Raw genomic sequence first — 1,153,433 nt, forward strand, 5'->3', positions numbered from 1 at the left:
GATATTTTGAAAAACATTTTTCGCAAATTTTTTAATTTTTGCAGTAGCCATTTCCGGCGTTCTAGTAGATGGATTTTTACGATCTGTGATTCATATGATCCGGATCGTCGAAAAACTAAAATATCGCGGGGTACCAGCACACTCAAAACGATATTGTAAATACTGTACCCAAAAAATAGGTTTTTTAGAAAAAATATCGCACTAAATTTTGGACTTTGGCAGTAGATTACTCTGCTGCTGTGTGGGCTACATACTTAATATACATATCAGATTATGCGAAATCGCGAGTTCTTTAGTCCTCTAATTGGTTTTTCGAAATATCCGAATGCGCGTCCCAGTTACATAAAAAATACAAAAAACACCTGAAATCCGGCTTCAAAATGTCAGCATCCATAAAAGGTGGATGCAGTGGAAATTTTGGAAAGTGATACATTAGAAGTGTAATCTTCATTTTGTATTCTCCAACTTTTACTTTGGACAGATGTCCGTCATTTGAATGGTTTAATCAGAAATCGAATAGCAATGTAAAAAACCTGTTTAGATTCAACGTGTTTTTACCTATGGTTTTTCCTTTACGCGGTCGTAACTACCACGTAAATTATTTTTTTTTGCTAAATTTTTGAGCTTTGTACAAAAACATCTAAATTAATCCACAAATAGTCATAGTTACTGGCAAACTACAATAGTTCGCGTATTATAATAGTGCAAACCTTGGCTTCATGGAAACTAAAAAATTTTGACTTTTCCTCATTTACACTTTGATACGACCAAAAATGTGCCTCATCGAAATAATGGTTTTAGACCCCAAGTATGTTTGTACGATATCCGTTTCAGACAATTTTGAGTAGATCTAGCAATGTCCGTCCGTCTGTCTGTCTGTCCGTCTGTCTGGCTGGCTGGTGCGCACGATAACAATCGAACGGATCAATCGATTCGGTTCAAATTTTGGGTATCGAAATATTTTGTCCAGATTCGATTTAAGTTCGAAGATGGGCAATATAGGTCCACTCCTTCAGGTACCTCCCCCACAAATGTTCAAAAATTGTCGCAAAATTTGTGCGCACGATAACTCTCGAACGGAGTAACTGATTTGGTCCATACTTTGCACATCGTGAAATTTCTACCAGACTTAGATGAGGTTTCGATATGGACTCAATCGGCCCATTCCTTCGGGTACCTCCCACACAAAATTTCGGATAAGTTCAGTTTAGGACCTGCTCTCGAATCGCTTTGATTTTTGTTGCAGCAACTTGTATTCACTTCCACCCATACGACGGTACAAGTTTCATCAGGGGCAAGTCTATACTTGCTGAGAAAATGGCCGGAATCGTACAAAAAGCCCCTATGACACTTTGGCCTTCGTAATATTTTATCAAAACATATTTTAAATTCGAAGATGGGCTATATCGGTCCACTCCTTCAGGTATCTCCCCCCCCCACAAAACTTTAAAAATGTTCGGAAAAATTTTGCGCACGATAACTCTTGAAGGGAGTGGGCGATGAAATCCATACTTTGCACATCCTAATATATCTACCAGATATAGATCAGGTTCGAATATGGACTATATTTGTCTACTCCTTCTGGTACCTCTCACACAAAATTTCGGATAAGTTCACTTTAAGACCTGTTCTCGAATCACTTTGATTTTTGTTGAAGCGATTTGAATTCGCTACATCCATTACGACGGTAAAAGTTTTTTCAGGGGCAAGTCCATATTTCAGGAAAACAGCCCGAAAGGTGTAAAAAACCCCTATGTCACCATAGGGCCATTACCGGTCCACAACTTTCGATACTTCTCCCCAATATTTAAAAATTGCCACCGAAATGCTAGGACGATATCACTTGAATGGGGCAACCAATTTGGTCCAAACTTTGGATCTCCTAATATTTTAGTTTAACTACTAAAATGGCCCATATCGGTCCTCCCTAAAGGTACCTGCCCTACAAAAGTTCAACATTTGTGCAGTTAATTCCTACTCCACATCTTTGTCGGCAAGTTCAAATGTCCAAAAAGGACCACAAAATTCTAAAGAGACCTTAAATACATTCGATCTGTCCGGAGGTGAAAGTTTCGCTTCACATTGGCTGAGGGTACATATCTGTCGGCAAAGCCGACTGACACTTTTTTACTTGTTTTTTTTTTTTTCTAATATTTTCTCAAAAAGTTAAATGTTCATTTTTTCAGCATTTCCCATACGCCCCTGAAAATTCCTGAAATATGTCTTGAGACTTTACCTCTGAAATGTGCTAAATTATGCTAAGGGACAGCAAATTCACCTGAAAATCTCTAACTTGTCTCTGTTTTAAGGCAGTTATGGACGATTTCTCAATGTATTTAAACTTTTTATGAATTAAAAAAGTAGTTTTTATTATCAGAAAAAAAGTTGTATCCCTAACGTACTTTACACAGACAAACCTAGAATGTAGCTCAAAGTAAACATATATTTACAAACATATAGCAAATCAAACTGATTAAATTTATATATTTTTGTGGTTAAGGTAATATATAAAAAATGCTTGACGTTTACAGATTAAATATAAATATTGCCAGCAAAATATTTTCGCAATTATTTGCAAGTCGATTCTAGCACGAAGAGCAATGTATAAAATAATTTTGTTATCAGTAGCATGCATTTTAGTGCAGGTAAGCATTTCATTTCATTAAAAACAGAGAACAATATATTAATTGTTCTATTATATAATAGGTTTATGCTGCCCGCAACGATTGGTATCCCACGAATGCCTATAGTATCTTACAAAATTGCAAAGAGCAATATAAGTTACCGGAAGCTGTTATTGATGACATTGATCATGGTCGAATTGTAGATAGTCCAACATTCCGAGGTCTCATTCTTTGTGCATCGAAAGGTTTTAATGTTTATTCCAGTGAGAATGGTTACAATTCGGATCGTTTAGCTTATGCTTTATATCGTATCGGTTTGAATCGTACATGTCGTCGTCAGCTGGTTGGTGAATGTGTTGCAAAGTTTAATGATGTAAAGCCTGAGGATGAAATGGCATTTAACATTATTAAATGTATTTTGGAGAAGGAAGTTAGTCCGGAAGTGGTTGAACAAGATGGTCATCCACAGCAGTGGAAGGGTTGTGATATAAGTGCCTAATTTATAAATTTAATAAATTTTAATGAGTGTTTGAAGAGTCAATGTGATGTATGTAAATCTCATTTAACACAAATGCTGTAATTATACCCTCAGTCTTTAGGGTAAAGAGAGTATATACACTTTCATACAGGCAAAATGGGTCTCATCGAAATAATGGTTTTAGACAACAAGTACTATGTTTGGACGAAATCCGTTTCAGAAAATTTGGGGTTGATTTAGCCATGTCCGTCTGTCTGGCTGGTGCGAACCATAACTTTCGAAAAAAGCAACCGATCGGGACCAAACTTTGGCATTCGTAATATTTTGTTTAACTTAGTTTAAGTTCGAAGATTGGCCATATCGGCCGATGCCTTCCGGTACCTCCCCCACAAAACTTAAAAAATTGTCGCTAAAATAGTGTGCACGATAACTCTCGAAGGAGTACCCGAACTAGTCATAACTTTGCATATGGTAATATTACTTCCAGGTATATATCGGGTTCGTATATATCGGTCCACTCCTTCCGGTACCTCCCACACAAAATTCGCAAAACATGAATTTTAAGAGCTCCACTCGGATCGACGGTGTATTTTATTTCGGTACAATTTTATTTCGGGGGCAGGTCCTAACTTCCTGAGATTCTGTCCTAAAAGCTCCAAGAATCATTGACACCACCAACTAAACTGGGTAGTACGTAAGATAGGCCTCGAAGGGAGAAACCGATTTGGTTGTACATGATATTACATTTTACGGCCTCGAATTATTTCAGAATATTGACTACACTGTGGTGAAATGGTATGCACACCCGCCTTGCACTGAAGGTCTGCGGTTCGATTCCTTGGCCACACAACATCAAATTTTCAATGGGGGCAAAATACCCCACAGTAATGTTGGCGAAATTTCCGGAGTATTTCAGCCATGTAAAACTTCTCTACAAGTGTTGTCTTAAGACACGCCGTTCGGACTCGGCGATAAACAGTAGGTCCCATATCATTAAGCTCAATATGAATCGGGGTGCACTCATTGATATGAGAGAAGTCTCCCTTGTCCGGTATGAGATGTTTGTGGAACAATTATATTATTGACTACATCGGAGCATCCTTTTATTTATTTGGAAAGTGTGCAGTTTAAGGACTCACCTGAGATCCTTTTACATTTTTGGCAATAGGTTGTGTATGCGGCCGCAGTTAACACAGTACAATTTTTTTTTCTGTGGCAAATCCATACTTCCTAAGAAATTGGCCCAAAAACTCAAATAACTCCTACAGACGTCAAAAGTATTGCGTATGCTTCTTTTCTTTAGGTCCGAGGCCAAGGGTATATCTTTGTTGGCACAGCTGACTGATGCTTTCTTACTTGTGGAGCTTTAGTTTATTCCGATGTACACCTTGACGAACCGAACATCAATAAATTGTCACTGTTTATATCCACTAGCCTATGGGCATTGAAAAGATATGTACTGTCGTTCACAATGCCTCATCGAAATCTACATAAATCCGTTTCAGCATGAACAAATAAAACAAGTGTCAGTCGGCTTTGCCGACAGAGATATACCCTCAGCCTATGTGAATTGAAACTTTCATCTAGATTCAGATCGAATTTTAACTTGCCGACAAAAATGTGGATTAGGATTAACGTTCAAAAGTGTTGCGGCGCAGGTTCTTAAAGGAATGGACCGAAGTAGTCCATTCTGGAAGTGGATCTTATTTTGAGAGTCATATCTTTTCGATAGAAATCGCGTTCACTAGTCATTTCAGTGGGTCATCGTTTAACAGTATGCTAGGAAGCATCGAACAGTATGGCAGGAAGCATGGACTTGTCCACGGAAAACATAATATCGCTGTAAACAGGACCACAACGAATAGGTATACATTTCGAAAGGATCTTAGAACAGACACTAAACTGCACATAGACACAAATGTCCCTTAGGGGTGGTACCCTAAGGAGAGGACCGATATGGACCATTTTTGAAGTTAAACTAAATTTAGACAAAATATTAGGAGATCCATAGTTTGGACCAAATTGGTTGCCCCGTTCAAGCGACATCGTGCATACAATTTTAATGAAATTTTAAATACAGGGGGGGGGGGGAAGTACCCAATGTTGTGGACCGGCATTTGCCATCTTCGAACTGAAAGTAAGTTTGGACAAAGTATGACGAAATTTTGGACCGAATCGGCTAATCAGTTCGAGAGTTGTCTTGCTCTCCAACCACTAAATATGGCGCCATAGGAGGGTTTTACATCTTTCGGGAAGTTTTCTCGAGAAGAGTGGACTTGCCCATGAAAAACCTTTTACTGTCGTAATTGAGGCAGCGAATACAAGTTGCTACAACAAAAATCGAAACAATTCGAGAGCAGGTCCTACACTGAACTTTTCCGTAATTTTGTGTGGGAGGTACCCGAAGCAGTGGACTGATTGAGTCCATATTGGAACCTCATCTAAGTCTGGTAGAAATTTCACGATGTGCAAAGTATGGACCAAATCGATCACTCCCTTCAAGTGATATCGCGCGCACAAATTTCCCGAACATTTTCGAACATTGTGGGGGAGACACCGGAAGAAGTGGACCGATATAACCCATCTTCGAACTTAATCTAAGTTTGAACAAAATATTACGAAAGCCAAATTTTGTACTGAATTTTCCATCACTGGGCCAGGTATGTATTTTATGCTGAAATATCTTTTTGTATCACAATTTATAATAGGGTCGCCAAGTGTGTTGTTTAATTTATTTCAGCGATGAGTTGGGCAATTAATTTCATTGAGAAACTGTTGTTAATTATAATTTGTTTTATTCCTTTCATATTGTCATTGTCACTTATGCGTAACACTTTATTGATAAAACTTTTTGCTATGTTTATTATTTGGGATTTTGGTTGCGTAGTGTAGTAATTCATTATTCTACCATTGCCATTGTTTTCTTATACCAGTCAAATTGTTGTTGGCTTCCATTTCGAATGTAAACCATAGCCGACCAAGAAGAGCGAGCGCATAAATTGTTTATGTGTGGGTAAAATTACACTGACAGAACAGAACAGGGTGATGATTTTCATATTGAGTACGAAATGAAAAACACAGGAAAAAAGTTGTCACGACGTGTTAGCGTTCAGAGCCAAACATAGTGGTGGGTGTGTGGGTTCGAATCGTCGGCTTTCCTTTTTCATTTGCATTATAGATCATAAAAAAGCTCGATTAATAAATTAAAAAAATTAATACTAAAAATGATCTTCGCCTAAAAAGGCAAAATTTTCAAATAAAAAAATATTTTGTTGGCGCGTTCGCTTTGTATGACTAAAATTAAAAATAATATACAGTGAATCAAAGTCAAAAGTATCCACTTCAGTTTCTTTTATTAAAACTGCGATTGCTAAAAGTTAATTAATGATAGCGATTTCGTTCTTTTTTATATTTTTACATTAGGGTCTTAACTTAAATATAATAAATTATAAAATATATAAATATAAAATCTTTTCAGTGTACCCAAAAAAAAAAAAAAACAAATAAAGCGGCATAAACCTGCTTGCATGACATTCAGTACAAGACTGAAGTAAACAAATCAAAACATTTGCTCTCTTACTTTGCGTTCGGGTCGCGTGTGTGTGATTTGCCGAAAAACTTCGTAACCATATCAATACCAACGAACGGGTTTGATGTAAACTGATATTGTTGGTTATAATTATTAAATGCGGCAAATATTTCATTTAAATCTTGTAATTTTATTAACGTAAGGGTGTCGTCCACATATTTCGTTATATATTTAATGGATATTAATTCATTGGAATTCCACAGATTTGATGATTTATTTCATTATTGTAATTAAAATAGTTGTTATCTTTGAGACAGAAGTTTAATATTTGTAGAAATTTTGTAATTTTTGAACAAATTTTAAATATTTAAAAAAAATTTTCAGTTCTGTTTATTAGTGTTTAACCTTTTTAATAGATTGAACATATATAACAAGTAAAGGCTATAGTCGGACGGGTCCGACCATGTGATACCCTACACCACTACCCCTGGGAATTAGCTTTCAGCAAATCAGAATTTCTTTATGGAACAAATAAACTTATTGTAAGAAATGCATTTTTGGATTCTGCCACCTCATTACATCAGGGGAATCGAACCCACGACCTTCAGCGTGCATGGCGGGTGTGCATACCGTTGCATCACCAATAAATAATGGTACCATGGAAATTTAAGGAAGTTGAAATATAGTTCCACAATATGGAGTAATATTAGAAACGGATATACGTTATCATTTTCTACCCCGTAAAACAACTAATAACACTGTGCGACAACAAAAAAATGACATGGAAAATTGAGTAGATTATGAAAGTAGAGCTAAAAATATGAGACACGTGTATCGGCGTTTTTAAAGTTTACGTCGGAAAGTAACCAAAATAAGCGGGGCAAGTTCCGCCAATTTTTAAATTATTCGAAATATTCGAGTTTAGATATCTTGGAATCCTTGCTTTTCAGGTATATAGTGTCTTTGGCAACTTTACTTAGAAGGGTTTGGGAAATATGTTTGTTAAAAATTTTAACCCTCATGCGGTTCATCAAAGGGGTCTTTTTTGTCCTTTTTGCGAAAATCTTTCAAAAACTCATTAAAAATGTGATCGTATCAAATCCGAATATTCTAAAAAATTGTTCGCCATAAAATTTTACTATAGGTCTCAGAATACACCAAATCTGTAACTCTTGTCTAATCGCCAGGAATCTCTAAAAATTAAAAACACGTTTTATGGTTAAAGTCGGACTTCATCTGAGTTTATTCAAAATTGTCCCACAAAACATAATTTTAGATAGATGATGTCAGAGACAAAAATATTCTTCGTCAAATTTCACTATAGGTCACCAAAGAAATGAAATGTCTATTTACATTCTATAGCATGAAAATATCAGTATCAATTTTGCTGTAAAAACATGAAAGTATTTCCCAACATTTTTGATGAAAATTTTTCCTTCTTTTTTCTAGTTGGAAGTAATATAAAACTTGGTTATAGGTGAAAAGTGTCAAAAGATGAAAAATTCTACACAAAATTTCATTATGAGTTTCAAAATAAACCATAAATCTGTGTACACTATTTCCCTAAAAAATTAGATTACAAATTTATATGTATTAGGATGAAATTATATGTTTTAATTGTGGACTCTTAATTTTACATAATTCCATACTGGATCAAAATCTAGCAAAATCCTTTACATTTTGGGAATATTGTTAAAGAAAGAAATGTTCCAAATGAAATTTCATTATGAGTCTCTGAATAAAAGAAATCTGTAACCAAACATATAACATTCTTAGCAGCACTTGTTTTTGAGATATAGGTTTTGGAGCCATACTTTCCAATTTTCATACAGATTGTCGTTGTGATTGAAAAATGCAAATATCTTATTGATGGTTTTTCGTTATAAATTCATACAGAAGATGTTGTGCGTTCAATTTAAACAGCTTTAAAAACATTTGTGGTAGATATTTTTTTGAAAAATATAAAAAAAACCCAGATCGGACCTGCAAAATTGCGTATTTTTAATTCTTTCAACTTAAATTCCGTAGTTAGGATAAGCCATTGGTTACTTATATTGCATGCGAAAATACATTAAGGGTCTTCGGCTATGGTCCAGTGAAAATATAGGTGTCATATGGGCTCTCACATGCACAATTTGGTGTGGTCCAAAAAACTACAATGATGGGACTCACTCCTACTTTGGTGGCATGTACGGAATAAACCTTAGAAATTGACATAAATTACTATATCCTAACTGGGTTCGTTATGGACATTCATGATACAGCTATTTATGTCAATTGCTAGGGTTAATTCCGTAAATGCCACCAAAGAAGGAGTGAGTCCCATCATTGTAGTTTTTTTGGACCACACCAAATTGTGCATGTGAGAGCCCATATGACACCTATATTTGCACTGGACCATAGCCGTAGACCTCTAATCTATTTTCGCATGCAATATAAGTAACCAATGGCTTATCCTAACTACGGAATTTAAGTTGAACGTGTTAAAAATACGCAATTTTGGCAGGTCCGATCTGGGTTTTTTTATATTTTTCAAATAAATATTCACCACAAATGTTTTTAAAGCTGTTTAAATTGAACGCACAACATCTTCTGTATGAATTTATAACGAAAAACCATCAATAAGATATTTGCATTTTTCAATCACAACGACAATCTGTATGAAAATTGGAAAGTATGGATCTAAAACCTATATCTCAAAAACAAGTGCTGCTAAGATTGTTATATGTTATGGTTACAGATTTCTTTTATTCAGATATTCATAATGAAATTTCATTTGGAACATTTCTTTCTTTAACAATATTCCCAAACAGTAAAGGATTTTGCTAGATTTTGATCCAGTATGGAATTATGTAAAATTAACAGTCCAAAATTAAAACATATAATTTCATCCTAATACATATAAATTTGTAATCTAATTTTTTTAGGGAAATAGTGTACATAGATTTATGGTTTATTTTGAAACTCATAGTGAAATTTTGTGTAGAATTTTTCATCTTTTGACACTTTTCACCTATAACCAAGTTTTATATTACTTCCATGTATCAACTAGAAAAAAGAAGGAAAAAATTTTAATCAAAAAGTTGGGAAATACTTTTATGTTTTTCAGCAAAATTGATGCTGATATTTTCATGCTATAGAATGTAAATAGACATTTCATTTCTTTGGTGAAATTTGACGAAGAATATTTTTGTCTCTGACATCATCTCTCTAAAATTATGTTTTGTGGGACAATTTTGTATAAATTCAGATGAAGTCCGACTTTAACCCTAAAACGTGTTTTTAATTTTTACAGATTCCTGGCGACTAGACAAGAGTTACAGATTTGGTGTATTCTGAGACCTATAGTAAAATTTTATGGCAAACAATTTTGTAGAATATTCGGATTTGATACGATCACATTTTTAATGAGTTTTTGAAAGATTTTCGAAAAAAGGACAAAAAAGACCCCTTTGATGAACCGCATGAGGGTTTCAATTTTTAACAAAAATATTTCCCAAACCCTCCTAATTATAGTTGCCAAAGACACCATATACCTGAAAAGCAAGGATTCCAAGATATCTAAACTCGAATATTTCGAAAAATTTAAAAATGGGCGCCTATTTTGGTTACTTTCCGACGTAAACTTTAAAAACGCCGATACACGTGTCTCATATTTTTAGCTCTACTTTCATAATCTACTCGGTTTTTCCCATCATTTTGAAAAAAATTGAATTTTGTTGCACAGTGTAATGAATAGAAATCCCAAAATTAATCATATTGAATTATACGCTAAGAGGACTAATAATAGCGACACCGAGTTTCCTGTCTTTTAAAGACGTTATTGCAGACTCTACCTCTTGCTTGGTAATTGAGGTTCCTGTGAGTGGTGGGGAAATAGATTCGTAAGTGGATCGGCTGTCGTCTGTGAATAACTGTTTTATGTATTTAATCCATATCAGCTTCTTCTCTTCAGTACTAAACACAACTTCATTATTGCTGTTATATAAGATTTTGGAATTTGTTTTCCGGTATACTCCCGATACTTCTTTTAGTTTTTTTATGGAGATTGAAGTCGTCATGCAGATTTTGTAGTCTTTCTATCTCCTTGCATTGATGATTTTTTTTTTTTTGCTGCACGTACTGCTATTCGTATTTCTTTGTTCAATTCCCAATACCTTTCATAATTTTTGTTTTTATATTTACGACGTTCATTTATTAGTTGTAGTATTTCATCTGACATCCATTCTTTCTGTTTTTGTGGTCGATTGCAGCTTCCTAGACCATTGTCCGCTATAGATATTAAAGTTACCTTAATGGAGTTCCACATATTTTCAACATCCTCTGCGTTGATCCTACTTAACTCCGAATTGACACGCTCTTTTATATTTGTCATAGTATTTTCATATTTTAGTTTTTCAATATTTAGTTTCCTTCTTGGTGTTTTATTTTTTGTTGTTCTAAGTTTGGTACATAGACTCGTCATCAGGAGGTTGTGGTCTGATGGTACATCTGCCCCTGGATATGTTGAAGTTTTTGTAATGGCTGTGCTGTACCTCTTGTTTATAAGAATATAATCTATTTGATTTCTGAATATATTTCCCTCTCTGTCCTGGGGGGATTTCCAGGTATAAAGCCTTCTTTTAGGTAGGCAAAACATCGTGTTTGTTACCAGCATTTTATATTCTGGGCATAAATTAATTAGCCGATCGCCTCTATCGTTCCTTTCATTCACCACTTTATTTTTCATTACCCACTTTGGCATTGAAATCGCCCTGTATTATCGTGATTTCATGGTGTTTTGTCATTTTCATTAAGTCTTCAATTTCTGTATAGAAGGCTTCGATATCTTCATTACTTTTATCTGCTGTGGGTGCATAAACTTGGATGATATTGATGTTTATTGGCTTGGCTTCTATTTTTAATAGCATTGTTCTGTCAGATTTCGGGACAAAACCACTTATACACTTCTCTACACAAAACCCATTATATATTAGGCAGTAGGCCCGTTATCTAACAGACACGTTATTGCAATTTGCATCAGGGGAAAGGTCAGTAGTTCTTTTTCCATATCTAGGCTACTTTGCCGGCATATGCCCTCCAGAAATTAAAACATGGACCAACATTTAATTTTTTTATATTTTTCATACAAAAGTAATGGTCCATTTCACCTGTTAAATAATATCAGATCATCATCCAAAATTGTAGGCATCTTCTTCGACCTAAACTCTTACCTCGGGCAAAATTTCGTGACTATGTGTACTTATGATTACACAACAAACAAATAACTGGATATATTAGGCCGTAACACTGTTATCTGACCACGTAAATGAAGATAATTAACATCAATGGAAAGGTCATGAGTTGGCTTTCCAAATATTATTTACATGGGCGGTTGTGGCCCATTCAACCCTCTAAATATTTTTTTTGCCATATACTCTTACCTTATTTAAAATTTCCAGGAGATCGGACTATTATTGCGACCTACAAAGCATCGACAAAATCGCTTAAAAATTTTGTTTTTGGTCCATTTCACACGCTAAATATTTCACGATCATCACCAAAAACAATAGGGGCCTATTCTAGTCTGAACCCAACTTCCATGCAAAATTTCGTGACGATCGGTCCATAATTGCGGCCTGGAGTTTGATTACAATTTATAATGGGCAGACGGACGTACGGACTCACATCTCAAAATCGGTTTATCTCGTCGAGATATGAAGATTGGAGGTCTAGGACACATATTTTTCGCCTTGTTACATGAATTTTTATCAAAACAAACTTATAATACCCTTTTCACATAGTGGTGTAGGGTATAAAAATTCAGCATATGAAAAAACTCAACATTTTAACTTTGACCTTTAATTCCTCTGCAATTACTAGACCGAATTTGATCGTTTTTGATGCATCTGAAATCTATTTGTGTTATCTGTCGAACAAAAATAAAGTTTATGAAAACATTTTTATCCATTCAAAAGTTACAGAGTTTTGACCAGGAAAAAGACAATTTTGCGTCGCACAGTGGTCGAAATCGCTGATCCAGCTAGGCTAAATTAATAACTTCCAAACTAATGAATGTATATTGTTGAAATATAAACAGTGTGTAGGTAATATGGGTCCGACAGTAGACAATATTGGATCAAGTTCAGCTATAGCGCACATATAACGGTATTACTCGATTTCAACTAATTTTGGGGTCTTGGCTACATTTCCGCTTCTCAAGGAATAGAAAACCTTCTCCCAAAAATGTAACCGTACCTCCTAATTAAGGTTATTCTAAATATTTTGACCAACCGACATGACTGTAATTTTGCGTTCCGTGCTCTCACTTCTTACAAAAAATTTTCAATTTGGTTCGGTAGTAGAGCCCCTCTTATAAAAAATTGTCCACATAGGTCAATATTGTCATAGAGCTCCTATACAAATACATACATAGCTAAATGCTTACTAAGTACAAGCAATACTCCATCGTTTAAAAATGCATTTATCAAAAGATTTGCAAATATTTGCAGACATAATGTGGTTATTCCGTAGTCAAGGAGTGTAATTCAATTCATTAATAAATAATGGAACCCTTATTCGGCCAATTTTATATGATGTAAGCACTACAAAAATCGTATTTTTTTAAACAATAGCTACATAACTATATGATAATTTTTTCGGATTTTAACCTGTCCCCTAACTACTAAAAAGATTTGTATGGCTCAGTAAAGTCTAGCTCATGAAATTTCGAGTCTAGTTTATGGATGTATCCATTTTTGTATATATTGTGGTAAATATAATTACATTTTTTCAGCAAAAAAAAAATCATGTTACTTCTAAATCACAATTTATTCAATTTTCTTACAATTTTCTTCCCTGCCATCGAGAATACATTGCATTATGGCAAAAATCATGGCATCATCTGGTTCAACATCTTTAGATTTATTTCCACAACCTTCAATAAAGTCCAATTTACAATCCAACTTAGAACGCTTTTGCATTACAAACTGAAGGCGATCCGCTTTAAAGCCCATTTCAGAACGAAAAACGTTCTTGTTGTGGGCTAGGCAAAGTAAAAATGCACGAATTTCAGGAGTGTCATCCACTTCGTAGGCCATAATTTTCTTCATAGTTTCAGGGGTTATGGAAGCATCCTGTCGACATGTTTCTTCTATTTCCAATTCATTTTTAGGATACCAATCAGGAAGTTCAGCAAAGATCTAAACAATATATACGATCAATAGGGCAATTGTGAATTGGATCAGAATTAAGATTTCTTACCGTTGCGAAACAGCAAATCAATAAGACAAACCTCAATTTATTCATTTTTGCTTGTAAGTAATACGGAGATTCAAAGGAAACTGCAAACTCACACGAACTTGTATTTCCTTTTTATAGACAACTGTTATCATGTCAGTAAATAAAAGAAAACGTCAGTTTACATGTGTTCCAGTCCAACCCAAAGTTAATTGAGCCGTTTAGTGCATTGTCTTAGGGTAATAAAATTTCCTATCACATATTATTCGATTGTTACAAATAAAACTGATAAACTTTGGACATCTATACATACAAAGAAACAGCTGTCGTCTTTGTTGTTTCAAACATGTCTTTGTTTCCTATCTACTATAAGTAACACGTTTCATTTTACTGATGAATGACGGAGATATTGCCTGATAGAAATCGCAATATTGGTCATTTTCTTAAATCAAAATGGACAAAATTAGGGTTTTGATATGTGATATAAATTTTCTTTGTATATTTTTGATATCTCTTATGATATGGCCTAGCCAACGCAATTGTTGCTTCACGATACACTAATGTCGTTGAATACAGATACAGCTTGTGGTTCATATGACGTCTATATTCACCGTCAACGCAGATTGGTCCGTAGATCTTTCGAAGGATTTTTGCTTGTGCAGGTACTCAGGCTTCGGAACCATACATTAGCACGAGTAGTTTCAGTGTTTTGTAAAGCGTTGTTTTTGTTTGACGGGATGTGGCTTTGTTTTTAAACTGCTTACTTAAGCCAAAGTAGCATCTGTTGGCCAAAACAATTGTCCTTTCAATTTCACAACTGATGTTTTTTGTTGTGTTTATGGCGGTGCGGAGGTAGACGAAGTCGTTTACTACCTTAAAATTATAAGAACCAACTTCAACATCGTCGACACCATCAACTTTGCATTTCGCCGTTTACCGCCAGACCCAATTTTTCTGATTCTCCTTCGACCTCGTAAAGGTATCAGTTACTTCCTTTACTGATCGTTCCATGATGTCAATGTCATCGGCATAAGCAAGTAAAATGTGGCTGTTGCTGTATATTGTGCCATTTCTTTTTACATTTGCATCTACTTTAACTGAGGACCTAGTAGCAGTTAAAGTCATCTTAAAAAGCCGAGTGAGCTTTGCGGGGATACCAAATTCAGACATGGCTTGGAATACTTTTGGGCGTTGGGGGCTGCCGAATGCTGCCTTATAACCGACAAAAACGTGATATGTGTCTATCTGCATCTCTTGTGTCTTCTGCAGGATTTGCCGCAGAGTAAATATCTGGTCAATGGTAGACTTGCCAGGTCTAAAGCCGCATTGGTATGGTCCAATTATTTCATTGACCATAGGCTTTAGTCGTTCGCATAATATCCCTGACACTATCTTGTAGGCAATAAGGGGGATGACTTATAGTTAGAACATACAGTCGTATCCCCTTTCTTGCGAACGGGACACAGGTACACTGAAAGAAAAAGCTTTATAATATAAACGAAATCTTACGTTCCATTAATAAAATTGTCATTGATTATGAATCAACATAGAGCTTCATAAACGAAAAAGTTTCATTGAAGTAAAATTAATGAATTTGTTCATTAATGCAATGAAACTTCTTCACTGATGCAATGGAACTTCTTCATTGATGCAATGAAACCTCCTCATTAATGCAATGAAATACTTTCATTAAGACAATGAAATACTTTCATTAATGCATTGAAATATTTTCATTAGTGTAATGAAATACTTTCATTAATGTAATGAAATACTTTTGTTAAAGCAATGAAGCCTTACGTTGGTTGAAAATCAATGATACATTTCATTGATGTAAGGTAAGATTCTATTTATGTTATTATATATTTACATTCATACACAGAAAAAAAGCCACCCTGAAAAGTTTGATTAAAAGCTTTATCACCATATTTTTGTCGAATGGTGATAAAATATTACGAATATATAGGGAAAATGTTTATCAAACATGAAAATGTTACTAGAAAGCGATCGATAAACGATTTCAAACAAAAAATTTATTGAAATTTGTTTATGGTTATTAATGAATTTCTGTTGTTAAAATGGGTTTCAACATTTGTCGCATGTTCTCGCTCTCATGAGCGAGAGAAAAAAACTTTTTTACGGCATAGAGAGAGAGAGCGCGCTACAACAATGTGCTGTTTTTTTCATGAGATGTGAGTGTCGTTGCTATGTTTAGGGTCATTTTTGCGGAATGGAGGAATGATGCGTTTGTTTGGCATTTGGTTTGTTTATCTATTTGTGCTCGGGTGAAAGCTTGTATGTATACAATAAGTTTCTTACTGTTTTTTATGAACCTAACAAACGAAGAGGGAAGGAAAGAATGGTACGAGTTCTCATGTTTTGTTCTGTTTGGTGGTTAAATTAGGCAGATAATATTTTTTAACCGTCAGTTTGGTTAATTTTGGCAGTCTCTTTAAAGCAGTAGTTGTGTGTGGATCGGTAGCGCAGAAATAAATCAGTGGTTCTGTGTTTTCTTAAAGCAAAGGTGTCTTTCAAGTAAATTAAATTTCTGAAAAAGGAGAATAAGAATATTTTATTGGGCAAAGAAGCAACCGCATGTGATATTGGTAATAACGTCAATACATTTTATATATTTCAAATATGTATGTAATATATTTGTAATTACAGATATCCATTTTTCCGCTGATGATTTTCAATGTGGCCGAAGAATGTGTTTTATTTCACAACTAACGAGAAGCGTTCAACGATGTTCCCTGTATTTTATATTTAAAAGTGATTTTTATACCCTCCACCATAGGATGGGGGTATATTAAGTTTGTCACTACGTTTGTAACTACTCGAAATAATAATTGTAGACCCCACAAACTATATATATTCTTGATCAGCGTGCAATTCTACATCGATATAGCCATGTCCGTCCGTCTGTCCGTCTGTCCGTCTGTGGAAATCACTCTAGCGTCCGAACGGATTGACGTAGGTGGATGAAATTTTGGGAAAATCTATTATTTGTACGTAGGACTTTTGGTATTGAAAGTGGGCTATGTAGGTCCACGCTTTCGTATAGCCCCCATACAAAAGGACGCGTGACGCGTCGTCGTTTTAAGGAATTTTTAAGATATTTGTCCCATTTTACTACCGAATTGGTTGTAATTTGGTATTTTGTTTCTCCAGAGGCCGAAAAACATTCCTACCAAAGTTGGTTTATATAGGTCCACGTTTTGGTATAGCCCCCATTTAACGCCCCATAAAAAGTACGCGTCATTTTAATATATTTTGAATGTATTAGTCCCATTTGACAACAGAATCAGTTTCAACTTTTTATTTTGTGTTTCCAGAGGCTAAGAAACATTTCTACCATAAAATGTTTATATAGGTCCACGTTTTGATATAGCCCCCATAGGACGATATCTCCCGATTTTCGGTATTTTGAAGCTTTTGGCCTCATTATCACACCGAGATGGCTGAAATTTGGTATTTAGTCTTCGTTGGGGATATAAAACTTCCCCCCCCCCCAGAAATTCGTAGGTATAGGTCCGCGCCATCATATAGCCCCCATAGAACGGTAACTTCCGATTTTCGGTATTTTGAAGGTTGTGGCCACATTAATCCACCGAAATGGCTGAAATTTGTGGTGGAGGGTATAAAAAATTCGGCCCGACCGAACTTAACGCTTTTCCCACTTGTTTTGTTTTCTTTTATTAAAATTGAAGTGTGGCACCAAATAATTATTTACGTCTGTTATTTATTATTCCATTCCGTTTTTCTTTCTTTCATCTGTTATTTCTTGTATGTATCTGTTATTTTTATGTACCTATGTGTGTGCTGTTGCTTTTTGTTTGGCATTTTTAATTAAATAAATAACCACATTTATAAATGTGTGTATTAGGCCGGGGCGATTTGTATGGAAGGAAAAAAGTGTTATCGGGCGCCTGGAGTTTCTGATTCTTGGGATTGTACTGAGCAAAAAAGTCAACTAGACCATATGTCTACGGTGAAAATCGAGCCCCCGGATTTTGACTTGAAGTTTTTTTTCAAGGATTTTCGGATATTTTGGCATATAACAACCAAACCGCTGATATTTTCGATCCAACACAAAGACAACAATTGTAGCCAAGACAATAATAAAGAACTCTCTAGTACATCGCAAAAGCATTGGAACGCTGCTTCAGGCAGTTATGGCCTCGAAAGGTGCACATTTTTCGGAAAATATCGATACATGACACTGTGCTACAAAATGGGACGCAAATTCAGTGGATGGAAAATCCCTTTTGGAGATGAAAGCCCTTGGTGAGTGTTCTAAGAACCCAAAAGGAAATTTTCACCATAGGTCAAGTTTCCGAGATATCGCGTGATTAATGGTTTAATTTTGGCCCCTTAATTTGCGAGAAAATAGCTTTATATCTCTGTTAAGCGTTATTGTAGCTTCATTTTGAGATTACATGTCTTCAGTCAAATCGAGTGGTGAATCTTTTTGTAGAATATTTTATCCCTCTAACTCCATTCCTTTTATGTCCTTTTCGTCCTTTATTTTTTGAACCGTAGTAAAAGTACCACAAGATGAGCTTTTACAGCAACCAAATATTCTACAAAAATGTTGTTCAGATGATTATAGGTACGGTTCTCATTGATGACCAATCGATATTTCCCCGTTTTCATGGTCCTTTTTGACATTTGCCCGTATTTTGTTGAGAAAACTGTGTTTTGTTTTTATGTATATTCGTTATTGGTCTGTGGTGCATCTGAAATACTTACCATAAATAGCTCTTGTAATGACGAACACGTTAATAACAAATTTTATTGAAGGATAGATCCGGGTATCTAAATTTTTGAACCGGATATTCTGATATCAAAACCGATTTTAAGTAACCGATTAATCGTATATGTATATCATTGGAAAGCTAATAAAATGGTCAATCAAATGACAGCAAGTAGCTGATTACATGATTACAACTTTGATGGTTCCGAAGCTAGAACAAAAAAAACCGATTTTGATGGGAGTAGTTATTCCAATATGGAGTATTATTCTTGTATAATTTGGTTTTTTTTTTGTTAGGAGTAGTTCTCTCCTGGGAGTTATTTTCCATATATTACTTTTTAGTCTTAATTTAGATTATTAATTTAGATTTTTCATATATAATTATACCAATACAACTGTATATTTTCAAAGCTATGCATATTGTAATAAGTTATTGGCCCTCAGGCTTATCATTACAAAATGAAGAAATAAAATAAATAAATAAATAAAATATCACTGGGTTGAAAAATTATTTTTGTGCGATGAAAGTCGATTAAGATATTTTATAAATCTGGAAAGACAGTTATGCCATAGGCCAAACTTCTGAGTTGTTGTGAGATGAATTTGTGTTATGTTGTTTTGTTATCATGCACTTAAAGTTCATCAAGAATGAATTAATTTCGCCATAACTCAGAAGTTTGAACCACGTCAACCCAGTGATATTTTGCATCAAAATCGGTTTAAGAATGCGGTTTTTTGTTCTAGCATCGGAACCAAGAAAGTTGTAATCAGCTACTTGCTGTCATTTGATTGACCACTTTATTAGCTTTCCAATGATATACATATACGATTAATCGGTTACTTAAAACCGGTTCCAAAATCGGTTTTGATATCAGAATATCCGGTTCAAAAATTTAGATAACCGGATCTATCCTTCAATAAAATTTGTTATTAACGTGTTCGTCATTACAAGAGCTATTTATGGTAAGTATTTCAGATGCACCACAGACCAATAACGAATATACATAAAAACAAAACATAGTTTTCTCAACAAAATACGGTTAAATGTCAAAAAGGACCATGAAAACGGGGAAATATCGATTGGTCATCAATGAGAACCGTACCTATAATCTTCTGAACAACATTTTTGTAGAATATTTGGTTGCTGTAAAAGCTCATCTTGTGGTACTTTTACTACGGTTCAAAAAATAAAGGACGAAAAGGACATAAAAGAAATGGAATTAGAGGGATAAAATATTCTACAAAAAGATTCACCACTCGATTTGACTGAAGACATGTAATCTCAAAATGAAGCTACAATAACGCTTAACAGAGATATAAAGCTATTTTCTCGCAAATTAAGGGGCCAAAATTAAACCATTAATCACGCGATATCTCGGAAACTTGACCTATGGTGAAAATGTCCTTTTGGGTTCTTAGTACTCTCACCAAGGGCTTTCATCTCCAAAAGGGATTTTCCACCCACTGAATTTTAGTCCCATTTTGTAGCAGAGTGTCATTTATCGATATTTTCCGAAAAATTTGCACCTTCTCGAGGCCATAACTGCCTGAAGGAGCGTTCCAATGCTTTTGCGATGTACTAGAGAGTTTTTTTAATAATTGTCTTGGCTACAATTGTTGTCTGTGTGTTGGATCGAAAAAATCAGTGGTTTGGTTGTTATATGCCAAAATATACAAAAATCCTTGAAAAAAAAAACTTTAAGTCAAAATCCGGGGGCTCGATTTTCACAGTAGACATATGGTCTAGGCGCCCGTGATGGTGTTGAAATCGCCCCACTCTAGTGTGTATGTATCTTTTTTGTGGATTTTGGGTTTGTATTTAACAACAAAAAAATCGATTGAAAAAAATGCATTCAACAATTTTTTTAATCAAGAAAATATTTTGTTTTTATCAAGCAAAATGTGGAATATTTTGATAAATATTTTTGTAAATACAGTCTGTCGCAAAAGTTAGTATACACCGTTGAAACCAAAATGTATTAGGGATAAATATCACTATAACTTATAGAAAACAACAAACAATTAGTTTTATTTGATAGATAAGAAGGTTGTCTTCCGTAATAACAATTAAAAGTGCGCAATATTTGCATACATTTGCAAATGTACGGTTCGAATCCCAAAAAGACCAAAATTTATGTCGCAAAAGTTAGTATACAACGGAGAATCCTCGTGGAACTGTGTAAAAAATTCTTGATATTTTTGAACAAAATGAAATTAAATCTGTACTTAAGATCATAAAGAGTATATTAATTGGTTCTAATGGCAGTTATAGTACTTATAGTGACAAGTCCAACGTACACTGGATCGTAAAATCCACAAAAACTGGTCATCTACATATACAACAACTGTAGCGACAAAATTCCGAGTGTTATGTCCTGTTTATGAATTCTATAGCCATGAAATGCTCAGAAAAGCTCTAAAGTTTCAATATGGGGTGATTTTGATCGAGTTTCGACTTGTACTGTTTGAAAAAACGGGAATTTTTCGAAGGAAACCCATACTTTTGAGGCCATTGTCCTTTTGAGACATGTAATAATCCTTAATCCTTACACATAAGGACTTTCCTTTTGAGTTAATTTTCTCAAAAATGTTGCCACTTTTCATATTCTCACCAAAAGAAAATAGTAGGAGAACCTCAAGGTCGTTGTAAGCCCTACAGTTATACTGTCCTACCGGCCTTTCAGCAGTATCGGACATTCTTCTCGTGTCCCTAGTGTCTAATGTACTACTAATGTCTACTGAACTACTTCTAACTGATCCATTTAGTTGTATTTTAGTCATAAGTGAAGCGAACACAGCTTTTCAGAACGTTTTTGCACAATCCATGCGTTATAATAGCAGAGAAAGCTCTGTATTAAAATTTTAAATTAGCTATCATATCCTTCTGTGGTGGTGGAGTATCACTGTAGGGCTTACACCAGAACTTGAGGTTCTCCTACTATTTATTATTGGTGGGAAAGTGAAAAGGGACATAATTTGTAAGAAAATTTACTGAAAAGGAAGGTCCTTATGTGTAAGGATTAAGGATTATTACATGTTTCAAAAGGACAACGGCCTCGAAAGTATGGGTTTCCTTCAAGAAATTCCCGTTTTTTCAAAAAGGACAAGTCGAAACTCGATCAAGATCACCCCATATTGAAACTTTAGAGCTTTTCTGAGCATTTCATGGCTTTAAAATTAATAAACAGGACATAACACCCGGAATTTTGTCGCTACAATTGTTGTATTTGTAAATGACCAATTTTTGTGGATTTTACGATCCAGTGTACGTTGGACTTGTCACTATAAGTACTATAACTGCCATTAAAACCAATTAATATACTCTTTATGATCTTAAGTACAGATTTAGTTTCATTTTGTTCAAAAATATCAAGAATTTTTTAAACAGTTTCACGGGGAGTCTCCGTTGTATACTAACTTTTGCGACATAAATGTTGGTCTTTTTGGAATTCGAACCGTACATTTGCTAATGTATGCAAATATTGCGCACTTTAAATTGTTATTGCGGAGGACAACCTTCTTATCTATCAAATAAAACTAATTGTTTGTTGTTTTCAATAAGTTATAGTGATATTTATCCCTAATAAATTTTGGTTTCAACGGTGTATACTAACTTTTGCGACAGACTGTATGTGAAATATTTTATCAGTTCAAGATAAACAAATTCGACAAATATTTTAGTCAATATTACAATTTTGTTTTATCAAACTGTATTTTTACTTTGTGATCAAATAATTTTATCGAATTTTGTCAATATGACAATTTTTTTTATTGCCGGAAAATCGATAAATTTTTGGTTGAATCTTTGAATTACTTTATCAAATGGCAACAATTTTTTTTCTGTGTATCATCTAACGCACTACAGCCTCACGACCTGCGTGTTCATCATTGGTATCATCACTGTGTTATGCTTGGTTATTCGAAGACTCCATTATTTGTCCAGCCGCTACCTGCCTGTAGCCATCGCATCTCCTCGACGTTAGGTAGGGTATTTCTAAGGTATATAGATAAATCGATATCGAGCATATGAATTACCATATATAAGACATATTGTTCTTAATTATTTTGATTTGGAAATGAGTACTAGCGTTTATGAACTTATAAGGTAGTCAGTACTTATATAATTTAGTGATAAAAAAGAAATTTTAAAAAAGTAATCGGTCTCAGTTGTTAAATGGTTAGAATATTCAAAGGTCGGGAGTATGTTCAGTTTTGTAGAAACTGCACTTGATGTATCGTCACATTAATAGTTTGTATGTTGAATTTACTACTTTCAATTCTTATCTTGTCTTATTTTCCTTTGACCGAAGACTGCAAATTAGCCAAATTCGTGGGTTTTTTGTAGACAGTACTTATATAATTTAGTGATAAAAAAGAAATTTTAAAAAAGTGATCGTCGTAGACCGCCAATGTTATATACCATTTTTCATATCTCGACGAGATAAAGCTATATAGCGATGTGTGTCCGTCTGTCCGTCCGTGTGTCCGTCTGTCCATTATAAATTGTAATCAAACTCCAGGCCGGAATTATGGACCGATCGTCACGAAATTTAGTATGGAGGTCGGTTTCACATCAGAATAAATCGCTATTGTTATTAGTGATGATCGTGAAATATTTAGGAGGAAATAAACTTGAAACTCAACATGAATATAGCGGTTAGATAACTGAACTACTGTCTAACATATAAGTTGTTCTTTTATTGTTGTGATTTTCGTGCATAGAACTAAATTCCATGTTACAAAATGTCGCATTCATGATAGAAAAGTTTTCAAATCATGAAAGATGTATTCACAGGTTTATAAATTGTTACAAATTACAATGCTGTACGCAGTCTTGAAGTTTTTGTGATACCTTTGGTAAAAATTAATGTCTTTTTTCATTGATCGGTTTAATAAAAATCACCGAAAACTATTTCCAAAATTATTTTAATATTTGTTTATGCCCTCAAATTATCGAAATAATGATTTTAGACCCCTAATATGTTTGGACGAAATCCATTTCAGACAATTTGAAGTCGATTTACCCAAATGATCTTCGAACAGACCCTAAACTGCACTTGAACAAAAATGTTGAAGTTTTACGGACAAAATAAATTTGAACAAAATATTAGAAGATCCAAAGTTTGGACCAAATTGGTTAGCCTGTTCACAAAGTGCACCGTGCATACCTTTTTAGTGAATTTTTAAATTTTTGGAGGAATTACTGGAAGTTGTGGACCGGTATTAACCTTTATCGAACTGAAACTAAGTTCGGACAAAATATGACGAAGGCCAAATTTTGGACCAAATCCGTTGACCAGTTCGAGTGATATAGTGTGCTCCAGCTACTACACATGGTGCCATAGGGATTTTTACAACTCGGGCTATTTTCTCAGAAAGTATTTACTTGCCCCTAAAAAAACTTGTACCATCGTAAAGGGGGTCATTGAAAGCAAGTTGCAGGTCTTAAAGTTAACTTATCCGAAATGTTGTGGAGTATAAATGCTGAGGATTTAAAAACATACCCGATTCCTAAAGCAGAGTAGCATCAGCACAAGCGGGCCGAGCCGAGTATTGTTCACGACACTGCATCAAACCGACTATTGCAGGTGAGCGTCATCAATTCTACTCCAATCAAAATTACTGCGGGCCGACTGCTATCCCTGTGCCAACTTCAGACGATCCCGCCAAAGCCACCGATGACTGTAACCATACGAAGCCACCCTGCCGAAACGAATAGTCGTACCAAACAAATAATAATAATAATAAATTGTGCTCACAGTAACTCTGAGGGTAGTGATCGATTTGGTCCATACTTTTCACATATATCTACCAGATATAGATCAGGTTTGCATATGGACAATATTTGTCCACTCCTTTGGGTACCTCCACAAAAAATTTGGGACAAGTTCACTTTACGACCTGCTCTCGAATCACTTTGATTTTTGTTGAAGCAACTTGCATTCGATGCCTCAATTACGACGGTAAAAGTTTGTTCAGGGGTAAGTCCATACTTCTTGAGAAAGGTCTAAAAAGTCCCATATTTAGTGGATGGAGAGCCCAATAACACTCGACCTGATCAACCGATTTGGTGCAAAATTTGGCCTTCGTTATATGTTGTCCAAACATAGTTTAAGTTCGAAGATGGGCAATACCGGTCCAGAGCATCCGGTACTTCCCCCCAATATTTAAAAAATATCACTAAAATGGTATGAACTACATCTCTTGAACGGGGCAACCAATTTGGTCCAAACTTAATAATAATTGTTCCACAAACATCCCAGACGGGACAGGGGAGACTTCTCTCATATCAATGAGTGCACCCCGATTCATATTAGCTCAATGATATGGGACCTACTGTTTATCGCCGTGTCCGAACGGCGTGTCTTACGACACCACTTTATAGAGAAGTTTTACATGGCTGAAATACTCAGGAAATGTCGCCAACATTACTGAGGGGTATTTTGCCACCGTTGAAAATTTTGATGTTGCCTGGCCGGGGAATCGAACCCGCTTTGGTCCAAACTTTAGATCTCCTAATATTTGTCCAACTTTAGTTTAACCTCTAAAATGGCCCATATAGGTCCTCTCCTTAGAGTACCTCCTCCCCAAAAGTTCAACATTTGTGTCCAAGTGCAGTTGGGGGTCTGTTCGAAAATCCTTTGAAAATGTATACCAATGCTGCTCGTTTTTTATCCTGTTTACTGTGATATTGTGTTTTTCGTGGACAAAGTCTACGCTTCCTGGCATACAGGTTCAAAAGTTATACGATGACCCACCGAAATGACTGTGGGCGCGATATCAATTGAAAAGATAGGCTGAGGGTATATCACTGATACTTTTTTATTTATTTATCTATTTGTTTTTGTGATTAAATTAATAATAATTAATATTTGTTATTAAAATTTTTATTATAAGAATTAATAAGAATACACATAAACCGCAAAAATTCAGAAAAAGATAAAATTTACAAATCAAAATAAATCAAATCATTCGGTATTTGTACATTTACCAGGTGCTCCTTGGAAAATGCATTCTAAACTTAAATACATATGATCTTCATGATTGCCATTGACACCGTGGCCCTTATGATTTTCCACACAATAACGTACCAAATCCAATTCACATTCCAAATGTAAACTTCTGTACAAACTATAGGCCATGCGTTCCGGTTCAAGATCACCATCCGGCGAATAAACATTTTGGCCATTGGCTACACACAGTAAAAGTGATTTCATATTGGGATCTTCGTTAAGTTTAAAGTTGCGTATATCGGACTTGGCTTCATCGCTTATCGGATACTGTTGCATGCATTCCTTTTCGATTTCGGTGGGATTTTCAGGATACCAATCGGGTCTATTGGCGAGGACCTATAATGAAACGACTTAGTTGTATAAAAAATTAAACGTAATACACATTTACAGTACCCCAGTGGAAAAGAAACACATGAAAACCAGAAATTTATTCATTGCTAAGCAAACGGATGAATGTTTTGTCGTTAGGTTTATGGTTATTTTAGTTATTTGTTATTTGTTTTCTTTGACTAACTAACTGACAATTGATGTGCTTTAGCTTTGACATTATGTTTTATTTGAAATATTTTCGCCGGTTTTATAGTCAGCGAGAATGTTTAAACATTTAATTGATTTAAATATTATTGTAATTATGTATAAACAAAAAATATTAACGCTTGAGTTAATAAAATGTGATTGTTAAACAACTGTCGGATTGATGTCTAATTGTTACAGTTCTAAAAAGAAGCGTCAAATGTTACGAACAACGGAAAATATTTAAAATTGGTAATTAACATAACAAAAAAAAGCAAAAAAAAAAAACAAAAAAGGTAAAAACTATCAATTGGTGTTGCCTATACTAATCTGACAGAAAAAATAATAAAAAAGGAAAATGCTATAACGATGCACAGTGGAAATAGTTCTAATCGAGTTAACGCCTCGAAATTTTAAACATAGTTTTATAACGAGCCAAAAAGGGAGAAAAACAAATTTAATGGATGTAGGTCCACATTTGGGTGTAGCCCCCATATAAAGGTACCCCCCAAATTTTTATATTTTGACGATTTTAGCCAAATTTTCCAAACTAAAATGGTATGAACTACATTTCTTGAACGGGGCAACCAATTTGGTCCTAACTTTAGATCTCCTAATATTTTGTCCAAATTTAGTTTAACCTCTAAATGACCCATATAGGTCCTTTCCTTAGAGTACCTCCTTCACAAAAGTTCAACATTTGTGTCCAAGTGCAGTTTGGGGTCTGTTCGAAAAAGTCGATTTGGCTGTAATTTTGCATTCTGTTTTCTGAGGGAACAACATACCACCTTGCAAGAAATGTTTAATATAGGACCACGTTTAGGTATAGCTCCCATATAAACGTACCTCCCTATATTTGGTATTTTGACGATTTTAGCCAGATTTCCAAACCGAGTTGGCTGTAATTTTGTATTTTGACTTCGGAGGGAAGATCATACGTCCGTGCAAAAAATTTTCAATATAGGTCCAAGTTTATGTATAGCTCCCATATAAACGTACCTCCCGATATTCGGTATTTTAACGATTTTAGCCATATTTTCCAACCTATTTGGCTGTAATTTTGCATTTTAAACTCTGAGGGAACAGCATACCTCCTTGCAAAAAATGTTCAATATGAGTCCACGTTTCGGTATAGCTCCCATATAAACGTACTTCCCGATTTTCGGAATTTTGGCGATTTTACAGGCGTGATATAAGGGGAACAACTTACAGGGTGACAGATGGTGGCAGCTGGATTTCTTTTTATCGTAAACTAGAGACTTTCCCTTGCCCTTACGGTGCCAACATTAGAAAAACAAAATATAAATTTATAGCAATGATATTAAAAATAACACAAAAAGTAATTTACAAAGAATTTATTTTTAAGGAACTTAGAAAACGAATTTTGAATTTGTTTTTTCGTAAGAATATTGTCAATGCCATCAACTATAAATTGTATGAAATTGTACATTTACCTCTTAATTTTTTTTATAATTTCACTCATAAGCTACGAGTGCTTTGCGGATCTTTTTTTCGTTTTTAAGGTACCACATACAAATCTCAACTTCTTCGACTTAACTTGGCATATTACCGCAGTAAATTGGCAAAAATAATACTGGATAATAAAAAAAATAATGTGTTTCGAAAATATTTATTTCAATCGCAATCAAATTTGTCGACATAATTTTTTCGATTTTTGTCCACGGGCGGAACCACAGTGCGATGTAACAAAGACCATAAAGACTACTAAAACTTTAGTGTGGGAGTGTACTTGCTGTAAACTGTACAAAATGGAATAACTTCAGTAAATTTTTCAAAATTTCAAAAATTTTTACCCAAAAGTGTTGTCCGATATAGACCTTCCTAGTCATAGACAAGTTTCGGCCAAATCGTATACTCAATTCGTAAGTTGTACGAATTATTATATGTTTGTAAGTTCGTTTTTATACCCTCCACTATAGTATGGAGGCAGGGTGGAGGCTTGGGGACCCAATTTCTGCTCCGATCGACTTAAATTTATTGCGGCATACTCTTTCCTACCTGTACTTCAAAATAAGCCAATATTTTTTCGATTTTTAAAAGTTACATGTAGAGGTAACCCCTTAAGTATTTTTTTATTTTTGGAGATTTCAAATGAGAACTTATATAGTTCTGAAGTTACTGTACTGAATTTAAAAAAGATTAAAAGAACTATTTTGCTTTTTATACCCTAAAGGCCAGAACAGAATCAATCGTCGCTTGCTTTGTTTGCTTCCCATATGTCAAATTATAAAGGAATGCCAGAGCCTCCTAAAGGAGAACGCAGGCGGCATTCTGGCATTCCTTTATAATTTGACATTTGGGGAAGCAAGCAAACCAAGCGACCATTGATTCTGTTCTGACCTTCAGCCTTTACGCTAGAAAGGGTATATACACTTTGATACGACCAAAAATGTACCTCATGTACCCCAAGTATGTGTGGACTAAATTCGTTTCAGACAATTTGGAGTCGATTTAGCCATGTCCGTTCGTCTTTTGTCTGTCCGTCTGGTGCGCACGATAACTCTCGAGCGGATCAACTGATTCGAACCAAATTTTGGGTATCGTAATATGACAAAACTTAGTTTCGATTTGGTCCAAACTTTGCACATCGTATTATTCCTTCTAGATATAGATCGGGTTAGAATATGGAGTATATTGTTCCACTCCTTCGGGTAACTCCAACACAAAATTCGGTTAAAGTGAAGTTTAAGAGCTCCTCTCGGATCGTTTTGAAATTTGTTTCAGTAAGTTGCGGCTCCCTTTACGATGGTACATTTTTTTCTTGTGCTAGTCCATACTTCCTGAGTAGGCCGGGGCGATTTGTATGGAAGGAAAAAAGTGTTATCGGGCGCCTGGAGTTTCTGATTTTTGGGATTGTACTGAGCAAAAAAGTCAACTAGACCATATGTCTACGGTGAAAATCGAGCCCCACGGATTTTGACTTGAAGTTTTTTCAAGGATTTTTGGATATTTTGGCACATAACAACCAAACCACTGAGATTTTCGATCCAACACAAAGAAAACAATTGTAGCCAAGACAATAATAAAGAACTCTCTAGTACATCGCAAAAGCATTGGAACGCTCCTTCAGGTAGTTATGGCCTCGGGAAGGTGCACATTTTTCGGAAAATTTCGATAAATGACACTGTGCTACAAAATGGGACTCAAAGTCAGTGGGTGGAAAATTTCTTTTGGAGATGAAAGTCCTTGGTGAGTGTACTAAGAACCGAAAAAGGAAATTTTCACCATAGGTCAAGTTTCCGAGATATTGCGTGATTAATAGTTTAATTTTGGTCCCTTAATTTGTGATAAAAGAAGATTTAAGGTACGGTTCTCATTGTTGACTAATCGATATTTCCACGTTTTTATGGTCCTTTTTGACATTTACCCGGTTTTTTTGTTTAGAAAACTATGGGCCTGTTTATGTATGTCGATAAGAAAACGAATGCGGAAGAAAAACTACCAAATTTGAGTGTGTATTTCAAATTTGTTTTTTGTTTTGAAGAAAAAGCAAATGAAATAATATTTCAAAAACTAAAGTTTGGGTGTTCCAAGAAACCCTAACGGAACCAACCAAAATGGCAAATCCGCAAGTAATTCTCGCAAGGAGTTTCTGATTGGTGCTGACTATGCACATCATATTATTTCATCCAGTCATGTATCAGGTTGGAATATGGACTATATCGGTCCCTACTTCGGTTACCTCCTTCACAAAATTCGGATAAAGTGAAGTTTAAGAGCTCCTCTCGGATCGTCTTGAATTTTCTTTCAGCAAGTTGTCCTTGCGACTCCCATTATTACGGTACAATTTTTTCTTGCGCAAGTCCATATTTCCTGAGATATTGGCCTTAATGTTCCAAGAAACCCTGACGGCACCAACCAAAATGGCAAATCAGCAAGAGAATTCTCGCAAGAGTTTCTGATTGGTGCAGACTTTGCACATCATATTATTTTATCCAGTCATGTATCAGGTTGGAATATGGTCCACTGCTTTGTGTACCTACCGCACAAAATTCGAAAAAAGTGAAGTTTAAGAGCTCCTCTCGCATAGTTTTGATTTTTTCAGTAGGTTGTTCTAGCAGCCTCATTTTCAACGGTACAATCTTTTTCTGGAGTAAGTCAATACTTTTTGAGATAATGGTCCATGAACCAAAACCCTCCCGGCACATATTAAAATGGCTATTGTACAAGATAAATTTAAAACTTTTTCAAAAATTTCTTTCAAACTTAGTTTAACGTAATTTAATATTTCGAGTCATTTATGAAGAATTTTGGTTACTAAAAATGTTTGGTATATGTCAATGATTTGGTATAGGCCCACATTACGGTACATACAGATTTTAAAGCAAACTCGTGATGCAAAATCAATATATTTTATATACGGCATAATCATTGTGTTTGGTTTAGTTTTTTTTTGTTTGTCAGTGGCTGAGAGTATATCTCCGTCAGCATAGCTGACTGATACTTCCTTACTTGTTTTAGTTTAAATTCAGTGAGCACGGTGCTCTTGAAACAAATTTAAAGTGAAGGTGCTTACACCTCGGAAGTTTTTGCGGATTCTGAAACTACAATGTTAATAGATGAGAAAAATCAAAAAACTAAAAAAATCGCCGGAGCGCTTTTTAAATAAATCGCGATTCAAGTTGGCATTTTTATGGGTTGTTTAGGTTTTCACGATTTTGCTTGGAAACCGCAGATCCTATTGAAATCGGACTAAAGAAGATGGTGTAGCAGTGAAAATTTCCTACAAGATTGACCTTTCTGACATTTTCGTAGGTTTTACCGTTATTGAGATATATAAGTTCAAATTGGGTAAATACATTGACTCTATCGCTTCCTTATAAAACAATGTCATACATGGTGCGCCTTAACTAACTTTAAGTGAAAACCGCATACATCTGGGAAGTTTTTGCTGATTTTGAAACAGCAATGTTCATAGATGAGAAAAGTCCAAAAACAAGAAAAAATCGTTGGAGAAATTTTTAAATAAATCGCGATCAAAATTCAAATTTTTAGGGTTTTTTTAGGTTTTCGCGATTTTGCTTGGAAACCGCAAGTCCTATCGAAATGGGGCTAAAGAAAATGTTGTAGCAGTGAAAATTTTCCTAGGTTTTACCACTTTTGAGATATAGAGGTTCAGATCAAACTTTCCGATTTTTTTCTTAGGTCTTCAGGATTTAGCTTGAAAACTGCAAATGCTATCAAAATGGGAATAAAGATAATATTGTAGCAGAGAAAATTCTCTACAAGATTGGCTTTTGTAATTTTTTCCTAGGCTGTACCATGTTCGACATATATAAGTTTAATATGAGAATTTGCCGTCATTACATTGTTTTATAAGGAGGCGATACAGTCAATACATTGTCCCAATTTGAACATACATATCTCAATATCGGTAAAATCTACGAAAATTCCATAAAGGTCAATCTTGTAGAGAATTTGCATAGCTACAACATCTGTCTTAGTTCAATTTAGAAAGGATTTGCGGTTTTCAAGCAAAATCGTTAAACCCAAAACAACCCTTAAAAATTCCATATTGCATCGCGATTTATATAAAAAGCGCTCCGGCGATTTTTTTAGTTTTTGATTTTTCTCATCTATGAACATTGTAGTTTCAGAATCCGCAAATACTTCCGATGTGTAAGCACCTTCCATTTAAATTTGCTTCAAGAGCACCGTGTGAGAGTTAGGTATTGTCTAAATGGAAGCGAATAAAATGATATGTCTATTGGAAAAATGTACCCATATCAAAGGTTTTTCCGTGGTCTACACTCACAACAACCGTAAACGCAATTAATACTTAAACATTGGATATAGTGTATAAAAATCTGCTGGGATTTGTAATGTATAATGTGTATAATTGATTTTTACTTGACCCGTCAAGGCGGTCCGTATTTAAACGCTTTTTTAGCGGGTTCATCATCACTCATTTTTATGACATGGCCTAGCCATCGCACATTGGGGTAAAATCCATAGAAACGGAGGTTAATTCAGGGAATTATTTGGGGGTTCAAAGCTTTATATTTTTCGAATCGCGTGGTCACACTAAACTGAAAAAATAATTTCTAAGCTCAACTCAAAGTTAAACAAGTGAGCCAAGGCTATAGTCGGGTCGGGGCCGACTATGTGATACCCTACACGACTACCCCTGTTCATAACCTTTTGACTAATAAAATTCAAAATATTAAAATTGGGATAGCTTAGCGCCTTTGCTCTGAATGTCTTCATTAACACAGGTCAATTTTTTTGAAACGCATTTAACTGCATCGACAGTACAACCCAAATAAAAAATGGAAAAGTGGGATGTATGCCAACCATCAATAGGCTTCTTTCTCTGTTAGACCCCCATCAACCCCCAAAATTTCGTGAGGATCCGATCAAAATTTCGTGGTATGATTGCACAAAAATGGAAAAAGGGATGCATTACCGACTATTGCGATATCTCTGTTGTTTGACCACCTATGACAACCTACTTCACATCGTTGTAAAGGTGATATTTTCTACTTTCCTTGCCAGGTTTTGCTTTCGATATACTTCTTACAGAAGAGAGATATTCATTTTTTTTCCAAAAAAGTGGAAAAATGGGATGTATTATCGACTATTGCGATATCTCCGTTATTTGGATACCTACGCCAACCTGCTTTACATCATGGGATTTTTTACTTTCATTGTCAGACTTTGCTTTTGAAAGGTCACGAACAAAAGCTTTGATATTCGTCATTATTATTAAAATCGCAAAAATGAAAAGTTGTGTTATATGTGGCTTTTGCGATATCGTTGTTTGACCACCTACGACAACCTACGTAACATCGTTGCAAAGGTGATATTTTATACTTTCATTAGCTGGTTTTGCTTTTGATATACCCCTTTTAGCAGCGGAGATATTCGCTTTGAAATAAAACGTTGACTTTTTCTCCAAATAAGTTTTTTGCCCATCCGAACCCTGAATATTATCCGACCATCACCAAAATCAATAGGCTTCTTTCTCTGTAGGATCCCCATTAGCCCCCAAATTTCGTGACGATCCGATCAAAATTGCGACCTGTAGCGTGATTACAAAAAAATGAAAATTGGGATGTATTGCCGACTATTGTGATATCCCCGTTATGTGGCCACCTACGCCAACCTACTTTGCATCACTGTAAAGATGGGATTTTCTACTTTCATAGTCAGACTTTGTTTTTGAAAGATCCCCAACCGAAGCTGTGATATTCGTCATTATTATTAAAATCGCAAAAATAAAAAGTTGGGTTCTATTAGCGGCTATTGCGATATCTTCGTTGTTTGATCACCTACGAGAACCCACTTTACATCATTAGAAAGGCGATATTTTCTACTTTCATGGCCAGGTTCTGCTTTTGGTATACCCCATATTGAAGCTAAGATATTCGCTTAGGAAAAAAACGGTGTCTTTTTCTCCAAATAAGTTTTTTGCCCATTACGACAACTAAATATTATCCGACCATCACCAATATCAATAGGCTTCTTCATCTGTGTGACCCCCATTAACCCTCAAAATTTCGTGACGATCCGATCAAAATTGCGACCTGTAGCGTGATTACAAGGTTTAGATGGACAGACGGACGGACGGACTGACGGACGGACACACATAGCCAGATCGACTCAGCTCGTCGAGACATTCATTTTTGTATATATAAGTATGGGTCTACGACCATTATTTCGATGCGTTACAAACTTTTTGGCGAAAACCAACTTATAGTGGTGTAGGGTATAAAAATTGTATACATTAGGGCTATAACCAAAAAAATACCACCACATAGCCGTGTAGAGCATGGAAAACTATTATGAAATACGGCGTCAATTTTGCTCTATCGCGAAAAAAGTTTCCGCACCAAATGCATGGAAGTTCAGAAATGCATTTTTTAATTTTATCTGTTATAAAAACATATTTGCTTTTCATTAAAATTTTTATTTTTTTGTAATCTAATTTAAAATCATTATCAAAGCGTTCTGGACCAATTTGTTCTCAAATCGCGCCATTTCGAAGCATTTTATGAATTTTTGACACCATTGCAGTTTTTGCTTTTTCTTTATAAACTCGTGAATTTTATGTTTATATTTTTTGTACCTACCGGACAAAAGAATATGGGGTCATTTGCAACGAAGTCGCGAAAGTTACAGGCTGTTTTTGTTGACTTTGCCTGTGAGAATCGTATATGTTTTTTACAAAAATACAACACCAGTACCACGTGGGGAATTTTGTCCTAATAATGAAAACGCGTTTCTAAGATCGATTCGGTGAAAAAAGTTTCCGCGCCGACTGTAATTACTAAAACCCTTTTGATATTTTTTCTACTTATAATTTTAAATTTGCTTTGTTTGAATAAATATTCATAGACAAAAATACAATTCTCACAGGCAAAGTCATTAAAAACTGTCTGTAACTTTCGCGAATTTGTTGCAAATGACACCATATTCTCTTGTCCGATAGGTACAATAAATATTAACATAAAATTCACGAGTTTATAAAGAAAAAGCAAAAACTGCAATAGTGTCAAAATTCATAAAATGCTCCGAAATAGCGCGATTTGAGAACAAATTGGTCCAGGAAGCGTTGATAATGATTTTAAATTAGATTACAAAAAAATAAAAATTTTAATTAAAAGCAAATATGTTGTCGTAACAGCTAAAATTAAAAAATGCATTACTGAACTTCAATGCATTTGGTGCGGAAACTTTTTTCGCGATAGAAAAAAAATTACACCTTTTTTCATAATAGTTTTTCATGCTCTACACGGCTATGTGGTGGTATTTTTGATATTTGCAAAAAAGTGCAAAAAGTTATATCCCTAGTATACATGTTTAATTATTCATGGTTCACAAAAATTAAGAGTACGTTTTCACAATTTCCCTGTGTGCTAGCACACATGCGAGCTCAGACTGGTGTGGATGTTATAACATAACATAACATTTATACTGAACTTCAATACATTTGGTGCGGAAACTTTTTTCGCGATAATGAAAAAATTACACCTTATTTCATAATTGTTTTTCATGCTCTACACGGCTATGTGGTGGTATTTTTGATATTTGCAAAAAAGTGCAAAAAGTTATATCCCTAATGTGCATAGGTCCATGTTTTGGTATAGTCTCCATATAACGGTACCTCCCGATTTTCGGTATTTTGAGTATTTTATCTAAAATGTTTAACCGAACAAGCTGTAATTTGACATTTGAGGTTCTCAGTGGCCATGAAACTTCTCCACCAAACATCGTCAACATTTGACATTAAAAGTTCTCAACGATCACGAAACTTCTCCACCAAAAATCGTTAACAGAGGTCCATGTTTTCGTATAGCCCAGGGACGTAGCCAGGATTTCATTTCGGGGGGGGGGCCCAACTGACCAAAATTTTCAAACTTCATGTTAGCGAAAATGTCTTATTTAGCAAAGACGTAAAGCTTATTTTAGACTTATTCTACTGATGAAATAATTTTCATTGCTATTTTTTAATTCAAATGCTATTTTTAATAAGACCTCTTGGCCAATTTTATCTTGTTTTTTGACAATATGTCACAGTTAATATATGGTCAAAAGAATGAATATATTAATAATCCCATACATTTTTGGGCGTATCATCTGTCAAATAATTCACTACAACAGTGAACGTTATGAAATTCAGTGATATCACTTCGGTAAGACCAAAAGAAAGCGAATACAACGGAAAACCTTAGAAATATCATGACATTTAATTTTCAAATATCTCAACACTATAATTTTCAAAAATATGCAAAAATCCGATGTCTACTTATCACAAAGAATTTCTGAATGCCGAGAACTAATGCTGAGCAATAGTTAGTCTATCCATCAAGAAATTCTAGCACCAAATCGCGGTTATGTAAATGACAAATTCTGTCGCCATATCGTGCATCTGTCTATAGACTAATTTTGGCGTCCAATCGTCGGAATTCACTTATAGAAATTCTGGATCTTCTCATAAATTGATCAGGAACAAGGGAAACTCTGAAATCCAGTCTTAACTTCTTTTAAAATAAAATTATGTCGCCCAATCCACGGTCTATACATATAGACATTCTTTTAGCAAAAATCCATAAACACAAAATTTCCAATCTACATTTTTTATACTCTTAGCCTTTAGCCAAAATGTGCTTCATCGAAATAATGGCTTTAGGGCCAGAAAACTTGGAGTCGACTTAGCTATGTCCGTTCGTCTGGGTAGCCGCCTGGAGAGCACGATAATTCTCAGACAGATCAACCAATTCGGTCCAAGATTTGGCCTTCGTGATATTTTGATCAACTTCGAAGATGGGCCATATCGATCTACTCCTTCGGCAAACTTCCGCAGAGTATTTCAAAAATTTTCAGCGAAGTCCAGTTTAAGACCTCTCTGGATAAGCTGTGTAAGCTTAAGACCTCAATGGTCATGGCTTCACTTCCTTTATGCTAATAATTAAGTTATAAATAAAAATATGAAATAATCGGGGTCCATATTACTACCGTACAAGTTTTTCAGAGGCAAGTCTATACTTCCAGAGAAAATGGCCCGAAGTCTGTAAAGAACACCTAAGGCAATTATGTGTAGTGGCTAGTGCGCACGACAACTTTCGAACCGGATACTGCGTTGGTCCAAACGTTGTTTATCGCAATATTTCAGCGAGCCTTATATATACAAAATTCGGTTTACTTTTTCTGGTATTTTCCCCCCAAATTTCAAGAATTTTAGCTAAAGTGGTATGCGCGAGTTTTCTTGAACGGAGCTACAGATTTGGTCCAAACTTTGGATTTAGTAATATTTTTTCCAAACTTTGTTTTTGCTCGAAAATGGGCCATACTGGGGTACCTCCCTCCCAAACCTTCAAAATAGTTGTTTAAGTGCAGTTTAAGGTCTATTTGGGGATCTTTAGAATATTTTACTGAAGGTATTCCTTGTGTTTAGAACGGTATTATGTTTTTCGTGGCCAAGTCCATATGTCCTGGCATAAGAGTCAAAAGGTGAAAATTACACTGTGACGAACTGAAATGACTGGTGGGCGCAATATCTTTGAAAAATGACTCCCAAAATAAGATCTATTCCCAAAATGAACTATATCGGTCCGGTCCATACCTCCATACCTCCTCCGCAACACTTGTGATCAATGTTTCAAATCCATATTCTGTTTGCAAGTTCATACTTCCGAAAATGACTACAAATTTCTGAAAATCTCCTAATGCATAGTTTTTGGGTTTAAGGATTTTGGTTGTGTAGCCGCTATTCGATCTGTCTATAGATGAAAGTTGCAATTCACACAGGCTCTGTATATATTCCTATCTGCAAAGTCGAGTGGTACTTGTTAAGATTTTGACGAAGAAGAACCTGTTTCCATCAGTTCTTAGATTTCGTTTGTCGTCACAAGGTCCTTTACCGAAGGAGGAAAAATTAACATTTCTAGAAATGTCCATCCATTGAAAGTACCTCCCAAAATACTATTGCTGTGAGTTTCTATGACGTTTTCTTCTGGTTTTATTCAAAGAGTAATCGACAGAAAAATCCATGAAGATGAAATTCATTGTAATTTTGAAATATTGGAAATAATATGTAATAAATAGGGTGGGGCGATTTGTGTGGAAGGAAAAAACCTTAATGAGCCCTTCGCGTTTCTGATTCCTGGGATTGAACTGAGCAAAAAAATCCACTGGACCATATATCTACCGTGAAAATCGAGCCTCCCGATTTTGACTTTAAGTTTTTTATTGACGTTTTTTGGATATTTTGGCATATAACAGCCAAACCATTGAGATTTTCGATCCAACACAAAGACAAACATTGTAGCCAAGACAGTAATTGAAAACTCTCTAATACATCGCAAAAGCATTGGAACGCTCCTTCAGACAGTTTTGTCCTTAAGAATGTGCAAACTTTTCGGAAAATGTCGATAAATGACATTGTGCTACAAAATTTGACCCGAAAAATATTCAAGTGTTCTGATGCAAAATTATATCGTGTTGGGATCCATGGACAACGACAATGCCTTTATTTCGTTTGGGTCACTTCGTTTTATTTTTTTATAACGGTAAAAGTAGTGAAAATCTGGGTTTCTTACATTTTCAAATTTAAACGGGCATATTTTATTTTTTACACAACTGATTTCTTTTGATCCTTCTTCCTTTTAAATGGGTGAATAATGTCTTTTGAATAAGCTATTATTGTTTTAAATCGGTTAACAAATGGCTAAGTTATAGTGGTTTATGTCTGAAAACCCCCACAAAAAACCTATAAAGGAATTTCTCATCATTTTCAAAATAAATATTGAACAAAACAAAAAAACATTATATTTTTGAAAATTATGAGAAATTCCTTTATAGGTTTTTTGTGGGGGTTTTCAGACATAAACCACTATAACTTAGAAATTTGTTAACCGATTTAAAACAATAATAGCTTATTCAAAAGACATTATTCACCCATTTAAAAGGAAGAAGGATCAAAAGAAATCCGTTGTGGAAAAAATAAGATATGCCCGTTTAAATTTGAAAATGTAAGAAACCCAGATTTTCACTACTTTTACCGTTATAAAAAAATAAAACGAAGTGACCCAAACGAAATAAAGGCATTGTCGTTGTCCATGGATCCCAACACGATATAATTTTGCATCAGAACACTTGAATATTTTTCTGGTCAAATTTTGTAGCACAATGTCATTTATCGACATTTTCCGAAAAGTTTGCACATTCTTAAGGAAAAAACTGTCTGAAGGAGCGTTCCAATGCTTTTGCGATGTATTAGAGAGTTTTCAATTACTGTCTTGGCTACAATGTTTGTCTTTGGGTTGGATCGAAAATCTCAATGGTTTGGCTGTTATATGCCAAAATATCCAAAAAACGTCAATAAAAAAACTTAAAGTCAAAATCGGGAGGCTCGATTTTCACGGTAGATATATGGTCCAGTAGACTTTTTTGCTCAGTTCAACCCCAGGAATCAGAAACGCGAAGGACCCATTAAGGTTTTCAAATCGCCCCGGCCTAGTAATAAATCAATATATATAAAGTAGAAAAATGTTTGTACGTTTGTTTGTTTGAAGTTTATGGACTCAAAAACCGCTGAACCGATCTTCCTGAAATTTTCAGAGTATATCACTACCTGGCCTAAAAGTAACATAGGCTATAAAAATTTCTAAAATTCCGTGTTGATCCGGAGATATAGCTTCAGAATCGGAGGTACGTCCAACAAATTTAGGTTTTTATGCAAATATCTATAGAATGGTAACAGATAATGCTTCCAAATTTTGGATGTGTGAAGGAATTTGGTCTAGAAATAAATTTGCCAACTTACATCGAAATCGGTTGAGATTTGGATATACATAGCTCCCAAATATATTTTCGGCCGATTTCATGTATTTTATGCATTAAACACGCAATGTATGTCCAATTTCAATGAAATGTTGAATGTGTGACGGAATTGGGTCTAGAAATAAATTTTTGAAATTATATTGAAATCGGTTCAGATTTGGATATACCTCCCATATATATTTTCGTCCGATTTCATGTATATAAGCACGACGAAAATTGGCCTACAAATAAATTTGCCAAAATATATTTTACCTTATTTGGGATAGCGAAGCGCACCCGGTTCAGCTAGTAAAATATAAACATTAACATCATGCTCAAAAATCTTAACTTTATTAACATTCGAAAGGTCGAACAAAATGTAAAAATTCGACAGAAAAATCCTTTTGTCCAATAGACATTTACGACACTGCGGTGGAGTAGAAATTATATCATAAAAAAATGGTTGATATGCATATTTTTTTTTGGCAAATCTCAAAAATAATAAAGAATTTGTAATTGTTGTGAATTTCAAAATAGTTCATTATAAAAACGTGTTAGAAAAAATATACAAACACATAAAACCACAAAGATTAAGCAACGGCTTTACCTTTTATTGTTGAATTGCTCTTATAGAAAAATTAAAAAAAAAAAACAAAAATATCACAAAAATGTTTTTTCTGGATGCTGTTTATAAGCCAAAGTATTGGGCGTAATATGTTACAAACGTTCAATAAATACAAATAAACGTATTGTTCTGAACTCAGTAACACTTACAGTCAGCCTAAAATTCCGATTAAACGCTTAAACAAAACCTTCATTATTTTTATATTTTCAAATATCTTGGACAATTAGTACACCAATGTAGTTAAATAATTCTCTGTAATGCTTCCAACTACTTTACAAATTTCTTGAACAATTTAAAACAGTTTAAAATTTTACTCAAAAATTAAAAAATGTGTAACATAAGCTAATATCCTATGGGAAATAAAATCATTCCGGGCCCCCCCCCCCCCCCTGGCTACGTCGGTGGTATAGCCCCCATATAACGGTACCTCCCGAGTTTCGGTATTTAGAGATCTTTAGCTACAGTTTTTGATCGAACTAACTGTAATTTGACATTTGAGATTCTCAGTGGCCCCGAAACTTTACCACCAAAAATCGTCTATATATGTAGGTTCGTGTTTTGTTATAACAGAAAAAATAGAGATAGAGAAAAATTTACACCGTATTTCATAATAGTATTCCATGCTCTACACGGCTATGTGGTGGTATTTTTTTGGTTATAGCCCTAATGCACATGTCCTTTATTCCAAAGTTTGTTGATCGCTATGAACACTAATGCCTTGTTCAGACTGGCGGTAATTCGCTCTCTATTCGTTGTTCGTCCCCAAATTACGATACAATTACTTCATTTCCCATACAAAATTTTGAGAACGAACAACGATTAGTGTACATTGTTATACCCTCAGCCTTTAGGCTAAAGAGGGTATTTACACTATGATACGGCCAAAAATGGTTTTAGACCGCAAGTATGTTTGTACGATATCCGTTTCAGACAATTTTGAGTCGATCTAGCAATGTCCGTCCGTCTGTCTGTCTGTCTGGCTTGCTGGTGCGCACGATAACTCTCGAACGGATCAATAGATTCGGTTCAAATTTTGGGTATCGAAATATTTTGTCCAGATTTGATTTAAATTCGAAGATGGGCCATATCGGTCCACTCCTTCAGGTACCTCCCCCACAAAAGTTCAAAAATGTTCGGAAAAATTGTCCGCACGATAACTCTTGAAGGGAGTAACCGAATTAGTCCATACTTTGCACATCGTGACATTTCTACCAGACATAGATGAGGTGGTGATATGGACCCTATTGGTTCACTCTTTCGGGTACCTCTCACACAAAATTTTGCTTAAGTGCAGTTTAAGGCCTGCTCTCGAATCGCTTTGATTTTTGTTGCAGCCACTTGTATTCACTACCCCCATTACGACGATATAATGTTTTTCAGGAGCAAGTCCATATATCCTCAGAAATCAGCACGAAAACTGCAAACATCCCATATAATACCATGTGTCGTAGTTGGAGTGCACGATAACTCTCGAACGGATCAACATATTTGGTTAAAATTTTGGGTCTTTCAATATTTTTTCCAAACTTAGTTTAAATTCGAAGATAGACCATATCGGTCCACTCTTTTTTTTATTTTATTAATAAATGATAGATATACATTGTATGATGATTTACATTATTACATGTGAAATTCAATTGTATCTTACATACAGTGGCTCCAAGCGAAAGTCGTACACCTAATGAAATTTTTTTAATTGACTTATATCTCCGATACAGAAAGGGATATGAAGAAAGTATTTACGCAGCTTTATAGTGCATTTAGTCGACAATTTAGAAACACGATATAATAAAATAATCAACCCGTTTACATTGTTATAAAATTAAAATATTGAAAATACTAAGAATTTTAGCACCAAGCGAAAGTCGTACAGCAATTATAAAGACAAAATATTTATTAATATAAATCGCCCTTCGGGATATTTCTGGTTTCAATTGAATTCTGCAATCGCTTTAGAATATTTTTGACCAGTTTTGAACAGCTGAGGTTTAAAATATGTCGATGTTTGTTTTGAAAATCTCTCCTATAAGGATGTCTGGGAGTATAAGTCATCTGGAGACATTTTCCATTTATAGAACCACTATATACGATTTATTGTTCAACCTTGGACTACAGTCCAGCCAACCCATGTTATTGCAACAATTATATAATACCAAATAATAAGCTTTTATGCTTGAAGTCAGAGTTTTGGCAGAAAGAACAACGCTTACCTTGACCAATACATTATTCGCCAGGTAGTGAGAACTCATTTTAATTATAAAATCTCACAGATTGATTCCCAATGACTTCAAAAAAATTATAAAACAAAGATTCAAATCTGAAAGATAAGCCCCACACACTCACAAATACACTGATGCGTTATGTTCTATTATTCGTGTATTAGACATGAAGCAATTTGTGGGATTTTTCACAATGTAATGTCAGGTTTCGCACAGAACTTGTTGGATCTATGAAAATTACACTCTTTTAAGAAAATTTATGCATTCATCGCTATTGTTTTGATACTCTAAACATCGCTCTTGGAAAAATTTATGTATAGCTTTTTTTACGCCTTTTTTATCACCAATTGACAAGGTACAGTTGAATCTCGATTATCCGTGAATCGATTATCCGGGAACCTCCATTATCCGTGATAGAAAAGAAATGTTGAGCTTTGTTCCATTTCCTCTGTTTTTCGTTATATACTTCATTACCCGGCATTAAAAGAACACTTTCCAATTAATTTAATTAAGCAAACAAAAGGTAAACAAACGAAAACTGGAAATTATCCCGTATTACACAATTTGTGTATTTATGGTATCACAAAAACCATGGGACAAAGTCAATTCAGATGAATCTGATGATGATATTAAGTATCTTATAAAATTTTGGGGGATTGCCGTAACAAACTTAAAAAAAATTTTAGATTTTCATATTATTGTACGATACTATGCCATTTTTACTACAAAATATGTTAAAAAACTGAATAAAAGCATTGCCTCCATTATCCGGGAAAATCGATTATCCGTAATGCCTCCGGTCCCGACCATTACGGATAATCGATGTCCGACTGTATTTATGTTGTAAAAATTTGACTGCACATTGGAAAAATAAGCTTCCAAATACTTTTCTCAATCGATTAGAGTGTCGGGACACTAAAAATCAACTCATTTTGCACTTCGTGTATTAAAGTATCCAAAAGAAAATATTATTTTTTTAATGTTTGAGTTATTTTAAATATTTCATATGTGTTTTTTTCTTATTAGTAGATATTAAGGTATTGAATAGCTTTGCAGTTTTAATTTTCGATATCTGCTGAATCTAAAAAAAAATGATTTTGTAAAGTTGAATAAATCATTTTCTCATGTTGTTTCATAAAAATAATTTTTGTTTCATTTCTACGCTTCTTTCCCATTTAAACTTATACAAGTTTCCAGAATTGACCCTCTCAATTGTAAAGAAGCACAGATGTTACACTAAATCGATCGTAGGATATAACAAAAAACAGGATTATGTACTAGAGTTTATTATATTAACAAATACGTTGTCTTTATAATTGCTGTACGACTTTCGCTTGGTGCTAAAATTCTTAGTATTTTAGCTAATTTAATTTTTCAACAATGTAAACGGGTTGATTATTTTATTATATCGTGTTTCTAAATTGTCGACTAAATGCATTAAAAGGCTGCGTAAATACTTTCTTCAAATCCCTTTTTGTGCCGGAGATATAAGTCAATTAAAAAAATTTCATTAGGTGTACGACTTTCGCTTGGAGCCACTGTATATTTTTGGCATAGCTTTTTAGCTGTTAGCCATAGTGTGAATATACTATTAATTTTATACAATATTAGAATCAACAGTTTAAAAACTATATTCGTTAATTAAAAGTTTCCTGTATTTAATACAAGCCATTATATATTTGTATAAAGATTCAAAGTTTGTACCATTTAAAGCATCCAATACTTCATATTCTTCCAATATATATTTTCCAAAAAATTGAAATCTGCATACAGAGAAGATGGGGCATACTCCAAGAAAGTGATGTGTGTTTTCAGGTTCGTTCAGGTTACAAATTGTGCAGAGGGCATTTGAATTGTTGTTTCGTGTAAATAGCTTCGAGTTTAAATCAAGTAACCCATCTCTGGCTTTGATAATCCAGCTTGTTGCATATGCTGATAAATCTTTGGTGAGAGATGGTATATTATTGAAAACTAATTGAGAGTACAGATCATGTGATTGTGAGTTACATGCACTATTGTAAAAATCGTTATGTTCTTTAGTAATTAATGTATCAATGATCTCCTTGCAATATCTGCTTATTGGGACATTGTTATTGGGAGGAGAAGATATTGGACCATTCTCTTGCCCAGTAAATGTTGTTTTGCAAGATACTCTCTGCGAGAATACGTGGTAGTCTTTGGGGATCTAATCGCAAGACTCTATTTATATAACAAAAATGCGTTTTTAAAGTATGAGAGTATAGAGTAGGTAGACCAGTTTCTAGGTGAAGCATATAGTTCGGGGTATTACTTGGAAGGTATAACATTCTTTTAATAAAAAATCTTAACAACTTTTCAACGCTCTCGTATTTCTCAAAACCCCATATCTGTGCACCATAAAACATTACCGATCGTGAACAAGCATTAAAAATTTTCAGCTTATTATTCTTGGTTATTGTTGGATGTCTTATATATTTAGACCATGTTGAGTTTATAGCCATTTTAGAAGTAGTAAGTTTTGACTGTAAATGTTTACTGAAAGATAAGTTGTATGTTAAATTCATCCCAAGGTAATTATATCTGTTAACGATTTCTACTTCCTGTTCAGCATAGTGCCATTTTAAATTTGACGATATTGTACTTCCTTTACGGAAAACAAGAATTTTTGATTTTATTAAATTAACTTTCAGACGCCATTTAAGACAATATATTTCGAGCGCATTTATCATCTGTTGTAAACCGCATGGTGAGTCTGAAAGGATGACAATGTCATCTGCGTAAAGTAAAACTTTAACGTTTGTATCGGCCACATTGATGCCTCCTGGTAATGAATCCGGTAAATCGTTAAGATATAAAGAGAAAAGAGTTGGGCTAAGTAGGCAACCCTGCTTCACGCCAGAGTTTACAGCAAATGATTTGGAGTAACAATTACCATCCCAGATTCTCGTTGTTGTGTTTTCATATAGGCCCTGTAATACTCTTATAATTTTCGACGATAGACCCATACTAGAAAGTTTAAAAAATAAACTGTTTCTAGGAATTAGATCAAACGCGGTAGAAAAGTCAACGAAGAATGCATATGTGGGTTTATTTACGTGTCTTTGAAGAAATTCTATGTTTACAAGATTACAAATATTGTCAACCGTTGAATAGTTTTTCCGGAAGCCTGCCTGGAATTCATTGAGAACTTGATTTCGTGTAAACCAGCATGTAATGCGATTTAATAAAATATTATTGAATATTTTGGATACGGTATCTATGAGCAACAATCCCCTATAATTTGTAGTACAATTAGGATCTCCTTTTTTGAATAGCGGAACTAATATTGATTGTCTAAAACTCGTAGGAATTTCCTCATGTAAAAAAATCTTATTAAAAACCAGTAAAACCTCTTTTAAAAAGCTATCAGGAGCAAATTTGTAATACTCGTAAGGTATGCCATCTTGTCCAGGCGATTTGTTGGGTTTTAAAGATTTTAAAATATGCTTTAATTCAAAAAACTCAAACGGAGAATCTAAGAAGGGATCTACAAAATATGGGAGGCACCAGCTTATAGATTGGTCATTCATATTATTTTGAAGAATATTTTCGAAATGACTTTTAAATTGGTCAGCCGTAAGGTTTCCTCTAGGGAACTGTACCTTGTTTTTTAGAGTTTTAGATAATGCCCACCAATCTTTACTACATTGGACTGAATCCAGTTTTTATACCCTACACCACTATGTGGGGAGGGTATTATAAGTTGGTTTTGGCCAAAAAGTTTGTAACGCATCGAAATAATGGTCGTAGACCCATACTTATATATACCAAAGTGAATGTCTCGACGAGCTGAGTCGATCTGGCTATGTGTGTCCGTCCGTCCGTCCGTCTGTCTGTCTGTCCATCTAAACCTTGTAATCACGCTACAGGTCGCAATTTTGATCGGATCGTCACCAAATTTTGGATGTTGATGAGGGTCCCGGAGGGGAAGAAGCCTATTGATTTTGGTGATGGTCGGATAATATTCAGAGGTCGGAATAGGCAAAAAACTTATTTGCGGAAAAAGTCAACGTTTTATTTCAAAGCGAATATCTCCGTATCTATAAGGGGTATATTAAAGGCAAAGCCTGTTAATGAAAGCAGAAAATATCACCTTTACAGCGATGTATAGTAGGTTGTCGTAGGTGGTCAAACAACGAAGATATCGCAATAGTCGCTTATAGAACCCAACTTTTCACTTATTGGATTTTAATTCTAATTACGAATAACACAGCTTTTGTTGGATACTTTCCAAAACCAAAACCTGGCTATGAAAGTAGAAAATCCTGTCTTTACAATGATGCAAAGTAGGTTAGCGTAGGTGGCCAAATAACAGAGATATCACAATAGTCGGTAATACATCCCATTTTTCCACTTTTAAAGAAATCACGCTACAGGTCGTACTTTTGATCGGATCGTCACCAAATTTTGGGTGTGAAGGGGGTTCCCGCAGAGGCAGAAGCCTATTTATTTTGGTGATGGTCGGAAAATATTTAGGGGGTCGGAAGGGCAAAATACTTTTTTGGAGAAAAAGACAATGTTTTTTTCCAAACCGAATATCTCAGCTTCTATAGGGGGTATGCCAAAAGCAAAACCGGCTGATGAAAGTAGAAAATATCACCTTTGCAACGATGTAACGTATGTTGTCGTAGGTGGTAAAACAATGAAGATATCGCAATAGCCGCTATTAAAACACAACTTCTCATTTTTGCGATTTTAATAATAATGACGAATAGCACAGCATTGGTTGGGGACCTTCCAAAAGCAAAGTCCGACTATGAAAGTAGAAAATCCCATCTTTACAATGATGTAAAGCATGTTGGCGTATGTGGCCAAATAACGGAGATATAGCAATAGTCGGTAATACGTCCTATTTTCTAATTTTTTGTAATCACGCTACACGTCGTAATTTTGATTGGATCGTCACGAAATTTTGGGTGTTAATGGGGGTCCCACAGAGGAATAAACCTATTGGTTTTGGTTATGGTCGGATATTATTCAGGGGTCGGAATGCGATGGTTGGCCACTTCTCCATTTTTTTATTTAAGTTATTCTGACGATGCACTTAAACGTGTTTCAATAAAATTGACCTGTATTAATGAAGACATTCAGAGCAAAGGCGCTAAGCTATCCCAATTTTAATATTTTGAATTTTACCAGTCAAAAGCTAATGCACAGGGGAAGTGGTGTAGGGTATCACATAGTCGGCCCCGACCCGACTATAGCCTTGGCTCACTTGTTTAAGATTATTGTTGTAAAAGGCCCGTTTCTTTTCAGCACATAACAATCTAAATTTTTGTCTCGACAAAAAATAACTGTTTCTATTTGTAATGGTATGCGATCTGCGATATTTTTTTAAACTTCTTTTCATATTCTTCTATTCTGGAGGTAAGTTGTTGCACCATATAATCTGCTGAGGCGCCAGACGAGTAGCATGAGTTTTCTGACCGTGAAATCATGTTATTCTTGTACTGAAGAATATTTTTATCCCTCCAAAAGAGTTTTTCCATCGGTTTAGGGTTATTTTCAATATTACCTCTCCTATGAGCTTGAATTTTTACTTCTAAGATTAATGGCATATGATCTGAGAAGACTTTAGCATCCACTTCTAGATTCGAAACAAATTGTAAGAAATTGGGAGAACAAATGTAATAATCAATAACTGAGCTTCCCATTACTCCGCAAAACGTGAAATTGCCTTCAGTATCCCCCGAGTTCTACCGTTCAATACTATACCTCCAATGTCTTCAATAATTGTTAACAATTTTCTACCATTTGTATTGACACATTTATCCTTAGATTGACGACATTCATTAATATTTGAGTAATTTTCTATAATACTGCCTTCTAGAATCTGCTCTTCACCAATTCTTGCGTTTAGATCACCTACAATACAAAAGTTTTCAGGCATGAAATCTTTTAATAAGTTTTCAAACCGTTCTGCATCTCTTTTCCAATTTGTACAATTCAAATATGTAGGTAAAAAATAAAAAATACATCCATCGAAGTTAGCTGATAAAACCGCAAAACCATTTACATCAATAAACTCTAGTTTGAGCTTGTTTTTGATATCCTTCTTAAAACCATAAAGACAACCACCACTTGCCCTACCAGCTCTGTTTACTCTAGTTGCCTCTACCCAATGTATATAAAAAATTTTAAATAACGGTGAGAAATGTGACATTTTATTTCCTTCAACATGAGTTTCAAAAAAGAAGAAGATATCAAATTTATTGACATAGTTAAGAAAATTTCCAAAGTTAAGAGCTTTTTGCAAATTAGAAACATTGTATGCAAGTAAATGGTACGATTCGTAATGCTATTGTTGTTTTGGTGTGTAAGAACTATTAGATTTATAAAAACGTTCTTTAGATATTACTTCAAACGAGTTATTGCCTAGGATTTCAGTTAAAAATATGGCATCATTAGGTGTGTACGATAACCCAATAATTTGTACAAATTCGTACAAATTTTTGCTGAATGCTGTTCAATAACAAAATTATCCAGCAAAAGAGAGCGAGTTTGGAGAGATTTTTGGAGAGTTTTGTGACTGAGAACTTGCAAATTTTTGCTGGGAAAATTTGTCCCGCAAAAATTTGCAAGTCTGATCAGCTGACTTTTAATCACCTGTTCAATGTAAACAACTCGAAATGTTAACATTTTTGCCCAAGAAAATTTCACAATTGCACATTTTTTTAGATTCTAAAGCGTTGTGGATAGGATTAAAGCATTAAATAAGTAAACTGCAATTTTAACATTTATGTTTTTGTTCCATTTGGTTTAAAATATCAAACGAAACCAAAACAAATTTCAAACATTTTCGGAAACAGCTGACTTTCTTGCAAGTTTTTGCAGAATGCTGTTCGATAACTTTCTGCAATTTTTCTTGCTTGAGAGAGAAAAATTCACTGAGAGAGGTTGCTGGAACTGACTGAGTAATTATTGCTGGGAAAGTTATCGTACACACCTATTATCAGTTGGCGCTATTATTTTTCCTTGGTCCGAATAAAATCGCTTATCGTTTATGAAGATGGAGAATTCAGCTAAATTAACTTTAATATCGCTCCTCTTTTTTGTGATTTCATTTTTTATTTTACGCATATTGAATCTGACGCTTTGTTCGCTCTCTGTGTAATCACGTTGAATATATATGTTCTTTTTATGTAGGCATCTTTTTGAGGACAAAACTTTTTGTGCTTGCGTGCATGTACCCAGGCTAAATACGTAAAGTTTTCCTGATGCTACCATACGTGTGCTAATAATTTCAACATCAATTTTTAATTCATTCAAGCATAATTTAACGAATTCATTTCTTGCTACTGCGGATGTAGTACAAGGTAAGCCACTAACAACTACGTTTGATAGTCGGGATCTCCTATCCACTGTTTCCAAGCGGGCAGTTAACTTCTTTACATCTTCTCTAAGTTTTAAATTTTCCTGTTTCAACTCACTTATTTCAGCTTTCATTGCTAATAAATCTTCTTTTTTTGCTACATCTTGCAGCTTCTCATCCAGCAGTTCCCTTAACTTGTTCCACGAAAAAACATCTTGGGTATTTTGAGTCATCTTGTTGACTGGTTGTCTTTTTTTTGCAGAGTTGACTGTTATTTCGGGCGATGTCGATAACAGTGTTCGCTTAGTACTCATTTGGTTTTACAAGCCAGTGTTGTAAAGTGGAACACACATTCATCGATAACACACTTTTATCGTCAGCTGTTTGCACGTTATCGTTGTGGGTTCGAAAGAAGAGCACCACTGTTTGTTATACCCTCCACCATAGGATGGGGGTATATTAAGTTTGTCACTACGTTTGTAACTACTCGAAATAATCATTGTAGACCCCACAAAGTATATATATTCTTGATCAGCGTGCAATTCTACATCGATATAGCCATGTCCGTCCGTCTGTCTGTCCGTCTGTGGAAATCACTCTAGCGTCCGAACGGATTGACGTAGGTTGATGAAATTTTGGGAAAATATGTTATATTTACGTTGGACTTTTGGTATTGAAAGCGGGCTATGTAGGTCCACGCTTTCGTATAGCCCCCATACAAAATGACGCGTGACGCGTCGTCGTTTTAAGGAATTTTTAAGATATTTGGCCCATTCTACCACCGAATTGGTTGTAATTTGGTACTTTGTGTCTCCAGAGGCCAAAAAATATTCCTACCAAAGTTGGGTTATATAGGTCCACGTTTTGGTATAGCCCCCATATAAGGCCCCATATAAAGTACGCGTCATTTTAATATATTTTGAATGTATTAGACCCATTTGACCACAGAGTTGGTTGTAATTTGGTATTTTGTATCTTCAGAGGCCAGAAAACATTCCTACCAAAGTTGGGTTATATAGGTCCACGTTTTGGTATAGTCCCCACATAAGACCCCTTATAAAGTACGCGTCATTTTAATATATTTTGAATGTATTAGACCCATTTGAGGTGACGTAGGGGATGGAAGATACCAAGGAACGGTCCTGACCGGTTTTAACATGGCAAAGCCCAGGATTTATCTTGGTCCCTCTTTCATCCCAAGTGGACACTGACCTCCCCGTGGTGTCACCTGGGGAACTGCCTTTAACACCCGTTAAAGGTAGTGAGCTAACATGGGCCGCGCGTTCACCCATAAGAACGTTAAAAACTTGGGTTTGGGCGTCGGGTTAGTAACCCTCCCCTAGAAAAAAGAGCCTACTATGAAAAAACGAAAGAAAAGAAAAACAAACCCCTCTAAAGTTGACGAACCCCGCAAACGTTTTAAGGACCATGATCTGCGAATCTGCACCTGGAATGTTCGCACTCTTTATAGAGAAGGTGCAGTCTTCGCATTGGCAGACGTACTTGAAAAGTACAAGACCGATATTACTGCCATACAGGAAATACGATGGATTGGGAAAGGCGTCACAACAACACCTAAAGGTGACGCACTGTATTATAGCTGCCATGACGTAAAGCATGAGTTTGGTTGTGGATTCGTAGTTAGTCGGAGACTAAAACATCTTGTATCCAGCTTCACTCCAGTGAATGAAAGACTTGCTGTAATTCGAATAAAAGCTAAATTCTTCAACATCAGCTTTATTTGCGCTCATGCTCCCACTGAAGAAAAGGACGAACAGACCAAAGATATATTTTACGAGCGCTTAGAAGAAACATATGACCGTTGCCCTGCCCATGACATTAAAATCATTCTAGGCGATTTTAATGCCAAAATTGGAAAGGAGAATATCTTTGGCCCAACAGTCGGGAAATTCAGTCTCCACAGTGAAACATCTGACAATGGTATGAGACTGATAGACTTTGCAGCTGCAAAAAACATGGTAGTTAGCAGTACCAGATTTAATCATCTCGATATTCATAAGGGCACCTGGCTGTCTCCAGATCAGAAAACAAGAAACCAAATTGATCATGTTGTGATAGATGGAAGACATTCATCGAGCGTGTTGGATGTACGATCGTTCCGAGGCGCAAACATTGATTCGGACCACTACCTTGTTGCAGCAAAGGTACGCACCCGCTTAAACGTAGCAAACAAAGTACGAACAGACACAACACGAAAGTTAGACATCGGTAAGCTGCAATCACAACAGATAGCCACAGCATATTCCACTCAACTAGCCCAATTGCTTAATCAAAGCCCTCCTCATCCCGATAACATATCAGCGCAATGGCAAAGCATTGCCCACTCCATGCAAACAGCCGCAAAATCCATACTTGGATACCAGAGACCTCCACCAAGGAATCCATGGTATGATGAGGAGTGTCGTGCTGCCACCGAAGAGAAAAATGCGGCATATAAGGCTACTTTACAATCCGTAGCAACGCGTAGCGCACGAGAGAGATACAGGGAGAAAAGGAGAGAGGAGAAACGTCTTTTCCGCAGGAAAAAGAGAGAGATGGAAAAGCGGGAGTGTGAAAAAATCGAGATGTACAGGAGCCAGAATGAAGTCCGAAAATTCTACCAAAGAGTCAAGCATCAAACTGATGGCTTTGGTACAGGCACATCCTCCTGTAGAGACCAGCAAGGTAATTTGGTAACTGATACAGATAGTGTACTCAGGATATGGAAAGAACATTTTTCAAATCTGTTGGTATCCAATAGCAGCGAAGACGACAAAGATACCACAGACCCAATCCCAGAAGATGGTATTGAATGTATACCGCCCAGCCAAGATGAGGTAAAGACAGCAATAAATCGGCTGAAGAATAATAAGGCAGCAGGAGCCGATGTTCAAAACCGTTGATAAGGTGTATTCATCAGCTAGTTAGCACCATCTGGCAGGAAGAACGAGTACCCAACGATTGGAACCTGAGTATCCTGTGCCCCGTCCACAAGAAGGGAGATAAGACTGTATGCTCTAACTATAGGGGCATAAGTCTACTCCCTATTGCCTACAAGATCGTGTCAGGGATATTGTGCGAACGACTAAAGCCAATGGTCAACGAGATTATTGGACCATACCAATGCGGCTTTAGACCTGGCAAGTCCACCATTGACCAGATATTTACCCTGCGGCAAATCCTGGAGAAGACCCAAGAGATGCAGATCGACACCTACCACCTTTTTGTCGATTATAAAGCAGCCTTCGACAGTCCGCTGCGTTCAAAGGTATTCCAAGCCATGTCTGAATTTGGTATTCCCGCAAAGCTCATCCGGCTTTGTAAAATGACTTTAACTGACACGAGGTCCTCAGTTAAAATAGGAAAGAACCTCTCCGAAGAGTTTGGTACCAAAAGAGGTTTCAGACAAGGAGACAGCCTTTCGTGTGACCTCTTCAACATCCTGCTAGAAAAGGTTATACGAGAGGCAAACGTCAAAAGAAGTGGCACAATCTACACCAATAGTCACATGTTACTTGCTTATGCTGATGATATAGACATCATGGGTCGATCAGTAAAAGAAGTAACTGATACCTTTATAAAGGTCGAAGGAGAATCTGCTAAAGTGGGTCTGGCGGTAAACGGTGAGAAGACCAAGTTGATGGTGTCGACGCGCAATGCGTCCATTGAGCTCGGACCGACTGTGGAAGTTGGTTCCTATAATATTGAGGTAGTAAAAGACTTCGTCTACCTCGGCACCTCCGTCAACACAACAAACGACATCAGTTGTGAAATAAAAAGAAGAGTTGTATTGGCCAACAGATGCTACTTTGGATTAAGTAAGCAGTTTAAAAACAAAGCCACATCTCGTCAAACAAAAATAACGCTCTACAAAACACTGATACTACCCGTGCTGATGTATGGCTCCGAAGCCTGGGTACTTGCGCAAGCAGATAAGGCAGTGCTTGGTGTGTTTGAGAGGAAAATTCTTCGAAAGATCTACGGACCAATCTGCGTTGACGGTGAATATCGACGTCGCATGAACCACGAGCTGTATCTGCTATACAACGACATCAATATTGTTAAACGTATCGAGGTGCAGCGATTGCGTTGGCTAGGCCATATCATAAGAATGAGCGATGATGAACCCGCTAAAAAGGCGTATGAATACATGCCAAATGGCGGTGCACGCAGAATTGGCAGGCCAAGGAATAGATGGCGCAAACAAGTGGATGATGAGATGAAAAGGCGCGGTATTCCAGAGTGCAAAGCAACAAATAGAGAGGAATGGAGATCTCTTCTTAGTTCGGCCTATAGAACAAATGTTCTGTAATGGGCCAGCTAAGTAAGTAAGTAGACCCATTTGACCAAAGAATCGGTTGTAACTATGTATTTTGTGTTTCCAGAGGCTAAGAAACATTTCTACCATAAAATGTTTATATAGGTCCACGTGTTGATATAGCCCCCATAATACAATATCTCCCGATTTTCGATATTTTGAACGTTTTAGCCTCATTATCACACCGATATGGCTGAATTTTGGTATTTAGTCTTCTTTAGGCGTATAAAACTTTCCCCCAGAAATTTGTAGGTATAGGTCCACGCCATCATATAGCCCCCATAGAACGGTACCTTCCGAATTTCGGTATTTTGAAGGTTGTGGCCACATTAATCCACCGAAATGGCTGAAATTTGTGGTGGAGGGTATAAAAAGTTCGGCCCGACCGAACTTAACGCTTTTCTTACTTGTTTTTTGTTTTGATATTCACCAGTGGTAGCGGCAATTTTGTTTTCCAGTGGAATTCTTAAAATTTTTTGTTGAACATTTGTGGAAAAAACACAGATTTTAATGTTTTATGAAATTGTGTTGCTTGTGCCCGTATAACTATAAATGCAATAGTGGATTTCCTGTCTTCCGGAAGTAGTTTCAAGATGCTTAATGGTGCAAGGAGTTTTAACTGGTAGTAAACACACGGAGCTTAAAGAAAACACGTCTGACTTTGGCAAGTATTGTGTTGGCTTTTAGGTTCAAAATTTTTCGCCAATATTGTGAGCATGATAACTCTCGGAGGGAATAACCGAATTGAGCCAAACTTTGCTATTGGTAATATTACCTTCAGGCATAGATCGAGTTCTAATATGTACTATATCGGTCCACTCATTTGAGTACCTCCCACACAATATTTGGAAAAAGTATAGTTTAACAACTCCTCTCTGATCTTATTAATTTGTGACGCAGCAGGTTGCACTTGCGGCCCCTGTTACGACGTTGTAGTTTTTTTTTTTGTGGGAAAGTCCATACTTCCTGAGATAATGACCCAAAAAGGTCCAGAAAATCCTACCGGCACCACCTAAACTGGCTAATGTGTAAAATAACCCTTTATGAGAGAAATCGATTTAGCTCAAACTTTGTAAATTGAAAAATAAAATTGTAATATATTTAAATTCAGAAAATGAAGTACAACATATTTAATTATATAGTCTGTAAGGAAAATATCCATAGACTAATAAAGAAAAAAAATATTTCCTACAGATTTGTATTAGGTCCGAATATGTACTCCTATGGGTACACCCTACCCAAAGTTTGGAAAAAAATGCACTCGTCTTGGATCATTCTGAATTTTGTTGCAACATGTAGTTTTTTGCGGCCCTTTCTATCCTGGAAATTTTTCCCAACAGCTAAAAAACCTACAGAAGTATTGTGTTAACTTTTTTTCTTCGGGTACGTGGTGAAGGGTATATCTCTGTCGGCTCAGCTGACTGATACTTTCTTACATGTTCTATTTAAATTACTCTCAGAACGACAATAAAATATGTCCCATCTCTAACAAATGAGAGAATTTATCGAAATAAATTAATTATGACAGAAAAAATATAAAATTTAAAATACATTAAAAACCCAAACATTTTTAGAAAAACTGCAAAACATGAATAAAAAGTAAACGGTTTAACGACTAGTATACATTCAAATCATAGCAAATTTTCTCTTTCCTTTTATTGCAGTTGCATTTTTTGCCCATCGTTTCAAATTCGCGTACAAATTTAGAAACAAAATTTTTTTATTTTTTATTTATTATTATATTAACTTGTAGTAAATACAATGTTAATAAGACATAGCATTGGCTACAATGGCCATCAGCTAAATTAAAAAAGATTATTACACAAAAACTAAAATAACTACATGACCATATTTTGCAACCAGCTAGCCAGATATCAGTGCTAAATTTCTGTGCAAGATTAAGCATGATTTGGGTTGTTTTTGTGCTTCATAAACTCAAAAAACTGTTGTGTTGAATTTTGCGAAGCTCGTAGTAAATGAGCTGTAACTCGTTAAGTTTTAGAGATATCAGCATGAAAATTTGACACAAGATAAAGTAGAACAAGTAAAAAAGCATTAAGTTCGGCCGGGCCGAACTTTTCATACCCTCCACCATAAAATATTCATTCCTGTCCCCAACTTTAAGTGAGTACGTTAAAATGTCAGATAATGTACATAAAATGCTTCATTCGGGAGTCCCTTTTTTATGGTGCCTATATCTAACTTTTGACAATTTTTGGTGGGCTAGAAATTGGGAGGTACTGTTATATAGGGGTTATAATAAAACATGGGCCTATGTTGACAGTTTTTGATGGGAGCCTTTAATGTCAAATAACTCTTAATTCGGTTAAAAAATTTAGCTAATATCTTCAAAATATCGAAAATCGGTACATAACGTGGGAACTTCAAATATGATTAACAGCTAGTTCGGAGGTATCTGGGCTATACGAAAATATGAACTTAAATGAACAATTTTTGTTGACTTTTAAATTTCAAATTACAGAAAGTTCGTCCAAAAAATAAAGCTAAGGTAAGGAAAATCAGGAGGTTTGTTTTGGGGCTATACAAAAACATGGACCTACGTTCGGTTAAACATTTTAAGTAAAATCCTCAAAGTACCGAAAATCGGGAAGTATCGTTATATTGGGGCTATGTTGAAAATTGTTGATGCAGATGTGTGGTGACCACTACAACCTTCAAATTTCAAATTACAGTTAGTTCTGTTAAAAATTGTAGCTAAAATTGCCAAATTACTTAAAATTGGGAGGTACCGTTACATGGGAGCTATATCCGAACATGGACCTATGTTGACAATTTTTGGTGGAGAGGTGTTGTGACCACTAAGAACTTCAAATGTCAAATTACTGCTAGTTCGGTTTAATATTGTAGCTAAAATCATCAAATTACTGAAAATCGGGAGGTACCGTTATATGGGGACTTTCTTGACAATTTTTGGTGGAGAGGTGTGGTGACCACTAAGAATTTCAAATGTCAAATGTTCAAATTACAGATAATTCGGTTAAAACTTGTTGGTAAAATTCTCAAAATACCTGAAATCGGGGGTACCGTTATATGGGGGCTATACCAAAACGTGAACCTAGGTCCACAACTTTTGTTATATAAGTTTAGTTACACTTAAGAACCCTAAATGTCAAATTATAGCTATATCGGTCTGAAAATGTAGCTAAAAACGTCAAAATACCGTAAATCGGGTGGTACCGTTATATGGGGGCTATACCAAAACGTGGACCTATGTCCACAAGTTTTGTTGTATAAGTTTATTGATACTTAAGAACCCTAAATGTCAAATTATAGCTAAATCGGTCTGAAAATGTATCTAAAAACGTCAAAATTCCGTAAATCGGGGGCTACCGTTATATGGGGGCTATACCAAAAGGTGGACCTATGTCCACAAATTTTGTTATATAAGTTTATTGAGACTTAAGAACCCTAAATGTCAAATTATAGCTAAATCGGTCTGAAAATGTAGCTACAAACGTCAAAATACCGCAAATCGGGGGTACCGTTATATGGGGGCTATACCAAAACGTGGACCTATGTCCAAAAGTTTTGTTATATATGTTTATTGACACTTAGGAACCCTAAATGTCAAATTATAGCCAAATCGGTCTGAAAATGTAGCTAAAACCGTCAAAATACCGTACATCGGGGGGTACCGTTATATGGGGGCTATACCAAAACGTGGACCTATGTCCACAACTTTTGTTATATAAGTTTATTGACATTTAGGAACCCTAAATGTCAAATTATAGCTAAATCGGTCTAAAAATGTAGCTTAAAGCGTCAAAATACCGCAAATCGGGGGGTACCGTTATATGGGGGCTATACCAAAACGTGAACCTATGTCCACAACTTTTGTTATATAAGTTTATTGATACTTAAGAACCCTAAATGTCAAATTATAGCTAAATCAGTCTAAAAATGTAGCTTAAAGCGTCAAAATACCGCAAATCGGGGGGTACCGTTATATGGGGGCTATACCAAAACGTGGACCGATATAGCCCATCATCGAACTTGACCTGCCTGCAAACAAAAGACGCATTTTCCCAAAATTTCAGCGTCCTATCTCCATTTTTGTGGATGCTAGAGTGATTACCACAGACGGACGGACGGACGGACGGACGTGCTCAGATCGACATAAAATTTTACCCTGATCAAGAATATATATACTTTATAGGGTCGCAAATGAGTATTTCAATGCGTTACAAACGGAAAAACAAACTTAATATACCCTCCATACTATGGTGGAGGGTATAAAAAATAGAAATTGCTAACTCAGAAAACGCATTTTTTGAGTTATGCCACTCTTTGAGTAAATGAGCGATATATGTATACTTTATAGGGTCGCAAATTAAAATTTAATGCGTTACAAACGAAAAAACAAGCGTAATATACCCTCCATACTATGGTGGAGGGTATAACAAAATGAAAATAAAATAAAATAAAACAAAATAAAAAATAAAATAATATAATAAATGTTCTTTTCAACTCACAGAATTCGAAGAATTCTTAGTTGATACGTGCTGACATGTTGCAAAATATTTTGATTTTGGTGTTTCTTTGGAAAAGCTGAAAAGTGAGTGTGATTCTCATTCATATGGGAATACTAGACACTTAAAGAGATCGGTTTTTCGCTAAAAAGGCATCATTTCAAAAACTGAGAGGCCAATTGATAATTCCCTTCGCCGGGATGAAATCATGATATTGGTAGCGATCAGTAAAAATTTTGCAACACTGTCAGTTCGTTTTGAAAAACATTACTCTCTGTAATAGAGAGTAATGATGAATTTTAAGCCATTGGGGGTAACACTCCAGACTTAAAAACAATCAAATGAGATTGAAACTTCAACCAAAAACAAAACAAACAATAAAATAAAATAAAAATAAATGTATAAATAAAATAAATTAAAACAAGTAAACAAGTATCCGTCGGCTTTGCCGACTGAGATGTACCCTCAGCCTATCCTAATTTAAACCATCATCTACGGACAAATCGAATGTATTTATGGCCTTTTCAGTATTTTGTGGCCCTTTTTGGACATTTGAACTTGCCGACAAAAATGTGGATTAGGATAAAATCAAAATTGTTGCGGAGGAGGTACTTAAAGGAATGGACCGACATAGTCGATTACGAAAGTTTATCTTATTTCTGATAGATATCGCGCCCACTAGTCATTTCAGTGGACCAGAAATACATTTTTGACCAGAAAATCGATATCGGTCATTTTGGAAGTTAAACTAAATTTGGACAACATATTAGGAGATCCAAAGTTTTGAACAAATTGGTTTCCCCGTTCAAGAGACATTGTGCATTCCATTTTGCATTTTTAGTGAAATGTTTTAAATATTGAGGGGGAAGTACCGGAAGTTGTTGCCCATCTTCGAACTGAGACTAAGTTTGGACAAAATATGACGAAAGCTAATATGACCAAATCGGTTGATCAGTTCGAGAGTTATAGTGCTCTCCAGCGACAACATATGGTGCTATGGGGTTTTTACACCTTTCGTACAGTTTTATCAAGAAGAATGGACTTGCCCCTGAAAAAGCTTCTACCGTCGTAATTGAGGCAGCGAATGCATGTTGCTTCAACAGAAATAAAAGAGATTCGAAAGCAGGTTTTAAAGTGAACTTATCCGAAATTTTGTGTGGGAGGTACACAAAGGAGTGGACAAATATAATCCATATTCGAAACTGATATACATCTGGTAGATATATTAGGGTGTGTAATGTATGGACCACATCGGTCACTCCCTTCAAGACTTATCATGCGCACAATTTTTCCCAACATTTTTGAACTTTTGTGGGGGAGGTACCTGAAGGAGTGTACCGATATGGCTTATCTTCGAACTTAAGCTAAGTTTGGACGAAGCTCAAATTTTGGACCAAATTGGCAAAACCGTTCGAGAGTTATCATGCGCTCCTTTCTCAGGAAGTATGGACTTGCGCCAGATAAAACGTGTACCGTCGTATGGGGGCGGTGAATACAAGATGCTACAGCAAAAACCGAAGCGATTCGAGAGCTGGTCCTAAACTGAACTTTTCCGAAATTTTGTGTGCGAAGTACCGGAAGGAGTGGACCGATATAACTCATCTTCGAACTTAAACTAAGTATGGACAAAATATTACGAAAACCAAATTTTGGACCCAATCGGCTCATCCGTTCGAGAGTTATCGTGCACACCAGCCAGCCAGACAGACGGACGGACGTTGCTAAATCGACTTTAAATTGTTTGAAAACCCCATTATTTCGATGAGGCACATTTTGTCCGTATGAAAGTGTATATACCCCAGTTAGCATAAATGCTGAGGGTATAAAAAATTAAAAATAAATAAAATAAACATAAAATAAAAAAATAAATTCACTTTGGCAGTTTTGTTGAGATGTGTGTTTTACTTACTATTTGTATGTAAGTCGAGCTTAATCTCATATTTGTTGTTTTCAAATTTAAAAACAACAAGTTTAAAGTGGGATGTAGTTAAAGTTGATTACACACTCACACTTATTCTTGAGCTCGAGTCGTCATAAAATTGGGGAAGGGTTCTTTGTTTCAATACAAAGATCTAAGAGAACTGATGAGTCCAAGTGGCCTTGGACGAAACTAGTCTTCTCTGCCATCCCCTAAAGTAATCAATTTTAACTACATCCCACTTTAAACTTGTTGTTTTTAAATTTGAAAACAACAAATATGAGATTAAGCTTGACTTATGTACATACAAATAGTAAATAAAAAAATAAAAATATAATAAAAGAAGTAAGAAAGTATCAGTCAGCTGCAACAAATATGAGACGATTGGACGATTGGTTGTTGTTATTTTTCGACACCTATCAAAATAGTTATGTGACTAGCTCCGGAAAAAATTGTACCGTTGTAAATGAGGCAGCTAGAACAACCTACAACATGCCACAAGTTTAAAAAATAATTTGTGTCAATTGTGTGTTTTGTGCCGCTCACTTTATAATACGTATGTTAGGTACAAAGTTTAACGGTGATATTTTCAATATGTTCATAATAAGGGGCATAAGTGACATACATAACACTCATCTAATTTGCTCAATTTTGCATTACACTAGAACAGATGTAAGTTCAAGCCTTTAAATGAAAGCGATGATAAGAAGTTTCTATAAAAAGGTAATCGATTTTGTCACAGAAATCAGTTTTCATTCAATCTTCCTTGTTAGTGAGTGCAACAATAACAAAACGACATGAATAAAATAAGTTTTGTAATACTAATTTGCTGTTTCGCAATCGTAAGTCTTTACGGAATGTAACAACCGCAACTAGCACGTTGTTGTCGAAGGTCCTTGGTATAGAGGCTGTAATCCTCCTGGAGCTCCTGGAGGGATAACTCAAACGAGAATCTTAGTGCAAAACAAACAGCTTATCTACCATAATAAAATAAAATTAACTAAACTATTTTTTAGATCTTTGCTGATCTACCCGACTTGTTCCTCCAAAATCAATCTGAAATCGAAGCAAAATGTAAGGAGGAAAGTTCCATTAGCCCAGAATCTTTTGACAACATTTGGACTAAACAAGTTGAGGACACTACCGAAGTTCGTTCATTTTTACTCTGCCTAGCTGAAAACAACGATATATTCAGCACTGAAATGGGCTACACATCTGACGGGATACAGCTCGCACTAAAGAAAAGATCAAAACTGGATTGTGACATTGAATTTCTTGAAGGTTGTATCAATAAATCGAAGAATATTAAGCTGTTTGATATTATGACCCGGGAAATAATCAGATGCATTTTCATTGGGGCTAAGGAACATTGTAAGAAAGTTGAATGATTGATTAATTTAACATTTTATTACTGTGTTATATTAATCATTAATGCCAAATAAAATCGGATATAATGTAGAGAACAATAATGTAGAAATTTCCTTACTTAATAAAATTATAGAATTAGTACAAAGACTACTAAAACATTAGTGCGAGGGATGCTTGAAGGAGTGACCCTAAATATTGGGACATTTCACGACATATGTCGGGAAGTACTGTCTTTCCCTAGTAGTATAACGTTGTAGCCATGATCAAAACAAATAATTGATTTTAGAACTTCTACACGATCAAAGTGCAGCGGAACTGGATTAGAGCACAGAGATGTTGGTTTGAGTGGCAAATTATAGTTGATTCTTTGTATATTTTGGCTAAAACCATCGAAATTCTTAAAATCTGAACATACCGTTATATGTCACAATTTTTATAGTGTTCACTTATGGTACATGGAGAACTTTTCATCACAAATAATACCCATGGAATCCGAAGTTACTGCTATGTTTTAAGCTATACCATAATGTGAACCGATTATCAAACTTAATCTATGTTTGGTAGATATATTACATACATATGTACATATGTTTCCAAAACATCCCTAGTTAATGAACGTCATGCCGAAGTAATGCGAAAGCGGTCCCGGGGTGGCGGTTCCTGTGTAAGACAACTATAGATATTTTACAACCATTAACTCCCATCCATAATGATATATTGATAGTGACCCATCGTTATTACATTCATTAAAAAACAAAACAACAACATCCCCGAAAGGATACCGGAGACCTCTCTCATAACAATGAGAGCACGTCGATTCATATTGGCTTAATGATATGTGACCTCCTTTTTACAGCCGAGTCCAAACGGCGTGTCTTTCATAGCTGAAATACTTAGGAAATGTAAGCCAACATTACGCTGAGGGTAAATCCCCCCCGAATAATTTTTTTTTGCACACATGGGATCGATGGGGACTTTTAGGACGTTGCTTTTAATGGCAAACCCTAGCTCTCCACCAAAATTCAGCTCTGTGGGAATTTTTGCTATTTCAATGTCTATTTTGACCGGACTAATTTGCCACCGCAGAAAATGTTAACGGTCTAGTCTGGGTTTGGATGGAAGACCTTCTAAGTGCAAGGCGGACGTGCTTTCCACTGCACTAAGTGGCTCACTTGGTAGAAATATTATGCTGTGCGAATTTTGGTTCAATCGGCTACTCCTTTTGAGAAATATTGTGTTCACCAGCTAGTCAGACGATCTAAAAAATCCACGACTCTGTTACTGGTTGCAAAAATATTCTTTAAAAAATACACGACTCTGTTACTGGTTGCAAAAATATTCTTTAAAAAATACACGACTCTGTTACTGGTTGCAAAAATATTCTTTAAAAAATACACGACTCTGTTACTGGTTGCAAAAATATTCTTTAAAAAATACACGACTCTGTTACTGGTTGCAAAAATATTCTTTAAAAAATCCACGACTCTACTACTGCTTGGAAAATATTCTTTAAAAAATCCACGACTCTGTTACTGCTTAGAAAAATATTCTTTAAAAAATCCACGACTCATTTACTGCTTAGAAAAATATTCTTTAAAAAATCCACGACTCATTTACTGCTTAGAAAAATATTCTTTAAAAAATCCACGACTCATTTACTGCTTAGAAAAATATTCTTTAAAAAATCCACGACTCATTTACTGCTTAGAAAAATATTCTTTAAAAAATCCACGACTCATTTACTGCTTAGAAAAATATTCTTTAAAACATCCACGACTCTGTTACTGTTTGAAAAAAATATTCTTTAAAAAATCCACGACTCTGTTACTAGTTGAAATAATATTATTTAAAAAACCCACAACTCTGTTTCTTTTTGAAAAAATATTCCTTAAAAAATCCACGACTCTGTTACTGCTTAGAAAAATATGCTTTAAAAAATCCACGACCCTGTTACTGTTTGAAAAAATATTCTTTAACAGATCCACGACTCTGTTACTGCTTAGAAAAATATTCTTTAAAAAATCCACGACTCTGTTACTGTTTGAAAAAATATTCTTTAAAAAATGCACGACCCTTTTACTGTTTGAAAAAATATTCTTTAAAAAATCCACGACTCTGTTACTGCTTAGAAAAATATTCTCTAAAAAATCCACGACTCTGTAACTGTTTGAAAAATTATTCTTTAAAAAAATCCACGACGCTGTTACTGCTTTAAAAAATATTCTTTAAAAAATCCACGACTCTGTTACTGTTTGAAAAAATATTCTTTAAAAAATCCACGACTCTGTTACTGCTTAGAAAAATATTCTTTAAAAAATCCACGACTCTGTTACTAGTTGAAATAATATTATTTAAAAAATCGACGACTCTGTTACTGTTTGAAAATATATTCTTTAAAAAACCCACGACTCTGTTACTGCTTAGAAAAATATTCTCTAAAAAATCCACGACTCTGTTACTGCTTAGAAAAATATTCTTTAAAAAATCCACGACTATGATACTGCTTAGAAAATTATTCTTTAAAAAATCCACGACTGTGTTACTGCTTAGAAAAATATTCTTTAAAAAATCCACGACTCTGTTACTGCTTAGAAAAATATTCTTTAAAAAATCCACGACTCTGTTACTGCTTAGAAAAATATTCTTTAAAAAATCCACGACTCTGTTACTGCTTGAAAATATATTCTTTAAAAAATGCACGACCCTTTTACTGTTTGAAAAAATATTCTTTAACTAATCCACGACTCTGTTACTGCTTAGAAAAATATTCTTTAAAAAATCCACGACTCTGTTACTGCCTAGAAAAATATTCTTTAAAAAATCCACGACTCTGTTACAGCTTAGAAAAATATTCTTTAAAAAATCCACGACTCTGTTACTGCTTAGAAAAATATTCTTTAAAAAATCCACGACTCTGTTACTCGTTGAAATAATATTATTTAAAAAATCGACGACTCTGTTACTGTTTGAAAAAATATTCTTTAAAAAATCCACGACTCTGTTACTGCTTAGAAAAATATTCTTTAAAAAATCCACGACTCTGTTACTGTTTGAAAAAATATTCTTTAAAAAATCCACGACTCTGTTACTGTTTGAAAAAATATTCTTTAAAAAATCCACGACTCTGTTACTGCTTAGAAAAATATTCTTTAAAAAATCCACGACTCTGTTACTGTTTGAAAAAATATTCTTTAAAAAATCCACGACTCTGTTACTGTTTGAAAAAATATTCTTTAAAAAATCCACGACTCTGTTACTGTTTGAAAAAATATTCTTTAAAAAATCCACGTCTCTGTTACTGTTTGAAAAAATATTCTTTAAAAAATCCACGACTCTGTTACTGTTTGAAAAAATATTCTTTAAAAAATCCACGACTCTGTTACTGTTTGAAAATATATTTTTTAAAAAATCCACGACTCTGTTACTGTTTGAAAAAATATTCTTTAAAAAATCCACGACTCTGTTACTGTTTGAAAAAATATTCTTTAAAAAATGCACGACCCTTTTACTGTTTGAAAAAATATTCTTTAACTAATCCACGACTCTGTTACTGCTTAGAAAAATATTCTTTAAAAAATCCACGACTCTGTTACTGCTTAGAAAAATATTCTTTAAAAAATCCACGACTCTGTTACTGCCTAGAAAAATATTCTTTAAAAAATCCACGACTCTGTTACAGCTTAGAAAAATATTATTTAAAAAATCGACGACTCTGTTACTGTTTGAAAATATATTTTTTAAAAAATCCACGACTCTGTTACTGCTTAGAAAAATATTCTCTAAAAAATCCATGGCCCTGTTACTGTTTGAAAAAATATTCTTTACAAAATCCACGACTCTGTTACTGCTTAGAAAAATATTCTTTAAAAAATCCACGACTCTGTTACTGCTTAGAAAAATATTCTTTAAAAAATCCACGACTCTGTTACTGCTTAGAAAAATATTCTTTAAAAAATCCACGACTCTTTTACTGCTTAGAAAAATATTCTTTAAAAAATCCACGACTCTGTTACTGCTTAGAAAAATATTCTTTAAAAAATCCACGACTCTGTTACTGCTTAGAAAAATATTCTTTAAAAAATCCACGACTCTGTTACTGCTTAGAAAAATATTCTTTAAAAAATCGACGACTCTGTTACTAGTTGAAATAATATTATTTAAAAAATCGACGACTCTGTTACTGTTTGAAAACTATTCTTTAAAAAATCCACGACGCTGTTACTGCTTGAAAAAATCCAAAAAAAATCCACGACTCTGTTACTGTTTGAAAAAATATTCTTTAAAAAATCCACGACTCTGTAACTGTTTAGAAAAATATTCTTTAAAAAATCAACGACTCTGTTACTAGTTGAAATAATATTATTTAAAAAATCCACGACTCTTTTACTGCTTAGAAAAATATTCTTTAAAAAATCCACGACTATGTTACTGCTTAGAAAAATATTCTTTAAAAAATCCACGACTCTGTTACTGCTTAGAAAAATATTCTTTAAAAAATCCACGACTCTTTTACTGCTTAGAAAAATATTATTTAAAAAATCCACTACTATGTTACTGCTTAGAAAAATATTCTTTAAAAAATCCACGACTCTTTTACTGCTTAGAAAAATATTCTTTAAAAAATCCACTACTATGTTACTGCTTAGAAAAATATTCTTTAAAAAATCCACGACTCTGTTACTGCTTAGAAAAATATTCTTTAAAAAATCCACGACTCTGTTACTGCTAAGAAAAATATTCTTTAAAAAATCCACGACTCTGTTACTGCTTAGAAAAATATTCTTTAAAAAATCTCCGACTCTGTTACTGCTTAGAAAAATATTCTTTAAAAAATCCACGACTCTGTTACTGTTTGAAAAAATATTCTTGAAAAAATCCACGACTCTGTTACTGTTTGAAAATATATTTTTTAAAAAATCCACGACTCTGTTACTGTTTGAAAAAATATTCTTTAAAAAATCCACGACTCTGTTACTGTTTGAAAATATATTTTTTAAAAAATCCACGACTCTGTTACTGTTTGAAAAAATATTCTTTAAAAAATCCACGACTCTGTTACTGTTTGAAAAAATATTCTTTAAAAAATGCACGACCCTTTTACTGCTTGAAAAAATATTCTTTAACTAATCCACGACTCTGTTACTGCCTAGAAAAATATTCTTTAAGAAATCCACGACTCTGTTACAGCTTAGAAAAATATTCTTTAAAAAATCCACGACTCTGTTACTGCTTAGAAAAATATTCTCTAAAAAATCCACGACCCTGTTACTGTTTGAAAAAATATTCTTTACAAAATCCACGACCCTGTTACTGTTTGAAAAAATATTCTTTACAAAATCCACGACTCTGTTACTGCTTAGAAAAATATTCTTTAAAAAATCCACGACTCTGTTACTGCTTAGAAATATATTCTTTAAAAAATCCACGACTCTGTTACTGCTTAGAAAAATATTCTTTAAAAAATCCACGACTCTGTTACTGCTTAGAAATATATTCTTTAAAAAATCCACGACTCTGTTACTCGTTGAAATAATATTATTTAAAAAATCGACGACTCTGTTACTGTTTGAAAATATATTCTTTAAAAAATCCACGACTCTGTTACTGCTTAGAAAAATATTCTCTAAAAAATCCACGACCCTGTTACTGTTTGAAAAAATATTCTTTAAAAAATCCACGACTCTGTTACTGTTTGAAAAAATATTCTTTAAAAAATCCACGTCTCTGTTACTGCTTAGAAAAATATTCTTTAAAAAATCCACGACTCTTTTACTGCTTAGAAAAATATTCTTTAAAAAATCCACGACTATGTTACTGCTTAGAAAAATATTCTTTAAAAAATCCACGACTCTGTTACAGCTTAGAAAAATATTCTTTAAAAAATCCACGACTCTGTTACTGCTTAGAAAAATATTCTTTAAAAAATCCACGACTATGTTACTGCTTAGAAAAATATTCTTTAAAAAATCCACGACTCTGTTACTGCTTAGAAAAATATTCTTTAAAAAATCCACGACTCTGTTACTGCTTAGAAAAATATTCTTTAAAAAATCCACGACTCTGTTACTGCTTAGAAAAATGTTCTTTAAAAAATCCACGACTATGTTACTGCTTAGAAAAATATTCTCTAAAAAATCCACGACTCTGTTACAGCTTAGAAAAATATTCTTTAAAAAATCCACGACTCTGTTACTGCTTAGAAAAATATTCTTTAAAAAATCCACGACTCTGTTACTGCTTAGAAAAATATTCTTTAAAAAATCTCCGACTCTGTTACTGCTTAGAAAAATATTCTTTAAAAAATCCACGACTCTGTCACTGCTTAGAAAAATATTCTTTACAAAATCCACGACTCTGTTACTGCTTAGAAAAATATTGTTTAAAAAATCCACGACTCTGTTACTGCTTATAAAAATATTCTTTAAAAATCGACGACTCTGTTACTGTTTGAAAATATATTCTTTAAAAAATCCACGACTCTGTTACTGTTTGAAAATATATTCTTTAAAAAATCCACGACTCTGTTACTGTTTGAAAAAATATTCTTTAAAAAATCCACGACTCTGTTACTGTTTGAAAATATATTGTTAAAAAAATCCACGACTCTGTTACTGTTTGAAAAAATATTCTTTAAAAAATCCAAGACTCTGTTACTGTTGGAAATAATAATCTTTAAAAGATCCACGACTATGTTACTGTTTGAAAATATATTCTTTAAAAAATCCACGACTCTGCTACTGTTTGAAAAATTGATGAAAAAATTTAATCATGCGATAAAAATTTAATCATAAATGTTACATTCATATAAATTCAGGGATTTGTTAGGAATGTAGTAGGTACATATTTGGAGCCAAAATACCGGACCAGACCCACTGCATTGGGCTGAAAATAAATTTTCGCGGCAACGGTGGTTGCGCCCACGAGCAATAAAAACGAAATATTTACAAATTTCCTTTAAAAGTGAGGTTCAACGTTCCATCAGTCATGAAAAACTAAAACATATAAGTCTCAATAATCGGCAGAATTCGACTTAACCATTTTTTTAACGTTTATAATTAAATCGCTTTAGAGTAAAGACTGGGCGAAAAATCCGACAAAGTCCGTAAGAGAAAAGGAAGATTACAGACAAAATATGTTGAAAAATTTAAAATCCTCCTCGGTTTGACAATGGACCGAAGAAGTGAGGTAGAAAATATCTATTTTTGAATTGTCAAGCATAAAGTCCATAAAAAGTTGTCATTAAAACTCATTACGACGGGCCAGCAAAGCGGACCGGGATCTGCTAGTTTTCAAATAAAAAAAAATTAAAAAAAATAACGAGAAATTAATTGAATTAACATTAAAAATTATATTCGCCCTAATAGGGAAATTTTTTAAAATAAACAAGTAAGAACGGCGCACAGTGTGTCCAAATTCAATATTTTGTGCCAAAAATGCAAAAAACCAATTGTTGAAAATTCCAAAAAATTGTACATGAAGGGATAGAAAACATGCTAGCTAAGAGAGAAAAAAAATGTTCGTTGGTTGTACCGTTATTATTGAAGTAACGGTACCTATAACATGACATTATTTTCGTTAAAACAAATACTACAAATCGCAAGGAAATTCGTCGATTTTGTGTGAACCATATTATCACGAGCTATTGGAATTTTTAATGGTTCTTTTTGTTATCCGATAGTACGAAATCTGACGTATTAAACTGTGCTTAGAAGTAAATGTATTTGCGTTCCTGTTCTGTAGAATAACCTGATTTGTTTTGAACATTTTTACGTGTATATTTTTAATTAGTTCTTTTTTAATAGGATATAACTAATGTAATGGTACTCAAATATAGAGGAGCTCTCGAACTATCAATTTCTCAATTGATTAATTTCGATCAAGTGCGACGCCGGGAAATAGCCCCCCTATAACGGTACCACCCGATATTATGTATTTTCAGGATTTTACCTACAATAACACTATGCAACACTGAAAATGCAAACAACTTCTACCGTGCATTTTTTGAAAATACATATTTACACTACAAAAACCCTAGTAGGGTTTTGTCCTGTCAGATCCAGTTCGGATTTTATGACCTCATCTAAGTCAGGCTAAATCTACACTTTTTTGCATTTATCAGGCCTTTATCTCAGAAACGAATAGGAATTTGGCCTTACTGTCTTTAGCAATATTGTAGCCCTAAACTAGTAGAACTTATCTTTTGAAAAAAACACATAAGAAAAATTCCATGTAAAGCATCAAAATCTATAAAATATAGAAAATTTTACATAATTGCGGATATTCTGGTCAGCATCGGCTAAACTATTGGGAGTTGAACCAAGTAACCTTTTGCAAAAATCTTCCAAATAAAGTTCTCAACAATTCTTTAGATCATTCTGAAACTCTAAAATGCTTACTTCATGTTGTTTCAGCGGAATTTTGCACCATATATTTTACAACACGTATTTCAAACACAGTTCACACCAACAGTTTAATCTCGCATTTTGGATTTCACTACATTATTGACATTTTTATTAAATCGTCGTTGAAAAATGTACTGAAAACAACAGCATAGTGTCATTTTACAACAATGACATGTTCTGAAGAGTTGTGTATTACATTCCAGGGAATATTTTTCCAAAAGCAAATATTCAGAAAAAATTAACGGTTTTGGAGATACGGTGCGAAATGTATAAAAATTGTGGAATTTTTGCATATATTTTGAAATTTGAGGCAATAAATGTAGTTTTTCGAGTTCATTATTTCTCCAGATATTTTATTCTTGTCTTTATCTACAAATTTGCTTCAGAGGTCAGAAGAAGATTCGCATTGGTTTCAGAGATATAGCCCCGAATTTCTTTAAAAACTCCATATTTAACCATGTTTAGATGGGGCCATAAAATCCGAGCTGGATCTGACACAACAAAACCCAACTAGGGTTTCTTGTCGTTTGGGTCTGTACTTTCAAAAAATCCTAAGTTCGCGTGTTTTAAAAGAGTAAACCTTGGCTTCAGCTATGTTAAATTTTCAAAAATATTGGTGATATATAGATCCACGTTTTAATGTAGCCCCATATAACGGTACCGCCCGATTTCAGGTAATTTAGAGTTTTTAAATACATTTTCGAAAGGAAGTTGCTACAATTCTGCATTTAGGGTCCTGGTGGTCAAAAAAAACTTGCACACAAAAAATTGTGGGCATAGGTCCACTTTTTGATAGAACTCTCATACTCGTATAACGGTACCCCCGATTTTAGGTCCATATCTCAATCCTCCACTCCAACAGTAATTTAAATTCCAAATTTCAGAATTCCACCTCTATTCATTCAGCCAAATCCAAATTGTACCAAATTTTGTAGCATTTAGTACTTTTCGTATACATAAGTACGAAATTAAAAGAACTATCTAATGCCTCCACTTTAACTGAAATCTTAATTCTAAATTTCAGGATTCCAGCTCTATCCATTCACCCAAATCCCAATTCTACCAAGTTTAGTATCAATTAGTACTTTTCGTACGCATGTAGTACCAATTTCCAAAACTACTTCAATCCTATTCTTCAAAGGTAAACTTATTTCCAAATTTCAGTTTTCCATCCCTATCCGTTCAATCAAATCCAAATAGTACAAAATGTTGTACCATTTAGTACTTTTCGTGCACATGAGTACGAATTTCCAACTCTACCAACATATCTCCATCCTACCCTCCAGAAGTAATCTTAATTCTAACTTTTAGGTTTCCGGCTCTATCCATTCACCCAAATCCAAATTGTACTAAATTTAGTACCATTAACCACTTATCGTACAGGAAAGTGTGAATTTTCAAAACTACATCGATATTTCTATCCTATGCTACAACAGTAGTCTTAATTCCAAGTTTCATGATTTCAGCTCCATCCATTCACCCAAGGCCCAGTTGTACTAAATTTAGTACCACTTAGTACCTTTCGTACACACAAGTACGAATTTCCAAAACCATTTCCTTATACCATAGCCACTTTCCAACCTTGATTACCATCCCAAAATTCAAGATTCCAGTTATATCCCTGCAAAATATGCAATTAATACCAAATTTAGTAACTTTTAGTACTTTTTCATACACTTGTAGTTCGAATTTCCAAAAATTCTTTGGTACATCTTTCTAACTATCCATCCATCAGTGACCCTTATTCCAAATTTCAGAATTCTAGCTCTTCCCGTTTGCCTAATACAAAAGGTTCCCTATTTAGTTTTTAGTACTATTTGTAACCTTCTAGTTCGAATTTCCAAAATACCAGCCTTATCTCACCCCTACACACCAACAACACTCAAAATATAAACCTTTAGCGTGGACGACGATCTGTCAGTAACTCAGTCTTCACTAAGCTCTTTTAGATAAATTCACATTAGTTTCTGACAATTTTGAGTCGATTTTGGTCCATCCTTTGCAATATTTCTCTCAAACCTAAATTAAGTTCTAAAATGAACTACGTGTACCGGAGAACCTCTTCGGGTATCACCCTGTCAAAGTTCAGAATTTTCTCTCCTTGTGGTATTGATGGTGTTATTTTCTCTTCACACAGTTTAATATCCAAACGTTTCTGTATTTATCGATGGTTTTGAAGTTTGATTTTTCTGTTTTGTATATTATGTATTTCCTTCGGTCGGCGAAAGGTCATCAGCGTCCACTGATGGATGTTAAAATATTTGAAAAATAATGTGATGTTCCTAATCGTTCATCCAGCTGTGTGAATCTTCAAGTCTGAGATGGTCATAAACCAACAAACAAAAACATAACACAATTTTAAAAAATAGTTTGCGTCAATTGTGTGTTGTGTGCCGCTCACTTTATAATCCATCTGTTAGGTCCAAAGTTGAACGGTGATAATTTCAATATGTTCATAATAACTGACATAAGTGGCATACAAAACACTCATCTAATTAGCTCAATTAAATTTGCATTACACTAGAACAGATGTAAGTTCATGCCTTCAAATGTAAGCGATGATAAGAAGTTTCTATAAAAAGGTAATCGTTTTTGTCACAGAAATCAGTTTTCATTTAATCTTCCTTGCACTCACTACAACAATAACAAAACGAAATGAATAAATTAAGCTTGGTAATATTAATTTGCTGTTTCGCAATGGTAAGTCTTTACGGAATGTAACGACCGCAACTAGCACGTTGTTGTCGAAGGTCCTTGGTATAGAGGCTGTAATCCTCCTGTAGCTCCTGGAGAGGATAACTCAAACGACAATCTTAATGCAAAACAAACGGCTTATCTACGATAATAAAATAAAATTAACTAAACTATTTTTTTAGATCTTTGCTGATCTTCCCGACTGGTTCCCCCAAAATCAATCTGAAATCGAAGCAAAATGTAAGGAGGAAAGTTCCATTAGCCCAGAATCTTTAGAAAAAATTTGGACTAAAGATATTGAGGACACTACCGAAGTTCGTTCATTTTTACTCTGCCTAGCTCAAAATAAAAATGTATTCAGCACTGAAATGGGCTACAAAGCTGATCGGCTACAGCTCGTAATGAAGGAAAGAGGAAAACTGGATTGTGACATGGAATTTGTTGAAGGTTGTGTCAATAAATCAAAAGATGTGAAGCCAGATGATGTCATGACCTTTGACATAACCAAATGCATGATTGATGGGGTTGAGGAACATTGTAAGAAAGTTGAATGATTGATTTAACACAGTAATGAAGAATACGAAATAAAAATGGATATAATGTAGAGAACAACAATTTAGAAATTTTTCTTCTGCTTGTTTGATGTGTTCGAGTCTGAAACATCGTTTTTATCACCCAAATTAGGAAAGCTTTTTCAAAACATTCAGCAATATGAGAAGTAAACGGTGCTCTTGAAGCAACTTTAAATGTAAGGTGCTTACACCTGGGTTTTTGCGAATTCTGAAACTACAATGTTCATAGATGGGAAGAATAAAAAAAAACAAAAAAATCGCCGGAGCGCTTTTTAAATAAATCGCGATTCACGTTGGCATTTTTAAGGGTTTTTTAGGTTTTCACGATTTTGCATGGAAACCGCTAGTCTTATCGAAATGGAACAAAAGAAAATGTTATAGCTATGAAAATTTTCTACAAGATTGATCTTTAGGGTATTCTCGTAGGTTTTACAATTTTTGAGCTCAAATTGGGACAATGCACTGACTGTATCGCCCCCTTATAAAACGATGTCATGTGCGGTGTGCTTTAACTAACTTTAAATAAAAGTCGCTTACACCTGAGAAGTTTTTGCGTGTTCTGAAACAGCATTGTTCACATTCACTCAGAGAAAAAAGACCCCATACGTTGTCAAACTGACCAGATCCTTAATCAATAGTGTATCAATACCGTTCGTAGTCGAAATGAGCACGCCGTTGCCAATTTGACAACGAAATAGTGTCAACGGTTTCGGGAATTGCCAAGGTATCGTTGTCAAAAACATAACAATTGTGCACATATTGGCACCGTTAGTGGTAAATTCGTAGGTGACAAATGAAGCTTCCCAGCAAACCAAATGTCGGATGTCCGACATATCGGAACAATTTCAGAAGCAAAATCGTTCAGATTTCGTATCGATTTCTATACGATTTTTCGGAGGGGAATTCGTTCAGATTTCGTTCCGATTTCGGAGAAAATGTCGGAAGTAAATTTCCCTTCGAATTTGCTAATGTTTTTCTTCCGATTTCGTTACGAATTCGGATCGATATGTCGGAAACAAATTTCCCTTCGCACAACAACCACCTTTTGTATATATCTAACAAGCAACATTTTAGTTTGTTGTCGAAAAACAAAATGGTTAACTTTGTAGACCCTTCTGCCCTATCCAACAATATACTCAGCAACATTTTATGAAAGTGGTTCCATGAGATGTCATAACTGCACTGGATCTTTTTCATTGGTTGAACTGAATTCGTGAAAGATCCGATAATTTCTTTAGCATAACAACAAAATCCATGAATGCTATTCCTATACTACCGAATCTTTTCGTCAACATTGGAACCAATTTTATGAATGCAATCTACTTCCGATGGAATGACGACTTGGACGTCGTCATGGTAGCACCTGAAGTCCTTAGGTCCTTTCATCACAACGTGATGGTTAAGTTGATTCCGATAATAATATGCCAGGAGAAACTGTACAGTCTGCAACTCATAATGTTAACTGATTGAAAATAGTATTCCATGGAATTAGTCAAGATGTCATATCAAAACGTTGGTGTAGATGCCATCCCAAAGGATTGGTAAATATGTATGTCATACCACAAGGTTAGCATCTGAAAATTATTTGGATCTTTTGAGGGTCATTCTCTTCTAAAAAGAATGGGTGAAGATACTAAAAACATGGAATGCCAAATCACTTGCACTCATGCTTAAATTGAATCTTTGGCATCGAACATTTTGCTGGGCATCTACTATTTGTCAAAATATTTGTTTATGTTGTTGGAAAATTACAACAATAATAATTTTACAACAAAGGGGTTTAACATTATGATATTCGAACAGCCTTTGTATAAATATGATTATATGAACATTTTTGAAATTGCAAGGTTTTACAAAATGTAAAGCAATGCCGGTTGAAATTATTCTATAGTTTGAAGTCAATAGCGAAAATTTTGAACTTTTCTGAGGGACGAGCCAAAGGCAGAGACGTACGCAGGTACCTCCACACAAAAATTCAAATGCCCGAAACTTTGAACATCTTAAAATTACCTCCAGAAGTACATAAATTAAGTACCAAGATGGTCTATATGGGACAACAACTTCGGATACCTCACTCACAAAAGTTCAGCATAAATACAATTTATGGGCTGTTCGAAGATCCATTAGATATTTTGACCAATGGTGCACCTTGCGGTCTTGATATAATGGTTCAAAAGCTCTAAATCTTACGGTAACCAAATGACGTCTTGCACGTTAATTATCAAAAGGAATGAATTCCGAAATTAGGCTCACTTCCAAAATGGACTATATCGGTGCATTTTTTCAGGTTCTTCTCCGCAAAAGCGTTTTTATCGAAGTCAAATTTATGAGCACAACATAAGCATTTATTCGCGACGCCCACAATCGTCCAAAAAGGCCACAAAATGTTTTATTACTTGTTTTTCAGAACAGGGTTTCGGAGCCGAGGTATTTTTGGCTCCAGGCCGAGTCGACTCCGAGGGTGAATTCCTATACCACTAAAAACGAATAAAATGTGGATAAGTGTTTAACTTTTTCCTATATTTGGGCCCATATATGCTAATCTGTTTGTTTTTCCTAACATATTTTTTATAATGTTCATTAATACTACAGATCATAAATATGAAGTAACATTCATATTTATATTATTTCTACTGTATCTTATATTGAAAAATAGCAACAAAATACAACTTAGAAATTTGTCAGTTTTACCTTTTTCCCGAGTATATTCTGGAAGGAACTTTTCCCCGTGCGAAATTCTTTACGCCTTCAAACTATGTGAAAATAAAAGGGCAATACAAATCAAAAAACTGCATGCCGCAAAAATAATAAGCACTTCATGACGACGTTTTAAAATGCCTGTAAGCCAAAATTTTACTCTGCTTCTAGAGCATTAATGATGAGTCTATAAAGACTCCCTTCCGCTCGTCTATAGAGACTTCCTTCCGCTCGTCTATACCGACAAATTTCAGGTGAAAAGTTTTATACCCCCCAGGAAGACTTAATACCAAATTTCAGCCATTTAGGTGGGATATTCAGGTCACAAATCCTTGCATATGGTTTTGTATATGCTAATTTTATGCAAATAAGTCAAAATATGCACGATATGCAAAAATGTCTGGGGCTAATTCATTTAATTTTGTGTTAAAACGAGTTTCTGTCACATAAACATACGGATTTTTTGAGAAAGGAACGGGTAAAACTGGTAAAAGACAATGAAAACGTGACAATATAGATTTTTTGGAACCTACATAAAATTCTCGGAGGAACATTTTTGTAGAATTTTTTCATGTAGAAAATCTGAGCTATATAATATATATATATATATATATATATATATATATATATATATATATATATATATATATATAATTGTTCCACAAACATCCCATAAGGGACAAGGGAGACTTCTCTCATATCAATGAGTGCACCCCGATTCATATTAGCTCAATGATATGGAACCTACAGTTTATCGCCAAGTCGAACGGCGTATCTAAGACACCACTTCTGTAGAGAAGTTTTACATGGCTGAAATACTCAGGAAATGTCGTCAATATTACTGAGGGGTATTTTGCCACCGTTGAAAAGTGTTTTGATGTTGCCTGTCCGGGGAATCGAACCCACGACCTTATGTGTGCAAGGCGGGTGTGCATACCATTGCACCACGGTGGCACCCGAGCTATAACTACAAAATATTCTACAAAAATATTCCTCATTCTATTTAACTGAAAACATGTCTCAAAATGATGAAACAATATCGCCAAACAAAGCTATAAAGCATTTTTTTCAGGCGTTGTTGGGGTTACTGGGATCTTTTGGGTTACTTAATATACTCAATATTGGCTTTCATTCTCATAGGGAATTTTTTTCACTCCTAGACCATTTGATGTCACATTGTAAGCAGTAGGATATCCGAAGAGAACACAATGTCTTTCGGCGGAGTTTAACAGATCCTTTAATAGAAGACAAGGATAATTTCTCACAAAAGACAAGATGAAAAAACCAGTACACCTTTGTGAGAAGACCAGTAGGTCTTCTGACAAGAGACTTGTAGGGCTTATATAGAAGACGTAAAATGTTCAATTATAACTCGATTGTTATAGAACCTTACTTTTGCTTGCAAAAAATTAAAGGACCAATTGGACCAACAAATATTTTCCACATGAATTTTGTAAACAAAATAGAGTTGAAAAAGTCTAGACTTCAAAGGATAGTAAATATCCTGTGAATCGTCCTCTAAATACCGTTCGCTTATATGTTTTCTTATAGATTTCTTTCAAATAAATAATGTTTTTTGAAAAAAATTGGTGTGCCGAATTTAGTGTTTTATTTCTACAATCTAGAAAAAAATTGCCCGGAGTCGGAGTCGAGTTATTTTTTTCGACTCAGACTCCGACTCCAGCAAAATTGCTAGACTCCGACTCCGAAACCCTGTTTCAGAAAAGAAAAATTATGAATTTTCATAAGTTTGCATCCGCTGTGCCGACAAAATTGATTAACCTTCGGGCATAGTCCTTTAATGTCATCGAGTCCATAAACATCTACTCCTACCATTAAGATAGAAATAAGCCGGAACAACAACCAATGGGGTATCAGATGGAGTTTTTGCGATTTAACATGTTTTCTCAGGACTTTGCTAAAATTGTGCTAAATTTTTTTTTGCGAATCTCAAATATGGATTTCGTAGTCTTAGTAGGAGGGTTCGGAGTCTATGAGTCGTAGTTTGTATTTCCCTTAATGTCATTTTCTGATTTTTTAGTTGGCTTTACGGACTCTGTCACTTCTGGTACAATGGTAAAGTTTTGGTGTTTTTATATTTTTCTTAAAATAGGTGGATAGACAATCAATTTGGAAGAAAAGGCGCCGTAGAGAATTTTTGATTGGAAATATTAGATCCAAGTCTAATCTGCACTCGCAGATTTGAGTTATTCTTCTTTTTGGATTTATTTATTTTTATTAATGGTACAAATAATCATTAAAAGGTTTTTGAGATAGATCTTTTTATCAGAATCAGCCCTCGTGGCAAAAATGTGTTCAATTGAAAACTTAGTAAGGCAAAAATAATACAAAACTTGTTTAATGGGACATAAGTTAGTGTGTGATATCTGGATATGTACTTTAAAGAAGAAGAAAAGACGTTATGTTCGGACCGATCTGTTTATATCCTCCGCCACATTAAAACATTGTCTCTATCTCTATTCGACATATTCGCGAATGCAATCCCTGTGTTCAAACGCGGATATATTTTAACAACTTTCTGCATGGAGGTTCTCCCACCAAAAGGATTTCAAATATCCATATTACAGACAGATTGAACTTTTTAAAAGTTAGGATAATAGCTTCGAAATATCGAAAAGTTTTAGATAGCGAAAACGTACACCTATATTGGCAATTCTCTGGGGGAATTAGAACCCAAATTGCCAAATAAGAGCTAATAGGGTGGAAATTTATGGGATATACCAAAGAGTAAACCGGTATGGGTAATATTCATTTGAAAGATTTTTTAATTATTGCGTCAATGCTGTTGGAGAATTTGGTTTACATCTTAAAAATACCGAACGTTAATTGATATGGTTCATTTCCAATTCTAAACATCAAACGACTAACATAGTATACTCTGTTCCAAATTTCAAACTTGTATCTAAAATATTGTACACTCTCTCTGTATTGAATTTATATAATTTATGTCAATATTGCATATAAAATTACCTAAAAACATTTTTAATAGCTTTTCATAACGCTACACAACGTTTTTAAATTTTAGGATTTTTAGTCAATTTTCTGTTTTTCAAAATTGTTTATTGACAATTTGAAAATAAACACAATTCACCCAATCTTGACCTCGAAACAATTGATTACTGAACCAGTGATCAGCCCATGAGCAAGGGATGAATGAACAGATTTTACGAAACTTTTACGGGTTACTGGTTTCAGTATAAATTCATATTGCATATGTTTGAGATCTGCTTAAACATAACAAAAGGGAACTCACTCCACTCAGCGAAGTGGCGGAAGACACGATTGAGGTGGAAGAGAAATTGCATGTTGTCTCTCCAGCCGTCTGTTGCGTAATCTAAGTTTTACCATTGCTGAAGACCGTTATAACTGCTGTTTTCTTTCCTGCACAAAGAAGTACTTGATGTTTAGAGATTTACTTATTTACTGATTTACGATCAATGGAGTTCATCGTCCTTGACAACGCGAAGAATGCGATACAGCACATTGTGCTGGCAATTGATGAACTTTATCATCGAACATTTGCTGCAGTCGAACGACAACCCCTGCTTTTTTGCGGTATTCATGGTCGAACTCATCTAACACATTCTGGACATTGTTTGAGCTTTTCCATTTTTCGATTTGAGCGCAGCCAATTTAATTTCTTCAGATTTATTCATGAGGCTAGGCCTGATATTTAAATTTCGTAAGGTGTTTGTAGTCAAATGCAAGCTTCACTTCTCCAGATAAAGCGTGCTTACCAAGTACTCCTTTATCCGAGCAGTTTTCTTGTAGGTAGCCGTGTGGATTCTTGTTTGACATGAGGTTGGAATTTCAATGTCTATGATGGAAAGGTTTGAGATTATAAGGCGTGTAGCAATGCCTATTGGCGTATGCTCCCTTTTGATCGTTTATGCTGCATAGTCATCCTCCCAAGGACTATCTGTACTGCTGTCGTATGAGTTCGTGCTACTTTTGGGACAATCATGTACCGCTGAGCTGGTGAGGGTGAACATTGTCACGTCCCTTGTTCTCGTTTGTTCTCTAAAAACTCTTAGTTGAAAGAAAACATTTTGTTCCAAAGGTGTTACGTGTCCGAAATTGCATATGCGTTATATAACTAAAATTTGATATTGAATACGTTTGACGCAATTGGTAAATAAAAAACATGTATAGTAGACCGTGAACTTTAATACCTATACCACAACTAATAATAACATTTTTTGATAAGAACTTCTATAAAAACACAACAAAATATTTCCCAAAATGCAGTGAGCAGTTTCAAGAGCATTCTTCAAGATGTTTAAATTTTTAACATTTATTTGTATGATTTCCTTGGTAAGAATAAATTAATTAATTAAATTCCAAAATCAAAAACCACGTTTTATTACAGGTCCTGTCGGAACGCCCCGATTGGTATCCAGAAAATCCCAATGCAATTGAAGCCGAATGTACAAATAAATATTCGATTAGTGCTGAAACTGTTGAAAAGATACGTGCATATCAAATTGAAGATACACCGGCAATACGTTCCGCTTTGCTTTGTAGTGCTGTTGGTAAAAATATCTATAGACCAGAGTTTGGTTTTGAACCGGAACGTTATGTAATTGGCATAAAGTATGGCCTGAATGTTGATTGTAAGGTAGAATATATAAGCGGCTGTGCCCAGAAGTATATGGACATTGAATCTCAGGAGGAAAAATACTTTAAATTCTTTAAATGTGTTATTGAAAATAGAAAAGATAATTGTAAAAAGATTGAGTAAAATATGTTAATTAAAAAAAAAATGAATAAATAATTTCTAAATATAAAACATTATGATTCCTCTTCATTTAATGAGAAAATAACACCAATTGTTTATCAGCATCTGCAGTTCATAAAAACAAGTTCACACCTTTGCTGATAACAAATTTGAATTAGCTGTTTAATAAACAAAATATTTCTCGAATGCCTAGTCTGTGTTTAAAATTGATAACGATTGGATTTCTTTATTCTTTGAAGCCATGCTTAAGATCCTCAGTATTGCCTTGCTTTGTGTAACCGCGGTAAGTTACTCATAACATCAATATCTGGATGAACTTTCTTAATTTCAAAACGTATTTTTTTCTATTTAGATATTTGTTCAAGATGTACCATGGTATCCCAAAAATTACAAAGAAATTGAAGCAAAATGTCGAGAACAATATCCCATTGGTGCGGATATGCTTGTGAATGAAAATGGAAAATTTAGAGTGAAACAGCATCCAATATTACGTTCCTACTTTTTCTGCACTGGCCTCAATAAGAATCTCTATAATCCGGATTTGGGATTTATTGGTGAACGTATTTCTTATGACATCCAAAAGACCTTTAAATATAAATGTCCCCTGGACTTGATCCAAGACTGCATTGATAATAGTTATGAAGATTCTTATCAGGAAGATGTTATTTATTTCAATATTATGAAATGTATTCTGGAGAATGCTTTCTATGAATGTGAACGTGTATGATTTATATGTATGACTACAGTGAAAATTGAAAATAAATAATAATTGATAACACCATAAACCAGATGTGTTTTAATATTAATATACTAAGATTCCATTTTACGATTACCAACGTTTGAGCACAATCGGAATATGCTAACACGTGCCGCTGCAGCCTCGAAGTTTGCCTAGTAATTTGTATGGGAGCAAAGCCAAATTTTCACGAAATCGCTCTAAAGGCCACATTGTCCAATCGAAGAGAAAATTTTACCAGTTTATTGTTGTGGCTAAATAACTTATCCTAGAAAAAATTTTGAAATTCAGCTCGGATTTTAATATTACTTACTTACTTAGTTGGCCCATTACAGAACATTTGTTCCATAGACCACCGAACTAAGAAAAGATCTCCATTCCTCTCTGTTTTTCGCTTGACTTTTTGGAATACCGCGCCTTTTCATTTCTTCATCCACTTGTATGCTCCATCGAAGCTTAGGCCTGCCGATTCTGCATGCACCGCCATGTGGATGTATTCATACGCCTTTTTAGCGGGTTCATCATCGCTCATTCTCATGATATGGCCTAGCCAACGCAATCGTTGCATCTCGATACGTTTAACTATATTCATGTCTTTGTATAGCTTATATAGCTCGTGGTTCATACGACGTCGATATTCACCGTCAACGCAAATCGGCCCGTAGATCTTTCGAAGAATTTTCCTCTCAAACACACAAAGCACTGCCTTATCTGCTTGCGCAAGTACCCATGCTTCGGAGCCATACATTAGCACGGGTAGTATCAGCGTTTTGTATAGTGTTATTTTTGTTTGACGAGATGTGGCTTTGTTTTTAAATTGCTTACTTAGACCATAGTAGCATCTGTTGGCCAATACAATTCTTCTTCTTATTTCACAACTGATGTTGTTTGTTGTGTTTATGGCAGTGCCGAGGTAGACGAAGTCTTTAACTACCTCAAAATTGTAGGTACCAACTTCCACAGTTGGTCCGAGCTCTATGGACGCTTTGCGCGTCGACACCATCAATTTGGTCTTTTCGCCGTTTACCGCCAGACCCACTTTCGCAGATTCTGCTTCGACCTTCCTAAAGGTATCAGTTACTTCCTTTGGAGACCAGATATTTTAGTCTCCGACTAACTACAAATCCGCAACCCAACTCATGCTTTACGTCATGGCAGCTATAATACAGTGCGTCACCTTTAGGTGTTGTTGTGACGCCTTTCCCAATCCATCGTATTTCCTGTATGGCAGTAATATCGGCCTTGTACTTTTCAAGTACGTCTGCCAATGCGAAGACTGCACCTTCTCTATAAAGAGTGCGAACATTCCAGGTGCAGATTCGCAGATCATGGTCCTTAAAACGTTTGCGGGGTTCGTCAACTTTAGAGGGGTTTGTTTTTCTTTTCGCGTCCCCACCGGCGGATAGGGGAGGCGGATTGTCGTACCACTCTGTCCAACACTTGTTGCATGGCGAGTCTGGGGCAGAGTGGTGGGATAATCCACCTCTGGAAGCCTAGAGTTTCCCGCGGACAAAAACTGACTACGGGCGTGTTCCCCTAAAACAAAAAGCAACCATGGAAGGAGGAAAAATGAATGAAAAATTTACGGTGCAGTGCCTAATAAACCCAGTACCGGCGGGGACTTGTGATCTGCCTACGAGTCACACCTCGTCGATATCATGCGATCGTGAGCAAACATCTCCCACAGATGTGGGTGCCTTGGCATCTGTGGTCGAAGGTAATGCGACAAGCACACAACAACAACAACCTCGAGTTACAACGGAGGAAGATAAAGGGCAGCACAGGGAGAGATTAAACGTGACCCAACCATCTGAGGATGGTAGCGACCCTGGATCCGAATCCGGCAGCTGCGGCAAAACAATCATCACCGTTGTGGAAAATCCCATCAAAGAGGATGTCCACAAGATGGTGGAGGAAGTCAGCGAGAGCAGCGCGAAGCTGACTACAAAGAGAATACAGTGGTCAGGGGCCCAAAGACGCAAGTATAAGAGGAACCAGGCGAGAATAAAAAGATAGCAGCAGCGGGATGCTTCACAAGGCACCACAGACACTCCCTTCACTTCTTCGAAAGCGGCGAAGAGGATAAGGTCACCTACGGAGCAGAACACCGTAAAAACCAGTAAGAAGAAAAAGTGCTTCCCACCTTCAAGTGCCCAGGACAAACACCATCTGGACCCAAGCAGAGGAGACTGCCAAAAGTATCCTTCAACGGAGACTGGTGAGGTGAGATCGGACACGAAGAGGGTGAGCGCGACGTCGGAACCTTCTGGAATGGCCGGGGACTCAACAAGGAAGTCTAAGACCGCCCAAAATGAGACCTTGGAAGTGAAGAGGTGGGAGGGCTTCCACAGGGAGGAGAAAGAAGACGGCACTCTCCTTGTGGTGGGGATCGACGACCTCTCACTTGCTGGGCTCGCCAAGACGAAAGGCAAGGCGTATTTCGTCTCGAACTCAGTGTACTTCAAGATTTGAAAGGCAAGAGTGGGCGACGAAGAGAATGCCAAGACTACCACCCAGGAGGTCAAACCTACCAACGATACCCAGGAGGGAGGAACAGAAGAGCAAATAAGCGCCTCCCCGGAAGCCAACCTACTGGAGGGGGATTGAGGTCATCCAGGTCAACCTCCATCGGAGCGAGACGGCAACACTAGCCCTGATGGAAAAAATAACTAAAGGTAATATACATATTGATTTAATCCAAGAACCTTGGACCATAAAAAACAAGGTTTCTGGACTAAACCATATTAATTATCAACTTTTTTACGCAAATACGGGATCCCGCCCGAGGACCTGCATTATATGCCACAAAAACTTATGCTTTCTTTTTTCTCCAGAGTTGTCAACGTCGGCATCACTATACCTGCCGTTCGACTCCCCGACCCCACCTTCGTCGGAATTGCAGAAACTGATGAGAAGGATCAAGCAAACAGGTAACGAAGTACCAGTAGGTAGCGATGCTAACTCTCACCACATCTCGTGGGGTAGTACTAACACTAACAAAAGGGGTCAAGCCATTATAGACTACTTAAATACTAACGACCTGATTACACTTAAAACAGGAAATACACAAACCTATGTTAATAGAGTTAGGGAGGAAGTATTAGACATAACGATATGTTCAGAAAAAATAAACGAGGTACATGAGTGGAGGGTTTTGAGGAATACTCCTTCTCAGACCATAGGTATATTAGATTTAAAATAGCGGGCCACCGCCAAATCCGATAACCTTCCGAAACAAATCAAAAACAAACTGGACTAAGTTCGGAAAACGAGTAAAAGAAAGACTAGGACAAGCAGATGAGGAATGCCTAAGTAAGGAGTACATAGATAGGAAAGTCCTAAAGTTAACTGAGGAACTAGTAAAGTCTTTCGAGGAAAGTTGTCCCCTTCGAGAGAGGAAATCCGCCTACGAAAAACCCTGGATGACAGGGGAAATTCGGAATAAAGGCAAGGAGGTCCGCAGACATTATAAAAGGCAAAACGTAAAAAAGCAGCTGTATTCTGGGACAACTACCAGGCAAAATTGAAGGAATACAACAAAATTACAAGGAACGCCAAACGTAACTCCTGGAAGCTATTCTGCGAACAGGTGGATAGCGTTAACGACGTTTCGAATATTAAGAAGTTTATGTCCAAAACCCATACACAGACCGAGCAAATGGTCGATGGAAATGGGAAAAGGACGGAAACAACAGAAGAAACTCTAGGCCTTCTGATGAAAACTCACTTTCCGTCGAATACCACGGCCAGCACCGAGGCATCGATTGAGTCGGTTTACTCATCAGGAGATGCACCAAAAATTGACAGCTAGATGGTCAAACAATCCATCACGAGCTTTTCACCATACAAAGCAGCGGGACCAGAACAGATCTTTCCGGCCCTATTACAGCGGGAAGTCGACCTTATTGCGTCCAAACTGGTCGGGATCTTCAACGCTTGTCTAAAATTTGCTTACACCCCGCTAGCCTGGCAAGAGGCAAGGGTAGTTTTTATCCCTAAACCTGGCAATTCAAGCTACGCAATACCAAAATCTTATCGCCCGATAAGTGTAACTTCATTCTTACTCAAGACAATGGAACGGAGGTCGACACCATGATAACGAGTAGAATCCCTAACGATATGCTCAAATTCAAACAACACGCATACGTTAAAGGCGGATCAGTGGAAACCGCGTTGCACGAGGTAGTACACCATATAAAGAGAACCTTTGAAATGAAGATGTATACACTTGCTGTATGCATTGACATCGAAGGCGCTTTTAACAACGTCAGCACCGAAACGCTGATCCACTCTTTAGACGAGTTTCAGGTAGACAGGACCTTAAGGAACTGGATCAACCATATGCTAAGGAACAGATGGATAAGCTGCGGGCTATATGACGTCAAAATAAGAGACAAAGTCGGACAAGGAACGCCACAGGGAGGGATACTATCACCTCTTTTGTGGGTTACTACCATAAACAGTCTCTAAAGGACCTTAACCGAAGAAGGATTTGACCCAATCTACTACGCAGACGACGTTATAATACTTCTAAGGGGAACGAATCCGAATATACTTTGCAGAAGAGCAGAAACGGCACTCAAAATTGCGTACAACTGGGCCAGACCGAGAGTTCTGAACGTTAACCCGAAAAAACGGAAATATGAGGAAAACGAAAGTGGGTAACCTCGAGGAACCAGTTTTCCTAAACATCCTTACGGACAGCAAAGCAGCCATCACGGCTATAACGGCCAAGACAGTAAAATCTAGAATTGTCTTGGAATGCATACAGTCTATTAAAGGCGACGCGCATAGAGCTAAAGGCATGGGCAAAACATGCACATACATCCCTCTGGAATAGAGAAGACAAGGGAAAACACACAAAAATCCTATGGGGGAACCCAGACGAGGACAAAACAAAGGGACTACTTTTGCTAAGTAAAAAAGACATTAGTAGACTGACGGGTATCCTTACAGGACACCTGGGTCTACAAGCGCACCTGCACAAAATAGGCTGTGCAGGAAGGAGTGAATGCAGAGCATGCAGAGAGGACGACGAAACTTTGGAACACTACCTCTGTCACTGCCAGGCTACTAGGGAGCGACATAATACAAGGACTCGATCACATCAGGACAATCGAGCTCAAAACATTAAGAGACTATGTCAACATGACAGAAATCTTAGACTAACGTCAATAGAATAATCAGGAATTTTAACTAATTCATACACAAAGTTTACAACCTCATCCTGACCGCAAATTAGGGCGCACAACAGGCCTAATTTATGGATCACCACTTCTTTTCAACCTAACCTAACCTAACCTATTATAAATATAAAAAAGTTATGACAATATCAAGAGCTTTGACACTTAAATTTAAGATGTTTGAAAAGTAGAGTTAATCGATGTGTTCACTGAGCGGCTCAAATAATTGATTTAACACATTTTATTACTCTCATATCTTCTTTTTAAATCTTTCCGCTACGACTTGCTGCTATCAATTTATTTCCGTTCGCTTAGAATTTTTGTGATATATTTTCCAAGCCAGATGGATCTGCATTAAAAACCACACTACTTAATGTAACGTTCTAACGATTTTAGCGGTCTAAACGATGTTTGAATATGTTTTGATAAAAGCCAACTATTAAGAAAAGGTAATAATTTCCAAAGTGCGGAGAATACATAAAAACAATGGTTAGGTAGGGCACCTTATGGGTAGCCTGTCATTTCGTTTATTGCACTCCCATCCATTCGTATATACATAGGTAATATTTTAATTTCTTTGAAGTAATACATTTTTACTGTTTTACGTGTGGTTCGATCATTGCACAGATATTCAAAAACAAAAAACCAAAACGTATAGGAGACTTATTTATTCTGTTGTAGCAGGCCAATCTTTAGCGATTTGGGAAACACTGTTTCTTTCACAAAACACGTAGTAGTTGTATTTCAAGTTTTACTTTGGTTTTTTTTTTTCTGTTCACAAATAAACAACTGCTAAAGCCATGTGAATTGAGTGCTTTAAAACACCATGACAACTGCGCGTAAGCATTAGTCCACATTTGTATGCCGTAAAGATCAAACTTCAACCTCCTACCAACAAACAACATGAAAAAGTGCGCAATGTTAATTTTCTGTTTTGCTATGCTTGCCGTCGCATGCCAAATGGTGAATGCCGAGATTTTAGATCTTGGTAAAAGACCTAAATGGTATCCCAGTGATAGTCCTGACATTGAAGCTGAATGCATGGAAGATTATTCAATAAGTGCCGAGACTGTAGCAGACATTAAAAATCTTCAAATAAAAAATACTCCCGATGTTCGTGAATATCTTTTGTGTTTCCTCACGGAAACAAATGTCTATCGTCCAGAAAAGGGACCAGAAATTAAACGTATTGCTTGGTCTTTGAAAGAAATGTTCAAATTGAATAAATGTGATTTGGACATGATTCGTGATTGTGTTGAGGAGCACCAGGCCGATGAGCTAAAAGACTACGCCTATTTCAAAATCATCAAATGTGCCTATGAAAAAGCTCCGGCCAGATGTTTGCAGAAAATTGAGAAGTAATTTTAAATACCATTTAAGATATTACTATTATGTGTGTGTATATTTATTTAAGTATATGTGTTTATTTTGACTGTATCAGTCATTATTTCGATAACCGGAATTGAATGAAAAATTAGAAATAAGTAAATAAAGTTATAAATGCATTTTAAACTTAATAAAAAAAACAACGGCATATATTTTTGTGGACCAACACAGTGGGGAGAAGACCAGTAAAATCGAATGGCATTGTAAAGCTAGTTGTAAGAGTAAATCGATATTGGCAAATTACAACAATGTAACTTAATTAGACCAGTCAAAATATACGGTGCTCTTGAACCAAATTTAAATGAAATGAGCTTACACCTGGGAAGTTTTTGCGGATTCTGAAACTACAAGGTTCATAGATGAGAAAAATAAAAAAAAAAAAAAAATCGATGGAGCGATGGATAAATCGCGGTCAAAGTTCACATTTTTGGGGTCTTTTTAGGTTTTTTACGATTTTGCTGGGAAACCGCTAGCCCTATCAATATGGAACTAAAGAAAATGTTGTAGCAGTGAAAATTCTGTACAAGTTTATCTTTAATTATATGTTCGTAGGTTTTACCATTTTTGAGATATAGAAGTTCAAATTGGGACAATTCACAGACTGTATCGTCTCCTTATAAAACAATGTCAATCATGACGGCAATTTCCCAACTTAAAATTATATATCTCAAAAATGGTACAACCTAAGAAAAAATTACGAAAGCCAAGCTTGTAGATAATTTTCACAGCCATTACATTTTCTCTAGTCCCATTTCGACAAGACCTACCGCTTTCAAGCAAATCGTGAAAACCTAACAAAAACAAGTAAAAAAGTATCAGTCGGCTTTGCCGACAGAGATATACCCTCAGCCTGTGCAAAATGAAACACTTTTTTCCCCAAAAAAAACGTATGTATTTAAGGGGTTTTCAAAATGATGGGCGTATGAACCGACAAAAATGTGGATTAGGATTAAAGTATAGACAGTGTTGCGAAGGTGGATCTTATTTTGGGAGTCATATCTTTTCGACAGATATCGAGCCCACTAATCATTTCAGTTTGGACCAGTATGCCAGCATAATATCGCTGTAAACAGGACCACAACGAACAGCATCCGTAAACATTTCAAAAGGATCTTCGAACAGACCCTAAACTGCGCTTAGACACAAATGTTGAACTTTTGTGGGGGAAGTGCCCTAAGGAGAGGACCGATATGGGCCATTTTAGAAATTAAACTAAATTTGAACAAAATATTAGGAGATTCACCGTGGTGCAATGGTATGCACGCCCGCCTTGCACGCAGAAGGTCGGTGGTTCGATTCCCCGGCCAGGCAACACCAAACATTTTTCAACGGTGGCAAAATACCCCTCAGTAATGTTGGCGACATTTCCTGAGTATTTCAGCCTTGAAAAACTTTTCTATAAGTGGTGTCTTAGGACACGCCGTTCGGACTCGGCGATAAACAGTAGGTCCCATATCATTGAGCTAAATATGAATCGGGGTGCATTCATTGATATGAGAGAAGTCTCCCTTGTCCCGTATGGGATGTTGTGGAATAATGTTTTTTTGTTATTAGGAGATCCAAAGTTTGGTCCAAAATGGTTGCCCCGTTCAAGAGATATCGTGCATACCATTTTAGTGATTTTTTTCTAAATACTGGGGGAAGTACCGGAAGTTGGGAACCGGTATTGCTCATTTTCAAACTGAAACTGAGTTTCGACAAAATATGACGAAAGCCAATCGGTTGATCAGTTCGAGAGTTTTCGTACTCTCCAGCCACTACATTTGGTGACATAGGGGGTTTCTACACCTTTCGGGTTGTTTTCTGAAGAAGTATGGGCTTGTCCCTGAGAAAACTTTTACCGTCGCAGTTGAAGCAGCGAATGCAAGTTGCTTCAACAAAAATCAAAGTGATCCGAGAACAGGTCTTCAAATGAACTTATCCGAAATTTTGTGTGGGAGTTACCCGAAGGAGTGGACAAATATAGTCCATATTCGAATCTGATCTATATCTGGTAGAAATATAAGGATAGGTAAAGTGTGGACCAAATCGGTCAATCTCTTCAAGAGTTATCATGCGACAATTTTTCTGAATATTTTTGAACTTTTGTGGGGGAAGTTCCTGAAGGAGTGGACCGATATGGCACATCTTCGAGCTTAAACTAAGCTTGGACAAAATATTACGAAGGCCAAATTTTGGACCAAATCGGTTCATCCGTTCGAGAGTTATGTTGCGCTCCAACCACTACACATGGTGTCATAGCGTTTTTTGCAACTTTCAGGCTATTTTCTCAGGAAGTATGGACTTGCCCCTGATGAAACTTATACCGTTGTGTGTTGCTACAACAAAAATCAAAGCGATTCGAGAGCAGTCCCAAACTGAACTTTTCCGAAATTTTGTGTGGGAGGTTTCCGAAGAAGTGGACCGATTGAGTCCATATTGGAAGCTCATCTAAGTCTGGTAGAAATTTTACGATGTGCAAAGAATGGACCAAATCAGTTACTTCCTTCATGAGTTGTCGTGCGCACAAGTTTTCGGAACATTTTCGAACGTTTGTGGGGGAGGTACCTGAAGGAGTAGACCGATATGGCGCGTCTTCGAACTTAAACTAAGCTTGGACAAAATATTACGAAGGCCAAATTTTGGACCAAATCGGTTCATACGTTCGAGAGTTCTCGTGCGCACTAGCCAGCCAGACAGACAGACGGACCTTGCTAAATCGACTCCAAATTGTATGAAACGGATTTCGTCCAAACATACTTGGGGTCTAAAACCATTATTTCGATAAGGCACATTTTACCCGTATGAAAGTATATATACCCCCGTTAGCATAGTCCCAATTTGCATTAGGCGAGTTTACTTGCGGCAATTGTCAGTTTGTGGGTGAGAGAGGGTGTTGAGAGGCAAAGGGTTACCATATACCTCACCTCTCTCTCCATCAAACTGACAATTGCCGCAAGTAAACTCGCCTAATGTAAATTGGGACATAAATGCTGAGGGTATAAAAAAAACATACGAATGTGGCCTGAACTTCAATATCTCAAAAATGGTAAAACCTGGGAACAAATCATAACGGTCAATACTCCAGAGAATTTTCACAGCTACAACATTTTCTTTAGTCCTATTTCGATAGGACTTGCTGTTTCAAAGCAAAATCGCGAAAACCTATAAAAATCTAAAAATGTGAACTTTGACCGCAATTTATTTAAAAATCCCTCCGGGGATTTTGTTCTTGTTTTTGGATTTTTGTCATCTATGAACATTTCCCAGGTGTAAGCGGTTTTCATAAAAAGTTAGTTAAGGCGCACCGTGCATGACATTGTTTTATAAGGATTCAGTGACATTGTCCTAATTTGAACTTCTATATCTCAAAAAGAGAGAATTACAGCCAATATATTTTCTCTGATCCCATTTCGGTAGGACTTGCGGTTTCCAAGCAAAATTGTGAAAACCTAAAAAAACGTTAAAAATGTAAACTTTAATCTCGATTTCTTTAAAAAGGCGCTCCGGCGATTTTGTTGTTGTTTGATATTACTCATTTATGAACATTTTAGTTTCAGAATCCGAAAAAACTTCCCATAAAAATTCCTGCCATTTAAAGTTGGTTCAAGAGCACCGTGAATAAACATTGAAATAGCAAAAATTCCCACAAAGGCGAATTTTGGTGGAGAGCTATAGTTGGTCATCAGAAGCAATCTCCTAAAAGTCCCCAATCGACCCCGTGAGTACAAAAAAGTTATTCGGGGTCAAAGGTAAAATTTTGGGACTTTTTGGTTTTTTTGATAATATCTCAAAAACGATCATAAGTATCTTTGCGAGAATAGAGAGAAACTTGTCGACTACAATATTTTCTATGAGATTGGTATTTAAATGATCGGCCTAGGACATACAGACCCTGAGATATGAGTCGCGCAATATAGAAAATGCAAAAAAAAAAAAAATTTGTCAACTGTGCGGTACCTCAGAGGTGGCGTGGAAATATTATGCATTGCTTGACTCATAAGAATGGTATGCTTGAGAGAGAGAAACTGTTTAGAAATGTTTATGGCCTATAAACTTTTCGTTAATTACTTTTGAATAGAACTTACAGGTTTTGAAACAAATGTAAAATAATCACGTCATGTTAATTTCCTCTTAGGTGGCGCGGTAATGACTACATATTGTGTATTGTTTAATTCGTATCATAAGAATGTTAACTCTTTAGCGGATGCAGTAAAGAGCAATCTTATAGGAAATTTAGCAATCTACAAATTTTTCTTCAGACACTTTTTGGTGGTAAATACGAGCTTCGAAATAAGCGTAAAAGAATTGCAACATGTAAACTATCGCACAGTTGGCTACATTTTTTGCATTTTCTATATTGCGCGACTCATATCTCAGGGATTGTAGGGCGATTATTTAAAGACCAGCCTCGTAAAAAATGTTGGGGTCTACAAGTTTCTCTTTAATCTCGCAAAGATAGTTATCAACGTTTTTGAGATATGATCAAAAATCCAAAAACGTTACAACATTTGACTTGTGACCACTTATAACTTTTTGCACACACGAAATCCATGGGGACTTTTAGGACGTTGCTTCTAATGACCAATCCTATTGCTATCTCCCACTTATACTCATGTCTCTTTTACCTGGGCTAAACCTTAAGCTCAACTAGTCAGAACATCATTAATACCCTATTCTAATTTCCCAAAAATCTTTGTCATTCTATTCAAAACTGTGTTAAACAACTCAATCACTAATCTAAAATTTTTGTTTAAGACTTACGATTTCTGAATTTCAGTCGGAATTTCTAAACTTTTATACTCTGTGGTGTTCAATGAAATAATAAGTGGTGAATTTTTGGACTATCTTATGCCACTATCTTATGACTATCTTATGTCAATGAAATAATAAGTGGTGAATTTTTTGGACTATCTTATGCCAAGTTTACACTTGCGCTCCAAATCCACTGGATTTTACGAAATCCTGAAATACACCCCGGTGTTTACACTTATTTTTTGTTGATTTCAAACATATCACAATGATCAAGGTAGATGCATATGCGCAGCTGATTGAACATGAATTTTCAAAACAAGTTGTTGTAAATTGAATTAAACATCAAAAATATACGACAATATAGAACTTTACAACTTTATTTAAAAAATGATCGTAAAATTATCTATATATCATACCAATTGTGTATAGTACCAAAAAATAAAAAAAATAAATAATGATTTTATCGTTGAGACATCATAATAATAAATTTTGATAGATAAAAGTTGTGCTCAGAACCTTCAAAATATTAGTACTTGCAGTAGTTTTCCCGTTTAGTACTAAAAATGCGTTCCCGTACTCCGAAATCTAGCAAGACTTGCACTTCTCTTTAAACAAAAATAGCGCCGAATAACACCCTCTTCTCCTGTTTTCTGGCATACAATTTTGGCCTAGTAGAAACTAGCAGCATGTTCATTAGCCTCTAAATATGATTGCTGATACGTTGATTTTGACATTTCTGCTGGAGTTTTTGCAATTTCCTTCATTTTTCCGTTCCCGTATTTTTCACGAAATTTGTATGGGGAAGCAATTTTTGACAATTCGGTATATTTTCTAACATTTCCATTACAAAAGTACGGGAACACAATGAAAAATAGCATTGTAACAATGTAATTTAATATTTTTTCACATTGTTTACAAATTTTGATATTAACATTTTTTGTTCCAGCAATTCGCACATCTACCTTGTTTATTGTGATACGTGAAAAGTGTTGCAACTTTTAGTACTTTTTTAGGCAAAAGCAAGGTTGTATATCATGTGTACTGTGATTTCGATGTTGGTTTCGCTGAAATCACGAAATGAGATGATTTCATTTTTGTATGCGAAATCATGATAAATTTTGGTTGATTCCGCGCGAAATCACGAAACGCCTTCGAAATCACGAAACGACGCCGAATGTAAACCAAAATAAACAGGCATCGCGCTAGAACCAAAAAAATCTCCAATTTTTATGCGAATTGGTCTATAAATGTGACCTGTACTCTGTTTTCAAAAATACATGGCCAGATGGATAAGTGCGAATCTATGCAGATCATCAAAGAAACTGTGGGTCTATTTCGTTTCCTTTTGCATGTTGCAAACTCATTCACTAAGACATAATACCCTTAGGGTATTAAAATATGGTTATCAGTGCAATCATGAATAAAAATTCCGTGCAGAATTTGTTTTCTTTCCCCAATTTCACAATTTTTTATTTCCATATTTATGCCCAAAAAGGGAATATTTTGACGATTCGACTAGAGTATGCCATAATGAAGCTAATCAAGTAGTTTTCATCTTTTAATAAATATTGATTTTAAAAGAATTTCACTTTCTAAAATTATTTCCCGTGCGGAAAATTCACAGGGAAATATTAATGATTGCCCTGTATATGTTTTTATATGTTCTATGTTTTTAGTAAAATATGAAAGATTTCTTAGTCTTAATTTCTAGTTCATTTGTTATTCTGTCAGACAATTTTGGCCGAGCAGAAACTATCAACACATTTGGATACGTTCATTTTGACATTTCTGATTAAGTTTTTGAACAAATTTGTATTAGAAAGCAACTTATGTTGTAATAAGAAGGCTGGATTATAGGAAATTTTCTAAGTCTTCTAGTCCAGATTTATTGCAGTGGCGGAATAATAATTAATAACATAATAATCTGCTAAGATATCGACGTTTAACGACAATAAACTTAATTTAGAACACTTTTTGATGACTTTCCAAATTTAATTTGACGATTTTCGTCAAAAAAAACAGTTGCATATTTTGCATATTTTGCATATTTTTTGCATATTTTGCATATTTTGCATATTTTTTGCATATTTTGTGCATATGCAAATATGCAAAAAAATAAAAAATATGAGCCTGTCATTACATTCAGTTTTCTTCAAAACGAATTTTGGTCCAATCAGAATTTTCGTATCTTTATTAATAAAAAATATGCAAATATGCAAAATCCGATGTCTAATCATCATATAAACAAATTCAACAAAATGAAACAAAACAAAATGCAATTGAGTGAGATGTCTGCGTAGTTTTCGTTTGGGCGACCCCTAAAAAAAACAAGCACACTACAATTTCTCTGTCTATTCTTTTATTTGTCTCTTTTATACTCTGTGGTGTTCAATGAAATAATAAGTGGTGAATTTTTGGACTATCTTAGCTAACTCTATGTGTGAGGCTATAAAAATAAAGGTTGTTGTCTTTGCTTTGTGATCTGTTTTCCTGTCATCTATATGTCACAATTTTAAGCATATAGTGGTTATGTCTACAATAGACAACTATATTTTTCGCGATGCCAACTAAACATAATTGCTTTTTCGTTATTTTGTTTTGGACGTTATTATTGGACCAGTAATATTAAAAAGCCGGGTCACTAATAACGGAATTTAATATAAACATTAACACATGTAACATAGCCAGTGACATAATGAAAAGAAGCAAACCCAGTATGGGTTTTATTTTCCAAAAAAAGCCTTAAGTCTCAACGTTTGAACTTTTGTGGGGGAGATACGGGAAGAAATGGACTGAAATAGTGCATCTTCAAAATTTACGTAAGTTTGGAAAATCCACTAATAATAGTACTCCACAAATATCGCAGAAGAGACAAGGGAGACTTCATTCATATTAGCTCAATGATATAGGATTTCTTTAAAAATTGTATGGGGGAATTTTCAAAAAATCACTCTACAGACCACATTTATTGTCCAATCGATGAAAACAGTTTACCAGTTCTTTGTAGTGGCTGAACAAGTAATCCTAAAAAAAATTTTGAAAATCGGGTTAGATTTTAATATTAGCTATATAAAGGGCCCATGGAAACTTTGAGGTCCCAGTGTCACGTGTTAGCATATTCCGATTGAGCTCACACTTTGGTAATCTTAATTTTTAACAAAACTAAACATTTTAGGAGGGTACCGCATAAAAAATTTTCGATTATTTAAAACCACTCTAATATATTAATATATAAAGGACCATTCCATAGGAATATGAACAACTGGTTTAATGAATTCAATCGTGGGCGGCTGTTCCGCCGTACGTGAACAGATAATGCGATATCGCCGAGTTATATACCGTGAGATAGAGCCATCTTTGGGCATTTCCTCCATCAACAAATATTTGATATTGCATAAACACCTGGCCGCAGAAATGCATTTTTCTCATTAGATCCAACAAAATTGGCAAATAGCTCAAAAAAGGCTCTTGTGGATTGTTTCAAAGAAATTGTGCATAAAATTGATCGCGGTGCTTCGAAATACGTTTATAAGATCGTCACAGACGACGAATCTAGGATCCATGCTTAGGAGCCCGAAACAAAGCAGGAACCGGCCGTTTGGGTCTTCGAAAACGAGCCGAATCCAAGCATGTAAGAAGCACTTCGAAGCAAAAAGTCGCCTGTTTCTTCGGCTAAACTGACCGTGTGGCGACTATACGGCTTGAGGAATGTAGAACGGTGATTTCCGAGTCTTTCACTACAATTTGTTTGCCTGAAGTCTCTTTAGAAATTCGAAAAATGAACAAGAGAAGACGAATCGTTCTGCATCATAACAATGCGAGCTATCACACATCGATTCGAACCAGCGCTTGTTTGACCGGACAAAACGTGAAATTGATGGGTCATCCGCCATACAACCCTGACTGGGGATCCAATTACTTCATTTGATTCCAGCACACCAAGAAAAAAGGCGGGGTCAACGATGTTTATCGCCTGCTGTAAAAGCGTTCAAAAAACATGTTTTGGGAGTGTCTCAATCCGAGTGGAAAAAGTGCTTCGCCGATAAGTTTGAGCGCACGAAAAAGTGTATAAATCATGCTGGAGACTACTTACGAAAACAATAAAACCGGGTTTAATGGTAAATATTCACGTTTTCATCGTTATATAATCGTAGCCACCATTTAAGTTTTTTTATGATTTTAGTTTTTCTACCGAATTGGTCCCGGAAGATAAAAAAACCTACTCGCAAACGAACTGTCCGTATATGTATATCCAGGTTTAAGTCTAGCCGGTATTGCCCAATTTTATGTCGAGCGTTTTTTCAGATCTTCAAACCGAGATTGCCTTAATTTATATTGTGTGTTGCCAGATGATTCAAAAGCTCAATACGGAAAATTGCAACTATTAACCAACAATGTCGTCACATGATGACTCTTTTAAAGGGAGTATTTATTATCAGTAGACAGCGGAATTTTATGCAACCCCTATTTTTGGTCCGATTCATGTCAATTTTGGGACTGGGCATATTTTTGGCTTCTGATTAAAATGCAATTGAAACATATGACATATGCAAAATTATGTAAAATGCATAAATGTTGCATATGCAAAATTCAATAATAATAGGTACAAAAATGTTTGTGTGTACAATTTTTCTGTTTAATTCTCTTCATACAAGTCAATAAAATAGATAAATATATAACCGGAGCCACAACCTTCAAAATACCGGAAATCGGGAGGTAACGTTCTATGTGGGCTATATGAAGACGTAGACCTATACCGACAAATTTCAGTTGGATTGTTTTATACCCTCAAGGAAGACTTAGTAACAAATTTCAGCCATTTCGGAGTGATATTGAGGCCTCAACCTTCAAAATACCGAAAATCGGGGGTACCGTTCTATCGGGGCTAAATGAAGACGTGGACCTATAGCGATTGTTTTATACCCCCAAGGAAGACTTAATACCAAATTTCAGCTATATCGGAGGGATATTGAGGCCACAACCATCAAAATACCGGAAATCGGGAGGTACCGTTGTATGGGGGCTATAAGAACACGTAGACCTATACCGAAAAATTTCAGATGGATTGTTTTATACCCTCAAGGAAGACTAAGCACCAAATTTCAGCCATTTCGGAGGGATATTGAGGCAACAGCCATAAAAATACCGGTAATCGGGAGGTACCATTGTATCGACAAATTTCAACTGGAAGGTTTTATAGCCCCATTGAAGACTTAATACCAAATTTCAGCCATTTCGGAGTGATATTGAGGCCACAACCTTCAAAATACCGAAAATTGGGTGGTACCGTTCTATGGGGGTATATGAAGACGTGGACCTACACCGACAAATTTCAACTAGAAGGTTTTATACCCCCATCGAAGACTTAATACTAAATTTCAGACATTTCGGAGGGATAGTGAGGCCACAACCATCAAAATACCGGAAATCGGGAGGTACCGTCGTATGGGGGCTGTAGGAAGACGTGTACCTATACCGACAAATTTCAGGTCGAAAGTTTTATACCCTCAAGGAAGACTAAATATCGAATTTCTTTCATTTAGGTGTGATATTAAGGACACAACCTTCAAAATACCGAAAATCGTGGACCTGTACCCACAAATTTCAGGTGGAAGGCTGTATACCCCCAACGAAGACTTAATGCCAAATATCAGACATTTCGGTGGGATACTGAGGCCACATGTCTTTGAATACGAATTTGCATATGCTCATTTTATGCAAATGTGTCAAAATATGTCAAAATATGCAAGATATGTAAAATATGCAAAAATTTCTGGGCCTAGTTCGTTTTTTTATACCCTCAGCATTTATGCTACCGAAGGTATATACACTTTCATACGGGCTAAATGTGCCTCATCGAAATAATGGTTTTAGACCCCAAGTATGTTTGGACGAAATGTGTTTCAGACAATTTGGAGTCGATTGAGCAATGTCCGTCCGTCTGTCTGTCTGTCCGGCTGGCTGGAGCGCATGATAACTCTCGAACGGATGAACCGATTCGGTTCAAATTTTGGCTTTCGTAATATTTTGCCCAAACTTAGTTAAAGTTCGAAGATGGGCTATATCGGTCCACTCCTTCCGGTACCTCCCCCACAAAAGTTCGAAAATGTTCGGAAAATTTGTGCGCACGATAACTCTTGAAGGGAGTAACCGATTTGGTCCATACTTTGCCCATCGTAAAATGTGTACCAGACTTAGATAATGTTTCAATATAGACTCAATCGGCCCACTACTTCGGGTACCTCCCTCACAAAATTTCGGAAAAGTTCAGTTTAGGACCATCTCTCGAATCGCTCTGCTCTTTGCTTTAGCAACTTGTATTAACTGCACTACATACGACGGTACAAGTTTCATTAGGCGCAAGTCCATACTTCCTGAGAAAATAGCCTGAAAGTTGCAAAAAAACCCCTATGACACCATGTGTGGTGGTTGGAGCGCAAGATAACTCTAGAACGGATCTGCCGATTCGATCCAAAATTTGGCCTTCGTAATATTTTGTCCAAACTTAGTTTAAGTTTGAAGATAAGCCATATCGGTCCACTCCTTCAGGTACCTCCCCCACAAAAGTTCAAAAATGTTCGGAAATTTTCTCATACGGTAACTCATAGTGGCCGAATTGGTCCATACTTTATACATCCTAATATATCTACCAGATATAGATCAGGTTCAAATATGGACTATATTTGTCCACTCTATCCGGTACCTCCCACACAAAATTTCGGATAAGTTCACTTTAAGACCTGCTATCGAATCACTTTGATTTTTGTTGAAGCAACTTGCATTCGCTGCCTCAATTACGATGGTAAACGTTTTTTCAGGGGCAAGTCCATACTTCTTGAGCAAACATCCCGAAGGGTGTAAAAACCCCCTATGGCACCATATGTAGTGGCTGGAGATCCACTTCCATAATGGTCAATGTAGATCCATTCCTTTTATTATCTCCTCCGCAAAACTTTTGATCTCTAATCCTAATGAACATTTTTGTCGTTTCAAATTCCCAACATTTTTAAAAACCCCTAAATACGTACGTTTTTTGGGAAAAAAATGTTTCAATATATACAGGCTGAGGGTATATCTCTGTGGGCAAAGCCGACTGATACTTTGTTGCTTGTTTTGTGATAAAACGAGTTTCTGTCTAATTAGATTTTCTCTGCGACCATCCTAACCATATATGCATTTGCATAGGATTCCGCTGTCTAATTATCAGTTAAGATATTTTGCTCCTTTCCTTTCATAAACGACAGGAAACTACCCAGCAAAAAGTTTGCCTCCAAAGATGCAGTTAAATCATATGTACAAGTGATTTGGAAGTGCATCAAATTATGCATTTTCACTCATGATTCTTACCACCGAATTTTAACTAATTCTTTTACACGGCATTTTAATTATCACTTTGGAATCACATTTTAACTAACCATTTAGAGGAAAATCTAATTTGCATCCACAGTACGCGTTATCAAAGATTCAATAAAAATGCAAGCCATTGCAAAATATGCCAGAATAAATAAAAAAAAATATTTTTTGTGTAAATCACAAATTGTACAAACTTTATTACATTAACACAAATTATGAAATTTCTTAATTAAATTCAATCGCAACTGAGTCTGTTTCGTCCGCTCTCCATTTAATCCAAGCTGAAATGTTTTGCTTCATCTTCTAAAGGGGTTCTTATATTGTCTTCCCATCACCAGTTGAGATTTCGACAAGTACTCCAACGGCACTTCTTTAGGAAATTTTCTTCTCGTGAGTTACTGTAAAAATGTTCTCAACTTTTGCTTGTAATTTTTATTTTATATCATAATTTTAGAAACTGATATATTTTTTATCTTTGGAAAAACTCTTTAGTTGTTTGTAGGTATCTACAAATTGGCAACTGCTTGTAAAATGTATCGAACGGAGTGCCTTTTTCATGACTTCGATTGAACTGCATCCAGATGCTGTTGAAATCTGAGGAAAGAATGTAATTCGTTGGATCTCATCCAAATGCGGTTAAAATGTAGGGAATGAAGAGCATTTTTCACGACTCCGTTTGAAGTGCATTAAAACATGACGTAAAAGAACTAGTCTACATTGCGCTACTTCCAATTTAGTTTGCTGGGTAATTGTCCCTATTTACTTTAATACACTTCGTGGTGGAGGGTATAAAAAGTTCGGCTGATACCGCAATCCTTCGCCCTAAAAAAACTGGAAAATATTAGACGCGTCTGGCTTCCCATAAAGTTTTAGCCTCAACGATGTTTCCCAGCACAACTTTCTTTTCACGACAACAGTGACGTGTTTAACTTCAAATCCTTTTACAAAGCGCTCGTCCTTCGTTATCTTTCTAGATGAGTAGAATACCCAAAGTGAAATATTATACAGTGTCATCAAAATACCTCCCTTTACTACAGAAACTCATAGATTAAGTGGATCGATTAGTAACACCTGTAAACTAATAAAACAATCTGTATAACACAGTATCGATTATTGATATCCGTATCAATTGGGAGTACCTTTCAATAAGGAAAGAAGGAAGAAAATAAATAAACGTACCTTAGGTACATGGATACTCGGAAGAAAGGAATTTCCATCCAATGATAAAACTCATATTACAAAGGACAAGGACATGTGCCTTGTTCTGGCTTGTAAATAAATACGACATTTTATCATATTAATCTAGAGGCAAAATGTTATAACATGTAGCTTGTGCGTACAAGCTATATCATTCAATGAAAAGATGTCATCTTGTCCCCTTAAAGAAATATGAAACCCAAATAAGGAGCTAAATATTAAAAAAACAAAAACAACAAAACACAAATCTGTAACAAAAGCAAATAACAATACTTTGTAAAAAATACGTAACAAGGGTAATTAAGAGACATTGGCAATGTGAGCGAGTGAGTAATCATAATCTAAATAACACTATTAACAAAATAACAATGCAGCAGCAACAACTACAACATTGTGACCAAATGTGCCACTTCATCAGCAGCAACAAAAACAACCTTTTTCAAGAGGGGTGTTTGGTGAAAATCTTTTGCACAACATTTCCTGCCATCCGATGCAGAAACTTGACTACAAAATTGCCAAATAACAGTTTCCGATTACAGTCAATGCTAAGCGACCCGGACACTCGTGTTGCAATTGAGATGCTAATCACAGAGAGCCGCCATTGTGTAAGACCGAGTATAAACATTGTTTCCGATACCATCGGCAATGAAGTAAGGATACATTCCTTCCTTATGTAAAAAGCGCATAATAAACAATGTTAACATTTCGCTTGTGAACCCTCGACATTTCACACCAATTTTGACACAATGACTGTTTATTGTTGTTGTTGGGTTGTAAGAGTGTGTTATGATACGTTTATAGAAAAACATCTGAAGAGGGTTCTCCATTATGGTTATTGTTATTAAATATAATTAAATTATTAATAATGGGGTATAATTACAAATTAGGGCAAACTGACAAAGTTGTGATGTTCGAAAAGCAGAGCACAAGACACAGTGTTTAACTACGTATACGGGATTTATAAAATATACGAGTTATGTTGAAAGGGTTATTCAGCAAACATCAGCATTCACTTAGTACTGGCTTTCCCGTAAAAAAAACTATGTCGTAGTCATAACAATAACGACTACCCGCAATAAAATTACAACACGATCTGTTACGTGACCTTAAATTGGAGTAAATCACAAGCAAACACCGAAATAGTCTATTTGGAACAGGATCTAATTGTAAGAGTTGGTAGCCGTATGTTGTTTAGAACTTTATTTATTTCAGGAAACTTACTTACTTACTTAGTTGGCCCATTACAGAACATTTGTTCAATAGACCGAACTAAGAAAAGATTTCCAATTCTCTCTGTTTACTGCTTCGCTTTCTGGAATACCGCCTCTTTCATCTCTTCATCCACTTGTTTGCTCCATCTAAGCTTAGGCCTGCCAATTCTGCGTGCACCGCCATGTGGCACGTATTGATACGCCTTTATAGCGGGTTCATCATCGCTCATTCTTATGATATCTAGCCAACGCAATCGTTGCATCTCGATACGTTTATCTATTCTGATGTCGTTATATAGCAGATACAGCTCGTGGTTCATACGACGTCGATATTCACCGTCAACGCAGATTGGTTCTTAGATCTTTCGAAGAATTTTTCTCTCAAACACACCAAGCACTGGATTGTCTGTTTGCGCAAGTACCCAGGCTTCGGAACCATACATCAGCACGGGTAGTATCAGTGTTTGTAAAGCGTAGTTTTTGTTTGACGAGATGTGGCTTTATTCCTTAACTGCTTAATCAGACCGAAGTAGCATCTGTTGGCCAACACTATTCTTCTTCGTATTTCACAACTGATGTTGCTGGTTGTGTTTACGGCGGTGCCGAGGTAGACGAAGTCCTTTACTACCTCAAAATTATAGGAACCAACGTCAACAGTTGGCCCGATCTCGATGGACGCATTGCGCGTCGACACCATCAACTTGGTATTCTCGCCGTTTACCGCCAGAGCCACTTAAGAAGATTCCCTTTCGACTTTTGTAAAGGTGTCAGTTACTTCCTTTACCGATCGACCCATGATGTTGATGTCGTCGGCATAAGCAAGTAACATATGGCTGTTCGTTTATATTGTTCCACTTCTTTTGACCTTCGCGTCTCGCATGACCTTCTCCAGTTAGATGTTGAAAAGATCACACGACAGGCCGTCTCCTTGTCTGAAACCTCTTTTGGTAATAAACTCTTCGGAGAGGTTCTTTCCTATTTTAACCGAGGACCGAGTATCAGTTAATGTCATTCTACAAAGCCGAATGAGCTTTGCAGGAATACCAAAATCAGACATGCCTTGGAACACCTTTGAACGTATAGGGCCGTCGAAGACTGCTTTATAATCGACGAAAAGATGGAAGTTATCGATCTGCATTTCTAGGGTCTTTTCCAGGATTTGTCTCAAGGTAAATATCTGATCATTGGTGGATTTTTTAAGTCTTTTCTTATCAAGTCAACCTAGTGTCCTGTCTAGAATCATTTCTCAATACATGCACATGTAAAATAGTTCATTTCTGCAATAATGCAATAATGTTTGTACAAATACAAGTTATCAACTCAGCCCTTGTCTTTTAGCCATTCACAACCCATATGCCTGATGAGCTGAATTAAACCACCAGCCAAACGATCGTAGCATATTGGTTGGATGTGTGGTACTTCGCTAGAATTCACTTTTTCAATACAAAACTCCTTAACATTTTTTTTCTTTTGGCGCAACTTCAACTATTTTTGGTACATGTGTTAAGAAAAATTCCTCTGTACGAATCCCCTCGCGAGCAATTTTTTTGTTCTTGCGGACAGAAGTTATCGTGGTTTTATTTCTGATTTTAAGAAAAAAATATTATAACAAGCAAAAAAGTATCAGTCGGATTTGCCGACAGATATATACGTTCAGCCTGTGTATATTGAAACAAATTTTTCCCAAAACAAGTAAAAACGTATCAGTCGGCTTTGCCGACAGAGATATACCCTCAGCCTGTGTATATTGAAACAATTTTTTTCCAAAAAACGCATGTATTTAGGGAGTTTTAAAAATTTTGGGCGTTTGAACTGACAAAAATGTTGATTAGGATTTAATATCAAAAGTTTTGTGGAGGAGATACTAAAAAGAATGGATCTCCAGCCACTACATATGGTACCATAGGGGTTTTTTAGAACTTCAGGGATGTTTGCTCAAGAAGTATGAACTTGCCCCTGAAACAACTTTTACCATCGCAATTGAGGCAGCAATGCAAGTTGCTTCAACAAAAATCAAAGTGATTCGAAAGCAGGTCTTAAAGTGAACATGTATCCCAAATTTTGAGTGGGAGGTACCGGATGGAGTGGACAAATATAGTCCATATTTGAACCTGATCTATATCTGGTAGATATATTAGGATGTGTAAAGTATGGACCAATTCGGCCACTCTCTTCAAGAGTTATCGTACGCACAATTTTTCCGAACATTTTTGAACTTTTGTGGGGGAGGTACCTGAAGGAGTGGACCGATATGGCTTATCTTCGAACTTAAACTATGTTTGGACAAAATATTACTAAGGCCAAACTTTGGACCGAATCGGCAGACCTGATCGAGAGTTATTTTGCCCTCCAACCTCCTCACACGGTGTCATAGGGGTTTTTTGCAACTTTCAGGCTATTTTCTCAGGAAGTATGGACTTGCCCCTGTTGAAACTTATACCGTCGCATGGAGGGAAGTGAATACAAGTTGCTAAAGCAAAAATCAAAGCGATTCGAGAGATGTTCCTAAACTGAACTTTTCCAAAATTTTGTGTGGGAGGTACCCGACGAAGCGGACCGATTGAGTCCATATTAAAACCTGATCTAAGTCTGGTACACGCTCCACGATGGGCAAAGTATGGACCAAATCGGTTACACCCTTCAAGAGTTATCGTGCGTACAAATTTTCCGAACATTTTCGAACTTTTGTGGGGGAGGTACCGGAAGGAGTGGACCGATATAGCTCATCTTCGAACTTAAACTAAGTTTGGACAAAATATTACGAAAGCCAAAATTTGAACCGAATCGGTTCATCCCTTCGAGAGTTATCGTGCGCTCCAGCCAGCCAGACAGACAGACAGACGGACGGACGGACGGACATTGCTCAATCGACTCCAAATTGTCTGAAACACATTTCGTCCAAACATACTTGGGGTCTAAAACCATTATTTCGATGAGGCACATTTTGCCCGTATGAAAGTGTATATACCCTTCATAGCCTAAAGGCTGAGGGTATAAAAACGTATGTATTTAGGGGGTTTTAAAAATTTTGGGCGTTTGAACCGATGAAAATGTTGATTAGGATTAAAGATCAAAAGTTTTGCGGAGGAGATACTAAAAGGAATGGATCGACATTGACCGTTCTAGAAGTGGATCTCCAGCCGCAACATATGGTGCCCCAGGGGGTTTTTACACTCTTCGGGCTGTTTGCTCAAGAAGTATGGACTTGCCCCTAAAAAAAACTTTTAACATCGTAAATGAGGCAGCGAATGCAAGTTGCTTGAACAAAAATCAAAGTGATTCGATATCAGGTCTTAAAGTGAACTTATCCGAAATTTTGTGTGGGAGGTAACGGATGGAGTAGACAAATATAGCCCATATTTCAACCTGATCTATATCTGGTAGATATATTAGGATATGTAAAGTATAGACCAATTCGGCCACTCCCTTCAATAGTTACCGTACGAACAATTTTTCCGAACATGTTTGAAATTTTGTGGTGGAGGTAACTGAAGGAGTGGAGTGATATGAGTTATGTTCAAACTTAAACTATGTTTGGACAAAATATTACTAAGGACATATTTTGGACCGAATCGGCAGATCCGTTCGAGAGTTATCTTGCGCTCCAACCACCTCTCACGGTGTCACAGGGTTTTTTTGTGCAAGTTTGGGGCTATTTTCTCAGGAAGTGTGGACTTGCCCTTGGTGAAACTTGTACCGTCGTATAGGGGGCAGTGAATACAAGTTGCTAAAACAAAAATCAAAGCGATTCGAGAGCAGGTGCTAAACTGAACATATCCCAAATTTTGTGTGAGAGGTACGCGAAGGAATGGACCGATTGAGTCCATATTGGAAACTCATCTAAGTCTGGTAGACATTTCACGATTTGCAAAGTATGGACCAAATCGGTTATTCGCTTCAAGAGTTATCGTACGTACAAATTTTCCGAACATTTTCGAACTTTTGTGGAGGAGGTACCGGAAGGAGTGGACCGATATAACCCATCTTCGAACTTAAACTAAGTTTGGATAAAATATTATGAAAGCCAAATTTCGGATCGAATCGATTGATCCCTCGTTAGCATAAATGCTGAGCGTATAAAAATGTGTAGATTCTTGTAGGTTCTGGAACAGGCATTTAGAACAGAAAACATGTTTATCAGGAGTCGGTCGATACCAACTACGATTCATATACTCCGAATTCTACACGCAGTACTTTTTGAGACTACGAAACCCACATTCGGGTTCGGCAAAATTTTAGCTAAGTCCTGCCAAAATCGGTTAAGTCGAAGAAACTCCATATGATATCCCAATGGTTGTTCCGCCTTATTTCTACCAAGGACTATGACCAAAGATTATGCACATCTGTCGCCACCAACTTATGAAAATTCATAACTATTGTTTACTCGAAAACAAGTGAAAAAGCATCAGTCGGGTTTGCCGACATATACATATATACCCTCAGCCTGTTTGAGTTGAGACTTTTATCTATAGACAGATAGAATACGGGCTTCATAACCAATATCTCTGTCCTAAAAATTGTGTAGTCAGGGAGTTTCAGAATTTCGTTGTATTTTTAGGACGTATACACTTTCCGACAAAAATATCGAAACATTTGGGTATGAAACTTCACGATTGTGAGCGTAGCGAATAAATGTTTATGTTGTGGTCATAAATTTGACATCGATTCGATATGAGAAAAAGAAGTAATTCAGATTTCACTGGAAGTTTTCTCAAAAAGAGTATTCAAACACAAACATTTTAAATGTTTCTTAGACAACTTGTTTATAAAGTAGATTTTCAGTACATGACATTCAGAACAATCTAATTTCTCATTTGAAAATTCCAAAAATTAAAATTATTTTAGTGAAAAAACGTAATAATTTCTTAAAGTAGTCCCTGTACGAAACACTGTTTTTAATAAAGTAGTTTGCGTTGCCCACTGTAGCTTGAAAACGAATAACCGATCAACATACATATGTTTTTGTGGGATCATTGAGAACCCAATAATCTTGTCCTTAAGCGAAACGGAATTAAAAATATAAATTTTTAAGAAAATGGTAAACTGTCAAAGTCAAAATTTCGATTTCGTATATATTTTTTTAAAGATCGCTCGCTGCAGGACAAGCTTTGCATGTGTATAATAATCCCACAAAAACATATGAAGATCGGATCATCCGTTTTCTAGCTACAGTGGGCACCATTTTCAAAAATGTCATTTCGAGCAAAAACGCTTTTAAAACTTCTCTGTTACGTACAAATCACAATGAATTTTTCTTTTTTAACGCTCATATATCACCCAATTTTTGTCCAATCGACTCGAAATTTTTGGCAACATATTCTATTCTACCTGTATTTTAAAATGAGTCAATAACGATTTTTTTGATTTTGAAAAATTTGCAAGTGGTCATAACACATTCAGATAAATTGTTTGCGAACATTTGCTGCAACAAGATAGTGATATGCGGCAATGTTTGCCCGTCAAATCGATCACACGTCCTTCCATCTTTAACACAATGATCAATTTTATTGACTTCTAGTTGATCTACTCACCTGTCAGTTGGGCCACAGTTGATGTCATTTTCAATATTGGCATTTGAATCGCTTATGACATTTGTTCTTTCTTGACCCTCGTAAAATGTATCGTTGTTCTGTACAACTTTGTGCTTTGTTGGGATATTGGCAAAGGTATGATTGATATTTAAAAGTTTCCTTTTTTAAAGACAGCAAGACGTCTATGGTGAAATTGACTAAGAATTTTATACTAACCACGGCTTCTATTGGGGTTTTATAAGAGGTTATAAAAATCCATAGTTCAAGCCCTTAACAATACAAATTTTATAATTGATGATCAGATGGATTATTGTCATTACCGCCCAAACTACTTTACTTTCTACGTACATACACATATTTACTTATTGTTTAAACCTACTTTATAATCATTAATATACATCCTATCCATACCCATGTAATTATCTGCATTTAATAACAAGTTACCACCCGTTATTAATTCCATATGACAAAATAACACGCAACAGAGCAGACAAATAAGTTAACAACTGTAAGATATACCAACTTCCATAATCTCATTCATAAATACAAATAGAATACACGAACTATACATACATATGTATGTATGATCTGTGTCACAGTAATAACACAAAAACCTGACCTTTTAATGGCTCAAGGGATAAAGAAGAAAAAAGTGGCAATGGCAACAACAAACGACAACTGTTGTAATTATTTTGATGAAATAAAAAAAAACTTTTTCCTTTTGGAAACCATTTTCCAGCTGTGAATTTTATTTGATTTTTATTAGACTTTCTGTTGCAAATTTTAGGGGTTGTCAATGTCAGCGGGGGTTGTGGGGTTTTGTTTGTAATAAAGAAGACAGTTAAAAAATGAAAATTTCATAATATAATTTTTTAATTAAATGAAGCCTCGAAATGTTTTTGGTGGATGTAAAAAAGTATCATGATTCGATTTATTAAAATTTGGATTTTATAAAATCAATTACAGTGTATCACAAAATCAAGACCAAGGTCCTTTTAGGAAGAACCGAAAAAGACAACAAAACAAGGGTATCAAACCCTAGGGTGTTGACAATGAAAGCATGGCAATCTCGACTCCTTGTCTTTGAGAAACCTACCTATTATTTGGAAGAATATTCCGATGTCAAACAATATAATCTTGAATTGTTTTTTATGGTTCAAGAAAAAAGGACGAAAAGCACATTGAAGGATGTGACTTAGAAGGAGGAAATGTTTTACAAAAGTATTCGATTTGCAGCAATTACGCATTATAGGGTAACAATCAAAAATTTCTTTGGGTTCTTAATATTCCTTTTAAAAAGTTATTTTCCACCCTCAAATCTTGTTGCACATTTTTATTTGGCTTCCGTAAAAACGTTGATAATAAAATACTTGCAGTTTTTTTCCAGCTATTTTCATAGAGACATCTTCATTTACCATAGGATCTCACTAAATGTTTAGGGTTAAAATAGACAATAATATTTGATATCCTCATTTAGTCTTTGAATAAATAAATAAAGTCAAATCACAAATCATCATTTCCCACGGTTGCTAAAATACAAACAGAACCAGAAAGAAAAATCCCTCATAGCTGTGAAAACAACACCAGCAACTAATAAAACAACAATATTAATTTAAAGATGCCAATCGTACAAAGAAAAATAGCAACACAATATACCGAAAAAAATAACATTAAAAAAGCAAACATAGCCAAGGATGTTAATGTTGTTATCCTTATTCTCATGGTTACAAAACGTAATCAAACATTCAAAAGCATCACTGCTTCTTTTTTTGAATCCTTCTTCTCTTCGACGACTACAAAGCAAAGCAAATAAATAAACTGGCAAATAAGCAGCAGGTGTAACAATGATGATGGTGGTGGCTGGCTGGATGGCTGTCAGACGAACTGGTTGTTGAATGCCACAAAGAAACAAACATACCTTTACGCGAATTGAGAAACACAATCTATGCCCAGTTTTTGGGTTGTTAATTTGATGAACATGCCCAAGTGGAATGAGTTCAGAGTTCATTTGATATTTATCTTTGAACCGCAGAAAGAAAAACAAACATTTCATTTCAGAATAAAACAAAGACACAAAAGAAACAAACAGTGGAAAGATGCCAAAGGAATCAACGCAAATTGTTGGCTGGCGGACGGCTCGTTACAGACTCAAACGCTACCGCCTTGCAATCAAAACCACACTGCAAATACTTTGTTGTATTTTGGCCTGGCAGTTTATTTGAAATAACTACCATTCGACATTTTTCCTAACAAGGCTGCCAATTTTTCCATCAAATCATGATCCACTCTCTCTTTCCCTTTCAACCTGTCAACAAATGTTTTCTTTGTAGAACTCCTCCTGACAGAAAAGGATTTACAATTCCATTAACTAAACACAAAACCACACAATGTAAACGCCAAGTGTGGAAAAGTATCAATTACGCTTTTGCCAATGAATGCTGCCGTCATTCAAGGGGATTTAATTTCTCCATTCAAAATCATGAGAATTTTTGCAAGACAATGCAGTGAGAAAATGTTGCAATTGCAGGAATTATGACGCAATAACATCATTATAGAATATTAACCAAATAGTCAAGTGGTTTTTTCAATGCCTTCAGTGCAAAGTATTCCCACAATCCTTTGTTGTTGGTTTGGAAAATTGCTGTAACTTAAACTTCAGGTGTAAAGGGTAATGGATATCCATCAAAGATCGTAACAAAGCGAATAACAAATTGTAAAGAACTAAAGCCGCAATCGTTACTGCTATTTACATATCTATTTTATAAACACAAATGAAGATGTCGGAAAATTCAGTATTGTTTTCTTCAAATACCAATTTGAATGCAAATCGAAATATTGGAATTAAAAAAAGACTCAATAACATGTTTTTTATTCTACACATTTTAGCAGAGCTCCGAAATACTCGATCGAATTCTACTGGCGAGTGAAACTCGCTCGTATTCGAGCGGGAGTACTCGCGCGAGTAGAAAAAATAAATCGAATATACTCTATTTTTTACAAGTAAAAAAGTATCAGTCATCTTTGAACTTGCCGACAAAAATATGGATTGGGTTTAAAGTTTAAAATCGTTGCGGAGGAGGTGCTTAAGGGGTTATGGCCACTTATAGAGCACGAAAAATTAAATTTTTCATGAATTTTTTACAAGAAATCTACCAAATTTGTTCAGAAGATTTTGTTTTCATCTGATAGATCACACCTTGAGCTACTTTAGAATTTTTTTTTTTTTTTGAAAAATATTGCACCGTTTTCCGACGAGTGGCCGCCTACGAAATACTGGTGCCCACTGTAGGTCGAAAACGAATAAACCGATCAGCATATGTTTTTGTAGGATCATTAAGAACCTAACAATCGTGTACTTAAGCAAAACGGAATTAAAAATATCAATTTTTAAAAAAAATTGTAAACTGTCAAAGTCAAAATTTTTATTTTAACTTAAAAAATTGATAGTTTTTTTCGCCAAAAATCCGTAAAGTTTGTTAAGTCCCTTGCTTAAGTACAAGCTTTTTATATGTTTAATGCCATTTTGAGAAAACCGTGTTTCAAACTTCGATGTTTTTCTAAGGCTTATATCTCATCTAATTTCTGTGGGATCGACTCGAAATTTTTGTAACATATTCTATTCCACCTGTACTTTAAAATGAGCCAATAAAAATTTACGATTTTGTAAAATCCCTTATAGGAATCCACTATGGAAGTGGATCTTCTTTCAGAGTCATATCTTTTTGATAGAAAACAAGTTGTTACAACAAAAACCAAATCTATTCGAGGGAAGGTACTAAACTGAACTTTTCTAAAATTCTGTGTGGGAGGCACCCGAAGGGTTGGACCGATTGAGTCCATATTGGAACCTCATCTAACTCTCGTAGAAATTTGTCGATGTCCAAAGTATGGACCAAATCGGTTGCTCGAAATTAAACTAAGTTGGAACAAAATATTACGAAAGCAAAATTTTGGACCGAATCGGTTGATCCGTTCGAGAGATATCGTGTGCTCCAGCCAGACAGACAGACGCACAGTGGTGGCACTTACATGGGAAGGTGTGACAAAAATACTTCTAAAGAAATTGTTATCAATGGGTCATAGTGGCCTAAAAACACTCTAAGTAAAATATTGGGGTCCTAGGTCCAAAATTTCGCGTGTTTGCCATGTAATGAATTATTCTGAATTGAAGTATTTTACTGTTACCAACACATTTTTAAACCGAATTTGCTGTAATCCGGTACCAAGAGTTTTTAATGCATAGTAAACCTCCCTGCGAAAAATTGTCAGTATTGGTCCATTATTTGGTATACTCCCTATATGATTTTTATGTCGATTTATTTAGGCAGATTTCAACCAAATATTATAAGCGAATATGTTCTTATAATGAACTCAGACTTCAGAACACCATCTTATAAAGAAATGTCATATCGGTCCACTTTTGACCACAGCCTCCATATAGGGTTACCATTCTTTTCTTGCTACTTTATAAGATTTAACCACATTTGTCTGCAGAATTAATTGTAATAATGTATTTTTGGTTCTCAGTTCAGTTTGGTTCCAACATTAGGGTGCCCCAAAAATAAGTTATTTGTTAATGTGAATACCCCCAAATCTTTTTTCTTTGGCGAGTTTTCATTACAGATCTAAGTTACCATGACCACAGAAATCGCTAATAGGATAAAAACATTATATTGAAACAAAATGTAAGAAAGGATAATAAAATTACTTAAAAATATTCCAAGAACTATAAATTCAGCAACTAAAAAAGCGAGCTAAACATTTGGGCATAACTGCCAAAATCGCAAATTTCCGCAAAAAGTCTATACAGTTTTGAAATTTACCTAGCGCCTGTAAATTCAATTTGGTACTAGTGGCAATTCTTTCGAATTAAGGAAATCCATACATCTATATTAAATATTTTCATTTTGACCGATATTATAAGCAAAATATATGGCACTTTTGCAATTTAGAGGAATTTTCATAACTAGAAAAATGAAGCTAAGGCAATTTACTAAATGATTAAACTTAAGTTAAGGCGTTAATAATAGTCCTTTGTTTCATAAGTTCGCTTAGAATATAACCATTTTTTCTCATTTATATACCCTCAGCCTTTAGGCTAATGAGGGTACATACACTTTGATACGATGAAAATGTACCTCACCGAAATAATGGTTTTAGACCCCAAGTATGTCTGGACGAAATGTGTTTCACACAATTTGGAGTCGAACTAGCCATGTCCGTCCGTCTGTCTGTCTGTCCTGCTGGCTGGAGCGCACGATAACTCGCGAACGGGTAAACCGATTCGGTTCAAATTTTGGCTTTCGTAATATTCTGCCCAAACTTAGTTTAAGTTCGAAGATGAGCTACATCGGTCCACTCCTTCCGGTACCTCCCCCACAAAAGATCGAAAATTTTCGGAAAGTTTGTGCGCACGATAACTCTTGAAGGGATTGACCGATTTGGTTCATACTTTGTATAGCGTAAACTTTCTACCAGAGTAATATGAGGTTCAAATATGGACTCAATCGGTCCAACCCTTCGGGTACCTCCCACACAAAATTTCGGAAAAGTTCAGTTTAGGACTTGCTCTCGAATCGCTTTGATTTTTGTTGTAGCAACTTGTATTCACTGCCCCCCATATGACGGTACAAGTTTCATCAGGGGCAAGTCCACACTTCCTGAGAAACTAGCCTTAAAGGTGCAAAATTTTCGGAAAAATTGTGCGCACGATAACTCTGGATGGGAGTGAGCGATTTGGTCCATACTTTACACATCCTAATATATTTACCAGATATAGATCAGGTTCGAATATGGACTATATTTGTTTTGTTCAGTCGTTCGGGTACCTCCCACACAAAATTTTGGATAAATTCACTTTAAAATCTGTTCTCGAATCATTTTGATTTTTGTTGACGTATCTTGTATTCTCTGTCTAAATTACGACAGTAAACGTTTTTTCAGGGGCAAGTCCATACTTCTTGAGAAAAAAGCCCGAAAGTTGTAAAAAAAAACCCCTATGGCACCATACGTAGTGGCTGTAGAGCTCGAACCGAATACTGCGTTCGTCCACACTTTGGATATCGTAATAGTTCTTCGAATGTTAGATGAAATTCGATGGTAGTGCTTATAGGTCCACTGCTTCCGGTAATGATAAGCGCAATATCTCACAAACGTAGCAACCGATTTGGTCCAAATTTTCGATCTCGAAATTTTTTGTCCAAGCTTAGTTTATGTTTAAATTTGGGCCGTATCGATCCAACACTTGGGGTACCACTCATACATATGTTCTTCTTCTTCTTTATTGCATATTCGATATTCGAATGTTAGCGACCATATAACATTTCATGTATAATTTTCTTTATATATTATTGATAAAATATGAATATAAATCTCTGTTTCTTGCGACACTTATTAAATTTTCTGCATTTCGAAATTCCGTCCATTGTTGAATATTTTGAAGCCAGGACATCTCTTGTCTTCCTCTGCTGCGTTTACCTTCTATTTTGGCTTGTAGAATTCTTTGCAGGATGCGGTATTTTGGGTTTCGCATTATGTGTCCGAGATATGAAATTTTTCTCCTTTTTATGTGATCGAAGAGTTCTCTTGTTTTATTCAATCTTCGTAGAACTTCGTCATTTGATACGTGAGCTATCCACGGTATTTTAAGAATTCTTCGATATATCCACATTTCGAAGGCTTCTAAGCGCTTGACATCTATTGCTTTTAAAGTCCATACTTCCACAGAATATAACAAAACTGGCCATATGTAGGCCTTTATGAACCTTGTCTTTGTTGCAATGTTAATATCATGGCTTGTTAATACTCTTTTGTATTTGTGAAAGGTGTCTCTTGCCATTTCTATCCGGCATTTAATTTCTTTGGAGTTATCCCACTGATCATTTATTGAAAACCCGAGATATTTGAAGCTCGACACTCTCTCGAGTGGAGTGTTATGAATTGTTATATTCATGTTTTCAAAATTATTTTTCTTGCTTATTATCATATATTTTGTTTTATTGGTGTTTAATCTTAACCCATATGTTTCACTACACGCAGTTAGTCTTGTGACAAGGTTTTGTAGACCCGATAAGCTGTCTGCTATTAGGGTAGTATCGTCAGCGTATCTGATATTGTTTACGTATTCATTATTTATTAGGACTCCTTCTTGGACGTTGTTAACTGATTCCTTGAATATTTTTTCGGAATAAATATTAAACAATAGTGGGGACAGTGCACAGCCCTGTCTTACTCCTTTGGATATAGATATTTCTTCCGTAATTTCTCCATCGATATTAACATGTGCACTTTGATGCCAATACAGACTTTTAATGCATCTAATTTCTTTCTCGCTTATTCCAATTGACGCCAGAATATCCATGAGCTTGTCATGCTGTACGGTGTCAAATGCTTTCTCGTAGTCTATAAAGCACATAAATATATCCTTATTGACATCTCTACATTTTTGAACCAACACTTGAACGCAGAATAGTGCTTCACGCGTTCCTTTTGCTTCTTTGAAGCCAAATTGTGTTTCACCCATTTCCCTTTCGCATTTTTCATATATCCGTTTATGTATAATTTTAAGGAAGATTTTTAGGGCATGGCTCATTAGGCTGATAAGTCGGTAGTCGTTGCGTCTTTTCGGGTGAGATTTTTTTGGGATGGTTATAAATGTGGACTTCAGCCAATCCTGGGGGTATTGTCCTGTGTCATATATGTGGTTAAATAGTTTTGTTAGCAGGTCAACATTGTCACCATTTATCATTTTTAGTATTTCGGCAGGTATTTCGTCAGGACCCGTGGCTTTTCGTTCTCGGAGGGATTTTAATGCATCTTCAACTTCATTGTTTGTGATTGCCTCGCCTGTCATTTGCTGTGATATCCGGTTGTCATAATCCGATCTGGTAGAGTCTCTGAATAAGTTTTGTATGTATTCTTTCCAGATATCTTTCTTCTCAGCAGTTTCAAAAACGGGTTCATTATTATTGTTGTAAAGGACTGATGAATTGGTATTTCTGTAAATGCCGGCTGCTTCTTTCATTTTTTTGTGTAACTGGAAGTCGTCGTGCAGTGTCATCAGTCGTTCAATTTCTTGGCATTGACTGTTCAGGTGGTTATTTTTGGCTATACGCACTTCCCTTTGAATTTCCCTGTTGATTTCCCAATACATCTCGTAGTTACTATTTTTGTATTTTCTACGCTCATCCATCAGTTGAAGTATCTCTTCAGTCATCCAACTTTTACTCTTTGGTTTTGTGTAGTTTCCAAGCGTGTTACGTGCAATTGAATTGATTGTGGTCTTCACACTGTTCCATATATTTTCCACGTCATTCCTGTTGATATTGATTAATTCTGTGTTGACTTGAGAAGAAACGTCAGACCTTCGAGTTTTCCGATGTCAATTTTTCGATTTCGTGCTTTATTTGACTGGCGTGCTAATTTTATGTGAATTTTTGCCATCAGGAGATTGTGGTCAGATGGTACATCTGCGCTAGGGTATGTTGTGACCTTTCTTACAGACGAGCAGTGTCGCCTGTTTATAAGTATGAAATCCATTTGGTTCCTTATCACATTGCCGACTCTATCTTGGGGGGATTTCCAAGTATATAACCTTCTTGGCGGCAGGGTGAACAGAGTATTGGTAATTTTCATTTTAAATTCCTGGCAAAATTCGACGAGTCTGTCACCTCTTTCATTTCTATCTCCTAGGCCATATATTCCTTTTACTCCTGCAACTATATCGCTTCCTACCTTTGCATTGAAATCGCCTTGGATTATGGTTATTTCATGCGGCTTTGTTATTTTAATGAGTTCTTCGACTTCAATGTAAAACGCTTCAATCTCGTCATTACTTTTATCTGCTGTAGGTGCATAGACTTGAATTATATTAATGTTGACTGGTTTTGCTGATATTTTTATTATCATAGTTCGATCAGATTTTGGAATGAATCCGATGACACTTTTGGCTATATGTTCCTTCACTATAATGCCAACTCCATTCCGATGATTTCTATTCGAGTTACCTGAAAAGTATATTTTGGCATTTTGGGATACAAAATCTCCAGTGTTTGGCCACCAAGTTTCACACACTCCCAGTATGTCCACATTGAGTCTATCCATTTCAGCTATGGTATTGTTGAGTTTTCCTGCTTCATATAAACTTCGAATATTCCATGTACCAATATTCAGTGTCTTTTTGGTTTTACCTCCGGGGATTCTTAGCACCCTCGAGTTACCGGAGATTGAGGGCCGTGTGTTTTGTTCTGCATTCATTGTTATATGGTTTTCAAGGGATAAATACATCAGTGATTTCCCCTTATCTTCTGATGGGTTTTAAGTTTACCGTCTTGATTTCAGCCGCTCTTCCTAGAGTACAGACGCTGTTTGCAGCCGCCCACTGTGGAAACAGACACCGCTACCTGTTGGTCCGCGAGAGGTATTTGATTTCCCTCCTACCACCCATATCTGGGAAGCATTCCCCTATCCGCCACCTGGGGACGCGTCCTCTAGGGGTTACAGGCTCCCCCGAGGAATACATATGTTCAACACATTTTTGTAGTTGAGGGTATTTTCGAGGAACCTTTGGACATTTTTACCGAAGGTTTCCCTAGTGGTCCGATGTTATGCTTTTCGTAGGCTAGTATGGTATACCCTATCTATCGATATCCCCCGCAAATTTTTGAGCTTTAATCCAATCCATATTTCTGTCGGTTCATACGCCAATACATTTCTTTTTTTGGAAAAAAAGTATTTTAATCCACACAGGCTGAGGGTATATCTCTGTCTACAAAGCCGACCGATACTTTTTTACTTGTTAAATACAATGTTGCTTCAAAATTAGTCATGTTTGTGAAGCTTTTTCTTCTTAAGAACCGCGAAAAATGGAACAAAAATAATGGTTTAAGACCCCTTTTCAGACAATTTGCAGTCGATTTAGCCATGTCCGCCCTCCTGTCTGTCTCACTGGAGCGCACAATAACCCTAGAACGAATCAACCAATTCGGCCAAAAATTTGGTTTTCGCAATAGTTTGTCCAAACTTAGTTTTAGTCGATGACTGGCAATATCGGTCCACTCCTTTCGGTACCTCCCCAGCAAAAGTTAAAAACCTTTCGCTAAAATGGTGGAAGCGATAACTCTTGAAAGCAGTAACCTATTTTGTTCATACTTTGCACATTGTAATATTTCTTCAAGGCATAAATCAGTCCACTTCGAGTACCTCCCACACAAAATTTGGGAAAAGTATAGTTTAAGACATACTTTCAAATCGCTTTGATGTTTTGCAACAAATTTAATTCGCTGCCCCCGTTACGACATGGCGAGTTTTTTAGGGGGCAAAACCATACTTCCTGAACAAATGGTCCGAAAGCTGTAAAAATAAACCTGTCAGCGTGCTGAGAACCATAACATACGAAATGAATGAGATCGATACTATATATGTACATTGTAAAATGTCTTCCAAATGTACGTCAATCTTTACGGTACTTCCATGACAAAAACTCAACATTTCGCTTAGGTGCAGTAATAGGGCTGTCAAAACATAGTTTTGAAATTTTTACCGAAGATACATCTGGTGATTTAAACGATTGGGGTGGGTAGAGATATCTTTGGTCCCACCGTCGGCAAGTTAAAGCGTAATGATGTAGCATCCGGCAACGGAATGAGACTGCTGAATTTTGCAACAATAAAAAAATAAATAAAAACATGATAGTGAGCAGCACCAGGTTCTAACACCTCGACATACACAAGGTCACGTGGATGTCACAGATGGGAAAACCAGAAACCAGATCGATCATGTTGTGATAGACGAAAGTCTCTCTTCCAGTGTGTTAGATATCCAACAGATACTCCGCTCAAATGATCCACATGCTGGAAGACGACACTCCAAAGAATAGCCATCTCTCTTCAAACTGCCTCAAAATCCGTACTTGTATACCAAAAACCCATCACCTAAAAATCCATGGTACGATCAGGAGTGTTGTGAGTGTTGGGAGAACAGGAGAAGCGTATTTTCAGAAGGGAAAAGAAAAAGCAGGGATTCAGAATGAAGTCCGAAAATTTTACCAGAGTGTAAAACACCCGACTGAAGGGTATGGTGCAGGCACATTCTCTTGCGAAGATAATGAAGGTAGTCTGGAAACTGAGCATGGGTGGTGTGTTCGAGAGCAAAATTCTTCGAAAGATCCATGGCCCAATCCGCATTGATGGTGAATATCGACGTCATATGAACCACGAGTTGCAATGATTGCATTGGCTAGGCCATGTCTTGAAAATGAGCGATGATAACCCCACTAAAAAGGCGTATACATACGGCCCCATGGCGATACGCTCAGAACTGTTTTATAATCGCTATATTTGCTAAGCTTATGAGTGCGTCGGCTCGGTTGCGCCCCCGATCAAGAAAAACGATATATTTAAAAATGACGATATATTGAAAGTACATATTTAGACTAGAAAACCGTAGTAGTAGGGTTTTATCCTGTCAGATACATTTCGGATTTTATGGCCTCATCTAAACCAGGCTAAATCTACCCTTTTTGCATTTATCAGGACTTTATCCGAGAAACGAATAGGAATTTGGCCTTGCTGTCTTTAGCAATATTGTAGCCCTAAACTAGTAGAACTTATCTTTTGAAATACCACATAAAAAAAACTCCATCTAGGGCATCAAAATCTATAAAACATACAAAATTTTACATAATTGCTGAAATTCTGGTCAGTATCGGCTAAACTATTGGGAGTTGAACCAAGTAACCTTTTGCAAAAAGCAATTCTTCAGAACATTCTGAAACTCTAAAATGTTTATTTCATGTTGTTTCAGCGGTATTTTGTATCATATCTTTTACAACACCTATTTCAAACACAGTTAACACCAACAGTTTATTCTCGCATTTCGGATTTCACTACATTATTGACATTTTTATTAAATCGTCGTTGAAAAATGTACTGAAAACAACGGCATAGAGGCATTTTACAACAATGACATGTTCTGAAGAATTGTGTATTACATTCCAGGGAATATTTTTCCAAAAGTAGATATTCAGAAAAAATTAACGGTTTTGGAGATACGGTGTGAAATGTATAAAAATTGTGGAATTTTTGCATATATTTTGAAATTTGAGGCAATAAATGTAGTTTTTCGAGTTCATTATTTCTCCAAATATTTTATTCATGTACTTACCTACAAATTTGCTTCAGAGGTCAGAAGAAGATTCGCATTGGTTTCAGAGATATTGCCCTGAATTTCTTTAAAAACTCAATATTTTTATCCATCTTTTGATGGGGCCATAAAATCAGAGCTGGATCTGACAGAAGAAACCCCAACTAGGGTTTCTTTTCGTTTGGGTCTGTACTTTCACAAAAATCCTAAGTTCGAATTGTTTGCACAAGATTACCTTAAAAATGTTGCACAGTGTAATTAAATCGCTTTAGGGGACATGGACGATAATAAATCCTAAACAGCATCAATGGGCAAAAAAATCCGACAGTCCGTAAGAGAAAAGACAAAATCTGTTCGTAAATTTAAAATACTCCTCAGTTTGACAAAAGACCGAAGAAGTGAGGTAGAAAATACCTATTTTTAAATTATCAAGCATAAAGTCCATAAAAAGTTGTCATTAAAACTCATAACTGGCGCACAAAAAATTTCAATATAGGTCCACGTTTTGATATAGCCTTCATATATATAACAGCACCGCCCGATTTTAGGCATTTTGTAAATTTTATATACATTTTCCGACCGAATTAGCTATAATTTGGTATTTAATTTTTGGCCATAGGTCGACGTTTTGGTATAGGCGCCATATAATGGCACAGGTTTATTTAGATAGTTGGTATAATATGCCAGCCAGTGTTCAAAAGGTTTTACTTCATGGAATGTCCGTCTGTCTGACTGGTGCATACGATAACTCTCGAACAGATTAACCGATTTAGTCAACCAGACCTTATCTCGAATACTTTTGAATTTTTTTATTTTTAATATTATTGTTTATTTTATTATTATTTTTGTTTTTGTAAAAGCTTGTCTTTGCTGCCCATAATACGATACGGCCAGCATGTGTAGTGGCTGGTGCGCAGGATAACTCTCGAAGCGAATACTGCTTTGGTTAACACTTTGCATATCGTAATATTTCTTCGAATATTAGATGAAATTCGAAGATGGGTGGACCTATAACCACCCCTTACGGTACCTCCCCACAAAAGTTCGGAAATATTCCCTAAAATGGTAAGCGCAATATCTCATAAACGGATCAACAGGTTTGGTCCATATGTTGGATCTCGAAATATTTTGTGCAAAAATTACTTCATGCTCAAAAGTGGGCCCTATCGTTCCATTCCTTAGAGTACTACCCACACAGATAATCAACATTTTTGTTTAAGTGCGGTTAGGGGTTTGTGCGAGAATCCTTTGGACATTTTTACCAAAAGTACTCCTAGTAGCCCTGTTTACAGCGATATGATGTTTTTCGTGGGCAAGTCCATGTTTCCTGATATAATGGTCGTATCGAGAGGAATAACTTTAGGTAACTCCACATGAAAAACTTTAGAGATTTTATCATAATCCATATCTGTGTACATACGTTTTTTGGGAAAAAGATGTTTAAATTCACACAGGCTGACGGTATACCTCTGTTGGCCTACTGATACATTTTTAATTGTTTTCTTCTTCGACGACTTCGCCGAGTTCTGTTCTTCGGAAGATCTTAGGACTAATTTTGAACGATATATAAAGGTTAACAAATCTTTCAGATTAGCTCTTCATGGGTCTTCTGATAAAACAATTATTCAATATTCTAATATTGGTGTTGATATTTTCTTTCTGATCATAACCTTTTACACATGTGGCACAAAGAATAATATTCAAAACTATATTATTTTTCTAAAAGTTGCACGTGAAAAAAGACGGAGGAGCACGAAGGAATTTCCTCATTTCAAATGTTTTCAAAACTAAATTGACATATTCATCTTTGTTTACACAAATGCCCAACCGACAGTCAATAAGTCATTTTTCCGGCCATACATCTGTGTGTTGGATTGGGAATTGGGGAAATTTCGGCTTCCTTTACTTTGTAATTAATTGGCATTCCACCATTCCCTCTTTCAGAGAGTCGACTTTGACATCGTCATCGATGGTGGTCGTCGTCATCTCATCATTATAAGAATAACACATAAAATTTGAGTGACAAACACTGCACAACGAACCACTTAAGATATGAAAAAGAAAACACAAAAAAAACAACATGTCACTTCGAAGGCGGCAGCTTGTATTGAAAACCAAACCAAATAACTATGCACTTCAATAAACAAAACCTCAATATTGGTTGGAATGGTGGAAGTAGCCTCTGCTACTGCTGACTGCTGCAACATGGTAGCATTTTATGCAAATTAGTTGAAGTGACAATTATGAGATGTTGTTGTGGTTTCTTTCTTTAAATGCACTTGGTTTGGATTTCAAGTGCAGTGGGTGTTCACTTCAAATTGTTAAATATAATAAATTACCATTGTAGATACAGTACTGAACTCATGGTATATCCTTTGTAGGGCACTATTATTTTAAAAAAGTTTACAGATTTCACAAACGATTACTTCTGTGTATAGTAAAACCATATAAAAGCTATCCGAATTCTTGGATAAAAATTATTGAAAAAAAAAATAATTTTTTTAACGTTTTTTTAAATTTGTCACAAAAACTTACTGGCATATTAAAATATCTCTTACTCAAAGCAATATTCAATTTATTTATATGTGAACAACAAGTATTTCATAAAAACTACAATACACAATACAAATAACAATACACCATATAGGTCTTTCTGAATGGAAATCAAGTATCAGACTTTAAAATTTTTGTTGTTTTGTTTGTTAAATACTGTTCAATAAAACGAATAAACGACAAACTTCCCCTTCCGAAAAAAGACATCCATTAAAGAGGTACTACTGAATGCCAAGATCATGAAACACGAAATGTTAACAAGCAAGTGACATTGTCGTATGGTCTGACAACTGTTTGACCACAGATATACCTCATAAATACGTAATTTAAATTTAATAAAAAAAAATATTAAAACAACAATGGGATTAAGCCAGACTATTTTTAACAAGTGAGCAAAGCCTACAGTCGGAACGGGCCGACTACCACTACCCTTTGCATTAGCTTTTCACTCGTAAACATTTCTTTTAAGAATATACTAAAAAAATTATATTTAATTTAATTTTTGATTACTGTCGACATCTATTTGGTACTGATTGAACGCTTTGCTGCTCTTCTTTATTAGCATTAATTAATACACCAAATGGAAGCAGAGGTATTTGTCATTAATGTATAAACTTCAAAATATTAAAATTGTGATAGCATGGAGTGTTTTGCAATTACTCTGATATTTTACCATAAATTCCACATTTTGAATTAATTTAAAGCTCAGACGGTTTAGATTCATTATCAAACTCCCTCCTTGGAATATGCAAACAGAATCACAAATATCTGACATGGAATTAAATTCTATAAATTGGAAATTGGGATATCCCAGCGCCTTTTTCAATATTACAGGCATTTCACATGTTAAAGCTCAGAACGTGTTCATTGTTGAAACGCATCTAACCAAAAGTGAGATACTCGTCAGAACAATTCAAATAAAAAATGGGAAAGTGGGGAAATATTTTGTATCATAATAAAGGATATATTTTTCTCATCCATTGACAGGCTTTCCTTTGGAATATGACTACTAAAAGCGGAGATATTCGCATAAGAATAAAACTTGGAATTTTTGTCCACATAAGTTTTTTGCCCATTCCGACTCTTGAATATTATCCGACCATGGACAAACTCAAATCTTCTTCTCTGGGAGCCATATTAACCACCAAATTTTCATGACGATCCTGTTAAAATTGCGACCTGTAGCGTGATTACAAAAAATGGAAAAATGGGATGCAATACCGACTTTTGCGATATATCCGTTATTTGACCACCTACGCCAACCTACTTTGCAATAATGTAAAGGAAATCTTATCTTTTCCATTGACGGGCTTTGTAATCGGTGTTCGGCTGTAGATGATCGGGAAGACGATGAATTCGGTGTTCGGCTACAGATGATCGGGATGACGATGTATTCGGTGTTCGGCTGTAGATGATTGGGAAACGATGAATTCGGTGTTCGGCTATAGATGATCGAGAAGACGCTGAATTCGGTGTTCTGCTGCAGATGCACGGGGACACAATGGGTTCAGTTGCTGATGCCCGGGGACACGACGGCTTCGGGTATTAGTCTAGTTAGTCTTATTTCTACCATGCGCTACTGGTTTCTAACTACGGAACAGTTGACCCGAAGGCCCTGTGGAACAGCTGACCCGAAAGACCAGTGGAACAACTGACCCGAAGGTCCTGTGGAACTGCTGACCCGAAAGCCCAGTGGAACAGCTGACCCGAAGGCCCTGTGGAACTGCTGACCCGAAGGCCCAGTGGAACAGCTGACCCGAAGGCCCTGTGGAACAGCTAGCACGAATGCCCTGTAGAACAGCTGGCACGAAGGCCCTGTGGATCAGCTTGCACGAATGCCCTATGGAACAACTGACCCGAAGGCCCTGTGAAATGCATCAACCACCACAACTTAATTTGTTGGCTTCCAAAATAATTTCCAACACTGTTACACCAAGTGTAAGTTGGCGGATTTAGAACAGTCTCTTGTTCCAACCCGTGTAGCAAACTCCCTGCAGTAGTAGGCTCCCCATTCTCAACCACTTATGAAATACTTCAGTGACCTAAAGTATGAAGTAAATGAGAATTATTAGTCGTAAGCACTGACGGAGGTCGTTGTAAAGTTACACCGGAATGCACTTATCATTTGCATAACTGGTTATCTCCGAAGCGGATGGGTAGTAATGATGTAGTGTATGTTGCATATTGGATGGCTGGTTCGGTATGGTAAAGGTAGTAGTTGTTGAATTATGTACGTGAACATTTTGTCACGTTACAATACCGTGTCCGCAATAAAGATAGGTTCAAATGCAATTTTCCACTTTATTCATAATTCAGACGACTTTTATTGCAATTTAAAATTTTGTGTTATGGAGTTGGGACTCCCCATGATCGTATTATTTAACCTGAATTTTTATTATGCGCCCAATTGATGAAACTTTTTAACAAACATCGTCACGGCGATGAGAAATTTGCAGAAGGTGAAGGGTTTCCACAATCCTTAATTAGACAATATTATGCGGCCAGGTGTTCACGCAATATCAAACGATAGTTGGTTCATGCACGGCTTTTCTCGAACATCGGCCGTTTTTGAGCGACCTCACGACTTTAATTTTTTAGCGACTGTCAGCCACGATTGAAGTCAGTGAACCTGTTTTCGACAGTGCTATAGGATGATGCTTCATCGCCTTCCCAAGACTTAATTTGATCGATGCACTCTTGCCGAGATAATCCACGTCGAAAATTTGCAAATGATCGCACGAAAATGTTCACAAGTAAATTCCATTTTTTTCACAATTTGATTGTTTTTTTTTTTTTTTTTTTTTTTTTGAAGTCACTGTAAACAACGCAACATATATACGTAAGTCAAACTGTACTGAGTATATTTATGTTAAAACATATGTTTTTTTGATTTTAACAAGTAAGAAAAGCGTTAAGTTCGGTCGGGCCGAACTTTTTATACCCTCCACCACAAATTTCCGCCATTTCGGTGGATTAATGTGGCCACAACCTTCAAAATACCGAAATTCGGAAGGTACCGTTCTATGGGGGCTATATGATGGCGTGGACCTATACCTACAAATTTCTGGGGGAAAGTTTTATACGCCTAAAGAAGACTAAATACCAAATTTCAGCCATATCGGTGTGATAATGAGGCTAAAACGTTCAAAATATCGAAAATCGGGAGATATTGTATTATGGGGGCTATATCAACACGTGGGCCTATATAAACATTTTATGGTAGAAATGTTTCTTAGCCTCTGGAACCGCAAAATATAAAGTTACAACCGATTCTTTGGTCAAATGGGTCTAATACATTCAAAATATATTAAAATGACGCGTACTTTATAAGGGGTCTTATGTGGGGACTATACCAAAACGTGGACCTATATAACCCAACTTTGGTAGGAATATTTTCTGGCCTCTGAAGACACAAAATACCAAATTACAACCAATTCGGTGGTAAAATGGGCAAATATCTTAAAAATTCCTTAAAACGACGACGCGTCACGCGTCATTTTGTATGGGGGCTATACGAAAGCGTGGACCTACATAGCCCGCTTTCAATACCAAAAGTCCTACGTAAATATAACATATTTTCCCAAAATTTCATCAACCTACGTCAATCCGTTCGGACGCTAGAGTGATTTCCACAGACGGACAGACAGACGGACGGACATGGCTATATCGATGTAGAATTGCACGCTGATCAAGAATATATATACTTTGTGGGGTCTACAACGATTATTTCGGGTAGTTACAAACGTAGTGACAAACTTAATATACCCCCATCCTATGGTGGAGGGTATAAAAACAAAAGATTGAAACAGCTTCTCCTTTTGCAATGAATTTTTAGCGACCTTAAACTTATTGCAAGAATTCTACTTCCTGCGAGAAATTATGCATTTAGTGGAATGATATGGAAACATTCTAATTGAAAATCTAACGAGTTTTTATTCATGTTTTCCAAAATATTCAATCAAATGTGAAAAACAAAATATTAGTTTTTTAAATTCCAATAATTTATAGACATTTCCTCATTATGTTTACATATACAGGTGACACTAACATTACACACAAAAACAAATTACTATGTGTTTGTTGTTGAGTTGTATTTGTTGTAGTACTTAATTTACCTGGTTTGTTCTACCATGGATGCTCTTATAGAAGACCCAAGCACTTCTCATTCAATGTCAACACGAAATCTGGACTATAAAAGATCAGGACGCAGAATTTGTCTAAAAAACACAAAGTATGGTCGTTCTCGGACAAAGTCTATAAAAAGTCCTATGGCCAATTGGGTGGCATTATTGCCCTTAAATTCAGTTTAGGCGCAAAAGTATTGAACTTATGTGGATGAAGTTCCTGAAGGATTGGTTTGACATTGTCCATCTTGAAATTTGATCTAATATTGGGAGTTGCAACCATTTTAGTTGGTCACCGAAAGATTTCTTAGAATTTCCAGGCATTTCGCCAGGAAGCATGGATTTGTTCACAATAAACCGTATATCGGTGTTGACAGACTACAAGCACCTTCGGAAAACTTTTCAAAACTTTCCTCCACCACCTTTAGTCGTACTGTATTCGACACAACTTTTAAACTTACTCTGAGTTCCAACGGCGTGTCGATCATCGGTCTGTACTCTTAGGAATGATTTCATGTGCCCTCTCTGTTTTTCGATGTTGCTGTTTGATAATATTCTATTCGTGTTCATCAAGACTTACCTGTGATTATTCAACAGCAATCTCTTGACCGTTTCCTACCAATAAGCCAAGTGGAAGATATGTCATCGGAAAATATACATCAACACTTTAGCGATTGCTACTTTTGCCTCTTTTGTTTCATCAGTCAACAGTGGACGTCGTTTTTGTTTATTTTACGAGAGATGCCACCAACTTGAAGACATCAAATGATCATCGATTACTTGTAAACGTCTTTTTTTTTCGACAATGTTCAGTCTCCTGCCATTGCTGTAGGCCATTGTGACATCAGTTTCAAACAAAGTCAGAAAATTCCGTTTTAACTGAAATCTGAAAACACCAGGCAAAAAAGAAATATTATTTAACTACAGAAGCAGTAACCGTTTTAAGTTAAAATGTTAACAAATATTTGTTGTTCATTCATTCGCTGGCCACGACAGTGGCAGTGAGTGAAGGAATGGCTACAACAACGACAAACAGTAATGCTTGTTTTTTATTTCTTTTGATTAATTTTGGAATTTTTTAAATGTTTGAATATGTTTTGTTGTACAAGTAGCCAAAACCTTTTTTGAATATATTTTTTAAGTGTATTTGTTTTACAATTTTTGTTTTTCTTTGGAAATAAATTGATTCACCACATGAGTGCTACCGGTTTGTTTTATTGCTTTTAATTTTGTAAAAAACGGAAGCTATTCGATTACAACAGTAATTTTGTTAAGTTATTTGGTAATCAATAAGGCAATTGGTATCATTACTTAAGGCAGGGACTTTTTTTGGGGACAAATTTTCAAAGGGACGGATCTTTGAAATATGTTGACAACTTATGGCAAATATTTTGTTTATAATCTTCATCCAAAGAGATAAAGAATACAGAACATAACAAAATCGTTTATATTTATATTATCTTTTAGTACACAACTGAAGGCGAGGGCTGAAAATGGATAATTGTTTTCTATGACCGCCTTTGAAGCTATTATCGATATAGTGCTCATTTTTAGGAAGGTATTATTCTGGATCTTGGGAAACAGTTAAAATACTGTAGCGCACATTGTTTTCGCTAAAATGGTGGGCACGATAACTGTCGAGTAACAGAATTGGTCTTAACTTTGCATATTGTAATAGATCAGGTTTGAATATGGGCTGAATCGGTATATACTAAGGTAATTGCACAAAAGCTCCAAAAAAGCCTGCCAGCACCAACTAAACAGGGTAGTACGTATGATAACCCTCGAAAAGAGAAACCAATTTGGTCCAAACGCTTTACATCGTATTATTTGTTACAGACTCGGATTATGTCCGAATATTGACTACATCGGACCATTCTTTCGGGTACATCCCACACAAAGTTTGGAAAGAGTACAGTGTAAGGACTTGTCTGGGATCGTTTTTGGCAACATTTTGAGTATGCGGATCAACTTACGACAGTAGAATTTTTTCCAGGCAAGTCCATACTTCATGATAATTTGGCCCAAAAAAACACAAAAAATCCCGATAGACGTCAGCAGTATTGTGTTTACTTCTTTTCTTTAAGTCCTAGGTTGAGGGTATATCTCTGTCGGCATAGCTGACTAAAACTTTGAAATGTTTTGATATAACCACCATCGCGGTGCTCTTGAACCAACTTTAATTGAAAGGAGCTTAAGCCCGAGAAGTTTTTGCGGATTTTGAAACAGCAATTTTCATAGGGGAGAAAAATCCAAAAACAAGAAAAAATCGCTGGAGGGATTTTTAAAAAAATCGCGGTCAAAATACACAGTTTTAAGTTTTCGCGATTTTGCTTGGAAACCACAAGTCCTATCGAATTGGGACTAAAGAAATTGTTGTAGCTGTGAAAATTCTCTAAAGGATTGACCGTTTTGATTTGTTCCTAGGTTTCGCAATTTTTGAGATATAGAAGTTCAGGTCACATTTTTAAGTTTTTTCCTTAGGTTTTCACGATTTACTTGAAAACGGTAAGTCCTATCAAAATGGGACTAGAGAAAATCTTATAGCAGTGAAAATTCGAAACACGATTGGCTTTCGTAATGTTATCCTAGGTTATACCAACCACCATAATATGGAGGTTATAATTAAATGTGTCATTCCATTTGTAACACATCGAAATATTAATCGGAGACCCTATAATATATATGTATATCTATATTCTTGATCAGGGTAAAATTCTAAGTCGATATAACCATGTCCGTCTGCCCGTCTGTTGAAATCAAGATACAACTCACAATTTTTAAGGTAGAGCTTTGTAATTTGATCTACGCGTTTCTATTACTCCTAGGATATTTGTATTGCAAATGGGCTATATCGGTCCACGTTTTGATATAATCCCCATAGAACGGAACCACCCGATTTTCGGTATTTTGAAGGTTTTAACCTCATTATCACACCGAAATGGCTGACATTTGGTACTAAGTCTTCGTTGGGGTTATAAAACTTTCCCCCAGAAATTTTTCGGTATAGGTCCACACCTTCATATAGCCCCCATAAAACGTTACTTCCCGATTTTCGGTATTTGGAAGGTTGTGGTCACAATAATCCACCGAAATGGCTGAAATTTAGTATTTGGTCTTCATTTGGGGTATTAAACGTTCCATATGAAATTTGTCGTATAGGTTCACGCCTTAGTATAGCCCCCATAGAACGGTACCTCCCTATTCCCGGTATTTTGAAGGTTATGATCTCAATATTCCACAGAAATGACTTAAATTTGGTATTTAGTTTTCTTTGGGGGTATACAACTTTCCCCCAGCAACTTGACGGTACAGGTCCACGCCTTAGTATAGCCCACATAGAACGGTACCTCCCTATTTCCGGTATTTTGAAGTTTGTGACATCAATATTCCACCAAAATGGCTGAAATTTGGTACTTGGTCTTCATTTGGGGTATTAAACGTTCCATATGAAATTTGTCGGTATAGGTCCACGCCTTGGTATAGCCCACATAGAACGGTACCTCCCTATTTCCGGTATTTTGAAGGTTGTGACCTCAATATTCCACCGAAATTGCTGAAATTTGGTATTTAGTCTTCGTTGGGGTATACAACTTTCCCCCAGAAACTTGTCAGTAAAGGTCCACGCCTAAGTATAACCCCCATAGAACAGTACCTCCCTTTTTCCGGTATTTTGAAATGGCTAAAATTTGGTACTTAGTCCTCGTTTGGTGGTATAAAACTGTCTCCCAGAAATGTTTCGGTATAGGTCCACGCCTTAGTGTAGACCCCATAGAACGGTACCTCCCTATTTCCGGTATTTTGAAGGTTGTGGCCTCAATATTCCACCGAAATGGCTGAAATTTGGTATTTGGTCTTCATTTATCGGGGTAGGTCCACGCCTTAGTATAGCCACCATAGAACGGTACCTCCCTATTTCCAGTATTTTGAAGGTTGTAGCCTCAATATTCCACCGAAATAGCTAAACTTTGATAGTAAACGTTTCATATGAAATTTGTTGGTTTAGGTCCACGGCTTCATATAGACCTCCCGATTTTATGTATTTTGAATGTTTTGGCCACAGCAATCCACCGAACTGACTGAAATTTGATATTTAGTCTTTTTTGGAGGCAAAAGTCTGTCTGACTGAAATTCATCGGTATAGGTTCACGTTTCGATATAGCCCCCATATAATGGTACCAACCGATTTTCGTAATTCTGAAAGTTGTGACGTAAATACCCCACCGAAAGACTGAAATTTGTATTTAGTCTTCCATGGGGTTATAAAATAGTCCAAAAGACAATTATGAGTATAGGTCAGCGGTTTCCTATATCCCCCATAGAAGCGTACCTCTTGATTTTCGGTATTTTAAAGATTTTACCGAAATATCGGAAATTTGGTATTTAGTCTTCTTTAAGTCTTAAAACTTTCCGCCAGAAATTTGCAGGTATATCTCGACGTTTTGATATAGCCCTCATGGAACGGTACCTCCCGAATATACCAGACACCCCCGCAGTCTCAACATGTTGTAGTTTATGTATCGGAGAAGTATCATCGTTCAAAGTTCACGGCGTTACTATGGTTACAATGTATTGCGGGAGGATTGCACAAAAGCGGAGAAAGAGGATTTTACTCTGGCCGCAGTACTTCTGTGAACCGTGGAAAAGCAGAGAGTTGAAATAATTTACCAATGTTCGCTTCAGAGTGCTGCCCTTCAGTAGCTGAGAGTTTTTTTTAGTAGATCATCACAACTGCAGTCGCTCGCTACATACCTACTGGTCGAATACCCAAAATAAATCGAATTTCCAAGCTGAGGCGACAATTGAGCGTCATGACTAAGCGGAAAAAGTGGCTAGGCCACATGAAGCAATGCAACATTGATACAGGATTGCATAAATAGTGGGAACGGTTAATTCATTCTTTAATTCAGGAAAGAAGGATGATACAACGGATGTTACTTTCAACGGCATGACCTTGACAAATCCGAAGAGATGCGAGTTTTATATTAACGGGATATTGAAAGAGCGAAGAGAAGTTTGCTACACAGTATAAAAACGTTCTCAGCCGAGAAGGTACCGCCGCAATTTTCGATGAACGATGTTGTAGATGTTATCCGAAACATAAAATCATCCAAAGCATTTAGAGCCACATGCAATTTCAACGGTAATGCCAAACAACTGGATGAATCCGAAGTTGAGTATTTGACAAGTGACCTCAATTTATCGTTAGCCACCCATATTGTACCAGAAGCTTGAAAAGTTGGCAGGCAATACTCCTCCCCCCACGAAGAGAATCTGTGCCCCGCAGCTAAATTCATCGCAACACTGTTCATCACTTGGACGGCAGAAATGGAGCTCCCACTGAACACACTGTTCGATGGTGTACTGATTCCGACCACTAACTACCGCAAAATATTGGGTGTGAACGTTCGATAGCATGTTTAAGTCATCAGCGCAAGCCACAGCTATTTGCGATAAGATCAGTAGAAACAAGGTTCTCCTACAAAGCAATAGGCCGGTCTGTGGTAAGCTATGCGTTGTATGCAAATTTTAACGCCATGCCGTAAAGGAATATGCAAACATACTAGAATACCGCCCTGAGGACTGCAACAAGGTGCCCCATCATGACACCAGTGGACCATATTCATGAGGAGACAAAGGTTTTACCGGTGCATCAACACATAGGATGTTGTAGATGCAGTAACTGTTTGGGTGTTATCGCAGTGAGCATCCCTGTCACGATTTAATGAAAAGGCTTCTCCTACCCAGGCACGTCAGGAGAGATCTTCCTGATGAAGACGCGGTCACGCAGACAGTACAGAGATACAGTGTGAATGCCATCGCAGCAGAAGAACGTCATCTGCCAAGGCAAACACGAGGGTTTTTAGCCCAGCTAAGATTCGGACGGTGCAGCCGCATCAGTTCGTATTGGGCCCGGCATGTAGATTGGGACCACACAACACGCTGCATTTTTTAGATGCCCAACTAACCCCACCCATCTGTCTCCCGATTATTTATGGACGCAATCAGTCCAAGCTGCAGAATCCTTGAGAATCCTGGATGCATAGGAACCAGAAACTGAAATAATACACGATCGTACCTATTTGCGTTGCTACAACTACAACGGAAAGGTAAGCCAAATTGTGGAGTTTATGAGCCAGAGAAACATCAGGGTTACCGCGATACCTGAAACAAAACTCGTCGTCACCTTTACAAAGTTTTGTGGAAAGATCGTAGAAGAATCATTGCAGGAGGACTCGACTCTGAGAGAACTGCTTTTGTGAACCATTAAGAAGCTGATTGGCAAGGGTTCACGGAATTTACCAAACGACCGTTTCACAGATATCTCCAGTGACTCACATCCTTGGGGATCTAATATAATTTTCGGGACATTATCACAGCTGCAGCTGTTCGAATAATCGAAATCAGAATTCCTACCAGATACAGCGAGACTACCAAATGATAGTGTTGAGCTTCATCGGACGAGTCCGAGAAGGGAACTTACTTTTAAAGTGAAATGAAGTTCTGATTCCGATTACTAACTACCCAAGATATTGCTTTTATAAGGCAATAGGCAAGACTGTGGTAAGCTTTGCGAGGCCCGTGTTGCATGTAAATGGTAACGCTTACTCAGTGGAAAAATATTTAAACCGCCAAAATTCCACATTGTAGATGGTAAGAGGGTGATTCCTCACGACACCAATTGGTCATGTTCATGAACAGCCGAAGATTTAAACGGTGCATCAGCCCAATAATATGTTATCGATGCAGTATCGGCTTTATTGTCACGGCCGCGAGCTTCCCTGCAACAATATTAGTGGACATGCTTACCCCACTCAGAAACGCCAGGAGAGATCTTCATGATCTGGAGTGTTAGGTCAAAAGGTACAAGCGACGTCTAGATCAACGAGCATATTAGGCGAGCTTGAATAGAATTCACTCTGATGCAGTTGCGCAGACAGTACAGTGTGGATGCCGTACTCGAGACATTTCCCAACCACGTCAGCTGCTAAGGCAAACATGAGTGGTTTTAGGCCAATAACGATGCGCACGATGCAGCCACTTCAATTTGTATTGAACCCGAATTGATAACACGCTACCCAGCACAATAAATATCTCTTATTTACTAAAAAATCGATTTTGCAAAAACAAAAATCTATTTAAGTTGACTATTCAATTTTGACTTTCCAATCTCAACATACTTTTTTTCTGTTACTCCTCTTGGGAGTACAGGGCTTCCACAAAGCATCGTCATCTTACACGTTGTTTTTGCATTTTCACATGTCGCCAGGTGTTTCATGGTCAACCTCGATTTTGTGATCGCCAATCTGGCTATGAACATTTTTTCTTAAGGCGTGGCCAATACATCTCCTATATCCTTTATATGATCCTGAGGCATTTATTTACGGATACCCTGCAAGCAAAAACTATCGCGGAAGTGACTTAGGTGTGTCGCCCAGGGCGATGAAAACAGTCGCTGCGATAGTCGCAGAAATCACCCTGAAGTGACCACCGTTGTGAAGAAATGAACCACGCCGGCGTGTCGTCTTGGAAGTCACTCCAGCGACACTTCTAGAAGATCATTTCCGCGATAGTTCTAGAAATTTAAAAAAAAATATTTTTTATATTTATTTTTATTTATTTATTTATTTATTATTTTTTTTATTTATTTTTTTTTCTCTTTTAGAAAAATCATTTTAAAAATGTGATGTTTGCCTGATTGGGAATGTGATGTGATTGTTGCCTGACTTGGGAAGCGAACCCGGACCTTCAGAGTGGAAAGCGAGTATGCTTACCACTGCACCACCGCCTCATATAATCATCAGATAGAAAATGATGTTGAATCATTAAATAAATAAAACAATCGCCTTGGAAGTCACTCCGAAGTGTCGGCATACGCGATAAAACGTAATCACAACAAGGCTGTAGAAATTGTTTGTGTAATTCACCAACGATCTTCACTGGCGTGTCTCCGGAGTGACCTCTTAGGCGAGGGAGTGCCAAACTCACTTCCAATTGCTGGCAGGTATACCTGTAGCTTTTACGTGATAGTGTTTGATATCACTACCATATAGCTGGATCTATTTTATACATGCTTACCCTGCAAGCAAAAACTATCTCGGAAGTGACTTAGGCGTGTCGCCCAGGGCGATGAAAACAGTCGCGGCGATAGTCGCGGAAGTCACCCTGAAGTGACTTCCGTTGTGAAGAAATGAACCACGCCGGCGTGTCGTGTTGGAAGTCACTCCAGCGACACTTCTGGAAGATCATTTCCGCGATAGTTCTTGGAATTAAAAAAAATATTTTTTATTTTTTTTTTTTCTATTTATTTTTATTTTAATTTTTTATTTATTTATTTATTTTTAATTTTTTTTTTGAAGTACGCTCTCTTAGAGAACTTATTATTTTGAATTTCCGCCTACATTAATTTTGTTATTTTAAAAATGTGATGTTTTGTTGCCAGACTTGGGAAGCGAACCCGGACCTTCAGAGTGCAAAGCGAGTATGCTTACCACTGCACCACCGTTTCATATAATCATCAGATAGAAAAATGTCCCATATTAGTTCAAATGTGTTGAATCATTAAATAAATGTAAACAATCGCCATGGAAGTCACTCCAAAGTGTCGGCATACGCGATAAAAGGTAATCACAATAAGGCTATACAAATTATTTGTGTAATACACCAACGATCTTCCTTGGCGTGTTTCCGGAGTGACTTCCTAGGCGAGGGAGTGAGAAACGCACTTCCAAATGCTGGCAGGGTAGCATATTTTATGTTTGGTTTTCCTGTATGTATGTGAGCGTCTGCATACAGCTTGCATTCCTCCGATTCCTCCTATTGATACGTCCGTTTCTGTGCCACTATTTGTTGTTAGTGTGCTTCCTAGAAAGTAGAAATAATCGACATACTCATTTGATTGGCCTGGTTGCATGATGTTTTTTGAGTTGTTAATTCTCATGGCCTTAATTTTATTGATGTTAATCACAAGTCCCTCCAAGTCTTATAGTTTTGACGTCATGTTGGATATTTTATAGAAATATCATCCGCATTACCTATGTTATCGTAAGAAACTCCATGTTTTGACTCTTTCCATGTTATGACTCGGTTTATGTACCCGTTATGAAAAACTGAGTGTTCCGTATCCTCGTACATCCTTCTTATCACTCGGATTATTTTCTGGTGTATTCCCTTTTTGGTCAATGCTTTCCATATGGCAGATCGTCTGAGTAGATACTTAGAGGTGCGCCATTCCATATATTGTTCTGTTGTTGACTTGGTCTACACAACTTCTATTTGGTCTTAAGCCAGCTTGATCATCTCTCAGAATGTGATATATTTGCCCTTAAACAAAACTTTTGCCAGATTTCAAGGAAATGCGTTGTAACTTGACAAGTTCTCAGGACATAAACATAAAATTTTGACACACTGTTATGTAGGATATGCAGAGAAAATATAAATTGTTAAAATGTATTTTTTAAGTTACGACATTCTTTGAGTAAATGAGCGATATGAATGACACTTCAATACACAGATGATATCGGTATAATGTGGCGAATATTGTGAGGGTTAACTTCCATCTATGAAAAAATTGAAGCTAACCGTGAAGCCGCTTATTGTAGGAAAGTTGTTTTGCCTATGTAGCACAGTCTAATACACGGCCACAATTAAAACGGTGAGCATGCAGAAGGCCAGAGGAAACTTCTATAAGATGATAACAACATGGAACACGTTCTGAAATGGAAGAATAATAAAGACACAATTTGAGAAAATAAACGAAATGAGTTCTGTGTTTGGCAAAAGCTTTAAATCGAAATATATTTTTCCATTCGCGGATAATCTTAAAGTCCGCGGGTCCGATTTTTGCAGCTTTAAACACTCAACAAGTTGTAAACCCAATTACAAAACGTTATGTTATTTTTATTGTATCTATACTGATAGCACACTCTTCTCCCTCCATTTATGTTAATTCGTGCTTGTCGCACAGAAAAAATGTGTCACAAACATACATCAATAGTCCTCAACATAATCTAAAGCCAAAAATGTATATTTTAATTTAATTTGAAGTGCGAAAACGCCAACACGCCAAAAACACACATTATTTTCCCACAATTTGTTAGCCTTCTCTTGAAGTGTGGTGGTGTATACGCCACGCATTTACAAAACAAGTTGTTAATTGAACCCAAAAAAGGACCGCTGTCAGATTAATTTTGTGAGAATCTTTATTTTGAGAATCTTCATAATAATATTTTACAAACATACACAAATTTAAGATACTATGACTATGTTTCTTAAGCTCAAGGCAAACCACTGCCATCCTCAAGAAGAACAATACAAAATTTCAACGGATATTGTTTTATTTCCGCTGGAATATTAAACAAAACATCTTCACTACCAATACCAACCCACATTTACCATAAAATACCAAAAGTTACCAGCAAACTTACACCACCAGCCCGCCAAACATTTTATTATAGCGAAATCAGGAGAATACTCAAGATGAGGCAATGAATGAGTATGGGTCTATGCAAAACAAGGGGCGGACAAATATTTCTTCTATTCCTTCAATCGTTGTCACCATGGTCTGACAAGTCTGCTTCTAACTGAACTCTGTTACGACTTTATATGCTACTACGGTCGTCTCTCATTGCCCGACCGACGACCATATGTCTTCTTATCGGTCTTCTTTTGTTGAAATTCTCTTGAAATTATACAAAAAGATTCTTTGCCAAGATTCCAATGTTCTTTTGTCCCTTTGTTTTCCCATTTGAATTCGAACACTGGCACGGTGTGTTGACAATGACGGTCGCCGATATACATATTTACGTACATACATACCAAAGGTTGGGAGTGAATAGATTTGCCATTGCGGGCGAGGAGTTAAATAACAAAGACAATGCAAGAATTTGCATGTTTTACAAGTAACTAAAATGTATATCCTTGTGGGCACACAACGCTCAGTCACTCTTCCAGAAATGTAAAATATGAATTTCCTTAGCATTCGTTGGCTTTTCTGTTCTAATCACGGTGCTCTTGAACCAACTTTAAATGGAAGGTGCTTTCACTAGGGAAGTTTTTGCGGATGCTGAAACTACAATGTACATAGATGAGGAAAATACAAAAAAAAAAAAAAAAAACAAAAAAGTCGCCGGAACGCTCTTAATATAAATAGTCTGGGCTTTAAAACTATCATTAAAAATCCACGTTTACAGACCATAGTCTGGGCTTTAAAACTATCTTTAAAAATCCACGTTTACAGACCATAGTCTGGGCTTTAGAACTATCTTTAAAAATCCACGTTTACAGACCATAGTCTGGGCTTTAAAACTATCTTTAAAAATCCACGTTTACAGACCATAGTCTGGGCTTTAAAACTATCTTTAAAAATCCCCGTTTACAGACCATAGTCTGGCCTTTAATATTGTCTTTAAAAATCCACGTTTATGGACCATGGTGAAAATTCTCTACAAGATTGGCTTTTGTAGTTTTTTCCTCGGTTGTACCATTTTTGAGATATATAAGCACGGTGCTCTTGAACCAAGTTTAAATAAAAGGAACTTACACCTGGAAAGTTTTTGCGGATTCGGAAACTACAATGTTCAGAGATGAGAAATTCTCTACAAGATTGGGTTTCGTAATTTTTTCAAAGGTTGTACCATTTTTGAAATATATAAGTTTAAGTTGGGAAATTGCAGTCATGAATTTGTTTAATAACGAGACGATACAGTCAGTTAATTGTCCCGATTTGAACGCCTAATCTCAAAAATGGTAAAACCTACGAAAATATCTTAGAGGACTATCTTATAGAGAATTTTCACTCATATACAATTTTTTTAGTTTCATTTTGATAGGGCCTGCGATTTCCCAGAAAAATTGTGAGAACCTAAAAACCCGTAAAAATGTGAACTTTAACCGCGATTTATTTAAAAAGCGCTTCGGCTATTTTTTTTTGTTTTTTGAGTTTTCATCTATGAACATTGTAGTTTCAGAGTCCGCAAAAACTTCCCAGGTGTAAGCTCCTTTTAAAGACAATTTTAAAGCCCAGACTATGGTCCATAAACGTTGAATTTGAAAGAAAATTTTAAAGCTTAGACTATGGTTCACAAGCGGGGATTTTTAAAGACAATTTTTAAAGAGTATTTTAAAGCCCAGACTATGGTCCACAAACGAGGATTTTTTAAGACTATTTTAAAGGTCAGACTATGTTCCAGAAACGTGGATTTTTAAAGACAATTTTTAGACCAGACTATGGTCCATAAACGTGGAATTTGAAAGACAATTTTTAGGCCTAGACTAGGGTCCAAAAACGTGGATTTTTAAAGAAAATTGTTAAGCCCAGACTATGGTCCATAAATGTGGAATTTGAAAGACAATTTTAAAGCCTAGACTAAAGTCCATAAACGTGGATTTTTAAATAAAATTTTAAAGCCCAGACTATGGACCATAAACGTGGATTTTTAAAGCAAATTTTTAAACCCAGACTATGGTCCACAAACTTGGATTTTTAAAGCAAATTTTTAAGCCCAGACTATTGTCCATAAACGTGGATTTTTAAAGAGTATTTTAAAGCCCAGGCTATGGTCCATAAAACTGGATTTTTAAAAAGTATTATAAAGACCAGACTATGGTCCACGAATATGAATTTTAAAAACAATTTTAAAGCCCATACTATAGTCCACAAACGTGGATTTTTAAAGACAATTTTTAAGCCCAGTCCATAATCGTGGAGTTTTAAAGAGTATTATAAAGCCCAAACTATGGTCCATAAACATGGATTTTTAAAGACAAATTTTAAGCCCAGACTATGGTCCACAAACTTGGATTTTTAAAGAAAATATTTAAGCCCAGACTATGGTCCATAAACTTGGATTTTTTAAAGAGTATTTTAATGCCCAGACTATGGTCCATAAACGTGGATTTTTAAAGAAAATTTTTAAGCCCAGACTATGGTCCATAAACTTGGATTTTTAAAGAAAATATTTAAGCCCAGACTATGGTCCATAAACTTGGATTTTTTAAAGAGTATTTTAAAGCCCAGACTATGGTCCATAAACGTGGATTTTGAAAGAGTATTTTAAAGCCCTATGGTTCATAAACGTGGATCTTTAAAGAGTATTTTAAAGCTCAGACTATGGTCCATAAACGTGGATTTTTAAAGAGTATTTTAAAGCCCAGACTATGGTTCGTAAACGTGGATTTTTAAAGACAATTTCAAAGCCCAGACTATGGTCCACAAACATGGATTTTTAAAGAAAATTTTTAAGCCCAGATTATGGTCTACAAACGTGGATTTTTAAAGACAATTTTTAAGCCAAGACTATGGTCCACAAACGTGATTTTTAAAGGCAATTTTTAAGCACAGACTATGGTCCACAAACGTGGATTTTTAGAGACAATTTTTAAGCCCAGACTACGGTCCATAAGCGTGGATTTTTTAAAGACAATTTTAAAGCCGAGACTATGTTCCAGAAACGTGGATTTTTAAAGACAATTTTTAAGCCCAGACTATGGTCAATAAACGTGGAATTTGAAAGACAATTTTAAAGCCTGGACCATGGCCCACAAACGCCGATTTTTAAAGACAATTTTTAAGCCCAGACTATGGTCAATAAACGTGGAATTTGAAAGACAATTTTAAAGCCTGGACCATGGCCCACAAACGCCGATTTTTAAAGACAATTTTTAAGCCCAGACTATGGTCAATAAACGTGGAATTTGAAAGACAATTTTAAAGCCTGGACCATGGCCCACAAACGCCGATTTTTAAAGACAATTTTTAAGCCCAGGCTATGGTCAATAAACGTGGAATTTGAAAGACAATTTGAAAGCCTGGACGATGGTCCACAAACGCCGATTTTTAAAGACAAGTTTCAACGTGGATTTTTAAAAACAATTTTTAAGCCCAGACTATGGTCCATAAACGTGGAATTTGAGAGACAATTTTTAAGCCTAGACTATGGTCCACAAACATGGATTTTTAAAGACAAGTTTCAAGTCTATGAACGTGGATTTTTTGAAGACAATTTTTAGGTCCAGGCTATGGTCCATAAACGTGGAATTTGAGAGACAATTTTAAAGCCTAGACTTTGAGCCACAAACATGGATTTTTAAAGACAAGTTTCAAGTATATGAACGTGGATTTTTTGAAGACAATTTTTAAGTACATATTCTGCTCTAATAGCGTGAATTTCTAAAGCCAATTTTTAAGCCCAGACTATGGTCCATAAACGTAGATTTTTAAAAACATTTTTTAAGCCCAAACTGTGCTCCATAAATGTGTTTTTTTAAAAACAATGTTTAAGCCCGTACGCTGCTCTATAAACGTGCATTTTTACTCTGCTCTATAAACGTGGATTTTTAAAGACAATTTTCAAACTCATACTCTGCTCCATTAACGTGGATTTTTAAAGCCAACTATCAAGCACATAATCAAAATTCGTGAAAAAAAATAATAGAAAACCTAAGAAAGTGACCTGAACTTCTATATCTCAAAACATAGGAACAAATCATAAAGGTCAATCCTCTAGAGAATTTTCAGATCTACATCATTTTCTCTAGCCTTAAGCAAAATCGTGAAAACAAAAAAAAAATAAAATTTGGGAATTTTGATCGCGATATATTTTAAAAATACCTTCAGCAATTTTGCTGTTTCAGAATCCGCAAGAACTTCCCTAAAGTACGCTGTTTTCATTTAAAGTTAGTTACGGTGCACCGTGCATAACATTGTAATATAAGGAGGCGATACAGTCAGTCCATTGTCCTAATTTGAACTTCTATATCTCAATAACAGTAAAATTTACGAAAATACAAAGGTCAATCTTGTAGAAAATTTTCATAGCTACAAATTTTTTTCGTTCACTTTAGTCTTATTTCGATAGGTCGTGCGATTTACAAGTAAATTCCTAAAAATGTCAACTTGAATAAAAAGCTATCCGGCGACGTTTTTTTGTTCTTTCTCATCTATGAACATTGTAGATTCAGAATCCGCAAAAACTTCCCAGGTGTAACAATCTTCCATTTCAAGTTGGTTCAAGAGCACCGTGTAATGTCTGTTATAATTTTGTATACTATTTTTCTTGTTTTCCTAGATACAAAAGTAGAAAATTAAAATGACTTTTTTTATTATGTTTAAGTTTAAGTAAGGCATTACTATCAAAAAAACTGAATTACTTCAATGGCAAATCTCTTCTTTATTTCCACATTTGTTTTACGTTGTATACTTATTTCTTAAAACTATTACTAATACTTTGTATTCTATGTAGTTTTTATAGATATGTATATATGTATGTGTGCAAACGTAGCTACCCAGCAAACCAAAATCGGAAGAAATATCACAGTTCGGACCGAATTCGGTCCGAAAGTCGGATGAAACGTCCGAGTTCGGATCCGAATTCGGTCCTAACTCTGACCGAAAGTCATATGGCGTGGTTGACGTGTTCTCTGACCGAAATTCGGATGAAAATCGGATGTTTTAGCCGACTTTCGGTCCGAAGTCTGATAAACTATCGTATAAATTTCTGATTTATTTACCGACTTTCGGACAGATATCGGTACGAATTCGGAAGTAAAATCTTATGACATTCGAAAGTGTTTGCCGACTTTGGGATCGAATTTGGTCCAAGTCAGATGAACTATCGTATGAACTTCTGATTTATTTACCAGCATTCGACCAGAATTTGTTTTTATTATTAAAATATGTTGAAAATACACAGTTAGTTCATGAAATATCCAAATCCTATAAAAGTTTATCTACAATAAATATACTTACTATTTGTTGTAGTCAAGCTTAATCTCATATTTGTTGTTTTCAAATTTAAAAAACAACAAGTTTAATGTGGGGTGTAGTTAAAATTGATTACTTTTGGGGATGGCAGAGAATACTAGTTTCGTCCAACGCCACTTGGACTCATCAGTTCTCTTAGTTCTTTGTATTGAAACAAAGAACCCTTCCCCAATTTTATGACGACTCGAGCTCAAGAATAAATGTGACTGATGATTTCGTTTCAATGCGAATTCAACCGAAAACACCTAAAAACTCTCGTAGCCGCATATGTAAACCAAATTAACTACTCCCACTGTCATGTGTCTCCACATTGCAGAGAATGCACATAACTATTTTGATAGTTGTCGAAAAATAACAACAACCAATCGTCCACGGTGCTCTGTGTCTATTTTTAGATTCACTTTGGCAGTTTTGTTGAGATGTTGTTGTTGAGATGTTTAGGTGTTTTCGGTTGAATTCGCATTGAAACGAATTCATCAGTCACATTTATTCTTGAGCTCGAGTCGTCATAAAATTGGGGAAGGGTTCTTTGTTTCAATACAAAGAACTAAGAGAACTGATGAGTCCAAGTGGCGTTGGACGAAACTAGTATTCTCTGCCATCCCCAAAAGTAATCAATTTAACTACACCCCACATTAAACTTGTTGTTTTTTTAAATTTGAAAACAACAAATATGAGATTAAGCTTGACTACAACAAATAGTAAGTAAAACATACATCTCAACATCTACTATAAATATATTAAAGGTTTTAATATCACATTATGCTGTGTTAAATGCGCGAAAAAAACAAACTGTGGAGAATATGTAAAACAATTGTTATTAATATATGAAAAAATACATGTCTTCACATGCAAAAAAATTTTGATACACATAAAAGTGTTAAGAAACTTTGGCCATATAAAAATATAAAACATATGACTTTCCACGGAATAGTGTTGAAGTTTGACGAAGAAAATCTTTACTTTCATTAACTTCATAAAAATAAAGAAATACATATGTATGCAACCGGTCACTATGAATAACATCAACACGCATAACAAAAATAAACCAAATTTGTTCTTCGATACAGAAATTAAAACCCGAGCACTCAATTGTTCGTTCGTACTGCATCCACATCGGCACATCAACAATTACACATTTACAATGTGCGAGCGAAATACATATGTACAATTATTTTCTCTATGCTTAATTACACTTAATTTTTCAAAAGCAGCACAAGAGAAAATAGGAAAAAGTTCGTCAGACTAGTCGGACCGAAGTCGTTCAGACTTCCGATTTTGACCAGACGCGTCGGACGTCCGACATTGTGTTTGCTGGGTATGTAGTATAATAATACATTTATCTGACAAATGTTATGTCGCGTTGTGTATTCCGTTGTTGTCTTCAACAAAGCGTGAAATTATATTTTAAATTGTATTTCGTTTCGTATTTCTTCTTCACAGTTTTGTACAATCTTACAACTTTGCCAAAAGAAGTTGTTTCTATAAACGTTTTGTTGTTGTTTTTAATTTTATTTTAGTTGGTACTAGCAAAATGCCCGCTACTTCGTATGCGGAAAGGGAATAATATACAAATAAACAATATTTCATATGAAAATGGTGGACACTGAAAATTTTGATGTACTAATACCTATTTTAATTGATATTTAATTTCTTTTAAGTATTGTTCATATATCTTTAGTTTGAATTTCCAAAAAATACCCATTTTAAATTCCAGTCCATATTTTATTAGAACGGTAGGGATAGTTTAAAGATTTTATTCACATTTTCTAACCGAAGTATCTGCAATTTCGGCATTTGTGATATCAACATGTAGAAAACCTTTATTCAAACAATGTTACTTAATGCGCATGCTTTGTTTGACATGGCCCCTATATAACAGTTATTTTTTACACATTTTAATTTAGACTTTTTTGTTAGACTATAAAAACCTTATTGCAAAACAATAGTTGTATTTTCTAAAATGTCCAGAATAAAAAAACAATTTCAGTGGAAAATTTAGAAACCACCTTTGCGTTAACATTAAAGCATTAGCACACTATTCGATACAATTTTATAACTCCATGGTATTACATGCAGAAACATTGCATACATTTTAATTTTTATAGACATTCTCAATACCAGTGTTTCAATATTTAGTACTATTTAATACTTCTAGTACACTTATTGTACTAACACCTCCAAAAAGTAAAACTGAAAACTTCTCCTTAGCCCAATATAAAATTTATTGCACTTTCGTATTCTGCGCACACTAACTATAAAATTCCAGCACCACCCAACACCAAATTGCGTACGATTTTGTATTTTCAAAACTAACTCAATAATTCAGTCCTTAGCAACCTCCATACCTAATTTCAGAATTTGTATGCATTTCAAAAACTCCTTATCTGAACACCAACAAACCAACAAACAACCAAATTTAGTATGTACTTATAATAGGTTTCGTTTCCAAAATAACATCGCGATATCTAAAATTATATCCCAATCGCGATACTTATTTACAATTTAATCTGAATATTTTAACCAAATTCTGTGGCGTTTAGTAATTTTGGTTCACTTATCTCAACCCTACACATCAACAGCGACTATAATACCAAATTTCAGAATTCCACCGTCATTCGTATAACATTTAATACTTTACGAAAGTTCGAATTTCAATAACTATTTCAATCCTCCACTCAAAACAGTACCATATTGTACCCATATCCAAATGGTACCAAATTTAGTACCATTCGAATATTCGTACTTATGTGTATAAAAAGTATTTTGTACACATAAGAACGAATTTCCGAAATCTGCCTCAATCCTACACACAAAAGTAATCATAATTCCAAATTTCACGATACTTTTCGTACACATAAGTTCGAAGTTCCAAACCTACCTCAATCCTGTACTCCAACAGTAATTATTATTACAAATTCTAGGTTCCCAGCTCTATCCGTTCGCCCGAATCCAAATTATACCAAATTTATTACCATTTAATACTTTTCGTACACATAAGTACAATTTTCCAAAGCTATTTCCATGACTCAATCCTACCCTACAACAGTAATCGTAGTTCCAAATTTCTGGTTTGCAGCTCTATCCGTTCACCCAAATCCAAATTGTACCAAATTTATAACAGCTTAGTACTTTTTGTACCCATAAGTACGAATTTCCATAACTACCACAATCCTATACTCCAACAGTAATCACTACTCCTAATTTTAGGATTCCGCCTCTATCCATTTATCCAAATCTAAATTGTACCAAATTTAGTACCATTTAGTACTTTTCGTACACATAAGTACGAATTTCCAAAGCTACCTCAATAATACACATTTCAGGTTTGCAGCTCTATCTTTTTACCCAACTCCAAGTTGTACCAAATTTAGACTATTTAGTACTTTTCGTGGACATAGGTACGAATTTACAAAACTACACCCATATCTCATTCTTACACTTTAACAATAATCAAAGTTCCAAATTTCTGGTTTCCAGCTCTATCCGTTCACCCAAATCCAAATTGTACTAAATTTAGTACCAATTAGAACTTTACGTGCACATGAGTACGAATTTCCAAAACCATTTCCTTCTATTAACACCACTTCCCAACCTTGATTTCTATACCTAGTTCCAGGATTCTAGATATATCAGTGGAAAATATACAACTGGTACTAAATTTAGTAACTTTTAGTACACTTATAGGTCGAATTTGCAAAAACCCTTTGGTACATATTTCCAACTCTCCATCAGTGATCCACATTCCAAATTTCAGAATTTCCGCTCTATCCGTTCACCCAAATCCAAATTGTACTAAATTTAGTACCATTTAGAACTTTTCGTACACATGAGTACTAATTTCCAAAACAATTTCCTTTTATAAACACCACTTTCCAACCTTGATTTCCATACCAAATTCCAAGTTTCTAGCTAAATCCCTTCAAAATGTACAATTCGTACAAAATTTAGTTCTTTTCGTACACTTAGAGGTCGAGTTTCCAAAAACCCTTTGGTACATCTTTCTAACTCTCCATCAGTTACCTTCATTCCAAATTTCAAAATTCTAGCTCTTCCCGTTTGCCTAATACAAAGGGTTACATATTTAGTACATTTTAGTACTTTTCGTACCTTCTAGGTCGAATTTCCAAAAACCCAGCCTTATCTCACCCCTACACACCGACAGCAACCCACAGTCAAAATTTCAGCTTTCTAGCTTCAGCGGTTTCGTCTGGGCGATGATATACATGTCACTCACTCACTCACTTATCACTAAGCTCTTTTATATATATAGATATTTTATATTATATATTTTATATTTGTTATAATTTATATTTTGTATTATATATTTTATAGATTTTATATTTCATAAGTATGAAATTCACATATCCATATCAATCCTACACTCCAAAAGTAATCTTATTTCTGAATTTCAGGATCCTAGCTCTGTCCGTTCACTCAAAACAAAATTGTACCAAATTAATACAATTAAGTACTTTTCCTACGCAATAAGTATGAAGTATGAAAAATGTTCAATCCTATACTCCAACAGTAGTCTTATTTTTCAAATTTCAGAATTCCATCTCTATCTGTTCAATCAAATACCAATAGTACTAAATTTAGTACCTTTTAAGTACGTATTTCTAAAGCTACTTCCATATCTCAATCGTACACGTCAACAGTAATCCTTATTCCAAATTTCAGGTTTCCAGCTCTATCCGTTCACCCATATCCAAATTGTACCAAATTTAGTACCATTTAATATTTTTCGTACACATAAGTACGATTTTCCAAAACGACCCTAATTTCGTATTCAACAGTAATCTGAATTCCAAATTTCAGGTTTCCAGCTCTTTCCGTTCAACCAAATACAAATTGTACTAAATTTAGTACAATTTAGTACTTTTCGTACGAGTGCGTATTCCCCAAGCCATTTCCGTTTTTAAACAACACTTTCCAACCTTGTTTTCCATACCAAATTCCAAGATTCTAGCTATATCCGATCAAATTATACAATTGGTACTAAATTTGGTAACTTTTAGTACACTTAGACGTCGAATTTCCAAAAACCCTTTGGTACATCTTTCTAACTTTCCATTAGTGATCCTCATGTAAAATTTCAGAATTCTAGCTCTTCCCGTTTGTCTAATACAAAGTGTACCATATTAAGTACCTTTTAGTACTTTTCGTAACCTTCTAGTTCGAATTTGGAAAAACCCGGCCTTATCGCACCCCTACACGTCAGCAGCAACACACCCTCAAAATTTCAGGTTTCTAGCATCAGCGGTTTCGTCTGGGCGATGATCTGTCAGTCACTCAGTCATCACTAAGCTCTTTTATATGTATAGATCATGTTACTCTCTACCGTGCTACATATGTACACTAGGGTTATGACTTTTTTACAAACTCATATACCTGTATGATATTCGGATTAGTTTTTACCTAAGATTACATAAAATCTTAATTATAAAGTGATACGATAAAGAAGCCTCCGCAGAAAAACCATTTAAAGTTTTTATTTTTCAGAACTTTTTTTGAAGTCACTGGAAGCAGAGACTTAACTGAAACTAGGTATAGGGGCAGACGACATAACCAAAATGACATAACCGTTAGTTTCTTCCTAATTTTATCATTATTATTACACATACCTATATAATTTTATAATATATATAAATTTATCCCATATATCATAAAAATTAAAAGTGGTTTTTAGCGAGACATTTTTCAATATTTACATGGAATAAAAGTTATTTTAGACATTAATAGGCAAAAGGTCATTCTTGCATGCAACAGAATATAATTTTTGTGAAAAATGTCAAAAAGTCATTAGTAAAATGTGTGGAATGAACGTGTGAGAATGTCTACAAAAATACCGCCATTCATTTCATTACGCCTAGCATTAGTAATAGGCTGAAAATAGTGGGTTATTTTTAGAGTTTTTTTTTTTTTTGTTAATAATTGGTTGTTAATTGACCTTTTTTGGTTTTCAGGCGATATAGTTAGTGCATTATCCCAATTTGAACTTCTATATCTCAAAAATGGTAAAACCTACGAAAATATCATAAATGGCAATCTTGTAGAGAATTTTCACAGCTACAATATTTTCTCTAACCCCATTTCAAATGAGCTTGTGCTCCGGCGATTTTTTTGTTTTTTGATTTTTCTCATCTATGAACATTGTAGTTTCAGAATCCGCAAAAACTTCCCAGGTGTAAGCTCCATTCATTTAAAGTTGGTTCAAGAGCGCCGTGTACTTTTATTCATGGTGTGGTCAAAAAACTAATTTGAGGAGGATTTTATACCCTCCGCAAATTAGTCTTGTTATTTATTTTTCCTGTTTAATGAGGTAACCTAACACTTCTGGAATTGGCTTTACCGTTTTCGTGTGTACGGACTTGCACTACAAACAATCCTTGCCCAATATGCGACTGTAACACACCACAACATTATTGAGCTATTACTACTCTGGTTTGTCAAGATAAGGAACGTTTTCCAAATGTGGCAATAAATAAATATAAGCCAAACTGTTTTTATAAAAAAATCAAAAACCAGCAAATAAATAAATAAATATTCATAATATATTTGGACCCAGCAAAATAATTTGGATATCGGGTAATTCACGGCATGTTTGGATACAGTTCATACGATATCTTGAAAAAGGCAATATATTCCTCACATTTAACCAGCATTCGGATGACATCCATTTCTCATATATTAATAACATCCGGATGACGTTCCACGGAGTCTTGAAGAGGGTACTCTATTCGTTACATTTTCTTAGTAGTTGTTTATAGATCTCTACGAGCGAGTCAGTTTGTAGATCCCAAAAAGCAGGGACATCAACCAAAAAGCTTGTAAATAATTCCAAAATGATTCTATAAATTAAATTAATATAATGAAATAAGATAATTTGCGAACGTTGCATATATGTATGTCGAAATCTGAACTGGTGATGGAAGACAAAATAAAAACCCCTATAGTATATGAAGCAAGAACAGTTCAAATGGACAATGGATGAAGCAAACTCAGTTGCGATTTAAAAGAATTACCAATATTCTTGTTTTACAGAAATAATAATTTAATTTTTTAACCTTCACCACAATTTGGAGAGAAAAAGCGATTTTGAGATAAAATTGTAATCAAACTTTATGCAGCAATTATGGACCAACCGTCACGTCTGGAGGTCAGGTTCGGATCCTAAAATATTTAGTTGTCAGTGAGAACCGTACCTAAAATTTTCTGAGCGACATTTTTGCAGAACATTTCGAAACTGAAAAACGTCATCTTGTGGTACTTTTATAGCGGTTCTTAAAATAAAACACAAAAAGGACATTGAAGGAAGCGAGTTAGAAGGTCGAAGTGCTCTACGAAAATAATCCTCTTTCGATTTGACTGAAGACATGCCATCTCATAAATAAGCTAAAACAACAGTTAACAAAGATATAACGCTAATTCCTGATGGCTTACATGGTCTCTAGCAAAAACTTCATCACGCCATAATGCGGAAATTCGACTCACGGCGGATCTGTGCTTCGGGATTCTTAATATACTCACCAAGGGCTTTCATCCCCAAAAGCAATTATCTCTGCCCCAAAATTTGTGTTCCGAGTGTAATCAATAACGTAACGTGCCGCAATCATATAAAATAAATTCCGTAGAAAACTAATTCCCAGAGGAAGTGGTGTAGGGTATCACATGGTCGGTTTTTTCGGAATGTAGCCCTCTCTTACTTGTTTTTGTTTGACGAGATGTGGCATTGTTTTTAAACTGCTTACTTAAGCTAGAGTAGCATCGGTTTGTCAATACAATTTTTGTTCTTATTTCATAACCAATGGTGTTTGTAGACGAATGCTTTTAGTAGGTGCCACAAAATTATAGGTGCCATTTTCCACGGTTGGTCCGAGTTCTGTGGACGAAATTCGCGTCTATACCTCAGATTGGTGTTGTCGCCGTCTATAGCCACACCCACTTTAGCTGATTCCCCTTGAAGGTATCAGTTACTTCTTTTGCTGATCGACCCATGATGTCACTGTCGTCAGCATAAGCACGAAACGTGTGAATATTGTTGTATGTTTTGTAATTCATTTTAAGGTATAACCTTTTCCAGCAGAATGTTGAAGAGATGGCAGGAAAGGATGTCTCCTTGTCTGAAACCTCTTTTGGTACTGAACTGTTTGGAGAGGTTCTTTACTATTTTAACTGTGAGCCGTGTACAGGTTATTGTCACCGTTGAGCTTTGCGGAAATACAATGTTCAGACATGGCTTGGAATATATTTGAATGTATAGGGCTGTCGAAGGCTGCTTTATAGTCAATAAAAATATGGTATGTACTGATCTGGATCTCTTGGGTATTTACCGGGATTTGCCGTAAGGCAAATATCTAGTCAATGGTGTATTGCTAAGTCTAGTCGCATTGATATGTCCCAATTATTTCGTTGACCGTCGTTGGGTACGCCTTCTTCCTGCCAGATGGTGCTAAGTAGCTGGTGGATTCACCTTATCAGATTGTCGCCTCCTCTTTTGAACAGCTCGACTGGTAAGCTATTGGCCCCTGCTGCCTTATTATTCTTCAAACGGTTTGTTGCTGTATTTACCAAAACTTGGCCGGGCGGTATGCATCCAATACCATATTCTGGGATTGGATCTGTGTTTTCTTCGTCGTCTTCGCTAGAAATGGATACCAACAGTTTGGAAAAATGCTCTTTCCATATCCTGAGCACACTATATGCATCAGTTTTCAAATTAGCTTGCTAGTCCTCACAGTAGGATGAGCCTGTAGCAAAGCCATCGGTTTGATGTTACGGACTTCAATCTGGATCCTGTACATCGCGATTTTCTATTTCCTGTCTCCTTTTCTCTCGATACCGGGTACGTACCTTTGATTCAACAAGGTGGTGATTCGGGTATATGTATGCTCCTCGGCACAAACGTACATCCAACACGCTGGATAAAATGTATTCCATCTATCACAACGTGATCAATTTGATCTGGAGACAGCCAGTTGTGGATATTGAACTTCCCGACTGTTGCCCCAAATATATTGTCCTTTCTAATTTTGGCATTAAAATCGCCTAGAATAATTTTAATGCTATGGGTGCGAACTATTTTTTTCTAAGCGTTCGACATATAATTGGTTTGCTCGTATTTGTCTCCAGTGGGAGCATGAGCGCACATAAAACTGATTTCGCTTTTGTCCTAAGTGCAGCAAGTCTTTCATTCATCGAGGTGAAGCTGGAGACCAGTAGTGGAATTCTGTAAATCATTTTTTGAGTTACCGACAAAAATCCGTAAAACTCAAACGCAAAATTATGAATGAAAAATATAAATAAAAGTTGACAACACTGTTGCTATCGGTAGGACTAAGCGACAGCTTCATTTTGGTTCTTAACTTACCGAAAATATTCGGTAATTACCGAAATTATTACTTACTTACTTACAGGTCCCCAGTTGACATCACGTGAAACGAAAGAGGGACCAAGATAAGTCCTGTGCTTTTCAATGTTAAAGCCGGTCAGGGGCGTTGCTTGGTATCTTTCATTCCCAACGTATAATAAATATTACACCTTGATATGAATGATATCATTTGATCAAAAAGGTATATGTCTCATCGCAATAAAAGTTTCGGACCCCAAGTATGTTTGAACGAAATTCGTTTTAGCCAATATGAAGTCCATGTAGTTCGTCCATCAGTCTGATGTTTCGATAGTTCTGCAACCGATTTTCTCTAACGTTTACACCACACAATATTTTATCGACACTCCTTATTTCTTATAATGGCTCCAAAGTTCAAATAAATTTAGCCAGCACCGACTAAAATGACAGATGAGAACTAACTTTGGTCGAAACGTTGTACATCGCACATCAAGTTTCAAGCAGTTTCATCGGACAAAAACTTCAGGTAGGTACGTTCTTCAAAATAAAAAATCGAAAACTTTCGTTAAAGTACTTTCGTTAAAGGATGTTCGTGGACTGTTTTAGAATTTTTACCTTGTAGTTGCAATGGTTCCTGACAGGGGCGTAGTCAGAAATGCATCTCGACACAAAATGTTCAACAAAATCCTATGATGACATTCTAATATACCTGGTTGACACGATAACTATTAAAAGGGTTGATTCCGATTATTGGCTAAAGTTGAGAAAATATACTGCGCTGACTTTTAAATGTGGTAGCCTTTGCTATATGTATATGTAACATTTTAGGAAATAGACGATAGAAAAACATATTCAGTTGAAGGGGTAAAGAAGTGAAAAATATAAGTCGTGGTCATTGTCATGTTAAAACCATTTAATACCACTTCTAGCTATATAATACCCAAAAAATCAACTCTGATTCAAAGTTCGTACGTGATGCATGTAGTAGACTTTGATCCAAGGATTATCGTTTGGCTCAAGGTCAGAGAAAAATAAAGACAATTTGTGTACCCTCAGCATTTATGCTAACTAGGGTATATACACTTTCATACGGCAAAATGTGATTCATCGAAATAATGGTTTTAGACCCCAAGTACGTTGTCTGTCTGGCTGGCTGGAGCGCACGATAACTCTCGAACGGATCAACCGATTCGGTCCCAAATTTGGCTTTCGTAATATTTTGTCCAAACTTAGTTTACGTTCGAAGATGGGTTATATACACTCCTTCCGGTACCTCTCCCCTCTCCCAAATTTGGAAAATGTTCGGAAAATGTTTGCGCAAGATAACTCTTGAAGGGAGTTACCAATTTGGACCATACTTTAAAATTTCTACCGGACTTAGATAAGGTTTCAATATGGACTCAATCGATCCACTACTTCGGGTATTTCCCATACAAAATTTCGAAAAGTTTAGATTAGGACCTGCTCCCAAATCGCTTTGATTTTTGTTGTAACAACTTGTACAAGTTTCATCAGGGGCAAGTCCATACTTCCAGAGAGAATAGCCTGAAAGGTGCAAAAATCCTTATAACACCGTGTGTAGTGGTTGGAGCGCAAGATAACTCTCGAACGGATCTGCCGATTCGGTCCAAAATTTGGCCTTGGTCCAATCCTTCAGGTACCTCTCCCACAAAAGTTCAAAAATGTTCGGAAAAAATTGTGCGTACGACAACTCTTGAAGAGAGTGACCGATTTTGTCCATACTTTACACATCCTAATATATCGACATGATATGGATCAGGTTCGAATATGGACTATATATGTCAACATCTTCGGGTACCTCCCACAAAATTTCGGAAAAGTTCACTTTAATATCTGCTCTCGAATCACTTTGATTTTTGTTGAAACAACTTGCATTCGCTGCAAGTGGCAGGTCCATACTTTTTGATAGAACTGCCCGAAAGGTGTAAAAAATTCCTATGACACCATATGTAGTGGCTAGAGAGCACGATAACCCTCGAACTGTTCAACCGATTTGGTCCAAAATTTGGCCTTGGTCATATTTTGTTCAAACTTAGATTCAGTTCGAAGATGGGCAATGCCGGTCCACAACATCCGGTACTTCCCCCAAATATTTATAAAATGTCACTAAAAATGCTTTCTGGCATACTGGTCCAAAGGTATACGTTGACCCACTGAAATACTAGTGGGCGCGATATCTATCGAAAGGATATGATTCCTAAAATAAGATCCACTTCCATAATGGATTATATCGGTCAATTCCTTTAAGTACCTCAATACCATAAATACATTCAATATGTCCGTAGATGAAAGTTTCAATTCACATAGGCTGAGGGTATATCTCTGTCGACAAAGCCGACTGATACTTTTTTACTTGTTTTTTTTTTAATTTTAAGAATTTATTTTTCCGATATTTCATATATTTTGAGTTTTTTTTTCAAAATTCAAAATTCAACAGTAAGTAAAAAAATCGACAACTTTATTTTGTTTTTTCTCTAACCTCGAACCAAGAAAATTTATAAAAAGATAAAGAAAAAAGTCCAACAATCAACAATAATTATTACAAGTTGCTTCCAAAATGTTGTTTGCTTTAGCAAAAATTTCCAATAAACCATGTTTATTATTTCAAAGAGAAAAAATTCACACGCTCCTTAGTTTTGTAATAACCATTCAAAAGAAAATAAATAAAAGCTCCCTTAAGTATTACGAATACTTATAAATAAGTTATATTTTCAAATAGTTTTCATGTTATTGTTGCCTGCTGGGCACTGTTGGCCAACCCGTGTGGGAAATAAAATTGCACAAATTTGGAATTGTGAAAAGAGAAGAAATATTAACATATAACATAACAAATACAACAATAAAAAGCTTACAAATAAAGCAATCTCCCTGCTACTCCAAAACACCCATTTACTCCTTGACATAACGTATCGTATATAATATCCAGTTTTGTAGTTGTAATTGGGTGTAATAGGTTGATTGAAATGAGAATAAGAGTAAGATGGGGGTATATACAACGAACGACGTAACAGTTGCCATTTCTGTGCGACAAAATGTTACAACCACGAATGGAGAAAAGGCATGAATAAAGGAGTATCAGCAGGAGTAGGCAGCAAGCAAAAAAAAAACAAATTGCTAACTCATCATGCGCCATGGAAACCGCTCTCATAACTGTGCAAATCCCGATTGCAAAAGGAGAGCAATGCCGACTAGATGAGTAAATCACACAATGAATGAATAATTTGTAACTATGTTTCCCAACTGCTCGGCTTCTCTGCCTCTGCCAAGAGTTCCTTAGGCTCCACCCTCTTTACCAAATATGCTGGCAATGAGACACTAGGGCGGAGTTTTTCATTTTCTGTGGTAGTATTGGTAGTGGAGTAGGCAGCATACAATTTTAAACAAAGTATATGTTTTGTTGTTTTTTTTCTCGTCTTTTCTTCTTTGGTTTTGTTCAAAAGTAGTGGTAACAATTTATACAATATAACACAGCAGCACATAAATACGAGAGTGTGCGCTCAACTGTGTCGATGAATGAATGCATGAGTGAATCAGTATGTGTGTGCGCGTATTTGAAGTTTCCTTTTTTTCAAGGATACACATAATATGTTTCAAATCATCATAGTTGAAACTTATTTCCTCAGCTCTGCAACTGGGAGGGTTGGTTTTCCATTATTCAAGTAGCAACCCATCGAGAACTTAAACCCAAGACTACCGCTGAGCAGTAACTGACATTAAATTTGGAAATGTAGAAATAATAAAACGAAAGAAATTAAAACTCAATTGATCACAATTGTGGTACTTTATATAACTGCGGGGGGTATTAACCGATTTATCCAAAAATATTGTTTTTGTTCTTTTTTTAATTGAAATGGGTTCTATAGAATTTCCAAAAAATTGCCTTTCAGTTCCTAGAAACTCTTTGTGAAAAAAATATAAACCCACTTCATGTTGGTTATTTCTATGTTAATTGAATAATTTTGCAAAAAAAACTTTAACGGTTTAATTTAAAATGAGTGTTTTGGATTTCCATAAAAACTGAATAGTAAATTAATAATAACTGTTGCAATTTCCATGCAATGTAAAAAATTGCTGCTCTAATAAAAAGAGAAATGCAGTTGCTCTCTAATAGTTTTTAGACTTGCGCTTTTTAATGCAACATCATAAAGATTTAGTTCGATTGGATTGACTACGGTATTTTTATTTCATACGATATACCTACGTAGATTATTCGATGTAGTTATAAATATAACAAATGTTATAACTGTTCATTACGTTATAATTTCAAAATAAGAAATATGTTCAAATATTGAAGAAAAAATCTTTTGGATTTCACACAAATTATTTGTAAAGTTTAAGGTATGGTTTTTAGGTAGTATTGATATCTCTCTATGTAATAAAAGATAAAAAAGAATGCATGTTCTTCGCCTTTTTCCGAAAGCAATACAAAGATTTGACACATTGATGTCAAAAGGAATCATTTTGTTAGACTCATATCTACAAACTGTTTTGAATTTTGATCTACTCTCTAAGGCAAAGTGTAGCTCTTATCAAAGGTAGATTATCTACGGACCAGAGCCTAAAAAGGGATGTAAAAAGTATTTTTTTAAGTTTGTTTCTATGTTGGCCATCAAGAACGGTTCGCTTAATCTTGAAATTTGTTTACTGAGATCTTTAAACACGACGAGACATTGATCTTCTTATTTTGTCGTATATCACGCTGCGGTATAAGGTTAAGTTTTTTACTGTTAACAGTGTAACTGAAGAAGTTCACATATTAAACGTTCAATTAGTCCAATCAAAATAGACCTTGAAATACGAGGGGTACTAAAAAACCTTCTGGCCTAGGCAACTCGGAGGTGTCATTTGACATTTTTTTTTTTTAAGTTTGACAGTTTTTAGCCTAAGCGTACTCAGGTCAGTTTGACATATGATCATGTGTTGGGTTCTTTACAGTGGCTTGATTGAGACACCTCCAAATCATGGTTTTTGAACGCTTTTACAACATCATCTAGCGACGAAAATCGTTGACCACGCCTTTTTTCTTGATTTGCTGGAATCAAATGAAGTCAGTAATCCCCAGTCAGGGCTGTACGGCGTTTGACCGATCAATTCCACGTTTTGTCCGGTCAAACAGGCGCTGGTTTAAATCGATGTGTGAGAGCTCGCATTGTCTTCTTTTGTTCGTTTTTCGAATTTCTCAGGAGACTTCAGGCAAACAAATTGTAGTGTAATGCTCAGAATTAACCGTCCTTTATTTCTCAAGCCGTAGAGTCGCCACACGGTCAGTATTGCCGAAGAGACAGGCGAACATTTGCATCGAAGGTCTATTTCTACGAACAACTCTGGTTGGATTTGGCTCGCTTTCGGAGACCCAAACGGCCGATTCCTGTTTTATTTCGGGCTTTAAGCATAGATCCAAGATTCGTCATCTGTGATGATCTTATAAATGCCGCTTGAATCACCGCGATTGTTTTTATGCACAATTTCTTTGCACTAATCCACGAGATCTTTTTTTTTTGAGCAATTGAACAATTTTGCTGAATCTAGGGAGAAAAATCATGCAATATCGAATGTTAGTTGGTGGAATAAATACCCAAGGATGTCTCTATCTGACGTTATTTAACATGGCGATCTTGGATTATCCGTTCACGCACGGCTTAATTTTTTTCTGGTTCAACGACCCTTTTTGGACGACCTTAAAGCCCTTCGTTTTTTAGCGAGTGTCCGCCACGATTGAATTCATTGAACCAGTTTTTTATAATCCTATGGGATGGTCCTTTATCGACATACAAAGATTTAGTTTGATCGATGCACTCTTGCCGTGATTATCCACGTCGAAAGTAAAGTAAATTCTATTTTTTCGCAAAGTAATTTTTTCAAGTCACTGTAAAGAACCCAACTCATGGTCATATGTCAAACTGACCTGAGTACGCTAAGGATAAAAACTATCAAACTTTCCAAAAAATGTCAAATGACACCTGGCGACACTGCGAGTTGCCTAGGCCAGAAGGTTTTTAGTGCCCCTCGTAGCAAAAATTCCCACAAAGCTAAATTTTTTTGGAGAGCCAGGGTTTGTCGTAAGAAGCAATATCCTAAAAGTCCCTATCGATCCATTGAAAATTTAATACAGTGAATTTTGTAAATAGAGAAATTCTCTACAAGTTTGGTCTTAACGATTTTTTCCAACAGCGAACCGTGCTTGAGATAAAGCGGTTCTAAAAGATACATCACACATATTCAGGAGAACCGGCTAAAGTAACCGGGGTAAACAACTCTGTTACCCAACAAAATATATGTTCCCGTTAATAGGGTGATACCTATCTTAACAAGTAAAAACGTATCAGTCGACTTTGCCGACAGAGATATATACTCTGCCTATGAGAGTTGAAACTTTCATCTACGGACAGATCGAATGTATTTAGGGACTTTTCAGAATTTTGTGCCCCTTTTTGAACATTTCAACTTGACGACAAAAATGTGGATTAGGATTAAAGTTCAAAAGTGTTCCGGAGTAGGTTCCTGGAAGAATGAACCGACATAGTCCATTACGGAAGTGGATCTAATTTTGGGAGTCATATCTTTTCGTTATATATCGCGCCCACTAGTCATTACAGTGGGCCATCGTATAACTTTTAGACCAGACGCCATGAAGCATGGACTTGTCCACGGAAAGCATAATGTCGCTGTAAACGGGACCACAACGAACAGCATCGGTATACATTTCCAAAGGATCTTCGAAAAGACACTAAACTGCACTTAGATACAAATGATGAACTTTTGTAGGGGAGGTACCCAAAAGAGAGGACCAATATGAGCCATTTTAGAAGTTAAACTTAAAATTGCACAAACTATTAGGAGATCCAAAGTTTGGACTAAATTGGTTGCCCCGTTCAAGAGATATCGTGCATACCATTTTAGTGAAATTTTTTCAATATTGCGGGGAAGTACCGATGTTTGTGGACCGGTATTGTCCATCTTCGAACTGAAACAAAGTATGGACCAAACATGATGAAGGCCAAATTTTGGACCAAGTCAGTTGATCAGTTCAAGTGTTATCGTGCTCTCCAGACACTATATATGTTGCCATAAAGGTTTTTTACACCTTTCAGGCTGTTTACTCAAGAGTATGGAGGTGCCCCTCAAAAAAATGTTAGCGTCGTAATGGAGGCAGCTATTACAAGTTACTTTAACAAAAATCAAAGTGATTCGAGAGGAGGTCTTAAAGCGAACTTGTGTGGGAGCTAGGCGAAGGCGTGAACAAATATAGTCCATATTCGAACCTGATCTACATCTGGTAGAAATATTAGGATGTGTAAAGTATGGACCAAATCGGTCTCTCCCTTCAAGAGTTATTGTGCGCACAATTTTTCCGAATTTTTCTTCGAAGTTAATCTAAATTCGGACAAAATATTACGAAATCCAACTTTTGGACCGAATCGGCAGATTCATTTAAGAGTTATCTTGCGCTCCAACCACTTGTTTCGCTTTTCGCATCTTTCGGGCTATTTCCTCAGGAAATATGGACTTGCCCCTGACGAAACTTGTACCGTCGTATGGGGGTAAGTGAATACAAGTTCTTAGAACAAAAATCAAAGCGATTCGAGAGCAGATACAGATACAGATACTACTGAACTTTTCCAAAATTTTGTGTGAAAGGTACCCGAAGGAGTAGACCAATTGAGTCCATATATAAACCTTATCTACGTCTGGTAGAAATTTCACGATGTGCTAAGTAAGGACCAAATAGGTTGCTCCCTTCAAGAATTATCGTGGGCACAAATTTTACGGAAGCTACCGGAAGGAGTGGACCAATATAACCCTATCTTAGAACTTAAACTATGTTTGGACAAACTATTACTAAAGACGGACGGACATGGCTAAATCAAATTGTCAGAAACGGATTTCGTCCAAACATACTTGGGGCCTAAGACCATTATTTCGATGGGGCACATTTTGCCTGTATAAAAGTTTATATATCCTCGTTAGCATAAATGCTGAGGGTATAATTATTTACAGTTAGACAACAAATGTATTGCACAGACCAACATTGTAAAAATGTCATATTAATTGTTCGTTTATGGTATATGGTAATATTCAAAAATGTTTTACAATCGTTGAAGTTGAGGTTCACCATTTAATAAGTCGCGAACTGTCAATATATAAAACTGTCAAAATGAAACATAACAAATAATTTATGTGGAAGCTGTGTTGGTAGTAATATCAAAAAATGGGTAAAAATGTGCTGAAGTTTACAAGTTTTTTTTGTGTTCTTTCTTGATTTCTGGTCAAACCACGGAAAATTTAGACCTGAGCTCAAAGAAAGAATTGAAGAATACCCATTGAATAACATGGTTCTAATGTATGACTTTTCGATATATACACTGCATCCCCCTAAAATCGATGCTGACATTTTGAAATCTGAGTTTTTTGAATATTTCTTATAATTGGAGGGCGCAACCAGATAATGACCTAAAACATTTATTGGATTGTAGAACTCGTGATTCCACGTCGTTTGATGTATATCTCATGAGTGTGCTCCGTACAGCACCCTAGTTATAGGAGTCTAAAGTCCAATTTTTGGTGCGTAAATTTTCTTTAAAAACCTATTTTTTGGCTTCAAAATTTACAACTGTGACTCAGGTACCTTTGAACCCCGCGTGATTTTAGTTTTTTTACGCGCAGGATCTAATGAACCATTCCGCTTTCAAATCCATCCACTAAAACGGCGGTTATAGATACCTTGAAAGTAGGAAATTCTGCAAAATTATACTTTGATGATTCCGCGCATTGAACCGCGATTTTCTTTGGTTATTTTTACATAAATGGAATCCTTTATACGCGATGATATTATTTTCCAAAACCGTGTGGCATAAATTACCGAGATTCGGGAGTAGATTTCGTATTTAACCAAAAATAGAATCAGTGACCGCCTATAAAAAATACGTCATTATAACAAAGATAGGATTTATAAATGTCATATTACAGCAACAACAAAAAACGAAAACTTATTGTTGGAATATTATTTCAAAAATATATTTTATGTTCAATAAGAAAAATAGAAAAAACATTTTTGGGAGTTATTCTACTACTTCGCTAAATTTCGATGCAAGGACTGACGGACTTTGCTGAAACTTCTTCAGGGAAAATCAGATGACAAACCCGAAAGTGGATTTGCTTACTTTGATAAACAATAGGATTATGGTATAGAAAGTAATATTGAAATTACAGCCTAAGAAAAAACATAAAAGTTAAAAAAACGTATAATTCGCGAATTCGTTAAAATCAGTTAAGGCGCATGCGCTTTTCAGATACAGCGAGTGCATCTCTATCATATGTAGCGTTTTTTCCACTTTTCATTCAGCGGCCAAAGTGTGCCGTCAGCTGCATCTTACTGTTCAAAAAACGTTTATGTGGGTAAAAATTGCGCGATGTACATAAGATTATAAGGCGCATCCGATTTCAGTGACCGCCTATAAAAAATACGTCATTATAACAAGCACATAACGGTAGCACATCCGCGGTTCTTGACGAATTTGTTTAAAATTTGTTATAATGACGTATTTTTTATAGGCGGTCACTGATTCTATTTTTGGTTAAATACGAAATCTACTCCCGAATCTCGGTAATTTATGCCACACGGTTTTGGAAAATAATATCATCGCGTATAAAGGATTCCATTTATGTAAAAATAACCAAAGAAAATCGCGGTTCAATGCGCGGAATCATCAAAGTATAATTTTGCAGAATTTCCTTCTTTCAAGGTATCTATAACCGCCGTTTTAGTGGATGGATTTGAAAGCGGAATGGTTCATTAGATCCTGCGCGTAAAAAAACTAAAATCACGCGGGGTTCAAAGGTACCTGAGTCACAGTTGTAAATTTTGAAGCCAAAAAATAGGATTTTAAAGAAAATTTACGCACCAAAAATTCGACTTTAGACTCCTATAACTAGGGTGCTGTACGGAGCACACTCATGAGATATACATCAAACGACGTGGAATCACGAGTTCTACAATCCAATAAATGTAGCGAAGTAGTAGAATAACTCCCAAAAATGTTTTTTCTATTTTTCGTATTGAACATAAAATATATTTTTGAAATAATATTCCAACAATAAGTTTTCGTTTTTTGTTGTTGCTGTAATATGACATTTATAAATCCTATCTTTAAAATTTTGGTCTCATATTTTTCTACGCGTTGTCTAGAATCTGTACGTATTTTTAAATAATTTTGTCAAGTTTTATTTGGACTCTAAATTAGAATAAATTAAATATACTCCAAGATTTTTTCAGTATTTCTTGATTTTACGCGAAAATAGAAATACATTTAGTAAATATTTAGGCATCCACGGATAGATATTAAATGCTGTTAACGCTTTATATACACATATTCTTATTACAGCAAAAATGGAATTTTTAAATATTTTTTTTATAAGGGAATAAAACCCCCCATAACTTTGGAGCGCAGCATCCAATTTTGTGAACGCGAACAGATTTGAAACTACGACTTTTTTTCTTAATATATGTTCCAAAAATTGCGGATGTGCTCGCAAAAAATTTTTTTAACATTTCTTCCAATGGAATTGCAAACGAAATTTGAAATTTACCATATACAAAGGTGTTTGCCTTTATAACAAATACGGAATAAAATAAGAATTATCGACTATTTGCACAAAAAACCGTATAGTTTTTTTACATAATTTGTTGCCACAAACGAACAATTATTATGAATTTTTTTACAATTTTGGTCTTTGCAATACATTGTTGTTGCCTGATAGCTTAACCTGCATTTTGTTTTCATCTATGGTTATGGTATCACTAACCGGCATAAGTTCCTATGTTTATGTCTATGGTATGGCTATGGCGTTATGGCTATATCATGTCTAATTCTACCTTTAGATTAGATTACTTCTTTATAAGTTGTTGTTTTTTGTTCTATTTCATTATATACCTAAATCGTAGAACAAAACAACACTCCTAAGTGGAGTATCTAGTTTACATTATTTGGTGCTACTATTTTCAATGGGTTTTGAAGACTCACAGAAGTATTGAATATTTAATTGAAAGTAATTTGTCCAATTTACATGACAGAAGTCAGGTAAACTTCAGACAGCTCTGTCGTACCTTATTATTATGATGCCATGGTACATGTTCATTTCCGTTATTATATCGAAATATTAAACGACAATGAGAAATGATTTCGATTTTTACACCTTTGAACTTTGGAATATGTGCAGGTACGAGTATATATTCTAACTTACGTTATCTACGGCAAATTTAAACTTTAGATTTCTTCTTTCAAAATATGCAAACACAGACTGCTAAATTAAACGAGAGTAAAAATAGGTATGATGTAAAAATTAAACTATTTACATTTCTATACATCTGATTATGATCCCCAAATAGGGCCCGATCTTTTAAATTAGACGGACGCACAGTGTTGCCGCGGGGACAAAAATCAAAAAATGTGATGTTAACTTTTACATATGTTTATGTTTTTTTCTTACAGTAAACACATCCGATACAAGGTATCTGAAAGAATTTTGTCGATATGTGCATCCAAAATGAAGTTATAGCTCTTTAAATATGAAAAATATTTCCCAGGTAATCTAAAGCGATAATCATATGAAAATAAAGCGACATTTAAAATAACATTTTCTGAAAAATTTGTTGATAATACTAAAAGTTTTGGATGGGGATTTGATGAGTGGGCTATAAATATAACGTTTTAGTACAAAAAGTTGACATTAACTGCACATGGGCAATGTACCGTTTTCAAGAAATCAAAATTTAAATTTGATAAAAAAAATTCAAAATTCTTAATATTTAGTGGAGCAGATCTTTTGATTGCCACCTATTGCCATCTTGGCTCCTGTTTTCCGTTAATTGGACATATCTTCCAAATCAAAATGTGTAAAAACATTCTGCCCATCCTGCAACCTTCTGAGATATATCGGTTCAGATTTTATATAGCCCCCATATATATCTTTTCGCAATTTTGCTACAACTCGTTCAATTTTGATCGAATAGCCTTTAAATTTAGTATGTGTTATTTTCATAGGCTCCTGAGTAGTTTTACCGATTTTAGCAAAAATCGGTTCAGATTTGGATATAGCCCCTATATATATCTTTCCCCGATTTTGCTATAATTCGCTCAATTTTTGATGACTAGCCTTCAAATTTAACATGTAATATTTTCTTAGGCCCCTGAGTAGCTATACCGATTTTCAAAGAAATCGGTTCAGATTTGGATATAGCCCCCATATATATCTTTCCCCGATTTTGCTATAACTCCGTCAATTTTAATCGAATAGCCTTCAAATTTGATATGTGGTATTTTCTTAGGTCCCTGAATAGGTTGACCGATTTTCATAAAAATCGGTTCAGATTTGGCTATTCGATCAAAATTTACCAAGAAAATCGGTAGAGCTACTCAGGGGCCTAAAAAAATATTACATATTAAATTTGAAGGCTATTCGATCAAAATTGACCGAGTTATAGCAAAATCGGAGAAAGATATATATGGGGGCTATATCCAAATCTGAACCGATATGGACCAAAGTTGAAATTTTTCATTCCTATGCCCTTACAAGTACTTGTGCAAAAATTCATCAACCTAGGTCAACTCCTTCTATTTTTGTCCACTTTTGTATGGAAGCGGCAACACTGTGAGACGTAGCTCTTGAGAAAAAAAAATATAAAAACATACATATCTCTGCTATTTTATGAGCTTCAGTGACAAGTCTTACATCAGTGTAATTGTGGGACGTTCTTCTTTCAAAATATTTTAAATGTCTTTTAACCTAGTATATTGGTATGGTAAAAGGCGGATCTAGAGCCAAAATTACACAATAAATGGCACTATGGCGTTATATTTTGGCATTTGCAATCTTTTCTAATAAAAGTTCTGTTTGATAAATGTAACGGTTATTCAGGAGTAAAAAAATATTGTATCCTGCAAGCAACATTTTAAAAACATTTTGTACGCACATACATACGTACATATGTATGTATACGTATGTATATATGTACATATGTACATACAGACTGCACAAACTTATAACTCTTTGAAAAAAGAACTGTAACGGTTGTAGCAACTCTCCAATGTTAGAATGTTGTATTTGTATGAAGGTTTCCATACATTTCTGCTACACATTTATACATTAAAATACTCTCACATTTTACGAACGTTTCAAACGAAAGAAAGTATCCACCTCCCATTTCTGTACAAATTTCAAGTAAACCAAAAGTAAAGAAAGAAATCCAATAAAAAAGAAGATATTTTGTATAAAAAATCACACTCAATGTTGGTACTATATATACAAATGCAACAACAAAAAGAAATATTCAAAACCGCCATAATAAACAACACGGGCATATCACGCAACAAAAAAGACGACAGATGGCACAAGAAACGTTTTTGGTTGGTTGGTTGGTTACGACGAAACGCTCATACTCAATGGTGTACTTGGCATTATGGTACAATGAATGAATGGCCCACAAAAACATATACGACGCACACTTATGCCCATGCCCATTGCCTTGGCAAAAGAAACATGGAAACAATGAATGCGATACTAAGGCACACACAGCTACACGCGCACATACAAATACACACATCTTAAAAGAATGGCAACAGAAACACCAGCAAGTAACGACCAACTTGGGGGCCATCTCAAGTATACATATATCCGCAGCAGTGGATATTGTGTGTATGAAGATGTTGGTGACAGTGGTAGTAACACGAGCGAATGTTTCGTTCCCATTTTTGTCATTGTAGGCAAATGAAGAGACTGACTTAGGCTCCATTATTATTTGGCCAGTAGATGCCAAGTGGAAAAAACACAATCTTTATGGAGAAAGAAACAAAAAACCCAAACCGAAGTAAAGGCAACAGCAACAATAAGATTTTTAAACAAAAGAGTTCGGCAAGCAACTGACACTGAATAGAGAGGAAGAGCGAATCCACACAAACGGGTGAAATAACAACTACGACGGCGACGCAAAATGAAACCACATGATAGGCACTTCCTTCGAACTTTAAACTGTTAAGAGTGGAATGAGCTCACGAGCTTTGTTCTTCAATGGATGGGAGGATGTACGACTGGTTATACTAAATGGTTGGTTGGCCACGATTTGTGAATTGTATACAAATTGAAATTGTATGTGTAAATATTAAGGTTTCAGTTTTTTTTTTATTATTGCTGCTACAGACAGAGTTGTTGTTGCTGTTTCTTTTGGAGAAATACGTTTCAGTTGTATTTGGAAATTATGTTTTATACAGTATAGGTAAATTAAAGAGCATACATGGATTGTTTTATAAGTATGCATTTTCAGAGGGCATGATACCATTTCCATATTACATGAAACTTGTTTCATTAAAACGTTTTTGAATTAAAAAGAAGGAAGGAACCCTAGCTTCACCAAAAATAATGAAAACTGAAAATGGTGTGTAGTGTTACGTGAAGCTTTTTTAAGGTTTTGTTGTGGATTTTATATGAAATATTGACACAAAGTATATAAATTCAGTAGAGTAAGCTCACAATATTTAGGATACAATTTTAACTTTTTACACAGTATAAAATATAAGTCCTCGGATATTTAGAATTGAAAATAAACCATAGCGGACCACGTTTGGTATAGCCAAAGTATTTTGGACCTATATGATTAAAAAATACAGGTCCACGTTATGGTATATCCCAGTCTTGATATCGCAAGACTTTCAGTATTTCAATAGTGGTTTCTGTCTGAAAACCCCCACAAAAAAACTATAACTGAATTTCTCACAATTTTCAAAATAAATATTGAACAAAACAAAAAAAAAACATTATATTTTTGAAAATTATGAGAAATTCAGTTATAGTTTTTTTGTGGGGGTTTCAGACAGAAACCACTATAACATAGCCATTTGTGAACCGATTAAAAAAATAATAACTTGTTCGAAAGATATTATTCACCCCTTTAAAAGGAAGATGGATCAAGAGAAATCCGTTGTAAAAAAATAAGATATGCCCGTTTAAATTTGAAAATGTAAGAAAGCCAGATTTTCACTACTTTTACCGTTATAAAAAAACAAAACGAAGTGACCCAAACGAACTAAAGGCACTTACGTTGTCCATGGATCCCAACACGATACAATTTTGCATTAGAACGCTTGAATATTTTTCTGGTCAACTTTTGTAGCACAATGTCATTCATCGATATTTTCCGAATAGTTTGCACCTTCTCAAGGCCAAAACTGCCTGAAGGAGCGTTCCAATGCTTTTGCGATGTATTAGAGAGTTCTAAATCACTGTCTTGGCTACAATTTTTGCTTTTATATTGGATCGAAAATCTCAATGGTTTGGCCGTTATATGCTAAAATGTCCAAAAAACGTGGATAAAAAACTTAAAGTCAAAATCGGGAGGCTCGATTTTCGCGGTAGATCTATGGTCTAGTGGACCTTTGTGCTCAGTTCAATCCCAGGAATCAGAAACAGGAAGGGCCCATTAAGGTTTGTTTCCTTCCATACAAATCGCCCCGCCCTAGTATAGGGGTATAGTTCGACCCGAACATAACGCCTCATTTTTTTAATTACCCAGAAAAATTTTAAGAAAGGGGTTCCATCCCAGCAAAATTTGAAGGAAGGGGTTCCATGCGATGACGTGATTTCATGGCATCTTTTGCATTGGTTCAAACGAAGTCGTGAAAGATCCGATATTTTCATTAGCATTTGAACCAATGCAAAGGAAGTCGTGAAAGATCCGATCTTTTCATCAGCATTTGAACCCATGCAAAGGAAGTCGTGAAAGATCCGATCTTTTCATCAGCATTTGAACCCATTCCATCGATCGAATAGAGATCAATTTTGGGTTTTTATACACATTTTTCTAGATATATAAGATTAAATATTTACAATAGGCTTGATATTGTCGGAGACTCGAAATCACAACCAATGTTGTAAAAACTCTCGTCGTAATGAAAATGTCATTGCAAAGAGTTGGTGAAAATGACATGCCAAAGCATTGGTGAAAATGACATGTCAAAGCATTTGTGTAAATGACATGCTTTGGATACAAAAATTCATAGCATCTTTTGGGGACCACGCTCATATAAAATTCATCGATAAAGATGCTAAAAAGATGACATGCCAGATCACTTGCACCCATGATTGAATGGCATCTTTGGCATTGAACATTTTGCTGGGAAGATACAGCTCGCAATTTTTAAGATTGAGCATTGTAATTTGATATAGAAGTTCATATTACTCCCAGGATGGCTGAAAGGCTGAAAGGCTGCCAGGGTCGGCCTAAGGTCCCACAAACCTTAAGTAAAACACGAGTGTTTGCAAGTTTAATCTTTATTGTTAACTATTGGTGTTTGATGAACGAATAATATATGTGTGTGGAGAGTGGATGCAATATTAGTTATTATTATCGGCAGTGGCTCGGTAATCGTTCGGCTCGGCTCTACAAGACTCGGGTTGCTGTCGGCTCGGGGCAATCGGGTGGCTTTCGGCTCGGCAGTTGTCGGATGTGGCTCGGCTCTACAAGACTCGGGTTGCTGTCGGCTCTGGGCAATCGGTAACTTTCGGTTCGGCGGTGGTGGACTCGGTTCTACAAGACTCGGGTTGCTGTCGGCTCGGGGCAATCGGTAACTTTCGGCTTGGCAGTGGTGGACTCGGCTCTACAAAACTCGGGTTGCAGTCGGCTCGGGGCAATCGGCACCGTTCGGCTCGGCAATGGTTGACTCGGCTCTACACGACTCGGCTCTGGGCAATCGGGCGGCTGTCAGCTCGGCAGTTGTCGGTTGTGGTTCGGTAATGCTTTCGGGTGGTTGTCGGCTCGGCGGTCGTCGGGTGTATGACTCGACTCGATGGCATTCGGGTTGCTGTGGGGGAAAGAGGTCGGTAAATATTTAGGAGCTGGCTATGAGCATTGAGCTGGCTATGAGCGTTGAGCTTGCTAAGAGCTTGGAGCTTGCTAAGAGCGTTGAGCTTGTTAAGAGCTTGGAGCTTGCTAAGAGTCTGGAGCTTGCTAAGAGATTGGAGCTTACTAAGAGCTTGGAGCTTGCTAAGAGTCTGGAGCTTGCTAAGAGCTTGGAGCTTACTAAGAGCTTGGAGCTTGCTAAGAGCTTGGAGCTTGCTAAGAGACTGGAGCTTGCTAAGAGACTTGGAGCTTGCTTAGAGACTGGAGCTTGCTAAGAGACTTGGAGCTTACTAGGAGCGTGTTCGAATCGTAGCTAACGAGTAACGAGACTGCGGACGAGCCACACGTCTAGTCGTACTTTGTCGGCTGGTGATCGACGACTTCGGTGAATAAACCCAGAATACATATTCGGGTAGTTACACGAAGTGAATGAGAATTATTATAAACGGTGGTTATCGTTAATTACCCCCAAGTTAAATTTGTACACTATACTGACTGTGAAGTGGTGGTTGATGGTAATGGATGCATGTATAAATACATATATGAAACGGTCACGTTACAATAGGTCCACGCCATCATGTTTTGTTTTGAAGGTGTTGGCCTTAATATTCCTCAGATATGGCTGGAATTTGGTATTTAGTCTTCGTTGGGTGTGTAAAACATTTCCCCAGAAATTTGTGGGCACTCGCCTTCATACACCCCCATAGAACGGTACCTCCCGATTTTCTGAATTTTGAAGGTGGAAAGTAGACACAATAATCTACCGAAATGGTCTTCATTTGGGGTATTAAACGTTCCATATGAAATTTGTCGGTATAGGTCTACGCCTTAGTATAGCCCGCATAGAACGGTACCTCTCTATTTCCGGTACTTTGAAGGTTGTGGCCTCAACTGGCTGAAGTTTGGTATTTGGTGTTCATTTGGGGTATTAAACGTTCCATATAAAATTTGTCGGTATAGGTCCACATTTCGATATAGCCCCCACAGAACAGTACCCCTCGATTTTAGTAATTCTGAAGGTTGTGAAGTCAATATCCCACCGAAAGACTGAAATTTGTTATTTAGTATTCCACGGGGTTATAAAATATTCAAGAAGAGAATTATCAGTATAAGTTAACGGGTTCCTATATCCTCCATAGAAGCGTACCTCTTGATGTTCGGTATTTTGATAGTTTTACCGAAATATCAGGAATTTGGTATTTAGTCTTCTTTGAGTCTAAAAACTTTGCGCCAGACATGTTGATATAGCCCCCATGGAACAGTACGAATTTCGGTATTTTTAAGGTTAACCACATTGTTTTACCTAAATATCTGAAATTTGGTAGTAAGTCTTCTTCATAAACGAAAATTGTAATTGTTCCATTTCCATTCCATTCAATATAACTCGTGGTGGAGGGTATAACAAGATCGGTCTGGCCGAACATAAAGCCGTTCTTACTTATTATTGTATATCGTTGACAGTAGCTACTTCATTTGAGTCAAAGTTAGAAAATGTTACAGTTATCTGAAAACAAAAAATCTACATGCATCAGCTGTTGCAACGGAAAGAACTTCAAAAATATTTTTCTCGTTTATGTCACCATTTTTTACCCTCAGCATTTATCCTAACGAGAGTATATACACTTTCATATGTGCAAAATGTGCCTCATCGAAATAATGGTTTGTATGTATGTTTGGACGAAATGTGTTTCAGACAATTTGGAGTTGATTTAGCAATGTCCGTCCGTCTGTCTGGCTGGAGCTCACGATAACTCTCGAACGGATAAACCGATTCGGTCCAAAATTTGCCTTTCTAAATAATTTTTCCAAACTTAGTAGAAGGGAGTAACCGATTTGGTCCATAATTTGCACATCGTGAAATTTGTACCAGACTTAAATGGGGTCCCAATATGGACTCAATCGGTCCACTCCTTCGGGTACCTCCCACACAAAATTTTAAAAAGTTCAGTTTAGGACCTGCTCTCGAATCATTTCGATTTTTGTTGTAACAACTTGTATTCACTGCCCCCCATACGGCAATACAAGTTTCATCAGGGGCAAGTCCATACTTCCTGATAAAATAGCCTGAAAGTTGCAAAACAAAAACCCTATGACACCGTGTATAGTGGATGGAGCGCAAGATAACTCTCGAACATATCTGCCGATTCGGTCCAAAATTTGGCCTTCGTAATATTTTGTCCAAACATAGTTTTAATTCGAAGATAAGCCATATCGGTCCATTCCTTCAGGTACCTCCCCCACAAAAGTTCGAAAATGTTCGGAAAATTTGTGCGCACTACAACTCTTGAAGGGAGTAACCGATTTGGTCCATACTTTGTTTAAGTTCGAAGATGGGTTATATCGGTCCACTCATTCAGGTACCTCCCCCACAAAAGTTAAAAAATGTTCGGAAAAATTGTGCGCATGATACCAGATGTAGATCAGGTTCGAATATGGACTATATTTGTCCACTTCTTCGGGTACCTCCCACACAAATTTCAGATATATTCACTTTAAGGCCTGCTTTCGAATCATTTTGATTTCTGTTGAAGCAACTTGCATTCGCTGCCTCAATTACGACAGTAAAAGTTATTTCGGGGGCAAGTCCATACTTCTTGAGTAAACAGTCTGAAAGTTGTAAAAAAAAAACCCTATGGCACCGTATGTAGTTGCTGGAGAGCTCGAACCGAATATTGCGTTCGTCCTCACTTTGGGTATCGTAATATTTCTTCAAATATTAGGTGAATATTTGAAGCTGGTGCTTATAGGTCCACTCCTTTCGGTACCTCTCCCAGAATAGTTAGAAAATATTCGCTACAATGGTACACGCGATATCTCATTAACGGAGGAAACTATTTGGTCCAAACTTTTGATCCCCAAATGTAGGCCCTATCGGTACAATCCTTGGTACCAATGTTCAACATTTTTGTGTGGTTAAAGGTCTTTTCGAGGAACCTTTGGAAATTTTTACAGATGGTTTTCCTAGTGGCCCTTTTAACAACGATATTATGTTTTTCTTAGGCAAGTATGGTACAAATGTCCTATCTATAGATATCCTCCGAAAATTTGTGAGTTTTAATCCAATCCATATTTTTGTCGGTTAATACGCCCAAAATTTTGAAAAGCCCCTAAATGCATAAGTTTTTATTGGAAAAAAAAAAACTGTTTCAATCCACATATACTGAGGGTATAGCTGTGTTGGCAAAGCCGACTGATACTTTTTTACTTGTCTTCAAGATAGTCCAACATATCGGATTCATTCAATCTTAAATTTAAAGCAAGCCTAGGTAACCACTTGTTAAAATAATGGGTTTGTAAATGGTTTTGTAATGTGTATTTTTGCTGAGGTCCGCAGCAATTAATAAATTACCGAAAAACGTCGTCGCCAACGTGAATAGTCTGTCTGTGCGTATGCACATATATAGTATCCTTTGTTCATACATCTTTTAGTAATGCTATTTGCATAAACACTAATGTATGCGTTAACCAACTACATTTATATACAGTACACAAAAATAATATACAAAATGAATTTGAAAAGTTTTTCAATTGCGTGCGTGACAGCCAAGCAGTCAGTCAGAGAGCATCAATGATCATCGGCAAGTCTGGCTGACATCGAGTCATACGACTTGCCTTATTGTCTGGTAAATGCAAAACATTTATCCATTTCTATGCTTTGTTCGGTCGTTCATTCATATGTATATCCATTTATACATTGCTGCTGCCAGCTCCATGTTACCCTCACTTCCATATTTAAATTGTTTTTATATGGACGTATTCTTCTCAATGATATTCTTCATATTTTAACAAGAGCCTGAGTATGAGTTAGTTGCACACGCACACACGTGCACCACATACACTTAAGTAGTTCACATGTATAACAATTTTTTTATATACATGGATTGTTACTTTACTCTACAATGGCAACAACAACAACAGAACTAACGAAACAGCCAAACAGCAATGAGGACAATAAAACAGGAGCATAATCCTGGTTGTATTATTCGTATGGTTGGTTCATTTAGCCCTCCCCTCTAGCTATGCGGAGCTGTTGACTCTGCTGCTGCTACTGCAGCATTATTGACGGTCGTTAACAACGTTGGCAGCAGCTAAGACAAGGCCAGAAGAGCAAATCGTAATCAACCCCCATTTTATGGCTGCTGTTGATGACGGTGGTGTTTTGATGATTTTGTGGCTGTCGATGTTGTTGTTGGTATATGAGAATTGTTACTCTGAGTTTTTGGTAGGGCCCTGAGGATGCTGATGATGGTTGGTTGGTTGTTGTAGTCTTTAGTTTTTTTTTTGGTGTGTTTGGGATTTGTTTGTAACCAACATCAACATTTAAGAAATTTGAATCAGTTGCAAACGAGTTCTCAGTGCGTTACGACGGCGACCGAAAATAATTGCGGTATTAAAAAAGAAAACAAAGAAAATCAAATAAATTGTAACAACATTTTTTTTAAATTGTTACAAATTAATACAAAACTAACTGAAGAAAAAAAACATTAACTACTGTGGCGGATTATAACTTGAGGAATAAAATTAAAAATTATAAACCAATAAAAATTTGTGACAATAGCAATTTTGGATTATTATAACAAAAATAAAAGTGAAGCAATTGTTTTATTGTGAAAAAATATATAATCAGTTAATAAACAAAATAGTAATGCTTCTCTCAATTAATAATAAAGAAATTTCGTAATTTATTTTAAACTTTTAACAAAAAATTATAAAAATAAAATTCCTTGTTAAGTGATATCCCCTTGGAATTATGAGTTTGCCCAGCGGCGTTGATATGCAAAATCTCATGTCTCAACATCCGGTCTTAGGTGCTTTGCCACCTGCATTTTTTCTGCGTGCTGCCTCCGAACGCTATCAGCGTACACCGAAATGTGCCCGTTGCCGTAATCATGGAGTGGTTAGTATAGCATTTTGTATAAGGAAATATTACTAATTATTTTAGCTGAAGACCTACGGAAAAACTCCCAACAATAAATGTAATTTTTTCTTATGGGAATGGAATGACACAATTTATTAATACAAAATAGTAATAATACGAGGACTTGTCTTCTGTTATTGAGATCGATAATATTCTCATCGTGCTTTTCTAAGGTCTAGAAAACAAACACTATATTTATAACCATATTAAAGCTTAAATAGAACAAACGGAAAGAATATGATATCAAAAAAGTAGTAAAAAAAAATGATTGATGAGAGGTAAACAGCAAAATTGTGAACATTTCCAAGTTTTGCGTATTTTAGGAATTTTAGATGCATTTCATTTCTATCAAATCGCCTGTAACATTTATAGGATCAATAGAAGAAAATTAGAGAAATTATGTACGGCTTACATGTCTTATATGCCGCAAGAGGAAAGGTATGTGTATAATATGGGAGAAGGATAAATTGATCCCAACTGTGTTAAAAAAGTAGTGATATATGTACTAGAAATACATAAAGACACGCTGCTATCATAATTTTTAAATTTTTTGCATTTTATTTCCATGGCCGATATCTCCACTTCTGTTGGAAGTATTTCAAGTAAACTTCTCATAATGAAAGTAGACCGTCGGAGCTTTAACTCAATACTAAATGTGTTGGTTCGATGGTCAAATATAAGAGTTATGACAATCAATACATACAAAGGGAAGTTTGTTTCCGACATATCGATCCGAATTCGTAACGAAATCGGAAGAACAACACTAGCATATTCGAAGGGAAATTTACTTCCGACATTTTCTCCGAAATCGGAACGAAATCTGAACTAATTACCCTACGAAAAATCGTATAGAAATCAAAACGAAATCTGAACGATTTTGCTTCCGAAATTGTTCCGGTATGTCGAACATCCGACATTTGGTTTTCTGGGTAGTTAGTGTTCGACCAGCCGTTGGTACTCTCAGATAGGAAGGAATATCCGTATCACTTAAATTTATATGCAAGAAGTTTCCCTAGTCCCTTCAGTATTTTCTGAGAAGTAGTTTATTTTGATCGGCTCATCAGAGGATATATGAAGCAACTTTCGAGGTCAAGAATGTGACATTTGTAGAAACAGGTTAATCCTCAAAATGTTCAAAATTCTAACCGCCGACCAAGGACAAATATTCCGTATTTAGTAATTAACAAACAGAAATAATACAGGGCACTCGTGGCTGATAGACAGTCTTGCAATTTCAGCTAATAAGAAGTTGACATCTGCTGATTAATATTTCATTAGAACTGCAGTCTGCAGGGATATTAACGTCAGAATCTTGTGTGTCGTAAACAAAAAGAGAACATGTTCGTGTCTACTCGTCATTGCACATAAGAAAATATCGTGCGAATGAATAAAGTAGGGAATTAGGCCTGGGAACTGTAACATAGATCTTCGCTGGACAACAAATTCTGGAAATGTCCGTGTAAAACATAGCGACACTTACATACTCGACGACTACAACGCGGCGATCCAGGGTGTTCAAAGCTATATCTGAGTTTGAGGTTCAAAATAAATACGACGTAATATTAGATTAAGTGATACAAGAGCAGCTTTTAAACTAGGAATGAACCTTTGCGAGCATTTCAATAACAATGGACATTTCTGAAAGTATGTCATGTGTACGAAGTGTTGGAAGTATTCATACGATGTGCATATGTGATTAAATGCACCATATACAAAACAACATACAGTTAGTCAACAAATGTATTACAAAAACCAAAAATGTAGAAAATTTCATATTAATTGTTAGTTTATGGCAACAAATTATTTAAAAACTATACGGTTTTTTGTACAAATCTCTTGTTATTGGTCCTCAAAATAATATTCCGTCAAAATACGTAAACTTTATTTGCGATTTATAATAAATACGGTCAAAAACAAGACAATAAATTACCAAAGGTGTGTTCCTGAATGAGTTCTCTATTCACTTTGGACATTCACTGGAGCTTTAGTTAACCCAAAATTAAGGCTCGGCATGTTACACTTTAAGGGTACTGGTTACCAAATTTTTGGTATATCTTTCGTTGGGGGATATTATCCGAGTTTTTTTTCTTAAAATTGACCTAAAAATTTTAAAAGGCGTTGATATTAGTTTTTGTTATACTCGTATTACATGAGCAATTTATAAAAATAATACTATTAATATGTCATGATCTGTCTTTTGGAATGGTGGTAGTTGAACTTGTTTGAGCATACTGGATGATTTTACTGACTTTCAGATTAATGACTATTGAATATTTCCTAACGGCGTCAGTAGGGATGTCTCCCTAAGCATTGTTATGTCCGTAAACCTGATTTCGCATACTATTTTGCATGGTAATGAATATAGAACTCAAAAATTCGGTATTCCTGTTTTTCGAGTATGGGTTTAATGGATTTGGATTTGGTAGAATATAATATCTATCCATTTTGTAAAAATGAAGTACAGTCGAAATCGCTTATCTTCTGAGTAAATAAATAGGTTTGTCTTCGTACTTACTAAATGTTGCTGAAACACTTTTTTCAGCAACTTTTCCATTGAACAACTGTCAATTTTAGAAACATTAGTAATAATTATTACAAATTATCGAGTACGCAGACAGGCATATTGTTTGAAGAGTTTCTAGAGCTAGACACGCCTCTGACCCTGACGGCATTTGAAATGCTGTCTCTGTAGTATCATCAATTTCTTCGTTAGACTTGCCAACATTATGTCATCGTCATTATATATGGCAGATGTGAAAACTTTGTCATCGATGGCAACTAATTAATCAATATCTTCTACTGTTGGGAGAAATTAGAATGAAGATAAATGTCTTCAGAATCATTCAAAGGGCCATTAACAATCATGTATGATGAAAACAATTACCAATGACATGACAGACATTACATTTTTCAATGATTCATCTAACAATAACACGGCATCCAACACATTTAATTTCATACTTTGATCCTTTTCTATTCTTGCCAGTATAGTGGATATTTGCCGATCCGGCAATGCGATTTTAATGATTTTATTCCACCTTGATCCAAGGGTTGGAGCCAAAAATTCAAGCTTAATTGACTTGAGACCGCCATCTCCGAACATGTTGTGCATTCATTATTGAGAGAAAATTTCCTTCTTCGAAAAATTCCAATATCTCACAAAAATCCGACGTTACAACCGATATGACCTTATAAGCGATATTTATTTGTGTGGAATATAAAGGGCAGAAATTCGGGACTTTTGGATTTCGTCGATATAAGCGATATGACATTATAAACGACGACGTTATAAGCGATTTCGACTGACTTCTAATACTATTGAGAGAGCTAGTAGTGATCTGTTGTAGGTCGTTTCAAAATACTGCACTGAGGGACTAATTTTTCCCTATACTTTCTAGAGGTATTTTAATGTTTTCAAAGGGAAAACCAGACTGTTTAACATTGGTCCATTTTTCGACAATACATATTGAGTTAAATAGGAATTTTTTGCATACTTGTATATGGCCGATTCGTCATTGTTAATTGTTAATATGACCTGATGCGCTTTTTATCTGTCTGAAGACCCCCTGGCCCGTCATAAAAATGCATAATTACTTTATAGTACTGCTTTTCCGGTTGCAATACTTTTATTGACACCTCAAAGTATAAGGTAATTCTTATTTTTGTTTGTATTTATTATAAATCGCAAATAATCGTTGTATATTTTGACTGAATATTGTTTTGAGGACCAATAGAAAGAGCTTTGCATAAAAAACCGTATAGCTTTTATTTACGTTGTTGCCATAAACGAACAAACGAACATGATTTATTGCCACAAACTAAAAAACTTGACTAACTGTATATAAAGTATACTTTTGTACAAGTTTCTTCAGTTCAATGGCTATATCACATCATATGCTCTTTCACATGTATGTCATCAGCTGGTCTGTATATAAGTATACCCAAAGCTACAACATACATGTGAAAAAGCATTTGGTGTGATATAGCCATAATCCTTATTAAAATTACCCGCGGGTAAAAATGTGTGTTTCTCTTATCATTTTCCATGTTAATTATAGTTTTACACAATTTTTTTTTTTAAATCTGACCAAAGTGTATTTCTTAAACAAATTAAAAAAAAAAATGAAGAAAGTATATTTTTTTTTAATTTTTTTATTGTTTATGATTATTTGGTTTTATTCGAATAAATAAAACTAAAATGAAAACATGAAATTGACCTCCAGCTTGATTAAATCAATAATTTCTAAAATTGCAGTGTTTTATTTATAAATGCACATAAAACTAAAAAATAATGTTTCATAATGAAATCTCTCAAAAATACGCTTGCCGCTTGATATTGTCACAATTTTTAATTCAAATGCAAGCGTTTTATTTGAGAGATTTCATCATGAAACATTATTTTCTAGTTTTAAGTGCATTTATAAATAAAACACTGTAACTTAATTTTTTAATTATTTTTTATTTTTAATTTTTCAGTAATTAAATTTGTTGACCACTGAGCACCTCATAACAAAATTATAGCCAATTTAGGCCGAAAATGTAGGTAGAATCTTTAAAATGCCTGAAATCGTTTGTAACCGTTATATAAGGGCTATACCAAAACCTTGACCTATGTCCAACATTTTTGGTATGTCCAACATTTTCGGCCTAAAAATGAAAATAGAATTCTTAAAATAATTAAAATTGATTGGTACCTCTATATGGGGGTTAGAAAAAATTGAACCCATATTGGTTTTGGTTTCATATTCATGTATTGTCATCCAAATCTGACAAATGTACAAAGTTTTAGTTCGATTGGTCAACTGCAACGGTGTGGAAAATGAGTTACTAGATTTGAACTAAACGGACACCAAAGCAAGTTAAATAAACACTGTAAAAACACAAAACCAAAATTTAAACTTGTGAGAGTTAAGTATACCAGTACTTGGGCTTCTCGCTGTCTACTTCGGTACTTTAGAGGATGTTAGTGATAAATTGAACAAGTAAAAAAATCACTAGACTTTGGCGAGTAAAAGAGAGAAGGTAAAAAATTGAGAAAAAATAACATTAGTTAGTTAACATTTAGTTAACAGATTCGATGTCGCCGATTAAAATCCATCTTCCCTAAACAACACTGATGTCAATAATAGTTTTCGAGTCTTTAGAAACTTAACGAAACACTTTGAGAAAATGTGACGCAGTATGATGTTTTATTTACTTTTGCTTCTTTATCATTGCAACTATTTTTAAAGTATTCTTGGGGAAGACGTATTATGTTATAGACAAATGTAAAAACTTCTATAAACATAAAATGTCAAAAAATGTAAACTTTCTGTTGTTGTGCAGAATTTTCCCGATATTAAAATAATACAGTTATAATGTCGCTTAAGGATATAATATCGCTTACGGACTATCCGCAGTAAAAAAATCAAAACATTCTGAGACATGGCTTTAAACTGTAAATACTCAGAAAAAAACTTTCCGATTAACAACTTTATGAAAATTTGTATTCTGTAACTAACTAAAATGTAACTAACTTTTTGAAACGATGAAATAAAATTTATTATAATATCAATAAATAACTGAGTGAACAAAAAAATCATATACAAAAACTAAACATATTTGGGGAATTGTTGATAAACACGTTTGTAAATATGACAATTCGTTTATCGGCAAAAAAATCAATCAAAATTTAATTGAATATTTTTTGATAAACAAATCGTTATCGTTATCATTTCTTTTTCTGTGTAAGTGCAAAAATGTTGAACTTATGTGCGGAAGGCAAACATATTCTAAGAGCAACATAGCGTATTGTAAACATATTGACACAAAATATATGTTTGCCCCAGACATAATGACACAAAATATATGGTTCCTGTAACAATGCAGTACCCTATTTTTCTCTGAGAATTTGCTTTTAACAGAAACTACGTGAATAAAATCACAATTTGTTATTTTTACGCCAAAAAATTTATTTAAGTTGGTAACTCTGAGGTTTCGAGAAATTTTGAGACTATCTCGGAATTATGGGTTTTCCCAATAGAAAAAAATATGCTGTTGTTATTAAATTCACAAGGACTAACTGAGGGTATACTTAAATTTACTCATTTGAATAAGGTTGTAGTTTTCGTCTTCTCTCTTCGTAAAAATCTTGCGATGTATGTAGATTTTGATACCACGTCCACATAATGGTGTAGTACAGTGTTGTTTCCTTGTAAATTTGGACAAAAATAGAAGGAGTTAACCTAGGTTGATGAATTGGTGTGCAAGTACTTATGAGTGCATAGGAATGAAAAATTCCAACATTGCCCCACATCGGTTCAGATTTGGATATATCCGCCATATATATTTTCCCCCGATATTGTTATGACACTCGGTCAGTTTTAATTGATTAGTAAGAATTAGAATTAGTAGTGAAATTTAGTATGGGGTATTTTCTTAGACCCCTGATCAGTATTACCAATTTCGACAAAAATAGGTTCAGATTTCGATATAGCTCCCATATATTTTTTCGCCCCATTTAATGTATTTGATGCACGACGCACCCAATTAAATATTGATGCAATTTGGAAAATTTGACGGAATTCAAAAAACAAATTATTTATAAATTAAATAAATTTATAAGTTCTATAGAACTCGTTTTTCGGAACTTGATTATTTGGATGCTATAAGACGACTTGTTAATTGTGGATTGGAGCAATTGAATATGTGTACCGAAACCCCGAATTACTACATTTAATGACAACTTTGTATGGGGATGATCTTTTTGATATGGCAAAGGATAAACTCTTTCTTCTTTCATAATCTTTTAAATTAGATATTTACATTTTAGGTATAAAAAGTATGATCTATTATTAAATTGTATATTTTTTATTGTATATTTTCAGGTCAGTGCTTTAAAGGGTCACAAACGTTATTGCAGATGGCGTGATTGTCTGTGTGCCAAATGTACATTAATTGCGGAACGCCAACGTGTCATGGCAGCTCAGGTGAGTAAATATATATTTCATTTTGCTGGTACCAAAAAAGTTGTTATTCGTTTGTGGTAGTTATATGTTTCAGACAATTTAAAGTCGACTTTGAAGTGGTCAAAACTTAACACATCGTACATTTTGTCCATACATAGCTGAACTTCGAAGATGAGCTATATCGGTGCACTCCATCAGGTATCTCTCTATCGTTTAAGACTATAAGGAAGTTCTCGCGGCCTTCATTCATTACGATGGTATTATATTTTGGACTATGTCTGTTCATTCCTTGAGGTACCAACTGAAGTGCCAACACTTCCTGCGATGTGGGCCCCAAAATGTCCTAATATTTAGGTCAACTTCTTCATACACCATCCTTCCTAACGTTTTTAGTGGTCTTTGTCATTTATCATTTTGTTCTCCATACATCTCTCGGTCCGAACGCCATTGGAATAGATAAACCTGATGTTTATGACACCTAACCCACAAACGCCTTGAAGTTTACTGAAAACATCCACAACTTTTTGACATCAATAAAAATTTGGTTTATTTTCTATCGCCACCGTGGTGCAATGGTATGCACACCCGCCTTGCACTCAGAAGGTCTGCGGTTCGATTCCCAGGCATGCAACATCAGATTTTCAATGGTGGAAAAATACCCCTCTCGGTAATGTTGGCGACATTTCCTGAGTATTTCACGCCTTTCGGACTCGGCGATAAACAGTAGGCCGCATATTATTGAGCTAACATGAATCGGGATGAACTCATTGATATAAGATAAGACTCCCTTCTTGGATAATGTTTAAAATATTTCAACATTGCCACTGAAAATTCCATTTTTATGTGTTCTCCCATTTAAACTATTTGTCGACATTGTTATCAGTTCTACCCGTACCCGCATTGGATTACTTCATTTCAATTATCTTTATTTCATTTACCTTTATTATTTCGTAAAACTTTATTTTTGGACCGAAATTCTTTTTAAACAATTCCAGTATTTTTCAACGTCATATTTTCAGGTTGCATTGCGGCGTCAACAGGCGCAAGAGGAGAATGAGGCACGTGAATTGGGTCTACTGTATACGAATGTACCACCACGTGTACCATCACAAAATGCTGGTGATGGTACGGGGCCAACAACAACACCTGCATCACAACTAAGTCCACAGAATGCAACCGGCAATGGGGTGTTTCACACCGGCATTCCATCACCGCCAAGTGATGGTCTCGATTCAACATCAAGTGCCGCACATCATCACAGTAGAATGCAATTTCAGAGTAACGGCAGTTCTGGTGGCGGTGGTGGCGGCACCAATTCTGGTGATTCAGATTCCGAAATGCGTATACGAGCTGAAAGACTGTCAATGGGTTTCTCACCAGATCGTACCGAAGTTGAAAGTCCTGGTAAGTTAATGTTTCATATTATCGTTTTTTTTTTTTTTGTTTTTTGAGGGGTTTTTGTTGCTCATTTGTTAATGGCAACATTTTCGTTTCGTTTTTGCTTTACTTTACGCCAACAGCTTAGTAGTGTGGAGTTCAGGCAATCATAACAATAGCTTCGAACGAAATTCTCAAGTGTATGTGCAACACTTGAACGAGCGAGCTTAAGAAGTGTGTTGCTGTTACCTTTCTCCCTCTTTAGGTTTTCTGCAGTTCGTTTTTTGTCAAAGTGCTTGGGGTTTGCAAGTATGTAGTAAGGCGTCGTATGAATATATTTCGAATTTGCGTTATTCGACAAAAAAAGAAAAAAAAATATTGTGTCGGCTCTTGCATTGTTGTTGTTGTGTTGAAAGTGTTGCTGGCTATAAACATGTTGTTGTTGTTAACATCAACATTTTACTGTAATTTGTGTTAACCACGAGAGTTTGGCAAATTCAAGTACATCATGTCACAGTGGAGGGATTTGACTTTTGTGGCGTTCGCAAAACTAAGTTTTACAGTAGCTTATAATTTCGAAAATTTTTCTGTAATTTGCGTCCTTATTTAAGTAAAAGCTTTAATTCAGCAATTTGGTAACTCCAAAATAGTTACAGAATTCCCCTATTGCTCTGTTTAAAAATTGCAATATCTTTTACTTTTTTGTAATTTTTATCTGCCCCACAGTGCTTACTGCTTCCTCCAATTTGCTATAACAAAAGATTTTTCCGCCTTTGTTGTTCGTCAAAGGAAATTAAACGGTGTACATTTTTACGCTTCCGTAATTTGTTACGATCTTTGAATACGACAACATTGTACGTTATTTTCTGTAACCGACACCTTGTTCTTTGAAATCGTTAGTTGCTGAAAAAGAGAAAACAATTTGTTTAAGAAAATTAACGAAGCTGTAAAACGTTAGCAAAGTTAACGTAACAATTGTTATGTATAGGGTAGTTGTTGAAGGTACGAGATTGCAACAATCCTTTGGGTGAAATGTGTTATTATGTGTCAAAAAAATACAGGGACTTAAAGGGACCTTATATATGTATGCTGTCAAAAGGTTTAACACTTAACATGGTTAAACACAAATTAAAGCTTGCGTAAAGTATGTGGCAATTTAGGTTCAAGTGTTTTTAATGGGAGCAGCAAGTGTTACCAAGTGCCATTCGCAACTCTTAAAAAATATTAAAAATTTTATTTTTGCAATAGCAATTTGAAGTTGTTAGTCCTTTTTGAAATAATTATATTGAATATTTCAAATATTTTTAATAAATCTAAAATAATATATGAATTTGAAGAAATTTAGTTGTGCGAGTATTGTTATTTACTTTACAGTGTAATCTATAACAAATAGATTTTTTTGTTACTTTTTTGTATTTTGAATTTTTTTTTTTTTTATTTCCTTTATTATTCCACTTGGGAACATAGGGCTTCTACAAGAGTTTTATATAGAGGTTTATTGTGGCACAATGATTTTAAGTCATGGAATGATTTATTTTGTTTTTCAAGTTCCTTCATCGTTGTTCTTCGCCATGTATTGCTTGGACGGCCTGGACGTCGGCTGCCCTGTGGGTTCCATTCTAGGGCTATCCTTGGGATGCTGTGTTGAGGCTTGCGCAGAGTGTGGCCTATCCAACTCCATTTCTTTCTTAATAATTGCCGCAAAATAGGCTCTTCATTTGTCAAGGACCATAGCTCTGTATTTCTAATTGTGTTGGGCCAAAATATGCGGCATATTATTCGTAGGCATTTGTTGATGAATGATTGTAATAATTGAGCCGTTTGTTTCGTCGTCATCCAGGTTTCACTGCCATACAATAGGGTAGATTTCACACATGCATTAAATATTCTTAATTTAGTTGTCAGTGATAGTTGGGTTGACCGCCAGGTACTATATAGCCTTCCAAATGCTGAACGGGCTTTATTCAGTCTGTTTAATACATCCTTCCCAATATCGCCATCATTTGATATGATGGATCCAAGGTAACAGAAAGATTGCACATATGTTATTTCCTGGCCTTTTATTTTTATTTTGTTCGATGAAGTGTTGTTTATGCACATCGCATTTGTTTTTTGTATATTTATTTCTAGGCCCATTGACTCTGCTATATCCACCAAGTCATTTATTTTTGTTTGCATGTCGCTGAATTTGTGTGATATTAGGCAGATATCGTCCGCGAAGTCAAGGTCCTCTAGATGATCATGTAGCTTCCATACTATTCCTCTTTTCTTCTGGCATACTTTTGTCATGATTTCATCCAAAACAACAGCAAAAAGGAGGGGTGATAGAGGACATCCTTGTTTCACTCCAGCGTTTGTTGTAAACGTTTCGCTTTGCATCCCATTGTGTATAACATGTAGCGTGGATCCGTCGTACATTCGTTTGATTATATTTATTATTTTTAGTGGTACACCTCTAATGCGCAGGCACTCCCATATGGCGTTTCGTTTAATAGAATCAAATGCCTTTTGGAAGTCGATAAACACCAGGTATAATGGAGCTCGCCATTCAATTGACTGGTCAATTATGATTCGTAGTGTGTTGATCTGGTCGACGCAGCTGCGATGTGGTCGAAACCCTGCCTGTTCTTCTCTTAAAGTTTCCTCCACACATTCCAACCTTTTATTTATTAAAATTGCAATAGTTTTGTAGATAGTATTAAGGAGAGTTATCCCTCTCCAATTGTCACAAATGGTTGGATCGTTTTTTTTCGGTAATTTAATTACCGCGCCTTTTGTCCACGAATTTGGTATCTCTTCATTACACCAGGCGTGATGAATATATGGGTAGAGAATTTCTGCAGAGACTGCAGGATTTGCTTGAAGAATCTCAGGAGGTATACCGTCTTCTCCTGGTGCCTTGTTACGTTTTAGCTTCAGTATTGCCGAGGCGATTTCGTCAACAGTGGGAGGGTTTTCTGATGTTGGGCAACTGCATCTGGGAATAATATTTGAAAGCACAGTCGGATTTGGAATATTAGTGTGTTCATTGATATTACTTATTGTTTCGAAATGCTCCTTCCATCTGCGGGTTTGGTCTTCAGTGTTTGTAAGTAGCTGGCCATTTAAGTCTTTAATAACGGTGTTCCGTTTCGGATTTTTGTTGGAAATGCGGTTTATAAGATTATGCAGTTCTCTTACGTTGTGTGTTGCTGCGGCTACTTCTGCGTCTTTTGCCATATTCTCGAAGTATTTTCGTTTGTCTGCTCTAGCTGATTTCTTCACTGCTTTCGCCGTGTCCTCGTATCTCTCCTTGAGATTTGAATTTTCAAGTTTTTGCAGCTTTAAGGTATTTCTTTCCTGTATGAGGTTCCAGGTGTTGTCTGAAATCCATCGCTTCCTATCTGTTTTCTGTTTGTATCCGATTGCTTGGACAGCTATATTCTTAATTTGGGAACTTGTTCTTTCCCAAGGTGTTTCTGTCGTTGGAATGCATTCCCGTAGTAGTTCGCCAACTTCTTCTTTTTTTGACTGATCTCGCAGTTTAATGACATCCAGATGTTTTGCCTGGCGGCTGTTACTTTTCCTTTTAATACTTTTTAGTTTTATTTGTATCTCGGCGATTACTAGCTCGTGATCGCTGTGTATATCTGCACCTCTCTTCGTGCGCACGTCTAGCAGTGAGCTCCTCCACTTTCGGCGAATGCAGATGTGGTCTATTTGATTTCGGGAATGGCCATTGGGATGTGACCATGTGTATTTGTGTATTGCCTTATGTGGAAATATTGATCCTCCAATAACTAAGTCAAACGTTTGGCAGATTTCTATCAGTCTCTCTCCATTTTTATTCTTTCTTCCAAGTGCATTCCTACCCATTATATGTGACAATCCATTGTTTTCGCTTCCAATCGTCGCATTAAAGTCTCCAGTAAGCAGAAGGATATCACGAGAGGGTATATTTTTAAGAGTAGCAGTAAGTTGGCTGTAGAATTCGTCTTTTATTTCATCCTCCGAATCCTCAGTTGGAGCGTAACATTGCACAATCGTGATATGTTTCCTAATATTTGTCTGAAAACGTGCTGTTATGATTCGGTCGGAAATCGGCAACCATGATTTCAAAGTTTTTCTCAAAGATTTGGCTATTATAAATCCGACACCACTTTCCCTGTGCTTTTCCTTTCCGCTGAATATAATAGTGTTTCCATTACTGGATGTTTCTTCCCCTGTGCGACACCATCGCATTTCACTTATTGCCAGAATGCCCAGTTTATATTTAGCAAATTGTGATTCTAGTTGTGCCACTCTTGATGTTTCACTAAGAGTCCTTACGTTCCATTGTCCAATCCTAATCCTTTTCCGAGTTCCAATATTCGTCAACGTTGAAGGGGGTTCATTTTCTCTTACTCTTTTCGAAGTTTCAGTAATCATTTGATCTTCAGATATGTAGGCGATTACCCTACAGTATCCTAGAATGGTCCTGGGGCTGCCAGATCATAGACTCCATCCCGCCTAAAGTAAATCACATTTCTATAGCGAACCGCTTGCTGCAAGACCGATATCCGCTTTCGCTGTACAAACACCGTTTTAGTAGACTCTACCGCGCTGTTTGTTATCCAAAGACAACCATTCCTGTTGATTCAACATCTGCTTGCCTATGGTACTAGAGGACCAGCTGCCGTCCTCTAGGCTAGATTTTGGTCACCCCCAGGTATTTTATTTCCCTGGTGCCCTCCATATATTTTGAATACGACACGAAAAAATTATAAGTTTGTACGTTATCTATACTGATGCCTTTGTATAGCAGAAACAGCTTGTGTTTCATACGACGTCTACATTCACCATCAATGCATAGTGGCCGCAGATCTTTCGAAGAATTTTTCTCTCAAATACACCCATCACTGCCTTACTGCTTGCGCAAATACCCACGATTCGGAACCATACGTTAACACGGGTAGTATCAGTGATTTGTAGAGTGTTATTCATGTTAGACGAGGTGTGGCTTTTTTCTTATGCTCCTTCTTATTTCACAAATTATTGTTTTTGTAGTGCTACCAGACAGACGAAGTTTTAACTTGGTCTTGTCGCCGTTTACCGCCAGAGGTAAAGAGGTTCTACTTCAAATTTCTTAAAGGCATCAGTTACTTCCCTTACCGATCATGCCATGATGTCTATATCATCAGCATAAACAAGTAATATGTGGCTATCGGCTTAAATTGTAACATTTCTTTTAACATCTGCATCTCGTATAACCTTTCATCATAACATCCTACTGGAATGTTGAAAATATCACACGACAGGATTTCTCCTTGTCTAAAACCTCTTTGGTACTGACATGTTTGGAGAGGTTCTTTCCTATTTTAACTGGAGGCCTGGTATTAGAGTCATGCTATAAAGCCGAATACCAAATTCAGACATGACTTGGAATACCTTCGAACGTAAGGGGCTGGCTCATCCCCTCAATAGTCGACAAAAATGGTAAGTGCCGCAGGGTAAAGCCGCATTGATATGGCCCACTTATTTCATTGACCATATGCTTTAGTCGTTTGCACAATATCCCTTCTATAATTAGAAACATCAAACACAAAAGCAACAACAGACCTATAAAAATTCCAAATACAAGAAATAATGTCACACTTTTAGAAAGAAAAACAAATAAAATCTAATAATGTTAAAATATCGAAAGAAAATGATTGCGAAAGAAAAACACCTAAAATTTGGTTTTCATGGCAATATTGACTTTGTGTTTGCTTTAAAACAACTACAAAATTGTTGGTTTTGTATTGTTGGACTGCAAAATAATACAAAATTTAAAAATCATACACGAGTTTAGTTGCTTTTCTTTTCTTTCGTTTTCATTTTCGTTCGACATAGGGAAACAGGTTGATATAGAAACATACATACATATGTTCCCACAACATCCCTGAAGGGACAAGGGAGACTTCTCTCATATCAATGAGTGCACGCCGATTCATATTGGCTCAATGATATGGGACCTACTTTTTATTGCCGAATCCGAACGGCGTGTCTTACGACACCACTTGTAGAGAAGTTTTTCATGGCTTAAATACTCAGGAAATGTCGCCGGCATTACTGAGGGGGAATTTTGCCACCGTTGAAAATTTGATGTTGCTTGGCCTGGGATATGAACCGCAGACCTTCTGAGTGCAAGGCGGACGTGCTAACCATTGCACCACGGTGGCTCCCATGATATAGAAACATCCCAGCAAAAAATCCTTATTAAATAATGGGTTTTTATAGTACTTTTTTGTAGTCGTAACTACTTACAGAACCCCCTTCTAACCCATTATTTTAACAAGGGCATGTCGAACTGAATTACTAGTTATTGTGTGACCACTAGAATAACTAGTTATTCTATGACCACTGGAAGTTGAAAAATAACCTATAAGATAAAAAATTATATTTTAGAATAGTTGAGATGAAATTTGTTTTCAATTTCATCACACTTCATATTTTTATTTTATTTCGATCTTTGAACACACGAACTTCTGCTTTGTGGCCGAACACACTTCACATTATGCCACGAGTACGAACATTAAGCGTTGTTTCAACACTTACAAGTCGTCACCATAAATGCCGGAAGACGTAACCCACAAAAATAAAACTTTACAGGAGAAGCAAAAAACGTTATAAAATGAAAACGGTGTTAAAAATTATCGAAAATTTTTAGTATCGTGTTTTAAGACAGAGAAGAAATATATTTTTGGAAAAAAATTATTTTTTTTTCCAGAATGTTAGAAGCTGTGTGGGTTACGTCTTTTGGTATTGTATTTTTCTGAAATGCCAAACAACGTAACCCACAATTTATTGAGTATACATTTGAAGAAAGTAGTTTAAATGAAAAATTATAATTAAATTATAATTAGTTTATTGGCCTACGCGGCTAAGCGAACTTTAAACTAGCAATCTGACGGTGTTGGGTTCAATTCCCAGTCTTAAAGGTAACATTTCAATGGACCACAATTAGGTGAACATCACTATAATTATTTATAAGTTTAATTGTATTAGACTATATTTAAATCATCAGATCTAGAATATTATATTTATTGTTGTATTTATGTCAATTTATCGACAAAATGTAGTTAATATAAATTAAGTGATCTGTAATAATTTAAGTGAAACTTTTAATTCTCATAAGGAATTTTGTCATAAAAGTAGGATGGAGGATGCACTGCTTCAAAATTTGCGGAATTTCTCTATGGTAGAATCTGGTAGTCGTTTTTGATATCAGTTTTAAAACAGATTATACCACTAGGATCATAAGCCAATTCTCGCAGTTTATTGACTGCAGGAACTCCTGTCTTTTTGTCTAAGTAAACCAATACAGAAAATTTCTTTGTATTGGAAAGACGTGGATTTTGACCATATACACGTTTTCGTATCAACGTCTCAATATTCTCGTTACGTACGTTTTGCAGTCAGAAATTTTGAGTATTTCCGTTTGTTCTTTCTCTTGGAAAAATTTGCAATTTCGAAGCGACCTGCCTTTACAAAATGATGATGTACATCCGGGCTTCATTTGTCTTACATTGCCTACCAATAACCACTTCCTTTTGGCCGTTTAACATATTGTTTTCCATATATGCCGTTTTAGATGTTTATTTAAATCAGGGCACAGGTCTTCTGTCATACTCTTCAATTGTTTCAATTATGAATTTTTTTCTGTACGACATATTGAAAGCCATCTAAACTAAAAGTTGTTGATTTAAAAATTAACTACAATAATGGTGTTTGTGATTTTTGAAAGTAGCCACCATTTTTGAGATATCGTCACCTTAGAGTCAAATTAAACATATGGAGAAATAAGCCGATTAAGAGCCAAAACTGTTAAAGTAACCCACCATTTGATCGGTATTTCCATAAGCTTTTTTGTAGTAATCGGTTTAGTAGAACCGGGTCTAACCCAGTTTTTGAATCTGGACTTTCGGGTCAAATAACCGGATAAGCGGATCCGCTCAGCCCAATAAACCCTACTTGTGGCATAATAACTTCTGGAAAAATCAGAGAATACATTGAACACTAGTGATGTTTCATTTTAAAATAGTGAGGGTTACGCCTTTTGTGTTTTATGAAAATTATAGTATGTTGTTACGTCTTTTGGCATTTCTTGTATAGGATCGTGATTTTTAAATGTAGATGCTTGAAATTTTGCCAGAGCATGTATTTTAGCTTTATGTATCTGATTCCACCAAAAAACGAATTTCGATTTTCATGTCGGTTACGTCTTCCGGCATTTTTGGTGACGATGTGCACCATGTGTTGTTAACAAAAAGTAAGGAGTAATATAAATAGCTATTATTGTATACATTACTTTGTAATGTAGTGACTAACGGATCTGAATTTTTGCTGGGTTTGTTGAACACTTCTCGTTAGTTGTTAAATAAAACACATTCTTCTCAAAATTTAAATCATCAACGGGAAACCGGTATCTGGAATGAAATGATTATATCGACACCTCCAAATAATAGTATGCTAAGTCTAAAAAGTGAGTTTTGCAGGAGAAGTTCTCAAAGTTTGGAAATTTTTTTGAACTTCAGTACTATGCTAAGTCAATATTTGTTTATAACTTCTGTTCGGATTGACCGATCATTACCAAAATTAGACAGAATTTAAGTTAAAGGACGTTCGACACCTCCAAATAATAGTTTGCTAATTCTGAAAAGCGAGTTTTGCAGGACAAGCTCTAAAAGTTTGGAAATTTCTTTGACCTTCAGTACTATGCTAAGTAAATATTTGTTTATAACTTCTGTTCGGATTGTCCGATCATTACCAAAATTTGACAGAATTTAAGTTAAAGGACGTTAAATATAAAAATGTAAAGAACTTGAAAACATGCTAAGTCGACTTAGCATACTATTGTTTGGAGGCGTCGATATAATCTACAAAATAGGTACATCCATATTTCAAATATATGTATGTATAGGAAAAATGTATTAATGTTAATACCAATATTAAATGCGATTTCTTCCTTATCCAATCAAATATTTCCATTCACATTTTTGATACAATTATACAATTTCCAATTATAAAATGTATTGGGCATTTAATTTACTAAGAAGCACAATTTCTTTAAGAAACCACAAAACACTGGTTTATTCCCTCACATTACCGTCTTTACTCACCGATTGTCTTGAGAAAACTGCTCTCCGCCTTCCTCGCAAAAAGAACAAAAAGAATTCATAACATTTTGTCCTTTTCCTCTTCGCTTGCTAGGTTGGTTAACTGTGAGTTACAGCAAAAAACTACCTGATTGTGGAAGAATAATCGGAACAACAACAAAGAACGAAACACAAGCGTTTGGCCGCATACCTTATACACACCACAAAGCAAATCCAAAATGTTCACCCTCCCGTCGTCGCTTCAGCGTCTTCTATAGCAATACCCATAGTTCTTTATTATAAAATAAGCAAGAGCCCTGTTGTTACACTCCTTGACAAAAATCATCTCTCCATCCAAAACAATTTGTTCTAACATAAACAAGTAAAAAAGTGTTAAGTTCGGCCGGGCCGAACTTTTTATACCCTCCACCATAAAACATTCTGAACTAAAACGGAATAATTATTTTCTATCCTGTCCACAATTTGAGGCGGAGATATTCTGTGACCACTGATACCTAAATAAGGTAAAAATACATATAGAAATGTCTTCACTCGGCTGGCAACCTTATATGGGGTTAAATCAAAGTGTGGACGTATGTTGATAATTGTTGGAGGGGATGTTTTGTTACCACTGTCAAATTACAGCTAGTTAGGTTAAAAATTTTAGCTAAAATTCTCAAAATATCGAAAATCGGGAGGTACCGCTATATGGGGGCTATAGCAAAACATGGACCTATGTGACGATTTTTGGTAGAGAAATTTCATGGCCATTTAGAACCTCAAATGTCAAATTACAGGTAATTTGGTTAAAACTTGTAGCTAAAATTCTCAAAATACCAAAAATCGGGGATACCGTTATATGGGGGCTATACCAAAACATGGACCTATGTTGATGACTTTTGGTGGAGAAGTTTTATGACCATTGATTGATAACCTCAAATGTCAAATTACAGCTAGTTAGGTTAAAAGTTGTAGCTAAAATTCTCAAAGTACCAAAATCGGTAGGTACCGTTATATGGGGGCTGTACCAAAACATGGACCTATGTTGACGACTTTTTGAGGAGAAGTTTCATGACCGCTGAGAACCTTAAATGTCAAATTACGGCTATTAATAATAATAATTGTTCCACAAACATCCCAGATGGGACAAGGGAGACTTCTCTCATAATAATGAGTGCACGCCGATTCATATTGGCTCAATGATATGGGACCTACATTTTATTGTTTTCATGGCTTAAATACTCAGGAAATGTCGCCAGCATTACTGAGGGGGAATTTTGCCACCGTTGATAATTTGGATGTTGCTTGGCCTGGGATTCGAACCGCAAACCTTCTGAGTGCAAGGCGGACGTGCTAACCGTTGCACCACGGTGGCCCCAATTACAGCTAGTTCGGTTAAAAATTTTAGGTAGGTTTGAAAATGTGACTAAAAACGTAGAAATACCTGAAATCGGGCGGTACCAAAAGTGGACCGATATAGCCCAGCATCGAACTTGACCTGCCTGCAAACAAAAGACGCATCTTTTCAAAATTTCAGCGTCCTATCTCCATTTTTGCGGATGCTAGAGTTATTACCACAGACGGACGGACGGAGGGACATGCATAGATCGACTCAGAATTTTACGCTGATCAAGAATATATGTATGTATGTATATACTTTCAATGCGTTACAAACGGAAAAACAAACTTACTATACCCTCCATACTATGGTGGAGGGTAGAAACATATTTTGGCGCCCAAACAAATAAGTCCCAGTCCCTAACATATATTTGTTTATATCCAAAAATATTTCTAACAAATATTTTTCTGCTTTTACACCCAACACTCAATGAAAGTCTCCCATCTATCACAACGTTATCAATTTTATTTCCTGTTTTTTTTTTTTTTTTTTTGCCCTAGACACATCCAGATTTGCTTGTGAATGTCGAAATGCTTAAATCTGGTACTGCTAACTACCATGTTTTTGCAGAAGTCTATCAACCTCATTCCGTTGTTTCACTATGGAGACGGACTTTCTGGACCAAAGATATTCTCCTTTCCAATATTGTATTAAAACCAACTAGAATAATCGCTCATTTACTCAATAGGTGACACATCTCAAAAAATCCAGTTTCGAGAAAAGGCAATTTAAGTTGTCAATTGAAATTTGACAGCTAAACAGCTATTCAGATATTTCTGTGCAAGTTCAATCATGTTTTGATGTGTTTTAGTGCTTCATAAATTCAAAAACCTTTTTTGATGATTTATGACAAACTTCTAGAAAATAAGCTGTATCTCGTTGAGTTTTAGAGCGACTGATATTGAAGAATTACGCAAATACGCAACGGTATTAGTGATATATCGTGCAAGCTATAATACAGAGCGCCTCCTTTATGTGTTGTTGTGACGCCTTTCCCAATCCATCATATTTTCTGTCCTGGAAGTAATATCGGTCTGGTACTTTGCAAGTACATCCGCCAGTGCGTAACGTACACCTTCTCAATAAAGAGGCCGTACAAATTGAAAGATCACGGTCCTTTAGAGGGGTTTGTTTTGGAAGAAAACTTCCTCGAGAAAAATGTTCGACGTACATTAAACTTAGATCCTCGTTTAAGCAAAGTCGATACATGTGATTCCCTAACTTTTGCTAGATGTTATGGCTCTTTCGTAGGATTTGGTATGCAAAAGTACTTAATGAATCTGTATTTGAGCGTATACCTTTACCTTTACCCTCCAAATTGTTTAAAAATACACATTGTTTCGGAATACACGCTGCTAATACCGACATTGCGCTTCTATATTATAGACTTTATGGAAACATTTCCTTTCGTAAATTCCATGACAATGCCAAACAAAAAATATTAATCAAATTCGACCATTTATTTGCAACGCAGTATCTCTTTTTGCAGAAATACTTAATAACAACAACAAAAAACAGAGTAAAATAAACAACATAATAAAGTATCAAATTTTATTTAATCTTGTCTTTTTGTGTGTGCGTTGTCCCTGTTTGGCTGCACAGGTCGCGATATTGGTTACCTGATGGAATCCAAGTTTGTTTTTTTCGCGTAACTTGGTAACTAAATCAAAAAACAGTGGCAGTAGCATTGGTAGTAGTGATGAACATGATGGTGGCGTTTAAACATTCCAGTCATTCGATATCTTCTTCGTTTCTAAATGTTTTATTTGTTATTTGGTTTGTCTTGTCGATTCGCTTGTTTGAGTTTTTTGTTTTGTTGTCTGTTTTTGATTTGTGTGAAGCACTTTTTTTCGAAATTTAATTAAGTTGTGATTCATTCCCATGAGAGGATAGACAGACGGGCAATCAAGCAGGCAAACATTTGCAAGGTGAAGGGAAACTGCTTATTGAGTTTTTTTGTTTTTGTTTACTTTCTTTATTCGCTTCATGTTCATAACATCTTGACATTCCTTTACAAACACCATCATGAGGAGGATGTATGATGTTTGGTTTTTTGTTTAAATAATATTTCGTTATTGTATTTTCAAAATTTATCGACTTCTCTTAAAATATAATTATCAGAAACCATTTCAAAAACTCTCCAATGTGTACCAAGTACAACTAAATATTATTTGTATTTGTTTAAAAATCAATCACTTGTGGTTGGCAAGGTGATTTTTATGGAATGCCATTAGAAAGGAGATTTATTTATATTTAAGTTAAGACTGATGGACATATTTCTAATTTCACGAAAATGTTCCCACAATTATTTGCAAGTGTTGTGTAGTTCACGAATGTTCAATTCAATTTTACGATTCCTTGAACGGAGCGACTGAACTAGTTCAGCCACACTAATTATTTTTAGTTTATTTAAGGACAGTTTTGAAATTGTCAGTTAGAAAGGAGGAGAAAATGATTTTGTTAAGGCAGATTTCCAGTTTTTTTAATTCATTCGCTAATGAACTAGTTCAAATGAACGATTCCATGAAAATAACGACTGAACCAGTTTTGCCAGTCTAGTTCCTTTTAGTTAATGTAAGGACAGTTTTGACTTCTTCACAATTTTAGAAGGTTTTTGAGGAATAAAAGTTTAGTCCAGCTTCTTCCAAAAACCATACCCATTACCGCCCAATACTTATAAACAATTTCCCCTCTTTTCCTTTCAGGTTCAAAACGTGCACGCCTCTCAAATGAAACCGATCAAGATACCGGCTCCGAATCTTCACCTAGCAGTCCTCGGGGAAAAACAGCAAATTATCACAATAACGGCAACTTGTCGCCAGCCCGTACCGGCCCACCCAGTTCACCTGAATCAGATCTCGATGTTGATTCGGCACCCGATGAGGCTACCCCGGAAAATCTTAGTTTGAAAAAAGAAGATTCCACATCACCACCACATACACCCTCTACAGATAGTATGCACATGTTGCGCAGCTTCAGCAATGGTAATCCTCAGGGATTTATGCCCTATCATCATACACAATTTTTAGCCGCTGCGGCAGCCAGTGCCCATTCACATGCTGTGGCCCAACATTCACCACATCATCATCATCAGGCGGCAGCGCAGCAGCAACAACAGCAATCACCAATGATGGGTCATCATCCAGGTGCCGCAGCAGCGGGTCAAGCAGGCCAACAACCTCATCAACGCTCCCCGGTCGATGTACTAATGCGTGTCTTTCCCAATCGACGACGCAGTGATGTGGAACAGCTGCTGCAACGTTATCGTGGTGATGTTTTACAAACCATGGAAGCCATGATTTCTGGAGAAGATTTAAATCACCTATTGCCCAGCTCGGCTCATTCACCACCCAATGTACCACCATCACCACCATTCCCCCTCAAGTCGGCATTTTCACCTTTGGTACCACCAGCCGCTGTATTTGGTTCACCCACTCACCGATATCCTCCCTTTATGCAGGCCCATGCTAAACGTTTCCTGGCGGCACCCTATGCCGGTACTGGTTATCTGCCTGGAGTCATCAATCCCGCCGACTGTGAACAATCTGAATCGAATGGTGGTACCTCGGTGGATCGCAACAGTAATGCAGGGGATTCACAAGATTGAGAAATCGATTTGGCCGGTGGTGGTGAAAACAACGGCCTTGTGTTTAGACCATTTGAGTAACGCTGGCGTAGAACTCAAGACCCTTATCAGCAAAGTAAACTAAATTCTAAATGTTAAATATCCACACACAAAAAATCATATGTAAATTTATTGAAAATTGTAATCGCGGCTTACAAGAGAATACCCCCTCAAATGTGTATTCATCTCCAGATTTGGTTAATGTTGGAACATTTACTTTTTCAAATTTTATTTAAAAACAGGGACTTCGTGATCGAAATATAGCTGGCCACCAAACCCCACATCGTTCCCTGTTATTTTGCTTTAGATTTTATAATGTTAACCCCGTTAGAGTAAAATTGTATACAAATTTGTTGCTTTATAAGATTTTTACTTGAGTAACGAAATGAAAACCAAAACCAAACAAAACTCAACCAAGTATAACTTCAAACATACGTATGAACGTGTAACCACATTACCAAGTGTATCCTGTGTATAATCGTTTGACACTCATCATAATCATCATTGATACTTCACCAATATCATCATTATCATCAAGGATTTGTATTATACTTTAGACAGCCTTAGTAATGACCCTTCCCCTTTAATCCACTAAAGAAATGTAAAGATATTTTTCTGTGCCCGCCCTCTCCCTCCCATTAGATACGTATTCAAAGAAGAGAACCTACATATTGCGATATTTAATCATAGTTATTGTTAAGCCTTACCTAAGTAGTAGATAAAAAATACTAAGAAGTAAGGAACAAAATATTATTATTTGTAAAATATTATTATATATAAAATAAATACTGTGTTAAATAAAATGAATATTAAAATAAAATTTGTTTTTATTTCATAATGAGGAGTTAAAAAGATTACCATAAGTTTTTAAACGTGTTATAGGGCCGTGGCGTTTTTTCTAATATTCAGGTAAAATATGAAAAAATATGTAATAAGTTACAACAAAAAATTCTCAAGAAAAATGGATCTTCACTCGGCCAGAGATTATCAACCCAGTGTGCTCGCAAAGACAAAAATGTTTCAAATTTTAGAAAAAACGTCATTTTTAAACTTTTCTGGAGAAAGAAATAACTATTTCTCGAATACTATGACAGATGTTGTGTTCATTGTTATACCCTACACCGCTATGTGGAAAGGGTATTATATGTTTGTTTTGGTAAAAATTTATGTAACACCGCGAAATATTCGTCGGAGACCCCCAATGTGGTATACCAATTTCCATATCTCGACGAAATAAAGCGATTTTGAGATGTGTGTCCGTCCGTCCCTCTGTCTGTCCATTATAAATTGTAAGCAAACTCCAGGCTGCAATTATGGACCGATCGGCACGAAAATTTGTATATAGGTCGGTTTCAGACCAGAATAGATCACTATTTTTATTGGTGATGATCGTGAAATATTTAGCGGGTGAAATGGAACAAAAACATAATTTTTATCCGATTTTGTAGCTGATCTGTCGCAATAATAGTCCGCTCGTCTCGAAATTTTTAATAAGGTAAGAGTATATGACAAAGAAGAAGCTTGCAATTTGAGATTTACTTACTTAGCTGGCCCATTACAGAATATTTGTTCCATAGACCGAACTAAGAAAACATCTCCAATTCTCTCTGTTTAGTGCTTTGCTTTCTGGAATACCGATCTATGCCACCTCTTCATCCACTTGTTTGCGCCATCTATTCTTTGGCCTGCCAATTCTGCGTGCACCGCCATGTGGCCCGATTTTATATGCCTTTTTAGCGGGTTCATCATCGCTCATTCTTATTAAATGACCTAGCCAACGCAATCGCTGCATCTCGATACGTTTAACTATATTGATGTCGTTGTATAGCAGATACAGCTCGTGGTTCACACGACGTCGATATTCACCGTCAACGCAGATCGGTCCGTAGATCTTTCGAAGAATTTTTCTCTTTATTTATTTCACAACTGATGTCGTTTGTTGCGTTTACGGCGGTGCCGAGGTATACGAAGTCTTTTACTACCTCAAAATTATAGGAACCAACTTTAACAGTTGGTCCGATCTCAATGGACGCATTGCGCGTCGACACCATCAACTTGGTCTTCTCGCGTTTACCGCCAGACCCACTTTAGAAGATTCTCCTTCGACCTTCATAAAGCTATCGGTTACTTCTTTTACTAATCGTCCCATGTTGTCTATATCATCAGCATAAGCAAGTAACATGTGGCTTTTGGTGTAGATTGTGGCACTTCTTTTGACGTTTGCCTCTCGTATAACCTTTTCTAGCAGGATGTTGAAAAGAAAAGATCTCCTGAAACCTCTTTTGGTACAAAACTCTTCGGAGAGGTTCTCTCCTGTTTTTACTGAAGATCTTGTGTCAGTTAGAGTCATTTTACAAAGCCGAACGAGCTTTGCGGGGATACCAAATTCAGACATGGCTTGGAATACCTTTGAACGTAGCGGGCTGTCGAAGGCTGCTTTATAATCGACAAAAAGGTGGTAGGTGTCGATCTGCATCTCTTGGGTCTTCTCCAGGATTTGCCACAGGGTAAATATCTGGTCAATGGTGGACTTGCCAGGTCTAAACCGCATTGGCCCAGTTATCTCGTTGACCATAGGCTTTAGTCGTTCGCACAGTATCCCTGACACTATCTTGTAGGCGATAGTGAGAAGACTTATGCCCCTATAGTTCGAGCACAAAGTCTTATCTCCTTTCTTATGAACGGGACACAGGATACTCAGGTTCCAATCGTCGGGTACTCGTTCTTCCTGCCAGATGGTGCTAACTAGCTGATGAATATACCTTATCAGCATGTCGCCTCCGGTTTTGAACAGCTTCTGCTGCCTTATTATTCTTCAGCCGGTTTATTGCTGTCTTTACCTCATCTTGGCTGGGCGGTATACATTCAATACCATCTTGAAAATGCTCTTTCCATATCCTGAGCACACTATCTGTACCAGTTACCAAATGACTTTTCTGATCTCTACAGAAGGAGGTGCCTGTACCTGCTTGGCGTGTTTGAGAGAAAAATTCTTCGAACGTAGCGGGCTGTCGAAGGCTGTTTTATAATCGACAAAAAGGTGTCGATTTGCATCTCTTGGGTTTTCTCCAGGATTTGCCGCAGGGTAAATATCTGGTCAATGGTGGACTTGCCAGGTATAAAGCCGCATTGGTATGGTCCAATTATTTCGTTGACCATGGCCTTTAGTCGTTCGCACAATATCCTTGACACTATCTTGTAGGCGATAGGGAGAAGACTTATTCCCCTATAGTTGGAGAATAAAGTCTTATCTCATTTCTTATGGACGGGACACAGGATGCTCAGGTTCCAATCGTCGGGTACGCGTTCTTCCTGCCAAATGGAGCTAACTAGCTGATGTATACACCTTATCAGCGTGTCGCCTCCGGTTGTAAGCAGCTCGGTTGGTAGGCCATCAGCTCCTGCTGCCTTATTATTCTTCAGCCGGTTTATTGCTGTCTTTACCGGGTGGTATACATTCAATACCATCTTCTGGGATTTGATCTGTGGTATCTTCGTCGACTTCGCTACTACTGAATACCAACAGTTTGGAAAAATTCTCTTTCCATATCCTTAGCACACTATCTGTATCTGTTACCAGATTACCTTGCTGGTCTCTACAGGAGGATGTGCCAGTTCCAAAGCCATCAGTTTGATGTTTCACTCTTTGGTAGAATTTTCGCACTACATTCTGTCTCCTGTACATCTCGATTTGTTCACACTTCCGCTTTTCCATCTCTCTCTTTTTCCTGCGGAAAAGACGTTTCTCATCTCTCCTTTTCTACCGATACCTCTCTCGTGCGCTACGCGTTGCTACTGATTGTAAAACATTGATGCTCAAAATAAAAAAGAGAGTAAAGTAGTGAGAGAATCACAAAAAAGTTTGTATCAGCATTCAGTGCAATGGTGCACAAGAAGAGAATGCTATTTTGGGTTTTTGTATGGGAAAGAGAGTTGTAGTTAACTTTTTCGTAAAGACGCGTGCATGGCTGATTCAGTGGTTGTTAGAACTACGACCAGTAAACATGTGGCGGGTGTGTGAGGTTCAGTGTCCCCACAAAAATTATGCGAACATCCACGCATATGTTTACTTGTCGGCTGTTCAACGACGACTGATTGTTATTCTCATATACGTTAACGTATATAGATGATCTTGGCTGTTGTAAAGTAGCCCTATATGCCGCATTTTTCTCTTCGGTAGCAGCACGACACTCCTGGCCATACCAGGGAATTCTTGGTGGATGTCTCTGGTATCCAAGTACTGATTTTGCGGCTGTTTGCATGGAGTGGACAATGTTTTGCCATTGTCCTGATATGTTATCGGGACGAGGAGTGCTTTGATTAAGCAGTTGGGCCAGTTGAGTGGAATATGCTGTTGCTATCTGTTCTGATTGCAGCTTACCGATGTCCAACTTCCGTGTTGTGTCAGTTCGCACTTTGTTTGCTACGTTTAATCTGGTACGTACCTTTGCTGCAACAAGGTAGTGGTCCGAGTCTATGTTTGCACCTCGGAACGATCGTACATCCAACACGCTTGATGCATGTCTTCCATCTATCACAACGTGATGAATTTGATTTCATGTTCTTTGATCTGGCGACAGTCAGGTGCCCTCATGAATATCGAGATGCTTAAATCTGGATCTGTTAAAGGGGTGTTTACACTATCCATCAATGTCATATGTCCCGAAATAAAAACATACCATATCTGCCCACACAGACAATGTGGAGACGTAATTTCACTGCATTTTTGCTGGTGTGGACGCAAAAGGTAAATGGCGTAAGGAAAATTCCCAATATTGCACACATTAGCGACAGTATAACGATGGAAACTTTCTGGTCATATGACATTGATGGCTAGTGTAAACACCCCTTTAATACCATGTTTCTTGCAGCTGCAAAGTCTATCAGCCTCATACCATTGTAAGATGTTTCACTGTGGAGACTGAATTTCCCGACTGTTGGGCCAAAGGTGTTCTCCTTTCCAATTTTGACATTAAAATCGCCTAGTATAATTTTAATGTCATGGGCAGGGCAACGGTCATAAGTTTCTTCTAAGCGCTCGTAAAATATATCTTTGGTCTGTTCGTCCTTGTCTTCAGTGGGAGCATGAGCGCAAATAAAGCTGATGTTGAAGAATTTTGCGTTTAATCGAATTGCAGCGAGTCTTTCAGTCACTGGGGTGAAGCTGGAGACCAGATGTTTTAACCTTCGACCAACTAGAAATCCGCAACCAAACTCATGGTTTGTGTCATGGCAGCTATAATACAGTGCGTCACCTTTAGGTGTTGTTGTGACGCCTTTCCCAATCCATCGTATTTCCTGTATGGCAGTAATACCGGCCTTGTACTTTTCAAGTACGTCTGCCAATGCGAAGACTGCGCCTTCTCTATAAAGAGTGCGAATATTCCAGGTGCAGATTCGCAGATCATGGTCCTTAAAACGTTTGCGGAGTTCGTCAACTTTAGAGGGGTTTGTTTTTCTTTTCTTTCGCTTTTCATAGTAGGCTGTTTTTCTAGGGGAGGGTTACTAACCCGACGCCCAAACCCAAGTTTTTAACGTTCTTATGGGTGAACGCGCGGCACATGTTTAACAGGTGTTAAAGGCAGTTCCCCAGGTGACACCACGGGGAGGTCAGTGTCCACTTGAGATGAAAGAGGGAGCAAGATAAATCCTGGGCTTTGCCATGTTAAAACCGGTCAGGACCGTTCCTTGGTATCTTCCATCCCCTACGTCACCCACCATATGCGTTTCACATATGCGTTTTAACGGTACTTTTTACTCGCTTTATGAAAAAATGTCAAATTATTAAGAATTTACACAAATCCTTTGTCAGATGTGGTAAACTTTTACAAAAAGCTATTTATAATTATAAATAAAGGCCGTGAGTGTTGATTGTCAACAAAAAATGTGCAAAAAATGTATTAGGGTCTTGGAATTTGATGAAAATCGATGCTCAGAGCTCCAAAAAATATTCATATGAAGAAATCGGTAGAAACAATTTATAAAGTCAATATTTTATACTGAATTATGTTCAAAATATTCTAGACTACTATAAAATTACATTTATGAGTCCAAAACAGAGGAATTATGGTAAAGATAACTCAAATTTCTACCTTTCCATTCCAACAATTAATATTTTATCTCGGGAAAGTCAATGCAAATCGATGTGTTCCACCCAGTTTCGTTAGCTGTGGACATCTATAGGTCCAAAAAATAAAGAAAATCCCACCGCCGAACGTTCCATGTCACCATCAAGTCCTTGGAATTTCAAAAGGTTCTAAGACATTTAATGTGAAGAAACAACTTAGCGATAGGAGATGGCAGATATAACGGTATTTGTAGGAAAATTTTGGTTGGTTCTATTCAGATGAACCGGAGTGTATATCTAATTTTGGGGGTCATTCAATTCGTGCAAACCGTCCATTTTAGTTAGTCACCGTAGCAGCATCTAGGTTATTATGTCAGGAAGCATGGACTTGCCAACGAAATAATTATATATTCAAAAGGACTACAGAAAAATTCAAAACAATCGTCAAACAGTCCTTAAACCGCACCTAAGTGAACATTTTGAAGTTTTGTGAGGGAGAAACTGAAGATGTGCTATATTATCAAGTTTGAGAGACAGATTACGGTATGCATATGGTATGCGATAATTACACTGTGCAACAAAATTAATTTTTTTTTTCAAAATGTTGGGAAAACTCATTACATAAAATTAATATGTTCCTAAACCCTATATCAAAAACAAGGGCTGCTAAGAATATTATATTTGGAATTTTTTTTTTTGCAATATCCCCAAAAAGTGAAGGATTTTGTTAGATTTTGATCCTGTATTTAATTATGTGAAATTAACAGTCCAAAATTAAAACAAATAATTTCATTCTAATATATATAAACTTGTAACCTATTTTTTTTTTAAGAAAATAGTATACCTAGATATATGGTTTATTCTGAAACTCATAGTGAAATTTTGTGTAGAATTTTTCTTCTTTTGACACTTTTCACCTAGAACCAAATTTCATATTACTTTCACGTATCAACTCAGAAGAAAGAAGAAAAAAATCATAAACAAGTAAAAATGTCGGCTTTACCGATAAAGATATACCCTCAGCCTGTGTGAATTGAAATGACCATCTATTGACAATATCGAATCTACGGATTAGGGACTTTGTAGCCCTTTTTGAAATTTGCCGACAAAAATATATTTGGGTTGAAGCTCAAATGTGTTGCGGAGGATGTACTTGAAGGAATTGACGGATATAGTCCATTTAGGAAGTGGATCTTATTATGGATCTTATATGGATTCATTCCATTTGATAGATTTTATGCCGACCAGTCATTTCAGTTGGTCACGGTATAACTTAAAGGTTTTGGGCCACGATGTCAGGAAGCATGGACTTACGAATATTACGAAGACCAAATTTTGGACGGAATCGGCTGATCCGTTCGAAAGTTATCGTATGCATAGTACCATAGGGATTTTTACAGCTTTCGGGCTATTTTCTGAGGAAGTATGGACTTGCACGTGTCTCATATTTTTAGCCCTACTTTCACAAACTACTCAGTTTTCCTTGTCATTTTTTTGTTGTTGCATGCTATACTTTGGGGTTCAGATATTGGAGCATTGCCTTATATCCCAGTAAACAGGACAACAAAGAGTACCGGTGGTAATAAAACTTCCCCGCGAAGAGCTCTTAAACTGCACAAAATTAAATTTTTTTTAAAGGAGTTACCGAAAAGTTGGATCGGTATGGTCCAACTTCGAATTTTATCTAAATTTGGGCAAAATATTCTGATGATCACGGGCATGTCTAAATCGATTTCAAATTGTCTTAAACGAATTTCGTTCAAAAATACTTGGCGTCTAAAACCATTATTTCGATGAGGCACATTTTTGGTCGTATCAAATTGATGGTATACAAATCCTAATTTTGACCTCCAGAAAATTCACAACTTTAATATATACATTCCCTTTTATTTACAGGAAATCCATTTATTAAATCCCTCAGTTTATAAATTTTCAGTTCTCTTGCTCCCTTAATTTCGGTTGGAAAAACTTTTGGAAATTTCACACGACTATTTGCCCATGTTGACATATTAATAAGATAAAAATAATAACAAAACAATGAAATTGTGTGAAAGATATCAATGACAATTGAATGGACGACCAGTGATGGATCCAGCATCGAATAACGCTTGGCCGCCTGTACAAAACAAAAGCAGGACAGTGTTGTCAAAAAGGACACTAAAGCCAATAGAACTCTACCAACCATTGCCATTTGTCTAGGAATGAGAGCAAGCCCACCACCACCATCACAACATCATCGTTATTTGTAATTTTATAAATGAGTTGCCAAAATAATAATCCCAATAAATTTATAATTATTCCGAACACAAAGCCGTCTGTTTTGACCATCAACATAATAAAATCCATAAACACACTCCAAGGCAAACATTGAATGATGGTAGGACAATAGAGATTTGTGGGGATCGGTTATTGGTGCGACCGACTGACTACTGCTTTTGTAGCGCATTATGATGGCCACACAGGCCAAAAACACACACACAAACTCACTACAAATGCCTAGATGTTAGATGGTGGATGCTAATGGTGTAAACTATCTCCCAATTACAACAATGGCAAGTGTGAAAACCCTCTTACTTTCTTCTCCTCTTAACTTTAATAGTTTCCAGTGTGGCTCTGTTGGTCATGTTTATGGCTTGGCAAAGCAAGTCAAAAGAGAAACCCAACAATGAACAGAAACCAAATACAAATATTAATCCTCTAATAATTGCCGTGAATGATGAGGAGAAGAAGGATAATAATGATGCTGTTGAGAAACATAATTATTGGACATGGGATATCCCTGGCTATAGATTTTGAAATATAGAATGCATGTTGTTGTTGTAGTTTCTGTGTGGGGGAAAATGACCAGCATATCTGAAATGAATAGTCCAAGAATTGAATTCAAAGGTCGAGTTTTGAAACAATAGTGAAAAGATAAAACAAAAGGTAGCACACAATAGTATCATTTACAGGGAGGAAGAGAGAACTACTGTTTGTTCATGAATGAATGAAATGGCCAAGATAAAACCATAACAGCAACAACATTAACAATTGCAATGATATCTATTTGCCATTTATAGTAGTGATGGGAGGTTATATTTACAGATTAGGGATTAATCTCTTACCAATACAATTAAGTTGAAATTTAAAATTCTTGGAAAAATACTTTAACGAAATTGATGAAAGAGGAATTTTATTCCCAACGCCAAAATTTAGGGGCATATACATATAATAGCTTTCTGAGTCGATATATGCATGTCCGTCCGTCCGTTTTCAACGTACCTGGTCGCATTTATTGTTCGATTCAGCTGAAAATTGGGGAATATCATTTTTTTAGCCGTAGGAAGAACGCTATCGTTTTTGGTGAAAATCGATTCAGATTTGGATATAGCTTACTTACTTAGATGGCTTTTATACTAAACAGAACGTCTTGATCCATAAGCCGAATTAAGAATAGATTTGCAAACGCACCGATCTTTTGCTTTACTTCTCCAATTTTGGATGCCATGTTTTATGATATCGGGTGAAGGAGATGGAAGATACCAAGGAACGGTCCTGACCAGCTTTAACATGGCAAAGCCCAGAATTTCTCTTGGTCCCTCTTTCTTCTCAAGTGGACACTGACCTCCCCGTGGTGTCACCTGGGGAAATGCCTTTACCACCCGTTAAATGTAGTGAGCTAACATGTGCCGCGCGTTCACCCATAAGAACGTTAAAAGCTTGGGTTTGGGCGTCGGGTTAGTAATCCTCCCCTAGCAAAAGCAGCCTACTATGAAAAAACGAAAGAAAAGAAAAACAAACCCCTCTAATGTTGACGAACCCCGCAAACGTTTTAAGGACCATGATCAGCGAATCTGCACCTGGAATGTTCGCACTCTTTATGGAGAAAGTGCAGTTTACGCATTGGCAGATGTACTTGAAAAGTACAAGGCCGACATTGCTGCCATACAGGAAATACGATGCAACGGGAAAGGCGTCACAACAACACCTAAAGGTGACGCACGCGGATTTGTAGTTGGTCGGAGGTTAAAACATCTGGTCTGAATGAGCATCTGGTGAATGAAAGACTTGCTGCAATTCGAATAAAAGCTAAATTCTTCAACATCAGCTTTATTTGCGCTCATGCTCCCACTGAAGAAAAGGACGAATAGACCAAAGGTATATTTTACGAGCGTTTAGAAGAAACATATGACCGTTGCCCTGCCCATGACATTAAAATCATTCTAGGCGATTTTAATGCCAAAATTGGAAAGGAGAATATCTTTGGCCCAACAATCGGGAAATTCAGTCTCCACAGTGAAACATCTGACAATGGTATGAGGCTGATAGACTTTGCAGCTGCAAAAAACATTGTAGTTAGCAGTACCAAATTTAATCATCTCGATCAAAGAGAAAGAAATCAAATTGATCACGTTGTGATAGATGGAAGATATGCATCAAGCGTGTTGGATGTACGGTCGTTCCGAGGTGCAAACATAGACTCGGACCACTACCTTGTTGCAGCAAAGGTCCGTACAAGATTAAACGTAGCAACCAAAGTGCGAACAGACACAACACGAAAGTTGGACATCGGTAAGTTGCAATCACAACAGATAGCCACAGCATATTCCACTCAACTGTCCCAACTGCTTAATCAAAGCACTCCTCGTCCCGATAACATATCAGGACAATGGCAAAAAATTGTCCACTCCATGCAAACAGCAGCAAAATCAGTATTCGGATACAAGAGACCTCCACCAAGGAATCCATGATATAACTAGGAGTGTCGTGCTGCCACCGAAGAGAAAAATGCGGCATATAGGGCTACTTTACAATCCGTAGCAACGCGTAGCGCACGAGAGAGATACAGGGAGAAAAGGAGAGAGGAGAAACGTCTTTTCCGCAGGAAAAAGAGAGAGAGATGGGAAAGCGATAAGCGAGGTAATTTGGTAACTGATACAGATAGTGTACTCAGGATATGTAAAGAACAATTTTAAAACTGTTGGTATCCAATAGCAGCGAAGACGACGAAGATACCACAGTCCCAATCCCAGAAGATAGTATTGAATGTATACCGCCCAGCCAAGATGAGGTAAAGACAGCAATAAATCGGCTGAAGAATAATAATAAGGCAGCAGGAGCCGATGGCTTGCCAGCCGAGCTGTTCAAAACCGGAGGCGACTCGCTGATAAGGTGTATTCATCAGCTAGTAAGCACCATCTGGCAGGAAGAACGAGTACCCGACGATTGGAACCTGAGTATTCTGTGCCTCGTCCACAAGAAGGGAGATAAGACTGTATGCTCTAACTATAGGGGCATAAGTCTACTCCCTATTGCCTACAAGATCGTGTCAGGGATATTGTGCGAACGACTAAAGCCTATGGTCAACGAGATAATTGGACCAAGTCCACCATTGACCATATATTCACCCTGCGGCAAATCCTGGAGAAGACCCAAGAGATGCAAATCGACACCTACCACCTTTATGTCGATTATTAAGCAGCCTTCGACAGCGCACTACGTTCAAAGGTATTCCAAGCCATGTCTGAATTTGGTATCCCCGCAAAGCTCATTCGGCTTTGTAAAATGACTCTAACTGACACAAGATCTTCAGTTAAAATAGGAAAGAACCTCTCCGAAGAGTTTTGTACCAAAAGAGGTTTCAGGCAAGGAGACAGCCTTTCGTGTGATCTTTTCAACATCCTGCTAGAAAAGGATATACGAGAGGCAAACGTCAAAAGAAGTGGCACAATCTACACCAATAGCCACATGTAACTTGCTTATGCTGATGATATAGACATCATGGGACGATCAGTAAAAGAAGTAACCGATATATTTATGAAGGTCGAAGGAGAATCTGCTAAAGTGGGTCTGGCGGTAAACGGTGAGAAGACCAAGTTGAGGGTGTCGACGCGCAATGCGTCCATTGAGCACGGACCGACTGTGGAAGTTGGTTCCTATAATATTGAGGTAGTAAAAGACTTCGTGTACCTCGGCACCTCCGTAAACACAACAAACGACATCAGTTGTGAAATAAAAAGAAGAATTGTATTTGCAAACAGATGCTACTTTGGTTTATGTAAGCAGTTTAAAAACTAAGCCACATCTCGTCAAACAAAAATAACGCTCTACGAAACACTAATACTACACGTGCTGATGTATGGCTCCGAAGCCTGGGTACTTGCGCAAGCAGACATGGCAGTGCTTGGTATGTTTGAGAGAAAAATTCTTCGAAAGATCTACGGACCAATCTGCGTTGACGGTGAATATCGACGTCGCATGAACCACGAGCTGTATCTGCTGTACAACGACATCAATATTGTTAAACGTATCGAGATGCAGCGATTGCGTTGGCTAGGCCATATCATAAGAATGAGCGATGATGAACCCGCTAAAAAGGCGTATAAACACGGACCGCTTGGCGGTGCATGCAGAGTGGGCAGGCCAAAGAATAGATGGCGCAAACAAGTGGATGATGAGATGAAGAGGCGCGGTATTCCAGAGTGCGAAGCAACAAATAGAGAGAATTAGAGATCTTTTCTTAGTTCGACCTATGGAACAAATGTTCTGTAATAGGCCAGCTAAGTAAGTAAGTTTTATGATATCTTCTTCAACTTGGCCTTTCCATCGGAGTTTTGGCCTTCCCTTGGGGTGTATACCGTCTAGTGGCTCGTCGGTATTCACCGTCAACGCATATTGGTCCATAAATCTTTCGAAGAATTTTTCTCTCAAACACACGAAGTTCTGCCTCATCTGCTTTCGTAAGTACCGATGATTCAGATCCATACATAAGTACGGGTAGTATCAACGTCTGGTAGAGTGTAAGTTTGGTCTGACGAGAGGTGGTTTTGCTTTTGAACTGTTTACTTAGACCAAAATAGCATCTGTTGGCCAATATTATTCTTCTCTTGATTTTATAACTGATGTTGTTAGCTTTATTTATGGCGGTGCCGAGGTAAATAAAGTCATTTACTAACTCAAATTTGTAATTATCAACATCCACAGTTGGTCCGAGTCTACTGGGCAACTTGCGTGTCGATAGCATAAACTTCGTCTTATCGCCGTTGACTGCCAGACCCACTTTGGCAGACTGTTTTTCAATTATTGCAAAGGTGGCTTTTACGACTGCGTATGCAAGCAACATTACATCTTTATGGTATATCGTGCTGTTTTTGTCTCTGGCCATATATAGATTCGCATCTCGTATGACCTTTTCCAGTAAAATGTTAAATAGGTCACACGATAGACTGTCACCTTGTCTGAAACCACGTTTTGTGTTGAAAGGCTCGGAGAGGTTCTTTCCTATTTTAACTGCTGATCTTGTGTCAGCCAATGACATCCTGCATAGTCGAATTAGTTTTGCAGGGATGCCGAACTCAGACATGGCTTGAAACACACCTTTGTTCTAATTGGGCTGTCGAACGCGGCCTTATAGTCGACCAACAGGTGGTATGTGTCGATCCGTCTTTCGTGGGTCTTTTCTAATATTTGGCGCAGTGTGAAGATTTGGTCAATTGTCGACTTACCAGGTCTAAAACCGCATTGGTATGACCCGATTATTTCATTGGCCATGGGTTTTAAACGTTCACAGAGTATGCTCGACAGCACTTTGTATGCGATGGATAGGATACTTATGCATATGTAATTTGCACAAACCGTCTTGTCTCCTTGTCTTGTACGGGACATAGTAGGCTGAGGCTGCTTTTGCTTTCTTCCTGACAAATTTCGCATACCCCTTATCATCATTTCGACACCGGTCTTGAACAGATACGCTTCTCCTCTCTCCTTTTCTCCCGATAAGTTTCTTTCGCTCTTCGTGTTGATACTTTGTATGCCGCGTTCTTCTCTTCTGTAGCTTTACGACATTCCTGATAGTACCACAAATTTTAAGGTGGACGTTTTTGGTACCCAATTATCGATTTTGCGGCAGTCTGAAGGGAGTGGGCTATTCTTTGGCACTGCGCTTCTACATTATCGGGACAAGGAGTGCTGTCTTCCAGCATGCGGTTGAGTTGAGTGGAGTAAGCTTGTGCTGTCTGTTGTGTTTGCAGCTTCTCGACATCCAGCTTCCGTCCTGTGTTAGATCGCACTTTTGCCACAACATTAAGACGAGTGCGTACCTTGGCTGCTACAAGGAAATGGTCCGAATCGATGTTCGCACCTCGAATCGATCGGACATCTAACACGCTGGAAGAGTGTCATCCATCTATCACAACATGATCAATCTGATTTTTTGTTTTCCCATCTGGGGATATCCACGTAGCCTTGTGTATGTCGAGGTGTTGGGACCTGGTGCTGCTCACTACCATGTTCAGCTTTGTACTTATCAAGTATATCCAGCAGTGCGCAAACTACACCTATTCTGTAGACATTGCAGGTGCAGATTCGCAGATCATGGTCCTATATACGTCCGATTTTGACGATTTTGGCATGTGTGACTGAATCGGTCTAGAAATAAATGTGCCAAATTATATCGAAATCGATTCGGATTTGGATATAGCTCTCATATATATTTTCGGCCGATTTCACGTATTTGCTGCACCAGACACGCTGTATATGTCTGATTTCAATGAAATTTAAAAATTGTGACTGAATTCGGTCTAGAAATAAATGTGCCAAATTTCATCGAAATCGATTTCGCGTATCATTCTGAACCAAACAAGTTATATACATACGTCCGATTTTGATGAAATTTGAAGAGTGTGACTGAATTCGGTCTAGAAATAAGTCCAAATCGGTTTAGATTTGAATACAGATTTAGTTAGTCCCAATTTACATTAGGCGAGTTTACTTGCGGCAATTGTCAGTTTGTAGGTGAGAGAGGGGGCTGAGAGGCAAAGGGTTACCATATGCCTCACCTCTCTCTCCCTCAAACTGACAATTGCCGCAAGTAAACTCGCCTAATGTAAATTGGGACTTACATATTTACACAGTGGGGTAGGGTATGATATAGTCCGCCCCTCCCGACTTTGATCCTGTCCTTACTGGTTTATTTTCTTTCTTTTTTGTTTATTTTTTTTTTTGTCTTTTTAATAGCGATTTTCCGTTATTAAAGATATTTTTGTGGAAGAGAGAACCCTTAAGAATTTTATCTAGTAACTCTGAAACTATAGTATTCGAAACTAACCTATAAAAGTCAATAATTTTCCATTATTTCGTATTGGATTAAAGAAAAAAGTCATGTTCTCTTTTTGATCCATAATTCGAATTCAAATACAACAATGACTAGAAAAACATACATTGAAAATTTTAGGACATCCTATATCCACAAGCAGAAATGTACACATACACATGCCACCGGGACATGTGCCCATTTTGTGGTATGTGCCAATCACTACTAAGTACTGCAGCAATAGCCTTTAGATTTTGTTTTATTGTCCCACTGGATGGAGGGACATGGAGAACAATGAAAGGAGGCTATACAATGGTATCCGATTCCCTTGTTTGTTGATGCTACTTCTGTCTTTTTTGCTTTTGTTGCTGCTGCTGTTGCTATTGTCCATTGTGCTGGTAAGTCACAGCAACAATGACAACAAGAATGACCGACCGACCGACCACCAGTCCGTCCCCCACCATACACACAAAACAATTGCCCACACAAACACACCCGCAGCCAGCAATGGCAAATAACAACACAAAAGTATCACCAGCTGACCTCACTCGGTGACAATTGAATTATTGGTAAAGTTGTTAAAAAGATACGACATGCGAAAGGGAACTGCTATTAAAATGCTTTATTGTTGAAGTTGTCGATTTGTAGTTGTTGTTGCTGTTTGCTAGTAGTACGAGTTGAGGAATATTTGTAATAATGGCAATGGAAAAGATATTGGTTGCTTGCTTGTTTTGCCATGCATTTCCATAGAAAAGTTGCAATGGACCAGAAAATGATTGTGGATACATGAACTCATAAACATGGTATTGTGGTAAAACTGGGTTCATGTTAAATGCTGGGGTTGTAAGAATGAATGAAATGCTTTTTAATGATAACGGATATTTTTTGGGGGAAAAACAATAGACGGGGAGTAAATGACACAGAAAACTGCAATCATTATCTGTTGACAATTAAAACTTCTAGTCTAGAGGTGACAATCTTAGTCGGATCGCCAAGAGCTGACGCATTGAGTAAGATAATCTTTTGAATCAGCTTTCCTTGGAGCAGCGCTGTAGCCAGGTTGAAGACTCGGGGCCGATAGATGTCGCGCCCACTAGTCATTTAAGTGGATCATCGTATAACTTTTGGACCAGTATTCCGGGAAGCATGGACTTGTCCACGGAAAACATAACATCGTTTTAAACAGGACCACAACGAACAGCATCGGTATACATTTCCAAAGGAACTTCGAACAGACTCTAAACTGCACTTAGACACAAATGTTGAACTTTTGTGTGGGAGGTACCCTAAGGAGAGATTTTAGAAACAAGTAAAAAAGTATCAGTCGGCTTTGCCGACAGAGATATACTCTCAGCCTGTGTGGATTGAAATACTTTTTTCCAAAACAAAAAACATACATTTAGGGGGGGTTTCAAAATTTTGGGCGTATGAACCGACAAAAGTATGGATAGAATGAAAACTCAAAAATTTGCGGGGATAACGATAGATAGGGCTTTATTTATCACACTAGCTTACGAAAAACATATTATCGCTGTCCAAAGAATCCTCGAACAGACCCTTAACCACACAAAAATGTTGAACATTTGTGTGGATGGTACCACAAGGATTGGGCAGATAGGGTCCAAATTTGAACATAAAGTAAGTTCCGACAATATTTAGAGATCCAAAGTTTGGACCAAATCGGTTGCTACGTCTATGAGCAATCACACGTATCATTTTAGCGAATATTTTTGAACTTTTGAAGAGATGTACCGGAAGTAGTGGACCTATAAGCACCACCTTCGAATTTCATCTAATATTCGAAGAAATATTATAATATCCAAAGTGTGGACGAACGCAGTATTCGGTTCGAGCTCTCCAGCCACTACATATGGTGCCATAGGGGCTTTTTACAACTTTCGGGCTGTTTTCTCATGCAGTATGGACTTGCCCCTGAAAAAACGTTTACTGTCGTAATTCAACAAAAATCAAAGTGATTCGAGAGCAGGTCTTAAAATGAATTTATCCAAAATTTTGTGTGGGATGTACCCGAAGGATTGGACAAATATAGTCCATATTCGAACCTTATCTATATCTGGTAGATATATTAGGATGAGTAAAGTATGTACCAAATCGGTCACACCCATAAATATTTATCATGCGCACAATTTTTCCGAAATTTTTTTAGCATTTGTGGGGATGGTACCTTATGGGGTGGACCGATGTGGCTTATCTTCGAACAAAATATTACGAAGGCCACATTTTGGACCGAATCGGCAGATCCGTTCGAGAGTTATCTTGCGCTCCAACTACTACACACGGTGTCATAGGTGTTTTTTGTACCTTTCAGGCTATTTTCTCAGGAATTATGGATTTCGCTGATGAAACTTATAGCGTCGTATTGGGGACAATGAATACAAGCCGCTACAGCAAACATCAAAGCGATTCGAGAGCAGGTCCTAAGCTGAACATATCCGAAACTTTGTGTGGGAGGTACACGAAGGAATGGACCGATTGAGTCCATATTGGAACCTCATCTATGTCTGGTAGAAATTTCACGATGGGTGCCACCGTGGTACAATTGTATGCACACCCACCTCGCACACATGAGGTCGTTGGGTCGATCCCCCGGCCTGGCAAAATCAAAAATTTCAACGGTGGCAAAATACCCCTCAGTAATGTTGGCGACATTTCCTGAGTATTTCAGCCATGTAAAACTTCTCTACCAAAGTGGTGCCTTAGACACGCCGTTCGGACTCGGCGATAAACTGTAGGTCCCATATCATTGAGCTAATATGAATCGGGGTGCACTCATTGATATGAGAGAAGTCTCCCTTGTCCCTAATGGGATGTTTGTGGAACAATTATATAATTATTATAACTATGGACCAAATCGGTTACTTCCTTTACGAGTTATCGTGCGCACAAATTTTCCGAACATGTCCGAACTTTTGTGGGGTAGGTACAGGAAAGAGTAGACCGATGTAACCCATCTTCGAACTTAAACTAAGCTTGGACATAATAATACGAAAGCCAAATTTTGGACCGAATCGGTCGTGCGCTGCAGCCAGACAGACAGACAGACGGACTAACATGGCTAAATCAACTCCAAACGGATTTCGTCCAAACATACTTGGGGCCTAAAACCACTATTTCGATGAGGCACATGTTGCCCATAGGAAAGTATGTATACCCTCGTGAGCATAAATGCTGAGGGTATAAAAATTTTAGACAAAATATTAGGATATCCAAATTGGTTCCTCCGTTCAAGAGATATCGCGCATACCATTTTAGTGGCCTTTTTTAAAAAATGGGGGGAAGTTGTGAACCGGTATTGCCCATCTTCGAACTGAAACTAAGTTTGAACAAAATTTGATGAAGACCAAATATTGTCAACTCCAGCCCCTACATATGGTGCCATAGGTGTTTTTTACACATTTCGGGTTGTTTTCTCAAGAACCATAGACTTGCCCCTAAAACAAGCTTTTACCGTCGTAATTGAATCAGCGAATGCAAGTTGCTTCAACAAAAATCAAAGTAATTCATATCTATATCTGGAAGTTATATTAGGTTGTGTAAAATATGGACTTAATCGGTCATTCCCATCAAGAGTTATCGTGCGCACAATTTTTCCTAACATTTTTGAACTTTTGTGGGGGAGGTACCTGAAGGAGTGAACCGATATGGCTTGTCTTTGAACTTAAACTTTGTTTGGACAAAATATTACAAAGGCCAAATTTTAGACCCAATCGGCAGGTCCGTTCGGTGTCATAGGGGTTTTTTTGCAACTTTCAGGCTATTTTCTCAGGAAGTATGGACTTGCCCCAGATGACACTTGTACCGTCAAAGCGATTCGAGAACAGATCCTAAACATAGCTTTTACGATTTTTTAGTGTTGGAGGTAATCGAAGGAGTGGGCCGATTGATTCCATATTGGAACCTCACCTAAGTCTGGTAGACATTTCACGATGTGCAAAATACTTCGAAAGATCTACGACGTCGACGTCGTATGAATAACGAGCTGTATCTGTTATACAACGCCATCTGTTTAGTATCGAAATACAACGAAGGCGTTGGCTAGGTCATGTCATAAGAATGAGCGATGATAAACCCGCTAAAAAAGCTTATAAATACGGGCCGCAGAACTAAAAGGCTAAGGCTTCGATGGGGTAAACAAGTGGAAGAAGAGATCGAAGAGCGCTTTATTCCAAATTAGAGAAATAAAGCAACAAATAGGAAGGAATAGAAATCTTTTCTTAGTTCGGCCTAGAAGACAAATGTCTTGTCTCTATTTTGCATTATGTATGCTCTATATAGTGAACATATTTTTATATATTTGTGCAAACTAAATTTAAATAGTCAGAAAGCGGAAATTGCAGAAAATAATGGATGTTTTTGAGTTAAATTTTAATAATGACAGCACTGAAATAGCGATTCAAACATTTCCAATCTCAACTCAACTATGTTCCTAAGTATGTTTTTAAAATATCAAATACATTGTGGTCCTCTCTTTGGGTCTGAAACTTTTTAGCCTCTATTTTTATCCAAAAATACTGGTCGCCAAACGTATACCGTATGTATGCTCAGGTGAAGGATTTCATCCTTTCAATGCTGCTAACAATCTCACCGAGCTCGGCAGAGTTCTCATGCTGTCCTTAGTAGAAGATTAGTAGGTCCCCTTTAAGCTCTCTGCTGATAATTGCTATTGATCCACTACACTGTTGGATGTGGTCCAATAGTTTATTAGCTTAATGACGACGAGATGTGACTCGAAGGCATATCACTGGTCTCCGACGGTACTGGGGTTTGTAGGCCCTAAATATATTGATTTTATATCACGAGTTTGCTTTAAAATCTGTAGGGACCGTAACGTGGGCTTATACCAAATCATTGACATATACCAAACATTTTTGGCAATCAAACTTCCTCATAAAGCACTCAAAATATTAAATTATGTTAAAATAAGTTTGAAAGAAATTTTTGAAAAAGTTTAAGAGTTATCTTGCACAATATCCGACAGGGTTTTGAAGCTTTTGGGTCATTATCTTAGGAAGTATTGACTTACTCCGGAACAAAATGTACCATTGTAAATCAGGCCGCTCCAACAATCTACTGAAAAAGAGTCAAAACGATGCGAGAGGAGCTCTTAAACTTCACTTTATCCGAACTTTGTGTGGGAGGTACCCGAAGGAGTGGACCGATATAGTCTATATTTCAATCCCATACTGGACTGGATGAAATAATACGATGCGCAAAGCCTGCATCAATCAAAAACTCCCTGCGAGGATTATCTTGCGGATTTGCCATTTTGGTTGGTGCCGTCAGGGTTTCTTGGAGCTTTTAGGCCAATATCTCAGGAATTATTGAGTTACTCCGGGAACAAATTGTACCGTCGTAAAGCGAGCCAGAAAAAAAACTTACTGAAAAAAATTTCAAAACGATCCGTGAGGAGCTCTTAAACTTCACTTTATCCGAATTTTGTGTGGGAGGTACTCGAAGGAGTGGACCGATACAATCCATATTAAAACCTGATACATGACTGGATGAAATAATACGATGTGCAAAGCCTGCACCAATCATAAAGGGAGCCCCAAGGAAAACTTACTGAAAAAAAATGCAAAACCATCGGAGAGGAGCCCTTAAACTTCAGTTTATCCGAATTTTGTGTGGGAGGTACTCGAAGGTGTGGACAGATATAGTTTATATTCGAACCAGATCTCGAAATAGTAGGATGTGCAAAGTTTTGACCTAATTGATTGCTCCCTTCGAGAGTTATCGTTCAGACCATTTTACAGAAAAATTTTGAACTTTTGTGGGGCAGGTACCAGAAGGAGTGGACCGATATGGCCCATCTCCGAACTTAAACTAAGTTTGGACAAAATATTACGATACCCAAAATTTGGTTCGAATCGGTTGAACTGTTCGAGAGTTATCGTGCGCACAAGCCAGACAGACAGACATTTTTCGTATCAAAGTGTATATACCCTTCTAGCCTAAAGGCTGAGGGTATAAACACAAGATCAGATTTTCTTCATGGAAAAAATCTACAGAAATGTTCCTCCGAAAAATGTTGGTAAGGATATCAAAATCGATCGATTTTAGGGGTTATGGTCACTTACAATTTTTACAAAATCGAACGTTTTTGTAAAATTTGTTTTAAAGAACAGGTAGAAAAGAATATGTTTCAAAAATTTCGAGTCGATTGGACAAAAATTAGCTGAGATATGAGCGTTAAAAAGAGAAAATTCATTCTGATTTGTATGTATCATCGAAGTTTGAAACTCGGTTTTTTTCAAAATTACATTTTGGAATGTAGGGCCCACTGTAGCTCGAAAATGGATGATCCGATCTTTATATGTTTTTGTGGGATTATTATACATACATATTAAAAGTTTGCACTTAAGCGAGAGACTTTTTAAAAAAGGCGTAAAAACTATCCATTTTTTGAGTTAAAATCTAAATGTTGATTTTGACAGTTCACAATTTTTTTTTTTTTTTTAAAAGTGGATATTTTTTAATTCGGTTTCGCTTAAGTACAATTGGTTCTTAATGATCCCACAAAAAATATGCTGATCGGTTCATTTGTTTTCTAGCTACAGTGGGTACCGCAAACTGCTTTAGTAAAAACAGTATTTCGTAGGCGGCGATTTTTCAGGACACTGTGCAATATTTTTCAACAAAAAAAAATCCAAAAGTAGCTGATAGTGTGATCTATCAGTTAATAAGTGATCAATAAGTGGCCCTAACCCCTTATCTTTCAAATATTTTTTGTCCTTTTTATGACCAAAAACGTAATTTTATTAAAGCCAAAAATTGAAATGTTGTCATTTTCTGTCCACCATTTCCGCAAAATCTAATATTTTTTTACAATATCGATCGATGAATGACTAGATACTGATTATTAGTATTCGATCTAGAGTAGACACCGCAAAACGCTTTAAGGAAAACAGTTGAGTTGACATTAGAAAGACAACAGTCGCTCTTCTTCCATAAATAAATATCCCTGAGGATGATTGTCGAAGACAATTGAAATATTGGAAATAAAATTTAATCAACCAAAATAAAACAACAATCTTTTTAATGACCTTCAGCCAAACTATCGCCAAACAAAAGTAAAAACAGGGTTTCGTAGACGGCCGTTTGCACAAAACTTCTTAATATTTTCCACAAAATTTCAGAAAGCAGATTAAGTTATGCTCTTTCAGATGAAGAGAAAAATCATAAAAAAGGGTTCTTATATATTTTTTACCTTTAGGCTCTCGAAGAATTCTTATTTGTTGGCTTATATCTGTTTTAAAACCTGGTCATGAATTGCTTATAATTTTTACTGCATGTAATCCTTTTGATTTGTATTGTCTCTTCATGTTCACATAGGCTTGTGCCGGACTATGAACATTTTCATGAGAATGTTTGGAGCTTATGGAAGGGAGAAAGGGATCTCCTTCACCTTCCCTCTCTCCAAAAAGTTAACAATGTTAATGTTAAATTTTCAATGTCTGGCACTGTGCCAGTGGCACATGAGATATTTTCTCCCGAAGAAAAGTTCCTCGCAGAATATTCTCGTGCTTGTATTTTGTTGCTCTTTTCCATTGTAAGATTCAGTAGAAACAATATAGATATGGATTTTACTTCATATTTGTCTTCTGAAGTTAAGTATTATATTCGAATGGATGTCCTTTCTAAAGAATATGTTGGAAAAACCAATAGATTACCCTATATGGTCTCAAATATACGAAAAAGTTAAAATTTGTGCACATTTTAGTAGTTTTTAGCAGTACAGTAATTTACACTCGAAGTCGGAGTCGTGAACAAATTGGTCTGGAGTCGGAGTCGACCCAAAAATACCTCGACTCCGAAACCCTGATCTATTCATCACTCAATGGCTCCGACATTATTGATTATACTATTTACTGAGGCTTTGTAGATCTAAAAATTCGACAGAGATATAACACACGCACACACACACACTCAGCTACCAAAGATAAAACCAAAATTAATTGGTCTTAATTAAATACAAGCCCAACAATTCATCATTTATAACTCCGAACTATTATTGCACCTTTATTAAAACAATGTCATTACAAAGCACAACAATTTCCGTCTCACTCCATCCGACAATTCTAGCTTAGGAAACCCTAGGAAATGAAACAACTGGAAAAACCTCAAGATGTTTCATCAGCATCACCTAAGCCTTTATTAATCCTTTAAATAAATGCCACAAATCTTAAGAGTTTCTAACCACCCCTTCCACACAATTATGTTTTAAAATGGTTAATAAAAACAATTAACGTCATCATTACACACTCACCCAAGGATCGAAAAGAGAACAAATTGTGAATTTTATGTTGACGTCTTGTGGTAATTTATTACACCAACATATGAAACACATCCAAGCAGTTATCATTGCTTCCATTCATTGTTCAGACACTTGCAAAAAGAATTTAATAAATAATTAAGGAAAAAGGGCAAATGTTTATTTGCAAAGGGGGATGTTCGAATTGCAGCCGTTTAAAACACAATTACCAAGTCTATGGGGAGTTCAAGTGGAGAGAAGAGACTATTGCAAGACCCCACAGGCATAAATCGCTGTATAAATTGTTTCCTTGGTAAACAACAGAGGGAGGGGAACCCATAGACACACAGACAGACAGGCGACAGTGTTAAATGGTTTCTGGGGATAAACACTACCATCGAATAAACCAACCACCAACAAAAGGGTTTAACCATCAACCAGTTCAGCAAAAGGAGTTTGCCACATTTTCTGTTCTGTTTCCTTCCCTGCCCAAATGATTATGGAAAAGTTAAATGAAAATAAACATCAGCAACATCCATCCATCACACACTCATCATCATTACAACGTACTCGCACATCATGTCTCAGGGGTGGTCCTTGCATGCAGCATTCATCCCACCAACAACTCCACATATTTTACCCACAAACGAACAAATATTTTGTTTGATAACCACACTGCATCCATCCACCGTGTTTTGTTTTTGTTTGTGGGACGGAGTGTTCGTCGAGCGTACGGTAGCATTCATCATTTGCTGGTATTAATTTCTTCTGTTATTAGTTTGGTTATTTTTCTGTTATTGTTTTCTTTATTTCCCAATTGCCATGGCATTGGTTTCTCTGAAGACCCACCGACGACGACAAATAGACAAGATGCGCGGCGAATAGATCGATCGATTGCATATGCATTGCTTGACGCGTTGTTGGGTTTCCTTGGAGGTTTTTCCTCCTCAAGTCATTCATTCACAATATGATGCTATTAGTTTTGTTATTTTAAGCAACATTTTAAAAACAATGAACGAAAAGAAAATATTGGAGATGAAATCAAAGGAATTCCAGTACAGCAGCCGCTATAGGTGCAACAGATTCAAGCTAAAACAACTATGAATTCATTAACAACATCTATATTGAGTTACTCTTGAAAATACCATCCATGAATTATACTAATTTTAACACATTTCATATTAACGTAAAAAAGTACAAGTCGGTTTTGCCCTCAGCCTGTGTGAATATTGAAATTTTCATCTATGGACAGAAGAATACTTTTCCAGAGGAGGTACCTGACGGAATAGACCGACCAAGTCCATTTTGGAACTGGTTTTAATATTGGAAGTCATTCCTTTTGCTAGTTGCAGTGCCAATTAGCACCTTTTGATGGCCATAATAGGTTTTATTGGAGCTTATTATGTCAAAAAGCATGGATTTGCCCACGAATAAAATTATATCGCTGTACTCAGAACCACAAAGACTACCGTCGAAGACAATTTCAAAGAAATCCTCGAACAGCTCTTAAGCAAAATTTGAAACCATTGTCAGGGAGGTACCCGTAGAACCTGTACAGACCTTCTTGGAACATGATGTACGTTTGAAAATAATTTACGATGTGCAAAATTTAGACCAATGTCAGGTACTCCTTTCGGTTATAGTGGCCACCTGCCTTTTTAGTTGGACCATTATGTCTGCAAGCATGGACTTTTCCTCAGGCACGTAAAGGAACACAACTATTAGATTGCTGTAAGCAGGACCACAAGGTGTATCTTCGCTAACAATTTACAAACGTTACTCGAACAGCACTGAATTTCGGCGAAAATTTGGTACATCCAATGTAGACTTTCTTGAAACTTGATGTGTTTGGAAGAAATTTGTAAATAGTCGAAATCCTCAGTTGATTCAGCCCTATCAGTTTGTTTGCCTGTTGAAACCAAGAACCCTAATAGGACCGTGGTGCAGCCCCTATATAATGGTACCCCTAGAGTTAGAGTATTTTAAAAGAAGTGAACAAAGGCTGTAGTCGGGACGGGGCCGACTATGTGATAACTCTACACCGCTACCCCTTTGCATAAGCTTTGCACTTGTAAACATTTACTCAAGGGAATATTATCTGGCTACCACCAAACTCAATATGCTCATTCCTCTCTGGCCAACAAAGTTTAGTGACGACGTCAAAATTGCGACTTGTAGCGTGATTACAAAAAATGGAAAAAATTGGAAGCATTACAACTTAATTTGCATCAATGTGAAGGTGATATTTTCTTCTTCAATTGGCAGGCTTCACCATTGGAATACCCCTACTAGAAGCCAAGATATTCGCAACCGAATTTGAATTTTTCTCCACATGAGTTTTTTTGCCCATTCCGACCCCTGACTATTGTCCGACCATCACCAAACTCAATAGGTACGGTGCGCCTGAACTAACACTAAATGAAATGTGCTTACACCTGGGGAGTTTTTGCGGATTTTTTTTTTTCATAATTTTGCTTGGAAACCGCTAGTCAAATTCCTCTTTAATTTAACCCTACTTATCAACATTGATTCTCATTCCATGTACTGCCTGGTAATGCGGAGAGTAATGACCTCTTATTACTTGGTAATGCAGGAAGTAACGATATGTGCCTACCAATTTTTTGGTGGCCTTTTACCTTAACCCTTTACTGTGTTTTCATAAACGTAGGGTTCTTAGAAGTTGGGTATATATATTTTATCAGAAGCAACCCTAGAGTATGTCTAGATCCTTCTCAAGCAGAAGGATCTGCGGGTCATATGAAGCAGACTTAAAGTGCTTCAGACTGATCGGCAATACTTCAAGCATCAGTTTTGTTCGACGATGATGTGAACAACCCCTCTAGATACATGTTGTTCAGTCGCTTTTCGGCATTGTCAATGTCGTTTTCATCGTATCGCCCATTCTACTTTACACAATCCACAGGGTTGATCTTTACCTTCTTGTCGTTGACCAAGGCAACCATCAGGTTGTCCTTAAAGTTCTTACTTGGAAGTAAATAGGCGAATGTTGATATATGCCGAGTATGAATTTTGCCTTTTGGTACAATGCCTTCCGAACGTCGGACGGACTATTTATATCATCGACCATATAATAGAAGGTATTTTAAGTTTGTAATTTCGAAATAACCATTATTGATTCCAGAAAGTCTGTGAAAATCACACTAGCGTCCGAACGGATTGAAGAAAGTAGATAAAATGTTGATTAAATAAATTGTAGGTCCGTAGAATTTTGGTATTGAAAATGGGCTATATAGGTCCATGAGTTGGTATAGCAAACATACAACGCGGCGCTTCGCTTTAAAATTTTGTCAAGGTATTAGTCCCATTTACCCTCCGAATTGGTTGTAATTTGTTTATACGAGTATTGCTCGATAACTTTCTGACCTAACAATGAAAACGCGAATACTTACCATAAAAAATAGTTTTTATTTTTTTCTTAAGTAGTCTCCAGCAAGATTTATACACTTTTTCAAGCGCTGAAACAAATTGTTGAACAATTTTTTCCACTCTGATTGAGACACTTCCAAAACATGTTTTTTGAACGCTTTTACAGCATCTTCTGGCTAAGAAAATCGTCACATCTTTTTTACATGATGTGCGAAAAATTGGGTTCCAAGTCAGGACTGTACGGCGAATGACCCATCAAATCCCGTTAAAAGGCGCTGGTTGGAATCGATGTGGTAGCGCTCGCATTGTCATGGTGCACAATGATTCGTCTTCTCTTGTTCGTTTTTTTTTTTTTAATTTTTCAGGACACTTCAGGCAAACAAATTGTAGTGCACTACTCAGAATTAACCGTCCTATGTTCCTCAAGTCACGGGTCAGTTTAGCCGAAGAAACAGGCGACCATTTGCTTTGAAGTGCTTCCTTTATAAACAACGTTCGTTGGATTTGGCTCGCCTTCGAAGGCTCTCTGTTTTTTTTTTTCGGACTGCGACTATCTTACAAACGTCGTTCGACGCACCGCGATTGGTTTTACCCACAATTTCTTTGTACCAATCGACAAGAGTCTTTTTTGAGCGATTGTCAAATTGTGCTGGATCTAACGAGAAACCCCCATTTTTGCGGTCAGGTGTTCATGCAATATAAATGTTAGTTGGTGGAAGAAGTGCTCAAGTATTCCTCAATCCCACGGTATATAACATGGCAATCATTATTCGTTTACGCATGGCGTAATTTTTCTGGCACAATGACCGTTTTTGGACGACCCACACGACCTTCGCTTTTTAGTGAATGTCGGTGAATTCATTAAACCAGTATTTCATAGTGCAATATGATAGTCCTTTATCGACGTACACAGATTATTCACGTCGAAAGTTGTGAAAAATGATTGGACGAACATGTTCACAAATAAATTCTATTTTCTTGGTAAAGTTATTTTCTAAAGTCACTGTAAACAACACAAGACATGATCGAATGTCAAACTGTCCTGCGTACGTTTATGCTAAAATATGTCAAACTTTCTAATGGATATGACAAATGGCGTCTGACATGGCTTCCCTCATGCCTCCCTAATAACAACTCGTTTCCCTGACTCATTCTGTTGTTTTTGGGTTGTTCAGTTGCGACGGACCACTCGTCTATTGGAACATTCTTATTCATCTTTAGCAAAACTTTCGCATTCTATACTGGGCAACCAATCTCTGGCTCGAGGTCTCATTGTGATTTCTTGTGCAGGGATCTGCTTCAGGCTTATGACGTTCCAAGCATCGCTGAGTTTTACTATGTATTTTTCCAGAAACCCAATTGAGAACTCGTACATGAATTTGGTGACCCAGTAACTACGGTGTACCTCGAAATGGGGCACAGGAGAATCTTCATTTGTAAAAACACGTGGACATTAAAGGAAACTATTCCGTTCATATTAGTTCATAATTAAAAATTTCGTCCGGCCAAACTTAATTCTTTTTTACCCTGCAAACATTTTCTATCGCCAGCTTGACGGAAAGGTCACTTAAAAGCGAATGTGGTGTCTGCTGTGGCAGTCGCATTTTTTCCGAAAAGATACAAATGACTAAATAAACTGTTCCACTTTTGCGGCCCTAACTGGCTTGTCACTTCCGTAACAACTGGGAGTCTTAAAAGCGATTAAATTGGCATTGACGAAAAAAAGATATTTCTAAATAAGATATTTTATTTCTGTTTTTTGTTTATTGTTGACCTTTGATCTTTAATATTTCTTCTTGTGATTTTAGTTCGGCTGTAGGTCCTTGTAATAAAACAACGAAATTTTGTTTTATTTTTAATTATTTATTACCAATATTTCGGCCGTCTTCGACGGTCATCATCAGGGATCTTTTTGAAAAAACAAACATAAAACATTGATCACATAAATGTTTCAACAAAAATACTTAATAATAACATACTTTTGGTGTTATTTTAACAGGTAGCAGGTGTCAGTTCTCCATCACTGTCGCTGTTCCACTGAAGCTTTTCTTAATTTTTGATGTTTTTGTATGACATTTCGATATATTTGTGCACAGTGTTCTGTATCTTGTTTATAATTCATTCTTTTTTCTGTGGGGACATTTATTATGTGCAACATTTCTAACATATATCGCCGTTTGTAGTTATTCTCTTGAGCTAGTATTTTAACCTCTTTCAAATTCGGAGTATGACCTGTTGTAGAACAATGCGCCGCGAGGGCTGTCTTTTGTTCCAGCGGTTTATGTTTGGCTTTTTGGTCAGATTTATGTGCACTAACTCTAGTTTTTAGCCTGGTTTTTGTGGTACCCACATATAGCTTTTCGCATGTGTTCGACTCATTGCCATTGCATTGTATTTGATAGACTAGATTGGATTTATCATCGTTACAAATTTTTGATTTTGTACGACTGAAAAACTTATTGTTAGTATTTGTACTCTTTAGTGCGATTTGATACAGATCTTTATTGTAAAAGTTTGCACCGGAAAATCGTTCTGAGAACCCAGGAACATATGTGGATCTTTTATACGTTTTATCGACTCTTTCTCTCTGTTCTGTGTTTTTCGTTTTTACTTGTTTTAATAGATCATTAATTGTGTGTTTTGGAAAATCATTCATTTTAAGGATTTTCCGAATCTTCTCTTTATTTTTTGCGTGGAATTTTCGGTCACTAATGTTTAAAACTCGGTTTATAAAGTTGGTTGCCGTGTTTATTTTGATTTTTCTTGGATGCTTCGAATGAAAATTGATTATTCTACCAGAAGACGTAGGTTTTTGGTACCAATCTAAAAATAGACGATTACCATGTCTGTGTATTTCTGCATCTAGATATGATAATTTGTTATGCGATTCACATTCCATTGTGAATTTAATCTGTTTGTTGAATTTATTTAGTGCCAAAAGTGTGTTTTCCACTTCATCTCTCTTTATGACACAGAAAATATCATCCACATATTTGGTTAATATTCTTGGTACTACGTTTAAAGTTTTCATTGTTTCGTCGAGGAGGTGTTCCATAACAATGTCTGCTACAATTGGTGAAATAGGTGACCCCATTGGCATCCCTTTTTGTTGTTCATACACTTTGTCGTTGTATACAAAGTATCTTGAATCTTTGATACAAATCGTCAACATTTCAATGAATATGTTCATAGGAATGTTGCAGTGTTCTTTGATGTGCGTCCATTTATCTTTAATTATATTTATAGCTAAATTTACCGGTATACTTGGAAATAAAGATACCACATCAAAGGATATCAATATTTCATCGTCACCAATGTGCTGGTTTTTGATTCTTGCTTTCAATTCCACGGCATCTTTTACATTGTATTTTGAATCCTTAGTTAAAGTTCTTAAAATACTGGACATATATTTGGAGAGTCCATATGTTGGGGAATTAATGCTGGAGCAAATAGGACGTAGGGGAGTATCTTCCTTGTGAATTTTAGGTAGGCCATATATTCTAGGCGCTACCGAAGTTTTATTTATTAACCTGTTTTTGTCTGATTCATTGATTAAGTTTAAATCAAACAACTTCATAATTAATTTATTGTTTTTATCCTGTAGTACATTGGTTGGGTCCCTTCGTAATCTTTTGTATGTGCACATGTCCATTAGGATTTTATTCATTTTTAAGTCATACTCCGACTTTGACATAGCTACGGTTTTTCCACCTTTATCTGCATTTAAAATAAGTATGTGCTTATTTTCTTTCAAAAATTGTGTTGTCTGCCTCACTGAGTCTAAAATAAATTGATCTCTTCTTCCCAATTTTAAATTTTTCATGTGGTCGTTTATAAGAGTAACAAAATTTATCCTAGCATTTTCTTGCTGTTCTCTGTTTTGAATCGTCTGGATGCAGTCTTCTCCCTCTGCTATTACGTTAAACAGCGGAAAAGTTGTTGTTGTCGTCGGGAGAGAGAATTTTGGCCCTAGAGATAATAACCATTCCACATTGGTTGGTATTTCCGTATCTGTTTTGTTTATGAACCACTCTTTGTTATGCTGTAGGTTAAGATCATATTGTTGTTGTTGTTTTAAAGCATTTAGTTTTTTTACGTGTGTCATCTTGTGTTTTGTGCTTTGAGTTTTCCAAATATATGTCCAGTATTTTAAGAACTTTAACTAAGGATTCAAAATACAATGTAAAAGATGCCGTGGAATTGAAAGCAAGAGTCAAAAACCAGCACATTGGTGACGATGAAATATTGATATCCTTTGATGTGGTATCTTTATTTCCAAGTATACCGGTAAATTTAGCTATAAATATAATTAAAGATAAATGGACGCACATCAAAGAACACTGCAACATTCCTATGAACATATTCATTGAAATGTTGACGATTTGTATCAAAGATTCAAGATACTTTGTATACAACGACAAAGTGTATGAACAACAAAAAGGGATGCCAATGGGGTCACCTATTTCACCAATTGTAGCAGACATTGTTATGGAACACCTCCTCGACGAAACAATGAAAACTTTAAACGTAGTACCAAGAATATTAACCAAATATGTGGATGATATTTTCTGTGTCATAAAGAGAGATGAAGTGGAAAACACACTTTTGGCACTAAATAAATTCAACAAACAGATTAAATTCACAATGGAATGTGAATCGCATAACAAATTATCATATCTAGATGCAGAAATACACAGACATGGTAATCGTCTATTTTTAGATTGGTACCAAAAACCTACGTCTTCTGGTAGAATAATCAATTTTCATTCGAAGCATCCAAGAAAAATCAAAATAAACACGGCAACCAACTTTATAAACCGAGTTTTAAACATTAGTGACCGAAAATTCCACGCAAAAAATAAAGAGAAGATTCGGAAAATCCTTAAAATGAATGATTTTCCAAAACACACAATTAATGATCTATTAAAACAAGTAAAAACGAAAAACACAGAACAGAGAGAAAGAGTCGATAAAACGTATAAAAGATCCACATATGTTCCTGGGTTCTCAGAACGATTTTCCGGTGCAAACTTTTACAATAAAGATCTGTATCAAATCGCACTAAAGAGTACAAATACTAACAATAAGTTTTTCAGTCGTACAAAATCAAAAATTTGTAACGATGATAAATCCAATCTAGTCTATCAAATACAATGCAATGGCAATGAGTCGAACACATGCGAAAAGCTATATGTGGGTACCACAAAAACCAGGCTAAAAACTAGAGTTAGTGCACATAAATCTGACCAAAAAGCCAAACATAAACCGCTGGAACAAAAGACAGCCCTCGCGGCGCATTGTTCTACAACAGGTCATACTCCGAATTTGAAAGAGGTTAAAATACTAGCTCAAGAGAATAACTACAAACGGCGATATATGTTAGAAATGTTGCACATAATAAATGTCCCCACAGAAAAAAGAATGAATTATAAACAAGATACAGAACACTGTGCACAAATATATCGAAATGTCATACAAAAACATCAAAAATTAAGAAAAGCTTCAGTGGAACAGCGACAGTGATGGAGAACTGACACCTGCTACCTGTTGAAATAACACCAAAAGTATGTTATTATTAAGTATTTTTGTTGAAACATTTATGTGATCAATGTTTTATGTTTGTTTTTTCAAAAAGATCCCTGATGATGACCGTCGAAGACGGCCGAAATATTGGTAATAAATAATTAAAAATAAAACAAAATTTCGTTGTTTTATTACAAGGACCTACAGCCGAACTAAAATCACAAGAAGAAATATTTTATTTCTTTTTTATTTTTATTATTATTTTTTTAGTATTAATTTTTTATTTTTTTTGTTTAATTTTTTTTTTATGATCTATAATGCAAGTGAAAAAGGAAAGCCGACGATTCGAACCCACACATCCACCACCATGTGACATGCATGTTTCGCCTTCGGCAAAGGCTCGTCAGACATATCGGATGTGGAGCGGCTTCTCTGTCCTCGAACTTTTCTTCTTTCAAATGCATTTTTGTTATGTTTTTTACAACAACAATAAGGATTTTCCCATTTAGTTGTGCTTTCAAACGCCTAGCGCTGCCGTTTAAAGTTATGAGTTTGGTTCTGAACGCTAACACGCCGTGACAACACTTTTTTCCTGTGTTTTCCAAGGACGTAAGTTAAAACCCCAGCCTGGCTCAGCTGATTTTATTTATTTGGAAATTCAGCTGAGTGAATTGTCGTCAACATTAATTTTACCACTTTCAAAATCTGATGTCGCCTGGCCCGGGAATGCCAGCCGAGCATGCTATCCATTTCACCACCTTTCTATGTAATACTAAGATAGACTAATGGCCTTGATATATTCAAAGTTGAGCAAAATAAACAAATGAAAACAATCGCTTTTTTGATCTAAAGTAAGGTAGGCAAGGGATTCTACACAAGGTTTAAAATAAGTTAGAAGGAGACAATGAGCATGGTTCAATGAAATTGTTTTGTAAAAGTCAGTCTAATATATTCGATAGATATCGCGCTAACTAAATATTTCAGGGGGTCATAGTATAACTTTTGGACCACTATGTCAGAAAGCATGGACTTGTCCACGAAAACATAAACATAACATATTCGAACTGAAACTAAGTTTAAAAAAATATGACGAAGGCCAAATTTTGGACCAAATCGTTGATCAGTTAGAGAGTTATCGTGCTCTCCAACCACTACATATGGTGCCATAGAGGTTTTTACACCCATCGGGCTGTTTTCTCAAGAAGTATGGACTTCCCCTGACAAAACTTTTACTGTGGTAATTGAGGCACAGTAAAAGTCGTATAACCTTTTCTAGCAGGATGTTGAAGAGATCACACGAAAGGCTGTCTCCTTGTCTGAAACCTCTTTTGGTACGTAGCGGGCTGTCAAAGGGTGCATTTTAATCGACAAAAAGGTGGTAGGTGTCGATCGGCGTATCTTGGGTCTTCTTCAGGATTTGCCGCAGGGTAAATATCTGGTCAATGGTGGACTGGCCAGGTCTAAAGCCACATTGGTATGGTCCAATTATTTCGTTGACCATGGGCTTTAGTCGTTCGCACAACATCCCTGACACTATCTTGTAGGCGATAAGGAGAAGACTTATGCCCCCATAGTTGGAGCATAAAGTCTTATCTCCTTTCTAATGGACGGGACACAGGATGCTCAGGTTCCAATCGTCGGGTACGCGTTCTTCCTGCCAGATGGAGCTAACTAGCCGATGCATACACCATATCAGCCTGTCGCCTCCGGTTTTAAACCGCTCGGCTGGTAGGCCATCAGCTCCTGCTGCCTTGTTATTCTTCAGCCGGTTTATTGCTGTCTTTATCTCATCTTGACCGGGTGATATACATTCAATACCATCTTCGAGGATTGGATCTGTGGTATCTTCTTCGCCTTCGCTGCTATTGGAAACCAACAGTTTGGAAAAATGCTCTTTCCATATCCTTAGCACACTATCTGTATCAGTTACCAGATTACCTTGCTGGTCTCTACAGGAGGATGTGCCAGTTCCAAAGCCTTCAGTTTGATGTTTCACTCTTTGGTAGAAATTTCGGACTTCATTCTGTCTCCTGTACATCTCGATTTGTTCACACTCCCGCTTTTCCATCTCTCTCTTTTTCCTGCGGAAAAGACGTTTCTGCTCTCTCCTATTCTCCCGACACTTCTCTCGTGCGCTACGCGGTACTTCCGCCCAATATTTAACAAATGTCACTAAAATGGTATGCGTGATATCTCTTGAACCAATTTGGTCCAAACATTGAATCTCCTTATATTTTGTCCAAATTTAGTTTAATTTCTAAAATGGCCCATATCGGTCCTTTCCTTAGGGAACCTTCTACACAAGGGTCTGTTCCTTGGGGTCCTGACCCTTGTTGCGGTCCTGTTTATAGCGATATTACGTTCTCCGTGGGCAAGTCCATGCATACTGGTCCAAAAGTTATACGATGACCCACTGAAATGACTAGTGGGCGCGATATCTATCGAAAAGGTATGAATCCAAAAATAAGATCCACTTCCATAATGGACTATGTCGGCCCATTCCTTGAAGTACCTCCTCCACAACACTTTTAAACTTTAATCCTAATCCGCATTTTTGTCGGCAAGTTCAAATGTCCAAAAAGGGCCACAAAATTCTAAAAAGACTCTAAATACATTCGAACTGTCCCTAGATGAAAGTTTCAATTACCATAGACTGAGGGTATATCTTTTACTTGTTTTATTTATTTTTATTTACTTTAATGATAAATACCTCTGCTTCTATTTGATATATGCTTCATGTAAGCTTTCAATCAGTACCAAGTAGATGTCGGGGTAGATGTACAGGGGTAGTGGTATAGGCTATCACGTAGTCGACCCTGCCCCCACTATAGCCTTTGCTCACTTCTTTATCATGGTGTTGAGTAATTAAATGTATGGGCGTTTTCGTGTAAAAAGCTTGTTCTACATTGCAAAACGTTAACCTGATGCAGATTCCATTTTATAAAATCCCGAAAACACCTCAAGCCAAAATATGGTTACCTAAAATAAAGTGCGACAGTCCTAACGACAGTCCTAAGAGCGCTACTTACTATGAACGAGTAGTCAGTGAGCATCAGTAACAGAGCCTAAAAAACCCCAAAACATAATCCTGCTTCTCTCTGCTGTTTTCAATTCTTTTATTTCGGATGCTAAGTAGTACAAACAAAGATATTGTATTCACTGTCAGAAGAACATTGAAAGATGAGTGAGTGTATGAAATATCTTCTGAAAGTGGTAATAGTTTTTAATGGAAATTAACAAACAATATGAAAAAGTTAACCGGCCTTTTGAATTATTTTTTTTTTTTTTTTGAAAATTCGGTTCTTTTCAGACAAACAGTCTTGCGTTTGAAGGAGGTAAACATGTGCTGCTGCTATTGCTGTTCACCATAACAAAACAGTAGTCAATATTTTGTTTATAAATTCATTGTTTAACAAAGACACAAAAAATATTAATAAGCCTAATGAAAGGTAAGAAGCGCACAGTCACCACGTCTTCAAGAAGTTGGCAGCATCACATTTTCCTTCTTTACCGAATTCTATTAATAAAGATGCAGTTCCACAAAACAAACACATGTATCCATTCATAAACATATGCGGCGGCATCGATCACCAGCATGATCTAGGAGAGGTAACATCGGGTTAAAATGAAAAAGCGCCAATCATCGTTTTATCGGCAAAAATGTCTTTTGTTGTTTGTTTCACTTTATCTTCACATTTCACATTTTTTGTAGTTGTTTTTCTTTTTTTGTGGTTAATTGAATATTCGACGACGTTTCATTTCAGAGATACATTAAAAAGTGTCCAACGCACACATCTTCTTCTTCTGGTGGTCACTTACCCAGCCTATTTAGTCCTCAGTAGCACCAGAGGCACGAACACACAAATATACCTAAGTATGATGTGCTGCGTGAAGAGGAAAAATCGTCTCAGTTGAGTAATAAATAAATATGTATGAAGTGAGATTTTGTTTACAGAATTACAAACACATTTTTCTATTTGACAAGTCCATCGACAAAATCTTTTTATTGTACCGACAAATTATGAAACGGCTTCTGAAATGCGTTGATAATTAATGCTAGCTCAGTACCATCGTATATTTCTAATTTCAAGTGGATTTTTCAATTAATTTTTTGGAAGTTAGAAAAATTTGTTACTGAAATCATTACATGGGTCGTGTTGTAAATGTTGGAAAATAACTACTCTAAACACAGTTGTAAATTGGACATTTTACACAAAAGATAAAATGAAACCACAGTTTTTTATTTTTAGCTAAAATTCGGTTTTATGACTGAAAGCAGTGAAACACAATTAAAAAGAAACAAAAACTGCTTATAAAATACGAAAATTGTACAAAAGGTAACCAAAAAAACTAATAACAATTGAAACAGTTTTAAAAATGTGTTTGCATTATTCCACAAATATTGTTTAAGCTGCCACACTTGAGCATAAACATACATCTCGTAAATGTGCTACCGTTTTTTTGTCTCGCTGGAGGCTTTCATCAATATTGTTAGGCTTTTAACTTTGAGGCATCGTTAAGCCTCCACTTAACACTTTGTCCACAGTTTAATGAACTTTAAAGTGTAAAGCTTTGTTATAATGCCTTTTTAAGTTTTACGAATGTGGCTATTTGGAATATTGATGATATACATACGTATAAAACAGCATCCCTTTAATTGGACCTATTTCTGTTCGTATAATGGTACCGATCAAATAAGGCGACAAAATAACAAAAAAAGTCATAATTTTTAAGATTTGCATTAAACATTTTTTAAAATTTGTTTTGAAGCTACATGAACGGATTAAAATATATGTATTGAGAAAAACATCCCATTCTCGAATCTGCTCGAAATACAAATTTTGCAACTGTTCTCAAGAAAAAAATCGTTTAAAACCCTGCACATTATTTTTTATGACGGAACCAAGTAATAGGGATGGCAGCGGAGGAGCCAATGGCATTGCCAATTGTGGCGTCCTAAGATCTTCAGAAGATCCACTATCAACAAACAATTAACTAGAGGGTGGCTGACAGTCCCAGCACTAGGTGCTTATGCGGTGGTCCAATCAGACATCCATCTTAAAAAACCCCGATTATAGAAACATCAACAAGCAATATATGAACTGATAACCCTAAGATGACGTCTTATGGATTTAAAACCCGGTTTATGATTGGAGCATGGATTGTAAGAACTCTCTCTGAAACATCGAGACTCTACCAAGTTCAGAGCGAAATGTCGATTTACCGTTTAGACGTCTTTGGCCGAACTCAAGAACAATACAACTCAAAAATGGATATAACTTCATTTTCTCCGGGAATGCTATTAACAAAATAAATGGGGTCTGTATAATCCTATCACCAAAAGCAAACAAAGCGCTCCTGGAATTATAAAACCATATCCCAGCGTATCATCATGGTATAGCTTAACTTAAAGTTCCGCAACATATCTATCGTACAGTGCTATGCCCCAACGGAATCCGACGATGAAGAATCAAATGGTTTATTTTACTCGCAGCTTGACGCAGCTATAAACTCTCTATCGAAAGGAGACAGCAAGGTTATTACCGGTGATTTATGTGAATTGAAACTTTCATCTACGTGTCTTTTCAAAATGTTGTGGCCTTTATTGAACATTTGAACTTGCCGACAAAAATGTGGATTAGGATTAAAATTCAAAAGTGTTGCGGTGGAGGTACTTGAAGGAATGGACCGACATAGTCCATTATGGAAGTAGATCTTATTTTGGGGGTCATATCTTTTCGATAGATATCGCGATATCGCTTTCGATAGATTTCAGTGGATCATCGTATAACCTTTGGACCAATATGTCAAGAAGCATGGACTTGTCCACGGAAAACATAATATCGCTGTAAACAGGACCACAACGAACAGCATCGGTATACATTTCTAAAGGATCTTCGAACATACCCTAAACTGTACTTAGACACAAATGTTGACCTTTTTTGGAGGTACCCCAAGTAGAGGACCAATATGGGTTATTTGGGAAGTTAAATTAAATGTGGACAAACTATTAAGAGATCCAAAGTTTGGACCAAATTGGTTGCCCCGTTCAAGTTTGGACAGAATATGACGAAGGCCAAATTTGGACCAAATCGGTTGATCAGTGCGAGAGCAGGTCTTAAAATTAACTTATCCGAAATGTTGTGTGGGAAGTACCCAAAGAAGCGGACATATATAGTCCATATATTGTGGAGAGGCCGTATGGGGGGCAGTAAATACAAGCTGTTACAACAAAAATAAAAGCGGTTCGAAAGCAGGTCTTATACTGAAGTTTTCCGAGTCTGAGTCGAAAAAATAACTCGACTCCGACTCCGGGCAAAAATTTTTCCTAAATATTCGGTTTATTTTATTCTTATATGAAAAATATTTAAAAAAAATATATATTTTTGTCCGTTTATTCATATTATAAATAAAACACTGTAAAAAAACAATGAAAACATGTAGGCAAAAACTATATTATACTCAGTTAGAGGATGAGGCAGAGGATATTTACTATCATCTGAGTTCCACCATAATCAATTTATATGTCTATTTTGCTATGTCAGTATGTCTGTTGAATTCAGTGCAGAGTTTTACGTTATAGATTTTAAATTCATCACAGAATTTGTATCAAGCCGAATTGTTTTAATTTCACATATTATTCCATATTTAGGTCAACGTTTCTATAACCCCTTCAAGTTGACAATATTCAAAGCTTAAATATTTTCTCATAGGGAAGGGTGTCAGTGGAACATAACATCGGTTTTATTGAGCTTTCATTTTAATGGAATAAGTTCAGGATTTATATGTAAGTTTTGTAGTTGAGTATTATATTATAAAGACTGTTCTCTCAAGGAATATCTAATGAAAATCTAACAAAAAGGAAGAATTTTTAAACTTCATATTTTTGAGTTGAATTGAAAATGACCCTCGGAGTCGACTCCAGAGTCGGAGTCGAACTAAAAATTGCTCGACTCCGAAACCCTGGATGCTACATTCACGGTTCTTTATTGATCGCCTTGAAATAGATATATATCGATGTAGATTTTCATCGTGGACACTGAAATCGGATGCGGACAAAAATTGTATCCACTTTGCGAAAATTAACGATGTTTTATAGGTTTTTTAATGCCAAGTCCAACTTATATTTCGAAAAATATATACAACTTAATAGATATGGTCTTGCTGTACATGAAAATCACATGCAGACAAAATGATATTGATAATTACGCGATTTACACGTATTTTAAAATGCATATAAATTAAAATGGGTTATTTGACCTCTATTTCCATTTCAGAAGCTTCGAGATACATATATGAGCCGCTCAGTGCACACTTCGACTAACTCCACTTTTTGAAAAATTTGAGATTTTAGTGTCAAAGCCTTTGATATCGCCATATCTATTTATGATTATAATATCTTTCCTGAATAATAAAGATGAGCACCTTTAAATATCAAGTTTTTATTGACCACTGAATAATATGCAATTTTTTTCAGTGCACACATTCAAATGTAGCTCTGCTCGCAACGTGTACATGCAATATTCTTTCGGCTTTTGTTGAAACCATAGATGGCCTTTAGAAAATTATGACGTATATAACATACATTTTTGACGTATATTACATACGTCGAAAACGTCGTAAACCCAGCCATGAAGAATGACGCTAACATAAAGCTAACATGAATTAATTACAAATATTGTTTTATAACCGAACTGCCAACATTAATTTTTATGTGAAACCTGTAATATATGTGTATAAAACTAAGTTTTTCGTTAATAAAAAAATTCAAAACCTAACTTTATTACTTTTTTCAGTGCACACTTCGATTAACTCCACCATTACAACAACATTACTAACGATTGTTTGTTGAATATTGTTTTTATTTTATTTTATATACCATTAGATGAAAGCTATACCTGCTATTATGCATTCTACATTATATATTTGAATCCATATTATCAGGGGAAATTTTAAAAAACAATATACATTTCATCATTGCTTTTCTCAACTTTTTGTTTTATGGAGTTAGTCGAAGTGTGCTCTGAACGCTTCATATGGTAACATGGTACGCCTTCGCCACTGGGGCGGCTACGCCAGCGCCGATTTTTTCGCAAAATAAAAGTGCCACAAAAAATCCGTTAAAGGCAAAATTGTGAGTTTAATGAAGATCTATCATCTCCCAAAAGATGGCAGTTGTGTCATAGGTATGATAGCGGACGCACGCGGTTTTGTGTTTTCAGGGTATTGGAAAAAATAATTATGGTAGGTGTTTTTTGTGATATCTTCCTTATCTTTGTGATATCAAAAACACATTTTATACCATTAGAAGACAACTACTGAAGAATATAAATCCCAATAATTCGCATAAAAAAAGCAATTGCAAATGTCAATATTAGTCCGTTCAAAATAGACATTGAAATAACAAAAATTCCCACAATGCTGAATTTTGGTGGAGAGCTAGGGTTTGCCATTAGAAGCAACGTCCTAAAAGTCCCTATCGATCCCATGTGTGCAAAAAAAATTATTCGGGGTCAAAGGTCAAAATTTAAGGGTTTTTAGGTTTCCGGATTTATTTTTGGAAAACGGTTGATCTAATCAAAAAGTGACTAAAGCAAATATTGTAGACAGACAAAGGAACCATTCTTGAGATATAGCTGTTCTAAAAAACACATAATTTTTATGCACTTATAAGGGAAATATGCACATATTCAGAAGAACCGGCTAAACTAAGCGAAGTAATCGGGTCTCTCCCCCCAAAAAATATATATTTTCTTGAAGAGCGAAATTATAGCTATCTTCTAAAAAAATTCCAACAAAATCGGAGCGTGTTCAGTAGAGTTATTCAATGTTAGAGTCATTTTATGCAAAAATAGCCAATTTAATCCACATGTATAATCGAAAGCCCAACGGGAACGCCCCCAACGAAAACTCTCCGATTTTTTTCAAGTTTTGTCCGAAGGTAGGGATTGTTGCGCTGATTACGGAAATGTATAATTTTCAACGGTTGCGGATCCGGTTCGCCGGTTATTCGACCAGAAAGGCCAAATTTAAAAACCGGGTTAGACCCGGTTCTACTGAACCGATTACTGCAAAGTGGATATCGTTTGAAAGCTTACAAAAGTATCTAACACATAGTGTCGTTACTTTAACCGGTTCGCCTCACAATGTACTTACGCGGCTAATTTTTTATTTGACCTTCAGATCGCGATATCTCGAAAATTGTAAGTCTTTTTTAAGAATCATAAAGACCACTCTTGTAGACAATTATTGAATCTACTTTTACTTTAGCCGGCTTTTGCTAAGTCTTACCGTTTTTGAGAAAAATTAAAAAAACTGAATAATGCCTCAAAAAATGACCTTTGACCCCGAATAACTTGTTTTGCACACATGGGATCGATGGGGACTTTTAGGACGTTGCTTCTAATGGCCAACCCTAGCTCTCCACCAAAATTCAGCTTTGTGGGAATTTTTGCTATTTCCCCCTTATACGCATGTCTATTTTGACCGGACTATATATTAATATTATGAAATATGTAAGGTGTGGGGCGCCTACGCCATGAGAGGGCGTGGTGGGTTAATGTTAGAAATTTGTCATATTTAACATAAATTCTTTATACCATAGATATACCACACTATAATGTGAAAAATCAAATATTATCCTAAACGTATCTTGTTTTAGTTATATTATTATTTGTGTACCTAAATTCAATGTACCTACTTCAATTAACCGCTAGAATCGGTTACTTTTTGTAATTGTTATAAAAATGTTTGATTATTCAATAGAAAACATGTTTCTTTTTTGCATAATGTTGCTATTTAAGAAGAAGAAGAAGTATGGTAACTGACGGTTTTAGATTAATATTATGAAATATGTAAGGTGTGGGGCGCCTACGCCATGAGAGGGCGTGGTGGGTTAATGTTAGAAATTTGTCATATTGAACATAAATTCTTTATACCATAGATATACCACACTATAATGTGAAAAATCAAATATTATCCTAAACGTATCTTGTTTTAGTTATATTATTATTTGTGTACCTAAATTCAATGTACCTACTTCAATTAACCGCTAGAATCGGTTACTTTTTGTAAATGTTATAAAAATGTTTGATTATTCAATAGAAAACATGTTTCTTTTTTGCATAATGTTGCTATTTAAGAAGAAGAAGAAGTATGGTAACTGACGGTTTTAGAGTCCGTTGGAGAATTTTCAACATCGATGGCGAAGCTGCCCCATGGGTGGGGAGCTTCGCCACTTTTTAGACATTTTGTAAATTCTCAAAAAATAATACTTTAAAAACATAATTATAACCATTTATATATCCAAAGTTATAGGTAAGATATGCTAATATTTGTGTCAAAAATAATATTTGATAAAACTTTAACGGTGTCGGTATGAACACATTTTGAACAAAAACGTGGCGAAGGCAGATTTATTGGGAGATTTAAGCAAAATGAAGGAAGTATTACTACTACACAATGCATGTGAAAAAATATTTTTTCAAACAAAAATTATTTTTTTTTTGGCCAAAATATGTGCTTATTTTGGCTGTAACATCGAAACTATAACAGCAATCTGTATGATTGTAGTCTCATTTGATTCGCCGTGAATTTGATTTTTTATATAATTTTATGACCACTAAATTGGTCTTAATTTAAAAAAAAAAATATTTATTTTCAATAATTTATCAATTTTATGTACATTCCGCGAATTCTGTGTAACAGTTTGCAGATATTATGCAATCTACTCGCTGATGTCACTTCGAGAGAACTTTTTTTGTAACAATTGTGCTCATTAAAATAATTTGCGTTTTTATAATATTTCCTTTCTTAAAAAGCGAAAAAAAGCGCCATAACTCCGTCCGTAACAACCAAAAATTGGCTCGCGACCAGATTCGTACTGGGAATTTTAATTTTCGAATCTTAACCTACATATCAAAAATCGTTGATGTAGCGCAAAAAAATTTCCTTTTTTTCTGAAATGGAATATGAAATAATTGACCATATTCGTGATATACCCTCGTTAGCATAAATGCTGAGGGTATACAAATAGAAATAATATCGCAAAAATTTTGGCCATTGAGGTTACTATGATTCTGTGGGCTATGTTTAAAAATACCATACTGATCAAAACAACAAAAAACTAGCAAGGAAAGGATCAATGTCGTGCGGGACCACCTATATGATACCTTTACACCACCACAATTTCAATACAATTTAGAGAAATTGATGATAGACCCAATTTCGTGACATTTGCCAAGTTTCATCAAAATATCTGTCCAATTTTGTGTTTGGTGCGAAGTGTCGGCTGCCAGCAAAATGGCATGATGAGCGGAGTAGGCCCGTGCAATCTGCTGTGTTTGCAGGTTCACGACATCCAGTTTAACAGTCCCGTGTTAAATCACATATTGCCGCAAGATTAATACGTACCTCGATACTATCAGACATCTAACATGAAAAGCATTTGCTTTTCCAATTTAAGCATTGAAATATCTTGGGATACTCTTAATGTCAAGGCCAGTACAGAGGATATACATATGTTCTTTCTAGGAGGTTACAAAATATATGGAGCGCAGATGAGGCTGATGTAATTGTACATTGTGGATAGTGGCATTTCTTTCATTCACCGGAGTGAATCTGGATACCAAGTCTTTCCCAAAAATCCAACATGAAATTGTGTTTCGTTTCATGGCAGCTATAATACAGTGCGTAATTATGTATGATTTTTACGTCGCACAGTGGTCGAAATCACTGATTTTGCGGCGCGAAATTAATAACATGCTAACGAATAGAGATATTTTTTATTTTTGCCTTATTAAGGCGAAGGTCGTTTATAGTGATATTTAATGAATTCTCTTTCGAGTTGAGCTTATTAGACCTATTATATACATTGAAAAATTAGGAGTCTACCGAAGTCCCACGCATTCAACCATTACGCTACGTTTCACGGGTGGTTAAGCCGATCTTCAGGCGTATTGAATGTTGTTTTTGTGGCAGACGAAGGCAAAGCTTGGGAACTAGTATTTATATCGCACTTCACTAGATAAATGCATATGCGAAATTATGTCAGTTAATTGAAACTCCAAACTTTTCCTATAGTCCTGCTTGGTAATCACATTTTTCAATGTTCACAAATACTTTGGTAAGTTTTATTCCTACGTCATTAGTAATTGCTCTCCTATATCAGAAGATTTTTTTTTTTTGATCATCAATTACTGTCTAATAAATATTTACCATCAAAAATAGTTTTATTGTTTTCTTAAGTAGTCTCCAGCAAGATTTATACGCTTTTTCATGCGCTCAAACCAAAGTTAATGGTCAATGTAATTTGGTAACTGATATAGATAGTGTACTAAGGATATGGAAAGAACATTTTTCCAAACTGTTGGTATACAATAGTAGCGAAGTCGAAGAAGATACCACAGATCCAATCCCAGCCAAGATGAGGTAAAGACAGAAATAAATAGGCCGAAGAATAATAAGGCAGCAGGAGCTGATGGCCTACCAGCCGAGCTGTTTAAAACCGGAGGCGACAAGGTGTATGCATCAGCTAGTAAGCTCCATCTGGCAGGAAGAACGCGTACCCGACGATTGGAACCTGAGCATCCTGTGTCCTGTCCAAAAGAAATGAGATAAGACTTTATGCTCCAACTATAGGGGCATAAGTCTTCTCCCTATAGCCTACAAGATAGTGTCAGGGATATTGTGCGAACGACTAAAGCCCATGGTCAACGAAATAATTGGACCATACCAATGCGGCTTTAGACCTGGCAAGTCCACCATTGACCATATATTTACCCTGCGGCAAATCCTGGAGAAGACCCAAGAGATGCAGATCGACACCTACCACCTTTTTGTCGATTATAAAGCAGCCTTCGACAGCCCGCAAAGCTTATTCGGCTTTGTAAAATGACTCTAACTGACACAAGATCTTCAGATAAAATAGGAAAGAACCTCTCCGAAGAGTTTTGTACCAAAAGAGGTTTCAGGCAAGGAGACAGCCTTTCGTGTGATCTTTTCAACATCCTGCTAGTAAAGGTTATACGAGAGGCAAACGTCAAAAGAAGTGGCACAATATACACCAATAGCCACATGTTACTTGCTTATGCTGATGATATAGACATCATGGGACGATCAGTAAAAGAAGTAACCGAGGTCGAAGGAGAATCTGCTAAAGCCACATATCGTCAAACAAAAACAACGCTTTAGAAAACACTGATACTACCCGTGCTGATGTATGGTTTCGAAGCCTGGGTACTTGAGCAAGCAGACAAGGCAGTGCTTGGTGTGTTTGAGAGAAAATTTCATCGAAAGATCTACGGACCAATCTGCTGTATCTGCTATACAACGACATTAGTATAGATAAACGTATCGAGATGTAACGATTGCGTTGGCTAGGCCATTTCATAGGTTAGGTTAGGTTAAAGGACGCGTAACTGTCGACGTAATCGACGGTACTCCACTCGGAGACCTTATGGTCCATTGTGTTCATCCTGGGGGGGGGGGGTTGTTTGCTGAAAGGAGAGAATTAGAAAATGATGTAGAAAAAAGGGAAATATTTAGGAGGATACAATTGAAGTAGAAGTTCACCGGTCCATCGATGTCCCCGGTCCATCGATGTCCCCTCTGCTTGAAAAACGCTACCCTTTATTCAACTTAAAAGATAGTTGAAGGTTGAGAATGTCGCTGTATACGCCTGCCCCTGTTCCATTTTCATCTTAGATCCATCGGTATAGACCTCTATACCGTCTAGTGGTGGGGTGTTGTGGGTGCAGGCTTCTGTGTTGGGAATGTGCACAACTATTTGCTCGAAGTTCATTTGTGGTGATATGTAGTCACTTAAATGCTCCTTGCTCGTTGGCACATTCGTTCGGCTGAGAATCGCAGCGTGACCCTGTTGGGAGTTGCACCACTGGTTAAGCTCCTTGAGACTTAATGCGCTTTAAATGCATGCTCCTCTACAATGAGATCTAACGGAGTAAGATCCAACAGCACGTTGAGGGCAGCCTGTGGAGTGCTCCTAGCAGCACCAGTTATGAGCATTGATGCTGCTCTTTGGACTCTGTTTATTTCACGCAGATATGATTTCTTGCCTATAGCATTCCACCAAACTAGAGCTCCATAGGTGAGATTTGGACGTACGACTGTCATAAAAACCCAGTGTATGACTTGTTGTCTCAGTCCACAACTCTTACCAATGGAGTTCTTGCAAGTGTACAGTGCTGTTAGTCCTCTCTTGGCGCGTTCTTCGACATTTATTTTCCATGATAGCTGATGGTCCAGAATTATGCCTAGATACTTGGCTTCCAAAGAGAGCTCTAAAGTGACTCCATTTAGCGTTGGTAGAGTGAATGTATCAATTTTTCTCTTCCTTGTGAAAAGGAGCAGCTCTGTTTTAGAGGGATTTACCCCTAGTCCGTTTCGATGGGCCCAACCCGCTAACTTGATAAGGGCTGCTTGCATGACATCTGATATGGTCTGTGGGAATTTCCCACTGATCATCAAAACAACGTCATCGGCGTAAGCGTGGTTTTAATGCGAAGTTTGTCAAATTCTTGGAGCATTTCATTGATCACTAGGAGCCAAAGTAATGGAGACAGTACTCCTTCTTGAGGTGTGCCTCTGGTGACAGACTTCCTAATGGAATTATAGCCGATGCGCGAATTTATTATTCTACTAGTAAGCATATTGTCAATCCAACTGATTAGGGTAGGGGAGATGTCCAAGCCCACAAGTGAATTATGCATTGACTCCAAATTGACGTTATTAAAGGCTCCTTCTATATCTAGAAAGGCTGCTAACGTAAAATTTGAGTTGTCCATATTCCTTTCGATAAACCCGACAACATCATTTAGAGCAGTTTCTACCGATTTGCCCTTAGTGTAAGCATGCTGAGCAGAACTTATTGATGAAATTGGTAGTTTGCCTCTAATTTCAAGGTCCAATAGTCTTTCCAAAGTTTTTAGCAGAAAGGATGACAGACTGATCGGCCTATAGTCTCTTGGAAGTGTGTGACTAGGTTTTCCCGCTTTAGGAATGAATGTCACTGTGAATTCTCTCCGTAGAACCGGAATGTATGACAAAATCAAACACGCCTTGAAAATACTCTCCAGAGAAGGAATAAGCAGCTCAGATGCATTCTGCATCATCGCAGGTATGATGTCATCTGGTCCGGGAGATTTATAGGGTTTAAATGTGTTTAAAGCCCAAGCGATCTTTGGGCGGCTTATGATCTCCTCGATATCACTCCTGTCCACTGTGGCAGCGTTACGTATTATTGGATCACTCTGGGGATCGGATACGTCCGCACAGCTTGGGAAGTGAGTGGTAGCTAGAAGATCGAGGGTCTCTTGACCAGAGTTAGTCCATGTACCGTCTTCACGTTTTATGCTTTCAATGGATTTGAGGTCCTTCGAAAGCATTCGGCGGAATCCGGTAATGTCCTTCTCTGTCTCTATTGACTCAATAAAGCATACCCATGTCATTCAGTCCACCAACCCTATTCTTGTAAGGGTTCCTGGATTAGGGCGATGTCAACTTGGCGTTTTTTGAGGGTTAGGAGGAGTTCGGCCGCAGCAGCTTTGCAGTGATGCAGATTAATCTGCATGATGCAAAGCCGCTGCTGCTTGCGCCTACCTACTACCTTGGAGCGATGCGGCCATATCATAAGAATGAGCGATGATGAACCCGCTAAAAAGGTGTATAAATTCGGGCCGCATGGCGGTGCACGCAAAATTGGCAGGCCAAAGAAGAGATGGCGCAAACAAGTGGATGAAGAGATGACAAGGCGCGGTATTCCAGAAAGCGAAGCACTAAACAGAGAGAGTTGGAGATCTTTTCTTAGTTCTTCTTATGGAACAAATGTTGTAAACCAATTGTTGAGTCCCTTTTCCCACTACGATTTAGACACCTCCAAAACATGGTTTTTGAACGCTTTACAGCATCTTCTGGCGACGAAAATCGTTGACTACGCCTTTTTTATCAAATCAAATAAAGTCATTGGATCCCCAGTTAGGGCTGTACGGTGGAAGACCCATCAATTCCACTTTTTGTCCGGTCAAACAGGCGCTGGTTTGAATCGACGTGTCATGATGCAGAATGATTCGTCTTCTCTTGTTCGTTTTACGAATTTCTCAGGAGACTTCTTGCAAACAAATTGTAGTGTACCACTCAGAATTAACCGTCCTACATTTCTGAAGCCGTATAGTCGCCACACGGTCAGTTTTGCGGAAGAAACAGGGTTTCCGCTTCCGAGTGGTATTTTCAATGTCCAGAATTGTTGGATGCACTGCATCACTTCTAGTTAACGTTTAAAGAACAGATTGCAGTTGCGGGTTCTTTAATTGATTTAAAAATTTTTCTCTGGAAAACAATATTTCTTAGTACTCTTCCCAAGCTTCGCCTAAGGAAATATCTTCGGATCCCATACTTTCGCAGACAAATTTTGCGAATTTCAGAATTTGTTTATTATTATTAACATTTAACAGTATGGCGGAACTGATAAATAATATTTCTTCGAATCCATAAGAAGTAAATTGAGAAACCCTGGGACTCCAAAGGAGCAAATCTCGGGATTCGGGATTTGAGAAGTAGCGAATAGCATAACATCTTTCAATTCGAATATCCGCAAACTGTGAATTTTTATTTTCTATAAATTATTCACATTATAATAATGCCTCTGCGCCAAATGGCTTTTTTGAGGCTATTTTTTAATAGCCCAAAACAGTAGATTTACACAAAATAACCTCAGAATTACAATATCAAAATGTTTGTGTTGGCAAACATTTACTTGACCGACTGTATTGATAATTACGCATTTGATTAGCAAATTTTCTCAGGACATTTGTAGTTTATAACTGAAATTCCCAAAATGTTTGCCTTAACCCTTTCCCCTAATCGATCAGATCAAATTTCACTTTAATTCTCACAATGTTATCAACAAAGAACTCAAAAAAGTTTTTAAGTAGAATTTCGGAACGCTTCAAATGTTAAGAAAATCCCAAAAATTTACACCAATACAAAAAGCATTGTGGCAACTAGAAGGAACAATTGGAGTTTAAATCCTTTTTTATGTTGCCTTTGTTAATAACAAAAAGAAATAAGAAATAAATGCAAATAAACACATACACACGCCTAGGAAGCTCTTGCCAAAGAAAGACGATGAAATCAAAATACATCCATAGTACATCTTACTGAGCTTAACCCTTTTTCATAATGTATGTATTTATTTTATGTATAAAAAATAATAATAACGTGAATATAATAAAGCTTTGAAAAATTATAAGTGTTTTTATGTTCCCTTTTGTTGGCTTCTTATTGTTGTTGGTTTTGTTTTTTAAATGTGATTACATATACATTTGGTTTTTGTTATAATTATTATGAAATATGAATTTCTTTATCATTTGGGTTCGCTGGCGGACTGAACTGCTGAATGATGGCTGGTTTGATTCTTTTAAACAAACCGAAGAAAGCTTACTTTGTCGAAAGACTCAAACGTATTAGATGAGGGGGTACTGAAGGGGGTGTTTAAGGCAGTTGCGGCGGTGTTGGCTTGGTTGGTTAGAGGGTTGCAGTTTCAAGTTTTTCAAAGAAATTCTTTAAGGAGAACACAAAAAAGAACAACCAACGAATTACTAAGATTCGCTTTTTGTGGTGTTCTTTTCAAACAACAACAACATCCATCTTTGGCATAAGAAACATACTTGAAATCAACAACAAAAACAACAGCTACAACAACGCAAGCAGCCATAGCATAAAAAGAAATACTTAAAGTTTATTAAGAAACCGCTAAAAAGGTACGCGCCATTTCATTTCGTTTGAAATCGCCTTTTTTCTGTTTTCTTGCATTCAAAATGTGAAGAGTTTTTGCTTGCCATCAAGTGTTTCGAAGATTCCCATTGCAAAACAATTCCCCAAAAGAAAGAAGCTAAGAATAAGAATATTAAGTTTCATTAAAAGAAATACAACAACTTTGAGAACTATAGAATAGATCTAAAATAAAAGAAAAAATAATTAAACTTCGGAAAAATGGCTCATAAGAGGATAGATATATGAAGCAGTTTACAGATCTCAAAACGGAAACAAAGTGCCAAGTTAAACGTCCGATGGTTCTCAACATGTTATTCTTAACGGCTATCAAGGAAAGCCGTTACATACGAAATTATGGCTGGACCGAATCAGGTACGCTTTCTGTTTTTATTTTTAATTTTTTTATACAAATTTACATGTGTAATGCCATTTTCAGGAACATATTTAAAATTTAAGAAAAAAGGGTTGTTTCACACTCATTATAACGTTTTTAAACCTTTGCCCTTAAAAGTCCTTAAACAAAAGTCATTAACACAAAGAACTATTTGTTTCTTTAAGGAACCATTCTTTGTTCCCTTTCACAAGAAATTCATTCATTTTTGAAAAGTTTAACAAATTCCGGATACAAAGTTCTTAAAACGTTATTGAACGAGCAAATAAGGCGCAAATATGGCGCGTTTGCGCGCATGCTCACACACACTTTTCCTCTTGGCATTGTTTGGTTTTGCTTGCCATTCGAAATCAATTGAAATCATATTATATATTTTTTTAAATACAATGGTGAACACAAATGTAGAATAGATGGGTATTGTGTTACGCGGCAGAGCACTACTCAATGTCCCCATGAAACAATTAATGAAATAAATCATATAATTATATCTAGGAGTATTAAATGCATCCTCCGCAATTATTATTGTGTTGCCATTGTTTGACAACTTCCTTAAATGTAAGTAATATTTTTTTGTAAAAAGGAAACTAGACCTCAATTTTTGGCATCCACCCTCAAGCGATGTTTTGCTATTTATTCTATTTCTTTAGAATTGGGGGAGAGATTTATAATGAAATTAACGCTGCTTATTGGATTGTGGTTTCAATTTCAAATCGGGTGTTCTCTACAATATTTAAAATTTTGGGATGTACATCCTTGAACGAAAAATATGATCGAATTTTGACAACCGTTCTCGCCTGTGTCGGCGGTAAAAGTTCACATTTTAAGGGCTTTTTTAGGTTTTCACGATTTTGCTTCAAAACCGCAAGCCCTATCGAAATGAGATTAAAGAAAATCTTGTAGCAGTGAAAATTCCCTACAAAATTGACCTCAATGGTATTTTTGTAGGTTTTACCATTTTTGAGATATAGAAATTCAAATTGGGACAATGTACTTACTGACTGTATTAGGGATAGGTAAGTCGACTTTCGGTTAATCGATTAATTGACTTTTTGCAGTCAAAAATCTAAAAATCGTAGTCGACTTTTGTCTGGAGGGAAAATCGCATAATCGATTATCTTGTGATCGATTTTCGAGTTTGCCCATAGATTGTGGACTTGACGGTTTTACACTTTTGGCGGTTTCACAGTTTCAAAAGAAAACTCGAACATCGACAAATAGTCGATTATAATCGATTTTCTGCGGTTATGAAAAAGTCGAAAGTAGAGTTTTAAGACAACTGAAATAATCGCAAGACCGAAAAATCGCATATTTAGTTTTAGACCAAAATCGAAAAGTCGAAAAATCGATCATTGCTTTCCATTACCCTTCCCTAGACTGTATGGCACCCTATAAAACAATGTCATGCAGGGTGCACCTTAACTAACTTTGAATGAAAACCGCTTACACCTGGGAAGTTTTCGCGGATTCTGCAACAGCAATGTTCATAGATGAGAAAAATCCAAAAACAAACAAAAAAATCGCTGGAGGGATTTTTAAAAAAATTGCGGTCAAAGTTGGCATTTTTAGATTAATTTTAGATTTTCGCGATTTTCCTTGGAAACCGCAAGTTCTATCGAAATGGGGAAAATGTTGTAGCTGTGAAAAATCTTTAGAGGATTGACCATTATGATTTGTTCCTAGGTTTTACCATTTTTGAGATATAGAAGTTTAGGTCACGTTTGCAGGTTTTGTTGTTAGGTTTTCGAGATTTTGCTTTAAACCTACCGTACCAAAACGGCACTGGAGAATATCTTATAGCTGTGATTGGCTTTTGTAACTTTTTCCTAGGTTTAACCGTTTTTTGAGATATATAAGTTTAAGTTGGGAAATTACAGTCATGACATTGTTTTATAAGGAGGCGGTACAGTCAGTGCACTGTCCCAATTTGAACTTCTATATCTCGAAAATGGTAATACCTACAAAAACATCATAAAGGACAATCTTGTAGAGAATTTTCACTCCTACAACATTTTCTTTAATCCCATTTCGATAGGGCTTGCGGTTCCTAAGCAAAATCGGGAAAACTTAAAAAAGCCCTAAAAATGGGAAATTTGGCAGTGATTTATTTGAAAATCCCTCAAGCAATTTTTTTGTTTTTTTTTTTTTTTTTGATTTTTTCATCTATGAACATTTTAGTTTCAGAAATCGCAAAAACTCCCAGGTGTAAGCACCTTTGATTTAAATTTAGTTGAGGCGATGGGCCATATCGGTCCTTTCCTTCCGGTTATTAGTGCACACGATAACTTTTGAAGAGAGTAACAGATTTCGTCCATACTTCGCACATCGTGAATCTTCTACCAGACCTAGACGAGGCTCCAATATGGGCTCAATCGGTCCACTCCTTCGGGTACTTCACACACAAAATTTCGCCAAAGTTCAGGTTAGGACCAGCTCTCGAACCGCTTTGATTTTTGTTGAAATAACTTGAATTCACTGCTCCCCATACGACGGTAGAAATTTCTGCCCCCCATACGACGGTAGAAATTTCCTGACATGAAAGGTACAAAAAACCCCCATGGCACCGTGGGGCGCAAAATAACGCAAAATATTATGTCCAAACTTAGTTTAAGTTTCAATATAAGCCATATCGGTCCACTCCTTCAGGTACCTCCCCCACAAAAGTTCAAAAATGCTTGGAAAAATTGTGCGCACCATAACTCTTGAAGGGAGTGGCCGATTTGGTCTATACCTTACACAACCTAATATATCTATCTGGTAAATATCGGGTTCGAATATATATGTCCACTCCTTCGGGTACCTTTCACACAAAATTTCGGATAAGTTCACTTTAAGGTCTGCTCTCGAATCACTTTGATTTTTGTTGAAGCAACATGCATTCACTGACCCCCTCTTTACAATGGTACAAGTTTTTTTGAGGGGCAAGTAAATACTTCCTGAGAAAATAGCCCGAACGTTGTAAAAATCCCTATGATACCATGTGTAGTGGCTGGAGCGCACTATAGCACTAGAACTGATCAACCGATTTGGTGTGAAAGTTGGCCTTCGGCATATTTTGTCTAAACTTAGTTTCAGTTCGAAGATGGGCAATACCGGTCCACAACTTCCCCTCAAAATTTAAAGAATGTAACTTAAATGCAATTTAAAAAATGTCGTGCATACTAGACTGTTTTTAACTAAAAGGGAAAACATCGATGTCGGATTTTTTATGCGGCACCCTCCTTAAAAATTAAGTTTGCCAAAGTTTGAGCTCAATCGGAATATTTTAACACGTGCCACTGGGGCCTCAAAGTTTCCATGGGCCCTTTATATAGCTAATATTAAAATCTGACCCGATTTTCAAAATTTATTATAGGATTACTTGTTTAGCCACTACAAAGAACTGGTAAACAGTTTTCATCGATTGGACAATAAATGTGGCCTGTAGAGTGATTTTGTGAAATTTCGCCTTTGGCCCCATACAAATTTTAACGAAATCGAAATATTGAGGCCCCAGGGGCACGTGTTAACATGTTAACGTGTTAACTTTGGCAATCTTAATTTTCAACAAAACTAAACATTTTAGGAGGTTGCCGCATAAAAAAATCTGACATCGATTTTTTAAAACCACTCTAGTGCATATACTTTCTTGAACGGGGTAGTCAATTTGGTCCAATCTTTGGATCTTCTAATATTTTCTCCAAATTTAATTTAACTTCTAAAATGGCCCATATTCGTCCTCTCATTAAGGTACTTCACCCGCAAAAGTTCAACATACATATGGTAAATTTCAAATTTCCTTTACAATTACATAGAAAAAAAATAAAAAACTTGTTTGGCGAGCACATCCGCCATTTTTGGTACATGGGTTAAGAAAAAAATCGCAGTTTCAAATCTGTTCGCGTTCACAAAATTGGATGCTGCACTCAAAAGTTATATGCGGTTTTACTCTCTTGTAAAGAAAAAATATTTAAAAATTCCTATTGAGTTGTAATAAGAACATGTATATATGAATCGTTAGCAGAATGTGATATCGATCCGTAGATGCTAAAATAGTTGCTAAATTTATTTTCATTTTCGCGGTAAATCAAAAAATATTGAAGAAATCTTGGAATAAATTTTATTTATTCTAAATCAAAGTCCAAAAAATCTCTAAAAAAATAATTTAAAAATACGTACAGAATCTAGACAACGCCTAGAAAAATGTGAGACCAAAATTATAAAGATCGCGTTTATAACTTGCATATTACAGCAACAACAAACAACGGAAACTTATTGTTGGAAATTATTTCAAAAATATATTTTTGGTTAAATACGAAAAATTTGAAAAATAAATGTTGGGAGTTATTCTATTATTTCGCTAAATTTCGATCCAAATCCTGAAGTATTTTGCTTAAACTTCTACGAGAAAAGTAATTAGTCATCGTGAAAGTATATTTGCTTTCTGTGATAAGCTATAGAAATAAGAAGTAGAGAGTAATATTGAAATTACAACCAAAGAAAAAACACAAAAATTAATAGGCGTGTAATTCGCGAATCCGTTGAAATCAGTTGGGGTGCATGTGCTTTTCGGATACAGGGAGTCCATGTCTATCAATATGCATGGATTTTCCCATGTTTCATTCAGCGGCCAAAGTGTGCCACCAGTTGCATCTTACTATTCAAAAAACCTTCAAGTGGGCAAAAATTACGCGATGTGCATATGATTATAAGGTGCATCCGATTTCAATGGCCCCCTATTAAAAATACGTCAATATAAATTATTTTAGACAGATTCGTCAAGAACTGCGGATGTGCCACCACATTCTATTTTGGGATAAATAGGGATATTACTCTCAAATCTTTGTAATTTGTGACACACCTTTTTGGCAAATATAATAATCGCGTATAAAGGATTACATTTATGTAAAAATAATCAAAGAAAATCGCGGTTCAATTCGCGGAATTGTCAACATATATTTTTGCAGATTTTCCTACTTTCAAGGTATATCCGGCGTTTTAGTGGATGGATTTGACCGCGGAAGAGCTCATTAGATCCGGCACGTTAAAAAACTAAAATCACGCGGGGTTCAGGGGTACCTGTACGACAGTTGTAAATTTTAAAGCCAAAAAATAGTTTTTTTCAGAAAATTTACGGACCAAATTTTCGCCTTTGGACTTCTATTACTAGGAAGCTGTACGGAGCACACTCATGAGATATACATCGAACGACGTGGAATCGCGAGTTCTACAATCCTATAAACTAGTTTCGATTATTATCTAATTGCACCATCTAATTATATGAAAAATTCGAAAAACACTGAAATCAAAACTTCAAAATGTCAGCATCGATTTTAGGGGGATACAGTGTATATATCGAAAAGTCATACACTAGAACCATATTGCCTAAGGGGTATTATTTAGTTCTTTCTTTGAGCATAGGTTTGAATTTTCCGTGGTTTGGCCAGAAATCAAGAAAGAACACAAAAAAACTTGTAAACTTCAACACATTTTTCCCATTTTTTTATATTATCACCAGCGCAGCTTCCACGAAAATTATTTGTTATGGTCCATATTATGAGATCGTAGCTAAAACACTTCAATATATATAAATGTATTCATATTTTATAAAATATATTAACAGTTCGCGACTTATTAAATGGTGAATCTCAACTTCAACGATTGTAAAACTTTTTTGAATATTACCATATGTATGTGTTCTTTAGTGTCTGTTCGAAGATCCCTTGAAAATGTATACCGATGTTGTTCGTTGTGGTCCTGTTTACAGCGATATCATGCTTTCCGTAGACAAGTCCATGCTTCCTGACGTACTGGCCCAAAAGTTATACGATGGCCCACTGAAATGACTAGTGGGCGCGATATCTGTCGGAAAGATATGACTCCCAAACTAAGATCCACTTCCATAATGGATTATGTCTGTCCATTGCTTCAAGGACCTCCTCCGCAACACATTTGAGCTTTAATCCTAATCCACATTTTTGTCGGCAAGTTCAAATGTCCAAAACGGGCCAAAAAATTCTGAAAAGACCCTAAATACTTTCGATCTGTCTGTAGATGAAAGTCTCAATTCAGATAGGCTGAGGGTACATATCTGTCGGCAAAGCAGACTGATACTTTTTTCTTGTTCTTTCTAAAAGTGTGACACTATTTCTATACCCTCCACCATAGGATGGGGGTATATTAAGTTTGTCACTACGTTTGTAACTACTCGAAATAATCATTGTAGACCCCACAAAGTATATATATTCTTGATCAGCGTGCAATTCTACATCGATATAGCCATGTCTGTCCGTCTGTGGAAATCACTCTAGCGTCCGAACGGATTGACGTAGGTTGATGAAATTTTGAGAAAATATGTTATATTTACGTAGGACTTTTGGTATTGAAAGCGGGCTATGTAGGTCCACGCTTTCGTATAGCCCCCATACAAAATGACGCGTGACGCGTCGTCGTTTTAAGGAATTTTTAAGATATTTGGCCCATTTTACCACCGAATTGGTTGTAATTTGGTATTTTGTGTCTTTAGAGGAAAGAAAACATTCCTACCAAAGTTGGGTTATATAGGTCCACGTTTTGGTATAGCCCCCACATAAGGCCCCTTATAAAGTACGCGTCATTTTAATATATTTTGAATGTATTAGACCCATTGGACCAAAGAATCGGTTGTAACTTTGTATTTTGTGTTTCCAGAGGCTATGAAACATTTCTACCATAAAATGTTTATATAGGTCCACGTGTTGATATAGCCCCCATAATACAATATCTCTCGATTTTCGATATTTTGAACGTTTTAGCCTCATTATCACACCGAGATGGCTGAAATTTGGTATTTAATCTTCTTTAGGCGTATAAAACTTTCCCCCAGAAATTTGTAGGTATAGGTCCACGAATTTCGGTATTTTGAAGTTTGTGGCCACATTAATCCACCGAAATGGCTGAAATTTGTGGTGGAGGGCATAAAAAGTTCGGCCCGACCGAACTTAACGCTTTTCTTACTTGTTTGTATTTGAAATGTTGTATGTATCTACGTGTCTGTTGTTGATTATGTGCTTGGTATTTCTATACATTTTAATAAAAGAAAAACCACCACCATTTATAAATGTGAGTATGTTTTTATGGATTTTGGGTTTGTATTTATTTTTCATGTAAACAACTTTTTTTTTGCCCCCAAAAATATGTCATATTTGGGACTGTTGCAAGCATATATACGTTTGCTTCAAAATATGTTTGGGGCATATCTATGTTAGAGAGGCCATTTTTTCCTCCGTGTACATATTTATATTAACATCTCACATGATAGACTGTCACTTTGAGACCTCGTTTGGTATTAAAAGTCTCGGACAGCTTCTTTCCTATTTTAACTGCTGAAATCGTATCAGTCAATGTTATTCTGCATAATCCGATATGGCTTGGAATAGGTGGTATATATCGATCTGTTTTTCATGGGTCTAATCTAGGGTGAAGATTTGGTCTACTCGAATAACTGCTGTCATGACCTAACTTTGGATATGTGGTAAACACTCAATGCAGTCGTTTAATATTGGTACAGGAGGAGTAAACAGGTTCAACTGACGGAGCCAGAGCGGCGCTAAATTTTTAAACATTTGTTGTATATTTTGGTCTTGTATATATGGTCTCGAAATGATTTTCCGTCCCTTTTCATCTTTTCTCTTCACCCGATATTATGGAGCTTCGTGTTGCTATTGGCTGCCGCATTCCTCTCCTCTGTAGCCTTATGCACTCCCGATCATTTCATGAATTTTAATGTGGCGATTTAAAATAAGCGTCTCCTCTTTGCTCATCTCCCGATATTTTAGGATTTTTAGGTGCTGGTTTTTAGTACTCAAGTATAGATTTTGCAGCAATTTAAAGGGCCAAGGAGTGACTTCTTCCGAAATGCTATCTGCTGTGCTTGCAGCATTCTCGAGACCAACATTCTCTTCGGTTGGGGCAATAGTGGTACATAACGTTAAAGAATTTTATTTTTATACTGATTGTGACATTCCTTTCATCAACCGTAGTTAATCTGGAGCCCAGTTTTAAGCACCCGATTCAAAATAAATGCAACACCTACCTCACGTATCGTTTGATGACAGTTATAATACAGGGCATACTTGTTTGTGATCTTCACGTCTGCCGAAGTCCATCGCACCTTCTGTGAGAAATATGCAGCCCCATCATGAATATCAACTCTCCGTGAGTTTTCTTTTCTCACCTTCCCCCTTAAATTGAAACGACTCTCTCTTTCTGAAATTTTGCACAAAGTCAATATGTATCTGTGGGTAATTATGGACTAAATATGAACAACATAGGCAAATATTTTGGTATAGCCCCCATATAACGGTACCTCCTGATATTCGATATTTTGAGGATTTAAGCCACCTTTTCCTTCCAAATTAATTGTAATTTGGTACTTAGGGTTCCTAGTGATCACTAAACCTTTCCACCAAAAATTGTGGACATAGGTCCACGTTTGGGTATAGGCCCCTTTTAAGGTACCTCCCGACTTTCAGTAGTTTGGGTATTTAAAGCTACATTTTCCGACCAAATTAGGTGTAATATTGTATTTGGGGTTCCCATTGGACACAAAAATTCTCCACCAAAAATTGCGAACATAGGTCTACATTTTGATATAGCCCCCATATAACCGTACCGACAGATTTTGGGTATTTTGAGGATTTAAGCTATTTTTCAAGACCATTTATCAGCAATATTTGCAGCTAAATTTTGGTTATTCGGAATCTAGGAATCTCGGAATCCAATTTAATTATTAAAAAAAGAACTGGACCGAACCTCGGTGGACCTTTGTAGTTACGCTCCATCCAACAAAAGTATACTGCACTAAAACATACAAAAAATAATAATTTTTGAAAATTTATTGCTTTATAACTGTGTAACTTCAGGCCCCAAACATTTTATTTTAATTTAACTTAAACCCTCCCCTAACAATAAAAAATAAACTTTGTTTAGTTTTATTACGAATTTATTTAACAATTAAACAAATATGAGATCAGGTTTTTAGCAACAATTTTAATAAAATCTGACCCGTCAAAATTTCTTGCACTTGACACTGAATAACTGAGTGAATATTTACAACAACAAAAAAGTAAAAACAAAATCTTAGTCAGCAGAGTGTCTGTAATCTCAATTTTATACTTTAATTTTTTGACTTTCGCGCCGCTAGATCAATGATTTCGTCCTCTGTGCGCCGGTGCGCAAACTGCAAGAAGCCCGGTCATTCCAAGTGCTGATTCGCCGATCATGGCCCTTAAAGAGTTAAGAGGGGTTTGTTCTTCTTCTTTCTTTCCAGGCGCCATTTGACCTTTTCTTTGGGAAGAAAAGGACAGTTTGACATGTGACTATATGTTGTGTTGTTTACGTGAACATTTTCGTCCGATCATTTTTCTACATTTCGACGTGGATAATCACGGCAAGAGTGCATCGATAAAGGACCACCCTATAGTACTGTGAAAAACTGGTTTCATGAATTCAATCGTTGCCTACACGCTCTAAAACAAAGGTTCTGAGGGTCGTCCAAAAACGACCGTTGTGCCAGAACAAAATTAAATTGTGAGTGAACCACCAGTGAATCACCATGTTCTATACCGTGAAATGGAGGTATTTCTTCCACCAACTAACATTTGATTCCACCACAATCTGACAATCGTTAAAAAAAGGTTCTTGTCGGTGCAAAGAAATTGATCGTCAGAGACTACGATTCTTGGATCTATTCGTATGAGCTCGAAACAAAACAGTAATCGACCGTGTGGGTCTTCGAAGATGAGCCAAATCCAGCCAAAGTTGTTCATGGAAGAAGCACTTTGAAGCAAATTGCCGCATGTTTCTTCGGCAAAACTGGTCTTGTGCCGACTATACTCTTAAGCAACATAAAACGATTAATCCTGAGTGGTACACTACAAGTTGTTTGCCTGATGTCTGCTATGAAATTCGAAAAACGAACAAGAAGACGGATCATTGAAGGTGCCTGTTATATACCGTGAAATAGAGGTATTCTTGGGTATTTCTTCCACCAACTAACTAAATGGGGTTTCTCGTTAAATCCACCACAATTTGAGAATCGTTAAAAAAGGTTCTTGTCGGTGCAAAGAAATTGATCGTCACAAACTACGATTCTTGGATCTATTCGTATGAGCTGGAAACAAAACAGCAATCGACCGAGTGGGTCTTCCAAGACGAGCCAAATCCAGCGAAAGTTATGCATGGAAGAAGCACTTAGGAAAAGAATTCTCGCTTGTTTTTTCGGCAATACTGGTCATGTGCCTACTATACCCTTAAGCAACATAGACGATTAATCCTGGGTGGTACACTACAATTTGTTTGCCTGAAGTCTGCTAAGAAATTCGAAAAACGAACAAGAAGACGAATCATTGGAGGTGCCTCAATTGGTGTGGAAAAGGTGCTTCAACAATTGGTTTGCTGAAGACTACTTAAGAAAACAATAAAACTAATTTTGATGGTAAATATTCGCCTTTTCATTGTTAGGCCAGAAATTTGTTAACAAGTTTCGATAATCCAATGAAATAATCAAATAACCACTGATGTTCTTCGAATTACCCATGCCTACATCCCACTGGGTGATTTCCTGGTGCAATTTAGTACAGAATTTTGACAATATTTTAATTTCATCCATTGTTCGAATTTGACATTAGCAATGAAAACAAATAAACGAAAACATTGAGCTAAAGAATAAGTATGACAATAACTCTGTTGGTAAACAAAAATGCAAATAATAATAAAAATTTTAATAATAGAATTATTATAAAAAAAAATCCCAGCAACAATGGCTCTGATGGTGAAAGAGAAGGGATTACAAGAGATTTAGCGTGACCATAGTTTGTGTTATTTGACAAAACTAGCTTTTTCTCGTATTTAAAAAAAATACCCATAAAATCCCTTTAAATCACAGCTGATTACGATCTTGATGAGAAAACACACTTAACTTAGATGAGGCTTAGACCACAGCAACAACATAAACTGAATGAAATAGCAAAATAGCAGGAAAAGAATGCGATTAAATTTGTTTGGCCCGTCTGCAAGTGTGTTGACATGATTTACAATTAACACAATTAAACTGAAGCTCATGGAAATCTCACATCACCGCATACCCTTTCTTTGTCTGGTCTATTAAAATTGTCCTTTCTCAGACTACACAGACACACGCACACACATTAAGAAGGGAGAACAAAACTTACAATTCAATTGTTTTAAATCAAAATCAAATCTCGCAACGTAAAAACAATAAAAATTTTAAAATGCATTTAAATACAAACAATTCTTTGTTGTTTCTACTTTCTTTGTTAGCTTGGCATGCAGCAGTTTGGCGGCGGTGGGTGGGTGGTTGGAATGCTTGCTTGGTTTTAGAAAACACGAAAAGGCTTTTGTATTGCAACGTGTTTCTGCTGATGGTGGTGACAACTTTCGCGTTGTCAAATGCCTGGTTGGCCATCCGGCTGAATGTGTGCGCAAGCTGGTTGGATATTGTCAACCACAGAGCCACCAGCCTCACGTGACACGTTTTATTGTTGTCGCCACAATCAACCAGACCAAATCCTAAATCCCAACCACACATACCATTTTTACAGAACAACCAACAAGCCTGGGAAATAATTTTGTTCCTTTCTGATTATCGTTCGACGTTTCTACAATTGTTGATGTTTACAAATGTTTTGGTTCAACTATGCTCGTTGTCCTGATGATGGCCACCAAATGTTTAGCCTCATAAATTCATATGCAAATGTCAATCAATTCGTCCGTCCCTTTGCTGCTCTTTCGCTATGTTTGTTTGTGGTGACACGAAAACATCCCCTAATGAAGTGAAAATTGCTGTGAGATTTCCCGTAACGAGATTTAAATGATATGACAATTAACAGATCAATTTGTGTGCGTACGTTGGGGATTTATGCAGCTTATGGTCGCGGGTTTGACAAGTAGGTTGTAATTTTAAAGCATTGATGTGTTAAGGATATTGAGGACATTGTGTTTTTGAAATAAATTTATTTAAATTAAATTATTTTGTTTGTGTGTTGTTCTGATTTCCATATCCTTCTGTTGTTCATATTTACCACATTGTTGATACCACCCTCGTATTGCTGCAGTTTCTGTTTATCTATAGCTAATCTTTTTCGAAAAAAAAAAACATATCCTTAAGTGTTCCACTTTATTCTCATGTTTAAGTGACTAATAAACGTTCCTAAATGCCTGTCAATGAGTACCATCGGTTCCGTTCTTTGTTGTCATTGTTGACAATGACAAATAACATCTGCCCCTCATTTGTCTATTATGTAAGGCGTATGCAAGGATAACATCATCATTATGAAATGCAAATGTTTTCAAAACAAAAGCGTTATCTAATTGCAAGTGACCTTTCATAGTCAATACTTGTCCATTGTTTACAAAAGGCTCCATTTCCCAGGAACATACTGGAAGACATAAGTTGAGATCTTAATCGCAGATATTTTTGTATTTAAATAAAATATTTTCGACTGATATGCCACAGCAATTCCACCATTACCAGTTTCAAGCCCTGATGAGAAAATGGAAGGCGTTAGGCGATGAAAAAATCAAAGGAAAATAAGTCCCCAAAAACTCTAACCCCCGCAGGATCACGATCTGCGAATCTGAACCTAGAATGTTCAGGCTCTTTATAGAGAATGTGCTGTTTACGCACTGACCGATGTACTCGAAAGGTACACGGCCGATATTATTGCAACGCAGGAAATACGATGGAATCGGAAATGCGCTGTAACAAGACTTACTGTATTACAGCTTCCCTGACACAAAGTATGAGTTTGGTTGCGGATTTGAAGTTAGTCTGAGGTTAAGATATCTAGTATCCAGTTTCACGCCGGTGCACACTGGTCGAAACAACTGATCTAGCGGCGCGGAAGTCAACAAATCAAACTATACAATTGCGAAATATTTTCCATTGTATCGATTACAGACTGTACTGTTAAAAGATGGTATTTAGCTTGAAATTAGAAAAAAAAAAAATAGCTGTACATTTCTATGGGTGCTATATCAAAATATGGACTTATCTTGACAATTTTTTGCAAGGAGCAGTTCTACCCCAGAGACACTAAAATACCATATTATAGCTAAAACGTTTAATAAATATGGGAAAAAAGTAAAAATTCGACGAATTGGGGGGTTCCATAAAAGAGGGATACATCGAAACATAGATCCATATTGGCATTTTTTGAAAGAATAAAGCAAAACTACAGCCAGGTCGGTTGGAAAATGAAGTCATTATGGTCAAAATAACCTAAATCGGGAGGTACGGTTACATGGGGACAATGTCAAAACGTGGAACTACGTCCACAATTTTTGGTGGAAATGTTTTGTGACCACTAGGAACCCTAAGTACCAAATTGCAGCTAATTTGCTGCGAAAATGTGTCTTAAATCCTCAAAATCCCGAAAATCGGGAGGTACTGTTATATGTGGGTTATACCAAAACATTCGCCGATATTGTTTATATTCGGCCCATTATTATCACAGGCTGAGTTTGTGCACTGTGTGGTTGAATTGCCGAATTGCTACAATTCGGATCAAATGTAATGGCGTGTTTGACTAAGACAATTCAAATTCGTTCGTATTACTACCGGCCATAAATTTTTAACATCAGCTTTATATGATATAATTTATCATAATTTATAATTTACTAGCGCTTAGAAAAAATATATGACCTGTATCCTACCAATTACATTATTACATTAACATTATTCTATGCGATTTTAATGACAAAATTGGAATGGAGAATATATTCAGCCCAACAATTGGGAAATTCAGCTTCTACAGTGAAACATATCACAATGGAATGCGGCAGATACATTTCGCGGCTTTAACAACGTGGCCGTAAGAAGAACGAGATATAAGCATCTCGCCTTTCTGAAAAAAAAAACAAGAAATCAAATTGATCACGTTGTGATTGATGTAAGACATTCATCCAGTGTGTGGTACAACCAGTACCATTCTTGCGAGAAGCAAACATCGACTTGGATCTCTACCAAGTTGCAGCAAAGGTACGTACCCATCTAAACGTTGAAAATAAAGTACGAACAGATACAGCATCGGTAGGCTGCAAACACAATAGATAGCCACAGCATATTCCACTCAACTAGACCAATTGCTTAATGAAAGCACTCCGCGTCCCGACAGCATATCAACACAATGGCAAACTATTGGCAATCCATGCAAACAACCGCAAAATCCATACTTGGACACCAGAGACCCTCACCAAGGAACCCATGGTATGACCAGAAGTGTCGTGCTGCTACCGAAGAAAAAAATGCGGCATATAGGGCTACTTTACAATCAGTATCAAGGCGAAACCCAAGAGGGAGGTATCGACAGAAAATATGAGATAAGAAACGCATTTTCCATAGGAAAAAGAGAGAAATGGAAAAGCGAGTGAAACATCAAACTGAGGGATTTAGTACAGACTCATCTTCCTATAAGGATGAGCAAAGTAATCTGGTAACAGATACATACAGTGTGCTCAAGATATGGTTTTACAGACAATGAGCCTAAATTAGAGTTGGGCAATTGAACGATCTAGTTGAATGTCCTAGTTCAAAAACGTATGAGTAACATCATACAAACTAACGTTCAATTTGCACAACTCTAGCCTAAATATTCCACTGACAGATCAACTCAGCAGATCTACATTCGCACCGTTATCGAGGAGAGTATGGCTTTGTAACAGAGATTGCAAAGACTACCTGACGTAAAAACATGGAATAAACCATTGATGGCCAAAAACACACATTTGCAGATTATACATTGCGCTTGTTTGAGTATAAAAAATCCGAACGACCAACACTTGTATTACACTAACAAACCAACGTTCTTCTCATCACTGGTTTGCAAAATCTAAACAACACGCCAACCTAACGAAGCCACACGAAGATCTTTACTCTATACGTGTGAGTACGATCGCTTTGCCTATGCCCACGGGCATAGGAAATTTGTTGTTGCTGGCAGGAAGCAAAGACTTATCCACACGCAAAAATTATACCGTTGTAATCAGAAGAACAAGGACTTTCTCGACGGAACCTTAAAAATTATTATCGAACATGGTGAACATTGGACAACTACAACAATCAGGAACGCCCAGCCACGGCAATATTCGAAAAGTTAACAATAAACCAATCGTTATAGTTGCACACATAACGCTCAAAGTCAATTTTGAGCTTTATGTCCTTGGGTATTAAGTCTGGTCGCCTCAACATCTGCTAATGGAACCAATAAATATGAATGTGAATAAATGATGATGTCCTACATAAAATACCTTGAAAGCTAGCTGAAACTTTGTTGGGAATAAAGTATTCTTAAAATATGACAATCAGGGCTAAACTGGATCTACAACTAAACCCTGTAATCAGACTACAGGTCACAATTTTGATCGGATCATCACGAAATTTTAGATCTTGGTGGGGGTCACAGATAGGATTTCATTGTCAGATTGTCAGGGGGTCGGAATGGGCATAAAACTTATGTGGAGAAAGAGTAAAAGTTTTATTCTTATGCGAATATTTCCGATACTATTAGTGGTATTCCAAAAGAAAATGCTGATGATGAAAGTGACAAGTATAAAAGTATCAGTCGGCGTTGCCGACAGAGATATACCCTCAACCTATACGAATTGAAGGTTTTATCTACGGAGAGATCGAATGTATTTAGGACCTTTTCAGAATTTTGTGGCCCTTTTTGGAAATTTGAAGTTGCCGACAAAAATGTGGATTAGGATTAAAGTTCAAAAGTGTTGCGGAGGAGGAGTATGATTGTTCATTTACAAAGATTTGTAAAGAGATTGGCTTAAACAATGAGGATGACGTGGGGGATAAAGATACCAAGCAACGGCCCTGACCGGCTTTAGCATGTCAAAGCCTACGACTCATATGGACATCTCCAGTGAACACTGACCTCCCCGCGGTGTCACCTGGGGAGCTGCCTTTAACACCAGTTCGCAGTTCGCGCAGTTCACCCATAAGAACGTTAAAAACCGGGTCGGGCGTTCGTCTGGTAACCCATCCCTCCAAAAAGCAAAATACAACTAAACAATTAAAAAAGTATCTGTCGGCTCCGCCGACTTGCCAGGTCTAAAGCCGCATTGATATGGTCCAATTATTTCGTTGACCATGGGCTTTAGTCGTTCGCACAATATCCCTGACACTATCTTGTAGGCGATAGGGAGAAGATTTATGCCCCTATAGTTGGAGCATAAAGTCTTATCTCCTTTCAATCGTCAGGTACGCGTTCTTCCTGCCAGATGGAGCTAACTAGCTGAAGCATACACCTTATCAGCTAGACTGGTAGGCCATCAGCTCCTGCTGCCTTATTATTCTTCAGCCGGTTTATTGCTGTCTTTACCTCATCTTGGCCGGGTGGTATACATTCAATACCATCTTCTGGAATTGGATCTGTGGTAACTTCGTCCACTTCGCTACTATTGGATACCAACAGTTTGGAAAAATGCTCTTTCCATATCCTTAGCACACTATCTGTATTAGTTACCAGATTACCTTGCGGGTCTCTACAGGAGGATGAGCCAGTTCCATAGCCATCAGTTTGATGTTTCACTCTTTGGTAGAATTTTCGCACTTCATTCTGTCTCCTGTACATCTCGATTTTTTCACACTCCCGCTTTTCCATCTCTCTCTTTTTCCTGCCGAATAGACGTTTCTCCTCTCTCCTTTTCTCACGATACCTCTCTCGTGCGCTACACGTTGCTGCTGATTGTAAAGTAGTCCTATATGCCGCATTTTTCTCTTCGGTGGCAGCACGACACTCCTGATCATACCATGGATTCCTTGGTGGAGGTCTCTGGCATCCAAGTATGGATTTTGCGGTTGTTTGCATGGAGTGGGCAATGCTTTGCCATTGCGTTGATATGTTATCGAGATGAGGAGAGCTTTGATTAAGCAATTGGGCTAGTTGAGTGGAATATGCTGTGGCTATCTTTTGTGATTGCAGCTTACCGATGTCTAACTTTCGTGTTGTGTCTGTTCGTACTTTGTTTGCTACGTTTAAGCGGGTGCGTACCTTTGCTGCAACAAGGTAGTGGTCCGAATCAATATTTGCGCCTCGGAACGATCGTACATCCAACACGCTCGATGAATGTGATTTCTCGTTTTCTGATCTCGAGACAACCAGGTGCCCTTATGAATATCGAGATGATTAAATCTGGTACTGCTAACTACCATGTTTTTTGCAGCTGCAAAGTCTATCAGCCTCATACCATTGTCAGATGTTTCACTGTGGAGACTGAATTTCCCGACTGTTGGGCCAAAGATATTCTCCTTTCCAATTTTGGCATTAAAATCGCCTAGAATGATTTTAATGTCACGGGCAGGGCAACGGTCATATGTTTCTTCTAAGCGCTCGTAAAATATATCTTTGGTCTGTTCGTCCTTTTCTTCAGTGGGAGCATGAGCGCAAATAAAGCTAATGTTGAAGAATTATGCTTTTATTCGAATTGTAGCAAGTCTTTCATTCACTGGGGTGAAGCTGGATACCAGATGTTTTAGTCTCCGACTAACTACGAATCCGCAACCAAACTCATGCTTTACGTCATGGCAGCTATAATACAGTCACCTTTAGGTATGGCAGTAATATCGGTCTTGTACTTTTCAAGTACGTCTGCCAATGGGAAGACTGCACTTTCTCTATAAAGAGTGGGAACATTCCAGGTGCAGATTCGTCAACTTTAGAGGGGTTTGTTTTTCTTTTCGTTCGTTTTTTTCATAGTAGGCTGTTTTGTCTAGGGGAGGGTTACTAACCCGACATCCAAACCCAAGTTTTTAACGTTTTTATGGGAGAACGCGCGGCACATGTTAGCTCACTACCTTTAACGGGTGTTACAGGCAGTTCCCCAGGTGACACCACGGGGAGGTCAGTGTCCACTTGGGATGAAAGAGGGACCAAGATAAATCCTGGGCTTTGCCATGTTAAAACCGGTCAGGACCGTTGCTTGGTATCTTCCATCCCCTACGTCACCCAGGGTAAATAAATTAATGGAGAATTGAAAACATTCTGAGAGATGAACAAAACTTTGTAGATCAGGGCAACATAATAGCCCAATCTATGAAATGGCGCACCGCCTTGTGTCTGCTGTTCATAGATTTCAAGAAAGTCTTCGATTTCATCAGAGAAGTGACATATGGGAAATATCAAGCAAGAAAATAAAAATATTTCAGGATTTCTCAATGGAAATATAAACCAACCATATTACACATTAGCACAGGTAAAGCTTTACCTTTAAAGTAGGGCTAACATTCTTTTCACTAGTGTACTGAATTAAATACTGAGTAAGCTTCGTAGAAGAGGCACAACATGAAGTCTCTCACGACAACTTAAATATGAAAATGTGAAATATAAACTTTTAGAAAGGATAAAACTGTCAAATGAAAAAAAATTATAAAATATAAAATATTTTGTTGTTATTCAAACAATTGAATTGCAACAAAATATGGACTCGAGCTGAAATAAACACAAAGATGTAAAATTCTGCAGTCCAACAATAAAAAAACGCCAACATTATAAAGAAAATATTTTTCATTTCAAATTTTCATAGAACACGAATCCAGCCCCTGGAGAGACGGACCCGTTAGACTTGCAATAAACATCAAGAAAACTGTTTTATTATTTTACTTCACTCCAACACCAAGATATATGTTGTCCTCTTTCACGTGATTTTTCCATCGATGATTGTACCTTCCTTTCCATAAACATTAGGTGGGTTTACATACAACGAATGTTTTTGCAGGAAGGCAAACTTTTTCATTTGAAACATACATATATTCTAAAAATCGCATAAAACATATAAAAAGTGTTTTTTTTTGTTTTTTAATTATTTCCTCTGCATAGTCAAAATTCTGCAAAATCAAATTTTATGCGTTCAGGCACTCTTGGAGTAAGCGATACCATTACAGACAATTCAAATCCGTTTTTTATTATATTGTAATACGCATCCCGTGGCGTAAGGAATCCGTGATCGAAATTTCAACAACATTAGTTTCTTTCAATAACAAAAGAGTGGTGGTTTATGCGACTTTAAAGGGGTCAGGATTTACAATGCAAAAATTTTAGCATCAAAAACTTAAAATTGTTGTACAATCAAAAAAAAACTCACTCCTCCCCGCACTTAGTTTGCTCGAAGTGACTTATAACAAATGTCAAAGAAATCCACACACAAATCATCGTTCAGAAAAGTCCACAAACAATAGAGAAAAGATTTGAACATTTGTTGTTCAGTGGTGGTACGCCAAGTGGTAACCTGAGGGACGCACACACGCCAAACTACGCGGTACGCGTTAGCTGGTAGTTCCACTCGTTGTAACAGAAAAGGCAATAGCAACAACAAGACAAAATTACCAACTACCAACTGTCAGCCATAATGAAATGAAGAAACTTAAAAATGTTGTTTCAAAGATTACAAATTGAAGCGAGAAGCAAACGCAACGTAGTAAATTAAACAATGAACACTAAAGCACACACTCTGGCACACATACAGCGATTCTACCTCAAACTCTCTTCTGGAAATGTTAAACTTTTGTTTCAACCCTCTGCGCACCCTACCACCACCACAAGTCCGTACTCCATCCATAACTCCTCTATACATTTTTAGCCACACTCCCATTTTTAGTTTCTTTTTGTATTGTTGTTGCTTTGGTTTGCGTCGTTGTTGTTGCTGTTGTTGTTGTAGAAATAACTTTTATTTCCCATTGGTTGTTTCTTTGTTAAACAATAGAGAGCTTCACATTGAAAGCCACTTGAAATCGAATAGCAATATAAAAATGTACATTTGTAGTGGTATATATTCCCCACCTCTACTTCCATCCATCCGTTCAGACGCCACCCAAACTCATCGAATCGAATAATATTAACCACACGCACACGTTCCTCATTCGTAGTGAAGTGTGAGTTGTACTTGAATTTCAATGTTGTCAACTTTCAAGGAGAACAAATAACAAATGTATTTTTTCTTAATAACAAATTTATTTTTTCTTAATGATATTTGTGTTAATTCGAGTGAAGTCATCATTCGGAATACTTGTTTTGAATGTGTCGTTAACAATTAAATTTAAAGTTATATGTTGCCAATAAAGGTGGAAAAGTTTTGTAGTCCATTTTCGTAAGATAATGTGACAGAAAACCCTCAAAATAGTGAAAATAGGGTGGCACCGTTATATGGGAAGCTATATCAAAACGTGGACCCTATACCGACAAATTTCTGGAGCAACATTTTGTAGCCCCAAAGAAGACTATATACCAAATGTTACCCATTCCTGTAGGATAATGCTAAAAAAAGGAAAGGCTAAAATGTTGAAAATACCGAAAATCGGGAGGTGCCGATCTATGAGGCTGCATCAACACGAGGACCTAAATTTATTTCTTGGAGAAAGTTTTGTAGCGTCAAAGAAGACCAAATACCAATCAACAACCTTTTTGCTAAGATAACGTGGCTGAAACCTTCAAAATACCGATAATCGGGAGTTACCGTTCTACGGAGGCTATGTCGACACGTGGACCTATACTAACAAATTTCTGAGGGAATGTTTTGTAGCTTCAAGGAAGACTAAATACCAATTTTCAGATATTTCGGTAAGATAAAATGGCTAAAATTTTTAAAATACGGAAAATCGTGAGGTACCGCGGAATATATGGACCTTCGACATATACTGACAAATTTCTGGGGGAAAGTTTTGTAGCCCCAAAGAAGACTACATACCAAATTCCAGCTACTTTGGTTAGATAATTTGTCGGAAACCTTCAAAATACAGAAAATCAGAAGGTACCGTTCTATGGGGGCTATTTCAAAACGTGGAACTATACAGACAAATTTCGGTGCGAAAATTTTGTAGCCCCAAAATACCAAATTTCACACATTTTGGTAAGACCTAATTCAAATCCGGTTCTAAATATACTTCAGAATCAATTACACAGGGGAACTGAATTTTTACTAGCTAGTCGAAGTGTGGACAGGACAGGAATTTACCCCGGAATGTCTGTTCCAAGTTTTTTTGGTCCGTGCCGGGATAGAGATGAACCCCGGGTCAAGGATCTGTTCCATTTGCCAGATCCGTATCCACCACATGCAAGTATCGGTGAGAGGTAGTGGATTTAGGGCATGGGTGCACTTCCGAAGTTGCTCTCTCTGGCCTCAATCAAGCCCAGAGTTACTGCGATAGGATTTATGTTTCTTGATGTGCCATAACATAACCCAGCGTTTCTCCAATTTCGTCGTCGCCGGATTACGAGACACACCATTAACCTGCCCAACAGCAACAACACCATAAGTTGTGTTTCAGCGCCCCGAAAACGCGAAATTCCTGCTCAATAAGGTCAGCAAAATTGTGGATTTTATGAGTAGGAAAAACATTATGGTCGCCGAGATCGAGGAAACAAAGCTCAAGTTTACCTGTAGCTTTCAATGCTGCGATGGTTACAACGTTTGAGCAAGGATCGCACAGCCTTGCCTAGCTTGATTTTAGTGACCCATACATGAAATGTATTGAAAGTAGCAGTAAAGTGCCACTCTCGAGGTAGAGCTGCTTCATGTGTATATACCGTTGATGAATAGCTGTGCCCTGTATTATACACCCGATATTAGTTTGCTTTTAGAGGGCAATAAACTTCTGGTGCCCAATGCCCATCATGAGCTATGGTATTCCGTCTTAGGGAATGACCAGAGGGTACATCGATGGCCGAGCAAATTAATAGCTCAACGTTGTGCACGGTGAATGAAGATAAGATGAAATTGCCAAAGCTCGCCAGATTTCACAGATTTCATCACTGTAACGTGGTTTTGTCGTAGGCTGGGGTAGACTTAGTCGTGTCCAGGGTCGCCATAAGGGCCCACTAAACCTTACGACGTAGGGGATGAGAGATACCAAGGAACGGTCCTCACCGGCTTTAACATCGCAAAGTCCAGGATTTATCTTGGTCCCTCTCTCATCACAAGTGGACACTGACCTCCCCGTGGTGTCACCTGGGGAGCTGCATTTAACACCCGTTAAACGTAGTGAGCTAACATGTGCCGCGCGTTCACCCATAAGAACGTTAAAAACTTGGGTTTGGGCGCCATGTTAGTAACCCTCCCCTAGAAAAAGCAGCCTACTATGAAAAAACAAAAGAAAAGAAAAACAAATCCGTCTAAAGATGACGACCCCCGCAAACGCTGCGAATTTGCACCTGGAATGTTCGCATACTTTATAGAGAAGGTGCACTATACGCATTGGCAGATGTACTTGAAAAGTACAAGGCCGACATTACTGCAATACAGGAAATACGATGGAACGGGAAAGGCGTCACAACAACACCTAAAGGTGACGCACTGTATTATAGCTGCCATGACATAAAGCATGAGTTTGATGGCGGATTTGTAGTTGGTCGGAGGTTAAAACACCTGGTCTCCAGCTTCACACGCGTGAATGAAAGACTTGCTACTTGCTTCGAATAAAAGCAAAATTCTTCAACATCAGCTTTATTTGCGCTCATGCTCCCACTGAAGAAAAGGACGAACAGACCAAAGATATATTTTTTTTGAGCGCTTAGAAGAAACATATGACCGTTGTCCTGCCCATGACATTAAAATTATTCTAGGCGATTTTAATGCCAAAATTGGAAAGGAAAATATCTTTGGCCCAACAGTCGGAAAACTCAGTCTCCACAATGAAACATCTGACAATGGCATGAGGCTGATAGACTTCGCAGCGGCACAAAACATGGTAGTTAGCACCTGGTTGTCTCCAGATCAGAAAACAAGAAATCAAGTTGATCACGTTGTGATAGATGGAAGACATTCATCGAGCGTGTTGGATGTGTGCTCGTTCCGAGGAGCAAACATAGACTCGGACCAGTACCTAGTTGCAGCAAAGATACGCACCCGGTTAAACGTAGCAAACAAAGTACGAACAGACACAACACGAAAGTTAGACATCGGTAAGCTGCAATCACAACAGATAGCCACAGCATATTCCAATCAACTAGCCCAATTGCTTAAGCAAAGCAGTCCTCAACCCTATAATATATCAGCGCAATGCCAAAGTATTGCCCACTCCATGCAAACAGCCGCAAAATCCATACTTGGATACCAGAGACCTCCACCAAGGAATCCATGGTATGATCAGGAGTGTCGTTCTGCTACGGAAGAGAAAAATGCGGCAAATAGGGTTACTTTACAATCCGTAGCAACGCGTAGCGCATGAGAGAGATATCGGGAAAAAAGGAGGAGAAACGTCTTTTCCGCAGGAAAAAGAGAGAGATTGAAAAGAGGGAGTATGAAAAAATCGAGATGTACAGGAGCCAGAATGAAGTCAAAAATTCTACCAAAGAGTGAAGCATCAAACTGATGGCTTCGGCACAGGCACCTCCTCCTGTAGAGACCAGCAAGGTAATTTGGTAACTGATACATATAGTGTTGCTAAGGATCCAATCCCAGAAGATGGTATTGAATGTATACCGCCACGCCAATATGAGGTAAAGACAGCAATAAACCGGCTGAAGAATAATAAGGCAGCAGGAGCCAATGACTTACCAGCCGAGCTGTTCAAAACCGGAGGCGACACGCTGATATGGTGTATTCATCAGCTAATTAGCACCATCTGGCAGGAAAACGAGGACCCGACGATTGGAACCTGAGTATCCTGTGCCCCGTCCATAAAAAAGGAGATAAGACTGTATGCTCTAACTATAGGGGTATAAGTCTACTCCCGATTGCCTACAAGATCGTGTCAGGGATATTGTGCGAACGACTAAAGCCTATGGACAACGAGATAATTGGGCCATACCAATGAGGCTTTAGACCTGGCAAGTCCACCATTGACCAGATATTTACCCTGCGGCAAATCCTGGAGAAGACCCAAGAGATGCAGATCGACACCTACCACCTTTTTGTCGATTAAACGGCAGCCTTCGACAGCCTCCTATTCCATGCCATGTTTGAATTTAGTATCCCCGCAAAGCTCATTCGGCTTTGAAAGTTGACTTTAACTGATACTAGGCCCTCAGTTAAAATAGGAAAGAACATCTGCGAACAATTTAGTACCAAAAGAGGTTTCAGACAAGGAGACAGCCTTTCATGTGACCTGTTCAACATCCTGCTGGAAAAGGTTATACGGGATACAAATGTCAAAAGAAATGACACAATATACAACAACAGCCACATTGCTTATGCTAATTACATTGACATCATGATCAGTAAAGGAAGTAACTGATACCTTTAAGAAGATCGAAGGAGAATCAGCAAAAGTGGGTCTGGCAGTGAACGGCGAAAAGACAATTTGATGGTGTCGACGCGCAATGCGTCCATAGAGCTGGGACCAACAGTGGAAGTTGGTTCCTATAATTTTGAGGTAGTTAAAGACTTCGTCTACCTCGGCACCGCCGTAAACACAACATCAGTTGTGAAATAAAAAGAAGAATTGTATTAGCCAACAGATGCTACTTTGGATTAAGTAAGCACTCCAAAAACAACGCCGCAACTCGTCACACAAAAAAAATGCCTACAAAACATTGATACTACCCGTACTTGCGCAAGCATATAAGGCAGTGCTTGGCGTGTTTGAGAGAAAAATTCTTCGAAAGATCTACGGACCAATCTGCGTTGACGGTGAATGTCGACGTCGTTTGAACCACGAGCTGTATCTGCTATACAGCGACATCAATATAGTTAAACGTATCGAGATGAAGCGATTGCGTTGGCTAGGCCATATAATAAGAATGAGCGATGATGAACCCGCTAAAAAGGCGTATAAATACGGGCCACATGGCGGTGCACGCAGAATTGGCAGGCCAAAGAATAGATAACGCAAACAAGTGGATGGAGAGATGACAAGGCGCGGTATTCTAGAAAGCGAATCACTAAACAGAGAAAATTTCAGATCTTTTCTTAGTTCGGTCTATGGAACTTAGCTGGCCCGAATTTCATCGCTTCTGACGTATCGGAAAGCTGAATATGTTATCTGTCGAACAACAAAAAATGATGAAAATATCTACCTACATCCGTTCCAAAGTTACAGATTTTTGACCAGGAAAAAAACAATTCAATATATCACAACAAGGCGGATTTGGTTCCTTTTTTTAAACCCGGTGCTGCTAATTATCATGTTCCTTGCCACCGAGAAGTCTATCAGCCTGACTCAGTTTCACTGTGGATACTAAATTTGCCGACAGTTGGGCCAAGGATATTCTCCCTTTCAATTGAGTTTAATGTCATGGACAGGGCATCAATCATATCGTCACCATAAATGCCCAAAGTCGTAACCCTTTACAGGAGAAGCAAAAAACGTTATAAAATGAAAAAGGTGTTATAAATATCGTTAATTAGATATAGTTAATATAAATTAACTGATGTGTAGCAATGTAACTTTTAATTCTCTTAAGGTATGTTATCATAAAAGTAATGACTATCACATGGAATTAAGTGTTTTCTCAAGTCGCTCGCAACTCTTTCATAAGGAAGATCCCCTCCTGTCCTCTCTATTCCGGGATGTTTGTTTATATCCTCAGCCTTTAGGCTAAAGAGGGTATTTACACTTTGATACGACCAAAAATGTGCCTCATCGAAATAATGGTTTTAGACCCCAAGTATGTTTGTACGATATCCGTTTCAGACAATTTTGAGTAGATCTAGCCATGTCCGTCCGTCTGTCTGGCTGGTGCGCACGATAACTCTCGAACGGATCTATCGATTCGGTTCAAATTTTGAGTATCGAAATATTTTGTCCAGATTCGATTTAAGTTCGAAGATGTGCCATATAGGTCCACTCCTTCATGTACCTCCCCCACAAATGTTCAAAAATTGTCGCAAAACTTGTGCGCACGATAACTCTTGCAGGGAATAAAAGATTTGGTCCATACTTTGCACATCGTGTAATTTCTACCAAACTTAGATGAGGTTTCAATATGGACTCAATCGGTCCACTACCTCGTGTACCTCCCACACAAAATTTCGGAAAAGTTCAGTTTAGGACCTCGGTTTAATTTTTGTTTACGCCAGTTGCATTCGCTGTCCTCTATACGACGCTGTAAGTTTCATTAGGGGCAAGTCCATACTTCCTGAGAAAATAGCCTGAAAGTTACAAAAAATCCTATGACACCGTGTGTAGTGGTTGGAGAGCAAGATAACTCTCGAACGGATCTGCCGATTCGGTCCAAAATTTGGCTTTCGTAATATTTTGTCCAAACTTAGTTCAAGTTCAAAGATGGATTCGGTCTACTCCTTCCGGTACCTCCCCCACAAAAGTTCGAAAATGTTCGGAAAATTTGTGCGTACGATAACTCTTGAAGGAAGTAACCGATTTGGTCCATACTTTGCACATTATGAAATTTCTACCACACTTAGATGAGATTCCAATATGGACTCAATCGGTAAACTCCTTCGAACAAAATTTCGGAAAAGTTCAGTTTAGGACCTGCTCTCGAATCGCCTTGGTTACTGTTGTAACGTGTTGTATTCACTGTCCCCTATACGAAGGTACAAGTTTCCTCAGGGGCAAGTCCATACTTCCTGAAAAAATGGCCTGAAAGTTGAAAAACAAACCCTATGACACCATGTTGATGTGTGGAAGCGCAAGATAATTCTCGAACGGCCAAAATTTGGCCTTCGTAATATTGTTTCCAAACTTAGTTTAAGTTCGTAGATAAGCCATATCGGTCCACTCCTTCAGGTACCTACCCCACAAAATTTCAAAAATATTCGGAAAAATTGTGCGCACGATAACTCTTGATGGGAGTGACCGATTTGGTCCATACTTTACACATTCTCATAATATCTACCAGATATAGATCAGGTTCGAATATGGACTATATTTGTCCACTCCATCCCTTACCTCCCACACAACATTTTGGATAAGTTCTCTTTAAGACCTGCTATTGAATCACTTTGGTTTTTGTTGAAGCAACTTACATTCGCTGCCTCAATTACGATGGTAGATGTTGTTTCAGGGGCAAGTCCATACTTCTTGAGAAAACAGCCCGAATGGTGTAAAAACCCCCCATGGCACCTTCTCCGCAAAATGTTTGAACTTTAATCCTAATCAACATTTTTGTCGGTTCATACGACCAAAATTTTTAAACCCCCTAAATACATAAGTTTTTTGTGAAAAAATTGTTTCAATTTGCACAGGCTGAGGGTGTAATGTACCATCTGGACAGACATTAATATTGCTGTTGGTAAGATGTTGTTACCTAATGTTCTTTGTGAGAGAGGACTACGGGAGCCTTTGTAAAGCTAAGCTTCAGCCGGTGGGGGGTTCTCGTCCTTCTCCGCAGAACTAGATTTATTACAAAAAATATTTTAGACTCCCTTTTTATTGAAAAAGTGTACTAGTTAATAGCAGTAAAATATATTACTACAGGAACAAAACAAAAAAAAATAAACTATTGAGTTACCCCAAAACAACGGAAAGCATTCAACTCTTTAACATATTTTTATCTCTCTGATGTTTTCGAGAGATTGCGCATCTTGACCCACCCTTTCCATGGTCCTAATAGCGCTAGAAGTATTTAATAGAACCCCATAGCTTGACTTCAACCTAGCTTAACTCTACCACATCATTCGTATGAAAACACAATCTTGTTTATTTACCAATTTTTCATTTTGAAGGTTATTTATTCAAATAATTTTGTAAATATCCATACAGGAGAGAAAATGTATTTATTCTACTTATTAAAATCCTGACTAATAATTTCCTGATTTAATCATATTTGTAACATTATTGGATAGAAATTTCTATTTCTATTCACTATTAATTTCAAAATCGAACAAATATCATTTAAAGTATGCTTTTATGTTTATGCGTGAATAATTTCATGAGTTTGGATAGCAAATTTTATGCTTAACAATATTCTAAATTTCATAAATTGCAACAAATATCAACAATAGAATACACTCATTGGTAACCCTTATTATTCAAATGAGATATCCATAAAACAATAACAAATAGTGGAGATTAAAATAATAATTGCAAGCCCCAATCAACAAAAACAAAACATCGTGATATGCAAGAGATTAAACAATAATTACATAATGCTTATGCGTACTCACCAAACAGCAAAAACGTTGAAGGCCTCCAATGAATTGCAATGTGATGATGATGATGTTCGTAATGAAGGGTCGATGATAATGCGCTTGCAGTTATTGATATGTGATCATACTAATGATGTTCGATCAAACACTCAATATGATTTTTATGATCACTGTTAACGCTTAGGTATATCCAAAATTTTTTTTCGCTTAGCTATTAAATGTATGTATGTTTGTTCGAGATTATTGTTGCGATTTATGAATATTAGGGTGAATCTTAGAAAATGTGTATTAACATATGGAATTATACCTTAAATTAAAGAAATGTATATATTAATATAGCTTAATCATTAGAATGCATATACTTTTAAATAGATAATTTATGGGTTGAGGTTATACTTAATTGAATATAAAAATGGCTGACTTTTTCTCCTTATTGGGCAATTTTGCCATGATTTTCAAACTCTAAACATGTGCAATATCAGTGACTTTGTGTATTTTTTTTCCTTTTAGTGTCTTGGCAATGAAATAAACAGCAGTCCCAAAACCTTTGGCTTATGGAATTTCTGTACCAAATATTTAGATCCTGGGGAGGTTATGGAAATACTTGCTGTTGTAGGCTCTTGTGGTGCTAATTTGCAAATAGTGGCGGTTTGCCTTTGGGAATTTTCCATAAAAAGATCGTCAGTTTGAAGCAGCTTTAAGACTAGTTTCGGCGTATTGTAGTTTCTTAGGCAATATGATGCACGAAAGGTATTGGAGGCTATACACGTTTTCAGTTGCCCCGGCTTCCTCACGTGTTCTGACGACTTCTCTTCAACAATGTCGTTTAGCAAGGAAATTTACCGGGGTAGAGTGTATGCCAATATTTAACTATCAATGATTCACTTCACTAATTTATTGGATTATGTCAGATGTATGTAATAATTCCAGAATATTTCCTATAAAATTTAAACACCTTAATGAACACTGTATTTTTTTTTAACACACACTAATTAAATTACCTTGAGATTTTATGTGGATTTTTCTATTTTTATTTAAGCAAATTTTAAAGCTGGTGTAATTTATTACCGCAAATCTTAAAGTTTATTTTATTGTATTTAAGCAAATCTTAATACATGTGAATTTTGACTGCACTTTAAAAATAATTAAAAAGACAATTTTGAACAGACTACTATGAATTGAATTGTTGTCTGTACTAATTAGAACTTCTTTGCAGGTCGAATGTTGGAAGAAAAAGAAATTTGGCTTGTGCGTTTGTCTAGTCATAAGTTCTGGTTTTTTCCATAGCGGGAGTACAACAACATCACAATTGAGATCTCATTTGCATATCATTACATTGTTGTTTTTGGGTTGAATATCAATTGTAATAGATTTACCTCATATTAGTGGGTAACAGCAACAGGGTGATACAGGGTGGTACGAAAGCATGTAGTTTATTATGTATAGGCCGTTAAAATGCAATTGTTACAAACCAAGTAATATTGCGTAATTACATGCAATATTAATTGGAGACCATTTATGTTCGGATATCCTTTGCATGAAAGGTTCCGACTACTTTACCGTTCATGTCCTCCAAAACATAATAATTTTGACCAAGTTTTTCTTTAATTTTGGATTTTATAAAAAGAGGAGAAAGTTTTGCGTTGAAGGACTTCTCAGCACTACTTTGTGCGAAGTTCCTTCTGAATACTTCTTGGCCTACATCAAAACATATTGGCCTTGCTCTCAGATTGTATTGAGACTGATTTCGTTTGTACGCTTCAGATATATGTTTTCTAATGTTTGATCGTAGGAGCTTAAGGCTGTCATCTCGGGAAAGAATATTGTAAGGCTCGTCTAACATTTGCAGGTTTCGGAGAAGTTGATATGAGGTACCATGTGTGATCATATCGAAACCAAACAAACTATGATATGGGGAATACTTCGTGGCCTGGTGTACGGAATTTCTTAATGCACAACTTACAGAGCTTAAGTTCTCGTCCCACAGTCGATGGTCTCCTTTTAAAAATGACCTTATACCTGCTAAAATCGAGCGGTTTACGCGTTCAGACGCGTTCGACTGGGGAGAGTATAGAGCAGTATAAGTGTGGGCAATGCCAAGAGTCGTCAGAAAAGCGTTAAATTCATTACTCTTAAACTGTGAGCCATTGTCGCTTATTAATATTTCTGGTACCCCATACACATGAAATATCTGGGACAGTAAAAACTCTTGAATCGCAGACGAAGTAAATTTTCTTAACGGCCAAAGCCAGTGAAATTTCGAATGATGATCTAATACAATCAGTATACCGATATTGCCACGCCTACTCCTAGGGTAGGGGCCCAAAAGATCAACATATAAACGTTGAAATGGTCTGACCGAAGTTGCTGCTTTACCCATTTCAGGCTTAAGCACTTGATTCGGCGCTTTGGTTGTCTTGCAGGTTTCACACATACGAATAAAATCTCTAACGTCCCTTATCATGCCTGGCCAAAAGAAACTTCTTCTGATGAGATCCAGGGTTTTCAACATACCACCATGGCAAGCTGTTGGACTGTTGTGAAATCTGGCTATGACGTCATGGCGCATGTTTAATGGTATCCACAACTTCCACGTTGTTTCTTGTTGATCTGGGTCACCATTATAGTGCTCAGTTCGAATGTATATGAAATTGTCTATCACTTTCACGTCTGGATATTTCGATTGATTCGATAGTACTTTTTCTTTGAGTGAGGTGTAATCGGGATCAAGAAAATGTGCAGACGATAAATCTATTTCCGGCTCATAGGAGTCTATGGCTGAGACTTCACCACAGTGGATACGAGATAAAGCGTCAGGTACTATGTTGTCCTTTCCTTTCCGGTGACTGAAGGTAAATTTGTAGCCTTGGAGCTTAAATACCCATCTCGCAAGTCTACCGGTCAGGTCTTGTTGTTTCATTAACCAGACTAAGCTGGAATGATCTGTAATTATTTCAAATGGCTGAAGTTCAACATAGCACCTGAACTTCTTTATAGCCTCTACAGCCGCCAAGCACTCTCTTTCTGTCACACTATAATTCCGCTGTGCGGAATTAAGCTTCTTTGACATATATGCTACTGGCTTTTCATCACCGTTCTCATCCATCTGCACCAAGACAGCTCCAATTCCATAATCACTTGCATCGCAGTGAATGTAAAATTTTTTGGAGAAGTCTGGATTTATCAGAATGGGTGCTGAGGTCAAAAGTTTTTTGACGGTGTTGAAGGCTTCATCAGCTTCTTTTGTCCAAACAAATTTTCTTTTTGTGGACAGAAGTTCAGTTATGGGATAGACTACAGAAGAGAAGTTCTCTATGAAGCGTCTATACCATCCGGAAAGACCTAAAAAGCCACGCACCTGCTTGAGGTTCTTTGGAATTGGCCACGAAAGAATGCAGTCTACCTTATCCGGGTCGGTCTTTAGGCCTCCGTGTCCAATTATAAACCCTAAATACTTGGCTTCAGTCACACAAAAGTGGCTTTTGGACACATTAATAGTTAAATTAGCGGTCCTAAATTGTTCGGCTATCCTCATTAGTACCATTAAATGGGATTGAAAATCCTCGGAGACAATAATTAGGTCATCGAGGTAACCAAAAACACATCTCCGTAAATCGGCAGGTATCAACTCGTCCATCAATCGGCACATGGTCTGAGGAGCGTTACACAGTCCGAATGGCATGACCACGAACTGGTATAGTGGTCTACCAGGGACTGTGAACGCTGTCAGAGGTTTTGCTTGGTCGGTTAGGCCGATTTGCCAAAAGGCATCTTTTAAATCGATCTTGGAGATCAAATTGGCTTTGGGCAGACGGGCGAATATCCCCTCAATATTTGGAAGGGGGTATGCATCTTTGATGGTGACGGAATTTAACTTCCGTGCATCAAGACACAAACGGACTTTATTGGGTTTAAGGACCAGCCTCATTGGACTACTCCAGGGTGACACGGATGGTTCTATAACTCCTAAATCCAACATTCTGTCAATCTCTTTATAAATCAAGTCTTCGACAGCCGGAGAAACTGGGTAGAACCTTTGCTTGACAGGCTTGGCGTCGCCAACGTCAATGTCATGCTTGATCAAGCTGGTTCTACCTAGTCCTTGCTTTTCGAAATTGGGGAATAATGATTTGACGGTTTCTAATTGCTGAAGTTGGATAGGAGTTAAAGGATAGGAATTAGGATCTGATGTACCAGATTGTTTGGTTTCAGATTTGAAAACAGACATATCCGACAATAGAGCAGACATTTTAGAATCGGAAGGACCAGACACCATTACCGACTCGAAAATATCGGGAGCAAGTTGAAACTTCTTCCAAAAGTCTAAGCCTAGTATAAGACGCTGGTTTAATGATGGAACGATTAATATCCTGAGATTTTGTGTTTGATTTCGGAAAGAAACATCTACGTCGAGGAACCCTGTAACCTTCTGTCGTTTGCCATCGGCAGTTTTTACATTAGACTTGAAGTCGCGAAATTCTTTAAAGCATGAAAAATCGTTCTGGGCTAATTCTGAACCTAGACAACTGACATTCGCGCCAGTGTCTAGTAGTCCAAGTTCCTTGAAATGTAAAAATGAAACTTTTGCGTAAAGTCTTTGGTCCTGTGGTCCATTGACGATACTCGAAATAATGTATTTGGAACCAATTTTTCTTTCTCTAAAGAACTTACGAAGCCTAACAGTAGATCGTTTTGGTTTTCGTTGGGTTTCTAAAAATATGGCTGAACTTTCAAAAATTTCGTCTCTTTTCTTTAAATATTCTGACCATCTTTGATGGTAGGGTCGAATTGGAAAATCATATGTTTTTAAAGGAGATTGAGATTTGAAATTTGTTCTCTTTAAAATGGTTATGGTGGGGTCTAAAGTAGATCTAGCCGGGTCTTGATTGTTATTTGTACTATCAGGGTGTTTGTCATGATTTTGGTTCTGAATTAGTTTGTTGGATGCTGTTGTTGGTTGGAGTTTTTTGTACCAAAAATTCGTTTTGTTGTACATTTCAAGCAATTTGGCTTGTACGTGTTTTCAGCACCGCAGCCATAGCAAAAAACATTTCTTTCTTTTAGGCAATCTTCCCAAAAGTGGCCTGGTTCTTTACAATTCCAGCATTTGAGGGCTGAAGAACCAACATTGATGGCATCTACAGATACGTCATTTTGTATTTGAGAATCCATTAAAGGATCATGAAAGTATTCTACTTCTGAGACATGTTTGTGGGGGTATGTATTACCAGTTATTGGCCTACCAGAAAGTTGACGTCGGGAGTTCTCATCCTTTAACAGATTTTCACGCATCTGTACCAATTTTCGCAGATGAGCTATAGAAAATATGGGAACATACAGTAGCTCGTGACGTATGTCTGTACGCAAGTTGCGCTTAACAATTTCGACCAATTCGCTTTCTTCGATTGGAGTTGATAACCGATCTAGAATAGCAGAGAAAGAGTCATAGAAACTCTCAAAAGTTTCTCCGGGTTTCTGCTTCCTGGCTCTAAGCTCTTCTCGAATGTCCGAATCAGATTTAAAATCCTTGTATTGGTAACGTATTGCGTTGCAAAAATCTTCCCATACTATATTCTGAACCTGTTTTCTATAACGCCAGAACCATTCTCGCGCTTTCCCGGTTAATAAAATATTCAAATGTTTGCAGATTACCGAATAATCTTCGTCAAAGTTATCTGCTGTAAGGGATTTAACCCTATATAAAAACTCTTCTACATTTAGACCTTGGATAGATCCATCAAAATGCAGATTCCAATTTTTAATAATGGAAGCTATTTTATCACTTCCTAAGACGTAATTGATTGGACCATTCAATGAGTTATTGTGAGAATTTGACCTGGCCTCGTTATGATTGCTGTTGTTAGCTATCGGCGGAGCGGGTGGGGGAACATTTTGGTTTTGAGAACTAGAATTATTTTGATTTGAATTTAAGTTCAAATTTTGAAGCATTTTTGTGACACTTGCTTCTATCATTCTGTTGATTCTTGCATAGTCAACGAAATTGTGAGTATTATTACTCTTACTGGTTTTGTTTTGATTTTGTGGATTATTTTGATTATGCTTATTGCTTCCTTGTGGCTTAGGTGTTAAAACTTCTTCACCCGTGGCAGACATATTGTCTAGATTGTCCAATACTAATGATGCGTTATTGTCGGGAAATAAATGTTTATGGCTTCGAGTGTTGTAGTGTTTTGAAAGAGCACCACGACCTCTATAACTGCTAGATTTATTGTATGGCTTTTGACCTTGGATAGGTTGAGTATTTTGTTCACTAGTTTCACTGGTGTTTTCTAATAATATTTGAGCTTGACCACTCGCAGAACGTAGATCGGATAGTTCACATGAAAGTTTGCATGTGGGACAAGTAGTAGATTTGGATAAGTGTTTTTCGATACACTCACGGTGAAAAGAATGTTCACATTGTGAAAGATAAAGACATTCATTTAAGTCTGTTAATGTTTCATTACATATAGTACAAGTTTCTTGTAAATCATTCAAACCTTGGGCAAATGGAGGAGGAGTCCGTGCCACCGCCATTGCACATGTGATTACGAATATAGATGATAATGTAGAGAAAAAAGTTTAGAAAATCTATTTAGAGACGTTTTCAAATGTTGTGTGTTTTCATACATAGATGTAGAGTGCTAGGGATTTTTAAAAGTAAAGAGTTGAAGACTAAAAAAAAACAAAACAGGTCTATTGAAGTGAAGGTGAAAATTGTAAGTTCATGCAATCGAGCCAAACCGAATGCAAATGTATTTCCTAGCTTCCTTGAAATAGTATTGGACATTGAGTGCAGACAGCAAGCAACAACGTATTCCAAATAATATTCAAGATTCGATAACTAAGTCTCAGATTCATAAAAACGTACTTTTTCACCAACAATTTAGATAAATAGGTTTGAAAAATGAATATTATTCTAAAACCAAAGAAAAGCTTAGAAGACAGTAGTCGGTCAATATACTCGAACCTTTTGACCTCAAGTAATTGAAAATCCTGATAACCTCTCCTAAGTATTCCCTAATATAAAGCCTAACTTCAAATTTCGGAAACTGTTTATCTACTTGAGCTTTAAAAAGTATCTAAAAGCAAACAGGCCGCAAAAGCACAATAAAATTGAACTTCTCGGGCCCCACGTTATGGGCGCCATTTTGTAATGTACCATCTGGACAGACATTAATATTGCTGTTGGTAAGATGTTGTTACCTAATGTTCTTTGTGAGAGAGGACTACGGGAGCCTTTGTAAAGCTAAGCTTCAGCCGGTGGGGGGTTCTCGTCCTTCTCCGCAGAACTAGATTTATTACAAAAAATATTTTAGACTCCCTTTTTATTGAAAAAGTGTACTAGTTAATAGCAGTAAAATATATTACTACAGGAACAAAACAAAAAAAAATAAACTATTGAGTTACCCCAAAACAACGGAAAGCATTCAACTCTTTAACATATTTTTATCTCTCTGATGTTTTCGAGAGATTGCGCATCTTGACCCACCCTTTCCATGGTCCTAATAGCGCTAGAAGTATTTAATAGAACCCCATAGCTTGACTTCAACCTAGCTTAACTCTACCACATCATTCGTATGAAAACACAATCTTGTTTATTTACCAATTTTTCATTTTGAAGGTTATTTATTCAAATAATTTTGTAAATATCCATACAGGAGAGAAAATGTATTTATTCTACTTATTAAAATCCTGACTAATAATTTCCTGATTTAATCATATTTGTAACATTATTGGATAGAAATTTCTATTTCTATTCACTATTAATTTCAAAATCGAACAAATATCATTTAAAGTATGCTTTTATGTTTATGCGTGAATAATTTCATGAGTTTGGATAGCAAATTTTATGCTTAACAATATTCTAAATTTCATAAATTGCAACAAATATCAACAATAGAATACACTCATTGGTAACCCTTATTATTCAAATGAGATATCCATAAAACAATAACAAATAGTGGAGATTAAAATAATAATTGCAAGCCCCAATCAACAAAAACAAAACATCGTGATATGCAAGAGATTAAACAATAATTACATAATGCTTATGCGTACTCACCAAACAGCAAAAACGTTGAAGGCCTCCAATGAATTGCAATGTGATGATGATGATGTTCGTAATGAAGGGTCGATGATAATGCGCTTGCAGTTATTGATATGTGATCATACTAATGATGTTCGATCAAACACTCAATATGATTTTTATGATCACTGTTAACGCTTAGGTATATCCAAAATTTTTTTTCGCTTAGCTATTAAATGTATGTATGTTTGTTCGAGATTATTGTTGCGATTTATGAATATTAGGGTGAATCTTAGAAAATGTGTATTAACATATGGAATTATACCTTAAATTAAAGAAATGTATATATTAATATAGCTTAATCATTAGAATGCATATACTTTTAAATAGATAATTTATGGGTTGAGGTTATACTTAATTGAATATAAAAATGGCTGACTTTTTCTCCTTATTGGGCAATTTTGCCATGATTTTCAAACTCTAAACATGTGCAATATCAGTGACTTTGTGTATTTTTTTTCCTTTTAGTGTCTTGGCAATGAAATAAACAGCAGTCCCAAAACCTTTGGCTTATGGAATTTCTGTACCAAATATTTAGATCCTGGGGAGGTTATGGAAATACTTGCTGTTGTAGGCTCTTGTGGTGCTAATTTGCAAATAGTGGCGGTTTGCCTTTGGGAATTTTCCATAAAAAGATCGTCAGTTTGAAGCAGCTTTAAGACTAGTTTCGGCGTATTGTAGTTTCTTAGGCAATATGATGCACGAAAGGTATTGGAGGCTATACACGTTTTCAGTTGCCCCGGCTTCCTCACGTGTTCTGACGACTTCTCTTCAACAATGTCGTTTAGCAAGGAAATTTACCGGGGTAGAGTGTATGCCAATATTTAACTATCAATGATTCACTTCACTAATTTATTGGATTATGTCAGATGTATGTAATAATTCCAGAATATTTCCTATAAAATTTAAACACCTTAATGAACACTGTATTTTTTTTTAACACACACTAATTAAATTACCTTGAGATTTTATGTGGATTTTTCTATTTTTATTTAAGCAAATTTTAAAGCTGGTGTAATTTATTACCGCAAATCTTAAAGTTTATTTTATTGTATTTAAGCAAATCTTAATACATGTGAATTTTGACTGCACTTTAAAAATAATTAAAAAGACAATTTTGAACAGACTACTATGAATTGAATTGTTGTCTGTACTAATTAGAACTTCTTTGCAGGTCGAATGTTGGAAGAAAAAGAAATTTGGCTTGTGCGTTTGTCTAGTCATAAGTTCTGGTTTTTTCCATAGCGGGAGTACAACAACATCACAATTGAGATCTCATTTGCATATCATTACATTGTTGTTTTTGGGTTGAATATCAATTGTAATAGATTTACCTCATATTAGTGGGTAACAGCAACAGGGTGATACAGGGTGGTACGAAAGCATGTAGTTTATTATGTATAGGCCGTTAAAATGCAATTGTTACAAGGGTATATCTCTGTCGGCAAAGCCGACTGATACTTTTTTACTTGTTAAAATCCTTTTTAGTTGCAAGAACGATTTAAATGCTAGCAACAGTAATAAACACAACAATAAATCACATAAAGTGCAATACGAGGGCAGTTCGGAAACTTCTTAGCCTAGCAAAAAAAGCGCGGTATAAACAGAAAAAAGTTAAGTGTTTTGGAAACTTCCATCTCTGTTATGAACACATGTTAAATTTTGTTTCGATCTGGCAACTCCTTCATATAGAAACAGGTGTCCAAAAAAGACGCATCCGCAATTTTTTTACAATGGAAAAATTAGAAATGCGTGCTGTCATTAAATATTTACATAACAAGTAAAAAAGTATCAGTCGGCTTTGCCGACAGAGATATACCCTCAGCTTGTGTATATTGAAACAAATTTTTCCCAAAATACGTCTGTATTTAGGGGGTTTTAAAAATGTTGGGCGTTTGAACCGACAAAAGCGTTGATTAGGATTAAAGATCAAAAGTTTTGCGGAGGAGATACTAAAAGGAATGGAAACACATTGACCGTTATGGAAGTGGATCTCCAGGCACAACATATGATGCAATAGGGGGTTTTTACACTCTTCGGGCTGTTTGCTCAAGAAGTATGGACTTGCCCCTAAAAAAACTTTTACCACCGTAATTGAGGCAGCGAAAGCAAATTGATTCAACAAAAATCAGAGTGATTCGGTAGTAGGTCTTAAAGTGAACTTATCCGAAATTTTGTGTGGGAGTTACCGGATGTAGTGGACAAATATAGTCCATATTTGAACCTGATCTATATCTGGTAAATATATTAAGATGTGTAAAGTGTAGACCAATTCGGCCACCCCCTTCAAGAGTTACCGTACGAACAAATTTTCCGAACATTTTTGAACTTTTGTGGGGGAGCTACCTGCAGGAGTGGACCGATCTGGCTTATCTTCAAACTTAAACTATGTTTGGACAAAATATTACTAAGGCCATATTTTGGACCGAATCGGCAGATCCGTTCGAGAGTTATCTTGCGCTCCAACCACCTCACACGGTGTCATAGGGGGTTTTTGCTACTTTCATGCTATTTTCTCAGGAAGTATGGACTTGCCCCTGATGAAACTTGTACCGTCGTATGGAGGGCAGTGAATACAAGTTCCTAAAACAAAAATCAAAGCGATACGAGAAATGGCCCTAAACTGAACTTTTCTGAAATTTTGTGTGGGAGGTACTCGAAGGAGTGGACCGATTGAGTCCATTTTGGAACCTCATCTAAGTTTAGTAGAAATTTCACGCTGTGCAAAGTATGGATCAAATCGGTCACTCCCTTCAAGAGTTATCGTGCGCACAAATTTTCCGAACATTTTCGAACTTTTGTGGGGGAGGTACCGGAAGGAGTGGACCGATGTAGCTCATCTTCGAACTTAAACTAAGTTTGGGCAAAATATTACGAAAGCCAAAATTTGAACCGAATCGGTTCATCCGTTCGAGAGTTATCGTGCGCTCCAGCCGTCAGGACAGACAGACAGACGGACGGACATGGCTAGATCGACTCCAAATTGTCTGAAACACATTTCGTCCAAACATACTTGGGGTCTAAAACCATTATTTCGATGAGGCACATATTCATCGTATCAAAGTGTATATCAAGCTTTTTGTAGAAAATTAACTTATGTTGAAACTGAGGTATGGGGTATTGTAACTCGCGATCAGTTTAACTATACCATAACTTTTGACCACATTTCGGCAAAATTAACTGTTTTAGCCCGATTCACCGAGGGGTTTCTTAAAATAATAATTTGAGCGGAAGCTGTGGTCGTACTAATGTAAAAAAATCGGAAAAAATCGTTGAAATAAACGAGTTTCATAATGTTATTTTCCAATTAGTGGTTTTACAGCACAATGTAGAGCTTAATGCTCAAAGGAAAAGTTAAAGAGCACACTTCAGAGTTGAAGTTCCTAATGTATGATTTTTTAATATATCCAGTGTATCTACCTCAAACGGATGCTGACATTTTGAAACCTGAAAAATGGGGTTTTTTGAATTTTTGCTCTAATCGGGACGCGCAGCTGGATTTCCCTAAAAGCTTATTATTGGATTGTAGTACTCGCGTTTTCGCATTTTTTAATGTATAACATGAGTGTGTAGCCTTCACAGGATCACAGTAATCTGCGCATAAACACGAAATTTTTGTGCGTAAACTTTTCTCAAAAACCTATTTTTTTGGTTTAAAATTTACAAACGTCATTCGATTTCCGTTGAAACCCGCGTAAATTTAGTTTTTTTACGTTCTGAATCTAACAAGCCACGACGCGTAAAAATCCACCCACTAGATCGGCGGATATGATACCCCTCAAATTTCGAAAATTTGCAAAAAATTATTTTGAAAATATCGCATATTAAAACGCGTTTTGGATGTGTCAGTTCTACTTAAATAAATAGATCGATACGCGTGTTTAAACTGCGCGAAAACAGATATTTAAAAACTCCCGTAAATCCAGAGATATAATAGATTTTTTCTAAAAATTGAGTGCAATGCTACATCCACGGTTCTTGATGGATCGCATTGAAGCGGCATAGAAGGATATATTTTTAATGGTGATTATTGAAATCGGATGCGCATAAAATGTAAATGAACTTCGCGGAAATTATGACCATTTTACTGTATTTTGCACCCTTAAATGCAGCAGATGCTACATCGTGGCCGCCAAATAGAATTTGACAAACTGTACATCAAATAAAAGGGATTGATTCGCTGTGTTGGAAAATCGGATGCGCATCATGTCATTTTCATAATTTCGCGGTTTATATGCGTCTCAAATGTTGTAATATTCAATATAACATTATTTTAACGTTATGCCACAATTGGAATTCCTTGTGATTTAATATAAGGTTCTAATAATATTATCCAATAGGAAAACTTTAAGCGAAAAATTTGTTACAACGGAATATCATTATTATTGCGTGAAATTTTGACGAAAATGCCGAAGAACTCAAACATTTTTTCTCCAACTTTTCCTATAAAACCATAAAAAAATAAAATTAGAATAATATGATTTTAATTTTTTCGTAATATTTTCTTCGTATTTTTGCAAATAACATGAATACTATAGCTCCAACCTTCACAACTTAGGTTTCATTTTATTCCTCAAAATGTCTGGATGCTGTTATAATTTTTTTTATATATTTTTCGTAACTATGAGCGCTATTGTTTCAAAAATATGTTTCTAAATACGTGAAATTATTTAACAAATTTGATTTTTCGCGAATCCATTGAGACTTCGCGATTATTTTTTGCATCATCGCAAAGGTTACGAATTCAGTTAGCGATAATAGGATATAACAGCTAACTATATTAAGCCGCGATTTTTTTAGAATTTTTTCTAATTATCATAATTAAAACGGTCATATCTTTTGCGCGCAACGAGCAAAGTTAGTAACGAAAATAGATTCGGAATGCTGATTTTTTTCTTAATCTATGTACCAAAAATAATTGATGTAGTATCAAAAATTTTTTTTGATTTTTTTGAAATGGAAAAGACAATTTTAGACATTTTTCCTGATATACCCTTCTTAGCCAAAAGGCTGAGGGTATAAAAAAGGTTTATCGGGACAAAAAATTCGTAATGATATGGTGAATGTGTTAGGTGAAAGTGCTCCTTCATATGCAACAGTAGAAAATTGGGTTGCTGAATTTAAACGTGGTCGTACAAGCATTGAAGATGAACCACGTAGTGGACGTCCAAAAACAGCAACAACAACAGAAATTGTAGCCAAAGTGCATGATATGGTATTAAATGATCGACGAATAAAAGTGCGTGAAATTGCTAATATCATGGGCATCTCAAATGATGGAGTCCATTTAATTTTGCCTGAAGAACTACAGATGATGCAAGATGGGTGCCGCATTTGTTAACAGTCGATCAAAAACGCTTAAGAATGAACATTTCTCAAGCTTGTTTGGATCGTTTTAAGCGAAATAAAATGGATTTTAAGCGTCGTTCCATAACTGTTGATGAGACATGGATCCACCACTATACTCTAGAGACAAAAGAACAATCCAAACAATGGACTGAAGCTGGAGGAAGTGCCCAAAGAAAGCAAAAACAATTCAATCGGCTGGTAAGGTTATGGCAACGGTTTTTTGGGACTTCAAAGGTATTTTACTGATTGACTATCTGCAAAAGGGTAAAACAATAACTTAGGAGTACTATTGCATCCTTTTGGATCAATTAAATGTACAAATTCGAGAAAAACGTCCTGGCTTACAACACAAAAAAATAATTTTTCATCAAGACAACGTACCAGCGCACAAGAGTGTTTTAACAATGGCTAAAATCAGCAAATTAAAGTACGAGTTGCTTGAACACTCACCTTATTCTCCTGATTTAGCTCCCAGTGACTTTTACTTGTTCCCAAATCTAAAAAAATCCTTGCTGGCAAGCGTTTTACCTCAAATGAAGATGCAATTACAGTTGTAAACCGCTATTTTGAAGACCTTGAGAAAAACTATTTTAATCAAGGGATAGAATTGCTAGAAATGCGTTGGACTAAGTGTATTGAAGATTCTGGGTACCTATTCTGTAACTTTTTAACAACTTTACTCATTGTTTATTTTACAACAATTTCATTTGTTTGTTTTGTAGTTGTTACAAAAACAAAAGAAATTTTAACGACTTTTCAATCGATAAAAGTTACAGAATAGGCCTACAGGAGATTATATTGAAAAATAAAAATATTTTTGAAAAACTAATTATTTTCTTTCATTGATAGGCTAAGAAGTTTCCGAACCGCCCTCGTACAACTCCAATATATTTGAGAGTGTATTTTAAATACATACATTGTGTAAATATCTGCACAAGTAACTCATCCGTATCCGCTTTGTGTCTTGTAAGTGTGTAGATAGCAAACTTACACCATTGCTATAAGTTAGTCGAAGTAAAAACAAACTACTCACACACCCATACATTTATATTTAAATTTATACAAGGATTGTGTGCCACAGCAAGTCCTTGATTGACATACAGAAACAATTGCTGCTTTGAAGCACAACTGCCAGTCATGTGAGGCATACAGCCAACTGCTGTTAAAAAATGCGCACACAACCCCTTCAGAGAAGAGTTGAACTATAATCATCATCATTGTACATATACATTCGTGAGTATATAAATAACATCAACAACAACAAGGACAATGCAAGTAGTGAATAACAACCCTGTCATACAATACGACAATACGATATAAAGGAACTCAACAACAACAGCAACAACAACGTTATACTATAACTACATTTTGATTAAATTTTTATTTATTTGTCATTGTCTTTCTTCTTTCGTCTGTTCTGCTGTTGTTCTGTTCAGGGATCCTTTTCTTGTTCTGCATGGTTTTGTTGTTACTGTTTTCGTTGCGATTGCTGCTGCTGCAACATGAACATGGATGGATGGCCTGGTGAATGATGATGTTTCTGGCATTTTGTAGCCATTGTTTGAATTTATATACATATACTCAAAGATACACACACAACAACATACATTTATATAAAAATGGAGAATTGTTTGAATGAACATCGAAACTATCCACGTATAGTGCAAAAGGAATTACTTAAAAAACAAAACAAAAAAGGATTATTTATTGGTGGGGGGAGGAATATGTGAGAGCAACAACAAATGAAGAGACACTCAACTCAACAATCGAAGAAACAATGCGCATTGATAAAAAAGACAATTCATTATTGAAAAGAAAGAATGAATGTTAAGAGGGAATCATTGAAATTAAAATAAATTAAAACAAAATAAAATTCTTCTTTTCATTATTTGTTGTCATCACACACACATAAACGGTGTGGAATATCCACTATACTTCAATCCACTATACTTCAATTGTCAGGATGTTATAGTGAAGAGTTCGATTGTTGTTTGTTATTGGCTTTTTTCGGCAACTATGTATATTTTCTTGCCACCATATGGTGGTCAGCAAACAACAATAGTGATGATAGTCATCAAAACAAATACATCTATGTTTAAATCAATTAATTGTTTAGAAGTTCAAATTAAGATACAAATTAAAGGGAACAGAGAAGAAGAATATGATGGGAAGCGCCGACATATCCAAAGTGGGAAAGAACAGACATAATAAGACTACACATACAGTGATGTGCGAAATAATAGAGCCACTGAAGTTACAACACATTAACCGTTTCTAAATCACTTCTGAAAAGTGTTTTATGGCCCAAATTGCATTTTTATAGTGGAACATTATCCCATAAATAAAATGCAGTCAACATTTGTCCAATTTGGGGGTTGACCTTGTATTAGGCAGGGTAGAGCCTGTAAAGAGGTGTGCGAAATAATAGAGCCACTTTAGGTAAATAAGACAATTTCTTAAGGAAATTTAAACTTGACCGTCAAAATCATAGGGAAAATTTTAGTTTTCCTTCCTAACATTATTTTCCTGAATGAATTTGTACCAAAAATTAAAATTATTATTCCCCTTCTAGAGTTAATGGGGCTGAAAACCCATATGGGCCCAGAATCAAAGATAATGCCCCATAAAGACCTCCAATATATTGCAAATATCATTAATATTTGTGTTTGTGAAGAAAATGTGCTAAACTACTTTCAAAAACAAGAAAACATAAAGAACCGATCGAAAAAAGTTAATATTTGTATGATTTTAGAGCAAAAATATGGGAGGTCCTGTACGGAATATTACACTTTGTAGCTCCTCTGCTCCAATAAACGAGTAAATAATGGATTATTATCAACTCTAACAGATCTTAGGTGTGATTTAAAAACAGACATAAACAATTTATGGGTACAGAAATCACGAATCTTAAACATAAAGACAGAGTATGTTGATAACAGTTCTCGAAGAATACCCATCTCTGGCTACCTCCTTTATTGCTGAGTATTTCAGGTCTCATAAAACATCGAGGTTAGCTTTATTAAATGCCCAGGCTACCAGTGGTGAATGAAAATGATATCCGAAGCTGTCCGTTCGAGTTAAATAAATGTTGTACCACCTGTCAAGGAAAATGTCAGCCATAGGCCAACCCACGCGTTCATCTACGATCACGTGTAAACATATTCTGTCTTTATGTTAAGGATTCGGGATTTCTGTACCCATAAATTGTTTTAGGCTGTTTTTAAATAACATCTTAGATCTGTTAGAGTTAATAGCAATCCATTATTTGCTCGTTTATTGGAGCGGAGGAGCTACAAAGGGTAATATTCCTTACAGGACCTCCCATTTTTTATCTAAAATCATAAAAATATTAACTTTTTTCGACGGGTTTTTAATGTTTTCTTATTTTTGATAGTAGTTTAGCACATTTTCTTCACAATCACAAATATTATTGCAATTTGCAATATATTGGAGGTCCTTATGGGCATTATCTTTGATTCTGGGTCCATATGGGTTTTCAGCCCCATTAACTCTAGAAGGGGAATTACAATTTTAATTTTTAGTGCAGGTTCATTCAGGAAAATAATGTTAGGAAGGAAAACTAAAGTTTTCCCTATGATTTTGACGGTCAAGTTTAAATTTCCTTAAGAAATTGTCTTATTTACCTAAAGTGGCCCTATTATTTCGCACAGCCCTTTACAGGCTCTGCACTGCCTAATACAAGGTCAACCCCCAAATTGGACAAATGTTGACTGAATTTTATTTATGGGATAATGTTCCTCTATAAAAATGCAATTTGCGCCATTAAACACTTTTCAGAAGTGATTTAGAAACGTTTAATGCGTTGTAACTTCAGTGGCTCTATTATTTCGCACATCACTGTATTTCATAATAAAACTGATATTTATTACAGAAACGATTTAATTAAACGAAAAAAAAATTTATTATTCAGATACATGCAATCAAATTCTTCCCACTGCTGCGTTGAGACTCAACGAACGCATAACCTTGGGAAGAATTTGGTTTGGTTTGCAAGTGAAGTTGTTCAAGTTTAGTTAGTGCCAAAAAAATTCTCAATCAGAGTGTTTCTTTGGACACGTATCTATTTGAGCGAACAATTGGTACTTGGGTATGAAACGTTTCTTGCTGAAAAACAAGAAACAAGGCAACTGATTAGGATATGTGGAGCTCCGAAACTATAGTCTTAACTGATTTACCCCTTGGTAAACATCGCCAATTTTTCGCACTAATAACTTAAAGTTGTTTTTATAAAATACTAAGACAACGACTGTGGGATTAAGCCTGACTATTTTGAAAAGCAACATTTTACTTTATTTATTTGTACGTTGGGTAAATTATTATATATATATATATATATATATATATATATATATATATATATATATATATATATAAATAAAATAATAGCACCACCTCCTACAAAACTGGTTTGGATGCATTCTTATTTACATGTGCAAATGTTGCTAACCGCTTCATGCGTTTTTAGAAATAATAGACTCTAAGGAATTTAAAAGTAACAAAAAAGACAATTATTTTCGACACTTTCAAAAAAATAAACCAATTTTTACAAAAATCCCCAAAATGTAAGCGAAAAAAATAATAGCACCACCATTAAAAATGTTCTTAAACTTATAGAAATTGGACAAAAGTTCACACTTTATTGCTCAAGAATAGTAGCACATCAAGAGAAACAAGTGCATACTCATTTATTGTTCGGTTGAATTCCATAGTAACGCATCGGGTTAGGCTTGGTATCTAACAAGCGGATTCTGGTATTTTTCTCAGGATTATTCTTAAAGGACCTCTAAATAACTATCCAAAATGTTTTTCTGGCCTTTGGTTTTGATGCTGTAGTTGTTTTATTGACCTTAGCTAACACTTTGTCGATTTGTCATAGACTAGGGACTACGCACAACCCTTTAATATGGCTTCAGAACTTCTATAAGACAATTCCTTTGACTTTCTTCCAGATTATAACCCAGTTTATTACTGTTCATATCATTTTGGAAGTACCAAACTAGTGCCATTTTATTTTCTAAATGAAATAGAGTCATATTTTCTAGGATTCCAACTACAATAAGTTACTTCTTCACGGTTTTGTTGCCATGTATAGAGCTTAGTCTCTAACGACAAAATCAGCTCTATAGTATTACGGTTAAACAGTCCTTTCATAATCACAAAAATATACAGCAAAAAGTATATTTTTGGTTCTATTCAGAGTTTTTTAGAGCATGTAACTGAGAAATGAAATTATTTTCCTCCAAACATAAATATTTAGAACCACAACTACATGAAATATTGCCCCACAGTTGGTCTTGCAAATGCAAGACCTGTAATCCGTTAAATTTATGACGTTTCCTGGAACTGTGTGCTTTTAAATGATCTTATCTGAGATATTTGCGAAGTTTCTGTACTGTTTCCGATACAATATATATATAATTGTTCCACAAACATCCCAGATGGGACAAGGGAGACTTCTCTCATATCAATGAGTGCACGCCGATTCATATTGGCTCAATGATATGGGACCTACTTCTTATTGCCGAGTCCGAACGGCGTGTCTTACGACACCACTTGTAGAGAAGTTTTTCATGGCTTAAATACTCAGGAAATGTCGCCAGCATTACTGAGGGGGAATTTTGCCACCGTTGAAAATTTGATGATGCTTGGCCTGGGATTCGAACCGCAGACCTTCTGAGTGCAAGGCGGACGTGCTAACCATTGCACCACGGTGGCCCCGATACAATATGGTCCTTTTATAGGCTACTAGGACCTTTGAAATCGTACCTTTTTGCATTTCAGATGAACATTTTGACCTGATGTTGTGTCGGGGATCAATTAATTCCACTACTTTCCGCATTTTCTTTACAGTTAATAGCGTGATGAATCATTTTCATCGATTTTCAAACAAATCTGCCAACTTATCTGTAAAACTTTGCTATCTACACGGGTGTTGTTCATTATTTTGGGCTTCTCTGCACTGTATGACCTTTTACGGTCTATTGTAATTTAAAACATTGTATTTGTTTGAAGGTAGAATGTCAAAAAATTGACATCAATGTTCAAATAAGTCAAACAAGTGTTTAAATGCAAGAAAATGTCTCAAAAGTAAAATATTTTCTATAGAATATGTAAGTGGTGCTATTATTTGTTCGCCTCTTTTTGGATAGTTTTTGGTTAAAGCTGCCAAAATCAAATATTTATAATAATGTGAATATATTTTTTTTTCTTTTTTATAGAAGGGGACACCTTAGGATATGCATCTAACAACAACATTAGTGAAAACAACAACAATCTTGTTCGAAATAATGGTCGTAGATCTATACATATACATTCCAAAAAGAATGTCTCCGCGAGCTGAGTCCATCTGGCTATGTGTGTCCGTCCGTCTGTCGTCTGTCCATCTAAATCTTGTAATCACGCTACACGTCGCAATTTTAATCGGATCGTCACTAAATTTTGGGTGTTGATGAAGGTCCCGGTCAAAAAAAAAACTCCGTATATTATCCAAATTTAGTACTTATATATCCCAAATTTAGTACTTTTCATACACCTGGGCATAACTTTAAAAAATTACCTTCTTATATCAACCATTTATAACAACCGCGAATCTCATTTCTAGCTCTGTCAGTTTTTTCAAATTCAATAATAGTAAAATACATATAAATACACAAGAATGAATTTCCGAAAACTCCTCCTAAAACTTCAAAAAATCCTGCTTACCCTTACACAATAACAAATTTTATCAAATTCTGTACCATTTAGTGTTTTTCATAGTATGCTTTTCAAAAACCATCTCCATATCTTAACTCCAAATACCAGAAATTACTCTAAGAAAACATTTTAGAATTACAGATCTGTTCCTTTCGTAAACTTGGGGGAAGTATTTCTTAAAACACGTCCATGTACCAACGTTACAAACCAATACTCACTCTAACTCCAATAATATTTCCCAATTTCAGAATTGCAGCTCTATTCGTTCACCCAAATCAAATTTTACCAAATTTAGTACTCCTCGTACCCATAAGTACGAAGTTTTAAACTTCTTCATTCCTACAGGCCAACAGTAATCATAATTTCAATTCATAATTTTATTTCAGGATTCCAGCGATATCCGTTCACCCAAATCCAAATTGTACGAAATTTTGTACTTTTTGTACCCATAAGTACGAATTTCCAAAACATGCTCAATCCTACACTCCAACAGTAATCTTAATTCCTAATTCCAGGATTGCAGCACTATCTGTTCACCCAAATCCAAAATGTACCAAATTTAGTACTTTTCGTACCATAGGTACCAATTTCCAAAAATTTCGTCAATCCTACACTCCAACAGTAATCGTAGTTCCATATTTCAGGGTTCCAGCTTTATCTGTCCAACCAAATCCAAATTGTACCAAATTTAGTACAATTCAGTACGTTTTGTGCTCATAAATACGAATTTTCCTTAATCCTACAGTCCAACAGTAATTTTAATTCCAAATTTCAGGATTTCAGCTTTACCCGTTCGCTCAAATCCAAATTGTACCAGATTACGACTGTCCAAAGCTACCTCCATATCGGAATCCTACAATACAACAGTAATCTTTATTCCAAATTTCAGGTTTCCAGCTCTATCCGTTCACCCAAATTCAACTTGTACCAAATTTAGTACTTTGCGTATACATAAGTACGAATTTCAAAAACCATTTTATAATATCAATACAACTTTCCAACTTTGATTTCTATACCAAACATCAAGATTCTAGCTATATCCGTTAAAATTACACAATTGATACAAAATTTAGTAACTTTTAGAACTTTTCGTACACTTGTAGTTCGAATTTCCAAAAAGCCTTTGGTACATCTTTCTAACTCACAATTAATGACCCTCATTCCAAATTTCAGAATTCTAGCTCTTCCCGTTTGGCTAATACAAAGGGTACCATACTTAGTATCTTTTAGTATCCTTCCAGTTCGAGTTTCCAAAAACTCAGCCTTATCTCACCCCTACACACCAACAGCAACCCACACTCAAAATTTCAAGCTTTCCGTTTCGTCTGGGCAGTCAGATCTGTCAGTCAGTCAGTCACTCACTCACTTATCACTAAGCTCTTTTATATAATAAGATACCCTAATAAAAATCATTTACATTTTAAAAACGGACGTTACTCATTGGGACTTATGTCCGCTAAGGGGGGGGTCGGACATTGCCCCCAAAATCGTTACGGCACCAAATATATGGCTACTCTGTTCACCACATGGATGGCAGAGGTGGGCACTGAGCTTAATGTCATGGTCTACGGTAGAAGAAATCCGACCACTAACTACCTCAATATCCTAGGAGTAACAACAGCACATTCAAGACGTCCGTGCGTTCCATATCTATTTGCGACCAGCTGTTATGTGGGAAAATGGACCTCAATCTCTAGCCGGTGGATTTTGCTATGAAGATAAAGAAATGTATAACACGACATATCGGTCTGTGGTAAGCTATGCGGAGCCAGTGTGATCCACAAATATAATAGCAACGCTATGTATTCAGTGTACAGCACACAGTGACATGCTCTCGTTGCAGTACTTGATCGGGTGTTACCGTGAGAGCCAAGCTAATCATCATACGGTGCATAGGACTCCAACCCAGGCATCTCGGGAGGTATCTTCATGATCTAAAAAGAGAAAACCTCTAGATCAGCAAGCCTATCAAGCAGCACGGTGCGCCTTAACTAATTTTAAATGGAAGGTGCTTACACCGGGGAAGTTTTTGCAGATTCTGAAACTACAATGCTCATAGATGAGAAATATCAAGAAACAAAAAAAATCTTTAATTAATTTCTCGTTAGAGACGAGCTTACTGACCAAGATGCTTTTTGAAAAAGGAAAGTCGACGATACGAACCCACACAACCACCTCTGTGTGACATGACATGTTTCGCCTTTGGTTTAGGAAGGCTCCTCAGACACATCGATTGGGGGGCGGCTTCGCCTTCATCTAACTTTTTTCCTCTTTCAAATGCAATTTGTTTTTTACAAAGTTGAATTTTTTGTTCAAATCTTTGTATGGCTTTCATGACAAACGCTTAGCGTAGCCTTTGAAAGTTGTGAGTTTGGTTCTGAACACTAACACGTGTTCGATGCCATTTCATCATGGCCATTTCATCATGGCCATTCAATCATGGGTGAAAGTGAGCTGGCATGTCATCTTTTTAGCATCTTCATCGATGAATTTTATATGAGCGTGGACCCCAAAAGATTCTACTCATTTTCGGATCCAAAGCATGTTCATTACACCAATGCTTTGACATGCCATTTTTACCAATGCTTTGGTATGTCCTTTTCACCAACCCTTTGCAATGACATTATAATTATGACGAGAGTTTCAACAACGTTGGTTGTGATTTCGAGTCTCCGACAACATCAAACCTATTGTAAATAATTAATCTTATATATTTACAAAAATTGCATAAATAAAACACAAAATTCATATTTATTGGATCGATGGAATGGGTTCAAATGCTGATGAAAAGATCGGATCTTTCACGACTTCTTTTGAACCAATGTAAAAGATGCCATGAAATCACGTCATCGCATGGAACCCCTTCCTTCAAATTTTGCTGGGACAATAATAAATGTTCGGCGTAATTTTTAAATAAATCACCTTTCAACTGCAGATCGTAAGTTTGAGTCAGAATGATGATTGTTACTGTTGGTAGAATTGTCGTCTCCCTAGGTCAAAGTCTTCTCTAGATACTAAACTGTACGGAAAGGCTCTGATCCCTCTGACACATTGGTAAACATGAATGCTTTCAGGTATTACCAGCGCGGCAATAGCTCGCTTCTATGTCAAGGCATTGCTTCAGAAAAAATCCTGACATTTTTGTAGATTTAGAAATTTGTATCGATTCACTTCCTATGGTCTATGACACATACATTTTGATGTAGTTTTTTTATCCAATAAGGAATTTCTTAAACCCATCACACAATGTGTGTGTTGATTATAACAATTAAACATATAACATTTTCCCATAAGTGTCCCATTAAAATATTTGCACATATTTCACAAAGTGTTTAACACAATCAAATTAAAGGGAACACCATTAGTCAAAGATAATCGCATTTACCCCAGCAGTCCAGTCAGCCAACAACAATGTATGTATGTACCACTTTATGGTACATACGGCATGTGTCAGCAGCATTGGAATGAAAGAACATTCAAAAGAACACACACACAGATAATGACCATAAAAAATATAACTTTATTCAATATAAATGCCCCCAATATACGTCACACATGCGTCACTAATAAAACAAATAAAAACGACAAAAATTACAGAAAATATGAGGTCCTTAAAATACCAGCACGTGTCACTTCATCGTGTTAAGACCACCAACAGCATTATTGTAGGAATGTTGGGTAGCGTGTTAACCGAAATTGTACCCAAAAATTGCAAAAAAAAACAGTACAAGGACTTTTGACTTTTGTAACGAAATAAATAAGTATGAAGGATAAGAAGTGAGGATGAGTGTGTGTGCATGATAGTGTTATTTAGTGTCACCCACATTCCAAGAGGCCAACATAGTGACAGTTTTTTGAAATACCAAAACGTAATCTATGACACATCATAACTTGTACCAATAATCATAAGCACATGTATACCCACACAAACTCAAAGCACTTGGAGTCAATAAAGAAACCATAACCAACAACAATAACAAATGTCCCCACCAAGATACATGAAATAACTCAAGGACTTGTATGTCACCCATCGTTGGTCATATATTCATAAATGTTGAATTTGTTGTTTTGCCCAAGAATGTCCCCTTTGTCCAGCAAGGCCATAGACAGACATCGTTTACACTTCAAGCAAATGAAATGTCGTTAAAAGCACTCGACAGTTTGTCACTGACCATAAAATATTTTCTTTATCGAAACGAAAGGATATTCCTTCTAAAATCGTTTGAAAGGACAGTAAATAAATTGAATGTAAATGTTTTTGAATTGCTACAAGAAAAATTGCTATTTCTATAAGATACAGCTAAGGAAAGTGCTCCCCCTTATTGAAATACCACAGACAACCCTTGCAAGGATAACAAAAAAAATGAGAGGAATGGATATCGTTAAAATACTATGAAATTTTTGAGGCAAAAAAGCTATTGAGAAATTATTCAAATAAATTGCATATCTCAAATGTAATCAGAAAGTGTTAATGTTATGGAGAAAAAATTGAAAAAAGGCAAACAATTCGAAAAGCAAATACAAATAATGTGGAAGACAGACAGTGGAGTCTCTAGACAATATATTTTGTAGATTTTTTACTTACTCTGATGATTTAAGGAAAGCTGATACAAATGGCCTAGAAGAAAGATAAAAACAGGCTTTGTTAAATAATTGTTGGATATATATTTATTAATAAGTAAATAAAAAAAATGACTGTGCAAAGTGGTTGAACTTATTTGAAAACAAGTAAAAAAATATCAGTCGGCTTTGCCGACAGAGTTATACCCTATGAGAATTGAAACGTTCATCTACGGACAGATCGATTTTATTTACTGTCTTTTTAGAATTTTGTGGCCCTCTTTGGACATTTGAACTTGCCGACAAAAATGTGGATTAAGATTAAAGTTCAACAGTGTTGCGGAGGAGGTACTTGAAGGAATGGACCGACATAGTCCATTATGGAAGTGGACCTTTTTAGGAGCCTTATATTTTCAATACATATCGCGCCCACTAGTCATTTCAACGAGTCATCGTTTAATTTTTACCAGTATACCAGGAAACATGGACTTTTCCACGGAAAACATAATATCGCTGTAAACAGGACCACGACGAACAGCATCGGTATACATTTCCAAACGACCTTCGAACAGACCCTAAACTGCACTTAGGCACAAATGTTGAACTTTTGTGGGGGAGGTACCCTAAGGAGGGAGCGAATTTGGGCCATTTTAAAAGTGAAGTTAAATTTGGACAAAATATTAGGAGACACAAAGTTTGGACCAAATTGGTTGCCCCGTTCAAGAGATGGCGTGCATACCATTTTAGTGACAATTTTAAATTTTGGGGAGAAGTACCGCAAGTTGTGGACCGGTATTGCTCATCTTCCAACTGGAACTAAGTTTGGACAAAATATGACGAAAGCCAAAATTTGGACCAAATCGGTTGATCAGTTCGAGAGTTATCGTGTTCATCAGCTACTGCATATGGTGAAATAGGGGTGTTTAACAACTTTCGGATTATTTTCTCAAGAATTGAGGCAGTGAATGCAAATTGCTTCAGAAACAAGTAAAAAAGTAGCAGTCGGCTTTGCCGATAGAGATATACCCTCAGCCTGTGTGGACTAAATACCTTTTTCCCAAAAAAAAAACTTATGTACTTAGGGGGGTTTTCAAAATTTTGGGCGTATGAACCGACAAAAGTAGGATAGAATTAAAGCTCAAAAATTTGCGGGGATATCAAGAGATAGAGCTTTTTTTATCACACTAAACTACGAAAACATAATATCGCAGTAAACAGGGCTTCCTACTGGCCTTCGGTAAAAATGTCCAAAGGATCCTCGAACAGACCCTTAACCACACAAAAATGTTGAACATTTGTGTGGGTGGTACCACAGGGATTGGACAGGTAGGGCCCAAATGTGAACATAAACTAAGTTTCGACAATATTTAGAGATCCAAAGTTTGGGTTACTACGTCTATGAGCAATCGCGGGTACCATTTTAGCGAATATTTTCGAACTTTTATGGGGGAGGTACCGGAAGGAGTGGACCTATAAGCACCACCTTCGAATTTAATCTAATATTCGAAGAAATATTACAGTATCCAAAGTGTGGACTAACGCAGTATTCGGTTCGAGCCCTCCGGCCACTACATATGGTGTCATAGGGGTTTTTTACAATTTTCGGGCTGTTTTCTCAAAAAGTATGGACTGAAAACACTTTTACTGTCGTAATTGAGGCAGAGAATGCAAGTTGCTTCAACAAAAACTAAAGTGATTCGAGAGCAGGTCTTAAAGTGAATTTATCCAAAATCCTCTAACACATTTTTCGAGTTACCGACAAAAATCGGTAAAATAAAAATGCTTATAATTAGGTAATTAACGATATATTTCGGTAAGTTAGCGACGAATAAAATGTAGTCGTAAAATTCTACCGATAGTAAGAGTGTTGTCAACTTTTATTTGAACGTTTCATTCATAATTTTGCGTTTTAATTTTAACGACTTTTGTCGTTAACTCAAAAAACGAGTTAGAGAATCGCACTCTGGTAGGTATATTAGGATGTGTAAAGTATGGACCAAATCGGTCACTCCCATCAAGAGTTATCGTGCGCACAATTTTTCCGAACATTTTTGAACTTTTGTGGGAGAGGTACCGGACGGATATATATATATCTTCGAACTTAAACTAAGTTTGCACAAAATATTACGAAGGCCACATTTTGGATCGAATCAGAGGATCCGTTCGAGAGTTATCTTGCGCTCCAACCACTACACACGGTGTCCTAGGGGTTTTTGTGTACCTTTCAGGCTATTTTCTTAGGGATTGTGGACTTGCCCCTGATGAAACTTATACCGTCGTATGGGTGGCAGTGAATACAAGTTGCTAAACAAAAATCAAAGCGATTCGAGAGCAGGTCCTAAACTGAACATTTTCGAAATTTTGTGCGGGAGGTATCTGAAGGAGTGGACCGATTAAGTCCATATTGGAACATCATCTAAGTCTGGTAGAAATTTCACGATGCGCAAAGTATTGACCAAATCGGTTACTCCCTGCAAGAGTTATCATGCGCTCCAGCCAGCCAGACAGACGGACGGACATGGCTAAATCAACTCCAAATTGTCTGAAACGGATTTCGTCCAAACATACTTGGGTTCTAAAACCATTATTTCGATAAGGCATATTTTGTCCGTATGAAAGTGTATAGCGTATAGTGTATATATAAATGCTGATGGTATAAAAACTGAATTTTTTAGGTGCCAAATTCAATCAACGTGGCCCAACCCATTATTTAAACAAATGCATTTCGCGTGAAATAAGTGGTTGCTTTTGGCCACTAAACAAATAGTTCTACGAGGGGCAATAAAAACCATCTGGCCTAGGAAACACGCAGTGTCGCCAGGCGTCATTTGACTTTTCTTTGGAAAGTTTAACAGTTTTTAGCCTAATCGTACTCAGGACAGTTTGACATACGACCATGTGTTGTTTACGGTGACTTGAAAAAATCACTTTGCAAAAAAAATTGAATTTTCATGTGAAAATTTTCGTCCGATAATTTTTCACAACTATTGACTAGGATAATCACGGCAAGAGTGCAACGATCAAATTAAATCTTTGTATGTCGATAAAGGGCCATCCTAAAAACACTCGCCAAAAAGAGCAGGTCGTGAGGTTCGCCCACAATCGGACGTTGTGCCAGAAAACAATAAAGCCGTACGTGAACGGATAATGCAAGATCGCCATGTCATATGTCGTGAGATAGAGGCACCCTTGGGCATTTCTTGCACCTACTAAATTTTGATTTTGCATGAACACCTGGCCAAATCCTTCAAAAAAGGATTTTGTGGATTGGTGCAAAGAAATTGTAAAAAACAATCGCGGTGCTTCAAACGCATTTATAAGATCGTCACAGACGGCGAATATTGGATCAATGCTTAGGAGCCCGAAACTAAACAGGTATCGACCGTTTGGGTCTTAGAAAACGAGTTGTTCATGGAAGAAGACCTTCAAAGCAAATTGTCGCCTGTTTCTTCGGCAAAACTAACCGTGCGGCGACTATACGGCTTGGGAAATGTAGGACGGTTAATTCTGAGTGTTACACTACAATTTGTTTGCCTGAAGCCTGCTGAGAATTTAGAAAAAGGAACAAGAGAAGATGAATCGTTCTGCATCATGATAATGCGAGCTCTCGCACATCGAGGTTACAATTTGTTACCAGTTTTAACCTGCAAAGCGTTCCTTAACCCCAAAAAGTGGTAAAACTGGAAGCCATTTTTTAAGACATGCTACCAGACAAATTTCTTCGAGTAAAAATTGGTAGAACTGATTTGTTTGTCAATTATTTGACAATGAAGAAAAAAAGAAAAGAAAAAAGAGAACGCTGACAAAACAAAATTAAAAACTGTGAAATAAAAGAAGAAAAGTGAATTTGTATGTTTCTTTTTGACATTGCTACCAGTTCTACCATTTCTTCGTTCCTTTACATTTCTGGTAAAACTGGTCATGAGAAAGCAACTTTGACAGTCACGGTGCGCTTTAACTAAATTTAAATGAAAGGTGCTTACACCTTGGAAGTTTTTGCGGTTTCTGAAACTACAATGTTCATAGATGAGAAAAATCAGAAAATAAAAAAATCGCCGGAGGGATTTTCAAATAAATCGCGGTGAAAGATCACATTTTTAGAGCTTTTTTAGGTTTTCACGATTCTGCTTGGAAACCGCAACCCTTATCGAAATGGGATTAAAGAAGGTGTTGTAGCAGTGAAAATTCTCTACAAGATTTTTCTTTATGATGTCCAAGGTCCAAGGTGTAGTGATGCGTACATATCTCATATGATAATATAAAGCCTCTCCTACATTAATGTCAACCTCCCCGACCAGTGGCGGACCCTGTTGTTTTGCAGAAGAGGCTCTGACGTCCGATTATTGGCGGAATAACCATAACATCTGTTTCTAAGAGGAAATGTTTAGAAATCGCATCATAATTATGGCAGGTTCGGAGGCCTGAAATTATAAACAACAAATCCAATTACAAGATAGCAGCCCTATCACCGAACTAGGTATCGTTGGTCTAATCTACCATCGACTGCCGAATAAATCTGGATTCGAGTATTTACAAAGAAGAAAAATAACGAACGGAACCATTTGATGACGAACAAAGGCTATGTTAAAAGGATAAGATTTGCACAATGGAATGTCAGAACGCTCTATCAATCTGGGAAATTTGCTGAACTGTCAAAAGAATGTGATCGATTGAATATCAGTGTATGTGGTCTCAGCGAAGTCAGATGGAATGGATGTGGCGAAGTACGCAATAGAAAAGGTGATATACTACTGTACTCCGGAATGCCGAACCAAGATGATAACCACATAAGAGGCGTAGGGATATTTTTGACAAGGTCATCTCAAAAAGCCCTCGTAGACTGGAAGGCAATATCGGAAAGGATTATTACTGCCAACTTAAGAACTAAGCGTAATATAATATATATAATATATATATATAAAACTGTAATACAGTGCTACGGTCCCACAGAAGAAAGCGATCTAACAGAAAAAGAGTCATTTTACAGTCAGTTGAGCAACCTACTTTCCCATATACCAAAGAAAAATGTTGTAATACTGCTCGGAGATTTTAATGCTCGAGTGGGATGTGACAATGATGGGTACGAGAGTGTCTTAGGAACACACACACTTGGAAATCGCAACACTAATGGCGAACTACTAATAGAACTGTGCTGTAACTTTGATCTGAAGATAGGTGGTTCGCTTTTCCCTCACAAGCGAAACCATAAAACTACGTGGAGAGCTCCCTCTGGCAATTATGAGAACCAAATTGACCATATTTGTATATCAAGAAAGTGGAGCAGTATGCTATGTGATGTACGCAACAAAAGAAGTGCAGAAATCGGAAGTGACCATTATCTCGTTGTAGCAGAGGTAAAACTAAAACTATCCCAGCAGAAAAAGAAGAATGTCGACTCACAAAGAAAAACCTTTGATATCGAGAAACTAAAAAACAGCACAACCAAAAATATGTTCATAAACAAAGTACGTAATATCAACATAAACTCCCTTGATACACTAGAAGAGAAATGGAAACGATTTAAGGACAGCGTAACGGAAATATGCACGACAATTTTAGGATTGAAGCGAAAACAACAAGATGCCGATTGGATAACGAGTGAAACATGGGAACTAATTGAAGAAAGGAAAATCGTCAAGGGCAAAATGCTTTCTGAAAATGCTGAAGACAAGTTGGAACTATTCAGAGAGAAGCACAAACAGTTATCCAAAGATATTAAAAAGCATGTAAAAAAGGACAAAAAGTCTTACTATGGTAAAATGGGGAATGAGGCTCAGACAGCTGCTAACAAGGGGAACTCAAAAGAACTCTATAAAATTATAAGAAAATTGAGTGGCAAGGATACACTCATAAGTAACACGCCTGTAGAAGATGAAACAGGGTCTCTCGTGACATCAAAGGACGAACAAACAAAAGTTTGGAAAAGACATTTTGAAAAAACGCTGAACATCAGCCAAAATCACCAAGCACAATTCCTTATCTCCAAAATACATCCCACAAATGCAGAGGTAAAAACAGAAAATCCTTCAATTGCTGAAATAGAAGAAGCGATTAATACCCTAAAACCCGGTAAAGCCCCAGGCAACGACGGTATTCCAGCAGAATGCTTTAAAGTCTGTAGCAATATAATGGCTGAAAAACTACACCCGTTATTCAAACAGATATGGGCGGAGGAAACTATCCCACAAGACTGGAAAGAATCAATTATAGTGAAACTTCCTAAAAAGGGAAACAGAACAAAATGTGGCAACTGGAGAGGCATATCCTTACTGCCATCAGCTCTACAAATTTTCAACAAAATAATTTTAAATAGAATAGCCGAACCATTAGAAAAATTGTTGCGAAAAAACCAAGCTGGTTTCCGAGCAAGGAATTCATGCATCGACCACATATGCACAACAAGAATCATCATTGAACAATCCGTAGAGTATAACGCAAGTTTATATCTAGCATTTGTGGACTATGAAAAAGCGTTCGATGCACTAAACAGAAAATACATATGGAGCTCACTTCTATCAAAAGGAATACCCAAGAAACTAGTGACACTTATAGAAAATAGCTATATTGGTACGACTTCCAGAGTGTTGCACGAAGGAGTCCTCAGCGAAGCGTTTTTTACAACCAGCGGAGTGCGACAAGGCTGCACATTATCACCGCTATTATTCGTCACAGTTCTTGACGCAGTGTTTGAAAATCTAGACTCAACACCATCTGGTCTAAATTGGAATTTGTTCAACAAACTTGGGGATCTGGAGTATGCAGACGATGCCGTTTTACTTACAGCAACATACTCAGATATGCAAAACAAATTACTCAACCTGTCAGAGGAATCACTAAAAGTTGGTCTGAAAATAAACTGCGGCAAAACAAGAACTATGAGGATAAATGCCAATAATAACAACCCGTTTACGATATATGGAGAAGCAATACAGAATGTGAACCGTTTTGAATATCTTGGTAGCATTTTATCAACAAAAGGAGGTACCACGGAGGACGTTGATAACCGTATTAGAAAAGCCCAAGGAACGTTTGCGTCGCTGAAAAACATTTGGTCATCTGAGACATTAAATATAAAAACAAAAATCAATATCTTCAATTCTTGCGTGAAATCTACGCTACTGTATGGATCCGAGACATGGCTTACCAATACCACAATAACCAATAAACTTCAAGTATTTATAAACAGATGTCTTCGCAACATATTAAAAATATGGTGGCCACAAACTATATCTAACGAACGTCTCTGGAATATAACAAATCAACAGGAAATAAAATCTGCAATCACTCAAAGGAAATATGGCTGGCTCGGCCACACTCTTAGAAAAAGCGAAACTGATATTTCCCACTCAGCTCTCCATTGGAATCCCCAAGGACGACGCAATAGAGGCAGGCCGAAAACAACATGGAGAAGAACACTAACAACAGAAACCAACTTATCAATCGATCAATTAAAATATATAGCAAATGATAGAAATGAATGGAGAATCTTTGTAAATAGACTAAGTTTATAATATGTTACACGTTTATAAACATGTCATAATAATAATGTTTTTGTAGGTATTACCATTTTTGAAATATAGAAGTTCAAACTTTGACAATTTACTGACTGTATAGTCTCCTTATGAAACAAGGACATGACTGCAATTTCCCAAGTTAAAGTTATATACCTCAAAAATGGTACAACCTAGGAAAAACACAAGTGAGAACGGCGTTAAGTTCGGCCTGACCGAACTTGTTATACCCTCCACCACAAGTTGTATTGAAGTAAAATGGAATAATTAGTTTCCTTTGGTGTATGAAGAAGACTTAATACAAAATTTCAGCAATTTCGGTAAAACAATGTGAGGCACCGTTCTATGGGGTCTATTTCAAAACGTCGATCTATACCGACAAATTTCTGACGGAAAGTTTTTAGAAAGTTTAGTTTCCTTTGGTGTATGAAGAAGACTTAATACTAAATTTCAGCAATTTTCGAATTTTACTCGGAAATGGGGCAATATGAAAGCGTGGACCTGTACAGACAAATTTCTGACGAAGTTTTATATCACATTGAGGACTAAATACCAAATTTCAGCCATTTTGGTGGAATATTGAAGCCACAACCTTCAAAATACAGAAAATCGGGAGGTACCATTCCATTGGGGCTATATGAAGGCGTGGACATATACCGACAAATTTAAAGGGGAAGTTTGAGTTTGAGAAATATTAAAGCAGAGCTCCGATTTACTCGCGAGTGAAAAAAAGGGCGATGGTGGTAAGCATTTTTGGCGGGGGTGGGGCAAGTTTATTTGCAGGTGGGGTAAGTTTTTGTTTGGTGGGTGTGGGATGTCAAGTTGCCAACCCTAAACTTGCTCAAATTCGAAAAGTGTGTTCGAGCGAGTATTCGGAGCTCTGTTTTAAAGAGATCATTAAAATTTACTACAGTAAAAATTTGAACTTAAAAGCACGTTGTTCAGAGATGTGTTTAAGGGGGTGTCCCTCAAAATTTAACAATTTCGGATCCTCTATCTCGAGAAATAACAAGGTTAGCCTGGTATTAACATGTCATCATGATACGAGATGTAGTCTCAAAAGGGTTTTAGACGCAAAAGTCTTGAATTTCAGTGGAAGTATTGGAAGTCAATACTTTCTATATTCATAATGCATACCAGTAATTTAAGGTGGTAGTCGTCAGGAAGTATGAACATTTTAAATCCCTGTAAACAGGGTACATTTCCTTTTGTATCAGAAGATTTGATCATCAATATTTGTCATCACCCATGTTCGAAAACGAGCCAAGGCGACGGTAATTTAATATTAATATTTGAATTAATTATCTTTCTAGTTGAGCTGTTATCACCTATATATTTTTATTTTTCTTTTCCTTTGTTCTTCATAGTATGATGTTTTTATAGGGTTGGGTCACCATGTCCACTCTTAACCCAAGTCTTATCGTTCTTATGTTGAACATGTTAGCTCACTATATTTAAGGTCTTTGCCATGTGAAAGCCCGTCGGGACTGTAGCTTGGTAGCTTACATCCCCTACCTCACACACCCGTTTTAAGGAAATTTTTTAGTCTATCTGCACCTCGACTGTCCCGATTTTTCTGTGAAAATGTGCGCTTTACACACCGGTGGATGTACCCGCAAAGTACTGACATACATAAAATGCGATGGATATACGGACAAAATGAAGGTACACCCAAAACCTCCACTGTGCCGACACCCAGAGCGCTAAAAGCCACCTTAATAAGGCAGCGAACCTTAAAAAGGAAGACAATAGATTTATGTATATTCCCTCAGCCATGTATAACAATTACATGGGGACCTTCAGTATCAAATATGGCGACACTTTTAATATGCAAATGAAAACGGTAAAACTATGGAGATACCAAACCCATATTTTCTTTCCTGGGCAACTACAATTCCACAGCCAGACACAAATATTTAATGATTGACTCCACTGTTCAATTAATATATTTACAACAAATAACTATAACTCGATTTTTATTGCATTTGAATAAAAAGATTGTTACTTGCAGATATTGGTGGCACATTATCATAATCGAAGGGTTCGTTTAATGTATATTCGGATAAATACCATTTAACATATTTTTTGCATTTATGTTTCCAAATGGAACATTTTTGCAATTGTGAAAAAAAACAACAAAAAAACACTTAATAATAAAAACACCACAAAAAAGTGGGCAAAATACCAGCATTCCCAGAAATATATGCCACCATGGATATATAGATAATCAAGCAACCAAACAACCCATAACTATTCTTTCAATAAAACAAAATAAGAATAAAAGAAATTTATTAACAGTATGTATGTCGAAATATTTCATGCGGAAAATTACACATTTATATCCATCTCACTCTCGCTACGATGTTTCTCCCTTTTTTGTGTGGGGGGAAAGGCATGCATCCATCCATCTATCATCGACAGCAGTTAGCAAATGAAACAAATCATTTTCATGGCAAAAACCACAATGATATATCTTGGCCTATTACACACTTCGACCCTTCAATGCGGAGGATGACGGCAATGACACACGTTCGTTTAGCCGACGACCCACTTATTGACAATAAAGCAAAATACAACGCCAAAAACATCATACCATCACCGTCATTATTGACATCGCTCGTTCGTTGGTGATGACAACAAGCTAGGTATGCCGCTGCTTCCCATTCCTTGTTTCTTGTTTTAACCAGACATATCAAAAAAATCAACGAATCTTCACAAAAATAATAGACAATCTCGATATCCTTGTGGCGTATCGTTTCACTCTCTCTCAATCTCTTCTTTCGCCTTGTATTCTTCAATTCCAATTTGAATTTGTTAATAACAAACCCACACATCCGCCTACCTACTTCCACCGAGCACTCACACTCTATTCATTGTCGAACAAGTGACTAAACGATTAACCAAGAAGAACACCCCAACAACGTTGACATTTTTCTGTTTCTGTTTTCTTTGGTATCATTTTGGGGATGGAACAGTGTTTCAAAAACAAATTACAGGAAAATGCCGATATTCAGCCATGTAGAAAGCAACATTTCAAGGAACAACTGTTCGTTAGGATGGGGACATAGGTTTCCGTGGGTTCACAACACCCATATATACATGTAAAACATCATCTGATAATCTGTAGAGTTGTGTAGTTCCGGAACGAACTAGTTCGAAGGAACTATTGGACCTATATCCAGCTCTTTCGTTTATGTAGTGCCTCTAGTTCATATAGTTCCTTTTGATCTTCTCGTTCCTTTAACGTTGCTGTTTATTGCTATGCCAAATTACCCATCAAATCATGAAAACATTTCGATCTCGGAACTATTTGAAAAGAAGGAAACAAAAAGAACGATAAAAGAAAAAGATTCGTGAACTATTTTGTTCTCGGAACTATTTGGAACGGAAAGAACGATGAAAGAGAAGGATTTGTTTAACTATATATATGTCTCGGAACTATTTGGAACTGTGGAACTATAATAAGGAACTATTTCCTTTTGGTAAAAGGAACTAGAAAGATCCATCCGCTCCGGGAACTAGATTGTCCAACACTAATGATCTACAGAGTCTTACCGCAAGGTTAGATATGATTGTGAAGACTACGGCTGAAAGTTTAAGCCGAAACTAATAGAAGCCATGATACTAGACAAGTTTTTGATTATTTTTAGTTTATACCTTCAGCCTTATGACTACATACATACTCTCTATATGCCAGTCTCCACATATGCATAGACAAAATCCGTCTCAGGCAATTTGATGTCGATTTAGCTATAGTTTAATTCTAGAACGGAATAATCGATTAGGTCTCAATTTGGTACATACATAATGTTACGGTTTTACTTAACTCCGAGTGGGCGTTGTTTTATTCCCCAATACGACCCGTACCAAATAAAACGAGGGTTGGTTTAGATTACGATTCTACAATGCTTTATTGTCTTTAGTTAAGTTATTCTTTATTTTACTGACGGTTTTAATTCGCAGTCAGAACTATAATTCACTTCAATCTAGGATGTTCTACAATGGTCAAGCAACATGCTGTTCGATGAATGACGTCCCAATGCAGCTAAATCGGATTATCAAAACAAATATGAGAGAGAATGAACGGAATATTATTTGATCAATGACATGGGACATATTTTTTATCGCTGAGTCCGAACTGCGTTTCTGAAGACACCTCGCAGAAAAATATATGTTAGAAATATGTTTGGATCCAAACAAATATTTGTTTGGGGCTGATTACAAACAAATATATGTTTGGATCCAAACATAATTTGTTTGTGTCCAAACAAATATATGTTTGCAACATATCTCAATTTTTTTTGTTTGGGTTCCAACATATTTTTTATGTTAGAACATATTTTTTATGGGTGGAGAGATGATTTTTGTCAAAGAGAGTAACAACAGGGCTCTCGCGTCTGTGGAATGCTGTTTTATAATAAAGAGCTGAGTGTATGGTGTAATAGGAGACGCAATAACCAACGTAGCAAGCGAAGAGGAAAAGAAAAAAATGATATTAATTATTCGTTTGGGTTTTGATATTAATTATGTTGTTCTTTTATCTTCAGTTTTTTTAAATACAATCGTTGCGTAAAGACGGTAAAGTGAGTGAATAAATCAGTGTTTTGTCTTTTCTTAAAGAAATGGTGCTTTTTAGTAAATTAAATGCCCAATACATTTTTTAATTGAATCAAATAGGTGAATGGGAATATTTTATTGGACAAGGAAGAAATCGCATTTAATATTGGTAATTACATCAATACATTTTTCATATACATACATATGTATATTTGAAATATGGATGTATCTATTTATTACATTATGTAATCATTTGATTCCAAACGCCGATTTCCTGCTGATGATTTCAACTTTGAGGAAGATGTGTTTTATTTCACAACTAAGGAGAAGCATTCAACGATGTTTCTATATAATTGTTTCTTTTCAAAAGTGTTACTTTTTATAAATTATTATTACTAATAACGAAGAATTCACAAATCCTATCCCAGAATATGGTATTCAGTATGTGACTGAAGAATAATAGGGCCACAGAAGTTGATGGTTTACCCACCGAGGAGGAAGCTCGTACGCAATAATTGGAACGTGAGCATTAGGGTTATGACTTGTTGACCTTTTTTCTCAAAAATGATTTCCTGAACTTTAGCCTATTAAGGGCAAAAATAACATTCATTCCATTTAATTATTAAAAAAGGTCACGCACAAACCACTTTGAAAAAACTTGATTTTTTGGAAAATCCTATGAAATGAAAAAAAATTCTCAAAAAAAATATTTCCTGTGGCATGGATGAATGACCTTTGACCTTTTAATAACTAAAATAACTTTTATTCCATTTAAATATAAAAAAATGTCACGCACAGACCACTTTCAATTTATATGATATATGGAATAAGTTTATAAATGATATAAAATTATATATATGGCAATAAAATTGGTGAGAAACAAAAGCTTATGCCATTTTGTTTATGTCGTGTGGTTTTAAAGCCTTTTTTGAGCCATATATGTGTTTAAAGGGATTCCATTTTTTTTCAAAAAAGCTCATATATGAAAACTTTGAAAGATTTTTGTGCGTAAGCTTTTTTTGTCAAATCAACTTATAATTAAAATTTTATCTAATCTTAGGTAAAAGTTCATCAAAATATGATACAGGTATATGAGTATGTAAATTTAATTTTTAATTTAATTTTTTGGGGCATAAGTGTCCTCCCTATTGCCTATAGGATAGTGTCCGGAATATTGTGTGAACGACTAACCTATGGTCACTGGAATAATTGAGTCCACCGTTGATGTGATGTGATGCGACCTCTAACATATGTTTGTCGATTAATAATCAGCCTGCGACAGACCTATACGTTCAAAGGTATTCCCGCAAAGTTCATTCGGCTATGTAAGGTAAAAATTAGCTTATACCAAGTCCTTAGTAAAAATAGAAAATACCATCTCCGAACAGTTTAGTACCAAACGATGTTCCAGATACGAAAACAGCCTGTCATGGAATCATTTCAACATCCAGCTGGAAAACGTCATACGAAATACATAAGAAATGCCACAATATACAGAAATAGCCACATGTTTCTCGATTATATCGAAGATATTGACATCATCGAGAAGAAGTAACGGATAGTCGAAAGTGAATCTGTTATGTTGGGTCTATCTAACATGCTAAAGTATGGTTCCGAAGCATGGGTACTTGCGCAAAAGATTAAACAGTACATGGTTATCTGCGGATCAATCTGCGTTCAAGGTGAATAAGGGCTAATATGAAGCACGAGCTGTACAGACTGTACGAGGGTTCCACGATAGGTTTATTGTTTTTAGCATTTATGCTAGGCAAAATGTGCCTCATCAAAATAATGGTTTTAGTATGTTTTGACGAAATCCGTTTCAGACAATTTGGATTTATTTAGCCATGTCCGTCCGTCCGTCTGTCTGTCTGCTGGAGCGCACGATAACTCTCGAACGGATCAACCGATTAGGTCCAAAATTCGGTCTTCGTAATATTTTGTTCAAAATTAGTTTAACTTCGAAGATGGGCTATATCGATCCACTCCTTCCGCTACCTCCCCCACAAAAGTTCAAAAAATTTCGGATGCGCACCATAACTCTGGAAGGGGGGAACCGATTTGATCTATGCTTTGCACATCGTGAAATTTCTACCAGAGTCGTTTTGATTTTTGTTGCAACAACTTGTATTCACTGCCCCCATACGGCGGTACAAGTTTTATCTGGGGCAAGTCCATACTTCCGTTCAAAATTAGGCCTTCGTAATATTTTGTCCAAACTTAGTATAAGTTCGAAGATAAGCCATATCGGTCCACACCTTCAGATACCTCCCCCAAAAAGGTTAAAAAATGTTCGGAAAAATTGTGCGCACGATAACTCTTGAAGGGAGTGTCCATACTTTACACATCCTAACACATCTGCCATATGTATATCAGGTTTGAATATGGACTATATTTGTCCACTCATTCGGCTACCTCCCACACAAAATTTTGGATAAATTCACTTTAAGACCTGCTCTCGAATCACTTTAATTTCTGTTGAAGCAACTTGCATTCTCTGCCTCAATTACGACGGTGTATGCTTTTTCAGGGGCAAGTCCATACTTCTTGAGAAAACAGCCCAAAAGTTTCAGTTCGAAGATTGGCAAAAACTTCCTGTACTTCCCTCAAATATTTACAAAATGTCACTAAAATTGTATGCACGATATCCTTTGAACGGGCCAACCAAATTTATCCAAACGTTGTATCTCCTAATATTTTGTCCAAATTCAGTTTATCTTCTAAAATGGCCAATATCCATCTTTTCTTTATGTTACCTCCCCAACAAAAGTTTAACAATTGTGTCCATCTGAAAGTTTTATTTCAAAAAAGGCTGAGGGTATATCTCTGTCGACAAGGCCGACTGATATTTATACCCTATACCACCATGTGGAAAAGGGTATTATAAGTTTGTTTTGGTACAAATTCATGTAACACCGCGAAATATTCGTCGGAGACCCCCAATGTGGTATACCAATCTTCATATCTGGACGAGATAAAGCGATTTTGAGATGTGTGTCCGTCTGTCCGTCCGTCTGTCCATTATAAATTGTAAACACGCTCCAGGCCGCAATTATGGACCGATCGTCACGAAATTTAGTATGAAGGTCAGGTTCAGATCAGAATAGATCCCTATTCTTATTGGTGATGATTGTGAAATATTAAGCGAGTGAAATGGACCAAAAACATAATATTTATCCAATTTTCTAGCGGCTCTGTAGGTGTCAATAATAGACCGATCAACGCGTAATTTTAAATAAGGTAAGAGTATATCACAAAGGAGAAGCTTGCAATTTGAGATGGCGATCGGATAATATTTAGAGGGTTAAATGGACCAAAACTTTTGTGTGAAAATTGTGAAATTTTTTAATATACGGCTTATATCTTAATTCCTGGGAGTGACATTCCGGACAAGTGAGATATACTTGAAAGTGGAACGCTTGACCTTTCAATTGATGCCAATTATGTTGGTGTGCATGATCAGATAACAGAGTTACAGCCTAATATATTCCGTTATTTGTTTGTAGTGTAATAATAAACTCGCTGGAAGTCGCAATTATACATCTATAGTCACGAAATTTTTCACCGGGTAAGAGTATAGGTCGAAAAAGATGCCTACAATTTTGAATAATGATCTGATATTCTTTAGCGGGTGAAATGGACCATTACTTTTGTATGAAAAATATAAAAATTTTATTTTTGGTCGATATTTTAATTACTTGAGGACATATATATTTCGCAAAGTAGCCTACATATGGCAAAAAACTACAGACCTTTCCTCTGATGTAAATTGCAATAAAGTGTTTGCTAGATAACGGGCTTACTGCCTAATATATAATGGGTTCTGTGTAGAGAACCACATTTTTATCCCATGCTACTTATTGTCTCTCCAAAAGTTTATGTAACACCACGAAATATTCTTCCTAGACCCCTTATTTGGTATGCCGAAATTCATATCTCGACGAGATAAAGCGATTTAGCGATGTGTGTCCGTCCATTAAAAATTGTAAACAAGCTTAAGGCCGCAATTATGGACCGATTGTAACGAATTTTTTAAGGAGGTTGGGTTCGGGCCAGAATAGAAATTATTACTTTTTGTTCCACGTGAACAAAATTTTCCTTTCCTGTTACAAAAATGTCTTTGTCATACTAGATAACTTTTTGGTTTTGGTCATAAGTATTATACATTACATCTCTGATATTTGATAATTAAATTTCCACTATCATGGAAAACAACTTCCGTGGAGAGCGATTGTCCAGGGATAGTGGTATAGGGTGTCCCATGGTCGGCTCCGTCCGACTATAGACTTTTCTTACTTGTTTTTACTTGTTTTGTTTTGCAAATTAATTTTTAAGTCACTGTAAACAACACAACATATGGTGTATGACAAACTATCCAGAATACGTTTAGGTTAAAAACTTTCAAACTTTCCCAAAAAAATCAAATGGCGCCTGGCAACACGCAGAGTTGCCTAGGCCAGAAACTTATCGTGCAGGCCCTGTACAACGACATTGGCATAGTTAAACGGTTGGAGTTATTAATATTGCTTTGCATAAGCCATGTTATCAGGTGGAGAAGAAGTGGAAAGCTATTCTTGTTTCGACTTACAGGACAAGTCTTCTATAAAGGGCCAAATGAGCAAGTAAAACTGTGTCAATTGGATCTGTCAGTACGATATTTAGTCGCACTGTTTGTGATACTTAGCCCACAAATGTCTAAAAATTGACACTGCAAAATCTCCAAACTTCTATTGTCAACTACGAAAATGTAATTTCTTTCTTAAAGTTGGGGATCTGATCTTAGGACATTTAGGTTAGAGCTGGCAAACCATCGATATTCCCAACATTAGATATTTTCGATATAATGTTTTAAAATATCGATTGCTATCGATATTATCGTTAAGTTGTCATCGCCATAAATTTGGAGATGAAAATGTCAATGATTTTCTAGAAATTATGCAAAAGTAGTTCACAGAAATGTAAAGGAGAATAACCAACTGCTCTTATTTTATAAAAAATGTAAAAAAATACAATACATACAATACTACGGACATACTTTCTTACATACACATAACCGAAAAGCTGCGAAATTTCTATTTATTTCAATGGAATTCAGGTTAGGGGCTTTTATTCCGATAATATAGATAGGCAAAACTATCTATCGATATTGAATTTTTAAATAATAATCGATATTATCGATAGTGCCATCGATTTTTTGCCAGCTCTAATTTAGGTACATCATGTGCTGACGGTATCTAATTGTCGACAAAGCCTTCATTGCGTTTTCGATAAAGTTGAAGTACTGTGCTTCCCCCTTTTTGGAATTTTTTCTCAGCACCTTCTACGCCAATAAAACAAGCTGCAACATTAGCGTATCATTGACTTTCTCCCCGCCAAAAACCTCACCGACGACACAAGGTTGAAGAACTCCAAAATATCCAACGTACGATTCAATGCGGGAAGAAGAAAGAAACGAATGAAATAAAGAAATCAAAAGGCACGTCACTCGAGCGTGCAAATGTCTGCGGGTGACATACCAAACACCAAACAAAATTTTATTTGCCGATTTTCACCACCCACACGCTTTTACTTTAAAACCCCAACCTCCGCCTGCTCTTCTAATCTGGCAAGAATTGAAAGAAATTGAAAATGTAAACGAATGAAAATGAGAAAGAAAGGTAAGTTAATAAATAACACAAGGCCAAAAACGGAGATACTGTAAACGACATTATTTACAAACGGAGGAATGGGGGAAGGATTTTCTTGGAGGGGTGAGTGAGTATGCCATGGATAGTCATTACAAATTTAGCGGGTGTGATAAATACTTTTTGATGACACAATGATGATGACGTTTTTAATATCAACAACGGCAACAACAACATCTTCAATATTATTGTGATATTTTTAATTTAAAATTCCTCAACCAACCTCCCCCCAAACACACACACACACACACTCACAAAATATTAAGAGTTACTTGCATTACACAAGGGGGAGTTCAAAGATGAGTCCTTATTCATTGTTATTAGTATCACACAAAGGGAGAGAGAGATAAGGACTGCTTGGTTTGTGGGTTTGGTTGGTTGACTGGCAATAAACTCTAAATGCTGTTCCATAATTAAATTAACAACAATAGCAATGCCATTGATCCATCACCAACTTCAACAATTGTATACAAATTTAATTGCCAAGAGCAACAACAACACCAACAACGAGAGCCACAACGACAAACCACGAACCAAAAACCACGAACAAGCAAGAAAAGGAGTATTGAATGGATTTCAGTTGTTTTTGTCTTTATTAAATTTATGTTAAATCGTAATAGTTTTTTGTTGTTTGTACGCCTTCTCAAAAAAACGACGGCAGATGTCTGGACCCAGACGGACACAATTTTAAATGTTTATCAGTCATCCGTGCAAAACAAGCAATCATTGGACATATGCATGTGCCATTGAAGGACATGAAATGAAGTTCGTTTTCGTTTTTTCGTTTCTTTTGAGAAATTCTTGCAGCAATCATCGTTTGGCGGGTTATTTTTAGTGTATGAAAAATTGTGTTCGGTTGTGTGTTTTGGAAGTTACCCTTTTAAGCATAACCACTGAATCAGTATGCGGTTGAGCAGCATGAGCTTAGATTGTGTGTTTGTATAATTTTTAAGGATCACTGTCAAAGAGTTCATCTTTTGTCTTTCGATTTGTTTGGCATTGTTGATGTATTTTGTGTTTTATTGAGAATCTAAGATTTTTTTGTGTCTTTTGAATGGGGGTGCAAATCTGAAGAGTTTGAATTTTTTTAAACAGGAAGTTATTTTAGTTATACATTTTGTAACGGTTGGATTTGAAATTTAAAAAATGGTGTTGAGGTTTCTGTGTTTGTATAACCTAAATTCGAGATGTTGTGCTGAATGCAACTGGGATGCAACCATAATTCGTCTCCTCGTGGTGCATTCTGGGTATAGCTAAATGCACTACAGCAATCGGAGGCCAAAACATTTAGTCATTCCTCTCGATAGGACCATTATATCAGGAAACATGCACTTGTCTACGAAAAACATAACTTTTGTGGGGGAGGTACCGAAAGGAGGGGACCTATAAACACCATTTTTGAATTTCATCTATCATTCGGAGGCCAAAACATTTATGTTGACTTCAACAAAAACTGAAATTAACCTCCTCACCAATACAAAAATACAGAGACAAAAAGAGAAATTGAAATTGCAAATTATCACATTAAAATAAACGCGTCTCCGATTCCCAAGATAAAATACTGATAAACAGAAAAGGATATACAAAGCCACAAATAAGCTAACCATGGTAAATTTTACAATAGAAATAGGATCATAGGTCCCTGTGTAACAACTCAATATCGACGGATTAAGAAAATCTAAGTCTGAATATTTGTCCAGGTATTGCCTACTGCGGCGATTCAGCAGTCAGAAAATCATGGTTTCCATCTTTTGTTCGATGCCAAGGACCCTGGCAGCTTTTGATCTGCCAGATCAACCTATGCTTTGTTTCTGGTTTTAACGACAACCCTCTTCCTGCTTCAAGGCGCATACTGACTCACTTGGTGGAACTTTCGCAATGCTGACTGGTCCAAATTCACCGCTAAACTCGACGGGAACGTCAGATTTATACCCCTAAGTTTAACAATTTCGAACGGTTCTCTGGAGGCTTCCGCAAATACTATATCCTATGATGGAATGAGTGAAAGATTTCTCGATGAATTCAATGCAAACCAAAGTCCAGAAGTAGTAGATGAGAACATAACAAGTAATGGTTATAGTTTGGATTTACCGAAGAGATTTATAGCTTTCCGGTTAACTTAAAGTTAAAAGTGATGCTTTAATTTCAAGGAGGAGCTTCGTGGAATTATCTTTCAATATAAAAATTATATTTTTAATGCCTCAAAATTATTATTTCAAATCCATCAGATAGTAAAAGAACACATGCAATAATGGCCCTCAGTTGACTTTGCCGACAGAGGTATACTCTCAGCCTGTATGATTTAAAAAACCTATTTCCTAAAAAACGTGTGTATTTAGGGGGCTTCAGAATTTTGGGTGTATGAACTTGACGAAAAAGATGTGGATAAGGTTAAAATCTCAAAAGTTTTGCGAGGTAGGTACCTAAAACGACATAGTCCATTTTGGAATTGTGTCTTATTTTGGAATGCCTCCTCTCGATAGGACCAATATATCAGGAAACATGCGCTTGTCTACGAAAAACATCATATCGCGGTAAACAGGACTACTAGTTGTACCTTTGGTAAAAGTTCCCAAAGGATTTACCGCACATAAACAAAAACGTGTTCATTTGTTTGGGTGGTACCCTAAGGAATGGACCGATAGGGCCCACAATCAAACATAATCTAAGTTTGGACAAAATATTTCGAGATCCAAAGTTTGGACCAAATTGGTTGCTCCGTTTTTGAGATGTTGCGCTTACCAGTTTTGCGGATATTTTCGAACTTTTGTGGGGGAGGTACCGAAAGGAGTGCACCCATAAGCTCCATCTTCGAATTTCATCTAATATTCGAAGAAAAATTACGATATGCAAAGTGTGGACCACCGCAGTATTCAGTTCGCAAGTTGTCGTACGCACCAGCCACTACACATGCTGGCCGTAGGAGGTTTTTACAGTTTTCGGTCATTTTCTCAAAAAGTATCACTGAAAAAAAACTTATAACATGGTAATAGGGGCCTTGAGTGCAACCTGTTACAAGAAAAATCAAAACGATTCGAGAGGAGGTCTTAACCTGCACTGTTCCAAAATTTGGTATGGGAGGTATCCTTAGTAGTTCATATTTTAACCTGATCTACACCTTTTCCAGATGTAATTCGAATTATTCCATTTGTAATTCGAATGAATGCATGTGTAATTTCAAATAAAATAATTCGAATTACAAATGGAATAATTCGAACTACAAATGGAATAATTCGAATTACAAATGGAATAATTCGAATTACAAATATAATAATTCGAATTACAAATGGAATATTTCGAATTACAAATGAAATGTTACGAATTACAAATAGAATTCTCGAATTACAAATGAAATGTTACGAATTACAACTAAAATGTTTCGAATTACATCTGAAAAAGGTGTATGTCTCGTAGAAATATTAAGATGTACAAAGTACGGACCAAATCGGTTACTGCCTTCGAGAGTTATAGTGCGCACCATTTTAGCGAAAAGTTTTGAACTATTGTGGGGGAGGTATCCAAAGCAGTGGACCGAAAGGCCCATCTTAGAACTTGATTTAACTTTGGGCAAAATAATACGATTGCCAAATTTTGGATAGAATCGGTTATCCGTTCAAAAGTTACAGCGCGCTCCATCCACAACAAATGGTGCCATAGCAGGTTTTTATAACTTTCAGGTCATTTTCTCATGAAGTATGGACTTGCCACTAAAAAAAGTTGTACCATTGTAATAGGGACCTTGAGTGCAACCTGTTCCAAGAAAAACCAAAACTATTCGAGAGTAGGTCCTAATCTGCACTTTTCCGAAATTTGGTGTGGGAGGTATCCGAAGCAGTTGACATATATCGTCCATATTCTAACCTGATCTATGTGTTGTAGAAATATTACGGTGCTCAAAGTATGTACCAATCGGTTACTGCCTTCGAGAGTTATCGTGCGAACCATTATAGGGAAAAGTTTTGAAATTTTTTGGCGGGAGGTACCAAAAGGAGTGGACCGATAACTTCCATCTTAGAACTTGATTTAACTTCAAATAACTTAATATTAAAATATTACGATTGCCAAATATTGGATCGAATCGGTTTATCCGTTCGAGAGGTACCGCAGCTCCATACAAAGCACATGGTGCCATAGCGGGTTTTTACATCTTTCATACCATTTTTTCAGGAAGTATGGCCTTGTCCCTGAAAAGAGGGTCTTTAACTGCACTTTTCCGACATTTTGTGTGGGAGGTAACCGAAGGAGTGGACCGATATAGTCCATATTTGAAATTTATCTATGCCTGGAAGAAATATTATGATGTGTGAACTTTTGTGGGAAAGGTACCCTAGGGAGTGGGCCGATATTGCACATCTTTGAACTTAACCTAGGTTTGGACAAAATATTACGAAATTTTTCGTGCGCACCAGCCACCATGACTCCAAATTGTCTGAAACGGATTTCGTCCAAACATACTTGGAGTCTAAAACCATTATTTCGATGAGGCTTATTTTGCCCGTATAAAAGTGTATATGCCCTCGTTAGCATAAATGCTGAGGGTATAAAAATTCTAGAGAGAAAATCTGAGCGGGCAAAATCCATGTCTAAAATTATATTGAAATACTCCAGTCGTAAATACTGCAAACTTCTTCGCAAGCTTGGGGCTGGAAACCCTTCATTATCCACAAGTCCTAAAATGGATTTAAACATCATTGCTGTCCACATAGTCAATTAATAAATAAAGGTCCTACGTTAACACAAATATTAAATGACTCTTTCTCCGCACAAGGAAATGGCTCGCCAGACTCTACACTGATATATTTCACTCAGCCCAGCTGAAGCTTCGAGCTACCGACCGATTGCCTTCATCTTAGTGTGTCTAAAATTATTTGAAAGGCTTATACTGATCCGAGTAGATGAAGGAATAGAGAAGTATATCCATCCCACCTGAACAACCCAGATTTAGAAAAGGTAGGTCAAGTACTAGCTCTCACAAATTTCATAGAAAATAGTTTCGACCAGATGCAAAAAAACCTTGTCGTCGTCGATCTGCCGGCTGCCTACGACCCAGTATGGAAAAAGGAATCATGCTAAAATTTAATAAGATCATTCTGCTTAGTGGACTTTGCAATATTATATCAGCTATTCTCAGCGACCACCTCTTCACAGTTCACCTAAACAACAAACATAGCAGAACGAGAAAACTCTACAACGGCTTATGCAACAGGGTTCAGCGACCCTTTTGAGACTGTTTCCAGCAAGGAAATCTACGGACGAAGTTTCATAGTTTCGAAAAGGTTTTAGAGAGTTATCTATCATCGATTATCTCATCCTATTGCCGTAGATGGAAACTAAAACCCAGTCTATCGAAAACCGAGGTGTGTTGCTTCCACCTCACACATATTGATGCAGGCAAAAAAACTAACAATTTGCCTCAATAGGTCTGTTCTCTCCCACAACTTCAATCCAATACTGGCCATAAACTTAAACAGAACGCTTTCGTTTAAACAAGAACTAGATAAAAAAAGCCCAAAAACTCAAAGTTAGGAAGAACATCACCCAGAAACTCGCAGGAACGAACTGGGGTGCGTTGGCCAAATGACTTGTCTCTTGTACACTCAACAGCCTTATACGGAGCACCTGTGTGGTTTAACAGTCACCACGAAAAAAAGAATTATCAACCAGTTAAACTCCAACATGAGACTGAATACAGGGACACTAAAATTAACACCGACAGAACGACTTCCCATCTTCTTATTCTTCTTTATTTGCCGATCCGCATTCGGATTTTGATAAGGCTTTTTTCATCTGGTTGATTTGTGCATTCCAAAATGTTTTTATCCCAGGATATTTCTCTACTTTCTCTTGGCCTTTTTCCCTCAATTTTGCATTTAATTATGCTCTGGATGACAGAATACTTTTCGTTTCTCATTATGTATCCCATATAGGATATCTTCCTACTTTTTATACATCAAGAAGTTTTCGTTCAGTGTTCATTATTCTCAAGACCTCTTAATTTGGTACTCGTTCGGTCCAAAGAATGTTCAAAGTTCTGCGAAAGATCCACATTTCAAATGCGTTCAATGTTTGTTCGTCTATTGACTTTGTTGTCCATGTCTCGGCAGCATATAGCAGAGTCGACCATACACATTTTATGAAGTGCATTTTTGTTGTAATGTTTACGTCATGACTTGATAATATATTGCGATGATTAAAAAAGGATTGCCTGGCTACTCTTATTCGGCATTTTATCTCTCTCGAGGCACCCCATTGGTAATTTATAAAGACCCCAATATACATATTTAAAGTTTCTTATCCGTTCTATTTCGTCATTTTTTATTTTCAACGATGTGTTGTTTTGTTAATTTTTTCTTGGCTTACAATACTTTCGGATATTCAATCTCCAAACATAAGAAGACAACATGCTCTTCTACAGGAGTATAACAAAACCATAGAAAAAACTTGGAAGAAATCCTTACTTAGTTGGTCCATTACAGAACATTTGTTCCATGAGCCGAACTAAGATATAATCTCCAATTCTCTCTGTTTGTTGCTTCGCTTATTTTTATAATACCGCGTCTTTCGATCTCTTTTTCCATTTGTTTGCTCCATCGAAGCCTTGGCCTGTTAGTTCTGCGGGTACCGCCATGTGACTGTGTTGGCTGGCCATATCATTCTTATGATATGGCCAGCCAACACAGTCGTTGCATCTCGATACGTTTATCGATACTGATGTCGTTGATACAGGTCGTGGTTAATACGACGTCGATATTCACCGTCAACGCAGATTGGCCCGTAGGTCTTTGGAAAAATGTTCCTCTCAAAAACACCAAGCACTGCCTTATTTGCTTGCGCAAATACACAGGCTTCGGAACCATACATTAGCACAGGTAGTATCAGTGTTTTGTAAAGCGTTGTTTTTGTTTGACGAGATAAGGCTTTGTTTTTAAACTGCATACTTAAGCCAACGTAGTATTGGTTGGCCAACACAATTCTTCTCTTTATTTCACAACTGATGTTTTTTTGTTGCATTTATGACGGTGTCGAGGTAGACGAAGTCTTTTACTACCTCAAAATTATAGGAACCAACTTCCACTGTTGGTCCTAGCTCTATGGACGCGCGTCGACACCATCAACTTTGTCTTTTAGCCGTTTACTGCCAGACTCACTTTTGCTGAATCTCCTTCGATCTTCTTAAAGGTATCAGTTACATCCTTTAATGAGCATGATGTCAATGTAATTAGCATAAGCAAGTAATATGTGGCTGTTACTGTATATAGTGCCATTTCTTTTATCATTTGTATCCCGTATGACCTTTTCCAGCAGGATGTTGAACAGGTCACACGAAAGTATGTCTCCTTGTCTGAAACCTCGTTTGGTACTGAATTGTTCGGAAATGTTCTTTCCTCTTTTAACTGAGGACCTAGTATCAGTTAAAGTCATCTTACAAAGCCGAATGAGCTTTGCGGGGATACCAAATTCAGGCATGGCTTGGAATACCTTTGGGCGTAGGGGGCTGTCGAAGTCTGCCTTATAATCGACGAAAAGGTGGTAGGTGTCAATCTGCATCTCTTGTGTCTTCTCAAGGATTTGCCGCAAGGTAAATATCTGGTCAATGGTGGATTTTCCAGGTCTAAAGCTGCATTGGTATGGTCCAATTATTTTATTGACCATAGGCTTTAGTCGTTCGCGTAATATCCCTGACACTATCTTATAGGCAATAGGGAGAAGACTTATGCATCTATAGTTAGAGCAGACAGTCTTATCTCCTTTCATGTGGACGGGACAGGCTATTCAGGTTCCAATCGTCGGGTACGCGTTCTTCCTGCCAGATGGTGGTAACTAGTTGATGCATACACATTATCAGCGTGTCGCCTCCCGTTTTGAACAGCTCGGCTGGTAAGCCATATTTTATTGCTGACTTTACCTCATCTTGGCTGGGCGGTATACATTCAATACCATCTTCTGGGGGTTGGATCTGTGGTATCTTCGTCGTCTTCGCTACTATTGGACAGCGACAGTTTGTATCAGTTACCAAATTACCTTGCTGGTCTCTACAGGAGGATGTGCCTGTACCAAAGCCATCAGTTTGGTGTTTTACTCTTTGGTAGAACTTTCGGACTTCATTTTGGCTCCTGTACATCTCGATTTTTTTACACTATCGCTTTTCCATTTCTCTCTTTTTCCTGCAGAAAAGACGTTTCTCCTCTCTCCGTTTCTCCCTATACCCCTCTCCAGCGCTACGCGTTCCTACTGATCGTAGAGTAGCCCTATATGCCGCATTTTTCTCTTCGGTAGCAGCACGAATGTCTCCCATCTATAACAACGTGATCAATTTGATTTATTGTATTCTGATCCGGAGACAGCCATATGCCCTTATGAATGTCGAGATGTTTAAATCTGGTGCTGCTAACTACCATGTTTTTGCCGCAGCAAAGTCTATCAGCCTCATACCATTGTCAGATGTTTCACTGTGGAGACTGAAACTCCTGACTGTTGGGCCAAAGATATTCTCCTTTCCAATTTTGGCATTAAAATCGCCTAGAATAATTTGAATGTCATGGGCAGGGCAACGGTCATATGTTTCTTCTAAGCGCTCGTAAAATATATCTTTGGTCTGTTCGTCCTTTTCTTCAGTGGGAGCATGCGCGCAAATAAAGCTGATGTTGAAGAATTTAGCTTTTATTCGAATTGTAGCAAGTCATTCATTCACTGGGGTGAAGCTGGATACCAGATGTTTTAGTCTCCGACTAACTTTCACTTTTAGGTCACTTTTAGGTGTTGTTGTGACGCCTATCCCAATCCATCGTATTTCCTGTATGACAGTAATGTCGGCCTTGTACATCTGCCAATGCGTAAACTGCTCCTTCTCTATAAAGAGGGCGTGGATTTATTAAAGAATATTTTTACTTGGCCCTTTAAGGCGTGGATTTATTAAAGAAAATTTTTAATTGGCCCTTCAAGGCGTGGATTTATTAAAGAAAATTTTTAATTGGCCCTTCAAGGCATGGATTTATTAAAGAAAATTTTTAATTGGCCCTTCAAGGCGTGGATTTATTAAAGAAAATTTTTAATTGGCCCTTCAAGGCGTGGATTTATTAAAGAAAATTTTTAATTGGCCCTTCAAGGCGTGGATTTATTAAAGAAAATTTTTAATTGGCCCTTCAAGGCGTGGATTTATTAAAGAAAATTTTTAATTGACCCTTCAAGGCGTGGATTTATTAAAGAAAATTTTTAATTGGCCCTTCAAGGCGTGGATTTATTAACGAATATTTTTACTTTACCAGATCGAAAGGAAAAGACTTTTTACAAAACTTCTACAATGAAAGACACAATCAATCTGGACTTTGTGGGGTTAACAACTGTAAATATTGAAATGCGGGTGTCGCCTACATTACGGTGACTCATTATCAACAGTTTTATTATTTTGCATCAGAACGTATGTACACTAGTACCTCAATTTGCGTGATTGGTTCCGTCGCAATGCGAAAAAACGCAAATCGAAACACATGTTTCCACATGTTTTCAATAACCTATTCACAAAATTCAAAACCAGAAATAATAGTTTTTAATAAGTTGTTTAATAAGTTGCTTTTAAGTTGTTAGTGTATTAAATTAAGAGAGATGCGCTATTTGCTATTTTAAAGCCAATCATGGGCGTGTGCTGTTACATGTACCTCAAAATCTATTAAATTCACACTTCTTAAGTGGGCAACGTTTTTAAAGAAATTTTAAATTTTGAAATTACAATATTGTTGTATCTTATCGTCCATACTTTTAAGTGACTTCATTTGGAGTTTATCACAAATCAAATGCCTCTCATTCGAATTCTTATGGGCTTAGAATATACATTGAATCCCCTTCCCTTATATCCACATGTAATGAACTCATAATGAAGCAACCACTTGAACATCCCACAAAAACACCAACACCAAGTGCCAATTACATGGTTCATGCATTGTAATCACAGACAAAATTTGCAGGTTAAAATTGTAGCTGCTAAGGCAAATCTCCACCCCTAACACCACAAAATTACTGGCGTGTTAAATCAAGCAACAAAAATTAAGTGGGGATGTTGAAATGGGGTACATAGTAATGAATGAAAGAATTTACAAAGAAGTGGGGGGGCAAGAAGCGAATTTGTACCTGGAAGGCAGAGGAGGATTAATAATGTGTGATGAATATAACAATAAAATTTTGGCCAAATGCCTATGAGGTGTGAGAACGAATGTTTTGGCAAATTGTTGTGGGGCGAGACCAACAATCTAACGACACACTCCGCACCATATGTATGCTCGGTTGCATGCTTATCGAGTGTATTGCTCCGTGAAAGTATTGTGGCAAAACATGAAAGCCAGACTAGACCAATACAATAACACTTCACAAAGACTGCAAGGACAATGGCTTCGGTATCACATCTTTTATTGGGTCCATAACTACACTGTGGGGTATTGTTGTAATTTATACTGGCTCATACATTTAGGCTTATCACAAAACGATGATATTTCGTTGTGAACTCGTTTGGATTATTTGTTAACTTGGATTTTGGGTTGCTTGGCTTCGTCATTTGAGAGGGAGTGGAATGGACTTCCATTGTATACAAAAATGAAAAGGATTTCGTTTGTTGAATGTGAGTTGACGTAGTTTCACCAAAGAGTTATTGTTTCGAAAAGATTTATTTGAAATATCACATACACTGAATTAAAACAATTGTTTTGTAGATTACTATTGTATTAAAATATTTAGATCTTCATTAAAACTCCATTCGAAAATTTATTTTATTCGAAAAATAATAACACACAATCCTGATTACGTTCATCAATATTAAAAAAAGTATATTTTTCAAAAAGAATGCAATCAAAACTATATTCAATTATAAGTATGGAAAGCTTCAAACAATTGTTTGAAGGCCATTATTCCATTCAGTTCCCCCACTTCATGTTATGTAAAATTAATTAAAAATTATCCAACATTCTCGGTTGCAATGAAACTTTTTCTACAAGCACATATTATGCACCCGGGCCACTGCTAATGCTGCTGGTGCCTGTGTGTTTTTTTTTTAATTTTGTAATTTGCGCGTAATTAGGAAACTATTTTTCAAGTGAATGCGTTGCAACTGCGCCTGCATTTAAAAGCAAAACTTTGGTAATTTACTGCAACATAAAATACGCGACAGTTTGAAAAAGTTTTCTTCATTTTCCTTCCTTTCTTTGTTGCCAGTCAAAGTATTCGTGCAGCAGGGAGAGCATGATACAAAACACTGGGGTGGACAGTTTCAAAAATAAAAATCGTCACCATAAATGCCGGAAGACGTAAGCGACATGGAAATCGAAATTCGTTGTTTGATGGAATCTGATATATTAAGCTAAAATACATGTTCTGGCAAAATTTCAAGCTTCTACGTTTCAAAATAACGATCCTATTCAAGAAATGCCTATAGACGTAACAGCATACTGTAATTTTCATAGAACACAAAAGGCGTAACCCACATTATTTTAAAACTAAACAGCAGTACAAACAATGTATTCATTGGTTTTTGCAGAAATTTTAATGCCAGAGGGAGGGCTTATTGAGTTAAGGTATAATTTCCACGGGGGCGGATTCGGTTAACCGGTTATTTGACCCGAAAGTCCAGGTTCAAAACCGGGTTAGACCCGGTTCTATTGAACCGATTACTACAAAATGGGTAACGTATGAAAGCTTATGGAAATACCTATCACATGGAAATACCTCGGCTTATTTTTCCATATGTGTAATTTGACTCTTAGGTGACGATATTTCAAGAATGGTAGCTTTTTTCAAAAATCACAAAGACCATTCTTTTAGTCAATTTTTAAAGCAATAACTTTGACTTTAGACGGTTTTTACTGGTCTTACAGAAAAAAATCCATAATTGAAATAATTGAAGATGATGACAGAAGACCAATGCCCTGATTTAAATAAACATCTAAAACGCACATATGGAAAACAGTTTGTTTACCGGACAAAAGGAAGTTGTTATTAAGAAGGCAATGCTCGTCTCGATATTGTTCATTTTTTCCAAGAGAAAGATCGAACGGAGATATTCAAAATTTGAGGCATTGATATGAAAACGTGTAAATGCTCAAAATTCACGTCGTTCTAGTAAAAAGATGTATTCTTTAAAGACGGTTACGATTAGGCTGTAAGTTTGCAAAATATGGTCTTGTCAACCAACCCATGGTTTAATAGAGATCAACTGATTGTAGTTATCAAATAGGTCCAGAGAAAAACGCAAATTTTCTGTATTGGTTTACTTATACAGAAAGACAGGAGATCCTACAGTCACTGCGAGCATTGGCTTTTGATCCTAGCAGTATAATCTTTTTTAAAACTGATATCAAAGACGACTGCCAGATTCTACCATAGAGAAGTTCCGGAAATTTTGAGGCAGTGGATCCTGCTCAGATGTACACACACAGGCTAAACGTTTCAAAAAAGAAATTTCATCACCTGCAAGACTTAAAATGCTTAATTCCAAGTGATTGTCATTACTTTTATGACAACATTCCTTATGACAATTAAAAATTACATTTAAACTGTTACAGATCACTTAATTTATATGAACTATATTTTGTCCATAATTTTACTTAAATACAACAATAAATATAATATTCCAGATTTAATATTAATATTTAATAATAATGTTGGTTGGAATAGACAGTTCACCTAATTGTGGTCCATTGAAATATTAACGTCAAGACTGGGAATTGAACCCAACACCGTCAGATTGCCAGTTTAAAGTTCGCTTAGCCGCGTAGGCCAATCAACTAATTCTAATTTAATTATAATTTTTCATTTATACTACTTTCTTCAAATGTATACTCAATAAATTGTGGGTTACGTCGTTTGGCATTTCAGAAAAATACAATACCAAAAGACGTAACCCACACAGCTTCTAACATTCTGGAAAAAAATTTAATTTTTTTCTAAAAATATATTTCTTCCCTGTGTTAAAACACGACACTAAAAATTTTCGATATTTTATTAAACCGTTTTCATTTTATAACGTTTTTTGCTTCTCCTGTAAAGTTTTATTTTTGTGGGTTACGTCTTCCGGCATTTATGGTGACAAAATACATGATACATGATGAAATACATGAAGGACATCACATGGCAAGGAATTCCTGACCTTCTGGGACTGATTGCCTTTAACGGGAATTGTTTATCCTTATTTAATCGTAGGGCACATTGATCCCGTTATGAATTCTGAGGATTGGCCCCCCAAATGGTTTGGTCGACTACAATTTTTTGAGCTACTTTAAAAAATTATTACGTTTTTCCCCTAAAAAAAATTTTATTTTTGGAATTTTGAAAAGAAAACTTAGATTGTTCTGAAGGATATGTACTTTATGAACAAGTTGTCTAAGAAATATTTAAATTTTTTTGTTTGAATACACTTTTTGAGAAAAACTTCCAGTAAAATATGAATTACTTCTATATCTCATGTAATTTCATAATCAAATAATAAAAGCTCGAGGAATTCTGTAATGAATATAAAGGTCTTGAGGCTTTAAACTCATTCTGTATTCAAAAAATAAAGAGTTTAGTATTGCGCGGATTGGAAGTGCATGAAATAACTATTTACTTGACAAAATGTATGGTATATCAAGTGGTTTCCGTGGAGTATATCTCTAAGAGCAATTAAAAAATTGTTTTACTACCTTAATTTTTTTATTATTTATTTAATGGAGAAAAATTTATTATTGTGCTTCATAAAGTTCTAATATCTGCTAAAAGTAGCAGACCCACCAGAATTTTTTTCCTATCATTAACAAAGTTGTAGTTGAAAAGAAATTAATGCTCAAAAATGGGTTAAATTGCATTAAAATCTGCTGTAATTTCGACCTTTAGGCTAATGATAAAAATTTACCTCATCGAAATAATGGCCTTTGGCTTCTCATATGTTTCGACAAAAGCCGCTTCAAATAATTGGCGTCGATTTAGCCCAGTTCGGCGTCTGCCTGGCTCGAGCGCATGGGAACTCTCAAATGGATCAACCGAACTTTAAGTCATATCGGTCCACTCCTTTTTTCCCACAAGACTACAAAATGTTTCGCTAAAATGGTGCGTACAATAACTCTCGAAGGTCCAAATCGATTTCTTCGAGACATAGATTAGCTTCGGATGTGGATTATATCGGTTCACACCTTCAGGTACCTCCCATAGTAAATTTCAATATCCGATTTCACCGAAACTTTGAACATCCTAAAATTACTTCCGGACGTACATATGTATATCAAGTACCAAGATATGCGACAACATCTTCGGATACCTCCCTAACAAAATTTCAACATAAGTACAATGTAAGGGCTGTTCGAGAATCCATTGGACATTTTGACCATTGCTACTGCTTGCTGTCTTGTTTACAGCGATATTCTATTTTTCGTGAGTAAGTCCATGCTTCCTGACATAACGGTTTAAAAGCTCTAAATCTTACCCTGGCCAACTAAAATGACGGCTTCACACCATAACTATCAAAAGAAATGACTTCCAAAATTAGGTCCACTTCCAAAATGGACCATTATTTCAGGTATCTTCTCCACAAAAGTGCAAAACTTTTGCGCTCTTATTGAAGTCAAATTTATGAGCTCAACATAAGCATTTATTCGCAATACCCACAATCGTGAAGTTTTATACCCAAGTGTTTCGATATTTTTTTCGGAAAGTTCATACGTCCAAAAAAGGACATGAAATTCTGAAATTCCCTGACTACACAATTTTTAGGACAAAGATTTTGGTTATGAAACCCGTATTCGATCTGTCTATAGATTAAAGTCTCAACTCACACAGGCTGAGGTTATATCTATGTCGGCAAACCCGACTGATACTTTTTAACTTGTTTTCGAGAAAACAAAAGTTATGAATTTTCATAAGTTTGCCTCCGCTGTGTCGACATAAGTCATAGTCCTTGGAAAGTTTTAAATGTCATCGAATTCATAAACATCTAGTTGTACAATTAAGATAGAAATAAGGTGGAACAACAACCATTGGAATATCAGTTGATGGAGTTTTTCGACTATTTTGTCAGGACTTTTGCACAGACCTAATGTGAATTTCGTATTATCAAACAGTACTGCGAGTAGAATTCGGAGTCTATGAGTCGTAGTTGGTATCGCCCGACTCCTGATAAAAATATTTTTTTGTTTTTTTTCTAAATGTCTGTTCCAGAACTATTAAAAATGAATTTTTTAGTTGTCTTGCATGGACTCTATCACTTCTGGTAAAATAGTAAAGTTTTGGTGTTTTTATGACATGAAATGTGTTCAATTAATAACTTAATAAGGCAAAAATAAGACAAAACTTTTTTAATGGGACTGAAGTTAATCTGTTATATATGGATATGTAGTTTAAAGAAGAAGATATACTGAAAATCTTTGAAATATAATCGAAAATGCCAAATATGAGCTACTGTGGTTAAAAATTCTGGGATACATTAAAACGTAAACCTACATGGTTAATATTTATTTGGAAGATTTTTTAGTTATTGCGTCAATTCTGCAGGAAAACATCAAAATATCAGGCGGATTTTTTGTATGGGGACTATACTGAACGTGTTCTAATATGGTTCATTTCAATTCTAAACATCCAAAGACTAATTTATTATACTCTATTCCAAATTATATACTTTGTGTCAATATTTCATATAAAATCAAGTAAAAACCCTTTAAATAGCTTTATGCAACGCTACACAACATTTTTTAATTTCATAATTTTTGGTCAAGGTGTGTATTATGTTATGTATTTGAAACATATATTTTTGGATAATCGTATAAGAAAACTGGGTGATACCAAGGAACGGTCCTGACCGCCTTTAATATGCCAAAGCCCACGATTTATCTTGGTCCCTCTTTCATCTCAAGTGGACACTGACCTCCCGTGGTGTCACCTGAGGAGCTGCCTTTAACATCCGTCAAAGGTAGTGAGCTAACATGTGCCGCGCGTTCACCCATAAGAACGTTAAAAACTTGGGTTGGGCGTTGGGCTAGTAACTCACCCCGTCAAAACACCGCCTACTATGGAAAACAGAGAAAAAGTAGAAAAACGGATGTACTTGGCAAGCACAGAGCTGATATTATCGCCTTACAGGAAGTGCGATGGAACCGGGCAGACGTAAAAATAATGCCATGAATCGAAACATGAGCTAGGTGTTGGATTTATGGTAAATTTATGGTAGGCTTAAAAATCTCGTCTCCAGTTTCACTCCTGTTGACGAGAAAATTGCCACAATCCGTACAAAATCAAAGTTTTTATACCCTCAGCCTTTAGGCTATGAAGGGTATATACACTTTCTTACGGGCAAAATGTGCCTCATCGAAATAATGGTTTTAGACCCCAAGTATGTTTGGACAATTTGGAGTCGATTGAGCAATGTCCGTCCGTCTGTCTGTCTGTCTGGCTGGCTGGAGCGCACGATAACTCTCGAAGGGATGAACCGATTCGGTTCAAATTTTGGCTTTCGTAATATTTTGTCCAAACTTAGTTTAATTTCGAAGATGAGCTATATCGGTCCACTCCTTCCGGTACCTCCCCTACAAAAGTTCGAAAATGTTCGGAAAATGTGTACGCACGATAACTCTTGAAGGGTGTAACCGATTTGGTCCATACTTTGCCCATCGTGGAGCGTGTACCAGACTTAGATCAGGTTTTAATATGGACTCAATCGGTCCACTCCGTCGGGTACCTCCCACACAAAATTTTGGAACAGTTCAGTTTAGGAACATCTCTCGAATCGCTTTGATTTTTGCTTTAGCAACTTGTATTCACTGCCCTCCATACGACGGTATAAGTTTCATCAGGGGCAAGTCCATACTTCCTGAGAAAATAGCCTGAAAGTTGCAAAAAACCCCTATGACACCGTGTGAGGAGGTTGGAGGGCAAAATAACTCTCGAACAGGTCTGCCGATTCGGTCCAAAGTTTGGCCTTAGTAATATTTTGTCCAAACATAGTTTAAGTTCGAAGATAATCCATATCGGTCCACTCCTTCAGGTACCTCCCCCACAAAAGTTCAAAAATGTTCGGAAAAATTGTGCGTACGATAACTCTTGAAGAGAGTGGCCGAATTGGTCCATACTTTACATATCCTAATATATCTACCAGATATAGATCAGGTTCAAATATGGACTATATTTGTCCACTCCATCCGGTACCTCCCACTCAAAATTTCGGATACATGTTCACTTTAAGACCTGCTTTCGAATCACTTTGATTTTTGTTGAAGCAACTTGCATTGCTGCCTCAATTGCGATGGTAAAAGTTGTTTCAGGGGCAAGTTAATACTTCTTGAGCAAACAACCCTGAAGTTCTAAAAAACCCCTATGGTACCATATGTAGTGGCTGGAGATCCATTCTTATTGTATCTCCTCCGCAAAACTTTTGATATTAAATCCTAATCAACATTTTTGTCAGTTCAAACGCCCAAAATTTTTAAAACTCCCTAACTACATGCGTTTTTTGGAAAAAAATTGTTTCAATATACACAGGCTGAGGGTATATCTCTGTCGGCAAAGCCGACTGATACTTTTTTACTTGTTTTTAACATCAGTCTCATCTGCGCCCATGCCCCGACCGAAGAGAAAGATTAACAGACCAAGGATATATTCTACGGGCGCCTAGAGAGAGCATATGACCGCTGCCCTGGCCATGACATTAAGATTGTTCTAGGAGATTTTAATGCTAAAATTGGAGGAGAAAATATCTTTGGTTCCACAATCGGAAAGTTCAGCCTTCATGAGGTAACATCCGACAACGGAATGAGGCTGATCGATTTTGCAACGGCAAAAAAAACATGGTAGTGAGCAGTACCAGATTCCAACACCTCGACGTACACAAGGCCACGTGGATATCCCCAGATGGGAAAACAAGAAACCAGATTGATCATGTTGTGATAAACGGAGACACTCTCCGTGTGTTAGAGGAGCGAACATCGATTCGGACCATTTCCTTGTAGCAGCAAAGGTACGCACTCGCCTTAATGTTGCGGAAAAAGTGCGATCTAACACAGGACGGAAGCTGGATGTTAAGAAGTTGCAAACATAACAGATAGCACAAGCCTATTCCGCCCAACTGACTTACATGCTGGAAGACGGCACTGCTTGTCAAACTGCCGCAAAATCTGTGCTTGGGTACCAAAAACCACCACCTAAAAATCCATGGTACGATCAGGATTGCCGTAAGGCTACTGAAGAAAAGATCGGGGCATACAGAGCAACCCGGCATTCAGTAGCAACGCGTAGCAAGAAAAACGTGAGCGTGTAGAACTCGAGATATTCAGGAGTGTAAAACACCAGACTGAAGGGTATGGTGCAGGCACATTCTCCTGCAAAGATCATGAAGGGAATCTGGTAACTGATACAGATAGCGTACTGAGGATTTGAAAGGAGCATTTCATGAAGTTCTTAGTATCGAATATGGGCGGCGATGAAGTACACCAGAACCAATCGCACGACAACGTTGAATGCCTTCCACCTAGCCAAAGCGAGGTCATGACAGCAATTAGTCGGCTGAAAAACAATAAAGCAGCAGGAGCTGATGGGCTGCTCGTCGAGCTGTTGAAGACCGGTTGCGGAATGCTGATAAGGAGTATGCATCAGTTAATTACCGAAATTTGGCAGGAAGAGAGCATACCCAACGATTGGAATCTCAGCCTCCTATGCCCCGTACACAAGAAAGAAGACAAGACGGTGTGTACAAACTACAGAGGCATATGTCTACTCCCAATCGCATACAAAGTGCTGTCGAGTGTACTGTGTGAACGTTTAAAGCCCATGGGCAATAACATAATCGGGTCATACCAATGCGGTTTTAGACCTGGTAAATCGACAATTGACCAAATCTTCACACTGCCCCAAATACTGAAGAAGACTCACGAAAGACAAATCGACGATATAAGGCCGCCTTCGACAGCCCAATTCGATCAAAGGTGTTTTAAGCCATGTCTGAGTTTGGTATCCCTGCAAAACTTATAAGATTATGCAGAATGACATTGGCTAACACAAGATTAGCTGTTAAAGTAGGAAAGAACCTCTCGGAACCTTTTGAAACAAAACGAGATTTCAGGCAAGGTGACAGACTATCGTGTGACCTATTTACCATTCTATTGGAAAAGGTCATACTAGAAGCGAATGTATACACCGATAGTGATAAAAATAGCACTTTATACAATAAGGATATAATGTTACTGGCCTACGCAGACGATGTTGATATAATAGGTCGATCAACTCGATCCGTAACAGCCACCTTTGCGAAAATTGAAAAAGAGTCTCCAAAGTGGGTATGGCAGTCAACAGCAATAAGAAAAAGTTTATGGTATCAATACGCAAGACATCCAGTAGACTCGGAACAACTGTTGATGTTCAGAACTACAATTTTGAGGTAGTCAATGACTTTATTTCCCTCGGCACCGCCATAAATAAAACGAACAACATCAGTTCTGAAATCAAAAAAAGAATAATATGGGCAACAGATGCTACTTTGGTCTAAGTAAACAGTTTAATAGTAAACCCACCTCTCGTCAAACAAAACTTACACTCTACCAGACACTGATACTACCCGTACTTATGTATAGATCTGAAGCATGGGTACTGGCGAAAGCAAATGAGGCAGAACTTGGTGTGTTTGAGAGAAAAATTCTTCGAAAGATTGATGGACCAATATGCGTTGACGGTCAATACCGACGTCGTGTGACAACGAGCTATACCAGCCGACCGACATCAATATAGTAAAACGTATCGAACTACAACGATTGTGTTGGCTTGGCCATGTCAGCAGGATGGATAAAGATGCCCCTGCCTAAAAGGCATTTGAGTACGAGCCACTCGACGGTATACGCTCCAAGGGAAGGCCAAAACTCCGATGGAAAGACCAAGTTGAAGAAGATATCACAAAACATGGCATCCAAAATTGGAGAAGTAAAGCAAAAGATCGATGCGTTTGGAAATCTATTCTTAGTTCGGCTTATGGAACAAGACGTTCTGTTTAACATAAAAGCCATCTAAGTAGTAAGTATAAGAAAACTATTGGCCTGTTTCACAAAGACGATTCGAATACAAACTCGTTCGAACTACTATCAAACTTAAGTTTTTGGAAAACTATTTTATTCACTTTTGTTTTTAATCGAACAAACATTTTCTACAACAACAGGAGTTTGGTAGTAGCTCGATCGAATTTGAATTAGAATCGTCTTAGAGAAACAGGACATATATGTTTTAAACTAAACTTATTGCATCGTATAATGCAATCTAAGTTAGCCAACTTGTGATGCATCCTGGGTAAAGCGGAATGTACAACAGCGAATCCGCAGCCAAAAAAATTGTGTTGATTCCAACAAAAACTGAAATTAACCTCGCCCAGAGACAATGACGAAATCAAATTTCGATACAATAATAATTCAAATCGACGCGCCTAAGAAGGTAAGCCTGGTTAACTGCCCGGATTATCAAACAAGTAAAAAAGTAGCAGTCGATTTGACGACAGGGATATAACCTCAGCCTGTGACATAATAAAGAAAGCCACTACAGTTTGTTTTTCCAAAACGTTACTGTTGAATGAGTACTGTAAGAACTATACGGGCTTGCATTTTATCCGCGAACATGTCTGAGCCTGTTCTTAAGCCAAAATTTTTGAACTTTCGCGGCATTTAAGTGTGGTAGAAATGTCACGATGTGCAGAGTATGGACCAAATCGGTTACTCCCTTCAAGAGTTATCGTGTGCACAAATTTTCCGAACATTTTCGAACTTTTGTGGGGGAGGTACCGGAAGGAGTGACCCGACATAACCCATATTCGAACTTAGACTAAGTGTGGACAGAAAATTACGAAAATCAAATTTTGGACCGACTCGGTGGTTCGTTCGAGAGTTATCTTGCGCTCCAGCCTGACAGACAGACGGACGGACATGGTTAAATCAACTCCAAATTGTATGAAACGGATTTCGTCCAAACATACCCTCGTTAGCATAAATGTTGAGGTTATAAAAATTGTCGAAAGAACTACGGCCCAGCCTGCGTTAACGGAAATATCTTTGACAGGTTATTCTGGGTACCATGGTTCAATCTGAAGTCGCAATGATGTCGGGTTTAGCATATAAATTTTTGATACTAAGAGCTGATTTCTTCGAAGAAATGTGAAAATTATTTCATGTTTGTATTTTTGGACTATCTGTCTGTCTTATATATGGCCACCTCATTGTATGTTATTGGAATACCCTGCATAAGTTTCTTCCAAAGCATCCCACACATAGGGGTGCGGGGCTATTGCGAACAGAAACTTCTTACATATGTTGAGTGTTACAAAATGGAGGAAACTAAGTGAAATACTATAAATTTTCCAACAAAATGGAAAACTACGAAACACAACATCAAGTTTTCAAGTGTATAATGAGAATTGCAGTGAAGCTGGTTAAGAAAACTTTTTCCTTTGGAAATGACTGCAGCAACAAAAACAACAACAACAACAAGAATAAAGAAAAACTATTTTGCCAAGTTTTACACACAACTGTGCTGCTTGCTTTTCCCTCTTACATGTTGTTTGTTGTACCCAACACAGAGACTATTTGATTTCTGAGTATGCCTTCTTCGACTATAGTTTCTTCTTACGAATTTCTACATATTTTCTTGGCTTCAGTTCTGCCTCTTTTGGATTAATTTCTTGTTTGGAAGAAAATGAGTACAAAAAAGAAAACCCTAACTATTATGAAACGTTTACATAATTTCATTTCATGCCTGAATAAGTGGGACTGCAGACCGACTGTGGCGGACAAAACGAAACGAAACGTTTTATACGCCCTACAGTTGTTGCAAGAGAATACCAACCGCAGGAGTCAACGGAAGATTTTTTAATTAAACGCAATTAGGGCGCTTAATGCAAAATGCGCCAAGTACATTCCCTCTTGTGGCTTATGTCACGGTAGCAGCCAATGCTTAGGAAATGGCGCCCAACGGTGGCTACAACCACCACTTAAATATTGAGGAGGGATGAATCCTCCTAACTGCTGCTGCCAAAGCGGATATATAACATCATTATATAATGTATTTTCTATATAAAGTAAAATAGTAGCAAAAACAACAACAACTACCGCAAGTGCATCTAATTCTCTATGAAATTGGTAGGGGGAAGTAGAAAAAAAAACATCGTAAAAAACTTATAACGGCTATGAAAAGGAAAAATACAAAAATGGTAATTATAGCAAATACAGAAAATGAATAGAAATGAATTTGAGGGGAAGATGAATAGGTCATGGGAATATTCAGTTGAGGAAGTTAGAGCAAGAATAAGTGGGATGTTCTTCACAAAATTTTGGTTTAGCAAGTAGTCAGCGCCTTCACTACAACTGCTAGCTGGCCAGCCAAAATAACTTATTTTGTTTTCAAGACCCTTTGTACAACAAAATTAAACTTTTCTTTAAATTACAAGACCCCGAGCAGATTATGAAAGAGGGCCGAAAAATAGTAGACACGCGTATCGGGATTTTGAAAGTTTACGTCAGGAGGTAACCTAAATAGGGTGTCCAATATTCGCTTTGTGTACTGTTTTGAAAATATTGTCAGAAAACTGTGCAATATTTTCAACAAAAAAATTTAAATGTAGCTATAGGTGTGACCTTTTAGATGAAAACAAAATCTCCAAAAAAAGTTTGGCAGATTTCTTGTAAAATATTCATGAATAAGGGGCCATAACCCCACATGGAATACAAACTGAGCATCGTCTTGCATTAAAAAATATTCTATATTATTATTTTTCTGCTGTGTTCGAAATGAGTCGGAAATATATTCTTGGTTGGGTTTATGCGCTAAATGTTCTGTATCAGATCACCTATGTGAGTAAGTGTTCGGCATATTCGAATTTTCACCATAAATTTTACATCCAACCTCTTATTTACATTGAGATTAGCGTTGTGGGGTCAAGTTACCATTACCATAATTTCAAAGTGCATTAGCAACGCTAAATTAAAACAAAATGCCAAGTATTTTTACGCCCACTCGAAAATTCTTTGCATTTAAAACGGTTGGCTGTTCGTCGTTGGTGGTTTGTTTGTTAGCCAAATGACTAAAAAGCGACCAAACAGAAGAACAATCACACAAAACCATTAGAAGTTGACCAAAAGAAAATTGGTCAGTTAAATACAAATAAAACCGCATACCGTAAGTACTTCAATCCACTTCAAATCTAAAATCAACGGTACACGGTATTTAACCATTTCGGAAGATTGGCGAAGTTTTAAAGAAAAGAGAGAGAGAGGGCGAGTTTTTGCAATTAGTAAAGAAATTAGCTTTCTTTTCGGTAGATGCAAAATAAAAAGTATTATTTCCTTATTTGTTGTCATTCGAATATAATTATTAAAATATAGAAAACACTATTGGACCAAAATTTGTAATTTCAACAATTTCCTGAATTTTTTTTAACCTACGGTTTTTGTGAAATTATATCAGTGGCCTTATGCAATTAAGTGTAAATTCTTATTATCCTTCTTCATGGCATTATAATCGTAAGTTTCTAATTAAATCTTAAGATCTTACCTCTTGGAAATAATGAAGGGACCTGTAGACGGGGAGTCACTTTTATTTATTCTAACATTGGGCAACAATTTCTAAATGTTCGTAACACTTGATTTTTCTTGTTAAAAACATCCCAACTGCAAACATTCCAAGCACAAACTGTGTAAATATGGGAAGGGCCATTCAAACACTGGGAGAAATTTGAAATAACGCTTAAGAAAGCGATGCTTATAATTATAGTTACTCTGAATATATGTATGTATGTATAAATAATATGTATGCCTTATTGTACCCTAAAATCGCATACTGATTTTGGTACATATCGCTCAATTACTGAAAGAGTAAGACGTCTCCAAAAATCCAGTTTCGACTTTCCCAATTAAAAAAGATTATTTCACTAAACTGAAATAACTACTTGGACCATATTTTGTAAACTGCTAGTCAAATACTTACTTACTTTGTTCCATAAGCCGAACTAAGAAACAATCTCCAATTCTCCCTGTTTGTTGCTTCGCTTTTTGGAATACCACTTTTTCCATTTCTTTTTCCACTTGTTTGATCCATCGCAGCCTTGGCCTGGCAGTTCTGCGAGTACAGCCATGTGGCCCATATTTATACGCCTTTTTAGCGGGTTCATCATCGCTCATTCTAGTCGTTTCATCTCGATACGTTTATCTATACTGATGGCGTTGTATAGCAGATACAGTAGCATCTGTTGGCCAACACAATTCTTCTCTTTATCTCACAACTGATGTTGTTTGTTGTGTTTATGGCGGTGCCGAGGTAAATGAAGACTTTTACTATCTCAAAATTAGAGGAACAAACTTCCACTGTTGTTCCTAGCTCTACGGACGCATTGCGCGTCGACCCATCAACTTTGTCTTTTCACCGTTTACTGCCAGACCCACTTTTACTGATTCTCCTTCGACCTTTTTAAAGGTATCAGTTACGTCCTTTACTGATCGTTCCATGATGTCAATGTCATCAGTATAAGCAAGTAACATGTGGATGTTGCCGTATATTGTGCAATTTTTTTGACATTTGCATCTCGTACAACCTTTTCCAGCACAATGTTGAACAGATCACACGAAAGGCTGTCTCCTTGTCTATAACTTTTTTTGGTACTGAATTGTTTCTATTTTAACCGAGGACCTATTATTAGTTAAAGTCATCGTACAAAGCCGAATGAGCTTTGTGGGGATACCAAATTCAGACATGGCTTGGAATACGTTTGGGCGTAGAAGGCTGTCGAAGGCTAACAAAAAGGTGGTAGGTGTCGATCTGCATCTCTTTGGTCTTCTCCAGGATTTGTCGCAGGGTAAATATCTGGTCAATGGTGGACTTGCCAGGTCTAAAGCCACATTGATATGGTTCAATTATATTATTTATAGGCTTTAATCGTTCGCATAATATCCCTGACACTATCTTGTAGGCAATAGGGAGAAGACTCATGCCTCTATAGTTAGAGCATGTAGTCTTGTCTCCTTTCTTGTGGACGGGACACAGGATACTCAGGTTCCAATCGTCGGGTACGCGTTCTTCCTGACAGATGGTGGTAACGAGCTGATGCATACACCTTATCAGCGTGTCGCCTCTGGTTTTGAAAAGCTCGGCTGGTAAGCCTTCGTCCCCTGCTGTCTTCTTATTCCTTAGCCGGTTTATTGCTGTCTTTACCTCATCTTGCCCGGGTGGTATACATTCAATACCATATTCTGGGATTGGATCTGTGGTATCTTCGTCGTCTTCGGTACTATTGGATACCAACAATTTCAAAAAGTGTTCTTTCCATATCCTGGGCACACTTTCTGTATAAGTTACCAAATTACCTTGCTGGTCTCTACAGGAGGATGTGCCTGTACGAAAGCCATTACTTTGATGTTTTACTCTTTGGTAAAACTTTCGGACTTCATTCTGGCTCCTGTACATCTCGACTTTTTCACACTCTCGCTTTTTTATTTCTCTCTTTTTCCAGCGGAAAAGACGTTTGTGCTCTCTCCTTTTCTCCCGATACCTCGCTCGTGCGCCACGCGATGCTACTGTTTGTGTGAGTAGCCCTATATGCCGCATTTTTCTCTTCGGTAGCAGCACGACACTCCTGGTCATAGCATGGATTCCTCGGTGGAGGTCTCGGGTATCCAAGTATGGATTTTGCGGATGTTTGCATAGAATGGAAAATACTTTGACATTGCGCTGATATGTTATCGAGATGAGGAGCGCTTTGATTAAGCAATTGGGCCAGTTGAGTGGAATATGCTGTGGCTATCTGTTGCGATTGCAGCTTACCGATGCCTACCGGGTACGTAACTTTGCTGCAACAAGGTAGTGGTCCGAGTCTATGTTTGCTCATCGGAACGAACGTACATCCAACACGCTCGACGAATGCCTCCCATCTATCACAACGTGATCGATTTAATTTCTTGTTTTCTGATCCGGAGACAGCCAGGCTCCCTTATGAATGTCGAGATTCTTAAATCTGGTGCTGCTAACTATCATTTTTTTTTTTTGCCGCAGCAAAGTCTATCAGCCTCATTCCGTTGTCAGACGTTTCACTGTGGAGACTGAATTTCCCGACTGTTGGGCCAAAGATATTCTCCTTTCCAATTTTGGCTTTAAAATCGCCTAGAATAATTTTAATTTCATTTAACAACGGCGTTATGTTCGGCCGTGTCGAACTTTTTACAACCTCCACCAAAATAATTGAAACCAGATTTCATCACTTTCAATTGAATGATATGGTTGAAACTTTAATATTCTCAAAATTGGGAATTTCCGTTGTACGGGGGCTGTATAAAAGGTGGACCTTTACTGACAATTCTTTGCAGGAATGAATTTAAAGGAGAAATTGATGCCATTTCGGTTGGATAATAATACCCCCAACGAAGACTAAGTACCAAATTACAGCCATTTCGGTGGGATTTTGCGGCCACAACTATACCAAAACGTGGACCTATATAGCCAGTTTTCAATACCATAAATTCTATGGACCTTTTATAGACTTCACCAAAATTGTATCCACCCACTTCAATCCGTTCGGACGCTAGAGTGATTTAAACAGACGGACGGACATGGCTATATCAATGTAAAATTGTATGCTGATCAAGAATATATATGGGGATTTCTGAGTGAAATCGGACACTTCTTCAAAATGAGGTATTTGATTTCCTTTATTTTTTGCTGTGGTGATGCTTCTCATCAGCAAAAAATTCAGTATTTTTTCAAGCTTGAAAAAGTCGAATTCTGTAAAAACTATGTACAAAGAAATACTTAGAACTTCTTTAATATTGGCCCAATTTGATACAAAATAGAAAAAAATTGCGATTTAATATTTAAAATCAATTTTTAAAAAGGATTGACCCCTTCGATATTCTTGAAATTTTGTGTATTAAACTACGATCAATTACAAAAATTGTAAGTCCTATTTGGTAGTGGGATTCGAATTTTTACTATTTTTTCTTAATTTTGTAAAATGTGTCTATAAAATTTTTCCTTTATACTATTATGAAACATTTGTTACTTTACCAAAAAAATACAAAATTACATATTTTAGCATTTGTTTTGTTGTTTTATTTAGGAATTTATCTTAAACATCTTAAAAGCTGCTTTATGTTTCTTCGTTCAATTTGTTATCTTTTTAGTTACACCTGGCAAAACCTGTAGTGCTTGTCAACGCTCATAATATTATACGTGACAAATTTATGTGGAAAGTGTATACGAGATTTATATTCGATCAAATCAAAAATTTGAGTAACAGGTTTTCTGGGCTGATAATAGTTCTTGTAAAAATTCTAGATTATGATAGTTCCCACCATAGGTATTGTCAATAGTTTTTACAATATTGAGGAAGTTGAGGAAGCAAGTTGTTTTTGTTTTGTGTGTTTGGAGCAAACGATGGTATTTTTGGATTTGCAATTGCAATGCTTGAACAAAACAAATGAATTGTTGGAACAAAAATAGATATTGTTGTTCCAACAAAAGCGAAAAATATTTTTTCTACATAAGATTAGATAAAATCTTATCTAAAAGGTGATTCGATAAAAAAGCTCAAGCACAAAGTCATTTGAACAATTTTCTATACGAGCTTTTTTTGAAAAACGTTTAAGTCACCATAAGCAAATGTACATATAACTGAAAATAAGCTTTGTAGCCATACTACATAAACAAAATGGCATAACCTTTTGTGTCTCACTAAATTTATCATCATATAATTACATATATAGGCATTAGTTCGTGAAACAGGAAATCATTTTTTGAGCTTTTTTTTGCTTTTCAAAATAGTCAGACATAATCCCATAGTTGTTGTTTCAATATTTTATTAAAACAACTTTATTAGTGGGAGAAATTGGCGATGTTTACCAAGGGGTAAGGAAGGGAAGACTATAGTTTCGGATTTCGCCACAGACTTCTCTCGAAGTGACTTATGCGAGTAGATTGCATAATACATGTAAAATGAAGGCCCATTTAACGGTCATAAAATTACATAAAAATGTGTTGTGGATCAAAACTTCACGGCGAATCGAATGAGACTAAAATCATAAAGATTGATATTATAGTTATATTACAGCCAAAATAAACACAAATTTGCATTACAAAAATATTTTTGTTTGAAAAAATAATTTTTTACATGCATTATGTAGTAGAAAATATTGGAAAATCTATAGGAATACTTTCTTCATTTTGCTTAAATTTCCCAATAAAATAGACGGATTTTGATTTATTGGCATTCATATTAAAGCTTTCCCATTGAGGAAGATTATTGGGTTGCTGAGGATATATCTTAAGGCTTCTGAAATGGAAATACAAGTCAAATAATCCATTTTAATTTATATTCATTTTAAAATACTAGTAAATCGCGTAATTATCAAAATCGTTTTACTATCAAGTCAGCTGAGTGTCCCTGGTCTTCATAGAATCGAAGATTTTTTTCTTCATGAATTGTATTACCGTCCAGTTCGGAAGTTTGATAGATTGGCAGTGGCTTAAAACGCTAAGACCTCGACACCATTGTCTGCTTGTTGGAGAGGACCCAGGTCCAAACCTCAGCCGGGGCAGCCGGGCTCATGATATGAATTTTTATTTATATGTTGTCATACTACTGTGCGGAAACAAAAACTATCAATATGTTCATTGGTGTCCAAAATTAATAGTAACTGATGCTGGGTTTGAGGTACCTATTATCATTAGTTCATCTTCTTGTCGGTTTCTTGATGCGACGATAGTCCCATTTCTTATGTTCCTACACTGAGTCAAATCATCAGTTCTATGACTAAAGAGAATAGGTATATACTCTTTGATAGCGTCAAAAATCTGTCAATTCTAAATAATGTTTAGATATAACTAGGAAAAATTAGGTCTCAAAAGGAAGTATCCAATTCTGTCCAAACATTGCACATATCGTAATCTTTCTTTTAAACATACCTAAAGTTCAAGTTACCGGATCAAAATAAAGACACCATTATCTCCGAACAAAAATTCAAAATACCAAATTAGCACCAAAATGTGTATAGGCCATAACCGTCAGTTCCGTTTTACTCGCTGAATTCAACCTGACTTGTGTACCGTACTGCCCAACATTTTTTCGATGTCATATAACCTTGATTGCATCATGGTCTTTTACTAACATGACCACCAACCACCCACTTATGGAAACCCCAACATATGAAAGTTTGCACCCTAAAAAATAGCCAAGTTTATTTTCCTGCTGCTGACCACAAAACCCAAAACATAGCAATTGAATAGAGCAGAGTCCATCATCCTACACGAAAATCCTGATGCAGTTGGATGTGTGTTCGTGCGTGTGTTTGGCATATGCCATTCAAGCTTAAAAACCCAACAAGTGCTACTTGAAATAAATAAAACACAGTATTTTAAATAAAAATTAATTGGAGAGCATTGCACAAGCATGGCATCGCATCGCATCCAACTTTTGTGTTGGCATCAAAAATGTTCCGAGTGTGAGTGGGTGGATGGCGGAGGCCACAAGGCAGGCAACTATAATATTGTTAATATTATGTGGTAGCTATGTATGTTTGTTTGGTATGTGCTTGTTCGAGAGTACATGTAATGGGCATAATACTTGTTTGTTGTTGAGTACATGGAGGAGTGCAGCAACACGAACAACAACAACAGCATCGTGGTCAAATACTCGAAACAAAAACATAATATAAACACAGTATTTATTAAATGGACCTACTCATAGAATATGTACAAGGTTACCTTGGTGCAAAAAATGTTATATGGATAGCGGAGGAGAGCATAATGCAAATTAACGAGGGTCCACTGTGGAAGTTTGGGGAGGAAAATATTTGAGAATAATTCTAAACAAATGAAGATTGTAGTGATATTGTTGAGGTTTTATATTCATTTAAATGCAAGAGTTGCGGACAAGAGATGAGCCTCAACCAATACCGCATTCTTATTTCAAACCAATCCTACAATATTCCAAGGAGATTTTTATATTTTTGGTGGATTTAAAAGCGCAATGCCAATGGCATGAATAGTGTAATAAAGTTTCAATTTCCACCAGCTACTCTAAACTTTTCACTTCCCTCCTCGTGCCTCATTCAACCCCACTCAAATCATTTAAAATAAATATGTAAACTGTATGAATGCAACTTTGCAGGAGAAGCAAAAAAAAACAACATAAAAATGTTGAAATTATTACTTGAATTAAAAAGTACTTGAAACGAGAATGAAAACACTGACCACCAAGTTAAACCAGCCATTCATAATTCTCCCCGCATAACATGAGGTCAACATGGTAAATGTTTCGTGTAACGCACCCTCCTCCTCCTCAGCACCCACGTAGTTGGCCAACAACAAGAAAACATCATCAACATCATCATGCGAATCAACCGGAGTGATTCCTGTCCATTTTTTGGTAGGACTTCAGCAGTAAAAAAACGATGGCACGAGCCACAAAAAATAAAAACAATTAAATGAAATTTTGGGGCTGTAACAGTCATCATCATCCACAGGGGCTACTACTGATGCTGACCACTCGACTGCTTTTCAATTGCAACCAAAAAATTAATTTTAAATGCCCAAAAAAATACACTCAACAGCAACATGAGCGCCAGCATCTTCATCATCATGGTCAAGTTAGCAACTTGTAAAACCGGAAAAATACAACAATAAGAAAGTTGAACAAAAAACATTTTTATTCGCTTCACTTAATATTGACGGAATGTTTTCGTTATATTAAAACGGTAAGTATGTTCTTTTTTACAATGATTTCGGGATAAGAAAGTACACTTGACTCGGACCCCTAATTTTAAAAAGAAATCGCAATTTCGTAGGTGACAAAGAAGTCTTGGAAGATTCCAGCCTAATTTTTTGCGTGTGTGTGGGATAGATATCACAAACAGTGGGCCTAATTATCCACAGAACAACATTAAGTCAGGTTTTTGGAGGATTCTTAATTAGTAAAAAAGTATCAGTCGGCTTTGCCGACATAGATATACCCTCAGCCTGTGTGATTTGAGACGTCTACGGACAGATCGAATACACAACTACATAACCGAATCCAATTTAAGTAGTTAGGAAAAAGTTGTGTATTTAGGGTTCTCACACGCAGAAAAATATATGTTGGAAATATGTTTGGATCCAAACAAATATTTGTTTTGGACTGATTGCAAACAAATATATGTTTGGATCCAAACATAATTTGTTTGTGTCCAAACAAATATATGTTTGCAACATTTTTTAACATATCTCAATTTTATTTGTTTGGGTACCAACATACATATTTTTTTAGTATAGAACATATTGTTTATGGGTGGAGAGAGGATTTTTGTCAAAGAGAGTGACAACAGGGCTCCCGCGGCTGCGGAATGCTGTTTTATAATAAAGAGCTGTATGCATGGTGTAATAGGAGACGCAATAACCAACGTAGCAAGCAAAGAGGAAAGAAAAAAAATTTTGTTCTTTTTTCTTCAGTTCTCTAAATACAATCGTTGAGTAAAGACGGTAAAGTGAGTGAATAAATCAATGTTTTGTCTTTTCTTAAAGAAATTGTGATTTTTAGTAAATTAAATGTCCAATACATTTTATAATTGAATCAAAAAGGTGAATGGAAATATTTTATTGGACAAGGAAGAAATCGCATTTAATATTGGTAATTACATCAATACAGTTTTCATATACATACATACATATGTATATTTGAAATATGGATGTACTTATTTATTACATTATTTAATCATTTGATTCCAGATGCCGATTTCCCGCTGATGATTTCAACTTTGATGAAGATGTGTTTTATTTCACAACTAAGGAGAAGCGTTCAACGATGTTTCTATATATATATATATATATTTTTTTTTTCATTTTAAAAGTGCGACTTTTAATAAATTATTTCATTCAGTTTTTTTTTTTATTAAAGTATTGTTACAAAAAATCGTTCTTCTTAAGATTGTATGGAGGATCCAATAATTGCAATTCGCGAATACAAGAATTACACGACATGAAACAATGAAATTTTTAAACTCGCACGTAGAATTAGGTAGCAGCAAAGAGAGAATGGGTTATTTATATTTGTTCTTGTAACCAATATTCCACAACAATTATTGCTCTGTACCAAAAACATAGAGCATGTAAAACTGAAACTATGGAAGAGGAACGCATTGCAAGCCTGATCAACTGTTATCTCCGCCTCCTATTACAACAATGACACTTAAGGTGAGACAAACAAAAACAAAACCTTAATAGGAGAGAATGCAATAATAACGGAGGAATTTAACGCATCATTCCTCCGTTATTATTGCATTCTCTCCATTTTAACAATGGTTCGATTTGCGGAAAGAAAAAAATGTTTTTAAGAAAGACAATCAGTTGTGATTTTTGTCTTTCGATTGAAGAAGTTGACGCGCAGTTCCCAAAAACCAACTTGTAGCTTTTATAAGCAAAATAGCAAAGTGTTTTATCGAACTGAACAGTGGATCGCCGAGTCTTGTATCGCTTGCTAATTGTTATGTACCGAAGGTACCCTATTCAGCTACCGTCTCGCTCCACCGTCTTATAAGTGTTGTCGCCCGCTATTCACATCACACAACAACTTCCATTCTTAGGATTTGTATACGTCATCACCATTTAGTTATGAGCTGCTGCTTATGAGCTTCGTTTCTATGACTTTCAATAAACCACCACCATTTATAAATGTGTGTACATGTTTGAGATAGCCAGTGAGCGCTTACTGAGAGCAAGTGAGCATATATTTCAATGTGATTCACATTGAAATTTACGCTCCCTTGCTGTCAGAAAGCGCCCACTGGTGCATGTGTTGGTTTTTTGTGGCTTTTGGGTTTGTATTTGTCTGCACCATTGCTGTCCAAAATAAATGAGAGCGAATTGATGGGAGAGTAATGTCCCTTTGTTAAACAACGGCTGACATAGCTCTCATTTGAATTTGTTACTCTCTGTTGTTACGACAACGTACAGGCTTTGACATCAATAGTCTGCACCCAAACATATAATTTGTTTGCACCTAAACATATAATTTGTTTGCACACAAACATATAATTTATTTGGACCCAAACATATATTTTGTTGCAGGACACAGACATATGTTATGTTTGGGACTGATTGCAAACAAATATATGTTTGGTGCAAAATATGTCTGGGACATACGTTAGAGAGGCGTTTTTCCTCCATGCAGAGATTTGTGGTCTTTTTGTTGAACTTTTGCGAAATAACGGGTGTTTTTTTAAGCCCGATAGAACTTGAAATTGTAAAAAATATCACAAAAAATTAAATTGTAATCAAAATTTGTTTTTATTCGAAAGATCAATACGTGACATTAACATTTGAAAATGATTTCGGGCATATGGGCACCGCGGCTGTTCTTGACGAAGTGCATTCTGGACGTCCAATTTTTGGCCACTTTTTCGAGCACTGCTGGCCGTATGTCACGAATAACACGAACAATGCTGGCCTCCAATGCATCAATTGTTGCTGGTTTATCAGCATAAACCAGTGACTTCACGTAGCCCCACAGGAAATAATCGAGAGGTGTCAAATCGCACGACCTTAGAGGCCAATTGACAGGTCCACTTCTCGAAATCAACTTATCGCCAAATTTTGATTTCAATAAGTCGATGGTTGCGTTCGCCGTATGGCACGTAGCGCCATCCTGTTGAAACCACATCTCCTCCGGATCAATGTCATCCATATTTTCAAACAAAAAATCGTTGATCATGGTGCGGTAACGATCTCCATTGACCGTAACGCGAGCTCCGGCCTCATTTTTCAAGAAATAAGGTCCGATGATGCCACCAGCGTGAAAACCGCACCATACGGTGCATTTTTCTGTATGTAGGGTCTCCTGTGGATTGGTCTCACTCCATATGCGGCAAATTTGCTTATTAACAAACCCGTTAAGCCAAAAATGCGCCTCATCGCTGAACACAATTTTGCGATAAAACAACGCGCGAATCGACGACTGATTTTCAAAGTAAATTTGGATAATTTCGTAGCGTTGTTCAAACGTGAGTCTATTCATGATGATTTGTCAGAGTATACAGAAACAAATAAAAAAAAGTTTCATCAAAATTTAATTTTTTGTGTTACTTTTTACAATTTAAAGTTCTATCTAGCTTAAAAAACACCCTTTAGGTACCTGAAAAAATGGTCCAACATAGTCCAGTTTGAAAGTGGATCATACTTTCAGACTCATTCCCCTTTTATTTATCGCGTCCACAGAAATTTTAGTTTGATTTAGGTGTATTGTACCATTTAGAATCGAGCCATTTTTGTTCAGACTCCGACTCCAGTCCAATTTTTTTCACTACTCCGAATCCAACTCCGGAATCGACTCCGAAAATAAATTCCACCACTCAAAATATATTAAATATTAACTAATCATTTAGGTTTATCTCACTGTTATCTACTCAGTGATAATTTACCCACGTAATCCACGTTACTATATCGGTCCACGTTTTGGTATAGCCCCCATAAAACGGTTGTAGGTTGTGGCGTCAATATCCCACCGAAATAGCTCAAATTTGGGGGTATACAACTTTTCCCCTGAAATTTGCCGGTTTATGTCCACGTCTTCTTCTAGTACCCGTTGGAACGGTACCTTTCGATTTTCGGTATACTGAAGGTTGTGGCTTTAAAATCCCACCGAAGTGACTGAAATTTGGTAGTTATGCTTGCTTTATATTCTGCGTCGTTTCGTGATTTCGAAGGCGTTTCGTGATTTCGCGCGGAATCAAGCTAAATTTATCATGATTACGCATACAAAAATGAAATCATCTCATTTCGTAATTTCAGCGAAATCAACATCGAAATCACAGTACAAATGACATACAACCCTGTTTTTGCCTAAAAAAGTACCAAAAGTTGCAACACTTTTCACGTATTACAATAAACAAGGTAGATGGTCAATTGCTGCAACAACAATTTTTAGTATAAAAATTTGTAAACAATGTGAAAAAATATTAAATTACTTTGTTACAATGTTAAATTTCATTGCATACAGGTACTTTTTTAATCATAATGTTAGAAAAAAGGGCGAATTGTCAAAAATTGCTACCCATACAAATTTCTTAAAAAATACGGGAATGGAAAAAATGACAGAAGTTGCAAAAACTCCAGCAGAAATGTCAAAATCAACGTATCAGCTATTGTATTTAGTTGCCAAAAAACATGTTGCTAGTGTCAACTAGGCCAAAATTGTATGACAGAAAACAGGAGAAGAGCGTGTTATTCGGCGCTATTTTAGTGGAAGAGAAGTGCAAGTCTTGCTAGATTTCGGAGTACAAGAACGCATTTTTAATACTAAACGGGAAAACCACTGCAAGTAGTAATATTTTGCAGGTTCTGAACACAACTTGTATCTATCAAAATTTATTATTACGATGTCTCAACGATAAAATCAATTTTTATTTTTTCATTTGTTAGTACTATACACAATTAATACGATATACATATAGATAATTTTACGATAATTTTCGAAATAACGTTGTAAAGTTCTATATTGTCGTATATTTTTGATGACTAATTCAATTGACAACAATTTGTTTTGAAAATTCATGTTCGATCAGCTGCTCATATGCATCTACCTTGATTATTTTAATATGTTTGAAATCAACAAAAAATAAGTGTAAACACTGGGGTGTATTTCAGGATTTCGTGAAATTCAGTGGATTTTGGAGCGCAACTGTAAACTTGGTATTAGTCTTTTATGGGAATATAAAATAGTTGTTTAAGTCTGGTTGAATCGTGCTGTCAGCTTGTAAATATTTTGTTCTGGTGTATTTTTGGGAAAGCCAAAAAGTGAGCATAATTCTCATTAACATGAGAATACTTGAGATGTTTAAAGAGTTTAGGTTTTCACTGGAAAATCATCATTTCAAAAACTGAAAAGCCAATTGATTGTTCCCTTCGTGATATTTGTAGCGATCAGTAAATTTTGCAGGCTGGCTGACTTAAGCAATCATATGATTGAATCTGCAACAACAACAAAACAAAGGGAATATACAATATTCCAGAAGATAATTATCAGTACAGATCCACGACTTCATGCAGCCCCCATAGAACGGTTCGGAAGGTACCGTCGGTATTTTGAAGGTTGTGGCTTCAATATCCCCCCGATATGGCTGAAATTTGGTATTTAGTCTTCGTTGGGGGTATTCTACAGCACCCCTTAATTTGTCGGTATAGGTCGACAACTTCATATGAGGCGCTCAGCGCCAAAACGGCCTAACCCACATGCCCAAAAAAAATCAAACTGGCTATAAGATCAAACCGGAACCTTTTGAAATAACTATTAAAACAAGTAAAAAAGTATCAGCCGGCTTTGCCGGCAGACATATACCCTCAGCCTGTGTGGATTGAAATACTTTTTTTTTTCCAAAAAAACAACGTATGTATTTAGAGGGGGTTTCAAAATGTTGGGCGTATGCACCGACAAAAGTATGGATAGGATTAAAGTTCAAAAAATTGCGGGGATATCGATAGATAGGGCGTTTTTTATCACACTAGCCTACGAAAAACATAATATCGCTGAAAACAGGGCCACTAGGAAATCCTTCGAATGTCCAAAGGATCCTCGAACCACACAAAAATGTTGAACATTTGAGTGGGTGGTACCACAAGGATTGGACAGATACGTCCCAAATTTGAACATAAACTAAGTTTCGACAATATTTAGAGATCCAAAGTTTGGACCCAATCGGTTGCTACGTATATGAGAAATCGCGCGTACCATTTTAGCGAATATTTTCGAACTTTTGTGGTGGGGGTACCGAAAGGAGTGGACCTTTAAGCACCACCTTCGAATTTCATCTAATATTCGAAAAAATATTACAATATTCAAAGTGCGGACGAACGCAGTATTCGGTTCGAGCCCTCCAGTCACTACATATGGTGCCATAGGGGTTTTTTAAAACTTTCGGGCTGTTTTCTCAAGAAGTATGGAAAAACATTTACTGCCGCAATTGAGGCAACGAATGAAAGTTGCTTCAACAAAAATCAAAGTGATTCGAGAGCAGGTCTTAAAGTGAATTTATCTAAAATTTTGTGTGGGAGGTACCCGAAGGAGTGGATAAATATAGTCCATATTCGAACCTGATCTATATCTGGTAGATATTTTAGGATGTGTAAAGTATGGACCAAATCGGTCACTGCCATCAAAAGTTAACGTGCGCACTTTCGAACATTTTTGAACTTTTGTGGGTAGGTGGACTGATATGGCTTTTCTTCGAACTTAAACCAAGTTTGCACAAAATATTACGAAGACCAAATTGTGGACCGAATCGGCAGATCCATTCGTAAGGTATCTTGCGCTCCAACCACTACACACGGAGCCATAGGGCTTTGTTGTACCTTTCAGTCTATTTTCTCAGGAAGTATGGACTTGCCCCTTATCAAACTTATACCGTTATATGGGGGACAGTGAAAAACATTTACTGCCGCAATTGAGGCAACGAATGAAAGTTGCTTCAACAAAAATCAAAACGATTCGTGAACAGGTCCTAAACTAAACTTTTCCGAAATTTTGTGTGGGAGGTGCCCGAAGGAGTGGACCGATTGAGTCCATATTGGAACCTCATCTAAGTCTGGTAGAAATTTAACGATGTACAAAGTATGGACCAATCGGTTACATACTTCAAGAGTTATCGTGCGCACAAATTTTCCGAATATTTCCGAACTTTTGTGGTGGAGGTACCGGAAGGAGGGGACTGATATAACCCATCTTCGAACTTAAACTAAGTTTGGACAAAATATTACGAAAGCCAAATTTTGGACCGAATCGGTTGATCCGTTCGAGAGCTATCGTGCGCTCTAGCCAGCAAGACAGACGGACGGACATGGCTAAATCAACTCCAATTTTTTAAAGTATATTTCAAATACCAACTCGTGGAATTTTTAAAATATATTTTAAACCCCAACTCGTGAATTTTACCCTAACTCTTATAAGTTTTTAAAGTATATTTTAAACCACAACTCGGTGAATTTTTTATAGCATATTTTAAACCCCAACTCGCGGAATTTTTATACCCTTAGCATTTATGCTAACGAGGGTATATACACTTTCATACGGGCAAAATGTGCCTCAATGGTCTTAGACCCCAAATATATTTGGACGAAATCCGTTTCCGACAATTTGGAGTTTGTCTGTCTGTCTCTCTGGATGGCTGGAGAGCACGATAACTCTCGACCTGATCAACCGATTTGGTGCAAAATTTTGCCTTCCTCATATTTTTTTCCAAACGTAGTTTAAATTCGAAAAAGGGCAATACACAACTTCCGGTACTTCCCCAATATTTAAAAAACGTCACTAAAATGGTATGCACGATATCTCTTGAATGGGGCAACCAATTTGATCCAAAGTTTCGATCTCCTAATTTTTTGTACAAATTTAGTTTAAATTCTAAAATGGCCGATATCGATCTTCTCCTTATGGTACCTCCACAACAAAAGTTCATCATTTGGGTCTAAGTGCAGTTTAGGGTCTGTTCGAAGATCCTTTGGTAATGTATAACGATGCTGTTCGTTGTGGTCCTGTTTACAGCCATATTATGTTTTCCGTGGACAAGATCATGTTTCCTGGTATACTGGTCCAAAAGTTATACGAAGACCCACTGAAATGTCTAGTGGGCGCCATATCTATCAAGAAGATATGACTCCGAAATAATGAACCATAGTGGACAATGTTGGTCCATTCCTTTAAGTACCTCCTTCCCAACCCTTTTGAACTTTAAGCCCAGTCCACATTTTTGTCGGCAAGGTAAAATGTCCAAAAAGAACCACACAATTCTGAGAAGACCTTAAATACATTCGATCTGTCCGTAGATGAAAGTTTCAATTCACATAGGCTGCACATTCGCTCAATTGTCCGCTATTGTTAATTTAATTTGCAGATTTCTTATCAACACGTTCACTAGGACTCATCTAAGTTCCCCGAAGATTCGAATTATGATGGCGCTCCTAAATATGCGTATGAACACATTACCATATGAAGACTATTCAAACTACATTTCACCCAGACGGGGAAGACTAAACATCTGAATATCACAAAATGTGGTTCCACTTTGTATTGTCGAAGTAATCATCATATTCTTAACTGTGAATTGAATTCTGCAAGTGATTATACATATTGATTTTCAGGACAAATAATATTGTCCACAATTACAAAAACTATTGTTGTATTATCAGACCAACCTTTTTTTGTGTTAGGTGCAACTAGTAGGTCTAGTAGAGAAGTGCATCATATTTTCGGTACAGTCCAATTCTATGTAGATATTTTTTGTATGCTATGCAACACCATAGCATGTTGAACTCACTTGATGGTCATAGTATTCTGTCACTTTTTATTTCTGTAACGTGGCATGAAGGAATCAATTTGTAGTCCATGCGCAAAATTCAGTAGAAATTCCCCTAAACTTACCATCTCACTTCAATGGTTTTGCGAATGAAAATGCCAACAAAAAAGTAAATCAATTTGCAACTCATTGGTAACGGAACAGGGGGTTATCTGAAGCTTTTTTGTTTTAGTTGAAGTATTCTGCAAAAACTGCCAATTTGTAGACAATTCTCAGCTAAGGATGGAAAGAAGAATTTAGAAAAAAATTGTATTTTGGTTTCAAGTTTTTTTTTCCAACAGATTATGGCCTCTCTTCAAAATACTCAAAACTCTGCAAAAAACACTAAATATTAATCATTTGCAAACTCAATTAAGGGGAGAAGTGCACAAAAACTTAGATTGAGACAAATCCACAACAGTAGAATTACCCCTTTTTAGACCATTCCAGTAACGTTTAGTATTAAGTAAATGTTAAAACTTCTATTTTTCAGCCGAATGCAATAAACCATGACCAATGAAGAAACAAAAAAATCTCTTCTATTTTATCGTTGGTTTACACTTCATCTTCAACCAACGAAAAAAAAACAGCAGCCGCCACTCTACCCATAACATTTCTCACATTGCAGAATAATGGAAGTTGACTTAAAACCTGGTCTTTTGATTGGTTGACGATTACGGATGATTTAACTTTCGATGATGTGTTTGTGATTTTGTTGATATGTTTATGACACAAAAGTGCGATTGAATGTCGCCACTAAGGAGAAAAATGCGATGTGTGATGAATTATTGTTCGTTTCGATGTAGAAGTGGGCGGGAGAAAGGGGAGTTGAAAAAGTGGATTGGCGTAAACTGTTTTTTTGCAAATGTAATTTACCATAGACAAGGGATTGCTGCCTTTTGTTGTTGATTTAATACAAAAATATTTGTATTTGAAAAGGTTTGTGTCAAGTGTTACGTACATTTCAATATACACACGTTTCGTTCAATCGTTCGATTACAATATCGAACACACACCCTAATACATTGTTATTGTGATTTCTTTGTGCTGTGGCAGAACTTTGTGGTGACGCGGGTAAAACAAGTGATTTAATTGTTGGTAATTTGGTTTTTTCCTACACTCTACACTATTTTATATGTATAACCTAGGTTAAAAGGTATATTTAACAATACTCGTAAATAGAGAAGTTCTCCCGAAAGACTTTTCTAGTTTTCTTCACAATTGTCTAATCGAATTCTAAGTCGGCTTTGTCGACAGAGATCTTCGAACAGACCCTAAACTGCACTTAGACACAAATGTTGAACTCTTCTGGGAGCGATTATTCTTTTTTGTTGGAGGTACTTGAAGGAGTGGACAAGTATAGTCCATATTCGAACCTGATCTATATCTGGTAGATATGTATATAAGGATGTGTAGAGTATGAACCAAATCGAACATTACCTTTAAGAGTTATCGTGGGCACAATTTTTCCGAACATTTTTGAACTTTTGTGGGGGAGGTGCCTGAAGGAGTGGACCGATATGTCTGATATTCGAACTTAAACTAAATTTGGACAACATATTTCGAAGTCTAAATTTTGGACCGACTCGGCAGTTCCGATCGAGGGTTATCGTGCGCTCCAACAGCTACACACGGTGCCATAGGGTTTTTTTGCAACTTTCAAGATATTTTCTCAGAAAGTACGGACTTACCGCTGATGAAACTTGTACCGTCGAATACAAGTTACAACAATAAAAATCAAAGCGATTCTAGAGCAGGTCCTAAACTTAACTTTTCCGAAATATTGGAGTTATCGTGCGCTCCAGCCAGACAGACGGACGGACATGGCTATATCAACTCTAAATTGTCTGAAACGGATTTCGTCCAAACATACTTGGGGTCTAGAACCATTATTTCGATGAGGCACATTTTGCCCATATGAAAGTGTATATCAGCAAAAATGTCTAAAATCGTCTTTTCCATTTCAAAAAAATCAAAAAAAAATTTTGATACTAAATCTATGATTTTTGGTACATAGATTAAGAAAAAAATCGTCATTCCAAATCTGTTTTCGTTACCAACTTTGATTGTTGCGCGCAAAAGATATGACCGTTTTAATTATGCTAATTAGAAAAAATTCTAAAAAAAATCGCGGCTTAATATAGTAAGCTGTTATATCCAATTGTCGTTAACTGAATTCGCACCCTTTGAGAATATGCAAAAAAAAAATTCAAAAAGTTTCAATGGATTCGCGAAAAATTAAATTTGTTAAATAATTTCACGTATTTGCAAACATATTTTTGAAACAATAGCGCTTATACTTACAAAAAAATATATAAAAAAATTATAGCACCATCCAGACATTGTGAGGAATAAAATGAAACCTAAGTCGTGAAGTTTGGAGCTATAGTATTCGTGTTATTTGCAAAAATACAATGAAAATGTGACGAAAAAAAATACAAATTATGTTATTCTAATTTTATTTTTTTATGGTTTTATAGGAAATGTTGAAGAAAAATGATTGTGTTCTTCGTCATTTTCGTCCAAATTTCACGCAATAATGAAGATATTCCGTTGCAACAACTTTTTCACGTATAGTTTTCCTATTGGCGAATATTTTTAGGACATTATATTAAATCACAAGGAATTCCAATTGTGGCATAACATTAAAATAATGTTATATTGAATATTACAACATTTGAAACGCATAGAAACCGCGTAATAGTGGAAATCACAAGATGCGCATCCGATTTTCCAAAACAGCGAATCAATCCCTCTTATTTGATATACACTTTGTGAAATTCCATTTGACGACCACGATGTAGCATCAGTTGCATGTTAGGGTGCAAAAAACAGTAAAATGCCCATAATTTCCACGAAGTACATTTGCATTTTATGCGCATCCGATTTCAATGATCACCATTAAAAAATACATCATCCTATGTCATTTCAATGCGATCCATCAAGAACCGTGGATGTAGCATCGCACTCAGTTTTTAGAAAAAATCTATTATATCTCCAGATTCGCGAACGTTTTTCAATATCTGTTTTCGCACATTTTAAATATGCGTTTCGCTCTATTTATCTAAGTAGGAATAACACATTTAAAACGCGTCTAAATACGCGATATTTTCAAAAATATTTTTTGCATATTTTCGAAATTTGAGGGGTATCATATCCGCCGATCTAGTGGATGGATTTAGACGCGCAAAGGCTTGTTAGATTCAGAACGTAAAAAAACTAAATTCACGCGGGTTTCCACTGAAATCGAAAGGCATTTGTAAGTTTTGAATCCAAAAAACTGGTTTTTAAAAAATAATTACGCACAAAAATTTCGACTTTAAGCTGAGATTGTTGTGAACCTTTGAAGGCTACACGTCCGAGTTATACATCAAAAAATGCGTAATCGCAAGTACTACAATCTCATAAACAGTTTTTAAACGAGTACAGTTGCGCGTTCCGATTAGAGCAAAAATTCAAAAAACCCAATTTTTCAGTCTTCAAAATGTCAGCATCCGTTTGAGATTGATGCGGTGGTTATATTAAAAAATCATACATTAGAAACTTCATCTCTGAAGTGTATTCTTTAACTTCTTCTTTGAACATTATACTCTACATTGTATTGTAAAGCCACTAATTGAAAATTGACTTAAAAAAACTCGTTTCCTTCAACGATTTTTTCCTACTTTTTTACATTAATATGACCACAGCTTCCGCTCAAATTATAATTTTAAGAAATCCATCGGTGAATCGTGCTAAAACAGTTTATTTTACCTAAATGCGTTCAAAAGTTATGGTATATTACAACAATTCGCGAGATACAATACCCCATACCTCAGTTTCAACAGAAGTAAATTTTCTACAAAAAGGCCGATATATTCTCGTTAGCATAAATGCTGAGGGTATACAAATCAGATTTAGAAAAATAATTAGAAAACAAACAAAACCATGTTTGAAACGCTGACGATATTTAAGTCGACATTATGCTAAAAGATTAAAAATTGTTATGTTATTTAGTCTAAAACTCGAATCTCGAATAGTCTAATACGTTTACTACTTATTAATTTTATTGACAATGCTTCGCAAGAGCCTCTGTGACGATGGCGTAGGAAACCAAAATCAACCAAAAGTGTAGCCGATGTGCCAAGGCTCCGAATGGTCAACATCGAAATAGAAACCTTGGGGTCGGTGTGCCTATCCCTTTTATTAGGTAACTGAAGCACACATTATGACAACTGGCCCTCAAAACTCGACAATGACACCAGAGGAAAAACTTGATATGCAGGTCGATGGCTAGAATTGCAGTACCATAAAGTTTATGGCATAAACGAGTAATTTTACACACACATACATAAATGCAACATCCCAGCAAACACAATATCGGACGTCCGACGCGTCTGATCAATGTCGGAAGTTTTTTTCCGACGCGTCTGACCGACTTCGGTCCGAACTCTGTCCGACTAGTCTGACGAACTTTTTCCCGTCCTCTCTCTCTCCCTCTCTGAAGGGAATTATTCGATTTTCCCTTGTGCTGCTTTGGCAAAATTAAGTGTAAATAAGCAGAGGGAAAAGAATTGTAAATGCGTCGCTCGCACATTGTATATATGTAATTTTTGATGTGCCGATGTTGATGCAGTACGAACGAAAAATTGAGTGCTCGGGTTTTAATTTCTGTAGAACAAAATTGGTTTATTTTTGTTATGCGTGTTGATGCATGATAGTGTTTAAATGTTATTCATAGTGATCGGTTGCATACATATTTCTTTATTTTTATGAAGTTAATGAAAGTAAAGATTTTCTTCGTCAAACTTCAACACTATTCCGTGGAAAGTCATATGTTTTATATTTGTATATGGCCAAAGTTAAGTTTCTTAACACTTTTATGTGTATCAACATTTTTTGCATGTGACGGCATGTATTTTTTCATATATTAAAAACAATAGTTTTATATATTTCGCAGATCTTGTTGACGAATTTGTTGTTCTCCACAGTTTGTTTTTCCACCAAGTCGCGCATTTAACACAGCATAAGATGATATTAAAACCTTTAATATGTTTATAGTAGATAAACTTTTATAGGATTTGGATATTTCATGAATTAACTCTGTATTTTCAATATCTTTTAATACTAAAAACAAATTCTGGTCAAATGCTGGTAAATAAATCAGAAGTTCATACGATAGTTCATCTGACTTCGGACCAAATTCGGTCCGAAAGTCGGCAAACACATTCGAATTTCATAAGATTTTGCTTCCGAATTCGGACGGATATCTGTCCGAAAGTCGATCAAAAAATCAGAAATTTATACGATAGTTCATCAGAGTTCGCACCGAATTCGGTCCGAAAGTCTGCTAAAACATCCGATTTTCATCCGAATTTCGGTCAGAGAACACGTCAACCACACCATATGAAAGTAAAGAACGAATAAATTACAAGAAAGTTTAAGAGGGGAGGAATAGTTTTAGAGAAGGAAAAAGGATTTATTTTTATTGTTCAACAGAGAGTTCGTTCTTTTGACTGACAGAGACGGCCATATGGATCTTGCCACAATGCACCTAGGTTCATTATGCCACATTTCACTGGCTCTTTCGTCAGAGAACGTTTCAATTTTTTTAAAGAAATGACAAATGAGTGGTTTGATAGAGTCAGCGATAGCTAGATATGTAGACTGCGATCCTCGTCTAGCTAATTCGTCTGCTCTTTCATTACCCAGATAGTCGCGGTGTCCTGGTACCCAGCATAGCCGGAAGCCGTTAGTTAGCGTTCCCAAGGCTGATCTACACTTAAGGACGACATCGACCTGACAAATAATAAATCAGAATTCCACTTCTATTCCTTATCCCAATACCAAACTTATTGCAATTTTATATTTTTCACACCCTAATTATATAATTCCAGCTTCAATGCTACACCCAACGTCAAATTTAATACCATTTAGTACATTTCCTATTTCTCAATAAACCAACCAGGCCTCAGCCTAATTTCAGAATTTGTATGCATTTCAAAAAATCCTTATCTAAACACCAACACAAAACCTCTTACAACAATTCGAAATTCCATTTATATCCCTTCATGCAACACCAAACTGGTACCAAATTTAGAACTTATAATATGTATACGTTTCAAAAATTACTTCCTTATATCCAAAACTATATCCAAACCGCGATTTAGTATTTTTCGTATACATAATTTCCAAAACTTCCTCTCTATCTCCACTATAAACACTAACTGCTATACTAATAACGAATTTTAGCTCTACCCCTTTACACAACAACAATTTGAACCAAATTCTGTGCCAGTTTCATTTAATTGAATTAATTGAGTTATCATGACCATTTACTAATTTTCGTACACGTATTGTACCTATATCCACAGCTACATTCATATCTCAAGTTTACACACCAACAGTGGCTATAATACCAAATTTCCGAATTCCATCACTATTCATAATACAATTAATACTTTTCTTATGAAAGTACGAATTTCAATTACCATCTCCAACAGTAATTCCGAATTTTTAAGAATTCCACCTCTATCCGTTCATCCAAATCTAAATTGTACTAAATTTAGTATCATTTTGTACTTTTCGTAAACATAAGTACGAAATTCCAAAACTATTCCAGGTCTACACTCCAACAGTAATCTAAATTCCAAATTTCAGGATTCCAGCTATCTGCGTTCACCCAAATCCAAATTACACCATATTTAGTACCATTTAGAACTTTTCGCATACATAGGTACGAATTTCAGAAACCACCTCAAACCTACACTCCAACAGTAATCTTAATTTCAAATATTAGGATTCCAGCCGTATCCGTTCACCCAAATCCAAATTGTACCAAATTTAGTACCATTTAGTACTTTCTGTACCCATAAATACGAATTTCCAAAACTACCCTTATCGTGCACTCCAATAGTAAACTTAATTCCAAATTTCAGGATTCCAGCTCTATCTGTTCACCCAAATCCAAATTGTACCAAATTAAGTACTTTACGTACCCATAAGTACGAATTTTCAAAACTTCCTCCAACCTACACTCCAACAGTAATCTCAATTTCAAATATTAGGATTCCAGCTCAATCCGTTCACCCAAACTTTCAGTACACATAAGTATGAACTTCCAATGCTAACTCAATCCTACAGTCCAACAGTAATCTTAATTCCACTTTTCACCCAAATCTTAATTGTGCCAAATTTAGTACCATTTAGTACTTTCCGTACCCATAAGTACGAATTTTCCTACAATCCAAAAGTAATTTAATTCCAAATTTCAGGATTATTTATTATTTATTATAATTTCAGGATTCCAGCTCTATCTGTTCACCCAAATCCAAATTGTACTAAATTAAGTATCATTTAGTACTTTCCGTACCCATAAGTACGAATTTCCAAAACTTCATCAATCCCTAACTCCATCAGTAATCTTAAATCCAAATTTCAGGATTCCAGTTCTATTGGTTCACCAAATCCAAATTGTACCAAATTTAGTATCATTTAGTACTTTCCGTAACCATAAGTACGAATTTCCAAAACTTCCTCAATCCCTAAATCCATCAGTAATCTTTAATTCAAATTGCTGGATTCCAGCTCTATCCGTTCACCCGAATCCAATTTGTACCAAATTTAGTACCATTTAGTACTTTCCGTACCCATAAGTACGAATTTCCAAAACTTACCCACTCCCTAACTCCATCAGTAATCTTAAATCCAAATTTCAGGATTCCAGCTCTATCCGTTCAGCCAAATCCAATTTGTACCAAATTTAGTACTTTCCGTACTTACAACTACGAATTTCCAAAATTACCTCAATCCTATCCTTCAAAATTAAACTTAATTCCACATTTCAGGATTCTAGCTCTATCCGGTCACCCAAATCCAAATTGTACCAAATTTAGTATCATTTAGTACTTTTCGTACACATAAGTATGAATTTCCAAAACTACACCCATATCTCAATCCTACACTTCAACGGTAATCTAAATTCCAAATTTCAGAATTCCAGCTCTATACGTTCACCCAAATCCAATGTGTACCAAATTTAGTACCATTTAGTACTTTTCGTACATTACGAATTTCCAAAACTTACTCAATTTTCACTCCATCAGTAATCTTAATGCCAAAATTTCAGGTTTCTAGGTCTATCCGGTCACCCAAATCCAAATTGTACCAAATTTAGTACCATTTAGTACTTTTCGTACACATAAGTATGTATTTGCAAAACTACCCCCATATCTCAATCCTACACTTCAACGGTAATCTAAATTCCAAATTTCAGGTTTTCAGCCCTATCCGTTCACGCAAATCCAAGTTGTACCAAATTTAGTACCATTTATTACTTCTCGCACACATAAGTACGAACTTCCAAAACCATTTCCTTATAATAACACCACTTCCCAAACTTGATTCCCCTACCAAATTTCAAGATTCTAGCTATAACAGCCCAAAATATACAATTGGTACAAACTTTAGTAACTTTTAGTACACTTATAGGTCGATTTTCCAAAAACATCTTTCTAACTCTCTGTCAGTGACCTTCACTGAGCTCTTTTATATATAGATGAGCAATGATGAACCCGCTGAAAAGGTGTTTAAATACTGGCACGCCAAGGCTTCGATGGAGGGAACAAGTGGAAAAAGAGATGGAAAGACGGGGTATTCTAAAAAGCGAAGCAACAAACAGAGAGAATTGGATATCTTTTCTTAGTTCGGTTTATGGAACAAATGTTCTGTAATGGGCCAGCTAAGTAAGTAAGTTATCAGTTGGGATATATGTACTACTCCTGCAATAAAAGGAAGAGTTTAGTACTTTCATAAACGAAATGAAATGAATTGTTCCTATTGACTTCAATACACATCGTGGTGGAGAGTATAAAAAGTTCGACCCGGTCAAACTTAACGCCGTTCTTACATGTTATTTATTTGGCTTATCGCGATAGATTCGACATATGTGACATATTCAACGTCGTTTCAACTGGTAGCGACCTGCGTTTTTTGGTCTATGGTGGACTTCGAGTTCTATGAGAGCTGTGATATACTCCATATTACTATTACTCATTGACCACAAAGACGAAATGCTCGATAGAAGACTTATTGTACCTCTTCTTTTTATTTCTCCAGCCGACTTACCGGTAACTGACTTCAGATCATACAAACAACATTATCTTCTGAAATTTGTTCAAATTACTTACCTTTGGTCTTCTCTAGAATTTGGCGTAAAGTGAAGATTTGGTTGGTTACAAGATTTCATAGTTTTAAAACATTTGCGATTCATCATCTTCTTATTTTCTTTTTTTTTTAATTTTTCAAAGTATACTACTTTTTCCAGAACCAGTTGCCAATTACATTCTAGCTCGCTGCTCTTAACAAGTTCTAGCAGCGTCCATATAAGATATAGGAAATACCCAAACAATACTTGGTCTTTGTCATGTTAAAATCAATTATTTTCCACCATGTAGACCAAACATAATCTAAAATAACTAAGCGCAAATAAAAATATCTTCTCAAAATATTTTTTCTCAGTGTATGCTTAACTAATTATGTTTACAACACCTTCATAAAAATTAAACAAAAAAACAGTTCTATTCAAAACACCCATAGACGTTTTGCACCTTTGAGCACAAAAAAACTATGGAAACAAAGTGTAAAAGTGATCGATAATTAGCTTTGACAACTACGGCAGAAAATACTGTGTGAAAGAAGTCCTTAGAGCGCGAGGATTATTGTTAAACTTTGACTAAATGGCAGCAGTCGCAATGAAAGAAATACACAAATCGCACATAACTTACAAAGTAAAGCGTTGTATTCTTTTGTACCAAAATCGCTTGTGAGCGATAGCGATTAACCCACCAGTCAAAGTCGATGGAAGGAATATTATTTCCCCTTTACTATTGTGTGAGATTTTTTTCTCAACAAGAAATAAGTGGATTTAAAATGTTTTGATGCAATCATAAATGCCAACATGTGCAAAAGTATGATTATTATTTGTATTTTATAAAAAAAAATGTTTAAAAGAACGCTAGAAGCGTGGGTATTGCTTAAAAATAATAATAATAACCTGACAGGACCTTTGCCAAACGTGTGACATGCACAATTAATGACGCGAAAGCATGTGACAAAAAGCCTTGCTACGCGTTGCATGCATTGCACACTCTTGCACTTCCCATCCCATCCTTGTCAAGCACACACTTGCCACACATAGACCCGAGAGAAAGAAAAAACCCTGCCTTGCAATTGAAATCAGCTTCAATATTTTATTTTTATTGAACGACATCGAAAAATGCATTGGACCAAACATTTATAATTACAAAACGTTTTTCAATCGATTAGTGGTTGTTGGGAATGGGACACGATTGCGAGAAAAGGAGAGTATTTTAGGAGTGATAAACATTTTATTTGGTAGAAGATTTTTTGTTTTTGGAAATTTGATAAATATTAAAAGTATAGTGGCAAAATTCAATATATTCGATCAGTTAATAACGTGACAGATTTTCAGCAGTGGTTACTGCAAGTTCTGAGCCATACAAAATCACGGACAGAATGAAATTTTTCTGACCTAAGATTTTTGTTGCTATCAGCTCAATCGCAGAAATATAGCTGAGAATCACCGACGTAGCCAGGGGGGGGGCCCGGGGGGCCCGGGCCCCCCCCGAAATTATTTTCGTTCCCATAGGATATAAGCTTATTTTACACATTTTTTTAATTTTTGAGTAAAATTTTAAAATGTTTTAGATTTTTAAAGAAATATGTAAAGTATTTGGGTCAACTACATTGGTTTACTTATTGAAAGTATGAAATAATGAAGAAGTTAGGTTTTTTGAGCAATTTTCTGCATAGTTGTTGGTAAATTTTAAGATGTTGTTTAAGCGTTTAATAGTAATTTTAGGCTGACTCTAAGTGTTGTTGAGTTCAGAAAAAGATGTTTACTGGCTTGTAAACAATATCTAGAAAAAAACATTCTTGTGGTCCTTATTCTTTATTATGTTTCAAATTTGCAAAAAAGAACTATACCAACCATTTTTTATGATAAAACTTCTGTTCCACCTCTGTCTCGTTCGTTGAGATTATTAGAAACTGGTCTCTTGTTACAAATTAGTAAATGTCTATTGTACAAAAAAGGATTTTTCTGTCGTACTTTTATGTTTTGTTCTACCTTTCGAATGTTAATAAAACCAAGATTAATGAGCTTGAGGTCAATATTTATATTTTATTTATTGCATATTATTTCCAATATTTCGAAATTACATTGAATTTAAACTTCATGGATTTATTTCTGTCGATTACACTGTGCAACATTTTTAATGTGATCTTGTGCAAACAATTCGAACTGATGATTTTTTGAAATACAGACCGAAACGACAGGAAACCTTAGTTGGGTTTTGTTGTGCGAGATCCAGCTCGGATTTTATGACCCCATCTAAACATGGTTAAATATTGAGTTTTTAAAGATATTCGGCGCTATATCTCTGAAACCAATGCGAATCTTCTTCTGACCTCTGAAGCAAATTTGTAGATAAGGACAAGAATAATATATTTGGAGAAATAATGAACTCGAAAAACTGCATTTATTGCCTCAAATTTCAAAATATATACAAAAATTCCACAATTTTTATACATTTCGCACCGTATCTCCACAACCGTAAATTTTTTCTGAATATTTTCTTTTAGAAAAGTATTCCCTGGAATGTAATACACAACTCTTCAGAACATGTCATTGTTGTAAAATGCCTCTATGCTGTTGTTTTCAGTACATTTTTCAACGACGATTTAATAAAAATATCAAAAATGTAGTGAAATCCGAAATGCGAGAATAAACTGTTGGTGTGAACTGTGTTTATTTGGAAGATTTCTGCAAAAGGTTACTTGGTTCAACTCCCTATAGTTTAGCCCATACTGACCAGAATTTCAGCAGTTATGTAAAATTTTCTATATTTTATAAATTTTGATGCCGTAGATGGAGTTTTTCTTATGTGGGTTTTCCAGAAGATAAGTTCTACTAGTACAGGGCTACAATATTGCTAAAGACAGCAAGGCCGAATTCCTATTCGTTTCTGAGATAAAGGCCTGATAAATGCAAAAACGTGTAGATTTAGCCCGGTTTAGATGAGGCCTTAAAATCCGAACTGGATCTGACAGGACAAAACCCTACTAGGGTTTTTGTAGTCTAAATATGTATTTACAAAAAATTCATACTAGAAGTTGTTTGCATTTTCAGTGTTGCATAGTGTTACTCATTGAATTGTATTTTGGGAGTTATGGATGCACATTTGTAGAAATGTTCCTTTTTCCTGCTTTGACAAAGGACTTTGTGACGACAAATGAAATCACAAAAAAAAAAAAAAAAAAAAAAAAAACTGATCGGTAACAGTTTCTCTTCTTCGTCAAAACTCAACAAGAATCAGTCGGTTTTGCGGACAGGAATATACCCTGAGTCTGTGCGAACTCAAATTTTTATCTATGGACACAACCAAAATCCTTTAACCCAAAGCTATGTATTAGGAGATTTTCAGAATTGTGTAGCCATTTTTGGACGTATGAACTTGGCGACAAAATGTGGATTATATCATTGATCACAAGTGTTGCGGAGAAGGTACCTGAAGAAATGGACCGGACCGCCATAGTTCATTTTGGAAGTAGATTTTATTTTGAAAGTCATTCCTTTTAAAAGATTTTGCTCCCACCAGTCATTTCAGTTCGTCACAGAATATTTTTCAGTTTTTTTCAGGAAATATGGACTTGCCCACGAAAAACACAATACCGTTCTAAACGCAAGGAATACCTTCAGTGAACATTTCTAAGGATCCTCGAACAGACCTTAAACTGCATTTAACAACTATTTTGATGGTTTTTGAAGGATGAACCACAGTATAAGGTTCTTTACAGCTTTCGGGCCATTCCACTCCTGAAAATAGTTGCCCCGAGAACACTTGTTGCAAAAAAGGAAAGCGTTTTCAGAGAGTTCTTTTTATTTATTAATTTATTTATATCATATTTTTACTTATAACTAAATTATTAGCAAAAAGGAAGTGAAGCCATGACTACGTAGGTCTTCAGCTTACACTTATCCACTTATTTATTGTCGAGAGAGGTCTTAAACTGCACATCTCTGAACATTTTTGAAATACTCTGTGGAAGGTTACCGAAAGAATGGATTGATATGGTCCATCTTCGAAGTTGATCAAAATTTGGACAAAATAAAACGAAGGCCAAAATTCTGAAACAGATTTCTTCTAAACACACTTTGGCCCTAAAACCATTATTTCGATGAGGTTTATTTTGACTAAAGGCTGAGAGTATACAAAATGTAGATTGGGAAACAAACCAAAATAGTCTGTTTACATGCACGATTGGGCAATAGAATTCGTCATTTACATACCCGCGATTAGGGGCTAGAATTTCATGATTGATAGACCTACTATTGCTCAGAATACTTTTTTTTTTCAAGAACACCACTATCGGAAATAACGCTTAGGGAAATAACGATAGTTAGTTTCTTTATGACAATAAAAACGATTGGACACCTGAACTTCCGAAATTGAAAAATTGACCATACTCTGGAGTGGAAAATTGAAGCCTGAAAGAAGGGGAAATTGGCCAAGAAATCTTACGCCATTTTAATTAAAAAATAGTAATGAAAATTATTTCATCAGTAAAATAAGCCTAAAATAAAGTTTAAATCATTGCTAAATAATAAATTTTCGGTAACATTAACTTTAAAAAATTTTGGTCAGGTGGGCCCCCCCCGAAATGAAATCCTGGCTACGTCCCTGCTGAGAATGTGTTGCTTCAGCCAATATATGTATACTTTTGTTCATATCCCGACCCGCCTGTTTAAAATACTTTTTAATTTAATTAAAATTGGGATAAAATCGCATTTTTTATTTACTTACTTAAGTTAGGTTTATGGCTGCGCAGCCATCTAATAAAATAGTGTCCGCTTTACTCGGAGACCCTTGATCAATTGTGCTAATCCTCGATAAATTTGAAGATGGTGATGAGAATATTTCGTGGTAATGGCTTGTTGAATTGAGGATTAATATGATTAAGTTTCCGGAAAATTGCTGTGTTGTTAATCGGTTGTACTGGAACAGAGAGATAGATATAGAAAAAGAGTAAAAAAGAAGGTATTTGTTTTAACTAACCCATGACAAATTTTTGGCAATTTTAAAGCAGTAAGGAAAGGTATAAGTAAAATATATATGGTAGATATATAAAAATCTGATTTCGATATAAGTTTCCTCAAAATTGGACAGATATAGGGTGTTTTGTGTAACAAATACGTGAAATCGGGCGAATATATATATGGGAGCTATATCTAAATCTGCTCCGATTTCGAAAATATGTATGGGAGCTATATCCAAACGGATTTCGAAATAAATTGGCACATTTATTTTTAGACCGAATTCAGTCACAAATTCCAAATTTCATCAAAATCAGACCTATATAGCGTGTTTGGTTTAGCAAATACGCGAAATCGGGAGAAAATATATATGGGAGCCATATCCAAATCTGAACCGATTTTCAAACGGACACATACACGAGAAGTGGGCGATGAAGTGCGGAGATGACCATTTGGTTAATTTGTTTTTGATTTTTTTTTTATACCCTACACCACTATGTGGTAAGGGGTATTATGTGTTAGTGCATTTGTATGTAACATACAAAAGGAAGCGAGATAGACCCATAGTTCCTTCTAGAGATATACATAGAATCACTTTCTGAGTCGATTTATGCATGTCCGTCCGTACGTCCGTCCGTCCGTCCGTTCGCAACATACAGGTCGCATTTGTTGACCGATTTCGCTGAAAATTGGGGAATACCATTTTTTTAGCCGTCGGAAGATCAAGTTCGAAGATGGGATATATCGGTCCACGTTTTGGTATAGCCCCCATATAACGGTACCCCCGATTTACGGTATTTTGACGTTTTCAGCTACATTTTCAGACCGATTTGGCTATAATTTGACATTTAGGGTTCTTAAGTGTCAATAAACATATATAACAAAACTTGTGGACATAGGTCCACGTTTTGGTATAGCCCCCATATAACGGTACCCCCCGATTTGCGGTATTTTGACGTTTTTAGCTACATTTTCAGACCGATTTAGCTATAACTTGACATTTAGGGTTCTTAAGTATCAATAAACTTATATAACAAAAGTTGTGGACATAGGTCCACGTTTTGGTATAGCCCCCATATAACGGTACCCCCCAATTTTCGGTATTTTGACGTTTTTAGCTACATTTTCAGACCGATGTAGCTATAATTTGACATTTAGGGTTTTTAAATGTCAATAAACTTATATAACAAAAGTTGTGGACATAGGTCCACGTTTCGGTATAGCCCCCATATAACGGTACCCCCCGATTTACGGTATTTTGACAGTTTTAGCTACATTTTCAGACCGATTTAGCTATATTTTGACACTTAGGGTTCCTAAGTGTCAATAAACTTATATAACCAAACTTGTGGACATAGGTCCACGTTTTGGTATAGCCCCCATATAACGATACCCCCGATTTGCGGTGTTTTGACGTTTGTAGCTACATTTTCAGACCGATGTAGCTATAATTTGACATTTAAAGTTCTTAAATGTCAATAAACTTATATGACAAAACTTGTGGACATAGGTCCACGTTTTGGTATAGCCCCGATATAACGGTCCATTTAAGTTCATATTTTCGTATAGCCCAGATACCTCCGAACTAGCTGTTAATGACATTTGAAGTTCCCACGTTATGTACCGATTCTCGATATTTTGAAGATTCTAGCTAAATTTTTTAACCGAATTAGTAGTTATTTGACATTAAAGGCTCCCATCAAAAACTGTCAACATAGGTCAATGTTTTATTATAACTTCTATATAACAGTACCTCCCAATTTCTAGCCCACCAAAAATTGTCAACATACATAGTTAGATATAGGCAGCATAAAATGTACATAACATTATCTGACATTTTAACGTACCCACTTAAAGTTGGGGACAGGAATGAAAAGTAATTATTCCATTTTAGTTCAGAATATTTTATGGTGGAGGGTATGAAAAGTTCGGCCCGGCCGAACTTAATGCTTTTTTAATTGTTTTTTTTTGATTTAGTTCGATTTGCCTCTGAATTTGGAAATTTGTTTTGTTTTGTTACTAATAAAACTGTGGAGTTCACATATTGTTTGGGTTTACCATAGCGGGGGGGGTACAGTTGGGAACAAAAGATTATCTTAGTGAATAGGCAAAAGAGGTAAACAGGGTACCGTTGTAACGGCGACGATGGCCAGGGAGCCAGTCCAGGGGCAGCGGTGGATGCAGCGAATTACGTGGTGAGAGAGTGGTGGAGAGTGGTGTCGAGGAAAAAAAAACACAGTGAGCGGAGTCAATTGGAGTTTGGGTTGTGCCTGTTCCTGGTCGAGGCTAAACGTGAATACACAGGTTTAGACTATCTGTTTTATTTGTGAAACCTATCCCCTCCTAAGTGATTTTTGAATTTAGAGTAAATTTAGACCGGAATTACTTGATTTTCGTCAGTGACGGAGGGCCGATAGGTCTCCAATTGTGCCGGGAACGTGAGGTCTCACAGTTTTAGAGATTTTTGTTTGTGTTTATTAACGGGCCGACAGATCTCCCCTGCTTCCAATAACGTGAGGGCCGACTGGTCTCACAGTTCTAGAGATTTTCGTGTTAAACGGAGGGCCGAACGGTCTCCGACAGTGCCAATGAAGTGAGGGCCGACGGGTCTCACAGTTTCAGAGATTTTGGGTGCTTTACCGAGGGCCGACAGGTCTCCCCTTCTTCCAATAACGTGAGGGCCGACCGGTCTCACAGTTTCGGAGATTTTTGTGTTTCAATGGTGCCGGGAAGGTGAGGACCGACAGGTCTCGCAGTTTCAGATATTTTGGTGTTTTACCGAGGGCCGACAGGTCTCACCTACTTCCAGTAACGTGAGGGCCGGCAGGTCTCACCTACTTCCAGTGACGTGAGGGCCGACTGGTATCGCACTTTTAGAGATTTTCGTGTTTACCGGAGGGCCGAACGGCCTCCGACAGGGCCAATAACGTGAGGGCCGACTGGTCTCACAACTTCAGAGATCTTTGTGTTTCACAGAGGGCTTATAGGTCACCCCTACGTCCAATAACGTGAGGGCCGACGGGTCTCACAGTTGTAAGTGTATCCGAGGGCCGGAAGGTCTCAATCAAGTTACTGATTTTAGCTAGTGAGTTCGAGGACCGAGGGAGGTTAGGTCTCCAGAATTAGGGATTATTCCAGACTATTCGAGGATTTAAGGCTAGATAACAGGATGCCCGAAAGGTCTCGATCTAGTGCAGAACGTGTCTAGTGCATCAGAGGGCCGGAAGGTCTCAATTTAGTTGCTGAAGTTTGTTAGCGCATCCGAAGGCCGAAAGGTCGCGATTTAGTGGCTGAACCCAGTCAGTGCGTTCGAGGGCCGACAGGTCTCGTAATTCGGGTTTATCCTAGGGTGGCTGAGGGCCGAAGGGTCTCGATTTAGATTACTGTAACAAGAGTGCCGACAGGTCTCCTGCATAAGGTTGAAGTTTTAAACGAGGGCCGAAAAGTATTTTCCCTCTCAGTCACTGCAAAATATAAATTTCTGTGACGAATCCTGCCCCCCCTGAGTATACCCTAACCGTAGGCAAAAACAGGTCGTTACAATGTACACAGAAAAAAAATTACTGTATTATAGGAATAGTGCGCATAAAGTCTTGCCAAGGTTAAAATTTCTGCATTTGCCTTTCATAAAGCAAACAAATACTGGTTTCTTCTGAGAGATTGAAAAAAAAAACAACTTTGGAGGGCTGTTTTGTTTTTATTGACTAACAACCACCACACACAACACCATCACCAATCAAATCAGAGACAAATTTTGCTACTTTTTATTAATTATTTTATTTTGTATTATTTTAACTTTCCGGTTCTTCTAATGATTTTCATTGTAGTTGTTATCGTCTTGTGAGCATAGCAGAACAATATGAACTATATGTACATACATGTTGAGTCTATCAGCACTAGGTTGAGATATTAGACGTTGCCTTTATATTAAAGAAATTACAAAATTGTAGATGCGAACTATTTCGTACAGCCAATTACTTTGTTTTTTTCGACACCACCCAGCCAGCAATTGGGAGTGAGTGAGTCACTTCCTCTATCAAAAGTAATCGCTTTCTGAACTTCTATTCTAGAAAATAGCGATCCTTTATCATTTTACAATAACAATTGCATTGCTGTCCCTTTTTTAACTTCTTGAATAACTACCTAGTGTCAGAAAAGGAGATCGAAATTCTATTATTGCTTTTTTACACTAACAATGCTACTACTTACGACTATCGCATGGGCAGACACTTTCTCTGGTTAATGCAGACACTTCGATTCTTTACGTTCATCTTAAACTAATATAAGACTTTAGCCTATCTGGTGTTTATAAGGTACGGTGGTGCAGTGGTAAGCATGTTCGCTTTGCATTCTTAAGGTCAGGGGTTTGATTCCCAGGCCAGGCAACATAACATTTTTAAAAGTACAAAAATTAATGAAGATGGCAATTTCATCTAAGGATAGTGTTCTTTAAAAACGTATGTAATTTGAAGCATTAATTAGAATAGTAAAACAATTAAAATTAAAAGAATAACAACAGATAAAATGAAAAACGAATAAAAAAAAATGTTTCTTTTTTTCGTCACAACCAATTTTATCGCTAAAAGTACTTCTAGGAAGTCTCGAAAGCGGCATTCACAAGTAGTGTCGTGGACGTGGTTCATTTCTTCCCGAACGGTGTGCCTACTTCAATTAGAATGTGAGATCGCGGATGTGTATTTCTATCGCCTGGGAGTGACTGCTTCGGGTAATGGGCGATAATAAATGCTTGCTGGGGCAGACCCACTGTAGTTGTTTGGTTTATTAGTTGTGGTGGTAGTTAGGCGTAAAGCGTTTATTTGTATTTCAGTCGGGTTGTGTGTTGTTGTGGTTTGTGGTTGATGTTGATAGTGTCAATGTGGTGGTAAGACGATGAGACCATTCAAAAGAAGAAAATTGAGAGCATTTACCAAACAAGAGAGGAAATATGAGAGCAAAGTAGGGAAAAATAGGAAAGTGATTTTGCATCTCATGGAAATCTGACATACTTTTGAAAAAATAGTGGCCTTTGGATGGATATAAGAAACTGCACATGTATCTTATGTGAGGTACCTGCACAGTATGAAAACACTACATCACGAACGAAAACATGTAAAAATTCTTGAAATATTGTTTTCTGTGTATAAGTTTAAGTTGGGAAATTGCAGTCATGACATTGTTTTATAAGGAGACGATACAGTTAGTGAATTGTCCCAATTTGAACTTCTATATCTCAAAAATGGTAAAACCTACGAAAACATCATAAAGGGCAATCTTGTAGAGAATGCTACTACATTTTTTTTAGTTACAAAAACCTAAAAACCCTAAAAAATGTGAACTTTGGCCTCGATTTATTTAAAAGCGATCCGGCGATTTTTTTGTTTTTTGATTATTCTCATATATGAACATTGTAGTTTCCGCAAAAACTTTCCAGGTAAAAGTTCCTTTCATTTAAAGTTGGTTCAAGAGCACCGTGTCATTTTATTCATTAAATAATGAAATATGTAGCTTCTCTTATTATTTATATATTACACATTAAAAAAAAAAGATATTGCTATTTTGACATTAAATGACAACTATTTTAAAATGTGCGGTGGCAAAACTAATCACAAAAACATCCCTCGGTTGTCTATTTGCTGGGGTGAATGGTCAGCCAAGTTCTAAATATGAAGCGTAACTGTCGATTATGCCTAACAAAAAAAATATTAGGTGTAAAATACGAATAAGCAAAGCTGCGCATTACTAAATGAGCCTTCGTTTGCTAATTTAGCCCTGTGTGTCAATTTTGTGTAGCAGTTGATCTGTACTGTAAATGCTGGGTTTTAAACCCTGCTTGTAAATCAATTCTACATTCGGCTTCAAGAAAAAATATTCAGTTATGTTCATCTTATTAAAAATTTTTTTTTTATATATTTACAATGGGAAATTTTATAGGCTTTCTATTCTTTTGTCTGACCAATATCGCCACCAACAACACCCTATTGTTTAATTTCCAATAAATGTTGGTAGTGCGGATTAAGTTACAAACCTTGAATACATTTTGACGTCAACTTCCTTCCGTTCACAATAATGTCATTGAGGTGGCGGCGTTGGCCACCACAAGTCGACTCAATTATTATTGAAATGTTATCGTTTATTAATACTCATAATTGTGCAGCGCATTGTTCGGCAGCATGGATTTCCGGTAATTTACAATACAAGAGGAGATGCAATGCACCACGTTACTGGCCTTGGTGATTTTCTTAAAACAGAACGATTGCAATTTTTATTTATTTTTAATGATGAACAACAGCATTTTGAAATGAATTGTGGATATCGTATATTTTAATTGTTTGTTAATACAGGTTTTCCAAATTAATGTGCTTTATATTTCAGAAATTCCCATATTTATGCAAGGGACATTTTAATTTGTTGACAATTGCTTAATTACCAGTGGCAGCGAAACGATTTTTAAATGTTGTTAATAGTGTTTTAAGTAACACTCCAATTCAATTAAAACCAAATACCTTTACGGCAAATTTTTGCTTCTCTTATGATCCTCTGAAGATAACAACAATAATAAAATTGCATTGACAAATCAAACCCCAAACAATTATGTTTTCAATTAAACATTTGGTTCAATGTAAAGTTCTTGTAAAGGATATACGAGACAAAAGATAGCCAAACCTCTATTGAGACAGTTTGCTTGGATATTTTATTGCAGTGCATCAGCAGTATCGAATTGTTAACCGCAAAGATATCTATCAATGTTTACTTTTATTGTTCACATTGATTATAATGATGATGATGATAATAAAAATGATAATAACGATGTCGATATTGATACTCAACAATACCTCTTGTCATCTATCCTTTCATTCGTCGTCCATTGTTAGTCGACAATATAAAAATTCAAATAATTGGATCAAAATATGAATATGTGGCACTTGAATCTTACCTATCCATCCAGTGCATATTATAAGAGATATGTGAACAGATATGCCGTTTAGATTGTTACCCTCTTTTTTTTATTTTTTTAGTAAATTCTCAACTCCCATGACCAACAACAATAAACAATCGAAACTGGAAATAAGTCATTCATGAAAAGGGATAACAAGAACATCAGATTGTCTTTTTTTCCTTCTGTGATATCAGTAGAAAAGTATCAAGAAGGTGTGTATTTGTTTGTCTGGAACCCATACTGGGAGGCAGATATGGGATTTAAATAGAAGCGATTAACAATTGAAATTTAAGTGCATCATTTTTATCCTCTCAATTAAATAAACATTTATGTTAGTAATGTAATAGGACAATTTTCCATTGTTGACAATGCAATTGAATTAATATAATGAGGATTTTACAATCAAATAGCAATGATCACATATGAATAGATAGCAATTGAAAGACCAGCAAATCTTCAATTCAAAAAGCCTTGCAATGTTTGGCTGATATTTAAAAAGAAATCCCAACACGTAACAGGATGTGTTCAGGCAGGTGAAGTCGAAAAAAACATTTTTTTCAATAATTCCCTATAGTTCGAACCAAATTTTGGATAAACCAGGGCTTCGGAGTCGAGCCATATTTGATCAGAATCCGACTCCAGTCCAATTTTTTTTTCACGACTTCGAATCCAACTCCGGAGTCGACTCCGAAAATAAATTCCACAACTGAAAATGTTTTAAATATTTACTAATCAGTTAGGTTTGCCTCGCTGATATCTACCCAGTGATAATACAAAATCCAAATTACAGTCATTCCAGTGTGAAACCTTCAAGATACATTACATCGGGAGGTAACCAAAATTGGGACCTATATTGTTCGTTTTCTTCCTGGAGGGTTTGTACCCGTTGGGAATCTGGAATACAAAGTTACACCCACATCGGTATGAATTCATAGAAAACCCTTCAAAATATCTAAAATCGGACAGTATCTTTATTACCCAGCAAAAATCCTCATTATAAACCTCCTTTCCCACCCATTATTTTAACAAGAGCATGTCGCGCGAAATATCTGGTTTTTTTGTAACCACTGAAATAAGTAGTCAGAATCTACTCAGTATCTACTTATTTCAGTGGTTACAAAATAACCAGAAATTTCGCGCGGCATGCCCTTGTTAAAATAATGGGTGGGAAAGGAGGTTTGTAATGAGGATTTTTGCTGGATAGGTTTCTCTGCCAAAACAAAGACGTACGAGTATACAACTTTCAGAATTTGACTTATGTATGTACCCAATAAGACCCGAAATACCAAATTACCGTAATTGCTGTCCGATAACACTGTTTGTAATCAACCATAGTCTAACACCGCAGCTTGATAGAAGACCAAACAAGTAAAAAAGTATCATTCGGCTTTGTCGACAGAGATATACCCTCAGCTTGTGCAAATTAAAACACTTGTTTCCCAAACAAAACTTATGCAGTTAGGGGGTTTTCAAAATTTTGAACGTACGAACCGACAAAAATGTTGATTGGGGTTAAAGTTTGCGGAGGAGGTACTTAAAGGAATGGACCCACATAGACCATTATGGAAGTGGATCACCACCCACCAATAGGGGGTTTTTATAACCTACGGGCTGTTTTCTCAAGAAGTATGAACTTGCCCCCAGAAAAAAAACTTTTGAATGCAAGTTGCTTCATCAAAAATCAAAGTGATTCGATAGCAGGTCTTAATGTGAACTTTTGTGTGGGTGGTACCGGTAGGTGTAGACAAATATACATAGTCCATCCTGATCTGATCTACTATATATGGCAGACACATTAGGATGTGTAAAGTGTGGACCAAATCGGCCACTCCCTTCAAGAGTTATCGTGCGCACAATTTTTGCCAACATTTTTGAACTTTAGTTGGGGAGGTACCTGAAGGAGTGAACCCATATGGCATATCTTCGAACTTAAACTGAGTTTGGACACAATATTACGAAAGCCAAATTTTGGACGGAATCGGCATATTCGTTCGAGAATTATCTTGCGCTCCAACCACTACACACGGTGTCAATGGTTTTTATTTGCAACTTTCAGGCTATGTTCTCAGGAAGTATGGACTTGCCCCTGATGAAACTTGTACCGTCGTATGGGGGGACAGTAAATACAATTTGTTACAACAAATACCAAGGCGTTTCGAGAGCAGGTCATAAACTGAACTTTTCCGAAATTTTGTGTGGGAGGTACCCGAAGGAGTTTACCGATGGAGTCCATATTGGAACCTCATCTAAGTGTGGTAGATATTTTACGATGTGCAAAGTTCGGTTACTCGGTTACTCCCTTCAAGATTTATCGTGTGCACAAATTCTCCGAACATGTTCGAACTTTTGTGGGGGAGGTACCGGAAGAATTGGACCGATATAACCCATCTTCGAACTTAAACTAAGTTTGGACAAACTATTACGTAAGCCAAATTTTGGTTGATCCGTTCGAGAGTTATCGTGCGCTCCAACCAGACAGACAGACGGACATGGCTAAATCAAATCCAAATTGTCTGAAACGGATTTCGTCCAAACATACTTGGGGTCTACAATAATTATTTCGATGAGGCACATTTTGCCCGTATAAAAGTGTTTATACCCTCGTTAGCATAAATGCTGAGGGTATAAAAAGAAGACACGTGTCCCGGCGTATTTCCTCATCATATGCATTTAGCAGTCGCAGCAAATAAGCAACCGAGGGTTTTTGTGATTAGAGTTGCCATCGCAGTAATAAAAAAGGTGTCATTTAATGTCAAACTGCCTCCATAATAAGGTAGCACATAAAAACACTAATTATAATTGTTTAAAAATAACAAAAACAAATATTAAACGGCTTCACCAAAAATGCACATGTCCTTTGAACGAAAATTTCGAATTAATTATATCGTGATTTTTAATGCATTACACTGGTAACCCTGATCTCAAAAACAATTGTTTGCTGAAAACCTGGCTAAGCCGTTGAAACTTTGTTGCTTATTCTCTTTTCTGATATGTGTTGAACATGTGTGCTGCAAAATATGAGTATGCGTGCCCGATGCTCTTTTATTATAGCAACAATATCAAATAGCATCAGCATCGCTAGCAATATTTTTGTGAAATTTGTTGCTACATGTTGCCGTTGTTCATTGTTCGAAGACATTTTAGCAGGCAAAGCTGCAAATATTCGGTGCTTTTGCTAATATGGCGTTAGCATTTTAAACTCTGAAATAAACAAATACTTGTTTATTATTTCCGTCCATAGAAACTAAACCGTTCAAAATTCAAGAAAACAATGAACTACAAAAATGCTCCTAAGGTCTCAGTAAATAACTTTTTAGAATATCTGAACAGTCAAGAAACGATTTTTAAAGATCAAAACAGTACAACAACTTTACAAATCTGTCCTTTGTCTACCACCCCAAAAAGAATACAAGTAAAACCAACGGTAAATTCGGCTAGGCCGAACAGACAATCAGAAATGATTAAATATACATAGATATAAATATATCCACCATCCTATAGATGTAATGACCGTAATTTAACGTCGATTTGTTAACCTTTAGGTATTTTAATTATAACTCTATTATAAAACATGCATTTGCGACTTTCTCAGCATAAATTTATTGACAAATTTACACCACGCCCCTTATATGGGCATTACATTTAATCGGAAATTCATTTGATCTCTTCTCATCGAAGAGCAAGAAGATTCCTCATAGCATACGAGTATGACCTTTCATAGAGAGACAAAAGGTCAAATAGGTTTTCTTACAGATGACCACATGCTCTTCTGTAATAAACACAGACATCCTTATAAAAGTCACTTGGTTCTTCAAATAGGTTGTATTTTAAACAAATTTTCAGGACGATCAGCTTAAAAAATATTCTAACATTTCTCATACAAGTTCAGCAAGAAATCTAGTAGGATAAATCTCACGTCTATAAAAGTCCAGTTGATCTTCATTACGATATCTCTAAAAGTACCACAAGGTTTTTCTTAGAAGTCCAACAGGTCCTTTCACAGAACACATTAATGGCTTCTAACAGAAAACTAGAGAAGACCAGTGTGTCTTCTATGAGATTACCACTAAATCTTCTAGAAGATCTTCTCCAAGAATATGTGGGATATGAAACCATTATTGAAATATGTATTATAAACAATCAATTGACCCAGAAATGTTTCCGATATGCAATTTGTAATCAACATAGAGATTAAAAGGGTTGTATTTAAATTATGATCCTTTAACAGGTTTAAAGAATTTTTGATTTAACAATTTTTTGATAAATATAGAACAAATTATTGCCCGGAGTCGGAGTCGAGCTTTTTTCACGAATCCAGCTCTGATTCCAACAAAATTTGCTAAACTCCGACACCGTAACACTGGGAAAAACAATGGCTGAGAGGATAAATTTCCTGTCACATTATGATCGCTTGAAGTATAAGTTGACAGCTGTTGCTGGTAGGTTCAGAAGAGTCTTGCGGACTGACAAGGGTTTGAGCAAACGCGGTGTGTCGCCTGTGCAATATATGATGCACCTGTATGGTATGCCGCAGCAGAGTCTATTATGGGTCGTGTCAACGCGTAGTCTGGTTACAATATTTACCAGTGTGTCGGATGGTATCCACTGATGAATTGCTTGATTCAATTGTATCTACTGGAGTTGAGTAGGTTTGGCAGGGCAGTTGAAAAGGTGATGTGCCTCATGCTTGGCAGATGTTTTGCACGGTGTTATCGATCCTTGCCCTGTATAAAATCAGACGGCTGTACCATCTAGAGCGTAGTTGAGCCAAAACTACTCTCATTTGTCATGGTAGCTGACGCTTCTCCTTCGATAGATGGGAAATGTCCCTTGACGAGCGCATTAAAACGATAGTTGGTTAATGGCATCTGCGACTGCATCCGTGTGAATGCTATTTAAACCTGCTTGATAGGCTTATTGATCCAGGGTTTCTCTCGTGTAACGTTGAACCTCTCTTTCTAGATCATGAAGATCCCTCCTGACATGCCTGGGTGGGAGGGTCCTATCTACCATATGGTAATTACGATGGCTCTCACGGTAACACCCGAGCAAGTAATGCAACGAAAGCATGTCATTGTGTTGCAGTACCGGAAGAATCGTTTTCTCTATATGTAGATGGTCCACTGAAGCCATGAGGAGGCACCCTGTTGCATTCCTCAGGGCGGCATTCTGAAAGTTTTAAATATTTTTCCACTGCGTCATATGTCGTGAACGAAGGACTTGAGGACCTTGTTCATACATATCAGCTTGTGGCAGATAGCTGTGGCATGCGCGGACGACATGAACATGCTGTCGAATGTGACCCCTAGAATTTTGGCGTAGTTTGTTTTCGGAATTCTGCTACCATTGACCATGACATTCAACCCTGTTCTCACCTCTACCGTCCATGTGGTGAACAGAGTTGCCGTAGATTTAATGTCGGATGTTTGCATATTCCTCACGTGGAAAAAGGTGGTATGATCAGTCAAATATGAGTTCAGCCTTTCACAAGTGACATAAGGGAAGGTACTGACGCAAAGATCGTACAGACTTGTTCCTTAGACTTCTCTTTCTTGAATTCCACGTGAGACTGGCGACTACACACATAATTGATCCAATGTTTCAAAATTGGCCGGAGAGTTGTCTGATCGATGCCCTCAAATAGCGTGCTTAACAGTATCAAAGGCTTCTGATAAGTCGAGCACCATTATCAATCAGTCTTCTATCGCACGGCTTGCTCTGGTTGAGTCCTCGACTAATATGTGCGGATATGGCGTGCAGCGCTGCTGTCGTGCTGTGCTGCTTACGGAACCCATGCTGATGATCAGCAACTTTATTACTATTTCTAAAACTGGAGAGGACTAAAGCTTCAAGGGTCTTTCCTGCGGGCAACAAAAGCGAAATCGGTCTGTACGATTCACCTTTGCTGGTATCCTTGTCCGGCTTCAGTAACGGGACCACTTTGCCCATTTTCCAGACTTCGGGAAACATGTGGGTGGCTATCGACAGGTTGAAAACTTTAGTGAGATACTCGACTCCCGGCACATCTGTTTCAGCATTACCATGGATATTCCTAATGACATTCGCAACATCATCAATTGTGGGGGTTCATCCTCGGTAGGGAGGGATCTAATGCGACGTAATACTCTTTTCTTCGCCCTGTTACTCCCGGCGTGCTCGACAAACTGTACCTCTTCGGATCATTCAATGTGACGTCGCCAAACGTGACTTCCTGTCTTCATTCTTCCAAGGGTTCGAGAGTGACTTAACCGTGACTTAAATTTTGCAACTCTTCAGATGATTTAACCACTTGTTCCGCATATGTTCACCGACCAATCTCTTAACTTCCAGTGTAAGCTATCTTACTCTGAGGTTGGCACGACGAAACTCATCACGTTCATTTGCTAATCCCGTCGCCTCTGATTTCACTTCGGGTATTCGGCCAGCAGGTATATGACGAGCGGCTGCAGCAGTGATAATGTCTCGAAACATCCGTTCTGCTATCCGAACATCAGAAGTGTTGGGTAGATCTCTAAAGCGGTGATTCGTGAACTCTCTGAAGCTCGGCCAATTAGCTTACCCATGGTTGCCGAAAATGCGGCGTTCAGAGGTGATCAAATCGAACGGTCTGCTGATGAAGATAATTATGGAGATATGGTCTGAACCAAGAGAAATGACGGGTTGCCAGGTGATGTCATTTGTCAGACCAGGTAACACGATGTCTGACGAACTGACTTATTGACCGTGCAAAACGTAGAGCTATCTATCTGCTCAGCCAGCGCTATACCCACTGGGCCTTTTCGAGGACCAAATGCCACAACTTGTGATGAGCATAAAAGTCCGCCAAGAGCAGACGATTATGAACTTCCAAAACCGGGCTAATGTTGGGTCTATGACCTGGAGTACAGCTATTTATCGGCCGGATGTATACGTTCAGCAATTACACCTCGACAGTTCCGCACCTGACTGCTACCCCCACACATTCCATGTACGGGTCATTAGCGAGATAGGTCCGTAGTGAACAAACTGGTAACCATCACAACGCTGCAAGCTGCAGTTGTTGTTGAGCTTGGTTTCCTGCGCTGCCGCGACCGTGATATTCTTCCGACTCATGAAGGCCACCATTTCCTCGACCTTACCTCGAAGTCCATTACAATTAAATTGCAAAAAAGATTCATTTTCAGGGATTGGAACAGCAATGGTTGGTGTTCAGTGCTGTGTGTGCGCCTGTTGTTGGGGGGACTGCGGGGGAATCGCTTAATCTGAAGACGACATAGTCCCTGTCGTAGTACCTTGCATCGACATGTCCAGAACAACCCCTTAGGTGCACCCAATCCCGACATGTATTGCAACACAGCGAAGCTTAGTTTTGGGTGAAAATGCGGATGTAACAAAGCGAGCACAAATATATTGGTCCTGGGTTTTCCTCCGTCTCGGCACGGACGAAGAGAATCCGGAGCAGGCATTCCAGGATATGCTGCTCACAGAAAAACGATACAAATACTAACATATGTACACTGAGGTGGCAGCGAGGGAAGGCCGCCGCGGCTTCGCAGTATTCTGCTTTTCAGGAGATTTGATATGGGTGAAAATGCGGATGTAACAAACCAAGCACAAATATATTGGTCCTGGGGTTTCCTCCGTCCCGGCACGGACCAAAAGAATATGGAACAGGCATTCCAGGATATGCTGCTCCCAACACAGAAAAACGATACAAATGCTAACATGTGTACCCTGAGGTGGCAGCCGTGGGATGCCAGCCGCGGCTTCGCAGTGTTCTGCTTTTCAGGAGCTTTGATATTTTTCGCTGCGTCTGAAGCAGTAGATGGAGTGTTCTCATTCACCATCATGCTAATTAGCCTGTTGTTGAAGGCTTAGTGAGTTTTGCAATGATTTCTTAGTGGAGATTTCCACAACGTTTATGTCTATGTTAATATTACTAGCATTCAGAGTCCGAAATCCTACTTATGGAACTTATTTTGATCAATTGATACGATCCTAATCGATTTCATGGTGGTCCAAAGAATGTGGTGTGAAAAAAACTATAGCCATTTTGCAAACACTGAAATTCCTATCTCGTTTAATAAATAAATCAGTTCTCAAGTGGATTTACAATGAGAATATTTTTGTCTGCAATCAACCATAAAAACCGCACACGTTGCCGTAATCTGTAAAATGGTTAACAAGACTCAAATACTTATGAGGGAAAAATAGCAAATTTCAAATATAATTGCATTTATATTGTTATCAATTATATGATTTTCTTATAAACCTTTTTGATTTTTTTTATTGTGAAAAATCCCCAATAATGCCAACATTTTGCAACATCTAATAAATACCCTTAAATAAACCTTGTTTGTGAAAAAATAGATAAATATTTGCCAAAAATATTCAGCCAAGTGGAAAAAAATACCACACTCTTTGTTAGAGCAGCCACCCTTATGGGAAATGGCAGCAAAGCAAAAGGATCTCTTAAAAGATACATATTTATTCTGGGGAAGAATGTTAGAGTGTCAGACATGCAAGTGTACAAGAATGGATGATACTTACTTGGCAGAAATTGTTGTAAAAAGGTCAGATTATGACGCCACCTTAGGGAGAATACACCATGGGAATATGTCATAAGTAATACTGTGAAGGTTTCTTCGAATCTTTTTTCGATGTTGAAATAACCATAGACAAGTGACACATAATCAGCCATCTGTAATGCTCTGAGTTCATCTTTGGAAAATAAATATTTATTTAACCCATCTTGAGTTGTTTAAATTGACGGGGTCTGCATGGGAACTGCACTTATTTCATAGAGAATGTGAAAAGAAATGAGAAGGTCATCGTATACATATTTGTAGATCTTTTCTTTTAAGCAAATGCAAATTTATCGGAAATTTTATGGCAGATGTAATTCATGTTAATTCATGGATTATTAACCATTATATTTTGTCATAATTTAACTCTACAATCACAGTTTCCGTATGAGGCAGTCCCTCGGCTAGAACTTAAGATTGAACATCTATGAGGCTAATCGAATATCGAAAATACACAGAAAAAATAATTACTGCATTTCAGGAATAGTGTTCATAAAGTCTTGTCAAGGTTCAATTTTCTGCATTTCATGAACGCTTTTCATAAAGAAAAAAAATACTCGTTTTTTCTGAGAGATTGAAAAAAAAAATTTTGACGAGTGTTGTTGTTTTGGTTATTATTGGTCTAACAACCACCACACACCACCAACCAAACCAGAGACAAATTTCGCTACTTTTATTAATTCTTTTATTTTGTATTATTGTAACTTACCGTTTCTTCTAATGATTTTCACTGTAGTTGTTATCGTCTTGTGAACATCCCTGTAGGGACTGACGCTGATTTAAAGTTAACTTAAAACTAGATTTTTTGTAAACGTAAGTGACTTTTTATCGATTATTTTCCCTTATGCCAACTGACTACTTTTACAAGGCGAGAGCGCCTAAGCAGTCAGTATTGTCCATCGCTAGATTACTTTTCGACTGATTATAAACTAACTTTTTTTTTGCCAATTTGTAGTCAGTTTAAATAATAATGTGAAAAAAAAACAATTTTTGTTTTTGTGTGTGTGTTTTTTTTAACTTTGCCTTTTCATATTCTCTCTCCCTCTCTTTATCACTCTCTATTATGTTTTGTTAGAGAGAAGCAGAGGCAAATTTGTATATTTCCTTTGTGTTCCTTTTTTATACCAGAACAATATGAATAATATGTACGAATATGTTCAGTCCATCAACACTGTCTTCTATTATTGAATGCTGCATTTATACGATAAATATTAAGAAAAATCAAATGTGAATTATTTATACATTTGTGCCTTATTTTTTCGACAAACACAAATACTTTGCAGAAGGTACATGTTATTGTTTTCAGAGTGGTTGATCTCTAGATGACTTTTCAACCAATTTAAAGTTAGTTGAAAAGTAGTGCGCAGAAATGGACAATTGTCGAAACTTTTTGTGTTCAAAGTGGTTGATCTCCAGATGACTTTTCAACCACTTTATAATCAGTTTACAAATAACCGATTTATTATCAAACATTTTATCAACTGGTTGATAAAAGTCCGACAGGGATAGCAGAACAATATGAATCATATGTACATACATGTTGAGTCTATCAGCACTAGGCTGAGATATTAGATATTTCCTTTATATTGAAGAAATTAAAAATTTGTAGTTGCGAACTATACAGCCAAACACTTTGTTTTTTCGACACCAAACGCACTGTAGTTGTTTGGTTTGTCAAGTAACTCAACAACAAATTTGTTGCTACCTCGTTTAGGTATGTTGTTGAGATGTACATATATGTGTGTGGTGTGGTTTGTTGAAACCCTGTCGGACTTTTATCAACCAGTTGATAAAATGTTTGATAATAAATCGGTTATTTGTAGACTGATTATAAAGTGGTTGAAAAGTCATCTGGAGATCAACCACTTTGAACACAAAAAAATTTCGACAATTGTCCATTTCTGCATTACTTTTCAACTAACTTTAAATTGGTTGAAAATTCATCTAGAGATCAACCACTCTGAAAACAAAAACATGTACCTTCTGCAAAGTATTTGTGGTTGTCGAAAAAATAAGGCACAAATGTATACATAATTCACATTTGCATTTTCTTAATATTTTTCGTATAAATGCAGCATCCAATAATAGAAGACAGTGTTGATGGACTGAACATATTCGTACATATTATTCATATTGTTCTGGTATAAAAAGGGAACACAAAGGAAATATACAAATTTGCCTCTTCTTCTCTCTAACAAAACATAATAGAGAGTGATAAAGAGAGGGAGAGAGAGAGAGAGAACATGAAAAGGCAAAGTTAAAAAACACACACAAAAACAAAAAAAATATTTTATTATTTTTTTCACATTATTATTTTAACTGACTACAAATAGACAAAAAAAGTTAGTTTATAATCAGTCGAAAAGTAATCTAGCGATGGACAATACTGGCTGCTTGGGCGCTCATCGCCTTGTAAAAGTAGTCAGTTGGCATAAGGGAAAATAATCGATAAAAAGTCACTTATGTTCACAAAAAGCTAGTTTTAAGTTAACTCTACAGGGTATAGCATAAACTAATGTACGTATAGACTACAAATGTTTCTCAGCTCTTCTCTCCCAAAAATGTTAAAACAAGAGATGTCGCACACAGTTGTTTAGGGGTTAAGTGAAAGCAACTCCGTGCACTCAAACTAAAATGCATTAAAATATAAATATTTATGATGTTATTATTTACCAAAAAGGGTGTTTTAGTTAATTTGATTTGTAGAGCACATGCTGATGTCCAAAAATTTACAAAACAGCCGTCAAATTGTAGAAAAACGAATAAATTGTTTTAGAAGTTGAGCCTTTTTACTAGCCCCAGTTAGCTGTGAGTCAGTCGACTGACTAGCCCCAACATCACTTTGTGCGACATCTGTTAGGAACAGAAAATGAAAGCTTTTGGTGTCTATACGTTCATTAGTCTATGGATATAGTCTCAATGTGATGGTGAGACGATGGTGGGTGTTGTGTTGTGGTTTGTTAATACATTTTCAATATTATGGTGAGACGACGAGACCATTCAAAAAAAAACGAGAACAAAGTTGAGAGCATTTACCAACCAAGAGAGGAAATATGAGTTTAAATAGTGGAATATAGGGAAAAATAGGAAAGTGGCTTTCGGATGGAAATAAGAAACTACACATGTATCTTATGTGAGGTACCTGTACAGTAGGGATATAACTTTTTGCATTTTTTTGGAAATATCAAAAATATCACCACATAGCCGTGTAGAGCATGAAAAAATATTATGAAATAAGGTGTAATTTTTTCTCTATCGCGAAAAAAGTTTCCGCACCAAATGCATTGAAGTTCAGTAATGCATTTTTTAATTTTAGCTGTTATGACAACATATTTGCTTTTAAATAAATTTTTTATTTTTTTGTAATCTAATTTAAAATCATTATCAAACAGTTCTGGACCAATTTGTTCTCAAATCGCGCCATTTCGGAGCATATTAGGAACTTTTGACACTATTGCAATTTTTGGTTTTTCTTCATAAACTCGTGAATTTTATGTTTATATTTATTGTACCTATTGGACAAGAGAATATGGAGCCATTTGCACCAAATTCGCGAAAGTTACAGACCGTTTTAATGACTTTGCCTGTGAGAATTGTATTTATTTTCTATAAATATTTATTCAAACAAACCAAATTTAAAATTTTACGTAGAAAAAATATCAAAAGGGTTTTAGTAATCACGGTCGGTCCGGAAACTTTTTTCACCGAATCGATCTTAGAAACGCGTTTTCATTATTAGGACAAAATTCCCCACATGATACTGGTGTTGTATTTTTGTAAAAAACAAATACGATTCTCACAGGCAAAGTCAACAAAAACAACCTGTAACTTTCGCGAATTCGTTGCAAATGACCCCATATTCTCTTGACCGTTAGGTACAAAAAATATAAACATAAAATTCACGAGTTTATAAAGAAAAACCAAAAATTTCGATAATGTCAAATGTTCCTAATATGCTCCGAAATGGCGCGATTTGAGAACAAATTGGTCCAGAACGGTTTGATAATGATTTTAAATTAGATTACAAAAAAATAAAATTTTTAATGAAAAGCAAATATGTTGTTATAACGGATAAAATTAAAAAATGCATTACTGAACTTCAATGCATTTGGTGCGGAAACTTTTTTCGCGATAGAGAAAAATTGACACCGTATTTCATAATAGTTTTCCTTGCTCTATACGGCTATGTGGTGGTATTTTTTTGGTTATAGCCCTACTGTACAGTATGAAAAAACTACATCACCAACCAAAATATGTAACAACTAGCGGACCCGGCGAACTTCGTCTCGCTATTAAGGAATAAAATTTCATACAAAAACTCAATTTTCGATTTTTCCAACTTTCCGACTTTTCCAGAGGGATTTTCCAAAATTTTCTTCCGTAAAGACCTTCTCCTCGAAAATGCGAATAACTGACAAAAAATTTTACAGAAATCGGCCTAGCCGTTCTCATTTTATGAATTACTATACATTTTTACACCATTTTTATATATATAGATTCTTGAAACATTTTTTTCTGTGTACTTTCGTACACAAATTACACTGTGCAACAAAATGAAGGTGAAAGTTTGGGGCACGTAAAATTCCTCTTGGGGAAGAAAGGCCTTGGTGAGTATATTAAGAACCCCGAAAGACAGATCCGCCGTGAGTCGAACTTCCGCTTTATGGCGTACGGCTCTCATTGACAACTAATCGTTTTTGTCGCGTTTTTTTAAAATATATTTTAAACCCCAACTCATAAAATTTTTAAAGCATATTTTAAACCCCAACTCGTGCAATTTTAAACCCCAACTCGTGAAACTTTAAACCCCAACTCGTGGAATTTTAAACCCCAACCCTGGAAATTTTTAAAGAATATTTTAAACCCCAACTCGTAGAATTTTTTAAGGTACATTTAAAACCTCGTGGAATTGTTTAAAGTATATTTTGAACCCCAACTCGTGGAATATTTTAAAGAATATTTTAAACCCCAACTCGTGGAATCTTTTAAAACATATTTTAAACCCCAACTCGTGGAATTTTAAAACCAACTCGTGAAATGTTAAACCCTAAGTCGTGAAATTTTGAACCCCAACTCGTGGAATTTAGAACCCCAAGTCATGAAATATTAAACCCCATGTCGTGGAATTTTTTAAATTTTAAACTCCAACTCGTGGAATTTTAAACCCCAACTCGTGAAAATTAAAACCCCAAGTCGTGAAATTTTTAAAATTTTAAACCTCATCTCGTGGAATTTTAAAGTTTTTAAAGTATATTCTAAACCCCAACTCGTGAAAATTTAAACCCCAAGTCACGAAATTTTTTAAATTTTAAACCTCATCTCGTGGAATTCTAAACCCCAATTCGTGAAATTTTAAACCCCAAGTCGTGGAATTTTTTACATTTTAAATCCCAACTCGTGGAATTTTAAACCCCCACAAGTGAAATTTTAAACCACAAGTCAAGGAGTTTTTTAAAGTATATTTTAAACCCCAACTCGTGGAATATTTTAAAGAATATTTTAAAACCCAGCTCGTGAAATTTTTTAAAGTAAATTTTAAATCCCGGCTCGTGGAATTTTAAACCCCAGCTTGTGGAATTTTTTTTTAAATATATTTTAAACCCCATCTAGTGGAAAATTTGGCTTTCGTAATATTTGGTCCAAACTTAGTTTAAGTTCGAAGAAGGGTAATATCGGTCTACTCCTTCTGGTACCTCCCCCACAAAAGTTCGGAAATGTTGGCAAAATTTGTGCACACGAAACTCTTAAAGGAATTAACCGAGTTGGTACATACTTTGCACATCGTGAAAATTCTACTAGACTTAGATGTGGTTCCAATCTGGACTCAATCGGTCCACTCCTGCGGGTACCTCCCACACAAAATTTCGAATCGCTTTGATTTTTGTTGTAGCAAATTGTATTCGCTGTCCCCCATACGACGGTACAAGTTTCATAAGGGCCAAGTCCATACATCCTGAGAAAATAGCCTAAAAGATGCAAAAAAAACCCCCTATGACACCGTGTGTAGTGGTTGGAGCACAAGATAAATCTCGAACAGATCTGCCAATTTGGTCCAAAATTTGACCTTCGTAATATTTTGTTCAAACATAGTTTAAGTTCGAAGATAAACCATGTCGGTCCACTCTTTCAGGTACCTCCCTCACAAAAGTTCAAAAATGTTCGGATAAATTGTGCGCACGATAACTCTTGAAGGGAGTGACCGATGTAATCCATACTCTGCACATCCTATTATATCTACCAGACATAGATCAGGTTCACATATGGACCATATTTGTCTACTCCTTCTGGTACCTCCCACACAAAATTTCGGATAAGTTCACTTTAAGACCTGTTCTCGAATCACTTTGATTTTTTTTAAGCGATTTGCATTCGATATCTCCATTACGACGGTAAAAGTTATTTCAGAGGCAAGTGGGAAAACAGCCCGAAAGGTTTTTACACCTGTGCCACGATAACTCTCGAATTGTTCAACCGATTTGGTCCAACATTTGGTCTTCGTCATATTTAATCCAAACTTAGTTTAATGGGGCAATACCGGACCACAACTTCCGGTACTTCTCTCCCAATAAAATGTCGCTAAAATGCTAGGACGATATCACTTGAATTGGTCAACCAATGAAAGTTTCACTTCACATTGGCTGAGGTGAGGCAAAGCCGACTGACACTTTTTTACTTGTTATGTTAGAACATATTTTTTATGGTTGGAGAGGATTTTTGTCAAAGAGAGTAACAACAGGGCTCTCGCCCCTGCGGAATGCTGGTTTATAATAGAGAGCTGTGTGCATGGTGTAATAGGATACGCAGACGATTTGTGATGTGTATGCTTAAAACACGTGTGTTTCGGGCTTCGTTGTTGTTAACCAACGTAGCAAGCGAAGAGGAAAAGAAAAAAATGGCATTAATTATGTTGGTCTTTTTTCATCAGTGTTCTAGAGAACATCGTTGAGTAAAGACTGGAAAGTGAGTGAATAAATCAGTGTTTTGTCTTTTCTTAAAGAAATTGTGCTTTTTAGTAAATTAAATGTCCAATACATTTTATAATTGAATCAAAAAGGTGAATGGAAATATTTTATTGGACATGAAAGAAATCGCATTTAATATTGGTAATTACATCCATACATTTTTCATATACATACATATGTATATTTGAAATATTGATGTACCTGTAGGTGCATACTTTACAATGTTTGTACTTGTAAACTTACATCACCTTTTCTTTGAATTTTAAATTGACAGAAAAATATTTTTTTCTTTTTGAAATTATAATTTTCAGTTCTTGTATTTCATTCGAACCAAATATACGTTTTGTTACTTTTTATAAATGTGCCTTTGTTTCAATTAAAAAATACATAAACCGCGCACATTAATTGGTGACCCCGACGTGATATGAACACGCAACCTTCTGATAAGAACAGTTCAAATATATTTATCAACAAGGAATTGAATGTATGTTCCCATGTGTGGATAAGAAGTGATCATGTACTTAAACCTCTTGAGCAAAAATTTCATGGACCTTACAGAGTGATCAAAAGATTTCCAAAATATTTTACCCTTCAAATCGGAAGCAAGAAAGATAACATCACAATTGATCGACTTAAACCAGCATTTACAGAAATTGAACATTTAGAAATTGATTTATGTCAACAGATGACCCCTATTAAATCTAAAGAGAAATCTGTATCGTTTTCACTAGGAAGGGGGTAATGTAGGTGCATACTTTACAATGTTTGTACTTGTAAACTTACATCACCTTTTCTTTGAATTTTAAATTGACAGAAAAATACTTTTTTCTTTTTGAAATTATAATTTTCAGTTCTTGTATTTCATTCGAACCAAATATACGTTTTGTTACTTTTTATAAATGTGCCTTTGTTTCAATTAAAAAATACATAAACCGCGCACATACCTATTTATTACATTATATGATCATTTAATTCTAGATGCCGATTTCCCGCTGATGATTTCAACTTTGAAATAAATGGGTTTTATTTCACAACTAAGAAGAAGCGTTCAACGATGTTTCTATATCATTTTTTTCTTTTTAAAAGTGCGACTTTTTATAAGTTATTTCATTCAGTTATTCTTTTATTAAAGTGTGTTATGTATTTCTTTGGAATTTTGTATGTACCTATGTGTCTTTGTTGTTTTGCCTTTTTTTTCTATGCCACCATTAATAAATGTGTATATATGTTAGAAATATCCAGTGAGCGCTTGCTGAGAGCAAGTCAGCATACATTTCAATGTGTTTCACATTGACAGTAACGCTCCCTTGCTCTCAGAAAGCGTCCACTGGTATATGTGTTAGTCTTTTTTTTTTTTGTGGCTTTTGGGTTTGTATTTGTTGCACCCAAACATATAATTTGTTTACACCCAAACATATATTTGTTTGCAGGACCCAAACATATGTTATGTTTGAAACTGCTTGCAAACAAATATATATTTGCTGCAAAATATATTTGGAACATATGTTAGAGAGGCCATTTTTTCTGTGTGCACTTCTTTGGGCAGTTAAAAGACATCTCGCATTGTTTTGGAATGTTTGCAGCAAGTAGCACTCGCGTTTCATTTAACGACAGCATAATTTGTTCCAGAGTAAGTGAATAGCTTCATGAGAAAAATACACGAAAACTATCAACTAAAATGGTTAGTGGACAAGATAACTACTCTTGAAAGATGTCTTTGATATGATCCAAACTTTGCACATCGCAATAGTTTTTCCAAATTTATATCAAATTCGAAGGTGGACTATATAGATCTACTCTTTTCGGTACGTCCCCATAAAAGTATACGAAAAAGCCAAATACTTTCCAAAGATGTTTAATAACTATTGGTTTCAATTACAATACATAACCATTTTATGAAATTAAATTAAATCCCTTACCACAATTAAAAGTGCGGTAAAGGATTCCCGCATACTTATGTGTGTTGTGTACGTATTAATTATTCAAATTAAATACTAAAGGAAAAGGTGTAAGAAGACAACAACTTTTTAATTACATTTCAGTGTAAAACATGTTTAGAATTTCATTACAAGATGTCAAGCTGAAGCAGGATTTCTTAACACAGCTCCTTTACCATAAAATAAATGTATGAGGAGAAGATACAAAACGAAGAAGAAATAAATTCCTGTTTCAACACTTTTAGCAAATTTGCATATAATTTCTAGCATAAACCTTTCTCTAGTCATAGAGACAAGTTACGAACGAAAGGATAAAATTGTGGCATGTGTTTGAATCGATTTAATACCCCCATCTCCTCTTCCAATGGCATATTTATAAGTTGAACATGACTTTTAGTCTATAATGAAGTATGGTATCTATTTAGAGTTGAGGGAGAAATGTGTGTGTGAGTGGATATTCAACGATCCTTCTTAAAGGATAACATATTTTTCATATGTTCATTCAACTATTCACTTAACTTCTCTTCATGTCGTTGTGTTAATCCACCATGCCTTTTGTTAGAAACAACACAATAGAATTAAAAAAAAAAACACAAATTTCAAATTTTATTTAAATTTAAAAATTTGTTACTTATTAAAAAATAAAATCTTCAAATCTACCACAGCAGGCACGTGCCTATGACAATGGCCAATCCGCCAACAATCAACTAAACCCAGCATCTAAACAATTTTATGGTTCCCTTATTTTCAAAACTAAATCCTCTCACCCGCCCTCTTGTTATGACTTGTGATGATGATGAGGATGATGGCTGGTTGTTTTTGGTTACCACACAGAAACACAAATAAAAATTTTCCCTTTTTGGGAGAGCGTGAATTTTCAAACATGAATTTGGAAAATGACATCTCGAACTGTTATAATCCTGTTTTCAAAAGATTACTGTCACCAAAACATATTTTTTCGTAATTCAAAATTATTTATAATCAAATTTGACCTGGCAAATTGTCATTGTTACTTGGGTTACGATTGTCGATTGTCTTTGTTGGTGGTTTGCCATCAACCCATCCATCCACCTCTTACTTACTTTCCCTTTCTCCCTGTGTCCTTTTTGTATCCTTTTATGAATTTTATGGAAATGCAAAGGGTGCACAACAACTGGTCTTATGTGGGGGGTAAGTGTGCGTTTTTTGCTTTGTATTGAAAAGGATAAAAGGATGTTTTTAATGGTCAAAAACTTTTCTCTTCTCAATTCCAGAGGAATGGTTATCATAAATTATTGACTTGTAACTGTTTTTGAGAGAGTTATATTTCGGTGAAAGAGGAAAAAAGTTTATGTGTCAATAGGAAAATTTTCCGAACTTTAGTAATGGATTTTGAAGAAGAAGAAAGACATCAGTCTTTCTCGGCGACAACCAACCTGCCTCAGGTTGGGTAAGGAGGCTATATTCTATGTTTTAATTAGTTGCGACACATTATTAGCTATATTATCATACTTATTCATTCCTACAAGCCTGAAACGCCACTGCAACTGAATTGCTTTAGATCTCCAAAACCATATGTGGTAGGTAGTTTGAGGTTAGCTTTATGTAGCATTAGCCGGCACTAATGTACACACTTGTATAGAAATAATTTCCTTGCATATCTCGCTATATTGTCTTTGAATTAGTTGCCTAGTTTTAGAGATGAACAATTGAAATTTCTAATCTCTCAAACTCAGCTACAGTAGCCCACATACCAGCTACCAGGGCACCCATCACACAGGCCGTTCGCCTTTTGTTTGCTTCAGCTTGTGCAAAATCTATGTATGAAGTGAATTGCTGTTGCAAAAGTTAATTCATAGCATGGACAACAAACATGAATGCAATTGACAGCAAATAACTTCAGCAATTGAATGAATACAATTATCTGTTATTCGTTATTAAATTACCATAGTAATCAAAATCTGACTTAATTACCATACAACAACTACAAAACAATGTCTTTGTCAGAACATCTTCAGTGGAAAGAGGAGTAACATCAAAAAATCTGTACCGATATGCGGGTATGCCATTAGTCAGTCGTTCAGTAGAAACTCAAGTGGTTTCAATTCTTTGAAAATTGAAACTGTCTATTGTTATTGCGACTTGGATTATTTGGCTTTTGGTAGGGCGGCAATGGATAATTCGAAGAAGAAAATAAACACTAATAAATGTTTAAATATTTTAATTTATTAGTAATTCGAACGAATTTGTATTCGAATCGTCTTAGTGAAACAGGCCATTACAAATTTGCACTAAATAGTGGACACTGACCTCCCCGTGGTGTCACCTAGGGAGCTACCTTTAACACCCGTTAAAGGTAGTGAGCTAAAATGTGCCGCGCGTTCACCCATAAGAACGTTAAAAACATGGGTTTGGGCGCCGGGTTAGTAACCCTCCCCTAGAAAAAAGTAGCCTACTATGAAAAAACGAAAGAAAAGAAAAACAAATCCCAAGATTTGCTTTACCACCAATGAAACCAGGTAACGTAATTTGGTGACTATGTGGGTTCGAGTCCTTGGCTTTCCTTTTTCACTTGCAAATAATTTCCGATCATCAAGCTTAACTCTAAACGAGAAAATTAATAAAAAAAATCATTAAAAATGATCTTCGCCCTAACAGGCAAAATTTCAAAAAAATAAAAAACAGGCTGAGCACGGCTGGCATTTGAACCCACGTCCTTGAAAACATATCAAAAAATTTTGTCACGGCGTGTTAGCGTTCAAAGCCAAAACTCATAACTTCAAAGGCAGCGCAAAAAAAAGCGTTTGTCGTGGAGAAAATACATTTCTGTGGCCAAGTATCCGCGTAAATGTACAAAACACATTTGCATTTGAAAAACGATAAGTTCTTCGATACGTCCGAAGATTTGCTTTACCACCAATGAAACCAGGTAACGTAATTTGGTGACTATGTGGATTCGAGTCCTTGGCTTTCCCTTTTCACTTGCAAATAATTTCCGATCATCAAGCTTAACTCTAAACGAGAAAATTAACAAGTAAAAAGTATCAGTCAGCTTTACCGACAGAGATATACCCTCAGCCTGTGTATATTGCAACAATTTTTTTCCCAAAATACGTATGTATTTAGGGGGTTTTAAAAATTTTGGGCGTTTGAACCGAGAGAATGGAATGGATCGACATTGACCGTTATGGAAGTGGATCTCCAGCCACAACATATGGTGCCATAGGGGTTTTTTTACACTCTTCGGGCTGTTTGCTCAAGAAGTTTCCCCCTAAAAAAACTTTTACCATCGTAATTGAGGCAGCGAATGCAAGTTGCTTCAACAAAAATCAAAGTGAATCGATATCAGGTCTTAAAGTGAACTTATCCGAAATTTTGTGTGGGAGGTACCGGATGGAGTGGACAAATATAGTCCATCTTTAAACCTGAACTATATTTGGTAGATATATTAGGATGTGTAAAGTATAGACCAATTCGGCCACTCCCTTCAAGGGTTATAGTGCGCACAATTTTTCCGAACATTTTTGAACTTTTGTGGGGGATGTACCTGAAGGAGTGGACCGATATGGCTTATCTTCCAACTTAAACTATGTTTGGATAAAATATTACTAAGACCAAATTTTGTACCGAATCGGCAGATCCGTTCGAGAGTTATCTTGCGCTCCAACCACCTCACACGGTGTCATAGGGGTTTTTTGCAACTTTCAGGCAATTTTCTCAGGAAGTGTGGACTTGCCCCTGATGAAACTTGTACCGTCGTATGGAGGGCAGTGAATACAAGTTGCTAAAACAAAAATCAAAGCGATTCGAGAGATGGCCCTTAACTGAACTTTTCCGAAATTTTGTGTGGGAGGTACCCGAAGGAGTGGACCGATTGAGTCCATATTGAAACCTTATCTAAGTCGGGTACACATTTCAGGATGGGCAAAGTATGGACTAAATCGGTTACTCCCCTCTAGAGTTATAGTACTCACAAATTTTCCGAACATTTTCGAACTTTTGAGGGGGAGGTACCGGAAGGATAAAACCGATATAACCCATATTCGAACTTTAACTAAGTTTGGATAAAATATTACGAAAGCCAAATTTTGGACCAAATCGGCTTATCCGTTTGAGAATTATCGTGCGCACCAGCCAGCCATACAGACGGACGGGGATTGCTAAATCGACTCCAAATTGAAACACATTTGGTCCAAACGTACTTGGGATCTAAAACCCTTATTTCGATGAGGCACATTTTGCCTCGTTAGCATAAATGCTGAGGGTATAACAGCACAATGGCAAAATATTGCCCACTCCATGCAGCCGCAAAATCCCATACTTGGATACCAGAGACCTCCACCAAGGAATGCACGGTGTGACCAGGAGTGTCGTGCTGCTACCGAAGAGAAAAATGCGGCATATAGGGCTACTATACAATCCGTAGCAATGCGTAGCGCACGAGAGAGATATCGGGAGAAAAGGAGAGAAGAGAAACGTCTTTTCAGCAAGAAAAAGAGAGAAATGGAAAAGCGGGAGTGTGAAAAAATCGAGATGTACAGGAGCCAGAATGAAGTCCGAAAATTCTACCAAAGAGTCAAGCATCAAACTGATGGCTTTGGTACAGGCACCTTCTCCTGTAGAGACCAGCAAGGAGATTTGGTAACTGATACAGACAGTGTGCTCTGGATATGGAAAGAGCCTTTTTCAAACCTGTTGGTATCCAGCGAAGACGACGAAGATACCACAGATCCAATCCCAGAAGATGGTATCGAATGTATACCGCCCAACCAAGATGAGGTAAAGACAGCAATAAACCGGCTGTTTAAAACCGGAGGCGACGCGCTGATAAGGTGTATGCATCAGCTAGTTAGCTGCATCTGGCAGGAAGAACGCGTACCCGACGATGGGAACCTGAGCATCCTGTGTCTCGTCCACACGAAAGAAGACAAGACTGTATGCTCTAGTTATAGGGACATAAGTCTCTCCCTATTGCCTACAGGAACGAACGACTAAAGTCTATGGTCAATAAAATAATTGGACCATAGCAATGTGGCTTTAGACCTGGCAAGTCCACCATTGACCAGATATTTACCCTGCGGCAATTCCTGGAGAAGATCCAAGGGATGCAGATAGTCACCTACCACCTTTTTGTCGATTATAAGGCAGGCTTCGACCGTCACTTACGCCAAAAGGTATTCCAAGCCATGTTTGAATTTGGTACCCCAGCAAAGCCCATTCGGCTTTGTAAGATGACTTAACCTGATACTAGGTCCTCATTTAAAATAGGAAAGAACCTCTCTGAACAATTCAGTACCAAAAGAGGTTTCAGACAATGACTTTTATAAGTTCATGCTGGAAAAGGTTATACGAGATGCTAATGTCATAAGAAATGGCACAATATACCGCAACAGCCACATGTTACTTGCTTATGCTGATGACATTGACATCATGAGACGATCAGTAAAGGAAGTAACTGATACCTTTAAGAATGTCGAAGGAGAATCAGCAAAAGTGGGTCTGGCGGTAAACGGCAAAAAGACGAAGTTAATGTTGTCGACGTACAATGTGTCCATAGAGCTCGGAAGTTGGTTACAATAATTTTGGGGAAGTAAAAGATTTCGTCTACCTGGGCACCCACATAAACACAACAAACAACATCATATGAGAAATAAAGAAAAGAATTGTATTGGTCAACAGATGTAAAAACAAGGCTTAACAAAACACTGATACTGCCCGTGTTCAGAAGACTGGGTACTTGTGCAAGCAGATACGGCAGTGCTTGGTGTGTTTGAGAGAAAAATTCTTCGAAAGATCTAGGGACCAATCTGCGTTGACGGTGAATATAGACGTCGTATGAACCGCGTGCTGCATCAGCTATACAACGATTATGTTTTGTATGGTCCAGCTAAGTAGGTAAGTACAAATTTTCAAAACTGTCACAATCCTACACTGAGAGAAAAATGTTTGATTGATTTTGAAGCTACGCACATACGGGTAATATAGGCCAAAAGTTGATAAAAACTCAACATATAAAAATCGCGTTTTTAAAAACAAAGTATTGGTAAACAGTCACCTGACCCTTTCCCCCATTCGATTTGACCATCCGCAACTATCGGCGGTTAACCAATCCAAAGCAGCAGCCGATTGAACTCAGCTATAATGAAAGCAAAAAATTACATGTTCAAATATTATAAAATGAAGTGAACATTGAAATAAAAATATTTTCGCGAAAATTTATAATTTTCAAGGTTTTTTGGTTTTGTATATTCTCCGCTTATATAAGTTCCAAATTGTTTTTGCAGATTCACTCTCTTTAATAATGGTCGTACGTCTCTTCCTTCATGCATATTTTTTATAATAATTTTTAAAATTTCAAATTTCAAAAGTGAAAAAGTGCATGATGCGAACGTTTGCGTACCATAATTACTTTTGGTGATTTATGCACTGAAGTCTCCAACATTAGATCCTATCATAATATATTGCGCATATTTGCGCCGTTCTGAAAAAATCTCAGTTTTATCAACTAAAACCATTGAAATATTTAAATGTGGAAGTATTTAAGAAAAACATTTACAACATACAAAAATATTTTGGCAACGTTTGCCAACACTAATTTTTGATCTGTCTTATAGCCGGGTCTCTTATTTATCAGACTAAATCAAAACTTTTGATAAATGTTTGCGCCATTCGGAAAAATCACTGTTTTTTCTGAAGTAAAATTGGAATAATTTATGTAAAACGATTTAAAAAATTAACAATATATTTTGGCAACTTTTGCCAACACTAATTTTTGGTCTGTTTATAAGCGGGTCTCTTATATATCAGAATGTATCATAACTTTTGATATAAGTTTGCGCCATTCCGAAAAATCACTTTTTTTCTGAAGTAAAATTGGAATATTTTATGTAAAATAATATAAAAAAAATATTTTTGTAACGTTTGCCAAAACTATTTTTGGTCTACCTTATTAGCGGGGCTCTTATTTATTAGAATGTATCATAACTTTTGATATAAGTTTGCGCCATTCCGAAAAATCCCGGTTTTTTCATATAAAAGCGGAATAATTTAGAAATAATAATAGAAATAAAAAATCGAATGGATCGGTATCGGCCAAAACTAACCACTAAGAACCCTAAGTACCAAATTACAGCTAATATCCGAAATACCGAAGATCGGAAGGTACCGCTTTAAGAGGGCTATACCAAATCATTAGCCGATATTTTTCATATTCATCCAAAAATTATGCTACAGCATTCTCTGGTCAAATACTAAATCTCTTAGGTTTAAAAATTAGCCAAAGAACGAATTGCAAAAGAACGGTAGACGGCGGCTTATTCAGTCGACAACCAGCAAAAAACTTTCCCCCTCATGTTTTACAGCGTCTTTGCAATATTTAGGATTTAACGGTTGCCCATTTGGCCCAAGCCTTTTACCATCTGAATACTTTAAATTAAACATAGATTCATCGGAAAACAGTTCAAATGGGTCTTGGCGAATGCCAGCCTGGCTCCTTCATTTTAGTCGATATGAAAGGTTTTTTTTTTTTTGCTGGTCGTCGACTGAATAAGCCGGCGTCTATCGTTCTTCTGCAATTCGTTCTTTTGCTAATTTTTAAACGTTAGCGTATTGTATTTGACTAGTGGATGCTGTAGCATCATTTTTGGATGAATATGAACAATATCGGCTAATGTTTTGGTATAGCCCCCTTATAGCGGTACCTTCCGATCTTCGGTTTTTCGGATATTTAAGCCACATTTTCCTACTAATTTAGCTGTAATTTGGTACATAGGGTTCTTAGTGGTCACAAAACCTATCCACCAAAAATCGTGGACCTGGGTCCACGTTTGGGTATAGCCTCCATATAACGGTACCTTCCGATTTTCAGTATTTTGAGGATTTAAGCTAAATTTTCCGAAAACCGATTATTTCGCCTGCAATAATTAACAATTTAGTATCATTTATGCCTAAAAGATGTGATTGTGTCATCCAGAATAGAAGATAAGCAACGAAATATTGATTTCAATAGTTTTTGCTGTACCTCAAATGGGGGGTGCTTTAGTTTTGTCCGCTTATATTTGCGACCTAAAATGTTTTTTGAATTTTAACTTTTGTTTATTAAATTCTGATCTCATTATTTTTGTATTTTTCAATTATAAAGATATAATAAAATAAAAAGAAAAATATAAAAAATAAATTTATAATTTAGTTTTCATAAAAAATTATCATTTCAAAAAAATGTACTGAGTGGGTGCTTTAGTTTTGGCCGATAATGTAACTATATAAATCTGAAACGATTTGAACCAAAATTTACACACTTTTTCTGGTCTCGTTCTGGATGCATGTACCAATTTTTAGCTTGATCGGATATATATTGCGCTTTTAGTGCATTATTTACCTCATATTCGATGCTAATATATATGGGAGCTATATCCAAATCTGGACCGATTTTCATTATTTTCTACAAAAATAGTCCTTGGACCAAAGATATGATTTGTGCAAAATATTATATCAGTCGGATTATAAGTGAGGTTTTTAGGAGTTTTAATCAACTTTTAACATACATTACTCCTATGTGCAACGTAGAGTTTCATTGAATACATGAAAAGTTTCATTAAATAAAAATAAAGAGTTTCTTCATTAGGATTCCAGCTCTATCCGTTCACCCAAATCCAAATTGTACCAAATTTAGTACCATTTAGTCCTTTTCGTACACAATTGTATACTTTTCCAAAACCGCCTTTTCATGTCAACCGTTCTTTTTAACTTGAATCTCAAAATTTCAACCTTTAAGCTTTATCCGTTTACAAAATACGAATTGGCACCAAATTTAATACATCTTGGTACTTTTCGTACACTTATATTTCGAATATCCACACACCCTTCGGTACATTTATCTTACACTCGGAGAGTGTCATAGTTCGCCAGATATATCCATCGCATCAGCTCGTCTTACAAATGACGTCATCTGGCTATCAGTAGTTTCTTTTCAAATGACCGCCAAATTTCATCACCTCACTTATCACCGATTCAGAGATCCGCTCAACACTGCTGATGTTTGGGAAGCAGAAATTACGCCCCGAGACATTTTCACTGCTGCAGTCACTCGCTATATACATGCTGGTCAAATAACCGAAGTAAGACAAAATTACCCAGCAGAGCGAACGGGATTAGCAAATAAACGAGTTAAGCTTCGTCGAACAACCCCTATTTCCCCAGAGTCAGGGAGCTGACACTGGTAGTTAACAGATTGGTCGGTGAGCAAAACAAGTGACAAAATCATCTGAAGAGTTGTAACATTGGAGTAGGACTAAGTGAATTGTGTGTAACGGTTAAGTCACTCTCGAACCCTGGAAAGAAGAAAGATAGCAACTCCGTCACGTTTGGCGACGTTACGCTGACTGATCCGAAGAGGTGCACAAGTTATTTCAGTCGACACTCCCGAGCAAACCGGGAGTGACAGAAGCAAGGGAAGAGTAGTACTTCGCTTTAGATCTCTTCCTCCCGAAGAGGAACCACCACAATTTCCAATGGATGATGTTGGGAATGTCATCAGGAACGCTAAATCATTCAATGGGTGGGCCCTGATGGATTCTCCATGGTAATGTTTTAACAACTGGATGTGCTGGAAGTCGAGTATCTCACTAGAGTTGTCAATCTGTCGTTCCCATAGTCTGGAAAATTGACAGGGTGTTCCCGCTACCGAAGCTAGGCAAGGACGCCGTACATGCCCATTTCCCTCCTGTCGCCAGTAGCAAAGATTTTAGAGGCACTACTCTTCCCCATGATTAGAAGCATGTACCCAGTTGCCAAACATCAGCAAGGATTCCGAAAAATAATCAGTACTACAGCAGAATAACACGACATATTCACTTTGGCCGTGCGACCGAATAGTTACGGGGGATATTGACCTACCGTCTTCGTCCAGCAATGTTTGAATTGTTAGATATTCTACAAAGCACTAGTCGTTCGTAGAATTCAGACATAAGAATAAGTCCCAAGGCGTGGTGATAATTCCCGAACTGTTTAACCTCTACCTTTCTGAAATTCCAAGCCCTCCAGATGGCATAAAGATCGTAATGTATGCTCAAGATATTGAGGGTTACGCTCGACAGCATGTTTAAGTGGTAAGGTCTGTGGTAAGCTATGCGGCACCAGATTGGTATGCAAATATTCAGTCGGCCATCTTAATGAGGAGACGAAGATTTTACCGGCACATCAATACAACAGGATGTTGTCGATGCAGTACCTGCTTGTGTGTTACCGCCGTGAGCATCTCTGTCACGACCTAGTGGACGGGCTTCTCCACACGGGCACGTCAGGAGAGATCTTCATGATCTGGAAAGGGAGATCCAAAGATATAAGTGTTGAATAACATTCACACTGATGTAGTTGCGCAGGTAGTACAGAGATTCAGTGTGAATGCCGTACTTGGGGACCACCCCCTTCCGTCGCAGCAGAAGAACGCAAGTTACCAAGGCATACACGAGAGCTTTTAGCCCAGTTATGATCCGGACGATGCAGCCGACTCAATTCGTATTGGGCCCGAATTGATGCCACGATACCCAACACATGACCGCAATGTGGATTAGGACCACACGACACGCTGTATTTGTTTAGCTGCCAAGCTAACCCCATTCACCTGTCTTCTTACTCTTAATAGACACAGCCAGTCAAAAGTGCAGAATTGTTGAGTTTGGACGCAGAGGAACCAGAAGCAGATAACTTAATAAAATATACGAACAAGCACATTTGCGATGCAACAGCAACAACAACAACATCCGTGGGTTTTAAAAAAATATTTTTTTTTACATCCTACCCCTATTTAATAACAAAATGTTGTATTCCAACGTTCCATTATTGAAACCATTCCAAGCTATAGAACCCCAACAAACAAACACTTTTATTTCAGGAACGGTTTAAGTAACTAACGGATTATTTATTTTCTCTATTTCCAGTATTCTTACTTACACCCACTTAAACATTCCTTACACAAAAAACATTCCAGATTTTTTCCTCAATGGTCATGAAGGCTATCTTGCACAAGTTTCAAATTATGCTCCAAGAAACACTTGGCGCCACGATAAGCCCAAGTACATGCATCGCTTTTTTGGGTATTACGATCGGCACAAAAATCGATTTTTGTGTGCACTTCATCGCTGTGATCCACAGGCTGGTGGCCACCGGCCAATTGGTGATGTATCAGATAGGGATCGAAACCTTTAGTTTCATCGAAAAAGCCGAATTTCTCAAAAACACATTTCATATAGCAGCGGGTCATCTCATCATCGGGATAATCCCATGCCTTGTATTTTTCCATTTTATCGGCGGGAACATTTAACTTTTTACCGCATTCATCACGAAATCTGGCTAAATCTGCTTTGGTTTTAACCGTATAGTCGTGACCGTCGTGGTTTATGTGGTGACTGTGGTCGTCATGATGGTGTCCCTCGTGATCGTGCCCCTCGTGATCATGCCCTTCATGGCCTTCCTCGTGGTGGGCAAATACCTATGTTGAGGAGGAAAATAATTTGTCTGCTAAATGTTCGAGATCTCAGTAATATTTCCTTACCGTTGTTGCCGCTGCTAAGCACAAAATTCCAATGAATAGCTTCATTATACTGTCTGGATAGCTTACAATTGATCAGGGTTTTTATACCTTTCTCATTTTCTCTGTATTGATCGATGTGAGCGTTGAAGTCTGAGTAGAGCTTGTGTTATTCTGTTTTTTTTTTTTTCGTTTTGTTGAGAGTAGGAGGTTATCTCGCCACGAAATGCATCTGTTGTCTTCCTATTAACCTCTTAAGGGGAGACAATTGTTCATCTCTTCTGCTTAACGTTGTATAAAAAAAAAGTTCAATACACTTTAAAGGCTACACTGACCAGGGTTGCAAGAAATAAAATAAAAATAGAATTTGTGACTCAAAAAAATAATTGAAAAAATTCTTTGACAGGGTATTCATGTTCTAGAAACCCGTGCAGTAATGACAGATCAGTCCGACAAACGTTTTTCAGGCATCATTAAGATTACTTACTTACTTACTTACCTACCTACTTACTTAGCTGGCACATTACAGAACATTTGTTCCATTGGCCGAACTAAGAAAAGATCTCAATTTCTCTCTGTTTATTGTTTCGCTTTCTGGAATACCGCGCCTTTTCATCTCTTCAACATGTTTGCGCCATCTATTCCTTGGCCTGACAATTCTGCGTGCACCGCCAAGCGACCTGTATTTATACGCTTTTTTAGCGGGTTCATCATCGCTGATTTAACTATATTGATGTCGTTGTATAGCAGATACAGCTCGTGTTTCATGCAACGTCGATATTCACCGTCAACGCAGATTGGTCCGTAGATCTTTCGAAGAATTTTTCTCTCAAGCACACCAAGCACTGCCATGTCTGCTTGCGCAAGGACCCAGGCTTCGGAACCGTACATTAGCACTGGTAGTAGCAGTGTTTTTTAAAGCGTTATTTTTGTTTGACGAGATGTGGCTTTGTTTTTGAAGTGCTTACTTAAGCCAAAGTAGCATCTGTTGGCCAATACAATTCTTCTTTTTATTTCACAAGTGATGTTGTTTGTTGTGTTTACGGCGGTGCCGAGGTATAAGAAGTCTTTTACTACCTCAAAATTATAGGAACCAACTTTAACATCTGGTCCGAGCTCAATGGACGCATTGCGCGTCGACACCATCAGCTTGGTCTTCTCGCTGTTTACCGCCAGACCCACTTTAGCAGATTCTCCTTCGACCTTCATAAAGGTATCGGTTACTTCTTTTACTGATCGTCCCATGATGTCTATATCATCAGTAGACATCGGATTTTAGCATGTTTTTTATTTCTTATCCGATTGGACTCAAATTTTGGATCTAGGCGTTTTGAGGGTCAATTTTTCGATATTTTGGGTCATATCAAAAATATGCAAAAAATATGCAAAAAATATGCAAAAAATATGCAAAATATATGCAAAAAATATGCAAAATATATGCAAAAAATATGCAAAATATGCAAAAAATATGCTAAATATGCAAGTGTTTTTTTGACAAAAATCGTCAATTAAATTTGGAAATTGATCAAAAAAGCATTCTAAATTAAGTTTTTTCACGTTTAACATAGTTTTTTGCAGATTATTATGTTATTGAGACTCTCCAGATATTCCGCCACAGCAATAAGTCTAGACTAACAAGACTTAAATCAGTTTTCACAAGGTGAGAAAATGTAAAATAACCCAGCATTCCTATTACAACATAATTTGCTTCCTATACAAATGTTGATAGGTAATGGAAAAATTTCAAAAACTCAATCAGAAATGTCAAAATCAACATGTCCAAATATGATGACAGTTTCTAATCGGCCAAAATTGTCTAGCAGAAAAACAAAGGAGCTAGAGTTAGTCACCGCTATTTTTGTTTAGTAAAAGCGCAATTTTTTCTAGTTTTTGGAAAAAGGGTTAGTTTTTTAGCGGGAAAAAGTACTAAAGTACCATTTACGATTCCAGGTTCTGGAATATATCTATAATTAGAAATATACGTTTTGAATATCCACATATTAGATTTGAATATATTTTATAGTGTTTAGTCCTATATTTGTGGTCAAAAAGCTTCTTTGGAAAAATGCTCCTACTGCCGCTTTAATATTGATGACATGGTTTTAGTTTAATGCACTAAAAATGGCAAAACCACATGGCAAAACCACTCACATATTTCTGCTAGAAAAGCATTTGGAATGCTAAAAAATAAAGTTCTTTCATTCCTGCTACAGGAAAACAATTTTGATAACACAGTCGAAAAGAAATTATACAATTAATTAACTTATACCTCGATAATTTGAACTAATTATTACAAATGTTTCGAATTTGGACAGTTGTTTAATGGAGGAGTTGCTGTAAAAAAAATTGTCGAGTACAAGGATATAACACCTTTTATAACACATTAGTCCTGTTGTCTATGATATAAATAAATATATTAAGAAAAATATTCGCCGCAATATTGTCATTAAATTTGCCAAAGGCACTATACACCTAAAAGGCAAAGATTTCAAGGAATCTTATTTTAAAAAAAAAAAAATGAAATTTCACACCTTTCCCGTGTTTTGCTTACATCCCGATGTATACCTTAAAAACGTCATATTTCTAGCTCTACTTTCACAATCCGCTTGGCGTTTTCTGTAATTTTGGAAAATTGAGTCTTGTTGCATGGTAATTTGGTAAAAAGTAAGGAAAGGAACAAATACGGGCAATGCCAATAAAAATGTCCGGATTGTCGTATGGAAAAATCTCATTATTTTTAACACTTAGAGCACGAAGAGTATTATATAACTACCACGAGTTATTTAATCATAGAAAATAATTTATTTTCTTTACTATTCGTTAATCCGGAAAATTTGATAATACGGACACGGAATACCTGTGGTGTAGGGATTATCGAGATTATACTGTATATATGGGTGCAATATCCAAATCTGAATCGATTCTTACCAAAATAAACTGGGATCGCCCTAGGGCCAAAAAATCTTCAATTTTTATGCGAATTGGTCTATAAATGTGACCTGTACTTTGTTTTCAAAAAGACCTGGCCAGATGGATAAGTGCGAATCTATGCAGATAATCAAAAGGAACTGTGGGTCTATTTTGTTTCCTTTTGCATGTTGCAAACTCATTCACTAAGACATAATACCCTTAGGGTATTAATATATAGTTATCAGTGCAATCATGAATAAAAATTCCGTGCATAATTTGTTTCCTTTCCCAAATTTCACAATTTTTTTCCATGTTTATGCCCAAAAAAGGGAATATTTTTGTCGATTCGACTAGAATATGCCATCATGAAGCGAATCTAGTAGCTTTCAACTTTTAACAAATATTGATTTTAAAAGAGTTTCACTTTCTAAAATTATTTTCCGTGCGGAAAATTCGGAGGGAAATATGCATGATTGCCCTGTATATGTTTTATATGTTATATGTTTTTAGTAAAATATGAAAGATTTTATGTAATATTCAATATTGTCTTAGTCTTAATATCTAGCTCATTTGTTATTCTGTCAGACAATTTGGCCGAGCAGAAACTAATAACATATTTGGATACGTTCATTTTGATATTTCTGATTGAGTTTTTGAACAAATTTGTATTAGAAAGCAACTTATGTTGTAATAAGAAGGTTGGGTTATAGGAAATTTTCTAAGTCTTTTAGTCCAGATTTATTGCTGTGGCGGAATAATAATTAATAACATAATAATCTGCTAAGAAATCGACGTCTAACGATAATAAACTTAATTTAGAACACTTTTTGATGACATTCCAAATTTAATTTGACGATTTTCGTCAAAAAAAATTTGTTGCATATTTTGCATATTTTTTGCATATTTTGCATATTTTTTGCATATTTTGCATATTTTTTGCATATTTTGCATATTTTTGCATATTTTGCATATTTTTTGCATATTTTGCATATTTTTTGCATATTTTGTGCATATGCAAAATATGCAAATATGCAAAAAAATAAAAAATATGAGCCTGTCATTGCATTCAGTTTTCTTCAAAACGAATTTTGGTCCAATCAGAATTTTCGTATCTTTATTAATAAAAAATATGCAAATATGCAAAATCCGATGTCTAATCATCAGCATATGCAATTGACATGTGGCTATTGGTGTAGATTGTGCCACTTCTTTTGACGTTTGCCTCTCGTATAACCTTTTCCAGCAGGATGTTGAAGATATCACACGAAAGGCTGTCTCTTTGCCTGAAAGCTCTTTTGGTACAAAACTCTTTGAAGAGGTTCTTTCCTATTTTAAATGAGGATCTCGTGTCAGTTAAAGTCATTTTACAAAGCCAAACGAGCTTTCCGGGGTACCAAATTCAGACATGGCTTGGAATACCGTTGAACGTAGTGGGCTTTCTAAGGCCGCTTTATAATCTACAAAAAGGTGGTAGGCGTCGATCGGCATCTTTTGGGTCTACTCCGGGATTTACCGCAGGGTAAATATCTGGTCAATGGTGGACTTGCTAGGTCTAAAGCCACATTGGTATGGCCCAATTGTCTCGTTGACCATAGGCTTTACTCGTTCGCACAATATCCCTGACACGATCTTGTAGGCAATCGGGAGTAGACTTATGCCCCTATAGTTAGAGCATACACTCTTATCTCCTTTCTTATGGACGGGACACAGGTTGCTCAGGTTTCAATCGTCGGGTACGCGTTCTTCCTGCCAGATGGAGCTAACTAGCTGATGCATACACCTTATCAGCGTGTCGCCTCCGATTTTAAACAGCTCGGTTGGTAGGCCATCAGCTCCTGCTGCCTTATTATTCTTCAGTCGGTTTGTTGCTGTCTTTACCTCATCTTCGCTGGTTGGTATACATTCAATTCCATCTTCTGGGATTGGATCTGTGGTATCTTCGTCGTCTTCGCTGCTACTGGATACCAACAGGTTTGAAAAATGTTCTTTTCATATCCTGAGCACACTATCTGTATCAGTTACCAAATTACCTTGCTGGTCTCTACAGGAGGAGGTACCTGTACCAAAGCCATCAGTTTGATGCTTCACTCTTTGGTAGAATTTTCGGACTTCATTTTGGCTGCTGTACATCTCGATTTTTTCACACTCCCGCTTTTCCACCTCTCTCTCTTTTTCCTGCGGAAAAGACGTTCCTCCTCTCTCTTATTCTCCCGATACCTATCTCGTGCGCTACGCGTTGCTACTGATTGTAAAGTAACCCTATATGCCGCATTTTTCTCTTCGGTAGCAGTACGACAGTCCTGGTCATACCATGGATTCCTTGGTGGAGGTCTCTTGTTTCCAAGTACTGATTTTGCGGTTGTTTGCATAGAGTGGGCAATGTTTTGCCATTGTCCTGATATGTTATCGGGACGAGGAGAGTTTTGATTAAGTAATTGGGGCAGTTGAATGGAATATGCAGTGGCTATATGTTGTGATTGCAGCTTACCGATGTCCAACTTCCGTGTTGTGTCTGTTCGTACTTTATTGGCTATAGCTTTGTTTTTTTACCTTTTTAATGGTAAACGCGGGAAAAGAGAAAACTGTCAAATTTGCTCAAAATTGCTCTCTCATGAGCAGTTTTAGCAGAAAAGCAAAGGAACGAAAAAATGGTAGGTCTGGTAGCAATGTCAATAAAAATCATAAAAATTCACTTTCCTTTTTTATTTCACAGTTTTTAATTTTGTTTTGTCAGTGTTCGCTTTTTTTCTTCGGTTTTTGTTAATTTTTTCTTCATTGTCAAATAATCATCAAACAAGTGTCGAAAAACCAGTTCTACCATTTTTTACCTGAAGAAATTTGTCTGGTAGCCTGTGGTAGAAGAGAAAGGCATTTTTGCTTTCTCTCCTTCCACTCTCTCTCTTAAAAATTACTTCCAGTTTTACCACTTTTTGGGGTTAGGAACGCTTTGCAGGTTAAAAATGGTAACAATGTTAAAATTTGTAACCTCAGGTAAGTAAAGGAACACAACTTATATTTAAACGCGACACTGTGGAGACTGAATTTCCCACCTGTAGGGCCAAAGATATTGTCCATTCCAATTTGGTCCAGAATTATTTTGATGTCATGGGCAGGACAACGGTGATATGTTTCTTGTAAGCGCTGGTAAAACATATTTTTGGTCTGTTCGTCCTTGTCTTCAGTGGGAGCTGAGCGGGGTGAACCTGGAGACGAGATGTTTAAGCTCCGACCAACTACAAATCCCAATCCATCGTATTTCCTGTATGGCAGTAATGTCGGCCTTGTAGACTGCACCTTGTCTATAGATAGTGACCAAATTTCAGGCGCAGATTCGCAGATCATGGTCCTTAAAATAGAGCTGGCAAACTATCGATAGTCTGACTAAAGCTTTCTTCTTATTGGTTTCTAAAACAATTATTTTTTAAATAACTCGCGACAGATAACCCAAACGCTATGTTTTGGTGGCCGACATATTCTTTCTTTTACGATAGCAATCGATAGTTTGCCAGCTCTACCTTAAAACGTTTGCTGGTTTTTGGAGGGATGTGTTACTAGCCCAACTCAAGTTTTTAATGATCTTATATTAAAGGCAGCTCCCCAGATGACACCATGGGGTGGTCAGTGTCTACTTGAGATGAAGAAGGAACCAAGATAAATCATGGTCTAGCGAGAGAGATCCAGCCTTCGGTACAAGTCAATATTTTCCAAATGCACTCATCTAATATTTAGTGGGCAATATGCACCGCGTTTGTTTCCTATAAAAGGAAACTGAGTATATTGCAAGTGTCCAGTCCGCGAATTATGAAATTCATATGAGTCAAAGTGGTGTTTAATCTTCTATAGGGCCGCGTTAACCTAAGTAGTGTTTGAAACTCCTAAGGTCCCCCACGTCAACCTAAGAGTGTTCGCAACTCTTAGCCTCCCAGGATTTAACGGAAGTAATGTTCGTATCTTTTAGGCTTCCCCGCCTTAAACTAAATAGTTTTCGAAAGTCTTCGGTTCCACCGCCTTGGTCTTCGAAACTTTTAGGCTTCCCCGGGTAAACCTAAGTAGTGTTCGAAACGCTTAGGCTTCCCCCGCGTTAATCTAAGTAGTGTTCGAAACTTTTAGGCGTCCCCAGCCTTAACCTAAGTAGCGTTCGTAACTATTAGGCTCCGCGGTTAACCCTCTTACAACCATAAGACATGTGCTAACATAAATTGTGTCCAGAACTCTTAGGTCTCCCTTATCTAAACCTCTGGAAATTGCAGCTCCGTCGCAAACGCCTAAGTTGTATCCCCAAATTTTAGGTCTCTCTAATTTACCACTCTGGTGACCGCAGGAGCTTAACGATAAGCTTAAGTTGTTTAAGTAAATCTTAGGTCTTCCTTATTTAATCCTCTTGTTACTAGCTCCGCATCGATAAGCCTAAGTTATGTACGTAACTCTAATGTTTCCCTTCATTAACACTCGGTTGACTATAGGACCGTCCGTTGACCCTCAACAGTTCCCAACCCAAGTTTAACTATCGAAAACAGGATGGGAGTACTTAACAAGGCTCCCTGCGAAGCCATACCTTTGCAATAGAATGGATAAGTACTCTCATCTTATCTCCATCAGAACTCAGGAGAAGCATCTCAAGAAAGAGCACTTATGAAGGTATCTTTAGAAAAGCCAAGTTACCGGAGTACTTTCCAGGTCTCCTACGAAGACCAGGACCGACGAGGGAACAATCCTCTGTGTGTGCTTATCCAGGTCTTCTTGATAGTGCGGACTTAGCCAGAAATAAAGCCACAACTTGGTTAAAACCTAAAACACACAGTGTTATCTTTAATTAATTATCTTTCGAGTTGATAGTGCTGTAGTCCACCGAAGTCGCACACATTCAACCATTATGCTACGTTTCACGGGTGGTTAAATCCGATAATCAGGCATTTTAGAATGTTACTTCTAGTGGGTGGACTAAGGCTAAGCTTGGTAACGTAGTATTTATACCACAAATCATTCGAAAATTGTATATTCGAATTATTTATTTTATTTTAATGCCAGTTATTTAATTCCAAACTTTTCCTAGGGTCCGACTTATGGCAACCCTATTTTTCAATGCTTTTTATTACAATTATTTATGTGACGTGCTATCCAAATAACCGCACACTGGTCGAAACCATTGATCTAGCGGCGCGAAAGTCAAAAAATCAAAATATAAAATTGCGAAATGTTTTCCATTGTATCGATTACAGACACTCTGGTGACTAAAATGTTGTTTTTTTTACTTTTTTGTTGTTGTAAATATTCACTCAGTTATTCACTGTCAAGTGCAAGACATTTTGATACATCAGATTTTAACAAAATTGTTGCTAAAAACCTTGATGATTTCATATTTGTTTAATTGTTAAATAAATTCGTAATAAAACTAAACAAAGTTTATTTTTTATTGATAGGGGAGGCTGTAAGTTAAATTTAAAAAAAATGTTTGGAGCTTGAAGTTACACAGTTATATAGCAATAAATTTTCAAAAATTATTATTTTTTATGTTTTTAGTGCAATATACTTTTGTTGAATGGAGCGTAACTACAAAGGTCCTCTAAGGTCCAGTCCAATATTTGTTTTACTAATTAATTTGGACTTCCTAGATTCCGAATAACCACAATTTAGCTGCAAATAGCTGCAAATCTTGCTGATAAATGGTCTTGAAAAATAGCTTAAATCCCCAAAATACCCAAAATCTTTCGGTACAGTTTATGGGGGCTATATCAAAATGTAGACCTATGTTCACAATTTTTGGTGGAGAATGTTTGTGTCCACTGGGAACCCCAAATACCAAATTACACCTAATTTGGCCGGAAACTGTAGCATTAAACCCCCAAAATACTGAAAATAGGGAGGTACCTTAAAAGGGGTCTATACCCAAACGTGGACCTATGTCCACAATTTTTAGTGGAAAGGTTTAGTGATCATTAGAAACCCTAAGTACCAAATTACAACTAATTTGGAAGGAAAGGAATCCTCAAAATACCGAATATCAGGAAGTACCGTTATATGGGGGCTATACCAAAATATTAGCCGATGTTGTTCATATTTAGTACATTATTAACCACGGACACAGACTGAGTTCAGAAAGATATCTCCATTCGTTTCCAAGTTATTAATTTCGCGCCGCTAGATCAGTGATTTCGACCACTGTGAAGCGGAGGGAACTTGTGTCATTACTGAGTTTTCTGTTTGCAGGCAGGTCAAGTTCGATGATGGTCTATATTGGCCCACTCTTTAGTAAGCCCCCTTGTAATTGTTTCGGCCGATTTTTGATATGTACAGTTGTTATACCCTCAGCATTTATGCTAACGAGGGTATATATACATTCATACGGGCAAAATGTGCCTCATTGACATAATGGTTTTAGACCCCAAGTATGTTTGGAAGAAATCCGTTTTAGACAATTTGGAGTTGATTTAGCCATGTCCGTCCGTCTGTCTGTCTGGCTGGAGCGCACTATAACTCTCGAACGGATCAACCGTGTTGGTTCAAAATTTCGCTTTCATAATATTTTTTCCTAACTTAATTAAAGTTCGGAGATGGGCTTTATCGGTCCACTCCTTCGAGTACCTCCCACACAAAATGTCGGAAAAGTTCAGTTTAAGACCTGCTCTCGAATCGTCTTGGCATTTGTTATAACAACTTGTTTTTACTGTCCCCCCATACGGTATGGTACAAGTATGGTACAAGTTTCATCAGGGGCAAGTCCATACTTCCTGAGAAAATAGCCTGAAAGGTGCAAATAAAAACCATTGACACCGTGTGTAGTGGTTGGAGCGCAAGATAATTCTCGAACGAACATGCCGATTCCGTCCAAAATTTGGCTTTCGTAATATTGTGTCCAAACTTAGTTTAAGTTCGAAGATATGCCATAGGGGTCCACTCCTTCAGGTACCTCCCCCACAAAAGTTCGAAAATGTTCGGAAAATTTGTGCGCACGATAACTCTTGCAGGGAGTAACCGATTTGGTCCATACTTTGCACATCGTGAAGTTTCTACAAGACATAGAAGAGGTTCGAATATGTACTCTATCGATCCACTCCTAAGAGTACCACCCACACAAAAATTCGGAAAAGTTCAGTTTAGAACCAGCTCTCGAATCGCTTTGATTTTTGTTGTAACAACTTGTACTCACTGCTCCCCATACGATGGTAAAAGTTTCATCAGGGGCAAGTCCTTACTTACTGAGAAAATAGCCTGGAAGGTTAAAAAACCATATGACACCGTCTGTACTGGTTGGAGCCCAATATAACTATCGAACGGATCTGCCGATTCGGTAAAAAATTTGGCCTTCGTAATATTTTGTTCACACTTAGTTTAAGTTCGAAGATAATCCATATCGGTCCCCTCGTTCTGGTACCTCTCCCACGAAAGTTCAAAAATGTTCGGAAAATAACCCTTGAAGGGAGTGACGATAACCCTTGAAGAGGTGACCAATTTGTTCCATACTCTTCACATCCTAATATAGCTACAAGTTGTAGAGCAGGTTCGAATATGGACTTTATTTGTCCACTCTTTCGGGTACCTCGCACACAAAATATCGGATAAGTTTATTTTATCAGTTGAATTTTTACTTTGTGATCAAATAATTTTATCGAATTTTGTCAATATGACAATTTTTTACCGACGGAAAATCGATACATTTCTGATTGAATCTTTGAATTTTTTATCAAATGGCTAAAATTTTTTTCTGTAAGCGACAAGTCAATACTTCTTGAAAAAATAGCCCGAAAGTTGTAAAAAACCCCTACGGCACCATATTTAGTGGCTGGAGAGCATGATAACTCTCGAACTGATCAACCGATTTGGTCCAAAATATTTTGTCCAAACATAGTTTCAGTTCGAAGATGGGCAATACCGGTCCACAACTTCCCGTAGTTCCCCCCAATATTTAAAAAATGTCACTAGTATGGTATGGACGGGGCAACCAACCAATTTGGTACAAACTTTGGATCTCCTAATATTTGGTCCAAATTTAGTTTTACTTCTAAAATGGCCCATATCGGTCCTCTTCTTAGGTTACTTCCCCCACAAAAGTTTAACATTTGTATCTAAGTGCAGTTTAGGGTCTGTTTGAAGATCCTTTGGAAATGTATAACGAAGCTGTTCGTTGTGGTCCTGTTTAAATCGACTTTATGTTTTCCGTGGGCTAGTCCATGCTTCCTGATGACCCACTGAAATGACTATCGCGCCCACTAGTAATTTCAGTGGGTCATCAGGAAGCGAAAAGATATGACTCCCAAAATAATATCCACTTCCATAATGGACTATGTCGGTCCATCCCTTCAAGTACCTCCTTCACTTTTGAACTTTAACCCTAATCCACATTTTTGTCGACAAGATGAAATGTCAGAAAAGGGCCACACAATTCTGAATAGACCCTAAAAACATTCGATCTGTCCCTAGATGAAATTTTCAATTTACATAGGCTGATGGTATATATCTGTCGGCAAAGCCGACTGATACTTTTTTACTTGCTAGGCTAAATTTTTTTGACGAATTACCTGCAATTTGACATTTAGAGTTCTTAGTTATTAGATTATTATTTCGGGCCAAATTTGCAGTTCCCAGAAACAAACTGTGGACTTAGGGCCTAGTATTGGTATAGCCCCCACAGTACCGTCCGATTTTGGTAGTTTGGGTAAAATTTTCAACCGTATTAGTTGTAATATATATTTGGCTCAATCTTCAGAAATTAATAAAATTTCTTCACCAAAAATTTACCTACAGGTCTACATTTTGCATAGTCATATAGTAGAAAACATTCTTACCAAGAACTGTCAATATACATAGATACAATATAACGGTACCGCTTAGTTTTCAACCGAATTGTGATACCAGAGTGTAGAAAATATTATCGAATTCTCAAAGGAAAATACCTTCGGACTACAATTTGTCTTTATGGGCCCATGCTTTTAAATTACGATAAACTTCCCTAATAACCAAATGACTTATATAAAGTTTAAAGTTTTATTAAAGAGTCTGATTATATATTATAAGATTTCAGTTGTTCCTAAAGATACTAGAAACGAAATCTGGTGAGTTTGATTTGGTGATTGTAGTCACCCTATTGCCAATGTTCCTTTCGTAGCCTATATTTTGTTTTGTTCATTTAACGGAGCCTCACAATCATATTATTTATATAAAATACGGAAAATTAACAATCCAACTTAATCTCCACTTTTTCATGAAGATAACTAAATGGAAATTTCTTGAAGAAAATAAAATCATTACGGTTCTTATCGAATTAAAATTTGATGGATGAACAGTGTGAATGAATGTGCTCGCTCGCATGGAGATTATTGTTTGAGTTGTAGCTTTTGTTGTATTTTAATGTAATTTTCGCACAAACAATAATAATTGATAATATTCAAGCTGCTCAAGTATCAACAAAACACACACGAACAATCAGACACACAAACAGAGATAGTGAGTGGCAAACGCTTAAATCTTGAGAGTATGACCCGAAAGACCACAAACACCGCAAACACCAGTTGTGTGCGCTGATATGCCCTTCGAGATCAGACATAAAAATTTGTATTAAATACAATTAAAAAAGCTATTTATATTTGGTTGGGGCGATTAATTGATAACCTAAAGACTAATCACATTTCTATAAAAAACAATAATTAATTAATAAAGGTGTGGTAATGATTTCTATTTATGCACATATAAAACATTTTTAAATTTTTTTTTTTCATATATCATCTTGGGATAATAAGAAAATTGTAAAAATGTATTTAATTTGTTTATATATTAAATAAATAAAATAACGTTTACTTTACTTGGATGGCTTCTATACTAAACAGAACGTCTTGTTCCATTAGCCGAACTAAGAATAGATTTCCAAACGCACCGATCTTTTGCTTTACTTCTCCAATTTTGGATGCCATGTTTTGTGATATCTTTCTCAACTTGGTCTTTGCATCGGAGTTTTGGCTCGTATTCAAATGCCTTTCTGGCGGGGGCATATTTATCCATCCTGCTGACATGGCCAAGCCAACGCAATCGTTGTAGTTCGATACCTTTTACAATAACGATGTGGGCTGGTATAACTGGTGGTTCATACGACGTCGGTATTCACCGTCAACGCATATTGGTCCTTAAATCTTTCGAACAAGTTTTCTCTCAAACACACCAAGTTCTGCCTCATCTGCTTTCGCAAGTACCCATGCTTCAGATCCATACATCAATACGGGCAGTGTGTTGTAGAGTGTAAGTTTTGTTTGACGAGAATTGGTTTTGCTTTAGACGAAAGTAGCATCTGTTGGCCAATATTACTCTTCTCTTTATTTCGAATCTTATGTTTTTAGTTTTTATGTATGGCGGTGCCGAAGTATATAAAGTCATTTACTACCTCAAATTTGTAATTATCAACATGCACAGTTGGTCCGAGTCTACTGCTCAACTTGCGTGTTGATACCATAAACTTTGTCTTATTGCTGTTGACTGCCAGACCAACTTTGGCAGACTCTTTTCAAATTTTCGCAAAAGTGGCTGTTACGGATCGAGTTGATCGACCTATTATGTCTATGCCATCTGCGTATGCAAGCAACATTACATCTTTATTGTATATCGTGCTGTTTTTATCTCTGGCCGTATATAGATTCGCACCTCGTATGACCTTTTCCAGTAAGATGTTAAATAGGTCACACGATACACTGTCACCTTGTCTGAAACCTCGTTTTGTGTTGAAAAGCTCGGAGAGGTTCTTACCTATTATAACTGCTGATCTTGTGTCAGCCAATGTCATAGTCGAATTAGTTTTGCAGGGATGCCAAACTAAGACATGGCTTGAAACATTTTTGCTCTAATAGGGCTGTTGATCGCGGCCTTATAGTTGACGAACAGGTGGTATGTGTCGATCTGTCTTTCGTGGGTTTTTTCAAGTATTTGGCGCAGTGTGAAGATTTTGTCCATTGTCGACTTACCAGGTCTAAAACCAAATTGATATGACCCGATTATTTCATTGACCATGGGTTTTAAACGTTCTCACAGTATGCTCGGGGTGCCACCGTTGGGTATGCTTTCTTAGTGCCAAATTTCGCAAATTACCTGATTCATACTCCTAATTAGCATTTCGTCACCGGTCTTGAACAGTTCGGCGGGAAGCCCATCAGCTCCTGCTCCTAACCTCGCTTTGGCTAGGTTGTAGACATTCAACGTTGTAATTTACGATTGGTTCTGGTGTATCTTCATCGCCACCCATATTCGATACCAAGAGCTTCATAAAGTGCTCCTTCCAAATCCTGTATCTGTATCAGTTACCATATTCGCTTCGTCATCTTTGTAGGACAATGTGCCAGCACCATAACATTCAGCCTGGTGTTTTACTGTCTGTTAAAATTTTCGGACTTCATTCTGACTCCTGAACATCTCGAGTTTCTCACGCTCACGTTTTTCTTGCTCCTTCTTTTTTCTCCTGAAAATACGCTTTTCCTCTCTCTCCTCTTCTCCCGATAAGTTTTTTACGCGCATCGTGTTGCTACTGAATGCAGCCTTACGACACTCCTGCTCGTACCATACATTTTTAGGTGGAGGTTTTTGGTACACAAGTATAGATTTTGCGGCAGTCTGAGGGGAGTGGTCTATTCTTTGCCCCTGCGCTTCTACATTATCGGGACGGTGCGGAGTAGTCTTGTGCTGTCTGTTTTGTTTGCAGCTTCGCAACATCCAGCTTCCGTCCTGTGTTAGATCGCACTTTTTTTCCAACATTAAGACGAGTGCGTACCTTGGCTGCTACAAGGAAATGGTCCAACATGACACATGACTGGGTGAAATAATACGATGTGCAAAGTTTGCAACAACCAGAAAATTTCTGCCAGAATTATCTTGCGGATTTGCCATTTTGGTTGGTGCCGTCGGGGTTACTTGGAGTTTTTAGGCAAATATGTCAGGAAGAATGGCCTTGCGCATGAACAAAATTGTACCGTCGTAGAGGGAGCCGCAAGGAAAAATTCTTGAAAAAAATTCAAAACGATCCGAGAGAAGCTCTTAAACATCACTTTATCCGAATTTTGTGTGGGAGGTACCCGAAGGAGTGGACCGATACAGTCCATATTCCAACCTGATACATGAATGGATGAAATAATACGATGTGCAAAGTCTGCACCAATCAGAAACTTCCTGCGAGAATTATCTTGCGTATTTTCCATTTTGGTTGGTGCCGTTAGGGTTTCTTGGGGCTCTCAGAACAATATCTCAGGATGTGCGGACTTGCACAAGAAAACAATTATACCGTCGTAAAGGGAACCGCAAGGACAAGTTACTGAAAAAAAATTCAAAACGATTTGAGGGGGCTCTTAAACAGCACTTTTCGGTCGTATCAAGTGTATATACTACGGTTATGACTTTTTGATATTTTTCCTCAAAAATGATTTCCTGTATCAGGGATGAATGAACTTTTGCCTATTAATCACTATGCTATAGTTTATTCCATTGAAATATAAAAAAAGTTCACGCACAAATCGATTTTAAAAAAATAATTTTCTGAAAAAAATATATGAAATGGAAAAAATTTTTTTTCAAAAAATTATTTTTTGTTGCACGAATGAATAAATATAAGCCTAATAACTATAATAACGTTTATTTCATTCAAATATTAAAAAATTCGCAAAAAAGTCACTTTCAAAAAATTTAAAATTTTTTGTTTTTTGTTAAAAAATTATATTTTTGAATAAAAGCTTTTACCACATTTTTACGATTCTCAGAATTGAAGAAAATTAGTGAGAAATAAATTGTATGTCATTTTAATTATCTCATGTGGCTCTAAAGTTTATTTTCAATTATATATCTGTTTTCAGTGACTTCAAAAAATTGTCCATAATTTTGATAAATTCAAATTTTAAAATCATTTTGTGCGTGAGGTGTTTTCACCGAATCACCTTATAATTAAGATTTTATGTAATCTTATGGCAAAACTCATCACACTATGATACAGGGATATGAGGTTGTAAAAAAGTCATAACCCTAGTATATACCCTTTCTAACCTAAAGGCAGAGGGTATACAAAGGTAACCACTTTAAAAAAAAAACTTTTTTTTAAATACTATAAAATGATTTTTTTTTTTTTTAAATATTTTCTGCGCAAACCACTTTTTATTGATATGATATACGAAATAAAATTGTACATATTGTAGCATGCTAGTCATTACTCTTTACTCTTTAACATACTGTAAATATGTCTAGTCTCTAAGCACCTAGCAAGTAAGAAACCAGTTTAGTCGTTAATTCCTCACTCTCCTACGAGAGCAAGGGTGGGTGCGTTGTTGTGTGGGCGTTGATGGCTGCCTAACAACCATGACGGATTGAAAAGAGTTACTTCTAAACGAGACACACAACACCGCAGCCGCGCTTACGCTAAGAAATAAAGAACAAATAACCAAACAATTAAACCACTAAAGTGTTTTAAGAAATAAAGAAGAAAAAATAATCAAACAACTAAACCACCACAGTGTTTTGATCTGCAGAAACAGCGGGTATACCACAATCTCAGAAGTGGGCGTACGAATTTTTTTTGTGCCTACAAAAGAATTAATAATTAAGCGAATAAGTTGCTGCTGACAAGATTTTCCCTTCGGCCAATACATTAAAAATGGAAGGTCAAAAGCTACGTGTTGATGCAGAAATGACGACAACTACAGAAGGTGATGATAGAAATGCAGACAATGTAACGCTACGATCAAAAAAAATTATTGTGCCGTTGTTGGTGGACAGCGAGGAGGAACAAAGTGCGGCATTAGAAGTTCAGACAAAAGTAGAGTCCACGGTTGCGGTGCAAAAAGAAAAATTTGAAGAAGACAAGAAATTAGAAAAATCTACAGATGACGATATTCCAGAAAAAAGTGGCGAAAACACAACACAAAAAAATACCGATAGCCCTTCGACAAAAACAAATTTACAGTTACCGACAAAACAATGCACCCAAAAAGATGAAATGAAGGTCAAATCAAAAATTACAGACGGCGCGTTCGGCGACATAAATTTGCAGCTACCCAAAAAAAATACCGAACAAGACACAACAACAAAGATGAGAGAAAAAGAAATGGAGTTATTAAAACGAGAAAACGAGCTACTGAAAAAGGAAAAAGAAATGCTGGTAAGAGAAAACAACTTACTGAAGTTACTCTCCGGTAACAACAACGACAACGTGCAGACAACAGAGGGCAACGTTTCTTTGATGTTAGTGAGCAATTTTTTGCCTGAGTTTGATGGCACCACCGATGCAGAATTTTGGATAACCCAACTTAGAGACTTGCAACAGTCATACAAACTCTCCGATGAGATGTTGCGGGCGATCTTTGCAAAAAAATTAGTGGGCAGACCGCTAACCTGGCTACATACACGCCGCAACACATTTAAGGAAACGGTAGGAGAAATGTTTGAACAATTTTGTTTGATGTTTGGTTCAAACGAGAGTAAACTGGAGTTGAGAAAAAAATTTGAACGTCGCGTGTGGAAGACCGACGAAAATTTCACCGACTATTGTAATGACAAAATAAAGTTGGCGAGCAAATTAAAACTCGAAGAGGATGAACTACTGGAGTACGTGGTTGAGGGCATTCCAAACATTCAGCTGCGACGTCAGACGGTAATGCAGCAGTATAAGAGCGTTACTGATTTGTGCAAAGCCCTGGCTGCGATTACGCTGCCGAGAGTGAGTGATGCTGGCCGCGCTGCGCCTGCCGCCAAGTTGGATGTCAGATGCTACAACTGCAATAGTGAAGGCCATTATGCGGCCGACTGCAGCAAGCCTCGGCGACAACCGGGAACCTGCTACGCCTGCGGCGGCGACGACCACACGGTAGCTCGCTGCGAAAAGAACAAAAAGAAGAATGCAATGGAGAATATTTACGTAAGATATTTTAGTTATGCTTTTAATTCCAGACATAATTTTAAATTTTATTTAGAAAGCCTCATAGATACCGGTAGCTCAATAAGTTTGGTTAGAGAAGATGTGTTGCCACATGGAACTAAAATTTTCCCCTTACAAGATACAGCCTATTACGGCCTTAATTTTTCAAAATTAAAAACAATTGGATTCTGTATTTCTTTTTTAATATTAGAAAATAAATGTTTTGAACTTAAAATGATAGTGGTCAATAGTTCTTCAATGAAATATGCAGTATTGTTGGGTCGAGACTTTTTAGATATAACAAATAGCAAATTAATGCTATTTGGTTTAGAAACAAGTTCAGTAGACTGTCAAAACATTATGCCACAACAAAAATTACAGACTACTTTATGCTCCACCAATTTGTGTGAAGAACAAAATTTTATGAATCAGTTACTACAAATTGATGTTTCAAATAATTATGAAGATTTCGATTTGAAGATAGGTACAAACATTCCGCAGCAAGTTTCAGATAGGTTAAAGACGTTGTTCAAACAAAATTATGCAGATGTTAAACAGCCACATTTGCCAGAGATACGGTGTGAGATGAAGTTAGTTCTACAAAACCCAAAACCCTTCAATTGCCCCCCAAGACGACTTTCTTATGCGGAGAAGCAAGAGTTACAGAAATTGTTGGACGACTATTTGGACAAAGAGATAATCAGGCCTAGTGAATCAGAGTATGCTTCACCCATTGTGTTAGTTAGAAAAAAAACCGGAGACATGCGTATGTGTGTAGATTTCCGAAGTTTAAATAAAATTACAGCAAAGCACAATTATCCGATCCCTTTGATCGACGACCTTTTAGAAAGTTTAGCGAATAAAAAACTTTTCACAAAGTTAGACCTTAAAAATGGTTTCCATCATGTGTTTATGAGCGAAGACTCTATAAAATATACGGCGTTCATCACGCCCTTAGGACAATACGAATTTTTACGCATGCCGTTTGGACTGAAAAACGCTCCATCGGTATTTCAGATGTTTATAAACAATGTTTTTAAAGATTTAATAAAAAAGGGGATGTTGTGATATATTTAGACGACATTATGATTGCCACTGTGGATGTTGAGCGACATTTAGAAATTATTGGAGAGGTAATGCGTAGGTTAGTGAAAAACAAGTTGCAGTTACGATTAGACAAGTGCGAATTTTTACGCGACAATATAAAATATTTAGGTTATATAGTTGACTCACAAGGGGTACGAGCTGACGACAGAGGTTTAGAAGCTATAAGAAACTTCCCTATACCGAACAAAATACGGTCTGTGCAAAGCTTTTTGGGTTTGTGCTCGTATTTTAGACGCTTCATAAAAGATTTTTCGATTTTAGCTAAACCACTTTATGACTTAACGAGAAAGGATAGAGAATTTATTTTTGGAAAATTAGAGTTAGATACGTTTGAATTGTTGAAGACAAAACTTTTGGAATCACCTGTGTTAGCTTTGTATGATCCGTCCGCAGAAACTGAACTCCATTGCGACGCAAGCGCAATAGGTTTCGGTGCTATTTTAATGCAGAGACGGGATGATAAGAAGTGGCACCCAGTGTTTTATTTTTCGAAAAGAGCAACTGACGCTGAATCAAAATTTCACAGTTATGAACTAGAAACTTTAGCAATAGTTTATGCGCTCCGTAGATTTCGAGTATATTTATTCGGCAAAACGTTTAAAATAGTCACTGACTGTAATTCGTTAACCCTAACTCTCAATAAAAGGGAATTAAACCCTAGAATTGCCAGGTGGGCCTTAGAATTACAAAATTTCGATTATACAGTACAACACAGAGAGGGACGGCGAATGCAACATGTAGATGCACTAAGTCGCTCATTAGATATTATGATTGTAGAAACCAATACTTTCGAAGAAAATTTGATCAGTGCTCAAAATAAAGATCCCGACATTGTCGAAATAAAAAACAAGTTACAGACGTTCGACCATAAATATTATGAGATGAGAAATGGCGTGTTATACAGAAAACTCAAAACGGGAAAATTGCTTTTTGTAGTTCCTGCTCAAATGGAGACACATGTTTTGTTTAGGTACCATGATGAAATGGGACATATCGGCATTAACAAAGTTACAGAACTAATAAATAAAACTTACTGGTTTCCTCACATAAACAACAAGGTTAAAGACCACATTCAAAACTGTTTAAAATGCATAGCTTTTTCCCCTAAAAGTGGTCCTGTGGAGGGATTTTTACACAACATTCCGAAACCAACAAAACCTTTCGAAATGGTACATATAGATCACTACGGCCCAGTAGATAGAGACAGTTCTAAGAAACACATATTTGTAGTCATCGATTCTTGTTCCAAATTTGTGAAGTTATACCCCACAAAAACTACGGCAACCAAGGAAGTAATAAATGCGTTAAGTGAATATTTCAGGTATTACAGCCGACCGCGATACATCGTTTCCGACAGAGGGTCGTGTTTCACTTCGAACGATTTCAAAAAATTCTTAGAGGATAACGATATCCAACATATTAAAATAGCTACGTTTTCACCAGAAGCAAATGGTCAGGTAGAACGGGTTAACAGAAACCTAGGCCCAATGATCGCAAAACTCATAGATACAGAAACCAATATCACTTGGGTAAAAACGATAGAAACTGTAGAATTTGCGCTTAACAATTCTTGTCACAGGATGATCAATGAACATCCCAGTGTAATGCTGTTTGGTGTAAACCAACGAGGGAAAATTTCAGACCGAATTCGAGAAAATATCGAGTGCGAAGAAGTTAGAGATTTGAATTTAATTAGACAAAATGCAGATAGGAGACAACGTACCGCACAACAATACAATAAAAATTATACAGACCCTAGGAGAAAGCAACCGACACTGTACAAACAGGGTGATTATGTGGTGATAAAAAATATTGATGCTACGATAGGGACGTCTAAAAAATTTACGCCGAAATTTAAGGGCCCATTCGTTGTGACAGAAGTATTACCAAATGATCGTTATGTTTTACAAGACGTAGAAGGTTTTCAGCAAAGCAGAATACCTTACAAAGGTATTTGGGCGGCACATAATATGAAATATTGGCATAAAGGGCCCAGTCAGTTAAATGAACAGAATTCGCAAGACTCACAACAAAATGCAGAACCACTCACTACAAATAACAGTAACGTTCCATAGGGCAACCGTCGGAAAGAGTCAGGAGATCTTTATAGTCAGGATTGGCCGAATTGTAGCATGCTAGTCATTACTCTTTACTCTTTAACATACTGTAAATATGTCTAGTCTCTAAGCACCTAGCAAGTAAGAAACCAGTTTAGTCGTTAATTCCTCACTCTCCTACGAGAGCAAGGGTGGGTGCGTTGTTGTGTGGGCGTTGATGGCTGCCTAACAACCATGACGGATTGAAAAGAGTTAGTTCTAAACGAGACACACAACACCGCAGCCGCGCTTACGCTAAGAAATAAAGAACAAATAACCAAACAATTAAACCACTAAAGTGTTTTAAGAAATAAAGAAGAAAAAATAATCAAACAACTAAACCACCACAGTGTTTTGATCTGCAGAAACAGCGGGTATACCACAATATGTATATGCTATAAAATGATATACATTTAATGAAAAATGTCATTTTGGATATGTAGTGTGGCTCCAAAGCTTATTTTCTAGTCCGGTCAAAATAGACATTGAAATAGCAAAAATTCCCACAGAGCTGAATTTTGGTGGAGAGCTAAGGGTTTGTCATTAGAAACAATGTCCTAAAAGTCCCCATCGATCCCATTTGTGCAAAAAAATTATTCGGAGTCAAAGTTGAAATGTTAAAGGTTTTTAGGTTTTCGGATTTATTTTTTGAAAACGGTTGATCTAATCAAAAAGTGACTAAAGTAAATATTGTAGACAGAAAAATTATCTACAAGTTTGACCCTTATAATTTTTTTTCCTAGAAGGAACCATTCTGCAGATATAGCTGTTCTAAAAAACACATGATTTTTATGCACTTATAAGGGAAATATACACATATTCAGACGAACCGGCTAAAATGAGCGAAGTAATCGGGTCTGTCCCCCAAAAAAATATATATTTTCTTGAAGATCGAAATTATAGCTATCTTCTAAAAAAATCCCAACAAAATCGGAGCGTGTTTAGTAGAGTTATTCAATGTTAGAGTCATTTTATGCAAAAATAGCCCATTTAACCCACATGTATAATCGAAAGCCCAACGGGAACGACCCCAACGAAAACTCTCCGACTTTTTTCAAGTTTTGTCCGAAGGTAGGGATTGTTGCGCTGATTACGGAAATGTATAATTTTCAACGGTTGCGGATCCGGTTCGCCGGTTATTCGACCGGAAAGGCCAAATTTAAAAACCGGGTTAGACCCGGTTCTACTGAACCGATTACTGCAAAGTGGATATCGTTTGAAAGCTTACGGAAGTATCTAACACATAGTGTCGTTACTTTAACCGGTTCGCCTCACAATGTACTTACGCGGCTAATTTTTTATTTGACCTTTAGATCGCGATATCTCGAAAATGGTAAGTCTTTTTTAAGAATCATAAAGACCATTCTTGTAGACAATTATTGAATCTACAACTTTTACTTTAGCCGGCTTTTGCTAAGTCTTACCGTTTTTGAGAAAAATAAAAAAAAACTGAATAATGCCTCCAAAAATGACCTTTGACCCCGAATAACTTGTTTTCCACACATGGGATCGATGGGGACTTTTAGGACGTTGCTTGTAATGGCCAACCCTCTAGCTCTCCACCAAAATTCAGCTTTCTGGGAATTTTTGCTATTTCCCCCCTATACGCATGTCTAATTTGACCGGACTAATATGGTAAATTTCAAATTTCCATTACACTTTAATTGAAAAAAATCAAAATTTCTTTTGTTTGTGGGCACAATTTCTTCAAAGATTGTATTCTTCGATTTTCTTAAAATTTATTTGTATTAAACTACGATTAATTGCAAACATTTTAAGTCCTATTTGGTAGTGAAAATCGAATAATTACTATTTTTTCTTAATTTTTGTATAATATGTCAATACAATTCTTCCTTTATACCAATGTGAAACATGTGTTATTTTACCAAAAACTTAAAAAAATATTTTTTTAACATTTGTTTTGTTGTTTTAATTAGGAACCACTTTTGAAAATGTGTCCGATTTCACACAGAAATCCCCATACATTGTCTTTATTATTGGCCCTAAACAGTGGACATCACCTCACTAATGCGTTTAATTCCACATTGATTAGAACTTTTATCCAATAGACCAGCTTTTCGAACAAAATACGAGACCACTTACTTTCGTAGCACTAGGCAAATTATCTTATTACTAATTCATGTCTTCAATGAGATAAAATTACTCCAAAAATACAAAAATTTTAATTGCAAAAACATAAATGTTTTAGTTTAAGATGGAGGGAGATTAATTCACAAAAAATTAACTAACCATCCAGAGATTGTTGATGAAAATGTATAATTACAACCGAATCTGAACTCATGTATACTTATATTAAAGGGAACTAACTAACCGAATATTTACTGATTCATAAATAGTTATGTCGGTAATGTTTTAAATTCATTCCACAGTTTTGTAGCGTAGACACAACCCGTTATCGACATTAAGATATACGCTATTATCGACATTCTTCGTTAACTAACACCCTAAAGTATGCTCTACTTTTTTCAATAGTAAATTCAATTGAAACCCACTTGAGAACAAATCAGTGTTCCTTCTATTCTAGTTGGAAATATTGACAACAAGATTTTTTGTGGTGCTTTAGAATTACAAATGCAAGCCCACTAAACAATTTTTGCCAAATGCTCTGAGTTTAGACTCTTTTACGAGGTTTTCCAAAGTTTGGTCAGAAAATTTTCGGATTTCTCAAAATTTCTCTTAGAAATTGAACTGAATTCTGAAAGATTTCTTTTAAGAATTTCTGCACACTTTCCTCCGCTTGTTATCGAAAATGGTAAATTTTGATTCGTTCAACAAATATTCTAAATATAGTCCCGATATAATTTTAAAAATTATAGAGAAACCAAAAAGATTACATCTTAATAAATAAAAGATATGCTTCCTGTGTGAACAAATGTTCCACATATCCCGGCGCTGACGTTCCATCGGATCACATTCTTCTAGTTCGCAAAATACGTATAAAACTGGCAGTAACACGCAAGAAAAAATCGCAGAAGAAGTTAAATTTTGATAGACTTGATGATGAATTGACGAGACACTCGGTAAAAACCCGACTTAATGCCGAACTGAATAACATCGCTGAAGATAGCGAAAATATATGGGATGATGTTAAAGAATCCATCAGCAACATAACTAATAATATGTTAGGCACCACAACGTCTAATAGAGAAAAATCATGGGTGACCGATGAAATACGAGCTCTACGCCTCCTGAATGGTGCCAAGAATCGAAACCTATTTATAATGGAATAAAAAAAATAATTAAATTGTTAACAATGTAAAACATAATTGTATGATCGCTAACACCCGAATACGGGTTGGCAAATAAAGAAGAAGAATTATAGAGAAATTCGATTCATATCCGAACAAGTAAAAAAGTGTCAGTCGGCTTTGCCGACAGAGGTATACCCTCAGCCAATGTGAATTGAAACTTTAATCTACGGACAGATAGAATGTATTTTGCGTCTCTTCAGAATTTTGTGGCCCTTTTTCAACATTTGAACTTGCCGACAAAAGTGTGGATTAGGAATTAACACAAATGTTAAACTTTTGTGGGGGAGGTACCCTTAGGGAGGACCGATATGGGCTATTTTAGAAGTTAAACTAAATGTTGACAAAATATTAGGAGATCCAAAGTTTGGACCAAATTGGTTGCACTATTCAAGTGACATTTTTTAAATATTGGGGAGAAGTACCGGAAGTTGGGGACCGGTATTGCCCCATGAAACTAAGTTTGGATAAAATATGACGAAGACCAAATGTTGCACCGAATCGGTAGAACAGTTCGAGAGCCACATATGGTGACATAGGGCTTTTTACACTTTTCGGGATGTTTCCCAAGAAATATGGACCTGCTCCTGACAAAACTTTTACCGTCGTAATGAAGGTAGCGAATGCAAATCGCTTCAACAAAAATCTAAGTGATTCGAGAGCAGGTCTTAAAGTGAACTTATCCGAAATTTTGTGTGGGAGGTACCCAAAGGAGTGCACAAATATAGGCCATATTCGAACCTGATCTATATCTGGTAGATATATTAGGATGTGCAGAGTACGGATTACATCAGTCACTCTCTTCAAGAGTTATCGTGTGCATATTTTTTCCGAAGACTTTTGAATTTTTGGGAGGGAGGCACCTGAAGGAGTGGACCGACATGGTTTATCTTCGAACTTAAACTACGTTTGGACAAAATATTACGAAGGCCAAATTTTGGACCGAATTGGCACATCCGTTCGAGATTTATCTTGCGCTCCAACCACTACACACGGTGTCATAAGGGTTTTTTGCGCCTTTCAGGCTATTTTCTCAGGAAGTATAAACTTGCCCCTTATGAAACTTGTACCGTCGTATGGGGGACAGCGAATACAAGTTGCTACAACAAAAATCAAAGCGATTCGAGAGCAGGTCCTAAACTGAACTTTTCCGAATTTTCGTGTGGGAGGTACCCGAAGGAGTGGACCGATTGAGTCCATATTTAAACTTTATCTATGTATGGTAGAACTTTCACGATGTACAAAGTGTGGGCTAAATCGGTCACTCCCTAGAAGAGTTATCGTGCGCACAAATTTTCCGAATATTTTCGAACTTTTGTGGGGGAGGTACCGGAAGGAGTGGACCGATATAACCCATCTTCGAACTTAAACTAAGTTTGGGCAAAATATTACGAAAGCCAAATTTTGAACTGAATCGGTTGCTCCGTTCGAGAGTTATCGTGCGCACCAGCCAGCCAGACAGACAGACGGACGGACATGGCTAAATCAACTCCAAATTGTCTGAAACACATTTCGTCCAAACATACTTGGGGTCTAAAACCATTATTTCGATGAGGCACATTTTGCCCGTATGAAAGTGTATATACCCTCGTTAGCATAAATGCTGAGGGTATAAAAATCATTGAGAATTTCGGGAGAAAAAATTTAGAATATCTAATCAAACATCAGAATAGTTTCCGATTTTGGAATAGAACAATACGAATCTCGAAAGAAATCTCCGAAAAACATCTTTTTTCCGCAGGTTTTCTAATATTTCTTCAGAGTGTTGTCCGATATTGTTACGAAAATGAAAATTTCCCTCAGAAAATTTCTTTCGAATTCTAAACGAATTCGTGTGGAAACTCGAATATTCTCGAATTTCCCTCGACAAAACGTTCCGAATACTGCGACCCGCAAGTACATGTTTTGCATGCGAATACGGAAATCTGAAATGGAAACTTGTGCACAGATTTCGTCGAAATTCGGTACGAACTCGCCAAAAAATAGTTTAGTGGGAATGCAAGCTGCAAAACAAAAACAAATCAAAACATTTGCTCTCTTTTGTACGCTCTTTCTTTGGAATTAGGTTGTGTGTGTGTGTGTGAATTGTCTAAAAACTTCGTGACCAACGATAACCGTATGCTCGGCACTGCTTTATATGTTTGGATGGAGAGTCTTCCGAGAATTTCGTATAGTTTTCTCAGATGTCCTTTCCTCTACATTTATGTATATCACTTTATTGAAAAAACCGGAAGATATGATCTCAGTCACGTTTGGCGATGTTACGCTGACTGATCCGAAGAGGTGTGCATGTTACTTTAATCGACGATTTGTGGTAACTCCTGGAGCAACATTAGATTCCTTTCTGCCGAGGAAGAACCATCACAATTCACAAAGTTCTCAACCTGATGCTATCCACCCACATCGTTCTCGAAGTCTGAAAAATGTTCAGTGTGCTCCCGCTACTCAAGCTAGGCAAGGATGTCAGCAAAGCTGAACAGTATATAAATTGCATATTATAGCAACAACAAAAGACAAAAACTTATTGTTGGAAAATATTGTTACAAATATATTTTTTGGTTTGTTTTGTTTTAGTTGAAGATTCAATAATATGATTGTTTAAGTCTGGAGGTTCCCCCAATGGCTTAACTTCATCACTTTCCACTTTGCAGAGAAAAATGTTTACAAAACGCACTGACAGCTTGCAAAATTTACTGATCGCTACCAATATCATGATTTCATCCCGGCGAAGGGAATTATCAATTGGCTTTTCAGTTTTTGAAATGATGATTTTTTTAGTGAAAACCTGAACTCTTTAAACATCGAGTATTCTCATGTTAATGAGAATGATGCTCACTTTTCGGCTTTCCCAAAAAACACCAGAACAAAATATTTGCAAGCTGACAGCACGATTCAACTAAGAAATCATCGATTTCTGTTAAGTTGAAATAACATCAACACAGTTACCTGTGAGTATGTCGTTGGAATTTTATTTACAAAATTCCGAAGCTGGACTTCACATCAATATAGCAAAAACCAAATCAATGAGAATACATAGAGGAAACACCAACCACTTCCAAGTAATGAATCAGCCAATTGAAGATGTATCCTCATTCAATTATCTCGGCAGTATTATAACTACAAATGGCGGTAGCGACAAAGACATACAATGTAGACAAAACAAAGCTAAAAATGCATTTGGAATGCTTAATAAACTATAGAGAGATAGGACTATATCCTCGGGAATGTAATGCAATGTAAAAACTGTTATGTTATATGGCTGTGAAACCAAAGAACCTAATGCGCTCCATGCAAGCATTTACGAATAGGTGCCTGCGTCGCACAGTGGTTCAGAATCGTTTTTTCCTGGTCAAAATTCTGTAACTTTTGAACGGATAGATTTATATTCATAATTCTTTTTTTGTTAAACAGATAACACAATCAGCTTTCAGACGAATTATAAGCGGTCAAGTTCGGTCTGGTAGTTGCAGAGAAATTCAAGGTCAAAATTAAACTTTTGAGTTTTTTAACTGTTTTTCATCAAAATATGAGTGTTTTTGTGGTTTTTATATATTCCTATGTATTAAAGATGGTCAAACACCAACAAATAAACAAAATAATTACAAAAAAAGACTAAAAAGGAAATCGAAAAAATGTCGAAAAAAATTTTTTTTCAAAAATTTAAAAAAAAAAAAATTTACAAAAAAAAATTAAATTTTTTCAAAAATTAAAAAAATTCTCCTTGGTTTTAATAAAACTTATATAACTCGTATAAAAACTCATATACTCAAAAAAGTTGTAATTTGTGTCAAAAAACTGTAATTCATATGGAAACAGTATAGAAAAACACACATTTTTACCCTTGTAATTTCAATAAATTGAAAAAAGTGTTAAACGGACGGAACGGGACGGGTACAAAAGTATATATAGGCCGGAAGAGGAGACCTTCGGGCATCTTTCTGTGAAAACAGAACTAAATTTGGAATTTCGTAAAATTTAGTATCCGAGAAAAAATAAAATAGATCATGTTGTGTAAACGCTACGGTAATTTGCTAAAGCGATTTTTAAAGGCCACAATCCTACCTACCTTATAAAAAAACAATGAACACAATAGCTGTTACAGTTTCAGAGAAATAGCTTCGTCTTTCTCCAGAAATGTGCAAAAATGACGTATTTCCCAAAAATGGGGAAAATTCTCGTTTTTAGGGGCACGCCACGCCCACACCTTCCAATATTTGGGCCTAATTTTTTGGTTTCCGTAGTTTCAATATGTTTACTATCGAATCCCATATAGAAATTAAATATCTTTGACAAAACAAAATTTTGATTTTTGGCCTGGAAAATCGATTCCTGAACCATTGTGCGCCGTGTTAATCGATTAACCGAAAGTCGACTTACCTATCCCTATTCCAAAACCATTTCCTTATTTCAACGCCACTTCTCAAGAACAAATTGTAGAATATCAGCTTTACACCCGTGCACTCAAATCTGAATTGTATCTTTAAGTACCATTTGGTACATTTCGTACCCATAAGTACGAATTTCAAAAACTACCTCCATCTCAATCCTACACCCCAACAGTAGTCTGACGAAATTCCAGGATTCCAGCTCTATCCGTTCCCCCAAATCCAAATTGTACAAAAGTAAGTACCACTTAGTACACTCCAAAAGTAATATCAATTCCAAATTTCAGGATTCCAGCTCTATCCATTCACCCAAATCCAAACTGTACAAAATTTAGTACTTTTCGAACCCATAAGTACGAATTTCCAAAACTTCCACAATCCTAAACTCCACCAGTAATCTCAATTCCAAATTTCGAGATTCCAGCTCTATCCGTTCACCCAAATCCCCATTGTACAAAATTTAGTACACATAAGTACGAATTTCAAAAACCACCCTCATATCTCAATCCTACACTTCAACAGTAATCCTAATTCCAAATTTCAGGTTTCCAGCTCTATACGCTCACCCAAATCCAAATTGTACTTTTAGTACTCATAAATACGAATTTTCAAAACTAACTCAATCCTACACTCCACCGGTGATCTCAATTCCAAATTTCGAGGTTCTAGCTCTATCCGTTCACCCAAATCCCCATTGTACCAAATTAAGTACCATTTAGTACTTTTCATACACATGCATATGTACGAATTTCCAAACCTATCTCAATCCTACACTCCAACAGTAATCTTAATTCCAAATTTCAGGTATCGAACTCTATCCGTTAACCCAAATCCAAGTTGTACTAAATTTAGTACCATTTAGTACTTTTCGTACACATAAGTACGAATTTCCAAAACTACCCCCATATCTCAATCCTATACTCCGTCAGTAATCTTAGTTCCAAATTTCAGCTCTATCCTTTAACCCAAATCTAAATTGTACTAAATTTAGTACCATTTAGTACTTTTCGTTCACATGAGTACGAATTTCTCAAACCATTTCCTTTTATAAACACAACTTCCCAACCTTCATTTGCATACCAAATTCCAAGTTTCTTGCTAAATCCGTTCAAAAAAAACAACTGGTACAAAATTTTGTAACTTTTAGTACTTTTCGTACACTTAGAGGTCAATTTCCAAAAACCATTTGGTACATCTTTCTAGCTCTCCATCAGTTACCCTCATTCCAAATTTCAGAATTCTACCTCTTCCCGTTTGCTTAATACAAAGGGTACCATATTTAGGATCTTTTAGTACTTTTCGTACCCTTCTAGGTCGAATTTCCAAAAACCCAGCCTTATCTCACCCCTACACACCAACAGCAACCCACAGTCAAAGCTTCAGCGGTTTAGTCTGGGCGATGATATGCCAGTCAGTCACTCACTCACTCAGTCATCATTACATCATACATTCCCTGCCAACATTTACTATCTGTTTATTGTCCAATGAGTCACTTCAATTAGATTGCACAAACGAATGCGATAGTCGCATTCTTATCCAAAAAGATAAAGCTCTCGGGAAGAACTGTTCCACTCATTAGATACTTTTTTGAGTGTCTAATTGGACACTTCAGAAAGTTATTAAAACGTGAAACAGTTCTGCCTCTCAACTGGTACATTAAATGAAAAGGCCGAAGAGTTTAATTTTCAAATGAACACTTTTATTACTACTCTTAGCAAACTTATCTGATAGTTACTATGTAACGCGTTAGAATGGAGTTTGCTGAATGAGCGAATTCTTTAAATTTTCTTCCGCTTAGCTGCTCGGTATGAGAAGCGCGAAAGTCGTCTAGACATAGTTGTATTTTATTAATTAAGTTGTAATTCAATTCAGGGTTGTATTTCCTTAAACTAGGTTTACATTAATGTTTAAATTACTATATACGTTTACATATTAATTCATGAGTTTTAACTTTATATACTAAATAAAATATTTACAAAATATATACAGTGGACCGTTTCAGTCTCCCCCTCGGATGCTGAAGACGTCCCGACGAAGCATCCGTAATAGACTGGACTATCTGTCAGGAGGGAACGGCTGCTTCGGTTGGATCTCCCCCTGGAGAAAAAGTGGATACTGTAATACAATCTGCTTATGTTGGTTCTCCCCCTGAAGTGAAGGTAGATAACTAACAGCAGTGTCATCTTTATGGGTAACTCCAATGATGTGCGGCGGCACCGACTTATTCTTACGTGCCTCCCAAAAAACACCAGAACAAAATATTTGCAAGCTGACAGCACGATTCAACTAAGAAATCATCGATTTCTGTTAAGTTGAAATAACATCAACACAGTTACCTGTGAGTATGTCGTTGGAATTTTATTTACAAAATTCCGAAGCTGGACTTCACATCAATATAGCAAAAACCAAATCAATGAGAATACATAGAGGAAACACCAACCACTTCCAAGTAATGAATCAGCCAATTGAAGATGTATCCTCATTCAATTATCTCGGCAGTATTATAACTACAAATGGCGGTAGCGACAAAGACATACAATGTAGACAAAACAAAGCTAAAAATGCATTTGGAATGCTTAATAAACTATAGAGAGATAGGACTATATCCTCGGGAATGTAATGCAATGTAAAAACTGTTATGTTATATGGCTGTGAAACCAAAGAACCTAATGCGCTCCATGCAAGCATTTACGAATAGGTGCCTGCGTCGCACAGTGGTTCAGAATCGTTTTTTCCTGGTCAAAATTCTGTAACTTTTGAACGGATAGATTTATATTCATAATTCTTTTTTTGTTAAACAGATAACACAATCAGCTTTCAGACGAATTATAAGCGGTCAAGTTCGGTCTGGTAGTTGCAGAGAAATTCAAGGTCAAAATTAAACTTTTGAGTTTTTTAACTGTTTTTCATCAAAATATGAGTGTTTTTGTGGTTTTTATATATTCCTATGTATTAAAGATGGTCAAACACCAACAAATAAACAAAATAATTACAAAAAAAGACTAAAAAGGAAATCGAAAAAATGTCGAAAAAAAATTTTTTTCAAAAATTTAAAAAAAAAAAAATTTACAAAAAAAAATTAAATTTTTTCAAAAATTAAAAAAATTCTCCTTGGTTTTAATAAAACTTATATAACTCGTATAAAAACTCATATACTCAAAAAAGTTGTAATTTGTGTCAAAAAACTGTAATTCATATGGAAACAGTATAGAAAAACACACATTTTTACCCTTGTAATTTCAATAAATTGAAAAAAGTGTTAAACGGACGGAACGGGACGGGTACAAAAGTATATATAGGCCGGAAGAGGAGACCTTCGGGCATCTTTCTGTGAAAACAGAACTAAATTTGGAATTTCGTAAAATTTAGTATCCGAGAAAAAATAAAATAGATCATGTTGTGTAAACGCTACGGTAATTTGCTAAAGCGATTTTTAAAGGCCACAATCCTACCTACCTTATAAAAAAACAATGAACACAATAGCTGTTACAGTTTCAGAGAAATAGCTTCGTCTTTCTCCAGAAATGTGCAAAAATGACGTATTTCCCAAAAATGGGGAAAATTCTCGTTTTTAGGGGCACGCCACGCCCACACCTTCCAATATTTGGGCCTAATTTTTTGGTTTCCGTAGTTTCAATATGTTTACTATCGAATCCCATATAGAAATTAAATATCTTTGACAAAACAAAATTTTGATTTTTGGCCTGGAAAATCGATTCCTGAACCATTGTGCGCCGTGTTAATCGATTAACCGAAAGTCGACTTACCTATCCCTATTCCAAAACCATTTCCTTATTTCAACGCCACTTCTCAAGAACAAATTGTAGAATATCAGCTTTACACCCGTGCACTCAAATCTGAATTGTATCTTTAAGTACCATTTGGTACATTTCGTACCCATAAGTACGAATTTCAAAAACTACCTCCATCTCAATCCTACACCCCAACAGTAGTCTGACGAAATTCCAGGATTCCAGCTCTATCCGTTCCCCCAAATCCAAATTGTACAAAAGTAAGTACCACTTAGTACACTCCAAAAGTAATATCAATTCCAAATTTCAGGATTCCAGCTCTATCCATTCACCCAAATCCAAACTGTACAAAATTTAGTACTTTTCGAACCCATAAGTACGAATTTCCAAAACTTCCACAATCCTAAACTCCACCAGTAATCTCAATTCCAAATTTCGAGATTCCAGCTCTATCCGTTCACCCAAATCCCCATTGTACAAAATTTAGTACACATAAGTACGAATTTCAAAAACCACCCTCATATCTCAATCCTACACTTCAACAGTAATCCTAATTCCAAATTTCAGGTTTCCAGCTCTATACGCTCACCCAAATCCAAATTGTACTTTTAGTACTCATAAATACGAATTTTCAAAACTAACTCAATCCTACACTCCACCGGTGATCTCAATTCCAAATTTCGAGGTTCTAGCTCTATCCGTTCACCCAAATCCCCATTGTACCAAATTAAGTACCATTTAGTACTTTTCATACACATGCATATGTACGAATTTCCAAACCTATCTCAATCCTACACTCCAACAGTAATCTTAATTCCAAATTTCAGGTATCGAACTCTATCCGTTAACCCAAATCCAAGTTGTACTAAATTTAGTACCATTTAGTACTTTTCGTACACATAAGTACGAATTTCCAAAACTACCCCCATATCTCAATCCTATACTCCGTCAGTAATCTTAGTTCCAAATTTCAGCTCTATCCTTTAACCCAAATCTAAATTGTACTAAATTTAGTACCATTTAGTACTTTTCGTTCACATGAGTACGAATTTCTCAAACCATTTCCTTTTATAAACACAACTTCCCAACCTTCATTTGCATACCAAATTCCAAGTTTCTTGCTAAATCCGTTCAAAAAAAACAACTGGTACAAAATTTTGTAACTTTTAGTACTTTTCGTACACTTAGAGGTCAATTTCCAAAAACCATTTGGTACATCTTTCTAGCTCTCCATCAGTTACCCTCATTCCAAATTTCAGAATTCTACCTCTTCCCGTTTGCTTAATACAAAGGGTACCATATTTAGGATCTTTTAGTACTTTTCGTACCCTTCTAGGTCGAATTTCCAAAAACCCAGCCTTATCTCACCCCTACACACCAACAGCAACCCACAGTCAAAGCTTCAGCGGTTTAGTCTGGGCGATGATATGCCAGTCAGTCACTCACTCACTCAGTCATCATTACATCATACATTCCCTGCCAACATTTACTATCTGTTTATTGTCCAATGAGTCACTTCAATTAGATTGCACAAACGAATGCGATAGTCGCATTCTTATCCAAAAAGATAAAGCTCTCGGGAAGAACTGTTCCACTCATTAGATACTTTTTTGAGTGTCTAATTGGACACTTCAGAAAGTTATTAAAACGTGAAACAGTTCTGCCTCTCAACTGGTACATTAAATGAAAAGGCCGAAGAGTTTAATTTTCAAATGAACACTTTTATTACTACTCTTAGCAAACTTATCTGATAGTTACTATGTAACGCGTTAGAATGGAGTTTGCTGAATGAGCGAATTCTTTAAATTTTCTTCCGCTTAGCTGCTCGGTATGAGAAGCGCGAAAGTCGTCTAGACATAGTTGTATTTTATTAATTAAGTTGTAATTCAATTCAGGGTTGTATTTCCTTAAACTAGGTTTACATTAATGTTTAAATTACTATATACGTTTACATATTAATTCATGAGTTTTAACTTTATATACTAAATAAAATATTTACAAAATATATACAGTGGACCGTTTCAGTCTCCCCCTCGGATGCTGAAGACGTCCCGACGAAGCATCCGTAATAGACTGGACTATCTGTCAGGAGGGAACGGCTGCTTCGGTTGGATCTCCCCCTGGAGAAAAAGTGGATACTGTAATACAATCTGCTTATGTTGGTTCTCCCCCTGAAGTGAAGGTAGATAACTAACAGCAGTGTCATCTTTATGGGTAACTCCAATGATGTGCGGCGGCACCGACTTATTCTTACGTGCCTCCCCCTGGACTAAAGTTACCTTCGTTGCTTGAGGAATAGTTTTGATGGGTACTTCTGCTCTGACCTTCTTTTTCCAATTACCAGATCGGTATGAAGTGATTGTGTGGATACGAGAAACTTCCTTTGCGCGTTGTTCATTGGTTAAGGTTTTCTCCTTAACACTTAGCAATTGTAGAGTGTACAGTGGAATCGAAGTAATATCGTGAAGAGATTTGGTAACTGATGCTGGATGCGGAATATATTCGATATCCTCCACGACCTTAACAAACTTCGATACATATTCAGTTTTTGTTGGCTCTTCCTGGATACGGTCATCATCAGAAACGACGGGATTGGTGAAGGGACGCATGACGCTGTGGTCTTCTTTAAATTCCATAGCAATGGTGTTGAAAGAAAGCGATTGGGGACTATTTTTAATACTCTTGCTGCATGTTGTGCAATTTGCTCTAAAAACCCCTGGCACTCCACAACCATAGCAAGCAATAATGGGCTTTCTCTGTTGCTGCGTATTGCTCACATTTTGCGTTTGCTCTTGCTTCAGTTGAGTCTTCACATGTTCGTCTTGCTGCTGTTGTTGGCGTGCCCCTCGCTTTTCAATCTTCTTGCACACATCTTCGCTGTGTTTAGTTTCGCGGCAGAAGCGACAGCGCACAAACTCTGTCGCACACTTTGGTTTTCCCTTGTTGTGTGTTTCGAGCAGCGTCAACTCAGCTTCTCTGCAGGTAGACAGCAAATCCTCAAATGTTTTCACATTTTCTCTACGCACACGCTCTCTAATGTTTGTATTGAGCAATCCAAAAACAATGTTGAGTTGAACCTCTTCAGACACAGGAACGGCCAGCTGTGCAAACAACAACCGTTGCTTACACACAAAATAGTCTGTGGGTTCGTTTTGTTGTTGCTTCGTCTCAACAACGCTTGCGAAAATGCGCCAATCAGGTAGCGGTGGTGCAAATGTTTTCTTGATTAGTTGTATTGCTGCATCAAATGTGGTGATTGTGTGTTTCACACCAATCCACCAGTTGGCAGCATAACCCTCAAATAAAAGTTGTAACCCTTTGACAGCATCTGCATCTGTAATCGACTCAATTTCCTTGTACACACTTATCGCTGTCACAAATTCTTCAACAACGGCGGCGTCTCGCTCTCCCTTGAAGCGAGCAGTGCAATGCGCAAATGACCCAGCACGGCCAATTCTACGCATTGCCTGGATCAGTTGTTGGAATTGTGCATCGGTAAACTGCGCCATACTTTCGTCTCCAGACAGGTACTCGTCACTTTCGGCTTTTTGTTCTTCCTCGGCTTTAATGTCGTTGTCCGTGGCCACTGCGTTGGGCGTCAATGAAACCGTTCTGCCTCTCAACTGGTACATTAAATGAAAAGGCCGAAGAGTTTAATTTTCAAATGAACACTTTTATTACTACTCTTAGCAAACTTATCTGATAGTTACTATGTAACGCGTTAGAATGGAGTTTGCTGAATGAGCGAATTCTTTAAATTTTCTTCCGCTTAGCTGCTCGGTATGAGAAGCGCGAAAGTCGTCTAGACATAGTTGTATTTTATTAATTAAGTTGTAATTCAATTCAGGGTTGTATTTCCTTAAACTAGGTTTACATTAATGTTTAAATTACTATATACGTTTACATATTAATTCATGAGTTTTAACTTTATATACTAAATAAAATATTTACAAAATATATACAGTGGACCGTTTCAAACGATAATATCGGTGGAGCAGTGGTAAGCATGCTCGCTTTGCAATCTGAATGCCCGGGTTCGATTCCCAGGCCAGTCGACATTTTTTTAATGACAAATCTTTTTTTTTTTTAACTATAAAACATTAATATATCTAAAAACTTGATTAAAATAATAATAAATAAAAAAGAAGAAAATTTTATTTTGATTTTCTTTTTAACTTAATTTAATTCCTTTTTATTTTATGTTTTGTTTTATTATTGTTGTTGTTGTGTCGTTAATCCTTTGTTTGGGTTATTTTTAACTTTTTGGTTTTTTATTATTTAATTTAATTCATTATATTTTTATAATTGTTTCAGGAATTGTCGCTTATATTAATTTTGTCATTTGAAAAATGTGATGTCGCCTGACCTGGTAATCGAACCCCGGACATTCAGATTGCAAAGCGAGCATGCTTACCATTGCACCACCTGCGTATATAACCATCTGTGTACAAAAGTCTTATTTGTTCAACTTACAACAATTCTAAAAATAAATGTAAGCTGTCTAATTTGTATCCAAATAAAGGATGGAAAATAGATATGTCTATCTAATTTCCATCCTTCATTGGGATATAAATGAGATAGCTTACATTTATTTTTAGATACATATGTTATTGTTGTTATTTGTCTATCGTATTCTTTTCTAAATGGTGACTGGATACGATACAAATGGGATAACAATGCAATTGTTATTGTATATTAGACAAATGTCGCATTTTTACAGAAAATTAGACACCAAAAAGATCCTCATTTATAAAATTAGATAAAACTCACTTCCAATTGCTGGCAGGGATTTTATATGTATAGATAATCATCTGATTCCAGATGACGATTTCCCGCTGATGATTTGAACTTTGAAGAAAATGTGTTTTATTTCACAACTAAAGAGAAGCGTTCAACAACGTTTCTATGTAATTTTTTCTTTTTAAAAGTGCGACTTTTTATAAGTTATTTCTACCAGTTTTTTTTCTTTTATTAAAGTCTGTTTTGTCTTTCTTTGGAATTTTTTAAATACCTATGTATGTATGTGTCTGCTTTGTTTTTGTTTTTGTTCTATGTCTTTCAATAAAACACCATCATTTATATATGTGTGTATATGTTAGAGATATCCAGTGGCGTTTGCTGAGAGCAAGTGAGCATACATTTCAATGTGTTTCACATTGACATTTACGCTCACTTGCTCTGGTGTATGTGTTTTTTTTTTTTTGTGGCTTTTGGGTTTGTATTTGTTTGCACCCAAACATATATTTGTTTGCAGGACCCAAACATATGTTATGTTTGGAACTGCTTGCAAACAAATATATGTTTGCTGAAAAATATGTTTGGGACATATGTCAGAGAGGCCTTTCTGTGTGTGGATATTTACAACGTGCTTGATATGATAATCTGTTGAAAAGGTATAATTTGGCAGGGCATACATATTTACCCTTACCCCTATCATCTCGTAATTATGTTCTCCCTCCTGTATCGTTGTATTAAATTACATTGTGGTTTACAGTAGCATTGAGACGCCGTTTTTAGTTATTTTGCATTGTTGTTATTGTATCACATAACGTTTATTTAAAAAAATCAAGATAATGTGATGATTTATTTTGATATTTTCATGATTATAGCAGCATCCCGCCCCAAAAATTAGAATATACAAATTTACAAAATGTTGCAATAACAAGGCACGTCCAGTCACGTAGCCATAACAAAGTAAATCCCAATTATTTTAAAGGGTAAATATTGTGAAGATGATTACCGATGAAAAATGTTGCAGGTTTGTCTAAACGGCCATTGGGCATGAATTCAATTGAAATTAATGATTTGTTTTGCAAATTTTCCAATTTTTAATTATTGTTTATTACAGAATTTTTTTATTGTCTATGAAATTGATTGATTTATAATTGTGCCTTTTGCTAGGTATTCTTTGTTAGCTATTATTATCACATTATTTGAAGATTTATTAGATTATGACTAATTTAGATTATTTTCAGTTTAAGAAAGCGCAACTTTTATTTATTAGATATTGATGAATTATATGGAAATTGTGGTTTTATTGATATCTTCGGTGAAATTTTCAAATCGATTCTCGATAACCATATAACTGCAGTGTGATACAAAAACTTCTTGGAATATTATCTAAGTTTGGAAAAAATATTACTTACGACTTGTAAAGTTTGGTCGAAATCGGACTTGTACTTGTTATATTGTTGTAATCAAGACCACAAGGACTACTTTAGGTAAAAATCCTAATTTAAACAATTGAGTTTTGCGTCGGATATATCCGAATCAACATACCGATATTATGTGTGTTCGTTTACTCAAAATGTGTACGAGTTGTTACTGGAAGTTGTTCGTTTATATTTATACAAATTGTTGAGTAAACGAACACACCTATTGTTAATCTCCGAACCTAGGATAAGTTTGGAAGAAATATTACGATATTTATAGTTTGGACCAAATCGCTTAGTCCCATCGAGAGTGAAACAAACAAATATGAAATATTTAATATTTTAAGATTTACTGAAATAATAACATACATATATATGTATGTGTGTATGTGTCACAAAGATGCAAATATACATTTTTAGTTAATGAATCATTTTATGGGGGAAACCGGCAATAGGTACTTACCTTACGTTGAAATAAATCAGCTATTCAAATTTGTTGTTGATATTTTTAATTAGACCTTCTTTGAGAAGAAATTTTTGTAGATTTTGTTGGAAGTTAGTTAACCTGCAAGAAATCAGAAGAAAACAAAGAGATCATTTATTGAAAGACATTTGCAACGAAAGCAAAATTACAACATTAAATGGAAATGTGGGTGTGATTTCGTTTCGAGGTGACATTGACATAATAACGACAAAAAACGATGTAATTAGCAGATCATCGTCGGAGTTGTATGAGGTTGCCAAGGAAAAACTTCTCATTGAACTTTTTTCTTCGCTTACCTTTATACTTCGAGCTGACGATTGATGATTGGGTATAAAAAGTTTCTTGTTGAAGAAGTTATTGAAAAATAACTTCGGTGGAGAATATCCACAAACAAGAACAAGGGAACTGATGAGATCCAGTGGCGTGGATCGAAACTATAGTATTCCCTGCCTTACCCCTTGGTGAACAATGCCAAATCTTTTCCACTAATAAAATAGTTGTTTTAAAATATTAAAACAACAACAATGGGATTAAGCCAGACTATTTTGAAAAAACAAAATTGCAAACGCTATCCCAATAAAAAAAACGCCACAATGCGTCAATATTCGATTTAGTTAAGATGACTCTAAAGCTTATTATGAGCTCATTTCGTTCGTCGTACCAAGTAATTTCCCACCAAAAATTTAGGTGCAACATGAGCCAAATAAGCCATTACAAGGTAATATAAACAACCTACCTTCTGTCCTAAAAGTAATGATTACATGACGAAACCACTTTTTTTACTCATTACCAATTAGAAAAGGCGACAGAAATTTAGTGTGTCAGACTACAAAACCGAGAGATGTGAGTTCAAGGCCCACCTTCGGCAAAATATTTGTTTAGGAAATATACGAAGAGTTGTTGATGTAACAATCCCAATTCGGGGTAGCCCAATGTGTAGTGTGTTTACCTACAAATCACAATCTCGCATATTCAATGCAATGAATGGGCAAAATAAAAATATGGATGTGGTTAAATGGAACATAAATGCACCTCAAGATTTCTGATAATGATGAAAATATTAAAATATTGTTGAATTGTAAGTTGTTACACAAATAATTCCACGACGGCTGGTTCTATTATTGATTCTTATCTTCGAAAAAGGAACGCCAACTCAACAGTTATGCGTTTCGTTTTATTTTGTAATCACTAAAAATAACTTCCTCATCTTTTCACAAATACTTTCCAACTAAAGTTGTTGATGTTTTTCTAACAAGTTTCTGTAGATTTGCGCACAGTGGTCTGTGTCTGTCGTGTAATTCATCCCATTTTCTGTCGGAACATTTAGTATGTGGAGCATTTCTTGCATAATTCTTCGCTTGTAGTTATTTTCTTGCGTTAAAATGTCCACATTTTTGAAGTTAGGAGTGTGTCCTGTAAGACCACAATGGGCGGCAAGTGCAGTTTTTTGTTCCATAGGTCTGTTTTTTGCTTTCTGGTCCGACTTATGTGCACTTAACCTAGTTTTAAGCTTGGTTTTTGTTGTCCCTTATGGCATATGTCGGACCCGTCACCATTGCACTTCACTTTGTAAATGACGTTAGACTTGTCTCCTGGTGGAATTTTTGACTTCGTACGACTAAAAAAGTTGTTATGTATTTGATTTGTACTTTTTAGTGCCAACTGAAGGTGATCTTTGCTATAAAGATTAGAGTGAGAGAATCTTTCTGAAAAGCCTGGAACATATGTCGCGCGTTTATATATCTTAGGGGTTTTTGGTCTTCATTATCCTTTTTGAATCGAACTTTGTTGATAAGATCTTTCACTGTTTTATTGGGGAAATCGTTCATTTTTAAAATATTTCTGATTTTAGTTATATTTTTGGTATGAAGTTGTTTGTCGCTAATGTTTAATACTCTGTGGATAAAGTTGGTTGCAGTATTTATTCCAATTCCACGTGGATGTTTGGAATTGAAGTTGATTAATCTTCCCGACGATGTGGGTTTTTGATACCAGTCTAGTATTAGTTTATTACCTTGTCTGAGTACTAAAGAATCCAGGTATGGTAATTTGTTATTGAACTCACACTCCATGGTGAAACGCAACTGATTATTGCAACTGATTGTGTCGTCAAGTAGCTTCTCCATCACTATGTCGGCTATAATCGGAGAAATTGGAGAACCCATTAGCATCCCTTTCAATTGTTCGTAATAAGAGGAAATTGCCACAGCTGTCATTATTGTGATACCTGTAGGCCTATTCTGTAACTTTTATCGATTGAAAAGTTGTTAAAATTTCTTTTGTTTTTGTAACAACTACAAAACAAACAAATGAAATTGTTGTAAAATAAACAATGAGTAAAGTTGTTAAAAAGTTACAGAATAGGCCTACTGCAGGCCTATTCTGAAACTCTTATTGATTGAAAAGTTGTTAAAATTTCTTTTGTTTTTGTAACAACAACAAAATAAACAAATGAAATTGTTGTAAAATAAACAATGAGTAAAGTTGTTAAAAAGTTACAGAATCCGAAAGCCCAGATTTAAAACCGGGTTAGACCCGCTTCTACTGAACCGATTACTGTAAGGTGGGTGTCGTTTGAAAGCTTTTGGAAATACCTAACACATGGTGCTGTTATTTTAACCACTCCGTCTCATGATGTTCTTACGCGGCTTACTTCTTCACATGTGTAATTTGACACTTATATCATGATATCTCAAGAATTGTGACTCCTACTGAAAAGTCATAAAGGTCGTTCTTGTAGACACTTTTTACTCTACTCGATTTCCAAAAAGCTGAATAAGGCCTCAAAAAAATTACCTTTGACCCTGAATAACTTCGTTTGCACACATGGGATCGATGGGGACTTTTAGGACGTTAATTCTAATGGCAAACCCAAAACAAAATTTCATCTTTGTGGGAATTTTTGATATTTACCCAAACAAAATTCAGCTTTGTGGGAATTTTTGATACATATATACCCCTTATACGCATGTCTATTTTGACTGGACTAGTATGACCATGTCGTTTGGACCAGCTCGTTGTTTATACGGCGCACAGTGTTGCCGCAGTGGACAAAAATCGAAAAATGTGATGTTAACTTTTATATACACGCAGAAAAATAAATGTTAGAAATATGTTTGGATCCAAACAAATATTTGCTTGGGGCTGATTGCAAACAAATATATGTTTGGATTCAAACATAATTTGTTTGTGTCCAAACAAATATATGTTTGCAACATTTTGTAACATATCTCAATTTTATATGTTTGGGAACCAACATTTTTTTTATGGGTGGAGAGGATTTTTGTCAAAGAGAGTAACAACAAGGCTCTCGCTGCTGCGGAATGCTGGTTTATAATAAAGACCTGTGTGTATGGTGTAATAGGAGACGCAGAAACTTTGGTGGTGTCTTTACGGTAAAACACGTGTGTTTCGTGCTGTGTTGTTGTTAGCCAACGTAGCAAGCGAAGAGGAAAAGAAAAAAATGGTATTGATTATATTGTTCTTTGAATAAATCAGTATTTTGTCTATTCTTAAAGATATTGTGCTTTTTAGTAAATTAAATGTCCAATACATTTTATAATTGAATCAAAAAGGTGAATGGAAATATTTTATTGGACAAGGAAGAAATCTTATTGAGCATACATTTCAATGTGTTTCTCATTGACATTTGCGCTCCCTTGCTCTCAGAAAGCGCCCACGGGTGCATGTGTTTTTTTTTTTTGTGGCTTTGGGGTTTGTATTTGTTTGCACCCAAACATATAATTTGTTTGCATCCAAACATATAATTTGTTTGCATCCAAACATATAATTTGTTTGCACCCAAAAATATATTTGTTTGCATGACCCAAACATATATTTGTTTGCAAGACCCAAACATATGTTATGTTTGGGACTGCTTGCAAACAAATATATGTTTGCTGCAAAATATGTTTAGGATATATGTTAGACAGGCTTTTTCTGTGTAGGCAACAAGGGAGACTTCTCTCATATCAATGAGTGGATCCCGATTCATATTAGCTCAATGATATGGGACCTACAGTTTATCGCCGAGTCCGAACGGCGTGTCCTACGACACCACTTTTAGAGAAGTTTTACATGGCTGAAATACTCAGGAAATGTCGCCAACATTACTGAGGGGTATTTGCAATTTGGATATCCAACTAAAGCAATGCCGTTCTTTGGTATTGTTAAAGTTACGAAGTTTTTCGGCACACAAAAGAAAGCAAATGCAGCATGCGTGCATATAACCTTACTAACACACTGTCAACAGTTACAAATATTCAGAAGTTTGTGTGCCCTCTTCTTGGTCGGCAGTGAACTAAAGGCGAACGAACATTACTTAAATGCTCTCTGTAAGCGCTCACTTGCTATCTCAAACATATACACACATTTATAAATGGTGGTGGTTTATTGAAAGGCATAGAAAAAAAGCAAATGCAAAAAACAGGCACATAGGTACATAAAAATTCCGAAGAAATACATAACAGATTTTGATAAATGAAAAACTGAATGAAAAAAATTATAAAAAGTCGCACTTTTAAAAGGAAAAAAATATATACATAGAAACATCGTTGAACGCTTCCCCTTAGTTGTGAAATAAAACACATTTTCATCAGCGGGAAATCAGCATCAGGAATCAAATGATTATATAATGTAATAAATACAGTCGAAATCGCTTATAACGTCGTCGTTTATAACGTCATATCGGTTATAACTACGATATCCAAAAGTCCCAAATCTCTGGGGCCCTTTATAGCCCTATCACTTATAACGACATATCGGTTATAGCGACAAATTTCGTCGGTCCCTCGACCGACGTTATAAGCGATTTCGGCTGTAGGTACATCCACCCAGTAAACAATTTTTGCCGAGGGCTCTGATGTTAGATTCTTTTAAGAAGGTTTCCAAAGTTTGTTCAGAAAATGTACGGAATTCTGAAAATTTCCCTTAGAAATTGAAGTGATCTTCAGCAAGATTTCGTTTAAGAATTTCTGCACACTTTCGTGCGCTTGTTTTCGAAAATGTTGCGAGTAATCTGCACATACTCTAATGGGAAATTTTGATTCGTTTCTCTCTCTCTCTCTCTCGAGAACAAAATTGCCGAACGTTCGTCGAGAGTTGATTTAAAGGCAAGGGAGAGATGTTTTTGTCTTCACGATATTGCTTGTTTTTTTAGTTATTTTGCAGCTGTTAAATGAATAAGACTTAACGGAACAAGGTATTTTGTGATGAAATTGGCGCATGTTTTACAATAAATGAAAGTGTAAGATTGTATACAGATTTTCTAAAACGTTGTTTATAATATTATTTCTATTTTAGACAAATCAAATGATAAATTTGTTTGCAAGGACTGTGCTTTATGATTTTATAAATGTGCAATTCAGTGGGCAGCAGCGACGAATACTATTTCATCAACATTGTAATAATAAAAAGTTCAACAAATATTTTAAATAAAGTTCCAATTTAATCAATGAGAAATTCGAATCGTATCCTAATAAACATTGAGAATTTTGGGAGAAAGAATTCAAAATATCCAATCAAACATCAGAATAGTTTCCGATTTTCGGATTAAATATTTGGAATTTTTTTAGAATTTGTTCCGAAAAATTTCAGAGTCTCGAAACAAATTTCCGAAAAGAATCATTTTTCCTTCAGATTTTCGAATATTTCTTCAGAGTGTTATCCGAAAATCTTTCGAATTCTAAACGAATTCGTGTAGAAACTAGACTGTTCTTTCCGAATTTCCCTCGACTAAACGTTCCGATTTCTGCGAACCGCTTCACACAAATTCGGACATGTTTTGCATGCGATTACGGCATCAGAAATGGAAACTTGTGCAGAAAATACATCCGAATTCGGTACGATCTCGGCAAAAATTGTTTACTGGGCATATTTCAAATATACATATGTATGTATATGAAAACTGTATTGATTTAATAACCAATATTAACTGCGATTTTTTCCTTATCCAATAAAATATTTCCATTCACCTTTTTGATTCAATTATAAAATGTATATGGCATTTTATTTACTAAAAAGCACAATTTCTTTAAGAAAACACAAAACACTGATTTATTTACTCACTTTATCGTCTTTATTCAACGATTGTATTTAGAAAACTGAAGAAAAAAGGATTTTTTTCTTTTCCTCTTCGCTTGCTACGTTGGTTAACAACAACAAAGCACGAAACACACGTGTTTTACCGCATCCACACCACCAAAGCTTCTGCGTCACCTATTACACCATACACACAGCTCTTTATTATAAAACAGCATTCCGCAGCCGCGAGAGCCCTGTTGTTACGCTCTTTGACAAAAATCTTCTCTAACATAAAAAATATGTTGGTACCCAAACAAATAAAATCGAGATATGTTACAAAATGTTGCAAACAAATATTTGTTTCGCTCCAAACATATTTCTAACATATATTTTTCTGCGTGTAAGTCCATAAAGAATTACGAGACAGGTTGGGAAGCCAAAACAAATGCAGTGTGACGTGTGGACATAATCTAAATGCAAGGTTTTTGTTGGGTATCGTGCCATCGATTTGGGCCCAAAAAGGGTTGAAGTGGCTACATCGTCCGGAACTTAACTAAAACGACTGGTGTTCTTCTAATCATCATATAGATGATTATCCAACTTCTATATATCATCGAACAGCTTGACATGATTGACGGTATAGAAGACTTTCGATGGATCATGAGCCACTATAACTGTTCGATCGCACGGCCTGTTCTGCTTCAGTCCTAATATGATATTTGTGGATATGACGGGAAACTGCAAACGGCTTCTCATCATGGCGACAGGATGAAAATCGGCCTATAGAATTCGCCTGTGCTGGCATCAGTAGTGTGACCATACTGCTAACTCTGGTACAATATGGGTGGCTAACGATAGATTAAAGACACTTGGGTTCACTCACCCAGTTGCGTAAGCATTACCATTGATATTCCGTGTGGGCCCAAAGCTTTGGATGATTTCTCGTTCCTCTTTAGGTCAGTTACTGTCACTCGGTTTAAAGCAACAATCTTTCTATCATCCTTCTTTCCCGGATTCGAGAGTGATTTAACCGTTGCCTGCAATTTACTTATACCAATGTTGAATTGCTTCAGGTGGTCTAGCCACTTTTTCCGCTAATGCTCGCTTACTAGCCTCTCGATTTCAAGTGTAAGTTCTCTGACTCTTGGGTATTCAGGATTTGTATCATCACGCTAATTTGTTAAGATCAACGCCTATGCTGGGAAATTTGGCGAGCGGATGTAGGTGTAATGAAGTCCCCGAAAAATATCTCAGTTACCCGTGGATTTAGGGAATGAGCAGTTCTCTGCATCGATGATGGTTAAATTCTCCGGACACTTGCCTACAGTAGGCCTATTCTGTATCTTTTATCGATAGAAAAGTTGTTAAAATTTCTTTTGTTTTTGTAACAACTACAAAACAAACAAATGAAATTGTTGTAAAATAAACAATGAGTAAAGTTGTTAAAAAGTTACAGAATAGGCCTACTGCAGGCCTATTCTGAAACTCTTATTGATTGAAAAGTTGTTAAAATTTCTTTTGTTTTTGTAACAACAACAAAATAAACAAATGAAATTGTTGTAAAATAAACAATGAGTAAAGTTGTTAAAAAGTTACAGAATAATTCAATTCTGTAACTTTTTTACAACTTTACTCATTGTTTATTTTACAACAATTTCATTTGTTTGTTTTGTAGTTGTTACAAAAACAAAAGAAATTTTAACAACTTTTCTATCGATAAAAGATACAGAATAGGCCTACTGTAGGCAAGTGTCCGGAGAATTTAACCATCATCGATGCAGAGAACTGCTCATTCCCTAAATCCACGGGTAACTGAGATATTTTTCGGGGACTTCATTACACCTACATCCGCTCGCCAAATTTCCCAGCATAGGCGTTGATCTTAACAAATTAGCGTGATGATACAAATCCTGAATACCCAAGAGTCAGAGAACTTACACTTGAAATCGAGAGGCTAGTAAGCGAGCATTAGCGGAAAAAGTGGCTAGACCACCTGAAGCAATTCAACATTGGTATAAGTAAATTGCAGGCAACGGTTAAATCACTCTCGAATCCGGGAAAGAAGGATGATAGAAAGATTGTTGCTTTAAACCGAGTGACAGTAACTGACCTAAAGAGGAACGAGAAATCATCCAAAGCTTTGGGCCCACACGGAATATCAATGGTAATGCTTACGCAACTGGGTGAGTGAACCCAAGTGTCTTTAATCTATCGTTAGCCACCCATATTGTACCAGAGTTAGCAGTATGGTCACACTACTGATGCCAGCACAGGCGAATTCTATAGGCCGATTTTCATCCTGTCGCCATGATGAGAAGCCGTTTGCAGTTTCCCGTCATATCCACAAATATCATATTAGGACTGAAGCAGAACAGGCCGTGCGATCGAACAGTTATAGTGGCTCATGATCCATCGAAAGTCTTCTATACCGTCAATCATGTCAAGCTGTTCGATGATATATAGAAGTTGGATAATCATCTATATGATGATTAGAAGAACACCAGTCGTTTTAGTTAAGTTCCGGACGATGTAGCCACTTCAACCCTTTTTGGGCCCAAATCGATGGCACGATACCCAACAAAAACCTTGCATTTAGATTATGTCCACACGTCACACTGCATTTGTTTTGGCTTCCCAACCTGTCTCGTAATTCTTTATGGACTTACACGCAGAAAAATATATGTTAGAAATATGTTTGGAGCGAAACAAATATTTGTTTGCAACATTTTGTAACATATCTCGATTTTATTTGTTTGGGTACCAACATATTTTTTATGTTAGAGAAGATTTTTGTCAAAGAGCGTAACAACAGGGCTCTCGCGGCTGCGGAATACTGTTTTATAATAAAGAGCTGTGTGTATGGTGTAATAGGTGACGCAGAAGCTTTGGTGGTGTGGATGCGGTAAAACACGTGTGTTTCGTGCTTTGTTGTTGTTAACCAACGTAGCAAGCGAAGAGGAAAAGAAAAAAATCCTTTTTTCTTCAGTTTTCTAAATACAATCGTTGAATAAAGACGATAAAGTGAGTAAATAAATCAGTGTTTTGTGTTTTCTTAAAGAAATTGTGCTTTTTAGTAAATAAAATGCCATATACATTTTATAATTGAATCAAAAAGGTGAATGGAAATATTTTATTGGATAAGGAAAAAATCGCAGTTAATATTGGTTATTAAATCAATACAGTTTTCATATACATACATATGTATATTTGAAATATGCCCAGTAAACAATTTTTGCCGAGATCGTACCGAATTCGGATGTATTTTCTGCACAAGTTTCCATTTCTGATGCCGTAATCGCATGCAAAACATGTCCGAATTTGTGTGAAGCGGTTCGCAGAAATCGGAACGTTTAGTCGAGGGAAATTCGGAAAGAACAGTCTAGTTTCTACACGAATTCGTTTAGAATTCGAAAGATTTTCGGATAACACTCTGAAGAAATATTCGAAAATCTGAAGGAAAAATGATTCTTTTCGGAAATTTGTTTCGAGACTCTGAAATTTTTCGGAACAAATTCTAAAAAAATTCCAAATATTTAATCCGAAAATCGGAAACTATTCTGATGTTTGATTGGATATTTTGAATTCTTTCTCCCAAAATTCTCAATGTTTATTAGGATACGATTCGAATTTCTCATTGATTAAATTGGAACTTTATTTAAAATATTTGTTGAACTTTTTATTATTACAATGTTGATGAAATAGTATTCGTCGCTGCTGCCCACTGAATTGCACATTTATAAAATCATAAAGCACAGTCCTTGCAAACAAATTTATCATTTGATTTGTCTAAAATAGAAATAATATTATAAACAACGTTTTAGAAAATCTGTATACAATCTTACACTTTCATTTATTGTAAAACATGCGCCAATTTCATCACAAAATACCTTGTTCCGTTAAGTCTTATTCATTTAACAGCTGCAAAATAACTAAAAAAACAAGCAATATCGTGAAGACAAAAACATCTCTCCCTTGCCTTTAAATCAACTCTCGACGAACGTTCGGCAATTTTGTTCTCGAGAGAGAGAGAGAGAGAAACGAATCAAAATTTCCCATTAGAGTATGTGCAGATTACTCGCAACATTTTCGAAAACAAGCGCACGAAAGTGTGCAGAAATTCTTAAACGAAATCTTGCTGAAGATCACTTCAATTTCTAAGGGAAATTTTCAGAATTCCGTACATTTTCTGAACAAACTTTGGAAACCTTCTTAAAAGAATCTAACATCAGAGCCCTCGGCAAAAATTGTTTACTGGGTGGATGTACCTACAGCCGAAATCGCTTATAACGTCGGTCGAGGGACCGACGAAATTTGTCGCTATAACCGATATGTCGTTATAAGTGATAGGGCTATAAAGGGCCCCAGAGATTTGGGACTTTTGGATATCGTAGTTATAACCGATATGACGTTATAAACGACGACGTTATAAGCGATTTCGACTGTATTTATTACATTATATAATCATTTGATTCCTGATGCTGATTTCCCGCTGATGAAAATGTGTTTTATTTCACAACTAAGGGGAAGCGTTCAACGATGTTTCTATGTATATATTTTTTTCCTTTTAAAAGTGCGACTTTTTATAATTTTTTTCATTCAGTTTTTCATTTATCAAAATCTGTTATGTATTTCTTCGGAATTTTTATGTACCTATGTGCCTGTTTTTTGCATTTGCTTTTTTTCTATGCCTTTCAATAAACCACCACCATTTATAAATGTGTGTATATGTTTGAGATAGCAAGTGAGCGCTTACAGAGAGCATTTAAGTAATGTTCGTTCGCCTTTAGTTCACTGCCGACCAAGAAGAGGGCACACAAACTTCTGAATATTTGTAACTGTTGACAGTGTGTTAGTAAGGTTATATGCACGCATGCTGCATTTGCTTTCTTTTGTGTGCCGAAAAACTTCGTAACTTTAACAATACCAAAGAACGGCATTGCTTTAGTTGGATATCCAAATTGCAAATACCCCTCAGTAATGTTGGCGACATTTCCTGAGTATTTCAGCCATGTAAAACTTCTCTAAAAGTGGTGTCGTAGGACACGCCGTTCGGACTCGGCGATAAACTGTAGGTCCCATATCATTGAGCTAATATGAATCGGGATCCACTCATTGATATGAGAGAAGTCTCCCTTGTTGCCTACACAGAAAAAGCCTGTCTAACATATATCCTAAACATATTTTGCAGCAAACATATATTTGTTTGCAAGCAGTCCCAAACATAACATATGTTTGGGTCTTGCAAACAAATATATGTTTGGGTCATGCAAACAAATATATTTTTGGGTGCAAACAAATTATATGTTTGGATGCAAACAAATTATATGTTTGGATGCAAACAAATTATATGTTTGGGTGCAAACAAATACAAACCCCAAAGCCACAAAAAAAAAAAAACACATGCACCCGTGGGCGCTTTCTGAGAGCAAGGGAGCGCAAATGTCAATGAGAAACACATTGAAATGTATGCTCAATAAGATTTCTTCCTTGTCCAATAAAATATTTCCATTCACCTTTTTGATTCAATTATAAAATGTATTGGACATTTAATTTACTAAAAAGCACAATATCTTTAAGAATAGACAAAATACTGATTTATTCAAAGAACAATATAATCAATACCATTTTTTTCTTTTCCTCTTCGCTTGCTACGTTGGCTAACAACAACACAGCACGAAACACACGTGTTTTACCGTAAAGACACCACCAAAGTTTCTGCGTCTCCTATTACACCATACACACAGGTCTTTATTATAAACCAGCATTCCGCAGCAGCGAGAGCCTTGTTGTTACTCTCTTTGACAAAAATCCTCTCCACCCATAAAAAAAATGTTGGTTCCCAAACATATAAAATTGAGATATGTTACAAAATGTTGCAAACATATATTTGTTTGGACACAAACAAATTATGTTTGAATCCAAACATATATTTGTTTGCAATCAGCCCCAAGCAAATATTTGTTTGGATCCAAACATATTTCTAACATTTATTTTTCTGCGTGTATATAAAAGTTAACATCACATTTTTCGATTTTTGTCCACTGCGGCAACACTGTGCGCCGTATAAACAACGAGCTGGTCCAAACGACATGGTCATACTAGTCCAGTCAAAATAGACATGCGTATAAGGGGTATATATGTATCAAAAATTCCCACAAAGCTGAATTTTGTTTGGGTAAATATCAAAAATTCCCACAAAGATGAAATTTTGTTTTGGGTTTGCCATTAGAATTAACGTCCTAAAAGTCCCCATCGATCCCATGTGTGCAAACGAAGTTATTCAGGGTCAAAGGTAATTTTTTTGAGGCCTTATTCAGCTTTTTGGAAATCGAGTAGAGTAAAAAGTGTCTACAAGAACGACCTTTATGACTTTTCAGTAGGAGTCACAATTCTTGAGATATCATGATATAAGTGTCAAATTACACATGTGAAGAAGTAAGCCGCGTAAGAACATCATGAGACGGAGTGGTTAAAATAACAGCACCATGTGTTAGGTATTTCCAAAAGCTTTCAAACGACACCCACCTTACAGTAATCGGTTCAGTAGAAGCGGGTCTAACCCGGTTTTAAATCTGGGCTTTCGGATCCAATAACCGGCGAACCGGATCCGCCGCCCATGAAAATTATACATTTCCGTAATCAGTGCAACAATCCCTACCTTTTGACAAAAAGTCGTTGGGGTCGTTCCCCTTGGGCTTTCGATTACACATCTGGGTTACATGGGCTTTTCGTGTATAAAATTACTCTAACATGGAATAACTTTATTAAACACGCTCCGATTTTGTTGGAATTTTTTTTAAAATATATAATTTCGCTCTTCAAGGAAACATTATTTTTTGGGGGGACAGACCCGGTAACTCCCGTTATTTTAGCCGTTTCACATGAATATGTGCGTATTACCCTTATAAGTGCATATACATAACAGGTTTTTGAGGACCGCTATATCCCAAGGATGGTTCCTTCTATAAAAAAATATAAAGACCAAACTTGTAGAGAATTTTTCTGTATAGTCACTTTTTGATTAGACCTACCGTTTTCCAGAAAAAATTCGAAAATCTAAAAAATCCTAAATTTTGACTTTTGACCCCGAATAACCGTTTTTGCACACATGGGACTGATGAGGACTTTTAGGACATTGCTTCTAATGGCAAACCCTTGCTCTCCACCAAAATTCATCTTTGTGGGAATTTTTGCTATTTTAATGTCTATTTTGAGTGGACTATACGTAGTGTTGCAAAGATAAAGAGGGATTGGTCATGTGAGGATGATGGGTAACGACAAACCAATTAGAAAGGTATATGAGCGCAAACCTCTTAGCGGTATAATCAAAACAGAACCCAATGACATAACCAAGTTACTAGAGATCTCTCATCTAATGGTATACAAAATTTGAGAAATAATAATGGAAATTTTTGTTTTTAGTTCGACCTATGGAACAAGTGAGTATGTTATGTCTATTGAAGTCCGTAGAACCAGGCACATATCTGACCAAGGCATCATAAAACATGATCGTTTAAACATTCGCTCTAGTCCAGCGACGACCACAGAAATACAACCAAAGCGAAGACGTGTATGAACGTATGAGTGAAAAAAGCAACAACCACATTATATTTTTGTTTGTTTTCATTCATTTACACTGTACGTGAGAGAGGGAAGCAAATGCAAAAACAACTCAGTGGGCGCCCTCACTATACGATCTAAGCAAAGAAGCTCGTCCCTGCTCTAGTCATTAATAGCATGGGGTTGAAGCTTCCATCCGTGTAACGATTATTAAAGCTTTTAATCCTCGTTCTTCATAGTAACTAGTGTGTAGAGTATATCACATAACTGATCCTGCTACTTTCAATAACTTCAAAATCAATGTCAATAACACATTTTTCTTAAATCAAAAATTTTGGTAATTTTCAATAATTTTTCAATTTTCATCTTTCACGTCACGTCACATGCGGACGTGTTATTTTGTTTTATAAATTGAAACTCTCATTTTCATTGCTGGTTGTTTTTTTTCGGCAATTCAGCATGACTAAGATGTGAAACAAAAAAGCTAAACTTAATCATTTGGGCCACCTTCGCTGTTCAATCCATCATTATTATAAACAATAATAAATATCACACCACCACATCTCCCTCTCTCTCCCTATCTGTCAACATGCTCTAAGAAACATCATAAAATATTGACAAGACTAAGGCCGTCGTCGCGTTTCAATTTCTGCCATTAGAAAGTTCAATGGAAAATAATTGAGGTAATTTTCAATTTCTATTGATCGGAATCAGCGACGTGAGTGACAATGATATATGGTGTATCAAACAAAGAGGAAGAAAAAAACTTTAAAACTATCGACAAAATACAACATCATCACCGCTGCTGCTGCTGGCGACGACGACGGTTCATAGTGGAATGTTGCTAAGCTAATACGAGTATGTGATCAAATTTAGCCCAGCAGGAGATAACAATGGCTCGGTATTGTCTATTATCCAAATTCCCTTAAAAAATGTTTTAGCGCCAAAAACCACAAGTGTTTCTTTCATGCCTTGGGATGCTTTTAGGGAACTCTTCAAAAAAATCAAACATAAAAACATTATCAACAACATCATTATCTGCGGTAGCAACTACAACAATAACACCGAGATGTGACGTTGACTTGCAACTTAAGTAACAGTTTTTTTCTTTTGGTTCCGAAAATTATTATTCATACAAAAGTTCAACGGCGACAACAACAACACCAAATAAATTTTAAACCATAGCAGCTCCAGCTTATGGATGAAAAACAAACGTAAATATTTAGACGGAAAGAGGTTAACACCATTTGCTGCCCCGCTCGTTTCGTTGATGGTGTTTTCTGGAGATTTTTTCTTTCGTTTGACTGATGTCAAAAGAAAGTGAAATTTGTTTTGGTTTTTTCTAAGGTTGTCTTCTTGTTGTTGTTTGACTTTTAAATAACCATAATTTATGATGTTTTGATGTTGTAATGCAGATAAGAATGATGATGATCGCCATCATGATCGTGTTCATGATGCTGCTGCTGAAGATAATCTTTGTGGCTCGTGTGGGAGTTGAAAAAGAACGTGCATGGAGGGGGGTGTTTTAGAGACGGAGAGAATTAAATTTCGACTTAGTGTAGCATGCAGTGCATGAAAAAATAGTTTTTATCAAGATGCAGGGTAAACGAATGTTTTGAATGCTGCCATCAATCCTTGGCCAATTGGAAATGTGACGACCGCAGGATCCAAAACGCAATTGGGCAAAAACTACGCTGGTTTGTCAAGGTGGTTGACATCCTATAGGTGCGGTAGATGGGGATTAGTGTAGTCTGAATAGCATTTCCACAGATTCGGTTACTGATTCCACGATTCAGTATTACCAATGTGACCGAAGAAGACTCTTGATGTCTCTGACATCAAACTAGGTGATAGAGTTCTAACTACGTGGAGTGATTGTGTTTATGCCCTGATGTCCTCATTCTTTTCAAGGACGGAGCAAAAGGTACCTCCTCCACAGGAGGGGCTACCTGTTGCACCAGATCTGGAAAGATATGAGATCAATCAGGATGTAGCCTTAGTTCGCTGCAGGAAGTCGCCTGGGTTAGACGGTTTGACCGGAGAGATGTGTAAAAGCATCTGGAGGGCCATTCCGGATTTCCTAGAGGCTTTGCTGTGTGAGTATGGGTGTGTTTCCACGAGAGTGGAAATCTGCTAAAGTGATGGTCCTCTTGAAGTCGCCAGATAAGGTCAGGAGTAATCGTCGATCTTATCGCGGCATCAGTCTTTTTCCAGTGCTTGGCAAAGTACTGGAGATGATAATGGTGCATCGGCTTCAGGAGAGACTTACTGGCGCAGAGTCTGAATGGCAGTTTGGGTTTAAACCAGGTGGCATGTAAAGCTCTGTGTGTCTGAGTCTTTGAGTCGATATGTCTTGGGCATATTCGTCGACTTCAAGGGTGCTTTTGACTACCTTTGTTGGTCAAGAGTACTTGTTCGTCTACAGGAAGTAGGATGCCAGGAGATTAAGCTTTGGCAAAGCTATTTCTCAGATCGGGTGGCTTGCTCTGTTGGTGCAAAGAATAGAGTCTCCATTGATGTTGTTCGGGGTTGTCCGCAGGAGTCTATTTGTGGTCCATTTATATGGAACCTAATGATGGATCTACTACTGCAACAACTCAGCTCGCTTTGCAAGGTCTGTGCTTTTGCAGACGATGTGCTCATTCTGGTTGAGGCTCAATCTCGTTCTGAGATAGAACAGTTGGCCTCCAGAATGATGTCTATTGTTGGCACTTGGGGTACCAGGGTTGGTGTCCAAGTCGCTAGAGAGAAGAGTGTCACAATGCTACTCAAGGGTAGATTGTCTGGCAATCGACATCCGAGCGTCGTCTTCGATGGTCGAGGTCTCTCGTATAAGGCATCACAATGGGTGAGAGGATGAATTTCATCACTCACTTTGATCGGCTCAAAGCGATAATGTGCAACGTTGTAAGTCCTGTTCGTCGCATTTTGCGCTCGGATTGGGGTCTGAGTAGACGTGCGTTGCGGGTGGTGTATGGTGATCTGCTTGTTGCCTGTGCAACATACAGTGCCCCCATATGGCACACTGCAGTTACAGGGTATGGGTATCATAAGATACTGTCATGTCAGCGCATTATGATGCTGGCGTGTCTCCTTGTATGCAGCACAGTGTCTACTGAGGCTATACAGGTGTTGTTGGGTGTCCCTCCTCTTGACCTGGAAGTGTTACGTGCAAACGTGTCATTTTTAGCCAAGAGAGGTTTGCCGATTGTTCCCACTGATTGGGCATTAGAAGTTGTGGAGAGTTTGGATGCCTTGAATCGCAAGGCGCTGCTGCGTGAGCTCGTAACATCTAGATGGAACTAGTGCGAGAATGGGCGAGTAACATTTAGGTTTATCCCGGATGTTACTTTTGCCATGACGAACCCCGATTTTGGTTTCGGCCTTCATCTGGGATACTTGTTGACTGGGCATGGGTCTCTCAATGCATTTTTGCACAGTAGAAACCTTTCTGACACTTCATAGTGCTCCAGTCGAAGACTGGCTGCATGTGTTGTGTGAGTGTCCTCATTATGAGGACTTCAGGAACCTAGATTCCATGGGTATCACTAGAGTTGATGGTCAATGGGATGTGAGTCATGTGCTCTCTACTAGCTCTACTCGTGCTAGTCTTGGGGACTTTGCAAATAGGCCGTTCCGCCTTCGCAGAGCGTTAGTGCAGGTGTCGTCGTAGGTGTTGTTTCTATGTTGTTGTGTTGGGGCTTTATAGGCTTAACCGCGTATATTGCCACGGGGGGTTACCAGTCCCCTGGTCGCATGGGACCGAAACTGGAAGTAACTCTGGAAGTAACGAGATCTGACCAGAGGTCATTTTTCTGGTACCGCACGTGGTATGTAATAATGGGGAATCTCAACTCTCCACCATGCCATCACATATCTTTTAGATCTTGTCGGGGGCACTTTCAAACATAATCGGTTGCCGTTAGCCAGCTTCAGAGCGGAAGAGGTGAATGGGCCTCGCTCCTCGCAGTGAGAAAGCTACGTCCGTGCAAACGTGGGGATTAGACTGCTACATCAGTGTAACACTTGTGTCGCACTCTTCCCATTTCCCGATCGTGCCTAAACTCTCTCTCACTTTGGGTGACCAGCCCCGTGTTGTATGGAACAAAAACTAGTAGTAATTTCGACTACGAAGTCTGACTTTCTGGTAACGCGGGAGTCAGGAGCCCCTAGATCTGTTGATCTAGCCTGACTATGGAGAGGCACCCATTGGTTGCAACGCGGTGGTTGTGGTTTGGACCCTAATCGCGGGTATTGCTTCGGCTCGATGTGGAGTTGCATTATCAACCGGGTGCTGCGACCCATAGAGCAGCAGAGGTGTAAGATAGTCCTGAACCCCTTACCAAGAGGGAAGTGAAGCCCATAATTGTGGATCTTCGAATTGGTACCTGCGGGATAGACTTGGGGAATCCGTGGAGAGCTACCACTCACTACGAGTATTCTGGGTAATTCCAAAGGGGCGCTGGCCGACACATTGTATCGCGACCCCCGGTGCAATGGTGTACCATGGTTAGAGCCGTCAAGGCGAGAATCATGTAAAACCCCATCGACTTAATTCCCAATGTGAGCGACTGGTTATACCAAAGCTTTTTAATAAAACTGCGCCAATTTGGACCCACCAAATTGTTTAACGGCAAGCCATGTTTGTGGGTCCCTTAGATTTGAAATTTATACATCAATGTTTTCTCCCATCATAATTTTAACAAAAAAAAAAAAAAACAAAGAAAAACAACATTACAAATTCTAAAGAAAATAGACTCAATTGTCCCCCTCACACATTAACCTAATAAATTTGATACACTTACGGCACAACTTCAAAATAAAATGCATTTCATTTAAACAAAGTACCACTGCCGCTATGGCTGCGGCTACGGCTGCAGCAATCTTAATCGTTTAAATATGGACCATAATGATGGCAGTTATTTCCATTCAAAAAATGATTCAGAAGAAAGTAAATGCCGCCATAAATCAACGCTCAATGAAATGGAAACAATAACAAAAGAAGAGGAAGAAGAAAACAATTCCCCCAGCATTCGCTTTTCGAATGCCTTTATTGTTGTGGGCAGACAGAAAGAGAACTTTCAATCTCAAAGAAGAAGAAGAAGAAAAATAAAAAGAAATGTACTTTCTTTAGATACCTTCACAACAACTTGGAAAACCTCAACAATGGTCACATAAATACAGCAGCAAAAGCAAGCAATTGATTTCAATTTAATTCCTTTAAGATCGGCCTAAGCGACCTCAGACCACCGTGACAAACAAAAGCCGACCAAGCAACCGTTGAGCAAAAGGGAAACCATTTGAACGTTTTCAGATCTTGAAATGACTGCCGCTTCTTAGTAAAGCCACTCATCGCACATGCCACCGAAGCGCATGGTGGCGGTCGACAAACGAATAATTTAACCCAAATACTATTTTCTTTTATTATAAAAAAAACGAACAACAAAAACAATTACAAATGCGTTTACCTTCATTGCATAAAAATGGCCAGAGCAAAAGTAAGGCAGAATCCAAGTCACCAACAATGGTGGGCAACATTTTCTTTTTATTCAAAAAACACTTTGATGGTCCCTTTGCCTAACCAGGGCGAGAGTAAACGAAATGGAAAACCAGCCGACAACATACATACGAAAGCGATCTAACGGATCACAACTTGACCGGACAGACGACATATGAATTGGCGGATTTTACTACATTTTCCTATTTAAGGTGGATCGTTTGTTATCATTTATTCGTTACGAGGGACGCAATAAAATTTTAGGTATAAGGAATATATATTATCTAATATTATAAAAGAGTTCAGTAATGATGACTGACTGATAATCAACGCCCAGGATAAACGGCCAAAGCTAGAATCTTCAAATTTTGGCTTGGTACGAAGGTGTCAGATAAGGCTGGGTTTTTGGAAATTCGAACTAGAAGGGTACGAAAAGTCCTAAAAGGTACTAAATATGGTACCATTTGTATTTGGCGAACCGGTAGAGTTAGACTTCTGAAATTTGGAATGAGGGTCACTATTGGAATGTAAGATAAACGTACCGAACTGTTGTCAAAAATTCGAACTACAAGTGTACTAAAATGTACAAAATTTGGTACCATTTGGTATTATCTGAACGAATAGAGCTAGAAGCTTGAAATTTAGAATGAGAAACAAGGTTGAGAAGTTGTAGAGTCAATGTTTGTGTGTGGGGTTAGCATATGCAGATAGATGACTTTGTAAATACATACTATGAAAAGTACTAAATGTTACAGAATTTGGTACAATTTGTTTTTGTGTAAAGGGGTTTTTGGAAAGCCGTCCTAGAAAGGTACGAAAAATACTAAAGGGTACTAAATATTGAAGTTCGTAATTATGTGTACGAGAAGTACTAAATTTGGTACAATTTGGATTTGAGGGAATGAATAGAGCTGGAAACATGAAATTCGGTATTAAGATAATTTTTCGACTGCAGGATTGAGGAAGTTTTAGAAATTTTTACTTATGGGTAGGAGAAGTACTAAATGGTACTAAATTTGGTACCATTTGGATTTGGGTAAACGGAGATAGCTGGCATCCTGAAATTTGGAATTAGAATTACTTTTGAAGTGTAGGATTGATGTAGTGTGGGAAATTCGTAATTATTGATACGGAAAGCACTAAATGGTATTAAATTTGGTACAACTTGGATATGGGTGAACGAATAGAGCTTGAATTAAGATTACTGTATGGTTGTAGGCTTGAGGTAGTTTTGGAAATTAGTACTTATGGGTACGAAAAGTACTAAATAGTACTAAATTTGTTACAATTTGGATTTGGATGAACGGATAGAGCTAGAATCCTGAAATTTGGAATTAAGATTATTGTTGGACTGTAGAATTGAGGTAGTTTGGGAAATTCTTACTTATGGGTATGAACAGTACTAACTTTGGTACAATATGGATTTGAGTGAACAGATAAAGCTGGACTCCTGAAATTCGGAATTAAGTTTACTGTTGAAGTGTATGACTGAGGGAGTTGTGGAAATACATCTTCTTCTTTATTTACTCATCCGTTATCCGGATATAAGTGATAGTACAATTCATTTTGTTTTTTAATATTTATCGCATTATATTTATGTTATTGTATAGTGGTTGTCAGCTCTCTGTGTCTTGCAGCATTCAGCAGATCAGTTTCGTCGGTATAACCTGTCCAGTCCATGATGTTTTTGAGCCAAGATGTTTCTTTTCTTCCTCTAGCACGCCTTCCATCATTTTTTCCTTTTAAAATTGCTTGTAAAATGTTGTATTTGTTGTTCCTTAATACGTGTCCAAGATATGCTATTTTTCGCCTTTTTATTGTTTTTATTAACTGTCGGCTTACATTCATCCTTCTTAGTACTTCGTCATTAGAAATTGTCGCAGTCCATGGTATTTTCAGTACTCGCCGGTAAATCCACACTTCGAAGGCTTCCAATTGTCTTTCATCAGAGGACTTGAGCGTCCAAACTTCTGTTCCATATAGCAGCACCGACCAAACATAGCATTTTATAAAACGTACTTTCGTTGTTACGTTTATGTCATGGCTTTTCATAAGTTTGTTGTATTTACAAAAAGCATCTCGCGCCATCTCTATACGACTTTTAATCTCTTTCGAGGGATCCCATTGGTCGTTTATTAGTATCCCTAGATATTTAAAAGATCGCACTCTTTCAATTTCTGTACCTTGAACTTTTAAGGTCACATCTGCATGGGGATTTTTTCAGCTTATGACCATATATTTCGTCTTCTTCATGTTTATTTTGAGGCCATATTTCTCACTTACACGTGCAAGTTTCTCCACAAGTTTCTGGAGACCGGATATACTTCCAGCCAGTAACGTGGCATCGTCCGCATACCTTATGTTATTAATTATTTTCCCATGAATTTTTATTCCGACGTTTTCTCCTTCTAGCGTTTCTTGGAATATTTTCTCTGAATATACATTAAACAATAAGGGAGATAGAAGACAGCCCTGTCTAAGACCCCTTGAGATGCCAATTTATTTTGTTGGTTCTCCACTTACTTCAATTCTTGCCGACTGATTCCAATAGAGACTTTTTATGCACATAAGTTCATTGTCTTGCATTCCTATATCATGTAATATTTCCATTAATTTATCGTGTTTGACGGTATCGAAAGCTTTTTCGTAGTCAATAAAACACATGAATACATCCTTCTGGGCATCCCTACATTTTTGTGTTATAATTTGGATGCAGTATAGTGCTTCTCTTGTACCCATTCCTTCTTTAAACCCAAATTGGGTATTTCCCATGTGTGCTTCACATATTTTGTATATTCTACTATGAATAATCTTTAGAAATATCTTCAAGGCATGACTCATTAAGCTAATGAGTCTGAAGTCACTGCATTGTTTTGCATTATTTTTCTTGGGTATTGCGATGAAGGTTGATTTTAGCCATTCTTGTGGATAGTTTCCAGTGTTGTATATGTAATTAAAAAGGTTGACTAGTAGGTGTATATTGCTGGAATCAATAAGTTTCAGTAATTCTGATGGGATTTCGTCCGGTCCTGTAGCCTTTCTGTCTTTCAATGATTTTATAGCGCGTTCTACTTCGCCCTGCGTTATAGGCGTCCCTCTTCTTGGAATTTCCGAAACACCCTCATAAGATGATCGTTCGCTATCAGTAATAAGATTGGTAATATATTCCTCCCATATCTGCTTCCTTCCCTCCAAGTCAAATACAACTTCATTGTTTTTGTTAATTATAACTGGGGCTCAATTCTGTTTCTATGAAAATGTGAAATGAAAACTTTTATAAAGGAGAAAACTGTCAAATGAAAAAAATTATAAAGGAAATATTTTTCATTTCAAATTTTCATAGAACAAGAATCCAGCCCCTGGATTGGTTATTTTCTTCCCATATATTCCGGCGGCTTCCTTTAGCTTCTTGTGGAGGTTAAAATCATCGGAAATGCATACTTTGATACAATTTGGATTTTAGTAAACGGATAGATAGAGTTGGAATTAAGATTACTGTTGGAGTGTAGGATTGAGGAAGTTTTGGAAATTCGTGGGTAAGAGAAGAACTAAATGGTACTAAATATGGTGCTATATGGATTTGGGGTGAACGGATAGAGCTGGAATACTGCAATTTGAAATTATGATTATTGTAGGCCTGTTAGATTGAGGAAGGAATATTCGTACTTATGGGTACGAAAATTCTAAATTGTTCTTGGTACAATTTGGATTTGGTTTAACCGATAGGGCTGGAGTCCTGAAATTCGGAATTAAGTTTACTGTTAAAGTGAAGGATTGAGGTAGTTTTCGAAAATCTTACTTATGGGTACGAAGAATACGAACGGATACAGCTGGAATCTTGAGATTTGCAATTATATTTTTTTTGGATTTAGGGTGAGTATTGGTGGCAACGTTAGTCTCGCTGTTAATGTGTAAGGGTGATATGCGGCTGGTATTATTTTGATTATTATTATTTTAAAACAACTAATTTGTCTGTGGAAAAAATTTGGCATTGTTCGCCAAGGGGTAAGTCAGGGAAGACTAGTTTCGATCCACGCCACTGGATCTTATCACTTCCCTTGTTTCTTGTTTGTGGAAATTCTCCACCGAAGTTATTTTTCAATAACTTCTTTTGTACCCAAACATCAACTAGTCTTCCCTGCCTTACCCCTTGGCGAACAATGCCAAACTTTTTCCACTAATAAATTAGTTGTTTTAGAATATTAAAACAACAACAATGGGATTGAGCCAGACTATTTTGAAAAAACAAAATTGTATCAGCTATTCCAATAAAAAAAAACACCACCAATGTTCTATTTGAGAAACACTGGCACGGTTTGTATGGTTGGTTATGGCTGTGACAAGCTACCAACATCATTTTGTTATGATGCATTCGTTGATAATCAACGACACATAACAGTGGAAAAGGTTTCGTGCGTTTCGCAAACATTTTCGTCGGAGTTGTGTGAGGTTGCCAAAGAAAAACTTCTCATTGAAGTTATTTTTTTGTTCACCTTTATACTTCGAACTGACGCACAGAGGGGAAATTTGTGTTAAAATTTGATCAAAAGCCCTAGAAAGCTCATTTATAGCCGGATTGATATAAAATTTTGCACAAAGCATATCTTCTGTACAAGGATTAATCCTATAGAAAATAATGAAAATCGGTCCAGATTTGGATGCAGCTTCCATATATATTCGCATCTGATATGAGATAAAATGCACCAAAATCACTGAAATTTGACACATGCAACCTGAACCAGCCTAAAAAAGATTGAGCCAATTTTCAAACAAATTGGTACAGATGTATATATAGTCCAATATACATATATTTCATTCCAAATTTTATTTTTTGAAACTTAAATTAAATTTTTCTCAATTCAAATGAAAAAAGCCGTGAATATTTCTGAATAATGCAAACATATTTGATAGGTGTTGGTTTAGTCTGATAAATAAGAGCCCCGGTTATAAGGCGGAACAAAATTTAGTGCGAGTAAACCTTGCAATTCCATATAAAAATATTTCATATTTTACTTTCTTGTAATAATTATTGTTGACCTTTGGACTTTTATTATCTTTTTCTTAGTTTTTTGGCTCGAGGTCAGAGAGAAATAAAAACTATTTTTTTTTATATTTTTTTTTATTTTTAAGTTTTTTATTTTGCCAATATTTCGACCATAATCTATGGTCATCATCAGGGCGTTTTGACTTTAAAAGAAAAACAAAGATATAAATATATAAATATTTTAGCAAAAATATTTGTACACTTTAGAATAATTACATTTGTTGTTTTCTTTCTTGCACTACATTCTACGTCTCGATCTTGTTCGAGTTCAGAATACAACTAACTAACTTTTTGATGTTTTTCAATTATGCTTCTGTATATCTGCGCACAGTGTTCGGTGTCCGTTTTGTAATTGATGCGCTTTTTCGCAGGAATATTTATAATATGTAGCATTTCTAACATATATCTCCGCTTATAATTATTTTCCTGCGTTAAGATTTGAACTTCTTTAAAGTTGGGGGTGTGTCCAGTTAAGGAACAGTGAGCTGCTAAAGCAGTTTTTTGTTCCATGGGTTTATTTTTGGCTCTCTGGTCGGATTTATGGCCTCTTAGCCTAGTCTTTAGTTTGCTTTTTGTAGTACCAACATATGCCTTGTGGCATATGTTGGACTCGTCAAGAGGAATTTTTGATTTTGTCCGGCTGAAGAAATTGTTATTGGTGTTATTGGTTCATATTTTAATTGAGAAAACTTTGATTTTTTCGGAATGGCGCAAATATGCGCAATTTTTTATGATTGAATCTGATATTTGAGACTCAAGCGCATAAAACATTAGAAGAATCTATGGTCGGGAAATCTTAAAAATTATCATAAAAAATTTTCATAAAGAGGATATGTATCACCATTATTAAAGACCAAAGATGTAAAATCAATCTGAAAATTTTAAATGCTAATCTTGTTCGGAGACTGTACAAAAACAATAAATCTTGAAAAATATAAATTTTCGCGAAAATAATGTAATTTTAATGTTCACCTAATTTCTTATTTTTCGAAAATTTACATTTTGTTTTCAGTATGGCTGTGTTCAATCGACTGCTGCATCGGATTGGTTAATCTTTCAAAGTCGAGGATGGTTATAGCAAATGTAGAAAAGAGTCTGGTTGCCGTTTATCAACATTTTTTTCATAAAAAACCGATTTTCATATTTTGAGTTTTGAGCAACTTTAGGCCTATGTTTCCCCTCTGTGTGACGATTGATGTTTGGGTACAAAAGTTTTTTGTTGAAGAAATTATTGAAAAATAACTTCGGTGGAGAATATCCACAAACTACAGTTGGACAATCCAGTTAACTGAACGGTTTGATCTTTCTCGTTCCTTTTATCAAAAGGAACTAGTTCCTTAATATCGTTCCTTCGTTCCATATAGTTCCTTCCTTCGTTTGACATTTAACTCAAATATTCTTTTCGGTTAAATCGCTCCTTTTGATCAATCGTTCGTTCACATGTCATTTTGTGTAAAACTCTGCCGTTCTTTTAATGTTAAACGAATAAAACCATATTTTTATATTTTATAGAATTTAAGCGCGCTTTATTAAAGACCAGTAACAAATATTTCTACATGTTTGTAATTGATGAAAGCGAGTTTTTCGTCTCATTATTAAATTTTCTTATTTCTTTCCCATTTTACAAGCTTTGCATTTTTTTACAGGAACACATACTTTATTTTTATTGAAAATCTATTATACATATGTATTTTCCTACACATGTCGATATCGTTCCGATCGTTCCAGTCTCGGAATAGTTCCAATGAACTTGTTCGCTCCGGTACTACACAACTCTACCACAAACAAGAAACAAGGGAACTGATGAGATCCAGTGGCGTGGATCGAAACTAGTCTTCCCTGCCTTACCCCTTGGCGAACAATTTTATATTGTTGAAGATTCAATCTCATTTTCGATTGCTTGCGTGGAGTATTCCCCCATTGGCTCAACTTCATTTATTACCCTCTATTACAGAGAGTAATGTTTTTCAAAACGAACTGACAGTGTTGCAAAATTTTACTGATCGCTACCAATATCATGATTTCATCCCTCAGAACAATGCCAAACTTTTTCCACTAATAAATTAGTTGTTTTAAAATAATAAAACAATAACAATGGGATTAAGCCAGACTATTTTGAAAAATAAAATATAAAATAAACAAGTAGAAAAGTGTCAGTCGGGTTTGCCGACAGATATATACCCTCAGCCAATGTGAAACTTTCACCTCTTTTTGGACATTTGAATTTGCCGACAAAAATGTGGATTAGGAATTAACTGCAGGGCAAGTACCCTTAGGGAAGACCGATATGGGCCATTTTAGAAGTTAAACAAAATTTTGATAAAATATTAGAAGATCCGCAGTTTGGACCGAATTGGTTGCCCCATTCAAGTGATATCGTCCTAGCATTTTAGTGAATTTTTTTAAATATTGGGGATATGCACCGAAAGTTGTGGACCGGTATTGCCCATGAAACCAAGTTTGGAAATAATATGACGAAGACTAAATGTTGGACCAAATCGGTTGAACAATTGGAGAGTTATCGTGCTCTCTTTTCGGGCTGTTTTCCCAAGAAATATGGACTTGCCCCTGAAAAAACTTTTACCGTCGTAATGGTGGTAGCGAATGCAAATCGCTTTATCAAAAATCAAAGTGATTCGAGAGCAGGTCTTAAAGTGAACTTATCCGAAATTTTGTGTGGGAGGTACCAGAAGGAGTGGGCCGATTGGGGCCATATTGAAACCTGATTTAAGTCTGGTACACGTTTGACAATGGGCAAAGTATGGACCAAGTCGGTTACTCCCTTCAAGAGTTATCGTGCGCACAAATTTTCCGAACATTTTCGAAATTTTGTGCGGGAGGTACCGGAAGGAGTAGACAAATATAGTATAGTAGACAAATATAGTATATTCGAACGTGATCTATATCTGGTAGATATAGTAGGATGTGCAAAGTATAGATTACATCGGTCACTCCATTCAAGAGTTATCGTGCGCAAAATTTTTCCGAACGTTTTTGAAGTTTTGTGTGAGAGGTACCTGAAGGAGTGGACCGATATAGCCCACCTTCGAATTTAAACTATGATTTAATAAAATATTACGAAGACCAAATTTTGGACCGAATCGACAGATCCGTTCGAGAGTTATCTTGCGCTCCAAACACTACGCAAGGTGTCATAGAGGCTTTTTGCACCTTTCCGGCCATTTTCTATGGAAGTATGGACTTGCCCCTGATGAAACTTAAACTGTCGTATGGGGGAAAGTGAATACAAGTTGTTGCAACAAAAATCAAAGCGATTCGAGAGCAGGTCCTAAACTGAACTTATCCGAAATTTTGTGTGGGAGGTACCAGAAGGAGTGGGCCGATTGGGGCCATATTGAAACCTGATTTAAGTCTGGTACACGTTTGACGATGGGCAAAGTATGGACCAAATCGGTTACTCCCTTCAAGAGTTATCGTGCGCACAAATTTTCCGAACATTTTTGAACTTTTGTGGGGGAGGTACCGGAAGGAGTAGACTGATATGACCCATCTTCGAATTTAAACAAAATATTGTGAAAGCCAAATTTTGGACCAAAACGGTTCATTCGTTCTAGAAACTTGTTTGTTGAAATCTAAGGTACATTTTTGTAGTTGACTGTATCCTTAATTTTTGGTCGGTTGCGTATCTTTGAACCAGAGTCGGAGAAAAAAAGTATAAAAATTGGATATTTTCAAAAGATTTTTGCTATTTTTACCATTAAGAACCGTTCATAGACATTTCGCATATTCCAGAAAGTTGTTTATTGAAGCCTTTGCTACACTTTTGTGGTTGATTGTTTTCTTGAATTTTGAACAGTTTAATATCTATGGAGCAGAAGCCGATAAAAGAGCATAAAAATCGCAATTGTTTTGCTATTTTGACCATTAAGACCTGTTCCTTCAGAGTTCGTATATTCTAGAAAGATGTTTATTGAGATCAGAGGTATATTTTTTGTTGGTTGTTTGCTTCATATTTGATCGGTTTGGAAGCTGTATAAAAAATTTTAAAAAAAATTTTAAAAGAAATTTGACCATGGCGATTTTGACCTAGCAGATGAAGCTTGATGGATTATATGTGTTCACAATTTTTGTTCTTTAAGACAAGAGCTACAACTTTGCCTCCGAGATAAATTCAAATTTCCTAACGGGTTGGAAGATATAGTCCTGACTAAATTACTCTTTCTACATCAAAGCCACAAACCTTTGGAGGCCTATAACCGCGAAAGTTGATGAGATAGGGAAAAACGGCGAGACACGTGTCTTCTCATTTTTGGTGTTCTATCACACTGCGGTGTCAGAATATGGTTAATAATTTTCGTGTTGCACAGTGTTATAAATTATAAAATATAAAATATAACGTATAAAACATAAAATATAAAATACAATATATAAAATACAAAATATAACATTTAAAATGTCGTTCGCTGGTAATGGCATCAGTTGAGAACGGCTGGACCGATTTGGATAATTGTTTCTGTCAAATGTGCGCCATAACCCGACTTGGGTTTTTATGCAAAGAAAATTTGACACGCCCACTTTTTTCAATTTTCAATTTTGCTCATTTCTACAAAAACTACTGAACCGATTTTCCTGAAATTGCCAGGGAATGTACAGGGATGGCCCCCGATTAAATAGGCTACACATTTAGTCGAACTTCTTTAATAATGCTATATTTATAATAATTACCAATGTATCGGTTTGGAAATTAATTTGCGAGGCAATTGTGGTTGTGTCTACGATCCTACGTACTTATTTTGGACCCAAAGACTTGACAACGCGCACTTTGTAAAACATGTTTCATCTACATTTGCAATAATAACGAATGTATCGGTTTGAAAATTTACGAATTTATCTAGAATCTAGGTACTTCTTTAGGGCCTAAAGACCCGACCACGCTTACTTTTTTAAATATGTTATATCTCCATAAATACTGAACCGATTTCCATGAAATTTGCAGCAAATGCTCAAGGTTTGCCGACAATGTATACTCTATGAATATCAGAGGAGGTGGGGTACTTTCCCACGTCTTTCTTTTAAACGCTATATGTATATTTAGCATTAACTTTGGGAGACAGTGTGGTTGTGTACCTAACCTCAGGTACATATTTGGAGCCAAAATACCGGACCACGCCCACTTTTTTAAATGTGGTTTATCTTGAAAACTTATGACCACGACCACTCTTTTCAATAGATTGCTTTTCCAAAACTATCGAACGTAATTTAATGAAATTCTCAGAAATGTTCAGGAATGTCCCGTGGTCCAAAATGCTATATATTTGTTGCTATTGCTTTATAATTGCTATATTTGCTGAACTTGTGAATGCATCGGCTTGCGAATTAATTTTCGAGGCAAAGGTGGTTGCTCCCCGATCAAATGTTCTTTCTCGGTGCCCGAAGTCCCAACCACGGACAGTTTTTAAGTATGTTATATCTCGAAAACTATTTTGTGGAATGTGCCGTGGTACATGTAGCCGTGAATTTCGAAGAAAAACAATATATTTACAAATCTCCTTAAATGATGAAGTTCATCGGTCCATCAGCCATGAACAACTAACAACATATAATTCTCACAAGCGGTAGAATTCGACTTTACCATTTTTTCAACCTTTATAATTAGACCGTTTTAGGATAAAGATAGGGGACATGGGAGATAATAAATCCTAACCAGCATAAATGGGCGAACACATCCGAAAAAGTCCGTAAGAGAAAAGAAAGGTTACAGACAAAATCTGTTGATAAATTTAATATCATCAATGAATAACTTAGATAATGGACCCGAAGAAATTACACAGAAAATACCTATTTTTGAATCGTAAAGCATAAAGTCCATTAAAAGTTGTCATTAAAACTCAATACGACGGGCCAGCAACGCGGACCTGGGTCTGCTAGTATAAAATATACATTATAAAATATAAAACATAAAATATAATATAAATATATATATATATAATATAAAATATAAATTTTAATATAAACCTCGTATATTCAAGACTGCAAGTCTCTTCCATTACTGTAGGGTTAAACACCAACGTTGACGTTATTTAGCGAATCGCTTCACTTAAAATACCAAACTTGAAATGATTTCGTATAAAGATGTAATAACCTAAGTTGGCCTACTGCTTGCCTTCTATCTACAGTTCTCATGTTTTAATGCCGCTTTAACAACTTTACTGCAATGAATGCCCAGTTGGTGGTTTTGTAGTTTGTTCCGTGTGCAATCAAAATAGACAGACCCACGCGCGCACTTAGGAGGAACTATCAGTGAAGCAAGCAATTTGATTGTTGTTTTGGTTCAACGGCATGTTGAGGAAAAGCCCTCCACCTAAAAGCCAACGAGTTGAGTATGTACTCATACCATACCGCCTAACCCCCTATAACATACAAAGACACTCAGTAAATTTACTCCTTCTGAAAATCTGTCAGACAAACTGACAGTTAAGCTGATCTATGCTGTTCTTGCCCGTTGCTTGTTTGATGTTTGGGTTGTGAAATTGAATGGCATGTCACTTTCTTGATTTGGACAGTTTATGAGGGGAGTTGTGTTGTGTTGTGTTTTTTTTTTTTGTAGAATAAAATTTTAATGTTTTTCGAATTTGGGTTATTGGGTTTTTGGCCAAGAAAGATATAAAAAATAACTTTCGCATAAAATCATATCCTTGAGACATCTCTCGGTTAAATTCCGTTTTTTCTTTTATGTTGTACTTTTGTTTGACTCCAGGCAATGCTATTGTTTTTGATGTTTTCAATGTTCAACGAAACAGTTATAAATGTTCTATTGTCCAGTTAAATGCAGCACAGTGCAGCAAATTCTGAGAGGATGTGATTGCTATGTTTATGAAAGAATGAAGTCAACTCATTTCCACATCTAGGATATGAGTTAACTTCGTTTCTAAACATTCCAAAAAATTGTTTTTCCTAAAAATCTGAAAATATCTTTAAACAAGTGAGCAAAGGCTATAGTCGGGACAGGGCCGACTATGTGATACCCTACACCACTACCCATGTGAATAAGATTTTCATTGGTAAACATTTCTTTTAGGGAATATTTCCTGACTACCACCAAACTCTATATGTTTATTCCTCTCTGGTTGCCCCATTAGCCCCGATCACAATTGCAACCAATTTTTTCATTTTTTCTAATCACGCTACAGATTACAAGAAATGGAAAAATTTGATACCATTGTGATATCTCCCGTATTATCTTAAAATTTCGTGACGATCCGATCAAAATTGCGACCTGTAGCGTGATTACAAAAAAAAAAAAATGGGATGTATTACCGACTACTGCGATATCTCCGTTAGTTTGTAACCCACGCCAACATACTTTGCATCATTGTAAAGGTGTGATTTTCTACTTTCATAGCCAGGCATTGCATTTGGAAGGTCCCCAAACAAAGCTGTGATATTCGTCATTATTATAAAAATCGCAAAAATGAAAAGTTGTGTTCTATTAGCGGCCATTGCGATATTTTCGTTGTTTGGTCACCTACGACAACCTACGTTACATCGTTGCAGAGGTGATATTTTCTACTTGCATTAGCAGGTTTTGCTTTTGATATACCCCATATAGAAGCGGAGATATTCGCTTTGAAATAAAACATTGACTTTTTCTCCAAATAAGTTTTTTGCACATTCCGACCCCTGAGTATTATCCGACCATCACCAAAATCAATAGGCTTCCTCTCCTCCCGGACCCCCATTCTTCTTCTTTATTTGCCATTCCGTATTCGGGTTTTAGCGATCATACAATTACATAATGATAATTTGGTATATTTAACAAATCAGTTTATTAATTTATATATAGGTTTCTGTTTTTGGCGGCATTCAGAAGAGTTCTTTCATTATGGTGTCCAGTCCAGTCTTGAATGTTTTTGAGCCATGATGTTTCCCGTCGCCCTCTCGATCTTCTCCCATCGATTTTTGTTTGGATAACTGTTTGCAGAAGCTTATATTTTTCATGCCTCATAATGTGACCAAGATATGCGGTTTTTTGTGTTTTTATATTTTTTATTAATTGGCGTTCGACTTGCATGCGTTCTAACACTTCGTCGTTTGTAATGCGCTCGGTCCATGGGATCTTTAAAATTCGACGATATATCCATATTTCAAACGAGTTCAATCTTTTTTCATCTACAGCTTTCAAAGTCCATGTTTCCGCAGAGTACAATAAAACGGACCATATGTAACATTTTACAAATCGTATTTTTGTAGTAAGACTTATGTCGTGGCTAAGTAAAACTTTGTTATGTTTGAAAAAATTGTTTCTTGCCATTTCTATTCGGCATTTAATTTCTCTTGATATGTCCCATTTATCGTTGATTTGAATTCCGCCAAAATTTCGTGTCGATGCGATCAAAATTACGACCTGTAGCTTGATTTTCTAAAAAGTGGACAAATGGGATGTATTACCGACTATTGCGATATCTCCGTTACTTGTCCACATACGCCAACCTACTTTGCACTATTGTAAAGATGGGATTTTTTACTTTCATAGTCAGGCCTTGCTTTTGGAAAGTCCCCAACCAAAGCTGTGATATGCGTCATTATAACTAAAATTGCAAAAACAAAAAGTTGGGTTTAATTTGCGGCTATTGCGATATCTTCGTTGTTTGACCACCTATGACAACCTCCTTTACATCGTTAGAAAGGTGATATTTTCTACTTTCATTAGCAGATCTTGCTTTCGGTATACCCCTTATGGAAGCTGAGATATTTGCTTTCGAAAAAAACGTTGACTTTTTCTCCAAATAAGTTTTTTGCCCTTTCCGACCCCTAAATATTATCCGACCATCACCAAAATCAATAGGCTTCTTCCCCTATGGGACCCTCATCAACACCCAAAATTTAGTGACGATCCGATCAAAATTGCGACCTGTAGCGTGATTACAAGGTTTAGATGGACAGACGGACAGACGGACAGACGGACGGACGGACGGACTGACGGACGGACACACATAGCCAGATTGACTCAGCTCGTCGAGACAATCATTTTGGTATATATAAGTATGGGTCTACGACCATTATTTCGATGCGTTACAAACTTTTTGGGCAAAACCAACTTATAATACCCTCCCCACATAGTGGTGTAGGGTATAAAAATTGGTTTGGTTGTTTCTAAAAATCTCGATTGATGCACTGTAATTTAACTTCGTACGCCTTTCTTAAAAAATTAAGATAGAACTTCTAATATTATTCATTATATCATTCATATTCAAAATTTCACCCAAAATTAAAGATTAATCCCTTGTGGACTTGTTTCCTTCTTACTTGTTGCTAAATACTGTGCCCATCAAATTTTTTAAATCATTTTTATGACGTTTTGCTAGCTTTTTCTCACAATTCTATTGCACCATTTAAATTCTGATTGAAGTTTTGTACCAGTCAGTCGATTGGCCTTAAGACAGTAAAGTTCCACCTACTTCGTAAATGAAACTTTTGGATCTGTTACTATTCCATTCATCCAATCATTTATCGTCATTGCAGTGAATGATGGATGGTTGTGAGATAATATCATTCACAATAGTTAATTGTAGGATTTTGCAGATTTTTTTAGAATCTATTAATTATTTTTGTATTGACTGTTGTTATTGACCTCAGAAGCGGATGATTTTTGGTTGTGTAGGGAAATTGCGGCAAGAAAATAATAAAAAAATAAACAATTCAATTCAATAAAAAATCAACAACAAAAATTCCAGAAGTAGTTCAAGATGTGCTCTTTCAAGTACAAAAAATATATACCTAAAAATATTGGTAGTTTCTTTGGACCACGGGATATTCCTGAACATTTTCTGAAAATTTTATGAAATTAGTAGTAGTAGTTTTGAAAACATTGGACGTTGTCATCAGTTATATAACATATTTAAAAAAGTGGGCGTGGTCTGGTATTTGGCTCCAAATATACACATAACCCCATTGTCTCCCAAAATGTATGCTAAAACCGATATAATCATAAGTTTGGCTTATACATATAGCGTTTAAAAAAAGGCATGGGAAGGTACCCCATCTCCTCCGAAATGCATAAAATATACATAACAACGGCAAACCTTGAGCTTTTGCTTCAAATTTGATGAAAAAAAAACAGGCGTAATCGGTAACCGATACATGCCTAATTTTTGCAAATATAGCGTTTTTTTAAATATCGCATAGGGGAGCTACCCCGCCCCCTTTGGAATGGATGCCACCGTTGTGCAATGGTATGCACACCTGCCTTGCACGATAAGGGTCGTGGGTTCGATTCCCAGGCCAGACAATATCAAATTTTCAATGGTGGCAAAATACCTATCAGTGATGTTGGCGACATTTCCTGAGTATTTCAGCCATGTAAAACTTCTCTACAAGTGGCGGACTCGGCAATAAACAGTAGGTCCCATATCATTGAGCTAATATGAATCGGGGTGCACTCATTGATATGAGAGAAGTCTCCCTTGTCCCATCTGGGATGTTTGTGGAACAATTATTATATAGCCCGTTTTAGGGGCCATCACTGTACGTTCCCTGACAATTTTAGGAAAATCGGTTCAGTAGTTTTTCCAAAAAAAAACTTTAAATTGAAATGAAAATTGAAAAAGTGAAATTTTTAAAACATAGGGTATAGGGGAAGTTCCCCGCCCCCTCCGAAAAAAAATTTGTAGCCTATATTCACCGGAAGCCATTCCTGTACATTCTGCGACAATTTCGGGAAAATCTGTTCATTAGTTTTTGTAGAAAGGATTAAAATTGAAAATTGAAAAAAGTGGGCGTGGTCAAATTTTCTTTGCATAAAAAACATAAGTTGGGTTATGACGAACATTTCGAAAAAAAGCATTTACCGTCGTAATTGAGGCGGCAAATGCAAGTTGCTTCAACAGAAATCAAAGTGATTCTAGAGCGGGTCTTAAACTGAATTTATCCAAAATTTTGTGTGGGAGGTACCCGAATGAGTGGAAAACATAGTCCATATTCAAACCTGATATACATATGGCAGATGTATTAGGATATGTAAAGTATGGACCAAATCGATCACTCCCTTTTAACTTATTCTAAGTTTGGACAAATTTTGAACCGAGTCTGCAAATCCGTTCAAGAATTATCTTATCTTGCGCTCCAACCACTAAACACAGTGTCATAGGGGTTTGTGCACTTTTCACTATTTGCTCAGGAAGTATGGACATGCCCCAGATGAAACTTGTACCGTCATATGGGGGCGGTGAATACAAGTTGTCGTAAAAAAAATCAAAGCGATTCGAGAGCAGGTCCTAAACTTAGGCTGGTAGACTGCGCAGCGGTACCAGATTTAAGAATCTGGACATTCACAAGGTTACCTGGCTGTCTCCAGACAAACAAGAAATCAATTTGGTCACGTTGTGGTAGATGGAAGATATTCATCCGGACATGGAAATCATTCATGCGATCGATTGGAGGAGCAAACATAGATTTAGACCACCACTTTATTGCAGCAAATAGAGTTCGAACAGACTCAACGTTGAACATATAGCCACAGCAAATTCCACTAAACTTGCCCAATTGCGTAATCAAAGCACTTCTTGTTCCGATAACTTATCAGCACAGTGGCAAAGTATTGCTCATTCCATGGCAGTATTGTCCACTCCGGCATATAGGGCTACTCTACAATCAGTACCAAGGCGTAGCGGACGAGAGAGGTATCGGGAGAAGAGGAGAAAGAAGAAACGTATTTTCCGCAGGAAAAGGAGAGAAATGGAAAAGCGGGAGTCTGAAAAAATTTAGATGTACAGGAGCCAGAATGAAGTCCGCAAAATTCTACCAAAGAGTGAAACATCACATTGATGGCTTTGGTACAGGCACATCGTCCCGTAGAGACCACCGAGGTAATTTGGTTACTCATATTGTGCAAGATAGTGTAAGGGATATTGTGCAAACGGATTAAGCATATTATCAAGAAATAATTGGGTTATATCAATGCGACTTTCGACCTCAAGTCAGGATATAGGGAAGACCTTATTAACGGGTATCAATTTGAAATGATATCCAAGCCTGCATGATAGGCTCGTTGGTCTAGAGGTGCTCGTTTATACCTTTGGACCTCTCGCTCTAAATCATGAAGATCTCTCCTGACGCGCCTGGGTGGGGGAAGCCTTTCCATTAAATCGTGACAGGGGTGCTCATGGCGATAGCACCCAAGCAGATACTGCATTGGCAACATTCTGTTGTGCTGATGTACTGGGAAAACCTTCGTCTCCTCATGAAGATGGTCCACTGGTGGCTTAAGGATGTACTCTGTTGCAGTCCTCAAGGCGGCATTCTGGCAGGATGGAATATTCTTCCACTGCTCTAAAATTTGCATATCATACTGGCGCCGCACAGCTTTCCACAGACCGGTCTATAGCTTAATAAGATGTCAACAGGGTTTCTTTGTCAGCACCCTAAGTGCTGCTGGCCAACGACTTGATAACCTTGTTTCTACTTCTGATCTTTTCGCAAGTATCTGTGGCTTGCGCGGATGACTTAAAGACGCTGTCGAACGTTACACCTGTTGACCTTGACTAATATACATATATGGATATAACGTGTAATGATGTTGCGGTACTATGTATTTTTCGGAAACCATGTTGATTTTCGGCAAATTGGAAAACAAAATCCTCCTCATGATGAGAAAGTAATACCTCTGAACCTTCGCTACTGACCACAAAAGAGAAATCTGCCTGTACTATTCGTTTCTGCTGGCATATTTGCCTGGCTTACGTAGTGACAGGGGGTCTGCAACTTGTCAGGCTTGTGATACAATATGGGTGAATACCGATAAATTGATAAAACTACTCAACTCAGGGTTTATTCAGTTGTTTAACCAATCCCATTGAGATTCCATGTGGTTCCAACGCTTTGGATAATTTCTCGTTTCAGACGAAATCTGCAATCTGATGAGGCTTGCCGCCCAATCACTCTCGAGGTACTCATTAAATTTTCGATTAAGATAACATACTGGCCTCTTGGGATCATTCACTGTCACGACATTTAAAGTAACAGCCGCTCTATCAGCATTCTTTACCGCATTCAATAGTGATTTAAGCTTTGTTCACAATTTACTCAATCATTACATTACTTATGGTGGTCTAGCCACTTTTGTCGCCTAATGTTCGCCTACTAGCCCGTTGACTTTAACAGTATGTTCCCTAACTCTTTGGTATTCAGAATTTGTACGACGAACCTCATCACGATCATATGTTTGTCGCCCCTCCTGGGAAATTTGGTCTTACCTAGCAGCTGCCCCTGTGATGATGTCCCGCAAAATGTTTCTCAGCTAGCCGAGTATTTCGGGGACTGGGCAGATCTAAGGCGCTGATTGGTAAAAAGTAAGGTCGTCAGTAGTTATGAAGTCGTGTGATCTGTTAACGGATACTATTATAGAAAGGTAATCTAAGTCAAACAAAATGATGCGTTGTCAAAGCAAGTGATTTATCAGACCGGGTGCCACAATGGCGATGTCTGGCGAGCTGTGACAATTTTCTCTTATCCTCGTAGGATCTTCTTAGTCCACCATGCTAGATGTGGAGGTATCAATTTGCTCCGCCTGAACTGTAACTCTCTGATCATTACCTAGGACGGAATGCCAAAGCTCATGATGAGCACACTGGTATCAGACGGACCTCAAATGTGAACGGTATGTGCACATTAAGCAGCTCTACCTCTGCAGCTCCACACTTTACTGCTGCCTGCATATATTCCATGTATAGGTCACTAGAGTCAAGTTCAAGCGAGAGAGAACAGGCTGATGTATAATGAAAACAAGTCGCCACCTCCGATTGTTGTACAATCCTTCCGCAAAACGTTGTAAGCATAGAAACGTTTGATCTGCAGGTGATGGTGTGCTTTGTTTTCTGGATCGCGGCGACCATAATGTTTCTCTGACTCATAAAGTCCACAATCTTCGGGACGGTGGCAATTCAATTGCAGGATAGATACATTCGCTCAAAATGGGGCGAAAGGTTCTGCATTTGCTGCTGTTGAGGAGAATGCGGTGGTGAGTCGTATTGAATGACGAAAGTTAAAAAACACGCCCGGCACGGGCTTAAAGAGCTCGCAACGGCATTCCGGGATATATCGCCACTCCCAAGGTGAAACAAATGCACGAATACAAACAAATAATTGTTGAGGTGACGGCCCCTGGACGAAGTTTCTTCCAAGTTAATCCGGTGCACAGAACCTACCGCCGTATGAATTTTGTTCGTGTGGAGTGAATATGGAATAATTAGACTTACTATAAGACCTTACCCACGAACGCCAGTAAAAATTGTCAACATAGGTCTACGGTTTGGTATGGCCCCATACTGTCTGACGCACTATGACATTTATGCTTCCCAGTGGTTAAAAACAATCAAACATTGTGGACCCCACGTTGTTGTACCGTCAGATTTCAGTTATTTTCAAGTTAGCAAAAATTAGGTATTTGTTGACCACTGGGAAGGTCAACAAACATCTCCAAATAAATTGTGGTCAGAGAGAAAATAAATTATTCCATATAAGTTCAGAATATTTCATGGTGGAGGGTACTAAAAGTTCGGCCCGGCAAAAATATAAACATTTTGAATTATTTCGCAGACGATTTGAATCTAAATACCAGCTACTGTATCAAACAATGGATGAGGTGATAAAATCATCCCTCTAGTTTTCCTTGGACAACATTGTTCCACATGTTCCTTATTTTGTAACTTATCCTGTACTTGAGGTCCTGATCAATCGGAAATATATTTAAGGGTAGGATAAGTATGTCACATTATTGAAAGCATCTTCAATATCAATGCTTTGGAAATAATCGCCATAAAAATGTATTTTTCATTTTATAAGATAATCAGTTTTGGCGCCCAACGTGGAACCCAATATCACAAAATTGTAATTTATCAGATATTATGTCGGTCACTAAGGCATATGGATTATGTTATTAAATGATACATGAAATATTATGTTTTTATGTGTAGAAATTTGAATATTTCCAAATCCACAATAGCAAAATTCAACAGCAAATCACCGAAAAATTAAGCACAGTCATTGAAAATTTTTCACTTTTATGTGAAAGCACTCATATTTGTTAGCATAGAATCTTTGTTTTGCCTTGTAATGACGTTGTGAATAAAAGCGAAATTCAAAACACGCTCTAACAAGAGACGCAAGTAAGCTACCAGAAGTAAAAACACTTATTCTTTGTCATTTTAATCCTATTAAAGTGGTAACGAAAAAGTCGCGGACTTTTGTTGGCGCTTTCACACGAGTGGAAATGTTTCTTCATTGATTGACAAATAAAAGTAACAATTCTTTTAACAACGAAAATATACAATATGGAGAAGTAACTTCTTCAATGAATCGATGAAAAAGAAGAATTGAAGATGTGTTTCTTACGTTAATTGCTATAGAATTCAATTCTATGAATGAAAGTGATGATCAGAGAAATATGTGCATTTGTATGTAAAAAGCGTAGTATTTTTTGAGTTTTTTGTGTTAGAAGAATTTGTCAGCTGTTGGGAGAGTGTAATTAAATTGCGGTGAGTCAGTGATATTGATTGAAAAAGGATATCAATAAAGATCAAACTTCTATTAAAGCTAGTCTTATTTACAATCATCTTACACAAAACACAAAAATACAAAAAAAGGTTCGGAAATTAGTCCTGGGAAAATAAATAGTTTCAAACACTTCAAATGTTTATAATTTTAACTGCAAATCATAACTTTTCCTCAAATTCTATGCAAATTTTATTCTTCCAAATTTGTGTTAAAGCGCAATAAAATCTAAATTTGTATACCCCAAATTGATTGATAGATAGGCGGCGGCTGCCATGTAATTCTCTGTCCATAACAACGAATGAACACAACACCGCATTAACACAATGGGAATGCCTTAAATCACATCACGATATAACGACCATTTAATAGCTTACAGAGAGAATCCAACTAAGAGAATGGGAACAAAATATCATAAAGTAATAAAGTTTTCATCAGTTTTGTATCAGAAAAACAAAAGAGAATGGACAATAAATGCCACAGTAAACTTTGAAAAGCTAAAATCCGTTGTTTTCCTCTTAAGATGCCGTTACTGTGGAAAGTTGTATAAGTTAAAAATGTAAAATAAAAACAAATGATGTAATCTAACGAATTAATAACTCAAACGCCAGTGAATAGATGCGAGGACTACTATATATATTTCTGGCCTAGTATGAAAATGCTAGTATTTATCAATAAAAATAGTTTTATTGTTTTTCAAAGTATTCTCCAGCATGATTTACACACTTTTGCATGTCCTCAAACCAATTGTCGAAGATTGATCCAGGCACCTACCAGACATGGTTTTTCAACTCTTCGACGGCATCTTCTGGCTACGAAAATCGTTGACCACAAATTTTTTGAATTAATTCTCTTTTTTGTAGATGTGTCGAAATAAAAAGAAGTCATTGGGTTCGGTTAAAAAGGCGCTGGTTTGAGCCGATGTGTGAGAGTTCGCGTTGTCATGTTGCACAATAGTTCGTCTTTTCTTGTTCGTTTAACGAATTTCTCCGAAGATTTCAGCAAACAAATTGTGGTGTACCACTTAGAATTGACTTCCTACGTTGCTCAAGCAGAACAGTACCCACATGACCAGTTTTGTCGAAGGCCGTTTGCTTCGAAGTGCTTCTTCCATGAAGAACTTTCTTTGAATTAGACTCGTTTTCGAAGACCACACGGTCTATTAATGTTTTGTTTCGGGCTCATACGCATACATCCATAATTCGTCACCTGTGGCGATTATATAAACGTATTTTAAAGTTCCGCGATCGTGTTTTTATACCCTCAGCATATATGCTAACGAGGGTATATGCACTTTCATACGTGCAAAACTATGTTTGGATGAAGTCCGTTTCAGACAATTTGGAGTTGATTTAGCCATGTCCGTCCGTCTGTCTGGCTGGCTGAAGCGCACTATAACTCTTGAACGGATCAGCCGATTCGGTCCAAAATTTGGCTTACGTAATATTTTGTCTAAACTTAGTTTAAGTTCGAAGATGGGTTCTATCGGACCACTTCTTCCGGTACCTCCCCCACAAAAGTTCGAAAATGTTCGGAAAATTTGTGCGCGCGATAACTCTTGAAAAGAGTATCCGATTTGGTCCATACTTTGCATATCGTGAAATTTCTACCAGACTTAGATCAGGTTCTATCGGGACATTCCTTCGGGTACCTCCCACACATAATTTCGGAAAAGTTCAGATTAGGACCTGCTCTCGAATCGCTTTGGTTTTTGTTGCCGCACCTTCCCCCCATATAATGGTACAAGTTTCATAAGGGGAAAGTCCATACTTCCTGAGAAAATAGTCTGAAAGATGCAAAAAATCCCTATGACACCACGCGTAGTGGTTGGAGCTCAAGATAACTCTGGCACGGATCTGCCCATTCGCTCCAAAATGTGGCCTTCTTAATATTTTGTGCAAACTTAGTTTAAGTTGGAAGATAAGCCATATCGGCACACTCCTTCAGGTACCTCCCCCACAAAAGTTCAAAAATGTTCGGAAAAATTGTTCGCACGATAACTCTTGATGGGAGTGACAGATTTGGCCCTACTTTAAACATCCTAATACACCTACCAGATATAGATAAGGTTCGAATATGGACTATGTTTGTCCACTCCTTCGGGTAACTCCCACACAAAATTTTGGAAGGTTGTAAAAGACTCCTATGCCACCATATGTAGTGGCTGCAGAGCTCGAACCGAATACTGCGTTCGTCTACACTTTGGAAATCGTAATATTTCTTCGAACATTAGATGAAATTCTAAGGTGGTGCTTATAGGTCCACCCCTTCCGGTACCTCCCCATCTATCCCCGCACATCTTTGAGCTTTAATCCTATCCATATTTGTATCGGTTCATACGCCCAACATTTTGAATACCCCCCAAATACATACGTTTTTTTAGGAAAAGTGTATTTCAATCCACACAGGCTGAGGGTATATCGCCGTCGGCATAGCCGACTGATACTTTTTTACTTGTTTCATTATATTTTATTCCGCTGTCTGCTGGATTCGATCTTGCAAAATTCTGATTTGTAGCCGAACACACTACACACTAGGCCACGCGTACAAACATCAGAGTTGTTTAAACGCTAACAGGTGCTTGCATGTTCACCACCAACTGTTCTTTGCTTTGTTTAACAAAAAGTACCTGGCCGGCGGTAAGCGTTGAACATACAACCCTCAGATTTGTAGTCGGACACGCACGCCTCTGTGCCACCCTACTCATAACTTAGTAAGGAGTAACATAAGTAGTCATTTTTGTTTATATTACTTTATAATGGGTTACATAATGACTAACGGATCCGAATTTTTGCTGTGTAACATCCTGTTGTGTTGATGCACCGGTAAAACCTTCGTGTCCTCATGAAGCGGGTCCACTGGTGTCATGATGAGGCACCATGTCCTCAGCGTGGCATTCCACAGCGAAGGGGTAACATTTGCATATCACGCTGGCGCCGCATAGCTTACTATAGACAGGCCTATTGCTTTGTAAGAGGTCAACAAGGTTTCTTTGTCAGCACCCCAAGACCTTGTTCCTACTTCTGATCTTACCGCAAATACCTGTGACTTGCGCGGATGACTTAAACATGCTATGGAAGGTTACGCCTAATATAGTTAGTTAGTGATCGAAATCAGTACACCTTATGTTCAGTGGTAGCCTCATTTCAGCCGTCCGTGTAGGCTTTGCTACTGGCGAGATCAGGGACATCGGCCTGCACGATTCACATTTCCTGTCATCCTTACCAGACTTCAGTAAAGTGACCACCCTGCCAACTTTCCAGGCTTCTTGTTAAATACTCAACTTCGAGTACATAATATTATATAATATTCCGTGTGGACTCAAACGCTTTCGATGAATTCACGTTTCGGATGACGTCTGCAAAATCACCCATGGTAGATTGTGTTGGTACCTCCTAGGATGGGAGGGCTCTTCGCCCCATCACTCTCGGGGTGCTCTAAATTGCCGGTTAAAATAACAGGCGCATCTCTTTGGGTCAGTTTTTTTCACGCGGTTGAAAGTAACAACCTTTTTATTATCCTTCTTTACCAGATTCGATGGTGATTTAACCGTTGACCACAATTTACTTAATCCTGTTTCAGGTGGTCTAGCCACTTTTTCGCCTAATAGCCAGTTGACTTCAAGCGTAGTTTATCTAACTCTTGGGTCTTCAGGGTTCGTACGATCAAGCTCATCACGCTCACTTGCTAGTCCCGTCGCCTCTGCAGGGAAATTTGTTTTGATTTCGGGTATTCGACCAGCAGGTAGGTAGCGAGCGGCTGCTGCAATGATGATGTCCCGGAAATTTCTCTCAGCTGCCGAAGGATCCGATCGAATGTGCAGCTCTCTGAAGCGGTTATTGGTAAGTTCTCTAAACCCTTGTCAATGAACTTTCCCATTGTCCAGAAAAATACGACGATCAGAGGTTATGAAGTCGGGTAGTCTAGTTACGGAGACAATGATAGGAAGATGGCCTGAGCCAAGGGAAATTACGGGTTGTCAGACCTGGTGCCACCATTGTGTCAATCTCTTCTTATCCTCGTAAAAGCGTCTTCATTCACCGTACAAAACGTGGAGCTATCATTTGACTCGGCCAGCGCTGTACCCCTCGGGTCATTATGTAAGACGGAATGCCAATACACATGATGGGCATTGAAATTCGTCGTTTCGTACCCATGACGTTCCAATAGTAAGTCTTTTTTAAATTTATGGGTTATTGTGATCTATAGCAAAACCTACTTGTGGTAAAGGGAATCTTTTATGTGAATAAAACTTTTTTTGGTTTGGTTTTACCATAGGCTAAGGTTAGCTCTGTCGCTGCCAGGGTCGACTCAAAGAACCACACACCTTAAGTAAAGTGAGACACCATGAAACTGTGCTTCAGAGTTTTATTTATATAATTTCGTAAACATAAGTTTCAGATAGTATGGAGATTATCTGATGTTGTAGTATATGTTGGTAATGTTAGGGAAGAGCCTCGGGTGGAATCGCTTCGAATTGGTCGGTATCAGGTAGGCGGTAATCGGCTGATACCAGATGGGGTTGGTCGTTGTCAGTCAGTCGATAACACTCGGCTAGGCAATAATCAGATCGGCAATCCTCTAATCGGCAGTACTCGCTCGGTAACACTCGGATAGGCAATACCTGGGTCGATAGGTCCCGTTGTTGGGGGTATCGCACGGATCGGTGTTATTCGGATTGCTGTCGGATCGGTAGTTGTCGGATGTTGAGTTCGGTTCGGTAGTCTTCGGGTTTTGGGTTCGACTCGGTAGTCTTCAGGTGTTGGGTTCCGTTCGTTCATATTCGGATTGCTGTTCTGTATAGAAAAGAGTCGGGTAGTTAGACAACGGAGCGGGCGAATCGCAGAGAGCGAACGAGTCGCAAGAAGCGAACGAATCGGCAGGAGCGAACCAATCGACTGGAGCGAACGAATCGGCAGGGGCGAACAAATCGCAAGGGATCCTGTCAATTGGTTCGCTTCTGTCGATTCATTCGCTCCTTTTGATTCGTTCGCTTTTTCTACTCGTTCGCTCTCTGCGATTCGTTCTCTCCAGGAGCGAAGAAATCGCAAGGTCGATGGCTGATGTAGTCTTCGGTTGAATCAGATAGGACTGCGGACAATGCCACAAGTTTGTTGTTGTAACACTGTTTTATTATTATGTTTGTATGTTCGTTCTCCTGTTCAATCTGGCTCTGGGTCTATTGCTTGCCCATTTTCCAGACTTCAGGGAACAATAAGGGTGGGTAGCGACAGGTTGAGAACTTTAGTGAGATACTACACTCCCGGCTCATCCAGCTGTTTCAACATTACCATGGAAATTATATCAGGGCCCAACGCTTTGGATGATTTAGCGTTCCTGATGACATTCGCAACATCATCCATTGTAAACTGTGACATCATCATGTCACTCTCGGGGTGCTCGACAAACTGTCGATTGAAGTAACTTGCACACATCTTAGGCTCAGTCAAGGTAAAGTCACCAAACGTGACTGAGGTCCTGTCATCCCTCCTTCCGGGATTCGAGAGTGACTTAACCGTTGTCCACAATTTACTTATACCGGCTCCAATGTTGCAACTCTTCAGATGATTTAACCACTTGTTCCGCTTATGTTCGCCGACCAGCCTGTTAACATCCAGTGTCAGCTCCCTGACTCTGGGGTCGTCGGGGTTGGTTCGACGAAGCTCATCACGTTCATTTTCTAATTCCGTCGCATCTGCTGGGAAATTTGGTCTTACTGCGGGTATTCGACCAGCAGGTATGTGGCGAGCGGCTGCAGCATTGATGATGTCTCAGAACGTCCTTTCCGCTACCCGAACATCAGAAGGATTGGGTAATTCTCTGAAGCGGTGATTGGTGAACTCTCTGAAACTCGGCCAATCAGCTTTCCCATGATTGACGAATGTGCGGCGTTCAGAGGTGATGAAATCGGGTGGTCTGCTGATGTAGACAATTATGGGAAGATGGTCTCATTCAAGGGAAATGGCGGGTTGCCAGGTGACGTCATTTGTCAGACCAGGTGACACGATGGTTGTGTCTGGTGAACTGTGACACGCTCCTCTAATTCTGGTAGGGGCGTCCTCATTGACCGAGCAAAACGTAGAGCCACCAATCTGCTCAGCCAGCGCTAAACTCTCAGGTCGTTTCCGAGGGCCAAATGCCACATCTAATGATGCGCATTAAAGTCCCCCTGGACTAGACGATTAAGACTTTCCAAAAGTGGGCTAATGTCAGGCTTATAATCTGAGATACAGCTATTTCTCGGCGGGATGTATACGTTCAGCAAATCTATCTCGTCATTTCCAAACCTGACTGCTACCCCCATACATTCCATGTAAGGGTCGTTAGAGGCAGGCTCAAGCGAGATAGGTCTGTATTGAGTAGACTGGTGCAAAAAGAAAGCTAATCCCCCACCTCCACATCTGGTGCGATCCTTCCTTATTACGTTGTAACCATAACAACGTACTAAGCATCTGGTCCCTCTACTTGTCTGAAGTGATTGAGAATTACACCAGAAAATAGCACATAGAGTGTGCATTGATGTTAAAATGATGTATGCATGTGGTAAAAAAAATAGTTTTGTGCTGATGAGGGGTAATATTTAAGAGGCGGCTGTGCAATGTAGCTATCACGTTACAATACCCATACTCCTACTCCCTGAGACGCATATTTCAGCCAGTTCACGACACTAATTCACTCCCTCTTTCCACTTTTCAACGGAGCTTGGAAATATACAAGGCGATCAACCATTGTGTCTTGATGACACTCTTTGTATACCTTGACATTTATTAACCTCAGCCTAATGAGTGCAGATTGTCAGTCATGTCCGGATGGTTTGGTCCAAATTTTCGCTTAACTCTAGTTTAAGGGCTGTTCGAGGAAAGTTTTGAAATTTGTAACTTATGTAGTCTTTGCGATCCTGTTTAGAACGATGATATATCCATACATTTGGACTTAATGGTCCGATGGTTCTAACAAATTATACGGTTGGAGAAATGGAAAGTGGGCAGCATAAACAATGGATACAGGTGTTTTTCGGGCGGGGTACAACGTTTCAGTGCGAGAATTTGCCGTGTAAGGAACAATATTTTTGAACGAGAATTGTATGGTGTTCGAAAGAAAGATGGTGTACGACTCCTGTAATTTGGAAAATGGTCATTCAGAAGCTCAAATTGGTTATTACTTACTTACTTACTTACTTAGCTGGCCTTTTACAGAACATTTGTTCCATAAACCGAACTAAGAAAAAATCTCCAATCCTCTCTGTTTGCTGCTGTATTTTCCCAATCTGGGATATGTAGCTTTGTGATATCTCGTTTCACTTGTTCGCTCCAACGAAGCTTTGGCCTTCCAGATCTGCGAGAACCTCCATGCGGCCCGTATTTATACGCCTTTTTAGCGGGTTCATCATCACTCATTCTTATAACATGGCCTAGCCATCGCAATCGTTGTATCTCGATTCGTTCAACTATATTGATGTCATTGTATAGTTGATACAGCTCGATGTTCATACGACGCCGATATTCGCCGTCAACACAGATTGGCCCATAGATCTTTCGTAGAATTTTTCTCTCAAACACACAAAGCACTGCCTTATCTGCTTGAGCAAGTACCCATGCTTCGGAACCATACATTAGCACGGGTAGTATCAGTGTTTTGTACAGTGTTATTTTTGTTTGACGAGAGGTGGCTTTATTCCTAAACTGCTTACTCAGCCCAAAGTAGCATCTGTTAGCCAACACTATTCTTCTTCGTATTTCACAACTGATGTTATTTGTTGTGTTTATGGCGGTGCCGAGGTAGACGAAGTCCTTTACTACCTCAAAATTATAGGTACCAACATTCACAGATGGTGCGGTGTTTATGGACATATTACGCGTCGATACCATCAACTTGGTTTTTACGCCGTTTACTGCCAGACCAACTTTAGCAGATTCTCTTTCGACTTTTGCAAAGGTGTCAGTTACTTCCTTTACCGATCGACCCATGATGTCAATGTCGTCGGCATAAGCCAGTAACATGTGGCTGTTCGTGTATATTGTTCCATTTCTTTTGACCTTCGCGTCTCGTATGACCTTTTCCAGTAGGATGTTAAATAGATCACACGACAGGCCGTCTCCTTGTCTGAAACCTCTTTTGGTAGTAAACTCTTCGGAGACGTTCTTTCCAATTTTAACTGAGGATCTCGTCTCAGTTAATGTCATTCTACAAAGTCGAATGAGCTTTGCAGGAATACCAAAATCAGACATGGCTTGGAACACCTTTGAACGTATAGGGCTGTCGAATGCTGCTTTATAATCGACGAAAAGATGGAAGGTGTCGATCTGCATTTCTTGGGTCTTTTCCAGGATTTGTCTCAAGGTAAATATCTGGTCAATGGTGGATTTGCCAGGTCTAAAGCCGCTCTGATAGGGTCCAATAATTTCATTGACCATAGGCTTTAGTCTCTCACACAATATGCCAGATACTATCTTATATGCAATAGGGAGCAGACTTATGCCCCTATAATTGGAGCACACAGTCTTATCACCCTTCTTGTGGACTGGACATAGGATGCTCACGTTCCAATCGTCGGGTACGCGTTCTTCCTGCCAGATGGTGCTAACTAGCTGATGCATACACCTTATCAGCGTGTCGCCTCCGGTTTTGAACAGCTCGGCTGGTAGGCCATCTGCTCCAGCCGCCTTATTATTCTTCAGCCGGTTTATTGCTGTCCTTACCTCATCTTGGCTGGGCGGTATACATTCAATACCATCATCTGGGATTGGATCTGTGGTATCTTCGCCGTCTTCACTGCTATCGGATACCAACAGTTTGGAAAAATGTTCTTTCCATATCCTGAGCACACTATCTGTATCAGTTACCAAATTACCTTGTTGATCTCTACAGGAGGATATTCCTGTACCAAAGCCATCAGTTTGATGCTTCACTCTTTGGTAGAATTTTCGGACTTCGTTCTGTCTCCTGTACATCTCCATTTGTTCACACTCCCTCTTTTCCATTTCTCTCTTTTTCCTGCGGAAAAGACGTTTCTCCTCTCTCCTTTTCTCCCGATACCTCTCTCGTGCGCTACGCGTTGCTACTGATTGTAAAGTAGCCCTATATGCCGCATTTTTTTCTTCGGTAGCAGCACGGCACTCCTGGTCATACCACGGATTCTTTGGTGGAGGTCTCTGGTATCCAAGTACTGATTTTGCGGCTGTTTGCATGGAGTGGGCAATATTTTGCCATTGTGTTGATATGTTATCGGGACGAGAAGCGCTATCATTAAGCAATTGGGTCAGTTGAGTGGAATATGCTGTGGCTATCTGTTGTGTTTGCAGCTTGGCGATGTCCAACTTTCGTGTTGTGTCTGTCCGTGCTTTATTTGCAACGTTTAGACGGGTACGTACCTTTGCTGCAACGAGGTAATGGTCCGAATCTATGTTTGCTCCTCGGAACGATCGTACATCCAACACGCTCGATGAATGTCTTCCATCTATCACAACGTGATCAATTTGATTTATTGTTCTTTGGTCTGGAGACAGCCAAGTGCCCTTATGAATATCGAGATGCTTAAATCTGGTACTGCTAACTACCATGTTTTTTGCCGCTGCGAAGTCTATCAGCCTCATTCCATTGTCTGATGTTTCACTATGTAGACTGAATTTCCCAACTGTTTGTCCAAAGATATTCTCCTTTCCAATTTTGGCATTAAAATCGCCTAGAACAATTTTAATGTCATGGGCAGGACAACGGTCATATGTTTCTTCTAAGCTCTCGTAGAATATATCTTTGGTCTGTTCGTCCTTGTCTTCGGTTGGGGCATGAGCGCAGATAAAGCTGATGTTGAAGAATTTTGCTTTAAATCGAATTGTAGCAAGTCTTTCATTTACTGGGGTGAAGCTGGAGACCAGATGTTTTAACCTCCGACCAACTACAAAACCGCAGCCAAACTCATGCTTTGTGTCATGGCAGCTATAATACAGTGCGTCACCTTTAGGTGTTGTTGTGACATCTTTCCCAGTCCATCGTATTTCCTGTATGGCAGTAATATCGGCTTTGTACTTTCCAAGTACGTCTGCCAATGCGAAGACTGCACCTTCTCTATAAAGAGTGCGAACATTCCAGGTGCAGATTCGCAGATCATGGTCCTTAAAACGTTTGCGGGGTTCGTCAACTTTAGAGGGGTTTGTTTTTTCTTTTCTTTCGTTTTTTCATAGTAGGCTGTTTTTTCTAGGGGAGGGTTACTAACCCGACGCCCAAACCCAAGTTTTTAACGTTCTTATGGGTGAACGCGCGGCACATGTTAGCTCACTACCTTTAACGGGTGTTAAAGGCAGTTCCCCAGGTGACACCACGGGGAGGTCAGTGTCCACTTGAGATGAAAGAGGGACCAAGATAAATCCTGGGCTTTGCCATGTTAAAACCGGTCAGGACCGTTCCTTGGTATCTTCCATCCCCTACGTCACCCAATTGGTTATTAACGTAACAATACTTCACTATTAAAAAATTATTTTCTGTCCTTTTGCTTTTATATATTTTTTTGACTTATTCCACATTTAATTTCATTGAGTCGTATTGTAAATGTGTTCAACACTCATGCGCAAATGCGTGCTGGCTGGCTGGTTGCATTGTACTCTTTTATTGTTGCTTGGGCGGGAGGTTTCACAATGCAACCCAACTCAAAACAACAAACAAACAACTCAATAATCAGCTAGCGCAATATGCATGCCGCCCCACTACTCCCAGTGGTGCTGGTGGTATTGCTTGGTAAGAATAGCACCCAACATAGCCCCAACAACAACAAAAACAATGGATATCACAACAATAAAAATGAAAACTGTAAATAACAGCAATGTAAAACAAAACAAACAGCCACGACCAACATTGTTAGGAGCTACGCTCCACATTAACAGAGTCGCGAATTTCAAATAAGAAATGTTTGGGGTTTTCTGCAGCTGGTTGGTCGGTTGGTCATGTGCTGTGCAGCAACTAGCTCGGCGCGATGTTTTACAAGCATGCACGAAAGCAAAGAAGGTATAAAAAGGTTCGTACTCCCGTTAAGCGGTTCAAACGCTCACCAGATAGCAACAGCAGAGCATAGTGCACAAGCGCAAACTGTGAAAAAGTGAAGTGTAAAACGAGCGAACTTGAAAACTTGTAAAAAAACACAGATATAAGAGACGGAACGGAATTAAACAAATTGTGTTACAAATTTAAATGATAAATGTGTAACTCGCCATTGAAAACGAAATAAAAAACAAATAAAGTCAGAGACCAAATTTCAAAACTAAAGAAGCAATTTTTATGCAAAGACATCCTGTGAATTTTAAAATTAAAAATTTTGTGTAACTTTAAACGCAAAAAAAACAATCAATCCTTGAAAGTGTTATTGAAGTGCTCAACTTGAAATTAAACTATCAAAACACTCGCTCATCATTAACAAGGAATTAAACGTGCCGCTTTACACGGTGCATACCAAATAAAAGCCACCATTCAAAAGAAATAATGATCATCATGGATGCAAAAAAGGTGACTACAAAAAGTTTTCTACTACAAATTTCAGTTTCTTGTTGTCAAAGAAGACAGACTTCATTTTTATTCACTAGAATCAACCTGCATGCCATCATCACAATTCGTCGTGTTCCTGATAGTCGATCGGTCGGTCACTCAATTGTCAACGCTCTTAACATTGGCCATCAAAATGTGTGAATGCAACCAAACTAAGCTTGTTAATGGATAAGTAATGATGTTATCAGAGGATTTTATTGATGATCCGTTTGGAATATTAATTTCGAAACACTCAAAAAGAAACCTCGAATTATTCATAACTGTATCAGTGAATTGAAAATGCATTTGCTTGCCATGCACTTTAAAACCAAGAAGAAGAAGAAGAAGAAGAAGTGGAGTAGTAAAATTCGGTGAATTTAGAATTTATGTGTGGCATGTGACACCACCACTCGGCTGTTAAATTTGAATGTGAATAGAATGACAGGGTAAACCAAAATATTGTTTTCATACCCTCAGCCTTAAGGCTAAAGAGGGTATATACACTTTGATACGATGAAAATGTGCCTCATCGAAATAATAGTTTTAGACCCCAAGTATGTTTGGAGAAAATATGTTTCAGACAATTTGGAGTCGATCTAGCCATGTCGATAACTCTCGAACGGATTAACCGATTCGGTCCAAAATTTGGCATTCGTAATATTTTGTCCCCCACAAAAGGGAGTGAGGATTAACCGATTCGGTCCAAAATTTGGCATTCGTAATATTTTGTCCCCCACAAAAGGGAGTGACCGATTTTGTTCAAACTTTACAAATCCTAATATATCTACCAGATATAGATCAGGTTCGAATATGGACTATATTTGTCCACTCCTTCGGGTACCTCCAAAGCAAAATTTTGGATAAATTCACTTTAAGACCTGTTTTCGAATCACTTTGATTTTTGTTGAAGCAACTTGCATTCGCTGCCTCAATTACGACAGTAAAAGTTTTTTCGAGGGGGAAAGTCCATACTTCTTGAGAAAACAGACCGAAAGGTGCCTGGAGAGCTCGAACCAAATACTGCGTACGTCCACACTTTTGATATTGTACCACCCCCACAAAAGTTCAAAAATATTCGATAAAATGGTACGTGCGATATCTCATAGACGTAGCAACCGAATTGGTCCAAACTTTGGATCTCTAAGTATTTTGTCCAAACTTAGTTTATGTTCAAATTTGGGCCCTATTGGTCCAACCCTGGGGTACCACCCACAAAAATGTTCAACATTTTTGTGTGCTTAAGGGTCTGTTTGAGGATCCTTTGGCCATTTTTACCGAAGGTTTTCCTAGTGGACCTGTTTGCAGCGATATTATGTTTTTCGTAGGCTGGTATGGTACAAAAGCCCTATCTATCGATTTCCCCGCAAATGTTTGAACTTTAATCCAATCCATATTTTTGTCGGTTCATATGGCCAACATTTTGAAAACCTCCCTAAATGCATAAGTTTTCTTTGGAAAAAAGTGTTTAAAGCCTACTGATACTTTGAATACATAGGTAATCCAATGAAATCAGAGAACCATAGGCAGAAATTAAACAAAATATTTTAAATTATATCAGCGGTTTCAAATCATCAGTTTTTACAGTGCTATAGGATGTTGCTTCATCGGCATACAAAGATTGAATTTAATAGAAAACATCTACAAGTAAATTCCCTTTGTTGGCAAAAAGATTTTTCAAGTCGCTGTAAAAAGGCAACATATAGTGGCAATATTTGAGGACCAAGAGTGCCTGTCTTTATTTCGTCTCTAGTCGATTTGTTAATCTCTCAGAATCTTTTCTACTTGCTTTTTATACCCTCAGCATTTATGCTAACGAGGGTATATGATAAATTTCAAATTTCCTTTTCAAAACCATTGGAAAAAAAATTAAATTTGTTTTTGCGAGCACATCCGCGATTGTTGGTACTTAGGTTAAGAAAAAAATTGTGGATTTAAATATGTTCGCGTTCACAAAATTGGATGCTGCACCCAGAAATTATAGGGGGTTTTGTTCCCTTATAAAGAAAAAATATTTAAAAATTCCCTTTGGGTTTTAATAAGAAAATATATGGGGATTTCTGAGTGAAATCAGACACTTTTTCAAGATGAGGTTTTTGATTTCCTTTATTTTTTGCTGTGGCGATGCTGCTGATTAACAAAACATTTTAGTATATTTTCAAATTTTTTTTGACTAACGGTTCCAGATATATCGCGCCTTGAAAAAGTCAAATTCTGTAAAAACTACATCCAAACTCATAACTTCTTTAATATTGGTCCAAATGGGACCATCTTTTTTTTGATTTGTTTGTTTTTTTATCAGCTATCGAAAGAAATATTTAGAAGAAAAATGCACAGTGGGCTTCAATGCAATTTTCGGGATTTAATATTTAAAATCAATTTTTAAACATGATTGCACCCTTCGATTTTTTCAAAAAAAAAATATGTTAAAATACGTTCAATTACAAAAATTTTAAGCCCTATGTGGTAATGGGATTCGGACGATTACTATTTTTTCTGAATTTTTTAAAATTTGTCAATACAATTTTTCCTTTATACCTTCGTCCAAAAATTTATTATTTTATTAAAAAAATTAAAAGTTTCATTTATAAATATTTGTTTTGATTTTATATTTATGAATTTATCTCAAACATCTTAAAAACTGCGTCATTTTTCGATTTTGAAAATGCATCAACGAAAATTCCATTAAAGTGCACTGTGGATTTTTTTCTATTTTTTATGATAAATATATAATATATAATGATAAATATGTACTCTTAGCTTCAAAAATACAGGAAATACAAATTTTGGACAAAGGTATTAAGGAAAAATTGTATTGACAAATTTAAAAAAAAATTCAGAAAAATAGTAATCGTCCGAATCCCATTACCACATAGGGCTTAAAATTTTTGTAATTGAACGTAGTTTAACATAATTTTTTTTTTGAAAAAATCGAAGGATGCAATCATGTTTAAAAATTGATTTTAAATATTAAATCCCGAAAATTACATTGAAGCCCACTGTGCATTTTTCTTTTAAATATTTCTTTCGATAGCTGATAAAAAAACAAACAAATCAAAAAAAAGATGGTCCCATTTGGACCAATATTAAAGAAGTTATGAGTATTTATTTGAACATAGTTCTTTAAAAATGCGATAATTTCAGTAGGCGATATCTCTGTACCGTTGGTCAAAAAATAATTTTAAAATATACTAAAATGTTCTGTTGGCTAGGAGCATAAATTGAACCAAAAACAATTGAAATCAAAAATTACTTTTCTCCGAACTGTCCGATTTCATTTGGAATTCCCCATATGTATAAATCGGTAACAGAATGTTATATCTATCCGCTGATGTTAAAATATTTCTAAATTTGTTTTTAGTTTCGTGGAAAACCAAAAAATAATGAAAATGAAATGAATAATGAGTCCATGAAAATCTCTAAAATATAAACTGAAAATGCGTACAGAATCTAGACAATGTCCAGAAAAATGTGAGACCAAAATTTTATAGATTGGGTTTATAACCTGCATATTGCAGCAACAACAAAGACAAAAACTTATTGTTGGAATATTATTTCAAACATATATTTTTTGGTTTAATACGAATACAAGGAAAATAGTTTATCATCGTGAAAGTATATTTGCTTAGTGTGATAAACAATAGAGTTAAGAAGTACAGAGTAATATTGAAATCACAACCAAAGGAAAATCAAAGAATTTAAAAACCGTATAATTCGCGAATCCGTTTAAATTAGTTGAGGTGCATGTGCTTTTCGGATACAGGGAGTCCATGTCTATCAATATGTATGGATTTTCCCATGTTTCATTCAGCGGCCAAAGTGTGCCATCAGTTGCATCTTACTATTCAAAAAACCTTCAGGTGGGCAAAAATTACGCGATGTGCATATAATTATAAGGTGCATCCTATTTCAATGGCCGCCTATTAACTTCGGATGTGCCACCACATTCTATTTTGGGATAAATAGGGATATTACTCCCGAATATTTGTAATTTGTGACACACCTTTTTGGCAAATATTATAATCGCGATAAAGGATTTAATTTATGTATAAATTTTCAAAGAAAACCGCGGTTCAATGCGCGGATTTGCCAAAATATATTTTTGCAGATTTTCACATTTTCAAGGTATCTATATCCGGCGTTTTAGTGGATGGATTCGAACGCGGAAGGGCTTATTAGATCCGGCACGCAATAAAAAAACTAAAATCAGACGGGGTTCAGGGGTACCTGTACGACAGTTGTAAATTTTAAAGCCAAAAAATAGGTTTTTTCAGAAAATTTACGCACCAAATTTTTGCCTTTGGACTCCTATTACTAGGAAGCTGTACGGAGCATACTCATGAGACAGGGACGTAGCCAGGATTTCATTTCGGGGGGGGCCCACCAGACCAAAATTTTTAAAGTTAATGTTAGCGAAAATTTACTACTTATTTTACTGATGAAATAATTTTCATTACTATTTTTTAATTAAAATGGCGTAAGATTTCTTGGCCAATTTCCCCTTGTTTTAGGCTTCAATTTTCCACCCCAGAGTATGGTCAATTTTTGAATTTTGGAAGTTCAGGTGTCCAATCGTTTTTATTGTCATAAAGAAACTATCGTTATTTCCCTAAAGATATTTTGGTGTCCAATCGTAGATCTTATCACAAAGAATTTCTTAAGGCCGATAGTGGTTTTCTTGATAAAAAAATATTCTGAGCAATAATCTATCAATCATGAAATTCTAGCACCTAATCGCGGGTATGTAAATGACGAATTCTATTGCCCAATCGTGCATGTAAATAGACTGTTTTGGCGTTCAATCGTCGGACTTCTCTTATAGAAATTCTGGTTTCCGATCGTGGATCTTCTCATAAATTGATCAGGAACTAGGAAAACTCTGGCAACCAGTCTTGAATTCTTTTTAAATGAAATTCTGGCGTCCAATCCAATATCAGTACATGCATACATTCTTTTAGCAAAAATCTCCGAACAAAATGTTTCCCAATCTACATTTTTTATACTCTCAGACTTTAGTCAAAATAAACCTCATCGAAATAATGGTTTTAGGGCCAAAGTGTGTTTGGAAGAAATCTGTTTCAGAAAACTTGAAGTCGACTTAGCTATGTTCGTCCGTCTTGGCGGAGGACACGATGATTCTCGAACAGATCGGTCCAAAATTTGGCTTTCGTTTTATTTTGTCCAAATTTTGATCAACTTCGAAGATGGACCATATCAATCCATTCTTTCGGTAACCTTCCACAGAGTATTTCAAAAATGTTCAGAGATGTGCAGTTTAAGACCTCTCTCGCCAATAAATAAGTGGATAAGTGTAAGCTGAAGACCTAAGTAGTCATGGCTTCACTTCCTTTTTGCTAATAATTTAGTTATAAGTAAAATATGATATAAATAAATTAATAAATAAAAATACCTCTCTGGAAACGCTTTCCTTTTTTGCGACAAGTGTTCTCGGGGCCACTATTACTACAGTACAAGTTTTTCAGGGGCAAGTCCATACTTTCAGAGAAAATGGCCCGAAAGCTGTAAAGAACACCTACGGCCGTCATGTGTAGTGACTGGTGCGCACGACAACTTTCGAACCTTATACTGCGGTACATCAAAATAGTTGTTAAATGCAGTTTAAGGTCTATTCGAGGATCCTTAGAAATGTTTACTGAAGGTATTCCTTGTGTTTAGAACGGTATTGTGTTTTTCGTGGGCAAGTCCATATTTCCTGAAAAAAAAAACTGAAAAATATTCTGTGACGAACTGAAATGACTGGTGGGAACAAAATCTTTTAAAAGGAATGACTTCCAAAATAAAATCTACTTCCAAAGTAAACTATGTCGGTCCGGTCCATTTCTTTAGGTACCTTATCCGCAACACTTGTGATCAATGATATAATCCACATTTTGTCGCCAAGTTCATACGTCCGAAAATGGCTACACAATTCTGAAAATCTCCTAATACATAGCTTTAGGTTAAAGGATTTTGGTTGTGTGGCCCCTATTCGATCTGTCCATAGATGAAAAATTCAGTTCACACAGACTCAGGGTATATTCCTGTCCGCAAAGCCGACTGATTCTTGTTGAGATTTTGACGAAGAAGAGAATCTGTTTCCGATCAGCTTTTTTTTTTTTTTTTTTTTTGATTTCGTTTGACGTCACATAGTCCTTTGTCAAAGCAGGAAAAAGGAACATTTCTACAAATGTGCATCCATAATTCCCAAAATACAATTCAAAGAGTAACACTATGCAACACTGAAAATGCAAACAACTTCTAGTATGATTTTTTTGAAAATACATGTTTAGACTACAAAACCCCTAGTAGGGGTTTGTCCTGTCAGATCCAGTTCGGATTTTAAGGCGTCATCTAAATCGGGCTAAATCTACACGTTTTTGCATTTATCAGGCCTTTATCTCAGAAACGAATAGGAATTTGGTCTTGCAGTCTTTAGCAATATTGTAGCCCTGTACTAGTAGAACTTATCTTTTGAAAAACCCCTTCTACGGCATCAAAATCTATAAAATATAGAAAATTTTACATAACTGCTGACATTTTGGTCAGTATGGGCTAAACTATTGGGAGTTGAACCAAGTAACCTTTTGCAAAAATCTTCCAAATAAAGCTCTCAACAACTCTTTAGAACATTCTGAAACTCTAAAATGCTTACTTCATGTTGTTTCAGCAGTATTTTGCATCATATCTTTTACAACACGTATTTCACACACAGTTCACACCAACAGTTTATTCTCGCATTTCGGATTTCACTACATTATTGATATTTTTATTAAATCGTCGTTGAAAAATGTACTGAAAACAACAGCATAGAGGCATTTTACAACAATGACATGTTCTGAAGAGTTGTGTATTACATTCCAGGGAATATTTTTCATTTCATATATTTTTTTTATTCTCATAAAAAATTAACGGTTGTGGAGATACGGTGCGAAATGTATAAAAATTGTGGAATTTTTGCATATATTTTGAAATTTGAGGCAATAAATGCAGTTTTTCGAGTTCATTATTTCTCCAAATATTTTATTCTTGTCCTTATCTACAAATTTGCTTCAGAGGTCAGAAGAAGATTCGCATTGGTTTCAGAGATATAGCCCCGAATTTCTTTAAAAACTCAATATTTAACCATGTTTAGATGGGGCCATAAAATCCGAGCTGGATCTCGCACAACAAAACCCAACTAAGGTTTCTTGTCGTTTGGGTCTGTACTTTCAAAAGATCACATTAAAAATGTTGCACAGTGTAATCGACAGAAAAAAATCCCTGAAGTTGAAATTCAATGTAATTTCGAAATATTGGAAATAATATGCAATAAATAAATTATAAATATTGACCTCAAGCTCATTAATCTTGGTTTTATTAATATTCGAAAGGTAGAACAAAACATAAAAGTACGACAGAAAAATCATTTTTTGTACAATAGACATTTACTAATTTGTAACAAGAGACCAGTTTCTAATAATCTCAACGAACGAGACTGCGGTGGAACATAAGTTTTATCATAAAAAATGGTTGGTATAGTTATTTTTTTGCAAATTTGAAACATAATAAAGAATAAGGACCACAAGAATGTTTTTTCTAGATATTGTTTACAAGCCAGTAAACATCTTGTTCTGAACTCAACAACACTTAGAGTCAGCCTAAAATTACTATTAATCGCTTAAACAGCACCTTAAAACTTACCAACAACTATGCAGAAAATTGCTCAAAAAACCTTACCTCTTTATTATTTCATACTTTCAATAAGTAAACCAAGTATGTTTGGACGAAATGTGTTTCAGACTATTTGGAGTTGATTTAGCCATATCCGTCCATCCGTCTGTCTGTCTGGCTGGCTGGAGCGCACGATAACTCTCGAACGGATCAACCGATTCGGCCCAAAAATGGGCTTTCGTAATATTTTGTTCAACTTAGTTTAAGTTCGAAGATGGGTTATATCGGTCCACTCCTTCCGGTACCTTCTCCACAAAAGTTCAAAAATGTTCGGAAAATTTGTGCGCACGATAACTCTTGAAGGAATTAACCGATTTGATTCATACTTTGCACATCGTGAAATTCCCCCCAGTCTTAGATAGGGTCCCAATATAGACTCAATCGGTCCACTCCTTCGGGTACCTCCCACACAAAATTTGGAAAAACGTTCAGTTTGGGACCTGTTCTCGAATCGCTTTGATTTTTCGCATATGATGAGTTCGTGGTCAATGTAAATTTCAGCGCCTCTTTTATTTCTGACGTCTGATGAAGAGCTTTTGGTTGTAAGCTTCTTTTTATACAATTTCGAAAACCCCTTTGAAAGAATTTTCTTCCTCCTAAGAAATTGGAACCTGATGCCCCTCGGTTTGTAGTCTGACACACTATCTACTAGACTACGTCATCACCAAACTAAAATGTGTGTAAGCCTCGGACTGAAACCATTTTTCTTATCGATAGCTATTGCAGTAACATTAATGATTCTGTGAACTTACTCGACTGTATAATGTTGTTTCCGAAATCCGAAATGGTGTGTTGGTATTATTATTATTTTAAAACTACCATAGTCTATGTTTTCAACATAAATTCTATTGTGCATTCTCAATATCTAATTGAATAACAATATTAAAATAAACGTACATTCCTCTATCATAAACTACGAAAAACAATACAACATGTCCGTTAAACTATTCATCTTACAAGACAATGTAACATGGTCCAGTATCCGGTAAATAATATAAAGACTACCCCATTCCACAACAAAGCAATCAATGTAGTAAATTTGATAATGAATCAAAGCAAGTATTTAACATGGGCATTCTTCCGATTAAAAATAGACATTGGACATGGTTTAAATTGTTTAGCTTTTCCACCCGGTTTCCAGCTGAGGCAGCAGGCAACCAGCACACTTACAATCCCTAATTGCATTTTTCACAGATCATTTGACTGGCCATTCAATTTTCATGGCTAAGGTGTGCGCTCTTTGTTGCTGCTACGTTGTGTTGTTTGGTACAATGTTGCTAATACTAAGTGTTGTTTTTGCTGTTGTTGAAATTTTACACCATTAACAACAACGACAACCATAAAAACCTCGGACATATCTAAGAGGCGAACTTGAAAATTTTTGTTTGAAAAATTTAGGTCAACACTCGTCAAGTGGCTTACAAAAATAACAACAAGAGCAACAACAACATCTTTACGTACTTTTTACAACAACTGACATCTGTTTGTCTTCATTTGGGCGGTCGATTTTTGTGCGGTGCTTTAAGACGTTTAAAGGAAAATGAAAGTGTTTCGTTTTCTGTTTATTTGTCTGTTTCTTTGACTGGCTGACAGCGGTCCATCTCTTTATTTATATGTCAGTGTTTAAATGAAATAAGTTTGTTTTTCGTCTTCGAGTGGACAAGACGTACACAGACTGCTGCTGTCATTTAAGCTTTTAGCCAGTTTGATATTTAAGCTTAAAAGATTTAAGCCAAATCAAATCACTTTCATTATCTCCATGAAAGATGTAATTTACACAGAATGCTCACTACCGCGTTGGCAATCAATCGGACAGTTAGTTGTTGTCCATATGGAGATGTGCACAGCAAAATGTTCAGAAAAGGCAATTTTTATTTCCCCCCAATGAACACTATTTGCATTTGTTTATGGCTGTAATAAAGTGTTGGAATATTAGGTTGTTCCGCAAATTGTGCGAGTTGAGTAAAAGTGTGCTAATTGTCTCTTGTGAATTATTTATTTGAGATACAAGTTTTATTACGTGACGTTGCAACGTCATCTATAACGTCGTCTATAACAATTTAAAGTTTCTTATGGGCAAGTCCATGCTGTCTTACAAATTGGTCCATAAACGCTGAAAATCGTACGATGACCAATTGAAATGATTAGGAGTTACTGTCTTTGATCCAACCTTTGAAAATCGTAATATGTCTATCAAACTTAAATCAAAATTCAAAGATGGACAATATCGGACAAACCCTTTCGTGGTAAGTTCAGTCGCGTGGTCCATAATGACCCACAACTTAACCCATTTCGTACCGAGACAATTTTTTATTAAAAAAGAATAGTTTTTAGGGTAATTATGAACCACTGATGTCAAAAATCTACTCAAAAAAATCCGATGTTTCGTTTTCCCGAAAAATGGTGTTCGAAATTTCGAACACTGTTGCTTAACCCTTATGTATAGAAGTAAAAAAAATGATTTACTTCCTGTTTTATTGATTTATTGTATAATTTTTGAATGAAAATGTGGTTGAAGAGTGGTATAGGGTCTTCTTTGGGGCAACAAAATAATTACACGGAAATGTGTCAGTACTGGTCCATGTTTTGGATTACCACCCATAGAACGGTAACGCCCGATTTTCGGGTTTTTTTTCAGGGATTTAGCTGCATTATCCTACAGAAATGGTTTTAATTTAATACATATTTAGTCTTCTTTGGGGCTACTAAACTTGTGTAAACTTGACCTGTATAGTTTAACGCGGTCTGGACGCATGTCCACGATTCTTGACATAATGGTCAAAAAATTCTAAAAAATACTACGGTGATCAGCTAAAATGGCTGGTGACCACGATAGCTATCGAAATTAACGACTTCCAAAATTAGATCCAGTGCCAAGATTGACTATATGGGACAACCCTTTCTGATACCTCCCTCACAAAAGCTCAAAATGTACGCTCAAATACAGTTTAAGGGCTGTTCGAAATTATTTTGAAATATTCATTGAAGTCCTTGGGATTCATTGGTCCATGTTTCCTGGCATAGTGGTCCAAAAGTTGTAAACATCCTACAGAGACCACTCCCAAAATTAGATTAATTTTCAAGTCAGACTATTTCAGTTCATTCCTTTAAGTACCTCCTCCGCAAAAGTTCAACACTTATCTAAATCGTCTTAATCTGATGACAAGATGTTTTAAATGTTTTAGCATCCGTATGTAAGGATGTGGTCACCAGAGTCCATGATATTTAATGCTCTCATAGATAGATGAACGTGTTATCAAAAGGGTTCGAAAAACTGGAACCTTGGATGCAGGGGGGTTTTAAGCACATAAAAAATTATAACCAGCAATATGGTTGGTTTTAGTCATATTGTCCATCGATGATGTACACTTCGATACCACCTAATGGTTATTACACCATATGTTTTTCACATGTATGATATCAGCTGGTCTGTATATTAGTATACCCAAAGTGACAACATACATGTAAAAAAGCGTATAGTGTAATATAGCCATAACGAAAACTGTCTGATCTTGAATAATAAATATTTCAAAAAACATAAAAATTCATGAATTTTAGCAGTTTCCTTTTTGGGGTGCTATGCCAAAATATTCAATATTACACTGTGTAACAAAATTCTATTTTATTTTCAAAATTATAGGAAAAACCTAGTGGATTATTATACCGGCGTTTTTAAAGTTTACATCGGAAAGTAACCAAGTAACCAAGTTCCCCCTTTCTATTTTTTTTTTTTTTTTTTTTTTCAAAATATTCAAGTTAAGATATCTTGGAATCCATTCATTTTAGGTATATAGTGTCTATGCCAACTTTACTGAGGAGGATGTGTGGAATATGTTTGTTAGAAGTTTTAACGCTAATGAACTTTATCAAAGGGGTCTTTTTAGTACTTTTTCCGAAAAATTTTCAAAAACTCCTTTAAAATGTGATCATATCAAATCCAAATATTCTTTATTTTACTAAAGGCCTAAGAATACACCAAATATATAAATCTTATCTAATCGCCAGGAATCTCTTAACATGAAAAACACATTTTAGGGTTAAAGTCGGAGTTCACCTGACTTTATTTAAAATTGTTCCACACAACATAATTTCAGAGAGATGACGTCAAAAATATTCTACGTCAAGACAAAAATATTCTACATCGAATTTCACTATGGGCCACCAAAGAAATGAAATGTCTATTTACATTATATATCATGAAAATATAAGTATCAATTTTGCTGAAAATACATGAAAATATTTCCATATTTTTAATTCCTAGGCAACATTTATTTAACAATATTAAAACACATTCATATGTACATTTGAACATTGCATGTATAATTTTTTGTTAAAAATATGCCGTTCCTACAAGGTACATAGGGCGGAAACTAGTTCGTTCCAACGTTGTCCATCTTGGGCAATTGTTTGTATTTCTGGCCATGTGCCAAAGTTCTTGCTTTCTGCCTGAATTGTTTGTATCCATATCATCTTGGGACGTCCTCTGCGCCTTGTACCCTGGATTTCCATTCGAAGGCCATTTTATTTAGATCAGTGTCATCTTTTCTGTGTGTATGGCCTATCCATCTCCATTTTCCGCTTTTTATTTCCCTTTCTATAGGTTCTGATCACGTGAGTTGCAGAAGCTCTGCATTGGATATTGTGGTCGACCAGAAAATATTGCATATTCTTCCTAAGCATTTGTTTATAAATACCTGCAGAGCTTGATTAAAGGTTTTGGTCACCTTCCATGTTTCGCATCCGTAAAGTAGTATTGGTTTGATGCTTGTGTTGAATAGACGCAGCTTGGTACTTCTGTTGATGTTGCGGGATGACCATATTTTCCTCATGTTGTGGAAAGCAATTCTAGCTTTATTGATACGGCTTTGTACGTCAGAATCGGCGCCCCCGTCCTTCGTGATTATGCTCCCCAAATAACAGAAGCTGTCTACGACATCCACGACAGTGGGTGTGCTGTCCACCATTACATTTAAAGGAGAAGTGTTTTGCGTTTCTAGGCGCATGAGTTTGGTCTTCCTCATGTTAATGTTGAGACCGATCGTTTTTGCATTTTGTAATAGCTGTCCCAATTTAGCTCTGGTTCCTGCAATGGAATGACTCATGAAACAAATGTCATCAGCGTAATCAAGGTCGCTTAGCTTTTCATGTGGACGCCACTGTATGCCATCTTCGATTTCTGAGTTTGTTTTGCGCAGGACATTATCAAACTCAAGTATAAATAGAAGTGGGGATAAGACGCAGCCCTGGCGGACGCCGTTGCGAATGGTAAAGTTTGGGCTAGTTTCTTGTTTAAATCGCACGCTACATTCTGCATTTGTGTAGAGCTCGCGGATGATATCAATGATTTTATTAGGGAGCCCATATTCAGTTAGGGTATCCCATATTGCGTCTCTATTGAGATTATCGAATGCCCGTTCAAAGTCCACAAATAGTAGATATAAAGGTGACCTGAATTCTACGGACTGTTCCACAACGATTCGGAGTGTGTTTATATGGTCAGTACATTATCTCTGTGGTCGGAAACCGTTTTGTTCGCGCCTCAATTGTGGGTTTAATACTGGTGGGTTTCGGTCAAGTATTATAAAGGCTTGAACCTTTTGGATGGTGTTTGGGAGAGTGATTCCCCTTCAGTTTCCGCATGAGCTTAGATCTCCTTTTTTTTGGAATTGTGATAATGACACCTTCTTTCCATTTCGATGGTAGTGCTCCATGCTTCGCTAAGGATGAGTTTTAGTATGGGGGTTAAGACATCTACGGCGTATTTGAAAAGTTCCGGGGGTAGATTATCAGGTCCTGCGGCTTTATGACTTTTGAGTTTTGAAATTGCGCTGGATATTTCCTCATTCGTTGGTGGTGCTACATTTATGTTGTGCGGCGGGCTGTTTCGGGATTGTTCCGTTGGCTGGTATTGGACAGTACTGTTATCATCGGCGTCTTTATAAAATTCGGTCCAACGTGTAAGTTCATGTTCAATTGTTGTAAGAGGGAGTCCGTTCTTGTCCTTAAGGGGCGGTATGTTTGGCCTTTTGTTTGTGATTTGTTTTATTGCAGTATAAACTCCTCTCAGATTGTTACGTCGAGCAAAGATTTCAGCATCTGCTGCCACTCCGTTTATGAAGCGTATAATTAAAATTGTCATTCCGTTTGTAACACATCCAAATATTCATCGGAGACCCTATAAAGTATATATATTCTTAATCAGGGTCCCATAGAACGGTACTTCCCGATTTTCCGTATTTTGCAGGCTGTGGCCACAAAAACCCACTGAAATGCGTGAAACTTGCTATTTAGTCTTCATTTAGGGTATAAAAATTCCCACATGACATTTGTCGGTATAGGTCCACGCCTTCATATAGCCTCCATGGAACTGTACCTCCCGATTTCCGATATTTTGAAGTTTGTGGCATCAATATACCAACAAAATTGTTGAAATTTGGTATTCAGTCTTCGTTGGGGGTATGAAGCTTTCCCCCTGAATCTTTTCGTCTTTATATAGCCCCTATAGAACTATACCTCCCGATTTACGGTATTTTGAAGGTTGTGGCCTCAATATTCCTTCGAAATGGCGGAAATTTTGTACTTAATCTTCATTTGGAGTATAAAACTTTCCGTATAAAATTTGTCGATGTAGGTCCACGCCTTCATATAGCCCCAAAGAACGATACCTCCGGATTTCAGATATAGTAGTTTTGATATAGCACCCATAGAACGGTACCTCCCTCTGTAACCATAACATATAGCATTTTTATCAGCCCTTATTTTAGACATAGGGTTTAGGCCCATATTTTAAAATTTTTATCCAGATTGTCGTTGTGATTGGACACTATAAATATCTTATTGATGGTTTTTCGTTATGAATTCATATAAAAGATGTTGTGCGCTCCATTTAAACAGCTTTTGAAATATTTGTGGTGAATATATAATTGAAAGATATTGAAAAGCCAGATCGGACTTTGTAAAATTGCATATTTTTAGTACTTTTAATTTAAGTTGCGTAGTTAGGATAAGCCATTGTGGAAATACCTGAGAAATCTACGGCTATGGTCCAGTGGAAATATAGGTGTCATATGAGCTCTCACATACACGATTTGTAAACCGCATGAGGGTTAAAAATTTTAACAAAAATATGTATTCCCCACATCCTCAGTAATGTTGCCAAAGACACTATACACCTAAAATGGGCAGAACTTGACCCGCCTACTTCGGTTACTTTCCGATGTAAACTTTAACAAGTAAAAAAGTATCAGTCGGCTTTGCCGACAGAGATATACCCTCAGCCTGTGTGGATTGAAATACTTTTTTCCCAAAAAAAGCTTGTGTATTTTGGGGGGTTTTCAAATTGTTGAGGGTATGAACCGACAAAAGTATATCCAATCCATACTTTTGTCGGTTCATACCCCCAACATTTTAAAAACCCTCCAAAATACCCCCCAAAGCTCAAAAATTTGCGGAGGATATCGATAGATAGAGCTTTTGTACCATACTAGCCTACGAAAAAACATAATATCGCTGTAAACAGGGTCACTAGGAAACCCCCGGTAAAAATATCCAAAGGATTCTCGAACGGACCCTCACCAAAAAAATGTTGAACATTTGTGTGGTTGTTACCCCAAGGATTGGACCGATAGGGCCCAAATTTGAACATGAACTAAGTTTGGACAACATATTTCGATATCCAAAGTTTGGACCAAATCGGTTGCTCCGTTTGTGAGATATGGCGAATATTTTCGAACTTTTGTGGGGGAGGTACCGGAAGGAGTGGACCTATAAGCACCCCCTTCGAATTATATCAAATATTCGAAGTAATATTACGATATCCCAAGTTCAAGCCACTACATAGGGTGCCATAGGGGTTTTTACACCTTTCGGACTGATTTCTCAAGAAGTATGGACTTGCCCCACTTGCTTTTGCTTGCCCCACTTGCTTTTACTGTCGTAATTGAGGCAGCAAATGCAAGTTGCTTCAACAAAAATCAAAGTGATTCAAGAGCAGTTCTTAAAGTGAATTTATCCAAAAATTTTTTTGTGTGAGGTACCCGAAGAGGTGGACAAATATAGTTCATATTCGAACCTGATCTATATCTGGTAGATATATTAGGATATGTAAAGCACGGACCAAATCGGCCACTCAAGAGTTATCGTGCGTGCGCACAATTTTTCCGAACATTTTTGAACTTTTGTGGGGGAGGTACCTGAAGGGGTGGACTGATATGACCCATCTTCGAACATAAACTATGTTTGCATAAGATATTACGAAGGCCAAATTTTGGGCCGTTCCAACCATTACACACGGTCTCATAGAGGTTTTTTGCACCTTTCAGCCAGACAGACATACGGACGTACGTGGCTAAATCAACTCCAAATTGTCTGAAACACATTTCGTCCAAACATACTTGGGGTCTAAACCCATTATTTCGATGAGGCACATTTTGCCCGTATGAAAGTGTATATATATACCCTCGTTAGCATAAATGCTGAGGGTTTAAAAAGGCCAATACACGTGTCTCATATTTTAGCTCTACTTTCATAATCTACTCAGTTTTCCTTGTCATTTTTTATTTGTCCCATGGTGTTATTTGTGGGAGGTATCTTTCAATTTTTACGGATTTCTAGTTAGAAGGCAAAATCGGTCAAAATGTAAAGAAACAGCCCAAACTATGTAGATTCACCCAATTTGACATATAGTCATTGTTATCCTATATTACCACTGCACAGTGGATCCACTTGTATGGAGAAAGTGGCCAAAAATATTTAGAGTGTAAAAATCAATCCAATGCGCCGGTTACAGCTTTGTGCTGCTGCGAACAGTGTTTTAAGAAACCACGAGCGTAGCATTCCCCCCTCTTTCCCCTCTGGAGGGGGTATACGGTAAGAATTGTTTTATGCTGTTAATACAAAATGGCATTAACAAAGGCCCCGATTATTTTATGATGCAAAAACAGGCTTGGGGAAACAAAACAATCTCTAAAGCAACATAAAATCCAACAAATTTAGCGGATTAAAAAAATCAAAATTTTTGTCTGAAAAATGGTAAAGTTTTTAATATAGACCTTATAGCGTTCTTCCTGGAAGGCACGTACCGCCAACTTATGACACATTTGGAAGAAGATTTCTTCATCTTGCCACTGATGCCAATTATGTTAATATACGTGGTCAGATAACAGAGTTATACGCTAATATATCCATAGAAACCCTAATCTAGGCCAGCTTTAGTCAGCGACCCACCATTTATAGTCTGGCACTAGATGGCAGCTGATTTTAATACTGAATAATCTTAAATTCATGACCTACTTTGGAAAATTATTCCCGAGGTGGGCACTGGTGGGCATCATGACTAAAACTTTAGGTCAAATTTAAGTATATGATCGAATTGGCATTACAAAATACACTAAGAAAATGTGCAGTTAACTAGAATTCCACAACACGCTAAAACACTACTTTTTAATGAAAACTAAGCTATTACCTCCTCCTTCAAAATTCACTATAATATTTGGCTATACGTATTAGTTTCGCGATATTTTGAATATATTTACATGCACTTAAAATATATGTTATACTCACAACAAAAAATATTAGTCAAATGGTCCGACTTTTGAAGCTATTCTTAAGAAGATCGCGTTCGAATGAAACAAAAACTAATATATTTTTAAAAAGGTCCATGTCATAGCTGTCAGTGTTGCCAGATGTTGTACCAAAATTTTGACATTAATTTTTTTTATTTTTGGCCAATGGGTGGATCCACTGTGCACTGGGACCACTGTGCGCTGGAACAATTACAACGTTGTAAACTCCATTGAGATTTAAGAAGTCTCTGGATATGGGGTTTTACAGATGTTCCGGATGTGTCGATTAGCGGGTTTTCGGATTTGACAACTTCGCAGTCTCCCAATGGAAAATAAACAATTTAATTGCAATATCGTAGAGAGATTATGCATTTTTCTTATCTGGGAGTTTATTATTGCTTTGTCAGGTATCGTAAGCTTAAAATTTTAATATTTATAAACAAATCATCCAAATTCCATTTTTTATTCATATTAATCATCACATCACTAAAATGAGTTGCACTTATGACAAGAATTTGTCTCCTATGATTTGTAGAACCAGTTAATATATTGTTACCCTCAGCAACAACAACGACAACAAGAAAAAATGACAATTGAATTGGGTGCCGGCTTGTCATAACAACGACAGCAACAGCAGCATATCAACACTGCAGAGAGGGCAACTAAACAATGTTTATTACTTTTTTGTCTGACCCCACCTGATATGTGTTGCTTTACTAATGTGATGCATGGGTGTGTGCGTGGAACGGATTGAGAAAACAAAAACTCCAGCGTAATTTCAATTTTCAACGCGCACTTTGTCTTTGTTTGATGCGGATAATTTAGAACAAAAAATAAATAAAATATGTTTTTTCCAACAATAAAACAAAAAACACGAAACAAAGTTAGATATAAAACATAACTGAGTAGTGGAAAGAACAACAAAACCTGCTAACCTTTTGTCCGTCGAGAGTACATGGAGGGAGCTACATACAAACATTTGTATGCAGCATATGTTCGGTGTATAATCTAGAAAAATTATTGAATTGTTACAGTTTTACTTAATAGAATCCGTTTCATTGTACATATGTTCCCGCTGTTGTTAAGTTCTTGTTCTCTTTTGGCTTTCTGTTGTTCTTCTGTTCTGTTTTGATAAACAAATGTTTGTTAATTTAAATAGAATTAATATTTTTAAGCGGAACTGATCCAATTGAAAGTATTTATTATTAGAATAGTAGCAACGTAACAAAGACTTTTGTCTAAGAGCCGGAATGTTTATCCAACAAGTTGTGATAGCTTTTTACACCGGTTACGAGGGGAGTTATTAGATAAATTGCGAGACTCAGTACAAAGTATCAACTGCGGATGAAATGCAGCAAGTTTTTTTTCGTAAAAAATGATTTGATAAAATATTACACTGTGACACAAAATGGAACTCAAGAACTGGGCGGGAATCGGGAATTAAGAGCCTTGCTGAGTATATAAGGAACCGAAAAGGAAATTTTCGCCATAGATAAATTTTCCGAGTTACGGCGCGATTAATCTTTGGATTGCTTGAGAAAACAGTTTTAAACCCCTGTTTGGCGTTATTGTAGGATCGTTTCGAGATTTCTTAAGTCAAATCGAATGCCGAATCTCTTAGCAAAACATGTTATACTTCTAACACAATTCGTGCCAAGTCCTCTTCGTCATTTCTTTCTTAAACAGCATCACCCCAACAACATTTTCAACATCCCAAAAGTCTATAGAAATGTTGCTCAGAAGATTTTAGGGACCGTAAAGACAACTAATCGATAAATATATTCAGAAGCCACATGAGCTACATAACACATTACTAAGTAATGTAAACAAGCTACTTTCTACGTTACCAATAGGCTGAAAAATAATGGGATATTTCTTAAAAGCTTATCAATGTAAAACTATTTATTTTACTCCTTACTAACTAATGAGTGTGGTGGCACAGAGCGTGTGTGTTTTGTGTGTTCAAAGCTCATCGTCGGCACGCTAGTTTTTTGCTAACCAAATAACGAACAGTTGGTGGTGCTCATGCAAGCGTTTAAACAACCCTTAATGTTGGTACGGGTGGCATGGTGTGTAGTGTGTTTGGCTACAAATCAGAAGTTTGTAAGATCCAATCCAACAATGAGCAAAATAAAATAAAAATATTAAATGAAAAACAAATTCCATCTCAACTATTTTAAAAATAGAATACATGTTTTTTCAACTTTTTGTTGCCATAGAATAACTATTTATTCAGTGAGTCATGCCCTTGTTATACCCTCCACCATAGGATGAGGGTATATTAAGTTTGTCACTACGTTTGTAACTACTCGAAACAATCATTGTAGACCCCACAAAGTATATATATTCCTGATCAGCGTGCAATTCTAGATCGATATAGCCATGTCTGTCCGTCTGTGGAAATCACTCTAGCGTCCGAACGGATTGACGTAGGTTGATGAAATTTTGGGAAAATATGTTATATTTACGTAGGACTTTTGGTATTGAAAGCGGGCTATGTAGGTCCACGCTTTCGTATAGCCCCCATACAAAATGACGCGTGACGCGTCGTCGTTTTAAGGAATTTTTAAGATATTTGGCCCATTTTACCACCGAATTGGTTGTAATTTGGTACTTTGTGTCTCCAGAGGCCAAAAATATTCCTACCAAAGTTGGGTTATATAGGTCCACGTTTTGGTATAGCCCCCATATAAGGCCCCATATAAAGTACGCGTCATGAACGTAGGGGATGAATGATACCAAGCAATGGTCTTGACTGGCTTTAACATGGCAAAGCCCAGGATCTATCTTGGTCCCTCTTTCATCTCAAGTGGACACTGACCTCCCCGTGGTGTCACCTGGGGAACTGCCTTTAACACCCGTTAAAGGTAGTGAGCTAACATGTGCCGCGCGTTCACCCATAAGAACGTTAAAAACTTGGGTTTGGGCGTCGGGTTAGTAACCCTCCCCTAGAAAAAACATCCTACTATGAAAAAACGAAAGACAAGAAAAACAAACCCTCTAAAGTTGACGAACCCCGCAAACGTTTTAAGGACCATGATCTGCGAATCTGCACCTGGAATGTTCGCACTCTTTATAGAGAAGGTGCAGTCTTCGCATTGGCAGACGTACTTGAAAAGTACAAGGCCGATATTACTGCCATACAGGAAATACGATGGATTGGGAAAGGTGTCACAACAACACCTAAAGGTGACGCACTGTATTATAGCTGCCATGACGTAAAGCATGAATTTGGTTGCGGATTCGTAGTTAGTCGGAGACTAAAACATCTGGTATCCAGCTTCACCCCAGTGAATGAAAGACTTGCTGCAATTCGAATAAAAGCTAAATTCTTCAACATCAGCTTTATTTGTGCTCATGCTCCCACTGAAGAAAAGGACGAACAGACCAAAGATATATTTTACGAGCGCTTAGAAGAAACATATGACCGTTGCCCTGCCCATGACATTAAAATCATTCTAGGCGATTTTAATGCCAAAATTGGAAAGGAGAATATCTTTGGCCCAACAGTCGGGAAATTCAGTCTCCATAGTGAAACATCTGACAATGGTATGAGGCTGATAGACTTTGCAGCTGCAAAAAACATGGTAGTTAGCAGTACCAGATTTAATCATCTCGATATTCATAAGGGCACCTGGCTGTCTCCAGATCAAAGAACAAGTAATCAAATTGATCATGTTGTAATAGATGGAAGACATTCATCCAGCGTGTTGGATGTACGATCGTTCCGAGGCGCAAACACTGATTCGGACCACTACCTTGTTGCAGCAAAGGTACGTACCCGTCTAAACGTTGCAAATAAAGCACGAACAGACTCAACGCGGAAGTTGGACATCGATAAGCTGCAAACACAACAGATAGCCACAGCATATTCCACTCAACTAGCCCAATTGCTTAACGCGAGCACTCCTTGTCCCGATAACATAACAACACAATGGCAGCATATTGCCCACTCCATGCAAACAGCCGCAAAATCCACACTTGGATTCCAGAGACCTCCACAAAGGAATTCATGGTATGACCAGGAGTGTCGTGCTGCTACCGAAGAGAAAAATGCGGCATATAGAGCTACTTTACAATCAGTAGCAACGCGTAGCGCACGAGAGAGATATCGGGAGAAAAGGAGAGAAGAGAAACGGCTTTTCCGCAAGAAAAAGAGAGAAATGGATAAGCGGGAGTGTGAAAAAATCGAGATGTACAGGAGACAGAATGAAGTCCGAAAATTCTACCAAAGAGTGAAACATCAAACAGATGGCTTTGGTACAGGCACATCCTCCTGTAGAGACCAGCAAGGTAATCTGGTAACAGATACAGATAGCGTGCTCAGGATATGGAAGGATCATTTCTCCAATCTGCTGGTATCCAATAGTAGCGAAGACGATGATACCATAGATCCAATCCCAGAAGATGGTATAGAATGTATACCGCCCGGCCAAGATGAGGTAAAAACAGCAATCAACCGGCTGAAGAATAATAAAGCAGCAGGAGCCGATGGCTTACCAGCCGAGCTGTTTAAAACCGGAGGCGACGCGCTGATAAGGTGTATGCATCAGCTAGTTAGCACCATCTGGCAGGAAGAACGCGTACCCGATGATTGGAACCTGAGCATCCTATGTCCCGTCCACAAGAAAGGAGATAAGACTGTATGCTCAAACTATAAGGGCATAAGTCTTCTCCCTATTGCCTATAAGATAGTGTCAGGGATATTGTGCGAACGACTAAAGCCAATGGTCAACGAAATAATTGGACCATACCAATGTGGCTTTAGACCTGGCAAGTCCACCATTGACCAGATATTTACCCTGCGGCAAATCCTAGGTAAGACCCATGAGATGCAGATCGACATATTTCACCTTTTTGTCGATTATAAAGCAGCATTCGACAGTCCCCTCCGATCAAAGGTATTTCACGCAATGTCTGAATTTGGTATCCCCGCAAAGCTCATCCGGCTTTGTAAGATGACTTTAACTGATACTAGGTCCTCAGTTAAAATTGGAAAGAACCTCTCCGAAGAATTTTGTACCAAAAGAGGTTTCAGACAAGGAGACAGCCTTTCGTGTGACCTGTTCAACATTTTGCTGGAAAAGGTAATACGAGATGCAAATGTCAAAAGAAATGGCACAATTTACACCAATAGACACATGTTACTTGCCTATGCTGATGACATAGACATCATGGGACGATCAGTAAAGGAAGTAACTGATACCTTTAGGAAGGTCGAAGCAGAATCTGCGAAAGTGGGTCTGGCGGTAAACGGCTAAAAGACCAAATTGATGGTGTCGACGCGCAAAGCGTCCATAGAGCTCGGACCAACCGTAGAAGTTGGTACCTACAATTTTGAGGTAGTTAAAGACTTCGTCTACCTCGGCACAGCCATAAACACAACAAACAACATCAGTTGTGAAATAAGAAGAAGAATTGTATTGGCCAACAGATGCTACTATGGATTAAGTAAGCAATTTAAAAACAAAGCCACATCTCGTCAAACAAAAATAACACTATACAAAACGCTGATACTACCCGTGCTAATGTATGGCTCCGAAGCATGGGTACTTGCGCAAGCAGATAAGGCAGTGCTTGGTGTGTTTGAGAGGAAAATTCTTCGAAAGATCTACGGGCCGATTTGCGTTGACGGTGAATATCGACGTCGTATGAACCACGAGCTATATAAGCTATACAAAGACATGCATATAGTTAAACGTATCGAGATGCAACGATTGCGTTGGCTAGGCCATATCATGAGAATGAGCGATGATGAACCCGCTAAAAAGGCGTATGAATACATGCCACATGGCGGTGCACGCAGAATCGGCAGGCCTAAGCTTCGATGGAGCAAACAAGTGGATGAAGAAATGGAAAGGCGCGGTATTCCAAAAAGTCAAGCGAAAAACAGAGAGGAATGGAGATCTTTTCTTAGTTCGGTCTATAGAACAAATGTTCTGTAATGGGCCAACTAAGTAAGTAAGTCATTTTAATATATTTTGAATGTATTAAACCGATTTGACCACAGAGTTGGTTGTAATTTGGTATTTTGTGTCTTCAGAGGCCAGAAAACATTCCTACCAAAGTTGGGTTATATAGGTCCACGTTTTGGTATAGCCCCCACATAAGGCCCCTTATAAAGTACGCGTCATTTTAATATATTTTGAATGTATTAGACCCATTTGACCAAAGAATCGGTTGTAACTTTATATTTTGCGTTTCCAGAGGCCAAGAAACATTTCAACCATAAAATGTTTATATAGGTCCACGTGTTGATATAGCCCCCATAATACAATATCTCCCGATTTTCGATATTTTGAAAGTTTTAGCCTCATTATCACACCGAGATGGCTGAAATTTGGTATTTAGTCTTCTTCAGGCGTATAAAACTTTCCCCCAGAAATTTGTAGGTATAGGTCCACACCATCATATAGCCCCCATAGAACGGTACCTTCCGAATTTCGGTATTTTGAAGGTTGTGGCCACATTAATCCACCGAAATGGCTGAAATTTGTGGTGGAGGGTATAAAAAGTTCGGCCCGACCGAACTTAACGCTTTTCTTACTTGTTAAAATAATAGGTTAGTAGGGTATTTTTGTAAGCAGTTACGACTACCAAAAAATACTATAAAAACCCATTATTTGGTAACGGGTCGTTATGTCGAACACGTTAATAATCAATTTTCTTGGAAGATACATTTTTTTAACTGGTTGCGATCACCACCCAGTAAAATTGGGAGCCACATTAGCCAAATATCCCATTACAAAATAATAGAAACAATCTACCTTCTGTATTACCAGAAGGCAGAAAAATAATATCGCATGCTCGTATTAAAATTTTAAGGAGTAGGAGGAAATAGACCGATAAACTGGAACTGATTTTGGGTCATTTATTTCGATAGTTGGCATGCCAACCAAACCTTTTAGTTGATCGCCGTAGGATTTTTAAAGTTTTTTAGGTCGTTATGTCATAAGGGATGGACTTGTACATGAAAAAAAAAATAATTTTTGTAAAGAGAAGATTTCCTACGAATAGCTCTCAAAATGCATTTAAAGAAAAATGTTGGTGCAAAAATGGAGGAAGGTGTTATTCGAAGAAGTTGTCCGATATAGTATATTCCCGAACTTGAAAAAAATATTATATCGTTGTAATAAATAAATAAATAAATAAATAAATAAATAAATAATCAGAATAACGAGGCATTTCAAAACAATCCTCAAACGAAACAAGCCTCGAATACAAAATTCATATAGGACTGACGAAGGCTGCTTTATAATCGACAAACTATATTAATTGTCGATCTGTACCTCTTTGGTTTTTTCCAGGATTTGTCGCAAGTTAAAAATCTGGTCAATGGTGGATTTGCCAGGTCTAAAGCCACATTGGTATGACCCACCAATAGGCTTGAGTCGTTCACCCAATACCCCAGACACTTTTTATAGGGAACAGACTTATACCCTTATATTTGAACACACAGTCTTATCTCCTCTCTTGTGAACGGGGGGGACACTTTTCCAATTATCGGGTACACATTTTTCTTGCCAGATGGTAGTGTTGGGCAATCTCGTTCATTGAGCGGATCGATCTTTTTCATTCCGTTCACCAAAAAGATCCGGGTCGTTTAGTTCGTTCGTTGGCTCTTTTTCGTTCCACAATACATTTGACTGTGTTATTTTCTTTTGAAGTCGTTCGTTCTCTGCTGCATATGACTCCGTCGTTCTTTTCACCGAATCGTTCTTTTGAAAATGTTCGTTCACGAATGACACATTGTGTGCTAATGGGGGTGGTTTTGTTTCTGAACGTAGTGGTGGTGGTGGTTTTGATATGAAAGAACCAAATGAACGAATGATGCAAAAGAAAGATATGACCGAGATGTGCTGTTACTGAGCGAGAGTAGCTCTCTGAATCATTGTTTGTTTTGTGTGGAAAATTGTGCTGCATGTGCTAACGCAGCGTTTGTTTAGAGTTTGACTGCAAAACCAATGCATTTGTTTTTTTTTTGTTTTTTTTTTTGCTTGCTTGTGTGTATGCAAAGCTAATAGTGGTGGTTTTGTTTTGACAGCAATGACTCGTCCATCGGGGATCTAAATGAACGATATAAAAGAATGAGCTGGATACGGATCCGTTCGTTCTTTTCACGGAATCGTTCCTTTGAACCGGTTCGTTCGTGAACGACACAACTCTACCAGATGGAGCTAACTAGCTAATGCATTCTCCTTATCAGCGTGTCGCCTTCGGTTTTTAACAGCTCGGCTGGTAATCCATTGACTCCTGCTGCCTTATTATTCTTCAACCGGGTTATTTCTGCCTTTACCTCATCTTTGCCGGGCGGTATACATTTAATACTATCTCCTGGGTTTGATTCTGCGGTATCTTCGTCGCTTTCGGTAGTGTTGGATACCAACATATTGAAAAGAAATGTTATCTGTTACCAGATACCCTTGTTCGTCTCTACATAAAGATGTGCCTTTGCCGAAGCCATCACTTTGATGTTTCACTCTTTGGTAGAATTTTCGGACTTCATTTTGGGCCCGAACATTTAGATTTTTTTCACCCTGCCACTTATTATACCCTCAACATTTATGTTAACGAGGAAATATACACTTTCATAAGGGCAAATGTGTCTCATCGAAATAATGATTTTAGACCCCAAGTATGTTTGGACGAAATCCGTCCGTCTGTCTGTCTGGCTGGAGCGCACGATAACTCTCGAACGGATCAACCGATTCGATCCAAAATTTGGCTTTCGTAGTATTTTGTCCAAATATAGTTTAAGTTTGAAGATGGGTTATATCGGTCCACACCACGCGATAACTCTTGATGAGAGTACTCAATTTGGTCCAAACTTTGAACATCGTGAAATTTCTACTAGACTTAGATGAGGTTCCAATATGGAGTCAATCGGTCCACTCCTTCGAGTACCTCCCACACAAAATTCGGTAAAGTTCAGTTTAGGACCTGCACTCGAATCACTTTGACTTTTGTTGTAACAACTTGTATTCACTGCCCCCCATACGACGGTACAAGTTTCAGCAGGCGCAGTTCCATACTTCCTTAGAAAATAGCCTGAAAGGTGCAAAAAAACCTATGACACCGTGTGTAGTGGTTGGAGCGCAAGATTACTCTCGAACGCATCTGCCCATTCGGTCCAAACTTAGTTTAAGTTCGAAGATAAACCTTATCGGTCCACTCCTTCAGGAACCTCCCCCACAAAAGTTCAAAAATGTTAGGAAAAATTGTGCGCACGATAACTCTTGAAGGGAGTGACCGTTTTGGCCCATACTTTACACATCCCAATATATCTATCAGATATAGATCAGGTTCGAATATGGACTATATTTGTCCACTCCTGCGGGTACCTCACACACAAATTTTCGAATAAGTTCACTTTAAGGCCTGCTCTCGAATCACTTTGATTTTTGATGAAGCAACTTGCATTCGCTGCCTCCATTACGAGAGTAAACTTTTTTTCAGAGGCAAGTCCATATTTCTTGAGAAAACAGCCCGAAATGGGTAAAAACCCCCTATGGCACCATATGTAGTGGCTGGAGAGCAGGATAACTCTCGAAGTGATCAACCGATTTGGTCCAAAATTTGGCCTTCGTCATATTTTGTCCAAACTTTGTTAAAGTTCGAAGATGGGCAATACCGGTCCACAACTTCCGGTACTTCCCCCAATATTTAAAAAAATGTCCAAATATTTTGTTCAAATTTAGTTTAACTTCTAAAATGGCCCACATCGGTCCTCTCCTTAGGGTAACTCCCCCACAAAAGTTAAACATTTATGTCTGAGTGCAATTTAAGGTCTGATCGAAAATCATTTGGAAATATATACCGATAATGTTAGTTGTGGTTCTGTTTACAGCGATATTGTGTTTTCCGTAGACAAATCCATGCTTCCTGGCATACTGATCCAAAAGTTATACGATGACCCACTGAAATGACTAGTGGGCGTGATATCTATCGAATACATTAGATCTGGCCGTAGATGAAAGTTTCAATTCACATAGGCTGAGGGTATATCTCTGTCGGCAATACCGACTGATACTTTTTTACTTGTTCATTTTTCTTTTTTTCTAATGGAAAGTACGTTCCTCCTCTCTCTCTCCCTGTCTGCCGTTACCTCTTTCGTGCGCTACCCGTTGCTATTGATTGCAGATTACCAGCCTTATATGCCACATTATTCTCTTAGGAAGCAGCACGGCCTCAACCTTCAAAATACCAGAAATCCGAAGATACCGTTCTCTGGGGGCTATATGAAGACGTGGACCTATACCGACAAATTTCAGGTGGAAGGTTTTATACCCCCAATGAAGACTAAGTACCAAATTTCGGTGGGATATATAGACCACAAATCCTTGTATAGATTTTTGCATCATTTGCTCATTTTCTGCAAATATGTAAAAATATGTCAAAATATGCAAAATATGCAAAAATGTCTGGGCCTAATTCGTTTTATTTTGTGATAAAACGAATTTCTGTCTAATCGGATTTTCTCTACGGCCATCCTAACCATATATGCATTTGCATAGGATTCTGCTGTCTATTGATATAATATAACTATGTACCTCCAGGCCCCAAACAATTTTTTTCATAAAACTTACACCCTCCCCTATTAATAAAAAACAAGTAAAAAGTCGTTAAGTTCGGCCGGGCCGAACTTTTTATTCCCTCCACCATAAAATAGTCTTAATTAAAATGGAATAATTAGGGTCCTTTTACAATTTTGGGTGGAACAACTTTTCGACAATGGTTAGACTCCTACTGCCTTAAATTACACTGTGAACACAAATGTTGGGACAGAGATAATTCCTTTTGGAGATGAAAGCACTTGGGGTGTGTATATTAAAAACCCCGAAGGACAGATGCGCCGTGATTCGAACTTCCGCGTTATGACGTGACGAAGTTTTTGCAGGAGACCTGTAAACCATCATGAATTAGCATTATATCTTTGTTTGTTGTTGTTGTAGAGCACTTAAGCAACAGTGAACAAAGATATAACGCTAATTCCTGATGGCCCACAGGGTCTCTAACAAAAATTTCATAACGCCATAACGCGGAAGTTCGACTCACGGCGGATCTGTCCTTCGGGGTTCATAACATACTCACTCACCAAGGCCTTTCTTCCCCAAGAGGAATTTTCCTTGCCCCAGACTTTCACCTCCATTTTGTTGCACAGTGTTATCTGATCTAATCTAAAAAAAATGTGATCAGGTGAAAGGTACCACCTACGGGGTTATATCAAAGAGTCAACCTATCTTTAAATTTTTTGGCGGAAAAGTTTTATAGCTGCAGGGAACTTCAAGAGTCAAATTGAGGGTAGTTTCATCAAAACAATGTAGACCCTCAAAAATGGACACATGTTGACGAATTTTAGTGAAGAAATTTCGTGACCACTGAAAATTCCCGAAAATCGGGAGGTACAGTTATATGGGGGGATATACCAAAACATGGACCTATATTGACGATTATTTTTGAATAGACAAAATTGTAGCTAAAATTCCCAAAATACCAATCATTACAGCTAGTTCGGTTAAAAACTGCAGCCAAAATTCTCAAAATACCGAAAATCGGGAGATACCGTTATATGGGGGCTATATCAAAACATGGACCTATGTTGACGATGTTTCGTTGGAGATGTTTTATGACCACTGAGAACTTCAGATGTCAAATTACAGCTATTTCGGTTAAAAACTGTAGCTAAAATTCTCAAAATACCGAAAATTGGGAGGTACCGTTATATGGGGGCTATACCAAAACATGGACCTATGTTGACGATGTTTGGTGGAGATGTTTCATGACCACTGAGAACCTCAAATGTCAAATTGCTGATATTTCGGTTACATATTGTGGCTAAAATTCTCAAAATACCGAAAATCGGGAGGTACCGTTATACCAAAACATGGATCTATGTTGACGATGCTTGGTGGAGATATTTCATGACCACTGAGAACCTAACATGACAAATTACAGCTAGTTCGGTTAAACATTGTAGCTAAAATTCTCAAAATACCGAAAATCGGGAGGTACCGTTATATGGGGGCTATACCAAAACATGGACCTATGTTGACGATGTTTCGTGGAGATGTTTAATGACCACTGATAACTTAAAATGTCAAAATGCAGATAGTTCGGTTAAAAATTGTGGCTAAAATTCTCAAAATACCGAAAATCGGGAGGTACCGTTATATGGGGACTATACCAAAACATGGACCTATGCCCATATCCTTTGGGATATAAGTTTGTTGATCACTAGGAAGCCTAAGTGCCAAATTATAGCTAATTCGGTCTGCAAATGTGGCGAAGAACGTCAAAATACCTCAAATCCGGAGGTACCGTTATATGGGGGCTATACCAAAAAGTGCACCGATATAGCCCATCTTCGAACTTGACCTGCCTATGGAAAAAAGACCCTCGGGTGCAAAATTTCAGCACTCTATCTCAATTATTGCGGACGCTAGAGTGATTACAACAGACGGACAGACAGACGGACAGACGGACATGGCTAGATCGTCTTAGAATTTTATCCTGATCAAGAATATATATACTTTATAGGGTCGCAAGAGATTAGTTCGATGTGTTACAAACAGAATGACAAACTTAATATACTCTCCATACTATGGTGGAGGGTATAATAAACTTTGTTTAGTTTAACTAAGAATTTATTTAACAATTAAAAAAATATGAAGTTAGATATTTTGCAACAATTATCTTAACATCTGATGCAGCAAAGTTCCTTGAATTGGATAGTGAATAGCTTAAAGAATATTTACAGCAACAACAAACTAAAAACAAAATTTTAGTCGGCAGACTGACTGTAATCGAAAGTATGGAAAACATTTCGCAATTTTATAGTTTGATTTTTTTACTTTCGCGCCGTCTAATCAGTGATTTCGATCAGTGTGCAGCGTTTAGAGTTGAGACTTAAGTTTCAATTAGAAATTCATAAGTTTTAGGTCGTTCTAATTCTATTCAATGCTGCTAAGTCATAAACATATGTTCATATCTAACAATCTACATCTAATACTATTTCGATCGAAATCAAACATAAGACCAATCATTTCCAACGATCGATCATTTTTATTTCTTTTGTAGAACATGCAAACTCTGAAAGACACCCAAAAACCATACATTTGCTTGTCACCTTTGAAGTGTCAAACTATTTAAGTTTTACATGTCATTCAATCATAAAACTTGTGGGGTGGTTAACTTGAAACTGGAAACCTACACTAATTTAACCACTATAACCCATTCAAATCAGAATCAATTGAATTGATAAATAAAATCTTGCCATACCCATGTCTTACAATGGGCTTTTTGCTGCGCTAATAAGATTAGGTGGCAATTAATGTGATTAGTTTATAAATTGAAACTTCCGTCAAAATGACTGGTAGATATTGAATATTTTGTTGTTTTTTGCGTATGCATTGTTGGATTCTTTTCATTGCGATCGGTTGGTTATTGGTAGGTGTGTATGAATGAATGAATGAAACTCTTAAGAAATTATGGTCACACTAAAGCTGGAAAATAAATACTTGTTAAATGGGAATTTGATGGACATGAGGGACATTCCTAAGCAAATTCTAATGAATATATTATACACTCGAAAAAAACATGTGTGTTGAAGTATTGAAAATCATATTAGGATTATAGATGTGGAGAACAATGTTGAATTTTTGTGAGGAAGGTACCGAAAGAAGTTGTTGGATATAGGCAAGACCTTAGGATAATAATGTTACATACACTTTGATACAATCAAAACTTGTCTCATCGAAAAATGGTTCTGACGAAATTTGTTTCAGTCAATTTTGAGTCGGTCCTCTTAATATTTTTTCCAAACTCAGTTATGTTTCGAAAATGGTCAGCCCCTTCGGGTGCCTCCCCAACATAATTTCAAAATTATTCTCTAAAATGATGTGCGCAAAAACTCTCGAAGGAAGTAATTGATTTGTTTCACACTTTGCACATTGTAAGATTTCCTACAGAAATAGATGTTCGAATATGATCTACCACGGTTCACTCATTCGGACACCTCCCACACAAAAGTTCAAAATGTCTCAGATCGTTTAAATGTTTTTATTTTCTTTTTTTTGCAGCAGGTTATTCTATTACTATGGTAAAATTTGTTCGGGGACAAACTCAAAAATTCTAAAAAACCATTTCACACCTGCGATAACTTCCGAATTGAGTATCAGATTTGACTGAAACTTTGAACACCTTAATAATTGCTTCCAAACATAAATCAAATTCTAAGAAGGTATATATTGGAAAACACCTTCGTGTACCTCCCTCACAATTTTGCCGAAACTTTGGGCAATGTAAAACTTCTTCTGCCGGTACGGATGAAAAGTCAGGACCAGTATAGATGTTCTCGGTGTTTCACATCCGGATCTACAACACTCAAGCTTCGGCGAGACGCAATAGATGTCGTGTTTGGGTGCATCTCAGGGGTTGTTCCGGACTCGTATGGGTGTAGGAGTCAGGCGTGGAATTGCTGAGGTAGAGTTACTTACCACTTTTGGAAAGTCATAACTGACTGGTCTTGAGTCATGATGAATTGTGGCTTTCGGTCCTAGGTACTGTCCATTAAAGTCATTACTACACTTGGACCTAATGCATGGAGGGGAATTTATTGGTGGAGCCAGTCAGGTGTGGAACTACTGAGGTAGAGTTGGTGTAATAGATGTACTCCTGGTTATAGGACCGACCTAGATTAGCCCGTTTTGTGAGATCATAGCTGTCAGGTTTTATGGAATTTTAATGTACATCATGAGTTGTGACAGTCGGTCCTAGGTAATAACTGAGCAGTTTGATAGCTCAAATACAATTAGCAGAGAGTTCGCCAGACATAACCATCGTATCACCTGGTTTTTACAAACGACAAGTGACGTCGTTGTACTTGGGTCAGATCATCTCACTATAATTGTCTCAGCTGACCACCGCACTTCATCATCTCTGACATGACCACCCTTCTGATGTTCGGATAGCAGAAAGGACGTTCTGGAAAATCATCATTGCTGAATCATTCGGGTATTCAATCAGCTGGAGCATTGCAAAGTTCCTGCTAATCGAATACCAGAAGTGAGACGAAATTTCCTTGCTGATAAGACATGACTAGCAAATGAGTGTGATGAGCTGCGCGAGCGAATCTCAGTGATCCCAGCGTTTGATAGCTGACACTGGGAGTTAACTGGTTGGTCAGCGAGCACGAACGGAACAAGTGGCTAGATCGTCTGAAGAGTTAAGACGTTGGTACCGAAACATTGTCATTCTCGAATCCTAGGAAAGAGGAAAATAGGACTTCATTCACGTTCGGCAATGGGGTACGACATACCCTAGGAGCGACCGGCAAACGGAATAGACGAAGAGAAGACTACAAATTCGCATTAGATCTCTTCCCGCCGAGGAGGAACCACCACAATTGTAAATGGATGATTTGAAAATGTTGAAAGAAATTAACCCTGACGGAATCTCCATGGTAGTGCAGAAAAATTTGGATGAACCGGGAGTTGGGTAACCACTTATGTCATGCCTGATGTCTGGAAAATGGACAAGTGGTCCCTCTACTGAAGCCAGGCAAGATGTATCGTACCGACCGACCTATTTCGCTTTTGGTGCTCGTAGCAAAGACCATTGAAGCTTTTGCTCCTTCGCATAGTCAGAAATAGATATCTAGTTGCCGATCATCAGCATGGGTTCCGAATAGCAGAATAGCAGTACAACAGCGATGCACACCATCTCCACACATGTTAGTCGAGAACTAAACCAGATCAGTCGTGTTGGCGGCACTCGACATTTTTAAAGACTTTGATATTGTCAAACATTTTACGCTGCTGCATGATATCGAGCAGATTACCCTCCGGCCAAGTTTGAAACGTTGGATTATCAATTATATGTGTGAACGCCAGTCGTAAGTGGAATTAAGGAACAAGACATCGAAGTCCCGTAGACTCGGGAACTATTTAACCTCTACCTTTTCTGTATTCCACCTCTTCCAAATGACATTAACAACTTTACGTATGCGACGGGTACTTCCGAGTACCTTCCCTAATGTTATTTGTGAAAGGATGAACTCCTATCTGATTTTTTCATAGATTTTTTCGCGCGAGGAATATGCAATTATTCGCCACCAAGTCTACGGCCAATATGTTCACCACATGACTACGAAGATGAGCACAGAGCTGATTGTCCTGGTTGATGGTAACAGAAATCGGGCCGCTAACTACGTCGGGATTCTAGGGGTCAGATTCGACAGTAAGTTCACGTAGTCCGTGCATGCCACAGCTACCAGCTTCAGGCTGAGATGCAGGAACAAGGTCCTAAAGTCACTAGCCGGCAAAACTTGGTTTCAGACAAAGAAAACTTTTTGATCACATATGAAGCGATAAGTCCAAAGCAATTGAAGAATATTTAAACTTGCCACAATTCCGCCTGAGAACTCCAACAGGGTTCCTCCACATGGCTTTATAAGGAGATAAATCTACATACTGCAGGGTGTTACAAGGTTGTTGTTGTAACACCCTGCAGTATGTAGATTTATCTCCTTAAAAGTTCAACATTTTCGGTTAGAGTGCAGTTTAAAGGCTGTTCAAAGATCATTTAGAAAATTTTACCGAAGCTACTATTTGTTGCCCAGTTTATAGCGACATATTTTTTCATGGGCAAGTCCAAGCTTCCTGACATAATGACCCAAACTCTCTAAAAATCCTACAGGGACCAATGAAAATGGCTGGTTGGCACAATAACTATCTAAAAGTGAATCCATTTCAAGACATAGACTTCCACAATAGACACCAGCACCGGTACCTTCTCGCATATTGGAATCGTCCAGGGGAGGGGTACTTCGGTTCCAATGATCTCTATAACGACCTCGACGTCTTTAAATCTCAAGACCATAGTCGCAGGTTTCTCTCGAGAATGCACTTTAAAGTTTAATACTAACTCCCTTAGGATACAACCATGCACATCGATGCTGTAGCGCCTTTCATCAGCGCCTCTTTTGGTTCTGACGTCTGGCAGGGAAGTTCTCCATATTCCACACACGTATGTATATGTGATCTACGTGGTGCCGCTCGGCGATGCCCATTGGTATTTATAATCTTCTTGTGCGGGAAAATGGAGCCACCAATGACAAGCTGTTTGGCACAGTTCTATGAGTCGCTCTCCGTTATTGTTTTCAACTCCGCATCCATGCTTGAACGGTGTTAATGTTGTCGCTCCACTTTTTTGCATTGAATTAATTAAAATGTCTCGTTTTCGAATTTCATTAAGGCTAGATGTAAATTAGGGATACGCAGTGAAATGCAATAATCGGTTTTTCGATTATTCGGTTTTCGTGAAAAACTTAAAACTCAATTTTCGGTTAGTGGATTATTTCGCCGAAAACCGATTATAATCGAATATAATCGACCATTTTCGTTGATGCGATCCGTGATGGTTATATGTATAAAAAAGTACCCTCGATTACGCGGTTTTAACACACCCAATAGTCAACTACGACTAATAATCGACTACGATTAATAGTCGACTACGAATAATAATAGACTACGACTAATGGTTGACTACGAATAATAGTTGACTACGTCTTCCGTAAGTCGAACTGTTGTCTGTCAGGAAAAAATTAAATGCAGATCTTAATGCAAATGAACGCTGCCGTCTGTCTAGGGTATAAGACGACAATCTTATAGGTTGTCATTTGTAGTTCGAGTTGCGCTAGCCTCGATGTTTCACGAAGAGTTTGTAAATTTTGTGTGCCAAAGGTCATTATCATAAAATCCTGTATTAGCTTCGTAAATGGTTTTTATTCCAGCTAAGTATATGATTTATCTGCTGTAGCGTATCCTATGTGGTGAAACTGTCATCTATATTTGCCTAGAAAAAACGCAAACTTGTATTTGTGCAGTGGTTGATGTCCTTGCTTATTTATTGTAGCCATTTTCCTCTGGGTGGCGCTATTTTCGATTACGCGGATTTAGCACACCCAATAGTCAACTACGACTAGTAGTCGACCACGATTAATTGTCGACTACGAATAAGAATGGACTACGACTAATGGTTGACTACATATAATAGTTGACTCCGTCTTCCGAAAGTCGATTAAGAATAATCGATTATCCGGCTTTCGTCCAAGTGTCGTTCAAGTGTCGACTACGACTTTTATAAATTTTACGGCTAATAATCGATTAACCGAAATCGATTTCTGGTATCCCTAAATGTGAATTATGCGTAGAATCCATATTTCACTGTGTCTTCGGCATCTTAGCACTGTATACTATGTGAAGATATTGGTTACAATGTCTGAAACGACAGTTTAACGTCCTTCAACATTATGATCCCATCTTCGCTTTCGCCGCTATTTGGAAGTCCAGTCTGAACAACTTCGGAAGCGGCTTCCGAAAAAATCGTTCCGATTTTTAATCGATTTCCATAGAGGAGTTTTCACCCATTTATTTCAAAATTCGTTCCGAATTCGGAGAGAAAAGTCTTAAAAACTTTCTTTAAGATTTTGAATCCAAAATCGTACGTAGCATCCGAAATTCGTACCGATTTCAAAATGATTGGTTTGAGTGATAGTTTCCGTTTTCTGTGAGAAGTTCATCGCTTTTACTCCATCTCATTTCGCTTATACCTGAGAATTGGTCATTTACAGTTCGAGTTGTGCAAGCCTCCATGCTTCACGAAGAGTTCAATTGTCACTTCGCCATTACATCCTCCGTGGTTGTTGTTGTAAATTTGTACTTGCGTTAATTTGGTAAATCGCTATCTTTTTCAGCTAAGTAGATGATTGGATTGCTATAGCAACTCCTAGGTGATGCGACTGCCATCTATTACTCAGTGGTTGGAGTCTTTTCTTATTTATTGCTGCCATTTTCCTCTGTGAGGCGCTATTTTTCGTTTGAAACAGCTGGATGAGCCCGAAGTTGAGTACATTACGAAAATTCTCAACCTTTCTTTACGATTTTGAATCCGAAATAGAACGTAGCATCCGAAATTCGTACCGATTTCGAAATGATTGGTTTGCGTGGTAGTTGCCGTTTTCTGTGAGAAGTTCATCGCTTTTACTCTATCTTATTTCGCTTATACCTAAGACGTGGTCATTTACAGTTCGAGTTGTGCAAGCCTCGATGCTTCACGGAGAATTCAATTGCCACTTCGCCATTACATCCTCTTTTGTTGTTGTAAATTTTTACTTGCGTTAATTTGGTAAATCGCTATCTTTTTCAGCTAAGTAGATGATTGGATTGCTGTAGCATATCCTAAGTGATGGGGCTGCCATCTATTGCCGATCATAAGCATGGGTTTCGTAAGTAGCACTACAACAGCGCTACACGCCATCTCCACGATCTCACGAGGTCTAAAACAAGAAAAAGCATTGCAATGGGATAGTTTTTGTGGCGCTCGGCTTATTAAAAACCTTGTATACTGTCAAGCACTCCATGTTGTTTGAAGACATCCATCAGTCTACCCACGGGCCAAGATTGAAAAGTTGGATAATCAATTATATGTGTGGACTCCAGTCGTACGTGAAGGCAGGGAACTGTTTAACCTTTATCGTTACGCATGCGGATGATTGTATGATCTCGGCTTCTTATACATAATACCCTAGACAGACGGATGCGTTAATTTGCATTAACTGGTCTTAATACGAATTAATTCATCCACATTCTTAATGCACAAAATCAAACTGAATTTATACTGAATTTAGGTATTTCAATATGGCAATACCTAAAAGGGAACCCATATGCATGTAGGAGAGAGAACATATTCGAGCTCTAAACAACACAAACCTGCATTTGTGAAGTGGTTGTTGTCCTTGCTTATTTATTGTAGCCCTTTTCCTCTGGGTGGCGCTATTTCCTATTAAACATTTTTGTGCTATCCTATTGTGTTGATGCATATGCCGAAGTTGGTTTTTAGAATGCCAGGGGACATGGGGAGCCACCGTGGTGCACTGGTAAGCACGTCCGCTTTGCAGAAGGTCTGCTATTCAATCCCTGACCAGAATATCAACATTTTCGTCGGTGGCAAATCCTCTCAGTGTAATGTAGGCGACATTTCCTGCGAATTTCAGCCGTTAAAAACTTCTCTACAATTGGAGTCGTAAGACACACCGTTCGGCGGGTAGTCATTGATATGAGAGAAGTCTCTTCGGGGATGTTGTGGGAACAAATGTATGTCTGTTGAGGACTTTATGTGGATTTCATCTGGAGGGGAACGTGAGCCTCCGCAGCAAAAATGCCCATTACAAAACCCCCTACTAACCCATTATTTTTACATGTCGCGCGAAATAATTAGTTATTTTTTGGCCACTTAATGAAGTACTTAAATAAGTAGTCACCACTTTTAGAAACTAGTTATTTAACTACTTATTTAATAGGTTAGTAGGGGGTTTTATAATGAGTATTTTTGCTTGGTCTTTTTTTGAAAACAGTCGTAAATCATTTTGAAAAAAAAAATCCTCTTCCGTCGAGATTTGAACCAGGGCCTACCTTATTTTGTAATCTAACCCACTATCTACTGCACTACTTCACTTTGTACTTATTAACTATAATTTTTCCGCGAGTGCAACACTTTCCACTTCACCTAATGGAATGTTATGCAATCCAAGTGTTACATAGAATTATTCGAATTCTTGCAATAATGGAAAGGCAACAAACTCAAACACACACCCTTTTTATGAGAACCGACGAGCCGACGTCTGGTTGGATTAGCTAAGAACAACAAAACAAAACTCTTGTTTGTTGGTCAAAGCTGTTGCTGGTCAAGAGAATATTGAAAATATTAAAAAGAAACCAAAACCTGAAGGTCTCCTGTCAATGAGTAAAAATATGACAAGTAATGAATTACGTTTGGGAATTTATTAAGCAATTTTGCTGGAACGAATTACCCTAGAACAAGTAAGAAAGTATCAGTCAGCTGAGCCGACAGAGATATACCCTCAGCCACGTACCCGAAGAAAAAAAGTTAACACAATACTTCTGTAGGTTTTTTAGCTGTTGGGAAAATTTTCCAGGATGGAAAGGGCCGCAAAAAACTACATGTTGCAACAAAATTTAGAATGATCCAAGACGAGTGCATTTTTTCCAAACTTTGGGTGATCCGATGTAGTACATATTCGGACCTAATACAAATCTGTAGGAAATAATTTTTTTCTTCATAATTCTATGGATATTTTCCTTACAGACTATATAATTAAAAATGTTGTACTTAATTTTCTGAATTTAAATATATTACAATTTTACTTTTCACTTTACAAAGTTAGAGCTAAATCGATTTCTCTCTTAAAGGGTTATTTTACACAGTAGCCAGTTTAGGTGGTGCCGGTAGGATTTTCTGGACCTTTTTGGGTCATTATCTCAGGAAGTATGGACTTTCCCACGAAAAAATTACAACGTCGTAACAGGGGCCGCAAGTGCAACCTGCTGCGTCACAAATTAATAAGATCAGAGAGGAGTTGTTAAACTATACTTTTTCCAAATTTTGTGTGGGAGGTACTCAAATGAGTGGACCGATATAGTCCATATTAGAACTCGATCTATGCCTGAAAGAAATATTACCAATAGCAAAGTTTGGCTCAATTCGGTTATTCCCTCCTAGAGGCTTGGCGACAAATTTTGAACCTTTGTGGGGGAGGTATCGGAAGGAGTGGGCCGATATGGTCTATCTTAGAATTTAAACTAAGTTTGGACAAAATATTGAAAGACCCAAAATTTTAACCAAATATGTTGATCCGTTCGAGAGTTATCGTGCACTCCAACTACGACACATGGTATTATATGGGTTGTTTGCAGTTTTCGTGCTGATTTCTGAGGATATATGGACTTGCTCCTGAAAAAAATTATATCGTCGTAATGGGGGTAGTGAATACAAGTGGCTGCAATAAAAATCAAAGCGATTCGAGAGCAGGCCTTAAACTGCACTTAAGCAAAATTTTGTGTGGGAGCTACCCGAAAGAGTGAACCAATAGGGTCCATATTGGAACCTCATCCATGTCTGGTAGAAATGTCACGATGTGCAAAGTATGGACTAATTCGGTTACTCCCTTCAAGAGTTATCGCGCGGACAATTTTCCGAACATTTTTGAACTTTTGTGGGGGAGGTACCTGCAGGAGTGGACCGATATGGCCCATCTTCGAACTTAAATCAAATCTGGACAAAATATTTCGATACCCAAAATTTAAACCGAATCGATTGATCCGTTCGAGAGTTATCGTGCGCACCAGCCACCCAGACAGACAGACGGACAGACAGACAGACAGACGGACGGACTTTGCTAGATCGACTCAAAATTGTCTGAAAGGGATACCGTACAAACATACTTGGGGTCTAAAACCATTATTTCGATGGGCCACATTTTTGGCCGTATCAAAGTGTAAATACCCTCTTTAGCCTAAAGGCTGAGGGTATAAAAACACACCCAATGTAGACAATTATGTATATTTACCGAATACACAGTCTCAGAAAAATAAATTAATAAAAAATGTCCATTTATTTTTTACAGCTTTTATTATTTGTGACACTACTGGTGATCGTAACAACATCCTCCGGCCAAACAAAGACCGGCCTACGACGTAAACCGAAAATCTACAATGCCCTCATAACAACAGATGAAAACCTGGTACAAAGTAGAGCATATCCGGTGATACAACCAACCATTCATGAATCTGGAATTGCCCATTATGCCCCCTTTGGCCCATATGGTCCGTATACGAGTTACTATAATCCCCATGTGGTGAGATTCGGGCAACCTATAGCACCTCATTTAATGCCCAAGGAACAGGTTCGTATCAAGATAATTTAATTTTTTATCAAAGAGAATAATTAACAAATTTCATGTATCTTACAGTTACCCTATCCCCTGCCGGTACCACAATTTCCACCACAAATAATGGGACAACCATTGGGTCCCCAACCCCAACCATATCCGGGCTATCCCTTGCCGCCAAATGCCCCAGCACCAGAAACAAAGCCCGCCGAGGCCCAGACACCACCCACAGCAGCAGGTGCTGAGGCACCAGCACCCACGGTACAGCCACCCACCATGCTTATGGCAGCACCAGCCCCAAAGGACCCCAAATCAGGAGAGGATAAAATGCCCTCAGAACAATTACCCATACCCCTGAATCAATATGGTCTACCACCCTCACTAATACCACTTAGACAACCCGTTTATCCTCAACCACAGGCCGCAGCACAATCTCCTTACTTGCCACCCTATGCCTTCAATCAATATCCACCACTTTATTATAAATATCCCCCAGTTCTAAGACAACAATTTTTACCACCCTATGGCTATTTACCAACTGGTCCGCAATTCCCCCTAAGTAATGCCATACCCAAAGATGATTCTTATCCAACTCCAGCACCACAATTGCCACCAACTCCACCAGCACCCCAACCGCAACCAAGTACAGAAGCTGCAACACCACCACCACCGCCACCACCACCCACACCGGCAGACAACGACGAAGCACCTTCTGCCCCGGATTTTGAAGCCATTAAAAACGGTTCGAAAAGTGCAGATAGCAATGTACCCGATGTTCCACCACCACCAATACCATCTGGGGCCAAATCGAAACAAGCTTAAGAGCGATCGACAAACGCTTTGTAATTATTTAGGGAAATTTCTTTAATAAGTTATTATTTATTTAAAACTTTTTGTTTAATATTAACTCTCACTGAAAAGGGCGGGAAATTGTTTATCGATTTTCCGAAGAAAAGAAAGTATGAAGTTTGTATTTAAACATAAACTAGAATAGCGTTTTTTTATAAGAATTTAATTTAAATGCACTGCACTAACTACATACATACAGACAAATATATACAATCTTAAATTAGTTGCGGTTTTGAAATAAAAATAAATATTTTTTAAAGAAGTTGTTTTATTTTTTGGGTGTGATTGGAGAGACATTTTCGGGTAAAGATAAGGTCTTTTTCAAGGACCATGTTGCTAAAATAAAGTTAATTAATACCTTTCTTTCAAAAAGGGTCTACAGAAGCATCCTATCAGGCTTCTCAGCATCACTCTTTTGAGAAAATCCCAAACAGACGAAAGTGCTGAGCAAAGTTAATAAGAACAAGTGAGCAAAGGCTATAGTCGGGACGGAGCCGACCATGTGATACCCTACACCACTACCCCTGTGCATAAGCTTTTCACTGATAAACATTTCTTTTAGGGAATATAATCCGACTACCACCAAAAATAATATGCCTCTTTCTCTCTGGGACCCCCATAAGCAACCAAAATTACGTGACCATCCGATCAAAATTACGACCTGTAGCTTGATTGCAAAAAATGGAAGAATTGGATGCATTACCGACTATTGTGGTATCTCCCTTGTTTGACCACCTTCGCCAACCTGCTTTACACCAATGTAAAGGTAATATTTTCTTCTTCCATAGACAGGCTTTGCGGTTGGTATACCCCTACTAGAAGCCGATATATTCACAAAGAAAAAAACTGTGAATTTGTCTCCAAATGAGTTTTTCCCCATTCCGACCCCTAAATATTATCCGACTATCACCAAAATCAATAGGCTTCTTCCTCTGTGGGGCCCCCATCTACCCCCAAAAATTTTGTCACTATCCGATCAAAATTCCAACTTGTAGCGTGATTACAAAAAATGGAAATATTGGGTATATTACTGAATTTTGCAATATCTCGGTTTGCTCACTTACGCCAACATACTTTGCATCAATATAAACGAGATCTTTTCTTCTGCCATTGAGGGGTATTCCTTTTGGAATACTCCAACCAGAAGCGGAGATATTCGCATAAAAAAAACGTTGACATTTCTCCACATAAGCTTTTCGCTTAATCCGACTCCTGAATATTATCCGACCATCACCAAACTAAATAGGCTTCTTCCTCTGTGGGACCCGCATCAACTCCCAAAAAATTCGTGACGATCCGATGAAAATTGCGACCGATTACAAAAAAACCGTGATTACAAAAAAATTGGAAAATAGGACGCATTATCGACTATTGCCATATCTCTGCTATTTGACCACCTACGACAACCTGCTTTACATCCTTGTAAAGGTGATATTTTCTACTTTCCTTGCCAGGTTTTGCTTTAGATGTACCTCTTAAATGAACAGAGATATTGGCTTTGAAATAAAACGTTGACCTTTCTCCAAATAAGTGTTTGCCCATTCCGACCCCTGAATATTATCCGACCATCATCAAAATCAATAGGCTTCTTTCTCTTTGGGACCCCCATTAACCCCCAAAATTTCGTGACGATCCGATCAAAATTGCGACCTGTAGCGTGATTACAAGAAAATCGGAAAATGGGATGCATTATCGACTATTGCCATATCTCTGCTATTTGACCAATTACGACAACCAAATTTACATCGTTATAAAGGTGATATTTTCTACTTTCCTTGACAGGTTTTGCTTTTGATATACCTCTTAAAGAAACAGAGATATTGGTTTTAAAATAAAATGTTGACTTTTCTCCAAATAAGTGTTTGCCCATTCCGACCCCTAATTATTATCCGACCAACACCAAAATCAATAGGCTTCTTCATCTGTGAAACCCCCATTAACCCTTAAGTTTTCGTGACGATCCGATTAAAATTGCGACCTGTAGCGTGATTTCCAAAAAAATAGAAAAATGGGATGTATTACCGACTATTGCGATATCTCCGTTATTTGGTTACCTACGCCGACCTAGTTTGCATCATTGTAAAGACGGGATCTTCTACTTTCATAGTCAGACTTTGCTTTTGGAAAGTTTTCAACCAAAGCTGTGATATTCGTCAATATAATTAAAATCGCAAACATGAAAATTGGGGTTTTATTTGCTACTATTGTTATATCTTCGTTGTTTGATTACCTACGAGCACCTGCTTTACATCATTAGAAAGGTGATATTTTCTTCTTTCATTATCAGGTTTTGTTTTTGGTATACCCCGTATAGAAGCTGAGATATTCGCTTTGGAAAAAAACGTTGTCATTTTATCCACCTAAGTTTTTTGCCCTTTCCGACCCCTAAATATTATCCGACCATCACCAAAATCAATAGGCTTCTTCCCCTCCGGGACCCCTATCAACATGCAAAATTTCTTGACGATCCGATCAAAATTGCGACCTGTAGCGTGATTACAAGGTTTAGATGGACAGACGGACAGACGGACGGACAGACGGACGGACGGACACACATAGCCAGATCGACTCAGCTCGTCGAAACATTAATTTTGATATATATATGTATGGGTCTACGACCATTATTTCGATGCGTTACAAACTTGTTGGCCAAAACCAACTTATAATACCCTCCCCACATAGTGGTGTAGGGTATAATGACGAGAAGGTCTTCCACGGCAAACAATTAACATCCAACAATTCGGTTAGCCCTGATGTTTAAAACTGCTTAATATTCATATGTATCTGTGTCACTATACCATGAAAATCTCTCCTGAAATGATGGGCGAGATGATGATTTGGATGGTTTTGCCTAAAGCACCCAAGCAGATACTGCATCGAAAAGTTGTTCCGACGCACCTGCAAGATCTTAGCCTCCTCTTGCACTCTACAGGGATTGAACTTCTTGTTCCCGAATTCCACTTATGTATGGCATATAGTTTATGACCCAATGTTTCAAACAGGACTGGAGTGTAGTGCTTTCGACGTCTTCGGGCAGCTTAATATGACTGACCGTATCAAAGGCTTTATACCAATACTACAAATTCTGTTCTGTAACACGGTACTATGCTACTTTCGGAACACGTGGGGATGAGTGACACCTCAAGAATCTTCTCTTCTGATGGTGAAAGTCCTTGCCACACTGCTAATTTTCCAGGACTCGAGAACTATTAAAATGGCTTACGATTAATTTTCGGATCTGCAGTTTAACATGACCGAAGTCATTTTCTTAGAGTTCGATAACGCATTAACTAACCACTCTTTCCGCTTGTGTTCGTCGGCTACCCTATTGACTTCCAATGTCAGTTCCCTGATGAGTAGCAGCACCAATCCTCTCTGCTACACGAATATTAGAGAGATTGGTCAGTTATCTGAAGTGTTGGTAGTTGTTGTAGTATTTCAGTTATCTGGTTCTGGTTCCTCTGTATTCAGACTCTAAAATTCTCCAACATGGACTGGCTGCGTCCATAAGGAATAAGGAGACAGGGGATTTGAGTTACCTGGGCAGCTGAACAAAATGCAGCGTGTCATGCGGTCCCACTCCTACGTGCAAGGCATGTGTTCATCGTGCCATCAATTCGGGCCCAATATGTTTACTTTGGCAGCTGTCGTTCTTCTGCTGCGATGGATGAGGGATGGTCTCCGAGTACTAAAGGCACTTACATAAATACATTTCATAAAATTATTTTGGAAAAAGGAATCCATGAAATATAATTTATGGATACTAAAAAAATATGGAAAAATAAATTTATTCTTGATTCAATTGTTCGAAAATGCGGTCGTCGTTTTATTAAAAAGAATATAGATTCTTACAAAAGCAGCGGTGGGATCGCAGAAATCAATAGCCTGAAAAATTTTTAAGCTATTTTATTCAATCCTAATTGAGAAGAGAAAGCAGGATGCAGTCGAGAACTCAAAACCGAGGCAGAAACCAAATTGGATCTCGTGTTTCTGAAAATTCCGTTATAATTGCAGAAAATTCCGTGGGTGATACCAATGCGACAAGGGATGAATTGCATGCAAAGATTCAAGAACTGGAAAATTTGGTAAAATCATTGAGTGAAAGGCAACAAACTAGCAGCATAAATTCCAGTCCACAATGTATCCCAGAATTTGAGCCAGGAATGGCAAATTTGTCAGTCTCCGCATGGATTCGCAAAATCGAACAAATTGGTGAACTGTACGGTTGGAACAACAACTACGAAGATTATGTTATGCAGAGTCGATTAAAAGGATTAGCGAATCATTGGTTTGAGAATTTAAATAATTATTCGAAGACATGGGATGAATGGAAGGTCTTTTTAGTGTAGTCATTTCCGGAACATCATGATTACGCAGAAACTCTTAAGCGACTAGTTGACCGTAAAAAACTGCCGGATGAATCGATGGCAAGATACTACTATGATAAAAGGTGCTGATTGATGTATGCAAAATTACGGGGCGTGATTCTGTTTCTTGCATCATTGACGGACTACCGAATGTTAGCATTCAGATTGGAGCAAGGGCTGGACATTTTCTTACATGCGGAGATCTATTTGGTCATTATTTATCAACGTTCGCTGATGTGAGCGAACAACAAACAAAAATCAGAAAGATTGAAGGACGCTCTATAACATTCTTGAGAGAAACCAGAAACCAAGAAAAGGATATTGCTTGTTTTAACTGCAATAAGAAGGGTCATTATGCTAACCAATGCAAGGAAGCATCAAAGAGGTGTAGCAAATGTAAGCGATGGGGACATCAGACCCACGAATGTTCAAAGGTGGCAGGTGAGTCATCTGGAATAAATAAAGTGATGAATGTCAAATCTAGCAGCAATAACTCGTGCTATTTTATGAAATGTAGAGTTGGTGGTGTTACTTTTGATGCATTCATAGATACAGGAAGTTCAGTTATACTTATGAAACAGTCAAGCTGGAAACACATACAACGTTTGGGTAAAGTTTTGTGTCGTTTTGGCCGTTTTTACACTGTTGGGCATGACGCCGAAAAATTCAAATTCATTTGAAATATATGCCGACAAACAGATAAACGCTGGACTTTGGTGTCGTCGTCGCCCTGTTGTTGTTGTTGTTTTTTCTCGACGCCCAACGCAAAACTTTAATCAAACGTTGTATCTATTTTCAGCTTCAAGCGCCAATAAGGTTAAAGAACATCTTGACGCATGTTGTCTTCAGGTGAAAGGATATCGTCACCATAAATGCCGGAAGACGTAACCGACATGGAAATGGAAATTCGTTTTTTGATGGAATCTGATATATTAAGCTAAAATACATGCTCTGGCAAAATTTCAAGCTTCTACGTTTAAAAATAACGATCCTATTCAAGAAATGCCAATAGACGTAACAGCATACTGTAATTTTCATAGAACACAAACGGCGTAACCCACATTATATCAAAACTAAACAGCAGTACAAACAATGTATTCATTGATTTTTGCAGCAATTTTAATGCCAGAGGGAGGGCTTATTGAGTTAATGTATAATTTCCACGGGGGCGGATTCGGTTTACCGGTTATTTGACCCGAAAGTCCAGGTTCAAAACCGGGTTAGACCCGGTTCTATTGAACCGATTACTACAAAATGGGTAACGTATGAAAGCTTATGGAAATACCTATCACATGGAAATACCTCGGCTTATTTCTCCATATGTGTAATTTAACTCTTAGGTGACGATATCTCAAGAATGGTAGCCTTTTTCAAAAATCACAAAGACCATTCTTTTAGTTAATTTTTAAAGCAATAACTTTGACTTTAGACAGTCTTTACTGGTCTTACAGAAAAAATAATTGACGATGATGACAGAAGACCTATGCCCTGATTTAAATAAACATCTAAAACGCAAATATGGAAAACAGTATGTTAACCGGACAAAAGGAAGTTGTTCATTTTTCCAAGAGAAAGATCGAACGGAGATATTCAAAATTTGAGGCATTGATACGAAAACGTGTAAATGCTCAAAATTCACGTCGTTCTAGTAAAAAGATGTATTCTTTAAAGACGGATACGATTAGACTGTAAGTTTGCAAAAGATGGTCTTATCAACCAACCCATGGTTTAATAGAGATCAACTGATTGTAGTTATCAAATAGGTCCAGAGAAAAACGCAAATTTTCTGTATTGGTTTACTTATACAGAAAGACAGGAGATCCTACAGTCACTGCGAGCATTGGCTTTTGATCCTAGCAGTATAATCTTTTTTAAAACTGATATCAAAGACGACTGCCAGATTCTACCATAGAGAAGTTCCGGAAATTTCGAGGCAGTGGATCCTCCTCAGATGTACAAACACAGGCTAAAAGTTTCAAAAAAGAAATTTCAACACCTGCAAGACTTAAAATGCTTAATTCCAAGTGATTGTCATTACTTTTATGACAACATTCCTTATGACAATTAAAAGTTACATTTAAACTGTTACAGATCACTTAATTTATATGCACTATATTTTGTCCATAATTTGACTTAAATACAACAATATATATAATATTCCAGATTTAATATCGTCTAATACAATTGAAATTATAAGTCCATTGAAATATTAACGTCAAGACTGGGAATTGAACCCAACACCGTCAGATTGCCAGTTTAAAGTTCGCTTAGCCGCGTAGGCCAATAAACTAATTCTAATTTAATTATAATTTTTCATTTATACTACTTTGTTCAAATGTATACTCAATAAATTGTGGGTTACGTCGTTTGGCATTTCAGAAAAATACCATACCAAAAGACGTAACCCACACAGCTTCTAACATTCTGGAAAAAAATTTAATTTTTTTTTTCAAAAATATATTTCTTCCCTGTGTTAAAACACGACACTAAAAATTTTCGATATTTTATTAAACAGTTTTCATTTTAAAACGTTTTTTGCTTCTCCTGTAAAGTTTTATTTTTGTGGGTTACGTCTTCCGGCATTTATGGTGACGATATGGAGGGTCAGTCATACCTGTCATTCAAAAATTCTCTTCAGAATTAGAAGTAGATTCAGCTTCAGCAGTAGTTGATATTTATATTGTTCCTGATCATGTTCAGGACGTTGACGTATTGATTGGGAGACCATTTATAAATCATCCGAAGATTTTGATGATTGTTACAAATAACATTATTCGGATCATATCCAGGACACAAGATTTGTTTCCTGAATATGCTTGTGATAAAAAAGAAAGAATATCTTTATTCGTAAAAGGAATGGTTACAATCCCAAAAAATCATGCTAAGTTTATTGATGTGGAGACGGAACCCCATGAAGACGGAAGTTTTTACATTGTTGATATGTATGTTAACAAAACGAATGAAGAGTATCATGTTATGAGATGTATTCTAGGGAAGAAGGGATTTATATGTGTCTGTAATGAATCTGAAAATGATATTACGTTTAAAGACGGGGTGCGAATATGTAGAGTATATCCTTGCGAACCGGAAACAACTAGTTGTTGCGAGAACACGTTAGTTGATTCACGGAAATTAGAAAACTTTAGTATTTCAGACGTTATAGCTCAAATCCAGTGTTTGAATAAAGAACAAACGGAAACTTTGGTAGGGCTTTTAAACAAATATAGAATTTGTTTTGCTAATGACTTGTCCGAATTAGGGACCATAAAAGATGCTCAGATGAAAATAATATTAAAAGATGAGGTTCCAGTGTCGTATAAGCCATATCGAATGTCTTGGTCGGAGAGGGAAGTTGTTCGAGATTTTGTAGAAGAATTGAGAAATGCTGGTCTTATTCAGGACTCATCATCCTCGTACTCCAGCCCCATTCTTTTAGTTAAAAAGAAAGATGGGGGGTACAGAATGTGCATAGATTTCAGAGCTCTGAATAGGAAAACCGAGAAAGAGGGTTTTCCAATGCCGAGAATGGATGATGAAATTGATAGATTAAAAGACAGCAAATATTTCACTAGTCTAGATTGTGCAAGTGGATACTACCAAATCTCAATGGATAACGACTCGTCTCATAAGACTGCATTTATAACACCCGATGGTCATTATGAATTCTTGAGAATGCCATTTGGTTTAGTAAATGCGCCAGCTGTATTTCAAAGAACTATGAATAAAGTTCTTGGAAATTTAAGGTTTACTACGGCAATGGTTTATATGGACGATATATTAATCCCATCTGATACTGTTGAAAGTGGATTCGACAAACTTGAAATTGTATTAAAAAGATTAATTGATAATGGATTAACGCTTAAATTGAAAAAGTGTTTTTTCCTCCATAATTCTATTCAATATTTAGGTTTTGAAATAAGCTCAGAGGGTGTGAAAGCAGGAAAAGAAAAAATAAAGGCGGTGCTAGAATTTCCCGTGCCAAAAAATATACATGAGGTACGACAGTTTTTGGGATTAACAAGCTTTTTTAGGAAATTTATGAATCAGTATGCTTTAGTTGCAAGACCTATTCAAAATTTGGCAAAAAAAATGACTCCAAATTTATATGGGGGGATGAACAACATAAAGCATTTGTAGAATTAAAACAGCGTCTAACGGAACGTCCCCTATTAGCAATTTATGACAGAGAAGCATATACTGAGTTGCACACAGACGCAAGTAAATGGGGAGTAGGTGCAGTTTTACTTCAAAAACAAACAGATAATTTGTTAAAACCTGTGGCATATTTTAGTCATTCAACATCAAAAGAGGAACAACGATATCATTCGTATGAATTGGAAACATTGGCGGTTGTCTATTCATTAAAACGCTTTAGGGTGTATTCACTAGGAATAGAATTTAAAGTTGTCACGGACTGTGCAGCTTTGAGAACAGCCTTTACCAAAAGAGATTTAGTTCCAAGAATAGGTAGATGGTGGTTAACTTTACAAGAATATAATTTTGAGGTAGAGTATCGCAATTCAATAAAAATATCTGAAAAGTCAACAGCTGAAAATTTTCGAGTAGAAATTTCAGAAATGGATTGGGTATTAGCAATGCAGCTTAGTGACGCTAGATGTGCATATTTAATCGAAGTTCTTAAAAACATCCCGCAAAATAAAGAAGAGAGACGAATACATGATGAATACGCGTTGAAGCAGGAACGGTTGTACAAAAGAACTGAAAAAGGATTGAAATGGGTTGTTCCAAAGACAACCCATATAATCATCATGATAAGATAGGACACTTTTCTCTTGATAAAACTATATCTGCTATAAGTAATAAATATTGGTTTGCTAATATGAGACGTAATGTTAACCGATACATTGCATGTTGTTTGCCATGTTCTTACAACAAATCACCTTCGGGAAAGCAAGTTGGTGGGTTACATCCAATAGAAAAGGCAAAAGTTCCATTTGATACAGTTCACATTGACCATATGGGACCATTCACTCCAAGCAGAAGAAGAAATATGTATCTTATTGTAATGGTGGATGGATTTTCAAAATATGTACAGCTAAGAGCGGTGCCGACAACTTAAGTGGAGCATGTCATAAAATTTTTAGAAGACTTTATTAAGATTTTTGGTGTACCGAGAAGAATTGTTTGTGACAGAGCGAGCACGTTCACATGTCATAAGTTTGCGAACTTCATCAATGATTGTGGAATAAAAGTTATCCATAATGCAACTGCAACACCTCGTGCAAATGGTCAGGCGGAAAGGTATAACAGAACAATCCTATCTGCAATATGTGCATCCACTGAAGATGAAACTCAATGGGATGAATGAATAAGTAATTTGCAGTAATCACTATCAACAAATCAACTGGGAAAATTCCAAATGAGCTTTTATTTGGTTTCTTACCAACAGGAAAAGATGGTGCTTATTTGAGTAATGAAATTTCAGAAAATACCCTAACAAATGTTATTCTCAGTCGAGATCAAGCGAAAAGTTCGATAGACAAAATGCAAGAATACCAGAAACGAAAGTTTGATCAGAAGAGGAAAGAGGGTTTAACTTATAAGAAGGGTCAGTTAGTACTTGTTTAAAGGTCAAGAGTAACAGAAGGATGTCGAAAGCTTCTTCCTAAATTTTGTGGGCCATTTCAGATAGTTAAATATTTGGGAAATGATAGATATGTTGTAAGAGATAAGAGGATCGAAAAGATCTCGAAAGCCATACGAAGGTATTGTATCGGCAGACAAAATTAAGTTATATGAATTATTTAACGCAGAAGTCGAGGATTAACATTATTTATTTAATATGAAACTCCCATAATAATATACATTTATTTACAGATGCATCACGAGGACGTGTGCAGAGGAGCGTGGCCGAGCTAAAGTCATAAAATTATTTTGGAAAAAGGAATCCATGAAATATAATTTATGGATACTAAAAAGATATGGAAAAATAAATTTATTCTTGATTCAATTGTTCAACAATACGGTCGTCGTTTTATTAAAAAGAATATATGTAGATTCTTACAGTACGACATTCACGCTATATCTCCGTACTAGCTGCGCAATTGCATCAGTGTGAATACTATCCAAGCCTGTCTGATAGGTTCGTCGGTCTAGAGATTTTCGTTTGTACCTTTGGATCTCTCTCTCTAGATCATGAAGATCTCTCCTGACGTGCCTGGGGGTAGTCTCTCTACTAGATCGTAACAAAGACGCCCACTGCGATAAAACCCAAGCTGATGTGGCATCGACAGCATCCTATTGTTCTGATGCACCACTAAAACCTTTGTCTTCTCATGAAGATTGTCCACTGGTATCATTAGGGCAGTCCTTAGGGCGGAATTCTGGCAGATTTAAATATTCTTCCACTGCGTAACTCTAACATTTGCATACCATAACTTACCACAGACCAGTCTGTTGCTTTGTAAGAGGTCAACAAGGTTTCTTTGTCAGCACCCCAAGTATTGCGGTTAGGGACTTGTCGCAGATAGCTGTGGCATGCGCGAAAAAAATTAACGTGCTGTCGAATGTGGCGCCTAGAATTTTGAGTAGTTAATGTAGTGAACAGAGTTGTCATAGATTTAGTGGAGGATATTTGCATATTCATCGCGTGGAAAAAGGTGTTAAGTTCAGCCAGATGGGAGTTCAGCCTTTCAGGGAGATGGTGGAATAAAGGAGAGGTAGAGATTAAACGGTTCCGGTGAAACAGGGTGGAGTGCCTGACAGTATTAAAGGCTTTGATTAGTCGAGCGCCAACTTCACTATTCCATTACACGGCTTGATATGATTGAGTCCTCGACTAATATGTATGGAGATGGAGATCCAGACTTCGGAAACGATGTGGGTGGCTAGCGACAGTTTAAGAATTTTGGTGAGATGCTTGGCGAAATGGTCTATAGAAGCACATTTCCTTTCCGAAATGGTCTATAGAAGCACCCTTTCTTTCTTTCCGAGAAGGTATATAAAAGCACCTCTTCTTTCCTAATAAGGTCTATAGAAGCACCTCTTCTTTCCTAATAAGGTCTATAGAAGCACCTTTTCTTTCCGAAAAGGTCTATAGAAGCACATTTTCTTTCCGAAAAGGTCTATAAAAGCAACTTTTATTTCAGAAAGGCTCAGTAGAAACACCTTTTCTTTCCTCTTCTTTCCTAATAAGGTCTATAGAAGCACCTCTTCTTTCCTAATAAGGTCTATAGAAGCACCTCTTCTTTCCTAATAAGAAAGGTCTATCGAAGCACATTTTCTTTCCGAAAAGGTCTATAAAAGCAACTTTTATTTCAGAAATGCTCAGTAGAAACACCTTTTCTTTCCGAAAAGGTCTATAGAAACACCTTTTCTTTCCGAAAAGATCTATAGAAGCACCTTTTCTTTCCGAAAAGGTCTATAGAAGCACCTTTCCTTTCCGAAATGGTCTATAGAAGCACCTTTCCTTTCCGAAAAGGTCTATAGAAGGTCTATAGAGATGCTTGACTCCCGACTCACCCAGCTGTTTCAGCTTTACCATGGAGATTCAGTCCGGGCCCAACATTTTCGATTATTTACAGTTTCTGTTTCCCCCAGATGACATCCGCAACACCATCCATTGTGAATTGTGATGATTACTCCTCGGCAGGAAGAGGTATAATGCGGCGTAGTACTCTTTTCTTCAGCCTGTCACTCGCGGGGTTTTCTCCAACCTACCTATTGAAATAACTTACGCCCCTCTTAGGATCAGTCAGCGTAACGTCTCCAAAAGTGACTGAGGTCCCATCTCCCTTCTTTCCAGGGTTCCAGTGTGACTTAACCGTTGCTCACAAATCACTTATTCCGTCTCCAATATTGTAACTCTTCAGATGATTTAACTACTTATTCCTCTTATGCTCACCGACCAACCTGTTAACTTCCAGTGTTAGCTCCCTGACTCCCTGAGATTAACGCGACGAAGCTCACTACGCACATTTGCCAATCTTGTTGGCTCTGCTGGAAAGTTTGGTCTTACTTTGAGTATTCGACCAAAGATGGTATGATCCAAGAGAACCAAGGTTGCCAGGTGACGTCATTTGTCAGAGCAGCTAACACGATGGTTATGTCTGGCGAACTTTAATTCTCCCTGCCAATGATGACGCCCCATCATTGACCGTGCAAAACGTAGAGATATTTATCATCTCAGCCAGCGTGATACCCCTCTGGTCCTTTCCGACCGAATGCCATAACTCATGATGAGCATTAAAGTCCCACGTGACCGGACGGTTATGATATTCCAAAAGCGAGCTAATGTTGGGCATATAACCTGCAGTACAGCTACCTCGTCAGTTCCACACGAGTAACTGGGGCAATAGGAAAGCTACTCCACCACCTCCACTTCTGGCCCCGCTACAGTTGTTGTTGGCTTGGTTTTCTGCACCGCAGCGACCGTGATAATCTTCCGACTCAATAAGTCCACTATTTCCTCGATCTTGCTTCGGTGTCCATTGCAATTAAATAGCAAAAGGAATGCATTTTTAGGGATTGGAACAACAACGGCTGGTGTTAAGTGCTGCATGTGCGACGACTAAGTGGGGGCTATGTTCACGCAGCAAAATAGTCGCTCGCATGGGCAAGTGCATAGAAGCCTGGATTTGGGTGAAGATGCGGATGTGACGTACACAAATATATTGGTACTGGGTTTTCCCCCAAGCTGGCACGGACCAAAAGAATTCGGAGCAGAAATTCCGGGACATGCTGCTCCAAACACGATACATCTAGGTGACAGCAGCTGGCCGGAAAACGGTCCGGAAAACTGGAGTTGTTTGGTTCTAGGTCAATCCGGTGTCGTAGAACCCGCTTCCGTGGGATTGGAACATCCCTCATCCTAACGTTATACGATAAACCACTGAAATGGCTAGTGAGCACTATATCTGTCGAAAATATATGACTCCCAAAATAAGATCCACTTCCTCCGCAACACTTTTGAACTTTAATCCTAATCCACGTTTTTGTCGGCAAGTTCAAATGGCCCAAAAGGGCGACAAAATTCTGAAAATACCCTAAATGCGTTCGATCTTTCCGTAGATGAAAGGTTCAATTCACATAGGCTGAGGCTATATCTCTGTCGGCAAGGCCGACTGATATTTTTTTACTTGTTTCATATATTTTTCAAGAACATGGATCTTCAGATTCACCAATGATTTCTTGGGAATATTTAGGAGAACCATCGAATAAATTTGAACCGTTTCTAAAATATTTTTCATTTTATTTCCTTTGATTGATAGTTTGATAGTTATGTGTGTATAACACATGCCAAAAAATGCACATCACTCCTGTACCTCAACATTTTGAAACGTTTTTTTTTCGTCCAACAATATAAAAAGAAGTCAAAGAACCTTACAAAGTTCCCAAGGGATGGATGCATATGTGGTTCCGGCTCATAAGGCCAATGAAACACAACATGGATATTGCAAATACACTGCAATCAATCATTAACGCATGCAAATGGTGATAAAAAGAACATCAGTACTTTCGCTTTCATGTAGGCAGACTGGCAGGCAATTCATTTCATCGATTACAACAACAAGTCTATACACATGTCCCTCTGGGGAGGAACAGATGACAATAAATGAAATGCATCATCAACTATGGGGGTAAAGAGTACCCATCACGACATGCATATAAAAGGCTGGGATTAAAGAAATTAGCAATCAGTTCAATACAGAAATTCATTGAAAAATGAAATTTAAAAATCTCCTCATCGTGGTTATACTTTTGGCATGCGTGTTTGGTATGTATGCAAAATCTATCTTATATATATAAAAATGGTGTAAAAAATGTATAGTAATTCATAAAATGAGAACGGCTAGGCCGATTTCTGTAAAATTTTGTGTCAGTTATTCGTATTTTCGAGGAGAAGGTCTTTACGGAAGAAAATTTTGGAAAATCTCTCTGGAAAAGTCGGAAAATTGGAAAAATCGAAAATTGAGTTTTTGTATGAAATTTTATTCCTTAATAGCGAGACGAAGTTCGCCGGGCCCGCTAGTATATATATAAAAATGGTGTAAAAAATGTATAGTAATTCATAAAATGAGAACGGCTAGGCCGATTTCTGTAAAATTTTTTGTCAGTTATTCGTATTTTCGAGGAGAAGGTCTTTACGGAAGAAAATTTCGGAAAATCTCTCTGGAAAAGTCGGAAAATTGGAAAAATCGAAAATTGAGTTTTTGTACGAAATTTTATTCCTTAATAGCGAGACGAAGTTCGCCGGGTCCGCTAGTTAAATATATTTTTTCAAAATTTAATTTTTCAAATTTATTTTATTTTCAGTTTGCCATGCTGTAACCTTTAAACCCTTTGTACGAAGTCGCTACAGCTTACGTTGGCGCAAAACAACAGAAACTTCCAAGTTGTGGGAGTCGACAACTTCCTCACCTAAATTGGAAACCGTGGCGGCGCCAACAATGAACTCGGTGGAAAATGTTAAAAATTTGGTTGAAACTTCTACTACACCGTCGGCTGGTATTGTAAAAACTTCTTCTACTCATCCACCAGACTATGATTATTATGGAAATAATGAAATCGAAGATAATGATCATCCTCAAAATAGCAGTAATTAAGGAAAAAAAATGATGGAAAAATTATAAAGTATTTCAGAATATATGTATACGTTTTATAATCATGTTTTTTATAATAAATATTTACAATTTTTAATAAAACATCGATATTATTAATTATATTTTTTTTTTTTAATTTCTTGTAATCGAAAATAGGTATAACCGGCTCCATAAAGTGGCTACACTTTTCTGAGGCTTGAAATATCAGCAATTTGGCGTTAGTGGAACGAGCAGGTTGTTGTTGTAACAGTGTGTTTTTATTATATGTTTGTAAATTCATTCTTCTGCTTAATCTGGCTCTGGGTCTTCCCCAGTTCTAGGAATGCTGCTGCTTCGATGGGATGTAACCACAGATCAACTGGAGTTAGTTGAGTAAGTTTGGCAGGGCAGTTGAAAGGGTGCAGTGTGTGGTGCGGGCCTGTGCCGCATGCTAGGCAGATCCTTGCCCTATAGGAAATTAGACTGCTGCGTCATCCCGAGCTTAATTGAGCCAAAACTACTCTGGTTTGTCGTGCCAGCTGACGCTCATCAGCTGCGAAAGATGGGGGATGTACTCTGAGGACCGATTTCATATGTTAGTTCGTTACGACATCTGCGGCTGCATCCGCATAAATGCTATTCAAACCTACTTGATATGCGTGTTGCTTTAGGGGTTCTCTCTTATAACACTGGACCTATCTTTCTAGATCATGAAGATCCCTCTTGACCTGCTTGGGTGGGGACCCTATGGTGATTAGGATGACTTTCACAGTACTGCAACGAAAGCATGCCATTGTGTTGCTGTAATGTAGATGGTCCAAGTGGTGGTGGCAGTGTTGATAGCGGCGAATTAGGACTCGTCTATATTGTTAGCTCCGCTAAACCCCCACAGGTCTTGAGTTTATTGGTAGTATAGAGACACGTGGCGAGCAAAGAATCGATTCTCCAATTGTATAGTGACAGATTACTGCACCTTCGTTTTTAGACATCCAAATCATAAAGAGGTGGAATTGAATATATATACTTTGTAGGGTCGCAAATGATTTTTCCAATGCGTTACAAACGGAAAAATAAACCTAATATACCCTCCATACTATGGTGGAGGGTATAAAAACATTAACGAACATATACCTGGCCAAGGTGATGTCTTCAGCTGCAAACGGAATAGTTTCAATGGGTGTTCTAAACAGATAGCGAAAAGGGAATGGAATTTCTAAGAGATGCAAAATCGGTCCTCAGTGTTCATACGACGAAGCTCATCACTTCGATTTTCCCAATCCCACGACGGCCGGTTCTATGTACCGGATTGACCCGAGGAACCATCTTCTCGGCCAGGGGCCGTCACCTCAGCAACTACTTGTTCGTGTTCGTCTTTATTTTTATTTTGGGAGCGGCATGTCCCGGAATGCCTGCTCCGGATTCTTTTGGTCCGTGCCGGGATTAAGAGTAACCCCGGGCCATGGTTCTGCGCCGTTTGTCAACGTCTCATCCACCATAGGTCGGTGTCAATGAGATGCAACGGGTGCCAAGGATGGGTGCATTTCAGAAAATGTTCAGGCCTCACCTACCTGAGGGAGTATTACGACAGGGTTTTTGTTGCCTCGTGCTGCGCCAATATAAACCCCAGTGAGTCTTCATCATCAACATCATCGGATTATGAAACTCCCCCGCAATCTCCCAGACAGCAGTATCAGCAGCAGACGTTAACACCGCGTATTGCTGTCCCAGTTCCTGAGGATGTAACATTCTTGCAGTTTAACTGCGATGGTCTTCGAACCAAGATCAATGAGATCGTGGACTTTATGAGTCGGAGAAAGATTATGGTCGCGGCGATCCAGGAAACGAAGCTGAGCAACAACTGCTGTCTTCGGAGTTGTGATGGATACAACGTTCTTCGCCAGGATCGTACGAGAAGTGGGGGTGGAGGGCTTGCATTCCTACTGCACCAATCTGTCTAGTACAGACCTTTCTCGCCTGAGATAGACTCTAGTGACCCATACTTGGAGTGTATGGGGGTAGCGGTAAGGTGTGGATCCGCCGAGATAGAACTGCTGAATGTGTATATCCCGCCGGTCAATAGCTGTGCCCCGCGTTATTTGCCTAACATCAGGCCTCTGTTGCGAGGTGATAATCGGCAGGTCCTAGGGGATTTCAATGCACATCACGAGTTATGGCATTCAGCTCTAGGGAATGACCAGAGAGGTACAGATCTGGCTGAGCAAATAGATAGCTCCACATTCTGCACTGCGAACGAGGACGCACCCACCAGGATTAGAGGAGACTGCCACAGTTCGCCTGACATATCCATCGTGTCACATGGTCTGACGAATGACGTGACATGGCAACCCGTCATTTCCCTTGGGTCGGACCATCTCCTCATCTCCATAAACAGACCACCAGACTTCATAACCTCTGAACGCCGCACTTTCATTAATCATGGAAAAGCGGATTGGCAAGGTTTCAGAGAGTTCACTAATCAACGCTTCAGAGAACTGCCCAGTCCTTCTGATGTTCGGGTAGCAGAGAGGAAGTTCCTAGACATCATCACTGCTGCAGCCGCTCGCTTTATCCCTGCTGGTCGAATACCTGAAATAAGACCCAATTTCCCAGCAGAGGCGACGGGATTAGCTAATGAGCGTGATGAGCTTCGCCGTACGAACCCTAACGACCCCAGAATCAGGGAACTGACAATGGAAGTCAATAGATTAGTCAGTGAACACAAGCGGAAAAAGTGGCTAGAACATCCGAAGTGCTGCAACATTGGAGCCGGCTGTAATAAATTGTGGACAACGGTTAAGGCGCTATAGAACCCTGGTAGGAGAGAAGATCGGACATCTGTCACGTTTAACGGCGTGGCTGTGACAGATCCGAAGAGGTGCGCTGGCTATTTCTGCCGACAATTTATCGAGCAACCCGATAGCGACCGGGCGAAGAGAAGTGTTTTGCGTCGTTTGCGATCTCTTCCAGCCGAAGAAGAACCGCCAAAGCGCTTGGACCTGACGGAATTTCTATGGTGATGCTAAAACAGCTGGATGGCCCAGGAGTCGAGTATTTAAGTAAGGTCCTCAACTTATCGCTAGCCACCCTAATAGTTCCCGATGCCTGGAAGATGGGCAGGGTGGTCCCGCTGCTGAAACCTGGCAAAGCTGCCAGTAAAGGTGAGTCGTACAGGCCGATTTCACTTCTATCACCAGTAGCAAAGATACTCGAGGCATTACTCCTCCCCAGCATCAGAACGTGTTATCCAGTTGCAGATCATCAACACGGGTTCCGGAAGCAGCACAGTACCACAACAGCACTGCACGCCATTTCCACATATATTGGACGAGGGCTCAACCAGGACAAACCATGTCACAGAACAGTGATGGTAGCATTGGATCTGACCAAAGCGTTTGATACGGTCAGCCATGCTAGGCTGTTTGAGGATATCGAGAATACTACCCTCCGGCCTTGTCTGAAACGCTGGTTCATCAACTATTTGTGTGGTCGCCAGTCATACGTGGAATTCAGAGACAGGAAGACCAAACCCCGTAGAGTGAAGCAGGGAGTTCCCCAAGGAGGGGTGATATCTCCGGAACTGTTTAACCTCTACCTCTCTGCAATTCCACGCCCTCCCGACGGCATTGAGTTAATTACGTACGCGGATGATTGTACACTCATGGCGTCAGGTCCCAATATCGTTAACGTTTGTGAAAGGCTAAATGCCTATCTCATTGATCTTGTAGAGTTTTTCCACGCGAAGAATAAGAAAATATGCATCACTAAGTCAACAGCCACACTGTTCACCACATGGACGACGCAAATGAAACTCCCACTGAATGTGCAGGTCGACGGTGGCAACTATTCCGACCACAAACTACCCCAAAGTCCTAGGGGTCACATTCGATAGCATGTATAAGTCGTCCCAGCATACTACAGTTATCTGCGATAAGCTGAGAAACAGGAACAAGGTCCTCAAGTCCCTAGTCGGCAGCACTTGGGGTGCGGATAAAGAAACCTTGTTAACCACATACAACGCGATAGGCCGGTCTGTGGTAAGCTATGCGGCGCCAGCGTGGTTTGCTAACGTAAGTGATACGCAATGGGATAAACTACAAATCTGTCAAATCAGAACAGCTACAGGGTGTCACCTCATGTCTGCAGTGGACCATTTACATGAGGAGACAAAGATCCTTCCTGTGAGTCGTCACAACAGGATGAGAGAGGTCCAAAGATATAAAAGAGAACCTCTAAATCAACGTGCATACCAGGCAGGTTTAAGAGACATTCGTACTTATGCGGTTGCAGAGGCTCTGGCAGCCTACAGTGTGAATATAGTCCTCGGAGATCATCCACCACCCGTGGCAGCCGAAGAACAGCAGCTGCCAAGACAAACGAGAGTCGTGTTGGCGCAACTTAGATCTGGTTGGTGCATCCACCTTAATTCTTACTGGGCCAGGATTGATGGCACGCGGAATATCTGCCCAGCATGTGGCACCGGTCCGCATACTACGCAGCACCTGTTTAAGGCTCCAGATAAATATTTTTGACAGACAAAACATTGTTGTTGTGCCAAGAAACGTAGGATTGTGAAGAAATGGGTCCTTTGAAATCCACTAGGTCCCGCCAGAACATTTATGCCCGTAATTTCAACGTCTGGGTAAACGGTTATCTTTACCTACGCGTTTGGTAATTTCTATATGCCATTTACCGAGGCGTGTAAATTTTGAAATCATGTGGTAATATTCGTGATTTTCATTCATGATTTCGCAAAATCATTGCCAAATAGAAGTGTTTTACAACTTTTAACACATTGGCAACGATTAACCAGGTAAAATCCTTGGTGTAAGTAACACGGCCGTTTTTGACTCGGTAACGTTACCTACATATGCGTTGAAATTAAAAAATTTTGCTTACACGGGAGATATCTGTGAACTCATAGATAGCTACGTGTTGAAATTACGGGCATTAATAGTAAACCGTTAGGAATTCAAAGATTAGACGGTTTTTGTTTTTCTCATAATTCACTAACTTCTTGTCAGTTTTCACAGAAAATACTTCGTTAGCCTTGTTTTATCTTAATACTACGTTTACATTTACGAAAGCCACTCGATTTAATTTCTCAATCCCATTGCTCAAACGTCAAATGGAATCCAATGGATTTTAGATGAGTTTTCATTTGACATATACGCAAAGGAATTGACTGTTGAAATCGAGTAGATTTCGTTAATGTAAACGTAGTATAAGACCACCAGTAATTTATCTGTTAGAGGCTAGATTAAGAAGGCTATCAAATTATTTCCTGAGAAAAACAACTAATCTCTAACATTGGATGTACAATTCTTCAGGTCTTTAAAGTTGGTATAATTTCATATAAACTTCAAACATTCAAAAAAACCACCACCAATAACGGTAATATTTAATGTGAAATAACAACATTCGATATGGCATCTCCGACCAAGCAAAACAGCTGTTCCACATTAAAACAATAACAAACCAACTACTGTAGTAACCGGCTGGTTTGGTTTATTGGGAAGCTGGAAACACAAAAAACTATAAAATTAAAGACATTCTGATAATAAAAATGTTAAAAATATTCGAAAAACTAGTTCGAATACCAAATGTTATTAATTCAAAAGCAACAAATTCCTGTATCAATAGTCAAATGAGATGTATAACAACAGCTCTCTGTAGCCGGAATGAGTAAGTATGGTTTATGAGAGTGTATGCGTATAGCAGACCAGACAAGACACACCATCTCCACGAAAGAAGAAAAAAATTGAATACATAAAGCTTATGAATTGGATTTAACAACAATCTTTGATTTCAGTATTTCAAAGCCTGTGGAGAAGAGAGCAAGACTTGTTGCCACAACCAATAACTTGACGACAATAAGAAACAGTTCAACAACTGCTACAGTTCCCATACAGAAAAAGAAAAAAATGGTAAGTAGCAATATAGTAAATATGTGTACATTAGAAGGGATTGACAACTACCAATCAAATCCATGAAAAGTTGAAAACAAATAAACACTTGTTGACTCATTTGGGTACACAACATATCAACAATTTGTTTTACATGTTCGTTTGTTTGCAATTTGAAAGTTAGTCAAATTTTAAATCATTTTTAAACGTGGCCTTAAAGGTCAATCCAGTATTGATAAGAGACGAATTGGACATTCTGGAAATTTATTCAGATTTGATTTAATATAAGTTAAATAGCTCTGTATTAACAAGAATGTACGAAAATTCGTGTGTGTGCCGTGTTAGAGTATCTCAAACCAGTTTTTAATTATTACATTCTAATGCGGTCACAACTGCATGACTTTCGCTGTACTTCTTATTGAGAAGTATGTAATTACAACATGCATTTGATACTTCAAGGTTGATAAAGGGAAACTCCTACGATTTTACTATAATAAAGAATTGCTAATATATTCTGGTAGTATAATCGTAACTGCCTATTATTCTGTTATTATAGTAATTGCTTTTTATTACTATTATAGAAAAATATATTAATCAAACCTGAATAAATATTTTTGTTATGTATATTGTATTTTATTGCTTAAAGTACCACATTTGGTGTATTCCTTTACGTTATGAAATGGTAAAAGTAATGAAATGATCTCATAACACTTTTCGAGTAAAACCTGGAAGACTTTCGCACGTAGAGGAACAGAGCTATTAAAATTGCAAAATGGGATTCAAATGTCAAGTACCATAAATGTTCCAAAATGGACAGTTATGTTAAAAAAAATTTAAATAACTAAAGGTACTACTTCCGACTTCCAAAGTCCCGTATATTTTTTCTGCCTTAAAATCTAGAATATGATAGGTATTTTAAAATTAAGTATTCTTTATCCATGTCATAGGTTATAACCTCGGTATAAAAGCGGCTGACATTCTTGCTTAAGTCATTTCTTTCTTGGACTTACTCCGTTATATTCTGTATGTAAAACTTTAAAATAAAACTATCTTAGACATCTCTTTAAACTGCACATTTGCAATAAATTTTGAAATTTTGTGTGGGAGGTACCCGAAGGAGTGGAACGATATAGTCCATAATCGAACATATAGTCCATAATCGAACATGAACAATTTGTATGGCTGACCGACTAATAATCAACGCCCAGGCGAAACGGCTGAGGCTATAATCATGAAATTTTGGGTGAGGTTTAGTTCTGTCTGCGGCGAAGGTTGTATTGAAATATTTTGAAAATTCGAAAAGCGTACAAAATATAAAAAAAATAAAAATGGTACCATTTGTTTGGCTGACCGACAAATAATCAACGCCCAGGCTAAACGACTAAATCTAGAACTTTAAAATTTTGGAAGAGGGTCAGTCTTAGTCCGAAGGTGTTAATAATGGCCGGAATTTTGGAAATTCTTACTAGAACTGTACGAAAAATACTAAAAGGTACTAAATATTGTACTATTTGTATTTGTCGAACCGTTAGAGCTAGAATGGAATTTGGTATGTGAGTGACTCATGAAATGAAGGATAGATGTACCAAACGTTTTTTTCAGAAACTCGGACTATAAGTGTACGGAAGTACTAAAATGTACTATATTTGGTACCATTTGGTATTATGTGAATGGATAGAGCTAAAAGCTTGAAATTTGGAATAAGAATCAATGTTAAGAAGTAGGGTTGATATAAGGAGGTGGCTTTGGAAACGTGTACTCATGTGTACGAAATGTACTAAATGGTATATCACTTGGAATAAATTTGGGTTTGGACGAACCGACAGATTTGGTATCCTGAAATTTGGAAGTAAGATTGCAGTTGGAGTGTTGTTGTTGTAACAGTGTTTAATATTATGTTTGTATGTTCGTTCTTCTGTTCAATCTGGCTCTGGATCTATCTCCAGTTCAAGGAAAGTGGCTGCTTCGATGGGATGTAACCACAGATCCACTGGAATTAGATGAGTAGGTTTGGCGGGGCAGTTGAAAAGGTGTTTTGTGTCGTGCGGGCCCATGCTGCATACTGGGCAGATATCTTGCACGGCGCGGTGGATTTCGGTACAATAAGAATTTAGGCGACTGCAATATCCCGAGCGTAGTTGAGCCAAAACTACTCTAGTTGTTGTTGTTGTAAGAGTGTTTTATTATTATGTTTGTATGTTCGTTCTCCTGTTCAATCTGGCTCTGGGTTTATCTCCAGTTCCAGGAAGTTGGCTACTTCGATGGGATGTAACCACAGATCCACTGGAGTCAGATGAGTAGGTTGGCGGGGCAGTTGAATAGGTGCTTAGTATCGTGCGGGCCCATGCTGCATACTGGGCAGATGTCTTGCACGGTGCGATCGATTCCCGCCCAATAGGAATTTAGGCGACTGCCATATCCCCAGCGTAATTGAGCCAAAACTACTCTGGTTTGTCGTGGCAGCTGACGCTCTTCAGATGCGATAAATGGGGGATGTGCTCCGATGACTGCATTCACGCAATAATTGCTTATGGTCTTAGCAACTATGTCCGTGTGAATGCTGTTCAAACCTGTCTGATATGCCTGTTGATCTAGAGGTTCTCTCCTATATTGTTGGACCGTCGTCTCTAGAGCATGAATATCCTTCTTGATATGCCTGGGTGTATCGGTGGCCAGCAGATGGTGATTGGGATGGCTATCACGGTAACACCCAAGCAAGTACTGCAACGATAGCATCTCATTATGTTGTCGTACTGGAAGAATCTTTGCCTCCTCATGTAGATGGTCCACTGTAGATTCGAGGAGGCACCCTGTTGCTGTTCTCAGGGCGGCGTTCTGACAAATTTGAATCTTATACCACTGCGTGTCACATACATTCGGGGACCAAACTGGCGCCGCATAGCTTACCACAGACCGACCTATCGCTTTATATGTGGTCAACAAGGTTTCTTTATCTGCATCCAAGTGCTGCCGGCTAGGGACCTGTGGACCTTGTTCCTACTTTTCAGTTTGACGCAGATAGCTGTGGCATGCACGAACGACATGAAGATGCTGTCGAATGTGACCCCCAGAATTTTGGGGCAGTTTGTGGTCGGAGTTCTGCTACCATCGACCCTGATAGTCCCAATTTACATTGGGCGAGTTTACTTGCGGCAATTGTCATTTTGTAGGAGAGAGAGAGGTGAGGCATATGGTAACCCTTTGCCTCTCAGCACCCTCTCTAACCTACAAACTGACAATTGCCGCAAGTAAACTCGCTTAATGGAAATTGGGACATATTCAACTCTATTCTATACTGTCCCGTCCATGTGGTGAACAGAGTGGCCTTCGATTTAGTGGCGGATATCTGCATATTCCTCGCGTGGAAAAAGGTGGTAAGATCGGTTAAATAGGAGTTCTGCCTCTCACAGATGTCATCAGGTAAGGTACCTGACGCCAGGATCGTGCAATCGTCCGCTTACGTTACGATCTTGATGCCATCTGAATTCCACGTACGACTGGCGTCCACACATATAATTGACTATCCAATGTTCCAAGCTTGGCCGGAGGGTTGTCTGCTCAATGTCCTCATACAGCTTGGACTGTATCAAAGGCTTTTGATAAATCAAGTGCCACCATCACTGTTCTATCACACGGCCGCTCCTGGTTGAGTCCTCGACAAATATGTGTGGAGACGGCGTGTAGCGCTGTTGTCGTGCTGTGCTGCTTACGGAGTCCATGCTGATGATCGGCAACTTGATAGCTACTCCTAATACCGGGGAGGACTAAGGCCTCAAGGGTCATTGCTACGGGCGAAAAAAGCGAAATCGGCCTGTACAATTCACTTTTGCTGGCATCCTTGCCTGGATTCCGTAGCGGGACCACCCTGCCCATTTTGCAGACTTCGGGAACAATGAGGATGGCAAGCGACAAGTTGAGAACTTTAGTGAGATACTCCACTCCTGGCTCATCCAGCTGTTTCAACATTACCATGGAAATTCCATTAGGGCCCAACGCTTTGGATGATTTAGCGTTCCTGATGGCATTCGCAACATCATCCATTGTAAACTGTGGTGGTTCATCCTCGGCAGGAAGAGATCTGATGTGACGTAATACTCTTCTCTTCGCCCTGTCACTCTCGGTGTGCTCGACAAACTGTCGATTGAAATAACTTGCGCACCTCTTTGGGTCAGTTAACGTAACATCGCCAAACGTAACTGAGGTTCTATCTTCCATCCTTCCAGGTTTCGAGAGTGACATAACCGTTGCCCACAATTCACTTCACAATCCCACGGCAGCAGGTTCCTACGTACCGGATTGACCCGAAACCATAGTCACAGAATCAAACCTATGCTTCAACGTAGGTTTCGTGATGCTACAACAACAACAATTCACTTATACCGGCTCCAATGTTGCAACTCTTCAGATGATGACCACTGTTCCGCTTATGTTCGCCGACCAGCCTGATAACTTCCAGTGTCAGCTCCCTTACTATGGGCTCATTGGGGTTGGCTCGACGAAGCTCATCGCGCTCGTTTGCTAATCCCGTCGCCTCTGCTGGAAAATTTGGTCTTCCGGTATTCGTCCAGCAGGGATATGCGAGCGGCTGCAGCAGTGATGATGTCTCGGAACGTCCTTTCCGTTACCCGAACATCAGAAGGATAATTGGTGAACTCTCCGAAACTCGGCTAATCAACTTTCCTACGATTGACGAACGAGCGGCGTTCAGAGGTGATGAAATCGGGTGGTCTGCTAATGGAGACAATTATGGGAAGATGGTCTGATCCAAGGGAAATGACGGGTTGCCAGGTGACGTCATTTGTCAGACCAGGTGACACGATGGTTATGTCTGGCGAACTGTGACATTCTTCTCTAATTCTGGTAGGGGCGTCCTCATTGACCGTGCAAAACGTAGAGCTATCAATCTGCTCAGCCAGCGCTGTACCCCTCTAGTCGTTTCCGAGGGCCGAATGCCACACCTCATGATGCGCATTAAAGTCCCCCAGGACCACACGATTATGACCTTTCAAAAGCGGGCTAATGTCAGGCTCGTAATCTGAGATACAGCTATTTCTCGGCGGGATGTATACGTTCAGCAACTCTATCTCGGCAGTTTCACACCTGACTGCTACCTCCATACATTCCATGTACGGGTCAGGACCTAATTTCTCATTTTATTTAATTTGCTAGATGGCTTTATTGACCTGTTTATCGATACAGAGTCGGCGAAAAAGGGAACTGATGAAGTTGTTTGGTGACAACTGAAACTATAGTATTCCCTACCCTTCGCCCGCAACTAATCAATTTCATATCCACTTTAAAATATTTTGTTGTTATTCAAACAATTGAATTACAACAAAATATGGACTAAAGCTGAAATAAACACAAAGATGTAAAATTCTGCAGTCCAACAATAAAAAAACGCCAACAACAAATATTTTTTACGATAAAGTAAGATGGAATTCTCTTGTAGAAGCCACATGTTCCCAAGCGGAATAAATAAAGGAATAAAAAAATACCATTGCTATCGAAAACGATATCGTTTTCGAATGTTTCTCGATAGTTTTGCGATAATGGCGAAAAACATTTTAATCGATAAAAGTTACAGAATAGGTCTACAGTAGACCTATTCTGTAACTTTTATCGATAGAAAAGTTGTTAAAATTCCTTTTGTTTTTGTAACAACTACAAAACAAGCCTTTTGTTTTTGTAACAACTACAAAACAAGCAAATGAAATTGTTGTAAAATAAACAATGAGTAAGGTTAATAAGAAGTTACAGAATAGGGGGACTGGTATACTAAATCCAAACTTGTTTGATGAGCATTGTAGTTGAAAAAATATGAAGGCTTTCTACATATCTGTTTCTCTGTAGTTTTTTTCAGAGATCATGGTCTAGCATACATCAATTCTATTTTTGGTAATGAGGGGGAGACATGACATCTTTATCTCATTTCATTATATCCAGTACATAGAATCATTCAAGATATATGCACCTACATTTACAATAAGCAACAGTATCAACATTATCAATTCAATCGTAAAAATGTTTTATAACAATAATCTAATAACCATTTCAACAATTTCTCTATTAAAATGTGTATTTTCAGGCTAAACTTACCGAACAAGAACGCACTGAACAATTGCAACCTCTTCTGGATGCTGGTTGGTCTATGGTTAATGGACGTGATGCTATTTATCGTGAATATATTTTCCAAGATTTCAATCAATCATTTAGATTTATGACCGGTGTGGCATTGTTGGCTGAGAAAATGAATCATCATCCAGAATGGTTTAATGTTTACAATAAGCTTCAAGTTACAATGTCAACACATGATGTAGGCGGTCTGAGCGCCAAGGATATTCGTATGGCCAAATACATGGAAGAAGAATTTAAACGTTTTGTATAAATGTATTTGAACAATAAATGGTGCTTTTCTTGATTGGGTTGTTGAACGTTGAATTGTTTGCGTCTTTGTTTTATTTGAGAAAAACTGATTTGATTTTGTTGTTGATAATGGAAAGTTATTGAGTTTTGGTTTTCTATTTGAAAATGGATATTTGAGTCTTGCTTTATTTGTGGAATTTGTATGTTATAGTGTTGATTTGTTTATTCTTAACACAGCTTAACTATTAGTGTGATTTATGCGGCACTTTCGAATCTTATTTTATTTTAACTAACTTAATGAAATTTGAATGATTCAGTGTCTTCAAGTAAATTTTTTTCTGCCACTTTCAGCCTCGTCTTATTTTGCTATAACTTATGATTTATATGTTAACTTGTTTAGTAAACTTATTGTAACTCTTAACTTAGGTTGTAGTTTAATCACACACAGATTTACTTAGAATCTCATAGTCAGCCTTTTCCAAGACATCTGGTGAGGAATCATCCAGAACATAACCAATAGTTTTAAAGAACGCCCGAGCATTGTCATTATTTTTCAAAACTGTAAGCACTATTTTGTCCATTTTCCAGTGTTTGGCACAACGTTCCAAGGCCAACATCATATGTTTTCCCAAACCTTGGCGCTGTGCTGAGGGCTCTATTTGCATTTCGTAGCTGGAAATAAAAATACAATCAATCGATTATTGTAACATTTACATAAATTTATTCATATTTTACCAATATAAAACCGGATGACCATAATCCATATCGAAACGAAACATGGCATATGCAACAGGTGTCTTACTCTTATCAACTGCTACCAAATATCTTGCCCATCCCTTCATGAGATCATTTTGTTTGACTTTTGGTTGCCATCCCATACTGAGCTCTTTGTAAAAGGGTGCAACATTTTTCTCGGCCAGTTTAAATGCCCACTTCAATGTTTTACTATCCATGTCTCCTTTGGCACGACAATAAAGACTATATTCTGCTTCCTTGGGCGATTTATATGAGAAGACATCGGGAAATGTTTCCATAGGATTTTTTGATCTCGCAGCATTTTCAACATTACGTTGTTGTGTGGCAGCATTATTTGTATTATTATTCGTCATTTTTTATTATTTTATACTTTAGCTATTTTCTTTTTGTATGTTCACACGCGCAATTTTTTGTGTTTTCGCAAAAGAAAACATATGAAGGCGGCAAAGAAATGTTTACAACACAGAGTTGCTATTCTGCAATGTGGTTGAGTTGCCAATACGGAAAGGCAGCTGAATGGAGAGTTGCCAGAGAACGTAGTTGATGTCATATAACCCTGCGTTTACAAATGACAGACTGTCTCAAAATCCAACTCTGATCTACTAATGCCCGTAATTTCTAGACCTAGGTAACCGGGTAGGTAGCTATCTATTAGTTATCTTTAGCTATGCGTTTGGTAATTTCTACGTGCCATTTACCGAGGCGTGTAAATTTTGAAAACATGTTGTAACATTGGTGATTTTCATTCTTGATTTCATAAAAACATTGCCACATATAAGTGTTTTACTATTTTTAACACATTGGCAACGATCAATCCTTGGTGTAAGTAACACGACCGTTTTCGACCCGGTAACGTTACCTATGGATTGAAATTATGAAATTTTGCTTACACGGGGGATATCTATGAACTCATAGATAACTACGCGTACAAATTACGGGCATAATAAATACAAACATTTGGCTAGTTGTCTCGGCACTGTCTGGTAATTTTCGTAGACAGTAAACGTGGACATTTTTAAACAATTGAATACCAAACTATTTATTTATTTTATTTATTTCTTTCAGTGAATGCAATTTTAAGCCCTATCGCCGATTATAATTAAATTGCAAATTAAACTACTCCAAGTTACACATAAAAATATTGTTATCTTAAAAATAACTTATAATTATGATAAGTTACTGAGCGTTCGGCAAGTAAGTAACTACTCAAATAGAATGATTATCATGAGATAAATACAAATGATTGTTTTTTTAAATTTTAGTACATGTTTTCTCAATGATTGATTGGCAAGTAGAAAAAAACTACTCAAGTATAATAGTGTTGATGAGATAATAACAAATGTTTTAACGTTTTTAATAGATATTTTCTCAAAATATATAATTAAATTAAAAAAAGGTATAGTAAACCTTTGTCGATGGTCAGACTAGCACGATTTCAACATGGCGACGTCCAGTTTATAGGCGAGGGGTATGAAGTAGTGAAACCCATGTACATGGTTTTCTGTGTTTGTTGTGTTTGTTGTGTTGCCTCTTCTTGTTATTCGTTGCAAGATTTTTTTCTTCCATTTTCTTTCATTTTTATTTTCTGAAGCAACAAAACAAGCATAAAAAGATTTAATAAAAACAATTAATTAATGAAATAGTGAAAATTTAACTATTAATTTAATTATTAATATTAATTATTTTGTGTTGTTTTTAGTTTATTTATGTTTGTTTTGTTTTTATTGGTATGAGAAACACAACAAACGCGAATGGTAAAATAAAGAGGACATGCAAAAATCTTAAATTTCACGTTAACGTGTGTGGACACTAACGAAACTTGAAAAGAAACTTTAACGAAATTGGTTTCAAGAAACCTTGCTAGTCTGACCATCGACTATGCGTTGCTATAAATATAACATATATAGAAAAACTACTCAGGTTACGCATGTCCTCGGCACATACGGTCCGTTTAGTGACACGTTGGAACACGCGTTGTCCCAAAACAGTTAAATTATGTTTAACTTTAATGCGTCAGCCATATTGTTGTTTTTCAAAAAACTTGGCTTCACTTACACTTTTTTCATGTGGTTGTTGTAACGCAACGCACAACGCACCGTATGTGCCGAGCGCTTAACGTAAACATGACAAAATGCTCCAACAACGTGCGTTTTTGTGACACAAAAATCACATTTTTTCCTCTCTCTCTCTCTTCTTGTCTTGCAGAGGAAATAATCATTTGACATGTAAAACTGTGATTACACTGGTCAACAGGACTTTTGTTTCAACCGAAGTTGCAGTTGCTTCTACATGAAATCGGCGAGTTATTTTCAAATCCGGTCCCGGTTTTTCTCTATCAGCTCTTGTTTTTGAGATATAGCTCAAAATCGGTTTTTACGAGTTTAACCCAGACTTTCGTTATTTTCGGATGCAAACAAATATTTTTTTGTGGGTTTTTAGACATTAATATATTAAGGAGATGTTGTACGCTCGATACAAATCATTTTTGAAATAGTTATGGTGAGTATATATCAACAAAATATAGAAAGTATACGACGGACCTTGTAAAAATTGCTTATTTTGAGTACTTTAAGCTGTCATTACGTCATCGGTGGAAGTCATAGAATCTTCATATGGTACTCCGGATATGCTTAGGGTGTCTACTATACAATCCAGTATTCAAATGTATAATATAAAGTTCATTGCCCCCATGATTCGGCCATAACCTAAAAATCGCCGAAGGGCACTCATTGCTGCCTGTTCCTGCACTACTAGGTCCAGTGGGTGTAGATCTAGCAAGACTGTCCTCAACCAGTCCAATGTTTGGTGACTCTAGTCCGTCCCCTCCCGAAGATAATGTTCTGTCTGGTGTGGTCATATCATAGTCCATGGGCGTTGCGGTTTTGTCGGCATCTTTATTTTTTGGGGTTTTTGGTGGTTTTGTGTAAGTTTTAATTTTGTAATCCATGCGTCATTGAATTGATGGGGGAATGGAGGTCGACCATGGCATAGCCCTCCTGTACCATGGCAAGGACTTGTCAACTAAGCCTGTACTACATTGAGGCGCCCAGGTATCTCAATGAGGCTCCGTTCTACTACAGTAGGTACCCTTACTGCAAACCTTGAACACCGATAGGCACGGGTACGCTTAACACCCCGGCGTTAGGGGATCTCTGTTACGTAGGAGATCACTACGTGGGTAACCTTTGGTCGACCACAATCTCCTCGGCCCAGTTTCCAGAACTAGGTGGGGGAGATTGTGGCCTTAAGCCCTCGCATCGCGTCAAGATTGTTACCCCTGGATTGTTACTCCTTAATATATTAATGTCGAAAAACCCACAAAAAATATTTGTTTGTATCCGAAAATAACGAAAGTCTGGGTTAAACTCGTAAAAACCGATTTGGAGCTATATCTCAAAAACAAGAGCTGATTGAGAAAAACCGGGACCGGATTTGAAAATAACTCGCCGATTTCCTCTAGAAACAACTGCAATTTCGTCTGAAACATTCAACTTTTTCAATTTTGTTGAGCAGTGTTATCAATGGTCTGTTCCTTTACTTTTAAAAATGGCAACAGTGGCAGAAAATGGTAAAAGTGGTAAACTGCTATCATACAAATTGTATGCTATTAAACGTAAGGGAACACTTTACAGGTTAAAAATGGTAACCTCAGGCACGTAAAGGAACAGAGCACAAATGTATTTTTCAATTTTTCGTATGAAAAAAGCCATGCTTATGAGAACATGTATTGCCACTTATTGACAAATGGTAATAACTTATATAAACATCCGGCAACATTTGTATTCTGTCAAACATTTATGACGTTATACTGGAAACAGCTGTTAATTCCATTGTTTTTATCAGAAAAATTAACGCGACGACGTAGCATAAACAAATCAAACTAAAAATATGTTTAAAAAATCTAAAAATAAACATATAACACCACCAAGTCCACCGACATTAGACGAAATTCTCTCCGATATAGAAGTAGACATCGATTTACCAACAGTTGATAACGCTAATCACAAATCCGCAACAGAACCTGTGACGAATCTTGATTCATGGTGGCAAGTATTTGAACAGTTTATGAGTGATCTTAAGTGTTTGGAAATGGTACACAGTGAACTTGAGGGATGTAAGCTGAAATTGGAATCAGAGAAATTGGAAATTGAAACCGAAGCTAAGCTATTGAAAAATGATATAGATGAACAGAGAAACTTAATAAAAGAGGCTTTGGAATGAATGAAATGTGTGTATTGTATTGGTTTTTTGGAATATAAATATTTTGGTAAGACTCAAACCTGTGAAAGTGTCCACAAATGTATGTATTTGGTTGAATGTGCACTATAAATAACACTTTTTAAAGTAGGTATAATTGCGAAATAGGCATAAATGGAATACTCCCCACCTGGCGGAAAAATTGCCACAGGTAGATCTTGTTGTCCTGATCACAAATATATAAACTTTTCCGGGGGAAGTCCATACTTCCCGAGATATGGGCCTCTTAAGTTCCGAAAATTCCCTTGTTAAAGTAAGAAAAAATTTTAAATTAGAAAAATTTTGTTTTCGTGCCCTAAATTGGGCTCCTGTCCATAGGAGAAAGTCTTAAAGTCTTCGGACACATATCAGTCCGAATTCGGATGTAAAATCTTATGAAATTCGGAAGTTTTGGGCGACTTTCGGACCGAAGCCTGATTAACTATCGTATGAATTTCTGATTTATTTAGAGGTATTCGAACAGAATTTGTCTTTATTATTTAAACATGTTAAAACTACACCGTTAATTCATGAAAAATTAAAATCCTTGCATTTAAATGTTTGGCATGCGCTTTTGGCCCATTATCATAGGAAGTATTGACATGCCCACAAACAAAGTTATAGCGTCGTAATGGAGGTTTGGAAAAAACATGTGGCAAAAAAGATCCGAGACAAAAAAAACAAAACTTCATCATTTTTAAAAAGTGGCGTTTAGGACCATACGTTTTTAGAAATGATAAAATTTTGTGGAAGTAGATAGATGTAGTCCATATTCATGTTGCTTACTCCCTTCGAGAGTTATCGTGTACACCATTTTAGCGAAAAATGTTTTTTTTTTTTTGAGTTGCACGAAATATTGTAACGATATGGCCCACCCGCCTAATTGAAAAAAAAAAAACAAAATGTTATTGCTTTGCTTTCAAATGTATTTATTAATATTTCAAAAAAGCTTGATAACGTTTCACTTTTGTGTAGATTTCTTTTCAATTTAGGTTATTTTCATAAAATGCAATAATGAAACAAGCTTGTAAAATATAACGCCAAACATGAGCTACAACAATTCTTTATCATTTAAAAACAATTAAATTTTCATGTTTTTGTTGAAATATTTTTTTATTAATGTCTCCCATTTTTAAGTATGTAAGTTTGTATTGTTTGGAGGGAGGCAGAATATTAGCTGTTGTACAGCTATTTATTCCATTTTAACGGGAACATAAGTTAAAATGATAGTAGAGTATGGAGATACTTCCAATTCAGCGGTGACAATTTTGTTCCTACAACAAAAAAGAAAAATGGATTAGTGTTGTTGTAATGTGAGGCATGATACGCACGGAAACTCTCAATTTGTTCTCTCAACAAACTGAAAATTGCCTAGTGCGAAACAAAAGTAATGGGGTGTTATTGGTATACTTACTTGGCAGCAACATTGGTGACATTGTAATTGTCACTGATAGACACTACAGTCATTTTATCAGGCAAACTGCTGTTGTCGGTTACATTTGCAGCTTGAGTGACATCAGTGGGATTGAATAATACAAGGAAGCCAGGATTTCCAGACTTGATTCTATATGTGGGAAATGAATTGGATTAGTTGTCGTAATTATTGAGGGGTATTAAACACAAAAAAGCATGCATAGCGCGGCTAAAAGTATACCAGACACCAATTTATTTTTGGTCGTCTATACAAAAAAGTTACAAATTAAAATATGAAATATAAAGGTAACCCTTAGGTCACTATGTAAAATATATTTGTATGATATGTGTTATATTAGTACAAAAATATCCTCTCACCTTTGTCTAAAAATGTGTTATAAACCACAACCACAATTGATGAATAAAAAGTTAGCATTAGAAAATATGAGAAACATTTTTAGTTAGTCACAATTAGTTTTGTTAATAAGGGACAACACAACAAGTGAGACAAAATTAGGTTCTTAACAATACATTAGGCACTTTTACTTGCTCCAATTCACAGTTCATTGGAGTGAAATATCATCTCCCGCCGACAAACATAGTATTGTCAAAAGTAAAAACTATCCAATGTACATCAAGAGAAAGCAAAAAACAATTTAATTTACCTGGTATATCCAACCAATGGCTCAATGGGCAACATACTGAAATCACCATGCATGTACGATGGTGACATACGAGATGTTTCAATTTGTTTAGCAATGGCATCACTTAGGCCACTGCCATAAGCTCCAGTTCCAACAGGCACCACCGGTGTACCCGGCAACAGTGACAAGAACAAAATGACCGAAGAAGGTGGTACCTCGGATGTGGCATCAGCATCTCCAACATTCCATTGTAGCCAAGTGTGATCTCCACTTTCCCGTACAATATTTGTTAATTCACCACGCAAATCCTTGTCCTTAGGCGAACTTAAAGTCTTTACAAATTTGCCATATAAGGGAATATCAATACCCATATCACCCGAGGATGTGCGATAAACTTCTGGGCGTATAACATCATCGGCAACCGATAAGAAACCATCCTCGGTGGCATTTTTAACAACAGTCAAATAATCATACAACACATCACCCAAACCCTCTTGGAATGTTGTCTGTGTATGAGTCCAGAAACCGTATTGGGTTAAATCATATTTGGGATTTTCAGCTGGTACTTCATCCTTAATTTGCTTAGACAAAATAAAGAATTTGGTATTCTTCAAACGGATACCCTTTACTCCCAATTGGACAAGATGTTGTAGAACATGACTGAGCTCTTTCTTGACAATGGTATCGTTCATATGTAAATCGTATAGGCCATCGCCGAATTGAGACAGAACATAATTGCCAGGCATCACCTCAGCCCAAGCAGAACCATTAACCAATGATAACCAGTTGTTTGGTACCTCAGGTTTCTCAATCCACACAAATGCAGAACGTTTTGTTTCATCATCCATGGCATCCTTAACAAGGCGTGATGTTTTTGGCACATAATTTGGTGTTATATCGAATATAACTTGAGCCTCAGTATCCTTGTAGTGGTTCACAATGTTACGTATCTTTTCTTCGACATCAGCATCGCGAACATTGTAGGTAAGTTCGGCAGGCATTTCATAAATAACACCACTGGCTTTGATTTGTTTAACCAATTCGACATTTTCATTGCTCGATTCGAAATTGGAGAATTTGGCCAAAATACCACTCTTATACCAGGGCAAAGGTTCGGGAGCAGCACATTTGGGTGTCTCGACAATAATCAAGATGGCGCCAACCAACATACCCAACCATAGCAACCAAAAGGTAATGAAGAAAATCCAACGTAAACGAATCCAAAACGGGTCATTGGCATATTTCATTAATTCTTCCTTGGTCATTCCAGTAAAAGCCTAGATATGGGGAGGGAAAATTAATAAATAAGTTATAATATGAAAATAATCGATGTAAAATAGTATACAAAAATTAATAATGATAAAAGTTGGGAAATCATTTTTTACTTTGATGCCTTTGATTATAGTGAATAATGCTCTATCGCGAAAATAAATTTTAAAACTTTGAAATGCTTTTTTAGCGGCAAGCAATAAAATAATAATCTGAACGTTATGAAGAAACAGCGTTAAATAAAATTGTTGCTCGATATGATATAAAGTTCAATTCTAACCACCTGTTTTTTAAGGAAATCTAACCCGTTTGTCGTAATAATTTAGGCATCTATAATGACGTACATATTTAATCATTCGAAAACACGTTTCAATTACTCCAAGACAGTATTCATTATTTTATGTCTTCAATTCGTTTCGAACGAAAAAATCTTTTTACAAAAAGCTGGATGATGCGAAAGAATTTCTAACTTTCAAGTCAAAATCGAAAAGAAAATTTGTAGTTTTATACACTCAGCTTTTAGGCGAACGAGGGATGTACAGTGAATCGGAGTCAAAAGTATCCACTTCATTTTTTTTCATTAAAACTGCGATTGCTAAGAATTGGTTTACGATAGCTATTTCATTCCTTTTTATATTTTTACATTAGTGTCTTAACCCAATCACTGCGGTGGTTCCATATGGAACCACTTGTGTTATTTTACTTTTTGGAAGAAAAAATCCACATATTGAACATATTTATATTAATATTAGTATTTTCTAACAGTAAAGCATTACAGCTGTCTATTTGCCTTCTATATTTCGGTCATTCGGGTTCCAATTCTTGTCCTAAAAGCAAGATAAAGTGAAAAAGTATGAATTTTTCACAAAACCTTCGCAGGGATTGGGTTAACTTAAATATAATAAAGTAAAATTAACGAAATTCAGGTAAATTTAGATAAAAAATAATACATATGGACCAATTAAGGTATGTCATAGGGCAAATACCGCCTTGGCCCCCAAACACACAATTTCAAAAGTAAAGCACAGAGGAGACTCTGTTGTGGTATGGCGTTGTATGAGTGCTTCCGGTGTAGGAAATCGTGTCTTTATGCCATTTTGGTTTTGTGGCTCCAAAGCTTATTTTCAGTTATATATCTGCTTATAGTGACATCAAAAGCTCATATAAAAAAAATTCAAATGACTTTGTGCGTGAGATTTTTTATCGAATCACTTTATAATTAATGTTTTATCTAATCGTAGGTAAAAAAAAACCAACAAACAAACAACAAAGAGTTGTGTCGTTCCGGAACGAACTAGTTCAAAGGAACTACTCCACAAAAGGAACGACCGGTACAAGAGGTCCGACTATGCGGTTCAGCTAGTTCCTTTTGCTCCCTCGTTCGTTTTTTTCCATTCTTTTTGCTCTTCTCTTTCAGTTAGTTCCATCAGTTCATTTAACATCAGTTGTCTCTCTCTCCTCTCCCTGTCTTCTATTAGTGAATAACAAATCTCATAGTAGCTGTGTTCCTTTACTTACCTGAGGTTACCATTTTTCCCATTTGTTACCATTTTTAACCTGCAAAGCGTTCCTTAACCCCGAAAAGTGGCAAAACTGGAAGCAATTTTTAAGAGAGTGAGAGTGGAGAGAGAGCGAAAATGGCTTTCTCTTCTACCGCAGGCTACCAGCAAAATTTCTGCAGGTAAAAAATGGCAGAACTGATTTTTCGACTTTTGTTTGACGATTATTTCACAAATAGACGATAAACAGAAGAATAAGCCGAAAGCTGACAAAACTAAATTAAAAACTGTGAAATAAAAGACGAAAATTGATTTTTTTATGTTTCTTTTTGACATTGCTGCCAGATATACCATTTTTCCGTTCCTTTACTTTTCTGGTAAAAATGTTCATGAGAGAGCAATTTTGAGCAACTTTGACACTTTTCTCTTTTACCACCCTTACCATTAAAAAAGTAAAGGAACAAAGCTAGTGTCATTTCGTTTTTCATTTCTTCTAAACTGATCTTTGCCGAATTAAAAAAAGCAATTGAAGTATTTTTAATTAAAACGATTGTAAATTTGTTTTAAATATTTGTAAATTTTCTTTATGGTAGAAGAAAGCCGAAAAAAATTATTTTTCTTTTGTTTTGATGAAGAAGAAGCACGAACGATATGAACTGAGTGAACGAGTATGAGTGTGGGTATACATATAAAGGTTGGTACTAAAAGGAACTATGGAACTAACTGAACGATCTAGTTCCTTTTGCGGAACGGAACGGAAAAGATCGAACCGTAAAAGGAACGAGAGAGGAACTCTAGCCAATATGATCGAAATAAAATTTCTTCCAAACTTACATCAAGTTAATCAAGAAGCTTAAGGGCAGTTTACATGCTGTTCAATGATAGTTTAGAAATGTTTACACAAGGTACTATTTCGTGTGCCCTCTTTAGTGCAATATACCGCTTTTCTTGAGCAAATCCACGCGCTTCCTGACATAAACGTCAAAAAGCTCTACAAAGTGCTTCCGGTACTCCCTCACAAAAGTTCAAATTTTACGCTTGAGTGCAGTTTAAGGACAGCTTGAGGATTGTTCTGAAATTTTCATCGAAGCTGGTCCATGTCTTTTTGATTATAACGATATAATTTCTTTGTTGGCAGAATGACTCAAAAGTTTAAAAAATCCTACAGTGGTTGGCAGGATAACTATCGAAAGTAGTGAATGACTTTGGCCCAACCTTTGCACATCATAATCAGGGTAATCGTGAACATTTCGCTCGGAATTTTCCGCACTGAATATATTTTCAAAAAGTGAAATTCTTTTAAAATAAATTTTTTAATACATTGGACACTGCTAAAATCACTTAATTATGCAATATTCTCGCTGAATCGACAAAAATAATCTCTTTTTAGAGATAAATATGTAAATAAAAAATTCTGAAATTGGGGAAAGGGAAAAAATGCCGCACGGAATTTTTATTCGTAATTGCCCTGAATATCTCTGTCAAATTTAGATTAAGTTAGTTCTCTCTTGGACATTTATCCCCTGATCTTGAAGATCTGGCCTGCCATAAAATTCCCATTCGCAAACACCTACATAAAATGTAAAAAAATGAGCCCTACAGGACCGAGTTGTCAATATGTCTAATGGGGTTTAACGAAACAACAACAGGAATTTTACGCAGCATTCTAACACAAAAACCCGAACAAGAAAGGTTATGCGTGCTTTAGTTTGATGGTTTCAAACTGCACAATCATCGGACTGTAGTTCAAATGTTTCTATTAACTAGCCTTTGTTCCACAAATTTATAAAATCATTGCTTACTTCGACCCATGGTAGAACAAATATAAGGTAAAGTTAATACTACAACAAATACAACTCGAACAACAACCACAAAGGAATTTGTTTTTGTTTGTAACGTTACTGCCAGTTGTATTTATAAACAAAACAAGGAAACGTCTGTAAATTATTGCAATTTAAAAAACTAATTATTTTTCACATTTGGTTGAATATTTTGGAAAACATGAATGAAAATTCGTTAAATTTTCAATTTTTATGTTTCCACATCATTCCACTAAATGCATAAATTCTCGCAGAAAGTACAATTCTTGCAGAAAAGTTTGGGGTCGCTGGAAATTCATAGAAAAAGGAGAAGCTGTTTCAATGTTTTGTTTTAGAAATCAAAGAAGCACATGTTTATTAGGGCTTTATTTCTTTAAATTTTAACAAAATACCTCACATATTAACAAACGTTGTATCGCCTCTACAAGCGGTGATTTACTGCGCGGATTATCGTTTGAACTTGGAGGAGGTTACATATCATTGATATAAGTAAGTCTTTCTGGGAAATGGTTTTTTCCGAATGATATATTTTTTTTACAAAAAATATATGTCCCTAATGTACATCGAAATAGAAATAAATGTGTAAAACGTCATATGAAATTTGACACTAACGTTACAACCCAGTTCAGTCAGCTGTGTATTGCTGCTACCTTTTCTTATTCTACCATGACTTCGACCCATTATTATGGCAATGTAAAGGCCAATGCACAGGCAATACATATGATTTCACACGTGTATCTATGAAATAATACGAATAAATTTTAAATATCAGAGTTATTGGTAACTTACGATCAATAAATAGTAGCAACGATCCATCAATAAAAGCTAAGATAGAAAATATTTTACAAACAATACTTTTTATGCATCTGCTTTTCAACGAAAGACGGCATTTCTTTCAAGGAACAAGTAAAAAAAGTATCAGTCGGCTTTGCCGACAGAGATATACCCTCAGCCTGTGTATATTGAAACAATTTTTTCCAAAATAAGTATGTATTTAGGTCGTTTTAAACATTTTGGGCTTTTAAAACGATAAAAATGTTCATTAGGATTAAACATCAAAAGTTTTGCGGAGGAGATACTAAAAGGAATGGATCGACATTGACAGTTATGGAAGTGGATCTCCAGCCACAACATATGGTGCCAAAGGGGGGGGGGGGGGGGGGGGTTTTTTACACTAATCAGGCTCTTTGCTCAAGAAATATGGACATGCTCCTGAAAAAAACTTTTACTGTCGTATTGGAGGTAGCGAATGCAAATCGCTTCAACAAAAATCAAGTGATTCGAGAGCAGGCCTTAAAATGAACTTATCCGAAATTTTGTGTGGGAGGTACCCAAAGGAGTGCACAAATATAGTCCATATTCGAACTTGATCTATATCTGGTAGATATATTAGTATGTGCAGAGTATGGATTACATCAGTCACTCCCTTCAAGAGTTATCGTGCGCATATTTTTTCCGAAGATTTTTGAATTTTTGTGAGGGAGGTACCTGAAGGAGTAGACCGACATGGTTTATCTTCGAACTTAAACTATGTTTGGACAAAATATTACGAAGTCCAAATTTTGGACCGAATTGGCAAATCCGTTCAAGGTTTATCTTGCGCTCCAACCACTACACGCGGTGTCATAGCGGTTTTTTGCACCTTTCAGGCTTTTTTCTCAGTAAGTATGGACTTGCCCCTTATGAAACTTGTACCGTCGCACATAGGAGTAATGTATGTTAAAAGCTGATTAAAACTCCTAAAAACCTCATTTATAATCCGATTGATATAATATTTTGCAAAAATCACATCTTTGGTCCAAGGACTATTTTTGTAGAAAATAATGAAAATTGGTCCAGATTTGGATTTAGCTCCCATATATATTAGCATCGGATATGAGGTAAATAATGCACTAAAAGCGTAGTATAGGTCCGATCAAGCTGAAAATTGGTACAAACCCACCTACCTTATTTTTACACGGCTATGTGGTGGTATTTTTGATATTTGCAAAAAAGTGCAAAAATTTATAACCCTAGTGCGCACTTGTTGTCTTACCCATATTTTACTTCAGAAAAACCAGTGATTTTTCCGAATGGCGCAAACATTTATCAAAAGTTTTGATTTAGTCTGATAAATATGAGCCCCGGCTATAAGACAGATCAAAAATTAGTGTTGGCAAACGTTGCCAAAATATTTTTGTAATTTTTTTAAAATTGTTTTACATAAATTATTTAAATTTTATTTCAGAAAAACCAGTGATTTTTCCGAATGGCGCAAACATTTATCAAAAGTTTTGATTTAGTCTGAAATTAGTCAAAAATTAGTGTTGGCAAACGTTGCCAAAATATTTTTGTAATTTTTTTTAAATTGTTTTACATAAACGATATCAGATTAAATTACAAAACAGATACAGATAACTGCGCTCAAATGTACCGACACATTGTGAACAAATACAAACGCGACAAGTTTTAGTTGAAGAAAGTACTTGGCAGCAAACTTACCACAACTCTCTTTCAAGTAAATCAATAGTTTCATGTAAAATTTGTTAAGTTTTAATAATCATTTGTAGTTCCCTGAAGATGATTGGAGGTTCCAATCGAAATATTGGAAATAAAGAAATTTAAATCAGAACATCAGATTTTTTATTTAAAAAGCCTGCAGCCAAACAATCCTTAATCCGCAAAAGTTTTACATAAATTTTTTCAATTTAACAGCAGAAACAAATTTAAAGGTTTTCATGATTGCAGTGGAGAAAAATATGATTATTTCAGATTGGCGCAACTATGCGTAGCGTATTATCTTTGAATCAGCATAATCTGCAGAATCTTGCATAAAACATCAAAAGTAACTATGGTCCGCAAACGTTCGCATCATGTAGTATTTCACCATTAAAATTTGAGTTATCATAAAAGATATCTATGAATGACGGGATGTATCACAATAAACCAATAGTGAAGATGCAAAAACAATTATCTTTGGCGATTTTTATGAGCTCTAATACACATGAGTACAAATAAAATAAGTAGATTTGGCGAACGCTGGAACCAAAACGTATTTCTATTTTGTAAATGTTTTTCTTAAATACTTCCATATTTAAATATTTCAATGGTTTTAGTTGATAAAAATGAGATTTTTTCAGAATGGCGCAAATATGCGCAATATATTTCTGATTGGATCTAATGTTGGAGACTTCAGTGCATAAATCACCAAAAGTAATTATGGTCCGCAAACGTTCGCATCACGCACTTTTTCACTTATGAAATTTGAGGTATCTTAAAAATTTTCATAAGAAATATGCATGAAGGAATAGACATACCACCATTATTAAAGAGTGAAGCTGCAAAAACAAATTGGAACTTTTATAAGCTTATCTTGTACGGAGAATATACAAAAACAAAAAACCTTGAAAATTATAAATTTTCGCGAAAATATATTTATTTCAATGTTTACTTCATTTTATAATATTTGAGAATGTACTTTTTTGCTTTCATTATAGCTGAGTTCAGTCGGCTGCTGCTTTGGATTGGTTAACCGCAGATAGTTGCGAATGGGGAAAAGGGTCAGGTGAATGTTTACCAATAGTTTGTTTTTAAAAACGCGATTTTTATATGTTGAGTTTTGATCAACTGTTGGCCTATACTACTCCTATGTGCGTCGTATGGGGGACAGTGAATACAAGTTGCTACAACAAAAATCAAAGCGATTCGAGAGCAGGTCCTAAACTGAACTTTTCCGAAATTTTGTGTGGGAGGTACCCGAAGGAGTGGACCGATTGAGTCTATATTTAAACTTCATCTAAGTCTGGTAGAGCTTTCACGATGTACAAAGTGTGGGCCAAATCGGCTACTCCCTTCAAGAGTTATCGTGCGCACAAATTTTCCGAACATTTTCGAACTTTTGTGGGGGAGGTACCGGAAGGAGTGGACCGATATAACCCATCTTCGAACTTAAACTAAGTTTGGGCAAAATATTACGGAAGCCAAATTTTAAACCGAATCGGTTACTCCGTTCGAGAGTTATCGTTCGCACCAGCCAACCAGACAGACAGACGGACGGACATGGCTGAATCAACTCCAAATTGTCTAAAACACATTTCGTCCAAACATACTTGGGGTCTAATAAAACCATTATTTCGATGAGGCACATTTTGCCCGTATGAAAGTGTATATACCCTCGTTAGCATAAATGCTAAGGGTATAGCTCAACAGAACCGTGTTGTCAATATGTCTAATGGGTTTCAACGAAACAACAATAGGAATTTTACGCAGCATTTTTACACAAACCCGAACAAGAAAGGTTATGCGTGCTTTCGTTTGATTATTTCGGACTGCACAATGATAGGACTGAACTTCAAATCTTACTATTAACTAGCCTTTACGGCAATTGGAAAATTGTTATTGGTGTAAAACACGTGGAAAGTTTTAATAGAGACGAACTTACACAAATGCTGATCACAGAATACAATGCGGCAACAAATATGAATGCAAACGTGGTACAAAGGTATGTGCTGTCGCACCAACACATATGAAGTTGTTGCAGCCTGTAATTGATGGTGCAGAAGTTTATGAGGCCGTACCAGGTTACAGAATGCGATGGACATTCGATGTAATCCATTTGTTGCACAACTTTATAAAATCATTGCTTACTTCGACACTTTATTATGGCAATGAACTGGCAATACAGGGATGTGTAATCGGAGCATACCTATATCATCGTACATATGATTTCACACGTGTTTCTATGAAATATTACGAAATAAATAATAGAGTTATTGATAACTTACGCCTTAAGCCTTATAGGCTTTGTTACCGTTTAAAATAAATAAAATAAATAAATAGAGACAACAATCCATCAATAAACGCTATAATAGAAATTATTTTACAAACAATAGCTTTTATGCAGCTGCTGTTCAACGAAAGACGGCATTTCTTTCGAGGAAAAATAGTGGTTTTTAATCATTTCCTTACATTTTTGCAAGAATTATCCTTTGCAGGTGCTTTATAGGAACTAAGGAAAAAACCGGGTCCATATCACCTGAAAACAACTTTTTCGTTAGGTATTGACACAAGCGTTCTAATGATACCCACTTTATAGTAATCGGTTAATTAGAACCAGGTCTAACACGGGTTTTGTACCTGGGCTTCCGGATAAATAAATGGGTAACCGGGTCCATCCCTCTAGAAAATAATACATTCCCGTGATAAGCGCAACAATATCTACCTCTAAAAAATTTCAAAATCGAAGAGTTTTTACTAAACTAAAGCTGTTCCATATTTTGCTGTCCGCAAGCCAATTGACTCTTTTTATACCCTACACCACCTTGTGGTAAGGGGTATTATGTCTTTGTGCATTAGTTTGTAACATGCAAAAGGAAACGAGATAGACCCATAGTTCCTTTTAGGGATATACATAGAATCACTTTCTGAGTCGATTTTCGCATGTCCGTCTGTCTGTCCATGTATTTTTGTAAACAAAGTACAGGTCGCATTTATTGTCCGATACGCATGAAAATTGGGGAAGATAGTTTTTTTGGCCAAAGGACGAACGCTATCTATTTTGGTAAAGATCGGTTCAGATTTGGATATAGCCCCCATATATATTTTCGACCGATTTAAGGAATTTGGTGCAAGAAACACGCTATATATGTCCGATTTCAATGAAATTTGGAATGTGCGACGGTATTTAGTCTAGAAATAAGTATGCCAAATTATATAGAAATCAGTTTAAATTTGGGTATAGCTCCTGTATAAGTTAGATACTTTGTCCCTCAACTTCCCCTGCTCGATCAATCACGGATGCTGATTGGCGCACTGGCATCTCCTCTACAATTCCCTCTGCGGATACCGTAGTGTGCGGATCGCCGCTGGGCATCGGTTGTTGTCGGTTTGCTCGCCTTGTTACACTTTGCTCTCACTGGAATAATTGTATTTGTAGTAGTATATGACATGGGATCCTCTGCGATCACTTAGAACCTCTGCGTTCACTTGTCATTAGTCATTTGTCGAAGAATAACGTCTACGCGTTATTACTAAAAGGCCTCTGTCGCCACTATCACCGATTACAAAAGGTAATCTCTTTGTTGTTAGAAAAGAATTGAATCACAATAAACTTCCGGCATATTATTATATTTAAACTGATACTGCTTGTGTTTTTATTTCTTTGGTTCTTTTCTCCCTCCACTGCTCATCATTCGGTAACCGGAGCTTTCGTTCAACTATCGAAGAAACCTATGGATTTCCCCTCCCTCACCTAAACAGCTCCCATATATATTTTCGGCCGATTTTAGGTATTTGATGCACGAAACGGGCTATATATGTATGTCCGATTTTAATGAAATTTGGAATGTGCGACGGAATTTAGTCTAGAAATAAGTGTGCCAAATTATATAGAAATCGGTTCAGATTTAAATATAGCCACCATATATATTTTCGCCCGATTTAAGGAATTTGGTGCACGAAACACGCTATATATGTCCGATTTCAATAAAATTTGGAATGTGTGACGGTGTTTAGTCTAGAAATAACTGTGGCAAGTCACATCGAAATCGGTTCAGATTTGGATATAGCTCCCATATATATTTTCGACCGATTTGTGGTATTTGATGCAAGAAACACGCTATATATGTCCAATTTTGATGATATTTGGACTATGTGACGCAATTTGGTCTACAAATAAATTGGTTTATTTACTAATTTTTTTTGTTCATTTGGGTAAATATAAGAATTTAGAATTGGACTGACTAAATATGAAATGAATGTATATGAGTGGTTGTGATAGAATGAGATCATACTATCATGTAAGACTACCAACCTCTTCTTTATCCTTTATATGAGGAAGTTTTTAAGCGGTATTAGTATATATAAAAAGATAAACATTAAAAATGCGTCTATAAGAAGGAATACTATAATCCATATTCATACATTTTTATAACTAAGTGTGTGTATAGGTTTCTAGCCCTTTTACTTTGACTAAACATTGACTATATTTTAAAATTTGCAACTTACCTTTCCATTAACTACGCCAATATCAATTTTGGCATCACCATTCTGATGATCACCGCCCTTGATGAATTTAACTTCTTCACGTTTTTCGGCCAATTTGTCATTATCTTCGGCTCCCAACATTTGCTCATCGGCTCCATCGTTATTTATTTCTTCTTGTACCATTTTGGTATCTGTCGATGAATAATCGCTGCCTTTAGTGTTATCGACAATATTCTCTGTTGATGCTGTATTGGTAGACAGTGATGACGTCGAAGTTGTGTGTACGTCTTCTGTAAACGAAGAAAAAATAAAATTCATGAATGAAATGTAATACATATGATGAGATAAGGGTAAGATTAATTGAATTCATTATGTAACAGAACGAAGTAATGCATTTTTTCTTATTTCACAAAATAAGACGTAAGACTCAATGGAGACATAGAGAAGAATAATTGTTTTTAAATACATATGTATGTTGCAAAGTAAACAAACTTATACGTGCGAATAAATGAAAACAATTTGGCACGTACAAAAATTTTAGTTTTTAAAGTTGCTATGAATTAGCAAAAGAAATTGTAGAAGTCGAAATACTTTATATAGAAATTCATAAAATGTGACCTCGATTACGTGAAATTCACGGAAAATGTCATCTGAAACGTTTATTTACTTCATTAAATTGAAATAGTGTTATTCTTGATTAGTAGCATTAGAGAGTAAATGCTGATATTAACTCCAAAATTAAAACTTATAGTCCTCTCTGCGCATTGAGGTGTAGGGTAATGTTCATATATTTAAAGTTATCATCTGAACCACATCTACAGTGACCAGCACACCCAATAAAAACTTCCAGCTATCCCAACCCATGATAATGCATTTGAAGCTGTGTGGTCGCTTTTGCAAAACTATAACTAGGTATCTAATACAGATAAAAAACCTTCTCCTGATAGGTCGCTTTCGCAAAACTATAATTAGGTATCTAATACAGATAACAAAAACCTTCTCCCCTTCTTATGCTGCGATATGCCGGTTTGTTGTATGATATGCCAGCCAATATGAATGCCAGCGTGACTTAATGTATGAGTATTCAAATCTGTCAGAACGGCATTTACTGATGCTTTACTTTGTTGTTGCCTCAAAAATAGAACCCGATACTTGTGATCTTGCGGAAATAAATTGTACTTAGGTTTTTATACCCTCAGCATTTATTCTAACGAGGGTATATACACTTTCATACGGGCAAAATGTGCCTCATCGAAATAATGGTTTTAGACCCCAAGTATGTTTGGACGAAATGTGTTTCAGACAATTTGGAGTCGATTGAGCAGTGTCCGTCCGTCTGTCTGGCTGGCTGGAGCGCACGATAACTCTCGGGCGGATGAACCGATTCGGTTCAAATTTTGGCTTTCGTGATGTTTTGCCCAAACTTAGTTTAAGTTCGAAGATGGGCTATATCGGTCCACTCCTTCCGGTATCTCCCCCACAAAAGTTGGAAAATGTTCGGAAAATTTGTGCGCACGATAACTCTTGAAGGGAGCAACCGATTTGGTCAATACTTTGCCCATCGTGAAATGTGTACCAGACTTAGATAAGGTTTCGATATGGACTCAATCGGTCCACTCCTTCGGGTACCTCCCACACACAATTTCGGAAACGTTCAGTTTAGGGTCATCTCTCGAATCGCTTTGATTATTATTTATATAACTTGTATTTACTGCCCCCATACGACGGTACAAGTTTCAACAGGGGCAAGTACATACTTCCTGAGAAAATAGCCTGAAAGCCGTATGAGGTGGTTGGAGCGCAAGATAACTCTCCAACGGATCTGCCGATTCGATCCAAAACTTGGCCTTAGTAATATTTTGTCCAAACTTAGTTTAAGTTCGAAAATAAGCCATATATCGGTCCACTCCTTCCGGTACCTCTCCCACAAAAGTTAAAAAATGTTCGGAAATATTGTTCGTACGGTAAATCTTGAAGGGAGTCGCCGAATTGGTCCATACTTTACACATCCTAATATATCTACCAGATATAGATCAGGTTCAAATGTGGACTATATTTGTCGACTCCATCCGGTACCTCCCACACAAAATTTGGGATAAGTTCACTTTAAGACCTGATATGGAATCACTTTGATTTTTGTTGAAGCAACTTGCATTCGCTGCCTCAATTACGATGGTAAATGTTTTTTCAGGGGCAAGTCCATACTTCTTGAGCAAACAGCCCGAAGGGACCATATGTAGTGGCTGGAGATCCATTCTTTTTAGTATCTAACTAACTTTGGATCTTTAATCCTAATCAACATTTTTGTCGATTCTAACGCCCAAAATGTTCAATATACACAGGCTGAGGGTATATCTCTGTCGGCAAAGCCGACTGATACTTTTTTACTTGTTTTTTTTTTTAACAAAATGCTCAATTTGCAATTAATTCCCGACTTATCAACTAGTTAAAGCAACCTAACAATAACATTAATGCTGACTCTTTGAATTTTTTAATAATACAGACATGTTCGTATGAATAAATTTTTGCATAGGTAGGGGTGTATGGACTACGCCCATAAAAATCCTCTACACATTAACTGTTGTGCTTTGCTAAAAAGGCAATTCAAGCGGACTTGAAATACATACTTTTATCATAAAAAGTGTCATTTTTTCTGATTACAGTTTGCTAGAATATTCAATTGTGGCGAGACAGACTTAATAAGGGGAATGTCTTATGTCCCGAGTAATATGAATACACAAAGAAATACAGAATTTCTACACCGAACGACTAGCTGGAATTCAATTAATGGATTTTATTAATGTTACTTTATAACACTCGTATTTCCGCCCAGGTTATTGTATCTATTAATATGAATTAGTTGTGAATTGCTGACGCAACAAAGACACAAGTGCCTATCAGATTTTTGTATGGTTAGCAGGCAACATTAGGCTCGCAATAGATTTGTTAAAATTCCTCTTTTTCCCATTAGCATCCCTTAGGAAAATCTTTCAATGCCACGTGCAAGCATAAATTGCTAAGAAAATCTAAATTTTGAAACAAGTTGGCATTTATCCACACCACCGAACATTTGTTGTTGTATTATGCGAAATGTAGAACTTTTTATCATATGTCTGTATAACAGAATCCCCAACCATAAAATATGTAGATACATTTTATGTGAAACCACCACACACACACTTTTTGCAATATCTTTTAAGCAACCTTGCAACTTATTTATATCTCAAATTAATAATTTACTAAATTGAATACTTAAATTAGTTTATTAAGTTCAGCTTACCTTTACTTTCACTGTCCCTTTGAAGAACTACTGGTTTATCGTTGCTATCCTCCGATATAGATTTGAATACTTCAACTTCTTTTGTACGACTATCCGCCGCCTCAGCCGACTCTGTTGTGCTGACATTCACTTTTCTTTTATTCTTTGCTAATATCTTCATCATGATTTTTTCCTTTTCCTTTATTTCTCTTATTCACAAGGGTTGAGAATAGTGTTGCCAGATTGAATAACTATTTTTGGTCGCTCACAATCATAGACGCCAAAGTTATTTAACGGTCGTTTAAATGTTAACACAAGCTAAAAAATATAAATGTTTTAATGTTTGGTTTACATTTACGAAATCCACTCGATTTCAACTGTCAATTCCTTTGCGTATACGTCAAATGAAAACTCATCCGAAATCCATTGGATTTCATTTGACTTTTAAGCAATGGAATTGACAGTTAAAATCGAGTGGATTTCGTAAATGTAAACCAAGCATAAGAATATATTAATAAATTAGGTTTGTCCTCGTTTGTTGCTGAACTGTCAAAATTCAAAATATTTGTAATAATAGCTCTGTTCCTTTACATGCAAGAATCTTCAATTTTTACTACTTTTTACTCGAAAAGCGTTTCTTTACTTCAGACACAATACAATTCATATGAGATCAGTTTACAACTTTTGCCACTTTTGCCGGTTTTACCATTTTCATATTACAAATGATCGAGTAAACGGACAGGCATATTATTAATCAATAATTGCATAGTTTTAATATAATTAATTTGCTTCTTGTGTTTGTTTCTCAACAATGTCTTAAATGTTGGTTTAAAACGATATTCAAATTACGAAATTTTAATTGTTCTAGTCCTAAGATATCAGTTGTTGTTGTTGTAACAGTGTTTTATTGTTCTGTTTGTATGTTCGTTCTCCCGTTCAATCTGGCTCTGGGTCTATCTCCAGTTCCAGGAAAATGGCTGCTTCGATGGGATTTAGCCACAGATCCACTGGAGTTAGATGAGTAGGTTTGGCGGGACAGTTAAAAAGGTGTTTTGTGCCGTGTGGGGCCATGCTGCATACTGGACAGATGACTTGCACGGCGCGGTCGATTCCCGTCCAATAGGAATTTAGGCGACTGCAATATCCCTAGCGTAATTGAGCCAAAAATACTCTGGTTTGTAGTGGCAGCTGACGCTCTTCAGTTGCGATAGATGGGGGATGTACTCCGATGACTGCATTCACTCAATAATTGCTTATGGTTTTAGGAACTGTGTCCGTGTGAATGCTGTTCAAACCTGCCTGATATGCCTGTTGGTCTAATGATGAATATCCATCCTTCTTGATATGCCTGGGTGTTTCGGTGGTCAGCAGATGGTGATTGGGATGGCTCTCACGGTAACACCCGAGCAAGTACTGCGATAGCATCTCATTATGTTGTCGTACTAGAAGAATCATTGGAAGAATCAGTAGTGGAATTCTGTAACTCATTTTTCGAGTTACCGACAAAAATCGGTAATATTAAAATGCTTATAATTTCGGTAAGTCCCAATTTACATTAGGCGAGTTTACTTGCGGCAATTGTCAGTTTGATGGAGAGAGAGGTGAGGCATATGGTAACCCTTTGCCTCTCAGCCCCCTCTCTCACCTACAAACTGACAATTGCCGCAAGTAAACTCGCCGAATGTAAATTGGGACTAATTAAAGACATTTTTATTTAAGTTTAGTCCCAATTTACATTGGGCGAGTTTACTTGCGGCAATTGTCATTTTGTTGGAGAGAGAGGTGAGGCATATGGTAACCCTTTGCCTCTCAGCACCCTCTCTCACCTACAAACTGACAATTGCCGCAAGTAAACTCGCCTAATGTAAATTGGGACTTACAACCATGGCAGAACTACCAGGTAGTGGTATCACACCAGCTGATTGAATATGATTTTAATTTTTTTTTTAATTTAATTTATTCAATCCAAAAGTATCGTTTTATATATACATATATACAGACATTTTATGAGTTTTATCTTTAAGAATTACAACAAATGGTGCTTAGATCTACAAGGACTTAAAAATATTGGATTTTTAACAACGTTAATATATACTGTTTTGTAGGTAAAAATGGGGAAAAAACCTTAATAAAATGCCACTGTTAAACATCTGCTGACAAAGAATAAGTTATGGTATGTTTACATTTACGAAATCCACTCGATTTGTCAATTCCATTGCTTATACGTCAAATTAAATCCACTGAATTTTAGACGAGTTTTCAATTGACATTTACGTAAAGTTGAAAGCGATTGGATTTCGTAAATGTTAACGTACTATCAATTGGTCTGTTCCTTTACTTTATAAAATGGTAACAGTGGCAAAAAATGGTAAAAATGGTATACTCATATAAATTGTATGCTTTCTAAAGTAATGTTTGGTTTACATTCTGCGTCTTTTCGTGATTTCGAAGGCGTTTCGTGATTTCGCGCGAAATCAAGCAAAAATTATCATGATTTCGCATACAAAAATGAAATCATCTCATTTCGTGATTTCAGCGAAATCAACATCGAAATCACAGCACACATGATATACAACCCTGCTTTTGCCTGAAAAAGTACCAAAAGTTGCAAGACTTTTCACGTATCACAATAAACAAGGTAGATGGTCAGTTGCTGCAACAAAAAATTGTATTATCAAAATTTGTAAGCAATGTGAAAAAATATGAAATTACTTTGTTAAAATGCTGTTTTTGTTCCCGTACTTTTTAGTGGTTATGTTAGAAAAAAGAGCGAATTTTCATAAATTGCTTCCCCATACAAATTTCTTAAAAAAGACGGGAACGGAAAAATTACGGAAATTGCAAAAACTCCAGCAGAAATGTCAAAATCAACGTATCAGCTATCGTAGTTAGATGCCAACGAACATGATGCTAGTTTCTAATACCCTAGACAGACAGGCCAAAATTGTATGGCAGAAAATAGGAGAAGAGAGTGTTATTCGGCGCTGCTATTGTTTAAAGAGAAGTGCAAGTCTTGCTAGATTTCGGAGTACGGGAAATCATTTTTAGCACTGAACGGGCAAACTACTTCAAGTAATAATATTTTGCAGGTTCTGAGCACAAATGTTATCTATCAAAATTTATTATTATGACTTCTCAACGATAAAATATTTTTTTTATTTGATAGTACTATACACTATTAATACGATATATAGCTAATTTTACGGTAATTTTCGAAATAAAGTTGTAAAGTTCTATATTGTCGTATATTTTTGATGACTAATTAAATATACAACAACTCGTTTTGAAAATTCATGTTCGATCAGCTGCGCATATGCATCTACCTTGATAATTGTGATATGTTTGAAATCAACAAAAAAATAAGTATAAACACCGGGGTGTATTTCAGGATTTCGTAAAATCCAGTGGATTTTGGAGCGCAAGTGTAAACTTGGCATAAGCGTTCTTTTGCAGGTTAAAAATTATAAGAAATAGTATCCTCAGACACGTAAAGGAACAGAACAAATATGTATGTTTCTAAGACAATGTATTTATGTATTTGAACTGCTGTAGATTTGTCAAATGTTATTGTGCGAATTTACACATTTGGTTTTAAGTTAATTTACAAAGAAATGAAGGAAAGAGCGATAACAATAAATATTTGTATACGTTTCATGACAGAACTACCAGGTAGTGGTGTCACACCAGCTGATCGAATATGAAAAGTCAAATCCCTTTATAAAAAAATTATTTTTGTTGTAATTTCCCCCAACAACATAAAGAAAGTTTTGACATAACATATCCAAAATTGTACGATGCCACTACCTGGGTAATTGTGCCATGTTTACAACTAAAATAAAGTTGTTGCTAATTCCTACCGATAGCAACACTGTTGTCAACTTTTATTGATAGTCCCAATTTACATTAGGCGAGTTTAGTTGCGGCAATTGTCAGTTTGTAGGTGAGAGAGGGTGCTGAGAGGCAAAGGGTTACCATATGCCTCACCTCTCTCTCCTACAAAATGACAATTGCCGCAAGTAAACTCGCCTAATGTAAATTGGGACATATTTCTCATTCATTATAGCTCTGTTCCAGAACAAAAAAGTTTTTACAATTTTTACGACTTTTACACATTTTGCGTTCCCGTACACAACATTTATATGAAAATCGTTTACGACTTTTACAACTTTTACCACTTTATAAAGTACGGGAACAGGCCAAATGTTGCGTTTTAATTTTATCGATTTTTGTCGGTCTCAAATGCTAAGTTTACATTTACGAAATCCACTCGATTTCAACTGTCAATTCCATAGCTCAAACGTCAAATGAAATCTCATCTGGATTTCATTTGACGTTTAACTTATGGATTTGACAGTTGAAATCGAGTGGATTTCGTAAATGTAAACCAAGCAAAAGAATGCTTTACAAAATTCCACTACAGGGATATTGTCGTAAGCGGTAAGACTATGTAGCAAGGAGTAGCTCTGTTTCTTTCGTGCAAGAATCTTCAAGTTTTACCACTTTTTACTCGAAGAGCGTTCCTTCAGACACTATACAATTCATTGCTCTGTTCCAGAACTAAAAAGTTTTTACAATATTTACCACTTTTATACATTTTGCGTTCTCTTACATAACATTTATATGAAAATCGTTTGCCACTTTTACGACTTTTACCACTTTATAAAGTACGGGAACAGGCCACATATGGGAGCAGTTTAAAACTTTTACTACTTTTGCCGATTTTACCATTTATATCTTGCATCCATTGATTTACCACTACATTTCATCAATGTTTATAGGCATGCTTTGTGGATTGAACATAATAAGGAAAATAAGGTAATTCGAAAGGGATTTCAGTTAATATGATAACTGAAATAATACACGAACGAATCTATTTGCGTTGCTACAATAACACAAGTTCAATCTCAGGGCAACGGGTTCTTTCGTACTGAATTGACCCGCACCAAAAGTGCTTCGGCCAGCGGCTGCCAACCCAGCATTATATGCTGCTACAACAAAAGTTCAAAACTTTTCGCTACAATTGTGCTTTGCACGTCGTCAGATTTTTATCAGACAAATCCTCATTAAGGAGGGTGGCATAAGTTGAATATTTTCATTAAGCTCGGATCGGGACCAAATTTTCGTCACAGGTAGGTCTCGTCACCCTGATCACAAATATATATAACATTTATTGCGGAAGTCCATACTTCCCGAGATATGGGCCTCCGAAGTTCCGAAAATTACCTTGTTAAATGGCGGCTACTTAGAGAAAATTTTTAATTTAAAAGAAAATGTTGTTCCTGTTCCCTAGATTGGCTCCTGTCCATAGCAGAAAGTCTTAAACCCCGGCCGAAGGCCGCCTATATAGAAAAAATTATAATTTTATCCGAGCTTAATGCTTAAACTCAACTTGCTCCAGGAGGGTTAACCCTGCAAAAGGCTATAATGTAAACATGGCCTAAGGGACACACAATTCTGAAAATTCCCTAAATAAATAATAGTTGGAGAAAAGGATCTTGGTTGTGTAGCCGGTTCTCGATCTGTCCATAGATGAAAGTTTCAGTTTACACAGGCTGAGGCTATATATCTGTCGGCAAAGTCGACTGATACTTTCTTACTTATTTTTTATTTATTTTGAAGCAAAGAAAACCAAGTTATAATTCGAAAACTAAAGTTTCGATGTTTTTCCGCGAGATACATACATACATGTATGTGTACATAAACAGAATGTTAATTTCAGTAAATGACACAAAGAAACATTAAAGTTGTCGAGCTCCGGGAAAATCATCATGATAATTTTTGTCCACTAAATATCCAAACTAAAGACATGACTATTTTGGAATAAAAAAAACTACCATTTCATGCCAAATAAAAATTAAAACACTGTCACATTTTTGAACTGATTTTGAGAACGGACTGAATTGAGTTGCGATTATGTTAATTTCATTAGATAATGCATGTTTTTTAATTGTCCAGTGATTAAACGATAAATATCCAATACAAAAACGCAAAAACCATTTTTATTTATTTTTTTCTTAAAAATTGTCTTCACATATTTTGTAGAAAAACACCTGATGCAATATTTAACTCACTTTTGTAAAGAATTTTATTTTATTATATTTCTTAAAAATTGTCTTCACTCTTTTGTAGAAAAATATCTGATGCAATTTTTCAATTCACTTTCTTTTTTTAAGGACTATCAATCAAATTGCTACATACTAAACACAAACGAATCGATTTAATATGTTGTCAATACAACGTCCAACGCAACGGACAAACTACAACTAATGCTACGTATTGGCATGCATTGAAGTTTTAAAACGTGCTTGGAGAGCTCGAAGCTGAAAATTAAATTGCAGTTTGGAGTGCAGACTCAATATCAAGTTTTAAGAAATGTAAAGAAATTATAGGTAACAACCAGTGGACACAAAACCCACAGCACATACCTGAATGTGATGTGTACCACATACAGTGTTTAACAAAAGTTCGTATACATTTTACTAATCCATATGGCTTATAGTAAATTTACATTTACGAAATCGAGTGGATTTCAACTGTCAATTCCTTTGCGTATACGTCAAATGAAATCCAATGGATTTCAGATGGGATTTCATTTGATGTTTAAGCAATGAAATTGACAGTTGAAATCGAGTGGATTTCGTAAATATAAACCTAGCATTACACTATTTCATATGGCTTTGTTTTCAATTTTTGCATAGTCCCAATTTACATTGGGCGAGTTTACTTGCGGCAATTGTCATTTTGTTGGAGAGAGAGGTGAGGCATATGGTAACCCTTTGCCTCTCAGCACCCTCTCTCACCTACAAACTGACAATTGCCGCAAGTAAACTCGCCTAATGTAAATTGGGACATATGTATTTAATATAATTTATTTCCATAAGTAATATACTGTTTATATTAGAGCTTTTTGCAGGGTTAACCTTCTTTATAAGGATTTGTTTGAAATATAAGCAATAGAATTGACATTTAAAACCCAGTCAGTTTGTTAAATCCGGTTATATATAAACGGGGTATAAGAACCTATGCCATAAATCTTAAAAACTTACATATTTTTTTCCTTTATTTATTCCTCGAGGGAACATAGGACTTCTACAATGTTTTTCCAACTTATTCTATCATTACATATTACTTTTATTTCATTACATGATTTGTTGATCTTATTCAATTCGGCAAGCACTGTTCGTAGCTATGTGTTCTTTGGTCTTCCCGGTCTTCTTGATTATGTTAACATAACATAATCAGTATTCTAAAAATAACTTGGAATTAATTGGGGGGATAAACTATTTATTTTCACCAGGAAATTTCTCTCATATCAATAGTACAGTTCAATTATACATTGACCACTTGTAATGAATTTTATCATGGCTAGGATGCTTAGAAAATTTTAGATAACATTTCACTGTGGTATTTTACCACAGTCGATGTGATGTGATGTAGTATTGCCTAGGACATTCGATGTGCAAGTCGGCATGCTAAACATTTTACAAAGGTGGAGACACAGGGAGAGTCTTAAATAATTAATTATACAATTAGTATTAAAGTAGTTAACGATAGAATTAAATTTTTTACAAATTGAATAGCAAAATCTATATATATATATATATATATATATATATATATGGTGTAAAAAATGTATAGTAACTCATAAAATGAGAACGGCTAGGCCGTTCAGTTATTCGTATTTTCGAGGAGAAGGTCTTTACGGAAGAAAACTTTGAAAAATCTCTCTGGAAAAGTAGGAAAATTGGAAAAATCGAAAAATTGAGTTTTTGTATGAAATTTTATTCCTTAATAGCGAGACGAAGTTCGCCGGGTCCGCTAGTTATTTATAAATAACTTTTAACGATTGTGGAATTTACCAACAAAGTTGTAACATAATTCCTTTACAAAATTAATTTAAATACAAAGTAGCCAATAAATAATTCTGCATGTAGGTTTGCTAAAAAATTTCCGTATGCAAACTTCACAGCTCCACTGTAAGTGCATTGCCCCTGTGCGCCATACAACCACCACAACTAACGAGAATATCATAAGCAGTATCATGTGAAAAGAACTTGGGCAAGAGCTTCAAATTCCATTTATACATACATACGTAAATATGTGCTGGAATGCTCAATCGAGACATTTTTTGTGCTGATTTATGATTTCTTCTTCTTTGTATCAGAACATCTTTAATAAACGCGTTGGTATATCTCTTTTGGAAAAAAGTTAACAATGAGCAAAAAACGTTGTTATAGGTAGGTACATTTGGTAGTTTTGAAATTTCTTTTATGACATTAACATTGTGGTTTCAAAATGGTAGGTCTGTTGCAGCGAAGCGATTGTTAAGAAAATCACGAACGGCTATTCCAAAAATATATTAACTTTATAGCATTGGTACCTAAAGGAGAGGCCCGATACTGTCTATCTTCGAATTTGCTGTAAATTTGGAAAACCCGTTTTGATGTGCAAAGTTATGTTGTGCACTAGCGATTTTATTTGGTGGCCTTTTACCGTATAATAGGGACTGCGAAGCATAGCTGCTGTAAACCTTTCCAAACAATCAGAGATCTGCTCTTAAACAGCACTTTTGCAAACTTATTTTAAATTTTGTGTGGGAGATACCCGTAGTAGTGGACGCTATAGTCCATATTCGAACCTGAAGTATGTATATCTGGAAGAAACTTTTGAACCAATTTGGTTACTGCCTTCGAGACTTATCGTTCACACCAAATTAGCAAAAATTGTTGAATTTTTCGGAACTGGATCAAAGTATGGACAAAATAACTAATGAAAGGTATGGCATTAGTTATTGTGCCCAACATGTCAGAAAGCATGGACCTACCTGCAAAAACATTATATCAAAGTAAAAATGACCGCAAGGAGTATTTTGGTTGAATATTTCGAACAGCCCTTAAATTGTTCGCTTATATGCAGAAAATTTTGAATTTTTGAAAGGGTGGCACCTCTTTCGAAATAGGCCCTCTTGGAACTTAATATACGTTTTTTGAAAAAATTCTCGATCGGCTAATTGTACACTGAATTCGTGAGTTATCGTGCTCATCTCTCATTTTTGTTGGTGCCGGTAGGGTTATTTAGAGCAGGGTTATTTGAGACATTATTTCAGAAAGTATGAACTTGCGCCCGAAAAAATTTCACCGTTGCATAAAAGCGCCGCGAGCCCAACCTGCTGCAACAAATTTCATGACGATACGAGAATTGCCCCTAAACTGCACTTGTGCCAAAAAATTTTAAAATTTGTGTGGGAGGTACACGAAAAAGTGCACTGATATAGACCATATATAACATTACGATGTGCAAAATATGGACCAAATCGGTTACATCGAAATTTATAGTGCGTGAACCGATATAGTCCATATTCGAACCCGATCTATATGTGGAAGGAATAACAAATAGGACTTGTAAAGTTTGGACCAAATCGATAGCTCCCTTCAAGTGTTATCGTTCACACCAGTTTACAGAAGAATTTTGATCTTTTGTGGGGAAGGTACCCGTAGGAGTGGACCGATATGGCCCATCTTCGAACTTAAACGAAGTTTGGACAAAATATTACGATACCCAAAATTTGAACCGATACAACTCCAAATTGTCTGAAACGGATTTAATCCAATCATTCTTTGGTTAAAATAATTATTTTGATGAGGCACATTTTGGTCCTATGAAAATTTATATTAGGGTTATAACTTTTTTGATTTTTTTTTTTTTTCAAATATCAAAAATACCACCGCATAGCCGTGTAGAGCATGAAAAACTACTATGAAACACGGTGTCATTTTTTCTCTATCGCGAATCGTATTTGTTTTCTATAAATATGTATTCAAACAGTTCGGATTTTATGGCCTCATCTTAACCGGGCTAAATCTACACTTTGTTGCAATTATCAGGCCTTTATCTCAGAAACGAATAGGAATTTGGCCTTGCTGTCGTTAGCAATATTGTAGCCAAAGACATAGAACTGTAAAGACTGGAAAAGATGCATAATGCACAAATGTTTATGAAACAAAGTATATAAACATTTTACCAACAACAGGGGTATGTTAATGATAGAAACCCCATAAAAGCGCAATTCGGCTTATACAAATTGTAGGAAAACAAAAAGTTGGACTGAGGAGTAGTCACAGGAGCAACATTTGCGGTAAAGTTTTTGGGTGAGAGCGGGGACGAACCAGTAAATAGGGACTCTTTCCTCTCCACTCTCTTCCAAAAACTCAATTTTCTATACTGCAAATTTGAATAACTATAAAATATTGCGTTTTGACTTCGTGAAAATAATCTGCGCTGGTCAAAAAATACCACAGTCAAAGTTGATTTTTTTTTAGATCTCGAGTTATCGTCTAAGGGTTCTTCTAAGCCTTCGGGACCTTATCTTATATCAATGAGTGCACCCCGTTTCGTATTAGCTATCGCTGAGTCCAAACGGAGTGCCTTCAACACTACAATAGATAACCAACATTACGCTGAGGGTTATTTTTGCCACTGTTGAAACTTTGATGTTTTCTTGTCAGAGAATCGACCACCATACGTAAATGCATACTGTCAACATCCCTTATAACGACAAGGTACAATCGCAGCAAACCAAATGTCTGATGTCCGACACGTCTGAACAATTTCGGAAGCAAAGTCGTTCAGATTTCGTTCCGATTTCTAAACGATTTTTCGGAGAGGAAATAGTTCAGATTTTGTACCGATTTCGGAACAAATGTCGGAAAGAAATTTCCTTTCCGAATTTCCCAAGGATTTTCTTCAGATTTCGTTACGAAATCGGACCGAAATCGATCCGATGTCGCTCCGACATTTCGTTACGAAATTATGTCAACCATTTCATACAGATAGGATATCGTTACGATTTCGGATCAGATATCGGACGTATCGTCCTAATTTTGTTCCGATTTCATTACGATGTCGGTACGATTGGTTTGCTGGGAGCTGATTACAATTTTCTTTAAATTTTAAATTTAATGTGCGGCCATTGTCAAATTGATTTTGGCGGAATGCTTATGTATGTGTACACATGTATACCTACATTAGGGTTATGACTTTTTGACATTTTTGTTCTCAAAAATGATTTCCTGTAGCAGGGATGAATGCAATTTTGCATAATAATCACAACGCTATCGTTTATTCCATTGAAATATAAAAAAGTTCACGAACAAATCGATTTTAAAACAAGTAAAAAAGCGTTAAGTTCGGCCGGGCCGAACTTTTCATACCCTCCACCATAAAATATTCTGAACTAAAATGGAATAATTAGTTTTCATTCCAGTCCCCAACTTTAAGTGGGTACGTTAAAATTAAACACGTGCAATGGTATAACTGTTTATATCAACAAAACAGATATATCATATACATAACAGATATAATATGATATAAATGTGGGAATGAGTGTAACAGTTATGATATTGTTTGGGTTGTGTATACTCACAATAACATAACTGTTAGAAACAGTTCTGTGTTGTATATGAACGAGTGGGAACTTTATTTGTTTTTTCGTTCTCAAGTATCTGTTGTACAACAGATATTTTTCAAATACTACAGATACCAACAGATACTATAGGTGTAACAGGCTTGTGTGAATAACTTCTAAGGAAAATTTCATAAAAAATAACATTTTTCAAAATTTTTATTATTAAGGGGATAAATATTAAAGACATGGGCTGTTACAACTGAACGCACCAATTTGAATGTTTTTCTGGGTTCAGTGAGTGGAATGTACGAGGGCTACTAGAAAAGTTTCCGACCTAATAATGAAAACGCGAATATTTATCAAAAATAGGTTTATTATATTCCAAATATTTATTGCAAATAGTTTTGTTATATTGAAACGTTTTTTGTGGTTATTTCAAAACTAGGTTTGAGATACCTTCAAACCAATTTATTTCCCGCAGGCAAGTGTTAGCTTGTTACATTTGGTGTGGTACTGATCAAAAAGAGAGGGAGATAGAGAGAGTAACATATTTGCTTTTCTATGGTTAGTTTAAACAAATACTTACATCCCGGAAGGGAGAAGGCATACTTCTTCAATATCAATGAGGGCACAGCGATTCATATTGGCACAATGATATGGGACCTACTTTTATCGCCGAGTCCGAACGGAGTATCTTACGACACAACTTGTAAATAAGTTTTCATGGAAGGGAAAAGGGATACTTCTTCCATATCAAGTCCGAGCCCGAACGGAGTATCTTACGACACAACTTGTAAATAAGTTTTCATGGCTGAAATACTCAGGCCACCACCGCCGAAAATGGTGTTGTTCTGGTCGAGGATTGACCTTAAGAGAATAATACCTTCAAAAGCCCTTAAAACGACGCGTCACTTTGTAAGGTAGGGGTTGTTCCAAGCTGAATAGACCCACAATACATTTACCGAAGTATTATCCACCTACTTACTTCGGACAATAAAGTCATTTCCACAGAAGTACAGTCATGGGGCTATATCGGTGTAGATGCAGGCTGATAAAGAACATATACACTTTATATGATCTTAAATTATTATTTCTAGGAGTTACAAACAGAATGACAAACATAATATACCCTCCATAACAAATTAAACAATTTTGTTATTCCTAATGGTTTTCATAATGCAGAATTTGTTATTGGTCCATGGAATGATTCTGAAGAAATTCGAAATTCACATTTTTGATTTGGTTTGTAGTACTCGGTCCAGTAGCACCATGTCTAACCAGATTTTGTATCCTGACTTTCGGGTCAAATAAGTTATAGGTGCTTTATATGTACATATCATTATTATGTGACTTTTAGGAACGCGATATCTTATAGAGAATTTTACGGTCGTTGTCTTTTGCTTAGTCACTTTTTGGCAAAGCTCACAGTTTTTGAGATATATAAAAAAACCCAAAAATATGACCTATGACCATGAATAAGTTTCTTTGCACGCATGGGATCAACAGAGATTTTTAGGACCTCAGTTGTAATGACAAATCCTACATCTCCACCAAAATTCAGCTCTGTGGGAATTTTTCTATTTCAATTCCTATTTTGTTTGGGCTACATACAATAAGTACTTATTGTATCACACCAATATCCATTTATATCTGTTTGTACAAAGCAGATATAAACAAATATGTTCCTTTTTTTCTATTTATACCAACTCATATCATACCTGTTTGAAAAAGTATCAGTATCAACTTGTAACTGAAACTACATTCTACATATCCATACTCACTCAATGTTGAAAAATGTCGGAACTGATATATTCAGTTGTATCCATGCAGGTGTTTAGTTAAAATGTCAGATAATGTACATAAAATGCTTCATTCGGGAGGCCCTTTTTTATGGTCCCTATATCTAACTATGTATGTTGACAATTTTTGGTGGGCTAGAAATTGGGAGGTACCGTTATATAGGGGTTATAATAAAACATGGACCTATGTTGACAGTTTTTGATGGGAGCCTTTAATGTCAAATAACTCGTAATTCGGTTAAAAATTGCAGCTAGAATGCTCAAAATACCGAAAATCGGTACATAACGTGGGAACTTCAAATGTCATTAACAGCTAGTTCGGAGGTATGTGGGCTATACGAAAATATGAACATAAATGAAAAATTTTTGTTGCAGAATTTTTTTTGGCTTTTAAATTTCAAATTACAGAAAGTTCGTCCAAAAAATAAAGTTAAGGTAGGGAAAATCGGGAGGTTTGATTTAGGGCTATACCAAAACATGGACCTACGTTGGTTAATATTCTAAGTAAAATCCTCAAAGTACCGAAAATCGGGAAGTATCGTTATATTGGGGCTATGTTGAAAATTGTTGATGCAGATGTGTGGTGACCACTACAACCTTCAAATGTCAAATTATAGTTAGTTCGGTTAAAAATTGTAGCTAAAATTGCAAAATGACTGAAAATTGGGAGGTACCGTTATATGGGAGCTATATCCAAACATGGACCTATGTTGACAATTTTTGATGGAGAGGTGTTGTGACCACTAAGAACTTCAAATGTCAACTTACTGCTAGTTCGGTTTAATATTGTAGCTAAAATCATCAAATTACTGAAAATCGGGAGGTACCGTTATATGGGGGCTTTATCAATACATCGACCTTTCTTGACAATTTTTGATGGAGAGGTTTGGTGACCACTAGGAATTTCAAATGTTCAATTTACAGATAATTCGGTTAAAACTTGTAGGTAAAATTCTAAAAATACCGAAAATCGGGAGGTACCGTTATATGGGGCTATACCAAAACATGTACCTATATTCATAATTTTTTCGAATATAAGTTTTTTAGTCACTAAGAACCCTAGATATCAAATTATAGCTAATTCGGTCTAGAAATGTGACTTAAAATGTCAAAATACCGGTAACGTTATATGGGGGCTATTCCAAAGCATGGACCTATGTCCACAACTTTTGTTATATAAGTTTATTGACACTTAAGAACCCTAAATGTCAATTTACAGCTAAATCGGTCTGAAAATCTAGCTAAAAACGTCCAAATTCTTAAATCGGGGGTACCGTTATATGGGGGCTATACCAAAACGTGGACCTATGTCCACAAGTTTTCTTATATAAGTTTATTGGCACTTAAGAACCCTAAATGTCAGATTATAGCTACATCGGTCTGAAAATGTAGCTAAAAACGTCAAAATAACGTAAATCGGGGGGTACCGTTATATGGGGGCTATACCAAAACGTGGACCTATGTCCACAACTTTTGTTATGTAAGTTTATTGGCACTTAAGAACCCTAAATGTCAGATTATAGCTACATCGGTCTGAAAATGTAGCTAAAAACGTCAAAATAACGTAAATCGGGGGGTACCGTTATATGGGGGCTATACCAAAACGTGAACCTATGTCCACAACTTTTGTTATATAAGTTTATTGACACTAAATGTCAATTTAAAAACGTCAAAATACCGTAAACGTCAAAATACCGTAAATCGGGGGGTACCGTTATATGGGGGCTATACCAAAACGTGGACCTATATCCACAAGTTTTTTTATATAAGTTTATTGACACTTAAGAACCCTAAATGTCAAATTATAGCTAAATCGGTCTGAAAATATAGCTAAAAACGTCAAAATACCGTAAATCGGGGGTACCGTTATATGGGGGCTATACCAAAACGTGGACCGATATAGCCCATCATCGAACTTGACCTGCCTGCAAACAAAAGACGAATTTTCCCAAAATTTCAGCGTCCTATCTCCATTTTTGTGGATGCTAGAGTGATTACCACAGACGGACGGACTGACGGGCGGACGTGCACAGATCGACTCAGAATTTTACCCTGATCAAGAATATATATACCTTATAGGGTCGCAAATGAGTATTTCGATGCGTTACAAACGGAAAAACAAACTTAATATACCCTCCATACTATGGTGGAGGGTATAAAAATAATTTTTTTGATAAAATGTATGAAATGAAAAAAAAAATTGAAAAATTATTTTTTGTTGCACGAAAGAATAAAGTCCCAATTTACATTAGGCGAGTTTACTTGCGGCAATTGTCAGTTTGTGGGTGAGAGAGGGTGTTGAGAGGCAAAGGGTTACCATATACCTCACCTCTCCATCAAACTGACAATTGCCGCAAGTAAACTCGCCTAATGTAAATTGGGACTTTATTCATTCGTGCAACAAAAAATAATTTTTCAATTTTTTTTTTTCATTTCATACATTTTATCAAAAAAAATTATTTTTATACCCTCCACCATAGTATGGAGGGTATATTAAGTTTGTTTTTCCGTTTGTAACGCATCGAAATACTCATTTGCGACCCTATAAGGTATATATATTCTTGATCAGGGTAAAATTCTGAGTCGATCTGTGCACGTCCGCCCGTCAGTCCGTTCCCGCAGTTGGTGGTACTTTGCTGATGTTAATGGTAAATATCATACCAAACCTGCAAAGATTCGGCAAACGTTAAACTGTCTTGCGCATCTTAGAAGGGTTATTAGGTGAATAGAACTACAAGAAGTTTGTTGATGCCAAAGCATGAACAACAAATCGTTGATATGTTTGATTCCCACAAGAACTTCGGAAAACGGACAAAGATGACCACGTGCTGCAAGTTTTGGGGCTGCTCCATTGGTGTTATCAAGGACTTCGGTGAATGCACCAAAGAATTTAATTCCATAATAGAAATAAAAGCTGTGTTCCTTTACTTACCTGAGGTTATCATTTTTACCATTTTTAACCTGCAAAGCGTTCCTTAACCCCAAAAAGTGGTAAAACTGGCAACAATTTTTAAGAGAGTGAGAGAGGGCAGAAATGCCTTTCTGCTAAACCTAAATAACGACGGGACGTACACAAATATTTCACCAACCTACCAAAACAACGCTCTCTGAGCGCCCGTATTACCCAAATACGTTGAGTCCAAAAATCACATTTAAAACACAAAATCCGCGACCGAAACTTACTTAAATGTTTTCATTCGTAACACAAATAATTTTTTTTTAATTTAAGAATACATAGCTCTGTTCCAGAACTAAAAAGTTTTTACAATTTTTACCACTTTTACACATTTTGCGTTCCCGTACACAAAATTTATATGAAAATCGTTTACGACTTGTACAACTTTTACGACTTTTAGTCCCAATTTACATTGGGCGAGTTTACTTGCGGCAATTGTCAGTTTGTAGGTGAGAGAGGGTGCTGAGAGGCAAAGGGTTACCATATGCCTCACCTCTCTCTCCTACAAAATGACAATTGCCGCAAGTAAACTCGCCCAATGTAAATTGGGACTTACCACTTTATAAAGTACGGGAACAGGCCACATGTGTTCTACTTTTTTCACCACACACGCCCTGGGTATACGTCCGTATATACTATATAGGTATGGGCTTTCTCTTCTACCACAGGCTACCAGACAAATTTCTACAGGTAAAAAATGGAAGAACTGATTTTTTCACATTTGTTTGACGATTATTTCTTTTTTACCAATTTTACTATTAAAAAAGTAAAGGAACAAAGCATAAGTTGCATGTTCTTGCGGCTTTAAGTCAAAAGTCAAAGCACACATTCATATAATTATGCCGATAATGGTCGGCATTCCACAGGGATTTGAGGCTTTCTCCTAATAAGAAATACAAAATTTGGTTAGGCGTAGAAGAATCTGTTTTCCCTGTAAAGTACATTAAAACTCTAATGATTTAATTGGACCATACCAATTCTTGAAAAGGTGCAAAAATTTATTGATATTTAACAACTTCCAAAGTCTTATATGGTCAAAGGAGTTCCAGGTTCAACAAGTCCTATTTGTCAGGGTTTGAAAAAAGAAGACCATTCCTCTTATTCCATACTCAAAATACCATCATAATTGGTTTAAGAAAAAATCTTGGCAACCTTATCATATGTTTCGCCCCTAATAAATTCTCTATTTCTAGCGCACACACTCTCTGTTATCATTTAAGTAACAGAGAACTAGGGTTGCGAATCTCATCCCTCTCTCCGCTTGATAACACCTAATATGCTGGCAATTGACATTTATTAAAATTAATAGAACAAAATCAACGGGAACTGAGATAAATTGCGAACGTTCCGAACAAAAAATAAATTTTACTGTGGTGATTTGAGTACAAAGTAATAAAAAAAGTCTCATCTACGTTAACTGCGGGCCGGGTCAATATTGAAACAACAAATTCTATCACATATTAAATAATCAATAACAGAAAATGTTGCGTTTGGGAATATCGAATGTTCTTATGGTTAAGACACAAATCCAGCAACGGGCAATGTCTTCTTTGTTGTGCTCCAAAGGCTTAATTAATGGTAAATGGGTTTCCGCAAGTAGCGGCGAAACATTTGAGGTTAAAAATCCAGCTAATAACAAAGTTGTCGGAAGCGTTCCCAATATGAATGCTAAGGATGCTCAATTGGCTATAGATGCAGCAAAGAAGGCATTCTATTCAAATGAATGGGCTGGACTGTCAGCTAAGCAGAGATCCCAGTTGTTGAAGGTTTGTATAAAAGAGGGCACACTTAAAACTATTTTATTTTATGAACTATGCTTTGTCATTTAGAACTGGTATCATCTGATCGAAAAGAACACCCAAGAAATTGCCGAAATTATGACAGCAGAATCTGGCAAACCCATAAATGAATCCAAAGGAGAAGTAGCTTATGGCAACTCATTTATGGAATGGTTTGCTGAGGAAACCAGACGTATTTATGGTGAAATTGTTCCTGCCCCAGTACAGAACAGGGAAATAATAGTTATGAAGCAACCTTTGGGTGTTGCTGCTCTTATTACCCCCTGGAATTTTCCATTGGCAATGATTACACGTAAGGCAGGTGCCGCTCTAGCTGCAGGTGGGTCAAAACTCATGAATGTATCAGAACTATTATTAATTTCTTATTTTATAAACACATATAGGTTGTACGGTTGTCATTAAGCCAGCAGAAGATACACCTTTAACAGCTCTCGCCGTTGCAAAACTAGCACAAGATGCGGGCATACCCGATGGTGTCGTTAATGTTGTAACCACAAAGGAAGCAGCGCCAATTGGTGATTTGTTTTGCAAAAGTCCAGATGTCCATGGTATTTCTTTCACGGGATCTACAGAAGTTGGGAAAATACTTTTCCGCCAATCAGCTGATGGAGTAAAGAAAATATCTCTTGAATTAGGTGGTAATGCACCATTTATAGTCTTCGATTCTGCAAATCTGGATAAAGCCGTCGAAGGAGCTATGGCTTCGAAATTCCGTAATTGTGGCCAGACTTGTGTATCGGCAAATCGTTTCTTTGTCCAAGAAGGAATATACGATAAATTTGTTGCAGCTCTTAAGCAACGTGTGGAATCATTAAAAATTGGTAACGGAGATTGTGCAGATACTCAAATTGGACCTCTTATCAATACAATGCAATTCAATAAAGTCTCAGGCTTTGTTGAAGATGCTCGAAGCAAGAACTGCAAAATAATTACAGGCGGAAAGCCATTAAAGGATTTAGGTGAACTTTTCTATGCCCCAACCATTGTAACCGATGTTTCAAGCGAAGCAAAAATTTACACCGAAGAAGTTTTTGGTCCAATTGTTACAATTATTAAATTTAAAACTGAAGAGGAAGCTCTTAAAATTGCCAATGAATCACGAAGAGGTTTGGCCGGCTACTTCTTCAGTGAGAATATACAACAGATATTCCGTGTAGCTAAACGTTTGGAAGTTGGTATGGTTGGTGTTAATGAAGGTCTAATTTCTGCAGCTGAAGCTCCATTCGGTGGTGTCAAGGAATCGGGAATTGGTCGTGAGGGATGTCACCATGGCATTGATGAATATACCGAAATTAAATATATTTGTTTGGGCAATTTGAAATATTATTAAGTCGCGATTACAAAAATAACGAAAAGTATGTTTGTATGAAAATCCAGAATATTAGCAGCTTTAACATTCGTATTACCAAAGTCTTCCACACGCAATATCAGAATTGCAATTTTGTCGTTTCCTCATAGTTATTAATTTTGTTAAGCTATAGTTTCAGTTCTAAGCACATGCCAATAACAATAAAATGTATGTATGTTAATAAATGCAAATTCAAAAAAGAAACGATTTGTTGCTAAAGATTTCTTGGGTTTCACGAGCTTTTCGGAAGGGGTAAATGTATTCTCATTAATGGCTACATGGCATTTTGCTAAATGAAATGGTACTTCGACGACTTCTAACAAATTAGCGAACATAGTAGGACAACACTTCTACAATTTTTTACATAACGGAAATTTTTGAAAAATTTGGTTATAATTTTGCTGAATGATTAAAGGCCATAACCCAATCAATCTTTGCTTGCTTTGTCCGCTTTTTGAATCAAAATTTTGAAGAAGAATGGTGGCGGTATTGTAAAGAGGATCTGGCACTCTTTTATAATTTGACATTTTGGAAAGCGAACAAAGCAAGCTACGAGCTGATTGAGTTTGGGTCTTTATTTGCCACAGTCGAAAATGTGATGCTGTTTAGTCAAATAATCGATCACTTGTCCTTCTGAATATAAGCCTTTGTGGCCCTCAATGTTAAAAACTATAGTTTAGACTTGCGTTTAAATCGAAAACACAATCAAAGTTTAAGTAATGTTTTGCGTTAGATCTGGTAAAAGAATAATAGAACAAAGGTAACAAAATTCAAACTTTTCTTTATTCTTTTACATTGTAGAACAATATAAGATAACAGCAATACCCAACTGACTGAACTGGGATGTTATGTTATACTAAGTTTACATTTACGAAATCCACTCGATTTCAACTGTCAATTCCTTTGTGTATACGTCAAATGGAATCTCATCTGAAATCCATTGGATTTCATTTGACGTTTAATCAAGGGAATTTACAGTTTAAATCGATTGGATTTCGTAAATGTAAACTTAGTATTAGTGTCAAATTCCGTTTGGCATTTTATATATGCATTTGTTTCCATTTTCCATGTATATTAGGGTCATACATATATTTTTTTATTTATTTATTCGCAATCAATACATAGAAAGCCTACAAGGCATGCATGGTAGAATAAGAAAAGGTAGCAGCAATACACAGCTGACTGAACAGGGTTGTAACGTTAGTGTCAAATTTCATATGACATTTTATACGTTTATTTCTATTTCGATGTACATTAGAGACATATATTTTTTGAGAAAAAAAATATATCATTCGGAAAAAACCATTTCCCAGAAAGACTTCTTCATATCAATGATATGTAACCTCCTCCAAGTTCGAACGATAAGCCGCGCAGTAAATCCCCGCTTGTAGAGGCGATACTACGTTTGTTAATATGTGAGGTATTTTGTTAAAATTTAAAAAAATTAAGCCCTATAAACATGTGCTTCTTTGATTTCTAAAACAAAACATTGAAACAGCTTCTCCTTTTTCTATGAATTTCCAGCGACCCCAAAGTTGTCTGCAAGAATTCTACTTTCTGCGAGAATTTATGCATTTAGTGGAATGATGTGGAAACATAAAAATTGAAAATGTAACGAATTTTCATTCATGTTTTCCAAAATATTCAACCAAATGTGAAAAATTATTAGTTTTTTAAATTCCAATAATTTATAGACATTTCCTTGTTTTGTTTACAAATACAACTGGCAGTAACGTTACAAACAAAAACAAATTCCTTTGTGGTTGTTGTTCGAGTTGTATTTGTTGTAGTATTAACTTTACCTTGTATTTGTTCTACCATGCAAGGCATGGCACAATTACCCAGGTAGTGGCATCGTAAAATTTTGAATATGTTATGTCAAAACTTTCTTTATGTTGTTGGGGAAATTACAACAAAAATAATTTTTTTATAAAGGGATTTGTCTTTTCATATTCGATCAGCTGGTGTGATACCACTACCTGGTAGTTCTGCCATGCTACAAGGCCAATTATAAATGTATTGTGGGATTATAATTAAAATTTAGATTCCAAATGAATTCAATAATGTTAATATTAATTAATATTTTTTGAGAAAAAAATATATATCATTCCGAAAAAAAACTATTTCTCATACAGACTTCTTCATATCAAGGCATGTGCCCTCATCCATGGTACAAATACACAGGTAGCCGCATCGGCAATTGTTGGTAACATAAGATGTCAAAATTTGACATCAATTCAATGCAATTGACACATTTGGTCTGTTCCTTTACTTTTGAAAGTGGTAAAACCGGCAAAAGTAGCAAAAGTTGTAATCTGGTTCCATATGAATTGTATGGTGTCTGAAGTAAAGGAACGCTTTTCGAGTAAAAAGTTGTAAAACTTGAAGATTCTTGCACGTAAAGGAACAGAGCTATTATGTTACCATCAGCTGGCTTGATAATGCTACCTGTATTATTGTACCATGGTAATTACCATGGTACAAATACACAGGTAGCCGCATCGGCAATTGTTGGTAACATAAGGTGTCAAAATTTGACATTATTTCAATGCAGTTGACACATTAGCTCTGTTCCTTTACGTTAAAGAATCTTCAAGTTTTACCACTTTTTACTCGAAAAGCGTTCCTTTACTTCTGACACCACACAATTCATATGAGAGCAGTTTACAACTTTTACTATTTTTGCCGGTTTTACCATTTTCAAAAGTAAAGGAACAGACCAATTATGTTACCATCAGCTGGCATGATAATGCTACCTGTATTATTGTACCATGGTAATTACACAAGTTTACCTTTATAATAATAGCTTCGTTCCAGTTCTTTTTTAATGGTAAAAGTGTCAAAAGAGAAAACCGTCGAAAATGAGCTCCACATACACATTTTTCCCAAAATGTACGGGAACGGACAAATGACTGAAACGTGAAAAAACTGGAACAAATGTCAAAGTCGGCGTGTCAGCCAATCGGAAGCCGGCAAACATGTTACACATTTTTCTCGCTCAAATTTGTCGTGTAAAAAGTTTCTAAAGAGAGAGCCACTCAGCGCCATTTTTGTTCAAAGAGAAGTGAACATTTTGCAACTTTTTTGGTGTACGGGAACGCATTTTGGGTAAAAATGTGCAAAATGTGTAAAAACTTTTTAGTTCTGGAACGAAGCTAATGTCATGGGCTGCATTCCGGTTCTATGAAAATTTGAAATGAAAAATATTTTCTTTATATTTTTTTTCATTTGACAGCTTTCTCCTTTATAAAAGTTTTCATTTCACATTTTCATAGAAACAGAATTGAGCCCCAGGTCAAAGACATAAATACAACTAAGACTAGACAAAATGCATGCAACAAAAAAATGTTTACGAAACTTTGTATAGAAACATTAACCTTAACAGGTTGCAGTTAATTCAAAATCGCAACCAAGGAGGAACATTTCATGCAATGGTATCAGAATTATGAATTCAAGGATCTATTCAAGAATAATTCTATGTCAATTGGATCGGTAAATTCCATGGTAGAACAAGAAAAGGTAGCAGCAATACCCAGCTGACTGAACTGGGTTGTAGTGTTAGTGTCAAATTCCATTCGACATTTTATGTATTTATTTCTATGTTCGATGTATATTAGGGATATATATTTTTGAAGAACAAATTTATTCATCAGAAAAAAAACTATTTCCCATAAAGACGGCTTCATATCATTGACATGTAATCTCCTCCAGGTCCGAACGACATGCCGCACACTAAAACACCGCTTATAGAGGCGGTACAATATTTGTTAATATGTGTGGTATTTTCTTAAACTTGAAAAGAATGAAGCCCTAATAAACATGTGCTTTTTTGTTTTCAAAAGCAAATGATTGAAACATCTTCTCTTTTTTCAATGAATTACCAGCGACCCGAAATATTTTTGCAAGTATTCTACTTTCTGCGAGAAATTATGCATTTAGTGGAATGATATGGAAACATTCAAATTGAAAATCTAACGAGTTTTCATTCATGTTTTCCAAAATATTCAATCAAATGTGAAAAATTATTAGTTTTTTAAATTCCAATAATTTATAGACATTTCCTTGTTTTGTTTACATTTACGTTGACACTAAGGTTTACAAACAAAAACAAATTCCTTTGTGGTTGTTGTTCGAGTTGTATTTGTTGTAGTATTAACTTTACCTTGTATTTGTTCTACCATGGGTAAATTCGGTTAAATACGTAAAAATGTATAAATGAAAAAAATGTTATATCACCATATCGTGATATAACATTATGTTAAATTCAAAAGCCATTCACTGAAGAATGATAGCAAAAAAAATGTCTTATCTTGTTGTATTTATGTCTTTGCCCAGGTCGACAATAATAGTTGTGCTCCAGAACTAAAGGCCTGCGTACATAAGCTGCCTTGCCTGCTTACATTGTCCCGGTCCACACTAGCGTGAATTTCATTAAAAATTTCATGAAATTAGGTGTTCTTAAATCGAACTCCCCACTACACCAATTTTGTGATTTTACTCTACTATGGAAGTCGATCTAGAGACGCATAATTTCATATCAAAATTTCAGTGAAATTACTGTAGTGTGGCCCGGGACATTGCTTACTTCTGATAAAAGAATAAAAAAGAAAAGGGCAACCCAGGTCGAAATTTGCTCGGCCTTCTTTATTCTTTTATTTTTATTATGTCAGAAATGAAGCAGGAAAGCAAGGCAATCAGGCAAGGCAGAAATGACGCCAAACTTTACTGAAACGTTGTTTGTGTTTACGGCTAGAAACTGACATTTTTCATAATTTCTGCCGATCGTGTGTACTCCACCTAATGAAAATACAACTCGTTGCAACTCCAACCCTGTTCCTTTACGTTCAAGAATCTTCAAGTTTTACCACTTTTTACTCGAAAAGCGTTCCTTTACTTCAGATACAATGCAATTCATATGGGAGCAGTTTACAACTTTTACTACTTTTGCCGGTTTTGCCATTTTCCGAAGTAAAGGAACAGACCATCTAATTCAAAAGCAGGGATGAAAATTCCCGATGATCCAACAACACCAAACATTATTTAATGTGGCAACTATGCATCTTGTTGCAAATCGAATAATGCAAAAAAGGCGCTCATAAAAACAACAAAGCCACAACAAAGCTATCTGTCAAAGGAATCGAGACACATTTTAATTTCACAATTTTGGCGAGGAATACATTTTATAAATAAACAATGAACGATACATGTAAGTTGAAAAATAAATTTATAGTATGGAATTCTATGTTACATCAAAATTAGCCTTTATCTTGAAGCCAACTAAAAAAAGTTTTTTGAACAAGGAGCAGTCCGTGTGAACAATGTGTGAAATAGTTTTAAAACTGATAATTTTCTCTGTGTTTCTTCGGAGATGTTTAGCTCCAGTATAATAAGTTGTATGGCATAAGATGAATGTAGTGGCTGGACTCAGAAAGTTTTGAGATTTTGTCCACAGGTAGGTCTTGGAATGCTGATTACGCCAATATGTATATAATGCATGGGAATTCCATATATCCCGAGATATATGCCTCGAAAGTTCCGGAAAACCATATGATTTTTGACAAAAAAATAATATTGAACAAATTATGATCGCGTTAGCCCTTTTTAGCATCTGTCCATAGGAGAAAGTCTTAAATCCCGGCCGAAGGCCTGCTATTTTCGAAATAAATAATTTTAGAAAATTTTTTGTGGAAAAAAGTTTCAAATCCAGCCACTACATTCAACTTGCTCCGTTCCTTTGGTTCTTGCTTCACCCTTACTGTTGCTCCAAGTGACAGAAGTGGAAACGGAATTTGTTTTCTAATGTTTGTAAATGATTTAATTAAAATGCCCACGTTTTCTATTTCAGTTGGAGGAGATTTTAATGCCACTCAAACCAATGATGGTGCAGCTGGCGAGAAAAAGGCAGAAGGAATTGCTCCCGTTCTAATAAAACAAATTCTCAATTCACCTGAAGGAAATTTCCAAATGTTCGACATGAGTTTCAGTATGGTGTGCATCAAAGGTATCGTACGTAATATTGATACCTCATCAACAAAAATTACCTATACACTGGAGGACAGCACCGGTCGCATTGAGGCACATTACTGGCTTGAAGAAGGTGATACTTCCAAATCACCAAATGTTATGTTAAATAAATATGCAACAGTATACGGCAGTGTTAGATCACAGGGTGGTCAAAAGACATTGATGGTCTTTAAAATGTTGCCGGTCAACGATCCAAATGAAGTTGTTACCCACATCTTGGAAATGTTAACTGCTCGCTATAAATCTGAAGAATTTGCTACAAAAGGCAGCAATTTTGAGTTTAATGGCGGTTCAAAGGCAAGCAATGATGGTGGCAGTTTTGGCATGCAGGCAGCAAATGATTTGGGACTTGAGGGCAAAAATCTGGCAATTTTCAAGGCTATAAAAGAACACATTTCCAATGATGGTATCAGTCGCAATGAATTGAAACGAAAATTCACCCAAATGAAGGAAGCCGAATTAAAGTGAGTAATACTATTTTTGATAAACCGAATGTATTTTTAATAAATGTCTTTTTCAGTGGCATTCTGGACTTTTTGATTTCCGAGGGCCATATCTATTCCAGCATAGATACAGATCATTTCCTCAGCACGGAATAATAGCATTCCTGTTTTTATATATTTAAGGCATTTATATAATTTCTATTCTTCTTTTTATACACATACCCCAGAAATAAAATTTTCTTTTCATAAATTAAAGTTTAGAACTTCGATTTAAGATTGACATTTATTTTAATCGAAAATATTTAAATGGAAAATAATCTAAATACACAAGGGCATCCATGGCAATGATAAAAACTTGAAGTTCTTCAAACCACCACGGCAGTAGTATTCTAAAATCCTAATGATGTTCGGCATGTTCTTTGGCTTGTGATTCAGCCCAGGCTTTCTTGTTAGCAGGAGAGTTAGCTGCAATTAAAATCGTGCGTTAATATTACTTAACGTCATCACAGATTTATAGATATGATGGACAATTATATACTTACCCAACTTGCTAATCTTGTAGAAGACGGGAAGAGACAAACCGAAAGCAAGGAAGTAGTAGCGCCAGATCCATTGGTTCTTAATGTAATGCTTCAATGGGAATTGGGCAATTTTAGCCGAAAAGGTGTAAGGGAATTTCATGGGATTGCCAACGGGCTTTTCAACAACTTTGTCAGCCATTATTCGGATTTGCTACAAGTCTAAAAATGGAATGAAATCACAATTTAATGTTATTTAATTGATTTTTGTAGTCAAAAATTATGTAATCTTTGTATTTTTCACACAAAAATGCACTTCAATACCTCCTAAGTCAAGAAATTTGCAAAATGTCAATGTACAACACGAAGTTAGCTGTAGTGTTGCAAAGTATTGTACTCGTTTTGGTAACCACATGATAGGCGCAGTGTTGCCAGTGCTCTGAAGGATAGCTATAGAACACAATAGCTGTGTTCCAGAACGTCAACGCATTTTACACTTGCATTTAAAACAGGTGTTTTGGAAATTTACGTCATTTATTTAACAGATATTCTATGGAATTGACAACTTAAATGAGCACACAAAATCTGTCAAAGTATCGATATTTCATTTTCTTTAATCTATAGCTATCGATATTATCGTTAATTTGTCATCACCTTTAATTTGGTTATAAAAATGGCGGAAATATCTATAGCTTTGTTCCAGAACTAAAAAGTTTTTACAATTTTTACCACTTTTACACATTTTACCCGAAAAATCGTTCCCGTACACAAAAAAGTTGTAAAATGTTCACTTCTCTTTAAACAAAAATGGCGCTGAATGACGCTCTTTTTAAAAACTTTTTACTCGAAAAATTAGAGCGCGTAAAAAATAGTAAATTGGTTGCCGGCGTCAGCATATAGACTTTGACATTTGTTCCAGTTTTTTTACATATTTTCCATTTATCCGTTCCCGAACTATTTGAAAAAACTTTTATGTGAGAATATTTTTTTTACAGTTCTCTCTTTTACGAGTTTTACTATTATAAAGTACGGCAACGAAGCTTATGATTTTGTGATTTTGAACAAGTACTTCACAGAAATATAAGCTTGTTCCAGAACCAAAAAGTTTTTACAATTTTTACGACTTTTACGAACATAAACACGGACCTAAGAACCCCTATAGATTTGGAAAGTATTTTATGCAAGTTTCAGCGTGTGGCATAAGACTTGCTTTGCTTGCTTTCCAAATGTCAAATTATATGGGGGAATGCCGGAGGAATTGCGAAGAGGCTCTGGCATTCCTTTGTCCCGGTCCACACTAGCGTGAATTTCATTAAAAAATTTCATGAAATTAGGCGTTCTTACATCGAATTCCCCACTACAGCAATTCTATGATTTTACTCTACTATGTCCCGGTCCACACTAGAGTGAATTTCATTAAAAAATTTCATGAAACTTGGTGTTCTTAAATCGAATTCCCCACTACAGCAATTTTATGATTTTACTCTACTATGGACGTCGATCTAGAGACGCATAATTTCATATCAAAATTTCAGTGAAATTACTGTAGTGTGGCCCGGGACTATGAAAGTCGATCTAGAGACGCATAATTTCATGCAATTTTTTCAATGAAATCACTCTAGTGTGGACCGGGACTTTATATTTTGACATTTGGAAAGCAAGTAACGACCTGATTCTGTTTCTAACTTTAGCTATTCAAAAATATCGACAAACATCGTCGTTACTTTTTATTGTTTTTATTGTGAAAGGTGTCTAAAATTGTTTGAATATGTTATGTCAAAAATTTCTTTATGTTGTTGGGGAAATTACAAGAACGAATAAAGGCCTGGGGCTGGATTCTTGTTCTATACAAATTTGAAATGAAAAATATTTCCTTTATAATTTTTTTCATTTGACAGTTTTCCATGATGAAATTATAAGGTGGCGTAAAACGGCCAGCTGATTGGTTTCAATCTGTCAAATATTTTGTTATTGTGAATAAATTGTATGAAAACGTAAACAAACATTTTGACATATTGAAGAGTTTTCGGCCAAAATAGAGTTGTTGTTGTGCTACTTACGTGACCTGTTAAATAGATCTTGCAGTTTTCTCCTTTATAAAAGTTTTCATTTCACATTTTCATAGAAACAGGATTGAGCCCCTGGGTACATAAGCTACCTCGCCTGCTTGCCTTGCTTGGCTGCTTCATTTGACATAATAAAAATAAAAGAATAAAGAAGGCCGAGCAAATTTCGAACTGGGTTGCCCTTTACTTTTTTATTCTTTTATCAGAAGCAAGCAAGGCAAGCAGTAAGGCAGCTTATGTACCTAGGCCTTTAGATTTAATGTTCTTTGATTTTAATAACTCCATAACAAGGCATATTCATATAAGGTAAATGCATGAATTACAACAACTAACAAATTTACAAAAACATCATTGTTGTTATTGAAAATTAATTGTCAAATATAAATATTGAATAATCCAACAATTTGTTCAGGAAAAACATATGCTCTGTTCCAGAACCTGCAAGAAGCTACTATTTTTTACTACGATAAAATTTTTTCCTTTATGATATCGGAAAAAATAGTAAATATTAGTAGATTCTTGCAGTACTGGAACAGAGCAATAAATACATTTTGAAAATCCTCTTAAGTAGAAAAAATTTGAATCAAAATTGAATCAGAACTGCCGTAGGTCATTGTTATTACACGTTTACGGAGAAAAGAAGAACTTTATGGTAGCAAATTTCGAAGTTTCAAATTTCATGAGTAGACCCTATTACATTTTGAGAACTAAATTTACAAAAAAAGTAAGAATACAGCTGATTGTCACTTCTACCTTGTATAAATATGCCTTGCTCCATAATTGAAGAATAGACGTTGGGATCTGAAAAAGTATAATTTACTTTTGCTTTTGTTTACATTCTTAATTCTGAAAGCACCCCGTGGAATTGAGGACTTTAAGAAGTCAATCGATGAATTGATGTTGACATCAAAAACAAATGTTGGTGGGCACCAAGATGTTTTATGTTTTGGAGCTCTTTCATTGGCTTTGTTGTTATTGGGTTTATTTGATTTGCTGACAGGCTTGGAAATGTCAATGTCTGATAATGCACCTAAGATACCAAGTTTGTTTTGATCAATTGGTTTATAGTTTGATAGTTTCTCAGCAAGATCCGAGATATTCACATGAGCCGCCGAAATTGCGCTTTCAAGTCGTTGCCTCTTGCGCTCATTTTGTTTCACTGTTTGGGTTTTGTTTGTTCCGGTCCACTCTAGAGTGATTTCTTTAAAAAAATTGCATGAAATTATGCGTCTCTAGATCGACCTCCATGGTAGAGTAAAATCATAAAATTGCTGTAATGGGGAATTCAATTTAAGAACAACTAACCTCCTGTTTTTGTAAAAAAAAAAATATTATTCTCACACGAATTGTCAAATTTTGTAGATCGATTTACTCGCCTTAGGGCAAATATGGAACGCTGAATTTTCAACGAGGAATTCTTTACTATATACAGAACATGCCTACGAAGAACTAAGGCCTGGGTACATAAGCTGCTTTGCCTGGTTGCCTTGCTTTCCTGCCATGATGAAATAATAAGGTGGCGTAAAACGACCAGCTGATTGGTTTCAATCTGTCAATTTGTTTGTTATTGTGAATAAATTGTATGAAAACGTAAACAAACATTTTGACATATTGAAGAATTTTCAGCCAAAAAGAAGTTGTTGTTGTGCTACTTACGTGACCTGTTAAATAGATCTTGTTTCCTGCTTAATTTTTGACATAATAAAAATAAAAGAATAAAGGAGGCCGAGCAAATTTCGAACTGGGTTGCCCTTTTCTTTTTTTATTCTTTTATCAGAAGCAAGCAAGGCAACCAGGCGAGGCAGCTTATGTACGTAGGCCTTTAGGTCTGTATGTCATATAGGGGCTGAGCTATGGATGCTCAAATTATTACGAATTTAGACGAACGAACAAAAAATAGTTACAAAAACAGGGGGTAATTCCATGAAATTTTTTTAAGGAAATTCACGTTAGTGTGGACCGGGACTTTGTCTGCATATTTGTTTTGGTCGGTAACGCCGGTAAGTCCCGGTCAAAAGAGAAAACTGTCAAAAATGAGTTCAACGCACACATTTTTCCAAAATGTACAGGAACGGAAAAATGGCAGAAACGTCAAAAAATCTGGAACAAATGTCAAAGTCGGCGTGTCAGCCCATCAGAAGGCTGCTAACATGTTACACATTTTTGCACGCTCAAATTTGTCGTTTAAAAAGTTTCTAAAGAGAAAGCTATTCAGCGTCATTTTTGTTCAAAGAGTCGTGATCATTTTGCAACGCATTTCGGGTAAAAATGTGCAAAATGTTTAAAAACTTTTTAGTTCTCGAACGAAGCTGTTGTTTTGCTTTTAGGTGACCTTATGCTAGGTTTACATTTACGAAATCCACTCGATTTCAACTGGATCAATTGGATTTCATTTGACATTTAACAGTTTACAACTTTTACTAATTTTGCCGGTTTTACCATTTTGAAAAGGGGAAATCGACCTAAGAACGCCAAAATAATGGGAAAGTTTCGTATGAAAGTTTCAGCGTGTAACATAAGAGTAAAGGAACAGACCACTTGCAAATAGATCTCTGTCAGCTGTCACAATAAAAACAACAAAAAGTAACGGCGATGTTTGTCAATATTTTTGAATAGCTAACGGCGTCAACTAGCGTCTCGGCGCCAAAGAGTTTCATTTGAGAGACAGTTGTGGCGTTAGGCGTTTGTGGATTTTTTCGTACAACAGAAAGAAGCAAAAAGCACGCCAAACCTATTTTCGCGCGTTAATTTGCTAAAATAAATTAATTTACAATATATCTTTCATAATTACTATAGTGAAAAAGTGAAAAGTGGGTTTTGGCTAACACAACTAACTGTATATCAATGATTTTTACGTTAAAATAGTTACGAAAAATATAAGAATTTCCTTTGGTATTTTATGTTTTTCTTTGGTGTTTGGAAAATTTTAAGAGTTTTGAGACAGCTAACGACGTACAAGCACACTCACACCTTCGAGCCAAACTCTTCTTCTGTGTAGCAGCTTTTTTCACGCCACTTTGTGGGAAAAAGGCTGAACGACGAGATTGTTAAGTTTTACCAGTTAAAAATTTCCTGTTAAAATGCCGATTTGTAAACGAGATGGATTCTATAATGTCACTTCCAAGAAAAAGGACGAAACTTTTCACGATAATGAAGATGTTTTCTACTGTGAGGTGACCAAGGAAATATTCAAGGATTATGAGTAAGTAGTATGAGAAGGCCTCAGCGCGAGACTAGGCTGTGTAGAGAATGTGTCTAACTGATGTTTATTATAGGGATTATTTTCGTCATGTAATGGCCATAAACAGCACTGTATGGCAGTGCGAAGCCACCGGAAAAGACGATCTAACCTATGCAGAAGCATTAAAAAGCGAACGACGAGCTCGCAAGAAAATGGAAACATTTAAAGACTGTCTTAGAGCTCCGGTAATGTTGGTTATTGAACATGCTAAACAGAGCTCCTTGAATGTCCTAAATGCATTGACATTTCGCTTCCTACGCAAACGTTTCTTTCTCAACGAGGAAGTATACACGGGGAAGGGTCCCAATGCTATATATCGTGTAGAGAGTATTAGCTCACCCGATAATAAAGTCCCCGCCAACGGTGTCTACGAAGATACCGACAGTCTAATGTACAAATTAAAAGGATTGGGAAGCAAAAATTCAGTAACTACCCTACCTTTTGAGAAGATAAGGAGGAAGAAGTTTGAATTTACTGGCGAGAATCTGCAAATGTTCATCAAAAACAATGTCATTCGGGTGGATGGCATATTGCGACCAAAACCAGAATCATACCAAAAGTATGTAACAGATCCTAAAATCACATTTGAATCAATATTTATAGGAAAGATGCCTCACTTCACACCGGCGAAAATTAAGAAACCCGATGAGAACAAAAACAAACAGTCAACCTTGAATAACTATTTCGGCAAAAAAGAAAATGAAAAATCAAGTGGGTCGAAGAGTGAGAAGGGCGGCAAACAAGAAAAAGAAAAGGCGGATAAAGCAGAGGCTAAGGCGAAGGCACTGAAAGAAGAAATGGAACGAGTTAAGCGTGCTAAAGAAGAAACTCTCTTGGCTCAAATGCGCGAAAAGGCCGAAAAGCGAGCCAAGCTAATGGAAAAAATCGAAGAAGAGATTAATGGCTTGCTTACCAAAACGGATGATTTGGAACGCAGTGATCAACGCTTGTTGCCAGTCTACACACCCATTAAAACAGTAATACCCACAAAAATCTTGGGTGATGCCTTTATGTTGCGAGAATTCATGCATACCTACGCAGGCCTATTATCAGGCATTGAAGTCTTCAAAAATAATCTCAGTTTTTATGAAATGTCACGTTCCTTTACAGTACGCGAGGTGGCTGGTCCACTTTCTGACATTGTGCTCATACTTGTTGGTACCATTTTCGACTTGCAACGTGAGGAGGAAGAAGAAGTTTACATTTCCTACAAGAAATCCACACAGGATATACCCTTTTGGACACATAAATATGTGCAAAGGCATTTCTCGTTTCGTTTGCACGAATTGCCCCTGGATGCCTTGACAGTAAGTGAGGTACTGCGACTACATTTGTTAGCCTCTGGGGCCATTGTCAAAGAGAAACAAGCAGAGAAATGGCGCATAATGTATCGCAATGGCTACACTTCACAGGAAGATCCAGGATTAGAACTGAGAATGCGACACCCTCACATTTTGCGAGCTTTGAAAATGTACACGATCTATCAGCTGCCCTTCTTCGATATTATGCGTGTTTTAAAATGTCTAATGGCTCAAATTCTGACCTACTCTCCAACAATCAATCTCATTGAGGAACGTATGGAACAAATGGCCACAGCAAGACAAGAGCTTCGGACTCTTGTCATTGCAGAAAAGCAAAGAGAATCAGCCATACAAGCCCAAAAGAAAAATCTGACCAATGAGTTTAATATTCAATGTCTGGAGGACGATGTAAAAAATAATCCAGAAAAACGTAAATCTTTGGAAGATAAACTCAACAAAAAGATAGCTGAATTACTGGCTACATCGGAGCGAGAACGTCGCAAATTTGAGCAACAAATTGCAAATACCCATAGTTCTCTGTTCAACTTTTTGGTATACTTGGGTATGGATAGGGCATATCGTAAATATTATGTTCTGGAGTCAATGCCTGGCATCTTTATTGAACATCCCATTGAGTGCTCTGACAGATGTTTGGATAATCCACCCAAAAATAATGTGAATAATGGCATCACTTTAGACAAGGCCAATTTGCCAAAGAATCGTGCAAATCTTCGTGCACTTTTACTCAAAATGTACACGGAACAAGAGAAAAAAGGCAAATCGAATGATGTGGCTGCCCAAGAGGATAAAGAAAATCTTAATCAACAAAATGGTTCTGTTGTAAATGGTCTGTCCAATGGTCATGTTAATGGAGAAAAAATGGATGTCGACGATGTTAATGGTGTAGATGCTACAGTACAGCCTACAACACCTTCTCAATACCAATTGTTTATGTGTACAGGAAATCCTCGTGAATGTATTGTACATGATGAACGTAATGCAGATCGTCATCGATGGGCTTATCTATATAAAAAAGAAGATCTGGAGGCATTAATAGAATCTCTAAATCCCCTAGGCTATCGTGAATCAGAATTAAGAGAACAATTAACCACTCTTAAGGATCTAATTGTGGAACATATTAAAAACTGTCCCACAGATGTCTTAAACATCGATGCCAAAAACATATCGAAATTCAATAACAACATGATGAGTGAAACAATGCGCAAGTATAACAAATCTAACTTTGGTTTCCCCATTGATGGAGCTGATCTCAATGAAGTTATGTATGGTTCTTTGGTCGAGCGCATACTTCAGTTCGAGAGTGAAATTTATACTGGAGACCTGGGACGTCTTAAAGTTAAAGATATGCAAAAGTGGCGTGATGATCTACAAAATAGTTGCTACGATCCGCAAGTCAAGCTGCAATGGGGTCCACCCAAAAATGCACCGGGGGCTACGGCAACAGATGCATCAGAAGTCGATGGTGGTGAAAAGAAAGCCGATGATGATGAAAATGATGGTTCCGATAATGAAACTGAACAAGGTGAAAATGAAGAGAGAAATTATGCTGGTAAACCATATCGTGATCCTGGTGAAAGTCTCGGTGATACGTTGGAAATTGACTCGGAAGATTCAGCTGATGAAGGAATTTCATTACATGATTCCGATACATTACGTTCGTATGTTAACAAATTGGCTTCAGCCCTGTTACAAGTGGAACAAGGTGTCGAAAGACGGTTCCTTAAGGAACCATTCGGTGTAAATACTAACATTAAGGATAAAGATGTATTGGAACATAAACAAACCTTGGCAGCAAATCGTCTACGTCAATGGGAGGTGTCGTTAATGGAGAGTACAAGTTATTCACAGGTAAGTGGCAAATTTTATGTTGTCGTTTTCCATGACGGGTCAATTAATATGTTTCAATATAAAATAAAAAGATTTTCAAGATGCCAATGAGGTTTCTATATCTGTATTATGGCAGAGCAATTTTCTGAAAGACTATAGTGGGATAACATTCAAATATTGTTTCCATGTTCGATAAAGAGTGTTGTTGAAAAATATATCGCCGCGGTTGGGTTTAATATGGCCAACATCAGTGACCTCAGAGTCAGGGAGCTGACACTAGAAGAATTGATGTTCAATCCGTAGAGTGAAACAGGGTGTTCACCATGGTGGCGTGATATCTCCGGAAATGTTTAACCTCTAAATCTCATATTCCGCCCCCTCCTGACGGATTTGAGATAGTAACGTATGCGGATGGTTGATTTTACTATGTTGGCGTCAGGTAATTTTCCTGAAAAGGCAGATATCCTATTCAGAGCTCCGAATACTCGCTCTAATTCGCTGGAATTCCACTCGCTAGTGAAACTCTTCTTGAATTTGAGCAAGTTGAGGGGGCAAATTGCCCCCTTCCCCCACCCAAACAAAAACTTACCGCACGATCAAAAAAAATTTCCACACCCCCAACAAAAAATTTTACCCAAAAAAACTTACAACCTCCCCCCAAATTTTCACTCGCGAGTAAATCGGAGCACTGATCCTATTTGACTGATTTTAGCTCCTTTATCCACGGGAGGAATATGCAAAAATTCGCCACTAATACTACGGAGATAAGCACTGAGTTGAATGTCACGATCGATGGTAGCAGAATTTCGACCACTACCCCAAGATTCTAGGGGTCACCTACAACAGCAAGTGCTCGTCATCTGCGCAAGCCACAGCTATATGCGACAAGCTGAGATGTAGAAACAAGGTCCTAGTCACGTTGACCTCGATAGGTCGGTCTGTGGTTGCTATGTGGTGCCAGTTTGGTCTCCGAATATTCAAAATTCACGATTATTGAAAAAAATATTTTTTTAAAAATCCACGATTATTGAAAAAAAATTTTTTTTAAAAAATCCACGATTATTGAAAAAAATATTTTTCAAAAAATCCACGATTATTGAAAAAAATATTTTTTAAAAAATCCACGATTATTGAAAAAAATATTTTTTAAAAAATCCACGATTATTGAAAAAAATATTTTTTAAAAAATCCACGATTATTGAATAAAATATTTTTTAAAAAATCCATGATTATTGAAAGAACATATTTTTTAAAAAATCCAAGATTATTGAAAAATTATTTTTTAAAAAATCCACGATTATTGAAAAAATATGTATTAGATAAAAAATCTACGATTATTGAAAAAATATTTGTTAAAAAATCTACGATTATTGAAAAATATATTTTTTAAAAAATCCAAGATTATTAAAAAAATATTCTGTAAAAAATCCAAGATTATTAAAAAAATATTCTGTAAAAAATCCACGATTATTGAAAAATATGTATTAGATAAAAAATCTACGATTATTGAAAAAATATTTGTTAAAAAATTTACGATTATTGAAAAATATATTTTTTAAAATAATCTACGATTATTGAAAAAAAAATATTTTAAGAAATCCACGATTTTTGAAAAAAAATATTTTTCAAAAATCTACGATTGAAAAAAATATTTTTAAAAAATCCACAACTTTTGAAAAAATATTTTTTAAAAATCAACGAAATAATATTTTTTATAAATCAAGGATTATAGAAAAAAAATTATTTTTAAAATAAATTTGTTAAAAAAGACACCATTATTGAAAAAATATATTTTAAATAACCAAAAAAAAATATTTTTAAAAAAATCAACGATCAATAATTTGCCCAGCAATGCGGCACAGGCGCGCACTACACACTGCACTTTTTGAACTGCCCACCAAACCTACTTAACTAACTCCAGTAGCTTTATAGTTACTTAAATACAATTTTAACTATCCTACCTCAATCTTGGTGTAGTCTATTGAATTTGTATTTTTCCACCATTCCAGGTATTCCTTCACCTAAATCTGCTGTATGATTGCATAATGTGGGCCCGATCAACCAACAAATCCAATTGTGTTGTGTGTCGTCGCGGCAGTGATCCCGACAAAATGTTACTGTGTGACGAATGTAATGCCGGTACCCATATGTTCTGTATGAAACCCAAAATGAAGACTGTACCCGAAGGAAATTGGTATTGTAAACGTTGTGTCGACAAGTTGGGACTTCAAAATGAAAATGACAAGAAAAATAAAACGACACAACGGCGTAAGCGTAAATTTATTGTCGAGGAAGATAATAGTGATGTGGCGTCTGTATCATCGGAGCCAGTGGGCTCCAAAAATGGTCGAGCCGCCAATGATAAAGGACGTAATAAGCGTTTGCAGTCAAATGAAATTGAAGATGTACTGCAAGAGGAGGAAGATGATGATGATGAGGGTGGCGGCGACCATCACGAAACTGTGGATGATGATGATGCTGCTGCAGACATAAGTATGGAAGATGAAGATGGAGGGGAAGAGGTCGAAGAGGATGAAAAAGAACAATCCAATAATGATGGGTCTGAAGTGGATGAGTAAGTTTCAATGAAAAGAAAAATAATAATAATAAATAAACCCATTAAAATCTAAATAAATAAATAATTTTTGTTTAAAGGGATGAAAATGTTTGCAACGTATGTTCATACGATGGCAGTGAAATATCCTGTTCCACATGCAAAGACTCCTTCCATTTAGAATGTATAAAACTGAAACGTATGCCACGCTACAGCTTTGTGTGTAACAAATGCAAGGCCACTGAAAATACAAAGAAACGAAAGAGCAGAGCAAATGGTAAGTGTGGGTAGATGCATATATTAAATCCTAGGGGATTGGTATTTTAATTCATTTCTTGATTTTCTAGAATCAGATTCAGAAGATGAAAGCAGCGATGATGAACCCTTGGTTAAGCGGGGTCGTTCATCTCGACCTGGTTCACAGCGTAATTCGTTGGCAAACACCAAAACCGAACAAGACTCATCATCCAATACAAAGGCATCCAACAGCAGGCGTTCAATACGTCGCACTGCCGATAATTTACCCTTGAATAATTCCATTTTATATGAACTTTTGGAGAAAATTATGAAACATGAACATGCATGGCCATTTTTGAGACCTGTGTCACAATCTGAAGTACCAGATTATTATGATATTATCAAGAATCCCATGGATTTTGCCAAAATAAAATCGAAATTAAATATGGGTTCATATCAGATCAATGAAGAAGTGATGCGTGATATTGAACTTGTATTTGGCAATTGTGATGAATACAATGTTAAGGGCAATGAAATCTATGAGTAAGTTGAACAAATTCAGAACTTCTAACTTATCTTACATTTTATATAATTTCTCTATTCTAGGGCCGGCGCAACATTAGAGAAATACGTCATAGATATGTGTAAAGAACTAAATCTGCCGTATAAACCAAGCGACATGAATTCTGAAGCTTAGACTAATTATTTGGCAAATTGCATCACGCTATCACAAATGCGGATCATTTGTTTTTGTATTATATTTCGATAGTTTTTTTGTTCAGTTGTAACGAAATCATAACCTTCTGATGCAGTTTTAAAACAAATATGATGTATGTTTGTAATTAAGTTAACCGCGAAATTTAATTTGTATTTAGAATTATGAAATTTCAATTTATTTTCCCCCCATTATTTTTTGGCTTATAAATCCAAATCATTTGTTTATCGTTGGTTTATATTTTCGGAGTTTGTTATACTCCACCGTTTTCCCATTAATATTATTAATAATATATTTTTATGTGTGTGTTCTACCTACCTTTTTACAACTCCCTCAAGCAAAACAAAACAAACCGTCTTTATATTATAGTTATTTTTTAAACATCTATATTTTCTAATAAATCCCCCCAAAAATATTTTATTAATTATTTAAATATTTAATTTAAGCTAAAATATTGAGAACAATTTTTGTTTCAAATTATATGTGTAAGTCGTAGAACTTAAAAAAAAAGTATGTTAAGGTTTATAAAAACTAAATTAAGATTTATTCACATAAAATACGTAGAGAGAGAGAGAATAAAAAAGTTTTGAAAGAGAACAACAAAACGAAGAAAAAAGAAAGAAAGTACTAAACTGCACACACATGGCTACAAAATATAAATCATTGAATAAAGTTTGCATCAACCAAATATGAATGAGGTGTCTCTTTGTGTTACTGCTGTGGTAAGAAAGAAATTACGTTTATTATGGATATCTCTAGAAATTGCCAAATCTATTTTGCTTCTTTTGAAACACCCAATGGCGACATTTTCGAAATTTGGTACACTAAAAATAAAAACATCAAGGGGTGATTATCTATAGCAATTATGGTTGAGTGGATTTGTCAAAATTATTCTGCCATGGTATGCAGTTGGAAGTTTGTAACAAAACTATAACATTTTATTTATTTATTATTCATACATAGTAATGCAAAAAGTCTTTAAGACCAAAGCGCATTACAAATAAATACAAAATATCTTGCTGATTAATCCATGACTAAGATAACATTATACAAAAAACATGTAAATATGTAAACATGAAAGATATTTTACAAAGCCTACTTGACATATTTTGCATTCAAATGTAGTAGTGAACAATACAGTGAACAATATAAATAAATTACTCCAACACTTCCACTTTTATTTATGCTGTCCCTTCCTTAATGATTCAATTTTCCTTGATATCATTAAATCGCTGCTTTTTTAAAGGTTTTGTAAAAATATCCGCCAATTGTTCTGTTGTTGGTACATATAATAAATGAAAAAATTTGCTTTCATAGACTTCTCGTATATAATCATATTTCACTTCAATATGTTTGGTCTTCTTATGAAACTGGAGATTCTTTACTAGTTTTATGGCGCTTCGGTTATCTAAGGGGTCGATTATGGATGGCAACCCTACTCTAGTTGCGTTGCCGACAGCAAATTTAATAATAAAAAATTCCGTCTCTGCTTTGAAATTCATACTTTTTTACAATTAAACTAATGGCCGAATGCTCAAAACACTGATTTTGAATGAATCTGAAAAAAATCTGTCGTTTCACTCATTTTACTTCACTCTGGCAACGCAACTTTAGTTGAGTTGCCATCCATAATCGACCCCTAAATACATTTTCGGCACAGAAATTTCGTCTCTTGTAATAAGTTCATCCAAAAGCCTTTGTAACCCTTCCTTGACACCTTCACAAACAGCATGATACAATGATACAAGGTAACCTCACGCTCAGAGCTCACAAAGTTGTATTCGCTTTGCGTCCCTTCATTGCCAAACTCATTTTGACAAACTTTGTATGTATATGTAAAAACATACATACGTCAGGTTTATTTACTTTTCAAATCTGAAATCAATTTAATTTTAAATTTTTTAATTAAAATATTTCAGACCATTTGGAGTCGATTTTGTCTTGTCTGTCCGCCCGCCTGAAGGATAACTCTCAAACGGATCTGCTAATGCGTTTCAAATATCGGTCCTCGTCATATTTTTCAAAATTTTAATCAATTTCGAGAATGGGCCAGTCCACTTCTTCCGGTACATCCCACATAAAAGTTCAAAGATTTTCGCTAAAATGGTGCGTACGATAGCTCACGAACGGATCAACTTTCAAAAATTTTGTCAAAAATTAATCCTCGCAATATTTTTTCCAGATATAGATTAAGGATGGACTATATCTATCCAATCCTTCGAGTACCTCCACACAAAATGTCCGCTTAAGGGCTGTTCGAGAATCGTTTTTAAATTCCTTGTGGTCCTGTTTACAGTGAAATGATGTGTTTCGTGATCAAGTCCATGCTTCCGGACATATTTGACCAAAAAAATGTCCGGAAGCATGGACAATAATTGAAAAAGTGGCAGACATTGGTCCAACCTTAACAAATCGGAATATTCCTCTCAAACATGGGCAAGTCCTTGCTTCCTGAAAAAATGCTACGGTGACAAACTAAAATGGCTGTTTGGCAGGAGAACTATCGAAATGACTCCCCAAATCAGATAGTCATGATTAAAATGACAAAACATACACATAAAGACAAGACATACACAGATGTTTTCCTATGAAATATATGTATGCTTTTTATTCTTGTAAATCATAAAAAAAAATCATGAATTTTTTTATCTTTAAATAAAAGAATACAATATTCTCACAAAGTTAAAGGAATTTCAAAAGTTTACATCTTCTGGGGGTAGCTGTGGTATTCTTCTTTCTGACTTCAAAGGCCTTTTGTTGTTTTTCTTGACGATAGCTTGGCAATGGTACGCTTGTCAGCATTAGGAATCGACAAATCCCACGGCAGCGAGAAAGAGTTTCGCCCAGCAGCTGCCAAGGCACCTATACTGCCACAAAAATATCAGAATTCAACGTGATGAGTTGACAAACATTGGACAATGGATTCGACAGAATAGCTTCTTGCGTGGGTCACGCAGCAACTCTCTGTTTTCTTTAGATTTAAGAAGGCGAATGCAGATTCGATCCAGATGAGGAAACGCCATCATGGGCACCAGGGGTCAATTTCCACATACTAATCTTGTCAACACTCATACTTAGAATGCTTTTTGCATCGAATTTGCAATTGCTTTTTGACCAGAGCGGTTAGTACCACAACACAGACACGGGGGATAGGAACAACGCCTGTAACAAAAGGCACACATTCAGTATATGAATATAAACTCATTAATTTTCGCTGCAGCCCAATGACTTACTGGCCTGGTGGTACCACGCTTATTACAACGCCTGAATTGGTAGATGTTTTGTCATCAGGGCGAATGGGCGCTCTTTCATGATTTGCCATTATTTCCCAGTGGTCTTGCGTTGGCTAAACTCTGCAATAACAAGAATAACAAAAGTTATATTTCACATTGCAGAGAAACAGTTATTTTTGCGGGTTTTCACTGAATTTCCATATATCCACATAGACCGCGTTGTCTTCTTCATTTTTACTTACCGTTTTTCTTGGCCTTTTCTCAAAATAACGAATATTTTATTATGTTTCAATAAAATTGAAATCAAAAATCAATTTCTTGAAAACGTAAACAAACAGTATTTTGTTATTGTTGTCATTGCATACAATAACAAAAACAACTTTCATATCGTTTCATGCATGGTTGTATTTGACAGCTCAAGGACGGATTTTTCAAATGAGATTACCTTCTTATTCTGCCATGACAAACAGCAACATATTCTGCTTCCGTAGTTGAGAGAGCTACAATTGACTGCTTACGAGAAAACCATGAAATTGGACCTCCTGCAAATGTTACAACATATCCACTTGTTGAATGTCTATTCTCGCGATCTCCAGCATAATCAGAATCGGTATAACACTTGAGATAAATGTCGCTGTTATTCTCAAAAATAATGCCATCATTGATTGAAAATACGTTTCACTAATCCCAGCAAAATGATCGATGCCAAGGATGCTATTGAATCATGGGTGCAAGAGATCTGGCATGTTATCTTTTTAGCATTTTCACTCATGAATTTTATATGAGCATGACCACCATAAGATGACATTCATTGTCGGATCCTATGCATGTCATTTTGACCAATGCTTTGACATGTCATTTTCACCAACTCTTTGGCATGACATTTTCATGTCTTGTTTGGAAAATGGAAAATTCTGTATTGAAATATGATTTTCATGACAAACCAAACTCTTTATTAATTCAAACTTGGTCTGTTCCGGAACTGCAAGAATCTACTAATTTTTACTATTTTTTCCGATAACATAAAGGAAAAAATGCTATCGTAGTAAAAAATAGTAGCTTCTTGCAGGTTCTGGAACAGAGCAACTAATTCATGAAATAACTAGAACTAATTTATCAGCATAAAGTTTACACCGATAATTTCAATTTAATCTGTTCGTGAACCTACATTAAATTTGTAATTTTATAACAAAAATTTTGGAAATGTATACTCCATGGTATAAGTAAAGAGGTAGATTTAAATGAAAAAAATCTATAGAACCCTTGTTTTTCTTGAATTCCTAAAACTTCAAAATTAAGCAACAAGTGGGTTTGTTTACAACACCAATTTTGAGCATTTTATAAAAATCGCGAAAAATGAATGAAGGACCAATGTTTCTCCGCATAATCAAGTTGTGGATATGATAAAATGTTTGTTTCAATGATAACCTGACCCAGCGAAAAGTTTGCCTCTAAAGAGGCAGTTAAATGATATGTACAAGTGATTTGGAAGTGCATCAAATTATGCATTTTCACTCATGATTTTTACAAGGGAGTGACCCCGGAAAGAGGCACTCCATTGCACCGCATTTTAACTGACCCTTTGGCATTGCATTTTAACTGAACCTTTGGCACTGCATTTTAACTGACCCTTTGGCATTGCATTTTAACTGACCCTTTGGGGTAGAATAGGAGGCAGTCCAGAGCACGTGTTTTGAATAACAAAATAAAATGCATTTATTATTTGTGTAAAACAAAAATATTAATAACTTTATTAAATTAACACAAATTATGAAAATTCTCTCCTTCATTTATTCCAAGCTTAAGTGCTTTTGCTTCATCTGCTAAATGGGTTTGATATTGTCTTCCCATCACCAGTTAAGATTTCGACATGTACTCCAACAGCACTCCATTGGAAAATTTTCTTCTCGTGAGTTACCGGAAAAATGTTCACAAATTAAATATTATTTAGTTTGTATTAACAAATGTTTGGAAATGTTAACACGATTATCTCTTTTTGGAAATGTATTCCGCGGCCTGTAGAGATGTACAAACTGATTTATGTACATGTAGGGATCTCTAACAACTGCTAATAAAATGTAGTGAACGGAGTGCCTTTTTCACGACTCCGTTTGCACTGCATCCGGATGCTATTAAATTGTGAGGAATTGGAGTGCCTTTTTCACTACTCCGTTGAACTGCCTCCGGATGTTGTTAAAATGTGACAAATGGATGTGATTCTTTGGATTGCGTCCAAATGCGGTTAAAATGTGAGGAATGGAGTGCCTTTTTCACGACTCCGTTTGAACTGCATAAAAACATGCCGTGAAAGAACTAGTCTACATTGCACTACTTCCAATTTATTTTGCTGGGTGACGAATTATTTCCATACAAATGTTCCAAAAATAATTTTAAAAATCATTGAATTCGATTGTTTTTAAAATTGTTTGGCATTTTATTCAAACACCACACACACATACACAGTTTGTGTATATTGTTTTGAAGTTTTAGGAATACTCGAATGAAAAAATTTAAATTGACATAAAGCTTTGGCTAACCTTTCTTATTAAACCATGGTATACTCTTTTGTTTTGATGTCGCTACTTGTAGGGATGTACAAATCGGCTTGTTTGTATAGTGATATGTACAAATGATTCAAATCCTGATGAAAAGATCGGATCTTTAACGACTTCCTTTGCATGGTTTGAAATGCTAATGAAAATATCGGATCTTTCACGACTTGCTTTGAACCAATGCAAAATATGCCATGAAATCACGTCATCGCCTAGAACCCCTTCCTTCAAATTTTACTGGGATGTTACGTGTTCATCAGTATATGCATCTAGAAAACGACTTAAATAAGACACAGCAAAAGCTATATAAGGTCTCCTCACAACAGCTAAATACTATATCGCTTCTCGATAAGGGAACTTCATTACATTCTTCATTTGTCCTGGATTATAAGTGTCTTCTATTGGTGTACTTACTGGTTTTACATTTTACATGTTAAACTTTCGTAATAACTTCCGGGTATACGATGACTGTGATATATGAATTTTGTTATTTTCTTCATGTATTTCTATCCCCAAATAATAAAATGAATCAATTCTCTTGACTTCAAATTCACTTTGCGGATAGCTGAGGAATATAACCGCGATTTCTTTTGATTCTGCAGCTGTTATACCATCGTCAATATAAATGGCCAAAATAATGATTTTATTGTTAATTTCTCCTTTGAAAAACAGTAAAAACAGCTGTGCTAACTTCAAACTTGAACTTTATTAGCATCTCTTTGAAACGTTTATTCCCCCCTTTTGCAGCTTGCATACTTTTCCAAAACCATCTTCATATCCTGCTGGCTGCTGCATGTAGATATCTTCTTCAAGCTTGCCATGTAAAAACGCCGTCTTTATATCAACTTGTGTCAGGTGGTAATTATTCAAACTTGACAATGCCAAAATCATTCTAATTGACGTGAACTTAGCCACTGGGCGAAATGTTTCTTCGTAATCTTGTCCAAATTTTTGTATAAATCCACGAACTAATCGTGCTTTGAACCGTTTAATAGTATCATCCTTGGTCTTCTTTATTTTATACACCCATTTATTAGATATAGTACTTTTTCCTTTTGGTACAACTGCCAAGTTCCATTTTTAATTAGAGACTTGAACTCTTCATCCATAGCTTGCTTCCACTGCTAGGCTCATCGGTTTCATCAATGAATGCGTAAAACATTTCATCAATCTCATCAAATGTCCTCGAACGAAGATTATAATGATGGCTGTTGTTATTTATTGCGGATTGATGGTTTGACACTTCTGGAACAAGTTGCACAGAATCACTGACATCTTGCTGATTTGACCGAATAACGTCTTGAGAATTTTCATTACTGTTTATTTCAGAAACTGTATCAGTATCCTCAATGTGATCATGGTTTTCAGTAAATTTCAGCATAATTTTCTTTCTTTTGATCACTACTCGGTGTACAATGTGAGTCTTCTTCTTTTATGAAAACATCTCGAGATATCACGATTTGTTTCTCGTCTGGTATCCATATGCGATACCCTTTGCAATGTTTTTCATAACCCATGAAAATTCCTCTTTTAGATTTTGCATTCTTTTTCCGACGCTTTTCCTTTGGAACGTGTAAATTAGTAGATCCGAATATATGTCAGCCGCTAATATCAGGAGTACTGCCAAACCACAATTCATATGGAACATTGTCTTTATTGGGACATCGGCCAGTCCTATTTAGCGTATAAACGACATTGTTCACGGCTTCACCCCAATATTTCAAAGAAAGGCCTTTATTGTGGATCATTGATCTTCCAGCTTCAACAATAGTTCGCATATCCCTTTCCGCTCGACCGTTTTGTTCCGGAGTATATGGTGTTGTTCATTGATGCATAACTTTATAGGAACTCAATATTTCACATACCTTCTTGTTAACAAACTCAGACCCATTATCAGAACAAATAGTGCGAACTTTTCTTTCAGTTTCTGCTTTCACTTGATCCAAATACTTTTTCATGACCACCGGAACTTCAGATTTCACCTTAATACAGTACACGTGACGATAATTGGAATAATCGTCTCTGAACAATAACATATACCGGGATCCTCCCAAAGACAATTCTTGCATGGGACCGCAAAGACCTGTATGGATTAGATCACCAGGCTGACAAGCTCTCTTTTGACTTTCTTCAAATGGTTTTCGTTGTTGCTTGCCCATCAAACAACCTTCACAAAAGAAATCTTCTCCAGTACAGTCAATGTTAATCCTCTTTGATACGTTCTTTACGTGTGCTTTACTATTCACCTGCTCACCTGCATTTGCTTCAGCAATCGTTGGAATTTTCACCCTTATCATCAACTCGAAAAGTTTGGACTGTTTTTTTGTATTCTTTTAATACCACATTTCCAGTATATGCGAACACGCACTGATTTCCCTCTGCTTTCATAGTATATCCCATATCTAGACATGTATTTGACGAAAACAAATTGAGTTTTATATCTGGAACATATAAAACGCCATGTATCTGCGTTGGATTCCAAACCTTACCGTCAAAAACTTAAATCAAAATGTCACCTTTACCATAAGCCGGAATTACTGCACCATTACCGATTCGAATATTCTTTGGTGTTTGGAATTTTACATAGTTTTGGAACCACGACAAATTTTTGCTCATATGATCGATCCACTTACTCCTGAATCTATCAGGCATGTCACAGATTCCGAACGGAATGGTTTCAATTCCGTAATTTCATTTCGATCGTTTTTGTTTTAGCTTCTTCAGATTCCGATCAATTTTGTAAAATCGGAAAACCTCATTATTTACATATGTAGTTTAAATATGAAATTAAATAGCTCTGTTCCAGAACTAAAAAGTTTTTACAATTTTTACCACTGTTACACATTTTGCGTTCCCGTACACAAAATTTATATGAAAATCGTTTACGACTTTTACAACTTTCACGACTTTTACCACTTTATAAAGTACGGGAACAGGCCAAATGTAAATTTGTTAAACAAAACAAAATTTTTATTATTTCTGAGTGTTTTAAAGTGGCAAATCTAAACAAAAATAAAAACATAATTCCGTTTGCAAAATCAAAAGTGGTTTCATTCCGAAAAATTCTTCGTTTTTCGTTTTCTGAAGAAGCTAAATACGGAATTAGCTCGTTTCTGTGACATGCCTGTATGTACCACTTTTCGTTTTCATCAGCAGTCACGACAATTATTTCGTTCATAAAAGAGGTACCTTGATTCTGCTTCTTCTTGAAATTTTTCCTTTCCGGACAATCCCTTTTACAGTGTCCCGGTTTGCCACAATGGAGGAAACAGTTTTCTTTCTTGGTATTATTCTTAGTGTATTTGTTTCTAGTGTTATTTTTCTTATCATGCTTCGCACCAAACGCTTCTGATTTATCTGGTTTGATACCCAATCTGCATTCCTCCATACAAAGGCAACTTGACAAATTCTTTAAAGTCCGCTCCTTCTCCTCCGTTGCTTCCCAAGATGAAAAGAAATGGCGGTATTCATCCGGTAGTGTCATCAAAATCTTAGTTATGAGCATTTTGTCTGTTATCTGTTCACCTAAATCTCCCAATTGTTTTGCTACTCACAAATTTATTTTCAATTACTGGATAATTTTACTCGATAACGAATGTTGTCATACCAACAATATCGAAACAACTCGATATAGAATCACATAATTAGGCCCCTGGTCCGAATATGGACTATATCAGTTCGACTCACAAAGTTTCCTCAAACAAAAAATTCTAACATTTTCGCACAAGTTTAAGATCACCTCTCAGAATGTTAGAAAATTGTTGCAGAAAATTTTTCAGTGGCCACTTCATACATTGTGATATAAAGTCCCAAAAGATCTATAAGAACACTGCCAGTATTAACTAAAATGACTGATGTGCCCAATACCACGACAGCGGGTTCGCTCGTACCGGATTGGCCCGGAACCGCACAACATCCGTGTTCCGGCCAGCGGCTGCCACCTCAGTGTACATATGTTTACATTTGCCTGCTGGTCGAATACCCGAAGTGAGACCAAACTTCCCGTCGGTGGCAACGAGATTAGCAAATGAGCGTGATGAGCTTTGTCGAGCCAACCCCAGTGACCACAGAGTCAGGAGGCTGACATTGGAAGTTAATAAGCTGACACTGGAAGCTGTTACAACAACAAGAAGTTGGTTGGCGAGCATAAGCAGAATAAATGGTTAAATCATCAAAAGATTTGCAACATTGGAGCCGGAATAAGTGAATTGTGAACAACGGTTAAATCACTCTCGAACCCTGGAAAGAAGGAAGATAGGAACTCAGTCACGTTTGGCACAAATTATTTTATGTTTGAAACGTTGGATAATCAATTATATGTACATATGTGTGGACGCCAGTCGTTCGTTGAATTCCGTAGAGTGACACTGAGAGTTCCCCAAGGTGGGGTGATATCTTCCGAACTGTTTAACCTCTAAATCTCCTGTATTCCGCCACCTCTAGACGGCATTGAGATCGTAACGTACGAGGATGATTGTACTATTTTGGCGTTCCTTGATGTCGCTTGTGAAAGGCCGAATTCCTATTTGACTGATCTTGCCACCTTTTTCCACGTGAGGAATATGCATATATCCTGTACGGCCACTTTGTTCACCACATGGACGATAGAGGTGAGAACAGAGTTGAATGTCATGGTCGATAGTAGCAGAATTCAGGCAACAAAAATTTAAAAATTCGGTCTCGCTTAAATACGATATTTTTATACCCTCAGCATTTATGCTAATGAGGGTATATACACTTTCATACGGGCAAAATGTGCCTCATCGAAATAATGGTTTTAGACCAATGTCGTGCTTTGTTATTGTTAAAGTTACGAAGTTTTTCGGCAATTCATACACACACGAGCCGAACGCAATGAAAGAGCACACAAATGTTTTGATTTGTTTTTGTTTTGCAGCATGCGTGCATGCAAAGTTACTAACACACTAAAAGTTGCAAATATTGAGAATTTTGTGTGCCCTCTTCTTGGTCGGCTGTGTTTTAGACCCCAAGTATGTTTGGACGAAATGTGTTTCAGACAATTTGGAGTCGATTGAGCAATGTCCGTCCGTCTGTCTGGCTGGAGCGCACGATAACTCTCGAACGGATGAACCGATTCGGTTCAAATTTTGGCTTTCGTAATATTTTGCCCAAACTTAGTTTAAGTTCAAAGATGGGCTATGTCGGTCCACTCCTTCCGGTACCTCCCCCACAAAAGTTCGAAAATGTTCGGAAAATTTGTGCGCACGATAATTCTTGAATGGGAGTAACCGATTTGGTCCATACTTTGCCCATCGTAAAATGTGTATCAGACTTAAATAAAGTTTCAATATGGACTCAATCGGTCCACTCCTTCGGATACCTCCCACACAAAATTTCGGAAAAGTTCAGTTTAGGACCATCTTTCGAATCGCTTTGATTTTTTTAGCAACTTTTATTCACTGTCCCCCATACGACGGTACAAGTTTCATCAGGGGCAAGTCCATACTTCCTGAGAAAATAGCCTGAAAGTTGCGAAAACCCCCTATGACACCGTGTGAGGTGGTTGGAGCGCAAGATAACTCTCGAACGGTTTTGCCGATTCGGTCAAAAATTTGGCCTTAGCAATATTTTGTCCAAACATAGCTTAAGTTCGAAGATAAGCCATATCAGTCCACTCCTTCAGGTACCTCCCCCACAAAAGTTCAAAAATGTTCAGAAAATTTGTTCGTACGGTAACTCTTGAAGGGATTGGCCGAATTGGTTCATTCTTTTCACATCCTAATATATTAACTAGATACAGATCAGATTCGAATATGAACTATATTTGCCCACTCCTTCGGGTGGCTCCCACACAAAATTTCGGACAAGTTCACTTTAGGACCTGATCTCGAATCACTTTGATTTTTGTTGATGCAACTTACATTCGCTACCTCCATTACGATGGTAAAAGTTTTTTTAGGGTAAGTACATACTTCCTGAGAAAACAGCCCGAAAGGTGTAAAAACCCATATGGTGCAATGTGTAGCAACCGGAGAGCACGACATCTCTCGAACTGTTCAAGCGATTTGGACCAAAATTTGGCCTTCGTCATATTTTATCCAAACTTAGTTTTAGTTCGAAGATGTCCAATAGCGGTCAAAAACTTTCGGTACTTCCCCCCAATATTTTAAAAAAAAGTGACTAAAATGATATGCACGGTCCAAACTTTGGATCTAATATTTGTCCAAATTTAGTTTAACTTCTAAAATAGCCCATATTGCTCCTTTCCTTTCAACATTTGTGTCCAAGTGCAGTGTAGGGTCTGTTCGAAATTTAAAAATGTATACCGATTCTGTTCATTTTGAGTCCCAAAAAAAGATCCACTTCCTTAATGGGCTATGTCGGTCCATTCCTTCACTTTTGAACATCTTTGAACTTTAATCCTAATCCACATTTTTCGGCAAGGTCATATGTCCAAAAAGAGCCACAAAATTCTGAAAAGATTCAATTCACATTGGCTGAGGGTACATATATCTCATTCGGCAAAGCCGACTGACGCTGTTTTACTTGTTATGTATCAAAAAGCTCACCGAAATAAATGAAGATCAGTCCATTCGTTTTCAAGATATCGTTGGCACCGACTTCAAAAATGCCTTCATTTTGATGGTCATATCGACTTGGAATTTTTTGTGGCATACTCCATAATATTGCCTGTACTTCAAAATAAGCCAGTTATTTCTTTTAGATTTTTTAAGTAGGGGGTAACTCTTTAAGTTAAATTTGTTAATATAGCGCAATCAAGTGTTGCTACGTACGGCCTCGATGTTCTTAGCAGATAGAAACAGGACACAATAGATCAATATTTTCAGGAGGATCCTCTGTTCAGCAGTCCATGTGGTGAACATTGTGCAGTGCAGTATATTTAATGGCGCATATTTTCATATTTCTCAGCCGGATAAACTGCACTATGTTAGCTATGTTGACATTTAACCTATCATATAACCAGTATGATTGTATCGAAATTTCTTTTCGAATAAAAACACACTCGATTTCGAATACTCGAATTAGGCACCACAAATCCACTGGCAGTTCTACATTACCTTTGTATCGCACATTTGTTAATAATAAAACAACGCGTTGTATCTTATGATTTTATTTCAATTTATTCACATATAATGTATGTATGTATCTATTATTGAAGTATCCTAGCCAAAAAAAAAATGGATGATTCATGTTTTAAGAGAGATAATTTTGTGCACTATTATTATTAATGATATAAATAAGGTTGAAATATTCGAAATTATTAACAGATCAACAAAGGGCCAATGGAAAGAAAACGAGGAGAGGGACTTTTATTGTTTATGTTTTTATCCTGACATTAAAAAATTAAACTGCAATTTTTTCTGGGACACACTACTGTGCAAGTCTTATTTCTTTTAAGTCTCCTAGTGTTCTTTACGAATGCTATTTTACGGGAGTGATGGTGGTGGTGGTTGTACGTGGCTTAACTATGTATGTATGTGACAATTATGGAACTACAGATTTAATTTTTATTCACTTTCAGAATCATCAACAAATTGTTTGCGATAATTACGACGAACCCTGGCCAGCTTTTGTTCATAACGTGACAATTTTTGTTGATATCTTTGAATTTGTAATGTAACCACACCTTCATCCTCCTCATTGCCATCTGGACAGTTATCTTCCGGGTTGTTGTTGTTGTCTTCATTGTGGTGGAGGTTGTCTTCTTCTTCTAGGCAAGGTGATAGGCGATGAGCCATAAGAAAACGAGATGTTGAGGCAACTCCCCTCAACTCATTGTTGTTGTGTTCAATGGAACTGGGTGTGGTCAAGGAGTTATTTAAACTGACACCACTATCAGGTGTAAAGAGATAAGAGCTATTCATGTTACTGCTGTTGTTTAAAAATATTGACATATTATTGTTGCTGTTATTTAGGCTGTTGGTTGGTCTTTGAGGTGTTGTGTGTTGTTGAGACTGATGATAGTCTTCTAGCTCTTCTTCGGCATTGCCGTTTAGAAAATTATTCTCAACCAAACCAAAAATATCATTATTGTTTGTTTCATTGTTATTTTCTTCGACTTCTGTGAGATTATTGCTATTGCGCCTTACATGGATGTAATCATTAAGGGATATCTTGCGTTTCTTTAAAGGTGATGACGATGTAAAGTTGGATGTTGTTTCCTGAGCATTATAGTCACTATAATCAAAGTCTGGTTTTTGCAAGGTATACGAGGAAGATGATGCTGCCGACAAGGACAATGATGATGAAGATGTTGATGGCACTGCTGCTGCTGCTGCCATCATATGTGTAGTTGTTTGATCATCATCCTCACAGGGTCTTTTCTTGGGAGATTTGTGGCCACCGGAAATGGAGCTTTGCATTGTGTCATCATAGGGATTGCTATTGTTGTTTTCATTGTCTGTACCACCACCACCACTACTACTGCTACAACTATTAATACGACTATTGTTGTGATTTAGGCTTGAGCTTTGTGGTTCATCAAAATATTCATTAGTTGGAGAATTTGGTTGAGGTAGTATTGTTTCAGTTGCATTGATCACATTTAGTGCTGCCGATGTTTTAGGTTTTTGGGATTTGCGTAAAGGTTTCCATTTTTCCGAGTTGCCGTCATTTGCAGTTTTGTTGGCACCATTTACTTTCTTCTTATTGCTCTGTTGTTGTTGGTAGCCATCATCTTCATTTGATGTGGAAGCCGTAGTTTTAGGATTTTTGCAGTTCTGTTGATCAGAATCTTCTTCGGAGTCTGACATAAATATTTGACGAGTGAAGCGTAAAAACGCATCTGTAAAGAAAGAGGAGAAAGAGGGGAATATTTTAATAAAGATGAGTTAAAAGAATCAGTCGACAGGAAAATATCCTCAGCATATGACGGGACCTGCAAGTACTATGTACAGATCCTTATTTTAAAAGTAACAAGTAAACAAGTACCATTAGTCTTTGCCGACACAGATGTAACCTCAACCTGCGACATAATGAAAAGAAGCAAATCCGCGAACTTTGTGGGAGAGGTACCGGAAGATGAGGGCCGATATTTGGAATTTGATGTAAGTTTGGAAGAATGATTACAGTGTGCAAAGACCAATTGGACCAAATTTAGGACTCCCTTTAAGAGCCATTTGTGGCCGAAAGGTTTTACAGCTTTAGAGTAAATGTCTCAGTCAGTAAGGACTTACCCAATTATACTGTCGTAATATGAGCCGCGTGGACTACCGGATCCTAGAAATGTGTCTAAAAGCGGCACATTTTGAAAAATTTTGAAATTTTGTGTGGGAGTTACATGAAGGTTTGACGGAATATAGTTGATATTCGAAATTGATTTAAGTGATGTAAGATGGAAATATTATGATGTGCAAAGGTTGGGCCAATGCCAATCACTCCTTTCGATAGTTGTCGTTTCCATTAGACACATTTGTTGGTCATTGTAGGATCTTTTAGAGCTTTTCGGCCATTATGTTAGGAAGCATGGAATTGCGCACGAAAAGCATTATATCTCTTTAAACAGGACCGCAAAGAGTACATACGGTAAAAATTTGCAAACGTATCTCGAACAGCTCCTAAACTGGACTTTTATGAGGGAGTTATTCGAAGATTTATCCGATAATATAGATTTTCTTGGATGCACGTTTAGAAGAAATATTAAGATTTGAAAAGTTTCGGCAAAGCGGTTACTAAATTCATAAGTTTTCGTGATCATCAGTCATTTGAAAGAAAAGAAAATTGTAAGAGGCTGCGAGGACAACAAAAAATTTAAAAAAGATCCGATACTGCAATTTAGCTGTAATGTTTGAAATTTTTTTGGGGAGGTAACCCAAGTAGTAGACCAGAGAATGCATCCTTTTTCCAATTTAATTGCAATGGACTCCGAGGTAAGATCGAGGAAATATTATATTTCATGAGTCGGAAGAACATCAAGGTCGCTGCGGTGCAAGAAACCAAGCTCAACAACAAGTGTAGCTTACAACATTGTGATGGTTACAATGTGCTAAGGAAAGATCGCACCAGAAGTGGAGGTGGGGGATTAGCTTTCCTATTGCACCAGTCTGTTGAATACAGACCCATCTCGCTTGAGCCTCTCTCTAATGTCCCGTACATGGAATGTATGGGGTAGCAGTCAGGTGTGGAACTGCCGAGATAGAGTTGCTGAACGTATACATCCCGCCGAGAAATAGCTGTATCTCAGATTACGTGCCTAACATTAGCCCGCTTTTGGAAGGTCATAATCGTCTGGTCTTGGGGGAATTTAATGCGCATCATGAGATGTGGCATTCGGCCCTCGGAAACGACCAGAGAGGTACAGCGCTGGCTGAGCAGATTGACAGCTCTACGTTTTGCACGGTCAATGAGGACGCCCCTACCAGAATTAGAGGAGAGTGTCACAGCTCGCCAGACATAACCATCGTGTCACCTGGTCTGACAAATGACGTTACCATAATTGTCTCCATTAGCAGACCACCCGATTTCATTACCTCTGAACGCCGCACATTCGTCAATCATAAGAAAGCTGATTGGCCGGGTTTCAGAGATTTCACCAACCACCGCTTCAGAGAATTGCCCAATCCTTCTGATGTTCGGGTAGCGAAAAGGACGTTCCGAGACATCATCACTGCTGCAGCTGCTCGTCATATCCCTGCTGGTCGAATACCCTAAGTAAGACCAAACTTCCCAGCAGAGGCGACGGGATTAGCAAATGAGCGTGATGAGCTTCGCCGAACCAACCCCAATGACCCCAGAGTCAGGGACCTGACACTGGAAGCTAACAGGCTGGTCGGCGAGCATAAGCGGAACAAGTGGTTAAATCATCTGAAGAGTTGCAACATTGGAGCCGGTATAGGTGAATTGTGGGCAACGGTTAAGTAACTCTCGAACCCTGGAAGAAGGGAAGATAGGACCTCAGTCACGTTTGGCGGCGTTACGTTGACTGACCCGAAGAGGTGCGCAAGTTATTTCAATCGACAGTTTGTCGAGCACCCCGAGAGTGACAGGGCGAAGAGAAGAGTATTACGTCGCATCAGATCTCTTCCTGCCGAGGAGGAACCACCACAGTTTACAATGGATGATGTTGCCATCAGGAACGCTAAATCATCCAAAGCGTTGGGCCCTGATGGAATCTCCATGGTAATGCTGAAGCAGCTGGATGAGCCGGGAGTGGAGTATCTCACTAAAGTTCTCAACTTATCGCTATCCACCCTCATTGTTCCCGAAGTCTGGAAAATGGGCAGGGTGGTCCCACTACGGAAGCCCGGCAAGGATGCCAGCAAAAGTGAATCGTACAGGCCGATTTCGCTTTTGTCGCCCGTTACAAAGACCCTTGAGGCCTTAGTCATCCCCAGTATCAGAAATAGCTATCGAGTTGCCGATCATCAGCATGGATTCCGTAAGCAGCACAGCATGACAACTGCTCTGCACGCCATTACCACACATATTTGTCAAGGACTCAACCAGAGACGGCCGTGCGATAGAACAGTGATGGTAGCGCTTGACTTATCAAAAGCCTTTGATACAGTCAGGCACTCCACGCTGTTTGAGGACATTGAGCAGACAACCCTCCGGCCAAGCTTGAAACGTTGGATAGTCAATTATATGTGTGGACGTCTGTCGTATGTGGAATTCAGGAACAAGAAGTCCAAACCCCGTAGAGTGAAACAGGGAGTTTCCCAAGGTGGGTGATATCTCCGGAACTGTTTAACCTCGACCTCTCCTGTATTCCACCCCCTCCAGACGGCATTGAGATCGTGACGTATGCGGATGATTGCACGATCCTGGCGTCGGGTACCTATCCTGATGACATCTGTGAGAGACTGAACAACTATTTAACTGATCTTACCACCTTTTTCCATTCGAGGAATATGCAGATTTCCCCCACAAAATCTACAGCCACTCTGTTCAACACATGTGCAGCGCAGTTTGGAAGAGAATTGAATGTCGTGGTAGACGGTAGCAGAATTCCGACCACAAACTGCCCCAAAATTTAAGGGGTCACATTCGACACTACTTTCACGTCGTGCGCGTACGCCAAGGCTATCTGCGACAAACTAAAAAGTAGGAACAAGGTCCCTAGCCGGCAGCACTTGGGGTGCAGATAAAGAAACCTTGTTGACCACATACAATGCGATAGGTCGGTCTGTGGTAAGCTATGCGGCGCCAGTCTGGTCCCCGAGATTATGTGATACGAATTGGAAAAAGATTCAAACTTGCCAGAATGCCGCCCTGAGAACAGCGACAGCAACAAATCTTCAGTGGACCATCCACATGAGGAGGCAAAGATTATTCCAGTAAAGCAACACAATGAGATTCTTTCGTTGCAGTACCTGCTTGGATGTTACCGTGTGAGCCATCCCAATCACCATCTTGTGGATAGGCCCGGCACATACAGGCAGATCAGGAAGGATATACATGCTCTAGAGGTAGAGGTCCAACGATACAGGAGAGAACAACTAGATCAACAAGCGTATCGAGCAGGTTTAAATAGTATTCACAGGGATGCAGTTGCCAAGGCCTTAAGCAATTATAGTGTGAATAAAGTCCTCGAAATACATCCCCCATCTATTGCAGCTGAGGAGCGTCAGCTGCCACGACAAACTAGAGTAGTTTTGGCTCAACTACGCTCGGGATATTGCAGTCTCCTAAATTATTATTGGGCGGAAATCGACCGCGCCGTGCAAGACATCTGCCCAATATGCGGCCTAGGCCCGCACGACACAAAACACCTTTTCAACTGCCCCGCCAAACCTACCCATCTAACTCCAGTGGATCTGTGGTCACATCCCATCGAAGCAGCCACTTTCCTGGAACTGGAGATAGACCCAGAGCCAGATTGAACAGAAGAACGAACATACAAACATAATAACAAACACTGTTACAACAACAGCAACAACCGATATGAAGCATATTCGTACCTGTTCTATGTCTGGTAAAATATTACAGTGTGCACAGTATGGACCAAATCCGATACTACCTTCGAGAGTTATCGTGCGCTCCAGTCAGACAGACGGATGGACATGATGGACATACATAGCCATCCTCTACGGTATTCGGGAATTTTGATCACTATGTTAATATGGGTCAACGTTTTTAACATCAACCCTAGCTTCTTAAAACTTCACATTAAGAAAAAAAAAGCCGCGCGGTAGCTGCTTCTGATGCACTCAACCCTATTTTTAAAACAAATTTATTTTCAACCAACTCTCTCCAACTCCATTCGCTTTGCTCTCCAAGCTAATAAAGTGTTAAATAAAACGATAAAATAATAAACAATGTAAACAACTTGAATAACCACTATAAAATACTATAAATATTTGGCTGTAAACAACGAAAACACACGATGAAATGATGTTTATGAAGTGCAGTCACGACGGTGTTTGTGATACGAGTACACAAACTCTGATTGTGACCCGGTGATAAGTTGTTGCAATACGTGCACTATATACCCAGGCAGGACGAAGTTCAACAAACCAAAGTACATAGAGGACAGACAATAAAGCAAAACAAAATGGATATTTTTTTGTATATCATGCAAAATAACTGTAAGGAATGTCAAGTGTTCTATTATGGGATAATTAATAACAATAAATGTTGTCACAAAAGCGCAAACAAATAGAGTAGTTAATGAAATGACATGAAATCGAAAATGATGTTACAGTGGGACAATGAACATTTTCCGCAAAAATGAGAAACTTTATATTCCTAATGCTTTGTAGGTTTGCTTATACTGTACGTAGATATATATTGAAGATTTATAATTTAATGTGAAAGAATGTTAAGGATGCTAACCATTGTATTACAACGCGGTCTTGATTGTTTGAACAATATATATAAAAAAAATTTAAAACACCATTACCGTGGTTCAATGCTGCTACTCAATGCTCGTCTTTCAAACAGAAGTTAGCGATTTCAGTGGGGAGTAAATCTCAAGCGTAATGTTGCCAATCGACTGCCTAACCTAACTATTTAAACCAACTCCGACATCATTAAGCATAATCGTGATGCTCTCTATGAAGAGAAGTCATTGTTCCTTCTGCGGTGTTCATTTCTATATATGTATGTTTAAAGCCTAATTTCAATTCCACTTTTTTCAAAATGTTGACTAAAATATTCCTTCATTTCCACTGTTTTGCGCTAGCCCTTAAAATTCATATACAAAAGCGCCAACTTAGAGAGCTCCAAGTGCATGCAGTCATAAACATTGTTTACACGCCCCTTATAATTTTTCGCACTATTTAATACTATAATTTAAATGTATCAGCGAATTACAATGTATGAACAATAGGGTGCCTTAACATGTGCCAATGGTTTACACGGTGTGCCTTAACCAAATTTAAATGAAAGGAGCTTACACCTGGGAAGTTTTTGCTGATTCTGAAAGTACAATACTCATAGAAATATCAAGAAAAAAAAATCGCCGGAGGGATTTTCAAATAAATCGCGATTTAAGTTCATATTTTTAGGGGTTCCTTAGGTTTTCACGATTTTGCTTGGAAACCGCGAGTCCTATGTAAAATGTTGTAGCTGTGAAAATTCTCCACAAGATTGACCTCCCTGATATTTTCGTAGGTTTTACCGTTTTTGAGATATAGAAGTTCAAATTGAGACAATGCACTGACTGTATCTGCTGTAGGGATTTTTAAATAAATCGCGGTTAAAATCCACATTTTAAGGTTTTTTTATGTTTTCACGATTTTGCTTGGAAACCGCAGGTCCTATCGGAATGGGACTAAAGAAAATGTTGTAGCTGTGAAAATTCTCTACAATACTGACCTTTAGGTTTTTTCGTAGGTTTTTCCATTCCTGAGATATAGAGGTTCAGTTCAAATTTTTAGGTTTTTATCTTAAATCTTCAAGATTTTGCTTGAAAACCGCAAGTCATGATAAAATGGGACTAAAGAAAATTTTGTAGCTGCGAAAATTCTCTAGAAGATTGGCTGATTTATTTTTTCTTAGGTTGTACCATTTTAGATATATATAGGTTTAGTTGGGAAATTGCAGTCATAACATTGTTTTATAAGGAGACTTGTCCCCTACGAAAATATCATAAAGGTCAATCTTGTGGAGAATTTTCACAGCTGCAATATTTTTTTAGGCCCATTTACATAGGACTCGCGTTTTCCAAACAAAATCGTGAAAACATAAAGAACCCCTAAAAATGTGAACTTAAATCGCGATTTATTTGAAAATCCCTCCGGCGATTTTTTTTTGTTTCTTGATATTTCTCATCTATGAGCATTGTAGTTTTAGAATCTGCAAAAACTTCTCAGGTGTAAGCACCACAGATTTACTGGAGTTAATTGAGTAGGTTTGGCAGGACAGTTCAAATGGTGCAGTGTGTACTGTGCTGCAAGCTGGGCAGATGTTGTTGCATGGTGTCATCCTATAGGAATTCAGACGGCAGCACGATCCCAAGCGTAGTTGAGCCAAAACTTTTCTGGTTTGTTGTTGATGTAGCAGCTTCTACATGTAGGTGTATGTCTTAATTTTATTTATTTGGCTCTGCCTCCAGCAGTTAAAAAGGTGCGCCAGTTAAAAAGGTGCGGCATGCTGTGCAGATATTCTGCGTGCCATCAATCTTGGCCCAGTAAGAATTGAGGCGGCTGCACCAACGAGATTTTATTTGTACCAACACGACTCTCGTTTGCCTTGGTAGCTGTTGCTCTTCAGCTTGTTCGTGTTCGTCTTTCTAGTTTGTCGTGGCAGCTGACGTTCCTTAGCTGTGTTAGATGTTCTGCGAGGAACGCATTCAAGCGATAGTTGTTTGCGGCATCGGTGACTGCATCCGTGTTAATGCTATTTAAACCTGCTGAAGGGCACGACTAATCTAGAGGCTCTCCCTTGGACCTCTCTTTCTAGATCATGAAAATCCCTCCTGACATGCCCGGGTGGGGGTCCTATCCACCATATGTTTATTAGGATGGCTCTCACGGTAACACCCCTGCAGTACTGCAACGAATCTTGAAGAATTTTCTCTCCTCATGTAGATGGTTCAATGAAGACACCCTGTTGCAGTTCTCAGGGCGGCATTCTGGCAGGTTTAAATATTTTTCCATCGCGTTGCACTTATATTCAGGGGCCATACTGGCGCCGCAGAGCTTACCATAGTTCACGGTTTCTTTATTTGCACCCCAAGTGCTGTCGGCTATGGACTTGAGAACCTTATTCCTACATCTCAGTTTGTCGCAGATAGCTGTGGCATGCACGAACGACATGAAGATGCTGTCGAATGTTACCCATAGAATTTTGGGGTAGTTTGTGGTCGAAATTCTGCTACCATCGACAAAGACATTAAACTCTGCTCTCACCTCTGCCCCGTCCATGTGGTGGACAGAGTGGCCGTAAATTTAGTGGCGGATATTTGCATATTTCTCGCGGGGACAAAATGTGTAAAGATACGTCAAATATGAGTTCAGCCTTTTACAAATGACATCATGGAAGGTACCTGGCAACAAGATCGTACCGTGATCCGCTTATGTAACGATTTCAATGCCGTCTGAAGGGGGTGGAATACAGGAGAATACAGTTCCGGAGATATTACCCCACCGTGGGGAACTCCTTGTTTAACTCTACGAGGCTTGGACGCCTTGTTCCTGAATTCCACGTACAACTGGAGTCTACACATATGTATGATTGATTATCCAACGTTTCAAAATTGGCCGGAGGATTGCCTGCTCAATGTCCTCAAACAGCGGGGAGTGCCTGCCAATATCAAAGGCTTTTGATAAGTCAAACACCACCATCACTGTTTTATCACACGGCTTGCTATGGTGGCGTACATCGCTGTTGTACTGCTTGCGGAACCCATGTTGATAATCGGCAACAGGATAGCTACTTCTGACGCTGGATAGGAGTAATGCCTCAACAGTCTTTGCTACTGGCGACAGAAGCGAAATCGGTCTGTACAATTCGCCTTTGCTGGCATCCATGCCTTGGCTTCAGTAGCGGGACAACCCTGCCCACGGTTCGAGAATGATATGGGTGGCTGGCGACAGCTTGAAAACTTTAGTGAGATACTTGACTCTTGGCTCAGCCAACTGTTTCAGCATTATCATGGAGATTCCATCAGGGCCCAACGCTATGGATGCTTTAGCGTTCCTGATGACATTCGTAATATCATCCATTGTAAATTACGGTGGTTCATCCTCAGCAGGAAGAGATGTAATGGGACGTGGTACTCTTCTCTTGCTTGCCAATCTGTCAATTGAAATATCGTGCACACCTCTTTGTATCAGGCAGCGTAACGTCGCCAAACGTGACTGAGGTTCTACCTTCCTTCTTTCCAGGGTTCGAGAGTGACTTAACCGTTGCCAACAATTCACTCATTCCGCATTCAATGTTGCAACTCTTCTGATTATTTAACCACATGTTTCGTTTATACTCACCGACCAACCTTTTAACTTCTAGTGTCAAGCGGGGTCTCTTGTACCGGATTTACCCGGAACCACACAAAATCCCTGTTTTGGCCAGCGTCTGCCACCTTAGTGTACAAATGCTTTGGTGCCGCAATGGTGATGTGTGGCGAACTGATTCAATATCGCCTTACGCTCGTAGGATCATCTGAAGCGGTCATTGGTAAATTCTGTGAACTCTTGCCACTCATCATTCCCATGGTTCAGAAAAATACGGGGGTCGGAGTTTATGAACTCGGGTGGTCTGTTAAAGGAGACGATGATAGGAAGGTGATCAGAGCCAAGAGGGTGCCACAGTGGTGATGTCTGTCACAATCTCTTCTTATCCTCTTAACACCGTCTTCGTTCACTGTGGAAGTGTGGAGATCTACATTTGCTCGTCCAGCTCTGTACATCTCAGGCCCATGATGACCTTACCTCTAGCATCAGAGGGTTATTGTCGCCCCAAAGCGAGGCGCTGTATTTGCTGCTTTTGGAGAGACTTCGAGGACTTATCGTATTCCCTCCAGAATGTCGAGTGGCAACTTAAGGGCCGAGATACAACCACCATTGTCTATCGAATTAATTTTCAAATCTCACTCCGCCGAAATTCAACAAACTATACAGCTTATATTCACCAGGGGACCCATGTACATAATCTGAAAATTACATGAAATCGGCCCAGATGTTTTGAAGATATAACATATTTAAAAAAAGGCATGGGCGGGTCTTTAGGTCCAAAATGAGGACCTAGGGTACAAAATAATTTTCAAACCGATACATTCGCAAGATTTACAAAAATAGCGTTTTTCAAAAATAGGACCTAGGAGAGGTGCCCGACCCCTCCTCCTTCCTTTACAATCTCTGACATTTTCAGGAAAATCGGTTCAGTAGTTTCAGAGATATAAGTTATTAAAGAAGGCATGGTCGGGTATTTATGGCCTAAATAAGTACCTAGGGTCGTACTTTTAACCACCGTTGCCTCGCAAATTTATCTTCAAAACGATACTTTCGTAAGCTTTTCAAAAATTGCGTTTTAAAAAATAGGGCATAGGGGAGGTAGCCCCTCCGAAATTAAACAAAATATGTAGCTTTATTTCACCAGGGGTCATCCCAGTACATTCTCTGAAATTTTTAGGAAAAATGGTTCAGTGCATCTGGATCTCGTTTGATCATTGAAGAACCTCCCAGATGAAAGATGCCAGAACAGCATATGCATACGCAAACGAGTATAAATGCGAGAGCATAGCGGATGGGCGATTGCGTAGTAATTCAGACAGCGACTTAAACCCGTCAGTGTAATCTAAAGAGTAAATAAGTAAACTAAATAGAGTAAAGCTTTGTGCTTACTAGAGTTAAGCTGTGTGCTTAGTAACAAAATAATGTCTTGTATGAATAGCGTCAATAAAGCATTGTAGAATCGTAATCTAATACGAACCCTCGTTTTATTTGGTACATATGGTATCAGGGAATAAAATAACGCCTACAAGGGCTTAGTTACACCTTATTTCCGTAACAATATTTTTCCTTTGGAAACGACTTGATGATGAACGTTGTATTAAGCTTCGAAATGTAATAAACCATCGTAACTCCATCTGTAATTTTTAATAATTTAATTTCCCAACAAAAATCTCCTATTGCCTCCTTTAATGCTATATTTTCTAAACACAACTGTTGCTATTCTCATTTTGCATTTTTTTGCAATATGTATCCTCCACTCAATCAGAGTCAGTAATAGTAGTAAAGTGCCACTCATATGCTTAGTCAGTTTCGTGTTGTTACTAAAAGCGTTTAAGCAGAAAAGCGGATGTCTTTATTGTTCTAAATTCCGAAAATCTGTCGCTATGCCAAAGGGAGTTAACAATTACACAAAGACAATTCGACTTCTTTGCTTTATTATATTACTTTTAAATATTTCCATATTAACCCAAAGTCATGAGCTAACCTTGGAATTTATTGGAGAACGTTTAAGGGAGCCGCTAAAGTATATGCATCGTTTACAATTGAAAATACGCCAACAGCATGCCATGGAAGATCTTGAAAATCCTTACATCAAATGGTTTCTTCGTTATGCGGATATAACAAAAACCCTAAAAACCTATAATATACAGGCTACGAATTTGAGACCTTTAATACACAGAGATAATTATGTAATTTGCACAGATATGCGGACATTGAATTTAACAATTGATTTATTTGGTCGTGCTGTGGGAAGTTTCTTTTTTATTATGGATGGTGGTGGTGGTGATGGAGTGAATGTCAATAATTTGCTTCCCTACTTTCGTTCAACATTCTATGAACATTTAGTATTTCCCATATATTTATTGACCAAGGAGGATATCTTCATATTTGATCCTTTCGCTTTGGATGCTGTTAATAGAGGAGTGTATGGACAATTGATTCCATATAATGGTGAACGAGATCCACAACATCAACTATTTATGGATATGCGTGGTTATCCTTTGAAAGTTTTACTCTTTAAATCGGTATTTGTTCGTCCTATTTATGAAGAGGCAACGAAGAAGGTGAAGGGATACAGTGGTGTTGATGTCAACGTGGCATATCTATTGCAGGAACATTTAAATTTTACTCTGGTATTACAGGAGCCCATAGCTGATTCATATGGGTAAATATAAAAAAATTGTGATTTTTATATACTAATTTAGAGTAAGTTTAGATTGCTTAACGATTATTCCAAGGTGTCGTATTTATATTCGCGGACCATATTGGCGCATCATAGCTTATTACAAACTCTCGTTATATGTGGTCAACAAGGTGTCTTCATTTGCACCTCAACAAATGATGCCGACTAGGGACTTGAGAACATTGTTCCTACATCTGAGCTTGAGCGCGGATGAAGTTAACATACTGTCTAATGTGACCACCAGAATCTTGGGGTAGTTGGTGGTCAGAATTCTGTTACCATACGCCAGGACATTCAGTTCAGTTCGTGTGCTGAGGATTTATTGGCAGATATTTCCATATTCCTCGGGCGGATGATGGTGTTAAGATCGGTAAAAATAGAAGTCCAGTCTTTCACAAATACGTTAGGAAAGGTACCCAATGCCAAGATTGTACAATCATCCCCATTCATTCTCAATGACATCTGAATGGTTTGGAATACGACTGGCGTCAACGTTTTAAATTTGGTAGGAGGGTAGCAAGTCGAACGCTACCAATTTTGTCGTGGCATGGCTTGTTGTTCTGGTTGTGTCATCGACTAATATCTGCGGAGATTGCGTGCAGCGTGGTTACAGTGCTGTGCTGATTACGGAACTCATGGTGGCGGCAATATAGCAATATCTAAGGCCGGGGAGGAGTATAGTCACAAGAGTCTTTTTTCTACAGTCTATTCGGTTTACGATACACCTTTTGTCTGGATTCAGTAGCAGGGCCACCCTGCCAATTTTCCAGACTTCGTGAACTATGTGGGTGGCTAGCGACAGGTTGAGAACTGTGGTGAGATACAAAACTTCCGTCTCACACAGCTGTTTCAGCATTACAATGGATATTCCGTCAGGATCCAAGGCATTGGAAGATTTTGCTTTTCTAATGGCATTTATGTGCCACCGTAGTGCCCGGGTTCGATCCCCAGGCAGGGCAAAAACATCATACTTTCCAATGGTGGCAAAATACCCATTATAATTGCGGTGGTTCCCACGGAAGGAGGAGATTTTATGCGACATAGTACTCTTCTCTTAGCCCTATCACTCCACGGGTGCTCAACATAACGGGTGCTAACATAATTTTTTCCACGGTTAAAACGTGACTTAGCCGTTGGTCATTATTCACCTATTCCGACTCCAATGTTGCAACTCTTCAGATGATTTAGCCACTTGTCCCGTTTATGCTCACCGACTGACCTGTTAACGTCCAGTGTCAGCTCCCCGAATCTGGGGCCAATTGAGTTGCCTCGACAAAACTCAATTCGCCAATTTGCTATTCCCGTCGCCTCTTCCGGGAAATTTGGTCTCACTTCGGCTGCAGCAGTGATGATGTCCCCGAACGTCCTTTCTGCTAGCCAAAAATCAGAAAGGTTAGTTAGTCAAGCTAATTAAGTTTCCCGTGATTGATGGGATTCAGAGGTGATGAAGTCTTGCGGTCTGCAGATGGAGAGTCTGCAGATGGGGAGATGGTCTGACCATAGTTAAACGACGGTTTGCCAGGTGAAGCCATTTGTCAGTATGTGACACGCTGGTAATGTCTGGTGAAGGGAAGCCCTAATTGAACATTCAAAGCGTATAGCTATCTGCTTAGTCAGCGCTATAATGCTTTGGTCATTACCTGGGACCGAATATTGGCCTCTTTGGGGACTACTGAAATCTATAAATCTTTGGTGGCTGCTTCAGGGCCTGCTGAGATGTATAAAAACCCACGCCTATTGGCCTCTTTGGGGCCTGCTGAGATGTATAAAAACCCACGCCTATTGGCCTCTTTGGGGCCTGCTGAGATCTATAAAAACGCCCACGCTTATTGAGATCTTTAAAAAAGCCACGCCTTTGGCCTCCTTGGGGACTGCTTAGATTTATAAAAAAACCACGCCTTTGGTCTCCTTGGGGACTGCTGAGATTTATAAAAAAGCCACGCCTTTGGCCTCCTTGGGGACTGCTGAGATTTATAAAGAAGCCACGCCTTTGGCCTCCTTGGGGACTGCTGAGATCTTTAAAAAACCTACGCCCATTGGCCTCTTTGGACATTGCTGATATCTTTAAAAAAACCTTCGCCTCTTTGGGGACTGCAGAGGTATTTAAAAACCCACGCATATTGACCTCTTTGGGGACTGCTGAGATCTTTAAAAAAACGCCACGCCCATTGGCCTCTTTGGACATTGCTGATATCTTTAAACAAATCCACGCCTCTTTGGGGACTGCCGAGGTATTTAAAACCTCACGCCTATTGGCCTCTTTGGGAACAATTGCCTCTTTGGACATTGCTGATATCTTTAAAAAACCTACGCCTCTTTGGGGACTGCAGAGATCTTAAAAAACCTACGCCTCTTTGGGGATTGCAGAGATCTTAAAAAAACCTACGCCTTTTTGGGGACTGCAGAGGTATTTAAAAACCCACGCCTGTTGGCCTCTTTGGGGACTGCAGAGGTATTTAAAAACCCACGCCTGCTGGCCTCTTTGGGGACTGTTGAGGTTTTTTCAATCCCACGCCTATTGGCGTCTTTGGGGACGCTGAAGTATTTAAAAACCCACGCCTATTGGCCTCTTTGGTGGCTGCAGAGCTATCTAAAAACCCACGCCTATTGGTCTCTATGGGGACTGTTGAGGTATTTAAAAACCCACGCCCATTGGCCTCTTTGGGGACTGCTGAGATCTTTAAAAAAACCCACGCCTATTGGCCTCTTTGGGGACTGCTGAGATCTTTAAAAAAACCCACGCCTATTGGCCTCTTTGGGGACTGCTGAGATCTTTAAAAAAACCCACGCCTATTGGCCTCTTTGGGGACTGCTGAGATCTTTAAAAAAACCCACGCCTATTGGCCTCTTTGGGGACTGCTGAGATCTTTAAAAAAAACCCACGCCTATTGGCCTCTTTGGGGACTGCTGAGATCTTTAAAAAACCCACGCCTATTGGCCTCTTTGGGGACTGCTGAGATCTTTATAAAAACCCACGCCTATTGGCCTCTTTGGGGACTGCTGAGATCTTTAAAAAACCCACGCCTATTGGCCTCTTTGGGGACTGCGGAGGTATTTAAAAACCCACGCCTATTGGCCTCTTTGGGGACTGCTGAGGTATTTAAAAACCCACGACTATTGGCCTCTTTGGGACTGCTGAGGTATTTAAAAACCCACGCCTATTGGCCTCTTTGGGGACTGCTGAGACTTATAAATAAAAAAGCCACGCCTTTGGCCTCCTTGGGGACTGCTGAGATCTTTAAAAAACCCACGCCTATTGGCCTCTTTGGGGACTGCTGAGATCTTTAAAAAACCCACGTCTATTGGCCTCTTTGGGGACTGCTGAGATCTTTAAAAAACCCACGCCTATTGGCCTCTTTGGGGACTGCTGAGATCTTTAAAAAACCCACGACTATTGGCCTCTTTGGGGACTGCAGATGTATTTAAAAACCCACGCCTATTGGCCTCTTTGGGGAGTGCTGAGATCTTTAAAAACCCCACGCCTATTGGGCTTTTTGGGGACTTCTGAGATCTTTAAAAGACCCAAGCCTATAGCACTCAACGGGAATGGATAAAACGATTGAGCATATTCTCTGTTCCTGTCCTACATAAAAAGCAACGAAGATTTAAAGCTCTAGGACGACCTTCCTTTACGATCTCGCTGAGACAACCGAACTAGGTCTGAGAGACTTTCTGAAATTTCACGTTTGACCAAGCTGGATGTAATTTCCGATAATTTTTTAAACCAGATTTCATATTTTTTACACAAAAAATGCCTAACATTTTCCCTATCTTCCCTACAGAGGTCGTCTACCGAATGGTTCGTTTAATGGAGCTCTGGGCATGATACTTAACAAACAAACCGATATATGCTTCACCGGATTTTTCGTGAAAGATTATCAAACAACAGATATTGCATTCTCGGCGGCCATGTACGATGATCGCCTGTGTATTTATTCGAGAAAGGCGGAACGTGTGCCATATTATTTACTACCGATATGGGGTATCGATTATAATGTATGGATTGGTTTTATTGGATTGGCATTTTTGTCCTCCTTTGTGTGGATGGTGTTTCGAACATTGACAATTAAAATGAACATTTACGGAGGAGAATATCCAATCGATTCTTTGAAATGGCAATATTTGGTGATTCTTAAAGATACCTGGGTATTATGGGTACGGGTTGACCTAAATCATCTACCAAGCATAGAAACAGAAAAGGTGTTCGTTGGGGTGTTATGCTTTGTCAGTGTTATATTTGGCGCCATATTTGAATGTAGCTTAGCATCGGTTCACATAAAACCGTTGTATTTTAAAGACATACAAACCCTACAAGAATTCGACGAGAGTGGCATGCAGATTGTCATTCGTTACATATCAATGGCTGATGATTTATTTACACCGGATACCTCACCCCTATTTGCCCGGCTGCACAATAAAACAATTTTAAATGTCAATATGACATATGATTTAATGCAAGATATTCTGGATAATGGGAATTTAGCTGGTGTAAAACGCTGGCGTAGCCTTATGCTGGACAATCTCGAACTTGCTTTGACCAAACAAATATGGATGATACCGGATTGTCCGAAAGTCTATCACATTTCATATGTCTGGTTACGTTACGCTCCCTGGGAGGAGCGTATCAATTATTACCTTTTACAATATTTACAATTCGGGTTTATCCAGGGTTTTGAAAGTGCAATGCGGCATAGCATTTATTTGGAAATTATAAAGAAAGGTTTAAATGCGTCGAGGGAGGCGTTTAAAAAGTTGCGAATTAAAGATTTTCAATTGGCATTTTATGTGATAATTGTCGGCAATATTGTGAGTTGTATTGTATTTGTGTTGGAAAAATGTTGGGCCTTGAGACGACAGCGAGAATTACCAATAAGGATATGATGTTTAAAATTTGTTTTAAGAAAATAAAAAATGTTATTGTAAAATGTATTTTGGTTGTGTTTTTATTTGTTAGTGGATATAAAAAAGAGTCCAATCACGAGAGAGGGGAACAAACGAAACGTTCACAATTAAGATTACAAGGACTAGATCAACACGATCCGCAAACTGACCATAAACTACAGTTAAACACTACAATGTTGAACCTTTGTGGAGGAGTTACCTAGGAATGGACAGACATAGTTTTGGAATTTGTTCCAAGTTTGGGATCAGTCTCGGTATTAATAGTGCCCACCAACATTAGAGCTTTCGGGTCATTATGTCAGTAAGCATGTCCACAAAAAAAAAGTATTATTCGTGAAATTAAGATGACAAGTACTACCATCTGTGAAATTTTCGAACCACTTCTCGAACATGAGTTTTTGAATATATAGAACCTTAAAAACTTGGGTTTGTGCATCGGGTTAGTAACCCTCCCCTAGAAAAAACAGCCTACTATGAAAAAACGAGAGAAATGAAAAACAAACCCCTCTAAAGTTGAGGAACCCCGCAAACGTTTTAAGGACCATGATCTGCGAATCTGCACCTGGAATGTTCGCACTTTTTATAGAGAAGGTGCAGTTTACGCATTGGCAGATGTTCTTGAAAAGTACAAGGCCGACATTACTGCCATACAGGAAATACGATGGAACGGAAAAGGCGTCACAACAGCACCTAAAGGTGACGCACTGTATTATAACTGCCATGACACAAGGCATGAGTTTGGTTGCGGATTTGTAGTTGGTCGGAGGTTAAAACACCTGGTCTCCTGCTTCACCCCAGTGAATGAAAGACTCGCTGCAATTCGATTAAGAGCAAATTTCTTCAACATCAGATTTATTTGCGCTCATGCTCCCACTGAAGACAAGGACGAACAGACCAAAGGTATATTTTACGAGCGCTTAGAAGAAACTTATGACCGTTGCCCTGTCCATGACATTAAAATTATACTAAGAAATTTTAATGCCAAAATTGGAAAGGAGAATATCTTTGGCCCACCTGTCGGGAAATTCAGCCTGGCTGTCGCCAGATCAAAGAACAAAAAATCAAATTGATCACGTTGTGATAGATGGAAGACATGCCTCGAGCGTGCTGAATGTAAGATCGTTTCGAGGTGCAAACATAGACTCGGAACACTACCTTGTTGCAGCAAAGGTACGTACCCGTCTAAACGTTGCAAATAAAGCACGTACAGATACAACGCGGAAGTTGGACATCGGTAAGCTGAAAACACAAGAGATAGCCTCAGCATATTCCACTCAATTAGCCCATTTGCTTAATGAAAGCACTCCTCGTCCCGATAACATATCAGCACAATGGCAAAATATTGCCCACTCCATGCAAACAGCCGCAAAATCCATACATGGATACCAAAGACCTCCACCAAGGAATCCATGGTATGACCAGGAGTGTCGTACTGCTACCGAAGAGAAAAATGCGGCATATAGGGCTACTCTACAATCAGTAGCAACGCGTAGCGCACGAGAGAGGTATCGGGAGAAAAGGAGAGAGGAGAAACGTTTTTTACGCAGGAAAAAGAGAGAAATGGAAAAGCGGGAGTGTGAAAAAATCGAGATGTACAGGAGCCAAAATGAAGTCCGAAAGTTCTACCAAAGAGTGAAACATCAATCTGATGATTTTGGTACTGGAACATCCTCATGTAGAGACCAGCAAGATAATTTGGTAACTGATACATATAGTGTGCTCAGGATATGGAAGTTACATTTTTCCAAACTGTTGCTGCCCGATAGTAGCGAAGATACACAGATTCAATCCCAGAAGATGGTATTGATGTATACTGCCCAGCCAAGATGAGCTAAAGTCAACAATAAACCGTCTAAAGAATAAAAAGGTAGCGGTAGCCGATGGCTTACCAGACGAGTTGTTCAAAAAAAGCTGTTCAAGGCGACACGCTGATAAGGTGTATTCAGTTAGCACCATAAGACAGGAAGAACGAGTACCCGACGATTGGAACCAGAGCATCCTGTGCGCTGTCCACAAGAAAGGAAATAAGACTGTATGCTCTACTATAGGGGCATAAGGCTTCTCCCTATTGTCTACAAGATAGTGTCTGGGATACTGTGCAAACGACTAAAGCCTATGGTCAACCATATAGTTGGGCCATACCAATGCGGCTTTAGACCTGACAAATCCACCATTGACCAGATATTTACCCTGCAGCAAATCCTGGAGAAGACCCAAGGGATGCAGATCGACACCTACCACCTTTTTGTCAATTTTAAAGTAGCCTTCGACAGCCCCCTACGTTCAAAGGTATTCCAAGCCATCGCCAAATTTGGTATCCCCGCAAAGCTCATTCGGCTTTGTAACATGACTTCAACTGACACGAGATCCTCAGTTAAAATAGGAAACAACCTCTCCGAAGAGTTTAGTATCAAAACAGGTTTCAGACAAGGAGACGGCCTCTCGTGTGAATTATTCAACATTCTGCTGGAAAAGGTTATACGAGATGCGAAGGTCAAAAGAAATGGGACAATCTACAGCAACAGCCACATGTTACTTGTTTATGCTGATGACATTGACATCATGGGACGATCAGTAAAAGAAGTAACAGATACCTTTAAGAAGGTCGAAAGAGAATCACCAAAAGTGGGTCTGACGGTAAACGGTGAAAAGACAAAGTTGATGGTGTCGACGCGCAATGCGTCCATAGAGATCGGCCCATCAGTGGAAGTTGGTTCCTATAATGTTGAGGTAGTAAAATACATCGTCCATCTCGGTACCGCCATAAACACAACAAACAACATCAGTTGTGAAATAAAAAGTAGAATTATATTGGCCAACAGATGCTACTTTGGTTTAAGTAAGCAGTTTAAGAACAAAACTATATCTCGTCAAACAAAAATAACGCTTTACAAAACACTGATACTACCTGCGCTGATGTATGATTCCGAAGCCTGGATACTTGGGCAAGCAAAAAAGACTGTGCTTGGTGTGTTTGAGAGAAAAATTCTTTGAAAGATCTATGGACCAAACTGTGTTGACGGTGAATAGCGACGTCATATAAACCACGAGATGTATCTGCTATACAACGACATCAGTATAGATAAACGTATCGAGATGCAACGATTGCGTTGGCTAGCCCATACTATAGGAATGACCGATGATGAACCCGCTAAAAAGGCGTATACATATAGATAACATGGCGGTGCACGTAGAATTGGCAGGACAAGGCTTCGATGTAGCAAACAGGTGGAAAAAGAAATGGAAATACGTGGTATTCCAAAAAGCGAAGCAACAAACAGAGAAATGGATATATTTTCTTAGTTCGGCTTATGGAAAAAATTTTCTTTAATGGGCCAGTTAAGTATGCACTTATAATAATGGGGAATCAAATATTTATGAAAATCAGACTCCACTAAATCTTTTGAACTTTTGTGTTGGAGGTAGCCCAAGGAGTGTACCAATATGGTCCATCTCCAGACTTAAACTAGATTTGGAAGAAATATTACAATGTAAAGTTTGGACCATTGCATTTTGTCGAAAATCGACCCTCGAAACCTTTGATCAGACATTAAGTGCTTCATCTGTGAACACAACCAATACGGAACACAAATAACCGAAAGACAATTTTCTAAAAAATAGAGGTGTTTCAGAATTTGTGAACTCTTTCCGGGAAATATCAACATGCCGAAAAACAAGTAAAAAGAATCAGTCGGATTTGCCGACAGAGATATACCCTCAGCATATGTGAGTTGAAACTTTCATTTAGACACCAATGTTGAACTTTTGTGGAGGAGGTACCCTATGGTACCTTCATTTTAGAAGTAAAACTAAATTTGGACAAAATATTAGGAGATCCAAATTGTTCAAGAGATATCGTTTTCAAGAGATATCTTGCATAACATTTAAGTGGCATTTTTTAAATATTCGGGGGAACTACCGGAAGCGGTATTGCCTATCTTCGAACTAAACGTATGACAAAATATCAGGAAGGTCAAATTTTGGACCTAATTGGTTAGTTCGAGAGTTATCGTGCTTAGGGTTTTTTTACACCTTTCGGGCTGTTTTCTCAAGAAGTATGGACTTGCCATTAAAAAAACTTTTACCGTCGTTATTGAATTAGCGAATGCAAGTTGCTCCAAAAAATCAAAGTGATTCGAGAGCAGGTCTTAAAGTGAACTTATCAGTAATTTTGTCTGATTGGTACCCAAAGGGGGGACAAACATAGTCCATATTCGAACCTGATCTATATCTTGTAGATATATTAGGATGTGTAAAGTATGGACCAGATCGGTCACTCTCTTCAAGAGTTATCGTGCGAACAATTTTTCCGAACATTTTTGAAAAAAAATCGTTTTGCTTCTTTTTGACAAAAACTTGTATTCGCTGCCTCCATTACGACAGTACACGCTTTTTTTAAGGGAAAGTTTATACTTCCTGAGAAAATAGTCCGAAAGGTTTGAAATACCCCTATGGCACCATCATGTGTAGTGGCTTAAGCGCACGATAACTCTCGAACGGATCAGCCGAATCGGTCCAAAATGTGGACTTCGAATGCCTTTGGTTTTTATTGAAACAACTTGCATTCGCTTTCCCTATTGTGACAGTACATATTTTTCAGCGGCACGTCTTTACTTCTTGGGATAATGTTAGAAAAGCTCAAAACAGCCTGCTGGGACCAACTAAACTGGGTATTACGTAAGATAAACCTCGAAAGGATAAACCGATTTGGTCCAAACGTTGTTGTCGTATTATATAGACGTCAGAAGTATTGTTGTTGTTGTCGTGACAGTGTTTCAATCGTTTAACGATAATCTGGGATTCGCGGGGAAGATCAATTTAATCGGAAGAGCGCACCTAAATATCTTCGGCGAATCCCCAACATAAAGTAACTGTGTCTAGGAAGCGAATCCCGAGGAAGAATCGCAGATTAATCATCTGGAAGATCTTTAGAAGATTAAAATATAAAGTAAAAAGTAAAAAAGAATAGAATTATCTTTGGGTTTTGTTTTTTTTTTTTTCATTTGTTGTCTTTGAGTTTTATTACCTCCTTTTGTTTTCTTTTCTGCCTTGTTATGATGTTTAATTATTCCTTATGTTGTGGTGGTTAGTTATACTGCTTCCTAATGAAATTTGTTGTCCTGGACATGCTTTGTGTTTGTTTATATCAAAGTTCTTCAAAAAGTGTATATAAGGATTATATACAACCAAATCAAAAATGTCAGTGACAATCATCTGTTGCTCTTCCAGAATAGCATTCTGTTAATTTCTAGAGCGATCATTTGAAAAATCTAAGGAAAAAATGTAAACAATCGTCCAATGATCGCCGTTGGGAATCACAGAAGATTAATCTGAGCGAACAATCTTCCATAATTTTCAGGGTTTGTATGTCCGTTCTTCTGTTCAATCTGGCTCTGGGTCTATCTCCAGTTCCAGGAAAGTGGCTGCTTCGATGGGATGTAACCACAGATCCGCTGGAGATAGATGAGTAGGTCTGGCGGGGCAGTTGAAAAGGTGTTTTGTGTCGTGCGGGCCCATGCCGCATACTGGGCAGATGTCTTGCATGGCGCGGTCGATTTCCGGCCAATAAGAATTTAGGCGACTAAAATATCCCGAGCTTAGTTGAGCCAAAACTACTCTGGTTTGTCGTGGTAGCTGAAGCTCCTCAGCTGCGATAGATGGGGGATGTACTCCGAGGACTTTATTCACACTATATTTGCTTATGGTCTTAGCAACTGCATCCGTGTGAATACTATTTAAACCTGCTTGATATGCCTGTTGATCTAGGGGTTCTCTCCTATATTGTCCTCACTCTCAAGAGCATGAATATCCTTCCTGATATGCCTGAATGTGTCGGGCCTAGCCAGCAGATGGTGATTGGCATGGCTCTCACGGTAAAACCCAAGCAAGTACTGCAACGAAAGCTTCTCATTGCTTTACCGGAAGAGGAGGAGGCACCCTATTGCTGTCCTTAGGGCGGCATTCTGACAGGGTTAAAACTTTTTGCAATTTGTCTCACATAATCCCGGGGACCAAACTGGAGCCGCATAGCTTACCACAGACCAACCTATCGCGTTATATGTGATCAACACGGTTTCTTTATCTGTACCCCAAGTGCTGCCGGCTAGGGACTTGAGGACCTTGTTCCTACTTTTCAGTTTGTCGTAGATAGCTGTGGCGTACACGCACGGCTAGAAAGTAGTGTCGAATGTGACCCCTAAAATTTTGAGACAGTGTGTGGTCGGAATTCTGCTACCATCGACCACGACATTTAATTCTCTTCCAAACGGCACTGTCCATGTGGTGAACAGAGTGGCTGTAGATTTTGTGGCGGAAATCTACATATTCCTCGCCTGGAAAAAGGTGGTAAGATCGGTTAAATAGGAGTTCAGTCTCTCACAGATGTCAGAAGAGAAGGTACCTGACACCAAGATCGTGCAACCTCCGCATATGTTGCGATCACGATGCCGTCTGTAGGGGGCGGTATACAGGAGGGGCAGAGGTTAAACAGTTCCGGAGATATCACCCCACCCTGTTTCACTGTGCGGGGTTTGGACTTCTTGTTCCTGAATTCCACGTACGACTGGCGTTCACACATATAGTTGACTATCCAACATTTCAAACTTGGCCGGAGGGTTGTCTACTCAATGTCAAAGGCTTTTGATAAGTCAAGCGCCACCATCACTGTTCTATCACACGGCGGTCTCTGGTTGGAGATGGCCTGCAGCGCTATTGTCGTGCTGTGCTGCTGATCGGCAACTTGATAGCTAATCCTGATACAGGAGAGTACTAAGGCCTCAAGGATCTTTGCTACGGGCGACAAAAGCGAAATTGGACTTCGGGAACAATGAAGGTGGTTAGCGGCAAGATGAGAACTTTAGTGAGATACTCCACTCCCGGCTCATTCAGCTGCTTCAGCATTACCATGGAGATTCCACCAGGGCCCAACGCTTTGGATGATTAAGCGTTCCTGATGTCATTTGCAACATCATCAATTGTAAATTGCGGTGGTTCATCGTTGGCAGGAAGCGATCTGATGCGACGTAATACTCTCCTCTTCGTCACTCTCGGGGTGCTCGACAAATTGTCGATTGAAATAACTTACGCACCTCTTAGGGTCAGTCAACGTAACGTCGCCATCCTTCCAGCGTTCGAGAGTGACTTAACCGTTGTCCAAAATTCGCTTATTCCGGCTCCAATGTTGCAACTCTTCAGATGATTTAACCACTTGTTCCGCTTATGCTCGCCGACCAGCCTGTTAACTTCCAGTGTCAGCTCCCTGACTCTGGGGTCATTGGGGTTGGCTCGAAGCTCATCACGCTCATTTGCTAATCCCGTCGCCTTTGCTGGGAAGTTTGGACTTACTTCGGGTATTCGACCAGCAGGAATATGGCGAGCGGCTGCAGCAGTGATGATGTATCGGAAGTATTGTGTGCTACTTCTCTTCTTTAGATCCGAGGCTGAGGGTATATCTCTGTCGGCCAAGCCGACTGATACGTTTTTACTTATTATTATTAATATTTATTACTAGCGGACCCGGCGAACTTCGTCTCGCTATTAAGGAATAAAATTTCATACAAAAACTATATTTTCGATTTTTCCAATTTTCCGACTTTTCCAGAGAGATTTTCCAAAATTTTCTTCCGTAAAGACCTTCTCCTCGAAAATACGAATAACTGACAACAAATTTTACAGAAATCGGCCTTGCCGTTCTCATTTTATGAATTACTATACATTTTTTACACCATTTTTATATATTTAGATTTATTTATTTTATTTTATTTATTTCTTTCAGTGAATGCAATTTTAAGCCCTAGGGCCGATTATAATTAAATTGCAAATTAAACTACTCCAAGTTACATATAAAAATATTGTTATCTTAAAAAAAAGTTATAATTACGATAAGTTACTGAGCGTTCGGCAAGTAAATAACTACTCAAATAGAATGATTATCATGAGATAAATACAAATGATTTTTTTTTTAATTTTTAGTACATGTTTTCTCAATGATTGATTGGCAAGTAGAAAAAAACTACTCAAGTATAATAGTGTTGATGAGATAATAACAAATGTTTTAACGATTTTAAAAGATACTTTTTTTCAAAATGTATAATTAAATTTAAAAAAAGGTTAACTATGCGTTGCTATAAATATAACATATATAGAAAAACTACTCAGGTTACGCATGTAAATATGATTTTTTTTTTTATATAAAATTATTGTTCATGTACAATCAACATAAAACATGTATACATTTAACTTTATGTTATGGTTTGTGGAAAATTGGTGTATCATAGTCGAAGTGTGTTGCGATAATGCAAAACTAAATAGAAAAATAAATTGTTCTCATTAGAGATTTAAACTTCAAAAAGGAAAAATTAATGCCGATGCGGCTACCTGGGCATTTGTACCATGGTAGAACCAAAGTGGTTTATGATTTTAGACTTATAAGTTTTACTAGATAATGAAAATTGCTTAAGTGAAGGCGGAAGGCTGTTGAAAATTCTTGCAATTCGTATTTGGAATGACTTGTCCATGGGACCAGTAGCATTGGGAACAGTTAATTGATACGATCTTGTAGACGGACCAAAGAGAAATATATCTAGAAGAAACGTAGGAGTTTGATGTTTAACAACATTATAAAATAGCATAAAGGATCTGCAGTCTATAAACCGCCAGAAAGAACAACCTAAGAAATGTTTGACTTTAGTACTAACATGATCAAATCGTTTAAGAGAGTAGATGTAACGTACTACTCTGTGTATCGATAGCTTGATTTTTTTCATATTTACTTTAGTTGTACAGGAGAAGATTTCTATGCAGTACATTACATGTGACATTATTAGTGAATGCGCCAATTGCACTTTTATATTACGGGGTATAATTAAGTCTGTATTATATAGTTGCCGTAAGGTCAAATGTGTGTGTGTTACAACATTGTCAATATGGGCTTCAAATGACAGCTTATCATCAATGACAACACCGAGACATTTTATGCTATTGACAATATTTATTGCTTGTCCATCATAAGCCAGTGAGAAGTTATAACATGTGTTACTTGGGAAAATCAATGCATTCGTTTTAGAAGGATTAACAATTAATCGATTCGTGTCCATCCATTCATACAACTGTTTCATAACGTAGTGAAATTTTGCTAGCAGAACGTCCGGACTGTCTACAGGTGACTTAAAAAGAAGCTGAATATCGTCTGCATATGAATATGGGGAACACCAGAAACGGATATTCCCAAACAAATCATTTAAAAAAATTATGAAAAACAAGGGCCCCAGGATCGAACCTTGGGGGACCCCACTCTTTACAGGTAGTACATCCGAGAACATATCGTTCATTGCAACGCATTGACTTCTATCAGAGAGATATGAGTTTACCAATTTGCAGGCATTATGGCTGAAACCATAGAAACGTTTTAGTTTATATATTAAAATTGGGTAGTCAATTCTATCGAAAGCCTTTTCTAAATCTAACGATAGCAGTATTGACACATTTTGTTGGGAAATATTTTTTCGTATGGAGTCCGTTAGGCCCACCAACAACATCGATGTGCTACGGTGACTACGAAAACCACATTGACAATCGTCGAGCATGCTGTTGTTTACTAAATACTCCTCAAGTTGCTTTTTAAGTACATATTCTACGACCTTCGACAGCACTGGAAGTAAAGCTATTGGTCTATAACTATCCCCAGTAGTGTCCTTTTTCTTAATTGGGTTAATTTTCGCTGTTTTCCATCCTTTTGGGAAAGTGGATGTCATAATGATCGTGTTGACCAAGTGCAAAAAATACGACGAGATGAATGGAAAAATGATTTTAAAGAATCTTAGAGGAAGGCCATCAATTCCCGGAGCATTCGATTTAATGGATGAAAAAGCCATGTGAAGGTCATTAAGTGAAATGCATTGAAATGAAAATCCCACATCTTCAGGATATACAGGGAATAATTGTTCGAAACTATTGTGGCTATCTAGCTGATTACTTACAAATGAAGTATTTAAAGAATTGAGATCCGCTATTGATGGTGTATCTACCGTGGTACTATTAGAGCCAATTAACCCATTTCTCCGAATAACATTCCAGAGGGACTTGGGATTAGTGCAACCATTAAAAAGTGCAGCGTGGTGAGTTTTCTTAAATTTCCTCTTAATTGACTTCGTTCGGTTTCGTGCTTTGCAAAAAATTTGCCACCTTTGTGTACATTTATCTTGAATATATGCATTATATGCCAAGACGGCAACAGACTGATGATAACGTATTTCAGGGGAGTTTATCCATTTGTCGGTATTGATTGACTTTCTAAATATTTTCCTCGGGAAAACAGAATGAAGTTGATAGACTCCATGCATTAGCTCATCTAACTGAATATCAACATTCGAAGTACTTAAAATATTCGAAAAATCGATCAAGGAAGCTTCGTGTTGCAAATCGCTCACATTTACACCACTATAGTCAACATATTCGCATGCATCTTGGTACCTTCCCCATGTGACCACCCGTTTATCTTATCATTTAATCACATTATCGATTATAACGTGGTGATGACTCTAATAATCAGAATCTAATAATAAAGCTAAAATATAAATTTTTGAAGTTTGATAGTATGGGGTTACTTTCCCGCAATTGCCTAACCGCATTTATTGCTCGGGACACTTTCGATTGGTTTGAATATAACTTCTTACGAATTTAAAACCTTTGAACCTTAGATGATATTTAATATTAGCAACTCATTTTGACAAAATTTGGAGTCTGTATCTGTTACCATTCTAAAGATATTCGCACACAAAACCTACGGTTTTGGAGGTACCTATGATTCTGATGCTATATCTCAACGAGGAATTTCAAAAATTTGTATAGCCTATGTTACTTTCAGGCGGTGCTGTAATACACGGTTTTTGAGTTATTAAGGCACAAACAAACGGACGTACATTTTTCTGTTTTATACATAGATACAATTCGATGCCAAGACATGTCATTCCAACATCCGAGAGCCTGATGAGCTTTTCAACTTACATCGAACCAATCGCAAAATTATTAAAAAAATCTCCCTAATGGGCAAAAAATTAATAAATTGTTGAAGTTGTATGATGCATTGTCAGAGACTACATACTCTTAACGCTCGTACATACGAAATACAGACGGTTAAATGAAATTTATTTCATTGTGGCATCCTTTTTATCATGAACTTTTTTGTTAGCCCTGCCACACACAACCCAGTGGTGTTATTACCTCTGTTCCTTTATATGATTTGGCAAAAAAAATTACGAAATGTCGAACAATGACTTTTGATTATAAAATAAACATTTTTATAAAGGACAATTAGGTCTCAAAGGACACAAAACAATTGTTTGGATGGCTGTCTGCGAAAAAGTGAATAATTTGCGCAAAATATCTTAAAAAGGCAAACTAAGTAACAACAGTTTGTCATTGCATTTCTCAATAACAAAGTATACGGTTGTAAAGAAAGAATGCTGCGGAAATGTATTATAGCTTTTGCAATTATTACAATGGCCCGTTCAAAAAGTTTGGCACAAAATAAAAATGTTGATATTCCTGGAGATTCAATAGAAAAATGGTTGAGAACTTCTCTTAAGGAAGTTAAATCCTTAAATTTAATGCTACGCTCCAGCAAGTTTCAAGAAGATATGCAAAATCCATACATCCAATGGTTTATCAGACATTCTCAGATGCCGCATATGCTTCAAACTTATGGATCAGAGAGGAATGCGACAAATACAACAATCGACAGCAGCCATGTTATTGTAGGTGACATAGAGCGACTTAAAACAACAGCAGAACATTATGCTAAGCGTAGAGGATACAATTTCCTTGTTATCAGCGATGCCAAGGTGGATTTAAAAGAGTTACACAAAGTGGGCCACCTTCTATGGACCAAGTTAAGAATATTGAATGTGTTTTATTTAACAAATGATGGTGTTTATATTTACGATGCATTTAAATTGGATGACAATGGAAATTATGGTGAAATTGTTGTTTATAATGGAGACGTTTCTTTGGATACAATTTTGTTCCATAACATGCGTGGTTATCCTTTGAAAGTGCAAATTTTTCAATCAGTCTATTCACGACCTGTGCTAAACCCAATAACTGGAAAAATGGACTCTGCCCAAGGACTTGATGGTAGAGTGGCCCATAATGTGGAAAGGGTCATGAATTTTACCATGAAACTATTAGATCCAGATCCAAATTATTTTGGGTAAGTTATAATCTGTGGAATAATTTACCACGAAAAGATGTGGTATGAATTTTAAAAGCCTTTAAGGGTCTTCTATACATAGACGACCCTTTAAGGGTCTTCTTCTATATGTAGACGACCCTTTAAGGGCCTTCTTCTATATGTAGATGACCCTTTAAGGCTCTTCTTCTATATGTAGACGACCCCTTAAGGGTCTTCTATATGTAGATGAACCTTTAAGGGTCTTCTATATGTAGACTACTCTTAAAGGGCCTTCTATATGTAGATGACCTATTAAGGGTATTCTATATGTAGATGACCCTTTAAGGGTATTCTATACATAGAGGACTTTTTAAGGGTCTTCTATACATAGAGGACCCTTTAAGGGTCTTCTATACATAGACGACCTTTTAAGGGTCTTCTATACATAGACGACCCTTTAAGGGTCTTCTATACATAGAGGACCCTTTAAGGGTATTCTATACATAGAGGAACCATTAAAGGTCTTTTATACGTAGAGGACCCTTTAAGGGTCTTCTATACATAGGGACCCCTTAAGGGTCTTCTATACATAGACGACCCTTTAAGGGTCTTCTATACATAGAGGACCCTTTAAGGGTCTTCTATACATAGAGGACCCTTTAAGGGTCTTCTATACATAGAGGAACCATTAAAGGTCTTTTATACGTAAAGGACCCTTTAAGGGTCTTCTATACATAGGGACCCCTTAAGGGTCTTCTATACATAGATGACCCTTTTAGGGTCTTCTATACATATACGACCCTTTAAGGGTCTTCTATACATAGACGACCCTTTAAGGGTCTTCTATACATAGAGGACCCTTTAAGGGTCTTCTATACATAAGGACCCTTTAAGGGTCTTCTATACATAGAGGACCCTTAAAGGGTCTTCTATACATAGAGGACTTTTTAAGGGTCTTCTATACATAGAGGACCTTTTAAGGGTCTTCTATACATAGAGGACCCTTTAAGGGTCTTCTATACATAGAGGACCCTTTAAGGATCTTCTATACACAGACGACCCTTTAAGGGTCTTCTATACATAGACGACCCTTTAAGGGTCTTCTATACATAGAGGACCCTTTAAGGGTCTTCTATACATAGACGACCCTTTAAGGGTCTTCTATACATAGACGGCCCTTTAAGGGTCTTCTATACATAGACGACCCTTTAAGGGTGTTCTATACATAGACGACCCTTTAAGGGTGTTCTATACATAGACGGCCCTTTAAGGGTCTTCTATACATAGACGACCCTTGAAGGGTCTTCTATAGATAGACGACCCTTTAAGGGTCTTCTATACATAGACGACCCTTGAAGGGTCTTCTATAGATAGACGACCCTTTAAGGGTCTTCTATATATAGACGACCCTTTAAGGGTCTTCTATACATAGACGACCCTTTAAGGGTCTTCTATACATAGACGACCCTTTAAGGGTCTTCTATACATAGACGACCCTTTAAGGGTCTTCTATACATAGACGACCCTTTAAGGGTCTTCTATACATAGACGACCCTTTAAGGGTCTTCTATACATAGACGACCCTTTAAGGGTCTTCTATACATAGACGACCCTTTAAGGGTCTTCTATACATAGACGACCCTTTAAGGGTCTTCTATACATAGACGACCCTTTAAGGGTCTTCTATACATAGGCGACCCTTTGAGGATATTCTATACATAGACGACCCTTTAAGGGTCTTCTATAGATAGACGACCCTTTAAGGGTCTTCTATAGATAGACGACCCTTTAAGGGTCTTCTATAGATAGACGACCCTTTAAGGGTCTTCTATAGATAGACGACCCTTTAAGGGTCTTCTATAGATAGACGACCCTTTAAGGGTCTTCTATAGATAGACGACCCTTTAAGGGTCTTCTATAGATAGACGACCCTTTAAGGGTCTTCTATAGATAGACGACCCGTTAAGGGTCTTCTATAGATAGACGACCCTTTAAGGGTCTTCTATAGACAGACGACCCTTTAAGGGTCTTCTATACATAGACGACCCTTTAAGGGTCTTCTATACATAGGCGACCCTTTAAGGGTCTTCTATACATAGACGACCCTTTAAGGGTCTTCTATACATAGGCGACCCTTTAAGGGTCTTCTATACATAGACGACCCTTTAAGGGTCTTCTATACATAGACGACCCTTTGAGGATATTCTATACATAGACGACCCTTTAAGGGTCTTCGATACATAGTCGACCCTTTAAGGGTCTTCTATACATAGTCGATCCTTTAAGGGTCTTCTATACATAGACGACCCTTTGAGGATATTCTATACATAGACGACCTTTTAAGAGTATTCCATAAATAGACGACCTTTTAAGAGTATTCCATAAATAGACGACCCTTTAAGGGCCTTCTATGTGTAGACGACCCTTTAAGGGTCTTCTATATGTAGACGATCCTTTAAGGGTCTTCTATATGTAGACGACGCTTTAAGGGTCTTCTATGTGTAGACGACGCTTTAAGGGTCTTCTATATGTAGACGACCCTTTAAGGGTCTTCTATGTGTAGACGACGCTTTAAGGGTCTTCTATATGTAGACGACCCTTTAAGGGTATTCTATGTGTAGACGACCCTTTAAGGGTCTTCTATGTGTAGACGACCCTTTAAGGGTCTTCTATATGTAGACGACCCTTTAAGGGTCTTCTAATGTAGACGACCCTTTAAGGGTCTTCTAATGTAGACGACCCTTTAAGGGTCTTCTATATGTAGACGACCCTTTAAGGGTCTTCTATATGTAGACGATCCTTTAAGGGTCTTCTATATGTAGACGACCCTTTAAGGGTCTTCTATATGTAGATGACCCTTTAAAGGTCTTCTACATATAGACGACCCCTTAAAGGTCTTCTATATGTAGCAGACCCTTTAAGGGTCTTCTTTACCCTATAAGGGTCGTCTATGTAAAGAAGACTTTTAAAGGGTCGTCTATGCATAGAAGACTTTTCTATACTTGACGACCCCTTAAGGACCTTCTATACATACATGACGACCGTTTAAGGCTCTTCTATACATACATGACGACCCTTTAAGGGTCTTCTATACATACATGACGACCCTTAAAGGGTCTTCTATAAATAGACGACCCTTTAAGGGTCTTCTATAAATAGACGACCCTTTAAGGGTCTTCTATAAATAGACGACCCTTTAAGGGTCTTCTATAAATAGACGACCCTTTAAGGGTCTTCTATAAATAGACGACCCTTTAAGGGTCTTCTATAAATAGACGAACCTTTGAGGGCCTACTATTTGTAGACGACCCTTTAAGGGTCTTCTATTTGTAAGGGTCTTCCATTTGAAGACGACCCTTTAAGGGTTTTCTTTATGCAGACGACCCTTTAAGGTCCTTCTATTTGTAAGGGTCTTCTATTGAAGACGACCCTTTAAGGTCCTTCTATATGCAGACGACCCTTTAAGGATCTTCTATATGTAGACGAGCCTTTAAGGGTCTTCTATATCTAGACGAACCTTTAAGGGTCTTCTATATGTAGACGACCTTTAAGGATCTTCTATATGTAGACGACCCTTTAAGGGTCTTCTATTTGTAGACGACCTTTAAGGATCTTCTATATGTAGACGACCCTTTAAGGGTCTTCTATTTGTAGACGACCATTTAAGGGTCTTCTATATGTAGACGACCCTTTAAAGGTCTTCTATATGTAGACGACCCTTTAAGAATCTTCTATATATGACGACCCTTTAAGGTTCATCTGTAGATAAACTACCCTTTACGGCGCTTTTGTACACAGACGACCCTTTAAGGGTCTTCAATAAATAAACATCCCTTTAAAGGTCTTCTATATATAGACAACCCCTTAAGGGTCTTCTGTAGATAGACGGCCTTTTAAGGGTCTTCTATATGTAGACGACACTTTAAGGGTCTTCTACATGTAGACGACCCTTTAAGGGTCTTCTATATGTAGACGATCCTTAAGGGGTCGTCTATGTATAGAATACCCTTAAAGGGACAGCTATGTATAGAAGACCCTTAAACAATCCTCTATTTACAGAAGACCCTTAAAGGGTCGTCTACATATAGAAGACCCTTAACAGGTAGAAGATCCTTAAAGGGTCGTGTAGTTGTAGAATACCCTTAACGGGTCGTCTGGTTTTAATATTACGACGCGGTAAGATTTTTTATATATAAACCATCCTTTATAGGGTCTGTAAATGTCTCTAGATTTTATTTTCAGAAGATTCATTTTAAATTTTCTGTTCTTTCATTGCAGAGAGCGCCTACCGAACGGCTCATATAATGGTGCCATTGGCTCAATATTGGATCACACTGTAGACATATGCTTTACAGGATTCTTCATAAAGGATTATTTGACACAAGATATAACATTCTCGGTGGCAATGTACGATGATCAATTGTGTATATATACGCGTAAGGCGGAACGTGTGCCCGATTATTTGCTACCGATATTTGCCATAAAACCAAATGTATGGATAAGTTTCATTACTATAGGATTTTTGGCATCAGTTGTATGGGCAATACTACGAATTTCGACAATATATCTTAAAATCCACAAAAGAAAATCTTTTAACAAGGACTTGCATCATCCCCTACATCGGCAATATCTGTTAATTTTAAAAGATTCATGGGTACTTTGGGTACGACAGGGCATAAATCATTATCCCCAATTTGAATCGGAAAAAGTTTGGGTTGTAGCGCTGTGTTTGGTTAGCATGATATTTGGTGCCATAATTGAATCCAGTTTGGCCTCGAGTCACATTGAACCATTATATTTTCAAGATATAAATACCTTAGCTGGACTTGATGCGGCCGGCTTGGAAATTCTCTATCGCCATGCCTCGATGAAAGATGATTTATTTGTGGGTGGGGATAGTAACTCGGAACTATATGATCGTCTTAACAATAAAACTCTGTATATGCCCAATCGTAATGTAAGCATACTAAAGGAAGTAATTGATAAGGGAAAATTTGCCAGTGTCAATCGTTACAACAGCTTGAAGTTGGAATCAATGGATGTTTTGATCAAAAAACAAATATGGATTATACCCGAATTTCCTAAGCATTATAGCATTGCTTATGTATGGTTACGTGATGCACCGTGGGAAGAAACGGTCAATCGATTGCTTTTAATGTTCCAACAAGCTGGTATTATTTCTAAATTTGAACGAGACACAAAAAATGAAGCAGAACTTACGGCAATGAAGAAGCATTTGTATGAAGTTAATGTTGGCTTTAGAATATTAACAATTCGAGATTTTCAATTGGCTTTTTATGTGATAAGTTTGGGTAATTCGTTGGCAATGTTGTTGTGTCTGATAGAGTATCTAATATTTGTATTTAAATCTAAATCTAAGAATTATGCCAGACGAATAAATAGAATTGTATAGGCATTTAAAGTCTTCAATGAGAATTTGAAAATGTATCGCCAAACTTCATAAATCAATGGTAAGTAAAAACAAGGAATAAAATGTAAATTTGCTGGGGTCAACTATTTAACAGCTTGTCGTGCGAACAAACACAGGAAACTCTTTTTCCACCTTGGAAAAATAGTGTTAAGTTGACATTCCCAAAGGGACTTCTTCAGCTTTAATTACATATGTATTTGTAAAGCAATTGTTCTTTGATTGATAAACAAAACAATTGTCGACTTTGTTATTCCGTGTTATGACACACCTAGAAAGAAGTTTTAACCGTTCTTACGAGTAAGATGGGGAGACCAGACAATGTGTAGTGTAATAGGTGGAAACGAATTATAGGGCCACTATAATTCATTATTTAACCTACGGATGGACATGACATAATCAACTACAAATAGGCTGAAGCAATTTTCATCCTAACATATTTGATCTGAAACCATTAAAATGAGTCGCATCACTTGAAGTCCTAGTGGCTTCTTACGTTTTGTTTTCATATACATATCCACAATGTATCCGGAGCTTTTTCGTTTGAGACAATTTGGAGTCGAATTAGCCCTGTCCGTCTCGATAACTCTCCAACGGATCAACCGATTCGAACCAAATGTTGCACTTTGTAATATTTTGCCCAAACTTAGTTTAAGTTCGAAGATGGACCCTATTGGTGCACTCCATTTTCTGTTAAAAGGTGTGAGATATAATTTCGTAGCGTGCTTTACTATTTGATCGATTTGCCACATGTTACGCGCAAGGAAATTGCAAATATCTGACACTAAGTCTACGGGCACTCTGTTCACCACATGGATTGCGGAGATGGGCAATGAGTTGAATGTACTGATCAATGTTAGCATAATTCCGATCACTAACTACCCGAATATCCCAACCCCTGATAATTCAAGATCGTCATGTGGCATACCGTGAAATAGAGACATCCTTGAGCATTTCTTCCACCAGCATACATAAATGCGATATTGGATGCATTTGGCCGTACAAAGTTTTGTTCTCTTTGAAACCAGCACAAGTTGACAATCGCTAAAAAAAGGCTCAAATAGAGCTGGCAAACTATCGATAGGCTGAATATCGGTTTGATTGCTGTCGTAAAGCAAAGGTGGCACCTATTCCGCTTGAGCGACGTATGACGCTCAATTCTGAGTGGTACACCTCAATTTGTTTGGACAAGAGATGGCGAAGATGGCGAGACCGGCTCAAACCAGCGTCTGTTTGACCGCCTAAAACGTGAAATTGATTTGCACATCCGTCGTACAGCCCCGACTTGGCCACCAATCACTTGTTTTAATTACCGCACATGAAGAAAAAAATGAGTGATCACCTATTTTTATCACCAGAAGCGTTGAATAAAAATTAATTAAAAAAATTAATTAACAGTGTTTTATTTTTATTTTGTTCTCTTAGCCTCAATAAGTACATTCTTACTCATGATGGGATATCTCAAATAAAACGCTTGAAGTCCAATCAAAATAGACATAGAAATAGCAAAAATTCCCACAAAGCTGAATTTTGGTGGAGAACTAGGGTTTGCCATTATAAGAAATGTCCTAAAAGTCCGCATCAATCTCATGTGTGCAAAAACAGTTATTCGGGGTCAAAGGTCAAAATTTAGGGATTTTTTTAGGTTTTCGGATTTTTTTCTAGAAAACGGTGGGTCTAATCAAAAAGTGACTTGGGCAAATATTGCAGGCAGAAAAATTATCAACAACTTTGGTCTTTGTAATGTTTTCCTAGAAGGAACCATTCTTGAGTTATAGCGGTTCTAAAAAACACATCATTTATATACACTTATAAGGGAAATACGCATATATTAGGTTGAAACGGCTAAAATAACCGGGGTAACCGGGTTTGTGCACCCAAAACATACATGTTTCCTTGAAGAGTGAAACTATACCTATCTTTCAAAAAAAAAAAATCCAACAAAATCGGAGCGTGTATAGTAAAGTTATTCCATGTTAAAGAAATTTTATGCAAAAATAGCCCATTTAACCCAACGGGAACGACCCCAACGAAAACTCTACGATTTTTTTGAATTTTTGCCAAAAAGTAGGGTTTGTTGCGCTGATTACGGAAATGTATAATTTTCATGGGCGACAGATCCGGTTCGCCGGTTATTTGATCCGAAAGGCCAGATCTAAAACCGGGTTAGACCCAGTTCTACTGTACCGATTACTGCAGAGTGGGAATCGTATGAAAGCTTATAGAAATACCCAACACATTGCGTTGCTATTTTAAACGGACCTCATGATGTTCTTACGCGGCGTAATTCTTCACATGTGTAATTTGACACTTATATCACGACGTCTCAAGATCGGTGACTCCTATTGAAAAGTCAACAAGTAAAAAAGTATCAGTCGGCTTTGCCGACAGAGATATACACTCAGCCTGTGTGGATTGAAATACTTTTTGTCCCAAAAAAACTTCAGGGGGTTTTCAACAGTTTGGGCGTATGAACCGACAAAAGTATGGATAGGATTAAAGTTAAAAAATTTACGGGGATATCGACAGATAGGACTTTTTTATCACACTAGCCTACGAAAAACATAATATCGCTGTAAACAGATTCCCTTGGAAAACCTTCGATAAAAATGTCCAAAGGATCTGCGAACAGAACCTTAAGCACACACAAATGTTGGTACCACAAGGATTGGACAGATAGGGACCAAATTTGAACATAAACAAAGTTTCGGCAATATTTAGAGATCCAAAGTTTGGACCAAATCGGTTGCTACGTCTTGTAACGGCAAAAATCGGAGCCCTCAATTATGCCACCACCTTTGCTAATTTGAATTTGTTTTGTTTTGTTTATATCCAACCGAATTAATAAAGGGATTTATTTTAATTTAAAACCATCAGTCTCTGTCAATATCCCGTTAGCCTCACGTGAGTTTGACTCAGCCATTGGTTGAGATAAACAACAACTCCCATAAAGGGAGTTGCTGAGAGAGAGAGAGAGAGAGCTAAATTAGCAAGATCCCGTTATTCCTATGGGAAACACGTGGTCTACGACCATATAAAAGGCGGACGATTTTCAAATTGGGTCAGTCAGTGCGAGACCTTCAGTGCGTAAACATCGACCCGCGGCAACTTCGGCGAGGTGTAATCGAAAGTCTTGGTGTCCTGTATGCATCCATGTAAATCATAACATTCATATATTATCCTTTGATTGTATATATTATCCTTTGATTGTATCCTTGAAGTTGCCTTAAGACTCCGAAGTATCCTTGGATCCTTCGATCCTTGGGATATCCTTCGAGCATAGAAATATCCTTCGGGTAATCCTTGATCCTTGGGGTATCGTTAAGACTCCGAAGTATCCTTGGAATATCCTTCGATCCTTGAGATATCCTTCGATCCTAAAAATATCATTCGATTATATCTCGATCCTTGAATTTTCCGCTTGAGTACTTACTAAGATCTCTTGCAGTAGTATCCCCCAGTATCCTTGCTTGAGTACTTAATAAGGTCTCTCGCTGTAGTATTCCCTAGTATCCTTGCTTGAGTACTTACTAAGCTCTCTTGCAGTAGTATTCCCTAGTATCCTTGCTTGAGTACTTACTAAGGTCTCTTGCAGTAGTATTCCCTGGTATCCTTGCTTCAGTACTTACTAAGGTCTCTTGCAGTAGTATTCCCTGGTATCCTTGCTTGAGTATTTACTAAGGTCTCTTGCAGTAGTATTCCCTATTATCCTTGCTTGAGTACCTACTAAGGTCTCTTGCCGTAATCGTGGTTAATAGTAGTGCCTTTGCATTATCCCTCCTTCCATCAGGTCTCAGTAGACGTGACGTGGAGTACTTATCCAGGTCTCTCCCACGTATTTTAGAGTACTTATCCAGGTCTCTCCCACGTAGATAAGAGTACTTATCGAGGTCTCACAAGCCCACGGTCCCGTATCCTGTCACCCAACCCTAGTACTTATCCTACTCTCGGAGGAGCACTCCCAAACTGAGCGAAGATACCACGGTAGTTACGGACGGAGATCCTGCTCTTACCAAAAGCATGATCATTATAATTTTTATTATTAAAAATTTTATTATTAATTTTTAGCCTATGAAACTCTTCATCTTAGTCAATAAAGGAACTTGAAATATTCATCCAAAATCACACCTGCCTCTCTCTTTCTGTCTCTATACAATATAAATGTCTGTACGAACCTTGGCCCCGCGAGCTTACTCGAGCACAAGGGGGAAAATCCCGTCGCCCTGAGAAATCGCGCGTGCCATTTTTTAAATTTTGTGGGGAAGGTACCGGAGGGAGTGGACCTATAAGCACCGCCTTCGAATTTCATCTAATATTACAATATCCAAAGTGTGGACGAACGCAGTATTCGGTTCGTGCTCTGCAGCTATAGGGTTTTTTTTTTACAAATTTCGGGCTGTTTTCTCAAGAAGTATGGACTTGACCCTGAAAAACTTATACTGTCGTAATTGAGGCAGCGAATGCAAGTTGCTTCAACAAAAATCAAAGCGATTCGAGAGCAGGTCTTAAAGTGAATTTATCCAAAATTTTGTGTGGGAGGTACCCGAAGGAGTGGACAAATATAATCCATATTCCAACCTGATCTATATCTGGTAGATATATTAGGATGTGTAAAGTATGGACCAAATCGGACACTCCCATCAAGAGATATCGTGCGCACAATTTTCCGAACATTTTTGAACTTTTGTGGGGGAGGTACCTGAAGGAGGTACCTGGCCTTCGTAATATTTTGTGCAAACTTAGTTTAAGTTCGAAGATAAGCCATATCGGTATCTTCGAACTTAATCTAAGTTTGCACAAAATATTACGAAGGCCACATTTTGAACCGAATCGACTGATCCGTTCGAGAATTATCTTGCGCTCCAATCACTACACACAGTGTCATAGGGTTTTTTTTGTAACTTTCAGGCAGTTTTCTCAGGAAGCATGGACTCGCCCATGTTGGTACAACAAAAATCAAAGCGATTCGAGAGCAGGCCTTAAACTGAACTTTTCCGAAATTCTGTGTGGGAGGTACCCGAAGGAGTGGAGCGATTGAGTCCATATTGGAACCTCATCTAAGACTGATAGAAATTTCACGATCTGCAAAGTATGGAACAAATCGGTTACTTCCTTCAAGAGTTATCGTGCCCACAAATTTTCAGAACATTTCCGAACTTTTGTGGGGGAGATACCGGAAGGAGCGGACCGATATAACCCATTTTCGAACTTAAACTAAGTTTCGACAAAATATTTCGAAATCCAAATTTTGGACCGAATCTGTTGATCCGTTCGAGAGTTATCGTGCGCTCTAGCCAGCCAGACAGACAGACGGACGTACATTGCTCAATCGACTCCAAATTGTCTGAAACACATTTCGTCCAAACATACTTGGGGTCTAAAAACCGTTATTTTGATGAGGCACATTTTGTCCGTATGAAAGTGTATATACCCTCGTTAGCATAAATGCTGAGGGTATTAAAAAAACTGAATAAGGCCTCCAAAAATTACCTTTGATCCTGAATAACCTCGTTTGAACACATTGGATCGATGGGGACTTTTAGGACGTTATTTTTAATGGCAAACCCTAGCTTTCCACCAAAATTCAGCTTTGTGGTAATTTATAAGCATGTCTTGTCCTTATAAGCATGTCTATTTTGAGTAGACTATTACCATTTATTGTCATTTAATTTTGTCATCATTTTTAATTTAAATGCATGCGTTTCATTTGAGAGATCGCATCAAGAAGAATATACTTATTGAGACTAAGAGAATCATTTATTTTCTACTTTTTAGTGCATTTACAAATAAAACTCTGTAACTTCATTTTTTAAATTATTTTTTATTGTTAATTTTTTAGTAAATAGATTTTACTTTTCCGAACAATCTCCACGGAACTTCCGAATAAACTTCTCCGAACCTCCACCGAACTTTCGAACAACCTCCATCGAACTTCCGCACAACCTCCTCCGAACATCCCATTCCCAACATGTCCTTTCCACCTTCAACGGAACCCCATAACCAAATAACATCCAATTTAGACGGAATGTGAAGTCAAAAACTTCAAAATACCTGAAATCGGGTGTTACCGCTATGTGAGGGCTATACCAAAATCTGGACCTATGTTCACAATTTTTGGTAGGGAAGTTTCTGTACCATTGGGAACTCCAAATGCTAACACAGAAAAAAATTTTAGCCATTTGATAAATTTTCGATTTTCCGGCGATAAAAATGTCATATTGACAAAACTCGATAAAAGTATTTGATCACAAAGTAAACATTTGTCTAGTTAACAATTACGCACAAGGTACCAATCTTTTATAAAGGAAAAACCAAAAAGTTAAAACATTAAAGATGGCATAACTCACGCATTTTTCAACCGATTTCATTGGTTTTCCCCATTTTGTAAAGATAACAAATTTACCTCCTTGATAAAAGCAAATAATTACGCAGTTCGGTGTCTTCTACGCAGCCTGGAGCACGAATAAAAGCATTTTCTGTTTTTTTAATGCATTTTTGTCACACTTAAATCACTATAACTTAACCATTTGTTAACCGATTTTTAAAAATTATGCCTCGTTCGAAATACATCATTCTCACCTTTTAAATAAAAAGTAAGCTGTAAATGTCCGATGTGGTAAAAAGAAGTTATGTCCGTTTTAAGTTGAAAATCCAAGAAACACAAAAACGAAGTGACCCAAAGAAACCAAAGGTATTTTCGACTCCCACAATACCGAATTTATGCATCAGAACCCCTGCAAAAAAAATTTGTCCACTTTTGTAGCACAGTGTAATGGAACGAATGTCCCAAAAGACCCGCCCACGTGTTATTCTTGCAATATAAGAAGGATTATTGTTTATTTTTTGGTGTAGACTGTGTTGATCGGGCTTATCAATGAGTGGGCTTAGGCCCACTGTTTATGATACCTACCCCACAGATGGTTAAATGTACACCGGAAACTTTCAAAACTTATTAATCTATTATTAATTTAACTTATTTCGTAGGTGACAAAAATGCTATTTATTTTTAAATTTATGTAAAGTATTCCAGCCCCCCTATTCTGTAACTTTTTAACAACTTTACTCATTGTTTATTTTACAACAATTTCATTTGTTTGTTTTGTAGTTGTTACAAAACAAACAAATGAAATTGTTGTAAAATAAACAATGAGTAAAGTTGTTAAAAAGTTACTGAATAGGGGGGCTGTATGCCTATTCTGTAACTTTTAACAACTATCGATATTGTTAAAATTTCTTTTGTTTTTGTAACAACTACAAAACAAACAAATGAAATAGTTGTAAAATAAACAATGAGGAAAGTTGTTAAAAAGTTACTGAATAGGGGGGCTGTATGCCTATTCTGTAACTTTTAACAACTATCGATATTGTTAAAATTTCTTTTGTTTTTGTAACAACTACAAAACAAACAAATGAAATAGTTGTAAAATAAACAATGAGGAAAGTTGTTAAAAAGTTACAGAATAGGCCCCCTGCCCCCCTATTCAGTAACTTTTTAACAACTTTACTCATTGTTTATTTTACAACTATTTCATTTGTTTCTTTTGTAGTTGTTACAAAAACAAAAGAAATTTTAACAACATTTCAATCGATAAAAGTTACAGAATAGGCCTACTGGGCCTTGATTCTTGTTCTATGAAAGTTTGAAATGAAAAATATTTTCTTCATATTTTTTTCATTTGGCATTTATATTTATGTCCTTTATAAAATTGTTCATTTTTCATTTCATAGAAACAGAATTGAGCCCCTGGAATTTTTTATACAGGCTGAGGGTAATCAGCCTTCGGCAAAGCTGTCTGATTATATTTACTTGATGTATTAAAATTACGAACCACCCTAATCTTCACATTTAATATTAACAAAATCTAACAGGTAACGTAATTGTAACACCTGTAATAACATCGTTACAAAAAGGTGTCACAGGTCAAATAGGGGTTGGTCTGAGTCTCAATTACAAGAAATTACTACTTCGTAGAGTTAAAATACACCTTAGGGCTAAATAGAAGTGTAATTGAATATTATGATTTGCCATGATTTGACAAAAACCAACAATAACAAATACAATTGAAGAGGAATTTACTAAATGAATTCCCTCAATGGGGACTTTGCAAAATTTGTAAAACCTATAAAAGCCAAAGGATATGCTTTCGAAGGATTTAGTTGTTTCAGAACGTCTTAGACAAAGAAATGAATTTCCTAATATTAATTTTTCTCGTCGCTAACTTTATAGAAAATTCAAAATCCCTGAGTGATATTGTGCAAGTGCAACAAAACGGAAATATTTCCACAGAGCAACTAAACAAATGGCTCAATAAACCCATAAAGGACATACCATATTTACATGTGATGTTACGTGGAGAAGACTTTGCAAAAGAGGATGTGGATAACATTTACATTGAGTGGTTTCTGAAACAAACCCAAATATCGTTTACATTAAATACCTACAAAATAAATGATACTAGTACCTCCTACGGCCATGAAATAAAAAAACCAACCGAAAATAGTGTCGTTCATTATGTGATTGTAACAAATTTCAAGGATTTGCATCAAACATCCCTGTATTTTGCCCACCATGCTGGAATTTATTTCTTTATAATATTGGATGAATTCGAAATGCATTTGCTACGTGAAATCTCCCATATGCTCTGGACAAAATATCAAATATTTAAAATGTTCTTTTTGACAAACAGTGGTGTATTTGTATATGATGTTTTTGCTTGGAATAGCGAGAATGGCGAGTATGGTACAATAATTCCATATACAGGTGAAAAATCTTTGGAACGTACATTATTTCATAATATGCGTGGATATCCGCTGCGGGTACAACTTTTCAGATCGGTCTATTCGAAACCCATGTTAGATCCCATAACTAATAAAGTCGCATATGTCTATGGTGTTGATGGTAGAGTATCGGAAGTATTACAGCAGCACTTAAATTTTACAATGGATTTATTAGATCCTGATCCGGATTATTTTGGGTAAGAGCATATATCATATGTGAAGAATTAAAAAAAAATTAAATTAATTAGGTATAGCTAGGGATATAGTCGGATGGGACCGACCCTGATATTCTACATCTCTACAGATGGAAATTCAATCCTACGACGGCCGGTTCTACGAGGGCTAGCTAGCCAATTCCACGGCAGCGGGTTCTTTCGTACCAAAGCGTAGTGTTTCGGCCAGCGGCTTCCAACCCAGCATCAAACCTATTCTTCTACGTAGGTTTAAATGCTGCTACAACAACAATGAGGGTTAGTAGTTAAGTCTCTGGCCGAGACAATACCAAGTGTTGCTAGGCGCCATTTGACATTTCCATTTTGAAAGTTTTCCATATTTTACCGACTTGAAAAAAAAAAAACAATTTGCCAAAAAATGGAATTTTCTTGTGAACATTTTTGTCCGATCATTTTTCACAAGTTTTAATATGGGTTATCACGGAAAGAGTGCATCGATGAAATTAAATTCTTCCTATAGCACTGTGAAGAACTGTTTTAATGAATTCAATAGTGACCGACGCTTGCTCTAAAAGGAAGGTGTGAAGGTCGTACAAAAAAGGCCGTTATACCAGAAAACATTAATGCCGTGCCTGAAATTGTAATGCAAAATCGTCAGGTGACATGTCGTGAGATATTGCATGAACTCCTGTCCATAGAAAATGTTTGTTCCTGTTGGATCCAACACAAAATGACAATCGCTAAAAAAAGGCTCTTGTCGATTGGTGCAACGAAGTGTTGAAACAACAGGTGCTTCAAAGACGTTTATAAGATCATCACAGATAACGAATCGAAGATTAACCAAATCCAGCGAGTTATTTATGGAAGAACCACTTCGAATCAGGTTTAAAGCAATAGAAGTGTTGTCGCTGTTTGATATAACAAAAGATTTCCCAGCGTGTCCCCAACTTTGTCGTGAGATTTTATGTCGTCGTCGTAATAAGAAACAACAAAAACCGCAGCATCTTACAACGCCCCGGACATGCATCATCTCTACACTTAAATTGCAACGGCCATCGCCAATACATGAAATATATGGGATAAAGTGGGGGGTAGCCGAGGTAGAGATGGTTAATAGCTGTATTATTTTCTTGCATTGTATACCTGCCATTAGCTCCCTTTGGGAGCGCAATAACCGTGTGGCGTCATCGTGAGCTTTGGCATTCCGTTCTTAGCAATGATCAGAAGGCTATAACGCTGGCAGAGAAATCGATAGCTCCATATATTGCACGATGAACGAAGACGCTTCTACAATGAGATTGTCATAGCTCGCCAGACATCGTGGTATTGCAATCCCATGATAGCGGGTTCTCTAGTACTGGATTGATCAAGAATCACACAACATCCGTGTTATGGCCAGCGGCTGCCACCTCAGTGTACAGATGTTTGTATTTGTATCATTTATCTGTGTTGGAATGTCTGCTCCGTGTCGGGACGTAGGAAAACCCAGGACCAATATATTTGTGATCGGTTTTCACACCCGAATCTTCACCTAAACACAATCTTCGGTGAGATGCAATAGATGTCAGGAGTGGGCGCATCGAAGTGGTTGTTCTGGACTTGTCCATGCGATAGACTACGACAGGGACTAAGTTGCTGTTTGATGCGTGAACACAGCCCTCAGTGAGTAGTCGTCAGATCAAACGACTCTCCAGCAGTCCCCCCAACAGCACCCGCACACGCAGCATTTAACATCAGCCGTTGTTGTTCCAATCCCCGAAAATGCATCCCTTTTGCAATTTAATTCCAATGGACTCCGAGGTAAGATGAAAATAGTGGACTTCATGAGTCGAAAGAATATCACGGTCGCGGCGAGGCAGGAAACCAAACTCAACAGCAACTGCAGCTTACAGCGTTGTGATGGTTACAACGTCCAGAGAAAGGATCGCACCAGAAGCGGACGTGGGGGATTAGCTCTCTTATTTCACAAGTCTGTTCAATACAGACCCTATCTCGCTAGAGCCTGGCTTTAATGACCCGTACATGGAATGTAATGTGGTTAGCAGTCAGGTATGGAACTACCGAGGTAGAATTGCTGAAAGTATACATCCCGCCAATAAATAGCTGTACTCCAGGTTATAGGCCCAACATTAGCCTGCTTTCGGAAGGTCATAACCATCTAATCTTGGGGGAATTTAATGTTCATCATGAGAGGGGTATAGTGCTGGCTGAGTAGATAACTCTACGTTTTGCACGGTCAATGAGGACGCCCATACCAGAATTAGCGGAGAGGGTCACAGTTCCCCAGACATAACCATCGTGTCATCTTGTCCAACAAATAATGTCACCTGGCAACCCAACGTTTATCTTGGATCAGACCATCTTCACATAACACTGTGCAACAAAATTCAATTTTTTTCAAAATGATGGGAAAAATCGAGTAGATTATGAAAGTAGAGCTAAAAATGTGAGATACGTGTATCGGCGTTTTAAAAGTTTACGTCGGAAAGTAACCAAAATAGGCGGGGCAAGTTCCGCCCATTTTTAATTTTTTCGAAATATTCGAGTTAAGATATCTTTGAATCCTTGCATTTCAGGTATATAGTGTCTTTGGCAATTTTACAGAAGAGTATGTAGGCAATATTTTTGTTAAAAATTTTAACCCTCATGCGGTTCATCAAAGGGGTCTTTTTTGTCCTTTTTTCAAAAATCTTTCAAAAACTCCTTAAAAATGTGATTGTATCAAATCCAAATATTCTACTAATTGTTCGCCATAAAATTTTACTATAGGTCTCAGAACACACCAAATCTGTAACTCTTGTCTAATCGCCAGGAATCTCTAAAAATGAAAAACACGTTTTAGGGTTAAAGTCGGACTTCATCTGAGTTTATTTAAAATTGTCCCACAAAACATAATTTTAGAGAGATGATGTCAGAGACAAAAATATTCTTCGTCAAATTTCACTATGGGTCACCAAAGAAATGAAATGTCTATTTACATTTTATAGCATGAAAATATCAGTATCAATTTTGCTGAAAAAACATGAAAATATTTCCCAATTTTTTTGATGAAAAATTTTTCCTTCTTTTTTCGAGTTGATACATGGAAGTAATATAAAACTTGGTTATAGGTTAAAAGTGTCAAAAGATGAAAAATTCTACACAAAATGTCACTATGAGTTTCAAAATAAACCATAAATCTATGTACACTATTTCCTTAAAAAAATTAGATTACAAATTTATATATATTAGGATGAAATTATATGTTTTAATTTTGGACTGTTAATTTTACATAATTCCATACTGGATCAAATTCAAGAAAAATCCTTTACTTTTTGGGCTTTCACATGCACAATTTGGTGTGGCCCAAAATACTACAAGGATGGGACTAGGTCCTACTTTGGTGGCATTTACGGAATTAACACTAGCATTTGACATAAATAGCTGTATCATGAATGGCCATAACGAACCCAGTTACGATATAGTGATTTATGTCAATTTCTAAGGTTTATTCCGTAAATGTCACCAAAGTATGAATTAGTCCCATCATTGTAGTATTTTGGACCACACCAAATTGTGCATGTGAGAGCCCATATGACACCTATATTTTCACTTGACTTGTAGACCTCTAATGTATTTTCACTTACAATATAAGCAACCAATGGCTTATCCAAACTACGGAATTTAAGTTGAAAGTACTAAAAATACGCAATTTGGGCAGGTCCAATGTGGGTTTTTTATATTCCAAATATATATGCACCACAAAGCATTATGAGTGGAACGCAGAACATCTTCTTTATGAATTCACAACGAAAAACCATCAATATGATATTTACAGTATCCAATCACAACGACAATCTGTATGAAAATTGGGAAATATAGCCCTAAAACATATATATCAAAAACAAGTGCTGCTAAGAATGTTATATGCTATGGTTACAGATTTCTTTTATTCAGAGACCCATAATGAAATTTAATTTGGAACATTTCTTTCTTTAGCAATATTCCCAAAAAGTAAAGGATTTTTCTTGATTTTGATCCAGTATGGAATTATGTAAAATTAACAGTCCAAAATTAAAACATATAATTTCATCCTAATATATATAAATTTGTAATCTAATTTTTTTAAGGAAATAGTGTACATAGATTTATGGTTTATTTTGAAACTCATAGTGAAATTTTGTGTAGAATTTTTCATCCTTTGACACTTTTAACCTATAACCAAGTTTTATATTACTTCCATGTATCAACTCGAAAAAAGAAGGAAAATTTTTTCATCAAAAAAATTGGGAAATATTTTCATGTTTTTTCAGCAAAATTGATACTGATATTTTCATGCTATAAAATGTAAATAGACATTTCATTTCTTTGGTGACCCATAGTGAAATTTGACGAAGAATAGCTTTGTCTCTGACATCATCTCTCTAAAATTATGTTTTGTGGGACAATTTTAAATAAACTCAGATGAAGTCCGACTTTAACCCTAAAACGTGTTTTTCATTTTTAGAGATTCCTGGCGATTAGACAAGAGTTACAGATTTGGTGTATTCCGAGACCTATAGTAAAATTTTATGGCGAACAATTTTGTAGAATATTTGGATTTGATACAATCACATTTTTAAGGAGTTTTTGAAAGATTTTTGAAAAAAGGACAAAAAAGACCCCTTTGATGAACCGCATGAGGGTTAAAACTTTTAACAAAAATATTGCCCACATACTCTTCTGTAAAATTGCCAAAGACACTATATACCTGAAATGCAAGGATTCAAAGATATCTTAACTCGAATATTTCGAAAAAATTAAAAATGGGCGGAACTTGCCCCGCCTATTTTGGTTACTTTCCGACGTAAACTTTTAAAACGCCGATACACGTGTCTCATATTTTTAGCTCTACTTTCATAATCTACTCGATTTTCCTCGTCATTTTTTTTGGTGTCGCACAGTGTAATTGTTTCCATCAGCAGACCGCACGATTTCATCACCTCTGAACGCCGCACTCTTTCATCAATCATGGGAAGCTAACTGGCCCCGTTTTGGAGAGTTCACTAATCTCCGCTTCAAAGATCTGCCCAACCCTTTTAATGTTCGGGTAGCTAAAGAGAACGTTCCGAGACATCATCACTGCTGCAGCCGCTCCCCATATACCTTCTGGTCGAAGTGAGACCAAACTTCCCAGAAGAGGCGACGGGACTAGCGAATGAACGTAGTGACCCCAGAGTTCGGGAAGTTAACAGTTTGGTCGCTAAGCATAAACGGAACAACTTGTTAAATCATCTAAAGAGTTACAACATTGGAGTCGGATTAATGAATTGTGGGCAACGGTTAAGCCAATCACGTTTGGCGACGTTACGCTGACTGATCCGAAGAGGTGCGCAAGTTATTTTAATCAACAATTTGTCGAGCACCCAGGGAGTGACAGGGCGAAGAGAAGAGTACTACGTCGCATTAGATCTGTTCCTGCCGTGGATGAACCGCCACAACATACAATTGATGGAGTTTCGAATGTCATTGGGAACGCTAAATCATCCCAAGCGTTGGGCCCCTAATGGAACCTCCATGATAATGCTGAAGCAGCTGGATGTGCCAAGAGTCGAGTATCCCACTAAAGTTATCAACCTGTCGCTACCCACCCACATCGTTCCCGAAGTCTGAAAAATGGGCTGGGTGGTCTCGTTACTGTAGCCAAGGCAAGGATGCCAGCAAAGGTGAATCGTACAGGCCGATTTCGCTTTTGTCGCTCATAGCAAATACCCTTGATGCTTTAGTTCTCCCAGCGTCAGATATAGATATCCAGTTGTCGATCATCTACATGGATTCCGTAAGCAGCACAGCACGACAACAGCGATGCACGCCATCTCCACATTTATTAGTCGAGAACTCAACAAGAGCAAGCCGTGTGACAGATCAGTTGGCGGTTGACTTATCAAAAGCCTTTGATATCGTCAAGCACTCAACGCTGTTTGAGGACATTGAACGGACAACCCTCCGGCCACGTTTAAAACGTACGTAGAATTCAAGAAAAAGAAGCCCAAGCCCCGTAGATTGCAACATGGTTGGGTCATATCTCCGGAACTGTTTAACCTCTGCCTTTCCTGTTTTCCGCCCCAAGCGGCATTGAGATCGTAACGTATTCGGATGATTGATTGTACGATCTTGGCGTCAGGTACATTCCCTGATGACATTTATGAAAGGCTTAACTCCTATTCAACTGACCTTACCACCTTTTTCCAAGCGAGGAATATGCAAATATCCGACACAAAATCTATGGCCAATCTGTTCATCACATGAACGGCAGAGGTGAGAACAGAGTTGAATGTCATGGTCAATGGTTGCACAATTCCAACCACAAACTACCACAAAATTCTAGGGGTCACATTCGACATCAGGTTCACGTCGTCCGTGCATACCAGAGCTATCTGCGACAAGCTGAGATGTAGGGTGCAGATAAAGAAGCCTTGTTGACCACATATAACGCGACAGGTCGGTCTGTGATATTCAAACCTGTCAGAATGCAGCCCTGATCACGGCAACAGGATGCCATGCCTCGTGTCTTCAGTGGGGGAGACAAAAATTCTTCCAGCACAGCAACACAATGGCATGCTTTCGTTGCAGTAATTGCTCGGGTGTTACCGTGAGTACCATCTTAATCACCCTATGGTGGATGGGACCACCTCCCAGGGATGTCAGAAGGGATCTTCATGTTCTAACCAGAGAGAAAATCTAGATCAACAAGCCTATATCAAGCAGGTTTAAGTGGCATTCAAACGAATGCAGTTACAGATGCCATAAACAACTATAGTGTGAGTGCGGTCCTCGGAGAAGACCCCCCTCTATCGCAGCGAGTAGTTTTTGCTGAACTACGCTGGTTATGATGCAGCCGTCTGAATTACTATAGCGCAAGGGTCGATGACACCGTGCAAAGCATATGCCCATCATGTGGCACTGGCCCGCACGACACACTTCACCTTTTCAAGTGCCCTGCCAAACCTACTCAACTAACTCCAGTAGATCTGGGGTCTCATCCACATTCCTAGAGCTGGAGATAGGCACAGAGCCAGATTAAGCAGGAAAATAAACTCACAAACATATAATCCAAAACACCGTTACAACAACAAAGGTCTTACTTAGCTGGCCCATTACAGAACATTTGTTCCATAGACTGAACTAAGAAAAGATCTCAAATTCTCTCTGTTTAGTGCTTCGCTTTCTGGAATACCGCGCCTTGTCATCTCTTCCACTTCTTTGCGCCATCTATTCTTGGGCCAACAGCAAAGGTCATATACCTAAAAAAGACCTATTAAAGGTCTTCCAACTATGTAGGACATCGTAAAGATCTATTAAGACCTCGTAAAAGCCTTTCAAGAATAATAGGGTCTCATAAAGTTATTTTTTCTACAGAAGATATCATAACGGTCTTTAATGTATAAACGGCTTCCTAAAGATATTTCTATCTATAAAATAACCCATTAAGAATTTCCGTTTTCCTTTAAAGGACCTCCAAAAGACCTCAAAACAAGTCTTCTATCTATAAAACCCTTCATAACCAATTTTTCCTTCTTATCTTTTTTAGTGAAAGATCTCCCAATGGAACCTACAATGGTGCCATAGGATCAATAATCAAAAACGAATTGGATCTATGTCTAACGGGATTCTTCGTGAAAGACTATATGGTGCCGGAAATGGAATTTTCCGTAACGGTATATGATGACATGTTGTGTATCTATACACCCAAGGCAGAACAAATACCTGAATCAATATTACCCATATTATCGGTGGGTTATGATTTGTGGTTGGTTTTTATTTTTTCAGCCTTTGTTTGCGGATTTATATGGGTGGTACTGCGTTATTTTAATTTACGTTTAAAGTCCCAGCGTAGACAGTGGCAAAGAGAAAATGGAAAATTTCACAAACCCTACAAATGGCAAATGATACGGATATTCATTGACACCTGGGTGGTATGGGTACGGGTAAATATCAATCGTTATCCACCCTTTTCATCGGAAAAGGTCTTCATTGCTTCGTTGTGTTTGGTTAGCGTTATTTTTGGGGCCATTTTTGAATCGAGCTTGGCCACCGTCTACATCCACCCTCTGTATTATAGGGATATTCATACAATGGAGGAATTGGATAAAAGCGGCTTGCATGTCATCTACAAATACACCTCCATGGGTGATGATTTATTTTTTAGTGAAACCTCACCGCTCTTTGCCAATCTCAATAAAAAGTTGAGACATTTAAAAGATTTGGATGCTGATGTCCTGAAAGATGTTGTCGAAAATGGTGGAAAGGCTGGGGTGACACGCTATACCACTCTAATGTTGGAATATCTAAGCTATATAAGAGATAAAAAAGTGTGGGTTGTACCGGAATGTCCAAAATATTACACCATATCGTATGTGTGGCATAAAAATGCTCCATGGGAAGAGACAGTAAATCAGTTGCTGTTGAGAATGCAATCGGCAGGATTATTTGAAAAATTCATCGAAGAAATGCAAACAGATGTTGATATAAAACTTGCCAAACAGCTGAACGGCCAGAAAAAGGAAGGATTTAAAGTCTTAACTGTGGGAGATTTACAGCTGGCGTTTTATGTGGTTTTACTTGGTTCGCTAATGGGTTTAATTTCACTACTAGTCGAAAGAAGAAAAAGGAAACTTGCAATGGTTGAATATGGCAAACATTGATTGACAAGGAGGAAATAATAAAGTAGAACAAAAAAGTGGAAAAAGGAGGTGTTAACAAGTGTATGTTTCAACATGGATTAAAAGGTTAATGTTTATTGTTTGTTCCGTGGAGAGGGCGTCATGTTTAAGCAAATAAGAAATGTGTGTTATATTTAAAAATAAAATAAACAAAAATAAATCGAAGATCTTATCGTTATTTTGAACAGTGGTTTGAATGGCTATAGAATGTGTTTTAATTATCTGACTGTGGGTCTATCTCCAGCAGTTCAAGGAATGTGACTGTTTCGATAGGTTGTAGCTACAAAGATAATTGAGTAGGATTGGCAGGACAGTTGGAGAGGTGGAATGAATCGCATGGGTCTTTGCCGCATGCTGGGCAGATGTCTTGCACGGTGTCACCGCTCCTTGCCCTATAGGAATTAGCTGCTTCATCCAAAGCGTAGTTGTGCCAAAACTATTCTGGTTTGTCGCTGCAGCTCACGCTGGGGGATGTTCTCCGAGGACCGCATTCACACAATAGTTGTTTATGCCATCTGCGGCTGCAACTGTATAAATGCTATTTAAACCTGCTGATGTAGGGTTCCCTCTTGTAAAGTTGGATCTCTCTTTCTAGATATAGAAAATACCTCCTGACTTGACTGGGTTGAGAAGTCATATCCACCATACGGTGATTAGGATGACTCTCACGATAACATATGTGAAGTACTGCAACAGGATCATACCATCATACTAGTAGAATCTTCGTCTCCTCATGTAGATGGTCCACTAAAGACATAAGGAGGAACTAGAGTTGGCAAAAAATCGATGACACGATCGATAGTATCGATTATTTTTTTAAAAATTCAATATCGATAGATAGTTTTGTCTATCGATATTATCGGATTGAAAACCCCTAACCTAAAATCTCTTGAAATGAATAGAAATTATGCGGATTTTCTGTTTTTAAGATGTGGGAAAGTAAGTCCGTAGTCACACGTACAAATTTTTCGGAACAGTAAATTGAATTTTTGTGTATTTTTATTAAATAAAAGCAATTGCTTTTTTCTTCGTTAGATTTCTGGGAAGTACTCGTGCAAAATGCCAACAAAAATGTAGGCATTTCCGTCATTTTTATTTCCAAATTAGTGGTGGTGACAAATAAACGATAATATCGGAATCTCGGATCGGTCTGAAATGTTTACCATAGGTAGCCCTTGGGACCCTGAACACAACGATATATACCTTTCCCAGGGGGAAGTACATACTTCCCGACATATGAGTCTTGACTTTTTTACTTTTATCACCATTATTTCTAAAACTTTTTCTAAGTGTTCCTAAGTAGCCGGCTTCGACCAGGTGTAAAAATAGGTAAATTGCACAAAAGTACTCTCCATAAGCATTAAAACGATACCCATACTTCCCACGTTAGAATTGTAAAATGTCAAGACCCAATCTCGGGAAGTGTAGACTTCCCCCGGAAAATTGTATATAGTTGTATTTAGTGAGCCAAGGGCTATCTACTGTAAAAATTTCAGTCCTATCCGAGAGGTGTCCATAAACAAGCTACTGGTGTTAAAACGAAATTTCGGAAATGTCAAGACCCATAGCTCGGGAAATATGGACTTACCCCAGAAAATTATAGATCCTTGTATTCAGGGTGCCAAGGGCTATCTGCTGTAAAAATTTCAGCCCAATCCGAGAGGTGTGCCTAAACGACATTTATGCCGTCCCGTCAAGACCCAATCTCGGGAAGTGTGGACTTCCCCCAGAAAATTGTATATAGTTGTATTCAGTGAGCCAAGGGCTATCTGCTGTAAAAATTTCAGCCCAATCCGAGAGGTGCCCCTAAACGACCTTTAAGCCGGGACTTGAGAACTTTGTTTCTACATTTCAGCTTGCCGCAGATAGCCGTGATATGAGTGAACGACGTGAACATACCTTCGAATGTGACTCTTAGAATTTTGAGGTAGTTACCTTCAACATTCAACTCTATGCTAATCTTCGCAGTCTATGTGGTGAACAGAATTGCTGTAGCTTTAGTGATATATATTTGAATATTCCTCGCGAAGGAAAATTTTTTAAGATCGGTCAAATAGGCTATAAATCAGATACCCAACATATTGATTTTGCAAAATCATCCGCACGATCTCAATGCCGTCTAGAGGGACGGAATATAGGCGAGGTAGAGATTAAACAGTTCCGGAAATATCACCTTGGTGAAAACTCTTTTTCACTCTACGGGGTTTTGAATTCCTGAATTCCACGTACAACTGGTGTCTATACATATATGTAATTCATTATCCAACGTTTCAAACTGGGCCGAAGGGTAGTTTCCTCAATGTCCTCAAACATTGTGGATTGCTTGACATTATCAAAGGATCTTTATAAGTCGAGCACTACCAACACTGTGTTGTCGCCGCTTGTTCTGGTTAAGTCCTCCACTAATATGCGTGGAAATGACGTGTTGAATGCAGTCCTGCTTACGGAACCCCATGCTAATGATGTTCGCCAACTGGATAACTATTTCAGCCCCCCTATTCAGTAACTTTTTAACAACATTACTCATTGTTTATTTGTTTATTTTGTAGTTGTTACAAAAACAAAAGAAATTTTAACAACTTTTCAATCGATAAAAGTTACAGAATAGGCCTACTGAGACTGAAGAGAAGTAAAGACTCAAGAGTCTTTGCTACCGGCGACAAAGGTGAAATCTGTTTCCTGGCATCAGAATGGGGACCACTAATTTTCCAGACTTGGGATACGATGTGGGTGGCTAACGACAGGTTGGGAACTCCCGGCTCATCCACGTGTTTCAGCATTACCATGAAGATTCCGTCAGGGCTAAAGCTTTGGATACTTTTGCGATCCTAATGGCATTTGCAACACCATCCATTGTAAATTGTCGTGATTCCTCCTCGTCTAAAGTGATCTAATGCGACGTATAAATCTTGTGTATGCCCCGTGAATGGGTGATTGAAAGAAATCGCGCCACTCTTTGGATCAGTGCGCTTAACACCGCCAAACGTGACTGATGTCCTTTCTTTCTTCTTTCCCAGGTTCCAGAGTAATTTAACCATTGCCCACTATTCACTTATTCCGGCTCTAATGTTGCAACTCTTCAGATGGTTTAGCCACTTGAGCCGCTTATGATCACCTTCTGTTAATTTCCTGTGTCAGCTCCCTGACTTTGGAGACACTGGGGTTGATTCAACGAAGCTCATCACGCTCATTTGGTAATCCCGCCGCCTCTGCTGGGGAATTTCAAAATCAAACCCCAGATATAAAGCGAGCTGTTTCACCAATGATGTATCGGTCCTTTCCGCTGCCCGAACATCAGAAGGATTGGGCAGATCTCTGAAACGGTGATTAGAGAACTCTCTGAAACTCGGCAAATTAGCTTTCCCATGATCGAGGAGATGAAATCGGGCTGTCTGATGATGGAGACAAATATGTGGAGATTGTCTGACCCAAGAAAAACAACTGGTTGCCAAGTGACGTAATTTGTCACAGCTCGCCAGATATCACCATTGTGGCACCAGGTCTGATAAATGACGTATCCTGGCAATCCGTCATTTCCCTTAGTTCGGAACACCTCCCTATCATCGTCTCCGTAAACAGACCACCCGACTTCATAACCTCTGAACGTCGCACTTTCCTGAACCATGGGAAAGCTGATTTGCAAGGTTTCAGAGAATTTACCAATCACCGCTTCAGACAATTGCCCACCCCCTCAGATCCTCGGGTAGCTAAGAGAACTTTCCGATACATCATCACTAAAGCAGCCGCTCGCTACATACCTGCTTGTCGAATACCCGAAATGAGACCAAATTTCCCAGTAGAGGCGACGGGACTTGCAAATGAACGTGATGAGCTTCGTCGTACGAACCCCGAAGACCCAAGAGTTAGAGATCTTACTCTTGAAGTCAACAGGCTAGTAGGCGAACATAATCGGAAAAAGTGGTGAGACAATCTGAAGCAATGCAACATTGGTGCAGGAATAAGTAAATTGTGGGCAACGGTTAAATCACTCTGGAGTCCGGAAAAGAAGGATGACAGAACGGCTGTTACTTTCAACGGCGTGACAGTAACTGACCCTAAGAGGTGCGCGTGTTATTTTAACCGGCAGTTCATAAAGCACCCCTAGAGTGATAGGGCGAAGAGAAGTGTGCTGCGCCGTATAAGAAGAGCTCTTCCAGCCGAGGAGGTACCACCACAATTTACGATGAGCGATGTTGCAAATGCCATCCGAAACGCAAAATCATCCAAAGCTTTGGGTCCGCACCGAATATCGATGGTAATGCTTAAGCAGCTGGATGAACCTGGAGTTGAGTATTTAACAAGTGTTCTCAGCCTATCGTTAGCCACCCATGTTGTACCAGATGCCTGGAAAGTTGGCAGGGTGGTCCCGCTACTGAAGCCTGGCAAGGATGCCAGCAGAGGTGAATCGTACAGGCCGATTTCACTCCTGTCGCCAGTAGCAAAAATCCTAGAGGCGCTACTCCTCTCCACGATGAGAAGGTGTTTTCCAGTTGCTCAGCATCAACATGGATTTCGGAAAATGCATAGTACTACAACAGCATTAGACGCCATATCCACACATATCAGTAGAGGACTGAACCAGAAAAGGCCGTGCGACCGAACAGTCATGGTGGCTCTTGACCTATCGAAGGCCTTCGATACCCGTCACGATTTAATGGACAGGCTTCCTCCACCCAGGCACGTCAGGAGAGATCTTCATGATCTAGAGAGAGAGGTCCAGAGGTATAAAAGATAACCTCTAGACCAACGAGCTTATCAGGTAGGCTTGGGTAGCATTCACACTGACATGGTTGCGCAGACAGTACAGAGATACCCCCATCCATCGCAGCAGAAGAACGCCACCTGCCAAGGCAAACACGAGTGGTTTTAGCCCAGTTAAGATCCGGACGTTGCAGCCGCCTCAATTCGTATTGGGCCCGAATTGACGCCACGATACCCAATACCTGCCCAGCATGTGGATTGGGACCACACAACACACTGCATTTGTTTAGCTGCCCAACTAACCCCACTCACCTGTCTCCTTATTCTTTATGAACGCAACCAATCCAGGTTGCAGAATTCCACTATTTCCTCGATCTTACCTCGGATTCCATTGTATTTAAATTGCAAAAAGCATGAATTTTTAGGGATTGGAGCAACAACAACCTGTGTTAAATCGTTCGAGTACGGTTGCTGGTGGGGGATTGCGGAGGAGTCTCGCATTCTGATGACGACGACTCACTGTGGGCTGTGTTCACGCAGCCTCTGCAGCACAATAGTTCCTTTGGTAGTCTCTTACATGGACGAGTCCAGAGATAACTCTGAGACACATCCACTCCTGAATTCTGTTGCATTTAACTGAAGCTTGAGTGTGGTTGATGCGGATGTGAAAAACCGAGCACATTCCGTCGCGACACGGACTAAAAGAATCCATAGCAGGCATTTCGGGATATGATGTTCCCAACACAGAAAAACTATACAAATACGCACATATGAGTGCACCCCTATTCATATTAGCCAAGTCCCAAGGGCATGTCTTAAGACACCTCTTGTAGAGAAGTTTTACATGGCTAAAATATGCAGGAAATGTCACCAAGATTACTAAGGGGTATTTTGCCACCGTTGAAAATTTGATGTTGACTGGTCGAGAAATCGAACCCACGACCTTCAGTGTGCAAGGCGGTTGTGCATACCATTGCACCACGGTGTCACCAGGATACATCAGCAAAAAAGGCGTGCTCAACGATTTTCGTCGCCAAAAGATCCTGAAAATCATGTTTTGGAGGTGTCTCATTCAGAGTGAAAAATGTGCTTTAACAATTGGATTGAGCATCATTCTGGAGAATTCTTTGGAAAACAATAAAACTATTTTTGATGTTAAATATTCGCGTTTTCATTATTGGGCCAGAAACTTTTCTAGTAGCCCTCGTAGAGTAGGCCACTACCTAAGTAAGTAGTGTGCGTCTTCTATATACAACACTACGAATTCAAAAATATTCCCTTTATTTTTTTTGTATATCATCTTACCTTTCGTTTCGATCGTTTCGATGTGTTTTAAATTTTATTTGGCGTTGTGTCCTGATGCTAAGGCCCCAGCAGGTACCTGGTTTATCCTGCCAGTATTCTGTCACGCCGGTCCTACACAATTAGGCCTCTTCATCTATGTCAACGATTTGGCGTGAATATAATTAATGAATCAAAAATAAAAACCCTACTTCCAACCACTGTCCATTAAACAAGGATATTACATATGGGTGTCACTAGACAACTAGTCTATGGACAAACCAGGTAAATAAAACAAAACAAAAACAGACTACATCCATTTAGTGTTTGTACAAAAACAACACAAGTATGATAGAACCCAAAAATATTTATAAAAACCTGCATAGGCATCTGGCAGCCAAATAGTCAATCGAAGCTGGCATGACTGAAAGGATATTAATAAAACTTCTGTGCATATTATTATATACACACTTCGCAAGAACTTTCGATTTAAAAAGGATTCTAGAAATTGTAAACTCGCTGGATTGCCTGAAAATAATCATAGAACCGCCCATGGACGTGGATGCTAAATTCTATGAACAAATCTACAATACATTTCACATACCCTTAGAAAATAGTAACGGAATTATAACGGACACCACATGTCACCATAACATGTTACAAATCAACGATACGGAGTTGGTGTCAGTTACATTTGAAACTAAAGCAACAAGAGCAGGCTTTCTATTTATGTTAATTACCTCTGAAGTCAATGATTGGTCTACAATTTTAGCTGAGAGTAAATATTACTGGTCATGGCAAAGAATTTACAAAGTTATTTTTATTACACCGACACAACAGCGTTTCTTCCATCCTTTTGTAAAGGACAGCAATGGGAATTTTGGTGCCTTAGTTGATGTTGAAGACTACAATATGCAAAAGATATTTCACAATATGAATGGTTATCCACTGCAAGTTTATATATTTGATTCAGTATTCTCAAGCTTATTGGCTGATGGTGATAGGCAAAAGATAACCGGAGTTAAGGGGACTGATGGAAATATTGCCTATTTGTTGGCATCGTATTTAAACTTTTCAATGGAATTGCAATGGCCAGATGATGAGTTTTTTGGGTAATCACAAGGGGTATTCACATTTACATATTGAGAGAAGAAAACTTAAAATGTATTTTTACAGATCCCGCTTGGAAAATGGTTCATTTAATGGTGCCTTGGGACGTTTAATGCGCCAGGAAACAGATATCTGCCTTACAGGTTTCTTTGTCAAAGATTATTTGGCGAATGGCATAACATTCAGCACATCTGTGTATATGGATAAGTTATGTTGCTATGTGATGAAAGCCAAACACATACCCGCTTCAATACTCCCCCTATATGCTGTGGATGAGAGTATATGGTTGGTGTATATTATTGTGGGATGTCTCTCTTCATTTTTCTGGATGTTATTGCGACGAGCAAATCTAAAACTTAATCCCGAAGAAGTGAAAAACAACCATGGAATGAATTTTCATTGGCTTGACATATTCACCGACACATGGCTGTTATGGGTACGAAGGGTTATACTGCGTTTTCCGCCTTCTAATGCGGAGCGCATTTTTGCCATATCTTTGTGTTTGGTGAGTGTCATAATTGGTGCCGTTGTGGACTCAAGTTTGGCCACGGTTTTCATAAAGCCCCTATTTTATAAGGACATCAACACCCTCACGGAGCTGAACAATGCCAATTTGAGAATATTCTACAAACATGCCGCCATTAAAGATGATCTATTTACCGGCCACAGTTCCGAGATTTTTCAAAGTTTAGATAAACGCATGCTGTTGGTGGGAGAACCCGAAGAACGTCTAATCAGCATAATGGCAAAACGTGGAAAATTTGCAGCCGTAACTCGGGCATATTCCTTAGATTTGGTAGATATCTATTATTTTATAACGAATAAAGTTTTCATGATACCCGAATGTCCCAAAGTATATCACATATCATATCCAATGCAAAAGTATTCACCCTTCGAAGAGGAAATCAATGTAACTCTGCTGAAAATTCTAGCTGGCGGCTTGATAAATTATTGGATTGAAATGGAGAAATATGTGGCCCGAAGTCGCATACACCACTTTGAGGATTATGATGGCGGTGTGGAACATAAATGGAAGATATTAAATATTACCGATTTACAGTTGGCATTTTATGTTTTAGGTATTGGTTTAGTTGCCTCGTTCCTTGTATGTTTGGGCGAACAATTGTATTACAAATGTAAATTATCCAAAACGAATATAATAAGACAACAATAAAATGAAGGTTGAAAAACAAATTTGTGTTACTTACCTCGGAAATTTGATGTTATGCCAGTACTGGTGCTTGGAATATTTGCATTATTTGTGTTGTTATTTGTAGCTGTTGGAGATGTGTTTGCAGCAGCGTCAGCAACAGTGGCAGCAATAGCAGTGTTGGAGCGACTAGAACTGCTAAAAGCAAAATTGCCAGAATCTTCAGTCGATGAGCAATTTGCTGAATCTGTAAGGAAGAGAAAGAGAGAGAGAGAGAGATTTGAATTAGTTTTGATACAAAGTTATCCTAAGCTCTGAAAGATCGAATGAGGTATTAATTATTAAATTTGGGATTGACATCATTGATGGCAATGAAAGAATATCTGTCCATCTACTTTACGAAATATTAACGAGAACTTCCGGGCCGATGTATATTGCCGTGTTCTCCGACATTGGATTGATCAGGAACCACACAACAGCGGCTGCCACTTCCCAGCAAAATTTGACGGAAGGGGTTCTTTGCGATGACGTGATTTCATGTCATCTTTTGCATTGGTTCAAAGGAAGTCGTGAAAGATCCGATCTTTTCATTAGGATTTGAACCACTGCAAAGGAAGTCGTGAAAGATCCGATCTTTTCATCAGCATTTGTACCCATTCCATCGATCAAATAGAGATGATGTTTGTGTTTTTATTTACACACCTGTTTATTTTCATTTTGGTATGTTCCAGTACTGCAAAAATCGACTAATTTTCACTATTTTTTCCGATAACATAAAGGAAAAATTGTTATCGTAGTAAAAATAAGTAGATTCTTGCAGTTTCTGGAACAGACCAAAGTTGTTAGAACTGTCGTCGTGATGTTGTCTTACATTTCCTGCATATCAAACAACTAAAACTTCTAAACAATTGGTATTATATGAAGTCCCAACCACCGAGCTAAAAATAGAATCGGACTGCACACATTGCTATTTTAAAAGTTCCCTTGTCTGTTCTAAATCTGACATAGAATAAAATCAATCAAATCTCGCTTCTTGGAATTTGAAAAAAAAGTCCGAAACGAAAAGGAACAAGAATCTGAAAATAAAGAAGAAACTACTTTTGGAAAGAAACAATTAAAAATAAAATAATTAAGCATAAATGGTATTTTCCATAAAAAGTCTCTCCTCCCCGTTCGTTACATTTTGTTCTTAGAGATCCCTAAAGCAAGCCGGGTTGCAGATCCCTACATATTTCCGTCACTAAACAAAAGAGTATAAATTACCAAAATGTTGGTATAAAATAACAAAATTATAAAATAAAAGTAATTTACGAAATAAAAATACTTAAAGGAGTGCATTTGGAGTCCATGTTGAAATCTGAACTGGTGATGGGAAGATAATTGAAAAAACCTTTTGTAAGATGAAAGAATATCAGTTGCGGAGAAAGGAGGAAGTAATCTTTTGCGTTGCAGCGGTGGTGATTACATTGCAATTTTGGATGTAAACTTTTGAAAAACTATACTGATAAATTAATTGTAGCTATTTCATGAATTCGTTTGAATTAATAAAGAGTTTTGTTTTTCATGAAAACCATATTTCAATACAGCATTTCCATTTTCCAAACAATACATGAAAATTTCATGCCAAGGGGTTGGTGATGACATGCCAAAGCATTGGTTAAAATGACATGTCAAAGCATGGGTGAAAATGACGTGTCAAAGCATTGGTGAAAATGACATGTCAAATCATTGGTGGAAATTACATGCCAAAGCATTGGTGGAAATGACATGTCAACGCATTGGTTAAAATGACATGCTTAGGATCCAGAAAAGAACGTCATCTTTTGGGGTCCACGCTCATATAAAATTCATCGATGAAGATGCTAAAAAGATGACATGCTAGATCACTTGCACCCATGATTGAATGTCATCTTTGGCATCGAACATTTTGCTGGGTTAATTATACATACCCAGCAAAATTTGACGGAAGGGGTTCTTTGCGATGACGTGATTTCATGTCATCTTTTGCATTGGTTCAAAGGAAGTCGTGGAAGATCCGATCTTTTCATTCGGATTTGAACCAATGCAAAGGAAGTCGTGAAAGATCCGATCTTTTCATCAGCATTTGTACCCATTCCATCGATCCAATAGAGATGTGTTTTTATTTACACACCTGTTTATTTTAATTTTGGTATGTTCCAGTACTGCAAAAATCTACCAATTTTTACTATTTTTTCCGATAACATAAAGGAAAAATTGTTATCGTAGTAAAAATAAGTAGATTCTTGCAGTTTCTGGAACAGACCAAGATTGTTAGAACTGTCGTCGTGATGTTGTCTTACATTTCCTGCATATCAAACAACTAAAACTTCTAAACAATTGGTATTATATGAAGTCCCAACCATCAAGCTAAACATAGAATCGGACTGCACACATTGCTATTTTAAAAGTTCCCTTGTCTTTTCTAAATCTGACATAGAATGAAATCAATCAGATCTCTTTTCTTGGAATTTGAAAAAAAGTCCGAAACGAAAAGGAACAAGAATCTGAAAATAAAGAAGAAACTACTTTTGGAAAGAAACAATTGAAAATAAATTAATTAAGCATAAATGGTATTTTCCATAAAAAGTCTCTTCTCCCCGTTCGTTACATTTTGTTCTTAGAGATCCCTAAAGCAAGCCGGGTTGTAGATCCCTACATATTTCCGTCACAAAGATGTCAATATTATAAGATAGGAAAAGTCAATTGTGAAAAATTAACTGTAGAGGGAGTTAACCTCTGTTGCTACGACTTCATAGCAACATTCTGTTAAACGAAAACTGTTATTCATTGGAATATTGACAAGAAAAACATTAAAACTCAAGTTTGACGGCATTCACCTTTGATTTTTTTATTAAATAAACAATAAAAAAGTAAAGAAATAAATTTTAGCCACAAAACACAACGTTAATGTTTTCTGCCGCGAGAAATGGGAATCAAAAACGATTGGCATTGCTGTTATCAATTCCAGTGAGTTGTGTAGCCATCTGTAACCAAAATGTGGAACTATTATCACATGTTTTTGGAATATGCATTTGTTCGAGTCTTTATATCTATACGTCTTTGTCCGTCACTAAACAAAAGAGTATAAATTACCAAAATGTTGTTATAAAATAACAAAATTATAAAATAAAAGTAATTTACGAAATAAAAATACTTAAAGGAGTGCATTTGGAGTCCATGTCGAAATCTGAACTGGTGATGGGAAGATAATTGAAAAAACCTTTTGTAAGATGAAAGAATATCAGTTGCGGAGAACGGAGGAAGTAATCTTTTGCGTTGCAGCGGTGGTGATTACATTGCAATTTTGGATGTAAACTTTTGAAAAACTAAACTGATAAATTAATTGTAGCTATTTCATGAATTCGTTTGAATTAATAAAGAGTTTTGTTTTTCATGAAAACCATATTTCAATACAGCATTTCCATTTTCCAAACAAGACATGAAAATTTCATGCCAAGGGGTTGGTGAAAATGACATGCCAAAGCATTGGTTAAAATGACATGTCAAAGCATGGGTGAAAATGACGTGTCAAAGCATTGGTGAAAATGACATGTCAAATCATTGGTGGAAATGTCATGCCAAAGCATTGGTGGAAATGACATGTCAACGCATTGGTTAAAATGACATGCTTAGGATCCAGAAAAGAACGTCATCTTTTGGGGTCCACGCTCATATAAAATTCATCGATGAAGATGCTAAAAAGATGACATGCTAGATCACTTGCACCCATGATTGAATGTCATATTTGGCATCGAACATTTTGCTGGGATATGTTTGTATTGTTTTTCTGTGTTGGGAGCAGCATATCCCAGAATGCCTGCTCCGGATTCTCTTGGTCCGTGACGGGACCGAGGAAAACCCAGGACCAATATATTTGTGTTAGGTTTATCACATCCACATCTTCATCCAAATCCATGCTTCGATGGGATCCCAGCAAAATTTGACGGAAGGGGTTCTTTGCGATGACGTGATTTCATGTCATCTTTTGCATTGGTTGAAAGGAAGTCGTGGAAGATCCGATCTTCCATCGATCCAATAGAGATGATGTTTGTGTTTTTATTTACACACCTGTTTATTTTCATTTTGGTATGTTCCAGTACTGCAAAAATCTACTAATTTTTACTATTTTTTCCGATAACATAAAGGAAAAATTGTTACGTTGTAAAAATAAGTAGATTCTTGCAGTTTCTGGAACAGACCAAAGTTGTTAGAACTGTCGTCGTGATGTTGTCTTACATTTCCTGCATATCAAACAACTAAAATTTCTAAACAATTGGTATTATATGAAGTCCCAATCAACGAGCTAAAAATAGAATCGGACTGCACACATTGCTATTTTAAAAGTTCCCTTGTCTGTTCTAAATCTGACATAGAATGAAATCAATCAAATCTCGCTTCTTGGAATTTAAAAAAAAGTCCGAAACGAAAAGGAACAAGAATCTGAAAATAAAGAAGAAACTACTCTTGGAAAGAAACAATTAAAAATAAATTAATTAAGCATAAATGGTATTTTCCATAAAAAGTCTCTCCTCCCCGTTCGTTACATTTTGTTCTTAGAGATCCCTAAAGCAAGCCGGGTTGTAGATCCCTACATATTTCCGTCACTAAACAAAAGAGTATAAATTACCAAAATGTTGTTATAAAATAACAAAATTATAAAATAAAAGTAATTTACGAAATAAAAATACTTAAAGGAGTGCATTTGGATTCCATGTCGAAATCTGAACTGGTGATGGGAAGATAATTGAAAAAAAAATTTTGTAAGATGAAAGATAATCAGTTGCGGAGAACGGAGGAAGTAATCTTTTGCGTTGCAGCGGTGGTGATTACATTGCAATTTTGGATGTAAACTTTTGAAAAACTAAACTGATAAATTAATTGTAGCTATTTCATGAATTCGTTTGAATTAATAAAGAGTTTTGTTTTTCATGAAAACCATATTTCAATACAGCATTTCCATTTTCCAAACAAGACATGAAAATTTCATGCCAAGGGGTTGGTGAAAATGACATGCCAAAGCATTGGTTAAAATGACATGTCAAAGCATGGGTGAAAATGACATGTCAAATCATTGGTGGAAATGACATGCCAAAGCATTGGTGGAAATGACATGTCAACGCATTGGTTAAAATGACATGCTTAGGATCCAGAAAAGAACTTCATCTTTTGGGGTCCACTCTCATATAAAATTCATCGATGAAGATGCTAAAAAGATGACATGCTAGATCACTTGCACCCATGATTGAATGTCATCTTTGGCATCGAACATTTTGCTGGGATGCAATAGTCAGCCTACAACAGCCTATAAATAGCTGTACTACAGGTTATAGGCAAAACATTAGCCCGCTCTTGGAAGGTCATAACCGTCTGGATTTGGCGGACATGAGTTGCGTCAGTTGATCCTCGGAAACGACCAGAGGGGTATAGCGCTGGCTGAGCAAATTGATAGCTCTACGTTTTGTACGGTCAATGAGGACACCCCTACCAGAATTAGCGGAGAGTTTCACAGTTCGCCAGACATAACCTGTCCTTTCTCTTGGGTCAGATCATCTCCCTATAATCGTTAGAGTTGGGCAATCTCGTTCAATTGAACGATCCGGATCATTGTTCTCGTTCAAAGACGAATGAGTAACATCATAAAAACCAACGTGTGAAATTAAGTATACGCAGTTTGTCAAAGAAATTACCGGTGTCCATTGAACGAGTTAGTGATCCGGATCGTTCAATTGAACGAGATTGCCCAACTCTAATAATCGTCTCTATCAGCAGGCCGCCCCAATTCATCTCCTCTGCTCGCCGTACTTTCATCATTCAGGGAAAGCAAATCGCCTTACGTTCAGAGAGTTCACAAATTACCACTTCAGAGACCATCTCCCTATAATTGCCTCCATCAGCAGATCGCTCGACTTCATCAACTCTGAACGCGGCACTTTCATCAACCAATGGAAAGTCCAGTTTCAGAGAGTTCAACAAACACCGCTTCAGAGAACTTCATAGGATCGCACCAGAAGTGGAGGTTTGGATTAGCTTTCCTATTGCACCAGTCTGTTCAATACAGACCTATATCGCTTGAGCCTGGCTTAAATTACCGTACATGGAATGTATGGGGGTAGCAGTCAGGCGTAGAACTGTTGGAAAGTCATAACCGTCTGGTCTTGTGGGACTTTTATGTTCATCATGGGAAAGCCGATTGGCCTAGTTTCAGAGAGTTCATCAATCATCGCTTCAGAGAATTGCACAATCTTTTTGATGTACGGGTAGCGGAAAGCACGTTCCGAGACATTATCACTACTGCAGCCGCTCGCCATTTATCTGATGGTCGAATACCCGAAGTGAGACCACCACAGTGACCTCCGAGTCAGGGAGCTGATACTGCATGGTAACAGTTTGGTCTGTGATCATATGCGGAACAAGAGGTTTAATCATCTGAAGAGTTGCAATGTTGGAGCGGGAATAAGTGATTTGTAGGCAACAGTTAAATCACTGAAGAACCATGGAAAGATTGAAGATTGGACCTTAGTCACGTTTGGCGACGTTAGGCTGACTGATCCAAAGAGGTTCGCAAGTAATTTTAATTTGTCGATAATCCAAGTAGTGACCGGGTGAAGAGAAGAGTTCTACGTCGCATAAGATTTCTTCCTGTCGAGGAAAGCAACCACAATTCACAATAGATGACGTTGCGAATGCCATCAGGAACACTAAAACATCCAAAGCGTTAGGTCCTAATGAAATTTCCACGGAATTGCTGAAAGAGCTGGATTAGCCGCGAGTCAAGTATCTCACCAATGTTCTCAACCTGTCGCTAGCCAAAGTTCGAAAAAATGGGCAGGGTGGTCCCGCTACTGAAGCCAGAAAAGGTGAATCGCCAGGAAAGGTGAATCGTACAGACCAATTTCGCTTTTGTCACTTATAGCCACGACTCTTGAGGCTTTACTCCTCCCCATCGTCAGAAATAGCTATCAAGTTGCCGATTATCAGGATGGGTTTCATAAGCAGCACAGCACGAAAACTCCGTTGCACGCCATCTTCACACTTATTAGTCGAGGACTCAACCCGATCAAGCCGAGTAATAGAATAGTGATGGTGGCGCTTGACCGATCAAACCCCTTCGATACTTTCAAGCACTCCATGCTGTTTGAGCACATCGAGCAGACTATCCTCCAGCCAAATTTCAAACTATAATAAATTATATGTGTGACCAGGTGGACGTAGGTGGAATTCAGGAACAAAAAGTCGAAGCCCCGTAGAGTGAAACAGAGAGTTCATCAAGGTGATATATACCTTTTCTCCGTTATCGTTACGTTACGTACGCGGACGATTGTACAAACTTGACGTCGGGATCCTTCCCTAATGTCATTTGTGAAAGGCTGCACTCCCATTTCACTGATCGTACCACCTTTTCCATGCGAGGAATATGCAAATATCCGCCACTAAATCTACGGCCTCTCTGCTCACCACATGGACCGCAGAGTTGTCATGGTCGTTGGCAGAATTCCGACCACAAACAACCCCGAAATTCCAGGGGTCATGTTCATGTCGTCCATGCATGCCCCTGTATCTGCAATAAGCTAGATGTAGGAATAAGGTCCTCAAGTCCGTAGCCGACAGGACTTGGGGTGCAGATAAAGAACCTTTGTTGACCACATATAACGCCATAGATGGGTTGTGGTAAAGTATGTGGCGCCAGTGTGATCCTCGAATAAAGGTACAATACGATGGAAAAAATATTGAAACCTGTCAAAACGCCGCCCGGAGAACTGCGATAGTGTGTCTCCCCATGTTTTCAGTGGACAATCTACATGAGGAGACAAAGATTCTATGGCACTGCTCTCGTTACAGTACTTGCTCGGGTGTTAGTGTAAGAGCCATTCCAATCACCATATGATGGATAATACCCCCCCCTCCCCACCCCCCGATTTCGCTTTTGTCGCCCGTAGCAAAGACCCTTGAGGCCTTAGTCCTCCCCAGTATCAGAAATAGCTATCAAGCTGCCGATCATCAGCATGGATTCCGTAAGCAGCACAGCACGACAACTGCTCTGCACGCCATTACCACACATATTTGCCAAGGACTCAACAAGAGACGGCCGTGCGATAGAACAGTGATGGTGGCGCTTGATTTATCAAAATGCCTTTGATACAGTCAGGCACTCCACGCTGTTTGAGGACATTGAGCAGACAACCCTCCGGCCAAACTTAAAACGTTGGATAGTCAATTATGTATATGTGTGGATGCCAGTCGTTCGTGGAATTCAGGAACAAGAAGTGAAAAACCCGTAGAGTGAAACAGGGAGTAGTTCCCCAAGGTGGGGTGATATCTCCGGAACTGTTTAACCTCTACCTCTCCTGTATTCCGCCCGCTCCAGACCACAAACGGCCCCAAAATGTTAGGGGTCACATTCGACACTACTTTCACGTCGAGTCCGCACCCCACAGCTATCTGCGACAAACTGAAAAGTAGGAACAAGGTCCTCAAGTCCCTAGCCGGCAGCACTTGGGGTGCAGATAAAGAAACCGTGTTGAGCACATATAACGCGATAGGTCGGTCTGTGGTAAGCTATGCGGCGCCAGTCTGGTCCCCGAATGCTGCCCTGAGAACAGCAACGGGGTGCCTCCTCAAATCTTCAGTGGACCATCTACATGAGGAGGCAAAGATTCTTCCAGTAAAGCAACACAATGAGATGCTTTCGTTGCAGTACCTGCTTGGATGTTACCGTGTGATACATCCCAATCACCATCTTGTTGGCAGGCCTGGTACATAAAGGCAGATCAGGAAAGATATTCATGCTCTAGTGGGAGAGGTCCAACGATACAGGAGAGAACCCCTAGATCAACAAGCGTATCAAGCCTTAAGCAATAAAGTCCTCGAAATACATCCCCCATCTTTTGCAGCTGAGGGACGTCAGCTGCCACGACAAACTAGAGTAGTTTTGGCTCAACTACGCTCGGGATATTGCAGTCGCCTAAATTCTTATTGGGCGGAAATCGACTGCGCCATGCAAGACATCTGCCCAGTATGTGGCATGGGCCCGCACGACAAAAAACACCTTTTCGACTGCCCAGCCAAACCTACTCATCTAACTCCAGTGGATCTGTGGTTGCATCCCATCGAAGCAGCCACTTTCCTGGAACTGGAGCCAGAGCCAGATTGAACAAAAGAACGAACATACAAACAGAATAACAAACACTGTTACAACAACAACAACCATCTGAATGCCGTCCTCGGAATACATCTTCGCACGACATGACAGCACATCCCTCCGCTCCTTTTTAACTACACCTACTCAACTAAAGCCAGATTAAGCTGTTATAGCAACAACATTTTGATGAGTTTAATATCCAGAATTCTTTTAGAATGTGGAAACTATGTATAGTTTTATTGTGGTAGTCTACTGATTTTTAAAGAAAACTATAAAAAGAAACCACTTACCATGTTTCCTTATTGGTGATTTTTCCATTTGAATTTTACGATATCTCGAACTGGAGGCACCTGCTAATGCAGCAGCTGCCGCTCTAGACGTGGTTGGTTCTTCATTATTACTACAATTGGCATTATTTGTTGCCGAATTGGTGTTATCCGTTACACGTTTGGCAGGAAGACGATTATTATTTTGTTTCTTACGCCCATTTACCACCACAACCAATTTTCGTGGACGTCGACCATCCATGGTGGCACCTTTAATTGCCAAACGTCGCAAGGTATTACGTTTCTTTGAGATTAAATAGGCTATTCGATTTGCAGGTTTTTGTATTTGATTGATTTTTACTTTAGTTTTGCGGGGTTTTTTATTCTGTTTGCTGCGTGGCGATGAGCGTTGTTGATTTCTTAAGACGCTACGTTGTTTCAAGGATTGCCTACGTCTTGCTGCCCGCCTTAAACGTCTTATTTTTCGTACAGTTGCTGCATTATTTTCATTATCACTATCACTGTCTGCCGACGAAGAACTGCTGGATGAACTACTACTACTGCTGCTGCTGTTACTGCTTTGTGATGTTGTACTTGCCGATGATGAAGTGTTGTTAGAACTACTACTGCTCGATGTACTTTCACAACTGGAACGTGTAATGGATGTAATACTTCTTTCTTCTTCTGCCGCAGAATCTGAGGAACTACTGTCCGTATCCCAACCTTCGATTTCTTGTTGTATCAGAGAGTCGAAAAATGCCATCATACGTGGATCTTCATTGGTATTTTCACTGCTATAGTCGTGAGACAAATGATGCCAGTTTTCAGGTAGGGCCATGGTAAATAGATTATAGGGTGAATACAATTCACGGGGATTATCGGAGCAGGTTGCCTCCGTAGTTAAGGTGCCGCTCCAGTTGTGCTGGGCAAAGGGACTCCATATCTAAAAAATAGTTTAAATTTGTAAATGAGTCAAAATATATAAATTTAATTTATTTATTTCCATTACCTTAACAATTTTCTCCACACCCGATGAGGCCAGTAGACATTTCTGGCGATTATAGCGCACCTGATTGACAATTGAACGATGACCATATAAAACCATTTGTGTGGGTTCAACCCATTGTTCAATACCCTCCACTAGAATAGAGTTAAAAAAATATATTTCCGTTTCTAAATAGCAAAGTACATATCCCAACTTACAATCAATATCCGATAAACGCCATACATATAAATTAAAATCGTCTGATCCCGATATTACCAATTCATCATCTTCGCCAGCGAAGCTACAACTTTTCATGGTGCAAGAATTGTAATAAGTGCTATTGTAGAAAGTACAAATTCTGTCCGGAGAATTGACACTATATAAAATGGGTGTCAAACGTCTACGTAAACCCAAGATGAGATTGCCAGTGCGATTGAAGCGTACACTCATACAGCTGCAAACATTATCCAGATTTCCATATTGTATAACTGGTCTACAAGGAAGAAACGAACAAATTTTTAGAATTAACAAAAGCCAAGCCAAGTAACCCTAACTCCAAACCTACTTTTTCGGTTTACGTATATCATATAAAGCTGCTCCCTTCTTCGAATTTGCAGTGACCAAAAGATGACTCATACTGGGATGAAATTCGACAGCATGAAAAGACGAAGACAATGAGGCCACAACAAGTGGATCGGCGGGATCGGTACGTTGATCAAATAGCAAAACCACACCATTTTCAGATGCTGTGGCAAAAATGCTGTCATTTTGAGGATCAATGGAAAGGCCATAAACGGGTTCATCGTGTTTGAAAACATTGTCCAATTTGCCGCTATAATAGACAACACATAGTAACATTTCTATTAAACCTGCAACGTTACCATACTTACGTTTCAAAATCATGAGAAATAGCTAAGGCATCATTTCCACCGGAAATCAATTTACGATTTTTACTATCAAAACCCAAACAAAAGATGTTACTTGATTGTTCCGTGGCCAAGGCTCTGGGACCGGCAGTTCCAGCCAATGATTTTTCAATATCCCAAACTAAAACTCGTTTATCATCACCACCTGAAATGACAGAAACAATTTTAACTACAAGTTTCTGTAAAATCAATTAAAGTTCACAACTCACCTGATGCCAAATATTGACCACCATGTGAAAATTCAATGGCATTGACACAACCAAAATGACCCTTCAAATCGGTTTTGTAGAGATTTCGTGCAATTCTCAAACGTTCACGATATAAACGCGATCGGAAGGATTGTGAACTACCACGAAATTGCAGATTAGTTTCCCGCTGCAGCAGCTGGTGCCCCAGGTTACTTGTTGCATCAATTGTTTCAAACATTTTGCTTTATCAGTTTTCTTTATCTCTATTATTTGCTTTTAAATGCACTTAAAGAGTTCTTTTTTCTTTTACTTGTCACGTCTTAAAATTGTTCCATTTCATTTTACGCTCACATTCACATAAAAGAGGTTTAGCGTTTTTCCTTTATGGTATTTATAAACATTTTATTTGAATTTCTAGAGTTCCGAAAGGAAGAAAAAAAAAACAATATGTTTATTATATAGAAATCCAGTTAAGTAACCATCGTAAGAGGCAAAGTTAAGATTAACATACAGGATGTATATATCGAACATGGCATAAGCGATCTTTATACTCTGTACTACAGGACTACAGTAAGATTCTACTCGATGATCGCCAAATATTCAACAGATGGCATTAAGAACTAAACTGTGACGCTAGAAGAAATCATGAGCAATCCCACGGCGGCGGGTTCTTCGATATAGGATTGACCCGGAACCATACAACACCCTTTGCGAATATCGGCTTCCACCTCAGTGTACGCATGTGTGTTTTTGTATCGTTTTTCTGTGTTGGGAAGAGTATATCGGGGAATGCCTGTCCCGGTTTCGTTGGTCCGTACCGAGACGGTGAAAAACCAGGAACAAATTTGTGTTTGCTCAGATTGTCACATCAGCAACCACCACACTCAAACTTCAGTGATATCCAATAGATGCGAGTGACTACATCTGCATTCTGCGTGAACACAGCCCCCAGTGAATCGTCGTCAGACCACGAAAGTCCTATCGCACACGCAGCATTTAACATAAACCGTTGTTGTTCCAATCTCGGAAAATGCATCCCTTTTGCAATTTAATTCCATTGGATTTCGGGTAAGATAGAGGAAATTGTGGACTTCGTGAGTCGGAAGACTCTCGGCGGTGCAAGAAACAAAGCCCGACAAAAACTGCAGCTTACAGCGTTGTGATAATTACTAGAGTTGTGTCGTTCATGAACGCACCGGTTCAAAGGAACGATTCCGTGAAAAGAACGAACGGATCCGTATCCAGCTCATTCTTTTATATCGTTCATTTAGATCCCCGATGACCGAGTCATTGCTGCTTACAAAACAAAACCACCACCATTAGCTTTGCATACACACAAGCAAGCAAAAAAAAAACAAATGCATTGGTTTTGCAGTCAAGCAGCACAAATGTCCACACAAAACAAACAATGATTCAGAGAGCTACTCTCGCTCAGTAACAGCACATCTCGGTCATATCTTTCTTTTGCATCATTCGTTCATCTGGTTCTTTCATATCAAATCCAGAAACAAAACCACCCCCATTAGCACACAATGTGTCATTCGTGAACGAACATTTTCAAAAGAACGATTCGGTGAAAAGAACGACGGAGTCATATGCAGCAGAGAACGAACGACTTCAAAAGAAAATAACACAGTCAAATGTATTGTTGAACGAAAAAGAGCCAACGAACGAAGTGAAAGATCCGGATCTTTTTGGTGAAAGGAATGAAAAAGATCGATCCGCTTAATGAACGAGATTGCCCAACACTAATAATTACAACGTACTGAGGAAGGAGCACACCAGAAAAGGAGCTGGAGGATTAGCTTTCCTATTGCACCAGTCTGTTCCACACACAGACCTATCTCGCTTGAGCCTGGCTCTAATGACCCGTACATGGAATGTGTGTGGTTAGCAGTCAGGTGTGGAACTGCAAAGGTATAGTTGCTTAACGTATACATCCCGCCGATAAAAAGCTGCACTCCAGGTTATAGGACCAACATTAGCTAGCTTTTGAAAGGTCATAACCGTCTGGTGCTGGGGGACTTTAATACTCATCACGAATTGTGGCATTCGGTCCTCGAAAAGAGGACTGGTTGAGCAGAATGATAACTCTACGTTTTGCACGGTCAATGAGGACGACCCTGCCAGAATTAGCGGAGAGTCATAACCATAGTGTCACCTGGTCGGATAAATGACGTCACCTGGAAATCCGCCGATTCTCTTGGATCAGACCATCTCTCCATAATTGTTTCCGTTCCTCTAAACACCACACTTCCATCGATCATGGGAAAGGTAATTGGCCTAGTTTCATATAATTCACTAATCACCTCTTCAGATATCTGCCCAACTCCCTGCTGGTCGAATACCCGTAGTGAGACCAAATTTCACAACAGCATATCAGCGTGAAGAGCTTCGTCGTGTCAACCCCAGTGTTTCCAGAGTCAATGAGCTGACACTGGAAGTTAACAGGTTGGTTGGGGAACATAAGCGGAACAAATGGTTAAATCATTTGAAGATTTGCAACAATGGAGGGGGAATAAGTGAATTGTGGACAACGGCAACGAACCCTGGCAAGAAGGAAGATAGGACCTCAGTCACGTTTGGTGACGTTACGCTGACTGGTAGCAGAATTTCGTCGACACACGACCCCATAATTCTAAGGATCACACTCGGCGGCATGTTTACGTCCTCCGCGCATGCCACATCTATCTGCGACAAGTTGACAAGTAATTTCAATCGACAGTTTGTCGAGCATCCCGAGAGTGACAGGGCGAAGAGAAGAGTATTACGTCGCATCAGATCTCTTCCTGCCGAGGATGAACCACCACAGTTTACAATGGATGATGTTGCCAATGCCATCAGGAACGCTAAATCATCCAAAGCGTTGGGCCCTGATGGAATCTCCATGGTAATGTTGAAGCAGCTGGATGAGCCGGGAGTCGAGTATCTCACCAAAGTCTTCAACTTGTCGCTAGCCACCCTCGTTGTTCCCGAAGTCTGGAAAATGGGCAGGGTGGTCCCACTACGGAAGCCAGGAAAGGATGCCAGCAAAAGTGAATCGTACAGACCGATTTCGCTTTTGTCGCCCGTAGCAAAGACACTTGAGGCCTTGCTCCTCCCCAGTATCAGAAATAGCTATCAAGTTGCCGATCATCAACATGGATTCCGTAAGCAGCACAGCACGACAGCAGCGCTGCACGCCATTACCACATATATCTGTAAAGGACTAAACAAGAGACGGCCGTGCGATAGAACAGTTATGGTGGCGCTTGTCTTATCAAAAGCCTTTGATACAGTCAGGCACTCCACGCTGTTTGAGGACATTGAGCAGACAACCCTCCGGCCAAGCTTGAAACGTTGGATAGTCAACTATATGTGTGGACGCCAGTCGTACGTGGTATTCAGGAATAAGAAGTCCAAACCCCGTAGAGTGAAACAGGGAGTTCCTCAAGGTGGGGTGATATCTCCGGAACTGTTTAACCTCTACCTCTCCTGTATTCCACCCCCTCCAGACGGCATTGAGATCGTGACGTATGCGGATGATTGCACGATCCTGGCGTCGGGTACCTATCCCGATGACATCTGTGAGAGACTGAACAACTATTAGATCGGTTAAATACCACCTTTTTCCATTCGAGGAATATGCAGATTTCCCCCACATAATCTACAGCCACTCTGTTCACCACATGGACAGCGCAGTTTGGACGAGAGTTGAATGCCGTGGTCGACGGTAGCAGAATTCCGACCACAAACTGCCCTAAAATGTTAGGGGTCACATTTGACACTACATTCACGTCGTGCGCACACGCCACAGCTATCTGCGATAAGTTGAAAAGTAGGAACAAGGTCCTCAAGTCCCTGGCCGGCAGCACTTGGGGTGCAGATAAAGAAACCTTGTTGGCCACGTATAACGCGATAGGTCGGTCTGTGGTAAGCTATGCGGCTCCAGTCTGGTCCCCGAGATTGTGTGATTCGAACTGGAAAAAGATTCAAACTTGCCAGAATGCCGCCCTGAGAGCAGCGACAGGGTGCCTCCTCAAATCTTCAGTGGACCATCTACATGAGGAGGCAAAAATTCTTCCTGTAAAGCAACACAATGAGATGCTTTCGTTGCACTACCTGCTTGGATGTTATCGTGTGAGACATCTCAATCACCATCTTGTTGGCAGGCCTGGTACATACAGGCAGATCAGGAAGGATATCCATGCTCTAGAGGGAGAGGTCCAACGATACAGGAGAGAACCCCTAGATCAACAAGCATATCAAGCAGGATTGAATAGCATTCGCACGGACGTAGTTGCCAAGGCCTTAAGCAATTATAGTGTGAATAAAGTACTCGGAGTACATCCTCCATCTATCGCAGCTGAGGAGCGTCAGCTGCCACGACAAACCAGAGTCAATCCCACGGCAGCGGGTTCTTACGTACCGGATTGACCCGAAACCAAAAGTGTTTCGGCCAGCGGCTGCCAACCCAGCATTATATGCTGCTACAACAACAACAACAACAAACCAGAGTAGTTTTGGCTCAACTACGCTCGGGATATTGCAGTCGCCTAAATTCGTATTGGGCCGAAAACGATCGCGCCGTACAAGGCATATGCCCAGTATGCGGCATGGGCCCGCACGACACATAACACCTTTTTAACTGCCCCGCCAAACCTCCCATCCCATCGAAGCAGCCACTTTTCTGGAACTGAAGATAGACCCAGAGTCAGATTGAACAGAGGAACGAACAAATAAACATAACAAAAACACTGTTACAACAACAACAAGTTGAAATGCAGGATCAACAAGGTCCGACACAATAGCATTCTTTCGTTGCAGTGCTTACTCGGGTGCTTATGTAAGAGCCATCCTAATCACCATATTGTGGATAGGACCCCACTCTGGTATGTCAGCAGGGATCTTCATGATCTAGAAAGAGTGGTACAACGTTACAAGAGGGAACCCTTAGATCAACAAGCGAATCAAGCAGTACCTGCATGGTGTTATCGCTCACCACACAGAACAATCTTGTGAACAAGCTTCTCACACCCAGGTCCTTCAGAAAGATCTTTATGATCTAGAGAGAGAGAGGTCCAAAGGAAATAAAGGGAACCTCTAAATCAATGAACTTATCAGACACACATAGAAGCATTCATACTGATGCAGTTGCACAGGCATAGGAAGGGAGAAAGGAGGGCATAAATCAGGGTTTCGTGCGACCTACCGATTCTACGATGTTTACTACCGGTAGATCTCATTGAAGGCTTTCAATGTTTAAGAAATCTCGTAGCCGTCAAGTCTTAAATCACCGTCATAACGCCGATAATTGGGACAAACTTATAATTTGTACGAAAATTTAGTTCGTGTAGCCGATTTTTGCACCTGCCATAAGATAAAATCTTAAAACCAGCGGAAGACTGGCTAGTTGGGAAATATTACTATTTTTAAGAAAATTTTGGAGATGAGAGAGGGGAGGCATGTCCCTGCGATTTCTTTAATATTGGTTATTGTCCTGATAAATATATTTTTTATCTGGAGGTAGTCCATACTTCAGGAAATGTAAGGCGGACGTGCTAACCATTAGATTTGTGCCAAATGAATTATATGGAACTACCTAGTTCACTACGCAGTTCCAATGGCTTACATCATTTGTATGAACAAACTGCGTAAAAGCAATATCATACGTTAGTTTATATGACGTTACTTATACGTTTTGGAACTAGTACAATGAACTACACCTTTTTCACATGTAATTCGAAACATTCTAGTTGTAATTCGTAACATTTTATTTGTAATTCGAGAATTCTATTTGTAATTCGAATTATTCCATTTGTAATTCGAATTATTCCGTTTGTAATTCGAATTATTCTATTTGTAATTCGAATTATTCCATTTGTAATTCGAATTATTCCATTTTAAATTCGAATTATTCCATTTGTAATTCGCTCACTTTAATTTGTTTTCAGACAGACTTTCGCTTATTGATTATTTCCTTGTTTCTGATTCATCATTAGTTCTTCGAAAGGGCCAATTCTCTTTCCCAGGTCTGCATTCAAATCATGCTGCAATATTTATTTCATTCTCATGGAACAAGAGAGAAATGTCCACCACTATAAAAGTAAGAGATTATTCCAAAGTAAATTATGAGAATTGCTTGATGGATTTCAACGCTGCAGATTTCAGTTCAATATATCTTACATCGGATTCGGAACATAAAGTATCAATTTTTAATCGTATTTTTACTGATTTGTATCAAAAGCATGTTCCAATAAAAACAATACAGTCATCTACTTCGTTTGATTGGATGAAATCCCAAAATATTCAAAAAGCAACGGTTTTTAGAAACTTAGCTTATGAATAGACTGCGGAATCCTATGCAAATGCATATATGGTTAGGATGATCGTAGAGAAAATCTGATTAGACAGAAACTCGTTTTATTAAAAAATAAAACGAATTAGGCCCAGAAATTTTTGCATATTTTGCATATTCTGCATATCGTGCATATTTTGACATATTTGTACATATCTGCATAAAAAGAGCATATGCAAAACCATATGCAAAAATATATTCAAGGATTTGTGGTCTAAATATCCTACCAAAATGGCTGAAATTTGGTATTAAGTCTTCGTTAGGGGTATGCAACTTTACAACTGAAATCTGTCCGCATAGGTCCAAGTCTTCATATAGGCCCCATAGAACGGTACCTACCGATAATCGGTATTTTGAAAGTTGTAGCTTCAATATCCCACCGAAATGACTGAAAACTGGTATTTAGTCTTCGTTGGTGGTATAAAACACTCCACCTGAAATTTGTCCGCATAGGTCCACGTCTTCATATAGCCCCCATAGAATGGGACCTCCCGATTTTCGGTATTTTGAAGGTTGTGGCTTCAATATCCCATCGAAATGACTAAAATTTGGTATTTGGGTTTGCGTTGGGGGTATAAAACTTCCTACCAGAAATTTCTCGGTATAGGCCCACGTCTTCATATAGACCCCATAGAACGGTACCTACCGATATTCGGTATTTTGAAAATTGTATCCTTAATATCCCTCCGAAATGACTGAAAATTGGTATTTAGTCTTCGTTGTGGGTATAAAACTTTCCACCTGAAATTTGTCGGTATAGGTTCACGTCTTCACATAGCCCCCATAGAACGGTACCTCAGGATTTCTGGTATTTTGAAGGATGTGCGGTATTAAGTCTTCGTTGGGGGTATAAAACTTTCCAACTGAAATTTATCGGTATTGGTCTACGTCTTCATATAGCCCCCATAGAACAGTACCTCCCGATTTCTGGCATTTTGAAGGATGTGCCCTCAATATCCCTCCAAAAAGGCTGAAATTCGGTATTAAGTCTTCGTTGGGGGTATAAAACTTTCCACCTAAAATTTGTCGGCTTAGGTTCAGGCCTTCATATAGCCCCCATAGAACGATACCTCCCGATTTTCGGTATTTTGAAGGTTGTGGCTGTGGTTATACATTTCTCTATTTTATTGACTTGTCTGAAGAGAATTTTTAACAGAACAAGTAAAAAAGTATCCGTCGGCTTTGCCGACAGAGATATACCCTCAGCCTGTATATATTTTCCCAAAAAACGTATGTATTTAAGGGTTTTTAAAAATTTTGGGCATTTGAAACGACAAAAATGTTCCTTAGGATTAGAGATCAAACGTTTTGCGGAGGAGATACTAAAAGGAATGGATGTACATTGACCATTATGGAAGTGGATCTCCAGCCACTACATATGATGCCATAGGGGTTTTTTCGGGATGTTTGCTCAAGAAGAATGGACTTGCCTCTGAAAAATGTTTACCATCCCAATTGAGGCAGCGAATGCAAGTTGCTTCAATAAAAATCAAAGTGATTCGATAGCAGGTCTTAAAGTGAACTTATCCGAAATTTAGCGTGTGAGGTACAGAATAGAGTGGACAAATATAATCCATATTTGAACCTGATCTAAATCTAATAGATATATTAGGATGTGTAAAGTATGGACCAATTCGGCCACTCCCTTCAAGAGTTACCGTATGAACAACTTTTCCGAACATTTGTGAACTTTTGTGGGGGAGGTAACTGAAGAAGTGGACCGATATGGCTTATCTTCAAACATAAACTATGTTTGGGCCAAATATTAATAAGGCCAAATTTTGGACCGAATCGGCAGATCCGTTCGAGAGTTATCTTGCGCTCCAACCACCTCACATGGTGTCATGGGTTTTTTTTTGCAATTTTCAGGCTACTTTCTCAGGAAGTATGGACTTGCCCCTGAAAAAACTTGTACCGTCGTATGGAGGGCACTGAAGACAAGTTGCTAAAACAAAAATCAGAGCGATTCGAGAGATGGCCCTAAACTGAACTTTTCCGAAATTTTGTGTGGGAGGTACCCGAAGGAGTGGACCGATAGAGTCTATATTGAAACATTATCTAAGTCTGGTACACCTTTTGCGATGGGCAAAGTATGTACCAAATCGGTTACTCCCTTCAAGGGTTATCGTACGCACAAATTTCCGAACATTTTCAAACTTTTGCGGGGGAGGTACCGGAATGAGTGGACCAACATAATCCATCTTTGAAAATGAACTAAGTTTGGACAAAATATTACGAAAGCCAAATTTTGGACCGAATCGGTAGATTCGTTCGAGAGTTATCTTGCGCTCCAACCACTAACACGGTGTAATAGGGTTTTTTGTAACTTTCAGGCCCATTTTCTCAGAAAGTATGGACTTGCCCCTAATGAAACTTACAGCGTCGTATAAAAGAAAGCGAATACAACATGCGTAAACAAAAATCAAAGCGATTCGAGACCAGGTCCTAAACTGAACTTTTCCGAAATTTTGTGTGGGAGGAACCTGAAGGAGTGGACCGATTGAGTCCATATTGGAACCTCATCTAAGTTTGGTAGAAATTACACGATGTGAAAAGTATGGACCAAATCGGTTATTCCCTACAAGAGATATCGTGCGCACAAGTTTTGCGACAATATTTGAACATTTGTGGGGGAGGTACCTGAAGGAGTGGATCTATATGGCCCATCTTCGAACTTAAATCGAATCTGGACAAAATATTTCGATACCCAAAATTTGAACCGAATCGATTGATCCGTTCGAGAGTTATCGTGCGCACCAGCCAGACAGACAGACGGACGGACGGACATTGCTAGATCTACTCAAAATTGTCTGAAACGTATATCGTACAAACATACTTGGTGTCTAAAGCCATTATTTCGATGAGGCACGTTTTTGGTCGTATCAAAGTGTTAATACCCTCTTTAGCCTAAAGGCTGAGGGTATAAAAATTGTACACATAGACATTTTTGTACCTATTATTGAAATATTTGTTGCATAATTTTGCATATGTCATATGTTTCGATTGCAATGTAATCAGAAGCCAAAAATATGCCCAGTCCCAAAATTTGACATGAATCGGACCAAAAATAGGGGTTGCATAAAATTCCGCTGTCTACTTATGAAGCTTATATTGAAAATAGGACTAATGAGAGATGGAAAATATACACTAGATATCGCAATAAACTAAAATCTGTAATACGTAAAGAAGGAAATAGACATTTTAGTACTACATTTTCGAATGATTCCGCGAAAAGTGTATGGAAATCCTTAAGAAAAGAGGGAATAATTGGTGGTGATAGTTCAAATATCGATGTGAATGCTGAAGAGTGTAATGATTTTTTTATTGCTCCGCCTATCACAAATCCTCCTCAACTTGAATTTCATCAACAGGAGCAATATAGAGATAATGAGTTCTCCTTTTCTACAACTAATAGAATAGAAGTTTGGAAAGCAATTTGTGCAATTAAATCTGGTTCCATCGGCTCCGATGGCGTTTCTCTTAAGTTTCTAAAAATAGCTTTTAATTCTATTTCAGCACACATTGTCCACATTTTCAACTATATTATTATGACATCAAGATATCCCCTTTCCTGGAAAGCAGCAAAAGTTATTCCCATACCTAAAGTCAAAACTCCCCAATGTCTTTCTGATTTTCGTCCCATTAGTATACTCCCAGTATTTTCCAAAATTTTAGAAGTTATTCTCAAAAACCAAATTTTTGTTTATTTAACAAATCATAACAAATTGTGTTATTACCAGTCGGGCTTCGTTCGAGGACACAGTACCACAACGCTTATAGCCAAAATAACGGATGATATTAGAGCAAATATTGATCAAAAACGACCTACATTTCTAATGGCATTGGATTTCACGCACGCTTTTGATTCCATTTGTCATGAAACTCTTCTGAATAAACTTTTCGTAAACTTTACGTTCTCAAAGCAATCATGCAAATTATTGAAATCGTATCTTGAACAAAGGAAGCAATTTGTACAGAGAGGTGAATATAAATCCAGCATTAGAGACACACATAGGGGAGTTCCTCAAGGATCAATTTTAGGCCCTCTTATGTTTATCTTGTACATGGATGACATATTTAATGTAATTAATGGTGCTCAGGGGTACTTATACGCAGATGATCTACAACTAGTAGGATCGGATGATTCGGGAACTATGTGGAACATAATGAATAACAATCTTAACAATGTAAAATCATGGTGTGAAGCCAACTTTATATATCTCAATTCCTCTAAAACCAAAAGAATGGTTTTTGATGCTGGTGGACCGAGAGAATATCCCTTAACAGTCGGCGGGGAAGTGTTAAATTGTTGTTCTTATATTAAGACATTAGGATTTTACGTCGACTGCAAGCTTACATTTGAAAACCATATTAACAATGTCATTTCGAGAATATCCCAGCAAAATGTTCGATGCCAAAGATGACATTCAATCATGGGTGCAAGTGATCTAGCATGTCATCTTTTTAGCATCTTCATCGATGAATTTTATATGAGCGTGGACCCCAAAAGATGACGTTCTTTTCTGGATCCTAAGCATGTCATTTTAACCAATGCGTTGACATGTCATTTCCACCAATGCTTTGGCATGTCATTTCCACACCAATGATTTGACATGTCATTTTCACCAATGCTTTGACACGTCATTTTCACCCATGCTTTGACATGTCATTTTAACCAATGCTTTGGCATATCATTTTCACCAACCCCTTGGCATGAAATTTTCATGTCTTGTTTGGAAAATGGAAATGCTGTATTGAAATATGGTTTTCATGAAAAACAAAACTCTTTATTAATTCAAACGAATTCATGAAATAGCTACAATTAATTTATCAGTTTAGTTTTTCAAAAGTTTACATCCAAAATTGCAATGTAATCACCACCGCTGCAACGCAAAAGATTACTTCCTCCGTTCTCCGCAACTGATATTCTTTCATCTTACAAAAGGTTTTTTCAATTATCTTCCCATCACCAGTTCAGATTTCGACATGGACTCCAAATGCACTCCTTTAAGTATTTTTAATTCGTAAATTACTTTTATTTTATAATTTTGTTATTTTATAACAACATTTTGGTAATTTATACTCTTTTGTTTAGTGACGGAAATATGTAGGGATCTACAACCCGGCTTGCTTTAGGGATCTCTAGGAACAAAATGTAACGGACGGGGAGGAGAGACTTTTTATGGAAAATACCATTTATGCTAAATTAATTTATTTTTAATTGTTTCTTTCCAAAAGTAGTTTCTTCTTTATTTTCAGATTCTTGTTCCTTTTCGTTTCGGACTTTTTTTCAAATTCCAAGAAGCGAGATTTGATTGATTTCATTCTATGTCAGATTTAGAACAGACAAGGGAACTTTTAGAATAGCAATGTGTGCAGTCCGATTCTATTTTTAGCTCATATAATTCCAATTGCAGGAAATGTAAGACAACATCACGACGACAGTTCTAACAACTTTGGTCTGTTCCAGAAACTGCAAGAATCTACTTATTTTTACTACGATAACAATTTTTCCTTTATGTTATCTGAAAAAATAGTAAAAATTAGTAGATTTTTGCAGTACTGGAACATACCAAAATGAAAATAAACAGGTGTGTAAATAAAAACACAAACATCATCTCTATTGGATCGATGGAATGGGTACAAATGCTGATGAAAAGATCGGATCTTTCACGACTTCCTTTGCATTGGTTCAAATCCTAATGAAAAGATCGGATTAGGGATACGTAAAATCGATTTCGGTTAATCGATTAATCGATTATTAGCCGTAAAATTGCTAAAAATCGTAGTCGACTATTGACTGTGCGAAAACCGTATAATCGATTATTCTTAATCGACTTTCAGAAGACGGAGTGAACTATTATTCGTAGTCAACCATCAGTCGTAGTCTTTCATTATTCGTAGTCGACTATTAGTCGTGATCGACCATTAGTCGCAGTTGACTATTGGGTGTGCTAAAACCGCGTAATCAACGGTACTTTTTTGTATACATATAACCATCACTGATCACATCAACGAAAATGGTCGATTATATTCGATTATAATCGGTTTTCGGCGGTTAACGATTAATCGAAAGTCGACTTTTAGGACACTCTCAAATAATCGACTAACCGAAAATCGAGTTTTAAGTTTTTCACGAAAACCGAATAATCTAAAAACCGATTATTGCATTTCACTGCGTATCCCTAGATCGGATCTTCCACGACTTCCTTTGAACCAATGCAAAAGATGACATGAAATCACGTCATCGCAAAGAACCCCTTCCGTCAAATTTTGCTGGGGTTATTCTTATTTTTAATCGGATCATCCGATTTGTATATAATTTACGTTTGCACGATCATGTAACGTCGTATGTGGTAGATTTTCTAGGGTGTTCTTTTGAAGAGTTTGTTAAGGTCAGAACGTTATTGCTTTTCTATAAAAACGATTAAAAGTGGAATTCCACAGTATTTGTATTCCAGTTTTACATTTTTTAACTCGTCCCGATCGCATTCCTTAGTAAATCCTCTTTTCAACGGTCTCATAATGCGGAATTCTTTCATAGTCCGTGTTTGTCGTTTGTGGAATAATTTTATACCGTATAATGAAAGGAGATTTTCTTATTCTTTGGCTGCATTTAAGAAAATGGTTATTGAATACCTACAATAGATATCAGGATAATTTCGCAAAGACAGGATAAAATTGGTTGTCTATGCTAGTTTAACTTTATCTGCGATTGTTAATGCCATTAAGATTTTAGTTTTAGTACCTATTTAAAGAGTTAAGTTTTTTAAGAAAATGAATTTACTTATTAATATGTTATGTTGATTTTAATATTAATATGTTAGTCACGTGGTTGTCCAACAATGGACTCTCAATAAATACTAGTAAGACTAAGGCTATGTTTTTTGGCAACTTCCAAGAGAGTTCTATAAATGTTTCCATCTATAGGGAGTCTATAGATGTTGTAAGCTCGATGAAGTGTCTTGGTTTGTTGCTTGATAGTGGTTTGGAGTTTGATCTGCATGTTAATTGTTTAGTTTCCAAGGTAAACTTTATTTTAAGAAAGTTGTACTGTTTGGATATTGTCCTACCTAAGAAAATTAGGATACAGGTAGTACATGCATTGATAATGCCGCATTTTTTGTATTGTATTGAGGTTGTTGGTGGAAGTTGTGGCTATGCTTTACGTAAGCTTATTGTTTAATAGGGTCATGCGCTATGTTTTTGTGCTTAAACGTCGTGATCATATTTCTTCGTATGTAGAAGAATTTCTTGGTAGTTCGTTTGATGTTTTTCTGAATATTAGGTGCATGTTGTTTTTCTTTAAGGTGAAACAAATCCAAGCCCCTTCCTCTGTTTTAGAGTTATTTGTTTTTAGTAGATCGGAGAGGAATAAACAAATTCATATACCGCGTTTGACGCCTTTTTTGGAAAAATCCTTTTTGGTACGGGTTGCCCGTGTGTTCAATGCTTTACCGCAAGATCTTAAGACATTCAGTGGCTCCTTAATCCGTTATAAAATGAAGTTATTTGAACATTTTAATCGGAGTGATTTTGAAGATTAATAATTTTTCGACTAGTACAAATTTGTGTTATGATTGTTTATGTTCCTTATTTCTAATATTGCTTAGCTGATTACTAAACAGATCTTCATATTTTCTTTAATTACATCCTGTTAATGAATTTTAAGACTATCAAATTAAATTTATTGTTAGATTTAAGCTTTTGGAGTAGTGTATGTTTTGCAGCTTTTGGAACCGCTCTTGGCCCTATGGGCTAGGTTCCCATTTATGAAAATAAATTGAATTGAAAATTGAATTATGAATTGTAAATCGTGTCATATATTGGTACTCTGTAATCATTTTTGGCCTATATTGGCTTGTTGATTATTAATAAAGTTTGCAAATAAATAAATAAATATAGTAGCTTCAAAATATTAAGGACAGGATGTTAAACTAGTCCAAAGTAAACAAAATACTGTGCATAATTAATATTAAGTAAAAAGACTTCTAAATTGTACACCTCATTACAGAAACTCTTTTTAATTTTAAATTAATGAATTAAAACTACTCAAGGAAGGTGTGAGTGGGAGGGATATTAATATAATTGTTCCACAAACATCCCATAGAGACTTCTCTCATATCAATGAGTGCACCCCGATTCATATTAGCTCAATGATATGGGACCTACTGTTTATTGCCGAGTCCGAACGGCGTGTCCTAAGACACCACTTGTAGAGAAGTTTTACATGGCTGAAATACTCAGGAAACATTACTGAGGGGTATTTTGCCATCTTTGAAAGTTTTGATGTTGACTGGCCGGGGAATCGAACCCACGACCTTTAGCGTGCAAGGCGGGTGTGCATACCATTGCACCACGGTGGCACCCACCGGTATTAAACTACTCCAAATCAATGTCGTGCTTTGATATTGTTAAAGTTACGAAGTTTTTCGGCAATTCACACACACACGACCCGAACGCAACGAAAGAGCACACAAAAGTTTTGATTTGTTTTTGTTTTGCAGCATGCGTGCATACAACGTTACTAACACACTGTCAAAAGTTGCAAATATTGAGAATTTTGTGTGCCCTCTTCTTTGTCGGCCGTGCTCCAAATTCGTATTATTCCATATTTGCTTTGTTAAAATAACAACAACCACAAATATATAGTGCTGTACGAATACGCATACACTTAGCCTTAAATGACAGGATATTTTTTATTTTTATGGAATTAATAACGATTTTATTTAGTTAAAGATTAACTCTGACTGAAATTTCGAATAAGTTGCTCAGATTTGAGGATTTACAGAGGAAAAACACAGCTGTTGTTTAGTAAAAACCGATTGGTGAAAACGCGAGTAACCAGTTTCTTCCAATAAGAAAATACAGATTGGGAGGAGCAACAAGTTCTATTAATTTCTCGAATTTAATTGGTAATTTATTTTATGATCTTCATATGTCTCAACACCCACCCTAGTAAACATTATCATTATTTTTTTCCACGACTTTTTATACTTCCCCCACAATTATTACATCTCTTTCTATTCTTCTTTTCGTGTCGTGTGTAACGATTATTTTTACCACGACTGTATATCATATGTTTTTAGATAGTACACCAAATATATACAGCAATATGTACATATGTGACCACTCGCTTATATACACTGATACCTAAGCTTTGTTATGATTTGTTGTTAATAATTTGTATATATTTAATTAGAATAAATTTTATTTATCAAGACAACTGAGGCAGCGACATTCAATTTTAAAGTAATTCACTTAATTATGCACTCACTGCTACACATAAAACTTCACTTTTGATGCGTAATCTATTATCAATATTTAGCACTTTGTTTTATTTAAAATTCTTTTTTGTTTCTGATTTAATTTTTAACAATATTACGGCTAGTAAATAAAGCCAAAGCAATTGTTGATGGAAGATTATGATTTACTTGCAGCAGTTGGAAGATGATGGTATTTGCTGCTTTTGTTTTTTTTTTCTTATTTTTTGTTGCTGCTTTTGGTTGTCGTAGTCGTCGTTCTTGTATATAATGGTCTCGTCAGACTTCTCTTGTTGTTAGTTTTGTTGTTGCTTTGCTTACTAATAATACACTTTAGTTGACCAAGATTTACCATAGAACTTTGTTTTTAATTTATCATTTTGCACTTTCAAATTTATTGTTTAATCAGTTTTTATTACAATTGTTCACTTTTAAACTTAATAAAACTGGAGAGATGATTTTCTAAAAAAATGCAAAATGCTTAGCTTTACTTCGCTGTATTTGGTGTAATCAGTTTGAAGAGTGTGGACAATGTGACGTTTATTTTTAAACGCTAATTTATACGTGCACCCTACATTCTGCTTAGTAGAATTCCACACTAGAGTGATTTCATTATATAAATGTCATGTGAGTCAATGGTCAGACCGGCGCTGTTTCAACGACTTCAAGTTTTTAAACGAGGGGTCTGTCGTAAATATAAAATACGTAAATACAAATACTAGTATACTGTAAATTTCAATTAAAATCCACTTGTTTGTGAACTCTAAAGGCGAGAACACAATGGATTTTTGTTGCTTATTTTTTTCGCCTCGCTTCAAAGCGCAAAAGTGAAATTGTACTGTTTTCAATAAGACAGACTACAACGAAGCGAGGCTTCGGGCCACAAAGTTGAAAATTGTTGAACTTTTGAATTCTTCACCTGGGTTCATTTTTGACATTTCGTTTCGACATTCAACTTGATATAAACACGTGTTCAATCTGAAAAATAGAATTTGGCTATAATCTTTAGGGGTTATCATGAATGAAATTTCCCCGTGAGTTTTGTCTTTCCGCCGTTGCAACTTAAGGGAGAAAGTGAAAAAATTAACGGGGAATTGTCGTTCATGATAACCCAATTTATGTTCGGTCCCAGCAAAAAAAATTGGAAGTTGTGCAATTGGAGTTATGATTTCACAACATCTTTCGATGTAGTCCAACAGAGTTATGAAAAATGCACACCGTCCGATACATTTTATAAGCAGTTGTTTTAGAGATCCCTACAAAACAAAAACAGTTGGTTGATCCCTACCCGTCGCTACCGACATAATTTCTTCAAAAGAGAAACAAGTGTGAATATATTTCGAAGAATCTGTTATAAAATAAAAAATACAAACTAAAGTTGCGAACATTTTTGTGGTAATTTACGAGACGGAAATTTTTAATAGAGTTGAGTTGGAGTCGAAAGCTGAACTAGTCATGGGAAGGCAACATAAAAAAACCTTTAGAATGACGAAGCCAAATCAGTTGCGGAGAAAGTAAACTCAGATGTGATTGAATTTAATGGAAACTTTTTAATTTGTGTTTATTTATCTTTGTATTATTATTTTACATAAATATTAAATGCATTTTATTTATTTATTCTGGAATATTTCGCAATGGCTTGCATTTTATTGCATCTTTAGACTGACTAAAAATGCAATCCGAAGAGTGTCTTTAAATTCAATCCAAAACACTACATCAAAAGCTGTGATTTGGATCGAAAATGGAGTGCATTCCAGCTGTGTGCTGTGGAAGCAAAATGGAGAGGATCCTAGCTGCGCGCTCCCTTGTAAAACTTATAAGTCCACACTAAGAGTAATTTCACTGAAATTTTGACATGAAAGAAAAACAAAATGTAAAATAAAACGGTCTGTTTGCTTCATACGAATATTGCAACAAAGCGAAATTGCAGAACACATGAAACTTTGTACACTAGTGTCTTGAAATTATGCATTTTTCCCAATAAATGCAAAGTTTCATGTCAAAATTTCATTGAAATTACCCTAGTGTGAACCGGGACTAAGTGAATTCATACCCAGCAAAAAGTTTGCATCCGCGGATGCAGTTGAATCACTACAAGTGTACGGTACATTTGCCGTTGGAGTACATCTTTTCCTATGAATTCACTTATGAATTTTACAAGAGAGCGCACAGCTAGGATGCACTCCATTTTGCTTCCACAGCACTCCATTTTCGATCCAAATCACAGCTTTTTATGTAGTGTTTTGGATTGAATTTAAAGGCACTCTTCGGATTACATTTTCAATCAGTCCAATGATACAATTAAAATGCAAGCCATTGCAAAATATCCCAAAATAAAAAAAACGCATTTGTTATTTGTGTAAAACAAGAACACAAAGAACATTATTATACAAATTAGAAAAAAACAAATTAGAAAAAACACAAATTAGAAAAAAGTTTCCATTAAATGCAATCACATTTGAGCTTACTTCCTCCGTTCCCGATTTAATCCAAGCGCATCTGATTTTCTTTCATCATCCTAAAGTTGTTTTATGTTGCCTTCCCATCACTAGTACAGCTTTCGACATGGACTCCAACTCCACTCCATTTAAAATTTCCGTCTCGTGAATTACAGCAAAAATGTTCGCAACTTAGTTGTTATTTCTCTATTTTATAACAAATTCTTTAAAATGTATACACTCTTGTTTATCTTTTGAAGAAATGTGTAGGGATCAACCAACTGTTTTTTTCTGTATGGATCTCTACAGCAACTGCTTATATATGTATCGAACGGAGTGCATTTTTCATAACTCTGTTGGACTACATCGAAAGATGTTGTGAAATCATAACTCCAATTGCACAACTTCCAAAATTTTTTGCTGGGATACGTCAAATGAAAATTCATATGTCCCTGTTTATACAGTGAAAGTTGATGGGAAAGAAAATTGAGTTTATGGGCGAGGGAGTAGAGAGGAATAAGAGGGGGTACACACTCTTCTGTACTGGCAAATTCTGTTTTGTTTCGTTTTTCTTCGTATACAACCTGAAGTTGGCTGCAGATTTGTTTTTGCATTTTCTTTGGGCGAAACCTATAGCTCTGCGTGTTATGTGTGCGTTCAAAAATACAAAAACAAAATACAAGTTAACACACTACCGTCGCCCCAAACCACTGTGCCAAGCTATTTCTCTATTACACGTGCCGCATAATCAGCATTTACCATATATTGTGAAACTGCAATACGATATGTTCTCATGGACACTGAACCTGCATTCAGCACTTTCAATATATTGCGAATTTAGAATATGATACCTTCCCACAGACACTCAACCTCAACACGAGTCGCACCGTCAACATATTGCATTTATGGGAAACATATTTGGCAGCATAATTACGGCATCGCTGCCAACAACTGGAGGCTTGAAGCCAAGAACAGCACAAGGCAGAATTCAGTTGGAGTTCGGGAGTGAATCGTGATAGTGTTCCATTTAAACATAATCTACTTAAATTAGTGAAATAGTGTTAAATAAGTTTTAATTGAAATAAACTAGTGTAAAATCAGAAAATATCTTTTAGTGTCAATTATTACCGTCTGTTGACGGTGTGTTTTTTATTTTTTTAATTTACAAGGACGAGAGTCCTTAACTGGCGCCCGAGCAGCAGGGACCCGCTAAAAACAAGATTAGCGGTATCCTTATATAAAATTATTCACAAAATAAAAAAAAATTAAAAAGTTCAATTTTTATGACAGTGTGGAGTGTGGATAAAAAAATCGAAAATCAAAAAAGTGCGGTAAAAGAATATCAAATAAATTTAACCAAGTGAAGGTCCTTGAAAGGAAATAATATACAAATAAATCAATCAAATAAGAAGTGATTTAAATTAAAGAACGGAAGGAAATAAAAGAAAAAATTGGCTTAAAATTAAGACGAAAAAGAAAAATTAAAAGAAAATTATGAAACTTAATAAAAAATAATTAAAAATGGAAATTAACAAATTTTAAAGAAAAAAGGGAAAAAATGGCAAAGGAAAAATGATAAAAAATTATTAATTGAAAATAAAAAAGAGTTCAAGAATTTAAAAAAAATATGTTTTAAGAAAAGCATTAAAATGATTAACCAGTTAATTTTTGGAGATCACCTAGAAAAGGAAAGTTTTATCAAAAAAAAAAAAAGAAATATCCAAAAAAAGAGAAGAAAGAAAAATAAATTTTGCAGTTTAAATGATTATAATGAAGCGACAAAATTAAAAAAGAAACTGGGATAAGACAAAAAAGAGAAGTATAATTGCAATAGAAAGAAGTATCAAAATTAAGTTATTAAGAAAAATAAGTTTTATTCTTGTAAATAAATTGCTTGTGAAAAGGAATAAAAATAAAGTTCTTTTTGAAAAAAAAAATATCCTAGTGAAAAAATATAACGAACTTACAAAATTACTTGTGAGAAAAATAATAAAACTCATTTGAAAAGTGAAAACTTTCTTGTGAAGAAAGTAATAATAATAAAATTCCTTTGAAAAAAGGAAGAAAAAATATAGTAGTAACATTGATTGTGAAAGAAAACATAACTCCTTGATGATCCTCATGTAAGTTATTTGTTATTCCATTACTTGCATATTTATGGAAGAATTTAGGCCGGATTGATGTACAAGACGATAAAAATGAATGTGGTCACCGATGCACTCTCCCGTCCAAGAACGGAAGTGAACGCACTCACTGACCCATCGTCGCTCAATAATAATTGTAATAATTATTATAATACTAAGATATTGATATTTTAAAATAAAATATTTTTACTCACAACAGTAACATGTAGTGGTTCAATTCGCAATTTATTTCTGATCAGCCCTTGGGCTTAGAATTGCAATCTATGAAAAGAAATAAAGTAATTTAATACAGCATGTGGAATCACCGATAAATGTGTTCGAAAATAAAGCAATCCTTCAACATGGGGGTGAGTTTTGAGTATAGTGAAGAGCCGCATAAGGTCTAAAAGAGATTTTTCGTGACTTACTAATATGCTGAAGAAAATTTTAAATCCTAACGTCATAAATTGAATTCAGTTCCAGAGTTCTCTATTCCCACTTTACAAGATGTTTATATCAATAATTTGTACAGATTTTCGAGAATGTTACGTTAGCCGATAGAGTATTTAACTTTATAAAACGGGAACATAAAACTTGCCCATCGTAATGCTCGCGAGAATCATTAAGAAATATTATTTTTTAGCTACATATGCAAATTCGAGAATATATTAACCATTATGAGACGTTTAAAATAAATATGTACCAGAAACATCCCTCAAAATCACATATGCAGCCAACTCCAATTCCAAGTTATCCTTGTGAAATACTTCATATTGAACTATTTGATATAGATAAATTTAAATATCTAATTTCTATAGACAAATTTGCTTAACTTGCAATGTTATTGCCAATAAAAGTCAGACATCCAGATATTTAAAAATGAACTATTGCTGTTCATTATTTTACTGCTCCATGCGGTTCGGTTAGAAATAACGAGAGTGGAGTTTTAACCCTATAGATGAATTAAGAACAAACAAGTATAACCACTTATTCGTATTTTTTACTGGACCTTGTAACCATTTATATGGATTGTGTATTAATGCAATCCACAAATTTATTCTCCTTGAGAACACGAATATTTTAAATGTTTCGTTTCTCCAAATAAAGTTGCATATGTCAAATCGAATTTTTCCACTTAATAGACCTTCGCCATCTTGAAACGGAGTTTGAAACCTAGAACGATTTATCATATTCATAGCTATTGTCGACCGTTTGAACATAGCATTTCTACCTCTGGATGCATATGTTGCATTATGGGTAAGGCGAGTCAATCAAAAAAGGCCGCTAATGATATAAGTGAAGAAATTTTAAGGAGTTATTAATATCATATTTTCGCATCCGATGAATTGATTATCTCGGATTTTTAATCGTTTCATACCTACATTAAAGAATTAGAATGTTTATACAAATTTAAAGGGATGGAATTCACGAATAGAGGAAACAATCACAAACTAGATAAATCAAATTATGTGAAAAAGTACTTCAAAAATATTTTAAAATTCTCATGACAAATTATTAAAGTGAAACATATTGACAGATAGAGAGGTTGCATTCCACGTTAATCGAAATATATCGGTGTCTTTGTAAAGATCTCCCTAGATTGACACCTAAGGAGCGTGTAGCTATAACCGTGGATAGATACCATAATACCATACATTCTGTTACAAAACGAAAACCCGCTGATGTTTTCCTTAATAGAACTGCTAGAATAAATTACCAGGAGATGGCAAACTTTAGAGAACACACATTCGAAGATATTAAGGCTCTTTTACTACACGAACAAGAAATAAGAAACGCCCGAAATAACAAAACTCGCTCGCCCCCTCGCGATTTCACTAATGGAGATGAATTATTCATTTCCAACAAACAAATAAAAAGCAAAGAAAAACCCTTATATAAAAAAGAAACTGTTTCTCAAGATAGAAACGTCACTATTATTACACAAAGTGGAAAGAAATTCCACAAATCAGACATTAAAAATGTTTAAACCACAAAAGCGATTACTGGTCAAGAGGTAAGATGGCTCATGCATAGAAATCTAGCCCTGGCGGTCTGGGTGCAAATTGTCCAATATTTGTATTCGATCCATCGCATTGGTTCAATTCCAGTTAACTCGGTGGTCCGAGAGGTGGTATTCGAAGTGGTTCAACTCCACCGGGATTCTATGGCTTTAATTGACGGTGAAGGTACTCATGCCATGAGTAGGCTATAGCAATGGCTAAAGGCTATGGCTAAAAGGGATCAACATGGGCCTTCCTATGTCATCTGAGTTCACGCCTGCATTCCAAAAGTAATCGCCAAATATAAAATATTACAACTAAAAGGAACCCATTGGGTCAAAAATACAAAATATTAAAAATAAAAGGAACCCATTGGGTCAACAAATATAAAATATTAAAAATAAAAGGAACCCATTGGGTCAACAAATATAAAATATTAAAAATAAAAGGAACCCATTGGGTCAAAAATACAAAATATTACAAATAAAAGGAACCCATTGGGTCACAATACAAAATATTAAATATAAAAGGAACCCATTGGGTCAAAAATACAAAATAATACAAATAAAAGGAACCCATTGGGTCACAAATATAAAATATTAAAAATAAAAGGAACCCATTGGGTCAAAAATACAAAATATTACGAACAAAAGGAACCCATTGGGTCACAGATAAAAAAACTAAAAGGAACCCAAAGGGTCATAAAAAAAAAGAAAGCCCGTGCTAATCATTACTAATTAAAACAAATATCCCACTTCCCTGTTATTTGTTTCATCTAATGGAAACTACTCCGTCTCCCCGAACTCCTCTCACTCCATTAAACTAACACTCTACTACTAACCCATTAGAATAAGAAGATTTCGATAATTATCATTTACAATCTAAATTTGATAAAAATTAAGAAAGTGTAAAAAATTCGGCATTAACATTTGGCATTGTTATTGAATGTTTAGAATAAATAGTTTTAGCACTGCATAATTACATAACAGTAATAATTACTACATAATTATTCAATCACTTTCGAAATTTTAAATTATTTGTTACAATTTTGGTTCAATATCTATGAAATAAGAATTATTTTACATTTACATTTTTTATCATAAACAACTGCTATGTTTTAATACACTTGATAGACTTAAGCCACTAGACTATAATTGTTTCTTAGGTTGTGCCTCTGTGCATCTGCACAAGCATATGTTGTATTTAATCTGGACTCCCCAATCTTGACGATTCGTGATGACTATGGCTGGATGATCAATGGACACTTCAAATTAATTCACAATATCGACTTACAACGCTACGAGAACATATTGAATCGATTGAAGGATGAAAACAACATGATGAACGAAACCAGCGGTATCAAGGATGCTATTAAGTTTCAGCTGGAAAAAATTCAAATTCAACTCGACGAACTGAAGGGACCCAAAGTCGAGAGACGCAAACGCTCAATTAACTGGATTGGGTCAGCCTGGAAATGGTTAGCTGGCTCGCCTGATGCTTCAGATTGGGATGAGATTCTGCGAAGTCAGTCTACACTAATTTCTAATAACAATCAGCAATATAAGATAAACTCTGAAATTTCCACAAAAACTCAGGAGATCTTGCGAACTCTTAATGGAGCCGTTACTGCAACAAATGATATCCTGGGACACAACATTCAAGCAAAGTTTTCACAAGAGATACAACACAAGGTGATGATTCTAAAAGATGAAGTAGGTGAATTAGTCTTAGCGTGCCAAATGGCCAAGGCTAAAATTGTAAATAGTAACCTCTTGAACAAAGAAGAGATAAATAAATTAATAGGCGAAATAGAAGTCCTTCCATACAGCAATTTCATCGAAGCCATCGAATATAGCGAACCTTCTATTTACTCGAATGGCACCCGCCTGCTCTACATATTGTCGATGCCAAAGGTAGAGGAAACCAAATTCAATCACCTGATTGTACGAGCAGTTTTCAAAAAGGGTCAAAAAGTGGATTTGGGTTATAAAACGATACTTATGAACAAGGACGAAACATATGGTATCAAGGACAAATGCCTTCGTCTAAGCACTGCCATGGTATGTAAAAAGGACACGCTTGATCTGTTGTCAGAGGAAGATTGCCTGCCACGACTTTTGAAGGGTGGCCAAACAGCTTGCCGCTACATAACTAGTTCAGAATCGAAGGTTGAACTACTTAAGGAGGACACATTATTTTTGGACAACTTTAACGGTAGCATTTGGTCCAACAAGACGTCTCGCCACCTCGATGGCTCCTTCATTCTACAAATGGAAAACGAATCCTTGACGATCAACAATAAAATGTATTGGAGTATTACCAGTTCTGGAATGCAAGTTCTCCCACCTGTGTTAGCCACCATCACGAATAAAAGCTTGTCTGTAAACCTTAATCTCATTCACGAAATGGCTTCAACGAATATACGGCTTTTGGGTTACCTAAAGGAGAAAACGACATGGTTCATGACGACAGGATCATTGGGCCTGTTCCTACTAATGGGTCTAATTCTAATAATCTGGAGGAAATTGACATCAAAGAAAAAACTTCCTAAACTTAACCTGTCAATACTACAACAAAATACGCCCTCACATCCTGATCTGCGGGACGCAGATTTTTAGGGGGGGAAGAGTTAACACACTACCGTCGCCCCAAACCACTGTGCCAAGCTATTTCTCTATTACACGTGCCGCATAATCAGCATTTACCATATATTGTGAAACTGCAATACGATATGTTCTCATGGACACTGAACCTGCATTCAGCACTTTCAATATATTGCGAATTTAGAATATGATACCTTCCCACAGACACTCAACCTCAACACGAGTCGCACCGTCAACATATTGCATTTATGGGAAACATATTTGGCAGCATAATTACGGCATCGCTGCCAACAACTGGAGGCTTGAAGCCAAGAACAGCACAAGGCAGAATTCAGTTGGAGTTCGGGAGTGAATCGTGATAGTGTTCCATTTAAACATAATCTACTTAAATTAGTGAAATAGTGTTAAATAATTTTAATTGAAATAAACTAGTGTAAAATCAGAAAATATCTTTTAGTGTCAATTATTACCGTCTGTTGACGGTGTGTTTTTTATTTTTTTAATTTACAAGGACGAGAGTCCTTAACTTACATGTATTTCAAATTGAAAACAACAACAAATACATGTATTTTGTTTTTGTATTTTTGAACGCACACGCAACACGCAGAGCTATAGGTTTCGCCCAAAGAAAATGCAAAAACAAATCTGCAGCCAACTTCAGGTTGTATAGTCCCGGTTCACACTAGAGTGATTTCATTGAAAAAATTTCATGAAATTACGCGTCTCTAGATCGACTTCCACAGTAGAGTAAAATCATAAAATTGCAGTAGTGGGGAATTCGATTTAAGAATACCTAATTTCATGAAATTTCTTAATGAAATTCACGCTAGTGTGGACCGGGACATACGAAGAAAAACGAAACAAAACAGAATTTGCCAGTACAGAAGAGTGTGTACCCCCTCTTATTCCTCTCTACTCCCTCGCCCATAAACTCAATTTTCTTTCCCATCAACTTTCTCTGTATAAACAGGGACATATGAATTTTTCATTTGACGTATCCCAGCAAAAAATTTTGGAAGTTGTGCAATTGGAGTTATGATTTCACAACATCTTTCGATGTAGTCCAACAGAGTTATGAAAAATGCACTCCGTTCGATACATATATAAGCAGTTGCTGTAGAGATCCATACAGAAAAAAACAGTTGGTTGATCCCTACACATTTCTTCAAAAGATAAACAAGAGTGTATACATTTTAAAGAATTTGTTATAAAATAGAGAAATAACAACTAAGTTGCGAACATTTTTGCTGTAATTCACGAGACGGAAATTTTAAATGGAGTGGAGTTGGAGTCCATGTCGAAAGCTGTACTAGTGATGGGAAGGCAACATAAAACAACTTTAGGATGATGAAAGAAAATCAGATGCGCTTGGATTAAATCGGGAACGGAGGAAGTAAGCTCAAATGTGATTGCATTTAATGGAAACTTTTTTCTAATTTGTGTTTTTTCTAATTTGTTTTTTTCTAATTTGTATAATAATGTTCTTTGTGTTCTTGTTTTACACAAATAACAAATGCGTTTTATTTCGGGATATTTTGCAATGGCTTGCATTTTAATTGTATCATTGGACTGATTGAAAATGTAATCCGAAGAGTGCCTTTAAATTCAATCCAAAACACTACATCAAAAGCTGTGATTTGGATCGAAAATGGAGTGCTGTGGAAGCAAAATGGAGTGCATCCTAGCTGCGCGCTCTCTTGTAAAATTCATAAGTGAATTCATAGGAAAAGATGTACTCCAACGGCAAATGTACCGTACACTTGTAGTGATTCAACTGCATCCGCGGATGCAAACTTTTTGCTGGGTATGAATTCACTTAGTCCCGGTTCACACTAGGGTAATTTCAATGAAATTTTGACATGAAACTTTGCATTTATTGGGAAAAACGCATAATTTCAAGACACTAGTGTACAAAGTTTCATGTGTTCTGCAATTTCGCTTTGTTGCAATATTCGTATGAAACAAACAGACCGTTTTATTTTACATTTTCTTTTACTTTCATGTCAAAATTTCAGTGAAATTACTCTTAGTGTGGACTTATAAATTTTACAAGTCGATGGTCAGACTAGCACGATTTCAACATGGCGACGTCAAGTTTATAGGCGAGGGGTATGAAGTAGTGAAACCCATGTATATGGTTTTCTGTGTTTGTTGTGTTGCCTCTTCTTGTTGTTCGTTGCAAGATTTTTTCTTCCATTTTCTTTCATTTTTATTTTCTCAAGCAAACGTTAAGAACAAAGCAAGCATAAAAAGATTTAATAAAAACATTAAATTAATGAAATAGTGAAAATTTAACTATGTATTAATATTAATTTAATTATAAATGTTAATTATTTTGTGCTGTTTTTAGTTTATTTATGTTTGTTTTGTTTTTATTGGTATGAGAAACACAACAAACGCGAATGGTAAAATAAAGAGGACACGAAAAAATCTGAAATTTCACGTTAACGTGTGTGGACACTAACGAAACTTGAAAAGAAATTTTAACGAAATTGGTTTCAAGAAATCTTGCTAGTCTGACCATCGACCAAGGGAGCGCGCAGCTAGGATCCTCTCCATTTTGCACACAGCTGGAATGCACTCCATTTTCGATCCAAATCACAGCTTTTGATGTAGTGTTTTGGATTGAATTTAAAGACACTCTTCGGATTGCATTTTTAGTCAGTCTAAAGATGCAATAAAATGCAAGCCATTGCGAAATATTCCAGAATAAATAAATAAAATGCATTTAATATTTATGTAAAATAATAATACAAAGTACTTTATTATATAAACACAAATTAAAAAGTTTCCATTAAATTCAATCACATCTGAGTTTACTTTCTCCGCAACTGATTTGGCTTCGTCATTCTAAAGGTTTTTTTTATGTTGCCTTCCCATGACTAGTTCAGCTTTCGACTCCAACTCAACTCTATTAAAAATTTCCGTCTCGTAAATTACCACAAAAATGTTCGCAACTTTAGTTTGTATTTTTTATTTTATAACAGATTCTTCGAAATATATTCACACTTGTTTCTCTTTTGAAGAAATTATGTCGGTAGCGACGGGTAGGGATCAACCAACTGTTTTTGTTTTGTAGGGATCTCTAAAACAACTGCTTATAAAATGTATCGGACGGTGTGCATTTTTCATAACTCTGTTGGACTACATCGAAAGATGTTGTGAAATCATAACTCCAATTGCACAACTTCCAATTTTTTTTGCTGGGACCGAACATAAATTGGGTTATCATGAACGACAATTCCCCGTTAATTTTTTCACTTTCTCCCTTAAGTTGCAACGGCGGAAAGACAAAACTCACGGGGAAATTTCATTCATGATAACCCCCAAAGATTACAGCCAAATTCTATTTTTCAGATTGAACACGTGTTTATATCAAGTTGAATGTCGAAACGAAATGTCAAAAATGAACCCAGGTGAAGAATTCAAAAGTTCAACAATTGTCTTATTGAAAACAGTACAATTTCACTTGTGCGCTTTGAAGCGAGGCGAAAAAAATAAGCAACAAAAATCCATTGTGTTCTCGCCTTTAGAGTTCACAAACAAGTGGATTTTAATTGAAATTTACAGTATACTAGTATTTGTATTTACGTATTTTATATTTACGACAGACCCCTCGTTTAAAAACTTGAAGTCGTTGAAACAGCGCCGGTCTGACCATTGACTCATCACATGACATTTATTTAATGAAATCACTCTAGTGTGGAATTCGACTAAGCAGAATGTAGGGTGCGTGTGCGTTCAAAAATACAAAAACAAAATTCATGTATTTGTTGTTGTTTTCAATTTGAAATACATGTATTTTGTTTTTGTATTTTTGAACGCACACGCAACACGCAGAGCTATAGGTTTTGCCCTTTCTTTTTATTTTCTCTGTCGAGAAACAAGCAACAGCGGAGGAAAAACTATTTTTTTTAAGCAAAAACAATTCAATAAGTGGAAACATCAAAATTAAAATGCAATTCAAGGGTTCCTTTCATAATTAATTCCCAGCAAAAAGTTTGCATCCGCGGATGCAGTTGAATCACTACAAGTGTACAGTACATTCGCCGTTGGAGTACATCTTTTCCTATGAATTCACTTATGAATTTTACAAGATATTGCGAAATATCTCAGAATAAATAAAATGCATTTATTATTTGTGTAAAACAAGAATACAAAGAAATTTATTAAACACAAATTAAAAAAGTTTCCATTAAATTCAATCACATTTGAGTTTACTTTCTCCGTTCTCCAATTAATCCAAGCGTATCTGATTTTGCTTCATCATACTAAAGTTTTTTATGTTGACTTCCCATCACTAGTTCAGCTTTCGACATGGACTCCAACTGCACTTCACTCCATTAACAATTTCCGTCTCGTGAATTACAGCAAAAATGTTCGCAACTTCAGTTTTTATTTTTTTATTTTATAACAAACTCTCCGAAATGTATACACTCTTAGCTTCGTTCCCGTACTTTTTAATGGTAAAACTCGTAAAAGAGAGAACTGCAAAAAATTTGTTCTTACACACAAGTTTTCTGAAATAGTTCGGGAACGGAAAAATGGAAAATACGTCAAAAAAACTGGAACAAATGTCAAAGTCGGCGTATCAGCCAATCAGACGCCGGCAACCATGTTACTATTTTTTTACTCGCCCAAATTTGTCGTGTAAAAAGTTTTTAAAGAGAGCGTCATTCAGCGCCATTTTTGTTTAAAGAGAAGTGAACATTTTACAACTTTTTTGTGTACGGGAACGCTTTTTCGAGTAAAATGTGTAAAAGTCGTAAAAATTGTAAAAACTTTTTAGTTCTGGAACACAGCTTTTGCCTTGGCTTTGTTTTTGAAATGCGCAATGAGAAAATGAGTGTGAAGAAGAATAAGAAAAATTATAAAATTGACACAAACATGATTTCCGTGTCTAAACAACAAGGAAATTTTAAAAGAAATTGAGAAGAAAAATGTTCTTTCCAATTTGAATGTCTAAACACGGTCTATGAAATCCATTGGAGTTCATATCGAACCCGCGACCTTATGTGTGCAAGGCGGATGTGCATACCATTGCACCACGGTGGCAACCACTAAATGTATACAGAGTGAATTTTTCATAACTTCGTTGGACTGCATCGAAATATGTAGTGAAATCCTGAAGCTGAAAACACATCCAGCGTTTGATTAAAGTGTTGTGTCATTTCTGGTAGGTAAATAAAAAGCATGGTTTAATAAGAAAGATTAGCTAAAGCTTTCCCAGCAAAAAGTTTGCATCCGCGGATGCAGTTGAATCACTACAAGTGTACGGTACATTTGCCGTTGGAGTACATCTTTTCCTATGAATTCACTTATGAATTTTAAAAGAGAGCGCGCAGCTGGGAAACACTTCATTTTGCTACCAAAGTACACAGCTGGGATGCACTCCGTTTTCGATCCAAATCAAACTTTTATGTAGTATTTTGGATTGAATTTAAAGGCACTCTTCGGATTGTGTTTTTATTTTTAATCAATCCAAAGATGCAGTAAAAATTCAAGCTATTGCGAAATATCCCAGAATGAATAAAATGCATTTACACAAAAATGCATTTGTGTAAAACAAGAATACAAAAAAATTTATTAAATACAAATTAAAAAATGTTCCATTAAATTCAATCACATTTGATTGACTGCTTATAAAATGTATGAAAGACCCCCTGCAGACAGTGAAATTAATTTCATGAAATTATGAGCTCTTAGGTCGAGTTCCATATTAAAGTCACTTTATTATATTGCATATAGTGGGTAATTCGATCTAAAAACCCCTGCAAAATGTGAAAATTTTCACTGCCAGTTTCACAGTCTGGCATTAGTCTTACGGAGTGCATTTTTCATAACTCTGTTGGACTACATCGAAAGATGTTGTGAAATCATAACTCCAATTGCACAACTTCCAAAATTTTTTGCTGGGTTCTGTCAATTTAAATTTTTTCTTTTGACTGTTCCTAAAACGTCAAAACAATATAGGAATGTCTTTTTACTTGCTAAATGTTGCGGAAACATTTTTTTCAGCAACTTTTCCTTTATACAACTGTCAAAATCTGCAACATTAGTAATAATTATTACTAATTATTACGTAAACAGACACAGCTAATCTGTGTATGTGTGTGTGCTGTTTGTATAATATGCCAAACAATTTTAAAAACAATCAAATTCAATGATTTTTAAATTTGTTTTTAGAACATTTGTATGATTTTGTTGGTTTAGTTTGGCTTTTAGGTCAGGAATAAAAACAAGAGTTTTTGTTTTTATTTTGTTTGCTTTATTATCCAATATTTCGAACGTCCTCGACGTTCATCATCAGGGATTTTTCTTTTAAAGAATAAACAAATAATATATGTTATAACAATATATAAGCAAAGAATGATTATTTATTACAATTTCACTTAATTAGCTATCGGTTACAACATCTGCACTTCACAACTAATGTCCAACTGAACTGAAATTTTTGTGTTTTCCAATAATGTTTCTGTATATTTGGGCACAGTGTTCTGTGTCCATCTTATAATTCATACGTTGTTCCATTGGTACATTAATTATGTGCAACATTTCTAACATGTACCTACGTCTACTGTTGCTTTCTTGTGCTAAAACATCCACATCCTTGAAGTTTGGAGTGTGTCCAGTTTGACCACAGTGTGCCGCAAGAGCTGTTTTTTGTTCTAGTGGTTTGTTTTTCACTTTTTGGTCCGATTTGTGACCACTCAATCTTGAATTTTTGGCATGAGTTTGACGAGTCACCATTACATTTTATTTTGTAGATAACATTCGATTTGTCTTCGTTGTGTGTTTTAGATTTTGTCCGACTGAAGAAGCTGTTATTGGTATTGTTGCTCTTCATTGCTAATTTGTAGCGTTCTTTGTCGTATAAATTTGAACCTGAGAATCTTTCAGAAAAGCCTGGTATATATGTGAACCTTTTAAACATCTTCTCTTCTTTGTGTTCATTGTTGCTCAGGGGTATTAATGTTGCCTGTCTGATCAATTCATTGATCGTTTTGTATGGAAAATCGTTCATATTTAAGATATGTCGTATCTTCTTTATGTTTTTTGAATGGAAAACTCGGTCGCTGATGTTTAGGACTCTTCTCTTCTTCTGGGGTGTTTTGAATGGTAATTAATAAGCCTACCAGAAGATGTTGGCTTTTGATACCAATCCAGTAGCAACTTGTTGCCTTTTCTATGAATTATTGAGTCTAAGTATGGTAGTTGACTGTTGGTTTTTACACTCCATTGTGAACCGTATTTGTTTGTGGAACGCATTCAGAGTTGCAAGAGTTTGGTCAATTTGGTCTTTTTTAATTATACAAAATATGTCATCAACATATTTTGTTAACGTCTTTGGTTTGATGGGTAATTTTTCCATCGTTTCGTCAAGAAGTTTCTCCATAACTATGTCCGCGATGATTGGAGAAATAGGCGAGCCCATTGGCATTCCTTTTAGTTGTTCGTAAAACTTGTCATTGTAATGAAAGTATCTTGATTCCTTGATACACAAGCTTAAAATTTCTAAAAACAGATTTTGTGGAATATTTGTGTGTTCGTCGTAAATGTGTTGGTTACTGATTTCGGATTTGAACTCGATTGCGTCTTTAATATTGTATTTTGATCCAATTGTTAATACTTTCAAAATTGTTCCTATATATTTGGATAGAGCATATGTCGGTGAATTGACAAATGAACATATAGGACGCAAAGGGATTCCTTCCTTATGGATTTTAGGAAGTCCGTAAATCTTTGGAGGCATGGAAGTTCTGCTGATCAATTGACCTTTTTCTATTTCATTAATTATTTTTAAATCAAATAATTTTGTGACTAATTTATTGCACTTGTCCTGCAAACCATTAGTAGGATCTTTCCTCAGACGCTTATAGGTGCATAAGTCATTTATAATTTGTTGCATTTTGGTTTCATATTCTGTTTTTAACATGGCTACAGTCTTACCGCCCTTATCTGCATTGAGAATATAAATATGATTGTTTTCTTTAAGAAATTTTCTTGTTTGACCAACTGTTTCCAAAATAAACCGATCTCTTTGGTCTAGTGTTTTATTTCTCAGATGGTTGTTAATAAGAGTAATGTAACTTATTCTCGCATCTTCTTGCAATTCTCTGCTCTCCAATGTTTGGATGCAGTCCTCTCCCTCTGCTATAGCTTTAAATAAGGGAAAGGTAGACGTTGTTGATGGTAGTGAACATTTGGGCCCAAGTGAGAGCAGCCAATCAACGTTGGTAGGTATGTTGGTGGTTGTAGTATTGACGAACCAAGTTTTGTTGTGTTGCATGCCTAGTTTATGATGTTGTTGTTGTTTCAATGTGTTTAGCTTTTTGATATGTGTTGTTTTTTGTTTCAGAGCTTGTGTTTGGAGAATATTATTCTCACACTCAAAGAATGAGATTAGATCGTCTCTTTCTAAGTGATCAGTGAGTACGGTTTTGGAATTATTTAACGTCTCATTTGTAACGTTAAATTGTTTGTGCTTTTCCTGTATCAAGAGTTTAAGAACTTTCATGTGAAAATTGTAAATGAGTTTTTCTACTGTTGTCCTGGTATGTAATGGTATTGAGTTGTTAGTTTTAAATAAGTTTCGTATATTGATTGTAGTATTAGTGATACAATTGGGTATGATACCTGCTTCTTTGCATTTGATGAGAAATGTTGCTGTTGCTTTTAACCTTGCTGCTAGCCTGTTACTTTTGGAATACTGTTTAAGGATATTTCTAGTATTCTCGTTGTATTTTTGCTTAATATTCTTATACAGCTTCATGTTGATTTGTTTATTGAGTTTCTTCGGCGTGCCTTCCGTGTTTAAATTTGTCGAATGTAGTTTTTGTTGACCTTTGGACATGGCAGAATAATAAGGTAATCTCATTTGAAAAAACCGTCCTTGAGCTGCCAAATACAACACTGTATCGAAACAATATGAAAGTTGTTGTTGTTATTGTATTTCATTTACAACAAAAACAACACACTGTTTGTTTACGTTTGTGTTTAAAAATTGTTGGAACAGAAAAAAATATATTTTGGAATATTTTCGTAATTTTGGGAAAAATTGTCAACAAAAATGGTAAGCAGTGTGCGCAAATGAAACGGACACCGCGGTCAATGTGAAAACTTGTTAAAATATCTGTGTATTTATGTAGAAGCAGATCGAAATTGTGTTTTCTGTTTCTCGGAAGTAAACTTTAATATCTTTGTATTGTCATTGCAGATTTTAGACAAAGCCAGTGGTCTCCGTATAAAAGATAAGAAACCAGAAAACGACTCATGGGAAAGTGGAGAAACTAAAGATTTCTCCAACGATGAAGGAACAAAAGAAATAAAAAGGTATGTTATCGCTTCATAGTTCTTATAGTTTGACAAAAGGATGCAGTAAATATGCAAAAATTTCTTTTTTTACAGATTCAAGTCAGACCAATCAGCAAATATTGGTCTGTTCCTTTACTTTTGAAAGTGGTAAAACCGGCAAAAGTAGCAAAAGTTGTAAACTGCTCCCATATGAATTGTATGGTGTCTGAAGTAAAGGAACGCTTTTCGAGTAAAAAGTGGTAAAACTTGAAGATTCTTGCACGTAAAGGAACAGAGCTTATGTGTGTCAACGCCCGGAACATGTAGAAGAAAAATTAGTCGCGGTCCACATTAGAGTGATTTCATTGAAAAAATTGCATGAAATTATGCGTCTCTAGATCGACATCCATAGTAGAGTAAAATCATAAAATTGCTGTAGTGGGGAATTCGATTTAAGAACGCCTAATTTCATGAAATTTTTTAATGAAATTCACGCTAGTGTGAACCGGGACTTAGTGGCGACGGTCAATCCGTAACACAAATCGATCTCAATAATATACAAAAACCTCAGAGATTCAAGTCACTATTAGGAAATGGATTTTTGCTAAGAGCTAATTTCTGTCCCCCAAGGAAATGTTTAGTTACGAACCCTCTTCGGATAGTGAAGCCAATGAACAATTGTGTTCCGATGGAATATAGTAATTAAAATATGGGTTCCCATTAATGCTTAAAACGTATTTTTTATTAATTATTGTACTTTTCTACTATATAGAAAATTAAAATTACAATTATAATAGTACGTTTATATATAACCGGATTTAACAAACCCACTTGGTTTCAAATGTCAATTTCTTTGCGTATACGTCAAATAAATCCTCATTAAGAAGGTTAACCCTGCAAAAGGCTATAATATAAACATGGCCTTAGATATATATGTAACTATTTGGTGTTTTAAGAGTAAGAGGTTTATCCTTGTAATATGGATCGTTGTGATTGGGGTTGACTTCGCTGGGAATGCTCTTCCGTCGACTTCAAGGTTGTGTTATTTATTTGAGATGTGTAGTCTGCAAAATCTACTCTCAAATGCACAACAGCGACGTTATGGAATAGGATGCCTAAGAGATTTACAAAGCAACTGATGTTTCGGAAGTTAGCCATAGTCTTCCGCTTTTTATACCCTCAGTCTTTACGTGCCCATCGAAATATTGGTTTTAGACCCCATGTATGATTGGACGAAATCCGTTACAGAAAATTTGGAGTCTATTCTTAGTATAAGTTCAAAGATGGACAATATTGGTCCTCACCCAAAAGTTAAAAAATGTCACGAAAATGGTTCACGATATATCTCTTGAACGAAAAAAGCATACAATTTGATCCAAACTATGGATAATATTTTGAACAGAAAGAGTTTAACTTCTAGAATTATCCATATCGGGATTCAAGTTCAACTTTTTTGTTGAAGTGCAGTTTAGATAGGGTCTGTTCGGAGATCCTTTGGATATTTATACCGATGCTGTTCCTTGTGGAGCGATATTATGTTTTTCGTGTGTAAGTTCATGCTCTCTGACGTATTGGTCCAAAAGCTACGTTTACCAACTGAAAGTACTGGGCGCGATATCTATCGAAATTAAAATGGGACGTGTTGTTTTTCCCGGGGAAAAAATAATATAATGTTGTAGTCATAATTACAGTGGCTACGAACTATTAAATTTTCGAGACGCCATATTCCATCTTGGAGTCATTTCCTTGTAAGATTTTTTTTACCTTTTGGTCATTATGTCAGTAAGCAAGGACATGCACATATTTGAAAGAAATATTACGATGTGCAATATCAAATAAACTGCATTTAAGGAACAATTTTGTGTGGAGGTACTCTAAAGATTGAAAGGATATAGTCCATACCTGATCTAGGCCCGAAGGAAATGCCATTTTTGTTAGTTGATCCGTTCGCGAGTTATCGTGTGCACCACTTTAGCGAAAATGTTTGAGATTTTGTTGGGGAGGTACCGGAAGATGTGGGCCGATCTTCGAACCTAAACGATGTCAAAATTTTACGATTCCCAAAATTTGAACCAAATAGGTTGATCCGTTCGAGAGTTATCTTGCGCACCAGCTAGATAGACGGACGATCGTGGAAGGGTATACAGATTTAGCTTTTATGTGAATTGCTTTATGTCACGGCAGCTAATGTGAAATTGATCAATGCTTGGAAAAATATTTCGAGGACCAACATTTGGACCACATCGGTTGATCCGTTCGAGAGTTATTCTCCAGCCAGGTAGACGTACAGCGCTAAATTGACTCCCATCTGTCTGAAAATTTTAATTTAAAATTTTTTTTAAATTGGTGTGGAATTTAAAATGTAAATAAACCTGACATATGTGTGTATATTTTAACGTATACATACAAAGTTTGTCAAAACAATTTTGTCAATGAAGGGACGGCAAAGCGAATACAACTCTGTGAGCTCTGAGCGTGAGGTTACCTTGTATCATTGTATCATGACCTTTGGACTGTCTAATTTTGTTGGTTTAGTTTGGCTTTTAGGTCAGAAAGTCCCGGTCCACACTAGCGTGAAATTCATTACAAAATTTCATGAAATGATGCGTTCTTAAATCGAATTTCCCACTACAGCAATTTTATGATTTTACTTTACTATGGAAGTCGATATAGAGACGCATAATTTCATGCAATTTTTCAATGAAATCACTCTAGTGTGGACCGGGACAAACAGATCGAACTTGAACTGCTAAAATAAGCAATTGTAAATGAAATTCTGATACAAAACACTGCAAATGCTGACATTTTACGTGTACAACATTAACTTTATTTGTTTTTTTTTTTTTTTTTTTTTTTTTTGAGATACATCTACCTGTTTCTGTACAGTTTGATATTTCTATACCTCGCAGCGAATTCAAATGACAAATATGAATTGTGACAGCTTACTTACTTACTTATTCCGGACCTCTTTTACCTTGCAGTGTAGAGGTTTTTGCAAAGATTTCTCCATTTTACTCTGTCTTGAGCCGCAGCTTTGGCTGTTGTGGGTTCTATATTACGTTTGGTTAATATATTGTTAACTGTGTCCATCCAGGTTTTCCTTCGTCTTCCTCTACTTCTTGTCCCAAGTGGGTCTTGCTTCTAAAGCACGTTTTGGTAATCTTGTATCTGGCATTCTTGTCACATGGCCAAACCATCTTAGATTGTTTTTCTCGATTTTGTCGTTAAGGGGCTCGATTTCTGGGTTAGATCTGATTGTATCATTTCTAACCCTATCTCTCCTGGTTTTTCCTGCAACGCGGCGTAGGTACTTCATTTCTGATGTTTGGATTCTGTTCTGGTTTTTGGTTGTGAGTGCCCATGATTCACTTCCATACGTAAGTGTTGGAACGTAAGTTGATTTGAAAACTGCTAGTTTTGTTCCTTTTGTTACTTCTCTCTTACTGATGAAGTTTCGGTTGAGGCTATAGTAGAGATTTGCTGTTGCTGATATTCTACGGTTAAGATCTCTGTCGGCTTTCCCGTCTTCGCTTAGTATTGCACCAAGGTAGCAAAAATGTTTAACTTGTTTTAGGGGTTCAGTTCCGATGTGCAGTTGGTGTTCACATTTATTTCGGCTGATGACCATTGTTTCCGTTTTCTTGATATTAATGCGTAGACCCCGTCTTGTCATTTCGTTTACGAAAATGTTTATATTTTGTTGTAGGTTTTCTTGATTGTTGGCTAATATAGTCACATCGTCTGCATAAGCTAGCATTGATATTTTAACAGGTTGCATTTTCCAATTTCCCATATTCAATGTTCGAAATGACTCCTTACACGTCTTTATAATGTCGTCCATTAGAATTATAAATAAATATGGGCTCAATATGTCTCCTTGTCTTACACCTTGGTTCGTCAGAAATTCTTCCGAGGTAGAGTTTCCCGTTCTCACGTAATTTCGGCATATTTTATAAAAACTTTTTATTCTTCTTATCAAATTACCGTAGACATTTCTTTTGTCCAGCACATCCCATATTTCCTGCCATTTTACCGAGTCGAAGGCTTTTTCTAGATCGATAAAGCAACAATGTGTTTCCTTATTGTACTCTATGGTCTTTTCTGATATTTGTCTCATTGTGAATATCAGGTCTTGTGTACCTCGATTGGGTCTGAAACCGCACTGTTCTTCTTCGAGTTCGTCTTCGATTTCACTCCTAAGTCTGTTTGTTAGGATTCTAGAGTAGATTTTTCCTGCAACTGATAAAAGGGATATTCCTCGATGGTTCTGACAAAGTTGGTTATCGCCCTTTTTGAATATGGGGTTGATTATGGCTACCTGCCAGTCGCTGGGTATCGTGGCCGTCGTCCATGCAACATTTATCACTTTGAGAAGCATTTCTTCGCCTGTCGCACCCATGTATTTCAGCAGTTCTGGGGCTATACCATCGTGGCCTGCTGCTTTCCCCAGTTTCATTTTCTGTAGAGCTTGACTAAGTTCTTGCGTTGTTATATTTGTTACACCTTCATCTTCTTGAGTTATTGGTGTTTGTTCCGTAACGGGTGTGCTATCACCATTTAGTAGCTCGTTGAAATACTCTCTCCACCGTGCCATTATCTTTTGGTCGTCCCTCAGTAGCTCTCCTTCTTTACTTCGGATAAATTTAATGGGGCACTCTTTTGATCTTCTGAGGCTTTTTAAAGTTCTATAAAACAGTTTTTGGTTCTGATTGTAGTTTTCTTCCATATATTTTCCGAATTCCTCCCACGATTCAGATTTCGATTTGCGGACAATTTCCTTGACTCTTATTCGTTGTTCTTTGTAATGGTTGTAGTTTGATGGCGTTCTGTTGTTGAGGTATTGTTTCCATCTTGTTTTCTTTTCTCTAACTTCGCATTTAATAGTGTCGTTCCACCATTTGGTTGCTTTAACGTGTCGTCCTCCGCACTTCGCTTCGCCGCATACTTCTTTTGCTGCTTCTATCATTATGGTTTTAAAATTAGTCCATAAGATATCTACATTTTCATTTAGAGCCGATGTTCTAAGTTCATTTGCCTTTTCTGTTACCTTTCGAGCAAATTCTTCTTGGACCGCCCTGGATTTTAATTTTGAAATTTTAATCTTTGTTCGCAGATTTCTCTGTCTGGTTGCTTTTCGCGGGGTTTTTGTTATTGCTCTGCGCAAAACGACCAGAAAGTGGTCGCTGCCTATTTCCGGACCTCTTTTGACTCTGGCGTCCCGGCATCTAGGTACTTGGTTTTTCCTAATAATTATATAGTCTATAACCGATTTTTCATGTCGTGCGGGTTCCTCCCTCGTGTATCTATGAATGTGTTTATGAGGAAACATTGTGTTTGTAATTATTAGCTGATTGGCAATACAGAATTGCAACAATCGGGTACCGTTGTTGTTTATTTCTTCCTCCCCGTATTTCCCTACAACATTTTCATAATTTTCTGGGCTTCTTCCAACTCTTCCGTTGAAGTCCCCCATTAGGATCACATCTGTAGTAATGTCGTCAATAGTGTTTTGAAGATTGTCAAAAAAATGTATCTTTTTCTTCTGCAGATGCGTCTTCTGTTGGTGCATACGCAACAACTAATGTTGTATGTGAAGTGTCCTCTTTAACTTTTAAAGCCATTATTCTTTCATTTATGAATTTCCATTCGCAGATAGAGTCTTCCATTTCCTTATGGATTACGAAGCCTACGCCAGCTCGGGCTCTTTCCTTCTTCGGAACTCCAGAATATAATAGAATGAAACCGTCTTTTAATATTTCACAGCCGCACCCCTTCTTCTTTGTTTCGGTTATGGCTAGGTATTTAACATTTGTTCCCAATATTTCATCAACCAATTCGTTTTCTTTCCCATTTAAGCTTCTTATGTTCCATGTTCCGTACTCGATAGTCCTATTTCGTCGCCAGTTCGGTGATCTGTTTTTCGGATTGGTTTTTATATTTTCTCTTTGCGTGTTCGGTTTAATCAGTTAGCATTCGGAGAAGTGAGTGATTGGACCACTGCCTCCTATCCTGGTTGAGAGGGCTGCTCTCAATTAAGGTTCCCCAGGATTAACCTTTTGCCTAAGCACGAGCGTACACTTCTTGGAAGTCTGTGGGCGCCACCGTTGACCTATATAGGCTCATCCGCTGCCATCCTTACTGCCTTGTCCGCCGTAACAGCGCAGATACCTAGAGACCCTATTCCCCACCTATTTGGGTTGGCTCTCACAGGTATATTAGGGTTATACCGCCCATGGTCGGTAACGTGGGGTCCGCGGGGTCGTTACACCCGTCATCCCTTTTTAGGAATGCCCCTGCGGGCGAATTGTGACAGCACAAATCGAAATCATCTGATTTTGCTGGGGGGTCCTGTAATTGGGCCATGCAACTTCTATTTTTTTTTTTTTGCTTGGTCGTAAATTCTTAAACCACCTGTTTTATGTACAAGTGTAAAGTGCGTTTAGCAACTTGTACAACAACTGTCTGGTTACTTTCCCAGTAAGAACTTTCTCAGAGAGCAAGTACTTTTTATTCTCTTTTGCTAGAAAATTGTAACAAGTAAACTGGTGTCCCAGCCAGCGTTGCCAGTATTTTTTAGACTCTTTTCCCCAACTTGCCCAAAACTTTTCCCCAAAATTCCCCAGATTTTATTGAATTTCCTCAAAAAAATCCCCAAATTTTTTTTAACAAATAATTAAAAAAATCGAAAGTAGTTTTATTTTACTATTGAAATTCATATCATTAAACTTGAAAGTATTCTATACACTTATATATGAATTAAATTAACGATATTGAAAACTTCACTTTCAAGTGATTCAGAATCATTAGAGGGTCAAAATGTCTACAAAAAATGGACTTGTTAGAAAATTGATTATTTATTCTAGTAACTCGTACTGCATTTTAAGAATTACTTGTTGGAACGGAAAGCATATTTTGTCTCGGCCCACACTAAAGTAATTTCAATGAAATTTTGACATGAAACTTTGCATTTTTTGGGAAAAATGCATAATTTCAAGAAACTAGTGTACACGGTTTCATTTGTTCTGCAATTTTGCTTTGTTGCAATATTCGTATGAAACAAACAGACCGTTTTAATTTACATTTTCTTTTACTTTCATGTCAAAATTTCAGTGAAATTACTCTTAGTGTGGCCCGGGACTTAATACCATTTCCAATTTACGAATGATAACTTTCTCCATTGCGATTCTTAAACAATCGTGGAGATTTTTGTGTTGACAACTGAAAAGGTTCGTATAGAGCTAAAATTGTGTTAACCCTGTGAATTGCTGCAAATATTGGGGTAAAATTGCTTGTAAGGTTAATAATTGCATATTTGTAGGCATCGGTTACAGCATTTGCACTAACAGCGTTTAAGATATTCGGCACTGGTCTTTTTAACTTTAATAATTGTTTACTCAAAAAAAGTACAAGTCAAAATTAAAGCCTAGGTCCATGGCTCCTCATGGTAAATATGCCGAGTCGTTTTCGATCGATTCCACTATTTTTTCAATATCTTCTTAATTTTTTATAAATGGTTTCAATATTCGAGTGCACAGGGAAAATGCATATTTGCAGTGTGCATCGGTTTGAAAACTTAGATTAAGGCCCGTTCTTATATCTTTTCTTTAAAATCCCTTATTGTTATACCTTATTTTAAGAAAAATAAGGAATTAAGTTCGCATTACCAGGAATTTGTTATTACATCTTCCATTCCATTTCAAGCAAAACAGTCTGTATACATAAAATTTACTCAAATCGGATTGGTTGATTCGAATTTGCTCTCAAATTTTTCTTGTTTTTGGGCGCACTTTAAATTTTAAAAGGAACACAAACTTGCTTTCAATTTATCTGACACTTCTTATTAAAGCAAACTTGCAGGAATATAAAACGGGTTATCTGTCCGATATCGGCTAACATTTAACTACAAAAAAAGGATATAATAACGGGCCTAAGCATATTTATCTCTTTTATAATTGGAGCCATGAATGTTAAATAAAGTTTAATTTCATCATTGCCCACCAATCTAGAAACCATTTCTGCAGTTAAGTCCCCTTCAGCAGTAGAAATGATGGAAAATGTTATTTCAATTCAACCCACTGTTCTAGTACGCTGTCAGTCGTCGAACCGCATGATAACTTTTCAAATCTGTCATAAATTATTACAGCTGCGACCAGTTAGTATATGATGCATATCATTTGTGCGTCACGCGTGCGCTAATACTATTCACGTACTGAAATTAAAAAAGATCAGATAATCTGAAGTAATTAGTCAAAAAAGAAATTCCCCAAAAATCCCCAAAGATTTTTCAGATTTCCTCAACATTTTCCCAATTCCCCAAGTCGAAATTTTTTTCCCCATTTCAAATAAAAATTCCCCAATTTGGGGAAAAATCCCCAATACTGACAACGCTGGTCCCAGCAAAAACCAGCATGCAGTCAGCTGACTTGACGAAACAGAACAATTTGTCGACCAATACAGGAAGCAAAAATGTTGTATTTTATTAATAATTAGAAGGAAAATTACCTAAAAAGGATATTGTCGCACTCAAATTTGTTCTCCAAAAAAAAAAAAATACTATTTGCTATTTCCACATCAAAATTGTTTTTAATTTTCTCAAATATAAATCAATGGAATTTACATTTGAAACCCAGTGGGTTTGTTAATCCGGTTATATATAAACGTACTATTATTCTTGTATGGGAAATTTGGAAGATTATGGCCGGATTTAGCAAATAAATAAATCAAATGAAATCCAATGGATTTCAGATGAGATTTAATTTGACGTTTGAGCTATGGAATTGACAGTTGAAATCGAGTGGATTTCGTAAATGTAAACTTAGCATTACCATACAAAAATAAATGAAAATAGCTGCGTCATTTATTCTAAACAACACACGAAAACACCATACTATTATACGCAACCCTTCTTTTTTGTCATAAACTACCGAAAAATTCAACTGTTTTATGTTGTTGTTGTATGATAGAAAAAAACAAAAATACTTAAACAATAAGAAAAGTGAAAACATATAGTTAAAATAACTTGCAAAAATTGTGTTTTTTGTTTTTGAATAAGGTCAAATCCGTTGATAAACATTTGTGTTGTGAAATTCCAGTTTTTTCTAATTGAAATTATCATGTCTGTGTGTTGTGTGATTGTGTGCGTGTGTATATGTAAACGAATGACGCAAAAGGCAAATGTAAATAAACTGCATTTATGTCTAGAATTTCGCAAAACGAAATCATATAATGTGCTAATCTAATACCCCGGTTACACTTAACCGGATTAACCCAGTGGGTTTGGATTTCAAATGTCAATTCCATAGCGCAAAAAAGGCTTTTATGCTTGGTTTACATTCGGCGTCGTTTCGTAATTTTGAAGGCGTTTCGTGATTTTGAGCGGAATCAAGTAAAATTTATCATGATTTCGCTTACAAAAATGAAATCATCGCATTTCGCGATTTCAGCGAAATCGACATCGAAATCACAGTACACATGATATACAACCCAGTTTTGCCTAAAAAAAAGTACCAAAAGTTGCAACACTTCCCAGCAAAAAGTTTGCATCCGCGGATGCAGTTGGATCAGCACAAGTGTACGGTACATTTGCCGTTGGAGTACATCTTTTCCTACGAATTCACTTATGAATTTTACAAGAGACAAGAGAGCGCGCAGCTAGGATGCACTCCATTTTGCTTCCACAGCACACAGCTAGGATGCACTCCATTTTCGATCCAAATCACAGCATTTAATGTAGTGTTTTGAATTGAAATTAAAGGCACTCTTCGGATTGCATTTTTAATCAGTCCAAAGATGCAATTAAAATGCAAGCCATTGCGAAATATCCCAAAATGAATAAAATGCATTTATTATTTGTGTAAAACATGAACACAAAGAACTTTATTATATAAACACAAATTAAAAAAGTTTCCATTAAATTCAATCACATTCCTCCATTTCCGATTTAATCCAAGCGCATCTGATTTTCTTTCATCATCCTAAAGTTGTTTTATGATGTCTTCCAATCACTACTTAAGCTTTCGACATGGACTCCAACTCCACTCCATTAAAAATTTCCGTCTCGTGAATTACCGCAAAAATGTTCGCAACTTAAGTTTTTACTTCTTTATTTTATAACAAATTCTTCGAAATGTATACATTCTTGTTTATCTTTTGAAGAAATGTGTAGGGATCAACCAACTGTTTTTTCTGTAGGGATCTCTACAGAAACTGCTTATAAAATGTATCGAACAGAGTGCATTTTTCATAACTCTGTTGGACTACACCGAAAGATGTTGTGAAATCATCGCAATAAACAAGGTCAATTGCAGCAACAAAAAATTTTAGTATCAAAATTTGTAAACAATTTGAAAAGAATATTAAATTACTTTGCTACAATGCTATTTTTCATTGTGTTCCCGTACTTTTTTAACGGTAATGTTAGAAAAAAAGAGCGAATTGTCAAAAATTGCTTCCCCATACAAATTTCTTAAAAAAATACGGGAACGGAAATATGAGGGAAATTGCAAAAACTCCAGCATAAATATCAAAATCAACGTATCAGCTATCATATTAGATGTCAATGATCATGCTTGCTGCTAGTTTCTACTAGGCCAAAATTGTATAGCAGAAAACAGAGAAGAGGATATTATTCGGCACTATTTTTGTTTAAAGAGAAGTGCATGTCTTGCTAGATTTCGCAGTACGGGAACGCATTTTTAGCACTAAACGGGAAAACCACTGCAAGTAGTAATATTTTGCAGGTTCTGAACACAACTTTTATCTATAAAAATTTATTATTATGATGTCTCAACGATAAAATAATTTTTTATTTTTTCATTTGTTAGTACTATACACAATTAATACGATATATAGATAATTTTACAATAATTTTTGAAATAAAGTTGTAAAGTTCTTTATTGTCGTATATTTTTGATGACTAATTCAATTTACAACAACTTGTTTTGAAAATTCATGTTCGATCAGCTGCGCATGTGCATCTACCTTGATTATTGTAATATGTTTGAAATCACAAAAAAAATAAGTGTAAACACCGGTGTGTATTTCAGGATTTCGTGAAATCCAGTGGATTTTGGGGTGCAAGTGTAAACTTGGCATTAATTAACACTGAACAAAACATACCACAAAACACAGTCCTGTTAAGGCAGGGTTGTATATCATGGGCTAAAGCCATAGAAATTTATGTGATTGTTTTTGGACCGCTTTTAATATTGGTGTCACATTGTTTGCAACTGAATGTACTTTCACGATTGCATTAGTACGGAAAATTATATTAAATTTAATTAATTTATTTTAGAATTAGTAGCTCTTAAATTAAATACCCGTCATTATGAGCTTTCACGAAGATCCCAACGATCCCGAGTGGTAAGTTGAAAAGTGTAAAACGGTTAATGTTGGAACTTAAAAAATCAGCCTTGTATAACACTCCTACTATTTTTCTTCAATACCCTTTTCCAATTCCTAAACTACTTTTTGGATGTTGTATTTAGGAAGGTAACAAAACTGAAAACGGAACCGAACCGGGAAAGCACCGTTAAAGAACATCACAGCGGAAGTAGTGGCAGTGGTTCTGTTACTAAACCGAAATATTCACAGAAATTTTGTGAGAAATGGTTAAATATATTTTCACCATGGCTTGCACGCTGTGAAGATGATCCAAATAAACCCTTCTGTCGAGCTTGCCAATGTCGTTTGGATTGCAATCGTTGCCATTTGCAGCGACACGAAAGGACCAGTAAACATGCACGTAATTTAGAAATTCTAATAAACAAAGGAGAAGGAGTTGCACGATTGAATTTAAGCATTAGAAGGGAACGTAGTAAATATTATAAACAACGCCAGAGGCTAACTCCAACACCAGAAGATAGCGATAATTGTATTGATGAGATTGATGAGTTTATAGAGGAGTAAGTGGTTATGATGTTGTGAGTTTGGTTTAAGATTAATGTTTTGATGTGATTTCAGACCGGAGCAAGACGACAATGAGCAGCAGAACGAGTATGCCACATATGAACCACAAACGGATGAACAAACGTCCGAAGATCAATATATGCAAGATGATAGCATGGAAAATTCTGAAATTATTACAGGTGATGATGTTAGTCACATTATTGAAAACCAGCAAATGCTATCAAAACCCAATATTATACGCCAACGTAAAATGGTAAAGCCTGAAGAAATTCCTGAAGAGGAAGAGATGCCCGATCGTAAGGAAGGCATGAAACTATTGCTGCAAATACAAAAAGACAAGAATGAGTTGATGGATTCATTCAAAGAACTAATGGGCAATAGTATGGCAATTCCTGTGCCCCCGCCAAAAGAGAAAAATCATGTTGATTTATTTTTTGAAAGTGTTAGCTCCAGTGTTAAGGCGTTAAGTCCGAAAATGATTGCTGAAGCTAAAATGCGTGTTTCACAGCTTATATGTGAATTGGAATTAAGGGCATTGACGGAAAATGATCAACAGCAGCAACAACAGCAGCAGCATCAGACGGTTGTTCTTACAAGTGTTCCTACAACAGCCACAACAACAGCGGGTTCTTATATCATTAATCATGCACCCACAATTCAGCAACATCATAGTACAGCAGGTGTCCAGCATGTTAATGCTGATGGTGTTCATCACTATGAGGCATTAAGTTGATCGTTAAATATTGATTATTAAGTGAATGAGATTTGAAAATTTAAATAGAGATAAAATAATTATACTATGATGTACATTTTTGTTTCTTTTTGATATTTGAGTCTATTTTTGGATTTTAATGGCGGTCGGGCCAATGTAGCTGAAAGTATATCAGACAGGCCTGAACACCATCCTCATACAATGGATTCAACCCCAAGCTTTGCGGCTAGTTAAATTTAAGAGTTCCATGCAAATTTTTTTTGGGTGTCACCGTCTTAACAATGCATCAAAAATATTTTTGGCGGGTAGGTTTGCAAAGTAGTATTCGGTTAATTAACTTATGTATGTACATATATTATTTTTAGTAACTCAAATTCAGTTGTAATATTCATGTTTCTATTTATTTCTTCCACTTGCCGAGAATACATCGAATTCGCTATCATCATTGTCGCCTTCGTAACCGCTGAGAGAATTTGTAAGTGCACTGGAATTTTCGAAATCTTTTGAAACACTGGCAAGACTGCTGCAACATGAAACATAATTCGACAGGGTCTCCCTTACAGCCAATGGATCTTGATTTTTATTCAAGCCTGCATGACCAGGTGTTGAACACTCTTTCATTCCATCAGCTTTATCGTAATTGTAAAATTGGATTTTATGATGAACATTGTTTCTCGGTTCAATCGCATCCTTTGAAGCCCCCAGAAAATTGTCTATCTTATCCAATGCCACTTTAGCTTTACGAAATAATTGCAAACTATCACTGAGCAAGTGGCTTTCATTTAATTTTTCAAAATCTTGCAATATTTTCTTGATGTCAACGTGAGGTTTTTCATCCAGTGACACCGTTTGACGCCGGTGACCATGTTCTTTATCCTTGGCTTCTTCAAATTCCCAAATAAGTTTCTTGATTTTTGTCATACGTTCTGGACTGATGTTAGTAGCTTCAGAATTTTCAACCAAAGGTAAGGTTGAAGAAACTTCATTGATTTCATTTAGAATATCTTCAGAACTCTGTATAACTGCACTGTGTTGTAATCTTAGCTGTTTTAGGCGTTCTTTCAAATCTTGCAAATAAATGTCAACACGTTGAATTTTCATTGATTCATCGGGAACTAGGACAATTGTGGGGAAATTGTTAGTTTTTTATGTATCACGAGAGAGGCTGATAGCCTAACTTACGATTTAATTTTGGATCCATTTTACAACGAATTTAGTTTTTTTGTTTATTTTTTGCCGAAACTTTAATATTTTATTAATTTATTTTTTTTAATTTCCAATTTTTTCATTAAACTGCATTACAATTTTAATACATATTACTCAGTTTTTTGGTGAGAGATAGTGTTGAAAGGTAAATTGCCAAATGATCAATTAAATATGGACGAGGCAGGGCGGATACATGTATCTTCACAGTTTCTGTAGTCGAAGCAACTCTCTTCTGGTCGAATATCCAAAGTGAGACCAAACATCCCAGCAGAGGCGACGCAGTAAGCAAATCAGCGTGTTGAGACTCGCCATTGACCTCAGAGTCAGAGACAATGAAAGTTAACAGGTTGGTCGGTCAACATAAGCGGAACAAGTGGTTAAATCATTTGAAGAGTTGGAATATTGGAGTCGGAATAACTGAATTGTGTGAATTGTAGGCAAAGGTGTAGTCACTCTCAAACCCAGGGAAGAAGGAAGATAGTAGAAACTCAGTCACGTTTGGCGATATTATGCTCACTTGTCGAGTACCCCAGGTTTGACAGGGCGAAGAGGAGAGTACTACGTCTTTTCAGAACACTTCCTGCCAAGGATGAACCACCACAATTTTCAATGGATGGTGTTGCGAATATCATAAGGAACGCTAAATCATCAAAAGCGTTGGACACTGATGGAATCTCCATGATAATGCTGAAACAGCTGCATGTGCCGGGAGTCGAGTATCTCACTAAAGTTATCAACCTGTCGCTAGTCACCCACATCGTTCACGAAGTCTGGAAAATGGGCTGGGTGGTCCCGCTACAGAAACCAGGTTAGAATGCCAGCAAAGGTGAATCATACAGAACGATTTCGCTTTTGTCGCCCGTAGCAAAGACCCTTGAGGCCTTAGTCCTCCCGAGCATTAGAAATAGCTTTCAAGTTGCCGATCATCAGCATGGGTTCCGTAAGCGCAACAAGAGCTCTGCACATCTCCACACATATTAGTTGTATCGTGTGATAGAACTGTGATGATGGCGCTGGATTTATCAAGAGCCTATGATACTTTGAGGCACTACACGCTGTTTGAGGACATCGAGCAGACTACCGTCCGGCCAAGTTTGATACGTTGGGCAATCATGCATATGTTGGGCGCCAGTCGTACGTGGAATTCAGGAACAAAAAGTCTAAGGCAAGATGTGGCGATATCTGCGGAACTGTTTAATCTCTACTTTTCCTCTATTCCACCCCTCCAGACGGCACTGAGACCGTAACATAGGCGGATAACTGTACAATCATTACGTCAAGTAAATTCTCTGATATCTGGGTATGTCCTGAGACACACTTAACCTCTCTCTACACGCCTCAAGCATTCTGTTCACCCCATTTACTTTAATTTTCGAGTATTTTATGGACGGACTAGGGTGTACTCTTCTTTTTATGAACCTTAGTCCCAAGAAATTCGCTTGAGGCGTGAAGTGTCTCTCATTTGTGAAAGGCTGAATTCCTATTTCACAGCAGATGCGACGACATTAGCAAATGAGCGTGATGAGCTTCGTCGAACTAACCCCGACGACCCCAGAGTCAGGGAGCTGACAATAAATCATCATGATAAATCATCTGAAGAGTTGCAACATTGGAGCCGGTATAAGTAAATTGTGGACAACGGTTAAGTCACTCTCGAACCCCGGAAGGAGGGATGACAGGACCTCAGTCACGTTTGGCGACTTTACGTTGACTGACCCGAAGAGGTGTGCAAGTTACTTCAATCGACAGTTTGTCGAGCACCCCGAGAGTGACAGGGCGAAAAGAAGAGTGTTACGTCGCATTAAATCTCTTCCTGCCGAGTATGAACCACCACAGTTTACAATGGATGATGTTGCGAATGCCATCAGGAACGCTAAATCATCCAAAGCGTTGGGCCCTGGTGGAATGTCCATGGTAATGCTGAAGCAGCTGGATGAGCCGGGAGTGGGGTATCTCACTAAAGCTCTCAACTTGTCGCTATCCACCCTCATTGTTCCCGAAGTCTGGAAAATGGGCAGGGTGGTCCCACAACGGAAGCCCGGCAAGGATGCCAGCAAAAGTGAATCGTACAGGCCGATTTCGCTTTTGTCGCCCGTAGCAAAGACCCTTGAGGCCTTAGTCCTCCCCGGTATCAGAAATAGCTATCGAGTTGCCGATCATCAGCATGGATTCCGTAAGCAGCACAGCACGTTACCACACATATTTGTCAAGGACTCAACCAGAGACGGCCGTGCGATAGAACAGTGATGGTGGCGCTTGACTTATCAAAAGCCTTTGATACTGTCAAGCACTCCACGCTATTCGAGGACATCGAGCAGACAACCCTCCGGCCTGAAACGTTGGATAATCAACCATATGTGTGGTCGCCAGTCGTATGTGGAATTCAGGAACAAGAAATCCAAGCCCCGTACAGTGAAACAGGGAAGTGTTTAACATCTACCTTTCCTGTATTCCGCCTCCTCCAGATCCTGGCGTCAGGTACCTACCCTGATGACATCTGTGAGAGACTGAACTCCTATTTAACCAATCTTACCACATTTTTCCACGCGAGGAATATGCAGATATCTGCTACTAAATCGACGGCCACTCTGTTCACCACATGGACGGCGCAGTATAGAAGAGAGTTGAATATCAGGGTCGATGGTAGCAGAATTCCGACCACAAACTGCCCCAAAATTCTAGGGGTCGCATACGACACCACTTTCACGTCATCCTTGCATGCCACAGCTATCTGCGATATACTGAAATGTAGGAACACGGTCCTCAAGTCCCTAGCCGGCAGCACTTGGGGTGCAGATAAAGAAACCTTGTTGACCACGTATAAAGCGATAGGCCGGTCTGTGGTAAGCTATGCGGCGCCAGTTTGGTCCCCGAATTTATGTGACACGCAGTGGGATAAGATTCAAATTTGTCAGAACACCGCCCTGAGAACAGCAACAGGGTGCCTCCACAAATCTACAGTGGACCATCTACATGAGGAGGCAAAGATTCTTCCAGTATGGCAACATAATGAGATGCTACATTGCTCGGGTGTTACCGTGAGAGCCATCCCAATCACCATCTGCTGACCCAGACATATCAGGAAGGACATTCATGCTCTAGAGACGGTGGTCCAGCAATATAGGAGAGAACCTCTAGATCAACAGGCATATCAGGCAGGTTTGAACAGCATTCACACGGACACAGTTGCTAAGACCATAAACAATTATTGTTTGAATGCAGTCATCGGAGTACAACCCCCATCTATCGCAGCTGAAGAGCGTCAGCTGCCACGACAAACCACAGTAGTTTTGGCTCAATTACGCTCGGGATATAGCAGTCACCTAAATTCCCATTGGGCGGGAATTGATCGCACCGTGCAAGACATCTGCCCTGTATGCGGCATGAGCCCGCACGATACTAAGCACCTATTCAACTGCCCTGCCAAACCTACTCATATAACTCCAGTGGATCTGTGGTTACATCGCATAGAAGTAGCCATTTTCCTGGAACTGGAGTTAGGCCCAGAGCCAGATTGAACAGGAGAACGAACATACAAACATAATAATAAAACATGGTTACAACAACAACTCCCTGTTGTAATCACTCTAGCATCCACAAAACTGGATATATGAAGCTGAAATTTTGGGACGATGTACCTTTTGTTTGCAGGCAGCTTAAATGGGCTACATTGGTCCACGTTTTGGTATAGCCCCATATAACGGAGCAGTCTGATTTCAGGTATTTTGACGTTTTTAGTCACATTTTCTGACCAAATTAGCAATAATTCTAAAAACTATGGACATAGGTCCATTTTTTGGTATAGCCCCCATATAACGGTATCTCCCGATTTTCGGTATTTTGAAGATTTTAGCTCCAGTTTTTAACAGAACTAGCTGTAATTTGATATTTGAGTTTTTAAGTCGTCAAGGAAATTCTTCACTAAAAATGTCATCATAGATCCATGTTTCGGTATAGCCGCCGTATAACAACACCTCCGGAGTTTCGTTATTTTGAGGGTTTTAACTATAATTTTTAACCGAAATAGCTGCAAATTGACGTTTGAAGTTCACTGTTGTCACAAAACTTCTCCGCCAAAAATCGTCAACCTAGGTCCATGTTTTGATATAGCCCCCATAGAACGGTACCTGCTGGTTTTCGGAATTTTTAAGAATATTAACTAGAATTTTTAATTGAACTACCTGTAATTTGAAATTTGAGGTCACGAAATATCTTCACTAAAAATCGCCAACATAGGTCCATGTTTTGGTATAGCCCCCATATAACGGTACCTCCCGATTTACATTTTTTTAATAAATAATTTTGCACCTAAAATTAACTAATTATTTCCTTTTAGTTAAAAATATTTTATGGTGGAGGATATAAAAAAGTTCGGCCCGGTCGAACTTAACGACTTACTTGTTTGGGTTTAAATCGTTAGGTTAATTAAGTTGCGAATTTCTTTCGCCAGAGCGTGGTTTCGTTTGTCATCTGGTGTGGACTGGCTTAGAGGGTAACTTCCTGCTAGTGTAAAACGTTGGGCAACCTAACAAACTTTTTAAAAGATAATAAATTTTAAAATTTATCTTTAACGTGTATTTGTTTCTTTAAACATACCAATTGAACTAATAAATTTAGAATAATAAAATAACACAATAATAAATTAAAATTTGTAGCTCAAATTAAATACTGTCTAACAATTTGTTCAACAAATTATGTTACAACGCGCTGTGTTGTTTTTGTTGTCTCTTTTCAAAATATGGAAATTTCGTTTTAATATCATAAATGGATCACCACAAAAACAAAACAAAAAAATCTTAGCCAAAAAAACTAAGTACATTTGTACATATAAATATATAAAATTCAATCCCTTATAAATATTTTATTTTTGTTTGTCTCTTTGTCTGTCTGTCTTTTTAGCACTCCTCATAGGCTGCTGTAAAGCTATTTGTATAATTGATTAAAACAAAAATAAGTATGGAACCAATAAGAGAACCAAGTTGGGTTAAACCCCCAGTCCAGACTAGGGATTTACCGCCCTGAGAACGCATAACAGTTGTTATGCTTAGTTTTATGTAGCTGACCAAACCGATTAACAAGGTCCAGGTTATGATCTGAAGGAAAAAGAAAACAAGAGTTGAGAAAAAAAAATAAATAAAGAAAGAAGACACGATAATACTTACCACTAAAACTGATCCAGCTGTGGTACCATGTAGCGGTGGATAAGGACTCATGGCTGCTGTAACAAATACATAAGCCGAAAGTAAACTGGCCAGACCGGTCAGTGTTAAAATGCTACGCAGAGAGGTGTGGGGCAAGAATATTGCGAGGAAACAAGCCACGGGATTTGCTATTACAGATAAGGTGGCCGATAAATGATAGGCTTGGCCACCATACGGCAAGCACGAATAAGATTGTATGCTGTTAAATATGCCATTGGCAAAAAAGCTAACAATACCAATTAGGAGCAGCAGGAACACATAGACCCGTGTTGATATTTCAGGAGCCAAGTCTTCAACAACTTTGTTTTGATTATCATCCACTGCAGTTGACGCTGCCGACGACGATGTTTTGTTGCCATTGGCCTCAATTGCGTTGGGAGATGTTTTTGAATCCCTGGAATAGACATAGTCATTACCTAGACCCACTTTAACGGCAGCATATTGGGTTTTCGATAACTTCAAACGATCGAGTAGCGTGAAGCCTGCACAGCTTAGCAGCATCATCACAAAAACAAAAATGAAGAAATCTTGTGTACCAAAACGTGGTGGTGGTACATATTTCTCATATACAGCTTCCCCCGTCTCAGTCTGATTTACCAGTATACATTCGGAGGCACCACCAATACCTTGTATCAATGCCACCACACTTGGCAGCAGGCCACTAAGACCCTCTCCCACAAAATAAGTGATTAAATAGATTTCCCGAAATCTTCCCATATAGGGCATAAATAGCACAGAACTGGTACAGGCAGTAAAGGCAGTGAATATGGTCAATGCAAACAAGGCCACACTGTGTTCTCCACCAAACAACACAGCAGTTTTGTCATAGAAGAATGCGGTTAGTATAGCCGACAAGGTTCCAGTGGCCAAAAGCACATATATCATGGGAGCATCATTACGTTTGCAAAACTTTTGTATCAAGGTATAGGCTAGTGGACCAAGATTGCCAATTTGTACCATTACACTTAGATACGAGGGTAAACTCCAACCTTCAGGAGCCACCTCAACCAACAACGGCAGCTGGATAAAGGTACTGTTTATGCCAATCCATGTTCCAATGCCAAAGAATATTGCCAATATATCGACAATAATACTTCGACCCTCTAAGATTTTACTCAGACCCAATGTTATTGTCATCTTTTTCTTGTTGCCTCTGCTGCTGGTCTTATCTTTTTGCAGTAATGTACTCTCCTCCGATGGTTCCAATGGCCTAGAATGATACAATTAGAAATATACATATTGAAATAAATTATTTATTTTTTTACAATTAAAAAAAATATTTATTTATTTACTCGTGATCTGCATTTTGATTACAAAATCTTACTATGGATCGTGATGTTCTCATTGAGATTAGACGCTAGACTGATGATGCATTACTTTAATGTCCACATGGTGTGTTTAACTTTGTAACTTTGTAAGTAACTCTTATGTTCCGATAAGCTTTGTAAACAAAGATGTGTGTGAGGAGACATTTACATAGTTTGTAACGTGTGTAACGCGCTTGAGTGAGATTGCGGTTGATATTTGATATGATGCCAGCTAGGGACGATCGTTGTTGAATTTTGAGAACTGTTTACAGTTATAAAAATTATTTAATTTTACACTGATTTACAAAGCATTTCAAATCTAAATTGAATTTAAAGTTGCGTTTGGATGAGTAGTGTTCACATGTTGTTCTACAGTTTTTAAACCCTCAGCAGCCTTTAGGCTAAAAGAGTATATACACTTTGATACGGCCAAAAATGTGTCTCATCGAAATAACGGTTTTATACCCCAAGTATGTTTGGAAGAAATTCGTTTCAGACAATTTGGAGTCGATTTAGCCATGTCCGTCAGTCTGTCTGTCCGTCTGGCTGGTGCGCACGATAACTCTCGAACGGATCAACCGATTCGAAATTTTGGGTATCGTAATATTTTGTCCCAACTCCATTCCTTCGGGTACCTCCCCCAAAAGTTAAAAAATTGACTGTAAAATGGTGTGAACGATAACTCTAGAATCGTATTATTCCTTCCAAATATCAATTGGGTTCGAATATGCAATACATTCTTCCACTACTTCGGGTGCCTCCCACACAAATTTCGGATAAAGTGAAGTTTAAGAGCTCCTCTCGAATCGTTCTGAAATTTGTTTCAGTAAGTTGTCCAAGCGGCTCCCTTTACGACGATACAATTTTTTTCTTGCGCAAGTCCATACTTCCTGAGATATTGGGCAAAATGTTCCAAGAAACCAGGACGGCACCACACAAAATGGCAAATCCGCAAGATGTGGCTGAGGTTATATCTCGGTCAGCACAGCTGACTGATACCTTCTTACTTGTTTCCTTTTAGTTGGGTTGTGTTTCGAATTTCAAGAAGGATCCAGCCTTATGCTTATATACAGACCTGGCGGTCAGATAAGTGGATATTTAAGGACAGTTGTAAAGGTTGTTTTATCAGCTGGTGCGATTGTACACGCTGGACAGGACTGGTGTTATTAATTCTGGGAGCGAACAAATAACACTCTTGCCTTTCAATGGAGTTGTTCTTCTTCAGATTGTCTCCAATTACAACACAATAAGCATTGCGGGGTATTGCTTAATGAGTTTGTTTGAATAGGTTTACCTCGGCTGTTGAAAAGGTCAGTCGTGTGTACCTTGCTGTTAGGGTTCTACTGTAAACAATCAGAAACTAGGCATCATTGTTATTATACATACACACACACACACACTTGCCAGGGATGGAAAATTAAAAATTTCAAACAGTACTAAAATGGTACTTTTTTCATTGAAAAGGTACTTTTTTATTTTTTTTTTAAGCAAAAAATATTTTTTTTATTCAGTAAAAAACAACAACAAATGTTTAAATCCATGTAATCTGATCCAGATCCGTGTCTGTTAAATTCCAGATACAGCTCTCAATATTTAATATGGAGCTTTTTTATTTGGTACAGAAGCTTCAATTGAAAATGGGCTCTATAAGTTCACGTTTTGATATAGCTTCCATACAACGGCACCTCCCGATTTTCGGTATTTTGAAGGTTTGAGCAACATTATCATACCAAAATTGTTGAAATTTGGTATTTAGTCTTCGTTGGGGCTACAAAACTCTCCCCCAGAAATTTGTCAGTACGGGTCCACGTTCTTATATAGCCCCTATAGAACGGTATTTTAAAAGTTTTAGGCTCATTATCCCTTCCGAATTACTGAAATTAGATACTTTGTATTCGATAAGGATATAAAATATTCCTATAGAGAATGTGGGTATAGATGCACATTTTAAATACCCTAGAGCTGGCAAACTATCGACTATCATTTCGATCGCTGTCGTAGAGCCTTGTTTATATTGAACTCTGAATATAATCAAAACGATATGTAACTTGATATTTCGGATTATCAAAGGGTGGAAGAACTCCACGAAGAAAATCATCAATATAGGTTCATATTTTGGTAAATTCCCTACATATATACAGATTTTTAAAATTTCTAGAAATTTTATCTTGAATTTTGCATTTTTAGTCCCACATAACATTTTTCTAGACTAGAGTATGGAAATGGTACTGAATTCGCCCCGGGGGTACTTCGGTACTTTTTATAGTGAAATGGTATTGAAAAAAGTACTATTGTACTGAATTTTCCATCCCTGACACTTGCTACACTCATGCTATACTCTTTCTCACTCAGTCAGTCTCTTTCAGTCATTCAGACAACACAGTCATTGTATTACACCACAAGTATTAACACGCACATCAACTATTGTAACGTATTTCAGTTTCCAGAATTTAACAGAATAAATCTTGCTTAAGTTTGTTAATTTATCAATAAGTCTTTTATTTACAACATAAAAGCACAACTAAATCTTTTACTCAAACGTAAGAGTACAACAACTGGCGACGAGGACGGTGAATAAGGAAATAAATTCTTTAATTTCAATTCATCTACGCAAAAATCAACTGCACATAAAATGTCAAGCGAGAACATTGTGAAATTACTAGCTGAACAGCAAGCGGCTATGAATCTTCAAACGCAGTTACTGCAACAATTAACAAATCTACTTCAAGCACAGAGTACTGGAAACACCAAAGATGCTACGAGTCCCAGCACTTCAAAAGCAGCATTGATGGAATCTCTTTCACATTCCATGACAGACTTCGTTTATGAACCGGAAAGCGGATTAATTTTTCAAGCGTGGTACAATCGCTACCAACATGTCTTTGAAAAAGAAGCCCAATCTCTGGACGATCATGACAAAGTTGCGTTACTCTGGAGAAAGATGTCAAACAGTGTTCACGAAAGATTCAGGAACTACGTTCTTCCAAAGAATCCAACAGAAATGAGTCTCAAAGACACCCTGGCGAAACTTAACAAACTATTTGGTAAGGTAGAAACTCAAGTGTCTCAACGCTACAAGTGTTTGCAAATGAAAAAACTTGAAGGAGAAGACTATAAGGAATACGCCGGTAGAGTTAACTTACAGTGCGAACTCTTCAAGCTAAATGAAATGCAAGTGGATCAATTCAAGTGTCTAATCTATGTCTTAGGTTTACAATCAAGCAAAGACAACGACATTCGCTTACGTGTACTCAAATTGCTAGACGAAGCAAAGGACTCCACAACTCTAGACACGCTTGTAGATGAAACTCAACGACTCATGGATTTGAAAACAGACAATACATTGATCGAGCATCAATCGCAATCAATTTGCGCAGTCAAGAAATTCGCCAAGAACAACAACAAGCATTCCCATAAAATTCCTAAAACACCCTGCTGGTTATGCGGAGACATGCATTACTCAAAATACTGTCCATTTAAAAATCATAAATGTTCAAATTGTCAGCAGACAGGTCACAAGGATAACTTTTGCAAAAGCGCAAAACGAGGCAAGTCCACTACAGACAAAACTGCAGTCAAGTCGGACAAAACAAAATACAACGCCAACGCTGTATTCTCTTCAAAGCAACTCCAATTTCAACAATTGCGAAAATATACCACCGTGGAAATAAACAAGAAACAAGTCAAATTACAAATCGACACAGCATCCGATATTTCAATCATATCACGATCAACATGGGAATACATAGGTAAGCCTCACGTACACAAAACAAATGATACTGCAACAGACGTGAATTCCAACAGCATCAGCCTAATCGGAAAGTGTCAATGCAACATAACGGTATCAGACAAAACGCTAACTCTACAATGTTACGTCACGGAAATCGATAACTTAAACATAATGGGTATCGACTGGATACAAAGTTTTAACCTTTGGGACAAACCAATTTCAGCTTGGTGTCGCCAAATATCAAACGATGAATACATATCAAACCTGAGAAGCAAGTTCAAACCTGTTTTCGACAACAGTAGTCTTGGCCTTTGTACAAAAACCAAAGTGCATATTAAACTTCTTCCAGACGCAAAAGAAACATTCATTGCAAAACGCCCAGTACCATATGCCGTGAGAACAGAAATAGAAACAGAGCTAGATAGACTTGAAAAAGCAAATATCATCACACCAGTCAATTCTTCAAAATTTGCAGCGCCAATAGTCGTGAGTAGAAGGAACGGAAAAATTAGAATTTGTGCAGACTATTCCACGGGTCTCAACAATTCAATTGAACCAAATCAGTATCCTCTGCCCACTCCTGAAGAAATTCTCTCAGATTGTCACGATTGTATGATATTTAGTCATTTGGATCTCTCTGACGCATATCTACAAGTAGAAGTCGACGATCAAAGCAAAGACTTGCTAACTATTAATACTCACAAAGGGTTATACAGATTTAATCGCCTCACTCCAGGTATAAAATCAGCACCAGGATCCTTCCAGCGAATCATGGATGAGCTATGCACAGGCATCCAAGGAGCACGAGCGTACATAGACGACATAGTCTTGGCAAGTAGATCTCTTCACGATCACAAAACTAATCTTAATTTGTTATTACAGAAAATTCAAGATTACGGGTTCAAACTCAAATTCGAAAAATGTCAATTTTTCAAACCATCAATAAAGTATCTAGGTAAAATCATAGATAAAAATGGCATACGACCTGATCCAGATAAAATTCTTGCAATACAGAACCTGAAGGTCCCTGAAAACATTTCAGAAGTACGATCTTTACTAGGCTCCATAAACCACTATGGAAAGTATGTCTACAACATGAGAAACATCCGAAAACCACTAGATGATCTCTTAAAAAAAGATCACAAATTCATTTGGACCAAAGAATGTCAACAATCTCTCAACGAATTCAAACGCATTCTAACATCGGATTTACTACTAACTCATTACAATCCAGCATTGCCAATTCACATTGCAGCGGACGCATCATCACATGGCATCGGAGCGGTAATATACCATACTTACCCAGACAACAGTGTCAAAGCCATTCATCACGTCTCAAGATCACTTACTCCAACGGAGCGAAATTACAGTCAAATCGAAAAAGAAGGACTAGCACTAGTTTTCGCCGTACAACGTTTCCACAAAATGATTTTCGGAAGAAAATTCACCCTACATACCGACCATAAACCATTGCTCACCATATTTGGTTCCAAAAAAGGTATTCCGGTCTACACCGCGAACAGGTTACAACGTTGGGCTCTCATCCTTCTCACCTACGATTTCTATATAAAGTATACCAATACAAAGGATTTTGGACATGCAGACGTTCTGTCAAGATTGATAAGCGCACATGAAAAACCATCAGACGAGTACATCATAGCTTCAATCAACCTAGAAAACGATATAAGAAATGACATCACAGACGCCGTATCAACACTGCCAGTTAGCTTCAAAATGATACAGGATGCAACCAAAAAGGATTCAACCTTACAAACAGTTTCAAACTACGTATACAACGGCTGGCCAGAAAACAAAAACAGCATAGATTCTTCAATTCTTCCATATTTCAACAGGCAAGATTCAATATCAATAACAGATGATTGTCTTATGTTCAATACGCGCATAATAGTACCCGAATGCTACAGAAAACAAATTCTCAAACAACTGCATCGCGGACACATAGGAACAGAAAGAAGCAAATCTATCGCACGCAGCTACGTATATTGGCCAAACATAGACAAGGACATAGAGACTTATGTCAAGAAATGCAACAATTGCCAACTCGCAGCAAAAAGTCCCATCAAAACCAACCTTTGTCCTTGGCCCACAACAACACGCGTTCTCGAACGTGTTCACATAGATTACGCAGGTCCTGTAAAAAGCATTTACTACCTCGTAATAGTGGATTCATATTCCAAATATCCCGTCATATATGAAACTTCATCAACCACGACCGCAGCAACATTAAGGTTACTAACAACTTATTGTTCACAGTTTGGAAATCCTGAACAAATCGTATCCGACAATGGAACACAATTTTCCTCAGCGGATTTTGAAAATTGGTGTTCTAAACGAGGAATCAAACACACACGAACAGTTCGATATCACCCAAGTTCCAATGGTCAAGCAGAAAGATTCGTCGATACTCTCAAACGATCTTTAAAAAAATCAGAGGGAAAGGAGACGGCATCTAATGCACTACAAACATTCTTAGAAGTGTATCGTTCAACACCGAACAAAAACTCACCTAATGAACTCTCTCCAGCGGAATCATTCCTAGGTCGAAAAATGAGAACAGTTTTCGATTTAATAACAAAGCCTCCACCAGCGAGCAGAGAGAGAAACATTCAAATGGAGAAACAATACAACCGGAAACATGGTACAAAACAACGAAATTTCATCACTGGAGATCTTGTCTACGCTAAACACTTCAAAGGTAATAAAAGCTACTGGGTTCCAGGTGAAATTATCAACAAAGTGGGAAATGTTACCTACAACACTCTCATTCAAGTGGATAAGAGACAAATTCTTGTGAGATCTCACGCAGATCAACTCCGAGCAAGGGAAACCGATCAAAATGTACCTGCAGAGCAAAATGATAATCTTCCTCTTCAAATCCTACTAGAAGACTTCAACATTAGTCCACCAATGGAAGAAGATTTCACAACTCCACCATCATCACCGGTTATGCACCCACAACGCATCACTTCTCGAAGAAACCCTGTACAGCCAGTATCCCGGACCCCCGAGAAGTCTCAAAAAGGGAGATGTTAGGGTTCTACTGTAAACAATCAGAAACTAGGCATCATTGTTATTATACATACACACACACACACACTTGCTACACTCATGCTATACTCTTTCTCACTCAGTCAGTCTCTTTCAGTCATTCAGACAACACAGTCATTGTATTACACCACAAGTATTAACACGCACATCAACTATTGTAACGTATTTCAGTTTCCAGAATTTAACAGAATAAATCTTGCTTAAGTTTGTTAATTTATCAATAAGTCTTTTATTTACAACATAAAAGCACAACTAAATCTTTTACTCAAACGTAAGAGTACAACACTTGCCTAACAGGAATTGCTGAAATTGCTGTGTCATCTAGAACATAGTTGAGGAGGAACCGACTGCACACTCATGGTTGATGCAAGTGTGGTGTTCAGATGAAGAAGATAAAGTCGACCACAAGTCTGCGGATGGAGACGATTATAGGCAGATAACGGGTTATCTGGTAACGTAATTTCGCATAACAAGTGATACGGCGGTTATATATGGTAAACTGCGAAACTTTTCGTTAAATCTAGTGGAGACGTCCTCATTCAATGTGCAAAAAATATAACCGTAATTCTGCTTTGCTGGCTCTATAGCCCCCTGAGCCAAAATAAATTCTAGAACGCCTATTTTTTGTGATATTGTTTAGTTTTATTACAAAATCAAGCAAATGTGTGGCGGGCAAAAACTCCCAAGATTCCACTCGAAAATGTATTCGAAAACGGATGCCGTAATCCAAATATCGATTGAAATAACTCGATCACGTATGCGAGAATTAGGGCCCAGGTTTGTACACTATGAAACGAATGCTTTACATTCCTGGTGCGATAGTCTACCGACTCCTAATTTACACTATTTCCATAATTCTACCACGCCGCATTTTGGTCAACAAGTTTTCTTTTCCTGCACTCAGATTTGTGAAAATTGTTCCTGTTTCTTAATATATCCGTGCACGCAACAGGAAAATGTAAAAAGGATGCCCAGTGTGAGTTCTAAAAATTTGACGTAATTTGTGGTCGAAACTCTTAATCCTGCTACCTGCACATTCGGGCCCTAGATCCCATTTCTCTTCATTTCAATTGGTTCAGAGCAACTTTCTGCTACCGTCTCCGTCAAATGATTACCATACTTCTCTAGGACTTGCAATTCTTTTGCATCAGTTTGTCCATTTCAGACCCATCTCGCTTGAGCACGACTCTAGTGACCCATACATGGAGTGTATGGGGGTAGCGGTAAAGTGTGAAATCGCTGAGATAGAACTGCTTAATGTGTATATCCAGCCAATTAATAGATGCGCCCCGCGTTATTCGCCTGACATCAGGCTACTGTAGGAAGGTGATAACCGGCTGGTCCTAGGAGATTTCAATGCGCATCATGAGTTATGGCATGCCTGGCTGAACAAATAGATAACTCCATATTTGCACCCATCAGAGACTACGGGATTAGCGAATGAGAGTTATTGTTTTTTATATTGTTTGTTAAGCTAGGAAGACCTAAGTTTTTGTAAGTAGCTTCTTCAAGTATGTGTATGTCCTCATTTTATTGATCCAAGCTAAGAAAGGACGCCACCTGAATAGAATTAGTCCAATGTGAGAGTGGAGTCTGGTTAGTCGTGTTGGCTGGGCAGTTAAAAAGGTGCTGCGTAGTATGCGGACCAGTGTCACATGCTGGGCAGATATTTCACGTGCCATCAATCTTGGCCCAGTAAGAATTGAGGCCAACACGACTCTCGTTTGCATTGGCAGCTCTTGCTCTTCCGCTGCCACGGGTGGTGGGTAATCTTCGAGGACGATATTAGCACTTTAGGCTTCCAGAGCCTCAGCGACAGCATCAGTATGAATATCTCTCGAACCTGCCTGGTAAGAACGTTGATCTAGGGGTTCTCTTTTATATCTCTGGACCTCCCTTTCTAGATCACGATAATCCTCTCGACTCGCCTGGGGGGTTCAGGCATATCCACCAGATGGTGATTTGGGTGGTCTTGCCTATAGCATGCAAGCAAGTACTGCATCGTCAACATCTTGTCGTGTCGACGCACCTGCAGGATCTTGGTCTCCTCATGTAAATGGTCCACTGCAGACATGAGGTGACACCCTGTAGCTATTCTCAGGGCAGCATTTTGGCAGATTTGTATTGTTCGAATAAGCGTGATGTGCTTCGTCGTACGAAACCTAGAGACCCCAGAGTCAGAATTGACAATGAAGTCAATGGGGGTTATTCTGAACGAAAATTTCCCGTGAGTTTTTCTCTTTCCGCCGTTTCAACTTCAGGGTGAAAGTGAAAAAAATCACAGGATATTTTCGTTCAGAACAACCACAAATAGGTTAGTCTGTGAACACAAGTGGCCATTGAACTTTGGAACAGGTAGTAGTAAATTATGATCAACGGTTAATGCGTTATCGAATCCTGGTAGAAAGGATGATGGGCCATGTCATTTTAAAGAGTTGGTTGTGACGTGGTAGCCGACAACATACTGAGCTTCTCGATCTTTTGCGAAAACTGAGTTGAATTTCATGGTCGAAGGTAGCAGAATTTCGACACCACCCTAAATTTTTAGTGGTCACATTCGACAGCATTTTCACGTCACAGTTATGTGCGAAAAATTGAGATGTAAGAACAAGGTCCTCAAGGGAGGGGGTGAGGAGTAGAGCTGGCAAATAATCGATATTCCCAACCTTATGCCTTGTTCAGACTGACGGTAATTCGTTCTCTATTCGTTGTTCGACCCCAAATTACGATATAATTACTTCATTTCCCATACAAAATTTTGAGAACGAACAACGATTTGTGTACTTTGTTCAATTTAAATTACTCTCAGAACGACGATAAAATATGTCCCATCTCTAACAAATGAGAGAATTTATCGAAATAAATTAATTATGACAGGAAAAATATAAAATTTAAAATTTATTAAAAACCCAAAAATTTTTAGTAAAACTGCAAAAGCTGAATGAAAAGTAAACGGTTTAAGGACTAATAAACATTTAAATCATAGCAAATTTTCTATTTTCGTTTATTGCAGTTGCATTTCTTGTCCATCGTTTCAAATTCGCGTACAAATTTAAAAACAAAAATCAAATGCCTGCCAGAAAGTCTGTATACCAAAATGTTATTTTGGCAGGCGTCTCTCTCGTTAATTTTGAAAATAGAAAAATATTTTTATTTGCTGAAAACACCAAAATTGTGAGAAAAAATAGAAAAGATAAATGAAAATAATGTAATTAAATATTAAATAGATATCTGAAAGAAGGACAAATAGTTTTTCAGTTCATATCAATTAATTTGACTCGTCTTTTGGATGAAACTTTCTTTAAAATCAGAAAATAAAAAATATGAATATATGAATCATGTTGCTATGAATTGTGTACCATGTCGTATGAACGGGTTAATTCGTGTACGTAATTATGAGAACGAACTACGTGATTCAAATTCTAGTATGAACATGGCATTAGACATTTTCGATATTTGATTTTAAAAAATCGATAGATATCGATATTATCATTAATTTGTCATCTCCATTACTTTGGAAATAAAATATAAAGGAGAATAAACAATTGATTTTATTTAATAATAAAAAGAAACAAAAGTATACAAAACCGAAAAGCCGCCCAACTTCTTTTTATTTCAATAGATTTTAGGGTTGGGGGTTTTTAATCCTATAATATCGATAGACAAAATTATCTATCGATATTGAATTTAAAAAAAAAAATCGATACTATCGATAGTGCCATCGATTTTTTACCAGCTCTAATCAGTAGGGATCTTCATGATTTAGAATGAGAAGTCCAATGTTACAGGGAGAACCCCTAGATCAGCGTGCCTATCAAGCAGGATTGAATAGCATTCACACAAATGCAGTCGTAGATGCCATAAACAACTCTTGTGTGAATGAGGTCCTTAGAGAACACCCCCAATCTATCGCAGCTGAGGAGCATCAGCGCTCACGACAAACCAGAGTAGCGTTGGCTTAACTACGCTCAGGATGGTGCAACCGTCTGAATTCGTATAGGACAAGGAACGATGACACCGTGCAAAACATCTGCCTAGCATGGGGCACAGGTCCTCATTACACTCTGAACCTCGAGTTCTCTGGTACCGGATTGAACCGAAACCATAGTGTTTGGATCAGCGTCCGTCAAACCAACATCAAATCATTGCGTAAACAGGAACGAGGTTGGTTCCAAAACTGCGGAAAAAACCAGAAAGCAGAGCCGTAGCCTAACCCAGAGAATTAGAATTTAACCTTTATCTATGTAAAAATAAATTACTTTGGAACAAGTACAACTAGAACCAAAAGGGACAATAGAAGACTTATCTGATATTAATAAGTGAATCCCGATTCAATTTTTAGTTAATTGATGTGGGAACCGTTCAGACTTGACGATAAATAGTAGAAATGGTGTGTACTCATTGATACAAGAGGCGTGTTCCTTCTTTCTATAGAGGATATATGGGAGTTTCAAACTTATACGTCTGTGGTTATCTGTTTTTTTTTCAACTATTGTTTTCCGTTTTGTTTCAGCAGAATATTTTAACAGACCTTTTAGTATCCGAATGCTTCTCCATCTCATTAAATATGACAAGAGGAAGGAATTTCCGAGTTTATAATTCAGTAACCAAAATAGTTTAACTAAAGCTTATTTTGGTAACATTCAACCGTCATAACTCCTCTAATGAGTTCAAATTAGACATGCAGATATTTATTATTAACATAACGTCAGCGCAGTTGGTCATATTCATGTGTGTGGATAATTAGGTTCGATTAGTTCAAACAGCTTAGGAATAATATAGTACGTTTACATATAACGAGGTTTAATAAACCCATTGGGTTTCAAATGTCTATTCCATTGCGTGTAAGTCAAATAAAAACTCTTAATAAAGGTTAACTCTTAAAGGTTAAATTATAATATAATTTTTTTATCTACGATTCTATTTCTACCCTCGATTAAGAAGCAAATAGGTTAGCTTTATCTGAGATATCCAACTAGAGTATACTTCAGATTTAATTCTTAGTGTTCTTTTTCGAGACCATGCTGCCTGACATAATGTAACAAAAAGTTAAACAAATTTCATTTGTGATTATCGAAACTAATAACTGACAATGGTCAAACTTTCCAAATTGTAATATTTCTGTCAAACTTAAATAAAGTTCGAAGATGGATTACATCGGAAAAACTTCATCCGCTATCTCCCTCACAAAAGTTCAATATTTTTCGCTTAAGTGCAAGTTCGTGGGTATCAGTATGTCATCGCTAAACATCTGACAAATGCTACAGTGACCAACTAAAATGGTACTATTGAAAGGAATTTCTTCTAAAATTAGATTCATTTTCAAGGTGGATTATTAATTAATTAATTTAAAATTAATAAAAGTTTTAATCGTGTGAAATTAGAAAGGAGTTTAGTCATCAAGTCAGATAGGCCAATACTTCCTGATATATAGGAGCCTAAATGTCATATTATTTATGGTAATCAGTCGATCTTCGTATTGAGTAAGGTAACGATTTTAAAGCCAAAGCTTTTACTACCTTTCATAATCATGTAAATCACTTTCGATTCACATCAAATATCGCTAAATAATAAAAAAAATTAAAACTTATCAGAAAAGTTTGCACGATTTTGACACCTAACATAGACCTTGTATCTGTATTAGAGTTTGACTGATTACATATTGCGATACAACCAACCCATAGTGTATTTTTTCTGATAAGCAACATTGTTTGGGCTAAAATTAATCATTAATTGTTATGACTGGTGTTAAATTCTAGTCAACAAAAATAAAAAAAATTATGATGCTCAGTTGTGATGTCTACACTTTTAAGTGGTGCAATTCGGTATTTTTTTTTTGTTCTTGCCTCCGATTTATTTCAAGGCGGCCAAGGGGTTTTGTTGACACTTCAACAGAGCCATAAACGAGACAATAGCAAGCGCACAAGTAAATATTCAATAAATCTGCGCGAGATGTAGGTATATTGAATTGACGTTGCTGTTTATTGTTGAATGATACTCAATTAAGACCTAAGAAAACCAATCATTTACAGAAATTACGTAAGCCAAACACTTGTTGCACTCACTCTAGTTGTTGTTGCTGTACTACCAAAAGCCTTTTGAAGAAGCCACGCTTTAAACAAACCAGTCTCAATCAAATGTGAATACATTTCAATATTATTGGTATTGAACAAATCTCAATTTCTCGCTACTGCTACTTACCTCTCTTGATATTCTTCGTGTGGTGTAAAATTTGAGACAACTGAAGAATCGTCACTTGAAGAGGCCAACGGTATCGAGTAAACTGTTTGGTTACTTGTTCGATGATATTCATTTTCATTAGCTGCCGATGTTGTGCTGCGTGAGCTGTTTGAATTAACTATTGTTGATGATCGCTCTTTATTGGAGTCGTTGTTGTCACCGTTGTCGAGTTTATCTTGAGGATTCATGAGAAAATTGAGCACCAGTACCACACTTTTGCGAGGCAAATATTGAAAGTTGTTAACCGAGCGATAAGATTATTTTAATTGCACTATACTCTTAAGCGTTTCGTTTTGGCTAATAAGAGTATAGCCATTGGATAGTTGTTCAGTCTTGTTTTAGTTAGGATACAGCTAAGCAGCCAAGACCAGCGGACTAATTGCGATTACTGCAAAAAATAAATATGGTAATTAAAATATACAACAAGTAATAATGCTTCAAGCTTTCTCTTGCAACTGAGTTTTTATTCTAACTTTAACGTTAACTTCTTTCCATACAATACCATGCCACCATGCCATTACTCACTTTGTCACCAAATACACCAAATAAAATAGCTTCATCATCAATTTCCATTAACAAATTATGAAATATCACGTTCGATTTACATAAGCTTGTGTTGTCTTCATTGATGTCTGTTGGACTCTTCTGCGTTTACAGCAATTCGATTACAAAATACATTTGACACCCGGCAAAAGGAAGGTTAATGATCGTCTAATTTTAAATTCCAATTGTCTGTTTTCAACTTTCCCCCAACCGAAGCGTTAAATGAGATTCTGATTCTAATGCAGGTAGGGAGCGAGCAAACAGCAACAACACATATAACTTTATTCAAGTTTTTTTGTTTATATTGAAGTTAATATATTCATATATCCATAATAATTTTCCCAACACAACACACATAACACACTTGAACATGTGTTACGAATTGCAGAGAATGATGGAATTTAAAATAATTGAACAACAAAAACTATAACCAAACATTTGTAGAAATTAGTGGAAAACGTAACGTAACTACATATCTGGGTTATAGTACGTCTACATATAACCAGATTTAATAAACCCACTGGGTTTCAAATATCAATTCCATTGCGTATACGTGACATTTTGTCTTCAAATACAACTCTGATTTACTAACACATACCCAGCAAAAAGTTTGCATCCATGGATGCAGTTCAATCACTACAAGTGTACGGTACGTTTGCCGTTAGAGTACATCTTTTCCTATGAATTCACTTAGTCGATGGTCAGACTAGCAAGGTTTCATGAAACCAGTTTCGTTAAAGTTTCTTTTCAAATTTCGTTAATGTCCACACACGTTAACGTGAAATTTAAGATCTTTGCGTGTCCTCTTTATTTTACCATTCGCGTTTGTTGTGTTTCTCATACCAATAAAAACAAAAAAAGACATAAATAAACCAAAAAACAACACAAAATAATTAACATTAATAATTAATATTAATAGTTAAATTGTCACTATTTCATTTATTAAATGTTTTTATTAAATATATTTATATTTGTTTTTTTTTATTTTTTATTAAATTCATAGCTTCGTTCCCGTACTTTTTAATAGTAAAACTCGTAAAAGAGAGAACTGCAAAAAATTTGTTCTCACACACAAGTTTTTTGAAATAGTTCGGGAACGGAAAATGGAAAATACGTCAAAAAACTGGAACAAATGTCAAAGTCGGCGTATCAACCAATCAGACGCCGGCAACCATGTTACTATTTTTTTACTCGCCCAAATTTGCCGTGTAAAAAGTTTTTAAAGAGAGCGTCATTCAGCGCAATTTTTGTTTAAAGAGAAGTGAACATTTTACAACTTTTTTGTGTACGGGAACGCTTTTTCGAGTAAAATGTGTAAAAGTCGTAAAAATTGTAAAAACTTTTTAGTTCTGGAACACAGCTCATATTTTGCTTACGTTAAAATTTGTACATAAAGAGATGGTTTAAAAACCTTACATCTATAATTAAACATTTAATGCAACACATACATTTGTACATAGTTTATACTAAGTTAATAAATGGAGAAGGAAAAGATGACAAAAAACCTTCAATAAAGTATAAATAAAAATATGTATCTAATTAGAAAACAATGAGTTAACAAGACTATTTTCATTTTGACAGCATTTCGTTTTGAAATTTTGTGATATAGTTTTGATTCTTTGCAAAATAAGATCAGTATCAGTTAGTTTGTGGATTTGTTTTGTACTAAAATATCGAGGCAGATTTAACATCATTTTTAATATTTTATTTTGACAAATTTGAATTTTTTTGATGAGTTTGAGCACATTCACCCCATACGGGGCAAGCATAAAGAGCAATGGATTGGAAAATGGACTTCAAAATGCAGATTTTATTTTCAATGCTTAATTGAGATTTACGATTTATTAGAGGATACAATAATTTGATTGCTATGTTCATTTTGCTAATAATATGCGAGACATGGTCATTGAATGTCAGTCGTGTATTTAAAATTACTCCAAGATATTTAACCGAAGTTGACCAAGGTATATCGTTGCCAAGCATTGATAGGTTTGACTGTGGAATAAAACAAGTCTTTCGTCTTTTAGTAAAAAATATAGCCTGGGAATTTGAGGCGTTTATTTTAATTTTCCATTTTGTAGAGAACTCCACAATTTTATTTAGCGATATCTGGATAGTGGATAGTATATCCTGTGCCAATAATGCAGAACTTAATACTGCGGAATCGTCCGCAAAAAAAGAGTATTCACAATTAGCTGATTTAGGGAAATCTGACATGTAGATAAGATAGAGTAAAGGCCCTAAAACAGATCCCTGAGGAACGCCTGAGGGAATGATAAAATAGTCAGATACTTCGTTATCTATTTGAACACAAAAAGACCTTTTATCAAGAAAAGATTGTATTATTTTTATTAAATATGTTGGGAATTTGAAATTGATGAGCTTATATATTAGTCCACTGTGCCAGACAGTGTCAAATGCTTTCTCAACGTCTAATAAAATCATTGCTGTAGAACGTTTTGCTTGGAATTGGAGATTAATATAATTCGTAATACGTTTAACCTGTTGAATAGTACTGAGAGTAGGTCTGAATCCGAATTGTTCGTCAGGTAATATATTCAGTTGAATTACATAATGCCAAAGTTTTTCTTTAATTAATTTTTCAAAAATTTTACTAAAGTTGCTCAGTAGACTAATGGGTCTATAGCTTGTAGTTAAGTCAGGCGGTTTACCAGGTTTTGGTATAGGAATTACTTTAGCTTTACGCCAATCAGCTGGAAAATATTGTAATTTAAAACAGGCATTGAAAATATCCCTTAAGTAAGTTAGCACTGAGTCTGAAAAGTTTTTTATAAACAAATTTTTAATATTATCTAAGCCACTGGATTTTTTAATTTTCATATCCTTGATAATATTTTTAACAGATGTCAGTTCTATATTTAAATTTGGAGAAATGCAAGTGGAATTGTCAAAATCCGCGAGAACTTCCGAGACTCGACGCTCTGTGTCATGACATTTAATTTGCTCTGAGCACTTATGATTGTTAAGGAACTGTTGTGCAAATAATTCACTTTTAGACATATTGGTTTGGTCGTGGTTTGAAATGTTTGGAATAATATGTTTTTTCTTTCGAATGATTTTTCCAAATTTCATTTCTGAAACAACATATTTCATATTTGACAAGACGATCGTACTCTTTGTAGATACGAAAATCGTTCCGTTTTGTTTGTTTTGTTGTTAACGTTTGCTTGAGAAAATAAAAATGAAAGAAAATTGAAGAAAAAATCTTGCAACGAAGAACAAGAAGAGGCAACACAACAAACACAGAAAACCATGTACATGGGTTTCACTACTTCATACCCCTCGCCTATAAACTTGACGTCGCCATGTTGAAATCGTGCTAGTCTGACCATCGACTTATGAATTTTACAAGAGAGCGCGCAGCTAGGATGCACTCCATTTCGCTTCCACAGCACACAGCTAGGATGCACTCCATTTTCGATCCAAATCACAACTTAAGATGCAGTGCTTTGGATTGAATTTATATGCATTCTTCGGATTGCATTTTTAATCAGTCTAATGATGCAATTAAAATGCCAGCCGTTGCGAAATATCCCAAAATAAATAAAATGCATTTATTATTTGTGTAGAACAAGAACACAAAGAACTTTATTATATAAACACAAATTAAAAAAGTTTCCATTAAATTCAATCACATTTGAGCTTACTTCCTCCGTTCTCGATTTAATCCAAGTGCATCTGATTTTCTTTCATCATCCTAAAGTTTTTTATGTTGCCTTCGACATGGACTCCAACTCCACTCCATTAAAAATGTCCGTCTCGTGAATTACCGCAAAAATGTTCGCAACTTAAGTTGTTATTTCTTTATTTTATAACAAATTCTTCGAAATGTATACACTCTTGTTTATCTTTTGAAGAAATGTGTAGGGATCAACCAACTGTTTTTTTCTGTAGGGATCTCTACAGCAACTGCTTATAAAATGTATCGAACGGAGTGCATTTTCCATAACTCTGTTGGACTACATCGAAAGATGTTGTGAAATCATAACCCCAATTGCACAACTTCCAAAATTTTTGCTGGGATATTATTTGTTGTACTGATGAACGAAGTCACAGCCTATTTTTGTAAAATGTTTTTGCCCATTCGTTCGTTGATTTCATGAACGAAGACACAATTTGGTTTTCATAGCGGTTGACGTTTGTATTCGTGTGACAAACAAATGAAAGCTTTTTATTTTCGTAATTTTTTTTGTTGGTTTTCGTAACAAAAGGTGTGTTCGTTTACTCAACAATTTGTACAAATTCGTACAAGTCCAGTAACTTCTTGCAATATACTAAGCTCTTTTGCATTAAACTGTAGAGTAAACGAACAACATCCAGTAACAATTTGTACAAATTTTGAATAAACGAACACACATAAAATCAGACGAACGAATACGTCAAAAATAAACAAATGGAAAAGACCCATCGTTTTGAATGAAAATTAAATAATTTGAGTAATAATTGGTACAAAACACACGAAAACTGGAAGGCAATGCAATTTTATTTATTTCCATAGAAGCACACGCGTATATGTACATCCGTTTCTTCATATTATCACAATTATTTTTGGACAAATTTGATTACATTTTTTTCTTATTTTTTGTTTTTCATTTGTTTATCGGGGTTGCCATCAAGTAACACATTTTACGTGCAGATGCCTATGCAAAATTCACAAAATAAGTATCATGGAAACCCTGAAATAAAAAAGCTTTTACGAAATAGACGAAAGCTTTCAGATAAAAACGAATGGTTCGTAAAATTTTACAAGTACCAAATTTTGAACGTATACTTTTTAGTACGAACGGTTCGTGTGACAGGCAAGCATTTTTACAAAAACACCCTGTAAGAAACGGATGTACATACATATACGCGTGTGCTTCTATGGAAATAAATAAAATTGCATTGCCTTCCAGTTTTCGTGTGTTTTGTACCATTTATTACTCAAATTATTTACAGGGTGTTTTTGTAAAAATGCTTGCCTGTCACACGAATCGTTCGTACTAAAACGTATACGTTCAAAATTTGGTTCTTGTAAAATTTTACGAACCATTCGTTTTTATCTGAAAGCTTTCGCCTTTTATATTTCAGGGTTTCCATGATACTTATTTTGTGAATTTTGCATATGCATCTGCATGGTAGAATAAAGTAAAGGTAGGCCACAGCTAACAGCTGATTACAATTTTTTTCTTTTTATGGCCTAATCTGTCAAAAGCAGGGTTGACATTTTGTACTGTTTTTGACATTATGCAATCATAAAGGTAGATGCATGGTAGAATAAAGTAAAGGTAGGCCACAGCTAACAGCTGATTACAATTTTTTTCTTTTTATGGCCTAATCTGTCAAAAGCAGGGTTGACATTTTGTACTGTTTTTGACATTATGCAATCATAAAGGTAGATGTATCGCTGAATTGTTCCAACAAAAAACTTCTGCTGTAACACTATATCTTAAAATTGAAAACAAGGACAAAAAATATGTATTCGCGTGGCTAAATAAAATTGTTGATTTTTTTTAGCAAAACTTACGAATGAACAATTTATCAAATATTGATATTAGTTTAAATTTGTTCCAAAAGTATGGGAATGTAAAAATTACAATTTTTGTAAAAATTCTGCTGACATTTATCTGCAAATCGGATTCCAGCAATCACGATGTCAGATTAGCCAAATTTGTCAAGTAGAAAATAAGTGAATGACATTTTTTCACTGTCATAAGTTTGGGAAGAACTTTTGCTGAAATAAAAAAGCTTTTATGAAATAGACGAAAGCTTTTAGATATGTAAAAACAAATGGTTCGTAAAATTTTACAAGAACTAAATTTTGAACGTATACGTTTTAGTACGAAAAGTTCGTGTGACAGGCAAGCATTTTTACAAAAACACGCTGTTAATCTAACGGTACTATGAACACACCATTTCTTTATAAAACCTGTCAATTTGGTTTATAAGAGAAGTAAAACAGCGCTGATTGTCACGTACACCTTATTTATAACACTATGCATGTAAGGCAATGTTTGTATTATAACCTTCTTAATGAAGATTTATTTGACGTATACGCAAAGGAATTGGCAGTTGAAACCCAGTGGGTTTGTTAAATCCGGTTATATATAAACGTACTATAATGCAATGTAAAAAAATGTTGAAAATAAAATCGAATGATCGAAAAGTAGACTTCTCCGTTTTGAGTAAAGATCGAGAGGTCGATTTTTGAGTTCTAGGTAAAAATCAAAAGACCGATTTTTGATTTCTAAGTAAAAGCTATGTTCCAGATCTAAAAAGTTTTTACAATTTTTACCACTTTTACATATTTTGCGTTCCCGTACACAAAATTTATATGAAAATCGTTTACGACTTTTACCACTTTATAAAGTACGGGAACAGATCAAAAAAATAAAAGATCGAAAGATCGATTTTTAAGTTCTAAGTAAAAATCAAAAGATCGTTTTGCTTGGTAATACGTATCTCTAATTTAAATGACACATTGTATTATAACCCAATTTGTGTAAATGCGTGTATAACCCTAATGGGTACTTTACACGAAACATATCGTGTAAAGTACCCCAGCAAAAAAAAAATGGAAGTTGTGCAATTGGAGTTATGATTTCACAACATCTTTCGATGTAGTCAAACAGTTGCTTTAGAGATCCCTAGAAAACAAAAACAGTTGGTTGATCCCTACCCGTCGATGCGGACATAATTTCTTCAAAAGAGAAACAAGTGTGAATTTGTTTGTTTGTAAAAAATACAAACTAAAGTGACGAACATTTTTGTGGTAATTTACTAACTTACTTAGCTGGCCCATTACAGAACATTTGTTCTATAGGCCGAACTAAGAAGAGATCTCCATTCCTCTCTATTTGTTGCTTTGCACTCTGGAATACCGCGCCTTTTCATCTCATCATCCACTTGTTTGCGCCATCTATTCCTTGGCCTGCCAATTCTGCGTGCACCGCCATGTGGCATGTATTCATACGCCTTTTTAGCGGGTTCATCATCGCTCATTCTTATGATATGGCCTAGCCAACGCAATCGCTGCATCTCGATACGTTTAACTATATTGATGTCGTTGTATAGCAGATACAGCTCGTGGTTCATGCGACGTCGATATTCACCGTCAACGCAGATTGGTCCGTAGATTTTTCGAAGAATTTTTCTCTCAAACACACTAAGCACTGCCATGTCTGCTTGCGCAAGTACCCAGGCTTCGGAGCCATACATCAGCACGGGTAGTATCAGTGTTTTGTAGAGCGTTATTTTTGTTTGACGAGATGTGGCTTTGTTTTTAAACTACTTACTTAAACCAAAGTAGCATCTGTTGGCCAATACAATTCTTCTTTTTATACCCTCCACCATAAGTTTGTCACTACGTTTGTAACTATTCGAAATCAGCGAGATGATCAGCGTGCAACTCTACATCGATATAGCCATGTCCGTCCGTCTGTCCGTCTGTGGAAATCACTCTAGCGTCCGAACGGATTGACGTAGGTTGATGAAATTTTGGGAAAATATGTTATATTTACGTAGGACTTTTGGTATTGAAAGCGGGCTATGTAGGTCCACGCTTTCGTATAGACCCCATACAAAATGACGCGTGACGCGTCGTAGTTTTAAGGAATTTTTAAGATATTTGGCCCATTATACCACCGAATTGGTTGTAATTTGGTACTTTGTGTCTCCAGAGGACAAAAATATTCCTACCAAAGTTGGGTTATATAGGTCCACGTTTCGGTATAGCCCCCATATAAGGCCCCATATAAAGTACGCGTCATTTTAATATATTTTGAATGTATAAGACCCATTTGATCACAGAATTGGTTGTAATTTGGTATTTTGTGTCTTCAGAGGCCAGAAAACATTCCTACCAAAGTTGGGTTATATAGGTCCACGTTTTGGTATAGCCCCCACATAAGGCCCCTTGTAAAGTACGCGTCATTTTAATATATTTTGAATGTATTAGACCCATTTGAACAAAGAATCGGTTGTAACTTTGTATTTTGTGTTTCCAGATGCTAAGAAATATTTCTACCATAAAATGTTTATATAGGTCCACGTGTTGATATAGCCCCCATAATACAATATCTCCCGATTTTCGATATTTTGAACGTTTTAGCCTCATTATCATACCGAGATGGCTGAAATTTGGTATTTAGTCTTCTTTGTGCGTATAAAACTTTCCCCCAGAAATTTGTAGGTATAGGTCCACGCCATCATATAGCCCCCATAGAACGGCACCTTCCGAATTTCGGTATTTTGAAGGTTGTGGCCACATTAATCCACCGAAATGGCTGAAATTTGTGGTGGAGGGTATAAAAAGTTCGGCCCGACCGAACTTAACGCTTTTCTTACTTGTTATTTCACAACTGATGTCGTTTGTTGTGTTTACGGACGTGCCGAGGTAGACGAAGTCTTTTACTAACTCAATATTATAGGAACCAACATCCACAGTCGGTCCGAGCTCAATGGATGCATTGCGCGTCGACACCATCAACTTGGTCTTCTCACCGTTTACCGCCAGACCCACTTTAGCAGATTCTCCTTCGACCTTGTAACATGTGACTATTGGTGTAGATTGTGCCACTTCTTTTGACGTTTGCCTCTCGTATAACCTTTTCTAGCAGGATGTTGAAGAGGTCACACGAAAGGCTGTCTCCTTGTCTGAAACCTTTCCTATTTTAACTGAGGACCTCGTGTCAGTTAAAGTCATTTTACAAAGCCGGATGAGCTTTGCGGGAATACCAAATTCAGACATGGCTTGGAATACCTTTGAACGCAGCGGGCTGTCGAAGGCTGCTTTATAATCGACAAAAAGGTGGTAGGTGTCGATCTGCATCTCTTGGGTCTTCTCCAGGATTTGCCGCAGGGTAAATATCTGGTCAATGGTGGACTTGCCAGGTCTAAAGCCGCATAGGTATGGTCCAATTATCTCGTTGACCATGGGCTTTAGTCGTTCGCACAATATCCCTGACACGATCTTGTAGGCAATAGGGAGTAGACTTATGCCCCTATAGTTAGAGCATACAGTCTTATCTCCCTTCTTGTGGACGGGGCACAGGATACTCAGGTTCCAATCGTCGGGTACTCGTTCTTCCTGCCAGATGGTGCTAACTAGCTGATGAATACACCTTATCAGCGTGTCGCCTCCGGTTTTGAACAGCTCGGCTGGTAAGCCATCGGCCCCTGCTGCCTTATTATTCTTCAGCCGATTTATTGCTGTCTTTACCTCATCTTGGCTGGGTGGTATACATTCAATACCATCTTCTGGGATTGGTACTGTGGTATCTTCGTCGTCTTCGCTGCTATTGGATACCAACAGATTTGAAAAATTTTCTTTCCATATCCTGAGTACACTATCTGTATCAGTTACCAAATTACCTTGCTGGTCTCTACCAAAGCCATCAGTTTGATGCTTGACTCTTTGGTAGAATTTTCGGACTTCATTCTGGCTCCTGTACATCTCGATTTTTTCACACTCCCGCTTTTCCATCTCTCTCTTTTTCCTGCGGAAAAGACGTTTCTCCTCTCTCCTTTTCTCCCTGTATCTCTCTCGTGCGCTACGCGTTGCTACGGATTGTAAAGTAGCCTTATATGCGCATTTTTCTCTTCGGTGGCAGCACGACACTCCTCATCATACCATGGATTCCTTGGTGGAGGTCTCTGGTATCCAAGTATGGATTTTGCGGCTGTGGAGACTGAATTTCCCGACTGTTGGGCCAAAGATATTCTCCTTTCCAATTTTGGCATTAAAATCGCCTAGAATGATTTCAATGTCATGGGCAGGACAACGGTCATGAAAACACATACATACATAAATACACTAAATAGAAACAAACATAGAATCCCTATAGAAAATCCAGTCTTCGATGACATTTTCGTCGACGATTCGTTGATGAAATTTCCGAAATTGTCGTGCACGACATGATACATGACAATTTCTTGCAATGTGTCACCAGAAAAAAAAACAAAATAATCAAACAAAATACGCTATGACATACAGTTGAACCTCGATTATCCGGGAACCTCCATTATCCGTGATAGAAAGAAATGTTGGACTTTGTTCCATTTCCTCTATTTTTCGTTATAAACTTCATTACCCGGCACTGAAAGAACACTTTCCAATTAATTTGATTAAGCAAACAAATTGTAAACAAACAAAAACTGGAAATTCTCCCGTATTACACAATTTGTGTATTTATGGTATCACAAAAAGCATGGGACAAAGTCAATTCAGATGAATCTGATGATGATCATATTAAGTATATTATAAAATTTTGGGTTATTGCCGTAACAAAATAAAAAAAAATACAGATTTTCATATTATTGTACGATACTATGCCATTTTTACTTCAAAATATGTTCAAAAACTGCATAAAAGCATTGCCTCCATTATCCGGGAAAATCGATTATCCGTAATGCCTTTGCGCTATGGAATTGACATTTGAAACCCAAACCAGTGGGTTAATCCGGTTAAGTGTAACACCGGTTATGCTTGGTTTACATTTACCAATTTCACTCGATTACAACTGTCAATTCCTTTGCGTATACTTCAAATGAAAACTCATCTGAAATCCATTGGATTTCATTTGACGTTTTATACTTGGTTTACATTTACGAAATCCAGTCAATTTCAACTGTCAATTCCTTTGCGTATACGTCAAATGAAAACTCATCTGAAATCCATTCGATTTAATTTGACGTTTAAGCAATGGAATTGGCAGTTGAAATCGAGTGGATTTCGTAAATGTAAACCAAGCATAAGCAATGGAAATGACAGTTGAAATCGAGTGGATTTCGTATTTCCGTCTGCACTTAACCGTATTTACTAAGGTCAAGTTTATATTCATGTACAATAAAGTAGAGGTAGGCCAGGTATGAAAATCACTGAAAAATACAACCCTGCAGCCATGGCTTAAAATCTGCATAGTTAACCGTTTTACAAAAAATATGGAATTAAAGGCCTGCGTACATAAGCTGCTCTGCCTGATTGCCCTGCTTTCCTGCTTCATTTTTGACATAATAAATATAAAAGAATAAAGAAGGCCGAGAAAAATTCGAACTGGGTTGCCCTTTTCTTTTTTATTCTTTTATCAGACTTATACCCCGGTTACACTATTGAAGGTTAACCCACTGGGTTTAATAGATCCAGTGGGTTAATCTTTGCTGGTTACACTTAGCTTTTCGAGGATATAAACTGTCAGCTGATGTTTGTTTACGTATACATACAAAATAACTAATAAAGTCGTGTTTTACACTTTTACAATTTTTCGTATGAGATATCGTCCCCTCTTTCATCATATTGGTATATTTTACACACAGGGATACATTTTTGTATCATGGTATCAAGCGTACTTTTTGTTAAAAAAGTATCTAATGTAAAAAAAATAAATAATTTTATGATTTTCAAATAACTTTAGATTTATTAACTCCATAAAATCTCATGCGACCAATCGTAAACGTGTAAAACACGACTAACTCTCTTGCAAAAACAGTTGCAACTTTTGGTACTTTTTGAGTAGAGTTGTATTTTTTTGCACAAATGCCGAATACAACACTGTATTTTTGGTGGATTTGTGCCGAATTTAAAATAAACCCAGTCGTGAGAGGATTTAATTTTTGTATGGCAAATCTGGTCAGATTTGACCAGATTAAGCAATAAATCCTCATGAAGTGGGTTAACCCGGCAAAAAACTGTAGTGTAACCGTGCTATTATGCAACTTATGTACGCAGGCCTTTAGAACTTCACTGTTTATAAGTTGAGAGTACCAAATACGGTTAAAAATAAAATTTATTTTGCTACAGAATATTGTTGTAGAAAAGTGTTCCAAAAATAGCAAAAGTAGTACCCAAACTTTCGACAGTTAAAACAAAAATGCCATTCTCTTATCTTCTACTTGACAAGTTTGTCTGATCTATAATCGTGATTGAGGGCATCCAATTTGCAGATACTATGACATTTTAGCTAGAACTTTTACAATATTCTGTTCCCGTACTTTGAGAACAAATGGCAATTAATATCACCATTTGACTGACAAATCGTTCTTTCGCAAGTATTACTATTAAAAATTTAGGGGTCGATTATGGATAGCAACTCAACTGAAATTGCGTTGCCAGAAAAGAAAATCGTACAATTAAAATAAGTGAAACGTCAGAAATTTTTGTTAAATATATTCAATATAAGTGTTTTCCATCTTTAAGGCCAGGGTACATAAGCTGCTTCGCCTGCTTGCCTTGCTTGCTTCTGATAAAAGAATAAACAAGAAAAGGGCAACCCAAATCGAAATTATTTTTATGTCAGAAATGAAGCAGGAAAGCAAGGCAAGCAGGTGAGACAGCTTTACCCAGAGATTTAGCTATTAACTTAATTGTAAAAACTATGAATTTCATTTTGGAAATAGAAATTTCTATTGTAGAATTTGTTGCCGGCAATTCAACTGGAGTTGGTTTGCTATCCATAATCGACCCCTTAATTTTGTCACCCGAATAAACATTTTTTGTCCTTTCTCCATTTTAAGATATAGTTTTTTTTGAAACATTTCACTGTTGCATCTACCTTTATTATTGCATAATGTCAACAACAGTAATGATTGGTTTACATTTACGAAATCCACTTGATTTCAACTGTCAAATCCATAGGTTAAACGTCAAATGAAATCCAATGGATTTCAGATGAGATTTCATTTGACGTTTAAACTATGGGATTGACAGTTGAAATCGAGTGGATTTCGTAAATGTAAACTTAGCATAACAAATGTCAACCTTGGTTTTGACAGAACAGGCCATAGTGAGAAAAAAATTGTAATCAGCTGTTAGCTGTGGCCTACCTCTACATTATTCTACCGTGCACATTAGAACCTTTTTGCCGTGTTAACCTTCTTTGTGAGGATTTATTTGACATATAACCAATGAAATGACATTTAAAACCCAGTGGGTTTGTTAAATCCGTTTATATATACGTGCTATTAACATTCTTAATGAGGTTTGTTAATGAGGTTTGTTAAATTCTTAATGGGTTTGTTAAATCCGTTTATATATACGTGCTATTAACATTCTTATTTGAAGTATACGCAAAGGAATTGACATCTGAAACCCAGTGGGTTTGTTAAATCCGGTTATAAATAAACGTACTATTACAATAGAGTTTGTTGGCGGTTTAACCCACTTCGAGAGGATTTATTTGACGTTTGCGCTATGGAATTGACATTTTAAATCCAAACCCACTGGGTTAATCCGGTTAAGTGTAACCGGGGTATGGCATTTGAAACCCAGTGGGTTTGTTAAATCCGGTTGTACATAAACGTACTATAAACCTACTTGGTAGCAAATGTCAATTACTTACCCAGCAAAAAATTTTGGAAGTTGTGCATGTGGAGTTATGATTTCACAACATCCTTCGATGCAGTCCACACTGAGTTATGAAAAATGCACTCCGTTGGATACAATTTATAAGCAGTTGCTTTAGAGATCTCTACAAAAAAAAAAACAGTTTTTTGATCCCTACCCGCCGCTGGCGAAATCATTTATTCTAAAAAGAGAGAGAGAGTTTATACATTTTACAGAATTTGTTATAAACTAAAGAAATAGAAACATAAGTTGCGAACTTTTTTGCGTCAGTGGAGTCCAGTTGGAGTCCTTGTCGAGAGCTGAACTAGTGATGGGATTAAATGGAGAACTGGAAACTTTTTTTAATTTGTGTTTATATAATAAAGTTCTTTGTATTATTGTTTTACACAAATAATAAAAACATGTTATTTATTCTAGGATATTTCGCAATGGCTTGCAGTTTTATTGCATCTTTAAACTGACTAAAAATGCAATCCGAAGAGTGCCTTTAAATTCAATCCAAAACACTACATCAAAAGCTGTGATTTGGATCGAAAATGGAGGGCACCCTAGCTGTGCGCTCCCTTGTAAAATTTATAAGTGAATTCATAGAAAAAGATGTACTCCAAGGATGCAAACTTTTTGCTGGGATAAGGTAGAAAAACAATGGATTTTTCTTGCTTGCGTGGCTTCATTTCGGGTAAAAGAATAAAGAAGGTCAAGACGAATTTGAACTGGGTTGCTCTTTTCTTTCCATTCTTTTACTGGAGCAAAGCAAGCAACAGACTGCACGCAGAGAAAAAAATATGTTTGATCCAACAATATTCCAAGAGCAAAATATGTATTGTTAACATATTGTTGGATTCCTCATGTAGTATTGTAAATCCAAAAATAGTTTGTGTCAACTGAACAATATTTCTCTCTTTTCTTCGAAAATTTGTTTCTCTTCTCTCGCTATTCGATGCCGTGTTGAAAAAACAATTTTGGTGAGTTGTGGTGTGTTTGTATGACATGCAGCCTTTACCTTTGTTTTTGTGTGTATGTACTTGTGAGACTCTTGTTTTTATTTGTTTCTGTTTTGTTTCATTCTTCTTTCCTTTTCATGTTTGTTATGGTGTTTAATTATTCCTTATGTTGTGGTGGGTTCTTGTGGCTTTTTGTTTGTCTTTGTTGTCAGCCAATGCAGCAAACCATGTATTGTGTTCATCAATGATTGCAATATTATACGCGACATTTATATCCAAGTTATGCGAAAAGTGTATATGAGAAGTATATGCACTCAAATCAAAAATTTCTGGGCTGGTTTTCTGTATTGACAATACTTTTTGTAAACAAAATTAGATTATGATAGTTCCTACAATCGGTATTGTTAACGATTTTAACAATATTGCGGAAATTCGAAAGTTGTTTTTGTTTTCTATGTTTGGAACAAAAGATGGTATTTTTGGATTTGGATTACAATGTTTGAACAAAACAAATACATTTTTGGAACCAAAACATATATTTTTGTTCCAACAAAAGCGAAAAATATTTTTTCTCTGCGTGTGATTGTGTCTCTCATACCTCAGAGATGGGACGTATAAGGGCTGTTCGATAACCCAAAAGTTTGTACAAATTTTACAAAATGCTGTTCGATAACAAACTCGTTCAGTAAACGAGAAATGAACTGACAAGTACTTTTTTGTTTTTCATAAATGTATAATAAATGCATTTTATTTATTATGGGATATTACCAGCCACCAGCCAAGAAAATCCCAATATGTTTTGATAATGATCGCATAGTATTTAGCGGGTGAAATTAACCATAGTTTTTTGTCGAAAAAATATTTAAATATAATGTTCGACCTTTGTTCCAGCTTTTTTGACGTTTTTTTCATTTTTGCGTTGCCGAACTTTTTGAAAAAAGTTTTGTGTGAGAACAATTTTTCTCTCCTTTAATCTAACGGCACTATGAACACACCATTTTTTTATAAAACCTGTCAATTTGGTTTATAAACGAAGTAAAACACCTTGATTGTCACGTACACCTTATTTATAACGCAATGCATCTAATGGCTATATCACATCATCATGGTTCAATTATTAGAAGGTTTGTCAGGTTCATGAAATTTTAAAAAAGCAACTCTGAAGCCAGTTTGCTTATAACTTCAAAATAACTAATAACAAAAGCAACAAGTATTCTATTTGAAATATTGTCAATGTTTGTTTTGTTTACATTTGATTTTAAATACAATTTATTTTTTTCATTTATTAACGCATATATATGAAATAATCATTTAAGACAAACATATATAGCCATGTCCGTTCGTCTGCCTGTAGAGATCAATCTAGTGTCCGAACGGATTGAAGTGACTGATAAAATGTTGGTCAAATGTGTTGTAGTGAACAACGTCATGGGGGAGCTTATTAAAAGTTCGGCCCGGACGAATTTAACGTTAGTTTACTTCTTTATGGAGAGGGTGACGTAGAGCAAAAGAAAAAAAAACAACGGTTCTGACCGGCTTTAACATGATAATGCCTATGACATATCATGCTGCCTCTTCTATCTCAAGTGGACCCTGATACCCCCATACGCCGCAATCTCATTCATAACATCTATAAACACTTGGGTTGGCCGTTGGGCTACTAACCTACCCCTATAAAAACATCATACTATGAAAAAACAAACGACATCAAATGTTTATTATTCCCGGAAATGTTTTAGGGACCAAGATTTGCGAATCTATACCAGAATTTCTGGACTCTTCATAGAGAAGGTGGACTTTAGATACTGGCAGATACTGTTTATAAAGAACGATGCCAATATTACTGCATACAGGAAATAAAATGGATAAGGAAAGACGTTACAAAAACACCAAAAGAGACGCACTGTATTATGTGCAATGAAACAAAGCATGAGTTCCGTCGTTTGTAGCTGGTCGGAGGTTAAAACATCTGGTATCCAGCTTCACCCCGAATAAAGACTTGCTGCAATTGGATAGATGGTGTTTTTCAAAATCAATTTTATTTGAAGTTTGAAAGCATTCCTCGATAATTTGTTTTCGAATAATGTATTATTGTCTTTTGTTTTTATTTATACATACATACATATTTTGATTTTATTATTTTATTTTCAATCAATTTATTTTGTCATTTGTCAAAACAGTTTTGACACAATAGGAGGACCTCAGGAAAAAATTTTAATCATATGTTTGCTGTGTCCTACCTTCTTATGATTGTACCATGTCACATCATATGCTTTTTCACATGTATGTATGTGAGTATGGTTGTTCGCTTAGTGCGAATGTGCGTCTGTGTGTTCGCTGCACAGATTCGAGATGTTGCCATATGTGTTCTGGAGGACTCTAGAACAGGGAGACTTTGGGATATAAATACCGGGGAAATGGCGTTAAGCGTTGAACTGAACAGATCGGTTAAAGAATAGCTGCGTGCTAACTAGAGACTTGCTTTGTGCTTAGTAATTAAAGTCGGTTACGAATAAGTGTAATAAAGTAAATAAAGCATTGTAGAAACGTAATCTAAAACGAACCCTGTTTTATTTGGTACAAATCGTACTGGGGTGTAAAACAACGTCTACACGGAGATTAGTTAAATCTAATTCCGTAACAATTGGTGTCAGAAGTGGGATTACGATCATCCTACAATGAAGTTTAAGGATCTACGTGTGGAAGACTTTAAGAAGGAGCTAAGTAAGTTGGAGTTGTGTTCTACTGGCAACAAGGCCGAACTACAAAAACGCTTGTTGGAAGAGTTCGAGCGCCGTGGAATGAACATCGATGAATATGAGTTCGACGGTAAGGAGGAAATCGAGTTATCGGCAAAGGGCGAATCCTGCGTTGAGGAAGTTTCGTCGGTAGCTGCCAGTGGAGACGATTTGAAATCAATGCTGGCTATGATGATGCTGGAAATGAATAAGAAAAATGATGAAACTTCCAGGCTTATGATGGAAATTAAAACAGAAAATTCCAGACTTATGGCGGAAATGAAATCTGACAACTGTAAGATGTTGGAAGAGATGTCCAGAAAGAGTGAAGAAAATTCCAGGAAATTAGAGGAAAAATTAGAAGAGAACTCTAGAAAAATCGCTAAGGGCATGGAAGAGAAATTAGAAGTAAATTCGAGAACAATTAACGAGAAACTCGAGAACATCACTATGGTGATTGAAAAGAGAGTAGAGAACGTGGAGGTACAAATTATAGAGTTAGATAAAAAGATTCTGTCTGTTGACGAGAAATTTCTGGCCCATGATGAGAAATTTGTGAACCTTGAGAAGAAAATGTCGGAACTGGAAATCAAAGGCGGCCCAGTGAGAGCTATTCATAACACGTTAAAAATTAAGCCTCCAGTGTTCGACGGCTCTACATCTTTCAATGTGTTCAAATTACTGTTCGAGACAGTGGCTGCTAGAGACTCTTGGAACGACAACGACAAGGCGGTAGCACTCCTTATGACATTGAAGGGTGATGCTGCTGACGTATTACAGAGTATTCCCGCCGCTTCTAGGAACAACTATGGAGATATAATGGCTGCTCTTGAACGTAAATACGGTAGTGAACACAAGCAAGAGATCTACCGAATGGAACTTAGGGGAAGAGTCCAGAAGCCAGATGAGACCTTACAAGACTTTGCGGCTGATATAGAGCGATTGGCGCAGCTGGCATATCCAGGAGAGACACATCCATTGGTGGACCGCATAAAGATTGAGACATTTGCTAGTGGTATTCGTGATCCAGAGATAAAATTTGCGACGTATGCGGCACCGATGGGAACATTTGCAGAAACCGTGTCATTTGCCCTGGCCCAAGAAACCGCGAAGATGCTGGTGAAACCTAAAGCTTACAACGTGCGGAGGCTGGAAGTTGAGGACAACAATTTCCAGACCATTGTCGACCCGCTGAAAGATGCACTAATGCGTGGGAAACGAGGGGCTGCTAGAACGAAAAAGACTTGTTATAACTGTCGGAAAACTGGACACATGGCCCGAGAATGCAGATTGCGGCAAGCAAGGCCCAGATCCACCTCACCGCCTTCAAAAAGCGACGACAGACCGGTGGCCAAGAATCTGCAAATAGAGACATCAGGTGAATCACATAAAGTGAATTCCGTCAATCACGAGGCGCCGCTGGCAGAGGATGAAAACGATGGTCCCACTATCTCTATAGCCATAGTCCAGCAGGAGAATCACAACTTAACAGTTAAAGGCTTTATCAATGGTGTATTGCGTACCTTGACATTGGACACCGGTGCAACAAAGTCCATTATTAGACCGGATTTGGTGAAAGGGAAGGTATTGCCGTTAAATGGAGTCAAATTGCGGACGGCCACAGGCGAGACTGCAACGGTGCATGGAAAGGCCTACCAAAGGCTGAACATGGGTAGAAAATCGGTAAATTTCGATTTTGTAGTGGCCGATATTATGGACGAAGTTATACTTGGTGTAGACTTCATGATTGCCTTCGATATAAACCTGGACATAAAGCACCGTGTGATGACTTGGTCCAATGTGGAAATACCGATTAATGTGGGCTACAAAGAGAAGAAAAGCATGTGTCGCCCTAGCGCAGAATCTGACGAAATCGCTGTAGATGTCCGTACGCTGAAGGTGGAAGCCGCCGAAAAATGGCCAGTACGAAAGCGGAAAAATCTCGCAACGAGGAGGAAAAAGCGAAGATGTACGTCGAGGAAACGTCCATCGAAAAGCGGCCGTACAACAAGGAAGGACAAGTCCGATGAAGACCAGGTGGCACTTAGGAAGGTGACCACGAAGAAAGAAGGTATAGAGTCGCGATTCCTGCAGAGAAAGCAACGTCGTCCAGAAGAGCAAGAGTCCAAAGCTGACGCAGTAGAGGATACATCTAAATCAGTTGCCACCACTACAGAACGAGAACTGCGTCTAGTCAAGAGGAACAGGCTTAAGCGGGAGGCAGTGTTACCAATGCCCATACCACCGAGAGGGAACTGTGCCTATTCGGGACGAACAGGCTTAAGCGGGAGGCAATGTTACGAATGTAACTGATAGGTTTAAGTTAATTTAGTTAAATTTCCGTTAATTTAAAAATTTGAATTGTAACGTAAAGTTTTATTACGCAGTTACTTTATTTAAGCAACAACAATTATCATGTAGAATTATCTTCATTATTCTAGATGTTCTTTACCTTTCATTAATGTGCTTTTGTTTTGTTTTGCCACAATCATGTAATTATTGTTTAGTTTGTTACTTCTTTATTGCACTTGTTTGTTGTTGTAGTTACGTCATTACTGTGCTTGTCGTCCAATTGTATTCCCCCATGTATGTATGTGAGTATGGTTGTTCGCTTAGTGCGAATGTGCGTCTGTGTGTTCGCTGCACAGATTCGAGATGTTGCCATATGTGTTCTGGAGGACTCTAGAACAGGGAGACTTTGGGATATAAATACCGGGGAAATGGCAATGACGGAGTAGTTGTGTTTTAAGCGTTGAACTGAACAGATCGGTTAAAGAATAGCTGCGTGCTAACTAGAGACTTGCTTTGTGCTTAGTAATTAAAGTCGGTTACGAATAAGTGTAATAAAGTAAATAAAGCATTGTAGAAACGTAATCTAAAACGAACCCTGTTTTATTTGGTACAAATCGTACTGGGGTGTAAAACAACGTCTACACGGAGATTAGTTAAATCTAATTCCGTAACAGTACATTTACATTTACGAAACCGAGTGGATTTCAACTGTTAATTCCTTTGTGTATACGTCAAATGGAATCTAATATGAAATTTATTGGATATCAATTAACGTTTAAGCAATGGAGTTGACAGTTGAAATCGAGTAGATTTCGTAAATGTAAACCTAGCATATGTTTTGTATGACGTACACAGACCCCACTTGATGTAAATGCGCTATATGTTATTCTTTATTTCCAGATAACAAATATTTTATGAATATCTTTTCGGTAATCATCTAAATCTGGCAAAGATTTTCGAAAGATATGTATCTAGATAAACGGTTGGCATATACCGAAGCGACAACTGTATACACAATGTAGACTTAAAAACTAACTAGTTTGGATCAAAACCAAAACTTGACATTTTGGATTGTGTCAAGAATATAAATATTTTATTCAGAATACAGTAGACTGTAGACGCATTCACAATAGAGTAGATGATTCATATCTAGAATAACAAGTTATAGGGTGACGCGAAGAAGAAAATAAATAATAATTTTCACAAATTCAGTTGCCGCAAAACTAAAGCTGATTGAGGGGTCTTTTGGTTTAACAGTACGGGAACACACATATCATAAGACAAATAAAAATAAGCATGTAAAACTAGCAAAACGGACTACCAATGATAACTTTCCGGGAAATCACAGTGAGCACAAGGACTTTTGGTGATCTGCATTTAATAAATTTCAACTGAATCGACGGTCAAGAACACGTCAGGAAATATTATTGCAAAACATTTACGAGCTGAGAGGAATTACTGTGTAACAAGAAGAGGTGTAGAAAGGTTGCAGAGCAGCGTTGTCTTTATTTGCTGAACCACAGTGTAACGATTAGCGAACCAACTACAACAGAAAATGGTAATCCTGATGACGAACCTTGGACAAGAACACGGCTGTGAATAGGTCAATGGAACGTTAGAATGTTCCGAGAAACGTTAAGACCTAGCTAGAGGCCGAAATCAAATAATTTAACGTCGATACCCTAATGTACACCCGCCTTGTACGCTGCATGCTCGGTTTCGATTTTCAGGCCAGGCAACATCAAATTTCAAATCAACGGTGGCAAAATACTACTCAGTGTAATGTTGGAAACATTCCTGGCTATTTCAGCCGTGTAAAACTTCTCTACAATTGGTGTCGTAAGAGACACCGTTCGGACTTGGCGTTAAAAATTGAGCTAATATGAATCGGGGATACTCATATGAAAGAGGTTTCCCTTGTCCCTTCTGGAATGTTAGTGGAACAATTATATTATAGTGAAAAATACAAAAGAGCTAAAGCAGAGTGGGATTCATAACATCAAAGCATCTACGGCAGAGCGATTCTAGTATCAAAAATAAATATATATCCGAAATCGTTAGGATGGAAAAACACCAAAGATAAGATGATTGAGGAGCAACTAGATAACGATTGAACCAGGTACAACATTTTCTTTCTTATCGCTGATATGATCGATGCCGAAAAAAGTAAGCTAAAATTCTTCCAGCAATTTATTGTTCATCCAACTGAGCAGAACAGTGCAAAAAGATCAACCGTAAGGAGAGAGACCCCTGTCATATTTATAACAGACGACATCTGCGCTGTCATAAGAAGATCTAAACCATCAAAAGCCCTGGGAACTGATATTTCCATGCTTATGTTAAAAAATATTAGCCGAGCTGCAAAAGGTTTTTAGCAACAACCCTAAACTTTAGCGGTTAATAGATCTATGATTCCAGAAATTTGAAAAATGTTGAGGATAATTCCGCTACCAAAACGTGACAAACCTGTTAGCAAAGGAGATTAATATCGTCCGATATCCCTCATTTTGCCGCTAGCCAAGGTTTTGGAATCTCTACTCCTACCTAGCATGATGGAACGTCTTTTTGCAACATATAACCATCGTAGATTCAAAAAGGATCACAACACCGCCATATCCCTCACAAATTTCGTCAACAGCATTGCAAAGGGTTTAAACCAAACAAGACCTATCGAAATGACGATTGTAGAATCCCTGGACTTGTCAAATGCATTTGACACAGTCGATGCTACATGCAGTACCTAGTATGGTAATATGTGGAAATTAGAGGCAAGAAGCGTAACACAAGGTAGTGTATTTGTTATTTAACTTTTACTTACGTCTCTAATTTTCCTGCCCCACCAGACGACGTTAACGGATGACTGATACCGATGTCTGCACCAGTATGGCCATCAGAGTATACATCAATGATCTGTGGAACAAAACCAATGCCTATCTCAACACCTTGACTACGATTTTGCATGGAATAAACTTACAGATATCAGCGTCAAAATCCACAGCAACCATCTTCATTTCATTGACAAAGGAGGTAAGGAGGATGTTGGACATCAAGGTCGGAGAAAGGACAACAGCAGTCCAAAACGCAAAAAAATATTCACCGTTAACTTCGACAGTCTCCTTGCCCTCACGAAAAATGCATTCACTGTAAAATCAAAAGTTCGGAAAAGAAATAAGGTACTCAAAGCCATCTCGGTTACCATTTCGGACAGGAACCAAAGCAGATAGCCGCTCAGTCATATTCTACGCAGTATCTGTTTTGACTTCATTTTTAATGCCACTACCGCTTCTTCAGCTCGCCACTTGAATCTCAGCAATTCCACTCAATAATCCACATCAATCCCACGGCGACTAGTTCTATTTTCCAACGGGTCCGCCACCTCAACAATTATGTGTTTGTGTTCGACCACAACGGCATTACACACCATATCTAAACATATGACTCGAGGACTGAACCAGAATAGGCCGTGCGACCGAACATTTATCGTGACTCTTGACCTACCGAAAGATTTCGATACCGTCACTCATGCCAAACTGTTCGAGAATAATGAAAAGACTTCCGTGTTTGAAACGTCGGATAATCAACTATATGTGTGGACGCTAGTCGTTTGTAGAATTCAAAAATAAGAAGTTCAAGACCTCTACAGTGAATCAGTGAGTTCCATAAGGCGGGTTGATGTCTCCATAACTGTTTAACCTCTACCATTCTAAACTTCCACAGCTTCCAAGTGACATAGAGATCGTAATGTATGCGGATGGCATGTACGATCTTGGTGTTGAGGCCTATTGTCGATGACATATGCGATAGGTTAAGTGTCTACATAGCTCAACTAGTGTAGTTCTTACATCTGAGGAATATAAAAATATCCTCACCTAAATCCATTACCACACTATTCACCACCTGGACAACTGAAATGAGGCTCCACCTGGACATATTGACTGATGGTACCTTGATTCTGACCAGAATTGCCGCAATCCGCATAAAAGCTAAGATTTTTAACATCAGTCTCATCAGCACCCATGCCTCGACCGAATAGAACGACGAATATACCAAGGATATATTTTACGAGCGCTTAGTGTGAGCATATGATAGCTGCCTGACCATGACATTAATCTTGTTCTAGGAGATTTTAATGCTAAAGTTGAGATTGAAAGTATCCTTGGTCTCACTGCAAGTACAGCCGTCATGAGGTAACATCTGACAACGGAATGAGGCTGGTCGATTTTGCAGCGGCAAAAAACATGGTAGTGAGCAGCAGCAGGTTTCAACACTTCGATATACATAAGGCCAAGTGGATATCCCCAGATGGGAAAAAAGGAAACCAGATTGGTCATGTTGTGATAGATGGAAGACACTCTTCCAGTGTATTAGATGTCCGATCGATTCGATGAGCGAATATCGATTCGAACCATTTACTTGTATCAGCCAAGGTACACACTTGTCTTAATGTTGCGGCAAAAGTGAGGACGGAAGGTGGATGTCGAGAGGCTGCAAACAGAACAGATAGCACAAGCCTCCTCCACTCAACTGACTGACTGGAAGATGGCACTCCTTGTCCCGATTATGTGGAAGCGCAGTTATAAAGAATAGCCCACCCACTCCAAACTGCCTCAAAATCTATACTTGGATACCAGAAACTATCACATAAAAATCTATGATCTATGGATCAGGGGCGTCGTAAAGCTGCTGAAGAGAAGAACTAAATACTAAATAAGAAATACTAAATACTAAATACTAAATACTAAATACTAAATACTAAATACTAAATACTAAATACTAAATACTAAATACTAAATACTAAATACTAAATACTAAATACTAAATACTAAATACTAAATACTAAATACTAAATACTAAATACTAAATACTAAATACTAAATACTAAATACTAAATACTAAATACTAAATACTAAATACTAAATACTAAATACTAAATACTAAATACTAAATACTAAATACTAAATACTAAATACTAAATACTAAATACTAAATACTAAATACTAAATACTAAATACTAAATACTAAATACTAAATACTAAATACTAAATACTAAATACTAAATACTAAATACTAAATACTAAATACTAAATACTAAATACTAAATACTAAATACTAAATACTAAATACTAAATACTAAATACTAAATACTAAATACTAAATACTAAATACTAAATACTAAATACTAAATACTAAATACTAAATACTAAATACTAAATACTAAATACTAAATACTAAATACTAAATACTAAATACTAAATACTAAATACTAAATACTAAATACTAAATACTAAATACTAAATACTAAATACTAAATACTAAATACTAAATACTAAATACTAAATACTAAATACTAAATACTAAATACTAAATACTAAATACTAAATACTAAATACTAAATACTAAATACTAAATACTAAATACTAAATACTAAATACTAAATACTAAATACTAAATACTAAATACTAAATACTAAATACTAAATACTAAATACTAAATACTAAATACTAAATACTAAATACTGATGGCCTGCCCGCCGAATTGTTCAGGGCCGGTGGCGAATGCTGATAAGGAGTATGCATCAGTTTATTAGCGAAATTTGGCAGGAAGAAAGCATACTTAACGATTGGAACCTCAGCATACAATGACCCGTACACAAGAAAGGCGACATGACGGTTTGTGCCAATTTCAGAGGCATAAGTCCTATCGCATACAAAGCTTTGTCGAGCGTACTATGTGAACGTGAAAAGTCTATGGGCAATAAAATAATCGGGTCATACCAATGCAGTTTTAGACGTGGTAAATCAACAATTGACCAAATCTTCACACTGCGCCAACTGCTAGAGAAGACACACGAAAGACAGATCGATACATACGACTCGATCGTCATTTATAAGGTCGCCTTCGACAGCCCAACTAGATGAAAAGTGTTCTAAGCCATGTCTGAGTTTGGCATCCTTGCAAAACTAACACGATTATGCAGTATGACATTGGCTGACACAAGACCAGGAAAGAACCTCCCCGGTGTTCGATCAACGCGAGCCGTAACAACCAACTTTGGAAAAGTTGAAAAAGGGTCTGCCAAAGTGGGTGTGACAGTCAACGGCGATAAGACGAAGTTTATCGTATGTTAATAGGATGGATAAAGATGACCCCGCCAGAAGATGAATACGAGCCACTTGACGGCATAAGATCGGGGGTTTGGAAATCTATTCGCAGTTCGGCTTATGTTGCTTTCGATCTGCAGCTTCCCTCAGACTGACCAGGGGGTGACTATGTTTATTCAGATGTACGAGACAAACACGATCCGGAAGAAAGCAATGGCTTGTCCCCGTTTACCTCAAGGAATAAATGTCCCACACCAGCTTTTATTTTTGACGGAATCAAATTATTTTCAATTTCGATAGTTAATACAAGAGTAAGTACAGTAAAAAAAACCTGACGGCAAAAAAGAGAGAGAGAGCAACTAAACAGAACGACGCCGGTCATAAGAAATCGACGCCGTTCGAGGGGACGACGTTCATGGGACAATATTCTAATGTTTCAGTGCTGTCATTAGCGCGATTTTCCCATGAACATCCTCCCCCCTTGAGACCTCGTCCCAACTAAGAAATTCAATTCAGTATCATAACATAAGTATATATTTCAATTCAAGTTCTTAAAAATAAGATTATAGACAGGAACAGGAACCAGCCTGGCAAACCCTTGAAGAATTCGAGTCAGAGGAGGAAGGTGGAAGACAGCAAGCTTGATTTTCTCAGCCAAGAGCTTAAAGTTCTCGGGTGGAGTCATCCCCTTGGTTTCAGCACGGGCTCTCCGAACAAAACGAAAAACGTAAGCTATTACACGCACTGCCTTATCGACACAAGAGAACCTTTCCAAAATATCCTCTTCCACGGTTGATCGGACAATATGGGTTCTAGAAGCTTTCAATTCCTGGCAGTTTTCGGGGATTGTTACCTGGGAGGGTCATTCATGTTTATTAAGCCTTAGCCAAACTGGGCCATACCACCAAAGATCACACTGCTTTAGCTCAAAAGGAGTCCGCCCCTGGGTTGCCAGATCAGCCGTGTTATCCTTAGTCGGAACGTGGCGTCAATCATTACCAACCTTTTCTTGGACCGTCGACATTCTGTTCGCGACAAAGGTGGTCCAAGTATAGGACGGCTTACTGAGCCAAGACAACACAATAGTTGAGTCAGACCTGGACACCAGTTGAGCTTTTGGAATATCTAACTGGAGCACCACCGAATCTACTAATTCCGCTAATTCCACAAAGTTCCAAACGAGGCAGGGACAGTTTTTTCAGGGGCGCCACTTTGCACTTCGCCTTGTGAAAACCGAGCTACCAACCTCGACTCTCAGATATAATGCCGCTGCATAGGTCTCCTCTGAAGAGTCACAACACGTATGCACCTCAATGGCACAACCCGGAGAGTAGCTTACCCAACGGATAACAGTGATTTCGTCAATACCCTTAGAATTTGAAACAAAGCTTCATCCCATCCTAAATCCTCCGACAAACCATGAAGACCTTGGCAGTCACCACAATTGGCGAAAGCCAACCCAAGGGATCAATGATCTTGGCAATTATTGACAACACTTGCCTCTCCGTATAAGTGTTCTTCTCCTCAATCTTCTCCCCCACCAAGGCGTCATCAACATACATATTCTTCCTCAGAATTCTCGAGCCAATGGGGAATTTGTCTTCTTCGTCATCCTCTAACTTCAAGAGAGCCCTAATGGCCAAATACGGAGCACAATTTACGCCGAAGGTGACCGTCTTTAACTGGTGGTCTGAAACCTCCTCATCGGAACTTTCTCTGAACAGTATACGTTGATATTTCGCATGACTGGGATTAATCCAAATTTGGTGGTACATCTTTGAAATGTCCGCGTTGAATACATGCTTGTATAACCGCAATTTTAACACCAACGTGACAATGTCTTTCTGAAGCGTAGGGCCAACGTACAACGCATCGTTTAGACTTTTCCCATCAGCCGAAGGACACGAGGCATTAAAAACCAGTCTCAACTTAGTCGTGGCACTATCGGGCTTAAAAACTCCATGATGGGGCAAGTAGAAACAATCATGAAAACTAACCAAGCCATCTAACTTCTCCATATGCCCCAGAGACAAATATTCCGTTATGACGCCATCATAATCAGATTTGTTCTGTGGCCTCCGCATTAACGATGACTCATTACGTAAAAATTGAACCAGAGCCCTGTAACGACTCAACTTTAATACAAATGAAAACGCCAAATCAGTCTTAAAGTGCAAGCTTACAGTATACCTCCCATCGGGTCCTCGCGAGGTTGTGTTGCGATAGATCTTCTCACATTTTCGATCATCTATCGTCCTCCTCAATTTCCCAGAACTGAGCCAGCTGATCCCGTACCGAAAATCTGGTACAATGGGACACACTAACTGTTGGAGGATCTATCAAACTCGTCATCGGACCTGTTAAAATCCACCCAAACACAGTTTCCTGGGCCAGCAGAGAGCCAAGAATATTTTTCTTTACCCGATCGAGCAGAATAATCGATTAAGACGTCCACTGGCGCACTTCAATAAAATTGGGGATCTGCATAATCTAGATCAGGAAGCTCCTTTACCCTCATTCTTTCAAGAGGCAGCGTGGGGATATCCCCAGATATTTCAGAGACAACAAATGCATCTAAATCCAATGTAAAGGAAATATTCTTCACCGATCCAATTCTGACAGATGCCACCTTCGAACACTTCGTCACAGCCTCACCGCCCAATCCGGAGACCTCTGCCGAGACTGAGCGTGTCGGCAGCCTTAACATCTTTTGAATTCGCGAAGATATGAAAGTATCCTTCGAACAAGGATCTCTCAATGCCCGAATCCTATACGAGATTCCACTTCTTATAATGTTGATCCATGCCGTGGCGAGCATTGTCCTATTCGCGATCGTAGTACGAAACGTACGAGCCTTAGAAGAAGTGGATGGACCATCAGAAGGCGAGGATTGCGCACAAGAGACGGATTCGCTTCCATTACAGACATTATACTGAGTCAAATTGTCCTTATGAAGCAGAATATTGTACTTCGATTTGCATTTCGAACAACTCATTGATTTGCATTCAGCCGCTCTATGACCCTGAGTCAGATAGTTAAAACATCTATTTTCCCTTTTCACCACATTCAACCTATTCCTAAACTCCATACCATAGGTCGCTGGTTCAGATCCGGCTAGAAGGACCAGATGTTGCTTTCGGTCTGCAGCTTCCCTCCAGCTGACCACCTTGAAGGTTTGATTTCCCCTGACCAGCTGGTCATTGTCGGCGCCAACAAATATTCGAATCTCGCCGAGCGCTGATGACCAGGGCCCGCCTCAGAGCAGGGGATGGCTATGGATATTCAGATGTACGAGACAAACACGCTCCGGAAGAAAGGAATGACTTGTCCCCGTTTACCTGAAGGAAAAAATGTCCCACACGAGCATTTATTTTTGACAGAATCAATTTATTTTCAATTTCACTTTATGTTTTGTAAGAACAATTCAAAATTGTGTTTCTTTTTCTTTTTGTTAGGTAGAGCTCTGGTTGCTTCGATAGTTAATACAAGAGTAAGTACAGTAAAAAACCCTGACGGCAAAAAGAGAGAGAGAGCAAATAAACAGAACGATGTCGGTCATAAGAGATCGACGCCGTTCGAGGGGACGTCGTTCATGGGACAATATTCTAATATTTCAGTGATGTTATTAGCGTGATTTTCCATGAACATGGAACATAACGGTCTGTATAGAAAATAAAGCAATCAAAGTAATGAATTTATTACAATTTTTTATCTGAACTTTCTGTTCAAGTCATCTAGGAATTTGCCCTTGTCTGATAAGTAAAAAAAATCTCCAAAGCCGAATCTTTCCTACCTTGAAATTGGCCAAATATCTATGTAGGTATTTGACAGGCAATAATATCCTACGCTGTATGAAATGCAACAACGTTAATTAATCCAAGTTTACACGCAGCATAATCGCCAACCATAAGATACAAATTATATAATTCCAGCACCTACCTCTCCATGCAACCGGCAATTGAGGAGGGGTTGGCTGGCCACGATTTGTTGTGGCTGTGCAAATGAAACATTTGTGAAAAATCTACAAACATTGGTGATTATTGGTAATACAAACGAGAACAGAACAGAACTGAAAATACAGAAGAATTTTACAAAACGTAGTAAAAAAAACCAAAAATACAGTGGACCGTGGATATGATAAACGTTTGTTATTACACAAAGAAGAAGGAATAGTTGTGGAGATTTTAAACAATAGGAAATCGAGTTCTATATCGTCATAACAAACTAAACCATCAAACCGAGCGCCACTGTAAACTGTTTTTTCAACGTAGTTGTTGTAGTGGTTACTGGCCCAGAATCTCAAGTGCAAAAATTCTGGCGCATAAGGATTTTGGTCATGACTAAGCGTTTGAATTGTATGAAATTGAAGTGTAGAGGGGTGTATTTGTGTGTGTTTCAGTAGAGTGTGGAGCATTTCGGGGTGGGGTCTATGGTATTCAATTCACATTCGTGGTCAACATCTTCTGACATACATACAGACAGACGTACATACATTCATATGGAGTGGTGATGGTGTATTGTTGTGAACCGTAATTATGGTTATTAATCGACTTGGAAATTGGCTGCTAATTTGCAGTTTAGTTGGAAATCTTGGCCGTTGGCTGGCAATTTAGAAATAAATTATAGCTTAAAAATAAACAGCAACAACATGAACTCTAACAACAAAAAGCAACAGCAGCAGCATCAATATCAGCAGCAGCAACAGCAAACATCCACAATAAGTTGTGTATCAAATAAATGCAACCAACACAAAGTGTACAACTTTGTGCCAACAATTGCTGCAGTGGCATCATCTTTCTTTCTTTCCCGTCATTGATGCTGTTTTTGCGACTGCTGCCTCTGAATGACTGGTGGTGTTCCCGTCCCTCATATTTGTTGTTTGACTATGTGTATGTATGTTTAAGACAAATGTTTGTTCGTTTTTTTTCATAAAGTCTTACTTGAAATTTTCATGTACTGACATGTTGAGCTCTGTAATGTGAGACTTGTGTAATTTGTTGCAACTGTAAAGCGTAGCTATGGAACACCTTTAGCAGAGTTATTGTTGATCTGCTCTATGGCCAAGCCAATGCACCTTCTAATGTGTTTGAAATATCATGAACATATTCATCATTGTTACAAGTGAGTTTTGGTGTTCGACAGGGTTGTATGAGAAGGAGGCCTTGTGTGTGGAATAAGGTACCGCAACAACACAAAAATTCTTACCAAGTAACCAATTACGACAAATCTCAACACACACCAAACTTCGCATATATAATTCGAATGTGAAATCTGTCCTTTTCTACGGATGCGAAACCTGGAAACGTACAAGTTCAATAGACGGCCGTCTACAAAGTTTTACAAACAAATGTCTGCGGCAAATTTTAAACATTTGGTGGCCGAACCGAATACGAAGTGCTGAACTATTGAACATCGCCAATCAAATTGCAGCTCCCGTTGAGGTATGTCAACGGAAATGGCGCTGGATAGGCCACACGATACGAAGACCTGTAGAAAACATTGCTCGTCAAGCGCTTCGGTGGAATCCCCAGGGAAGAGCTAAAACTTGGAGAAGGTCGATTGACGCAGAACTACAAGCTGCAAACTATTCATGGAACGACGTCAATCAAGCATCGCACAACAGAGTTCGATACAAAAGAATGGTTGAGGCCCTATGCTCCACAGGGAGTGAAGGATAACAGAAGAAGAAGAACCAATTACATGGGACATGTGGTTCCTTATGAGAATGGTGTGAAGTTTCTCATTGTACTTTACAAAATGTTCCAACATCATGGCCCTACCGCAGACATCGATTCGAATTAAGTTTTTGATTGTCGGCCTCCTTCCCATGCATATTGCAAATATCCCCTTTTCCCAGACTCTGATCCTTTCCAGTTGGGCTGACGATATGTTGCCCTAGAGTAGTTGTTAAGGGACTGGATAATTTAGAGCAGCATTTTCACATCCATGACGTAGGGGATGAAAGATACCAAGGAACGGTCCTGACCGGCTTTAACATGGCAAAGCCCAGAATTTATCTTGCTCCCTCTTTCATCTGAAGTGGACACTGACCTCCACGTGGTGTCACCTGGGGAGCTGCCTTTAACACCCGTTAAAGGTAGTGAGCTAACATGTGCCGCTCGTTCGCCCATAAGAACGTTAAAAACTTGGGTTTGGGCGTTGGGTTAGTAATCCTCCTCAAATTATTTACAAATCTTTTATAAATATATACAGTTATAGTCAAAATATGTCACATCATAATGTGGGATTTTCAAGGTAATAATTTTAAGGCATATTCACATTAAAACTAAAACGAAATACAACAAAAAGGCTTCTGAACTTATCGGACGTCGATGCCTTCAATTCTGTAGACAAATAACAGACCTTCCAGTTTTTGTCCCCAAAGGGTTAAGGTACCAGTTGTGTATTTGGTCCATAAAGGGTTAATTTTTTGGGCCACGTTGTTCAATTTTTCTCCCTGAATCTAAAAACGCTATATTAACTTAAACCAAATACTTGTTTTAACTTTAAGACTTTTGGCCAATAAAATGGCCCTTTGACCTATAGTGCACCGCCGTAAACACAAACAAACAAACATCAGTTGTGAAATAAAAAGAAGAATTACATTGGCCAACAGATGCTACTTTGGCTTAAGTAAGCACTTCAAAAACAAAGCCACAACTCGTCAAACAAAAATAACGCTTTACAAAACACTGATACTACCCGTGCTGTTGTGTGGTTCCGAAGCCTGGGTATTTGCGCAAGCAGGCAAGACAGTGCTTGGTGTGTTTGAGAGAAAAATTCTTCGAAACATCTACGGACTAATCTGCGAATATCGACGTCGTATAAACCACGAGCTCTATGTGCTATACAACGACATCAGTATAGATAAACGTAGCGAGATGTAACGATTGCGTTGGCTAGGCCACATCATAAGAATGAGCGATGATGAACCCGCTAAAAAGCCGTATAACTACGTGCCACATGACGGCGCACGCAGAATTGGCAGGCCAAAGCTTAGATGGGGCAAACAAGTGGATGAAGAGATGAAAAGGCGCGGTATTCCAGAAAGCGAAGCAGCAAACAGAAAGAATTGGAGATGTTTTCTTAGTTCGACTTATGGAACAAATGTTCTATAATGGGCCAGCTAAGTAAGTATTTTCACATCCGGCGAATAATCTTCCTCGTATTCAGAAAAGCCTTTGGTGGGCAAAGTTCATCTTTTTGGCTTTCTTCAGTCCATATTCTACTTGGTAGCAGAAGTGACATTTATTCCAAGGTCCTTCATCCTGCCTGAGAATCCAATATCGCATACCCAATTTGATGGAAAAAAACTATCCATGAACACTTTTCAACTTGAGGTTGAGTCGCCAGTTGTTGTTCTCGTGTATTATTCCAGTTATCAGGTTCTGGTTCCTTTGTATCCAGACTCAAAATTCTGCAACTTGGACTGGTTACGTCCGTAAAGCATCACTAGACAGGTGAGGGTGGTTAGCAGGACAGCTAAACAAATACAGCGTTGGGTATAGTGGTATCAATTCGAACTCAATATGAAATGAGGCGGCTGCATCGTCCGGATATTAACTGGGCTAAAACCATTCATGCTTGCATTGACAGCTGCCGTTCCTCTGCTGCGTTGGATGCGGGCTTGTCCCCAAGTTCGACATTCACACTGTATTTCCGTACTACCTGCACGACTGCGTCAGTGTAAATGCTATTTAAGTCTACCTGATACGCTCGTTAGTCTAGAGGTTCTCGTTTATACCATCCAAGTGGTGAACAGTGGATATTTTCATATTCCTCAGATGGAAGAACTGACTAGGTCAGCTATGTACACATTTAATCAATCACATACATATGTTATCGACGATAGGACCACACCCCAAGATCGTACAATCATCCGCATACATTACGATCTCTATGCCGTCTGGAGGGTGAGGAATTTCAGAAAGATAGAGGTTAAACAGTTCCGGAGATATCACCCCACCTTGGGCAACCCCCTGTTGTACTCTACGGGGCATGGATTTGTTGTTCCTGAATTCCACCTACGATTGGCGCCCAAACAATAATTCATTATCCAACGTTTAAAACTTGGGCGGAGGGTTGTCTGCTCGATGTCCTCAAACAGCGTGGAGTGCTTGACAGTATCAAAGGCTTTTGATAAGACAAGCGCCACCATCAACCATTTGGTTGATTCCTCGCCTAATATATGTGGAAATGGCGTACAACGCTGTTGTCGTGCTGTATTGCTTACGGAACCCATTCTGATGCTCGGTAACTGGATAGATGTTTCTGACGTTGGGGAGGACTAAAGCCTCAAGAGGATTTGCAACGGGCGACAAAAGCTAAATTGTTCTGTACGATTCACCTTTGTTGGCAACTTTGCCTGGCTTCAGTAGCGGGACCACTCTGTCCATTTGCCAGACTTCTGGAACGAGCGACAAGTTGAGAACTTTAGGCAGATACACAACTCCGGGCACATTAATCTGTTTCAGCTGTTGAGATTCCATCAGAGCCCATTGTAAATTGTGGTGGTTCATTCTCGGCAGGAAGAGATCTAATGCGACGTAGTACACCTTTCTTCGCCCTGTCACTCCCGGGGTGCTTGACAAACTGCCGGCTGAAATAACTTGTGCACCTCTTCGGATTAGTCAGCGTGACGTTGCAAAGCGTGTCTAAGGTTCTATCTTCCTTCTTTCTAGAGTTCGAGAGTGACTTAACCGTTGCCCGCTATTCACTTATTTTGGCTCCAATGCTACAATTCTTCAAATGATTTAACACTTGTTTCGTTTATGCTCACCGACCAACCTGTTTTTTAGTGTCAGCTCATTGACTCTGGGGTATCTGGGGTTGGCACGACGAAGTTCACAAGCTCATTTGCTAGTCCCGTCACCTCTGCTGGGAAGTTTGGTTTCATTTCAGGTATTCGACCACCAAGTATATGGCGGGCGGTTACAACAGTGATGATGCCTCAGAACGTCCTTTCCGCTACCCGAACATCAGAAGGATTAATCAGTTCTTTGCAGCGGTTATTTCTGAACTCAAGCGATGATTACTGAACCATTTAGATTTCCAGATGACACGATGGTTATGTCTGGCTAGCTATGCAAAACGTAGAACTATCAATCAGCTCAGCCAACACTATAACCACTATAAGTCCTCGTTTTCGAGGACCGAATGCCATAACTCATGATGAGCATTAAAGTCCATCAATACCAGACGGTTATTACATTCCAAAAGAGGACTAATGTGGGGAATATAATCTGGAGTACAGCTATCTATCGGCGGGATGTATACGTTCAGCAACTCTACCTCTGGTAAAAGAATACAGATCAGCAGAACAAGGTTTCGACGAACTCAGAGACAACTTCTGGAAGGAAGGATTAGTCCTTCATGCCACTTTAGCTGATTTGGATGAGTGTGTGGATGGACTTGCGAATATTACGAATTGTTCTTGACAGCCTTGGATTGTTAATGACTCATGAATACGAATCTGTCCACCGAGCAGTTGAGATGTGCCTTCAGATCGATGACATCCAAGAAGAAGGGACTAATGCTGGAAGAATTAGACGATTTATTTAATTTGCGTTTCAAGATTAGAAATTGCTTTTGCCATCCTAGGATTGTTAGCAATTTACTTACTTAGCTGGCCCATTACAGAACATTTGTTCCATAAGCCGAACTAAGAAATTATCTCAATTTCTCTCTGTTTGTTGCTTCGCTTTCTGGAATATCGCGTCTTTCCACCTCTTTTTCCACTTGTTTGCTCCACTGAAGCCTTGGCCTGCCAGTTCTGCGTGTACCGCCATGTGGGCTGTATTTATACGCCTTTTTAGCTGGTTCATCATCGCTCATTCTTATGATATGGCCTAGCCAACGCAATCGCTGCATTCCCATATGTTTAACTATATTGATGTCGTTGTATAGCAGATACAGCTCGTGATTCATACGACGTCGATATTCACCGTCAACGCAGATTGGTCCGTAGATCTTTCGAAAAATGTTTCTCTCAAACACGACAAGCACTGCCTTATCTGCTTGCGCAAGTACGTAGGCTTCGGAACCATACATCAGCACGGGTAGTATCAGTGTTTTGTAAAGCGTTATTTTTGTTTGACGAGTTGTGGCTTTGTTTTTGAAGTGCTTACTTTAGCCAAAGTATCATCTGTTGGCCAATACAATTCTTCTTTTTATTTCACAACTGATGTCGTTTGTTGTGTTTACGGCGGTGCTGAGGTATACGAAGCCTTTTACTACCTCAAAATTATAGGAACAAACTTCCACTGTTGGTCCGAGCTCTATAGACGCATTGCGCGTCGACACCATCAACTGTGTATTTGCACCGTAAACCTCAGGACCCACTTTTGCTGATTCTTCTCCGACCTTGTTAAAGGTATCAGTTACTTCCTTTACTGATCGTCCCATGATGTCAATGTCATCAGCATAGGCAAGTAACATGTGGCTGTTGCAGTATATTGTGCCATTTCTTTTGACATTAGCATCTCGTATAACCTTTTCCAGCAGAATGTGGAAAAGACCACACGAAAGACTGTCTCCTTGTCTGAAACCTATTTTGGTACAAAACCCTTCGGAGAGGTTCTTTCCTATTCTAACTGAAGATCTTGTGTCAGTTAGAGTCATTTTACAAAGCCGAATGAGCTTTGCGGGGATACAAATTCAGACATGGCTTGGAATGCGTTTGAACGTAGCGGGCTGTCGAAGGCTGCTTTATAATGGACAAAAAGGTGGTAGGTGTCAATCTGCATCTCTTGGTTCTTCTCCAGGATTTGCCGCAGAGTAAATATCTGGTCAATGGTGGACTTGCCAGGTCTAAAGCCGCATTGGTATGGTCCAATTATTTCGTTGACCATGGGCTTTAGTCGTTCGCACAATATCCCTGACACTATCTTGTAGGCGATAGGGTGAAGACTTATGCCCATGTAGTTGGAGCTAGAGTTGGGCAATCTAGTTCCCGGAGCGGATCGATTTTTCTAGTTCCTTTTCCCAAAAGGAACTAGTTCCGTAGTTCCAAATAGTTCCGAGACCGAAATGGTGCAACGAATTTTTTTTTTCATCGTTCTTTTCGTTCCGAGATTGAAATAGTTCAACGAATCTTTCTCTTTCGTCGTTCTTTTCGTTCCAAATAGTTCCGAGATTGAAATAGTTCAACGAATCTTTCTCTTTCGTCGCTCTTTAGTTTCCTTCGTTCCAAATTGTTCCGAGACCGAAATGTTTTCATGGTTTGGTGAATGAATTGACATAAAAATAAATAAATTGCAGCGAACAAACAGCAACAACGTAAGATCGACGTAGTCCTTAAATTGAAGGAACCAGATAAACGAAAGGATCTATATGAACTAAATTAACTATGTCCCAATTTACATTGGGCGAGTTTACTTGCGGCAATTGTCATTTTGTAGGAGAGCGAGGTGAGGCATATGGTAACCCTTTGCCTCTCGGCACCCTCTCTCACCTACAAACTGACAATTGCCGCAAGTAAACTCGCCTAATGTAAATTGGGACTATATAAACGCAAGAGCTGTACATAGTTCCAATAGTTCCTTGTCCGGAATAGTTCTTTGGAACTAATTGGTTCCGGAACTACACAACTCTAGTTGGAGCATAAAGTCTTATCTCTTTTCTTATGGACGGAACACAGGATGCTCAGGTTCCAATCGTCGGGTACTCGTTCTTTCTGCCAGATGAACAGCTCGGGTGTAAGGCCATCGGCTCCTGCTGCCTTATTATTCTTCAGCCGGTTTATTGCAGACTTTACATCATTTTGGCTGGGCGGTATACATTCAATACCATCTTCTGGGATTGGATATGTGATATCTTCGTCGTCTTCGCTACTATTGGACACCAACAGTTTGGAAAAGTTTTCTTTCCATATCCTGAGCACGCTATCTGTATCTGTTACCAGATTACCTTGCAGCACTCTACAGGAGGATGTGCCTGTACCAAAGCCATCTGTTTGATGTTTTATTCTTTGGTAGAAAGAATCGGACTTCATTCTGACTCCTGTACATCTTGATTTTTTCACACTCCCGCTTTTCCATTTCTCTCTTTTTCCTGTGTAAAAGACGTTTCTCCTCTCTCCTTTTCTCCCTATACCTACGCGTTGCTACTGATTGTAAAGTAGCACTATATGCCGCCGCATTTTTCTCTTCGATAGCAGCACGACACTCCTGGTCATACCATGGATTCCTTGGTGGAGGTCTCTGGTATCCAAGTACTGATTTTGCGGCTGTTTTCATGGAGTGGGCAATGTTTTGCCATTGTCCTGATATGTTATCGGGACGAGGAGTGCTTTGATTAAGCAGTTGGGCCAGTTGAGTGGAATATGCTGTGGCTATCTGTTGTGATTGCAGCTTACCGATGTCCAACTTCCGTGTTGTGTCTGTTCGCACTTTGTTTGCTACGTTTAATCTGGTACGTGCCTTTGCTGCAACAAGGTAGTGGTCCGAGTATATGTTTGCGATCGTACATCCAACACGATTGATGCATGTCTTCCATCTATCACAACGTGATCAATTTGATTTCTTGTTCTTTGATCTGACGACATCCACGTGCCCTTATGAATATGGAGATGCTGAAATCTGGTACTGCTAACTACCATGTTTCTTGCAGCTGCAAAGTCTATCAGCCTCATACCATTGTCAGATGTTTCACTGTGGAGACTGAATTTCCCGACTGTTTGGCCAAAGATATTCCCCCTTCCAATTTTGGCATTAAAATCGCCTAGAATGATTTTAATGTCATGGGCAGGGCAACGGTCATATGTTTCTTCTAAGCGCTCGTAAAATATGTATATCTTTGGTCTGTTCGTCCTTGTCTTCAGTGGGAGCATGAGCGCAAATAAAGCTGATGTTGAAGAATTTTACTTTTAAATGAGTTGCAGCGTGTCTTTCATTTACTGGGGTGAAGCTGGAGACCAGATGTTTTAACCTCCGACCAACTACAAATCCGCAACCAAACTCATGCTTTGTGTCGAGGCAGCTATAATACAGTGCGTCCTCTTTAGGTGTTGTTGTGACGCCTTTCCCAATCCATCGTATTTCCTGTATGGCAGTAATGTCGGCCTTGTACTTTTCAAGTGCATCTGCCAATGCGTAAAGTGCACCTTCTCTATAAAGAGTGCGAACATTCCAGGTGCAGATTCGCAGATAATGTTCATTACGGAGAGGTCAGTGTGCACTTGAAATGAAAGAGGGACCAAGATAAATCCTGGGCTTTGCCATGTTGAAGCCAGTCAGGACCGTTCCTTGGCATCTTTCATCCCCTACGCGTCACCCTATTGTTAGCAACTAATGAATACGAATCTGACCACGGAGCAGTTGAGATGTCCATTCTAACCGATAACATACAAGAAGAATAATCGGTATTCTACGAAAACAGTAAGTCAAGGATCCCTCAATTTTAGGGGTAACTGATGAAAGGCTTAAAAGGTTAACCTTTAGCTGGAATTGTTTTCGACATCGTACGATTGTTAGCAACTCATGAATTCGAATCGGACCAATGCACAGTCATCGGTTTTTGATGTACCGATGACATCCAATAACAAAAAGAATCGCTATTCAACGATTCCATCAGTTTAAGGATCCGACGATTCGGGGACAACTGCTGCAAGCCTTAGAAGATTTCACTCTTCTTGTTAGTTGAGGTGGATAAGTGTGTGTAGGGATATAGAACTGTCTTCAGATGAACCATAGTTGAAAATGTTTCCAGACAATCGGTAAGTAGAAATGTCCTTTCCGAACATCAAGTGGGAACATAAATCCCAATGTATAGCTGTTGAAATGTACAAATAACTTGTTAAAGTATAAATCCGTCCCTGTGTATGGTTTTACTTAACCTCAAAGGAAACCTTAACATTGAAAATACCTTAAATTAAAACTTTGCTGATATTCAGGACACACAAATATACCACACTGTTCCACTGTATTCTGTCTCATCTCGGAATTATGACAAGAAAATATAGTTGCCCGACAACTACACATTCATTCATTCATTCAGTGAAAAATTAGTCAAAATGTGATGAGCACATCATAAAGAAGAAGAACAACAATAAGAAGTAGAAGAAACATGGTGTGGAATGGATGTGTGTTTTACCATGGAAAATTATTTTGTGAAAACTCCACCCACTTTTTGTGTTACTCCTGGTTCGAATGTGAAAATTGATATCGGTTATCAATTGTCAATAGTAAGGAGGTAACTAACTGGGAATAGAAGAATATCGCTGAAAATAACTAACCGGTTATTGGGCGCTTCATTTAATGGCAAGGCTAAGAAAAAGCAAAGGCATTCACGTTTGGTATGTTTGCCAATTTGTGGCGTTGTTGTTGTTGGGAATAGATGATGCTATTGATTCCTTAAGATCATCATCGACTGGTATTTGTTGACCAATTGATGGCCATGAGTAAATGTTTGTGTAAATTGAGAAGAAAAAGAAGAAGAGGGGTGTACGAATGTGAAGACCCCGTTGAAAAGTCATTTATTCATGACTAGAATAATGGTGTTTGTTGTTAGTGTAATGGCCAGTTTGTTGTAGGCTGGTATCGGGAATTGTTGCAGCAGTTATTTCAAAACGTGTGTGTTTATTAAGATGGACATGATTTCCAATTTACCCTTTCATTACCGGGAATTACAAGATATACGAAGTGTGTGCCTGTGTGTTTCGTTTTTGTATTGAGTTGCTGCTAGCCATCGTGAACAATATTGCCGAAGCATTGAGATTTGAACGTTCGTTCCAATCATACAGATTGAATGTGTAAACGTGGTAATTTGTGGTAATCACTCAGTCTGAGGATATATTAGAGGTACATACATACATGAGACTGCATCGTTAAGAGTCTTAAGACGAATAGGTATAAGTAAGTATTTAGGACAAGTGATTAATAGATAGTTCGGAATGTGACCTGTTGAAGGTTATGATGATATTTAATATTACTTATGTTAGATTAGTATGTTTCTCATAATCTGCGGATAATTCTAATTTTTCAAATTCTTTAAGAATGTCACTTATGGACGATCTTGTGCTCTTAGCAAGTTCCGAGGAAGATCTTCAGAGAAATCTGAATATACTTAAGGGAGAAGTGGACAGAAAAAGCCTGCATATAAGTAACTCTTGTGCCAGACTATGAAAATTTTCATGAAAATGTTTTAAGTTTATGGGTAAGAAGGGAGAAAGGGAGCTCCTTCACCTCCTCTCTCTGCTAAAAGTTAAAAAAATTTTCATGTTGTATTTTCAATGTCTGGCACAAGAGTAAGTCTAAAACAGAAACTATGGATACGTTAGATCAAACACAGTTAAAACAAGTAAGAACGGCGGGCCGAACTTGTTATACCCCCACCACGAGTTGTATTAAAGTAAAATGGAATAATTAGTTTGCTTTCGTGTATGAAGAAGACTTAATATTAAATTTCAGTAATTTCGGTAGAACAATGTGCGGTACCGTTCTACGGGGCTATTTCAAAACTTCGATCTATATCGACAAATTTCTGGCGGAAAGTTTTTAGACTCAAAGAAGACTAAATACCAAATTTCCGATATTTAGGAAATTTGAATGTGGCTAAAACCTAAAAAATACTGAAAATAAAGAGGTACGCTTCTAGGGAGGATATAAGAAGACGTGGACCTATATCGATAATACTCTTCTGGAATATTTTATAACCCCTTGCAAGACTAAATAACAAATTTCGGTGGGATATTGAAAATCAGGAGGTACAGTTTTAAGGGGGCTATATCGAAACGTGGATCTATACCGGCGAATTTTAGTCAGAAATGTGGGATATATGAAGGCGTGGACAGTTTTATACCACGAACGACGACTATATTCCAAGTTTCAGCCATTTTGGTGAAATATTAAAGCCACAACCTTCAAAATACCGAAAATTGGGAGTTACCGTTCTATGGGGTCTATATGAAGGCGGGGAACTATACCGAAAATTGGGATGTACCGATCTACGGGGGCTATTTGAAGGCGTGAACCTATATAGACAAATTTAGAGGGGTGAGTTGAATACCCCCAACGAAGTCTAAATACCAAATTTCAGCCATTTCGGAGGAATATTGAGGCCACAACCTTCAGAATACCGAAAATCGGGAGGTACCGTTCAATTTGAACTATGTGAAGGCGTGGAACTATACCGACAAATTTCTTATGGAAATTTTATACCTTAAATGAAGACCAAATTTCAACCTCACAACAATGGAGGCGTAGACCTATACCCCCAACGAATTTCAGCCATTTCGGAGGAATATTGAGGCCACAACCTTCAAAATACCGAAAATCGCGAGGTACCATTCTATGGGAGCTATACGAAGGCGTGGACCTATACCGACAAGTTTAATGGGGAAAGTTGAGTACCCCTAATGAAGTCTTAATACCAAATTTAAGCCATTACGGAAGAATATTGAGGCCATAACCTTTAAAATACCGAAAATCGGGAGGTACCGTTCTATGGGGGCAATATGAAGGCGTGGACCGACACCGACAAAATTCGGGGGGAAACGAAGATTATGTACCAAATTTCAGCCATTTTGGTGTGATAATGAAGCTAAAACCTTCCAAATATCGAAAATCGAATGGTACCGTTTTATGGCGGTATATCAAAACGTCGATATACTCGGAATAAGTGAGACCTGGTGGCCACAAAGCGGCGAATTTAACTCCCAAAACATGAAAATATACTTCTCTGGCAACTCCAGCGAAAATCACAGAAACGGTGTCGGGATTATAGTAAAAAGTAATATAGCGCAATGCGTAAAGGGTTCTATCTTCAAATCGGATCGGTCTATGCTACTTAAAATTAAATGTAAACCAATTGACATGAACATAATCCAAGTATACGCACCTACTGCGGACAAAGGTAATCATGAAATTGAAGCTTTTTACGAGGAAATTGAAGACTTACTAAGAATGACAAAGAGGCACGAAATTACAATAATTCAAGGCGATTTTAACGCTAAAATAGGAGCAGAAAAGTGCCAAGGCGTAACAGGAAACTATGGCCTAGGCGAAAGAAATGACAGGGGTGATAGACTAATTCAGTTCTGTCAAGAACATAAAATGATGGTAACAAACACAATGTTCTGCCTTCCCCCAAGACGACTATACACATGGAAATCGCCACAGGATAGAAGGGACAATATTGTGAGAAACCAAATAGATTTTATATTAATTAATGCCAGATTCGGATCCTCGGTTAAGAAATGCTCAACATATCCAGGCGCTGATGTTCCTTCAGATCACAATCTTCTGATGATGCAGTTGCGCACAAAAATTGTTGCAAATAGAAAAAAGAATATCCGTCGTAAACTCAATGTGGCAAAACTTGAAAATACCACCTTGAAAGCAAATCTTCGAGATAATATAAATCGAGAACTAAGAAATATAAATACTGAAAACATTGACGACTTGTGGAACGCACTAAGGACTACGCTCAAACCCCTAGCAGATAATACCCTCGGGTACGGCAAAAAATCTACACAGAAGGAATGGATGACACAGGATATTCTCAACATGATGGAAGAGAGACGAAAACATAAAAACAAGAACTTTGAACTGTATTGGGAACTAAACAGGGAAATCCAAGTCGCTATACGCATGGCAAAAAACAATCATATAAATAAGCAATGTCAGGAGATTGAACGATTGAAAAGCCTTCACGACGACTTTAATCTCCATAAAAAGTTAAAAGAAATGGCTGGTGTATACCGCAAAACTCATTCAAAAGTACTATATAATGATAATAATGATCCTGTGTTTGATACAGAAGAAAAGAAGACTATTTGGAGAGATTATATAAAACAAATTTTTACAGATGAAAATCGAACAACTCTTGAACAACGGACTCAACAATCTCTTACAGGAAATCCCATCAGTCGAAGAGAAGTTGAAACAGCAATAAATACTCTGAGAGACAGGAAAGCTTGTGGCCCTGACGAGATTCCCTCGGAAATCCTTAAATTAATAGATGACGAAAACATCGCACTTTTAACAAAATTATTTAATTATGTATATGATACAGGTCGATACCCACAAGACTGGTTAAAATCTACATTTATTACCATTCCGAAAAAATGCAACGCAAAATATTGTAACGAACACAGACTTATAAGTCTCATGAGCCATGCCCTAAAAATTTTTCTACGGATAATTCACTCCAGAATATACTCAAAGTGCGAAAAAGCCATGGGAACATCTCAGTTTGGATTTAAGGAAGGTATGGGAACCCGAGAAGCACTTTTTTCTATACAAACATTGGTCCAGAAATGTAAAAACGCACAAAAAGACGTATTTCTATGCTTCATAGATTACGAAAAAGCTTTTGATACAGTGTTACACGATAAGTTGATTGACATCCTCATCTCCATTGGCCTAGACCAGAAAGAAGTGCATTGTATCAAAAGTCTATATTGGCATCAAAGTGCACAAATAGAAGTGGACGGGGAAATGACAGATAGAATTGACATATCTAAGGGAGTGAGACAAGGGTGCATATTGTCACCTTTGCTATTCAATATCTACTCAGAAAAAATTTTTCATGAATCCATAAACAAAATCCCAATCGGCATTCATATAAACGGAACATTTCTGAACAACATAAGATATGCTGATGATACAACCTTACTGGCGCATAGCATATCTGGACTCCAGAACCTTGTGAATAAACTCGCAATACACAGCGAAAAATACGGTCTGAAAATTAACATCCGCAAAACCAAATTCATGGTTATAAGCAAGAAGAATGAACACAATAATACAACATTAAAAATTCACAATACCTATGTTGACAGAGTTAAAAGTTTCAAATACCTGGGAGTTACAATAACTGAACAGTGGCAGTCCTCGCAAGAAATAAGATGCAGAATTGAACAGGCCAGAGAAGCATTTTCAAAATACAAGAGAGTACTTACGAGTCATGACATTAATCTTGAAACAAAGATTCGTTTTATCAAAACATATGTCTGGTCAGTGTTATTATATGCAACGGAAGTATGGACAATTAAAAGTGCTGATATAAGAAGACTGGAAGCTTTTGAGATATGGATTTATAGGAGAGTACTCAAAATTCCCTGGACAGCCCATATGACAAATACCGATGTACTGAGAAGGATGCACTGCGAAAGAGAACTTATCTCAGTAATAAAAAGAAGAAAGACTGCATACCTGGGGCATTTAATGCGAAATCAAAAATATAAATTGCTACAAAATATAATCCACATAAAGATAGAAGGAAGACCTGTTAGAGGAAGAAAGGAGACAACATGGATGGATAATATTACAGAATGGACGGGCATCCGAGATACTACAACCCTATTATCAAAGGCTAGAGATAGAAATGCGTTTGCAGACATACTAAGCAATCTTTAAACAAATATTGTATATATACGTATTTATTAAAACAAATCTATTTATAATTGTATTGGTCGCTAACATTCGGAAAACGAATTGGCAAATAAAGAAGAAGATCAAAACGTGGAGCGATATAGACCATTTGCAATACCAAACATCCTAGGAGTAATAGAAACGTCTGTACCAAATTACAAAGCTCTATCTTTGCGAGCTGTTCATGCGAGACTTGGGCTAGGGATACGTAAAATCGATTTCGGTTAACCGATTAATCGATTATTGGTCGTAAATTGTCGAAAACCGGATAATCGATTATTCTTAATCGACTTTCGAAAAACGGAGTTGACTATTAGTCGTAGTTGACCATTAATCGTAATCGACTATTAGACGTACTTGACCATAATTCGTAGTTGACCATTAATCGTAATCGAATATTAGTTGTAGTTGGCTATTGGAAACGGTCGATTAAATTCAAAAATTCCCTCCCCATCCATAAAAATATATGTCCTAACATAAAAAATATGTTGGTACCCAAACAAATAAAATTGACATATACATATTACAAAATGTTGCAAACATATATTTGTTTGGGCCCAAACGTAATATGTTTGGATCTAAACATATATTTGTTTGCAACCAGTCCCAAACATATATTTGTTTGGACCCAAACACATTTCTATCACATGTTTTTCTGCGTGTGCAAATTAAATTAACAGTCCGAGAGCGGATCAAATTACAGAGGAGAGCAAGAGTCCGGGAGTAATTGTCAGATGGCTCGGATGGATGGATCGAGTCTTTGGCGCACCTAAAACAGCCATGGGTCTTAGCTTTGGATTGGTAACACAACCTTAGAAAAACACACTAAAATAGGGCGAAAATTCTACTAAAGGCTGAAGTTTGTGTACCCTCCACCATATAATCGCTGATATCTCCGAAAATATAAAAAACCTAAAGTCGGGATGTTCTGTATGTATATGGAGGCTATGGCGCAACTTGGGGTCCACTGCTGGAAGGATTAAAAGATTCCATCTTTCATGTTGATAGATATGCATCTTGTGTGGATGGACTTGAGAACACCAGGAATGGTTCTTGACAACCTAGGAATGTTAGCAATTCTAGAATAGGAATCTGACGACCGAGCAGTTGAGATGTGCCAAGAATAGGTAGAATCGGCATTCTACGATTATATCAGGTAAAGAATCCCAAGGCCGGGCATTATGGAATGAATGACCCCATTGACTACTTCTTGCGAACATACCAATATTTGCCTGCTAACCATAAAGAGTAATCTGTATTCAACAATTCCAGTAGATTATGGATTAGGCGATTCGGGGGCAACTGCTTGAATGATTAGAAAATTACATCCTTGAAAAAGGGACATTTAGTTGATTTGTATAAATGTGTGAATCGATATTCAAATTGCAGGAATTATTCTTTGCAACCTAACGATCAGTTGGGATGTACCTGCATTCCAATGACATCCAAGGAAAATAATAGTTACAGCAGTTTAAGGATCGCATTCAGGGTCAACTGCTGGAAGAAGTGTATGATTACAGTCTTCATGGCGATAGAAATCCACTTTGAGCTCATTTGGGTGAGTCTGTGGACGGACTTGCGAACACCAGAAAATTGTTCTTCAATTGTTAGCTACTCATGAATGCGAATCTGACCATCGAGCAGTTGAGAAACGCCTGCAAACCGATGAAATCTAAGAAGAAGAAGAATTTGTATTCTACGATTACAGCAGGTAAATGATTCGACGACCATTGACCATAACCTTCTACTCTGTTTTCACCTCTACCGTCCATGTGGTGAACAGTGTGCAGGAGAGGTAGAAGTCAAACAGTTCCGTGGAAATCTCTTCATGTTCCAGATCATCCCCATACCTTACGATCTAAATGAAATACAGGAGGTATATGATAAAAGTTCCGGAGATATCATCCCACCCCGTGGAACTTCCTGAACTTTCCGCACCAAATGCATTGAAGTTCAGTAATGCATTTTGTAATTTTAGCTGTTATGACAACATATTTGCTTTTAATTAAAATTTTTATTTTTTTGTAGTCTAATTTAAAATCATTATCAAAGCGTTCTGGACCAATTTGTTCTCAAATCGCGCCATTTGGAGCATATTAGGAAATTTTGATACTATTGCAATTTTTGCTTTTTCTTTATAAACTCGTGAATATTATGTTTATATTTTTTGTACCTACCGGACAAAAGAATATGGGGTCATTTGCAACGAAGTGGCGAAAGTTACAGGCTGTTTTTGTTGACTTTGCCTGTGAGAATCGTATATGTTTTTTACAAAAATACAACACCAGTACCACGTGGGGAATTTTGTTCTAATAATGAAAACGCGTTTCTAAGATCGATTCGGTGAAAAAAGTTTCCGCGCCGACTGTAATTACTAAAACCCTTTTGATATTTTTTCTACTTATAATTTTAAATTTGCTTTGTTTGAATAAATATTCATAGGAAAAAATAAATTTCTCACAGGCAAAGTCATTAAAAACCGTCTGTAACTTTCGCGAATTTGTTGCAAATGACACCATATTCTCTTGTCCAATAGGTACAATAAATATAAACATAAAATTCACGAGTTTATTAAGAAAAAACAAAAATTGCAATAGTGTCAAAAATTCCTAAAATGCTCCAAAATGGCGCGATTTGAGAACAAATTGGTCCAGAACGCTTTGGTAATGATTTTAAATTAGATTACAAAAAAATAAAAAATTTAGTTAAAAGCAAATATGTTGTCATAACAGCTAAAATTAAAAAATGCATTACTGAACTTCAATGCATTTGGTGCGGAAACTTTTTTCGCGATAGAGAAAAAATTACACCTTATTTCATAATAGTTTTTCATGCTCTACACGGCTATGTGGTGGTATTTTTGATATTTGCAAAAAAGTGCAAAAAGTTATATCCCTAGCCCACATATACGTAAATTGATTATTCAAAGCTTCAAGCGCCACCAACACTGTCCTATCGCATGGCATGCTCTGATTGCAGTTTTCTGGGCGGCTTTCTGACAGGTGTGAATATTTTTCAATTGCGTTGCAATGTGCAATATGTCACCACATAGCTTACCACAGATCGACCTATTGCGTTATATGTGGTCAACAAGGTTTCATTATCTGTACCCCAAGTGCTGCCGTCTAGGGAATTGAAGAACTTGTTCTTACATATTAGCATGTCGCAGATAGCCCGACGACGTGAACATGCAATCAAATGTGACCCCTACAATCTTGGGGTAGTTAGTGGTCGAAATTCTGCTACCATCGACCATGACATTCAACTCAGTGCTCACTTTTTCCGGAGATATTGTCCCTCTTTCACTCTACGGGGATTCGACTTTTTGTTCCCGAATTCCTCGTACGACTGACGTCCGCACATACATATAATTGACTATTCAACGTTTCAAGCTTGGTCGAAGAGTTGTCTGATCAATGTCCACAAACAGTTTGGAGTGCTTGACAGTATCAAAGGCGTTTGATAAGTCGAGCTTCACCTGCACTGTCATATTGCACGACTTGTTCTGATATGTGAGGAGATGGCGTGCAGTGCTGTACTGCTTATGAAGCCCTTGCTGGTGATCGGCAACTGGGTAGCTATTTCTGAAGTTGGGTAGGAGTAAACCCTCAAAGGCGACATACGCGATTCAACTTTGTTGGCATCCTTCTCTGGCTTCAGACTTGGGGAACGATGTGTGTGTCTAGGGACGTGGCTCATCCAGCTGTCGATTAAAATAACTTGGGCACCTATTCGGATCAGTCAGCGTAACATCGCCAAACGTGACTGAGGGTTTGTCTTCATTCTTTCCAGGGTACGAAGGTAACTTAACCGTTGACCACAATCCACTTATTTCGACTCCAATGTTGCAACTCTTCGGATGATTTAGCAACTTGTTCCGCTTATGCCCACCGACCAACCTGTTAACTTTCAGTGTAAACTCCCTATCTCTGGGGTCATTCCCGTTGCATCTGCTGGGATATTTGGTCTAAATGTGGATATTTGACCATCAGGTATATGGCGAGCGGCTGTATCTGAGATGATGTCTCGGAATCTCAAAAGGGTTGGGCAGATTTCTGAAGCGGTGATTAGTGAACCATCTAAAAATAGGCAAATTAGCTTTGATTGATGAAAGTGCGGCGTTCGGAGGTGATGAAATCGGTCTGTCTGCTGATGGAGACAATTACGGGGAGATGGTCAGACGGTTACCAGGTGCCGTTATTTTTCAGACCAGTTGACACGATGGTTATATCTGGCGAATGGTGATATTATCCGTTAATTCTTCATTGACCGTGCAAAATGTAGAGTTATCCATCTGTTCAGCTAGCATTAAACCCCTCTTGTCATTTCCAGGGACCGAATGTCACAACTCATGATGAACATTAAAGACCCCCAAGACTAAATTCAGAGGTGATGAAATCTGGTGGTCTGCTGATGGAGAAAATTATGGGGAGATGGTCTGATCCAAGAAAAACGACAGGTGACGTCATTTGTGAGACCAGTAAACACAATGATTATATCTGGCGAACTATGACACTGTCCGCTAATTCTGGTAGGGACATCCTACTGGATCGTGCAAAATGCAGAGCTATCAATCTGCTTAGCCAGCGTTATAACCTTCTGGTCATTATCTAGGACTGAATGCCACAACTCATGAGCATTAAAGCCCCCCTCGGTGGGATGTATACGTTACGCAACTCTAGCACAGCAGTTCCACACGTGACTTCTACAGCATATATCCCATGTACGGGTCATTTGAGCCAGACTAAAGCGAGATAGGTCTGTACTGGACAGAGTGGTGTATTAGGAAGCAAAGTTCTCCTACCCCTCTTATTAACGATCCATTCGCAAAACGTTATAACCATCGCAATCTACAGATGACGGTGAACTTTGTTCCCAGGATCGCTGCGACCATGATGTTTTTTCGACTATAAAATCCACAACTTCGCTGACTTTGTTGCGGAGACCGTTACAATTCAATTACAGGAACGGTGCGTTTCCGTGGCGGTGAACAACATCTACTGGTGTATGATGCTGCGTTTGATTCTGCGGGGGTGTCTTGTATTCCGACGACGATGAAGAAACGGACGACGAAGTTGTAGAAACGCTGGAAAGCAGCAAAATAACTCTTATAGCAGTAATCCTTGAGGTGAAAAGGCACTCGGAAGTATACTCCTCCATTACATTTCACCGCGATTGGCATGTGGTGGACACATAATTGTTGAGGTTACGGCCCCTGGTCGAAGATTCCTCCGAGTCAATCCGGTGCATAGAACCGGCCGCCATGGAGTTGAGCTGCAGTTGTTGCTGAGCTTGGCTTCCTGAACCGCCGCCACCCTGATAAATAAATTCCACTATTTACTTGATTTTACCACGGAGTCCAATGCAATTCAATTGCAAAAAAGGATGCCTTTTTAGTGATTGGAGCAGCAACGGCAGGTGTTAAGTTCTGGTTTTGTGGGTGCTGTATGGGGGGGGGGTGTTGTGGTTACTGCAGGAGTGTCGCGTATGCTCATGACCCGTCGTATTCCCTCACATGGACAAGTCCAAAGAGAGATGCACCTACTCCCGGCATTTTTAGCATCTCACCGAAGTTAGAGTGTGGTGCATGCCGATGTGACACACCGAGTACATCCATATTGGTCCTGGGTTTTCCTCCTTCCCTGCACGGATCAAAAGAATGTGAAGCAGGCTGCTCCCAACACAGAAAAATGATACAAACACAAACATATGACATGGTATTGGGTCTTATCTTTGGGTCTCGGGTTATTGCACCCGCCTAATTTTACGAATTATCTAATTATCCTTTGCTTGTTCAAATCCTTGCCAACAACAATAAACTAACAACAATAACATACATCCATCCATATGTGTATACCCCCGTTCAGTCAGTTCACTATTTACAAACTGAATAATGACATGTTCGGACTAACTCTCTCTCGCGGGTTCTGGCATTCATTCTGTGCGGCTGCCATTCTTGGCCAAATACAACAAATTTGAATTGATTGTTCTGCTGTTTGGTGGCCAAAGTAAATGTTTTTTGCTCTGGTTTTCTTTTTAGCGCATCATTGTCATTGTTCTTCTTGTTGCTGTTTCGTATTTTAGATCGTTGTTGCGACTGGTGCTGCTGCTGCCTGCCGCTCAAGCCGCTGATGATGTTGAAATGTGGCAATGGTCTGCTTTTCAACTTTTATCGATTGCGAATACAATGGACCCTTAAAGTGTGCTGGCTAGCGCCGTATCTTAAATAAATTGTGTCTACCCAAACGCCTATTGTTTGGCTCTGGCGTAGTACAATACAAACATATACATATGGGGAGTGGAGTGTGCGCAAGCGTTCAACATTTCACCTCAGCATATAAACATACATACGTCTTTACGTTTTCTATGGTCTGCCAGTGTGAAGGCAATGAAGGCGCTTTCAATTCCCCCAACTGACATCTATTGTGGCAGACTCGCCACCAGATTTTCGAACATTGTAAACAAGCGATTTGTATGCAATTTAAGGCAACAACTAAAACAGCAACAACAACAATTTCAACAACATTGCGCCGCCGCTTATTTAATTCGTTTGGTTGTTTTTTTTTTTGTTTTTTTTTTTTTTTTTGGTGGAACAAACAAACAGCAAAAGACGAAGACGACCCCAGCGAGACATCAAGACGTCGGACATTTGACCGGCCGTTATGCCTCAAGCTAGCCCCCAAAGAAACAAACAGTCTGTCTTTGGTTGAAGATGCTTTCTTGTTCATTGTCTTGCCGTTTGTTTTTGTTGTTTTATTTTGGCAGACATGTTTGTTGCTTGTCTGTTGTAGTTGTTGTTCTTGTTGCTGTTTGTTCTGCTGTTTAATTTTACAAATTCGTATTCGAATTTGCAAGAGCGTTACATATTTTACAATGTCTTCAAATTCAATTGAATTCGTTACCATCACCACCACCAGCCAGCCAGCCACCAACATTCATGTCTGCCACGTCTTGAGAGTTGAAGTTCCAGGAGAAGTTGTGATGGTGTGGTCCTCTTATTTCTTTCATTTGTTTCTTGTATTACCATTACCCATCACCATTGCCAACCAAACTGACAAAGAAGTCGTTAGTTTTAGTTTAATTGCATGATTTGTTATTTTTTCTTGCTTCGAATCCAACCTCTAGTTTTTGTTTTTGTTTTATTTTTTTTTTTTTGTTTAATGTATGCAAAATATATTTTAGAAGATTTTCTTGGTTGACCAATAATAAAATTTAACAGAGAATGCAAATGCAAACAATGGTATTTCTTTGGTAATATTTTAATAACAATTTGGTAGGATGTATTTTAGAATTTTATAAACATTTTTGGGTTTTGAGTTCAATTTGCTTCTATGATTAATTAGCTTTCGTCATTATTACAACATACCGTATGATCGGCGCTGGGTTGTGGTTTTGCAATAGGTAGAAACAATTAAAAATCTCTCAAGTCCGGTGTTTATTGTTAAAGGTGCAGCTTGTTACTATTTTTGTTAGCTCAAAATTATTTAGATCCGGCTCAGGTTCCTTCCGCTTAACTCCTTTAGGAGCATCCTCCGGGAAGATTTGCTATTTATTTACTTACTTAGCTGGCCCATTACAGAACATTTGTTCCAAAGACCGAACTAAGAAAAGATCTCAAATTCTCTCTGTTTAGTACTTAGCTTTCTGGAATACCGCGCCTTGTCATCTCTTCATCCACTTTTTGCGCCATCTATTCTTTGGCCTGCCAATTCTGCGTGCACCGTCATGTGGCTCGCCTTTTTAGTGAGTTCATCATCGCTCATTCTTATTATATGGCCTAGCCATCCCAATCGCTGCACGTCGATACAATATTGATGTCGTTGTATAGCAGATACAGCTCGTGGTTCATACGACGTCGATATTCACAATCAACGCTGATTGGTCCGTAGATCTTTCAAAGAATTTTTTTCTCAAACACGCCAAGCACTACCTTATCTGCTTGCGCAAGTACGCAGGCTTCGGAACCATACATCAGCACGGGTAGTATCAGTGTTTTGTAGAGCGTTATTTTTGTTTGACGAGATGTGGCTTTGTTTTTGAAGTGCTTACGCAAGCCAAAGTAGCATCTGTTGGCCAATACAATTCTTCTTTTTTATTTCACAACTGATGTTGTTTGTTGTGTTTACGGCGGTGCCGAGGTAGACGAAGTCTTTTACTACCTCAAAATTATAGGAACCAACTTCAACAGTTGGTCAGATCTCTATGGACGCATAGCGCGTCGACACCATCAACTAGTTCTTCTGGCCGTTTATCACCAGACCCACATTAGCAGATTCTCCTTCGACCTTCATAAAGGTATCGGTTACTTCTTTTACTGATTGTCCCATGATGTCCATATCATCAGCATAAGCAATTAACATGTGGCTATTGGCGTAGATTGTGTCACTTCTTTTGACGTTTGCCTCTCGTATATCCTTTTCTAGTAGGATGTTGAAAAGATCACACGAAAGGCTGTCTCCTTGCCTGAAACCTCTTTTGGTACAAAACTCTTCGGAGAGCTTCTTTCCTATTTTAACTGAAGATCTTGTGTCAGTTAGAGTCATTTTACAAAGCCGAATGAGCTTTGCAGGGATACCAAATTAAGACATAGCTTGCAATAACGTAGCGGACTATCGAAGGCTGCTTTGTAATCGACAAAAAGGTGGTAGGTGTCGATCAGTATCTCTTGGGTCTTCTCCAGGATTTGCCGCAGGGTAAATATCTGGTCAATGGTGGACTTGCCAGGTCTAAAGCCTAATTGGTATGGTCCAATTATATCGTTGACCATGGGCTTTAGTCGTTCGCACAATATCTATCCCTGACACTATCTTGTAGGCGATAGGGAGAAGACTTACGCCCCTATAATTGGAGCATAAAGTCTTATCTCCTTTCTTATGGACGGGACACAGGATGCTCAGGTAGGCCATTAGCTCCTGCTGCGTTACTATTCTTCAGCCGGTTTATTGCTGTCTTTACCTCATCTTGGCCGGGTGGTATATATTCAATGCCATCTTCTGGGATTGGATCTGTGGTATCTTCGTCGACTTCGCTACTATTGGATACCAACAGTTTGGAAAAATACTCTTTCCATATCCTTAGCACACTATCTGTATCAGTTACCAGATTACCTTGCTGGTCTCTACAGGAGGATGTGCCAGTTCCAAAGCCATCGGTTTGATGTTTCACTCTTTGGTAGCATTTTCGGACTTCAATCTGTCTTCTGTACATCTCGATTTGTTCGCACTCCCGCTTTTCCATCTCTCTCTTTTTCCTGCGGACAAGACGTTTCTCCTCTCTCATTTTCTCCCTATACCTCGCTCGTGCGATACGCGTTGCTACTGTTGTAAAGTAGCCCTTTTCTCTTCGGTAGCAGCACGACACTCCTGGTCATACCATGGATTCATTGGTCTCTGGTATCCAAGTACTGATTTTGCGCGTGTTTGCATGGAGTGGGCAATGTTTTGCCATTGTCCTGATATGTTATCGGGACGAGGAGTGCTTTGATTAAGCAGTTGGGCCAGTTGTGTGGAATATGCTGTGGCTATCTGATGTGATTGCAGCTTTCCAATGTCTAACTTCCGTGTTGTATATGTTTGCGCTTTGTTTGCTACGTTTAATCTGGTGCGTACCTTTGCTGCAACAAGGTAGTGGTCTGAGTCTATGTTTGCACCTCGGAACGATCGTACATCCAACACGCTTGATGCATGTTTTCCATCTATCACAACGTGATCAATTTGATTTCTTGTTCTTTGGTCTGGCGACAGCCAGGTGCCCTTATGAATATCGAGATGCTTAAATCTGGCACTGCTAACTACCATGTTTCTTGCAGCTGCAAAGTCTATCAGCCTCATACCATTGTCAGATGTATCACTGGGGAGTCTGAATATCCCGACTGTTGGGCCAAAGATATTCTCCTTCCCAATTTTGGCATTAAAATCGCCTAGTATAATTTTAATGTCATGGGCAGGGCAAATGTCATAAGTTTCTTCTAAGCGCTCGTAAAATATATCTTTGATCTGTTCGTCCTTGTCTTCAGTGGGAGCATGCGCGCAAATAAAGCTGATGTTGAAGAAGTTTGCTTTTAATCGAATTGTAGCGTGTGTTTCATTCACTGGGAAGAAGCTGGAGACCAGATATTTTAACCTCCGACCAACTACAAATCCGCAACCAAACTCATGCTTTGTGTCATGGCAGCTATAATACAGTGCTTCACCTTTAGGTGTTGTTGCGACACCTTTCCCGTTCCATCGTTTTTCCTGTATGGCAGTAATGTCGGCCTTGTAATTTTCAAGTACATCTGCCAATGCGTAAACTGCACCTTCTCTATAAAGGGTGTGAACATTCCAGGTGCAGATTCGCAGATCACGGTCCTTAAAACGTTTGCGGGGTTCGTCAACGTTATAAGGTTTTTTTTTCTTTTCTTTCGTTTTTTCATAGTAGGCTGTTTTTTCTAGGGGAGGGTTACTAACCCGACGCCCAAACCCAAGTTTTTAACGTTCTTATGGGTGAACGCGCGGCACATGTTAGCTCACTACCGTTAACGGATATTAAAGGCAGTTCCAAGACACCACGGGGAGGTCAGTGTCCACTTGAGATGAAAGAGGGACCAAGATAAATCCTGGACTTTGCCATGTTAAAGGCGGTCAGGACCGTTCCTTGGTATCTTGCATCCTCTACATCATTGTCATTTGCTATTACTTTTATTTCGCTCCATGATTTTCCGGTGCATTCTAACGTCTTCATAAGACTTCTTTTCTAGGAGTTTTTAGGCATTCCTTTTTATTTGCTACCTTGGGGATTCCAATCTAGGGCTTTACGACATAGTTCTTCGATATTTTTCCTTAACTTGTGTCCTATCCACTTCCATTGTCTCCTTTTTATGATGGTTGTTATTGGATCGGTATTGCACATTTCGTATTGCTTATAACATTTGGCCACCAAAACTGTAAGTATGTTGCCAACAAGGTTTCGCACACGTAAAGTAATACAGATAAAACGTTCGATTTTAATATATTTATTTTTTATTCGTCGATATTACTGAGGAGTTCCAGATGGGTTTGGGCGTCGGGTTAGTAACCCTCCCCTAGAAAAAACGGCCTACTATGAAAAAAAGAAAGAAAAGAAAAACAAGCCCCTCTAAAGTCGACGAACCCTGCAAACGTTTTAAGGACCATGATCTGCGAATCTGCACCTGGAATGTTCGCACTCTTTATAGAGAAGGTGCAGTTTACGCGTTGGCAGATGTACTTGAAAAGTACAAGGCCGACATTACTGCCATACAGGAAATATGATGGAACGGGCAAGGCGTCACACCAGCAACCTAAAGGTGACGCACTGTATTATAGCTGCCATGACACAAAACATGAGTTTGGTTGCGGATATGTAGTTGGTCGGAGGTTAAAACACCTGGTCTCCATCTTCACACCAGTGAATGAAAGACTCGCTGCAATTCGATTAAAAGAAAAATTCTTCAACATCAGCTTTATTTGCGCTCATGCTCTCACTGAAGGCAAGGACGAACAGACCAAATATATATTTTACGAGCGCTTAGAAGAAACTTATGACCGTTGCCCTGCCCATGACATTAAAATTATACTAGGCGATTTTAATGCCAAAATTGGAAAGGAGAATATCTTTGGCCCAACAGTTAGAAAATTCAGTCTCCACAGTGAAACATCTGGCAATGGTATGAGGCTGATAGACTTTGCAGCTGCAAGAAACTAGCAGTGCCAGATTTAAGCATCTCGATATTCATAAGGACACCAGGCTGTCGCCAGATCAGAAAACAAGAAATCAAATTGATCATGTTGTGATGGAAGACATTCATCGAGCGTGTTGGATGTATGATCGTTCCGAGGCGCAAACATTGATTCGGACTACTACCTTGTTGCAGCAAAGGTACGCACTCGGTTAAACGTAGCAAACAAAATACGAACAGACACAACACGAAAGTTAGACATCGGTAAGCTGCAATCACAACAGATAGCCACAGCATATTCCACTCAACTAGCCCAATTGCTTAATCAAAGCACTCCTCATCCCGATAACATATCAGCGCAATGGCAAATCATTGCCCACTCCATGCAAACAGCCGCAAAATCCATACTTGGATACCAGAGACCTCCACCAAGGAATCCATGGTGTGACCAAGAGTGTCGTGCTGCCACCGAAGAGAAAAATGCGGCATATAGGGCTACTTTACAATCCGTAGCAACGCGTAGCGCACGAGAGAGATACAGAGAGAAAAGGAGAGAGGAGAAACGTCTTTTCCGCAGGAAGAAGAGAGAGATGGAAAAGCGGGAGTGTGAAAAAATCGAGATGTACAGGAGCCAGAATGAAGTCCGAAAATTCTACCAAAGAGTCAAGCATCAAACTGATTGCTCTGGTACAGCCACATCCTCCTGTAGAGACCAGCAAGGTAAGTTGGTAACTGATACAGATAGTGTGCTCAGGATATGAAAAGAACATTTTTCAAAACTGTTGGTATCCAATAGCAGCGAAGACGACGAAGATACCACAGTCCCAATCTCAGAAAATGGTATTGAATGTATACCGCCCAGCCAAGATGAGGTAAAGCAATAAATCGGCTGAAGAATATTAAGGCAGCAGGAGCTGATGGTCTACCAGCCGAGCTGTTTAAAACCGGAGGCGACACGCTGATAAGGTGTAAGAAAGAACGCGTACCCGAAGATTGGAACCTGAGCATCCTGTGTCCCTTCCATAAGATAGGAGATAAGACTTTAAGCTCCAACTATAGGGGCATAAGTCTTCTCCCTATCGCCTACAAGATAGTGTCAGGGATATTGTGCGAACGACTAAAGCCCATGGTCAACCAAATAATTGGACGATACCAATGCGGCTTCAGACCTGGCAAGTCCACCATTGACCAGATATTTATCCTGCGGCAAATCCTGGAGAAGACCCAAGAGATGCAGATCGACACCTACCACCTCTTTGTCGATTATAAAGCAGTCTTCGACAGCCCGCTACGTTCAAATGTATTCCAAGCAATGTCTGAATTTGGTATCCCCGCAAAGCTAATTCGGCTTTGTAAAATGACTCTAACTGACACAAGATCTTCAGTTAAAATAGGAAAGAACCTCTCCGAAGAATTTTGTACCAAAAGAGGTTTCAGACAAGGTTATACGAGAGGCAAACGTCAAAAGAAGTGGCACTATCGACACCAATAGCCATATGTTACTTCCTTATGCTGATGATATAGACATCATGGGACGATCAGTAAAAGAAGTAACCGATACCTTTATGAAGGTCGAAGGAGAATCTGCTAAAGTGGGTCTGGCGTTAAACGGCGAGAAGACCAAATTGATGGTGTCGACTTGCAATGCGTCCATTGAGATCGGACCAACTGTTGAAGTTGGTTCCTATAATTTTGAGGTAGTAAAAGACTTCGTATACCTCGGCACCGCCGTAAACACAACAAACGACATCAGTTTTGAAATAAAAAGAAGAATTGTATTGACCAACAGATGCTACTTTGGCTTAAGTAAGCACTTCAAAAACAAAGCCACAACTCGTCAAACAAAAATAACGCTTTACAAAACACTGATACTACCCGTGCTGATGTATGGTTCCGAAGCCTGGGTACTTGCGCAAGCAGATAAGGCAGTGCTTGGCGTGTTTGAGAGAAAAATTCTTTGAAATATTTATGGACCAATCTGCGTTGACGGTGAATATCGACGTCGTATGAACCACGAGCTGTATCTGCTATACAACGACATCAATATAGTTAAACGTATCGACATGCAGTGATTAAGTTGACTAGGCCATATAATAAGAATGAGCGATGATGAACCCGCTAAAAAGGCGTATAAATTCGAGCCACACGGCGGTGCACGCAGAATTGGCAAGCCCATGAATAGTTGGCGCAAACAAGTGGATGAAGAGATGACAAGGCGCGGTATTCCAGAAATCGGAGCACTAAACAGGGAGAATTGGAGATCATCTCTTAGTTCGGTCTATGGAACAAATGTTCTGTAATGGGAGAGCTAAGTAAGTAAGTAAGTAACTAAGTAGCTTTACCAATTCCATTTGCGATGTCGGTTTATGCTCCGCTTCGAATCCAATTATGCTTCCAATATTACTGAATTTCTAGAGTCGGTTTGATTTTTTGTGTAACAACTTCTATTCACTGTCCCCTATCACGGGGCAAGCCAATACTTCCTGAGAAAATAGCCTGATAGCCTATAGTTCTTGGAGAGCAAGATAACTAACGGATTCGGTCCAAAATTTGGACTTCGTAATATTTTGTCCAAACTTAGTTTAACTTCGAAGATAAGCCATATCGGCCCACTCCTTCAAGTACCTCCCCCACAAAAGTTCAAAAATGTTCGGGAAAAATGTGCGCACGATAACTATTGAAGGGAGCAGGGATGCCAACTGTTCCGAGGTAAAAATCGCTACAGCCACATACGCACCATAGGTCTGTAGCGAATTTTACCTTAAAACAGTTGACATTCTTGCCCAAACAGTGGTTTTTGTACGTCAAAAATCACCACAAGTAGCGGGAAAACCACCAACTTGGCACCCCTGGAAGGGAGTAACCGATTTGGTCCATACTTTACAAATAATAACATATCTACCAGATATAGTTCAGGTTCGAATATGGACTACATTTGTGAACTCCTATGGGTACCTCAAACAAAAACACAAAATTTGATTTTTGTTAAAGCAACTTGCATTCGCTGCCTCCATTACGACGGTAAACGTTTTCTTTTTCAGGAGCAAGTCCATACTTCTTGAGAAAACAGATTGAAAGAAGTAAAAACCTCCTATGACACAATATACGAGTACGAGTATTGGAGAGCACGATAACTCTCGAACTGATCGACCGATTTGGTCCAAGATTTGGCCTTGACTGTACAAGAGATATCTTGCGTACCATTTTAGTGACATTTGTTAAATATTGGGGGAAATACCGGAAGTTGTGGACCGGTATAGCCCATTTTCGAACTGAAACTAAATTTGGCTTCATATTTTGTCCAAATTTAGTTTCAGTTCGAAAATGGGCTATACCGGGCCAAATTTAGTTTCAGTTCGAAAATGTGCTATACCGGTCCACAACTTCCGGTATTTCCCCCAATATTTAACAAATGTCACTAAAATGGTACGCACGATATCTCTTGTACAGCGCAACCAATTTGGTCCAAACTTTGGATTTCCTAATATTTTGTCCAAATTTAGTTTAACTTCAACAAGTAAGAACGGCGTTAAGTTCGGCCAGGCCGAACTTGTTATAACCTCCACCAGGAGCTGTATTGAAGTAAAATGGAACATGAAGAAGACCAAATACGAAATTTCAATAATTTCGGCAAAACAAAACACCGAAATTCGGGAGGTACCGTTCTATAGGGGTTCTATCAAAACGTCGTTCTATGCCCACAAATTTCTAGTGGAAAGTTTTTAGACTCAAATAAGACTAAATACCAAATTTCCGATATTTCGGTAAGAGAGGTAAGGTGTGCACTTATATTGATAATTCCCTTCTTAAATATTTTATAACCCCATGGAACACTCAATAACAAATTTCTGTCATTTCTGTGGGGGCTATATGAAGCCGTGGACCTGTACGGTCACATTTCTGGAGAAAACCACCAACGAAAACTAAATACCTAATTTCAGCCATTTCGGTGGAATGTTGAAGCCACAATCTTCAAAATACTGAAAATCGGAAGGTACCGTTCTATGGGGGCAATATGAATTCGTGGACCCATACCTACAAATTGCAGGTGGACAGTTTTATACCTCAAACAATGACTAAATACCATATTTCAGCCGAAAATCGGGAGGTACCGTTCTATGGGGGCCATATGAAGGCGTAGACCTATACCGAAATATTTAGAGCGGAAAGCTGAATAACCCCAACTTAGACTAAATACCATATTTCAGCCATTTAGGTGGAATATTGAGGCCACAACCTTCAAAATACCGAAAATCGGGAGGTACCGTTCTATGGGGGCCATATGAAGGCGTGGACCTATACCGACATATTTCATATGGAATGTTTTATACCACGAATGAAGACTAAGTACCAAATTTCAGCTATTTCGATGGATTATTGTGACCATAATTTTCAAAATTCCGAAAATTGGGTTATGCCTTTCTATGGGGTCTATACGAAGGCGTGGACCTGTACCAATAAAATTTCTGTGGGAAAGTTTTATACCCCCAACAAGGACTAAGTACCAAATTTCAGTCATGTATGTGTGATAATTAAACATAAACCTTCAAAATGCCGAAAATCGGGTGGTACCGTACTATGGGGGCTATATGAAGGCGTGGACCTGTACCAACAAATTTCTCGTTGCAAGTTTTGTACCCCCAACGAAGACTAAGTACCAAATTTCAGCCATTTCGGTGTGACAACGATGCTTTAACCTTCCAAATGCCGAAAATCGGGTGATACCGTTCTATAGGGGCTATATGCAGGCGTGGACCTGTACCAACAAATTTCTCGTTGCAAGTTTTGTACCCCCAAGAAGACTAAGTACCAAATTTCAGCCATTTCGGTGTGACAACGATGCTTTAACCTTCCAAATGCCGAAAATCGGGTGATACCGTTCTATAGGGGCTATATGCAGGCGTGTACCTGTACCTAAAAATTTCTGGTTGAAAGTTTAATACCCCAAACGAAGTCTAAATGCCAAATTTCAGGTATTTTGGTGAAATATTGAGGCCACAACCTTCAAAATACTGGAAATTGGGGGTACCATTCTATGGGGGCTATATAAAGGTGTGGACCTATACCGACAAAATTCTGAGGGAAAGTTTTATACCCCCAGCGAAGACTTAGTACCAAATTTCAGCCGTTTCGGTGAAATACTCGTATTGAGGACAGAACCTTCAAAATACTGGAAATCGGGTGATACCGTTCTATGGGGGGCTATGCAAAGGTGTGGACCTATACCGACAAAATTCTGGGAGAAAGTTTTATACCCCCAACAAAGATTAGGTACCAAATTTCAGCCATTTCGGTTTGATAATGAAGCTAAAACCTTCAAAATACCGAAAATCGGATGGTAGCGTTCTATGGGGGCTATATCGAAACGTGGACCGATGTAGCCCATTTGCAATACCAAACATCCTAGGGGTAATAGAAACTTCTACACCAAATTACAAAGCCCTGTCTTAAAAATAGCGAGCTGTATCTTTATTTCAACAGAAGTACAAACGGACAGGGTTATATCGGCTTAGAATTACCCTGATCAAGAATATATATATATATATATATATATATACTTTATAGGGTCTCCGATGAACATTTCGATGTGTTACAAACGGAATGACAAATTTAATTATACGCTCCATATTATGGTGGAGGGTATAAAAATGGCCTCCTCTTCTTAGAGTACCTCCGCCACAAAAGTTCAACATTTCACGGTGCTTTTGAAGTAACTTTAAATGGAAAGTGCTTACACCTGGGAAGTTTTTACGGATTCGGAAAGTATAATGTTCATAGAAGAGAAAAATCAGAAAAAAAAAAAACAAAAATCACCGGAGCGCTTTTTAAATAAATCGCGATTCAAGTTGACATTTTTAGAGGTTGTTTAGGTTTTCACGAAACCGCAAGTCCTATCAAAATTGAACTAAAGAAAATGTTGTAGCTGTGAAAATTCTCTACAAGATTGGCTTTCAAGGTATTTTCGTAGGTTTTACCGTTTTTGGGATATAGAAGTTCAAATTGGGACAATGCACTGGCTGTATCCTTATAAAACAGTGTCATGGCTACAATTTCCCAACATAAACTTATATATCTCAAAAATGGTACAACCTAGGAAATAGATACGAAGGCCAATCTTTTAGAGAATTTTCACAGCTACAACATTTTCCTTACTTACGTTCCGATAGGATTTGCGGTTTTCAAGCAAAATCCTGAAGACCTGAGAAAAAATCTGAATGATTGATCTGAACTTCTATATCTCAAAAACGGTAAAACCTACGAAACTTTTATGCGGGTCAATCTTGTACAGAATTTTTACTGCAACAACATTTTCCTTAGTCCCATTTCGATAGGACTTGCGGTTTCCAAGCAAAATCGTGGAAACCTAAAAAACCCCTAAAAATGTCAACATGAATCGAGATTTATTTAAAAAGCGCTCCGGCGATTTTTTTGGTTTTTTGATTTTTCTCATCTATGAACATTGTAGTTTCAGAATCCGCAAAAACTTCCCAGGTGTTAGCACCTTCCATTTAAAGTTGCTTCAAGAGCACCGTGATTTGTGTCTAAGTGCAGTTTAGGTTCTGTTCGAAGATCCGTTGGAAATGTGTACCGATGCTGTTCGTTGAGGTCCTGTTTACAGCGATATAATGTTTTCTGTAGAAAAGTCAATGCTTCCTGGTCCAAAAGTTATATGTACCATGATCCACTGAAATGACTAGTGGGCGCGATATCTATTGAAAATATATGGCTCCCATGCCTTCAACTATCTCCTCCGCAACACTTTTTAACTTTAATTAATTTCAAATTTCCAAAAGGGGCCACAAAATTGTGAAAAGACCCTAAATACATTCGATCTGTCCGTAGATGAAAGTTTCAATTCACATAGACTGAGGATATATCTTTGTCGGCAAAGCCAACTGATACTTTTTTACTTGTTTTAAATATTTTTTCTAGATTGTTTGTTTTGTTTATTGTTGAAGTTCAATCTCATTTTCGATTGTTTGAGTGGAGTATTCCCCCATTGGCTCAACTTCATTTATTACCCTCTATTACAGAGAGTAATGTTTTTCAAAACGAACTGACAGTGTTGCAAAATTTTTATTGATCTCTACAAATAGCATGATTTCATCCCGGCGAAGGGAATTATCAATTGGCTTCTCAGTTTTTCAAATTTTTTGTAGATTCTGTAAGCAAAATTGTTATCAATTGATCCAGTTGAAGAATTTTACCGGCATTCAAAATCAAACGCGCAACATTTTCCAATAATTTCCCATCACTTTAAATTCAAATTACAAACATTTTACAGTGTTATTGAGTCTTAAGAGTGGTGATTCCCTTCTATTTAAGAAATATAATTTTGTTTATTTTCCCATTGAAGTATTTCAAAAAAATGTCCACTCCTACTTTCAAACGCTCCCTCCTTCAACTGAAACAGTTGAAATGTTTACACAACTACAAACAAAATACAACTTGTTTTACATCTTTGTTTGTACAAGGATAACCAGGGTGATACACCTTCCAAAAAGAAAACAGGCCATAACAAATTTTACGATTGCACAATAACTCTTCCCTCTTTAAGCGTGGCCTACAATTGTCCACTACTCTAACAATCACTTGGAATCTTGTAGTCGCAATCTTTGCATCCCAACAAACAGAAAAACGCCCAACAATAAAACTGAAAAATAAAAAAAATAAAAAAAATAAAACTAATATTAAATGATGTGGTTGGTCCATTATCTATCATAAGCCGACGACTTCATTTAGCTGGAATCTATAACTGATTCAGGCGCATCCATTGACATTCTCATGGTTGATGGCTGATGACATTGATGGGGGATGATGATAATAAAACATTATGCCACGATTTACTCGGAAGATGCTGAAGATAATAAAACATTATTACGGCATGATTACTCGGAAGGTACTTGTTGTCCAAAATAACCTGACAACCCAAAACAATAATGTCAACCAAGTGTTTCATTTCAAATGAAGAGATCAACTTCTATTTTTTTATGGCTTCCTGAAAATCAAAGAGAGAGCGAGTTTGTTGTTACATATCTTCTGTTTTTTGGGAAATACATAATTTTTTATGGCTTGTTCGGCATTATCCTTACAGCAAAAACAAAACAAGATGACACAGAACAGAACAGAAGCTTAAAGAGATGACATAAAATTTACACCACATAAAAACGAGATAAGAGCAACAAGCAGCAAGACAAACACACGCACAACGAGACTGCAACTACAACATCACAAGCCTTTCTTATTCATCTCAATCATCAACATCTCTGTTACTTCTTTCGTTTCGTTTCATTTCATAATTTTATGGATTTTGATAATTACCGTGACGATGGCCAAGATTTTGATGCTTCCCAATAGTAGCAGTCACAGCTCTTGTCAGTCTGCTTAACCCGATTACTTAGTTAAGATATCAACTAACATTCCATTGAGTTTCTGTTTTGTGGAGAAAGAAGAGGGTGTGTGTGTTTTTGACCATTCTTCATCTGATAACTTATCATTTTTATTACTCCACCAAATTTTTGTTTAATGGTTTTCTTTTTTTGTCACCATTTTTGTTTTCGTTTTTTGGTTAAGTTAATGAATATTTGCAATAGGCTGGGTTTTAACTCTTTTGATCTCCACTTTTAACCACCACTAAAATGTTGATCCCATTTGGGAGGTTATGTTTTTAGTTGAATGTCATCTCCTCGCTTGCTGTAGTGAAAGCAGAGACCATGGGAATGTGATTTTATTTTTGTGATTATCATGAAGACCATAAATTTCCCAACCACCTACTTCAAGCAGCGAATCCAATTTTCTGTAGAAAATGATCATCTCTGGTAGGTAATTTGACACCTGCAAAAATAGAGGGGGTTTTTGTGGAGTAAAATAAAAAATATCTTGTGGACTGTGGTTTATTAGAGGCAAAAAGGCTTAATATTAATATAGTTATGTATGTACGGTGGATCACTTGTTTTATGTATGTAATTGTGTAATGTGCGATTTGGGACATTTTACAACAATGATATGTTCTGAAAAGTTGTGTATTACATTCCAGCGAATATATACAAATTAAAAGTCCAATCTGCACTCGCGGATTCGAGTTATTCTTCTTTTTGAAGGTATTTAATTCATAGACTCGATTCATAGATTCGTTTAGGTATCTCGATATGAAATCTAAATAAAATATAATTTAAAAACAAGTAAGAACGGCGTTAAGTTCGGCCGGGCCGAACATGTTATACCCTCCACCACAAGTTGTATTGAAGTGAAGTGGAATAATTAGTTTCCTTTCGTGTATGAAGAAGACTTAATACTAAATTTCAGCAATTTCGGTAAAACAATGTGAGGCACCATTCTATGGGGACTATTTCAAAACCTCGATCTATACCGACAAATTTCTGACGAAAAGTTTTTAGGCTCAAAGAAGACTAAATACCAAATTGCCTATATTTCGGTAAGAGAATGTGGCTAAAACTTAAAAAATACCGAAAATCAAGAAGTACACTTCTATAGGGATATAGGAAGACGTGGACCTATACTGATAATACTCTTCTGGAATATTTTATAACTCTTGGAAGACGAAATAACGAATTTCAGCCATTTCGGTTGGATATTGACGTCACAATCTTCAGTATTACGAAAATCGGGATTTACCGTTCTATGGGGGTATATCGAAACGTGGACCTATACCGACAAATTTTAGTCAGAAATGGGGCAATATGAAAGCGTGGACCTGTACAGACATATTTCCGGCGAACAGTTTTATATCCCATTGAAGACTAAATACCAAAATTCAGCCATTTTGGTGGAATATTGAAGACACAACCTTCAAAATACGAAAAATCGGGAGGTACCTTTCCATGGGGGCTATATGAAGGCGTGGACCTATACCGACAAATTTAAAGGGGAAGTTTGAATACCCCCAACGAAGTCTAAATACCAAATTTCAGCCATTTCGGTGGAATGTTGAGGCCACAACGTTCAAAATACCGAAAATCGGGAGGTACCGTTCTATGGGGGCTATATGAAGGCATGGACCGATACCGACAAAGTTCTGGGGGAAAGTTTTATACCACCAACGTAGACTAAGTACCAAATTTCAGCCATTTCGGTGTGATAATGAAGCAAAAACCTTCAAAATACCGAAAATCGGGAGGTACCGTTCTATGGGGGCTATATGAAGGTGTGGACCGATATATCCCATTTTCAATACCAACCATCTTGCAAGTAATAAAAACTTCTGCACCAAATTTTGACTCTCTATCTTTAAAATTGCGAGCTGTATCTTGATTTCAACAGACAGACGGACGGACATGGTCAAATCGACATAGAATTTTATGCTGATCAATAATATATATACTTTATAGGGTCTCCGACGAATATTTCGATGTGTTACAAACGGAATGACAAATTTAATTATACCCTCCATATGGTGGAGGGTATAAAAATTAGTTTCAGTGCTTTATTTAGAAATTCACTTAAAACTAGGAAATAATTTGTCTCTTAGCCTCAATAAATATATTCTCTCTCATGATGGAATCTCTCAAATAAAACGCTTGTAATTAAATATAAAGAATATATGTATTTATATTGAGGCTAAGCGACAAATTATTTGCTAGTTTTAAGTGCATTTCTAAATAAAACACTGAAACTTAATTTTTTAAATTATATTTTATTCTTAACTTTTTAGTAAATATATTTTTTTGACCACTGAGAACAAAATTATAGTCAATTTAGGACAAAAATTTAGATAAAAACTTTAAAATGCCTGAAATCGTGTAGTACAGTTATATAAAGGCTATACCAAAACCTGGACTTATGTCCATAATTTTTGGTGGGGAAGTTTCTATACCATTGGGGACTCGAAATGCCAAGTTACAGCCAATTCTGGCCAACAATGAAGATAAAATCCTTAAAACATTTGAAATCGGGTGGTACCACTATATAGGGGCTATATAAAAAACCTGGATCTATGTCAACAATTTTTGGTGGAGAAGTTTCTGTACCATTGAATGCCAAGTTAAAACCAATTCGGCCTCAAAATGAAGATAAAATCCTCATAATACTTGAAATCGGGTGGTACCGCTATAAGGGGGCTATACCGAAACCTGGACCTATGTTCACAATATTTGGTGGGGAAATGTCTGTATCATTGGAAATGCCAAATGTCAGCTAATTCGGGCAAAAATGAAGATAAAATCCTCAAAATACCTGAAATCGGGTGGTACCGCTATATGGGGGCTGTAGGAAAAATTGGGCCCATATTCATGTATTGTCATCCAAATCTGAAAAGTGTGCAAAGTTTCAGTTCGATTGGTTAACTGCAACTGTGTGGAAAATGAGTTACCAGATTTTAAATGTAATTTAAATAAAACACCATTAAAACACTATAAAATGGGCCAATATTGGTTTTGATTCCATATTCATGTATTGTCAAAGTTTCATTTCAGAACTAAACGGACCAAAGCAAGTTAAATAAAACACTGTAAAAAAAATAAGACGTTATGTTTGGGTCGAACTATACCGTCCAACACATTAAACTCTTATATAAATCAATTCGTACTACTCGCGAGTAGAGTTATGTAGGAATTGCATTAAAACTTGGATATACATATCTCAAAATCTGTATTACAGCTGATATTCTAAAAATTTCGCAAAGATCTTCGAAATAGTGAAAATCTTGCGATAGCAGAAACAATGTACTCTCTGTGCTTTTAAAATTCTAGGATATTCCATAATGTTGACCTACATATATGATTAAAAACTTCAAAATACTGACAACGGGGCGGAACATTTATATGGCCACTATACCGAACGTGGTCCGATATGGTTTATTTTCAATTCTAAATATTCAAGGACTAACCCCCAGTTTTTGTAAAAAATTGTATGCTTCTCACACGAATTGTCAAATTTTGTACATCGATTTACACGCTTTAGCGCAAATGTAGAGCGCTGATTTTTAAATGAGAAATTCTTAACGATATATGGAACGGGTATACGAAAAATTAGATGTGTATGTCTTCTGGGGGCTGAGCTATGAATGCCTAAATTATTACGAATATAGACGAACGAACAAAAATAAGTTACAACAAGTAAAAAAAGTATCAGTCAGCTTAGCTGACAGAGATATACCCTCAGCATGTGTATATTGAAACAATTAGGGGGTTTTAAAAATTGTTGATGTATGAACCGACAAAAATGTTGATTAGTATTAAAGATCAACAGTTTTGCGGAGAAGATACTTAATGGATCGACATTGACCATTATGGAAGTGGATCTCCAGCCACTACATATGGTACCATAGGGGGTTTTTACACCCTTCGGGCTGTTAGCTCAAGAAGTATGGACATGCCCCTGAAAAAAAATTTTAACACCGTAATTGAGGTAGTGAATGCAAGTTGCTTCAACAAAAATCAACGTGATTCGATTGCAGGTCTTAAAGTGAATTTATCCGAAATCTTGTGTGGGAAGTACCAGATGGAGTGGACAAATATAGTCCATATTTGAACCTGATCTATATCTGGTAGATATATTAGGATGTGTAACGTATGGACCAATTCGGCCACTCCCTTCAAGAGTTACCGTACTAACAATTTTTCCGAAAATTTTTTAATTTTTGTGGGGGAAGCACCTGAAGGAGTGGACCGATATGGCTTATCTTTGAACTTAATTTATGTTTGGACAAAATATTACTAAGGCCAAATTTTGGATCGAATCGGCAGATCCGTTCGAGGGTTATCTTGCGCTCCAACCACCTCACACGGTGTCATAGGGTTATTTTGCAACTTTGGCGCTATTTTCTAAGGAAGTGTGGACTTGCCCCTGATGAAACTTGTACCGTCGTATAGGGGGCAGTGAATACAAGCTGCTAAAACAAAAATCGAAGCGATTCGAGAGCAGGTCCTAAACTGAACTTATCCCAAATTTTGTGTGGGAGGTACCGGAAGGAGTGGACCGATTGAGTCCATATTGGAAACTCATCTAAGCCTGGTAGACATTTCACGATTTGCAAAGTGTGGACCATATCGGTTACTCCCTTCAACAGCTACCGTACGTACAAATTTTCCGAACATTTTCGAACTTTTGTGGGGGAGGTACCGGAAGGAGTGGACCGATATGACCCATCTTCGAACTTAAACTAAGTTTGGGCAAAATATTACGAAAGCCAACATTTGAACCAAATCGGTTCATCCGTTCGAGAGTTATCGTGCGCTCCAGCCAGCAGGACAGACAGACAGACAGACAGACAGACGGACGGACATTGCTCAATCGACTCCAAATTGTCTGAAACACATTTCGTCCAAACATACTTGGGGTCTAAAAGCATTATTTCGATGAGGCACATTTTCATCGTATCAAAGTGTATATACCCTCCTTAGCCTAAAGGCTGAGGGTATAAAAAACAGGGGGTTAAATTTTATACTTTGTAAATACATAGTTAAAATTATATCATAAAAATTGTGAGCTTTTTCTACTGAATTTATATACTTTGTGTCAACATTTCATATAAAATCAACTAACAAAACCTTTAAAATAGTTTTACGTAACGCACGAAGAATCTCATTGTTGGTATACATACACAAAAAACAAAGATAAAATCATCCTGTCATACAACACAACGCACTAAAATTGTTTTTTCACCACAGCATTGAATTCCGAGAGAAGAGAATAAAATTGTCGAAGAAAGAGAAAAATATTGTCCAGTTGACAAACATATTTTTGAATTTAACAAAAACAATTGTTAAAATTGACAAAAACTATTGTTGAAGTCACAATACTACATACGGAATCTAACAATATCTTTATAATACATATTATGCTCTTCGAATATTGTTGGATCAATCATATTTTTTCTCTGCGTGTATATGGTGAATGCGGAACTTGCAATTGGATCAGTTGTGTCCTAATTCGTACTTTTTTTGTTACATTTAATCGACTACGTACCTTTCCTGCAAAGTGATGCTAATGGATATTTGCTTCTCGGAACGAAGGTACATTCAACACGCTCAATGTATATCGTAACTTGACCAATGTGGTTTATTTATTTATGGCCTGGTGATAGCCATGTGCCCTTATGAATATCGAAATGCTTATACCTGGTACTGTTAACTACCATGTTTTTGCTGCTGCAAAATATTGCATTGTCACATGTTTCACTGTGGAGCCTGAATTTCCCGAATGTTGGGCCAAAGATATTCTCCTTCCCAATGTTGGCATTATAATCGCCTAGAATAATTTTAATATCATGGACACCAGTCTTATGACTTTTCTTCTAAGCGCCGTAAAATAAATCTTTGGTCGGCTCGTCCTTGTCTTCGGTGGGGACAAGTCTTTTTGCGACGCTATTAAGGGGTCGAACAATTAAACATGAAAATATGATCTCAAACATTAACACGAAACAAAACGATATACAACCATGACAAGGTAACTTGGTGTCTTGGTTCTACCTTTTCTACTCTTTCTACCCACCCAACCTCGAAAAAAAAACATAAACATTCAAAGGGCCCCAAACAGTGATGTCTTTGTTGAAGCCAGAACCACTAAAAATATGCGGGTCCTGCCACAAGAATGTGGAACTCATTTAGAACTTCATCCCAGAACAATGTTTTTGAATGTATTCGACTCCGTAATAAAGATTGTAAAATTTTTCAGCCATCGGGGCGAAACTGGAGACCAGATGTTTTATCCTCCGACTGACTCCTAATCTGCCAGTAAAATGTGCTTTATATCATGACAGTTTCATGTGGCTTAGATGTTGTTGTGACGCCTTGTATCACATCGGGAACCTGGAGACCAGATGTTTTAACTTCCGACTAACTACAAATGCTTTATACCATGACAGATTCGCAGTGCATCAGGCTTAGGTGTTGGGGAAACCGACTGATATTTCCACGTTTATTTCCACATTAGGTGGCTCATAAAAATCTTTAAAAATTCACGTTTATTGCCATTTTTGGTGGCTCCCAAAAATGTTTAAAACATCCACATTTATCGCCATTTTTGGTGGCTCCTAAAAATCTTTTAAAAGAATCCGCATTTATTTCCATTTTAATTTTTTGTGGCTCCTAAAAATCCACGTTTATTGCAATTTTTGCTGGCTCCTATAAATGTTTAAAACATCCACATTTATTGCCATTTTTGGTGGCTCGTAAAAATCGTTTAAAAAAATACGCGTTTATTTTCATTTTTTGTGGTTCCTAAAAATCTTTAAAAAACCCACGTTTATTGCCATTTTTGGTGGCTCCTAAAAATGTTTAAAAAACCCACATTTATTGTAATTTTTGGGTGGCTCCTAAAAATCTTTAAAAAAAATCCACGTTTATCGTCATTTTTGGTGGCTTTTAAAAATCTTTAAAAAATCCACATATATTGTCATTTTTGGTGGCTCCTAAAAATGTTTAAAAAGTCCACGTAGATTGCCATTTTTGGTGGCTCCGAAAAATCATTAAAAATCCAAGTTTAATGTCATTTTTGGTAGCTCCGAAAAATTAAAAAAAACAGATTTGTTGCCATTTTTGGAGGCTCCTAAAATTTTTTTTAAAAAATCCACGTTTATTGTCCTCTTCAGTGGCTCCAAAAAATCTGTAAAAAATCCACGTTTATTGCCATTTTTGGTGGCTCATGAAAATCTGTAAAAATCCACGTTTATTGCCATTTTTGGTGGCTCATAAAAATCTTTAAAAAAATCCACGTTTATTGTCATTTCTGTGGCTCCTAAAAATCATTAAAAAATCCACGTGTGTTGTCCTTTTTTGTTGTTCGTAATTTTTGGTGGCTTTTAAAAATCTTTAAAAAATCCACATATATTGTCATTTTTGGTGGCTCCTAAAAATGTTTAAAAAGTCCACGTAGATTGCCATTTTTGGTGGCTCCGAAAAATCATTAAAAATCCAAGTTTAATGTCATTTTTGGTAGCTCCGAAAAATTAAAAAAACAGATTTGTTGCCATTTTTGGAGGCTCCTAAAATTTTTTTTAAAAAATCCACGTTTATTGTCCTCTTCAGTGGCTCCAAAAAATCTGTAAAAAATCCACGTTTATTGCCATTTTTGGTGGCTCATGAAAATCTGTAAAAATCCACGTTTATTGCCATTTTTGGTGGCTCAAAAAAATCTTTAAAAAAATCCACGTTTATTGTCATTTCTGTGGCTCCTAAAAATCATTAAAAAATCCACGTGTGTTGTCCTTTTAGTGACTTCTAAAAATCTTTAAAAAATCCACGTGTGTTGTCCTTTTTAGTGACTTCTAAAAATCTTTAAAAAAATCCACGTATATTGCCATTTTTGGTGGCTCCTAAAATATTTAAAAAATCCACGTTTATTGTAATTTTTGGTAGCTCCTAAAAATCTTTAAAAAATCCACGTTTATTGTAATTTTTGGTGGCTCCTAAAAATGTTTAAAAAATCCACGTTTATCGCCATTTTCGGTGGCTCCTAAAAATGTTTAAAAAATCCACTTATATTGCCATTTTTCGTGGATCCTAAAACTGTTTAAAAAATCCGCATTTGTTGTCATTTTTGGTGGCTCCTAAAAATCGTTAAAAATCCACGTTTATTGTCATTTTTCGTGGCTCCTAAAAATGTTTAAACTATCCACATATATTGCCATTTTTGGTGGCTCCTAAAAATCTTTAAAAAAATCCACGTTTATTGTCATTTTTGGTGGCTCCTAAAAATATTTAAAAAATCTAGGTTTATTGCCATTTTGGTGGCTCCTATAATGTATAAAAAATTAACGTTTATTGCCGTTTTCTGTGGCTCCTAAAAATCTTTAAAAAATCCACGTTCATAGACATTTTTGGTGGCTCCTAAAAATTGTTAAAAAATCCACGTATATTGCCATTTTTGCTGGCTCCTTAAAGTATTTAAAGAATCCAGGTTTATTGTAATTTTTGATGGCTCCTAAAAATGTTTAAAAAATCCACATTTGTTGCCACTTTTGGTGGCTCCTAAAAATCTTTACAAAATCCGTTTATTGCAATTTTTGGTGGCTCCTAAAAATGTCTAAAAAATCCACATTTTTTTTGTCATTTTTGTGGCTCCTAAAAATCTTTAAAAAATCCACGTTTGTTGTCCTTTTTAGCGGCTTCTAAAAATCTTTAAAAAATCCACGTTTATCGTCATTGTAAAAATCCAAATCTTTAAAAATCCTTTTCGTATAGAAAACCATCATCTGTATGTCTTGTTAACACAAGATCATTAAACAAATCAATAGACTGCGGAATTTTATGCAACCTATTTTTTGGCTATTTTTGGTCCGATTCATGACAAATTTTGAGACTGGGCATATTTTTGGCTTCTGATTACATTGCAATCGAAACATATGACATATGCAAAATTATGCAAAATGCATAAATTTTTGCATATGCAAAATTTATGCATTTTACATATTTTCTTATGCAACAAATATTTCAATAATAGGTACAAAAATGCTTATGTGTATAATTTTTCTGTTTAAAATTCTCTTCAGACAAGTCAATAAAATAGAGAAATGTATAACCACAGCCACAACCTTCAAAATATCGACAATCGGGAAGTTTCGCTCTATGGGGGCTATATGAAGGCCTGAACCTAAACCGATAAATTTTAGGTGGAAAGTTTTTTACTTCCAAGGAAGACTTAATACCAAATTTCAGCAATTTCAGAGTGATATTGAGACCACAACCTTCAAAATACCGAAAATCGGGAGGTACCGTTCTATGGGGGCCATATGAAGACGTGGACCTATACCGAAAAATTTCAGGTGGAAAGTTTTATACCCCCAAGGAAGACTTAATACCAAATTTCACCCATTTCGGAGGGATATTGAGGCCACAAACTTCTAAATACCAAAAATCCGGAGGTACCGTTCTATGGGCCCTATATGAAGACGTGGACCTATACCGACAAATTTTAGATGGAAAGTCTTATACTCACATCGAAGACAAAATGCCAAAATTTAAGTCATTTTGGTGGGATATTGAGACCACAACCTTCAAAATTCCGAAAATCGGGACCTACCATTCTATGGGGGCTATATGAAGACGTGGACCTACACCGATAAATTTCAGGTGGAAAGTTTTGTACCCCCAACGAAGACTTAATACCAATAATACCAGAAATCCGGAGGTACCGTTCTATGGGGGCTATATGAAGACGTGGACCTATACCGACAAATTTCAGGTGGAAAGTTTTATACCCACATCGAAGACAAAATGCCAAATTTCAGTCATTTTGGTGGGATATTGAGGCCACAACCCTCAAAATACCGAAAATCGGGAGGTCCTCTTCTATGGGGGCTATATGAAGACGTGGACCTATGCCGACAAATTTCAGCTGGAGTTTTTTATACACCAAACGAAGACTAAATACCAATTTTCAGTCATTTCTGTGGGATATTGCGGCTACAACTTTCAAAATACCGAATATCGGTAGGTACCGTTCTATGGGGGCTATATGAAGACGTGGACATATGCGGACAGATTTCAGTTGTAAAGTAACATACCCCTAACGAAGACTGTATACCAAATTTCAGCCATTTTGGTGGTATATTTAGACCAGAAATCCTTGAATATATTTTTGCATATGGTTTTGCATATGCTCATTTTATGCAGATATGTACAAATATGTCAAAATATGCACGATATGCAGAATATGCAAAATATGCAAAAATTTCTGGTCCTAATTCGTTTTATTTTATTAAAAAACGAGTTTCTGTCTAATCAGATTTTCTCTACGACCATCCTAACCATATATGCATTTCCATAGGATTCCGCTGTCTAAAATCAAAACCAAAAAAGCACTCCAAGTTGTAGCACATAAAACCACTGTATTTCGAACACACCTTTTTATGTGGATTAAGAGATTGTTTTTTCTCTTAATTTCATAGTTGTTTGTTTATCACAAAACAAAAACAACAATTTCTGCTGCTCATTTGCTTAAGCACAAGACTAGCTTTTGAAGTATGGTCCTACAGATGCTGCAATATTTAGTTAAAAAAAAAAAAACAAAAAACCTCGCAATTCCAACAAAATTCAGATGGCAATGGTGGTAGTGGAGTTGTGGGCTGCTTGTTAAGTTCGTTGCGCACAACATTACAAACTTTTCTGGAACTACTTTATTAGGCATTTTACTTGAGACAAAATATGAGACCACAAAAACCTGTGTCCTGCCAGACATTTAGTCGCCATTAGGCCCGAAAAAGTGAAACGGCAAAGTGTGCTCTGCATAGAATGCCAACAACATCCTGTTGTTGTCCAGCAGCAGCAGCAGCTTTCGGAAAAGGCTAAATTTCTACACTCCACACCACCACTTATCTAATACTGGACATCTAGCGGCGGCAGCTGATGTAAAGAAGTTGGCAAACTAAGCTTAATAAAATATTACCATTAACGTTAAAGCGACAAAATTTAAATCGCAATTCAGTTGCCGCAGCTATCAAGATGATGAGAATGAGAACGAACGAACGAAGATGATGCTGAAACTGAACACAGAAATTAAGTCAGTTGTTGTCGTCCATCGTCCAGCTTTGGGTTTTGGAGTAAAAACCATAACATACCATGAATGGAAGTGAAGTTGCCTAAAAGTCAAACGAAAAGTTGGGCCAGTTATGTTTCTCTTCTCGTCCAGCAGATTCTGTGAATCTTTGTCATCTTCTTAAACATTTATTGTTGCCTTCTGCGCATGCACGCATTTTCTGGCCAATTAATTAAGTCAGAATATGTTGTTTCATTTAAGGTTTTTGTGGTTGCACTCCACGTCGACTGTTTGTTTGTCCGGCTGTTTGTCTTTATTCAAATGCCATGAAAGCTAAAGGATGTGACTTGCCCAAGAAGCTTAATTGGTTGTTGTTTTGTTTGCTTTTCTGCCATTGCAATTATGCTATGCTATGTAATGCCATCGTCAGTATAAAGCAGCTCTTCCGCAGTTGGAACAACGTCGTCACTGGAGAGATGATCACATTTTAAGTGGCTCATTTGTTGTTACCATTGTTGTGGTGCGGATGGTAGGTCGTTGCTTACTTTTCACAGGAATAACAATTTGTTGGAACACCATCCCGTACATATGTCCTCAATTTGCGCATACAAATGTATTTACGCTTCGTACTTTTTAATTACATACCAACAATTTGCGTGATAAATGACACTTTCTTATGGAGGTAGCAGCAACAACAAAAAAATATCCGGCTTCCTACCATCAATCTTGGGATGAGATATCACAAAGTGGACATCAGGAAAAGTAAATACGTGATAATGGGTTCTGTTTCAGCTATAAATTGTGCTTTGTTTCTTGGTATTTAATTTCAGAGAAAAGTTTCCAAATGGACGTGAAGTCTTTATTAGGTCTCAACGGAATCTTTATTATGGTACTATCGAAAGCCTCAAATGTGACTTATGCTCGGCTCTTTCTAAATGTCCAACGATATCTATATAGTGGTAAAGGAGTGTTGTTTGTTGATGGTCAGTTAGTCCTAACTAAGTTTTATATTTATTCTATTACATCATCAGACCTTAGCGAGAAATATTAAAAAAAAATTTTAAAAATTAAGGTTTGAAGCTTCACTGAAGTCAAAATGTTTGAAATTTTGTGTCGGAGGGAGCGGACTAATATAGCCCATATATGAATTTGAATAAAAATTATTATGTTGTGTTAAGTTTGGACCAAATCGAGTACTCCTTTCGATAGTTAATTTTCTTACAGATTTTGGTTAATCATTTCTGAAAGCACGGACTTCCTTCAGAAAAAAATTGCTCTGTCGCAATAGAACCTGTGGGGACCACCTGTTGTAATAAATTTAAAACGATACCAAAGATGTGCTCAAAATACCCTGGAGCGTGAAATGTTGAAGTTCTGTGTTGGAGGTTCAGTTACCTCCACTGGGTTGGTTAACATATGTAGCTAAAATCATTAAACTAGCTAAAACCCGTTGTATGCGGGCACAACTAAACATGGACTTTTTGTTGATAGTTGTTGGTGAAGAAGATTCGTGAATGCAGGGAACCTCAAATGTCAAATTGCGGATTTTTCAGTCAAAAATATAGAGGTGCCGTTATATGGGGGCTATAGCAAAATATGGACCTATGTTAAAATTATTGATGGAGAAGTTTTGTACCAGTGGGAATCTGAATTTTTCTCTCAAACACACCAAGCACTGCCATGTCTGCTTGCGCAAGTACCCAGGCTTCGGAACCATACATCAGCACGGGTAGTATCAGTGTTTCGTAAAGCGTTATTTTTGTTTGACGAGTTGTGGCTTTGTTTTTAAAGTGCTTAGTTAATCCAAAGTAGCATCAGTTGGCCAATACAATTCTTCTTTTTATTTCACAACTGATGTCGTTTGTTGTGTTTACGGAGGTGCCGAAGTAGACGAAGTCTGTTACTACCTCAAAATTATATGGACCAACTTTCACAGTCGGTCCGAGCTCAATGGGCGCATTGCGCGTCGACACCATCAACTTGGTCTTCTCACCGCTTACCGCCAGACCCACTTTAGCAGATTCTCCTTCGACCTTCATAAAGGTATCTGTTACTTCTTTTACTGATCGGCCCATGATGTCTATATCATCAGCATAAGCAAGTAACATGTGGCTATTGGTGTAGATTGTGCCACTTCTTTTGACGTTTGCCTCTCGTATAACCTTTTCCAGCAGGATGTTGAAGAGATCACAAGAAAGGCTATCTCCTTGTCTGAAACATCTTTTGGTACCAAACTCTTCGGAGAGGTTCTTTCTTATTTTAACTGAGGACCTCGTGTCAGTTAAAGTCATTTTACAAAGCCGGATGAGCTTTGCGGGGATACCAAATTCAGACATGGCTTGGAATAACTTTGAACGCTGCGGGCTGTCGAAGGCTGCTTTATAAGCGACAAAAAGGTGGTAGGTATCGATCTGCATCTCTTGGGTCTTCTCCAGGATTTGCCGCAGGGTAAATATCTGGTCAATGGTGGAATTGCCAGGTCAAAAGCCGCATTGGTATGGTCCAATTATTTCGTTGACCATAGGCTTTAGTCGTTCGCACAATATCCCTGACACGATCTTGTAGGCAATAGGGAGTAGACTTATGCCCCTATAGTTAGAGCATACAGTCTTATCTCCCTTCCTGAGGACGGGGCACAGGATACTCAGGTGCCAATCGTAGGGTACTCGTTCTTCCTGCCAGATGGTGCTAACTAGCTGATGAATACACCTTATCAGCGTGTCGCCTCCGGTTTTGAACAGCTCGGCTGGTAAGCCATCGGCTCCTCCTTATTATTCTTCAGCCGATTTATTGCTGTCTTTACCTCATCTTGGCTGGGCGGTATACATTCAATACCATCTTCTGGGATTGGGACTGTGGTATCTTCGTCGTCTTCGCTGCTATTGGATATCAACAGTTTTGAAAAATGTTCTTTCCATATCCTGAGTACACTATCTGTATCAGTTACCAAATTACCTTGCTGGTCTCTACAGGAGGATGTGCCTGTACCAAAGCCATCAGTTTGATGCATGACTCCTTGGTAGTATTTTCGGACTTCATTCTGGCTCCTGTACATCTCGATTTTTTTCACAGTCCCGCTTTTCCATATCTCTCTTTTTCCTGCGGAAAAGACGTTTCTCCTCTCTCCTTTTCTCCCTGTATCTCTCTCGTGCGCTACGCGTTGCTACGGGTTGTAAAGTAGCCCTATATGCCGCATTTATCTCTTCGGTGGCAGCACGACACTCCTGATCATACCATGGATTCCTTGGTGGAGGTCTCTGGTATCCAAGTATGGATTTTGCGGCTGTTTGCATGGAGTGGGCAATGCTTTGCCATTGCGCTGAAATGTTATTGGGATGAGGAGTGCTTTGATTAAATAATTGGGCTAGTTGAGTGGAATATGCTGTGGCTATCTGTTGTGATTGCAGCTTACCAATGTATAACTTTCGTGTTGTGTCTTTCCGTACTTTGTTTGCTACGTTTAAGCGGGTGCGTACCTTTGCTGCAACAAGGTAGTGGTCCGAATCAATGTTTGCGCCTCGGAACGATCGTACATCCAACACGCTCGATGAATGTCTTCCATCTATCACAACATGATCAATTTGATTTCTTGTTTTCTGATCTGGAGACAGCCAGGTGCCCTTATGAATATCGAGATGATTAAATCTGGTACTGCTAACTACCATGTTTTTTGCAGCTGCAAAGTCTATCAGCCTCATACCATTGTCAGATGTTTCGCTGTGGGGACTGAATTTCCCGACTGTTGGGCTAAAGATATTCTCCTTTCCAATTTTGGCATTAAAATCGCCTAGAATGATTTTAATGTCATGGGCAGGGCAAAGGTCATATGTTTCTTCTAAGCGCTCGTAAAATATATCTTTGGTCTGTTCGTCCTTTTCTTCAGTGGGAGCATGAGCGCAAATAAAGCTGATGTTGAAGAATTTAGCTTTTATTCGAATTGCAGCAAATCTTTCATTCACTGGGGTGAAGCTTGATACCAGATGTTTTAGCCTCTGACTAACTACGAATCAGCAACCAAACTTATGCTTTACGTCATGGCAGCTATAATACAGTGCGTCACCTTTAGGTGTTGTTGTGACGCCTTTCCCAATCCATCGTATTTCCTGTATGGCAATAATATCGGCCTTCTACTTTTCAAGTACGTCTGCCAATGCGAAGACTGCACCTTCTCTATAAAGTGTGCGAACATTCCAGGTGCAGATTCGCAGATCATGGTCCTTAAAACGTTTTCGGGGTTCGTCAACTTTAGAGGGGTTTGTTTTTCTTTTCTTTCGTTTTTTCATAGTAGGCTGTTTTTTCTAGGGGAGGGTTACTAACCCGACGCCTAAACCCAAGTTTTTAACGTTCTTATGGGTGAAGGCGCGGCACACGTTAGCTCACTACCTTTAACGGGTGTTAAAGGCAGTTCCCCAGGTGACACCACGGGGTGGTCAGTGTCCACTTGAGATGAAAGAGGGACCAAGATAAATCCTTGGTATCTTCCATCCCCTACATCACCCAGTGGGAACCGCAAATGTCAAATAACTGGTAGTTCGGTCTAAAATTTAACTAGAACCGAACTTCATCGACTCGGAATTATCTTGAGAATACTAATACTAAATAAATACTAAATACTAAATACTAAATACTAAATACTAAATACTAAATACTAATACTAAATACTAAATACTAAATACTAAATACTAAATACTAAATACTAAATACTAAATACTAAATACTAAATACTAAATACTAAATACTAAATACTAAATACTAAATACTAAATACTAAATACTAAATACTAAATACTAAATACTAAATACTAAATACTAAATACTAAATACTAAATACTAAATACTAAATACTAAATACTAAATACTAAATACTAAATACTAAATACTAAATACTAAATACTAAATACTAAATACTAAATACTAAATACTAAATACTAAATACTAAATACTAAATACTAAATACTAAATACTAAATACTAAATACTAAATACTAAATACTAAATACTAAATACTAAATACTAAATACTAAATACTAAATACTAAATACTAAATACTAAATACTAAATACTAAATACTAAATACTAAATACTAAATACTAAATACTAAATACTAAATACTAAATACTAAATACTAAATACTAAATACTAAATACTAAATACTAAATACTAAATACTAAATACTAAATACTAAATACTAAATACTAAATACTAAATACTAAATACTAAATACTAAATACTAAATACTAAATACTAAATACTAAATACTAAATACTAAATACTAAATACTAAATACTAAATACTAAATACTAAATACTAAATACTAAATACTAAATACTAAATACTAAATACTAAATACTAAATACTAAATACTAAATACTAAATACTAAATACTAAATACTAAATACTAAATACTAAATACTAAATACTAAATACTAAATACTAAATACTAAATACTAAATACTAAATACTAAATACTAAATACTAAATACTAAATACTAAATACTAAATACTAAATACTAAATACTAAATACTAAATACTAAATACTAAATACTAAATACTAAATACTAAATACTAAATACTAAATACTAAATACTAAATACTAAATACTAAATACTAAATACTAAATACTAAATACTAAATACTAAATACTAAATACTAAATACTAAATACTAAATACTAAATACTAAATACTAAATACTAAATACTAAATACTAAATACTAAATACTAAATACTAAATACTAAATACTAAATACTAAATACTAAATACTAAATACTAAATACTAAATACTAAATACTAAATACTAAATACTAAATACTAAATACTAAATACTAAATACTAAATACTAAATACTAAATACTAAATACTAAATACTAAATACTAAATACTAAATACTAAATACTAAATACTAAATACTAAATACTAAATACTAAATACTAAATACTAAATACTAAATACTAAATACTAAATACTAAATACTAAATACTAAATACTAAATACTAAATACTAAATACTAAATACTAAATACTAAATACTAAATACTAAATACTAAATACTAAATACTAAATACTAAATACTAAATACTAAATACTAAATACTAAATACTAAATACTAAATACTAAATACTAAATACTAAATACTAAATACTAAATACTAAATACTAAATACTAAATACTAAATACTAAATACTAAATACTAAATACTAAATACTAAATACTAAATACTAAATACTAAATACTAAATACTAAATACTAAATACTAAATACTAAATACTAAATACTAAATACTAAATACTAAATACTAAATACTAAATACTAAATACTAAATACTAAATACTAAATACTAAATACTAAATACTAAATACTAAATACTAAATACTAAATACTAAATACTAAATACTAAATACTAAATACTAAATACTAAATACTAAATACTAAATACTAAATACTAAATACTAAATACTAAATACTAAATACTAACTACCCTAATTCACCCCGGGGTGTGACTCCACATGATTTGGAGGTGGATCCCCCTAACCTGGGTCCATGACTCGTATTAACTCTTTCAGAGCTCGCTTCAAGATATTTCTTTTTTTCTAGCAGACGTTTATTGCTTCTTTCATGCTTATGCTTTCTTTCATGTTGCAGAACTTTGTGAACAAATTTGTGTTAGGTTACTAGGCGTTTACACCAGACAGTTTGTCTTCAAATACAACTCTGATTTACTAAAGCGGGGTACACACGATCAGTTTTGACTGTCGATTTTTCGGAAATATCGATAAATGTCAAACTGTCCAGCAACCACAAACTATTTTGTGGTTGCCTGATGACTAGACATCGGATTTTGCATATTTGCATATTTTTTATTAATAAAGATACGACAATTCTGATTGTACCAAAATTCGTTTTGAAGAAAACTGAATGCAATGACAGGCTCATATTTTTTATGTTTTTGCATATTTGCATATTTTGCATATGCACAAAATATGCAAAAAATATGCAAAATATGCAAAAAATATGCAAAATATGCAAAAAATATGCAAAATATGCAAAAAATATGCAAAATATGCAAGTAATTTTTTTGACAAAAATCGTCAAATTAAATTTGGAAAGTCATCAAAAGGTGTTCTAAATTAAGTTTATTGCCGTTAAACGTCAATTTCTTAGCAGATTATCATGTTATTAATTATTATTCCGCCACAGCAATAAATCTGGACTAAAAGACTTAGAAAATTTCCTATAACCCAGCCTTCTTATTACAACATAAGTCGCTTTCTAATACAAATTTGTTCAAAAACTCAATCAGAAATGTCAAAATGTACGTATCCAAATATGTATGTTGATAGTTTCTGCTCGGCCAAAATTGTCTGACAGAATAACAAATGAGCTAGAAATTAAGACTAAGAAAATATTGAATATTACATAAAATCTTGCATATTTTATTAAAAACATATAAAAAATATATACGGTGCCATCATGAATATTTCCCTCGGAATTTTCCACACGGAGAATAATTTTAAAAAGTGAAATTCTTTTAAAATCAATATATTTGTTAAAAGTTAAAAACTACTAGATTCGCTTCATTATGGCGTATTCTAGTCGAATCGACAAAAATATTCCCTTTTTGGGCATAAATGCGGAAATAAAAAATTGTGAAATTGGGGAAAGGAAACAAATTCTGCAGGGAATTTTTATTCATGATTGCACTGATAACCATATTTTAGTACCCTAAGGGTATTATGTCTTAGTAAATGAGTTTGCAACATGCAAAATGAAACGAAATAGACCCACAGTTCCTTTTGATGATCTGCATCTTATCAATCTCGCCATGTCTTTTTGAAAACAAAGCACAGGTCACATTTATAGACCAATTCGCATAAAAATTGGGTATTTTTTGGTCCTAGGGCGATCCCTATTTTGGTAAGAATCGATTCAGATTTGGATATTGCTCCCATATATACATTACATTCGCGATAATCCCTACACCACGGTTTCGGCGGTGTCCGAATTATCAAATTGTTCGGATTAACGAATTGTAAGGAAAATAAATTATTTTATATGATTAAGTCACTCGTGGAAGTTAATACTTTTTTAAATTGTAATTGCTAATACCGAACACTTAAATGAAAGTGCTCTACTTGTAAAAAATAGTGAGATTTTCTACTCGACAATCCGGACATTTTTATTGGCATTGCCCGTATTTGTTCCAGAAAAACCCAATCAGATTGTGAAAGTAGTGCTAGAAATATGGCGTTTTTAAAGTTTACATCAGGATGTAACCAGAGAGATGTGGAATTTCATCGTTTTGTAAATTAATATTCCTTGAAATCTTTGCTTTTTAGGTGTATAGTGCATTTGACAACTTTAATGACAATATTGCGGCGAATATTTTTCTTAATATATTTATTTATATCCTATACAACAAGACTAATGTCTCATGAAAGGTTTGTCCTTGTACTTGATAATTTTTACTAAATGTTATTAAACAACTGTCAAAATTCGAAGCATTGGTAATAATTAGTACAAATTATCGAGTACACGGACAGGTATAAATTAAACAATTGTGTATACAAAAGGGTTATGACCTTTCGACTGTGTTATCAAAATTGTTTTCCTGTAGCAGGAATGAATGAACTATATTTTTTTAGCATTCCAAATACTTTTCTAGCAGAAATATGTGAGTGGTTTTGCCATTTTAAAGACAATTCCAAGGTTTTTGACTTATTTTACCACTACCACTCTATTGTGTGGTTTTTCTAAGTGATGTAATTTTGTACTAATCATTGAGCGTTCTTCATTTTGCTTATTATTCATCGTGGATGGGTATAACAATAATGCATTACTTTTTCGCCGAGGAGTGAATATTTTTTCAATTCTGCATTAAGCGGTTGTATGCGTACAATATAGATCGATTTATAAAATTGTGTATTTTTAGTGTATTAAACTAAAACCATGTCATCAATATTAAAGCGGCAGTTAGAGCATTTTTCCAAAGAAGCTTTTTGACCACAAAGAACAAAAATTGCCAATTTATGTCTGTATATACTGAATAAAGGACTGAACACTATAAAATATATTCAAATCTAATATGTGGATTTATAGTTATATTCCAGAACTTGGAATCGTAAATAGTACTTCAGTACTTTTTCCCATTTTGCGCTAAAAAAACGAACCCTTTTTCCAAAAAATAGAAAAAATTGCGCTTTTATCTAAACAAAACCAGTAAGGAAAGGATCAAAGTCGGCCCCGCCCGACCCTAATACCCTACACCACTGTGGATATGTAAAATATATATGGGAGCTAAATCCAAATCAGAACAGATTTCGATATAATTTTTCACATTTATTTGTAGACCAAATTCCGTCACATAGTCGAAATTTCATCAAAATTGGACATATATAGCGTGTTTCGTGCATCAAATACCTCATACCGGTCGAAAATATATATGGGTGCTATATCCAAATCTGAACCGATTTCGATATAATTTGGCATTCTGTCGCACATTCCAAATTTCATTGAAATCAGACATATATAGCGTGTTTCGTGCACCAAATGCCTTAAATCGGGCGAAGATATATGGGGGCTATATCCAAATCTGAACCGATTTTTTACCAAAATAAATAGCGTTCGTCCTTTGTCCAAAAAACTATCTTTCCCAATTTGCATGCGAATCGGACAATAAATGCGACCTGTACTTTGTTTACAAAAATACATGAACAGACGGACATGCGTAAATCGACTCAGAAAGTGATTCTATGTACATATATCCCCAAAAGGAATTATGGGTCTATCTCGTTTCCTTTTGCATGTTACAAACTAATGCACAAAGACATATTACCACTTACCACAAGGTGGTGTAGTGTATAAATAGCGATGACTAACTCTAGCTCCTTTGTTTTTTTTCTTTCAATTTTGCCGATTGGAAACTATCACCATATGACATTTCTGATTGAGTTTATGAAATTTTTCCATTATCTATCTACATTTGTTGAGGAAGCAAATTATGTTGTAATAGGAATGCTGGGTTATTTGACATTTTCTCACCTTGTGAAAACTGATTTAAGTCTTGTTAGTCTAGATTTATTGCTGTGGCGGAATAGCTGGAGAGTCTCAATAACATAATAATCTGCAAAAAACTATGTTAAACGGCAAAAAACGTAATTAAGAATGCTTTTTTGATGATTTTCCAAATTTAATTGACGATTTTTGCCAAAAAAACACTTGCATATTTAGCATATTTTTTGCATATTTTGCATATTTTTTGCATATATTTTGCATATTTTTTGCATATATTTTGCATATTTTTTGCATATTTTTTGCATATTTTTGATATGACCCCAAATATCGAAAAATTGACCCTCAAAACGCCTAGATCCAAAATTTGAGTCCAATCGGATAAGAAATAAAAAACATGCTAAAATCCGATGTCTACTGATGACTGGCAAAAATGAACGGCCACACTGGCAAGCCACCGATTATTTGAGCAAAACTGGCAGTCAAAACTGATCGTGTGTACCCCGCATAACACATACATACATTTGCAATTGCCATATATCTATTGTTTCATCTTGTACGGCATTTGTTTCATCTGTTTGTGCAACATTTTGCAGACTTCCGGTGAAAGCCTTTCGTCGCTTCATTTCCCTTTAGATAGGTAGGGATAATACCAGTTATTACAATGATGGCTTCTGCTGATACGGTGTGGCATATTTAGCCAAATTTGTCCAGCAGAAATTAGGAGAAGAGAACGTATTTAAGACCCATTTTTGTTTAACGACTGCTTTCCTAGCAAAAAGTGCAATGTAGTACTATCTTGCAGATTCTGAAAAACATATTACTTGTGTTATGCACCTAACTGTTATTTTTGATCCACTTTTAGCTGTTGGAGTGTGTGGTAACACAGTATTGAGTAGTCTGTATGATGTTATCAGAGTCAGTTTGAGTCTACAACACTTTCGCAGATTGACCAGACCCTGTGAGGTCTGGCAGCCTATTAGGCAGCCAATTTGACTATCAAATCCAATAGCTATGCATTTCTTATTTTGCCACTTGTACACATGGTGATTGTACATAAAACATTTTGTATATGTACTACAACAACAACCATTTCAAAAAACAAAGACAGAAGTATGGAATTCCCTTCTCCCAGAGGGGTTTGATGGATATCGCGTGCAACATTCACATTTGAAAAAGAAGAATTTGTTAAATGTTTGCGATAAATTATCCAAATTTCCAAGTGGTGGATGGTAATTAAATTAAGCTTTATTGCAATTATTTTGCGATAATGGAGGGTATTCTTTCTGTTCGTGTTGCTGTTGTTGTTATTGTTGCATTCATTCATTGCACACAAATAATGAAGTTATGCGGCCAAATACTAACTAACATGCCATAGTTATATTCTTGGCTCCATAGAATGTTTGTGTTTTTGCAGTTTGGATGTTTGCATATGAGAAGTTAATACTCAGTCGTAACTTTGCATTTAATGACTTTTTAATTGATTTGCTAGCGCTGTTATTCAATGAAATAGTGAAATAATTGTAATGATACTAAATTGCAGACTAATAGCAAATACACACATAAATATGCACTGGTAGAATCGCATTTGGCTGAAGGGACAGTTGGTTTTTCTAACTACACTAAAGCCTCGATTTGCGTTGCCTCGATTTGCCCTGTTTCGATTTGCGTTAACAAAAAAAATTTTAGATTTTGTTTCAATTTGTGTTACTGATTCGATTTGCGTTATCAAAAATTAATATAAATAATCGAGCTTTATGACCTAAGGAGATTACAATGAAACTTGATATCTAGCGAAGTCATACACACACATCAAAGATATGCATTAAACGACGTAAAATCACGAGTTCTATAATCATATTATAAGTTTTGAATATTATCTTGTTGCGCGTCCGAATTATTAAAAAAATTAAAAAAAAAAAACCGAAATTCCGGCTTCAAAATGTATGCATCAATTTTATGTGGATGCAAAGGATATATAGAAAAATGATACACTAGTATCATATTGCCCATGAAGTATTCTTTGAGTCTTTCTTTGGGCATATGTCTATAAAATGTAAGCTTAAGCCAGAAATCGGAAGGCGCATAAAAAACTTGTTGGCTTCAACCCATTTTTACCTATTTTTCTACATTGATGCCAACACAGCTTCCACGTACATTAATTTTAATGGTCGACTTTATGGGATTCCTCCTAAAACACTTCATTTTAAAGAATTTCAATCATACTATATAGAATATGCTAACAGTTCGCGAATTCTGAATGGGTGAAACTCGGATTCATCGAGTGCAAAACATTTTTGGTTTTCGCCATAGCCTAAAGGCTGAGGGTATAAAAAACCTTAAACTTTACATGTTCCAAATTTTGTGTGGGAGATACCCTAAGGATTGGTACGATGCACGTTCCATATTTGGACGTAATCCAAGTATGTATGAAAGCGAGTGTTAGGCACAACCAAGTTTAGTTAGTGCCGGCAGATTTTTTGGAGCTCCAGGGCCATTATCTCAAACAGTATGGACTTGTCCCCGAAAAAGAATACACCGTCAAGGAAAAGAATACAAAGTCAAAATTTCGATTTTTAACAAAAAATGTGCAGTTAATTGACCATTAATCGGTCAAAAAAAATTTAAGGAAAATTTTCTTATTTGAAGACAAAATTTTGATGTATTCAATAAATTCACAAAAATATATGAAGACTGAACACAAAATTTCTGTAACTTTCTGTAACCCCCGTTTTACGGGGGTTATCAAAACGTGAACCAATACCAACAATTCTCTGTAAAAATATTTTGCAAGACCTGGCGAAGACTAAATACCAAATATCAGCTACATTGGTTGATTAATGTGGCTAAAATCTTGAAAATACCGAAAATCGCTCGATACCGTTCTATTGGAGCTATATCAAAACGTGGACCTATGTACATAATTTTTATCAGAAAAGTTTTTTGGTCCATTGGGAACCCTCAATGCAAAATTTAGGCGTATTTGGGCATGAAACATATGTAAAATCTTCAAAATTCCGAAAATCGGTGGGTACCGTTATATGGGGTCTATATCAAAACGTGGACCTATGTCTATAATTTTTATCGGAAAAGTTTTTTGTAAAGTGAAAACCCCGCATCTCAAAATTCAACCAATTTGGATGATAAGTTTAGCTAAAATATTCAAAATACCGAAACATTAAGCAGTACCGTTTCATGTGGACTATCCCAAAACGTGGAGCGACCTTCCCAATTTTGGCTCTCGACATTGTCAGTGAACTATAAGTATTAATACCAAAATTCATCTGCCAACGCCAACTCCTTTTATATTTGGCCACCGTTTATTTGAACTAGAGATGGGCGCGTGCCTAAAAAATTAGGCACGAACATGCACGAACACTAACCAAAATTTTTATGCACATTCACGCACAAACACGGGGTTTTTCGAGAAGGCACGAACACGCACACTCACGCACGAAATTATAAAACCAGTAAGGAAAGGATCAAAGTCTGGCGGGGCCGACTATATAATACCCTACACGACTGTGAATATAAAAAATATATATGGAAGCTAAATCCAAATCAGATTTCGATATAATTTTTCACATTCATTTGTAGACCAAATTCCGTCACATAGTCCAAATTTCATCAAAATCAAATCTCAAATCTGCCTAAAATATATATGAGAGCTATATTCAAATCTGAACCGATTTCGATATAATTTGGCACACTTGACACACTAGGCCTAATTCCGGCAAACATTCCAAATTTTATTGAAATCGGGCATAGCGGACATATATTGTTTGGTGCATTAATACCTAAAATCGGCCGAGAATATATATGGGAGGTATATCCAAATCTGAACCGATATCTATATAATTTAGCACACTTATTTCTAGACCAAATCCCGGTAAACATTTCAAATTTTATTGAAATCGTACATATATAGCGTGTTTCGTACATCAAATGCCTTAAATCGGCGAAATCGGACCTATATCCAAATCTGAACCGATTTCTATATAATTTGGCACACTTATTTCTAGACTAAAATCCGTTCCACATTCCAAATTTCATTGAAATCGGATATATATAGCATTTTTCTTGCACCAAATGCCTTAAATATGTATATGGGGGCTATATCCAAATCTGAACCGATTTTTACCAAAATAAATAGCGTTCGTCCGTTGCAAACTAATGCACAAAGACATAATACCCCTTACCACAAGGTGGTAAGTGGTATTTATTTGTTTTTAAAATATATTCATATGTACTTCCAATTTTTCTATTCTTATTTAAAAACATTAGTTTGTCCAAGCTAGAACTCAAAAGTCTAGTACGCCTGTCCAAATGTAGAAAAAATCTCTCGCTCGCTGCTGAGCTGACGGGTATAGCCAGAAATTTCCTGGCTAATTGTTCTAAATATTTTAGATTAGACTGTTTCCAAAAGTTTAAAACATCAGTCGTGCTAGATACGGCACTCGATAATATGTATCAAGTGGAGACTTTTTCATTTTTCGTCCTTTTGCCATTTTTATCCAAAATCTCTGATAGTTAGTGTAAATGTGGCATTGTAATTTCCTGCTCATCATATGTTCCCTCTTTGTATATCAAGTAACATTGCTTTTACATTAGCTAATAAAAAATCATCTTCTTATAGGCCATTTAGATATGACTTCATTAGCCGGATTTAGTGCATTATCAGGTTGCTAAATCCGGTCAAAGTCTACCAGATTTCCCATACAAAAATAAATCCTGGTATTGGGTGGATTTATTTTAAATCCGGCATAAATCCTCGTATACAACTCTGCTAGAAAAACATGTTGCTAGACTAATATTGAGACCTACAGAGCCGCTACAAAATCGGGTAACAATTTTGTTTTTGGTCCATTTCACCCGCTAAATAGTTCACGATCATCACCAATAAGAATAGAGATCTATTCTGATCTGAACCCGACCTCCATACAAAATTTCGTGACGATCGGTCCATAATTGCGGCCTGGAGCGTGTTTACAATTTATAATGGACAGACGGACGGACACACATCTCAAAATCGCTTTGAAGATTGGTATACCACATTGGGGGTCTACGACAAATATTTCGCGGTGTTACATGAATTTTTCCAAAACAAACTTATAATACCCTTATCCACATTGTGGTATAGGGTATAATTATTCAGTAAAAAAATCAAAAACGAAGTCTTATATCTATGAAATCTGAAGAATGTTGCACAATCGTATATATTTTTTTACCATACTGGAGTCATTTGTCATTCCGTTTATAACACATCGGAATATTCGTCGGAGATCCTATAATGTAAATAACCACGCCCGTCCGTCTGTTGAAATAAAGATACAATGTACAATCGCAATATTTTAATTAAACTCCTAGGATGTTTGGTACTTGAAATGGACTCTATCGGTTCACGTTTCGATATAGCCCCCATACAACTGTACCTCCAGATTTTCGTTATTATGAATGTTTGAGCCACATTATCATACCAAAATTGTTGAAATTTGGTTTTTAGTTTTCGTTGGGCCTACGAAACTCTCCCCAGAAATTTGTCAGTGCAGGTCCACGTTCTGATATAGCCCCCATAGATTTCGATATTTTAAATGGTTTAGGTTTAAATTAGGTATTTTATATTGGATATCGGTCTAAAAATGGTACTGAATTGGCCGCGGGGGTACTTCGGTACCTTTTATAGTGAAATGGTACTGAAAATAGTACTTTTGTACTGAATTTTCCATCCCTGACCCTCATAGTAGTTTTCGTATTTGCGTCTCTCATGAACAAAACAAATGGCAAACAAACATCATCTTTTTTCATTCATGCTCTGGCCTCTCCATAACAAAACGGCAATAAGCACCAGACTACAAAAACGAATATTTTGGTCGGTTTCCTGTTCGATGTTCGTGTTTAGTAAGGTATCTTGCACGACTTCTAAAGGGAGACCAACAATTTAGCACGATCGTGTCACATAGTGCAGATCGTGTTTAGTCGTGTCGTGTAAATCCGTGTCAAACAAAAAAACACGATCACGCACGGCCAAAAATGCATTCCGGCACGACACGCACAAACACGGCGTTTTTCGAGAAGGCACGAACACGCACTACTCACGGCACGACACGCGCCCACCTCTAATTGGAACTCGCGACATAGTGCAGCGTTTTTTTTGAGGTTATGCGCCATTATCTCGGGAACTATGGACTTGCCCTCGAAAAAATTACAATGACGTAACGGGGCCGCACGAACATCCTGTTACAAAAAATTTCATAACGATTCGTGAGGTATCACTAAACTGCACTTATTTCAAATTTTGTGTGGGAGGTACCTGAAGGAGTGGACCGATATTATCCATATTCGAACCAAATCTATGCCTGAAAGTAATGTTACCATATGCAAATTTATGACCAATTTACTTACTTCCTTAGAGAGTTAGGGTGCGCACAAGTTTTGCGACAATTTTTGAACATTTGGGGGGGAGGTACCTGAAGGAGTGGACCTATATGGCCCATCTTCGAACTTAAATCAAATCTGGACAAAATATTTCGATACCCAAAATTTGAACCGAATCGATTGATCCGTTCGAGAGTTATCGTGCGCACCAGCCAGACAGACGGACGGACGTTGCTAGATCTACTCAAAATTGTCTGAAACGGATATGGTACAGACATACTTGGGGTCTAAAAACATTATTTCGATGAGGCACATTTTTGGTCGTTTCAAAGTGTATATGAAGAAAAGACAAAATTTTTTAGTTTTCCATAAAAAAAAAATTAAAAATTTTTTTTTAAGCTACATGAAAGATTTTTGGTGCATAGATTGGGGAAAAAATCCCATTCTTAAATCTGTTCGAGATACTAATTTTGGTTGTTGCGCGCAAAAGTTATGGCGGTTTCAATTCTGATAAAAAGAAAAAAATCTTTAAAAGACTCTAATCATTATATTGAGAAAGTCTCTTAATTAGGGACTCCCTACATACTATATGGTTACTGAGGTCCCATAACTTTAGTGAAAAAGTTGTAAATTTTCGCGGAAATAAGGAAAGCATTCAAAACAATTGGTAGTTTACAACTTGTTCTAATAAAATTCAAGCTGTTTATGCATCTGAAAAAAAATATAAAAAATATGTACGTAATCTAAACATCGCGAAGATTCAAATGAAACCAAAACTATACAAATCCGTTTAGCGGTTTGCATATTATAGCAAAAAACAAAAAATATATTGAAGAAATTTAAACAATTTTTGTAAGAGAAAATATTTATTAAAATTTATTTTGTGAGTTAGTTGAACAAAATGTAAGAAAAATAGGTCGGAGTTTTTCTTCCATTTTAGTTAAATTTCACGCAATAAATCACATGTTTTATTCTAATCACTTCTCGAAAACACGCTAACATCTTGCAGAAGATATGGATATCTTTCAAATAAATGTTGGGTTCCTTTAAATGAGTTATAATCTTGAAATAAAATTGTATCGGATAATGTTCATTTTGAAATGCGTGTAAATCGCGAAATCCTCAAAATCACTTGATGCGCATGCGGTTTACCAATACAGCGAATTCTTCTCTTTTAATTTGTACACATTTGCCAGGATTTACTTTGGACGCTAAGATGTAGCATCGTCTGCAGTTTGGTGTGCAACAAACTGTATAACGCTTATATTTTGCACAAAGTGCATACACTTTTTATGCGCATCCGATTTCACTATCAACCGTGAAAAAATACATCGATCTAAACATATTTCAATAAATTCCATCAAGAACCCTGGATGTAGCATCACACAGTATTTTTTGGATAAATCGGATACAGCTCCCATGCCACTAAATTTTTCAAACCGCTGTTTTCGCACAAACGCGAGTGATGACTCACTTTCTTCATTGAAATGGAAACGATCCACATAAAACGCGAATTAGTCAGCGATATTTTGAAAAACATTTTTCGCAAATTTTTCAATTTCTGCAGTAGCCATTTCCGCCGTTCTAGTAGATGGATTTTCAAGATCTACGATTCATATGATCCGGATCGTCGAAAAACTAAAATATCGCGGGGTACCAGCACACTCAAGACGATATTGTAAATAATGTACCCAAAAAATAGGTTTTTTAGAAAAAATATCGCACTAAATTTTTGCCTTTGGCAGTAGATTGCTCTGCTGCTGTGTGGGCTACATACTCAATATATATATCAGATTATGCAAAATCGCGAGTTCTTTAATCCTATAATTGGTTTTTCGAAATATCCGAATGCGCGTCCAAGTTACATAAAAAATACAAAAAACACCTGAAATCCGGCTTCAAAATGTCAGCATCCATAAAAGGTGGATGCAGTGGAAATTTTGGAAAGTGATACATTAGAAGTGTAACCTTCATTTTGTATTCTCCTACTTTTACTTTGGACAGATGTCCGTCGTTTGAATAGTTTAATCAGAAATCGAATAGCAATGTAAAAAACCTGTTTAGCTTCAACGTGTTTTTACCTATGTTTTTTCCTTTACGCGGTCGTAACTACCACGTAAATTAAATTTTTTTTGCTAAATTTTTGAGCTTTGTACAAAAGCATCTAAATTAATCCAGCAATAGTCATAGTTACTGGTAAACTACAATAGTTCGCGTATTATAATAGTGCAAACCTTGGCTTCATGGAAACTAAAAAATTTTGACTTTTCCTCATATACCCTTCTAGCCTAAAAAAAAAATTATTTATTTATTTATTTTATTTCGGTCTATGGAACATAATTTCCTAAAGGCTGATTTCATAAAAGCTGAGGGTATAAAAAGGAGACAAATGCTAGTTTGCATTTGAAATTGGCTCGGCCTTCTTTATTCTTCTATTTTTATACCCTCAGCATTTATGCTAACGAGGGTATATACACTTTCATACGGGCAAAATGTGCCTCATCGAAATAATGGTTTTAGACCCTAAGTATGTTTGGACGAAATGTGTTTCAGACAATTTGGAGTCGATTGAGCAATGTCCGTCCGTCTGTCGCCTGTCTGTCTGGCTGGAGCGCACGATAACTCTCGAAAGGATGAACCGATTTGGTTCAAATTTTGGCTTTCGTAATATTTTGCCCAAACTTAGTTTAAGTTCGAAGATGAGCTATATCGGTCCACTCCTTCCGGTACCTCCCAGACAAAAGTTCGAAAATGTTCGGAAATTTTGTGCGCACGATAACTCTTGAAGTGTGTAACATATATAGTTCATACTTTGCACATCGGGAAATTTCTACCAGACTTAGATGAGGTTCCAATATGGTCTCAATAGGTCCACTCTTTCGGGTACCTCCCACACAAAATTTCGGAATAGTTCAGATTAGGACCTGCTCTCGAATCGTTTTGATTGTTGCAACAACTTGTATTCATTGCCCCCCCCCATACGACGGTACAAGTTTCATCAGGGGCAAGTCCATACTTCCTGAGAAAATAGCCTGAAAGATGCAAAAAACCCTATAACACCGTGTGTAGTGGATGGAGCGCAAGATAACTCTCGAACGGATCCGCCGATTCGGTCCAAAATTTGGCCTTCGTAATATTTTGTCCAAACATAGTTTATGTTCGAAGATAAGCCATATCGGTCCACTCCTTCAGGTACCTCCCCCACAAAAGTTCAAAAATGTTGGGAAAAATTGTGCGCACGATAACTCTTGAAGGGAGTGACCGATGTAATCCATAGTTTGCACGTCCTAATATATCTATAATATGGACTATATTTGTCCACTCCTTCTGGTACCTCTCACACAAAATTTCGGATAAGTTCACTTTCAGACCTGCTCCCGAATCACTTTGATTTTTGTTGAAGCGAGTTGCATTCGCTACCTCCATTACGACGGTACAAGTTTTTTCAGGGGCAAATCCATACTTCCTAGGAAAACAGCCCGAAAGGTGTAAAAAAATCTCTATGTCACCATATTTGGCTGTCGGAGAGCACGATAAGTCTCGAACTGTTCAACCGATTTGGTCCAACATTTGGCCTTCGTCATATTATATCCAAACTTAGTTTCATGAGGCAATAACGGTCCACAACTTCCGGTACTTTTCCCCAATATTTAAAAAATATCATAAAATGCTAGGACGATATCACTTGAATGGGGCAACCAATTTGGTCCAAACTTTGGATCTCCTAATATTTTGTCAAAATTTAGTTTAACTTCTAAAATGGCCCATATCGGTCCTCCCTAAAGGTACCTCCCCCACAAAAGTTCAACATTTGTGTCTTAGTGCAGTTAATTGCAGTTAATACCTAAGTCCAAAAAGGGAAACAAAATTCTGAAGAGGCCTTAAATACTTTCGATTTGTCCGTAGGTGAAAGTTTCACTTCACATTGGCTGAGGGTATATATCTGTCGGCAAAGCCGACTGACTCTTTTTTACTTGTTTCTTTATTATCATTAAGATAACATGCGACGGACCAAGAAAATGCAAAATCTGTGGGATCTCTTTTTACCATTTCTATCCAAATCTTAAGCGATATATAAGAGTTATAACGGGTTATATAGGGTTATTATAATCTTACCTTGTTTGAAACATTTATATCAGACAGCGGGTTGATGGAACTCTAGTACATATGTCTGTTGGAAACTGCTGTTGTGCAGATAGCTTGACCCTATGGAGGGAGAACGGGAGTGGAACCTTTTAATTGAAAAACTCGAAACAAAATCTCTCTCTCTGATAGACGGGTCATACAGACAGAGTGTCTGAATTGGTTTAGTGCAACTACTGCTATCGAAAGGAATGACTCCAAAAATTTGTTCCAGTTTCAAGATAAAATATGTCGGTCCATGCCTACAGGTGCCTCACCCGCAAAACATTTGAACATTTTTGTTGTTCTGTAATCCAATTATAGTAAATTCATGGATCGGATTTTCATAGAGACTAATCGTTATTATTATATTTTTTTTACCAGGAGAAGCCGATAATTCCTGATATATGGGCTCCCAAATTTCTCAATATTTAGTTTATAGTAGTTTTCGTGGTCTTTTTTACAACTTTTTTATTTTATTCTCCATATTTCTATCGGTAATGGTTCGAATGTTCCAAAAACCTAAGTGCTACTTTTGATAAACGGTTTCTGGTTGTTTGGCTGGTATTCGATCTGTCCATCATCAACGCGTTATTAAAATAACGTTGACTAAGCTCAGGGACGTAGCCAGAAGTGCATCTTGACACCATATCGGTTAAAATTGTATGTTTTGTGAGTAAAATATACAAACATGTCAAAAAAATGCAATTTCGAAGGGGGCACCTCAGGCCACCCCCTGCCTACGTCGGTGAATAGGCCAAATATATACATAGTCTGACTTTACCCGAGAAATATTTTCTCAGATTTGTCAAAACCAGACACCTTTAATGTCTGATTTAGTCTCTTCTTAAACAAAAATGAAAACCCCCCATTTCATTCATAAATGTAAAAAATACCGGTTATACCCTTAACAACAAAAGTTCCTATTAAAATTGTGGCTAATTCTGGTTGGGCGGTTGTTAGAGTTGTTACAGTTAATTTAGTGGCAATTAAATTTCATTTAAAATGAAATTGTTAAGTGTTTTTAATGGCTGTAACTTTTTTTCCTCTTCACATTGTTTGTTGTTTATTTTCCAACTGTTTGGCTGTTTAGATATGGACACTTCTCTACCAACCGGAGGAAGGAAGAGCACCAGCAATGGCAACAAAACAAAAAAGTGTTTTAAAAAAGAAGCAAGTTTTTTGTGTTGACCATCATCATCATCATTTACTCGTGGTAGTGGAGTATGGACAATGAAACATGTTTGCCACATGCAAACAAGTTCTATTGTGTGGCAAAAGCCCAACCCGTGGTGGTGAGAAGACTAAAATGAATTGTCGAAAAAATGCCGAGTGTTTAACAAGCAGCAGCGGCATAAAAAACGACTTGATAAAGTAATTAGCCCCAATAAGCGCTACTAACGAACACAATTTCGTTGTTAACTATTTCTGTTGTTTGTTTCAAATTAAATGTTGTTATGTATTTCATTGTTGTTAGCCAACATTGTGTGTGACAACAACAACATTAAACTAAATAATATGAAACAACAAAAAACAAGCAACCAACAATGGAAATGCTAGAAATATATGAAAAATACTATTTTTAGGATGATGTTGCCATTTAGAGTGGATTAGGGATTGCTGTACTGGATCAAGACTTAATACAAAATGACGGAGGGTATTATACTAGGGATGTTTTTTAGGTCCTCATTTTTAGACAAAAGAGGTTATATGTCCTTTGATACGATGAAAAATTTGCCTCATCGAAATTATCATTTCAGACCCCACTTGCTAGCACCAAATCCGTTCCCGAAAATTTTTAGACGAGCATTGTCCGATCGTCAACTTGGCTGCGGAAGAGGATAAACGATTTGGCCAAGACTTAGATCGAGTTCGGTCCACAAAAGGACATATGTCATGTTTAACAGCGTGGCTACATAAGATCCTAAGAGGTGCGCGGGTTATTCCGGCCGACAATTTATCGAACACCCCGATAACCACCGGGCGAATAGAAGTGTTTTACGTCGTTTGCGATATCTTCCAGCCGAGGAGGAATCACCACAATTTACGATGGGCGATGTTGCAGATGTTATTCGATGCGCAAAATCGTTCAAACCTCCTTGGACCTGACGGAATTTTAATGGTGTTGCTAAAACAGCGGGATGACCCGGGAGTCGAGTATTTAAGCAAAGTCCTCAACCTATCGCTAGCTACCGTAATAGTTCCCGAAGCCTGCAAGATGGACACGGTGGTCCCTCTGCTGAAACTTGGCACGGATGCAAAGGTTAATCATACATGTCGATTTCACTTCTATCGCCAGTAGCAAACATACTTGAGGCGTTACTCCTTCAGAGCGTGTTATCTAGTTGCGGATTATCAAAACGCGTTACAGAAGCAACATAGTACCACAACAGTACTGCACGCCATTTCCAAATATATTAGCCGAGCACTCAATCAGAACAAACTGTGCCACAGGACAGTGATGGTAGCATTGGAAACAAGATTTTGGCCTTGTTTGAGACGCTGGAGGACTAATAAGTAGTTGATGACCTACTTATTAGTCCTCCCTACTTGCTATCAGAGATAAGATGAGAAGCCGGAACAAGGTCCTCAAGGTCCTAGCCGGCAGCACTTATGGTGCGGATAAAGACACCTTGTTAACCACATACGACGTGATGGTCGGCCTGTTGTAAGCAATGTGACGCCAGTGTGGTTTGCCAACGCAAGTGATACGCAATGGAAGAAACTTGCAAACCTGTCAGAATGCAGCCCTGAGAACAGCAACAGGGTGACTCCTTATGTCTTCAGTGGACCATTTACACGAGGAGTCTAAGATCTGACCGGTGCGTCGGCACAACAAAATGTCGATGCTATATTTTTTGGGATGTTATAGGCAAAAACATCTAAACCCTCACTAAATGTATAGACCCTTGCTGCCCAGGCAAGTCAGGGAGGATCTTCGTAATCTGGAGATGGTGGTCCAGAGATATAATAGAGAACCTCTAGATCAACAAGCTTATCAGGCAGGTTTGCCAGATATTCACACAGATGCAATCGCTGAGGCTTTAGGAGCCTATCGTGTGAATGCTGTCGTCGAAGATCACTATACGTGGCAGCTGAAGAAAAGCAGCTGCCAAGGCATACGAGAGTCGTGTTGGCGCAACTGAGGTTGATGTAGCCACCTCAATTCTTATTGGGCTAAGATTGATGGCACCACGCAGAACATCTACCGAACATGCGGCACTGGTCTGCATAATACGGTGCACCTTTTCAAATGCCCGGCCAACCCAACTCACCTAACTTCACTCTCACTTTGGACTAATCCTATCTAGGTGGCGTCCTTTCTGAACATGAAGTTGGCGGCAGAGCCGAATCAATAAAATGAAGACATATGTACATATAAATTTAGAAGCTGCTACAACAACAAAAATAGGTAAAAAAATTAATTAAAAAATTAATTTAATTTAAAAAATAATTGTTTTCGTGGGCAGGTCCATACTTCCTGCTCCTCAAAGCTCTAAAAATCCTGGGGCCACCAAATAAAGTTACTACCCAACACACAATCCCATGGCGCCGGCTTCTTCGATACCGGATTAACTCGGAAAACACGAAACACACGTGTTGCAGCCAGCGGCTGCCAGCTCAGTGAACAAATTTATGTATTTGCATTGTTTTTCTGTGTTGGGAGCAGCATATCCCGAAATGCCTGCTTCGGATTCTTTTGGTTCGTGCCGGGACGGAGAAACCCCAGGACCAATTTATTTGTGCTCACCTTGTCACTTCCGCATCCACCACACTCAAACTTCGGTGAGATGCAATACATGTCTGTAGTTTGTGTATCTCAGGGGTTGTTCTGGACTCGTACAGGTGAGAGACTACGACAGGGACTATGTTGATGCATGCTGTGTGAACACTGCTCCCAATGAGTCATCGTCGTCATCAGAATACGCGACTCCCCCGCAGTTCCCCTAACAGGAGCCGCACACAGCACTTAACACCAGCCGTTTTTATTCCAATCCCTGAAAATGAATTTTTGTGAAATTAAGATCGAGGATTTCATCAGTCGGAAGATTGTCATGACAGTGGCCGTTCAGGAAACCAAGCTCAATAACAACTGCAGCTTGCAGTGTTGTGATAGTTACAACTTACTGAGGAAGGATCGCACCGGAAGTGGAGATGGCGGATGAGTTTTCCTATTGCACCAGTCTGTTCAATACAGACATATCTCGCTTGAGCTTGGCTCTAATGAGCCGTACATGGAATGTGTGGGGGTAGCAGTCAGGTGTGGAACTGCCGAGGTTGAGTTGCTGAACGTATGCATTCCGCCTATAAATTGTCAAATTATAGGCCGAATATTAGCCTGCTTTTGGAATGTCATAATCGTCTGGTCTTGGGGGACTTTAATGCTCCTCATGAGTTCTGGCATTCGGTACTCAGAAACGAACAGGGGGGTATAGTGCTGGCTGAGCAAATTGATATCTCTACGTTTTCGCGGTCAATGAGGACGTCCCTACCAAAACTAGCGAATAGAGTCACAGTTTGACAGACAAAAATATCGTGTCACCTGGTATGACAAAAGACTTCACCTGACAACCCGTTGTTGCAGCAACGCAAATATGTTCGATAGTGTATTATTTCAGTTATCAGGTTCTGGTTCCTCTATTTCCAGATTGAAAAATTCTGCAACTTGAACTGGTTACATCCATAAAAAATCAGGAGAGAAGTGAGTGAGGTAAGCTGAACATCTAAACAAATGCAACGTGTCGTGTGGTCCAATCCATATGCCGGACATATTTTCGGTAAAGTGGCATAGAAATTATGGGTAACGTGGCAGTAATTCGGGCCCAATACTAATTGAGGCGACTGCACTGCCTGCGCGACTGCATCAGTGTGAGTGAAAGCTATCCAAGTCTGCATGATAGGCTCGTTGGCCAAGAGGTTCCCGTTTATACCTTTAGACCTCTCTCTCTCTTTCTCTAGATTTCTCCTGACGTACCTGAGTGCGGGAAGCCTGACCATTACCAAACAGGTACTGCATCGACAACATCATGTTGTGTTGAACCCACGTAAAACCTACGTCTCCTCATGAAGACGGTCCACTGGTGTCATGAGAAGGCACAGTGTTGCAGTTCTCCGTGCGGCATTCTTTCTGGTTTCAATAGTCTTCCGCTGCGTAGCGCTATGGAAGTGTAATCATGGCAACCCGTCGTTTCTCTTAGATCCGTAGTGCGATTCTCTAGCACATTTTTGGAGTTACCTACAAAAATCGGTAAAATTAAAACGCAAAACTTTGAATGAAAATTTCAAATAAAAGTTGACAACACTCTGGCTATCGCTAGAACTTTACGACAGCTTTTTGCTCGTCGCTAACTTAATGAAAAACATCGTTAATCACCGAAATTATAAGCATTTACCGAGATTTGTCGGTAACTCAAAAAATATTTAGAGAATCGCACTACAGACCATCTCCTCATAATTGTCTCCATCACCAGACCGCCCGATTTCATCTTCTCTGAAAGTCGCACTTTCTTCTATCATGGGAAAGCTAGTTGTCCAAGTTTCAGAGAGTTCACTAATCACCACTTTATAGATCTGCCCAACCCTTCTGATGTTCAGGTAGCAGAAAGGACGTTCGGGAACATCATCACTACTGCAGCCGCTCAATATACACCTGCTGGTCGAATACCCGAAGTGAGACCAAACTTCCCAGAAGAGGTGACGGTATTAGCAAATGAGCGTGATGAGCTTCTTCGTGCCAACCCCGGTGGACCCAGAGTCAGGAAGCTGACATCGGAAGTTAACAGTCGGTGAGCATAAGCGGAACAAGTGGTTAAATCATCTGAAGAGTTGTAACATTGTATACGGAATAAATGAATTGTGGGAAACGGTTAAGTCACTCTCGAACCCTGGAAAGAAATATTATAGGACTTCAGTCACGTTTGGCGACGTTCACTGTCTGATCCGAAATGGTGCGCAAGATATTTCACCCCGGGAGTGACAGGGTGAAGGGAAGAGTCCTACGTCGCATTAGATATCTTCCTGCCTAGGATGAAACACCACAATTTACAATGGATGATGCTGTGAATGTCATCAGGAACACCGAATCATGCGCAACGTTGGGCCCTGATGAAATCTCCATGGTAATGTTAAAACAGGTGGATATTCCTTGAGTCGAGTATCTCACCCAAGTTCTCAACCTGTCGCTAGCTATTCACATCGTTCTCGAAGCCTGGAAATAGGCAGGGTGGTCCCACTTCTGCCCCCCATATTCCGTAACTTTTTAACAACTTTACTCATTGTTTATTTTACAACAATTTCATTTGTTTGTTTTGTAGTTGTTACAATAACAAAAGAAATTTAAACAATATCGAATTTTGTTAAAAGTTACAGAATAGGCCTACTGAAGTGCCTATAGCAAAGACCCTTAAGGTTTTTTTTTCCACCGTAGAGTATGAAACAGCTATCCGATTGCCGATCATCAGCATGGGTTTCGTTAGCAGCACAGCATGACAATAACGCTGCACGCCATCTCCACGCTTAGTCGAGGACTCAACCAGAGCAAGCCGTGTGATAGAATACTGATTGTGGCGCTTGACTGATCAAAAGCCTTTGTTACTGTCAAGCATTCGACTCAAGCAGACTACCCTCCAGCCATGTTTGAAACGTTGGATAGTCAATTATATGTGTGGACGCCAGTCGTTCGTGGAATTCAGGAACAAGAAGTCCAAGCCTCGTGGGGTGAGTAAGGGAATTTTCCCAAGGTGGGGTGATATCTCCGGAACTGTTTATCGTCTACCTCTCATATATTCCGCCCGTTCCAGACTGCATTAAGATCGCAACGTATGCGGATGATTGCACAATTTTGTCGCCACGTACCTTCCCTGATGTCATTTGTGGACGCAGAGGTAAAAACAGAGCTGAATGTCATGATCGATGCTAGTTGAATTCCGACCACAAACTACTCCAAAATGCTAGGGGTCACATTCGACAGCTTGTTCATGCCGTCCGCGCATGCCACCACTATTTGCGACAAGCTGAGAAGCGGGAACAAGGGCATCAAGTCCCTAACAGGTACCACTTGGGGTGAAGATAAAGAAACATTTTTGACCACATATAAAGAGGGCAGGTTTAAATATCATTCACACAAATGTAGTCGGAGGTGCCATAGACAACTATCGTATCGGAGAACACACCCTACCTACCGCAGCGGAGGAGCATCAGTTGCCACGATAAACCAAAGTAGTTTTGGCTCAACTACGCTCGGGATGGTGCAGCTGTCTAAATTTCTAACATTTCATTTGGAATTCGAATTATTCCATTTGTAATTCGAATTATTCCATTTGGAATACGAATGATTTCATTTGGAATAATTCGAATTTCAAATAAAATAATTTGAATTACAAATGAAATAATTCGAATTACAAATAGAATAATTCAAATTACAAATAGAATTCTCGAATTACAAATGAAATGTTACGAATTACAACTAAAATTTTTCGAATTACATCTGAAAAAGATGTAATACTAATACTAATACTAATACTAATACTAATACTAATACTAATACTAATACTAATACTAATACTAATACTAATACTAATACTAATACTAATACTAATACTAATACTAATACTAATACTAATACTAATACTAATACTAATACTAATACTAATACTAATACTAATACTAATACTAATACTAATACTAATACTAATACTAATACTAATACTAATACTAATACTAATACTAATACTAATACTAATACTAATACTAATACTAATACTAATACTAATACTAATACTAATACTAATACTAATACTAATACTAATACTAATACTAATACTAATACTAATACTAATACTAATACTAATACTAATACTAATACTAATACTAATACTAATACTAATACTAATACTAATACTAATACTAATACTAATACTAATACTAATACTAATACTAATACTAATACTAATACTAATACTAATACTAATACTAATACTAATACTAATACTAATACTAATACTAATACTAATACTAATACTAATACTAATACTAATACTAATACTAATACTAATACTAATACTAATACTAATACTAATACTAATACTAATACTAATACTAATACTAATACTAATACTAATACTAATACTAATACTAATACTAATACTAATACTAATACTAATACTAATACTAATACTAATACTAATACTAATACTAATACTAATACTAATACTAATACTAATACTAATACTAATACTAATACTAATACTAATACTAATACTAATACTAATACTAATACTAATACTAATACTAATACTAATACTAATACTAATACTAATACTAATACTAATACTAATACTAATACTAATACTAATACTAATACTAATACTAATACTAATACTAATACTAATACTAATACTAATACTAATACTAATACTAATACTAATACTAATACTAATACTAATACTAATACTAATACTAATACTAATACTAATACTAATACTAATACTAATACTAATACTAATACTAATACTAATACTAATACTAATACTAATACTAATACTAATACTAATACTAATACTAATACTAATACTAATACTAATACTAATACTAATACTAATACTAATACTAATACTAATACTAATACTAATACTAATACTAATACTAATACTAATACTAATACTAATACTAATACTAATACTAATACTAATACTAATACTAATACTAATACTAATACTAATACTAATACTAATACTAATACTAATACTAATACTAATACTAATACTAATACTAATACTAATACTAATACTAATACTAATACTAATACTAATACTAATACTAATACTAATACTAATACTAATACTAATACTAATACTAATACTAATACTAATACTAATACTATAATGAATTGTACCCCAAAACTCATTCGACTTTGTAAAGTGACCGATACAAGGTCATCAGTTAAAATAGGGGAAAAAACCCTCTCCGAACAGTTTACTACCAAAAATTGTTTCTGACAAGGAGACAATATTCCGTGTGATCTTTTCAATATCTCATTGGAAAAAGTCGATTTATGAATGAGAAAACTGGTTCTGGGTCTGGCAGCGAACGTCGATAAGACAAAGATGATGGTATCGATGGGTCATCACGGTGCTCTTGAAGCAACTTTAAATGGAAGGTGCTTACACCTTACCGTTATTGAGATATAGAAGTACAAATTGGGACAATGCATTGACTGTATCGCTACCTTATAAAACAAGTGCATACATGGTGCGCCTTAACTAACTTTAAGTGAAAACCGCTTACACTTGGGAAGTTTTTGCGGATTTTAAAACAGCAATGTTCATAGGTGAGAAAAATCCAAAAACAAGGAAAAATCGCTGGAGGAATTTTTAAATAAATCGCGGTCAAAATTCACATTTTTAGGTTTATTTTAAGTTTTCGCGACTTTGCTTGGAAACCGCAAGTCCTATCGAAATGGGGCCAAAGAAAATGTTGTAGCTGTGAAAATACTCTAGAGGATTGACCGTTATTATTTGTTCATAGGTTTGACCATTTTTAAGATATATAGATGTTCATGTCACATTTGTAGCTTTTTGTTTTTCACGATTTGCTTGAAAACGGTAAGTCTTATCGAAATGGAATCGAATCGTTTAGCTGTGAAAATTCTCTACAAGATTGGCTTTCGTAATTTTTTCCTTGGTTGTACCATTTTCAAGATATATAAGTTTAAGTTAGGAAATTGCAGTCATGACATTGTTTTATAAGGAGACGCTACAGTCAATACATTGTCCCAATTTGCACTTCTATATCTCAATAACGGTAAAACCTACGAAACTATCATATAGGCCAGTCATGTAGAGAATTTTCATAGCTACACCATTTTCTTTAGTTCCATTTCGATAGGACTTGTGGTTTCCAAGCAAAATCGTGAAAACTTAAAAGCTCCCTAAAAATGTCAACTTCAATCGCGATTTATTTAAAAAGCGCTCCGGCGATTTTTTTTTTTTGTTTTTTGATTTTTCTCATCTATGAACATCGTAGGTTCAGAATCCGCAAAAACTTCCCAGGTGCAAGCACCTTCCATTTAAAGTTGCTTCAAGAGCACCATGTCATTCGTCCACAGAACCCGGATCAACTGTGGAAATTGGTACCTAAAATTTTGAGGTAGTTAAAGACCTTATGGTTCTAAGGCATGGGTACTTACACAAGCAGATAAGATCCACGTGCCAATCTACATTGCACTCGCATAATACATCTTTGACCTGTTCGTCCTTGTCTTAGAGTACGACTGATGCTGAAAAAATTCGCTTTTAGTAGAATTGTAGCAAGTCTAACAACCACCGAAGTAAAATTGAATACCAGATATGTTATAAGGAATTTCAACACTTCTGGCACAGATTCGCAAATCATGGTCCTTAAACGTCTGTGGGGGTCACAACTGATAATTTTTTTCGTGGGGACGTAAATTTTTACTTCATGACATCATGTGACCAACTATATTGGCTTGTGGGCACCGATAACTATCGAAAGCAGTGGCTGTCATTGGTCGAACTATTGCACATCGTTATATTTATATCAAACCAAAATCCAGTTCGAATATGTACTTTATCGGACATCCTCATCGAGTGTCTTTTCATAAAAAATTCAAAATTTTCGCTTATGTGCAGTTTAAGGGCTGCACCGAAGGTAGTCGGTGCTGTGCTGATTACATCAGATCGTGTGGAAGTTTAAACAGCGTTGCTGTCCTGATAACATCGGATCGTGTGGAAATTTAAACAGCGGTAGGCCTTGTGCTCCTGAATACAATAGTAGGGGAAGGCAATACTTCTCATGATATGAGCCTGTAAAGGTGCCAATATTTAGGGCCACTTTTACAGTTAAGTCCAAGTTTTTATTTTACAGATAGTCGTTGTGGCCTACAATGCTATTTTTGTACGATGTTAGTTTTGGTACGAATTTTACTAACCTGCAGATTTTAAACTCATTTCAAATATTCCAATTCTGTACTGACAACTCTATTATTATCCAATTTAGTGGCGTTCGGCGTTAAGCATCCATTTTTGGCCACATTATGTGAATTCATAGAAGTTTAACTGTTTTGTGGTTTGGGCCACTTACAAGACAAGCATGCATACTTCGTACTCGTAGATCATTACGATTTTCGTTAGTCATAATTTGTTCATTTATTTTGTTGTTTGTATGTCGTTGTCATTAGTTTTTCTGCTGGTAATGCGATACACAATACGTGTTAGAGATAGACCAAGAAAACATGGCTACATGCGACACATTTGACTTCTGATGCCGGACGGTGGTGGTGGTGGTCAACTTGTTGTTAGCTCTTATCTATGGAACAAGTAACAACAATTTGGAGGTATTAAAAAAAGTCATTTCTAGTGTCCAACAAAAAACCGTTTTCTTAGCCACATGTCTGTCTAGGCTAGACCACTATGGCCAATTTATATGTACATGTAAGTATGTATTTGAATGTGTTCTTCTTGTTGTTGCTTTTTTGTTATAACATCATTATGGTAATTATAACATTTTAACAACATTAAAATGTTGTTATTAAATTTCATCAAATGGCTCTGTCACTCTTAGTTGAGAAGTCACTGTACTCTACTCTTTGTCGCGTAATCGCATAAATGACCGCAGTGCGGTACATACCGACCGACGACGTACGATCCGGTTTAATGTCATTAAAATAATTATAATTTAAATTGGAATTGAATGATATACAATTTTCTTGTTCATTTTTCTTGTCACTGCCACAGCAAGTGATAATTTGCCCACCGCTCCCCGCACCGTGTCAAACGGAGGGGAGTATGAAACTATAAAATATCTACTCAAACATGGTTTAAGTTGTGATAAAAGTCATTTAACGAAAGCCGGTCATTAAAACGCGTACAAATGTACAACAATAATCATGCAGATGGATGGATGATTGTATGTTTGTTGCAGATACCGCTGATGACGAGGATGACGGCGATGATGTTGGTATGCAAATGAATATCTATTTATAGTGGTGAGCAAGTGAATAGGGTTAGTGCAATTATGGGTAAGCACATTTTTTGCAACACCAGCGTATTCAGTTTTTCAGCAACAAAATAAGACGGGAAAAACATTGGAAATGCATGGGAAAAAATAATGTATAGATTATAGTTATAGGTACTATTTGTCATGGGTACATCATTTATACTGCCACGAATTACACTCTAAAAATTAAAAAAAAAAATGTTATATGTAGGTACTATAGTACCTCATTTATACTGCCACGACTTACACTCTAAGAATTAAAAATATGGCCTGTTTCACTAAGACGTTTTGAATTCAAGTTCGTTGGAAATACACGGTGCTCTTTAAGCAACTTTAAATGGAAGATGCTTTCACCTGGGAAGTTTTTGCGGATTCTGAAACTACAATGTTCATAGATGAGAAAAATCAAAAAACCAAAAAATCTCCGGAGCACCTTTTAAATAAATCGCGATTCAATTCTGCATTTTTAAGAGTTTTTTTAGGTTTTCGCGATTTTGCGTGGAAACCGCAGGTCCTATTTAAATTGGACGAAAAAAAATGTTGTGGCTATGAAAATTCTCTACAAGATTGACCTTTATGGTATTTTCGTAGGTTTTACTGTTTTTGAGATATAGAAGTTCAGATTGGGACAATTCACTGACTGTATCGCCTCCTTATAAGACAGTGTCGTGACTGCAATTTCCCAACTTAAAATTATATCTCAAAAATGACACAACCTAGGAAAAAGATACGAAAGCCAATCTTGTAGAGAATTTTCACAGCTACAACATTTTCTTTAGTCCAATTTCGATTGGACTTGTGGTTTCTAAGCAAAGTCGTAAAAACCTAAAAAACCCATAAAAATGTCAGCTTGAATCGCGATTTATTAAAAAGTGCTCCGGCGATTTTTTGGTTTTTTGATTTTTTCATCTATGAACATTGTAGTTACAGAATCCGCAAAATTTGAATTCGAATTTGAATTCGAATTGAAACAGGACATTAGAATCTAATAACCCTGTATTAAAAAAAAAAACAATTACGGAAATGGTTGACCTATGAATAGACCCTTAATTTTAAAAAGAAAAACATTTTTAGGTGACAAAAGAAGTTTTGAACGTTTCCAGGGTAAATATTTTAACATTCATGGGGACCCACCCAATTATTTCACAAACTAGTCGGGCCACTGTAAGGAGAAGTGCAGAGAATAAAATTATAGTTTTCTAAGAAGGATCACATAAACCACATGTAGTAAAAAGCTAGACTTTCGGGTCATTTTGGAAATTTTAGAACGACAATCGTCGGTAAAATTTCCAAATCGATTTTCGATCCGAACGATTCTTTAATTTGGCTTTATCAAACAGTATTTAACTTTTCTGGCGAAGTAGATCGAAGAGGAATGGATCGATTGAGTTCGTCTCCGAACTTGATTTAAGGGGTTATGGCCACTTATTGAGCACGAAAAATTAAATTTTTCATGAACTTTTTACAAGAAATCTGTCGAATTTTGTCAGAGGTTTTTGTTTTCATCTGATAGATCACAGCTTGAACTACTGTCGGGATCTTTTTGTTGAAAAAATGTTGCACAGCCGCCTACAAAACACTGTTTATTCTAAAGCGTTTTCCGGTGCCCACTGTAGTTCGAAAACGAATAAACCGATCAGCATATGTTTTTGTGGGTCCAAATTTCGATTTTAAGTAAAAAAATTATAGTTTTTTTTTCGCCATAAATTTGTCAAAAAATTGTTTTAAGTCTTTCGCTTAAGTACAAGCTGTATAATAATCCCACAAAAACATATGAAGATCGGATCATCCGTTTTCAAGCTACAGTGGGCAAAGCATCCAAAAATGCCATTTTGATAAAACCGCGTTTCAACTTGTAACGCTCATATCAAAGCTGATTTTTATTCGATCGACTCGAAATTTTTGCAACATTTTCTACTCTACCTGTACTTTAAAATGACCCAATAACAAGTAAAAAAGTATCAGTCGGCTTTGCCGACAGAGATATACCCTCAGCCTGTGAATATTGAAACAATTTTTTCCCAAAAAACGTATGTATTTAGGCGGTTTTAAAAATTTTGGGCGTATGAACCGACAAAAATGTTGATTAGGATTAAAGATCAAAAGATTTGCAGAGGAGATACTTAAAGGAATGGATTGACCATTAAGGAAGAGTGTCTCCAGCCACTACACCTGGTGCCATAAGTTTTTACACCCTTCGGGCTGTTTGCTCAAGAAGTATGGACTTGCCCCTGAAAAAACTTTTACCGTCGTAATTGAGGCAGCGAATGCAAGTTGCTTTAACAAAAATCAAAGTGATTCGATAGCAGGTCTTAAAGTGGACTTATCCGAAATTTTGTGTGGGAGGAACCTGATCTATATCTGGGAGATATATTAGGATGTGTGAAGTATGGACCAGTTCGGCCACTCCCTTCAAGAGTTACCGTACGAACAATTTTTCCGAGCATTTTTGAACTTTTGTGGGGGAGGTACCTGAAGGAGTAGACCGATATGGCTTATCTTCGAACTTAAACTATGTTTGGACAAAATATTACTAAGGCCAAATTTTGGACCGAATTGGCAGATTCGTTCGAGGGTTATCTTGCGCTCCAAACACCTCACACGGTGTCATAGGGTTTTTTTGCAACTTTTAGGCTATTTTCTCAGGAAGTATGGACTTGCCCCTGATGAAACTTTTACCGTCGTGTAGTGGGCGGTGAATACAATTTGCTAAAACAAAAATCAAAGCGATTCGAGGGAAGGTCCTAAACTAAACTCATCCGAAATTTTGTGTGGGAGGTACCAGAAGGAGTGGACCGATTGAGTCCATATTCGACTCACATCTAAGTCTGGTAGACATTTCATGATTTGGAAAGTATGGGCCAAATCGGTTACTCCCTTCACGAGTTATCGTACGTACAAATTTTACGAACATTTTCGAACTTTTGTGGGGGAGGTACCGGAAGGAGTTGACCGATGTAGCTCATCTTCGAACTTAAACTAAGTTTGGGCAAAATATTACGAAAGCCAAAATTTAAACCAAATCGGTTCATCCGTTCGAGAGTTATCGTGCGCTCCAGCCAGCAGGACAGACAGACAGACAGACGGACGGACATGGCTAGATCGACTCCAAATTGTCTGAAACACATTTCGACCAAACATACTTGGGGTCTAAAACCATTATTTCGATGAGGCACATTTTCATCGTATCAAAGTGTATATACCCTCCTTAGCCTAAAGGCTGAGGGTATAAAAAAATGTTCGATTTTGTAAAATTTGTAAATGGCCATAACCCCTTAAGTTTGAAAAAAATATTATAATGTACAATGTGCGGACCAAATCGATTACTCCGTACAAGAGCTATCGTATTAATCAAGCAGACGGACGGATATGCCTAGATTGATTTCAAATTGTATGAGACAAATTTGGTCTTAGCATTCTAGTATGTGGGGTATAAAACTATTTTAATGATCGTGGATCGTATACTCCCAGAGAAAAAATTACTCCATACGTGGTCAAACCGCTTACATCCGTTGTCAATTTGACAACACGATGGTGCCAACGGTTTCGAGAATTGACAGCGTACCATGGTCGAAGTGAGCACGAGTATGGTCGAAATATTAAAAATTGAGCACGCATGTACTCATATTGATTTGTTGATTTTGAATCGACTTTTTCCCTCTGTTTAGGACCTCTGTAGCCGCATGGATGAGGGTATAAACAGGGGTTGTGGTAAAAAGTAACAGAACTCTACAAGAGGGGAGAAAGATAGCATGACGACATGCCAGATATTTTATAGAAAAAAATGCAACCGGGACTGACTGCGTCCATAATCGGGAGTTGGGTTAACTGCGTAGTTAAAACACATAGGGTATCGTGCGATCACAGTCTATATGCAGAACCTGTGTTTGGTTTTAGCACAATTACGATCCAGACGGTGCAGCCGTCTCATTTCGCATTGGTTTCGTATCATCGTCTGGATCTTAATTCTGCTAAAATCACTGGTGCTCTTCTGTTGCAATGGAGGGCGGTGGTCTACGGGTACAGTATTTACACAATACCTTCGAACTACTTGCTATCCAAGACTGCATGATATGCTTGTGGATCTAGATGTAACCGTTTGTAGATTTGGGCCTCTCTCTAGATCATTAGGATTTCTCCTGACATTTCTGTGTAGGCGAAGCCTGGCCGATTGGTGCCATAAAGAAACCTTCTCCTTAAAGTCATCAAGGCGGCATTTTGGCAGGTTTGAATATTCTTCCACTATGTAGGGACAGACAATACGATCTCCATTTCGTCCGGAGGGTGTGCAATTATAGAAAGGTAGATCTTAAACAGTTCCGGAGATATAACCCCGCCTTTGGGAAACTGTTTGTTCGACTTTAGAGGTCTTCGTCTTATTATTTCTAATAGTTGACTATCCAATGGTCCAAACACGGCTGGTTGGCGGAATCGAAGGCTGTTCGGACGCATGGTTTGTTCTGTTCCATTGCTCGACTGATATGGCGTACAATGGTATTGTGGTACAACGCATTTTTCGGAATCCATGCTGATGTTCGGTAAGTGGTAAGTGCTTCAAGAATCTTCACTGCCGATACAAGGGAAATCCGCCTGTATTTTCCAAGTTTCTGGTACAATATGGATGGCTAACGACATACTGAGGAGTCTTGTCAAATACTCAGCACCAAGTTTATCAGGCTGCTTAAGCATTACCATTGAAATTCCGTTTGGATTTAACGCTTTGAACGTTTCACGTTTCGCACGACATTTACAATATCGCTCATTGCAAATTGTAGTCGTACCACCTCATGCCTCATGTGGCTATTGGTGTATATTGTGCCATTTCTTGTGAGCTTAGCATCTCGTATAACCTTTCCCAGCAGAATGTTGAAAAGATCACACGAAAGGCTGTCTCCTTGTCTGAAATATCTTTTGGTACTAAACTGTTGGGAGAGGTTCTTTTCTATTTTAACTGAGGACCTGGTATCAGTTAAAGACAACTTACAAAGCCAAATGACCTTTGCGGGAATACAAAATTCAGACATGCCTTGGAATACGTTTGAAAGTAAGGGGTTGTGTATAATCGACAAAAATAGTAAGTATCGAACTGAATCTCTTAGGTCTCTTCCTGGGTTTGCCGCAGGATAAATATGTGGTCAGTGTTGAATTTGCCAGGTCTAAAGCCGCATTGGTATGATCCAATTATCTCTTTGACCATAGGCTTTAGTTGTTCGCACAATATCTCTGACGTAATAGGGAGCAGACGCATGCCCCTATAATTAGATCATCTCCTTTTTGTGGACGAGACACAGGATTTTTACGTTCCACTCGTCGGGTACGCGTTCTTCCTGTCAGATAGTGCTTACTTGCTGATACATAAACCATATCAGCGTGTCGCTTCCGGTTTTGAACAGCTCCGCTGGTAAGATATCTTCTCTTGTTACCTTTTTGATTATTCTCCAGTCGGTTTATTGCTGTCTTTACCGAATCTTGGGCAGGAGGTGTACATTCAATATCTTCTTCTGTGATTAGATCAGTGGTATCTTCGTCGTCTACGCTAGTATTGGATGCCAACAGATTGGAAAAAAATATACTTCCATATCCTGAGCACACGGTCTCTACAGGAGGATGCGCCTGTGCCAAAGCCAAAGTTTGATGATTCGCTCATTGGTAGAACTTTCGAACTTCATTCTGGCTCATGTACATCTCGATTTTTTCACACTCCCGCTTTTCCATTTCTCTCTTTTTCCTGCGGAAAAGACGTTTCTCCTCTCTCCATTTCTCCCGGTACGCCTTGCTACTGATTGTAGAGTATCCATATATGCCGCATTTTTCTCTTCGGTAGCATTACAACGCTCCTGGTCATACCATGGGCTCCTTGCTGCTATTTTCATGAATTGGGCAGTACTTTGCAATTGTATTGATATGTTATCGGGACGAGGAGTTCTTTGATTAAGCAATTGGTCTAGTTGGGTGGAATAAGCTGGGGCTATCTGTTGTGATTGCAGCTTACCGATGTCCATCTTCTATCACTACGTGATCAATTTTATTTCTTTTTTCCTGGTCTGGATACAGCAAGGTGCCCTTATGAATGTCGAAATGCATAAATCTGGTACTGCTAACTAACATGTGTTTTGCAGCTGCGAAGTCTAACAGCCTCATTCCATTGTCGGATGTTTCACTGTGTATACTATATTTCCCGACTGTTGGACCAAAGATATTCTCCTCTCAAATTTTGACATTTCTTCTAAGCGCTCGCAAAATATATCATTGATCTGTTCGTCTTTGTCTTCAGTAGGAGTATGAGCGCAAAGTCTTTCATTCGCTGGGGTGAAGATGGAGACCAGATGTTTTAAGCCTTCGACCCACTACAAATCTGCAACAAAAATTATGTTTATGTCAGCTATAATACAGTTACTTTTAAGTGTTGTTGTGACACCTTTTCCAATCCATCGTACATCTGCCACTGCCTAAACTGTACCTTCTCCATAAAGCGTCCTAACGGTCCGTGTGAATTTAAATCATTAAGGACAAATTTAACATCAACATTTTACCTTATTTAAACGATCAACAGTGTTTGTATATAATTATACATCTGTACAAACGTTCATTAATAGTTTTTACTTTAATTAATGATAATTTTTGTATTTTATTTCACTGAATTAAAGTGATCGTTTATCGCGTTGTAATTCAAATGTTGTTAAAGACACACACACATACAATTATTTTGCATATTTATGCAGTAGTAGCAACAAAAATAACAACATTTGATCATCATACATAAAATATATAATTAACATATAATTTTTCATCTTTAGTTTATGAAAAAGTCCAATAAATAATGTATTTAACAAAGCAAAATGATTGAGAAATATTTATTTTTATGTTCCGTAATTGGACGACGTGTTAATGAGTTTTGAGATAAATGCTTTTTGCATTCAAAATTTCATACAGGTTGACATTTTTTTTATTTGAGAGATTAATATGCTGACAGGGTTTGAAGATTTCAGCTTTAGAGAGTGATAATTGCATTATGAAACAAGTAGAAATGCGAATAATGGGATGACTGATAATATGATAGCGGTGTATACTTACATGTTTATACCTTTACAATTGGGGAAGGAAGAATTTCTACATTTTAGATAAACGAAATAGATGCTTAACAAGATTAATATAAACCACTAAGATTGAAATAAATCACTTTTCTTCTAATATGAATTTATATTATTTGTAATTTATTTTATTCGCTTTACAATACAAATTTTATTTACTTAAATTATGAATGAATATCTTCTTCGATATTTATATGACGTAAGAAGAAGAAGCATTTTACTTAAAAACCATCTACAAATGACAGGAATAATTTCGGTTTAGGGTAATACGAACTATATGTGGAACAAAATTCCGGTTTAAACTTATAAATATTTAAACTTAGATACGAATATAGTATTGGATAGCTAAAGGAACATACAAGTACATAATACATACATACATTACATAAATACAATATTTACACAATTACAAAATATATGGATATTTTTAATAATTTTGTTTCAAAACCAATTTTGTGACCGGCAAATTAAATACAATACGAAGTTAAGAAATATTCGAAGCTCGAATAGGTGACCTTTTGTGAAGAAATGTCCTAAAAAGGAAGTGGAAATCGCCTTTTGCGTGATCGAATTTAGGGATTCATTTCAACAATTTCTCACTTTACATAAAAACATCAAAAATACATGTTTTATCGATTGGAGAAAATCCTTTAGAGTGCGTATCTCATATTTCCCGTGCACAATAAATATGACATATGTATCTGTATTTGTCTACAATGTTCGGGTCATTATCTATAGAAATATGGAGAACAAAATTTTAGAGTTGTAACACCAGAATAAAGGTGCCACGTCAGGCCAGGCAACATAAAAAATTTCAACGGTGTTAAAATACCCCTCAGTAATGTTGGCGACATTTCCTGAGTATGTGAACCATGTAAAACTTCTCTACAAGTGGTGTCTTAAGACACACCGTTCGGACTTGGCAATAAACAGTAGGTCCCATATTATTGAGCTAATATGAATGGGGGTTCACTCATTGGTATGAGAGAAGTCTCCCTTGTCCGATATGGGAAGTTTGTGGAACCATTACGATATATATATATATACACTTTCATACGTCAAAATGTGCCTCATCGAAATAATGGTTTTAGACCCCAAGTATGTTTGGACGAAATCCGTTTCAGACAATTTGGAGTCGATTTAGCAATGTTCGTCCGTCTGTCTGGCTGGTGCGCACGATAACTCTCGAACGGATGAACAGTTTTGGTCCAAAATTTGCCCTTCATAATATTTTGTCCAAACTTAGTTTAAGTTCGAAGATGGGCCATATCGGTCCACTCCTTCCGGTACCTCCCCCACAAAAGTTTGAAAAAGTTCGGAAAAGTTTTGCGAACGATAACTCTTAAAGGAAGTAACCGATTTGTTCTATACTATACACATTGTGAAATTTCTAGTAGACATAGACGAGGTTCCAATATGGACTCTATCAGTTCACTCCTCCTACACAAATTTCGGAAAAGTTCAGTTTAGGATCTGCTCTCGAATCGCTTTGATTTTTGTAGCAGCAACTTTTATTCACTGCCCCCATTACGACGATACAAGTAATTTCAGGGGCAATTTCATACTTACTGAGAAAATGGCCCAAAAGCTGTAAAAACCCGCTGTGGCACCATTTATAGTGGATGGAGCTCACGAACGTATAAACCGAATTGGTCCAAAATTTGGCAGTCGCAATATCTTGCACAAACTTAAATCAAGTTCTAAGTTGGGCTATATCGATCCTCTTCCCACAAAACTTCAAAACTTTTCGTTAAAATGGTGCGCACGATAACATTCGAAACAGTAACCGATTTGATCCTTACTTTGCACATCGTAATATATCTACGCAACATACATCCGGTTAGAGTATGGACTATATATGTCAATTCCTTCGGGTACCTGCCACAGAAAATTTCTGAAAAGTGCAGTTTAGGACCTCCTCCAGAATCTTTTGATTTTTCTATCATCAGACCCCTATTACGATGATACAAGGTTTTTATACCCTCAGCCTTTAGGCTATGAAGGGTATATACACTTTCATACGGGCAAAATGTGCCTCATTGAAAAAATGGTTTTAGACCCCAAGTATGTTTGGACGAAATGTGTTTCAGACAATTTGGAGTCGATTTAGCAATGTCCGTCCGTCTGTCTGTCTGGCTGGCTGGTGCGCACGATAACTCTCAAACGGATGAGCCGATTTTGTCCAAAATTTGGCTATCGTAATATTTTGTCCAAACTTAGTTTCAGTGCGAAGATGGGCCATATCGGTCTACTCCTTCAGGCACCTCCCACACAAACTCTTGAAGGGAGTAAACGATTTGGTCCATACTTTGCACATCGTGAAACGTGTACCAGACTTAGAGAAGGTTTCAATATGGACTCAATCTGTCCTCTCCTTCGGGTACCTGCCACACAAATTTTCGGAAAAGTTCAGTTTAGGGCCTGTTCTCGAATAGCTTTGATTTTTGTTGTAGCAACATATATTCACTGCCCCCCACACGACGGTACAAGTTTCATCAGGGGCAAGTCCATACTTCCTGAGAAAATAGCCTGAAAGTTGCAAAAAAACCCCTGTGGCACCATGTGTAGTGGTTGGAGCGTAAGATAACTCTCGAACGGATCTGCCGTTTCGGTCAAAAATGTGGCCTTCGTAATATTTTGTGCAAACTTAGTTTAAGTTCGAAGATAAGCCATATCGGTCCACCCCTTCAGGTACCTCCCCCACAAAAGTTCAAAAATGTTCGGAAAATTTGTGCGTACGATAACTCTTGATGGGAGTGACATATTTGGTCTATACTTTACACATCCAAATATATCTACCAGGTATAGGTCAGGTTCGAATATGGACTATATTTGTCCACTCCGTCGGGTACCTCCCACACACATTTTTGGATAAATTCACTTTAAGATCTGCTCTCGGATCACTTTGATTTTTGTTGTTGCTGCATTCGCTGTCTTTGACTTAAAAAAAAAAACTTAACAACTTAAAGTCATACTTCTTGAGCAAAAAGCCCGAAAGTTGTAAAAACCCCCTATGGCACCATATGTAGTGACTGGAGAGCTCGAGCGAAATACTGCGTTCGTCCACACTTTGGATATCGTAATATTTCTTCGAATATTATATGAAATTCGAAGGTGGAAGGAGTGGACCTTCCTATACCTCCCCTACAAAAGTTCGAAAATATTCGCTAAAATTTTACGCTAAATATTGTCGAAACTCATTTACAAAAAGCCCTATCTATCGATATCCCCGCAAATTTTTGCGCTTTAATCCTATCCATAGCAAAGGTCCTATTGGCCCTGTTATGTGTTTATTATTATGTTTTTCGTGGGCAGTCCATGGTTCCCGATATAATACCCCAAAAGCTCTAAAGTATATGGTGACCAACTGAAATGACTGGTGAGCTTTAATCAAAAACCATATTTTTTGAAAAAAAACTTGTTTCAATTCACACAGGCTGAGGGTATATCTCTTTCGGCAAAGTCGACTGATACTTTTTTTACTTGTTTTTTGATTGAATCTAATATACATGCTCTTGCAAAATTTTGAGCTTCTACGTTAAAAAATAACGATACTATTAAAGAAAAGACATTTCGGAAAATGGGATAACATTGCAAATTTTGTTGTAATGACGGATCCCAAAACCAAGCGTTTCCGCGATTTTGGTTTCATTACTTACTCCCATTCATATATAATTGATAATATCCCATATACTCGCCTTCATTTTATAAAGTTTTTTGCTTCTCCTGTAAAATTATTATTTTGTTAGTTACGTTTTTAGGCATTTATGGTGACGATTTGCTGTTGCATTAACACCTGGTCGAAAAAATGGGGTTTCTTGTTAGACCAGCACAATTTGGCAATCGCCTTTAAAAAAAGTCTCATGTCGCTTGGTGCAAAGAAATTGTGAAAAATAACATCATGATGCTTCAAACGATGTTTATAAGATAGCCACAGACGACCCGCAGGGGTATTCCTTAAAAGGGCATGATGGGCTCAACGATCACACTGACCCCACTTTACCGATCATGGGAGGTATAGCCGTAAAAGAAGAAATGTCATGAAGCACCTGGAATTCTATAGTCTTAATGGTAACGATGCGTGGCGCCTCAGGTAAGTAGCTGAATACTGGTGGAGAAAGTCACTGAAGCAGAGTCCCAAATATTCCTGTCACACGGGTGTGTGTTTTTGGACGCATAGATAGCAGCCCTATCACAAAACTAGGAAAGGCATGTCGGCACCACATTTTTATGAAATGTGATTGCTACAGAATCGCTAAGCGTCCTATGCTCCAGTGGGAGTTAAATGAATCAAATAATAACAGAGGAATCTTGGATCTAGCCGTATGAGCCCGAAACAAAACAGCAAAAGACCGTGGCGGTCTTTGAAGGCGAGCCAAATCCGAGGAAAGTTGTTCGTGGAAGAAGCACTTCTAAGCAAATGGTAGCCTACTTCTTCGGCTAAACTGACCACGTGGCTACTATACATCTTGAGGAACGTAGGACGGTTAATTTTGAATGGTACACTATAATTTGTAGCCCGGAGTCAACTGAGAAATTCGAAAAACGAACAATGACAAAGTTAACTCTCACACAAAAATACAAGAGCGTTGAAATTGTGCGGAGTATGCCCTTGAAGGAATGTGCCAATGTAGTCCATTTAGAAAGTGGATCTGATTTTGGGATTCATTTCCTTCTTATTTATCGCGGCTACCACTATTTTTAGTTGGTCACCATAATGTCATGAAACATGGAGTCACCTTTAGCAAAAAATAAAAAACTTCTTCTTTAGAATGGCCTTAAAATTCATTTAAGCGAAATGCTGAACTTTTTGAAGGATGTATCGGAAAATGTTCTACGATATAGACCCTCTATGAGGTTGATGTATATTTGAAAGAAATTTTACTTTGTGCCAATTTCGACCAAATCGGATACTTATTTCGTAAGTTTTCTTGCTCATCAGTCATTTTAATTGGTGCTGATGGGGTTTTTACAGCTGTTAGTTTCTTATCTTAGGAAGTCCATACTTGTCCCCCACCAAAAAAACTGTACCATCCTAATAGGACATTTTGTGTGCGCGGTACCTAAAGGAGTGTAATGATACAGTAGGTATTCCATCCAGATCTTATTTTTAAGAAATATTGTAATGTGCATACTTTGGACCACATTGATTTCTCCCTTCAAGAGTTATGCTACGGAACATTTTCTCAGGATGTATGGACTTGCTTCTGAAAAAAATGTACCGTCGTAACGGGTGCAGCGAATACAAGTTGTTCCAAAAAATCAATGAAATTCGGGAACAGGCCGTCAACTCCACTTTTCCAAAATCTTGTGTGGGGAGTACCCTAAAGAGTGGACCGAAATGGTCTAACTTTGTAATTGATCTATGGTTAGACATAATGTTGCGAAGGCTATATTTTGGACAGAATCCCAATCCAAACATACATGGGCTCTAAAACCATTACTTTCATGAGGCACATTTTGGTCGTATGAATGTGGAGTTCTGAAAAGTTAATTGCCAAAAGCTTAATGGAAACACTCCTCTTCCCGATGACAATGAAAACCTATTATCCACTCATTACAAACAGCTGCACAAAGGGATGTATGGAATGTGTTTTCCAGTGGGCCGGGCTACCACCAAAATTAATTTTGCTTCCAAAAAGTCGAAATGAATTTCTGTGTACGTTGGTGGCTGCACAAGCCTTACTACGGTACAAATGGCCTGCACCAAATAACCCATGATGCGTCCCGAGTGTCGTACTTTTGCCGAAATAAAAAATGTGATTTTGTAATACCCTACACCACTATGTGGGGACGCCATAATAAGTTGGTTTTGGTTCAAAAGTTTGTGACACATGGAAATAATGGTAGTAGGCCTATACATATATATACCAAAATGAATGGCTCGAGTGTGTCCTTCCAAATTTTGGATGTTGATTGGGGTCACTTTTGACTTTGGTGATGGTCGGACAATATTCAGGGGTCGGAATGGGCAAAAAAACTTATTTGGAGAAAAAGTTTATAAGGGTTATACCAAAAGCAAAACTTGGCAATGAAAGTAGAAAAAGTAGGTCGTCGTAGGTGGTGAAACAACATAATACAACCTAACTTTTAATTTTTGCGATTTTCATAGCAATGACGAATATCACAGCTTTTTATAAAAGTAAAAAGTCCCAACTTTACAATGATGCAAAGTAGGTAGGCGTAGTTGGTCAAACGATGGAGATATCGCAATAGTCGGTAATAATTTTGTCATTTTTTGTGTTATCACGCCACATGACGCAATTTTCATGGGATCACGAAATTTTGGGATTTGATACGGGTCCCAAAGAGGAAGAAGCCTATTGAGGTTGGTGATGGTGGGAAAATATTCAGGAATGGGCAAAAATCATATGTGGGGAAAATTCAAGGTTTCGTTGTTATGCTAATATGTCCGCATACAGTAGGAGTATTCCAAAAGGAAATGGAAGAAGAAAAGATCTCCTTCACACTGATGAAAAGTAGGTTGGCGTAGGTGGCCAAACAACAGTGATATCACTAATTCGGTAATGTAAACTATTTTCCCATTTTTTTTGTAATCACGCTACAGGTCGGAATTTTGTTCGGATAGTCACTATTGATTTTGGCCGGATAATAATCGTACCGATAACATATCAACACAATGGCAAAATATCCATTCAAACAGCCGCAAAATCCATACTTGGATACCAGAGACCTCCACCAAGGAATCCATGGTATGACTATGAGTGTCGTGCTGCTCGTGAGAAATGGAAAGACAGGAGTGTGAAAAATCGAGATGTACAGGAGCCAAAATGAAGCCCGAAAGTTCTACCAAAGAGTGAAACATCAAACTGATGGCTTTGGTACAGGCACCTCCTCCTGTAGAGACCAGCAAGGTAATTTGGTAACTGATACAGATAGTGTGCTCAGGATATGGAAATAACATTTCTCCAAACTGTTGGTCTCCGATAGTAGCGAAGACGGCGAAGATACCACAGATCCAATCCTAGAAGATGGTATTGAATGTATACCGCCCGGCCAAGATGAGGTAAATACAGCAATAAGTCGGCTGAAGAATAATAAGGCAACAGGAGCCGATGGCCTACCAGCCGAGCTGTTCAAAACCGGAGGCGACACGCTGAAAAGGTGTATTCATCAGCTAGTTAGCACCATCTGGCAGGAAGAACGAGTACCCGCCGATGGCAACCTGAGCATCCTGTGCCCTGTCCACAAGAAAGGAGATAAGACTTTATGCTCTCACTATAGGGGCATAAGTCTTTTCCCTATTGCCTACAAGATAGTGTCAGGGATAATGTGCGAACGACTAAAGCCTATGGTCAATGAAATAATTGGGCCATACCAATGCGGCTTTTAACCTGCCATGTCCACCATTGACCAGATATTAACCCGGTGGAAAATCCTGGAGAAGACCCAAGAGATGAAGATCGACAACTACCACATTTTTGTCGATTTAAAAAACAGCATTCGATAGCCCCCAACGTTCAAAGGTATTTCAAGCCATGTCTGTATTTGCTATCCCTGCAAAGCTCATCCGGCTTAGTAGAATGACATTAACTGATACTCGATCGTCAATTAAAATAAGAAAGAACCTCTCCAAAGAGTTTGGTACCAAAAGAGGTTTCAGACAATGTGATGGCCTCTAGTGTGATATTTTCAACATTCTGCTGGAAAAGGTTATACGAGATGGTAATGTGAAAAGAAGTGACACAATATATACAAACAGTCTATGTTACTTGCGTATACCGATGACATTGACATCATAAGTCGATCGGTAAGTGATTTAACTGATACCTTTCAAAAAGTCGAAAGGGAATCTGCTAAAGTGAGTCTGGCGGTAAACGGCGAGAAGACAAAGTTAATGGTGTCGTCGCGCAATGCTTCCATAGAGATCGGGCCAACTGTTGACGTTGGTTCCTATAATTTTGTGGTAGTAAGGGACTTCGTATACCTTGGCACCGCCGTAAACACAACCAACAACATCAGTTGTGAAATACGAAGAAGAGTAGTGTTGGCCAACAGATGCTACTTCGGGCTGAGCAAGCAGATTAGGAATAAAGCCACATCTCGTCAAACAAAAACAACGCTTTACAAAACACTGATACTACCCGTGCTGATGTATGGTTCCGGACAAGGCAGTGCTTGGTGTGTTTGAGAGAAAAATTCTTCTGCGTTGACGGTGAATATCGACGTTGGATGAACCACGAGCTGTATCTGCTATACAACGACATCAATATAGATAAACGTATCGAGATACAACGATTGCGTTGGCTAGGCCATATCATAAGAACGAGCGATGATGAACTCGCTAAAAAGGCGCATAAATTGGGGACGCATGGCGGTGCACGGAGAATTGGCAGGCCAAAGAATAGATGGCGCAAACAAGTGGATGAAGAGATGAAAAGGCGCGGTATTCCAGAAAGCGAAGCACTAAACAGAGAGAATTGGAGGGAGATATTTTCTTAGTTCGGCTTATGGAACAAATGTTCTGTAATGGGCCAGCTAAGTAAGTAAGTAGTAATAATCAGAGGTCGGAATGGACAAAAACTTATGTAGAGAAAAACTCACAGTTTTATTCTTCTAGTAAGGCTATTCCAACCGCAGAACCTTTCAATGGAAGAAGATAAGATATCCTTTACATTGCTGACAATTAGGTTGGTGAAGGTGGAAAATATCACAATAGTCGGTAACGCATCAATTTGTTCAATTTTCTTGTTAGCGGGATTACAGACCGCAATTTTGATCGGATCGTCATGAAATTTTGTTTGCTAATAGGAGAGGAAGAAGCATATATAGTCTGATGATACTCACATAATATTCCCTAAAGGAAACGTTTACCAGAGACAAGCTTATGCACAGGGGTAGTGCTGTAGGATAGGGCCCTGTCCCGACTATAGTCTTTGCTAATTTGTTGACTACTAAAGAGGTAACGGAAAAAAGAGGAGGGGGTATCGTTCTTCCAGAAAAATAAGTGAAATGGGAGTACGAAAAAAGGGATATGTATAGAAGTCGGAATGAGGTCAACAAATTATTGTGAAAAAATTCTCAAACATACGGCTTTGCAAAGTGTCATTAAATAAAACCCGGTCCTCAGTTAAATAGGAAAGAACCTTTTCGAAAAGCTTAGTACTAAACTAGGTTCAAAAATCTTACAGGAAAATGTTATACGAGATTCGGAGGAGAATAACAATGCAGCATAATACACAAAAAACGTCACATGTAGCTGCATATGTCCGTGAGCCATGGTGCGAACTTTAAGGAATCTACTAAAGTGAGTCTATAAGTAAACGGGTATAAGACCATGTTGATGTTCCATTGACCTTGGGCTAACTGTTGTGCTAGATGGTAACTACAAGAGAAATCGCCCTTGACCCTTTGTAGATATTTGTGAGAGCATACATATATAATCACTTTATCTACCTCGGCACCGCCATAAATACAAAAAATAATTTTATTTAAAACATATGTGCTAATGTATAGTTTCGAAGCATGGATCGACCAAGTACCCAAGCTAAAAATGCAGTCACAGTCTTCGTTCTCAAAGTACTTCTTTCGAATACAATTGCAAATAGAAATAACAACATTCGAATGGTCCTGCTACTGTATTTTTAAATACATAAGGTAACGTTATCAAACCTTTTGTTTTTATATCTGATTGGACCCATGTAGGTGAGGAAATCCGTTTCGGACAGTATGGAGTCGATATAGCACTGTCGGCCCTTTCCAGCAACCAAAAAAAATCATTACCAAATAATGCGTTTTTAAGTGCCTTTTGGTAGACTCAACATTATTTTAACAAGGATATGTCGCTCTGAATAACTAGTTAGTAAGTAGTAACGTAAGTACTTTTTTTGTTAACCTTGTAATGGGTTACATAATGGCTTACGGATCCGAATTTTTGCTGGGTTAATTTTGTCTGACTGAAGCGTACAATAACTATCAAATGAATCAACCGATTTGGTCCAGATTTTTCACCTCGCATCATTTTGTTCCAAAATAGCTCAAGTTCGAAGGTGGATCTTATCGGTCCACCTCCTTCGGGTATCTTCTCCACAGAAGTTCTCAATTTTCGCTAAAACGGTGCTCACGATAATTCTTGAAGAGACTGAGTTGGTGCACATTTTACACATAGTAATGTATGTTTCAGATATATAGCAGGTTGTAATATGGACTATATGGGTTTACTCTTTCGAGTATTTCGTGCTAAAAATTTCGTACATCAAGTTTGAAGAAGATCTACATATATCGGTCCACAATTTCTGTGTACTGCAATATAGAGTTTTTTGTGGACCAGGACTCCAGTCACAATGGTCCAAAATCGTTAAAAAATCCTATGGTGACCAACTTAAATGGCTGTTGGGCACGATAAGTATCGAAAGGAGTGACTCTCACCCAGGCTTATATCAACTATCAACAAGTAAAAAAGTGTCAGTCGGCTTTGCCGACAGATATATACCCTCAGCCAATGTGAAGTGAAACTTTCACCTACGGACAGATCGAATGTATTAAAGTTCTCTTCAGAATTTTGTGGCCCTTTTTGGGCATTTGAACTTGCCGACAAAAATGTCGATTAGGAATTAACTGGAAATTAGGAGATCTAAAGTTTGGACCAAATTGGTTGCCCCATTCAAGTGATATCGTGACATTTTTTAAATATTGGGGAGAAGTACCAGACGTTGTGGACCGGTATTGCCCTATGAAACTATGTTTGGATATAATATGACAAAGATTAAATGTTGGACCAAATCGGTTGAACAGTTCGAGAATGATCGTGCTCTTCGACAACCATTGTTATTGTTTTTTGTACACTGTTATTGTTTTTTGTACACCCGTAGGATGAGTGTGTTTAGTTGTCGGAAAGGCCGACTGACTTTTTATTATAAAAAATTTACCACCAAAATTTATCATCACGTTCTCACTGAATTCTCGCGGCTCTTGTCACCCGTACCTTTTGATAGAATTCAGTAATTTTATGGTCCTCTCAAAATTGGTTTTGAAAATAAATTTAAAAATTGATAATTTAATAAATACGATTGGCTAAATGATACTAAATTCTGATGCTGTTATTATTGCTCTTTTGTTTTAGAGAAAACACAGCTAATGTTTTGGAGGTGAATGACCCTGTTGGCTTTGTGGAGCTGGAGAAGAACCTTGTGAATTGTGTTGCTGTTGCTGTTGTTGTTGCTGGTGCTGTTGATGCAATGCCTGCTGCTGCTGTCTTTGGTGCTCACTTTGAGCATATAATTGCTGTTGTTGTTGTTGCTGTTGCTGCTGTTGATGTTGCTGCAAAAAATGTTGATGTAAAAATTGCTGATGCTGTTGACTCTGCTGCTGAAACATTTGACCGTGATGGGCAGCAAAATGACGTTGTTGCATTTCCTGAAAATGTTCACTCATCATACGTTTGCGTTCCTCCGCATCCATTAGCTCATGCTCGTGATCATCGTAGTCGTCCATATCGATAACTTCATCCTCATCTTCGTCAATGTCATCACCATCGGCCATATCAAGATCATCTTGATCTTCGAAACTTGTCTGGGAGCCGTCATTTTTACTGCCTTCATTATCACCTGATTGGCTGCCTTTTTGACTTTTGGTATCACTGTCACCCTCCTGTTGCATGCGTTTGTGTTTGGTGCGGCGATTTTGAAACCAAACTTTCACCTGCGAAGGAAGAAAAAAGAGGAGGACAAAAAGAAACCAATTAGATTTTTACACACACAGACATACATGATGGGTTGAAAATGTTGAAAAATAGCACTGTTTTATTAGAATAAAAATAGCCCCATTTCACCGCCCCTACCCCCCATAATGAAAAAGTATCTACCTTCCTCCCCACCCAAAATTTGGGGCAAAATTACTGCCATGTAACTTCTCACTTAATAATAATAATGGGAGACGTAACAATATTTAGCAGGCGTTTACTTTTATTGCCAACTGTAATTTTCTTGCAATTTATAATTTTTTCCACCCACCCCGCCAGCATATTTTGGCCTCAAGCTATTTTAGCCATCATTTATTGCAGTCCCGGCTGTCAGTTTCGTGGCATAGCACATAGCTAAGCATTATCCTTAAAGGGTGTCAGGAGTCATTTATGCCCGTTGGCTGATGGCAATTTTGCAAAACAACCCCTAATAGTCAACCAAAAAAATGAACTAAACGGAAAGGGTTGTAAAGCTTGTTTTGAATGGAATTCGGTGAAAGGGTCGTAGAGTAAATAATTCTAGCCACTTAAGCCCACTTAACGACCAGTTGACATGCAATCACTTAACGTTGGAGAAAAAATAAAGAAGTTTTTGCGACAAGGATGATTTTCATTGTATTTTTGTGTTCTACCGTTATTGAATTTTTGGCTATTTGAAGAGCACGGAGTAGCACACATGGTAGCAGATACTGCCTCTAATGACTTTCCCACCCTTTTTCGTCATTCAATAAGTACATTTTTCACAATAGAAATCTGGGTAAAGGGTTGCAAAACATGGACATTTCCCAGAGATGGCCAAACCCCAAATCAACAAAAAGGGAGTGTGAATAAGTGATTTGGGGTACTTATATTTTCGTTAAGACATACATATAGATACATACATATTTATTTTTAAATGCACTGTATTGAATTTAGGACAGTAAAGAGGAAATTATTCTATTCATCGAGAAAATTGCTGTTATTTGGGGAATGTAATTTTTTTGACATATTTAAATATGTATGTAGGTATGTAGTGTGTTTAAATACAACTAAGCACAGATTTCTTCAAAGTGCGATATAATGGGGCTACCCCTAACACGCATTTATGAAGTTACCTTACATCATAACAAACCGTCTCGGATTCAAAATCAAACCGAATTCTTAACCGAATTTATGTATTTGAAACTAAAATTTGGGTGTCGTAGGGGATGAAAGATACCAAGGAACGGTCCTGACCGGTTTTAACATGGCAAAGCCCAGGATTTATCTTGGTCCCTCTTTCATCTCAAGTGGACACTGACCTCCCCGTGGTGTCACCTGGGGAACTGCCTTTAACACCCGTTAAAGGTAGTAAGCTAAAATGTGCCGCGCGTTAACCCATAAGAACGTTAAAAACTTGGGTTTGGGCGTCGGGTTAGTAACCCTCCCCTAGAAAAAATAGCCTACTATGAAAAAACGAAAGAAAAGAAAAACAAACCCCTCTAAAGTTGACGAACCCCGCAAACGTTTTAAGGACCATGATTTGCGAATCTGCACCTGGAATGTTCGCACTCTTTATAGAGAAGGTGCAGTCTTCGCATTGGCAGACGTACTTGAAAAGTACAAGGCCGATATTACTGCCATACAGGAAATACGATGGATTGGGAAAGGCGTCACAACACCTAAAAGTGACGCACTGTACGAGTATTATAGCTTCCATGACGTAAAGCATGAGTTTGGTTGCGCATTCGTAGTTAGTCGGAGGCTAAAACATCTGGTATCAAGCTTCACCCCAGTGAATGAAAGACTTGCTGCAATTCGAATAAAAGCTAAATTCTTCAACATCAGCTTTATTTGCGCTCATGCTCCCACTGAAGAAAAGGACGAACAGACCAAAGATATATTTTACGAGCGCTTAGAAGAAATATATGACCGTTGCCCTGCCCATGACATTAAAATCATTCTAGGCGATTTTAATGCCAAAATTGGAAAGGAGAATATCTTTGGCCCAACTGTCGGGAAATTCAGTCTCCACAGTGAAACATCTGACAATGGTATGAGGCTGATAGACTTTGCAGCTTCCAAAAACTTGGTAGTTAGCAGTACCAGATTTAATCATCTCCATATTCATAAGGGCAACTGGCTGTCGCCAGATCAGAAAACAAGAAATCAAATTGATCATGTTGTGATAGATGGAAGACATTCATCGAGCGTGTTGGATGTACGATGGTTCCGAGGCGCAAACATTGATTCGGACCACTACCTTGTTGCAGCAAAGGTACGCACCCGCTTAAACGTAGCAAACAAAGTACGAACAGACACAACACGAAAGTTATACATCGGTAAGCTGCAATCACAACAGATAGCCACAGCATATTCCACTCAACTAGCCCAATTGCTTAATCAAAGCACTCCTCATCCCGATAACATTTCAGCGAAATGGCAAAGCATTGCCCACTCCATGCAAACAGCCGCAAAATCCATACTTCGATACCAGAGACCTCCACCAAGGAATCCATGGTATGATCAGGAGTGTCGTGCTGCCACCGAAGAGAAAAATGCGGCATATAGGGCAACGCGTTGCGCATGAGAGAGATACAGAGAGAAAAGGAGAGAGGAGAAAAGTCTTTTCCGCAGGAAAAAGAGAGAGATGGAAAAGCGGGAGTGTGAAAAAATCGAGATGTACAGGAACCAGAATAAAGTCCGAAAATGCTACCAAAGAGTCAAGCAACAAACTGATGGCTTTGGTACAGGCATATCCTCCTGTAGAGACCAGAAAGGTAATTTGGTAACTGATACAGATAGTGTGCTCAGGATATGGAAAAAACATTTTTCAAAACTGTTGGTATCCAATAGCAGCGAAGACGACGAAGATACCACAGATCTAATCCCAGAAGCTGGTATTGAATGTATACCCCAGTCAAGATGAGGTAAAGACAGCAATAAATCGGCTAAAGAATAATAAGGCAGCAGGAGCCGATGGCTTACCAGTCGAGCTGTTCAAAACCGGAGGCGACACGCTGATAAGATGTATTCATCAGCTAGTTAGCACCATCTGGCAGGAAGAACGAGTACCCGACGATTGGAGTATCATGTGCCCCGTCCACAAGAAATGAGATAAGACTATATGCTCTAACTATAGGGGCATAAGTCTACTCCCTATTGCCTACAAGATCGTGTCAGGGATATTGTGCGAACGACTAAAGCTTATGGTCAACGAGATAACTGCGCCATACCAATGCGGCTTTAGACCTGGACCAGATTGACCAGATATTTACCCTGCGGCAAATCCTGGAGAAGACCCAAGAGATGCAGATCGACACATACCAAATTTTTGTTGATTATAAAGCAGCCTTCTACAGCCCGCTGCGTTCAAAGGTATTTCAAGCCATGTCAGAATTTGGTATCCCCGCAAAGCTCATTCGGCTTTGTAAAATGACTTTAACTGACACGAGATCCTCGGTTAAAATAGGAAGAACCTTTCCGAAGAGTTTTGTACCAAATGAGGTTTCAGGCAAGGAGACAGCCTTTCGTGTGATCTTTTCAACATCCTGCTGGAAAAGGTTATACGAGAGGTAAACGTCAAAAAGTGGCACAATCTACACCAATAGCCACATGTTACTTGCTTATGCTGATGATATAGGCATCATGGGACGAATGCTTGCTCCGGACTCTCCCGGTCCGTGCCTGGACGGAAGAAAATCTAGGACCAATTTATATGTGCCCCGTTTGGCACATCCGCATCCACCACACTTAAACTACGGTGAGATGCAATAGATGTCGGTAGTGTGTGCATTCAGGTGTTGTTTTGAACTCGTCCATGCGAAGGACTACGACAGGGACTATGTTGCTGCATGCAGCTTAAATACAGCCCCCGGTGTGTTGTCGTCATCAGTATAAGCAACTCCAACACATTCCCTCCAACAGCAGCCGCACGCGTCGTACTTAACACCAGCCGTTGTTATTCCAATCGTTGAAAATTCATCCTTTTTCAATTTAATTACAACGGAATCCGAGGTAAGATTATGGAAATAGTGGATTGCATGAGTCGGTACAATATTATGGTCGCGGCGTTGCGGTACTTACTGAGGAAGGTCATAACCGTCTGATCTTGGGGGACTTTAATGCTCTTGCATTCGGTCCTCGGAAACGACCAGGGGGCTTTAATGCTGGATGAGCAGATTCTTTGCTCTGCGTTTTGCAAGGCCAATGAGGACGGTCCTACCAGAATTAGCTGAGCGCTTCACAGTTCGCCAGACAGAGCCATCGTGTCACCTAGTCTGACAAATGATGTCACCTGGCAACAAGTTGTTTCTCTTGGATAAGACCATCTCCCTATAATTGTCTCCATCAGTAGACCGCCAGATTTCCGAGAGTTTCAGAGGGTTCACGCATCAACGCTTCAGATTAAGGACGTCCTGAGACATCATCATTGCTGCAGCCGCTCGCCATACACCTGTTGGTTGAATATCCGAAGTGCGACCAAACTTCTCAACAGAGCCGACGGGATAAGCAAATGAGCGTGATGATCTTCGGATAAGTTGCAATATGCGAGTCGAAATAAGTGAACTGTGGGCAACCGAATATGAGCTAAAACTACTCTGATTTGTCATGGCAGTTTCTCGGCTGCGATAGATTGGGAATGCATTCGTGTGAATGATATTTAAACCAGCTTGATAGGCTCGTTAATCTAGGGGCTCTCTCCTATAACCTCTCTTTCTAGATCCCTCCTGACAGGGTGATTAGGATGGCTCTCACGGTAACACCCGAGCAAGTACTGCAAGGAATGCGTATCATTATGTTGCTGTACTGGAATAATCTTTTTCTCCGCATGTAGATGGTCCTTTAAAAGCATGAGGAGGCATCTTGTTGCAGTTCTCAGGTCGGCATTCTGAGAGGTTTGCATATTTTTCCATCGCGTTGCACTTATATTCGAGGACCGCACTGCCACATACGACTGGCGTCCACACATATAATAATTATCCAACGTTTCAAATTTGGCCGGAGGCTAATCTGCACCATGTCTTCAAACAGCGTGGAGTATCAAAAGTTTTTGATGTGCTCTGTTTGAGTCCTCGACTAATATGTGTCGAGGTGCCAGCATATGGCATGATCGGTATGATATCAATGCCGTATGGAGGGGGTTGAATACAGAAGAGGTAGTGGCTTAACTGTTGTCCACAATTCACTTATTCCCGTTCAATGTTGCAACTCCTCAGATGATTCAACCACTTTTTCCGCTTATGCTCACCGACCAAACTATTAACTTTCAGCGTCAGCTCCCTGAGTCTGGGGTCATTGGGGTTGGTACGGCGAAGTTCAGCAAGCTCATTTGCTAATCCCATCCCCTCGTCTGGGAAATTTAGTCTCATTTTGTGTATTCGACCAGCAGGTAAAGGGCGATGATGATGTCTCGGAATTTTCTTTCTGCCACCTGAAAATCAGAAGGGTTGGGCAGATTGATGATTATTGATGAAAGTGCGGCGTTCAGAGGTGATGAAGTCGCATGGTCTGCTGATGGAGACAATTTTGAGGAGATAGTCTGACGCTACAGAAACGACGGGTTGCAGATGACGTCATTTGTGAGAGTAGGTCGCTCGACGGTTATATCTGGCAAACTGTGGCACTCTTCGCTAATTCTGGTAGGGGCATTCTCATGGCTATACCCCTCCGGTTATTGCCGAGGATCGAATGCCACACTTCACGATGGGCATTAAATTCCCTCAAGACCAATTGGTTATGACCTTCCAAAAGTGGGTTAATGTTGGGCTTATAACCTAGAGTACAGCTATTACGGGTCGTAGATCCAGGCACAAGCGAGATATGTCTGCCTTGAAAGACTGGTGCAACAGAAAAACGTATCCCCCACCTCCACTTCTGGTGCGATCCTTCATCAGTACGTTGTAACCGTCACAACGCTGTAAGCTGCAGTTGTTGTTGTGTCTGGTTTCTTGAACCGCAACGACCATGATATTCTTCCGACTCATGAAATCCACTATTTCCTCGATTCTACCGCGGAGCTATTGCATTTTAATTGCATAAAGGATGCATTTTCAGGGATTGGAATAACATCGACTGGCGTTAAGTGTTACTTGTGTGGCGGGAGTAGCGTACTCTGATGACGACGACGACTCACTGGGGCCTTTGCTTACACAGAATGCAGCAAAATAGTCATTGTCTTAGTTTCTTGCATGGATCGGTCCAGAACAACCCCTCACCAAAGTTTGAGTGTGGTGGATGCGGATGTGACAAACTGAGCACATATATATTGGTCCTGGATTTTCCTCCGTCACGGACAAAAAGAATCCGGAGCAGACGTTCCGGGATATGCCGCTCCTAACACACGATACAAATACAACCAATGTGTAAACTGAAGTGACAGACGCTGCCCGGAACACGGGTGTTGTATGGTTTCGGTTCAATCCGGTGCGTAAGAATCCTCCGCCGTGGTATTGTTGGTGAAGAAGTTTTGTAACCACGAGGCCGTTGGGTCAAGAAATGTAGCTAAACTCCCCAAAACACCAAAACAGGGAGGTACCTTTATATAGGGGCTATACCTAAAGTTGGACGTACTATGTTGTTAAATGTCAAACTACAGATCGCTCGGTCCGTTATATAAGGGCTATACCATAACATGGGCCTATGTTGACAATTTTTGGCGGAGAAGTTTTGTGAAGACTGGAAACCTCAAATGTCAAATTTCGCTACTCCGTCAAAAAATTGCAGCATAAATCCTCAAAATACAGAAAATTGGGATGTACGGTTATATGGGGACTATACCAAAACATGGACCTATGTTGAAAATTTTGGTGAAGAATTTTTGTGACCAGTGGGAAACTCAAATGTCAAATTACGCTAGTCCGGACAAATTGCAGCTAAAATCCCCAAAATACCTAAAATACGGGGGTACCGTTATATGGGGGCTATACCAAAACATGGACCTATGTGAACAATTTTTGGTGGAGAAAGTTTGTGACCGATGTTAACATCAAATGTCTAATTGTGAATAGTTTGGTCAACAAATTTAGCTAAACTCCTCAAAACACCTAAAATCGGGAGGTACCGTTATATCGGGGTTATTCCAAAACATGGGCCTATGTTGACAATCTTTAGTGGAGAAGTTTTGTGACGATTGTTAACATCAAATGTCGAACTGCAACTAGTTCGGTTAAAAATTGTAGCTAAAATCATCAAAAAAAAAAAAAAAAACTGAAATCTGGAGGTACCATTAAATGGGGCCTATACAAAACCATGAATCATTGGTGACAATTTTTGATGAAGAAGTTTTGTGGCCACGACTTCGACTTTTAGACTTTTCAAACCATAAAGTCGACTAATCGATTAGCATTAATTTCTCTATGTAGGAGTACAAAATCTGTGGAGGACACGGGTGTCCGCATATTGATACATTTTGTCGTCTTGCACTGTCTGTTTCCAACTCCCATTCTATGTCATAAATAGCTTCTGTTGGCGAAAAGTCATTCCACCAACTAATAACATTCAACAACTAACAGCATTTCAATAATTTCATAATATTATTATTTATTTTTTAATAATATTTAATTTATTTTTAATTTGTTATTGCCTTTGAGCCACTGTGTGCCAAGCATAATATTTCACTGTATAATAACAGTTAAATAATATTTCTCAAATGTTAATTACTATTCAATTAACATTTGAGAGAATGATCCTAAATGTAAAAAATATCTCTTTATTTGCATACTCATTACATTCCAATAGTACTCGTTTACATAGTGAGTGCAGCCACAACCACTGCTTAAGCCTTGCTTAAGGTGTTTGTTGTTGCCTACGGCTGATCTCATTCTGCCTGCACTCAGCCACCTACAGTTGTACCTGTTTGCACACGACAATGTTTGCTTGAAAACATTAAAATAAGTGTTGGTTGTGCGTGCAGGCTTCACTGTAGGTTGGCTCAGTTGTTATAAATGGAATTTATGGAATGAGTATGCAATAATTGTTGGAAGTATTAAGAGGTTCATGTAAAATAAACTCTCAATACTCTTTCAATTACATTTGGATCGTCAACAGAATCGCTACTAGCTAAGTATACAAAACCCATAAATTGTGAATTTTGTTTGTGCTTTATATGAATGCAAGTACATTTGAATAGTGCTTGATACATACGCCGCTTTTCTTTAATAAAATTATTGAAATATTTTCGATAGAAAATACAATATTTTTTTCTTTTTTTTTAATATTTGAAAACTTTTACGTACACCAATTTGGTGCCGAAACCCGGGAATCTTTTCTCGTGAAATTATTTGAACAAATTTTTTGTGAACAAAGTTTCCTCTGGAAAACGTGATTTTTCATTGCGTAATTATCAAGTGAAATTGTGGTTGGAAAATTATTTATTGCAAAGCTTGTGAAATATGTGTTCCCTCGACCAAATTATCCAATTGCAACGTGATGCTTTGTCCATTTTAGTGAAACATCAAACTCGGTTTTGTGCCAAGAATATTTCTGAAATAACTCCTGGTTATTTGCAAACACTTGGACAAAGAGTTGATGACATATTTTCCAATTTTGAAGGACAACACAGTGAGATATTACAGAAAGTGAATGAGGAAGGAATAGCTCCAAATGACGTTCCATATTTAAGTGAAGATTTTTACTTCGAGTTTTCTGAAGTTTATTTCGTTTTTAAGGGCAAAATAATGGATGCATTGTCACAGCATTCTGTGCAATATTCCCCCTTGTCTAGTACATTTGTAGCTCATAACAATGGTCGTGCGGATACCACAATTGGAGTTGATACCAAACTCCCAAAAATATCTCTTCCAACCTTCACTGGCGATTACATGGAATGGATACCTTTTCGGGACATTTATGTTTCGCTAGTTCATAGCAATGAATCTTTAAACAAAATCCAAAAATTTTACTATTTAAAGGGAACACTTGCTGGCGAAGCCGCAAACTTAATCAAAACGATTTCAGCTACAGAAGCTAATTATGATTCCGCATGGAAAACCCTGGAATCCAGATACCACAATAAAAGAATGATTGTTGGTCATCTAATTAGTAAATTATTTGGTATTGAAAAATCTAATGGTGGATTTCAGTCAATAAAAACCTTACTTGACTCCACTAAAGAATGTTTGGCGTCTCTTCAGAATTTGGACATTGATACTGGTAGTTGGGATCCTATCTTGATTCATGTAGTGGCGCAAAAGTTAGATATACAGACGAGAAAGGATTGGGAACATTCTTTAAAGTCTTCTACTGAAATTCCTACTCGTGCTGAAATGTTTGATTTTCTAGAGAGAACATTTAGAACTCTAGAATCAATTAATGGTGACTATCCTTCCGTCAGTAAATATAATTCTACCAAACCTAATAAATATGGTTCACAAACCAAGAAAACGTTTGTCCATACAGGTAAATTTGCCAAACCTAATTCAAAATGTGTCTATTGTGACAAACCTCATTCTTTATCAAAATGTTACAAGTTCTTAGCATTGTCATTACATGACAAAAAACATTTATTATCTGAAAAGAAAGCTTGTACAAATTGTCTTGCCATTGGTCACAGTGCTGACCATTGCTCATCTCCTTTTCGTTGCATTATATGCAAACAATTACACCACACGGTTCTTCATACGGACGGACGTTCAGAACAGGTGCACAATAACAATTCACAATCCACTTCAGGATCAAATCAAATGACTTCTCACAATGCTAGTTCTTTTACATCAGTGTTACTTTATACCATACGCTTATATGTTCGCACACAATCAGGTTTCTATCCTTTGAGAGCGCTTTTAGATCCAGGTTCCCAGGGAACTTTAATTACTGAATCTGTTGTGCAACTTCTTGGGCTTCAAAAGCATAAATCACACTGCAATATCATAGGCATTGGAGATGGTTATAGAAATTTATCCAAATATTCAACAAACATTGATCTTTTCTCACGATCCAAAAACTTTGTCGTTTCTTGTCAAGCTTTAGTACTGTCCAATCTTTCAGCTTACACCCCACAACCATCTACGAAACATGTAGCAATGCCTGAATTATCAGCTGATGATATGGCAGACCCTCTTTTCTTTCAATCTGATAAGATTGACCTTATACTTGGTTCCGACATTTGCTCGAAAATTCAAATTCCAAGTCAATCTTTTGTTTATAACAACTTGTTTTTCCAAAACACATATTTTGGTTGGGTATTTTCTGGTCCTACGACCCCCAATATGAACAAAAGAATTCACGTACATACTTCCAATTTAGAAACAATTCTACGCTCATTTTGGGAGCAAGAAGAGATTTTACCAGAAAGAGAAATCACCGATGAGGAATCAAAGGTTGAGTCTTTCTTTAAAGCTACTACAAAACATTCAGAATCAGGACGATATATAGTACAGCTTCCATTTAAATCGTTAATTCAAGATCAAATTCTTCCAGAACTTGATAATAATATAGTCAATGCTGTCAAACGTCTTAGACATCTCGAAATTTCATTTTCAAAACGACCTGATTTTGCTGAAATTTATAAAACCTTCATGAAAGACTATGAAAATTTGGGCCATATGTCGAAAATCGGCGTATATCCAGAATATGTTCGAAATCATTCATATTTCTTACCACATCATGGGGTTTTCAAACACGATAGCACAACGACGAAGTTAAGAGTAGTTTTTGATGGTAGTAGTCATATGAAAAATAAGTCCTCTTTGAATGAAATTTTATGTTCTGGCCCTGCTTTGCAAAATGAGCTTCCAGTTGTTATGTCTCGATGGAGAAGACATAAATATGCTTTTAGTGCCGACATAGAAAAAATGTTTCGGCAGATTGATGTTGACCCAAAACACCGTAAATTTCAACAGATCTTGTGGCGATATAATGATCATGATGAAATATCTATTTATGAGTTAAATACAGTTACCTATGGTACCACCTCAGCTCCATATCTCGCCTTACGAGTGATCCATCAACTGGCCCATGATTTCAAATCTGATTATCCTCTAGCTTCTAATGTTTTATTGACAGATTCATATGTAGATGACGTTTTATCTGGCTCAGATACTTTAGATGAAGCTATATTGTTGTACCAAAATCTATCCACTCTACTTAAGAAAGGAGGCTGCAATCTGCGAAAGTGGATATCAAATTCCACAGATATTTTGAATGTTATTCCCCAAGAAGATAGAGACCCCTCACTTACATTAGATTTCAATAGTGGAAAAACAGTAAAGACTTTAGGAATCCAGTGGAATACGGTAGACGATTGTTTCACATTTAAAATTAATCTGTCTGAAAGTAACAAAATTACAAAAAGGTCAATTCTTTCTGAATCTGCAAGTTTATATGATCCTCTGGGATGGCTAACCCCATCAACAGTCATGGCAAAATCCTTATTTAAAAGTCTATGGGAAAATGGTCTTGATTGGGATACTGAAGTACCCAATTTCATCAAATCTAAGTGGCTGAAATATCGCCAATCTTTGCCCAATCTTTCCTCCATCAAAATTCCAAGATGGTTACATTCTTCGACTAATTCTAAGCTAAAACTGCATTGCTTTTGTGATGCTTCAACAGCAGCATATGCCGCTGTTGTATATTCTAGAGTTGAATTAGCTGAGGGTGTTTTTATTAATCTTTTACAAGCCAAGTCAAAAGTATCACCAATTAAAACCATAACCATTCCTAGGTTGGAGTTATGTGCTGCAACACTTCTGGTGAAATTGACTCAGCAGGTTAAAAAATCTTTAAATAACGCACAAATTGAAGGTATTTGTTATTGGAGCGATAGCTCTACAGTTTTAAGTTGGATTCAAAAGTCCCCAGACCATTGGAATGTCTATGTCGCAAATAGGGTTTCTGAAATACAACGCCTTAGTAACCCTCTGGATTGGAGATATGTTCCTACCGGCTTAAATCCGGCAGATTGTGCTTCCAGAGGCATCTTTCCTCATGACTTAGTTGAAAAAAGTACTTGGTGGCAAGGGCCAGAATTTCTTTACCAATCGCCTGGAAATTGGCCAAACAATTTATCAAGCTTGTCAACATCAGAAGAACAAAGAAAATCTAAGGTTTCAGTTAATGTTTCCACTGCAAAAGAATACCCTTTAATATTGACTAAATTTTCAGGGCTACAAGTCGTGCTAAGATTTTCTGCCCATTTGATAAGGTACATTAAAAATCGCAAAAATCCTGATAAACACCAAACTGGTCCTCTTTTACAATCAGAAATTCGAAACTCTTTAATGAATTATGTCAAGTTAACTCAAAGTATAGATTTCCCAGAAGAAATCATAACTCTTTCTCAAAACAGAATACTTAAGAATTGCCATATTTTAAAATTGATGCCATTTTTGGATGATAATGGTATTCTAAGGGTTGGCGGTCGTATACATAATTCAGATTTCCCTTATGAATTTAAACATCCTGTCTTATTAGCTAAATCCAATCCATTATCAAAATTGATTGTGTTAGATGCCCATGAGAAAACCCTTCATGGTGGAATAACTCTGACTATGGCGTATGTTAATCGAAAGTTTTGGATTATTTCAGGTAACCAATTAGCAAAATCCTTAATTCAGAGTTGTTTCAGATGCTTTAAATATGCAGCTAAGACGTCACAGCAAATAATGGGTAATTTGCCGAATGTGAGATTGAGCATTACAAGACCATTTAAACACAGCGGAGTGGACTACGCTGGTCCTATTACCATAAAGGCATCTACACTAAGATCTGCATCAACCACAAAGGGCTACATATGTTTATTTGTATGTATGGTAACTAAGGCCATACATTTGGAAGCGGTAACCGATCTTACGACCAATGCCTTTCTTTCGGCTTTTCGTCGTTTTACATCCCGAAGAGGCTCTTGCACAGATTTATATTCCGATTGCGGAACAAATTTTGTTGGAGCGTCAAAGGAATTACAAGTCCTATACCATAAAGCCAAACAATCACTGCCAGAAGACTTAGTTAATTCGCTTAGTTTGATTGGGACCGACTGGCATTTCATTCCTCCAGCTTCTCCAAATTTTGGTGGCCTCTGGGAGGCAGGAGTCAAGTCCACAAAATACCATCTCAAGCGGATAATGAATGATCGGGTTTTAACCTTTGAAGAATTGGCTACTTTGTTGTGCCAGATCGAAAGTTGCCTAAATTCAAGACCTTTGGCCCCATTATCAACGGATCCTTCCAATTGTGATGCCATTACTCCAGCACATTTCCTTATTGGAGAGCCTACTACGTGCATTCAAGAAGAATCCTTACTGGATAGCAATTTAAATCACCTCACAAGATGGAAATGTGTGGAGAAAATGAAACAGCATTTCTGGAAAAGGTGGCGTAATGAATATTTGAATCGTTTACAGTCGAGACCAAAATGGCTAAAACCCTCTACTATGCCTCAAGTTGGCGATTTGGTACTCATAGCGGACGAGAGATGTGGTCCAGGCCAGTGGTTGTAAGGTAGAATTCATGAAACACATCCTGGTGCAGACGGACTTATTCGGGTTGTATCAGTTCTGACTAAAAATAAAATCATTAAAAGACCCATAACTAAAATTTGTCTTCTTCCAGGAAATCAAGATTCAGGTGCCGCAGAAAGATCGGATTCCAAACAATAAATCTTCATCTCTTGCTTCTCACCGTCATCATCGTTTGGTTTTCACCATCTTCATTTCATGGTTTTCATCATCCTCATCATTTGGTTATCATCATCACTCGTTTTCATAATCATCCTCATCATAATCTCTTGGTTGTCATCATCATTCCTACATATTATGGATTTCATCTACAACATATTTTTAACATCTACATGCAGTACACTATACCCTGCCATCTATACATGCAGTTGGGATGGAGCCTATGTTCCAGGGCTGTGAGTCGGAGCACAGCTGAGTTCTAAACTCAACTAAAATACTCCCAACGATAGGCCGTCCTTCACAATATCTGCCAATAATATGCATTCTTTGGTGGGGGAGAATGTTGGCGAAAAGTCATTCCACCAACTAATAACATTCAACAACTAACAGCATTTCAATAATTTCATAATATTATTATTTATTTTTTAATAATATTTAATTTATTTTTAATTTGTTATTGCCTTTGAGCCACTGTGTGCCAAGCATAATATTTCACTGTATAATAACAGTTAAATAATATTTCTCAAATGTTAATTACTATTCAATTAACATTTGAGAGAATGATCCTAAATGTAAAAAATATCTCTTTATTTGCATACTCATTACATTCCAATAGTACTCGTTTACATAGTGAGTGCAGCCACAACCACTGCTTAAGCCTTGCTTAAGGTGTTTGTTGTTGCCTACGGCTGATCTCATTCTGCCTGCACTCAGCCACCTACAGTTGTACCTGTTTGCACACGACAATGTTTGCTTGAAAACATTAAAATAAGTGTTGGTTGTGCGTGCAGGCTTCACTGTAGGTTGGCTCAGTTGTTATAAATGGAATTTATGGAATGAGTATGCAATAATTGTTGGAAGTATTAAGAGGTTCATGTAAAATAAACTCTCAATACTCTTTCAATTACATTTGGATCGTCAACAGAATCGCTACTAGCTAAGTATACAAAACCCATAAATTGTGAATTTTGTTTGTGCTTTATATGAATGCAAGTACATTTGAATAGTGCTTGATACATACGCCGCTTTTCTTTAATAAAATTATTGAAATATTTTCGATAGAAAATACAATATTTTTTTCTTTTTTTTTAATATTTGAAAACTTTTACGTACAGCTTCCTTATTGTGAGGTATATAACAAGTTCGGCTTGGCCCAACTAAACATCATTTTTACTTGTTAAACGATATTTCAATAATTAACCCCAATTTTCGTATTAGCGAACAATCAAAAAAGCCTTCTAACATTTTATCCGCATTACTTGTCATGTTTATGTCAGATTTAACCATCGATGATAGCTTTAAATTTCCTCCTCATCAAATTAGTTTCGTTAAGTTGTTTTTGTTTTTTTTTTGTTGCGCCTTTGCTTACCTGAGTTTCAGTCAGACTTAAGTTTTGAGCCAATTGTTTACGTTCAGCTCCCACAACATAGTGATTCTCTTCGAAAGCGTGTTCCAGCTTAAGCAGTTGTGTGGGTGAAAATGCGGTGCGCACACGTTTTGGTTTGCGAAATGGTTGTAGCAGGAAACCTGAAAGTAAAGGGAACAAATAAAAGTCAATTTAAATGTATTTATTTTTAATAATAATATTAATAAAAAATAATTAATAATATTACTAACACTAATTTTTCAAAATTATTATTAAAATTAATTAGATTTAATTTCTCAAAGGTAATGTATTCCTAAACCTGTTGTGCGGGACCCCCCTTGGTCTTACTTTTATTATTCATGTTCATTTTTGTACAATATTGATGTGATGTGTATACCTGTATGTATGTTCTCAATTCCCCAGTTTTGTTGGTGCTTCTTTATAAATACTCTTCACTGCTATAAAAGAGGTTCGAAATAAGTAAATAAAGTTTTTAATACAATATTTACAATATGTATATTTTAGGACAAAAACACTTTAGTTCGCCAAATAAAAAATTCTCAAATCGAAGCAACATATGTATGTCAGTCAGCCTGTATTTATTCTCAATTGATAATTTGCCTTATACTGAACTGTTTACAAATTATAAATATTTTTTTGCTTGCCATTATTGTTTTATTGCTGTTGCCTTGCATTTTATTCAGCATCATCAGCCACATCATTATTATCATCATCATACATTGCTGCGCATTGCTGATTTTCATTGTTGCTTTTGTTGTTGTTGTGGAATATTTATTATTCTCAAGAGCATTCCTTGTTACCATGAATGGTCGACTGATTTCCTAGAATTCTTCATTGAACAACCCGTCCAAACAACGAACCAACCAACCAATCGACAAACATCATCAATATCCAATGATGGTTGTAGAGTCGGATGAGGCGTATCGTTCGCCCCAAATGCAGCGGCAAACATGCAAAACTCAACTAAGAATACGATTCATGCTAATAATATGCAGCAGGGTACAAGCGAGGCAGAGCGAGCGCGGCTTATAAACAAAAATATCTACTACGACGTCGAAGACCATCATCATCATCGGCGTGTGCAACAACGGTAGCGCTTTGACTTTTTAATGTGTCTTATCAAAATACAAATATCCGCTCAATTGAAAAGAAATATTTACTTTTTTTAAGCGTTGTAGGTTATGTTTTTATAACAAAAAGAAAAAAAAAAAACTGGGATGCAGAAAAAAATAAATTGTTCTTGTACACTTGCAGAAATGATAGGTAGAAGGGAATACGTTTATAATTTTTGTTAGTATAGGGGCCATTATTACATGTGCACTTTTACTATTGGATGGATTTGAAAACGCAAAATAAACCAATTTTTCCACATTAAAAACATAATTTTCACATTAAAAGTTAATGCCAAGAAGGTCCTCCTTGAAATTGAATGATCACTTTTAATTTTAAGTTAACCGGAACGCTGTAAATCTGTTCGAAAAATCCAAACTATAACAAAAGAAGACTTGTAATAATGGGGGTAGTTGTTTATGAGGTTACTCAAACATATGAATGATAAATTTTCAATAAATACTACATTACAGAACATTTGTTCCATAGACCGAACTAAGAAAATATCTCCAATTCTCTCTCTTTAGTGCTTCGCTTTTTGAAATACCGCGCCTTGTCATCTTTTCATCCACTTGTTTGCGCCATCTATTATTTGGCCTGCCAATTCTGCGTGCACCGCCATGTGGCTCGAATTTATACGCCTTTTTAGCGGGTTCATCATCGCTCATTCTTATTATATGGCCTAGCCAACGCAATCGCTGCATCTCGACACGTTTAACTATATTGATGTCGTTGTATAGCAGATACAGCTCGTGGTTCATACGACGTCATATTCACCGTCAACCCAGATCGGTCCGTAGATCTTTCGAAGAAATTTTCTCTCAAACACGCCAAACACTGCCTTATCAGCTTGCGTACCCAGGCTGCGGAACTATACATCAGCACGGGTAGTATCAGTGTTTTGTAAAGGGTTATTTTTGTTTGACGAGTTGTGGCTTTGTTTTTAAAGTGCTTACTTAAGCCAAAGTAGCATCTGTTGGCCAATACAATTCTTCCTTTTATTTCACAACTGATGTCGTTTGTTGTGTTTACGGCGGTCCCGAGGTATACGAAGTCTTTACTACCTCCAAATTATAGGAACCAACTTCAACAGTTTGTCCGATCTCAATGGACGCATTGCGCGTCGACACCATCAGTTTGGTCTTCTCGCCGTTTACCGCCAGACCCACTTTAGCAGATTCTCCTTCGACCTTCATAAACGTATCGGTTACTTCTTTTACTGATCGTCCCATGACATGTGGTTACTGGTGTAGATTGTGCCACTTCTTTTAACGATTGCCTCTAGTAAAACCTTTTCTAGAAGGATGTTGAAAAGATCACACGAAAGGCTGTCTCCTTGCCTGAAACCTCTTTTGGTACAAAACTCTTCGGAGAGGTTCTTTCCTATTTTAACTGAAGATCTTGTGTCAGTTAGAGTCATTTTACAAAGCCGAATGAGCTTTGCGGGGATACCAAATTCAGACATTGCTTGGAATACTTTTGAACGTAGCGGGCTGTCGAAGGCTGATTTATAATCGAAAAAAGGTGGTAGGTGTCGATCTGCATCTCTTGGGCATTCTGCAGGATTTGCCGCAGGGTGAATATCTGGTCAATGGTGGACTTGCTAGGTCTAAAGCCGCATTGGTATGGTCCAATTATTTCGTTGACCATGGGCTTTAGTCGTTCGCACAATATCCCTGGCACTATCTTGTAGGCGATAGGGAGAAGACTTATGCCCCTATAGTTGGAGCATAAAGTCTTATCTCCTTTCTTATGGACGGGACACAGGATGCTCCATCGTCGGGTACGCGTTCTTCCTGCCAGATGGAGTTAACTAGCTGATGCATACACCTTATCAGCGTGTCGCCTCCGGTTTTAAACAGCTCGGCTGGTAGGCCATCAGCTCCTGCTGCCTTATTATTCTTCAGCCAGTTTATTGCTGTCTTTACCTCATCTTGGCCGGGTGGTATACATTTAATACCATTTTCTGGGATTGGGTCTGTGAAGTCGACGTAGACTTCGCTACTATTGGATACCAACAGTTTGGAAAAATGCTCTTTCCATATCCTTAGAACACTTTCTGTATCAGTTACCAGATTACCTTGCTGGAGGATGTGCCATTTCCAAAGCCATCAGGTTGATGTTTCACTCTTTGCTAGAATTTTCGGACTTCATTCTGTCTCCTGTACATCTCGATTTGTTCACACTCCCGCTTTTCCATCTCTCTCTTTTTCATGCGGAAAAGACGTTTCTCCTCTCTCCTTTTCTGCCGATACCTCTCTCGTGCGCTACGCATTGCTACTGATTGTAAAGTAGCCCTATATGTCGTATTTTTCTCTTCGGTAGCAGCACGACACTCCTGGTCATACCATGGATTCCTTGGTGGAGGTCTCTGGAATCCAAGTATGGATTTTGCGGCTGTTTGCATGAAGTGGGCAATATTTTGTCATTGTGCTGGTATGTTATCGGAACGAGGAGTGCTTTGATTAAGCAATTGGGCCAGTTGAGTGGAATATGCTCTGGCTATCTGTTGTGATTGCAGCTTACCGATGTCCAATTTCCGAGTTGTTTTTGTTCGTACATTAATTGCTACGCACCTTTGCTGCAACAAGGTGGTGGTCCGAGTCTATGTTGGCTCCTCGGAACGATCGCACATCCAACACGCTCCATGAATGTCTTCCATCTATCACAACGTGATCAATTTTATTTCTTGTTCTTTGATCTGGATGCAGCCAGGTGCCTTATGAATATCGAGATGCTTAAATCTGGCACTGCTAACTACCATGTTTCCCCTGGTGACACGACGGTTATGTCTGTGTCCACTTGAGATGATAGAGGGACCAAGATAAATCATGGGCTTTGCCATGTAAATCCGGTCAGGACTCCTTGGTATCTTCCATCCCCTACGTTGATAAATAAATACATTATTTATACCCTCAGATTTTGGTTGTAGGCCCCACTGTTTCCGGTACTTTCCTCACAATAGTCCAGTCAAAATATACATTGAAATAGCAACAATTCCCACAAAGCTGAATTTTGGTGGAGAGCTAGGGTTTGCCATTAGAAGCAATATCCTAAAAGTCCCTATCAATCCCATGTGTGCAAAAACTGTTGTTCTGGGTCTAAGTTCAAAATTTAGGGATTTTTTAGGTTTTCGGATTTTTTCTTTTTCTAATCAAAAAGTGACAGAAAAATTCGGGTTAGACCCGGTTCTACTGAACCGGTTACTCCATTTCTGATCGGTCTTACTGTTTTTGAGAAAAATAAAAAAAAAAACTTAATAAGTTCTCCAAAAATGACCTTCGTTTGCACACATGTAATCGATGGGGACTTTTAGGACGTTACTTCTAATGGCAAGCCTTAACTTTCTACCAAAATTCAGTTTTGTGGGAATTTTTGCTATTTCCCCCTTATACGCATGACTTTTTTGACTGGACTACAAAAGTTCAAATTTTTCCGCAAAAATGGTGGACACGATAACTGTCGAAGGTACATAATTTGGTACATATGTAATTTGCACCTCATAATATTTATACCGTACAACATATAAACAGCTTTCGAACAAGTGCATTTTAAGAACATGCCTTGCATCGTTCTGAAATTTGTTTGCAGCGGCTCATTTACGACAATATAATATTATTCGGTGGTAAAGCCATACAATCCATGAAATAATTACCCTAAAGTGATAAAAAATCTACGACCATCATTTGGAGAAACCGCTACTTTTGTACTTTTGATAATAAAAAAAAATTTGTTTTAGGGACACGATGTTTCTGTGGAATGTATCGTTGAAATAATGATTTGTAGTCGAACAAGTCATGTCCGTACCTCTGTATGGTTGGTTAAGACGAAGGAAGTGCCCAATTTGACCCAAACTTTGTAAATTGTGATGTTTGTATATAAACTTAGATCAAGTTCGGAGATTAACTATATCGGTCCTCTCCTACACAAATGTTCAAAAAGTATTCCCGAAAGTGCATCTGTCGAATCGTTTCAAAAATTTTTGCAACAGGTTGCACGAGGGTACTATATACGTTTCTGGCCAAGGAAAAACCACGTGTTGCCAGGTGCCGATGACGTTAAATCTTTGTATGGTGATGAAGTAGCATCCTATAGCACTGTGAAAACTGGTTTAATTAATTCTATCGTGGACGACGCTCGCTCAAAGACGATGATCGTGAAGTTCGTCCAAATACGGTCGTTGTGCCAGATAACATTGATATAGTGCGATAACTAATAATTCAAGATAAAGGCATCCTTGATAATTTCTTCCACCAGCTTACATTGGATATTGTATGAATACCCGCATGTAACAAGTAAAAAAGTATCGGTCGGCTTTGCCGACAGAGATATACCCTCAGCCTGTGTAAATTGAAGCCCTTTTTCCAAAAAACATATGTATTTAGGTTTCAAAATTTTGGGCGTATGAACTAACAAAAATATTGATTAGGATTAAAGTTCAAAAGTTGTGCGGAGGAGGTACTTAAAAGAATGGACCGACATAGACTATGGGGTGCCATGGGGGGTTTTTACGCCCTTCGGGCTGTTTTCTCAAAAAGTATGGACTTGCCCCTGAAAAAACTTTTACCATCGTAATTGAGGCAGCGAATGTAAGCTTCTTCAACAAATATCAAAGTGATTGGATAGCAGGTCTTAAAGTGAACTTATCTGAAATTTTGTGTGGGAGGTACCGGATGGAGTGGACAAATATAGTCCATATTCGAACCTAATCTATATCTGGTAGATATATTAGGATGTGGAAAGTATAGACCAAATCGGTCACTCCCTTCAAGAGTTATTGTGCGCACAATTTTTCCGAACATGTTTGAACTTTTGTGGGGAAGGTACCTGAAGGAGTGGACCGATATGGCTTATCTTCGAACTTAAACTAAGTTTGGACAAAATATTACAAAAGCCAACATTTGGACAGAATCGGCAGATACGTTCGAGATTTATCTTGCGCTTCAACCATTACAGAGGTGTCGTAGGGTTTTTTGTTCAACTTTCAGGTTATTTTCTCAGGAAGTATGGACTTGCCCCTGATGAAACTTATACCGTCGTATGGGGGCAGTAAGTACAAGTTGTTACAACAAAAATCGAAGCAATTCGAGAACAGGTCCTAAACTGAACTTATCCGACCGTAGACCGATTGAGTCCATATTGAAACCTCATCTAAGCCTGGTAGAAGTTTCACCATGTATGGACCAAATGTGTTACCCCCTTCAAGAGTTATCGTGCGCACAAATTTTCCGAACATTTTCGAACTTTTGTGGGAGAGGTACCGGAAGGATATAACGATATAACCCATCTTCGAACTTAAACTAAGTTCAGACAAAATATTACGTGCTTGGAGACAATCGATTGATCCGTTCGAGATTTATTGTGCTGCAGTCAGACAGACGGACAGACATGGCTAAATCAACTCCAAAATTTCTGAAACGGATTTCGTCCAAACATACTTGGGGTCTAAAACCGTTATTTCGATGAGGCATATTTTGCCCGTATAAAAGTGTATATACCCTCGTTAGTATAAATGCTGAGGATATAAAAAGCATATTTAAGGAAGTACTTCCTTCCTATGACACCCCCATGTAAAAACGATTGATTTTTTTGAGCGCGTGGACAAATTTATAGATCATGCTGAAGACTACATAAGAAAACAATTGTATAAACGGATAGCGTTTGAATTCGAGTTTTTGTATTGAGGCCGGTGTTGGTGTTTAGATAAGGAGTATTTTGAAATTCACACAAATTCTGAAATTAGGTATGGAAGTTGCTGCGGACTGAAATGCGGTACTATTCCACCGAAATGGCTCAAATTTGGTATTTAGTTTTCGTTGTGGGTATAAAACTTTCTCCCTGTAGTTTGTCGGTACAAGTCCACGCCTTAGTATAGCCTCCATAGAAAGGTACCTCTCGATTTTCGGTATTTTTAAGGTTTTAGGATCATTTTCACGCCCAAAAGGCTGAAATTCGGTACTTAGTGTTCGTTGGGGGTACAAAACTATCCCCCAGAAATTTGTTGGTATAGGTACCTTATATAGCTCCCATTAAACGGTACCTCCCGATTTTTGGTATTTTGAAGGCATTGGCCTCAATATTCCACCGAAATGGCTGAAATCTATATATATATATATATATATATATATATATATATATATAAATATATATATATATGAAGAAAAGACAAAATTTTTTAGTTTTTCATAAAACAAAAATTAAAAAATTTTTTTTAAGCTACATGAAATATTTTTTGGTACATAGATTGGGAAAAAAATCCCATTCTTAAATCTGTTCGAGATACTAATTTTGGTTGTTGCGCGCAAAAGTTATGGCGGTTTCAATTCTGATAAAAAGAAAAAAATCTTTAAAAGACTCTAATCATTATATTGAGAAACTCTCTTAATTAGGGGCTCCCTATATACTATATGTTTACTGAGGTCCCATAACTTTAGTGAAAAAGTTGTAAATTTTCGCGGAAATTAGGAAAGCATTCAAAACAATTGGTAGTTTACAACTTGTTCTAATAAAATTCAAGCTGTTTATGCATCTGAAAAAAATATATAAAATAAGTCCGTAATCTAAACATCGCGAAGATTCAAATGAAACCAAAACTATACAAATCCGTTTAGCGGTTTGCATATTATAGCAAAAAACAAAAAATATATTGAGGAAATTTATAAAATTTTTGTAAGAGAAAATATTTATTAAAATTTATTTTGTGAGTTAGTTGAACAAAATGTAAGAAAAATAGGTCGGAGTTTTCCTTCTATTTTAGTTAAATTTCACGCAATAAATCACATTTTTTATTCTAATCACTTCTCGAAAACACGCTAACATCTAGCAGAAGATATGGATATCTTTCAAATAAATGTTGGGTTCCTTTAAATGGGGTATAATCTTGAAATAAAATTGTATCGGGTAATGTTCATTTTGAAATGCGTGTAAATCGTGAAATCCTCAAAATCACTTGATGCGCATGCGATTTACCAATACAGCGAATTCTTCTCTTTTAATTTGTACACATTTGCCAGGATTTACTTTGGCCGCTAAGATGTAGCATCGTCTGCAGTTTAGTGTGCAACAAACTGTATAACGCTTATATTTTGCACAAAGTGCATATACTTTTTATGCGCATCCGATTTCACTATCATCCATGAAAAAATACATCGATCTAAACATATTTCAATAAAATCCATCAAGAACCGTGGATGTAGCATCACACAGTATTTTTTGGATAAATCGGATACAGCTCCCATGCCACTAAATTTTTCAAACCGCTGTTTTCGCACAAACGCGAGTGATGATTCATTTTCTTCATTGAAATGGAAACGATCCACATAAAACGCGAATTAGTCAGCGATATTTTGAAAAATATTTTTCGCAAATTTTTCAATTTTTGCAGTAGCCATTTCCGCCGTTCTAGTAGATGGATTTTTACGATCTGTGATTCATATGATCCGGATCGTCAAAAAACTAAAATATCGCGGGGTACCAGCACACTCAAAACGATATTGTAAATACTGTACCCAAAAAATAGGTTTTTTAGAAAAAATATCGCACTAAATTTTGGCCTTTGGCAGTAGATTACTCTGCTGCTGTGTGGGCTACATACTCAATATACATACCAGATTATGCGAAATCGCGAGTTCGTTAATCCTATAATTGATTTTTCGAAATATCCGAATGCGCGTCCCAGTTACATAAAAAATACAAAAAACACCTGAAATCCGGCTTCAAAATGTCAGCATCCATAAAAGGTGGATGCAGTGGAAATTTTGGAAAGTGATACATTAGAAGTGTAATCTTTATTTTGTATTCTCCTACTTTTACTTTGGACAGATGTCCGTCATTTGAATGGTTTAATCAGAAATCGAATAGCAGTGTAAAAAACCTGTTTAGCTACAACGTGTTTTTTCCTATGTTTTTTCCTTTAAGCGGTCGTAATTACCACGTAAATTAAATTTTTTTGCTAAATTTTTGAGCTTTGTACAAAAACATCTAAATTAATCCAGCAGTAGTCATAGTTACTGGTAAACTACAATAGTTCGCGTATTATAATAGTGCAAACCTTGGCTTCATGGAAACTAAAAAATTTTGACTTTTCCTCATATATATATATAAAAGAGCAGTGAGGTGAGGTATTCACTGACTGACTGATTCATCAGCGACCAGACAAAACCGCTGAAGCTAGAAAGTTGAAATTTTGGGTGAAGGTTACTGTTGGTGTGTAGGGGTGAGATAAGGCTGGGTTTTTAGAAATTCGACCTAGAAGTGTACGAAAAGTACTAAAAGCTACTGAATATTGTACCCTTTGTATTAGGCAAACGGTTAGAGCTAGAATTCTGAAATTTGGAATAAGGGTAACTGATGAAGAGCTAGAAAGATGTACCAAAGGGTTTTTGGAAATTCGAACTATAAGTGTACGAAAAGTAATATAGGGTACTAAATTAAGTACAACTGAGATTTGGGTGAACGGATAGAGCAGGAATCCTGAAATTTGGAATGAGGGTCACTGATGAAGAGTAACGATGAAAGGTTTTTGGAAATTCGAACTATAAGTGTACGAAAAGTACTAAATGGTACTAAATTTAGTACAATTTGGATTTGGGTGAACGTATTGAGCTGGAATACAGACATTTGGAATGAGGGTCACTGATGAAGACTAACAATGAAAGGTTTTTGTAAATTCGAACTATAAGGGTACGAAAAGTATTAAATGGTACTAAAGTTAGTTCAATTTGGATTTGGCTGAACGGATAGAGCTATAATCCTGAAATTTGAAATGAGGATCACTGATGAAGAGTAAAAATAAAGGTTTTTGGAATTCGAACTATACGTGTACGAAAAGTAATAAATGGTACTAAATTTAGTACAATTTGGTTTTGGGTGAACGAATAGAGCTGGAATCCTGAAATTTGGAATGAAGGTCACTGATGGAGAGTAAAAAAGAAAGGTTTTTGGCAATTCGAATTAAAAGAATACGAAAAGTACTAAATTGTACTAAATATAGTACAATTTGGATATGGGTTAACGAATAATGGGGGTCACTGATGAAGAGTAAGAAAGATGTACCAAAGGTCGAAAAGTCCTAAATGGTAGTGAGTTTAGTATGATTTGGATTTGAAGAACTGGAATCATGAAATTTGGAATTAAGATTACGGTTGGAAAATAGAATTGAGATATGGAGGTAGTTTTGGAAATTTGTACTTATGGAAAAGTGCTAAACGGAACTACATTGGCTGAGATATGAAAGTACATTTTGGAAAATCGTGTACGAAAAGTGCTAAATGGTACAAAATTTGGTATGGAAAAATATTTGTTATGAAGATCACTGTAAAATTTGAGACAAAGTTCTGAGTTTGAAAAATTGTACAGAATATCGTTCCACTGATTTGATGTTAACGCCAAGGCGTTTCTAAATAATGTACTGAAATTAAGTAGTAAAAAGTGAAGCATCGGTCCAATGCGACAATTTTGTTAACTAGAAGGTATTTACCCCCTGATAATAAAAAAGGCTAAATTTAAATGCCTCCAAAAAATTTCATGCCACCAATTCCGAATTTCGGTTGGAAAATGTGCAGAAAATCTTCAAAATACTTTAAATCTTCAAAATATCTCTTCTAGTAAACGTGGATTGAAGTGGACATTTTTTAAATCAAACTATTATATCCTCTGAGTATTCAAGGTCCAAATTTAAATAAAATTGGACAATATACATTTGTTCTTCTTTTAAAATACACTAAGTCGAGCGGTACCGTTATATGGGGATATACGAAAACGTGGATTTTGATGGCCATTTTAATGCCGAAAATTTATCGGACCAATTCGGGTTCTGCGCGAAACCGCTAAAGCTAGAACCTTGAATTGTGAAAGCATAGTGGTTGAATGTGTGGGACTTCGGTGGATTCCTAATTTTTCAATGTACCTATTAGGTCTAAATAGCTCAACTCGAAAGAGAATTAATTCAAATATCACTCTAAAAATGACCTTCGCCTTAACAAGGCAAAACAAAAAAAAAAAAAAAAATGATTTCAGCATGAGCCAGGCTGGGACTCGAACCTGGGACCCCAACAACCAAGTGACACGGTTGCAGGCGTCTTAGCGTTCTAAGCCACCATCAACTTGTCATTCCGATGACAAATATTGATGATCAAAATCTTCTGATACAGAAGAACAAATAAAATAAAGGTGGAAAAAAGCTGCCTTAGTATTTGTAATAAAGCATTGAAAAATAGGGTTACCAGCCAAGTCGGACTATAGGAAAGGTTTGGAATTAAATGACTAACATTAAAATAAATAATTCGAATATACAAATTTCGAATGATTTGTGATATAAATGCTAGTCTCCAAGCTTAGCCTTCGTCCACCCACTAAAAAACACCATTCAATATGCCTGATGATCGGTCTAACCACCCGTGAAACGTAGCATAGTGGTTGAATGTGTGGGACTTCGGTGGATTCCTAATTTTTCAATGTACCTATTAGGTCTAAATAGCTCAACTCGAAAGAGAATTAATTCAAATATCACTCTAAAAATGACCTTCGCCTTAACAAGGCAAAACAAAAAAAAAAAAAAAAAAAAAGTGCGTTATTGTTGTTGTGAAGGGGTGAGATAAAGTTTAGTGTTTGGAAGGGAATGCTGTTTTAGTGAAGGGGTAAAACCAGGAGTCATATGTGAAATTTGCAATATGATACGTAGTTTTGGAAATTCGAAATAAAAAATATGGTAGTAGTGTAGGGATGCGATACGGCAGATTTTTTTGTAAATTCTGAATCGGTAATAAAAATAGGTCTTAGTACAACAGAATCTCCAGCATTTCCCATTCCCGTATTAAATATTGTTTTTATATATTTTTTTCCTTTTCCGCATACGAAGTAGCGGGCAGTTGCTAGTTTGGTATATAGTCTCCGTTGTGGGTATACAACTTTCCCCCACAAAATTTTTCGGTACGGGTCCACGCCTTCATGTAGCCCTCATAGCACATCACGATTTTCTGTAATTTGAAGTTTGTAGCGCCAACAACCCTCCGAAAAGGCTGAAATTTGGTATTTAGTCTTTGTTAGAGTTATTCAACTTTCCCCTCTAAATTTGTCGGTATGGGTCCACGCCTTCGTATAGAACGGTACATCACGATTTTCTGTAATGTGAAGTTTGTAGCGCCAACAACTCTCCGAAATGGCTGAAATTTGGTATTTAGTCTTTGTTAGAGTTATTCAACTTTCCCCTCTAAATTTGTCGGTATGGGCCCACGCCTTCGTATAGTCCCCATGAGTGGAGTCAAAAATTTTGGGAAGGAGATTTTCTTTCCACAGAGAATTCGAAATATGAAGTAAATACGAATTCTGAATCACTGTGCACCGATAATTGCCATTGAATTTGTTATGGGTTCAAATTCAAAATTATATGCATTTTTTGCCAGTGTACGACAAACAAAATATTTACCATTGAAACATTGCGGCAGAAATATTAAAAAAATAGCAGAACCCGGTCCGCGTTGCTGGCCCATCGTAATGAGTTTTAATGACAACTTTTTATGGACTTTACGCTTGACAATTCAAAAATAGGTATTTTCTACCTCAATTTATTTATCAACAGATTCTGTTTGTAAGCTTTCTTTTCTCTTACTGGCTTCGTTGGATTTTTTCGTCCATTGATGCTGTTTAGGATTTATTATCGTCCATGTTACCTGTATTTATTCTAAAGCGATCTCACTATATTGAGATTTATAGGTTTTAGTTTTTTCATGGTTGATGGACCGTTGAACCTCACCATGATCGTGGGTGCGCCCACCGTTGTCTCGAAAATCAATTAGCAAGCTGATGCAATCATAAGTTTAGCAAATATAGCGATTATAAAACAATTGGCCCCCGAAAGTCGTCTACAAATATATCGTATTTTGGACCACGGGACTTTCGTGAAAATTGCATGAAATTAGGTACAGTAGTTTTGGAAAAATAATGTATTGAAAAGAGTGGGCGTGGTCATAAGTTTTCATGATATAACATATTTAAAAAAGTTTGACGTTTAAAAGAAATGCGTGAAATTCATAAAACATACATAACAATGGCAAACATTGAGCTTTTACTGCAAATTTGATGGAAATCGGTTCAGTAATATTAAAAATATAACATATTTAAAAAACAGGCGTGGTCGGTTCTTTAGGCCCCAAGGAAGTACCTAGATTGTAGATTAATCCGTAAATTTTAAACCATACATGCGTAATTTTTGCAAATATTGCGTTTTTTAAATATCGCATAGGGGAGGTACCCCGCCCCATCTGGAATTCAATAAAATGTGTAGCCTGTTTTAGGGTGCCATTCCTGTACATTCCCCGACAATGTCAGGAAAATCGGTTCAGTATTTTTTGCAGAAAAAAACTTTAATTGAAAATTGAAAAAGGTGAGCGTGGTAAAATTTTGTTTCCATAAAAACCTAAGTTGTGTTGTGACGGCATTTGATTTTTATTCATAAAGATATGGCGTTTTTTTAAATATGGCAAAGGGAAGTACCGCGCCTCCTTCGAAATTCAAGAAAATATGCATCCTATTTTCAACGGGGGCCATCAGTTAGTAGTAGTTTTGCAGATGTAACATATTTTAAAAGGTAGGCGTGGTGAAGTCTTTGGATCCTAAAAAAGTAGGTAAGGTCGCGACGCAACCACAATTGTCTCGCAAATTAATTTCCAAACCGATACATTCGTACTTAATGTAAATATAGCATTCTAAAGGAATAGGGTATAGGGGAAGTACCCATCCGAAATTCAACAAAATATGTAGCCTATTTTCACCATGGGCCATCTCTATACATTGCCTGACAATTTCAGGAAAATCTGTTCAGTAGTTTTTGTAGAAAATATTAAAATTGAAAAAAGTGAAAATTGCATAAAAATCTAAGTTGGGTTATAACGAACATTTCAAAAAAAGTATTATCCAAATGGGCCCAGCCGTTTTCAACTGATGTCATCATCAAATAATGGACGTTTGGACGAAATCCATTTCAGACAGTTTGGAGTTGATTTAGCCATGTCCGTTCGTCTGGCTGGCTGGAGCGGAAAATAACTCTCGATTGGATCAACCGATTTGGTCCAAAATTTGGCTTTCTTAATATTTGTCCAAACTTAGTTTAAGTTCGAAGATGGGCTGTATCGTTCCACTCCTTCCGGTACTTCCCCCACAAAGCTCGAAAATGTTCGGGCAATTTATGCGCACCATATCTCTGAAGGGAGGAACCGATTTGATCCAAACTTTGCACATCGTGAAATTTCTACCAGACTTAGATGAGGTTCCAATATGGACGCAATCGGTCCACTCCTTCGGGTACCTCCCACACAAAATTTCGGATAAGTTCAGATTTGATTTGATTTGTATTGCAACAACTTGTATTCACATACGACGGTAAAAGTTTCATCAGGGCAACTCCATACTTCCTGAGAAAACAACCTGAAAGGTGCAGAAAAACCCTATGATACAGTGTGTATTGATTGCAGCGTAAGATAAATCTCGAACGGATCTGCCAATTCGGTCCAAAATTTGGCCTTCGTAATATTTAATGCAAACATAGTTTAATTTCGAAGATAAGCCATATCGGTCCACTCCTTCAGGTATCTCCCCAACAAATGTTCGGGAAAAATGTGCGCCCAATAACTCTTGAAGGGACCGATTTGGTCCATACTTTACATATCTAAATATATCTACCAAATATAGATCAGGTTCGAATATGGACTTTATATGTCCACTCCTTCGGGTACCTATTACACAAGATTTCGGATAAGTTCAGTTTAAGACCTGCTTCCGAATCGCTTTCATTTTTGTTAAAGCAACATGCATTCGGTGCCGCAATTACGACGGTAAATTCTAGAGAAAACAGCCCAAAAGGTGTAAAAACCCCTTTGCCACCATATGTAGTGGCTGGAGAGCACAATAAGTCTCGAACTGATTAACCGATTTGGTCAAAAATTTGGACTTCGTCATATTTTGTCCAAACTTCAGTTCGAAGATGGGCAATACCGATCCACAGCTTCCGGTACTTCCCCCAATATTTAAAACATGCCATTAAAATGGTATGCACTATGTCTCTTGAACGGGTCAACCAATTTGGTCCAACCTTTGGATCCCCTAACATTTTGTCCAAATTTAGTTAAACTTCTAAAATGGCCCATATCGTCGTCTCCTTAGTATATATACCTCCCCACAAAAGTTCAACATTTGTGTCCAAGTGCAGTTTAGGGTATGTTCGAAAATTCCAGTGTACATGTTCCTGGCATACTGGTCCAAAAGTTATACGATGACCCCCTGAAATGACTAGTGGGCGCAATATCTATCGAAAAAATATGACTCCCTAAATAGGATCCACTTCATTATCCATTCCTTTCCATTCCATTCCTTTAAGTACCTCCTCCGCAACACTTTTTATCTTTAATCCTATTCAACATTTTTGTTGAATAGGTTCAAATGTCCAAAAAGGGCCACAAACTTCTGAAAAGATCCCAGACATAGTCTGAGGGTATATCTCTATTACATACATATGTATATTTTAAAAAAATTCGGATCCTTTGACTATGTAGCACATAATCCATAATAAAATAACAATAATAACAACAAAAAGACTATTGTTTTGTTGACTATTGTTTAAAAGTCAGCGTTTCAAGAAATGTAGAAAGGAGATTAGCTGTAACAATTCTTCTTTGAAATATCGCGTGACCCGGTGTTGGTTATTGTTTAACATAAGAATAGTTTGAAGTGTCTAGAATTTTAATTTCCAAAATTCAATTTAAAAATAATTCCATCTTTTTGATTATAATAAAGAACTTAATTTCTCAATCCTCAGCTAAACACATTTGATTGACTACCGTCATCATCACGGCATGAGACGAAAAACTGTTGTTTAGGGTTTTAAAGAGCGTTTGCGGTAGTTTAAAATTCTAGGAATCACTTGACGTTGATATGTGTTAACCCCCCTGCCGTAATAAGAAAAAAAGGATTGTTTAAGAACTATGCACAAACACACGCACTCCTGTGACCTGTGGCTGCTGTGCTTTAGAAGTTGATGCGCCTGTGCCGATACCCTGCCGTGCATTTGCGCCACAATAACCATTTCAAACAACAGAAAAGGGCGTTTGTGCCGCCGTTGGAAATATTCCACGATTATACATTAGGAGAGGGCGAGAGGGAATGAAAAAAATTGGGTTACTTTACCTTTATTAAAAATTAGGCTTAAACATATTATGGTTTATTTGATTGTTTTTTGTTTCGTTTCGGTTATTATGAAGTGCATGTTTCGTTGGCAGTTATTCTCCTCAAGGTATCAACATTTCATGCACCTTGTTGTGAAAACAGCATGGTAATGAAGTATGGTGTTTTTACTCCTCTCTGTGTTTTTCTTGTTTTGGCTAGATTCCTTTGTTGTCTTTTGATTTTTTTTCTTCTATTATTTATTTCACCCCATATTTAGATTAATCCGTTTTCAGCCGACACCTTTGGGAATTCATAGGTAATTTCGTTCGTATTTTTCCCCGCTTCTCATAATTTAATTGTAATGGATATGTGAAACATTTAACATTATTTAGAGCTATTCATCAGTTTTAGTCCGCTGATCTGAGTAACAGCATTGTTGATGTCTGGTAATGGATGTTTGATAGATGTCTGTAATTGTAATTGAAGTAAGGTGGATATTATTCTCTCGTTTCCATGAAGCACATATGATGGCCTTTGGGGCGTTCACATATGTAATGAGGTTTGTTTGTTGATTAGGGGGAACGGGGTTTGTTTAATTTTTTTTGATGGCATGTCAATAAATACTTTAATTTTTACCTAAATTACCATGAAATATTGGATTAATATTCAACATAACAATGGTCTTTTGGAAGTGTATCAAATTTTGAAGAAAAAAGTAACAAAGTTTATACTACCTACACAACTGCACTTGTACCTGAAACTTCCACAGATTTTAATTGCACTCACAATCAAGTAAAGGGCTATATATACAGGGACAATAAACTTCGGTACCATAGGAGAACTTTAAAATTTTCGAAAATGTTATAAAGAATAATTTGGGGAAACCGTACGCGTCTACAGGTTGCGAGTATTAAAATTGCCACTATATGCATATGTATGCTTATTTGGTTGTTGTGAATCAAAAACTGTTGCGGACAATTCTGGGGATAGAGTCTCGGAGTAAATGTCCGAATGAATGGATAAGAGGATAAAATACCCAATACAATGTTCAACCATGAGAACAACAGAAGCATGAGAACAACAGAAGCATCGTTAGGAAAAGCACATAACAATGAAAAAAAAAAACATTTAAAGAGAAAACGTTCTAAACTCTCTAATTTTGGCGACTCCATGTTATCATGTTGACTATTATTTTCACTTCAATATTATCTTACTTATGCCCTTGAAAATTAAAATTATTTTTCTGCAACGGATTTTATGAAAAACAAGTAAAAAAGTATGTGAATTGAAACTTTCATCTATGGACAGATCGAATGTATTTAGGGTCTTTAAAGAATTTTGGGCCCTTTTTGGACACTTGAACCTGCCGACAATAATGTGGATTAGGATTAAAGTTTAACAATATTGCGGAGGAGATACTTAGAGGAATGGATCGACATAGTCCATTATGGAAGTGGATCTTATTTTGGGAGTCATATCTATTCAATAGATATCGCGCCTCCTAGTCATTTCATTGGATTATCGTATAACTTTTGGACCAGTATGCCAGGAAGCATGGACTTGTCCACGAAAACATAATATCTCAGTATACATTTCCAAAGGGTGACGTAGGGGATGGAAGATACCAAGGAACGGTCCTGACCGGTTTTAACATGGCAAAGCCCAGGATTTATCTTGGTCCCTCTTTCATCTCAAGTGGACACTGACCTCCCCGTGGTGTCACCTGGGGAACTGCCTTTAACACCCGTTAAAGGTAGTGAGCTAACATGTGCCGCGCGTTCACCCATAAGAACGTTAAAAACTTGGGTTTGGGCGTCGGGTTAGTAACCCTCCCCTAGAAAAAACAGCCTACTATGAAAAAACGAAAGAAAAGAAAAACAAACCCCTCTAAAGTTGACGAACCCCGCAAACGTTTTAAGGACCATGATCTGCGAATCTGCACCTGGAATGTTCGCACTCTTTATAGAGAAGGTGCAGTCTTCGCATTGGCAGACGTACTTGAAAAGTACAAGGCCGATATTACTGCCATACAGGAAATACGATGGATTGGGAAAGGCGTCACAACAACACCTAAAGGTGACGCACTGTATTATAGCTGCCATGACGTAAAGCATGAGTTTGGTTGCGGATTCGTAGTTAGTCGGAGACTAAAACATCTGGTATCCAGCTTCACCCCAGTGAATGAAAGACTTGCTGCAATTCGAATAAAAGCTAAATTCTTCAACATCAGCTTTATTTGCGCTCATGCTCCCACTGAAGAAAAGGACGAACAGACCAAAGATATATTTTACGAGCGCTTAGAAGAAACATATGACCGTTGCCCTGCCCATGACATTAAAATCATTCTAGGCGATTTTAATGCCAAAATTGGAAAGGAGAATATCTTTGGCCCAACAGTCGGGAAATTCAGTCTCCACAGTGAAACATCTGACAATGGTATGAGGCTGATAGACTTTGCAGCTGCAAAAACATGATAGTTAGCAGTACCAGATTTAATCATCTCGATATTCATAAGGGCACCTGGCTGTCCCCAGATCAAAGAACAAGTAATCAAATTGATCATGTTGTGATAGATGGAAGACATTCATCCAGCGTGTTGGATGTACGATCGTTCCGAGGCGCAAACATTGCTTCGGACCACTATCTTGTTGCAGCAAAGGTACGTACCCGTCTAAACGTTGCAAATAAAGCACGAACAGACACAACGCGGAAGTTGGACATCGATAGGCTGCAAACACAACAGATAGCCACAGCATATTCCACTCAACTAGCCCAATTGCTTAATGCGAGCACTCCTTGTCCCGATAACATAACAACACAATGGCAAAATATTGCCCACTCCATGCAAACAGCCGCAAAATCCATACTTGGATTCCAGAGACCTCCACAAAGGAATTCATGGTATGACCAGGAGTGTCGTGCTGCTACCGAAGATAAAAATGCGGCATATAGAGCTACTTTACAATCAGTAGCAACGCGTAGCGCACGAGACAGATATCGGGAGAAAAGGAGAGAAGAGAAACGTCTTTTCCGCAAGAAAAAGAGAGAAATGGAAAAGCGGGAGTGTGAAAAAATCGAGATGTACAGGAGCCAGAATGAAGTCCGAAAATTCTACCAAAGAGTGAAACATCAAACAGATGGCTTTGGTACAGGCACATCCTCCTGTAGAGACCAGCAAGGTAATCTGGTAACAGATACAGATAGCGTGCTCAGGATATGGAAGGAACATTTCTCCAATCTGCTGGTATCCAATAGTGGCGAAGACGATGATACCGCAGATCCAATCCCAGAAGATGGTATAGAATGTATACCACCCGGCCAAGATGAGGTAAAAACAGCAATCAACCGGCTGAAGAATAATAAAGCAGCAGGTGCCGATGGCTTACCAGCCGAGCTGTTTAAAACCGGAGGCGACGCGCTGATAAGGTGTATGCATCAGCTAGTTAGCACCATCTGGCAGGAAGAACGCGTACCCGACGATTGGAACCTGAGCATCCTATGTCCCGTCCACAAGAAAGGAGATAAGACTGTATGCTCCAACTATAGGGGCATAAGTCTACTCCCTATTGCCTATAAGATAGTGTCAGGGATACTGTGCAAACGAATAAAGCCTATGGTCAACGGGATAATTGGACCATACCAATGCGGCTTTAGACCTGGCAAATCCACCATTGACCAGATATTTACCCTGCGGCAAATCCTGGAGAACACCCAAGAGATGCAGATCGACACATACCACCTTTTTGTCGATTATAAAGCAGCCTTCGAGAGCCCGCTGCGTTCAAAGGTATTCCAAGCCATGTCTGAATTTGGGATCCCCGCAAAGCTCATCCAGCTTTGTAAAATGACTTTAACTGACACCAGGTCCTCAGTTCAAATAGGAAAGAACCTCTCCGAAGAGTTTTGTACCAAAAGAGGTGTCAGACAAGAGACAGCCTTTCGTGTGATATCTTCAACATCCTGCTGGAAAATGTTATACGAGAGGCAAACGTCAAAGAAGTGGCACAATCTACGCCAATAGCCACATGTTACTTGTTTACGCTGATGATATAGACATCATGGGACGATCAAAAAAGAAGTAACTGTTACCTTTATGAAGGTCGAAGGAGAATGTGCTAAAGTGGGTCTGGCGGTAAACGGTGAGAAGACCAAGTAAATTGTGTCGACGCGCAATGCGTCCATTGAGCTCGGACCAACTGTGGAAGTTGGTTCCTGTAATTTTGAGGTAGTAAAAGACTTCGTCTACCTCGGCACCACCGTAAACGCAACAAACGACATCAGTTGTGAAATAAAAAGAAGAGTTGTATTGGCCAACAGATGCTACTTTGGTTTAAGTAAGCAGTTTAAAAACAAAGCCACATCTCTTCAAACAAAAATAACGCTCTACAAAACACTGATACTACCCGTGGCTCCGAAGCCTGGGTACTTGCGCAAGTAAGCAGGCATGGCAGTGCTTGGTGTGTTTGAGAGTAAAATTCTTCGAAAGATGTACGGACCAATCTGCGTTGACGGTAAATATCGACGTCGCATGAACCACGAGCTGTATCTGCTATACAACGACATCGGTATAGATAAACATATCGAGATGCAGCGATTGCGTTGGCTAGGCCATATCATACGAATGAGCGAAGATGAACCCGCTAAAAAGGCGTATAAATACGGAACGCTTGGCGGTGCACGCAGAATTGGCAGGCCAAGGAATAGATGGCGCAAACAAGTGGATGAATAGATGAAAAGGCGCGGTATTCCAGAGTGCGAAGCAACAAATAGAGATATTTTCTTAGTTCGGCTTATGGACCAAATCGGTTAGTCCCTTCAAGAATTATCGTACACACAAATTTTCCGAACATTTTCGAACTTTAGTGGGGGAGGTACCGAAAGGAGTGGACCGATATAATCCATCTTCGAACGTAAGCTATGTTTGTACAAAATATTACGTAGCCAAATTTTGGACCGAATCGCTTGATCCGTTCTAGAATTATCGTGCCAGACAGATAGACGAACTTTCTGAAACGGATTTCGTCCAAACATACTTGAGGTCTAAAACCATTAATTCGTTAGCATAAATGCTGAGGGTATAATAATTCCCCAGCAAAATGTTCGATGACAAATCATGAGTTGAATCATGGGTGCAGTTGATCTGGCATGTCATCTTTTTGTCATTCACACTCATGAATTTTATATGAGCGTGACCCCCAAAAGATGGAATTTACTTGTGAACATTTTCGTCCGAAAATTTTTCACAACTTTCGACGTGGATAATCGCGGCAAGAGCGCATCGATCATACTAAATCTTTGTATGTGGCGGACACTCGCTAAAAAACTAAGGTCGTCCAAAACGACCGTTGTGCCAGAAAAAAAATTAAGCCGTGCGTGAACGGATAATCCAAGATCGCCATGTTAAATACCGTCAGATAGAGACATCCTTGGGTATTTATTCCACCAACTAACATTCGATATTGCATGAACACCTGGCCGCAAAAATGGATTTTTCTCGCTAGATTCAGCAAAATTGGTCAATCGCTCAAAAAAGGATCTCGTGGATTAGTGCAAAGAAATTGTGCATGAAAACAATCGCGGTGCTTCAAACGTCATTTATAAGATCATTACAGATGACGAATCTTGGATCTATGCTTGGAAGCCCGAAACAAAACATGAATCGACCGTTTGGGTCTCCGAAAGCAAGCCAAATCCAACGAGAGTTGTTCATGGAAATATATCTTTGAAGCAAATGTTAATACTGATCGTGTGGCGACTCTACGGCTTGAGAAATAAAGGACGGTTAATTCTGAGCATTACACTACAATTTGTTTGCCTGAAGTATCCTGAGAAATTCGAAAAACGAACAAGAGAAGACGAATTGTTCTGCATCATTACAATGCGAGCTCTCACACATCGATTCAAACCAGCGCCTGTTTGACCGGATAAAACGTGGAATTGATGGGTCATATGCCGTACAGCCACGACTTCATTTGATTCCAGCAAATCAAGAAAAAAGGCGTGGTCAACGATTTTCGTCGCTAGAAGATGTTGTAAATGCGTTCAAAAACCATGTTTTGGAGGTTTCTCAATCAACCCACTGTAAACAACCCAACGCATGGTCATATGTCAAGCAGACCTGAGTACGCTTAGGCTAAAAGCTGTCAAACTTTCCAAAAAAAATGTCAAATGTCAGAGGGGGGAGGGGAAGTTTTCAAGGGAAGAATTTTTTGTTTGCTGACACATGAGACTTGATATACAGTATAGTCTGGATAATCCGGACACTCGCTAATACGGACAATGCGGTAATCCGGTTTTTTTACATTGTAGACTCTGCCACCCGGACATCACATATTTTTCTTACCTTTTGAGCATTACATTCACATTTATTTCATTGACGTTATCGTTCTTAGCAATAGCAATTGGTGTATATATAAGAAAAATTAAGTTTTTCAAAGTTTTCAACTTACTAGATATCCACTGTCAACTCAGTTACACAGTCAATATGGAATTAACTATCTGAATCTGTCAAATAATTTCCTATCGTTCAATCATTAATGACTGGATATGATAAGCAACGGTATTTAAAATCTAGGGTTGGGTTGCCTGGTTCCATGAAAAATCGCCCTTTCCTCTAAAGGAATTAGTTCATTAGCCCTCCTATTAATGAGAAAAGTTGGGACAAGTAATGTATTCCAAGAATATTTGACTTAGAAATGTTTAAATCATTGGAATTTATAGCTAAACGAGGGAATGAGTAGAGTTTTGTTGTTTTGCATTCTCGTAATTATGCAACCAATAGATTTAAATTACAGTTTCCTAACAAGACATAAATTAAATAAAAACAAGTAAGAAAAGTCTATAGTCGGACGGAGCCGACCATGGGATACCCTATACCACTATCCCTGGACAATCGCTCTCCACGGAACTTCTTTTCAATGATTGTGAAAATTTAATTATTAAATATCAGAGATGTAATATATAATACTTATGACCAAAACCAAAAAGTTATCTAGCATGACAAAGACATTTTTGTAGCAGGAAAGGAAAATTTAGTTCACACAAACTAAAATGTAATGAAACCCACTTATGTAGTACTACTACTTCCGCTGTTTAACCGCTACGTTATTGAAATTTTTACCAATTTCACACAAAAGTTTCAGTCCATTTAACCCGCTAAGTATTATCTGATCTTCACGTTGGTTTCTACGCTTCTTCTTCATCATAAACTCAAACTTTGTTTCAAATTTTGCGGGTTATTATTTTGACCTACAGAGCCGCTACAAAATTGGTTAAAATGTTGTTTTTGGTCCATATCATCCCCTGAACATTTCACGATCATCTTCTTCTTCTTCTTTATTTGCCTATTCGTTTTTCGAATTTTGGCGATCAATGCAATTATATACATACATATTACATCTGTTACATTATAAATTTCATTTTGGTGTTTATAAATTTCTTATTATCTCAGCAAATGACTCTCTGTTTCGGCTTTCGCTGAGAAGATTCCCAACATCTTGGATACCAGTCCACTCCTGTATGTTATTAATCCATATCAGTTCTTTTCTTCCTCTAGTGGGTCTTCCTTCAATTTTTGTTCGGATTATATTTTGGAGTAGCTTATATTTGTTGTTTCGCATTATATGACCAAGATAAGCTGTTTTTCGTTTTTTTATTACATGGATTATTTCCTTTTCCTGGTGTAGCCTTTGCAGTACCTCACTGTTTGAAACAAACTGCGTCCATGGAATTTTCAATATTCTTCTGTATGTCCACATTTCAAAAGCTTCTAGTTTTTTAATATCTGTTGCCTTTAAGGTCCAAACTTCGACAGCGTATAACAGAACTGACCATACATATGTTTTCATGTATCGCAGCTTGGTTTTTATGTTTATATCATGGCTGGTAAAGATTTTCTTGTACTTGATAAATGCTTCCCTCGCCATTTCAATTCGGCATCTTATTTCGGATGAGTTATCCAGCTTGTCATTTATCACTGCACCGAGATATTTAAAGCTGTATACTCTCTCTACTGGTGTATCTTTTATTGTTAATGTGAAAGGGGGACAGCGGTTTTCTTTGCTCACAATCATATATTTTGTTTTCTTAATATTGATTTTTAACCCATACAACTCGCTTTGTGCTACCAGCCTATTTAAGAGATATTGAAGACCTGACATGCTGTCAGCTAAGATTGTTGTGTCGTCTGCATATCTTATATTGTTGATGAAAGCGCCATTTACAAATATTCCTTTCTGAACATCTTTAAATGATTCCTGAAATATTTTTTCGGAGTATACATTGAATAGTAAAGGTGACAATATACATCCTTGCCTAACACCTTTAGATATTATTATATCTTCAGTCATCTCTCCTTCAACATCAACCTGTGCGGTCTGTTGCCAATATAAACTTTTTATGCAGCGAATTTCCTTTTCTTCGATACCAATAGATGCAAGGATTTCTACAAGTTTATCGTGTTTGACTGTATCAAATGCTTTTTCATAGTCTATAAAGCAAATATAAACGTCTTTTTGAGCATTTTTACATTTTTGAAGAAGAACTTCAATTGAAAAAAGCGCTTCACGTGTTCCCATTCCTTCTTTAAAGCCGAATTGGGAGAATCCCATAACATTTTCACATTTTTTATATATCCTGCCATGAATTATCTTGAGAAAAATTTTAAGGGCATGGCTCATAAGACTAATTAGTCTATAATCGTTGCATGCTTTTGGATGTCCTTTTTTAGGAATAGCTATGAACGTAGATTTTAGATAGTCCTGTGGATATTTACCGGTTTCATATATGCAATTAAAAAGCCTTACAAGTATGTTGATATTATCACCTTCAATCAGTTTAAGAATTTCGGATGGGATTTCATCTGGACCACATGCTTTCTTCATTTTAAAAGATTTAATAGCAGCTTCAGTTTCGTGTTTAGTTATCGGAGTTCCTACTTGTGGCTCGGGTTCCATTATGTCGTAGTTTGATCTGTTTTCATCTGTATAAAGAGAGGTTATGTAATTCTGCCATATAGCTTTTTTCTCCGTAATATCAAAAACAGCTTCATTGTTGCTGTTGTATAGAACTTTTGGCAGTGATTTACGATATATTCCCGCTGCTTCCTTAATTTTTTTGTGGAGATTAAAATCGTCATGAAGTTCTTGTAATCTTTCGATCTCCTGGCATTGTTTGTTAAGATTGTCATTTTTAGCTGCTCTGATTGCAGATTGTACTTCTTTATTTAATTCATGATATAATTCGTAGTTGGAATTCTTATATTTTCGACGTTCTTCCATTAGGCCCAGTATTTCTGCAGTCATCCATTCATTCTTCCGTTTTCTTGCATTGCTTCCTAAATTATTATCTGCTATTGATTTTAGCGATTGTTTTACCGACTTCCATATGCTTTCACTGTCCATTCCTTCAATTTTACTAAATTCTTGCCCTATGAAGGCTTTTATTTCTGTTTTTATTGATGGCTCATCAAGTTTCTCAACGTTAATTCTCTTACGTATTTTTTTCTTCATGTTTGTCCTTAGCTTTGTTTGTAGCTTTGTCATCAGTAATACATGATCGGATGGGACGTCCGCTCCTGGATACGTAGAGGTTTTTGTTACAAAAGAAGAATAGCGTTTGTTAATTAATATATAATCGATTTGATTCCTCACTATGTTTGTTGGTCTATCCTGGGGTGACTTCCAGGTATACAGTCTTCTAGGGGGAAGGGAGAACATTGTGTTTGTAATTTTCATGTTATGTTCCTGGCAGAATTGGATCATTCTGCTGCCTCTTTCATTCCTCTCTCCTAGGCCATGTTTTCCCGTAATCCCGGGCACTATATCTTGGCCCACTTTAGCATTAAAGTCGCCTTGAACTATCGTTATTTCATGGTGTTTAGTCATGTTCATTAAGTATTTAATATCTTCGTAAAACTCTTCGACTTCTTCTTTGCTTTTATCAGCGGTAGGTGCATATACTTGTATAATATTAATTTTTAGTGGTCTTGCTTCCAATTGTATAAGCATTGTTCTATCAGATTTGGGAATAAAGCCTGATACACATTTTGCAATATGTTTTTTAACAATAACTCCAACACCGTTTCTGTGATTTTTATTCATATTTCCTGAATAAAACATTTTAACATTTTCAGAGACAAAGTCTCCACTGTCAGGCCACCAGGTTTCGCAGACTCCTAAAATGTCGATTTTCAATTTATTCATTTCATTCACGGTATTAGCAAACTTTCCAGATTCATAAAGACTTCGCACGTTCCATGTACCAATATTCAGAGTGTGTTTTGTTTTGCCTCCGGGGATTCTTAGCACCCTCGTATGACCGGAGATTGAGGGCCGTTGTTCATGTGTGTCCATATTTGCATGATTTTCATGGGATATTACTTCAATGGTTTCCCGTTGCCTTCTGAAGGGTTTACAGTTTTCCTTCTCGGTATTCAGCCGCTCCACTGGAGTACAGACGCTGTTTGCAGTCGCCCAATATGGGAACAGACACTGCTTTTTCCTTTTTTCTTTTGGTTCGCCCCACATATTTTATTTTTGCGGTACCCATCATATGTTGAGCGTTCCCCTATCCACCACCTGGGGAGGCGTCCGATGGGAGACAAAAAAAAAAGAGAAAAAAAAAACAACTCCGCACGGTCATCACCAAAAACTAATCATTTCTATTCTGGCCCGAACCCAACCACCTTAAAAAATTCGTTACAATCGGTCCATAATTGCGGCCTTAAGCTTGTTTACAATTTTTAATGGACGGACACACATCGCTAAATCGCTTTATCTCGTCGAGATATGAATTTTGGCATACCAAATAAGGGGTCTAGGACGAATATTTCATGGTGTTACACAAACTTTTGGAGAGACAATATGTAGCATGGGATAAAAATGTGGTTCTCTACACAGAACCCATTATATATTAGTCAGTAGGCCCGTTATCTAGCAAACACTTTATTGCAATTTACATCAGAGGAAAGATCAGAGTTTTTTCCATATGTAGGCTACTTTCCGAAATATATGTCCTCAAGGAATTAAAATATCGACCAAAAATAAAATTTTTATATTTTTCATACAAAAGTAATGGTCCATTTCAACCGCTAAAGAATATCAGGTCAACATTCAAAATTGTAGGCATCTTTTTCGACCTATACTCTTACCCGGTGCAAAATTTCGTGACTATTGATGTATAATAGCGACTTCTAGCGAGTTTATTATTACACTACAAACAAATAACGGAATATATTAGGCTGTAACTCCGTTATCTGATCATGCACACCAACATAATTGGCATCAATTGAAAAGTCAAGCGTTCCACTTTCAAGTATATCTCACTTGTCCGGAATGTCACTTCCAGGAATTAAGATATAAGCTGTATATTAAAAATTTTCACAATTTTCACACAACAGTTTTGGTCCATTTAACCCTCTAAATATTATCCGATCGCCATCTCAAATTGCAAGCTTCTCCTTTGTGATATACTCTTAGCTTATTTAAAACTAGCAAATGCCCGCTACTTCGTATGCGGAAAGGGAACAAAATATATATAAACAATATTTAATAAGGGAATGGTGAATACTGGAGACTCTGTTGTACTAAGACCTATTTTTTTTACCAATATTTTTTTCGATTGTAGTCAGAATTTACAAAAAAAATCTGAAGTATCGCATCCCTACACAACTACCATATTTTTTATTTCGAATTTCCAAAACTACGTATCATATTGCAAATTTCAGATTTCACTCCTGGTTTTAACCCTTCACTAACACAGCATTCCCTTCCAGTACGAATTTCCAAACACTGAACTTTATCTCACGCCTTCACAACAACAATCACGCACATTTACAATGCAAGGTTCTAGATTTTGCGGTTTCGCCCAGAACCCGAATAGGTCCGTTAAATTTTTGGCATTCAAAATGGCCATAAAAATCCACGTTTTCGTATATCCCCATATAACGGTTCCTCTCGACTTAGTGTATTTATTCAACATATATCCTTCCTTATATTCAACATATATCCTAACCCCAATTCACTTTTCCAGCTTTATCTGTTCTCCTGAAACCTATTATAGTACTATTTAGTACTTTTTGTATAAATAAGTACGAATTTTCAAAACCTCCTCCCTACCTCCACTCTAAACACCAATAGCTAATCTAGTACCGAATTTCAAAATTCCAGTTCTACCCTTTACAATGTCACAAATTGTACAAAATTCTCTACCATATAGCAAATACCAAAAGGTACCAAATTTTGTACCATTTAGCACTTTTCGTACACGATTTTCCAAAATGTACTTTTATATCTCAGCTCTATCCGTTCACCTAACCCCAATTTATAGCCAATGTAGTTCCATTTAGCACTTTTCCATAAGTATGAATTTCCAAAACTACCTCAATCCTCACTCCAACAGTAATCTGTTCACGCAAATACAGCGAATTCCGTACCAGTTAGTACTGCTTCGTTCACATTAGTACCATTTTCCAAAGCTTCCTCCATATCTCAATTCTATATTCTAACAGTAATCTTAATTCCAAATTTCAGGATTCCAGCTCTTCAAATCCAAATCCAAATCATACTAAACTCACTACCATTTAGGACTTTTTGACCTTTGGTACATCTTTCTTACTCTTAATCAGTGACCCGCATTCCAAATTTCAGGATTCCGGCCCTATTCGTTAACCCATATCTAAATTGTACTATATTTAGTACTATTTAGTACTTTTCGTATAAGTTTAGTTCGAATTCCAAAAACCTTTCATTTTTACTCTTCAACAGTGATTCTCATTCCAAATTTCAGGATTCCAGATCTATCCGTTCACCCAAATCCAAATTGTACTAAATTTAGTATCATTTAGTACTTTTCGTGCACTTATAGCTCGAATTTCTAAAAACCTTTCTTTGTTACTCTCCATCAGTGACCCTCATTACAAATTTCAGGATTCAAGCTCAATCCGTTCACCCAAATCCAAATTGTAATAAATTTAGTACCATTTAGAACTTTTCGTGCACTTATAGTTCGAATTTACAAAAACCTTTCTTTGTTACTCTCCACCACTGACCCTAATTTCAAATTTCAGGATTCCAGCTCTATCCGTTCATCTAAATCCAAATTGTACAAAATTTAGTACCATTTAGTACTTTTCGTACCCTTATAGTTCGAGTTTACAAAAACCTTCATTGTTACTCTTCATCAGTGACACTCATTTCAAATGTCTGTATTCCAGTTCAATCCGTTCACCCAAATCAAAATTGTACTAAATTTAGTACCATTTAGTACTTTTCGTATCCTTATAGTTCGAATTTCCAAAAACCTTTCATTGTTACTTTTCATCAGTGACCCACATTCCAAATGTTTGTATTCCCGCTCTATCCGTTCACCCAAACCCAAATTGTACTAAATTTAGTACCATTTTGTACTTTTCGTGCACTTATAGTTCGAATTTCTAAAAACCTTTCTTTCTTACTCTTTATCAGTGACCCTCATTATAAATTTCAGGATTCTAGTTCTATCCGTTCACCCAAATCCAAATTGTACTAAATTTAGTACCATTTATTACTTTTCGTACACTTATAGTTCTAATTCCAAAAACCTTTCATTTTTACTCTTCATTAGTGATTCTCATTCCAAATTTCAGGATTCCAGCTCTATCCGTTCACCCCAATCCAAATTGTACTAAATTTAGTACCATTTAGTACTTTTAACCTTATAGTTCGAATTTACAAAAACCTTTCATTGTTACTCTTCATCGGTAACCCTCATTCCAAATGTCTGTATTCCAGCTCAATCCGTTCACCCAAATCAAAATTGTACTAAATTTAGTACCATTTAGTACTTTTCGTACCCTTATAGTTGGAATTTCCAAAAACCTTTCATTGTTACTCTTTATCAGTGACCCTCATTCCAAATGTTTGTATTCCGGCTCTATCCATTCACCCAAATCCAAATTGTACTAAATTTAGTACCATTTAGAACTATTCGTGCACTTATAGTTCGAATTTCCAAAAAGTTTTCTTCGCTACTCTCCACAATTGACCGTAATTTCAAATTTCAGGATTCCAGCTCCATCCGTTCACACAAATCCAAATTTTACTAAATTTAGTACCATTTAGTAATTTTCGTACACATAAGTACGAATTTCCCAAATCACCCTCATGTCTCAATCATACACTTCATAGTAATCTTAATTCCAAATTTCAGGATTCCAGTTCTATCCGTTCACCCAAATATAATGTGTACTAAATTTAGTATCATTTAGTACTTTTCGTACACATTAGTACGATTTTCCAAAAACATTTAATTACATCAACACCACTTCCCAACCTTGATTTCCATACCATATTCCATGATTCTAGCTATATCCGTTCAAAATATACAATTGGTACTAAATTTTGTACATTTTAGTACTTTTCGTACACTTAGAGGTCGATTTTCCAAAAACCCTTTGGTACATCTTTCTAGATCTCCATCAGTTACCCTCATTCCAAATTTCAGAATCCTAGCTCGTACCGTTTCCCTAATACAAAGGGTACCATATTTAGTACCTTTTAGTACTTTTCGTACACTTCTGGGTCGAATTTCCAAAAACCCAGCCTTATCTCACCCCTACACACCAACAGTAAAATTTATTATTAACGTATTCGTCATTACAAGTCTATTTACTGTAACTTTTTCAGAAGCACCACAGACCAATACCGAATATATGTACATAGAAACAAAACATAGTTTTCTAAACAAAAACCAGATAAATGTCAAAAAGGACCATGAAAACAGGGAAATATCGATTAGTCATCAATGAGAACCGTACATAAATCTTCTGAACAATATTTTTGTAGAATATTTGGATGCTGTAAAATCTCGTCTTGTGGTACTATTACTATGGTGCACCGACGTAGCAAGGCCCCCCGGGCCCCCCCCGAAATGATTTCCGATCCCATTGGATATTAGCTTATGCTACACATTTTTTTAATTTTTGAATAAAATTTTAAAATGTTTTAAATTTTTCAAGAAATATGTAAAGTATTTGGAGGAAGTAGTACAGAGAATTATTTAACTACATTGGTATACTTATTGTCCAACATATTTGAAAGTATAAAGACTAATGAACACGTTAGGCTTTTTGAGCAATTTTCCGCATAGTTGTTGTTAAACTTTAAGATGTTGTTTAAGCGTTTATTCGTAATTTTAGGCTGACTGCAAGTGTTACTTAGTTCAGAACAATACTTTGGCTTATAGAGAACGTATAGAAAAAACATTCTTGCGATCTTTTGTTTTTGAAATTTTTGATAAAAGCAATTCAACAATAAAAGATAAAATCGTTGCTAAATGTTTGTGGTTTTTAATGTTTGTATATAGTTTCTAACACGCTTTTCTAATTAACTATTTTGAACATCATAACAATTACAAATTCTTTATTATGTTTGAAATTTGCAAAAAAAACTATATCAACCATTTATTATGATATAATTCTTTTCCACCGCAGTGTCGCCCATTGAGATTATTTGAAACTGGTCTCTTGCTACAAATTAGTAAATGTCTATTGTACAAAAAAAAAAAAGGATTTTTCTGTCATATTTTTATGTTTTGTTTGACCTTTCGAATGATAGTAAAATAAAGATTATTGAGGTTAAAGTTTATATTTTATTTATTGCATATTTTTTCCAATATTTCGACATTACATTGAATTTCATCTTCAGGGATTTTTCTGTCTATTACTCATTGAATTGTATTTTGGGAAGTTCTTTCAATAGATACACATTTCTAAAAATGTTCCTTTTTCCTTCTTCGACAAAGGACTTTGTGACGACAAACGAAATAAAAAAAAAACTGGTCTTCGTCAAAATCTCAACAAGTATCAGCCGGCTATGCGGACATTAATATAACCTGAGCCTGTGTGAACTGAAACGTTTATCTATGGACAGATCGAACAACGGCTACACAACCAAAATCCCTTAACCCAAAGCTATGTATTAGGAGATTTTCAGAATTGTTTAGCCATTTGCGGACGTATGACACGGTGTTCTTGAACCAAATTTAAATGGAAGTTGCTTACACCTGGGAAGTTTTTGCGGATTCTCAAAACTACCATGTTCATAGATGATAAAAATCAAAAAACAAAAAAAAAAAATCGCCGGAGCGCTTTTTAAATAAATCGCGATTCAAGTTGACATTTTTAGGGGTGGTTTAGGTTTTCACGATTTTGCTTAGAAACCGCAAGTTCTATGAAAATGAGACTGAAGAAAATGTTGAAGCTATGAAAATTCTCTACAAGATTGACCTTTACGGTATTTTTGTAAGTTTTACCATTTTTGAGATATTGAAGTTCAAATTGGGACAATGCACTGACTGTATCGCCCCCTTATAAAACAATGTCATGAAGGGTGCGCCTTAACTAACTTTTAATGAAAACAGCTTGCACAGAGGAAGTTCTTGTGAATTCTGAAAATACAATGTTCATAGATGATAAAAAGCAAAAAGCAAAAAAAAATCGCCGGAGCGCTTTTTAAATAAATCGCGATCAAAATTCACATTTTTAGGTGTTTTTAGGGTTTCACGATTTTGCTTGGAAACCGCAAGTCCAATCGAAATGGAGCTAAAGAAAATGTTGTAGCTGTGAAAATTCTCTACAGGATTGACGTTTATGATTTGTTCTCAGGCTGTACCATTTTTGAGATAAAGAAGCTCAGTTTACATATGTAGGTTTTTTGTTAGGGTTTCGCGATTTTGCTTGAATACGGCAAGTCTTATCAGCATGGGACCTGAGAAAATCTTATAGCTGTGAAAAATCTCTACAAGACTGGCTTATGTAATTTTTCCTAGTTTGTACCATTTTTTAGATATATAAGTTTGAGTTGGGAAATTGCAGTCATGACATTGTTTTATAAGGAGACGATACAGAATTGAATTGAATTTGAATTGTCCCAATTTCAACTCCTATATCTCAAAAGTTGTAAAACCTACGAAAATATCATTAAGGTCAATCTTGTAGAGAATTTTGATAGCTACAACATTTTTTTATTCCCTTTTTGATAGGAATTGCGGTTTCCAAGCAAAATCGCAAAAACCTAAACAATCCCTAAATATGTCAACTTGAATCGCGATTTATTTTAAAAGCGCTCGGGCCTTTTTTTGTGACTTTTCTCATCTATGACCATTGTAGTTTCAGAATCCGCAAAAACTTCCCAGGTGTAAGCACCTTCCATTTAAATTTGATTCAAGAGCACCGTGATGAACTTGCCAAAAAATATGGATTTTATCACTGATCACAAGTGTTGCGGAGAAGATACCTGAAGAAATGGACCGGACCAACATAGTTTATTTTGGATGTAGATATTATTTTGGGGGTCATTCCTTTTAAAAGTTATTGCGCCCACCAGTCATTTCAGTTCTTCACCAATGTGGTTCATTTTCGAGCTTAAACTAAGTTTGGACCAAATATTACTAAATCCAAAGTTTGGTCCATTCAAGAAAAATCGCACATACCGCTTTAGCTAAAATTCTTGAAATTTGAGGGAAAATACCAGATCGAAAATCACCATCTTCGAACATTATATAAGGCTCGCAGAAATATCCGATAAACAAAGTTTGGACCAACGCAGTATGCGGTTAGAAAGTTGTCGTGCGCACCAACCACTACACATGATTGCCGTAGGCGTTTTTACAGCTTTCGGGCCATTTTCTCTGGAAGTATGTATGTACTTGCACCTGAAAAAACTTGTACTGTTGTAATAGGGGACCCGAGAACGCTTGTTGCAAAAAGCAAAGCGTTTCCCGAGAGGTCTTTTTGTTTATTAATTTGATATTTTTATGGATTTTTGCTAAAAGAATGTATACATGTATAGACCTTGGATTGGTGCTAGAATTTCATTTTAGAGGAATTAAGGACTGGTTGCCGGAGTTTTCCTACTTTCTGATCAACTTATGAGAAGATCCACGATAGGAAACCAGAATTTCTATAAGAGAAGTCCGACCATTGTTCCGCGATTGGGTGCTAGAATTTCATCATGGATAGACTCACTATTGCTCAGCATTAGTTCTCTATCAAGAAAACCACTATCACCCTTCAGAAATTCTTTGCGATAAGATCTACGATTGGACACCAAAATATACTTAATGAAATAATTACAATTGGTTTCTTTATGACAATAACAACGATTGGATTTCCGAAATTGACTATATTCTGACACGGCAGCGTGATAAAAGACAAAAAAGAAGACACGTATCTCTGCGTTTTTTCTTTTATTTATATAACTCCTAAATATACCTGTAAATATAAAAAATACTACTGGATAACGACATGATATTCGAACGTTCCCATTTTCCTTCCATAAATTGCTCAATATAATTGGAATGGAAAATTGAAGCCGTGATTTTGGAATGTTAAGATATTCCTAAGGTTTTCCGATTGTATACTCTTTCTTTTGGTCTTACCGAAGTGATATCACTGAATTACATAACATTCACTGTAGTTGTGAGTTATTTGATAAATGATACACCCTAAAATATATGTGATTATTAATATATCCATTGTTTTGAACATATATTAACTCTGATATATTGTCAAAAAAACAAGGGACATTGGCCTAGAGGTCTTACGTCATTTTAATTAAAATATAGTAATGAACATTATTTCATCAGTAATATAAGTCTAAAATAACGTTTACGTCTTTGCTAAATAAGAAATTTTCGCTAACATGAACTTTCAAAATTTTGGTCAGGCGGGCCCCCCGTAATAAAATCCTGGCTACGTCCCTGCTATGGTGTAAGAAATAAAGGACGCAAAGGACATGGAAGGAATTGAGTTAGAGGGATAAAGTATTCTACAAAAAGATTCGCAATTCAGTTTGACTGAAGACATGTAATTTCAAAATGAAGCTACAATAACTCTTAACAAAGATATAAAGCTATTTTCTCATTTTTGTTGGCCGGGCTTCCGACGAATCAATTTGTAAGATTTCGACTGGTATACAATTGTCGCATGGGGCATTGGAATTATATACTTATTTTCAGATAGTCCATATGTAAAGTGTTATCCTGTGTTGTGTTACCATATTTAACGATATCGTCCGGTTTAGGTATTTTAAAAAATCTACAGACGCCACGAAGTTAAAAGACAAACTTATATCTCAATTAGAACAAAAACGAGTAATAAATTAAGATAAAAATCCATTAATCGAATAACAAATTGATTGATAGGTATATTTGTATTAAGATACAACCAACATTTGTTTTCCAAAAAACAACGCCTACCACAAAAAACCCCTTTGTGAGCTGATGAAACATTCCAAACGAAGAAACAAAGGAGGATTCAGTTTAGCCAACAATTCTGACCATAAACCAATGACTGCTAATTTCTGTTTTGGTTTCTCTTCATTTTGTTGTTGTTTTTTTCGAGATGTGCGTGTAATCGAATGACTGACTGACTGTTTGGTTAACTGACCGGTTGGTTAGTTGGATGAATGTCTTTAAGATAATGATTATATTTATGGTCATTTTCAGATGTTGCCCCTCGTGTATGTGAATTAGAGCGATAGCTGGTAATTGGTTCTTAATTAATGCGTTGCATCCACAATTTAAGCGAGTCTTCAATTTCATGTGACTGATTGGCGGTGGTGGTGGTTGGTGGCGTGGCGTTCTACTGTAGATCCCTGCATTTTTTGACATGATACACGGTATTTATTTGGTTTCTGATGCCGTGTAATGAACAGCAGCAGCAGCAAACTAGCAAAAACAACAACAAAAGCAACAGAAACAGCTCAACGATTAATGATAAATAATAGAAGTTTAAAGCAGAGTGAGCGAATACACCTTGTTTGTGTGTCCGTTTGTTACGTTGGTTGGTAAACCCCAATTAAAAATGCATTAGCGTTTGCCTTATTTTTTTCTCTTCCACAACAGCTAAAACACACATTTAAGCATACAGAAAAACGCTCATTCATATGTGGTTTTTATACGCTGCTGTTGCTGTAAAAAAAGCAAATAAATAAAATGCTCATCAAATACTCGTAACAACAGCACCTCACAACAAGAACAAAAAATCCAAAAAAAAACAACAAAAAAGGAGAAGCAGGCGTGTAGCCACTGCCAGAGCTTCCAAACATCTTGCGTCGATTTGAGACTGCCATGTTGTGATCATTAGCATAACAACGGCTTACAAAACGCATTTAACAACGCCTGACTGCTGCCTGGATAGATGGATGGCTGGATGAGCGATGAATGGACGGACGCACTCACTGGAATACCCCGCAAACCGAGAATTGTCTGGCGTTACTGTTTTTCTGGTGTTCGTTTTTCTGTTTCTGCTACATTTTGAGCTTAACATGAAACGTTTTGGTTTCTGATAATGACGTTTAAACAATTTAATTAAAATGTAATTAATTTTGGAGCCATTATGTAAACAGGGTTGGGCTCCCGACAAGTTTGCGCTCCCCTTTCTACAATGTGCTCTCAACACTGGAGTAGCACACATGCATAAATGTCTTGTTCATCTGTCTGTCTGTCCTTTCGTTTTAATTGGATAATGTAATAATCACCCCACAACAACAACTAGGTGTAATTTAGTACAATTAAGCCCAGCTTGAGCGCAAGAGGGACTTGAATTGTTGCTAATATTGTTTTAATGTTATCTCAGGGCGTTAAAACGCAATTAAACTATTGAAATTAAACTATGAAATAAAATTGTAGCCCAATGGAGAATATGCAAAGTAATGGAGACATTTTATGGAATATTAAATAAAAACTTGGAGGTGGTGAGAGAGTGAATCGGAGTAAAGCATTTCATATTCAAAAATCGAATTTTCCCAGTCAAGTTGGATTATGCTTTCCCATTGTGGTAAGACATTTGGTTATAATATTTCCCTTCTATGTGAAAAATTTCCGGCATCAACAAAATAGAAATAAAGTTTTGTAGTTTGGAACAGCTTAGCAATGATTTGCAAATGTGACAAATAACACTAACCTTTTTATACCCTCAACTTTTGGTTTAGGTAAACGAGGATATATGGGCAATTTTTTTTAATCGAGTTTTTATACCCTCAGCATTTATGCTAACGAGGGTATGTACACTTTCATACCGGCAAAATGTGCCTCATCGAAATAATGGTTTTAGACCCAAGTATGTTTGGACGAAATGTGTTTCAGACAATTTAGAGTTGATTTAGGAATGTCCGTCCGTCTGTCTGGCTGGCTGGTGCGCACGATAACTCTCGAACGGATGAACGGATTTGGTCCAAAATTTGGGTTTCGTAATATTTTTTCCAAACTTGGTTTAAGTTCGAAGATGAGTTACATCGGTCCACTCCTTTCGGTACTTCCCCCACAAAAGTTTGGAAATGTTCGGAAAATTTGCGCGCAGATAACTCTTGAAGGAATTAGCCGATTTGGTCCATACATTGCACATCGTGAAATTTCTACCAAACTTAGAATATGTTCCAGTATGGACTCAATAGATCCACTCCTTCGGGTATCTCCCACACAAAATTTTGTAAAAGTTCAGTTTAGGACCTGCTCTCGAATCGCTTTGATTTTTATTGTATCATCTTGTATACCCTCCCCTCCATACGACGGTACAAGTTCCATCAGGAGCAAGCCCATACTTCCTAAAAAAATAGTCTTAAAGGTGCAAAAAACCTCTATGACACCGTGTGTAGTGGTTGGAGCGCAACATAACTCTCGAACGGATTTTCCGATTCGGTCAGAAATGTGACCTTCGTAATATTTTGTGCAAACTTAATTTAAGTTCGAAGATAAACCATATCGGTCCACTCCTTCAGGTACCTCCCCCAAAAAAGTTCAAAAATGTTCAGAAAAATTGTGCGCACGATAACTCTGGATGGGAGTGACTTTACACATCCTAATATATTTACCAGATTTAGATCAGGTTCGAATATGGACTATATTTGTTTTGTTCACTCCTTCGGGTACCTCCCACACATCATTTTGGATAAATTCACTTTAAGACAGGTCTCGAATCATTCTCTGATTCAATTATGCAGTGAAAGTTTTTTTCAGGGGTGAGTTCATACTTCTTGAGAAAACAGCCCGAAAGGAGTAAAAACCCCTATGGCACCATATGTAGTGGCTATTGAGCTCGAACCGGATATCGTAATATTTCTTCAAATATTAGATGAAATTCGAAGATAGTGCTTATAGGTCCACTGCTTCCGGTAGCTCTCGCACAAAAGTTCGAACATATTTGCTAAAATTATAAGCGCAATATCTCACAAACGTAGCAACCGATTTGGTACAAATTTTCGATCTCAAAATATTTTGTCCAAGCTTAGTTTATGTTCAAATTTTGGCCCTATCGGTCCAATCCTTTGGGTACCACCCATACAAATGTTCAACATTTTTGTGTAGTTAAGGGTCTGTTCGAGATTCCTTAAGAAATTTTTACCGAAGGTTTCTCTAGTGGCCCAATATTATTCTTTTCGTAGGCTACTATGGTACAAAAGCCCTATCTATCGATATCCCCCGCAAATATTTGAGCTTTAATCTAATCAATAGTTCTGTCGGTTCATACGTCCATAATTTTTTTTGGAAAAAAGTATTTCAATCCTCCCAGTCTGAGGGTATATCTCTGTCTTTAAAGTCGACTGATACTTTTTTACTTGTTATACCCTCATCTTTTAGGTTAGGCAAACGAGGATATATGGGGAAATGTTTTTTTTTAAATCGAGTTTTTTATTTTAAGAAAACCCAAACAATGGTTTTAGGTACATACACTCCCTCTCATCTGAATAGGTTTGAGCATTTTTCTTTTTATATGTTAAGGTCTCTTCCGGCGTGTTTGGATTACAGATCCATACTATATAGTTTTTGAGGGTCCTATACTATGCCAACTAGACTGGTTTTAACTCAAAGGGGAAAAAATCGATGTCGGATTTTTATGCGGCTCCTTCCTAAAGCGGTTAGTTTTGTTAAATTTTAACATTGCAAATATTTGAGTACAATCGGAATATGTTAAAATGTGCCACTGGGACCTCTAAGTTTCCATAGTAATTTGTATGGGGCCAAAGGTGAATTTTCATGAAATTGCTCTAAGACAATTTTAACAGTTCAATTCTGTGGCTAAACAAGTTATCCTACAAAAAATTGTGAAAAGCTGCAGGATTTTAATATATGGCTATATTATAGGGTCTCAATTGACACGGTACGCCTTAACTAAATTTAAATGAAATGTGCTTTCACCTGAGAAGTTTTTGCGGTTTCTGAAATTACAATGTTCATAGATGAGAAAAATAAAAAAAAACAAAAAAATCGCCGGAGGGATTTTCAAATAAATCGCGGTAAAAGTTCACATTTTTAGGGCTTTTTCAGATTTTCACGATTTTGCTTGGAAATTGAAACTTTCATCTACAGACTGATCGAATGTATTTAGTGTCTTTTCAAAATTTGGGGCCCTTTTTGGACATTTAAACTTGCCGACAAAAATGTGGACTAGGATTAAAGTCCAAAAGTGTTTTGGAGGAGGTACTTGAAGGAATGGATCGACATAGTCCATTATGGAATTGGATTTTATTTTGGGGGTCATATCTTTTCGATAGATATCGCGCCTACTAGTCATTGCAGTGGGTCATCGTATAAGTTTTGGACCAGTATACCAGGAAGCATATACTTGTCCACGGAAAACATAATATTGCTGTAGACAGGAACACAACGAACAGCATCGGTATACATTTCCAAAAGATCTTCGAACAGACCCTAACCTGCACTTAGACACAAATGTTGATGTATGTACTTGCCCCAGATGAAGCTTGTACCGTCGTATGGGGGACGATGAATACAAGGTATTACAACAACAATCAAAGCAGTTCGAGAGCAGGTCCTAAACTGAACCTTTCCGAAATTTTGTGTGGGAGGCACCCGAAGGAGTGGACCGACTGAGTTTATATTGGAACCTCATCTAAATCTGGTAGAAGTTTCACGATGTGCAAACTATGCACCACTTTGCTTACTCTCTGCAATAGTTATTGTAAGCACACATTTTCGAACTTTTGTGGGGTAGGTACCAGAAGGAGTGAAACTTTGTGGAAATTATGGACATTTTACTATTTTTGCACCCTAAAAAGTTGCTGATGCTACGACATGGTCGCAAAATAATTCCACTATAGGATAATATCGCGACGTGTTACCGTTCAATGCCAAACACATAACTTCCGAAGGCTGCGCTATAAAAAAGCGTTTGTCATGGAAGCCATGCGGATTGAAACGGACAAATTTTACGTCGCACAATGGTTCAGAAATCGAATTTTCTGTCCAAAATCCCAATTTTTTGTCGTCAACGATTGTTAATTCGATAGTAAACATAGTGAAACTAAGGAAACCAAAAAATAGGTCAACAAATTGGAAGGCGTGGGCGTCGCGTGCTTCTAAAGACGACAATTATTGGCAATTTTTGAAAATACGTCATTTTTACAAATTTCTGGAGAAAGAAATAGATATTTCTCGGGAACTACAACAGATATTGAGCTCATAGTTAGGATTGTTGCCTTTTAGAATCGTTTTAATAAATTACTGTAGAGTTTACATGAACTTAGCTATTTTATTTTTGCTCAGGCACGAAATGTTATTGAGTTTCCAACTTTTGTGGAACGATGGCAAGCGCTGAGTCCCAAAATCACAATATTCGCAGTAAAAATATTACAATAATTTCAGTATAAGTATAATGTATGTCGATAAGAAAATTAATGTGTAAGAAAAAGTACAAAATTTGAGTTTGTTTTTTAAATTTGTTTTTTGTTTTGAAGCAAAGGCAAAGGAAATAATATTTCCAAAACTAATGTTTGGGTGTGTTTCATGCGCACACATTTTCATTTCGAAACACATAAACAGGGTGTAAGTTTCGAAATATTGCTTGAGCATACACTCCCATAGCCGATATGACGGCTGAACTTCGTAAATCGGTCGCAAAATTTGGTGGTTGTGTGGGGAATCTCTTCGGCTTTCCTTTTCAATTCCAAAAAATCTTCGATTCAGCTTAACTCCAACGAGAAAATTAATAAAAGATAATTCTATGTAATAAAATATCGGATGCGCATCTTGTCATTTTGACGATTTCTCTGTTTATATAAATTCCAAAAGTTGTAATATCCAATAGAAGTTTATATTAGAATTAAGCCACAATTGTTAGGCTGTGTGATTTAATAAAAAAACCCTTACTAATGTCCTCCAATAAGAAAGCTATAAGGAAAAATTAGTTGTACCAGAATGTCTTCAATATTTGCCCGGCAAAAAAGAAAAGCACATAATTCGAACAATTTTTCTTATACAGTCGGACCTCGATTATCCGTGATGGTCGGAGGCATTACGGATAATCGGTTTTACCGGAGAATGGAGGCAATGTTTTTATGTTGTTTTTGAACATATTTTTAAGTGAAAATGGCATAGTATTGTACAATAATAATAAAGTCGGAATTTTTTATTATATTTGTTAAGGTAATCCACCAAATTTTAGAAGAATACATAATATCATCATCATCAGATACATCTGAATTGACTTTGCCCCATTACACAAATTGTGTAATATTGGAGAATTTTCAGTTTTCTTTTGTTTACCTCTTGTTTGGTTTATCAAATTAATTGGAAAGTGTGCTTTTACTCCCGGATAATGAAGTTCATAACGAACAAGTAAAGAAGTATCAATCGGCTTTGCCGAAAGAGATACACCCTCAGCCTATGTGAATTAAAACTTTTATATACGGTCAGATCGAATGTATTTAGGGTCTTTTCAGTATTTTGTGGCCTTTTGTGGACATTTGGACGACGAAAATATGGACTAGGATTAAAGTTCAAAAATATTGCAGAGGAGGTACTTAAAGGAATGGACCTACTTGGTCCATTATGGCAGTGGATCTTATTTTGGGAGTCATATATTTTCGATAGATATCGCGCCACCAGTCATTTCAGTGAGTCATCGTATGACTTTTGGACCAGTATGACGGGAAGCAAGAACTTGTCCACGGAAAACATAATATCGCTGTAAACAGGACCACAACGAACAGTATCTGTATACATTTCCAAAGGATCTTTCAACACACCTTAAACTGCACTTAGACACAGGTGTTGAACTTTTGTGGGAGAGATACCCTCCATTTTAGAAGTTAAACTAAATTTGGACAAAATATGACGAAATCCAAATTTTGGACCAACCAGTTCGAGAGTTATCGTGCTCTCCAGACACTACATATGGTGCGGTAGGGTTTTTTACACCTTTCGGGCTGTTTTCTCAAGAAGTATGGACTTGCCCCTGAAATAGCTTATACCTTCGTAATTGAGGCAGCGAATGCATGTTGATTCAACAAAAATTAAAGTGATTCGGGAGCAGGTCTTAAAGTGAACTTATTTGTAATTTTGTGTGATAGGTACCCGAAGGAGTGGACAAATACAGTCCATATCTGGTAGATATATTAGGACGTGTAAAGTATGGAACAATTCCCTTCAAGAGTTATCGTGCGCACAATTTTCCGAACATTTTTAAATTTTTGTGGGGAGGTACCTGAAGGTGTGGACTGATATGATATGGTTTATCGTCGAATTTAAACTAAGTTTGGACAAAATATTACAAAGGCCAAATTTTGGACCGAATTGGCAGATCCGTTCGAGAGTTATCTTGCGCTCCAACCACTTCACGGTGTCATAGGGTTTTATTGCACCTTTCAGGCTATTTTCTCAGGAAGTATGGAGTTGTCCCTGATGAAATTGGTACCGTCGTATGGTGGCAGCAAATACAAGTTGTTACAACAAAAATCAAAGCGACTCGAGATTATGTCCTAAACTGAATTTTTCCAAAATTTTGTTTAGGGGGTACCCGAAGTAGTGGACCGATAGAGTCCATATTGGAACCTCATCTAAGTCTGGTAGAAATTTCACGATGTGCAAAGTATGGACGAAATCAGTTACTACCCACGGTGCTCTTGAATCAAATTTAAATGGAAGGTGCTTACACCTGGCAAGTTTTTGCGGATTCTGAAACTACAATGTTCATAAATGAGAAAAATCAAAAAACAAAAAAAAAAAAATCGCCGGAGCGCTTTCAAAATAAATCGCGATTCAAATTGACATTTTTAGGGGTTGTTTAGGTTTTCTCGATTTTGCTTAGCAACCGCAAGTTCTATCAAAACGAGACTGAAGAAAGTGTTGTAGCTTTGAAAATTCTCTACAAGATTGACTTTTACGGTATTTTCGTAGGTTTTACCATTTTTGAGATATTGAAGTTCAAATTGGGGCAATGCACTGACTGTATCGCCCCCTTATAAAACAATGTCATGAAGGGTGCGCCTTAACTCACTTTTAATGAAAACCGCTTACACAGGGGAAGTTTTTCTGAATTCTGAAACAGCAATGTTCATAGATGTGAAAAATCCAAAAAAAAAGAAAAAATCGCTATAGGGATTTTTAAATAAATCGCGGTCAAATTTCACATTTTTAGGGGTTTGTTAGGTTTTTACGATTTTGCTTGGAAACCGCAAGTTCAATCGAAATGGAGCTAAAGAAAATGTTGTAGCTGTGAAAATTTTCTACAGGATTAACGTTTATGATTTGTTGTCAGGCTGTACAATTTTTGAGATAAAGAAGCTTAGTTTAAATTTTTAGGTTTTTTGCTAGGGTTTCGCGATTTTGCTTCAATACGGCAAGTCTTACCGGCATGGGACCTGAGAAAATCTTATAGCTGTGAAAATTCTCTGCATGACTGGCTTATGTAATTTTTCATAGGTTGTACCATTTTTTTAGATATATAAGTTTAAGTTGGGAAATTGCAGTCATGACATTGCATAAGGAGACGATACAGAATTGAATTGAATTTGAATTGTCCCAATTTCAACTTCTATATCAAAAGTTGTAAAACCTACGAAAATATCATTAAGGTCAATCTTGTAGAGAATTTTGATAGCTACGCCAACTTGAATCGCGATTTATTTAAAAAGCGCTCCGGCGACTTTTTTGTTTTTTGATTTTTCTCATCTATGAACATTGTAGTTTCAGAATCCGCAAAAACTTTTCAGGTGTAAGCACCTTCCATTTAAATTTGATTCAAGAGCACCGTGTACCTTTAAGAGTTATCGCTCGCACAATTTTTTCGAACATTTTCTAACTTTTGTGGGGAAGGTACCTGAAGGACTGGACCGATATGACCCATCTTCGAACTTAAAATAATTTAGGACAAATTATTACGTAAGCCAAATTTTGGACCGAATCGGTTAATCCGTTCGAGAGTTATCGTGCGCCCCAGTCAGACAGACAGACAGACAGACGGACGGACATTGCTCAATCGACTCCAAATTGTCTGAAACACATTTCGTCCAAAACTTGGGGTCTAAAACCATTATTTTCGATGAGGCACCATTTGCCCGTATGAAAGTGTACATATGTGTATACCCTCGTTAGCATAAATGCTGAGGATATAAAAACATATTTTACTATATCTCTCATATTTGAATAGTTACGTTTACACTATATATTGATAATGGTTTAAACCTACTTAATCCGATTTTTAAGGAAAAAATATTTGGAATTAAGAATCGAATACTACCTATTTTGTAGTAGATTTTTGTTTCTTCTGATAGAGTACATACTAATCTACTTCCGAGTATCTTTTAAAAATAATACATAGTTTTCCTGCAAATGGCCGTTTACGAGACACTCTTTTTATTAAAGTGGCTTGCGGTGTTCACTCTAGCTCTAAAACAAAGGGATCGGAATTTTTGGAAGTTCATTAATCAGCTAATAATCTTGTCATTAATCATTTAAAAAGTATTTATTTTTAAAAGAATAGTAAACTCTCAAGCTCAGAATGTCAGAATCAGAATTTTGGCTACAAGACAAGATTTTTCTGTACTTGATTAATGTTTTGATATAGCTTCCACATAACGGTAATTTCGTATTTCGCTTATTTTATGGATTTTCACTACATTTTCCATCCAAATTATCTGAAATTTATCATTTTGAGTTATCTATGAACAAGATATGCCCTTACAGAAAATTGCTCACATAAATAAATTGGCCTCAATGTCTGGTCTGGTCGAAGGTCTGTCTTATACAGAAGCTATGGTCAAATTTCGGAGAAATGTAATGTTAAATAACTCACGAAATTCCGTTTTCAGACAATATCTATAAAAAAAAAACATGGAATGTTAATATTAATTTTGAAAATGAATTATGTAGAGGAAAATATCAGCTGCCATTATTTGTTACTTTTCAATTATAATTTTAAAATTCAAATTCTCCTCGTTTTAATAAAGATTTGCCGACGGACAAAAACTTAGACGTATGTAGGTAAGGTTACATGGAATTTCAGCAATCCAAAAGTCTAGTTGCTCACCGTAGGATTTTTACAGTTCTTGGAAACTCGAACATGATCGCGAAAAAAATATATCTTGTAATCAGAATCACATGGACTACCTTCGATGAACATGTCAAACAATCCTCGAACAGTCGAACAGAGAAATATTGCGATGGACAATGGTTTGTTCAATTTATACATTACATTATATCGCTGTAAACAGTTCCACAAGGACTACCTTCGGTAAACATTTCAAAATGGTTCTCGAACAGCCCTTAACCTGCATTTAAGCGAAAATTTTAAACTTTTGTGAGGTAGGTACCCGAAAGTGTTTTGGAACTTGATGTAAGTTTGGGACAAATTTTATTCTTGTTTTTTGTACCGTTGTAATAGGGGCCGTGAGTACAACCTTCTGCACGACATTAAGCACAGCACATGTGCTTAAACTGCACTTTTGTAATATTTTGCTTTTAAGGAAAACATATTGTAACCTGATCTATATCTGAATGAAATACACATGTATCACGAGAAACAAATTTTGAACCAAATCGATTGTTTGAAACAGATTAAGTTCAAACATACTTGGGGGGTCTAAAACCATTATTTCGATGAGGCATATTTTCATAGTATTAAAGTGTATATAGCCTAAGACTATTAATATACAGTTGAACTTCTCTATAACAAACTTTTCTCTAACAAATACTTTTCTATAACGAACTTGTTTTTAAGGCACAAAATAATCTCTATATAATGAATTTTCCTTATGACAGTAATTCGTGGGTCCCCAAGTGCTACATAAAGTAAAAATTCATATTTCTAAAGGGGCCAAATGTTCTGACTTACCTGGAAATCGATGTGAAAATATACGCCCATGACGCGATAACAGCCACGGATACAGGGGATAAGTATCCCGTATTAAATGTGGATTACCAAACGGCGGATGATGTGGTCCCGGTGGAAATAATCCCAAATGGTGGCCATGCATTAGATGTGGTGGCAGGTGTGTTGGCGGATGTGGTGGTGGACCCGGTGGTGGAGGTGCTGGACCCGCATGTGGCCCCGCGGGATGATGATGTTGCGCCTGTTGTTGCTGTTGATGATGGGCTAAAACGGCGGCCATTTGAAATTGAGCAGCCAATAAGTGGGGATTTGTGGTTGGCGCTGAGGGTGCTGTGGGCGAGGGTGGCATTAGCGGATTAGTGGGTGAATGACCTAACATGCTGACACTTGATGGTTGACCACCATCTGGGGGACGTATTAGAGGTAAAGTTCCGGGAGCTGGTAGGGGAAATGGCCTAACAAGGCCGGGTGGCAAAGTAGGTAAAGTTTTGAAGATTCTTTGTTCCGCCGGTGAGGTAGCCTCACGTGGTGAATGTAATGGTGTGGTGGAACGACTGCTGGGCGGATGATTATCGGCAGGTAAGGGAGATTGGTTGTGATCACGTGAAGTACTGTCACGCGTGGGAGAGTTGGCATTTTCAGAAGTTTCGCCATCCTGGCCTATTGGTCGATTTATCACAGATGATGTACGCCCCACCTGGGAAGGTGGTGGTGGTGTTGGAGATGATGTTGTTGTTGTTAGGCGACTATTTCTTAATTCCAAAGGTTCCAAAGGGGTTTCGTGGTTATTGTGAATTATAGTTGGTGATGAATTATTCAGTCTTGGTGGACCAATTATTCTTAGGCGTGGAGTTAGTGGAATTGGCGATGGTGGTGTGGGTTCCGGCTTACGTTCACCACCCACCAAAGCATCTATGGTAAATGCCAGTTTGGGTTTGCTGTGCATTGTTACGGCGGCGGTAGTTGCCACAGTTTTCCCGGCAGTTATGATGGGAGCTGTTGTTGCCACTGAAGCCGCCGGGCTGGGTTTACTGGTAACGGCAAATGGATTTATCGGCACCAGAGGCAGCATTGTCAACGTTTGACGTCGGCTACACGTGACCATTGGCAAAAAGTTTTGGTAATTTAATGTTGTTTTTGTTTTAATTATTTTTTGGATGAAGCGTTTACACTCGGACACACTTTTAAATACTTATTTTATAGATTTAAATGCTTGCTTTGTTTTGGCACATTCTTTCAAAGTAATGTTTTACAAAAGACCCGTTAATTTGTGAACTATTAAACATGAATGAAGAGGGAGTGGGTCTCACATTACAGGTCACAACAAAAGCCTTTAGGCGCTTGTCGCTTGCCGCCTTAATTGAACTCAATTCGTAACGGTTGACAGTTAAATACTCGGCCTTATCGAAATCCAACAACCAAAATCGATTGAGACTAATGGAGCAGAACCGTTACGCTTTGACGTTTAAACGACATCAACATAAATATTAAACGCCATTGCCATAGAACGTCATGATGGCATTTGTTTGCGGTTGGCGGTTGCATTTTCGGTAGAATGCAATGGCAGCGGTAATCGAACTCTTCGTCGTCGTCTTGCAGTGCACAGTAATTTGAACAAATTGTTTTTAAATGCTCACACACATATACACACAGATACACACTCAATTAGAATTACAATTATGGGCCTCGGATACAACACTTTGCTTGCAAGCACGCAATATTGCACTCACGCTCGCTCGTACGGGTAAGCCCAAAAATTCACGTACATTCATGTAAGTTTAACAACTCGAAAAACATTTGGCTAGACGACGGACGGACGATTAGCTAACGTTCGTTTGTTAGTTGTCCACTGGTGTGACCGACTGACAACTTTGTAGTAAGTATACGCGCCGTAGTAGTTATTCAAGTTGCCATACCCGGTTTTTGACTTTGTTGTGGCAGCAATTAGCGGATTTCGAATTAATGGGCCATGTTCATTGTTAACATAACCGCGTTAATAACGACTACACCAAAAAACAAAACAAAACAAAAAAAGCTCAAAGCGTGTTACCTCGCCACCCCCTTTACATGAACGCTTTCCGTGGTAGGGATGGTTGGTTGGTTGTTCAGTACATTCTTTTTTATTGCTATGGAATTCAAGTCGATATTTTTGTTAGCCACTGAACCGGTAACGCGCTGAAAGTTTCACTCACTGTTAATTGACTTGCAATCTCAACTAAACTAAACTCTTTAGCATTCGAACCGGGGAACGTTAAACACAGCAAACGACAGCGATGACGACGACGACGCTTTCATCGTCAAGCCATCAAGCATTGAGACGGACGACAAATGGTCGTCGTTGTTGTGGCCGCATTCGTAGTTGGCTGGCTGTTTGAAAACAAAAACAAACAGACCCAGCACCCAGTCATTGAGGCATCCAACCATCGCCAAACCTTATGCTATTGCCTTCTAACCAATGCAAAGAAGCTCTCATGGAAAGCTTTATGGGCATGGGCGAGAAAGAGCACACACCTTAGAGCACAACCAAAGGTGGTTACATCTCTTCTTTGTGGAGCTACCAAACAACCTTTTTTGAACTGACTCTCCATACTTCTGTTTGGGAGAGTATGAAAAGTAGCTCTCAAAGTCTGGAATGCATCCAATGGATTGATTCTTTTGGAGTATGTACTCTCACATGGCCATATACCAGGTCTTTCGCTCACAGCATTATGCTTAACACATGAATTGTTTGTTACTTGGGTGGTAAAGGGGGGATACGATTTTTCTGCAAAGTTTTTTTTTCACACCAACTACCCAGTGGGAAAATGGAAGCAATAGTAAACGAGGAGGTAATGCATAAACACTATGATTTATTGATTCCAGAATACATTATTGTTAACACGGTGCATGTCCTAGGAAAATAATGCATTCCCTTTGTTTGCCTAAGTGATTCATAATATAATGCATTCAATATAATACATGTTTGGACACTATTTCAAGAATACATTATATAATTGATTATTTATTTAATTTATTCCCTCATAATAGATTAAAAATATATATTTAAAAAATATATTATTTAAAAAATATATATTTTAATTCAATTTTTTATTATTTTATTATTTTTTTATTAGTAATAAACATAGTTTAATAAATATATGCACCTATTCCTAGAATACAAAAACAAAATCAAGTGGATTTCAAGTGATAATTCCTTTGCGTATACGTCAAATGAAAACTTATCCGAAATCCATTGGCTTTCACTTGACGTTTGAGCAATGGAATTGACAATTGAAATCGAGCGGATTTCTTAAAAGTAAACCAACTATTAAACTGTCTTAATTTAGTCAGATGGAATGTCTTTATAATCTCCTTTATGTATTCTTTCTCGTCATATCCTTCGCACTTTGACACTTCTGTAAAAAAAATTTATAATAATATTTATGTTATAAAAGTATTTAATTTGCAAATGTTGAACAATTTTACTTGGTTTCATTTGATGTATGTACTTGCACAACGTTTCTTTTTATTTGATATTAAACGCCTCCAATGTCGCTTTGAATACATTTAAAAAACGTACATCTTTACCGTCACACGAATGAAACAAAACTAAACAAATTTACAAAGTTAACAATGACGCGACATGAAGTCGTCCGAAAATAACGGGACACAAATCAAGAAAAAAAAAAACAAAGTATGAAACTACACATTCCATCATATACAGATTCTGGAATATAGACGGTAATCAATCTGTAAATTTCGTCAAATGAAATTACCATTTCGCTTCAATTGGGATGAATAATATAATGCATCCTATAACAACAGTGTTATAATTAATTTTTGCTCAAATTGCATTCTTTTCTCGATTATTTTTGACAAATTCTATAATGTAAATCATATAATGCTATAAATTATTTATTATCAATGTAATATATTCTCCATTTTCCCACTGGGTAATTACGACTAAGCAAAACGTGAAGATGGAGAAAAAACAAGAAAAGACAGAAGAAGAGACTGACTAATCACAACAAAAAGGTAAGAAACACAAGAAGCTGAAACTTCTTAGACACTACGCTCGTGGAGAAGCTTAATATGAACTGTGGGTTGCATATTGGGAGATAACTAATCGGGGCACCAATATTCATGCCTCATTCGTGGGTCTTAAATGGATGGAAATAAGACTGCAGTAAAGGTTTTTTCAGACGACGGTCTCATACTATAAAATATAGTCCAAAATACGCCATGAGCGAAGATGCGTTATATTGGTCCATGGTTTGGTATAGCCCTCAGCCCGACTTTAGGTATTTTGAAGCTGTTTTTCCAGACTAAATTTGCCATAAATTGACAGTTAGGATTCCCGGTGGTCTAGACACTTCTCCTCATAAAATTGTGGACATTAGTCCATGGTTTGGTATAGCTCTAATGTACCGATACTCTGCTATTTCAGGTATTTTGAATGAATAATTTATTATACCCTACACCACTATGTGGGGAGGGTATTATAATTGGTTTTGGCAAAAAAGTTTGTAACGCATCGAAATAATGGTCGTAGACCCATACTTATATATACCAAAATGAATGTCTCGACGAGCTGAGTCGATCTGTGTGTCCGTCCGTCAGTCCGTCCGTCCGTCCGTCTGACCGTCTGTCCATCTAAACCTTGTAATCACGCTACAGGTCGCAATTTTGATCGGATCGTCACGAATTTTGAGGGTTAATGGTGATTTTGGTGATGGTCGGATAATATTTAGGGGTCGTAATGGGCAAAAAACTTATTTGGAGAAAAAGACAACGTGTTTTTCCTAAGCGAATATCTCAGCTTCAATATGGGGTATACCAAAAGCAGAACCTGGCCATGAAAGTAGAAAATATCGCCTTTCTAATGATGTAAAGTAGGTTCTCGTAGGTGATCAAACAACGAATATATCGCAATAGCCGCTAATAGAACCCAAATTTTTATTTTTGCGATTTTAATAATAATGACGAATATCACAGCTCCGGTTGGGGATCTTCCAAAAATAAAGTCTGACTATGAAAGTAGAGAATCCCATCTTTACAGTGATGCAAAGTAGGTTGGCGTAGGTGGCTGCATAACGGAGATATCACAGTAGTCGGCAATACATCCCATTTTTTCATTTTTTTGTAATCACGCTACAGGTCGCAATTTTGATCGGATCGTCACGAAATTTTGGGGGCTATAGGGATCCTACAGAGAAAGAAGCCTATTGATTTTGGTGATGGTCGGATAATATTCAGGGGTCGGAATGGGCAAAAAACTTATTTGGAGAAAAGTCAACGTTTTTTTTTTTTTCAAAGCGAATATCCCCGCTTCTAAAAGGGGTATATCAAAAGCAAAACCTGCTAATGAAAGTAGAAAATATCACCTTTGCAACGATGTTACGTAGGTTGTCGTAGGTGGTCAAACAACGAAGATATCACAAAAGTCGCTAATAGCACACCACTTTTCATTTTGCGATTTTAATAATAATGACGAATATCACAGCTTCGGTTCGGGACCTTCCAAAAACAAAGTCTGACAATGAAAGTAAACAATTCCATCATTACAATGATGTAAAGCAGGTTGGCGTAGGTATCCAAATAACGGAGATATCGCAATAGTCGGTAATACATCCCATTTGTCCACTTTTTTGGAAATCACGCTACAGGTCGCAATTTTAATTGGATCGTCACGAAATTTTGGGTGTTATTGGGGGTCCCACAGAGGAAAAACCTTTTGATTTTTAATAATGGTCGGATATTATTCAGGGGTCGGAATGTGACAAAAAATATATATAAATATAAAAATATGCTAATGAAAGTAGAAAATATCACCTTTGCAACGATGTTACGTAGGTTGTCGTAGGTGGTCAAACAACGAAGATATCACAAAAGTCGCTAATAGCACACCACTTTTCATTTTGCGATTTTAATAATAATGACGAATATCACAGCTTCGGTTCGGGACCTTCCAAAAACAAAGTCTGACAATGAAAGTAAACAATTCCATCATTACAATGATGTAAAGCAGGTTGGCGTAGGTATCCAAATAACGGAGATATCGCAATAGTCGGTAATACATCCCATTTGTCCACTTTTTTGGAAATCACGCTACAGGTCGCAATTTTAATTGGATCGTCACGAAATTTTGGGTGTTATTGGGGGTCCCACAGAGGAAAAACCTTTTGATTTTTAATAATGGTCGGATATTATTCAGGGGTCGGAATGTGACAAAAAATATTTGGAAAAAAGATCCACGTTTTATTTCAAAGTTAATATCTCCCTTCTGTAGGAGGTATATCGAAAGCAAAACCTGGCAAGGAAAGTAGAAAATATCACCTTTACAACGATGTGAAGTAGGTTGTCATAGGTGGTCAAACAACAGAGATATCGCAATAGTCGGTAATGCATCCCTTTTTCCATTTTTGTGCAATCACACTACGAAATTTTGATCGCATCCTCACGAAATTTTGGGGGTTGATGGGGGTCTAACAGAGAAAGAAGCCTATTGATGGTTGGCATACATCCCACTTTTCCATTTTTTATTTGGGTTGTACTGTCGATGCACTTAAATGCGATTCAAAAAAATTGACCTGTGTTAATGAAGACATTCAGAGCCAAGGCGCTAAGCTATCCCAATTTTAATATTTTGAATTTTATTAGTCAAAAGCTTATGAACAGGGGTAGTGGTGTAGGGTATCACATAATCGGCCCCGACCCGACTATAGCCTTGGCTCACTTGTTTTTTTAAATATTTTTATGGATTTTTATGACTATATATCGAAAAGATATTACTTTCAAAATAAGATCCACTTCCAAAATGGACTATCTATCCATACCTTCAAGTACCTCCTCCGCAATAAGCTTAAATACAAATTTTGTTTTTCAAAATAGTCTGGCTTAATCCCATTGTTGTTGTTTTATTATTTTAAAACAACTAATTTATTAGTGGAAAAAGGTTGGCAGTGTTCGCCAAGGGGTAAGGCAAGGAAGACTAGTTTCGATCCACGCCACTGGATCTCATCAGTTCCCTTGTTTCTTGTTTGTGGATATTCTCCACCGAAGTTTTTTTTCAATAACTTCTTCAACAAGAAACTTTTTATACCCAAACATCAATCGTCAGCTCGAAGTTTAAAGGCGAACAAGGGAACTGATGAGATCTAGTGGCGTGGATCGAAACTAGTCTTCCTTGCCTTACCCCTTGGCGAACACTGCCAACCTTTTTCCACTAATAAATTAGTTGTTTTAAAATAATAAAACAACAACAATGGGATTAAGCCAGATTATTTTGAAAAACAAAATTGTATTAGCTATCCCAATAAAAAACGACGCCACCAATGTTCTAAATACAAATATATATTTTTGTCAGCGAGTTTATACGTTCAGAAAGGGCTAATACATAATTGTCGGGTAGCCAGTATTCGATTCGATATTGTCAATATATGAAAATTTCAATTCACGCAGGCTGGGGGTATACCTCTGTCGGCAAAGCCGACTGATACTTTTTTACTTGTTCTGCTTAATCATGCTTTCGGTATATCTCCAGTTTGGCAGGTCAGTTGAAAAGGTGCAGTGCGTGTGCGGGCCTGTACTGCTCCATGCTGCGAATATATTTTACACCTTGTACTTACTTACTTACTTAGCTGGCCCATTACAGAACATTTGTTCCACAGACCGAACTAAGAAAAGATCTCCAATCCTCTCTGTTTTTCGCTTCGCTTTCTGGAATACCGCGCCTTTTCATTTCTTCATCCACTTGTTTGCTCCATCGAAGCTTAGGCCTGCCGATTCTGCGTGCACCGCCATGTGGCATGTATTCATACGCCTTTTTAGCGGGTTCATCATCGCTCATTCTCATGATATGGCCTAGCCAACGCAATCGTTGCATCTCGCTATGTTTATCTATACTGATGTCGTTGTATAGCAGACACTGCTAGTGGTTCATACGACGTCGATATTCACCGTCAACGCAAATCGGCCCGTAGATCTTTCGAAGAATTTTCCTCTCAAACACACCAAGCACTGCCTTATCTGCTTGCGCAAGTACCCATGCTTCGGAGCCATACATTAGCACGGGTAGTATCAGCGTTTTGTATAGTGTTATTTTTGTTTGACGAGATGTGGCTTTGCTTACTTAAACCATACCCATCAAAAAAAGTCCTCCCAAAATCATGGGTTTTGTAAGGGATTTTTGGCAGCCGTAACTACTCGCAAACCCCCTTTCTTCCCCATTAGTTTTACAAGGGCATGTCGCACTCAGTTTGTAGTTATTTTATGACCACTAGAATAACTAGTTATTCTGTGGCCACTAGAAGTTGAAAAGTAAGTTGAAAAATTCTATTTTTAGAACAGTTGATGTAGAGATTTTTTTTAATTTCATCACACTTCTTACTTTTATTTTACTTTATTTTATTTCGCTCGCTGCGCGAGTTGAGCACACGAACCCTCTGATTTCTAGCCAAAGACACTACATACTATGCCACGCAAACGAACATTAAGGGTTGCTTAAGAACTTAAATGTGCAGTGCACATGTGCACCACGAACTGTTATTTTTTAATTAAAAAAAACTCGCGTGCCGACAGTGAGCGTTGAACACACAACCCTAGGATTTATAGTGGGACACACACTCACTGTGCCACCGTCCTCATTACTTAGTGAGGAGCAAAGTAAGTAGGTTTGCCTTGTAATTTTTTTAAGAAGTATCCCATTACTTTTCAGATTACTTGTAATGGGAAAAGAAGCTTGTTTACATTACTTTGTAATGGGTTACGTAATGACTAATGGATCCGAATTTTTGCTGGGTAGTAGCATCTGTTGGCCAATACAATTGTTCTTCTTATTTCACAACTGATGTTGTTTGTTGTGTTTATGGAAGTATCGAGGTAGACGAAGTCTTTAACTACCTCAAAATTATACTTCCACAGTTGGTCCGAGCTCTATGGACGCTTTACGCGTCGACACCATCAATTTGGTCTTTTCGCCGTTTACCGCCAGACCCATTTTCGCAGATTCTGCTTCGACCTTCCTAAAGGTATCAGTTACTTCCATCGTCCCATGATGTCTATGTCATCAGCATAAGCAAGTAACATGTGGCTATTGGTGTAAATTGTGCCATTTCTTTTGACATTTGCATCTCGTATTACCTTTTCCAGCAAAATTTTGAGTAGGTCGCACGAAAGGCTGTCTCCTTGTCTGAAACCTCTTTTGGTACTGAACTGTTCGGAGAGGTTCTTTCCAATTTTAACTGAGGACCTAGTATCAGTTAAAGTCATCTTAAAAAGCAGGATAAGCTTTGCGGGGATACCAAATTCAGACATTGCATGGAATACCTTTGATCGGAGGGGACTGTCGAATGATGCTTTATAATAGAGAAAAAGGTGAAATATGTCGATCTGCATATCTTGGGTCTTCTCCAGGATTTGCCGCAGGGTAAATATCTGGTCAATGATGGACTTACCAGGTCTAAAGCCACATTGCTATGGTCCAATTATTTCGTTGACCATTGCCTTTAGTCGTTCGCACAATATTCCTGACACTATCTTATAGGCAATAGGGAGAAGACTTATGCGCCTATAGTTAGAGCATACAGTCTTATCTCCTTTCTTGTGGACGGGACACAGGATGTTCAGGTTCCAATCGTCGGGTACGCGTTCTTCCTGCCAGATGGTGGTAACTAATTATCAGCGCGTCGCCTTCGGTTTAAAACAGCTCGGCTGCTGCTTTATTATTCTTCAGCCGGTTGATTGCTGTTTTTACCTCATCTTGGCCGGGCGGAATACATTCTATACCATCTTCTGGGATTGGATCTGTGGTATTATCGTCTTCGCTACTATTGGATACCAACAGATTGGAGAAATGTTCCTTCCATATCCTGAGCACTCTCGCTTTTCCCGATATCTCTCTCGTGCGCTACGCGTTGCTACTGATTGCAAAGTAGCTCTATATGCCGCATTTTTCTCTTCGGTAGCAACACGACACTCCTGGTCATACCATGAATTCCTTTGGGGAGGTCTCTGGAATCCAAGTATGGATTTTGCGGCTGTTTGCATGGAGTGGGCAATATTTTGCCATTGTGTTGTTATGTTATCAGCACAAGGAGTGCTCGCGTTAAGCAATTGGGCTAGTTGAGTGGAACACCGACGTAGCCAGGGGAGGGGCCCGGGGGGCCCGGGCCCCCCCCGAAATGATTTTCGTTCCCATAGGATATTGGCTTATGTTACACATTTTTTTAATTTTTGAGTAAAATTTTAAACTGATTTAAATTTTTCAAGAAATATGTAAAGTATTTGAAAGAAGTATTATAGAGAATTATTTAACTATTTATTGAACGTTTGCAGCATATTACGTCCAATACTTTGGCTTATAAATAACTTCTAGAAAAACATTCGTGCGATCTTTAGTTTTTGAAACTTTTGATAAGAGCAATAAATCTCTAACACGTTTTTGTAATGAACTATTTTGAACATCACAACAATTACAAATTCTTTATTATTTGCAACAAAAAAACTATATCAACCATTTTTTATGATAAAGATTACACTGTGTGTAATTTTTTGAGTCATGTTTTATTAACCATATTCTGACTCCACAGTGTGATAGAACACCAGAAAAGAGAAGACACGTGTCTCGCCGTTTTTCCCATTCTCATCAACTTTCGCGGTTATAGGACTCCATAGGTTTGAGGCTTTAATGTAAAAAGGGGTCATTTAGTCAGGACTATATCATCCAAACTGTTAGAAAATTTTAATTTATCCCAGAGGCAAAGTTGTAGCTCATGTCTTAGAGAATAAAAATTGTGAACACATATAATCCATCAAACTTCATCTGCAAGGTCAAAATCGCCAAGGTCAATTTTCTTTTACAAATTTTTCTCGGGTTTTGGTCTACAGCTTTCAAACCGATCAAATTTGAAGCAAACAACCAATTACAAAAAAGTACCTCAAATCTTAATAAACATCTTTCTAAAATATACGAACTCTGTATAGACGGTTCTTAAAGGTCAAAATAACAAAGCAAATGTGATTTGTATCCTGTTTTCTCTGGGTTTGGTCCACAGATACTCAACCGTTCAATATTCAAGAAAACAACCAACTACAATAATGTAGCAAAGGCATCAATAAACAACTTTCTGGAACATGTGAAATGTCTACGAACGGTTCTTAATGGTAAAAATAGCAAAAACCTTTTGAAAATATCCAATTTTTATACTTTTTTCTTCGACTCTGGTCTAAAGATACGCAACCGCCCAACAATTAAGGATACAGTCAACTACAAAAATGTACCTTAGATTTCAATAAACAACTTTTGAGAACATGTGAAGATTCTAGGAATGATTCTTAGGGCTGAAATTCACGAACAATTAAATTATTTTTAACATTCCCCCTGCTCAGGGTTGGATATAACAAACTGTTAAAAACTCAAGGAAATTTGAAATTTGATATGATTTGACCTGAAAAGGAAAGAATGAACTAAAATAATCGAATTTTGAGCTTGAAGAATTGTTCCTAGAATCTTCATTTGTTCTGGAAACTTGTTTGTTGAAATCTAAGGTAAATTTTTGTAGTTGACTGTATCATTAATTTTTGGGCGGTTGCGTATCTTTGGACCAGAGTCGGAGAAAAAAGTATAAAAATTGGATGTTTTCAAAAGATTTTTGCTATTTTTACCAGTAAGAACCGTTGATAAACATTTCACATGTCCCAGAAAGTTGTTTATTGATGCCTTTGCTACACTATTGTGGTTAATTGTTTTCTTGAATTTTGAACGGTTTAGTATCTGTGGAGCAGAAGCCGAGAAAAGAGGATAAAAATCGCAATTGTTTTGCTATTTTGACCATTAAGATCCGTTTCTACAGAGTTCGTATATTCTAGAAATTTGACCATGGCGATTTTGACCTTGCAGATGAAGTTTGATGGATTATGTGTGTTCACGACTGTTCTTTAAGACAAGACCTACAACTTTGCCTCTGAGATAAATTCAAATTTCCTAACGGTTTGGAAGATATAGTCCTGACTAAATGACCCTTTATACATCAAAGCCTCAAACCTTTGGAGGCCTATAACCACGAAAGTTGATGAGATACGAAAAAACGGCGGGACACGTGTCCTCTCTTTTTTGGTCTTCTATCACGCTGCGGTGTCAGAATATGGTTAATAATTTTCGTGTTGCACAGTGTTATTTGGAACTCTACAAATTAGTAAATGTCTATTGTACAAAAAAGGATTTTTCTGTCGTATTTTTATGTTTTGTTCGATCTTTCGAATCTTTCGGCAAAGGACTTTATAACGACAAACGAAATAAAAAAACTGATCGGAAACAGATTCAGATTCGTCAAAATCTCTACAGGTATCAGTCGGCTTTGCGGATATGAATATGCGCTGAGGCTGTGGGAACTGAAACTTTAATCTATGGACAGATCGAATAGCGGCTACACAAACAAAATCCTTTAACCCAAAGCTATGTATTAGGAGATTTTCCGAATTGTGTAGCCATTTTCGGACGTATGAACTCACCAACAAAATATGGATTTTATCATTGATCACAAATGTTACAGAGGAGGTAACTGAAGAAATGGACCGGACCGACATAGTTAATTTTGGATGTATATCCTATTTTGGGAATCATTCCCTTTTAAAAGATATTGCGCCCATCAGTCATTTCAGAGAGTCACAGTATAATTTTCGGGTTTTTCAAGAAAAAATATAGACTTGCCCACGAATGTATCCATCCGAGCTAAAACTAAGTTTGGACAAAATATTACTAAAACCAAAGCTTGGAACAAATCTGTTGCTCCGTTCAAGAAAAATCGCGAATACCACTGTAGCTAATATTCTTGAATTTTGGGAGGAGGGAAATACAAGAAGGAGTAGACCGAAAATCACCATCTACGAAATATTGCTATTAACAATGTTTCGCAGTGTCCGGTTCAAAAGTTGTCGTACGCACCAGCCACTACACATGATGGCCGTAGGTGTTCCTTACATCTTTCGGGTCATTTTCTCTGGAAGTATGGGCATGTCCCTGAAAAAACTTGTATAGTAGTAATAGGAGCCCGAGAACAACTGTTGCGAAAAGCAAACCGTTTCCAGAGAGGTCTTTTTATACCCTATACCACAATGTGCAAAAGGGTATTATAAGTTTGTTTTGGTAAAAATTCATGTAACACCAATGTGGTATACCAATCTTCATATCTCGACGAGATAAAGCGATTTTGAGATGTGTGTTTTTGGTCATAAGTATTATACATTACATCTCTGATATTTGATAATTAAATTTTCACAATCATTGAAAAGAAGTTCCGTAGAGAGCGATTGTCCAGGGATAATGGTATAGGGTATCCCATGGTCGGCTCCGTCCGACTATAGACTTTTCTTACTTGTTATTTATTAATTTATTTATTTCATATTTTACCTATAACTAAATCATTAGCATAAAGGAAGTGAAGCCATGACAACTGAGGTCTTAAGGTTACACAGGTATATTTACTAATTATCCAGAGAGGTCTTAAACTGTACTTCTCTGAAAATTTTTCAAATACTCTGTGGAAGGTTATCGAAAGAGTGGATCGAATCGGTTGATCTGTACGAGAATTATCGTGTTCTCCAAGCAGCCACCCAGTCGGACGAACATAACTAAGTCGACTCCAAATTTTCTGAAACAGATTTCTTCCAAACACACTTTGGCCGTAAAACCATTATTTCGATGAGGCACATTTTGACCAAAGGCTGAGAGTATAAAAAATGGATATTAGGAAAAATAGTGTTCATGCATTTTTCTTAAAATTCTGGGCGCCAGAATTTCATTTAAAAAATATTCAAGACTGATAAGACAAGAGATTTCTTGGTTCCTGATCAATTTATAAAAAAAGTTCACGATAGGAAACAAGAATTTCTATAAGAGAAGTCCGACGATTGGAAGCCAAAATAGTCTATTGACAGATGCACGATTGGGCGACAGAATTTATGATTACATACCCACGATTGGGTGCTAGAATTTCATCATGGATATACTCACTATTGCTCAGCATTAGTTCTCTATCAAGAAAACCACTATCGGCCTTCAGAAATTCTTTGTTATAAGATCTACGATTGGACACCAAATTATCTTTAGGGAATAACTTCAATGGCAGTAACAACGATTGGACACCTGAATTTCCGAATTTGAAAAACTGACCATATTCTGACTGCGCACCGTGATAAAAGACACGTGTCTCGGCATTTTTCCTTTATTTATATAACTCCTAAATCTACCTGCAAATATAAAAAATACAAGTGGATAACGCCATGATATCCGAACGTTCCCTCTGCATAAATCAATTCTCTACTAATCCCATTTTCCTTCCATAAATTAATCAATAAAATTGGATTGGAAAATTGAAGCCACGATTTTGAACTTTTGTGAAGTAGGAAACAAAGGAAATCTTAAGATACATATTTCTAAGGTTTTCCGACTGCATACTCTTTCACTTGGTCTTACCGAAGTGATATCACTGAATTACATAACATTCACTGTAGTTGTGAGTTATTTGATAAATGATACACCCAAAAGTATATGCGATATTGTTTGAACAATATATGTTATATTGTCATATATCTTATGATATATTGTCAAAAAAGTTCTGAAAACAGGGGGAAATTGGCCAAGAAGTCTTACGTCATTTTAATTAAAAATGGTAATGAAGATTATTTCATCAGTAATATAAGTATGAAATAAGGTTTACATCATTGCTAAATAAGAAATTTTCGCTAACATGAACTTTAAAAATTTTGGTCAGGTGGGCCCCCCCCGAAATGAAATCCTGGCTACGTCCCTGGAGTGGAATATGCTGTGGCTATCTGTTGTGTTTGCAGCCTATCGATGTCCAACTTCCGCCTTGTGTTTGTTCGTGCTTTATTTGCAACGTTTAGACGGGTACGTACCTTTGCAACAACAAGGTAGTGGTCCGAGTCAATGTTTGCGCCTCGGAACGATCGTACATCCAACACGCTCGATGAATGTCTTCCATCTATCACAACTTGATCAATTTGATTACTTGTTTTTTGATCTGGAGACAGCCAGGTGCCCTTATGAATATCGAGATGATTAAATATGGTACTGTTAACTACCATGTTTTTTGCAGCTGCAAAGTCTATCAGCCTCATACCATTGTCAGATGTTTCACTGTGGAGACTGGAATTCCCGACTGTTGGGCCAAAATATTCTCCTTTCCAATTTTTGCATTAAAATCGTCTAGAATAATGTTAATGTCATGGGCAGGGCAACGGTCATATGTTTCTTCTAAGCGCTCGTAAAATATATCTTTGGTCTGTTCATCATTTTCTTCAGTGGGAGCATGAGCGCAAATAAAGCTAATGTTGAAGAATTTAGCTTTTATTCGAATTGCAGCAAGTCTTTCATTCACTGGGGTGAAGCTGGATACCAGATGTTTTAGTCTCCGACTAACTACGAATCCGCAACCAAACTCATGCTTTACGTCATGGCAGCTATAATACCGTGCGTCATATTTAGGTGTTGTTGTGACGCCTTTCCCAATCCATCGTATTTCCTGTATGGCAGTAATATCGGCCTTGTACTTTTCAAGTACGTCTGCCAAAGCGAAGACTGCACCTTCTCTATAAAGAGTGCGAACATTCCAGGTGCAGATTCGCAGATCGTGGTCCTTAAAACGTTTGCGGGGTTCGTCAACTTTAGAGGGATTTGTTTTTCTTTTCTTTCGTTTTTTCATAGTAGGCTGGTTTTTTCTAGGGGAGGGTTACTAACCCGACGCCCAAACCCAAGTTTTTAACGTTCCTATGGGTGAACGCGCGGCACATGTTAGCTCACTACCTTTAACGGGTGTTAAAGGCAGTTCCCCAGGTGACACCACGGGGAGGTCAGTGTCCACTTGAGATGAAAGAGGGACCAAGATAAATCCTGGGCTTTGCCATGTTAAAACCGGACAGGACCGTTCCTTGGTATCTTATTATTTTAATAATTCGAATTACAAATGGAATAATTCGAATTACAAATGGAATGATTCAAATTTCAAATAGAATAATTCGAATTACAAATAGAATAAATCGAATTACAAATAGAATAATTCGAATTACAATTGAATAATTCTAATTACAAATGGAATTCGAATTACAAATGTAATGTTACGAATTACAAATAGAATTCTCGAATTACAAATGAAATGTAACGTATTACAACTAAAATGTTTCGAATTACATCTGAAAAAGGTGTAGGTCGTATTCGAACCTGATCTACACATTTTTCAGATGTAATTCGAATCATTTTAGTTTTAATTCGAGAATTCCATTTGTAATTCGTAACATTTTATTTGTAATTCGAGAATTCCAGTTGTAATTCAAAACATTTTGATTGTAATTCGATTTATTCCATTAGTAATTTAAATTATTTTATTTGTAATTCTAATTATTCCATTTGTAATTCGAATTATTCCATTTGATATTCGAATTATTCTATTTGTAATTGTAATTCGCATTATTTTATTTGTAATTCGAATTATTTTATTTGTAATTCGAATTATTATATTTGTAATAATACGAATTACAAATAGAATAATTCGAATTACAAATAGAATAATTCGAATTTTAAATGGAAAAATTCGAATTACAAATGGAATAATTCGAATTTTAAATGGAATAATTTGAATTAGAAATAGAATAATTCGAATTACAAAAGAAATAATTCGAATTACAAATGGAATTCTCTGACTTCTACCCACTATACATTCCATGTACGCCTCATTAGAGCCAGACTCAAGCGAGATAGGTATGTATTGAACAGATTGGTGCAATAGTAAAGCTAATTCCCCAACCTCCATTTCTGGTGCGTTCCAGAAACCATGGTGTGTGCGGATGTGACAAACGGAGCACATATAAATTGGTTCTGGGTTTTCCTCCGTCCCAGCACGTACCAAAAGAATCCGCAGAAGGCATTCGGGATATACTGCTCACAGCAGCCGCTAGCCGGAACACGGAGGTGGTGCGGTTCCCGATCAATCTGGTAGGAGAGAACGCGCTGTCGTGGGATTGATGATCTGCAAATGGTGTAGTAAGACACCCCGTTCGGACTCGACAATAAACAGTAGGTACCATATAATTGATATGAGAGAAATCTCCTTCTCCCTTGTGTGATGTTTGTGGAACAATTATATATTTATAATTACACTTACCCACTGTGCACACAATCCCTCGTTGCCATAGTATATTTTTGTATTAATTTCTAGATGCAAACATATGTACAAATCTATATAAAATAAAAGATTTTACAAATATACAAAATAATGTACATATGTATAGACATACATATACATATTTATGTGCAGCAAAGAAGTTGTTTGTTATTTGCCTGTAAATTTATTTGTAAATGTGGGCGTTACCTAAATGAGTGCCTGAAACATTGGCGCTGCAAACTCCAAAGCCATAAAACACAACAACAAATGATGGAGATGAAGAACTTGGCGCATTAAAACTGGATACAACGAAGTCGTCCTCAATGAGGACTCCTCATATTGGTGGTGATGGTGCTGCTGTTGGTGGTGGTAGCTTAGCAGAGGTGTTGTTTGTTAGTTCTGTAAGTAAGTGCCTGGTAATAAACACCTCATCTTAAACAGATGCGATAGATGGATGCTTCCATGGCATGGCATGATTGTGTGTAATGGCAATGGTGGAGTATTACTGCTGCTGTTCATGGTGGTGTTGGTGGGGATTGTTATGTTGTTGTTGCTGGTATTATTTTCTTGCACAGACAATTTAGTCAAAGTAAATAACTGAAGAGACCAATTTGAATGAAAGATAAAGACAAAAATGGGAGGAAGTGTTAACAACCATCCTGTGTGTGTTCATTAGAATTCCTAATGAAACTTAAGTCATATCAATTGTTGGTATTTTTTTTATTCGATTGTAAAGATATGAAATGAGTACGGAGTTCTGTATTCAACTTTTAATAAGGTAATGAGGAAATATTTAGTTTTCTAATCTAGAAATTAAGTTAAGAATGTGTTCTTTAGTTTTTGAGTACATACATGGAAATGAACAAGTAAAACAGAATCAATTGTGACCATAGATGTTTTCGGATCAGAACTACGCCGCATAGTTGTTCAGAATCGTTTTTTCCTGGTCAAAATTCTGTAACTTTTGAACGGTTTGAGATATTTTCATAATTCTTTTTTTCGTTAGACAGATAACACAATCAGCTTTCAGATGAATTATAAGCGGTCAAATTGCAGAGGAATTCAAGGTTAAAGTTAAACTTTTGTTTTTTTACTATTTTTCATCAAAATATGAGTGTTTTTGTGGTCTTTATATCTTCAAATATTTTAAAGATGGTCAAACACCAATAAATAAACTAAAAAATTACCAAATAACTAAAAAAAATTCAATTTTTTTTAAATTTAAAAAATTGCAAAAATTTTAAATTTTTTCAAAAATAAAAAAAATACTCCTTGGGTTTTCATAAAACTTAGAAAACTCGTATAAAAACTCATATACTCGAAAAAATTTCAATATGTAATTCATATGGGAAACGGTATGGACAAACACACAATTTACCAATGTTATTTCAATAAATTTAAAACGTGTTAAAGGGACGGAACGGGATCGGTACAAAAGTATATATGGGCTGAAAGAAGACACTCTCTGGCATCTTTCTGTGAAAACAGAACATTGTTACATGTTGTTCCACAAAAGTTCTAGTCCACTAAATTTGGAATTTCATAAAATTTAGTACCTGAGCAAAAACAAAATAGCTCATGTTGTGTTAACACTACGGTAATTTATTAAAACGATGTTTAAAGGACACAATCCTGCCTACCTTACAGAAAGACAATGAACACAATAGCTGTTATAGTTTCTGAGAAATAGCTACTTCTTTCTCCAGAAATTTGCAAAAATTACGTATTTCCCAAAAAATGGGGAAAAGGTTCGGGAAAAAATGTTGAATATGTTTACCATCGAATCCCATATAGAAATTAAAATCTTTGACAAAAAAATTTTGATTTTTGGTCAGGCTCCATTTTTGAACCTCCGTGCGCCTTGGTCAAAATTGGGACTCAGGTTTCTGTAACTTCACAGCTTTTATCTTGTGATTTTGGGGGCAAGGACTAAATACAGTTTAAAGGCCTAAAAGAAAATACCTATTACGATTTTTTGGGCGGATATAACAGATGTATTAAAATTTGTTTTAATAAAATACTCTCTAAGTAATCAGAATAGCCGACACAATTTTTTCTAGATTGTAGGTTATTTTTTTTCATATAATGCATCTGAAGAATTTGATTGTTTCTGTCAATGTTGTCTCCTATATTTGGATGCTTTCTTTCTAAGAAACTGATTATAAAAGCTTGGAGTTCGAGGATAGTTTTGAAACTTTTACCGAGGATACATCTTGGGGCCTGTTTACAGCGATATAATGTATTTCTTAGGTAAGTCCACGAATCCAGTTCTTAAAAAATACTACGGCGACCAACTTAAATTACTGGTGTGTGTGATAATTGAAAGGAGTGACTGGCATTCATCCAAACATAGCAAATCGTAATATTTCTCTCTGAAATAAAGTTCGGAGATGAACTCCCCCACAATAGTTGAAAATGATCGCTTAAGTGCACAAGGTACTCCTTCTGGTACTGTTTATTACTATATTATGTTTTTCGTGTAATGAAAATTGTTACGTATCGATTTGTGGAATCAAAATTGTCATGCGGATTTCTGAGTAAAATGGGATTCTTTTTAAAAAAGTGGTTTTTGATGTCCTTTATTTTGATGATGCTCCTCACCAAAACATTTCGGTACATTTTCAGATTTTTTGCCTAACGGTTGCGACTTTGAAAAATTCGAATTCTATAAAAACTATATGCAAAGAAATACTCAACATTTATTTACTATTTTTTGTATTTTTTATCAGCTATCTAATAAAAATTTTAAACAAATTTTGCGCTGTCATATTGGATGCATTTTTCGGGACTTATCATTTAATTTTTATCAATAATTTTTTATCAGCTATCTAATAAAAATTATAAACACATTTTGCACTGTCGTATTGGATTAATTTTTCGGGATTTAGTATTTAATTTTTATCAATGATTGTACTCTTCGATTTTCGTGAATTTTTTTGTATTAAACTGCAATCAATTACAACAATTTTAAGGCCCATTTGGTAGTGGGATTCGAATAATTACCATTTTCTCCTTATTTTTTAAAATTTGTCAATAAAATTTTTCCAATATACCAGTGTGAAGTATTTATTTTTTACAAAATAAAACAAGAAGTTACATTCATTAACGTTTGTTCTGCTGTTTTATTTAGGAATTTATCTTACACATCTTAAATCTGTGTTAGCAATTATTGTATTTTTTTGTATTTTGTAAAATAACAAACGTTTCACCACAAAAAACAAAAATCACAATAGAAAGTGTATGTGAGGACAACCAGTTGCAAAAAATCTTTCCAAGACAAGTCGACATGTACTTGTCCACAAATTTTTATTTTTTTGTTGATATCCGAAGGAATGGACCCATAAAGCCCCCTTTCGAACATAATCAATGTCGGGCAAAATATGACAATATGGAAAGTTTGGACCAAATCGGTTGATCACTTCGAGAGAGACCACAAATTTTTCTTATATTCGAAGAAGTTCGAAGTTTATCATGAAAGATATGATTCCAGTTCTGCAATTTTGTTTCAATATTCGGTAAGGATAAGTAAATATGACAGCATGGATGTCCGGCACCGACGTAGCCAGGGCCCCCCGGGCCCCCCCCCCGAAATGATTTTAGTTCCCATAGGATATTAGCTTATGTTACACATTTTTTTAATTTTTGCGTAAATTTTAAATTGTTTTAAATTGTTTAAGAAATGTGTAAAGTAGTTGGAAGTATTACTGAAAATTATTTATTTAATTATTTAATACTTATTGTCCAACATATTTGAAAGTATAAAAATAATGAACAAGTTAGGCTTTTTGGGCAATTTTATGCATAGTAGTTGTTAAGTTTTAAGGTGTTGTTTAAGCGTTTAATCCATATTTTGGGCTGACTAACTGTTACTGAGTTCAGAACAATACGTTTATTTGTATTTATTGAACGTTTATAACATATTACGTCCAATACTTTGGCTTATAAACAACATCCAGTAAAAACATGTTTGCGATATTTTGTTTTTGAAATTTTTTATAAGAGCAATTCACGTTTTTATAATGAGCTATTTTGAAATTCATAACAATTACAAATTCTTTTTTATGTTTGGAATTTGCAATAAAAAAAACTATATCAACCATTTTTTATGATATAATTTCTGTTTCACCGCAGTGTCGAAACAGGTTCTTCTTCGTCAACATCTCAACAAGTACCACTCGACTTTGCGGACAGGAATATACCCTGAGCCTGTGTGAATTGAAACTTTCATCTATGGACAGATCGAATAGCGGCTACACAGCCAAAATCCTTTAACCCAAAAACTATGTATTAGGAGACTTTGTAGCCATTTTCAGACGTATGAACTTGCAAACAAAATATGGACTTGTAGCATTGATCCTTTTAAAAGATATTGCGCCCACCAGTCATTTCAGCTCGCCACAACATAATTTTCACCTTTTGAACCCTTATGTCAGGAAATATGGAGACTTCTCTCATATCAATGAGTGCACCCCGATTCATATTAGCTCAATGATATGGGACCTACTGTTTATCGCCGAGTCTGAACGGCGAGTCTTGAGGCACCACTTTGTAGAGAAGTTTTACATGGCTGAAATACTCAGGAAATGTCGCCAACATTACTGAGGGGTACTTTGCCACCGTTGAAAATGTTGATGTTGACTGGCCGGGGAATCGAACCTACGACCTTCAGCGTGCAAGGCGGGTGTGCATACCATTGCACCACGTTGGCACCCAAACACAAGGAATACCTTCAGCAAAAATTTCTAAAGATCCTTAAATAGACCTTAAACTGCACTTAAACAACTATTTTGGAGGTTTGTTTGTGTATGTCCCATTTTCGAGCAAAAACGAACACGGTGCTCTTGAAACAATTTTAAATGGAAGGTGCTTACACCTCGGAAGTTTTTGCGGATTCTGAAACTACAATGTTTATAGATGTAAACAATCAAAAAACAAAAAAAATCGCCGGAGCGCTTTTTAAATAAATCGCGATTTAAGTTGACATTTTTAGGTGTTGTTTAGGTTTTCGCGATTTTTCTTAGAAACCCCAATTCCTATCGGAACGGGACTAAAACAAATATTGTAGCTATGAAAATTCTCTACAAGATTGCCCTTTATGGTATCCTCGTCGGTTTTACCATTTTTGAGATATAGAAGTTCAAATTGAGACAATTCAAATTCAATTCAATTCTGTATCGCCCCCTTATAAAACAATGTCATGACTGCAAATTCCCAACTTAAACTTATATATCTAAACAAATGTTACAACTTAGGATAAGTTACTTAAGCCAGTCTTGTAGAGAATTTTCACAGCTTTCAGATTTTCTCAGGTCCCATATCGATAAGATTTACCGTATTCAAGCAAATTCGCGAAACCCTAACAAAAAAACCTAAACATGTAAACTGAGCTTCTTTGTCTCAAAAATGGTACAGTTGGGAACAAATGATAAACTTCAATCCTCTAGAGAATTTTCACAGCTACAACATTTCCTTTAGCCCCATTTCGATTGGACTTGCGGTTTCCAAGCAAAATCGTGAAAACCTAAAAAACACCTAAAAATGTGAATTTTGACCGCGATTTATTTAATAATCCCTACAGCGATTTTTTTCTTGTTTTTCGATTTTTCTCCGCTATGAACACTGCTGTTTCAGAATTCACAAAAACTTTCCCTGTGTAAGCGGTTTTCATCAAAAGTTAGTTAAGGCGCACCCTCCATGACATTGTTTTATAAGGGGGCGATACAGTCAGTGCATTGTCCCAATTTGAACTTCTATATCTCAAAAATGGTAAAAACTACGGAAATAACATAAAGGTCGATCTTGTAGAGAATTTTCATAGCTAAACAATTTTCTTTAGTCTAATTTTGATAGGAATTGCGGTTTCTAAGCAAAATCGTGAAAACCTAAACAACCCCTAAAAATTGCAACTAAAATCGCGATTTATTTAAAAAGCGCTCCGGCGATTTTTTTTGTTTTTTGATTTTTCTCATCTACGAACATTGTAGTTTCTGAATCCGCAGAAACTTCCGAGGTGTAAGCACCTTCCATTTAAAATTGTTTCAAGAGCACCGTGCGAAGTTTGGAAAAAATATTACTAAATCCAAAGTTTGGACCAAATCTGTTGCTCCGTTCAAGAAAACTCGCGCATACCACTTTAGCTAAAATTCGTGAAATTTGGGGGGAAATACCAGAAGAAGTAGCTTTCAGGTCATTTTCTATTGAAGTATAGACTTGCCTCTGAAAAACTTGTACTGTAGTAATAGGGGCCCCGAGAACACCTGTTGCAAAAAACACTGTGCAACAAAATGGAGGTTAAAGTCTGGGGCATGGAAAATTCCTCTTGGGGAAGAAAGGCCTTGGTGAGTATATTAAGAACCCCGAAGGACAGACCCGCCGTGAGTCGAACTTCCGCGTTATGGCGTGATGAAGTTTTTGCTAGAGACCCTGTAATTTCGACCATTTTCGTTGATGCGAACCTTGATGGTTATATGTATAAAAAAGTACCGTCGATTACGCGGTTTTAGCACACCCAATTACGAATAATAATAGACTACGACTAATGGTTGACTATGAATAATGATTGACTCCGTCCTCCGAAAGTCGATTAAGAATAATCGATTATCCGGTTTTCGTACAGGCAATAGTCGACTACGACTTTTAGAAATTTTACGGCTAATAGTCGATTAGTCGATTAACCGAAATCGATTTTATGTATCCCTAAATTCCATGGAAAACTAGTGTCCGTTATGGTCCGACTATAGCACTCTCTTACTTTCCAGGAAAAATGTAATTGCCAAATAACGGGTGTTTATAGTAGCTGTGTTCCATTATTTACCTGAGGTTACCATTTTTACCATTTGTTACAATTTTTAACCTACAAAGCGTTCCTTAACCCTAAAAAATGGTAAAACTGGCAGCAATTTTTAAGAAAGTGAGAGAGGAGAGAGAGCACATATGCCTTTCTCTTCTACCACAGGCTACCTGACAAATTTCTGCATGAAAAAATGGTAGAACTGATTTTTCGACTTTTGTTTGACGATTATTTCACAATGAAGAAAAAAATGGACGAAACACAGAAGAAAAAGTCGAACGCTGACAAAACTAAATTAAAAACTGTGAAATAAAAGACGAAAATTGTTTTTTTTTTATGTTTCTTTTTGACATTGCTACCAGATCTACCATTTTTTCGTTCCTTTACTTTTCTGGTAAAAATGTTCATGAGAGAGCAATTTTGACACTTTTCTCTTTTACCACTTTTACCATTAACAAAGTAAAGGAACAAAGCTAGTACTTTCATATACTTTTTGACAAGTAATTGTTTTCGAACTAAGAAAACGAACACATTTAATGCAATTATTAGCGAAAAATGACAAACAGTTGTGATAACAAGTAAAAAAGTATCAGTCGGCTTTGCCGACAGAGATATACCCTCAGCCTGTGTGGATTGAAATACTTTTTTCCCCAAAAAAATCTTATGTATTTAGAGGGGTTTTCAAAATTTTGGGCGTATGCACCGACAAAAGTATGGATAGGATTAAAGCTCAAAAATTTGCGGGGATATCGAAAGATAGGGCTTTTTTTATCACAATAGCCTACGAAAAATATAATATCGCTGTAAACAGGGCCACTAGGAAACCTTCGGTAAAAATGTCCAAAAGATGCTCTAACCACACAAAACTGTTGAACATTTGTGTGGGTGGTACCACAAGGATTGGACAGAAAGTGGCGAGAGCTGGTCTTAAAGTGAATTTATCAAAAATTGTGTGTGGGAGGTACACGAAGGAGTGGACAAATATAGTCCATATTCGAACCTGATCTATATCTGGTATATATATTGGGGTGTGTAAAGTATAGACTAAATCGGTCACTCCCTTCAAGAATTATCGTGCGCACAATTTTTCCGTATATTTTTGAACTTTTGTGGGGGAGGTACCCGAAGGAGTAGACCCATATGGCTTATCTTCGAACTTAAACTAAGTTTGGACAAAATAATACGAAGGCCAAAGTTTGGACCGAATCGGAAGATCCGTTCGAGAGTTATCTTGCGCTCCAACCACTACACACGGTGTCATACGAGTTTTTTTGTATCTATCAGGCTGTTTTCTCGGGAAGTATGGACTTGCCCATGATGAAACTTATACCGTCGTATGGGGGGCCGTAAATACACGTTGCTAAACTGAACTTTTCCGAAATTTTGTGTGGGAGGTACCCGAAGGAGTGAACCGATTGAGTCCATATTGGAACGTCATCTAAGTCTGGTAGAAATTTCACGATGTGCAAACATGGACCAAATCTGTACTTCCTCCAAGAGTTATCGTGCGCACAAATTTTCTGAACATTTCCGAACTTTTGTGGGGGAGGTACCGGAAGGAGTGCACCGATATAACCCATCTTCGAACTTAAACTAAGTTTGGACAAAAGCCAAATTTTGGACTGAATCGGTTGATCCGTTCGAGAGTTATCGTGCGCTCCAGCCAGCCAGACAGACCGACAGACGGACGGACATTGCTCAATCTACTCCAAATTGTGTGAAACACATTTCGTCCAAACGTACTTGGGGTCTAAAACCATTATTTCGATGAGGCACATTTTGCCCGTATGAAAGTGTATATACCCTCGTTAGCATAAATGCTGAGGGTATAAAAACAAAAAATTGTTTTGTTATAGTAATTCCCATTAATTGTTTATGTGATATGAAAAAAATAATGATTTTATTATTTTTTTGGGGTTGTACTATTATGAACTTTGTATACTGTATAGTGGCGCTCAGACCCAAGACGGCATAACCCTCATTTTCAAAAAAATCAAACTGGCGATGCTGCTGGAAGCTTCACGTGGGCCACAGGAAAATTCGACTTTCCCAGTTCAATAAATAAGCAAAAAATGTTTGGTATCTGTACTGGAGTTCTGTAACTCATTTTTTGGTTACCGACAAGAGTCGGTAAAATTAAAACTCAAAATTATGAATGAAAATTACCAATAAAAATTGAAAACACTTTTGCTATCGTTAGAATTTTGCGGCAATTTTATTTTGATTGCTACCTTGCAGACAAATTTCGTTAATTACCGAATTTATAGGCATTTTAGTTTTACCGATTTTTGTCGGTAAGCAAAAAATGTAGGGTAAGTGCACCAATAGTCGGCACTTTAACTTCAATTATTCACCATTCGACCGAGTAAATTCGACATTCTGTGTACTTTTCGATGAAATAAAAAGATTTGAATTATTTCTTATCAAAGTTGAGAAAAATGCGAATTTAGTGAAATAGTGATTTTTTGCTAGTAGTCGGCACCATTTCCCAATTGTCGGCATGGCATGTTCCAGTAGTCGGCATATTGTATTTTAGTAGATAAATGTTATAAGTTAATCATTTATTTTATTTTAAAGAACAGAAAATACTCTTTTACACAAATAATTCATATTTTAATCCATATTGCCTTTAAAAATTAAATAATTTTAAGATTTTGTTAACATTTGGAATTCAGTTAAAATGTCTTTTTTTTAGGTGTTATAAAATAAACTTAATTATTTGAAAGGTCAATAGTTTTTTGCATTTTTTTGTTCACATTCCAATTAATTTTGCATAAAAAAGTAAGAATTTTTTTTTTTAATTTTTAATTTATTGAGACTAAAGGATAACAGTAAGGTGATTTTTTTTTACATAATAATGAACACTTACCACTATAATGTATTATCGCAATGATTAAATGGTGTTTACAGCATCAGGCTTATACATAGATTGTCGCTTATATACATAGATAGTGTTTATAAAGGTATATACGCCCTTGCTCCCGGGGCTGATTAAAAGGTTTCTTAATTTTAGGGGTTGTGTACTTAAAACTAAAAAAAAAAAAACAAAAAAAAAAACAAAAACAGACAAAAGAAGGTAAACATGTAACTACCCTCGGTGGGTTCCGGCAAGGGCCTTTTCGTAAAACCCAGAAATACCATCGTTGTGTTCCAATGAAAGTCCCAAAGGGGATAAATAATAAACATTTGACCAGCTAATGTTTACTTGACTATTCACAACTTCAGACATGTGTTGATTTTCATGAAGTGCCAATCTCTGGTTGAACTTTTCCAACATATCACAGACGTACCTAGAAAGCCGCTTAATCTTACAATTTGTATAAATGTAGTTATTTGAATATCTTTTATTGACGCACTTAAAATTTTTACCGATACAGAGTCTCAAAATTTTCCTCTCTAAGATTTCAAGTTCTTTCATAACCGACGGAGATATATTGAACCAAATAGGAACCCCGTACAAAATAACAGGCCGAATACAAGTCTTATATAGCATCAATTTTGTGCGGACAGGTAGATTTTTATTATAGAGAATTTTTAAAAATAATACAAAAACGCCTTGAGCTTTATTTCGTGCTTTTCTGGCATGCCCATTAAATTTAAAAAGTTTATTAAATTCGATACCAAGATATGTGACCTTATCTTTAAATGGTATTTCAACCCCATTTAAAAACAGCTGTAAAGATTTGCTTTCCGGAACAACAAATCTTTTACATTTACCCGAAGCATTTCTGATGCAAATGGCTTCGCACTTTGCAGCATTAAGTTTTATGCCCCATGTGTCATAAAATTGTTTCACATTGTCAAGGTATTGAGAAATATTTAATAATGCTCTAGCGGGAGATTCGCTGTGGGAATACAATAAAGAATCATCCGCATATAAAATGCCTGATGAATTTTCATAATTGTGAGGGAAATCGTACATAAAAATGTTGTATAAATGGGGTGCCAATACTGAACCTTGAGGGACACCACACTTTACATTTGATAAATTTGATACCTGATTTTGAAATTGGACACAAAACTTTCTATTTGTGAAAAAACTTTTAAATAATTTAATCATTAAGGGACTAATTCCGATTCTAATCATTTTGGTCAATATTCCATTATGACTTGCATGATCAAAAGCTTTTTCAACATCAAGAAGCACCGCAACTGTACATTTCTTTTCCCTCAAATTTAAAACAATGTCGTTGTGAAATTTAAGCATAGCATCGACAGTAGAGTGTCCCTTTTTGAAACCGAACTGAGAATTTGGTACATACGGCAGGTTGACTCCAATATCCATTTTGACACGAAGAACTACCTCGAATAGTTTGCCTAAATTTGATAATAAAGATATTGGCCTTAAATTTGAAATATCATCACTATTGGTTTTTTTCTTTATAGGAATTATCTTCGAAATTTTCCAAGAATCAGGAAAATATCCATTGGAAATACAAAAAAATTGGAAAGCGAATCGATCCCTGATGATTTCTTATTGTTTACATTGCCTACAATGTCTACAACTTCTTTTGTTGTTGTAAGGAATTCACATCTACCCCGATTCCTTGCATCCGAATCACTTGAAAATGAAAAACTGTGTTGGGGGACGTTAGCAATATAACTGCCTATTAATTCTTCATTTGCTGAAGAATTAGGAGAAGGATTGTTATATAAATTCGAAAAATACGAATTTAATTGGTTAAGACACTCAGAATCATTAGAAATATTGGTACCATCGACAGATAATTTTTCAATGGATTTGGTTTTCCGATGACCAGTAATGTTGAAAACTTGTCGGTGCGCCTTCGGGCCCGGTTTAATTCCTTTAAGTTTTTCATTAAAATGCGAAATTTGTTCAAGTTCTACCTGTTTTTTAATAATAATTCCCAATAATTGAATTTGTTTAGATAATAAACTGTATTCAGGACTGTGTCTGTTACTAGAAGTTTGGTAAATTCTTTTAAGTTGTTTCTGCCAAGCATACTTAATTCTGTACAAATTTTTTATTCTATCAGAAACAATATATTTTCTTTTTCCAGTCAGGACTTTTTCTGAATGAATTTCGGAAACTGAAGTAACGGTACGAACAAATTTATGAATATATTCATCGATCTCATTGTTTGACAAATTTGTATCTGCATTTGGATAGTGATTCAGAATATTTTCAGTTACATCATACTTAAAATTTTCCCAATTGCAGTTACGATAACTGACAAAACTTGACGGAGGTTGCAAAACTATATCAAAACTAGGAAGTACGACATTCAATTTTAAAGGAAAATGGTCTGAAAAGGTGGGTAAACACGATGTTGAACAAATGGGAGTGGATAAATCCGTGGCATAAGAACAAACAAGGAAGTGATCTAAAAATGATGATCCGTTCGGAAAAGTGGGACAAGATGAAGAAATTCTGGAAAAATAATAAGGATGCTGTTGGAGAAAATCATAAAAAGTAAGAAAATTAAAATTTGTTGCTTAAATAAATTAGCTATTGTCTATAGTGTCGGTAACTAAAACCTAATTGTTGGCATGCCACAAACGCATGCGCTTCAAACTATGCCTAATATAGCCTAAAACTCACTTTTTATTTAAGTTATTTTTATTAATTAGACCTTGAAATTTTTATTTATCATATTTTTACAATTTCGAGCTAACAATAATTGACAAAGCGCAATTTTTTCATCCCATGCCGACTTCTGGCAAACTTTAAATTTTTTTGTTCCAAAAGTCGGTATCAGCTAAAATGACAGAATTACAATAATTTTTGAATAATTTCTTTTTCTAATGAGTTCTTTTGAATATTATCTACCATCACAAAATTTGAAAATTTGCTCATTTTAATATAATTACAGACATTATTATATTGACGTCTCCACTAATTTTTTCTTAAGAGACATGCATTTTCGGTTGTGGTGAAAAACACTCACTAACAAAAAGTTTAATTCCGATATAATAAATGGTCTAAGCTCAGTGAAAGTTAGATGACAATATTATTAATGCATTTTTAAAATCATATCCATATTTTGTTATAGTAATTTTTAGTTATTTGTGTTCAAATACAAAAGATGCGGACCACTGGTACATGCCGTACGTAGGAGCAGTTACCCTATTAGAAAAACCCACTACTGGCCATTCATTCCTACCACGCGATCAAGACAACTCTTCAAAACTTTAATGGCTTTAATGGATTAGATTCCAAAATGTAAAGCCATTTATAATTCACTACAAATATTCAAATAACACAATTTAAAAACAAATTCGAGAGCCGAAGAAAAATATATTCAGGAGGAAGACCAATATTTATTATTATTAATTTGTATTATTGAAAACTCTTAAAATAATTTTTGTTATATATCTGAAGCAATTTTGTATGTTTTAAACAATGGAGCAAAATGGCCTAACCCTCAGCTCCCATCAATATAATTTTTTTAAATGGATTCCAAAATGGCCTAAGCCACTTTAATTTTTTATTATACGTTTAATACAGTCTTTATTTCAATTAATTAAGACCTTATGATAAACATAAAACAAATTTTACAACTAATATTTATTTACTACTAGCGGACCCGACGAACTTCGTCTCGCTATTAAGGAATAAAATTTCATACAAAAACTCAATTTTCGATTTTTCCAATTTTCCGACTTTTCCAGTGAGATTTTCCAAAATTTTCTTCCGTAAAGACCTTCTCCTCGAAAATACGAATAACTGACAAAAAATTTTACAGAAATCGGCCTAGCCGTTCTCATTTTATGAATTACTATACATTTTTTACACCATTTTTATATATATAGATAGATTATTAACAAAATAATAAACATACAGTGACTGTCACTGAAAATGATGCAAACTGAAGTTATTCCACTTCGCATCCAAAAATGACCAAAAATACTTAATTAGATAGAGTTTACCGAGTACTTTATTCGTAAAGTTTGTGTTACGAGAATATTCAAGTAACATATCAAATATTTAAAACAAAATTATATGCTCGCCACTATTTTTGCTAAAACGTATTTTCCACTAACCCTAATTTTTTTCTACTCAATTAAATTATACTCACATAAGGCCAATTATAAATTAAGACATTAAAATTCTTGTGTAAAAATCAAATTTAATTGACTCGTATTTCAAATGAACAAACAACAATAGACCAGAAAGCAAACGTCATTCTGACATCAGTACATCTCACATTGTTCTAGTCGTGGAAAATAAAAGAAAAATCCATAGGTACTAAACGAAGAAACCAGTCAGTCAGTCATTTAACAAACTAACCAACCAACCAGGCCAATACTTAACGAGTGATTAATTTTCTCTTTTCCACTTCTGTTAGGCTGCCATTAATTGTCACTGGCGTCAATAGAATGAGAATCAAAAAAAGGAAAACCAAGCATACCAATTCTTAAACTCTTCTTTATGGGTGTGTGAGAAAATGGAGAGTGTGTTGCGAGAGAAAATTAATTTTTACTGAAAAGCAGTATTGTGAGAAAACAACAACAATAATAACTACAATCTGATAAACAGCTGTCGTGACAAGGCACAAAAAGAACAAAACATATTGAACGCCAAACTCACACAAGCCCATCGTCTCTGTGAAAATACATTCCACGATCCACAAACATTTCCAATGACCATTGAGGTTGAACGACGCGGATTGGTTGATGTATTTATGCACACTAGAGCAAAAGAGATAGTTATATAGCACAAATCTAAATTAAGCAATGCAAGAATGAAACAACAATATATAACGCATGCAGTATTCAAGCAATTACTCCACTCACACCTTATATTGTTGCCACACAGTGAATGCCATTCAATAGTTGTTGCTGTCTTTTGAGTACTACCACTACTACTCTGCTGCTGTTTTTGTTGTCGTTTTTGTTTTGTGGCGACAGCCATTATAGCCAACGATTCATTTAATAATTGCAAATTATATTGAGCTCATTATCACTGTTTTATGTCTGTCCCAATTTAGATGATAGTTACTCTAGCACTTACCACAGGAGTACGTGGAAGCAGTAGGAGCACAGCTCATGGGTTATGAAGTGTAACCATGCCACATCATACACAACTGCAATAATTTCCTGTGTTTACCAACGATGATAGTCAGAGCCTGAGGTGGCAACTGGTAGTTCGCCTACCTAGTATGTGGGGACCCCATACTACATGTCAATTGATTGGCATCGGCAAATGGTTTGATGTCAATCATATCACACCGGCACTCACTCCACAAGCAATAACCGTTGACGTTATGGATACAAAAAAAATCACAAGAAAACAAGAAATTTAACCAACTCAACGACGACATTTCTCATTCATAGGAAATGCCGCCTAGTCAATGAACAAAAATGATGACTATCTGGACATTGGACGACACTCAGAAATGTCGTGTGTGACATTTTTGTTAACAACAGATCCTTAAGTAGATGTCAATTAAGTGTGGACAATTTTTAATTGCATTGCATTATCTGTTGAAAGAAAGACAAGATGAAAAGTAAGTGAAGTGTGTGATGATTTTCGTAGTAGATATTAGATGAATGTTTTAATTAGAATTAGTGAGCTTTTGGGAGCTTATTAAAGCTAACATATGTATAAAAGTGACATTAAAAATTATTATGAAATTTAAAAATAGTAGGTGATCTGTTCCTTACCTTCAAGGATTTTTAAGTTATTGCCATTTTTATTTAGAAAGTCTTTCCGTACTCCAAAATATAAAATAATGTATAAGGGAGCAGTTCACTACTACTATATAGTCGCATAAGAAAAGAACCAGAGCTGGAATAAACATTGCCAATTTAGGCATATAAGATGTATCAAGGTGGGAACTCCATTTTTAGTGTAATTTAGTGAAGGAGAACACATGTTATCAACGCTTTTAATTTTATAACTGAATCAACCGTTATTTAGATCATGCCGGTGGTATAATTGTTATAAAAAATTTTGAAAATGTTTGCAATTCTTGAAGCTGTATTCAATAAAGAATACCCCTTGGGTAACATATGTATGTACATGCAACCAGACAGACTTATTATTATTACAATTATTACTCGTGATTTTACCTCGTATGGAGTTTGGTGCCCAACATCGAATTATAAAAATTAAAAAATATTCTTCGGTTGTAAAATTTTCGAATACAGTATTCTTCTTCTTTATTTGTCAACTCATATTCGGGTGTTAGCGATCATACAATAATGTTTTACATTGTTAACAATTTAATATGCATGCATATATGAGGCGCTCAGCGCCAAAACGGCCTAACCCACATAGAAATGGTTCTGAGAAAAACGAAGTTGAAAGAAAACAAGTTTTTAAAATATTTATATAATTTTTTATTAATCATAAATACATATTAGTTGTAATATTTGTTTTAGGTTAATCATTAGGTATTAGTTTACATAAATAAAGACTGCTTTAATCAGTTAATAAAAAAATTGAAGTGGCTTAGGCCGTTTTGGAATCCATTTAAAAAAATATATTGATAGGAACTGAGGGTTAGGCCATTTTGTCCCCATTTATTAAAACAAAAGTTATGCAGATGAATAATAAAAATAACTGTGAGCGTTTTAATTGATACATATTAATAACAATTATTGGTCTTCTTCCTGGATATCTTTATCTTCGGCTCTCGAATTTGTTTTTAAATTATTATAAAATGCATGATTTACCCTTTGAGTTTCTGTAAATCCTTAAACTTCGCAGCTTTAATGAATCTTCCTCCCGGATAAAGCGGTTCCAATTCAAAATTTACGTTCTTGCTGGAGTTCCTTTTTGGGATATTAACTTCTTGAAATAAAACATTTATGTTATTTGAATATTTGTATTGAATTATAAATGGCTTCGCATTTTGGAATCGAAGGCACTGAATCTTAAGCCATTCAACTTTTGAAGTCTTGTCTTCGGAGATTTTTCTGTTTGATACTAGTTTCTCAATTGAGGATATGCTTTTTATTTCATCTGTCGTCATCTTTACCAAGTGACATGGTTCCCTTTTTGCCGTGAGGATTACACGATCCAAATCATCAGGCATAAAAATGCCCTTATCATATTTTTTTTTTCTTTTCAATGAGACCTAAATCTTGATCGCATGGTAGGCATGAATGGCAAGACACTAAAAATTTGTGGTCTATCCGTTCCACTGAGAAGGCCGAATTATTGAGCATGTACATATGTGCAAATAGTGTTCATTCGTATGTTACGGTTTTGGCCACCACATTATAACCTTACATAACTTTTGGCTTTTACTTACAAATTCTTCTCGAAACTTTATTTTGATATTATTTTTCAAATATACTCCTGACTAAAACGTAACATGCGTTTTTGGCCTAACCCACACGCATTTTTTATTTCCAGTATTCGATTTTGCCTATGTGGCTTAGGCCATTTTGGCGTCCACATTTTTTCAAACTTTCAGTAAAGGAAAAACAGTTTACGGCATGTAGAATAACATAGGGTTAACCTACGCAATTGGGGATTTTTTTAGTATATATTACAAAAGGTTCCGGTTCGTCCAGCATAGTCAGTTTGATTTTTTTGAAAATGTGGGTTAGGCCGTTTTGGCGCTGAGCGCCTCATTTGTATTTGCCCTTCTGTATCAGAAGATTTGATCATCATATTTGACATCGGAAGCTTTGACAAGTTGATGGTGATTTAGAACGCTAATACCAAATCTTCTGATACAGAAAGAAGAATAAATACAAATATAGGTGGACAAAAGGTGCCACAGTATTTGAAGTACTTAACTGCCTCAAAATCACACGAAAGGCCGTCTCCTTGTCTGACAACTCTTTTTTCATATTTTAATTGATGACCTGTTGGCATCCCTTAATGCCATCTAATAAAGCCGGCGGGAACACCAAATTCACATTTGTCTTCGAAGGCTTTATAATCGTCAAAAAGAATATAAGTCTCGACATGCATCTCTTGCATCTTGTATACATCTTACATACTTACTTAGCTGGCTATCTACAGAACATTTGTTCCATAAGCCGAACTAAGAAAAGATCTCCATTCCTCTCTTTTTGTTGCTATATTTTTGCCAATTCGGAATATCGTGTTGTCTAATTGCTTCCTACACTTGTTGACTCCATCTAAGCCTTGATCATCCAGTTCTGCGTGTACCGCCATTAGTGGGGTCATCGCTCATTCTCAAGACATGACCAATGCAATACGTTTAACTATACTGATGTCGTTGTATATAGCTCGTGGTTCATAAGACGTCGATATTCACCAACGAGGATTGGGTCATAGATCTTTCGAAGAATGTTCCTCTCGAAAACACCAAGCACTGCCTTATCTTGTTGGGCAAGTAAGTACCCATGCTTCGGAACCATACATTAACATGGGTAGTATCAGTGCTTTATAGAGCAATAGTTTTGTTTGTGGCCAACACTATTCTTCTTCTTATTTCACAACTGATGATGTTTGTTGTGATTATGACGGTAACAAGGTAGACGAGTGATATCTGAGGATGTATTACGCGTCGATACCATCAACTTGGTTTTATCTCCGTTTATTGCCAGACCGACTTTAGTGATTCTCTTTCCACTTCTTTTTTTATAACCTTTTCCAACAGGATGTTGAGCAGACCACACCACAGGTCGTCACCTTGTCTGAAACCTCTTTTGGTACAAAACTCATCGGAGAGGTTCTTTCCTATTGCGGGGATACCAAATTCAGACATGGCTTTGCGGGGATACCAAATTCAGACATGGCATGAAATACCTTTGAACGCAGCGGGCTGTCGAAGGATGCTTTATAATTGACAAACAGATGATAGGTGCCGATCTGCATTTCTTGGGTTTTTTCCAGAATTTGTCTCAAGGTAAATAACTGGTCAATGGTGGATTTTCGCGGTCTAAAGCCGCACTAATATGGTCCAATTATTTCACAGACCATAGGCTTTAGTCGTTCACACAATATCCTAGATACAAGCTTATATGCAATTGGGAACAGATTTATGCCCCTGTAATTGGAGCACACAGTCTTATCTCCCTTCTTGTGGACTGGACATAAGTTGTTCACGTTCCAATCGTCGGGTGCGTGTTCTTCCCACCAGATGGCTGATGCATACACTTTATCATCGTGTCGCCTCAGGATTTGAACAGTTCGGCTGGTAGGCCATCGGCTCCTGCTGCCTTATTATTCTTTAGCCGGTTTATTGCTGTCTTTACCTCATTTTGGCCGGGCGGTATACATTCAATACCATCTTCTTGGATTGGATCTGTGGTATTTTCGTTGTCTTCGTTAGTATTGGATACCAGCAGTTTGGAAAATGTCATTTCCATATCTCGAACACACTATATGTATCATCTACCAAATTACCTTGCTGATTTATACAGGAGGATGTGCCTGTACCAAGCCATCAGTTCGATGTTTCACTCTTTGGTAGAACTTTCGGACATCCTTCTGACTCCTGTACATCTCGATTTTTTCACACTCCCGTTTTTCCATTTCTCTCTTTATCCTGCGAAAAAGACGTTTATCCTCCCTCCTTTTCTTCCTATACTTGTCTCGGGCGCTACACGTTGCTACTGATTGTAAAGTAGCCCTATATGCCGCATTTTTCTCTTCGGTATCCAAGTATGAATTCTGCTATTGTCTGCATGGAGTGGACAATACTTTGCCATTGTGCTGATATGTTATCGGGATAAGGAGTGCTTTCATTAAGCAATTCGGCCAGTGGAATATGCTGTGGCTATCGGTTGTGTTTGTAGCTAACCGATGTCCAACTTCCGTGTTGTGTCTGTTCGTGCTTTATTTGCAACGTTTAGACGGGAATGTATGTAGCTTTGCAGCAACAAGGTAGTGGTGCGAGTCTATGTTTGCTCCTCGATCGTCATCCAACACGCTCGATGAATGTCTTCCATTTATCACAACGTGATCAATTTGATTAATTGTTCTTTGATCTGGAGACAGCCAGGTGCCCTTATGAATATCGAGATGATTAAATCTGGTACTGCTAACTAATATGTTTTTTCCGCTGCGAAATCTATCAGCCTCATTCCATTGTCAGATGTTTCACTGTGGATGCTGAATTTCCCGACTGTTGGGCCAAAGATATTCTCCTTTCCAATTTTGGCATTAAAATCGCCTAGAATGATTTTAATGTCATGGGAAGGGCAACGGTCATATGTTTCTTCTAAGCGCTCGTAAAATATCTCTTTGGTCTGTTCGTCCTTTTCTTCAGTGGGAGCATGAGCGCAAATAAAGCTGATGTTGAATAATTTAGCTTTTATTCGAATTGCAGCAAGTCTTTCATTCACTGGAGTGAAACTGGATACCAGATGTTTTAGTCTCCGACTAACTACAAATCCGCAACCAAACTCATGCTTTACGTCATGGCAGCTATAACACAGTGCGTCACCTTTAGGTGTTGTTGTGACGCCTTTCCCAATCCATCGTATTTCCTGTATGGCAGTGATATCGGCCTTGTACTTTTCAAATACGTCTGCCAATGCGAAGACTGCATCTTCTCTATAGAGAGTGCGAACATTCCAGGTGCAGATTCGCAGATCATGGTCCTTAAAACGTTTGTGGGGTTCGTCAACTTTAGAGGGGGTTGTTTTTCTTTTCTTTCGTTTTTTCATAGTAGGCTGCTTTTTCTAGGGGAGGGTTACTAAGCCGACGCCCAAACCCAAGTTGTTAATGTTCTTATGGGTGAACGCGCGGCACATTTTAGCTCACTACCTTTAACTGGTGTTGAAGGCAGTTCCCCAGTTCAGTTCACCACGGGGAGGGTGTGAAAGGTGAAAGAGGGACCAAGATAAATCCTGGGCTTTGCCATGTTAAAGCCGGTCAGGACCGTTCCTTGGTATCTTCCATCCCCTACGTCGTACTCCGCTGGTTGTAAAAAATGCTTCGCTGAGGGCTCCTTCGTGCAACACTCTGGAAGTCGTACCATTATAGCTATTTGATATAAGTGTCACTAGTTTCTTGTGTATTTCTTTTGATAGAAGTGTATTCCGTATGTATTTTCTGTTTAGGGCATCGAACGCTTTTTCGTAGTCCACCATTTGGTAGATATATGCTTGCATTATATTCTATGGATTGTTCGATGATGATACTTGTTGTGCAGATGTGGACGTTGCATGAATTCCTTGCTCGGAAAAGAGCTTGGTTTTTTCGCAACAATTTTTCTAATGGACCGGCAATCCTATTTAAAATGATTTTGTTGAAAATTTGTAGTATTGATGGCAGTAAGGATATACCTCTCCAGTTTCCGCATTTTGTTCTGTTTACCATTTTAGGAAGTTTTACTATAATTGATTCTTTCCAGTCTTGTGGAATAATTTCCCCTTCCCATATCTGTTTGAATAACGGGTGCAGTTTTCAGCCATTATACTGCTACAGATTTTTAAGCATCCTACTGGAATACCGTCTTTGCCTGGGGCTTTACCGGGTTTTAGAGTATTAATTGCTTCATCCATTTCAGCAATTGAAGGATTTTCTGTTTTTACCTCTGCATTCGTGGCATGTATTTTTGAGAAGTGGAATTGCGCTTGGTGGTTTTGGCACATGTTTAACGTTTTTTTTTTAAATATATTTTCCGAACTTTTATTTGGTCGTCTTTTTATGGCACGAGAGACCCTGTTTCATCTTCTATATGCGTGTTAGTTATGAGGGTATACTTGCCACTCAATTTCCTTATAATCTTATATAGTTCTTTTGAGTTCCCCTTGTAGCTGCTGTCTGAGCCTCATTTCCCATTCTTCCATAGTAAGGCGTTTTGTACTTTTTTACCTGCTTTTTTATATCTTTGGATAACTTAATATTACTCATAAAATATTCACACAATTGTCATAGTTATAAAAACACGTGCGTTTAATAGATGCAAAATAATAAATTTTCTCTGACAAAACATTGTTTTCATCGTTTTTCACAACTACTGATTATTTAATTATGCAAATATTAACTTGGCAATTAGTTATGCTTTTTAAGTCAACAAACAACTAAACGAACACACACACACACTGTAAAGCGTAACTAATTATAAGCTTTTTGGATTTTGTTTAATACGGTCATACAACAATAATTTGCAATAATTAAATTATAGAAAATTTTAATTTAAATTGTTGTTATTAACAATAAAATGGCTGTGATGATGTTGATTAACAATTAAGTTAAAGCAAAAAAAAAAAAAAAAACATTTCCTTAAACAAGTGAATGCCAGCCAGCCAATATACAAAAACAACGAAAAAAAAACTGAAAGGCGAAACCAAAACTGATTGACACAAGGCAGTGTTGTATTCCAGCCAGCCAGCCATGTTGTCTAAAATCCAAGTTTACGAGCGTCTAGTAGCTGAAATAATTGGCTTTAAAGCACCAGTCATTACCTAATTACCTCTCTACGAGCGTTACTCTACAACATTGTTTGGCTGGCTGGCTGGCAGGCGGGCTCAATGGCTGCCTTTCTGGCTGGTGTGTGGTTCAAGGTGTGGCAAAATTGTCAAACAATGATTTTATAAATAGCCTAGCAAAAGCTATAAAATAAATACTGTACATACATGTAAGATACAACAAGAACAACAAAAAAAACGTCTCATATATGCAAATACATGTGACAATGACAAGAGATTTTTTTATTAATACCCCTTTCCAGATTCCATAGAGGGTTTTTTTCGCTAATCGCCATAATGCCCAAGAATATCAACGAAGACCAAACGAACAATAACAACAAAGTACTGCAAACAACAAAACAAGTGAAACAAAAATCATAATGATTAGCGTGCAGTGCATATAGATGGGATTATTATGCCAAGTGGATCGTGTCCGATTTGGTGTTATTAAGTATTAATAAGGTTTGTCACTTTTTGTGGTTTGTGTTCGCATTTTGTGTGTTATTGTTGGTTTTCTTCTCGCTATTATTATTGTATTGTGGCTGTTTAATGTCCTCTTCGAGCAAAATAAAAATAAAACACACGAATCAGCAACAATCCACACAATATTTAATTACAAATGATTGATGACTTTTGCTATGGCCCACTGCTTGAATGCGAAATAAACTGAAGCTCCTTCAAAGCGAAAGAACAAAGCATTTACATTTAGTGTTCAGGAAAGTTGAGAGGGGGATTTTTGGAATTGGGTTTAAAGATGGCCTCAGTTGGAAATCGGGACAATTTCTACTCCAAATTAGTAAAATGATAATATCGGATAATAGGTTAAGCTTGAAATAAAACAATGAAGTTTTTTATAGGAATGTCTGTAGCCGAACCATAACACCATACTAGAGCATTTCATCAATTGTAAGAATGGGGATTTTTATGCATTTCCTCATCCAGACAATCATGGCTACATGCTAGCAGCAGTCTCAGCTACTACAATTCTCTGCAGAATTACAACCACAAATTTGGCGTCAACTCCTATTTTCAACGCGTCAGAGGTATTGATGCTGCTCAGAAAGCAGAATCCCGATCTGGTCAATTCCTTACAGGAAGCTGGAGGAACTTTGATGGATAGAGAGATAGAGCGAATTACAGTAAGGGAGAAGTGTACTTGAAATTGTGGTGGATTCGGTCCCGCAGTCGCATTAAATAACTTAGGCAGCACGGTTATGAATTTATATTCTCGCTCACAAAAACCGAAGTGGCTATCGCTTTAGTAATACAACCCTGTACGTTATTCAAAATTTTATTCATCTAAAAAGGGAAGGTAAGAACAAACAAAGTTTCAGACTTATTTAACTCTACTATTACAGTGATGGAGATGCGACCGCGGTGAGGTTAGAAGTACGCTCTTGAAGATCATTGATTTCAATCTCCTTCCATACGATATTTGGTGCTCCAACTGGTGAACGAGACTTTGAGCTATTGCGTCTTGGACAGTGATGCAAATGTTAGTCACTTTCACAGATGAAGTTGTAACACCACTGTCAGAGGCCTGTGCATATTCAATTTTAGTTCAAGTAATAATATGCAATAATTGAAATACGTTAACTTTCCAGAAGTAGGAGTAGATCACTCTTACAAATTTGGAGGATACGTCTATAACAGACTAAAGGGTATAGGAGGAGTGTTCCTTCTTGGAGCAGAAGGAGGTATAATTTCAAGTTTCTTATAGAAGTAAAATACAACTACCTCATAGCATAATGGCTGGGTGAAATTCCAGAAGTTCGTACCACGGAGGATTAATAATCTCACTAGTGTTCTCCGGGGTTACCATTAGAAGTCTTGTCCATTAACTTATCCCGTTAGGAGAGTATAGCCAGTTTGGTGCTACCTAGAGCTACACGCAAAAAAAATCGGCCTCTCTAACATATGTCCCAAACATATTTTGCAGCAAACATATATATGTTTGCAACAGTCCCAAACATAATATATGTTTGGGTCTGCAAACAAATATATGTTTGGGTGGAAACAAATACATGTTTGGGTGCAAACATATATATGTTTGGGTGCAAAGATATTTATGTTTGGGTGCAAAGATATATATGTTTGGGTGCAAACAAAGATATGTTTGGGTGGAAACAATTTTATGTTTGGGTGCAAACATTTTATATGTTTGGGTGCAAAAAAATACAAACCCAAAAGGCACAAAAAAAACAAACACATGCACCAGTGGGCGCTTACTGAGAGCAAGGGAGCGTAAAATACAATGTAAAACACTTTAAAATGTGCGCTCACTTGCTCTCAGTAAGAGCTCACTGGCTATCTCTATAGTATACACACAAATGTTGTGGTTTTTTATTGAAAGATAAAAGAACAACAAACACATAGGTACATACAAAATTCCAAAGAAATACATAACACACTTTAATAAAAGAAAAACTGATTGAAATAATTTGTAGTCACACTTTTAAAAAGGAAAAATATATAGAAACGTAGTTGAACGCTTCTCCTTAGTTGTGAAATAAAACAAATGGCCCTCTTAGTTGAAATCATCAGCGGGGAATCGGCATCTAGAATCAAATGATTATGTAATGTAATAAATAAATATGGATATGCCATATTTCAAATATACATAAGTATGTATGTAATTACCAATATTAAATGCGATTTCTTCCTTGTCCAATAAAATAATTACATTCAACTTTCCGATTCAATTATAAAATGTAAATGTAACACAATTTCTTTAAGAAAACACAAAACACTGATTTATTCACTCACTTTACCGTCTTGACTCTACAAAGGCAACTAAAACACTGAAGAAAGAAAAAAATATAATTCATATCATTTCTTCTTTTCTTCTTCGTTGGTTAGCAACAACAAAACAAGAAACACACGAGTTTGACGCATACATGCCACCAAAGCCCCCTTCTTCGCTTCTACGTCTTCTATTATACAATACACACAACTCTTTATTATAAAGCAGCATTCCACAGCCGCGAGAGCACTGTTATTACTCTCGTTGACAAACATCCTCTCTCCACCCATGAAAAAAATGTTCTAACATAAAAAATATGTTTTACCCAAACATATCAAATTGAGATATGTTACAAAATGTTGCAAACATATATTTGTTTGGACCCAAACATATTATGTTTGGATCCAAACATATATTTGTTTGCAACCGGTCCCAAACATATATTTGTTTGGATCCAAACATATTTCTAACATAAATTTTTCTGCGTGTAGCTAACTTCCGGAATGTTAACAGGGGAGCGTATAATGGTGACAGTAGGATAAAACTTAATAACAGGAAAGCCAAGAGGAATTCTATGAAAGTGATGACAAGTGAATGACATCCCCGTACTATAGCAAAAAGGCAAAAGTGACGTATATTCCCAAAGCTAGGAAACTTCTTGGATTAGCTTTACTTCCTTTCTATTGAAACCACTACACCTTTTTCAGATGTAATTCGAATTATTTTAATTGTAATTCGAGCATTCTATTTGTAATTCGTAACATTTCATTTGTAATTCAAGAATTCCATTTGTAATTCGAATTATTCCATTTGTAATTCGAATTATCCCATTTGTAATTCGAATGATTTCATGTGTAATTTCAAATAAAATAATTCGAATTACATATGGAATAATTCCAATTACAAATGGAATAATTCGAATTACAAATGGAATAATGGAAGGTGCTTCCAAATAAAATGGAATTAGCATCCATCCATTCGGCTCTAGAACAACTGAGCGTCCCCCTACTCTAACGGATTGAGCGGAAAGAATGCCTGAAAGCAGAATAATCGATTTGAACATAAAGAAGGAAGGCTATTAGCAGGGCACCAAAAAGGAAAGGGTTCTTTCATTCTTGCTGTGGCTTTTGGTAATGCATGGTATATTCATGGATACCAGAAACTACGGTAGTTGTGGCGATGTTCATGCTCGAACATGTAAGCGTTTTGCAACGGATAGGTTGCCAAGATGGGTTAAGTGGAACCGTGGAACCGTGGAACCGACTACATTTCTCCAAGTCTGGACTTAGATAAATATGACATTTATATTCCGGAAACCAATACGAGAGAAACTAAAAAAGTTTCTGGCCTAGGCAACACGCAGTGTTACGAGTACCTACCTATACGTACTCAGGACAGTTGACATACGAACATGTTTTGTGTACTTGAACAAATAACTTGGAAACAAATGTAATTTACTTGTGAACATTTGCGTCCGATGATTTTTCACAACTTTCTTTGTGTGATAATCACGGTAAGAATGCATCGATCGAATTAAATATTTGTATGTCGATAAAAGATCATCCTACAGCTCTATGAATTAAATCGTGGTCGACACTCGCTAAAATATGAAGATCATAAGGGTCGTCCAAAAACGGCCGTTGTGCCAGAAAAAATTAAGCCATGTGTGAATTGATAATGCAAGATCGCCATGTTATATACCGTGAGATAGAGGCATCCTTGGGCATTTATTCCACCTACTAACATTTGATATTGCATGAACACTTGGCGGCAAAAATTGGGGTTGAATCCCCTTGTCGATCGTTGAATGAAATTTCGAAAAAAATAAGTGCTTCAACAACTGATTTAAACGCATGAAAAAGTGTATAAATCATGCTGGAGATTACTTAAGAATACAATAAAACTATTTTTGATGGTGAATATTCGTGTTTTCATTGCTAGGCCAGAAACTTTTTTAGTTCCCCTCGTAACTAGGTTGGCAGGTAGGCCAATCTCTTACAACTTACCCATTTTCATTTATGGGTCGAAAATGGAGGAAGGAATCGGAGCTGGTGTGTACTGTAAAGAATTGGAAATCAGTCGGTTATGCAGAGATAACTGAAGTGTTTTTGGTTGTTTAAACGCTATAGAGTGGTAGATAGGAAGGCTGCTTTAAAGGCCCTAGGTCCTTTGCAATAATATATAAAATAATATAAAAAATATGTTTAAAATTGTAGTTCTGTCTTAAAAATTTGTAGTAGGTATATTAAATTTTGTTAGGTACCGGAGCGCATCAATATTCAGGGACATGAGATACTCGTAGTTGATGAACTTTCCAGACTGGGTTCTCGGTCTATTGACTGTAAGGATCTCGCATAACGAACCTAGATGCATGGTATCTATCTCGGCAATCTCAGGACGTATAACAGCGTCCCTACTCTCACTTAGCAAGTCTGGGATCAGAATTGATGTAGGGGCCATTACTGCTCAATGCCGCATACGATCTATGGCAAAAAATTGGGAAGACGACAATATTGTATACTGCAGGCTCTGTAAAGACGAGGAAGAAACCCATGAAATTAAATTTCTTTCTCTTCCATAGAACCTGCAATCCTTTTCATATACTGCAACATCCTTATAATGAGGTTAATGTGGGAATTTGATAAGATCCAAAATTGTATATTTGGATGAAACTTTGGAGTCAATATAGACCTGTTTGGGTGGCTAGTGCATACAAAGATATGTATTAAACGGTTTGATCAAAACTTTGAACAGTGTAATAATATAATGTTTCTTCGAGACATATATCAGATTGGAATATGGACTATATCGGTCCATTTCTTCGGATACATCCCACACAAAATTTCAAAATTTTTGTTAAAGTGCAGTATGTATGTAATAAGCAACTTGTTTCTGCGGCCCCTATTATGACGCTAATTTTTTCGGAGACAAGACCATACTTCATGCGATAATAGACCAAAAGATCTACAAAACACCTAACGGCAGCAACTAAAATTACTGAAGAGTACTATAACTTGCGAATTTAGGATTCGATTTCGGCGAAATTTTGTTCATCGGAAATTTCCTCCATACGCACATCAAGTTCCAAGAAGGTATATTACGGACAACGTTTTCGGGTACCTTCCACACAAATGTTTAAAGTTATGACTTACCCGCAGTCTAAGGAGTGGTAGTAGTTTAACAAAGGTACTCCTTGCGACTCTGATTATAGCTATGTTATGATTATCTTGGGCAAGTCTATGTTCGCTGACATAGTGGTAAAAAAACTCTAAAAGAAATCCAAAACTAAAAAAATCGGAAGGTGAGACTGGCCTTGACCCAACCTCAGTATATCGTAATATTTCTCCCAAACTTTGTATAACTCAAATCGCAACAGTGTTGCTTTGCGTTGTATCGGAATATGGCACAATACTAGCTGGCGCATTGCGGTACATGCATAACTGGAAGGCCTAGCTTCGATGGAGTAAACAAGTGGAAGACGAGATCAAACAACACGATATTCCATGTTAGAAAAGAAAATCTAGCAATATTGAGGGGACGAAAACTTTTCTAAGTTCGACTTAAAGGATAAATGTTCTGTAGAGCGCCACCTTAGTTAGTAAAGTACTAGCTGCAGGATCTAGTGAAAAATAAACAAATGATCCTCGCAAGTAAACGTGTATCAAGTATCGTGTATCGCATATCTTTACTGAACTTCATATAGCGAATAATTTGAACGAAAATTCCGAATCAGAATTACCCCCATTGTTGCAAATGATTAGTTGATTAAACTACAAATTACAAAAGATAAATGATTCAAGCAATAACTTGATAAATGGCCCAAGGAGAGTTACTCCAAGAAATACGGAAGCGAGTACCTTTCAATAAAAAAATATTTCCGTTCTCAAGTTCTTCTGATTTACATAAATAGGTTTTCAATTGAAGAATATTCTTTTTTACCTTTTTCCTATTACAATTAGTGAAAAACCAATTATGGTTTACCGCTGATTAACTACCCGCATGAAATAACTACTTAGTAGTTACACGCCTTCTATGTGTTTTTCCGCTAGCGTGTGTAAATAGAGGATCACCTTAAGCTACTATTTTAAAACAACAACTATCTATGCTAAAGAAAAATAAACCACACATTTTCGCTTACAAATTATGAAATCCTTTTTTATTATTTTTCTTCCCGCCCACCATTTACAACAAGAAATCTCATTAATCGCTAGTTTGGTAAGGGATAATACAGCGGTTTAGCAGATAAACTAAAGGGTTAAGGTCAGAGTAACCCGTCCACTACCTGAACGCACTAACATTTGCATCCTCGGGCTACAGCAAATACGAGCCCAGTCAAAGGATTAATTAATATTTCCTGTTTAGTTTTTGTTATCCGCGCATATATTTTATTTTTGATCACTCATCGCATAAGTTAATTGGATTAGGGAAAATTGTGCGGATTTTTTAAACTGTGTAAACCAGTACTTAGTCTAGGCGATCTCATTTGCTTGAGGTACAAATGTTTGTGCTCTTTAGCATTAAAACTCATTTCTAATCACGGTCACGGCTTCGAAAGCTTAACAGGAAGAATCTCGGTTTACATGTTAATCGTTGAAAAATCACCAACATAATCTTAGACTTTTGGGAATGATTTAGCTAGAATATTTTCCGTGATCTTCTTCAGCAATGACTTTTTCGCAGATATTCTCTGAATATTATTGCTCATATGTCACATATAATCTCATGATTTAGTTTCTCTAAAAACGGGCACGATACCCAAGAACACACAAATATTTGTTATTTTTTGCATTTTCCTGACAATCTAGAGGATATGTCAAAAAAGTCGCGATGATCATAGAATATGAAAGCCTAAGTAAAAACAACAGAATACATTATCGATACAATTCATTTTCGACTGCTCACTGTTGGATCGACTTTTCTTCTCAAACTGAGTCATATAAATTAGCTGGAGATCTTCTAATAGAAGAGCTGAAGGCTTTCCAATAGAGGAGCTGAAGATCTTCTCATAGAAGAGCTGAAGATCTTTTCACACTAGAGCTGAAGATATTCTCATAGAATAAGTGCAGATCTTCTCATAGAAGAGCTGAAAATCTTTTCATAGAAGAACTAAAAATCTTCTCATAGAAAGGCTGAAAATCTTCTCATAGAAGAGATGAAGATCTTCTCATAGAAGGCAGAAGATCTTCTCATAGAAGAGATGAAAATCTTCTCATAGAAGAGATGAAGATCTTCTCATAGAAGATCTGAAGCTCTTCTCATAGAGGAGCTGAAGATCTTCTCATAGAAGAGCTGAAGATCTTCTCATAGAAGAGCTGAAGATCTTCTCACAGAAGAGTTGAAAATCTTCTCATAGAAGGCAGAAGATCTTCTCATAGAAGAGCTGAAGATCTTCTCATAGAAGAGCTGAAGATCTTCTCATATAAGAGCTGAAGATCTTCTCATATAAGAGCTGAAGATCTTCTCATGGAAGAGCTAAAGGTCTTCTTATAAAAGAGCCAAAGATCTACTTCTCATAGATGAGTTGAAGATCTTCTCGTAGAAAAGGAGAATATCTTCTCATAGAGGAGCTGAAAATCTTCTTATAGAAGAGCTGAGATTCTTCCCATAGAAGAACTGAAGATCTTCTCATAGAAGAGCTGAAGATTTTCTCATAGAAGAGCTGGAGATCTTCTTATGAAAGAGCTGAAGATCTTGTAATAGAAGAGCTGAAGATCTTCTCATAGAAGAGCTAAAGATCTTCTTCTCATAGAAGAGTTGAAGATCTTCTCGTAGAAAAGTAGAATATCTTCTCATAGAGGAGCTGAAGATCTTCTCATAGAATAGCTGAATACCTTCTCATAGAATAAGTGAAGATCTTCTCATAGAATAGCTGAAGATATTCTTATAAAAGGCCTGCAGATCTTCTTATAGAAGAGCTGAAAATCTTCTCATAGAAGAGCTGAAAGTCTTCTCATAAAAGAGCTGAAGATATTCTCATAGAAGAGCTGAAAATCTTCTCATAGAAGAGCTGAAGATCTTCTCATAGAAGAGCTTTAGATCTTTATATAGAAGAGCTGAAGATATTCTTATTAAAGGCCTGAAGATCTTCTTATAAAAGAGCTGAAAATCTTCTCATAGAAGAGCCGAAGTTCTTCTAATAGATGAGTTAAAGATCTTCTCATAGAAGAGCTGAATATCTTCTCATAGAATAATTGAAGATCTTCTCATAGAAGAGCTGAAGATCTTCTCATAGAAGAGCTGAAGATCTTCTCATGGAAGAGCTAAAGATCTTCTTATAAAAGAGCTTAAGATCTTCTTCTCATAGAAGAGCTGAAGATCTTCTCATAGAAAAGTAGAATATCTTCTCATAGAGGATCTGAAGATCGTCTTATAGAAGAGCTGAAATTCTTCCCATAGAAGAGCTGAAGAACTGAAGATCTTCTCATAGAAGAGCTAAATATCTTCTTATAGAAAGGCTGAAGGTCTTCTTCTCATAGAAGAGCTGAAGATTTTCTCATAGAAGAGCTGAAGAACTTCTCAAAGAAGAGCTGTTCTCATGGAAGAGCTAAAGATCTTCTTATAAAAGAGCTGAAGGTCTTCTTCTCATAGAAGAGCTGAAGATCTTCTCATAGAAAAGTAGAAGATCTTCTCATAGATGCGTTAAAGATCTTCTCATAGAAGAGCTGAAAATCTTCTCATAGAAGAACTAAAAATCTTTTCATAGAAAGGCTGAAAATCTTTTCATAGAAGACCTGAAGATCTTCTCATAGGAGAGCTAAAGATCTTCTTATAGAAGGGCTGAAGATCTTCTTCTCATAGAAGAGCTGAAGATTTTCTCATAGAAGAGCTGAAGAACTTCTCATAGGAGAGCTGAAGATTTTCCAATAGAATACCTGAAGATCTTCTCATAGGAGAGCTGAATATCTTCTTATAGAAGAGTAAAATATCTTCTCATAGAAGAGCTGAAGATATTCTTATAAAAGAGCTGAAGATCTTCTCATAGGAGAGCTGAAGATCTTCTTATAGAAAGGCAGAAAATCTTCTCATAGAAGAGCTGAAGATCTCCTCATAGAAGAACTGAAGATCTTCTTATAGAAGAGCTGAATATCTTCTCATAAAAGAGCAACTAGGTGCTGATTCTATCACCACCCACTTTTCACCTTCTTCCTTTGATGCTGTTTGCCTTTCACGAAATGTAGGTCATATTGAAAATTAGTTGTTGAGGTTTTAGTCGTCTTGTTTCTATTATTTTAAATGAAGTTTTCCCTCAAGTGCATCAAACAAATCTACTCAATCTATCAGTTGAACAAGCAGAAGCTATGCACCTACGTCTGGACTGGATAAATCGTTAGTTAGAAAGATAGGTTACACAAATTTAGGCGCCACCAGTAATCCCTCCTAATGCAGGAATACTAGCTGCAACACATGTCCAAATACACCCACCCACCTACAAGCATGGACTGGAGTCAGTGAAGAGACCATAGATGATGGGGATGGGTGGACAATAACAACAATGAAACACACATGTGAAATGTTTACACAAAACAAATTATTCAACAAACTGTTGGGCAGATGCATTAATCTTCATTCACTTCCCGTTCCCGTTCGTTTTCTCCATATCCCACCAAGTTGGAAATCTAATTTGAATGGGAAACACGACAAGAAAAAAATCTCAAAAGAAAATATGAAAAACTGATATTAATCGTTTTCAATTTAGCCACAACAAATGCAAGCAGAAACCATTTATGAAGTGAGAAATCTTTGCTGCAACATTACATGATGGGCTCTACTTCCCACCCTCTCTTTTAGACAATGATAGAGAACGAATTTATCGCCACTTGAAATAGGGCCACAACAGGCAACAACGGAACAACAGGGAAATGACACCGCAAATAAATCAAATGTTTAACAAATCTTTTTGTGATTCACAATCAATTCGAAAATAGATTTGTTTAAAATCGGATATCAGCCATTGTCTCCATATTCAAAAGTAAAGTGCCTGCTGCGGAGATTTCTGTATTCATTTCTCTGCCTACCATTGCCTGCCATTGATGAACAGCTACAAAATATGCATTACACATCATCGATCATTTTGGAGGGAAATTATGACAGATCTACATGATAAATGTGTTCGATTTTGGTTGAGCTTTCAACGAAATCGAATTTCTAATAAATGAAGAAAGGAAGAAAGAAAGAAAGAAATTCTAACAGTTGTGCCTGGTGTTGTCGCTTGAATCTGCTTCGAATTTACAAATCTAATTTCTCATAAATGTGTTAACAAATCGATTTAGATGATGCATTTCTTCTTTTTCCGTTTTATTGTCGAGGGGTTGTGAATGTCGTATCGCATTTATTCGATAATATATTTGTGTTGTTGTTGTACTGCTTGTGGTAGGGCATTATTATTATTAATTTACCTAGTTGGAATGTAAATGATTTGGAACTATTATTGTAGACAGAAAGATTAATTTCAAATTAAATGGAATCAAATTTAAAATTTATGTTCCTTAGCCTGGCTATACGATGGGATTGTCCCCAATTTTAATTTGACAAGAAAATATGAACTGTGTTTGGAAATTATACACCAATTAATTTGAATTAAAAGTGGAGCAACATTTTACAATTAATTATTTTCGAAAACGTAAATCACAAATTTTAAAAATTGTCAAATCACAGAATATTCCTTCAACGGAATTATCTTGAAACGGAGACGTATGCGTGTGTTCTGCTACATGCACATATGTCTAATATATTATTCTATACAAAATTTCTTGGTCATATTGATTAAGTTCTTCTATACTCTTCTATGAGAAGACTTTCAGCTCTTCAATGAGAAGACCTTCAAACCATCAGCTCTTTTATAAGAAGACCTCCAGAACTTCACCTCTTCTATGAGAAGACCTTCAGAATTTCAGCTCTTCTATGACAAGACCTTCAGCTCTTCTATCTTCTTTTCCGTTTAACTCCTTGAGGAGCATAGGGCCTCTGTCATTTGCTAGTGCTTTTATTTCGCTCCATGATTTTCCGGTGCTTTCTAACTCCTTCATAAGACTTCTTTTCCAGGAGTTTTTAGGTCTTCCTTTTTTTCTGCTCCCTTGGGGATTCCAATCTAGGACTTGCCGACATAGTTCTTCGTTATTTTTCCTCAACGTGTGCCCTATCCACTTCTATTTTCTCCTTTGTATGATGGTTGTTAATGGATCGATACTGCACTAAGGGAAGACCTTCAGTTCTTCATGGGAAGACATTCTGCTCTTCTGTGAGAAGACCTTCAAACCTTCAGCTTTTCTGTGAGAAGACCTTCAAACCTTCAGCTCTTCTGTGAGAAGACCTTTAGCTCTTCTATGGGAAGATCTTAAGCTTCTATGAGAAGACCTTCTGCTCTTCTATGAAAACACCTCTTCTATGAGAAGACCTTCAGCTCTTCTATGGGAAGACCTTCAGCTCTTCTATGAGAAGACCTGCAGCACATTCAGCTCGTCTATGAGAAGACCTTCAGCTCTTCTATAAAAACACCTCTTCTATGAGAAGACCTTCAACTTGTCTATGAGAAGACCCTCAGCTCTTCTATGAAAACACCTCTTCTATGAGAAGACCTCCAGCTCTTCTATGAGAAGACCTCCAGCTCTTCTATGAGAAGACCTCCAGCTCTTCTATGAGAAGGCCTTCAGCTCTTCTATGAGAAGACCTCCAGCTCTTCTATGAGAAGGCCTTCAGCTCTTCTATGAGAAGACCTCCAGCTCTTCTATGAGAAGACCTTCAGCTCTTCTATGAGAAGACCTTCAGCTCTTCTATGAGAAGACCTTCAGCTCTTCTATGAGAAGACCTTCAGCTCTTCTATGAGAAGACCTTCAGCTCTTCTATGAGAAGACCTTCAGCTCTTCTATGAGAAGACCTTCAGCTCTTCTATGAGAAGACCTTCAGCTCTTCTATGAGAAAACCTTCAGCTCTTCTATGAGAAGACCTTCAGCTCTTCTATGAGAAGACCTTCAGCTCTTCTATGAGAAGACCTTCAGCTCTTCTATGAGAAGACCTTCAGCTCTTCTATGAGAAGACCTTCAGCTCTTCTGTGAGGAGACCTTCAGCTCTTTTATGGGAAGACCTTCAGACCTTCAGCTCTTCTATGAGAAGACCTTCAACTTGTCTATGAGAAGACCCTCAGCTCTTCTATGAAAACACCTCTTCTATGAGAAGACCTCCAGCTCTTCTATGAGAAGACCTCCAGCTCTTCTATGAGAAGGCCTTCAGCTCTTCTATGAGAACACCTTCAGCTCTTCTATGAGAACACCTTCAGCTCTTCTATGAGAAAACCTTCAGCTCTTCTATGAGAAGACCTTCAGCTCTTCTATGAGAAGACCTTCAGCTCTTCTATGAGAAAACCTTCAGCTCTTCTATGAGAAGACCTTCAGCTCTTCTATGAGAAGACCTTCAGCTCTTCTATGAGAAGACCTTCAGCTCTTCTTTGAGAAGACCTTCAGCTCTTCTGTGAGGAGACCTTCAGCTCTTCTATGGGAAGACCTTCAGCTTTTCTATGGGAAGACCTTCAGACCTTCAGATCTTCTATGAGAAGACCTTCAAACCATTAGCTCTTTTATAAGAAGACCTTCAGAACTTCAGCTCTTCTATGAGAAGATCTTAAGTTTCTATGAGAAGACCTTCAGCTCTTCTATGAAAACACCTCTTCTATGTGAAGACCTTCAGCTCTGCTATGAGAAGACCTTCAGTTCTTCTATGAGAAGACCTTTAGTTCCTCTATGAGAAGACCTTAAGTTCTTCTATGAGAAGACCTTCAATTCTTCTATGAGAAGACCTTCAATTCTTCTATGAGAAGACCTTCAGCTGTTCTATGAGAAGACCTTCAGCTCTTCTATGAGAAGACCTTCAGCTCTTCTATGGGAAGACATTCAGACCTTCAGCTCTTCTGTGAGAAGACCTTCAGACCTTCAGCTCTTCTATAGGAAGACCTTCAGCTCTTCTATGGGAAGACATTCAGACCTTCAGCTCTTCTATGAGAAGACCTTCAGCTCTTCTATGAGAAGACCTTCAGCTCTTCTATGAGAAGACCTTCAGCTCTTCTATGAGAAGACCTTCAGCCCTCCTATGGGAAGAACTTCAGCTCTTCTATGAAAAGACCTTCAGCTCTTCTATTAGAAGGCCTTCAGCTCTTTTATGAGAAGACCTTTAACTCTTTTATGAGAAGACCTTCAGCAGTTCTATGAGAAGACCTTCAGCTCTTCTATGATAAGATCTTTAGCTCTTCTATGAGAAGACCTTCAGCTCTTCCATGAGAAGACCTTCAGCTCTTCTATGGGAAGACCTTCAGATCTTCAGCTCTTCTATGGGAAGACCTTCAGATCTTCAGCTCTTCTATGGGAAGACCTTCAGACCTTCTGTGAGAAGACCTTCAGACCTTCAGCTCTTCTATGGGAAGACCTTCAGCTCTTCTATGGGAAGACCTTCAGCTCTTCTATGGGAAGACATTCAGACCTTCAGCTCTTCTGTGAGAAGACCTTCAGACCTTCAGCTCTTCTATGGGGAGACCTTCAGCTCTTCTATTAGAAGGCCTTCAGCTCTTTTATGAGAAGACCTTCAGCTCTGTTATGAGAAGACCTTCAGCTCTTCTATGAGACGACCTTCAGTTCATCTGCGAGAAGGTCTTCAGCTCTTCTATGAGAAGACCTTCAGCTCTTCTATGGGACGACCTTCAGCTCTTCTATGGGAAGGCCTTCAGCTCTTCTATCTGAAGACCTTCAGACCTTCTATGAGAAGACCTTCAGCTCTTTTATGAGAAGAACTTCAGCTCTTCTATGAGACGACCTTCAGTTCATCTGCGAGAAGGTCTTCAGCTCTTCTATGAGAAGACCTTCAGCACTTCTGTAGGAAGATCTTCAGCTCTTCTATGAGAAGATAAAATCTTCTCTTCTTCTGTGAGAAGACCTTCAGCTCTTCTGCGAGAAGACCTTCAGCTCTTCTGCGAGAAGAACTTCAGCTCTTCTGCGAGAAAACCTTCAGCTCATCTATGAGAAAACATTCAGCTCTTCTATTAGAAGACTTTCAGATCCTGTATGAGAAGACCTTCAGCTCTTCTGCGAAAAGACATTCAGCTCTTCATGGGATTATATGTGACGCTGTGGACATGTGAGCAAAAATGTTCTCCAAATATCTGCTAAAAAGTCATTACCTAAAAAATTAAATGCAAATATCCTGGTCAAATCCTTTCAAAAAGTCTCTTGGTGATTTTTCGAAGCTTATCGCGTAAACCGAAATTCTTATGAAGCTTTGCATTCATTTTCTGTGATTAGTGGTGGGTTTAAATTCTGAAGAACACAAACATTTGTGCCTCTAGCAAATAAGGACGATTATCAAGTCGATTACACTAGGTACAGATTTATACAGTTTCAGAAAAATCCGCTCTAATCCAATTAACTTATGAAATGAGTGAGGATAGATAGAGTATTTGTGCATAACTCAAAACTGTAACTGAACAGGATATATAATCTAATCCTTTAACTGGACTCGCTTTTGCTGTAGTCTGAGGATGAAAATGTTACTGCGGTCAGGTAGTAGATGTAGAACTCTGACTTTAACCCTTTAGTTTGTCTGCTGATCCGCGGTATTATCCATTACAAAACTAGCGATTAATGAGACTTATTGTTATAAATTGTGGGCGGGAAGAAAAATAAGAAAAAAGGATTTCATAATTTCTAACCGAAAATGTGTGGTTTATTTTTCTTTAGCTTAGATAGTTGTTGTTTTAAAATAGTAGTTTAAGGTGATCATGTATTTAAACACGCCAGCGGAAAAACACATCGAAGGCGTGTAACTACTAAGTAGTTATTTGATGTGGGTACTTAGTCAGCGGTAAACCATTATTGGTTTTTCATTAATTATAATAGAAAAAAGTAAAAACAGAATGTTCTTCAATTGGAAACCTATTTATGTGTATCAGAAGAACTTTTGAACGGAAATAATTTTTTTCTTAAACGGTTTGTCAGGTCTTTTCGACTCAAGACCTTTAAAAAATGCATCACCTCTGTACTGCTTCCGTATTTCTTGGAGTAACTCCCCTTGGGCCATTTATCAAGTTATTGCTTGAATTATTTATCTTTTGTAATTTGGATTTTTTTCAACTTATCATTTGCGGCAATGGGGATTATTTTGAACGAAAAATTCCTGTGAATTTTGTTTTCTCACCGTTTCAACTTAAGGGAGAAGTGAAAAAACTCACAGGGAATTTTCGTTCAAAATAATCCCCAATATCTATGCTATATGAAGTTCAGTAAATATATGCGATATACGATAGTTGATCCTACAGCTAATACTTTACTAACTAAGGACGCGCTCTACAGAACATTTATCCTTTAAGCCGAACTTAGAAAAGTTTGCGCCCCCTCTATATTGCTTGATTATCTTTTCTAAAATGGAATATCGTGCTGTTTGATGTGGTCTTCCATCTGTTTACTCCATCGAAGCTAGGCCTTCCAGTAGTTTTGGGTGTACCGCCATGCGCTAGCAAGTATTGTTCCATGTTCCGATACAACGCCAAACACCACTTTTGCGATTTGAGTTGTCCGAAGTTTGGGAGAAATATTACGATGTGCAGAGGTTGGGTCAAGGTCAGTCACACTTCCGATTTTTTTTGTTTTGGATTTCTTTTAAAGTTTTTTTTACCACTAAAAGAAAATAATTTCCCAATGATAAATCTAATGGAAAATGTCACATCATAAATGCTGACCGAAAATGTGCGGTTTATTTTTCTTTAACTTAGATAGTTGTTGTTGTTTTAAAATAATAGCTTATGGTAATTCTGCATTTAAACGTGCTAGAGGAAAAACACATAGCAGGCGTGTAACTACTAAATAGTTTTTTTAATGCGGGTTCTTAATTGGCGCTAAACCATAATTGGGTTTTCACTAATTACAACAGGGCAAGGGTAAGAAAGAATACTTTTTAATTCATAATTATATCAGAACAACTTAAGAAATGGTGTCTTCTTTTCGATTTAAGACGTGTGAAAGTCTTCTTTGCTTCCTTATTTCTTCGAGTAACTTCCCGTGGTGGAGTGAAAAGCTCGCCTGTCATGCACTCAGAAGATCTGCGGTTTAATTCCTGACCAGAACATCAAGCGATGTCAAATTCCGTCAGTGCCATGAACAACTTATCTACAAGTGATTTCGTAAATCACCCAATTCGGACTCGGTGATAAAAAGTATGTCCGGTAGCACTGAGTCAATACGAATCGGCGTGCACTAATTGATACGAGAGAAGGCCTACGGAGTCCCTTCGAGCATGTAGTGGGAACATATTTATGTATGCAACTACCATTCTAATACATTTCATGCTTTATGTTACCGTGGCTATATTCAGTTTGTTTTCATAAAAATGTGCCTCATCACAATAACGTAAATTGTCTGAAACGGATTTCCTCCAAACATTTTTGATGAACAAATCTTTATTGTGATGAACACATTTTTTTACATTTTACATTTATTTCCTCAAGTATGTTAGGACGAAATCCGTTTCTGGAATAAAGCTCTATTCTTCCGTTTGTCTGTCGGTCTACCTTTTTGGCTGATGTCCAAAGGTTTGTGCTCGTAATATTCTACTTTCTTTTCCACTCTCCCTCTCTTAATAGCGTTGTAATTGGATGATGAAAGATCCCAGCAAAATTTGACGGAAGGGGTTCTTTGCGATGACGTGATTTCATGTCATCTTTTGCATTGGTTCAAAGGAAGTCGTGAAAGATCCGATCTTTTCATTAGGATTTGAACCAAAGCAAAGGAAGTCGTGAAAGATCCGATCTTTTCATCAGCATTTGTACCCATTCCATCGATCCAATAGAGATGATGTTTGTGTTTTTATTTACACACCTGTTTATTTTCATTTGCAGTACTGCAAAAATCTACTAATTTTTTCTATTTTTTCCGATAACATAAAGGAAAATTGTTATCGTAGTAAAAATAAGTAGATTCTTGCAGTTTCTGGAACAGACCAAAGTTGTTAGAACTGTCGTCGTGATGTTGTCTTACATTTCCTGCATATCAAACAACTAAAACTTCTAAACAATTGGTATTATATGAAGTCCCAACCATCGAGCTAAAAATAGAATCGGACTGCACACATTGCTATTTTAAAAGTTCCCTTGTCTGTTCTAAATCTGACATAGAATGAAATCAATCAAATCTCGCTTCTTGGAATTTGAAAAAAAAGTCCGAAACGAAAAGGAACAAGAATCTGAAAATAAAGAAGAAACTACTTTTGGAATGAAACAATTAAAAATAAATTAATTAAGCATAAATGGTATTTTCCATAAAAAGTCTCTCCTCCCCGTTCGTTACATTTTGTTCTTAGAGATCCCTAAAGTAAGCCGGGTTGTAGATCCCTACATATTTCCGTCACTAAACAAAAGAGTATAAATTACCAAAATGTTGTTATAAAATAACAAAATTATATAATAAAAGTAATTTACGAAATAAAAATACTTAAAGGAGTGCATTTGGAGTCCATGTCGAAATCTGAACTGGTGATGGGAAGATAATTGAAAAAAACCTTTTGTAAGATGAAAGAATATCAGTTGCGGAGAACGGAGGAAGTAATCTTTTGCGTTGCAGCGGTGGTGATTACATTGCAATTTTGGATGTAAACTTTTGAAAAACTAAACTGATAAATTAATTGTAGTTATTTCATGAATTCGTTTGAATTAATAAAGAGTTTTGTTTTTCATGAAAACCATATTTCAATACAGCATTTCCATTTTACAAACAACACATGAAAATTTCATGCCAAGGGGTTGGTGAAAATGACATGCCAAAGCATTGGTTAAAATGACATGTCAAAGCATGGGTGAAAATGACGTGTCAAAGCATTGGTGAAAATGACATGTCAAATCATTGGTGGAAATGACATGCCAAAGCATTGGTGGAAATGACATGTCAACGCATTGGTTAAAATGACATGCTTAGGATCCAGAAAAGAACGTCATCTTTTGGGGTCCACGCTCATATAAAATTCATCGATGAAGATGCTAAAAAGATGACATGCTAGATCACTTGCACCCATGATTGAATGTCATCTTTGGCATCGAACATTTTGCTGGGATATCAAGCAACGGCCCTGATCGGCATTAACATGGCAAATCCCAGAACTTATTTTGGTCCCACTTTCATCTCAAGTCTTGTCTCCCGCGGAGATGTTTTTAACCGCTCTTTCAGCCATAAGATCGTTAAAAACTTGGGTTGGGCGTTAGGATAGTAACCCAAAAAGATCGTACTTTCAAAAAAACAAAGAAAATAAAAAAAAAACAAACCCATTCTAAAATTGGTGACACCAGTTAAGGTGATGCACAGTATTATAGCTGTCGTGACACAAACCATGAGTTTGGTTGCGGATTTGTAGTTAGTCGGTGGTCAAAAAATCTGTTGTCCAGTTTCAACACCGTGAAAGACTTGCCACAATTCGGATAAAAGCTAAATATTTCAGTTTTATTTGATCTCATGCTCCCACCGAAGACCACGACGAGCAGACAAAATATACGAGCGCTTAGAAGAAGCATATGACCATTGTCCTGCCCATAACATTAACATTATGTTATACGATTATAGTATCTAAGTTTGGAGGGAGAATATCTTCGGTCCAACAGTGGGCAAACTGAGTCTTCACAATGAATCAGATTGACTTCGCAGCATTTAAAAAAATTTTAGCATCTCGACATCCATAAGGACACCTGGCTATCACCAGACAAAAAAGAAGACAAGAAATCAAGTTGATCACGTTTTGATAGATGGAATACATTTATCGAGCGTGTTGAATGTACGATCGTTCCGATGAGCAAACATTGACTCGGATCACAACCTTGTTGCAGCAAAGGAATGTACCCGATTAAACGTAGCAAATAACGTATGTATACTCGACAACATATCACCACAGAGGCAAAGTATTATTACCCATTCTATGCAAACAGCCGCAAAATCAATTGTTGGGTACCAAAACACCATGGTTTGACCGGGAGTGTCGTGCTGCTACCGAAGAGAATAATGTGGCATATAGGGCTACTCTACAATCAGTGCCATAACATAGCGATTGAGAGATGTAGCGGGAGAAAAGCAGAGAGGAGGAAAAAGAGAGAAATGGAAAAGCGGGAGTGTGTAAAAAATCGAGCCAGAATGAAGTGCGAAAATTCTACCAATAAGTGAAATATCATACTAATGGTTTGGTACAGGCACATCCTCCTGTAGAAACCAACAGATAAAAATAGGTTATGGAAATAACATTTTTCTAAATTGTTGGCATCCAATACTAATAAGGACGAAGAAGATACTACAGATCCAATCCCAGAACATGGTATTGAGTGGATACCGCCCGGCCAGAATGAGACAAAAATAACAATAAATCGGCTTAAGAATAAAATGGCCGTAGGAGACGAGAATTTACCAGCTGAGCTGTTCAAGACCGGAGGCGATACACTGATAACGTATATATATCAGCTAGTTAGCACCATCTGACAGGAGGAATGCGTACCCGTGCTCCATATTGAAAATAATACAATATGTGGAATATTGTATTGATCCAAATAATTGGATCATCTCAATGCAGCTTTTGACCCGGAAAATCCTTCATAATTTACCAGATATTTTTAAAAAAAAACCCATGCCAAAAAATGCAATGACTATCGTCGCATTAGTTTAATGAGTCACGCTCTTAAAATTTTTCTTAAAATTATCCAGAAGAGAATATATGTGAAATGTGAAAAGGAAATGGGAGGAACTCAATTTGGTTTTAAGGAAGGAAAGGGAACCCGTGAGGCTTTATTCTGCATACAAATACTCGTTCAAAAATGTAGAAATGTCCACAAAGACGTATTTTTATGCTTTATAGATTACGAAAAAGCATTCGACACTGTGCAGCATGATAAGCTCATGGAATTTCTCACAGCAATTGGAATCGATGAGAAAGAGATAAGGTGTATTAAAAGCTTGTACTGGCACAAGACTGCCCAAGTCAACATAAATGGAGATTTAACTGAAGATGTAGCAATATCTAAAGGAGTTCGACAAGGATGCATTTTATCCCCACTACTCTTCAATATTTACTCCCAAAAAATTTTTCACCAAGCAGTAGATGGCATCCAAGAAGACAACAACAATTACATAAATAATATCAGATATGCTGATGACACTACATTAATATCCGACAGCATATCAGGCCTACAAAATCTTGTTGATAGACTAACATCAAGTAGTGAGTTGTATGGGCTAAAAATAAACACCCTCAAAACAAAATTTATGATAATAAGTAAGAACAACGCTCACAACGAGTTGATTTTAAAAATACAAAATTTCCATATTGAGAGGGTACAAAGTTTCAAATATCTGGGAGTTTTGCTAAATGATCAATGGGACTACTCAAAAGAAATCAAATGTCGCATAGAAATGGCAAGAGATGCATTTCATAAATATAAACAAGTGAGCAAAGGTTATAGTCAGGACGGAGCCGACCATGTGATACCCTACACTACTACCCCTGTGCATAAGCTTTACTCTGGTAAACATTTCTTTTAGGGAATATAAACCGACTACCACCAAAAATAATAGGCCTCTTTGTCTCTGGGACCCCCATAAGCAACAACAATTTCGTGACCATCCAATCAAAATTACGACCTGTAGCTTGATTGCAAAAAATGGAAGAATTGGATACATTACCTACTATTGTGGTATCGCCCTTGTTTGACCACTTTCGTCAACCTGCTTTACACCAATGTAAAGGTAATATTTTCTTATTCCATTGACAGGCTTTGCCGTTGGAATACCCCGACTAGAATTATTCACAAAGAATAAAACTTTGAATTTGTCTCCAAATGAGTTTTCCCCATTCCGACCCCTAAATATTATCCGACTATCACCAAAATCAATAGGCTTCTTCCTATGTGGGACTCGCATCAACTCCCAAAAAATTCGTGACGATCCGATCAAAATTGCGACCTGTAGCGTGATTACAAACAAATCGGGAAATGAGATGCAGTAGCGACTATTGCGATATCTCTGTTGTTTGAGCAGCTACGACAACCTCCTTTACATCGTTGTACAGGTCATATTTTCTACTTTCCTTGCCAGGTTTTGCTTTTGATATACCTCTTAAAGGAACAGAGATATTGGATTTGAAATAAAACGTAGACCTTTTCTCCAAATACGTTTTTGCCCATTCCGACCCCTGAATACTATCCGACCATCATTAAAATCAGTAGGCTTCTTCCTCTGTGGGACCCCCATTAACCCCTAAAATTTCGTGACGATCCGATCAAAATTGCGACCTGTGGCGTGATTACAAAAAATCGGAAAATGGGATGCTTTATCGACTATTGCCATATCTCTGCTATTTGACCACCTATGACAACCTACTTTACATTGTTGTAAAGGTGATATTTTCTACTTTCTTTTCCAGGTTTTGCTTTTGATATACCTCTTAATGAAACAGAAATATTGGCTTTGAAATAAAAATGTTGACTTTTCTCCAAATAAGTGTTTGCCCGTTCCGACCCCTAAATATTATCCGACCATCACCAAAATCAATATGCTTCTTCGTCTGTGAGACCCCCATTAACCCTCAATTTTTCGTGACGATCCGATCAAAATTGCGACCTGTAGCGTGATTTCCAAAAAAATAGAAAAATGGGATGTATTACCGACTATTGCCATATCTCCGTTATTTGGTTTACTACGCCGACCTAGTTTGCAACTTTGTAAAGACGGGATCTTCTACTTTCATAGTCATCCTTCGCTTTTGGAAAATCCCCAACCACAGTTGTGATATTCGTCAATATAATTAAAATAGCAAAAATGAAAATTGGGGTTTTATTTGCTACTATTGCGATATCTTCGTTGTTTGATCACCTACGAGCACCTACTTTACATCATTAGAAAGGTGAAATTTTCTGCTTTCATTGTCAGGTTTTGCTTTTGGTATACCCCATATAAAAGCTGAGATATTGGCTTTGGAAAAAAACTTTGTCTTTTTATCCACCTAAGTTTTTTGCCCTTTCCGACCCTAAATATTATCCGACCACCACCAAAATCAATAGGCTTCTTCCCCTCCGGGACCCCCATCAACATCCAAAATTTCGTGACGATCCGATCAAAATTGCGACCTGTAGCGTGATTACAAGGTTTAGATGGACAGACGGACAGACGGACGGACGGACGGACTGACGGACGGACACACATAGCCAGATCGACTCAGCTCGTCGAGACATTCATTTTGGTATATATAAGTATGGGTCTACGACCATTATTTCGATGCGTTACAAACTTTTTGGCCAAAACCAACTTATAATACCCTCCCCACATAGTGGTGTAGGGTATAAAAAGTTCTAATAAGCCATGATATAAATGTTGCAACAAAATCTCGTTTAATAAAAGCGTATATATGGCCAGTCTTGTTATATTCAGTCGAAGTGTGGACGTTAAAAGCGGCAGATATCAAACGACTCGAAGCATTTGAGATGTGGGTGTACCGTCGAGCACTAAAAATACCATGGGTCCTGCATGTATCAAATACTGAAGTATTGCGAAGAATGAATACAACAAGAGAATTATTAAACAACATAAAGAAACGGAAAACGGCATATCTAGGACACATTATGCGAAACCGTAAATACATCATTCTCCAGGAAATACTGCAAGCAAACATAGAAGGAAGACGTACCAGAGGAAGAAAAGAGATGTCATGGATTCAAAATATCCAACAATGGACAGAATTCCAGAACGCAGAAAATTTAATAAGCATAGCGAGAAATAGAGATATATTTTCCTATTTTGTTAATCTATATATATAAAAATGGTGTAAAAAATGTATAGTAATTCATAAAATGAGAACGGCTAGGCCGATTTCTGTAAAATTTTTTGTCAGTTATTCGTATTTTCGAGGAGAAGGTCTTTACGGAAGAAAATTTCTGGAAAATCTGTCTGGAAAAGTCGGAAAATTGGAAAAATCGAAAATTGAGTTTTTGTATGAAATTTTATTCCTTAATAGCGAGACGAAGTTCGCGGGTCCGCTAGTAATTTATAAAAACATAAATATGTAATTTTTTTGACAATTGTAATATGATCGCTAACATTCGAAAATCGAATAAGCAATAAAGAAGAAGAAGATCTTGCGAGAAATCAGTACAAAGTCTGAAGAGATACCGGTTAACACTAACCATATTTTAGTCCATTGTAAAACAATTTTCGAAAGCCCTATACGTTCAAATAAATTCCAAGCCATATAACGAAAGCAGAAAGGGCCCGGGTCTGCAGAAAGGGCCCGGTTTCTTTTGTAAGGAACGTAGGCAATGTTACGTAAGCAGAATTCTGCGAGATTTGGAAGAAACTTCGATTCGTGAGGTGATTTGCGCGTTTCCTTCAAAGTCGGTTGGAAAATGTCGATTACAACCAATTTGGTTGAAAATTTAGCCCATATTCTATGGTGGCCAAATGGTAAGCACACTCTGTATCCCCGGATCGATTTCCAGGCAACAAGACTTTTTGTGTCGTAGGACACGCCGTTTCAATTCGGCAAGAAAAAGTAGGTCGCATATAATTGAGCAAACATTAATCGTGGTGCAATCATTGATATGAGAGAAGTTTCCCTTGTCCCTTATAGTATGTTTGACCGAAATCCATTTCAGACAATCTGGATTCGATTTAGCCATGTCCGTCCGTCCGTCTGGCTGGCGCCATATAACTCACGCACGTTAACTCTCGAATGGAGCAACCAAATTGATTAAACTTTGTACCTTGTAATATTTTGTCCAAACTTAGTTTAAGTTCGAAGATGGAATATCGTAATATTTTAACCAGATATAGATCAGGTTCCAATATGGACTATATCGGTCCACTCCTTCGGGTACCTTCCACACAAAATTTCGGAAAAGTGCAATTTAAGACCTGCTGTTGAATCGCGATGATTTTTTGCAATTTTTATTCACTGCCCCCTTTTTAACGGTATATGTTTTAAGGGGGAAGTCCTTAATTCGTGAGAAAATGGCCCGATAGCTTAAATAAAAACCCTACGGCCCCATATGTAGTGCCTGGTGCGCATGACAACTTTCGAGCTGGGTTGTTCCAATCTTAGCATACATATCTTCATATTTTTGCGAATCTTAGATAAAGTTCGAAAATGGTGATTATCGGTCCACTCCTTCCGGAATCTCCCCCACAAAGTTCAAATTCTTTAGCTAAAATGGTACGCGTGATATCTCTTAAATGGAAGACCCGATTTGGTCCAAACTTTGAATCTCGTAATATTTTGTCCAAACTTAGTTTAAATTCGATAATGTGTCATATCGGCCACTCCTTAGGGTTCCTCCCCCACAAAACCTCTATCAACATTTTTGTTTAAGTCCAGCTTAAGGTCTGTTCGAGGATCCTTGGGAAATTTTTACCGAAGGTACTGTCCTGTCTACAGTGATACTTTGTTTTTCGTGGGCAAGTCAATGCTTCCTGATATAATGATCCAAAAGCTCTAAATCATGAAATGATATATTTCGAAAGAATAGCTTCTAAAATAAGATACACTCCCAAAATGGACTATGTTGGTGCATTCCTTCAGATGTGTCCGCCGGCAAGGTCATATGTCCAATATTTCAAAGCCCTTAAATACATAATTTTAGTGACAGCCAGTTTCAATTCACAATGCCGGAGGGTATATCTCTTTCGGCAAAGCCGAGTAACTTTTTTCTTGTTCCATGGACTGAATGAGTAGTCGAGGGTGTCTCAGTGAAAATAGAAAAACTTTTCTTGCTTTTATTACTTTTATGATTTACTGAAGTTCTAATTTTGAAAATCCATTTCCATTTCCCCCAACTGTATATCTTTAAATTTTGATTTAGGGAATCAATCATCCTCATGCACAAACTAAACAATAACATATTCCTGAAATTTCACCAATAACAACTTTCAACAAAAATGCATTCAATATTGGAAAACATTTTGATATGTGTTTAAATTGTTGCATTTAAAATGCTTGGCATTTAATATTTTTAATTGCATTGCAATTCACACCTAATTAGTTTGAAATCATATGCAGCAATTAATTCATGGGGTGCATTAAGTGCTGCCATCAACACCCCAAACAAATCAGCTGCAATTAAACTCTGATTGCATGGGGGCAGCAGCAATGCCAGGCAATGAATGGGTTTGGTTGTGATGTTTATCGATGAACTTTATTTAATAGAGTGGAAGAAAGAACGAATGGAAAATTGAAAAAAAGACAAACAGAAAGTAATAGACAAAATGTGTAACATGAACACATGTATGGACACGGAGGAATGCATGTTTGTCGGGCAGGCGGCGGTCGGACACAGTTCATAAAGTGGGAGTGTTGACAAATATCCAACACTTATCCCATAACCATTCCCATTTTATTCTTTTTTTATGTAACCCATTCTTCCACAACATGTGGATAATGTTACCAAGGACGCCCTCTGTTTTTCGGCAGGAAGGCAGGGTGGAGTGAGTATAGTGTATGTTCCTATTTAAGTACAGCTGCATTACTACAGCAACGACGACGACATCAATCAACAACAATTTTGAATACAATTGCATTTACAACATAACACAACACACCACAAAACGATTATGACTTGCGGTCGAAATAAATTTTCTAAATTATTGACACTCAATAATTCCATGAAGAAGAAGAGGCATGGGAAGAAATATAAAACACTCCAACGCCACCACCAACTACCTTAAGTCTTAAGCATACATGCTTGTTACATACTTGCTACAAATTGTTCTACACATTTAAGCAGCAAACGCTTCATAGGATCGTCGTCATCGCCGTCATTTACATTGTCTTCCTCGATGAATGTATAAATTAATGATTGCCTATTTTTCTTAGCATTTTAATAAATCCCATTTAAAACAAAGACCCTCTACTGCCAGTCGCACTTTAAATGGTATTCAAAAATAAAATATGAATATTTCTACCCAATATTGTTTTGTTATTTACATCTGTTGGCAGTGGGCAAGGAAATTGTCTTGATAATTAAATTTCAAATATTTTATTGTTGCCACTTTCCATTTTGGTTTTTAGGTGACCGATTATGACTAATTGATTTCTGCAAAGAGAAGTATTTTTTCTTTTCATTAACAAAATATTGAAAATATGTAAAAATCAAATCTTGGAATGGGACATGTTGATATAAAATATAAGGAATTGATATTTTTACCCTGCGGTGTCGCTCTTTAATAGAGCCGATTTGCTCGATTTTACTCACTAGTAGGTGTACTCATTGAGTACGAGTTTTACAAGAACTTCACATTCTACTTGTTTGTTTTATGTGGCAGGAATCGCGAGTACTCCTTGTCGAAAAATCAAAAGGTTCGATAATATAAAGTAAACTCTTGTTATGAGTGAAATCGAGTGGAGAAATAAGCTATTTTTTGCCGAATTGTGTGTTTGGCTGTGTGTAGCAGCAAACGATTTTTACATGCTTTGTTGGTACTAATAGTCCGGTCAAAATAGACATTGAAATAGCAAAAATTCCACAAAGCTGAATTTTGGTGGAGAGCTAGAGTTTGCCATTAGAAGCAACGTCCTAAAAGTCCCCATCGATCCCATGTGTGCAAAAAAAATTATTCGGGGTCAAAGGTCAAATTTTAAGGGTTTTTTGGTTTTCAGATTTATTTTTTGAAAACGGTTAATCTAATCAAAAGTGATTAAAGTAAATATTGTAGACAGAAAAATTATCTACAAGTTTGACCTTTATAATTTTTTTCCTACAAGGAACCATTCTGGAGATATAGCTGTTCTAAAAAACACATGATTTTTATGCACGTATAAGGGAAATATGCACATATTCAGACGAACCGGCTAAAATAAGCGAAGTAATCGGGTCTGTCCCCCAAAAATATATATATTTTCTTGAAGAGCGAGATTATAGCTATCTTCTAAAAAATTCCAACAAAATCGGAGCTTGTTTAGTAGAGTTATTCAATGTTAGAGTCATTTTATGCAAAAATAGCCCATTTAACCCACATGTGTAATCGAAAGCCCAAAGGGAACGACTTCAACGAAAACTCTCCGATTTTTTTCAAGTTTTGTCCGAAGGTAAGGTTTGTTGCGCTGATTACGGAAATGTATAATTTTCAACGGTTGCGGATCCGGTTCGCCGGTTATTCGACCCGAAAGGCCAAATTTAAAAACCGGGTTAGACCCGGATCTACTGATCCGATTCCTGCAAAGTGAATATCGTCTGAAAGCTTACGGAAGTATCTACCACATAGTGTCGTTACTTTAACCGGTTCGCCTCATAATGTACTTACGCAGCTAATTTTTTATTTGACCTTTAGATCGCGATATCTCGAAAATGGTAAGTATTTTTTAAGTATCATAAAGACCACTCTTGTAGACAATTATTGAATCTACAACTTTTACTTTAGCCGGCTTTTGCTAAGTCTTACCGTTTTTGAGAAAAATTAAAAAAACTGAATAATGGCTCCAAAAATGACCTTTGACCCCGAATAACTTGTTTTGCACACATGGGATCGATGGGGACTTTTAGTACGTTGCTTCTAATGGCTAACCCTAGCTCTCCACCAAAATTCAGCTTTGTGGGAATTTTTGCTATTTCCCCCTTATACGCATGTCTATTTTGACCGGACTATAAACTCCACGTCAGTAGAATAGAACACCTAAATTTCTGTTAATGTTAGCTTATTTATCTCGACGCGAATGAATATACGTTTTTAATCTTGTAGGGATCTAAAGTCGATAATGTTCATATCAAACACAGAAGGAAATATGTTTCTAGCTCTTCGCGAAATGATTCTCTTGGTCATCAGGATAGAACAGTCACTTTATTTTCGCGAATTTTGAGATATTAACGCCTAATTTTCTTTCAGCCGATGAGACAAGGCTTTCTAATCATTTTCACCAAAGAAAACCTATTAATTATTCCGCGGACACCAAAATAACAGCGTAAAAATGGTTTAAATTGACAGAAACATCTCGGAAAAGAAAATGTTCCATGTTATCAGCATCCGAAGCACTCGATTGTATCCATCGAGGTTGTCGGTGTCACATTCTATCTTATTGGGAAGAAATATGACATAACCGCGCTACTCCTATTGATATTCCGAGATGTTTCAGTTATCTGAAAGAAAATTCGACGTTAATATCTCAAAAATTCGCGAAAATAAAGTGACTGTTCTATCCTGATGACCAAAAATAAATACCTATTTTTCATAGTACTATCGGAAAAATGATCAGAGAATCATTTCGCGAAGAGCTAGAAACATGATTTTTTTCTGTGTTTGATATCGAACATTATCGACTTTAGATCCCTACAAGATTAAAAACGTATATTCATTCGCTTCGGGATAAATAAGCTAACATTAACAGAAATTTAGATGTTCTATTCTACTGACGTGGAGTGCACCGACGTAGCCAGGGGGGGGGCCCGGGGGGCCCGGGCCCCCCCCCCGAAATGATTTTAGTTCCCATAGGATATTAGCTTATGTTACACATTTTTTAATTTTTGAGTAAAATTTTAAACTCTTTTAAATTGTTCAAGAAATATGTAAAGTAGTTGGAAGCATTACAGATAATTATTTAACTACATTGGTATACTTATTGTCCAACATATTTGAAAATATAAAAATAATGAACAAGTTAGGCTTTTTGAACAATTTTATGCATAGTTCTTGTTAAGTTTTAAGGTGTTGTTTAAGCGTTTAATCGGAATTTTAGACTGACTGTGTTGCTGAGTTCCGAACAATACGTTTATTTGTATTTATTGAACATTTGTAACATATTAGGCCCAATACTTTGGCTTATAAACAGCAACCAGAAAAAACATTTTTGCGGCGACAAACGAAATCTAAAAACTGACCGGAAACAGGTTCTTCTTCGTCAAAATCTCAACAAGTACCACTCGACTTTGCGGACAGGAATAAACCCTGAGCCTGTGTGAATTGAAACTTTCATCTATAGACAGATCGAATAGCCGCTACACAGCCAAAATCCTTAAACCCAAAAACTATGCATTAGGAGCTTTTCAGAAATTTGTAGCCATTTCGGACGTATGAACTTGCAAACCAAATAGGGATTTGTATCATTGATCACAAGTGTTGCGGAGGAGGTATGGAGAAATGGACCGGACCGACATAGTTCATTTTTGGAGTAGATCTTATTTTGGAAGTCATTCCTTTTAAAAGATATATCGCCCACCAGCCATTGCAGTTCGCCACAGTATAATTTTCAACTTTTGACTCTTAGTCAGGAAATATGGACTTGCCCACGAAAAACTTAATACCGCTCTAAACTGCACTAAAACAACTATTTTGAAGGTTTGTGAGGGAGGTACACCAGTATGGCCCATTTTCGAGAAAAAACTAAGTTTGGAAAAAATATTACTAAATCCAAAGTTTGGACCAAATCTGTTGTTCCGTTCAAGAAAACTCGCACATACCACTTTAGCTAAAATTCTTGAAATTTGGGGGGAAAATACCAGAAGAAGTAGACCGAAAAGCACCATCTTCGAAATTTGTATATATAAGGCTCGCTGAAATATTGCGATAAACAAAGATTTCGGACCATTTTCTCTGGAAGTATAGACTTGCTTCTGAATATCTTGTACGGTAGTAATAGGAGCCCCAAGAACACTTGTTGCAAAAAAGCAAAGCGTTTCCAGAGAGTTTTTTTTATTTATTAATTTATTTATTTCATATTTTTATACCATCCATAAATTTGTCATTCCGTTTGTAACACATCGAAATATTCGTCGGAGACCCTATAAAGTATATATATTATTGATCAGCATAAAATTCTATGTTGATTTGACATGTCCGTCTGTCCGTCCGTCTGTCTGTCTGTTGAAATCAAGATACAGCTCGCAATTTTAAAGATAGAGAGTCAAAATTTGGTACAGAAGTTTTTATTACTTGCAGGATGGTTGGTATTGAAAAATCGGTCCACGTTTTGATATAGCCCCCATAGAACGGTACCTCCCGATTTTCGGTATTTTGAACGTTGTGGCCTCAATATTCCACCGAAATGGCTGAAATGTGTTATTTAGACTTCGTTGGGGGTACTCAAACTTCCCCTTTAAATTTGTCGGTATAGGTCCATGCCTTCATATAGCCCCCATGGAAAAGTACCTCCCGATTTTTCGAATTTTTAAGGTTGTGTCTTCAATATTCCACCAAATTTGGTATTTAGTCTTCAATGTGATATAAAACTGTTCGCCAGAAATATGTCTGTACAGGTCCACGCTTTCATATTGGCCCATTTCTGACTAAAATTCGTCGGTATAGGTCCACGTTTCGATATAGCCCCCATAGAACGGGACCTCCCGATTTTCGTAATACTGAAGATTGTGACGTCAATATCCAACCGGAATGGCTGAAATTCGTTATTTCGTCTTCCAAGAGTTATAAAATATTCCAGAAGAGTATTATCAGTATAGGTCCACGTCTTCCTATACCCCATAGAAGCTTATTTCTTGATTTTCGGTATTTTTTTGTTTTAGCCACATTCTCTTACCGAAATATAGGAAATTTGGTATTTAGTCTTTCCGTCGTTTTGAAATAGCCCCCATAAAATGGTGCCTCACATTGTTCTAACGAAATTGCTAAAATTTAGTATTAAGTCTTCTTCATACACGAAAGGAAACTAATTATTCCATTTTACTTCAATACAACTTGTGGTGGAAGGTATAACAAGTTCGGCCCGGCCGAACTTAACGCCGTTCTTACTTGTTACTTATAACTAATTATTAGCATAAAGGAAGTGAAGCCATGACCATTGAGGTCTTAAGCTTACACAGCTAATCCAGAGAGGTCTTAAACTGCACTTCGCTGAACATTTTTGAAATACTCTGCGGAAGTTTGCAGAAAGAGTAGATAGATCAAAATATCACGAAGGCCAAATTTTGGACCGAATCGGTTGATCTGTTTGAGAATTATCGTGCTCCACAGGCGGCTACCCAGACGAACGGACATACATAGCTAAGTCGACTCCAAGTTCTCTGAAACAGATTTCTTCCAAACACACTTTGGCCCTAAAGCCATTATTTCGATAAGGCACATTTTGGCTAAAGGCTGAGAGTATAAACAATGTAGATTGGGAAAAATTTTGTTTATGGATTTTTGCTAAAAGAATGTATACATGTATAGACCTTGGATTGGGCGAGATAATTTAATTTTAAACGAAGTTAAGACTGGATTCCATAAATTCCCTTGTTCGTGATAAATTTATGAGAAGATCCAGAATATCTATAAGTGAAGTCCGACGATTGGACGCCAAAATTAGACTATTGACAGATGCACGATTTGGCGACAGAATTTGTCATTTACATAACCGCGATTAGGTGCTAGAATTTCTTGAAAGATAGACTAACTATTGCTCACCATTAGTTTTCGGCCTTCAGAAATTCTTTGCGATATGTAGACATCGGATTTTTGCATATTTTTGAAAATTATAATGTTAAGATATTTGAAAATTAAATGTTATGATATTTCTATGGTTTTCCATTGTATTCGCTTTCTTTTGGCCTTAAGAAGTGATATCACTGAATTTCGTAACATTCACCGTAGTTGTGAATTATTTGATAAATGATACGCCCAAAAATATATGGCATTATTAATATATTCATTGTTTTGACCTTATATTAACTGTGACATATTGTCAAAAAAGTTCGAAAAACAAGATAAAATTTGCCAAGAAGTCTTACGCCATATGAATTAAAAAAAGTAATGAAAATTATTTCATCAGAAAAAAAGGTTTACATCTTTGCTAAATAAGACATTTTCGCTAACATGAACTTTCAAAATTTTGGTCAGGTGGGCCCCCCCCGAAATGAAATCCTGGCTACGTCCCTGGTGGAGTGTATTAGGGACAGTGATCTTCAACGTATTTGTTTCGTTTGCAGCTGTGAATGGAGAAAATAGAAAGCAAAACTAAAGGGGAAACTTTTGATGCTTTTTATGAGTCTATAGTAGAGTTGACGGATCGAATAAAAGAATCGCTTTCGGAAACTATGTTAATAGAAGTTTTACAACGAAATTTATAGGCTGAGATTCAACATGAGTTATTGAACCTCAGTATTAGATTATTGTAGGAATTGAGAAACATATGCCGAAAGCGAAAATTCATCCTGCAGAATATACGGAGAAATCAGGGCATAATGCCGACTAAGCCACACATTGGTTCGAGGAGAATTTCTCAATTGAACGAGGTAAATCATGAGGTACTGAATGAAACCTAGTGAAGTGCTGAGGAACACATTTCTGGTCTGTCCCTTAAATGTTGGAACTGTCACCAAACGGGTCATAGATATCAATACAGCCTCTGCGACAGAACCATATTCTGCTATGGTTGTGGTGTCCCAAATACCTACAAACCGAACTGTTTAAAATGTAGCTCTAAGAACGAGACAAGGAAAAATTACAGAACCGGAACAAATGTAACTTTTTTAAAATAATTACCGAAGACAAAGTAGTAAGCATTTCCAATCAATCTTCGGCAAGGGATATGTAAACGGCACATACTATTAAACCTTTTCTTGTGAGTTGAAATAATACAATGGGTCTAGAAGGAGAATTTTTAGAGTTAGTGAAGTGTCAACGAGGTCAAGTAATCGAATGTGCGGTTTTTGGAAGAAAGTTAGGGACTTTAAGAATAATTGTGTCTCTTCTGTGTTAGTCAAACCTGGTGTAAGGCCATACGCTGAGGTGACCCTCTTTGGAAACAAGTTGTTGTGACTTGTAGACACAGGTGCATCCTTAAGTTGTTTCGGTTCGAAGTCTGCTAGAAATTATCTTGAGTCTGGTCGTTCTTTTAGAAAACTCAATTTTACAGTGAAGACGGCAAATGGCCAGAGCCAGAAAAATCTGTGGTAATGTAGAGATAACGATAAATTTTAAGGGTATTGAGAAACCGATCGCCATCTTTTTAGTTCCTATTCTGGATATGGATTTGTTCTTAGGGGTTGATTTTTGGAGATTTTTTGATTTGCTTTCCCCAGGGTTGGTCGCTTCCAAATACCTCTCTGGCAATTTATCATGGATATCCAAAGTTGATCTTTCGGAATTCCAAAACGCGTCAGTTGGAGCAAGTCATCAATTTATTTCCTTCATTTTCGAAAGAAGGGTTGGGTAAAACTAGTATCCTCTGCCATACTATAGATACGGGATTCACAAAACACATAAAGCAGAGGGATTTTCCGGTGTCGCCAGCCGTAGAACAGTTTAATTATGCAGAGTTAGATCGGATGTTAGAATTAGCAGTGATAGAAGAATCAAATAGTGTCTGGTCTTCACCGGTGGTTCTGCACCGCAAGCCAGGAAAGAATAGACTCTGCCTTGACAGTCGGAAACACAATTCGGTAACTGTTAGGGATGCATACCTCCTATCACATATCGGCGGTATTTTGAGCCGCCTACCGAAAGCAGAATATATTACAGCCTTAGACCTGAAAATGCCTTTGGCTAGGATATTTAGTAGACAGATGGGTTATTAGGACTAATCCTGATAAGGTTTCAGCAATTATAAAGTTTCCAGTTCCGATGCCGATTAAGCAGGTTCGAAGATTGCTTGGGATGACTGGGTGGTATCGCAAGTTCATCCGAGACTATGATTTGACACGTATTAAACGAACATTTGTTTGGTCTGAAAAAGATCAGTATTGGTAAAATTAAAATAATTGTAATCTCGTTAATTAACGAAATTATTCGGTAAGTTAGCAACCAAAATAAAATTATCGCTTGCGTTAGAGAATCCCACTAGAGGTTGCTTTCGACATGTTGAAGTCCCATCTGTGCGTCCTGCATAGTCCAGACTTCTCAGAGCCTTTTTATATATAAAAGAAACAACGGCATGACAAAAACTAAAAGAGTACTCGGCTCGATTTCGAGCGTATTTTACTCCTACTCGAAAACGGGCAAGGCATATGTGCCTTTATTCGCAGGAGTACTCCCGCTCGAATTCGAGGTAGTTTTACCCTCTATTCAAATTCGAGCGTTTCGGAGCTCTGCTCTTTAGAGGTAGTACGTTAAGGTGTGTCGCGTAATATCTTCAACGAAAAGAACGACGTCAATCCCACAATGGCCGGTTCTATTGATTCCGCATTGACTTAGATGAATCTTCGACCACGGGCCGTCACCTCAACAATTAGGTGTTTGGCAATATATCCTCGATTTCCTGCTCCAAGCTCTTTTGCTGCGTGCCGGGATAGAGATGAACCCCCGGCCATGAATCTGTTCCCTTTGTCAGATCCGCATCCACCACATGTCAACATCGGACGTAGGGAAAAGTGTACTTGCGAGAATTGTAGCGCCAGAACAATTCCCAGTGTCTCTCCAACTTCGCAGCATCTTACACCCCATGTTGTTTTTCAGCGCACGGGAAATGCATGGTTCCTGCAATTCAGTTGCAACAGTCTCTGCAACAAAGTCAGCGAAATTGAAGACTTTACGAGTCGGAGAAACGTTTTGGTCGCCTCGATCCAGGAAGCAAAGCTCACCGTCCGATGTAGCTTTGCAACGTTACGATAGTTACCACATTTTTCAAAAGGATCATACAAGAAGCGGAGAAAGGGGACTTGCCTTCTTTATACACCAGACCTATCTGGCTGGAGCTTGTCTGTGTATGTCGGTAGCAGTAAAGGGTGGGACTGCCGAGTTAGAGTTGTATATTGTGTACTTAATACCTTGTGGTATGTGCCTACTATATGTTAGGAGAGCAACAACCGTCTGGTGGTAGGGGACTTCAACGATCATCATGAGCTTTGGAATTCCTTCTTAGATAACAAGTAGTTTGATAGTTTCACATTTTTCACAGTGAACGCACACGCTCCTACGAAGATAAGAGGATATTGCCATTGTGGCAATCGGTCCAATAAATGACGTGTAATGGCAACCCGTCATTTCCCTTGGCTGCGACAACCTTCCTATCGTTGACTCCGTTAACAAGCCACCCCACTTCATCCCAGCAAAAATCCTTTCTAAATAATGGGTTATATAGTACTTATTGCTAGTCGTACCTACTTACAAAATCCCCTACTAACCCATTATTTTATCATATCACACTGAATAACTAGTTATTCTAAGACCACTAGAATAACTAGTTATTTTATGGCCACTAGAAGTAGAAAAATAAGCTAAAAACATATGTATCTTTTTCTATTTATAGAACTGTTGAGGTGCGAATTTTTTTAATTTCTACACACTTCATATTTTTTTTATTTGAATTTGCTCTCTACGGGATTTGATCAATCAAACTTCTGATTTGTAACCGAACACACTACATACTAGGCCACGCGAACGAGCATTAAGGGTAGCTTAAACGCTTACATGTGCACCATGTTTTTTAACAAGAAGTACCCGGCCGACGGTGAGCGTTGAACATACAACCCTCGGATTTATAGTTGGACACACATGCTCTGTGCCATTGGACTCATTACATAGTTTGGAGTAATATAAGTCGTTAATTTTTTACATTACTTTGTAATGGGTTACATAATAACTAACTGTTCCGCAAGGGTTCCATGGAAATTTACCAATCACCTCTTTAGGGAGCTGTCCAGTCCCCCAGATCTTCGGGTAGTTGACAGAATTTTCGGTCGAAACAGGATGTTCCCCAAGGCGGGGGCTATAGACCTCCGGAACTGTTTAACCTCTACCTTTCTGCAGGAGTAAGGTCCTCAAGTTGCTCACAGGCAGCACTTGGGGAGTCGACAATGAAACTTTGTTGAATTCTTACAAATAAATAGGCCGGCCTATGGTAAATTATATGGCGCTAGTGTAGTATGGAAATGTAAGTGCTACGCAGTGGAAGAATACCACAAACCTGACAGAATACCACACTGAGGACTGAAACAGATTTCCTCCTCATGACACCAGTCAGTGGACCATCTTCATGGGGAGGCGATGATTTTACCGATGCATCAGCCGAAAAATATATTGTCGATGCTGTACATGGCTGGGTGTACCGTTCTATAGCATATTTAAGTCGCCGGCGCCGGGTGTTATCACCATGAGCATGTCAATTCCATTAAAGTACGGCAGGAGAGATTTTCATAATTTAGAGGGAGGAGTCCAAAAGTACAAACGAGAACTAACGAACCTATTAGACAGGCTTACATAGCATTTACACTGATGTAGTTGCATATACAATTCAAAGAATAATGTGAATGCAGCCGCCTCAGTTCGTATTGGGCCCGAATTGATAGCCCAACAATCAACACATGCCACGTACTCGTATGGGGATTGTAGCCACTATATATGTTTACATACCTAGCTGACCTGTTAATTGATTTTTATAGACGCAGTCAGTCCAGGTTGTGTCAGTCCAGTTTTTGAAACTAGACACAATGGAACGCAGTCCGATAACTATAGATGATACACGAACAATTCTACTTCTACATGGAGAGCCCGGGGTTGATTCTCACACCAGTCATATTTTAATAAATTCTTCAAGTAGGAATGTACATATTTCGTAGATTTTACAAATTTGTGGGTGGTAGTAATCTTGTTTGTACTTATATAGAATTAATCACCCGCTTAATTAATATTGCACATATATCATAAACAAAATTACATAGAACATGCGATCAACCGCAATTAAAGATCAGTCTCTTTCTAAAAGCTAGCATGACTTTTTAACGTTTATCTCTTTAAACTTCCGACTTTATTGGGCACAGGTTTACTTTCTCAAGATTATAGAGGAGATGTAGACACTGAACACATTTGCACAGTAGCAAAAATCTGCACATTTTCTTATAATCCAATTAACACGGTACTTATGAGTTGAGAGAGCGTAGAGGAAGGATACACGCGTACAAGTTGGCATTAAACAGGAAATAAATAAAAATCCTCGATGACCTACCAGTTTGTTGTCTGTGTAATCTCAGCATGATCTGTAATATAATTTGTGTGAGAAAATAAGAGATAAAAGGGTTTCAAGGATGAATTGAAAATTGCAACATCATAAATTGTGACTAAATATGTGTGGTTTCTAAGGTTTATTAAGCGGGTAAATTCACTATTCCTATGAAGAAAAAATCAAATTATGGTTTACCATTGATTTAGCGTGGAAACGCCCACAAGGTAGGTATTTAGCATTTACAATACCCTCTGTGAATTTTCCAGCTTATATCTTTATTTAAACTAACCGCACATTTTTGGCCACATTTATGATGGTGCAATTTCCCGCCCACACACAATATAATGTACCTATTTCACCATGATACCAAGACAATATCATAAATTGGCAAAATGGAAGATGGTGAGATCATTGATCTCTTTGCGGATTCGTTTCATTGGGCAAATCAGGTAGTATTTTACGACACGAGTCTAGTAATACAATTTGTATCATATTTGGTTTTATGACGGGTTCGCGTGTATCCTTTCAGTTACGCTCTCTAAATTGTTAAGTAGCGTAGTTAATTGGATTATGGGAAAATGTGACATTTGACAAATGATTTCGTTCTTTAGAAACTAAATTCAATTTAAATCGTTTAAAGCACGCTTCACAATTGATACCTGAGAATCTATCTTGTCAATATAATCTCAGCATGATCTGTGACATTTATTCCCGGATGCGTGGGATATTTGGCATTAACTTTATGGGATGTATGCGGGAGTGATACACACTAATAACCAAATATTTTCGTAATCACCAATTTGTAGAAAAATTTAAATATAACAAGTAAGAAAGTATCAGTCAATTGTGCTGACGGAGATATGCCTTCAGCCGCTGACAAAAAAAGCAAAACCAAACAAAGCCAAACACAATAATTAGGCATATTTAAAATATATCGATTTTGAATCAAGAGTTTGCTTTACAAATTTGTAGGTACGGTAATGTGGGGACATATCGTCGTTGTCATGCTTAAGTGCTCCATACGTCATTTTTTAACTTTTTGCACAGTTGGTTTCTGGGGTATGCTCCTTCTGAAAATTCGTTACAATCGGTCCATAATTGCGGCCTAAAGCTTGTTTACAATTTTTAATGGACGGACACACATCGCTAAATCGCTTTATCCCGTCGAGATATGAATTTCGGCATACCAAATAAGGGGTCTAGGACGAATATTTCGAATAAGGGGTCTAGGACGAATATTTTGAAAAGAAAATAAGTAGCATGGGATAAAAATATTGTTCTCTACACAGAACCCATTATATATTAGGCAGTAGGCCCGTTATCTAACAAACACTTTATTGCAATTTACATCAGGGAAAGGTCAGTAGTTTTTTCCATATGTAGGATACTTTGCGAAATATATATGTCCTCAAGGAATTAAAATATCAACCAAAAATAAAATTTTTATATTTTTTATACAAAAGTAATAGTCCATTTCACTCGCTAAAGAATATCAGATCATCATTCCAAATTGTAGGCATCTTTTTCGACCTATACTCTTACCCGGTGCAAAATTTCGTGACTATTGATGTATAATTGCGACTTCTAGCGAGTTTATTATTACACTACAAGCAAATAACGGAATATATTAGGCTGTAACTTTGTTATCTGATCATGCACACCAACATAATTGGCATTAATTGAAAGGTCAATCGTTCCACTTTCAAGTATATCTCACATGTCCGGAATGTCACTTCCAGGAATTAAGATATAAGCTGTATATTACAAATTTTCGCAATTTTCACACAAAAGTTTTGGTCCATTTAACCCTCTAAATATTATCCGATCGCCATCTCAAATTGCAAGCTTCTCCTTTGTTATATACTCTTACCTTATTTAAAACTACTACGTTGATCGGAGTATTATTGAGACCTACAGAGCCGCTGGAAAATTGGATAAATATTATGATTTTGGTCCATTTCACCCGCTCATCGATCATCAAATGTGAACTTAAATCGCGATTTATTTGAAAATCCCTCCGGCGATTTTTTTGTTTCTTGATATTTCTCATCTATGAGCATTGTAGTTTCAGAATCAGCAAAAACTTCCGAGGTGTAAGCACCTTCCATTTAAATTTGTTAAGGCACACCGTGTGTTACACGAGTCTTTTGCCTTTTAATGACTAAAATAACTTTATTCTATTTAAATTTTAAAAAAAATAGGTAAAAAACTTTTTAAGTTAAACGGTTTTATGTTAAACATACATTGCAATGTTTAAGATAAATGTACTAAAAACCAAAAAATAATAAAATAGATACCTTCGTGGGAATTATAAACATATGCATAGACTAGACTAAAATAAAATCGTGGGGCACGTCAATTGTCTACAAATTATCGACTTAATGTGCGATGGAAGAATCGTTTAATTCGTCGTTAGGCAGTTGGCCCGCAGACGGTGAGGAAATTACTTACTAATTTCTTGCTCATGGAAATTGCAATAGTTATACACTCCATATAAATAAAAGAGATGTTTCAACTAGTTTATCGTTGGACATTCACACTGCTGGCTGGCGAGGAATCGTTTCACTGCTCGTAGTTTGTCTTTAATTGACAAAGTACTACTCGCTCACCACTATGAAACCCTAAAACTCGCTTATAATCGAGCTTGCTGGCTTGTTTCCACATTCTAGCCCTACTTATCACACGTCCATCGTTGTCGGTTGAACAACTGCCTAATTATAGTGTAACGTTACAAAACAAACATGTTAATCAACGATTGTAGACAATTGACGTGCCCCACGGTTTTATTTTAGTCTAGTCTATGCATATGTTTATAATTCCCACGACGGTATCTATTTTATTATTTTTTTTGGTTTTTAGTACATTTATCTTAAACATTGCAATGTATGTTTAACATAAAACCGTTTAACTTAAAAAGTTTTTTACCTATTTTTATTTTCTAGTTTTTAGTTCGTATTCTGTTTAATTCATTTAGTGCTTCATTATTGCAAGGTTTCTTGCCCGTTAGTTTATTGCAGTCCAACTCCTCTATACGTAGTCCCTGCAAAGATCTTACTCCACTAAGAGCCGCGTAGGCTTGACCTTCTTCAAACAGTTTCGCACCTAAGTATACGACTGCGTGATCCACAGTGCTGACCTGCATTTTATGTATTGTAGAAACCCATGATAGTATTAAAGGCAACACACATCTGTGTGTATCGCTCCCGTTGTTTTGTTAACCTGGCTTCATATTCTTCAGGCGTTTCTGACGCTATCATCTGTGTGTATCGCTCACGTTGCTTTGTTAACCTGGCTTCATATTCTTCAGGCGTTTCTGACGGCGTCATTTGTGTATATCGCTGACGTTGCTTTTTTAACCTCATATTGCTCAGGTGTTTTTGACGCTAATTGTTCCCGTCGTTTCTGTAATCGACTATTTCTATCACCTTCACTTTCTTTAGCTCGTTTTGTTTTATACTTTTCTTTCGCTTTTTGAAGCCTTCGTTTACGTTGTGTTGCAGTTTCTGTTTTATTTGTGTTTGTATTTTTTTATATATTTTTTTACCATTTTGTTCCCACGAGTAATGGACATTTAAACGGTCGACCCCCCCAGAGGTCCAATAAAGGGGCAAGGCTATGTACAACAAGATGCGCCTGAGTCTTGAGGGGAAAACGCTAACGACATATAATTTTTATCCACCCTAATGCCATACAGTTCTCGGCGCGTTTTAACCTTTCACCTTAACTTGGGTGGTGTACCGCTAACGACGCACAGTGTCACGACCGTGGCCAAAAATGGTAAAAACTAAATACTTCGCTGAACAAATTTATTGATGGGGAGTTATAGAAAACGTATTAATTAAGAAGAATCTGAATTTTGGTACTAATACGTGAAGTAGTTTTTGCTATATGAGGATTTAAATCCGACAATTTCAGTTAATACGTATTTTTGTGTTTTTTTTTGTCTAAAATTAATATATTATATTATGCGTTAATATTTAAAATTTAAAAGTAACGGTCGCTGCAAAAATTATTCCTAAGTTCTCCTGGGATGTAATAAACTTGGCTATACTTTTGTTCTCATGTAAATAATTATCATATGGTGTTAACATTTACCCATACATTTATTACTAAGTTTATTAATTTTCTGAAGCAAATTTTAAATTGAGTGGAGTGGGAAAAAATTGTATAAAAGTGTATATCGATATTTTTTGCTGTATGAGTAGTAAAAACTGAGTACTTCAAATATATAAAGGTCCCAGCTGCAGAGGTTTGCAGACGAATTTGTCATTTCCCTTTTTCAGCGACCCCCTCACTGAGACGATACCCCCTTTTTTTAACAAATCGTTTTGCGGTGTTGGCTATAGCGCGAAAACGAAAGAACCGATCATCATATATTTTGGTGGGCTTATGAGGTACCTAATAAGCTTGCCTTCAAACGAGAGAATTTAAGAAAAAAAAACAATTTTTAAAAAAAATTGTGAGCAGCGAATATCAAAATTCGATTTTTTACAAAAAATTGACCGTTTTTTGACCACTAATCGGTCAAAAATTTTTTTTAAATGAAATTTCTCATATATAAAGGCAAGAGTTTGATATATTCAATATGCTCACAAACAATATGAAGACTAAACACCAAATTTCAGTCATATCGGGTGGATATTGGGGCCAAAACACTCAAAATACCGAAAATGAGGACGCACGGTTCTATGGGGGCTATAGGAAGACGAGGACCTATACCGACATATTTCTGGTGGAAGGTTATAAGTCCCCCAACGGAGACTTAATACCAATTTTCAGCCATTTCGGTGTGATAATCAGGCTAAAACCTCCAAAATACCGAAAATCGGGAGGTACCGTCCTATGGGGGCTATATGAAGGCGTGGACCTATGCAGACAAAGGGTGAAGGTATAATGCCCACTACGAAGACTAAATACCAAATTTCAGCAATTTCGGTGTAATAATGAGGCTAAAATCTTCAAAATACCTATAATCGGGAGGTACCTTTGTATGGGGGCTATATCAAAACGTGGACCTAAGCCCACAATTCTCCGTTGGAATGTTTGATACCTCTGCCGAAGGCTAACCACAAAATTTGAATACTTTCGGTTGGTCATTGTGTCTAAAAAAATTCAAAATACCGAAAATCGGGAGGTACGGTTCTATGAGGGCTATATCAAAACGTGGACCGACCAACCCAATTTTTCGTCCTGAAGATTGCAAGTCAATAATAGGTACGTGTGCCAAAATTGATGCACCTACGACAACTCCTTCTATTTTTGGCCACAGTTTATATGAACTCGCGACATTGTGCGACGTATCATTTTTAGCCACCCTAACGCCACACAGTCCTCAACACGATAAAAAATCTTGACTTGGGTGGTGGATTCAGGCTGGATTAATCAGAAACCTAAATTACAGATTCAATTTCTAAATTTAAATCTTAATTATACGCCATTTAGTGGCTGCGCCCATCTTAAATATTGTATTCTTCTTGTCAAGCCCTTTTATTTCATACCCATATTGGTGGGATTGATAAAAAATTGTATCAGCCATTTGGTAGCGGCGGCCATCTTAGATTTAAATTTTGCATAGTTAATTGTATTCTACTTGTAGAGACCTTTCATTTGATACCCATGTTGATGGGATTGATAAAACCTAAGTTATCCGCCATTTTGTAGAGGCCGCCATCGTGTATTTTAATTTTATATAGTATATTGTATTCTGCTTGTTGAGCCCTTTCATTTGATACCCATATTGATGGGATTGATAAAACCTACGTTATCCGCCATTTTGTAGCGGCGGCCATCTTGAATTTATAATGATAATGAATAAACATAATTGTATTGTCACCAAAATCCAAAGTGTATACAAAATTTCAGATTAATCGGTTGACAGGAAGAGGGTGAAATTTGAATTACTAAATTTGACCCAAGAATAAATAATAAAACAAACGGGGTGAGCTAAATAAAACCATTTAAAAAGGTCCCACACAAACCACATTTAATTTTTATGATATATGAAATAAGCTGAGCATAAGCTTTTCACTGGTAAACATTTCTTTTAGGGAATATAATCCGACTACCAGCAAGCATAATATGCCTCTTTCTATCTGGGACCCCCATAAGCACCCAAAATTTCGTGACCATCCGATCAAAATTCCAACCTTAGCGTGATTACAAAAAAATTAAAAATATCTCGGTATCTCGGTTGTTTGCCAACTTACGCCAACATACTTTGCATCAATATAAAGGAGATCTTTTCTTCTTCCATTGGCGGGCTTTCCTTTTGGAATACTCCTACCAGAAGCGGAGATATTCACATAAGAAAACAAGTGAGTCAAGGCTATAGTCGGGTCGGGGCCGACTATGTGATACCCTACACCACTACCCCTGTTCATAAGCTTTTGACTAATAAAATTCAAAATATTAAATTTGGGATAGCTTAGCGCCTTTGAATGTCTTCATTAACACAGGTAAATTTTTTTGAAACGCATTTAAGTGCATCGACAGTACAACCTAAATAAAAAATGGAAAAGTGGGATGTATGCCAACCATCAATAGGCTTTTTTCTCTGTTAGACCCCCCTCAACCCCCAAAATTTCGTGAGGATCTGATCAAAATTTCGTAGTGTGATTGCACAAAAATGGAAAAAGGGATGCATTACCGACTATTGCGTATCTCTGTTGTTTGACCACCTATGACAACCTACTTCACATCGTTGTAAAGGTGATATTTTCTACTTTCCTTGCCAGGTTTTGCTTTCGATATACCTCCTACAGAAGGGATATATTAACTTTGAAATAAAACGTTGGTCTTTTTTCCAAATATTTTTTCTTTGTCACATTCCGACCCCTAAATAATATCCGACCATTATCAAAAATCAAAAGGTTTTTTCCTCTGTGGGACCTCCAATAACACCTAAAATTTCGTGACGATTCAATTAAAATTGCGACATGTAGCGTGATTTCCAAAAAAGTGGAAAAATGGGATGTATTGCCGACTACTGTGATATCTCCGTTATGTGGCCACCTATGCCAACCTACTTTGCATCACTGTAAAGATGGGATTTTCTACTTTCATAGTTAGACTTTGTGTTTGGAAGATCCCCAACCGAAACTGTGATATTCGCAAAAATGAAAAGTTGTGTTCTATTAGCGGCTTTTGCGATATTTTCGTTGTTTGACCACCTACGACAACCTACGTAACATCGTTGCAAAGGTAATATTTTCTACTTTCATTAGCAGGTTTTGCTTTTGATATACCCCTTTTAGAAGCGGAGATATTCGCTTTGAAATAAAACGTTATTTTTGAACGTAGAAGCCATGCCAGAGCATGTATTTTAGCTTTATGTATCAGATTCCATCAAAAAACTAATTCCGATTTCCATGTGGGTTACGTCTTTGGGCATTTATGGTGACGATATATTGTTTGGTCTTGGTTCTAGTGGCCCATACTTGGAGTGTATGGGGCTATCGGTCAAATGTGGAACAGACGAGATAGAACTGCTGAATGTGTATATCCCCCGATTTAGAGTTGTGTCCCTCGTTATTCGCTTGATAAAAAATTATTTTCGAAAATCGATTACCGGCTGGGGCTAGAAGATTTTAATGACATTTACCTGACAAGCATAGTGCTAGCTAACAGATATATAGCTCCATCAAAAAGAGAAGCAAATATTTGGGTTTTAGTAAGAATAATGGCCATTTTCAAAAGGAACATATCAATAGATTATATCCGACATTGTGTATATTTGAACAAAAATATGTTGCGTTTATCCACCAACAAGCCATTGCTAAAGAAGATACGGGCGGACAGTCTGGACAAATCCTTGCCAAAAGTCTCCGAGAATTATGGAGATTTTGTTGGATTAAAACTACGATTAAGCCGTATTCAGCTTTAACAGTATTTGTAGTGACTGGAAAGGGTTTAGCCTCTGCAGTTCACAAACATTTGCTAGAGACACACATGCAGCAGTGGCAAAAATCTACACATTTCCCTCACAATCCAAATAACTATTGTACTTAAGAGTTGGGAGAGCGTAGATAAAGGATACACGCGTTCAAGATATTACCATTAAACAGGAAGAACATAGCAACCCTTTGACAAAATTACCTGGAAGACGACTAAATGATCTTAACACTTAGAAATTCAAGGTTTGGTCAAACTAGAGATTAATGAGTGCCTTTTTATAAATGGTGGGCGGGAAGGACTAAACGAGAACGGGTTTCCAAATGGCAAGGGCATAAATTGAAACCAAATATGTGCATTTCCTTTGCATGGAGAATTGTTGTTTTAAAGTAGTAGTTTCAGGTAATCCTGTACTTATAATACTGAGGGAAAACACAAAGAAGGCGTGTAACTACTAAGTAGCGTTTTAATCGGTGGTTAGCCATAATTGGTTTTTCACTAATAATATTGTAAATATGGCTTGCTTGGGCAGGAATTCAATTGAGAAATTAGTGAATTGCAGAGTTCCAAAATTTGAAATTACGAATTTGATGAATTCGGACGGAAATTAAACAACCTGCGTACCTGGGTTCGAAAATATCAAATTCTGACATGGCTTATAATACATTACAACGTCATGCAGCTCAATAGCAATGCGAATATGTGATCTACGGTGGATTTGCCAGGTTTAAAACCGCATTAATATGGCCCAATGAAAAACGGGCAACAGAGTGCAGACTTATGCCCCATATCTGGATATGAAATAGGATGCCAACGATGGTGCTAGGGAGCGTGTCGTCTCGGCACTTGTGACCTTTTTTATACTCTCCACCATAGATGGATGGTATTAAGTTTATTTTTCCGTTTGTAACGCAGTGAAATATACATTTGCGACCCTATAAAGTATATTCTTGATCAGGATAAAATTCTGAGTCTGTCTGTAATCACTTGTAATCACTCTAGCGTTCACAATAATTGAGCTAGAGCGCGATATTGTTGCACCCGATTGTCTTTTTTCCATAGGCAGGTAAAGTTCGAACATGAGGTATATCGGCCCACGTTTTGATATAGCCGTCATATAATGGTACCTCCTGATTTTCGGTAAAGAAAAAAAGAAAACAATTATTCCGTTTTAGTTCAGAATATTTTATGGTGGAGGGTATAAAAAGTACGACCCGAACGAACTTAAAGCCTTTTTAATTGTTTTACCTCATTCTGGCTGGGCAGTATATACTCAATATCATCTTCTGGGTTTGGATCTTCATCGCCTTCGTTAGTATAGTGTACAAAATATCAATCTGTTGCCTGTACTAAAGCTATCTTCCGATACTTCTTCCGTGCACTTGTCGTTGCTACTGATTGCATATGCATATACTTTGCACTGTGCTGTTCTCAGATCGAGAAGTGCTATCATTAAGCGATTGGGCAAGTTATATCCATCTATCTGCGGCTATTTGTTATGACTGCGGATGGCAAGTATGACTTGGTATAATAATTGGCTTAACGTTCCTTTGACCACATTTCCCCAATCAGCAAGTTACCAGAGATCGCAAAATGTAAATATTATTAAACGCCAAAACATAGCTCGAGGCAATTTTTAGAACCTATTTCAAGTCTTGAGTGTTGTATATAAATTAAAATTGAAAATTGTATGCTATAGTTTCTTTATAAGAACATCCCTTTGTTAAATCCAGTGACAATCCAGCACAACATGTGACTTATGGGTTGATTAGAAGTTTTCATGGATATAAAGCCACACAATTTATATTTTTTGTTTTTTTTTTCTTAATTTTTGGATATAAGTTAAGCTTTAAAATATCCCCGAGATTGTCAGGAAAATCCAACAAAAGAAACAAATATTTGGGTGTAAGTAGGCATCGTGCCCGCTTTTAAAATAATAAATCAGCAGATTATACGTGTCACTGTACATATGAAAGCGAACAATAATAATACGCCGCGATTATCCGCGAATAAGTCATTATGGAGGAAAATACGGCCGATATTACCTGGAAAATTCTTTTCAAAAAGTCTCCGAGAATTATGTAGATTTTTGGGATTAAAATTGAGTTTGAGTCGTTTTTCGCTTTTAAAGTACTGATTTGTAGTGACTAGAAGAGGTTTAGCTTCTGTAGTACACAAACATATGCTGAGGGCTAGTAATGGACATAATCAAGTACATAGTCCGTACTATGTACAGATTTATGCAGTAGCAAAAATCCACACATTTTCCCATAATCCAATTAACCATGGTACTTAAGAGTTGCGAGAGCGTAGAGAAAGGATACACGCGAACAATTGTTTTCTTAACAGAAAGAATAAAACAACCCTTTAACAAAAATATCAGACTGTCCTGAAGGACTAAATAACCCTAACGCTTTAGTTTGCCAAGGTTTTCTCAAATCGCCAGACTAGCGATTAATTAAATACCTTGTCAAAAATCACGGGCTTGAAGAAATATAAAATGTGGCAGAGTAGAAGTTTAAGGTAATCCACTATTTAATCGTGCTGCTGGAAAAACACATAGAAGGCGTGCAACTACTAAGTAGCGTTTTAATGCAGATTCGGTGGTAAACCACAATTGGTTTTCCACTAATTATAAAATAGATGTGGTTTGTTTGGCAGGAAAAGATGATGATTTGTAAGAATCATAAAATTTTCCGATTCATAACTCAGAAAATATATTTGTTTCGACATTAGAACAAAAGTAAAAGAGGGCTACAGTCGGACGGGGCCAACTTTCATTATTTCATAATGGGCATATGCACCATTTTGGTTACATATACATATTTCTTCAAAAAATTAAAAAATTGTATAATAAAAAAATATCAAATGCATTAGAAACAGCTTTTGCTGACTTTAACCGATTTTATCAATGAAAGGGATCAACATTTCGAGATATTACACTACTTCTTAGCATAAAAATTTCAAAAACCCGTACAGCATTGTGAAAGGTCAAGAGTTGGTTTTCAAGTTTCGTTTTCGTAATTTGTCCGAATATGCCCCCCAGAATTTAAAGTACACACCAAAAATTTAATTTTTATTTATTAAATTCGGTTATATATAAACGTACCATAATAAGGTGATAGATTTATGTATAGTTGTCTTTCAGAGATCAGTGCTACAAATCGCAATATTCACACAAAACGCAAATTGTATGTGAAAAAGTTGCCATACCTAAAAAATTGGCGTTTTAGGGGTAAAAATCGTCAAATCGACATTTCTGCTTTTTTGGTCTAAAAATCGTCAAAATGCGGATAAATCGGCAAATCTGGCATCACTGGCTGTATATGCTGGGACTATTTGTTATGACTAAGGCCGGTATGATTTGGTTCAATAAAAACCTTTTCATTGATGTTTTTGATGATGGAGAATATCCACAAACAAGAAACAAGGGAACTGATGAGATCATGTGGCGAGGATCGGAAATAGTTTTCCCTGCCTTACCCCTTGGCGAACAATGCCAAACTTTCTCCACTAATAAATTAGTTGTTTTAAAATATTAAAACAACAACAATGGGATTAAGCCAGACAAAATTGTAACAGCTGTCCCAATAAAAAACGCCACCAATGTTCTATTAAGTAATACCAGAAAATACCTCGAGGACATTTTTAAAACTCATTCCAGCTCTTGATTTTGAATAGAAATTGCAATTGCAAATTCGATGCCCTGAGTTCTTCATAAGACAGACCATCCCTTTGTTAAATTCAGTGACAATCCTGCACAACATGCGAATTATTGGTTGATTAGAAATTTTCATTTTTGGATATATGTAAGTTAAGCTTTAAAATATCTCCGAGATTGTCAGGAAAATCCAAAAAGCAAACAAATATTTGGGTGTTAGTAGACTTCGTGCCCCTTTTTAAGAGAATAAATCAACAGATTATGTATGTGTCTCTCTGTTTATATGAAAGGGAATAATATGCCGCGATTATCCGCGAAGAAGTCATTGCTGAGCAAGATACGGGCGAATTACCCGGACAAATCTTTTCAAAAGTCTCCGAGAATTATGGTGATTTTTTGGATTAAAGTTGAGATTGAGTCGTTTGTAGCTTTGGAAGTACATATTTGTAGTGACTAGAAGAAGTTTAGCTTGTGTAGGACACAAGGGACATAATTAACTAGTCCGTACTAAGTATAGATTTATGCAGTAGCAAAAATCCACACATTTTCCCATAATCCAATTAACTATGGTACTTAGGAGTTGCGAGAGCATAGAGAAAGGATACACGCGAACAATCTGTTATTCTTAAACAGGAAGACCAAAACAATCCTTTAACGAAATTACCTGACTGCTTTGAAAGGGTAACTAACCTTAACACCTTAGTTAGCCAAGGTTTTATCAAATCGCCAGACTAGAGATTAATGATATATCTAGTCAGAAATGGCGGACTGGAAGAAAAAAATTGTGTCGCAGAGAAGAGGTTTTAGGTAATCCTGTATTTAATCGTGCTGTTGGAAAACACATAGAAGGCGTGTAACTAAGTAGCGGATTCTATATCGGCGGTAAACCATAATTGGCTTTCCACTAATTTTAAAATAAATGTGGTTTGTTTGGCAGGAAAATGTATTTTTAATTAAGAAATAGTTTAGTAGCAGAATCTTTACAATTATATTTAAAAGAATCTTCAAATTTGTCTGATTAAGTAAATAAGTAAGTAATACTAATTTTCAAGAAAATATACTTGTCCCGATATTAAACATGAAGCCTAGGACGTTGACGTATGGGAGAAAATTCTTAAGACATTTTCATCTATTTTTAATAATACTCGTAATATTTTTTTTATATTTTAATAGCAAACTTAACTTATTAAATATTTAATACTAATATTTTATCAGCGATAAACCCAATTTTGTTCACATGAAGTAATATTTTATATATTTAAAAAATACATAGGAAACGGAAACAAAAAATTTGTTTAATTTCATTTAGATATTTAAATCGGTTTCCCGCCAATGATTTGTAACAAAATAAATCTTAAATCGTCAGCCAATGGACAACATATTGGAAGATCAATAACCCTTTTCCGCCGAGCAGGTAAATCACCTACAAGCATTATTAACAAATTTCCTGTATATTTGCAGTTTGTACGCGTGTATCCTTTTAAGTTAAAAGTACCATAGTTAATTGGATTATGGGAAAATCTGTGTATTTTTGCAATTCTAAAAAATCTGTCGTTTTAAAGAAATGCCATTGGTTATCCCTTTTCAATGGAACAACAATAACCAGTACGATCTCAGGCTTTTCGAAAAAAAAGTATTTTCGTATTGATGTTCTTTTGCATTGGCTTCTTAGCAATCGTGGATGGTTTTTGAAAAAATATGTCATTAGCAGTAGGTTAGTTCTGTGTTGTTGTTGGTTCCAATTCGCATTAATTTGATTTTCTTTGCGTTTTTTATCCCACCTGGTTGGGGTTATTTGAAATGGTGTGTAGTCTGCTTGTTTGCGCATCGTTGAGGATATCGAGACTCAAAACGATGCGCAAACTAGCAGATATCGTCTGCGTAATAGCTGCCATGTTGCAGCTCATTAATGTTATAGCGGCTACTATATGGCGCATCGACATTTCTTTGTTACAGCACGCAGCCCAATAGGACCCAATAGGAGTAATAGGCGAGAAGACACAGACCTGTTTAACGCCAGAGAAGAACTCAAAGAATTCACTCTGCATTCTGCACCATTGTATATCTTATAGTTCAGGAGTATTATTTTCAGAGGAATTCCTTTAATATTCAGTGCATCTCCCGATGCAGGTTTGAAGTCTACGAACAGGATGTAGAGACAGCTGTCATATTCAATATACTGATCTGTTATAATTCGAAGAGTGTCTATGTGGTCCACACATGATCTCCCAGGTCTAAGTTCTGCTTGTTATACCCTCCACCATAATATGGAGGGTATAATTAAATATGTTATTCCGTTTGTAACACATCAAAATATTAATCGGAGAACCTATAAAGTATATACATTCTTGATCAGGGTACAATTCTAAGTCGATATAACCATGTCCGTCTGTCCGTCCATCCGTCTGTTGAAATCAGGATACAGCTCGCAATTTTTAAGATTGAGCTTTGTAATTTGGTATATAACTTTCTATTACTCCTAGGATGTTGGGTATTGCAAATGAGTTATATCGATCCACGTTTTGATATATCCCCCCATAGAACAGTACCATCCGATTTTCGGTATTTTGAAGGTTTTAAATTCATTGTCACACCGAAAAGGCTTTTTGATATTTAATCTTCCTTAGGGTTACAAAACATACCTCTAGAAATTTGTCGGTATAGGTCCAATTCTTTATATAGCCCCCATAGAACGGTACCTTCTCATTTCCTGAAATGTGAAGGTTGTGGCCTCAATATCCACCGAAATTACTGAAATTTGGTATTTAGTATTCATTTGGGGAATACAACTTTCCGCTAGAAATTTGGCGGTATTGGTCCACGCCTTCATATAGTCCCGATAAAACGCTACCTTCCGATTTCTGGTATTTTGAAGGTTGTGGCCTCAATATTTCTCGAAATGACTGAAATTTGGTATTTAGTTGGTGGAATAAAACTTTCCTCCAGAAATCTGTCGGTACAGGTCCTGCCTAAATATAGCCCCCAAAGATCATTACCTACCGATTTTCGATATTTTGAAGGTTATGTATTGTGGCCATCGAAATGGCTGTAATTTGGTATTTTCGGTATTCAACTTTTCTCCCCAAATTTGTCGGTCCACGCCTTCATTTGGCCGCCATAGAACGGTACATCCCAATTTTCGGAATTTTGAAGGTTGTGAGCTCAATATTCTACCGAAATGGCTGAAATTTGGTATTAAGCCTTCCTTGGGTATACAAAACTTTCCACCTTTATATTGCCCCCATAAAACGGTACCTCCCGATTTTTGGTATTTTGAAGATTGTGGTTACAATATTCCTCCGAAATTGCTGAAATTTGGGGGTTAGTCTTCTTCATAAACGAAACGAGACTAATTTTTCCATTTTACTTCAAAACAACTCGTGGTGGAGGGTGTAACAAGTTCGGCCTCGCCAAACTTATAGCCGTTCTAACTTGTTTGTCATGAAGAATGGTTTCGTAGAATAATGGTAGACAATAGTTTATATACTACCTTTTGAAGGGTTATGCCTCGCATATTATAATTGGCCAATTATTATTGGTGTTGCCCGATATATGTATATCCTCTTGGATAAAATCGGGTACTCATTTTGTAAGTTATGATGTCCATCAGTCACTTTTGTCAGTTCTGCGTGCACCGCCATGTATTTATTATCGCTCATTCTTATGACATGTGTTTTTGTTTTTAACTGCTTATCTAACCCAAGCATCCGTTGGTCAATACTATTGTTCTTCTTATTTCACAACTGATGTTGTTTGTCAATATTGTATTTTCAACATCCACGTCCACAACGTCCACCTCAAACAATATAGGTACCAATTTCCATAGTTAGTTCGAGTTCTATGTTCCTTGGTAGAGGTCTCTGGTATACAAGTATGGATTTTACGGCTGTTTGCATGGAGTTAGTAATAATTTGCCACTGTGTAGACCTGTTAACGAGGAGAGCTTTGATTAAGAAATTGGGCCAGTTTAGTGGAATATGATGTGGCTATCTGTTGTGATTGCACCTTACCGATGTCCAACTTCCGATTTGTGAATGTTCGTACTTTATTTGACACGTTTAATCGGGTACGGACCTTTGCTGCTACATTTAATACGCTCGATGAGTGTCTTCCATCAATCACGACGTGACCAATTTGATTTCTTGTTTTCTTGGTCTGGTGACAGACAGGTGACCTTATGAATATCGAGATGCTTCTTTCTGGAATTGCTAGCTACCATGTTTTTGCGCTTCGAAGTCTATCAGCCGTATTCCATTTACGGATGTTTAACTGCGGAGAATGAATTTTCCGACTCTTGCTTTGGCCCAACATCATCTAATTCTCTATTCCTCTATTCTAATTTTGCCATTAAAATTGCCTAGATCAATTTTAGTGGGATGTGAAGAACGAACAAGAGTCATATGATTCTTCTTAGTGCTAGTCTGCTTGTCCTTGTCTTCAGTGGGAGCAGGATCGCAAATAAAACTGATGCTGATAAATTTAGCTTTTTCCGAATTGTAGGAAGTCTTTCATTCACTGGGATGAAGCTGGTGACCAGGTGTTTTAACCTTCGACAGAACTACAAATCCACAACCAAACTCATGCTACAGTGCGTCACCTCAGAGGGATTTGTTTTTTTTTTTCTTTACATTTTTATAGTAGGATGTTTTTTGTCCAGCCCAAGTTTTTATCGTTCTTATTGGTGAAGGTTAGTGACACCACGGCGAAGTCAGTGTCGACTTGCGTTGATAGAGTGACTAAATAAGTACTGGAATTTGCCATTTTAAAGCTGGTCAGGGCCGTTACTTGGTATCTTTCCCCTAATGAATTTGTGGGTGAAAGTGGAGTATAGTTTTTATGGAACCAAAAAGTTCCAATATAGGTGTGTATCATCCAATTTAAGCTATTTTGAGGCTTTTAGCTAAATTTTCCTACCGATGTGGCTACCACCCGATTTGAGATTTTTTGAGGATTTTAGTCACATTTTGTTTTCGAATTGGTGATAAAATGGAATAATGTGTTTCCACCACCCGATTGAAGATACTGAGATTTTTGACATTTTTGTTGTTTAATAAGGCCAACATATACACAGTGGAATTGCGATAATTCGTACCTCGATAATTCGTAATCTCCGATAATTCGTAAGAAACTGCCGGTCCCTTGAAGCCATTTCCCTCGCATTTTAACCCCGCTAATTCGAAATCCTCGATAATTCGTGGAAAATTCCCGGTCCCTTGGTTTACGAATTATCCAAGTTCTGCTGTATATGTATTTGTTCATAAAGCAAGTAGAAAGTAGCTTTGGCTAATATATGTATGCTCAACATCTCAACAAAAATATAATTAACCATTCCTCTCCTATCGTTAGATATAACGATATTTGTAGTGCAAAATAGGTTGGTTCTAATCAGGTGAATCGGAGTCTACTTAGCTCTATTTTAGATATTTTAGTGGACTAACAACATGTTCCAACGGAATTACTTTTAATTTTGGTCTTCTGAGCTGGGAGAACGTCACTTATTTGACCTTTATGTATTGGGCACTATAGAGCAATTCATAAAAACTTCCTCTTGAATCCTGGCGCGTCACCTCTACTCTATTCGCTTTCCCTTCCCTGCCTCAAATAAGACTTCATTCCCACTTATATTTCTTTCAAATGCCATTCTTTCAAATCTTTGGCCCTGTTCATTGGTGTGCAACGAATATTTTTGGGGGAAAACTTAATTGATAAGTTAAGGTGATGTCATCAATGATGTTGATAAGCGCAGCAAAATTATAAATGAACATAACATTATTATTAAATGTATAAATTAACATTTAATTTGATTCTAACACTTGATTTGACATTCTGTACTTAAATCTGTAGCCCTCGTCAATCCGATTTGGGATGTGTTAGGAATATTCGAGTACTCCATCTTGAGTAACTAAAGCAATCATCTTTCTCGACATAATGCATTTGTTGCATAGCTTATTGTCTTATGGTTGTCTTGTAGTGCCATCATAGAGAGAATTTATAGGCATACGCGGGACATTTACTACAGACATGTGGGACATAAATCAAAACGCCACAAAAAATGTAATGAAATACATTGCCATAGAAATTGGAATGCAAGTTAATTTCAAATAACCAATTTTGTTGTTGGTGTTTATAATGTATGAATGTCCGGGAGAAGGTGAAGGAGATGGGGGCGAGGGCTGTCATTCGTATACTCTAAAATAAATGCATTGCATGTCTGACTATCTGTCACATTGTAATTGTCCATAATTTTTATCACAAAACAAAATTCATTTATTTTCTTTCCACTACTGCCCACCCTCCTCTCCAATTGACTAAGCAAGTAAGCAAGCAACCAGCCAACCAACCATTGGCCATTAATAATGAATGAATGTTGTCACGTTGCCACTGTTAACGCGTTTCGATAACCGAAATACTGCCACCTCCAAAATATCAATTATCATTTTATTTACTTGCTCCCTCCCTCACACATTTGTTGTTGTGTTTGTTGTTGGCTTGCATGAGCGCTTGCGCGCATTTACCGTTGCCTCTTTTGTCACTTCATTTCGTTTGGATATGAATTATGATCTTTCATGTCAAGATCTATGGATAAGATCATGTGATATGGAATGTATGTGATGTGATTTTTTTAATATGATCGGAATTGTTAAGTTTTCTCCAGCGCTTTATTTTAAATTAATATATTTATTTAAAGATAGTTTTGGTTTTTAAACATGTCACATAAAAGGTTCTAACAGTTAACATTTGAAATGTTAATAACCGTCACCGTTAGATGTGTGTGCAACCTTGAAAAAGTACATCTTTATAGCCTACAACACATTGTGGTAAAAGGTATTATGTCTTTGTGCATTTGTATGTATGTAACATGCAAAAGGAAACGAGATAGACCCATAGGGGATATACATTTTTTCCAATTTTTCTGTCAACATCTCGTTTTTCTGGCTAGCCACTGTTGACTCAGTTATGCAGTCAATATGGAGTTAACTATTTGAATCTGTCGACTAATTTTCGATGGATGGCGATAAGCAACAGTATTTTAAACCTAGTGTTGAGTAGCCTAGTTCCCTTAAAAATCGATGTTGGGTGTTCCTTTCCTCTAAAGAAATTAGTTTATTAGGCATCCTATTAGTGAGAAAGTCCCTTGGAACTATGTATTGTATTCAATTGATATTTTACCTAGAAATATTTATAACATTAAAAGTGTTGGGATTAATAGCTTAGTTGTAATATGCCGATCTTTTTAGATTCTCTAAGTAAAATTTTGAGTTACCGGAAAAATCGGTATAATTTAAAAGCAAAATGATGAATGAAAAGTTTAAATAAAACTTGGCAGCACTCTTGCAATACGCAGAACTTAACGAGCACTTTTTTGGTCGCTAACTTACTGAAAACAAGTAAGAAAGTATCAGTCAGCTAAGCCGACAGAGATATACCCTCAGCCTGTGCAAATTGAAAAAAATTTTTCACCAAAATACTTATGTAGTTAGGGGGTTTCAAAATTTTGGTCGTATGAACCGACAAAAATGTTGATTAGGATTAAAGTTCAAAAATTTTGAGGAAAAGGTACTTAAAGGAATGGACCGACAAAGACCATGGGGGAGCCATAGGGAGTTTTTACACCCTACGGGCTGTTTTCTAAAGAAGTAGGGACTTGCCCCTGAAACAACTTTTACCATCGAGATTGAGGCATCGAATGTAAGTTGCTTCAACAAAAGTGATTCAATAGCAGGACTTAAAGTGAACTTATCAAAAATCTTGTGTGGGAGGTACGGGATGGAGTGGACAAATATAGTCCATATTCGAACCTGATCTATATCTGGTAGACATTATGAGAATGTGTATGGACCAAATCGGTCACTCCCATCAAGAGTTATCGTGCGCACAATTTTTCCGAATATTTTTGAACGATTCGAGAGCAGGTCCTAAACTGAACTTTTCCGAAATTTTGTGTGGGTGGTACTCGAAGGAGTTTACCGATTGAGTCCATTTTGGAACCTCATCTAAGTCTGGTAGAAATTTCATAATGTGCAAAGTATGGACCAAATCGGTTACTCCCTTCAAGAGTTATCGTACGCACAAATTTTCCGAACATTTTCGAACTTTTGTGGTAAGTTTGGACAAAATATTACGAAAGCCAAATTTTGGACCGAATCGGCAGATCCGTTCGAGAGTTATCTTGCGCTCCAACCACTACACACGGTGCCATAGGGTTTTTTGTAACTTTCAGGCTATTTTCTCAGGAAGTATGGACTTGCCCCTAATGAAACTTATAGCGTCGTATAGAGGACAGCGAATACAACTTATGTAAACAAAAATCAAAGCGATTCGAGGCCAGGTCCTTAACTGAACTTTTCCGAAATTTTGTGTGGGAGGTACCCGAAGGAGTGGACCGATTGAGTCCATATTGGAAACTCATCTAAGTTTGGTAGATATTACACGATGTACAAAGTACGGACCAAATCGGTTATTCCATGCAAGAATTATCGTGCGCACAAGTTTTGCGACAATTTTTGAACATTTGTGGGGGAGGTACCTGAAGGAGTGGACCTATATGGCCCATCTTCGAACTTAAATCGAATATGGACAAAATATTTCGATACCCAAAATTTGAACCGAATCGATTGATCCGTTCGAGAGTTATCGTGCGCACCAGCCAGACAGACCGACAGACAGACAGACGGACGGACGGACATTGCTAGATCTACTCAAAATTGTCTGAAACGGATATCGTATAAACATACTTGGGGTCTAAAACCATTATTTCAATGAGGCACATTTTTGGTCATATCAAAGTGTAAATACCCTCTTTAGCCTAAAGGCTGAGGGTATAAATATCATTAATTACCGAATATACCCATATATATTCGCCCGATTTGAAGTATTTGGTGCATCAAACACAAATTATGTTCATTTCTATAACCTCAGCCTTTAGGCTAGAAAGGGTATATCACGAATATTGCCAATTATTTCATATTCCATTTCAGAAAAAAAGGATAATTTTTTTTCGCGCTACATCAACGATTTTTGATATGTAGGCTAAGAAAAAAATTCGCAGTACGAATCTGGTCGCGAGCCAATTTTTGGTTGTTGCGGACAATAGTTATGGCGCTTTTATTTCGCTTTCTAAGAAAGAAAATATTATAAAAACGCTAATTATTTTAATGAGCACAATTGTTACAAAAAAGCTCTCTCGAAGTGATTTCAACGAGTAGATTGCATAATACCTGCAAAATGTTACACAGAATTCGCGGAATGTACATAAAATTGATACATTATTGAATATAAGTCAACTTTTTTCAAAATGAAGGCCCATTTAGTGGTCATAAAATTACATAAAAATTTTTTGTGTATCAAAACTTCACGGCGAATCAAATGAGACTACAGTCATACAGATTGGTGTTATAGTTTCGATGTTACAGCAAAAATAAGCACAGATTTTGGACAAAAAAGTAATTTTTTTGTTTGAAAAATATTTTTTTTCATGCATTATGTAGTAGAAAATATTGTAAAAATCTACAGGAATACTTCCTTCATTTTGCTTAAATCTCCCAATAAAATAGACGGATTTTGCTTTATTGACATTCGTATTAAAGCTTTCCCATTAGGGAAGGTAATTGGGTTGATAAGGACATATCTCGAAGCTTCTGAAATGGAAATAGAGGTCAAATAACCCATTTTAATTTATATGCATTTTAAAATACGTGTAAATCGCGTAATTATCAAAATCATTTTGTCCGCATGTGATTTTCATGTACAGCAAGATCATATCTTTTAATTTGTAAATATTTTTCGAAATTTAATTTAGAGGCTAGGATGTAGCATCGGCTGCATCTTAGCACTAAAAAACCTATAAAATATCGCTAATTTGCGCAAAGTGCATACACCTTTTGTCCGCATCCGATTTCAGTGTCCACCATAAAAATCTACATCGATATATATCTATTTCAAGGCGGTCAACGAAGAACCGTGGATGTAGCATCACACACTATATTTTGGGATAAAATGAATGTAGCTCCCTTATCAGTGAAGTTTTCAAATCTCTGTTTCCGCTAAAACGAAGATGCTGTATTAGTTGTTTCATTGCAGTGGAAACGAACCGCAGAAAACGCGATAAAATACGCGATATTTCCAAAAACAATTTTAGGTGATTTTTCTACTTTGGATTTTCTTGTAACTCGCGTTTTAGTGGATGGATTTTCACGGAGAACGATTTATTAGATCCGGAACGTAAAAAACTAAAATGTGCAATCAAGTACGAGGAAATCGAATGACAATTGTAAAAATTAGGCCCGAATAATATGATTTTTAGAAAACTATTCACACAAAATTTCGTCATTTCGATACATATTTCTGTGGAGATGTGGAGGCTACATTCACCATATACGTATCAAAAAGCTCAGAATCGCAAGTACTATAATCCTATTAAAGCCTTTTTGAAAAATCTGTTTGCGGAAAGCGACTAGAAGAAAATTTCAAAAAACACTGTAAATTTGGCTTCAAAATGTCAGCGTCATTTAATGGTAGATGCAGATGAAATTTTGAAAAGTTATACATTAGTGAGATTATCCTTATTTAGTTGGCTTCTACTTTTACTTTGACAGGAAAATCGTGAGAAGTGTGGTTTGCTCACAAATCGAGGGAAAACAAAAAAAGACACGTTGGCTTCAACCCATTTTTACCCATTTTCTAACATAAATATAGCCACAGCTTCCACGCAAATTAACTTTTGAGGCCAATATTTTTTGCCACGTCCAAAAACATTTCATTTTATCCATAAACATTTAATTTGTATAATATACAATCACAAGTCGCGTGTTCTAAAAGGGCAAACCTTGGCTTCAGCTATGTTAAATTTTCAAAAATATTGGTGATATACACTTTTAACGAAATAACGGTTTTAGACCATAAGTATGGACGAAATTCGCTTCAGAAAATTTGTAGTCGATTGACCATGTCCGTCCGTCTGTCTGTCCATCTGGCTGGCTGGTGCGCACGATAACTGTCGAACGGACCAACATATTCGAACCGAATTTGGGTATCGTAATATTTTGTCCAAACCTAATTCAAGTTCGAAGATGGGCCATATCGGTCCACTCTTTCAGGTACCTCCCCCACAAAAGTTCAAAATTTGTCTGTAAAATGGAGTGAACGATAATTCTCGAAGGGAGCAATCGATTTGGACCAAACTTTGCACATCGTACTATTCCTTCCAGATATAAATCGGGTTCGAACATATAGTCCATCGGTTCACACTTTCGGGTACCTCCCACTCCCACACAAATTTCGGATAAAGTGAAGTTTAAGAGCTCCTGTCGCATCGTTTTGATTCTTTTTTGAGTAGGTCATTATAGTATTTACAATATTTAGAGATCCAAGTTTTGGACCAAATCGGTTGATACGTCTATGAGAAATCGTGCGTACCATTTTAGCGATTTTCTTCGAACTTTTGTGGGGGAGGTACCGGAAGGAGTGGACCTATAAGCACCACCTTCGAATTTCATCTAATATTCGAAGAAATATTACAATATCCAAAGTGTGGGCGAACGCAGTATTCGGTTCGAACTCTCCAGCCACTACATATGGTGCCATAGGGGTTTTTTTTTGCAAATTTTGGGATGTTTTCTCAAGAAGGATGGACTTGTCCCTGAAAAAACTTTTACTTTCGTAATTGAGGCAGCGAATGCAAGTGATTCGAGAGCAGGTCATAAAGTGAATTTATCCAAAATTTTGTGTGGGAGGTACCCGAAGGAGTGGACAAATATAATCCATATTTGAACCCGATCTATATCTGGTAGATATATTAGAATGTGTAAAGTATGGATCAAATCGGTAACTCCCATCAAGAGTTATAGTGCGCAGAATTTTTCCGAACATTTTTAAACTTTTGTGGGGAGGTTCCTGGAGGAGTGGACCGATATGGCTTATCTTCGATCTTAAACTAAGTTTGCACAAAATATTACGAAGGCCATATTTTGGATCGAATCGGCAGATCCGTTCGAGAGTTATCTTGCGCTCCAACCACTACACACGGTGTCATAGAGGTTTTTGCAACTTTCAGGCTATTTTCTCATGGACTGGGCCCTGATGAAACATATACCGTCGTATGGGGGGCAGTGAATACAACAAAAATCAAAGCGATTCGAGAGCAGGTCCTAAGCTGAACTTTTTCGAAATTTTGTGTGGGAGTACCCGAAGAAGTGGACCGATTATTCCATATTTAAACTGCATCTAAGTCTGGTAGAAATTTCACGATGTGCTAAGTATGGACCAAATCGGTAACTCCCATCAAGAGTTCTCGTGCGCACAAATTTTCCGAACATTTCCGAACTTTTATGGGGGAGGTACCGAAAGGAGTGGACCGATATAACCCACCTTTGAACTTAAACTAAGTTTGGTCAAAATACTACGAAAGCCAAAATTTGGACCGAATCGGTTGATCTGTTCGAGAGTTATCGTGCGCTCCAGCCAGACAGACAGACAGAGGGCCAAACATTGCTAAATCAACTCCAAATTGTCTGAAACACTTTTCGTCCAAACATACTTGGGGTCTAAAACCATTATTTCGATGAGGCACATTTTGCCCTCGTAAGCATTAATGCTGAGGGTATAAAAACGAAAGCTTCTGGAGATGTTAAATATTTAAGCTACAAATTTCTTTTGTTCAGAGACTTATAACGAAATTTGATTGGGAACATTTCTTCTTTTGACACAATCCCCAAAAAGTGAAGTGTTTTAGGAGATTTTGACTCAGTATGGAATACATTTTAATTAAGAGTCTAAAAGTTTAACAAATAACTTCTACCTATAATATCTAATTTTGTAACGTCATTTTCTTAACAAAGTATTTTACTCAGATATCTAGTTTGTTCTGGGAGGTACAGTGAAATTTTGTGTAGAATATTTCTTTCTTTAACACCTTTCGTCTAAAACTAAATTTCATGTCAGTTTCATGCATCAACTCAAAAAAAGAGCATAACAAATTTATTCAAAAATGTTTGGGTGTTTTTTTTTGGCAAATTTGATGTGTATATTTTCTTGATATATATTGTAAATACATATTTCATTTTTTCGGCGACTTATATTGGAATTTGATGGAGAATATTTTGGTCTTTGAGGTCTTCTATCTAGAATGAAGTTTTGTGGGACAAAACTTAATAAACTCAGATAAAATACAACATTAACCCTAAAACGTTATTTTACTGTTGGCAGATTCCTGGCGTTTAGGTACGATTTAGAGTTTTGGTGTATTCGGGGACCTATAGTAAAATTTTATGACAAATAATTATGTAGAATATTTTGATCCGATACGATCAAATTTAATAGGAGTTTTTTAATGTTTTTGAAAAAAGGGACCAAAAAGACCCCTTTAGTGACTCGCATGAGGGTTAATTTTTTCATAAAAAGATACCCCGCATTGTTGTAAGTAATATTTCCAAAGACACGTTATACCTAAAATGCAAGAATTCCAAGGAATATGATATCATATATTTCAAAACCTGTAGAATACACGTATCTTCTTGTTTTTCGGTCCTCTTTCATGGTTTGGCCAACTTATCTTGTAATTATTGTTTTGTGTTGTACAGTGTTACAAATGAAATAATCAAATTACAACTGAAATTCTTCGAATACATAACGTGGTGGTGTAAGGTATCATATAGTTGGCTCTGCTTTCCTTACTGGTTTTACGTTGTTTTATTTTACTTGCTTTGGTGTCTGTTTAGTTCAAATCTAGTAACACATTTTCCACACATTTGCAGTTGACCAATCGATTTAAAACTCTACATACTTTTCAGGGGCCACCGTGGTGCAATGGTTAGCACGTCCGCCTTGCACTCAGAAGGTCTGCGGTTCGAATCCCAGGCCAAGCAACATCAAATTTTCAACGGTGGCAAAACTCCCCCTCAGTAATGCTGGCGACATTTCCTGAGTATTTAAGCCTTGAAAAACTTCTCTACAAGTGGTGTCGTAATACACGCCGTTCGGACTCGGCAATAAAAAGTAGGTCCCATATCATTGAGCTAATATGAATCGGCGTGCACTCATTGATATGAGAGAAGTCTCCCTTGTCCCATCTGGGATGTTTGTGGAACAATTATATATATATATACTTTTCAGGTTTGGATGGCAATACATGAATACGAAACCAAAACCAATATGGTTTAATTTTTTCCTATAGCCCCCATATAGCAGTACCACCCGATTTCAGGTCATTTAAGAATTTTATCTTAATTTTTAGCCCGAATTGGCTGAAACTTAGCATTTAGGGTGTCCAATGGTACAAAAACTTCCCCACTAAAAATTGTGGACATAAGTCCAGGTTTTTGTATCACCCCATTTCAGGCATTTTAAAGTTTTTATCTATATTTTCGGCCTAAATAAGCTGGAATTTGGTTATGGGATTGTCAGTGGTAAAAAAAAATATTTACTAAAAAGTTAAAAACAATGATAATTACAAAAATTAAGTTACAGTGATTTATTTATAAATGCACTTAAAACTAGTAAATTATTTTTAGCCTCAATAAGTATATTCTTCTTCACGATGGAATCTCTCAAGTAAAACGCTTGCATTTAAATTAAAAATGGTGACAAAACTAAACAGCAAGCGTTTTATTTGAGAGATCCCGTCATGGAGAAGTATATACGAGTACTTATAAATAAAACACTGTAACTTATTTTTTTAATTTTTTTTTTTTTTTATTTTTGGTGTTTCAAAATAATTTTACGTTATTATTATGTACAGACTAACAATATCCCAAATCTCTAATAAAACCATTATTAATTTCTATGTCATGTTCACATTATAGGCTAAGTGAAGTTTTGTCAGTTAACTTTTTGTGGAACATTGTTGAGCATTCGTTTCAACAATCGCATTAATCACCACAACATTATCTTAACGAAAACATCCATTATTCCCCATTTATGTACGAAATATTTGTTTACCAACAAACAATCAGACGTAACATAATTCGGCTACATTGCTTCCATCCAGCCCCAACCAGCCATCCATCTGTCCATAGTAACTAACAATAATAGAAACATGAATACTTGTACAACAATAAAGGTGGAGTGATGGCGTTGTGGTCGTAGTAAGGGGTGGGAGGGGATACCTTATTGTGGCTCCAAAATGTTAAACCATCATATTTCAGCTCTCGAAGCCAATTAAACAAATCAATCTGACAATGAATTGCATAGCAGTTTGGTCAGGAGGAAGGCAGACAGGCAGCCATCCAGCCAGACACTGATTGCAACCACGAGCGTCACTTTTGTCTGGAGCGGTTAACGGAGTCCACATAGCATGCTTCTCAACGTTAAGCAGCGTAACAAATCCAATATTTTCTATCATAAATTGGCCCTCGTATAATAAGCTTGGAGTGCGTGGATAAATTGTGGTAACTCCAAACAGCCAACCAACCATTCAGCCAGCTATCCATTCAGTCACTCACAATCATGTTCAGGGGTGTTGAGTGAGTGTTTCTTTATCGATGTTGTTGTTCTTTTGGCTTTGTTGTGGTTAAATATGAAACGCATTACTGTTGAGCTATTCAAAAAAAAGCCATATCTCCCCCCTTAGATCTACAATTTGATTTGTTTTGCCACTACTAATTATAATTTTTGTACGTTTAAATGTGGCTTTTGGTGTTGTTGTTGCTGCTGTTCAGTTTATTAAAGATGGCTTGGGGAGAAACTACGAAGAGTTCGTGAAATTAGTGTGGGAAAGTGTAAATTGTTGAAATGTAACATCCCTCCAAAAAAATATTAAATCTTTGTCTGTTTACATTTCACCTCTGCTCCATTTTGTTGTTTTCTTTTTAAACAATATTCGATTTTATTTGATTTCGTGATGAGCGAACGAACGAGCGAACTCAATTTTCCCATTGTTTTCATAATTGATGATCTTCGAATGATTGAAATGCATTTTTCCTATAAATCTTAAATGATGTCACATTTATACAATTTTTGATATGAAATTTCTCTTTGAAATTTATATCCATCCCTCCAGACATGGGCGTTTGATGATTTTGTTTATTTGGGAAAAGTGATTTAGGTAATGGTTCCGTTGGATAGAGGTGGTAACATCAATTTGAAAGAAAGTTTTGTAATTAAGCATTAATATAAAATATTATAAAGACATGCATATAACAACTTTCCTTTTCTCTGTTTGTGAACTTAAATTTTTATAAAACGTTTTTTATAAAAAATTATGGGAAATAATGCCAATTTTTTTAATTTTTTAATCCAAAACCCAATCTTTTTATCTCGTAACATTTTGTCCAAATTTAGTTTAAGTTCGAATATGGGCCACATCGGCCCTTCAGTGGGGTTTCTAACCCACAAAAGTTTACAACTTTTAACTAAAATGGTGCGAACGATAACTCTCGAAGGGGAGTAACCGATTTGGTCCAAACTTTGCACATCATATTATTTATTCTAGGCATAGAACAGGTTCGAATATGGATTAAAAGGACTGCATCTGCAGATATCTCCAAATAAATTCTAAAATATTTTCGCAGAATTGCAGTTTAAGGACATGTATCCTATCGTTTTGATTTTTTGCGGCAGTTTGTATTTTCGACTCCTATTGCGAGGATAAATCCATACTTCCTAAGATAATGACACTAATGCTTTAAAAACCCCTGCCGACACTAATTAAAACAAGTAAGATAGTATCAGTCAGTAGTGCTGACGGAGTTATACCCTAAGCTATTGACTAAAAGAACAAGTAAAAAAGTATCAGTCGGCGTTGCCGACAGATATATACCCTCAGCCTATGTGGAATGAAACTTTCATCTACAGACAGATCGAATGTATTTAGGGTCTTTTCAGAATTTTGAGACCCTTTTGAATATTTGAACTTGTAGACAAAAATGTGGATTAGGGATAAAGTTCAAAAGTGTTGCGGAGGAGGTACTTGAAGGAATGGACCGACATAGTCCATTATGAAAATGGATCTTATTTTGGGAGTCTTATCTTTTCGATAGATATCGCACCCACTAGTCCTTTCAGTGGGTCATCGTATATTATTTGGACCAGTATGCCAGGAAGCATGGACTTGTCCACGGAAAACATAATATCGTTGTAGACATCCACCATCGGTATACATTTTCAAAGGATCTTCGAACAGACCCTAAACTACACTTAAACAAAATGTTTGAACTTTTGCAGGGAAGGTACTTTAAATAGAGCATCAATATGGGTAATTTTTGGAAGTTAAACTAAATTTCGACAAAATATTAGAAGATCCAAAGTTTGGACCAAATTGGTTACCCAGTCCAAGAAAGTGTATCGTGCATACCATTTTACTCCCTTTTTTAAATTTTGGGGGGAAGTATTGGAAGTGGTGTACCGGTATTGCCCATCTTCGAACTGAAATTAAGTTTGGACAAAATGTGTGGAAGGCCAAATTTCCTACCAAATCGGTTGACCAGTTCGAGATTTACGTGCTCTCCAGCCACTATATACGGTGCCATAGCGATTTTTTACAGCTTTTGGGCTGTTTTCTCAGGAAGTATTTAATTGCCCCTGAAAAAACTTGTACCATCGTAAAGTGGTCAGTGAATACTTACTTACTTAGCTGGCCCATTACAGAACATTTGTTCCATAGGCCGAACTAAGAAAAGATCTCCAATTCTCTCTATTTGTTGCTTCGCTCTCTGGAATACCGCTCCTTTTCATCTCATCATCCACATGTTTGCGCCATTTATTCCTTGGCCTGCAAATTCTGCATGCACCGCAAAGCGGTCCGTATTTATACGCCTTTTTAGCGGGTTCATCATCGTCCATTCTTATGATATGGCCTAGCCAACGCAATCGCTGCATCTCGATACGTTTAACAATATTGATGTCGTTGTATAGCAGATACAGCTCGTGGTTCATACGACGTCGATATTCACTGTCAACGCAGATTGGTGCGTAAGTCTTTCGAAGAATTTTTCTCTCAAACACACTAAGCACTGCCATGCCTGCTTGTGCAAGTACCCAGGCTTCGGAGCCATACATCAGCACGGGTAGTATCAGTGTTTTGTAGAGCGTTATTTTTGTTTGACGAGATGTGGCTTTGTTTTTAAACTGCTTACTTAAACCAAAGTAGCATCTGTTGGCCAATAAAATTCTTCTTTTTATTTCACAACTGATGTCGTTTGTTGTGTTTACGGATGTGCCGTGGTAGACGAAGTCTTCTACTACCTCAATATTATAGGAACCAACTTCCACAGTCGGTCCGAGCTCAATGGACGCATTGCGCGTTAACACCATCAACTTGGTCTTCTCACCGTTTACCGCCAGACCCACTTTAGCAGATTCTCCTTCGACCTTCATAAATGTATCGGTTTCTTCTTTTACCGATCGGTCTATATCATCAGCATAATCAAGTAACATGGGACTATTGGTGTAGATTGTGCCACTTCTTTTGACGTTTGCCTCTCGTATAACACTTTCCAGCAGGATGTTGAAGAGATCACACGATAGGCTGTCTCCCTGTCTGAAACCTCTTTTGGTACCAAACTCTTCGGAGATGTTCTTTCCTATTTTAACTGAGGACCTCGTGTCAGTTAAAGTCAGTTTACAAAGCCGGATGAGCTTTGCGGGGATACCAAAGCTCATGGCTTGGAATACCTATGAACGCAGCGGTCTGTCAAAGGCTGCTTTATAATCGACAAAAAGGTGGTAGGTGTCGATCTGCATCTCTTGGGTCTTCTCCAGGATTTGCCGCAGGGTAAATATCTGGTCAATGGTGGACTTGCCAGGTCTAAAGCCACATTGGTATGGTCCAATTATCTCGTTGACCATAGGCTTTAGTTGTTCGCACAATATCCCTGACACGATCTTGTAGGCAATAGGGAGTAGACTAATGCCCCTATAGTTAGAGCATACAGTCTTATCTCCCTTCTTGTGGACGGGGCACAGGATACTCAGGTTCCAATAGTCGGGAACTCGTTCTTCCTTCGTTCTTCCTGCCAGATGGTGTCAAGTAGCTGATGAATACACCTTATCAGCGTGTCGCCTCTGGTTTTGAACAGCTCGGCTGGTAACCCATCGGCTCCTGCTGCCTTATTATTCTTCAGCCTATTTATTGCTGTCTTTACCTCATCTTGGCTGGGCGGTATACACTCAATACCATCTTCTAGGATTGGGTCTGTGGTATCTTCGTCGTCTTCGCAGCTATTGGATACCAACAGTTTTGAAAAATGTGCTTTCCATATCCTGAGTACACTATCTGTATCAGTTACCAAATTACCTTGCTGGTCTCTACAGGAGGATGTGCCTGTACCAAGACCATCAGTTTGATGCTTGACTCTTTGGTAGAATTTTCGGACTTCATTCTGGCCCCTGTACATCTCGATTTTTTCACACTCCCGCTTTTCCATCTTTCTCTTTTTCCTGCGGAAAAGACCTTTCTCCTCTCTCCTTTTCTCCCTGTATCTCTCTCGTGCGCTACGCGTTGCTACTGATTGTAAAGTATCCCTATATGCCGCATTTTTCTCTTTGGTGGCTATGGATTTCTAGGTGGAGGTCTCTGGTATCCAAGTATGGATTTTGCGGCTGTTTGCAAGGAGTGGGCAATGCATTGCCATTGCGCTGATATGTTATCGGGATGAGGAGTGCTTTGATGAAGCAATTGGGCTAGTTGAGTGGAATATGCTGTGGCTATCTGTTGTGTTTGCAGCTTACCGATGTCTAACTTTCGTGTTGTGTCTGTTCGTACTTTGTTTGCTACGTTTAAGCGGGTGCGTACCTTTGCTGCAACAAGGTAGTGGTCCGAATCAATGTTTGCGCCTCGGAACGATCGTACATCCACTACGCTCGATGCATGTCTTCCATCTATCACAACATGATCAATTTGATTTCTTGTTTTCTGATCTGGAGACAGCCAGGTGCTGTAATGAATATCGAGATGATTAAATCTGGTGCTGCTAACGACCATGTTTTTTGCAGCTGCAAAGTCAATCAGCCTCATACCATTGTCAGATGTTTCACTGTGGAGACTGAATTTCCCGACTGTTGGGCCAAAGATATTCTCCTTTCCAATTTTAGCATTAAAATCGCCTAGAATGATTTTAATGTCATGGGCAGGGCAACGGTCATATGTTTCTTCTAGGCGCTCGTAAAATATATCTTTGGTCTGTTCGTCCTTTTCTTCAGTGGGAGCATGAGCGCAAATAAAGCTGATGTTGAAGAATTTAGCTTTTATTCGAATTGCAGCAAGTCTTTCATTCACTGGGGTGAAGCTGGATACCAGATGTTTTAGCCTCCGACTAACTACGAATCCGCAACCAAACTCATGCTTTACGTCATGGCAGCTATAATACAGTGCGTCACCTTTAGGTGTTGTTGTGACGCCTTTCCCAATCCGTCGTATTTCCTGCATGGCAGTAATATCGGCCTTGTACTTTTCAAGTACGTCAGCCAATGCGAAGACTGCACCTTCTCTATAAAGAGTGCGAACATTCCAGGTGCAGATTCGCAGATCATGGTCCTTAAAACGTTTGCGGGGTTCGTCAACTTTAGAGGGGTTTGTTTTTCTTTTCTTTCGTTTTTTCATAGTAGGCTGTTTTTTTTCTAGGGGAGGGTTACTAACCCGACGCCCAAACCCAAGTTTTTAACGTTCTTATGGGTGAACGCGCGGCACATGTTAGCTCACTACCTTTAACGGGTGTTAAAGGCACTTCCCCAGGTGACACCACGGGGAAGTCAGTGTCCACTTGAGATCAAGGAGGGACCAAGATAAATCATGGGGTTTGTCATGTTAAAACCGGTCAGGACCGTTCCCTGGTATCTTCCGTCCCCTACGCCACCCAGTGAATGCTGAACAAAAATCAAAGTGAAAATTTTATGTAGTAGGTACCCGAAGGAGTGGATAAATATAGTCCATATTCGAACCTGATCTATACCTGGTAGATATATGAGGATACGTAATGTATGGACCAAATTGATCACTCCCTTAAAGAGTTATCGTGCACACAATTTTTCCGAACATTTTTGAGCTTTTGTGGGGGAGGTACCTGAAGAAGTGGACCGGTATGGCTTATATTCGAACTTAAACTAAGTTTGGACAAAATATTAGAAAGACCAAATGTTGGACCGAATTGGCAGATCCGTTCGAGAGTTATCTTGCGCTCCAACCACTACACACGGTGTCATAGGGGTTTTTTGTACCTTTCTGGCTATTTTCTCAGGAAGTATGGACTTGCCCCTGATGAAACTTATACCGTCGTATGGGGGGCAGTGAATACAAGTTGTTACAACAAAAATCAAATCGATTCGAGAGTAGTTCCTAAACTGAACTTTTCCGAAATTTTGTGTGGGAGGTACCCGAAGGAGTGCGCCGATTGAGTCCATATTAAAACATCATCTAAGTCTGGTACAAATTTCACGATGTGCAAAGTATGGACCAAATCGGTTACTTCTTTCAAGAGTTATCGTGCGCACAAATTTTCCGTATATATCCGAACTTTTGTGGGGGAGGTACTGGAAGGAGTGGACCGATATAACCCATCTTCGAACTTAAACTAAGTTTGGACAAAATCGGTAGATCCGATCGAGAGTTATCGTGCGCTCCAGCCAGACAGACAGACGGACGGACATGGCTAAATCAACTCCAAATTGCCTAAAACACATTTCGTCCAAACATACTTGGGGTCTAACAGGGGGGGCACCTTGACCAAAAATTATGAAATTAAAAAATTTTGTGTAGCATTGCAATATATTTTAGATATAAATTTGGAACAGAGTATAATAAATTAGTCTTTGGGTGTTTAGAATTGAAATGAACCATATCAGAACACGTTCAGTATAGTCCCCTTACAAAAATTCCCCCTGGTATTTTGATGTGTTTAACCAAATTCTCCTCCCTATTACCCATGTATGTTACGTTTTAATGTATCTCAGAATTTTTAACCACAGTAGCTCATATTTGGCATTTTTGATTCTATTTCAAAGATTTTCAGTATATCTTCTTCTTTAAAGTACATATCCATATATAACACATTAACTTCAGTCCCATTAAAAAAGTTTTGTCTTATTTTTGACTTATTAAGTTATCAATTGAAGACATTTTTACCGCGAGGACTGACTCTGATAAGAAGATCTATCTAAGAACCCTATTAATGTTATTTGTATACCAACAATTAATTGAAATAAATAACTCCAAAAAAAGAGTAACTCGAATCCGCGAGTGCAGATTCGACTTTTACCAAACTATTGTAAGAAAATAATATTCTTTTTTTTGTCATAAAAATACCAAAACTTTACTATTTTACCAGAAGTGATAGAATCCATGCAAGACGACTAAAAATTCAGAAAATTACATTTATGGTATGATCCAGTACTGCAAGAATCTACACATTTTTAATAGTAAAAATGTGTAGATACTTACAGGTCTGGAACAGACATTTAGAAAAAAAAAAAACAGAAAATATTTTTATCAGGAGTCGGGCGATACCAACTACGACTCATAGACTCCGAATTCTACTCGCAATACTGTTAGAGACTACGAAATCCACATTAGATCTCTGCAAAATTTTTGCTAAGTCCTGACAAAATAGGTTAAGTCGAAAAACTCCATCAACTGATATCCCAATGGTTGTTGTTCCGACTTATTTCTATCTTAATTCTACGATTAGATGTTTATGAACTCGATGACATTTAAAACTTTCCAAGGACTATGAATTCTGTCGGCACAGCGGAAAAAGAAGTTAAAAAGTATCAGTCGGGTTTGCCGAAATAGATATAACCTCAGACTGTGTGAGTTGAGACTCTAATCTATAGATAGATCGAATCGGGCTTCATAACCAAATCTTCGTCCTAAAAATTGTGTAGTCAGGGAGTTTCAGAATTTAATGGCCTTTTTGGACGTATAAACTTTCCGACAAAAATATCGAAACATTTGCGTATAAAACTTCACGATTGTGGGCGTTGCGAATAAATGCTTATGTTGAGCTCATAAAATTGACTTCAATAAGTGCCCAAAAGTTTTGCACTTTTGTGGAGATGATACCTGAAATAATGGTCCATTTTGGAAGTGGACCTAATTTTTGAAGTCATTCCTTTTGATAGTTATGGTGTCAAGCCGTCATTTTAGTTGGTCATGGTAAGATTTAGAGCTTTTAAACCGTTATGTCAGGACGCATGGACTTACCCACGAAAAATAGAATATCGCTGTAAACAAGACAGCAAGCAGTAGCATTGGTCAAAATGTCCAATGGATTCTCGAACAGCCCTTATATTGTACTTATGTTGAACTTTTGTTAGGGAGGTATCCGAAGATGTTGTCGCATATAGACCCTCTTGGTACTTGATATACATATGTACGTCCGGAAGTAATTTTAGGATGTTCAAAGTTTCGGTGAAATCGGCTATTGAAATTTAGTGTGGGAGGTACCTGAAGGAGTGAACCGATATAATCCATATCCAAACCTAATCTATGTCCCGAAGAAATCGATTCGGACCTTCGAGAGTTATTGTGCTCACCATTTTAGTGAAACATTTTGTAGTCTTGTGGGAAAAAAAGGAGTGGACCGATATGACTTAAAGTTCGGTTGATCCGTTTGAGGGTTCTCATGCGCTCGAGTCAGACTGACGAAGGAACCGGGCTAAATCGACGCCAAATTGTTTGAAACGGCTTTTGTCGAAATATAGTCAAAGGCTATTATTTCGATGAGGTACATTTTTATGGTTAGCCTAAAGGCCGAAATTACAGCAGATTTTAATACCATTTAACCAATGTTTGAGCATTAATTTCGTTTACGGTTGTTTTCAGCTACAACTTTGCTACTTATAGCAGATATAAGCACTTGATGATGCACAATAATACATTTTTCTCAATTAAATAAGTAATAAAAAAATTAAGGTAGTAAAACAATTTTCTAATTGGTTTTAGAGATATACTCCACGGAAAACACTTGATATATCGAACATTTTGTCCAGTAAACATGCACTTTTCATGCACTTCCAATCCGCACAATACTAAACTCGTCATTTTTTGAATACAGAATGAGTTAAAAGCCTCAAGACCGTGGGGGCTCGGGCCCCCAGTGCCCCCCACCTGCGTACGTCCCTGGGGTCTAAAACCATTATTCCGATGAGGCACATTTGGCCCTTATGAAAGTGTATATCAGGAATATTGTCAATTATTTCATATTCCATTTCAGAAAAAAAGGATAAATTTTTTTCGCGCTACATCAACGATTTTTGATATGTAGGTTGAGAAAAAAATTCCCAGTGAGAATCTGGTCGCGAGCCAATTTTTGGTTGTTGCGGACAAAAGTTATGGCGCTTTTATTTCGCTTTTTAAGAAAGAAAATATTATAAAAACGCTAATTATTTTAATGAGCACAATTGTCACAAAAAAGTTCCCTCGAAGTGACTTCAGCAAGTAGATTTCATAATACCTGCAAAATGTTACACAGAATTCGCGGAATGTACATAAAATTGATAAATTATTGAATATAAGTAATTTTTTTCAAAATTAAGGCCCATTTAGTGGTCATAAAATTACATAAAAATTTGTTGTGGATCAAAACTTCACGGCGAATCAAATGAGACTACAATCATACAGATTGGTGTTATAGTTTCGATGTTACAGCCAAAATAAGCACATATTTTGGTCAAAAAAATAATTTTTTGTTTGAAAAAATATTTTTTCACATGCATTGTGTAGTAGAAAATATTGTAAAAATCTGTAGGAATACTTCCTTCATTTTGCTTAAATCTCCCAATAAAATAGACGGATTTTGCTTTATTGACATTCATATTAAAGCTTTCCCATTAGGGAAGGTAATTGGGTTGATGAGGATATATCTCAAAGCTTCTGAAATGGAAATAGAGATCAAATAATCCATTTTAATTTATATGCATTTTAAAATACGTGTAAATCGCGTAATTATCAAAATCATTTTGTCCGCATGTGATTTTCATGTACAGCAAGGCCATATCTATTAAGTTGTATATATTTTTCGAAATATAATTTGGACTCTAAGATGTAGCATCGGCTGCATCTTAGCATTAAAAAACCTATAAAATATCGCTAATTTGCGCAAAGTGCATACAATTTTTGTCCGCATCCGATTTCAGTGTTCACCATGAAAATCTACATAGATATATATCTGTTTGAAGGCGATCAATCAAGAACCGTGGATGTAGCATCACACATTATTTTTTGGGATAAAATGAATGTAGCTCCCTTATCAGTGAAGTTTTCAAATCTCTGTTTCCGCTAAAACGAAGATGCTGCACTAGTTTTTTCATTGCAGTGGTAACGATCCGCAGAAAACGCGATAAAACACGCGATATTTTCAAAAACAATTTTAGGTGATTTTTCTACTTTGGAATTTCTCGTAACTCGCGTTTTAGTAGATGGATTTTCACGAGGAATGATTTATTGTATCCGGAACGTAAAAAACTAAAATGTGCAATGGAGTACGAGGTATTCTAGAGACAATTGCAAATATAAGACCCGAAAAATATGATTTTTAGAAAAATGTGCACACAAAATTTCCGCATTTGGATGCAGATTTCTATGAAGCTGCGCAGACTACATTCACAATATATGTATCAAACAACTCAGAATCGCAAGTACTGCAATCCTATATATGATTTTTTGAAAAACCTGTTTGCGGAATGAAATTAGGAGAAAATTTCAAAAAACACTGTAAATCTGGCTTCAAAATGTCAGCGTCATTTAATGGTAGAAGCAGTTCAAATTTTGAAAAGTAATACATTAGTGAGATGATCCTTATTTAGTTGCCTTCTACTTTTACTTTGACAGGAAAATCGAGAAAAGTGTGGTTTACTCACAAATCGAGAGAAAACAAAAAAAGACATAGTGACTTCAACCCATTTTTACCCATTTTTTAACATAAATATAGCCACAGCTTCCACGCATATTATCTTATAAGGGTAATATTTTTTGCCACGTCCAAAAACACTTCATTTTATCCAAAAATATTTAATTTGTATAATATACAATCACAAGTCGCGTGTTCTAAAAAGGGTAAACCTTGGCTTCAGCTATGTTAAATTTTCAAAAATATTGGTGATATACCCTCGTTAACGTAAATGCCGAGGGTATAAAAACATTACCACTGCAAACCTTGAACCTTTCCGCAAATTTCATGAAAAACTGTTCAGCAGTTTTGGAGATATAATTATTTCATTAACAAGGCGATATGTCCATTTTTATACCATCCACCATAGGATGGGGGTATATTAAGTTTGTCACTACGTTTGTAACTACTCGAAATAATCATTGTAGACCCCACTGACTATATATATTCTTGATCAGCGTGCAATTCTACATCGATATAGCCATGTCCGTCCGTCTGTCGTCTGTGGAACCCACTCCAGCGTCAAACGGATTGACGTAGGTGGATGAAATTTGGAGAAAATCTATTATTTGTACGTAGGACTTTTGGTATTGAAAGCGGGCTATGTAGGTTCACGCTTTCGTATAGCCCCCATACAAAATGACGCGTGACGCGTCGTCGTTTTAAGGAATGTTTAAGATATTTGTCCATTTTACCACCGAATTGGTTGTAACTTTGTATTTTGTGTCTCCAGAGGCCAAAAAACGTTCCTATTAAAGTTGGTTTATATAATCCACCGAAATGGCTGATCGTTCTGAAACCTGTAAAGAAAATATCAAAATCGAGCGGAGCCGACTATATGATACCCCCTCATGATTTCCATTTATTTTATCGAAGATTTTGTCTAGACCAATTTCGGAGCCAAATTTCATCAAATGTGTGTCTAATTTTGTGTTTGGTGCGTCGAATACGCTATATCCGGAATTTCAGAAAAATCGGTTCAGTAGTTTTGTAGATATTGGGTGGTCAATTTTATCTTTCCATAAAAACCTAAGTTGTGCTATGACGAACAATTTAAAAAAAAAAATTATCCAAATCGGTCCAGCCGTTCCCAACTGATGCAATTACCAACGAACGACATTTAATTTTTATTTATAAAGATTTATTATGCAGTTTAAGACCTGCTCTCTAATCGTTTGTTTTGCAACAGGTTGTTCTCGGGGTCCATACTACGACAGTACAAGTTTTTTTCAGAGGCAAGTCCAAACTTCCTGACATAATGGCCCGAAAGATGTAAAAACCACTACTCCATGTGTAAGCTGCTGGTACGTAAAACAACTTTCCGACGGGATACTGTCAAACTTTGGTCCAAATTTAGCGTATCATAATATTTCCGCGTATCTTAGAAAAAGTTCGAAGATGGTGCTTATCGGTCAACACCTATATGTGGTTTAGTTTAGGTTCGAAAATGGACCATATCAGTCCACTCGTTAGAATACCTGCCTCACAACAGTTCAACATTTTTCTTCAAGAGAAGGTCCTATTTACAGCGATATTATGTTTTTCAAACTTCCTCACAAACTTGAAGTGCCTTTTTTGGATCCTTTTTAATGTACCGACTGCAGTGTGATATTGGCCTTCGGTACGATTTTTTTTATTCATAGCATATTTTGATTTGGTATTTTTGAAGGTTAAAGATATCGTCAAATCATCCGCATTTTTGATGGATGATTCTCCCTTACCAACCTCCTACTCCAATGCTTTCTATCTAATGCTTCTGACTTGTCGGATTATTCCGACTTTAACAAATCCGGAATGGAAAAAGTGGGTTCAGCATTATTTCAGAGGGTTTGCCGCAGAGTTTCTTCAGTGGAGGTGTAGACATGCATCACTGTACTGTCCATACGTTATGTGAGAGCTATACCAAATCTTAGAATATGCAACAGAGGAAACGAATACACTTTTCAAAATAGAATCAGGGGGAGGTTATAGGCATAACTCTTATTAATAAAGACGAATCTCTTATCAGTGACTGGAGGGTATCGGAAGAGTGCTCCTTTTTGGATCATCGGAAGATATTCTTCCAAGTCTCTGTTAATGGTATTCGACAGCCACCATTTAGATATCCACGAAAAACCGACTGTAACAATTCAATGAACTAGTAAGCTCCAAGCTGGGAGTATCACGATACCCCCCAATAGCCACAGAGGTTAATAGCGCAGTGAAGCACGTGACAGAGGTTTTGGTGGACAGCTATGAGACCGCCTGCCCACTCACTTACCCAGGCAGAAGATGTCAACCGGTCTGGTGGTCGAAAGATCTGGCTAATCTCGGAAAGACTAGCAGAAGGCTCTATAACAAAGCCAACAAAACGAAGTTGTCCACAGATTGGGAGAAGTACAAAGTATCTTTCAATAAGTACAACAGCGAAATAAAGAAGGCTAAACGCAGATCATGGGTCTGCTTTAGCGAGTCTATAGAGGGAGTAAAGGATGTAGCCAGGTTCCGTAGAGTACTGTCGAAGGACCCCAAATCCATCGGCAGTATCAAACGGGATGATGGCACATGGACTAACTTCGGTCTAGAAACTCTGGATCTCCTAGCCAAAACCCACTTTCCCAACAGCATGGATGCACCAGATCGCTCAGCCGATCCACCTATGTGCAACCAAGCCACAGGGGAAGTGAGTGTCATCGAGGAGATTATAAGTCACACAAAGATAGCTTGGGCGATAAACACTTTTAAGCCTTTTAAATCACCTGGCCTAATGGATCTGCAATGCTACAAAATGCACTGGAGGTGTTGATCACACAGCGGGATCACATTTATAGGCCCTGTCTACGTCTATCGCTCACTCCGGTTCTGTGGAGGGAGTTCACTGTGACATACATCCCCAAAGTAGGGAAGTCAAGTCACACACTTCCTAAAGACTACAGACCAATTAGCCTATCTTTCTTTCTATTGAAACCTTAGAAAGATTGCTTGATCTAGGAATAAGGTCCAAGCTTGAAAACAGTGTTATAAGTCCTGCCCAACACACCAACATCAAAGGCAGATCGGTGGAGACTGCACTAATGAAGTCGTTGGTTCAATCGAGAGGAATATGATGGGCTCAAATTATACGTTAGCAGCGTTTCTTGACATAGAAGGCGCCTTTAATAACGTCAAACTCGAATCCATCCACAATTCACTCTTGAACTTAGGTGTTTCCACCACACTGATCAATTGGATCGATGGAATGCTTAGCGGCAGGATAATCAATTCAAATATCGGTGAGACCTCCATTCGGAAGTCTGTCACCAGGGGCACACCATCTCCACTGCTGTGGCTCCTGGTGATTAACGAAATACTTAAGGAATTTGACCAACTACGTATAAAAACAGTAGCTTATGCTGATGACGAGGTCATAATGATCAGCGGGAAGTTCCCACAAACGCTATCGGAACTCAAGCAAGGAGCTCTAGTGAAATTATCAAGATGGGCACACAACAAGGGACTTGGGTTGAACCCATCAAAGACAGAGCTGGTTATATTTACGAACAATAGAAAAGTCATACCATTCACCCCATCAACGATGGATGGAGTGGCCCTAAAGCTCTCTCTAGAGGCCAAGTACCTTAGCATTATCCTGGACCACCAACTAACGTGGAAAAGGAATGTCGAAGAACGTGCCAAGAGAGGCCTTATAGCCCTTTATTCATGCATCCACTGGATTTTTAGGCCATAGTTCGCCCTATTCTGACTTATGGTGCATTGGTATGTTGGAATGCGTTAAGTAAGACATCCCTTCTCCACAAGATTAATACCGTTCAAAGAGCGGCATCTCACTTAATTACCGGTGCGATGAAAAGCACTCCACAGGTTGCCCTCAATGTATTACTGGATCTTCACCCAATGAATCTCGTGGTGCAAGAGTTGGCAGAAAAGAGTGCTCTCCGACTCAAGGAGATAAGCTCATGGCGCAACTTCCACTGTTATTTTACGACGATCTGGACTATCAGTGGGATCGGAGGTAATCAGTGACTATATATCACCACAATTACACTTCGACGAAATTGATGTTCGGATACCTGACAGAGAAGCCTGGACCCACAACTCCCTATCTCTACCCGGTATAGAGATTTATACCGACGGCTCCAAGATGGAAAGGGGAACAGGAGCGGGCGTCTACAGCGATACCCTCAACTTACGGATCTCGTACAAGCTAAGCGAAAATTGTAGCGTCTTCCAAGCCGAAATCTTTGCGGCAGAGTTGATAAAAAAAAAACATGGAAGGGGACATAGCTGGACCGGTGACTATCTATGTGGATAGTCAAGCGGCCCGAAAATCACTGAGATCCCATTCAATCAAGTCTGCTGCGGTCTTGCACTGCAAGAAAGCTATGGAGGCCCTAAGATCAATCGTTACCTTGTGCTGGGTCCCGGGGCATTGCGACATCGATGGAAATGAAAAAGCGGATGAAATGGCGTGCGCGGATCTGAGTCAAACGACATCGAAATCGATAACTCAATCAAGCCAACCTTGTGTCACTTCATGCGGCTCCTAGAACAAATATAGAGGGAGAAGGCTGGTCAGATTTGGAAAAACGAACCTGGCTGTAAGGTATCAAAGGCAATCTGGCCCAACCTCTCCAAACGGAAGACTACTTCTCTACTCTCTATGAGAAACCCCGACCTGAAACTAATGGTTGGAGTAATCAAGGGACACTGCAGAATAAGATCAATGACCTGCAAATGGGATAGAGACGACTCCACAGACTACTGCAGATTATGCGAAGATGAAGAAGAAACAGAGACGATTGAGCACTCATTATGCTGTTGTCGAATGCTCAGGACCAGGAGAATCCAAACAATGGATGAACATACAATTTCATCTCTGACAACATTCTGCCAAGCCGAGCCGACAACACTGCTTCTTCTCGCCAATGGTCTGAAGTGGCTTCATGAACTAATCACAGCACCTTAATATGGCAAAACCTCCTTACTCGCTCTCCTTTCTAAAATAATTTCTTAATTGTCTTTCAATCCATAACACTTACTTAATTATTCTCAATTACTTAATTATTCTTATTTCTTACTTTTTAACTCGACACCTTCTATGCAATTTTTTCTTTTCTTGTCTCCAACCCACACTATAGGATGAACACAATGGACCATAAGGTCTCCGAGTGGAGTGGCTGTCTAACACGACAGCTGCGCGTCATTTAACCTAACCTATACCAAAACATGAGCGGATAGAATGTGGACTACATTGCTCCAATCCTTGGGATACTTGCCACACGAAATTTGACAAAAGTGCAGTTTAAGGACATGTTTTGGATAGTTTCGATTTTTTTGAAGAAGGGTATGGTATTGGCCCCTATACTTCCTCAGATAACGACCCAGAAGTTCTTAAAACCCTATCGGCACCAACTAAAATGACTGATGAGCACGATTGCTTAGGAATTGGGTATATAATGGCCGAAACTTTGCACATCGTATAATTTCTTCCAAACTTACATGAAATTCGCTTAGAAGAAGTTTGAGGTCTTTTGAAATTTTAAACGAAGGGCAAGTCCTTACTATCCGAAATAATGGTCTAAAAGCTTTAAAAATTCTACGGCGACTAACAAAAATGGAATAAGTTTCGTTGGTCCATTCGTTGCACAACGTAATATTTTGCGGCCAAGTAGGTACAACGAAATAATTCTTTCTCCATGTTTCCAAGAGCTCTAAAAAATCATATGATGACCAACGCAAATGGCTGGTTGGCACAATAACTATAGAAAGAAATGATTCCTCGATTTAGATCCACTTCCACTACTTCCTCCGAAAAAAAATTCTCAATGCTGCGCTTTAATCCAATTACATATTCCTTTACTTTTTGCTAAACATGGAAATGTAGGAGTGAAAACGAATGCTGTTAATTTCATCAAAGAGTTGAAACAGGAGATGTACGAACTATACCCTATATAATACTTGTTCGGTAACACCAAAAACACCGAATCCCTAACTTATATTTCTTTTTATTACTAGACTTCATATCTAACCAAACAAATGTTGTTGGCCATTGCAAACGATTCTGATGTTCTGATGTGAAGCGTAATTGCTTTGCGTTTATTGGTAACGCTATGGAATGTTAATAGTCTCACAGGTTGACAGCATATTATGAATTGTTTCGATTTGCTATTTTAGACGTTGCTTTGTCTTTTATTGGTTTGCTCTCCACACATTAAGTTAGATGTGGTGGTGGAGGAGGAGTAGTTGCTATCACCATCCCATCCAGAACCCTATGTGTTTCTTATACAACTTTATCATATGAAATTTGATACATTTTCCTAGCACTTCTTTTGACTGGTAGGTATATCACAACCATTTTGCCAACTACCTAACTGCCACAACAAATTGACTATTTTAGCCATGTGGCAATGAACTTCACGTTCTAGTAAATTTTGTGCCATCATCACTCGTTTATGCAATGTTTGGTTTATTAGCTCAGTAATCCCCAATGGAGCAATTTCACTGGAAATCCTGTTCAATTGCTTGCCATTTTCTTCTAGCGCTATGTGGGGTGTAGGGGGAAGGAAGCTGAAAAGCTATGCAACCGAAGTAAGCTAAAGGAAGAGATGGCAACACGATTTGTCAAAACGTATTATTTATCATTATCACACAACAAACATACATACAGACAGACATACTGACATTCAAACACATATGAAACACCTTAACAGCAAAATAGCAACAACAAGAAAATTACACGTTTATACCTTATTTCTTATGGTTGATGCTATGTATTGCTGCTGTTGTTGTTTTTATTCTGCTGCTGTTGTAGATTTTTTTCTACGTGTCCATATCAGTCGAAAGACATGTGTACTTATTCTTTCTTCCTACACGATTCTGACCATATTCACTCAGTTTTGCTTGGTGAAGACAGTGGCGCCGAACAGGATAATATGGGTTTTTCGAATGTCCGTTTGATCCGAAGCTAAGGAAAGAGAAATTCGATATCGATAAATAAATCAAATGCATTGGAACTAATTTTCGGAACACTAAGATGATATAATCTCGTTCTTTAAAGGGGAAAATAGGAAGAGAGGTACACAACATTACTTAGTACATACTAATATCACGAATTAACGACCTTTAAGCTGTTCGTATATTTTTTAAATTATGCCCCTTCCGAGCTCTTTTGTATGTGTCGGAATAATTATAGATCCGACTTTTGCTTGTTCCGTGCCCACCACTGGCCAACTTCGATAAAATGTAATGGAGTGGGTTCATTTTCGCGGCTGCTTAGTTTTGAACTAAACCAAGGATAGTGTTGCTGGGCGATATGAATAATTCTTTAAGAGGTATAGCAATTACCGAGCATTTTCCACGTTACATGAACATGATTTGCAATGATAAGATATATTTCTTGGACCAGCTCGCAGGACATCACCATTGTGGCACCACCCATCATTAACTTTGGAGATCTAAACTAAGTAATTATTAATGGGATACATCGCTGGCGGAACAAATTAATGCATTCAGATTTTACACTGTGAACCCCACAAGGATAAGATGGATTTGCCACAACTATTTAGACATCACCATTGTCGCCCCAGGTCTGATAAAGATATGCCCTGACAACCAGTCCTTTATCTTGGTTCAGGCCAACATCCTGTCATTATCTCTGTAAACACGCAAAATGATTTCATACCGTCTGAGAGCAGTACTTTTCTGAACCATCGATAAACGAATTGAAACGGGCTTAGAAAACTAATTATTCACCGGTCTATGAAGCTGTTCAAAGGTTTTACGGGACATAATCACGAGGGATTAGTCATGCTGGTGGGTTTTTATACCCTCCACCATAATATGGAGGGTATAATTAAATTTGTCATTCCGTTTGTAAAGTATGTATTTTCTTGATCAGGGTAAAATTCTAAATCGATATAACCATGTTCGTCTGTCCGTCCGTCTGTTGAAATCAAAATATACAGCTCGCAAATTTTAAGATAGTGATTTGTAATTTGGTATAGAAGTTTTTATTACCCTTAGGCTGTTTGGTATTGCAAATGGGCTACAGAATTTTGTTGGTATAGGTCAACGCCTTCATATAGCCCCCATAAAACGATACCTCCCGATTTTCGGTATTTTGAAGGTTATGGCCATAATAATCCATTGAAATGGCTGAAACTTGGTATTTAGTTTTCGTTGGGGGGTATTCAAATTTCCCCTCTAAAATTTTCGGTATAGGTCTACGCCTTCATATTGCCCCCATAGAACAGTACCTCCCGATTTTCGGTATTTTGAAAGTTGTGGCCTCAACATTCATCCGAAGTGCCTGAAATTTGGTACTTAGTCCTCATTTGAGGTATAAAACTTTCCATATGAAATTTGTCGATATAGGTCTACGCCTTCATATAGCCCACATAGAACTGTACCTCCCGATTTTCGGTACTTTGAAGGTTGTGGCCACAACAACCCACTGAAATGGCAAAGTTTTGGTATTTAGTCTCCGTTGGAAGTAAAACCCTTTTCGACTGAATTTGGTCGATATAGGTCCACGTTTCGATATAGCCCCCATAAAACTGTACCTCCCGATTTTCGTAATTGTGAAAGATGTGACGTCAATATCCCACCGAAATGACTAAAATTTGTTATTTAGTCTTTCATGGGGTTATAAAATGTTCCACAAATTAATTATAAGTAAAGGTCCGCATCTTCCTATATCCCCCCTAGAAGCGTACCTCTTGGTTTACGGTATTTTTTAGGTTTTAACCACATTATCTTACTGAAGTATCGGAAATTTGGTAGTTAGTCTTTTTTGAGTCTAAAAACTTTACGCCAGGAATTTGTCGGTATAGATCGACGTTTTGATATAGCCCCCATAGAACGGTACCTCCCGAATTTCGGTATTTTGAAGGTTATCGACATTGTTTCACCGAAATTGCTGAAATTTGGTATTAATCTTCTTAATAAACGAAAGGAAAGTAATTGTTCCATTTTACTTAAATAGCACTCGTTGTGGAGGGTATAACAAGTTCGGCCCAGCTGAACTTAAAGCCGTTCTTACTTGTTTTATTTTTAACGTCGCACGAAGCACTGCAACATTTATACAGGAGGATATTACTTCTCCTCGAGAAACATAATCATTGTAGCATCTGTTCTTATAAATAATACGTCTTTTAAACCGGCTACTTGTCTTGGCCCCTATCACATTCCTATCATCAACATCTCGGTAAACAGAACACACGGCTTTAAAGCCTCTGACTAATCTACGAGGTCTGATCAAAAAATAACCTTTTTTTGTTTGAAATTTCGTCTGTTAAGTATTTTCGATTTTCGCATTCTTATACCCTTAGTAAAAGCTCATAGATATACCATATCGGTCCACTACTTCCAATAAAATGGTGCCCACGATAACTCTGGATGGAAATAACCGTACTTGCTTAGGTAATGGCCTAAAAGCTCCAAGAAACTCTGACAGCACCAACTAAACTGGGAAATCCGCAAGATAACTCGCACAGAGAGTTTCTGATTGCTCCAAATTTAAGCACATCGTATTATCTCATCCAGTTCTGTATCAGGTTAAAATATGGACTATCAGGTTAAAATTTGGAAAAGTGAAGTTGTTGTTGTTAGGCTCGAATTGATTTTAATCTTTTTTCCAAAAGTTCTTCTTGTGGGCACTGTTGCGACGGTGAAAATTTTTTGGGGTTACCCTATACTTCCTGAGATAAACGCCGAAATCTCCAAAAAGCTCGCCGGCACCAACTTAACTGGGTAGAACGTACGATAACCCTCGAAAGACAAACCGATTTGTTCCAAACGTTGTACATCGAATTATTTTTTACATCGTGCCATTCTTTCTGGTACTTCCCACACAAAGATTGGAAAGAGTGCAGTTTAAGGACTCGTCTGGGATCGTTTTAAAATAGTTGGCAATATGTTGTCTATGCGGCCCTAGTTAAGGCGGAACAATTTGTTTCGGGGGCAAATCCATACTTCCTGAGAAGTTGACCCAAAAGCTCAAAAAACCCCATTAAACGTCACAAGTATTGTTTTTGCTTCTTTTCTTTAGGTTCGAGGTGAGGGTATATGTATGTACATATATCTGTCGGCTGTCGGCTGACTGATACTTTCTTACTTGTTTGATCTCGTTTTCCTCTTGTTAGCTCCATCGAAGCCTTGGTCAGCCAGCTCTGCGTGAACCGCCATGTGGCCCGTATTTATATGCCTTTTTAGCGGGTTCATAATCGTTCATTCTTATGATATGGCCTAGCCAACGCAATCGTTGCGTCTCGATACGTTTAACTATACTGATGTCGTTGTGAAGCAGATACAGCTCGTTGTTCATACGACATCGATATTCACCGTCAACGCATATTGGTCCGTAGATCTTTCGAAAACACCAAGCATTGCACATTTGCTTGTACAAATACCCAGGCTTCGACATACATACATACATCAGCACGGGTAGTATTAGCGTTTTGTATAGCGTTATTTTTGTTTGACGAGATGTGGCTTTGTTTTTAAAATGCTTACTTAAGCCAAAGTAGCGTCTTCTTCTTATTTCGCAACTTATGTTGTTTTTTGTGTTTACGGCGGTGCCGAGGTAGACGAAGTCTTTCTCGTATAACTCTTTCCACCACGATCTTGAAAAGATCCCACGAAAGGCTGTATCCCTGTCTGAAACCTTTTTTAGGTACTGAACTGTTCGGAGAGATTCTTTCCTATTTTAACCGAGGACCGGGTATCAGTAAAAGTCATACTACAAAGCCGATTGAGCTTTGCGGGGATGCCAAATTCAGACATGGCCTGGAATACCTTTGAACGTAGGAACTGTTGAAGACTGCTTTATAATCGTCAAATAGGTTGAAGGTATCGATCTGACTCTCTTGGGTCTTTTCCAGAAATTTTCACAGGGTAAATATCTAGTCAATGGTGAATTTGCCCGGTCTAAAGTCGCACTGATAGGGTGCAATGATTTAATTGACCATAGGCTTTAGTCGCTCACACAATATTTCAAATACTACCTTATATGTAATAAGGAGCAGACTTATGCCCTTGTGATTGGAGCATACAGACTTATCTCCCTTCTTGTGACTAGATATAGGATGCTCAAGTTCCAATCGTCGGGTTAGCGTTCTTCCTGCCAGATGGCGCTAACTAGCTGATGCATACAATTTATCAGCGTGTCGCCACCAGTCTTGAGCAGCACGGCTAGTAAGCCATCGGGTCCTCTAGCCTTATTACTCTTCAACCTGTTTACAGCTGCCTGTACCTCATCTTGCAAGATGAGGCATGCCTGGGCGGTAACACTCAATACCATCTTTTGGGATGGGATCTGTGGTATATCCGTCGCCCTCGCTGGTATTGGATACCAACAGGTTGGAAAAATGGTCTGTACATAACCGGAGCACACTATATGTACCTGTTACCTGACTTCCATGCTCGTCTCTGCAGGAGGATGTGTCTGTACAAAAACCATCAGTTTGAAACTCTATGGTCGAATTTTCGGACCTTCTTTTGGCTCCTTTACATCTCCATTTTTGCACGCTCACGCTTTTCCATTTCACTCTTTTTCATGCGGAAAGAAGACGTGTTTCTTATCTGTTTTTCTCCAGATACATATCTCGTGCGCTACAAGTTGCTACTGATTGTAGAGTTGCCCTATATGACGCATTCTTCTCTTCAGTAGCAGCACGGTACTCCGGTTCATACAATCGATTCCTTGGTGGAGGTATCCAAGAATGGATTTTGGAGCGGTTTGAATGAAGTGGGCAATTCCTTACCACTGTGCTGATATGTTATCGGGACGAGGGGTGTTTTCATTAAGCAATTGGTCTAGTTGAGTGAAATATGCTGTGAAGGTAGTGATCCGAGTCTATATTTGCTCCTTGGAACGTTCGTACATCAAAAATGCTCGAAGAATGTCTTCCATCTATCACAACGTGATCAGTTTGATTTCTTGTTTTTTGATCTAGGGACAGCCAGGTGCCGTTTGGAATATCGAGATGCTTAAATCTGGTTCTGCTAACTACCACGTTTTTTGCTGCTGCGAATTATATCAGCATCATTCTGTTGTCAGATGGTACATTGTGGAGACTGAATTTTCCGCCTTTGGCCTGTGGTCCAAGATATATGTCCAATTTTGGCATTAAAATCGTCTAGGATAATTCTAATATCATGGGCAGAACAACGGTTATATGTCTTTGTCTTAGGTGGGGTCACGGGCGCAAATAAGACTGATGTCCATAAAGTACTCGAAAAATAGGCGTAAATGGGGCGAATAATATGCTTGAGGCGAGAAGTGAGAGGTGAAGTGTGTCCCAGAACATATCTGAATATTTCTGACGTCTATAGGGGGTTTTGAGTTTTTGGGCCAATTTCTCAGAAAGTATGGATTTGTCCCCGACAGAAATTTGTACCGCTTTAACCAGGGCCGCATACAAAACGTGTTAACAAAAATTTAAAAGCTATCTCTGGCAAGTCCTTAAACTGCATTCTTTCTAAACTTTATGTGGGAGGTACCAGAAAGAGTTGTCCGATGTTGTCAATATTCGGAAATAATTCGAATTCTACTATAAAAAATAATACGATGTACAACGTTTGGTCCAAATCGGTTTCTCCCATCGAGGGTTATCTTACGTACTACCCAATTTAGTTGGTACCGGCGAAAGACGGGAACGATATAGTCCACATTCCAACTTAATAAATGACTAGATGAAATAATATGCAATGTGCAAAGTTTGGACCAATCAGAAACTCTGTGCGAGGGTTATGTTGCGGATTTGCTATCTTGCGGGGTGCTGTCAATATTTCTTGGATTTTTAAGGTCATTATCTTAGGAAGTACGGACTTGCCCCCGAAAAAATTGTACCGTAGTAAAGGGCCGTAGGGACAAACTGCTAAAAAATTCACATCGATCCGAAGGGAGCTCTTAAACTTCACTTTTTCCGAATATTGTGTGGGAGGTACCCGAAGGAGTGGACCGATTTAGAACCCGATCTATCCCTAAAAGTAATATTACCATATGCAAAGTTATGACCAATTCGGATACTTCCTTCGAGAGTTATTCTGCGCACCATTTTAGCGAAATTTTTGAACTTTTGTGGGGGAGCCAGCCAGCCAGACAGACAGACTAAACATGGTTGGGGTCTAAGATCATTATTTGGATGTGACACATTTTTGGACATATCACGGTGTATATACCCTCTTTAGCCTAAAGGCTGATGGTATAAAAATGTTCCATAAGGGACCACCACTCTGCTATGTTCAATAGAACAAAAAAAAACCAATCTTTCAACCAATGATCTGTCTATACATGTTTATGTACACAATATATTTGTTTATATATACTCACTTACACAAGTTCCCTTCCCTCTCCCCACTTCGGACCATATCACTTACTACTTAATGTACAGTGAAGAGGAGGGGAAGCGAAAAAACAACAAACAATCTCTTTAGGTTTGTTTTGGCTGTAATTTGAATTTCGTTTTGTTCGATGATTATTATTGTAAACTTACAAATGGCCATTTGTACGGCCCCATCTCTCTCCCATATTGACGGTAGGTATGTATGTACGTGTAGAAGGCATGCAGCACATTTAACATTAAGCTCCACATGTGCGTGTCCGTCCTTTAGCTATAGTGCTTGTTGGTTTATTTTGTTTTTTTTTTTTGTTTTTTTTTGCTTTTTGATAGACACGCAGACATACATTTTGTCCTTCTGTCAGTTACTTAATGTTTCCATAACATTCGTTGTTGCAAATTTACGAGCAATGTGTCAATTAAGTATCAAATTACATCTTGCTTTATGTCTGTCATGGCAAATTTTCCGCAATTCCTCTCCCCTCCCCTACGATACCGCAATGGTTTCGTTTTTCATTTTCAATTCCATTTCGATTCGACTCAATCGTATCGAAAGGTTAATTGAAGATTGCCTGAACCACAAGAATTTATCCTGTAATTGCTTTGTATTGTGGGGCTGAATGTGGAATTGGGTTTTGGATTTAATGTCAGTGCGAGTGTGATTTTATGGTGATTGTATTTTATTGAAAAGTTTTTTTCTGTTCGAGTTTTGTGTGATATTCACTTATCCGCCAGGGAAAGGAAATAGGCGTTCGTAACAAATTTATTGGGCCTACCGCATTTTGCTCCAAATGTGTGAGAAGTTTATTGCATTAATGGTAATCGATTTCATTTCATTATATTTATGTACAGACATACATATGTGCATAAATATGTATGTACGAATGTTTGTAATAAAGGGAATGATGTTGTAATATAAATTTCATGATCCATAAATTTATGTTGAAATTGTCGAATATTTACTGAATATTGTTGTTAAGAGTTGGGGCAATTGTAATACATACCTGATGTGACATTTTGTTAAAAAACAACAAATCTGAAAAAAATAAATAAAGGCAGATGTTGCTTAGAAGGAGAGATAAATACTCGAGATAACAGTTAGTAAGGTTAAGATGTTTTTTAAATTTAATATTTTTAAAGATTTTTGTTGAATATTTATTTACAGACCTTTATTCACTTCCATAACATTCAAGAATTAAACCACTATAGAGTCTGGTCTACCACCCAGCGTGCGTCAGTAAATGCTACCTCATATGGATGCCTACGTCGTCATTGGGAACGCAAAAGGGTTCACTAAAAATCTATTCACCAGAGAATGATTTTCACATTTCTAATAATAATAATTTAATTTAAAAATAATAATTTTAAAATTCCGTATAGAACACAAAAGCTGCAATTCATAATAGTCTTGATCAAAATGAACAATAAATATTGTTAGAACTAACAAGAGTTTTTGTCAGAAGTAACAATATTTATTGTTGGAATTGACAATAGTTTTGGTCAAAATGGACCATAAATATTGTTGGAACTTACAATAGTTATGATTAAAAGTAACAATATTTATTGTTGCAATTCACAATAGTTTTAGTTAAAATGGACAATAAATATTGTTGGAACGTGCAATAGTTGTGGTTATAAGTAACAATATTTAGAGAGAGAGGTCCAAAGATATAAAAGAGAACCTCTAAACCAACGAGCTTATCAGACAGGCGTGGATAGCATTCACACTGACATGGTTACGCAGGCAGTACAGAGATACAGTGTGAATGCCGGTCTCCAACCCCCCATCCATCGCAGCAGAAGAACGCCAGCTGTCAAGGCAAAAATGAGTGGTTTTAGGCTAGTTAGCTTTCGTAATATTTTGTTCAAACTTAGTTTATGTTTCGTCTGTCTGTCTGCCTAGAGCGCACGATAACTCTCGAACGGATCTACTGATTCGACTAAAAATTTGGCTTTCGTATAACGTTTGAGCGGATAGCGATATTTTAATAGTTAAAGTAACATTAAAATATGCCTAGTCTGTATGTATGTCTGTCCATACTTATTGTAGAGTATCAGGGTTGGTCCAAACCCTGCACATCGTAATGTTTTGCAAAAGGTGACGTTGGGGACGAAAGATATCAAGCAACGGACCTTAATGGTGTTTCAAGTGGACACCGACCTTCCCGTGCTGTCATCTGGGGAGCTTCCTTTAACACGCGTTAAGGTTAGAACGTTAGAATCTTGGGTTATATGGACAAAAAAAAATAACCTTTATTAAGTTAAAGGCCCCACAAACGTTCTGATCTGTGAATCTGCACCAGGAATGTTCTGCAGTTTACTTATTGGCAGATGTACTTGAAAGGTACTTTCCTGTACCTGCGATGTATTGGAAAAGGCGTTACAATAACACCTAAAGGTGAGAATTTGGTTGCGACTTTTTCATCGGACGGATGTTAAACTTTTGTACTTGTTTTATTTGCAGACCCTCGCGTAGCAACCATAATAACACATTGTGTTATTTTTTGAGTCAAGCTAAATTAACCTCATTGTGACGCGGCGTGATAGAACCGAAGAAAAAAGACACATATCTTTTAGAAGGGGTGTTTTAGGACATGCTTTGGCATTATACTGCGATGGTCTTAGCGAAGCTATATCACTGCATCGAATTATACTTATATCCTCTAGTTGGCAGTTACAGTCCACTTCTGAAGTCCTATGTCGGGTGTCTCCAATTTGATAAATGATACACCTCAAAATATATGCGATTATTTATAGATCAATTGTATTGAACATATGCTTGCTCTAAAAAGAAGTAAAAAACTTTTTATGTCCTCTACCTTGAACTGTATTGAAGGAAACAGGGTCAATTAGTTTCCTCTATTTTATTAAGTTTCCTCTAAGTATTAAGCTCTTCGCTCTCCGCGGTAATGCTTATTTCTTGGAGGAGTATAATATCTTTCTTAACTGATGGAAATCACTTTATATTGATAAGTTTCTGCATGGAGGTCTTCTAATCATTGAAAGTCCAAAATGCCGAGTTAAATACCCTTCTGAAAAAAAGAAGCAAACCGTTTAAAAGAGCTCACATGGGTTGTTCTTCCCAAAACACGGACAAATATTTACATTTTTCCAAATTGAGGTTTTGTATACTCTGACAACGCGCAATCCCAAATTAACGAAAAAAAAAACAAGTGAGCCAAGACTATAGTCGGGTCGGGGCCGACTATGAGATAACCTACACCACTACCCCCGTTCATAAGCTTTTGACTAATAAAATTCAAAATATTAAAATTGGGATAGCTTAGCGCCTTTGCTCTGAATGTCTACATTAACACAGGTCAATTTTTTTGAAACGCATTTAAGTGCATCGACAGTACAACCCAAATAAAAAATGGAAAAGTGGGATGTATGCCGACCATCAATAGGCTTCTTTCTGTGTTAGACCCCCATCAACCCCCAACATTTCGTGAGGATCCGATCAAAATTTCGTAGTGTGATTGCACAAAAATGGAAAAAGGGATGCATTACCGACTATTGCGATATCTCTGTTGTTTGACCACCTATGACAACCTACTTCACATCGTTGTATGGGTGATATTTTCTACTTTCCTTGCCAGGTTTTGCTTTCGATATACCTCCTACAGAAGGGAGATATTAACTTTGAAATAAAACGTTGGCCTTTTCTCCAAATATTTTTGTTTGTCACATTCCGACCCCTGAATAATATCCGACCATTATCAAAAATCAAAAGGTTTTTTTGCTCTGTGGGACCCCCATAGCACCCAAAATTTCGTGACGACCCAATTAAAATTGCGACCTGTAGCGTGATTTCCAAAAAAGTGGAAAAATGGGATGTATTACCGACTATTGCGATATCTCCGTTATTTGGATACCTACGCCAACCTGCTTTACATCATTGTAATGATGGGATTTTTTACTTTCATTGTCAGACTTTGCTTTTGGAAGGTCCGGAACCATTATTATTAAAATCGCAAAAATAACAAGTAAGAACGGCGTTAAGTTCGGCCGGGCCGAACTTGTTAAACCCTCCACCACAAGTTGTATTGAAGTAAAATGGAATAATTAGTTTCCTTTCGTGTATGAAGAAGACTTAATACTAAATTTCAGCATATTCGGTAAAACAATGTGAGGCACCATTCTATGGGGGCTATTTCAAAACGTCGATCTATACCGACAAATTTCTGACAGAAAGTTTTTAAGCTCAAAGAAGACTAAATACCAAATTTCCTGCATTTCGGTAAGAGAATGTGGCTAAAACTAAAAAAATACCGAAAATCAAGAAGTAAGCTTCTATGGGGATATAGGAAGACGTGGACCTATACTGATATAACTCTTCTGGAATATTTTATAAATCTTGGAAGACGAAATAATGAATTTCAGCCATTTCGGTTGGATATTGACGTCACAATCTTCAGTATTACGAAAATCCGGAGGTACCGTTCTATGGGGGCTATATCGAAACGTGGACCTATACCGACGAATTTTAGTCAGAAATGGGGCAACATGAAAGCGTGGACCTGTACAGACATATTTTTGGCGAACAGTTTTATATCACATTGAAGACTAAATACCAAATTTCAGCTATTTTGGTGGAATATTGAAGACACAACCTTCAAAATACGAAAAATCGGGAGGTCCTTTTCCATGGGGGCTATATGAAGGCGTGGACCTATACCGACAAATTTAAAGGGGAAGTTTGAGTACCCCCAACGAAGTCTACATACCAAATTTCAGCCATTTCGGTGGAATATTGAGGCCACAACGTTCAAAATACCGAAAATCGGGAGGTACCGTTCTATGGGGGTTATATGAAGGCATGGACCGATACCGACAAAGTTCTGGGGGAAAGTTTTATACCACAAACGTAGACTAAGTACCAAATTTCAGCCATTTCGGTGTGATAATGAAGCAAAAACCTTCAAAATACCGAAAATCGGGAGGCACCGTTCTATGGGGGCTATATGAAGGTGTGAACCGATACCGACAAAATTCTGGGGAAAACTTTTATACCCCTAAAGAAGACTACGTACCAAATTTCAGCCATTTTGGTAGGATAATGAAGCTAAAACCTTCAAAATACCGAAAATCGGGAGGTACCGTTCTATGGTGGCTATATGAAGGTGCGGACCGATACCGACAAAATTCTGGGTGAAAGTTTTATACCCCTAAAGAAGACTACGTATCAAATTTCAGCCATTTTGGTAGGATAATGAAGCTAAAACCTTAAAAATACGGAAAATCGGGAGGTACCGTTCTATGGGGGCTATATGAAGGTGTGGACCGATACCGACAAAGTTCTGGGAGAAAGTTTTATACCCCTAAAGAAGACTACGTACCAAATTTCAGCCATTTTGGTAGGATAATGAAGCTAAAACCTTAAAAATACCGAAAATCGGGAGGTACCGTTCTATGGGGGCTATATCAAACCGTGGACCGATATATCCCATTTTCAATACCAACCATCCTGCAAGTAATAAAAACTTCTGTACCAAATTTTGACTCTCTATCTATAAAATTGCGAGCTGTATCTTGATTTCAACAGACAGACAGACGGACGGACGGACAGACGGACATGGTCAAATCGACATAGAATTTTATGCTGATCAATAATATATATACTTTATAGTGTCTCCGACGAATATTTCGATGCGTTACAAACGGAATGACAAATTTAATTATATCCTCCATATGGTGGAGGGTATAAAAAGTTGGGTTCTATTAGCGGCTATTGCGATATATTCGCTGTTTGATCACCTACGAGAACCTACTTTACATCATTAGAAATGCGATATTTTCTACTTTCACGGCCAGGTTCTGCTTTTGGTATACCCCATATTGAAGCTGAGATATTCGCATTGGAAAAAAACGTTGTCTTTTTCTCCAAATAAGTTTTTTGCCCATTACGACATCTGTGTGACCCCCATTAACCCTCAAAATTTCGTGACGATCCGATCAAAATTGAGACCTGTAGCGTGATTTCCAAAAAAGTGGAAAAATGGGATGTATTACCTACTATTGCGATATCTCCGTTATTTGGTCACCTACGCCGACCTAGTTTAGATCATTGTAAAGATGGGATTTTCTACTTTCACAGCCAGGCTTTGCTTTTGGAAAGTCCCCAACCAAAGCTGTGATATTCGTCATTATAATTAAAATTGCAAAAATGAAAATTTGGGTTTTATTTGCGACTATTGTGATATCTTAGTTGTTTGATCACCTACGAGAACCTACTTTACTACTTTACATCATTAGAAAGGCGATATTTTCTACTTTTATTGTCAGGTTTTGCTTTGTGAAAAAAAACGTTGTCTTTTTATCCACATAAGTTTTTTGCCCATTCCGACCCATTTAGATAGACAGACGAACGGACACACAAAGCCAGATCGACTCAGCTCGTCGAGACATTCATTTTGGTATATATAAGTTATGGGTTTCGATGCGTTACAAACTTTTTGGCCAAAACCAACTTCCCACATAGTGGTGTAGGGTATAAAAACAGTAAGGAAAGGATATATATTTTCCATAGGAACAATACAAAACGAAACATAACCCACGTTGACCGAACTCGCTGTTTAGTTTTGTTTAGATTCGTGAGTGCAAACAAAACAAATAGCGAAAAGTTCCCAATTCCACAACAACAGATAAAAAGCGAAAAAGTTCAAACTTGCGACATTTTTCAGAACATTTCGAAGCTGAAAAACGTCATCTTGTGGTAGTTTTATAGCGGCTCTTAAAATAGAGGACGAAAAGGACATTGAAGGAAGCGAGGATTTGACCGCAGACACGTCATCTCAAGAATAAGCTAAAGCAACAGTGAACAAAGATGTAACGCTAATCCCTGATGGCTTACAGAGTCTGTAGCAAAAACTTCATCACACCATAACGCGGAAGTTCGACTCACGGCGGATCTGTCCTTCGGGGTTCTTAATATACTCACCAAGGGCTTTCATCTCCAAAAGGAATTATCTCTTCCCCAAAATTTGTGTTCACAGTGTTATTGACGCCACAACATTCAAACTACCGAAAATCGGGAGGTACCGTTCTAGGGGGCCATACAACACGTATATCGATATAACACATTTTCAATACCAAAAACCCTAGGGGTATAAATATTGCATGCCGTATCTTGATTATAGAATTTTATGCTGATCAAGAATATATATTTTCCGATGAATATTTCTATGTGTTTCGACTGTATTTTAAAATTGATCAAGAAGTCCTACGCCCTGTAAATTAAAAATATTAATGAAAACAATTAAAAAAGTATCAGTTGGCTTTACCGACAGAGATATACCCTCAGCCTGTGTGGATTGAAATACCTTTTTCCCAAAATTTTGGGCGTATGAACCGACAAAAATATGAATAGGATTGAAGCGCAAAAATTTGCGGGAATATCGATAGACAGGGCTTTGTACCGTACTAGCCTACGAAAAACATAATATCGCTATAAACAGGAAGGATCCTCGAACAGACCCTTAACCACACAAACATTTTTAACATTTGTGTGAGTGGTACCTCAAGGATCGGACAGATAACCCCAAATTTGAACATAAACTAAATTTCAACAATATTTAGAGATCCAAAGTTTGTATCAAATCGGTTGTTACGTCTATGAGATATCGCGCGTACCATTTTAGCGAATATTTTCGAACTTTTTGGGGAGCACCACCTTCGGATTTCATCTAATATTCGAAGAAATATTACAATATACAAAGGTTCGAGCTCTCCAGTCACTACATATGGTGCCATAGGGGTTTTTTACAACTTTCGGGCTGTTCTCTCAAGTACGGACATGCCCCTAAAAAACTTTTACTGTCGTAATTGAGGCAGCCAATGCAAGTTGCCTCAACAAAAATCAAAGTGATTCGAGAGGTACCCGACTCAATGGAAGTATCCGAAGAAATGGTCCATATTCGAACGTGACCTATATCTGGTAGATATATTAGGATTTGTAAAGTATGGTCCAAATCGGTCTTTGATATCAAGAGTTATCGTGCGCACAATTTTTCCGATCATTTTTGAACTTTTGTGGGGGAGGTACCAGAAGGAGTGGACTGATATGGCTTATCTTCGAACTTAAACTAAGGTTGCACAAAATATCACGAAGACCACATTTTGGACCGAATCGGAAGATCCGTTCGAGAGTTATCTTGGGATTCAACCACTACTCACGGTGTCATAGGGGTTTTTGTCACCCTTCAGGCGAAGGAGTGGACCGATTGAGTCCATATTGAAACATTACCCATGTCTGGTACACATTTCACGATGTTCATAGTATGGACCAAATCGGTTACTTCCTTCAAGAGTTATCGTGCGCACACATTTTCCGAACATTTTCGAACTTTTGTGTGGAAGGAGTGGACCGATATAGCTCATCTTCGAACTTAAACTAAGTTTGGACAAAATATTACGAAAGCCAAAATTTAAACCGAATCGGTTTATCCGTACAAGAGTTATCGAGCGCCATAGCCAGACAGACGAACGGACATGGCTAAATCAACTCCAAATTGCCTGAAACACATTTTGTCCAAACATACTTGGGGTCTAAAACCATCATTTCGATGAGGCACATTTTGCCCGAATGAAAGTTTATATACCCTTTCTAGCCTAAAGGCTGAGGGTATGATTAATTCATCAGTACTACAATTCTAAAATTATGTATACAGCATTGTTAAGTAACACATTTTCGCTAAAATGAACTTCCTAGCTTGGGTTCGGAGGGTTAGTAATTACCCTAAAACAATCCGCATTGGTTTTGATTCTATGCATTATGACACAGACTGAGGGGTACATCTCTGTAGGCAAAGCTGATTGATACTTTTTTAATCGTTACATGCTGTTTCGGATTTATTTATATTTTTCAGTCGTGTTGGCTAGCTTTTCCATAGCAGCTGATCAGTGGTTAAAGAACTTAGTAACAAAATTATTATTTTGAATACAAATTTTTTTGTTTATTTACAACAAAACCACTCAAAATTTGACACATTTTTAAAGTTTCACGTTTCTTCTTATGATGGAGGTTATAAAACTTAGGGCCCTGTACAACTTAAAATCGCGTCTAATTGATATTTAATGTATTCTCAATGCACCAAAGTTCAATGTACCACCCACCACCCTTCACACAAATGCGGCAAATCTCAAAGAATTACATTTTTAAAATTCTACAAATCTCCCGTTTTATGGCATACAATTTGTAATTGAAAACTATCAATAATTTCAAAGAAATATTAGAAGAAATTTAAATACCATAATGTTTTTTCTAGGAAAAACGGCGGTATGTCAGGAAGTCGAACTATTATTTTATGGTCACTTCATTAAAATACCATTTAAGACATTTGTTTGCAACAACACTGCTGCTAAGATCAACAATTACCAAAGTAATAAAAGCTATCAATATCAGGAAGCTTGGGTTATTAAATCAAAATTCTACGAATCGAAAAGTCATCAAACTGCGTTTAATGAGGACCACCCTGAATCGCCCCACCATAATCCAGAAGCGGAAAAATGTCATAAAAATTTGTATTGGCCCACGTAGTTGGGTGGCTTGCAATAGTTAGCCTTTAACATGTTGTTGTCATTGTCATCGTAAATATTAATTCAAAAAGCTTGGCATAATTGCAATGTGTTTAGATTTCTATGAAATACAATACCATAATTACCATATTTATTAAAATGGCTTTTTAATTTGACTGACTAGGCCAAGTCGAATGAAGACATGGCCTTAAACTAAAAATATAAAAATTAACGAGCCAACAAACGGTAAATTCCTCCCACCAACATCAATAAAAATAATAAAAAAATAAATCAGCAATTTTTTGTTTGTCCATGATTTATGTATCCGTAATTGAGGATTCCATAAACGAACGAATGAAGAAATTAAACTGGACTCCCTCTCTCTTTGTGGATGGCTGGGTTGCTGGCTTAAATTGTTAACATCATGGAAGGCATTGCCAGTGCACATAAAACCAAAAATTAATGACTTTCTAATGCCTTTCATCAAATTTCAATTATGAAATTAAAAATTTTCAACGGCAACTTAATGATTTTACGATTTGTTGTTGTTGTGGATTTTGGGGTTATGTTTCTTTGGGGTTTTTGGAGGTTTTTTATGATCAACAACTCCCACTTGATTTACGACGCGAAAATTAAAGTGCATTTGCAAATGGAATTCTTAATGGAGAGTGAGTGCCATACACCATGGTTGTGTGTGTGTTGGCTTGCAATCACTTCGAATTGGAGTTTAATTCCAAAGACGTTAGCAATACTTACAATCCCCAAAAGCCATTTTAAGCCGTTTGTTGCTGTGTTTATGGCCACTAAAATGTTGTTTTGTATATTTTATTATTTATTTATTTATGTTTTTTTTTTTTGTTGGAGAGAAGGTGTTTTTTATTGCCTTGTGGCTGGTGGCTCTCCTTCATTCCTGGTTGGTATTTGTGCATACATTTTTATTTGCTTTGTATGGCGGAGGCTATTCCCAAAATTAAACATTCACATTTGGAAGAATACATGGAATCTTCCACTTGCAGTGGCACTTAAATAGCCACAGCTTTGAAATAAACATCCACAGCTCCAGTGAACAACAGCTACCACTGCTTTTACTGAAGTCTTGTATTTATGTGGAAAGAAATTTGTAGTTTTCAATTAAAAAGATAAGATTTGAGTTTGGACGACTGACTGCTCACAAACAAAGACAAAAAGCCCAACCTTCCTTTTTCATAATTAATTTTATAAGCAATTGCTCAGAAAACACCAGTTAGGGCAAAAGCGTTGACAGACAAAGTGGCAGCAAAACAAGGTGCACAGTGACTAGAATAGAACTTAACTGACACACGATTTTCTGTTAACATAGTAGGGAACAGTTCAGAACCAACAATGGTTTCAGACAATGAGACAGTCTCTCATGTCGTCTATATTTTCTGCAAATTACATAATTTTTCATAGACATCGTTCGAGAATGGGCCAGTTATTCACCATTATATTTCCATAATTTTCCCTATAAATTTTTTATTTACGGGGTTCAGAATGTTGTAACCTATTCTCAGGTAGTATGAACATACCAAAAAAATATAAGTCGTTTTGGAATGTTTGCTGCATTTATCTTTATCTTCGGCTTTGCCGACAGAGGTATATCCTCAGCCTGTGTATATTGAAACAATTTTTCCCAAAAAAACCTATGTATTTAGGGTGTTTTAAAAATCTTGGGCGTTTGAACCGACAAAAATGCTGATTAGGATTAAAGATCAAAAGTTTTGCGGAGGAGATACTAAAACGAATAGATCGGCCGGAGATCCACTTCCATATTTACACCCTTCGGGCTGTTTGCTCAAGAAGTATGGATTTGCCCCTGAAAATAACATTTACCATCGTAATTGAGGCAGCGAATGCCAGTTGCTTCAACAAAAATTAAAGTGATTCGATATCAGGCCTTAAAGTGAACTTATCCGACATTTTGTGTGGGAGGTACCGGATGGAGTGGACAAATATAGTCCATATTTGAACCTGATCTATACACGCAGAGAAAAAATATTTGTCGGTTTTGTTGGAACAAAAATATCTGTTTTGGTTCCAAAAATGTATTTGTTTTGTTCAAACATTGTAATCCAAATCCAAAAATACCATCTTTTGTTCCAAACATAGAAAACAAAAACAAATTTCGAATTTCCGCAATATTGTAAAAATCGTTAACAATACCGATTGTAGGAACTATCATAATCTAATTTTGTTTACAAAAAGTATTGTCAACCCAGAAAACCAGCCCAGAAATTTTTGATTTGAGTGTATATACTTCTCATATACACTTTTCACATAACTTGGATATAAATGTCGCGTATAATATTGCAACCATTGATGAACACAATACATGGTTTGCTGCATTGACTGACAACAGAGATAAACAAAAAGCCACAAGCACCCACCACAACATAAGGAATAATTAAACACCATAACAAACTCCGGCATAACACCAAACCCCAAAGCACAATGAAGATAGAAGAACGAAACAAAACAGAAACAAATAAAAACAAGAGTCTCATTGTTGGTATACATACACACAAAAACAAAGATATAGGCATCATGTCATACAAACAAAACTCACCATAATTGTTTTTTTTCAACACGGCATCGAATAGCGAGAGAAGAGAAAAAATTGTCGAATTGTTAACAAAACCCAATTGTTGGAATCACAATACTACATTTGGAATTTAACAATATCTTTACAATACATATTTTGCTCTTCGAATATTGTTGGATCAATCATATTTTTTTCTCTGCGTGTATCTGGTAGATATAATAGGATGTGTAAAGTATGGACCAATTCGGCCGCTCCCTTCAAGAGTTACCGTGCGAACAATTTTTCCGAACATTTTTGGAGGTTCCTGAAGGAGTGGACCGATATGGCTTATCTTCGAACTTAAACTATGTTTGGACTAAATATTACTAAGGCCAAATTTTGGACCGAATCGGCAGATCCGTTCTAGAGTTATCTTGCGCTCCAACCACCTTGCACGGTGGCATAGGGTTTTTTGCAACTTTCATGCTATTTTCTCAGCAAGTATGGGCTTGCCGCTAATGAAACTTCTACCGTCGTATGGGGGGCAGTGAATACAACTTGCTAAAACAAAAATCAAAGCGGTTAGAGAGATGGCCCTAAACTGAACTTTTCCGAAATTTTGTGTGGGAGGTACCCGAAGGAGTGGACCGATTGAGTCCATATTGAAACCTTATCTAAATCTAGTACAAATTTCACGATGTGCAAAGTATGGACCAAATCGGTTACTCGTTTCAAGAGTTATCGTGCGCACAAATTTCCGAACATTTCGAACTTTTGTGTGGGAGGTACCGATATAGCTATATCGGTCCACTCCCTTCAAGAGTTATCGTGAGCACAATTTTTGCCGAAAATTTTTGAACTTTTGTGGGGGAGGTACCTGAAGGAGTGGACCGATATGGTTTATCTTCTAACTTAAACTATGTTTGGACAAAATATTACGATGTCCAAATTTTAGACCGAATCGGCAGTTTCGTTCAAGAGTTATCTTGCGCTCCAACCACTAAACATCGTGTCATAGGGTTTTTTTTTTTGAATATTTAGGCTATTTTCTCAGGAGGTATAGACTTGTGCCTGATTAAACTTGTATCGTCGTATGGGGACAGTGAATACAAGTTGTTACAACAAAAATCAAAGCGATTCGAGAGCAGGTCCTAAACTGAACTTTTCCAAAATGTTGTGTGGGAGGTACCCGAACTAGTGGACCGATTGAGTCCACATTGGAACCTCCTTTAAGTATGGTAGAAATTTCACGATGTGCGAAGTTTGAACCAAATCGGTTACTGCTTTCAACAATTTCGAACTTTTTTGGGGGAGGTACCGGAAGAAGTGGACCGATATAACCGAACTTAAACTAAGTTTGGGCAAAATATTACGAAAGCCAACATTTGAACCGAATCGGTTTATCCCTTCGAGAGTTATCGTGCGCTCCAGCCAGCCAGACAGACAGACGGACGGACATTGCTCAATCGACTCCAAATTGTCTGAAACACATTTCGTCCAAACATACTTGGGGTCTAAAACCATTATTTCGATGAGGCACATTTTGCCCGTATGTAAGTGTATATACCATCGTTAGCATAAATGCTGAGGGTATAAAAATTAACAAGTAAGAAAGGCGTTAAGTTCGGCCTGGCCGTACTTGTTGTGCCCTCCACCACGAGTTATATTGAAGTAATTACCAAACATCAGCAAATTTCGTTGATCTATACCGACAAAATTCCGGGCGAAAGTTTTATACCCCCAGCGAAGATTAAATACCAAATTTTAGCCATTTCGGAGGAATATTGAGGCCACACCCTGCAAATACAGAAAATCGGGTAGTACCGTTCTACCAACAAACTTCTAGGGAAAATTTATACTCCAAATGAAGACTAAATACCAAATTTTAGCCATTTCGGAGTAATATTGAGGCCACAACCTGCAAAATACCGAAAATCGGGAGGTACCGTTCTATAGGGGCTATATGAAGGCGTGAACCTATACCAAAAAAATCCCGTGGGAAAGTTTTATACCCCCAGCAAAGACTAAATACCAAACTTTAGCCATTTCGGAGGAATTTTGAGGCCACAACCTTCAAAATACCGAAAATCGGGAGGTATCATGGGGGCTATATCAAAACGTGGACCGATCTAGCCTATTTGCAATACCAAACATCCTAGGAGTAATAGAAATTTCTATACGAAATTACAAAGCTCTATCTTAAAAATTGTGAGCTGTATCTTGATTTCAAGAGACGGACATGGCTATATCGACTTAGAATTTTACGCTGATCAAGAATATATATATACTTTATAGGGTCTCCGATGAATATTTTGATGTGTTACAAACGGAATGACAAATTTAATTATACACTCTATATTATGGTGGAGAGTATAAAAATGGTATGTATTACCGACTATTGCAATATCTCCGTTATTTGACCACCTACGCCAACCTGCTTTACATCACTGCAAAGATGGGAATTTCTACTTTCATAGTCAGGTCCCCAACCAAAGCTGTGGTATTCGTCATTATTATTAAAATCGCAAAAATGAAAAGTTGTGTTCTATTAGCGGCTATTGCGATATCTTCGTTATTTAACCACCTACGACAATCTACGTTACATCGCTGCAAATGCTATATATTTTCTACTTTCATTAGCAGGTTTTGCTTTTGATATACGCTTTATAGAAGCGGAGATATTCGTTATGAAATAAAACGTAGACTTTTTCTCCAAATTAGTTTTTTGCCCATTCCGACCATCACCAAAATCAGAAGGATTATTCCTCTGTAGGAACCCCATTAATCCCATTAACGATCCGATCAAAATTGCGACCTGTAGCGTGATTACAAAAAAATGGAATGTAACACCGACTATTGCGATATCTCCGTTATTTGGCCACCTACGCACACTGGTCGAAACCACTGATTGTTGTTGTAAATATTCCACAGTTATTCACTACCAAATACAAGAGTTTTTGTTGCATCAGATTTTAAAAAATTTTTGCAAAAAAATTAACTTCATATTTGTTTAAATGTTAAATAAATTCGTAACGAAACTGGACAAGATTTATTTTTAATCAATTGCTGAGGGTGTGATTTAAATTATAAAAATTAGTTTGGGGTCTGGAGGTACTTAGTTATATAGCAATACATTTTCAAAAAAAATCAATTTTTTAGTGTTTTTATAGAGTGCATCTTGTAAACTTGGCCGAACTTAGGTTCAATTATTTTCTGGGGAATGAAATTGGACTCTCTGGATACGGAATAAGCACATTAGGGCTGCAAATATCTGCAAATCTTTTGATGATTTGCACTCATACAAATGTAGCTGTGCATTTGTATGGGAGCTAAATCAAAATATGGACCTATCTTGAGAAATGTTTGCAAGGTGGAGTTCTACCCTCGGAGACACTATAATACTATATTATAGCTAAATATGTTATTAAATATGGGATAACAATTAAAAATCCAACGAATCGGGTGTACCATAAAAGGGGCTACATCGAAACATAAATCCGTATTGAAAATGTTTTGCAAGAAGATTTTATACGCAGTGAGAGCACGGAATGCAAAATTACAGCCAAGTTGGTTTAAAAATGTGGTCATGGTATTTAAAAAACCTTAAGTTGGGAGGTACCGTTACATGGGGGCTATATCAAAACGTGCACCTATATCCATGCTTTTTGGTGGAAATATTTTGTGACCACTAGGAACCCTAAGTACCAAATTACAGCTAAGTTGCAACGAAATTGTGGCTTAAATCCTCAAAATTCCGAAAATCGGAAGGTACCGTTATATAGGGTCTATACCAAAACATTAGCCCATATTGTTCATATTTGGTCCATTATTACCCACAGGTACAAGCTGAGTTTGTGCAAAATTTTAGTCACGTATCTCAACTGGTTTGCAAGTTATTAATTTCGCGCCGCTACGTGTATGTCGTTCAACTAGCTTTTGTCTGCTCTGATGCATGAAAGGTGATCTTCCTTGTACTTACTGCGCAACTGCATCGGTGTGAATGCACTCCAAGCCTTTGGACCGGGTTGAACCTCTCTCTTAAAAGTTCAGAAAATCTCTAGTGACGTGATTAGGTGGGGATCGCCTGTTCACAAGATTGTGACAGGAATGCTCACGGCAGTAACACCTAAGCAGGTAATGCATTGACAGAATCTTATTGTGCTGATGCGCCGGTAAAAATCATCGTCTACTTATGAATATGATTAAGTTGTGTTATGAAGGGACACTCTGTTGCAGTTCTCAAGTCGGCGCTAACATTTGCAAACCGACGTGGAGCAGCGTATTTTATGGTCGACCCGCCTATTGCTTTGTCAACAAGGTTTCTTTGTCAGGAGTCAGTGTTCTGCCACCCAGCGATATCAGTGGTTTACGCGACCTTAACATGCCACCGTGGGCAATGGTATGTATGCACATCCGCCTTGAACGCTCAATGCCCGTATTAGATTCCCAGGCCAGACAACATCAAATTTTCAACGGTCGCAAAATATTCCTCAGTAATATTGTTGACATTTCCTGAGTGTTTCTGCCATGAAAAACTTTTCTACAAGTGGTGTCTTAAGACACGCCGTACGGACTCGGCAATAAAAAGTAGGTCCCATATCAGTGAGCTAATATGAATCGAGGTGCACACAGTGATATGAAATAAGTCTATCTTGTCCCTTCTGAGATGTTTGTGGAACAATTATTATTATTATTATTAGATTAAGTAGCGGATTTTACATGTTTCTCAGATGGAGTAACTGTGCTAAGTCAGCTACGTAGATATTTAACATCTGTCATTGACGATAGTACCCAACACCATCGCATAATCAATCGCATACACTAAAAAGGCAGAGGTTAAACAGTTTCGGAGATATCACCGCACCTTGTAGAACTAGACTGTATAGTGCTGATGGGGTACTGTGAATTTGTCCGAATCCATACTGATGTTGGGCTGCAGTCTCTTCAATAGAGCTTGAACCTGGCTCTGTTGACCCGTACATGTCATTCAGATATGGAACTTCCGGTGTAGAGTTGTGTACCGTAAATTTCCTGTCATTACATAGTTGTAGTCCTGGTTATAGGACTTACATTAGTCCGCTTTTGGAGGTCATAACCGATGGATCTTTGGGGTCTTTAATGCACATCACGTGTTGTGACATTCGGTACTAGGTAGTGACCATTAGGGTATAGCACTGGGTAAGCAGATTGAAAGTTCTACGTTTTGCACGGTCACGGGCGTCTCTATCAGAATTGGCGGAGAGTGCCACAGTTTGTAAGACATAAAAATTGTGTCATCTGATCTAACAAATTTCAACAACCCGTCGTTTCAGCTTGGAACGCCGCACTTTTATAAACCATGGGAAAACTAATTGGCCTCGTTTCAGAGAGTTCACATACCACCGCTTCAGGGACTGTCCAAAAACTCCGATATGACAGTGAATGCGCCTCTATCAGAATTAGCGGAGAGTTCCACAGTTCTTCAGTCATAAACATCGTGCCTCCTGGTCTGACCAATGACATAACCAGGCAACGCGTCCTTTCTTTCGAGTCGAACCATCCTCCAATAAACGTACATCAATCATGCGTTCACCAATCGTTTCATAGAGTTCGCCAATCAACTCTTTTTTGGAGGCTGGACTAACAAACGAGCTTGATTGATTCGTAGTGCCAACCCCAGAGTCAGTGACCAGACGGCTAACTCACTATCGAACTCTGGAGAAGAAAGAAGGTATGACCTCAGTCACTGAGTGATCCGAAGACGGGCGACGAAAGGAGTACTACGTCTCATTAGATATGATCCGTTAGAGTAGGACCATCACAATTTACAATGGATGATTTTTCAAATGCTATTAGGAATACTATATCATCCAAAGTGTCCGGACCTGGTGGAATGTTGAAAAAGCTGGATGAGTCAGGAGTTAAGTATTTCACGAAAGATCTCAACCTGTCGCTAGTCACGCTAGTCGTGTTCGAAGTCTGGAAAATGGGAAGGGTGGTCGCTATTGAAGCCAGTAAAGACCGATATCGATATTAGTCGAGGACTCAACCAGAACAAGTTGTGCAATATGGTGTTACCTTTGTCAAGGTCAAGCACTTCGCAATGTTTAAAGAAGACCTTCGTTCTGGTTTGAAACGTTGAATAATCAATTACATATGGAATTCAGGAACAATTTTTCCAGACGCCCTCAATATTGTTATGTACGCTGATGATTGTTATTGTCTTCGTCTTACCAAATATCATTTGTGAAAGGCCGAACCCCTATTTAATAGATCTTATCACTTTTTTCAGCACGACGAATATGTATGTTACTGCGACAAGTTGAGATGTAGGAACAAGATCATCAAGTCCCTAGCCGCTGCTCTTGGTGTACTGGTAAAGAAACCTTGTTGATCACTTAAAACACGATATATCGGTCCCTGAGAACTGTAACAAGGTACATACTTACGCCATCAGCGGGCTATCTGCAAATGAATATGAGGATTCCTTCGGGTGTTACCATGAGAGTCATTAAAATCAGAAAATTATGGATAGGCCCACTCCACCCAGGAATGCCGGGAGGATATTTATGATTTTGAGAGGGCTTCAATGTTTGCATAGCCTTCCGAACGATATACTGCACCTTTTCAACCATCCTGCCAAACATTCTGAACTAACTGCAGTAGCTGCTGATGCAACCAAACGATGCAGCCATTCCTACACATTGAGATAGAGCGAGAGCCAGATTAAAGTTGAAAACGAACGCACAAGCATACAATATGCTGTTACAACAACAACGGTGAATAGCAATAATGACTGATAGACACAATAACAATAGAAAAGAATGACTCTCAAACATAGATCAAGTTCCAAGATGGACTAAATCGGCCCTTTCCACTTTTGCTTTTAAATCTGATTCAAAGTAACTTCCCGGTACGTGTTGTTTTTTTAACAGCGTATAGTGTTTGTGATCGTGACTCCAACAGTTTAATGTGTTTCTAATGAGATATGAGGCCCGAAATGTACTATATATGGGGCCACCTCCTACACTGAATTCCAGTTAAGTTTTTCAGCACATGGTCTTTGTGGTCACTATTACAACTCTGCAATTATTACCCATTCTTTCTCAGTTATTGGCCAGAACTTTCTCAAAAAGTCCGTTCTGAATTTCATTCGCCTGACATATTGGATCTGTCAGTGGAATAATAGGTCCACGTTTATGATACCAACCCACAAAGACCCAACCATGTACGCTTAAAAATTTCGAAACTCATATTATCACCTAGGACATTTAGGTTCAGCACTCCTCTTATATTTGTTGTATTGTTACAGGCTGAGGTACTTAACAGTCGACTGAGTTTAAGTATCTTACATGTATTATACCACTGTGCATTGTCAAATTGGTTAAAAACTGTGTTCAAAATAAAACAAACTTCATGCATAATCATAAACAATGACAAATAAAAGCGACTAAAAGATCTCTCTTCACATTCAGACATTTCAAAACCATTAAAATTTCGCGCGGCATTAATCTTCAACTTTGCACCAGGTACCATGTATCCATTCAAATTAGCCAAAAAGCACAAGGAACTCGCATCTAACTGCTGCAAAAGGTTGCTCGAAATACGAACATGATATGACGACAATTTTGCAACATTTCACACACACACACTTACAATTTACGTTTACTCACAATGAAATGAAGCACAAAGGTGAGAAGTTGCGATTGTGTCGCCTCAATTCTACTTATGCGTCTAATTAGAGCTGCCGCGCATGCGCAAATGTTGAAACAAAACATTTTCAGCGGAAATAACAGCCGCAGCTTGCAATTTTAGTTTTTATTTTGAGTTAAAGAGAACGCTGTCGGCTGTTTGTTTTGGTCGTGTGATGTTTATCAGCCAAGATGAAATATTTCAGCGTTGAACCACTCATCCATCCGCCACAGCCAACCATCTCTCCCGTCAGCAGCTTTTGTCGTTAACATCCCCATCATCAACAGCACGAACAGCCAACAACAAATGATCATATTTTACGGTAGTAAGCAACACTTGTTAATATCTCACAAAATGTTGACAACAATTCTGGAAATTCCCATGGAGCAGCCAACAGCAGCATTAATGGAGATTGCTGAGGGGGAATTTACACTATGCGAGTTTTATTTTATGTTTTCCCTCTTTTTTTCTTCTTCCTCCCCTTCTTTTGTTTTTAATTGTAAGTATGACCTAAACGTAATGTAATCATCTGATATTTTCAAGTGAAATCGCCATCTTTTGACCAAACGGAAACACAAAATGCCAATTAAATGAATCACAGAGACCAGAAGAAGACTGGTCCGTCCTCGACGCATAATTATTAGCATTATACACCTCTTTGCTGGTTGGTAAGTTGGTATGTAGGTTATAACCGCAACGCATTGGACTATAGTTTGGGGCATTGTCATCATTACCGTTATCATCGTCATTGTCACCACCAAACCACCGCTGACCATTCTATTAACATCTTAGCTTTCTTTCACTTATTTGCGAATTTACCTACCATTAATTTTTGGTCGGGTTTTTATCATCACATCAAATAATTTATGACAATTTAATTTTTTAAATGCCGGTTTTATGTTGAAAATGGTGTTTTAATCATCGCTCAGACGAGATGCTTTTTAATTGTCATTGTCCCCAATAAGATGACATCATTTATGACAAACTATGAGACATACATAACTCAATGTAGTTTCTTTTCTAAGAAAAGAAATAGATTTTTTTATTACATATTTTATAAATAAGCGAGTGATTCCCCTGAAAGCAGATAAATTGTTTGGGAATTTTTTTACGTTAGTTATGCAAAGCTTAGTAATGCTCTAGGTCTATTGAAATCAAAAATGTCTTTCTCGCATATTGGTCCCAATGACTCAATGACAAAATCTGTCAACATTTCATATTCACTATTAGAAAGTCAGGTCATGATTGTTTCACTTTGAAATCTTTGAATTGAAATTCAATTATTGGACTTATGATTCGAAGTCCTAATTTTTCTTTTGATTTCTTGATTTATGTTCCCACAAACATCCTCGAAGATCCATGTGAATTGAAACTTTCATCTATGGACAGATCGAATACCGCCTACACAACCAAAATTCTCTTCCCCAAAATATTTTGTATTTATGGGGCCTTTTAAATGATGTGGCCGTTGTTAAAAATATGAATCTCCCGACAAATTTTATTAAAGCTCAAAAGTATTGAGAAGGAACGGATTGACGTACTCCATTTTGGAAGTGTATCTTATTTCGGGCGTCATTCCTTTCGATAGATTTCGCACCAACCAACCAACCATATCAGTTGGTCACCGTATAATTTAGAGTATTTGGAACATTATGTCAGGAAGCATTGACTTGCCCACGAAAACCATAATGTCGCTGTAAACAGGACTAATAGGAGTAGATTCGGTAAAAAATCACAAATAAGCTTCCAAAAGATCATAAACAAAAATATTTAACTTTTGTGGCGGAGATAGTGGATCGATATACTCCATTTTCGAACTTGATCTAAGTTTGGACAAAATATTACGTGGGCCATATTTTGGATCTAATCGGTTGCTTCGTCCAAGAGATATCGCAAGTACCATTTTTGAGACCATTTTTGAACATATGTGGGGTGTTACCCCATCATCGAACTTTATGTAAGATTCGCGATTATTTAGATGAAGTACATTTTCATCGAAGAAATCTTACAAAATCAAAGCTTGGACTATATCCGTTGTTCATTTGGGGAGCTATAGTGCGCACTATCCATTTTTTTTAATAACTGGCAGTAGATATTTTGATCTTCCGAACCATTATTTCAGGAAATAAGGCGTTGAGGGAGTGGTAACCGAAGGGTGAAAACATAGCTGGGATCTATGACCATTACATTGATGAGGCGCATTTTTATCGCAAGTGTATATTAGGGTTATGACTTTTCGACATTTTTCTCAAAAATGATTTCCTTTAGAACGGATGAATGAACTTTTTAATCACTAAAATAACGTTTACTCCATTGAAATATAAAAAAGTTAACGCACAACTCGATTTAAAAAATATTTAATTTTTTTTTTTTTTTGAAAAATTGATGAAATAAAAAAAAAACAATTTTCTCCAAAATTATTTGTTATTGCGCGAATGAATAAATTAAAAATAAGTAAAAAAGCGTTAAGTTCGGCCGGGCCGAACTTTTCATACCCTCTACCATAAAATATTCTTAACTAAAATGGAATAATTAGCTTTCATCCCTTTCCCCAACTTTAAATGGGTACGTTAAATTGTCAGATAATGTACGTATATGGTGTCTATATCTAACTATGTATGTTGAAAATTTTTGGTGGGCTAGAAAGTGGGAGGTATCGTAATATAGGGGTTATAATAAAACATAGAAGTATGTTGATGGAGCCTCTAATGTCAAATAACTCCTAATTCGGTAGAAAATTATAGCTAAAATCCTCAAAATACCGAAAATCGGTACATAACGTTATATGGAGGCTATACCAAAACATAGACATATGTTGAATATTTCTAGTGGATTGTGATCAGTGGGAACTTCAAATGACATTAACAGCTAATTCGGAGGTACCGCTATATGTGGGCTATACGAAAATATGAACTTAAATGAACAATTTTCGTTGCAGAATATTTTTGGCTCTTAAATTTCAAATTACAGAAAGTTCGGCCAACAAATAAAGCTAAGGTACGGAAAATCGGGAGGTTTGTTTTGGGCCTATACCAAAACACGGACCTACGCTGGGTTAAGCATTTTAAGTAAAATCCTCAAAGTTCCGAAAATCGGGAGGTACCGTTATATAGGTGACCACTACAACCTTCAAATGTCAAATAACAGCTAGTTCGGTTAAAAATTGAAACTAAAATTGCCAAATTACTGAAAATGGGGAGGTACCGTTATATGAAGGCTATATCCAAACATGGACCTATGTTGACAATTTTTGATGGAGAGGTTTTATGAACACTAAGAACTTCAAATGTCAAATTACTGCTAGTTCGGTTTAAAATTGTAGCTAAAATCATCAAATTACTGAAAATCGGGAGGTACCGTTATATGGGGGCTTTATCCATACATGGAGCTTTCTTGACAATTTTTGGCGGAGTGGTGTGGTGACCACTAGGAACTTCAAATGTCAAATGTTCAAATTACAGCTAATTCGGTTAAAAATTGTAGGTAAAATTCTCAAAATACCGAAAATCGGGAGATACTCTTATATGGGGGCTATACCAAAACATGGATCTAAGTTCATAATTTTTCGAATATAAGCTTTTTGGTCACTAAGAACCCTAAATGTCAAATTATAGCTAATTCGGTCTAGAAATGTGGCTTAAAACGTCAAAATACCTGAAATCGTGCGGTACCGTTATATGGGGGCTATTCCAAAACATGGACCTATGTCCACTAGTTTTGTTATATAAGTTTACTAGCAAAGTGCCCGCTACTTCGTATGCGTTAAATATACAAAACAAATAAACAATATATAATATAGAATGGTGGAAACATTTTGTGTACTAATACGTACCAATTTAGTTCGATTTTCATCACGCCTACACATCAAGAGCAATCCACATTTTTTGAGATATTGAGGTTCTCAGCGCAAATACAGCCTAACCCAACAACCGCCATCCTCATTTCCAGCTCTATCTGTTCCCCCAAAACCAATTATAGAACTATTTAGTACTTTACATGTAAATACATAAATACGAACCTCCTCCTATTATTTCAAAATTCCCTTACACAATAACAAATTGTACCAAATCATGTGCCATTTACAACTTTTCGTATATTTATGGCACATATTTCTTAAATCGGAAGTTATAAGCAAATGATAACAGTTATCTTAATTCCAAGTCCCACGAATCCAGATCTATCCGTTCATTCAATACATGGAACCATTTCGTACCCCTAAGTGTACCTAATTCCACATTTTAGGATTCCAGAGCTATAATTTCAGCCAAATCCTAATTGTACAAAATGTAGTACTTTTTGTAAGCATAAGTACGCATTTCCAAAACTAAGTACGCATTTCCAAGACTAACCCCAAAGTTCGCTCAAATCCAAGTTGTACCAAATATAGTACCGTCTAGTACTTTTCGTATTTTTCGTAATTTCTTGATTCCAGCTCTACCCGTTCTTTCAAATCCATGTTGTACCAAATTTAGTACCGTTTAGTAGTTTTCGTACATATAAATACGAATTTCCAAAACTTCCTCCTACACCCCAACAGTAATCTTAATTCCAAACTTCAAGATTCCAGCTCTAGCCGTTCGATCAAATCCAAATTGTACCAAATTTAGTACTTTTCGTACTCATAAGTACGAATTTCAAAAACTACTTCCATATCTCAATCCTACACTCCAACAGTAATCTTAATTCCAAATTTCTTGATTCCAACTCTATCCGTTCGCTCAAATCCAAATTGTACCAAATTTAGTACTATTTAGTACATTTCCTACCCATAACTAAAAATTTACAAAATTTTATCAATCCTACAATTCAAAAGGGATTTTAATTCCAAACTTGAGTATGGCAGCTACATCAGATCACCGAAATTCAAATTGTACCAAATTTAGTACCATTTAGTACTTTTCGTACACATAAGTACAAATTTTCAAAACTACCTCAGTGCTATGTTCAAACAATAAGCTTAATTCCGAATTTCAGGAAATACAAATTGTACCAAATTTAGTACTATTTAGTACTTTTCCTACCCATAACTACAAATTTCCAAAACTTTATCAATCCTACACTCCAACAGTACTCCTTATTCCAAATCTCGGGTTTCCAGCTATATCCGTTCACACAAATGCAAACTGTACCAAATTTGGTACCATTTAGTACTTTCGTACCCCTGAGTACGAATTTCTACAACTACCTCAATGCTACACGCCAACAGTAATCTTAATTCAAATTTCAGGATTACAGCTGCATCCGATCACCGTAATCCAAATTGTACCAAATTTGATACCATTTAGTACTTTTCGTATCCAAAGTACGAAATTGCAAACCTTCCTCTATCAACACTCCAACAGTAATCGTAATTCCGAATTTCAGGATTACAAATGTATCCGATCACATAAATTAAAATTTGGTACCATTTAGTACTTATCGTACCCATAACTAAAAATTTCAAAAACTTCATCAATCCTACTTACCAACAGTAATCCTTATTCCGAATCTCGGGATTCCAGCTATATCCATTCACCCAAATCCAAATTGTACCAGATTTGGTACCATTTAGTACTTTTCGTACACATAGGTACAAATTTTCAAAACTACCTCAGTGCTATGTTCAAACAATAAGCTTAATTCCGAATTTCAGAATTCCAGATACATCCGATAACTCAAATCCAAATTTGGTACCATTTAGTACTATTCGTATCCAAAGTACGAATTTCCAAACCTACCTCTATCAACACTCCAACAGCAATTTTAATTCCGAATTTCACGATTCCAAATGTATCCCATCATTGAAATCTAAATTGTACCAAATTGAGTACTATTTAGTACTTTTCCTACCCATAATTAAAAATTTATCAATCCTACACTCCAACAGTACCCCTTATTCCAAATCTCGGAATTTCAGCTATATCCGTTCACCCAAATCCAAATTGTACCAAATTTGGTACTATTGAGTACTATTCGTACCCAAGAGTACGAATATACACAACTACCTCAATCCTACACGCCAACAGTAATCTTAATTCCAAATTTCAGAATTACAGCTGCATCAGATTACCGTAATCCAAATTGTACCAATTTAGTACCTTTTAGTACTTTTTGTTCCCATAGGTCCGAATTTCCAAACCTACCTCTATCCAGCACTCCAAAATTAATCTTAATTTCGAATTTCAGGATTCCAAATGTATCTGATCACCCAAATCCAAATTATACCAAATTTGGTACCATTTAGTACTTTTCGTTGCCATAAGTACGAATTTCCAAAAGTATTCCAATCCCACACTCCAATAGTAATCTAGATTCCAAATTTCACTATTCAGGCTCTATCCGATCACTTAAATTCATATTGTACCAAATTTTGTACCATTTAGTACTTTTCGTACCCAAAAGTACGAATTTCCAAAATACTTCTATCCTACACCCCGACTGTAATCCTAATTCTAAATTTCAGGATTCCAGCTCCAACCGTTTCCCCAAATCCTAATTGTACCTTATTTGGTACTATTTAGTTCCTTTCGTACCCATATGTACGAATTTCGAAAACTACCTCCATTTCTCAAACCTACACTCCAACAGTAATAGTAATTCCAAATTTCAGAATTCCAACTTTATCGGTTCGCGCAAATTCAAATTGTACCAAATTTAGTACCATTTAGTACTATTCGTACACATGAGTACCCATTTTCAAAACCACCTCCTTATATCAACTCATCTTCTAAACCTTGATTTTCATTCCAAATTTCAAGATTTTAGCTCTATCCGTTCACGTCATACCAAATAGTACTAAATTTAGTAACTTTTAGTACTTTTCGTACGAATTTTCAAAAACCAAATGGTACACCTTTCTAACTCTCCATCATTGAACCTAATTCCAAATTTCAGAATTCTAGCTCTTCGCGTTTGCCTAATACAAAGGGTACCATATTTAGTACCTTTTAGTACTTTTAGTACAGTTCTAGTTCGAATTTCCAAAAATCGAGCCTTATCTTACACCTTCGGACCAAGAGTGACCCTCACCCAAAATTTCAAGATTCTAGTTTTAGCCGTTTTGTCTGGGCGTTGATTATCAGTCAGTCAGTCAGTGAGTCAGTGAGTCAGTGAATCAGTGAGTCAGTGAATCAGTGAGTCAGTGAGTCATCATTACTGAACTCTTTTATAAGTATAGATTGACACTTAAGAATATAAGTTTATTGACACTTAAGAACCCTAAATGTCAAATTAAAGCTAAATCTGAAAATGTAGCTAAAAACGCCAAAGTACCGTAAATCGGGGGGTACCGTTATATGGGGGTATACCAAAACGTGGACCTATATCCACAAGTTTTGTTATATAAGTTTATTGACACTTAAGAACCCTAAATGTCAAATTATAGCTAAATAGGTCTGAAAATGTAGCTAGAAACGTCAAAATACCGTAAATCGGGGGGTTCCGTTATATGGGAGCTATACCAAAACGTGGACCTATGTCCACAAGTTTTGTTATATAAGTTTATTGACACTTAAGAACCATAAATGTCAAATTATAGCTAAATAGGTCTGAAAATGTAGCTAAAAACGTCAAAATATCGTAAATGGGGCGGTACCGTTATATGGGGCCTATACCTAAACGTGGACCGATATAGCCCATCATCGAACTTGACCGTCCCTGCAAACAAAAGACGCATTTTCCCAAAATTTCAGCGTCCTATCTCCATTTTTGTGGATGCTAGAATGATTACCACAGACGGACGGACGGACGGACAGACATGCACAGATCGACTCAGAATTTTACCCTGGTCAAGAATATATATACTTTATAGGGTCGCAAATGAGTATTTCAATGCGCTACAAACGGAAAAACAAACTGAAAAACCATAAAAAGCTGCACTAACCAATATGCAAAATTTTTTAATTTTTTTGTTAAAAAAATATGTCTTTGAAAAATGTTTATAATTCTCAGAATTAAAGAATATTAGTGAGAAACAAATTTTATGCCAGATTGGTTATCTCATGTGGCTCTAAAGTTTATTTTCAATTAAATATCTGATTACAATTACTTCAATAAATTGTCTATAATTCTGATAAATTCAAATTTTAAAATCATTTTATGAGCGAGGTTTTTTTGCCGAAACCCCTTATAATTAAGATTTTATGTAATCTTATGTAGAAACTTAACAGGTACAAAAGTATATATTGGCTGCAAGGGGGCACTCTCAGCTATATTTATAATCCTATATCAGCTCTGGCCCAACGTTTGAATTTTAGTAAATTAAATAAATAAACCTTAAATAAATAATCAAACCTTACTTAAAATTTCGCGTTGATCAGACCATCATTGCGACCAACAGAGCCACTTCGGATTTGCAAAAATTTTTTTTGGTCCATACTTACTTAATCCAACCCCGTCTACCTTTCAATGTGGGTGTTTTGCGTTCGTAGGGGATGGCAAAGCCCAGGATTTATCTTGGTCCCTCTTTCATCCCAAGTGGACACTGACCTCCCCGTGGTGTCACCTGGGGAACTGCCTTTAACACCCGTTAAAGGTAGTGAGCTAACATGTGCCGCGCGTTCACTCATAAGAACGTTAAAAACTTGGGTTTGGGTTAGTAACCCTCCCCTAGAAAAAAAACAGCCTACTATGAAAAAACGAAAGAAAATAAAAACAAACCCCTCTAAAGTTGACGAACCCCGCAAACGTTTTAAGGACCATGATCTGCGAATCTGCACCTGGAATGTTCGCACTTTTTATAGAGAAGGTGCAGTCTTCGCATTGGCAGACGTACTTGAAAAGTACAAGACCGATATTACTGCCATACAGGAAATACGATGGATTGGGAAAGGCGTCACAACAACACCTAAAGGTGACGCACTGTATTATAGCTGCCATGACGTAAAGCATGAGTTTGGTTGTGGATTCGTAGTTAGTCGGAGACTAAAACATCTTGTATCCAGCTTCACTCCAGTGAATGAAAGACTTGCTGCAATTCGAATAAAAGCTAAATTCTTCAACATCAGCTTTATCTGCGCTCATGCTCCCACTGAAGAAAAGGATGAACAGACCAAAGATATATTTTACGAGCGCTTAGAAGAAACATATGACCGTTGCCCTGCCCATGACATTAAAATCATTCTAGGCGATTTTAATGCCAAAATTGGAAAGGAGAATATCTTTGGCCCAACAGTCGGGAAATTCAGTCTCCACAGTGAAACATCTGACAATGGTATGAGACTGATAGACTTTGCAGCTGCAAAAAACATGGTAGTTAGCAGTACCAGATTTAATCATCTCGATATTCATAAGGGCACCTGGCTGTCTCCAGATCAAAAAACAAGTAATCAAATTGATCATGTTGTGATAGATGGAAGACATTCAACCAGCGTGTTGGATGTACGATCGTTCCGAGGCGCAAACATTGATTCGGACCACTACCTTGTTGCAGCAAAGGTACGTACCCGTCTAAACGTTGCAAATAAAGCACGAACAGACACAACGCGGAAGTTGGACATCGATAGGCTGCAAACACAACAGATAGCCACAGCATATTCCACTCAACTAGCCCAATTCCTTAACGCGAGCACTCCTTGTCCCGATAACATAACAACACAATGGCAACATATTGCCCACTCCATGCAAACAGCCGCAAAATCCATACTTGGATTCCAGAGACCTCCACAAAGGAATTCATGGTATTACCAGGAGTGTCGTGCTGCTACCGAAGAGAAAAATGCGGCATATAGAGCTACTTTACAATCAGTAGCAACGCGTAGCGCACGAGAGAGATTTCAGGAGAAAAGGAGAGAAGAGAAACGTATTTTCCGCAGGAAAAGGAGGGAGATGGAAAAGCGGGGGTGTGAAAAAATCGAGATGTACAGGAACCAGAATGAAGTCCGAAAATTCTACCAAAGAGTCAAGCATCAAACTGATGGCTTTGGTACAGGCACATCCTCCTGTAGAGACCAGCAAGGTAATTTGGTAACTGATACAGATAGTGTGCTCAGGATATGGAAAGAACATTTTCAAAACTGTTGGTATCCAATAGCAGCGAAGACGACGAAGATACCACAGACCCAATCCCAGAAGATGGTATTGAATGTATACCGCCCAGGCAAGATGACGTAAAGACAGCAATAAATCGGCTGAAAATTAATAAGGCAGCATGAGCCGATGGCTTACCAGCTGAGCTGTTCAAAACCTTAGGCGACACGCTGATAAGGTGTATTCATCAGCTAGTTAGCACCATCTGGCAGGAGGAACGAGTACCCGACGATGGGAACCTGAGTATCCTGTGCCCCGTCCACAAGAAAGGAGATAAGACTGTATGCTCTAACTATAGGGGCATAAGTCTACTCCCTATTGTCTACAAGATCGTGTCAGGGATATTGTGCGAACGACTAAAGCCTATGGTCAACGAGATAATTGGCAAGTCCACCATTGACCAGATATTTACCCTGCGGCAAATCGTGGAGAAGACCCAAGAGATGCAGATCGGCACATACCACCTTTTTGTCGATTATAAAGCAGCCTTTCACAGCCCGCTGCGTTCAAAGGTATTCCAAGCCATGTCTGAATTTGGTATCCCCGCAAAGCTCATCCGGCTTTGTAAAATGACTTTAACTGACACGAGATCCTCAGTTAAGTAGGAAAGAACCTCTCCGAAGAGTTTTGTACCAAAAGAGTTTTCGGACAAGGAGACAGCCTTTCGTGTGATCTCTTCAACAAACGTCAAAAGAAGTGGCACAATCTACACCAATAGCCACATGTTACTTGCTTATGCTGATGATATAGACATCATGTGACGATCAGTAAAAGAAGTAACTGATACCTCTATGAAGGTCGAAGGAGAATCTGCTAAAGTGGGTCTGGCGGTAAACGGTGAGAAAACCAAGTAAATGGTGTCGACGCGCAATGCGTCCATTTAGCTCTGACCACCTGTGGAAGTTGGTTCCTATAATTTTGAGGTATTAAAAGACTTCGTATACCTCGACACCTCCGTAAACACAACAAACGACATCAGTAGTGCGATTCTGTAACTCCTTAACGACAGAATTAACGACGATTGTCGGTAGTTAACGATAATTTTCGGTAAGTGCTATTCTGTAAGCAATTTTAACGATTTTTGTCGGTAAATTTTGTCGTTAATTACCGAAAATTATTGTTAAGTTAACAACCAAAAAAAAGTAGTTGTTAAGTATTAACGACAGTACATTATTGCAATATTTTGCTGAATTCTTTTAACAACGGTGTTTTATATGAACATATGCTATGTCAATAAAGACGGTACACAAGGTAAATTCCGCCTTATTGAGAAAAATCTTCTTAAGGCATTTACATAAAGGTTAACTATGTAGGATAACAGGGGGAAGCTTCGCCACTGTTGTGCTTTCGCCGGCGCCGATTTTATTGAAGCTGCATAAAGATCAGCAAAAAGAAAGTTGTGGATCTTCGATTAACTCATAACTTTCCCTTGGAGGATCTACATGTAGCATCAATTAAGTCGGCGCTGACGAAAGCGCAACAGTGGCGAAGCTGCCCATTCTACCCTTTCCTTATTATTAAAGAGGAAAACCGTTAGCTAAATCTTCAAAAGAACTCAAGGCCCATACCAATGTCCTTAACACTATTTTTCTACGAGGCCAAAACGTGTATGGTGTTCCTACAACCTACTTTGTTCTGTGGTAATATTATAGATTTAAACTCAGCATCACTAATAATCAGAATGCTAAAAATGACCGAACTTTTTATACACTACGCTATGAGAAATTCCATTTGTTGTGGGCGTGAATTGAATATGTGAAAATAAAAACTCAAATGACGGTAACGTGGATCCACGTACATCATTGTAGGGGTACAAGTCATGTCAAATTTCAAAGCTAAATATTCATATGGCAAAAATAACTCTTCGTTTTATTGCGGTGTTAAAAATTTATTTATCTATCTGTACATTCATAAAAATACAATTAACTTGAAAGTGACCTTTTGACCAATGATTCCGATTACACCGTCCTGCCCACTACATACTTATAATGCCTTGCCGAGCTAATACGTGGATGCGAATGACACGTTTATACATATCCTGGAATAAAACCACGAAAATCGATGAGATTGATTTACCTCCTAGAAGTACATATGTACATACATACATACACACTTGACGCTTTAGAAGTTGAAAGTAGACTTGTGTTACGCATTGTTTGAATACTTACAGATAATTATGTTAGGCGCATTTCTTTAAAAAGCGGACCTTTCTTCCTCCCTTACGCGTTGTTTGCCTTATTTGCGAAGAAACAATATTTTTAATTCAAAAATACAATAATAAATATCAAAATATAATATTTGACATTTTGTCTTTCCATCGATATTCGTCGGTATGTGCTAACGATTTCAACAATCGTTAACATAAAGTTACAGAATAGCACATTCGTTAACTCAACCGAATATTTTTGTTAACTACCGATGTCGGTTCGTTATTAAAAAAAAGTTACAGAATCGCACTACAGTTGTGAAATTAAAAGAAGAATTGTAGTTTAAAAAAAAGCCACATCTCGTCAAAAAAAAAAAACTAACACTCTACAAAACACTGATACTACCCGTGCTGATGTATGACTCCGAAGCCTGGGTACTTGCGCAAGCAGACACGGCAGTACTTGATGTGTTTGCGAGAAAAATTCTTCGAAAGGTCTACGGACCAATCTGCGTTGACGGTGAATATCGACGTCGCATGAACCACGAGCTGTATCTGCTATACAACGACATCAATATAGTTAAACGTATCGAGATGCAGATGCAGCGGGTGCCACCTTACTCCAATGGTATGCACGCCCGCCTTGCACTCAAAAGGCCTGCGGTTCGATTCCCAGGCCAGGCAACATCAAATTTTCAACGGTGGCAAAATACCCCTCAGTAATGGTAGCGACATTTCTTGAGTATTTCAGCCATGTAAAACTTCTCTACAAGTGGTGTCGTAAGATAAGCCGTTCGGACTCGGCGATAAACAGTAGGTCCCATATGAATCGGGGTGCACTCATTGATATGAGAGAAGTCCCCCTTGTCCCTTCTGGGATGTTTGTGGAACAATTATTATCGAGATGCAGCGATTGCGTTGGCTAGGCCATATCATAAGAATGAGCGAAGATGAACCCGCTAAAAAGGCGTATAAATACGGACCGCTTGGCGGTGCACGCAGAATTTGCAGGCCAAGGAATAAATGGCGCAAACAAGTGGCTCAAGAGATGAAAAGGCGCGGTATTCCAGAGTGCAACGCAACAAATAGAGAGAAATGTAGATCTTTTCTTAGTTCGGCCTATGGAACAAATGTTCTGTAATGGGCCAGCTAAGTAAGTAAGTAAGTATTATTGTGCCAGGTAGTATGGTTCCGGTAGAATCCTTACATGATTCGAATTGGGTCCGTGTGTGAAATTAAATTTGTAGATTTATTGGTGAAATTTAATTATCATAATTCAATACAGACAAATGAAAGAAATCGTTGAAAACTTTTGCCACATAATTTGTCGGACCATATGTGAAATCAATCGAAAATATTATTTCATTTTTTCCAACATACAATAATTTCAATTGTCTACATGTGTGTATGTACGTCTATTCATCAGCCAGGCATTAACATATAAACAAAGTGATAATTTGATGAGGGAAATAATCAGACAGCATCATCTTCATCTTTTAATGTTGAGTCAATAAATTATCACTTGAAATTAAAGACCACAAAACAGAGACCGACCGACATTGCCAATTATGCAAAAACAAAAAATTTAAATAATAAGTAAAAAAGTATAAAAATCTGAACTTTATCAGCGGCAAAGATTTCGGACAAACCAAAGGCAAACAATCCCCATTTTTATTGCTTTCATGTTGAGCCGACAAAATAGTAAAAGACCAAAGGAGATGGCCAACCCAGCCAGCATTCGTCTCATGTACATATGAGAATGTACGTTGGACCATAATATTCTGCTAATGAGTTTTGCTGGTGTTTTTGCGGTTGTTGTTCATTACGCTATCGTTGTTGTTGTTGCTGCTGCTGATGCCGCTAAAGAAAAACAAATAAAATTAACCTTAACTTTATGGTGATTTTGTTTTTAATATTTGGACAAAATGTTCCACTGATAAGAGATTAGTGATTTTTTTTTGTTCGTACAGTAGGTCGGAACAAATCGCCATACATTTTTCAAATCTCAAACACAAAAAAAATTGTACAACATTAAAACAAATTACAAACATGTGTACTAATAAACACTATCTAAGACTATGAACGGCCGACGAACGTTAGAGATAGACGTGTTGATTTATTTCGCTTGAGTGGCTGGCTGGGTTGCTGCTGATCTACGTCGGTGGTCTGTCCCACATCATAGAGAACGCAAAGCAAAACATCACAAAATGCCTTTGACCACATCTTCCAAGTGGCAAGAGTGGCACTTGCTTTGTCTTTGTGTGACAAGCGACCTAGCGGCGAGCGAAGGCGTTGTAATGCCAAACCATATGTAAAACTGGGAGTAACTCACTTACAACGAGCACTCAACCCAGCTTGGAATATTGTGGAATATTCCAATATTGCCGGTTGTTGAGTCAATGTTCTCTATTTTTTGAAGCGTGAAATCTACATAATTGCGCAATTATGTTGTTGGTCGTCAAAACAATTGAAACTGTCAACAAGCAAAATTAACTAGGCTGGCTGGTTGATTGTCTACAACTCGAGGGCTGGTGTGTATTTGAAAATATGTATGAAGGTGGTCCGGTGGCACATCAACAAAACAACCAAACTTTACAACCTACCGCAGTGCCTCTGCTCAAATGTTCTCTTATCTTTCCGATCACCATCGTACTCAAATTATTGCCATCATACAATTTTTGCCACTTAAACCACAATTGTCCACGGACCTACTAACTGAAACTAACTCAAAATACATCGTTGACATGTTTCGGTCATAAACTCCATTACGTTGATGACTCTGAGTTGTTGATGGCTGATTACCAATGACCGATGACAAATACCCAATATGAATGGCATGGACTAGCTGGACCACACACAAATTTGAAAGGTTGCTTGACTGATGTCTCTATTTTCGCTTGCCTACTAGCACGTCCAACTAATGTACTTTAGTTTTTTAATTACATGTAAATGATAGTTATCAACAAACGAATGGCGAATGTTTGCCACTTAAATGTTGTTGTTTTTGTGCTCATACTTTGCCTCCTTAACTGATTTTGAAGACAAGAAAGAACAAGAAATGTGATAAAAATTCCATAAATTCTTCATTTCTTTAGAGTGTGTGAAGGGGGATTTTTGAAATTGTCATAATTGTCAGGGAACACTGGCTGGCTTGTTTGACATTCCATGCCGATGCCTTTTTGATTCATTATGGCCCGGTATCAATCATAAATGATCAAATGTTGTTAACATTATTTCTTTCTTTTATGATTATTGGTGGTTGTTTGTCTTTCTTCTTTTTTGTTTTGGTAAAGTACAGCATCCAAACAAGATATTATTACCAAAATCATGGGGTGACTAACACTGCAAATGTTGTATAGAAGCAAAAAAGGGAACATTTTATTTTCTTTAGTCTTTAATAATAACAATGAGACATCAATCTTTTCTGCCCGTACAGAATACAAAATACCACGTTACAATCATTCCATTTGGACGATTAGAGTAAAACCATTAAACTACCTAAAATTTGGAGTTATCCTCATATTGGGAATATACCATAATACCAGAATAGACCCCTATAGTTTTTGGCGATGATCGTGAAATATTTAGGGGGTGAAATGTACCAAAAACAAATTTTTTTATCCAATTTTGTAGCGGCTCTATAGGTGGCAATGATAGCCTGATAGGCGCGAAATTGCATGTAATGATGGTCCGGTTATATTTAGACGGTTAAATGGACCAGAAATTTTGTATAGTTTTTAGTGAAATAACTATATTTTTATTCCTGCAAAATATGTTAAACCCATGTAAGTTATATTTAGAAGAGGAGCACTTGACTTTTCTATTGATGCTAATTATGTTGATGTACGTGGTCAGTTAACAGAGTTACAGTATAGTATATGCAGGGATCCCTCAGTTTAAATTGTGGGAAGTGTAACCTTAATCACGCTAGAGGTCGCAGTTATAGTTCAATACTGACAAATGTTTGCACGAGGCAAGGGCGTAGCCAGGATCAAATCTAGGGGGGGCAGGCAACTTTTTTTTTGTGATGTGTATAGTTTTTACTTACAAAATTTTAAAACCTTTATTTAGGTACTTACCTAATGAAAAAACAAGTAAAAAAACGTCCACCATGAAGTATTCTGAACTAATATGGAATAGATAGCTTTCTTTCCGTTACGAAAGTACCATTGCACAGTGGTCCCACTTGTATGAAAAAGAGTGCCAAAAATAGTTCTAATCGAGCTACCTTTGAGCTAAACGTAGGTTTATAACAAGCCAAAAATATAGAAAACCATTTTTAGTGGATATAGGTCCATATTTAGGTATAGCTCCCATAGAAAGGTACCGCCCGATTTGTGGTATTTTAACGATTTTGGTCAAATTAACCAACCGATTTGAATGTTATTTTGTATTTTGAGTTCTGAGTAAATAAACTACCTCCTTGCAAAAAATATTCAATATAGGTCCACGTTTAGGTATAGCCGCCATATAAATGTACACTCAGATTTTAGGTATTTTGAAAATTCTAGCGAAATTTTCCAACTGATTTGGCTGTAATTTTTCATTTTGTGTTCTGAGTGAACCAAATACCTCCATGCAAAAAATGGTCAATATCGGTCTACGTTTAGGTATGGCCCCTTATAAACGTACCTCCCGATTTTCAAAATTTTGACGATTTTATCCACATTTTCCAACCGATTTGGCTGTAATTTTGCATTTTGAGTTCTGAGTGAGCAAAATTCCTCCTTACCAAAAATGTTCAGTATAGGTCCAAGTTTAGATATAGCTCCCATATACACGTACCTCCCGATTTCGGAATTTTGACGATTTTACGGGCGTGGTGTAAGAGGAATAACTTAGCGGGTGGCAGATGGGGGGCAGCTGGACTTTTTTTAATCGTAAACTAAAGACTTTCCCCTGCATTCTAAAAAAAATTTTCGACACTCACAAATGCTCACAACATTAGTAGAACTCAACATAAATTAATAGTAATTACCTTAAAAATAACAGAAAAAGTCATTTATTAAGAATTTATTTTAGTGAAGTTAGACAACGAATTATGAATTCGTTTTTTCGTTAAAACATTGCCAATGCCATCACCTATAATTCATTTTGAAAATTGTACATTTTCCTCTCCAATTTTTTATTATTTTACTCATAACCTACGAATGCTTTGAGGATGTATTTTTCGTTTTTAAGGCCTCACATACAAATCACAACTTCTTCGACTTAACTTGGCATATAAATTTACAAAAATAAGGCTGGATGTTAAAAATTTGATATGTTTAGAGAATATTTCAATCGCAATAAATTTATCGCCATCAATTTTGCGATTTTGTCCACGGGCGGAACCACTGTGCATTGCCCACAATTTTAGGCGAATTTGTTTAACCACTTCTTAAACTAATTACCTACTACCTAACCTTATCTGGTCAGCTAAAATTTTGTACAATACTTGAAATTGGGCAGTATTGTTGTTTAGGGGCTATACCAAAACGTAGATCTAAGTCCACAACTATTGGCGGAGAAGTATTTTAATCACTATGAACCCTTAAATTGCACCCAATTTATAGAGAAAATGTAAATAAAAACAACAATTTTGAATGGGAGGTGCCCGAAGAATGGGATCCATATCAATCCCGTATATCAATCAGTATATCCGACTTGATACATGACTGGATGAAATAATACGATGTGCAAATTTTGGACCAAATCGATTGGTCCCATCGAGAGTTATCGTTCACACCATTTTGCAGAATATATTCCGAAACAAGCGAAATATACACCTAATGACATTGGATGCACATTCTCTTGTGGTTTGAGCATAGTAATTTCTTAACATATACATATAGCAGACCTAGATAATAATTTCGTACCCCATTTCTTATCATAAATGTCAGTGGCTATATCACAACGTGGAAATGTACTGACAAATAAGGGGGAAAAGTTATTTTAGCCTCATAGAAGACTAAATACTAAATATCAGCCATTTCTGTAGGAGAGTACGGCTAAAATCCTGAAAACTCCTAAAATCGCTATAGGCTATATAAAAAGACATGGACCAGTGCTGACAAATTTCTGAAGGAAAGTTAAGTAGCCCCAAACAAGACTAAATATTTATTAAATTACAACCATTTTTATAGGATAATGCAGCTAAATCCCTGAAAACCCCCGAAAATCAGCCGTACCGTTCAATGGTGGGTAATAAAAAACGTGGACCAGTGCTGACATATTTCCGGGGAAAAGTTTTGTAGGCCCAAAGAAGACTCAATCTCGTACAGAATTTTCACTGCTACATCAAATTTTTAGTCCCACTTCAATAGGACGTGCGGTTTTGAAGCAAAATCGTGAAAACCTAAAAAACCCATAAAAATGTCTACTTGAACCGCGATTTATTTAAAAAGCGCTCCGACGATTTTTTTAGTTTTTTTATTTTTCTCATCTATGAACATTGTAGTTTCAGAATCCGCAAAAACTTCTCAGGTGTAAGCACCTTCCATTTAAATTTGATTCAAGAGCACCGTGAAATGATAACATAAATCAATAAAACAGCATATAAGTCAATTTTTTCACTTCTACACATATAGTGTTCGCCCCAATATCGAACACCAATTTCCATTTTACTATGGTAAAATTGATCATCCACAAAAATTGAGATAGGACGCTGAAGTTTTGGAAAGAGGCAATTAGCTATTATTTGGCATTTAAGGTGATCAAATCTGCATCAAAAATTATGGACATAGGTATAGCCCCCCATATAACGGTACCGCCCGATTTCAGTTATTTTCAAGGTTTTATCTACAAATATATTTGGTTTAATTTTTAATTTAGGGTGTAGGTATTCGGAAGTTATTAAATTGGCTGAAATTTGGCTTTGTATGTTCAAGGTTGTCAAAAAATTTATCCACCGAAAAGACAATATCCCCCTCAAAAGGGGGTTTTTTGCACCCTTCGGGTTGTTTGCTCAAGAAGTATGGACTTAATCCTTAAAACAATTTTAACATCGTAATTGAGGCAGCGAATGCAAGTTGCTTCAACAAAATCAATGTGATTCGATTGCAGGTCTTAAAGTGAACTTATCCGAAATTTTGTCTGGGAAGTACCGGATAGAGTGGACAAATATATATTTGAACCTGATCTATATCTGGTAGATATATTAGGATGTGTTATGTATGGACCAATTCGGCCACTCCCTTCAAGAGTTACCATACGAACAATTTTTCCGAACATTTTTGAACTTTTGTGGGGGAGGTACCGGAAGGAGTGGACCGATCTTCGAACTTAAAGTAAGTTTGGACAAAATATTACGAAAGCCTAATTTTGGATCGAATCGGTTGATCCGTTCGAGAGTTATCGTGCGCTCCACCCAGCCAGACGGACGGACATTGCTCAATCAACTCCAAATTGTCTGAAAAACACATTTCGTCCAACCATATTTGGGGTCTAAAATTATTATTTCGATAAGGCACATTTTGCCCGTATGAAAGTGTATATACCCTCGTTAGCATAAATGCTGAGGTTATGGTTAGGTTAACCACTTTTAAAAAAATATAGCTTATTCGAAAGATTTAGTTACGCATTTGCCGTTATAAAAAATAGTACATAAAAAAAATCTGCAATTTTATTCAACTTTTGTATAACAGTATAATTTTTCTAAACTTTTTTGATGGTTCTGCCCATAGCTGGCTACGCCCATGGCACGATGTAATAGTTTTGGTCAAGGATAGCGCAAATATCTGTGGATAATGATCGGATGGAATTTAGCGTGTAAAATTGACCATAACTTTTGTGGGAAAAATATCCAAATTTAATCTTTAATAAGTAATTTAAATTCTGGGGCATATTCGGATAACTTATGAAAACTAAACTTGAAAACCAACTCTTGACTTCTCATATGATGCAAATTATATTAATGTAGCAGTTAGATGAAAGAATTACTGTCTAACAACACGGTGCGCCTGAACTAACTTTAAACGGAAGGTGCTTACACCTAGGAAGTTTTTGCGGATTCTGAAACTAAAATGTTCATAGATGAGAAAAAATCAAAAAAACATTAAAATGGCCAGAGTGCTCTTAAATTAATCACGATCAAAGTTCACATTTTTAGAGTTTTTGCTTGGAAACCGCAAGTGCTATTGAAATGGGATTAGAGCAAATGGTGTAGCTGTGAACATTTTATACCAGATTGACCTTTATGATATTTTCGTAGGTTTTATCATTTTGAGATATAGAAGTTCAAATTGGGACAATGCATCCTTATAAAACAATGTCATGTACGGTGCGCCTTAACCTACTTTAAATGAAAACCGCTATCACCTGGGAAGTTTTTGCAGATTCTGAAACAGCAATGTTTATAAATGAGAAAAATCCTGGAGGATTTTTTTAAATAAATCGAGGTCAAATTCAGATTTTTAAGACTTTTTAGCTTTTCAGGATTTTGCATGGAAACCGCAAGCCCTATCGAAAAGGGGGTACGAAAAACGTTGTAGAGAATTTTAACTTCGATAGGACTGGTAGGACTATATAAACACGTGGACCTATACTGACAAATTTTTGGGGAAAAGTTAGACCCAAAGAAGAGCAAATACCAAATTTCAGACATTTTGGTATGTGACTTAAACCTTCAAAATACCGAAAATTGGGAGATACCTTTCGATTATTACATTTTTTCTTTGTCATAAACATTATTTATGTTAGAAGATTTCACATGAAAACTTATATTTTTCTGAAGTTTCTGTACAGAAAATGTACATCACTAACAAGTTGTGTACGATTTTTTTTTAAATTTTTTGTTTGTATACACTTTTTGGAAGAAATTTCCAATGAAATCTGAATTACTTGTTCAGGTCACATCATTCCACTATACGAATTCTGTAATGAATATACTCCATATTTGTTTTGTCATATTCAAGCTATATTGAGGTCTCGAGGCTTTACACTCAACCTGCATCCAAAATAATTACGAGTTCAGTATTGTGGGAATGGAAGTGCATGAAAAATGTCTATTGGATAAAATGTAAGAAGGGACTACGTGGACTATATATTGCAAGCCAATTAGAAATTTGTTTCACTTGCATTTTTCCCTACCATCAACAAAGTATAATTGTACCCTCAGTCTTTAGGGTTACGAGATAATACACATTTTGATACAATTAAAATTTTAGACTCTACATATGTTGGGACGGACAGCCCGTCCATCTGCATCTCAGTTGTCTGGCAGGCTAGAGCGCATGATAACTCTCGAACGGATCAACCGATTTGGTCAAAGTTTTGGATCTCGTAATATTTTGTCCAAATTAAATTTAAGTCATATCGGTACTTCCGCTATAAAAGTTCAAAAATTTTCGCTAAAATGGTCGTAATCGGTTTGATCTGAACTTTACACATCGCAATATTTCTTCCAGAAATATATCGAACTTAATATAGGTTATATCGGTCCACTACTTCAAATAAAATTACTTCCAAATGCACAAGACCCAAGAAAATATGTGTGGCTAACATTTTCATGTACATACGTCCATAACAAAAAAAACAGTGTTTAATGTCATTGAGTACTTAAACTCATACAATTAAAAAATTAATAAAACTTCTAACGGTGCGCCTTAACTAAATTTAAATGAAAGGTGCTTAAACCTGGGAAGTTTTAGCGGATTCTGAAACTACAATGTTCATAGATGAGAAAACAAAACAAAAAAAATTGACGGATGGATTTTCAAATAAATCGCGGTTAAAGTTCACATTTTATTAGGTTTTTTAATTTTTGCGTGGGAACGACAAGTCCTATCGAAATGGGACTACAGAAAATGTTGTAGAGGATTTTCACTGCTACAACATTTTACTTAGTCGCCTTTCGATAGGACTCGCCGCTTCCCAGCAAAATCCTAAAAAACTAATATAAAGCAAAAAAATGTGAACTTTGACTGCGATTTATTAAAAATCCCTCCAGCGATTTTTTTGTTGTTTTTGGATTTTTATCATCTATGAACATTGCTGTTTCGGTATCCACAAAAAATTCCCCGGCCTTAGCCGTTTCCTTAACTAACACTTCCGTACATTGCACGATGGGGCCAATGACAGGTTTTCGAGGCAATAAATCACTGGGCCAAGCTAGACCTTCAAAATTTTGTACAGATGTTTATAATGGGCTTAGAAACTAATATGCCAAATTTGGTTCATATCGGTTCATATATACATATAGCTTCCGTATAAATGTTCGCCCGATTTCAAGCAATTGATGGACCAAACACGCAATTTCTGTCCAATTTTTATGCGATTTGGAAAATACCACGGAATTAGGACTTCAAATAAGTTTGCCTAGTTATAATGAAATCTGTTCAGATTTTTATATTGCTCCCATATATATTTTCGCCCGATTTTAGGTATTTGGTGCACCAATCCCGCTATGTATATCCAATCTTGATCAAATTTGAAATGTGTGACGAATTTTGGTCTAGTAACATTTTTGGCAAATCATATTAAAATCGGATCAGAATTGGATATAGCTCCCATATATATGTATGTTCGCCCGATTTTAGGCAAATGATTGGGTGACGTAGGGGATGGAAGATACCAAGGAACGGTCCTGACCGGTTTTAACATGGCAAAGCCCAGGATTTATCTTGGTCCCTCTTTCATCTCAAGTGGACACTGACCTCCCCGTGGTGTCACCTGGGGAACTGCCTTTAACACCCGTTAAAGGTAGTGAGCTAACATGTGCCCATAAGAACGTTAAAAACTTGGGTTTGGGCGTCGGGTTAGTAACCCTCCCCTAGAAAAAAACAGCCTACTATGAAAAAACGAAAGAAAAGAAAAACAAACCCCTCTAAAGTTGACGAACCCCGCAAACGTTTTAAGGACCATGATCTGCGAATCTGCACCTGGAATGTTCGCACTCTTTATAGAGAAGGTGCAGTCTTCGCATTGGCAGAAGTACTTGAAAAGTACAAGGCCTATATTACTGCCATACAGGAAATACGATGGATTGGGAAAGGCGTCACAACAACACCTAAAGGTGACGCACTGTATTATAGCTGCCATGACGTAAAGCATGAGTTTGGTTGCGGATTCGTAGTTAGTCGGAGACTAAAACATCTGGTATCCAGCTTCACCCCAGTGAATGAAAGACTTGCTGCAATTCGAATAAAAGCTAAATTCTTCAACATCAGCTTTATTTGCGCTCATGCTCCCACTGAAGAAAAGGACGAACAGACCAAAGATATATTTTACGAGCGCTTAGAAGAAACATATGACCGTTGCCCTGCCCATGACATTAAAATCATTCTAGGCGATTTTAATGCCAAAATTGGAAAGGAGAATATCTTTGGCCCAACAGTCGGGAAATTCAGTCTCCACAGTGAAACATCTGACAATGGTATGAGGCTGATAGACTTTGCAGCTGCAAAAAACATGGTAGTTAGCAGTACCAGATTTAATCATCTCGATATTCATAAGAGCACCTGGCTGTCCCCAGATCAAAGAACAAGTAATCAAATTGATCATGTTGTGATAGATGGAAGACATTCATCCAGCGTGTTGGATGTACGATCGTTCCGAGGCGCAAACATTGATTCGGACCACTATCTTGTTGCAGCAAAGGTACGTACCCGTCTAAACGTTGCAAATAAAGCACGAACAGACACAACGCGGAAGTTGGACATCGATAGGCTGCAAACACAACAGATAGCCACAGCATATTCCACTCAACTAGCCCAATTGCTTAACGCGAGCACTCCTTGTCCCGATAACATAACAACACAATGGCAAAATATTGCCCACTCCATGCAAACAGCCGCAAAATCCATACTTGGATTCCAGAGACCTCCACAAAGGAATTCATGGTATGACCAGGAGTGTCGTGCTGCTACCGAAGATAAAAATGCGGCATATAGAGCTACTTTACAATCAGTAGCAACGCGTAGCGCACGAGAGAGATATCGGGAGAAAAGGAGAGAAGAGAAACGTCTTTTCCGCAAGAAAAAGAGAGAAATGGAGAAGCGGGAGTGTGAAAAAATCGAGATGTACAGGAGCCAGAATGAAGTCCGAAAATTCTACCAAAGAGTGAAACATCAAACAGATGGCTTTGGTACAGGCACATCATCCTGTAGAGACCAGCAAGGTATGAGGTATGAGGTAAAAACAGCAATCAACCGGCTGAAGAATAATAAAGCAGCAGGAGCCGATGGCTTACCAGCCGAGCTGTTTAAAACCGGAGGCGACGCGCTGATAAGGTGTATGCATCAGCTAGTTGGCACCATCTGGCAGGAAGAACGCGTACCCGACGATTGGAACCTGAGCATCCTATGTCCCGTCCACAAGAAAGGAGATAAGACTGTATGCTCCAACTATAGGGGCATAAGTCTACTCCCTATTGCCTATAAGATAGTGTCAGGGATACTGTGCGAACGAATAAAGCCTATGGTCAACGAGATAATTGGACCATACCAATGTGGCTTTAGACCTGGCAAGTCCACCATTGACCAGATATTTACCCTGCGGCAAATCCTAGAGAAGACCCAAGAGATGCAGATCGACACATTTCACCTTTTTTTCGATTATAAAGCAGCATTCGACAGTCCCCTCCGATCAAAGGTATTCCATGCAATGTCTGAATTTGGTATTCCCGCAAAGCTCATCCGGCTTTGTAAGATGACTCTAACTGATACTAGGTCCTCAGTTAAAATTGGAAAGAACCTCTCCGAAGAATTTTGTACCAAAAGAGGTTTCAGACAAGGATACAGCCTTTCGTGTGACCTATTTCAACATTTTGCTGGAAAAGGTAATACGAGATGCAAATGTCAAAAGAAATGGCACAATTTACACCAATAGCCACATGTTACTTGCCTATGCTGATGACATAGACATCATGGGACGATCAGTAAAGGAAGTAACTGATACCTTTAGGAAGGTCGAAGCAGAATCTGCGAAAGTGGGTCTGGCGGTAAACGGCGAAAAGACCAAATTGATGGTGTCGACGCGCAAAGCGTCCATAGAGCTCGGACCAACCGTAGAAGTTGGTACCTATAATTTTGAGGTAGTTAAAGACTTCGTCTACCTCGGCACTGCCATAAACACAACAAACAACATCAGTTGTGAAATAAGAAGAAGAATTGTATTGGCCAACAGATGCTACTATGGATTAAGTAAGCAATTTAAAAACAAAGCCACATCTCGTCAAACAAAAATAACACTATACAAAACGCTGATACTACCCGTGCTAATGTATGGCTCCGAAGCATGGGTACTTGCGCAAGCAGATAAGGCAGTGCTTGGTGTGTTTGAGAGGAAAATTCTTCGAAAGATCTACGGGCCGATTTGCGTTGACGGTGAGTATCGACGTCGTATGAACCACGAGCTATATAAGCTATACAAAGACATGCATATAGTTAAACGTATCGAGATGCAACGATTGCGTTGGCTAGGCCATATCATGAGAATGAGCGATGATGAACCCGCTAAAAAGGCGTATGAATACATGCCACATGGCGGTGCACGCAGAATCGGCAGGCCTAAGCTTCGATGGAGCACACAAGTGGATGAAGAAATGGAAAGGCGCGGTATTCCAAAAAGTCAAGCGAAAAACAGAGAGGAATGGAGATCTTTTCTTAGTTCGGTCTATGGAACAAATGTTCTGTAATGGGCCAACTAAGTAAGTAAGTAGATTGACCAATCAGGCAAATTACAATAAAATTTGGAAAATGTTACGGAATTCGGACTACAAATATGTTTGTCAAGTTATATTGAAATCGGTTCAGATATAGATATAGCTCCCCTATATACATACACTCCGGTTCATCTGAATAGAACCAGCCAATATTTGTCTACAAATACCGTTATATCTGACGAAAGGAGAGGAATTGTAAATTATAATTTTGTGGATATGTAGAGTATATAGTAGCCGATATTTTCTGTACCTAACATGTTTCACATATGCGTTATAACGGTAGTATTTACTCGCTTTATGAAAAAATTTCAAAATATTAGCATTTTTTAATGGTTCACCAGGATAGAACCACCCTAAGAATTTACACAAATCCTTTGTTAGATGTGGTAAACTTTAACAAAAAACTATTTATAATTATAAATAAATGCCGTGAATGTTAATTGCCAACAAATATTGTGCAAAAATTTGTATTAGGGTCTTGAAATTTGATGAAAATCGAGGCTTAGAGCTCCAAAAAATATTTTTATGAAGAAATCGGTAGAAACAAATTTTTATACTGAATTATGTTCAAAATTTTCTATATTGCAACAAAAGTACAAAAAAGTCACATTTGATAGGTTTGTGAGTCCGAAACAGAGGGAATATGGTAAAGATAACTCAAATTTCTACCTTTCCAATCCAAAAATTGATATTTTATCTCAGGAAAGTGAATGCAAATCGATGGGTTCCACCCAGTTTCGTTGGCTATGGACATCTACAGGTCCAAACAATAAAGAAAATCCCACCGCCGAACGCTTCATATCAACATCAAAAGCTTTGATTTAGAAGATATCGCATGACAAGTAAAGCACAGAAACATAGGCTATATTTTTTGTGTAATAACGGATCAAAAATATTTTTTCGGTACTTATACTATGAGGAAAAGATGTGTGAACATCATAACCATCAAAATTAAACCCTTCCTTTCGAAAAAAATAACGTCTGCCTTTCTATCGCTAAGCTGTTTCTTCACATCAAATGTCTTAGAACCTTTTGAAATTCCAAGAACTTGATGGTTAGATGGAGAGTTCGGAGGTGGAATTTTCTTTATTTTTTGGACCTGTAGATGTCCACAGCCAACGAAACTGGGTGGAACCCATCGATTTGCATTCACTTTCCTGAGATAAAATATCAATTTTCGGATTGGAAAGGTAGAAATTTGAGTTATCTTTACCATATTTCCTCTGTTTCGGACTCATAAACCTATCAAATGTGACTTTTTTGTAATTTTATTGTAGTATAGACAATTTTGAACATAATTCAGTATAAAATTTTGTCTTTATAAATTGTTTCTACCGATTTCTTCATAAAAATATTTTTTGGAGCTCTTGTCCTCGATTTTCATCAAATTTCAAGACCCTAATACAAATTTTTGCACAATATTTGTTGGCAATCAACACTGACGGCATTTATTTAAAATTATAAATAGTTTTTTGTTAAAGTTTACCACATCTAACAAAGGATTTGTGTAAATTCTTAGGGTGGTTCTATCCTGGTGAACCATTAAAAATGCTAATATTTAGACATTTTTTCATAAAGAGAGTAAAAAGTACCGTTATAACGCATATGTGAATCATGTTAGGTATTGAAAATATCGGCTACTAGATACTCTACATGTCCACAAAATTATAATTTACAATTCCTCTCCTTTCGTCAGATATAACGGTATTTGTAGACAAATATTGGCTGGTTCTATTCAGATGAACCGGAGTGTATGTTCACATTTCATGGTTTTGTCTTTGGTTTGTTATAAGTTAATAAAAAGAGTTTGCAAATTTAGTACAAATCGGCTAAGATTCCGCCACAAAAAACCAAAGTTTGTCTGTTATATCTTTGAAATTATATATTCTGTTTCAGATATAATTATAGCTCCCATATAACCGTTGAACCCCGACGTCATTCTTTCAATCCACCCAAGCCAGAATATGCATCCAATTCCTTTAAAATTTAGTGCAATTTTGTTTTTAAAGAAAAATAGAGTAATTTCAATTTCATTGAGTTTAGGTGTGTCCCACACAAATCAAATCCACATTAAAACCACACTAATTCACTCATGATTATTGTATTTGGGTTGGAACAACTTTATTTTAGAAAATAACGTAACATAACAATTCATTCAGACAATTAAAAAAAACAATACTTTAAAACTAACAGGTGTTCTAAAATAGCAATCAATATTTAATTAATCTGAAAAGAGAAATTTTCATTACTAACCGCAAAATATAGTTTTTTTTAATATATTCTTACATGAAAATATTCCGTTTCTTCAACATCCAATTCGAAATTAAAATTAATCTATTCCTCTTCGTCCTCGTCTGAATCCGAATTCTGATAGTTTATAGCTGCTCTTGACGTGCTTGGTCGATTACAGTTCGGTATTTCTGGGATGTTTAAGAGAGATATAACTTCTGTTTAAGGTGCGTACGCACTATATTAATTGCTTTTTTATAGTTTCACCATTTGGTTGTCGCCAATACGTCTATTAATTTTTTCCGAAATCCAATTGATGACACTAATGGGTTTCCGATTATTCTCCAACCAAAACATAAAAATGTCCATATTTTTAAGTATTACGACATCTGAAATCAGATTTTTATGAAAAGACGCAGATGGGCCCAGCTATTTTTTTCACAAAATGATAGTACACATTAATACCTTTCACCACATATATATAATATCCTAGATCTACCTAGATCTCAAAAGTTATACTCCAGAGAACACATAGATAACAAAGCAAAATACTCCAAAAAGACATCACATCTTAACTCAAAAATACATTTACCGCACATAACATTGTTATTATTTGTTAACACAGTCTTATTTTACATAACCATTGAAGAGCTTTCCATTTTTAAAAAATATAAAAATGTTGAAATGTTCTTTTTGGCGCCTAAAATGCTTTCACTACTTATTTATGATGAATGTCAGAAAATGATGCATAAGAAAATATGTCACCATTGGCCGATCAGTATGTCGCTATGTGATGTTACCAGATTGATTTATTTTTTTTATTTTTAGTGATTCAGAGTGTTGGCAATCGGAATCCGTTATCATTTTTTTCAAATTGTTCACTTCAAAAACTGACTTTTTGCCTCGAAAACCTGCTATTGGCCCCATCGTGCATTGTCCCAATTTGATCTTCTATATCTCAAAAATGGTAAAACTTAGGAAAAAGTAGGAAAGGCCAATATTGCAGAGAATTTTTAAAGCTACAGCATTTTTTAGTCCCATTACGAGAGGGCTTGCCGCTTCCCAGCAAAATCCTAAAAATCTAAAATGAAGCTAAAAATGTGAACTTTGACTGTGATTTATTTAAAAATCCCTCCAGCGACTTTTTTTTGTTTTTTGAGTTTTCTCGTCTATGAACATTGCAGTTTCAGAATCCACAAAAACTTCCCAGGTGTAAGCACCTTTCAATTAAAGTTAGTTAAGGCGCACCGTGTTCTTCTTTAACATTATACCAAAAGTAAAGAATGCAGATGGAACAAAAATCATGAACATTTTCGACTTATATTATTTTGTCACGACTTAGCGACATAGAGTTTGCCGATTGGTTTCTGCTATTTGTTTTGAGATATTTGTTCGACCATGCTGTGGCATATCCCAAACATGAGTTTTGTAATCTCAAACAGCAGTGCGAGAAGGATTCGGAGTCTATGAGTCGTAGTCTGTATCGTCCGACTTTTTTAATTGTCTTGCACTTCTAGTACAGAAGCAAATATGGCGTTTTTATGACATAAAATAATATTTTATTCTTAGGTTATCGTCACAATAGCTAGATATAGAATTAGTATAGGTATCTCGATATGTAATTAAAAAAAAAATGAGGTGTTATGTTCAGGTCTTACTATACCCCTATACTATTCTGTAATTTTAAAATTTTGGGATATACCATAACGTGGAGCAATATTTTTTAATCATATAGGTCCAAAATACTGAAAACGGGGCGCAACTTTTATATGGCGACTATGCCGAACGTGGTTCGATATGGTTTATTTTCAATTCTAAATATCCGAGGACGTATATTTTATAATCTGTAAAAAGTTGTATCCTATATATTGTGAGTTTTCTCTACAGAATTTATATACTTTGTGTCAATATTGCACATAAAATCAACAACAAAACCTTAAAAAGATTTACGTAACTCTACACAACATTTTAAATGTTCAAGATTTTTGGTCAATTTTTTTTTCCTGGCCAAACCCCCAAATTTTTGTCATCACCGATTGTTAACTTCGTAAGGAATTCGATAGTAAGCATATTGAAAGTAGGTTTAAAAATGTGTGTTTATACAGAAGATTGTTTTTCACGGTTTCATCTATTCTTTCCCTTCATGGGGTGATTCCTCCTCGACAGGAGGAGATCTAATGTGACATAGTACACATGTCTTCACACAATCAATCGCGGGGTTCTCGACATATTGTCGATAAAAATAACTTGCGCATCTCTTCGATTTAGTCAGTGTAACGTCGCCAAACGTGACTGAGGTCTTATCTACCTTCTTCCAGGGTTCGAGAGTGACCACAATGTATTTATGTCCCGGAACATCCATTCTGTTACCCGAAGGGTTCGGTAGTTCTCTAAAGCGGTGATTAGTGAACTGTCTGAAACTAGACCAGTTAGCTTTCCCATGATTGATGATAGTGCGATTTTCAGAGGCGATGAAATCGGGCGGCCTGCTGATGAGGATAATCTGACCCAAGAAAAACGATGGGTTGTCATTTGTCAAAGTAGGTGACACGATGGTTATGTCTAACGAACTATGGCACTCTCCGCTTATTCTGGTAAGGACGACCTCATTAAGCTATCAATATGCTTAGCCAGAGCTGGGTAGGCTATAGTTGGGCCTTTAACCTGAAGTAGGGATGTATATTTTAAGCAACTCTACCTCGGCAGTTTCATTCCCTCTACGGGTCATTAGAGCCAGGCTCAAGAGAGATATGCCTGCAAGAATTGGCACCACAAAATCTTTATAAATATCAAATGTCGTTCGTTCGTAATGGCATCAATGTTCGTCATAACCCAACTTAGGTTTTTGTGCAAAGAAAATTTGACCAAGCCTATTTTTAAACCAATTTTTTCAATTTCCAATTTTAATCTGTTCTACAAAAACTACTGAACTAATTTTCCTGAAATTGTCAGGAAATGTACAGCGATGCCCTCGGTGAAAATAGGCTACATATTTAGTTGAATTTCTGATGGGGCGGGGTACTTCCCCTATAACCTATTTCTTTAAAAATGCTATATCTAAAACAATTACGAATGGATCGGGTTGGAAATTAATTTGCGAGACAATTTTTTAGGACCCAAAGACTTGACCACGCCCACAACGATATATTTACAAATTTCCTTAAATGGTGAGGTTCAACGGTCCATCAATCATGAAAAACAAAAATATATAAGTCTCAATAAGCGGGAGAATGCGACTTGACCATTTTTTAACTTTTATAATTAGATCACTTTAGGATAAAGACAGGGGACATGCACGATCATAAATCCTAAATAGCAACAATGGACGAAAAAATCCGAGAAAGTCTGAAAGAGAAAAGAAAGGTTACATATAAATTTAAAATCCTCCTCGGTTTGACAATGGACCGAAGAAGTGAGGTAGAAAAAAACTATTTTTAAATTGTCAAGCATAAAGTCCAACAAAAGTTATCATTAAAACTCATTACGGGTCAGCAACGCGGACCGGGGTCTGCTAGTATTTTAATAAGGCCAGGGTTTCATAGACGGCTAATTGCCACAAAACAACGCAATAGTTTTGAACAAAACAATTGAGAAAGTAGATAAAGATGTGATCTTTCAGATGAAAATATATACCAAAAAAGTTTCGTAGTTTTCTTGAAAAATTCATTAAAAATGGCTTTTACCCTTATATTGACAGAAAGGACATAAATCCTAATTGGACATAAGTCCCACAAAGTTTGGGCGATCTCAAGGAACATCTTAATAATCTTAAATCAAATAAAATCGTTATATAGCATCCTCTATCCAATAGCCTTAGACTGTATCCCAATCCTTGTGTTACCTTTAAAACTGTGACAAATCAACGCTTTTGAAACGATATATGACTTATGAGGCTTATGCACAGATTATGATGATTGTTGGATGGCCAAGCAGCATCCCCATAACAAACAAATGCAGCCAACGAAATATTCCAATGTGTATTTGATGAGTGAGTGGACGGACCCTCATCAATTTCCAAGTTCATCATCATTTTGACAGCTCAGCTAATTGAGAAATGTTCTTCGTGTTTTTTTTTTGGGCAGGAATGGAATGCCTGCCAGCCTCTTCAGCAGTTCATAAATATGATATGATGAGAAATAACAAAGTGAAAAACAGGCACCAGGCCACAACTAACCACCACCATCGCCACATCGGCTTGGACTCAATAAACAAGAAATAATTATGGGATTAGCGCCACGACTTCATTGGAAAATATTGAAACCGTGGCATTATTAACTCCGTGCAACAACACCACAGCGCCATGCACACATACACACACATATTGAGAGTTAACCTTCGTTTTAACTTTGTGTATCGATCATTTAAGAATTTTGAGTATTGAATAAGAAGAATCTTTTGGAGATTTGCGTTAGGGTGTTTTTCCAAGGTTTGGAATTGTTGTGCACTTGCCTTCTTAATATCGGAGGGATATCGATATCAATCACATCTATAGAAATCAACCATAACAGACGATTGATTGGACAATGATGTCAATCATAATTTGAAGTTACATTGCCTGCAGATCACACCATTTTTAATTATATAACAATTGTCTTTAGATCATTTGACTGCTGCTGCCGCTGTTGCTACATGCCATCTGTGATAATTCTTATTATTTTCAATGCAATTCATTTGAAGTGAGGCTTTGTTGGTGGTACAAATTTCAAATCCTTCTTCGTTACAATTTCGTTGTAATAGAAAATTGAAATGGAACAATGACAGTTTTTAATAATCCCTAAAATGATGTTCACGTGAAAAGATTCTTATTGTTGCCAGATTTTTGAAAACTGTATTTAATATCGTTTTGAATGTTTAATTCCATAAAGGCGTTACAAATCAACTCACCTATTATTTTAATTGTAGAAAATGCCTACATTTTTAAATGTCAAACGACAGTTTTTTTAAAGTATGCAGAGAAGGTATTTCTCATAGAAAAAACGTCATCATTATCTGGAAGGTTAATATTTCAAAAATTGTGTGGCCTGACGTTATTATCAAGAATAGAACATTTTTATATCCTACACCACTATATGGATAGGGTATTATAAGTTGGTTTTGGCCAAAAAGTTTGTAACACATCGAAATAATGGTCGTAGACCCATACTTACATATATATACCAAAATGAATGTCTTGAACTGAGTCGATCTGGCTACTATGTGTGTCCGTCCGTCTGTCCATCTAAACTTTGTAATCACGATACAGGTCGCAATTTCGATCGGATCGTCACCAAATTTTGGGTGTTGATGAGGGTGTCGGAGGGGAAGAAGCCTATTGATTTTGGCGATGGTCGAATAATATTCAGGGGTCGGAATGAGCAAAAAACTTATTTGGGGAAAAAGTCGACGTTTTATTTCAAAGCGATAGAATAAAATAGAGAAATCTATCATTCTACGGGGGCTCTATGACGGCCTGAACCTAAACCGACAAATTTTAGGTGGAAAGTTGTTTACCAAGGAAGACTTAATACCAAAATTCAGCCATTTCGGAGGGATATTGAGGCCACAACCTTCAAAATACCAAAAATCCGCAGATACCTTTATATGGGGGCTATATGAAGACGTGGACCTATACCGACCAATTTCAAGTGGAAAGTTTAATACCGCCAAGGAAGACTTAATACCAAATGTCAGGCATTGCGGAGGGATGTTGAGGCTATAACCTTCAAAATATCGGAAATCGGGAGGTACATTTCTATGGGGACTATATGAAGACGTGGACCTATATCGAAACATTTCAGGTGGAAAGTTGTATACCCCCAGGGATATTGAGGCCAAAACCTTCAAAATATCGGAAATATGGAGATACCGTTCTATAGGGGCTAATTTCAGGTGTAAAATTGCATACCCCTAACGAAGACTTAATACCACATTTCAGTCATTTCGGTGTGATTTTTAGACCACAAATCCTTGTATATATTTTTGCATATGCTCATTTTATGCAAATATGTAAAAATATGTCAAAATATGCATTATATGCAAAAATTGTTGGGCCTAATTCGTTTTATTTTGTGATAAAAGGAGTTTCTGTCTAATCAGATTTTCTCTACGGCCATCCAACCATATATGCATAGATTCCGCTGTCTAGTAATCACTCTACAGGTCGCAATTTTTGATCGCATCGGCACAAATTTTTTGGGAGTTGATCCGTATTGGATGTACGATCGTTCCGAGGCGCAAACATTGATTTGGTCCACTACCTTGTTGCAGCAAAGGTACGTACCCGTCTAAACGTTGCAAATAAAGCACGAACAGACACAACGCGGAAGTTGGACATCGATAGGCTGCAAACACAACAGATAGCCACAGCATATTTCACTCAACTAGCCCAATTGCTTAACGCGAGCACTCCTTGTCCCGATAACATAACAACACAATGGCAAAATATTGCCCACTCCATGCAAACAGCCGCAAAATCCATACTTGGATTCCAGAGACCTCCACAAAGGAATTCATGGTATGACCAGGAGTGTCGTGCTGCTACTGAAGCGAAAAATGCGGCATATAGAGCTACTTTACAATCAGTAGCAACGCGTAGCGCACGAGAGAGGTATCGGGAGAAAAAGAGAGAAGAGAAACGTCTTTTCCGCAACAAAAAGATAGAAATGGAAAAGCGGGAGTGTGAAAAAATTGAGATGTATAGGAGCCAGAATGAAGTCCGAAAATTCTACCAAAGAGTGAAACATCAAACAGATGGCTTTGGTACAGGCACATCCTCCTGTAGAGGCCAGCAAGGTAATCTGGTAACAGATACAGATAGCGTGCTCAGGATATGGAAGGAACATTTCTCCAATCTGCTGGTATCCAATAGTAGCGAAGACCATGATACCACAGATCCAATCCCAGAAGATGGTATAGAATGTATACCGCCCGGCTAAGATGAGGTAAAAACAGCAATCAACCGGCTGAAGAATAATAAAGCAGCAGGAGCCGATGGCTTACCAGCCGAGCTGTTTAAAACCGGAGGCGACGCGCTGATAAGGTGTATGCATCAGCTAGTTAGCACCATCTGGAAGGAACCTGAGCATCCTATGTCCCGTCCACAAGAAAGGAGATAGGACTGTATGCTCCAACTATAGGGGCATAAGTCTTCTCCCTATTGCCTACCAGATAGTGTCAGGGATATTGTGCGAACGACTAAAGCCTATGGTCAATGCATTAATTGGTTCATACCAATCGGCTTTAGACCTGGCAAGTCCACCATTGACCAGATATTTACCCTGCGGCAAATCCTGGAGAAGACCCAAGAGATGCAGATCGATACTTACCACCTTTTTGCGGATTACAAAGCAACCTTCGACAACCCCTTACGTTCAAAGGTATTCCAAGCCATGTCTGAATTTGGTATCCCTGCAAAGCTCATCCGGCTTTGTAGAATGACAATAGGTGTGTACGATAACTTCGCAAGTGAAAAGTACTTGCAAGCACTCAGCAAGTTCTCAGTAACCTCTCCCCATCAATTTTACTCTCTCGAAGCAAAAAATTTGCAGATTGTTATCGAAAAGATTAAATTTAACAATTGAAGGTTTCTCCCATTTTGTTTTAATTTCCATTTATCACCACAAACATCGTTTTCCATAATTTATTTAATATTTTTTTTTCTTTTTTATATCTATTTATTTTAATAGCGTTTGTTTATGTTTTTGCTCAGATGTCCGCCACAAAACATTCGAATTTAAATCAGCTGATCAAACTTGCAAATTCTTACAAGAAAAATTTTCCTTGCAAAAACTTGTAAACAAAACTCTCCAATGTTCTCTGATACTTGTCTCCAAATTCTCTCTCTCTTTTACTTTGCAAGTTTGTTATCGAACAGCATTTTGTAAAGGGGAGTACACACTATCATTCAAAACTGACAGTCAACGTACTTTTAGGACAATTTTCGGGCAAATAACAACTTTTATTTAGCTAAAAACGTTTGAAATACAATATATACGGTGTTATTTAGAGATTACAAAAGAAATTTTTTAGTTAGGCTTTGATATTCACGAAATAGACCTCGATGACTGTCAGTTTTGCTTGTCAATGTGTACTATACTTAAAAGTTTGTGCAAATTTCCACAAACTTTTGGGTTATCGTACAGACCTATTAACTGATACTCGATCGTCAATTAAAATAGGAAAGAACTTCTCCGAAGAGTTTGGTACCAAAAGAGGTTTCAGACAAGGTGATGACCTCTGGTGTGATCTTTCAACATTCTGCTGGAAAAGGTTATACGAGATGCGAAGGTGAAAAGAAGTGGCACAATATATACAAACAGCCAAATGTTACTTGCTTATGTCGTTGACGTTGAATCATAGGTCGACAAGTAAAGGAAGTAACTGATACCGTTGAAAAAGTCGCGATGCGTCCATAGAGATCGGGCCAATTGTTGAATTTTGAGGTAGTAAGGGTACCTTGGCACCGCCGTAAACACAACCAACAACATCAGTTGTGAAATACGAAGAAGAATAGTGTTGGCCAACAGAAGCAACTTCGGGCTGAGTAAGCAGTTTAGGAATAAAGCCACATCTCGTCAAACAAACACAACGCTTTACAAAACACTGATACTACCCGTGCTGATGTATGGTTCAGAAGCCTGGGTACTTGTGCAAGCAGACGTGTTTGAGAGAAAACTTCTTCGAAAGGTCTATGGACCAATCTGCGTTGACGGTGAATATCGACGTCGTGTGAACAACGAGCTAAACGTATCGAGATGAAACGACTGCGTTGACTAGGCCATATCATAAGAATGAGCGATGATGAACCCGCTAACAAGGCGTATAAATTCGTGTCGCATGGCGGTGCACTCAGAATTGGCTGGCCAAAGAATAGATGGCGCAAACAAGTGTATGAAGAGATGACAAGGCACGGTATTCCAGAAAGCGAAGCACTTAACAGAGAGAGTTGGAGATCTTTTCTTAGTTCGGCTTATGGGGCAAATGTTCTGTAATGGGCCAGTTAAGTAAGAAAGTAAGTACGTTTAACCTATTGCTTGACTATATGGCGTCCTTCAATAGCATAATGAGATCAAATGTATACGAAGCATGTCTGAGTTTGGTAACCCTGCAAAATTTTTAACACACACTAACATTAATTGACACAAGATCAGCAGGTAAGGTAAAATAGGAAATGATATCTCTCAGCTTTTTAACACAAAACAAGGTTTCAGGCACAGCGACAGTCTATGGTGTGATCTATTTATTCTTAGTTCAGCTTATGGGGCAACCGTATTGTCTGTATAGTATATCGAGTCATTTAAGTAAGTAATTTACGAGATCTGATTTTTTATCTCGTCGAATATACATCACTTGGAATGCCGTGTTTGCCTAAAGTCAAAAAACAATTTAAAGTGCAAAAATATCTATTAGATGGGGGGTCAAGTCAGTCAATTCACACTCAAGCATTCCCTTGTCATCACACAAAACATGACTTCTAAATTGTAGCTGAATATTGATTCCCATATTCCTTCCTAAGTTCAAGCAACAATAACATAATGAAAGACACTAAACGAAAAATCATATGACTGACTGGTTATGTGAAAAAGCTTTAGGGGCTAAGCAATTTTGCATTTATATGCCAACTAAATAGGTGAACACTTAAAATATATTATGTGAGACTTATGTAGAATTTTTTCTTTAGAGAGAAGATGTAACAGTTGTAATTGTACTATTAACTGCAGCAGGCCACACGGAAAACACCAGCAACTATTCTCCAATTTCATTCCAAGCAATTATTTTCTCTAACTCATCACACAGTGGCTGTTCGAACAGAAGCCTATGCAAACATGGCATCCGTCAGTTGTAATGCACTTCTATGTACTTCTTCTTCTTTTTTTTTCTCTGCTGATATATTGTTTAGCTCTCTGGAGGCTATTGTTTGGATGAAATGACACTCATCCAAATGAAAGCTTAATGTTGCAAAAACTCTACTCTCATCGACCATAATTATAGTGTCCAGCAAAGAATCGACTGGTAACTGGATGAACCAACAGCATCCCATCACATGTTCAGATTCTGTAGAACAACGGTAATTTTCATAGTCATTTGAATTAAATGCAATGTTCTGAATCTCTAAATGCAGCCGTGTGTTTGGCTAGCAGCGTTTTTGCGTTGCAATTTGTTGCGTTTTGTTGCATTCAAATTGACCAACAAATTAAAGGAAATCATATACGTGGTAATGAGTTTGGAATGCGTTAGATGATGGCTTTTATGTGGACACGATTACAAACGATTGTTATTTTCGAATATGAAGCCAAATAACAGGTGTGAGTTGGGAAGTTTTCAAAAAGAAAATTACTATTTTTACCAGTGACTCAGGCAGTAAGAATGGGGTCAAAATCATTATAAAAATTTTCCGTTGTCAGAAGTCTATGAATGATGGAGAAAATTCAAAATATATTCTAGACATTAAACTAAAGAGGTTATTTGCAAGATTTCTTTCACTCAGGGCCATCACATCCAATTCAATTTCAATTTGTAACCTTTGTAGTTGGTTTATTATGTATGGTAATATACTGTGCTGAGAATCCTAAGGCAAAATGTTTCTTTATTTGATATGAATAGAAATTATGTTATTTCATTGTGTATTGTTATTGTAATTTGCAAGTGTGATAGACGGTGGAGACTTGATTCTTTGAAGTGGCTTTTAGAGATCACAACCAAACTATTAAAGAAAAATATATTTAAAAGGACCACACCAAACATTTTTATTCGTATGACTTAATGGGAAGTTTACCACACGCAGCGAAATAAATTGTCAATTTGGTTAAACAACAATATCTATGTTTGCCACAACTTTTACTTGGTTTGTTTAATCATTCAAAATTCGGAAATAAAATGCTTTACAAAAATGGCCTACATTGTCATCCCACAAAGCTACACGGAGAGAAAATCTACTGTACACGCAGATAAATATATGTTAGAAATATGTTTGGATCCAAACAACTGAGACTGATTGCAAACAAATATATGTTTGGATCTAAACATAATTTGTTTGGGTCCA

The 1,153,433-nt window shown here is 37.1% G+C and overlaps 28 protein-coding genes and 1 long non-coding RNA gene across 40 annotated transcripts; 19 read left to right on the forward strand and 10 right to left on the reverse strand.

Annotated features, from left to right (window-relative positions):
* The first annotated feature begins 2,531 nt into the window (after positions 1 to 2,531).
* On the forward strand, positions 2,532 to 3,165 carry LOC141389837 (uncharacterized). Its single transcript, XM_073962003.1, has 2 exons — positions 2,532 to 2,645; positions 2,707 to 3,165. Exons 1-2 carry the CDS (start codon positions 2,601 to 2,603, stop codon positions 3,121 to 3,123), a joined length of 462 nt encoding a protein of 153 aa, XP_073818104.1. The 5' UTR covers positions 2,532 to 2,600; the 3' UTR covers positions 3,124 to 3,165.
* Positions 3,166 to 13,422: 10,257 nt separating this feature from the next.
* On the reverse strand, positions 13,423 to 14,025 carry LOC141391395 (uncharacterized). The gene is made up of 2 exons (XM_073964298.1): positions 13,874 to 14,025; positions 13,423 to 13,812 (listed from the first exon to the last, which is right to left on the reverse strand). The coding sequence occupies exons 1-2, from the start codon at positions 13,916 to 13,918 to the stop codon at positions 13,441 to 13,443; spliced, it is 417 nt and encodes a 138-aa protein (XP_073820399.1). The 5' UTR covers positions 13,919 to 14,025; the 3' UTR covers positions 13,423 to 13,440.
* An 11,448-nt stretch (positions 14,026 to 25,473) lies between these two features.
* Positions 25,474 to 445,730, reverse strand: LOC141389852 (uncharacterized). The gene is made up of 5 exons (XM_073962024.1): positions 445,634 to 445,730; positions 299,605 to 299,637; positions 182,953 to 183,122; positions 127,534 to 127,839; positions 25,474 to 25,951 (listed from the first exon to the last, which is right to left on the reverse strand). Exon 5 carries the CDS (start codon positions 25,889 to 25,891, stop codon positions 25,571 to 25,573), a length of 321 nt encoding a protein of 106 aa, XP_073818125.1. The 5' UTR covers positions 25,892 to 25,951; positions 127,534 to 127,839; positions 182,953 to 183,122; positions 299,605 to 299,637; positions 445,634 to 445,730; the 3' UTR covers positions 25,474 to 25,570.
* On the forward strand, positions 61,041 to 61,778 carry LOC141391396 (uncharacterized). The gene is made up of 2 exons (XR_012409634.1): positions 61,041 to 61,154; positions 61,329 to 61,778. It is a non-coding gene; the product is annotated as an uncharacterized lncRNA (long non-coding RNA).
* On the forward strand, positions 72,631 to 73,391 carry LOC141391397 (uncharacterized). The gene is made up of 2 exons (XM_073964299.1): positions 72,631 to 72,782; positions 72,959 to 73,391. Exons 1-2 carry the CDS (start codon positions 72,738 to 72,740, stop codon positions 73,328 to 73,330), a joined length of 417 nt encoding a protein of 138 aa, XP_073820400.1. The 5' UTR covers positions 72,631 to 72,737; the 3' UTR covers positions 73,331 to 73,391.
* On the forward strand, positions 80,311 to 80,855 carry LOC141391399 (uncharacterized). Its single transcript, XM_073964301.1, has 2 exons — positions 80,311 to 80,380; positions 80,436 to 80,855. Exons 1-2 carry the CDS (start codon positions 80,342 to 80,344, stop codon positions 80,805 to 80,807), a joined length of 411 nt encoding a protein of 136 aa, XP_073820402.1. The 5' UTR covers positions 80,311 to 80,341; the 3' UTR covers positions 80,808 to 80,855.
* Positions 80,981 to 81,589, forward strand: LOC141391398 (uncharacterized). Its single transcript, XM_073964300.1, has 2 exons — positions 80,981 to 81,087; positions 81,157 to 81,589. Exons 1-2 carry the CDS (start codon positions 81,046 to 81,048, stop codon positions 81,529 to 81,531), a joined length of 417 nt encoding a protein of 138 aa, XP_073820401.1. The 5' UTR covers positions 80,981 to 81,045; the 3' UTR covers positions 81,532 to 81,589.
* Positions 87,684 to 88,085, forward strand: LOC141392481 (uncharacterized). Its single transcript, XM_073965422.1, has one exon. The coding sequence runs from the start codon at positions 87,684 to 87,686 to the stop codon at positions 88,083 to 88,085; it is 402 nt and encodes a 133-aa protein (XP_073821523.1).
* Positions 173,728 to 196,623, forward strand: dmrt99B (doublesex-Mab related 99B). Its single transcript, XM_073962020.1, has 4 exons — positions 173,728 to 173,874; positions 180,762 to 180,863; positions 181,862 to 182,246; positions 195,419 to 196,623. The coding sequence occupies exons 1-4, from the start codon at positions 173,728 to 173,730 to the stop codon at positions 196,318 to 196,320; spliced, it is 1,536 nt and encodes a 511-aa protein (XP_073818121.1). The 3' UTR covers positions 196,321 to 196,623.
* Positions 304,865 to 305,802, forward strand: LOC141392499 (uncharacterized). Its single transcript, XM_073965439.1, has 2 exons — positions 304,865 to 305,669; positions 305,741 to 305,802. Exons 1-2 carry the CDS (start codon positions 304,865 to 304,867, stop codon positions 305,800 to 305,802), a joined length of 867 nt encoding a protein of 288 aa, XP_073821540.1.
* Obp99b (Odorant-binding protein 99b) lies at positions 405,982 to 406,786 on the reverse strand. Its single transcript, XM_073962004.1, has 2 exons — positions 406,653 to 406,786; positions 405,982 to 406,589 (listed from the first exon to the last, which is right to left on the reverse strand). The coding sequence occupies exons 1-2, from the start codon at positions 406,695 to 406,697 to the stop codon at positions 406,098 to 406,100; spliced, it is 537 nt and encodes a 178-aa protein (XP_073818105.1). The 5' UTR covers positions 406,698 to 406,786; the 3' UTR covers positions 405,982 to 406,097.
* Positions 422,949 to 496,034, forward strand: LOC141389848 (uncharacterized). 3 transcript variants are annotated; one of them, XR_012409188.1, is made up of 2 exons: positions 422,949 to 427,981; positions 495,954 to 496,034. XR_012409188.1 is itself a non-coding variant. In XM_073962019.1 (2 exons), the coding sequence occupies exons 1-2, from the start codon at positions 423,145 to 423,147 to the stop codon at positions 424,469 to 424,471; spliced, it is 1,272 nt and encodes a 423-aa protein (XP_073818120.1). In that variant the 5' UTR covers positions 422,960 to 423,144; the 3' UTR covers positions 424,472 to 424,592. The 3 variants fall into 3 exon arrangements, 1 of the variants encoding a protein (XP_073818120.1); XR_012409187.1 differs by lacking the exon at positions 495,954 to 496,034 and adding an exon at positions 443,328 to 443,958; XM_073962019.1 differs by lacking the exon at positions 495,954 to 496,034 and having other exon boundaries at positions 422,960 to 424,404; positions 424,460 to 424,592.
* Positions 496,035 to 496,172: 138 nt separating this feature from the next.
* Positions 496,173 to 537,914, forward strand: LOC141389839 (uncharacterized). The gene is made up of 3 exons (XM_073962005.1): positions 496,173 to 496,771; positions 536,543 to 536,821; positions 536,888 to 537,914. Exons 1-3 carry the CDS (start codon positions 496,748 to 496,750, stop codon positions 537,626 to 537,628), a joined length of 1,044 nt encoding a protein of 347 aa, XP_073818106.1. The 5' UTR covers positions 496,173 to 496,747; the 3' UTR covers positions 537,629 to 537,914.
* A 13,775-nt stretch (positions 537,915 to 551,689) lies between these two features.
* On the forward strand, positions 551,690 to 552,596 carry LOC141391400 (uncharacterized). The gene is made up of 2 exons (XM_073964302.1): positions 551,690 to 551,758; positions 552,298 to 552,596. The coding sequence occupies exons 1-2, from the start codon at positions 551,707 to 551,709 to the stop codon at positions 552,585 to 552,587; spliced, it is 342 nt and encodes a 113-aa protein (XP_073820403.1). The 5' UTR covers positions 551,690 to 551,706; the 3' UTR covers positions 552,588 to 552,596.
* Positions 552,597 to 558,048: 5,452 nt separating this feature from the next.
* Positions 558,049 to 564,907, forward strand: Pcd (pterin-4a-carbinolamine dehydratase). The gene is made up of 3 exons (XM_073962023.1): positions 558,049 to 558,245; positions 558,373 to 558,487; positions 564,555 to 564,907. The coding sequence occupies exons 1-3, from the start codon at positions 558,127 to 558,129 to the stop codon at positions 564,852 to 564,854; spliced, it is 534 nt and encodes a 177-aa protein (XP_073818124.1). The 5' UTR covers positions 558,049 to 558,126; the 3' UTR covers positions 564,855 to 564,907.
* A 70-nt stretch (positions 564,908 to 564,977) lies between these two features.
* On the reverse strand, positions 564,978 to 566,048 carry Naa40 (N-alpha-acetyltransferase 40). Its single transcript, XM_073962021.1, has 2 exons — positions 565,568 to 566,048; positions 564,978 to 565,504 (listed from the first exon to the last, which is right to left on the reverse strand). Exons 1-2 carry the CDS (start codon positions 565,939 to 565,941, stop codon positions 565,267 to 565,269), a joined length of 612 nt encoding a protein of 203 aa, XP_073818122.1. The 5' UTR covers positions 565,942 to 566,048; the 3' UTR covers positions 564,978 to 565,266.
* A 3,428-nt stretch (positions 566,049 to 569,476) lies between these two features.
* Positions 569,477 to 569,809, forward strand: LOC141392506 (uncharacterized). Its single transcript, XM_073965447.1, has one exon. The coding sequence runs from the start codon at positions 569,477 to 569,479 to the stop codon at positions 569,807 to 569,809; it is 333 nt and encodes a 110-aa protein (XP_073821548.1).
* A 923-nt stretch (positions 569,810 to 570,732) lies between these two features.
* CD98hc (CD98 heavy chain) lies at positions 570,733 to 592,957 on the reverse strand. Its single transcript, XM_073962006.1, has 6 exons — positions 592,763 to 592,957; positions 586,713 to 587,009; positions 583,454 to 583,722; positions 571,903 to 573,158; positions 571,239 to 571,388; positions 570,733 to 571,098 (listed from the first exon to the last, which is right to left on the reverse strand). The coding sequence occupies exons 2-6, from the start codon at positions 586,873 to 586,875 to the stop codon at positions 571,017 to 571,019; spliced, it is 1,920 nt and encodes a 639-aa protein (XP_073818107.1). The 5' UTR covers positions 586,876 to 587,009; positions 592,763 to 592,957; the 3' UTR covers positions 570,733 to 571,016.
* An 11,091-nt stretch (positions 592,958 to 604,048) lies between these two features.
* Ssadh (succinic semialdehyde dehydrogenase) lies at positions 604,049 to 606,201 on the forward strand. Its single transcript, XM_073962007.1, has 3 exons — positions 604,049 to 604,616; positions 604,680 to 604,968; positions 605,033 to 606,201. Exons 1-3 carry the CDS (start codon positions 604,332 to 604,334, stop codon positions 605,977 to 605,979), a joined length of 1,521 nt encoding a protein of 506 aa, XP_073818108.1. The 5' UTR covers positions 604,049 to 604,331; the 3' UTR covers positions 605,980 to 606,201.
* A 4,844-nt stretch (positions 606,202 to 611,045) lies between these two features.
* RPA2 (Replication protein A2) lies at positions 611,046 to 612,719 on the forward strand. The gene is made up of 3 exons (XM_073962008.1): positions 611,046 to 611,203; positions 611,843 to 612,485; positions 612,542 to 612,719. The coding sequence occupies exons 1-3, from the start codon at positions 611,191 to 611,193 to the stop codon at positions 612,618 to 612,620; spliced, it is 735 nt and encodes a 244-aa protein (XP_073818109.1). The 5' UTR covers positions 611,046 to 611,190; the 3' UTR covers positions 612,621 to 612,719.
* Positions 612,715 to 613,445, reverse strand: roh (reduction of Rh1). The gene is made up of 3 exons (XM_073962010.1): positions 613,307 to 613,445; positions 613,007 to 613,204; positions 612,715 to 612,929 (listed from the first exon to the last, which is right to left on the reverse strand). The coding sequence occupies exons 2-3, from the start codon at positions 613,182 to 613,184 to the stop codon at positions 612,862 to 612,864; spliced, it is 246 nt and encodes an 81-aa protein (XP_073818111.1). The 5' UTR covers positions 613,185 to 613,204; positions 613,307 to 613,445; the 3' UTR covers positions 612,715 to 612,861.
* Positions 613,446 to 617,671: 4,226 nt separating this feature from the next.
* Acf (ATP-dependent chromatin assembly factor large subunit) lies at positions 617,672 to 625,632 on the forward strand. The gene is made up of 6 exons (XM_073962011.1): positions 617,672 to 618,250; positions 618,324 to 621,459; positions 623,448 to 624,013; positions 624,094 to 624,269; positions 624,340 to 624,772; positions 624,836 to 625,632. The coding sequence occupies exons 1-6, from the start codon at positions 618,129 to 618,131 to the stop codon at positions 624,924 to 624,926; spliced, it is 4,524 nt and encodes a 1,507-aa protein (XP_073818112.1). The 5' UTR covers positions 617,672 to 618,128; the 3' UTR covers positions 624,927 to 625,632.
* Positions 625,633 to 637,809: 12,177 nt separating this feature from the next.
* LOC141389846 (uncharacterized) lies at positions 637,810 to 750,973 on the reverse strand. Of its 7 annotated transcripts, none has more exons than XM_073962018.1 (9): positions 747,637 to 750,973; positions 710,650 to 711,042; positions 710,405 to 710,585; positions 710,080 to 710,346; positions 709,733 to 710,007; positions 709,539 to 709,669; positions 708,554 to 709,472; positions 699,162 to 699,350; positions 637,810 to 639,496 (listed from the first exon to the last, which is right to left on the reverse strand). In XM_073962018.1, the coding sequence occupies exons 2-9, from the start codon at positions 710,864 to 710,866 to the stop codon at positions 638,220 to 638,222; spliced, it is 3,456 nt and encodes a 1,151-aa protein (XP_073818119.1). In that variant the 5' UTR covers positions 710,867 to 711,042; positions 747,637 to 750,973; the 3' UTR covers positions 637,810 to 638,219. The 7 variants fall into 7 exon arrangements, with proteins under 7 accessions (XP_073818119.1, XP_073818113.1, XP_073818114.1 ...); XM_073962012.1 differs by lacking the exon at positions 747,637 to 750,973 and adding an exon at positions 726,581 to 726,828; XM_073962013.1 differs by lacking the exon at positions 747,637 to 750,973 and adding an exon at positions 726,400 to 726,766.
* On the forward strand, positions 649,859 to 655,659 carry LOC141391401 (uncharacterized). Its single transcript, XM_073964303.1, has 2 exons — positions 649,859 to 650,712; positions 654,513 to 655,659. The coding sequence occupies exons 1-2, from the start codon at positions 649,931 to 649,933 to the stop codon at positions 655,609 to 655,611; spliced, it is 1,881 nt and encodes a 626-aa protein (XP_073820404.1). The 5' UTR covers positions 649,859 to 649,930; the 3' UTR covers positions 655,612 to 655,659.
* Positions 667,740 to 699,127, forward strand: LOC141390931 (uncharacterized). The gene is made up of 6 exons (XM_073963860.1): positions 667,740 to 667,840; positions 672,080 to 673,113; positions 681,457 to 682,204; positions 689,730 to 690,822; positions 697,708 to 697,955; positions 698,020 to 699,127. The coding sequence occupies exons 1-6, from the start codon at positions 667,740 to 667,742 to the stop codon at positions 699,125 to 699,127; spliced, it is 4,332 nt and encodes a 1,443-aa protein (XP_073819961.1).
* A 4,683-nt stretch (positions 750,974 to 755,656) lies between the features above and the next one.
* LOC141389854 (uncharacterized) lies at positions 755,657 to 757,400 on the forward strand. The gene is made up of 3 exons (XM_073962028.1): positions 755,657 to 756,047; positions 756,173 to 756,589; positions 756,648 to 757,400. The coding sequence occupies exons 1-3, from the start codon at positions 756,013 to 756,015 to the stop codon at positions 757,324 to 757,326; spliced, it is 1,131 nt and encodes a 376-aa protein (XP_073818129.1). The 5' UTR covers positions 755,657 to 756,012; the 3' UTR covers positions 757,327 to 757,400.
* Positions 757,401 to 757,621: 221 nt separating this feature from the next.
* On the reverse strand, positions 757,622 to 762,919 carry LOC141389855 (uncharacterized). The gene is made up of 2 exons (XM_073962029.1): positions 758,488 to 762,919; positions 757,622 to 758,420 (listed from the first exon to the last, which is right to left on the reverse strand). Exons 1-2 carry the CDS (start codon positions 758,504 to 758,506, stop codon positions 757,702 to 757,704), a joined length of 738 nt encoding a protein of 245 aa, XP_073818130.1. The 5' UTR covers positions 758,507 to 762,919; the 3' UTR covers positions 757,622 to 757,701.
* A 144-nt stretch (positions 762,920 to 763,063) lies between these two features.
* Positions 763,064 to 778,978, reverse strand: Rift (Riboflavin transporter). 3 transcript variants are annotated; one of them, XM_073962025.1, is made up of 4 exons: positions 778,584 to 778,978; positions 778,020 to 778,446; positions 763,674 to 764,922; positions 763,064 to 763,604 (listed from the first exon to the last, which is right to left on the reverse strand). In XM_073962025.1, the coding sequence occupies exons 2-4, from the start codon at positions 778,244 to 778,246 to the stop codon at positions 763,407 to 763,409; spliced, it is 1,674 nt and encodes a 557-aa protein (XP_073818126.1). In that variant the 5' UTR covers positions 778,247 to 778,446; positions 778,584 to 778,978; the 3' UTR covers positions 763,064 to 763,406. The 3 variants fall into 3 exon arrangements, with proteins under 3 accessions (XP_073818126.1, XP_073818128.1, XP_073818127.1); XM_073962027.1 differs by lacking the exons at positions 778,020 to 778,446; positions 778,584 to 778,978 and adding an exon at positions 776,350 to 776,512; XM_073962026.1 differs by lacking the exons at positions 778,020 to 778,446; positions 778,584 to 778,978 and adding an exon at positions 765,005 to 765,132.
* Positions 778,979 to 905,162: 126,184 nt separating this feature from the next.
* E5 (empty spiracles homeobox protein E5) lies at positions 905,163 to 969,520 on the reverse strand. 2 transcript variants are annotated; one of them, XM_073962031.1, is made up of 4 exons: positions 968,643 to 969,370; positions 967,145 to 968,472; positions 920,752 to 920,909; positions 905,163 to 905,768 (listed from the first exon to the last, which is right to left on the reverse strand). In XM_073962031.1, exons 2-4 carry the CDS (start codon positions 968,244 to 968,246, stop codon positions 905,202 to 905,204), a joined length of 1,827 nt encoding a protein of 608 aa, XP_073818132.1. In that variant the 5' UTR covers positions 968,247 to 968,472; positions 968,643 to 969,370; the 3' UTR covers positions 905,163 to 905,201. The 2 variants fall into 2 exon arrangements, with proteins under 2 accessions (XP_073818132.1, XP_073818131.1); XM_073962030.1 differs by having other exon boundaries at positions 967,145 to 969,520.
* Between the last annotated feature and the right edge of the window lie 183,913 nt (positions 969,521 to 1,153,433).

This window comes from Musca autumnalis, unplaced genomic scaffold (assembly GCF_047663935.1).
Source record: "Musca autumnalis isolate F117 unplaced genomic scaffold, ASM4766393v1 scaffold_1, whole genome shotgun sequence".
In the NCBI taxonomy this organism is placed as follows: domain Eukaryota; kingdom Metazoa; phylum Arthropoda; class Insecta; order Diptera; family Muscidae; genus Musca; species Musca autumnalis.

What these genes read in the sequence shown, in the direction of transcription:
- LOC141389837 (XM_073962003.1), top strand. Translation starts at nt 2,601, where the DNA reads ATGTATAAAATAATTTTGTTATCAGTAGCATGCATTTTAGTGCAG. An exon ending in TAGCATGCATTTTAGTGCAG is followed by an intron (nt 2,646 to 2,706) that starts GTAAGCATTTCA and finishes ATTATATAATAG; the next exon opens with GTTTATGCTGCCCGCAACGA.
- LOC141391395 (XM_073964298.1), bottom strand. Translation starts at nt 13,918, where the DNA reads ATGAATAAATTGAGGTTTGTCTTATTGATTTGCTGTTTCGCAACG. An exon ending in TGATTTGCTGTTTCGCAACG is followed by an intron (nt 13,813 to 13,873) that starts GTAAGAAATCTT and finishes TATATTGTTTAG; the next exon opens with ATCTTTGCTGAACTTCCTGA.
- LOC141389852 (XM_073962024.1), bottom strand. Translation starts at nt 25,891, where the DNA reads ATGCAACAGTATCCGATAAGCGATGAAGCCAAGTCCGATATACGCAAC.
- LOC141391397 (XM_073964299.1), top strand. Translation starts at nt 72,738, where the DNA reads ATGAATAAATTAAGCTTGGTAATATTAATTTGCTGTTTCGCAATG. An exon ending in TAATTTGCTGTTTCGCAATG is followed by an intron (nt 72,783 to 72,958) that starts GTAAGTCTTTAC and finishes CTATTTTTTTAG; the next exon opens with ATCTTTGCTGATCTTCCCGA.
- LOC141391399 (XM_073964301.1), top strand. Translation starts at nt 80,342, where the DNA reads ATGTTTAAATTTTTAACATTTATTTGTATGATTTCCTTG. An exon ending in TTATTTGTATGATTTCCTTG is followed by an intron (nt 80,381 to 80,435) that starts GTAAGAATAAAT and finishes GTTTTATTACAG; the next exon opens with GTCCTGTCGGAACGCCCCGA.
- LOC141391398 (XM_073964300.1), top strand. Translation starts at nt 81,046, where the DNA reads ATGCTTAAGATCCTCAGTATTGCCTTGCTTTGTGTAACCGCG. An exon ending in CCTTGCTTTGTGTAACCGCG is followed by an intron (nt 81,088 to 81,156) that starts GTAAGTTACTCA and finishes TTTTCTATTTAG; the next exon opens with ATATTTGTTCAAGATGTACC.
- LOC141392481 (XM_073965422.1), top strand. Translation starts at nt 87,684, where the DNA reads ATGGTGAATGCCGAGATTTTAGATCTTGGTAAAAGACCTAAATGGTAT.
- dmrt99B (XM_073962020.1), top strand. Translation starts at nt 173,728, where the DNA reads ATGAGTTTGCCCAGCGGCGTTGATATGCAAAATCTCATGTCTCAACAT. An exon ending in GTTGCCGTAATCATGGAGTG is followed by an intron (nt 173,875 to 180,761) that starts GTTAGTATAGCA and finishes GTATATTTTCAG; the next exon opens with GTCAGTGCTTTAAAGGGTCA. An exon ending in AACGTGTCATGGCAGCTCAG is followed by an intron (nt 180,864 to 181,861) that starts GTGAGTAAATAT and finishes TCATATTTTCAG; the next exon opens with GTTGCATTGCGGCGTCAACA.
- LOC141392499 (XM_073965439.1), top strand. Translation starts at nt 304,865, where the DNA reads ATGCTATGTGATGTACGCAACAAAAGAAGTGCAGAAATCGGAAGTGAC. An exon ending in TAAAGCCCCAGGCAACGACG is followed by an intron (nt 305,670 to 305,740) that starts GTATTCCAGCAG and finishes TTATTCAAACAG; the next exon opens with ATATGGGCGGAGGAAACTAT.
- Obp99b (XM_073962004.1), bottom strand. Translation starts at nt 406,697, where the DNA reads ATGAAGCTATTCATTGGAATTTTGTGCTTAGCAGCGGCAACAACG. An exon ending in GCTTAGCAGCGGCAACAACG is followed by an intron (nt 406,590 to 406,652) that starts GTAAGGAAATAT and finishes TCCTCAACATAG; the next exon opens with GTATTTGCCCACCACGAGGA.
- LOC141389848 (XM_073962019.1), top strand. Translation starts at nt 423,145, where the DNA reads ATGGAAGGTCAAAAGCTACGTGTTGATGCAGAAATGACGACAACTACA.
- LOC141389839 (XM_073962005.1), top strand. Translation starts at nt 496,748, where the DNA reads ATGATCATCATGGATGCAAAAAAG. An exon ending in TCATCATGGATGCAAAAAAG is followed by an intron (nt 496,772 to 536,542) that starts GTGACTACAAAA and finishes TATTTTTTACAG; the next exon opens with CTTTTATTATTTGTGACACT. An exon ending in ATTTAATGCCCAAGGAACAG is followed by an intron (nt 536,822 to 536,887) that starts GTTCGTATCAAG and finishes TGTATCTTACAG; the next exon opens with TTACCCTATCCCCTGCCGGT.
- LOC141391400 (XM_073964302.1), top strand. Translation starts at nt 551,707, where the DNA reads ATGAAATTTAAAAATCTCCTCATCGTGGTTATACTTTTGGCATGCGTG. An exon ending in ACTTTTGGCATGCGTGTTTG is followed by an intron (nt 551,759 to 552,297) that starts GTATGTATGCAA and finishes TTTTATTTTCAG; the next exon opens with TTTGCCATGCTGTAACCTTT.
- Pcd (XM_073962023.1), top strand. Translation starts at nt 558,127, where the DNA reads ATGTTAAAAATATTCGAAAAACTAGTTCGAATACCAAATGTTATTAAT. An exon ending in GCTCTCTGTAGCCGGAATGA is followed by an intron (nt 558,246 to 558,372) that starts GTAAGTATGGTT and finishes CTTTGATTTCAG; the next exon opens with TATTTCAAAGCCTGTGGAGA. An exon ending in TACAGAAAAAGAAAAAAATG is followed by an intron (nt 558,488 to 564,554) that starts GTAAGTAGCAAT and finishes GTGTATTTTCAG; the next exon opens with GCTAAACTTACCGAACAAGA.
- Naa40 (XM_073962021.1), bottom strand. Translation starts at nt 565,941, where the DNA reads ATGACGAATAATAATACAAATAATGCTGCCACACAACAACGTAATGTT. An exon ending in GGTCATCCGGTTTTATATTG is followed by an intron (nt 565,505 to 565,567) that starts GTAAAATATGAA and finishes TTTTATTTCCAG; the next exon opens with CTACGAAATGCAAATAGAGC.
- LOC141392506 (XM_073965447.1), top strand. Translation starts at nt 569,477, where the DNA reads ATGTTTAAAAAATCTAAAAATAAACATATAACACCACCAAGTCCACCG.
- CD98hc (XM_073962006.1), bottom strand. Translation starts at nt 586,875, where the DNA reads ATGATGAAGATATTAGCAAAGAATAAAAGAAAAGTGAATGTCAGCACA. An exon ending in TTGGCGTAGTTAATGGAAAG is followed by an intron (nt 573,159 to 583,453) that starts GTAAGTTGCAAA and finishes CCCCATATCTAG; the next exon opens with GCTTTTACTGGAATGACCAA. An exon ending in CCATTGGTTGGATATACCAG is followed by an intron (nt 571,389 to 571,902) that starts GTAAATTAAATT and finishes TCCCACATATAG; the next exon opens with AATCAAGTCTGGAAATCCTG.
- Ssadh (XM_073962007.1), top strand. Translation starts at nt 604,332, where the DNA reads ATGTTGCGTTTGGGAATATCGAATGTTCTTATGGTTAAGACACAAATC. An exon ending in AGAGATCCCAGTTGTTGAAG is followed by an intron (nt 604,617 to 604,679) that starts GTTTGTATAAAA and finishes TTTGTCATTTAG; the next exon opens with AACTGGTATCATCTGATCGA. An exon ending in AGGTGCCGCTCTAGCTGCAG is followed by an intron (nt 604,969 to 605,032) that starts GTGGGTCAAAAC and finishes AAACACATATAG; the next exon opens with GTTGTACGGTTGTCATTAAG.
- RPA2 (XM_073962008.1), top strand. An exon ending in ATGAAGGAAGCCGAATTAAA is followed by an intron (nt 612,486 to 612,541) that starts GTGAGTAATACT and finishes TGTCTTTTTCAG; the next exon opens with TGGCATTCTGGACTTTTTGA.
- roh (XM_073962010.1), bottom strand. Translation starts at nt 613,184, where the DNA reads ATGGCTGACAAAGTTGTTGAAAAGCCCGTTGGCAATCCCATGAAATTC. An exon ending in CTACAAGATTAGCAAGTTGG is followed by an intron (nt 612,930 to 613,006) that starts GTAAGTATATAA and finishes TTTTAATTGCAG; the next exon opens with CTAACTCTCCTGCTAACAAG.
- Acf (XM_073962011.1), top strand. Translation starts at nt 618,129, where the DNA reads ATGCCGATTTGTAAACGAGATGGATTCTATAATGTCACTTCCAAGAAA. An exon ending in GAAATATTCAAGGATTATGA is followed by an intron (nt 618,251 to 618,323) that starts GTAAGTAGTATG and finishes TGTTTATTATAG; the next exon opens with GGATTATTTTCGTCATGTAA. An exon ending in GATGGGTCTGAAGTGGATGA is followed by an intron (nt 624,014 to 624,093) that starts GTAAGTTTCAAT and finishes TTTTGTTTAAAG; the next exon opens with GGATGAAAATGTTTGCAACG.
- LOC141391401 (XM_073964303.1), top strand. Translation starts at nt 649,931, where the DNA reads ATGCCAAAGGGAGTTAACAATTACACAAAGACAATTCGACTTCTTTGC. An exon ending in CCCATAGCTGATTCATATGG is followed by an intron (nt 650,713 to 654,512) that starts GTAAATATAAAA and finishes TCTTCCCTACAG; the next exon opens with AGGTCGTCTACCGAATGGTT.
- LOC141390931 (XM_073963860.1), top strand. Translation starts at nt 667,740, where the DNA reads ATGGACTCTGCCCAAGGACTTGATGGTAGAGTGGCCCATAATGTGGAA. An exon ending in CCTGATCCGGATTATTTTGG is followed by an intron (nt 682,205 to 689,729) that starts GTAAGAGCATAT and finishes TATCTTTTTTAG; the next exon opens with TGAAAGATCTCCCAATGGAA. An exon ending in GAAAAAGGAAACTTGCAATG is followed by an intron (nt 690,823 to 697,707) that starts GTTGAATATGGC and finishes CCTTTTGTAAAG; the next exon opens with GACAGCAATGGGAATTTTGG.
- LOC141389846 (XM_073962018.1), bottom strand. Translation starts at nt 710,866, where the DNA reads ATGTTTGAAACAATTGATGCAACAAGTAACCTGGGGCACCAGCTGCTG. An exon ending in GATATACGTAAACCGAAAAA is followed by an intron (nt 710,008 to 710,079) that starts GTAGGTTTGGAG and finishes TCTTCCTTGTAG; the next exon opens with ACCAGTTATACAATATGGAA. An exon ending in CATAACATCAAATTTCCGAG is followed by an intron (nt 639,497 to 699,161) that starts GTAAGTAACACA and finishes CTTTCTTTACAG; the next exon opens with ATGCGTTTTTACGCTTCACT.
- LOC141389854 (XM_073962028.1), top strand. Translation starts at nt 756,013, where the DNA reads ATGAGCTTTCACGAAGATCCCAACGATCCCGAGTG. An exon ending in GATCCCAACGATCCCGAGTG is followed by an intron (nt 756,048 to 756,172) that starts GTAAGTTGAAAA and finishes TGTTGTATTTAG; the next exon opens with GAAGGTAACAAAACTGAAAA. An exon ending in ATTGATGAGTTTATAGAGGA is followed by an intron (nt 756,590 to 756,647) that starts GTAAGTGGTTAT and finishes ATGTGATTTCAG; the next exon opens with ACCGGAGCAAGACGACAATG.
- Rift (XM_073962025.1), bottom strand. Translation starts at nt 778,246, where the DNA reads ATGAATCCTCAAGATAAACTCGACAACGGTGACAACAACGACTCCAAT. An exon ending in CACGAAGAATATCAAGAGAG is followed by an intron (nt 764,923 to 778,019) that starts GTAAGTAGCAGT and finishes GTATCATTCTAG; the next exon opens with GCCATTGGAACCATCGGAGG. An exon ending in CAGCTGGATCAGTTTTAGTG is followed by an intron (nt 763,605 to 763,673) that starts GTAAGTATTATC and finishes TTTTTCCTTCAG; the next exon opens with ATCATAACCTGGACCTTGTT.
- E5 (XM_073962030.1), bottom strand. Translation starts at nt 968,246, where the DNA reads ATGGTCACGTGTAGCCGACGTCAAACGTTGACAATGCTGCCTCTGGTG. An exon ending in ATTTTCACATCGATTTCCAG is followed by an intron (nt 920,910 to 967,144) that starts GTAAGTCAGAAC and finishes CTTTACTTTCAG; the next exon opens with GTTTCCTGCTACAACCATTT. An exon ending in TAAGTCTGACTGAAACTCAG is followed by an intron (nt 905,769 to 920,751) that starts GTAAGCAAAGGC and finishes CTTCCTTCGCAG; the next exon opens with GTGAAAGTTTGGTTTCAAAA.